General features: G+C 38.8%; 5 protein-coding genes and 1 long non-coding RNA gene across 10 annotated transcripts in view; 2 read left to right on the forward strand and 4 right to left on the reverse strand.

Moving 5' to 3' along the window:
- Nucleotides 1-5237: 5237 nt before the first annotated feature.
- On the reverse strand, nucleotides 5238-162920 carry Spred (Sprouty-related protein with EVH-1 domain). 2 transcript variants are annotated; one of them, XM_071593645.1, is made up of 6 exons: nucleotides 162575-162920; nucleotides 89889-90225; nucleotides 64610-64778; nucleotides 58222-58281; nucleotides 16935-16999; nucleotides 5238-9129 (listed from the first exon to the last, which is right to left on the reverse strand). In XM_071593645.1, exons 1-6 carry the CDS (start codon nucleotides 162592-162594, stop codon nucleotides 8215-8217), a joined length of 1566 nt encoding a protein of 521 aa, XP_071449746.1. In that variant the 5' UTR covers nucleotides 162595-162920; the 3' UTR covers nucleotides 5238-8214. The 2 variants fall into 2 exon arrangements, with proteins under 2 accessions (XP_071449746.1, XP_071449748.1); XM_071593647.1 differs by lacking the exon at nucleotides 58222-58281.
- A 65666-nt stretch (nucleotides 162921-228586) lies between these two features.
- LOC139695158 (ALK tyrosine kinase receptor-like) lies at nucleotides 228587-347526 on the reverse strand. The gene is made up of 9 exons (XM_071593812.1): nucleotides 347324-347526; nucleotides 342365-342475; nucleotides 340391-340586; nucleotides 310338-310428; nucleotides 305770-305964; nucleotides 303062-303252; nucleotides 301734-301835; nucleotides 298979-299204; nucleotides 228587-230155 (listed from the first exon to the last, which is right to left on the reverse strand). Exons 1-9 carry the CDS (start codon nucleotides 347520-347522, stop codon nucleotides 229139-229141), a joined length of 2328 nt encoding a protein of 775 aa, XP_071449913.1. The 5' UTR covers nucleotides 347523-347526; the 3' UTR covers nucleotides 228587-229138.
- Nucleotides 347527-357244: 9718 nt separating this feature from the next.
- On the reverse strand, nucleotides 357245-800716 carry LOC139695324 (tyrosine-protein kinase receptor-like). Its single transcript, XM_071594031.1, has 14 exons — nucleotides 800362-800716; nucleotides 547885-548063; nucleotides 543755-543822; nucleotides 542286-542416; nucleotides 532400-532537; nucleotides 531224-531376; nucleotides 530441-530577; nucleotides 496896-497068; nucleotides 491785-491879; nucleotides 416244-416403; nucleotides 413140-413287; nucleotides 410305-410478; nucleotides 362720-362891; nucleotides 357245-357462 (listed from the first exon to the last, which is right to left on the reverse strand). Exons 1-14 carry the CDS (start codon nucleotides 800714-800716, stop codon nucleotides 357245-357247), a joined length of 2301 nt encoding a protein of 766 aa, XP_071450132.1.
- Nucleotides 800717-872800: 72084 nt separating this feature from the next.
- LOC139695053 (serologically defined colon cancer antigen 8 homolog) lies at nucleotides 872801-922589 on the reverse strand. 4 transcript variants are annotated; one of them, XM_071593660.1, is made up of 13 exons: nucleotides 922403-922589; nucleotides 916139-916343; nucleotides 914767-915084; nucleotides 913465-913647; nucleotides 912137-912393; nucleotides 908263-908401; nucleotides 906058-906189; nucleotides 903793-903955; nucleotides 902338-902576; nucleotides 895714-895834; nucleotides 889488-889605; nucleotides 883282-883364; nucleotides 872801-875833 (listed from the first exon to the last, which is right to left on the reverse strand). In XM_071593660.1, the coding sequence occupies exons 2-13, from the start codon at nucleotides 916313-916315 to the stop codon at nucleotides 875427-875429; spliced, it is 2337 nt and encodes a 778-aa protein (XP_071449761.1). In that variant the 5' UTR covers nucleotides 916316-916343; nucleotides 922403-922589; the 3' UTR covers nucleotides 872801-875426. The 4 variants fall into 4 exon arrangements, with proteins under 4 accessions (XP_071449761.1, XP_071449759.1, XP_071449760.1 ...); XM_071593658.1 differs by lacking the exon at nucleotides 883282-883364 and adding an exon at nucleotides 886744-886875 and having other exon boundaries at nucleotides 875644-875833; XM_071593659.1 differs by lacking the exon at nucleotides 883282-883364 and having other exon boundaries at nucleotides 875644-875833.
- On the forward strand, nucleotides 921831-922298 carry LOC139695055 (uncharacterized). The gene is made up of 2 exons (XR_011702261.1): nucleotides 921831-921961; nucleotides 922058-922298. It is a non-coding gene; the product is annotated as an uncharacterized lncRNA (long non-coding RNA).
- A 173094-nt stretch (nucleotides 922590-1095683) lies between the features above and the next one.
- The window catches only part of LOC139695326 (centrosomal protein of 170 kDa-like), a 277342-nt gene continuing 219592 nt past the window's right edge, over nucleotides 1095684-1153433 (forward strand). The window contains exons 1-5 of the mRNA XM_071594033.1: nucleotides 1095684-1095884; nucleotides 1101458-1101547; nucleotides 1102234-1102312; nucleotides 1102646-1102782; nucleotides 1106135-1106804. Of these exons, the coding sequence (XP_071450134.1) occupies nucleotides 1095684-1095884; nucleotides 1101458-1101547; nucleotides 1102234-1102312; nucleotides 1102646-1102782; nucleotides 1106135-1106804 (1177 nt within the window). The remainder of the gene's footprint in view (nucleotides 1095885-1101457; nucleotides 1101548-1102233; nucleotides 1102313-1102645; nucleotides 1102783-1106134; nucleotides 1106805-1153433) is intronic.

A 1153433-nucleotide genomic window follows, 5' to 3' on the forward strand; every position in this document is an offset into this window, starting at 1 on the left:
GTATTTAGCCTACCCTCGTACCTTCAGTGACTTTGGAATTTATATACGGTTATTATTTCCTGTAGGGTTAACATGGTCTCTTAGTTTTAGAGAACTTTGCAACCTCTAGTTCTGTGTGAACTTGATCTAGGAAACAGCACTTTGTAATTTGAGATATTTGACAGATTTTATGTGTTTTATTATAGTATGTTTAAGTAGTTGGAGCAACCCATCTTTATATTGCCCCTCCTAATTTTCCATATCTGGAAAGTTGACTTTTACAACTTCCTATTGAGAGGTTATCCATTGATGACATAGGTTTATTGCCTTTGATAGTCATATTATTTGGTAATCTACTGTTTAAGGTAGGTTTTAGACGTACACAACCACCAAATAAATGTTTTGTTACTCCTAAAAAACACAGCCCAACATCTTACTCTACAACGAGTCCCAGAGACACGCAACTGTTCTACCTGCTCTAGTTTTTGCCCTCCTATTTTAATGTTCAGCTTAGACATCTTTCTTCTGGAAAATCACATGACCTTCGTTTCATTTACATTGATTCTTATCCGTTATCTATTGCACTGAGTTTCCAATTCACTCAGGAATTCTTGCAAACCCTTGGCTGACTGACAAATTAGAGCTTAGTTATCAGCAAACATAACTGATTTTACAAAGTCCCCTCCGACTTTCATTCCTACCTCCAGTTCTTCTCATGCCTCTTTAATCATTTCCTCTGCATACAGGTTGAACAGCAACGGTGATAATGGGCAACCCTGCCTTACACCTCTTCCTAACACTGCCCAACCGGACTCCCCGTTCCCCACTCGCAACTGAGCAGTCTGAGACATGTACAGGCTGCGGATTAGCCTCCTTTCCCTCCAATCTATTCCGATTTTCTGCAATATACTCATTAGTTTTTCCCAATTCACTCTATCAAGCGCTTTTTCTAAATCTACGAAACAGGCAAATACGTCCTGATTGTATTTTATATTCCTCTCAATTAGTGATCTCATTACTTCGATGGCATCGTGCATGCCTCTCCCCTTCTTAAACCCAACCTGATCATCCTCTAAGTAATTATTCGCCCTACTCTCTATCCTTTTGTTGATTATCCTGAGAACAACTTTAGCTGCATGGGATATTTCACATATTGCTCTGCAGTCCTCATGTGATGTAACCTTTATCTTTTTCGGATTAGGAACTAACACTGATCTCTCACAAAGTCTTCCGGCCAGATTCCTACCTAATAGATAGTATGAATCAGTCCACATTGTCTCTTCCTCCCACATTTTCTTGAACATTTCAGTAGTTCTGCAAGAATGTTGTCTACCCCCATGGCCTTATTTATTTACATCTGCCTTAAAGGCCTTTCTATCCCATCATCGAGTATGCCTGGATGTAAGCTTTTCTGTTTCAACTATTATCTTACCTGAGTTATCTCTAACTCTTAAAACAGATCTTACTTCCCAAAAATGTTTTAAAATTCTTTTACAGTGAACTAATTTCACCCTTATTCTACACACTTTCCATTTCCTCGCACTGTCTTTTCCACCATGCTTCTTTTTCTTTATTTGTCACCCATCAATTTATTATTTATCTCTTGGTACTTCCTTTTTTCAAACTCTTTGTTTATATTATTCCATTTCCTTTTCTCATCTATCTTTTTGATTATTTTATCAGTGATCCATGGTTTCCTTGTCCTTTTCCCATTAAAAGTTCCTATAGTTTCTTATGAGACATCTGATATCCCTTTTTAGATATATTTCCATTTTTCCTCAATAAAGCTCAGCTCTTTCCCCTCATTCATGATTTTCTCTGATAGTCATAAAGCTCATCTGAATGACACATGTAATGAACACATTTGGTGACACACAATACATTTCATCTGGTAGGTGGCTGTTCGCCAATGACAAGTGCCTCTGTGTGCAAATTTTCTAATTTGGAGTAGCCTAGCTACACCTAGCTAGTACACCTAGCTTTTTTCCCACTTTCACAATATAGCTGCCACAAGTGCGGTACTGTAATGTCTGCATAAAATTTATTTATTTTGCATCTTCTCACAAACAGCACTTTGGCTTTTACTTTCGATTTTGAACAATGAAAGAACATTTGACACCATTACATACATCTAAGCTTTAGGTGGAGGAAAACCCAAATAGGTGGGCGTTGAACCCACAATCTCTAGGTTGGCAGGCAAGGACGTTACCTACTGCCACCATTGCCGACCAAAATGGTTGGACATTACACTTTAAATTCTAGAAAAACATTTCCTCAGGGCATCTTTGCGAATTAGTACAAGCATCCCACATTCTTTGTAATAAAAAAATGAAAATAAAACTTGCATGCTGGACAACTGGTACAATGGCCCATACACGTAATATATGCATTGCAGTAAGCTTGCTTATTTCATAGACAACAGGGATGGATGTTCATGGATGAGGTTGGTGCTCTGTGGGTGCACAGTTGTATGGGGAAACTTTTCTCAAATAAAATGTGGATAATTAGATCAGAATGTGAAAGTTCTACAGTTGGAAGTAGGGAACTGTACAATACTAAAGCATGTGCTGTAGACAAGTAATTCCTGGTCATGAAATTTCCAGGGTGGGCAGATACTCGTAGTGCCAATTGATGTGAAACACCACATTAACTGTGATGGGTAGTAGTAATCTGATTTAGTTTGAATTTGTCAAGGATTACGTAAGGAAGTAGCTGCAGACTGCATTTACCAAGTTCACGCCCACCCAAAGCAACATGCCTCATATAGACATGAACCATTACTGCTTATTAAAGATCATAATTCAGTATGAATTACAAATTAATTAAATGTTTTAGCATAACCTCCAAATAATCATTCATTCTTTCCAATCTAATTTTCCACTTGTTGAATTCGCGATTATTGTAACAACACAGAAAATCAGCTAATATATTACTAGGAATTAGGGTATGCGTTTACTTAAGTAACAATTTAGTGAACCGGAAAGAAGGGCCAAGTTTCATCCTGATTGATAGATATTGTCTGCAATTACGTCAAACAGAAAATGTCTGATGATTTATTTCTATATGAGAAAATATGGTCATTCTGAACTGAGGACCAAAAATTTGTATCCCTATCAATTCTAAATGACCAATTGAACAGCACTAGATTGATAGAAAGTTTCATAGTGTCAGACAGTGTATAATGACATTGATATATTTCCTGTAAGGTAGGCTTTTATAATTCATTTTGCCAGTTTTTAATTTGTGGTGAAGAAACGCTGACAAGCTGAAGATGGCTGAAATTACACCAAGATATGTTGACTAGTTACAGTGGTAATACTTAATCTGTTGTTGCAGTAGATCAATCTAAACAGAGGAATTAATTCAATTTTTGGTAGTTGGATAAGCATTTGTCTGTTGGAGACCTAGTCTCGGTGGTTGGTGCTTAAAGATTTGACTATCAAGGGCTTTCTCCATCTTGGATCATTGAAGTTGTATTCCCTGTCTCAGACCAGTTTCTTGGTAAAACTATTTTGATGGTAGTGATTCAATCCCATCCTGAATGTTTCATAAATTGAGGGGTTTTGCTTTTTGAATGAATTTTTTTTACATGTTTTGTACATATACTATTACTTTAATATAGGGCCTGAACTTAATTATAGGCAGGATATGCTGTAATGGAGCCAAAATCTGAAAGTTCCCCTTGGCTTGCAACTGTGACAGATGTCACAGGAACATTTTTGACTAATCTCGAGACAGCTAGGGTGTGACACCACCATTAATATCATCTATGTAAAATTTTTACTCATCGCAATGGATTTTGAAGAACTGTCACCAAATCCTTTATCAGATGAGGAAAACTATAAAATGACCCACATGGGAGGAGAATTTTGAAGATGGAACTAATTATTTGTAGTTTTAGGGGAGATAAATGGGGTGGTGTCAAAGTCAAATGCGAGTAAGTACAATAGGTTCATGCAGCCAGTTTAAAAAGTTCATAAGATGAATTTTGTTTAATGCACTGTGGACTCTGAAATGTCAAATGCTTGTGAGATTAAAGACATGCTCAAATATGCCAGGTGGATTGGGAAGAGTGTACTTAAATCTACAGCCACATCTTCCGTTGTGTCAATCAAATTGGAAGAAAATACATATGAGGTTCAGAAAAGGCAAAATTATGCATAGAATGTTTCTCACTTGTAGCACAAGGTTTACCAATTAGCATGCAGCTTCATCCACAGCCAGTTGTCTGTAAAGTCGACACAACTCATTACCCAATATTGTGAGTTCAGTTGAGATCAAGCTCAGCAATACAGCTCACTTTTAGCTCAAGCAATCTAAGTATAGGAGTGGTTCATCGTTTAACTTGTGAGCTTACTTTTTTGTATTAGTTGAAATAAATTATTCACATTAATTTCTCTAAAGGGTTAGTGTTTCCTAGAGTTAGATATTGTGTAGAGATTCCATGAAAAGTAAGCATACTATTATGTATTATTGATCCTGCAGTAGTTTATTTCGACTGATTAATGCATTGCTTGTATCTTTTACTTTTATGTCCGATTGGGACTCATAAATTTTTTCTTAAGTAAGCCCACTATTATATATTATGATGTAGAATAAAATGACATATTTGAAAAAGAAATGATTCCTAAGAAAAAACATGAAAAATTTGTGCACATTAGAAAAACAGAAGAATATAACAATTATGAAATGGTTGAACATTGATGGAAGAAAGGTTTATTCCTCGGATATTAAGTGGAACTGATCAGATAAAAATTAGCAATAGGTCGGACATTGCACATTTTTTGAAAAAATTCAAATGACTTGATTAGACTTGCGAGTCTTCTGCCTGAGCTAAAGCAAAGGGGAAGTAAAATGAGGTAACTCGTTTCGGTCCAGTTGCCACGAGCTGAACTCCAGTGACCTATGCGTAGGCTGCCATGCAGGACTTAGGATCTGTTTAGCTTTGCTCTTCCAAAATATACTTGAACCTTGCATTACTCATTACTTCATACTGCTATCACTACCCTCCTTCCATTTCTCTTTGAAAACTAGTGCTATCTATTCAATTCACCCTCCTTCATAGTGTCAAATAATCATTCAGTGGCCTCAATTATTATTGTTTAGTTGATAAACAAAAGAACCATTTGAAATGCACCTCCATTTCTGTCATTTGTGCCAATCAGGATAAAGGTTAGAAGACAAATCTCAGGGCCATGGACAAATAAGAAACTCATATGTTTATCTTTCATATAAATTTTTATGTTTCTTGTGAGGAGTTAAAAATGTACAACACTATCACATTTTTGTTAACATAAAAGGGTAACAATATCTTCTCCTTACATTCTGAATAAACAGGTAAAACAGTAATACTTTTTTTTCAAAATCACATATGAACAATATATTTCTTGTAACCACTAATATTGGAAGAAGACAACGTTGTTTTTAGAATAAGTAAGGACTGGGAATAAATTGGGTGGATTCTAAAAGTGAAAATAAAAATTTAAACAATTCCCTGTTTAATGTAATGATAACAAAGAGACTACAATGAATCTTTAGCACACAATCTTGGAATTTACATGGTAAAAAAGTTTATTCCTAATCTTTCTGTACCCTAAGAAACAAATTAGTCGGGGAGGGTTTTAGCGACTGCCAGACCTTTTTGAGGGACCAACTGCACATAACCAATATAATTTCATTGGGAATGAACAAGCCACCCTCATCCATTTGCTTTATTCCCTTGAATCAATGAGCAATAAAAAAAACGCACATGAACCCAGTTTACTAATTCTCAGCATCAAAATGGAAAGACACCAAGACCATGCAACCCAAAAAAATCTTGCTGTACGCCAGAATGCTTAACTATCTGAAGGTGTACTGGGGAAAAAAGGCCTACTTCTCAGAAAAATATAAGGATACAGAAGCTAATGATTGTTTTTTTCTTCCAGAAAGCTAATACCAGAAAATTGTTCCAATGAGTGACTAAAAGTTGCAGTTGATAAGAGGTTTTTTTCCAATTGAAAGTAGAATGATGAAGAGGTACCACAGTGTACACCCATGATCCATGAAATTATGAGGAAGATTTCTCTTTCTGGGTAGTCGCATAACATCATCAACCTTACACTCATGCTCCCACACACGCAAACACACACATGCACACACAATACATACATATATGTATACACAAACATTTATTATAATCACTCAAGACACTTGGGCACTCATGTGAACATGCAAATAATGCACACAAACATACACTCACACATACACAAACACACTTTCCATATGGCCATTTTGGAGACTAGTTTCTTGTTTTTTTATGCGACCATTTTTTCGGTATAAAAAGTTTTCAACAATCACAGGAGATGAATAGTATGTAAATGACATTGTGTAATGGAAAAGGCCAGGCAAGGAAGCCACAAGAAAGATGAGGGAAGTTTTTTTTGAATCTTTGGTTGGATAAATCATTTACACCACAAAAAACTATTCTTTCAACATTTTGTGACAATAATAATTAATGATCTTCACTGAAAGAGGCAATTTCAATGTATTAAAAATTCAATCAAGTAAATCACTACATTTGATATTGTCAAAAACTAATTGTGAAATGATTTAATAAAAATGAAAGTACAGGTTAAAGAAAGGGGTATTTTCTACATTATTGTACTTACAGAATAGCTTCCATATTAGGAAGTCTATAGGTATAATTTTTTACGAAATAACATCTCTATAATCATCATCACATATGCTTTGTTTCTGAATTTCATTTCAGAAGCAATGCTTTTTCACAACACAAATATGTACATCTATTCTGTCCAATAGGACATGCCAAAGCATAGCCTGCACCGTAAACGACTCCTGCCGCAACCTACAAGGGTGACAAAGGAACTTGTACAATTTGACAAGTACATCCATGTGCTTGTACAATTAAAAAAAATCATGCGCATTGCGCATGATCATCAAGATAAAAGAACGGTGGTGTACCCTCTGAGCCATAGAGTTACAACAGCGCTCTTTTTCATAAAATTGACAGAAAAAATGGGAGCAACTATAATATGAAGTCCACTCTAAGGTTATGGCAGGAGCGTTTATCAGGATAAAAGACCAGCTACGAGCCAGCACATCCAAAGAACACAATAACAACATATATGGGTCAGAGCCATCAAAGAAAGTAAGAGATTAAATGAATTCAACACACTTTCAAAAAGACCCACAATTCTTAAATTTTACTCAGACTTGCAATGCAGCTTCTACCATGTAAGCAGAATTTTGTTTCTTCATCCATCTACCACTGTCTCCATGTCATTACTTGACAGAAAACTCAATGGAGATATTCCAAAGACAAGCAACGCAATTCCATGTCTTAGATTTCTGTCTCATACACATGTAAGCACCCTGGCCAAAGACTCAGTCAACCATCAAAATATCACTTCATTCTTCTCAAGCACAATTAACAGACACTCTTTTCAGTGGTATCATACCATTCTGGCCACATGGAAGTCAAGACTTCACACTTCTGTCCATGAAAACTGCATACAATTTGGTACAGAGGACACCAATGTTTTTAGGAAACAACATAAAATCATTCAAGTTTCTCTTTCAGGTCTGCTCCTCTTTCGGGAAGGCTATAAGGTAACGGCAACATGAAAAAAGAAATGTTAAATAGAAAAATGAGGTCTTTGGAAAAAGCAACTGCCATAATTAATGATTGGAAAGTAAAAAGGGCGCATGAACACTGCATGTAAGTGTCCACATATTGATTTAGGGTCCAGAGACCTAATCTTTAAGACTTTAATCATACAATGATTAATAAGGCAATGGCCCTGTCGACCGTCTGAAACAAGAAAGCCGCAATAGAGAGCGTATCCATGGAGGGGCTTTTATGGAGACGGCAAACTTTGCGGCTTCTCTCAACACGGAAACTATCAGGAAAACTTCTCATTTATTAAACAGGCCGACTGGATACATGCCATGCCATATGGACCTAAAATGGCCTCTTTTCTCTTTTACTCATATTTTTCTTTTAAGTTTTGGGACTGGCACTGCGATGCCACATGTGCGTTACAAGTCCAGCTTCGGGAAGAAAGATGGATTAGAGATCACTCTAATCAAAGTTCTATAAGTGGACTGTATTCAGGCACAGTTCGAGAAATAAATATTGTTAGGATACACGTCCTCTGTGGGCTCCTTGCGCCTCCTCCCAATGGGGTAAGCGCGCAGGCGGCAGGGAGCTTGGGTGGACGGAGGAAGGGGAGGCTAGGAGGGGGAAGCTTCGTGACGACCCCCGCACAGCCCGCAGGCCACCCCACATCTGTGGCAAGCTTTCAAAGGGGGGTAGCACCACAGGCAAGGCACGAGCAGGGAGAGGAGCGCCAGGCCAAGCCAGCGCCGGCCGCAGCTGCCATCCCCCCCCGGCCCGCCCACGTCCCCTCCTCCCCCTGGCCCCTCCCCGCCTCCTCCTCCGCTCCCACAGTCACACGGGTGCCGCGCAAAGTCACCCTCCGCATCGGCCATACAATGGTAGAGCATGCACTGTGCACACGAGATGCAGGACACCGCATCGATGCCAGTCCTCACGGGGTCCGGGGCGTACTCGCAACATCCCCTCGCGTTATCCCCCAGGGAGAACGCTTCGTTGCAGTGCCTGCATCGCGCACGGCCGCCGCCGCCCCCCCCGGAGCCCCGCCCACCCCCACCCTTGCGCCTCTCCCGCTTCCGACCCAATTTAACGGGCAAAGGGGGCCTGGATGACGGCAATGCATCCACAGGAGATATGGCCTTGCGGTCCGAGGTCGAGTCCCGGTGCGCCCTCTTTGTCTCCTCCGTGACGACGACGGGGTAGATGTACTCGTGCACTGGTGTCAGTCGGACGTACGAGTAGTTCTCGCCCGGCTCTCCATCCCCACCGGGTGAGATGACTCCATGTTTGCCCTCAGTGTCGCGAGGGCGTCGCTGGGTTGTGTCTGTCTCCGGGACGTTGGATCCATCATTGGATGACGGTGGGTGTCGAGACATGTACTGGATGCGGTGAATTTGGTGCGGGTGTGGCGACGGCAGGGCTTCGGTCGGGGGCCCTGTGGGGGTGGGCGGAGGCCGGCATCCAGCACCACCCCGAGACGATGAGTCCGATGACGAGCGAGAGTCACCCCTTTCCACCGGAAGGTTCAGGGTCTGCAAAATGAATGTGCAAATGAGGGAAAGAGTCTGGACCAGGATCAAAAATTGCACATATCTACAGGGAAGCAATTGGGCATATGTTTATAATGTTGACAAATTTATTTTAAGAAATGCCCATCCCTAATTGAAAAAAATTACGGTAAATAGGGTTATAAAGTAAAAAGCTAACAATTGACCATTAAAATACTAAATAGTATATTTAAAAATATTCAAATTTCATAAGGAATTTATTTTTCTCAAATACCAAATTTTCTACCAACCTGATGGCTATTTAGACCATAAACACAGTAATCAACCTGAAGGTCAGTTAGGTAGGTGATGGTAGAGGCTACCAGTACCAAGGCAAAGGTGTGTGAAATTCACTCAAGGGTAGGGGGCCAAAGCCTTTCCCTGGGCAGTTTATGGTTTCCCACAAAGATCTAGTACCCAAAAGATCACAAAGCTTGGGTGGAGTTGAGGGTACCTGGAGGCATTCCTGGGAATCAAACCCAGGCCCTCTGGTCCAACCCTCTAACCATGGACAAAAATGTCCCATGATGGCTACTTGAATTGTATTTAAAATATTTTAATGCCTTAACAGTTCCAGGTGCTATTACATGTTGACAAGAAACAATTACAGCTACTGATAACTTTTACTGCAGATATATTACCAACAAATAATTCATATAAAATAAATTTGGCTTTCTTTTACTGTCTTTTAACAAGTTTAAACTTTGACCATTCAAACATAATCCCTTCGCAGAAATATAAAAAGTATATTTGATATGCATGAATTAATTCCAGAAGCACACTATAGAGTTTCTCCAAAGTAATGGCTCATTCCTACTGTAAAATATCCATGTCTCATATTAACACTATCACAATTACACAGACTTGTTAAATTTTATATTATGTCCTAAAAATAGTTGCTAGTTGTATCTGTCCAAGAAAATTAGTGCATGGTAGTATTGTAAATATGCAGAGGCTAATTGGATTTCATTTTCCTCTAAAAATAAAATAAATATATTTTATCAATTGAAGTTTAGCTATTAATATGGGTCTACATGTGTAGTTCACATAAAACAATCTGCACAAAGTAAAGATTATTTTAATGCATTTTTTTATCTACTATTCCATAAAAATAAGAAAAATTATTACGTTTCAGAACCATGGCAAAGTATACAGATAAAAAAGGGAAAGGAAAAAACAATATTATTTCTCCCTTACAAAAAATAAATCATTAAGCAAAAAGAATTATCATTTGGAAGAAAGTGAAATCCAAGATTTTATATTTTTGCCTTATTATCTTGTAATAGTCAAATTGTGAACAGCTGATACTTGGTGGAGAATCATCCATAATTGTAAAAACAAATGCATAACTGTTCCGATATAACATGCACTTTTGCATCCATTCCTTTCAAAAACAGATTCTTTCGATAGCACTTCAAAGTGAACCCAGAAATGATCACAATGATACCTAAAAATGCAAGAGACGTCCTAAATGCAGAGTGAACCAAAATACATTATTTGACTGTTTCTTGGCTTCACGACACTAGTGTTTATGGGGAGTTAAAGTTTTGCACTTTGATGACTTCATTTTCAAATGTGTAAAGTCTGTGCTACAATTCACCTGTAAGGCTAATGGCACAGTGATTTTCACCAACGCTCTGGGTGTGTGGAAATTACGCAATAAATTTGCATTTGCATGAACCAACTAGTCAGTAATATTGATAAAATTAGTTATGACATTTTACTAAACATAAAGTTAAATGAATACCTTTCGTAGGTGCATATCTAGGTGTGCTACGTAAACTGTTAAAAGCACGAAAATCTTCCGAGATTTCATTAAATTGCCCCAGTTTATTCATTGAAGGAAATGGCTGGTAATTATTAATTTGAAATTTGTTTATTTCAAACCTATTCTTGGTCAAATAACCAAACTAGATTCTACTCCCTTACTATAATCAATTTCTTTGTTTTTTTATGAATTTTATGTTCAGAAATAGAAGGAAATTATTCCAATTTATCAAAATTTTTTACATAATTGTAGAAAATAGTAGCTTGTTCATATTTAACTTTGAGGTAACCATTTTTTTCAAAAAAATTTCAAAACAAAAAAGCATTCTTGCAATGACAGATTTGCAATTTTGTATTGAACTTAGGATATTTTTCACTTTTAATGACTACTGGTTTATAGTCTATGGCTATATTAATATACCTGTAAGGAAAAAATACTTAAGCAGCATAATAACAAACTTCTTTAAGCCTACATTTATTCTTCTGACTTTTTACAGTTTTGGGATCATTTGGAGAAACAGACGTTCCTTTCAATGAATGGACTCTAGGGTGAATTGCCATAATGAAATTAATAGTTCTTTATAAGTCGATATAATTGATTCAGATAAATATTATTAGCAAAATATTCCATCAGTATGCAAATTTTTGCTGGAAATGATATTGAAGCATTATTAGTTAAGCTTAATAGTTAAAGCAAACTGATAACTAAATAAAGATTGAGTGAAAGTCCATTCAATAAGTCAATCTGAATTTAGAAGAAACTTTTAAAATACTGTATTTTAGTGCATTTCAGTATGCCAACATGCAACAAGTGGGAATAATAGTGCTTCTAAATCAGAGAGTAATAAATATTGCAAACATTTCCACAGTACTTGCAATATAATATATTCTTCCCATATTAGAGGAAGATATTAAACCGACCGACTCAAATGAACATCAGTCAATTTCCCTATAATTACAATTATCTGAAGCGATGAATACTAAGAACAAGAAAATTCCCTTTTTCATTTTACATATCTGGTTGCTGCCACTTTTCATCCCAAGGAAATTTCAGCAGGGGTGCTGAGTATCTACTAATAAAAATGAAACTGGGATGACATACTTTTCAACAAAATAACATGGTTAGAAAAATGAAGATAATTACTCACTAATTTATAAAAATGGTTCACTCTAATAACAGTATCTGTAGTACTAATACAGTTAATCATTTTACACACTAAAACAAAAATAGATAAGAATATTTTAAGTCATTAAGATAAGAGATTTTTAATTAATCAGTTATCAGAAAATGTTGTAGAGTATTGAGTTTTCACAGGTGTTCCTGACATTGCAAGCAATTTTCCCCACAATTATTCTGAATTTGCAATCTGGTTTAAACACAACACAGGCTAATGACAACTGATTAAAACTTTTTCCAAAAGTTGTCTAAATTTCAGGGAATACTTTGATATTCTTATTTTCATTCTGAGAACTTTTTTTCACCTTATCAAAACTACCTCCCTTCTTTTTTAACAGAAAGCCTAAAAGCTAATTTTATCAACCATCTTCCAGGTCTTATAGAATAGAGATCACAAATTTCTTTCAAATTTATCACCTGAATTTTCTGATAATGACTTAAATCTTAAGCATGACCCTCTCTTATGTCGCTAAAGGCTAAGCAGGTAGATGACCCTTATAAGTACTTTTTCATTCTTTACATCTCAAGGAGCATCCTCCATATAGGGAATACTAATGGCTCTTTAGTGGAGTTTAAAATTCTAGATTTAATTTAACATTTTTTTGTACCAGTAGAAAATATGTAGGATACTTTCCTTGTCATTTTCTGCTAGATTAGACATTAAATGTTTACTTTCAGCCATGCCATATTTACTGATTGAAATTTGCAAACAGCTGAAGGGGGTCATATATGTACTTACAATGGTGTAATGCAAGCCTTAATTAACACAGGACGAACCAGTAGAGGGAGGGAATTAACCCTAAAGATAGAATTTGGATCATGAAGATAAGAAGGTCCTTGCTTGCTCTTAGACCATGGGTTTGAAAGACGGTCTGTCTCAAGTACAAGAAAATTATTCCCGCAGTTGCCTGTGCATACGTGCACGTATATTTCCCAATTTTAAGGGTCAACAAATATTTTAGATTCCCAAACTTGAAGCTTTCAATCCTCGTAAGTTTAATATTGGCCACTAAAATTAAGGGAAACTAACAAACTTCTTTATTCATTCAGCAATTGTGTGTAATAAATTTTTTCCAATTAATAATGAAACTTGAGACCAATCAGATAACTAACTCACCATTCAACTTCCTTCTATCCTAACACTTAATTTGGCATTGGATTCACAAGATACATAACATTAAAAACAATTGAAGGACATAATGAGTGATTACCCTGGAAAGATTGACATTTGTATCCCTATATTGTACTATTAAAAAACCTATGCATAGTAAAGAGACAATTATCATTTCTTTTTATATGTATGTGTGTGTGTGTGTGTGTGTGTGTGTATATATATTTTATATATTTTTTTCAATGTATGATTATAAATAATTACAAATGTAATACCATAAAGAGATGACAGCTTAATGATCAGTCAGAATGGTATGTGCTCACTTAAAATGTAGATGTAGAAAATGATAAACAAAGAAAACTAATTCACCCGTGCCTGAAAGGGATAGAAACCCAGAGCATTTATGTAACTGCTCTACCTGACCACTTTTCTATGGAAAATGAATGAATATGAGCAAAGAAGACTTCGCCAATTTTGGATATGTTACACCGAGGTAGGGGAAACATTTAATGAAATATACTAGGTGACCTATGAATTGCAAAGAATAATAATGATCCTAATGAACTTTTGGAATCTACTTCAAAATCACAAAGCTAACCTATTGAAGCAAATTAAGTAATTACATATGCCTGCATAGAATCTGCAATGGATATCTTAAGGTTAATTGAATTAACAGTGACATTTAAGAATTTTAATAGATGTTACCGTAGACTTGTAAAATAATGTGAAAAATACATCTAAGGCTTTATTTTTAAACATTTTTCTTGACATCAGCAGAGAGTAAAGACGATCAGAAGTGATGGGAATCTTGTTTCAGGAATAATATACAATGCAAAGCTACTTTTTAAGATGCAATGAAGAGGTTAGTGAAGAATGAAGTTTAAAATTTCAAGGCTCAATGAAAAGAGATCCGGAGAAGAGAGGTATTGACATACGAAGGAATACTATTTGGAAAAATTATTACGTGACACAATGGTTTGATGAAGACTTATGAAAGGAGCCACGACATGACTTTGTTGAAACATGCATGGGAACATGTTGACAAGCAAGAAAGAAATCATAACTTGTCACTAGAGTATGGGTGCATGAGTTAAAGCGCTTTGATTGTAGCAAGAAGTATATTGGGCAAACAGGATGGAAATTTAAAGAAAGGATTAAAGAACACCAAACGTGTAAAAAATAAGAACATGACATCCCTCTTTGCGAAGCACCTCATCGAAATTGACCACAACAGTGACTTTGTGACAAAAATTATTCATTTTGAAGAAAAAGGTCAAAGGCTCAATGCTTTGGAGCAGTTAGAAATTTTGAAATGTGTCCGTTGGAAAGATGATCTTGCCAAAGAAATTTTGTATCCCTCCCACTCCTAGACCTACCACTCTTCTAAGTCAAAAATGTAATTCTGTTTTCTTCCCAGCTACATTGTAACCTTTTTACCCCTCCAACTTCCCTCTCTGACCAACCCCCCTCCTATGATCAGAAGGTATACATAGCCAGCGTGCTTCTATGAGGACCAACTGATGATGACGTTCAACGTCGAAACCTGGCTCGTGTTTTTAAAATAAAGTGTGTGGAATTACAAAGTCAATTATTTCATTACATTTCAATAGAATAGGATTGCTTGCTCTTAATAAATATTTCTAGGAGTTAAACTCAAAGAGATGATAAATACAACCGTAAATTTCTTCAATATAACAAATTAAACAGTTAAATTTAACTTGTTTTATAATCCATTATTAATACACGCATGTATTTGAACCATTCAAATCCAAATGTTGGTATGCTGAAACCTCAACCAATTCTGAATTTTTTTTCCAAACGAGTGTTAAGGTCATAAAAAGTGAAAGGAAAAGGATTTGGTTCTGCTATTTTCAATTTGCAATTGTACAACTGCTTGATAGAAGGTATGGATGGATACCATTTCATTCTAATCAGAGACTTAAAGACTGGCATATGTTATTTAACTTACAGCTTTTTTAAATGCCCACATTTACTGCTTCAACAACTACGAATTTTTTTCACATTTACTCGTAACTGAATTCAAACAATTTACTATGGCTCAGCTATATCCATAATGTTTTCAATAATCAATTGAAATATGGCAAAAATAAAATATTTCACCATGTCAAAGGTAATGCGGTAAATTTTCTTTCATCGAAACAACAAAATACTACAGCAATAACATTTTAAAAATCCAAAAATAATATTACTGCTAATTAATTAGAGAAAAAAACAACTTTGATAGATGATAGCATTAGATGATGTAGCTAAAGAAAAATGAACAAATCAACTGAACATCTTATGAGATTTGAAACCTTGGTCAAGGCAATAATAGAAGTAGTAGTAGTTTTGAGGGGAGGCGACCGACAGCTAAGGTCATTTGCGCCATAGGGGAAGGACAGGAAAGGATGAAGGGTGGAGAGAAACCCGGCGTCGGCATTAGCCTACTCTTTACGAAAGGCGCCAAGGGGTCCGCGGCTTAACGTCCCATCCGACGGACGGCGTACTCACTCAAAGTGCCCTCCACAAAGCACCTCAAGTAGGGATCGAGATACCTCTGAAAAATATTCAACACCGCCGGGATTTGAACCCGCGCCCTCAGGGTGGGAAGCCAGTACGTTAGCCCCCGCACCATCTCGATCCCCGGCAATAATAGAATAATTAAAAATTGATAGAGAAGTACTACAGAGATGTAGGGTCTAGGGAGATGTAGGCGAAGCACATGAATGGCAGATATGAATATAAAGTCACAAATAGGTTATTGGAAAGGATAGTTCAATGGACCGCTCCAATGAATTAATTCCACAAATAGTGTCTAATGATGATGAATAGAAACTAGAAAAAATGGCCCTCATGAACAAAACCCCAAAAGGTACTAAATACCACCGCATGAAATTAACCAAAATATATTAAACAATGGGATAAAGGAGAAACCAATTTGTTGTGACTGTATTGTATCCTAAGTGAATCAAATATAGAGAGACTATCACAAGGCATTGGTAGGAAATCAGTTGGGCACCATAGGGCCATGAGTTCAAATCTAGATGATACAATAGCACAACCCCCGCTGTGATTCAAGAGATGCAAATTTATGATTAGAACTTAATAGGAAACCACAAAATGCTTGAGGAAATGAATTTGGCCTCCTTGCCTGAATGTGTGAATTTCACTTGCCAATATGAAGAGAGTTATATTCTCACCCAACAAACACACCTTATAGATTGAATTGTGTAATGACAATGCATAATTATTGAGTTAAGGCTCAAGTTTCAGCCAGATCTCAACAACGATAGTCTATTGTGACTAGGCTATTGTTGCTTCAGTGATTAGACTAATGTATAATGTAGGCTACCAAGAAAATTTGACATAACATAGGGGCAATGGATTAATTACAAGGGATATTTCAAGATTTTCATGACTTAACATGCAATGCGTAAAAATCATTTGCCTTGACAGGGATTCAAACCCAGATGCCTCAACAGCCTGGTCAAGGCAAATGATTTTTACACTGTTGTATTTTATTTGGTTATTTTCTGGAATAATATGATAGATAAAAATATAATTTTCTGAATGTGACAAGAAGGAATTCAAACACTGATGATTTATTACAGTTTTAACTTACTTTAAATCCATCTAGGGAATACCAATACCACTACAACTGGGAGAGGCAACCCAAAAAGGGTCATGGACAAGTTGTGAGGTATGAAAAATGAATAATTGCGCATTAGTTCTCACCATGAACACTTCATCATCTCCAACATCGGAGTTGTACTTATGAAGTGGAGATGATTCTGCCAGACCTGTAAGAAGAGCAAAGAGTTTAACTTTAGTATTAGGTGAACATGCCAAACACATAAATTTTAACATGATTTCAAAGATTGTTCCTTAGATGGTAGCCACAAATATTAACATTGAAAATGCATAACTAATCCAAGAGTAGAACAACACCAACTTGAGAGAAAAAGATGAAAACTTTATCGAGTGCATTCAGAAATAAAAATCAGTAACTTATTAAGTTAGAGAGTTGCAAATGACTCAGGTTAGCCACATATATTAGAATTGCAAATGCACAATTTATCAAAAAGTAGAACAACACCGATTTAAAAGAAAGACATGAGAACTTTATAAGTGCATTAAAAAATAAAAATGAAAATTTTTAAGTTATAAAGTCACCAATGACTCTGGCTAGCATGAAAAAACTGATGGAAGTGAACATACAGGCTATGACAGTGAGATACTACACTAATTGCTTGAATTCAGAAGATACAATGAGTGAAGGCATTTTAAATGAAACATTGAAAATGAAAAAATAGTGAAAAACGAGATTCAATTGCAACAAATGAAAAACAAAAGTATAGGGGATATTTTACATCAACAATACAACATGGATGACATTTTTTCAAAAGAAAGACTAGATGAAGCTTAATAGGATACACAAAGTATTTACAGTATACCTATATGTTGACAATGAAGAATGAACATGTATTACCGAAATTAATACATACAATACTTTATTGCATGGAAAGTTGAAAATAACCTGCAAACTAAAGAGAATTACCATAATTTTGGGGCATTAGCATCTAAAAGTTTATCAGACAAAGGCAATCTCTAATGATAAGAATATAAAGAGATTTTAAAAATATATATACACACTCAAAGAGACAATGACTTCTTTCCAAGTCATGTAATCGTGAACACTATTTGATAAAAAAATAAAAACGACGACAGCCATATATGGCGATAAGATAATGAAGAGCTTCCCATCGAACTGAGGCCAAGGTCATGAAGGAACAATCAAATGAAGTGGCTGCTTCCTTAGCACGCGAAAAAAATCATTGTTTGTTTCCTCCGTGATGACGCCATTGCCAACACTCGAAAACAAGACAAATCCCGCTAGGGGCAACCGAAGGGGAGACGGAAGAGAGAGAGAGTCTTAAATGTGAGGGTTGGAGGAGCGACATATTGAGGGGCAAAGGAATCAAAATATAGAAAGCCCACGTATGCAACTGACAACATGATCTGGCTGAGAACGAAGTGGGGACTGATGTGTTCCTTTGAAGAATGAGAAAGAGACGGGCCAAGGAGGGAGGGCCATGATGCGGCGACGCGAGCGAAGGGCAAGTCAGCGAGGAGGAGGGGCGGAGGAGCAGGGGTCAACTCCGGTGGCAGGATGCGTGCGGTTTCGAGGGGATGGAGTAGGAAGTGCACGGCGAAGGAGGGTTGGGGGATGAGGGGTAGTGGAGGAAGGGAACTCAAACGATTGTTGCCGGGGTAAGGGATATGATGACGGAGATAAGGGATAGGAGGGGGGGCGATGCTAGAAGAAACTGCATTAGTGAGCTCACAATACTCGCCTCAGCTCGCCGCTGTTCCTAGAATCCTCGAAATGGAAGTCACGGAGATCCAGGGTTGATTTATTTACCAAAATCAAAAATTCCACGGGCCCAGGTATAAGAAAATGTCAACCGATATCATCGTCATCAGTATTTCAATCCTAAAATTGACTTACGGCAGCTCTTCATTCTCCTCTACTCAGTCTTGATAGCGTCTCCGTTTTACGACCATAATTTGCCTTATTTGCTTTACGTACTTGGTCTTTCTCGCGGAATATTCCCTCCAAATTTCTCATCTATTATACTTCTAACTAATGCATTAAGTCTCAAGGTTTTTCCAATCCATATAGTTATTCTGTGCCGTGGAGTTCTCCTTATGTCCCTTCCCTCTTTGGCTCTTCTACATGCTTACTCGTTCCACTTCGTCTTGTCAATTTAACCTAGAGCATTCTCTTCTAGCATCTTGTTTCGATGGCTTCTTTTTCACAGGATTATTCACTGGTGCACTCATCCATATTTCTGATCGTACAGTGCCATGCTCCATACGAGCGTTTTGACGAATGGCATCCGTATTTACTACCTTAGGTTCTTTGATTATATAGTAGTTGCCTAATCTTTATGGGCGCTTTCACAGTTTCAAGCTATCCTTTGCTTGATGTAAGTCGAACTTCAACCATCGAAAGTTATACTGCTGCCCAAATGGATGAAGGATTCCGCTTGCTCTGATTTCACTCAACGAATTGCGGTATTAACTCCAGCGGTATTAACCTCCACTTACACAAGGATTTTAGTTTCCTTCTGGTGAATGCTCATATTACAGGTGTATAACATGCATGCATGCATGCATGTGTACATGCTGTATATTCCCAGCGTACTACTTGTTCCACAGCATTCACAGTTGCTTGCAGGACCTATCACGCTTCTACTACTGTGATGTCTTCGACCAACCGGAGAATGCTAATTTCTTTGCCAATTTCATCCCGACTATTAGTATACATTTCCATTAGCATCGCGAACGTTGTCGGATTCTGTTTTTTTCCGAATAGCCTATTCATCAGTTTATTAGCAGCTTCGCTGTCTTTCTTCTTTATGTTGCCATCGATTCCTCTCTCTCCTATGGTTCCGCAAATTCTTAATAAGGGCTTCCTTAGTTTCATTCCTTGGATTCTTGTCTCTATTCATTCTCTTATTTAAGCTGCTATCCATAGATTTCGTCCTCTAGCGATGTACTTATCTGCTACTTTGGTTACGATATTTTATATTTCCTTCCATCGCCCTTTTATTTTAGTCTCATTTATTCCTTCTATTTTTCTGTCGATGGTATCGATGAACTTTTCACTTGCCTGCTTTCCTCCCAGTATCTTTGTGTTCCAGATGGAATCCTGGCATTATTTCAAATAACAGACGCAGGCATTATTTCAAATAACCCATTTAAAAATATAAAACTTAAGAACAATAAGTTTGATTTCATAGTGGTACCTCGGGTTACCAACAAAAGGATGAAGAGAAGGGAAACTTGGGAGATGCTCAGTTTGGGTTCAGGAAGGGGTGAGACACGCGTGATGTAAATAGATCACTAATAGAGAGAAACATAGACTAAAATCAGGATGTATTGTTGAATTTTTTTGTTTCGCAGATTTCGAGAATGCGTTCGATAGAGCGAATCGAGCAGAATTAATGAATGTACTCCAGAAAAAAAGAGTAAATTGGAGAGAAAGGTGACTTGTCTGCATGGCATGATGTACGGCAAAGAGACTAGAGTGGACGTCGGTGGGGAATTCATGAAATCAGTTATTTTTGTAGATGATCAAGCTTTAGTGTGCCAGTCAGCCAAGAGGCCATAACCACTGCTGAGTGCATTGTAAAGTCAGTGTGATAGGCATGGGATGAGAATAAATGTAAACAAAACTAAGGTTATGCGGTTTACGAGAAAGAAGGGTGCTTCGAAAAATATTGAAATATAGGCTGATAAATTAGAGTAGCTGGATCAGTTTACCTGTCTCGCAAGTGTTCTGGGCCAAAATGGTCAAGTTAGTAGGAGCATAAGAAGAAGAATTGTGCAAATAAGCTTTCGTAAGGAGTGAACTGATGACAGGGACTTTGAGTAAGGATGTTAAGAAAAGGCTTGTGTAAACTTTGATATGGAGCGTGGTTGTGTACGGCGCGGGAACATGGTCATTTAAGGAGGATGATAGGCGTAAATTTGAGGCTTTAGAATCGCGGGTCAGGAGAAGATGGAAAAGGTGAAACGCACTGAAGTAAAACAAACGAGGTGATGTTGAGCATGGTGAGGGAGAGAAGGGGACTGTAGGGAGACATCTAAATAAAGCAGGCGAGATGAATAAAGAACATTGTGATTGGCGATGAGATGTTGAAGACTGATAAGAGGGGAGAACGTTGGGCGAACAAGGAAGAAAATATACGAAGATGAAGGACTTAGTGTAGAGACAGAGGTCAGCTTGTGCTACGTTAGGAGAGGCCATGAACTATATCGTTGTATAACCTGCGTCCATCCAAAATCTACCTGAAACGGTAGGATACCAACAATAATAATAATCTGCAGACATTCTTTACCTCATTTCGTATCTTTAAGAATCTCCTAATGGAGAGGAACGTCTTTACCACAGTCTCAATTCTATAAGGAGTACTAGGGACTCAAAATTATATGAATCGGACAGTCAAGAACAGGTGAAAACACGTTTCACCTTTACAATCCCGATTTACTCAAGGGTCAATATAAAACTTCGTCGATTCACTCGCAAATACCCGGCGGAAGATCTATTGGTAAAATTTTGCATTTTCATTTTTCACATTCAGTTTTTTGTTCCTGGAGAAATTGTAGAACTTTTAAGAATCTAATGAGGAAAAAAATATGCACATCAAACACTTAAAAGAATAATTTATGTAGAACAAACGCAGAGGTAAATAGTCCCAAGGGACGGTCCAAACAAAACCTTCCTTTAATCGGTAAAAAAAACCTTGAATGAACCGGGTATTGTGAAGATTTTGAAGTGAAGCGAGGTCAATCAGCACGAAAACATGAAGCAACGTTATACAGTTCATCAACGATAATATTTTTCATGATGTAAAATGTTTCACGTCCCTTTGTAAACGACGGGTCTTTATATTTTGAAGTATCTGCCGCGATGTACTTCATGTCAATTCGTTGAAAGGCCAGTGTTACAACCACTCTCATAGCCTTGCAGATTTCCATATTTTATTAATGTTGAAATCCTTGGTGGCGATGTTCTCTTTAAATACAATCGTAATTAAAAATAACCATGGCGACCTTCCGGAAAACACCGAGCAATTGCCTTGGGATACGCTCACGAGTTGGGAACTCGAGCGGCAGGAATGTGATGAGAAAGGTGGAAGTTAAGGTGCAACACAGAGGTAAATTCAGAATCCATTCTGTCCTATCCAAGATGTAAGGTCAAAGAATGTGACGGATTCGTACGAAAATTGGCAGGAGAAAAAAAGGGTACCAGTCGATTTCCTTGTCTCGGTTTCTCGGCATCTCGAGCTAAGGTTTCGAATCGGCTAATATTTTTGAATGATTAATATTTCAGTGTTATTTATCTTTATTTTATCAAATGTGAAAATTCTTTAGATAAGTATTGTCTCTATGAACATCACAGCGAAGGCTAGCAAGCACATGCTCGGTTAAGCAGTCAAATAATGGGGAGAGAAAATGCCCAAAACTCGGACAGCATAAATCACACTACGGAAACAAGTTGTTTAAAACTTTGTTGAATTTGAGAAGTGCGATTGCATAAGAACAGCTGCGCCAGAAGCATGAGGAATGTGTCAAGAAAACAGTAAAGATCGAAAATCTAAAATCGAATCTCTATGGTCGCCCACAACTTTTAAGCCTACTTGGTTTAAGCCAAATGGTAAATGGCAGTGGTATAGCTAGGGACCTCGAGCAAAGTTTCGAGAATCAACGTGTTCGTTGTGCCCACCCAAGTGGATGATGATGTCTTCTGGCAGTATACTTGTATGTCCTTCGATCAGATAAGGGCTATGTTTATCAAGGTCTTGGATAAAACCCCAGTTTTGGGAGAGAGTGCGGGTGTTTCTCCATGTGCGTGAAATGGGAGTGCAACTACAAGAACAAAGATCTGAGCGCCGTAGTTGCGGCCTGTTTAATTCATTCCTCCTACAAATCTTCGTAGGAAAAGATGGCGAGTGAATTGACGAAATGTTATATTGGCCCTAGAGTCAATCGGTAATGTAAAGGTGAAACGTGTTTTCGCCAGTTCGTGACTGCCCGATTCACATAATTTTGAGTCTCCAATATTCCTAATAGAATTGAGACCGTGGTTAAGATGCTCAGCTCTATTTAGGAGATTCTAATAGATTAAAAATGAGACGAAGAAAGTCTGCAGATTATTATTATGATTGCTATCCTACCGTTTTAGGTAGATTTTGGATGGACGCAGAGTACACAACGATACAGTTAATATCCTCTTCAGCCTTTCTTGAATGCTTGTTGAGGGTTGACGTGCTTAGCGGTCGCTCCGTCCCACTTTCACTCCCAGACAATACTCCCTGCTGCAATACCTCCCAAGGTCAACCATAATGGACAAAAGGACGACCATTCTTATGACCACGCCGAGTTTAAGTCAGTTTTGAAAGCAACATATAAAATCATGGCGAGTTTCCAAGAAGAGTTTAAAACTGCAAAGGACGGCTCTGAAGAAAAGAAGTTGAAAATTACATCGCTCAAAGAAAGATTCGTCAAATTCCGAAATGCAATGAACGGAGACCTATAGAATCTTTATGAAAGGTTGAAGGATATAGAAGAGCGCGTCTCAAAGTTCGATCACCGCCTCGATGATCTTGAACAGTACTCGAGAAGAAATCGTCTTCTTTTGCATGGGATCAAAGAAGAAAAAGGTGAAAATTGCTTGCGTGTAGCCTCAGATTTCTTTCAATGCAACCATTTCAGAGTGTAAAAATCATTCGCCTTGACTGGGATTTCTATGTAATTGAATTAAAGGTAAGTGTGAACTCCATGTCCCTTGACCGAGGTCACCGAACAGGTCCATTGAAGGAATCGAACAAATATCCTCGACCCATCGTAGTCAAGTTGATTTCATATCAAGACAGAGATCAAGTTTGAAGGGCAAAAAGAAACCTAGAATCGAGCGGATTTCTCATAACGGAGTCACTCACAGCTACCAGGAAGCGTCTATTACTTGCCGCCAAAGAATGTATGGACCCAAGATGGGAAGATATCTATCTTAAAACCAAATGGCTCTATGATTTTTGTCTCGAATGAAGGAGGCTCGCAGCAGGATTATTGGTCATGGCTCTCGCAATATTTCATCAAGGATCGGACCCCGCTAACCCAGAAGGTGAATTGCCTTCCTCGCCCACCACGAGTATTTTTGATCAACTGCTTACAGATAGCATTAAACAATTTAATAGAGTCATTTGTGACCTGCCAGTGCTCTCCTTACTACAGCAAAAATATCACTCCCTCACCCACTCACCTTACCGCGCTGCACTTATACTTTTTTATACCTTTTGCTTGTCGAAATTCCTGCCTTCCGTTCTCTGTGCATCTACTTTCCTGTCGCCCACTATCCGGCAATTGCTCCTGATCTGCCTTATTTGCTTCTGTGCTCGTGACTTCCCACCCTATCTTAATCCTGTATCTCTTATCTCCAATATCCTGAGCTCCCTTTGATCCTGGATCCAGCTCACTTGTTCCTGATCTACATTCTGGAGTCATTTAGCAAAAAGTGATTGAGTGACAGTACCCAGTGCTTTTCCCATATCTCACTAATAGCGCCTTCCTTTTCAATAGAGATTACAGGATTTTTATTTATCTGTTTCCTACAATTGTTTAGTCTTCCCGTAGTGCTGTGCTTGGCTACCATCCCATCTACGCCGATTAATAGTGCCTCTCAGTTCCTTAGTGTTTTATTGAACGATCTCGAAGACTACCTTAACAGTTACTACAGTGTATTGCCACTCTCTTGGTTACCAGGTCCCTAAAAACAATACCTCCCAGTCATCGCCCGAAAACCATTACCCCTTCCCAAATTCCCAACCTCATTATCGCATAACCACCATCTTACCCCCAAGGCAGGACACCCACAGCAACACCCTCGCCGCAAGACGCTCTCCCACTCCTTCCCACTCAAAACACCTTGACCCCCACAGGCAGCATCGCTAATCTTTGCCCCTCATGCCAGACTGAATTACTCCAAAATGACCTTGAGTGTCCACATTTTATCCAACTACCTACAAAATACCTGTGCCGATTTCGGCAAACCATTTCGCACCTAAACCCTTTTGAACCAGAATTCTTTCCTAAAAGAGATCCACCACACATCCCTAAACCCTCTCGCAGTCTTTCCTCTTCAACCATTGATCTACGTGAACGATACGCACCTTCAAGCAAATTCCGTAACAATCAATTGACCAAGCTTCAGGGTCAATTCCCAGATTATCGCATAGTAATTTACGTTTAAGGTCTTGAAAGGCGCTGCACAAATATGTTTTGGTTTCAATTTATCTATACAAGAGAATCATTACTTGCCCCATAACTGTGTATTCTTCGAGGATGGTGTGTCTCCTGCCTGCTTTCTTTACCATAGAGTGTAACATTCTCTGCTTTACAAAGGATTTTCTATCGCCTTTATTGCACCACCTGGGTTCGCGATTTGCTTTAACGTACTTTATAGGGATGAAATCTGTGATGCCTTTTTGCATAATATTGACAATTTGTGTCCAAGTTTCTTCCCCGTTGGCATGAGCGCGTTTTGAACTCGGGTAATGAAGAGTTTCATTGACTGGCAAAAGTTTCAAAGTTTATTACCATAATCATAAATTTTCCTTTTTGGTTTAAACATCTTTTTTATTTCTACGTCGAAGTTGACATTAACGGATTTGTGGTCACTCAAGACCTTGTCAATTAAGACACTGACGTTTGAGTTGATAGAATGCCTTTAAATAATGTAGTGCTCTTTAAAGCATTGTTTGCTCCGCCTTTTCTGTTCTTGAGTTTCCCCTTCCATCCCTCGTTTCTCTCGGAGGGGGAACCATCCCGCTAGTATTTGTTAGATGGTAGTATATGTATTCGCATGCGTGTAAAATGAAAGGAATATTGTATTAATGCATACGCCACGGTGGGTATAGTTTTGCATGTATGTGCTGATTTTCATGTGGTTTTGTTCATTTTTACGGGTGGTGACCTAACACCCCCCGCCACACGCCCTTTCGGCGGCTTGTGGGGTATTGCAGATGTAGATATATGTAAATGTCCTGGTTTCCTACCCCGAGGACCCCGGTTTGAATCCCGGGAGCGGATGGATTTCTTTAGTGATCTCAATATTCCACCGTTCCTTCATTCCCTGATCATACTACTTAATATAAATAACCCACCTATTTCAAATGGCGCAACTGACCTTGTTTGTAGGTCACCTCCCGAACTACTTTTATTCAACATCCACTACCCGAACTTATGCGGTCTGGGACATGCCAAGGTTCTGAATCATTTGTTTAACCCTCCAATCTGCTTTCTCTTCCGTAAAGAGCTCATTTTACTCTGTCAAAAGCTTCCTCCGAATCCGGGAAAAAAATACATGTGAATTTACTCTTTTATTTACCTTAATTCTAGTGACTTCACACGTGTTGCTCTGGCATCACGCGTATCAACCCTCATTTTTAACCAAACTATTCTTCTCTTAAGTACTCATTTGCTCTCTTTTCCATCGTTTTATTTATAGTCCTGAGTACTACTTTTGCCGCGTATGAAATCAAACCTAATGTCCTCTACTCCACACGTACTGCTACTCTTCCATTTTTTTTGGATGTTATCAATGCTGATCTAACGAAATCCTCTGGCCAAATTCCTTACACATAAATGCTATGAACGAGAACGTAAAAACTCTTCTTTCCGGAGAGCTCAGAGAGAGTACAATTCAATTAACTATTCATTTAAACCAAGGAATCAAGTGACCTTTTTTCCACAAGCTAAAATACAATTTCTGTAAGTTTCCGTGCCCGTGAAGTGCTTGTTCCTTCAGGTTAACACTCAAGCTGATCAGCTGCTTTTTCTGGGACAAATAGCATTTACATTACATTTTGTGCTCCTAAGGTTATTTAAATACGTATCAACCCATATTCTATTTTAAAGAATGCTTAAAAAGGTCTTATGATAAATTAACAGCAATCATATAAACTAAAATTCCTAAAACTTTAATTGAGATAACTTAGGGATAGGGACGTAGAAGTATTGTGCGCTTTACATATTTTCATCTCCATATTAATACAAAAAGTATTCCGCGAATACTACCTTGATCAAAAAGTTCCCGGAATAACCACCGTGTGGCGCTCCCATCGTTCCGATTTGAGTTCTGTTTTTTTTGTTAAATTGGTACATCTGTTGTTGATATTCCCTTTAAATCTTAGTGTCATAACTTGACATTTGCAAAAGTTACGTAGCCAAGAGTACATCTATCTCTGTGTGTGTTGGCGATTTTTTACAATTGCAGAAATGGATTTAAATTTGCAACAACGAACTTGTATTAAATTTTGCGTAAAAAACGGATTTAGTGGCGCACGGACGTTGGAAATGTTGGAAAAGTGTTTCGGCAACGATTCTCTAAAAAAAACGGTCGTTTACCAGTGGCACGAGCGGTTCAGAAGTGGTCGTGAGTCAATCGAAGATGATGAACGCAGTGGCAGACCATCGACATCGAAAGTCGGTGAAAAAATTGATAAAGTAAAAGAAATGTTGGTCAATAACCGCAAATTAACCATCAGAGAAATAGCGGAGGACTTGAACATTGCCTATGGATCCGCCCAAGACATTGTGGTTAATGATTTGGGTTTCCGTCGTGTAGCAGCAAAGTTGGTGCCGAAAGACCTCAATTTCATGCAAAAAAGAGACCGTGTTGACGTCGCAAAAGACATGATTTGCGAGGCTGAATCCGATCCCACATTCATCAAAAGGATCATTACTGGAGACGAGACGTGGGTTTATGAGTACGACACGCAATCCAGACATCAGGCAAGTGAATGGCGTTCACCAAATGAGCCGAGACCAAAAAAACCACGTCGTTTTCAGTCAAAAAAGAAGGCAATGCTGACGGTTTTCATGGATTACAACGGTGTAGTGCATCATGAATTTTTGCCAGAAGGCCAGACAGTAAACAAAGAGTATTATTTGGGCGTTATGAGACGTTTGCGTGAAGCAATTCGCCGAAAGAGACCAGAAATGTGGGCAGAAAACTCGTGGATTTTGCACCATGATAACGCACCGTCGCACAGTGCTATCATTATTCGTAATTTTTTGACGAAAAATGCAACAAATACCATCCAACAGCCACCGAATTCACCTGATTTGGCTCCCTGTGACTTCTTTCTGTTCAATCGAGTTAAAAAACCATTACGGGGAACGCGTTTTAGCAGCCGAGAGGAAGTAATGGAAAAATCGCAGGAAGCACTGATGGACACACCGAAAACCGAATATAAAAAATGTTTCGAGGATTGGATCAAGCGCTGGCATAAGTGTGTTGCAGTCGATGGGGATTACTTTGAAGGGGACAATATAGATTTAGATGAATAAACTTGTATTTTTAATTTTCTGAATAAATTCCGGGAAATTTTTGATCAAGGTAGTACTTGATACAAAATGGCCAACTATACATGACTATTTATGGCGCCAGTCTATTAATTTTTTCAGGTGTATTGTAATAGTTTAAAAATTCTATAACATCATTTTGGGTCGACGGAATAAGGTCTTCCATGGTAGAATATTTCCTGTACGGAATTGCATTTCACTATTGACTCTTCTTTCCGCACAGCAAGAGATCGAATATTTATATTAGCTTTCCGACGACTTTCTATCATGCCTTACCATCTGCTTGAAAGGTTCTTCACAAGTAATTCTTGACGGAAGCGTGCCTTTAATGTTCGGTAAACCGACAGTGGGAAATGCTTTCATCATGCAAATTCCTCATTGCAATGCCTCAGAATATGCTAATCAGGAACATCACTCAAAACATAATGCTTAAAAGGCTCCAGTTATACCTTCGCAGTCTGCTCACCAAATATCTCTAGCAGCATACCGCCCATTGACGAAAAAATAAAAGCAGATAATAAACATCTGCATATTAGTTTATTCTAGCCATACGTCCACAAAAAGATTAAAAACCCTTTCAGCCTGATGTGACACGCCAGCAATGACACAATATTGGAATTGGAACACACTAAAAAATATTCATTTTCTCAGGCAACAACTGTTATCATATTCTTTTCATCTATGAACGGTGACGATGCTTCTCATTGATGGCGCTCGACTTTAACGAATTTTTTATCCGAAGAAATGAAATATACCCAAATGAAGCAAAAAACAAGAGCCTTTCATCTTATTCCTCGACATGCTTACGATTCCCTTGGCCCCTTTCGCATCGGAAACGACTCGCTTTGAACTCGAGATCTCCAGCGAAACTGGTGTTTTATGCTCTGCTCTATCACGCACGGTCCACCACACAAAGCTATCCGAAAGTTGCAGGAAAGTGAGCCGCTTAGGATTGAATAGCCCGATCTCACTTAGCGACCGACCACTGCACATTCGTAGGTGGAGTACCCCGCCGTGCTCAATCACTTCATGGTACACCACCCACTACGCGCCTCTGACATTCTCTGGTCCAATGGCTACTAACGAGTCGAGTCTTCAGCGTAATTTACACGACTATACATAATTTCATGCAATCAAATGATCAAGAGGGGCCACGCCTAATAGGGAATATTACGTAGATAAATAACTAAGAGTGTCCAGTCAATGGTGGTTGTTGGAAGTGTTTCCGATTCGATAAATCGAAACTATAGACATATCGGTGAGGATGCAGGTGTCCAAGGGATGAATTATTTAGAGATAACTTTTCTAAATTACACTAAATCTACAATAAAATAATGCTGATTAAGAAATTTGAACAAAGATGAATGGCCAGGCACTATTTGTTTTAACTGCGACAAGAAGTTCCAAAATAGTATATCTGCATGATACCGGAAATCCACCGCCATAGTGTGTGGCAGGACTGGTGCATCCACACCAGCCGTGCACACTACGCGGGGCTGCGGTCGCTTACCACTAAAATTTACATATATCACATTTGTAGATAGGATTAGAAGCATGACTCCTGGGCAGTGTCAGTAGTAGTAGTTTTGAGGGGAGGCGACTGACAGCTGAGGTCATTTGCGCCATAGGGGATGGATAGGAAAGGATGACCTGGCGTCGGCATTAGCCTACTCTTTACGAAAGGCGCCAAGGGGTCCGCAGCTTAACGTCCCATCCGACGGACGGCGTACTCACTCAGGGTGCCCTCCAAAAAGCACCTCAAGTAGGGATCGAGATACCTCTGAAAAATATTCAACACCGCCGGGATTCGAACCCGGGCCCTCTGGGTGGGAAGGCAGTATGTTAGCCCCCGCACCATCTCGATCCCGTTGGTAGTTATGTCTCTCACTTATGCCAAAAATTTAGGCCATTTTGAATGTTCAGTTAATTGTTGTCAGCTGTTTTGCTTGGACGTGTTTTGGCTTGTCTTCAATTTTTGCCTGTTCCAAAAAATGGATCAAAGAATCTGTATCAAATATTGTGTGAAAAACGGCATTGAGTGCGCGGACGCTTTCAGCTTGTTCACTGTGGCATATGGAGAAGCTGCTTTGGACCGAAGCAAGGTTTATCGGTGGTACTTAATGTTCTCAGGCGGCCGAGAAGATGTGAACGACGAATAGCGAGCCGGACGCCCGAGCACGTTAACAACAGACGAAAACATTGATGAAGCGAAGAAAATAGTATTGGCCAATCGTCAAATCACCGTTAGAGAAGTTGCTGAGGATCTAAACATATCGATTGGTTCGTGCCATTCGATTTTTACCAGGAATTTGGGCATGACACGGGTCGCCGCGAAATTCGTACCAAATTTGCTCAATTTCGACCAAAAACAGCAACGCATTAACAATGCTAATGAGGTGTTGCACTCTGTCCGCGACGAATTAAATTTGCTCCAGAGGGTCATGACTGGTGACTGGTGGTGAATCATTGGTTTATGGTTATGACGTGGAAACTAAAGTTCAGATATCCCAATGGAAGCTGCAGCACGAGCCAAGTCCGAAAAAAGTGCGCCAAGTTCGGTCGAATGCGAAAGTTTTGCTCAGTTTCCTTCGTTTGCAGGGGCGCGGTGCATCATGAGTTCTTGCCACAAGGTAGAACGGTAAATAAGAAATATTACCTACAAGTTATGCGTGAAGCAATCCGCCACAAACGCCCGGATTTGTGGAAGAGCGAAAATTGGCTTTTGCACCTAGACAACGCCCCTACTCACACATCGTTACTAGTGCGCGAATTTTTGGCCAAAAACAACACACTAATGATGCCTCAGCCACCATATTCCTCAGATCTGGCCCCCAGTTACTTTTTTATGTTCCCGAAACTGAAGGGGCCCATGAAAGGACGACGCTACGCTACGATTGACGAGATAAAGACTGCATCGACGGAGGAGATGAACAAGATCACCAAAAATGACCTTTTGAAGTGCTTCGAGGATGGGGAAAAAACGTTGGCACAAGTGTGTAATATCTAATGGGGATTACTTTGAAGGGGACAAAATAAATATTCATAAATAAATAAATATTTTTTGAAAAAACAAAAATTCGTGATACTTTGAAACAGAACTTGTACATGTGTGTGCATATTTTTTTTGTTGTTGTGGCAATTGAGATCACTTTATATTAGCGGGCATCAATTTTGCATGAACATCAACAATCAATTCCTCCCCAGAAAAATATTTCGTCCTAAAATATCTGCTCCACACGCTCCCGGGCTAAGGCGCAACAAACCATCTTCGTACTTTTGCTACTTTCCGCTTGGTACGTTTCTTGCGGCTTACTTCCGCCGACAGTTATCAGCACTCAAATATTTTTTCTCAAAGATATGGTGACGGAATGAATGCAAGAGTGGGGACGACAAGGGTCTCCCCATAGGAGTCCCCGTGAAAATTACTTCAATGAAAATCTCAGATGGACGTGTGTTCTCGTATTCTTTTCTTTTCTGCTTCTTTCCGGAACGCGCTTGTTTGTGATTTTCCAGAAAATGTCCTCAAGTATGATGATGTAGTTTTGAGTAATATCGCCACCGTAATTGCCTGTCGATTCGGCATCCCACGCTACCTGATCATCCATACGACCAGTGGTTTATTCCACAAAGGAAATGAAGCGTTCTCCGAACGAAACCCAAGGCGGGGACTCTCAGAAGAAACCTTCATCGACGGATAACAGCGAAGCGGAATACCCCGAGTTTTGATCGGTGAGAAATTACAGGTATACTGTAGAGACAAACATAATTGCAGGTTGGTATCGGTGTATTCATTAATACACACACTAGCGTTACCTACATCCTTTCTGACGTTCGGTCAAATACCGGACGTGGTGTGGAGGAGGAGAGAAGGGTCCAAATGGTGGAGCTCCCTCCACTCCCCCTCCACAAATTCATTTGCCACTCCCGACTGACATGAAAAGGCCTTACTGATGCAAACACAACAACACGCGGGCGACATCGGCGGATGGCGATTCAAACGCGAAAACATCGACGACCACGTATCGCGGAGGGTTTCCTAAAAGTTAAAAGCGGGCGGTCGCTGCGACGGGAGAGAATTCGTGAAGGTAGAGAGCGGGAGGAGATTAAAAGTGGCGAGAGAGGAGGGGACGTGGGAAAAGAAGGGGTGAGGGAGAAAAAGAGAGAGAGAGAGGGTGTGTAGAGGAGGAACGAGGGCCGAGAGGGGCGGTAGGAGGGAGGTTGGGTGGAGTAGGGGTGGAGGGAATGGTATCCGAGAATCGATACCACGAGCAGCGTTGCCTTCCTCTCACCCCCACTCTAAGTCCTGCGCCCTTCCCCACGCTCCTCTCTACACTCGGCGACGTTGCCACGCGTACTTCATTCAGCCTCCCCCGCATGTGGAAGAGGATGAGTTGGGACAGTGACTAGGGAAGGGACGGGGGAAGAGAGAGAGAGAGAGAAAGGGGTGTGCGAGTCCAAGCGAACTGCCTCCACCTCCCACCCACTCCCTTCGAAACCCCCTTTGGCTCCCCTCCCCATAACCTCTACGCCACCCACCACACCGACAGACCAGCCTTCTGACCCATCCCCTCCGCTTTCAGCTCCGGCCTGTCTCCTTCCGCCCTACTTTTGAACATCCAGTCCCCGCGCACGGTCAACAAAACACACACACACGAGCAAGCGCGCGAAGATGGCCACAAACGGAACCGACAATGGGATACACAACTAAATACCCTCTTTTTCCCCCCTCAGCTCCGGCCCACATGTACCCTCGGTACCCACCCTTACGAAAAAACTTCACCAATTGCCAGAGAGAATGAAGAAATAGCCACACCACGACCCTTTTCAAGGAAAGAACGACGGCGCCAAAAGGGCCTAAACGCTGATAAACAAACATCACCGACATCGGAACACATTCACCAAAACGGCTAGCGAAGTGTTTGATGCCTGATCGCATGATAAAACACGGAAAAGTAACGAAGTGCATAATTAGGAAGGAAGGTTCGTGGCGGGTGGAAAACGCCAAGCCAAAGAGCTGAATGTTTCGCTGGGCACCGAAGGTAGAACGGCGATTCCGCCGAAACGTTACACTCATTTTGACTATCAAATCCTGTACTCCGACGTGCAACGCTGAATTTAGATTTACACATGAGGGTGTGCATGTAACATGCAAAAGGAGGGGGGAAGGGGTAAGAAGTGCAGTGGGGTAGGGTTTATTGAGCGGTTAAGGTGAAGCGGGAGGGGGGAGGTGGAAAAGGTATTAAAGAGGATCGCATACCTCTTCGGTCGACGGTTATATCGTGAGGAAGGAGAGAAGAAACCGGGAGGGGGCGTGGGAGGGACGCGGAGAGAGAGGGTATTAGTCGCCTGGCACCAGGCATAGGTTCTTTCGCAACGGCCGCGGACGACGTGGCAACGCGGGGAGACCCATTGAAATCTCGAAGACTTGAATGAGGAGGGGAGGGGAAGGGACATGAGGGGAAGGAAACTAAAGGGTAACGGGGATGAAAGAGGTAAGGGGGGATTTAGGGAGGTGCGGGGGGGGGGGAGAGTTGGGTGTGGGTGAGTCGGCAAAGGAGTAGTTGAAGGATAAAGGTAAGGAAGAGGGGGTGGTGAGGGAGATAGAGAAAGAGGGTGAGATATTTAGAGAGGGGAGGGTGGAGGAAAGGGGCAGAAGTGGCGGTAAAGAGGGGGACACGAAGCTTAAAATGAATGGGGAGGAAAAGGTGCAAGATACCGATGTTCTCGAGAGATAGGCAAGAGAGTAAAACCGGATGAGTGAGGACCGGGAAGGGTCAGGAAAGTGAAACGAGTAGGGGTTGGCAGGGGAGAGTGTTGGTGGTTGTGATGTGCGGCGACAGGAACCCAAGGGGGGCAGAAAGAGAGAGGGGCAGGGCGGGGAAGTAGGGGGAGGAAAGGCCGGCACGGCGGAAGTCGGTGTAATGGAGCCGAAGGTCGCCACGATAAGACGGAGGAGTCGGTCATATCGAGAAGAAACAATCCGGAGTGGAGGCGTGGAAGGGGCTTGAAATACTGGATGAGGAGGGGTGAACTTACAGGGTGGGGGGAGGAAGGGATTGGCTCGCCGCGTTTTTCAAAGTCGGGGTCGCGAGCAGGCCGCTCGGGCTGTTGTTATGCAATGGATCATCGCGTAGTACGCGCCTGATGATGATAGGGTTAGGTGGGTGCAGCGTCCACGGGTGAAAAGGGGCGACATTGCCCTCACTCCCCGCCTTGCTGGAATCACGGGGCGCACACCCGAGCGAACAATGCCTGCTGCGGGATTTCCTAACACTGATTCCGCCACGAATCGTGCACGGGTCGGGGAATGCTGACAGGGACGGAGACACCTCTCGTTGTACGCGGATTTGTATGCGCGTTGATCCGCCATAGGGACCCGGTAAAGTACAAGCACCTACGGGACACACACGATGAAACTCGCCATAAAAATACAAGTCCGTGGTATGCGTTTGGGAAATGTATGATTTGGAGGTTCCCAATAAACCATCGAGTGTTTTCCGGGTATCAATTGATAGTCTACCGTTTACGGAAGGTTTTGGATGCAGATGGACACAAGACGGAATGCCGCTACATTTCTTAGTTTCGTCTAACAAGACAACCTGACCACCAAAAACACATCACACTAGTCCTCACTTCAGCAATTTTTCAAACACCCTTCATTCCGGCCAATATGTACCCACGTCGCTTGCCTACATCTACATTTATTTAATACCCCGCAAGCCGCCGCAAGGGCGTGTGGCGGGGGGAACATTCTCCCCCCTATTACAATCTTTAACATCCCATTGCCAATCACAATGCTCAGCATACATCTTTCAAACCTCCTTTGGATACCTCCCAGCGATCCACCTCTCCTCCCCGACCATTAATAGCACTTCCTCGTTTATTTCCTCTCGATCCACTTAAATCTTCTCCATCCTCAACTTCTACAACTTCCAACAACATCCAAATCTTCTACACCCACTTCTCAAAAGCCTTAAATCTACAACCCATCATCTTGCTGCAACGAACAAGTGTCCGTACCACACAGAACTACACTGAATATGAAAGTGTTCACTAATATAGCCTTAACATGCTCATTCAACTTCATACTTCAAAATAATACTTGGATTCAGTAAGGGGAAAAGAGAGGGGTCTCCCCCGTAAAGATTTTTTCCAAGAGAGACCGCAATAGACTGCCTTACGTATGCACAATTCATAAATTTTCGAAGCAAATTTTATACTGACGTTGGCAACTCACACCCTCCCTTATGACGTACATTTAAATAGAATTTTGGGATATTACTGTAAGTTATCAGATAGCCTTTTTATCAATGAAAAATCATGGCAAACTTCAATCGGGACTGCAAAACACACTCGGGGTACTAATACTACCTTGATCAAAAAGTTCCCGGAATAACCACCGTGTGGCGCTCCCATCGTTCCGATTTGAGTTCTGTTTTTTTTGTTAAATTGGTACATCTGTTGTTGATATTCCCTTTAAATCTTAGTGTCATAACTTGACATTTGCAAAAGTTACGTAGCCAAGAGTACATCTATCTCTGTGTGTGTTGGCGATTTTTTACAATTGCAGAAATGGATTTAAATTTGCAACAACGAACTTGTATTAAATTTTGCGTAAAAAACGGATTTAGTGGCGCACGGACGTTGGAAATGTTGGAAAAGTGTTTCGGCAACGATTCTCTAAAAAAAACGGTCGTTTACCAGTGGCACGAGCGGTTCAGAAGTGGTCGTGAGTCAATCGAAGATGATGAACGCAGTGGCAGACCATCGACATCGAAAGTCGGTGAAAAAATTGATAAAGTAAAAGAAATGTTGGTCAATAACCGCAAATTAACCATCAGAGAAATAGCGGAGGACTTGAACATTGCCTATGGATCCGCCCAAGACATTGTGGTTAATGATTTGGGTTTCCGTCGTGTAGCAGCAAAGTTGGTACCGAAAGACCTCAATTTCATGCAAAAAAGAGACCGTGTTGACGTCGCAAAAGACATGATTTGCGAGGCTGAATCCGATCCCACATTCATCAAAAGGATCATTACTGGAGACGAGACGTGGGTTTATGAGTACGACACGCAATCCAGACATCAGGCAAGTGAATGGCGTTCACCAAATGAGCCGAGACCAAAAAAACCACGTCGTTTTCAGTCAAAAAAGAAGGCAATGCTGACGGTTTTCATGGATTACAACGGTGTAGTGCATCATGAATTTTTGCCAGAAGGCCAGACAGTAAACAAAGAGTATTATTTGGGCGTTATGAGACGTTTGCGTGAAGCAATTCGCCGAAAGAGACCAGAAATGTGGGCAGAAAACTCGTGGATTTTGCACCATGATAACGCACCGTCGCACAGTGCTATCATTATTCGTAATTTTTTGACGAAAAATGCAACAAATACCATCCAACAGCCACCGAATTCACCTGATTTGGCTCCCTGTGACTTCTTTCTGTTCAATCGAGTTAAAAAACCATTACGGGGAACGCGTTTTAGCAGCCGAGAGGAAGTAATGGAAAAATCGCAGGAAGCACTGATGGACACACCGAAAACCGAATATAAAAAATGTTTCGAGGATTGGATCAAGCGCTGGCATAAGTGTGTTGCAGTCGATGGGGATTACTTTGAAGGGGACAATATAGATTTAGATGAATAAACTTGTATTTTTAATTTTCTGAATAAATTCCGGGAAATTTTTGATCGAGGTAGTATAACAAAAATTGGATAATTCTGGTGTCCCAAGGTAAATGCTTTATGAATCCTTAATATTCGGCATTAATTACTTTTCACTTGGGCACAAATTACCTTATTTCACCCAGAAACAGAACCTTTATCCCGGGCCATCGCGGATCGTCCAAGGGAGTGAGGCGGTGTGTCTCCCAAGGGGAGGGAAGGGAGGTACATTTCACTTTTGGGAGTCTTGAGGTTTCGTTAAGGTTGAGCACACTGGTCTACCGCAAGTTCTGAAACGTAACTAAGGGCAAGATTTCACCTTTCGTAATGGAATGGACTTTGAAATCGTAATGGATTATGAACTATCAATGTGGTGTGTTTATACATGCGCTTTGAGCGAATTAGAAGAACATTAAGATTTTGAGGAACTACATGTAAACATAGGCTGATAACTGGGACTGATTATTTATTTACTTTATGGTGGGATTGGATTTTACTTCGCAAGTACCCCATTCCCTTCAATAACTTAAAATTAAAAAGAAATTAAATTTAAAAAAGACGCTATCACTTATTTGGGGTTGAACTTAACGATCTCGAATTTATTTGCATCTCACAAGGTAACAAAAATATAGAAGCGTGTAAAGAGACCTACCCATGTTGATGTATGACTTATAATGCAATTAGCGGATTTCCTATTTCATGAGAATAAAAAAGTTAAATGTCTAATACCTAGGAAAGAGAACATACCCGAGTCAAAGCGGTGATACAAATAAATCAGGTAGATGGAAGAGAGTCGGGAAAAGAAATCACTAAATATTTCCATGCAGGTAACAATAATCATTCTCTGCCTGGCCTCTGCCGAGAACAGACGTGCTCGAGCTCGCTCCCTAGAACCGGTTCGACCCTACCTGAGACTACCTGCGTGCCTGCTGATACTTCTGTACCTCTGTGTTTGTTCTTCCCTAGTGAAGTGTAGTTTAGTGTTAGCTTTAATTTTGTGAAATAGTTAAGTTTATTTAGTTTTTGTGTTGCTTGTTATTAGTTTTTAATAGTTTGGTGGTATTCCTAGTGGTTACTCGTAGTGGCTTGCGGTGGTTTTTGTCCGTCGAATCTAATTGGTTATCGGTGAGTGCTTTATTTTCTTTACCATCCTTTTTCTTTCCTTTCTTTACTATCTTCCAAAGCGTAACTTATTGATTGAGGTAAATTTAACTAACCCCTCTTAGAAATTTTAGCGTAGCGTATACAAGTTAGCTTTTGTTGGGAACTCGGTTGTTATTTAAGATGGCTTCATCTAGGTCCCCTGTTGCCATGTTCGAAGGCACTGGCGAATGCGCGGCTTTAAGGGCCCGTATTGTCATGCTGGAGAGAATGGTGCGGGAGCTTCGATCGGAGATCGCTGGCCGGAGGACTCCCCTCGGGAGAGATGGTGCTCGGGGTGGGAATACGAAAACCCGCCACGCCCATATGGGTGCACGGATTCGTCCGAATGCAACACGTGGCTGGGCGATTAGAGACCTACCCCGTGTCCCATCTCCCAACGAGGGAGTGTCTCGCGTCCGTAGGTCGGACGATTGGAGGGTCGTCTCTCGGGGCAAGGGGAAGGTAACGCTGCGGCGTGGATTGGACTCTGCGGAGGCAGATACCATCCCCGTCTCCAACAGGTACCAGGTGCTGTCGGATGACAGCACCACCGTACCTGCAGCCCCTATCCCTACTCCGAGGGCACTGCCTAGGGTAAGACGTCAGGGAACGGGAAGGGAGGGAGTTGTAGTAATAGGTAGCTCGAATGTCCGTCGTGTAATGGTTCCATTGAGGGAAAGGGCGCGCCGCGTAGGCGCCGATCAACGGGTGACTGCCTGGTGTATACCAGGCGGAGGAGTCCCTCAGGTGACGAAGGCAATCGAGGCGGCGGTCAAAGGCACGAAGTGCTCTAGGCTGCAGGTCGTGGCCCATGTGGGCACCAACGACGTCACGGACCGTGGATCCGAGGAGGTCCTCCGTTCCCTTAGGGAACTGAGCTCCGAGGTGAAGCGCGTCCAGGGCGTCGAGGGGGTTCGGCTGGGACTAACGGCCTGCAGCATCGTTCCGAGGGAGGATCGCGGGTCTCTGGTTTGGAGCCGAGTGGAAGGCATAAACCAGAGACTATCGAGATTCTGCTCGGACATAGGAGCCTCCTTCGTCGACCTGAGACCAACCCTCCGATCTTGCAGGACTCCCCTTAACCGATCTGGGGTCCATTACACGGCGGAAGCGGCGAGTAAGGTAGCGGATAGGATACTCGACCACTGTAGGCCTTTTTTAGGATAGAGGGCAGGTCACTTAGTGGGTCAGTAACATCTGGGGATAGCGCGTATAATATTATTAACAAAAATATAAAAGTCACCGACAAAACTGGCATTGATTTAGAAAGACATGTGACACGCACTTCCCCACAAAGGCGTCCTAAATTACAGTCAGGCACAAATAAGGACGTTATTCAACATCAAAATAATTTAACTATACTTGTTATAAATTGCAGAAGCCTCAAGAACAAATCAGCGGATCTAGAACACATAATCCAAACTCATTCCGCTGATATAGTAATAGGCACAGAGAGTTGGCTGTGCAATGACATAAACGACCAAGAAATTTTCCCAATAGATTTCAAAGTTTACCGACACGATAGAGATACAAGACCCGGAGGAGGGGTTTTCGTGGCAGTTAAAAGTCATTTTGAAAGCAGACAAGTTTCATTTGAAAATAATAACATAGAAAGTGTTTGGTGCACCTTAATACGGACCAATCAACCCAACATATATTTATGCTCTTTCTACAGACCTCCAGACTCAGATTTGAAAACACTTCACACCCTCAACGATCAAATTTACAATTTTACACGTAAATATAATAACAGCATAAACATAATTGGTGGCGACTTTAATCTCCCTGGTATAGATTGGGACAACAATATCGTTAAATCTGGGACCCGCGATCGCGAATCTTGCAATTCCATGATAAAATTGGTTCAAAGAAACTCCCTCCATCAAGCAGTGCGCATGCCCACCCGTGGAAAGAACATATTGGATCTATTTCTTACAAACACGCCTGAACGTATTATTAGTGTATCAACTGATGAGGGCTTGAGTGACCATAGAGCAATTAATGTCCACTTGGACATAGAAATAAAAATGATTGTTAAACCAAAAAGAAAAATTTATAATTACCACAAAGCAGACTTTGAATCTTTTGCCAATCAATTAAACTCTTCACTACCCGAGTTCAAAACCCGCTTAAGTCATGTCAACGTGGAAGAAACTTGGACAGAATTTGTCAATATCATACAAAAAGGAATCGTAGATTTCATACCTATAAAATACGTTAAAGCAAATCGCGACCCCAGGTGGTACAATAAAGACGTTAGAAAAGCCCTTCGAAAGCAGAGAATGCTACACTCTAGGGTAAAGAGGGCAGGCGTGAACACATCATCCCCTGAGAATAAACAATTATGGGACACATATAGATCCTCTAAAATTGAAACCAAAACAAAATTACGTAGCGCTTTACTGGACTTTAAACGCAAAGTACTTTGCGAGCACTTGGACACTGACCCCAAAGCTTTCTGGTCATATGTTAGGGAAGTAAATGGGAGTAAACAAACCGTGGCTTGCTTAAGGGATTGTAGCAATATAATTCATACAGCGAGTGAGGGTAAAGCTAACATCCTAAATTCATTCTTCCAAAGCGTTTTCTCGAATGATGTTGCCACCGCATATCTCCAAGAAACAATGCATACTCCACCCATGGAAAAAATAACAGTGGACCAACAAGGAATTCTAAAATTGCTTAACGAGATTAAACCCAACAAATCCCCGGGTCCCGAAAATATACCAGCTAGGGTGATAAAACATTTAGCTCCAAACATTGCCCCGTACCTTGAATTTATATTTAACAAATCCCTCACAGAGTGCAAAGTACCCAAGATTTGGAAAACCGCGCAAATAACGCCTATTTTTAAAGGTGGTGACAGGGAGGATCCCAGTAATTACAGACCTATATCTCTCACTTCTATCTGTTGCAAAATCTTAGAGCACATAATTGTCAGTTCAATAATGAGACACCTTGACAATATTAACTTTTTAAGTGACAATCAACACGGATTCAGGAAAACTCGCTCCTGCGAAACCCAATTAGGATTATTTACACATGATTTACTTTTATCGGGTGAGAGAGGTAGGCAAGTGGATGCCATCTTCTTAGATTTTCAAAAGGCATTTGATAAGGTCCCACATGGTAAACTCATTCATAAATTAAAGGTCGCGGGTATAAATAAGGGCGCCATAAGTTGGGTTAAAAATTTTCTTTCGGAGCGGGAACAGAGGGTAGTCCTTGATGGCGCTAGTTCCGACAGCGTTCGAGTCACGTCGGGGGTACCTCAGGGAAGTGTGATCGGGCCGTTGCTTTTCTTGATTTTTGTTAACGATTTGAACCGCGAAGTGAAAAGTAAAATTAGGATGTTCGCGGATGACACGGTGATCTATCGGGAGATATCTGGGGATGAGGATCGTTTTATTTTAGAGCAGGATTTAGATTGCATTACTAAATGGTGTTCTAACTGGGGATTGACTCTAAATTATAATAAATGTTCAGTGGTAAATTTCTTTAAAAGATCAACGGGATTTGCTTACAAATTAGCTGGAGGTGACCTAGCAGTAGTTGATACGGTGAAATACCTAGGTGTCACATTCACAAAAGACTTAACTTGGGGGACTCACATACGTAAAGTCTGCGGTCAAGCATATAAAAAATTGGGATTCATTAGACGCATTGTCGGCAAAAGTGACTCGAAGGTCAAGGAACGTTGTTACCACGCTCTTGTAAGGCCTCATTTAGAATACGCATGCAGCGTGTGGGATCCGAGTGAAAAAGGTCTCATTCGGGAAATTGAGAAGGTTCAACGCCGGGCAGCCCGTTTTGTAAAAAATTCCTACGATAAAACGCAAAGCGTCACCGAAATGCTCATGGATTTGGGGTGGGAATCATTGGCTGAGAGACGATTCAATGCAAGGTTGAAATTATTAAATAAATTTAGATCCGCATGTTTCAGCACCGAGGTCTCGCAAATTATTCGTACTCCTACATACATTGGTCGCTTGGATCATGCATATAAAATTCGGGAAATAGATGCCAGAACTAGCCGACTCAAGGACTCCTTCTTCCCACGGACAATACGGGATAGCAACTGCAGGGTTATAGATAGCAAAAGTTCCACTTGCCACCCTCAGCGTCTAAAAAATAATTAGTTGTATTTAAATGCATGCTCTTCCACTAACCTTATGTGTTTTGCTATAATAACCCATTCTTTCCGAATGACCTCATTCGTGTTCCGTTCATTTGTTTTTAAGTTTCCCTTTCAATCCCTCGTCCCTCTCCGCGGGGGCAAATTCCTGCTACCTGCAACGTTGGGTCGCATTCCCTGCCAATTAGAGACTCTTTGGGGGTAGAGTGTTTCGTGGTGCATTTTCATGTGGTAGTGATGTTTCAATTTCTTGCTTGTTGTGTCCTGGCTTCCGTGTTGTAGAATGTCTTTCGTGCTGCATCATGGGGTGCAGTTTTTTAGTTGTTTTGCGGTATATGTGTTTGCATGAGTATTGGATGAAGGGATTTTTGCATGAGTGTGTGCGCTGCTGTGGGTGTAATTTTCCGTGTTGTTTTTTTTTTTTTGCATGTGGTATTTTTCTTTTTTACGGTTGGTGACCTAACACCCCCCGCCACACGCCCTTGCGGCGGCTTGCGGGGTATTATGTAGATGTAGATGAATAAGACTAAATCGCAGGACTCTTTCTTCAAGTCGAAAATTACGTAAAGACTTCAGTATATCCAAACTAAATAACTATTATCCTATGGATTTCTTTGCGAACACTACTACAATTAAAATTGATTCTTTTATTGCGGCCCCAGTCGCTTGGCATTGCTTAATACAGAAGAAAACTAGATATTGACAAGTGACCGGACATTTAAGAACTAATATCATGATATATTCTCGCATTTTGGCTTAAAGCTTAATTTACTCTACATTACATGAAACAAAATTGATATTTTTAACGTAAAATAACATAAAGCGCCTAGAGAACGAAAAAACGCTCCCCAATTTGGACAGTGAGACGGTAGGCGTGCATTTCCCGGCTTATAAGTTAACAACAATTAAAAATATTAAAATGCGATAACGAATAGTTAAATTCACAAGCCCACGTTATCTCCACACCAAAAGAAAAGGAGGGTCATGGGGAGAGAGCTGTTAGCTGAATCTAGAGATTTTTTTATTAAGAATCCATTGTATTTATTTGGAATATTTATAAACTGAATTTTACAACATTGAACATCTGAATTGTCCCGTCAGAGATGTCGTCTATGCACAACGGTACATCACCACCATTACACTCGGGGCATTTCGCTTATGTTCTCACCGAGGCTTAAGAGCTCCAAGCCAGGTAAAAAAAATTGTTTTCTATGAGCATTCCATGTGGCTCAGTAATTTTTGTGAAAATTTGTGTACTTCAAGAGGTAAAAATACCCGTACCGTTCCAGCGAGATGTTTGAATCGGAACTATCTTAACTTTGAGTAGATGAGTTAAATTTCCAAAATTTACTTTAATAATGATATTTATTCAGTACTCCTCTTTGTTTTTGAAATGCAATTCGCATTTCTCCCCATGAATCCTTTGTAACTAAATGCAGTTCCTTTTTAAGTTTTTAATCCTAATACATTCTTAGAAACAATCTTTTGCGACTAAAAATTTCGTGCCATACTCGCCACACACGGAACAATTTGAACTACGAGATAACTCGTAGCACAAGATAACTAAAAACGCTAAATAGGTGTAACCTACATATTAAAAACACCGAAACCTAAATTTATTCCGAAGTGCATTCTAATATGCTGACCACACATGGACTGCAAAATTGACATGGTGGAAAGGTTAGCGTGTTCCTATGACCCATAGAGTACTGGTGGGAGTAATGATAATTGCTCCTGGTAGGGTCACCCATGCCAAATAGGTCGAAGGGTAGGAGCCAGACGAAAGGTCGTCAGCGTGGCGTCTATTTCTTAGTGAGGCGGCCGCAAAGGCGTCTGACCTCAGTGGGGCGGCCATTTGAGTGATATTGTCACGCTAGAAGTAATATTAAAGAAGGCAATGAAAAACCATCTCAACTTTATCCCAATAAATGACGATGGAACCTAATATTGGCAGTATGTATAAACCAACGGAGGCTTAACTACCTTCCCTCACCAAGGAAAGGGGTCTTTTTTCCAAATGATAAATTTATGTTTTGATTAATTGAAAAAAAATTCGTTATTTTTGCTTAGAGTAGAATGAAATAAGGGTTAGGGTAATCTGTTGGCCAACAAAATGTGGTCAACCACTTTTAAGATTTTAATGCTAAAAAATCAAGCCTACATAATTTTGAAAACACAATTATAGCAAGAATCCGAACATACGCACATCCCTGCACATACTTTTGTGCGCAGGGATGTGCGTATTTAATGGACAAACCATTGAATATTTTGTCTGGAAAACGGAACTATGCCACATATCCAGCAGGGCGATCCTCTACCAACTGTTTTATAAACTTTTACATCACACGAAGCATCCACTAAAGTTACAACACAATTTTTATATCTGACTGAGTAATCGGATCCATTTTCTCGGAAAAAACAAGGTATTGTAAAAAATAATTCCTGTATCCCATAAAAGTTATTAACGCTGTTTAATTTATTGAAAAATGTAAGTTGGTGCACATTAATGAATGAGCCCGTTCTGGCCAAATTTCAGCCGACACATTCGAGGTCTTCGAATAAGTGCTTAATGTGGTCACTTCAGTTGCCTCTCGGAAGGGCATTCAATTCGCCGCGGGTACTTAGGCCGGGTTTTATAAAAGAAATATAACTGACCGTTTGGGTGCGCCACCTTTAGAACAGAATTAGCATGACGACAATTTTCATCCTTGGACAAGGTCGAAACAAATACGTTAGGACAAATAAAAATAGCAAAGGAGGTAATTTTATTGTTGATACCTAATGCTCTTAAGTAATAAGCAACTATGCGCAAATTTTAGCACCAAAGAGTAGATGCTTTCGGCAGATTTGATTGCTCAGAAGCGATATAGTTACGTGGTAACAAAAGGCAAGGATCCGTTTCTTTTAGTGCATTTTATTGCAACTGAATGCCCGACGAATCACATATTCACAAATTCATTTCCTTGTATGTTGCTGTTATACGTGTCACTATAAATTGGCAATCCTGCTGTATGTGCACAATTTTTACTAAATAAATAAAAGTCTATAAGCACGTAGAGGCATGGATAAAAATGTCATCCAAATTTAATGCCGACAGCAGTGTGGCATCGCCAAAATCTTACGATCCTTAAACCAGAGCAATTCCATCTTTAAGTTGACGAGTACAGAGGGTATGGATTTAAATTCTAATTGCTAAACTTATGTTTGACTCTAACCGTAGCTTTAATTTCGCAAATTGAACGAGGACATTAGAAAGTAGGGTTTTATCTTGATGGAAATTTTAATGAAAACACAGTGTCACTATATACATATTGTAGTGTCACTGATACAAAATTTATGCAAAGAGAAAGCACAGGGCTCTTTTTTTGCCACGTTTCCAGTTTTAAAGAGAGGCTTTGGAAATACTTCATAACACCAGGAAAGAATTTCCCCATCAGAAATGGTCCGTGTGCGTGCATGATGCCAACCAGAGCTACAGACGAAAGCTGGGAGAGACACCTTATAAGTTGTTTGCGGGGCTTCAAATGCTTTTTTATAGTCAGATTGCAGAGGTTATGACATCAAATTAATAATTGCCAATATCCATATAATTATTATAATGCATTGCCTGAAGAGTTGAGAGGTTCAGGAAGAAACGCTTTACAGTGCGCGTACTCCATCACTTCTTCCGAAAAGATGAACCCAGATGATTCTTAAAAACCTCAGATTTTTCCAAAAGATTTCGTCTAGAGAAGGTCTGATTACTGATTCGCGCGTGATATCCGTCAATCGAATAAATGTATGCACGCTTATTTTAATTCCGAACACGTTTTAACCGGACTAAATTTGACATAATTCATTTTTTTCCGAACCAGCCTCCAAATTTAAGTACAGATTTACTGCCAGAAATTTAGCTGAGAAAGGAAGCAACAGATGCAGACGCTGGTACTACTATTTACGGGCCCTCCAAGGTTGTGCTTGAATGTGGCAGCAAACTAAAATGAATAATTCATTCATCCCTATCAAAGCCAGCAAAAAACAATCAAGGCAGGATGCTATTCCCACAGTAAGTTCAACGGCAGATGGACAAATTTCGATCATCAGTATACTATACTCTCCTGCAAGCCAACAAATACGGCCGGTTCGTGAGTGTGAGCTATGGCTGCAGCACACCATTAGACAGTTAACGTTCATTTAGAACGACAGTTTACATGAAGACGTCAACTTTACTTCGTATTTCGCTCACTTAACCAATACAGAATTAAATCGAAAGATGAATTTTTACCATGGGGAAATTTTCCCTAGATTCCCTTGACGCAACCAAGATTTTTAAATGCAACTCACCGATCTTTCTAATAGCTTTCCTTCAAAACTGGACTCAACTGACAGGCCTCCACAGCCACCAAGAATACACTTTTTTAACACAATCAAAACACTTACAAAAATCTTTTAATAGTCAAAAAAGTAAGTATAGGCGAAAAATATTTAAGAAAGCAACCGATTAGTTAGTTCCCTGAACCAAGGATTTCTTGGGTGACTTTCAAGGCATTTAAAAACTATACCAATATTTTTCATCATCGCATCCAAGTCTCTAATTGCACTGTGTTGTATCAATTACACTTCAGCTACTCAGCACCACTGAACAAAGTATTTTAAGTATGATATATCACGATATTAAAATTTCCACGGGAACAGGAAAAAATCAAGGATCGTTTCTCCTTAAACAACTTTGACCATTTTGCCGATTAAAAATACTAATCCACCGACATTCCTAAATTTTTGCCATGTTCCCATTCCTGAATATTTCCGGAATTTCATGAATTTAAGGCCTGACAAATGCCCAGAATTGCTTATAAATGGAGGTTTAGATGAGATACCTAGAAAACAAGCTTTATTTATCGCCGAGCCTCTTGAGTTACCAGGGTCTCAATCTCAGGTTATTTGGCAAACGTGTGACACTTTGTGGCCCTTAATACAGTTTTAGATAACATTTTTGTCATCGATTTTTGTACCGTAATGATGGACACGAAAAAATATTCCGTGACAATGGCTTATCACTATTTCCTCATTCTTAATCCTCCATTCATATCTGACATTTACACCCGCAAAAGTTCGATCCGAACGAAGACCATTGTAGAAATCATGGATTATAACATAGGTCTCATATTTTATGAACCATAGGAGATGCGTAGATAGAAAAATAGCCGTGTAAACGTCGGGTCGGTGGTAACGCCACCTACGTTCGCTGCCTCATACAACTGCTCGAGACTCGCTCAGCGTGGAATGTGTTATGCGACGGCGACCGTGGAGGAAAGCAGCGACCACGTGAATGAGACGGAGTGGAGTGGGTGGGTGAGGAGGGCAAGTGTTCGAACCGAAGGGGTGGGGGGGCGCGGGCGAGATTAGACTCGGGGAGGGGGCGACGGGGAGGTAAGGGTGGAAGGAGGAAAGATGGGAGGAGGAGACGGAGGGGCGGGAAGGAAAAAAAGAAGAGAGAGGACTTCGGGATACATCGCGAGAGTGCTAAGCACTACACATACGACCGGCAGAAGGATCAAATTCCCCCCCCCCCTCATCCGCCCACGTTACGCGTGCTGAGGCTAATGACTCTCTCTTTCCCGCTGGTAAACACAGCAAAACGCCCAAGACCAAGCGGCATCGGAAGCCGTTTCAAGGCCGGCGTGGGCGCGCTCGATGATAAAAAAAAATGCATGCCGAGTATATAATTTCAAAATATTTTTAACTTCAGTTATTTCAGCGGTGTATTTGCACCTATACAACTGCGGAATTTCAAGGCTCCGTTTTCATTGTACCATTTTAAAAATCGTCTTAACTCTTTAGCAATCTATATTTAAAGCCTTAAAACACAAACATTTCGATAAGCTAAAAATTACTTGGAACATAGGAACGGACTTTAGGGGCATAATCGTAGGCAATTCGACTTTCATTGTAAAACATCGAAGGAAATTATTTTTGAGAAAGCAGAATACATCGATGGTGTCCGATTAGCAGTTTTGAAACTACAGCATGAGCTGATTCGTGGACTGTTTACGATTGGTTTCTACCGATTAATCTAGTCGGTCGTGATGTTCGTAAGTAATTCGGCATAAGAACCAACGAAAATGTTGCCGGTTCGGATCCCTCAGAGATAGGGGATTTTATTTATTTATTTATCGACATAATTGGGCGAGGTTGAGACTAATAGTCCCTTCTTCCACCTAACCCTACATTACAGACATTATATTGAAGACAATCACATACAACCAAGTCCTAGATGTAGGGAAATCCACCTAGGCGGGAATCGAACCCGCGACCTTTAGGTTGGTAGGCGAGGATGTTACCCCGCCGCCACCGAGGCCGGATATTATTATAATAAATTCACACTCACTGTGCAAATATGTTCAGATTTGTTGGAACAGAAAAAATGCTTTGTCTTTTAAAATCCTCCACTATCTGTTTATACTATCCATGGTGGCACTGCATATCAGCCCGTACTTCCATAATCACCATAAATCAAATAATCACGACTCACTTTTCACTTACGAGTTCGGGGTCAGAGAAGTTTTTCTCGTTAATTTGCCCTCAGTCTATGTTGCCCGCGTGTCGCTGTGTTTGCTTTAGTAAGGCCTTTTCGCGTCAGTCGGAGTGGCAAATGAATTTGTGGAGGGGGAGTAGCTCCAAAATTTGGACCCTTCTCTTCTCCTCCCCACCACGCCCGGTCTTTGACCGAATGTCAGAAAGGATGTAGGTAACGAAAGTGCTAGTATTCTTGAAAAACCCGATACCAACTTGAAGGGTTGCGTGTCTCTGCAGGATACCTATAATTTCTTACCGATCAAAACTCGGGGTATTCCGCTTTGCTGCTATCCTTCGATGCAGGTTTCTTCCGAGTGTCCCCGCCTTGGGTTTCGTTCGGAGAACGCTTCGTTTCCTTTGTGGAATAAACCAATGGTCGTATGGATGATCGGGTAGCGGGGGATACCGAATCGACAGGCAATTAAGGTGGCGATATTACTCAAAACTATCTCATCATATTTGAGGACATTTTCTGGAAAATCACAAATAAGCGCGGTCCGGAAAGAAGCAGAAAAAAAAGAATACGAGAACGCACGTCCATCTGAGATTTTCATTGAAGTAATTTTCACGGGGACTCCTATGGGGAGACCCTTGTCGCCCCCACTCTAGCATTCATTCCGTCACCATATCTTTGAGAAAAAATATTCGAGTGCTGATAACTGTCGGCGGAAGTAAGCCGCAAGAAACGTACCAAGCGGAAAGTAGCAAAAGTACGAAGATGGTTTGTTGCGCCTTAGCCCGGGAGCGTGTGGAGCAGATATTTTAGGACGAAATATTTTTCTGGGGAGGAATTGATTGTTGATGTTCATGCAAAATTGATGCCCGCAGATGAAAAGTGATCTTATTTCCCACAACAAATTATATCAAAACTACAGGAACTGTTCATGTGAAAATTACAAGGAAATCCTGGATCACGGATGAGATGATTGGAAATATATAAGAGAGAAGATAATGGAAGATTTTGAACATAGAGTTAGGCAAAAGGAAGTACAAAGAGTTCCATAATAAATTGACACGGGTAACAAATAAAGTAAAGAAGCATGGTGGAAGACGCGGTGCGAGGATATGGAAAGTGCAGAGGAAGGGTGAAATTGGTGCGCTACAAAAGAAGGTTAAAATACCATCGGGAATTAAGAAGTTAAGATCTGCAATCTATTGATAATTCGAGATAAGTCGGGTACACTAATAGTTGACGTAGAAAAGATCCAAGAGAGATGGAAGGGATATATAGAAGAACTCAATGGTCAAGAGCTTAGGCCAACAAACATAGAAATGGAACGTGGCGTAGATGAAGATAGCTTAAGTCCGAAAATACTCGACGATGAGAGAGAAAGGGCATTAAGGGAAATGAAAATAAATAAGGCCATGGGGTAGACAACATACCTGCGAAACTGCTAAAAGGTTTAGGAAAATGTGGGTCTATATGGACTTATTCGTAGCATCTAGGAGAAAGGAATCTGGCCGGAAGACTTGGTGAGATGGGATACTTAGGGGATGATTAGTTTGGGTTTAGGAAGGGGAGAGGTACGCGTGATGCCATTGCAGTAATGAGATCACTAATCGAGAGGTATACAGAATACAATCAGGACGTATTTGCCTGTTTCGAAGATTTCGAAAAAGCGTTTGATAGAGAGAATTGGGGAAAAAACTAATGAGTATTCTGCATAAAATAGGAATAGATTGGAGGGAAAGGAGGCTAATCCGCAACCTGTCTACGTCTCAGACTTCACAGGGGCGAATGGGGAACGGGGAGTCCGGATGGGCAGTGCTAGGAAGAGGTGTAAGGCAGGGTTGTCCATGATCACCGGCTGCTGTTCAAATATATAAGGAGGAAATGTATAGAGAGGCATGAGAAGAACTAGAGATATGAATGAACGTCGGTGGACAATGCATACAATCAAAAACAATTTATAGGTATACTTGAATATATTTGGCCTGAGCCAATGGAATGGAATTTATCATTGGTACGCTAAGATGGGACTAGTCAAAATTAACTTAGACAAGGGTGGAGAGAAGACCGGAGAACATTTTTTTGGAAGGCTACTGTGGAATGGTGTTGATGACTTACTTCTATTCGGGATATTACTAACGCCAAGAAGCCACCTGGAAGTCCGGAGAAACTTGATATTTTTAAATATACGTATAATTTATACGCGGATAATATCCCGAGCAGAAATAGCTATCAATAGAGAAAATAAAGCGAACAGGGATGAAAGCTTCTATGACGAAGTTTTAAATAAAAAGGGAAAGGGGAGGAATAATTTTCCATACATCTTAAGCATATAAGCTACATCAAGAGAAAGCTGAAAAGGTGGGTGAGAATATTAGGTGTTACTAGGAGACGATAAAAAGGCAGCGATACGATAAATTGTCATCGCATACAAACCTTCTTCAGAGAATAGAAATTTAATCACCACGCAATCACTAATAGCAAACTTGGAGTATTTTGCTTACTGTGAAATTTTTATAGCGTAATCACGTAATTTTATCATATACAATCGCAGAAAGTTGACGGAAATAGTATTTCACCTGTTTCGTCGGTATCTTTGAGAGGTCTTTCTTGGTTTAAAAGTAATCACGTAAAAATGATGTTTATTTAATTAATAATTTGAAGATTTCAGACTATACATGTTTCTTTTTACGAGTAAGGTACTCCGGGAAGCAAATTATTAAATCAAACAATTTGTCCACGCAAAAGTATGTAGGCGGGTTAACGTCGTTGATTAAATCTTCCATAAATCTCAATTGCTATGATTTATCATGTTACTTTCTAGATAAAATATTTTCAACATCAATTTATTAAACAATAAATCGATTATCTACAAGTACAATGACATGCGCAACCTAAAAGCGACCCAACGATGTGAGTCAGGAGATTTAAGGAGAGGCTGGTGTAAAAGCTACGGCCATCGGACTGAACCTTGAATGCCAACCGCTTGAAATATTTTCAAGGATTTCAACGTTTTCTCTCAAGATTCCTAACCAAAGCCTGATTGCTTTGCAGAGCTCTTTTGATTTTAAGATAATATAGTAATACCTTTTAAAGCCAATATACAATCATACAGAAAATACATGCTTGATCCAAGTACTTTCAGAAGTGTTCAGTGTCACACCAAAATAACTTCGACATATCGTATCCCGACAACTGTTTTTACTTAACACTGCATACCATGAAACTTCTCGAACCCCAGATCCAAGTGCTGTTCGGCGTGGATAAGGCGATAGTTTTGGGATCCCGCTGCCGCGGTGGAGGAAGGGGAGAAAAGCGAAATATGAGGTGAGGGGCGAGAGCGGGAGGAAAAAGTAGCGACGAGGCTGGCGGATATGAGAAGACAGAAGTGGGAGAGTGAGAGAAGGGTAGGTGGGGGGCACACGGAGAGGACCAAAAATACGCGCGACCAACAGAATCCCTCGGCCGTGTCCCAGCGCCACATTGAGCAGGGAGAGGGTGACTCAAGGAAGAGGAGTGTTGAGATGGGGGGGAGGAAGGAGGGGTCGCACTTCAGACGGGCGGGAGTATACGAGGGCAGAGGGAGCGAGAGGACGGAAGGGGACCCGACTTGTGAGAGGGGAAGGGAAGATCTCAACTCTCCCATTTGAAAATTTAAAATCCCTTTAGATCGACCGCCTTCAAAAGACATTGTTCAGGAACTTAAAATGGTACATTTAATACATTCCTGCAGGTATTATATCAGAAAATTGAAGGCTTTGGATGGACAATGCACGCGATTACAATAATTTATGGAATCCTAAATTATCGTGCAACATAAATACTACCTCCATCCTTAAACTGAATCATTCTGAAGCCCAGCATACGATCCTCAATCATGCCGTCTAAATTTTCTACTCTAATTCCCTTTTCTAATTCGAGATTAACAAATATTCCCCTTAAAATTACGGCATAAAACGCCCCTTTGTCTCTTTGCATATTCTCGCCCGCTCAAGTTAAATCAAGTACCAATTAAAAATAATTATTACATTATTTCTCTAAATTTAAAGTGCACTACTAATCGACTGATAACGAAGAGAGGACCTTCAGCGAGACAAAGTAATGATTCGAATGCAACTCGAATTGAAACTGCCCACTGTTTCTCTACAACGTAATGTGTTGGAAAGATCTAAAACACAAAACTATTTCTGTTTAGGAAATACGTATACATTATTGTTCGTCAGTGGATGGAGAATTGAGTGAAGAAGACGGAAAGAGATTGAACGCTAATTTATCTAACTCAATTAACTTACGGATAACAATTTGATGCCTAGAATGTACTTTTATAAGAAACAGAAATACGATAGCATTCCTGAAAAAATAATTTCAACTGAAATATCTAATGGCAACCATATAACCAAAACGTATAATTTGAAACAACACAAAGTGGAAGCTTAGGAATAGAAGTTTGCATACACCCTTACCGTACACATTTTGAACAAACGTAGGGAAACTCGAGGAACGATTTCACCGTTTTGCACATCTCTATAAATGTTTAAAAACTCGAACAAGTCATATAGTACGTTTCAAAATAATCTGAGGTTTGTGCGCAGATTATGAGAAAGGTCGACGGAATGAAAACACAAGAAGATGAATCAATTTGAAATTTGGGATTTCAAGCGCGACATAAATTTTTAAAGACGATAAAATGGCATTGGGCCAAACAGAAAAAGTTACCCGAAACCAAAATGTGCAGTAGGGGAAACACTGAAAGGAGTTCGGAAACGTCTTCGGTGGTCGGTGGGAGGACGGTGGTAACGGCGACAAAGACACCTATTTAAGAAGTCAAATCGTTAACTATTATTAATATCACCTCAAAAGGGCCGGATCTAATAAGGATAATCACCTAGGGCACCTTACTGGGAGGAGCTAAAAATTAGAACGAGCTGGCCTTGGGGTAGGACCGCCGAAAGCAATTTTCCCCAAGCACGAAAACCTCTATCTTCGCTCTGGATATGGGGTGGTGGCGTACCAAGTTGCTTTTACCAAGAGGGACAGAAAAACATCGGGCCGGATTCTAAGAAACAGTTGGAAAAATGGAACCAAGAAACAACTTACAGCTAGTAAATCGACTTTAAAGTCTTTTATTTAGCTATGGTTTCGATACACAGTATATCTAACGATGTTTGGGGAAATATTTTTAATAACCTCGTCGTAGGAAGGTACGCAAAATAAAAATTAGCACGAATTAATCTCATCAGCTTATCTTGATTTGACCCCACGCGATATCCTTTACACTTGATGATAATCGCTGTAGACTGTGTGATAAAATAATGCAACAACTAATACTCCTCTCTTATTTCAGTTTGCTCTAACCTTCGATGATGGACTCGAAACTGCTCGACAACGAAAAATTGTCTACACCAATATGGGAAGTAATGCACTTCATAAAAATATTTTTAATCTAATTTACTGTAACTGAAAGCATGACTGACATGCCAGAGCAAATAGGTGACCCATTAAACTTAAACACCTCGCACGTAGAAAATGAGAAAGAGCGCATTTAACAATCAAGTTATTGAATTTCTTGGACTCTACACTCTCCGAAAAATATATCCCTTTGCCATTGTCTCCTTGTACCTCTTTGCGTTTTGTAATAAGGGTTTAAAGGTCTTGGTCTGGCCCAATATGAAAATAAATATTTCTTTTCTTAGACGATAAGGGTTTGAATAACCATAAAAAGTTATTGTTATCCGGAAAACCAACTTATTTCAAGACAGTTCTTATATTCGCCTGTTTAACTGAGGTGTAGAACATACGTCGTTTGCTTACCCTCCTCCCCAAAGTCTCCCGAGCGAGGTCACGTCTACTGTTTCCCCTGTGAAACTTGCGAGAAACCTTGAATAACGTGTACACGGAGAGGCACGAAACAATAGTTTCTTAAGGCCCTACTACTATTTCCTCGCTCTCACTTGACACCATCCGCAGATGATACCGCTAGTGCTTGAAAAAAACAGATGAAATTCTTCAAGCGAGAAAAGAGCAAGCACGCATATTAATAAATGAATCAAGTCCCAGCATGGGGAGGTTGGAACTATCATAATAGAGCAAAGCTGAAAGTGTGGTGGCAATTATCTTTATCGAAAATATCTCACACCAAAATAATGGAACGTTACAGGGTGTAAACCAAACTTTAAAGGGGCAATGAGGGACAAACGATGTTTTACAAGTGTGAAATAGTTACAGATTTTGTTTAGTGAAATATTACCATGGGCACCTGATGTGACAGCAACAAATGGATTTCAGAAGCACTGACGACTACGGCCATAAAAACACTTCAATATACACCCATTACGCATGTCCCGAGAGAGATCAGAGCCTGTGGCCTTCGGATTAAGCGGCGTGAACGCTACCCAGAGCGCAAAATCGCATTATTCAATAACACAATGAAAAATTGAATAAAGATGGGGGATGGTAAGGTCACTATCCAAATTCAGCTCATTTATGACCAACCATGATGCACGCATAGCAAAATATGCCTTTTTTCTTAATCAGATAATATTCGAGGCGAATTATTTAAAAAGAAAACAAGTAAGACAAGCTTCCTCTAGAAAACAAGTCGGCGCAAAGATTCATGTTAATTGAGTAAGCTAATCTGCCGCACTCAGTATTACCGTAATTTATACAGAGGAGATATCGTTGATATGGTCCGAATACTCTCTTCATTAATTACATCTTTAATATGAACTACATCAGGAAAATATACAAACAACACAAGGACCCGAATGATGAAACCATGTCAACTGTAAATGGTTTGGTATAGTTCACCTCTAGCATACGATGCATTATCATAAAATCAACATATTTTTGGAACCAGAACAAGCAAGAGTCACATCCTCCAAGTACTGAGCGATTGGAATAAAATGAAAACATATCTATATCCAATTATCACGTAGATTGGTGAAAAACTTGCAGACATCAACATAATTATTTCCTTAAGAACTATTTTCAGAGGAATACACCCCAATGTACTTTGGACCGAAGTTTTACAGCAACGACGAAGATAATAACCGGCTTGGATGAAAAAATGAAGCGAGTAAGATGGAAAAAGTAACATCTCATGACATCAGTTAATTTAAATTATGGAAATCGTCCGTTGAGAACAAACAAAGGTTACTTACCAAATATTTGTCACATTTTAATTTTTAGCTACCTAAAAAGAAGATAACATTCGAAGTTCTGATAACTCATTTCTCTTGTTCTCCCAAAAGGCAAGGAAGAATAAAACTGCGTGGGCTATAATACTATATTTCGCAGTTTAGTATTTTTAACACTCTCCCAATACAGAAACGGGCGCGAAAGAGAACATACTTTAAAAACGTATCTACGAATGAAAGAGTTTTTAACTAAGGTATTGTAATGGAGTAGCAAGTGACTTTTTCACTGGACTCGGACACCACTCGATAATGATTCAAGATTCAAAAATATGAAACAACGAGAAACTTCCAAAACGATACTGTACTTAGGTTTTCAGCAGGGAAAAAAAGATTAATACGAAGATTAACATGTAAATAATTGAGAGTAAATCGTTCACAGCAGAAGTTGCAAATTGACATCTTCAGGGGAAAAACGATTTCACTATGTGGCAGTATCAAGTCATGATAATAATAGATGGACAGGAGGCGGCGACAACCCACATAAAATAACTCTTGTTCGTTTCCACCAAATGCCTCTTCGACCAGTTGACCAGTTTCTTGGAGGAATTAACAAATATACTGCTTTGCAAATGTACTCGTATACTCGAAGAGCAAAATGGCACAATGGTCTCACAATGAGCTAAACAAATCCAAGTTCATCAACTGTACTCATCTCACGGAGGAACTGACAATAGAAAACACGCAAATTAACATTGGTGTAATTAGGACATTGTCGACTCCTATAAAATTGACAAGTTTTACGCAAAATTACACAGACGAGAGATTAAAAGAATATCTTTTCCTTTTTTTTAAATCGATAAAATAAGAGAATGGACACATACCGACAAGTCTAATGAACCCTCACAGTTCACGTACTTATAAATAATGACCTGTCGATTTTAGATAACATAGGGAGGTGTATGGAATTCTGTAGGAAAATAGGGTTCTGTAGTAAAATGCGGAAAATTTCTAGATACACGCTAGAGGACCGCAGCTATTTGCAAAGCAAAATCTTAACTCCAAGTTCAAGGTTTACGGGCAGTGTAGTGGCCCAATTTCCCTAACATTTCCAATCAAGTAAACGAGGTAAAAATACATAGGCAAACATTTTCAAACCAATATATGCCATCATCCAGTAACAATTTATTAACACTATTCTGATGTGTAAATTAATTTAAAAAAACTTTAGTGTAAGCAGGAAAAGGGTTTGTAGGAACCGCGATAAATACAATTTTAATATTAAAAAAATTAAATCACTAGTATAAGCCGCCAGCAAATAAGGATGCGTATTCTAATTATCCCTTCTTTTTACATATTAGCGATTATATATATATATATGTATATATATATATATATATATATATATATATATATATACATATATATATATATATAATCGCTAATATGTAAAAAGAAGGGATAATTAGAATACGCATCCTTATTTGCGGCGGCTTATACTAGTGATTTAATTTAATAATAATGCATGTACAAGGTATGACTAAAAAGTATCGGTAGCAATTTTTTCCTGACGTGTGCGTTAAATGCTGAAATCAGACTATCGGTCAAGTGTACGCATGATCGCATATCGTATGGGCATTGATAGTGTGACAGTTCACACCATTATCACTGAAAATTTGGCGATTTCAAATATCTTCGCTAAACTCGTCCCGAAGGTCTTGGCGGACGATCAAGAGCAGATTCGAGCGTCTGATTGCGAAAACCTCCTTAAACGGTATCGCGACGATTCCCCGACTCCATTACCATCCCTACTTAGCACCAACAGACTCTTTCCTATTTCCAAAAATGAAATTCTCCTTCAAAGGACACCACCATGGGACCACAAGTGCCGTCACAGAAGTTTGCATTCGTACCCTTAAGGACCTCCCGGAATACACCTACTAGGGTGCCTTAGAGTCGTTGAAATGCTGCTATCAAAAGTGTGTCGACGCTCAAAAGAAAATGTACTTTGAAGAACTTTGAGGCATCATCTGAAATCTATTTTTCCTAAAATTTTCCCGATACTTATTATGTAAACCATGTATTATCGTGGAAAACCCCAGGATTTACCATGAAATTAACCTTAATACTAAAATAAGGTTTTTAAGTAAGACATAGAGACGGCTCGAAAAAAAAAGGTTGACAAACGAGATATGCACAGAAATGCCTTCCTAAGATGGGCTGCTGCCACACTGACGCACAGCACTTCTGGCGGAACCTCAGTTTACGCTTCACAGTAGAGTGGTGGGGTTCCACGGAAAGCACTTGGAGCGGCATACCCTACTACCCGCATAAATATTCACCATCCCTACCTTTTTTTTCACAAAAGTAAGAGAAGTGAGCAAGAAAGTTTTAAGTAGGAAGGAGACACTCAATAGATAGCAGAGATATATTATAATATATATATTTATATATATACAGAGAGAGATAGAGAAATATAAGAGATGCAATAAACAGTGATTCAATTTACCCAAATTAAAGGGCGTTTCTCCGCGGAGCTTAGGCGCCCACACGTCCAGCAGAGGCCAAACTGAAACGGGAGAAACAACTGCCTAAAGTTTCCCGCCGTGAAGGTGACCAAAACAATTGGATACATGCAGCCTATCTTAATAACATGCCAGTCCCTAGACTTCTGATTGACACTTTGGAGGCATACCCCTCGGTATGCATAAACAATTATCCAAGGAGTTTTTCTATAAAGCTTGGTGGGCTGAGGACAGCCGAGCAAGCTCGGGAAAAATAATAATGCATTCTGGCATCATTCTAGGTAATTATTCATGGAAAAACAAGGCTTTGGCTGATTACTACACTCACGATTCAGGGAGAATTCGAGTCAACACAACTCGATTTCAAAAAATCGTGATTTGGACAGACCGGCCACATGATCACCGATGCCCTTACTGTGATTATGCCAAAGCTGCCACTTTCAGCCCAAATTGAATGTCTAAGAGCTCCTCGTGGTTGACTGTAGCCATAGCCAGTGCGATTTCTGAACGACTTCGCCATTTTCAGGTAGAACCATAAGTGAGCCTGCGAAAGTCTTCAAATATCATGCTCTACGTATTTACAAATGACAGCTTTTTAAAATATGATATCAGGAGAAAAACTACAAACCTCTTTTAGATTTAGATTACACGACTCTCATTGAATTACTGAAAGCTGAAGTTTGCACAACATAATTTCGCTCTAAAAGTATTAGGTACCAGGGTACCCCACATCCAGTTTGGTTTTGAAATGGCGTCTTTGACCCATCTCTCCCGAATCCTTAAACAAGGATGACTGAAGAATGAAAAAAACATCGTGAGTACCTCCCAAAAACTCGAGTACAATGACAAACTACTTAGTTGCAAATTTATTGACTGCGAATAATAAAAACACAATATCCATTAACATTTAAATTCACATAAGTTATACATTGATCTAATTTCTAATTGCAAATTATAATGGTGAAGCATATCACAAATCGCACCAGGGTTGACCCAAATCTTCCAAGAGGAAGGAAATTTAACCCATTTTCGTTAATAACATTTGACATACTATATTATCTATCATAAGCAGGATTTTGATAACCGTCAATCGATAAAAACGGTTTCGGCATGTTTAATTAGTTTTATTTTGTTAAGGATTTAGCTGCACTGGACAAAATCTGCCTTGATCTCTGTTGCATCATACCCTGTACAACTCGGAAAATTCACTTCTGCGTGAGTAACATTTACTAACACGAGAAGGCGTTTCTCAATAGAAACGCCTTCTCGTGACTTCTCAATATTTTCTCCCACTTACTGTACAAGATTATCCAAGAATTCCACACAATGGATTATTCTGCCACGCAAAAAATACATCAAAGTGAAACGAAATTACATCATGAGAATATATTGGCCGCCATTTAGATGTACGGCTCCTGCTTATTGACAGTTCATGAATATTTTATATCACCACGAATTTCCATTGAAACGCTAACAAAATTCGTTGGTAATACTCAAGTATATTTTCACAAGGGAAGACATACCTGCACAATGGCATTTAATAAGAATTTCGAGTGTCTTTAAACGTACGTGTTTACCTAATAATACGTTTTAGTTGAGCAAAAAAATATGTCCAGAATCAGCAAAACAGCCTTGATAAGAACTAACAATTTCAACCGAATACTTGGCATGTTAATTTTTTTTGGCATGTACCCAATTTCGGGAAAAAGTCGTAACTGTAGAATGGGTCCGAGAATATTGCTTTGCCAGAATTTAAAAGGGATGAAAAGAAAAAGCGGATTTTCTACATCGATTATTCAGTAAAAGTCTGATTCTTCTTAATAATAAACATCAGTAAATATGATTTATATTAATGGGACCAGAATTACTGGTTGTGCACTAATTAACTCATTAAGTCCTCCACGAATTAATGTTTTTCAAGTTTAATTATTAACGACCTTGACCTTTCCGTAGAACACACACGCTATCCATTCCATTGCTACCTCCATACTGGAAAAAAAAACTTGGCGAACTCTGAAATATAATCAGTTTGACCAAAAAACGTCAATTGATTTTCACTGAAAAACGTCTATGTAATATTCACACAATCACAACGACATCGTTAGCAAATTTTTCACAGAAAAAAGCTGCATACACAGAAAATCGACTCAAAAGCTTAAAGAAGGATGGGAGAATATTAAGGACACAAATTTAAGTGCTGTTGTGTCGCATGAATGCAATCACGTTCCAGCAAGTTTTTCACACGTATTATTTAGCCATTTTTTAAAAATAAATAAGCGAACTCCCGAGCAGAAACAGAGAGAAAAGCGGGAAAAAATAAAAATGTCAGCGAATATTAACACACGAAGGATTAAAGAAACGTAATAATTGGTGCTCAGAGGAGAGGATGGGTTGCTGGGTCCAACGTGAAACTCTTGGCAAGGGGATGGGACCTCTCACTTACAGCGTGCCAACGGAAACATACAAGATTCATAAACCCATAAGACTGCAGAGTATAACACCCAGTGGTTGTCGCGTAACCATCGCGGCGTCCCATCTTATGCCTGGGACGTGACGGTAAAAAATCCAACAAACACCATCGGGATTCGAGCCCGAAGCTTCGGCGTGCGCAAGGCAGCCTACAGCATTGACTAACACGATCAAGCTGACAATGAAAACGAAAGCCATGCACCAATTAAGAGCACCGAAAACAACAACAACGAGACGGCCACACACAAAACATGAACACAGAAGCCTCAAACACTCAAATACGACATCACACGTACGACCCATTCAAACGATGAATCTGAGAATGGGAGGAAAGCGTGGGAAGGATTAAAGAGGACATTCATTCATTGGGTAATCGGATACATATTTAATTCCATGCACTTCTGTAATAGCAGTACGATGGTCCCAGCTATGAAAAGTGTAGCACACGACATCATAGTTCTGATGAAGACACACTATAAGGGCTAATTCTCTTTTCCTACCAGGGGTGTCGATTGATTTTTGTTACGGTTTTCAATATTCCTTTTGCGCTCGTTCCAGATAATCCTTCTCAAGATGACGAAGAAGGCAGCGTGCGACGAGGAAGAACACACTTTGGTACAATAACGCCCCGATAAGGATGGTTGAGATCTGTACCATGTTTGGATATACACGTCTACTTCACTTTCGGCAAATATACATACAAAGAGATCTCATGAAGACCATGCATGCACTGTGAAACAACATTATTACATTCCAATTGTGACGTCAATTCTGTGAATTACATTCAATATTTCTACGCAAACCCGTCTTTAAGATACATTTTAAACATTCATTCTAAAAATAAATCCGCTACTCCATCATTACTCGTAGAAAATGAACATTGCCGAGTGATCACGACCATAACCAGCGCTATTGCATTTCCAGATGATATAAATGTATAAAAACACTGAACTGTAATTCCCACCAGTCGCAAAATGATCAACGAAATCGAACAAAAAACCTTTCACGGGAACAATGAAAAATCTTTCAGGAAGAGTTCGCAGAATATGCTCGCCCAAAAGTTGAACAGCTAGGATGACTTCGACTTTCTTTATGCATGTATAAAGATAAAAACTCTTAAGAGTTTAATATTATAACTTCATGACAATAATACATTATAAATGCATCATGATGATGTATTATTACTTAATCAGGCAAGTTCACTATATAACTAGTTCTGTAAGTTTGAATGCCATCAAAATAGCGCATTTTGCCCTGGTTGAGAGTATTTTAAATTAAGATATATCCGTCAGGGGATCCACTGGGTCTACAAAAATTAATATACTAAAAAATAAACAGCGAAAAATCTTAGAGAAGATGTCTGAGGCTAGATAAAAAAATTAAAATATTCTAGATGGAAGAAATATCTTTTAAAAATAAGGAAATCTGCCTCTCGACTAGCTGTATAGATATGACATAGGAAACTATTATTACGACAAATATAAAATACCTGATTTAAATAAACAGAAATTTCCATCAAGGGACAATATTAAGTAAATAACAAGAACATTCAAACAAATCAAGGCAGAAGGAAATTGGAGGTTAATGTACCTCCATTTTTAATGAAATACCTAAATATTTAAGAATAGTACAGTCAGTAAATGCTGTGAAACGGAGAATAAAAGACTGGCTATTATATAAACAATGGATTAGGGTTTGGACTAAACGTGACACAATAAAAGTAGCTTTATAATTGAAACACTTTAAGCTCTCATTTTTGTTTACTTGGCACCTACTGTCAAGCCAGAACTGACTGGCTTAGAAGGACCAGAATGAGTATTCCATGTATAAATTTTTAATTTATACCACTATTGTACACTATGAAGATTTGGGTGTTTGTAATTGTGTCTGTAATTATTATTGTTAGTAGTCCGATGTAAAGGCTACCAATGCGGTATTATCGGACTTATGCTTAAATAAATAAATCATATCACTATGGTATATGATAAAGATTGTCTGTAATTGTATGCTGTATTGATTGTCTTAATTTTTTGTACATCAGACATGATGATGATTATACTACAATTGTAAATTATACATAAATAGGAATAAATTAAAAGTTAAAGTTCAAAATCACGACGAGTCGGTTTCAGATGAAATATCCTTCAAAGGTAGCAGGGGGAGGAATAACTACAATAAGGATATACGTAGATGTGGCTAAGAATATCACCCACGACCATGGATGTGTACACTTCAAAGAGAATTCAGCGCAGTATTTTCCACATTCAATTTAATCTCCAACTATTTGCACTAAATTTGTATCTAGCTTTCTCCTAAGACTTATTACAGTAAATCATCAAAATAAGAATGGTTTTTCGCGGAGCACTTAAAATCATCTCACGTACCACATCATGGGATATACCGCTGCCAATGGAATATAAAGACATTCATTAAGATACACGCAAAAAATGAACACATCGTACAACATAAAACATGAGCACTTCTCCATTTAAAATAATCAAGCAAGGCCAAGTGACATGTTGGCAGAAGGGAACATTTAAGCGAAAGTGGATGCAAATGATAAAAGCATAAAAGTCAAATGCACGGAACCAAACTCACATTTAAACATTTCAGGTGCTTGGAATCGGCCATGTGAATAATGAAACCGGAAAAATTTGCTGCCAAAAAATAAATTATAACAAAAACTGTCACTTAGGTGCACACACAAGAGCAATGCAAACAAGCATTGAACGACTTCGGCACAATATATGACACATCAACAACCGCTAGTGTTCAGTTGGTGCCAATGAAAGTATATCCAGGAAAAAGAAGAAGACACCTCCGCAATTAAGAAAAATAAATTCCCTAGTGGCTAAACGGGCGACTTCATCAGAGAACATTTGAGGAGGCACACACTTTTTAAAGGGGTTGACCCAGTGCACAATGAACGCGTTTTAATGGAAATTCGCGGTGGTTGTTGCAATAGAAGGATATACACTTCCTTTCTCGATTCATTTACAATTCGAAGGGATACGTATTTTGAAGAAAATTTAACGCCTTCACGTTGGTTTTCTTCAATCATTTCCATAACATTTGACTACTAACCAGAAGGACTATATTTTGCTGAGAACAAGCTATATATTTTCCAGAAAGACGCCGATTTATATTTTTTTATTCAATTCTGGTTTCACTTTGTGCTGGGCCGGATAAATACTTAGTGGAAACAATAAAAAAATACGCTACTACCAAACTCCTCAGAGAGATGGGCAGCGAGTAGGGCAGCACGACGTGGATGTGTTAATTGTAAGCCAATCTTTGGCATACATCGCCCAGATTGAAGTGGAGCTTTGGGTATCCAATGGTTAATTACCACCGTTCGCACACAGGGAGGCAATGTTGTCACTAAATGACAATCCCGCCCCGTTTGTTTTTTAACCTCGGCCCTCTGCACACATTTCAGAGGGCATTTCAACTGGATAGATGCCCACCAAAAGCACCCATGACATTTCAGACTTTATCGTAATATTTTTATTTGTGATAAATATTTTTCCTTCCGATACATGATACCAGGAACATTGCGGGTCGACGTAGGACATGGAATATAGCACAGCCATGATTGCGTAATTTTGGGACGGAATCAAAACCGAGTTACCGTGTCAATAAAATATAGGATAACCTTTGCTGACGTCTTAAAAGCACCAATGGCCAAATAATGCTGACGGCAACATCAGTAAGGCTCGTTTGGGGCAGGGACTGCGCAAAAGCAATGTAACGAGGGACCCCTCGACGATGCAGCATCAGCCGAGGGGTTTGGTAGAAGGGGAGGAGAATTTCTTCGGGGACATATTGAAGGAAGAAGGTTGCGTGGGATGAATAGATTCCCGTGGGTGGGCGGGGGGAGAGGGAGGGTGGAGTGTCACTCACCGTCCAAGAGCTCGTCCACCGCCGTCCGGACGCCCTTGTCGAAGGCGCGCGCGTCCGCAGCCGTGAGGAACGTCAGGCCAAACTTCTTGTCGCCAGTACGCCAGTGGTGGAATGTCGGCATCACGCGGTTGTACTCGAAGTCCTTCTTGATAGTGCAGCTGAGCACCACCTGGCCATAGATAGAGGACGATTAGAGAAGTGGGAAACTTCAATTTCACCGACTGTCCAAGACTTTTCTGAAACAAAATACGACAATTTTCGTCTTTCTGAATGAAATCATTCTGCGTACGAGTGACGACGAACATGGACAAAATATATTTGGTCAAACTTGCATTAGAACATTAATAAAAGAACTAAAAACGAGTTTACATAACCCAAATACTCCATTGTGAAAGTATAGTTCCTCAGTGTCCATGGATTATTAGTCTCATCTCACTAGCACCGGAAAAATAAACGCAGATAATGTGGCAAATGCATATTACAATATTCTACCAGTGCTACAACAACAAGAAAAAGTAACAATAACGGAGGCGTAAGTAGTTGAACACCGATTAAAAAACTGTGAAATAAAGAGAATCAAGACAGTTTTCGGAACCAATCAGTCAAATTGACTATTTAGCGATGACCATGCTTTTGAGCATTAACACAGAAGAACCATTCCCGATCTCTTCACCTTTTCCCATGACATTTTCAGAGTTTCCCCAACCATTCTCATTTTCCTTAACTTAAATTTACAGGCTTGCAAACGACCATAATTACGACAAAACAAAAGATGGGATAGTCTAATAAGCAGATGACCAACAGAAGAAAATGAACATAGGATAAGCTATAGATGAATCGATTTTTCAGAGAAACACAGGTGCATCTCTGAGAGAACCTTCAATTGTGCTCTCGCAAAAAAAAAGGTGACAACATTTTTTAAATCGATAGTAATCGATCAACCTCCAATGCACTTATCCCACCTAATTGCCCTTTAACTTGGCCGCATTTTTAAAAATAAAGAGGTCTTTCAATAGGCGACGGAGATGAAAGTGAATCGATGACAACAATGAGGGATTTGAGAGGGCACTACTATCGATCGTTTGCCAACAGATAGCTGTCAATATGAGAGAGAGTCGACCGGTGGAAGCGGAGGCAAGGAAATGGGCGGGGGAGAAGAATAATGAACTAATTAGCGAAGACGTTGCTTCGGAACGGTTTAACGATTAATTCGCGGGGATTGTGCCACCCATGAACCCTCGGCGTTAAAAAAAACTTAAGGGAATAAGTAGCACAGAATTTTTCAAGGGGTGTATTTAAATTAAGTGAGCCACTTATAGGTCAAGGGAGGCGTTACTCAAAAGATCTGTGCATCAAGTACGGAAAGAATGTACACCCTTGCCCTAATTAGCGAAAGAATGGTCCTATTTCAACTGCTGGGATAAAATACAAAATTTGAGAGGGATTGTGGCATTCACCTGTTCATTACTGTATCTCGAATTGTAGTAAATTAAAAAAAAATACACGGTTATTGGGAGACCTTAAAAAAATGTTTGAGGATTCGCAAAAAAATGAATCCAAACATTTCCTAAGTATCCGATTAATCAAGTTATTCCGGAAATCGCAGCATTTCCATGAAAAATTTAAATAAATTACACATTTCCCAGACTCTGCAGGACCGATGTTTCATATCCAAGCGTTCAAGACACGTAAAACCCTTGCACAGCGTTGCATCCTCAGCGACGGTCCAAAAAAAATTAGGTGCGGTTGACAGAATGCGGGTGAAGGGCGACAAAATTCCCGAGAATAAGTAGAGGAGGGATGAATGGGGAAGAGAGAGAAGTGAGCGGAGGATTGGTGAATGGTAAGGGAAACCTTCAATGGAACGGAGATGCGGGGTTGTGGTAGGGATGAGTGGGGGCAGACGGGGGAGGGGGTAGCGTGGATTAGGGGGTGCGAGGGACGCGAGGGGAGGAAAGAGAGTTGAACGGGGGCAGGGATGGGCTCCAAGGAGAGGGGGCTTGAATAAGGGGAGGCAGGGTATGGAAAAGGGGGAGGGGAGACAGTTACCGTAAGGGGAGGGGAGGTTCCCCCTTGGTACCAACACGCACACAACGATCGATGCTCTTCCACGTGCCAGCCTGCAACGGTTCCAGGTCAACCACCCCTCTCCCCACTCTCCCGCCTTCTCCCCCATTCTCTCCAGCAAACCATAACACCAGCGAACCAACCCCTCGATATCCGAGAAGTGACGGTTCTGGGGCAGCACGGTTCCGATGCTTCATCACCCCAACGTCAAGGTGGTGCCTAGATGCGCCGACTTCCCGAAGTTAAAATTTCCATAAAGCACAATGGACATGGATGCATATCTGTACTATACTCATAGAAATATAAGAGTCCAATGCCCAATTACACTTCGCTGAACAGCATACAACGGCACACCATTACCAACGAAACGTTTCGTCGAGAAATACTACATACTCGAGTACTGAGAGGAAAACTGGTTACCATATTTGGTGCCTTTATTAACCACGAATTGCAGTTGATGCAGACTGCGGGGATCTTTGCCTACTACACGCATCTTTCTTGTTGTTTCAAGTTTAAAGAAATACTCTCAAACTGGACATTGATATCACTCCAATTAAGTAAACTACCTAGAATTACAGCAAAACAAATAATTTTGCAGTTCTGACAGAAGCAACAAAAATGTCGACTGATGGCCATGCACCCCAAAGAAACCGCCCTGGTACCCATTAGATTGTAATTGTGAAATAATTCAACTCAAACATGAAGGAATAAAGGAAAGTAAAACTGAAAAAAATGTAAATATTTGTAAACTACCTACTAATTAAGAGTGTTCAATTCCGCTTTTTAAATAATCTGAATCACTGGAACTGCAATTAAGCTGTTTTCTAAGCGCTTAAATTCATCGATATACTATCTCCAATAAAGAGCATCAAATAAATATTTTGAGTCTATGAGCGAAAAATTGAGGATTTACCAATCGTGAGGTATTTAGCATAGGGCATACTGCGCCTGATGATGTGCCTCAGCGAAACTAATGTCGTCCCTATAAATTGTACAACTTTGTGAAAAATACTTTCCACGTTATAACTTAATTGAGCAAGTAGATTCCTTGTGTTAGGTGTTAGGCTAATTAGCCATGGACCACAAGGTAAGCCTGTGTTCGCATGGTTGAGAAGAACTTTAAACCGATGCATGTCATGGGAATAATTTTATCGAAATCCTCCTCAATTGTAATGAACCTCACGTTTCCGGTCCTTTCGAATGGTTCAAGGTAACCCAGTTTTAAGCACGGCTAGGAGTTAACCATCTATCAAACATGTCCACCGCACATGTAATCGTAGGACGTCGAAGACCCGATGTATCGCCCTTTCCCCCCAACCAAGGAATGAAACGATACGCAGCACGCGGAAATATCGAATTCCACGCATCGCATGACCCAGAAGGAGCGGCCTAGAGGGATCCAGGGGATCTGCAAGTGCTTCGGGAGAGAGAGGGAGAAAAGAGGGGTCGAAGAGGGATTTATGGGGGAGACAGAAGAGGGGGAGAGGAGAATGGATCGAGGGAGAGGAGCGACGAGGGTGGGATGGCCGCGTGGGAGAGGGTACACTCGTCCCCTATCTCTCCGAGTGAACGGGCTGGGGAGGGAGCTTGGGGGGGGGGGTGAGCGAAGGAGAGGGATGTAGAGTGGGGGAGCTTACTGAATGGAGACGGCGAGTGGGGGTGGTATGAATGGAAAACGGGAGAATGAAAAAGCTGACTGGTATGAGAGGGGGCCAACCGAGTTGGATGATCCAGTTGGGAAAGCTGCGATATGACGATATATTGACATGTGCACCTTCGCTCCACATTGACCAAATTGACGGGGTGGATTTGCGGGGAAATGTACTCTTAGATGGACGGTACACTTATTCGTCCAATACTCTTTGCACCATGTCCTACAATAGCTGTGAAATACGACTCTAGTCGGATAAAAAAATCCCTTACATAAAATAACGATATAAAAGAATGTCAGCTCGCATGTTTTGTCGATAGTGATCGATATGTCTCGAGCATATAACGAGTAAATCTTCTCTGTTAACCCTGCACCCTATGCATTCCGAGAGTTCATTATATTTCCAGCACCGGAAGTTCACATCCCTAATATAAACAAAATACAAAAGATGAAATTCAATCTGAAACGAAACATTATATAAGTACCCATTACAAGAGAGTTTACACATTTCGAGCGGTCCCAAGGCACAGTTAACACGGCAATGCTAAATGAAATAAAAGAGAAACGCACATTTTCGAAATCCTATATTAACAGTACTTACACTCCTACATATAACATCATTCAAACGTAATATAAATAGCAAGTCTGTATCATAGAAATAACATAAAACGTGTTTGGAAACGAAAAAATTGGGAGCAAACTAAAAGCGAACAGAAACGTGAAATTACAGATAAAAAGTTGGGGGGAGAGCGAGAGAAGAGCAATCTGAGTTGTTATCACAGTCTTGGAAAGAGGCATAAACAATGAATGAAAGGCATTTTCGACACTTTTAACTTAAAAGTTTTTGTCCACTGCCACGAGGTATAAACCGCCAGTCCGGAAGGGAAAAATAATTTTAAAAAAAGAGGGAGACACATGGGGTAGATCACTATTAAGCAATCTACCGGTTAAGGTAGGTTGTGGATTGACACAACAACCATACAAATTTTTTGTTACTCCTAACAAAACACAATCCAGTTATCTGCTCCACATCAACTACCTCTTCATCTCTGTGTACTTCCTTCCTACCTTCATCCCGTCCAACATTACTATCCTACATGTATTCATGTCCTTTTCTCGACAGCCTTACATTTTCCCCCTCGATTACAGTCTTCAACATCCCACTGCCGGTCAATACGCCCCTCATCCATTTTTCCTGCCTCCATAGGATTTCGCCCAACAAACCCCTCTCTTCGCCCACCATACCAAGTACTTCCTCGTTTGTTTTCTTCTCTGTCCATTTCACCTTCTCCATTCTTCTCCACACCCACATTTCATAAGCCTCCAGTCTACGTCTATCCTCCTGCTTCAATGACCACGTTTCCGCGCCGTACATAGCTACGCTCCATATCAAAGTTTTTACGAGTCTTTTCTTAATATCCTTACTCAACGTCCCTGTAATCAACTCCCTCCTCCTTGTGAAAGCCTCTTACGCCTTATGTCACCCTTCCTCTACAAACCTTCCATATCCTCGCACTGCAATGCAGTGCGAGTACGAGGAGGAAGCAGATGGTAAACATTTATGCCTTAATGCTCAGACAATGAAAATTTTGAGATGAACGAAGGGAGCATATCTAGCTACAATAGCGAAAATAACATTCCGAAAGACGCCTATGAAGGAAAGGAAAATTTGCAAACCGATATTTCATATTTGATCTTTCCATTCAAACACGACAAAAATTCGGTTCGTAGAATGGAACGTGTCTGGACGTACGTTATGGCTACGAAGTGCTATATATGCATTTCTCAATGCATATTAGAATTTAATTTTTTTAATTTAGAATTAAATAATATTTTAAGGATAAACTGAAATGCAAATTTTGGCGCACCTGTTTTATGGGTACTACCACCCGTCTACATTGGTATTTTTACTTCCGGGGTACAACCACTCTTCAGTTGGGACTACCTATTCTTTACCTGCATGCCAGCACATGAGCACATGCGGGGTATATGCCTTCATTGATGTAATCTCAGGAAGTTTTAACTGTTTTCATAAGGTTTAAGGGCAAGGAAGAGCCTTATTGTAAGATCTTTCTTTAAAAATGCTGGGAGTGTTGATTCTTATGTAATTTCGAATAGCGAAACAGGAAACGAGCATTTGAAGCTATCAATTCAGGGACACATTTAGGCTTACTCTATTTTTTGGGTTGTCTTCTAAACAGATCTGCCTTCAAATCTTTCATTAAAATGTTGGGCATTATTCTTGCACGAAGTAAACTCGAGTGCCCTGCATGTTTCCCAACCCTTTGTCTGACTTACAGTCTTAGATACTGGTGGTTTTCCCAGTCGGACTAATCGAACTGTGCGGCGCGTAAAATTAGCTTCTATATCGAAATCATCGGGCATTTTAACGGCTTGAAGAAACTACGGCACGGTGAATAAGGGATTAGTTCAAAATAAGAGCTATTTATGCTGAGCTTAAGGCAACTCTCAACAAAGGCTCAAGGCGAGTTAACAATGATGGGTATTGGTTTTCACGGACGGTCCTAACATTAAGCACCGCACGGTATCATTGCAATAATAAATGAGGACTAATTGTTTGATTTTTTACGAGATATTAAGCGTGAAGCAAGATGAGAAATTGTAGAAACCAAATTCTTAAATTGGGAGCTCTCCCAATTGCAATTTAATTCAATCTTAACTTTTCCTGACTTCATTTTTTCTGTACATTCATAGGGGGAGAGCTTTTTCTCTCTTGTGAGACAGGAAATGTTCACGGAGAGGAGTCATTCAGATGCTCTGGGAAAATGGGAGGGGGAGGATATCCGGAGACTTGGGCGCTGCGATCGCAGCCCGTACTCCCTGTTTTCCCGCACACCTCCCTTCCCATTTTAGTCCCCTGTCTTTCGGGGTGGTCTCTCTCCCCGTTCCAGAAATAGTGAAAAACTGATTTGGGAGTAACATTAAAAATAGGTTCTGGAGAAAAGAACCGCGGGCACTCTCGACTTGGTTCACTGCGTGCATGAACTTTGTTACTCGTCAAACCTGTTCGTTTAACGTTTTTATTCGTATGCACACGGCATCATTTTGCCAATAAAAGTATGATACACAGTAATTTCACACTGATCCAGATGGTTGGGAACACCGATATATTAAAATACATCCTACATCGAACATTTATTGTGGGGAACCGTTTTCCTCGCCTGTGTTCCTTTTCGGAGTATGTATTTTTTCTGTATGAGATGAGCGTCACGTAAACATTTTACAACGGCATATACATATAGTATATATATATATATACACATACACACAACTTCAAACACGAAAATCCGCCATACACACCTACATTGAAAGTCAGGGAATCACCCGCAGTACTGCGATTTGGAAGGCAAGGGGAAATCACCACATTATTCTCCCTAGACGATGCAACCAATCCTCGACTCGGATCTTAGGGTGGGAACTACAGGGAGGGGAGCATCATTCAAGATGGGTTAATGCAGGATAGGGATATAAAATGCTAAGCCATTGCGAGTGTACGAGAAGTTGGCAAATGTTTAGATGGATATGGAAAGATACACATTTTGAGAGGGAGTGAGATTAAGAGGGCCGGTGCCCTGGACTTGTGGAGCAACGGATACAAGATGATTTACTCAGGGGTCGACTAAAAGAATTGTAGCAATGGACATCATAATTAAGAAGGAATGGACAAGAAGATCTACATCGCGTTGGAAATACAAGGCGACGATTCTGGTGATAACGTTAAGAGGGACAACCTATGGACACAGTGCAAGTGCAGATGTATGTAAATGCCAACGTCCAACCACTCAATAGAGAAAGTAGAAGTATATGTAGAAACAACTGGCAGAGTTTCTAGGAGCAGTTTAAGGGAAGGAGAATGTGACTGTGACAGAGACTGGAACGCTGTGCTCGCAGATGGACGAGAGGAATCACGAGTTCAGAGTGGGTAAACAAAACGCTGCGGGAGAAGGAATGATTTAATTCTGTGACGGGAAAAACATGATAGCGGCGAACACCCTATTCGAACAACATCGGTGAAGAAGATATGCATGGAAGATGCCAAGGGATATGGCAAGACACCATTTTGGCAACATACTTGTCCGAGGAAGACAGGTACCAAATTAAGCAATGAGCTACCCCTGCACCGACATGAATAGCGATCACGATCGGGTAGTCACGGATAGCCGATTGTTATACAAGAAAATGAAGAAAGTGACGAAGGAACCCGGATGGACCACAAAGATACGAGAGGAAAAGCAAGCAAGCTTGACTTCACCGCGACCGTCAAGCAATAAGTACAAGAAACCAAGAAATGAAACTGAGGAAACCCTTAATAAGAAGTTGCAGAACCAAGTCATACGAGAGAAAGGATATCAACGACAACATAAAGAAGTAAGACAACGAAACGGCTAATTAACTGGTGATGAGGTAATTCAGAGGAAGAAAAAATAAATCACAACGTCATGAAGATGAAGACACAGGGATTGAAGGAATACATTGAACTCTACCAAGGTCCAAACCACTTGAAAGTGACTTAAGTCTTAAGAAAAGAGTAAGAGAGTAAAAAAGAAGTCGTGATTGAAGAAAACGAACGGGGCTTTGACATACTGGTGAATGACTTCGACACAGCCGGCGACGGCCTGAAAATCAACAATGCATCAGGAGCTGAAAAAATAAACGGAGAAATAATCAAGGGACTCCGGGTCAAAGCTAAGGATACCCCATTTGGAATAATCAATGACAGTTACGACTGTGGAAATCTACCAGACGACTTCGTCAAGGTTTGATTACTGAAATACCGAAGAAACCTAGAATAGATAAATGCAAATAACACAGAACATTTACCTGATGTCTCACGCAGATAATAGAAGGAAATATAGAATAAAACGTAATTGAAAACCAACTTGGATTAAGGAAAAACCAAGGATCAATAGAGGAATTGCTAAACTTGAGGATACTGGCCGAAAAAATGGAATAAGTACACAGGCTAGTATGCGTGGCATTGGTGGAATAGAAGACCACCTTCAACATCGAATGAAATAGTATGTTCAATACACTAGCTGCGCTTGGAATGGACCATAAAGACATGAATAATCACTTTACGAGAACCAGGTAACAACTATGAAAATTATAAACTGCCGAAAGATATAAGGCAAAATTAACAATGGAACTAGACAAGAATGAACAAAAGAAGTAGACAACAACCTCTCACCAGCAATATTCAACGTATAACCAGAAGAGGTAAATAAAAAACTAGAGTTTGGCATTAAAAGAGCCATGGTAAATGACGAAGAAATTAACATGCTCTGGTTTGCAGAAGACATCGTAGCAGCAGCAGAAACACAAGACTGCAAGCAAGCAACTCTGAATGCTATGGACCAAGTACTCCGGAAATATAAGGGCAGCAGTAAAACTCGAGATGGAAGACGTTCGACCAACATCAAACAAAGAATACCTCACGCTATGAGGGTGTCCATGAAGAAAAGGAAAATACTATGTTAAAAGAACGCCAAGGTTGTAAACAAGGACGTAGTTCGTCAAAACGTTCGTGCAGATTATGGAACTCTGTCTGAGCCTAGTTCCCTTTAATCCGCACGGCCAAATCATCCGATATAATGTGGAATTCTCATACCACGATGTCAGAACTAAACTCGAGAACTTTTGTTTTCATAGAAACTGTCTCTTATCTCTTCACGGCTCTATTCGTGCTTGGAAGGACTGTTAACTATTTCTTCAGTAACTTTGTTATACATAACTCCTACTCATAACAATTTTTCACCAACCTGGCAGTTATCCTTGGAAATTGGATTTCCAGATTATCGGAAAATCCAAATCCCTGATTAACATTTATCCCTAAGGACCCACAATACTTCCAGTGCATTCCAAATCTGGCCTCATTAAAAAGAAATAAATTCCCTTTCCTTTTTCGTTAGACATTCCCGCAATTTGTCAACTCTGGGTTACTCAGGGGCAAGGCTAAACGCCAATCACCTTAAATTTCGTTTTTGGTGTAGTCTGCCACAGGCCGAAATGACCACAGCGACACGGACAACGCCTTCGTCCTTAATTCAGTTCACTAGCAAAAACTAAAGGGGTCAATTCCACTTTGAAAGAAACCTAGGCCGCGCGACTCCCAAAAGGAGACAGAACCCGCGAATCGTGCCGCTTCGTGAAAGGGGAATCGTGCCTCTTCGACGGGGAGAGTTTTTAGCTGCCGGATTGTATAAAAACGAAGTCCCACGTCGCCCTCGGAAACGGAACCAAACTCACGACTCGTGCAGCGCGGCGCGAACCTTGTCAGGGGATTAAGAGCGCGAATGGGGGGAATGGGGGGGGGGAAGGGGGGGGAAGGGGGGGAAGGGGGGGGGGAAAGGGGGTGGGAAAGGGGGGGAGGAGGGGGGGAGGAGGGGGGGAGGAGGGGGGGCGAGGCAAGGCGAGGAACGGGAGGGGGGGTGGGAAAGGGGATGGGAAAGGGGGGGAGGAGGGGGGGAGGAGGGGGGGGCGAGGCAAGGCGAGGAACGGGAGGGGGGGGGGGCGAGGCAAGGCGAGGAACGGGAGGGGTCGCGCGTCGTCCTCGTGCGCGAAGGGCTACCTCGAGGGGGGGCGAGGAGGATGCTGCCGTTGGAGAGGCGGAACATGATACGACGCGGGCCTCGAGTGAAGTGTTTTGGAAAGGATGGAGGGAAGGGGGTCGTGGGAGGTGGGAAGAAGTTGCGGGGTGGCGGGCTCGAAGGACGCGAGGGGTGTGAAGGGGAGACGAGAAATGAGGGGAAGGACTTGGAGCTGCGAGCGAGAGTAACAAAGCGAAGACTTTCAGAGAGAGAGAGAGAGAGAGATTGATGCTGTCGTTGAAGGGAGAAAGTACGTACCATAAAAACCGTCAGATCTGAAAAAATAGGGTGGGGTCACGGTATTTACGTCCGACGCTCTACCATCACATTAACAGCCACTGATATTTTAAATTCGTGGCAAAAGGCGTGGGCGATTTGAACCTACCATGCTCCATTCTCTATCTTGATCCGAAAATGTCCTTTTCCGAAATTTTTTCCCATTTGCTTAATCTGTTCTTTCCGAGCGGATGACGAGGGAGAATATTTTACGGGTGCCATGGCTTCCTCGAATTAAAGGGAATTTCAAACATCATGTGGAGGCAGGATGGAGTGCAAAATTGTTGCGAGGGGTGTTATCGGAGTAAGGTGACGTCATTTTAAAGGGGTCTCTTCTAGCGTGACGGAGGGTGACAAAGGGAGGGGGAAGGGGGGTGAATAGGGGTGAACACAGGGAGACGTAGTTAATGGACGGCGCCAAAGGAGGAAGAGAGGCAGGGGAGGAGGGAAAGGAAGGGAAGGGGGAAGGGAGAAGGAGAGAGCGTTAGTGGGGCGAGGGGGCACGCCACTGGCTGTCACCTCCCACAAACCATCCTCCCCTTCCCCCCCTCTCCTCTTCCAGGCCATGAATGGCAAAGGGTTGCGTGCAGCGGCAGCAAAATATTTCATTAATGAAAAAAGAGGAAGAGGGACTTGAGCCATTTCTCGACAGTCTAGCGCAAATGGCTAAACACAATATTCCTCTTCATCTCGTATTTTTTCATTGCTCAGCCCGGTCCCTCCTGCTCACTCGGTCTCCCCTTAGCAGAATGTTTCCAGCAATGGATTAATGACGCTCGCGTAAGGGATGGCAGCCCATGCATAGTACCACCTTGGTGAAGGCATGATGCAATTCTGTACAAGAAGGCCAAAAAGGCCAACCGCACGGGCGCGACAGTGATGCAGCGATTAAATTGAACACTTCTTTCGGACGCAAGATGAAGAGGCCTGCTGAAGGTTCCAATTTTTACTAGGCTAACAATTTCCGTAGCTTTCACGACAGACGACAAGTGAGTCTAGGAATGGGGAGAAGATGTCGATCAGATGTTCGGAACGAACTCATTGAGCATTAAAAATTCTATGAAAACTGCTACGAGAAGAGAGGGTGAGCGTGATGGGTTTGCTGAATAAATTATTTTGGGAGCTTCACGAGTTACAAAGAATGCGGTGCATTTAAGACTTTAAGACACAACACTCGATTTTGTTGCCGATGCAAGTGGAATTCTTATGGCCCCACATCATATTCGCCGATTGAACAATCGAGATGAATTTAGAGAAAGAAACCGTCACAGTTTCACAGCAAAGCTATCGCGGGGAGAGGTATTCCACATGGATAAGAGGAAAATGAGGGCTGCAGTAAACCAATCTTAGAAATACGACCCTCAAATATATACAAAAACATGTATTCGTGAGACATTTGTAGAATATTTATACACACACACACACGCACACACACACACACACACACACACACACATATATATATATATATATATATATATATATATATATATATGTGCATATACTATAACTACATAAATAAATTGAGGAAACTCCCGAACGCCATCTCTTGGCCAAAGAATCCGGGCACTTGGTCGTATTAACAACCCGCAGATTTCAGTGTAATTTACGTTTCCTCCATAGCTTAAGTGGTTAGAGCATCGGCTCGGAAATTCTAAAGATCCATCGTTTAAGTCACGGTCAAGGAAATATTTTTGCACTTGTGATCTGCTCGATTCTGCAGTCCCCAACTCTCCAGTGTTTGTCTTTTATACATATGTTTGAATGTATATGAAGTCAGCACTAGAAGACAAGGACAAAAACACAGAAACTCACTAGTTTTCGAATTTTAGGTAATACGAGCCATCTTCCTCAAGGAAGAGAAGGAGGGGACTGCGGAAAATCTTATAACAGAAGGGGCTAGAAACGCTAGACGGAAGGGAAAGGTTTGTGAGGGGAAGAATTCGGAGGGGGATTTTAAGAAGAGTGGGAATAATATGGAAGGTGTTTGGAGCGGAGGGGCGATGAAAATACGTAAAGATCGGGATGATTAATGTCTTAAGTGAATTGGACAATTTCAGGAATCCAGGAGCCAGATAAACGCCTATTCTATGGTTTTGAGTTTAAGTGGATGGTCAGAGGGTGGGAGGGATACTAAAATGGAAACACTATAGCATTTATCAAAGGGAGTGTCGTGTTTTGAGGCGTGTTTGGGTATTGGGAGCAATCAGGGCAGAATTCTTGGATGAGGCCCGGTGGTTATTGATGCTAATATGAAGGGGTGTGGTACACTGTCCGATATAAAAGGCAGGGCACATACATACATACATATATATATATATATATATATATATATATATATATATATATGTGTATATATGTATATATATAAAACACAGATATTAAAGTATATGTATAGCTATGCATGAATTGCTGGTTTCCTAACACCCCCAGCCACATATCCTCGCGGCGGCAGGCCGGTTTTCGGGTGGATGTAGATATTAAGCGGACGATCACTTGTTTTCAAGGCGTTCAACGCCAGCCATATGATCGACAACAGCCAAACCCGCAGATAATTTTAAATCCGCGACCTTCGTGTTCTTCGGTGAATAATTAACCAATCAACTTATCCACTGAGCGTACCATTTTTCTTGTTTTCTAACATAAAGATGATGTTCAAGGAACACCAGTACTAATTTGAGTTCGCAGGACGCCTGAACTGGCAACTCGGAAACGCAGTTGTCTAATGCTGGATCCATTATTTACGGTTTCGTGTGTTCCCCAACACTTCACGTGCGCACATAGGAAAGTTATCAAATATACGCATGGGTTTCATAGAGATAGATGGCTTTCGTAGTTGCGAGAAATATTTACCTCGTACATATAGTGATTAGGAAGCTTAAGAGGGCACATGGTTTAGCCCAAGGAAAACCATGATGATGGCAACCAATGAACTACTTCATGGAAGGAGTTTCTTTTTTTCGTCTTCGCTTGAGAGAGAGACATTTGTAACTCCAATCACAAAAAGTGTGAAGTAATGTTTGGATATAACATCGGAGAATTACCTTAAGATTACTAATGACCTTCAAGAACGGGATAACTCGTACAAAAAAACGCAATAGACAAACGCATAGTAAACCCGACAAAGCATAGTAAAGCAGTTCGTCAGCCTTGGACACCCTGAGACTTTTAACACCTCACAGTAAATAAAAAAGAGCAGATTAGAACATACCGACATCTTGCCGTATGACTCGTTAAATGCCAACACAATTAACGAACCAAACAGCCCCAAAAGTGAACGTCCATTTCCTATAAATTTGTGATCCACAGTCCTCAGTAATTATCAGAGTCATTACCATTCTACATTATTGAAAACTCTGATTCAACTTAAAGTCGAACTTACCATAATCATCAACAACTAGAGGTTTTGCGGTGGCAAACCTACCATTTTGGCATGCCACTGGTTAACACATTCATCAACTAAACTTATGAGTGATACGTTACAAAATCCAAGTAACGGAATTAGATTTCAAACTCGGGAAATATCCGCCGATAAGCATGCGTCACGGTACGCGAGCTCAATTGCTTGAAACAATTTCTCCTAAATGCCGCCGTCATGAGATCCAGCAAATGCTATGAACGATTGGAGATCATCGGCAGTATGTGTGTGGGGGGGAAAGGGGCGGTAGGTGGAGGAGGTGGCACTCAAATCCACGACGTGGTGTCACATACCCCATCCACTGGAGTTTGATACGAGCTGACCGAATAGAATGCTCGCACGCCGCCTCTCGCACACACGATAATAGCCCACCTGCTCCGGCGGACGTAGGGCCGCAACGTCGCAGTGTGGGGAGGAGACGCGGGTTTGGGGAAGGGCGGCTGCCTCTGACTGGAACACGGGAGACCAGGGCGCACACACACGCTAGTTAGATCGCATGCGCGCGATACCTCAAGGAAAAGCGCGTCTCTGCTTGTCTGCCGCTGAAGATGGCTGCGTACCAACACGGGCACACGATGTCTGGGAGAAACATTGTGAGGTACGGGGCCCGGTTGTGAAATTTTCAGTTAGTAGCATGTTCCGCTTTTTTCTCTCCCAATATAAGCCGTCAATGCAAAAGAACGCCTACTACTACGAAATTGGACCCTGCAAGCAACTGCTGGGATGTAAGGCAGGGGCTGATTACACAACATATCCAAGTAAAGAGTTGCCTAATTGTTATGCAGGAATAAATGTAAAATAAATTATAAAATAGAAATAACTTTAAGGAAAACTACAGGCACTACGATATCAAAGTGAAAACTAGTTATCCACGTATATGAGCGCCGCTAGAGGCAAGAACAATAAAATAACGGTTGAAAAATAATGAAAAAGAACTGGGCTTTCTCAGAATAAATCCTTTCCTCTGGTAAGGTCTTTGGCAGTTATTCTAACATCTAACACCCTATCGTTTGCAAGAGAAAATGACATTTAAATCTATCATTTATACACTCGCTCATTTTATTTCCAGGTTCTCTCTTACGGCAGAGAGATTATAATAATAACAAAATTTTCAACATCATTGCAAAAGTGGCCATCCAATCTAGGAATTCAATGTGGAAATAAGATGGCCCATTTCTCAAAGGTACAAGTAAAATTTACAGATTCTTTAGCAAAAATCGCAAGTAAAACGTTTAATTAAAAAGAAGATACCTATGAAACGAACATTAGACATCAGTGGTTTAGTGGATAAATGATAATGTCACATTAAACTACCCATTTATAATTACGAAGGTTTACTAGACTAATAGCAGCGAAAACGGTAGAGAACACCAATGTTAACTAGTGACACAGAGGGCATTATTATTGCGGTGTATTGTACAAGTGTACATATTTACGCAAAAAAGGATAATGTTAAAAATGCAATGCAAGTATTCGCAAGTCCTACCGTACTACGGTACGTTACCGTAGAACCGACAACTTTAAGATGTCATTTTCCCCATTAACAATGGCGGACCAAAGTAACTATAAACAACAGCGCTGGGGGCGGGGAATGTTTTATTTTTCATTCGTCATCCTTAGTAGCTTCGTACGTCTTTTCTTCCCAGTTCTGACTAGGTTTTCCTCCTTATGTTACGTCAAGTTTCGTAACGGTGATCCTTTTAAATACTTTCTTTTCAATGAACGTGAATTATCATTTTCAGTCACCGAGATAAATATCAAGCAGTTCCGTTTAGTATCTCTTTACCAAACCTTCCAATGGAGGGCTATTACGTATTTGAACACCTACAGCAAAATTCTCTTTTTCCCAATGTCTGGATTACAAGTTTTACACATGTTTTTATTTGATCCCTTGCACATTCTGCGGACTTTTATTAACATTTTGCTACCTTTCGAAATTCCATCAGCCTCATTTGCTCCCTATGATATTTCCCGCCTCTCTATTATTTGTTTATTTAAATTAATAAATAAACAAATGTAAACATGACCGATGCAAAGTAAATGCAGTTCACCTTTTTTTTACGAGATTCAACGAATACCTGGCTAATCTAATGATGTGTCTCCCAACACTGAATGCCAGCTGCGTGTTCTATGCGTGGATTGATGCGTACGAAAACCGTATTCTCTCGCATTTTTGTCCTTGTGGACGCAGTAGGAATCATTCCCGGAGGAGAGAATATGAAACTTACTGGAAGTAAACATTGCGACGGGATGACGAAAATAAGAACAGCATAAATAGTGGATAGCACAGGATTTTCATTAATATCGACTGGAGAGGGGGAAACAGGGCAGCGGGAGAATGCGATAAAAAGGTCTCTTCAGCTCACACAAACATTGGCCGGCAGATCGATTTCCTCTCGTTGTACTGCCACATCGATCAAGGCAACGAATAAGTCGGAAGAGAAAGGCATAAAAGCAGCAGGGGAGAGAGGGGGAGAAGGAGAGAGGGGAGAAGGAGAGAGGGGAGATGGAGAGAGAGAGGGAGATGGAGAGAGAGGGGAGAAGGAGAGAGAGAGGGAGATGGAGAGAGAGAGGGAGATGGAGAGAGAGGGGAGAAGGAGAGAGAGAGGGAGATGGAGAGAGAGAGGGAGATGGAGAGAGAGAGGGAGATGGAGAGAGAGAGGGAGATGGAGAGAGAGAGGGAGATGGAGAGAGAGAGGGAGATGGAGAGAGAGAGGGAGATGGAGAGAGAGAGGGAGATGGAGAGAGAGAGGGAGATGGAGAGAGAGAGGGAGATGGAGAGAGAGAGGGAGATGGAGAGAGAGAGGGAGATGGAGAGAGAGAGGGAGATGGAGAGAGAGAGGGAGATGGAGAGAGAGAGGGAGATGGAGAGAGAGAGGGAGATGGAGAGAGAGAGGGAGATGGAGAGAGAGAGGGAGATGGAGAGAGAGAGGGAGATGGAGAGAGAGAGGGAGATGGAGAGAGAGAGGGAGAGAGAGGGAGAGAGAGAGAGGGAGAGAGAGAGAGGGAGAGAGAGAGGGAGAGAGAGAGAGGGAGAGAGAGAGGGAGAGAGAGAGAGGGAGAGAGAGGGAGAGAGAGGGAGAGAGAGGGAGGGAGAGAGAGAGAGGGAGATGGAGAGAGAGAGAGGGAGGGAGATGGAGAGAGGGAGGAAGATGGAGAGAGAGGGAGGGAGGGAGATGGAGAGAGAGGGAGGGAGATGGAGAGAGGGAGGGAGATGGAGAGAGGGAGGGAGATGGAGGGAGAAGACCTGGAAAGTAGGTCACCCGTTTCCATGGATTTCCGTTGGAGAATGGACGCCAGCAGTAAGGGTAGTGCGGGAGGGGAGGAAGTGGCGTCAAGGGGGGTGCGAAACGGGGGAACATCAGGGAGGAAGGACGCAGAATAAGGGGTAGGGTGGGAGGAGACGAATCGCGCACAGGGATCGGGGGAGGGAGCGGACGAGGGGGGTGGAGGATGGGGTTTGCAGCTTCCCTTAGCGAGGAAAAGAATGGATGTGGGAGAGGTCCGCAGGAGGGGTAGGGTAAAGACGACCGGGGAAAGATAGGGTAGAGAGAGGAAGGGTGGGCGACGAAGAGGGAGTGTTTTCGGACGGGGAGGAACGCGGGGTGAATGGCGGATCAGCGTTGCCAAAACGCGGGCGTGAGCGTCTGCTCAACCGACGAAACACTCGACGGCGCGGGGGGAAACATGAATGCACCACCGTGCGTGCGTGGGCGAGGCACGGAAAGGGAAGCGGTGACATGCGGCGAAGCGGGGATCAGGGCCCCTTGAGCCGACAAGGTTTTTGGGGATCGGGGCTCTTCACAATAAGCCAGCCGTTCAAGAGGCTCGGGGAGGCTCGAAATAGGACGAGATTAATCTCCAGGTGAACCCTGGGCTACGGGGAAAACTGCGCTCGGTCGGCCAGTGCAATGAATACACATAGGAGACGGCAAAAAGAGAAGCAAAATGTTCAACAGAGACAGATATTTTGACAAATCTAAATAATATACATCAAGCATTGAATACCGTAAAAAAATAATGAGCGCATGAACCAACATTTGAATAGGATGGGCAAGAGGCATGGTCACGATGTGAAATGTAAATATTAAAATTTTATGATCAATACTTTCAGCTTAACGCCTTGGTGGTACGATACAAATCTGGCTACAATAACTGGACTAACCATGAACGAAATATGGAGAGGAATCGAGTGTGCTTCATCAAACTGATACACGTATAAAAAAACGCATATTTATCTCGATCAACAAACAAAAATTAAGATTTTATCACGCAAGCTACCTTTTTGATCCCGTGATCCTTTTTCTTAGTCACCTCTTCCGTTCTTCTCCTTTCTTGAAGTGCATGAAGTTCTTCCTCACAATAATCAGAGATAAACATTACTGACAATTACTCACGTATATTGTGACACATACACGCTTATTCAATACTCTTGTTGTATTTTAATTCACCAGAAAATTAAGGATATATTCTTCACACACTTGACTAGCAAGTTACATCTAAATGGTACCCTGTCAGTCTGCGTAAGGATGTTCAGCAAAGGGTGCCATACTTCCTAGCGGTGGAGGATAACAAGAATTCATTGCACTCATTGCACAAGATATTCTAATTTTACATCAAGATTTCAGGAATGGTGTTGGCATTTACAGTACTTTCCATTAAGTGTCACTCCTGTTCAAATATACTCCGATTCGTTCAAATCCAATGCGACACCAACTATGTGTTCATCCTATGTCGCGGCATTACCCCTTTCTCTTTTTCAACTCATCTACCTCATACTCTCTCTCAGTTAATGTGCTATTCTATAATGTAGGTGTAGATCTGATTTCTCGAAGTATACGTTCCAGTAAGGTTATTATTGAAACTCATTCTACTCATGTCCTGCTGAGAATTCGGGAGGTATCAGTTATATTACAACAAGGTTAGAATTCAGCAACAAAATTACCATCTCGTTCGCCTTCCAGATGATATCAGATTTTTTAATTAAAACTTTAATTATTGAGAATTGGCATCCCAAATTCAAAAGGATTAGAAGAGGCAGGACGGTTGTTCGAAAGTGGAAAGTTAAAGTTTTGATGGCCGTAAAAAGGAAGGAATGCCTTGAATAACAATAAAATTCTAAGTTAGGACGAAGGTGTGGAACTATTCTACAAAGGGAAACCTTTGCGTTTATCGTGCTGCCAAGCAGTTTGGTATCCGACGAGAGATTGATAAAAATCTCCATTGATATTCTAATACTATTATATCTAATTTTCTCGGTTTGTAAATTGTTCACGGGTGATATCACTTCATATATTTTCAGTTTCTCGATATAATATGTCGATTCCTAATTGACTTAGGTTAAATGAAGAACCTGTAGTAGACATACTACCTTGATCAAAAATTTCCCGGAATAACCACCGTGTGGCGCTCCCATCGTTCCGATTTGAGTTCTGTTTTTTTTGTTAAATTGGTACATCTGTTGTTGATATTCCCTTTAAATCTTAGTGTCATAACTTGACATTTGCAAAAGTTACGTAGCCAAGAGTACATCTATCTCTGTGTGTGTTGGCGATTTTTTACAATTTCAGAAATGGATTTAAATTTGCAACAACGAACTTGTATTAAATTTTGCGTAAAAAACGGATTTAGTGATGCACGGACGCTGGAAATGTTGGAAAAGTGTTTCGGCAACGATTCTCTAAAAAAAACGGTCGTTTACCAGTGGCACGAGCGGTTCAGAAGTGGTCGTGAGTCAATCGAAGATGATGAACGCAGTGGCAGACCATCGACATCGAAAGTCGGTGAAAAAATTGATAAAGTGAAAAGAAATGTTGGTCAATAACCGCAAATTAACCATCAGAGAAATAGCGGAGGACTTGAACATTGCCTATGGATCCGCCCAAGACATTGTGGTTAATGATTTGGGTTTCCGTCGTGTAGCAGCAAAGTTGGTGCCAAAAGACCTCAATTTCATGCAAAAAAGAGACCGTGTTGACGTCGCAAAAGACATGATTTGCGAGGCTGAATCCGATCCCACATTCATCAAAAGGATCATTACTGGAGACGAGACGTGGGTTTATGAGTACGACACGCAATCCAGACATCAGGCAAGTGAATGGCGTTCACCAAATGAGCCGAGACCAAAAAAACCACGTCGTTTTCAGTCAAAAAAGAAGGCAATGCTGACGGTTTTCATGGATTACAACGGTGTAGTGCATCATGAATTTTTGCCAGACAGTAAACAAAGAGTATTATTTGGGCGTTATGAGACGTTTGCGTGAAGCAATTCGCCGAAAGAGACCAGAAATGTGGGCAGAAAACTCGTGGATTTTGCACCGTGATAACGCACCGTCGCACAGTGCTATCATTATTCGTAATTTTTTGACGAAAAATGCAACAAATACCATCCAACATCCACCGAATTCACCTGATTTGGCTCCCTGTGACTTCTTTCTGTTCAATCGAGTTAAAAAACCATTACGGGGAACGCGTTTTAGCAGCCGAGAGGAAGTAATGGAAAAATCGCAGGAAGCACTGATGGACATACCGAAAACCGAATATAAAAAATGTTTCGAGGATTGGATCAAGCGCTGGCATAAGTGTGTTGCAGTCGATGGGGATTACTTTGAAGGGGACAATATAGATTTAGATGAATAAACTTGTATTTTTAATTTTCTGAATAAATTCCGGGAAATTTTTGATCAAGGTAGTATTTATCATTTTCAGACTTCAGGGGTATGGGAAATTATTAACTGCTACTTTTATAGGGAATCGACCATGGTCATTTCAATTCGTAATGACCATGGTCCATACAAATATGCCAGCGACATATTTGTAGACTTCTACGGTTCATTTAAATAAAGAATTTCAATAATTAATGGTAACTATATACTAAACTCACCAAATTTGTGGAACTAAAGGAAAATTGACGATATCAGAAACATTTACGAGCATGACAGCTCTTCCTCTTATCGGTAAATTTGAACGTGAAATAGCCATTTAGGGACCATTAAGACATGAAGCACGAATATAGATCATGATTATTGTAACAGATTGTTGCTTGATTAGTGGTATGGTTCCAACCATTCCAGCAGAGCTCCAAAATGTAAAGGCACATTCATGAAGAATAAGACAAAAGAAAAACAAAAGAAAAAAGGGCGCATTCATTTGGTACCTCCAATAACATTGACTTCTCTTTCTTTAACTCTTTTCCACTTTCGGCTTCTTATACTCATCCCCTAGTTCAAGCCGTACAAAATTCTAAGTGCAAGGACGACGCCTCGGTAGCCTAACTAGCTAAAGCACTCGGCCGGATATCGAGGGACCCGGGTTCGAATCCTGGTCAAGGCGAATAATTGTTCACTAAGTCTCAGGTAAAAGTCGCTATTGTGGAATCTCCCGCAATTTCTAAGATGTTTTCCAAAACTCTCGTAATTTCTCCCTCTTTCTTGTTTACCTACCATTTTACCTTCTATCGTAACCTTCAACACTTTATTTTTTTCATCATAATAACGCTTTCATTAAAGTGCTTTACCTTCTTCGAAAATCTTATTTTCTTCCCCAAAACATAGCCAACATTACCTTAGTGTTCTTCTCTACCCAGCTGCCCCTTTCAGGTCCAAGCATCCAATCTACGGCCAGCTTCCTTAAGCATCAGGTTCCGTAATCATCAAAATAAAATATTCATTTCAAACCATTGCGACATGTACATGAAAATGAGGTTAAAAATGAACACCTTAATTACATTTGAAAAATAATCGTGAATGATATCAATATTCCAAGAGATTCAAGAAAAAACATTTACTATTCTCCCTTGTCAATGCTTCATTCATGACTTTGAGTTCCTACTGCTCTTTCGGTTATGGAACAGTACATTGATCCGGCGATAAGCGCCTAAAACAAGACAATCTCCAGAATTCATTTTAAGCACAAGGAACATTTACAAAAATCAACCGAGTCTGAAGGGTAATCGAATCTATCGTCGTAAAATATTGCTTGAGGTTTGATAAGCCTGGTAAATTTAACATCCCATTTCATTAAAAAATGTTATGTTATGCAAGTATCTCAAATGTCGCTTAAGCTTATGAAACTGTTACAGTCATCAGGGTGGTGCTTAACGAGCTTTTCTTGTTTTCCCCAAAGACGTAAAACTATGTATAATTAGCAGATAAACAACAGCAGCAACTCCAATTTAAACACAGTTTAAATTATTGAAGTACGATGATGTCATTCATACTTAAAATATGACTCTGGGAAGCCTTATCTGCACGAAATTATACAAAGAATTGTTGTTCGAAATAATCTTATTATACTTTACGATATATGTTCCAATTTTTTTATAATTAAGACTTTTCGAGTTATTTTAAAGAAATATTCAATTTTTCTGGCCCAAGGTTTTTCATACTTTAAAGGAAGATTTGGTTTTATCGTTCGAAAGCTTTTAGTGGTCTTTAAGGAAACTTAAATCAATCACCCTTTGCCTCTACTAATATTAAGTGATAGCCAAAACATCCTATTTTATTCCTCCCTAATACACGGAAATCGAACCATTCGGCTGCACGAAGGCGCTACAATTGCACCACCTCGTTTAAAGAAATCAAACCCAACTATTCAACTTTTTCAGGTACGTTGCGATGAAATTTCCTTACTTTACTAGTCTCATCAAAACTGACAACAGATCTTTTCTTGGGACTTTCCCACGTTTTCCAGCATCGCGTCGAACCTGAGCAGGGATCGAAGGGAATCACTCGAAGCGGGCGATTTGAGGGTCGGACAAAATAATGACCGCCCGCGCCAACGCTATCGGGTAGGGAGAAGGTGGTGGAAGTCGACTGTTCTGTAGAAATGCGAGCAGAGGGGCGGGAGGGGAAGGAGAGAGAGAGAGAGAGAGAGAGAGAGAGAGAGATATGACGGAGGGGGGGGAATGAAACGAGGCAAGGGGAAGAGGTTGGAGGTGAAATGCGGCGCATGAATGAAAGCCGAGAGGGACCTTGGGTGGGGAGAGGTACGGAAGGAGGGGCAGGAGAGGAGGGGGGGCCTGCGGAAAGGGGAAGGGATAGACGGAGCGGAGGGGGACGGTGGCGTTGCAGAGAACTGCATTCGCGTCCAACTCCTGCTTAGTCGAGCGCCATCGATGACGTAAGAGAAATGTGGCACTAGACTTTTTCCGACATAGCCAAGAAAGATATACAATTATCCAGGATTCGGAGATAAACACGCCAATATCTCAAGCAGAACGGAGGAGGTAATTTCCTCCGAAAAACACCCGGAGGGTAGGTACGGATGAGCTTGCATTTGCGAAATGAACCGCGCGCATATATTCCGTCACGTAAAAACACTTTAAATAAGTACATATTGGTTCAACTGGGGTCGAAATAAATGTTACTGTGCACACAATGTACAGCTACAAATATATCTGAGCATGTGTAGTAAATCACAAACACTATATTACGGGAGCAACGAAGTTCCGCATTTTCCATTGTACAAGAATTAAAATAAAACAAATGAATTTTTGAATGATTGCGATTTTCACTATATTTCTAAATCGTGTTATTGATAATAGTCCAGTATTTATAAAAAGAGCATAGGTTGAAATCAGCGTATAAACTTTAAATGATTAATTAATCATTTCCAGGATTTTAATTAGGGAGGAATAAGTTAGGGTAAAATAAAAAGATATGATAAGTCGTGGATACAGACTCTTGCTTACATAACAGAAAAAAATATAATACGGTAAATATGCCATATAAAAATCCAAGCAATTCAAAACATAAAAAAATTAAAATATAGAAACTGATCATTAGTATTTTATAAATGTGAATTATTTAGCCGACGTGAACTATTATTTTTTAAACATTTCTATTCGTCACTATGATGAAACTTCTAGTCTTATATAGAGCCGACTAGATAAGATTTACTATTTTTAGTGGGCTTCCATCTGGAAATTATTCTCTTCGAATATTGTGCCCTAAATCTGGTATAATTTACGAATCCCTCAACGAGTATATTCCTTAACAAAATGAACCCGGGTTTACTCCATTTACTACTAAATTAATTCATCATAAATAGGCATAGACAAATCGGTAAGATTTAGCGAACATGCCCATTATGATACACGATACTTAATTTTTTCTGTGCCCAAAACACAAAATTTTAAGGTCAAAATTATATTCTCCATATTACCCTATTTCATCCTTTATCTCATGAAAAAAGTGTAAATGAATTGTTATAAACCACTGAATGAATGAATAATTCAAAATTTGAATTTTGGCTTTCTTGATTAGGGACTACCGTGAGACAGTTTCTCTGACTACTGTTGCGGACTTCAGATCTTAATGAATTAATATTAACGCTGGACGTTCGGGAGCAAGTTACGCACTCAACTTCCTGAATGCTCTCTCCCCATTAAAGTGCTTATTTTTCTAAGCATTTCTTTCATATCACGTGCTGCCAGTAGTAAATTGAAATGATGTGGTTGAGATCATAAAAAATATCTAAAGCGAATTTTCAAGAGCATCCAAAGAGTCGAACTACAAATTTAGATTATCGATCCACATGACAACTCCCCCTCATTCGTACGTATATACATTCTCCCGCCATCGCTATTAGTCGGGCTGAAAGAGAGTTACATTTCACGAAAAAATTGGCTAACTTCTAATTATTTTATTTATTTAAAGATGTATATGCCCTGCAAACCACCGCTAGGGTGTGTGGCAGGCGGTGAATACACACCAGAATAATTTTACCCGAACACTATCCTACCGCGGTCGAACAATGTTATTATGATCCGCTATCGATGGTGGAAAAAATTAAATCTTAAATCTACCTGTTCTACACTTAATCTCTCTAATTTTATTCACATGATCTCTCCTTGCCATTAGACGAGGCCCAACGGCCAAATACTTTGATGTGATAATTAGGGGATAAACATCGGCTAAGGAAATGTAATTGAACGTGGAGGAATGGATGGCTTTAGTAAAAAACTCGAAATTGAAAAACAGGGCCGCTTTAATTTAACATTTAGATATTTTCTTGGTATTTGTTAGCTCTGCAGGGTAGACAACATTTTGAACAGGAAGAACTAAGAATGGTATGATATCAATAGTAGCACCGCAGTAGCGCTACATAAAATAAGTAAGGGCATAGGGGTTCGTGAAGCTGCCATTTCTCAAGGCGAGTTGTGGAAATGAAATGGCATTGAAAAATAATTTCAATTCGTAGTGGGCCGCGTCCACGAAGTTTACGCCGGAGAAAAGAAAACCTTTAGAGTTGACTCACCGATTGGTCCGAGATGCGCTTCCCGTAGATGAGGTACTCGTACTTGGCTGTGCCGACGACGTTGGTGCCGTGGTCCTCGCGGGTGGCGGTCGGCGCGCCTTGAAGGTGGTGCGGGTATTGGTGGTGGCGGAAGTGCGCGGGGTGGTGTCCGGCGGGGGGCGCCGTCGTGGGGGGAGGCGGGGGCGGCGGTTGTTGCGCCTCCCGCTGGGGCAGCAGGCTGAGGGCGCGCTTGCGGACAGACACGTTGGAGAGGCCGCCCACGCCCATGGGCACCCATCCACCCGTGCTGTCGTCGCGAATCATCACCTGCGCCCGCACACGAACCAAGTAGTTCCCACTGAAGAGAGACGGGAGAAACAAGAGGGAAGAGCAAAATTAATACCGGTATATTTATTTCCAATTCGTACTTCACGGCGTCGAACCCCTAATTTCTCGGCCACAGCGCCAGCACACGAGGGAGCGCCGAGCACTGCTAAAGAACGAGTTATTGAAATGTGTAGCATAGGGTTATAGGGTTATAGGGTATTTTACGTAATGATTACCAGGACTTACGGACACAATACTGTATTGTGTTAGGGTCCATTGAAAACCCGGTAGTCTACCAATAATCAAACCACATTTATTAAGTTCTAGGTTGACTTGATAGATTAAGGAAGCATGGTTGACTTGATAGATTAAAGGAGAGTCTACCTCGTACAACGACCAACGGTGTGCGACACACATTCAGGGCTTGGGGGGGTGGCACAATTTCATTCTACGTGCCACCCGTGGTATCCTAAAATTTCCAGATCCCAGAAAATCTAACGCCTTGGATTTAGTTGGGTTGAGTCCAAAGGCGACGCCTGGACTTATGAACCGGGACGTTCCTGTCCGTGCCCTAACGCTGTCTCCCTAGGGAAATCATGCTTCCCTTCTGGAATATTCCTCGGTAAAAATAGTCGGATTGAGAAACAATTGAGACGTGTTAGAAAACGTGACGAGCTATACTCCATATCATTTATTAAGGCTCCTTTTCATGACGTTAATCAGCAGGGCCTTGCATAATCACCCATTTTTGAAGGAATATTTTCGTTTGGGTTTGAACTATAATTTTTGTCGATGAAAAAGTCCGAGAACCGAGAAGTGATGAGACACTCAACGGTAGCCTAAGCACTAGATTTAACTTAAAACCAATGATTACGAAAATGGGACTGACTCTTCAGGCGGTGTCCACCACCAAGTTCTGACCTTTTTTCTCCAAACCAGGGAGATAATCTAACTATCATATCTGTTCAATTTCCGGCAATGGATGTCCTGCTATTCCACAGGTTTTCAAACAAATAATTTATAATTAATCCCTTCGTTTTTCAAAAAACATTTCCACTCCACGCTTGAACTATCAATTCTTTCTACATAAATAAATAAAATTTTCAGCTATGATGAGGGTGGAGACAAAGAAGGAACGATTTTAATCTCAATGTCGCTGATGATTGATCATCATTAACTATGATGAAAAAATAACACTCTTCGAGATATTTTGCGCCGAGGACTTAGCATTTACAATTAATTCTTACAGAAAAGTGATGGTTTCAATTACATCATGGGAGGACATTCATTTCATGCTTCAAGGCCTTAACAGGTACTAGAGTAGTGTATTACGTGCGTTTGAAAGAAAATATTTTCTTACATGACACTTCACCAGCTTTCTACCAAAATAAACTGCACAAACCGAATGCCAAAACGTCTAACAACATTATAATTACCTGGGTGAATTCTTCTCGGGTCTTTCACCAGATCTTTCATTATAATTACCGATAGTTGTCGGTGACTGCTCGTTTTAATTAGCCTTCAGGGAACACACAAGTACTTGGCAGTTCGTCTTTCGACGAACACTAAAATTGCCAAGCACTTTTTTCTATGGGAATTTATTTCGCCCAATGCTAAAACATTATCAAAACTATCTGAACTTGGCTACGTGGATACATTTTTCCTCGACGCATTTTCCAAACAGCCGTCATCGAAATGACGTCTAGTAGATCCTTGAGGTTAAACGGAGAAACTACACTAACAACGATCTAAGTTTCGAAACTGGTTTGTCATATTCATAATGAATTTTGTCAACATTAAAATTTTCGAGGGACGTAATCAAAATCAAACCTGCGTAACGACATTTCCTCTGCATCAAATAGTTCCCTCAAAAGATCCGCTAACGCTTCAGACTTCCAGAGGCATCCGCACCCGCTCTAAGCATTGTGACTTGGTCAGCGTGGTTTCAATATAGGGCCCTGTGGCACATGGGAACGCGGATCTAAAAAAAGATTAAAATGAACAAGAGGGAGTGTTGAATTCACTTCTCCGAAAGTTGTCTCACGAGGGGAGAAGGAGAGGCGGGGAGGGAGGATGAGAAGATCGAAAAGCAGAGAAGGTAGGTAGGTTGGGCGACCGGCACCATCGTGTGGGAGTTAAATTTATGCGAGAGTCAAGGGTGAGGGGAGGCCCCGCTTGGCCATGTTGTCCACGTGGTCCACTCCCCACGATCACCGACTCGCAGATACGGCGCCCGAATGGAGAAAAGAGAGGGAGAGAGGAGCATGCGGAGGGGATGTGCGAAGCTATAATTTGAACATGGCAATAGTACTACATGCTGCTTTATCGACATGGTGACATCAACGGAAAGACGTAGATAAAGATAGCTTAGGTCCAGGCGTACTCGAAGATGAGATAAAAAGAGCATTAGCATGAGCGGGGTTTAGGAAGATGTGGGAGGAAGAGTCTAAATGGACTGATTCGTGGAATCTATGATGAATGAATCTGGCCAGAAGACTTGATGAGACCAGTGTTAGTTCCTGTTCCGGGAAATGTGAAGCCTACAGGACGTGAGGACTACAGAACGGTAAGTTTGATTTCCCACGCAGCTAATGTTATCCTCATGATGATCAAGAACAGGAGAGAGAATAGGGCAAATGAATACTTACGGTATCATCAGTTAGGGTTTAGGAAGAGGAGAGGCACGCGCGATGCCATTGCAAGTAATGAGAAGTAATGAGCTCACTAATCGAGAGGAATATTGAATACAATCAGGCGTATTAGCCAGTTTCGTAGATTTCGATAAGGCGTTTAATAGAGTTAATAGGGAAAAAATAATACAACGAGTACATATATTGTAGAAAATAGGAATAGGTCGAAGGGAAATGAGGCTAATCCATATTTATGTGTGTGGGTCGCGGTAGTCCATGGGTAGAGCATTGGACTACCAACCGAAGGGCCCGGGTTCGATTCCAGGGCAAGCCTCTCTGAGCACCTGCAGCTCCACCAAAGCTATATGATTGAACGGGTACCAGTTCTTCCTGGGAAACCATAACCGGCACAGGGAAAGGAACTGACCCCCTACCCTGATGTGTGTGTATATATATATATATATATATATATATATATATATATATATATATATATATATATATATATATATATATATATATATATATATATGTATTTTTTTTTTTTTTTTAAGTAATCTACCGGTTAAGGTAGGTTTTTGGACTGACACAACTACCAAACAAATATTTTATTACTCCTAACAAAACAAAAAATCAATCATCCTACTCTATATCAGGTCCCTCTTCATCTCTGAATACTTCCTTCCTCCCTTCATCCCGTCCAACAACCCTATCCTGTTCCTTCCCTTTCCTCTTTTGCCCAACATTCTACCCTCTATCACAGTCTTCAACATCCCACTGCCGGTCAACACCCCCTTCATCCACTTTTCCTGCCTCCATAGGATTGCTCCCAACAAACCCCTCTCTTCGCCCACCATACCAAGTACTTCCTCATTTGTTTTCTTCTCTGTCCATTTCACCTTCTCCATTCTTCTCCACACCCACATTTCAAAAGCCTCCAATCTACGTCTATCCTCCTGCTTCAATGACCACGTTTCCGCTCCGTACATAGCTACGCTCCATATCAAAGTTTTTACGAGTCTTTTCTTAACATCCTTACTCAAAGTCCCTGTCATCAACTCCCTCCTCCTTGTGAAAGCCTCTTTGCCTAGCGCAATTCTTCTCCTTACGTCCCTACTACTTTGACCGTGTTGGTCCAAAACACTACCGAGATACGTAAACTGTTCTACCTGCTCTAGCTTTTGCCCTCCTATTTTAATGTTAAGCTTGGCCTTTTTCTTTCTAGAAAATCGCATAACCTTTGTTTTATTAATATTGATTCTCATCCCATACCTGTCGCACTGAATTTCCAATTCACTAAGCAATGCTTGCAGCCCCTTGCCTGACTGACAAACTAAAGCTTGGTCATCAGCAAACCTAACTGATTTTACGACTTCCCCGCCCACTTTCATTCCTACCTCGAGTTCTTCCCATGCCTCTTTGATCATTTCTTCTGCGTACAGGTTGAACAGCAACGGTGATAATGGGCAACCCTGCCTTACACCCCTTCCTAACACTGCCCATCCTGACTCCCCGTTTCCCACCCTCACCTGGGCAGTCTGAGACATGTACAGATTGCGGATTAGCCTCCTTTCCCTCCAATCTATTCCTATTTTCTGCAATATACTCATTAGTTTTTCCCAATTTACTCTATCAAACGCTTTTTCGAAATCTACGAAACAGGCAAATACCTCCTGGTTGTGTTCTATATTCCTCTCGATTAATAATCTCATTACTGCAATGGCATCACGCGTACCTCTCCCCTTCCTAAACCCAAACTGATCATCCCCTAAGTAATCATTTGCCCTACTCTCTATCCTTTTGTTTATGATCCTGAGAACAACCTTAGCTGCGTGGGATATCAAACTAATTGTCCTATAGTCCTCACATGACGTGGCCTTTACCTTTTTCGGAATAGGAACTAAAACTGATCTCACAAAGTCTTCCGGCCAGATTCCCTCCTCATAAATACTACGGATCAGCCCATATAGCCTCTTCCTCCCACATTTTCCCAAGCATTTCAAAAGTTCCACGGGAATGTTATCTACCCCCACGGCCTTATTTAGTTTCATCTCCCTTAATGCCCTTTCTATCTCATTGTCTAGTATGCCTGGACCTAAGCTATCTTCCTCTACGTCATGTTCCTTTTCAATGTCTAACTTTGTTGGTCTAAGCTCTTTACTATACAGGTCTTCTACATATTCCTTCCATCTCTCTTGGATCTTTCCTGCGTCAACTATTACCTTACCGGCCTTATCTCTAACTGCTATCGTTGATCTCCCTTTCTTACTTCCCGATAAAGATTTAACTATGCTGTAAAGCGCACCGATTTCCCCCTTCCTCTGCAGACTTTCCATATTCTCGCACTGCGTCTTCCACCATGCTTCCTTTGCTTTATTTGTTGCCCGCCTCAATTTATTGTTCAATTCTTTGTACTTCATTTTGCCTAATTCTGTATTTATATTCTTCCATTTTCGCCGCTCATCCATTTTTGTAATCATCTCATCCGTGATCCATGGTTTACGAGTCCTTTTAGCGTTAACGGTTCCAATAGTGTCTTTTGCCGCTTTAAACAACCCTTTTTTGATACATTCCCATTTTTCTTCAATAGTACTTAGCTCTTTACCGTCCTCCATGATTTTCTCTACCGCCTGTTTGTATTCCTTTCTTTTCAACCCATTTAATGCTTCTACATTCCATTTTCTAACCCGCCGCCCCTGCCTTATCTTTTTAAAACGTACGCTACATTTCATAACAACTAAATTGTGGTCTGAGTCCGCATCCGCTCCCGGGAAGCTGTGGGAATTTATCACACTGTTCCTAAACCTGTGTCTAACCAGGATATAATCTAGCTGATATCTTCCCGAGTCACCTGGCATTTTCCATGTATACCTGCGTCTTTTGTGGTGTCTGAACCAAGTGTTGGTGATAACTAACCCCTGTCTCCTGCAGAACTCAACTGCTTTCTCCCCGCGGTCATTCCTCGTGCCTAAACCGTAGTCGCCCACCTCATCACCATCTCTTCCTTCGCCTACCGTCGCATTCCAATCCCCCATCACTATCAAATGTTTCCCTGCAGGAACACATGCAATCATGTCCTCTAACTGATCGTATATCCTATCGACCTCTTCTTCCTTATGGTTGCTCGGTGGCATGTATACCTGGATAATAACTAAGTTCGTCAGTTCTGCTTTTATCTCCACTAGTAGTATTCTATCCGTTACCTGCTCTATGTTGACTACGCTTCTTCCTACCTCTTCATTTAATACTATGGCAACCCCTCGTTGGCTCTCGTCCCCACCGCTGTATATTATTCTATACTTATCACTCCAGTAATCCCCGCTATCTTTCCATCTCACCTCGCATAGACCTAAAATATCTATATTTCCCCTTTCCATCTCTCGCTTAACATTCTCCAATTTCCCCGTCCTCATCATTGTCCTAACATTCCACGTTCCTATTCTAACTAATTTGGTCTTCTTCTCCTGCGTCTTCTGTCCTGCTGCTGCTGGTTTTCCCTTGCAAGGGTTTCGTGGGATGACGACCGCGGAAGCCTTGCCTCCCCCGCTGCCGGGCACGACACACGGCCGATTGGGCCGAGCCCCGTGGTTGCCAGGACTCAAAATATCTCTATTGTCCATCACATTGTTCTTGGGAATGATAATTGAGGTGGTTTCCCGTTGCCTTCCTCAATAGTGTTTTTAACGTGACACCATCACTTACTGGCCGCCCCACTGGGGTCAGACGCCATTGCAGCCGCCTCACTGAGGAACAGACGCTGCGTGGACTACCTTTCGTCTGGCTCCTAACCTTCGACCTATCTGGCATGGGTGACCCTACCAGGAGCAATTTTTATTACTCCCGCCAGTACAGCTCTAGGGGTCATCGGAACGCACAAGCCCTTCCACCACGTCAAGGTTGTAGTCCGGGGAGGGTATATATATATATATATATATATATATATATATATATATATATATATATATATATATATATGCACACACACACAAATAAGTGAATATTTATGCACCAACGGTTGGTGCTTTAACGCACGACCTTGTGCGGACTCCCGGGGTTATTGAATAGATGACGCAAGGTGTCTAACACGGGGATCGACGAAATCCGAAAGGTGTTTCAAGAACGCATATAGAGGCGTTTTTCGCTTCAACCGCAAGGCAAAGAAAAAGTACCAAGAGTAAAGAAAAATAGATTTTTTTCCTAACACCCACCGTCATTCCAACCTCCCGGCACACAAAACTCAACCCGTTGGTCGGTCCGGACGCCGTTCCAGTGGCAGCAGAATGTATTTCGAAACCGGTTGAAGCGGGAGAGATCGCGCGGGTTCCTCCCATCAATCTCGCGGTTTTATAATAAACCCAAGTCTCTCAGGTCGGACTGAATCGCGTCTCGAGGCGGATGCCGACTTGCTCGGGAGGTTGCGAGGAAAGCATAAGGGAGGATGAGAATACGAGAAAGAAAGGCCAAAACTCAAATTGCTAACTCTAGATTCACACCATGGCAGTGCACTAAATATGTCACCGGTTCAACACAGTAATCCATAAGTAACTGATCGTTTTTCTTTGAAGAACATACTAAACCGAATCATATTTAATGCTATACCTTCGTATCGTGGTTAGGGTATCGATACCGACTCTACATCATTTGTCTCGAGGGGCGACAAAGATGATACATCATTCAACAATATTTACATTGCCACACCATTTCACCATACGCACGATTTCCTTGATGGCTGGATATTACGTTTACCCACAGCATAGCCGGTGACAAAGAGTTTTAAGTAGAGAAATACGAGGATCGTAACAGGGGTTTTTGGTTAAAATTAAGCCATTTACCAATATTTCCATTTTACGAAGGAAAAAATGGAAAGCAAGAAACCGAGTATACGCATACGAAGTCATGATACAAGAACTAATGTCATACTTACTCTCTACATTTCGTGGGAAACACATTTAGAGTAAACCCGGTTCGACCTCAAAGAAACGATCTCGCACACATACAAGAACACCACTCAAGTAGAGAATGCTACAATTAGTCCATACTTATGTTTGCCCCTTACGAGCCATGGCACTAACAAGGTCACGCGGTGGCTTTAAATTCTTGGACGCAGATTCATCGCATTATCGCATACATTCAACCAACCACGCAATGACGTCTCCTCCTTTCCTCCAAAAACACGGAGACATGATAGAGTAATCTCCCGTTCCGAGAATAACGGGCGGCTAGAGTAAGCGAAGGGCTTTTTTTTTCTCCCCTCAAACCTTTCCCATTTCCTCGTTTGCAATGAGAAGAAAGAAGTTTCCTCACGCGTCAACCATCTCCTCACGCCCCTCTTCAAATTGAGCCCACATTCTCTCCGTCCCACTCGTGAAGTACGTAGTATCCATCCTGCACATGTCCCCCAACCGTACCCCTTATCCCCTTCTTCTCTGCCTGCTCTCCTCTCGGCCAAGGGGCATACGCCCATGTCCGCATTTCTTCAGACCGGCTCACCAGAGAAAAATGGTCAGAAGCAACTTCACTTCAACTTGGACATATCCCCGGTGCCCACAGCGACAATGAACGCTTGACCGCTCTTAGTGGGGTGGCTCGCGCGGTGGAGCAACGACATTACTCGCCACTTCCTTAACTATTTTCGAATCTTATCAGCAAACCGAGTGACATTACGCGGATGTGCACCAAAACCATTGACAATGTGCATGATAAATAAATGGAAAGGATTTTTTCCAGATAATACTAAGAACCTTCTAATTAAGGCAAATATGCGAACAAAATGAATTCAGAAAATACTTAGTTCAACCTCTTTTGTTATGGGCTTGTACTTAAACAGTTCTACACAGCTTGCCCCAAATTACCCGAGAAGAATGTATGGAAATGCAAATGTAATGCTGGGATGCAGTCTTGCAGCCCAAAAGAGTGAGTTTGAGCGAGCGACGCATTTAGGGAACTTGTGACTAGAGAAGAGTGACAGAATGGTCCTCAACCAAAAGAATGCTTCTACCGGGCACTTTTCTTCCTGCACATTCTATCTTTCGGTATTCTACAACCCTGTTGTTTTGCATTATTTGCCAACCGCGATCGACAACAAACTGGAGATTCGATCATCGATTTCACTCCACCAACGAAACTTGGTGATGAATACAGATTTATCGATCAAGTAATGACTGGAAGTTCAATGATTGCACTATACGGAATTATTGGAAATCCCATGAATGACGGTCAACGAACGGTTAGAGAAACCGCGTAATAAATGTACTGGGCATCGACTACAAATTCAGGTGAAAATTATTTTCGCTTGAGGATAATGCAGATTGCACCTCGTTGGGTAAATTTAAAGGTGCTCAACCTTGATTTACCATCTCCAAGAAAATGTGTCGGAATCAGAGCTTATGCAGTTTACCACTATATCTAAGTTCAAAAAACCCTAATTACATTGTGTAATTCGGTTAGAATAAATTAAGCTCATTAATGGAAAAATTGGGATAAAAACTAATCTCAGCTTTCATATCTCCCCACTCACACCCTTCAAGATCTCTTTCCAGCATTGATCGGCTGATTCCCTCACATCATCGGTCACGGCCTCTTTTCCTTTTTCCTACATATTGCCGAGATAGTAATACTGTAGTTCTTGCAGATCTCATTCGACATTAAATGGGGCTCACGCATGACTTCTCGAATTATTTCATTTCGTACCTTCTATACGAACTCGACCTTGTACACTAGAGATGACAGTTGACCGCTTCTGAAAATGCACCTCCTCTGTGGCATTTAAAACATTTGAAATTATCTCCTTCAGTTGCCAGATCCAAATGCTGCGACCCTTTTAATTATGACATTGTACGACTGTTGCTTATTTCTCTTTAGCATGCCGATATCCCAAAGAATACTAGTATTCGTTTGGGATACCTCTGGCTGCCTTGGTTCTTCTTTTCAGCTAGTGTCTCCACTGAGTAAACTCTAGCATAATATTTAATCCTACCTGAAGATGACATTAAGTGTTTGAAACCCGGGTCGTGAATAAATCTCTATTCAAGTGAAATGTGCATAGTTTGTTTCCTTTCCAACTAAGCAATGATATTCCTTGCAGATTTTAGTATACATTCCATCTTCAAGGATCATTTCTCGACGCCATCCAGCTATAAACATTTTAGTCATCTATACTAAATTCCCAACCGCAGGCATTTTACGCAGCGATTGCTTCTCAAGCCAAGCACTTTAATCCTTCGCAATCTTGCGCTATCACCAGCAAATCTTGCGTTCATCATCAAAGCTGAGTGTTAACGGCATCATCTTATTTATTATGATTACTAATTGTTTCCATATATTTTAATAATTAGCTACACAAATCTTAAACAGTTATGGCAGTAGGCAGCATCCTAATCATACCGAGGCAAAAAATTGTACAATCACGTGATAATTTCGTCTCGTCACCTGAGTGGCACCTCCCTCCCAATTTTCAGACGTTAGGATTGCACTTACATCATGACCAGTCTCAAAACTGACCGAGAGACAAACATTTACATGGAACAGCTCTTCTGTTCCGGAGAAAGCTGACCGCCAATTGGTCGGGGGCCACGACCACTTAAACTGACTAGTTATAACAGACGGACTTAGTAATGCGATCAAGTCCAGGGAGGTGGCGGCGGCTTCGGAGGGATCCGGAACGCAGCGACGGACGGACACGAGAAAGGGGCAAAGGGAAGTGGGAGATGATGGCCCGGGGGTTGGTGGGAGGGAGTGGAGGAAACATTTATGCGCGTCATGGGAGGGGGAGAGGGACACTTGAGACGACCGCGACTTAGCCGGGAGGGAAAAGTATATCCGGTCGCCATGGAGACTGGACCAAGCTCGAGGATTGAGCCGTCTCGAGTTGAACGGACCGCTCGTGCAAAAGCGATATTTCGATTCATCCGATACCTAGTGTGAAGCGAATATTACGTCGCATGTCCACACGACAGTAGAATTTCCCCTCCTTGCTTTCCACGTTATTGGATGGATTTTTGCTAAATTTGTAATTGCACATTCATATTGCTTGATGAGGGACCTGATATAGAGTAGGATGATTGATTTTGTGTTTTGTTAGGAGTAATAAAATATTTGTTTGGTAGTTGTGTCAGTCCAAAAACCTACCTTAACCGGTAGATTACTTAAAAAAAAAAATTGCTTGATGGTATGTGTAAGAATATTTTCATTCGTGTGAGTTGAGAAGGTTTTCGCATGTGTTTTTATCCCTTTTACGGCTGGCGACCTAACATCCCCCGCCACACGCCCTCGCGGGGTATTACGTAGAAGTGGAGATTACACACATAAGTTGCCTCGTAAAAGGTTGCCACTGGGAGGGTCGATTTGTACGTAAATGACACCCACTACTACACGAGATGACTACTCACCACGGACGAGCTCGATGCGTGGAAGACCCGTGGAAGTGCCGTCCTCATACGAGTACGCGTCCTAGTGAGCTCTTTTATTACATATGCGGTGGCCGCGAACGGAGAGGGAAATAAGTATGAAATCGTTTACCGTGGAATCGGTGCAAACGGCAGTAATTAACGTATTGTTCGCCAGTTGGCTTTTTACGGATGAAGTGGTAAATGCATTATTTTGGAGGTGGATGTCACTGTTTTAAAATGTAACAGAGAAGTCCAGCATGGTTATGTGAAATATATCGAGTGAGAAGAACTGAAATTTGTAATAAATGAGGATAGGTTTTTATGTTCGTGGGGCCATGCGTCGTATGGACAATTTTACGGCCAAGAGAGAGGTTTGACATTTAGATTTTCGAACAAAATGATTTCTTGAGATGGCTCATGATAAGGTTGGCGCTAGAAGAGGTCATACGGATGCCTATGGCGGTGCCTTTCATTAAAAGGAAAAATTTGTCATTGAAGGTGAAGGCGTTTTTAGTTAGTACTACATATGTCAGATGGATAAGACAGACGGTGGAGGTGGTGTGCCGTGTGGGGGGATGAGCAAAGTAATAGCGGAGAGAGTCCAGGCCTTCCATGGGAGGGATGGTGGTATAAAGGGATGTGACATCGATCGATGGCCTTGAGTAATTTTATGTTATACGGATTGGGACGAAGTATAGAAGGAGGATGACGAAAAGGTAAGGATCTTTGAAGAAAAGAGGGGAGGGAAGTGACAATGGTTTGCAGGTGATAGTCAATTAGTGTGAAGCAGCATTCGGCGTGGGAGTTGATAACACACGTAACAACAATGAGGCATCTGGGATTGCTGGACTTATACTCTTTTTTTTGAGTAAGTTTGTGTGTGCGCGGGTACATATGCACACACATGCACTCCTACCTATATCGAAGTGGTTGTAATGCATTCTTAAGTTTACAAATGGAATTTGGTAAAGGAACGAAACATTACGAGTACACAAATTATACTTCACCTGATTGAATATTTAAACATAGTAACTTGGTGTCCAAACGGCATTCGCCCTTGCGTTTACTTGCGGCGTATTGTGCAGATGTGGCCGAAATAATAAAAAAACGAGCAATAAAACGGAAGAACAAGACAACCGGTGATGGCGTACCGTTGCCAATCAAAAGGGAAACAGTGAAAACTGTAAGAGATAGTAGTTTTCAAAAGCTACGCAGACCTTCTTCGCAAACAATTTTTAAGAAATGGAAGCTTCCCAGGAAGCACGATCTCTACAAGAACTAAGCCCGGACATTCTTCATTTCAATGAACTTGCGTATGTGAGATATTTGTGACTTGGGAAGCTATTTTTTCCTTAACTAACATCAACAAGCTACGTCAACTGTAAAAATGATCAATTTTAGCAAACATGCAACGGCATTTGTGTTATTCACGAGGAGGAAATATGGTAGGAAACATTGTTCATCATTTTACATTAAAAAAATGAGATGTTTTTCATTCTAGAAAACGAGGACCGGAACATTTTCACGTCCGTTGAAGTGGGGCTTTCAGAGGCGGTATGAGAAGCACTTGTCTGAAGAGGAAGGCGGGGGTCGGAGCTCATAATCACCTGATCAATTAGAAGAAGGACGCCTAATTTGTTTACGATACCAAGGGGTTTTCCAAGCTCTTATCGGATCCCTAGCGCAAATCGACACCAAGGCTCTAATGGTGAATGCTAATGAGTACTGCATAGATTTGGAAACCCAGTCGTCGACGATTTTTTAAGGGATTAAACAGCAAAGGATTTCGGAATAATGCGTATTCGGGATCGAACGAGAGTAGTTGTTTTATGAACGTCAGTTTTGTGACGCGTTTTCCTCCAAAAGTCTCAATTTCGACAGGGCGCTCCGGCTTTTCCATCTGTCGCTCGCTTTCGACGCGATCTTGAATAGTCGCAAAAATGTGTTAAAGCGAAAGGGAATTCATTCACCCCATGGAATTTGCATTACCAAAAAAGAATCTTCATCGACCAATAAAATACAACTTTATACCAATAATAGGCGAAATTTGGACGGAATGCACTGATTATCCGCGAACTATTTGCAGAAAAAAAGTTATTTATTTTCCAGCATAGACATTGTTACCACTTCTAATTAAACATGCACGATTTCTAGGACTAACTTTACTGTAAATAAATTTGATTCCTTGAAGTAAGATTTACGTCTAATAACGACGTCGCATTCACATGCATTTTGATCTCGCAAGAAAATTCATTGGGACCTGAAGAATAATAAACCTATTTTGCATCCTTAGTGCACATAGAACATAGAAATTAGGTAATGAAGCTCTTATTACCACATTTATTTTTATATTATTGGTTCATGACGTATTTCCCATTTACAACTAATAGCAGAAATAAATTTCAATAAAGAAGTCCACCGCTGAAGATATTTAGAACCCCAAATAAGCCAACATCTTTATTTCAGTTATACTTCGTATAAAGAGAATTGTAGGTATCATTTTTTCCTATCGATTAAAAATATGAAGTACGATTAATGGAAAGAATAATTTCAAAAAGAAGCAAATTATTTTATCAATAGAAAAAAAACGTCAAGTGTCAGTTTTTCCATCGTCAAAAGGAAAGATCTTCAATTGACGATTTTCAACTACGCGTCAAAATCAAGAGAACGTGAAAAAAATGCTCTCTTTTGAGATAGCGGGTTAGGCGAAAGACATTTCTCCATATTTTACGCACTGGTTCTATCTCACACCCGGAGAAATAGGGGGATATCAATTAACACTAAAATGCCCGCGCTGGACTTGGGGGATACCCCGCCTTTCCACCCCCGCTGTTTCTGCACCCATTCCGTTCACGCCAATTTAGAGGCAGGCTAAAGTGATCGTGGGAGAGGCAGAGAACCGAAAGCTAAAAAGGTGGAGGAACGGTAAGACCGCCAGCAAGCTCTCATTGTGGGTTAAAAACGCGATAAGTTCCACGGTTTTCCTGATAACAGAATAACAGCGCAATGTAATTTTCTGATGACAGGCTCAATCGATAGATTTAAGAATCAATATGTACACATATTCGACGATTGAGAATTTCCCGGAACGGATTTTAAATAATACATTTGGTGCCGGCCTCGAACGATTCTTTTCAAAGTTGAGAAAGTGATATTTTGACATAAAGAGTTCCCTATCCCGAATTACTAATCATACTTGACTTCAAGCTCAATCTTTACTTCATATTACAGTAAATACAAAACTCAACTACTAACTACGGTACGGAGGTAATCGGGTCAAGAAATGGAGCCCATAGCATTGTTTTCTAGTCGGGTACCCGCGGCCCTTAACAAAAATGTTTCTCAGGCCACCTCAATGAAGAATGGAATTTGGGTTATTTTTTTACAAAGGCGGCCGTTTTCGCACTGACAACACAGCAAAAATAAGTTTAAAACCATGAGTACGTCAAATCATGGACCTCGTACATGTAGATTTGCATTATTCGTCCCAATCATAAATTACACAATCACGCTTCAATACGAACATCATTTTAGCACTAAAGATAAGTCAGATAAAATATTTTTGTATTAATTTTGATGCAAATTAAAATTGTTGGAATGACTAAGATCTAAGCGAAATCAAAAGTAATCGCTCACAAATGACGTCTAACGTACGGTAGAATAACATGCGGCCGCTGAAGACCTTGTGTGAAACGCCTTTCGGAATTGGGTGTATTTCCCAAGAAAAGTAAAACCGGATGCACGGACGAAATCACGAACCACGTAATTCAATGTCTAGAACACCTTTTGAAACAATTAACTGATAAATATGGGCATAACCTTCACGCTGTTCACTTTTGTACTAGTCACCGACCAGAATAGCCCAGTATTAGCTAACGAAAGTAAACTCACTCTCTCAACTGTTTTTAAATCATAAAACGTGATTTTAATCAGAACATTTAACTCGAACGAATTGTCGAGTTAACTTACTAATACTCTTCTGCATCTACAAAATACCCCGCAAACCGCCACAAGGGCGAGTGGCGGGGGGTGTTAGGTCACCACCCGTAATTAAGAAAAAGAACCAGAAGGATTTAGAATTTTCCTCAAGATGTTCGCATAGCAGTTTAGATTTGGAGGAGTGTAGTAGGGCTTTGCGCATGATACTTTTCGTATTACCACAGCATTCTTTTAACTTCTGTTTGGATGCTTTCCTTTAAGCTACATCCTCACTTTTTTAAATCTGATTGTAGCCTTTGCCTTGCCAATCAGACTTTTCCGTTGTACCATCTCGGTTCTTTAGTGTCGCATATAAGTTTGGATGGAATGTACGCCGTCAATACTTTGCGAATAAAATAAGAGATATTTCCAAGTGTTCTCCGAATCGATTGTCAGGGATTTTTTCTTGTATTCTGGTAATTCTTTTTTTTTAATATTCTCGTAGTCCTTACAAATTTTCCTTTCCGAATAGGCATATTTTACGCTTTCCTTTGTTTATTTTCACGAACTTATTTTTTAATTATACAAGAATAGCTTCACGGCCACAGATGCCATCGATTTTTTTAATGTCTGTAAAGATTTCGGGAGTAGAAGTCGCTCCCCAGCAATACATGGACATCTTAATGCTTGGAAAGGTTTCTACCAGCCCAAAATGGATGATTTATGAAATAATCATACATTTGGCGCACGTAGATAAATTAAACAATGCAAACCGCTATAACTAATTAAATAAGATCACATATTTGCATTATAATTTATCAAACTTATTTAGTCCTTAAAATTATAAGTATTTGTTAGGATAATGCTTAACAAATCATTCCCAAATGCCTCACAAGAAACTGGACACATATTCAAGTAGGCAGCGACATATATGGGGAAAAAATAGTTTGAGGAGGGAGGGTCCCTTGATAGGGAGCGAATGAATGACGTCACTCAATCATCAATGATCAAGGGGTTCATTAACAAGGAGCCACACCACCACAATAGGTCCCTCCCTTCCACCGCGTCCCTGGACATTATTTCCGTTTTCGCCAAGGCGTCGCGCAAAAAGTCACAATACGCTAACGAGACCTCATACAATCCACCTCATGGCATTTCCAACTACAAAACCGAGCCCCCTTCCCTGTGACGTTACACTAGGGTCGACCGCGTCTTGTGACGACAACAGATAGGAGCGCAAACACGTGCTGACGTCGTGAGCTCACGGATCCGAAGAAATGGATGGGTCACTGGAATTCGAGGAGGAAGCAGAGGATTAGGGGAGGGGATGGGTGGGTAATAAGGGACGCTGGGAGAATATGAGGGGCGGTGAATTTTTGTGGGGGGGAGGGGGGCACCGATCAAGGTCATTACCACTTTCGGAGAGAAGGAAGGAAAGAAGGCAAAGCAGTACGCCTGTATCATACCTTGCGAGAGACCAAGTGGGCGTAATAGAGCCACTCGAGGGAATTACGAATTTATTTTTGAAACGAAATTGAAAAGACGGTTGACAAGTTTTCCCTTTGGAGTCCTCTTGCAATCATGAGCGACTGTTAATTTCGCGCGCCATAAAATCAAAATTCGGAACTATTATTCCACACACCTCTTTCTCTTGCTTTTTTTTTTGGTGTTCCGAAATGTGGACAATTATCTCTATCTCATACTTAGTCTTTCTCTCTATCTAGTTTCATAAAAAACCTCGCATGACCCGGTATATTTCTTAACTATATTCCTAGTTTGCCGCCGATGAGATTCAACTAAATCATCTTCACTAAGGTTCACGGCAAGGGGTTATTCCACACCAACCAAACACATAGTTAAGTTTAGCTTAATGTTTGATCAAAAAAAATATTTTAAGTATTTCCAGTATTGGATATATTTCAAATTTCTAAAATAAACTAATATTAATGTAAACAGCCACATGTACCAAAGTATCTAAATTTAAAAATCTCGAAGCATCTGAGACGGGCTGCTAGTCACAAGTACACAAAAAAAGAAGGGTTAATGGATAAAATATGAATCAATAATGCAATATATAATTTAAAAAATGATATATCTATACAATAATATAATTATAAAATAATAAATATAACAATGGAACGTATTAAGCCCCATAGAATAATATATTATTCATCCCAGCGCGGTAATTTGCAGTTATTCTATCTGACTTCTAGTCGTTCGCGGGAAAAGTGACAGTTAAAATCTGTCGATTCTTTAATTGATCTCTCTAAGCTCATGGGTTGGGGCACCTCTCACCTTTTCGATTGAAACCAACCAGTAAGACAATTTCTAACACGTAGCAACAAAATTTCACAAATATCGTGAATCTACCAGAAATTATTTAAGTTTTATTTCCTAATTTTACACGTACTCAAGTTTGTAACAGACACCCGACTCGTATTACAAGCAAGAGAATGAGATTCCTTCTGAGGAAACGGATCATAACATACAATGATGACCTCATATGAATTGTTTCTACGTTCAGAATGGGGAGAGTAAAAGTGCATCCCTTTAATTTTTATCATATGATTCCCAAAAAAGTTATTATTAATTAAACTTGTGAAATATTAATAAGCCACCAACCTTATAGTCAATATTTTCAAGCAAAATACTCGTTGAACATTTCAGCTACATAAAAAAGTTAATTGCCGACTTTTTGTGCAAAAATTTCTATACTAAGAACTGATGATGGGTTAAAGAGATGAAGAAGACAGAAAGAGTAAAAAATAATGACCAATGAACGATGAAAGAGAGAATTTATACTTTGGGCATGGACATGTTTAGGATGCTTCGTTATAATTAACACGTTTATAGTTAGGCGGGTGGATTTTTCTATCATTACAACTGCAGTCTTTCATCACTAATTCAAGAAACGACATTAGACGATTTCGTCTGGAGTCCAGCTTACGGTAGTAAGATTCCGCTGATATTGCGCAAACTGCAGGCATATGTGTCACGGGTAACTTTCACGAGTTAGACCATGATAGTCATATGGAACCGTTGATCTCAGATACGACGAAGGACCTCATCTGGCAGCTGAAAGCATAACTGACACCGTACCGAGCATTTAGTGCAAACGTAGATAACATTTTGTCCCCAATTTAGACGAAGCAAATTCTCTGATGGTGTGATACTCCGATCGATGTTTACTCCAAACACTAGTGCAAATATCACGGTCCTACATTGTAAACGCTGCAAACTTGCTGAGAGCCGCGACACAAAATTTGGGCAACCTTGGCTGACTCTACTTGAGGGACTGAATTACACAGATCACCAAGCACACGCGACGATAGCATTCAAGCTCTGGGAGGATGCGAACGCCCATTATTGCGTCACCGGTTAGAAACGATGGTCATTCAGAGAATGCGACCTTAATTGACGCCATAGCCGGGGGCGACCCGGGGTTATATTTTCTCGGGGCGAACGGAGCGACCGCCTCTTCCATCTACGAAGACCGCTGGGCTCGAGAAAAATACGTTCTTAATGGAGTCACGTGATTAAGGTGAAGCCATGATATCCAACGTCTCTACGCACTGTATCCGTGCGCCAGTGGAACGGACAAGTTCCTCCAGTAAGCACTTTGGTATGCTGACGTGTGCTCTTCGGGAAAAGCACCACTTCTTAGAACGAATGAGGATAATTTTTTATTCATCTTGAAAATAATCTCCTTCTACATGCATACAGCTCCTGTAGCAAATGATAAAAGTGAGAGTAGGCTTTGCCTAGCTCGGGGATTGTTGTCGGTTGGATGAACACTCATTGCTCATACATAGAAGAGGGCTCCTTCCTTTTGTTCAAAAGGTCCATTATGCATCACCATAATAATTATAATAAGATGAAATGACAAAGGTTAAGGCCTCGACTTTGAAAACTCATTCAGTACATAATTATATCCTTTCAAGCCAAAACTAGGTTTTTTACCATGCACGGTTATATTATTTCAAACGAGTATTTTTATTATCGCTACCAAGGCGTTATCCCTCAATAATTGGATTGCATGTTCCCGATTATTACTCCGGAACTGTAAGAATTGAAAAATGCATGGCTTTCCACATAATATATAGATAAATTCATTTTGCGAATTTTGTTAACAATGGTTAAAAATTCAAACCCACTCACTCCATAAAAATAAACGGCACAAATTATAACGAGAATCTATTTAAATGATGAAATAAATTCGATTAGTCTCTAATTCCTTACTATAACACTTGTAACATTCTGAGGTCTGAATTACTTTTGAATAAAAATGAGTACATTTTAATTTTTTAAGTAGTCGCAAGGTTTCCAGAATTTTTCATATTCGTGGATAATGGATTAACTACGAACATTTTTCTCGGCTCGTGGCTGGAAGTTGGCATTCTAAACATTTGTTGTAGCTTGCCTAACCCACCCACTTTGCAGGAAATGGTAGCCGTTGTTAATTTGAACGCATACCAAGGAACAAGCAGGTACGACAAACAGAAGTCAATCCCAGATTTTGAGCTATCACAACAGATAAGAATGATATGGATGATTTTTTTGAGCGCTTCTGGTCCCAAATATGGCCCGGACCGAAAAAAATTCGCGTCTAATTCAAAATGCCCTGTTTGCAAATGTTAATAAAATCGACGCAAAACTGTATTCCGATGTTACACGAAACGTCCATCCACTTCTTGGAATTATGAACATTTTCATCGTATTTTTCGCGAGTTTCAAGCAAGTTCAAACATCGTGCATCAACAGTTCTATTTCATGCCACACAACTTGCACGAAAAAATGCACAGCTCAACGTGAATATGAAGCCGAAACGGAATGCAGCAACAGTATCGCGGGAAGGTTTTCTGCAACGGCCACAGGTTACTGTGATAATAAAAAATAATTCCTACCATTTTACCAATAGTTCTCTATAGTTTTAAATCCTTAAGAATCGCACACGACAGCCCAAGAATTCTCGGACTCCATTATATTCAACCGGGTACTAATTATTTTAAGATAGACCGGTTAAGGTACGTTTTGAATGGACACAAGTACCAAATAAATATTTCGTAGCTTCCAACATAAGACAACCCAACATCCTACTTCGCAACTAGTCCCTCTTCATCTCTATGTACTTCCTTCATCCCGTCCAACATCCCTATCCTAGTGCTGCCCTTTCCTCGTTTGCTTAACATTCTCCCCTCTTATCACAACCGTCAACATCTCACTGCCGATTCATTACGACCTTCATTCATTTTTCCTTCCTCCTTATGATTTCTCCCAACAAACCTCTCCTCGCCCACCATGTGAGGAGAAGGGTTGTTTTCTTTTTTTCCCCAGTTTCTTCGCTCGCGACCTCCAAAGAAAAAACTGACATGCAGACGCTTAACCGACCCTTCAATGAACAGGTAAACTCATTTTTGTTCTTAAATGAAATTGGAACTTAAGTGACTCATCTCTCTATTGGCTTTGGGATATATTTCTCTATCTTTGTGTGCGTGAACCGATTAGAAAAAGCCGAGTCTGCCAAATAATAATCTGCATAATAATCCATATTTTAATATCGCTGTGAAGCCCTCTTTTAAAAGTTTCCATCAGTAATTCTACCCAGCGTTCAAGATTCCTCGAGTCTGGGTTGTCTTCAATTTTTAACTATGCTCACTCCCACATGCTGAACTTTCCGCCGAATATTTATATACATTCATGAAATGTGCTGGCATGGATGGATTTTATCTAGGTTTTTTCGCCCAAGATACCGAAACTAACAGGCTTTGCCAGATTATTAAATCTACACAATATTTCCCACCTTGGAATGAACAATCAATAACCTCTTAAAACCATCTTAAAAACAAACTTCACCTCTCTCCCATGTTAGGTACATAGAGTACTAGGATTACCGACATAGCTACTTGGGCACCCTATCACGAGATTTTTTATACCATATTAATATTTAACATCAACTTCAACAAGTTTACAAACAAATCGTTCAGAAACTGTATATTGGATGGGTGGAGGAGAAATTAAGTTATAAATTAATTAAGAGTTATGAGATAATTGTCAGTCTTCACGAAAGGAGGAACCATTAAGAAGATATGGCATCCACTGCCGAGACGAGCCAAAAACCTAAATATAACTCCTCCTCTATTTCCTAGAAATATTTTTAAAATAAAAAAATCGCGTCCAGCCAAGCCTGGAACCTCGACTCGGGGGTGGAGCTTTACAAAAAAATCACGAAAATTAAAGGCAGTCGCGGTGAAGTCGCTCCGCTGAGCTGAGGTAAAAAGTACTAGATAAAGAGGTTGAGGTGTCACTACTTCTACCAAGTCTTGGTAAAAGTACTGACATCATCATCGCAACCATCCCATTGAATCACAAGCCACGCCAACAGATCCAGCTTGCACATCTCAGGTTAAGTAAGCGATAAAAGACCGCCACATTAAGGAAAATTTGACGCACCTGGGGCGAAATCAACCGTGGTTGAAGCATCAATGTTTCCTACTGCCGTAAACTATAAATTTGTCGCTGTATCAGCTACAAGGGCAAATATAGGAATTTACTCAATTTTGTCAGGGCGAATTGGCGGTTAATGAGAGGTACGGAGAAACTGGTAATGCGGAGGGAGGAAGAAAGGGAAATGATCTGCCTTCATGACGAATTGCGTAATGGTCCCTCACATCTGAACGTCTAATCCTCCGGATCGATCTCCAGTTTGAAAACACGTAATCGAAAATGGTATTTATTTATTCAACGTCTTTCTATTTTCGGCGAGATTGGAACTTTTATAGTCCCTTCTTCCACTTAACCATATTGGTATTGGAATAGACGTACCAGTGATAATTTTATCAGATATTTTAAACCAGCGCCCTACCCAGGTAAACCTGGATAGTATCCACAACAGTTGACGTGGGTTCGTGAAAATGTGAAATTTAAGTTTCGAAAAATCTTTCAGGCTTTTTTTAAAACTACTCTTATTAAAATTAGCCAACTAATTTTATTTGGTAAGCTGAACAATGCTGTAACTCTTTGTAAGTACGTTTGTAGGTATTGTTCAGACAATGTTTATATATAAATGAGGGGGGGAGTGAGAAATAGATTTGAAGAATGAATGTACCGGAATGGCTAGGGTACTGGGATGGTGTAATGTTCGTGTGGTAGGTAGGGCAAGGGCTATTTAGTGATCACATATTTTTATTTTCATCTCTTATTGTATTAAATATTAATGTTGTTATATAGTTAGCTATTTGAAATATTTTTGTGGCCAAGGCTTCATTTAGTCGGTCAGATGTTGCATGTTGAAACTTATTCAGTTCGCCTAAGCCTATTTCTGATGAAGAAAAAAAAGCTTACCACGGTATTTCTGAACATTGGGGAACAGGAAAAAGTCACATGAGGCTCGGTTTAGACTATCGGGAGGATGAAGAACGTACTTCATATTGATTTACAAAAGATCACCGCGATTTCACGGTACTCACTGCGCACGAATTGTGCAATTTTTTTCACCAACATACAGGTGGCACTCAATGAAATTTTCAATATCTGATAGTGCTCTTATAATTACTCGACGATCTTCTCTTACAATTATGACAAAGGTGCTTATGTAGCCGTGAGCAACGACTCCGGGCTGGTGTTCCAAAGAAATTCATTATATCACACACTAAAACAATTGTAACCATCTTCTATGTGTGCTGGAGAGGAAAACATAAGGCGCCCTCCGCTAACGATTTTATCAGACGAAACTAGAATATTAATGCAGCAAATTACTCGTCGAATGTTACCTCCATCATTACCGATTGCTATGGGCACGATTTTCAAAACAAAGAAATTTGTTCTACATATATAAATTACCCATTGAGCAAATAATAAAACAAAATTAATTCTTTTCCCAATAAAATATACAAATACAAAAATGACCATTTTCTTTTGAACAAGTATCGTAGTGCGCTGTTGATAAAACGATCAGAATTTTGATGGCGGTCGCAACCAGTGCTGAGGAAAAAACCTACACATTCAACCAACTGACAATAATGATAAAATTACTCACGCGATGTGTACAATTGGATATATAGTATTCCATAAAATTAAACTTCCAATCTTTCCGTTACCGATGTAAGAGACATTTGGGCTGCCAGATGATTTTAATGATATTTTTCAATAATCTATTCACCAACTTCGGAGAACCGAGGAATCCGAGACTCCCAAGATATACTTGCGTTACTGCGATATGTTGATTCACCTGCCAGCTGACCATTAACACACACATAAGCGAAGAGAGGCATTATTTTTGTCACATTATTGCGCAACTCCACAACCATTACTATGACTCCAAGGATAAATGTATAAATAATTTTCCAATTTTTTAGAACCCTTAGACGAGTAAAATATTTACTGCTTTGAAAAATTAAACATTTATGATTAAAATGTGAAAATAAGGAAAAACTGAAACGAAAGAACAAAACCGGAAAAACAATTATGCCTTCTATGTATTATGTTACGGGTTAGTGACTGGGGGTATGGCTTTTTGAGTATGACAATTGAAACCTAACGGTTAACATCCAGCCGATTGACGGCCGACGACATCTCCTATCAAGAGTTAAATATGAATGCCGAATCCGTTTAGATGACAACATTTATTCGAATTTGAGGTTTCCAACGTGTTTATAGACCTTCCTCTTCCTGCGACGAGTACACTCAGTCTACTCTACCCTAAGCCGACCGAGAGTGGCGATCTTGCTGGAAGAACACCACGATGGGTAAGAGGGAAACTTGCGAACCCTTGGTGTCGGAGATGGGAGCCTTGCCAAATTCCATGAGGAGGATGGGTGGATGACAAGCGCCTCGCCGACGCCCTACAGCTCCCTCCGCTTTACTGGGTGCCTCCGGCAGAAATGGGAGACACCGAGAGACAGGCGGTGACAACAACTGCACCCTCCATTCGGCGACAAAACACCCCGTTGCGCCCCTTGGTATATATGTATATGTGTATATATATATATATATATATATATATATATATATATATATATATATATTTAAATGTTTGTGTGTGTACATGCTTAGGAGGGGAGAGGTACCCGTGATGCCATTGCAGTTTTGAGATCAATAATCGATACAATTATAAAATACAATCAAGACGTATTTGCCTGTTTAGTAGATTTCGAAAAGGCGTTTGATAGAATGAATTGGGAAAAACTAATGAGTATATTGCAGAAAGTAGGAATAGATTGGAGGGGCATGAGGCTAATCCGTAACCTGTACAGGTCTCAGACTGCTAAGGTGCGAGTAGGGAACGGAGAGTCCTGATGGGCAGTGTTAGGCCGAGTTGTAAGCCAAGGTGGTCCATTATCACCGGTGCTGTTCAACGTACGAGCACATTCGTATATGTGGAGGAAATGATTAAAGAGGCATGGGAAGAACTGGAGGTAGGAATGAAAGTCGGACAGGAAATTGTAAATTCAGTTAAGTTTGCAGATTACCAAGCTCAAGCCCATCTGTTTAGAGAGATTAACTCTCGTAACAAAAGTTTCTTTACTCCTGATGTGGATAAAAGGCAATATACAGTCCCTACAGAGCCAATTTGCTAAACATTGAGAGACCGCACAGTGGACAACGCAATATTTCTCGAGATGCAGCTAATACCAGACCCAAACTGGATTAGGTGTAATATCGAATGCAATCCCTTCCGGCAATCGAATTCGACCTAATAATTAGCAGAAGAGCGTAACCCGAAATGAAGAGACGGAGGTATGCGCGCCATCCTGTCGCCCTTAGAACGTTGAATATTGACGACAAGATTGGGCAATAAGGGCCAGTGTTGACGCCTGCTAACCCTTACAGAACCGTGACAAGAAACCTTAACATCCTGTCTCCTTGACAAATGCGCTAGAAAAGATGAACATCCACGCTGGTACCTTTGAGAAAACTCTCGTCAACGACCTCAATCTAATACGGGTCATGTGCAGCAATATGTTTTACAATGAGAGCCCGAAATGAATTTCAAAAAAAGGCTGGCGAGGAGGGGAATGAAATAGCCATGGAGTCGGTCACTCTTGCTGATTCTGAGAATGACTCGATTAATCGACACGTATTAGTCAGGGGGAAGGGTACGGATGCAAACCTGGGGACGGGATAGAGGTGGGAGTGGTTAGAGGGCGGGGGCACTGAGAGAAACGGGATGGGTGGAGGTGCGGGACTTTTCTCACGAGAGGCTCGGGAAAGAGAAAGGGTTTTAGGAAAGGGAGTGTGGAAGGAACACGGAGTGGGGAGCGTAGTGGGGGGCATGGTGGGGGGGTTGGCTTAAAAGGAGAGCAGGAAGGGGGGAAGGATATCCCCCCCCTCAAAATCGCCGTGCGAAAAGGAAAGACTCGTACGTACGTGTGCGCGTTGGTGTGTGTGTATGTGATTGAGAGCGCGGCGCCCGTCGGCCATCTTGTCAGGGGCGGATCCCGCACCCTCCAACGGCACCCGGGTGCGTGGGTTGAGGCCACGCCCTTTGCTCTTCTCTCTCCCTTCCTCGAGCGGGCCATTTCACTAACGGCCCGCCCCCGCACCCTCGCTCGCAAACCACACCCTACTGTGCGGCGGCACCCCCCCCCCTCCTGCTTCCCCCCCCCGAAACGTATCCGCTACCAACTCACCCCCCCCCCAGCTCTCCCCCCTCCTCCCCTCCCACTAAGAGGAAGGCGGGTGGCGGTAGGGGGAGAAACGGGGGGGAGGGAGCCGGAACCCCCTCCACGCAAAAACACGCAATGCACTTCCCTATGCAATGTCTATTACACGTGACGGAATGATACGTGTGCGCGAGTAGGACTCCGTGAATCCCACAGTTCTCCAACGTCAACTTCTTATCCGCATTTTCCGAGACATAATTTCACTTTTTTTCAATTAATATTTCAGAGATGGGCACTGTATTACTCATTCATACTCTCTGGTCGGACAGAGCGACATCGGAAGCGTGGAAGGGGAAGCATGGGGAGGTTAAAGGACTGAAGACCTAATGGAGACTTTCGGGTGCTGGAGAATATTTTAATGATTGCCCAAAAATTGTCGAAATGAATGCCAATCGCTATATAAAGTAAAGTTAATGAATGGCAGTTTGTTAGAGAACTGTGCAAAGCCTAGAGAAGATTGCCGATTGATTTATTAAGTAATTACGAAGTTCCTCAGTGAAATTGTCACCAGTATGTTAATTACAGGATGGCCGACTTTTTTTAAGCAAAAAAATGCGCGGCTCACGAAACATTACATGTTTAACTGCTCTTTTTGGACTTGCAAGCGTGTCAAGTAGATGAAAAGAACAAATATTTTAAACTGGATTGATTGCACAGCAGCATTATAACTCTACTCAGAAACCTGATTGAAAGTACGTCGTTCTTTTATTTTTAAGAAAATATTCCTCCAAAATTATCACAGGAATTGTATCCTGGTGACAGTTGTTGATTTGAAGACACCGAGGGGACGAACGGGTAGGAAAAAAGATAATTTCGAATCATTCTCTGTTTTTGAGTTATTACCTCAGTGGAGAATGGCTGGGATGAAGTTTTTTTTAGAACTGTTGGCCCTACATACGTGTATGTTCGGGATTGAAACATTCCGTCAAATTGCATAAGTCTAGAAGCGTTTCAGAATTCAAATTAATTTGACATAAAAATGAATTCCGATGACACACGAAACATTCGTCCATTTATTGGAATCCGCCACATTTTCATTGAATTCTTCGCGAGCTTTGCAAAAAAAAACCTCGCTCAAACATTCCGCCTCATGAAAATAACTGCCCAGCTTAACGCGAATATGAAGCCGATACGGAATGCAGCAAAATACCACGGGACAGTTTGCTGCACCTACCAGAGCGTTATGTGATGCTAAAAAATAAATCCTGGCACGTAACCGATATTTCTCCTCTCCTTGACAAGTCCAAAATTCTGGAGAATCCCACACGTTTGATACACAAATTCTTCACACATTCTCCGGTATATTAGTAACCTGCCACTGATACAATCGCCTAGGTGTTGGGTACGCACGCACAGGTGGGTAATGCCGCCCGATCAATGGTGACAAAAGGTGGGAAGCGTGAGCGATACGATCGGGTGACTACATTCATTCCACAATAACCACGAGTACGAACGAGAGACGCACCGACTCCGATCCAGGCGCCCATCCAGTCAATGATGTCCGTGGTTGAGGACACTTTTAGTGTAAGGAATATTAGAAGAGTTAGGAAAAGATAAAAACGCACTAAACGCTGACACAGACCACATCGGAAAACACTTATACCAGAATAGAGGAGCTAAGAAGAAATAAAGTTTTCCTTCGTAACCTAAACCAGGCTTTCCTTGATACTGCCCATCCGGAAAGGAAACAATATGAAAATTATGTACTTGTTTCTCATAAAAAATACTTTTTACAACTCGCAAGACTAGCTTGTGGTAACCTTGCCTTGAACGACCATTTCAATATTAACTACTCCTTTAATTTCCACAAACGACAGCTCAGAATAATACAGGAGTGGTGCGGTTAGCTACACGTAAGATTTCATCTGATATTAAAATGAAGCGAATGAAAATAACTACGCTCAAATTGTCTATTTCAGATGACCCATTTAGTCCCCAAGCAGATATTATTATTTCTGGGAGGGGAAGGCAAAGAGATAAATTCATTCACCAAAGGAATACATGGCCGAAAAGCTAGCAGGGCACAAGAGAATCAGTATGGAATAGCGCAGCAATCAAACAATCTTCGGATTGAAGGACTCATATTGATGACAATCTTGACAACCTCATACTTAAGTAAAAATGGTTGTAGTAGTTACGGAAGGTCAAATACTTGGTACCTAACTTTATATTTTCTTTTCATTTGTTGATAAAAAACGGTGCAACCTGATCTACAGAATATATTAAATCCCATGACCTTGGCTATGCATTTCACGATTACTTCTACGTCGTCTAGATGGTGTAGTGGACATCCGATGGATTACGAGAAACTCTACACGAATCGACTATTGAAAAGTATACAAAATAATGGGAGCAATGTAAACAAAGTCATAAGATCACGGTGTCTCAAAAAGGGGTGCAACTCTGCTCCTCGTCTTGCTTTTGGGCCTGATGCACTTGTCATCGAATGCAATAAAAATTAAAGATTACTTTCTACACATCTTGTTAGATACACATTTCAGGATAAGATGATAAATGAAAGGTTTTACCTTCTACCATCACCTACCTCAAAATAGTGGATCATAATGAAAATTACACATTTCTTCTTGATTTTTTAATAATAAAAAAAGAACTGTATTGTACATCTATGCCGACATGGACGGCCTTGCTCAGCGATATACGATAACTTTTTTAATAAGGTAATCCACCAGTTAAGGTAGGTTTTTGGATGGACACAACTACCAAAAAAAACATTTTATTATTCCTAACAAAGCGAAAAAAAATCCATCATCCTACTCTATATCAGGTCCCTCTTCATCTCCGAGTACTTTCTTCCTCCCTTCATCCCGTCCAACATCCCTATCCTGTTCCTTCCCTTTCCTCGTTTGCCTAATATTCTCCCCTCTATTACAGTCTTCAACATCCCACTGCCGGTCAATACGCCCCTCATCCATTTTTCCTGCCTCCATAGGATTTCGCCCAACAAACCCCTCTCTTCGCCCACCATACCAAGTACTTCCTCGTTTGTTTTCTTCTCTGTCCATTTCACCTTCTCCATTCTTCTCCACACCCACATTTCAAAAGCCTCCAGTCTACGTCTATCCTCCTGCTTCAATGACCACGTTTCCGCACCGTACATAGCTACGCTCCATATCAAAGTTTTTACGAGTCTTTTCTTAATATCCTTACTCAACGTCCCTCTCATCAACTTCCTCCTTGTGAAAGCCTCTTTGCCTAGCGCAATTCTTCTCCTTTCGTCCCTACTACTTTGTTGTGTGTTGGTCCAAAACACTACCGAGATACGTAAACTGTTCTACCTGCTCTTGTTTTCGCCCTCCTATTTTAACGTTTAGTTTAGCCTTTTTCTTTCTGGAAAATTTTATAACCTTTGATTTTAAATATTGATTTTCATCTCATATCTGTTGCACTGAATTTCCAATCCAGTCAGCAATGTGGCTTTCATTCCTATCTCCAGTTCTTCCCATGCTTCATTAATCATTTTCTCCACATATACGAATGTACCCGAACGTTGAACAGCACCGGTGATAATGAGCCACCCTGCCTTTCATCTCTTCCGAACACTGCCCATCCGGACTCCCCGTTCCCCACTCGCACCTGAGCAGTCTGAGACGTACAGGTTGCGGATTAGCCTCCTTTTCCTCCAATCTATTCCTATTTTCTGCAATATACTTGTTAGTTTTTCCTAACTCACTCTATCAAATGCTTTTTCGAAATCTACAAAACACGCAAATACCTCCTGGTTGTATTCTATATTCCTTTTGATTAATAATCTCATTACTGCAATGGCATCACGCCTACCTCTCCCCTTCCAAAACCCAAACTAATCATCCCCTAAGTAAACATTTGCCCTACTCTCTACCCTTTTGTTTATGATCCTGAGAACAACTTTAGCTGCGTGGCATATCAAACTTATGGTCCGGCAGTCTTCACATGATGAAGTCTTTAGCTTTTTCGGAATAGGAACTAAAACTGATCTCACGAAGTCTTCCGGCCAGTTTCCTTCCTAGATACTACGAATCAGCCCATATAGCCTCTTCCTCTCACATTTTCCTTAATATTTCAGTAGTTCTGCATGAATATTATCCACCCCCACCGCCTTATTTAGTTTCATCTCCCTTAATGCCCTTTCTATCTCATCGTCATATATCTGGACCTATGCTATCTTCATTTACGTCATTTTCCTTTTCTATGGCTAACCTTGTCGGCCTAAGTTCTTCGATGAAACTTTATACACACGGTAATATTAATAACATTCGTCAATTAGTAACTCGCTATCAATTCACTCAGTTTATACAAATATTTTGGTCAAAGTGAAAAAAATGAACAACGCAAAAATGCCTTTCCAAACTATGATGCGTAAAAATTTCATAATACGGCATGGCCATTCAAAGAGGCTGAACCGCATTGTAAATGCTCGGGGTAAATAAAATAAGCAGTTAAAAATGAAGTTCTCAGCCATTAGGATTTTAATATCAATAACTACAGGAACAATTCACTAACACCAGACGATTCAGGGTGGATATATCACCATCCTTCTTAAATGACTTCAAGATACTTGAATTTTTCTAGCATCCGACTGTCTTGGAGGAACACAAATAGTCTCGCCGAAAATAATTATTCTCGAAAATGGGTCATGTTCAAAACAAATTTGGAAGCCTCCATTTCATGGCTACTGTCCCGCTTTTAAGTCCCAGAGCTCTTAAAAAAGAAGAAACTTTGGTACGAATTTGATACGAAGTAAATGAATCCAAAAGAAACTCATGAAGGAATGAGGGTATAATTAGCATTAAACCCTCCTATTAAATGATAGAAAATAAATAAAATTAACCAATAACATCGGTATATCAGAATGGTTCTTGTTAGCGCCAACTAGAAAAGGCCACCAAAGATCTTCAATTTCCCCACGAAAATTCCCATTATGATCTACTTCGGTTTCCAGATACCAAAATAAACAAACTAGAAGTAAACACGTAGGGGGTACCTGCCCATTTAAAAATTACTCGAATGTTAATAATATTTTGGATTATACAGGATTATTTTTTCCAACATATATTTGAAATCGCTCCGAAAAGCAAATTTCAGAGCCTTTACGTACGTAAATAAAATATTAGTCTTATTATTATTAAAAATACACATGTGCTGATAGACATTGTCAGGTGGAATTATGGTTGGCATAACTCATTTAAGTCCATACCAATTTTTCAATTTAAGTACGGTTCTTCACAAACTCATTTCACCATTTCCCAATGAAAACCGTAAGAGATGGCAACCGTAGGCAAGCGTAATTTTATGTTCACTTGACTGCCCTTTCTATAGTAAGGAACGTAAGTAAGCCACAGAAATACCATGTAAATGCAGCAGAATGTGCCTCTCATAGTATCCTCAAAGCATGTCCCAAATGAAGCAGCTCATGACGAGCAATTGCTCCGAAAGCAGCGATGACTAACCACCGTTTATGAGGAATATCTGACTCACCCTAGCTGGGCATGCCGGCCGAGTTCATATTCCCAGCCGGACAAAGAACTTATTCCACGAACGACCATCTCATCTCGGTTCCCATCTCCTCAAGCGCACAAAGCGTGCATCAAAACCTCCAGCAACAATTAATTAGCTCTTTCACTTATCTAATAGGGGGCTCCGGAATTAAATTCTCACATAACTCAGAAAAGGTGAAATTTAGAAAGTTCGTTACGCTACCTGAATATTAAAACATCCACGTAATGGATATAAATAAATATTGACGAGCCATATTTATGTGACTGACCTTAAAGAAATAAAGAGGGAACTGGAAACCAAATTTAACGAGAAAAATTAGTCATGGGATGAGGCGCGAAAGGGACTGGCCGGACAAATTCACATCCTACAACGGCAATCCCGGAGCTTGGCTAGCAACGGCATGGGACGATGATAAAATCTGAACAGAATATGACAATAATTATTTAAGAGCATATAGATACGTTTTTATCAGACACATTCGACGAGATAAAAATACACTGACAATCAGCCACAAATAAAATCACTCAAGCCGATAAACGATTGATCGGTTTACCATTAGTCATACCATGAAAATTCCCGAACTTGAAGCTTAGAAGTAGATACGGTGGAATGATTTTCTATCAACAGATGAAACCACTATTATTCGTGTTAAGAAAGGAGTAATAAATGAAGCACAGATTTTCCCCAAGTCTTACCACGTTACTATCAGGACATAGTAGCATCGTCCTAACTTCGAATCTGATATAATGGAACTTTCTTAATTAAAACGAGTTCTTCAATTATTTGCTGAAGTCTTTCATCCGCAAATATTTCAGAATCATTATCCGTTAGAGTTTAAGTGAGCATCAGGGTAAACATCAATGGAAGATATCCAGGAATAGAATACGGAATGAAGACAATTCAGATTCCGCACGGTTATACCAGGGAAATAAAAAAAGGACCTTGAGGAATCTTTCAAGTTCGCGACCAAGATATATGTATGTAAACGGCTAGGATCTTAAAGTTTCTAATCCAGAATTAAATTTGTTTCATGAATTTCTAAAAAAAAAATTTTGAATTGAAAAAAATTGCATAGAATTATACCATTACAGATAATTAATAAGAGTGATTGAAAAATTCTTACTGACGAGATGCGATACAATTTCCCTCAAGGTACATCGAAGAACATTCACCAGGTTCCAGCATTGATATCAATAATTCCGTTTGGCTGCAGAAGGAACGGGCGGGGGAAAGTTATTCTATACTAGTGCAAGTAAACGAGCACCTCGTTTTTACTTGTTGTAGGTAAAGGGCAAAATAATAAAAAGCACTTATGTACAATCCACTTTTTTGTCAATGAACAAACGTGATATTACAAGGCGAGTTAAAAAGGCATTAGGAAAAAATCTCTTACCCTATCCCTAAGATACGTGATAAGATCCTCACATATCCTATTTTGTGCCATAATTTTACAAAGTTCCTAACTGCAATTTTATTCGACAAATGCGTGAAATTAACAACTATAGTAACATTAAAATGGTTTGCTTCTTTCTTTGGGACACCTTTCACGGAGAAGCTCCTTCATGGAAGCCTGCATGCGATAGTACATACAGCAAACAGGAGGTACTAAGTGAACAAATTGAGAGGCATGAATTGCAATTTACGAGTAGATAATAACTCAAATGAAAGTCTAATAATGATTTAATAAAGGAAGAAAGCTGAGCTCATATAGTGGAAATTAATGTTTAAAACTTTCAGAACAGGAAATTTCCGCTAAATGCTTTCAAGCATACTCGACAGGAAATAGGATTCCTCTTTCACGTACACCAAAAGATACTCGCTAAGACTTCCAAGTTAACCTTCCTTGATTACGTTTGATAGAGAATACACTTCTAAGATAATTTCTTGGAAGGAATGAACGTTTTTGCACTTAACTAGCTTTACCCACACTATACCCTTGCCAACTTAAAAGCCTAATAGTGGTAAACATTTCTCAAGGTACACGCAGGAAATAAGGACTTCTTGATTTGGAACATTTCAAGCGGGGAGCGAATATAAGAACACGGTCGCACATCATTAAAAATTGTAATTGGAGTATTTTTATTCTATTAAGATGGGCCTTTGATCGTGCTTCACATGAGGGTGCCTTGGTTCTGTTATGAGTAAATAATTCAAAAGTTTGAAAAGGCCTTAAAATCATACTATGCACAACACTAAACGTTTTACGAAAAATAATTGAAATTTGTTCGCTTTAAAGGAAATGGAAGGGCAGGAAGCCAACTAATCATACTATGAAATAAACGTTGAGGGATAACAGAACAAAAAATAGATCCGATTCCTTGGATTGCAGTGATTACGTTATCCCTATTTCACTAGCCAAATAGCATTTCTGAAAAATTATCGTCTTGGGCAATCGAAGAAAAACAATAATGGCATTATAGTGAAATAAAGCAAAATAACTCTGTCTCTTATGAATTTAAAACGCCCGATAGACAAAAAACAAGGATTTTACCAGGCTAAAGTTCCAGTAGCAATGACGAGACAATTACTCAAGAGACGATCCTCCATTGTCGAAACTTAAATCGCGCAATAAGGAATTATTATTGCATGCACTTCCTTTGAGACCTTGGGGCGTAAAAATATGTGACGTGTGATATCATATCTATAATAAAGCAATTTTAATCTGTAGACTTTGGCAGTTAGATACATTCACTTCATCAATGGAATAACAACATTACTAAATATATTGCTACACAGAGGCGTTCGTTTCAACAGTGCCACAGCATATACCTGACTTCTGTATTTTCATTAAACGTATTTAATGTTTGTGAATCTTTGGCCTCTATACATATATATATATATATATATATATATATATATATATATATATATATGTATATATATATGTATATATATATGTATATATACACATACATACGTTTATACATATATATTTCTATATATATATGTGTGCGTGTGCGCGTGCGTGCAAATCATATTTTTTAAATATATAATAAATAAATATCATAATTAGTCTTTCAATCCTAGGTTAGATTTACTGCGGCTCTTATCTTTCAATTCTAATATATTTGTATGCACGGTAAGGCTGCATATTCTAGGGAGAATAATGTAGTTCTTTCCTGTTGCTTTCCACATCGCAGTACTGCGGCCAATTTTCAATCTCGCCCGCACCTTTGGCAGCTGATGACGGGCCAACCCACTCGGTCTGCGCCACCACTATTTTCCGAAATACCATGACATTTTTTTCTGTGTTTGCTTCGAAAAACCAACAACAAATTTATTCTAAGCTGAAAAACTTTCACGTTCACGGGAATCGAACCAGCGACCTTGGGCTCTATAGGCAGCCATTCTACCTCTGGTCTACCCCCGCCGGCATATACATATATATATGCATATATATATATGCATATATATATGCATATATATATATACATATATATATACACATATATATATATACACACACACATATATATATATATATATATAGGTGTGTGTATGTATATATATATATATATATATATATATATATATATATATATATATATATATATATATATATATACAGGTATATGTATATATATATATATACATATACCTGTATACACACATTCAAACACAAAAAAAACACCAAATAGCGAACAAATATTGATAAATATGGATACAGACTTTAGGAAAATGGATAGGAACACACAAGGGACAAACAGAGAGATGGGGAAGGCGGAATCAAGCAGATCATAGGGGCAAAAATTTTCCTTAACCCGGACTTAACCACGTATATTTCGGCTTGCCGGGCCGATACTCCGGTGTTTGTTATTCATGCGTGTTCGTATATATATATATATATATATATATATATATATATATATATATATATATATATATATATATATATATTCTGATTCTGAAGACGACAGCCGTGCTGTCGAAACGTAAAATAACAAATTGTGAGTGTCCTTTCTTTGTGTCTCTATATTCTAAAAAATCTACATCTGTGTTTTTATATATTTGTGTGTCGCCGAAGAGCGTTCCATTTCGAAGATATTATATATATATATATATACACACATATATATATATATATATATATATATATATATATATATATATATATATATATATATATATATATATATATATACACACACACACGTATGCATGTCAGGTGATTATAAATATAAGAAGAGCATAAAATACATAATATCGAAGTATGAGTGTCAACGGGAAATAAAACAGAATGTTCATTCAGTTTTATTATGAACAAACTTTCTTGATTCAGGATATGGCTCTTGAGATACTGAAAAGCCACCACATACATATACCATTAGGTGTCAAAAGATTTGATACGCCAGACTTGATCCTGTGATCATAAGGCAGAGCATCATGTTTAGTACATGCCACTTACCAACCGAATAAACCCCACTGACTATATTGTCGCCAAATTTAAATGAATGCTTATGTCAAGAGATAAGTAACTCTCCCGTGGATTGATGAAAGTAGGAGACGTAATTGTGACCTCGTCTAGGGACCACCCAGTAACAACCACAGCAAAAATAAGAAATTCTCACGAAATTCCCAAGTCATCTACTCCGGGCCAAAATCTTTAAGTGTAGGAAGGTCTCTGAACGCTGTGACCGAAAAAAAATTCACGCCGCTACACTTCTCCACTGGCCAACAACAATGGAGGCGAACATAATATAAAGAGAACCTTTAGGATGAATCACTCACGATCGCCACGAGGGGACCCTCTTTGCTCCCGTCCACCAGCCGCCCCTTAAGCCGACCGCTACCCACTCCCCTCCACACTAGAGTTCATTTGCATCTTAAGTAGCGACGATTTCCTGCGCCAAAGCAACTGAATCCGTTCTGTCCTGGCTCCGCGCGCACCCGTGCGTGCCAAGAAAAAAACCCGAAAGCAGCCTCCCTCCTCTTCACTCACCCTCCTCCAGCACCTACGTTCTCCCATCGCATTGGGGGCGGAGTGTTGGGTAAGCGGGGGAGGAGGGGATAGTAGCGACCGAGACGTGTGCCCACGCTCTTCTGGGCCACACTGAACAGTCGCCCTCGAACCTACTTCTCCAAACCTTCCCCTCTTTCTGTCTCGTCCCCCTCAACCACACACACAAATTCCTTCCTAGGTCCCAGAAAATTTCCCGCAATCTTAATGGAAAGTATCTTTGAAATTTTTACAAGCGGTAGTCTCACTGGTCGAAGTAGATGTTTGATGGACCCAGGAACTATGCACTGCTGCACATCTTAGCCGGTGCCTAACACGTCACGAAAACCACAAAAAATCTTCGTCCAAGTTTCCCTTGAATGGTTGAGGAAATCTTCGAGGCGTAAAGCCGTTTCGAACAATACATATTGGTGTCCAAGCCCGTTAAAATGAAAACACTTTCACGAATTAAAAAAAAATACATTATTAAAGAGGTACAACGCGTGAGAAATCTATTGCACACACGAATAAAAAAAGCGCAAGCCCCAATTAATTTGAAAATCTTCCGACATTTAATATATAAGAAAACTGAAGACTGCATTTCAAAGCGCATTTTATGCTCGTCAAACTTAATGTAGAGGGAAAGTAAACTTGTCAAGTCACTTAAAAGAATGCTGTGGTAATACGCAAGTATCATGCGCAAAGCCCTACTACACTCCTCCAAATCTAAAATGCTATGCGAATATCTTGAGGAAAATTGAAAGTCCCTCTGGTCTTTATTCTTAATTACAGTTAGTGACCTAAAACCCCCCGCCACATGCCCTTGCAGCGGTTTGCGGGGTATTTTTAGATGTAGGAAAAGTACATACTACCTTGATCAAAACGTTCCCGGAATAACCACCGTGTGGCGCTCCCATCGTTCCGATTTGAGTTCTGTTTTTTTTGTTAAATTGGTACATCTGTTGTTGATATTCCCTTTAAATCTTAGTGTCATAACTTGACATTTGCAAAAGTTACGTAGCCAAGAGTACATCTATCTCTGTGTGTGTTGGCGATTTTTTACAATTGCAGAAATGGATTTAAATTTGCAACCACGAACTTGTATTAAATTTTGCGTAAAAAACGGATTTAGTGGCGCACGGACGTTGGAAATGTTGGAAAAGTGTTTCGGCAACGATTCTCTAAAAAAACGGTCGTTTACCAGTGGCACGAGCGGTTCAGAAGTGGTCGTGAGTCAATCGAAGATGATGAACGCAGTGGCAGACCATCGACATCGAAAGTCGGTGAAAAAATTGATAAAGTAAAAGAAATGTTGGTCAATAACCGCAAATTAACCATCAGAGAAATAGCGGAGGACTTGAACATTGCCTATGGATCCGCCCAAGACATTGTGGTTAATGATTTGGGTTTCCGTCGTGTAGCAGCAAAGTTGGTGCCAAAAGACCTCATTTTCATGCAAAAAAGAGACCGTGTTGACGTCGCAAAAGACATGATTTGCGAGGCTGAATCCGATCCCACATTCATCAAAAGGATCATTACTGGAGACGAGACGTGGGTTTATGAGTACGACACGCAATCCAGACATCAGGCAAGTGAATGGCGTTCACCAAATGAGCCGAGACCAAAAAAACCACGTCGTTTTCAGTCAAAAAAGAAGGCAATGCTGACGGTTTTCATGGATTACAACGGTGTAGTGCATCATGAATTTTTGCCAGAAGGCCAGACAGTAAACAAAGAGTATTATTTGGGCGTTATGAGACGTTTGCGTGAAGCAATTCGCCGAAAGAGACCAGAAATGTGGGCAGAAAACTCGTGGATTTTGCACCATGATAACGCACCGTCGCACAGTGCTATCATTATTCGTAATTTTTTGACGAAAAATGCAACAAATACCATCCAACAGCCACCGAATTCACCTGATTTGGCTCCCTGTGACTTCTTTCTGTTCAATCGAGTTAAAAAACCATTACGGGGAACGCGTTTTAGCAGCCGAGAGGAAGTAATGGAAAAATCGCAGGAAGCACTGATGGACACACCGAAAACCGAATATAAAAAATGTTTCGAGGATTGGATCAAGCGCTGGCATAAGTGTGTTGCAGTCGATGGGGATTACTTTGAAGGGGACAATATAGATTTAGATGAATAAACTTGTATTTTTAATTTTCTGAATAAATTCCGGGAAATTTTTGATCAAGGTAGTATACAAATTTTACGTCATAGGTACCAGTTAATAAATAGTTCCAATATTGCAACATTTACAGTTATAAACCCCGAGGAACAAAAGAAAACGCATATAAGGAACAATGTATAATTATTTATCACTAACATGGCTGTACTCCAAAATTAATTGATTAGTTTAAGTATCATAAAAATTAAGACATTGCAAAAATAACACGGCATGTGAATGATTCCTTATGTGACAAAGCTTAACTTCAAAAAATTCACTTCAGGAAGCAAATTTGCTCACGCGAAAATAAGTCACTTCCTTTGAAGCCTTAAAAGACCCCGCCCAACTGACGGACGAAACGAACCGCCACCGTCAATAAGTGATTCTCATATTCAACCCGTCTCGAAGTGACATATTGCGAGCTGGGATCCATTGGAAAACCGGAGACTCACGATATCTCCCAAAAGTGAGCGGAAATCCGACGTGACTCAAATATTATCATGTGAAGGAGCGAGCCAAGCGAAAAAGAGGAAGTTTGCAGACACCGGATGAAGGGCCAGAGTCACAATTGGAATCTTACAACATTTAAGTATAGCAGTCACAAGTGTCTCAGGGCAAAACCCAATTTCGTTGAAAGAATTTGCTATTAATATATTTTGTATGAAATTGAGATAAATTGGGACAGTAAAATGGGAATTCCACATCTAGATACACATTAAACAATAAATATAAAAATGGAGCGGAGCCGTGAATCACAAAAATCATAAATGTACGCCAAACATCTCGACAGGGGATATATCATTATTCCGTAAAGAAAGACTATTTATATGCAAATACACTCTCTCACCTCAACTATACAAGGAACCACCACTGACCTACGCACCTGGTTATCAGCTGATCCCGCAATCAAATGAACGATGGAGACCAAAGGCGCGCGATGTTTTAATAAGTGGGGTACATTGACAATGAGTAACAACAGGCAGAAAATTCGAGAGGTGATTGCACGGTAAAGCATTAAAAAGATTTAAGCATATTGCCGAGACGACTTGTGGAGTGAAATATTGGATACAGTATTAAGGGAATCAAACTAGCAAATTTTGAGGAAAAACTCCAGGAAAATGAGACATTAAGATGGATCGGCACTCGGTGAGATATAAAAAAGATGCTTATATTGGTATTTCAGAAAATAATTAACGTCTAGATATCACCAACAATTTTAAAATGCAGCGAAGGCAAACATAACAGACATGCACTGGTCTTAATGATAACTGATCTAATTTTTGATTGAGAATTTTCGAAGTGGAAAAATTGGAAATGGGAAATAAAATTACTATCAATAATTAAAAAAAGGATTTGAACCAATTTTTCCACACTTCACTGATCCCATTGGATAAAAAATTATAGAGACACTAGATAACGTACGTAAATACTTGGTCCCTAGTAGTTTTCTTTGCGCATTTTTTCAAATGAATTATGAAGTTACCCCCTGTTCTGCACTCTGTTCTAGACGAAACAATCCACAAACAAATAATCCTCAGAATCATAAAATGTATATTTTTAATGAGTTTTTTTCTCAAAAGAATTTCCCAAATGACCATCATCCCAACAAAAAGCAAAACAAAAGCTTCATCAAAACAGAACTGAGTTGGCAAGTTGACCAGACAGATGAATTCATTCTATACTTGAATACCTCTTAATCGCAAAGTATTTTAATACATGTCGAGATTATTTGAACGATACTTATATTAATTGTCCAGATATCCCATTATACAAGGACTTGCGGTTAAACTAAGTCGCAGGCCTCGCATTCCGAGAGCCCAGAGTTTCGCGGATTCTCCGAGAGGCATGACCGGTGATGACTTCACTTGCAGTTGAGATAATGCGAGTACGGGCACGGTAGGTAGATGGGGGAGGAGGGTGGGAATCGGTACTGTTTCACCAGCGTTGGAAGTTGAAGGGAGACCGAGAGAGCTTCCTACCTGTCTAACGAGGGCATGGGAAGGGAAGCTTGAACTCTTTCACAGCCAATTAAAGGATCGGATGAAACGCAGAAAGGAGCTCTACTTAATCAGGGAGACAAGTAGAGCGGAAAGGTCTTTTTTCGATACATTAATGCATCCACTCGATCAAAGAGTCACCCTTGCAGCACAAGAGCTTGGATGTCAGACGCTGGAGATGGAACTTGCTTAGGCTTGACAGGCTCGTGGACAGATAGCCGCCTTTATTTCGGGGCGAGATTGAGACTATGGAGTCTCTTTTAACACCCAACCCCTCAGTGGAGAGTAGTCAGGAAGGACAATCATTAGCAAAATAAAAGAAAGAAAGACAGTTATATACCAAAATCAAAGGTACCAGGATATTGAATGAATGATTTTTGCACTCTGAAATTGTTGCATTGAAATGCACATTAGCGGATTATTCCGTTAACAGTTACTGTTGCGCCTATTACGCAGGGTATAGCATCAAAATGTGTCCTCTTTAATACAATAATGACCTCCCATGGTTATTTCAATCTCATCAGATTCATTTTAAGCGAAATTGGTCATTCAAGTGATTGGTATCGAAACAAAATGACCATTAAAAACCATTCATGAACTAATCCTTGAGTCACTAAAACCAATTTATTTGAATTCTCTAACTCATCCAGAAAGAGAGAGCCTTATGACCAACTTTCAATCATTTTAAAGTAAAACTGAAATAAGAGAACAGCGCAGGGATTAATACGCATTATCTTAAAGTCTACAATCTTCTTTCAAAGGTGCATGACGGGTTTTAAACATCCATGATTCATCCTTTGTCACAAAAATGTCCATGCATCTACGTAACGTACCAATAAAATAAAAAAACAACGAAATAGAAGGGATGAAAAAAATCAGAAAAAAGGGCTGCAAAATTTTTATGATTTTGAAAAATATAATATGGAAAGACTCAACACTGAAAACTGTAATCACATTAGTTTAACCAAACTGTTTCAAATAAGCATTAAAATAGAAGCAACTTTGTGCGGTAAATGTTTAAAGGATACCCATGAATTTAGGCCGCCTCTTTATCTACAATCTCTCATGTTTCTGATACCTACGTCAAGTAATTTCGCACCTTCGGAAGTTAAGTCACCATTAACAGTTTAGGAATCACTGCCATACTGCAATTAGCTATTTTGTATCAGGCAAATATTCTCAGAAGCGCGAAATCACTAGCGGAGGCAATGCTGGTAATAAAGAGGGACAATCCCATTCTTTAGTCACGGACTGCTTGTGGAAGCGAAGGCCGAGCGGACGAGAGGAAGGTGGTGGGGCGGTGGCAACACCTTCCCTCCACTCTCCCCTCAAAGCCCTTCTCAATGAGTCGGCTCGCAAAAACCCCGACTTCTTATCGCCGCCATGTGTCGCGCATCCATTCACCGCTCCGATCGACATACACCTCGGCCAACAGTCACTTTCCTCGCAGCTTCGGTGAATGGGTGACGGGTGGGAGGGGGACAAAGGTGGGCTGGGAGGGGAAGGAAGCACATGGAGGGGGGAGCGGGAGAAGAAGGGCGCGCGGTTTGGAGGGGACGAGAGTCGACCTTCGGAGGAAAGAAAGAGGGGGGGAGAGGCGGGGAAGGACTGGGCTGAAGATAAGGGGGGAAGTCGCCACTCCGCAAGGATGCACCACTTTCGCCTTTCCCCATAGTGGCTGCCTTCTGCCTTACTCGCAAGAAGTTTAATTCTTCCTCCATCCAGCGCCACGCATTCTTCACGGCCAATAACCGCAAGACACCAATCGTTAACGACCGGTTGAAAATAGCCACACAGTCACAAGTCGAAGCTTAAATTTTGGTTAACATAAGGTAGCGATGCAAAATTTTCGATCTATACCACGGCTCTATTTTCCAGATTCACGAAAATTACTACACTCGAAAAAAAAGACTGATTTAAAAAAATTGATTTATGTACCCTGCAAGCCACCGCTAGGGTGTGTGGCAGGGGGTGCATACACACGAGACTAATTTTGGCCCGAACATGACTCTACCGTGGTCGGATAACGTTATTCTGATCCCTTGTCTTTCGTGGAAAAAATGATATCTTACATCTCTCTTCCACACTTAATCTCTCTAATTCTACAGACATGATCTCTCCTACCATACTAAGATGAGGCTAATAATGTATTTTCAACATCGCTGCTAAAGAGAAGTCAAATTTGGGCAGGAGGATTATCTATACTTCAGCCTTCGCTCCGTGAGTGATTCACAACCTATCTCATCTAATATTCTGGATACGCTAAATTTAAGTTAATGATAACAACGTTTTAAAAATCTAGTTCTTCTACGCCGCACGCGATCCAATTCGGCAATTAATCCAACTTCGTCAGGATCCCATACATTTGCAGCATATTCTACGTGAGGCCTAACCAGCAAAAGATAAAACTTCTCTTTGGCCTTTCCATCACATTTACCAAGTACTCTTATAAGAAATCCTAATTTTTTTTTTCCACTGACTCCCCGCATGTGTCTCATCCAGGAAAGGTCATGAGTGAGGGGAACGTTTAGGTATTTAATTGAGTCTACACATTCCATTTCGGCGTTCACGATGCAGCAGACTTTCGGGAGTGAATAGCTCTCTTTCCGAAAATTCATCGCAACGCACGTCTTCAGGTTTCATTATAATTGCCAAGTATCGCACCAGCGTTGCATAGCATTTAAGTTATCTATCAAAGCTGCTGTGTCCTCAGGATTATGGATATCTCTGTAAACCACTGCATCGTCGGCAAATAAACGTATCTTACTAGCGACTACGGAGTCAATGTCGTTAACGTCAAGTAGAAATAAGAGGTCCGATAACACTTCCCTGAGGAACACCTGAAATAACTTCTACTTAATGTCCAAAAAATCACGATACCTACACACGTGAGAGAATAGGTTTCAACGCCTTTATGGGGAAAGGCTATCAATAAAGGCCACCTTAACTTCATATGATTGAGGATATATACACCCTAAACAAGGTCATGAATCAATGATCGATCCACAACAATCATTTCTGCGATGGGAACTTTAATTTGATTCCACTGGTCGTGTAATGTGTGGAATGTATTTACCTACAAATTCACATTAAGCGATTAAATAAAAATAGATTAAATAAAAACACATTTAACGACAGAAAACATTTTGAAATAGGTACGCTTTCATCATGCTATCATGTTCAGTGAAATAAACCACTTGTTTCTAAATAATTAGGACGCTAATAATAAAAAAGCATACTGATAAATATGCTCATATGCTTTAACTAATATTAATTTAAAACGCCATATCGGAATAAATGAATAAACAAAAGAAAATAAAAGTCTTCGATCACAGACATAAATTTACATACCCCTTCCTACGATATTATGTTGCTAAGAAAGAATCGCCGTTTCATTTAATAAACCTCGTAATTCACCGAAAGTTTGTATTCAAGCTGATCGAATCGGGCCTTCGTGGCATGGTGATCTTGAGCACAGAAGGAATACACGAGTAGGCATATACTAAACGTCATACGTAGGTGGTCTCTATTAAACCACCTGTAGTTCCCAAATAGTATAAAACATCTCAAATGTCAAACAAGTGCAATCGACTCAAGTATTTCTATTTTTTACACAGGTAAGACATTAATCGTTGAGGCAATGAACATCCCCATTGTGGTGATCATTGAGTATTAATCAGCTGGCGAACGAATTGTTTACTGTTAGGGCGGTCAACGTGCAAATCTGTCCGATGTGTTCATCGAGGCTGATCCTAAAACTAAAATTTCGAAGTGGATCTAAGTCTAACATGAAGTTTGACTCGTACAAAACTAAGATCAGATAACCCGACCCAAGAAGCGGTCCTATTGGCTCTAAGTGATTCGGTTCGCAGCTCGGTACGAACCCAAATTCCGGTTGAGGGTTCCGCTCCAAGGACAGAACCGAGAGCAATCCCAAGACTACGAATGGGTTTTGTCTCAAACGGTGAACAAGGATAGCGGGCTGGTTCGAACCAGCTTAAACTGGTAGAAAGTCATAAAAATCGTTATAATTGTAAAATGAATTAATTGTAAACTAATTGACAAATGGAAGCAGAAAATTGAGCAGAGCTTTTACACTGCGGAAATTCCGAGAAAAAACGAGTTCCGCGCGATGAGGGATGCAAGAGAAAGAGAGAGGACGAGGAAACATTGGAAGGGCTGAAATAGCACGGGGAAAATAGTAATTGGTTTTATTAGATTATTAATTCACAGGCTATATCAAGCATAGACGCACGCCAATAAACACAGACTACGTCCCAGAATTTCATTAACGAATGTACGCGGAAGAAAGTTGAAACGCACTTCGCTCACCGGGAAATGAAGCCTTTCCGCCGTTGCAAATATGAAACGCAGCAAAGCACGAAGCAAAACAACACAGGCAAAAACAATAATTACGCGAGAATCCATCCCCGGCTACAATTAGGACACAAAAAGGGGAATATCAAAATTAAGTATCCACTCCTCCGACGACTTCTTTCCTTCTTTTTCTAACAATTCCTCCTTTCGCGGATAATTGTTTTAGACGAATGAAATAAAAGGCGCATGCAAAATAAGGGGAAATTTCAAGGCTACTTTTAAAAGCTGTTTTCCGCCGACCAATTTTGTGAAAAAAGTACCCTTCGGTATTGGGTTCAATAAGTTTCAAGTGAAACCAAATAGGACGCATCGCAGCCAAAACGTACTAGAAACTCATGAATGTAATATATGGAGAATTATATTCTATTTTCTACCATAACGATTTCCACATTCCTTCATAAATAGAAAAGATATGAGTTACAGTCAACATATACAGTAGTCTTTTAAGCCAACATTATTTCATGATCTCATTTTTTCAACAACGTTCTGGGTTATGAAATATCCAATGAATTGGTTCTCCATTATATATGTCGGTTGACGATCGATAATAATGGTTATTATCGACGATAAACCATGCTGCGCCATCGATGATGGGGAACGCAGATGATCCTGATTCCCGTTGAGATTCCTTCATAAGGATGGAACGGAACCCGGCAACGGCATCAGTCTACTCGTTAACGATAGGCATCTAGAGTCCACAGATTAATTTTCCATCCAACAGATGGATGGATGGCGTACACCACTTGGAAAAGCTATCCACATAGCACGAATCTGGACCACAGACTAATGACGACACCGTCGGGATTTGAACCAGGACCAGTACACAAGTCACCGCGCCAACTCGTTCCCAATACCGATTCCAGGGTTCGTTTATATTTACTAAGTTTAATTGGAGTGAAACATAAAAAAATGAAACCCGCTTTCAGCACAACGACTAACGAAAACGGCGGGATCAAGCTTTACTTTTTGTTCCTTTGAGAGCACGAATTCTTCCAAACCCTCATTCACGACACGTCTCGTTGGAAAGAATGAATACTTGCAAGAATCTTCAACATACTCTCATAGGCGCCTTGGTCCCAAATACTTTCCGTGACATTGTCCACCTGGGGTTTCAAATCTCGATACATAAAATATGCCTTAATTAATGCTCAAACTATTTCTAACTCAATCGACCCCATTATGCCATACCTAATATGCGACGGTGAGGAGTGGAACGATGCACGAGGACACTAAGTCGGAAGAGGAACGGGTTGAAAGGAGACCGGGAGAGGATGCATGTACGAAAATGGAAACACAATGGACTCGACTGTCCAAACCAATACTTTACAAGGTGAGCGGGAAACTAGTTTTTAATGTAACTCGCGTCGGCGCATTGCGTCATTACTAATGGTGAGACCGCGATACATCACAATAAGGCATGAACAACACAATGACCACACGCCAGCAGTTAAAGAATTTACCTCGACCAGTGCTCCTACCTCCGGGAAATTGATATGTTGCAATTCGCCTGCGCATATTACAATTCGTTTGGAACAATTTCCTATTGTTAAATCCAGATATTGTTCCACAAAATTATTAAATAACAAATGTTAATAGTTGGGGAAAATCCATCAGTAAGGATTGGAAAACCTTATCACACAAACTTCCCCATGGGTCTTTGGAGGAGCTCGGAATCGCTGGGCACGGAAACGACTTCCTTTTCCCTTTTCCGGTCCCTTTTCTTCCGTCTCCCCGCTTTACTGAATTCCCTTCCCGAAAGTATTGACCCCCTCTCACTCCCAGCCAACACATTTATAAACCTTTCTCTGACACATCTCTCACACCTCCCTCAATAGTATAGTCTTGTTGATGTTTGTATGTTTGTGTGTCCTTATATGTTCCTGTTATATGTGTCACTGTAAATTGGCAATCCTGCTGTATGTGCACAATTTTTACTAAATAAAAAATAAAAATAAAAATTTTAAATCCACGGGCTTATCAATCTTCACAATAAATGCCATGGGTAGAGCACGGCATGCACTACGTCACTTCGAGTCGGGTTTCTACGTAAACATCTAAGAAATGCCCATTCTGCCTTGAAAAATAGTTTAAAACTAACGTCTTAGGTAATGCAGGGTTATCTGTTACTAATAGGGAATTTTCCTACACAGGCTGTCCAATTGAATCCGCATTCACACTGACTACAATATTGTATTATCGGTTTTCATTAGAAATTGGTCAAATACTCCTGAAAGCGGGTTCAGATTCCACCAAACTCTCCGCTGCATAGAATTCATCCCAATTCGCTTCAAACGGAATCCCTTCAATCGCTTTCCCATTTCCTGCATAATCTGAGCACACATCTAATTAAAACAACCGCAAATCGAAGGTTAAAAACGTTTTATGCATCATGACTGCCCCAGAAACCCGCCTAGAAGCAATACCCAATTAACCACGCTTCTACGAGGTGAGTGCGTCAATTTGATTACTGAGCAAAGTACTTATTTCCTCCCTAAAATAAAGACTCAAATCACAGATATTCTCCAATTCTTGCAAGCGTAGCTATCGGAACTTTATCGGAACCACACTTAACAGAGGATATCCTCCCAATCTCAGAAGGTGAATAACACTAGCTATCACCGGATAATTGCGGTCACTCGACGACCTACTGCCTGTGAAATTTCCGGGGTGACAAGGGATTGAATAACCTTCCCCTCCTTTGGGAACTAACACCACCAAGCTTCTGTGCATCCGTAAAAATGCATTCGATCCATTCATAAATGACGTCATTATTTAATTAAGGCTTCTGTGGGCTCTATTGGAAGGATTGCTAAAGTTTGGCAACGGATGGCATCATGCATAAGTTGGATATAATTAATAGTCTACAGAATGGTACTCAGATGCCTAGTTTGTTCAAAATTTAAAATTGCGCTTCACAGTGTGAGGATGTAGAAGTACACATGTATCTTAGGCCCGAATCCTCATTCACAACTTCACCATTAACATCATGGAATGAACATTGCCCTCCAAAAGATATTTCCAGTTACAATTTAGCCCGAATGAAACCTCCCGAAGGAGTTTAATTCATTAATAAAATCGAAACAGCGAATTCAAACTTAAGGAAATAACTACCATGACCTATCTAGGACTAAGCATATGCGCAAAATAAGCGGCGAAGTGAGCCGAAGTTATATTATTATGAAGGGGATAGAGGGAAATGTGATGAGAAAACGAAATAGCGCTGTTAACTCTCGTTTCGTAGTGCTCACTAGGAGCATGGAGTTAGGTTTTGCAGTCCTAATGGAGTAGGTTTAATAAAAGAGTTTGATCGCGTGCAGCGTAGGGCAGCATGATTTAATAAGACAATATATGACAAATAGTGGTAAGACTAAATGTTTAATTACTGTTTCATAACGTTTGGCTTATTTATTTATACGGATGCACGGTGGGAATCACTAAATATCCGAGGTTTACAGGTTGAATAATGCCCATTCCCACATTTCACTTTAGAAGACAAGCCTATGCATTGAAGACTAGAGAGATCTATTGCAAAACGGATAGGTTGAAGATGTTTTTACGAGAACGAGATTTAAAAAACAGTGACACATAATCTAGGTAATAATCATCACAATGAGGTAGTATTGACTTAATTTTTTTCTTTTTTTTTGCAGATTAACGTATTTTAACTTTTACTAATACCATAACCTGTTTTAGAAGATTGTCGGCATTCCTTAATATACTTGTTGTTAGCGGCCCGTCTTGCATGCATCGAAGTGTTTAAAACTTAGATACCAAATACAAGGTATGTTTCATATCGACCTAACGTACATCGACATCACATACATATATGATTACCAGGGCGAAGGGAATAACATTAAGAACCGCTATAACGAGGGCCACTTTCGCAAACACAAGACAAAGTTTGCTCTTCCGATACCGAAACACAATTTTTTTAACGATCATCTTCAACTAAGTATAACATGTACCTATACATACATTTATTTCGCGCCTAAAGACAGCTTGACATAGAAATCTCTAGAATCCTAAAGATTACCCGAACACCTAGGCTAGTCCATGGTTAATCGCAACACGGGTATCGCGTTACACAAAGCGAAATTCTAACCTTAGATATTCATTTCAAAATGCTCTCCAACTTATTGCTACCGCAGGATAATTACGTAGCTTCCGCAGTGTTGGCCTCCATATGGCAAGATAATCGCTACCGTAGCGATGCCAACAGACAGAATCTACGTTAGAAAAACGCTACGGCCGCATGACGAACGCCGTTATCTCGTCACAACGAAACAGGGATCCTTGATCGGGGTGAGGAAACCCCCCACGCCGCACGAATGATGTACAAGGCAACCAACAAACAACAGAAATATCAATAATTCGAATTACACAATAAGAATCAGAGGCTCTAGAAATGAAGTTTCATTAGCGTACTATACTAGATTAATTGAATAAAATAGATAATCGAACAAGGCGGTAGGTGTATGTGTGTGTGTTTGTGCGGAAAGAATCTATTATCCCACGCGCACAAGGCCCATCGCCACCCTCTTCCCCATTACAGCCCCTCATCCGTCGTTCCGCGGAAGTGGTCTGTGAGGCCAGGAGGAGAGGGCGGCTGACAGGGAGGGGGAGAAGAAGGGGGTGCGGGAGGAGAGGGGGTAGGAGGTAGCTAATTTGGTGGGCATTGTCGTGCACCGGAAAGCGACCAGTACCTCACTTCCGGAGACAGTTGATGGAGTGGGGGAGAGCAACTCCAACTGGTTGGCGAGGAGTGGGGAGGGGGTGGTTTGAGTTTACCAGGTTTCCCACCGCTCTGCTCCGCGTCGAACTTTCCACGGGGGAGTCCGAGAAAAATCCTTCATCCATGAAGACTGGACTCACCGGCTCTTTCAAGAAATCAACGGCGGAATACGAGGTTAATATTTAAGTATTGCCTCCCTTCTCAAAACCGCTCTGGGTGCACAACTTATGGGTCCAGGCAAAGATGTCCAAACTAAACTACCTTCACCCATAGCTCTGAAAATTGGCAAACCGAAATTTGTAAGGGGGAAAACATAATTTTGGATAAATTTATGCGTAATAGTTCACATGAAATGAGCTAAAAAACGTTAAGAAGACATAGCGTTCTGCCACTTAACGGCACGAGCATCTCAACACGGAACAGCAACAAGTGCCCAATAGGCACGATTGCATATCTCTCCTGATCTTCCAGTCGAAAGCGTCCATTGAGCTAAAACACACAGTGGAAACCCCAATTAGCATCTGAAACAATGGGGATTAAAAAGATCTCTTCGAGAGCATCGGCATAGAGAGAAACCGAAAGATAAAAAGAGGGAAATAAAATCGGGGACTAAGACATTTAAATTCTCGTTCTTTTCCTCGTACAACCAGGGACAGCAACGTAACAAGGAGAAACACTTCATCACTTATAACATATTACGAACTTATGCTGATATGCCCTTTCCAATTACATTTCTTTGGACAAAATCAAAGCACATTTCCCTACATCAGAATATCATTACAGGCTGATGTCCTATTACTCCCTAGCCATTTAAGCTTGACGCAAAATCCTGCAAATCTTGAGGATCGTCAAACACGCAAAAGGTTATAAAGCCGAGACGATAGAAGAATGAGAAATTGATGTAAAATGAAATTTATAACAAAAACACGGCCATAACACCAAAAGTATCACTATTCCAAAGCCAATGGAAAGTCAACTACATGCGTGTGTATATATATACACACACACATATACATATATTTATTTACTTCGGTGAGTATACAGGGTTCGTCCGGAAAATAAGTGTACTGACTCCTGGGCTGGGCGCGCCGCTCCAGGCGCGCCCAGCACCGCTCTGACGGGCTGCGATTGGAGGGGGGTATGTTGGCAAGCGACGCTGAAAAAGGCAGTCGGCTCTGAGCTGTGGTGTAGTGAGGAGCTCTGTTAACGCGAACCTCCACGCTTCGACCCACGTCACGGAACGCGATGCCGAAGTTTTTGGAGCAGCGTTATTCCATCAAATTTGCTGTAAAGCTTGGGAAATCGTCTACCGAAACTGTCTGTATGATTAACCAGGCTTACGGGGATTCAGCCATGTCCAGAAACATGATCTTTCGGTGGCACAAGATGTTCGTGGAGGGCAGAGAAGAGGTCGACGACGAGTCTTCGAGAGGTTCCCGATGATGCCTTCGCGGGAGCGTTCCAGGAATGGGAACGCCATTGGAACAAGTGTATCGACTCACAAGGGTCCTATTTTGAGGAATATTAGCTTAAGATATGTAAAAGTGTAATAATTTTTTTTTCCTGAGCTCAGTACACTTATTTTCCGAACGCACCCTGTATCATACATTAGAAGGTAACAGAGGGAAAAGCTCCAAGAGGAAGGCCAAGGAATGGGACATGGAACAAATAAAGAAGAAAGTACATTGCAAAAAATACCAGGAAGTAAGCCAATTGGCATCAGATCGGGTATGATGGAGGGCTGCAGTCAACCTATCTTAGGATTGAACGACCAACGATGATACATAATGTATATCAAGTTAGCACTAGGGAAATAAAACACAAAAAAGGAACTCACACGTGTTCAAATTTTCGGTGGTCAAGCCACCTTTCTCAAGGAAGAGAAGGAGGGAACTGTTCCTTCCTCCCTTGTGTTCGTCGAGAGAGGTGGCTTGACCACCGAAAATTCGAAAACGGGCGAGTTTCTTTAATTTTTTACGTTTCTGTTCGTTAGTGCTAACTTGATATACATTACATTTGAGAGGAACACGGGAGAGGTGGGGAAAGCGGAAAGAAGCAGATCACTAGTGTTAAAATATTTCCTTGACCGGGACTTAAACACCGGATCTTTGGACGTTCCGAGCCGATGCTCTAACCTCTTAAGACATCGAGGAAACGTAAATTACTCTGAAATCTACGGGGCGTTTGTGCAACCAAGTGCCCCTACTACCTTGATCAAAAATTTCCCGGAATTTATTCAGAAAATTAAAAATACAAGTTTATTCATCTAAATCTATATTGTCCCCTTCAAAGTAATCCCCATCGACTGCAACACACTTATGCCAGCGCTTGATCCAATCCTCGAAACATTTTTTATATTCGGTTTTCGGTATGTCTATCAGTGCTTCCTGCGATTTTTCCATTACTTCCTCTCGGCTGCTAAAACTCGTTCCCCGTAATGGTTTTTTAACTCGATTGAACAGAAAGAAGTCACAGGGAGCCAAATCAGGTGAATTCGGTGGCTGTTGGATGGTATTTGTTGCATTTTTCGTCAAAAAATTACGAATAATGATAGCACTGTGCGACGGTGCGTTATCATGGTGCAAAATCCACGAGTTTTCTGCCCACATTTCTGGTCTCTTTCGGCGAATTGCTTCACGCAAACGTCTCATAACGCCCAAATAATACTCTTTGTTTACTGTCTGGCCTTCTGGCAAAAATTCATGATGCACTACACCGTTGTAATCCATGAAAACCGTCAGCATTGCCTTCTTTTTTGACTGAAAACGACGTGGTTTTTTTGGTCTCGGCTCATTTGGTGAACGCCATTCACTTGCCTGATGTCTGGATTGCGTGTCGTACTCATAAACCCACGTCTCGTCTCCAGTAATGATCCTTTTGATGAATGTGGGATCGGATTCAGCCTCGCAAATCATGTCTTTTGCGACGTCAACACGGTCTCTTTTTTGCATGAAATTGAGGTCTTTTGGAACCAACTTTGCTGCTACACGACGGAAACCCAAATCATTAACCACAATGTCTTGGGCGGATCCATAGGCAATGTTCAAGTCCTCCGCTATTTCTCTGATGGTTAATTTGCGGTTATTGACCAACATTTCTTTTACTTTATCAATTTTTTCACCGACTTTCGATGTCGATGGTCTGCCACTGCGTTCATCATCTTCGATTGACTCACGACCACTTCTGAACCGCTCGTGCCACTGGTAAACGACCGTTTTTTTAGAGAATCGTTGCCGAAACACTTTTCCAACATTTCCAACGTCCGTGCGCCACTAAATCCGTTTTTTACGCAAAATTTAATACAAGTTCGTTGTTGCAAATTTAAATCCATTTCTGCAATTGTAAAAAATCGCCAACACACACAGAGATAGATGTACTCTTGGCTACGTAACTTTTGCAAATGTCAAGTTATGACACTAAGATTTAAAGGGAATATCAACAACAGATGTACCAATTTAACAAAAAAAACAGAACTCAAATGGGAACGATGGGAGCGCCACACGGTGGTTATTCCGGGAACTTTTTGATCAAGGTAGTATTCCTTGCGGAGGAGATGGGGTTAGGGAGCTCATTCACCCACCTAAGGAGTAATGGACGCTAACAGAAGAGAAAAGGATAGTTGAGAAAGCAATCATACAACGTCACAAAGGATTGAAACAATGCGTTTCATGGCACGCAGAGCCAGGAGGAGGAGACGAGCCACATTGACCCGTTGAAAAAGGCTAGGGCTAATATTATTATTTGAGGGCAAAACCTAGAGCAGGTGTAACAGTTGAAGTATCTCGAAAGTGTTTTGGACCAACAAGGTCGAAATAGTAGGCACGTAAGGAGAAAATTTGCACCTGGGAAAGAGACGAGGAGGAGGGACTGGATGACAGGGATGTTAAAGAAGGATGTCAAGAAAAGGCTCGTCAAAACCTTGATTTACGGCGCAGAAACATGGTCACTGAAGCAGGAGAATAGACGCAGATTGAAGGATTTCGAAATATGGGCGTGGAGAAGGATAAAGAAGGTGAAATGGACCGAGAGGAAAACAAATTAAGAAGTGCTAGGTATGGTGGGCGAATAGAGGTGCTTGTTGGGAGAAATCATAAGGAAGCAGTAAAAATTGATGAAAAGCAAAGTGATCGACAGCATTATGTTGGACACTGGTGATAGAGGGGACACTGTAGGGCAAACGAGGAAAGGGAAGGAATAGGTTATGGATGTTGGATGGGATGAAGGATGCACATAAAGATGAAGAGGGACTCGTTATAGAGTAGGATGTTGGGTTGTTTTATCAAGAGAAAAACTATTAATTTGGTAGTCGTGTCCATTCAAAACCGACCTTAACTGGTAGATAATCTAATATATGTATAAATATATATTTATACGTACATATTATACATAATATATATATTTATATGTATATTATATTTAATATATATATATATATATATATATATAGAAACAGATATAAGGAAAATGGATAGGAACACATATAAAGGACGAACACAATAGAGGTGGGGAAGGCGGAATCGAACGGATCACAAGAGTAAAAATATTTCCTCAACCGGGACTCGAACACCGGATCTTTCCACTTGCCGGGCGGATGCTCTTAACCACTTGAGCTATCGAGGATAGTCAATTTACCCTGAGATCCGTGGGTCTAATATGTCGCCAAGCGCCCCGATTCTTTCAGCCAAGAGATGGCGTCAGGGGGCAGTTTCACCCACCAAAGGAGAAATAGACAATACACAAGGAAAGGAAAGGACAGTGGGTTAGAATTCATACAACATCATACAGGAAAGGAACAGTGCGTTTCGTGGCACGCATAGCCAGAAGAAAGAGATGAGCCACATTGGCCAAATACACATTCAAACACGAAATCCCGTCAAACGGCGAATAAATACTCATATATACAGAAACAGATATAAGGAAAATGGATAGGAACACATATAAAGGACGAACACAATAGAGGGGGGAAGGCGGAATCGAACGGATCACAAGAGTAAAAATATTTCCTCAACCGGGACTCGAACACCGGATCTTTCCACTTGCCGGGCGGATGCTCTTAACCACTTGAGCTATCGAGGATAGTCAATTTACCCTGAGATCCGTGGGTCTAATATGTCGCCAAGCGCCCCGATTCTTTCAGCCAAGAGATGGCGTCAGGGGGCAGTTTCACCCACCAAAGGAGAAATAGACAATACACAAGGAAAGGAAAGGACAGTGGGTTAGAATTCATACAACATCATACAGGAAAGGAACAGTGCGTTTCGTGGCACGCATAGCCAGAAGAAAGAGATGAGCCACATTGGCCAAATACACATTCAAACACGAAATCCCGCCAAACGGCGAATAAATACTCATATATACAGAAACAGATATAAGGAAAATTTACTCTTGTGATCCGTTCGATTCCGCCTTCCCCACCTCTATTGTGTTCGTCCTTTATATGTGTTCCTATCCATTTTCCTTATATCTGTTTCTGTATATATGAGTATTTATTCGCCGTTTGACGGGATTTCGTGTTTGAATGTGTATTTGGCCAATGTGGCTCATCTCTTTCTTCTGGCTATGCGTGCCACGAAACGCACTGTTCCTTTCCTGTATGATGTTGTATGAATTCTAACCCACTGTCCTTTCCTTTCCTTGTGTATTGTCTATTTCTCCTTTGGTGGGTGAAACTGCCCCCTGACGCCATCTCTTGGCTGAAAGAATCGGGGCGCTTGGCGACATATTAGACCCACGGATCTCAGGGTAAATTGACTATCCTCGATAGCTCAAGTGGTTAAGAGCATCCGCCCGGCAAGTGGAAAGATCCGGTGTTCGAGTCCCGGTTGAGGAAATATTTTTACTCTTGTGATCCGTTCGATTCCGCCTTCCCCACCTCTATTGTGTTCGTCCTTTATATGTGTTCCTATCCATTTTCCTTATATCTGTTTCTGTATATATGAGTATTTATTCGCCGTTTGACGGGATTTCGTGTTTGAATGTGTATATATATATATATATATATATATATATATATATATATATACATACACACACACGCAAACACAAGGTGGGGCAGAATGGGCACCCTAGTTACAAAAAATCACTGAAGAGCGCGCAGGTAATTTAGCGGATTGGGGGTAGTGGCGTTGGCGGTGGGAAACAACGCTATTTTTAGGTTACCATGAAGAGGTCTGGTGTGCATCGAGGCTTTGTCGTAGAAACGTCCTTTAAGAACAATAATAGTGTGTGCGCGACGCGACGGTGGTCTAACGATGAAGCACATTTTCCTCTCTCTGGCTCAGTAAATAAGCTAAATTTTCGTCACTGGGCGACTGAAAACTCTGGCGAACTTCCCCTAAGACCTCTTCATATCCCCAAAGTGACAGTTTTTGTGCGCTGCGTCTTCCATAGGCATATTAGGCCTTACTTTTTTGAATCTCGAGGTTTAACTGGTACACTGTGATCAACGAGCGATTTTTTGAGATGCTAGCGAACTTTTTACCCACAAAATGGAAGAGTATGATGAGGACTATGGCACAGAAGCCTTCTGTTTTCAAAAAGAATGGTGCCACGGCTCATACCGCCCGTCCATCACGCCAAATACTGCCAAATCACGACAAATCCAAATCGTTCACGCCATAAGTTTTCGAAAACTTTTTTGAACGATTCAGCATGAGCATAGCTCACCAATACCGTCACCTGGATGAGATAATTTTCAAAACCTAATGAAAAAAATTGCATTGAATGTAGTTTACAGAAATAAAAACCATTTTTAATTATCTTGTTTTGTTTACAATTCACCCGTCAAATCAGGGAATCCATTCTGCATCATACACGCAATATATATATATATATATATATATATATATATATATATATATATATATATATATATATAAAGGAGAGTGTTTGTTTGTATGTATGTAATTTGTTTACTTTTTGCTGTCATAGAAACAGCATTTTTCCAACTATGCCAGCAGGATACTTTTGCAAGAACACTATTGTATTCAGAATTGCCGAGATATTATACGTGGAATACATCAAGGAAAGTCTTTTGTAGGAGAAAAATGGGCAACTTTGATCTTGAGAATAATATTTATTCATGTGGCGCATTGGGCCGAGTCTACACAGTCCATCCTAACAACGCCGAATGTTATTTTTTAAGAATGCTTCTACATACCACTAGAGGACCTCGCTCATTTGCCGAATTAAGAACGGTAAACGGAGAAATATGTGAGACATTCAGAGAAGCTTGCCAGAATTTAGGGTTGCTAGAAGGAGATCAACACTGGGATGACTCACTGCGAGAGGCCAGTTTGATTTCTCTTCCAGGACAAATGCGAATTTTGTTTGCCATCATAATAACCTCCTGTAATCCATCTAACCCAAAAACAATATGGGAAAAATATAAAGAATCAATGAGTGAGGATATACTGGCTAAAGTTCGAAGTGAAAATCCTACATTGGATATTACGTTTAACTCCGACATTTTTAATAAAACTTTGATTATTTTGGAGGAAAAGTGTATCACCATGGTTAGCAAGACTTTAGTGGAACTCGGTCTTTTTGCACCTGTACAAGATCAACAGGGTGTATTTTATCCAGATTATATACGTGAAACTAGCTACAATGTCTTAGACTTAGAAGCATACATCGCGGATAAAAAGCCACTTCTTAATGAAGATCAGAAATTCGCGTACGAAACAATAATGGATCAAGTAGATAAACAAGAAGGAGGTATCATTTTTCTTGATACTGCTGGTGGCACGGGAAAAACATTTTTAATTAAATTAGTTCTCGCTGAAATCAGGGTTCATGGATAAATTGCTCTAGCCGTTGCATCTTCAGGTATTGCAGTGACATTAATGGAAGGAGGAAGAACAGCCCACTCTGCCCTTAAGTTGCCACTTAATATTTCCCGACAAGAAAATCCCACATGTCATATAAATAAAACAAGCGGCCAGGCACAAGTTCTTATAGAATGTAAATTGATAGTATGGGATGAGTGTACGATGGCTCATAAAAAATCTCTTGAGGCCCTCAACGCAACACTTCAAGATCTTAGAGGAAACTGCAGTTTAATGGGAGGAGCTCTGGTACTCCTGTGTGGAGACTTCCGTCAAACTCTGCCTGTCATTCCAAAATCGACTCCAGCCGATGAAATTTATGCCTGTTTAAAACATTCTGTTCTATGGAATCATGTCCAAGAAATTAGCCTTAAACAAAACATGCGAATCCTCTTAAGAGATGGGAATGCTCAAAATTTTGCAAATAAACTTTTGGAGATTGGAGAAGATAGATTAGTTATTGAAGCATCTGGTATGGTAAAATTGTCATCAGATTTATGTGTATCGGTGAAAACTGTCCGCGATATGGTACGAGCAGTCTATCCTAACGTTAATCAAAATTATAAAAATTTAGAATGGTTGCGAGAAAGAGCCATTCTTGCTCCTAAGAACGATGATGATAATGAAATTAACAAGGAGATACTAGCCATGCTGCCAGAAGACGTGATTGAATATAAATCGGTTGATACCGTAGTGGATGCTGACGAAGCCGTCAATTATCCAACGGAATTCCTAAATTCACTTGATCCAGCTGGATTGCCACAACATCGCCTTATACTTAAAGTAGGATCTCCAATCATTTTATTGCGAAATTTAGATCCACCAAAACTCTGCAATGGGACACGATTGTGTGTGACAAAATTAATGAAAAATATAATCCAGGCAGTCATTTTAACTGGAAAAGGTGAAATAATTTTTATTCCAATCCCAACTGATCTTCCCTTCAACTTTAAAAGATTACAGTTTCCAGTCCGGCTAGCTTTTTCAATTACCATTAATAAATCACAGGGACAGTCTTTAAAGTTTTGTGGTGTTGATCTAAGATCGCCATGTTTTAGCCACGGGCAACTTTATGTTGCTTGCTCCAGAGTAGGTTCGCCTAAAAATTTATATATTCTTTCTCCTGTATATGAAACAAAAAATGTAGTATATAAACAGGTGTTAAATAAAAAAGATTCTTAAATTTGTATGAAGTAGTGCATTATTGTACTTTATAATTTGTTGTTTTTATTTATGTAGTATATTTATATTATTGTTTCTCCCTAACCCGTGCAAAGCCGGGTATTCAGCTAGTATATATATATATATATATATATATATATATATATATATATATATATATATATATATATATAGTTGCGTCGATCTTTCGGGATTCTGCCTTTAATTGAACTGCATTGTAGGAATTACCATTAAGCGCAAATAAATTACCTAATAACACTCAGTTGAATAATATAAGAATTACAGCTAATACACAATGACACATTTTTTTACATTCACATGAATCATAGAACTCCATCTCTGATTTTTCATTAAGTATTGTTTGGTTAAAATTGAAACTCAGCCAGGCAATATTAAACCGAAAATATACTCGGAAATTATTACTACAACGATGATAATGAATGAATGATCCCATTTATAGACAATCGTAGCCATTTGTAAAGATTAGATGATTCAAAGAAGGATTTAGAATGTGGCTGCATATGAAGTATTACGAGGCTCGGCAGCTCCCACGCTCGATATCCATTATTCGAAACGCTTCGGTTATTTATTTTAATGCGATCAACAATAAGTGCCTTACATCGTTGAATTAGAACACGATTTATTTTTAAAGTAATTATAACCAATGACAATATTTTTGGAATTTATATGATCAATACATGACGCAACATGTAGACGGAATCATCAATGACGCAATACAATTTTAGCCAGTTATAAACAGGAGTAGGAGTACGAAGGTGGTCCAAATGTAAAAGACGCACAAGACCAACAGAAATCGCGTCATGCAGGAGACCAATGCATGATTTTGGCACGTAATTCGCGCGGACGTCGAAGTACTCGTAAAATGAGGAATGTTATGTTAAATCACAATGAATATGCTTAGGCCACACGAGGTATACCTCAGAAAAAGTTATTCAAGGATTGTATAAATTACAGAAACAATAATTAAATAATATGGCATACATACACAAGAAGCTCAGACCTAGATTACAATTAATGCAAATTCAAATCAATCACGAGATGTAACTTATGACATAGAGGATATATAGTAAGTTATCATTCCAAGTCTAGCAATGACAAGGTTAGAGAGTGTGCTTCGAGCAAAATATCGAAGGATCCTGGTTCCCCTCATTCCATTTGCAGATACAAAGAAAACAAAACGAGGGAAACAACTAAGACTACACCAAATCTCTATTTCTCTGACTTCTTCCTATATCATCTGATTTCCAAATACGTGTACATTGGTTTTTCATGCAAAGCCCATGCAATGGTCAGCACATCAGATCCTGCCCTTATTACGCACGGTACGGAACTAATTACAGTGGTTTTCGAAAGATTGATTAATGATTACTTACGTTTCATACTGCATTAGCAACCACTTTTTAGCACTAGTAAATTGATTTATACCAGGCAGACCGCAAGAAACGAAAACTGGCAAAAAAAAGAGACGTTTCTCAAGAATTTTAACAGGAAAGGTCTTTCCTACTAGTCTTTCACGCTCTACCACCATGTTTCTCTTCGTCACTCAGTACAACAATGAGACGTCACACTAGAATAACCCTTAAGTCTCTGAAACATCTAAGCGACGGTCAGAACAGTTTCAGCGAGCTACTTGTAACGCCTGCTTGAACACTGAAGAACCAAATCCACAGAAATGGACAATGAGATCCCAGCAACGATAAGATTCCATTGAAGAATATAAATGGAGTAAACTAGGAACTACAATCAAGTTGAACCTACAGAGGCACTGAGGAAGAGATGCGCGAATCTACTGATTAAATTTTGAGAGTCTCATCCTAGCCAATTTTTGTCAGAAAACATTACAACAACGGGATTATTAGCAATAGGATAACGAAAGTAGAGCTGTCATACGGTAAACGCGAAATCAAGAGCGTATTTCCAAACAAAAAGTCATCGTAAATAGTATTTCAACAGGAAATGCCAATGGATAGGAAAGCCTCAAATATTCCAAGCGCTTTGAAAATAAATAACAAGTGTCCCAAGTTATCCTCAGGTTAATTACTCCTGGCCGGTATCGACTCACATCGAATACGGCTCTAAGTCTGCGGGTCAGCAGCGATGAGGTACTCAAAAACTCTTCACTACACTCATCATAGCTCACAGGAAGGGACAAGAATAAGCCACTTATTTCGATATTATTCCTGTTGAATGTGGGCTTATAGTACAGCTTAAATACTAGGCAGTCAAACGCAATGAAATATAGGCTCAATTCTGAAATTTACTATGACCTAGAACGGACACGGAGAAAAATCAATGCAAGCGTTTACCTATTTATATTTTTCTTGGAAAAAAACTTCATTATGTACATTGCATTTATCACATCTGTTGTCTATGCATTTATGTTAAACTTGCTAGATAAACTTGGGGGACTGGCCTGTAAACGGAACTTACATAATGCCAAAGACTTAAGGTTCAACAGACGCGTCAAAAACACACACAATGACAAGGAAAAAAGGGAACATAAAACATAACGACGGCTCTAACCGATACATTGAAAAAAAAATGAAAATATCTTAAAATAATGAGTAAAAGAAAATTTACTTTCAGAAAATGAGAAGTTATGAATAAAATCACCCCACGACCAGGCTTACCTTGCATGAAAGGTCGATTCTGTACCCTTAAGTTATGTCCTTACTTCAAATTATTACCGCGGGAATACATAGGTTTGAATATTTACGGTAAACTCATCTACATATATTTCATATTACCACTTCCCATTTGATTCGCACACAAACCATGCATCATCTATTGCAGATTCCCTCTAAAATAATATAAATGGAAGCTATCCGATCGGGCAAAGCGAAGAAAATCTGACCATTAAATGTTTTCACACCCATTCAAAGAATTAGCTTAATTTACATTTCATGAGATATATTGCAAAGCGATAATTCTATAACAGAGAATACATGAACCATAAACGTTTTTTACACTGCTAAGTTAATGATGACATTTTTTAAACATAAATACTCCCATAAAACTTCACGTCAACACAATAAAAATGAAGAATTGCCTCATGCATTTATGAAGGTTACAGTACATTCAAATTGGTTACCGCAAGCTTGGAACCTAAGTGATTAATTTTGGCAATCATTCCTTCTCCTACCGTCATTCAATTGTAACACCGCAGTCGGTCTCATTATAGTTCTTGCTTTTTACCAACATGATGATCAGCCGCGCACACACCAGTGCCAAACCGAGTGAGAGTCCTCATTGGCAATGCCCGAATCGAATACTCAATCAATCCCCACACACAAATCTCGATAGCCTACAGCCAACACCCCATATCTTCCTACCATGACAATAGAATTTTATTACCCGAAATCATGAGGTCATTTTCAAGATTCTTCCCATTTCCAAGTCTTGGAGAATGGCTGACCACTCTGTTAGCAAACAAGTAATCGCTTAAGGGTTAAAAGTCGTGGGACATTGCTTCAGGTTGGTAGATTCCATTGGATGCAGAAAGCTGTAGATTCCAAATTAAACGTTCCTATACAAGTATATAAAACAATACAATGCAGTAAAATGTACCGGCCACATATAATGTTGGCTAACACCAGCGTCCAGGTTTATTCATGGAGTTGAAATAGAGCGAAAAGCGACGCAAGCGCGTTAATTCACATCAGTTCTCTTTACCTAACTTTCACCTTTTGTCCAATTAAAAATACTATTAATCTCCTTGGGAAATCACACAACTTAAACTTGGCCACCATGTTTCCACGTGGGGCAACCACCTTTTTTGAACACCCGGACAACGCATTCAAATACGGGCGTAACGCACCATAACTAAACTAGCGGCAGAACTTTACGATTTAGATACCTAACACATACATACCGCGATTTCAACAACGCGTAGACAGACTATTGATCGATAAGTGAGCATCATATTGGCTCGATTTATCGTCATAGGTAATTAATACACATTGCGTAATTAATCTTTCTAATTAATGTCAATGAACTGGCTCATTTATTTGGGACATCATGTTATTACAGCAAGCAAAAGAGAGTAGTGGGTGAAAGTTTCCTCCTTAGAAAATTTCACTTGCTCTTTCCGGCATCACTTCTCTACTCCTCGCCGCAACCAAACTCCGGCGTAAGAAGAAAATGAAGGATGGAAGCGCGATCGGTGTCAGTCCCGCGGGATGAGGCCGCCCCAACGTGGCCAACTGTGATGAAGGGGTACGGAGCGAAAACAAGGGGGGGGGTGGCAGGGCGATGAGGAGGCGACAATGGGAGGGTGAGAAAGAGGGGGAGACTTCATTCATGGGAACGTAGCAAACCGAGGGGTGGAAATGCAAAGAGTGGGAAGCATGCATTTCCACCCCACCTCTCCCCACACACCCCACCCTCACCAACCCTCAAAAATAAAAAGCTCCCCCGCATATTCAACACACGTTGAGAGGACTGTGAAGGGGGAGCCCTTGCTCCCCTCCCCGATCCCTAAAAACTCACCCCACCGGAAAACCTTCCCCCGATAAAGAGCCTCCACGCTCCCACCCCCCTTCATCCCGCCCACCCGTTCTCACTACAGCAGAAGCCACCATTACGAGCTCTTAACTGAGGGGGGGGAAGAGCAGAGGAAAGAGGGGTGCGAGAGGGGAGGGAAGAAAAAGAGCCACCCCCGCGCGCCTTTGGCTTCCTCATTCCCCCCGTGAAGAGACGGAATTGGACAGGCGGGCGGTGAATGAGATACGGGAGGTAAGGAATGTGAATGGTGGGCGAGAGAGAAGAGGTGAATGGAAGGGGTCGGCAAGGCTTGGGGGAAGGGGAAGAGAGCCGGCCGAATCGAGGGGGTGAGGTAGACGGAGGGGCCACGAAGGGAAGGCGGGCGTTAAGAATGGCGAATGCAGGGGTTGGAAAGCGCTAGCACGATGAATGAGGGGAGCATCACTCGTGTGTGTGTGTGTGTGTGTGTGTGTGTGTGTGTGTGTGTGTGTGTGTGTGTGTGTGTGTGTGTGTGTGTGTGTGGAAATGTGTACATATAGTACATGAGGGTGTGTGCACATAGATGCATATATGCCTCCGAGTATCCCGGTAGCTTCTACCTTGGTAATGGGTATTTCAGCATGCTGCACCACTCGGCACTTGCGCATGCTCCTCTGGGGGAAGCTGTAAATTGGGGGAACGGCGAGTTTTGGGATTCGGCGGCAAAGGGGCGAAGACTAAAAATGCTGCCGACAACATACGACTGACAGCGTTTACTTCTGCAACAGAACTATCACAAATCCAGACAACACATTAAACCACATGCACAAAATAATGAGAGAAAAAGTTGATTTGATGGATACACAATGGGTAGCCTCCTTGTTACTAAATCGCAACGCTTAATTAAGACAAAATTTTTTGAAACGCCTAAGAGTTTAAACCATACCATATCCGGACTAAGGAACTGGGTTTATTTCTCCTAGATACACAACCACAAGAGACGAAACGTACTTCACCACAGTGGGTCGTAAGTTAGGATATTTACATTTTCAGGGCGTTTGACATGTCCCAAAACTTCTTCCTGAATCCATTCAATTCTAAAATCGTAACACGTCCAATTAATTAGAGACTACGACAAACTAAGCATAGGTCCAAGATTCCCTGACACCTATATACTTACATCCATTTGACATGCTTTTTTGACGAGCTTAAAAATAAAGGCCTTCTAGTTTCCACAACACTATCTTAATGCTGCTCCTGTTTTCAGTTAAAACTTTTCGCAAACGACGAGGATTCTGGCGTTTTTTCTACTATTGAAATAAATTAAGTACCCAAGACGGCGCAAGTCGGGGGCCCTAATGGAATACTTTGGTAATTATATGCTTTTAAGAGTCGATCAGGTTTTCAGGACACCAAAAGAAAATCCCATTTTGATTGATTTAAAACTTTAATACCATTCATTCGTGGTAATTCATGATATGAGCGACAAAATGATTGCAACCAAAATGAAAAGTCATAAGATTTTCACAGATTTAAGTTAACGCCTCACGCACAGAAACGAATTACCCGATACCTTATGTATTGAAGAGAACTAGAAGACGAATGACGTTCTTTGAAACACATGCCTTCAACAGCGGCAAACAAGGGTACTATTGCTAACGTTACTTGTAGCTTCCGTTCATTAGCGCAAAACCTAGAGGCGAATGAAATGTTGGGCATTAACTTTGATGCGTTACATCGATGGAAATTCGATGTCACAATACTCAAAGCAAACTTTCTAATCGCCCGTTTGCCAATAACAAGTCAAAAACGAAAAATTCCCACACCAACATATTCCAAGCGCACTCTCCAGATTCGCATGAGGAAATCCAGACTATCGGATCGATAACTTCACGCAGCGGCGTGCCAAGCTGACCAAATGGCTTGCCGACGTAAGCACGCGTGCCACGAGCACAATAGCCCACGCGAGGGCAAGGGAAAGAAGCCTCACCGAAACACGATTCCAATCCTGATCGACGGAGGTGGTGTCACCCACACGGACACCCGAGCATTTTGGCCAAACACCGGGACGAATGACAACGACATCAACACAGGTATACTGCGATTAGGCAGTGACGCCTAAGACGACACTGATCCAGGTAACTTAAAAAGCACACAATGCAAATTCAACTACATCATACGAGAAACAATTTCCAATTTAGGTAAAATCTTAGGAGGGTTTTCGCGATCTGCTAAAAAGTAAGATTTACAGATTTGGCAATGACCATTTAATAATTCTGTGTTGGTATATTTAATCCCCCAATCATGAAATACAACCTTGACTAAGGTGGAAGGGCTTGTGCGTTCCGAGGACCCTTAGAGCAGCGCTGGCGGGACCAATGATAATTGCTCCTGGTAGGGTCACCCATGCCAGATCGAAGGTTAGGAGCCAGACGAAAGGTAGTCCAGGCAGCATCTGTTCCTCAGTGAGGTGGCTGCAAAGGCGTCTCACCCCAATGGGGCGGCCATTGAGTGATGGTGTCACTTTAAAAATACTATTATCGAAGGCAACGGGAAACCACCCCAATTATTATTCCCAAGATTTTTATGATGGACATTATAGAGAATATGAGTCCTGGCAACTACGGGACTCTGCCCAATCGGCCGTGCGTCGTGCCCGGCAGTGGGAGAGGTAAGGCTTACGCGGTCGCAATCTCACGAAAACCTGGAAATATAGATATTTTACGCCTATGCGAGGTGAGATGGAAGGATAGATGGGATCACTTAAGTGATAGTTAAAGAGTAATATAGAGCGGAGAGGATGAGAGCCAACTAGGAGTTGCCACAATTCCGAATAAAAAGGTAGGAAGAAGCGTGGTCAACATAGTGCAAGAAACGGATAGAATATTACTAGCAAAGATAAAAGCAGAACCGACGACCTGGGACAAGGAGGAAGAAGTCGATAGGATATACCATTTGTTAGAGGACATAATCACGTGTGTTCCTGCATGCCAGGTGACTCAGAAACATATCGGTTAGATTATATTATGGTTAAAAAACACGTTTAGGAACAGTGCGATTAATTCGCACAGCTTCCCGGGAGCGGATGCGGACTCTGATCACAATTTAGTTTTTATGAAGTGTAGCGTCTGTTTAAAAAAGATAGAGCATGGGCGGCGGGTTAGGAAATGGAATGTAGAGGCATTAACTGGATGGACAAGGAAGGAGTATCAAGAGGCTGAAGAGTAAATGATGGATGACGGAAAAGAGCTGAGTACTATGGAGGAAAAATGGAAATATCTCAAGGAGCGTAGATATGTACGGCGCAGAAACATGGTCACTGAAGCAGGAGAATAGACGCAGATTGGATGCTTTAAAAATGTGGAATGGGAGGAGGATGGAGAAGGTGAGATGGACCGAAAGAAAAAGAAATGAAAAAGTGCTAGGCATGGTGGGCGAGGAGGGAGATTGTTGTGAGAAATCATAAGGGAGCAGAAAAAATTGATGAAAAGTACATTGATCGGCAGTGACATATTGAAGACCGTAATAGAGGGAAGAATGTTAGGCAAACGAGGTAAGGGCAGGAATAGGATAGGGATGTTGGACGGGATGAAGGAATTGCATAGCAATGAAGAGGGACTTGTTATAGAGTAGGATATCAGTTTGCGTTTTATTAGGAGAAAAATTATTTATTTGGTCGTTTCGTCCCTCCAAAACCGACCTTAACTGGTAGATCACCTAATAATATATATATATCATCCCTAGATTTGAGGCCAATACTACATAACGTGGGATGGTAGAAAAAAAAATATTGGCAGAGTTAGTTAATCCAGCGAAGTGCGAAACAACTGAAAACAACAAGGCGTAAATATGGCAGCTATTCAGTCACTTTCATGCTTTTTCACATTCAATCAAATGGAAGGATCAGTTTTTCTGTAACTTAACCCAAGTATCACGTTCCTAAACGGACGTTTCCACTGATGTTGTGACAGTGAAATATCATACATATCTTAAGATGTCTTGATTTTTTTCATAAACCGACCCGATCAGAGAAAGAAGGCTGAGAGAAAGAAAGAGGGAAAACATGAGAGCTGAAAGGGAGAGAGGAAGGAGTCGCGAGGTTGTAGGTAGGCTTTTATTTTTTTATGCACTAGATGGGTGGGGAAAGAAGTTCGAGGAAGCAAAGAGGATTCGTTTTTGGGGTGGGGACTCGGACGCTCAAGAGGCTTTTTAGGAGTGAGAGGGGGGAGTTAAGGAAGGGGGGGGAGAAAAGTGGGGTACGTGGGTTGGATTTTTTGCGGGTGGAAACAGAGGAAGGAGCGGGGAGGGGCTGAAACCGACCGCGCTCCTCTTGCCCTCTCTTCCCCGCCGTCTTCCCGCCCACTCTCCCCGCCCGCCCTTCCTACTCCGATCTCCCCTCCCGCGCCAACCGAATCCCAACTTCCGGCCTTACGCCCTTCTCTGCCCACCCCCCGCCTCGCCCTCCTCCTCTCATCCATCTGCCCAGGATGCGCCCACTTTCGGGTCGAGCCCTCACCGGAGGAAAGGGCAAGGGGGCGCGCGGGGTGGTTGGTGGCTCCTCCCCTGGTTTCGGAGTTCGAACGGTGGCGGGGGATGTGGGTTTTGGAAGAATAGTTGGGACGGAGGAGGGTATGAAGCGGGAGGAAGACACGGCTCCGCTCTACACACGCCCACGAAGACGGCGACGAGCTCCCTGCCTCGCCACCCACCCCTCCCCATATCCTAACGACAGTGGGGTGGCAAAAACGTGAGAAAAACTCGCCACACGAGGAAAACACGCGACCCGCGTGACCACGTCCGGCCAACGCGCTTGGAAAGAAACGCTGCCTGCCTGTCCTCGCTCCCCCTCGACCCTGCGGCGGTCGTACTGGCCGCCTATTAATTTAAGGTGGCCCGCCACGCTTTTCCGTCGGCCGAATAACGTCGACAGCAGTACTGCAGGGGCCCTATGTGCTCGACATAGGGCTGGCTCCCGGGGTCTAGTGTCTCCTTAGAAATTAGGTCGAGAATATCGAAAAAGTATGCAATCAATGACAATAATAAAATTCTTAAAAAAGTAACCCACTAAGAATACTCTCTACGCTGATTTGCAAGTCTTTAAACCGAAACACAAGCAAGAATATGCTCACAACTACAATGACCACAAATCTTTCAAGGCGGCGTGTGCAATATTATTATACCACGTACTATTCATATTCAAAATGTTATTACAAAGACAAAAAAATCCTCAACTAATATAACCGTTTAACTCTTTCGGGAGAAGATGAAACAAAGAAACTATAAAGCTATCTCCGAAGAGAGTGAAAGCACCAGTTTCCCTCTTTACAATGATCATTCTGAGGTCGAGTTAGGAGTTATGAAAGGATTGTACATCATTATGCATTTCTAAGTGTAACGTCAGAAGCCAGTATCACGTACAAGGTCTACCGAGAATGGTACGCCTCACATAGCTCATACAGTGGCCACAGACATTGAAACAATATAGATGTTTCCGCTGACAATGATTCAACTAATAAAAAGCAATTCCCATTTCCTGCTCCCTGACAAAGATAGGACCACTCGTTTCCCTCAAATATCCCATATACCTTCTTCAATATGAATGTCTATAGGTGTATGTAAACATACTCCTATAGACATTTACATTGTTTGCCTAACTCATGCCTGGAGCACAAATGTGAGAATTTCGTCATGTAAGTCAACTTCATTGCATATGTCCGTTCAAACTACAAAAAATTATTCACACGAAGAAGATAACTTTCATGTGCATCTACACAATACCCCGCGAGGGTGCCCGGTGGGAGATGTTAGGGCACTAAACAATGATTCACAACAGTTAGTTTATAGATGAGACGCACCAGCAAACATGATAAAGATACGCTTACATCACACAGGTCGACTATCGCGTACAATTTTGCTATTTTATTAAAAATGTTTGGGCGCTAATGTTCCATTTTGCTATGTGTACGGTCCGAGGGAAGAATGAATACTTGAATCTGTCAGTTACAGGTTATAATTCTCTCATTTTATCCTAGGGTTGCAATACTGCAAAACGATCAGCAACACAATTTGGAAATGCCTACAGCACACGTATCAGCAGTAGGTTAACTGTAACATCTCTACTGTAGGATAACTACCAATTTCCCGTTAAATTTCACACAAAACTGTCACTAGTTTCATATAAACTGCGTCCTATTGATTCTCATGCAAAGCCGGCGAGTACTATTCCAGTATAGATGAAACACTCCGGATGAACCTTCCACGGAGTGATGAGTCTCGTCCGTGCGCTCACAAAACGAATGGGGGTGGGGAATTGAAAGAGGCGTGAAAGTTAGATTTTAAATGGATGCGGCCCACATAAAAATACGACACCCGGCACAAGACATTAGGCACGTGTGAAGTACGTGAACACTATCCATGCCCAATGACCACACGAATGAAACCTTAACTGCATGGACTATAAATAAGTATCACAAGGATCAAGAAAAATATTTGAGAGCTCTCAATAAAGTCACTTTAAACTCTGTACATGTGCCGTATGGTTCACTCGCCTCATTAATTTGTCGATTTCATATCAAGTGAGGGGTGGCCCGAAGTGAGTGTGAAGCTGAGGGAGAATGAGAGAGAACCGATGCAACACAATTGGCCCGTTTAATTCTGCCGCACCGTCAAAAGTGACGACCTTGGTTGAAACGGGGGCGGGGGTTGGGAGATTGGAAAGGGGGTGAGACGAGGGGTGTGGCGACAGATCACGGCGGCGGGTGGCAAGAGTATGCTTTGAAAAGGGAATGAAGGAAAAAGGAAAGGTGGAGCGAGACGTGATGATAAACAGGAGTAAAGTTTACATAAAAAATACCCCCAAATATTGAGGATGTAGTTGTTCCCTTCCAAAACACACATTTCAACCCATTTCTAACGGAGGGTAGACTAAGGATTCCTCATCAACTTATGAACCATGTTGCTCACCCGGAAATTTGGCTAAATGCAAAACGTTCGAGACACTAAAAAATAAACTCACAGCAAATCTCCCCATCACAAGAGAGATGCCGATCACAACTGTCGGTAATGCACAGTCGAATCCTTAATACAGAGGTATCACCTTTGTATTGCGGGGAAAATGCAACACACAACAATGCGTACCCACTGCGTACACTTCGAGGTGATAAATTATTCCATTTCCCTTGACACCCAGATTTTAGTCTAAAAGACGTACCTTCTTTCCCCGAAATTCCTTTCTAGGTAGAGCACTAGTCTCTTCTCCGATCATATCCTCAGGAGACAAACCCAAGCGACTTCGGGTAGAATGAGAATTAGTGGAATCGCTAACGTGCTAATGCTCGTTTAGATGCCAGAAATCACAAAAAAGCAAAGAGCAGACCGCGGACGATAAAATGCACTATGCAGATCATTCCTTAGTCAAGCAGTTCCAATGAGTTAGATTTAAACCTAGAGAAATACTTTCTTTCAAAGTGTTTACACCATAAAGATGTGAACATGAGGAATGGCATGCTATCATGAAAATTAAACTGACAAAGAGAAACCGTGAGCTGTTCAGCGTTCTTTCCCAAAAAACTGCAGAAACAAAATAGTCAACATGGAGAAAAAACTTATAAAATACAACAACGAACAATGACATCAAGACATGTCGCGCTCATCTAGACTTGAATATATTTTCTTCACTCCCTTAATTGACATAGATTATTCTCCCAGAAGTTCGTACACCAAGCCGAACACACTTTAGGGTGTACCACTGCTATGCAATAAAGCCCCACCCGGAAGTCCACAAGTTTCGGCCAATTCCGTAATTTAGGATTATGCTTAGGAAACTAATACACAGAAGCAAAATGTTAATAAGACAATAACTCCGAGAATAACAACAGTGTAACCGGGTACGACTTATTAACGGTACACAAGAATTTAACGCTACATGCATGACGTACTTTTAAAGTAAAGAAAACAAAACGCAATTAAATTAAAACAAAATTCGATAAAATACGTCTACAACACCAATATGGGCATTAAGTACACAAGATCCATTTTTGGATAAAGCTACTATTGCTACGGCGAAGGCATTTCACCACAATAACCACCAAAAATCTTAAAAACTTCAATTTCTCGCTCAAACGTCACAAAAGCATTTTTACGTTAACTGGAAATCGTATTCATATCGATGGAATGTTTCCAGCACGCACACCGCATTAACCTTGCACACACTTTTAAGGGCAGATACTGGCTGCATACGAAGTCAACCCTTGACCACTAACACCTATACAACGGTAACTATTTAAAACCCGAGACTTCAACATAATGACGTCGGGTCGCTAGATATCCTCCAGTGACCATCTTCCAGTGCGCTCGCGTTTGACCCATACATTCTTAGCTCCATGGTGACATCACTTAGCAGCAATTCCAATCAGCACTACACAACACACATGAAGCAAGCGACCGTTGCGATCATTTAGAATATCACCATAGGACCTAAACTTAGACTTTTTTAACGATTCCCCTCCATAATAAATGACGGCACTATTGGGATGATACGCCCCGACAACATATGCTGTTGCCTGACCTGACGTGGACACACAAATAAATTTAATAATGTAATCAATATTAACAATAGGGTCGATGGCAAAACATGCTCTCCGTTGCAATGCGCTCACAAAGTTTGCTCATTGAAAATACAGGTCAAGTCCATTCAGAATAGAAGTTACATTCTAACAAATAGGGTGGTTAGCATCGAGTACAGCACGGGGATAATTAACTGCCACGGAATAATTCATAAAAGCAGTCATTCACCAAAAACCAGTCTTTAAAGACACAAAGAGACTTGTAAAGCCATGAAACGCTAATAAACATGTATCTCACCAATGAAAAATTGCTATTATTATTCTGAACATTAAAACAAATACGAAATAAAAAGATCCAAACAAAACACAGTAACAAATAGAAAATAAAATATCACTACACATAAAAGCACCGCAGGATTATTCACAAGTTCATTGTTCTGAGAATTACCATATATACCTCCACTATTTCGCTAGAACCATACTCCGATATAGTTTGCAAGAGAGTTATTTTTCAAAATTTATAAAAAAACGTGACGTTAATAACTTAGCTTCTGTTTTTAATTACAAGCAGAATAATACGAGAGCAAAATATGAAAAACGGCAAGTACATGAATGAATACCCATAATTTATACCATTATGTGAAACTACGATCCTACGACCAGTCATGTGTTTCACATAAGGAAGTGGCACTGGTGGTTATGAATGAAATCTTCAGCTCATTGATTTCATCACTGACAGAACCGAGTAATAAGGTTGAAAAAGGAGGCTAACTCTAGACCTCTTGCGCGACTTAACTAGTAAAGTGACCTTATACATATTTTGAAATGTGGAAATAGCTTAATACGAAACATATTACGAACTGTCAGTACACTCACAATGTGAATCAACGTACGATAAGTCTGAAGAACAGAGAAAATCAAGGGAAAATGGAGGCAAGCCAAATATATGCGATAACCTATACCTATTTTGAGCACTAAAACAAGCAAGTTACACACTTATGATTAAATATATGAAAGGTACTTACTCTTCATATCCCTCGGTCATGATTTACGAAGTAGATTTCGCAATTAATGTCCCATTTCGGCCCTATTTGCACCATCTTTGAGGCATATAAAATGCATCAGCCAAAGGTTTCACAAGACAGGAAATGGGAATGGAGTTGGCGCATGGCTATGAAGACTCATCACAGAAGAATATAGTTCCACGGAAATATTCGTCTTCACGGCAGTAGAACAGGGTGGGAAGCCTTTTATAAAAGCCAACAAGTATTCAAAATAACAAATAAACCAATGTTTTGTATGAAATCACTTAAAATACAACGCCACAAGCAGTAAAACACCGAGCGATGCGGAAGGATCTCGCTGGCAAAATGGCGGCATCGACTGAGTTGTTAATGAGTGTATCCTAGTAGTGACCAACTCTGCCATCAGATGTCTCATGCCGCTGAAAAGTAAGGGAGGGAAATTGAAATTTCCTCCTTTCAATTAATTTTTTTATTCTCCTGCTAAATTTAGTTCTCCATAAAATTGATATCAATTCATCTCCTATGCAATAAAAATTTAATATTAAAATTTAAATAATTCAAGTGCGTTCTATGGAGAATATAATCCCGATTTTGAATGAGTTTCCAAAATTAATATATATATATTATTTTGAAAATGTTCGTATATTTACTATAATATACACATGATAGCCTATGATATGGATTTAAGTACTCATAAAATGGTTCTACTATTTTCAACAGTCAAATTTTCATAACAATTTATAAAATTATCTTCGACAGGGGACTAATACAAGAAATTATTTTCTCTAAAGAAATTTGAGGTGCTTCCATTACCTTTTGCAGACAGAGTCGCAAAATTATTCTAATTTATTTTGTAGATAAGTCCTTGGTTACAGAATAGTCTGGAAAAATGTGTTCTAACTGCAGTACATTAAATTTTCTTTTGGTCATGATTGCCATACTTAATTTCAATACGTTATGACTTAAGTACACGTGCATAAGATTTTGCATGACAGTTGTAGTAAATGAGTAGGGAATTAGATTAATTGAGGAATACTCAGATGACGAATCGATTGCATGCTGATTGCCATCCATCGGATTCCTCCACTCAATGAGCATTTACAACATCTGCAATATCGCTACGGGCATTAAACTGGACAAGGTGTAAAGCTCTCGAGATTCCCATTTACTCGGCTTAGTTTTAGATAAAATTTCATCAAAGAGTTTCTTATTTTCCATATTTTTCGCTCTAGAAAACCTTTGTGATACTCCTTTTTTGGTCACAAGTCGCGATTAAATTGAATATTTCCTAAAGGGAAAAGCAATGCAAAGTAGAAATTTTAGATAAAATATCAATTTGCTAGGCTTATTGTTAAAATATACGTCCTAAGGTAAAGTTTTTTAAGCAAAGTCACGAGAAAACTTAAATTATCATATAGTAGATATTAAGCTGGAGGTCACCTTTACATCAGTCAGAAATTGAACGTAAAACAGCGCTTAAACTAAGTTTTCCTGATAGTTTTCTTAAATGCACGCATGAAAATGACAATTTCTTTTGGAGGTAGAAATATTTTTGATTTTGGTAATTTCGATGGCACGAGCCACAACAAAAAATATGCTCAATCCGCAATCTATGGCATCGAATCTTCGCTAATTATGACTGCATGTGCACATGTCATCGGTGACGAATTTAGACGCCGAATGAGGAATCATTTTCACGAAAATTCACGCACAATATCACCGAAGGCAAGAAACAAGATGGCGGGAGTCGAGTGTGATTTTTGAGGAGTAGATATGTGTGGGTGTAAGGGCGAACGTAAGACGAAATTTGACCTTGTTCATATAAACATTGACGTGGTGAATGACTACAGTTTTATGCGGAATCAGCATTGGCATGCGTTAGGTCGGGATCAATAAATACAAGAATATGAAAGAAATATGCCAGAAGCATAATAATTCGTGGTCGTATCGATCAAACTGGGCGACTTATTTTGGCACATTATCGTGATGAATAATTTAATGAAACCCTTGAGAATTAACCATCAAAGTTTTGTGTAATATACCGTTGCCTTTTACCTTACATTCTAGATATTAGATGCCCTATCGAAGACAATAATAAAATGTGCATCCTATAAGTTTCTATACTGAATGTTAATACTTTATTTTGAACGTATTTTGGAGTCTTTAACCATTATGAAATTTCGTATTTCCCTACTAAAAAATCAGTTTTATATTAGTCATGCTCTTTCTCTTATTTTTATTATTACGATTGCTATCAAAGCAAATGAATGATGTAAGTATGTAGTTAAGGTAGTTACAATTCACCAATACATTATCCATTGCAAACAAAACGGACGTTTTGGGATATCATATTATTATGAAGGTTTTAATTTTTAGCCACTTGATTTTTTAATAGATGCTATGATTAATGCTTATTATATAAATTTATTTATTAAACCTATGGAGAAATATCCTTGTGAGGGGTTTGTAGGAACACATATTTGTTCGTATCAACTTATTATTCTGATACAATTTTTATCAATTAATAATTATTTTGAACTATTTTTGGTTTAGCTAGGTTTTGTATTCAAACAGCCTGAACAACGGTGAAAGGATACATTTACTTGCCTGCCTTTACAAAATAACCCAACATCCTACTCTACAAGCCCCTCTTTAAATACCACAAACTTCCTTCCTCCCTTCATTCCGTCTAACATGCCCATCCTATCCCTTCCTCGTTTGTCTAAGGTTCTTCTCTCTATAAAAGGTTTCATAAAAATTTTATTAATTTGAATGAACATTGAATTAAATAATTTCAATGATAAATTTATGTACAATAGTTTTCCATTTAAGGTAGGTTTTCGATGGGCACACACCCTCGCAAACATTATATTCAAAGACTCATGATTACGATACCTCACCTAGGCGGAACAATTTTGCATAATAGGACGTACATAGGACAAAAAATTAAAAGGACCGTTTTATTTAAAAAAATGTGATAAATTCACTTCATTGGCATATTAAGACACAGCTTTGGTCAAAGTCACTAAATTTGATGGTGAGATCGATTACACTCATAGGTATAGCTAGTTTATTTCTTTTGGTGACTATATATTTTTATGCATCGCATTAAGAAGTAATGCAACCAAAGAAGGGTAAACAATGGTCGACCAAGACCTCTTCCGTCGATGAATATGTGAATGACAGACAACGGTGCATCCAATTTTGGGAAGGACACTGAGTGCTCTCTGAGATAGCAGGGCTATTCTTAAACCATTTCATTCAATAAATGAAAAAATATAACAGTTGGAATTGGAAAATGTGAGTTATTTTAAATACCACCAATTGCACTTTAAAATATGCCAAATTTTAACATAGGGTAGTTGGTATCAGCGCAATTCCACAAGCTCAATAAAGTCGTTGAAAAATGTAACCTTGCTGGAAAAATAGTAATTATGCCAGAAAAATTTTTGAAATAGGTTTTATTTACATTGCTGAATCGCTTCAGACGGACTTTGTGGAATTGCTACATGATGAAAAACTTCAAAAGAAAACATTGTTATTCCAGACGTAAAATAAATTTAAATGACACCTAGGTTTCACTGCCAGTCATCCTTAACCCTCAACTCACTTTTCTCCCAATTAATGATTCTCTGCCATAGCCAATAATTTGTACATACTCACATATACCTGTATAAATTTGATTTCTTTGATTGATGATGATGAGACCTAGATCACATTAAAATTTATTTTATTTGTGGAACTAAAAAAATTTATTTGCTCGCAATTTAAGGCGCCAGGGCACCTTTACCTTGCTATTTAAATAACCTTTATGTAAAACAATAATAGAGCAACAAATATATTTTACGTAAAATACTATAAATAAAATAATTTAATTAATGTTCGTAATTACGATGTCCGCAGTTGAATATAGAACGTTGAGCATATAAGTGAGATCTGGGGTCATCCTTGTGCTAGGATAATTTAGAAGTAAACCATTGGAAAATCCCTTATTATTCTAGTCTGGATTTGAGCTCAGGTAATCATTTGATTTAGCCAGTGGAGGTATATTTACCAAACTTTAAAAGTTGAATCACAGAACGTGATTATATTGATGCTAAACTTTGGGATTCCCCATAGCTACCTTGCTTTAAAATTCATGCACGGTGGGTCGGTCTTTGTGTTTTAAGAAAGGCATTAAAGTTAAAATTCATTCTACCTAATCTCATATGATCAAGGAAAAAGGAAAAGCCTGATGAACCCCAGATTAAATCATCAAAGACGCACCCTAGTTTTCTGGCTCCATCCTGAGTTAGAGTTTTGGCTAAGCCTAATCAATGGTATACAAGGTAAAAACTTGCGAAATGTGAAATTTCCGTTCATGAACGCCCGCAAGTTAAAGCGGTTCGCGTGTCATCACCCCAGATGTATTAAGCTAATTCACCAAAACATTTCTTAAGAGGGTTGGAATTTTCAATAAACCATGCTCATCATGCTGATTTTCTCGTAAATCTTCTTTGAAAAGAAAATCTCGAAAGGGGGGCCCCGTTATGGACCATGCTGCTATCTTCAACATAAGAAATAATTCAAAACATGAGGGAACATCGAAATGTAAAAGAAAACCATATTTAACATATTAATCTAACCTTTTCCATTTTAAAAATAGACACACGCCTGTTCACAGTACTTTTGTTGATATTAAGGTTTAAAGTCTAAATATTTTCAAATTTTTTGTCGTGAACGAGAAAATGGCGCCTTTGCTCAAATACGTTCGGCATTTGTTGAGGCGTTTCTGAGCTTGAAGTTAAAGCAAACCAGTTATTATTTTCTGCCAAAGAACCATTCTATAATTTTCATGCTAAAATAAGGTAAAACATATATATTTTGAGACTAACTTTCGTTCTATTGAAGAAAACAAAACTTGTTCATTGATTTTTACAAGGGACGAATTTTGCTTTCTTCTCAAAAGCTAAACACTGCCTTAGCAACGCCGATGTAAGTCTCACAGGACGCCATATATTTGATTTCATAATTTTTTTTTCAAAATAAAAGTGTATTCGTTAATTAGAAACACTTGCAAGCATGCTAATTTTACGTCAATAAATGAAAACTGAATTCTAAAATTAGATGTACCGAAAGATAATTAAAACAATAATAGAAGGTCATAAACTCATCATGGTAGAATAACGTTAAAATATGGCAGAATTGTGTAGCATTTGGGAATGTATAGCATTGCCAGGTTACCACAGCGTTATCAAGTGCCATTATTGTGTTCATGTAGTTCCAGAAATATTTTAGATAGGTCATTATGCATTGGAAAGAGCGGAAACCAATTTTCGATCAGGTGGAAGGGGAATTTAAGAAATTAGGAATCGAAACTTTGGCTCTGTTAAAAATTAAACTTTAAGTGTTGGCGATATTTTTTACCCAAAATATGTCACTTTCCGCTTATTAAAGGGGAGGAGTTTTATGCAAAATCTCACTGAGTAATTTTTACCTCATTCATTATATTTATACTCCGAATCGTTTCTTATATATTTATAATTTGGATGTTTGGATAAATTGATTTATGAAATCAAAGTAACTACGATGTCCATTTTCTTAAGACACTGAAATTGTAGTGAAGAAACTTGAAAATTATATTCTTAAAAAGCCGAATCAAATTGGTGGGTGTCAATGAAGTGAAACACGCATAATATGTATGGTAACACATATTTCCTCTCACTGCTTAATTCGCTGAATGAATATTTTACATAATAATGAGTCGTGAGGGTAGAAAAAGAAACTTTGCAGTTTCACACAAAGATTTAATACTTCACACGACCATGGTTCGATACTGCGCATCATCATCACCTGATGTTGATGCGCAGCATCGAAACTATGGTCGACCAATGGCCTGAAACTGTTATATTTAATAATGAGTCAATAGATAAGAAAAATACACCAAAATTCGTCTTCTTCTCCTAAAAAATCTTAAAAAGTAAAGCTAAATATATGAGCTCTTTTCCAATTGTTATTTTCCCAAGGCATGCCTTAACTACTTTTCACATTATCTTATTTAAATCTTTACGGTATGGAATTTAATCGCTATAAGCTCAAACCTGGTTGCATCATAATATTATTATAGCAATGGATATCTTACACTTTTCATCACGCAAGAATAATCTATCAGTGAACTACACTTCAGGGTGCAATATGTAGCTCATTGCACTGCCTATTACCCCAATGGTGCCAGATATTCCCTCCATTTACAAACATATACGGCTTTGGGAATCAATGTGTATGTAAGGAATTTGAATTTGTTTGAACCAAATACCTTTAAAACAAGCATCTACAGTATTAAATAATACTAATACCACTGTTCCAACTAAAATTTAGAACGAACGCATTTCATATCATGAAACGGGCGCATTAATATGTGGAAGAAAAGACTGTTGGATATTTTCTTGGATTAATTGAAAATTTTATCTTTAAGGGGGAATATAAACATTCAATATCTGTCTCATGAAATGTGTAAGTCTATGTACAATGGCCGAGCCTTTAGTTCAAAGCAAATGCATTGCACGAAAGCAATTCACTTCTCTTCCTTCATACACAGATAATCATGGCGAATCTGCTCACACGATATGAAAATTGTGATTTGAGTAAGTGCTAAGGTCTAACCTTCATGCTTAAATTGGGATGGAAGTACTTTAATTATTACTGCAATTCACAAAGCGTTCAATCATCTCTCCAAAAGTTAGCATAATCACTTTTAAAATTATTTTGTGATAATTTATGTTATCATTTGATGTAATTTAGTTTCATCTGGTTTATTTTTTGCCCTTGGTTTCTTTTTCATTGCAATAAAATACCGCAGATAATTCTTTGAAACTCATCATTCTGTCATAACTGTAATAATTGTATTTCTCCATACGCTCTATTCACATCAATTGTTCCACATATAATTATATTACTATGTCAATCAGTTTACAGCAAATTTGATTATACTCTTCTCATAGGAGCGGGTTATAAAGGTCAATCCTTTGCATATGATATGATAAAGGAGTGTCTCTCATACAAGCCCCATGAGGGATAATTAGTTAGACTAGGTAGAGTCAGTATTGCACGAAACTTCCACTGCTGTTTATGACTCACTTTGCATGAATATAATGCTGATTATTTGTTAAATACTGCATAGGAGAGGAATATGTCAATAGTCTTATTTACTTTCAAACTCTGTTCGATGAAATATTTTGGTAGTAATTAATCTTCAGCAATGATCAATTTGGTTATGAATGCCTGGTATGTGTTCACCTCCTGCCTCACCATAAAAATGGCTAAATGGCCATCCGCAGATGTGGACTTCAAGGTATTGCAAGATTCTCCAGGAAAATTTTCCATGCATAGACAAGCTGGTTATAAATTGATGAGTCTTGAACATTAAGGATTCCTGCTTTACTATCCCCAAATACGCAATTTCATTTACTCTCTGTTAGTTTTCTACTCCGAATTTATCAATGCTGATTCCTTATAATTATTAACAATATTGACATTCTACCGGTTAAGGTAGGTGTTGGATGGAAAAATCCTATACAATGGTACAACGAAACATTCCCTTGCGTTTCCTAATAAAACACAACCTAATACCCTGCACTACAAAGAGACCCTCTTCAATTCCGCATGCTTCTTTCTTCCCTACCTTCCATCCAACATCCTTATCCTACTCATACCCATCCCTCGTTTGCTTAACAGTCTTCCTTCTACCTGTCTTCAATATTCCATTGGCAATCAAAATGCTCCGCATCTATCTTCTTTGCCCCTTTTGGGTTTCTCCCAATAATCCTCTCTCCTTTCTCAGGATGCATAGCACTTCCTCGTTTATTCTCCTTTCCCTCCATTTCAAAATTTCCATCCTTCAGGATCCTTTGCTTACTTTTCCAACGTCCATATCATCATTTGCCTCCTCCTCCTTTTGAAAGCTTCTTTGCCAAACACCACTGTTTGTCATACAGGTATGTCCCTTCTACTTGGAAAATGACTTTCCAATGCGCTCAGCAATGCTTGGTTGACTGACAAACTAAAGCTTGATCATCTGCAATTCTAGCTTATTTTATGCATTGTCCACCAGCCTTCATTCAATCCTTCTTACGCCTCTTTAACCATTTCCTCAGCATATACATTGAATTGGAGTAATGACATTATTAATCGAGAGGAATATAGAGCACAACCAGGAGGTATTTGCCTGTTTCGTAGATTTCGGAAAAGCGTTTGATAGAGTGAATTGGGAAAAACTAATGAGTATATGGCAGAAAATAGGAATAGATTGGAGGGAAAGGAGGCTAATCCGCAACCTGTACATGTCTCAGACTGCTCAGGTGCGGGTGGGAAACGGGGAGTCCGGATGGGCAGTGTTAGAAAGGGGTGTAAGGCAGGGTTGCCCATTATCGCCATTGCTGTTCAACCTATATGCAGAGGAAATGATTAAAGAGGCACGGGAAGAACTCGAGGTAGGAATGAAAGTGGGCGGGGAATTCGTAAAACCAGTTAGGTTTGCTGATGACCAAGCTTTAGTTTGTCAGTCAGCCAAGGGGCTGCAAGCATTGCTTAGTGAATTGGAAATTCAGTGCAACAGGTATGGGATGAAAATCTGTACTGATAAAACAAAGGTTATGCAATTTTCTAGAAAGAAAAAGGCTAAGCTAAACATTAAAATAGGAGGGCAAAAACTAGAGCAGGTAGAACAGTTTACGTATCTCGGTAGTGTTTTGGACCAACACGGTCAAAGTAGTAAGGACGTAAGGAGAAGAATTGCGCTAGGCAAAGAGGCTTTCACAAGGAGCAGGGAGTTGATGATGGGGACGTTGACCAAGAATATTAAGAAAAGACTCGTAAAAACTTTGATATGGAGCGTAGCTATGTACGGCGCGGGAATGTGGTCATTGAAGCAGGAGGATAGACGTTGACTGGAGGCTTTTGAAATGTGGGTGTGGAGAAGAATGGAGAAGGTGAAATGGACAGAGAAGAAAACAAACGAGGAAGTACTTGGTATGGTGGGCGAAGAGAGGGGATTGTTGGGAGCAATCCTATGGAGGCAGGAAAAGTGGATGAAGGGGGTATTGACCGGCAGCGGGATGTTGAAGGCTGTAATTGAGGGGAGAATGTTAGGCAAATGAGGAAAGGGAAGGAAAGGATAGGGATGATTTCCACATTTTTCGGGCTGCGTCCGCGTATGTCGTTTAAATGTACAACAGTTTCGCCAGCTATCCTGCTGGCGTCCTCAGGTCAAGGATGAAAAGAAGCTTGTTGTCCCGTCTTATATAGGAAAAATCCGGCGCCAATACCGGGAAATTGATTCGGGAAATGCCCTGCAAAGGAATGGATACAGCGCTCATATGATCCAAAAAAAGGGCCGAGAAGGAAGAAAAGAAGAGACAAACCACCGCGGTTCCTAACAGGGAGGAAGACTCCAGACCACGACCGAAGGCTTACGTCACCATCCCCTTCATCGCAGGGACTTCGGAAAGAATCGCGAGGGCTTTAAGGAAACATGATGTGGTGACCAGATTCAACTGCGTCACCAAGATAGCTGACACCCTACCCGGACCCAAGGATGGAATTTCACCGTTAATATCAGAAGGCGTGTACCAAGTGCCATGCTCCTGTGGCAAATGGTACATCGGTGAAACATGCAGAGCGCTGAAAACACGCATGAGTGAACACCAGAGGGCAACCAAGGCCAAACAGTTTAGAGCATCGGCCATCGCTGAACACGCCTGGAGTGAACCTGGACACTCCATTCTCTTCGACGACGCTAAAATAATAGCGAAAGAAGGAAAATACTTCCAGAGAATAATCAGAGAGGCCATTGAAATCGTTAAAAGGCCAGAAAATTTTAACAGAGAGGATGGATATCCACTCCACAGTGCGTGGAAAAGAATTATTCCGCGAAAATATGAGGACGTTCCCTGATTGGCCAAGAAATTTCCCGGTATTGGCGCCGGATTTTTCCTATATAAGACGGGACAACAAGCTTCTTTTCATCCTTGACCTGAGGACGCCAGCAGGATAGCTGGCGAAACTGTTGTACATTTAAACGACATACGCGGACGCAGCCCGAAAAATGTGGAAATCACCTACTCATCGCCGCGGAAACCTTCGAACGAACAAAGGATAGGGATGTTGGACGGGATGAAGGGAAGAAGAAAGTACTCAGAGATGAAGAGGGACCTGATGTAGAGTAGAATGTTGTGTTTTGCTAGGGGTCACAAAATATTTAATTAGTTATCATGTCTATCCAAAAACCTACCTTAATCGGTAGATTACCTAATAACAATATACATTGAACTGAAAAGGTGATAATGGACAACCCTCGCTAACTTCTTTTCCTAACACTGCCAATCCGGACTCTCCATCCCCCACTTGCACCTAAGCAGTCTGAGACGTGTACAGGTTGCAATATGAGCCCATTTATTCCTCCAATCTAGTCCTATTTTCTGCAACACATTCATTTAATCTTCACAATTTCCTCTGTTAAAAGCCTTTCCAATATCTACGAAACAGGCAAATGCATCGTGATTTTATACCATGTTCCTCTCTATTAGTGACCTCAGTGTTGCTATGGCATCATGCGTGCCTCTCTCTCCTTTCTGAGCCCAAACTGATCATCACCTAAGTAACCATTTACCTTGATCCCCACCCTCTTATTGATCATCCCGAGAACTACTTAAGCTGTTTGCAAAATCAATCTTATTGTTCTGCAGTCCTCATATATGAGCTTCCTAATAGAACGCACGCATTAATGTAGAATGATAGCTTACGCACCTTACCGACTGGGGATTGAGCATTGAACTTATTTAAACCTTTTATTTGCTCGAAATGATAGCTCTGTGTTCAGATTGCTAGCAATGTGCCAGCATTCATCGTGCAAGCTAAAGGGAGAATAAACCTGACACTTCACTATTTTATAGGTCTATAATGGAATAGCTACCGGAAAAGGGCACACGCCAGGGTGCAAATTGCTAGAGAAAATATTAGATTGAGCTTGTGAAGATAGTACAACATTATATTGAAAATTACTGAAGAATTTAAAATGGGTAATTTCATTTCCGACATTCAATTGATTATTCATAAGCTAATTCATATTTTCCGAATAGACGAATTTAACTCAGAGACACGTTCCATAACGAAGAACTTGAAGGACTCTTTCCGTGAACAATATGATAGAATTAAAATTCAAAGGTTTTTACCATAAAATTTATGCTTTCATTAAACTCCCAATGAAATTCTTTGCATACGATTTATATTAATTTCCAATAAGGAATAAAAAAATCTAACAAAATTATCACACTAAGAATGGGAAATGATATTCCGTTTCCCAAAAATAATTTCAACCTTTGCATAGCAGGTTTCTGCTAGCAGGCCATCATCTAATGAACAAGCCTGTAAAACCAGTTGTGTTATTGAAAAAAATGTGGAACACATGAATTATTATCTTTCGATAAGAAATTTTCTGTGTAGTTAAACTATCTTCGCTTGATTCCTTCGCATTGATTGATAGTAAAACTTTTTTTCTAGTCCACAATTTGAGAACACAGAGAGGTTACCACCAAGGTTAAACTTTTCATAAGTCTTAGCACATCCTACCACACAGCCACTTGCGACAACTAGGTAGGTGTCATTTAGGAATCTATTTTTGTGCTCCAGCCATTTAATTCGATCCCGATTTTTTCTGTAATTAAATGCAAGTGTTCACCAAGAATTATATATGAATATGTCGATTCTGAAAAAAATTTTGTTTTTTGAGGTTTCAATTTCATGTTCCCGCTAGTGCATGCTTTTCACTCATTCAAAACAACCATCTGATCAACCAAACACCAAGAGCATGCTTTTACAGCCTGTTTTTACATCTTCCAACAAATTTATCCTCCTAATTAAAAAAAGTGGCTTCCTATTATATGTACTATAGAAAATATTAAATGTTCCAAAAATGAAGAATCTTTCACCGGGTAAAGCTTAAAACTCTAAGTAACTGCAAATTTTGCCGTTCCTTGGTATGTGAAAGTTTTAATTCTCAATTCGGTCATATTACTTGGTATTGCCATTAGGAGCGGTGGTGTACAAATATAAGTTATTCCTAGATAAATTCACTTAATGCTTAGTATTTACAGAGCACGGGGAATATTAAGCTACCTTTGAGTTTTACTTCTTTAGCATCATCATCAAGCGAAGCCAAAATCTTATGATAGCGATTTCAGAATAGAGAATTATTTTTAAAAACTATTGCTACTCTGGAGGGTTAAGTTCATTTCTCTCGTTCAAAAAATATGTAGCACCATAACTAGTCATAGTTTTGATCAGAAATATTATATTTTTTCCGGTTCGTAACCTCATTGTGAAATGATTAAAACAAGATGTGAAAGTGGAGAGTAAATTTGGGATGCATGAAGATTATTTATGTAAAAGCTTCCATCGTAACCGGTTGGTACGACACCTCTACCCTTACTACATTTTTACTGAACGAAATATTGATAAAAGATTTTTTCACACCACATATTTTCGAATATACTGTGAATATCATAAATGAGAAACAAACACTCAAATTTTTAAGATTATATTTTGGGCTATATATCGACCTTCAAGACGTAGTGGGCAACGTTAAACCTAAATATGTCACATAAATCACCCGATTGAAAGGGTATAATATTCCGAATCATCTTATGAAAGGTTACACTTAAGCTTTGGTAATAAATTATGACTTAAATATTACAGTTAACATTATCGTTAGCAAATAATTCATAAACTAGCCATAATCGCGTTAAATGTCATCATATGTTGATAGTTGTATTATTTCAATATGAAACCGCTCTACTAATGACCAAGTAAGTTAGTAGTAGTCAAAATTGAGGGGTTTAGTTTCATATGGGGGTATTTTCACTTTTCACAGGTGGAAACATGGGTATTATTATCAGGAAATCACGATGTTTTATCCTACAAAGTGTTGGTATTCCTTCTGCCTGCCGAGCTAGTAACCGTTCTAAATAGCTTATTCAAGACAAAGCGGACAATAAACATGCTATATGCATGCGTGATTCTCGGAAATTGAGGATCACGGAAGACGGAGAAATGGGTTTTTGACTCAATGCCATTCGCGGAGTACGCACTCTGGCATGGCAGGGTGAGCCTATTCCTTCCCTTTAGAGCGTCCTGCCGCTTTCTCGGCTGAAAGGTCACTCTGTGCAATACCCCTCTCCCTCCCTCTCACCACGGGCCCCACTTTCTTTAATGAACACCCCTGCACGAATGTGCCTTCGTGCATGTGCGCGTATGTGTTTCCAACCCTCGGCTTTGCTCGTCCTTGGCGAATTTTCGTCGGCAATCGCTGCGGTTGACCCTTTGTTTTGTATCACGCAGATCAAAGCGTGTGATGCATCTTCATGGCGTTGAATTCGAAGATCAATAATTCCCTAACGCTGTACGTGTGGAAAAACTTGGAGGAAAACGTGTCCTTTGTTTCTGACTAGGGTTTTAGGGAAGCAGTGTAGTAATAAGTTAATGAACTACGCAGGACGTACCATTTTTGAGGGTAATATTTTCCTGCAGCAATACTAACACACATGATACACATACTAAAACACGTGTATTATATTCACTAGGTCCGTTGGCTAACTGCTCGCGACTCTTTGCTAAATAATTCCACTGCCAAGAGAATAATTTCTTGTTTGAAAATATAATAAGCTGAACAGCTTTTTAAAGAATTATAATTGACATTTTTAACACTTTAATATATCTAAATTGAACGAGTTACAAACATACGTGTCATATTTAGGTGCATCCAGTGCTTTCAAACTTTCATTAAATTAAATCAAAAAGTACTATGAGTTGTTAAAATTTTCCATGCCATGTTCCATATGCGTACAGATTCAAGGAAGTCATGAAGTCTTCCACGATTATTATTGCACGTACCAACATCATGCGGAAATACATGTTTATGTATGGGTAATAAAAATAAGAATATACTTTGAAGCCTCGATCAGCTTCTCAGTAATAAAAAACCATAAACACAGTAATCAACCCGAAGGTCGGTTTGGTAGGTGATGGTAGAGTTCACCCAGTACTAAGCCCGACGGCGTGTGAAATTCACACATCAGGGTAGGGGGGCCAGTTCCTTTCCCTGTGCCGGTTATGGTTTCCCAGGAAGATCTGGTACCCGAAAAATCACATAGCTTGGGTGGAGCTGCAGATGCCCAGAGTGCCTCTCCCGGGAATTGAATCAAACCAAACCCGGGACCCTCCGGTCAGTAATCCAACGCTCTACCCCATGGATTACAGCGACCCACGTGCTCTGTAATAATGAATGGAAAATGGTACTTTAAGTGCGAGTACCTACTCATTCTATTATAAATCGTATTAATGCATGAATTCAAAATGACTGCCCTCCATTTGCAGGCTACAATGAATTAACTGGAAATGTATTGAAAAACGATCTACTGGGATCGCAAAAGAATATCCAACGAGGCCTGCGAAAAGAAACAAAAAGCCGTATGGCTTGCTGTTTCTTGGCGACAAGCGAGCTAAGACCTTTCTCGGTTGTAATTTCTGTGATCAGTAAAACCAAAAGAGAAGCAATGCTGGATCTAGGAGGGGCAAAAAGAGGTCTCTACCCTAGGCGCTGGAGATTAGAGTCAACTCGATTTTTTCATTACGATGACGCCAGTTGTCTGGTCCAACAATAGCTGAAGTGACGGAAGAAGAAAAATGAAATATTACTTGTTTATGTATCAATCAATCCCGTTTACCACCGCACCTTAGTTATCATAGAATGATTTTGCCAACGTATGGTTTGATCATTAATTTCTCCTGCACTAAGAGATTCTGAAAACAGGAGGGAGGAAGTACTAACAAGATGGCATGACAACTGCTATTTCTGGAAACGAAAGGGATCAGGGATATATTTTAATTACGTTAAGATGATAAACTCTTTTATTTTGAACTTGAAATTAAACCACTTTGCTTTTCCACTGCGGAAAAGCCAAGAGGTTCGATTTCAAGTTCAACATGAAGATTTTCCACCAAGTGACGCCAGAATCTGTTTTATTTAACCCTTTTATTTTGAATTTTCATTATGAATAATGAAGTAAGTGGGATATTTGTGATCCTGAGGACCCAGAAGCTTAATCAGATGACCTAAATGCTAAATAATGCTGGTGCCACGCTTGGAAATTAGAATTAAACTTAAAAAAGTGCGTAGTAATATATTTTTGGAAAAAGAGCAATTCCCTCCCGAACGCCTACTGCATCGGGAACACCAAAATGGAATGCGTAGACTCGATTAAATACCTATGCGTTACCCTCCCTCACGGGTGAAACACATACGGGGAATATGTGGACAACCTAACACGAAATTTGCATTTATTAGAAGAGTACTAAGTAAATGCGATGAAATGGCCAAAGAGAAATGTTTTATTTCGCTGGTTAAATTACAGATAAATATCTTGCGTAAATTCGACGTCTATTTTGCAACGGTGTTGAAAATGCATTAGCCTCATCGTACTACGGTAGGAGAGTTCACGTCAGTAAAATTAGAGAGATTAGGTCTGGAACAGATAGATTTAAGATGTCATTTTTTCCACGAAAGATAAGGGATCGGAATAGCATTATCCGACCGCAGCAGGGCCATATTCGGGTCAAAATTAGTCTCTTGTGTGTTTACTCCCTGCCACACACCCTAACGGTGGTTAGCAGGGTTCTAAAATAAATAAATAAAAAGCGTAGTTCCTCTAAGTACTTTTTGACGTCGGACGCCGTTTCCCCCCCGATTATGTTAGCCGCTCTTCAAATTCTTCGGTCAGAAAGATGTATGTGTATAGAGTAAAGATGCTTCACCTTCTATCTTGAAGTTTTCATGGATTTGTCAATGATGGGAAATTGGTTCCCAGGGCCAAAAATACGAGTATTGTTATTATTATTAATATTCATATTAATCTTAACAACACTTGAGTTAGAAAAATACTAGCATGGCAATATTGAATGAATGTGACGTTGTATCCGTTTTCATTGATACCTTTTTATTACACAAGTTCATCAAGTTATTGTCTTCGTCAGGTGCTTTTGTCGAAACCTGGCGATAAATAGTTTTAAGGTCCTGAGAGGAATTTTTACATCAAAAAGCTAAATAATGCAACTTTCCAGTTACATCACTCATAGATAATTCCGTAAAATGATTTGGCAACATATATCAAGTCAATTATTCAAAATTTCAAAAAGGCATGTTTTCAGGTTTTCATTCAGGGTATTCATAAGAACTCAAACAATCAAGGAATGTAACATAAATTGTTTGCGTATTTTTCATGGTAATTTTATCTGAGGACGAAGGATTTATAAACTTAAAATCTACCATTATGCCGAACTGTCATATTACTATAATACTCCAAAAATGACAAAAGTGTATGTCAACGTTATATGCTACGAATTTTAAGTTTTCAAGTACGAAATTTTTGTCAGCATACAGGTACTCATAAATGCATCGTTAGTTATCATCGTTGCAAATCATACATTAAGACTAGTTTTGCAACGTTATGGTATAAGTGTTGCCAATTCATGAGATATATGAACTTCATATGTACATAACAGTCATTGATGCTGGTGAAAATAAGTTCATTTCCGTCCGTACATTCACAGCCTTCAAGACCTTTAATTTAGGGAAAAAATTCAAATTCCAAAAGTATATTTTAAAGTTGGGTCAGGAAAAGTACTTCATTTTATTATTTTTTCATACTGCCCTGGTTTTACTCAAACTTCTAATATTTAATATTCCTTGTTCTGAGAGACTCATAGACCACAATTTCCTATGATCTTTTTTCACATTCTCCTAATTTTATCTCAAACATTGCTAGGTTACCTTTAGCTCAGTGACATCGATAAAGTAACCTTCGTTGAGCCCAGGGAAATTTTTTATTTATTAAATTTGTAACTCTCATTGTTTTAACCTAGTTTTGTTTAAAAAATTGGCACTTTCGATTGAATTAGGATTACTCCCACTGGATTTTCTGTCATGATGCACGCCTGCACCCGTGATTTTGTGGCTCTAAGGGCCCGTATCACTGCGTTGAAGAGTATCGCGGCTGAGCTTTGATCTAATGTTAACGGGAAGGTAGCTCTTCCGCAGAAGGGCTTGACTCTGGGTGGAGTTGTGAAAACTCGCTGCTCCGATGGGGCCTCACGGGTTCGCCCGAATGCAACATGCGGCGGAGTGATCGAGAGGCTGCCCAGAGTCCGACCATTTGATGGTGGAGAGTTGTCATTCCAGAAACCTAGGGATTGAAATGTTGTCTCGCGCAGTTGCGGAGGAATTTTAATGCTGTGGCAAGGGATGGGAAATGTGAAGGCAAACCTTACCCCCTGCAGGGGCTGTAGATACCGCTGGGCTATCCTCTGATACTCTCCTACCTCCGTCCCTGTGAGAACACCACCGTCAGAGTGGGAAGGGGGAATTCTAATGATAGGCAGCAGTAACCTCAGACGTGTGATGGTCCCATTGCGGGATAGGGTAGACGATGAGGGTGTGAGCCAGGGCCTCACGGCATGGTGAACTCCTAGAGGCGGCGTTCTCCAGGTGACGGAGGCGGTTGGATCGGCGGCTGCGGGTCGAGGCTCATGTTGGCGTCAACGACGTATCGTGGATATGAAGAGATTCTGGATTCCTTCAGGGAAGTGAACTCGGAAGTGAAGTGGGTGGGTGGTGGGGAGGTGGTTGATGTGATGCTCTCGATCTGCAGCCTTGTCCCGTGGATTGATCTTGGACCTCTAGTTTGGAGCCGAGAGGAAGAAAACAATCAGAGATTTCGTGCTTTCGGCAGGAATATCGAGGCGTCCTTTATCGACCTTCAGCCGGCGATTCAATCATGTAGGAATCCCCTGAACCGCTCTGGTGTTCAAAACATATATCAGAGGCCCCCGGATGTGCAGCAGGTAGGGTATTCGGGCAATGTAGGGCTTTTTTAGATTAAAGTGTAGGCCAGAATGTAGGTCAATTAGTGGGTATTTAAAGTGTTCTTTTATTTTATTTTTTCTTTTAGTTGACTTAAAATGATTTAGCTTTAAATTAAGTAGGGTTCAGTGCTAGCGATAGTTCATTTAACACGAATCAGATTGCATCGGTTGGAATATTGTGTAAGGGATTCAATATGAATAAGAAGACGATCCTCGCTAAAAATTTAAAAAAACGTAATGTCAAGGTAACATTAACTGTATTGGTAGTTGATTGCCGAATTTTAAAAACCAAAGTTTCCGAATAATATTACCTTATTCAAGATACAGGTGAAGATATAATAATTGGAGCAGAAAACTAGTTATCCACTAATATTGACGATAGTGAAATTTTCACAAAATACCTTTCCATTTACAGAAATGGCAGAACAAATAGAATTGGGGGCGGTGTATTTATTTCAGTTGAAAATTCTTGCGTCAGCAGTGCTGAGGTAATTCCGGTAATGGTTTGGAAAGCGTTTGGTGCTCAGTTAAAAGTTCTAAATCCGAAAGAATTTATGTATGCGTATTTTACAGACCGCCGGAAAAAGGTAATTCAATATTAGATATCAGAATTAAATTGGCAAATCAAAGGTTTATTATCCCAACACAATGATTGTGACGTTATAATCGGTTGATATAACAATATCCCATCTATTGACTGGAGCATATATATTTTTAAAACAAGGGGAAAGACAAATATATCAGCGAGTCGCAATTGAATTCTTTTTCGTTGAACTCATTAAATTAACTTGTCCCTTCACCAACTAGGGGCGATAATACTCTTGATTTGTTAGCAACAAACATACCCAAAAACGTCTGAACTATAGAAACTATACAAAGAGCTAGTGACCACAGGGCGATAAATGCTAAGTGTTCGCTACATGGGGTCCGAAATAAGAAGCCTAAAAGGAAAATTTATTTTCTTCATAAAGAGGAGAATACAACAGCGTAAAGTGCGTGGTACATAATCAATTTGCAAGTTTTAGGATATATGGTAATCACCTAAATACTGAGGATATGTGGAATAACTTCCTTGAGATCATGCGCTCATGGCTTTGTCACGCTAAGATTAAAAATATTACGGATGATACGTGAGATTACTTGAGTACAAGATATCTATGCTAAGAAGGAGTTTCGGAAAGCGTCAAGTGAATTTAAAAGGAAAATTCAAGAGGAAAAGAAAATACTTTGTTCTTCCAGATATATTTTATTATGCACGACCTAGGTTTCGACTTGCAAAGTCATCATCAGGTGTAATACAGAGGACACACAGCTTTATATACTAGAGGCAAAAATAATAGACAACCCGATAGTTTCTTGACATTAGGTTCTCAATGAAGAAAGAACTTAACGAGTCCATTCATTTTTTAGACATAAATCACAAAAAATAATCGGCAACTGGACTTTCCATTTTCAGGAAACATACAGACACATCATTCACTTCACGTCAAGATATCATTTCCTACAAAAGTTAGCGGCGTTCAACTCAATGGTCCACCGTTAGTATTCCCTTGTCCCCAAAAAATACCCAAAAATAACTCCAAATAATAAAAATGATAGTTGAAAATAGCAGTTTCTGCTTCCAATAACAGTTGAAAAATTTTATTAGAAAAAATTATGAAAATAGTAGTTGCATCCATTTTTAAAACAATCCCGAAGAAATGGGAAAGAATTCTGTTTCTTGGGAATTTATCTCCTAAAGTAACAAGAACCTTTTCAGAGAACAGAATTAAACCACCCTTCCATAATAGGGGCAACTTAGGGAACCTTTTATCTCACAGCAAGGACAAAATTTCCATCATGGAAAAGAGTGGAGGGTATAACTTGCGCTGTGGGTGCTCTGCTATATACATTGGACAAACCGGGTGTAAATTCCACGAATGTGTGAAAGAACATTACAATTGGAGAAGAAAGGTTTAAGATTATATGCCTTGGAACGTTTGGAAATTTCCAATAACAGTCATTATAAGGGTATATTAGTTAATGATCTGATGTATTCCTCCCACTTCCCCCTCCTGGACCTCCCTCTGTTCCACGGCCCCTCTCCCCCATGGCAACATACCCAACCGCCCTCTCCCCCTCCCGCCCTTACACATAAACCAGTTTCCCTTCTCTTTCCCCTCCTCTTACTTTGCCAGCACCTTCACCCTCTCTTAACTGTCAAGCATATTAAAGCTGTGTGTCTTCTGTACTTTACCTGATGATGACTTTGTAAGTCGAAACCTGGGTCGTGCATAGTAAAATATATGTGGAAGAACAAAGTATTTTCTTTTACGATATGAATCACAAAGTGAGGCCTCAAACCATTCTATTCGGAAAATTTGAAAGAGAATCCGAAAGCATTTTGGTGGAACGTCAGAGAGGTCCAGGGAAATAAGACAACTGTTAAGTCACTCAAAAAAATAAAGGCGAAAGACTAACCAGCAGTTTGCAAAAGGCTAACTTATTAAATTCCTTCTTTCCAAGCGTCTTCACCGATGTCTCACCGAATTTCTCCGATAGCTTACCACATCGTGCCGTCCAACCGACGCCCAAAATTGAAATCTCATATAATGGAATAGAACGCTTGCTGAAAAATATTAAGCCTAATAAAGTCATCAGCCCCGATTACATATCCGTTCGTATATTTAAGGAACTAGCGCCGGAAATTGTACTGAGTCTAGAAATCATATTTAAGAAGTCGCTGGGAGATAACAGGTTCCCAGAGATCGGAAAAAGGCTAACGCAACACCTATATTTAAAAACGGAGACATGGAGGAACCGAGAAATTACAGACCTATTTTCCTCACTTCCATTTCGTGCAAGATTATGGAGCATGTAATTACTAGTTTGATTGTGAGACACCTCGATAATCAGGAGTTTTCAATGAAATATGAGCAATATTTCCTTAAGGGTAGATCCTGCGAGGCACAACTTGCGCTTTTTGTTCATGATATTCTTACTTCGGGAGAGAACAATGTTCCAGTGAACGCGGTTTTCCTAGATTTTGAAAAAGCATTCAACAAAGTACTTCATAGTATGATATTTACAAAGCTAGAAGTATCTGGCATAGATTAAAAATATCCGGGGTTGGATTAAAGACTTTTTGAATGGTCGGGTGAAGAGAGTAGTCATAGATGGAGTTCACTATTATGCAGTAGAAGTTACTTCAGGTATGCTCCAGGGAAGTGTCTTCGAAGCTCTTTTATTCCTACTTTATGTTAACGACATTGACTCCGTAGCCGCTAGTAAGATACGTTTATCTGCCGACGATGAAGTAGTTTACTGAGATATCCGTGATCCTGAGAACACAGCAGCTTTTTCAGATTAACTTAATACTAAACAACGATGGTGTAACACTTGGCAATCAGAATTAAACTTATAATTGCATAGTGCTATATATTTTTGGAAAAAGAGCAATTCCCTCCGGAAAGCCTACTGCATCGGGAACACCGAAATGGAATGTGTAGACTCGATTAAATACCTAGGCGTTAACCTCACTCACGACCTCTCATGGTTGAAACACATGCGGGGAACATGTGGACATTTTTTCCACGAAAGATAAGGAATCTGAATAACATTATTCGACCGCAGCAGGGTCATATTCGGGCCACAATTAATCTCGTGTGTATTCACTCTATGCCACACACCCTAGCGGTGGCTTGCAGGGTACTAAAATATCAAATATCCATTCATTGAAATTTGAAATGTGCATTCAGATTTAAAACATGCTTTATTTCAAATCAGTCACCTTGTGTCCCAATTACTTTCACACTAAACGTCCTGTGTTCATTGCTTTTATAGCATATAGCTCAGCCTTTAACATTTTTCTCAAAACCTTCCGTAATGTTTCCCTATTTGTTTTTATCATATCATTTTTCTAATTGGACGAAGAAGCTTTGTTTCACTCATCCATACAATTCTCAAGTACTTGCTGATGTGAACACAAATGACTCGTACAAATCCTGCACGACAAGAGTTTTTGCAATAATCACTTCAATTAGAATTTATAAGCACAATGATTTAAATTATATTGTCACTGCATTATATGTCTATAGTTTGTAATATTAGCTGCGAAACATCTTTGTCCTCCCTCTAGTTTGATCCATCAATTAATTATCCTTATCCCCAAGTCACATACCTAGAGTACTTGCATAACGACGCCGAATGCCGTATCACGTTGCTTGTAAAAGAAAGGTGCAAGTGCTGCATTTAAAATTTTATTGCATATCTCAGATAAAATACGTGTTTGGCATACACGCAATGTTCTCGTGGGTGGTTGATTCCATTTATTGCGAAATATCATAGTCTTATTTTATTATTTGGCTTCAGTTATATGTGTGACATAATCAATTGAACATCTACGATCTGTTAACTCATATTCAAATTCATACATAATTATCTACACAATTAAAAATTTTAAAACAATGTTGTGGTGTTTTAATGCTTTAGAAAATTACATGGTATGTTGACTTTGATAAGATATGAATATTTATGGCGTAGAAGAAACACTTGAAATTGAGCTTTTGGGAGCTCGTATAATTGTTATCAGTCAATTTTGCAGAGGCACTAAGTCACATATTATTTATCGATTGGGTAATTTCTTCGCGCAATGGGAAGGAAATTGACACATCTGTGAATAAATGCGGAGATGAAAGATCATTATAAGATCAATGGAAGTATTTTTGTATTTGAGAAAGAGAGAAATATATGGGTGAAATGATAGTAAAATAGAAATTCCGAGGCTCAGAAACATTATGATATGATGATGACCGAGAGCTAGGAGGCATTTAGACTGCGCTAAACGGTTGTTTTAGTTCTATTCATTACTTTGCTGAAAATGTATACGAATATTACATTGTTTACAGTTACTAGAACTGAATTCCGTTTTCACTGGTGTTATTTTTCAGTTCTACTTATATTAAAAGTTTGCCCTTGCAATACATTGAACTCACATTTTTAAGGCTTGTTTTAAAATTTGAAACACCGATAGAATCAATAGAATAGATTTAAAGCGCGCCAAAACTATGGGATTTAAATATGCTAACAGCCTATGACTTTGAAAGTGAAATTTTTAAAAAGGCGAAGATGAAATGACATGCTTAAGTAACAGGTATACCTTTAATATCCTTGAAAATCTGTTGAACGATGACATTTGTGAAAAATATAAATTACATACCTTATAAATCATGAGGAATATTCCTTTCTGGAATTTACCTTTTATAAGCCTATTTGCATGTTTTTTATTTCTCTGGGTGCGACATTGGTTGAGAAAATTTGCGCCATGACTATTGATAGATATCTCGCTGAGCCCGGTGATGATGCTAAAACTAACGCTTAAACCTAGATGAATTAGAAATACCCTCGATAATTGCCATGGAAGAAACACACCTAGTATGTTGATAATTTTCAATCCTCTTGCCTTTAATGTTTATTTAGGTGTAAGGGCAAATTGATTATGATTGTCCTCATTTTTTAAGACTTTTCTATTTTTTTGGAAATTACATTAGAGTCAACAAATATTTGCGAAAAACATTGAAAGGGTATTGAAAAAACTCGCTGAAACTCTGTCTTACCCTTACAAAAATTAACCGAAGCAGATAAACAAGGACTCTGGTATGAGGGGCTATTTTTAACCCCTTAATAACACGTAAAATTAGTACAATTTAGTACAAGTACTATTGACAGGTTCTCAGGTAGTCTTATTCATACAAATAAGCTATCAAAAGATATGTATACCAGCAACCATTTTTACGAAAAAAGAAAACAATTAGTCATCAAATCCCAGCGTGGATTTTTATTTGCTGAACATAGAATAATTTGTTTTTCTTAGAGACTTTATCATCTAGTTTTGCTGTCATCTATTAGCTTTTATTTTATAACACAACCAAAGGAATCAAACTACCAATCGAAACTCACTAAGGTTGGCTTTGATTGGTGAAGATAAATTTTACATTAAACTTGGCCTTAATGTGTGTGGCATTCCAATATTCATAGAACGGAGGCACCACTCGGTTTTACACGGAGTTCTAATAAATTAAATATCATTCCACCTGGATTTCAGATAAAGTTTTCCTAAGATACCACTCGGAATACAGAATTTATCCAGAAGATAGCCCAACACCTTTACCCTGGAGACTACCACGACTCCTAAGTATCATTATATTTTAATTTTACCTTAAAAGACTCCATATTTATTGATGCTATCTACCTCTTCCTATGTAGGTAATCATAAAATTATCAAATTTATAATTAATAATAGGATTGATCCCTTGTCTTCTGGTAGTAATAATCTATAAACATGGGTTCGAAATTATTTACTGTTCTAGACACATGTTTTAATCTTCGTTACGTATCTTTTGTACGTGCTGACCTACTTAGAATGTTCCTCACTAATATTGTTGACAGTAACATTGAAAATGATGAATGCTTGAAAGTTGGTAGAGAACTAGGCCTCAACCCCGTCCCCGACGAAATCTCGCGTTGACATGCGGTTCATGTTAACATTGCTCGGCTAACCCGTCCCCATTCTCTCACGAGCATTTCACTGATACTTTAGGCTTCGCAAGAACGTAATCTTGACCTTAAAAACTCGCGGAAAAGGCCGACCTTCGAGCCGTGAGGTCAAGGTTCGACCTCCGCGACAGCAGTAACGATTTACTTTCCCAATTCCCCTCACTCGGGGCGCGCTCGATCGGCGTGGGGAAGGGAGAGACCAGGAGTCGCAGAGGGTGGCCGGGATCGCGGGATAGGGGACTGCCGGGGCCGGCCTGGGTGGAATTATTTTGGTTGGCCTCTCAAAGAATATCTCCTTTGCCTACCTTGTCTCACGGGCAGCGGTTCGTTCGTGCACTTCGAACCGCACCCTCGGGCATGGGTAATCTGGGGGGCAGGGGGGGGGCGTTGTGTGCTAAACCTCATAAGCTACCTCTTTAAATATCTTCCAGTGGGAAAAATATCGTCAATGAGAGATTACCCGTGTACCTCGAAGGTGGGATCGAGAGCATTGTTACAATGATTTCAGAACATTTTTTCAATTTCTCATTTTCTGCCAAAAGCTATGTAATTATATTCGTAAACAAGCACCAGATCTTTCATTTAATTTGCTTTGGGGTAAGCATAACAGATACTGATTTTAGGATTTCATTGGAATGACCCTATTTCAATATCTCCCATATTTCCCCTACCTTGTTTACGCCATTATGAAGATTCTCTCGCTCTCAACCAGTTTTAAACATTCTTCTCCGTTCCCTGTGTTAAAAACCTGTGCACACATTTTGCATATTCCTGTTTATAGCTATATGAGTATGAATGAAGTAAGCTACGCTCTTTTTGATCATGTTTAGAAAATAGATGGAGGTCGAATCAGCAAACAGATCAATAAGAGAAGTGTAACGGGTGAGTGAGAAGGGGGTACACCAAACAAAGCCATAAGGGAATGCGGTATAAGGGACTCTTACGATAAAGAATATAAGAGATTCCAGGAAAAGAAGAATATGTACGAAAGAATTAATGAATATGAAATTTTAACGCATTCATCCACTGCAATATCGTAGTTACTACCCTATAGAAGGCAAAGTAGTTGAAAGTGTATAATGTAAAACATAAGTACACCGCAAAGGTGGTTTCCAGGATATCAAATAAATTTAGATAAACTAAGCACAGTTGTATCATCAAAGATGCACTTCTTTGTTACGTAAACGTTTCTCATTTCCTCGATTGCAAAAGAATGGAGAATTGAGTTTCTCTTTTATTTTAAAACCATTTTTAAAGATAAAGCGTTGAGTGACAAAGAGTTATCATCACTATTTTGTTCTCCATTTTGAATATGAAGGACCTCGTAATTAACTGTGCTGATCAACGTATGCAAAGCTATATCTGCGCGTTGTTAATACCTGTGCAGGATGGAATTGAAAAGCTATGGGATGAGCAGGCCTTCTTCTTGTTTTGGTATTTGAAGCCTCCACAGACGGGTAACGTTGTCAGAATCACAGCTAATGTGACTGATATTTAAAATGACATATTCTAGTGTAAAAATATATATTATTTTTAATTTCAAATGTTTCTTGTAACTTGCCCTCTGTGTGATGAATTTAGGGCACCAACCAAGGGTAGCCATTCTATTTTTCCATAATATTCATGAAAATAACTTCAGTTGTTTTGGCACATATTTTTAAATACTGGTTAATTCGTGGACAAAAGGATATTCTAGCATAAAATATTGAAGTTCTTATCTTTAAGCTGACCTGATTCGGAAATGTCACACACAAATAAAGCCATAACATGTTTGGCTGAAATCAGGTTATGATTAATCCCATATTCGAATTCGATGATAAGGCAGTAAACTATGGAAGGGATTGCTAATGTTTAACGCTCAAAAAAATTCAAATTAAGAGATTAAACATATCATTGGGAATAGATAAAACTCCCACCAACCACTTAAGGGTTTAGGAAAACGAAGAAGAAAGGGTTTTCATGGGATAATGTTTAGCATATACGGTGGAGGAATTAAGTAGGAGTTTTCGTTAGATAATGGTTATTTCACTCAACATAAATAAAAAGGCAGCCGTAAATGATGAATATAAAACAAGGTGCTTGATTTCGCGTCCGGCTAAATATTCAGAATGACAGGATGGAAAGGAGGGGTAAAATGATTCCTTGGTATATGATCAGCTTGAGTTCAGGATAGGTAGAGATGCGCCTGATGGAATAGCATTAATGAGGTAACTAATGGAAAGGAACATCAGAAAGGAGTACAATCAGAATGTATTTCTTTTGTTTCTATGATTTTGGGAAGGAAATCGTTTGGGTGAATTTGGTTAAATTAATAAATTTATTACAGAAAATAGAAGTTAATTGGATGGATAGGTGACTTACCCACAAATTGTACATCTCAGACTGCTCTGGTGTGAAAGACAGATTGAAAGTCAGGATGGATAGCGTTAGGAAAGAGAAAAAAGATGCATTTCCATTATCATTTTTAATTTCTAATATAACTGTGAAGGATATGGTCAAAGAAACTCGGAAACAAATGGAGTCATGAATGAAAGTTGGTGTATAGTTCATAAAATAAGTTATATTTAGGTATGATCGAGTTAGCCACCCAATCTGCCAAGGGATTAAAAGCATTGCCGAGTGAATTTGAAAATTCAGCGTGATAGTTATAGGATATGAATAAATGCAAACATAGCATAGTTTTTACTCCTCTGAGAAAGAGAAAAGGTAAGTTAAGCAATCGGATAGAAGGGCAAAAACTATTGAAGGCAGATTAATTGAAACGTTTTGGATGTGTCCTGGACCGAGATGGTCAATGTGGCCGGGACATAAGAAGAATTGCGTTAGGTAATAAAGTTCCCAAGGGGGAAAGAATTAAAAACAGTAACGTTAAGTAAAGAATTTAAGAAAAAACTCGTTAAAAATTGTTATGGAGGATGATTTTGTGTAGTTAGGCGTTAATGAAGCAAGGTGATGGGGGTAAGTTGGAGGCTTTTGTGATGTGTGTGCAGAAGGATGGTAAAGGTAAAATGGACGAATAGAAAATCAAGCTAAGAAGTTATAGGTATAGTGGGGGAGGAGAGACGGTTATTGGGAGACAGCCAAAGGAGGCAGGAAAAGTAGGTTCAGTATTTTGTTTGGGGATGAAATGCTTAATGCTGTGATAGATAGAGAGGAGAATATTAGGAAAACGACGATGGGGGTGGAAGAGAATAGACTTGTTGAACTGGATAAACAGAGAGATACAGTTTAATGTAGTTTTGGGTTTCAGGTTTTGTATTATTAGGTGAGAAAATGACATTATAAATTTATAGTGCGTGTTAAAAATAAAAATACTAAACGGTAGACTACAAATTAATAGTATTTGTCTAATGAAACCAATAGAGATTTAATCAGCAAGTTTGAAAACTCACTTTGATTTTCGATTCTATTTATCTCATTCTGAGAGATGTGAACATAGGTGTGGTTGAAGTGTTGCTGTCAAAAATAAAGGTGGATGAATAGATGTACCGAAAACCAACGCATATTTCGTACACATGAGATTAAGGTTGTATTGTTTGTCAAATACACGTATGTTCCGACTAATCCTCATGTTTTTTAGATTTAAAGTGTGTTTAATAAGTTTGTTAAAATCATTATTTTATTGAGTTGTACTTTCAATAAAACCAGTTCTGTACCGTACCAATGTTACCTTTATGTGAGCATTGAAAATTTGAATGTATTAAATTAGATATGAAATTAGCTATACACATAAGTTAACGCCAACCGGGTCAGCATAATTACTATAAAAAGATACAGCTTGAGTTTATGATAATGATTTGAGCGAGAAACATGTTTTTCATTCATATAGGGAAAGGAATTTTTTTTAAATATTTGTTTGATATTCTAATTGAGTAGCTTTAGTTCCTAAGGTATATACTTCCAAATTAACACCCAATTTCCATGTGGATTACCCCAAATTGGAAAGAGAACCCCACTCATTCTAAATTCGGGTCATTATTGAGCCAAAAGGGACATTTATTACAAAACTTCTTTTGATTTCCGCATTTTTGTCACAGGTTGTTCATCATAAGTGAGTTAAATGAAATCAAATATTGATAACTTTGTCCATACTACTCAAACTCAATTCAGCATAATGAATAAGCACTCGCCAAAGATATTACTTCTATTTTTCATTCAAAACAACAAAATTGTCTGTGTTCAATCGAATTTAACAGAACCAAATGATATTGGCCTTCATGAGTACATCATAGGGAATAATGACAGCTCTAGTGTTCACCTAGCAAATTATATTTGGATTTTTAAAGATTAAAAAAATGAAAAGACTAGCACCAAAAGTTAGATTAAAATGAAATTTATGAAATTGAACAGTTCTAAAGTTTTCCATGGCTAATCTAGAATAATGGTTTTAGATAAGCATGTGAATATCTTTTAACTACTCTAGATTATATCTCCTAAGAATGACCCTTGTAATGTTTATCCATACGGAATATTTCGTGCTGAAATGATTCGCAAAATGGTGGTTAGTAGGTTAAGAATAGAATGTATGGCAATACATTAGAATGGTATTAGGGGAAAGCCAACTAAGCTTAAAAAGATAACTATATGTTAAAATAATATAATTTGTAAAACACCATATTTGTATATTTTCTGGCTATGGTTTTACAAGGCATTCTTGAGAATATTTTTCAATTTTTCATATGAAAAACCTTCATTCAAAATAAGCTAACCTTATTAGTAAGGAATACTGTTTTTGTGGGAGAAAATATATTTATAAGGACGAAAATGCCCAATTACATCAGTCTGCACTACGGTTTTAAGTTAGAGGAAGTGTCTTATACATCGTCTTTCTGGCTAAAATTCATTCCATTTTTGGACTGTCGCCATGTTTAAAAATAAGAAATGCTGATTTATCGCAAAATAAAATATTACACATATCGTATATTGGGAAATATGGCCATATAGCCTAACGTTGTGATATATAATGCTATACATTAAAAATATTTGAATATAATTGCATGTATGTTTACTGAAAGTACGACCTCTCCTGAGGGATACTTTCTATAGAAATCATGTTAAAATCAGGCATTTGAATGCTAATAATTTTATATTTGTGTCTTATTTGTTATTGTAATTTACCCATTTTAAAATTTGTTAAATATCTTTTCAATTAATGATATAGGAATAAAAGTTGACGATCACTCAATCTTTAATGCATAATTAAAAAGCGAAGCTAATTTACACCTCGCGGGGGGGAAAAATGCATTATTTAAACTGTGAAACGCAGAAAATTTTTTATTTATATCTTGGTTTATGTTTTTTTTAGAATTTACAGCTGACCAGGACTTAAAATTTCAAAATAGCCTCCGGACCCGCTGCGCAATTGTTGTATGCGTTTAGGCGTTCCGCCGTGATTGACAACGCTGTTTGCGCGTAGTATCAACATCATATTAAAAACCTAAGAAGCATCTTTTAAAAAAATCGCCTTTTAATCAAACTTTGAAAATTGAAATCTCAATGCGAAATATCTACACTGTGGGATCTTGATGCCAATGAATGCGTCCTTGGTTTCAATCAATGAATGGAAAGCCCCATGCTTCTCTCAATGGCACCGTCCCTATCGATCGGCACAGTAGAGCCGCCTGCGGAGACGCCATTCACTAAAAAGCCTCCCAGAGCGCCGTGTGATGCTGTTATGCCGGCCCGCCTCGGGAGCATGCTTAGACTCGGAGTGGAATATTTCGACTTTTCGTCAATACTACTCGGCCGGTTATGTTTCCAAAAGGTGATATGGACTTTGGTTAAAGGACGGAGAAGGATGTCGAGATATTCGTACAGCCCGTGGTGTTGTTAATTCTCATTTATTCCCGGCGACGTGGCGAATTTTGTGAGATCTGTGTGAACGGAGCATTAATTGAGGGGAGGAAGGGGATCCTGTGAATGGATCTTCGACTCGGCTCGGGATTTTCCGCCACCCGAAGCGCCGAAGGGAATTGTGGGTTGCGGAGAAGGCCGGCGAAGGAGTCGTCCTGGGAATCTACTGCTGCAGCACGAGTTGTTAATTTTACCAGGTGTTTAAGTGAACCCGCTGGATGTTTTGGGGGTATAACAGAGGATTTTAAGTTTTTAGAGTTGTGCTCCCAGTGCTTTTTTTTAAAGTGGCTCTGTGAGTGTGACCGTACCAGGACAATTTGGGAAAAGGTGACAGGGAATAGTGCAGTTCCAACGTTTGACAAAGAGTGTTGATTTTCAGTTGAGTGTATTTATTTATATAAGTTTATATAGGTATAGGATTTTATAAAACGATCTCCGCGAGGGAATTGATATAATGTCTACTTTAGCATGAGGTCAGAGCTTGAGGTTGCTTAAAGTTCATCTTGTCTGATATCAAGAATACGTTTACTTACTCAATACATCGCTTTGATTAAGATTTATATTTTGGCATGGGCAGAAAATTGTTTTTGATTGTAACATGGTCGCTTCTTTTTTTAAAAACAGTATAATTTAAGTGAAATCCTGTCTTCGTAACTCTTATTTTACATTTACCGCTTACTCATATACGCACGGAAACCTTTCCTTCTATTTAACTTGCGTGCGATTAGTTTCAAGGCTTTGATTCCAGGAAATGCCATCATTAATTTACTACCGTCAGTTTTTCCATAGATACCCTCAGACTGTTCAACATGGTTGCTTCAGGTGCCATTGCCAATTGATCGACAGGAAAGCACCCTTTTTAATTTTTTTATTTAACTTTTTATTTTATTTAGTTTTGCGAGCAAAACTTAACCGACAGATGAAAAATGTTTTTCGATACGCTTAGATAATTAGGAATTTGTTAGAAGTACTGCCTTAGCAACAGATTTATAGGTGAATTAAATATAATTTTTTTAGTATTAACTGTTAGAAGGTTCTCTGATGCCTTGATCTTTGGAATTAAATTTTATTAAATTTAGTTTTAGAATAAGACAGGGGCATTTTTAAATTTTATCAATTAACAAATCATTAAAATGTTCGTTTTACTAAAGCAAATTATACAAAAATACATTTTATATGAAATAATCAAAGATCAATTTCAATGAATTAAAAATTGGTTTTCTGGATTGATTATCGCTCGGGGCGTGTGTTTTGTGAACGTAGTTGGCTTGAGCCGGGAAACATGACAGCAAGATAAAACTAATCAAGATGCAAATAGCTTTTATAAGCCCAAAAATTATAATAATGTCTCAATATATGACATCTTCGCTGTGAATGTAGCATGCGTTAGTGAAGTCACCTAATTTTGCGACTGGTTACTAGTGATTACTTTGTTTTAGCTCATGGTACTAGGATATTCTTTTGAAATCTCAGGGCTCCACTTCGCTGTACCACGTCGGAAGCGTCAAAGTACTAATCGGTGATAAAAAATTTGAAGAATTACTGTTCTTAAATTTTTTTGGAAAATTTTTATAAACTGAAGTAGAATGCATGTGGGGGGCACCTAATGAATGTGATTTTGTAAGGACATGTTAAGTCGATTAATATTTTAAATATAATTCTAATTAATCCCAAGAACTTTAAATTGGAATCTATTTCGTAAAATTCTAAGAGGCAAATATTAAATATAAATTAGTGGAATGTAAGCTGTTTTATATGTTCAGGCTGGATTTTGGTACTCTTATTTAGAATTATTTTAAGCTTCGGGAGTCACAGGATGTTTTAATTTATGCGAAAATAAACATCATTGAATGGCTTGCAAAGAATCTTATGGCTAATGTAGTAATGGCCTGGAAAAATTCTAACCCAACACCAAAATATCTATAGTAAAAATAAAGATTTTCATGAAATACTTTGAATTATCATTCAAGGTTTTGATCGAATATTAAGGCTGAAGAAGAAATATATCCATGGTAAAGTAGCCAATTTAGCTAACAGTAACAACATTTATTCTTTAACATAAACCCCATTGTTTTTATGAAATAGGGCATTAAGTTATCGCGGGACTTATATTAGCATTTAGCTATTGACGAAAATGTAGAAAAATATTTTGCTCAAAATTAACGAAAATTGCTGCACACATACTTCAAAAGATGACAAGGTAGGAATTCATATTTCAACTACTTTCTCAAAAAATTATTCCCAAATTTAGAGAATATTTTAAAAGAGAAGCAAAATAACTGTAGAAGTTTAGATTCTAAGAAACTGCAATTACAGCCTCTTGTGCATTTATGCTCGGAATTAAAAAAAATATTAAATTCACTACAGAGGGAATAATAATAATTTATGTTCCACAAAAATCAGTAAAAACCCACGGATTTAGCGTTTATTCACCCGGGAAGGTTGAACTAACTGACCGACCTGGGTTCAATATTTATAACGAGGATAGAACTACGTTGTCCCAATAGTTAGGAATCCGCTGGTAGTTTTAACGGAAAGAAAACGATGCACTTATTCAATGTACCAAATCTCTAGAGAGACAAAATAAGGCAAGCAATGAAATGAGATGAGGGATTTCAAGAATTTCCTTATTTTTGGTGATTTTTGATGCCTCTTAACAGAAGGAGAAAATGAAACGGAGTATAAATTGGCATAATTTTTAGTCACATGGGTTGAGATGAAAAAATTAGGCATATGATACGCGAGAGAAAAAACTAATCACTCACTTCATTTACTTCGGGCTCAGAATGTCTAATGGTAGATAGCCTATCTTACTTCAGTGAAGATTAAAATATTTGGCCGCAAATTGTGCACAGGAATTTATTTTCCATCCAGTTCCACATCAAAATACTTGGACCATGAGTGATGCTCGAAAAAGATGTGGTAGGTAATCAGACCACAGGACCGACTAGTTCTTCACAAGAACCTCGCACAGACATGAACGCCGTCGCTTCTTACTTACTCCTTCTCTTCATCTTGCATCGTCAAAATCCGCATCACAGTGATCGGCCGGGATCTTGTGGACGGGCTAACGTCCACAATTGAGGGGCAGGCGGATGGAGAATGCAACTGGATGAGGAGGATTGCGGCCGCGGAGCGCCTTCGGAGGAGGCCGTCGCGGACTACTCGGCGATCGTGTTGTTTTTCCTTCCAGGACCCCCAACACCCGTCAGCACTTCTGGTCGCCGGCTCCCGCTGATACCCGTCCTCGCCGCCTCCTGCCTTCCCTCGCCCGCCTCGACAAACCTTCCCCGCACCAACCCACCCACCTCACTCGATCTCCTAAACCTCCCAATCCCCCCACCACCCCGGTAGCGTCGCCCTCGGAGGGAACCCTCCCTTCTCGGGTCACGCCTACCGTACCCGAAGAGGAGCTGCCCGATAGGGCAGGGACTACCTCTCTGCACGGCAACACTCGTTGCATTGAGGGAAAATACTTTGTGTGCTCTCGGCCTCCCTCCGTCCTGGCGCCTGTGGTGTGGGGTAGGGGAAGGGGCATCGAGCGGGCGCCGTTGGATGGGGTGGGAGTCTGAGTGCCGGGATGGGTGGTTGGGAAATAGAAAGGGGAAGTAGATGGGGGAGGGTGGAAGGAAGAGGAAAGGGAGGATACTAGTGGAAAGGGGAGTGGCTGGAGAGATAAGTGGGATGATTTTCTCCGGGGTAGTAGCGGCAGTTTGGAGTTGGGAGTGTGCGGGAAAGGGGCTGGTATCGTGCGGGCTTCGGAAAGGGGGCAGGAGGGGCGTGCTTACCGGAGGTTGGGAGGAAGGTGGGAGAAGGGGAGGGAGATGGCGAGTTGTCCGCTGCAGGAGAGTGGAACGGGGCAATTTTGAAGGGTGGTTGGAAACGGAAGTGAGTGGGAAGAGAGGGAATGATTGGCCGGGTGCATTTTTTCCCATTTTCAGATCATTGAGATTACTTTTGCATGGAATAGATGTGTTAGTTTTGATACGGAAGGAAAAAGAATAGATTTAGGGGGAGGTTAAGATATTCTTTAACCGGTTACATCTGGAAATTTTCCGAGCATCTTAATAATGTATAAAGGAATTAAAGCTTAGACGTCAGTAATTCAATGCAGGTCATTTATGGTGCAGCGTAAGATACTATATATTCATAAACACTGCATATGCTAACGTGCATACATAATATGTGTCCACAAAATATTTTTGTTTTGACCACTGAAAACTTTTGTTGCTTAGGTATGTATCTATAATCATGCCACTAGAGCTTAATCCGTCCACACTATTATTCTGAATCAATTTTTATCTCATACGATTTTATGCCAGTGTTTTTGATAGCAACCGGATACATATCCAAATAACTAGTGGAAAAAATGCATTACTGATATCAACTGTGCTGCTGAATGCTCTTTGTCTGTTTTTTATCGTCATTGTTAATTTTAAAAGCATGATAATCAATAATAAATGGTAAACTTAAAAGTTTATTCCTCAGCATATTTTTAGCACTTTTTTTATGTAAGTTATCACAGCTTTAACTACTAACAGCAATGACGAAACAGTCCATTATACTGAGTTACTGATCAACCAAAGCTTAAAAAGGGCCTTAATAGTGTTTAAAAATCCATAAGCTATAGTTACAACAAAAATATTAAATACCTATTGAAAATCATAATACGTAGATCCACAAATGCTCCCGACAAAACAAGGTCTGTATATAACAGATCAACTACAATTCTTCCGATTATTTTCATATAGCTCAGACACGTTGAAATATCTCAATTAAATAGAAGAAATATATCGTTTAGCATAAACCTAACGAACCCTACATCTAACATCGCGCAGCGGTAAATTAATACAGGAAATAACATTAAACCAAAGACTTAAATCTCCTAACACAAATGGCAAACCATTTACTGGAGTTGTAAGAAAGTCTTTTCGATTGAAAGCATAATATAATCTAATGGAGAAGGATTCAGGTCTTATCCTTTCCCACCGCTATTTCCTCTGACCTGCTATGGCTATACATTAAGTTCACACATGTTTTGATCCCATGACTGCCTAACCTCTCCCTATCTTTTCTTTCCTATGGCAAACGTCATCCTCCCGATCCCGTATATTATAAGGTTGGTTATTAAAGAGCGTTAATCTTACGGTAGTCACTCAGTTCGTTAGGACAACCACCATTTTTTGACCTTCTTTCATAATACCGACGCTCAAAATAACATCAGTTTCAACTTTCACTCGTGCCCATATTTAACACTCTCCCCTTCTTCAAAACTACCCCACACTCATTTTTTAGTTACTTTATTTGATTTCCGATTCCGTATACGCTCAACTCGCAGTAGTTCACTTGTAGTAGTTATTTATCTTCAGTACGGTGAATAGGATCACTCAGTAACCGAAATACATACTCCCATAGTGTACGTAAAATTCGTGGAATATAAGGTCAATCTTTCAGCATCACCACCTAAATCCTCCGCAAAGGTCACAGGCTGAGGTTCTAACCCACAATTTTCACGTAGGAAACCGTGCGCACGTGGGTGCGCATGCACAATTTGACGTTTTCCTCGAAAAGCTTATTGAAAGCTTTTTCCGGTCTTGTAACAAACGCTCATTGCGACCAAAGACAACTTAAAAGCAAGAACTGAATAGGAACAGCACAAAATAACTTTAAACATTTCGTTTAATACTATGATGATTTATTTATAAGCCAAGCTATTGCCCGAGATATTAAAAATTAGTGTATTTTTTTAATATTGGTCATCGTTCTCTACTTCCTTGATTTCGGTTAACATATCGGTGAAGGTAACTTCCCAGCTTCCTTGCGTGACGCAAAAGCACTCAGTGACATCTGGTTCTCTCGTGATTTCATAATTTCGGGTGAAACTTTAGAGCAAAAAACTTAGTCAACTCATTAATTGGCTTATGAATAAGTTTGAATACGTTGTGTATTATTATTATTATTATGTATTTACTATATATTTTTATGTGCAAAATATTGCAGTTATAAGAAAGCCAAGTCGTATACCCTTCGCCAAGAGCCTCGGAGGGGTAGATATAAACATAGAGCACAAATTAAAATAAATACTCCTGAGCCGTATTAACGTTTGTTCTAGTCTGGACAAAACACGCTAGAACTATCTGCGAATCTGTCTTTAAAAAAATCGTCTTCTAATATTAAAAAGGGTGGGAAAAGTTAAGGAGAGGGATTGAAACATTAGAATATATTAAGGAGAGGGATTATTTTGTGCATTTAAAGTCATCTTGAATTATTTTTCGGTAGTTTGAGCAGACCAATAAGAACCTAGTTTATTAATAGAACAATGCAGAGAAAAAATTCCTTTTCGAGCAATTTTCATTTTTAAAAAACATTAAGGATTGCTCTGCAATTGGAAATTCTGAAATGAAAGCCACTGTTAGAACGCAAGTTGCATGAGCGACTTACAGTATTGGGTACCTTTTTAGTGCAACGCTACCACAAGGGAGGCATATCAAGCTTAAAAGGCAATGATGGATAAGTCTAACACGTAAATTTAAGGGAAATGGAAGGTAGATGAAAGCTAATCAAAATACAATGGTATCAAATGTAGGATATCAAAGAAATAGCAAAGTGACCACCCTATCAAATTTAGAAATAGTAGTTTTTTTGTCTCTAGAAAGCTAAGCCCCTAAACCCCTTTTTGTGTAAAAAAATACTTTGTTTGAAGCGCTAAATTGATTTAAATTAATTAAATACTATTTAATCAACTGTTAGTCCAATATTGATTATTTGTGTGTCCGCTTTTAGCAGCAGTGGGGCAGTAAAATCAACATGCATGTAATTTTCCAGTACTAGTTTTCAATGCTTACAAATCTCTATCAAGGAGCAGCTACGGCGCTTCTCAGCATTGGCATACTAAAAACAGTATCTTTTTATGCAAAAACAAGACGTGCTTTGAGATTATGTTACATTGAACTTTCTGTGAAATGCATAAAGTTAAAAGTAAATAACATTCGTTAATCTGAGCGATTGAGCATCATTTAAATGCAAAACTATAGCTAACCACAATATAATTTTATTTTTATCTTAAATTTATACTTAGAATGGCAAAATAATGACTGGTGTTAAAAAAAATGAGGTAAAATTAAATTTTCCTCAAAAAAAAGGTGTTGGAATTTTTTCAAATATGCTATTCAAATGATTATGTTAATGGGGCCCCCCTTGAAATTTTCCTGTTTTTCGCTGTTTTACTTGAAGTGCTTGCCATGATTTTACTGCTTTAAAGCAAAATTAAGGTAATATGCTTATAATAAGATCCAGCACATTTTACTCTTCAATACTAATAAAATAGTTATATTTATTCTATGATAGACAGTGTAGCTATAGTTATATTTTAAAAATTGTTTATTATTACTAAGCAATTATTTGGAACAAATTTATGTCACTGATACACTATGAATACCATCTGATGCAATACATATAGTTTTTATCCAGTCCTGTAATATGGAAGAAAATATTTTTAACTATCAATCCAAACGAACGGTATCATAGTTTGACATACAGGTATAATAAACTTCAGTCAATGTCTGAATATAAATTTTAAATCTAAAATTCGTGCCATTTTTCTACTTTTTCTGTTTCACTCCAAAACAGAAATACACCTTGAGTTGAACTTTGCTCCAAAAATACACGATAACTTTCTTAAATACATAGCAATATGAAAATTTTATATTGCTGTTATAAATCTTTCATTTTTTCAATGGAATTTAATAAAAAAATTGAAATTATCTCCCAAAGATCTCCAAAAAAAATACAACCAATAGATTTGAATTTCTGGTTTGGTTTTTTCTTCTTGTATCTCCATTTAATTTTGGAAAAAAATTATTTTAGCGTCCAATATTTACGATTTTGATTAAGTCTCTCAAGAGTAATCTTTATGTATGAGCATTATTTCGTACAACAAATTAAAACGTAATATAGCCCATTTTTGAGAATAAACTTTTGAAATAAAGAGTAGCTGAAAAAACGACGAAGTACGAAAGTTAACATAATTTTCAGGTCAATGATATGTTTCATGGCTCTAAAATTAGTTTAACGGTACTCTTTAAAGTCAAAATACTAGATTTAGGACCAATGATGGTTTTCCGAGGGCAAGATTCCCTTGCCAAGCAACAGGCTGCTTCGGGATAGGGATCGCCCCTCTAACCTGATTCCATGACTTAATTCGCCCATGTGCTACGTACAAGGTATTTCTATCCTTACCTCACTAACAAACTAGCAACAACTTGACTACCATAAATAGGGCAGTTATTAAAAAGAACAATTTTAACAACATTGGCCATATTCAATTAAGAAATTAAACTGCAGAAAAGTATTAAACGGATTTTTAGATGATTTAGGAGAATATTTTGCAGAATTGGTAGCGTCTGTATAAGTTTTTTGATATAAGTGACTTTTTTTATTTGATTTGATAAGTTTTCGTTTGCCCCTATAATTTTGGAATAATTCGTCGGGAACGGAACGAATAGTAGGAGTCAGTAAGTTCGAAAGGGAAGTACTGCTATTGCTTATTATTGTTACGTGGCTTTTTGTCAGATAATGCATACAGGTATGATGGACTAATGATAAATTAACGATTGCGAATGGAAATTACGAACAAAATATACGATTGAATGAAATTTCAACAAATTGTATTCCACACTTAAAATATAAGAAGGTTTTCAAATTATAGGACATAACTCGGAAATAAAACATACTTGGTTATATTCCACATGCTTAATAAAAATCGTCCTAAAATTTCATACCGTTCTCAGGATCTAAATATTCACCCCTTGAGGTTAATATGTAAACATCGATACTCATCGAGGTTAATCAAGTGTGAAATACTACCCAGGGTACCAAAATTTGGCATCCCCTTCATTGCAACAAATTTGTCCTGATGATCGTAAATTTTACGATAACTTATTATGAAGGCAAAACCACTGTTCCATTTGGGTTCGCGAAAGTAGACCATAGCAAAAGAATATTATATCTGGGGCGCAAATGCTTGAAAGAGAATAGATTGGCGAACCAACTTTCTGAGACCATTAATGTAGCAATGAGAATCGTGGAGAATTGAGAGCGTTAGTGGTCTAGGTTTGAAGATTAAAAAGAGATAAAAATAAAGAAAAACAAAAACTCGAGATTGACTTTCTTTCTTTTTTACAACAAATTTCGAGACGAGCTCTGATATATCCTTACGATGCATATATAAACGGAAGGTACAACATATAGTAGACGTTTTATGGGGCAGGAAAGCGTAAAAAAATCCTAGGAAAAATACATTTGCACGTTTTTTTAAAGGTGGACTCATTTCAGAAAAAACTGATTGACGGCAGTGGTTTTCAACAGAAAATCGCAAAAACCATTCAGAAACTATATCCTTTACCTTTTTCAGTGAAATTTACCTAGTGGTATCGGTATAAATACTGTAAAGAGAAATAATACGCGGCTACTTCCTTAACTCTACAAGTGTTTGAAGTTAACTATACAAGTAAGTCTGCAACATGCATACCGACGGGTAAGAAAACTCACCCCAGTGTTTTATTCCATCCAATGCTGTCAATTTCCATACTCCAATAAATAGCACCGCGATGATCCGCTGAAACAATGTTTCCGACGGTGAGCGCTGATGAAAAGTCGGTAAATGCCCGGTGGGCAGTCTCCGAGAGGCTTAGCGTCTTCCAGAGTGCTTTGATGAACGTTGGAACACTCGGACTGACTTCCGTAAGCTAATCCCATCCGTCCTCTCTCTTCCAACCCTCCCTTTATTAATTTATCCCCTCCGAAACCCTTCACATCAAACTCCCACCACCAGGCGATACAAATGTACAAAAACTCCAGGTCCATCCCCCCTTGTCAAGTCTTACTTGATTCGCCACCGACGCAATCAGCACTCTGCGCATGGAGGAAATGGTGCCAGGGAGATTTGAGGATTTTCTATTGGTGGCGGTCATGGAGGGTGCTAGTACGTAAATTAGAGAGAGGGGGTAGTACGTTAGATGGCAGGATAAATGGGAAAACTACTGGAGGGGATAGTGTCGCTTGATTTAGCAGAAGATAAACACAGGCAATGGGATACAAAAGACATTAATAGAGGGTAAAATACTGAGAAAGCGAGGAATGGAGTGGAAAATTATAGATATTTTGGGTAAAATATAGAGAGATAGAAAAAATGCAGAGCTGAAGAAGGTAGTGTTTTATATGTAGTACAAGAACTAATGAAATCTTGTATCATGTCAGTTTGAGATTAGAAGTACAGTGGTGTGTATCTTCAAAATCATCAAAACCTATCCTAACCAGGAAGAGCGCTACTATTATGTATTCGTATAAAAGATTGATTTTGTACGTTCATTGAAGTAAATTGATGTGGGTGTGGAGAAGGATAGAAAATGTAAGATGGACAGAAAGGAAAACATTTGAGGAAGTGCTAGTTATGGTGTGGGAGGAGAGAGTGTTGTTAGAGAGATCCAAAGTAGGCAGGAAAAATAGATGTAAAGCCTATTGATTCGCAGTGGGATGTTGAAGACTGTGATAGAGGGGAAAATGTTGGGCAAACGAGTAAGGGGCAGAAATCGGATAAGCATATTGGAAGGAATGAAAAGAGTTATGATGCATGTATGTTTGAAGGGTTTAGTAAAGTGACGGATACCACGTTGTGCTTTATGGGAGAGACAAGTAAATATATCTGTGTACAGTTGTTTATCATGTGTCAGTCCAAAACCTAAATTAAACCAGAAAAATACCAATAATAATATACTGTTTTATTTAAAATAGGGGATGGGACGGATTTGGAATGATATCTTCGTAAGAGATGCGCTGGCTCCTCATACGTACATGGATAGTGAAAAAGGGGATGAATAATGGGAAGTGATAACTTCGGTGTTGAAAAGGAAGGTTAGGTGAAGAAACAAGAATAATAGGAGAGGATAGGACTGATAGCGATATCCAGTAGGAGCAGATGAGGATTTATAGAAAGGGAGGGCATATCTATGGAGATTATTATAGAGCAGCATTGGACCGTTGGAGAATTAGCCCTCAATATTTAAAAATATGCTTAATTCAGCATTACTTTGGCCTATATTATTCCATTTTCATACTAATAATACATGAATCATTCAATGATAAAAAGATTTTTAATGCTATATAAGTATTGGTACGAATATAGAGAAACAAGTTTACAAAAGTATATTTCAATGTATTTGTTGTGCAGTGTAGCAATTAAATATTACGAAAAATTTATATATTTTAAATAAAATGTTACTGTATTACGGTTCATTTTTCACTCAATACGTGACCATATCATTACTTCAAAACACGATTCATACTTTACTCTCAGCCTATTTTTGCTGATCTATTTCATGCTTTGAATAAAATTTTACCAATGGGAATATAGTAAATAGCAATAAAAATTAAAGGAAAACACATAATACTGGGTGGCGAGAATATGGATATTCCCAAAATATCGAGGAATATTTTGAATTATCCTGACGCGCACACTTCCACTCGCCGGGAGAACTTGTCAAGAAACCCAATAATTGTGACTCGAAGGCGTGATTATAAAATCGATATAAATTCTTTGTAAATGTCTTAAGGGGTCGTCAGTAAGTTTCATAATGTCGAAATCTAAAGATAGATCAGAGAAAGTAATGAAAGAACTTAAAAGTGGAATGAGAACGTACGAAGTACTAAATAATAAACTAAGATGAGAAAAGGAGGATGCGAAGCAAATGCAAAGAGCAGCAGCATGAGAAAATGAGTTTATAGGTGGAGTATGAAAGTATTCAAACACAAAATAGAAGAGGACAGCTATTTAACAAGGAAGAACAATGGTCTAACATATATTATGCTTTGTATGAAATGTATCAGGAAACTTTTCGGAAAAATAGATTCAAGTTATTGCGAAAATACCGTAATCGAAATTCTTCAGAGTACATCCCTTGAGGGTCGACTAACGTTTGCCAGCGGCTTTTCCACGACTCATAGGCTCCTTGGTAGGCAAATTCCGGCAGGTCCTTAATTGTACGCGGGCAAGCTTTTTGATGGAACTAAGGGTTACATGGTGGTGTACTTTAAGGGAGGATTTCACTTTTGGGAATAGTAAATTGTCTGATGGTGTCAAATCGGGAATATCAGGAGGTTGGAGACTCGTCATGTCGCGTTGTAGATGGTCTTTGCAAGCACACACTCGGCTTTTGGTCGCCCGAAACGATCTCCGGGAGAAGTTAAGCGCAGATATTTTGCATCGCCATATTTTTAGTGACAATAGTGCGCACTGTCATCGAATCAATGCCAAAACGTTCTGTGATCATGTTCGCACTAAACCGACGACCTGAATTCAACACTTCACGCTCACGTCAGAGAAAAGTTGTTACCGATACTTTTTATACAAACCTTGTATGAAGATTTATGATAGACGCAGATAATAGAATAATAAGTACAAATGTTCGACTGAAATAAATTATAATAAAATGAGAGTAATAATGATAGCGTTCAAGGGTACGTTAAATTTTTATTTAGGTTTGGATCAATCAGATCAGGTGGAACTAACTATTCACGTATTATGCTAGTATTTTAGATGAAAGTTGGAAGCTATTTTGGGTCAGATGAATTCGTTTAGAATGTGTGAAGAAAAGCAGAAAGGTATACATTTAGGATAACAGACGGAAGAATGGAAAATCTTTTTACAAACGCCGAACTTTTTCAGATTGTCCAAAAACACTTTTAATTGGTACACCACATAGGAGCATCTTTTCTCTGAATTTATCAATTGCACAAAATGGATGCGACTCAGAGAATGTGTTTACTATAAAAGAGGAAACATATGTTCAGCACACAAGTTAAGCACAATAAATCTATAGAATGTCGCAAATATTTCATATTTAAAGCATGAGGAATATGTTATAATAAGGCATTAGGGAAAAGGGTAGGAAAATCGTCATCCGCAGTGGTATCTTAACGATTTATTTGAATTTCAAAGGCAAAATTAAAATTGATTGTAAGTTTTTATCCTTTGCAAATAATATTATTTTCTTCCTCGAATCTAAAATATCTTTTCAAATTTTAAGGTATTTATCAGAAAAACTATTAATGGAACCACAAAAAATATGCGAAAATGTACCTTCGGAAGGGTTAAATACTACCATACCAAGAGTGTTCAATTGACCGTAAAAAATACTCAAGCATTTATAGAAATCGGTCTTTTATACATAATTAGACCCCTACTGTGAAGTGCCTCAGAAGTCTACATTAATGTCATTTTTTCACAGCCTTCCCTCTACGGAAGAATTGCTATATATTTGCCCTTAATGAAGAAAAGAAGTACCAAATGCACCACATCTTTGCAAATCAGTACAAAATTCTGGCGTTTTACGAGGAGAGCAAAGAAGTTACCAAAAAAACCTATTCAAACTCAATTTCAAAGTTACCCTAAATGTGCTTCTCTGATGAACTTCTTTCAAAAGAAATGGATCTTCATCGCATGGAAATTGAAGGAATTAAAAGTGAAAAATAATATCAATGAAACTTTTTTAATTAATTACGATTTTCTACATATTTTTTGGTAAATAAAATAATAAAATTTATCTGCATTTTTATTTTACTTCGTGCATCGCAAAACTGAAGTGTCGTTCATCCTTTGACTTTTTTAATATCGAGGAATTGGTATCAGAATTGGAATACCGCAGGGTACCATGGTGAGACTGAGATAAAAGACACGTGCGCCATTGTTGGTGTGTGTGTGTGTGTTCTTGTGTGTGGCCGAATTTGCTGTTGGAATGGCACTTGACGGTAAGGTGGGAGATAGCGGGGAGTCGAGGGAAAGAGGGAGGGGTATCTTTCAAATTTTATTTAATTTAAAAATTAGTCATTTCTCCCCAAGAGACCAACTGGGATAATTTTTCCGTTCCCTCTCGAAGATCGTGAAATTCCCGTTTTAAGGAGGGTACCATGAGATGGGAAAGCAAGAGACGCCAATGCCAAAGGAGTGAGGGAGGAGATGATGGCTCTATGCCTTCCTCTACCGCTGCATGGTACCCTGTTAGCCTCCGCAAGGATAAATGGTAAGGTATGATTCTCACATGGCATCCACCATCGAAATCGTATATTACTAAGTTATTACAGACGGACAGAGAACTTACATATTTAAAACGATAGAAGTAATATTACAAGTGGCTTGGGACGAAATGTAGGCTTTTCAAGCAAAAATTAAGTTTCAAGTATTGCCATATGCATAAAAGACGAGCTGCTTATAACATTTACAATGTGATACCAATAAAATGGAATAAGATAGATAGATCGGTATTTAGATTTTTGGATGTGCAAACGAGGAACGTTTCCACACCACTCACAGCCGAAAAAAAACTGAATATATATTTGGCACGAGTAAAATTCGGAAAAATCTACAACAATATCATAGAAAATAGCACATTACATATCATAGAGATGTCAAAATCCGTTTCTTTGAAGAGAATTATAATATTGCTATTGGCCATGGGGTCATCAACTGGTATATGATTTTGTCAGGAGATTCCCTACACCTAATGAGGAGTCGCAATCGTGGTCATCGTGGGTGGTATCTTCCAAAATTAGATGCGAGTACACAATACCCGATCCTCTTATTTACTTTTGGTCAAGATCACTTAAAAAATTGTCTATTCCAGCTTAAAGCATTTTTATCTGTTAATTTATAACTTTATAAATTTGTTGCAATCAAGTACGTTGTCGAAAAATTATTTATTTACTCAAAATAGCCGCGTCAAATAGTGAATTATTTCCTTCCGAAAACAAAATATCATAAAGAGAAGATACAAGTCATTATTTTAGGATACACACTTCGTGAAACTTTGCTTTTTTCTAGCTTTATCATTATCTCTAGCTTTAGCTCTAGCTTTATCATTATCGAAGTAACGATTATATGTCCAAGGACTTAACATGAAATGCAAGTGAGGGAGATAGGCCTGTAATTACTGTTCTCCCATCGTCCCCTTCAAATAAATCGTAACTCTCGTAATAGCAATTTTCTAGTCACTGAGTCTTAATTCAATGGCTAATGAGTGACTTTTTAAATAGCATCCACATATCTAGCACTATTTCTTACTCCAGTTCTTATTATATGTAAGCTTGTATTTCACCAGGTCCGAAAATTTTATTCGGGAAAACGGTTTTCCTTTACAGGCGCCGTTATACCATTCAGTGAAAGGACAAGTATTGGCAATGGGCAAAGGAAATAATTCGATAGGATATAGGTTATTTCCTGTAAGGGCTTGGTTAAAATAATTTTAAATAAGGAGTTCAATAAAAATGCCTTTTTGCAACTACTTGCTGGCCTTGGTATTTTTTGATTGAGCTGTTTACTTATTTCCTGAAATCTCCTTAACGACAAGAGAAGCTCCAACGGAGAAAGTTTTGTTTTAATATTACCAGAACAGAAATATACACTTGGAAAATATTTTTCAAAAATATATTAAAAAAGAATTTCACTCGTATGCCAAAGACTACCGTTGAGTATCTGCAGCCCCATTAATGAAATTATCTGCTGTAAATTATGTAGAATATAGAAAATTAGCTTTATTAGTTCCAAAATGAACATGTTTTTTGAATTTTTTGTAGAAAAATGTTATTAAATTATTATTGCTTATGTATAAAAATGGCCCACTCATCTCAGGTATTTCAGGTCCGATAATGCCTGTCATAGGATCCAAATATCTTGTATTCTCATCTTATTATTCAAATACTTCTTCTTTTGAAGTATTTTTCCACTTTCTGATGCAGCTTACTGGCAGTGTCTCTTGCAATATCACTGACGTCTTTAGGATTCACAATTCCGTATCACAATGTCCTATTTAATGAATGCATTTACGATTTATAATGCATTAACGATTGTTGACAGCATATCATGTGGTACTAGGTAAGTATTACTCCTATCCTCAATATTATGGTACTTACCAACGTCTCAAAATTATAGAAATGGCTATCACTATCAGTATAGTTTTAGGTTATACTCTGTCTTTTAAACACACAAATAGTTCCTTTTATGCTCAAATAAAATGCGATTGCAAATGAGAAAATTGTTTGTTGAAACATTCCTATGGAGTGTGGCATTTTATGGTTCAAAGACGTCGGTCTTTTGAGAGACCTCTAGAAAAAGGCTTCTATTCTCCTATGGTCTTTTGAAAAGACCATAGGAGAATAGAAGCCCTCAAAGCTTGGTGCAGATGGCCAATGCTAAGGACTAACTGGAAAGATAAAGTAAGGAATGAGGAGTGTATATGTGAAAGATGAGGAAACCATCATATGGGAGATATTAAAGAAAAGATGATTGATTGGGCACTCCTAAGACTACAAATTTGTAAAGAATATAATGGGAAAATATATGGTAAGGCCGCGCTAGGAAGACCAAGGAACAAATACTTTGGCCAAATAGGGATAGGTTTAAGGCAGAAAAATAGCATAAGAAAACTAGGATGGGTACAGGAAGTATGAAAGGCTATAGTCAAGCAATCCTAAGTTTGAAAGACTACTTTTGAAGATTACTGACTAGAGAATCAACATTTAGGGAGCTATGCGAATTTGACCTCTCCCATTTAAATGCAATTTTCTCTAAACGTTACCGAGAACTAATCGTAATATTCTTAGGTACAACACAAACAATTGGGAAATTATTTCTTGAAAATTTACCGAGCATAAATTGATGTAAAAGGATGCGATAATTAGTTTGTTGGTTATAATAGAATTGAAAGCTTGGTTACAAAAACCTAAATCTAGGATGCGACTTTTTATCAGTCCAACTTCCTCCCGGCGACGGTTTTTCTTGATAAACTTTTCGCAGAATAATTTAGTCAAAACATCTGCTACGCTAAAGAAGCCACTTTAAATATGGCAAAACTTTGTGTTTGAACATTTTGCAATCCTAAATACGCATCTTTGTCTCTCTATGAGGTGATTTTGTACATTATTTTTGTAAAAAGACTGTAGCATATGTAGAATGTAGAAGACTGTGATAAAGGGGATGACATCAGGCAAGGGAGGAAGGGAAAGGATAAGGATAGACATGTAGATAAGTATGCGGGATTGAAGAATAGCTTATTGTTACGTCGGTTGTAGTCAGGTCGTATTTTGTTAGGACAAGCAATGAAACATATCTTTGTGCACTTTGGGAGGGAGGTAGAAAATAAGAATGAGGGATTGAAGAACTGTGGATTGTAGGGCAGGGTATCCGGCTATATCTTGTTAGACGAGGATAAGAAATGTAGCGGCTTTCAATCTATCTGCACTCAAAATCTTTATTTTAACGCCATTATTCAGTAGGCTACTGGATAGTGGTAATATACTGAGAAACATCGACCCTTTCGAAGATGCATAAATTTGTCAGCCTTTCATATCGTCTTTGCGATGTTTTCATCCTTCTTCAAAAGGCATACGAATTTCCGCAAAAAAATTTCTTCGATACTCGAACTATAGCTTTCGTTCCTACCGACTCCCATCCCTAAATCTCCCGCTGCAAAATTTCTCCATATCACTTCCAGCTCCGCATCCCTCTCCACGTCCCCTGCCCCCTTACCTGACCCGCCCCTTTCGTCCGTGGAGGTGATGGAAGTGGGAGGAGACAAATTGTGATGGTAGGGGTTGAATTGACCCGAAGGCGGGGGGGAAGAGCGGGGTAATACGTGTTAGTTGTGCCCATAGAGTTGGCACCCTGGGGTTTCGGCTAGCGCGCACCCTCCCCTCCGATTCTCCCCACTCCCGCTCTCCCGGACGCCCTCCCCTTTTCCCGCTCCCCTCCCGCCGCTGCAAGCCACTGCACCCGTAGGCTAAAAATATCTCTTCCTCCGTCGCCCTTCCCGCGCACCCTTACCCCCCTGCACCCAACTCTACCAGCCGCCGACTCCAGATCCCGGATGATAATATTCTTTGTCCCTCCCTTGGCGACTCCGATGAAACGATTCTTCCTCGCGTCTTGGTGCCAGGGTACGGCGTGCGTCTCCTCTCGCTTTTTCACCCACGTTCATAGTAAATGTGACCCTGTTCGATAAAACGTGAATGCCTATTTTACCACTAAGCCTTCAATCCGAAAATTCGTCAATGTGCTATTTTCAGCTCTTCATCTTTAAGCGCTGATTCCCCTTCGCCATTCCGATTATTTCTTTTTTCCGTACCTATTATAAATTGTGTCTCCTTCTCATTTCCCTGTCATCTTACATGCCATGCCATGCTTGAGATACTTTCTTTTATCCGAGTGGCCTTAGCTAATATAACGAGTGATCATAATTGTTTCGGCATCAAGAATATTCTCGATAGCCAAGTACCTTTCTAAAAGACTTTTGTTTGATAGTTCTATTCATATCCGTAAGGAATCACATCCTGGTTTCAGTAATAACTCTTTTACGAGCTTACTGTTTTCTTGCAGAACCTTTTGCATATCCAGGGTGTTATCAGTGACTTTACGCCATATAACAATTTAAGATTCCTCCATTGAACCAAAATACTGACTGCATATGCCAAATTTGATCGAATCAATATAGAATAAATCTTTTCCCTTTCATTTTAATTTCCCACTGAATACCTACATCTGCCACTCCCTACTTGTAGTAACCAAGACTCTAAGTTTCCATAGCGTGTGAGAGCAATTAAATTTGTATTTGTGTGTTGTATTTTTTAGTACCCTGCAAGCCACCGCTAGAGTATGTGGCAGGGGATAATTATCCACCAAACTAATTTTGACCCGAATATTTTTACCCCTACCGCGGTCGGACAACTTTATTCTGATGACTTATCGTTCGTGAAAAAAATACATCTTAAATCTATTTGTTCTATGCTTAATCTCTCTAATTTTACTGACATGATCTCACCCACCGTTCTAATATGGGACTAATAATGCATTTTTAACATCACTACTAGAGGGACGCCCTTTCAATGTATGCAAGAGTTTACATCTGTAATTTAACCTTCTGTTCGTGAGTGATTCCCAGCCTAGCTGCTTTAATACTTTGGACGCGCTACTAGGTTAATCATATCAATGTTTTACAAGTCAAGCTCCTCTACGCTGCACGCGATCCAATTCGGCAATTAATCCAACTTTAATATCGTTAAGTCTCAGTAAGCAGTTAGGTCAATTTGTTTATATTATTATGTTTATCATTATGTTTATTTTATATTATTGTTTATATTTGTTTCCATATCACTGAATTCGTATTTCGGTTTATGGTCATCGGTAGATATCGCGAAGTTATATGTGATTGAAGGATTTGTGCGTTTTGGTGAAGTCTTAAGCTGTGCTTAGGAGACTCAATTGCTGCTGGTAGAGTCGCCCATGCCAGATAGGTCAAAGGATAGGACACAGACGAAAGGTAGTCCACACAGGGTTTGTTAGCCAATCAGGTGGCTGCAAAGATAACTGACCCCAATGGGGTGGTCATTTGAGTAATGATATTACGTCAAACACATAAATGAAGATGTCAATAGGAGACCACCATAATTAATTTTCCCGCTGAACAATGAAGGACATAGACTTGAGTATGAGACAAATAGACACCTGGCATCTACGGGATTCTACCCAATAGGCCGTTTGTTATGCCCTGCGGTAGGAGAGGCAGTATCCTGACATTGTCATCTCACGAAATACTTGCTATGCGATTTCGACATCAGCGGCATAAAAGACACAGGATTGATCCAAATCAATTACGAGGGCGTAACGTACAACAAGGGCGTGGATGGAAAGGACGATATAGCGAATAGGGATATTAGAAAAGCGGGAGATAGAGAAAATAAATCTAGATATTTTAGTTATGTGATCGGTCAGATGGATGGATAGCATCAATTACGGGAGCAACAGATGTATAACAATTAACAGTGGAGAGGAAGAAAGCTGGAATATTAGAATAGGTATTGATAAAAAGGTAAAAAGAAGGTTAGAAAATATACAGGCACAGGTGAATGATAGGATATTATTAGTGGAAGTAAATGCTAAGCTAACGAACTTGGTCATTTTTGACGTCAAAGATACCACCAAAAAATGATGCAGAGGAAGTGGAAAGAGTATCGCAACAATTGTAGAAAATAAATGTGAGTGTTAGTGTTAGTTACCATCCCAAAAATTGGAAAGGCATCCATATTGTATCCAATGTGAGTTCATAAAGGGGAGAGGAACGCTATAGCAGTAATTAGGTCATCAATAGAGAATAAATAAGAGTACAATCAGGATTTATTTGTTTGTTTCCAACATTTTTGAAATTTTTTTGACGGAGTGAATTGGTGATAATTCATGCCTGCATTTCAGAAGATAGTGGTAAATTGGAAAAATAGATGACTAATGCACAACCTATGCATGTCTCTGATTGCTCAGATGCAAATGACAAATGGAGAGCTGGGATGGGCAAGTTAAGCTGTGGAGGAAACAATGTGTGAGACAGAAAGACTAGAAAATTGCAGGAAAATGGGTACATATAAAAAAAAGATATGGAAAGCAAGGTGCAATGAAAACTATTTGGAAAGCCAAGGAAGTGCAGTGGAAATGCAGTGCGATCATACGTAATCTAATATAAATAATAATAATAAAATAGGTATGGTGACCTTGAAGCGCTGTCCAAGAAGATAAAAGCACTATCCGAAAAAAAATATGGAACATCCGTTCACACAAATAAATATTACTAAGAAAATTATTTATTATTCCTGAAAGATTTTTGACGAGATGGAAGAAATGCATAGATACGAGGTTGCGTAGATTATATAGTGAAGATATTTGGCTAGTAATCTTAGAAATAAAAAGGGAATATGACGTAGACGAGGATAATTTAGATCCAGGCATACTTAATGGCGAGATAATAATGGCAATACAGCAATTGAATTCAAATAAATTTTTTGCAGCAGACGCGTGTAACAATCACAAAAAATAACTTGACAGTTTAGGAAAATACGAAAGGAAGAATTTTATGAAATCATTCTCAGGATTTATGGGAGAAGAATTTAGATGGAATATTTCATGAGATTAATATTAGTTCCTATCCAAAAAAAGGAACGTTAGCCATATGTGAGGACTTATGATCAATAAGTTTTATTTGAAAGCAGCTACAATGAGAATGAGTATGTAGGGGAAATGATTACTTTTATGAGGAAGAAGAGAGGCACGCTTGGTTCCATTGCAAATTGAGGTCACAACTAGAGAGTAACAGGATACAATAAAAATATATATGTATGTTTAATAAATTTTAGAAGTTGGTCGTTGGGTGAACTGAATAGAAATAATGAATGTATTGCCTAAATTGGAGGTAAAGGGAACTTATCGGCAATCTGCACATGTCTTAGATTACTCAGGTGCGAGTGATGGATGAAGAGAAGTTTTAAAAGTAGTGTGTGTCCATAATCACCTGGACTTGTAAATGAATATGTGGAGGAATAGAAGGTAAAAGAATTAGAGGAAGAATTGGAGGCAGGAGAGCAATTTGGTGTGAGATTCATGAAATATATTGCATACTCGGATGGTCAAGATTTAGTTTGCCAGCCAGCCAAGGGGTTGCGAACACTTCTGAGCGTATTTTAACCTCAGTTAAAACATCGTGGATGAAATAAAAGGAAAGAGGAAAGCTAAGTTCAATATTAAAATAGCAATTCATTGACTATCATAGGTGGAACAGTTAATGTATCTCGCAAGTGTTTTGGAGCAAAATGTTCAAAGCAGTAGGGACATAAGAAGAAGAATTGCGTCAGGCAAAGATGCTTTCACAAGGAGGATGAGGGACTTGATGACGGGGACATTGAACAAGGATATTATAAACGACATGTTTGATTACGTTATTGAGCGTGGTTTACTCGCTCGGAAACATGGTCATTGAAGCAGGATACAAAACGTAGGTTGGTAGTTTTTGAAATGTGGGTGCGGAAACTAATAGAAAAGGTGGAGCAGGCAGAAATGAGAACAAGCGAGAAAGTGCTAGTCATGGTTTGGAAGGAGATGAATATTTTTGGGATAAATATTAAGGAGGTAATAAGATGGATGTAGAGCGTTTTGATTGGTGACGGGATGTTGAAGACTATGAAAAGGAGGAGGGTGATAGGAAAACGTGGAAGAGGGAGGAGAGGTATGCACATATAGGTCGGAATTAAGATAGAAAGTAAGGGTTCGTCATTGAATAATGAATCATTGTAGTGTCAGTTGTGTTCGGGTAGTGTGCTTTTTTAGGAGAGGCAATGAACTGTATCTTTCTACATTTGTTCAGTCTGTGCTGATCCAAAATCTAATTTAATCGATGGAATATGAAATATATAAGAGTATGTGTGTATATATTAAAGAATGGAAAGCACGAGGAAGGAGCTGAAGAGAAAGTAAAAGAGTTCGGGTGATATGAAATTGGAGGCATCACGAAATCTTTTTCACACCAACGAACTCACCAAAACTTGTTGCTCTTGGACACGACTATTTATCTATCCTTCCAAAAATAAATAGCATTAAAATATTATTTTCCAAAATTGCGTCTTTATTAGACAAGAATCTATGTTTTCTTCTTACATAGATCTCCTGTTTAAAATTGTAGTGTATCATATGGAAGTTCATATTTGTTTATGCTTTTAAACTTTACTATTTACTCAGTTAATACATTGGTGAATGCGTGAATTTAATGTGAAGAAATCAACTGTGAATTTGAGCGGCATTATTGAAAAATAGCTGTTAACAATTAGTTCAGTGATATTTATGAAGCATTTATTTTCACTTTGCTACTTTTATTAGCAGTTATCCCGGTTTAAGATTAATTTACGATTGACTGTGCCACTTATTCACTTCCATACTAGAAAACCCAAACTAATATGCCACATAATACGTATCCTAAAACCCCACTCGACATATTATAATGACTCATTATAACTCCAGCTTTTGGTGTATGCTGATATCTCAGTTGATTGGTACAATATCGTCTTTTACTCTATGGAAACCATTGCTGTTTGTCTTTTATCCGAGACTCAGGCGGGTTAGTTCTTGAATCAGGCTGAACAAGGAACGAAAAGCCAGCTATACACAACAGCCTCGCTCCAAGTGAGACGGGAAGCCAGTATCATTTGAACGGCAGGTGGTAGGGAATTATTATTACGGTCCACAAGGTTTTAATGATAAATAATGTTCAAGGACTGTTGGGTCTGTAGTCCTATCCTTCTTTGCACCTGCACATTACCCTTTTCTGAGCCGACGGCATTGTTTTTGGGCACAAATGACAACCTCTTAGTGAACCTGAAGTGGCAGCTCCACTTCACCTGGGAGAGCCAAAATCCGTCGAAATTCGCCCACATCTTCCCTTTAAGTAGGAGAAATGTCACCGTTGCCAGGGCCGCATCATTCCAGGATCTCCTGAGGGTGTGTGTGTGTGCGCACGCGAAGTGGTAAAGGAAGGAGTAACGTTGGAAACTCCAGTCCTTAATTCTCCGGTAAGGGTAAATGTGTAGAGTATGTTCTGAAATAAAGTATCCGTTTCAGTGATAGGCATTTTTGTTCGTAATCATTTTTGAAGGAATGAAGAGGAAAGTGTAATACGAAGTTCATCATATATATTTACAAAATTATCCTGCAGACGCCTGCATTTCAAGTAAAATTTTAATATGAAAAGAATATGTTTTCGTCTTTCTGTTTGTCGTTAATCTATAAATTAAATATTAATCTCAAAATAGGAATGCTCAAAAACTCATAACTTTAATAATTTCCAATGAAAATTATCGGATTTCAGGCATGTATCAATTACGGTTGCCCTTGACGACGTCACGAAAGTCGATATTTTCGTGGTACCTCGCTCCACTAAGGATCCCAGAACTCCCACCATTTCAAATACACCGCAGCAACATTCACAAATGATGAACTGCAAAGAGTAGTGCCTAGGTAGACAATATTTTATAGTAGTCTGCACCTCTTCCGGCTCATGTGTTTGGTTACACAAACAGACGAGAAAAATGGCTGACAGACAGGAAGACAGAAATCGAAGCCAATGCCTAGGTACTGCTTTCATGGAGTGAAAAACGAATTCGACTAAGAATAAAAAAATACGAGTTTAAGCAGCGATAGGGTGGAATGGGGTGAGGAATTTCGAGAAGACGGGGTGAATGTGGGTGGCGTGGGAAAGACGAGACGGATATTTGGGCGGGGAGGAAGAGGAACGGGGTGGTAGTTACTAAGGGAGGTTTTGGAAGAGTCTGAGGGGGGGTTTCGGTGGAGGGGTTGGATCGATGCCGGCCGGCCGTATGTAGGGGTTTTACGCCACTCATCCTATCCCCCTCCTCCCCCTTCCCGCCCCCCCTTCGCCCTTCCTCGCCCCTCTTCCTCCTCTCTCACTCCGTCTCTCTCGACCCCGTTTCCCCTTGACTCCTTTCCCTCATTCAAGTCCCGCTCTCCCTCTCCTCCGACTCCCCTCAACCCCCCTCTTTGTTACCTACCCCCTCTTCCGATCGTCAATCCCCTACCCCTCTCTCCTCCTCTACCACCTTCCGCCGCATCAAAATCCCTTTCCCGGTCCCCGGAGGCCACTCTCCGCCTCTCGAATCGTTCAGACCCGCCGCGGTCAGTGTTGCCAAAACAAGCCCGCGCTCGCGAAACGCTTCGGACGAGGTGGGGATGGCCCTTCGACATTGACACTTCGGCCTATTGATGATTTTTGTCGATAAGTGCGAAGAGTATGATAATTCCCCGGATGCAGGTAGGAATTGACTCGATTCTTACCGAATCAATAGACAAATGGACTGAATTTGGAAGGAAAATCGTGGTCAACATATTGAAGACTAATGGCCGATTAATATCCCTTTTCCACTAGATAAAAGCATTTTATTACTGTCCAGGTTTTGAGATAATATATCATATTAAGGCACAGAATTCTATACCTTCGGATTGGCACCTGAATCTATTGAAGGCTATCGTAAGCATAGTTGCTTGGAAACAGTTGAAAACATCCTAATCACTTTTCAACTATGAAATGTTAGTTTGATAAGTAAGCTCACCTAATATAAAGCCCATTGGTGATTGGAATTTTACCCGGGGTTAAGGAGCAGCAGTTCCTATCCCTATCACTCCCACGGTTTCCCATGAAGATCTGGTACATGAAAAGTCACGCTTGGGTGAAGCTAGTGGTACATCTGAGACATCACTCAGATTTGAAACAGGCTCCTCTGCTCATTGTCCCAACAATCCACCCGCTTCAAATAATAGATGATTAAGTTTTTAAAATTGATTAAAAATTCAAAGAAAAGTATAATAAAAAATGCGCGGCTGGGCTGTTTTCTAGAAATTCCAAACGATATGGTGGGCATAATCGCATTCATCGGTTTGTACAGAAGAATTGGCTTGTAAATATGTAAATCCGGTATTCCACTCACAACTAGGTATCGAGCGAAACAGTTAGCGACATTGAACTTTGTCAGAATTGGGTATGTGTACATACGAAGGTCGTTCAATATTTTCATTACAGTCAAAGATCCTAGGTATGGAGGTTCTGTGAATGAAATTGATAGCACTTTAAGAAGGAAGAAAGGGAAAATCCGGAGGGCATCAAATGTAAGGTAAGAAAAAAATCAGCCTAGAAATGTTTCAGAAGAGATGGAAGGAATACAAGGAGGATCTATTCGCTAAAGAAATTAAGCCACCAAATTTAGACACAGGAAGAAAATATGATGTCGATGAGAAAAATTTAGGTTCTGGTATATGTAGAATAATTGGGACACCAATTCACTAAGAAAGCCGAAAAAAATCGCAAATTATGTCAAAAACCTTTCAATATACTCGCCAAGTACGCGTAATAACAAGTAGTTTTAACATTATACTCTGCATGATTCCCTGCAGACTATTGCTATTGTGTGCCACGGCAAGTATATATTTTAAAAATAAATTTTGCATAATTTTATTTTCCACGAAATAGGTAATACTTCAAATAAGGGATATCATGCTACTGCAGGTACGTGAATGGTATCTAAGAGTGAAATACTTCTGTAGGCATGCGGGACGAGCTGCTGGAAATAGGAAGAATAATAAAATACATGTAGGTTGGAAAAAATAATGAAAACATACTATGCTATTTATAATTAAAAATATACGTTTGTAGGCCCAAGCAAGGTTATTTAAACATAGTAACTTGATTCCTTATCAATCGTGAGAAAAATGATATCTTAAATTTATTGATTCTACCCGTGATCTCTCTAATTTTATAAAAATGCTTTCTTCTACCAAAGTACAATGGAAAAAAATTAGTGAGTGATTCCTTACATAGTTTCTCTACCATTCTAAGCTCCTCTTTGCTGCACATAATATAATCCTGCAAACAAACCAAATTCTTGAGGATTTCCTTCACTAGCGGTACATTTGAAATGAGTCCCAACTAGCGAAAGATGGCATCGCTCTTTTACCTTCTCATCACATTTCCCAAATACTCTTCCATTGAATTCTATTTTTTTTCTTCCTTACGCATATTCCCCGTTTGTTTCCACAAAAGTGGACGTGAAAAATGGAAACTTGCAAGTATTTAATAAAGTTTACACTTGCTATTTTGGTATTTTTTATGCTGCAGGTGCTTGGGAGAGGATTACTTCCTTACGAAAATTCATCAATGTACACTTTTTTAACTTTTTAAAGCTGATTCCCGTGTGTCACATTATCGTTAGAGTGCATTAAACTTATTCTAATGCTACTTTACTCTCAGGACTACAGATATATCTGCATAATACTGCTCATCCGGCAAATAAGCGTATTTTAATATTAACCTCGATGATAATATCGCTAACGTAAAGAAGGAATAAAAGAGATGACACCTCCGTGGGGAACACATAATGCGAATCAACTGCATCATCATATTGACACCGTGTATTACTAACGTTTGTCAATGACCATTTAAAAAGTAAAAAGCCTAGGATATTTTCCTCTATACCACAGGCTCCTAATTTTGTTGATAGTTTACAATGAGAAATGTTGCCAAAATCTTTATTTAAGTCTAGAAAAACCGCTTCAACTGCATCATTATTTTCTCTTAAACCCAAAAAATCATTGACCAAAAGAGCAAATTATGTTCCAGAAATTGTGTACTCTGATCCTACACAATATAGATACAACGACGATAGGTGACTCGGTCCTCCCTGTAGTCTTTTTAAATATAGGTGTTCTATTCGCTGCTTTCGAGTCATTGGCAACTTTGTGACCCATTAATGACTTCTGAAATTTGATCTATAGAAACGGCGCTATTTCCTATGCTAACGGGTCCGGAAGATTTATTTGTATTAATACATTTCAGTAGACCCAGTCATATTCTTCTACGTGAAATTTCCATTTCTGGCATTAAATGAAGGAACTGTTTATGTGAACTGTGAACATCATATTGTGTAGCAGAAGGTTTTAAGATGTCCTCCGTACCATATGTGCATACGTAAAAAATTATGATTTAATACGAATACATATATATGAGTATTGCTCATATAAAGAAACAAACGTATAAAAACATCGCTGCGAACGTCATTGTTCGATTAAATCATTAAAATTTGTTATTTAAATAAAAATATTCGGGTACTTTGGTTCGATTCTGCTATGATTGTGTATTGTATCGGCTGCCTTATTCGAGTCAGTCTATTTTATAATTTACCTCTTTTTCGTTTATCTTAATCCTTAGACTCTTGTGCTGTACATTTTCTTGAATTCAATTGTAGCCACCATTATAGTCGTATACCACACCGATATCTAATCTAAATATCAGGAGAGCAGTTGGCATTCTGTCCAGGCCCTCATTTATCTGTAAATCTTGGTTCCCTCTGAAATTAAAGTAAAATTTCTGATAAAATGATGACTTAGGTCACTAATATATATAAAAAATGATAGGCTCTCTAAAAAACCTCCCTGTGGCGAGCTTGGTGATATATCTGCCAGCAAAACACTCAACCAAAAGACGAATTTTGTTTAAAGCTATATAAGAATTCCACGTTCCAAATTTATCACTTTATCATTTAACCATCATATCTTATATTGTTGCATCAGTATGTTGTAAGAGTTATTGTCGTTGGCTTAGACAGGAGGTTTCTGAAATATAGGCGTAGAAAGGGATGAAAAAGTTCAAATGGACAGAAGGGAAAGCGAACGAGGAAGTTTTAGGCATAGTGGGAGAGGAAAAGGGATTTTGGGGAGAAATTCAAAGGAGGTAGGAAAGGTGGGTGCACAGAATTTTAATTGGGGATGGAATGTTGAAATTTATGATAGAAGGGAGAAAGTAATTCAAGCATGGAAGGGTTTGCATAGGATACTCATGTTGGACGGAATGAAGAGAGGAAGGAAATATGTGGGATCGAAGAAGGATTTGTTATATTGTCGGATGCCAGAGTGTATTTTGTTTGAAGGTCCAAAAAATATATATACCGTTGCAATGCCATACAGTGGGGGTTAATTCAAAACCGAAATAAAACGGTTGAATTTCAAGAATAATAATTTAGGTTATTTAATGGAAAATTATGTTTCAGCGATAAATTAGTATTATCTTCTCTCTCGAAAAACGTCACTGGCAAAATGTTTCTTCGAAATATTCTATTAATTTCAAATCAGAATAGTATTACATATTAACACACATGTACACCAGAATCTCTTCCTTGCAGTAAAATGTATGAACAAAGCAACATAATTTTTTGTAAAGATTAAAATTCATATGCACCAAAATATATTGATAGTGCAGGTGAAGCCAAATAGATAGATAATCCGCAAACCAAAGGTAATCATAAGCACAGAACATCATATGTGATAGTGTATAAATAAAATATAGGCATGGGAAATGAAATAGTTTAGGATAAAATGGAACTCGTTATTCAACATTTGGTTTGTTTTACAAATTATGTGATTTTGAGGAATGTAAATTCTGAAATATGAGGAATTTGCGTTGTGAAATGAAATTATGCTTGCTTTCAAATCTAGAATAAGTTGGCATCTGTTACCTGCAACCAAGGTTCATTAACTCGGTTTATCAATCCGAGGATTAGAATGTAGCAACTCTTTAAATTATCCTCATCCCTGCCAATTCCTATATTCCTTATAACTCCTTGCGCCGATATTTCCCGTAACCCTCTTCTTGTAGTCAATCTTTGGCCTTCCTCTTTAATTACTCCCTGATATGTTATCTTCATTTATAGTCTCAATTAAATATTATTCTAAATCTCCAAATGTGTCCAATTAATTTCCCTCCTTTTTGTAACTCTCCTCCATAGGTTTCTCTCTTCACCTACTCATCTGAGTACTTTTTATTTGTTTCGCTATTTTCTAGCAAAATATATATTTTCATAATTTTTTTCTATTTTCGCCGTTCCTCCACGCAATAAAATTTCTATTGCCGGCAAACTAATTTTCTCTGCTGCCACAACATTTGTAGTTCGATTCGCAATACCGTAAAAAAGGACATTCCACCTATAACTTATAAGAAATAGCTTCTTTTCTCTATTCCTGTATTATTTGCCATTCATAGTTGTTTACCATTGTTAATTATTTCACAATATTAGGTCCTATGGTGATTTGTGGTTTAAATCTCATTCTTATGTAGGGAATAGGCTTGGTATTAAACTATGACGCTCGCCTCTAGGTCGAGAAATTGGATAACTCTCCTCCTTTGGAGTAACATTTTTTTTCTCCTCGAACAGGCATTTAAAGCAATTTAAGAAAATATTCATATGTCGGGCTCTAACACTTTCTAACCTACAGATCATTCTTCAATCAGTAATTTTCCAGCACCTATCACATTGTCTTAGGCTAGTATTGATTTCCACAAGGTGGCATACAAGTCTACGATATAACATACGGCCATTTCGGAAATCGCAAATTCAGTGATAAAAAACCATGTTTCAAGCGATAAAATTCTCCACCTCAATCCATAGGCATTGACTTCTACAAACTTACCATATCCCCCCTAGTCAGCCCTTTTTCCACTTACACTTTCTGTTACTGAGACGCCAGTAATCTCTCCCCTCCTCTCGCCTTCTGCGCCTTCGAGCGATGACGTCACGGTGTCTAGGTCACGTAGACACGCCTATCGGACGCTCTTCCCTTCCGGGGCCACCCATTACACGCGACATATTTATCCCCTTCCCTCGTCAAAGCCGCCCCTCGCCTTGCATACTTGGCCTAGCCATTTCTCTAAGCTATACAGTTTCCAAAATATTTTAATGATGCTCTTTCCTTGCTGCCTTACACATAAAAGCTAGATGATCTTGTGTGAAGTCCGCTATTTAATAACTTTTGAGCACTAGAACATCCATATTGAATCGTACATCCCTAGGAAATCGTTCATTGTGGCAGATACGCAAATGAGTATATTATGTAGTTTGAATTGTTCGAACATAGCTTATTGATTCGCAAACAATCGTTTTTGCCGATATTTGTCTTCATGTGAAGAACTGTAGTCTCCTGAGGAGTTGGTAATTAATCGATATTTAATGAGACATTCTTGAAATTAAGCAACAATCCCGGTCACTGTGGTTACTGGGAAAGAGTAAGGGTTCTCAGAAGAAACAATATTCGGATAGAATGTTGTGTCAAATGAGATAACGAATTTTAGATCAATGTTTAAATTTGTTACTATTTCTCCCTTTTGTCATAATTAACCATCTGCTCACTTACTGATCATTCCCAATGCTGCATGAGTATTTTTCTACACACCGTCAGATGGATAACAAGGTTTTAGGGATTCCTGGAATTTTTAGGAATCTATGAACATTGAACGGTCGAGCAACGACACACCTGAAATATTGGGAAAATACTATAACTCAATTCTTGCTTAAAGTGTTAAATGTATCAATTTGAAACTGTCCATCAAAAGTTTACTATTCTCATCGCTCTGTGCAATTTATTCCTTACTCTTCATTAATAAAATTAAATTATCACATGAAGGACAAGTTTCATATAATCATGCACCCACACATAAACAGACATGAAGGCACAAAATGTCGGACATGGCGGGATAGCATTTCTTTTATTGACAATCAAGCATGGGAAGTTTTCCGAGAGGATAGTTTTTAACTTGAAACTATAGTGACTTACCTTAAAAGTTGAGTCTCCAGTCTAGTCTATTTCACCATCTTGCCTTCATAAGTAGGATATTCGGCAGTACCAGAAAGATAAGGGGCTAGAACTTTTCGCCGTATGAACACTCTTATGGATGGTTACATATTAACCTTCAGTGATGAAAATTGGGGACTGAAAGAAGTAAATGTAAATCTTAAAAATTATAAGAAACCAGGATTTTGTCGGAATGGAATTTGAGTTGGATTATAGCAATTGAAAATATGAGTTAAATCATTTCAGTAACCACTATTTGTACGTATAGTACGTATAAAAGACATCATTAAAATATATGCACAAATATAACAGTACCAAATATTTTATATTTCATTGTTCAGGCCTCCATCGATCGCGGGAGAATAATTATTCTTCAGTCAATAAAATCTATAACATGTTCGTCACTGCTTGACATTTCTACCCCGAGTGTGCGTGTAGGTACGTACACGCATACACATACATAAAACCCACAAATAAGAAAAGAAAATCACCCGTTTTCGAATTTTCGGTGGCAAAGCCACCTTTATCGAGGGAGGGAGGCACTGAGGAGAAGGTTATGAAAAAAGGGGCCGGGGACGCTGAATGGAAGGAAAGAGTTGGGAAGGGAATTTTCATAAGAATGGAAAGAATATGGAAGATTTTAGGGCGAAAAGGGGATGAAAATATGTGAAGATTGGGGTAATCAATGTCTAATATTAATGCCTGGTACATTCCAGGAATCTAGGAGCCAGATAAATGCCTACTCTATTGTTTTGGGTCGGAGGGGAGGTGGAAGGGATGCTAAAATTGATGCACTATGGCATTTATCAAAGGGAATGTTGTGTTCGGAAGTGTTATTTGGGATTGGGAGCACCCCAATTAGGGGTGCTCCCAATCCCAAATTCTTATAAGAATAATTCTTTAGAATTGAACTATTGAAATTAAATAAGAATTCTTGCATGAGCCCCGGCGGTTATTAATTCTAATATTTGAGGGTGTGGTACACCGTCCAATATAAAAGGCAGGGCATAGTTGGCACTTTGTAAGGTAAACTACATTGCTGGAAGTACATAAGGAATAGGGAGTTATTGAGTAGGAGTTAAAAAGCGGGTGGGAGAGGAATGTAGTTCTAGTTTTGAATATAGGACATGTTTTGCATCTAGGTTTATTGTAGGGCATGGAAGTGGCTTTGGGTGGGGTGGGGATTGAAGGAGTATATTTGTTGATTTGAGGAGATCTGATAAGTTGGCGGGGTTTGAAAGTAACGGAGGGACAATCGGGAGAAAAGTTGGTGGTAGAATTATGGTTTTTGAGGATAGGGTAGAGGTTTTTTTGATCGATTTCAGAAACTTTAGGCCAGGGAAGTATGCGGTACAAATTAAAAGGGTGGGTTTCTGCGGTGGAGGAAGGTTTGGGAGTGTAATCATGGCAACCCATATCGCCTTCTTGACTGTCTGGCCAAGCATTAAGTGGCAACGCCGTCCCAGCCGCCCTGCGGCCCCGATGTGACACCACCGGACTTATTTTTGTTCCCAAGAATAAATAGGAGCTTGAAATGCAACCATTTTGGAACTTTGAATAACGTCAAATAGGCCGTGACGAGGTGCCTGAATGAGGTTCCCGTCGACGCCTTCGGAAAAACGCAACGCTACTGACAGAGGCGCTGGCGGTGCATCTGCGGTGTGTTGGTGCATAAGGGTGATATTTTTAACAATTTTAGTAATTTATACTTTGATCTACAAAGAACGTTTTAAAGAATTTTTTCTACTTAATTTTTGAATAGATTATGCATATTATGAGGTTTAAGAACATTTTTTTGTCATGGTTATTAGCGCTTATAGTATGCTGAGCCAGAATTCATCAAAAGGCCCCCAACCTGACAGACTACTGCTAACAATAATAATCTAGCATTCCATCATCACGGAAAGAAAAACGGTTAAGTACTTCTCTCAAAATCATCAGTTGGACAGTAGGTATTTAGTTTTCTTTCATCATCCAATAAGTAAGAGACATTTTGATTCCTTAGGCTCTTCTATTTCAATTTTATCCTTGTTCTGTCCTTCGACTGTAATTATTTCTCTGGGATTTAGCTTTTGGAATGCATCGCCCGAAAAACTTCTTCTATCCAGCCTAATGTAAGAAAGAGAGAAACAAGTAATTGTAATGAATATAATTATTACTAATGATCCTAAAATAGTGGATAGTTATGATTAAAGTCAGTAGGCAGAGGAATATTTTCTACATTAAAATATTGAGAAAGAAGTGAAAACACCCATTATACATGAAATTACACAATTTGGCTTTATTGAGTGATCTGCTTTAGGTATTGAAGCGTCAAATACAGTGCTTTTCATTACCGCATAAAGATAATTATGCTTTTGACAGAAAAACATATATCTTAATTTTTTGTTTACCAATTAAAACAAAAATTCACTTTGGCACACACTATATACCATTTCCATGTCCACTACACCTAATTCATTTTGAGCACTTAATACGGAAAGGAAATATATGAAACCAATATTTCCGACCACTTTTCAGAACAGTGAACACACTCCATTTTTGTCAGTCCGAATCAATCTCGGGGCGTAAAATAGAAATCTAGAATTGAAAAGGCAAAAAATACTCTTTTCATTGAATATCTTTTAAATTAAAAAAAAAAGGATGAAAGCGACTAATTTTGTAGACTTACAGGATGCTAAGCAGCGAAGATTTAGAATATGTGGTTTTAACTGCTTAAACTTTGAATATTTTTGTTCACCTCGAAGAAGATTGGTTTGAAAAGAGGGAGGGAGAAAAGAACTTAGTGGAAATGTCACTCAAACGAGATGAGGAAGAATTAAATGCCTCCCACCCCCCTCCCTCCACACCTCGTTGGAAGAATTAAGGGGGGAGCAAAATGGGAGAGCGGTCGGTTAGGAAATAGTTACGACATTTAAATTTAAGGATGGAAATTGTTACTCAGCCATCCGTCCCTCCTTCCCGGACAGCCACACACCACCGCGGCGATCGTCCACAACTTAGATCCGCTATACTGCATGTAATAATAAGAAACACGTCTCCACAGTTTTCAATAAAATCGCCATGGGGGCAAAGGGGGGGGTCTCATTCTTTTTACCTCCTCCAGCGATTAATGCCATGCCTCCTTTAGCTTAATACCCTGTTAGGAACCCAAGAAACATAATTTGAATTGGACGACGCATCACATTCCTTCTAAGATTTACAGTGGCGACGTGCTTTACCCTCTCCCTCCCTTTCTTCCCTCTCACCGCACGAGCCCTCATCCCACCAATGGACCTGAAGTCGTCGGCGAAAGGTGTGCAGCCCGGCACTTCCGACTCCTGGTGGTAGGGTCGTTATTTTAGTCCCTTCCTTTGCAGTCTAGGGATTGGGGGGGGGGGGGAGACGAGCGTACTCATGTACCGGTGGGGGCGGAAGAGAGGTTCAGGAAATCGAGAGTGTTCGATGGGATGGACGTCGTCTTGCGTGAGCACGATCCTAAGTCCAAACAGTCACTTTCTTAGACGATGATGGCTCTTCTTACTTCGGTCGACGATCACGACGTAAAACTGTCCTGCAGCCCTCAAAAAAAGTTTCATTTGACACATTTTGCTTTCTAAAAAAAGAAAGGAATGTTTACTCACAGACACATATCCATATAATACTCATTATTTATTTATTTCATTTTTTGGTTTAAATTCCATCCACGGAAGCACTATAAAAAAAACTACACAGAAAACGAAACAAAGGTTTCGACCACCCAATTTAAAATTCTTTGGACATATCCTTCATTATACAACACGAAATTTGGATTTAAAAATGAAGACATTAACATTGTTTTGTTTTTTTTTGCACGGCGAACATTGTATGCGTTTATGAGCAATACTTGTAAGCGTTTGAAAAGGAAGCACAAAAATTCTAGGCTTTCAAGCTGCCCAAGTTTTCTGTTCCCACTGACGCAATACAAAAGCTTGACTAAATTTGAGCTTATCTAAGTAACATTTCAGACAATTAGAATGGCATCGGTGGAAAAAAGAAGTCTTCAACATGAGACAATAGTTATAAAAATGTTGGCAAGCCTTACAAATCAAAAGGAAATGCTTGAAGAAATATCGGAAAAATGAAGTTCTAAGAAATCAATGTATAGGCCTTGTGCATAATAATATGGAGAAACTCTGCGGTGAATCAGATTCCCCTTTCGAGAAGCCACTAATGAAACCAACGACAACAACAATGGAAAATTCACCACGAGCAAAGCACTCAAAGAGACAAAAATCGGCTTCGCATGACCGTGTGGCATCTATTTGCATAGGCGATGGCCTCCTCACCAATTAGACGAGATCGTCATCATTGTTAAGAGGATTCACATCTCAAGGGAACGTAAGTATTCAGAAATGCAAATTTTAGACTGGTACGTGTCAGAAAGTCCAAGTAAACACTTTTACAATGCACCTTAATCTAAGTGACTTTTTCTCTGACAGAAACACTGCAAAAAGTAACTCGTGCTTCAGCAGTGGGGTTTACTGAAATCTCGGTACCTCCAAAGTGCACCGATGATCGTCTGTCAAGGTAACAAACTGTCTTCTTCATTCAAGACAGTTTGAAATTGACAGAAAAAATATTATCCCTCAACTTTTCATCCCTCATCGATTCATATAATCCCTTCCCCGTCTTCTATCAACACACAGTCGTACAAAAGACGTCAATTTCAAGGCTTCACTTTATTTTGAGATAGCCAGTTCAAATATAAATTCGGTCCCACCATGTTGTTGGAAACTTCCTGAGGAAATGTCGCTGAAATTTAATTCAACGACCCTTTTCATCCATTACCTACATATTGTCCGGGCACCTCCATCCACGTCGAGAAAATGATACAAACTTTGTTAAGTGCGAATACCCTTTTCTTCTCTCGGTTGAAGGAAGAGGAACACACAAATTCATTCTGCCAGGTCATCTTTTTTCTTGACCTAAAAACGCTTAAAACAAGAGCATTTCAAGGAACAATTTCTCGATCCAGAATGAGATAAATTATGTTTTCTAGTTCCATTTGTTCTAACGATAGAGATTTCCCGGATTGTAAATATAATGGATCGAGCCCCGACCTCTTTTTCTGATGCCTACCCTGAGTCCGGTAGAGCTAACAGTGAGCCGGGTGCGTAGACCAAACGCACTCAACATACAAGCATTTCCCTCTTGCCTCTTGAAGCATTTCAGCAACTGATCTCCGTGTCCGAGAGCAGATGCCTTGTGGAGGCCGTCGTCTGGACCGTGAATGCCGGCGATGCCCTCGCAGGCGACCCATTTCGGGAACTCTGGTTCATCTCTCCACCACCCACGACCTTCTCCCTCTTGGAAGTCGGGGTCCTCGTCGGGGTGACGTTAGCATACTGCGCTGGAGGTTTGATCACCGGTTCCACGTTGTCGATGATGGTCCCGTGCCTATCAAGCGCCGATGGATCAAGGGAGAGGGTGGCCCTCAGGGCGTTCTTGTGCCTTAGAGCGGGCGAGACCTTGAGGGGCGGGGGCAGGGACGATGGGTGCGGGGCGACCTCCACGCCCTCCTCCAGGCTTATGAGGCTTCCCACAGCCTGCCGGCGGTCACACTGACTGCTGCTACGGCTGTCGGCACCGCCCTCACCCCCGCTGCAGCTAATGTCGCTGGTCCTTGTCGGGGTGTCCGAGGCCGGGGACGGGGTGACCCCACACTTGTGCGTCACGGAGTTGACGGACGAGTTGAGCTCCCTGGGCAGGCGCCTAGGAGACTCCCCCGGAGAGTTGTCGTCCAGGAGGGGCTGGGTTGAACGCGACTCGGGGAGCCCAGGGGAGGAGTTGGGTTCGTGCTGTCGGTGGCTGCGGTGGTGGTGATGGCGATGATGATGATGGTGGTGATTGTTGTTGTTGCTGTTGTTGTGGCGCGCGGAGATCGCTGCCTCTGGAGGCGGCACCATCCCTGGGTCCACGAAGCTGGTCTCGCCCCATGAGGAGGGTGTCGTGGGCCTTGGGGACGGGACGAGGTAGTCGTCGTTCAAGGGAGGAGGGGGAGTTGGCGGAGGGGGTAGAAGGTCGTCCTCGGAGGTGGCGGGGGGTGGATGTGGAGGGTTCTCCGGCCGTTGGACCCGCAGGAGAGTAGAGGAATCAAGGGCAGAGGGTCGCATGATGGTGGCATCCCGCTCTGCGGAAGGAGGCCTGGTGAAGACTGGGAGGGGCGCGCTCATCACGTCAGGATCCTGATAAAAAGAAAAATAGACTCATTAGAAATAGGCGATCATTCGAATAGGAAGATTTCAGCGGTATTAATATGCGACCTTTAGTTTAAAAGGCCTGAACATTCAGCCGAAAAGAGCTTCGTGACTAATTTCATCTTCTTTCTGCAATTGAATGCCGAAGAGCGCTTCGTCATTTTCCTGCTGTTGACTAATGAGCTATGAGCTTTAAATGAGAGAGAAACTCAATTTATGTAGTCGTAAAATTTATTTGCAACAATTCTGGCGGACAAAAATACAGAAATTTGAGCACGTAGGCGTCACTCCATAACGTCAAGCTGCAGGAGTGTAACGTATGCAGAAGTATGCAGTGTACTGTTTGGACTACTGGGCAGCCAAAGGGCTATGAAAGAAATTTATGTCATAGATCTCATAATTTAGGTTAATGATGTTTCAGGGAAACATTTTCATTTTCGTGTTTCAAATAAAAGTATTAAATTATAATTATAATATATAAAACAACTAAGATGCTAAATGTGTCAACTTCTATATTAAGCATATGATTTTCTACACATTTACTCTTATGCAGTTTGTGTTTTCAGGGGAAAACTACTAGGACTGATAAACAATTATTGATATTTAGCTCTTTTCTTAGTTGTAGGCATAGTGTTTGTCCTCTTGCGTTATAAATTGCTTCCGTTTGGTTGGGCAGTAATATTTTTACAAGAGTGATGTAGCGGTGCAGTGAGATCAGGTCATAACGAACGACCTAATTCCTTCAGAGCTGCAGACGGGTTTTTCAAAGCATGAAAACTCACCTTCCAGTAGTGCCTATTCCATCGAAAATTTCTACACAAAAATCTATGAATGATTTGGATAGTGTGTAATCACGAAGAAAAATCAGTCATTTGGCTTTTTACAAATAATATAAACTCTGGCAGAGGATTAACGGGCATCTACGGGTAAAATATTAAACTGGGAAATTAAAGGTCAGAATAAGTGGAAGAATTTTAAAAATGGGACGTTGGATCTATGGCACTGGAAGAAGCAAGGAAGACACATTGTTCCATTTGACAAAATATCCTAGGGAAAGGTGCATGGAGATTTGAAAAAAAATATCCGATTTTTTGTATTTATTTCAGGATTTAATCCTTTTTGGGCATAGTAACGTATGCTAAACTCGCGTCTCTACCCTCTTCCTCTGATTTAAACTAAAAATCAATTGCATGTAGCGATGGTACGCCTTATCTTAGCCTGTACTGCAATGGCCATGGTTGCCGATCATGCCTAAAAAAAATTAAGTCCACTTAGAATGAGATCCTCACGAGACTTGCAGGAGCCCTTTGGTTCATCAAGAACTCAGACATAAGGATCTACCACAAGTTAATGCCTATAGATATCTCCTGAAACTGTGAGAGTTCAAACTCTCCCTCATATTTACAAGGAAAGCACTCTTAGAAATTTCATTTAACTATGATGAAAATATAACTACCACGAACCGTCTACATTACGCTCTCTTTTGCTAATTAACATATCAATTATCCTTTGAAAACCCCCAATAAGCTCTTAAAATTCACAATTTATTTCTACCGTCGACCAAAGTTTGTGCCACGCGGAAGTTTCATAGGTCCTCCACTATTCTTGTTGCACATTTACGATCTAAGTTTCGACGTTGACAGCCAACTCAGACTATTTGAGAACGATAATGATTTATAGGGATGGATTTAAATTAAATATCAGAATATTTTCAAAAGAGAGTACCCTGAAATTTTGGAATTAAAGAAAAGATAACAAAGAAATAAATTATACAGCAGTTGGGACAGCACATGTCGTCATATCCAGGACAGTTCAAATACCTGGGTGCTACGAGACTGACATGAAACCATTCATGGGGTTCACAAATCAGAAGAATATGCATGTCAGCCTTAAATAACTTAGGTTATACATGTTATTATTTGGGTTTTCGGCAAAAGTAATAAAAAGATGTTACTCCGCTTTATTATGCCGCATTTGGAATACGTGGCTAGTATTTGGAATCCATTGGAGTAAAAGTTAATTAAGGAACTGGAAACGATTGAGAGAAAATCGCAATGCGTGTTATAAATTGCTACGAAAAGAGAGTAAGCGTGATGGCTACGTTGGGGGAATTAGTTTGGGAGCCACTTGATTCGCGAAGATAGCAGGCAAGACCTAGACTTAAAGGACACCATACATATTCAAATACATGCGTGAACTAATATTTGGGCATATAGACCTGATGCCTTACAAACGCTTGCCATAAGCCCTCGCGCGCGCTAGTGTGGTAATGTATAAAGATGAAAGGTGTGGATATAGATGAACGTCATAAGAATCCGGCTTTTAGCTGTCATCGGCTGTAAGCAGGGATAAAAGAGAACAGGGCTGGGCTCTTCCTCCCTTTCGATGTAACAATTCGGTACACATATTTTAGTTTAACTCCAGGAGTGTGGTGTAACATCCAAAATTTTGGCACCACTTCTCGCCACGAAAGCAGAGAAAAGAATGATATATGTGGCACCAGAAATTTTAGCAATGAATTGTAGATTGAGTAGAGAGATAAGACAAGCTCACGCAGATTCGTCGCCATTTTTCTTATTATTTCGTTTGTAGGTTATCCCTCGCTCTATGAAATCAATGCCGGGTGCTTCCGTTCAGACATAAAACAACGACGCGCCCAAGTCATGAGAGGCCTTAGGAGGGACGTACGCCGGCTACTGAGGAAAATAATATGCCTGCAAGTGGAAGTTGCTGGAATCGAGTCTGATGAGGTGTGTAGAAAAAATCAATACGGAGGAGAATCCTTTGAGGTGCCCTTTGAAAACTGAGGGTGCACGCTGATAACAGCATTCTTCCACGCTCCACGTGAACTTCGACGACCGTGGCTGGCTCTGAGATTACACGATACCAGGGAGTTGGGCGTTGATCAAAATATTATTTCATCTCAGATATTGGGTCTGACCAGAAGGATTTAATTATTTAGATATTTTTGAGACTTTACAGTCTTCTTCTACGTCGGACACGTAAGGGCGTGTAGGGCGACATGCGAGGACACCAGCTATTGATGCATACATATTAATGTAAACATGAATATAAATACATAGATATTTCATATTCATAAACATATGTACACTTGTATACACGTAAGCCTATTTTCTTCATTCAATAATGATTGTGCTTGAGGAATGTTTTTAATATTGCATTTAAAATTCAGATAGAAGGAGTGGTGGCGTCTGATTTCTAATGAATATGGTGTGAGGGAAGGAGTGTCTGAATCTCTCAGTATTGGTTTGTCTCTCTCTTATTTTATTTTGGTGATAGTTCAACCAACCAATTAAATGCGGTGCATACCCCGATTCGAAAACTGACACTTGGTAATAAGAAGCTGAATTAGACATTTTGTTTCTAGGAAGAAATCAAAAATTAAATATTTCTGAGTAAAAATTTGAGTTTTTATTTTTTTATGTACATTTAATCATTTACCTAATTTTTCTATTAAATTCAAGCATTGGTACGAATATATATCTATGACTATACGCATGAATTTCTATATCGTCATTGGTGTCACCGCGGTGAGAGTAAAATGTCGCTCTCTGCTAATTCTATTAATCAAATGATCATCACTTTGGCCTTATTTACCACGCTGGGAAGTTCATTTTAGATCATAGAAGGATGAATAATGTTTCTCTTACATCATGCTCTTTTGTCTCTCACTTATTACATGTTACCATAATATAAAAATACGAGCAGTGGTCAAAGAAAAAACCCGATGGAGATACGGGGGTTTCCAGAAAGTAACCTCTACTTTCCATTATCGTGAGAATTAATGAAGGGAGCCGAATGGTCACTTTAATGACGTACACAGCAGGTCAGTACAATTTGATCTGCAGTGGTTGGAAGGCCGCACTACTTGTCGTTTGTTTACAACAGCGAGTCAAAATGAACAATACAATTGAAATTCTCACCTAATGCGAAGTTCGTTTAGTGTTAAGGTTTTTACTGATCAAAAAACTTCAAAGCTCCTGATATTAATCGGGAAATTTGTGCTCAGTACTGACCAAATGTGATGAGTGACAAGAGTTGTGCCGTCGTTCGTTAAGGGGGGAACATAAATATCCAAGACGATGCCAGAAATGGCGGCCCGTCTGTGCGGAACAATGAACTGGACCTGGAATTTGATAAAAAAAGTTCGTGAAAATCGACGTTTTAAGGTATTCAAAATTTTTAGAAAGGTTTCCACGTATTTCTACGATTCTGTTTAAAATGTAGGCTACTAGATGTTTTGGGCTCGTCTCAAGATGCCTTCATCGGTTGGCTGCGGTCATCTCAGGTGGCAGAATTTTATGCTGAAGGACTTTGAAATCTAGTGCAGAGATATGAAAAATGTTAAAATCTGTTTGGCGAATAATTATAAAAGTAGTTGAGATATGTAGTTTGAGATGAAAATAATAAATTCCAGGGCATTGTTATGGCATAACGGAGGTTACTTTTTGGACAACCCTGGGATTGAAATAGTAAAGCAATCCTGAGGATAAACCTCAGCATTGTAAGTAAAAAGTTACCGAAGGCAAAGTGGAGAGTAGTATTCAAAATGTGAGGCCCTTGATGGAAAGCATGGGTTATTTGATGAATTTCTTGAAAGCAAATAAATATCAGCTTGCGCATTTTATCAGTTGAAATGTCAATTGGAGAGATCCCTCAAATTATTATGGAATGTGGATGAGAGAAGAAAACGATTTTATTCCAGTTGCTCGGAAGCCAAAATTCAGAGTTCAGGATTGAATCTGTGACCATGAATTATGTGAAGCATCAGATGATATGGTTGGTTGAAAAACGTAACTTCAATGCCAAGAGTGAAGCTTAAAGTTAAGCGTGAAATATCCGAACGTCTAAATGAATAAAGATTGAAAAAATTAAAATAGTACCTAATGAATTGTCCATCGAAATAGAACCAAATTCAATCATATCCTTGACAAAATGAGCAATTATTGATTCAAGAGAAGTGAGACTCATAAAACGTTCGTGGAAGCTCTAGATGCACAAGGTGAGAACAATAAAAGCTCATCATTCCACTCTGATTTTTATATCGTGGCCTAGGCTAGTCACGGCTAGCAATATTAAACAATACATGTTTTGTTTAGACGCAGGATCTGGGTGTCTTTTGACACCGGATAATGTTTGACAGGCTAGGGCAGGAGGGAATGCGGAGAGGTGCTAAGATTATTGATACATATGCTATTTAGTATAAAAATGACCTTCGGAAACTAAGAGTAAGGAAGCAACTATACGTAAGAGTAAGCAGGGGAAATAAATAAACATTTCCGCAAACTGAAACGTGCGATCCGAGATAGAATAGCCGTCTACATTTTCTTCCCCAGCTGCCAGCATAAGATAGTAGTATTTTTAGCCAGTAGTATTTAGTAGTAGTTTAAGCCAGTAGTATTTTTAAAAAACAGCTAACCCGTGCAATCTGTTATCATCCATACGCGAGTATAGGCTGACAAATGTTTTTATACAGGAGAAAAAACTTCAGAGGTAATTTTTGTAAAGTTTAAAAAGTTTAACTGGGTTGTGGAGTAGAATCTTATTAAAAAAAGTTTGAAATGAAACTGGGTCACCCCCGACCGCTACCTGCAGGGTTGGGTTTACAAAACTTGCCTACTGCGTGCGCTATCGCAAGCAAACTAGTCAGAGATAAGGATCTTATTAACAGACAAAATAACTGTTCGCCTCCATTCAATCAAGCGTTTTTTTTCCTGGCGGGAGAATGGGGAACATTAGATATTATTACTGGCCGATAGAATAATGAGGGGGAATTTTTTTTTCAGCCTTCACCTTTCCGGGCTTTGCTTCCATGAATTATCGATTGAAGCACCCTCTCGGCTTCCATACATAATATAGCATACTATTTATAAACTCATCAATAGATATTCTAAGCAATACTGTCTATTTTAGAGGGGAACTTAGCGATAGTCACGAAGTTGATAACAATTTAGACAGGGACGAGGCGCTAGGGTACGTATGGCGAGGGTAACGGGAAAGGAGGGGGTTGATATGACCGGTGACCTACTGCCGGGATACAAACAAACACAGCGGTACCTCTCCTCTCTCGGTTTTCCTTCTCTCCCCGCCATTTCCACCTCCCCTACATCCCCACGTGGTAGGTTCCCAGAATCCTTTGCCTCATCCATTCTCATTCCCGGGGATATACTGAAAGCGCCCCTCCTGCAAGAATGAAAGAACTTTCAACTGCTCTGGGAGGTGTACACCCCTCACCCCCAACCTCTCCCCACCTCCCTCGACGCCATCCCCGAAAAGAGAAAGGGGTAGGGGATGGAGAGGGTGGGTGGAAGAGGTGGAGTGGGAGGACGGAGTGGGAGGAGGAGGAGGCAGGGCACGGCAGGGTTTCGACAATCGGACACGGCCGCCAACTTTCACGAGTTGAAAAGCTAGGGTGGGAATGAGGAATTTCTCTCTTCGTGGTGGCCTTGCACGGAGATGTTCCTCGTCCGGCTGCCGAGAGGTTACCGACCTCGTCCCTCGAAAACATCCTTACTTCACGGATGTGGGTGAATGAAAGTTGGAACTGCGGAGTCTGCTCTGGGGTCAAATCCAGGGGTGGTCAAACCCACTCGTTGACAGTAATCAAGCGAAAGGTTTGAACAGCAATCGAGTTGTCATGATGTTATCCATAAGGTCATCACGTTGTAGTAAATATCACCATGACTTTGCGCGTAGAAATAAGGCAATCATTCATTAAATCAAAATTGTATGGTATATGTTGGATCATATCTCAAAGAGCGTGCTAATATGCGTGAACGCAAACTTGATAAATTTTAAATCCTGGAGAATTTTCAAAATCGGTGGGTGCTCTTATAATTATAATTCTCCTTCATGTTTCGATCAAATTTGTTCCTGTAAGTTAAAAATTATTAAGAGTTGAGGAATATTCATAAATATTATTTTTTGGCATACTAGCGTGAATGCCGCGTTCCCCTGAGTGTAATGTTCCATGCATACCGAAGAATGAAATGGGACGAAGAAAAGGCTTTGTAGCAACGACTCCTAAGTTCAGATTATAGAAATACACTTGCGGAAATTACATTAATACCCGAAATCAAATTTAAATTAGCTGACCCTCAGGACGAAAATCCATTTACTGATGAAGTCAGTATGTTTATGTCTGACGCCATATCTACCATTTCCACTAGGCATTTAATGCCATTGATGGTGAATGGTTGGGTGAGTTAACATTGCGGTTAAAATGTAATGAAAGGAAAATTCTCCTCTCTTCCTCCATTATTTAAGTTAAAACTTATCAAGATACACATGAAGCTATTAAAGGAGCGTTGAATGATTAATGAAACGCCCGTTACCATTTTAAGTTCCATTTTGTTCTAGTAAAAACTAAACTGAATCTGAAACCAGAATGAAATTTCTATTTACATCATCATTTAGTATTTCACCGTCAGCCAGGCTTATCGTACTTTCAGATAAATATTTCGTCTATTATTACACTGAAACCGAAATTCTAAGCGTGCCCAATGATCTATTACGATGGTGCTGACGTCGCTTCGGCGGGAATGTTGGTAAGAGCGAGCTGGATATGGAGGTCAAAAGGGCTCCTTCCGGAGTGTGGGGGACGGGAGAGGGGAATCGGTGGAAGGAGAGGGAGGCCTCGTTTTGCTCTGACTGCGACGCAGAGAACGGAAGGTGTATGGCAGAGGGGATTCTGTGGAGGGGAGGGGGATACCCAGGGAGAACTGCGGAGAGTTCCTCCTAGTCCTCCAGCTCCATCCCATCCCCTCTGTCAGCATGACGAGCTCCTTTACGAGAGGGGTGTTGGGGAGGGATGGGGGTGTGCCCTGAGATGGTTCGGAGGGATGATGCTGAGGGGGGGTGGGATCTCTTTTTTATGCGGAGAGAGGACTTAAAGAGAGGAGGGGGGATGGAGGAGCAGGGAGGGATATGATGTTAACGCTGTGTGTGCAGGGACTGCGAGGCGCGCGGGGGAGAGAAGGGAGGGTTCCCGTTGATAAAGGAGGGTTGTGGCCGAGGGAAAAGTGTGGGGTGTTTGGGACCCCGGTTGATGACGTCAACGTGCGTTGGTGTGGGCCACCAATGACGTCACTGGGGTGGCCTCGAGGCGCGTGCTTGGCCTACATTTGGGGCAACGCCACGTGGCACCCGAAGGTTGGTGGTGTGGGGGAGGTGTCCAGGGTAGGCTTGTGATCCTCTCCTCACCCCGCCTCCCTCCCTTCCGCCAGAGTCGAAAGGGAAACGCAGGCGGAGCAGCCCCTGCCACGGGGGATGAAGGGTGTTCCGACACTCATCGAAAACCCTGGGCCTCCTCGTCCAGGGCTCATCGGATCGATTCATGACAATGATACAGATGTCAAAATAATAATAAATTGGTGATTGATATTGCACATAAAAAAGAATTTTATAGAAGCGGTAATATATCCGTGATAATATCTACGGGAGAAATTAGCTTTGATAGGTGTGAAATAGAGGAGAACAGCTAGAAGTCCAAAGATGTGTGAAATTCACACATCAGCTTGGGGAGGGGGGTTCCTTTCCCTGTGCCACCTGAGGTCACCTAGGAAGTTCTGGTTGCAGACCAATCATAAGATTAGGTTTAACAAGGGATTGTCCATAATTACCTATATTAAAACCCTGAAACTCCCGAATGCTCCACTCTCTTGCGCGCTATACCACGTCTCCCATGGTAGGCTACTAGATTGTATTATAAATGAATGTATTCCAAATAGATGCATCCAAAACGGCTTATTTGGTATACTATCAAGATATATAATATTATATGTTCGAACGGACGATCTATTTACGGAATTTTCTGTTCATCCCTTTATGTAATATATTTAAAAATCTATAATAGATGTCTGTGCGGAAAATCAAATTTTCAAAGAACAGAAGCTTACGCAGTGTGATCTGGTCTACTCTGCAATTTAAAGATAACTCTGGCGTAGCTGGTATCTAACTCATTAAAATTTACAACACGCATGGCAAGTATTAAACGTGAGATAAATATCTAACGTCTTGCTTCAGTTGGGTTTTGAGATAGGTTCTAATGAAAAATGTCTAAATAGTTGCTAATAGAATTACTGAATTCGCTTTATGAACAGATTTCGTGTATACGACAGACGTGTGGAAAGTTTCATATCAATAACTTTCGGGATATAAATGCCAAAACTTGATAATTTTTTTAGGTTATCATGAAAAAAATATCGGATGAGATAGTTGATCAATATTACCCTGCCATTCTATGCGTCCGGATCTGGAGAGGCAGGGAGGAGGTGGTAGAGAAGATGGTGGGGGTGGTGCCAATCCAACCCTGTAACCCTGTTAGGGGTTGCAGTGTTTAATTTTGAAGGGGTGATTTTATTTTTTTTGCAAAGATTGCTTAGAAGGAATTGTGAAGCAGCGGCCGACGAGGCCCGGTGGGACGAATTTCTCGAGACGCGAAACTGAAAATTTCATTCATTCATGAGGAAGCTCCATTCATTCACTCTTCCGCCAATATGCGATAAGTCTCGCACGGATTATACGTCCTGCGTTGTCTTCTGGCGCATGAAAATGCTTTTTTCGCAATCATTCCGTGCATCTATTAACTTGGTCATTCATGAAGGTTGAAAATTCCCGAATTTCATCTAGCTCGATACTTTTGATCACCTAAAAGCTACCTAATAGACGAAAGCAGAGAGTATTTTACTTTTATAGTCTACATACCGCCATCTACTTGCTTGTCACTACATGCTTGTGGACATTCACTAGGCTTGTATTCACTCACATATCTGTATAGGGAAGGATGACCGTAGCTCTATTTCTCCCTGAGAAGTCCCATTATTTGACACTTTACTTTCCTAAAACCAAATTTTCAAAAGTGTTTGTATTTAAAATGCCACATTCACTCAATTGTAATCTGTTATATGCAAAGAGTGCTCCTGACCTTAAGATTTATAACAATTTTCCAAATAAATAAATGTTTTCCTGGCTTGATGGCGAGATTCAAGATTTATTTTAACATGCCTCAAGTTGAACCTGTATGTAATATTTTAACTAGCATTGATACCCATCACCCATATTACCTGATACATTTTTTTGCTTTATTTTGACTGTGTTCTTATACTCTAGCCGTCTAAATATAAATAGCTCTATATACTCTAGCCATCCTGCTCCCACCGTCATGGCTGCATCTCAATTTTAGCTCCTGTACTGATTTTTTTAGAAAGTATATATAGAGGACTTAGTTTAGACAAAATACTTGAATTATCAAATTAGCCCCTGACGACATGCATACGAAGATTCTGCGGTTTTTACTTAGTAGTTTATTTTAGCGGCACGCATGATTATGGAATTGAATTCGATCGCTTTCCATTGGGCGACATCTCACGTCCTGTGAATTCTTATTCCCCCCTCTCATCAAATTTTGCAAAACAACTCCCGCATCCTATTGGGCGATACGAGTATAAGTATGGACCATTACTTAGTCATCATCTTATCTACGTACAGTTTGATTCCTCACTATTAATGGCCGATGATATCGATTTTAATAAGAAGTCTTTCATTCACAGGAGTTAAATCTTTTATAATCCACTTAGAAGGATGGCTCCTATACGCCCCTTAACCATTACTCTATAGGTTCATTACCTAAGACACGACCGAGTTAGATTCCCAATATTCAGCCTCCACTATTCTAGGCGCCATTTTAGTGAATTATATAATTTCCCCCAAATATCAATCGCATTGTACCAGTCAAAACAAGAGCTACTAATTGTTTTACAAATTTTCTGAGCTGGTTTAAAATCTGCGATGATTCTGACGATATTGATCAGTGTTTGGATACTCGCTTTTCAATAAACGTCGGTCAGATGTTCGACTCGATGAACATCGATCAGTTATGATAAAACTCCTGAGTGCATGTGGGGGTTTTACATCGACGGTGTAACAATCAAATCTAGGTCGATCGCCATCAATGTTTTTTCTACGCTATCGATCATCGATGGCCATCCCTAGTCAGCACGCTGGAAGGTTGGTGGACGGAGGGGTCAGGAAGAACTAGTGAAGGGGAGATAAGGGAGGAATGGAGGGAGGTCGAAATGGTCGGGCGCCAAAGTGAACGAGGAACCCGGATACGACGGACCTCCCTCCCATTCAATCGATGTGGGCTACACGTTCACACACAAACACGACTTGGGGGGTCCACGCGTCCGCTAACGTACCCAACCAACTCACTCCCTTTCACTTATTCCGTGTTGTTCACGCCTCCCTTCCTCTCCCCCTATATGTGTGCCCATGTCCTATGCTCGTAGCGACGGAAAATTAACCCGGTCCCGTACGTATCAGTGCACTGCCACCAGTATTATAAGCTGGATGCATAGGAATGTAGAAGGAGTTAATATTTTCCCCTTGCACCATTGGAACTTACGGAAAGGTTAATCTGCATCCCTCGCGTTGGGATGGTGAAATGTATATACATGTATTGTTTAATCAATTTAAATTTCAACATAATATTTAATACTAGTTGACATTTATCATTGGTGTCTTTCCGATAAATAGATATGTGCCATAGTACGAAGGCTTTCTGGGAGAAAAGACAGGAACTTGACTATGATACAGATAATTAGGATGCCACTATCACCCCTATGAGTTCTCTATTTTCAAGCCATTCAAACCCGCTTGAAAATCTATTATACGTCATTTAAGGCATACTTTCTTTGAAAATTAAGAAAAAATGCTTAATTTTAATTGCCTTGAAACGGTCATGATATTCAAGATTAAAGAGCATAACGAATACAGGCTATTGATATTTATTCTCCCATGGTGAGGAATGCGCTAGTAAAATGGGAGGACAATCGCAATGCCGAAGACTTTGGGTGAATTAATCACATAAGATTAAGGTATAGTGTCTGAGGAGGTCCAATAGATAGCTACCTAAGAAACTGCAGCAATCGTAATGAGCGAGAGGGAGAGTGCAATCATAAGCTCGCACTGATCAAATTTACCTTTTTGCTATTCATCAGAGACAACATTCCATGCCTGAGTTATTAGTAAATACAAAGGAGATTTTTGCACCTCTCCTCCCAAGGAGACCAAAGAGGAGATGTCTAGTTAGTGCAGAGCGAATTTCGTGGGCGCAGGGTGGGATGCATGAATATTGTCTCCGGGGCGATCGAGAGTAAAAATATAGCGCATTGAGGCACGAGGCACGGGGGCACTAAGATGTCACCCCGGGAAAGGGGGAGGTGGAAAGAATGGTAAAAAAAGGAAGGATCCGGACGCCGCCATGAATGGATGTATGAATGAATGTTACCTTGAATGGGATTCCTTGCGCAAAACGAACTGATTTTCTGGGTCAAGCGAGCGTGCCAACTTCGCGGCAGCGTTCACTCCAGCCGGGGAGGCTAAACGCGAGGGAGAGGGGGCGGAGTCGACCCGGACCAAACTGAAAGTGTGCCAGTCGTGTGAGAGAGAAGCAGAGGGGGTAAGAGTAAGTGTGTGTGTGCCTGTTTGAAACGGGCGGGAGGGATCGATACAAATACATACAGAAATTAAACCTCCCCAACCCCACGCCACACCAAGGCGTGCGGCACGGGTCGAAAGTTGAAGGATGTTTGCTGAGGTAAATGACAGAGGGTGAGACGGAAGAGGTGGAAGTGTAGGGACTGGGGAGGGGGTGTGGAGAAGAAGCTCAAAATTAATGAATAAACGTGTTTATAAAATTTCAAGGTTTCATCATTCATTACTGGAGATTTCATGCGCTCTGTTCCAATCGCGGGCGGTGACCGGGGGAACGAATAAATTCTTAAAATCTAGTCGCTCCGTTATACGTAAAGCCGAGGAATCTCGAATTTTAAGGTATTAATTATGTTTATAGATGAAACATAAACAGTAATATTCATGCTACCTTATAAACTGAGAGAGGGGGTTTTTAGACGTAATCACATCAGTATGTGATTTAAACAATACCAACAAAAATTTTTTTTGTGAATTATTACTGCCAATTTCTTTTCTTATATATTTTCCAAAATAAACCCACCATCCTTATTCTCATCAATTGCTAGATGCAACTACATAATCAATTGTTTATTAGAGCATAGATCTGGTTCGTGATAAGAAAAATTACATGCAATAAAGTTTACAGAAATAATAAACCCATAAGTTTCCAATAACTTAAAATCCTCTCGAATGAACAGATATTAGGAAGCCTACATAATATTGTAAGGGTTAATAAATTTGATGAAATAGATAAATACGAAAGGTGCTCCTTAAGTAAGCTGCATCATATACCTTAATTCATTTATTTAATGCGCCAATCAATTTCAAAAATATTTTTAAGTATCGCAATATCATAACCATAAGTTCTTTAATTATTTCCATTAATTTTTAATTTGATTTAATTGATAAGGTGATTTTTCTAATATAATTACCAATGCACTAAATTGAGGTGTATATACCAAAGGTTTTGAATTAGTGAGGAGATATTAAGTGAGGTTGATTACACCTAGAGCGTTGGAACAAAACCTAAAGCACTGTGTACTTACCTAAACCGCAAATATTCAAGAGGTATTCCTTAGATAATGGAAAAACCACCAAAAAACCATTAAAATTCCTTTTCTTAATTTAAAAAACACGAAAAAGAGTATTTCTTCAGTTACGTGAAGAAATTACTTTTAAAAATTACGATTCTGAGTGTATTTTTAATGGAAAACCTAAATCATTCCCAAGCCTTAACTTGACTGTCTTCTGAAAAAATACAATAGAGTTTTAAAAGGTAACACTTAATGGCCCCCCCCAACAATTTAGGGGTGTTAATAATAGCACTCTGTCAGTCTAAAAACTTGAATGAATACGAAAACTTAAAATTTCGCACATAGGTAATATAGCAACAATGGTATATGGCCGATGGTATTCCGTATTCTTTTGTTTTTCTCAATCCATATGAAAAGCCACCAATTCCCATAATAAACCTTAACGTGCACACCCTATAATAAAAACACTACCGCACCACTGATTCCATTGCAGTAATTCTATTCTAATCCTTCTTTTTGGATAAACCGACTAGAGGAGTGAGCGAGATTTCTAAGGGAAAGCCGTCCACTATCCTCGTTTTCTGCACCGGGGAGAGAGAGAGAGAGAGAGAGAGAGAGAGAGAGAGAGAGAGAAAGAGAGAGACTTCGCAAAGGTTGGCCGAGGCTTCCAGGCAATAGGGGTGGATGGGAGGAGAGAGAGAGCGTTGGTTGTTGAATGAAGGCGACGGAGCCCGTGTTTGAGGGAGATGGGGGGTCGGTAGGGTACGGGGGGAAGGTTTAGCGAGGAACCTGGGAGGGGGAGGACGGAAGGGAGCGGGGAGGGGTGGAGCACGAGGGAAGCGAAAGAGGGGGACGTTCGGGGGTGGACGGAGAAGAGAGAAGGGGGGTGGAGGAGGGTTGAGAATGAGAGCAACCCCTCCGGGTCTATATCGGCAGGGACTGTAAAAGGGGGATGGGGTTTGAACTTTCCGGGGGTTGCGGCACCGTGAGGGTGGGAGGGGGTTGGAGGTGAGGGGAGAGGGGTCGTGGTGGTCCTGGGGATTTACCCGGTGACTCTGCAGCCTGGTTCCACCCCCGCCCCGCGGTGGTGCGGAGCGGGAGGTGGTATGGGACCCCTTCGCACACGGGAGTGGAGACTACCATACCGCCGCGGGCGGCGCTTCACGGATCCATGGGTCGTGAGAGTCCACGCAATATAAACCGTCTCACACGATACCGTCCGCATGGGCCGCATTTCTCGCGGCGACGACGCGCAGATGACCGATAGGCGTGAAGAAACTTAAAATAACTGCCAAAATAACATCTCACGTCAGATAACCAAATGCAATTTGTTATGTTTCCTTTCGGTTTCATATTATTTTACATATAATACCGGTTCCAATGAGCCCTGGAAGGTTCATTGCTTCTGTTACTATAAATCTGTCAGCTATTATTAAAATCATGAGGAAATAAAATATCATTACACCAAGAGCGATGTCCCTTTGGTTTCTGTAATAAAATGGGAGTAATTTTTCACATTAATACTTTCCCCCCAAATATTCAAGGTGCCTCATTATTATCAAATTCATTTGATCGATCATTATAAGGTTATTACCCGAATTCATTTTTTTCGGAATAATAAATAAATCGAATTGATTACGCATAAGCTACGATCATATTTAATATTGGAGGTGCGCTTATAATATCTAATAAATATATGAAACTGCTCGTCTAATTACCTATTGTAAGGTAGGTATTGTAAATACCTACCTTACAAAACCCCGTTGGAAGCAGTCCTGAATGTTTGATTGCATCTCACCAAGAGTTTTATTTAGTATAACCTGCCCTTCATTCACATTTAAATTCTCCAGAAGCATCAATGAAATTTTTCTTCCAATAAGCGCCAACATTGGATAAGTTATTCCGCATTATGCGTAGGGGTAATGCAATATCTTCCCCATTTTCTCGGTACTCAAAGTGTCACGTGGAGGGACACTTGAAAGTTCACCGAATCCAACTCTAATGTGAGATTAATCGGGGTTGAGCTATAGCTCTGTTGAGTGTTTGCTTTAATAGGAACCCCTTATGAAAAAGAATAAACTCGGAAGACGCATCCCACGCATACAGAGATCCCATGTTGAATTTGCAGTTTCTTCTGAGTATCAATTTCGTTGAAAAATTAATATCATATTGCTGCAATATTGATCCGACCCACACTCTAGCAGCTGCAGAGCAAGACATAAAGTGAAGGGGGAATAGAGGGTACGTGAGGGAAAGAGGTATTTGGGTTGTCCACTTCGCCCTTCGCCTAATAATCCTAAGACTTGGATACCAGTCGAAATCAAAATCCTTGTTCACTTCTCGTAACAACGTCAATGCTACAATTGACATGATGATCCTTAATGCACTTTCCGTGATCCAATAATATTGCGCTGAAAGCTCTGCGTCGGGTAATTTCATCCAAATAAAAAATCCCTCAATTTCTAAAAGGCTTCCATCTTCTTAAACGACAGGCTTCCATTTCAAAATGGTCTAATTAAAATTGAGATGACCTTGTAACCTAGCCAATAGGAATCGCGATACTTGGAAGTGAGAATTTATATTTATGATATTTTTTCTTGAAATTATAATCATTCAATACTTAGTAAAATATCAATATGCTGAAAATATAAACAAGGTCACTTGTAAATTAGTTCAAATGGGCGTACTTAAAATTATTCATTCAAATAGTAATTGAATATTATTAATATCAATCAAATTATCGTGAAAGAAAGACACTAATCCAGCCATATCAATCGATGATATTAATCTATATAAACAGTAATAAGAAATTGATAATAACATTTTTGGGGAGTGTAGATATTACTTTGGAATGGCTTTTACTGAGTCCTGAATTTGACGCGCTTTCTCATTATACAGCGGAGGTAAACTGTATAGCGGCGTTCTTTGGATATTACAATGCTTATTGTTAAACAAGGGCGTGTTAGCCCAGTACGTAGAGCGTTGGCTACTGGTTTGAGTGTCAGGGTTTGATTTCGGTTGATATCTTGGAGCTCCCTCGACTTCACTCAAACTGTTACTTTTTGGGTACCATACTCTTCTGGGAAACCGCAGGCGACAGAGGAAAATCAACTGGCCCCCTGCCATGATGTCCGCGCTCCATATGCCGTATAGGGTTTGATGTTAGGTGATCTCTACCTTCATCTATCAAACCAAAATTCAGAGAGAATAATGTTATTGTAGGCAGTTAAATAAAGGGCTAGGTATCCCAGGCAAGATAATATAACGCTATTACCAGAGGACCCGAGCTCAAATATTAACTCTGACACTAGAAATCCTGTTTTATCCAAGATATGTGATTTTCTGGCCCCAGATTTTCCTGGAAAACCACTGGAGGCAAAAAGGAAGAAACTTACACCCCTATTTACGAGGTATTTACCTCGTACATAGGTGCATTTAATACGCTACAAGGACATGAATGATGCTTCTCATTGAATGATGTTGTTCCTATGAAATCAGCCCTCGACTGTAGCTAAATGTTTTTGGGCCATTAACTTAACCAAAATATTTTTCTATATTATTACCATTTTCAGATATGGTAATATCATTTTTATCATCTTTTTTATGCATTCTATCATCTCGTAAAAATCTTTAATATCTTCAGGACATCTGGAAAGCAGAAGAGTGTAACTCAATAATATTTAGAAGCGTTTTCAGTTACGGAATAAGTATTAAAAGTTTTCTAAGATGGAAAATTAAATTTATAAATAGCCCTGAAAAGTACGAGATAATCTGGAGAATTTCTGAAAAAATTATTGATATTTTTTCCCAAGGTATTACCTTCCTTCAGACACTGAAAATTACGACCGTGTTTTGTTAATAATTGTAAATATACAGTTTAAGGTAGGTTATAGATGGACACCGACTTAAAATCGCTATATTTTTTAGACTCGCCTAACGAGACGAAACCTGATATTCCACATAATATTAAACTATTATTCAATTCCGCATTCCCACAATTTCCATTCCTTCCAACTCACCTATCATTTTCCTACCCCACCTTACTTGTCTAGGACATTCCCTATGTCAAAGCCACAAAAATTCCATTGGCTTTCAAATTACTCTAAATCCACTTTTACTGTCTCCTTAAATGTGGTCCACAATTACTATTCTCTCCTTCTCTCATTCATATGTAATAGCTTGTCTCTATCTTATCATTAATTAGTCACAATCTTCTAATTGGTGATTAATCCATTGTTTTATCATCTTCCAATAACAACTATCTCCTTCCTTTATTACACGACAAGGTCAAAGATACTTTGGGGATAGAGAAAAAGAAGCAAGTGACAGAAATGATTTCAATTCGAAGGGAAAAAGGTCAACTGTTTTGAAATGAACAGAAGCAAGCGAAAGGGGAGATGCATGAGAAGTCGGCTAATAACCTCGAAGTCCACTGACGCCAAGCAGGAAAAAAACTTTTGAAAATCAGAAAAAATTGTGGCTTAAGAAAAAATGCAAAAATAAGAAAGGGATTTTTAATAGTGGAGATGTATTTTAAGAACTAATCGGATAAAAATATAACTATGGAAATATCAAGGAATTAAAATGAAATAAAATCATTGCAAATTACATTTTGCAGAAGAGGAAACATATTGTTTGGAAGCATACGTAACTTGAGACAGTTTGTAGCCTTAAGATTATTTATTAGTAACTGAAAAGAAGTAGAATAGAAGAGTAAAAGATGAAGATCAAGGTGCAAATATTATAATGGGAACAATTAAGAAGGGTATAAATTGAAAGAATATGAAGAAAGAGACCGATAAAGTTCTAAAATTGAATGGAGTTCTAAATTCACTATCCTCCATATCAAATGAAATGATGATGAATTGATGATGCTCATTGGAATTAGGCTAACTCTTTGACCACAAACTTGCATTGCCAAATTCCTCTGGGTCAAATAATATGAATTGATTTTTTCTTGAAAAGACGGGATATCCAAGCACATTACCACCAAAAGTTATGATAAAATGAAATTAATGAAAAACATTGACTAAGTCCTCAGCAGTGCCAGTGCTTTTAAAATTTTATTTCGAGCCACTTGCCGGGTAATACATCCCCTATGACATGGTTTTACAGCAATTTTCCTAAACCACTGGTTACCTTAATTACCAAAAGGGCATAAGAGTATGCAACGCCTCGACTCGCTTGGTTATAACCAAACCTTAGCCAGAAATACGAAGCCTGTGTAAATTTTCCACCAAAACCACCCCCCCTTGTAAAAAAAATCCCTGCTTTCGCCTCAGCGGGAATAAACTCCACCTTAAACTCCTTGCTCCGTCGAAACGGAAGGAGTGGAGAAATTGAGGGGAGAGGGGAAGTCGGTGCGGAGAGCGGGGGTTGGTGTGTGTAGAAGGAGAGGGAGAGATGCGGAGGGAGGGATGTCGGGAGGGAGGGTAAGGAAGAAAGGGGTCGGACGAATGTCTTCTCCGACTAACCCCCGCCCCTTCCTTCCCGATCCCCTTACCTAAAGCGACCCCCTTCCCCTTCCTCCACACCCCTGCCCCCCCTCATGCAGGACGCCATTCTATTTTGAGCTTCCGCTCGGCGAGGCCAACGCTCGGGATCCAATATTATGACACGGATTTGTCCCCCTTGGCTCTCTCTCTCCCTCTCTCTCTCTCTCCCCCCCTCTCTCCTTCTCACCCTTCCTCACCGCTACGCCCTCTCCCGTAAAGCTTTAGATTATAAAGCACGGTCAACGCTCTGAGTAAGGCTATTAAGGTTATTGTTATTACTATTATTAAGTCTGTTCAACTGATAAAATAGTGCTAACCGGAAGATAATATAATGGTCTTAATCACTTTAAAATTTTTCAGACTAATAATTTTAAAGAAGGCATTAGGTATGGCTCATGCAAATGCAATGCACCATGAGGCCATCAGACTATGACATTGCCCGCTAATTTCACCGCTCTCCGTGAACTTGCACTTCAACGCAAGCTCAAGGCGACCAAGAGTACGGGGATGAGTGGTTTGAAACCTGACTCAATCAAAAGTGACCAATGTAGCTATTTTTTTCTCTCTCAATTATGTGCATGCAGTCAGTGAGAAAGCACTGAGAGAAAAACCAATTTTCTTAAGATAATTTGCTATCATAGAGGAACATTAAGATACGGTTTTCATTTGAGATGTATTACGTCTTTTTGAAAGGATTTTTCATGAGTTGATATTAAAATCTATCCTGGCACATTTTTTCAGTCAATTTGATAATTCGTCGAGTTGTTTATTTTATAATCTGAGCACATGTAAGTTAAAGAATGTCATTCACATTGGTCTTTTGCTGTGCATTCAGCATTACGAATGCGTTTGTTTTGCGTTGATAAAAAGTTTTACAATAAAGATATATCATCTGTGGATACTGTGAAACAGTGATATTTCATAACTACTAGAGCATAATCAAATCCTGGTACACAAAAAAGATCTGGCACATAGAAGAAGGCAAAAGAGGTGCTCAGGAAACAAAGGAAAATATAAAATAGGAAATTTGAATGGAAAGAAATCATTGTAAAATTGTAAGCATTTGTGAGAGAGGCATCGGAAAATGGAAATCTATACCTTGAACATGTTCACGATGAAGAAAACCTCCTCCCCAGGAGACTCGATTCGTAAGATATTTTTCCGACCTGACTTACTTGTCGGAAAATGACTAATGATTTACGAACACCAGAAAGTCCTTAATTCTTTTGATTTCTCACCAAATGTTTTAATAAACTCTACAGATTTCCCGCACAATATTTATTACCCAACACCTGTCTCTTGATTTGTGTTTTAATAGGTGTCTCAGCCACGAAATACCAATGTGTTATGCATTAATGGAAAGATAAATAGAGGACCGGGGAGGTGCAGAAATGAAAGGGTCGATGAGCCACGAACTTGGATGCTCCTTTGGTCAAATAAAAGGCTAGACGAGGACTTTGTGGGCCACCCTACGCTAACCTACAACTACAATCAAACTGAATGACATTTTCAATGATAAACTAATTGAAAATATGAAGATTGTCAATCACTCTTTGGTGGCGTGTTGGTGGGTCGGGCACCTGCATTTTAGTCATTCCCGGACTCTGGATTCAAATCCGGGTCGATGCCTTAGAATGTTTCCTGCTAAAATCAAACTCAGACATTTTTAGAACCGAGATTTTCATGAGGTACTAGTTAAATGTGGAAGGAACTGGCTTTCCTACCGTGAATATGAAACTTCCAAAGAGAGGGAATACTATGAACTTTAGACCTACCCTCACCTATCAGAACAAAGTTTCTACTGTGAGAACAATGAGGCAATGTGTTTAAATTTTAGAACAAATAATAAAATTATCCGAATCCACGTCAGCCAATTCTTTTTGGACTCCTTCCTTCAGGAAGTTACTTGCTTTATCCCGGGTTAAATCCAAAAGGAATATCGATTACGAAATTAAATATTATGATACAACGCACCCCTATTGGTTCCCCCCTAACCTATTGTTTACCTAGGGTACTTTTTTGTAGAGATACTTATTTGAGTTGAAAAACACCGAGCAGAACTCAATTGAACCAGTGCGTGCAAGGGCAGAGAGGGGGCAGAGGGATGAACGGGAGGAAGGGAGGGAGTGGTTGGGGTGAGGAGTGCGGAAGAGGGTGAGAGGAGTTCTTGAGTGGAGGGCGCAAATATTATGGCGGAGGGCTTCCTCTCTTTCGCCTCCACATCCCCGGCAACGGCCTACCCCCCTCAACCTCCATCCTCTCCACCCCCACTTCCCCAGTCAACCTCCATCGCCCCTCTCGCCCGCTGCAGCAGGAAATTTGAGAAATATCGTCCTCTCCCCTCAACCCTCCTCCCCCCCACCCCTTCATACAGGGTCTCCGCTGACATAAAAGACTCCTTCCATCCACGCCCTGCAACCCACCGATCCCCGCGCTCACTCCCCTCTTTCCTCCTACCCCCCCTCTCTCCGCCGTGGCCTGCTCAATCTCTCTCGGGAGCGGAGTTTGGTGGAGAGCTAATAGAATATTCTTCTCCTCAAAACCGCCGTTCCTTTGTGTCTCTTCCCGATCTCTTTAAATGCAATAGAAAATCACGTTGGGAAGTCCCGCAGCGCTATATATAGGCTGCCATCCATAAATCACGTGACAAGCTTCAGCGGAAGGGTGGAGGGGAGGACGCTAAGGTGTAAGCTTCACTACAAGTCAAATCGAAGAGGGAGATGGGCATCAGTCAAGTGTCATCTTCTGTTAGACGGTTTTGAAGTAGCGGGTGATTATGCCCCGCCGATTTGTTCGAGGTCGAGGGTGTCCACTTCACGCCGTAAAATTTCTATCGTGTATGAAAAGTTAATTAAAAAATAGTCATCCGTGCTTCAAGTTTGAGCTGAATCTAATTGCCCAAGCGGTAGTGCAGTGGGTAGATAATTTGAATATAGATGCAACGTTTCTAGTAAACTCTGTAAACAACCTAAGTTTAAACATTGGTTGCATGGTTATCTGGTTACCAAACGTTTTCGGGAAACAACGCGCGAAAGCTATTTAAAACAGTATTGAAACGATGAGAAGCTACGCTCTACAATAAGTTACCCATAGTAACAATTGCATGCGTTATTGCATAAGAGTCGTGAATATTAATTCCCTCCTTATTGTAAATTTGACTCGCGCTATCTCAAAGTTTCATGTATTTCTGCTATCAATTCGCTATATAAGGTTGAAGAATTTCAATGGACACAGACTGAACAAGCCCACATTTATTAGCTTCTCCTAAATAATCACATTTGCCTCTCTAAATCACAGTTGAAACACAGTACATACCTGTAAATTCTTCTTCAATTCCTTATACTTCCTTCCGCCCTTTATCCCGTCTAACATGCCTATCCTTTTTCTCCACTTTCCTCGTTGGCCTAACGTCCTAACCTCCATAATATTCACCATATCATCGCCATTCAAAATGCTTTGCATCCATCTTTCATCGTCTCCTTTGGATCTCTCCCAAAGACACCTTCTCCTCCCCCCCACCATTTCCAATACTTCTTTATTCACCTTTCTGTCTATTTTATCTCTCTCTCCACATCAAAATCTCAAAAGCCTCCAAAATATGTCTATCATCTTGCATTAACAACCCAGTTTTTTTGCAAACGACGCCTATTTTCCACCAAAGTACTACCCAACCATGTAATTGCACTCTCATTCCAAAATTCTAGTAAAAATCCAAATTTATATTTAAAGAGAGTAACCTTATGATGGCTCGACGACCACACCCTGAGTCAGAAGTGGCAGCAAATAAAGTATATTCTGTGAAACAGCAGCGATTTGTTATTTCAGATTGATTTTTTAGAGTAGGTTCCTTGAATAACGTCTTTCAATTCGCTGGAATTTCATAGGAGAATCTAGCTCTATGATGGGTCTGTATGAACTAGTGAGAAAGTGAGAAGACCATTTACTCCAACGCTTCTCATTAACAAATTCTAGGTAGGAAAATTGCACGAGAAAAAGACATCCTACGGAAAATTTCTGCTTAAATACAGCGGCGACAACTGAGTGACCCTGGCGGAGGATGAACTAAATTTCCCTGCAGAAATAGGGAGGAGAGGGAATTGAATGTGGCCGGTGCCTCGTGCACTGGCTTCCCAGCTGAAACCCCAGGAGAATATCATGACAGTGACCTATTTGCCTGTCTTATTTATTATTTCGACTCCTATTAGGGTACCGAGAATAGTGTAGTTCTGGTGTAGTTAACCGTGTGGATGTTCAACTGTGAACCCCTTGGTGCCTTTCGTTCAGGAATACGCTAAAACCGGCGTACATTTTTCTCTATCGCTCATCGTCTCCCAAAAATCATGCCTACCGCACATGTGAGTCTCATGCATTAACTATTTAAATAAACTCAGCTACCTCTCATCTCCTCAAATTCCAACCATTAACAAATACCAAGTAAGGAAACGAAGAGAAACAAGAAGGAAATAGAGGCTAAATACAAAATCGTCCATCAATCTTAACCAATTTATTATTTAAGACTAAGTATAACATTCCATAGGTTTAGAACGAGCAAAGAATGAAGTTAACTTTATAGATTCGCCTGCCTATTCCTTTTTTATAAAGTAACGGTCGGCCCAACGCATGCTTTTAGATACTGAGAATGGAATCTTACTACTGAAAATTTCGGTACTAAACGTTTCACGAGAATTCTTTTGAGCATCCCGTTCTGATCCTATTATTCAGAATTCTCAATTGGATGACGAAAATTAACAGGAAAATAATAGCTCCTAATGCAACGGGGATGTGTTAAGGAAAATCAAGAGCGATCCCTACGCAAGATAAAACTCAAAATCACAATTATCACAAGAGTAGGCTTATATCAAAGAAGTAGTGATACCAATTAGATCATGGGTCTAATAAAAATGCTTTTACAGAGCTTTTAGCGGGAGCAAGTGAATAAATTTCATCAAAATCTAGCATGAAGGAAAAATCAATTATAATTATAAAAGGATATTGAAGAAGATGCCAACCTGATTAGGGAAATAGGTAACTCATCCGGATATTATCCTCATAGCTCATGAATTCGGTTGTGTCTATGAGAGTGGGAGATGTCACATCGAATATTTAATCATTATATTTTCAATTATGGTGCTCTAGCAGCTTATTAGTTGCCCTACCTTGATTATATGTATCAATTTCCGAATTCTTAGTGTTGCTTTAGAAGTTTAGTCATCCTCACCTTACAACACCAATCTATGTTTTAATTTAAGCGTTAGCAGACATGCATTTTCGAAATTACTTCTCGTCAAAGACTCGTTGAAATAATAATATTCAATTTAATAAATTTATGATAAAACGAAAAAATATACTTTCATCATTAAAAATTTAGTGATTTACGGCCCGGATGACAAAGAATAGCACCAATGCGGAGATATGAACGCAGGTCGGATAGCTTTTGGACACACCTCGTACATGTTCAGCATACGCATGCATGCATTGCACAAGAGAATATTACAAGTCTTTGAAATTACCACAGCGGTAAGATAACTACAGAGAAAGGAGGAAGCTGAAAACTGCAAAAAATACCAAAGCATATTTATTACAGAAGTTTTGAATGAATTCATAAGCATATAATGTGCAATGAAATGCAATGGAGCAAGATAATAGAAACGGTATGCATGGGAATGGCTTGGGGGTTACACTTCTTTTCGAGATGGGAGGCCATTGGTATTAGGATATTTCCAGAATCACAGAAAGACCTTATTTGAATAGTAATCGCTGGGAACTATTTTTGTCAATTACATTAAAAGTCTGATTGGAAAATATATTAATAGCGTACGAATAATTGTTAGATGAACAGATGCGAACCTACTCGCTTGTATATTCACTTGATCATTTCTGTCGAGCGTAAAATCAGTTCCCTGATTCCCAAAACTGGCTTGGAGAGTATCATATTCACACCATGTATTTCATCACAAACATTATTTCAAAGGATGCTATCCATACAACCTTCTTCTTTCCAGGAATCAAATTTTCCTCCGCCAAATCCACCATTCCTATTGGATGCTCAATGAAAAATACGTTCTTGAAGGTTTGAAGTTAGCAATGTTCCCTATCTTAGAAACACTTCCACCGATGCGTTAGTATTTGACTATATCTTCTTCTAGATGCAAAAAAAGGGCGTAAAGCGGTGACATTTTTGCAAATGACGTAAAAAATCGTGAATTTGGGTCTTCATACAAATTTCCTCTTGTACACAGATTATCACAGTAATGAATTTTTTCGATAAAACGTTTTCTGTGAAATTTAGTTTACTCATATCTTTGTCTGATACATGTTTGAAGTTAAAGCCCAAATAGAACGGATCGGAAAGAAATTCCATTGGTTTCCAGAGATTTATTTGAATATTTTCAAATACAAACTTGAATATATTGATCAGAAATACTCAGACTTGAAAAATAAACCTCTTTCATTTCTTGTGAAAATAGAATTCTCCAAAATTTAATTATTTCATTTCTTGAGGACAACTATGCGACTCTATTTGAAGCATGTAAACTGTTTCCCAAGAATTTGAGGTAACAATCTGATTTCGAGGGAGGGGATGGAACTATTTCAAACTACGCATAGATCAAACCCTATCCGCCCCCTCCCCTCAGTCAACCAAAGAGTTTTTAAGGTCCCACCATTGAGTTGGGAAATTTCTCTATAAGATAGCACCGGAAGCGTCGACATTGGAGAGAATAATAGAAATATTAACAGAAATGGAGGAAGCATGCGGCCGTGATCTGCTTTTTAATATCACGAACAAAATGATCGAGTTCCGAGAAGTCGATGATTCATCCCGGAGCATGAAGAGGGGGAGGGAGTTGTGCAAAGAGTGCTGAACATGTATTCTGCATGACGCTCCTCTTGTCACCGGTGAGTCGTGGATGGATGGAATGAAAAGGAACGCGACGAATGGCTGTATGTGTACCCGACGAATGACGGAGAGAGGTGTGTGTTTGTGTGTACGTGTGCGGGAGGGAAGAGGAGGGAGGGCGAACGGAAAATGGCGCTCGAGGACGGGTCTACGTCTGGTGAAAGAGAGGAATGATGATCGGGAGGCAGTATCTCTATCCTTGGGTCTACCGATAATGAAAAAGAAGTCGTCTCAGGGCGCTTCTTGAAGTTCCGATCCAGGCGAATGGATTCTATTAGCGAGCAATGCCAAACGTCACTTTTCGCCGCGGAGAGTACATGAAACAAGAAAAGCGGTGCCGTGGGAATGGGGGGGTGGAGAGAAACGTTAGGGGAAGAAGGGCTGGAAGAAAATAACGCGAGAGAAAAGAAACTTAGCCACTCACATTTCTGATGGAAACTAAAAAAGTTCTACTGAAAATATGAGGCTGGCTGAGGTCAATTCGCGTATTCCAAAACTTTAAGAATGTGATGCACCGATGATTTTGCTTTGTGATGCACAATGGAAATACTTTTTACGAAAACCTTTATCCAATTCCCGAGACTCACTGCAAAAATCCGAAATCTAGAGAAACTCCTTCGTGAAATATGTAATAGTAGATACCAATATTTTAAAACAATGCTGAACGATGTTTAGCTTAAAAAAGCGGTCACATGGATAGGGAACAAGTCTGACCTGAAAGCTCTCAAAAAGTAAACAGGGAATGAGTCGCGGACACGTTCGGAGATAGACACATTCTGTCTATTTGTAAAAGATTGTGTATTTTTGGAGAAAAAATCTAAAATTGTTAAAACGTTTACTGTCATTGGAAGGTTGAAACTAGTGTCAACTTATGACTACGCAGAAAATCAGTAAATAACAACATATTATAAATGGATTGGAAAAACCGAATCAATTATTCAGTCCACAAATTTAAAAGTAGTGGATAAAAAGGTCAACATAAGATATTGGCAAATTATATGGCATGAATTAAGGTGAGACATACGAGTATCTATGTATATCTGTAGATTAGTTTGCCATAATGCAAGAGGTTAGTGCATTAATGTGGTGGCTATCAGGATTTATAAGTGCTAAGTCCCTAAGAGATTCACGAAATAGAATAATAATTTTGCTGGGCCAATCAAAACGACCTGCATAAGCAGTAAATCAGTCTGCCCGCTAAAATTCAAATTTAATGTCCAAAAGCGGATTTTGAAACATATTCTTACAAGGAAACTTTTCGAATTAACATGGGACACAGTCATTCTCCATTCATTCAACCGGAAAAATAAAAATACAATCAAAAAGAGAAAATCATGCGTAGGGAAAAATTAGCTTCATAATCCTTGCGTGTTTTGTAAAAACATAGAACAACCATTCACGAGGGTGCATTATAAAAAAAACAAAATAAACCATCCAAATTCAACTAAATAGGACACGCGGTGTACAGAAAAAAGATTCTCACTGAATGACACCTATATCTAATTACACTTCGACAAAGAAACGGTTACTAAATCAACTTCAACCTGAAAAGGACAGCGCAGGGGAAGGGACGTAGCCAAAACATGATCCTCGAAAGGACTAATAATGCCAACGAATCCTTACGATTGAAGCTTCAAGTATACGCTACGATCAGTTTCAATGAAGAAACCACCATCAAAGATTGCCAAAGTCCTGAGGAATCATGCCGTTGGCACAAAATACAAATGCTTGAAGAAGATCGCCGCCAGTCAACCTAGGCCCAAGGACAAAATTAGGCGAAGTGTAAAAAGTGTATAAATGGTTGTCCCAGTGACAGAACACCAGAGAGCCATGGAGAAGAAACAGTTTAGCTTTCTCGCCTCTCCGAACATGCGTGGAGCGAACCAAGGCATGAAATCAAATTTGAAGAAGCGAGATGGATAGCCAAAGAGAATCAATACCATGCAAGATTGATAAGAGAGGCAAAGGAAATAAACAAATATAGCAGAAAACCTCTAGCCCAAAGACGGATATCCGCTACATAGTGCGTGGGAAAGAACTCTTCTGCAATCGATCAATCAGAGGGTACCAACGAGACAGGATGGCCTATATAAAGGCGGCGTGGTGAAAACCAGAGAATTATGCAGAACTCACCACCATTGTATTTGCAATAATTTTTCTTACTGAATCAAAATGTAAAAGGGGACTCAGAATGAGACTAACAGAACTTTTAAAAGCAGCTTGCATCTCATACCACACTGACTGTATCCAAGCATCTAAGCTAGCACAAGATTTCTTTTGAATATGATGCCGATGCACTAATAGAATAGTTGCAAAGACCATAGAGGAAATTGAAATCAAGTAAAACTGAGGAGATATATGACATCCCCACGGGATTATTGCATGTTCAGTATTACGTGAAAGATTCTTATTGGCTAAATTTAATATAATTTAAGAGGAAGGATTTCGGGTGGAAGAGTTCATCAGAACTGTATTAGTTCCCATCCCAAAAAAGGGAATGCACCCATATGTGAAGATTATTGGACAAAAAGTTCAATTTTTCACGCAGCTGGAGTGGCACTCAGGAACATGAATAAGCGGATAGAGAAGATGGCAAATGATAACTTGAGGGACTTTGGGTTCAAGAAGGAGAGAAGCATGCGTGATTCCAAAGCAGTAATGAGGTCACGACTCGAGAGGAACATGAGAGAATATTCTGAATGTCTTTCTTTGTTCCGCAGATTTCGAGGAAGCATCTGATGAGTAATTTAGATAGAATTAATAAATGTTTTAGAAAACTCGATTAGAAGGATGACTGAGTGTATTATCCGTCACTTGTAAATGTATCAGGCTGCTCAGGTGCGAGTGGAGGACGGAGAGTCCGTTTGGGCAGTGTTAGGAAGAGGAAAAGGCACGGTTGTCCATTATCACGGGCGTCAACGTATGTATGGAGGAAATGGTCTTGGAGAACTGGAGATAGAAATGAAAGTCGGTATGATATTCATTAAATGAAACGCGTTTTCGGATTATGAACTTTTAGTCAGACAGTAAGTCAAGAGGTTACATCCATGCTCAGAGCATCAGAAAACCATTGTGATAGGGTTGAGATTAATGTAAACAAATCAAAATTCAAGAGGTTTTTGAGTAAGATGAAAGCTAAGTTAAACATTAAAGTGGGAAACGAAGATGGTGTAAACTATTGGCTGCGAATATGTTATATGTCAATCCTACAACCAATATTGATATTTAAGAAATACTCTATGCCGATAATTCGGTCAACCCGGTGCCCATCAACTGGAGTGGGAAACGTGGACAACGGGGATTGCAACAGTTGTGAAATACTACCCGTAATCAAAGTACTTAAACTTGAACCTCCTTAGTACTTATACAATATACCCTGTATTTTGATTGTCAATGGGATGTTAAATAATGCGAAAGAGGGGATAATGTTCGGCAACCGAGTCAGGGGAAGTAAAAGGATAAGTCTGCTGAACGGAATGAAATGGGGTAGAATATATGTCGTATTGAAGGCTGATTGCAGTGTGGGGTATCAGGTTATGTCTTCTTAGGTGAGGCTAGGAAATGTAGAGGTGTTTACTATTTGCCCATTCTAAACTTACGTTAAACAGTAACTAATAAATAATATATAGGTGAAAATAAAAAGCATCATTCCCAGGAAAGTTTTAAGTTTAATTTGCTGTATTAATAATGCTTATGGAGTGCATCATTCACATTTACATAGTTAATTAATTGAGGGTATTGCCTCACCATGTACGTTGAGTGACAATTTTAAACAACCTGTATCCTTTTCTCATTTAACTGAAGGGCGTATAAATCATGAATTGATTTTTTTGTGTATTTATTAATAGTGTGACCAAATTTTTAATTTAAAAGTGTTTTCCAAACATTTGAACTCCTCGCATAATTACAGAAAATTCTATGATGGTCCTCGAGACCATGTAATTTCATGCTCAAACGCAGTAACCTCTAACACACATGAAAAAAGCGGTTGAACGATTTGAAACACGTGAGGAAGGGGAAGAAAAAGAATAGGAATGCAGGAAAATTTAAGGGAGTAACGAACTGTGAGGAATTGAACGAGGATTCATCATAGTATTGAGTTTTAGGATGTGCTTTGTTAGGGTAGACAAAGTATTGAATTGCTTTCACACTCTTTCTCCCCTAATCTTATCTTAAACGGTAGACCGCCAATGATAATATACAGGTATATTATTATGGATGCAGGTATATCGTAGTATGTTGATGTATCCTAGAGAGACACGACCGAGACTACACCAAAATATAGAACACAAAATGGTTTGAGATAATTTGGAGATAAGAGTGAAAATAAATGAAACTACGAGGGTCATCCGGAAAGTAGTACCCATTCGTGCCGCATGAAGTGCTGACGACGCGAGTAGCCGCTGGACGAGGTCAGATAGCTTCAGTGGCTTGTCTGCCTTCTCTGAGCCAAGTTGCGTGACGCTAGCATTGCCTGTGTTGTTTCTGTGATTGTTTACAATGTTTAAAAAAATTGAGAACGCCGCCAGTTGTGAAGTGAGGGCAGTGATTAAATTCCTCAATGCAAGAAACGTTCGCCCATGTGATATTCATCGCCAATTAAAGGAGGTGTATGGAGACAATGTAATGGACGAGTCGTCTGTTCGGCGGTGGTGTCGCAACTTCAACATGGGGAGGGGGAACACACACGACGATGAGCGTTCGGAGAGACCGTCTGTCATTACAGACCAACTGGTGAGCTCAGTTGACGAATTCGTGAGGAACGATCGGCGCGTCACAATTGATGACATCTGTGAGCATTTTCCCAATGTTTCTCGAACAATTGTTCATGAAATTGTTAAACACCATCTGCATTATGCAAAAATTTGTGCAAGATGGGTCCCTCGCGTATCTCAATGAGCTGGCGGCGAAGGACTATGCAGCAGGAATACAGAAACTTGTCACACGTTATGACAAATGCCTTAATTTGCTTGGAGATTATGTTGAGAAGTAGTTTAAAGTATCCTCTTTCAAATAAAATTTTTTATGTTTGTTAATATTTACTTTTGTCTTTTTATTTCACGAACGGGTACTACTTTCCGGATGACCCTCGTACAACATTAGAAATTGTACAGAACTGAAAAAATATCATTGCGCGACGCCTTCATGAGAAAAGTGAAATATTTCAATGTCACCGATAAATTAGAAAAGTAAACCAAAAACGTCGAAGGAATATATCGTCGTATGCTCGAAAACTCAGCTCCAATAATCATCGCAATGTCTCATTCACGTTGTTAATGTTTTAACAAGTTAGAATACGCTCCACAAACATTATATACCGATCTATAATTCCCTGTTAAAATATACAAAATGATTTCGTACGTCTTGTGCCTCAAGATGGTTCTGTGAACCGAAACGCGTAGTACGCTACCAATAAACTTGAGGAGAAATGAAAATTTATTTTTTTCATAATGATGAACTTCCATCTCGCTCGCATATGTTGAATGTAAATGGAGTTTTGCCCAAGGTATTTTGTCCCTACGTTTTGAAGGCTTCCTTATGATTGCTTTAATTGCGCATAGCCATGATTATGGTGACCTTTACACTGGCACGTACTTTGAAAAGAAAACATTCGACAGATAAAATTTCTGCACAGTGCACAACGTATTCAATAAAAATTCTCAGCCATCTAGCAGAAAGTAAAACGAATGAGCACTTATCGACCTTCACTCGTCCCACATACTCTGAGAGGAGAATGGGTGAAAGAGGTCACACTCTGCATCTTTCGAGCTCCAGGTAAACAGCCTTCGGAACCCTGAAGACAGGAATCCAATCAGAGTAATTTTGATTTTTCGCGATGCGCCGACCCGCCGCTGAGTAAAAATGTCGAACTTCATCCCGTGGATTCTCACCTTCCACCCCTCTGCACCCGACTCCCATCCCGCCGCATTTGCAACCCCCTCTCCCATCTCTCCTTTTTCCCCTCGCTCACCCCAGTCTCTCGCTTCGGCATTATTTGCACGACAAGGGCAATTGAGAAATTGGCCGAAAGCAAAGGGCAATCCCATTGACGGGGGGGGATGAAGGGTGAGGTGGGGAGTAGTGAGGAGGGGGGAAGGGAGGAGTACTTCCCTCCTTCCAGCGTGAGAAAAGATCCTTTTAACCTCCCGAAACCCCCCGCCGTCCCCTCGATCCCTTCCCCTCTTTTACCCAGAGAGAGAAACCCCCCCCTCACCCTCCCGTTTTCCCTTTCCTCCACCCTCCTTTTCCCCTTCAAACCCTTCTCCTCGGCCGCCGCACCACTAAAAAAATCACTTCCCCTCTCTCCGCCGCACCGAACATTTCGTTGCACTCTTGTGTGAGGCGAGCGGGGTGAGGTGGGAAGGACGGAAAGAGAGAGAGAGAGAGAGAGTTGGTGAGAGAGAGAGTTGGTGAGAAAGAGAGTGGTGGGGGAAAGTTTATTCGCTCTCCCGGAGCAAGGGAAGGGAAGGCCGGTGACGTCAGGGGGCGCGGTTGTGATGTCAGCATTTGCGTCACCACTGATGGAGGTTATGGGTGAGGGGAGGTTGCGAGGGACGTGGGGGGAGGGGCGAGGCCGGTTGAGCTCGATCGAAGTCGGTGTGAAGTGAGAGGAGACTGGGGTAGGGGAGGTGAGAGTTGGGTTTTAGCCGAACGGGAGAGGGGGAGAAGAGAGGAGGCCGTTGGAGGGAAGGAGAGAAGGAGGAGGAGAGAAAGTAGTCCCCGTAGTAGAGAGGGATGAAGGGGCGTAGCAGGAGAGACCCAGTGCAGCAATAGAGAGAGGGGTGTCTGCCGGAGGAGGGGGTTGGAGGGAGGACTCGGAATATGGAGCAGAGAGGCACCTATATAAAGAGCGAGGGAGGCTGGAGGGGGCGGCGGGGAAGGAGAGGCGGGTGGAAGGGCAAAGGGAAGGTGGTGGCGGGAGGTGAGGATACAGAGAGCTCGAAAAGTGGGTCTTCGAGACGGAAACAACGTTTAAAAATTCGAACGATAGGGTTCAGCACGGTTAGTGGAGACCCCCTGGTGGATAGCTAACGTGATGCCAATGCCAAGCCCATATAACAAAGAGACTTGTGTACCAACGTGAGCGTATAAAACGAAATAGCACAAATATAATCAAAATTAAATGAATTGTGATTAGCGCGTACGGATTTTGTTATTTGTGGTCAATTACGATTCATTACTACTTCCCAGGTTGCATGAATAAAAAATGAAATCTTAAACAATTAGATTTAGGGTTCCGCTGGACCCTGCAAAACTATTACAGAGGTAAATTAGAATTGAAAATTTCAAAATCATTTTATCTATAAGCAAATGCATGAGAGAGAGCAACAAGGTCAAAATCTACAAGTCCAATAATATGCACCCGCTTCGATTACGTTTCCCTATCTAAAAATATTATCGCCATTACAGTGCATCTAAGGATACATTGTCAAACAGAGTTAAATTAAATATTCCTAAGCTGGCATAGCACAAACACATGACAAATGTTCCGTATTAGGGTTTGAAAAATATTCAGAGGCCTTTTTTTTCAGCAATTCAAAATTTAGAATAAGTCTAGCCGTTTCCAAGAAATATTATAAAACTCCATGTAAGGTAACTGCAGTGGGAGGAATATCACATCTAGAAATCATAGAGGCTTTTTGGAGCTCTCTTAGCATGATATTGAAGAAATTCGGACGCAATAAAATGAAAATTTTGTTTCTAAATTATGAGAAAAAAATCATATGCACGTCAGATAGTCTCAAAAAGACCAGAGTGCAAGGAAGAACATTATGGGATGACATGGAAGTCTGATTCGACAAAGAAGAGTAATATGATATAGATTACGACTAAAACGAGGTACTTGGAGACAGAATTAGGAATGCGGCACTGAGGAAATCAAAAAAGGATCAAGGGGGGGTCAATCAACTATATTCCTGCAAAATTTGAATTAATTATTTTAAGTGTGGACTATAAAGGTCTATAAGCTGAGTTTGACAGGTTTATGATAAAATCAATGTCATTTACATATGAAAGTTTGATTAAAAGGTTAATAACTTACTGACTAGTTTATTCTCCCCCCTCCCCCCGAGTAATTTCTCGCCTGATGAAGCTGTACTTGGATAGTTTACAATATTATGATCGTAGTATCGTAGTAGAAGCGACAGAATTAACTTAATGACAACAATTTGCTCGAATTTGAATCCAGCTCCAAATATCAAATTTGGAAAAAGTTTTCCGTAATTCCATACGTCTGTTCCCCCTACATCTATACTTTTCATGCATATTCCTTCATCCTTTAGGCCAGTCAGGCCTGCATAAAGCTCGAATTCCAGCATTAAAAGGATGACGCGAAGCAGGATTACATTATTCACAATTTCGTAATCGGGCGGCCCTGGAATAAAGCAGCCTCTCAACGGCTCCTATTTAAATAGACCATCCATCCATAGGTAACGGTCATAACAGTTTGCCGTCCTTATACTATGATGTTGCCCTATCCGGAGAAATTTGATGGGCGCGACCCCATCAGTCATTCACAGATGAGCAGTTTCCTTCGAGCGAGGGACTGTGAGCGTGATCAATATCTACATGCGTTACGGTCTTGAAGCGCATCATTCACTAGGCCATGTTAAACTTCCGGGAACGCAAACTTTGTGTACGATGTTGTAGTTTTAATTTTTGCAGCGTCATTTCGTCAATCCAAAATATAAGCTGGGTTTTGTCTAGCTTCAAATCACACAATTTGTTAGAAATAAGTTAAAAATATAATACTCTGTCCTAACACTATAATATATTTATATAGCATAATTTAATTAGGCATACAATATATTTTTACATTATAGCTGAATACCATGTGACTAAGACGACTAGATGACTTTATATTAACTGTTACACAGACACAGGCACATTGCAGCCTATCTCCTACCCTTGAATTCCTTTTTAATAAAGTAGATGGACCTCTTGTGAAAGTAAAAAGACGAACTAATAACATAAAAGCTATTGTAATATAGTAATAGCTTTTGGTTACATATTTTACCTGGAGGATGTATTTAACTATTTACGTATATTGTCATTATTGTATCAACGGGAGTCGCTGTAGTCCAGGGTTAGAGCGTTGGACTACTGACCGGAGGGCCCGGGTTCTATTCCCGGGCAAGCCTCCTTGGGAACCCTTAGCTCTCCCCAAGCTATGTGACTTTTCGGGCACCAGATCTTCCCGAGAAACCATAACTATAGGATCATAAACCAAAGGGAATAGAACTGGCCCCTCTACCTTGATGTGTGAATTTCACACGCCGTGTAGGGCTTAATACTGGGTGAACTCTAGCATCACCTACCAAACCGACCTTCGGGTTGATTAGTGTGTTTATGGATTTTTTATGTTGTATTAATAATTCTGTATTGGATTGAACAATGCATAAGGTCAGTATTAAAATATTCCATAGCATACCAGTAAGTGGCTTTCAACTATGTATGCTCTTGAGAATTTTCCACTTTCACCCGTGTCAGATGTCAATTTTCTTGCACCCACAAAATTTTTCTCCCTCTCATTTCAATGAATTGGGTTATGAAGGGTGGTTAAATTGGACTCTATACGTCCCCATAATATTTTGTTAAGCATTAATCCTGCGGATTAAATGACTGAAACAAGCATAGTTTTATCTTACCGTCTTCTGAACTACAATTCAAAAATTAAAGGCTGTATTCTTCTTACATTTTAAATGAATCTCACGGATTAAATCCTCGGATTGCCGCACCACACGCTATTCGATCGTAGGAACTCCTGTGAACCTTCAAATTTATGCTTCAATATTTAATTTCTTCTAATCAATTTTCGCTCACGAATGAATTTTAATAATGGGTTACAGCTCAGTGAGATCCTAAGTATTTTTAATGACGTTAATTGTAACAAGATTCTCAGTCTCTTGGTCTGTTTAATCATATCGGCTTCCCAGACTGAGGTTTCCTCGCCGGACTGATAATCGGTAGCTATTCCGAGATGTCGCTACCAATGATTGCCTGCTGATAGCGACATCACAGAGTGACTACCAATCCAGGGATGGGTTGTAAATCCAAGAAATTCTAATTAACCGCTTCGTTCAATACTTATTGAAGAACCTAGATCATCGATTCGGAAGAGGCTAAAAACAAATTGAGGTAAAAAGATATCTCAAATGATGGTCAATGTATTTATCGTGATGGTCATTGACAGGCAGCTGACAATACAATCACGACATACAATTAAGACAAATTGGGTTAATAGGGATAAGAATTGAGAAAGATGGACAAAGGGTGAAGATGAATCAGTGGTCAGTATTCAGTAGAACTTAATGGAAAGAACCTTCAGGTCACACAACTTAACATGTCACCTAGAGTACGTGAAATATGCTAAGCAGGTCCAAATGTTTTCCACGCCAATGCATTTCAAAGTGAACTTGACGGACTTGTACCATACCAGCCACCGTGCTGTGGTGAGCTTCTATGGAAAACCAAATATTTTCAGAAACCTTCCTGAGTTTCCGATTGGGGTGTCGGATTCGATACAGAATAAAGTTTTTGGTAACTGTAAGGATACACTTAGAGTATATTCCTTCATCAAAGGGACGGGATGTTAAAATTTCTGGTCCATAAAGAATGAGCAATGCCCATTACATGTAATCGTCCATCCTTCCATGGTTGATAAAATATATCGTATATCTATTACCAAATTACCTAACCAACGCAAAATGACTGAACTACTTCCGCTATTCATTAATGTCCATAATAGCTGCTATTTATTCTTAATCTTGCTCGTTCTTAACAGCTATAGAATTTGGTTCAAACGTTCAGATCAAATTGGTTTAATTTGAAAAATGTGATTCTCTCTCAGCTAATCAAAATAATCCCTACCTCTACACTGCCTACTTGGGCATCTCGAGATAAAAATTGTCACTTCGTCTCATTTTAAAAGATTGAAAAGCTTTGCACGACAAGATAGACTATTAGATGCTGGGCAGAGGATTTGGTAATTCATCTACCCTTATGTCCACGTCTACACGATACCCTGAAAGATGTCGTATGGGTGTGTGGTAAGGTCGATTTTAGTTAGTTGCATTCTTTCTTGACAGTTTGTCATGAAAAAGCATATTTACAATTTCATTCAATTCTCAAAGTATTATTTCCTAGGATATGATACAACATGCTTTCGATACACGCATCGAAAGTAGATGTCCCGTGACAGGCAGACGAATAGAAAAGTTGTTGGAAGAATACTCGGGAAATAAAAATTACCGTAAACCTACCTTAAAGGGATTAAAAAACCATTTTCAAACTTTTGATGGGGTAACTGTCATCCATATTTGTTAGCTTCAATCAATTTGAACAGCAATTGGTGGAGCCTTTCCTCCTGCCAAGTGTAAAAGAAATTGTATTCTAGAATATTATAAAATGGGACAGTGGAAATTTATTATTGGCTCATGACAAATTCTTTTTCTAACAGTTTCTTTGTCTACAAAACTTGGACACTCACTATTTCTCCCTTTGTTTATAGCTCCAAAAACATATCGTCAAACCTACGCTTATGCACACTCATACTTTATTTTTGTATATTTTTTCTATTTCAGGAGAGCCATTTGCCGAGGAATATTTTTTTCGGAAAAATAGGTAGATACTGAATAAATGGACAATATTTCTAATTTATTATTCGTTAATAATGGATAATAACGGAAGTATGGATTAATAATGGATATATCTGCTTTTCATGTTCCTAAATCTTTTATTATTCTATCTAATTAACACAGTTCTCTATCTGATTACACCTCCTTAACGTAACGTGTTTCATTTTTTTTCGACCAAGTTCGCTCAAAGTGTAAAAGCTTTGAAAATTATCATTATATCTCTATCGCAATTATAAATTTAGCATTTCAGTTATTTACCAGAATCTTTACTCTTTGTGCATTTTTTGATCTTAAATCATCCATTGAAATTAATTCATCCTTTCTTACCAATAATCACTCCCTCGCTGGCTCGAAAATTTCGTTAATTTTTGCCATGTGGAATCATCATTTTGCTCTATTAAATCATCTGATACTGGTAATTGGTTAAACACTTCTCACCTACGATTATGTCCAATTTCTCTCGGCTTTATTTCCTTTTTGAACTCGTAAAGTACATGCAGGAAAAAAGTTAGGCTAAATTAAGCACTCTAAGTACCAAATTATCTGTGCAGGGTAATAATTGCGACTCCTTCCTGGAGAGGACAGTAAAAGGAAACCGCTGCATACTGTGAAAGATTCATCATTAATATTATTTATTGAAACATAATAGATTCATCAAGGACGGAGAGAATACCCATAGGATCTAAACGGTAAGGATATTAGGCCAGTAAGTTTAGACATAGGAACAGAATATGACATAGATGGAGTTACTTTAGGCCGAGGAGCTGCTTGATAGTGCAAGAAAGGATAATAAGGAAAATGAAGGAAAAAGCACCATAGAGACAGATAAACGCCTTGCGACACTAATTAAAGCTTCAGTACAAAGCGGACGGAAGAGTTTTAATGGAATAATTCATTAGTATTTAAGAGAGAGGAATTTGTCTGGAAGACTTTACTAGATCGGTGTTAGTTCCCATTCAAAATAAAAGAAAAGACAGTCGCACTTGTATGAGAGGACTTGATAACAATTAGTTTGATATCGCACGTGGTGCTAAGCATTATCAATTAGAGGAAGAAGATTAAATGATTTCTTATGGAATTATCAGTTTAGTTTCAGAAAGGGGAAAGGCACGCTGGATGTTGGGCTCGTAGTTCTCAATTATTAGAGAATTGACGGAATTGAAATTTTTTTCGATTTCTTCCGTGGTCTTTAATGAAAGATATGGGTGGGACGTGCAAATTCATTGTCATTAGTTATTCACAGTAATGCTTGAATAATAAATTGATCATCACTTTGTATTGAACATAACCCATAAAAAGCTAATGAAATATGAACCGGAGATTTTAAATGAACTTATATATTTAACGATTCGTGGCAGTGAATAGTACTCTCGAAAGCATCGAATGTGTATTTGAAAATAACATAAAAAGTGTTTGGTGCACCATACTGTGATCTACCGAACCCAACATTAACTTGTGCTCTTTCTACAGAACTCCAGACTCAGATGTTAAAAAAACTTCCTACTCCCAATGTACAAATATACCAATTTACACGTAAAATAATTACAGCATCAACATAATTTGGGGTTACTCCCTGGTATCGATTGAGACGGAAATAGCATGAAAACTCGGGCCTGCAACTCTTGAACTCTTGCAATCCCTTATTAAAATTGGTGCACATAAAATTCCTCCATCAAGCAGAGCGCGTGCCCACCCATGGAAAGAACACAAACACACTGGAGTATGAGTGTATCAAATGACGAGGCTTGAGTGACCGCAAATCCATTAATGTGAACTTCAACGTTAGAATGAAAAAGATTGTTATGCCAAAAAGAAACATTTATGATTATCATGAAGCAGACACACAAACCTTTGCCAGTCAATTAAACTCTTCACTACCAGAGTTGAAAACGCGGTTAAGTCATGCCAACGAGGAAGAAACTTGGTCACAATTTGTCAATATTATGCAAAAAGGCATCACAGATTTCATCCCTAAAAAAGTACGTTAAAGCAAATCGCGAACCCAGGTGGTACAATAAAGGCGTTAGAAAAATACTTCGAAAGCAGAGAATGTACCACTCTAGGGTAAAGAAAGCAGGCGTGAACACATCATCCTCGGAGAGTAAACAGTTATGGGACAAGTATAGTTCTCTAAAATTGGAACCAAAATATATTTATGTAGCGCCTTTCAAAACTTTAAATATTAACTACTATGTGAGTATTTGGACATTGACCCTAAAGCGTTTTGGTCATATGTTAGAGAAGTAAAAGACGGTTAGCAAACCGAGGCTTGCTTGAGGGATTGTAACAATGTCATTCACATTGACAGCGAAGGAAAAGGAATCATTAGAAGAAAGACGATTCAATACTAGGTTGCATTTACTAAATAAATTTAAATAAGCATATTTCAGCACCGAGGTTTCGCAAAATATTCGCACTCCAATATACATCGGTCGCTTGGATCATGCATATAGAATTCGAGAAATAAACGCCAAAACTAACAGACTTAAGGGCTCTTTCTTCCCATGGACAATACGGGATAACAATTGCAGGGTTATAGATAGCTAAAATTTCACTTGCCACCCACATCGTCTAGGGAATAATTAGTTCTACTCAATCGGATGCACTTTCAGTAATTTCTTGAGTTTTGCAGCCAAAATCCTTCTCGAATGACCGCATTAGAATGCCATTCAAAAATGTAGATCTCGTTATAATATTGCTTGCTCTACTGTATTTGGAGGAGATCATTGCATATGCTATATGTCCATGTAGTAGTGGAGTTTCGCCTTCTTACTTTTTAAATACTAGCTTTCACGTTACTGGATACATTTTTACTCCATTCTAAGGTGCATTTGTTTGTTAGTTCATAGTATACAGGTATACTATACTATAATAATACTGTATGTCTTTGTATGCGTGTAAGTTGAAACGGTTTTTGCATGAAAGTATACACCACTATGGTTGTAGGTTTGCATGGATGTGTTGATTTTGCCTGTGATTTTGTTGCGAACTTACACCCCCACCACACGTGCTTGCGGCGGCTTGCGGGGTATAATATACTAGATGTAGAAAAGATGCCCCAGGCACAGTAATCTTGAATTCACGCCGCTTAGCTTTATTTAAATCTATAATAAAATCGCAAAGTGTGTATATATATATATATGTATATATATATATATATATATATATATATATATATATATATATATATATATATATATATATATATATGCTTTCGTAGACGTAACACGGAAGTGCAGAATAGTACAATACACAGTAACACACAATATAGAAACACAAAAAAAGAAGAACACTCACACGTTATTTCTTGATATTTCGACGGAAACAATCCGTCTTCCTCTGAAGATATAGAAGTAATCATATATCATATATATATATATATATATATATATATATATATATATATATATATATACAAATATATAAAAACACAGATGTAGATTTTTAGAATATAGAGACACAAAGAAAGGACACTCACAATTTGTTATTTTACGTTTCGACAGCACGGCTGTCGTCTTCAGAATGGCGTTCTCGGGGAAGAGCGGAGAGGATGTGCGGGGGAGAGGTGGGGGAAGGAGAGGTAAAGGGACCAATAGGAAATGAACAAGGGGGTGGGGGGGATATGTAGGCAGCCAATTGATGCATTCAGTGGGCTTGGTTCAGCCCGGGCGGTTTGAATGATTGGGCCACCCAGATATGCGCCATCTCGCGGGTTCTCACCTCTATTATACTCGCAGATTTGGGAAGGATTTCAATCACCGAAACAGAGAAGCAGTCGTCAAAAGATTGGTTGTGGGAAGCGGTGTGAGTAGGGATGGGATAATTAAGAAAGGTGGGAGATTTGGTGGAATATCGGTGGTTATTCATGCGGAGGGAAAGTGCGGTCGTGCATTCGCCCACGTAGAAGGCAGGGCAGAAGTTACAGGAGAGGCGATATATAATATTTTTTGAGGTACAGGTGGCGAGTGGTTGGGAGTTGGTACTGAGTGAGGGGGAGGGTCTTCAAAGATGACAGCATTTGCAGCGTGGGCGGTTGCATGGTGCGGATAGGGGCGGGGGAGAGACGGGGGTGCTTGAAGTTGGATTTGTGGACTTAAAGATGTCTCGCAGGTTCAACGGGCGTTTAAATGAAACAGAGGGACAGTGTGGGAATAAAAGTGATGTGGACTGAGTGTTATTGATAATTGGGAAGAGGTCACGGATTAGATGTTTAATTTTGTGTGTTCCGGGGAAGAAAGTGGTGATAAGATTAGGGCATTTTGGGCGGTTTGGTTTGGGGAGGGGAGTGTATTGTGTTGACGGTTTGAGGATTTTACTGTTTAGCAGTTTTTCAGGGTACCCACATTTTCTAAGGGATTCATGCAGCTGGTCCAAGTATTTCTGTTGGGAGGGGGGTGTTGTTGCAGAGACGGAAGCCACGGATAGAGAGTGAGAATCACACTTCAGTCCACATTAAACCAACCAATAAGCAACAATATCTTCATTTCGACAGCTGCCATCCTCCTCACACAAAGCGCTCCATCCCATTCTCACTCTCTATCCGTGGCTTCCGTCTCTGCAACAACACCCCCTCCCAACAGAAATACTTGGACCAGCTGCATGAATCCCTTAGAAAATGTGGGTACCCTGAAAAACTGCTAAACAGTAAAATCCTCAAACCGTCAACACAATACACTCCCCTCCCCAAACCAAACCGCCCAAAATGCCCTAATCTTATCACCACTTTCTTCCCCGGAACACACAAAATTAAACATCTAATCCGTGACCTCTTCCCAATTATCAATAACACTCAGTCCACATCACTTTTATTCCCACACTGTCCCTCTGTTTCATTTAAACGCCCGTTGAACCTGCGAGACATCTTTAAGTCCACAAATCCAACTTCAAGCACCCCCGTCTCTCCCCCGCCCCTATCCGCACCATGCAACCGCCCACGCTGCAAATGCTGTCATCTTTGAAGACCCTCCCCCTCACTCAGTACCAACTCCCAACCACTCGCCACCTGTACCTCAAAAAAATATTATATATCGCCTCTCCTGTAACTTCTGCCCTGCCTTCTACGTGGGCGAATGCACGACCGCACTTTCCCTCCGCATGAATAACCACCGATATTCCACCAAATCTCCCACCTTTCTTAATTATCCCATCCCTACTCACACCGCTTCCCACAACCAATCTTTTGACGACTGCTTCTCTGTTTCGGTGATTGAAATCCTTCCCAAATCTGCGAGTATAATAGAGGTGAGGACCCGCGAGATGGCGCATATCTGGGTGGCCCAATCATTCAAACCGCCCGGGCTGAACCAAGCCCACTGAATGCATCAATTGGCTGCCTACATATCCCCCCCACCCCCTTGTTCATTTCCTATTGGTCCCTTTACCTCTCCTTCCCCCACCTCTCCCCCGCACATCCTCTCCGCTCTTCCCCGAGAACGCCATTCTGAAGACGACAGCCGTGCTGTCGAAACGTAAAATAACAAATTGTGAGTGTCCTTTCTTTGTGTCTCTATATTCTAAAAATCTACATCTGTGTTTTTATATATTTGTATATATATATATATATATATATATATTTGCATGCAATTCTAGGCCCTAATTTTACTGTTTTCACTAGCTATTTTTTAAATTTTTTACTCAAGTGAAAACATTTCATAAGGGTTACTATTTGAAAGTATGATACAACAGTCACCATTCCATGCATCATGCCTAATGCATCCGAAGTAATGAAACTCTATCTTAAATACAGAATCTCATACAAACCCAACAAGTATTTTATGCTAGGTACCATTGTAAATGACCGGTATCCTGTCATTTACAGGTATTTTCCCCAAAGTTTGCGGAAATTAAAATGCTCAAAACGGACATAGAAATATGGTTTGATTCGTTAATTAATCTCTATAAACATAGAAGTTATTTGGTTGAAATCCTACGTAGAGGAATCATAATTAGATTTCATTAATTTGCCTATGCTTTAGATGAAGTTAACTCGTTTTAACCTTGAATGACAAAATTATACTTATATTCTTTCGAAGAAATTTAGTTGTCGATAACCATAGTATTCATTACGTAGTGAAAAGAATCTGGCAGTGGAAAGACATCATCGCCCAACCTAAGAGACTGTTGTAGGAGAGGCTACTTGTCTCTTCGTAGCATACCGGATGTGTAGGCAAGGCATAGCCCGACAGGTCCACCATGAAGGGTCGGTCCTATGTAAGCAAATTTTCAGTTATTTCAAGAATACGATCACACTTTTCGTGAGCTCCAAAGAGCACATCTTCAATTAAAAAAAGGCTACAGGAAATGTTAATTGCCACTCTCACATGACGGACATTTTCAAATACTACATATAAATACAAGAAAACGAGCTTTCGAAAACTGAGATTTCAAACCTCAGATTGCCCCTAAGAAGAATGCATAACCTAAGAGCGTTAACCACAGGAAATGGAAGACAAACAAGCAATAGGGAGACGAGATCCGATTTTGCAGAAGCGAGAACGTGCATTAAGCAAAGAAAAGCGCAAAATTCGTAAATATATATTTATGCTGAAGACGAATTCCGTCGGCCCAGAAGGGAAGACAAAAGAAAGGTTGGGAGGTGGAGTGAAGAGATAAAGAGGAGGAGAAAAAAAAACACGGGGAGTTTTGATCGATTAGGAGGTGGCTGAGGCGAGCGAATGGGTTGGACGTTTTGGAAACAAGGCCATGAATGGAGGTGGTCGATGGGTGAGGGGAGCTGGCGGGCGGGCGGAGGGAAACAGTTGCGGGGAGAGAGATAGGGGAGGAGGGATTCGGGATGGAGGAGTGCTCGGGAAGGTGGAGGTCGGTGGAGAGAGAGAGGGAAGAGGAAGGTTGGAGGCGTCACAGGTAGAAGACGGCTTTCGCCGAGAACCTTTCGGGTGATAAGAGAGGACGAATACGCGTCGACTGGCACGGCGGGCGGTGTACTTGTCCGCAAGCCAAACGATGAGAAAGTTTTTGCGTAGCGATACCCTAATTTTTTGCTTAGAGCATGTGCTTTTACTTCTATGAATATCGCATGGAGACTGCCCTCACTACATTTGTACGTACGTATATAATACTCCCCACGTACGCATTAAATAGAGAGATCGACGTAACTTTTCGCTAGATAATTATAACTACCAATAAAGCTCTCTTTATTTGACAGGTGAGAGATGAGCAAAAACGTTCATAAGCACGACGAGACTTCAACTGAAGGTTAGAACCCTCATTCCTCAAAAGAAGGTATAAGCCTTCGTCGCCAGATATAATTGACTCGATCAATATTTATCAGCATTTTCAGGAGACATTCCTTGTTACATAAAGAATATTAGTATGCCTACAATGGTATGGGCCCGAATACTGAGACAGGATGACCCACTGGGAATGGGTAATAAGAGGAGGAAAGGGACCTTTTAAGGAGTAAAATAAATGTGAAATGAAATACAGAGACATGATAGGGCCATCTAATTCTTCAGGTAAGGTGACAAGGATTTCTTTATTTGAAAATAACCTGAAGGATAGTCCTGAATTTGAGGTGGACTACACACGATGCCAAGGAGTCAAGAAATATCAATGAAAGATACGCCGTATTTCAGTTTCATACCCTGTTTAGAAACGAGTGCTTTTAGCCATTAGAGCGAAACATTTAGAAGCTATAAATATATCTCTGCTTCCGCCAAGTAAGAAATAATTCTTAATCTATTGAGTAAGAGGGTGTAGAGATAGCGCTCCAAACGAGATTGAATTCAAATCGCCACTCTTTTGGCTACGTGATTACGGTAACAGCCATCTTCATTTCCTTCCCTTAGAAAATAAAAAAAATATATGATCAGTATTGCATTGCTTCCCTCAATTTTAAGCGTTTTCTCCCCAACTGCGTGAATTCCGCATTCCCACGGAATTATTCCCTCGATTCACAACAAAATTCAACCGGTAAATAAATTTCGGGCGTCTCCAGTAAGATGCTCCTTCCAACTTTTATTTTAAGGTTTACCAATCCTGTCGTGCTCAAATCAAATCTTCAACCTCTTCATGGGCAATCTTCAAGGTTCACCCAGGGAGGCGGAAGTGAGCGGAGAGAGGGATGGGATTTGGGTCTGGGAGAGAGGAGATTAAAAAGGAGGCGAAGCACAGAGCAAGACGCGAGGGGAAGGAACAGCAATTTGAAAAGTCGACGGAATCCGAAAGATTAAAAAAACGAAAACGACGAGAACTATTGGGTAAATAGATTCATACGTTTCCACAGCGGAGATGGGAAACTGCGGAAGAGCCATCCATAAATATGGTGACTGCGTAGGCAGGCCCGGATGCGAGCTTGAAATTAGGTGTTTCACCGGGAAAGTTGCGGGAACCCTTGTCGTCTGTGTAAGCAAACATGCAACGAAAAGATCCGTCAGAGAGACAAGAACATTGTCCGCTTGCCTTCGAGTGACAATTATTTGTTTTCCTTCCTTTAAATGTCACCAGTAACTGATGACTTGGTGTGTTTTACTTTGAACTTTTAGTTTTTCTGAGGTTATGACCTTAAATCCACGATAATACGATTATTCAAGAATTCATTGCCATAGAACTAAGCTCTTTTCTCGGAATCGTTGAGATTGAAGAATTTGGTGAGCATCCCAAGGACAAAAAATGAGTATGAACTGAAAAGATTGTTATTTAGGTATCCTTAAGTTGCAAAGTCCGGCATGGAAGATCTTGTTTTGAAGTAATCCCTTGAACACTATACGCTCTCATTGTTGAATGTCTTCCGCACGAATCGAATCCCCATATACGTGTAATTTCAGTCGAAGAATGGCTCGCTTATGTAATTGCATTGAAAACGTAAAAGAATCCTATGAGGAATTGTTATAAGAAAGAGCTGAAAGGTGGATATTTTCTCTTCCTGAAGTTCAATGCGACCACCAGTCAAAATCGAGCATTACGTTAAGACAGGGTACTAACGACCGAAAAGTGCCGCAGTACGAATTAACAACGGTATTATTTTAACAATAGGGGACTAAACCACGCAAAAGTGTCTGGAAACTGGAATAAAACCCAAGAAATTTGAATGCCAAAGTCGGAGAAATATTCTTGCCTTAATTTAATATCCTGATTAGAAATGAGTCCAAAACGACGTCAAAAATCTTGTACAAGTGAGAAGTTTTATAAGATATAATGTACCGAAACTCGGCCCGTTTGGTACGGCATTTATTGATAGTAGAGATACTATAAAAATCGTATATAATTTTTCCAGGACTATTTATTTATTTGAACGTAATGGAAAAATAAAATTAAAAATTCGCTTTCGTATGCACAAGCCCTTTTCACTGCATCTTCGTGACGTAAGATGATAGGCATAAATTGGAGGCTTTTGAGATGTGGGTGTCAAGAAGAATCGAAAGAGTGAAATGGAAAAAGATAGGAAAATATACCAGGTATTGTGGAGGAGAGAGGATTGTTGGCAGAGATCCAAAGGATGCAGGAGAGACGGATGAAGAGCGTTTTGATTTGCGATGGGATGTTTAAGCGAGGAAGGGGTAACGTCAGGATGTTGGTCGAAATGAAGGGAGGAAGACTGTTTGCAGAATTAAAGAAGGGTCATTTTGCAATCAGGTGTTAGTTATTGTCTTTTAGGCGAGGCTGAGGAGTGTAGCGGTAATCAGTCTTGTGACCATTCGAAACCCACCTTAAACGGTAGAATACCTAATAACAATATGATTATTATTAATTAAGCGGAGCTGAGAGATAAGTACATCAGGAGGCTATCGGCAGCTGAAAATACATTTGCACTCGGCCAGGAAAGGGTGAAAGGAATAGAATCAGAGGATAGAAACTCGTAATTCCTTTTACCCACAGTCAGTGAATGATGCAATGGAATCACAATTTGCGACGTCTGCCCGACGGACAGTGAACTTTGGGTGAAGCATAATACCGTAGAACACCGGAAATGGGAATCGCGTCTCCCTGGAGAATTGAGTCGTTCGTTATGCAGAACTGACAAAGCCGGGGAGTATACCACAATCCCGGTTTGACCAATGCATGTCTCGCGGACCGGATTCATTCCGCAAGCTATTTCTAGCAGTTAGTCAAAGATTCAGGTGCCAATGCAGGGCTGGTAGCTCATCATAAAGAATGAAACCCTTTCGGATAAAAAGGCAGCATGAGGTAATTAAAAATATAATGCAATTTTTGGGTGAATTGATCATTGTTAAGAAAACAGGTAAACCCTACCGCACAGTTCTGACGCGCAAGTTTAAACTCACCCATGACAAATGATCCAACCGAGGGAAGATGTCACATCTCGCTAGATGACTCAGTGCTCGCCCGACGGAACGGTGGGAGGAAATACAGCTCGGACATCACTCGATACGTGAGCTAGTCCGTGATGGTCGGTGATTAATTAATGCATAGACACAAGTCGTTCGCGATGCTATATCCACCCCGGCCCTGACATTTTCTCCCCACTCGGTTTAGACACGTGGAGAAGTCGAGAAAATTGCCATTTAATTACTCCTCCCCAAGGGAACACCGTGTGGCTGGAATTGGATCATCGATGTCACCAACGCGGTTATGTTCACGTGCCGTAGCGATTTCGCTTGCCTCGCCAACGTCACCCCCCTCCCACTTTCAACGCGATACGCCATCCGAGAGAAAAAAAGCAAAAACTACCAAACAAAGTAGGAAGAGTATTACCAAGGGAAATAAAACACTTGGTCCCATTAGTAAGCTTGAAATAGAAACCATAAAACTATTTGCTAATGGATTCTAATGTATATTTGTGCAATCACGTTCGCCAAATCTTCACGGACCACATAAATATCCAACAGGCATATCTATCGATTTCCCTCTGGAATAATATGAATAACTTTTTATTGTTAATATGAAATAGCATATTGTTCTTTATCACATGCATTTGTGTTTGGTATTATTTTTTACTTATTTTAGTATAATGTCATGCGATTACATTGCAGTGAATATCTGATTTGTTTGCCTTCTCTCAGATTCACAAGTTTGATTTTTCCCCTGGAGATAAGAATGCTAGGAAAATAGAAAGATAATTAATTATTCAACCGAACGTTTTCATCCGCATTCATGATTATTTGCGTTGAAGTAAATGCGTGAACGTCACGAACAGGCGATGACTGTGCCCTAACCTTCATGAATTGGTAGTCTTGGAAATTAACCAGTCTCCAAGTTTGAGACGATTTCCCTTGACTTCCACTCAGAAAGACATCCATCCTACATGTCGCGATTTTAATCAACCTCTTTGTTCAATAGTTTTATTTGTGACAGTATACCCCTTCTTGCTCTTGCTTGGAATTTACTTTATTCTAAGACACTCGTAAGGGGACTCCAGATGCTGCAAAGGAAGAATGGATACGTTCCTACGAAAGAAAGAGCAAGTGAAACCAACTGACCGATTTAATAATGACCAAGTTCTTTAAGTCAGAGGTGAGTTAACAACTCCTCGAAAGAGACTCAGAAAAAGAATTGGAAAACTTGCTTGACACAAAATACTATAAACCACTAAAGACATGCTGAATGGGACGATAGAAGGAGCGTCTTTGGCGGTTTTACTGGCCATTAAAGAGCCGTCAAAACCTCTTCACCCACTCGTGAGATTACTTTTGCATTCATTTCACAGCTATTGTTACTCTTAGCAATTATTTAAAGGCTAGGGTAGGATTTTCATTGACCGTTAGACTAAGCGATATTTTTGAGCCCTAACTAACTTAACACAATATTATGATGCAAAAATTACAGAATGTAAAAAATTCTCACCTTGACCGGGAATCGAGCCCTCATTCCCCGATGCCCGATCGCTTTAGCCAGTTAGGCTATCGAGGCGTCTGCTCAAACTCCGAAATTTTGGGAACTTTAAAGGAACAAGATGTCGAGGCGAAATATCGTACATACGTACATAGGCATTCGTAGTCATTTGCGATGCGCCACAGTCCACGAGGTTAAAGCCAACTTTAAATAGTAAGGGTGTTTTACCATAGACAAATGCCGAGAAATGCACATTAGCGGATGACTCCGTCAAAAGTTAATGCCGCGGCATTTCCCGCAATTAATGCCAAATAAAAAAACATATTAGAACCCCACGCAACATATTGCAAATACTAATTCTTTAGCTTTGCATACTTCCTGCCTCCTTCAATTCGATAAAGAATGCCTATTTTTTTCTCCCTCTAAATCGCTCTAAAATACTATTGAAATAGTATTCATGTTCTCCATCCATGTAGTCTGCATTGCGGAAGCGTAGTGTAGGGTTGTCAGCCTCGCAGGATTAAACTGAAATCTTCCTAAATCGGCCATTTTACGTTAGTCTACCGGTCGATGTAAATTTTGAAATGGCAGAGATTTATCGCCGAAACACGTTGAGGCATTACCTAACATGACAAAGCAGAGAACCCTAATTAATCCTTCAGTTACGAATACTTTCTGTCGCCTTTCATACTCTCTAGCATGCCTATTCCTTTCCTCCCCTATCTCGCCTGATGAACATCCTCTCCTCTGTCACATTCTTTAAAATTCCATCGCACATCAAAACGCTCTATATTAATTTTTTTGCCTCCTTTAGATTTTCCCCAACAACCCTCTCTCCTCCCTTGCCAAATAATCGATTCCCCTTTACCTCAATGGCCAAGTTTCCGAGCTTTACCAAAATATTCTCCAAAAAAACTATTCGAAACGACTGATAAATTTTTTAATGGGAGAGTGCAGTCAAGGGGATAAGAATAATGTTTCACCTTGTCTGGAATGTCGCAATAGTAGCAGAAAAAAAGGGAATGTTAATATGAACTTCATTTTCTGAAAGAAGGTGACAAAAATGTACCAGGACACAACGTTCAAACCCGGATTAAGACTTAACTGATAAACTAGAGGGGAATCCCTTTTCTGGGGAGTATCGGGCATCAAGATATTGTAATTTTATCTTCTATTTCTTTGAGTAACGATATGAGAACTAAATTGAAATTTCGAAGAGAGAAGCATACAGATTGGCCTTATTTTGAATGATTTCGATGAATTTCCCTGGAATTGGAATATTTTGCACTGACTTGGGAACGTGTAGCACTTATAGTCCAGGAACCGACGAAATTAGAAATATTAATCCGTCATTTATTCAGATAAAAAACTTAAGGTCATGATGAAGGTATGATAGAGAAGAAAAACGTTCACAGAATTATAAAATTGGGGAAATAAATTTGTATAACTGAAAGGAGGCATTCCTTTGAGAGGCAGAATCACTACACGTAGCAATTTAAAGATTAAGGGAATGTCAAAACAACGCAAAAAATGGATACTTTTCTTGAAGAAACTTCTTTAAATGTTATACCATAAACCTTGTGATAACAAAAGCTTCTTTGATACGTACCGAAGTGGTCAACTTTAATTAAAAACAATTCACATAGAAAATGACAGCAAAAGAAGTGCAGGGTCTGATCAAAACTTAATTGGACTTATTTTTTCCGAAGGGCTGAACGGGCGGCAGTTTCTCTGGTTGGGTTCAAGGGAGGAGAGTCTCAGAAAAGACAGGAGGCCAGTGGCAGTTGGATCCTAGCCTTTTCAGAGTGCGGATCGTTCGTCCACGAAATCTCTATAACGTGACCTCGTTATGCTATACCTTGAACCAGTAATTGGAAGACCGTTACGCCATCAAATTTTGTGGAAAATTGAGCAAAGCCTAGAGAGAGACTCATGACATGCTTAAGGTAGCTTATGGTGATAAAGCTATGGGTAAATCAGGTGTTTTTAAGTAACACAAGTTGTTTCGGGAAGGTAGAGAAGCTGTTGAACGTTCGGGACGCCCTTCATTCTAAAAAATGACGAAAATCTTAAAATAGTGAAGGTTTTGTAGGACAGAGATCGCAGCTTAAGTGTTCGCATGGCTCCCGATGAACTTGGCAACCCTATTAGTGATAAGCATCGACTTATGACCGAAAAACTGAGCATGAGAAAGGTGGGTGCTAAGTTGGTGCCGCAAGTGCTCTCGCACAAACAAAAGGAAACTGACAGGCGGATCTGCCGAGAGATTCTCAACCATTTGATCCAAATGTTTTTAGAAAATATACCACCAGATTTTTTCCTCTTCTTCCGCCTCAAATCAGTGCGGAAAGGACGTCACCACGGCTCGGTGGAAGCGTAACAACAGGCCGTGACGAGGGAACTGAGCAGCATTTGGGGCGCCGACTTCCAGTAGGCGTACAAGACGTAGAAATCCCGCTGGCAACGGAGTGTGGAAGCACAAGGCTGCTACTTCGAAGAATTTTGAGTAAATGTATAAATTTCCTTGAATCGACTCAGTCCTACTACTTTTGGGATGGACCTTGTAGATTGGAACCGTCAAAAGAATTTTGGGCATTCAAAAGCGTAATTAAAAACAACTGAACGGATATAAAAAAACCGGGAGAGAAATAAACAATAGGAAATGCCTAATACAATAATTGTAAAGTCCATTGCATCCATTTTTAGACGAAGTGGGATTCTGAAGACAGTTGTGAAGAGGAACCGAATGATGAGAAAATCAGAGTAAGACCGTAATGATGTTATATTACTTTTAAGGATACTTGGGTATATACTACCTTGATCAAAAATTTCCCGGAATTTATTCAGAAAATTAAAAATACAAGTTTATTCATCTAAATCTATATTGTCCCCTTCAAAGTAATCCCCATCGACTGCAACACACTTATGCCAGCGCTTGATCCAATCCTCGAAACATTTTTTATATTCGGTTTTCGGTATGTCCATCAGTGCTTCCTGCGATTTTTCCATTACTTCCTCTCGGCTGCTAAAACGCGTTCCCCGTAATGGTTTTTTAACTCGATTGAACAGAAAGAAGTCACAGGGAGCCAAATCAGGTGAATTCGGTGGCTGTTGGATGGTATTTGTTGCATTTTTCGTCAAAAAATTACGAATAATGATAGCACTGTGCGACGGTGCGTTATCATGGTGCAAAATCCACGAGTTTTCTGCCCACATTTCTGGTCTCTTTCGGCGAATTGCTTCACGCAAACGTCTCATAACGCCCAAATAATACTCTTTGTTTACTGTCTGGCCTTCTGGCAAAAATTCATGATGCACTACACCGTTGTAATCCATGAAAACCGTCAGCATTGCCTTCTTTTTTGACTGAAAACGACGTGGTTTTTTTGGTCTCGGCTCATTTGGTGAACGCCATTCACTTGCCTGATGTCTGGATTGCGTGTCGTACTCATAAACCCACGTCTCGTCTCCAGTAATGATCCTTTTGATGAATGTGGGATCGGATTCAGCCTCGCAAATCATGTCTTTTGCGACGTCAACACGGTCTCTTTTTTGCATGAAATTGAGGTCTTTTGGAACCAACTTTGCTGCTACACGACGGAAACCCAAATCATTAACCACAATGTCTTGGGCGGATCCATAGGCAATGTTCAAGTCCTCCGCTATTTCTCTGATGGTTAATTTGCGGTTATTGACCAACATTTCTTTTACTTTATCAATTTTTTCACCGACTTTCGATGTCGATGGTCTGCCACTGCGTTCATCATCTTCGATTGACTCACGACCACTTCTGAACCGCTCGTGCCACTGGTAAACGACCGTTTTTTTTAGAGAATCGTTGCCGAAACACTTTTCCAACATTTCCAACGTCCGTGCGCCACTAAATCCGTTTTTTACGCAAAATTTAATACAAGTTCGTTGTTGCAAATTTAAATCCATTTCTGAAATTGTAAAAAATCGCCAACACACACAGAGATAGATGTACTCTTGGCTACGTAACTTTTGCAAATGTCAAGTTATGACACTAAGATTTAAAGGGAATATCAACAACAGATGTACCAATTTAACAAAAAAAACAGAACTCAAATCGGAACGATGGGAGCGCCACACGGTGGTTATTCCGGGAACTTTTTGATCAAGGTAGTATATTAACCGTGATCATGGAATAAAAGAGTTGAAGTCACTTGACTGACCTTTTTGCACATTTCTCGTTGAAGACACTCGACAGAATTACGAAGAATATTTTTTCATCCAGGACTAGATTCCTTTTTCTTTTCGATCCCCTTGTTTTGGTGTTTAACCTTTCCCAAGGGAATAAAGATACAGAAATATGAAATGCAGAGTTAAAAGGTAGTATGAGACAACATAATACTCAGATACCTAGGTGTAATTTGTATAACCCAACCTCTTGTACTGCTGTCACCAAGGTTTCGTTTCAAACAATCTGAATTAGCTTTATGTATTTTCACTACAGCAGCACACGACGACACTGTCCCTCCTATGCTGACCCCTCAATCACCTCAAACCGAAGCTTCGGACCTCGAGTGCCAATAATAATACCCCACGCCCTTTCGCGAGAGATTCATCCATTTTTCCCTCGGAATGAATACCACCAGGTTGGCACCACACTGACAGGTGAAAAAATAAAGGACGATCTTTGATCCACGCGCGGGAAGAAAATGTCAGCTTTTGTCGGACTTGGGTTCTGTACAAATAAAAAAAAAGGGTTTTGACCCATTCTATTTCCTTACTCCTTTCCCAAACCCCCTCCCTAAAAGCATTGTCTGGAGCAAACAAAACAGAAAAAAATATGGGGGCTCGATTTTTCTCCCTCTACTCCAATCGAGGGGAATATGAGAGAAAGGGCGAATAAGGGAGAGTTGTATAGGGAGAGAGAGAGAAAGAGAAAGAAAGGATTAATTATTTCCGCGAACCAGTGGTGGCGCCAGCTGGTGGGTAAAAATCGGAGCCATGCACGTGCTTCGAGAGAGTCTCACTAGATGGGGGAGTGATTGCGAGGTGTTATTCGAGCAAGGGACACTGGCGGAAGGGGGTGAGGAGGAAAGGGGACAGGAGGGGAGAAATGGGTGGAGGGAAGATATAAAACTAAAGGGAAAATGGGGGAAAGGAGGGTAGCATTATAGAAGAAGGGAACGTCCCCTCCAAACAACCCTCTAAGTGTTTTGGTGAGCGCAGTCCCAAAAACCACCCCGCATCTCCCACACTGAAAGGAGGTGGAGAAGTAGGAGGAAGGGGAGGTTTGTTCGGTAGCTGTTGTGGGGGTGGAGGAGCGCGGTGGCGGGGAAGGTGTATAGAGGAGAGAGCCGGAGCTGAGAGAGGGAGGGAGGCAGTGGTGCTCTTCTTTTGGGAGAGGGTTGAATGGAGCAGAATGAATGGCGAGGATCTCTGGAGCAAGGGATTGCGGGAAGGGGGGAGGATAGGGAGAAGGATTGGTGGGGGGACGAGGGTTGGCAACGAGAGATAGGGAGAGCAAGAGGGGGAAGACGGGGAGAACGGAGGCATTGGTCGATATAATATTCGGTTGGGGAGGAGAAATCCCAGCCAGGCTCGTAAATAGGATTCTCTTTCAGAAGGGAAGGAGGACCGGACGGAGGGAATATGGGATTTAGTAAAGGTAGGAGTGGGGTAGGGTATGACAAGTGACAAGGAAGACGTGCGGACATTCTATGCGCGAAGTATAATGCGCGGCGTCCGCCAAATTTACCTGAATTAAAATCATCCCCGCGACCGTGATCTTCCGCGTCGAAGTTTCAATTTTCCCACGAAGCCGTTGTCTTGAGGATGAAAGTGATACTCGGGATTAGAGCGGAAGAAAACTTTGAGGAGAGTATTTGTATTTCAATTTTTTCAAAAAATTAAATGGAATAATACGCAAAGCGAAAAATACTATTGGTTTAGAAGAACTTATGAGAACGTGAGAAACAAGCGAAAGAGAGCATTTCAAGAGGAAATTCATTTCAAATACAAAATTCAATGGCGGTATTCTATTTGTTTGACTCTACATTTTATATTTGTTATATACACCTGTAATTTATAATTTCAAAGGAGTCTGAGGGCCAAGGAAGTTTAAAATGAAATTTTGATACTGAAATTTGAAATGTTTTAATTATATTATTTCCAATATTTTTCATCCTTGTTGTTTGGATAGTAAAATACTACCAGTTAATTTTTTCGCGAATAGGCACCGCGATGCTGATTACTTATGCGACCAAGTTTCGTGTGGCACATGGATAACCAAAGCGGTGAAATGGTGGAGAGTTGGGTAAGATTCTTATCGCCAGCAGACCTATGAACGCCCTATGAATTCCCTATGAAAGGGTTTGAGTGACTGCACTCAGTATGGCAAAGGAAGGTGAAGAAATTCTCGCGGAAATATGAAATTGATTGAAAAACGCCTGGAATCTCTTGAAAGGTCTGATTAGGTGACTAGAGAAGCCTAGTAGTGTCCAGATTAAAGTTTGTTATTTATTTGCGCTTATCATTTGAAATAGCTAAAAATTTAATAAATCGTAAATTTATACTTCCCGCGCATATTTTTGCCTTATGGTTGGTTATAACGACCAGAGGCTGCATAACTCAACAGGCGATGCGAACTTATGTAGCCCCTATTTATCTTTGTTTTCTAATATGATATGACCGTAAAAAGCCAATCAAAATCTGTCGTTTCGAGAAATATTGGCTGATTCGTTTGAAATTAGATTTATAACTATAGGCTGCATATTGTTTTACGGTAGCTTTTATTTTCCATCATCTCCGCCGTATTAGTTTAGAATGAAGTGAATGCTAGACATCTTGAGCTCAAGCATATTCCCAATTTATACTTTCATTTCAATAGAGAACTTAGATCGAGGATAAACTTGAGGATTACCAAGCGTCCCGCCCTGCAGCGATCGTGTCAATCACAACGGAATCTTATCCATCCTCCTAATTGCTTCGAGTTTTTCGTCGTGGAGATAAACTCTTTTTCCTTTTCAGCGGTACCCCAGAGGACAACTGTGTAAAGGTCATGATAGGGTCTCCACAAGTGCCTAGAGAAGTTGGTCATTGGGAACGCTTTTCAGAAGGGCAGCGGAGGTCACCCCAACTAATCAAGCGCAACAATGGGACGCATCAACCGACTAGTTGTCCCCTGCTCTTCACCCTCTCCCTCATTCCCTTTTGTCATCTCGAAAGCTGCACGATCGGACCTCTCACACCTCACAAGCTTCTCCTCGTCCCCTCGTGATCCCCGCGAATTTTTTCGACCCGTACCTACACAGAAGTATCCACCGGACTGAGAGGAGGAACTGAGAAGAAGATAGAGAGAGAGGCGCCGCACATCGTAAAGGCTTCTAAGAGAACGAGCTACCCAATTTTTTTAGCGATCCTATGTCATCTTTACCTTTAGGACACATACGAAAAAAAATAACTCAGTAATTAGGTTAAGAGGGAGGGTATGGAGAAGAGTTCTCGCCTTGTTTGACATGCGCTGGGTTTCCGACGGGCTCTCTAGTTGTTCTTAAAATGTCCCTCAGATTTGGATGGAAACATATACGGTCACATCCTGTCACCCAAAGGAGACCTATAATTGTATCGTGTGCTACATCAATGTGGATCACAGGAAGTTTTATGCATTGGGCTCGGTTAATTTGAACTAGTCCTCAATAGTACATTCCCTCAGACTATTGAATCGTTTAAATCAATAAATATTCTCTTATAACGACAGAACCGAATTGATGAATCCAAAGTTAATATAACAGAACAGGTTGGATGTAATCACCTAGCTAAGCCCAGTGACGTGTGTAATAAAATAAATAAACAGGGTAGGAAGCTTATCCCTTTCTCTGTGCCGCTGGAAGTTTCCCAGTTACCTAGAAATTCAAACAGAACGAGTTTTCACTGTCTTTCTGGGTGTGTCTCCTGACGTCTCCTGAATTTGAACCCGAGACCCGTTGTATGGTTGACGAACTTACTGGGACCACGAGTAAAATATACAACGAGTAAAATCAATTCGCGAGCTAATATTTTCATTTCGAGTGAGTCATCAACGTGTTAATGCATATACTAATATATATATATATATATATATATATATATATATATATATATATATATATATATATATATATATATATAATCTACCAACTGGGACAATTTTAAATATACTCTTTGACGTATTGGAACAAAAAATGATGTACATTTCATGCTGTCAATAACTTACGAATGGCAAAGGAGGTTCCTTGACAGCGAGATAAAGTTATATGCAGAGGTGAGCATGAGGGCTAGCAAATTGCGTAAACTGGCGAAGAGTAAAACTCGCTAAAATCCATGAATGAAAACAACTGTCATGGGCAAGATTTCGTGAAAATCCATTGGTATATAACGTAAACAATAATGGCCACTTAACAGTCCGCAAGCGGTTGAAGAAACAAGTTCCTTCGTCATTTCAACTAAATATTTGCTTTTGACGACACATACTGAGGGCAGAATGACGGATTCTAAGGTGTTTTCGCATGCTATAGCCTGGATAAAAATCATATGGGACGTCAGATGGATTGATTGTGACACCAAACATATGCAATGTGTCCTAGGTTTTGTCCTCATTGCTTCATGCGGCATGTTACTTTTTCAACTCCTCTCCCTCCCTCCGACGGTGGATAAAAACGCTCCCATGGTTTTCTCGTGCAGACCAAACAGTTGAACCCCCACATCATTCGTCAACTCTTCCTCAGGTATTCCCACTGGGTGATTCGATCCAGGCACAGCAATTGGGGAACAAAAATACTCTATTTAGGTAATTTTCAAAACGATCAACATCACGAACAATCAATGTCACGCCAGGAGCTCCTGTAGAAGGAGCACCTTGACTCAGCTCTGACCGATGAATAGTGTTCTTAGCCAAATTCCTTCAGAACTCTGGAAGGGGCGTAGAGTTTCTGAGAAATAGGAAAGGAAGATCAGGAGCCGGGGATTAAAATATAATAAGATATTTTGTTTTCAGGAGGAAACACCGGAGGCGTTGGAAATGTTCTGCAAAAAAGTGATGAAAATAAAATGAATCGAGAGAGTAACCAATGAATAAGTACTGAGAAGGGTGGGTGATGAAAGAGACTTTTTGAGAATATTCGCAGGAAGAAGAGGGAAACTAATTGGCCTCATTCTTCGGCACAATAGCTTACTGAAGGAAACATAGAGATGGTAGGAATAACAGAGAAAGGCCAATGATGAACTACGGGAAGCCGATAATGGGAGGATGAAGAAATGGATAGGGACAAAATAGTTTGGAGATCTTCCTCAAATCAAACCTCTCATTGATAATAATTAATGATGATGCATAATGCCATGTTTTGATTACTAAGTCAAGGCAAGAACATTTTTGTATTAATAGATTGTCAAGTCTTGAGAGAGACGTATTTTGAATGGCCCGTCCTTCAGGATTCATCTGGGGAGTCCGAAATCATGAGTGACGATATTGAAAAACTGAAAGATATTTCGTTCCACATTCAAGTACTATATTATCTCCATGAATAACTCACCTTACGTATACCAAAACCGTGATGCGAATAATACTTTAGGGAATTATCTGCGTACGAAATCTCTTTTGTCCACGGAAAACGCTCATATGACGACCATGCAAGGTGGAATCCAAAACATGCTAGCCAACATGCGTGTGACCCATCCAATCAACAGGTTTGATATTCCGACCAAGCATTGGGCGATTTCATCGTCATCACCAAGGTATTGTAACTATTTAAAGGAAGGTAATCGACAGTCCCTGAAGACTACTTACTTCTATCTAAGTATTGTGGGAACTTCCTATTTATTTTCTCCTAAATTCTGCCTGCCTTCATGCTGTCTACAAAGTCTACTATTCCTTCCTCCACCCCTCTTTCCATAACATTCTCCCTTCTATCACTGTCTGCAGCATAACAATACATTCCAATATTTACTCCTTTCTCTGCCTTTTTCAGATTTCCCCCAGTAACTTCCACTATTTGCTCACCTTGTTTAAAACACGGGCTTTGTTCTACCTCTCTGCTTAGCCTATTTTCTCCATTATTCGCCAAACCCATAAATGAAAGCCTCCAATCTAAGCTCATCATATCACCTCAAAGACGAAGTCTCACAACCATAAAGCGAAATCGAAACCATGCGAAAAAAATCACTTTGCATCAAGTGAAACTTTTGCGTTCCTTTTCCATTTTTCTCGAAATTCGGTGCAGTTTTTCTCGCAGAGAAGAATTAATACACTAAAATCCTGGACCAAAAATTTCAATTCACATGGTGATAATCAAAAACCTCGGATTTCTTGGCGAGCTTCGTGGGGGTAAAAATGTGTCTGTTCATTCATTACGAAATAGGAAAATGAAGAATGGAATCAAAGCAGGAACGCGGGGAAAAAATATTCGCTCAAACCAGGAACCCAATTAGTTCTGCTTTTTGACGCCAGGGACAGCAGCATCACAGCATTATCGACATTTTGCCCTCTAGAAACCAACTGAATAACTATTACGAGCTGAAATTCATTGAAGATATTGAAAACGTGTATCACAATAAGGATTAATTCAAAGATACATTCGAAAAAAATTTCCGCGCTAAATGAATCTTGCAAGTAGATCGAGCAGAATAAATGGAACATTAAAATACACCACGGTATCTTTCTTTGGTAAGATTCGAAACTATCCGTTTCCTCAGCACGAGTGGCTTCTCTTGATATAGTGAATAACGGCTGAATAAACAAAATTGTCACATGTACAATATACGTTCGTTTCTGATTTCCACCCCTTAGAGAAGTTATCGGATTATGTTAACTGTTGGCAAAATTCCATTCCCACAATTTATGCGGTCGGCAAGCTGCTTCATTGGACTCTGCGAATATTTGAGTGAACATTACGTTTCTTCAAATAGCATTACCATTTTATCTCGGTGTTCGTTAAAATACGTTTGTTGTTTAACAGAGTCATTACGTTTTTCTTCGAAAGCCAAGATGCTCCAATTCTCATTGACATATTTTTAGGGTACTCAAGATCTGAATATGAGATATTCTCCTTGATAGATATTTGATCACGTTGAAATAAATGTCTCATTTAGCGGGGCACTCGTTTTCATAATTTACTTCGTCTTCTTATTGCGTTTAATCGCATATATTTAGGAGATGTTGCTTTTAGGTGAGCTGTAATATCCTTATGTAATGCAGCATCTATTCCAGAAGTACGACACCATGGTAACCGGGTTGTAAACTAAGCGTACCTCTCTCACTCAGACAGCCGACCAATTCACCATTGTATGGGACAAGAGATTCCATAGTAACACATTTTCAAGTTCTAACTGGAACTAAATTTTTTGGCTGTCGTCATCCCTGATATCGGAATACCGAAGTTTCACAAGTTTCCTGTTTTCTGGAAAAAATAGGCTGCTTGAAGAAAAAGGCAAAACGGCATAAATTGAACCCTCAAGCCACTAAGCACAGGCGTACTCGGGGTAACCATTTAACAGAACCGATCTGAATGGCTTTAGAATGGCTTTTATGCTTTAGAATTCAAAGCACCCTACTTTTATTTATCATTATTACATAGTACCCTGCAAGCCACCGCTAGAGTGTGTGGCAGGGGGTGATTACTCACCAGACTAATTTTGACACAAAAGACTTTTCCCCTAGCGCTGTCGGATCCCTTACCGTACGTGCGAAAAATGACATATTAAACCTAGTTGTTCCACTCCTTTTCCTGTGTATTCTCCTGAGTAAAATCGTTCTCCTTATGAGTATATTTTTTTTAAATTATTTTTATGAAGGGAACAAGTTCTAGGTCCAATGGTGATATTGAAACTGAATTTATTTTTAGATAAAGTGCACTCCTGCAAGGTTGTGGGCAGCAAAAATATTTTATCTCATTCCGCGATTGGAGGATATGGAAATGAATGAAAGGGAGAAGGCGGGAATAAAATTTGATCACAAACCGGAATTTCTCCAGTTAGTTCTACATTCTGGCACCAGTGACAGCAGCATCAGAGCACTATCGACATTTTGCCCTCTAGTAACCACCGGTACAACTATTACACTCTGGATTTCATTGATAATATTGAGTACACACAACTCGGAATGAATGAACTTACATATCATTGTATTCATTCAAGGTTCCTCATTTCATCTTCACTTCTGAACGCACACTCAAAGTTGATAATTTCAGTACATTCGGTGAGGAAAGTAATCATACTGAGATCAATTCTGTACAAAATGAAGAGGGCGTATTAATTACCCAATCTAAATATTGTTTGCACAGTAATAGTGAGCGAACTACGATAGTGGCATACATTAACATAAAACTGTGCTTCGAAAGTGACATTGGTGAAAAAGTGCGCGATAAAATTATGTGGCGATTGCTAGCATATCGCGGTAATTATTTAATGTGATACATTCATCAGAGGTGGTATCCATATTCATGGTCGGTATTACGTAGAATTTAAGTTGATAATAAAAACATAAGGTCCTCTAATTACGAAGAAGCTTCCTCTATTATGCATGTTTTATCATTTGCTATTATCTATTGGCGTTCTTAGACAAGTGATTATAGTAATAACTGTTGCCGGTGGAATGTCTAATTTTGAATTACTTTATGGAGGATTTCCTCTCTTGAATTACTTTATGGAAGGCTATACACTAGTATTTAGATTCTAAATTCAGCCCTGTCACAATCATTTTTATGAAGAATTTCAACGAAAGAGATGCACATGTGTTATCAATGCCTATTGCTAGCTCTGTGCTTAACTTTCCTGGCGACTATGAGTGCTTCTTCTCTAGAATTGTCTTCTCATTTAAGATACCCACGAAGAACAAAAAAATGTGATCGCTGCATGTAATAGTTAAAATTGCATGCATTATTAATTAAATATATCACAAACTTGTATTAATAATTAAATGTACACGTTAGAAATCTAGGCTACGGAATTCACAGGAACGATGACCTTTGGCCGACCAATTAACGTGGCCTTGAGAAATTAACTGTCAAGTTATACACGGAGTGTTCGTTTTTTCTTTTACTACGTTATGCAAACTGCTTAGAAGTTGAAATCCACCCAAAGTCATTGGAGGCATAATGGATTTTCAGCGAAAGGTTTTGAATTACACCGTCAAACCTACGGTTAATTAACTCTCTGATTCCAAATTCCGTTCTGGATTTGAAGGAGCCACTCAATCATTCGGTCAAAGTTTGGGAGGGTGGAAGTAGTTCTTCGCCTAATTGCTCCGGGCACTTCCTTAATCCGTGACGATCACAGCCGCTGTGCTCAGAAAGGCAGCTGGTGTAAAGGCCGCGGATGGGGTCTCCCCAAGTGCTCTGGAGGCTTGGTCATTGGGTAGGGTCTCCAGAAGGGCGGTGGAGGTCACCCCAACTAATCAAGCGCAACAATGGGACGCCTCATCCGACTTACTGTCCCCCTGCTCTTAACCCTCTCCCTCCTTCCCTTTTGTCATCTCGAAAGCAGCACGATCGGACGCCTCACACTTCCCTGGTCTCCTCGTGATCCCCCGTAAATTTTCTTCGTAAATTTAAGTCCTCACGCACAGGAGTCGCTCAAGGGGAGGGACTCATTTGCTTCCCTGGCTACCGACTGACGCGCTCGTTGTTTTTGAGGGGAAGTAGTATTCTATGTGAATTGCACCCCTGGGAACCACAAGGAAATCCTCTGTTCGCCAATAGGAGCAACGAGAAGAGAGAAGAGATGGTGGAGTACAACTTCGACATGATCAACCGAAATGAAAAAACAAACCCAAAGAATAATTACAGAGAAAACGCCGTCATGTGCACCTCGAATATATTTAATGAAGAACAGATTGAGCATGAGAGAGGAGGGGATTGGTCATGGAAGAAACACAGAATCGACGCATATCCCCGTTTATTCCAGAATATTCCCCTGAGTTAGAAGTCCGTCATTCTGCTTGATCGACAATGCCCACCTCCCAATGCATGAATATAAGAATGGATGCATTAATGGCGATGGATGATGCATGATAAATACTCCAAAAGAAGAGATTGAAAAACTTAAACTGCACCAATCTGATTACATCTTCCCTTTGAATTAATTAACTTATATATACACAAAGAAGTAAGAAAAAGTGGACACAGGACCTATTGAGAAGTAATGAGATGTGAATTTTGCAATGGAAGGAATAAATGCTGTGATACAGAGGAAAAAATTGCCTATTTCAGCAGTATACAGGTGGAAAATATAAGCAGCTGAGGAAGAGAATATCCAAGAAAAAGGTTTTGAATAAGCATGCAAGAAGTCTGTTTCGGTGTGTAATGATTTTATGAGACAGTCCAAAAGCCACCAAGTACTCAAAACAATCATTATTGGGCTGACCTAGTGATGCTACTCTGCGGTTGGTCAGCTAAGCCAAATTATAATTTTATATTTGAAAAAATACACAACTAAGAACTGTCATTGTTATGTGGAAAGAGCTTTCAGTACTGGGAATCGCAGCAGAAATGATTTTTGTGAATTAATAATGGAATATTTGAGAGGAATGGTGAGACAGGTACACCCAGGGAACAATGGCAGAATCCTGAAAGTATGATCCTCCTATCTTATAAGATTTATATGCTAGATTTTCAATCAGACATAGGAGGGAGAAACAGTGAGTGAGTGCCAAAGAAGGTCCTTTTCATACGTGCAAAAACAAGGAAACATCTTAACAACTACAAAGAATGAATGGAACATCTTAATTAGCAGACTTTTACCAGCATCGTTGAGAAAAGACTGCAAGAATCACTTGTAAAAAAATAAGAGAATGTAAGGCTTCACTTTTTCTTGATCCCGTATGAACAAACATATGATCAACCCCCAGCAGATGAGTGAAAAAATGCATACCAAGTTTTGAAAAATTCATTTTACATCTGTGGATTTGGAAAAGATGTTCAGCTCTGTGCCTATTAACCAATCATGGAAAGCAATGGAGCATATTAGTATTGAATCATCTCTAATGTCCCTTATTAGGCATGTGCAAGGGCAGTTTCAAGCTGCAATTAAGTTACAAAAGAAAATATCTGCTTTATCTACAAATATAGGATTTGGACAAGACTGCTCTATCACTATTCGTTTTTAAAATACATGTGCTGAGTATATGCATTATAATGATGGACTCACTCACATGGTGACATGGAAGTCCCCTTTGAACTTGGAAAAATACCTATTTTCTTTACTGTTTGCAGATGAAAATCTTTTAAAAGCCATGATGAAGCTAATATCATAATGAGAAAGCTATTGAAACATATCTGGATGGTAGAGTGATTATGAATAACACTGAATATATGGAGGTAGGAAGATGAGATATCATTCTGCCCCAAAGTACCATAACAGCAGTTCATTAACTTAGGCTCAATTATATGTGAATTATGGGGTTTTGCAAAAATGAGGTGCAATCAGGATGGGGCCCTGTTTAGTAGGGTCCTATATAGGTAGATGAAGAAGAGGATCAATTCTTTTATTAATATATAATTAAACTACTCCATTAAATCTATGAAACATGAAATTTATCAGGAGTAAAGAAAAATTATGGCAGTACAGTGTAAACAAATAACAAGAATAAAATGGACAAGGAGTCAAATGAAGACGTTCTCCATAATGTAAATGAAGCCTATAGGAGTCACTTGAAGATGAGAAAAACTGATTGGGCACATCCTGTGGTACGGGAGTGATCTCAGAACCACAAAGACAAAATATTGGAGAATAAGAGATTGAAGAACTATGAAGGGATTGGAAAAGTAATGTGATACATTGGACTACTGCCATAAACCAATTTGAACTGATGACCCATGAGGATGATGATCATTGAGGATGAACGCCACCAATTTCTATATTAAACAGGTATTCTTTATTACTGTAAGCTAGCAATACACTAAGCTAGAGCTTGATAAATTATGCATTTTAATTTGACACACTTTCGCAGAAGCATATCAAACTTACTGAGGAGACTTAAAAGATGCTATAGGAAATCAGTTTACCTTTGAATTTCCCTTTATTATAAACTTTTGGGAAAATAATAATAAATAATTTGATTATGTTGAAGGAATAATTGCTTTATAAAATTAAATGCCCACTGCTGATGAATCTGCTCATTAATTAAACACTTTGGTAATGTGCATAATCCATTATTTGCCTTGGGGCTCATTTCATACTGTAAGCTGGCAGTAGCTATCTTTTTGTACAATTGCCTTCTATTTTATACGGATATTTATGTTCCCTTAACTTTAGTTATTACAAAATTTTACATGGAATTAAGTTTTAAAAAGGGTAGAAGGTTATAAAAGAGGACTTCAGAGACTTAAATTAGTAAAAATAGAAGGGATACCAGGATAACCTGAAAGATTTCTTTATCATATCATAAAGATGGGGAAAGAGGAGGGAAAGTAATATGTGTTAAACAGGGCAATGAAAATTCAAGTAAATGAGATAGTAATTTTTAATAAAATGACCAGTGAGAGGCTATCGATTATGAGAAAATTTTTAGAACAGAAAATTAATGAATTGAATCATAAAATTTCCTTGCTGTGGGGGAGAAATGTATGGTGAAATCATCATGGCAGAAGGTTTGATATAGATGGGGAATGCCATGCGAGTATGGTCCATTCAAAGCCAGATAGGAAAAGTGCTAAATACAAGAAAATAATTTAACTAACTCAAGAATAACTCGGCTGTCAACCAATATCAACCAGTTAGAGATGCAAAATTTCTGCAGTTGTAATTGCATAAAATCCTTAAACAATCAAACTGACAGTAGTGGAAAGGAAATCTCAGATGATGGCCACAACTGTTTGGATTGGTACATGGAATAGGAGTCTCCCCATTTAAGACTTCTCCTTCCTTGTAAAAGGACAATGTTAAGGATGAATAAGTGTGTAAAAAATTCCGGTAAGAGATGGAGTGACTTAATATTAATTTGTTAGAACTGTGTGAGGTGGAAAAAATAAGGGAAAAGGGTAGTGAATGCACAAGAAGTAATGGGAATTTATAGGTAGAGATAAAAAGAGACCCAACCAATCAAATGGCAATCCTCATGTACATTCTGATGAGTTGCCATCAGGAGGAACAAGTGGATGTTGTATGCCTAATTAAAAGAAAAAAATGGGAATGTACTGCAAAGGAAATGCCAAAGGAAGAGGTCTGCAAAAGAAGAGTTGTGATATATTTAGTCAACCAGGGCTGTAGGATAATGGATAATCACAAATTTGCCAGAAAGTTTAGGGCCAAATGGAAGGGAGATATTTTTTGGATGAATGAATTATAAAAAAATATCAGTTTTGATTCCTATTCTGAAAAGAGTACAGCAGGAATACCTGAAGATGACAGGGCCATGCTAATAATCAGCATAGGTTGTTCAGAGAATCAATATCAGAAAGTTATATAATTGTGCTGAAAACTGCCTATGTAAAGATCAGATGGACTTCATTATGGGGAAGGGAGATTACATTAATATGAAAATTGATGGAACAGAATATAGCCTAAATTTAGGATGCCTTTATGTGCTTCATTAATTTTGAGGAATTTGACTGAGTAATGAGGATAAAGCTGATATTGCAGCACATATAAGTTGGCTGGATGAATATACGACTCTTGGACAAAAATTTGGCACCTGTAATTGAGCCAGATGGCACTGTTAACTGAGGGAGAATCAGGATTGGTGGTGATAGATGGGGTGATTAGACAGTCTGCTATCACTGGCACTCTTTCACTTTCTCTATCACTTATATGTAGGGAAAATGCTAAGGATGATGTGGGAAGAGCTTGAGCTGAGAATAAAATTGGAGTATTGTGTGACTAAGCTAGTTAGATTTGCAAATGATTACATCATAATAAGTAAGACAGTGGAAGACTACAGCCATTGTTGGGTGTGTTACAGGACAAATGCAATGGCCAAAAAATGTAAGTAAATTGATGATAGGTATGCTAAGTAAAGGCACAAGGAAAATATTAGTAAAGATAATGAGAAGAGTGTAATGCTATTTGGATTTGAAACCTGGTATTTGAGTCAATAAAATAAGAATAGACTGGAGGCTTTTTAAGTGGGGATGGAGAAGAATTGAGAAGATTATTTGGACAGAGAGGACCAATAATGAAGTCTCAAATGGAGTAGGGGAGAAGAAGAAGTCACTAGGTGAAATGTGAAGAGAACTGAAAAAGTGACTGGAGGAAATATTGAGAGGTAGGAGCATGTTAAAAGTCATAATAGAAGAGGAATATTATGTAGTAAACCAGGAAGAGGTAATAAAAGAATTGCCTTTTTAGATTACATGAAGACCAGTATGATGTCTGATAAACTGAAGAAGCTAATAAAATAGAGCAAAAAAGAAAGTCCATACAAACATAACACTTAATATTTTTTTAGGAACTGTCTCAAGTTTACCATTTGTAAGTAGATAATCGATGATCGTGAAAATGATACTGTTGATTAAAATGATACATTATACTGCTTGTCATCAAGGACTATTATTAATGTAAATAAAATGTAATAAACTAATTATTAATCTCCAACTTCTGTAAAACGATCACTGTACAGCCAGTGGAAGCACATATAGTTAGCATATATTTCAATTAATTCTAAAAGTAATACAGGGCACTTAAACTGCACAGAACATGGATACAGTAATTAGACTCGACAACTATTTACCTATCTCCTTAGAAGATAGAGTTGGACACACCATCTTCAACACAAAAACTGTTAGTGTACACAATTAAATCCTACTGTAATGTAAATAAATATTTGCATGTATTGAATATTTTATTACTTTTTAGAATTTTTTAGTCTTATATTTCTGGAGAACATGGTTGAATCCACAAATATGTATCAATATGGCTTTGCAATTTTTATACATACTAAATGAGCATTATATTGTAAAATTCTTAGACTATAGCATAAATGAAGTGCCCTATACCATTCATCTTTCACCATTTGTGTATGTTACATTCTATGATCCTGAGGTGAACAAATTAAATTTGAATAGGAATATAATAGAACATGTTTCTAGTAAATTCGTAACCTTATTAACAAAATTATGATACTTAGTGCAAGATTAGATATTTCACAAAATTTTAAATTAATATGGTCTCTAGAACCCTTTGGTTAAACTGATTTAAATGATCATTTCTGTTGTTATAATCATTCATCACTACTAGATTTATGAACTAAATTAATTTGACAAGTAAGTAAATTTTAGTGAATGGAATAAATATTCATTTTTCAATCGAAAATGCTAACTAACAACATAAAATTTGGAACTTAAATGAGTTAGTTGAAACATTTGAAGTAAATATGAGTCAATTAAAAAAACATGCAAAAATCTGCTGAAATGCATTTTTTTAATAAACTGTTTGAAAAAGTTTGGCCTCTTATTGCACTACTTAGATCCATATTTTACTATGACTGAAACATCACTTTTACTGAAATGACCCAAGGAAATAAAAATGGCATGTAAAAAATAGCCATTAAATCTAAAAGAAGCACTTACTTGCATGCAGTAACCAAGCCTCTCCAGCAATGTTGAAAATGATGGTCTGTGGTCTGGTCTAGGGTGCCAACATTGAGTCATTATTCCATAAACTGGAGAAGGACAGTGAGCTGGAGGCTCCAGCCGTCCACCAGATGTAACCAGTTGCATCACCTCTTGATTACTACGCCCAGTATATGGCATATACCCTAATGACATTACCTCCCATAACAGAACACCAAATGACCTGGAGTAATGACAATCATAAGCCCATGCAGAGAAAGAAATGCAGTCATTACTTTAACATAAATGACACAGAAAGTACAATGCTCTGCTGAGTGCATGAAATGTTTCATCATAAGTATGCTTTCAAAAATGATTATTTTTAATGCAGATGAAAGAGTGAATTCTCAAGTCTATATTATATTTCCATGCATTACAACCATTTCCACATAATTATTCACTGCACTTAATTGGATTCATTAAAGATCTTTGGTTAAAAATGGGGCTGATTAACTTTTAAAGGATTTCTTTTAGGGCTAAAATGTTTGTAAATCTAAACATCTTGAATTAAAAAATATTTCCCAGATTTTTTGCATAACATATTCTTTTAAGTATATTGAACAAAATAAAACGTTAATATGAATAACATAAAGGTAAAGAATATGATAAAGAGTGGTTTAACCTCAGAGTAAGGATAAGTTGGAGCGACTATTTATTTTTTGCACAGTGGTGAAGATGGGAATTATGAGGTATATAACTGTAGTCACATAGCTTCTGGCTAGAAGCTGAGCTATCATCATAAATGAGCATGAGTCTTCTGGTTAATTTTTACAGTTCATTTTGTTATAAATAAATCAAGGCACTGATAATTGTGATCCCTGTTAAATTAATGGAAGGAGTTATTTTATGATTTGAATATTTTTGATGGGTATTTGACATTTTATTACTGTGTATATTCCATATCATAGTCAGCTTTGTGGCAAGGTATTACTCTGCATTAAGTAGAATAGCGTTTTATGTTAAGAGTAACAAAATAACCTTAAATCTCTAATGCTATTTGTTTAGAACTCTTTTGATTTCATTGGATCTAGACAACCCATTATCTGCAAATAAATATTTAGCAGTCAAAAGAGATCAACATAAAAGTAGAGATTTCACTCTCTTTCTGGATATAATTCAGCTTGTTTCACTTTTACAAGTTTTATTTGCTGATTCTGATCCATTATAATTGAAGAATATATTAAAGTATGAGGGGTTTCATTATGTTGAATTTAAGGACAATAGTTGTGGCCAGGGGTTGACATTAATCTAGGATGCTTGCTGTAGGTGTCTAAAGGTTATGAGGCTCAGTCTATAGCATTAGATGCTCATAAATAGCAAAAAGAATTAATGCAAACATGCAAATTGTGAAAGCTTGGAGGAAGAGAATTAATAGAAGAGATCAAGAACAGGCAGAGTTATTTGAAGGAAATAAGAAGAATTTCTGGGAATATGAAGAAGAGGACAAGGAATGACTGTAACAAAGAATAGGATGGGTGGTATTTTGCGAGATGAATGTGGAATAGAACAATGTTGGAGGGAATATTTTCGGGATTCATGAAATAGAAACACGTAATATGAAAATAAGGTGAATATATCAAATTGTGGAATTTATTGGGACTTTGACAAGTGGGGCACATGTAGAGTTTATCAGAGTTGAACAGAGAGTGAAATCCAGGGTAAATGAAGCCAAAATTACAGCAGAATTGTTTGGTAAAAAGAATCGAATGAATAATTGGGCACTATGTGTAAACAGTAATTTTGAGAGGCAAGTTAATGATATTTATGGTAAAATATTAAATTATTTTGCCAGAGTGTTTGTGAAAAATAGTAGAAAAGATGAAGCAATAAAAATATGCGCTGATGGAGGAAGAATTGTTGTCATTATTAGTTATGTGCAAAATGAATATTGAATTAAGTTAGCAAAGATACAGAGTTAAACCACTCACATTTTATTATGGAAATAAAACTTGGGTATGGCAAGATAATCATGGATGTTGCACTAAATGTTTGCCTACTTGAGGAGTGTTGGTGGCAAAAATGACAGTGATAGGATGAGGACTATGGAAAATATTAGAAAAGGATGAAGCAGCATAGAATGACTTAGTTAAAGCATGAACAATTTCCATCATTACCTAAAACCTGTGGTTTTTCAACAATGCTAAATCCAGAAGGAAATGGCACCAATGGTATTATGATATTAAATCAAACAATATTAATATAGACTCGATATCATTGGGGTTCTCATTTAAATTGCTTTGTATGATGAAATTGGTATAGCTTGCATACTACCTCCCATTTTTAGTAAGCTCAAAAAACTCTGCTATATGTTATTACTCTTAATTTTTTGTAATTACCAATATTTGTTTTTTATTTGCACAAATTTTATAGGCATATTTCTAATCTATTTCCTTTCTAATCCTCTCATTTATGGATTCACTAGGTTGTTAATTTTCTGGGGGGCACAGTGCCTAGTGGATAATCAAGAGTCTACTCTTTCTTTTGAAATGTACATGATAATAATGATTGATTGTTTTAGCAAAATCTTAAGTACAGTAATAAAAAATAAAGAGTACTATTTCAAATTAGTTCACTCATTTCAATTATCATAAATCATTTCAAAATACAATTTCATAATGGCAATTGAAGGAATACAATGTTCATGATAACATTTTCAATAATTTGAAACGTCTAATAATCTAACTATAACATTCAAGGAGTGGACGTTACTCACCAAACATCTGTTTTTGAGGTGAAGATCCCATCTAAGAATGCTTCAGGAGGCATCCATTTAACTGGTAGCATGGCTTTCCCTCCCTTCCGATAATAATCAGCCCTAAAGCAAGAAGGTTTCCATTCAGAATTTTTTTAATTTTGACTTGTGTTAGTAAAATCTAAAAAAATGTAAATGTAAAAAATAATATTGGTTCCTTACCCAAATTAAAAATAATTATATCTTTTTGTCAACCTATATGAATTGGTAAAGTTGTGCGTACCATAATTCATTAACCAAAATTATCATTTCATTAGCAAATATAAAATAAAGTACATTATTTAAATTAGAGCATATGATAATTTTTTTAAGCATTGCCAATGTACTAAAATTTTGAATTTGAATAACATTTTGACTTCACTACATAGTCTCCATATGCCCTAGGTAAGCTTTAGATCCTCCTAAAAACCTAATTAGTTTTGCAAATTTTAAAGTTAAATAATTCCTGAAAAAATAACTTTGAGTGGGTGCACAAGTTGTTTAAGTAATTCTGCTTCACCATACAAAATGATAGTCTGTTAATTTTTACACATATATGTAATACATAAAATAAATAGGGGTATTTTCTGACTCTCGGTAACCAAAATGTGGGGCAGTCTGGGTTGTGGGAAATTTCGTCTTCTAGTTTTGTTGCTGATGTCACAATAAAGTAATCAGTCTTAATTCATGGGCCTTCATCAACCCAAAGTATCAGGAGACTATTTTTTATTTATACATGCTATGTATGAAACATGTATACTTTCAAAGCTAAGTGATTGAATAATCAGGTTGAACATACGTTTTTAAATAATTTGAAGCAATAAATTGTAATATCTATTCCCTATTTCAATATTGATGGGATGAGATTTGACTAATATATTTTAATAGGAATTAGCAGGATGCCCCTCAAGATAAAATTGCTCCTATACTCAGTTGTATAGCATGAGCTGAAGTTATGTATTTATTTATAGAAAGAATGATTAATCACTAACATTTCACATTAAAAATGACTGTGATAAGATCTAAATGCGCATAAAATTAATAAATTTTTACCAGTAGTAAATGATATTGATAGAAGAAAATTTTTCAATTAAAAAATGAATTAGGCCTTTGTGACACATTATTATGGTTTTTTAAAAAACTATCTCCCTGTTTCAAAACAATATGTCATCATATTATGCTTCTAATCATAACTTGGATGATATCTGCTAGGATGCATAAAAAATATTTTTGAACTAGTTTTCACTGTATTTTGAACCAAAAGAAGCATATGCACTTATTTCTAGACTAAAATGGTAGCCAAGCATCACCTGTAGATATCTCTTGCCATTCCAAAATCAGCAATCTTTACAACTCTGCCAGGGCCCTTGGTAGTCAAAAGACAATTCCGGGCTGCAATATCACGATGAATGAAGTGATTCTCCTCCATGTACTTACAGCCTTTTGCAACATCTAGTGAGCAGTTCAAAAGGTCTTTCATCGATAGTGGAGAAGGTCGGTCCTGAAAAGAGGAGGATTTTTATTCCTAGAATCCAAGCTAGCTCTATCACAAGGAATTTGTTTCCATTTAGCTTAGGGCTTCTCCTTTTTATTTATATTTTACTGAGAATGCATACACATTTTTTCTCAATCAATAAAGTTGCTAATACAGTGTCACATGAAGGTATGCATTGTTTTTGCTTGTAAATTCATGGACAATTCTTTATTATGATGTGATAATAATTAATAAATTGATGCTCATTGGTAACTTAAAGCTTGACGATATTTGTTTTTTATAAGGTGGGTGTCAAAATCATTTTCATATCCATTAAGCAAACCCAGTCAGCAATTCGATATTACACAAATGCATGCTATTTCCAACATTAGTCTTCCAAAGTGACTCAGATTCTGGGAAGCATTTGAAATTTTTTAGGAAAGAAGATTTCAGAATGTGAATTGTAGGGGAAAATTTATTTTTCTTAGAAAAATGTGGGCAAAAAGCAACTTGTGAATGCATAAACTATGAATTTCTCTCAATTTAGTTAAAGAGTAAGTACATAATTTCTGGATGAAAAACATTGTTTTCCTAATGTAATTCCTACAGACCTTTGTAACCCTGCAGAACTTTCTAGTTTCATCATATGTTAATTTTTACAACGATTTCCATCCAGTAATCACCACTAGCAGGTGATTATCACTTTCTTTGTAACACTCATCCATTCATTTTTTTCAAATACCTCCATTTTTACTTAATATGCTTTAAATGGCTAATATAAAATTTCATTTGAACAACACACAATGCAGTTCAAACTTAATAGGATTCTTGAATTCTCACTTTCCAAATTTGGCATACACTCTTTGCATTCATAATGCAGAGAATTACTATTCTAAAGGCAGAAATTACATACTTTGATGTGCTCTTATTTGGTTTTTTGACACAAACAGAGCAATCTCTTTTATAAAACATACTTTTTGGTGCATTTGAAAGATGTATGTATAACTCTATTACTCTGTGATGATACTCAGTTATTCAAGAAATGGTCAAACATAAGTATTTTGGGTGTGCACCGTTCAATGAACAATTTTACACTTTAATTTTTACTTTTTCGGTCATTAAACTCATTTAAAAAAATGCTGCTGAAAAAAACATAACTTTGGCTCTTATATATAATAACTGGAGTATAAGTTACCTCAATTTAACTAGCATTTATGTTTTTACCAAGAAAAACCTTTTAAGTTGCTATGCCATAGGAAAAATATAATTTTCTGCTTAGTTCTTGTGATTCAATAATGGGGGAAGTGGGGAGATATGGGAAATGTTAATAGCATAATATTAACAGCAATTCATGAAATGTTAAAAGAATATGAAAAATACCAATATTGTAATCATTTGACAAAAACCCCAGATTGGACAATTAGCAGTCATGTTGGAAATGATTATCAAACAAATCTGTGGAGATTTGAAGAGAAGAGGAGAAATCAAAATCTTTCCAAAAAATTTAGGCGATAATATTCATTAAGCTGACAACAATGGTGAAGAAAACACGGCATTAGATGTACCAAAGAACAAAAAAACACAACATGGAGCAAATTAAGAAAATATGTTATTTCTGGTAAGAAATAACTGAGTTAAGAGTTATTACTGTGAAAGATGTGAGATGTTGTATGCTTTGAACATGTATATATTATGTTCAATTAATACTTCAACAACTCTAGTTGGAGTATTATCCTTACATTATGCAAGACTTTCAGATGTTTTAAAACTGTCAATTTCTTTCAAATACATAAAATGTACACCAAGATTGTTTGTTGTGACTGCCACTCTGTGACTGCCAATCTACTTTACAATTACATATTCACCTGCCTTAATTGACTTTTTGTGGCATGCCAGGATGTATAAGAAGTCTGACTGGCTCAACATGTCTACCTGGTTGTCTGTCTGAGAAGAGTGAGCTTTGTAGTCTTTGACAACAATAAGTTACTCAGACATTATAGACATACCTAATTGACTTTTTAAGATAATTTTCATGGGGATATACAGAATCATTTATGTGTTTTCCTGTGACACCTGCAATTTTGAAGTTTTTTTAACATGTTGCAAGTCTTTTATGCTACCCGAATTGACAGAAACACCCTCCCTCAGGATTGAAACACTTGAAGCAGTCATGATCTTTTTACTCTCAATCACCTGTGTTTTCCTGTTTACCCAAAAAATTGCATTGGTACAATGTTTATGGCACTAGAACTGTTTTCCAAAGAGAAAGGAAAAACATTTATCTTTAATTAGAAATGGATTTTTTCCTCTGACATGACAGAGTGAATGACCCACACATTCTCGGTGCGACATCTCTTTTTATTCTTACACTCTGCAAGGATAATTAAGCTACTTATATTTTCTATGTAGACCAAAGAATGGTCTAAAAAAGAACCAAAAAAACATGTCATACGCATCTGTCTATATCATATCATAAGTGATTAATTAATTAATTAGCTCAGCCAATGGAATTCAGTGAAATTCCCTTCCCCCTCACATACTTACAGGTTTTGGTCTGGACTCCCGGAGGAATGTTTTAAGGTCTCCCCCGGCAAGAAGTTCAAGGACAATGAATCTTGGGAGCTTGTCAAAGCACACCCCAATGAAGTGTACTATGTTGTGATGGTTGAATTTGCTCATGATGAGTGCCTCCATAAGGAAGTCCATTTCAGCTTGGCCAGATGACCTCTCAGGAAGGGTCTGGAATTGAGGGAGAGATTAGATGAACTTCAAACTAAATTTTTTTTATGTATACCATACAGATGGTGAAACATTTGCAAGTGAAGTAGAGAATGTTTGAAAATGGGATCTGATTTGGACCTAAAATTAAATGATAAAATAAATGTATGATAATATCTTCTTTAAATAAGAAACAAATGCATACTAACATACAATATCCGGGTTTTCAAATGAACGACAAATTTAATCCCGAAGCAAAATAATTGTGTTTCAAAAACATATTGAACATATCACAAATATGCTTTATGCATTCAGTAGTCCCAAATAACATGGGTCACAGCTAGATTATGTGTCACCAGTGGAAATAATAAATTCTTGGCAACACTCATTAATCTCCCTAATGGTACTCTTGTATAATGATTGCTGTGCTTTGTACATTATCATATGTGCCTAAAAAATTTGGTATACAAAAGAGAGATTTGTCATTTTGGTGTTCCCCCTCCCCGTGAACTTATGGCCCTGCAGACAATGCCAATTTGATGATTGAATTAAAAAAAAGCTACTCAGAAAAATCTAAATATTCAAAATAGTTTATTTTCTGGATAAAAAATCTAAATATTCACAGATTTTTAAAATATCGATTTATATTAAAGCATACACCTGTAACAAACAAACCAAATTAAATAAACACTCAATACTTCTCCTTCATATACGAGAAGAAGATATGAAAAATTCTGATTATGTGTTTTCAGATTGAAAAGTTTAAAGGTGCTAATTCAATTGAATTCATATCAAAGTTATTTTTAAGCTAATCTTAGTTTACTAGAATGCAAACTTATTTTTTGTATGGTAGCAACAATAAAAGTTGACTGGAGATGGTATTTTGGGAAGCCAACAATTAATTTTTTCAAGGATTTGGCTCAATGTGAGTGAAATAGCAAATGTGTTCTCATCACTTTTTGATTTCCAGCAGAAAAGCTTGCTCTGAGCTCTGAGCTTACTCTATTTAGAGTTACTCTTTCAGAAGCATTCCCTCGTAGATTTTATGTGAACAGCAACGGCATATGTTGATGAAAATGCTGGGTTATTAGTGAAAATGATTGTATTGACAAGGTGATGGAATATTCCCGGGGATTCAGGTAGGTAACAGGAAGACTATTTTATGGTTAGGTGCAAATTTAGGAACAGTGCGACTAACTCATGGTTTCCCAGGAATAAATGTGGGTACAGAAAATAATTTAGAAGTAATGAAGTGTAGGGTCAGATTAAAGAGGATAAAACAGGAATGATGGTTGAGGAAAAGAAAAGTAGATGAATCAAAATGAACTATGGGAACTGAATTTCAATAGACTGTAAAGAAAATTATGAGCGAGGAAAGGAGATGGGTACAAATGAAAGAAATGGGAACATATCAAAAAAGGAATGTTGAAAGCCAAAAATGAAACTATTGGAGCAATAATAGAAAAAGGACAAGGAAACCATGAATTACATATTATGGATATTTAAGAAGGAAATAGAAAACTGTAACCACAGAATTAGGCAGAAGAAAGTACCAAAAATTTAATGTTGAATGGACTGAGGAAGGAAATGAATAGTGTAAAAAAGTTTGTATAGTAATATTAATAATAATTAAACCAAATAAAATAATATTTGCTAATATGACCACTTTACAAAGGAGGAGTTATATTGAAGTGCTATCCATGAAGATGAATGCACTATCAGGAAGGAATAAGGGAAAATCGAAGAACAAAATCAAAGATGACTAAGAAAATTATTAATGAAAAGCCAGGAGGATTTATGGAAGATGGAAGAAATGTATAGAGGAGATATATGGGAATGATATGTGTATTAGGTTGGTAATCTTAGATATAGGAATAGAATATAACATAGATGAGAAAGGTTTAGGTACAGGTGTAAAAAGAAGGAGTATTAAGGGAGTTGAAATAAAATAAGGCTTTTTGGGTAAAATAAGTCCCACAGAACTACTAATGGGATTGGGAGAACATGAGAGGAAGAGTTTTTATGAACTTGTATATGGTTCTAATTAGGGAGAAATTTAGCTGGAAGATTAGAATTAATTTAATTCCAAAAAAGGGAAGTTAACCATTTATGTGGACTTCAGAACAATTAGTTTTATTTCCCAAGCAGCTAGAGTGCTACACAGGATCATCAGTAAGAGAATTGAGAGAAGGGAAAATGATTCCTCGGGGATGATTAGTTTGGGTTCTGGAAGGGCAGAGGTAGGCATGGTTCCATTGCAGTAATGAGGCCATTAACATAGAACACTATTAGGAGATTGAATCCAATAAATTAAATTAGGAAGAAATAATGAATGTATTGCAGAAAATAGGAGCAAATGAAGGGATAGGAGACATACCCACAACCTGTACATGTCTTAAATTGCGCAGGTTAAGTGATAGTTGGAAAGTTTGGATGGGGAGTGTTAGGAAGAGAAGTGAGGCATGTTTGCCCATTATATCCTGTGCTGTTTAATGCATATGTGAAGGGAATGATAATAGAGGTATGGGAAAAACTGGAGATTGGAATGAGGGTCGGTGGGGAATTCTTAAATCGTTAGGTTTGCTTATGATCAAGCTTTAGCTTGCCAATCAGTTAAGGAACTGCAAGTATTGCTGAGCACGTTGGAAAATCAGTGCGATAGGTATGGGAAAATAATAAATGCAAGTGAAACAAAGATCATTCAATTAATTCTACATCCGGCATGATTTTTGACTATACCTACAATTTTTAAGGCACCTAAAATTTCCAGATCATAATATCAATTTAGAATTTGGAAGATTAAGTGGTACCTTAAGGGATACAAAAGTAACCCTGAGAGTGATGATTATGATAGATGAGTAGCAGTCTCTTTTTTGCTCCCTTTACAAAGCAGTATTCAGCTAAATGCTCCAGCATCTATTGTAGTTGAATGGTCTTATTCCCCAAACTTATTTTTAATTGGCAATCATAAAGAGAATGAAAGGGAGCACATGTCTTTCAAATACATCAAAGAGCTAAAGATTCCACTGATATGAAATAAATTTTAGGAATGTGGTTAAGTGAAATCATATGACTTATTTTATCAAAGGTTGTAGATGATCTTTGAGAAATTTTCTGTGAGTTCAGAAGCAAGTATTTTGCAGCAGGATCTAACACCAGCATGGTACTATAATGAAGACTATGCATGGGCTGCAGATGTAAAAATATTAAAGTAGTCTTTGAGAGTTTTAATTGATCTACGGCTCTCACAGAAGAGTTTAACAATAGTATAACCCTAAGTGAGTAGCAAAAACAATGCCATTTACGCATAAAATTATATTTTAAGGCTCAGAAAATGATTCTGAATATTGCTAAAATACATAGATTAAAAATATTAATTAAGTTCTGATTCTGCAAGACTTCTCATTTTTCACAGCTTCATTTTATCTTCCAAAATCTAAACAAGCATTAAATTGGGAAGATGTGAGGATCTTGTAGGTCAAATCACTGCTACTGTTGTAAGTTGGGTTGAATAAGCTTCAATTTATTTAGAGAGTTAAAAACTGACTTGTTCATATCTCCTGATTTCAAACAAAGATTTTTCACTAAGGTTTGTTGTGCATACAATATTTACAAAACTGTGGATTAAAAAAATCGAATCTGGAAATCTAAAAATTTATGTATCCTAAGGCCAATCCACAGCCTCTAAATATTTTTCATTTTATTTTTATTTCACATGCATGATTTTCTCCACAACATGTACAAAATGAGCAGTCGGCATATTTTAATATAAAACTTTCTGTTTCTTTGTACCACCCTACTACATAGCCTAGTTACAGCCTTCTTCCTCCCCTTTCTCATGGATGGTGCCTATTACCAAATGCCATTAGTCACAAGGCCTTCAGGATAGCATGAAAATGCAAACCTTATGTGAAAACTCATAACTAACTGACAATGGTTTTTGAAATATGTAGTAATTACTTTTGCAAATTTGACGTTATGGGCTGCATGTAGTCATTAACTAGTTAACTTACAAAAGAACCTCTATACTTGTAAGGTAGTGGAACCTGAGATTTGGAGTTAGAAGGATTTATCACACACCCATAAATATTTTACTAATAAAAGGAACAAATGGAAACCTTAAAATATTTCATAAGTTATTACAAAAAGATAAGAAAATGATGAGGAAATAAACGTTTTAAAAAAAAAAGTAATTGGAAAACGTAAAACAATAGCATTGTAAAACATAAATGAAGAGACATTGGAGTAAGAGAGGAGGCAGTGATGTAGGAAGTAAAGGAAATCAAATGTTAGAAATTCAAAGGTGGCAGAACAGTATAGAACCATAAGAAAATGGACTAAACCCTGGGAAAAAATGACAAAATTGTTATACCTTCATAGAAAGAGGGGCTTACCTTCACTGCAACTGGCATTTCCACAGCATCACCTGCCCTGTTGCGGAACAGACCTTGATACACCTCACCAAATGCTCCTTGGCCCAATGCTCTGCAATGAAAGATATTGATTTGCTGCCTTTCAAATTGCAAGGTAATCATAAGTTAACCCCCTAATTAACTTAGAGGTTTCCACAGGAAAGATAATATACCTATCACAACCTTAACAAAATAACCAAATTGCTAAAATATGCATAGTAAAGAAGCTGCTTGGCTCTTATATTTTAAAGATAAAGAAATTAATCCATGAAGATATTTTTTCAATCTTGGTACTAAACAAAAAATATTAATTTAAAGGTGGGGTAGCAAAGTGATGTTAATACTTGAGAGTATTTAGCAACATTGACAATAGTGGGTTTATTAAGCAAAATAAAGCACATCAAAATATGAAGACCATCTGGTGTTAAATTGAGTGATATAAAATGTCAATTGTATGCATGGATAAATATGGACAATTTTAATGCAACAATTTCAGAGTGTAAAAATCATTCGCCTTGACTGGGATCCCAGTCAAGGCGAATGATTTTTACACTCTGAAATTGTTGCATTGAAATGCACATTAGCGGATGACTCTGTTAAAAGTTACTGTTGCGGCATCTCCCACAGTTTCTTTGGAATGGACAATTTTATTCTGGTTGCTCTACAACAATAGATATTATTCAATAACAATAACATGTAGTTTAACTTCTATGTAACAAATCAACTAACTCGTCCAATTCATATATAACTTATGCCATCCATATCCTGACATTGACAATATATCTAAAAGAAATTATATCATCCTTATCAAAATCGTGGAACGCAATCTTTTAGTCTGGGTTTATGAATAGAATTATTATGGATAAATTACATCTGTAAAACTCTGTGATACAGGTCCAGTTGTATGGATATAGTGCAACAAAATTAGTTTCATTTCTCATTTAATAATGTGTGCTATGCTTCTGAATAAACATTTGTCAACAAGGACATAAAGTCACAGTATTCATCTATCATTATGAATTTTTCACAGAGTACATTAATGTGAAAGTACAAAGAGCCAATTAGTGACCTGGGGATGAGGCATTGGCATAAATGAAGGGGTGACCGCAGCAATGTCTTCTTTTTTTCAGTACACTGAAATATAATTGATGGCCAATGAATCGGTTGATGTGAGGGGTGTTCATTTTCAATATTTTTTTTTAGCTTTTGATACTCAATATAATTTTGGCAAATAAAAATTTTCTGTTCCATTTTTTGCAATTGGAAATCCCTCTCTCTGAAATGCGTGAGAAGTAGCATGTGAGTAGACATCGCAGTAACTATCCCTGGAAACAGCAGAAAAGAGCTGGAAATGTTGGCGGAAAAAACTCTACTTATCCTAGAAACCTGGGCAAAAAGTAACAAACTGAAGTTATCCATAGAAAAAAGCCAATACATGACCCTAGGAGCAAAAATATTAAGAAACCCGGCATGTAAAATCAATGGGAAACAGCTAAAGAGAACGAAGACCTTTAAATACATCGGCATACACATAGACGATAAACTTACCTTCCAACCTCACGTGAACTACACTTGCTCGAAGGTTAAGACTATCTTTGGTGCCATAAGAAGGCTTTGCCGTTGTACATATGGCCTCAAACCGATGGAAAACATTTATGAGGGAGTAGTAATACCCATTGTCACTTATGGGTGCGAAATTTGGTCCCATAGAGTCAATCTCGCAAGATTCGAGAGAAAGCTAAAGGAGACACAGCGTGCCTGCTTGATAGCGATGTGCAACAGCTATTCCACCATGAGCTGCGACGCACTCTGTATAGTGGCTGCAACTCCACCTCTAAAATACCGAATTTGGGAAAGAATTGCTATAAACAAATCGAGGAAAAAATTAAATATAGAGTATTTCAACCTCTCGTTAGATGCAGAAAATGCAGTACAAATATCAAAATTAAAAAGACTACTGAGACAGGAAACACATAGAGAATGGAACGACGAATGGAACAGAACAGAAAAGGAAAGGAAAACACACCGTATATTTCCGAACATAGATGACCGGATTAAATTAAATATTAAACACACATCAGCAAGCACACAAGTGTTAACCGGACATGGAAACTTTAACTCCTACTTAAACTTCATAGGAAAATGTTTTACCCCTCTGTGTAACTGTGGAAAAGAAGACACAGCAGAACACAGAGTGGAGGATTGTGTTTTCTATGAGACAGAGCGGCAACTCTTATGGAACAGTATGGAAGAGAAGCTAACGAGCTTTAGGGAAATGATTACATTCTGCCTAAAGAACAACAATAATCTGCTCGGAAAATTTGCAATAAGAAAACCAGCAAATAGTGAACCACAACAAGCGAACTAACTGGGAAATATTTTGTGTGAAATTTTGTGTAAAATGTAGCAATGTATTCTATATGTCTATTGAGTGATTTTTTTTTCTTTTCTTGAATTGTTTATCATTAGTTTAACTCCCAACATATATAAGCACCTGTAGATGTTAAAATTTTAGAAAAACTTTCCTTATGTCTGATTATTTTTGTCTTTTTGTCTGTTTTGTTATGTATGTTGTTTCCTTATGTCTCATTATTGTTTGTAAAAAGGGGAACTAAGATTCAAAGGAATCCCCAGCTAACTGTGAAGTAAAATAAAAGTGGACCCAGGAAACCATTGGTCAAATGGGTCCAAAAATTAAATTAATTAATTATGCCTTAATGCTTATGTAGTTATGTTAAGGGGCAAGGCAAAATTCACACAAGATTATTTCAGCCATTCAGTTCAAGTAGCTGTGATGTTTATGAGATTTTATTGCTCAATTGTTTGTGGAAGGACTTTCTTTCATCTGAGTAATGGTATAAGAACAGCCAACCAAGAATATCACTTCGCTTTGATATCATTCTTCATATTAGCCCTTTGGCTTTGGAATGATGAATTCCTTCAATGTTACATATCAGAAATGTTTATGTGGTTTCATAACAATACATTATATCTATCTAATATTCACTGAATACAGAGATAGAGTATTTAACTCCACCGCTTATTATACATTTTTATTTCTTTAGCACTTATTACCTGTACATAATCATCTACAAGTGAAAGAAGTAAATAGCATAACATGCTTTTTTCATTGACCTTACGACGACCACTTCTAACTCCCTCATTTGTATTTATGTAAAGCATCAATTTGTGGTTTACCAGCCCCTGTCCATGGTCCAATTTTTCTGTAGGAGTCAATGAGAGGTACTAGTTGGCAATGTTGTGATCTCAACATGAGCACACATTGAGCATTGGGGAGTTTTTGCAGAAAGACCTAATTTTAGAGTGAGTATAAAAATAATAGAGCAGAAGTTCACCAGTTCTGTGAAAAATTGTTATAAAGGAAAATAATGGTGTATCATAATTGGATATCTAGGTTGGGAGCCACTGGAAGTAGGAAGATTACAAGTGCAAATTAAACCATCATACTATATAAGTTAAAATGTATCTTTAGTCACCATTTGAGTTCAACATCTGGAATGAAGGAATTTTTTTAGCCCCATATTGATAAGCTAGGCTGCAAAGAGAAATCAAGAGAAATCAAATTTCCAAATCCCATTGATTGATATTAGGAATCACATGTCTCCTATGCAGATCATGAAAACAGTAGGAAATGCCACAAAAGACAAGTAGAACTTCCCAAAAATACAATGAAACATAAGCAATATTCTTCCGGATTGGGGTATGTTTTTTGGGTCATGATGCTACACACTAATTTACTTCTAAGCCTTCATTTACTTCATTAAAAATATCCTTAAGCTCCATACTACTCATACAACTCATTCTTTAGTTCTGCATACTTTCTACCTCCCTTGGTTCCATAGTTAATCCTTTATTCTTTTCCTCCCTCTTCCTTGCTTTCTAGCATCCTCCCCTCTATTGCCATCTTCAGCCCCCCATAGCCTCTCAGTATATCCTAAATCTCCTTATCTGGCCCCTTTCAATTTTATACCCACCACCATCTCGCATCCTCCACCCCACCTGAAGCTTCATCTTTGTTTTCTGTCCTGTCCATGTTATTTTTTCCATTTTTCACCACTCTAACATTTCAAAAGCCTCTGCTCTATGCTGATCCTCTTGCCTTAAAGAACAATTTTTTGAGCCACATAAGACTCTGCTCAATAACAAAGTATTCCCTAGAATAAAATGATATGGAGCGCTAATGTCATCAGGTTCTCTGAAAATTGGGGTCCTAACATACTTTACCAAAGGTTCTTGTGGTGACTTGCAGGGAAAGATATAAATTATTTTATCATTTTCTTATTAATGGTGAATTTTGGAGGGACACACAGATTAACCATTGCTTTATTAATAATCCTCAATTAGCACAATGAGAGGTCCTACTCTACAATAAACCCTTCTTCAAGTCCACATACTTTCTACCTCTCTTCATTTCCTCTAGCATTAATATTTTTCTCCCGCTACCATGTATGCCTAAAGTTCTCCTCGCAATATTTCATTTTTTGGCGATGCTATGAATCAGCACAATATTTGAATGCCCTACAGTGGGATGTTACTATATGAGATTTTGAGCCAGCCCTATTTGTTCTCCCCGTTATCATCATCGTCTATAGACTATACTATCAACAATAAAGATCCAAGTGCTCTGAATCCACTAAAATGTAAAGATATTTCTGAAATAATTCTTTTCAAAGCTCGTTTTGTAAAAACATAATATCGTCCTAATATGCCAGCTATATACGAGGGTCATCCGGAAAGTAGTACCCGTTCGTGCCGCATGAAGTGCTGACGACGCGAGTAGCCGCTGGACGAGGTCAGATAGCTTCAGTGGCTTGTCTGCCTTCTCTGAGCCAAGTTGCGTGACGCTAGCATTGTCTGTGTTGTTTCTGTGATTGTTTACAATGTTTAAAAAAATTGAGAACGCCGCCAGTTGTGAAGTGAGGGCAGTGATTAAATTCCTCAATGCAAGAAACGTTCGCCCATGTGATATTCATCGCCAATTAAAGGAGGTGTATGGAGACAATGTAATGGACGAGTCGTCTGTTCGGCGGTGGTGTCGCAACTTCAACATGGGGAGGGGGAACACACACGACGATGAGCGTTCGGAGAGACCGTCTGTCATTACAGACCAACTGGTGAGCTCAGTTGACGAATTCGTGAGGAACGATCGGCGCGTCACAATTGATGACATCTGTGAGCATTTTCCCAATGTTTCTCGAACAATTGTTCATGAAATTGTTAAACACCATCTGCATTATGCAAAAATTTGTGCAAGATGGGTCCCTCGCGTATCTCAATGAGCTGGCGGCGAAGGACTATGCAGCAGGAATACAGAAACTTGTCACAAGTTATGACAAATGCCTTAATTTGCTTGGAGATTATGTTGAGAAGTAGTTTAAAGTATCCTCTTTCAAATAAAATTTTTTATGTTTGTTAATATTTACTTTTGTGTCTTTATTTCACGAACGGGTACTACTTTCCGGATGACCCTCGTATTTAAATGTTTGTTGACATCGTTAATGAATTTTTTACCCTTGATGAGATTTTATCATAAGACCGTTACGTATTATGGTGGCAGATTTTGCCTTCGTAACTTTTAGCTTGAATCACCTAATCGCTGTTCTTCGGAATGTCTTCGAATTATTTCTCGATCACTTTTAACGCTTTTCCGGAAATTTCACCGCCCAAAGCCCACCGTTGGCTACTTTTTCCTAAATTAATTTGGAGCTGAAAACTATCAGTCGATGAAATATCCTGTCTTAGACAAAATTTTATTCAGGATTTAAAAAAATAAGTGCCAAGAATGTGTTAGATAAGAACTTGCTATCTGCACCGCATTTCTTCCAACCCTCGTAAAGTCGAACGTTTTTCGCAGCGTAAGTAGTTCAGATCAGTCTTATAATACATTCACTATTGTAGGTCAAATCTTTTTAATCAATCTGCAGTTTAATAAACACCCTACTCCTTGTCAGCAATGTTTTATCCCCGAGAAAGTGCCATTTATTTCGCGGTTGAAGGACCCATTCCATCAGATGGGTAGAATTGCCGACACTCTACTAGGAATCGAATAAAAAATATGCCTAGTTTCTAATCTTGAGCACGATCACAGATCTTGGTTATACGCGCTAGTTGATTTTATCGCTATTTGAGCAACTGATAGCAAATAAACTGCCGTCATCCCTCAATATTTGTTGGTATCCCCATTCAAACACGATTTCTGATCTAATACTATTAATTATTTGAGCCGGACCAAAAGAGCCGTAATCGCAATTCGTGCTACGGAAGAAAATAACGCTCGGTCACCCGTAGAAAATAGAGGTCACCCGTAACTAACCTAGAGGGTAAAGGTAATTTACACATCCGGGAAAGGAAGGCCGATTCCTCTCCCCGCGTAATTAAGCGGTTTTTAACAAAGTTGTAGAAACCATAAAATGGCCCTACTTATATTTTAGACGAAATTGTTCAGAGGCATCACCCGCAATTTTAGCCGGGTAGGTCGATGGGCAAACCCTCTACCCAGTGACTTAGAGGGTTCCTCAGTGGGTAGAGGTAGTTCCTTCAACCAAAGAGTGGTTCGACGATAAAATCCGTAGACCGAGAGAGTAGTTATGTAAGCGACACCACAGTGGTTAAATCGGATGACTGGAGACAATGACACCAGAGTCCCACACAAAACCATACCCATATACTTTCGTCGCCGCATCCCCGGGTGATAAAAGAATCACTTTCTTCTGGGGAAATAAAAAAAACCAATCCGCTTTTCCGATGATGGACGCCGCCTGACCCACTTCTTGAGTCGATATGAAACTGCGCTATGAGAAGGGAGCCGTAAAGCTGGAGCCCATAATGGGACGCGAGTCAGTGCGCCGCCGCCTTCCGGATTAGTAGGTATATGAGCGCAAATCAATGCTGGGGAGATGTTAGAGGATGGTGTGCGGAAGGAAGAAGGCAGAGAAAAAGAAGGTGGAATGAAAAAGGGAGAGAGAAGGAGTGAGAGAAGATTTACATTGAGTGAGTAATTAATCGGAACAAACTAGGAAAACTTTTAAAAATATTATACGTGACGGGATACAGAATTTTATTCTACACCAACTCAAACGTGATAATGAGGAACTACGATGATACAACATAGAGGACAGAGCGAGACAGAAAATTCACTCAAATTTTAAGCATAGTGAAAAAGATAATGATGCAATTCTGATGAAGATTTCAGGACGGAAACTCGTAGAATGTCGATTAAAAAGGAAAAGGAATATGCTCAAAGCCTTACGAATCTCCAAAAGCAAAACGTAATCCAAATATTTTGAGGATAATTCAAATCCGTTTTACTCTAGCATCAGGGAAATATATGGGACACGTCCAACTGTATATCATTTAAAGGCAGAAGATGACGAAATAGTCACAGACAGTGTGAAGAAGGCCAACATCTTAAACGAGTTCTTTCAGAACGTCTATACCAACAACATTAGTGCACAAAACGAAGTCACAGCACACCTGAATAGCTTATGTGCGATATGCTACAGGTATTTCCCCAGAAAGGAACAGAAAAACAGCACCATAATATAAAAACAGACAGATCCAAATGAAATCCACACAAATTACCAAGGGATCTCACTTAAATCATCGCACTGTACTGAAAAGGTTTTTTACCCAACACTAACAAAGTCGAATCCTAGATCCAGAATATATTAAGGAGCAACATTTAATCACTTAGTCAAACATTAATTATTGCATGTTAAATAGAGGCATACATAAAATTAGTAAGATAAATATATGAGATGTTTATATGCGTACAAGTGTTTTTGTATGTGAGAAAATATCTCTATTAAAAAGCATGTTGGAACTTATGTGTGCTTATGTATGGCTGGTGCCTGAAGTACCGCCGCCACAAGCCCTTGTAAAGTATTGTGTAGAAGTAATATCGGGGCGGACGGACTGCGGAAAGAATTGAGGAACACAGCAGCATGCATTGAAGTCTAAGCTTAAAGGCATTTAGTAGTTAGTGTCTTCACAAGGTTTCGTGGGGTGGGCCGAACTTTACTTACGTACTAACTCGCATAGAGATTATCTACGATATTAGCCAGTGTGCTCGTCGAACAGGCAGTCGTGTACAGCAAGTGGCGGTAGACGTAAGGGCTCATTCTTTGATAAATTGGACTCAATATTCTTCGTGGTATGTGCCGTGTGCCCAACCAGTGTATCTTTGTGGGTCAGTTGGAAAAAGAGTAAGTCAGCACATGCAGAAAATGGACGTAATGGATAGATGGGATGGTAAATTATGATGTTCTTCAAAGATTGAACAAATAAAGAAAATATATGGATGACACCCGTAGAAAAAAGAATCATTGAACATATTTTGAGTAACGATACTTTATTGAACGCCATAATTGAAGGTACCATAGAAGTTGGAACTAAGAGGAAGGCAAAAGAGGAGTCACGGGAATCAGGTGATGGAAGACGCCATCGAAAGGAACTCTGAAGTCACGAAATTGCAATTCAAAAGAAAAGTTTCCTAGAATTGAAATAAAGCAGGCCTTCATCTCCGTGTTCTCAAAAAAGATGCTTCCAAAGCGAATATTTTCCACGCTGAATTTTCAAGGAAAAAGAGGAAGGGGTGTGTGCTGTAACATCGATTTTAAACGATGCTTCCGTGTAACGTATGAGGCCATATCGATCAAAATATTTTGAAATCGAGTTTTAAAACGAGAAATTCAAGTGAAGTATGTTCCATTGACCCTGGTTGTCAATTTACTCATCAAATTTGCCCTATAAAACTTGAATTGGTGGTAAATTAAATTATTTCCTTTTAAATAATGAAAATGATTTGTTGCTACATCTATACTTATACAAATGGGTACGGAAAAATATAGAAACATAAAGGACAGGAAAATTGAAAGGAGGATCCTGCGAGGAAGACCACGAGACAAGTACACAGGATAAATTAAGTAGGATACGTGAATGAATCAGAGAATGTCTCAAAGGGGATGCAAATTTACGCTGAATAGAGAAGAATTGAGGGCTGATGTAAACCAACCTTAGGATTGAAATACAGTTGATCATGACGGAAAAAGACGTTTCCTACAGATTTTCTTTCCACTCTACTCAGCCTGATTTGGGCTAACACACGCTAGTAGCCACTTTCAGAGCGGTCATTATGTATACAATTCTTTTGATATTTTTGCCGAAACTTCCCTCATGATTTATTTTTCGGAAGGAAAAGAGTATTCACCATTAAAAAAATTAATTGACCAATTTAAAAAAAATTGAAAATGTAGGCAGTTGGCACCAAAACATGTGCTTTGTGCATTATTTCTTCAAAACTAGAACGATTTGGGCCTATAGTAAAATTTGGGCCTAGGGGTATAGATTTTTAAAGTCAAACCGGTGCTTATTGACCTTGGCTCGCCATCATTGCAATGAATGGCAATGATTATGGTAATACACAACGAAATCTATTTATGTAATTGTTTAAAGTTGATGCCTTTTCGGGCTGCTAAAAAATTAAGTTTCGCAGGTTTATTTATTGTCTTCAGAAAGCAATGAAATATAAAAAACTCATTATCGACATCCTATTGAATATGCAAACAAAACATGAGGAGCAGGGTGAGCTGTAAATGTTACTTCTTTGTGAGAATTAATATTGTGAGCTAAACTGTTGCTGGAAAATATTACTATAGAAACGGGTTAAGAGTTAAGAAAGAAGGGAGAGGATGGAGAAAGGGTAAATGATACAAAAATGATCATTCATGTTCACTTAATACCTAGTAAGGTCACAAGGGCGTGCGGCAGGAGGTTCTGGGTCACCGTAATGTACGTGTGGGTAGATTCTAAGTGTTGGAAAAGGATTGACGGAGGGATCAGGTTCGCTGCGGTAGCTAGTGTACTGGATTCCTACCTCAAGAACGAGGGTACGAATCCAGATGGTGGCACAATTTCTCGGTAATATCCCGCCCGATTCCTACATGGGTTCCACGTCAAGTGAAGTACGCCGCTCGCCAATAGGGCGTTAAGTTAAAGCCCTTTGGCGCCTTTCATTAAGAGTAGGGTGATGTCGACGCCAGCTTCTCTCTCCACCCTACCCTCATTACCTGAAATTCCCACCTCCAATAAATTACTTATATAGTATCCCTAATGGCGCGAATGATCTCAGCTGTCAGTCGCCTCACCCTATAACTGCTACAAGGAATGGCAGGCGATTTCATGTAATTAGGAGATACTGTCACCCTTTTTCTTTTCTGCTTTTATTTTATCGCAAATTTTAGGTGTATTTACGGCTTGTAAACGCAAATTAAAAAGGGATTTGTGGCGCCCCGAGTAACGATACAATGGATGAATCATTTGCAGTCACCTAAGGATCGTATGGCCATACCAGGGATTAACCGATTGCGATAAGCAAAAGAGGCAAATACCCTTTCGTGGTTATCTCGCAGTGAAGCGGGCATCGGCACGAACGAACAGTTCGTTTCGTATGCTGGGACCTAAAGAGTCATTTACGGGCTCCGACGGAGTTCATCTAGACGACGACGCAAGCTGCTCCAAAATGAAGTAGGTATAATGAATGTTCCCCTGAGCGCCCTATGCTCATTCCCAAGAATAATCCAACTAAACACAGTGCCTCCCATTTAATCGCAGGCAGCCGCCACACCCGCTCTTGGTAGTTACGAGTATATCACCAAAATTCCTGCGACGACGCTGGGGCACAAAACGTAACCTTGATTTTAGTGTAATCACGAATTGAATATAAAAAGAACAAGCATTGCAATCTAATAGTTTTGGAGCCAATGCTGAAAAATTATTTAAGTATTTTCCAAAACCTACCTTAAACGTAATGTAAAAATATATGCGATGGCTGTCCAGAAAGTAACCTCTGTTTTCGTGTAGCGTGAGTATTAGTGGAGCGAGCCGAATGGTCCCTTTATTGACGCACACAGCAGGTCAGTACGCCTCGAGCTGCAGTGGTTGGAAGGTCGCGCCGCTTGTTTACAATAGCGAGCCAAAATGAACAATACAACTGAAATTCCCGGCAAATGTGAAGTCCATTCAGTGATAAGGTTTTTAGTAATAAAAAAGGTTCAAACCTGCTGACTTTCATCGGGAAATTTGTGCTCTGTACAAACCAAATATGATGAGTGAGAAGAGTTGCGCGTCAGTGTTGCGTTAGGTTAAGAGTGGACACTCATGTCCACGATGATGTCAGAAGTGGCCGCCCGTCTGTGGTAGACTGAAATCTTAAGAAAGTTTTCCACAGATTTCTACGACTCTGTTGCATGGAAACACGACTAAAAATTTAGGATACTACAGGTTTTGTGCTCGTCTCGACGAGGAATTTCAAGATGCCAACATCGGTTGACTGTGGTATTCTCAGGGGGCAGAATTTCATGCTGAGGGAATTTGACATATAGTTAAGAGATAAGATAAATGTTAAAACCTATTTGGCGAATATGCATGAAAATAGTAAAGATATGTAGTTTTTAGATGAAAATAATAAATTTTCTGCACATCTTCAAATGTATTTTTTACAGCATAACGAAGGTGACTTTCTGGACAGCCCTCGTATATTATAATTGAAAGTCAAATCACTGATTAGTTTTATGAAAAAATGTATGGTCATATTGGGCTCTCTAAAGGTTAACTACATGTAGCCACTAATAAAATAGTAACTTAATCACGGGCTCCTCATACCAAGGTAAAATAATATCCATTTTAGTTGTATCATCTGCCGATATAGCAAGAGCTTCCAATGAATGATACAATGAGTTAACTCGTATTAATAGTTAATTAGACACTGAATGTTATTGGGAGAAAAGAGGGTGCTCGGAGTGATGTTTTCCTGTTAATGAGTGAAAAGAATGTAGTTAGGCCGGGTAAGCTCTCAAAGGGTATCTGAACATTCGAAGGATACTTAGGTGCCTTGTTCACTTAGGTGAGTATAACTAAGTACTCTTATCGAAAAATCTAGCATCATATTTACCCAATTAACCTCAAATTCATCTTATACTCTTCACCTGACTTCCAGGCAATACTCGTGTGTACGACAAAGCAACATCAATCTGGGGCTTCTCAATCCTATTCCCTTTATAAAACTGGTATAGACAGAGGAAAGAGAGGACTTGCTTTGCTGAAACTTTTGCTGGGAGGACTTTTAAGGGTAAAATAGGGACAAACGAAGAATTTTTAATTAATTATCATTCAAAATGATTATAGCGAATTCATTTTGAATAATGTTTGAATCAGGTAATCATGGTAATCAGAAACATTTTATACTCTTTTCATTTGTCATCTACGTAAAAAAGGAAGCTTTATGACCGTCATCAACGACTAAACACCAAGGCCCTGTTTTTAAAAGCTGCAAATGTATGTTTAAACCCCTGGAGCATTCACTGAAACCCTAAGAATGAATGATAATGGCAATTTTAAGGCACCAAATACTTACGGTTTATATGCCCTGATTTTGAATTCTATAAAGCTCTTGATTTTAAAATTTTAAAGAATTCTTGGGACTGCGTTACTAAATTGTTAGCTTTGATAACACGGGCCCCGGGCATTTCAGCCACTAAAACGTTAAGTCAGTTGTCAAGAAGAGAAGGGCAGGTTGGATTTTTCGATTTCTTTTGAGGGAGACTGGTCGTTTAAGGGGTCTCTCGAGGGAATATGGACTAAAGGGTAATTAGACCACGTCAAGTTGTATAGAACTGAATCACACTTCCAAGCGATAAGCATTTTAGTTCAAGCAACGTTAAGAGATGGAAATGCGAGATTAAGGTATCGGATGGCTTAAAATTTCTTCCAAAAATACTGCCTGCGACTATCTTATGTTATAATTGTCCAATTCAAAAAGAGGAAACAGAACTCGGATACAAATTGGCAAGCGTTAATAATGATTAAATGTTTTTAAACTGGTGGGGAAATACATAGATACTATAACGCAGGCAGATTAACAGGGGGTGGATTTCTACGAGACGCTTTTCGCTGAAATTTAATGCTGTCTAAAACTGCACGACATTAAAAAGTCAGAAATTAATCCAAGTGATGTATGTTGTAGAAATGAGAGTGTCGTTTGCTTTGTAAACACCCCGCTGTGGTATTCACCACCACGTACGACACAGCTGTCTCAGGTTGAGGAATGGCCTACTTTCCGGAAAGTGTCGGGGGATAATTTGAAACTTTAAAAAATTGTTTTTCATTGCATGGAGCCTGAACTAAAAGACAGAGAGAAAGACTTGAACTCACGAAGAAGTAGGTAATGCGTTTAATCCTCTCGCCTAATGGCACTTTAGAACTTGTGTACGTAGTAGTTTTAATTTACCTTTTAGCGGTGGATTTGCGCAAGGGCGAAGTAAAATTAGTCCTGTATATAATAAATATTTTAATCCCGTATTTTACCAATTCTTGTTAAGAAGAATATTAAGTATCAAATTAACTCTTTAAAACTTTCATTTGGAGTTGAAAGTACTGATTGTGCATGATCAGGAGTTCCCATGCATGTACTACAACCTTGTCATGTTAGAACGGATTGCGAGTTCCGTTGATTCTACAGCTGTACTGGCATGGGAAATGATAATTTTATCCATGTTAAGCGAGGGATTTCATAGAAAACTTAGGGCTCTATTGGTGCAAAACATGGTCTTTGAGGAAAGAGGATGAGCGTAGTTTGTAAGCTTTTGAAATAGGGCAGTGGCGAAGAAAGAAGAAAATAATTAGGACAAAGAGAAAAGATAAACGCCGAGGTTTGAAATAGAGTGGGCGATGGGAGGAAGTTGCCGGGGAAAACCCGAAAGAGGCAGAGAATGTGGAATGAGAAGTACAGGGATGTCTAAGTCCGTGGGAGAAGGGCGGAAGCAGGGAGAAGTTACGAAGAAGTGAAGAAATAAATAAAGTGAGACAATAAGAATGAAGTTTTTGCGATACTTAGCGGTAAGCAGTGGTTAGTGAGAGTCCAAAATCTATCTTTAATAGATAAAATGACTTGATTGAAACATCAGGAGTTATTATTTCCATTTATAATTCACTAACATAATCCTGAAAACTCCTTTTGAGCAATTGCGTTAAAGGGTTTTAGCGTTGGTCGACATGAAAAAAAACTCTCAACTAGAGAGATAAAAATTAATAAATTGAATGGAAAGCACCATATACTTAAATATAGGAGTGTCTATTCAATAATACAGTTGCTGCAGGGTAAATTGATAGCGAACCAAGTCATATTGGACTCTTGTTGACAAGAAGAGTAATTTCCACAATCGTGGTAGTTGCACCGGTTTAAAATGGGAGAGCATATGCTTATTTATAGAGAATAGAAGGATGGTTATATAAAAATGCATATACAACCATGTAACCCAATTACGTCGACACGGATTATATGCACTAAATCACTCCAATGAAAGGTCACAGTGTTTGACTAAATAATAATTGTCGATTATGGTTAAAGTACAGACAAAAAACAAAAATGTTAGATACAGATTACAACATTTATATTTCACTTTCGGCTTTAAACCCTAAACAATAAGGAGAATATCGCAAAATTACAAATGTATGACTGCAAGCTCTCTATTACTTGTCAAGGTATCACATTTGGCCAATATTATTAATATTTATCAATCATTTTAAAACTTATTCTTTTATAATTGCATAAAGGAGCAACTATTTACAGAAATAATTGACGCCATTATCATAGATTCAATTACTACGATTTGGATGTCGCACAGGCTATGAACTGTGACGAAAATGAACCTTTTCGTTAGCTATTTCGGAAGTGGTCATAGCTAATAACCACTAAGACTACAGTTGATATTATGAAAATTCCAATTTTTAGAAAATAATAAAGTTAAATACAAATTAATATTGTGTTAAAAGTCTAAAATTATGTAGACACCCTATAATGTGTACCCTAGGTGGAATTCCTATCTTGCACTTGTGAGATATCAGTTCTGATTTTAATTTCTGACACTAGTGTCAATAACCAAACCTCAATAATGTCTGGAATTTATTTAGGATAGTTACAGCGACATATAAGCACTAATATCAAGCTACTTCAGATATAGCGCCAGAAAAGGAATTTCTCTCGGAAATAGAGATAATTTTGATTTTATCCCAGAATCGTATTTTATTGCTTTTAATCTAAGATGGTGTGCAAGCATTTCTCGGACGTAAGACCAACATCCATCAGGTTATGAAAGAAAGTGTTTTTGAAGTACTCAATGCAAGGAATTATGAAATTACAATACCTTATAAACTTTCCCAGTCATAGATAAAATCAATATTTAGCTAATTTCCCGAAAAAAATGATTCACTTCGACACTTAATCCAATACTAAGTAAAATATACAGCGGTCAGCACTTTTATTTGCTAAATAACATTTCAACCAGTCAACCTGAGCCGATTCAGAGAGGAATATTGACTCAGGAATGCAAAACAGCACAAATGATCACAAAAAAAGCAAACAATTCTCGCGTCAACAGAAAAACTCCAATCTCTCCGAGGTGCAAGTTATCTCTGTGTTTGTACCGTGCGGGAAAGGTCGACGAGGGGAACAGGGAGGGAACGGAGAAAAAGGGTTCCAAGTAGGGGAAAAACATAATCCAACGACGAAACGAAACGGGAAGGGTGAATGAAAATCTAAGTGAGGATGATGTGAAAGTTAATGGAAAAACTCGTCTTAAAGTCTTCGGGGTCGCGTCTACAGGTACCGTGCTGGAAGGGCGATGAGAGGGCAGGCGGGAGAGAGAAATTGCGTCTCTAATCTATAAGCATCCCTCGGAGCAGATAAGTAAAAGGGGCAGGGGCGGGAAGGATGGGAGAGGGGGAAACGGGACCATCGCTGGGGGTGGGGAGCATGAGGGCAGTTGGGTTTTTCCTGGGGCACGACCCGGGGGCTCTTGTGGGAGGAGGGGGTGCCTCAGGCAATTTGGAAAGAGCGGGGAGAGGGAAAGAAGCCAGGATGGTGAAGGGGATTCATTCTGGAACGCCCCTCGACCCCCTTTCGTGCGCGCCATCCCACATCCCTCCCCATCCACCGAAATCTCCGGAGCGTTCATTTTAACTCTTCAAATTTCGCAGGAACAAATTTTTAATTAACAGGGGTAGTTCCTCTGAAAGTTTACCTCCCGCATTCTTTATGATTAATGGGTCATCGTCCGTATTGATAGTCTCTCGATGAGTGACGAAAACATCGAGGAGAGGAAATGAGAATAGCAACCATTAATTTACTTTAGAAGTTGAACTTTAAAAACATTTCTATCGAACAATTTACTATTAGCAGATGACTATTTTAGATTTGTCTCCAATCGTTAGCTTTGTTTGCTAATTTTTCATTACTACTACTGCTATTGTTCATGTCCACAGTTTCATCACTCCCACACCAATTTCAAAAAATCTTTTTCCTTCAAGTATACTTCCTATAACAAATTTTTAATCACATCATTTGGTATAGTCACTGAAATTCTTTAGTTTCATTTGGGTCGCTCCGATGAAAAAAGTTGATTTCGTTATAAAAGTAATCCAAATTTTACGAGGATATGACACATTTTCCGCACATCGAGCATAGGATTTTTAGAGATACAGAAGGTTCAGATTAAGCGCTGAAATCAGCTAAAGCACTTTTAGAGTTCTTTTGACTTTCTGAATCCGTGCTAACACTGAGACAGAGTGCAAATGTTTTACGCGTAAAGGTCGTGGTTATCTCCAACCGCATTCCTGAGACGCGCTCCGAAGCTCTCGGCAGTCTGTACCGGGACCAACCACACAGTATACTGAAAGGCACTGCTAGGGTATGTAGGAGGGGGTGATTTCACAAAGGAGTGCATCATATAAGTCAGTTTTGCTTAAAATTTAGTTAAATTAATTATATTAATTAAATATGTTCCATAATTGAAATAATGAAGAGTTTTTACAACAGCTTTATTTAATACAGTATCTTAGTGTAATTATCTACGCATGCGACGTGATGGGCTAAGAAAAAACAATTAAGCAAAGGATGGATGAAAAAATGGCAAAATCCGAAAAAATTGCAATATTTTTACCCTAACGTCATCGTGTGTGAATATTAAGTATAACTATTACTTGTTTTCGGGAAAATGTTGCTTTAAATATGTCGGTTCTACACTCGATTTCTCTAATATTCTTTTCATAAACCCCCTTCGGGCGTAGTATAATGGGGGTAATAGTGATTTTCCCCGTTGTGCTGCCTTTTTCCCTTCATTTTCTTGGTACATGAACGGTGTCAACAACCATTAAGTGAATTTGATTAAGTTGAACGAACAACTGATGATGACTAAAAAGTGACGTTTCAGGCGTGATATGGTGGAATATCATGATTAATTAAAAATTGGCCGGATTGACCTGACAATGATGAACTTACATTGAAACCGGTCGTATTAAATTTTATTTTGTGGAAAATTGCCAATTTTTAATTAAACTGATGATGACGACGCCTTTTCTTTGTATCTGATGACACTTCTGGGCTCTTGAAAACATCTTTACTTCCTTATTTTGTTTCCGTTTCGGTCGATTAATCAATAACATTATCATGCGCTGGTGTTTTTTTTTTGTCGATTGAATTAAAGTGTTCCTTATTGAGGAATTATTATGGCCCCAAGAATATTAAGGAATTATTATGGCTCCATACTACATAGGGAGATCGGATCACATTGATATAATAAGGGAGATATATTTCAGTACAGATAGATACAAATACTCATTCTTTCTCCTAACAACCAGGAATCATAATATTAAGAAACCGAAGACACTTTAGAAATATTAAAAACATTTGATTTTCAAGTTGAAACAAAATAAAACATTGCAAAGACATCGGGTATATTTTTAGGTGCATATGCATGTTAGTTGGTAGTTTGTGTGTTTGCATGTGTGAGGGTTGTACGGGTTTTTGCATGAATGTATGCCATATTTTGCTTGTGGATTGTATGAATTTGTGACTTTCTTATTCGGTTTTTTCTTAATTACGGGTGGTGCCCTAACACCCCTCGCCACACGCCCTTACGGCGGCTTGCGGGGTATTAAGTAGATGTTGATGTCCCTTCTCCTCGCTCACATTTCATTTCTTGACTGGTGAGTTATGCTCTGACGTTCCTCAGCTCAGAAGTCTGGTTGCAAATGTTTACTGATTGATTGGACTTAATTTACTTAAAATACGACGCACACTTTCAAATTTTAATTTACGATTCTAGAGTGCCTAGTAATTAGCTCGTGCTCTCTCTTGGTTTCCCTGGTACTTGGGAGTGGTAATAATTGGTTTCTGCGGCTCTTTGATGGCTAAGCTGGTATCGCTCATAATCGATTTCAGGGTTTCCATGCAGTGACAACGCAGTACCTATGCCCATGGCGGGATAAAACCGACAACTTTAGATTAAGAGCTGTTGAAGATACAAGTTACCGTTTGAAACGCACTGAAGCATTTATCCATGAAAAAAATAACAAAATTACATTAAACCAGACCTTTACCTTCAAGTTCGCTATTTATTAAATTTTTTTCCGGGAGGAAAAGTTTACGCATGATATTTTATCATATAATAATTTTATTACACGATAAATCGATTCTTCATTAGAAATCTGTGACAGCCCATTTCGATTTTAATACTTTTAGCTATACTTAATTAAGCTCACATCATCAATCCGTGATATTTATTTTTCCCTCGAAATTTATGCCTTGGAAATTTATGAATGAGATTGCTGTTTATTCCCAACATTACGGCCCTTTTTAAGTTTTACAGCCTAGAACTTTTTCCAGAAGTAACCGAGTGGTATATTTTGAATGCACAGTGCGTCTACTTAGGAAAGCCGTTAATTAGTTACGTCAGTATTTACCTCAAGTGGAGTTAACGGTTGATTCATCTTGCCCAAGAATTGAATTCATCTTATCAGTAGTCCCGCTCACTAATTGGATATCATCATCCAAGTGTACGGGAATGTATGACACTATAGCCATTGCCCGTAATGGAATCCGAAGATTGGTTGGCTGCAACACTCAGATTTTTTTCCTTTCCAATTCTATTCCCCTTACACCCTGATAGCTCTTCTGTGTAACGTCTTTTTACTTGTGCCTTATTTTTGTTCCTGGATGGCTCGCCGCATCCTTTTCCTCTATTGTATTCCTAATAATGTCATTATGTTTCGAGGTATACCCAATCTATCTGGCTCTTTTCTTGACGTGGTCCATATTGTCTTTTCATTCCCTACTCGAATATAGACTTTTTCATGTCTCATTTCGTCTGCCCATTTCATCTTTAGCTTTCGCCTTTAGTACCAGATCTCAAAGGATTCAATTCTTCTTTGGGTTGTTTTTCAAATGGTCAATATCTCAGAGCTACATAGGGCAATTCGCCGTCCGAGTTCTTTCACGAAATTTTTACCTACTTATGAACTTATCTTCTTTAAGAAAACCTCTTCCGCGTGAATTCACGCGCTATGATCTTATTGGTATCCATAGACTTCCTTTTATTCCATAATATGCTACTTCCGGGTCACATGACATATTCCAATATTTCTGATTTATCTACTTTTAACACGGTAGCTATCCATACATACTATCTTCAGTAAGCTGAGTATAGTTTTCTTTATTTATTTTAGTATCATAACTCTCAATTAGGTGCATAATTGCGATTAGTGATGCTCGCAGGCCTTTTTGGTTCTCTACTACAAAAGCGATGCCAACGCTGAAATAGAACACGAAAACTTCTTCCTCATTAACCTTAAATTCTTTCACATTTATATTTGGTATTTCTATTATCTATCAACCAAGTATATTGAATAGTTCTGTTGAGAAATTGCATCTCTGACTTATACCAATATTTATTTTCACTGCTACTTGCCCCACGTATTTCATTTCAATTAAACGTGTTGCTATTTTGGAAGCTTGTGGCACTGTATTCAAATTTCCTTGCTCATCGCAACTCTTTATCCTTGTTTCCTTCGGTATTCCAATCGGTATTATCTTAAATCCTCCATCAATATTTCACTTTTGAGGTTGTTTCCTTCTCTCCCTCCCTTGGGAAAGGTGGTATCGCCACCGAAAATTCGCAGTACCGGTGAATTTCTTTTTTGTGTTTCTGTGTTTTTGTTTGCTAGTGCTATCTTGGTGTACATTATTATTCAAATCCGTGAGACTTTAACATAAGTTATATATATATATATATATATATATATATATATATATATATATATATATATATATATATGCTTTTGTAGACGTAACACAGAAGTGCCGAATAGTACAATACACAGTAACACACAATATAGAAACACAAAAAAAGAAGAACACTCTCACGTATTTTCTTGATATGATTACTTCTATATCTTCAGATGAAGACGGATTGTTTCCGTCGAAATATCAAGAAACACGTGTGAGTGTTCTTCTTTTTTTGTGTTTCTATATTGTGTGTTACTGTGTATTATACAGGGATCGTCCGGAAAATAAGTGTACTGATTTTTTCCCGCCGCTCCAGGCGCGCCCAGCACCGCTCTGACGGGCTGCGATTGGAGGGGGGGTATGTTGGCAAGCGACGCTGAAAAAGGCAGTCGGCTCTGAGCTGTGGTGTAGTGAGGAGCTCTGTTAACGCGAACCTCCACCCTCGACCCACGTCACGGAACGCGATGCCGAAGTTTTTGGAGCAGCGTTATTCCATCAAATTTGCGGTAAAGCTTGGGAAATCGTCTACCGAAACTGTCGGTATGATTAACCAGGCTTACGGGGAGTCAGCCATGTCCAGAAACATGATCTTTCGGTGGCACAAGATGTTCGTGGAGGGCAGAGAAGAGGTCGACGACGAACCACGGCCTGGACGCCCATCAACGACACTCACCGACGAAAATGTGCGAAAAGTTCGCGATGTACTGAACTCTGATCGTCGTCTTAGTGTTCGGATGATAGCAGAGCAGTGTAATGTGCCAAAAACAATAGTGCACGAGATTATTAGGTAGCAATTACAGATGCGAAAAATTTGTGCAAAGTTGGTGCCGAAAGTGCTCAGTGATGATCAAAGACTCAATCGTTTGGAAATCGCGACACAACTTGCGGATCACTGCAAAAATGATCCACATTTTTTAGAGAACGTTGTTTCGGGTGACGAGACGTGGATCTTTGAGTACGACCCGGAGTCGAAGAGACAAAGTGCGGAGTGGCACACCCCATCATCACCCCGTCAAAAGAAAGCTCGCATGAGCAAATCTCGGATCAAGGCGATGCTCATTGTCTTTTTTGACAAAAGGGGAGTCGTCCACTACGAATTTGTACCTGAACGACAAACTGTAAATGCTGCACTTTACGTCCAAGTGCTCGACAGGCTTCGAAAACGAGTCGCCCGCGTCCGGCCAGCGATCAAAAACATCTGGCGGCTGCATCACGACAATGCGCCGTCTCACACCGCGCTTGTCGTGTCGGACTTCTTGGCCAAGCACGGCGTGGCAACGCTGCCGCACCCGCCCTACCGCCCGGACTTGGCACCACCGGACTTCTTTCTGTTCCCGAAGATAAAGAGGAGTTTGAAAGGAACGCGATACGGGACTTTGGACGCCGTCAAAGAGGCCGTGACGACGTGTCTTCGAGAGGTTCCCAATGATGCCCTCGCGGGAGCGTTCCAGGAATGGGAACGCCGCTGGAACAAGTGTATCGACTCACAAGGGTCCTATTTTGAGGAATATTAGCTTAAGATATGTAAAAGTGTAATAAATTTTTTTTCCTGAGCTCAGTACACTTATTTTCCGGATGAACCCTGTGTGTATATATATATATATATATATATATATATATATATATATATATATATATATATATATATATATATATATATATATATATATATATATACATACACACACACACGAGTGTATGGATGATGTAGAAGCACTCATGAGATCAATAAAGCATTTGGGTGGCACAATAGAAAACAAAAATAAAATGGGTAACACGTAAAAAGGACAGTCACATTTCAGAAAGTTTAAGCTTTCAGCCTTCTCTGCGGCCTTTTTCAGGTCTGATCTTGGAAGAGGAAGGGGCAAAAATAGGATATGGGTGTTGGACATAATACAGGAAGGAAGAAAGTATACAGAGTTGAAGAGGGGCTTGTTGTGGATTAGAATGTTTTGTTTTGTTAGAAGCGCCAAAATATCAATATCTATGGATAAAATTGTACATATTTTACGGTAACATTATTTTACAATGAGCAAATTGTAACTATATTTTTTTGAATTATTAATAAAAGACAAATTGTATAATAATTTAATTTTGTCAGCATGAAATACAAAAAAACTACCCTATAACCACACTTGCCAGCATCACATTGTTCTTTGGATTTCGCCCAAGTGCGGAGAAACCATACTATATAGGACAGACTTTTTAGGGGAGCATTCTAAAATATATTTTGGTTATTTTTTCCGATGTTTTTCCTCTGTTTTTGTGCTTTTCAACGTTTTAGCCTCACATTCAGGTTCATAAAATACACTCTAACGTGAAGATGAGGAAAGCGTCTCTTAAGCAAAAAGTGTATACGGCATTACATGTTTTTCATTCATTCTTAACAGTAGAGAGTTTGCTTTACGTTGGAAGTAAGCTGATTCCAAGATCTGCTTTTTTTAAGTACCCTTTTTGTTTTCCCTGTTTTAATACTTTCTCTTAATTACCCAACAAACCTTATTTTCCAGAAAACCGTCAGATGAGCTCACCATGCTTTTTTGGGTTTTCTTTTCAATTTCTTCCGCTCTCACTAGTGTTATTCCCGAGTATAAAATAGAAGCCAACGGTTTCAAATGCCAACAACGAGTCAGACAACGGATTCATCATATTACCGTCTCTCTTGGTGGGTAGTTGTTTAATAAGCCTGCACCGAATTCACCAAAAAAGCCCATAACATTAATTGCTCATTTGAACATATTGACTCTCTTCTCAGTAGAATAGGATTCACATTTATGCTCCAAATTATTTTATTCTGCGATTTTGGTTTTAATGCACATAATTGTCACCAAGTACTTGATTCATGGGATACAAATGGAGAGAACAGGAGCGGAAGGGATGTATTTCTTTTTCGGCCAGAGAAAACAGAGTACATTGATTAAATAATAATAATCTTTACAGATTATTATTATTATTTAATTTTCAGTTACCTTGATGATTGAGGTCATTTGCACTTAAAAATCAAGATTTTTTCGACTTATTGCGGCTATATGAGTTTTCTTTAATTTGTTAATTTACGAAACCATAGAGCTCAAGTTTCCTCCATTTTAATAATCAAGGTTTTATTAGATTCCAGCATAGAATATTAGATTACATGTCTATTCAGAAAATCTCGATAGTCAAAGGATTGCTTGTTACACTAGAGTTCACACCAGACGGAGCGGAAATCTACATTGGTCAGAAAAATGTTTTTCTCAAGCAATGGACATAGTACAGCAACAAAATTGGTGTTATGGAAAGGAACTTTGAATTTTTCCCCAATTTTTTAGCGGCTTATTTTTTTGTTCCTCTGAAATTTGAAAAGATATGATTCATGAGTGATTTTATCGAAGAAGTATACGAGTGTTTAGGGGATTTTACGATTTTATCATGGAGTCCAAGACAAAGTTTTTTTTTCGGATTTAAAACAAAATGAATGTTAGGGTAGTCTGAATATTTGAGACTGTTGCTGTTATATTATAACGGTAATGTATTTTACGGAAGGAATAGTTCCTTCTTTCGGATTTTAGGAAAGTTGTTTCTACGATAATCATTTATTCGGCGATTTATGCTGTAGAATTATTTTTGGGAGAGCTAGCTTGTGTCTTTGTTTGTATAATATCTCTATCAATGCTTATGATTTCTTTTTTACAAATTAACAGCGTGATTTTTGATTTTTATATATGTCATGTTTTTGTAACTACCATTTTTTCATATACGATGCATGGCAGCAACTCTATGCGCACTGAGCATGCCTGCTGTGGTCTCACTCTCTGCCACACACCTTGCCGGTGGCTCGCATGGTAACATGAAGAAGAAGATGAACATCGATTTTCCTCAACTTCTCATCACGGTCTCTGCCCGACAATGCACAGCAGGACTAAGTGTATTTTCCGATTCAATCGGTTCAATTTGGTTTATCCAGTAGGTTAATCTCACAATCTATCTTCACGTACATTATGCCTCCTCAATGGCGAAAGGCAGGGCAAGTTAGGGTACCACTATAATAGTTAAATATAATTTATGTACAAAAATAAAAATATTCCGGGACATAAATGTAAACACGTCACTACAATTACTCAGGTATTTGTTCAATACATCATGTAAAAATTAATTGAATTATATTGAAATGAAATGAAATAATTTACTTTGTAATTCCATTTAATTTCAATATGTTATGGAATTACAAAGTAAAATATTTCATTTCATTTCAATATGTTATGCAAATTCCATAAAGTTACGCGTGAGACAACAAATTTTAATTAAATTATTATGGAAAATTCGTGCATGTAATCCTAGTGCCTCCAGTGGCTCCTACCCCAAGAGTCAGTAGACGAGTATCCAAGGTAGTGATCGCCTTGGTTTCAACGGTCCTTGCGGGAGTTTATTTCCGGGAAAATTTTCTTGCAAAACACTTGGAAAGCTGTCAACCCTGTTTACGCTTATCCCCGCCCGCGGCTCCCTGAGCCGTCTCCGCAGACTTGCCGGTGCCTCCCATTCAACAACTAGACTCCCTTCGCCAACGAGGCCGTCCCCTCCGTTTCGACGGAGTTTTCGGAAGAATAAAAATATGACTGCATGCACGGTGGCCGCTGGTCGACTTCTTCCCTCCCTCATCCTCCTTCCAGCGACCTCGAGAAGTTTGGCAAGACCTCCGGGAGGGCACACAAATAGAAGTGCAAGATCTTCCCTCATTCTACCTCATCTGCCGCTCGTTCCAGCGTTCCCTTTACCTCAGCCACCGCATCAATCCCAATGGACGAACTCTCCCCCGACCCCTCCTCCCCCTTGTTTTCGGGACCGCAGTCAGGTGGGCTTGGACCCTGGCGAGCGAGCTTAAAGGTCTTGGACCCCCGTCCCCCCCTCGCGGCGCTCATCTCACCCCAGATAGCCACCCACATGTCCGCGGAAAACGCACCGACCAGAAGGTTCCTTCGAAACTCACTCTCCTTTTTTACCCCTCTGAAAGATCTTCTTCCCCCTCTCTTGCACGCACGCACACTCTCCCCCTCTTCCCTCATCCCACCCCGTTCCTCCAAACCCAGGAACGTGCGGGACCCGCGCTCACACTCGTGGGATGGCGTGGGAGGCTTATTTGCGTAGTTTATTTTTTTTCAAACGCCCATAAAACACGACCCATAGGCACACAGCTGTTGGCCTCACAACCCCTCACGGTCCCCTTCCTCTTTCTCCAGGCGCAACCCATGTGCCGTTTCACTTCTCATTTTTATTTCCTTCCGTCATCCCGCTACCCTTTTCTTCCTCTTTTTTATCATCTTCTTCTACTCCACTTTCTACGTATTGTAAGAGCGTAAACGAAAAAAAACACAACGGCGGAGATGGCGTAAATGGGGAAGCGGTGACTTTTCTGCTTGGGTTCCACATTTAGCGCTCGTCTATCCTAGGATTGAATTGACGCAGGTCTTCCCTAAAATCTCCTACCGACTAATTCATTCATGTCTCCTCATTTATTTGTTTTCAAGTATCACATTAATTGCTTCAATCTTCACGTCCAACGTTTGTTCTTTTAGTTCAATCTTCCACCCTTGGACGTTTGTAGTTACGCTATTGCTCTTCAAAGCTTGACAATACGTTAATTTCATGTTGCCACTTTAAATACTTTCCTTAGAACTTATTTTCTCCATCTCTTGGCAGAACGATAATTATTTGATTCTTTCTCTTGACAGGCATCATTACTCTGTAACTTCCACGTTTCCAGCCTTCTTCTCTATTTTGCTGGCCATTGCTTGCCTCTATTTTTTCTACTGACAGATATTTACGAAAATAGTAAAGGTTGACAATTTGTATTTAGGATGTCATAGGGATTAGAGAAATTACAGAGAAGAGGATCAGAGTTGATACCAGCATACTCTCAACAGAATGCTGCGAGAGGACACACCAAAGCTCTCGAAAACCGGGTTTTTATCCATCTGTTACCCTGAGAATAAAAATCCGCGTGTTTCGTAAATTTGAACACTAGGATTTTTTTAAACTTGGAGCGTTTTCCCCTTCCGATGGATGATGTGTGACTTACGATCTATGGGATCTATGGGATCCATAACGAAATAAACTACCCTAATGGAGGATCAAAAGGGTCATGAAGCCAAGCCCTAAGCATTAGAAAATTCCGCATTGGCAGTGACATAGAAAGGTGGAGTAATGCAATTTCCTCTTTTACAGGTTTTCTGTAGTAGTCGTAGCAGCAGCATTGCAAGCTCCTGGTAGATGACTAACATTTCTAGACACAATGTCGCCGATTTATCTCTTTTCTGCAGAATTACTTAAGGCTTCCATCATGCAACTCGAAGGACAAAAAATTGAAAATGGTCAAAACTGGCATTTGATATTCTCTAAGTTCAACAAATTATTAAGATTTTTGGAGATGATTGTGAGAATCAACTGAGGTTTCGAAAGAAAAAAAAATGTTCAACTGTAGAACAATGATGGTGTTGCAATGTGGAATGAATATAGCTAAATATGTAAATGTAAATAATTCAAACTGGAATACTTGATATCCTCAGAAGTAATTGACGTGCACCAGCTATTTTCATTATTGGGAAAACAGTAAAATCTACGGTTGTACGTTTTGAAGTTAAAATATATGAAATGTTTCATTATAAATTTAGCAAATGTACAAGAAACACTCAAAGATCAATCTGTTTCCTTTGCATTACTGTTTCCTTGATACGGGAATTAAGGTAAATACCAACAAAAATTTAATTATCATATAAATGAAAGAAAATATCCCTCGTTCTAGAGGACTAAAAAAATAAATACCAACAGATGCTAAAAAGAACAATAATTTTTATCATTTACTATTGCTCTATTCCGAAACTTTGAAGAGGAAAATTATGGATTTTGTTTGAATGCATATAAAATACATACACAAAAATCTGTATGCAAATCAGACTACTAGAAAATATATGAAAGTTGGGACACACTTCCTACACCGAATTAATATTAAAATTGCGTTTTCACTCTCTCATTTATGAAAATGTTTTCTCCAAGATTATTACATGCGGAATCGTCCATATACTACTTTCATTTCTCCAGTTCGATCGACGGGCGTGCTTTTATTTGGTATTCTGCTTTGATTTCAAATGTAAAACAAAGTACTACTCCTTGGAAAGCATACACGTATCCATAGAGAGGTCTTGGCAGAAGGGATATACCCGCTTATGAAAGTGATGGAAGTGCCCGTGAGGGGGGGGGGGATCACTCCAGATCCCTTGCAGATCTGCGTAAGCAAGCATCCTAAATAAATAAATAAGTTCCTCGGGTGACGTATTAATTTGGCCCATTTCAATCTTATGGTTGCTCGTTTCCACCACGGGAGGACGAATGGAACGCAAAGATAAGTCGAGCAGTAACGTTTACACGTTTCTATATTTATTCCTAGACTTATCACACACTATGTTTTTAAAACTCTTATACGGTGCTATTTATATATTTCCGAGACTTCAAAGACATAAATCATTCTATCAATCCCACATTTTATTTAAAGTTTTCTGTCGGTGCAATTTGTGCCTTATATTGTGCCCTTTCCACACAAGATATGTTGTGTGGATACATTATAAATTGAGCAAAGCGTTTAGAAACTTTATAAAAATGAATTTGACTAGCAATTTTGGCTGGCCCTTTGCTTTTAATCCCCACTTTTCACATATTTTGAACTATGAAAATATTTGTTGATATCCTTCAACCTGCTCTGACAATTTTCCCCTCAGTATCATATAATTACAAATCTTTCATTTTGAGGAGAGAGAAGGGCATTGATAATAGGCTTGTTAGATGTTGGCTTTGAAAGCTATTGAGAATTGTAAAAGTTACAGATAAGAAGAAATCTCTGGAAAGAAATGAGAAAGAGTGAAAGTTGGGGAAATTATGAAGAAGACGGAATGGCTTAAGGGAAAGATGTAAAAGTTGCGATGCGGGATGACTATTTTACTTTGAAGGATACGAATTCATGCCGTATTTTTAAGTCGTAATAGCTATGCGGTTTATTTTCAAAGTTATTATTTTTTACCATTGACCACTGACAAGAAATATTCTGGAATGATATAATGGCAATGAAGTTTGTATCAATAGATTACTGATATGATATATTACTGATTATGATGATATTAGAACTTTCCTTTAAAACTCAATAGGAGAGATAATTACCGAATCTGCATCCCTGGAAAATATTGTTTTTTTAAGTCTACAAAAGAGGCCAAAGAAACCAAGAACTTAGAATTCAAATGGTTTTGTCTGACCTATTATGTGACGGTTCATTATAGTCCCTGTACCGCAGAAGTAAAACCGTTTCAAAGTTGATTGTACTAGGGCGCGCATGCAAAATCGTATTAGAAGATGATGTTTAACAGTTTTATACATTATCTCTTTCTAAAGACACACAAAAAGTATGCAAAAGAGTCCGTAAAAAAGGTCAAAGGTTTGGCAGTACCCGGTATCTGAAATAATTTGCTCTTCACCGTATCATCCTCTCCTTCAGCTTTGCTTTGTTTGTCACTTATTAATAGCCTACGAGTCTGGACTTGGTTAATTTTTTAATTCTCTTATCTCGAGAATGAGTATTTGAGTAGGCACGCCTTTTGTTTACCTTAGCCTAATTCGAGATTATATGCCGTATACGTCGGGATCATAAATACATATACACATACACACACATATAAATAAATACATAAATAAATAAATAAATACATATATATATATATATATATATATATATATATATATATATATATATATATATATATATATATATAATGTTCATATACTTGCACACACGTATACACACATACACACAAACATAAGAATATACACGCACCGTAGACGTGTATATATGTATCATTGGTCGCGCATGATGTGCGCATAAAGCGTGCCAAGAGCTCTGAAGAAGAGACTATTTCTGACGCAGGACCGCCTGAGTGTCACGCCCCTGTCGAGGATTCTGGGAAACACCAGAATGGAACCGTTCCCAAGGTTCAATCTCTCCTTCTCCTAACCCCTTCCCATTCCATCAAAAGCCAGACTCTCAAACCCCACCCGCCCTTTCCCAAACCTCATTTCTGAAGCCGTAATCGTCCACTCTCCTCCTTGGCTCCACTCCCATACTCCATCGTACTATTCTCCCTAACCCCTCGGAAATGGGAAGAGAAGGGATAGAGCGGCGGCTCAGAGGGATGCGGCGAGGGGAGGCGTTGTAGGCTTTACCAAACGGGAGCGTGCGTCTGCCTGATGATGAGTAGTGAAAAAATGGCACGTTTTCCTCCCTCCAACCCCTTCGCCCCTATCTACCACACCCATCCCTTGCCCCCCCCTTCCTCCCTACCCGTTCCCATGCCTGCCACCTGTCGCCTGAATATCTGAGTTATGACGCCACGGCTGGTGGCAGCCGATTGTTTCCAGTGCGCCGCATTGTTTCGCCCCCCTGGAGATTTGTTCTCGCTGTATCCCGCGAGTGGGGGCAGTTTTGTCGCGATCCTCATGAGACACACGTCGGCGGTGAAACTTGAAAACAAAAAAAAAGCTATAAAACACCGAAATAGAAACGCTCCAGACCTCTTTTATTTTCTGCAGTTCTACGGGGACGCGCGGGTTATTATTTCCTGCTGGAAAGGACACAACAAGAAGTTTCAACAACACTGTAGAGTTTCCTTTATGAAGAAAAGCACGAAATGAACTCTTCACTTAGCGTCCTCAGTCGTGCGGGAATTGGAAAATGTTATCCAGGTTGCACCGGATGCTTTGTTTTTAGAGGTGAAACTGTTATCCATTGAATGTACGGTGGAGAGGAAGAATTGATTGAAAGCGGTGCTTCCAGAGCAGCATTCGGGTTTGGGAGTTCCGGGCTCGGCTATCGATTTCATTCACTCACTTGACGAGGCGGAGGTTGTCCCTCGGGATGTCCTTAAGGTCCTGGATGGTGTACGTCCCCCCTCCAAACTCATAATTCGGGTTGTATTCCGTCATCATTCCGCCGGACGAAGCCCTCAGCCTGTTGAGCTGAAGATCTGCTCCGCTTAGCATCTTGCGGCGGAGGGAATGATTCTTTTTCTTCTGGTAGCGATTATCTGTTGGGTTTAATAATAAAATGCGTTAACCATAATGATGATGACGATGACCTTTAGGGAGGGGACTACATATACGGTGTTAGATCAGAAAGAGTCGATAAGGGATCCCAAAAAATGTAACAAATTTGAGCGGAAAGGAAAACCTTTACAACATGGTGTTGGCGGTGCATTCTTAGGATATAGTTTAAGTATGAAATTAAAAACAATGAGCAAGCTAAACTTTGAAAAATGAAATGGGCATATTGAACACAATATGGAATAGAAGAATTAAATACGGAGTATATTGAGCAAAAATTGGAATGAGCAAATGAGTTACGCGAAAAATTGACTCCGCCAAAGGATAGATATAGAAATCCAACTGTTAGCCGTCATCACTTTCACTGTTCTCCCTCTACTCCTCACTGGCACCCTTCTCTTATATCTTCTGAAAAAAAATCCAAAAAACCTACGCAATCACCTAGTGCATACAAAATGTACGATGCGAGTGCGTAGGTAACGGATTGATCGGCCTGGTTGCATTTTTGGTCACAAATGAGTACCTGGGTGGTCATAATGACGACGAGTTTGGGTAGAAGAATGACTGAGGTTAGTGCGGAAAGGGAGGTAGGCATGGAGGGAAGGGGAGCCGGCGTATTTCGAACACCAAATCCGTGCAAATGCGAACATAAATGTTATGTATCCGCCTCTAGGGCGGAAAACGTACCTCCGAAGGCGGAGATGGGAAATATTAGGAAGAAATGGGGTGGTTGCCGAAGGGGGAGGCATGGGGTAGGATTTGGGGACTGGGTGAATTAAAGACCGTGAAATGATTTCCGCGGAAATGATGATTTACTAAAAATGGAAAATTTTGGACGTGTCCGTAATATTCTCAGTCGCAGCGAATTTAAGGGGAAGTACGTAAATTGAATGGTCACTATTCTCGGAGGGGGCGCTCAAACCTGAAACTGGCGGAGACAAGTAATTGTTGAAAAAAATAACCGTAGTACTAGTGATATTGAATGAAGAAACATTTACTGGAAGGTACATTTCAATTTAGTAAATAAATATCACACATCTTCTATGCACTTTTATCGACATACTCGAGCGAGCATTCTCGCAACATTTAAACGACTTTGCTGGCGATAATCATTTATTAAGCAATTGCGGTCTGATTTACGTAAACCCAAACACAGAGTGTACATCAGAGGTACATAGAACAAACTCCAAACTATGACATTGACCCCATTTGAAGCCAAAGCTTTAGACTTTGAGTTTCTCTGAGTTTAGACTCATGAGTTTCTAATTTTAGTGAATTAATGTTTTCAAAGGGGCCTATTGAATGGTTCACCTATTTATTAATCTTTCCACTTAGCAATAGATTTCATATTATTCTGTGAAAGGGCCATTGTCTACTTTATCTCTCAAGACTTCCCTCCTAGTCCTAAACTCATTTGCGGGACATAAGCCTGTCCTAAGTGGCGCTAATTTTTCATATTGATAGACCCAAAATACACTCTAGAGGGAACTGAAATTCAAGCCATGAAACTTATATATTTACTGAGAATTCTATGCATAGTAAATATGCCCAGCAGCTGACAAAAATGCGTATGCATATACGGGCGCAGGCTATCTTAAGCACCTTAAAATGAATATTTATATGTTCACCATGTGTATGGTTTAAATGCAGCAATAAATCATTATAATCTATTACGTATGATCAAAGAATGTACGTAATATAATGAAAAAGGACATTTTTTAGCGTTTTACTCCTGGTGAGGTCTCACTGGAGGTCAACTTACACATGAAAATGCAGAGAGAGGCCAGCACGAAGGCTAGCAGGCTGCCGGCGATTCCAAGGGAGATGTTATAGGGATAAGGCAGCATTGGAGATGTGGGTGGAGCTTCGTAGACTGCCGTAGACACCAATGTCAGCGTCATATGAAATTAAGAGACAAAAGAGACGTTTTAGTCACATTAAAAAATTGCCAAATTTTATCACAGTACATGCCGTGGGAAATTTATAGGAAAATATTTAACGGTACGTTAATGCCATTGATAAAAAATAGAGCTGAATGGTTAAAAAACCTATTAACAACTAAGTGTAATCTTTGAGATTAAGTAAAAACGAAGATAAAAGCACTAATTCCGCTTATTTTCCCTCATATTTATGAGACAGAAAGAAGCTTTTGAAAACATCATGCGATAACTGCAATTTAAATAATTGTACGCTCCAGTTTTCTACACATTGCCACACGGGTTAGTAGAGAAAGCAGTGGTAATCCAAGCGTAAACTATGCATCTAAGCTGAGCGACTCAGAGCGCAGCCAAGAATGACTGAAAACGGTGTTATTCGATAGCGAACCTTTAATGGATTTGGGGACCTCCTTGCCCCTTCAACTAAAGTTGGTTTAAATATTGCTAGAATATCTCGTAACATGCAGAATCAGGGTAATAGGTATGGGATGGAGATGTATCAAAAGAAAAAGTAGGAAATGAGATTCTGAAAAAAGAGTAAGGTTAGAAATTGGAAGACTTAGCTAAACTAAAAATAGTGGAATAGTTCACCTACTTAGGTAGTGTTTTAAAGGAGAGTGGTCAGAATAGTAGGAATTTAAAGTAAGATTTGAGTTAGGTGAAGAGACGTGGACGAAAATTTAGGAGTTGAAGAGAGGCAGCTTAGTTAAAAAAGTGAAGAAAAACTAATGAAAACTACAGTATATAGTGAAGTTTTAGAGGAAAGAGAATAAGCTCAGATTTTGGGTTTTTGAGACATGGCTATAGATGGGAATAGAGAAACTATGACGGACGGAAAATAACGCAAAAGATGAGCTTCTAGGCATGACAGGGGAAGAGAGGCGGCTTTGAAGATAAATTAGAAGGCAGAACAAGTGAATTCAGCAGACACTGAGAAGCAATGGAACCCTGAAAGCGGTATAAGCGGTTCTATAGGGACAAGGGCTGGTACAGTGAAGTCAACGGAGGAAAAAAATAGGAATCTTAGATGTAATTTACGGGAATAGAAAGTATGCGAGGCATAAAAATAAGCTCCTTAATATGTATAATGGGTTTATGATAGCTAGGGCTTGGGAGCACAGTCGTGTGCTGTGAAATCAATGGAAATCCTAACCTAACCCTAATGGGTTCGGTAAGTATTTTGCGGCTACAATTTTTAGTCCCAATCCTTGTAACACTATTTCAAAGAAAGCTCTTCTCTCTGAATCTGTTGATGAATTTGGTAAATTCTGGTATACATTGGTGACCAAATTAGAGGATCCATTTCGCTCCCTACCACTTGGCTACGAGCATCTTAGTACAACCAAAGATTCTATTAATTAATGATGGACGTGCGAAGGCACCAAAATGAATTAAAAGTCGATCAAAAACATTACATTGTTTATGGAAAATAAAAAGTGAGCTAAATAGGATAATTAAAATAGTAAGCTATAGCTGCTAGCAAGGTCATACATGCACGTGTGACTATGAGGCGTGAAACATTTCAGGAACAAATTTTGGAGTAAATGGAAAAAGAAACTGGACATAACGAGTTCAAAATCCATATAATCCCCGCATGATTACGTCCTCTCTAATGGTGACGCTAAAAAATTTCCTATAATTGAAATTTAATTACACCAAATAGCAACAATGTATGAAGTCTCTGTAGATCGGTAGAAACCCAATTATATTGAAACTATATTACAACGTTTGATTGAAATTTCTTGAATAAAAATCAACAGTAGGGCCTGAATAAGTAAACCTGTTAGTCATTGTCCGGCCAATTCGGCTAATAGAATTAGCAATGACCATCGACTCTAAAAAGCCCCTGCATGTTAAATAAAATATGAACCGTAGGATCATGCATTATCATTGACTACTGAAATGATTTTACTTCACCTTTTTCTATTTTTAAGTCTAAATTTAATTTAAAGAATGATTTCCATAGTTTTTTCCATCCAATTTCATTTCCATAATAATGATTTTATCCAGTTTTCATTGATTTTTTCTCTGAAGTTTCTTTAATTGAGTAATTTTTGCTTATTGAATGAGTTACCTATATACATATTGTTTTGGGGCGTAAGAAGACCTGTTTACTTTAAATTTAAGCATGATAAAGAACAATATTTGGCCAATTTTTGCTAATCTAAGTAGCAACGAATGTATAAATCACAAGAATGACAGCATAAATAAAATTTACGCCCATTTTTAATGATAAAAAATAAATTTTGCAGTCAATAAGTATTTAAATGAGTTTCACAGCTCAAAATAGGGGAGATTAAAACTATTATAACTCATGTGTAGGAATAACTAGAGGCCCTAGATTACTATAGATATTTTACACAAAAAAGCGACTACCTGATAAAAAATGGCATCATGGCTATTCCCTAACCCCCTTAAATTCCCTACTTGGTACCAGCAGACTATTTCCTATTCCTAAAAGTGAAATCCTCTCTCAAAGGACACCACCATGGGACCTTATGTAAGTGCCGTCAAAACAGCTTGCACGCGTACCCTTAAGGATCTTCCTGAATCTACCAACCAGGGAGCCTTTGAGTCGTGAAAAAGTGACCGAAAAAGTTTGTCGACGCTAAAGGGATGTTTTTGAAGGATTTTGAGGTATTGTAGCAATATTTTAAATAAATATTTTAACAAAACTTTTACCGATACTTTTTATACAATCCTTGTTGCCAGTGTTTTCTGGCCGAACTTGAAGTATTACACAAATAATGTGAATTTGGCAATCGGAACCCGATAAAAGCCTGTGTGGCTCCAAAATAACGGACAAAATCATAAAATGATAAAAATATGATATATTTTTCCTTTTATGAGATGCAGTCAATGGAAGAACGTTTTAGTCTCGCAGGTAAAATACAACGATAAAAATTAATGTAGGTTAACTAGAGACAGATAAGTAAGTCTAAAGCAGTTAGCTTATTTATTTATACAGGGTGCGGCAACATAACTTCCTTTTTTGAAAGCGTTTTGCGTTTGAAAATAGGAAGTTATGTTTCCGCACCCTGCACTATAATTTTATAGCATTTTTCATTTGAAGTAATGAGAATGCCTCCCACTTTTTCTGAAACCCCAATATTGGCCATGCCTATTGAAGCATTTCGGCAGCGCTATCAATTCGTTTTTTCCCTTCGGACGGAACTCTCATTAAGGGTGGAGTAGCCGTAGATAAACTACGTTCTTCGCTTATTACCCAAAAAAATGCCCGCAGGAAAAACCTCGATTTGAAGAAATTACTGCCACTTTAGGTGATATCAGACCTCCTAGGTTGGTGTTGCAGTCTTTACCAACAAATATTTGAAAGATACATTAATTAACAAAGAGTTTCCAAATCATCCATATTCCGCCACATATATGAACTGTAACTTTTACCTTGATGATTCTAGTGCAAACGGTTCATGAAACTTTGAAACTTCTTAAAACGAGATGAATTCAAGCTCTAAGAACACGCAATTTTTTCTCGAGACTGGGGATTTATAGATAGATTGATTTGAGCTTAAAATAGAGCTACATTCTTTACGTATTAAAAATATAAATGGATGAACCATTTAAGGAACAGGGTTTTCATAGCTATCGATAGATTAAGAAGCGTTTTCAATGCTTAAAATGGTGTCGTTCAGTGTACTGGAAGAATCCACGTATACATCTTCTCCCCTTGAGCAATTGAACACTCATAGAAATTCATCGTCAATTGAGTGAGAAAAATGAGTGATGGTATTATGGCTGTGAAAAATGTGCGCTTGTGGTTGTGAGAGTTTCAAAAAGGACAACGAACCCAAACCTTCGGTCAGGGACCAGCCGGTTTTTCCAGAGGGCCAACGGAATACCTATGGAAGAGTTTGCGGCGATCGTGAAATTATGGCGTCGGACATGTGAAAAAATGTGCACGTTCATAGGAATACTGTGTTGAGAGGTAACAGAAGCTTCAACTTTCTCGTGTAAATGGTTTGTTAAATAAAATCAGTTGATCGGAGAACTTGAATGGAAGTTGTGTATTTAAAAGACACCAGGAATTTAGATGAAATATTTGTTTTAAATTATCATACTCATCCGGTTCTGAACTCAAATCACAAATATTTCAATTTCCACGTGAGTGGGCAATGATTGAACTAAAAATTTACCAAAAATTCCCGATTCCATGGCAATATTTTATAACAAAGACTGTAGCATAAAGTGGTGGACATGTGAGAACTCATCAAATAGTAGTAAGACTAAGTGCGCAATAAAAAGTACAGAGGAGACCGCCGAGTAAAGCGAGGAAGGAAGAAAAGTGAAAAAACACGTGAGAAATTAATACAACTGGTGGCGACACGCTAAAGGTTTGCTTGTGGACCTTTTGCAAACAAAGTCATTTCATACTTCTCTCCGGTTGAATAAGCAACCGAGTGTTCTCTACTTAGGATTTAAAATCATGAATTACGAACTTATCTTAGAATAAGAAATCTTAATTTCCAATTCCAACTTCGATTTACAAATCCCAGTCTCAGAATATTACCTCAAGGATTATAAAAAGTGGAATCGAAATGCTGCGCTACGATGTGACATCCAGAATACAGACATCCTGTATTACAGCCGACTGACGGTCAGAAAAGTCACCTAAAACTCCATACATTTAAATGCCAAATTTAACTTAAATTATCTCCGTAAAATTAAAAAATAAAGGATCTGGATAAATATTTATAAATGATTAATCATACCTCGGAATGAAAACCCTTGATGACGACGAAGTATAGCAAAGGAGGATATCTTACCGACGCATGATGTGGAGTCGTTGCCCAAGGACCATCCGCTCGGGCAAATGCATTCGGTTTTGCTCCGGAATTCGTCCAGGGCAACGCACAGGTAGTCGCAGCCACAGGCTCCGCGAGACAGGGCCGGGATGATGAACACTCTTCCGGGCCCTGGTCCTTCCCATGCCTCCCCCTCCCCACCGGGCCACACCTTCCTCATGCGGACGCCCTCGCCAGTGTATGACCATCCGCCTCCGCCGCTGGCTCCCTTCTCCGACCACGCGTCTCCACCTAGACACGTCAAAGAATACACACAGGGTCAGTGGGCAAATGAGGGACAGTACCCAGATTTCTTTCAGACTTTGATCAGATCGAGCCAAGATAGCGCGCACCCTGTCTGGAATGCGTCCAGAGTGCAAGGGGTGCTGAGCTGACCCAGCCTTTTTACAAATACAATGCCCAATGATGGGCATAGTTATCGATAGCCCTGAAATTACTCACTACAATTCGTGAAACGGGTAAATTATCAGAACACTCTACGTGGTGATTTCTGGCAAAATATTCATTCGCCAGAGATCCGGTCACGCGGGAAACGAACAAACAAGGAAGTATTCAATTGTTTCTGGCTCAACCTTGTGGAAATTCATGTTAATGAAATTACCTGATGATGACGCTTGAGCGTTGAAACCGGTTGTACGCTAATAGAGAACAGTGGAAAGTTACTTTGTATTCTTAATTTCATAAACAAGGAAGTCATGAGGAAAGGCAAGCAAACTCAAGGTGGTTGGATGTGGGAAATTACTTCAAGTACAGCGATAAACACAGACCACAATCACTCTACTTTTTTGTGGTTCCACACAGGGGCATTCTGGAGAGCGCCCGCTAAGGGAAGTTACAAGCACGTAAGGTGGTTCTCGGAGAAATTTAATCCCTCGTCAGGGACCAACTTTATCACATACTCACTGATTTCTTCGAGTGATTTCTGAATGTTATAAGCCAGGGACTAACGGGAGTTTATGTGCTTTCCCATGTGGTTTTCTTGTGTATTTGTTTCCTACGTGATCTGACCCCAGGTGGGAGAGTCTTTTGACATAATTCACACGCAGGGCGGTGTGACATTTTACCCGGTTCATGATTGGTAGTACATAATCGTAGTATATCTGACTATATTCCCATCATAGGTCTTTGTATTTAGACGCAAGTATATCATGGCAATGTAAATTTTTTATATTGATAATGTATTTCTTCAGTCTGGATATATAGTAACAGAATATTGTTTACAGATGCTTCATAGAGATTTGCAGAGATAAACTAAAGTTCTGCTGGGAAAACAAAATGCTCCTAAGTTTGTAATTAAGAGATTGAAGTACCGCATTAATGTACTGCTGGCTCAAGGTGGCTGGTAATCCTAAAAAGAATACATGCAGTGAATCCCGGCGAGATTCAAAGTGTGCTTGCCATAAGGTGCAAAATATTGAGTTGACATTATGTGACAGCGTTCAATAACACGCAGTACGTGCCGATCGCTGCACGTAATTCACCCAAAATTTGAAAGCATTGCTTATTAAGAAGAGAGGGATATTATTGCATGGGTATTCTACAGTCCTAACAGACCTTACAGTGTATTATATTTTTAGAAACAGAGAGTGTTATACTGAGAAGAAATATTATACCAACAATAAATAACACATGAAATCTAAATATTGTCGCGCGAGTTCTAAATCCTAGTCCTATGAAATACAAAGCTAAAAAGGTTGACCTGTCTTTCCGTAAGAGGTGAATTTCTTCAAGGTGCTATTTTTAGTGGTTCCAAGCCAATTTATTTTCATTCCCTTAGAGGAAACATTACCGCCTAAAAAAGAATACAAAATAACACCCTGGTCAAGGCGAATGATTTTTAAACTCTAAAATTATTGCACTGTAATGCACGTCTAGCGGATGACTGCGTTAAATGGTAACTGTGGCGGTATCTCCCGCAGTTTCTTGGAATTTGTCCTAATAAGAGATTACTACCATCTAAGAACCAATTACACGCCAGTACTTCAGAAAATTAAATATTTCAGGTTACCCGGCTAAACATTCAGATTTTATGATGATAAAAACCGATGTACTGTCAATCAGAAAGATTACAGCAATTTTTATTTTTCTCCATTCAAAATAGTGAAAATCATCAAATTTTGTATTACAATTTTTTGTAGTTAGAGAAACATAAAGTGGAAGTGGTTAAGTTCATGGAGGGTTCAAAAATTAATAATATTCCAATATCAAAGAATTCCTGAATAAATATATAGATTCAGGCCACTGACTTGACGACTTTCTATTAACTTAATAACAAATCCAAGAGTATTTTCTTTGCCGCACCAAATTAATTTTATCAGTGCTGGCTCTCGGATACATTTATATTTATGATTGCTAAGAATATAATTCCGTAAATTAAAATTTGCTAAATCAAATCAAGATATAATTTGAAATTTTGAGATAAAAGCTGCGTTATAACTACTCACTGAAATAGCGATGGTTATATTATATGGAAAAACTATTTTAATGTGCATAATATTACAGATAAGAGCTCATAAAAAGGATATGCCTTAGATCAATGAGTTCATATTTCTGCGCGGACAAGCAATGGAATTTCATTAATGACGGGGAAAGAGAAGAAGGATACGTTTGTATCGAAAAAGACATTAAAGTAGATATGAGAGTGTGGGAGATATTGAGAGAAACTGGCGTGATTTCTGGATGGAAGTAAGAATTTAACGCAAGCAAAGATCAGGAAAACGGAAATAGGCTTTTTGGAAGGAATAATGGGCGATACGAGACGAATTAAGTTAAAACAGAATATATATTTTGAAGTCTAAGTCTAGAGTAGGTACTGAATTTTTATCATTTTATTCTTATTTGATATTTCTTAGGAGTAAAAAGGGGTAGACGGCCCCTGATTCAACCCCTTCATCTATCATACGATGTTATATGCACGGAGGTTTTTTTTGGGATTTTTGGAGCGATAAAACAATGTTAAGAATCAATAAACCGGGATTAACTCGCTATGATGCCTCTGAGCCCTATGCTCTTCTGGTATTACGCTTGTGGGAGTGGGAGAAAGATGCCTTGAGGGATGCTTTGAATAGAAACAGCATCACAATCACCCATTATGAACGATCACTTCGGATTGCCGCGTAGGTATATAAAAGTATGTTGCCGATCGTAAAAATTTTCAAACAACGCCAGCAGTCTGCACATGAATTAGACATTTGAAAAAAGTCATACTTTATGATCCTTGTTCAGGGTGGATTTCCTCAAATCTCTCGCGTAGCTTCACCTTGTGGAGGATTGCTAACCCTAGCTTTCATTGCCAAGCCCTCTGCCGGCGCCATTAAACATTGATTTTTCTCGAATTCGGAGAAATGTAGGGAATGCGGTTCATTACTTGGTAGCATTCGTGGAAAAAATTTTGGACGTCGGGAAGGCCGTGTTTTCTGATGAAAATATGTCAATATACTTTATCTTCTCGGAACAGTGCCGCGCAGAAGTCAATGTATTTTGTGACACAAAAACCTCAATTCTGAACTCCTATGTACATGATAAAACGTGGTGTGACTCAACAGTATTGTACATAAGGCAAACAATTGAGAGGAGATATCGAAATATCTTAGAGGAGATAAATGGTAACACGTTTTATAGGCATTAAATTGAAAATCAGAGCAGTGGGCATGAGTCTTCATAAAGCTCGTGCGTTATTTTCAACGTCATTCACCCGACGTGTATAAAAATATCACCATTGTTCAAATATCGCGGTTTGGAACCAAAATAACTTGATTACCGGCGCTACTACGTATATTGAAATTGGGTTGCAAGTTCTGAGGTTGCAAAATTTTGTACCGAAAGAAATAGCGTTACAAAAAGTGACAGCGATAACGTGAAACTAATTTTCATATCCACCCGCTTTGGTTGGCAAATCATTTTGCCGGTGGAGAACATATATATTGCTTAATTTTTAACTGTGACGAATTTGTAGAAAAAGTGGTTTTTATTTATTATTAATATTTAAAGATACCTCGAATTTGTAAAAATAATTATTTTAATATTATTAGAAATTATACTTATGTTATCATTATACAATCTTCATAATTACGATAGCTCTGTTCAAATAAAATGGTAAGCATCTTCAAAAGAAATGGTTTAGGCAACGCTAAATAAAAACCCTTTTACGAGAAATTATTCACAAAATATTTAGTGTAAATAACTATATTATGAGTACTGAGTAAAGTTTGGATACCTAATCTTGCTTACTTAGTAATAGCTCAGCAGCTATACTACACAATAGTTTCTCTAGATCTGGTGATGAGCAGTTCAAGAAATCAGGCTTTGAAACTGAAGAAATTGTAATTGAAGATGAAAACTGGGGTTCTGAAAACTGTACTGATTCATAGGCGTAGTGTGGAGTAGATTCATAAAAGAGGTTTATCAAGAATTCCATTAAATGAAGATCAACTAAACCAGCGCTTTCATGAGCATTTAGTATAATATATTTACACAACGAGTATTATCCTGACCAGCAGACAAGCAGGTATCAGAAAAAATGGAATGAATTGAGCAATATCAACACCATCAACCGCAAAAACCGTAATTAACCCGAAGGTCGGTTTGTTAGGTGTCAGTAGAGTGTATCTAATACTAAGCTGTCGGGGTATGGGGAGCAGATCCTTTCCCTGTCCCGCCTACGGTCTCCTAGGGAGCTATGGTGCCCAAAAAAATCACATAGCTATAAAATAAAAATATATTTTACGAGACTAGGTCACTAAAAATGTGAAATAAAGTTGACAAAATTGGCGTTGATATATTTGAAAAATTCGTTATTGAATTTCTCAATAACTTGAAAAGGGGGCTGAGAAATGGCTCCCGTAATGCAGAATTAAAGGCCTTGCTGAGTACATATACTGAGGTCGTACATGGTGTTAACGTGAAATATGGGAATAGAAACCTTTTGATTCGAACGTAAAGGATATATTTGATTACACGCCCGTGGCTATCTGTCCGTTAATTGCCGCGAATAGTATCAATAAATTTATTTAGAAAAAATCTAACGAAATGAAATTGATTTCCAGTGAATTTCAAAATTTCTATCTTGGAGCGTTTACAAATAACTGCATTGTTAATTTTACTAAACAAAAATGCTCTCGCAAATGATTTTTTCCTGTGCCATTGTCACAATCCAATTAACCTACGTAAATATTCATCCTGATTTCTGAGGGGAACAAAAAATTTCAATTCACGCCAGATACGGGAAAAAGGTTTTATGTACACCGTTTTACGAATTTTGATGTAGACATGCTGAAAAACGGATATGAGTGTCCTTATGATAACATATCTCGATAAGTCATTTATTTCCATGATTGATTTATGTAGATATCACGAAGGTCCCGATTTATAACAAAATACCTTTGGGTCACCTTTCGCTTGAGGCCAAATGTATTTGTTGAAGGAATGATGTGGTGAATATTATTCCAGAATATACCTCTTTCTTTGATTCTGCCTTACATGCCAGCATTATAAGAACGGGTTTCCTACAAACCTGAAGGGCAATTTAAAGGCTTGCATTTTAAATCCAGTTTAGACCGGCTGAGAAAGAACGAAATAACAAACATTTGAGCACTCAATTGCTCCAGCTAAAACACGGGTCAGTTCATTGAGTAACGCCATATGACAATTGTTTTATAATGGCAACCTGTAAAGAGGGGCGATTCCGTTAAACGAATGAGAAAATGTGGCATATTAGATTTAATTATCGTGAGACAGACAATGAGGTAGCAAGCACAGTTGAATGTTCTTCGCAAGTTTTTCTTGATTTCACCATTTTAGGTAAAATGAAGGGTCCGAAAATGGTGACAGTTATGAAAACCCCAATAATACATATATACCAATGAATTTGGATATTTGTAAGCATGAATTTTTAATATTATTCTTACATGATGACAATTAATATTAATCTTAATTCGTTTGCCATCGCCAATCTTTATGTTTGCATAATCCTCTGATACAGAATTTGATGCCTTCCGACAGTTTCATATCACCCCGGAGGTCCTTTTGCAAGTTTTAGTTGCAACTATATTTTTGATAAAGGCATAGGACTCCAAGCGCGAATTTCAGTCAAAGTAAATTTCGAGCATTTACAACTTTACCTCATAAATAATTGAAGCAATTAAGATAACTGCACCTACAAATTCGAAAGGTAATCGTACAATTGTGAAGTCAGTATAAATCCAGAGAACAGATAATGGTTGTCCTATAAACACGTTTCGGAGGTACTAAATGCCACTAGCAATTATTTATGCGTAATTGATTTCAGAAAGTACTGGAGAATTTTAAGACAGAATAAGTCAAATATATCACACAAAAGCATATCATCAGAAATGAAGCTAACAGTAGATCTATTAAAGATCATGTCAAAAGGGTGCGAAATAGTTAGAGGAATCTTTGCGCGAAGAGAAACGGCAGACTCCTTAAACCATTCGAACAAGTCGATTCCCTCAAACAATATCGCCGTCGCTAATAAGTTTCTTACTTTCTGAAGCACAGCTATATCTGACCCTTTTTGGGACCCTTGCAGAAAACCTTTTTATTTGCCCACTTTTGCCAAAAAACGCTCAGGTGCTCCAGTTTCCATTTTGAATTACTCGGGTTCATAGAAAAACGTTTTTGTGCGTCTGAAAGGAAAGATGTAGTCTCGAAATTATTAACCAACCAATTTACTCCAAAATGCTTGTTTTAAAAAAAGTTCTAGTCTTCCGTGGTGGAATGAATTCAACATTCGCTCTATTGAAGAGAATGAGCTGATGCCGACAATCAGGTTTCTATGGTGAGCGCATGGGTATGGGCATGTACTCATAAACACTAAAATTTCGCCTTTGAACGACGTTTAATAATTATTTTCAAAAAGATGCGTTGAATGAGGCATAAAATTAGATGATTCAGGTAATTTCCGTTTATTGTATGGCTTGATATCTGAGCTTTTAATTGAATTCTGTCATTCAATAATGAGAAAAAATAAAATAAATAAGGCGTTGTGTACATAAATAACTAAATTTAAAAAATGATACTTTCCTGGGGAACACCTGAAGTAACGTCTTCAGTATTTGAGCTAACTCTATCCATCACTATTATTTGTACCCGCCCATTCAAAAATTATTTAATCCAACCCCGAATATTTTTATCTATGTCATACACTTCTAGCTTTGCAAGTAAACTGGAACATTGTTCTCTTCCGAAGTAAGAATATCATGAACAAAAAGCGCAAGTTGTGCCTCGCAGGGTCTATCCTTTCGGAAACCGTGCTGATCTTTCATAATTAACTCCAGATTATCGAAGCGTCTCACGGTCGAACTAGCAATTATATGTCCCACAACCTTGCACGAAATGGATGTGAGGAAAATGTAATTGCTTGGTTCCTCTTTGCCTCCTTTTCTAACTATTGGTGCTACGTTAGCCGTTTTCCAAGATTTAACAGCAACTTCTCAAATATTATTTCTAGATATGGCGCAATTTCCGAAGCTAAATCCTTAAATATCCGGTATTTCATCGGGCCCGGAGGATGTATTAGGCTTGATATTTTTCAGCAAACGTTCTATCCGATTATATGAGATTTCAATTTTGGGCATCGGTTGACCGGCACGATTGAGTAAGCTATTGGGGGCACTCGGTGAGATATTGGTGAATAAGATTTGAAAGAGGGAATTAAGTTAGTTAGCCTTTTCCAAACTGTTGGTTACTCTTTCACCTATATTATTTTTGAGTGATTTAACAGGTGACTTATTTCCCTAACCCTCTCCGACGTACGACCAAAATGCTTTCGGACTCTTTTTCATATCTTTCGCTGATGGTTTCCTTTTGAATTCTCTTAACGCTTTCCGAAATGCATCCTTGGCATTCGCCCTAAATATATTGTAATCATAAGTGATCTCATTCTTTTTGTCGCTAGAGATATCATCCCTAATTTTGTTCATTTTGGCATGACATAGCCTTTGACGTCGCAATGCCTTCCTAACATCCGCGTTGTACCATCTAGGTTCCGTGTCATCTTTTATATATTTACTGGGAATGAACTTGTTGACTGCTGGGCGCGTGATCTCACGGAAGTTATTCCACATATCCTCAGTATTACGGTGATTACTATCTTTCTTGAAAATTACAAATTTATCCTATAACACGCAATTTATGCCATCGTAGCCCCCTTCTTTAAATAAGTTAATTTTCCTTTTAGGCTTTTTATTTCGGACCCCATGTAGTGAAAACTTAGCATTTACTGCCCTGTGGTCAGTAATTCCTTTTATACCTGTAGTTTCTATAGCTAAGACTTTTTCGGAAATATTCGTTGCTAACAAATCAAGTATATTATCACCCCTAGTTGGTGAAGTGACAAGTTGATGCAATGAGTTCAATGTAGAAGAATTGAAAAGCGATTAGCAGATATCTTTGTCTTTAAAACATGTTTTAAAACTATGTGTGCTCCAGTCAATAGACCGGAGAATAAAATATCGACCGATTTTAAGGTCGCGATAATTGTGTTTGGATAAAAACCTTTTGAATTGCTGATCTAATTTTAGTATTGAATTGTCTCTGTCGACTTGCGGTCTGATAAATGCGCATTCAAATTCTTTTGGATCAAGCACTTTTAATTGAGGACCAAACGCTTTCCAAACCATTACCCGGAATTACCTTAGCCCTGCTGACCCAAGAATTTTTAACTGCGATGAAGATACTGCCCCGATTCTATTTGTTGCGTCATTTCTATAAATGGAAAAGGATTTGGGGAAACCTTCACCGGCAATATCAGTGGATAATTAGCTTAATGTCCCAATAATTATATCTGCGCCTGTACTTTGAATAAGCTGATGATATTCTGTAACATTGCTTTTTAAACTTCGGCAATTGACTACCAATACAGATGATGTTACCTTGACATTACGTTTTTTTAAATTTTAAATGAGGATTGTCTTCTTATTAATATTGAATTCCTTACAAAATTTTGCAACCGATGCCATCTGATTCGCGTTAAATGAACTGAATGAATTGCTAGCACTGAACCTCATTTCATTTAAACCTGCATAATTTGGCGCAGAAGACTTTAGAGACCTACTATTTGACCTACACGATGACCTACGCTTTGATCTAAAAAAAACCCTTCGGTGCTCCGATATCCTACTCGCTACGCACCTTGCGGCCTCACTCGTGTAGTGAACACCAGAAGGTGTAGTGAACCCACTCACCAGTGTAGTGAACACGTGTCAGGGGGTTTCTACACGCCGGCTGAAGGTCGACGAAGGACGCCCTAACATCCCTGCAGAGAGCACGCAACCTCTGATTGATGCCTTCAACTCGGCTCCAAATCAGAGGTCCCTGCTCAATCCTCGGGACAAGGCTGCCCATCGAGAACGTCACATCAACCCTCTCCGCAACACACACCCACTTAATTTCCGAGTTCAATTCCCTAAAGGAATTCAGAATCTCTTCAGATTCACGGTCCGCGGCATCGTTAACGCCAACATGAGCCATGAACCCGCATCCTGGAACACTTTGTGCCCGCAGCTGCCGCTGCAACCGCCTTCATCACCTGGGGAACGCCGACATTAGGAATGCACCACGCCGTCGGCGGTGGCTCGCACCCTCATGGCCTGACCTCTCCCTCAATGGGACCATTACACGTCAGGATTTAAAATTCACAGACGTGATAACCACGAGATTTTTTGCTGCTTATCATAATAAATTTTCAGTTATCTTACCGAAAACGCATCTCCTAAACGCTGGCAACGGACTCTCATTGTGCCGAAAATGGTTTAAAATACCATTCTTTAGAAAATACAAAATTCAATTTTTCATTAAAAGAAAATTTTTCACTCTTCTATTTATGGAAAAAGCAACGAGAGGGCCATTATCTGTTTTTAATTCCTAAGCTTGATGTTCCGTGAACTGACCTAGGTAGCCGCCACCGCCACCGCCGGATGCACAACCACCTCCCCCGCCGCCGAAACCGCCGTAACCGATAGAGCCACTGGTGGTGACGAGGCAGGCCTTCCCACCGATGCCTCCCCTCAGCAGCGATGACCCCTTCAACTCCGTCCAGGTCCCATTCGAGCCGACCGCGTCCGCCCAACCACCCCCGGCGCCTGTGGAATAAACGAGGTCGGTTATTAAAAACTGCAGAAAAGTTCAAAGCCTCTGATTGAGAACGACACTGCGGCTGATGCACATGTACAATGTACTTCACAATAATCTCTGAAGAAATATAACTTAGCGACACAGGGGAGTATAAGAACCGGGAAAAATGAGCTCATGCACGCCTAATTGGGGTTTACGTTTATTAGATGACATCGATGCTATACAACTCTGGTGCGATGCTTGGAAATTAGAATGAAACTTAACAAAGGGCGTAGTCATGCATTCTCGGAAAAAGAGAAATTCCCTACCGAACGCCTGCTGCATCGGGAACACCGAAATGGAATGTGCAGACTCAATGAAATACCTAGGCGTTACCCTCACTCACGATATATCCTGGGCGAAACACGTACGGGGAATAAGTGAACAAGCTAACAAAAAATCAGGATTTATAAGAAGAGTACCAGGTAAATGGGATGATGAAAAAGTCAAAGAAAATTGTTATCCGTCGTTGATTAGGCCTCATTTAGAAGACGCTGCAAGTATATGGGATCCTCAAGAAGTTGATTTATTGCCGAATTGGATCGGTGCAGCGTAGAGGAGCTAAATTTGTATAAGGCTGTTCTGATAAACTTAGTAGCGTATCCAAAATATTAGAGGAGCTAGGCTGGGAATCACTCACGGAGCGAAGGTTAAAATACAGAAGCTTTTGAATCAGTTGGAAGGATATCTCTTTAGCAGTGATGCTGAAAATGTATTATCAGCCCCATCGAGCTACGGTAGGAGATAACAAAAGTAAAATTAGAGATATTAAGCGTAAAACAGATTTAAGACGTCATTTTTTCCACGAATGATTGGGAATCACAATAACATTGGCCGACCGCGGTTGGGTTATGTTCGTGTAAAAGTTATTCTTGCGTGTATTCACCCCCTGCCACACATCCTAGCGGTGGCTTGCAGGGTACATTATTAAATAAGAAACGGATCCCTGGACTCTTTTTTACGCTCTGAGTAGCTTCTTTTCCAGCCTTACGCTCGACTTACCAAATCGATATGTATGTAGAAAATCAAACAACTTGGGTTAAACTGGAATTTTGCAGGGATCCCTCGAATCAGAACACGAGACCCTCCTATCGGCTGCCTTCACATATTGAGCTCTTATTAGTACACATATTTCCAAGTTTTAAGATAGGTGCATTCACTGGTCTGGGGTTATGAGGTTGTTTATCGCTGAATGCCGAGATTTCAGAGGAAAATAATGGCGACGGGAGGTTGGGAGACGAATGGGAATTTTGTATGACTAATATAGAAGTAAAACTGAGTATGAAAAATAAAAATTGGAAAAAGCATGATGAGAATTGCAAAATGGATTTATATTGCAAAGGCATGGTACTCCGTAAGCTACTACTATGGTACATGGCAGGGGATGTTTGCACACTAGGTATTCAAAATCAAAATTAATTTTTGCTCAACTTTCAGTCTCCAGTAAAAATGCAAAATAAAATATCGAATGCAATTTAAAAAACAACCGGATAGATTATGGTGCCTAAATGAAAATTACTTTTTAAGACTAGAAGAGCTGAAGAGACCACGATCAAGTGCAAAATGTGTACCGGGACCGTGCAGACCCTATATTCAAACGATATGCTGAAGAAAAAACTCTGCACCAATGCATCTTCGTAGTGAAAATAATTTAATCCTCATTGAATACATTCTGTTTATATATTGGTTATGATTTTTTTCAAGTATGACCCATTCGGTGTTATCTCAGGTGAAAAACTTGGAAACATGAATTTTGTTGAATATAAAATATCTCTTTCCATTTTATTGGAAACATACATGTTTTTTCCGAAAAGCAAGCATAGGAAATTTTTGTTTGTGCATACTATACCAACTGGAATGATCGTCCAGAGATTAGGGTGTTTGGGCTCCTCAGTGTGGTTCAAGGGATTGAGGACTGAGTTGCAAACCAATTCAAGCATATCATTGACATAGTAGTAAGTCAATTCATGGCGTAGGTTTAGTTACTACGCAAACTTTGTCCGCTTGCTACACGGGAGCGTAATTCCTCAAAGGGGGCCTCACAAAATGCCCCAAGGAGCCTCTACTAAAAGGCACTGTGATTGGGACCTCGTGGCTGTCCAAGCCGTCGCATTAATTTCCCCGTAAACCATCGTACACAGTTTACTGTATCCTTGTGGAGCTTGTGTGTGTGTCTGTGCTTGAATAGCATGCGTTCCTTGAGTAAATACCTGATGTAAAATATAGTTCTCCGTAATCACCTCAACCGAATTGAGCGAACGTTTAGTGGATTGTTCTAATTAATACCCTTCCATAAAATAATGTTTACTTCATGATAGGTGCAAAAGACTCTAATGGCCAAAGATTTACCTTCCATTAAAAATATTAAAAGTTAAATCTATGCAAAAAAAACCTCAAGTCGTCGCTAGGAAGAGCGGCGAGGGGTGTTTTGACAGCAGCGATACAAGCACATACAAGTTCATACATGTATCTGAGAAACGCTTGTTCACGTACATATCCACATACTTTATGATATAATTGGGATTTAACGACAAAATTGAATATTGTTTTTTAAGTTAATCCAGTTGGGGGCTTGGGTTTAATTTCGCTATATTTGAGTATCGCTCGAGGGAAAAACGAGTGCTGGCAACTGCCGGATACGGATTCTATCTATCTTATATAATATCCCTGGTCAAATCCACCCATATAATTTAGAGCCATAATGAAACCCTCAGTACCACATGAGCACTCACGTGTGATATACAAGGTTTGTCCCAAAGGTAGTAGAATTTATTTTTGCCCGGATAGACAAACGGACGGACCGAGGTTTCTTTGGCTGGGTTCGAGGGAGGGTAGCCTCAGAAAGGGCAGGAGGCCGATTGCAGTTGGCTCCAACCCTTTGCAAAGTGCGGATATGTCGTTTGCGAAACTTCTACCATGTGACCTTGTTACGCCCCGTCATGAACCGGTTTTTGGAACAGCGCGGCGTCATCAAATTTTGCGTGAATCTGGGTAAAACTGGGAAAGAGACTCATGGCATGCTCAATGCAGCTTAAAAGGTGGGACTTCACTCACCGGGACGGTTTATACTTGCCCGCTTGGGCAGTCAATGAACTTTTGTAGTGATAACACCATTGGTAGATTGAGTGTTTATGAGTGGCAAAAGTTGTTTCGGGAGGGCAGATAAGATGTTGAAGACGTCGAATATAATGAACGCCTATGACGTCAAAAAGTGACGAAAACCTTGCAAGTGTGAAGGTTTTGTTGGACAGGGATCGCAGATTAAGTGTTCGCATGGTTTCCTACAAATTTGGCGAGTGATATGTATCGACTGATAACCTAAAATATGGGCATGAGAAAGGTTTTTGCGAAGTTGGAGCCACGAGTGCTCTTTGACGAACGAAAGGAAAATCGCACGGGGATCTACGAAGAGCTTCTCGACCCTGCGAGTGAGGATCCAAATTTGTAGACAATATCCCACCCGACTTATTCCTCTGCCCCCACCTCAAATGCATGCTGAAAGGACGTCAACACAGTATGGTGGAAGCTTTATAACTAGTCGTTACAAGGGAGCTTAGCAGCTTCCCAGGCGCCGCCTTCCAGAAGGCGTAGAAAACCCGCGGGCAGCGGAGTCTAGAAGCACAAGGGTGCCACTTTGAATAATTTTGAGTGAATGTATCAATTCTGGCAATACATTTTTTAAAATTCATCCAGTCCTACTACTTTTGGAACGGACCTTATAACTTTCTATAAGTCTAGATCTTTCCTGCTTTCTTCCTGAATCGAGGGGATGCCAACCTGATTTCTCCAACACACTCATCACGCTTACTCTCTTCTCGTAACAATGATTAACAAATCTATCGGATTTTCTCTGAAGCCTTTCCTTAATTGATGTTTTTCACATGGACCCGAAAAACTTGCTCTGTATTCTAAATGTGGCCTGACTACATAGGAGCAGGACCTTTCTCTTACGTTTTCGTTGTATTTTCCTGCCACCCGCCTACAACCCTTCTAAACCGTTTGAGTTAAGGCCATAGCAGCTCCTCATCCAAAGGGTATTCCGATATTTGCCGTCAATCCTAGGAAATAAACGTCGAATTAAAACTAAGGTACACGCTTGATGAATAATTTTGGCACATATTACACAATAGGAAAGTGAGAACATCAGCACATGCGACGAAGGTTTTATGTCAGGAGTAAAACACCCTCTCGAAAGTAACACAATTCTGACTAATTTGCATTGGTTCATAAAAATATTGGGCTGTGTGACAAGTGCGGTAGGAGGTGAAACTTTCAATAACGGAAACGATGGGAGTGTGATAAAAAGAGAAGCCAATATAAAATGATGATACAAAAATAGTATATTCCATAAATCCTAGGAGGCGAGAGGACTGCAGATCGTAATGGTAACTATGGGAGTGAAAACAAATGCGGATGAATAACGATAAGAATGAAACAGAAGACCAATTTGTACATACATCCGTAAAATAATGAACTTGGAAGAAGGCAGTATGGAAAGCGGAAACGGAGTCATCTTCCGTTATTGATTCACAATTCAATGTTTTTATATATATTTTTGACAAGAAAAAAACAATTCGTGAATTCGTACACGCTGATCTCGTTACTATGAAATATATGTAGGCAGCTGAAATTATTCAAACCTGGCCCTGATGAGGAAAGAGCCAACTGAAAATTAGGTGTAGTTTGCGTTTCAACGTAGAATTAACAATGAGGGTAAAAAGAAACTTAACATTTCCACCAAAAGAAAACTTAATATTTCACGACCATAGTTTCGATGCTGCGCATCATCATCAGGTGAGTAATTAGTTATTTAGAGTCATTATTTTCTAAATTAATACAAAAGAAAGTCATCTGGCTGTAAGAATAAATTCAATAACGTGAAGACTCAGGATATTAATCGATATCATTATAATAATTATTATAAACTTATTTACAAAATTGAACGCAAATAGATTACACTCTAATAATCTCATGGTTGCATACCGGTTTCTCCGAGTTGCTTCCGCGAAATTTTCTACGCTTAACCTCAGGACATTTATGAAAGCCGAATTTTAAGCACTCATCTCCATAGATAATTCCTGATATCTTTTACTTTTATTGCATTGCATTTGCATTTAATTATATTGTGCACATTGGAATATATTTCATTTCTAGTAACAAACTTAATTTGGATTAAAAACTTTATTATTTATCAATACAGTTCAGAAGAACTGGCCCGGCTCGTACCTGCTGGGTGCAATCCAAAGCTCCTTCCGGATATCGGGGAGATGGATTTGTTAAAGCCACGACCGTGGTGACCAGTGAGGGCAGCCGTGGTCGCAGGGGTCCCGAGGAAGCCATGAGCCAGACCACCTCCACCCCCGGCGACCAGGAGAGGGATCCGCTTCTTCTTACTCCACTGGAAAAAAACCAACGAATGAAACATGAGCGGTGAACACATGACACAATAAGGAGAAATTCAAAACGCAGATACGGAAGTGCCCAGTTGAGATTTTATATCGGAAAGTTTAAACACAGGCGGAATGGAAAAGTTCAACAATGGGTTAAAAAATTATCACAAGAAGAGAGATATTATTAGAGCAATGCTTTTTTGACGAACGATGTGAAACTGAAAGGCATAACGTTACATGCCTAGTGAAACTTTAAGAGCTGGTTCGTGCATATCTGCTTTGTAATTGCTTGTTTGAATCTCAACTAATCATATATTTACCATTATTAACAATAATTAATGTTGAGGAATGACCAAAATGTCAAGATGCTATGGAGCTTCACAACTTCTCAACTATGCATAATGTCTATGAAATAAACCCCCCAATTCCTCGTCACAAACTCCTTAGATTCCTTCTCTATTTCACATTTATACAGCAATGGTGCTTTCATTTCTCTTTGCTCCACCACTCGGAGACCTGCGTGGCAAGCTTGCAGATATAGACATTCCTTGCCTGTGTGTGACGACAAGAGCTCTTTCGCATTCTAGCGCACCGCATTCATCTCTTAATGAATATTCTCGCAATTACTAAATCCTTAGCTAAAGGTCGACATCTAAGGCTCAATGGTAGGTTTAGGACGGTGCCTGAAAATTATTGCAAGTCATCGTGGTCTTTCAAGAACTACCTTCTAGCCTACTATTGTTTTCCACGAATTATTTCCCATTTGACTTCTTCATACTTTTCACCAAAAGAATTCAAAAAACGTACATTATTTTACCTCTCATTTCAGCGTATTGTTTATCCTCTCTTCAATCGCCGACTTCAACATCTCACTATCTTTGAATATCACCTCCGTCCACTTTTTCTGACATCTTCGAATCCTTTTGGTACCTTCCTCAACTCTCTCCCAATTTTTAAAACTTCCTTGATCTTCTATTCCAATTATATTTCACTCTTATTTAGCATACACACATTTAAGTACAAGATATCTCATTATCTCAATAGTTTCAGCCTCAACTTTGTGGAAGTTCATTTTAATAAATAAAAAAGAAACACTTTGTTCCAATCCACCACTTTATTTCAGGTACGACTAGTTTCGACTCTACGGCGTCATCCTCAGGTACCTACGCCGTACTGACGCCGTAGCGTCGAAACTAGTCGTACCTGAAATAAAGTGGTGGATTGGAGCAAAGTGTTTCTTTTTCATTTATTACAAGATATCTCATTTACGCAAATTCTCTTGCTTTATAGACCAAGTTGTGAGAGCATAGAGCGCAAAGCTCCACATTCAGGCCCTTACCAATTTTGTCTTTACGTCATTAACTGGCGTATCTGTAATCAATTTTATTCCCTTTGTATATACTTCTATAATTAACCCGATTATTCTTCTCCTAATGCTCCTATAGATAGTACACTCAATTGAGAGACGATTTCAAAATTTAGAAACATGCATCATAATAAGATTTATCCAAAGAATGAGATTTAAATTCAAATCGAATAAGGGAAAAATCACCTTCTTTTGAGTTCATTCGCAAGTGCATATTAACTCAAAATTCAACAAGATTCAGCCGGTCAAATTAATACTACAGAAAGAGAGCTAACAAAGGAAAAGGCATGCAGGTTAAGTCCAAAGACGACCCAACGGCGGCGGGTTATGCTGGAGAAAATCAACTAGAGTGAGTACTTCTGAATTACAAGAATAGATAAGATAACCGTCATGCTTTCTTTAGGAACGAAATGGAAAACCTTTCCCATCTCCTTTGATACTTCGATTCCTTAAACTTCATTACCCTTCTTAAATGCTGCTGTAGACAGCGTCGTTTTCCATCTCATAGTTTGATACAGTCACATGGTACAGGCTACTGCCTTTTACTTTCATCCTCGGGGCAGTTGAAATGAATTTTGATGACCACACAAAAAGATAAGTGCCGCTGACCACATGGAAAACAAGCATTCATTGCACACATGAACGCGCTACCGCCGTGAAGAGACAGCAATTAATTCTCAATACTTCATTTGAAATCAATAAGATTCTTTAGAAAAATAATGCCGATTTTATTCATCATCAAAACCAGCAATTGTCTTTAATTCCCCAACTGTAGCTGACAGAATTATAATGAAAGATAAGTGAAGGCAACACGTCCACTTTCTTTGTATAGGCCATAGAAATGAGAGATATTTGAAAAAACATGGGCTAAAAAAAAAAACCCACTTGCTATATAGAACGTTCGCTTCAATGCATAGGCGTCATCATCAGGAAACAAGTGGATTGGTACACATTGTGTTCTTTATTTTTCCCCGCAGTGTCCCTCCACGCACGCCAAACCGGGTTGAATTTATCAAACTCACAAATTAGACGGAATGAGGGTAGGACAAAAAAATTTAGGCAATCAAAAAAATAGGAGTGCGAGTGAAAAAAGCTCTCAAATCTAAATCAAGCTCATAGTGGAAGTGAGAAAATGATTTCACGGGAAAAAATGAGGAAATCATTCAAGTTATTTGAATCCACGTTCACAAATTTTAATCAAATTGATTCAAATGATTTTACCAGAAAAACTAAGGATTGAATACAAGTTCCCCGGCCATTGGTTAAGACAGTATGAGAGAGCGACTTCAAAACAGAAGGGGAGCACAGGCATTAGAATACACAAACGCCAAGGTTCTTCCTTCTACTGACTATTATCTCATTATTTACATGGATGATACTTTAATTACCCTTCAAGACGCATTCCCAGAGGATTGCGGGGATTTATGTTGATACAGATTATATTTTTAATTTGTTCGGGATTCATGAAAAATTCAACTTTTCCTATTCAGAGTTATTTGACGGTCATGATAGTTTTTATGGATAAGATCCTAAACTCTAAAACATTTACAAGCCCCACGTAAAACAACAGTCAATAAATACTCAAAAAACTCCATTACAATAAGGCCTTCCTCAACTCCACATATTTCCTGACTTCCTTCATTTCGGGCAACATGCATGTACATACTCTTCTCCTTCTTCTACACCATCTACCCAGGATTCAACCTATTTCACGCTATTCAAAAATTAATATTCCTAGCAACTTTTTATCCTGCCTCCTTTGAATCTCTCCGAAAAACCTTTTCTCCCTCCCCCCCCATCATTTCTGGAAAATTTTTGATTTTTTTCTTGCCGCCCAAAATCATAATTTAGATGAGGTTACATTATAGAATGATTATCTTGACTCTGCATGATTAATAGTGACACTAAGTGACAAAAGACGTAGCCTATGGAAAAATAAACTCGTTTGTATGTCTGTCAATTTAAAGAAGTATATGAAGACAAACACCGTGAAGACTAGACTTTAAAGAAAAGATTTAGGCCTGTGAGGACCGGCATAACATGAGTGGGGTATCATAGGAATCATTGTCGGTTACTAAGTCATAGCATCATATTCTTACAACTCGATATATTCAAAATTTACCTTTAGACCGGCCGTCGCGAGCCATTAACCCGTCCGCGATCCATGACCCGCGAAAAATGCACTCAATATATGGGTCATAAATGTACTAAAATCTTTAGTACAAAACTTACTAGTTTATTACAGGGGTCAAAATAAAGTCTCAATGTCTATCGTAAATTTCACATTCATATTTATTTCTTGTATCTTTCAATATCTACACCGTAAAAAAAACCTTATTCACTGTGTCTCCAGCGAGAGCTGCACAAGTTGATCCACTCTTCATGGACATATTTACTTTTTAAGCCACGGTTATCAAATCCTAAAGCTGATTTGATTAAAAAACTAATTATTGAGCTCACTTAATGATTAAAATAAACGCAAGTTGAGTAAAATTCACACATCAGGTTAGGGGAGTTCCTTCGTTAACCGCCAAGGCTCTGCAATTTAACCACAAGATATTGTGCTCGAAAAATCAGCGCGGATAATAATTAGGGTACTCAGAGACATCAGCCGGAATCAAACAAAAGCCTCAGGTCGGTAGCTCAGAGTAATACCCTCTGCTCTACGAGTACCACGCCCCTCATATTTGTGTACGAACAATTAAAAAAAATAAAAAGTGAGTGACACGGAAAAACATGTTGCAATATAACGAGAATACCTATTATACCAAAAATGCTTTCTATATTAACGGGTTGGATGTGAGAAAACTCATCAGAATGTTTTATTAATGGAAAAAATTAAATCTGACAAAGGGAAAATTTTAATCGGATTTTTAATAGCTACGATCTAACGAAATATTTTAGGTAACCTTGCACACATAATAAGATTACCAGGTTACTCAGTTGAAGTTGAGTAATGTTTTCAGCTCGATGACCAGAAAAAAACTGCGCGGCACTCTTTTACAGCATAAGATGTACTTAAAGGTAAATATCGAGACTACTGCCTGCTATCGAAAAGAAATGTAAAGCTACTTATAGATGGAAATTTCTACTTTTCCTTTAATACTCAGTGTGGTGACCAAAAGTGCGAATTCCGCTTTATTCATTGTAAAGGTTAGAGAAGAAATGTAAATAAGTTTAAAATAAATAAATGGAAAAATGTTCTTAAATTTAGTTGTCTTAAATAATTGAGTGCTCAAAAATTTCATTAATTCCAAATGTGAGAGTTAAGCTCCAGATTTTCACATAATCGACAATCATCGAATCTAATAGCTCAATAGCGTATCGAAGAAATTTGGAATCGTTTGTTTAATATTTCGTCAACAATCTTTTTACAACAATAGCATTGCAACCAGATCAACAATGTTTAATGAATCAAATAATTAATAATATATTTTTAATTCTGCGGACAAAATTGATAAAACCTCCCCTGCGTACGCAGTATAAAACGCAGATCCGAATCATTGAAACGAAATAATGGAATTCACTTGGTTGGGGACTTATTCGGCCGATCCGTCATTCAAGTTTCGACCTAGTTGGTAATCGATAAAGAGCTCGTATAAAACGAGAACGACAACGAGTAAACTTTATCTTTTAAGAGGATATCATAACAAGTAAATTCCTACCTTCAATCGGATCTTTAAATAAATAGGAACACTGAGACCAAATCCTTAGCTTTTTCACATGTCCCGCTTGGTAGCATTGCCATCATCCTCCTAAGCGTTTTGATTTATTAATTAAAACTTAATCGTTGCAATAGGTGATAAATGGTATAAAAACAAATAGAAAATGTTTAATGACTCGGAATCAGAAAATTAATCTGGAGTAAAAGTAAATTTTGTATTAGGAAACACTGAGTCCAGCTGACGCTTCCAATACGCTGTATCCAGATACTCAGCTCAAACGCATACCAGCTTGTTTATTGGTCCAAGGTGCGAGCTCGATTTTACTTCCTGCAATCCTAAGAATACTACGCACAGGGATGATAAACTTGACAATAATGACAGAAATAGATTGCTTTGGAATTTGGCTTGCCACGCCACTTGTACCGATGACTATTTCATCCCAATAAATATTGTCTTAGAGATATTATTCGTCCCAAGACGGAAATGCCTAGAGGGAGGAGGGGAAATTGTTAGAAAAGTGAGTTAGAAAGATGATTATAATAGAAATTTCAGTTGAATTAAGGATATTTTGAGTCATGTTATTCAGTGCTGAAGAGTCTTGTGAGTAGTCCCAGGGTCCATCAATAAAATGCCCTAATTTGGTAGACTGCTACTGACAATTATGAGATACTTATACAAGAAACGAGTCCAAGCATCTCACAATAAACGATTTTAACAACCCCAAAGCTCACCTAAACTCCCTTTGGAATCCACGCTTGCTGGTGCAGAACGTATATATAGGTCTTCCTGCTCGGAAAGGAAACAGTGTTGCGAGTGGTTCCCGCATTTCGCTGACTACAATAGCGGGTTGAAGAGCAACTCTTCTCTCACTGAAAAATCCCATAAGCTCTCCCCCAATCCATTAGTCCTAAACTCGTCGATGGAACCGTTCCGGAGGAGAAAGGGGTAGCGTAAGGAATGGCAGTGGGGGTGGGGGGAATGGTGGTTGCAGAGAGGATACTCCTTCCATATCTCCCAGTTACAAATTTGGACCTCTCCCCTCTGCACGTTTAAAAAGGACCGTATTCAACGAGGACCTCCACAAAAACCGATGTAAAATTAATTGTGTTATTCAATGCTCTCATCTGAACAGTGGTAGGGAGATTCATTTCGCTCCGCACCCCACTGAAGCCTCCTCCTCCCCTTCCGCTGTTTGACGCCCACACTCGACGCGTTAGATCCCTCGAACGCTCCTCCCCACGCTCCCCCCGGGAACATCCCCCCCCCCGTCTTCGCCCTCCCTCCTCCCGTCCCCGCTCCCTCCCACCCTCGCCGCCGGCCCCCGCGCATCTGATCCCCAATTCAGAGGCCTCGGGGAGGGCGGGAGTGCTCGTCCCAGGGTCTATCCCTGCCGCCACGCCTCTTCCGCCTCGCCGCTAGGGGAGGGGCGCAGAGTGTTGGAGATAAAGGGAAGGAGAAAGAGAGGCGATGGACGAGAGGAAGGGCGATGAAAAGGAGAAGAAAACATGCTCTTTCCCCTTAGTTAGTCCCCACGTCGAATGCCCTGAGAGAATTTGAGTTCCGACTCGGAAAACAAAAATTTGAGAGCCGAGTGAATACGATACGCTGCCGATACGGAAATACGTCTCCAAACACCGCATAGGCCCCGAAAAATCTAGGATAGACCTGAATTAGAAATGTAGACTGCCAGGTTAAACCCATTGCATAGACGTTAGTCAACTACATGCCAAAAAACGAAGAGGATATGAGACATCTACGTCAGAAATGGCTGTGGTCAACCTACGATATTTCGAAGTGAAGTTTAAGAGGGCTATTACAGAAACTGAACACGATAACATAATTATAGGCGAGTATGAGCAGAGTGCGCTAAGTTGGCTTGGTCATGCGGAGAGATTGGATCAGATTCGAATTATCACAGAGATACGATACATAAGAGAAGGGTTACGGTTAGAATGCGAGAAAGGGGTATGGTTGAATATGGTCGTGGTGACTCTAAAGAAAAGGAACGATAGACATCTTAGGAACACAAGATCCTGTGTGACGCAATTTTTGAGTGGGACGGAGGCGAATGAAGCATGCACAGGAAGGGCACCATGGAAGAAATTAGTAATAAACGTAAGCTTTTTAAGTCGAAACCTTAGATAATGAAATTTATATATCGAGTAAATTTACTAACTTAAGGGTCAAGTACAACCTCAAGACATTTTAGCTGGTATCGAATGCTAATTAAGGGTTGAAGGAATCTCTTTAACTCACACGTTTTGAGTTCAAAACCTCCCAAAACAGAAGGCAACACTGACTTATGAAAATGTTATCTTTTTTCAATGCGTAGTTTTACCCTCTTTTAAGCTTGGCAAACTAATATAGACTTGTCATATGCCCTTGAGGTGGAGGATTGCTGTGTACTGTGGGGAGCCTGAATTGAAGAGAACGAGGAAAACGAGGTAAGAGAAGTTAGCGAGGAAGTGGGATACCGAGGAAACAGGTTTTCGAGGACAAGAGGAAGAGGATTTGGCGTATTAAAAGACCGCTAAAGCCTGTCGAAAAAAGCTTTTGCCAGCGTATTGGAATATTCCTCACTCCACCGTCGATCGGCAAGAGGATGGTAAGAAAAGTTGTTGGGTGAAATGAATAGGAATCTGCACGAGAAAAGAAGTAGAGGGAAGTAATATATCCGCGAAATGGATCTAGGTTAAAGCAAATCACGTTGAAGCGGCTGCGAATAAATTAATTGTACATTGTAAGCCAAATAAGTGAAGCGTGAAGGGTCGAATAAAGCGTTATTTATCACCAGTAGGCCTAATATTTAAGGACGGCTCGCGCATCTGAAATAATGATCATGAGTATTTGAGTCATGCGTTACACAAACTGCAACGGAAAGTCTCACTATTAGTTCTAAGAAAGAATCTGAAAAGTGAATTAAGTTTTGGAATAATCTACGTTGAAAGCTGCATGATGGATGATGTATTATACATGATTTAAGTCCACTGGAAAAATATTAGCCGGACTATGTCCAATTCCACAAGAGAGTTTATGAATGTAACCCCACATACGAGGTTTGTTGAAAAGGCTACCGAACTTTTTGAATAAGGTGCCTTAGGTTACTTATTTTTTAATTTTTAAAGGCGTTGTTATCACGAAAACTTATCAAATTATCTCCTTTAATCACTTTGTTGATATCTTGTTTTGTTGATTAATTACTGCCGTTTATGTGAATGGGTGTTCGTAGAGTGCGGCAAAAAATCGGATCTGCGGAAATGAGCTCTTTGAAGGAGTTCTGTGCAATTCTGCGTGAAACTCTGCTAACCTTTCACGAACATTTTTGAGTTCACTGCTAAGGCTTATGGTGAGGATGCTATGAAACGTCCACGTGTTTTGAGCGATTTACCCTGTCCAAAAAAGGGTGGGAATCAGTGGAAGACGATGAGCGTTCCGGATCGCCATCAACGTCAAGAAATGACCGCCACATCGAGAAAGTGACGATCTCGTTCAAGCAAATCGACAATTGGCGATCAGGGAAATTGCAGAAGAGTGGTTTTCAATTGGTTTATGCTATGCAATCCTGACTGAAAAATTGAGGAGGCATAGAGCCGCCGCAACATTCTGGCCTCGTTTGATGACAGAAGACCATAAACAACATCGAGTTTAAGTTTGTCATGAACTGTTTGATCACGCTGAATGAAACCTTCTTTTCCAAGATCCTCCCTGCCCAGAATAGCTTGACAAGTTCGTTCGAATGTCGAGGTGACATTGATTGTTTTGTCGATGCAAAAGGGGGTTGTGCACCACACATACCTACCTACAGGGCAAACAGCCAACACGGAGTACTATCTCGGGGTTATGAAACACCTTAGAGGGAGAGAACCATGCGAAAACAACCCGAACTTTGGAGGAGCGGCGGGTGGCTTTTTCACCCCGACAACGCGCCACCTCATTCGTATCTCAGAACTCGTGATTTTTTAGCCAAAGACAAGATCGCTGTGCTTTTCCACTCACCCGACTTACCAGATCTATCCCCGAGTGACTCTTTCTCTTTCCCCACACTAAAAACCTACTCGAATCAAAAAGATTTGGCAATATTGCAGAAATAGAGACAAATTCGACGAAGAAGCTTAGCCAGCTTGCTAGCTTGAGTATTCCGGAAGATGCTTGCCAGGACTGTGTGTTTCCACTTTCAAAAAGTGGAAACACCGTTAAGATAAGTGTATATGTAGGGGAGGAGACCACTTTGAAGGGGATCCTGACCAAAAAATATTTATTTTAATAAATAAGTTCGGGAAATTTTGGAATAGAACTCGTCACATACGTACACAGTCGAGACTAGAAAGTGAAGAAAATCCGGCGGTCTTAACGACAAATTTATTTTATCTTCCAAAGTTTCAACAATTATAATGCATAAGGTTTTACAAAAAAGAATTTTTACAACAAATTTAAAGAATATTTCAATGTACTAATAAGTAAACGTTAGAATCAAATTGTCAAAGAGGCCTTTTTCGTTCCTAAATATCGTTATGCGATATTACCGCATCGACGAAATGAACCAAGTCCTATATTAAAACATTAGATCGGGCTATCTTGTAATGATTAGACGGATACACCGGTAGACAAATTAATTTTACCCCAAAAACTTGGTGAACATAACAATGTCATGAGCGAAACACCATTTTATCAATACATATTTACCCTTTACAGATGAATTACACTTACAATATGCATTTTATAATTATTTATATGCAATTACTTTCCCAGGCCTGGAGTCCCAACACCACTTCCCGCATACCCCGGCGTCACCTCGCGGAGTTTTGTACTAATCGTATTGCAAATATCCTAAAGTTGCCCTCCTGCCATGACCCATCTTTCTCCTCACCCATCCAGATAAAAGCTCCCTCCATTGGGAAAGTAGGTATCTACACATTGGTTAATCAGGTACCTACAAATTCGCGCCTGCAATGGAGCCTCAATTTTATTTATTCCCGAAGATATTACCCGTTTGATTGCTTGGCGTATTGTTTTACCAGGTATATTTAAATGGTATCGTAGACCGAATTGATAGACATGTCTTGACAAAGGACTTCATCTTCAAAAAATGAACTCAAGGCGGAAATTAGGGATCTGTTCCGAGGTACCACAATTAATCAAGTAATTATTGGATATAATTTCAATTTTTTCCTGAGAAGCCCGAAAAAAACGGAAATGCAGTTCCCAAATATAATTCTATACTATTAAAAAGAAAACAATGGAGATTTCCAATAATGATTTCAATTCTCTTTCAACACTTAACCAGTGGAAAGTAAATGTACAATAGCATATTAGTAAAGTATGCCTATGTAATTCCATACCACCTTTTAATCACAAATATTTGAAACATGAGTAAACTAAAAATAGCATCATTATAGTATTATGCTGTTTTTTATGATTTTGAAACCTGATCTTAGGGGAAAAAGAATGAGCTTTGATTTGAAAATTTTGAATGAGTGACTAGAGACTGATGAGGAAACAAACTGATTAGAGAGGGAAGCAACCGTGAGGTTGCAACGGAACAAACAAAGAGTGGCTTGGGAAAAAAGAAAGTTTTGTAAATTTGATGAAGGTGAAATAAAGGGATTTTTCAAATGGCGGATATTGCGATAAGCTGAGGAAGGAAATCGCTGAGTATATTAGGAGCTTACGATGTGTAGACAAGCTTTAAAATTAATCGGCGTTGGACAATAGATTTTATGAACTTTCAAGACCTTACTTTTAATAGACTGATCATTTGGTTGAAAAAAGTGTTTACTTCACATAGCAATAATGTGTGGCAATTATAAACACTATATCAGCGATTTCACGCGGTAGAGTATGATAAAAGCATAATAATTATTATTACCGATGCTGATTATATTGGATATAGTATCACACAATAGATGGAAACAAATTTTGATATTGAGGGTCTTCACGGGAAAGCGGGTGGAAGTTGTGCCCTTTGCCACATTGGAATCTTGTTATTGCGGTTGAATAAACCTATTCATGCATTGAAAGCGGAGGAGGGGTAGACGAAATAGCATGAAATACGGAGGGGGGAGGGATGGAATGAGAAAACGAAGGAAGGAGAGTTCCGGGAGGGGAGGGAGAGAGGGAAAAAGGGGCGTGTGGGAGGCGCTATGGCTTAAAACCGAAAAAAGGGAAATACGGCGAAAATCTTAAAGGAGGAAGGCTGAGGACGGCGTGGGCGTCGGCATAACTCCTTAAGGATGGAGGAAGGCTGGAGGAAGGCTGAGGAGGATGATGCCGCTGGGACGTGGGAGTTGAGGTGAGAGGCGGAGGGGAAGGAGAGAAACTGGGGTAGTCAGTGAAAGGAGTGGGGTCGCCGACGCGTGGGCTTGCGGCAAAGGTGCTGGTGGAGGGGGGCGGTTTGAGCCTCAAAAAGGGGGGATGGAGGGGCGACGATTTGTGGAAATGGGACGTGAGAGTCAGCCTTTAGGGGGTGTGGAACTGAGGGAGACAGGGTGAGAGGGTGGGGTAACGGGAGGAGAGGGGTGATACAGAATTGCACGACGGGGAAGGGGTCTATAAAATGCCAGAGGGGGAGGAGGAGTGATACAAGCAAGCACTGGGGTGAGGATAGGAGTGGGGTAGGAGCCATTGGGAATCTCCGGGACGATAAATCGCGACGTCCTGGGAATTGGAGGGCGGTGAGTGGGTGAGGACGGGAGAGTTGGAAGGAGATTCCTCAAACAGTGGAACTAGTGGGGAGGTGGACGGATAAGGGGCTTCGGGGTGGCGGAGAGTGTTTTTGGGGGTGGTGGTTGGTGGCGGGGCTAGGGGTCGACGTTTTGCTAGGAAGGGCGGCAAGCAAAACTCTTACGTCACGAATCCCGAGTGTGGTCACGTGGTCCAGATCATCAACCTCCAAGTTTCCAAGAATTCGCCTCACTCTCTATAAGGGCTCACAAATATCTATGCACGACTTTCCTCATTCGGCCAAAGGAAGCGGGGATTGAGCCCCGTGCCTGGGTCGCGATTAAGAGAACAGGGAGTCACTCCCTAGAATAAAAGATTTCCTTCAATTGGAAACCTCTGATGTGAGATACGTTGGGAGTTAAGGTTGGTGAATACGGGTGTTCATAATACAATCTGAATGGAGTCTATTCTCCCCAAAATATACGAGAGATATGCTCACTCCACTTGGCGCAGGGTACATGAAAAAAACGTCAATACTCGGTTGTTAGTGAACTTAACTAAAATCTATACTAAGACCAAGTTATGTCAAACGAGCTAAACTCAGACAGTGCTGTATACTGTCTGACAACAATCAATGTGAAATAATGCCGTTAACGATTCTCACATCCGCTGTAGTGAAAAATCCTTAACCGAGGAAGACGATATAGAATAAAACAGTAAGCAAGTGAACACGTAAAGAAAAGAATATGGAAATATTAATGTGGAGCATGCGACGTTCAAAAACTTAGGAATTCAAGAGAGAAGAGCACACATGAATAATTATGAGGTGGGAGCTTCAAGGGGGTCGAAAGAAATAAGTGCTATACATGAGAGGGTAAGGGAGAAGGCTTTGGGAGATAATTCAAATGAAGTACCAGAGGTGACTTTATGGGATATTGAGAGACGATATGATGTATATGTCTAATGAAGTAACCCTGTTGTTCCGAACGTATTCTGCGCCTAGCAAAAGAGGATATTGAGATAATTTGTTGTAGCTGTATTGTTATAAAACAACTTAGTGAGAAGTTCGGAATGAACTTCAAAATAATAGGGGTTTAGATTTGATTCCAATAGTTATGATTTGATTGTATATTTTAGCTAACGGAAAAACATTTAGGGTATGAAAAAAGTAGTACGCCTTTCCAAATCGTGCAGAAAGAACTTTCATGTCAAATACTTTGAAGATATTACACCATTTACTCTGAAAATAAGATTTTTCTAAATATCTGAACTGTTGGCATAAAAGCGTACTTATAAGGATCGCCTTATGAAATGAAGTTACATGAAATAGTAGTACCTTATCAACCTTATTTTCATCAAAAGCAAGACCTTCAGTAATATTTGTTAATGTTCTTACTAAGATAGATTTCTTGCGATTGTCACTACGCCAATACGTGGCCAAAAGTGTGGCAGGTAGAAATGTTCGTGATAGAAATGTGAGAATTAGATAAGATGCCGCTGAATAAATACGGAAAAATTAAATGTTAATTCGTTAAAAGAGAAACATTAAGAAGTACGTGTGAAATTGGATCGATGATATAAAAATTAATGTCATTGAACAGGAATTTGTGGAGTGCTGCAGATAAGAAAGCTATGGAGTGGATGCTAACCGAGTCCTTTCTTCGCGCTAACTTGTAGCCTTTCAGGTGCCTAGGTACCCGAACAAATATGATTACTCCTCTCAAATGAATGGTCACTTTACGTTTGGTGTTTTTAAAATACCTCTAAGATATTAATGTTGTAGTTAGTATGACGCAATTACCAAATTTGCAATATGACACGAGATATTTGCAACTGAGCGCGCAAACGACGATCATTGTTAATATACATTTTACTTAGTATCTAAAATGACATCTCCCTTTCCACAGCCGTGTTCTATCACAAATATTCAGCCCTATCTGTTATGCCTTACTTTGCTACGTTTTATGTGGGGGTTTGATAAACCTAAGTCTGGCTGATCGATGCTGTAAACTGTAAAGTTAGCTATATTTATCAGCTTTGCGGGAGAATTAATTCATTTCAATTACGTTTTCAGAGTTTATGGAGCAAAATATCACAAATTTCTATGTGATGTCATTTCTCTTGTAGCCTATGTCAATCCAAAGTCGAGCCGTTCCGGGTCTCTCCAGCTAAGGTGTAAATATGTGGATTTGACATTGGATATATATTATTTCCGATTTGAGTATTAAGAATAGATCTGGTCGAGTTTCAGCTTGCATGAAATATGGGCCAATATTTTTCGTCGGATGATCATTCTATCTCATTCTTCAGAGAAGACAGAAATCAATCTGAAAATGATTGAAGTATTTTTAGATAACGCGTCAAAAAATGAGTATGTCTGATTTTCGCAAGCATGCAAGTAACTATACTTTCCAATGGTTTCTATGCTTATAATATTTTTTTTCCTCTCCGGAAGTATCTGTATGGTATACGCCCCTAGAGTTATCGATAAACCTTGTCATAAGATTTCCCAGTGGCTGATCCTACCCGAGTTGGCACAACAATGCCTGAGTGAGGACTCGGATCTGCATATATTTTGGGTTAGCTGGTGAGCACGTTATCCACCCTGAATAACCCGACCGGTATTAAAATCGAGTATATTTCCTTTTCATCTTGCCATTGGTTTGGTAAATAGAGTGAATGGAAAATGTTGTTATGCTGTTGGGAAAGCAAAGGGCACTGTTGGAAATTGAATGAGTCCAAAGTTGTCCGATAAGACATAAAATGACGGGAAAAGCCATACTGGAAAAATATGTTCGTCCAATAGATCATTCGAAACCAGCCCACTAAGAGATAACACCAAAAGGATTTAAAATATAGCCTAATTTGAATTTATAATTATACTATCAAGTTATTGTAGGTAAAAAATCCATTAAAATACTGAAATTAGGATTTATTACCATTTAGGGGTATGCCAGCAAAATGTAAGGAATACTGCACAACAATTTTATTTTGGCATTTAGAACTTAAAATCATTCAAAAGGGTGAAAAAAAAGGGCAAACGATTACGTAGGAGAAGAAAATTTTTAATTTAATACTCGTAGAAGGGGTACACGCAGCGCCATAGAAGTACTGAAATACTTCCCTGCTTGAAGTGAATCAATTTCCTATCCTACACCTATTCCTATCAACTTGCATTCAACAAAAAGAATCTATTTATTTGATTTGTGAATTTCGAGAAGACACTGCGTTGATAGAGAAAAATTATTGAACGCATTCCAAAATATAAAAGTAAACTGGAAGGATGAGCGACTCTACAAAAACCTGCACTACTTGAAAATTTACAGGAAAAGGGAGTGGGCAGAGAATCAGGGTGGGTAGTCAATGTAGGGAGTACGATGGTTATCCAGAGTATGAAGAGTGCACGTTTGCCTATTTAAGACTGTATATGGGTTCAAACTTTAACCTACCAGCCATATTTGAGGCGAAATTCATATAATGAACTGAATAGCTCTTAATTCACGTCTATCAAAATAAGTAAACAAGTAGTTAGGCAAAATTGGGCACCAAAATTCCATAAGCTTACTGCTGATTACTTCACGGAGGCGCAAAAGAATTTTTTTCTTTATCTCAATTCGAGTTGCGTATTATTTCCAGTAGGTAACCACTGAACGGGAACTAAATCGACTGAGTTCATCTGGTGCTACAGTGAGAGCAAGCGCACGAGACATGGCGCAGTTGAAAGGGAAAGAGAAGATACTTTTGATTTGTTTTGTCACTTGGAGTGATGAATGAGCCAAGAACAAAGGCCTTGGGGGCAAGAGAGACATGAATGAAGGAAGGGGAGAGACTGAAAGGGCCTAGGGGTCCTGAGTACAGGAAGGTGCTCGAGCTCCCTTGAGGACTCACGAGTATACCTATGAGAGTCAGGAGAAGAAACCCTTGAGAGAATTGATCCGGAAGGAAGTCATTTAATTAGGCGATTGTTTCCTCCTTAACGGCGGAAATGGCGGCTACTTAGCATTTCGTTCACGCGGCTGTGCCTCCAACTCGATACAAGCTCATTCCCGAGTGATTCCCTACCCTAGGAAGAGACGGGTGAATAAATATCAAGATTTGGGATATTGATCACGGGGAGAGACGTGTCTGGGAGCCGCGTGTAAAAGGTCGCATTGATATTAGTTCTCTTGCCTGGAATTAACAGTTTTCTTCGACTGAAGATTTAATTTCAGGTCCACCTTTGACTGATAAATTGCCATGCCTTTCATTTCATTAATGAGGTTTGGGGTGGTATTAGGGTCTCTTCAGTTATCACGAAAAATAGCATTTCATTATGGCGTTCAAGAAACTCTCACGTTGAATATGCCATCGGAAATACGAAACGGAAAAATCGGCATTTACGAGTAGTAATTACTTTTTGAAATCAATAGTTTTTGAATAAGGATCGTGAGATTAAAAATATCAACGGAAAAGCTTCGGTATGAGCTGCTTAAGAAGTCATTTATGGCTACAAGAAGGTCACTTACGAGGTATCAAATATTTTAGAGAAAGAGAATAAAATCCCTTTGCAAAAATAAATAAGATGGGTACTATTTTTTGTGAACCTGCTTTACACAAAAAAGTATACAATATATTTCATTCTATTCCAACGATAAGATACGTACAAATTCTTAGATCGAATATCATTCATTACTATTATCGCGGTAGGCAGCACGGTTTTCTCATTACCGAATTCAATTATATGTACCAACTATAGCAATTGCGGTGAGCGATTCTATTTAAAGCTTATGATTTATTATATTGAGAGCATTTTAGTAGCTAATGTGTGCAATATTTTATTGTTTAAAATGGTTGAAGGCAATGCCAGTAGAAAACCATAAACGGCTAAACGGTTGTAAATTCCTAAAAAACAAGATAAGTACAATGCATACGTAAAGAGAGGGAGAAACAACTATCAGCGAGAAACGCGTCAGAAAAGAGAGCATTGACGTAAAGAGTGCCAAATTGTGACACTCATGCGGATAAAAAAGACAATTTGAAATAAAGTTAGCATAGGAGGGAGAAGCCATGGCAGTATACTATATCTAATTGTTCGGAGACGTGCTTGTATTTTAATAGCAAACTATTAGATTACCGGGTTGATTAAAAGGAGAATTATAATATTTTTATTTTTCCGGGAATTACGTAATAAGCAGCAAAAATTTTTCTGATTCATTCGTCGGCATCTTCATGTCAGAAGAAATATTTTTTTAATGAACTTTTGGACAATTCATACACATGCACACAGGATGTGAGTAAAGGCATGGTAAATGGACCTAGTAAAATCATCTTGAATATATGGTTGGTTTTGCAATATTAAGCAGTTTTTCTCCCTTGCATAATGCTTAAACCATGATTGGAGTACCTTGAGATGTGAAAATTTAAAATTGCCTATTTTAGAAATATGATATTTTTAAGCAATTGAACCAGTAGATTACCAATATTAATAATATTAAGATAACAATCAAGTGAATCCAAGCTCTCACCAAACTTAATTGGCATTTCCATACTACCAATTTGGTTTTGCAACCCCTTGGAAATGGGATTCTATGAATCAATTGGTTTTACGCTCTAAGAAGCCAAAGCACCAGCTTTAAATTCGCGTACCGAGTATGCATAGACAATAAAGGCCAAATAGATTTGAAGGCATTTATATTTAACGGTTAACCATGATTTTTAATTGGCCATGGGTGGGCATTAAGGATTTGGAATAAGTAAGCGTGTGAGCCTATATCCAAAAGGCGTAAAAGCAACAGCATGCATATTTATACAGTTATTTTACCAGACCGGCCAGCAATTTTAAGCTTAATAAGCTAGCATCAGAAAATGGAGATAGTATTACCTTACAAATGAACTCTGATTAAATAGCACAAGAAGGCAGAGTGTGAGATTACAAGGATTAAAAAAAATTGGATTTGGAAAAACCAGATAGTTCGGATTAGTATGTTATCATTTTTTTATTAAATGGAATTATATACATTTAATGTATAAACTTATACAAATATAATATAGTACACTCTAATGTGTGGTAAGCTATGAATGAATGGGCGAAAGGGCCATGAAACATCCCCTCGTTAAGAGATCAGGTGGCCGGGAAATTGTTCTTGCAGGATTTGGCGTGAATGACGGGCGAGCCGTACGGTACGAGCCGTTGCACCATGCTGTTTAAACCAAAAGGCTTGGGTGTCATATTCCTCACCAGTCTCTTCCATTTTGTGGAGTAAAACGTTCTCCAGCATCTCACAATAGCTCACGGAGATTAAAAAAAGGAAGGCCCAATAATGCCTACGAAGGACACAGCGAACCAAATTGTCACTTTGCAGCTATGATAATTTCTTGGGTGAAGTTCGCGAGGGTTGTCAGTCGCCCAGTAGCAAATATTTTGCGTATTTACTGAGCCTGAGAGGTGAAAATCCATTCCATTCTACCCCACCATGCATTTTACTGATTCTGCGTTTGATATGTCAGGTTCCTGTATGCTGTGTTCTCGGGTTAGATACTATTCCTCAAAAAATTCATCGAAACATTTATTCAAATGTAATTCTAGCTTCCATGTCTCGCACAACTTTTGGATCATACCTTGATCATTAGTTGAGGATTCTCTATCTTCATGACGGGGTATGTCCCTATATAGTGTCGCTAAATTATCAGGAAAGAGACAAATTTCACTGGAAACATAGGAAATGATGTCGTTAATGTATAAAAGGAGCAATAGCCGATCGATAAACTTCCTTGTGGGACACTCGATGAGATAATTACTGTGTCGGATGATACGGTATGCCGTCTATAACGACCCTTAGCTCGCGGCTCGTCAAAAACTGATTCCTCTTGTCTACGTGTATTACATAGTTATCTACCCCGTGGCTTCCCAACTTTAGGAGCACCCTTATTGTTGGGAACTTTGTCAAAAACCTTGTTAAAATTTAGATTTATAGCATTGACTAGAAAAGAATCTTCGCATTAGAACAAAATTATCATTTAAGAAAAGTTATGATACATGAAAAATTTGGTCTCGCACTCTGGGTATTCAGATACACCACGATTAAATTTATAATAACTTTTATTATTTATTACAGTAAACAATTTGAGTAAAGTAAGCAAACAAATGTTTACCAAAACACTGTCAATGGAGCAAATTCCGTTCGCTTTCTGAATAAAACCTATAAAAATCAAGCCCATAGAATATAGATATCACAACAGTGTTATTTTCATAGATCGAGGGGAAAATGTTTATTCATAGTGTATTTATCTAGTAGTACAGGTGATTAATAGATTAAATTGCTATACTATGCAATGATTTTGTGGATTATGCTATTGAAAAGTTTCAAAGAGAGGGACGAAATGTAAAGTATGACCTAAAAGCAAAATCTTCTATCAGCATGCTTAAGAATTTCTATGACCATGAGTAATATCCACCTGTCCTCTCTAGAGCTTGTTCATATAATCCTGGTGCACCCATAGGCGCCGTCCATGAGCCAGGGGTTTCATCCATTGGGAAAACGGCAGGAGACACGATTGAAAGAGAAATGGGTGGGACGGAAGGAGCAGGAGATTAAAAGTAACGTCACGGGCCTTTTTTCCAGCTGTTTGGCCTTTGTTTTCAGGGGCGAAAAATGCTTTTGGACACATTAGCAAAGGGGCGAGAAGAAAAGGGGTTTCTTCTTTTGGAATGATAGAGGAGTGCAGGAGGAGACATTATTTATCCCGTCATTTTTGTCCTCCTCTTTCTCTCCCTGAGAGCAGCACACCGTTATATAAAACCAGAAGGGGTGTGAATGTCTCGGAGGCTGAGGGTACACTGCAGGAGAGGATGAAAAGGAAGGGGACAAACGAGTTGGCTGCAGGGACGCCCGGGGGGATTTACATAAGAAGAAAAAAGGATAGAGAGGAAACAAAAAGAGTATGCGATGTGAAATATGTATCACCGCTTTGGAATTCTGGGCGTTTTCTTCATTAATATTTTTCGTTTCCCAATAAACAATGGTCGCAAACTATCAAATGCATACCATAAGCTAACTGGAGTAGTACGGGTTGGTAGCCTGGTGGCTAAAAAAGCTCTGATGTTGATCGGGAAATTCGGGGAACTGGCTCTAATCGGCAATCGATTGGAGAAACTGGTTCAAATCCAAATAATACCCTCAGAAATCTCGAACAAAAATTAGGCCAGATATCACATCTTTCTGGTGAACAAAAGGCATCAGAGATCAGGAAACTCGTTTCAATATCCTGAACGCGTAATCTTTACGCGTGGAAGAGTACGAAGAAAAAGATGAGCTCTACCATTCAGACCAACTATGGGTGTTAGAATCGGGGCATTATCATATGGAAATGGAATTTAAATAATTTTAGATAAGATACAGAAGTATTAAGAAGTGCAAACGATGAACTCTATGACAGGTATTGAATACTCTATAAGTCGTGTGTACAAAATATGTACCGAATGTGCTGAGTACATAAAAATATTTTCCTCAATACAAATATTTTCAAAGATATTCATACTTTTGCCCCAAATCATGCCGTCTAAAAAGAACACTGTTTTCCTCCATTTTCTGCGCTTACATCTACCTTAGATTGTGTCAGGACCTTGTATTTCCCCTTACATTTCACCCACTTACATTTTTTTCAAATGACCCTCCATAAAATCCAGTTGCATCAGAGTGTGACATTACATCGTTCGTCTTTTTCACTCTTTTTTATTTTTTCAACCTTCATCTACATAATAACCTGCAATTAACCACGAAGGTGTGTGGCAGGCGTGTATCCACACCATGTACAACACACGAACAGACGAGGTCACGTAGTATGAGGAAACTTCAGAAAAATATTCCGACACACAAATGAACTTGAAACCACTTATAAGACTTAAGAGGAATGCACATGGTACCACCGCCATTTCTCGTAAAATCACGCATCAAGAGTGATATGCTTATTGTTAAATATAGCATCGACTGCTTTAATCATACGTTCACATACACCTGCAGACAAAGAAGACACATACAGATGCATACATTCATATACATACACTTATGCGTAGATTCATACGCACACATTCATGCACACACATGTATACCTACATACATATGGTATATACGTAATAATAATTTCATTGTTTTCCTGGTTGATGTGAGCAGCAGCTGTCAATTTTCTATTTTTTTATGGAGAAAGCAACATTTAAATCTATCCGTTCTGAGGTCTATCTCTCTAATCTTAAATGAATTATTATGTCTTTAATAGTAATCTGGGAGTTTTAATGCGTGCTAAACGTCTTCGGAAAAGAGAATGGTCTCAAATTTACATAATATGCTTCTTCTAAAATTTAATTTTCGTTTTTGGAAGGGAACCCACACCAAATCTTTCAATAAATTTGTCACACTGTTGTCTTTGTCATATACCCCTTGGACAAATCTCCCTGCCCTATGCTGCATGCAACCTAGCTATTTTATTTAACCTACCTATTTAATTTTATTTGGACGACTCAAATTTCGAAGGGCAACGTCATCAAACCAAACTATATGCAATTTTCTAGGGCATTATTAAACTAACCGGGAAAATATTGATTTACGAGGTTTTTGGAGGTAATGCAACCAGGTTCAAATGTGGTATCACGAGAGAAAAATCACTACCGTACTTCTATTAGGGATGAAATTTTACTGAATCACTCAAAAAAGTTAATGATATATTATCCCAGACTATGAAAAAGATTCATTGCACGATATGCATTCCGTCTGGTCTCAAATTTTAATAACAAAAGGACCAAAAATGTGTAGAGCTTCATTAATAACGGTTGATTTAATTTTATCATGAATCTATTTTATTTGATGGCTTGGTAATTATTTTTATATGTATGTGGCTACTGCATGGAAGTTGTCGAATGTAAGTCCAGATGATTACTCCATAAACCTTCCATTAACTCCAAATCTATAATTTTCTGGAAATTCAATCTTCCTGATGAACAGCTTACGGAAAAGTAAAAAGAATTGCATCCAATATCTAGGATATCTGAATAGAGAACAGCGCACCGGAATGATGAGTACAAGATGAGCTCTACTGTTGCCTATTAAACCATCATTCCCCTCTCAAGGCTCAATTACCATTTATCTCCTATCTTACACTTTTATGATCATATTTTTCAAAAGAACTAAACTATTAAAATGAAACCTGAATTTTTGAAATATTTATTACTTTCACAAATCAATAGTATACCCCCATGGAGCATGTAAATCCAAACTTAATGAAGAAGTTATTTCAATACAATTTATATTGACCTACTACTGGCACGGAATCACGACGGTCAGGCATGCCGGGAAAGCTGGCTCGATCCGAAGCCGCATCATTGCAATTCGCAGGGAGCTTAATTTTATCGACGTCGACGACGAATGTGAAAAACATTCAAGTCCCTGGATCCTCTCGGGCCGTGGTGCGTCCTTCGTGGAAACCCGCACCCAATACGTACACGCCTACACTTCGGGATATCAATTTCGGAGCGCCCATATATCACTCACAAACGCTATACCCTTCAAAGTCGTGCCGGAGGGGTTGGGAGGGGCGAGTGGCGGATTCACAGTAGGAGGGGAACAGGTAGCGATAGCGAGAGTGTGTGTGTGAGGAGGGGAGAGAGAGGTGAGCGCGGAATGAAAACACGAGCGCGGTGGATGGGAGGGTTAAGAGGTGGGGAAGAAAAGAGCGGAGTTTGTCGACAGGATTTGGAGAGCAATCGACCCTTTTCGGTCCCGGGCGTCGCGCACGCTCTTCCACCCCCTCCCGCACACGTCCAACTGCTAGAATTCTGATGAGCACGGGAAGGGAGATGGCGAGAATGAGGAGGGACATAGTGCACTGAGAGCAAGAGACTGGGAGAATGGGGTGGGGGTCAAGTCATGGAGAGTCAGGGAGTTGGGGGAAGGAGGGTGACACAGGGAGAGAAGAGGAAACATATGCCGGGGGACTGAGAGGGGGGGGGGGATTTGAGACACTAGAGGTGCCGGAGCAGGACTTGGCGATAGGATCTCCGTTTATACATTCTCAAACGGGCGCTGCAGTAGTAAACAGCAGCGGTTTTTGTGCGATTCGCGCAACTGGTGAGAGGCCATTTATGCCAATAAAGGGAACTTTAGTAGTAGTAACCTTAGCTGGGCATGAATCCGTATTAAAACTCTGCAGGCCCCGAGCAAAAGGCTTTTGGCAAAACTGATCCGTGAGAAATACTTGCTTATAGTCTTTTTCGGGGTGAAATAAAAAACCTAGTGTCTTCCGGCGCGATTCGAAGTTTTGCAAGAGAAGCTTTCTTTTCATTTTTCCATTTATTTTGCTTTTAATCAGAGACGTGTGTGGGGAGAGCAATACTATCCGCGTGTTAGAAGTGATCAAGCATGTACCGGTGTGACGCTCAAGAATAAAAATGCATGAACCTGCAAAAGGCTAGATCACGACGACTATGACACAAATATTGAGACTTAATCCGGATAGCTCCAGGGTCGTAAGGTAACAGAAACAGGAACACTAGCACTAAAAATATGATATGAGCTAAGGTCTTAACAAGTTTACAATGGATATTTAACTAAAAGTACGATAATTAGTGGAAGTAAAAAGTTCATGATAACCAATAATATCCATTTTCGTAAGCAACAGATTTTTGGTGATTCTGAGAAAACTATAATGGTGAAAAATTATTTTGGGAGGATAACCCAAGGATGAAATAAGGGAGATAAATACATGTATAGTCACTGGCAGATTCAAGTTCTCATTCTTCCCACGCACGATACAAAATCATAATTAAATCAAACCGAGGAGAATAAACATGCTTAATTTAAAAGCAAAATGCAATCATTTACATGAGCATACTCATTAATGGATGATGCTAATTTATATAAGCATGGTTGTTTGTCTATACTAGTATGTCCGAATATGCATGATTGTGTATATATACTATTCGTGTAAACACAAACATACAATATAGGGCATGTTTTTCATCTAGGTTCATTGAAGGGCATGGAAGTGGCTAAGGAATGGGGCAAGAATTTAAGGTGCTGATTGGGTGATTTTAGGAGAAATGATAAGTTGGGCGTTTGAAAGTTGAAAGAGGGGCATTTGGGAGAAAATTTGGTGATGGAATTATGGTTTTTGAGGATGGGGTAAAGGTTTTTTAGGATTTATCTCAGAGACTCTAGGTCAGGGAAGTACGAGATACAAATTGAAAGAGGGTGGATATCTGCGGTGGAGGAAGGTTTGGGAGTCTATTCATGTATTCAGATTCTTTTGTTTGGGAGGGATTCAGGATAACCTCGTTGGTGAAGATTTGAGGGATATTTTTCAAGAAAGTCGGAGTGATTGCTATTTCTCTGTCTTCTTTTGGAAAAATAATAAGGAAGGGAGCGTTTGGTGTTATATGGGTGACAACTGTTATAATGTAAGTATGGCTCTTTGTTGGTCGGTTTGATCTGTACAGAAGTGTGGGATTTTTTGTCTATTAATGAGAGGTGTACATCGAGGAAGGTGATTTGAGAGGAAACATGCTCCTCCTCTTGGAATATCGCACGGAACGGTAAGGTGAATTTAACACTCTCACCGCCACTTACGTTCAAGATGATGGTTGTTCAAGGAAACAAGTTCAGAAGACTGGGTAAAAGGTAGAGGTGATTGAAATGCAGTTACTGTATAGCCTGACACTTTTCGCCTCTACGGCTAAGCAAAGAAGCAAAATTTTCGTTAATAAGCGACTGAAAACCCTCGCGAACTTCTCCCAAGAACTCCTCTTCATAGCCCTAAAGAGACAGTTTTGTTCGCTGTGTCCTCCATAGGCATTACTGGGCCTTACTTTTTTGCCCCCCCCCCTCCCCCTTCACTACATTACCTATCTTTTCAAACTCCTCAACTATCAGCTTAGGCTCGGTGAAACCTGAGAATGTAGAATCCTTCAAACCACCGCCGCGAAAACCTACGCAGCCATATCAGCTTAGTCCATTGGCTCCCGTCTCTTTAACCCAACCCTTCACCCCCTCTCCCAACATTTTACATCATATATACTTCGGATTGCCTTTACCCTTTCTTTATTTCGACTTGTGTTTCCGTGACGATTCACCTTCAGTGCGCTGAAGGGGGCTACTTTGTGGCCGAAATACGCGTGTACGTATTCACCTTTCTTACCCCTTTCCTTTTAACCTTTTACTCCCGTATTCACCTTTCTGATCCCTTTCCTTCTTACCTTTTACCCCATTCTTGACTTGTGGCGTTAGCCGACTAATCTCATTTGTACTTTGTTTAGAATGGTTAACTTTTTACGGCTATTGGATTTTTTCATTCATTCAATACTACTATCCGTTAGAGCTCAATTTTATGAATATAGCTTTTTACAACTCGCACACATTGAAAATCTTAATAGGTTCACCCAAAGATAAAATTGACGTTATGTAACAAAGCGGAGTATATTAACTCAATTGTACAGACTGCAACGCCATCTACATTGGATAGACAGGGAGGACTTTTGACATTAGGAATAAGGAACACCAGTCATGCTTCAGAAAGAAAGACAACAGATCACAATTCGCCAAACACTTCTTAGATAAAAATCATTCCAGTTACTTCAAAGCAGACATTTTACACACGGATACGGAAGGTCGCAGGCTGAATACTTTGGAGGAGTTGGAAATTTGGGAATCCATTAAGTCCGATAATCTTAACGTGGTCAATGATATCTTATACCTCTCCCATTCCCCTCTCCTTAGATTCTTAAATATCTTTCCATACCAACCCCACCCCCACCAAGGCAGTGATGGTCACCGTCCGTCCGTTAATGAGGGTCTACCTTTGTAAGCAAACACACACCCACTTTTGTACCGTCTGAGGCAGGAACCGTCCAATACATACCCTCAACTTCCCTTCACCCACTAATGAGAGCTGCGACTTCATTAACCCCCCCTCTATCTTACTCCCCCTACCTTACTCCCCTCTTGGCACCTGACTATATAAGTTGAAAAATTTCATTGTATTGTACCTGATGATGATGCGCAGCATCGAAACCATTGTCGTAGGACATTAAAAGTGTTTGGAAGTGTAAAGTTTCTGTGATTATTTACCTTCGTCTTGTATATTTAAGTTTAGGGAATTGTCGAAACTATTCCGACAAATCTAATGCTTACTCTATTTTATGTTCTTCCTTTTAATTAGTATTAAAATCGCCAAAAGATAAATTTAAAATGTTCTTCGTCATTGCAAGATATTTTAAGGTCGTAATTACTCGTAACAAAACAAATATGTTATGAAGAATAGGTGGCGGAAATGTTAATCACCAAGTTAAGTGGCATACCCTCCAAGTAGACTACAGCCTCAGTAACCATTCCTTCAGCTCCTTCTGGCTATAACTTGCCATCTTTAAGATGAGTCCTTGAAAAAGATTCTGAGTTCTCAAAAATCTCTTCCCAATACGTCCCTCCGAATTCCCCATGGAATACCAACCAACTTCATTTCCTAACATTTCAAGTTATCACTTAATCCCAAATCTTATAAAGCTCTGAGAGAATTGTTATATTCCCGAGCGTGAGACTGACCAACAAATTCAGCTGTTATAGCCAGATGGAATTCCGGTGAAATTGCTGCATGTGTATGTCGTAAATATCATGTATCTACATCCATACTATACCCCGCAAGCCGTTGTTAGGGCTTGTGGCGGTACCATTAGGACACCAGCAATCCAGGCAGAAATCTTCGTCCAAGCAGGAGCTTAAAGATACCTCACAACATATTCAAGAGCCATGGAGCACCTACTCCCTATATATCTATGGACATCATTAAATAATTGGTGCGTTCGACTAATTCATTATATTTAAGTATTTAAATTAATATAATCGGGCACATGTATTAGTTTTTAATATGATTCGTATCGTCTAAGGAGAGAACGACTACTTGAATCTATCGGTAATGGTGTTTATCGCTCTTACGTTTTCGCATTGTGCGAGGGAATAATGAGCATTTGAACCTGTCGATGGCAGTGTTTATATCTACTATAGTATCTCGATGGTCGAATTTACTAATTAAACTCGATGCTATGATAATGCCCTCGGTGTCCGCCAGAAAACTCAGGCGTCCTGTACCTTTTCAAAAGTCTAAGAATTGACTGTTCTCCTCGTGAATAAAGAGGCTATAAAGCTCCAGCATGCCCAATTAATCTCTTCTCCTAGCAATTCCAAAAAATCTAGCAAAGTTTCTCTGAAAATTAGCCAATTCCTGAAATAACCTATTCTACCATGGATCTCAAATACTTACCGCATATTCCAAGTGTGGTCTGACTAAAGCAAAGTAACATCTCTCTTTAAATTTTTCATTACATATTCCTACAACTGGCCCCCCTACCCTGATGTGCGAATTTCACACGCCGTCGGGCTTAGCACTGGGTTAACTCTATCATCACCTACCAAACCAACCTTCGGGTTGATTACTGGGTTTATTCCTACAACTCGTCAAATGAAACCTAGCTTCTTCAAGGCTGAACCTCATTTCCATCTGATGCGTGAACCCTCTGAAAGGTTGACGCACGAAAATCTCGAATAGAAATAAACTCACTATTTTTTCTTTCTAAGTTTCACAACACATTTTATTATAAGTCAAGGGTGATGATAGGAGAAGAACCGAGGAGTTATTTCACCTACATCTACACAACACCCCAATAGCCACAGCAAGAACGTGATGGAGGCGTGTGGGGGGTGGAATGGAGAAGATGAAGATATTATATCCTTTCATCTGATCAGATAAAACTTTTCATCAGGTCACTGTGAAGGAAGTATTTGGTATTTTTCTAGGAGGCTTGCCCAATTTTGATATCTTAGTTGATTTGGGTATTTGGGTCACTGACCATTGCCTAATTGTTATATTTATTTTTTAAAGATATGACTGAGAATGGGGCATGAGTTGAAGTACTTATTTGAAGGGCATTTGGAAGAAAGACATAGGTATAGCTCTTAATTTTTCGAAGCAGTGAGGTTTATGCGTGGCCGTGATGACCTTAGACCGAAAGATATTTTGTAAATTTCAAAAACGCATGAGTAAATCCATGTGTCAATTGCTGCTGGTGAATTTGACAAAGAATAGCTTCTATATCATATCGTGGTATATTTCATGACTCGCATTCCACGCAAAAATTGCTTTACAAAATATTTGCTACTTTAGATTAGTGTACTCTCTTCCGAGAAGGATATTACGTCATCTAGACTTATAAGCATACCTAAACCCCAATAAACTTACTCTTATTTTTTAGTTTTCTTATATTAGATTTTTTTTAACTTGTGCAACAGTAGTCGCTCCTCGTCGAAAAGAAAGCATTAAATCTTAATTCTGAGTGAAAAATGATCTGTGATCTGCGTAAGAAAATATAATTAAAAATAATTGTGTTATCCAATCTAAAATATTTCCAAAAAAGTATATCCAAATCAAATCTACTGTGCGTTACTTTCAAATGTTTTACTGTATTCCTGATAAAATTAAAATCCCCTACTCCGTACCGTATTGGCGTGACGTGACCCTAAACAAACAAATTAATTTTCAAATTTATATACGATCGTATTATTAGGAATGTGGCAAGCGCATTTGACGGCATCGATGACGTCACTCATCGATGACGTTACCCTCACTAACGATCTAGCCTGCATGAAACACCTGCTGGGAATATGTGGACAAGCTAGCAAAAAAAAATTGAATTTATTTTAGGAGTGCTAGGTGAAGATATAAAAAAGTCAAAGAGAATTGTTACCTGACGCTGTTTAGGCCTCATTTAGAATAAGCTACGAGTATATGAGATTCTCACGAAGTTGGATTAATTGCCGAATTGGATCCCTTGCAGCGAAGGAGCTAGAATTGTTAACTTTTTTATGTAAAACTTATTAGCGTATCCAAAATATTAGAGCGGCTATGCTTGGAATCGCTCACGGAGCAAAGGTTAAAACACAAATTGAAACTCTTGCATTAATTATAAGGATGTCCCTTTAGCAGTGATGTTAAAAAGGTATAATCACCCTTACCACACTACGGTAGAAGAAATAATGTCAATAAAATCAGAGAGATTAAGGGTAGAACAGAACGATTTAGGATGTCATTTTTTCCACGAATGATTGTGGATCACAATAACATTGTCCGGCCGCGGTTGGGTCATGTTTGGGTCAAAATTAATCTGGTGTGTACTCACCCCCCGGAACACACCCTAGCGGTGGCTTGCAGGGTAAATAAATAAATAAATCCTTGTTCCTGATCATAATTAATTTCCAAGCAATTCCAAGGGACTAATTTACATTTGGTTATTTTCATGCACCGCGTGAAAATAATTCTGTACAAATATATTCTATTGTTTCAGGTTTCACTTCGTGGAAGTATTTAATATCCATACCAAATAGAAAGACTTGCACTTTTCCACAGATTTTAATTAAATCTGTTGAAAAGTACAAGTCTTTCTATTTATTATGAATAATTCTATACAATACTATTCATTCACAAAATTATCTATTAGACTTCTCACTAGTTTTCAATACTGATATCTTCTCCAATTATATATGCAATATGCTTAATAAATAATATCTAAGGTGGTAATTAACATGTTTTAAGAAAAACCGAAAGAAGTATATGGGAGTGCACAAAGGAAAACGTGAATGAGAAAAGTATATCACGAGGATAAGGAAACAATGAAGAACATTTATGTTTGGAAACGGGAGATGGATGAGTGGTGTTAGCCAGGAGGTTGGGGATTGGGGGAGAGTGGGGCGAAAGAGAGATTGAATGAGTGCAGAGGATATAGGAATAATGACCTGAGGCATTGTAAGGAAAGAGGGGGAGGGCAGAGAAGTCCAGAGGGTAGGACGGGTCGAGATGCGGAGAAGGAGAACGCCATAGCATCACGGGAGCGAGGGTGAGGGCGGAATGACGAGACCGTGGGGGTCTGGGTGGGGAAAGAAGAGTAAGCAGAGGGGAAGGAAGCGAAGGGGACGGTGGGGGATGGTTTGCTCATTAGCGAAGGCAGTAGAGAGAGGGAGAGTACGAGAGGGTGTTCCTCCGGCAGGAAGTGGTGATCAAGCTGCGGGGATGGGGTGAGGGCGAGGGAAGAAGGTGGCCTCGCGTTCGCGTAATTCGGGTAGGGTGGGGATAAAGTGGGGGGAGGCGTTTAGGGTGGGTAGTTTGCACACCCTCCTTCACTACCGGGATGGAGGGAGTAATGGAGGGGAAGCCGCTTCTGGGAGTGGGAGAAAAATAAAAGAGATTTTTGGGTGATAAGGGGGGAGGGGAAAAAGAGCATGGAAGAAAGGAGAGATTTCCAGGGCCGGGCCCCGAGATAAGGTCCCGGGAGGGACGATTATTTGAGAAAGGAAGGAAATGACTCATTTCGCGGACGGATAAGATTCCGCCCGTTTTTCTCATCTCGCGACAACAACGCCCGGCCCTGCGCCGAGCGGACATCCGGCATCTTTTTTGGATCCAGAACCGTTTACTTGGTGGCGTATTAAAAAATGTTTATCTCCGTTGTTCGTGGGGAGGAATCGGTAAAATATTAATTTTTTTTGCTATTGCTTAAACCTCATAAAATTTGCACGAAGCAATATATCTTTTACACTAGGAATACAAGGTCTGTTCCAAAAGAGATGAGAATGTTTGAGTAAATATTTGACTTTATTAGTTACCCTTTGATCATGCTTATCGCCTTCAAAATACAATTCTTGACTGCCAGCACAACGCTCTTAACATTTTTTTCAGCTTTAAATTGTTCAGCATTTACACTGTTTTTCCAGCATCCACACTGTTAACGTGGATGTCGTTCGATGACGTCGATGGGCGTCCACTTCACGGTCCTTCATAGACCGAAGTTTGTTTAGACTGGGAGCGATTGTACCAATGACAACACTACGCCCGATTTAAAGATTCATCGTCAAATGCCTCTTGAATCATTGCATAAGTTTCAATTGCACTTTTCCAAAGGTTAAAATAAAATTGAATACAATGCCTCTCCAACACCCTCATTCTTACCAACACAAAAATGTGTACAGTAAACGTGTGCAAACTCAGACAAGCATCGCCGTTGTGCTGAGACAAGTCAAGATAGGGCCACGAGGAAAGCAATTTTTAAATCTCACAGGCCCCGCCAGAAGGCGAAACCTCACTAATTGTGATAGCTTGGACAGTTCGCCTGTTGTAAGACCAGTCTTATATTTTTTGTACATATTTTTATTTAATTTTGGGCCTATTCTGCCCATGGATCTATTTTGGCCATAGATGATATGCTTCTTGGGATGCGACTGACAGTAGTCCCTCGCTGGTTTTTTGGAGGATGGACGATTAAGCACTATGAAATGACATTTGACCAGGGAACATTGCTCTTCGGAACGATACGCGTAGAATTTCATGATATAGCATTGTTTTTATAACATATGAAAAGCTAAATCACAAAATATTTTCAGACTAATTTCAAATTATCATGAAATTGAGTAGAATCAGGCGCTATGGGGAGGAAGAGAAAAAAATGATGACCAATAAAAGTGCAATTTTCCCAGGAATTGCATTTTTTATCGCGATATAGGCATTCGTGATAGCATGGCCCTAGATGGTGAAATATGTAGTATGATAATCGTAAGATAAGCCTAGTTCGACATTTAATTTAATATAATGGAGAATTAACTTATGTTGGTCATTCATAAAAAGTATCATGTTTCAAAAATATTTATAATAAAAATATGATCACTACATTTGTATGATTAAATACATTCATAATATAAAAATATTTATTAAACCATGTTTTAATGTATTTTATACCTTAGATATATTTGGAAATATTGATGAAGTATTTATTTATTAGGTAATTTACCACTGGAAGGATTTAACGTATAGGCGTAGATGATATGAACGATAAGAGAAGCATATATTATCAAATCGGAGGTAATGGAAATGAGGTACCATAGAAGAACAATGAAAATAAAATGGAATGCAAGGGCAACAACTGAAGCATTACTTTGAATTGCTTAGGGCAATAAAGCGCCCTTACAAGAATATTAGGGAATATAATTTGGCACATCTAGAATACAATTGACGAAACCATAGACTGTGAGTAGAGGAAAGCTGAGGATGAATAGCAAGAAAAGGCGATGGAAAATGTTGACGCCGGGGACAACGAAAGAATGAAATCTACATCTATCCATTACCATGAAAACCTCCGCTAAGATGTACGTGATTCAACATCAAGCATTGAACATCAAAATTAATATTTTTCTTAATTTTTTTAAAAAACATTTCAAATAATTTGGGTATTGTTAAATACAGGTACATGCACTACGTTATCTAGGTATCATACACTCTTCTATCCATTAGAGACAAGCTATTAGCAAGAAGACGGACGATAAATAATGTTAGGCGAAAACCGACAATATACTAGGCTGCTTCAAATGTAAAAAGATAAATTCCTTTCCCCTTTCAGTCTGTACCCAATATGTATGCTTGGCGTCGGCTAAATGGGCAGATTTATCCCATTCTATGCAATATAATTGAAAATTTTTGATCATATTAAATTTGACACTTTATTAATACCAGGTTTGGCGTTAGTACTGAAGGCAATCATGTTTTACGTCATCTGTGTCCGCATGGGTGTCGGTCTCTGATAACTGCCTTGTACGCACTTTTCAGGGATTTTGGTCGCATGTTTTCCCTCCTTCCTTCACACCTTGAACACCCTTTCACTTCTAATTCCATACCCTTCACGCCTGATGTTTACACTTTACACCGCATATATTTTATGTGGATCATGGGTCATAGTGTACATGTGTCCTTCACGGGAAAAATAATGTCTCAAATCTGTCGGTTCTACACTTGATCTCTCTAATCCTACTGTAATGAAATTTCATTTGGCAATACGATGGGGCTAGTAATAAAAATTTTAACATCATCGCTAAAAATACCTGATTCTACTTTAGGTGTGTATAGATTGATCGGTATTAAGACAGCAACAAAATGAGTTTATGAAAATGAATAGTTTTTAATGTTACTACAAATTATCTTGTATTAATTTCCTAGTTTTTTTAATTTACCTTTCGTATGTTTTGTTAAACACTTATTGAGGTAGAATATGACAAATTTTAGAAAGTGAATTGTAATTTAGATTAATCATAATTTTATACTGTGATAATGCACTGATTTCTTAATTTTTACTTCCATATTTTTTCTTTAGAATTTTTCCAATTTGGAAACTGCCTACAAGGCACATCACGGATGTTCCCCACCGTATTTTGATCAAAAAGAAATGAAACTAAAATGCTGCCTTTCTACTTAATATCCAATAATTATTATAGTCTTAATAATCATGAGATATCATCATTGACGTGCTCACAATTAGACGCAAACACAAATCGTATTTGTGAACTTTTAACTTTAGGTAAATTTTTATGGTCCCATATTACGATGGAAGGCAGTTATATTAAATTTTCTAGGGGTGCTTTCTTTTTGACCTGATTCCCAATGAAAATCCAAAATATATAAATAAAATATCTAAACCCGTTCAGGGAACCCTAGTTTTCTTAAGGAAAAAGTTATCTTTTTTAACACTCCAGAATTGGTAATTCGGCGGAAGCCAAAGCATATAATCGCAAGAAAAAATATTCCCTCTTTGCACCATTGAGAAAACTTGATCCTTAAATGAATAAATTCATGTTGAGATTTTGAAAACTATTTTTTTTCTTCCACTGGTTAAAAAATTACTTTGGAATTGATTTTTTACCTATTCCTGAAAAAAGCATGTCATAGTGGTGACATGGAGCATATAACTTGCATACTGAAGTTTGACTACTTTTCTTCGATGGCTCACGTTCTTAAACGTTTATGTAGCCACCGGAAATGGAATAAACATTAAAATTGTAGGCACACAACTTGGCTCTTTAACGGGTGGTCCCCAGATCGCCACCAGCTGCTGCTCAGGGGAATTTATTTAGCCGGAAACCAAAGGAGCTTTAGAGAAAGGAACCGTGGACCATCCAGTTAACCTGATTTCACGCACCGAAGAGCTTAGCACGTGGTGACCTCTGCTCTAAAATGTCAGAGCATATTTTAGGTTGATAAATATGAGGGATAAAACACTAAAATGAATATCAAAGATCGCATCGTGACAAGTCTATTTATGCACACGGGATGCTTTAACGACAATGGCGACACCAAAATACTTTTATGGGGCGCTAGGGGCACTAATTTGAGTTGGTAATTCAGTGAAGCTTCTTGCTATGAGTAAAAACACCAATTTTGCCTCCTTTAATTTAAGCTTCACTTTTTTGTAAAATGTTGAATTTTTAGTAGAATGTAACATGACACTTGGCTAAAGACGTCTAAAAATGTATCAATAGTATATTTGTATGTATTAATAACAAACATATCACTATGGAAGTTTGAGAATATCAGGCAAATAGATTCTCCCGATAGGACACAACTCACCTTTATAATCAAAGCCCTACTTTGATCACAAGGTCTATGTTCAAAAGCTGCTGAGACCATAAAATGCATACTTTAAACACTAACTAAGTGTTGTAATTATATAAGAAACAAAATAACATTTTTTCATTCAAAAATTTTTGAATGCTAAATAATAATACCATTTTCAACTAAAAACAAACCCCGAACACGTTAAATGCATTAGTTTGTGAATGATGCAAAGAAAGGTTTTCATGAATACTTTCTCTTTTCCTTGTATCTACTATATTTCCATGTGAATGAATATTTGATCGCCATATGGTGGGTTTTCATGTTTGAATATATATACGTATATATATATATATATATATATATATATATATATATATATATATATATATATATATATATATATATATAGCAATATATAGCAAAACACAACATCCTACTCTACATCAGGTCCCTCTTCAGATCTGAGTACTCTCTTCCTCCCTTTATCACGTCCAACATCCCTATCCTGTTCCTTCCCTTTCCTCGTTTGCCTAATATTCTCCCCTCTATTACAGCCTTCAACATCCCGCTGCCGGTCAATACCCCCTTCACCCACTTTTCCTGCCTCCATAGGATTGCTCCCAACAAACCCCTCCCTTCGCCCACCATACCAAGTACTTCCTCGTTTGTTTTCTTCTCTGTCCATTTCACCCTCTCCATTCTTCTCCACACCCACATTTCAAAAGCCTCCAGTCAACGTCCATCCTCCTGTTTCAATGACCAAGTTTCCGCACCGTACATAGCTACGCTCCATATCAAAGTTTTTAAGAGTCATTTCTTAATATCCTTACTCAACGTCCCTGTCATCAACTCCCTCCTCCTTGTGAAAGCCTCTTTGCCTAGCGCAATTCTTCTCCGTACGTCCCTACTACTTTGACCGTGTTGGTCCAAAACACTACCGAGATACGTAAACTGTTCTACCTGCTCTAGTTTTTGCCCTCCTATTTTAATGTTTAGCTTAGCCTTTTTCTTTCTAGAAAATCGCATAACCTTTGTTTTATTAATACTGATTCTCATCCCATACCTGTCGCACTGAACTTCCAATTCGCTCAGCAATGCTTGCAGCCCCTTGGCTGACTGACAAACTAAGGCTTGGTCATCAGCAAACCTAGCTGATTTTACGAATTCCCCGCCCACTTTCATTCCTACCTCCAGTTCTTCCCATGCCTCTTTAATCATTTCCTCTGCATACAGGTTGAACAGCAACGGTGATAACGGGCAACCCTGCCTTACACCTCTTCCTAACACTGCCCATCCGGACTCCCCGTTCCCCACTCGTACCTGAGCATTCTGAGATATGTACAGGTTGCGGATTAGCCTCCTTTCCCTCCAATCTATTCCTATTTTCTGCAATATACTCATTAGTTTTTCCCAATTCACTCTATCAAACGCTTTTTCGAAATCTACGAAACAGGCGAATACCTCCTGGTTGTGTTCTATATTCCTCTCGATTAATAATCTCATTACTCCAATGACATCACGCGTACCTCTCCCCTTCCTAAACCCAAACTGAGCATTCACTAAGTAATCATTTGCCCTACTCTCTATCCTTTTGTTTATGATCCTAAGAACAACTTTAGCTGCGTGGGATATCAAACTAATCGTCCTGTAGTCCTCACATGACGTGGCCTTTACCTTTTTTGGAATAGGAACTAAAACTGATCTTACAAAGTCTTCCGGCCAGATTCCCTCCTCATAAATGCTACGGATCAGCCCATATAGCCTCTTCCTCCCACCTTTTCCTTTGCATTTTAAAAGTTCCGCGGGAATGTTATCTACCCCCACGGCCTTATTTAGTTTCATCTCCCTTAATGCCCTTTCTATCTCATTGTCTAGTATGCCTGGACCTAAACTGTCTTCCTCTACGTCATTTTCTTTTTCAATGTCTAACTTTGTTGGTCTGAGTTCTTTACTATACAGTTCTATATACTCCTTCCATCTCTCTTGGATCTTTCCTGCGTCAACTATTACCTTACCCGCCTTATCTCTAACTGTTAGCATAGCTCTTCCTATCTTACTTCCCGATAACGATTTAACTTTGCTGTACAGCGTACCGATTTCACCCTTCCTCTGGAGACTCTCCATATCCTCGCACTTCGTCTTCCACCATGCTTCTTTTGCTTTATTTGTTGCCCGCCTCAATTTATTGTTTATTTCTTTGTACTTCATTTTGCCTAATTCTGTATTTATATTCTTCCATTTTCGCTACTCAACCATCTTTGTAATCATCTCATCCGTGATCCATGGTTTCCTAGTCCTTTTAGCGTTAACGATTCCAATAGTGTTTTTTGCGGCTTTAGACAACCCTTTCTTGATATATTCCCATTTTTCTTCGATAGTACTTAGCTCTTTACCATCCTCCATGATATCCTCTACCGCCTGTTTGTATTCCTTCCTTTTCAAACCATTTAATGCTTCTACATTCCATTTTCTAACTCGCCGCCCCTGCCTTATCTTTTTGAAACGGACGCTACAATTTATGAGAACTAAATTGTGGTCTGAGTCCGCATTCGCTTCCGGGAAGCTGTGGGAATTTATCACACTGTTCCTAAACCTGTGTCTAACCAGGATATAATCTAGCTGATACCTCTCTGGGTCACCTGGCATTTTACATGTATACCTGCGTCTTTTGTGGCGTTTAAACCAAGTGTTGGTGATGACTAAGCCCTGTCTCCTGCAGAACTCAACTGCTTTCTCCCCGCGGTCATTCCTCATGCCTAAACCGTAGTCCCCGACCTCGTCACCATCTCTTCCTTCGCCTACCGTCGCATACCAATCCCCCATCACTATCAAATGTTTCCCTGAAGAAACACACGCGATCATGTCCTCCACCTGGTCGTATATCCTATCGACCTCTTCTTCCTTATGGTTGCTCGGTGGCATGTATACCTGAATAATAACCAAGTTCGTCGGTTCTGCTTTTATCTCTATTAGTAATAATCTATCCGTTACCAGCTCTATGTTGACTACGCTTCTTCCTAATTCTTCATTTAATACTATGAAAACCCCTCGTTGGCTCTCGTCCCCGCCACTGTATATTATTCTATACTTATCACTCCAGTAATCCCCGCTATCTTTCCATCTCACCTCGCATAGACCTAAAATATCTATATTTCCCCTTTTCATCTTTCGCTTAACATTCTCCAATTTCCCTGTCCTCATTATTGTCCTAATATTTCACGCTCCTATTCTAACTAATGTGGTCTTCTTCTGTCCTGCGTCTGCTGGTTTTCCCTTGCGAGGGTTTCTTGGGATGACGACCGCGGAAGCCTTGCCTCCCCCGCTGCCGGGCACGACACACGGTCGATTGGGCCGAGCCCCGTAGTTCCCAAGACTCAAAATATCTGTATAGTCCATCATGTTAATCTTGGGAATGATTATTGAGGTGGTTTCCCGTTGCCTTCCTCATTTGTGTTTTTAACGTGACACCATCACTTATTGGCCGCCCCACTGGGGTCGGACGCCATTGCAGCCGCCTCACTGAGGAACAGACGCTGCGTAGACTACCTTTCGTCTGGCTCCTAACCTTCGACCTATCTGGCATGGGTGACCCTGCCAGGAGCAATTAATATTAGCCCCGCCAGCACAGCTCTAGGGGTCATCGCACAAGCCCTTCCACCACGTCAAGGTTGTAGTCCGGGGAGGGATTTATATATATATATATATATATATATATATATATATATATATATATATATATATATATATATATATATAATCGAGAGGAATATAGAACACAACCAGGAGGTATTTGCCAGTTTCGTAGATTTCGAAAAAGCGTTTGATAGAGTGAATTGGGAAAAACTAATGAGTATATTGCAGAAAATAGGAATAGATTGGAGGGAAAGGAGGCTAATCCGCAACCTGTACATGTCTCAGACTGCTCAGGTGCGGGTGGGAAACGGGGAGTCAGGATGGGCAGTGTTAGGAAGGGGTGTAAGGCAGGGTTGCCCATTATCACCGTTGCTGTTCAACCTGTATGCAGAGGAAATGATCAAAGAGGCATGGGAAAAACTCGAGGTAGGAATGAAAGTGGGCGGGGAATTCGTAAAATCAGCTAGGTTTGCTGATGACCAAGCCTTAGTTTGTCAGTCAGCCAAGGGGCTGCAAGCATTGCTGAGCGAATTGGAAGTTCAGTGCGACAGGTATGGGATGAGAATCAATATTAATAAAACAAAGGTTATGCGATTTTCTAGAAAGAAAAAGGCCAAGCTTAACATTAAAATAGGAGGGCAAAAACTAGAGCAGGTAGAACAGTTTACGTATCTCGGTAGTGTTTTGGACCAACACGGTCAAAGTAGTAGGGACGTAAGGAGAAGAATTGCGCTAGGCAAAGAGGCTTTCACAAGGAGGAGGGAGTTGATGACGGGGACTTTGAGTAAGGATGTTAAGAAAAGACTCGTCAAAACTTTGATATGGAGCGTAGCTATGTACGGTGCGGAAACGTGGTCATTGAAGCAGGAGGATAGACGTAGATTGGAGGCTTTTGAAATGTGGGTGTGGAGAAGAATGGAGAAGGTGAAATGGACAGAGAAGAAAACAAATGAGGAAGTACTTGGTATGGTGGGCGAAGAGAGGGGTTTGTTGGGAGCAATCCTATGGAGGCAGGAAAAGTGGATGAAGGGGGTGTTGACCGGCAGTGGGATGTTGAAGACTGTGATAGAGGGTAGAATGTTGGGCAAAAGAGGAAAGGGAAGGAACAGGATAGGGATGTTGGACGGGATGAAGGGGGGAAGAAAGTACTCAGAGATGAAGAGGGACCTGATATAGAGTAGGATGATGGATTTTGTGTTTTGTTAGGAGTAATAAAATATTTGTTTGGTAGTTGTGTCCATCGAAAAACCTACCTTAACCGGTAGATTACCTTAATATATATATATATATATATATATATATATATATATATATATATATATATATATATATATAGTAGAAATCCGAAAAATCACATAGCTTGGGTGGAGCTGCAGGTGCCCAGAGTACCTTGTCCGGGAATCGAGCCCGGGTCCCTCCGGTCAGTAGTCCAACAACCACCAGGACAACCGCGACCCACATATATATATATTATACGTTATGTATACTTTTTCTAATTCATAAAAAAATAAGAGAAAAACAGTGATCTTAGTGTAAAGAAGTTGATATGAAATGTCATAAGACAAATCAAAGAAGTTTTATTGTAATATGCTCATATTTTAGTAGGTATAATTTTCAGTAAACACAAATTATTAGCATCAGGAAAATAAAGGAAGTTATAATAGCGCTACCTTGCTTGAGTAAACTGTCTGGGATAGTATTGGGAGTTTACTATTGGAGCATGTTAAACGAGCGTATTCTCCCGAAACGGTCCATAAATGCAGAAAAAGAGACAAGATAGATGAAAAGTTTTTTATTCATTTATAATCTTCGTATTCTCAAATGGACTTGAGAAAAAAAGAGTGTGTGTAGATGAAAAGCTTTTCATTTCCGTTATGGAGCAGAATGGAAGAAATATCCTGGATGGAGAGGATGATAAAAGAAGGAATGCAATATAGGATGGGAAGTTATAGGGCTTGAATGACTGGAAGCTTGTTCAAAAAATTTGAACAACACAAAAAAGGTGGATGAAAGGGATATTGAGAGGCAAAAATTGTTGAGGGCTGTGATCGAAAGGAAAACGATAGGTAAGAGGAGAAAGATATGCAGCTTAGAGAATAAGCAAACGTAATGTAACTCATTAAACGTACTGATGACAAAAGGATAAAGAGAATTTCACTCAAAAATATTAAAAGCCAACATTTATTTTTTTATCTTGATAAAAGTAGCTCTTGGTTTGAGTTGGTACAGACTAATTATGGTGGGCCATTGTTTTCTACCATTGGAAATTACTTATATTGCTTCTTTGTCTCTTTTTTTACTGCCATTGCAGAAAATGCCGGAAACATAAGAATTTTAATTTGTAGCTGTTCTTTAGGTTTACACATAACCCTCTCTTTATCATTTCAATGTTTTTGGCTTGAATTCCGTAGGGAAAAAGCGTAAAAACTTTAAGTCAGGTCAATACCCTATTAAAAATGAAATTTTCTGCCAGAGTATTTGGTTTCCTTATGAATGTTTTTGTAATTATGTATGAGCTACTATTGTATGATAGAAGGACATAACGCAAAGATAATTTTGATTATTTTTAATATGACAAACTCTTCTCTAGAATATGTAACTCAACGATTAAATCATTAATGGTAAATTTTTCTAAAATTTCTAGTTCAATATATCTTACAACTTATTCTGAGTTGTTAAATACAATTGGTGTTACTAACCTGACCAAAGGGATTTGAGTGCACTCCTTCATAACACGCATTAACTACTACATGAAAAGATCATTATAAAACAGAGGAAAAGTACACTATGGCTTGAACCAATAGTACACATAAAACTCGCAAAGGAAATAATATTATGAGTACTTGATAATTATTTCCATGAAGTAAACAAATCCACTATCGAAATGCTAATTGAAGGGTAGAGGACTCGAGAGACATCACCTGAATAGAAGCCTTAATCCATTAAAAATTTATGTATCTACGAGCATTTCATTTTATTAAGTAGAATGCTCGAATTTTGAAAATTGGTTTTTAATTTTCATTTATGAATACTGCAAAAGACAGATAGTACGAGTCAATGTTTAAAATATTTTCTATTATTTAGATTTTTACAGTTCAAAATTAGATGCGCGAAATTTCATCAGGATCTTGGAATTCAAAGTACTTAGATTAAATCATAAGGACACCTTACCTTATTAAATTAACTTTCCAATAGAGATTATGCCTAGGTGGTAAGTCTGAAAAAATAATTTTTTGAAAAATGAGTTATTACGTTGCAGTCACGGACGTAAACGTCGCCATGGAAGGGATTATGGCCACTTAATGCTACCGAAAGTGTGAATTTTCATTGTGGAGACCCATCATCATAATCATGTATTCGACTCCTTTACATACCCACACTTAATTGTCAATGACACCGTGCTCAGTTGAGGAGGTATTAAAAATTTCATTCTCGTTGGGAATTCATTTTTGACCGTACAATCTTCTCAATTCCGTTTCTACCAAAACTTTAACGTAATAAAGACAAAAGAGATCTTAATTAAAATTAAAAACAAGTGGAAATTAATGTTGAGATAATAAAATGGCGCAAATACAGCTCCAGGTTTCCGCACAATACTCGCCAGGAGACTCGTTATAAATATTTTCATTTTGAAGGAGCTCTGCCAATAAATCCAAATTTGAGCACATGCATCTCTACTGCAGCTACTAAATCCTAATATTCGAAGTCGATTTCTTCCATGATAAAACCTTCGCCTTTTGCACATCCAGCTCAAGCCACATTCATCATTTGTAGCATCATTGATAAGCTTAAAGACAAATATTTGAGGAAAAATGGAATTATTAGTTTATTATCATAATAAAAAATATTATAATAAAAAGTTCATTTGTTAATCCTTTGTACGTTAACTTAGTTTTATTACAATGTTTTGTCTTGGACTAGGGGACCGATATAATAATTCGACAGTTATTAAACAGAAAAAAACGTAACTCTGGGCACTGTCCTCATATGTTTCTATTAATAATAATACTAATCATTGTACAGTATCAAGCACGTAAAAGGTGCCAATATTAACTGAGCTCTATGCTCACGAAAACAAAATCGCTAATCAACTCCCATTTTCGGTTTCGACTGAATTTGTCGGATGTGAATCATACCTGGCCATAATATAAAGTTTAATACAACACGACTGCTTGTGCTCATAGATGCCGATGCTTTTCAATGATTAAACGGAAATTAATTGAGATACTTAAGATAAGCAACAAGTTGAATAGAGAATCGAATGGGACACGCACAACCTTATGTTTCATAGAATATTCTTAATCTATCGACCCATTAAGGTCATTTCGGAACAAGTGATTGACTTTTTTTATACCAGTCTATTATACAATATAAAATTGAGGAAACAAAACTGGTCTGAAGAGATTTCCAGCACTGAAATCATAAATTTTAGTGGAATGATTCAAATTCCACGAATCTACGGAATATAATGCTTCGCAATACAGTGGAAACGTTGCATTAATACACAATTACCCCAGTAGTATTTGTTTCAAGGATAGAATATTCCTAATTGAGATAGTAAAAAACCTAAAATTAACCCTCATTAAGACTAATACCAAAAATATTTAAATTACTGGTATTTACGTAAAAAAGAATGTATTTTTCTTTGTTAAGTAAAAATGGAAGAATGATTGCATTCCGATGATAAAGGGCGAAATGACTGAGCAAATGCAGAAAAATTGAATGCTTTAATTCTAGAGTATTAAATCCAAGGAATCCTCAAATTTCACTTCAAAATAACTCTTCTTCACGATGTCGGATATCCAGTTTTTGTCTTAAACTCAAATATGTTCATGAAAAAATTTTGCATCGAAGGTATAGAGATTGTGCTTTTTAAATAACATAAAATATGAATGTTTTTGCTTCACCATCAAGGGTGATTGCAAAAGTACCAACGCATTAATTTCCTACCCTTTTAGTATCAAAACCTCTCGCTACAGAACCTTGACCGACGAGAAGGAGAGTAACGACGGGACCCAACTTAATACCCATAAACTTGTCACGTCTGCGATATCGACTCATAAGATCTCGATTTCAAATTAAATCCGACACCGTGTGGAACTCCCTCGGCGTCAAATGCACCGCCCGGGGTGTAAAAGGCCATTCGATTCCATTCCGACCCCAAAGTCATTATCCTCATTGATATAGTGCCCCTCTCGGAAAAGCATTGAGATTGGGGAAAAAAAGTGAAGGAGCGGGTATAAAAGACATGGATCCGGAGGGAGAAGTTTTCCCTTAAGCCTCCCTAATGTGAAAGATAGAAAAGAAAGAAAGAAATAAGCAATTCTTTTCTTAAGGTCTTAAAACACTATCCGTTGGCCCTGTGCGTAAACAGCTGCAAGTGACTGAGATTTACTGCTACGCTGATTTCCAGGGTTAAATATGTGGTCCACGTTTTAATAAAGTTTGATGGGTTTCTTGGGAGGTTTTACACACCAACTCGAGGTTCTCGCCCAGAATATTTAAATTGGCGAAAATTCCAAGTTAAGGTATCCGATTCTTACTTGTTTTAGCTTTAGGGTGCCACAAGACTAATTCTTTCTCTCATCATAATCAGTTGTTAAATCCGTAGAGATTTGGTTTTAAATTTCCATTTTAAATAGGTTTTCCGCAACATAACGCCCATTTCCACCTTGCTTCCCTAAATATACTTCTCACTATTCAAACTATGCATTAAACTCTTGAGGAAAATCTTGCTGCCGGCTTAAAAGTCCATGATATGAAACTATGCAGAACACGGCGAGTATGAACTAGGCTGGAAGCCAAGTTTTGTGTCCCCTTTGTACTTGTAAATATCAATAGGCGATGAAACATTAAAGAATGTGATAGAGGGGAGAAGGTTAGGCAAACAAGAAAGGGGTAGGAAGAGGATGGGCATGTTGGACGGAGTGAATTCAATGAGGAAGTATACGGAATTAAAGAATGGCTTGTTGTAGTGCTGTAGGTAAATAAATGTATTATTGCATCATTCCATTGTCTGCGTCCATTAAAAACCTAGCCGAAACCGTAGAACACCAAATATAATAACGCCAATAATAATTTACAAACTAATATTCTCTCATTATACTTATGTGGTTGAATACCTTGCAAGTCCTACCCCCTTAAGGGTGTTTACATTTATGTTATATATATATATATATATATATATATATATATATATATATATATATATATATTAATGGAAAAGGATAGGGATATATATATATATATATATATATATATATATATATATATATATATATATATATTTAATGGAAAAGGATAGGGATGCTGGACGGGAAGAAGGGAGGAAGAAAGTACTCAAAGCTGAAGAGGGACCTGATGTAGAGGGGGGTGTTGTGTTTTGCTGGGGGTCACAAATTGTTGAATTAGTAATTTTGTCCATCCAAAGACCTACCTTAACCAGCAGTTTCCTAATAATAATAATATATATTTAATTAATCTATCGATAAGGTAGGCTTTAGATGGATACAAATACCAAATGAATAGTTTGTTAATCCTAACAAAAAACAATCCAGCATACTACTCTACATAGGTCAAGTCCCTCTTCATCCATGTATACGTCCTTGCTCCCCTCATCCCGTCCAAGATCCTTTTCCTGCCCTTTTCTCGTTTGCCTGACATTCTCCCTTCGATTACATTCTTCAACTCAACATCCCACTGCCGATCAATACGCCTTTCATCCATTTTTCCTGCCTCCTTAGGAATGCTCCCAACAAACCCCTCTCCTGACCAACCATACCTAGCACTATCCCGAGAACGCTGCATGAGTCGGGCATCGAAACGTCGGCCAATATGGAACCCCTGACCCGGTGGAAGACCCGAGAAAACTTCATGAAGCAAATACGCCGGAAAAGCACCAGATCTAACTCCCTCTTCTTGTGACAGCCTTTTTGCCTAGCGCGATTCTTCTCCTTATTTCCCCACTACTTTGACCGGGTTGATCCAAAACCCTTCCGAGATGCGTAAACTATCCCTCCTGATCTAGTTCTTGCCCTTTTTCTTCAATGTTTATCTTAGCATTTTCTTCCCAGGAAAATCGCATACATTTTGTATTATTAATGGCTATTATTAATGGTATCTGGCCGGGTTTGAGGTAGGGGAATCACAGGAAAAGCTGGAGGTTGGTGGCAGTTGGCTTCAAACCTTTGCAGTGCGAGGATAGTTTATTTGGAAAGCCTGTATAACGTGACCTCGTTATCCTTCAGCATAAACCGGTTTTTCAAACATCACTATGCCATCAAATTTTGCGTGAAACTGGGGAAAACCGGGAAAGCGACTCATGATATGCTCATTACGATGATAATGTCATGGAGAGATCGGATGTTTTTTGAGTGGCAAAAGTTGTTTCAGGAGGGTAGAGAAAATATTGATGACGCCGAACGCTCAGGACGCCTTTTGATCACAAAAAGTGATGAAAATCTTGCAATAGTTAAGACTTTGCTGGCCAGGGATTGTAGATTTAGTGTTCTCATGGTTTAAGATGAACTTAAAATCCCTGTGTATCAACTTGTGACCAAAAACATGGGCATTAGGCGGGTGTGTGATAAGTTGATGCCGTAAGTGCTCTTTGACGATCAAAAGGAAAATCGCACGCGGATTTTCCAAGAACTTCTCGACCATGTGAATGAGAATCCAAATTTTTTAGACAATACCCTACCAGACTTCTTCCAATTGCTCCGTCTCATACCCGTGCTGAAAAGACGTCACCACGCCTCGATGGAAGCGTTACTACAGGCCGTGAGGAGGAAGCTCAGCAGTATTTCGGGTGCCGCCTTAAAGAAGGCGTACGAGGTGTTGATAACATGGACGCTACGGACGGAAGGGTGCTACTTCGAGGACTTTTCAGTGAACGTATTAATTCTGGCAATAAGGTTTTTCAATCGAATCAGTCCTCCTACATTTGGGGCAAACCTTGTTATGTATATATAAACACACACACAAACACATATACATATATATATTTAATGGTTAATGGTTTATATAATATATATATAAACCATAAACCAGTAATCAACCCGAAGGTCGGTTTATTAGGTGATGGTAGAGATCAGCCAGTACTAAGCCCTATACGGCGTGTGAAATTCACACATCAGGGGAGGGGGGCCAGTTCCTTTCCCTGTGCCGGTTATGGTTTCCCAGGAAGACCTGGTACCCGGAAAATCACTTTAGCTTGGGTGGAGCTGCAGGTGCCCAGAGTGCCTTTCCCGGGAATAGAACCGGGACCCTCCGGTCAGCAGTCCAACGCTCTAACCACTGGACTACCGCGACCCACATGTGTAAGTATATGTATATATATATATATATATATATATATTTATGTATATATATATATATATATATATATATTTATGTATATATATATATATATATAATATATATAAATATTTAAAATTCGGAGTAAATGAAATATTTTCAAAGTGAGACACTATAAATGAAACAGTAGCTTTGTTGTCTAAAAAAACACACATAAATGGCCAAAGTTGAGAAAGAGATATGAGTATTTGCTTTGGCCGGCGAACACCCTCAACCACCTCACTCTCTAAGGCAATATAAGGTTTACGAACACCGTCAATTATCTAGAGCAGTTCTCGTATTCCAAAAGAATTTTTATGCCTTTTCAAGATATTAAAGGAATCATGGTTTTTGTCAGCTCCGCAACATCTGTGTTTTTATTTACTTCGATTGTGCAGGAAATAGGGAAGGTTTTATTTACACGAAAAATTGGACAATAGAATATCTACAGACATGAATAATTTGAGATCGTCTGAACATACGCTGACCATTTTTCGAATCACGTCTCTCTGTGAACATAAATTATGCGTAAAATTCAGCAGTTTATTTGTTTACACGGAAACTTACAATTGAGTTTATGGAATTTTATATTTAACGTCTAAATTATTAGTAAATGAGCTGGTTAGATTTTGATTAATACAATCACCTCAAGAATTGACTTTTTAGGCCTTTTTCAAGGCGCTATAAAAGAACAGAACTTACGAAAACTCTATTTTTTAAATCTGAAATGAGTATCTGTTTTCTTTATTTCCATGAGTATCTATTAAACCTTGAGTGACAGGGTGGGACTTCAGATATAATATGAGTGAATAGTTGTGTTTTCTTATTTTCTTTTCCATATGTTCTGAATTGCATCCAAATTTGTATCCAATTTATGTTAATATTTGAATGATTTGTGAATTTTGGCTCTTTTAAACACAGTAAGAAACCCTTACGGACCGCCAGCTCAGTATTATATAATAGCGGGTGCCAGATCTATTTCACTCTAGAAAAAACATATTTTAAGAGCTACGTAATTTACAGCGAGCTGTAAGGGACTTCGTGACAATTCCCCAGTCATTTTAGTAAAGTCTTAAAATAAAAGTTTGAATCTACCTGGGTAAATTAATATATCCTCGAAAGATATTAAATGCTGCCCTTGGTCATAAATAAGAAAACGTATGGGGAGGATTATTTGTTTGCCTCATCAGGTTTTCATCCTTCAAGTTCATAATCAGTCGATAGGCTGCGTTGAGTGTACTCCTTGCTGATTCATACCTTGTATTACACCAGCATGAAAACGATTACTGATGGACAGAAAAAACGAGAGTAGATTGGAGACCTTACCTTGAAGACGTAGGTGGCTCCACCACCCCCTCCACCGCCTCCAATGAATGTAATCTTGAATATCTCAGTTATGGGATTGGTGGGCTTCGTCGACGGCGAACTCTTTATCACTGGGTTGCAGGCGATTCCGGTCGACGACGGGTCACGCCGGACTCCGACACCACCGGCGTAGTTCTACGAATAGAGCAAGATATTGGACAGGAAACCAAATTAAACTTCATTCTTCGTCCAACGGAAATCGTTTTACGCATGATGCGAAACGGGAAACTAAGAAATGCCATTCGCGTAGTGCCTACGCTACGCGAATTACGCGCGAATATCGCGTAATGTCGACACTACGTAAGTGGTTGATATACGGGGTAAATTGCTTTTAAACTTAGCGGCTGATAATTAGTTTACGAGTCTCGTATATTCTGTCCGGATTAACTCCAGACCCAATTTTATCGATCACGAGTGTATCAGGCGGCACTAACTAAATTTATCTTTTCATTACAATACTGATAATTTACTGACAAACCTGCGCAACATTTATCAGAAGCGGAAGACGGCCGAAGACATCGCTTGAAATCTTAGAAATTCAATATGACTGCGTCCCTAAAATAACGAAACCACATCCTTCATATCTCTTTCAAGTCTTACAGTCAATCTTAAAACGGATCAAGCTTATTTAAAAGAATAGCAGTTTCCAGGAAAAGTATCTACATGATGAATCCTAATAGGAGTAAAATAGATGATAGAGTTGAGAGTAGAAACAAAAATTGGTTATTCAACAATCACGATTGAGTAAATCGTAAGCGCAAGTTTAATAAGTACATTATATTTTTTTCATTCTTTTGAGTTTAAAATAATATTTTTTTATGAAGCTACTTTATTTATTTACCCATATCATTAAAATTTCTTTTAAGGTCTATTGAGATACATGAGTTAATTGTAAAGTAGCATTGTAACATATTCTGTCGTAACAAAGGGAGCGCAGGAGACATTTCGCACACTCCGACTTGAGAGATCTACGATTATAGTATATAGTGTATTAACAGAATATTCATTTCAAGTGTTCTATAATACCGTAAAAGAGAACACATTTCCGTCTGGCAAGTTCTCTGTTCGATCATTATCCTACATAAAAGAAATCCGCAAGTCTCACCTGACGTGCATGTTGCATAACCACAACGGGGTAAAGTTTTCATGGGCTACGCCCTAATCGGCCGGCTCAGTTTCCCTTATTAGGGTAGATTTTGAATGAAAATAAGAAATACTGCAAGCATTCAAACCAGAGTGAATTTATGTGCCGCGAATATATATCATTCAGATTTTATGCAAAACAATTTTCTTGATCGATCAGTATTACAGATTTAGCATAATATCCAGAGTTAGAAAGACAATAAAATTGTGAATGAGTATTCTATAACAAGTAGAAAATTTCCCTTGAAATTACGGAAAATAAAGGTAATTCCTACCATCAGTATCAGAATTTAATCTCAATTCATATTATTTTGCAGTAGTGCGTGCACCCTGGCGACTATATTTTTTTATCAAAAATTTAATCAACTATCAATTCTGACTCAATTTGACTAAGGTGTTTTTGTCCGTAAAATTTTAAAATCTAGCATGTTAATTATTATTAAAATTTTTGTTAATATATCTACAGCGCTCTAAACTGGTCTAAAGAATGTTTTAAACGAAGGTAAGCCATTGAATAAGATTAAAAACATTGGTTTTTAATTTAATTTAAAAATACCTTGATGTTTTATTTATGAGCAATGAGAAATCTAAATCCAAAATTAACATTAACTTAGTTTAGGATCAAATTTTTCTTCAAGAGCTATTAATTTTACCAATAAGATATATCATGGTTTATTATAATTATATTATGTATCACTTTCTAAGCAGAAAGCTATCAATTATCCGTAGCGATAGTGCCATTGAATCTTGCACAGGTGAGAAGATATTTTCTCTTCAAAAACCTAATGGTTAGTTTCTATTATTAGCGTTATAATCAAATGAAAATATACATTCAGGTACTAGTGAAACTTGAATTTGTCACAATAACTAGGCGTTCAAATATAATGTTACAAGTAAAACTGTTTCCAACAGGTCTTACAATTTGTAAATTATCTCCAATGTGATACTTAAAAATGCATGCCCTTTTTGATACTTGATTTTTAATACGCAAATATATTCTATGTGCCTGAAATAAAAGCTGCTCGGAAAAAGAATAAGTTGAATGTTCAACGATTTGTATTAGTTTCTAATCAAAATTCAAAGCATTAGATATTAGAACAGTGCCATTTAATAACCTGCCATTTAATATAAAATGGTGTCTCCTCATTATCATCTAAATTAAAAATCAGCAAATTTCCAAAATCGACTTTATTTGTCAATAAAATCAGAGAAATATTCGAACACTATCAGATTCAAATCTGAGAAAACTTCATTTTAGAGAAAAATTCTGTAAATTTAGACATATATGTTTAGATTTCCCCGGTAGCTTTAAAGTTATAATTAGTAAAATTTTATTTAACGAATTAAAAAAACAAACTATGTGAAACATCTTTCTGTGAAACCCAAAACAAATTTAATGCCTCAAGAATGGTCTATCTTGGATGCACCAGGTAATATTTAATTTCAGTCAAGAAATTACGTATTTAAAAAATTCATATGATAAAGCATTTGAAAACTTATCCCATTTAAAGATTATTGTTGGGTTTCAAGTGTGACCAACTAGATGTACGGTTTTTTAATTTGGAAATGTTTAACTCTCGAGGATTAAACATAAAATGTAAAGTAATTGTGGGAGTTTGAGGCAACATGAAATTCCAAGTAACCTTTACTCACTTTTGCGCACGCGCTCACCCCTTCCTGGCCAATAAGGAAGTACAGTGGTTCACCGGCTCTTAGTTCCAATACACCCCTGACGGTGGCCCCGAGGCTTGTGCCGGCGCCGTCGGAACCTCTGCCACCGCTCGCACCACGGGCAATTATCCTGTTGACGTGTGAGGAAAAACAAGCGACTCATCAAACCCTTGGTACACAATCATCAATTTGAATAAAATATGGGGAATATGTGGCAAAAGTAAGGTAAATGGGTTTTGAGGGTAATTACTCCATGGATGACAGGGTGGAAAACTTCCTCGATAATAAGTCCTCGATGTATTGCAAATATTTTCACGCCCTAGGATTTTGTGTGTTTTGGACCAGACACTGAATTTTCGAGAGGCAAGTTTTAAAGTTTGGGATTCAATTCCTATTAGCCATCATCAACCATATGCTATTTTTTGCGGAAATATTCCTCTCTATTTCGTTCAAAGAAAAAAAACTCTTTCGCCTGGCAGATCTAAACAATGAAAAGTACCTGTTCAATTCTCTGTAATAATTTGTTACCACGTACTTTAGAAATGATACAGAAGGATAAACTTTCCTGCCTGAAAAAATTTCACTTAGATTAAGCCATCGATGGTAAAAATCAAAACTTTATCACTTTTTAATTGGAAAAAAATTCAAAAACTGTATACATGATACATTTAAAGACCTATAGTAGTCCAGAAATAATGAGCCAAATACAATGGGGAGCTTTGAATAGCTTTACAAATTCACTTTACAATTTTACTTTCAAAAAAATTGATCAGCGTTTTAACTCTTTCTTAAGTATCCAAATGTATTTTTTACAAGGAATATGACCTAAATGTTTCATCAAATTATTTGATACCTACATATTACCATGGATTCCGCGCTAGTAAACATCGTAATTTTAAATGCCTGAAAAAACCATTGCTTTGATTAAAGTATGCATCCGGAGTTGTTTTCCTTTAAGTTCATTGTTTTGCTATCTTACGAAGACGTACATGCCGTCCAATGGTACCGTATTAACATACGTGGATCAACTCTGTTTGAGAGGCACGGAAAAATGCGACCGCATATTAAATTCTGTTATTCGACACCATATCACTGAGATTCATGCTTTTGATTAGTGTACCGGAGGTAATTATGATTTGTTACGAAAAGAATAAACAAAGTAATGAACCAGAAGGTTGGTTTGAGAGGTGAGCATAGTGCTCATCTAATAATAAGCCTAACGGCTAGTGAAACTCATACACAGCACATAAAACAAGCACAACACCGTGGGGGTACCAGCTGCTTTACTGTTCTCCCTGTGGTTTCCTAGGATAACCCAGTACCGCAAAATATTACCCCGCTTGTGTAAAGAATCAGCTGCCGAGATCTGCCATCCGGAACCTAACCAGAGCGTTCCGGTCAGTAACCAACAACAGAATTTAAGAAATATATAATGAGTAAATGTTTTCTTAAGACGCACTTGGATGTTCCACGATCTTTTCGCGTGAATTTGTAATACTTAAAACTTTCCATTTGGGTCACATATAAGAGAGCATTATTGAAGGGAAAGAGCGAGAGTTTTGATTAGCTTAGGGAGGATATGAGGATCGGTTAGTCAGCTGGTTGTTAATGACTGGTACGAGCGTCTGTTTTTTGGAATTTCTAGTTTAAATTCATGATTGGAAAAATACTTAGAGGAGATGGAATGTTAAACACTGTAAATGAAAGGAGAAAAATGGAGAAGTAAGGAGTTGGCAGGAGAAATAGGGCATGTTGGAAGGAAGGAATAGAGGAAGGGAAGAAATGGAGAAATCATTAAACGAAGGGAAATATAAAAAGGTGGAAAATGGTTCTTTACACTAATGCGTGGGTCTATGATATAATTAATTTTTAATCCTAGGTATTCATGTGAAAGTTCGGTTGTCTAGGTTAGGTCTGGAGGTATACCCTCGCTTAATCCTTAGATTTATCATAAACCTATCACAAATAATATTCTTCATAACTTGATAAACAGCTGTATTATAATAACAGTTCAAAAAATATTACACATTGTTCTGTCGAAGTAGCCACTATTTTTAGGTAAGAGTAGGAAAAGTTAAGAAGAGTTAATTTTCAGGGAACTATTAACAAGTCATCTATCGGTTTACGCTGTCAGTCAACTCTCTATTCTATTCAAAATTAGATTTGCCTTCGCCTACCTCGCTTTCCAACCATTCTCTCCGTTTAATGAAAGACGATAGCTATAAGGGGAATGCTAGAAAATCAACAAGCAGGGAGGAAAGAAAGCATTTAAGATGAAACATGGGGATTAAAAAAATGTGAACTAAATTATGAATTATTGCAATATGTAGTTTAAGGATATGTTGTACAATGTTAGTTAGAGAGAAGGAGTACAGCAATATTTTGTGCAATAGTCCATTAAAAATCCACCTTAAAATAAATTAAAATTGGTCTTGAGTACTCTAACTCAACTATTACCTTAAAAGGTTCTTCTACCCTGAAATACGTGAGTAAATACCAGGATCTTGCACTGTATACGTCGGCGTATGACAGTTTAACGCGAGGGTAGACCCAAGATTTCTTCTCCTAAGTAGTAGGTTGAGCAAAGCTGAAACCATGCAATGACTTATAATTTTACCTCATAATTATTTCCAGGAATTATATTTTGTATACTTAGCCCCTTTATTTCGTCCCATTAGAAATTATTGTTTCTTATGTAGTTTTGAACTCATAAATTCTCTTTATTTGGGATATTATAGCCACATTTTTGTAGAAATAATATAAAATACCCTCATGACTTCAAGGGTAAACATTAACATTGCCTTAAGGACTTTCTGGATTTTAAAATCAATACCATATTTTCTCTTCCAAGACACATTAGAATAAATTGTAGACATTATAAAAAAGCCATTTCACTCTAACGAAGAGTCATGAATATATACATATCTGCTCTGTCCGATATTTTCCTATTTAAAGCAAGGCAGTTTAGTATTAGTCGCTGTCGGGTAACAGCTGAAATTTTCAAGGTTCCTAATTCAGTACAGTAACCGTGACCGCATTGAAGCTAAGAATGATGGTTGGGCGGGGTGAATAGAAGGAGAACTCACGTGTACACTCCGGACTCGGGGACGATCCATTTCTGCACTCCCGCCAGGAAGCGGGGCTCGGTGAGAACGAGGACGGCGGCGGTGCCGATGGTCTCGGCCGTGCAGTCCTCCGGCCTCGGCCCTATTCTGCCCTTCACCCCGCACGTGCCGATCTCGTACACTGCCGATCCACAGGAGGGAGACGTGGAGAAATTGAAGCAGAGAGTTAAAGGGTAAATTGCGAGCTGGGACATGGTTAAAGATGAATAGGTGGTAGAAGAGAATAAAGTGTACCTAATAGTTCCGGGATTCTTTAGCAGGTTAGAAAAAAAGATATACAATCTTACGCATTAGGAAAGCGTAGGTGGACAAATTTAGACATCATACAATGTAATGGTATAAGGTTATGGGTTTGCAGGCTTGTGATTATTTTGAATGTGGTTTTGTTCCCTTTTACAGATGGTGACCTAACACCCCTCGCCATACGCCCGTGCGGCGGCTGGCGGGGTATTATGTAGATGTACATGTATAATGTATACTTAATACATATTTACGAAAAATGATTTTAATTTACATCCACGCCTCAAAAGAGAAAAAAATAATGATTTAGACTTAAATTTAACTACATTCTACCCTGATCTACAAAATATATCCTTGCTAAGGATATTCAAAAAAATTAATAAATTATTGATATTCAATGAAAAAAATAGACGAGAGCTAAAGAACCAATTTGAACTGAAGGTGTGCTCACTTTATTCCGAAGATGACGGCCAAGATAGCTTTTATGAACCCTTGTCTAAACTGTATGATAAACGAGCGCTTTTTCATTGTGATAATACTTGTATAATTTATGGAAATAACCTGTTTATTTTTAAATTCGTGAATTAAATTTTTATTATCCATATATTTTTTCTTTTTGTAGAATCTGCGATTCGGTCATTACTCGGAGCAAAAACTATTAACTCTAATTTAATGACTGTCATTTACAGATTAATCTAACGAACACTTCCGAGAGAAGTGTTTAGTATTATATAAATGCCCGCTCAAGTTTGGAAGGAGTGGCGTTACTAGCGGTGAGAAGGAATTGACATTCATTTTCCACACGACCGTAGTTCTTTAGATAAGGATAGCCTTTGCATTTTTAAAGTCGTTGGAGATAAGTAAGCAGCTATTAGCTTTCATCAAAAAGACGTCAGACAAATGTATGATGGGACACGCTCTAGGCCAGAGAAATTGGACAGAGTGGTGCTATAATCTGAAAATTACGGGGCAATTTTCTTAAATTATCTTGCTACTTTTCGAAAATTTCCATGGGTCATTACGACATATTTCGACAAATTTTAGTAATAGTCAAGAGCAAGGCAACTGAAAATGCAAAACTGTATCTTCCTACTTAAGTTGTAGTTGGTATTTTTGCATCATACCAAAATAATTTTCATAAATTGATAAATTTAACAGTAACTTTTTCAATTTTTGTTGGCAAATGAAAATTAATCTTTATATGAATTATAAACAATCTGAAATAGTACATTTAAAGTTTCAAACAAACAAATTAATAATAGAAAATAATCACATTTATTACGATTCAAATATGTATATTATTTATTTCCAGTGGTGAAAGCTGATTACCTCTGTCATTAGCAACAATTAAATGAAACATGAAATGCATAATTTATATCTTATAATTGATGTCGACACTGAAAAAATAATGCTAGGTTCAATATGCGCAATGTATGTACATTTGATTTATACTATATGAAACGGCCACTCGCATAAAAACAGGTTGGCTCATATATCGTAGGTCGAGTTTTCAGCTTTTACTTTAAATTTATTTTTCAAATGAATTAATATCTAAAAGCTTCATTACTACATTTATACAAAAATAAAATAATGATACGCGACCTACTTATTTTTGAGAATCTTTTCTGTGTACTCATTCTGTGTTATATATTGCATAAAATGAAAATAAAAATAGGGATGGGTAGATGCCTAAATGTGAACAAATCTGTAAACTTTTTTTCATCGAACTCGAATCTTCAATATGGTATCCGATTCCTATTTTTTTAAGTATAAATTTTGAATTCACATTACTATGTCATCAATTTAGCCTTTGCTTTGAAACAAAGTTTAATTAAATAATTTCTAACTTTTTTAGTCCGTTATTGGTTTTATCTCATCGTCAAATTCCGATTTCCAATTTAAAAACTGGGCGAGGATTAGAAGAGCATCAGTAATTAGTCTCGATACCTATCAATAAAACTTTATTAAGAAGTAGACTAATGTAATTTACAGTATTATTAAACATAAAATATTTTATGTTGTAAATCATCCTCAATCCTACCTCAAAGCGGATTAAAAACCATAGACTGTACAACCCTGTGTGTACTATGCAACAAAAATAGTCAGGAAAGATTTTGCCTGAGGCATTGTCCATTAAATTGAAAAACTGTTTCATAATATACTGAAACTCTAACTTTGGGTGCTCAATTCCGAAACTGATATTTACGAGCATGTAAGAAACTACAGTCCCCCGTCGGGATCCATCGTTACTCACTGGTAGCTCGAAGAATCGGGATTCGAGATTGGAAGATAACCTGAAATGATAATATTATAATCTCGAGTCAATGAATTCGAATAATTTCGGCCAAACCGTGAGCCCATTGGTATCAAAGGCATTTTAGTCAACTTAGATGACGTTGAAATCCAACGCTCATTATTATTTGCTGCTGTTCGTAACTCCCGGGTTCAAATCCGGGTGACAAATTTCCCACATGTCCCAAGGTACCCAGCTTCACACAAATGAGTGATATTTTTGATCGGAGGTCTTATAAAACCAAAGGTGACACGGAAATAAAATGAAACGAAAAACCGGGAAGCGATAATAAATACTCTAAATTGAGTCTTTTACTCTGAATATTGACCCTGCAAATTAAAACTTCTCGATATTATTTTCTATTCCTTATGATAGGATAGATTATACTATGGCAACAAGTTTGAGCGATTATCGTCGACGACATCTGTGAGATCAGGGTTCATAATTTCATTCTACCAGTCTTCAAATAATTACGTCGTAGCTTACAATTCCAAGGAATGGCTCGCTTCTCCCTCAAGGGACGTCATTTTGGCCCTTCTATGAAATCGTCAGCACCAGATTGGTTCAAAATGACATCCAATTCATCATCAGGGGAATACTTTAATGCTTCCCTACCTATATAAGCATTTTAAATTCAACATCAGAATAAGTATAGGTCTCCGATGTTTTTCTAAATAAAACAAGTAATTAACTCGCAATTGCTCAAAAATTTGTCAGTTTTGCTTTTGTCAATTGCATTTTTGTCAGTTTCACCTCATCGCAAATTTGAACAACAACACCCCTATGGAAATCAGATATTCGAAATATTAACAGTAATACATAACTAAAAAAGGTGATACAGTATTAAAATTTGATTTAACAAATTCGTTGGCCAAAGACAACATTTTAAGTGTCGGAGCGTGAGCAGCGGGGCTCGAACACTATGCTTTGTGATGATATTTTCGGATACAACATATTTGAACATCGGAAAAATATCGATAAAAATTTAAATTGGCAGAGGTAATACCAAGAATAGAAGAAAAGCGCCAATCGTTTTTCAATTGAATATCTCGTTTTTTCTGCACAAAGCATCAATTTGACTGAACTTTAATAATGCCCCAACTGCAATGGGTTAATTTTACGGGGTGTAATGCTTCGTACGAATCTAACTGTTCTCACCCCTATCAAACCATTCTTGGGGTCAATTTCTGTGACTATTCATCTACATAATACCCCGCAAGCCGCCGTAAGGGCGCGGATGGCGGGGGGTGTTAGCTCAACACTCGTAAAACGGAACAAAACCACATGGAAAATAAACATATCCATTCAAACCTATGCCCACAGTGGCGTATACATTCATGTAAAAATCCTTTCAACTTACACGCATGAAAATACATATACTATCAACAAACAAACAATTACACCTAAGGATTCAGTAAAAAATGTATCCAGTAACTTTCAAGCCAGAATTTGAAAAGTAAGACGGCAAAATTCCACTACCACATGGACATGCAACATAAAACGGTCTCCTCCCACAAGGACACAGGTAGGGAATGTGGCCCAACGCTGCATGTAGCGGGAGGGTTCCCCCCCCCACAGAGAAATACGGGTTGGAAGGGGAAAATTAAAAACAGACAAAGCAGAGCAAGCAATACTGTAAAGAGCACTACATTATTTAATGGCATTCTAAAGAGGTCATGTGGAAGGGTTTTGAAAACAAAACACCTCGGTTAGTGAGAGTGCATGCAATTGAGTAGAACTAATTATTCCCTAGAGGCTGAAGGTAGCCAGTGGAATTTTTGTTACCAATAACCCTACAGTTGCTCTCCCGTATTGTCCGTGGGAAGAGGGAGTCCTTGAGTCTGCTAGTTCTGGCATCTATTTCCCTAATTATATTTACATGATCCAAGTGACTAATATATGTTCAGGTGCAAATAATTTGCGAGACCTCGGTGCAGACTCATGTGGATCTGAATATATTAAGTAAATTCAACATAGCATTGAATCGTCTTTCTTATTATTATTCCCATCCCAAATTCACAAGCATTTCGGACACGCTTTTCTTTTTCGCCTTAGAGTTTTCAACGAAACGGGCTGCACGGCGTTGAACCTTCTAAATTTCCGAATGAATCCTTTTTCAGTCGGCTCCCATACCCTACATGCATATTCTAAATGAGGCCTTACAAGGGCGTGGGGTCAACTTCCCTTGACCTTGGAATCACTTTTACCGAGATGTGTCTAGTAAATCCCAATTCATATGCTTATGCTTTTTTATATGCCTATGCCCGCAGACGTTACGTGTATGTGGGTCCCCCAAGTACAGACTTAAGTGATTGTAACACCTATTATTTTACGTATCAACTTCTTCCAGATCAACTCCAGCTAATTTGTAATCAAATCTCGTTTAACTTTTAATGAAGTTTACCACCGAACATTTATTAAGGTTTAATAACAATTCCCATTTTAAACACCATTTAGTAATGCAATCTAGATCCTATGCTTGAATTAAACGATCCTCATCTTCAGATATCTCCAGATGAATCACCGTGTCATCCGTGAACATCCTGATCTTACTTTTCAATTTACGATTCTTTTCTTTAATAAAAATCAAGAAAAGTAACGACCCGATTGCACTTCCCTCAGGTACCCCCGAGGTCACTTTTACGCTGTCGGAACTAGCGCCGTCAAAGATTACCCAACTCTAAAAGTCTTCAACCCAATTTATTGCACTCTTGTTTACACTGGGACCTTGAATTTATGAATACGTTTACCATAGGGAGCCTTATCAAATGGCTTTTAAAAATCTAAAAGAATCGCATCCACTTGCCTACCACTATCACCAGATAAAAGTAAGAGATGTATGAATAATCATTACTGGGTCTCACGTGAGCTTCCTGAATTCTTGCTGTTTTTTACATCGAGGCATCTCATTATCGAACTGACAATAATGTGCTTTAAAATATTTGCAACGCATAGAAGTGAGAAAAATGGGTCTGTAATTACTGGGGTCCTCCCTGTGACCACTTAGGCGTTATTCGTGCGGTTTTCCAATTCTTAGGAACTTCGCAGTCTATGAGTGATTTCTTAAATATAGCTTCGAGGTACGAGGCGATCTTAGGAGTTACATTTTTTATCAACCTAGCTGGTATATTTTCGGGACCCGGGGATTTGTTGGGTTTAATATCATTGAGTAATTTGACAATTCCTTGTTCGTCTGCCGTTACTTTTGCCATGGGTTCAGTGTGTATTGTTTCTTGGAGATACGCGGTGGCAACATAGTTTGTGAAAACGCTCTTGAAGAATGTATTTAGAAAGTTAGCTTGATCCTCACTGTCAGTATAAATGACATTGTTAAAATCTTGTAAACAAGGCATGGTTTGTTTACCCCCTTTTATTTCCCTAACATATGACCAGAAAGCTTTGGGATCAGTGTCCAAATACTGGCAAATTACTTTACGTTTAAACTCTTGTAAGGCGCTGCATAATTTTGTTTTGGTTTCAATTTTAGAGATCTCTACTTGTCCCAAAACTGTTCATTCTCCGAGGATGATATGTTCACGCCTGATTTCTTTACCCTAGAGCGGTACATACTCTGCTTGCGAAGGGTTTTTCTAACGCCTTTATTGTGCCACCTGGGGTCGCGATTTGCTTTAACGTATTTTATAGGGATGAAATCTGTGATGCCTTTTTTGCATAATATTGACAAATTGTGTCCAAGTTGGCGAATTGTGTCCACCACGGTGGCATGACTTAAGCGCGTTTTGAAATTGGGTAGTGAAGAGTTAAATGACTGGCTAAAGTTTCAAAGCCTGCTTAATGGTAATCATATATTTTTCTTTTTAGTTTAACAATCTTTTTCATTTCAACGTCGAAGTTGACATTAACGGATTTATGGTCACTTAAGCCCTCATCATTTGATACACGAATAATCCGCTTTAGTGTGTTCGTAAGAAATAAGTCCAGTATGTTCTTTCCACGGGCGGGCATGCGTACTGCTTGATGGAGGGAGTTTACTTCCACCAATTTTAATAAGGAATTACAAGATTCGCGATCGCGGGTCCGAGATTCAACGGTATTCCTGTTCCAATCGATACTGGAGAGGTTAAAGTCACCACCAATTATGCTGATGCTGCTATTACTTTTACGCGTATTTTGTATATTTGTTCACTGGGGGTATGAAGTGTTTTTAACATCTGAGTCTGGGGGTCTATAGAAAGAGCATAAGTTAATATTGGGTTGATTAGATTATTGTAAGGTGCACCAAAAACTTTCTATGTTAACATTTTCAAATACACATTGTCTACTTTCAAAAATACTCTTAACTGCCACGAAATATCCTTCTCTGGGTGTTATACCTCTATCGTGTCGGTTAACTGTGAAATCTATTGAGAGAATTTCTTGGTCGTTTATATCATAGCATAACCAACTCTCTGTGCCTAATACTACATCAGCGGAATAATTTTGGATTATTTGCTCAAGATCCGCTGTTTTATTTCGGGGCTTTTGCAATATAGTACAAAGATAGATAGATTATTTTTATTTTGAATGACGCCCGTATTTATGTCTGACCGTAATTTAGGGCGCGTTTTTAGAGAAGTTCGTGTTAAATATCTTTCTATATAAATTGTACGTTTCTTTTATATATTTATTAATGATTTTATCGGCGCCAGCCCCAGATATTAGCGACCCACTTAAGTCTTGTACAAATTAAGACTTTGAAATTTAAGGTATTCGTTAAATTTAGGTACGGATATATATTGACAATTGAAATTATATTATGTGCCTATTCCAGTGGCATCCTTGTAATTTCGTATCTGCAATATCACTACTGCGCTCTGAATAGAAGGAAAAGCAATATTAGGTATATCCACATGTACTTTCAAAAGGAAACACACATACACTCATGTCATGCATGTGTCTAACAAAAATGTGTATTTATAAATTTTTTGCTTTTCATGTAATGGACATAAACTGGTGTTTCTTAAGACCAACTCGAGACATAAAACTCACCCGTTTCATTAGCGAATGCCGGATTCGGCTGCGGTCTCGCAGGAGGCTCTGAAATGAAAAAAACCGTACATTTAAATACGCTCATATAGAACACCAACTTAAAGGCAAATTTTTAGCAGAAAAATATGCATAGATCCTGTCACAAAGAGAAACGGAAACATACATACAGATAAGATGGGATCTTATTTTAGGTAGGCCTAAGAACGATTACATAACATACGCAATGAGGACATAAAAAGAATATTAAAGTATACGACACAGAAATATTAAAGACTGAAAAGAAAAGAAGGAAGAGCGTATCGACACTGGACTACTAAAACTAATAAGTACATATAGATCAAGGAGAAAAAACGGAAACAATTTGCTTTACCAGTACCTATATTTAAAAAACCTTGTTATTGACTGGTTTCTGACTTTTTTTTAAATTTTCATCCACACAGAGTAGAACTAGTTCCCATTTTCAACGGATATTGATATGCTAGTTCCCAATGGTACTATAGATAGCCCCTAAATTACGCCATGCTATTGATTTGAAAAAAAAATAAAGAAACTGTGAGATGACAACTGCAGGCACTTAATCGTTGTCACATTTTTACAATTGGTTTATTTCAGCTAATATTTTTGTAGCGTCCGAATTGATTGGATCAGGTTTCTGATAGATAGTAAATGGCCTAGGGGAAATTTTTATAATTCGTACATCTCTAAAAAATATTAGTTAGGGTCGCCTTATGAAGAATTGCTACACATTACCTTAAAATTAATTTACAATAAAATTGCATAAGATGTAGAAATAAGGATATTCAGCGAATAATTTAAGAAATGGTGATTGTGAAGAATATAAAAAGATACCTAACAAAAATTTAGCGCCGGATAGGACTTGCGCATTTGAAAACGGCCGATTTTCAACCACACGGTAAAGTAGCTCATTGATTAGCTACAAAATCTACATAATTCAGAATGCTAAAATACGTTAAATTCTAAAATAACATTCAAAGATAAATAATCAATTAATGTGAACGCTTAACTACTATGAAAAAGAAACAATTTTGAAAGAATCAATATCAAATGATAACCCTTAGAACCAATTGTAGCTAATTCTTCTCGTTTCTCTACCTTGCTTGCCCAAGCTTCCTCCCTTCCATCATTGTCTTTGAGATTCAATTTTCCCACATCCCTTTCAAACAAATTAGGATATAAATTATTTCATATTTCTCCAAATGAGCTTATTTATTCTCCTACCTACCTGCCCACCACTCAGTACTTTAAAGACATCAATCACAATAGTTACCAGAAAGGTATCTTTCAATCGGAAAAATGCCGTTTACCTCTAGTGGATGTTTGGTGCCCGCCGAAAAAAAACTAGGTTGACTTCTTCATTCTTATTGACTAGTATAAAATGCATCCTTTTTTCCAAAATATTTTGGGTTTTATCGACAACACAGTTGAATTTAAAATGTATTTTCTCAAATGAGAAGGTCAAATTCGAAGAACACTCGGTTGCTAGGAAGAGAAACGCCCAATGAAAATATGGAATTCCAATTACCAGAACGTAAACGCTGCTGTTCCTGGATTCGTGTGACAGTCCGGAAATAATGGCGCACGTGCAACAGTACAGAAATTACGACAACGCACATTTGCGTGGTGAGCATTTAATTATCCCTATATTAGGCACCGGTAGCACTCCTGCGAAAGGGTAGCGCACGCAATGACTCACGCGAGTTAATGGGACTTTGATAAAAATGATAATTTCACAATTGCATGACGGCCCTTGTAACCACGAAATCAGCGCTGAAGGACCAGCCCTTGATTTATTCATTCCCCATTAAAACCAACCCCATGAGAACCCGAAATATTGAATTTTTCTTCAAATAAAAGCGTTGTTTAGGTACTAATTTTATAACTTACAAAACCCAAAAAGAAAGGGAAACATAATCAAACATTGCTGTAAAATAAACATAGATAAAAGAAAATTATCAGCCGAGTAGCAGAAGAGGATAGAAAGATATGATTATGATGTATCCGTATAATTCCAACAGACTGGGACGGTTTTGAATATCGTGCATATAAATTTATCCTAGCGATTTTTCACTTCACCTCCAGACCTCAGAAAATATTTTTAATTCGTAAAATGAAAATCATCAACAAGAAAAAAACTAAAATCTTCGTTTGTGGAAGAGAGAAGCCTACTGCAGATATCACAATTCGAGGAGTGAAACTAGAGCAAGTATAATCCTTTATCTACCTGGGCAGCAGCATAACATGGGATGGAAGATTTCGACCGATATCAAGCGAAGAATAGTCCAAGCTAAGATCGCATTTATGAAGAAGAGGCAATTACTATGGTCAAAGAACCTAGGGCTGGAAACAAGGAAGTAATACGCCTCGACATTCGTGTAAAGCATGGCACTCTATGGTTCCCAGACTTGGAATATTGGAAAAGTGGACCAGCAAAGATGGGAAGCCTTTGAAACATGGCGATGGAGGAGAATTCTGAAGATTAAATGGACGGAGGAAGTAAGGAATGAGGAAGACCAAGAGGCATGAACATAGGACAAATTAAGAAGGGCGTAAAATAGAGAGGGCATCAGGGATTGATGAAATTGACATTAAATAGAATTGGATGGAGGGCTGCAGTAAACCAATCCTAGGATTTAAAAATTAATGATGATGAAAATGAAAATAAAAATATGAAAATAGACCACTCATATTCTCCTGATGCATGCTCATAGGAGCGATTTTAAACCTACGGTAATTACATTTCCGTTATACATACACCTGGTTAGCAACGCTAGAGTAAGAAGATTGGTGATCAAACCAAAAACCATCCGTTTGACTCTGTATGTACTATGGATAAGAAGATTTGCTTCGATATTTAGCTGGTTTATGAAGTAAGCAACGTAAATTAGACAATGCTTATTTTGTAGCCAATGACAGGTGCATCAGGTGGTATCCTTCCAACTCGCATAATTGACCCTTAAAGTGAGGGATAGGGATAATGAGTTTGCTGTTTCCTGGAGTTAATTTACGGGATAAGAGGTGAGGGAATTGGGTGGTGCGCTCCTTGGCCAGTTTCTACTTTAATTAATACGTATATTTGATTAATGAATATATTTTTGGGAAATTCGTATGATCCGGCATTGCTCTCAAGTGGAATTGACAAAGATAGATTGAAGGAGGGCAGAAAGATATAAACATTTCAATAAGATAAATTAAACAAATACCCTTTGTAAATATAAAATGTTCAAATTATATCCTTGTGAGAGTGCATACTGAAGGGTGAGTATGAAGCAGATTGGAAAAAGGGTTGTTGACTGTCAGCAATCAGGAAGAATAATTTTTAACATACCTATCAGATAATCCATACACAGCTGAAATTTTCGGGGGAAGCTAACAAAAAATTATTAAAATGAGCTTCGTTAAGCTATTAGCTCTGGGTTAAATGAAAAGATTTTCTGAGTTTTAGAAAATGTTCACATTTTGCTCTAGTGATCTCTCCTATGGACTAAAAATTCATTTTAAGATATTCAAATGAAAATAATATCAAATATATATTTACATAAACATGTGTAAGAACGCGTGTGTAAAACTAATCGGAGGAAACATATTTGTGGACTCATTTATTTGACGGGCAATTCCCGAAAAGTCGAAGAGCTTCACTAAAATTCAAATTTCTTTTCCTTTCACCCGTCCAGTAACAGTTAATTATCAACGCTCCTTGCCGTGCGTAAGCTGTAGCCACGGGGTTAAAAGCATTCCTCTATAAAGTATGCAAGACCACGTAGTCTTAGTGCGACGAATTCCCGCGGTGCGTTCAAAAAGCTTCCTTGCTCCTGCGGATGTCGCTGTCAACGTATCAACCACCACTTCCCTCTCCTCTATCGAACCGAGCGCCCTCTCTCACCTTTCAAATCTCCCCCTCTGCCCCCCACCATCCCCCCTCCTGTGCTACTCCCCTCTCGCGCCTCCATCGCCCTCTCCCCAATTCCCCGCCGCCGCTTCGTATGCCCTCTCCGACCGCGCCACGCCCACTGCATCTGCACGCCGACGGTGATTGAGGAAGAAGAGGAGCAGACACAAGCAACGTTGTGGCAGCTTCCACATCCCCTTGTCTCCTCTTCGACTTCCTCATTCCGCCCTGAAGTCAAATCTTTTTTGAAAATTTTTCTCCATCTTTCACATCCTCATTTTGGTGAGTAATGACACGAAGATCGATAGGCGGTCTTGAATCAAATCTTGTAATCGATTAATGGTCAATTTGAGCGGTTTATTTAAAATATTAAACAGAGCATGTAGAATTTAGATTAATAAGCCCTAAAAAATATTTTCCCAACATAAGGGGAATACAGATGATCAAGCTCTAGTTTGATAGTCAGCCAAGGAGTTGCAAACATTGCTGAGAGATCTGTAAATTCAATGCTATAGACATGGAATGAGAATCAATATTAACAAGACAAAGTGAATTCGGTTTTCTAGAAAGAGAAATCATAAGTTTAACTTTAAAATAAGAGGGTAAAAAACTAGAGTAGGTGGAATAGTTTACGTATCACGGAGGTGTTATGAACCAAAATGGTCAAAGTAGTCGGGACATCAGCAGAAGAATTGCGTCAGACAAAGAAGCTTTCACAGAATGAGGGAATGGATGGCAGAGACGTTGAGTAAGTATGTTAAGAAAGGACTTGTCAAAAAATTGATACGGAGAGTGGTTATGTACGGCGCGGAAGCATGGTTGCTGAAGCAGGAGGATAGACGTAGATTCGAGGCTTTTGAAATGTGGGAGGATTGAGAGGGCAAAATGGGCAGAAAGAAAAACAAATTAGGAAGTGTTGGTATATCAAGATATCCTACAATTAGATTTTGGAGGATGCCTTTTTATTTTAGTCTACAGATCGAGATTTCCACGAAGAAAATATTTTTTTTACTCAGTATTAACATCTTTTCCTTTTTAATTTTACATCCGAAAGAGCAGTAGATTTGTTTTGTATTTTTTTATGTTTCTCGAAGTCAAAATTTGACTCGCAAATTCCATAAATATCCTTGAATGGAGCAGTTAACATTACTTTGCTTTGACAAATTCCAAAGATACTGCGGGAGATCTTTAAGTCCTCAATGGCCTATTCCTGCCAGTTATAAAGACATTTGACATCTTCCAATTAGATATTGGAGGATATCAAAATAACGAGTTCCTACTTCCAATAAAACGATGATCTTTCTCTATACTTGAATGCTGCAAACGCCCTCAATAACAGTTAAAAAAAAGATAGCCAAAGTTTTTGACGGGACAAGTAAAACCTTCTTTTTTTCTAACTTCACTCTTTTAAAGTATCCTCCGGCGCCCATTTGAGCTCATTAAGGGAGAAATAAAGAGTAAAAATTGATGGAATTATAAATGCCTTCACGTATATCACGACCCCTTTGAGAGATGAGAAAAGTGACCCCGGAGCTCTACCGGTTTGGATGTAGTCGTGTGAGCACTTCTGTTTAATGTATTACGTTGGGTTGGCTCATTCTTGTTACAATACGAGTAAAGTTTGTCATGAGAATAACAGTAACATGTCCTCTAAATCTCGATGGTGGTCTATATTGCTTACCGATCAGTAAATATTTTGTAAATCTTAACATAACACTGTGGATTTGCACACACCTCATCTGTATCAGCTCAGTTTCAAACAGCGAATAAAAAGGGAATATTCTTTTATCACAAAATATCAGATTAAAATTTGATGGTGAAGTTTCTTCCTGAGTTCTACAATGTCTCTGCCTCTCAATGTATTAGCGATCAGAAACATAATTATTTATTGCAGTTAGCTCCTGAGATCAAAACTGCTACCAATGCTAACATAGAGAGCAAACAGACACCACAAAGAGTACATAAAAGTACTTCTCGCCAAATAGTAGGGTAGAGAAAAAGTAAATAGTGTTGGAGAAACTCTTGAATGAATATAGGCCATATTTGAATCGCATTTTATTAAACAATGCCTCATCAGAATAAATGCTAGATATGCATGTGATGTTCAAACAATTATATGTTCTCAGGGCCTTTGAGTACTAAAATTATAGTATTTTTTATCAAATTTCAGGTAAATTTAGTTCAGGTAATTTTAGTAAATTTCAGGAAAAATAATTCTTCGGGCAACAGATTTCCTAGTTTTTTCAGACATCAACTCATCCTAGCCATTTTCCCCACAACTAGCGACGACTTAAAATGAAATTGCATTGAAATAGGAGTGACTATTTCCCTTTTAAAAATGGTACATCGACTTGAACGTGCTGTGCAAAGCCTGTAGTCCGTCGCCGTTGAGAGAAAAAATTACATTTCCAAAAATTGGACAAAAGGTAAACAGAATCTACGCAGTTTTTTTCCTCTCACGCCAGCTAGGTTAGGCTAGGACATTTGCAAAAGTGGAATCAATGAAATGGCTCCTTGATGTACTGTCATTTATCGAAACAGCTCTCAAGGTTACCGTATGCAGTTCCTATTGGTTCCACGTTCATCTCGCTGTGCAGGGAGCCTTCAAGAGTAGGTAAACAATTACTTACACGTTGCTTATAGAGTTGCAAAACGGATATAATACGTAAAACGTCTCCAGAAATGCTCTACATTCAAAAAATGGTTGCAAAAAACCTCAGTCTCATACTATTTAAGCCTAATATCATCAATATGCTCTCACCTTTAAGGTAATTTGGGCCAAAGGAATAATAAATTCCTGTTTTGACTCTTTGGTGTATCTGGTCACCTGATTGCATTCAAAATTTGCCGCTGTTTCAAAGGACAAACGTCATTTTTAAAACACTACGCATCGGTGAACTGCGTGGAAAATAGTACGTTGAAATCAGAGTTGGTTAAAAATAAACACTCTAGCAGACAAGTCCTTGAAGGATCATTTCTATGCCATCCTTTAATTAAGAACGTTCAGAAACCTTTCAAGATAGGAGCAGGATATATCAAAATGGTATTTTAAGGTTTCGTCGTGGCGAATGCCATTTTTAGCGCGGAAATCACGATAATTTCCATTAAAATCCGACAATAAGAGCATTAAAATCGCTCACTGTATTCATATTTTCATTTGGGAATTGGAATTATTTGTATAGCAAATATTGAAAAGGTTTTGTCATTTATTGTTAATAGGAACCTCAGAAGTAGGAAAAAAGATAAAATCTAATGATGCAAGCAAAACGTGGGATAACATTTTTATAGGTGTGAAATTTAAGCTGGACGAAGAGCAGGTATTATTTATTAATTTACAAGTGATTAAAGTTCTGCAAAATGTAATTTGAGTCCGATCAGAAAGTGCAGGTTAAATCATGATAAGCCACGAATTGGAACCATTTTCAACACTAAAATTATTAGTTTTATAAAGCCTTACATTGACAATAATCTTAATGAATCAAAGCCCCTCTAAAGGAGACTTGGTTGCTAAATATTGATTGATATTTCACATTATCTACAGAGCAGATAGGTATCAGGATCAAATATAAAGTTGGAGTGTAATATTTATTGAAGAAAATTTTACTCTAACGTAATCGGTACTTATAAACTTAACAACATAGCCATTCACTTATGGTTTCATCGAAATGAGCCGAACAAACTGTATGAGCGGGGTAATGAAAAACTTCATTAAACTAATGAAAGGAGTGTTTTTCTCAAAAATAGTCTGATGCTACACCTTTTGACCATAACCACTTCGAAACCATAAGTTATAATCTGTTCCCTTTGTTCTTTAGATTACCTTCCTTAAACACAATTTCTATACTGCCTTTCAATGAATTCAAGGTGAAAAGCTTTCTCCATACTATAACATTAATTCGTCGAAACTCGCCTCTGTTTCTTTCAAGGAACTCTCTCATGCCATCCTTACTTTCTTTTTAATCTCGTATCCCGCCGCATCACTCAGTCTCACATTGGCACTCGTGCAGTCTCCGACTATTGACGACGAAGACCGTCCCATTCTCTATAAATAAGGACCATGACGTAGTTTCTCTTCCCGTCTCCGACTGTTTTCCACGTTTTGTTCGGGGCGCGTTCTTCTCGTCCTCTCTTGACTCCAAGTGAGACGCCCTCCCTCGGATTTCAATTTATTTATAATCACGGGAGAGGAAAGGGGTTGGAACGAAAAGACAGAGAGACGCCGGGGGAGGAAAGGAAGATGTGAATTCGGCGAATGAGTGAAGGAGATGCTAAGAAACTTTACCAACGTAAATGCGTGGCTTTAGGGCAGTTTTGTACTTAGTACAAAAAGATATTTATCGATCTTGGGCTTTTTAATCAATGCTGGGGAAAATGATGAGGATACCTCCTTGAAGCTTAGGACACAAAGGCATTTAAGCATTCTTCACTTTAAAGTGTCAACCATGAGTTAGATCCCCAGCGTGCATCTCTTGCGAATGTTAAAGTCGTATGGGTATCTGAAAATTTTGGCTGAATGTAGTCTTTCAGGAGGTTAATTCATGAAAATGAACTCTTTCCACCCTAAAGAGATTTAAATTTAATATTTTCATTTGGGCTTATGCTGTATCTTTTTAAGCACATCAATAAGGGCCTGTTCGCAAAAACGTATATGTTGCTCAGCGCAATATGACAGTGCGAACATGCATTGAGAATGCTAAATTACTTTTACGATTACATGAAATTTTAAGGTTATGTGTATAACTTTAATTTACCTTCAGAATACTTTTAAATTTTTCAAATTGAAATTATGAAATAAATGGAGACGTCGTAAAAAACACTGAATGGAAAATATGAAGCGTTTTCCCATGCCATTTATGCCAAGAATATTAGCTGGCACATTATATATGAAAGGAGGATATCAGAAAATGTTTTATTTTGTAAAACAGATCAAAATTCGATCCTTCTCGATTTTTTCATCAAAGCAATGGGTATTTTGGGTTAATAACTATCTCTTGGTCGAAAACTTTGGGGAACGAGTACCAAATGTTCCTGAGAAACTGTAGGAGGTAAAGGGGAAGGAACTAGCTCCCCTATCCTGACGCTTGAATTTCACACATCAGGTTGCTCTAGTATTGAATGAACCTAAACTATCTTCATGTTGATAACCGTGGTTTTGGTTAAACACAGAAAATTCACTTCTTGCATTAGTTTCTACCCTTTTTGTAAACTCTGTTTTAATTACTTGGGTGTGTCAAGCCTGAGTCAGCCAACGGTCAATTAATGCTAAGACAATAACGGAGACAATTAGTAAAGGGCAATATGCGTTAAAACGATCGACTGGAAATATAATGTTACAAAGGAATTATAGAGGACAAATGTATATCCCGAAATAGATTGGGATGAAATTCTTTAAACAAACGGAGAGTACATCAAAGAAATTTGATCCCAATGGCAATCAGATTAGTAACCATTACAGGAACGCTTTAATACAAATTAGCCTCCAGAAGACAGCCAATGAATAAGATGTTTGCAGGATGGGCTAAGGAGACAGCTCAAGTACGGATTATTGCGGTTAGTATTGATAAACGTAAAAGCCAGGAGTAATAAGATTTTTTTAAAGATGATGCATATGATGAGGACCAGGACAGCTACCCTATGTAGCAAACTTCTTAAATGTCCATTCCAGCCGCTGTTTTAATGCAAAAGTCTTGCCTCCACACAAAGGCTTTTTCGGAAGAGACGATGATACGGGCGCAGAAGAGAAAAACAAAAAAAAATTCTGAACGCGATGGATCTGGTGATTACAAAGGACGCGATGGGAATAAACAGTGAAGTACGCGCTCTACCTTTTGCCCTAACTCGCGCACTGTTCTGCGGAGTCTTTTTCCACTCGGTAGGGCGTAACCTTTGTCATACTGTCAAATCAAGCGAATTGCTGACTTGGCAAATCAACGTGATTCTAATACATACGCAGTTGCAGAAAATCTCCATACAACTGCAAGTCATTTTTCTGTTTCGTTTAAATTATGCTGTAACTTAAACCAAAGGAGAAAAAGTGTAGAATTGACAGGAATCTTTCAAAAAAACTCTTTGTTATACTTTATAATCTGAGTACTATAAGTGGAGCAATACAGATTTATTTTTGAAAATACTTGCGTAGAAGTTCGCAAGATGACTCGGAATACAAAATTTACTTCCAGCCAATAAAGGAATACAATAAATAAAACTACAAATGCGTAATTAGTATGGACATTATTTTATTGGTCGACTGAACTCTGTTAGGATTTTAATTTAAATTGCCCTTGCTTGAAACTTTTCCCTCATTTAAAACTACTAAGAATGCTAATCTGTTCTGTTTTTAACAATTATTATTATTAAGTAATGTGCCGGTTAAGGTAAGTTTAAAATAGATACAACTACCAAATTAATATTCTGTGACTCATAACAAAACACAATCCAGGTTCCTACTTTTCACCAAGTCCCTCTTCATCTGTGTGTATTTCCTTCCTCCATCCTGTCCAACATCTCTATCCAGTTCCTGCCCTTTCCTCGTTTTCCTAAAATTATCCCCTTTATCACAGTCTATATCCCACTACCGACATATACGCCCTTCATCCTCCTTACAATTTCTCCCAACAAACCACTCTCCTCGCCCACCATACATTCTACTTCCTCATATGCTTTTATTACGGTCCATTTCACCTCCCCCACTCTTCTTCACACCCAAATTTCGAATGCCTCCAATCTACGTCTATGCTCCTGCTTCAGTAGCTACATTTCCGAGCCATAGATAACTACGCTCCACATCAAAGTTTTTACGAGTCCTTTCTTAGTACCCTTACTCAACATTCCTATCATCAACTGCCTCCTTGAAAGAGCCACTTTTTCTAGCGCAATTCTTCTCCTTACGTCCCTACTACTTTGACCGTGTTGGTCCAAAACAATACCGAGATACGTAAACTGTTCTACCTGCTCTAGTTTTTGCCCTCCTACTTTAATGTTAAGCTTAGCCTTTTTCTTTCTAGAAAATCGCATAACCTTTGTTTTATTAATATTGATTCTCATCCCATACCAGTCGCACTGAATTTCCAATTCACTAAGCAATGCTTGCAGCCCCTTGGCTGACTGACAAACTAAAGCTTTGTTATTATCGAACCTAACTGATTTTACGAATTCCCCGCCCACTTTTATTCCTACCTCCAGTTCTTCCCATGCCTCTTTAATCATTTCCTCTGCATACAGGTTGAACAGCAACGGTGATAACGGGCAACCCTGCCTTACACCTCTTCCTAACACTGCCCATCCGGACTCCCCGTTCCCCACTCGTACCTGAGCATTCTGAGATATGTACAGGTTGCGGATTAGCCTCCTTTCCCTCCAATCTATTCCTATTTTCTGCAATATACTCATTAGTTTTTCCCAATTCACTCTATGAAACGCTTTTTCGAAATCTACGAAACAGGCAAATACCTACTGGTTGTGTTCTATATTCCTCTCGATTAATAATCTCATTACTGCAATGGCATCACGCGTATCTCTCCCCTTCCTAGACCCAAACTGATCATCCCCTAAGTAATCATTTGCCCTACTCTCTATCCTTTTGTTTATGATCCTGAGAACAACTTTAGCAGCGTGGGATATCAAACTTAATTTCCTGTAGTCCTAACATATTTAGCCTTTACCTTTTTCGGAATGGGAACTAAAACTGATCTTACAAAGTCTTCCGGCCAGATTCCTTCCTCATAAATACTACGGATCAGCCCATATAGCCTCTTACTCCCACATTTTCCTAAACATTTCAGTAGTTCCACAGCAATGTTATCCACCCCCACGACCTTAGTTAGTTTCATCTCCCTTAATACCCTTTCTATCTCATCGTTGAGTATGCCGCGATCTAAGCTACCTTCCTCTACGTCATCTTCCTTTTTTTGTCTAACCTTGTTTGTCTAAGTTCTTTACCATACAGTTCTTCCACAAATTTCTTCCATTTCTTTTAGACCTTTTCTATGTCAACTATTGTCTTACGCGACTTATCTCTAACTGTTGGCACAGATATTCCCTTCTTACTTCCTGATAGTTATTTAACCTGGCTGCATAGCGCCCCAATTTCACCCTTCCTCTGCAGACTTTCCATATCCTCGCAATGCGTGTTCCACCATGCTTATTTTGCTTTATTTGTTACCCTCCTCAATTTATTATTTAACTCTTTGTACTTCGTTTTGCCTTACTCTGTGTTTACATTCTTCCATTTTATTCTCTCATCCATCTTTGTATTGATCTCATCCGTGATCCGTAGTTTCCTAGTCCTTTTCGCGTTAATGGTTCCAATAGTGTCTTTTGCGGCTTTAGACAACCCTTTCTTGATCCTTTCCCATTTTTCTTCGATAGTACTTAGCTCTTTATCATCCTTCATGATATCCTCTACCGCCTGTTGGCACTCCTTCCTTTTCAAACCATTTAATGCTTCTACATTCCATTTTCTAACCCGCCGCCCCTGCCTTATCTTTTTAAAACAGACGCTTCATTTCATAACAACTAAATTGTGGTTAGTGTCCGCATCCGCTTCCGGGAAGCTGTGCGAATAGATTACTCTATTCCTTAACTTTTGCCAGAACTCGAATTCACTATATTTGCCATCATTTTATTCTTATGAATTATAATTGAGATGTTTTCCACTTGCCTTCCTCAATAGGTTTTTTAACTTTTTAACATTGCTAAACTAAATATAATTTATTTAGTCTTTTGGGAATTTTATCATTTTTTCACTATAATCACTTAAAATTTAGGATTCTATATTTCCAATTTATTGTTATTTTGATTCATACTCAGGTTGAAACCTATATTATTTCAGAGCAAAAAAGGTAATTTCGACGACTGCGAAATTTTCGAATGGTTGCAGTCAGACTACATTGGAAAGGACATGTCGTTATTAGTCCCTAAACAAATATTAGAGCTTGGAAATAGTTTTATTAATAATAAGCACCACTACGGTAGGTGAGAGCACTTTGAACTATTAAAAATGTGTAAATTTTCGGTTAAAAATAAAGTATGCATAGTTCTTGGAGGAATCGGTCAACTTGGGCTGTCCCAAACCCATCATTGTTCTAGCTGGAAAATCGATTATTTAGCCAAAGGGTAATGTTGACTGCATACGGGGACCCATCTGACTGGATGTTAAGTACCATAACCACGCGCAATCAATACCAAGCTTTACAACCAAGCACTTCAAAATAATACAAGCATATACATAGTATGCAATCTGGCTGGCTGTCTTCAGAAGTCATTTTTTACAAAAATATCACTAAGGCTGTCCCGCATGTCAGCAACGTCGTTAAAGTGGCAGTAACCAGGAAGAAGTGGAAAGTCCTTGAACATTCTGCGTAGAGCTTGGATTCGTCGCAATGTCACTTTCATCTTTTTGGACCGTTAAGGGACAAAGATTCAACTCAAACGAGTACGCAAATGATACAGTTAAGGAATGGATGGCTGCAGCCTCAACCAACATCCTTCTTTGGGGATTGAATTCATCAAACAATGGGATGCTTGATTAAACGCCTGGGTAACTTTTTCGTAGAAAAAATTCATGCAATACTTTACATTAAATACTGCTATTTCTATTTGCTCGCGTTTCATATTTCCTTGCTGTCTCTTACAGTGGCTACATTTCTCTAACAAGATTCGTTTGAAACCCGTTTTAGGTTTGCTTGTTCTCCTTTATGGAGGTTGGGCGTAAAAGCCATTGAAAGAGAATATGTCTTACCAAATACTGCTCGTCTTAAATCTAAAATTAAGCAAGCTTCAGTTCTTCCCACCAGCCATTCATCACTCCGAACTTATTTACTAACTTATTCTTGCTTGAAAAAGCTTCATCTGGCATGGTTATATCTCGAGAAAAAGTAGAATTCCAATGACTTTGGGTCAGAAGTATAAAATTTGATCATTATTTTCGTTGGGAAAAACCTTGTAAGGGTCTGTGAAGAGAAAATACGTTATGCACAGTAAATTAAAACAGCAAAGTAACTAGTAAGGGAATGCTTTTGTTTATCTTAATGGAATGCCAGCGAAAGAGGGATGGATAGAGACAATGCGGATCAAATGTCGTGCAAATTATAGTAAAAAATTATGCTTGAATGGTCAAAATGACACCCAAATGCGGTGGATATGAGGTACTTGGGAGGAGTGTTTGTGGTAAAATTGGGTGATTTTGTATAAGAAATGAATGGGCCATTTACGAATGATGTTTGGATGCACCAATAATAGACAAACTTGAAAAAACCCTGCATCCTTGATTTACACCGAGAGAATCAGAGACAAATCACTACTCAGATACAGTAGTAGTAAATAATTTGAGAGAAAGGGGTGGTTGAAAATCACGGGTTCATGTGGACAAAGAGGCCCTCTTGACAATAAATATTATATATCTCGCGCATGCAAGAATGTGACACGGTAAAATATATATGTAAGAATATGAAAGTACGATATAAAAGGGAAAAGGAAGTAAGTTTCCTGAAATTAATTTCAGGAAACCAGGCTATTTAGGCTTTATCTAGCCATAAAATAAACGAATAGAACGGTATATGAGCACGCAATTATATATGTGTGCATATATATATATATAAATATAAATATATATATATATATATATATATAGTGTGTATATATATATATATATATATATATATATATATATATATATATATATATATATAATCTTCGAAATGGAACGCACAAATATATAAAAACACAGATGTAGATTTTTAGAATATAGAGACACAAAGAAAGGACACCTTCAGTCTGAAGACGACAGCCGTGCTGTCGAAACGTCAAATAACAAATTGTGAGTGTCCTTTCTTTGGTTCTCTATATTCTAAAAATCTACATCTGTGTTTATATATATATATATATATATACTCATATATACAGAAACAGATATAAGGAGAAGGGATAGGAACACACATAAAGGACGACCTTTATGTGTGTTCATATCCCTTTTCCTTATATCTGTTTCTGTATATATGAGTATTTATTCGCCGTTTGGCGGGATTTGGCGTGTTTGAATGTATATATATATATATATATATATATATATATATATATATATATATATATATATATATATATATATATATATATATATATATATCTGTGCGTGTGTACACGCGTGTGTATTAATGGAATTAAATACATGATTGGGGGCAAGTTCGTAAATTTTGCTTCAAAAATTAAGGTTCATTTTATAAAATGCTCGTTACTCTAGAAATTTTGAGAATGAAATGCCCTGCATGAAATCAACCGGTGAAGTTGACAAATTGCCTTCATATTCAAAAATATTAATGATGTGATGGTAATGACTACTAAGAAAGACTCTTGCACCATTCAATAAAAATTGTTATGATACACAAAAATTGTTATGTTTGTGTTATATAATTTATGATAGTCAACTTGCAAATTTTCCTAAGAGGTCAGTAACCTAGCATCATCCTCCATACTCTCCTTTCACGACTTGGTAGTATTTAGATAAGGGATAACAAAAAAGATTCAAATTTTCTAAACAAAACTGATGTGGGATGCGAAAATCGAGTGAAGTTAGCGGTTGAGAATATTAAGAACATGCTGTTGCGGATGCTTATATCGGTCACCCGCGTAGGGTCGCCTTAACCCTCCCGACCGTTAACCCTAGCGGAGGAGAAATCCGATGACAGTTACTAAGCGGCGTAGCGGAAAAAGAAAGTCAATTAATGATGAACACGGAACTAAAAGAGAGTCATCCCCACTATTTCCCTTGTTTATTTTTTTATCAGCTGGAGTAATTTTCTTCCTGGCCAATCCGACTTTCTTTCTCTCTCTCAACCCGGTGCCGGCAAGGTAAAAGAGGGATAAAAACACGCGATGGTGTAAAAATGAAGAGGGATAGGGGGTCTTCCGCTACTCTTTTACGACGATCTCCTTTTTTCTCCATCCTTATCTCTCCTCGAAAATGCTCTGTCTTACTTCCTCCCTCGATGCCTTTTACCCTCACCTACCCATCGCTCATTCCCCACAAACGGAGCCGCGTCCGTTGCAAAGGAACCAAAGAGCGACGGAGAGGAGGTGGAAAAAATAAGTAATAATAGAGAAAGCCTGCGCTCGGGCATGTGGAGGAGAAGGAGAAAGATACCCGACTCAAAACCAGCTCTACTCCCTATTCTCCGCCCCCCCTCACACTCTCCTTTAAGATACGTTCAAAGGGAAGGAGTGGCTCCATTCCCTCTCCCTCCATACTCTATTTCCCTTCCTTCTCTCCTCCTTCTTCCCCCTCCAATCCCGACATCCCTGTTCTCACTAGGGCCTGGGAAAAAAAATAAGAGGACCTTAAGAGATTCCCTTCTTCCCGGCGTGACCCCAAACCCTCCGAAAGGGGAAGTAAAGGGAGTAGTCACCCCATCCCACCCCCGCCCTTCACTTCTCTCGTCGGTTAAAAAAAGTCGAGATACACGGAACCTTTTCTAGGATCCTTATCTTGAAATTTTCCCTTTACCTTTTTAAACATCAGGAGCGGTTCTTGTGCCATTTCAATCTACACTCAAAGCTTTTTTTATGTCCACCTACGGTTGGCGGCACTTCAATTTCGTCAACAGTCCGTGGAAGAAAATTTCAAATGACAATAACGCGGTAGCTCCGAGGGTTCTGGAGGGATTTTTCGACCAAGTAAAAAGGAGAAGTCCTTTTTTACTTGTTGGTCGAGATGGATGGGAAAAAATTTAACTACAATTTGTAAGCCTACATGTATATGTGCCTGGCGTTGATGTCCTGGGGCATTACACCGTGTTAGGTGAACGTCTTAATTAAATGAAATGTTGAAATTGAGCATCTTAGCTAAATAAAATGAAGTCAAGGTGATCTTAACTATATGATTTGTGGAAGTCAAACTTCTTTATTAAACACACATGTTCTCAAATAACTTAACTTTTTAACCTCCAAAAATAAACATATAAACCTTACAGATAATTTTACCATTTAGGACATATTCCAAAACATCAATGAAGATTTGTAATTCTCATAATTGAACTGGACGTGATGGTGTAAGCGGCGAATATGATGGAAATATATCCAGAATTTTGGATGAGTAGAGAATATGATGAGCTGAAGACGTCTCTAAATATTTTTATAAAACGCTTTTTGGCTATGTCGAAGCGCTGTAGGAGTTCTTGGCCGTTTGCGTTAGATTTGCGATATTGCAAGAACGTATAATTACGTTTCTTAGGTTCTCTTTTGAAAACGCTAAAGTTAAAATTTTCAGATATTTTATAAGTGATTTTTCTTAACACGCGGAAGGTTGTGCACGTATGAATTCAATTATAAAGAATTAGAATGAAACATAAGAAGGTATTAGCGGGTAATATATGAAGAAGATGAATCAGAACTTGACGCTTCGAGCTCTCCTGTTGAAATATAATTGGAATATATGCTTTCAGGCATGTAATGAACATCAGAGCGCAGTGAATTATATTCGCCCGATTTCGAAATGAAAAATAAGATGCATTCACGACTGTGTCATTTTCAACAATACTCATCTAGTTAATTGATTCATTTTTAAAGATAGTAACATTGGTTTATGAAGCGATTAGAAAGCATCTACTTCAATTAGGATGAATATGCCCGCAAAAGTTTAAAGAAAACTCTTGCAGTGTCAGAAAAATTGATAAATTCAAGCATATTTCACTGCTTGAGAAGTAGTGAAATAGAGAGCGTTCAGGTAAATAACTATACTTCTTCTTAAAAAGTTTTTTGGGTAAGGTTATATATACTAAAGTAGAAAAATTGATTATGTTTGAGAAATATTGGCGTCATACATGTATGCATGTATTCTACATTTGTGGTAAACTAGCTTCACTTTGAGGTTAACTTCTGAAAACATCATCTAATGGATGATTCATGGAGCATTTACCAATGCAAGAGAGAAAATGGCAATCTATTTTAAGATTTTACGTGAAATAAAAAATATTAAAAAAAATATTTTTAATTAAATGTGTAAAAAATGTCAGCGTGTTTAAATCAATCTCCTTGACCGGAATTCAAACCGGGTCTGGCCGGGTGCTTTACCCAGTTACGCTACCGAGGCGTACCGATGAACTTCGAAACTTGGGAGACTTTTAAGGAACAAGATGTTATGAGGAAATACTGAGCATACAATGCTTACACTACGTAGTCGTGCGCACCGCGCCACAATCTACGAGGCTATAGCCAACTTTCAAAGAGTACGTAGGGATATTATGATTTACACTTGGCATTTGACATTTGTATGCTAACTGATTTACAGATACATCAAACGGCTATTGGAGTATGTAAATAAAATATATCTGCATGCAAACAGGACGCTGTGTTTAACAAGTTGGAATAGATCTCCCAAAACAGCTCGGAAAGGGGGTATATCATCGAAGCAAATGGTGATATTTCTTTATCCACCCTGTTACGATGCAAACATTTTTTTTCGGAATTACAACTTCATCTTGGGGAAAAATAGCACTTACTCAGTAATAATTCAGGTAGGATTAATCAGTGTGCGAAGTAACAAGGAACCCTAAGGATTAAAGGGACGGCTGATTTATAATTAAAGCTATCATTATGCAAAATAATAATGTGTACACATAATTTTCGGATTCATCTTCATTCATATGTAATATTAGTTTTAACTAAGGTATAAAACAAATATGGAATAAATAATTGAGCTTCTGTTGATCTGTTTCTAGGAGCCAAAAGATAATTATTAATAATCAAAATAAAAGTTTAGTGTCTCAGCTGGAGAATTTTGGTGGCAGAAATTATATTTTAGATCTTGAAGCGCATTGAATTCTACGAGGCATGAATCTGGGTATTTTATATTTAAATTATGACTGGTTTTAGAAGACTCGCAGTTTTAAAATAGGGGCCCAAGTCACATCTTATACTTCAAAAAATTTCGGAGATGTACTCTAATTGTTTACGTCTAGCACAAAGCACGAGTCCGTAATTGACGCAACTTAATGGGAAACATTGATATTGATTTCTGTGCGGCAGTAATTAATGGATATGTCAATAGAATGGAATCAAAAAATATATAAGGGCACGCCTTAAGGATCCGTCGATTAATTAATCGATTTTTTCATTATTTTTCCTCTTTTTGTGTTCACTGGTGCCAATTCTATTTATCATTCCCTCCTTGTTTCCTCCGCTCATCTGCCCCTGCAACCCTTAATTCTCTACACACACTCACCCAACCTTTCCCGGCCACCACTTACCCCTCATCGTCCCTCTCCCTCCACTCCTTTGGTCCCTTTGCCTCGTCGCCCATTTAACAGGTTACTTAGACCCAGACCTCTTCACCCTCTACCTCCCACCCACCCTTTCTCCCAATCTTTATCTCTCTCCACGCCATAACAACCCCCCGGTGTCCCTTCCTTCCCACTAACTCTATCGCTTCTAAACTCACTGAAATGCTTTATTTTTTCCTGAAATAATAAATAAAAACCTTCCGATTTCCACATCCCTGCCTTTCGTTCCGCAGACCTTCCTCCACTTTGCTGTCCAGAGTTGGCTTTGGGTGAGGGTGGCGGGCATTTAGTGGAAGGGGTTGGGGTAGTTGGAGAGGGGACAGGAGAGGCACACCTGTTACAAATCCTCGGTGGCTTTTGAGTGGCACCTGGCAACTGGGCAGATGGTCACCCAGCTGTGGCGAGGTAAGGGAAGAGGGGGAAGTGAAATAGCGAGGGGGGCGAGGGTGGTTTATCGGAGAAATTTCAGGTGGACGAGGGTGTGCCGTAGGGCATGCAAAGAGAGTGACGGGGTAGGACAGTGGTTGTGTACGGGAAGCGGGTAAAAATCCGAGCGCACGTGAAAAGCGTGCCAGGAGTATGGGCTGAGCCTGATAAGGGTGGGTGGATTGAGGCGGGAGTTTGTATTGAAATGAGAAAGAGCTGAGGAAACCGATACCTGACCCCAACCCGACGTTTCAATTGAAAGCTAGTGACTAAACACTGCTAAGAAGCTACTTTCAATCAGAATCCGACACACGAAAAGTCACGATTGCCATGATAAAAAATCTATAAATATATGCATTCTTACGAACCGCATTATGTATTTTATATGATAAACCATGAAAATATTCTATCTCCTGCAATTATTACGCCTATTCGCCGTATTAAAACGTCTAAACCGTTTTTATTTTAGTAGAAAATTACTACCCTAAGTTGGACAACGTTATATTTTAAAAATATGACTAATGTAACGCAAAAAGATTTACGGCAGAAGATCACATCTCATTGCACTACCTACGTTCTCTCATTTCAGAAAATATCTATTTATTCTCTTCTTAGGCACCGAAAAATTAAGTTGCCTTCCGTCGCAACCTTAAGTAGAGGGCACAATGCCTCTCAATTTCAATAAACCAACTACTTTTTTTGAGTCCTGCGATTTTTCCATAGAAGCATTTTATCATCGACAATTGGTTCTAATCTTTAAACTCAAGTATTTTGTTTGATTAAGGTTTCCTTTAGTAATAATTACCAGCTAAACATGGATGATAGACGAAATGATTGGAAAGTTGGGAGACGGAAGGAAATAGGAGTAAGCAATAACAGAGTTAGGTAGAATAAAGTATAAATGGTAGAGTGAGTCATAAACTGAGGTGGAAAAATAGAGCAAAAGTAGAGTGGTAGAGAACACAGTGAGACAACTGGAGAGTTTACAAGGGAAGGTTGAACAGTAGTGAAAGGTAAAATATCTATACGAAAGTAGAAGTGAAAAACAGAGAACACTACATGAGATACGGCAGGAAAGTTACGAATCGAACCAAAAAGCATTTAAATAATATGGAAAGAATACATAGAGGATCTATCCGGCAAAAGCATTAGGCCAGCAAGTTTGGTAATAAAATAGAATGACGTAGATGGGAATAGCTGAGGTCCAGGCGCACTTAATGGGGAGATAGAGAGGACATTATGGGAAAACATATCAAATAAGGCCATGGGAAACGATAATACTCTCCACTAACACTGTTTAAACAGTTTAAGGGTTTAGAAGAATGTTATAGAAAAAGTTTTTATAGGCTAATTTATAGCATTTACGAGAGAAATACCTGGGCGGAAGATTTCGAGAGAACAATATTAGTTCCAAACCCAAAAAATGAAAGGCAGCCATATGTGAGACATTTACAAGTAGCACATCATCATTGGTCGTCCAATCCTAAAATTGGTTGACTGCAGCCCTCCATCCTACCCTATCTGATGCTAATTGGCTTACTGTCTGGAATTTTTTTCTGATGCACTTTATTCTTTAGTTGTCCCATGTATTTATCCCTTGGCCTTCCTCTTGGGACTTCTCCCTTTATTTTTCCATCTATTAAATTTTGCACGAATCCATTGTGCCTCGGGGTGAGGCCAATCCATCTGGTTTTTCTTTTCTCTATGGTATTTTATATGGTTCGTCCTTCGTCTAGTCTTCTGTATACTTCTTCATTTCTTATTTTATCCGTCCATTTGATCTTAAGCATCCTCCTCCAGCAACAGGTTTTGAAGGCTTCTAGTCTTTTCTGGTCTACTTTTCCGATGGTTCATTCTTCTGATCCATAGAGTGCCACGCTCCATACGAATGTTTTTTTTACGTATTGTTCCCTCGTCTGTAGTTCTATCTTCTTTGAAAGCATAGGTTGTCTCTTCATTGTGCATTATCTTTTAGCTTGAGCTATTCTTCGCTAGATATCTGGAGTGCGAGACTTCTTCCATCGAGATAGGTGAAGGAGCCTACTTGCTCTAATTTTTGTCCTTTTGGTGTGACTGCTGTATTCCGTTACTCTCCTCCACATACTAGGAGTTTAAACTTCGCCCTTTTTATATTCGTGTTATATCTTTGTAAAACTTGATCCAATACGTTTAGTGACCATTGAAGATCCTCCTGGTTTTCTGATATAATTTCAGTATCATCGGCGAAGCGTAGCATGTTAATCTCTTCCCCATTGATCCTAATTCCGTTTCATCCGATGCCTTGTACTTCTCTTATTGCCTCCTTTAGGTACATATTGAACAATGCAGGTGAAAGGTTGCATCCTTGTCGAACTTCTTTGATAATTTTAGTCTCTATATGGCTTCTATCTCTCATTTGCATTGTGGCTACTTGCCTCTCGTATAGCTGATAGATTATTCTTCCGTCGCTGTAATCTATTCCGAGTTTTTTCAGCAGTCCAAATATCTTGTTCCATTCCACATTATCGAAGGCATTCTCCAAGTCCGCGAATACTACATACAGTTGCTTGTTCACATGTATTGTTTTCTCTATCATGATCCTCATACAGAGTATGGCTTCCCTGGTTCCTCTGTTCTATCTAAGAACCAATTGGTTTTCCGTTAGGTTATCGTCAATATTCATTTTCATCTTTCGGCTTGTTATTCGCGTAAGTATTTTTGATGAATGTGACACAGGACTCAAGGTTCGGTGTTCCTCACATATCTCTGTCTTCGTCTTCTTTGGTGTCGCGATCATCACACTCCTTTGAAAGTCATCATGAAGTCTCCCTTCTTCGTAGCTATCTTGATTATTCCATACAGATTGCCCTTGGCTTTGTTTCTGAGTGCCTTGATGATGTCTCTGTCGATTTTGTCTTCTCCAGGAGCTTTGCTTTTCTTAAGGTATTTAACTGCTCTCTTGAATTCGCTCCACAGTATGAATGGACATTGGTTTTCGTCATCCGTTTCACTATCGTCCTTCATCAGGTTTCCTTCCAGCGGCCTCGGACCTTGGTAGAGCTCTTCGATGTACTGCTTCCATCTATTGCCAATATCTTCACCTTTTATCAGTGTATAACCGTTTACATCCCTGATGCTGTGGCTGATTTTCTATTCCCTCTATCAGAAATGTTTCTTCACAAGTTTGTACGCTGTGTTGGTATTCCCCTTCTTCATATTTTCGTTGATTTCCTCGCAGCAGCCTACCAACAACAAAATTTCAGAAAGAGTGAACACAAGTAATTAAATCCTGCTCTCTGATTTTCCAACTACCCAAAATGCATAGGCTAGTGCAAATTAATCCCTCAACACCCCGATTTTTTGGTCTCCCGAAAACCCACAAACCAGATATTCCCATCAGGCCGGTAGTTTCCAATGTTTCAGCCCCTAATCACCACCTGGCAAGAAGCGCAAACAGCATCTTCAGGGAACACACCAACTTCGCCCCCGAAATTTGGAATCAAAAACTCCTCCGATGTGGCCAGCCACCTTGCAGAGTTCGTCCTACTTCCCAAGTGCATCCTCGTCTCTTTCGAGGTCTGCAGAATTCTTACGAGTGTCCCCACCCAAGAAGCCCTCCAGTTAGCCGAGGAAATCGTTTTTCGGAAAGGGGTTTCATTGGAGTGATTAGTGAGTTTTGCTTGGTCCTAAATATATGTGTATCCCAGAACTATTAAAAGTTCAACGACAAATTCTTCTGACAAACCCATGCTCTAGCTATGGATCCCCTGTATCTCCTCTACTAGCGGACATCTATATGGACCAGGTGGAAAATGTGTGTATATATATATATATATATATATATATACACACACACACATATATATATACATATAATTATCATTATAAGGTAATCTACCGGTTAAGGTAAGTTTTTGATGGACACAACTTCCAAATAAATATTTTGTGACTCCTAACAATACAAAACACAATCCAGCAACCTGATTTACATCAGGTCCCTCTTCATCTCTGAGTACTTCCTTCCTTCATCTCATCCAACATCCCTATCCTGTTCCTGCCCTTTCCTCGTTTGCCTAACATTCTCTCTTCTATTAAAGTGTTCAAAATCCCACTGCCGATCCCTTCATCCATTTTTTCTGCCTCCATAGGAATTCTCCCAACAAACCCCTCTCTTCACCAACCGTACCAAGTACATTCTCATTTGTTTTCTTCTCTGTCCATTTCACCTTCTCCATTCTTCTCCACACCCACATTTCAAAAGCCTCCAATCTAAGTCTATCCTCCTGCTTCAATGACCACGTTTCCGCGCCGTACAAAGCTACGCTCCATATCAAAGTTTTTACGAGTCTCTTCTTAGCATCCTTACTCAACGTCCCTGTCATCAACTCCCTCCTCCTTGTGAAAGCCTCTATGCCTAGTGCTATTCTTCTCCTTAGGTGCCTACTACTTTGACCGTGTTGGTCCAAAACACTTCCAAGATACTTTCCCCTCTACTCAGTCTCTCTTACTCACTTACTCTTTACTCAGTGTCAGTCTTACTTTACTCAGTTCCTTTCCCTGTGCCGGTAGTGGTTTCCCAGGAAGATCTGAAACCCGAAAAATCCCATAGCTTGGATAAAGCTGCAGGTGCCTAGAGAAACTTGCCCGGGAATCAAACCTGGGCCCTCCGGTCAGTAGTCCAACGCTCTACCCCTGGACTACTGCAACCCACATGAAACTAAATACGAGTATACGAGGTATATAGTATTCATAAAGTAAAGCAAAGTTCACTCGTGTGTGTGTGTATATGTATATATATATATATATATATATATATATATATATATATATATATATATATATATATATATTCATATACACACACACGAGTGAACTTTACTTTACTTTATGAATATACCTCGTATACTCGTATATAGTTTCATGTATATATATATATATATATGTATATATATATATATATATATATATATGTATATATATATATATGTATATATATATATGTATATATATATAATATATACATACATATATATGTGTGTGTGTGCGTGTGTGTGTATGTATGCGCATGTGTGTGTATTCCTATTTGTGTAAATATAAATACGATATACAAGTGGGAATTTAACCATTCAAGCTTCCACTTAAGTCCATTTTTTCAATCGCCGCATCGGTTATTGTATATTCCTGCCAATTACTACATATATTACAATCTCCAAGCAAGCAAATTTCAATCCTCCTCTTCACCTCCCTTGCGTGAATACCATTTACTGGTATTTGATGGCCACCGCTACTCGTTCATCAGTGAATCCATTTCTATCGATTTTAGCTTTCTTCCATTTTTTTATTGATATTGCCCACACGCCCGAGCCACAAATAACAATCATATCCATTTAAGTTAGTGGGTTTCAAATAAGCATGATATTTTGAGACGAATTCAAGACTGTTCGCTCCACGTTAAAGAACTCTCGGGTGGACCGCGGGTCGTCCACCACTGATTCAAATGGGAGGTGCAAAGGAGGAGTGTGGGTGGGGTGGGCCGGGAGATGGGGCCTCCGAGCTGGCGAAAGTTTTGAGGGACCCAGGCGGCCGGAGGAAGGGACGAGTCCCCACCTCCACCATGGAGAGTGAATGGAACCGGGTAAAGGGGGCGGGGGAGAGGAGGGAAGTGAGGGGGTGGCCTCAGGCAGTTGCTGGGAGAAGGGCGTGGAGGAGAGGGGCGTGGCGCGTGGGCGTGCATCAAAGGAGTTGCCGGAGCGGGATAACTCGCCCCTGTGCCGCGCCGTACCCCTACGGACGTCCCCCACAGTCCTTCCCCCCTCACAGTTGCCTCCTTTCCGTGCCCCCGGGGATGGGGGCGGGGGCGGCGGAGGAAACAGGGAAAAGGGGTAGGGGTGAGCTTGAGGCCGATGTGGGGGGTATGAGACGGACAGAGAGATCTTATTGGATGCTGGAGAGCACCTCTCGTGGTTGCCTTACCCCACTTACCCTGCCTCCCGCCCCAACAAAAACTCCTCGTCGTGCCCCTCCACTAACAGTTCCTCCGACCTTCCCCTTTCCACACACACACCCCTCCCCCTTGCGGCACAATTCCGACCCTTTACCTTCCGTAACTTACTATCGAGCTTTCCCTCCCACCCACAAGGCGGCCGAAAAGCCTCTCTCTCCCACCCCACCCCCCTTGAAAATAAAAGCGCTATCATTCCCACCACGCCCCAAACCAAGCCTGCCTACTCCCCGTTATACATATATAAGTGCGTTGGAGCCGCCAGCTAATCTACTCTTTCTTCTTCCAGGATTTGCCAACTTTTTCAAGGTCGAAATATTTATTTCAAAGAAAAGAATTTTTTTGACAAATTTCGTAAGAAAATGCCAAAGTCCCTTTGCAGCTCTTATTTTAACAGCGTTGAAGTACATAATAATAATAAAAACCCTGGTACTGCTTAACTCGTTAGTGCAGTACAATTTAAGTTAATGAAAAAGGGAAATATTCTTCAAAATACAATGTATTATATTTAAATTCAACACGTACCAAATTAAGTGTTCTCTAGATAGGGGTTTATTGGTGTCCGCATACCTTTTCCCTCGTTAGTAACTAAGTTGACCTCATTATTAATATTTCCCAGTATAAGTACTAATGTACGTTCCCTGCGAAGATAATCCATTTTCAAGTCGAATCCATCTTGGGCTTTGTGAAAATTGTCTTTGAGAATTTTGAATTGATTCAATACGGAATCAGATTCCGTATATATTTTGCTGATGACAAGGACGGGATTAGTAGCCTAGGTAATACGGCAATTGGTTACTATTTTCAAAACACAAGTTCAATTTTCGGTTATTTTCGGCTCTCCCAACTTCACCCTATTAACTTTAACTTCTATTTTAGAGGTGCCAGATCTCCTTTAACCCCTTTATAATGGAGAATATAAAGGATTTGAGTTCTCAATATCGATTTTGAATTTTATTCACCGTTTGATTCTTATTACAAAATGAACCCAACTTTCACCCATCGAATCAAACATTGAGTTGATAACGATGATGGTGGAAAATTAGCGATTGGATTTAATAGTGCTTTTTTTGGGTCGAATGGTGGCATGTGTCTCGGTTGTTGCACTGTTTTGGATTTTAGGAACTGCTATATTCTCTAGTCTGCCCCATCAGAACTGCTAATATCGTCAGGCCTTCTGACGGTCTTATACTTGATCGACCCGCTTCCCACGCCCTCTTTCCACCCAAATATTGTTTAAGCGGGACACAGCCAGGGTACCTTACGAGGTTCATTCAAGTTCTAATGTCTCCTAATGTTTTCCTGACGAACTGCGTTAACAAGCAAATAAAATCAGAAAAAAGAAATCACATCACTCTCCACATCTACTAATATCTACTCCAAGGTCATATAAAGCCTTAAATGATGAATTATCATTAATCATATGTTAAAACTGGAAGATTGGTACAATCGAATAAAATTGGAAACGCATAACAAAAGGAGTAACGGATATTTAATTACCATTACTATTATTAGGAAGTCCACCGTTTAAAGTAGGTTTTGAATGAGTACAGACTGAACATCGATGCATTTTTTACCTCTCCTAAAAGAAACAAAAGCCTATTAGTTGATACTACAATAGACCCCTCATCAATTTAGCATCCTCCCTTTTGCAATAATTTTCACTTCCTGACACAGTTCTCTGTACAATTTATCACGCCTTCAAAATTATTTGGAAGAATATCTCTCCTTTTAATGACCTTAGATTGTAGGTCACATATTGTGGAGTGCCAGATTTAAGTGACTTTTGGTTTTCAAAGCAATATCAATTATGGCTATCAGAGAGATAAAAGGCTATCAAAGCCTCTCCAAGGGAAACCAGAAAGTACTATTTCAGCACCTTTATCTGCGGTCGGGGTGGAAGTGGTGAGAGTTATGTTGCATATAAAACGGGGTGAAAGTTATGTTGCATATTAAATTGTTACTGTCAAGGAATGTCGTAAGATAATATTTAGGATTTCATAGGGTATATATTTAACGATATGTCACGAGTGATAAGAGTAATGCTTATTTTAGATTCTAAATTTATCTTCCAATTCTGGAGAATTTTGACACCAGAGATAGGGTTACTTGAAACATTTAAGTATCTTTGTTACGTCGTAGGGAATTGGCTCTTTGAAAACTCTTACTGAAATTTCTAATAGTCCGGATGACTTCCCTCTTCTACTGTTGCAGGAGTCACTATAGTAACTGTTTACGCAATCAGTTATGCTATTTAATCGTGTATTAGGAATGGGGGATCGTTTACTCGGACGCTTAGGTTTGGAGAACTGTTTTAGAGGACAGGAAATTTAGAAGTTTTCTAACAATGTTTATTGCTATTTTGATGTGATACAGTGGTTCTTTGGAGATATAACTTTTTACTTTTTATTGTGTAATTAATTTACTAAGGAATTTAGATCATCCTTGAGGTACATATTTTTGCAATATACCATTACTTTCTTTTTAAATTTAAACTGGGTGCACCTTATTTTATTGTGTTTCAGTGTAATGCTTGAAAAGACTATCATATCTTTTACCCATGGTCATAGATTCGTCGAATTTCAACTCAAATTATTATTTTGAATATAACTTTAACTGGATTGAAAAGGTTTCCATAATGCCAGTAATTCCCCATACGCTTTTTCATAAGATTCCTCGAATCAATAAGTTGTGGTTTTAATGAAAGATATCACATGCTCGACTGATGATAGAGAATTAAGATTCATTTATGGCTTTGAGAAATGGGTCTATAATCGGCATTGATTTATTTTTATGGAGTTTCAGAGTCGTTTGAAGAAGCCATGGATTCACTGGGCTAAGTGAGCCACCTATTGCAGCTCCCAGCTCATTTTTATGAGGCTAAACAAGGAATCCTTTTTTTCCTCTGTTCCTTCGAAAGCCGTTTCTAGAGAATGAGAATTAATGGAGCTTCTCCAGTTACCGATCGATTTCAAAAATTCTCTAAGTAACCTCTCCCATTTCGAAAGTCATGGCACAGCATTTACGAGGAACCTCATAGACGCAAACGCCTTCGTCACGAAAATGAGCAAGTTACTTTACTTTTTAAAGACAAAGCATTTCCGTCGAAGGTAATATATATTCATGTGACACCAAACTATAGAATATGTAGGTCTGTAGTTTATCTTTTTTCCTTATTGACTATGAGGGCAAGCAAGCAGTACCATGCCTATTCCTCCGCATTTAAGTAGACGTACATTTCGTAAATAACGAGTTTTCATTCTAATAGCCTAATCTACGTGACTGATGAATGAGCCGGTGTTATGAACTGCATATTCATTTCCAGAAAAGCTATATAAATTGACCATTTTAGGGGGAAAATAAACAGGCATCGATGAAAATGTTTTGACAATTCCACCAACAAATTATCTATATGATATTAGACCAGAATTAACGATCTCTATTTTCCAAATAGATGCAATGGTAACTTTAATATGGCAAAGCAGCATTTTTAGACGCTTGCTAGGTTACTGTCAAGCCTACTATGCAAATATTTGTGGTGATTGGGCGGCGAAATAATTTCCACTTCATAAAGGAGATGATTTCAATTTTTCGGGTAAGATATTTACCCAATAAAAATACATGCTTCGAGACCACAATAATTTCGCTTTCTGGATGAGTGATACGTACCACTTAGTTTTGTGACTACTTGGCAAAGTTCCACTGGTAGTTCCCGGGTTAGATGAATCTTTTTTGGAGCAATATATCATGAAAAGTCGATAAACTACCGCACTATTGGTAAAACATGCACGGATTAAACCAAGATTTGCAATTTTCTTCATAGATTTCATTTTCTTTACACAATTTCTCGAAGTCTGGGGCTTCTACTCAGGGGCTTTTAGTGAAATATTCATACCTTACGGTGAAACCAAAATTTAGGATGCCTGCATGAGTAATTATCGTGTTGAGCTACGAGGGTCATCCGGAAAGTAGTACCCGTTCGTGCCGCATGACGTGCTGACGACGCGAGTAGCCGCTGGACGAGGTCAGATAGCTTCAGTGGCTTGTCTGCCTTCTCTGAGCCAAGTTGCGTGACGCTAGCATTGCCTGTGTTGTTTCTGTGATTGTTTACAATGTTTAAAAAAATTGAGAACGCCGCCAGTTGTGAAGTGAGGGCAGTGATTAAATTCCTCAATGCAAGAAACGTTCGCCCATGTGATATTCATCGCCAATTAAAGGAGGTGTATGGAGACAATGTAATGGACGAGTCGTCTGTTCGGCGGTGGTGTCGCAACTTCAACATGGGGAGGGGGAACACACACGACGATGAGCGTTCGGGGAGACCGTCTGTCATTACAGACCAACTGGTGAGCTCAGTTGACGAATTCGTGAGGAACGATCGGCGCGTCACAATTGATGACATCTGTGAGCATTTTCCCAATGTTTCTCGAACAATTGTTCATGAAATTGTTAAACACCATCTGCATTATGCAAAAATTTGTGCAAGATGGGTCCCTCGCGTATCTCAATGAGCTGGCGGCGAAGGACTATGCAGCAGGAATACAGAAACTTGTCACACGTTATGACAAATGCCTTAATTTGCTTGGAGATTATGTTGAGAAGTAGTTTAAAGTATCCTCTTTCAAATAAAATTTTTTATGTTTGTTAATATTTACTTTTGTGTCTTTATTTCACGAACGGGTACTACTTTCCGGATGACCCTCGTAGATCAACAAGATCCTTAAGAGATCAAAATCTTTAATTCATTCTCGGCGGGATTGGACTTCGTCACATGTAAATTCAGTGTTTACAAAATCATGAGTATTTATAACCTAAATATTTAACCTACAGTGATTAAAATACGTTTTTACTTAATTGAAAATATAAAAGATATAAACCATTGACTAATAACTCAATTCCCAGTGACTTTGAAAACCCTCGGCTTCAACCAAACTGTTTGGTATTTAAGGGTACAAGCTCTTCAGCAGGAGCTACAGACCCACAGGGAATGAAATCGTTTTTTCCCTGATGCTTGAATTTCACATCTAGCACGACCAGGGATTCATGTTTAAAATATGATGTACAACATTTTCAATATCATATCATTAAAATAATTTATATTAGTGGCTGCCATCTTCTCAGTTATATATGGTCCTTCTTCCTTCTCACCTTCATCCCGTCCAACATCCCTATCCTGTCCCTGTCCTTTCCTCGTTTGCATAACATTCACCCTCTATTACAGTCTTCAATATACCACTACTGACTAAAAGTTCATCAATTTTTCCTGCCTCCTAAGGATTTCTCCCAACAATCCCCTCTCCTTACCCACCATACCTAGCATTTCCTAATTTCATTTCATTTCGGTCCATTTCACCTTCTCCATTCTTCCCCACACCCAAATTTCAAAAGCCTCCAATCTAATTCTATCATCCTGCTTCAGTGACCACGTTTCCGCACCGTACATAACTACGCCTCTTATCAAAAAACGAATATTTTCTATGGTATCTACGAAACAGGCAAATACGTCCTGATTGTGTTCTATATTCCTGTTGAATAATAATCTCATTACTGCAATGGCATCACGCCTGCCTACCCCTTCCTAAACCTAAACTGATCATCCCCTAATCATTGGCCCTGCTCCCTAGCCTTTTGCTGATGATCTTGAGCACAACTTAAGTTGCGTGAGAAATCAAACTTATTTTTCTATAATCCTCACATGATGTAGCCTTTACCTTTTTCGGAATAGGAACTAAAACGGATCTCACAAAGTCCTTCCTCATAAATACTACGGATCAGCCCATGTAGCCTTTTCCTCCCACATTTTCCTAAGCATTTTAAAAGTTCCACGGGAATGTTATCTACCCCCACGGCCTTATTTTGTTTCATCTTCCTTAATGCCCTTTCTATCTCATCGTCGAGTATGCCTGGACCTAAGCTATCTACCCCTACGTTATGCTCCTTTTCTATGTCTAACCTTGTTGGCCTAAGTTCTTTACCATAGTGATATTCTATATACTCATTCCATCTCCCTTGAATCTTTCCTGCGTCAACTATTACCTTACCCGCCTTATCTCTAACTGTTAGCATAGCTCTACCTTTCTTACTTCCCGATAACGATTTAACTTTGCTGTGCAGCGCACCGATTTCACCCTTCCTCTGCAGACTTTCCATATCCTCGCACTGCTTTTTCCGCCATGCTTATTTTGCTTTATTTGGTGCCCGTCTCCATTTATTATAAATATATCTGTGTATATACCTGTATATCGATGATTTTGAAGCACTCAAGAGAGCAATTTCGCATTTTGACGGCACAAGAGAACACAAAATAATCCAAATAAGAGGTAAAATTTGTTAATTTAATTGAATTTGCAAATTTAAAATGATATTCAAATTGGAATTCTGTAATTCATTAACGTTTCTTAGTTTATCTTTAAGTCATGGGAAGGTCATATTCTAATCCTCTCCTACTTTCCTATAAGTTCAACGTTTTCTAAATGAATGCACTCACTTTCTTCATTCGTGAACATTTTTAATGATTTCTTAGCCTATGCTAAAAACGCTTTTACTTTTTCAACTCAATTTTCTCTACGAAAGAAAGTTAATTTTAGTGTACAAAATGAAACTAAAATCTGGCACAATACTTTCATCTCATATCAATTTTATAAATAAAGGTTTGGAAGTCCAGCGAACAGAGTGCATGGCTTTCTTCTGTTTCTAATACAATAATTGTTTCATAATAAATACACTATTATGGATCTGAGATACCGATTTTAACATGTGTATTGTCTCTTTGGCCATATTCACCCACGGACTTTCTCTATTTACCAATCATTTCTCACACAGGGCATTTTATCATCCGCATATACGTGTAGGTGTTACATTGACTTTCATCCATTCTCTCAATGTGACCAAACTAGCAACATACACTTGTTCCATGCTTGTCAATTAAGGGTAGATCCACTCAACATTTCCCACAATCCACTAATTCCTCGCTCTCTCTCTTTCTCCATTTTGTATTACGAACAGTCCACAATTGTGCATTATATTCATAAGTTTTTCTTGAATTCCCTAGTTTGCAAGTGAGTCCGCTCCATTTTTCCTGCTTTTAATTATTATAGTTATTATTATTGGTATTCTACCATCTAAGATATGTTTTTTGATGTACTCAATCTACACGAAGACACATTTCTTTGCTTCTCCTGACAAGACACAGCCTAATACACTACCATACATCCTACACGACACCACATTAACCCTTCTTCGATTCCGTGTACTTCCTTCCTACCTTCTTTCTATCCAACACCTATCTTATTAAAACCCCTTCTGCGCCTTCCTAATATTCTCCCCTCTACCACATTCTTCAGAAACCCAATGCTAATTAAAACGATATCATTTAAATTTCTTTATTCCTTTGGATTTCTGTCAAAAATTTTATCATATCCTTACCATGCCTAGAATTTCCTCTTTTGTTATTCTTTCTGTTCACTTCACCTTTTCCGTTAAATATCCATAATTAGTCTCAAAATCGTCTAATCTACACCTATCATCCTGTTTCAACGATCATGTTACTGCACCGTACAAAACCACTTTCCATTCATATTTTTAATGCGTCCTTTCTTAACATCTTTATAAATGTTCCTGTCTTCAACACCCTCCTCCTTGTTAAGCTTCATTGCCTAACACAATCCTTTTTGCATCCGTACTAATGTGACTATCTTGATCCAAGACATTTCCAAGACACGTAAGCCACTCCGCCAGATCTAGTTTATGCCCTACCATTTGAACATTCAATGTAGCCTTTCTCCTTTTCCAAAATCTTATTACCTTTGTTTTACCAATACTGATTTGCTTCCCATACCTATTACTTTCAATTTTCTAATGCAAACCGCAATGGCTCTAACTCCTTGCCTGGCTGGCGAAATAAAGCTTGATTAACCGCTAATTAAATCAATTTATTTTAACTCCCGCACTACTTCCATTCCTTATTCAATCTGCTATGTAGTATTTTTATTTCATAGTGATTCCCCTTCACTCATTAATATGCGCTATTAATTTTATTTTTCCAATTGATGGGGAAAAACAAAATTATAAACATATGCGAAAAACTCATGGAAGTTGCACCAGAGTGATATGCAACGTGTAATTGCCAGTCGAAATTTGACTAGATATAAAATATAGGACTAAACGTTTTCTTTTCTTTTCAAAAATGTCACCATTAAAAAAATATTTTCAATTATATCTTCTCCAATGGTGTCAGTTTCACTACCTAATACATTTTTCTCATCTCCATTCTCAACAACTTTGTTATACAATTAGTCAGGATACTCCCTGGTAAGAGTCTGGTTTTGAAGCCGGGACCCTACGGTCAGTAGCCGTGTCCTCTAAATACTAGGTTACCGAATTTCTATACACCAGGAACTTACTTGAATAAGATATCACCGCGAGAGTAGGCTTCTCTGGAGAGGAGTTTAGATATGGTAGTAGTTAACCCCACGCGAGTTCTCCGTGGATAAGCTAGGAAGCGATGCTTTTGCTCCAGGCTTTGATAGTTGAGCATTGACGATCGGATTGCATCTATGGGGAGTAAGGAGAGAGCAGGGGGAACGTCCGCCTCTATTTAATGGAGCGGGGAAAGGATGCCTCTCGTGAATGAGACTAGCTTCAAGAGGAGATCGAAGAGATACACCACTTCTCGGCCCAGGGAATACGACGGATTTCGCCGACATCTGATTAGGAGTCGCCTCTTATCGGTCCCCTTTCGAAAGAATCAAATCAGGTTGCGCGATCTCTGAATAGATTTGGTGCGGAGACTAGTGACTGGGGAATTCTCTGGGGCAAAGCAGTCGCTCTCATTTTGTCATGAGATGTGTTTTCTTTCTCTGCGGAGATAAGTGGGAGTAAGCAACACAAAAAAGGGCACACGACGCAGAACCGAGGAGGGGAAACTTAGATGGATGTCGTAGAAGAAAGAGCTGGCACGATTCGAGAGAAATGAGATTCGTCAGCGCATGTATTCCTTGACAAGAGCATACACTCTCGCATCGCATGACCGTATTGCTCTAAGGTAAACGATAACTAAAAAGAGTAGTAGTCAATGATTACTGAATTATAGGATTGACTTCTATGTTCTATTTGATTGATGTCGTCCAGGACCAGAGCTTCACCGTTCAAACAGATAGGAACGGATGCGTATAATCTCGCTGCAGGCGTATTTACGCTATTTTTAGAGCAAACATACTCGTGGGAAACATTACTGAATTATTAAAACTTAAGTATCAGTTTAATATTTCGCTAATTTCTTTAAGGATTATATTAAATTTTAGGATTACATATTAATAATTTTGAAAAGATTGATTCCTAATCTTAATATATTTACGGAGTTTTTGTGGAGATTTAATTGTTACTTTACCACTGGGCTAGGAACATCATATTCTAATTTCTGAGTTAACAATATAATTCCGAATTAGAAGTTTGCTAATTTATTATTTTTGTACTTCAAAGGCACCTCATATAATTGCATTCCTATTTATTTATCACCCTTTGGTTTTCCATTATCCCTGGTGATGCAATATCCAATTATTCCTGTTAGTGCAGTTGTTGATTTTTTAAAAGTTATGTGAAAGTATGGAATAATTGCATTGAACTGGACTGCATTACTTCCTCAGAAATTCTACGGATTTGATAAGAGAGTAAGTATACACCTTTTAGGTAACATAAATATGAGGAATAGGAAGTATAGGATAAACACTGAAGCTGAGGGGTATGGGCTAGAGAAAGTGTAAGTTCACACGTAGTCACGAAAGATTTTAGTTGGAAAAGTGGTAAGGAAAGAAGTATAATAATGGAAAAGAAACTGAAAGAAGAAAAAAGAGAGTCGATAACAAGGACCTTAAGTAAAGACTTAAGGTAAAGAAAATATTTGATGATAAGGTTATTTTGACATGGCTCGGAAGTTTGGTTGTTAAGGCAACAGAACAAATAATGACGGGTTGCTTTTGATAGGGCGGAAAAGGAAGGAAAAAGAGAAATGGATTGAAAGAAAAACAAGCGACATAAATTCTCGCATCGCATAAACATATTGCTTGTAGATTTAACTAGAGAGAGCACTAGTTAATGCTCATTAAATGAACGGATTGACTTCTATTCTTTTATGTTTTTCCTTTCTGTGTAGCAATGAATTTTCACCGTTCACTTTTAAACTTTCCATATCTTTGCGTTACGTCCTCCATCACACTTCTCCCCCCTTATTAGTTTCTTGCCTCAAAGTATCATTATTTACATTTTATCTGGGTTTACATTCTTACATTTTCTTGTCTCGTTTATCATTCTAATTATCTCATCGGTAATCGATGATTTCCATGCCCTTTTCATAATTACTGTTCCTATAGATTTGTTGGCGTCTTTTGATATATTTCGATACATCCTCTATTATACCCGTTTCTCTTCCCTCCCACATAATTTTCTCTACTCCTTTATGATACTCCTACCTTATTGTCCCGGAAAATGCTTCTACGTTCCCTTTCCTCAATCGTATTCCCCTTTTTATTCTTTTGAATCCGACGATACCCTTCATTAAAACTATATTGTGGTCGATATCGACATTAATACCTCGTAATCCACCAAAATTGTATCCGGCAGTGGGTGTAAACACCAGGTGGGAAGGGCAGGTGATAAGAAGGAACATGAGAATCAAAGGGGAAAGGGAAAATATTTAGAAAAATATATGAAATAACGTGAAAATTTCTATGCATGCTGGATAAAAGATTCAATTCAAAACAAGGGTTAATTCACCTATTATATTAGTTAATCGTTATACGAAAAAATAGAATAAAAATGAACCACAACCCTTAAAATGCCAGCCTACACCATAGTATTACAAGCCATGTAGAATTGAAAAGTAATAGCGGGAAATTGTACTATCACATGGACATGCAACTCATAGTTTCTGCCCCTAAAAATCACAGGTAGGTAATGTGACACACCGCTGTAGGCAGCGGACGGCGCGAGGCGCCCCAAAAAAGAGAGTCGAGGGATGGAAGGATAAGCTTGAAAACTATAAGAACAAAGAAAGAGAAGGAACATTGTAGCTACCTCTACAGTCCTTAAACGGCAATACCATGCGGCCATTCGGAAGGGGTTTGGCAACAAAATACACGAGATTAGTGAATGTTCATTCATTTGGGTAAAACTAATTATTCCCTAGACGCTGTGGGTGACAAGTAGGATTTTTGCAATCTCTAACCCTACAGTTGCTATCTCATATTGTCCGTGGGAAGGAGTTCTTAAGTCTACTTGTTCTGGTATCCATTTCCCGAATTTTATATTCATGATCCAAGGGACCAATATACGATATATCGTATGTTGGAATGTAATACCTCGGCGCTGAAATGTGCGTTGGTTGCATGTCCCAGTTGGATGCATATTCTAAATATGGTCCGACAAGAACATGGTAACAACGTTCCTTAACCTTATAATCAGCATAACTCCTGCCAACAATGCGTCCAATAAATCCCAGTTTTTCATATAATTGCTCACAGATTTTACGTATGTGGGTTCACCAAGTTAAGTCATTAGCTAAAATACCACCTGGTATTACACCGTGTCAACTACTTCCGCGTCAGCTTCCGCTAGTTTTTAAACAAATCATCTTCAGATATCTCCCGATAAATCCCCGTGTCATCCTTGAACATCCCTATCTTACTTTTCACTTTTGGTCTGAATCCTCATCTGCTCCCCGGAAACTGTGCGAATTAAACAAGTTGTTCCCAAATCCCTAACATGATAGTGTGTGACTGATTTTCATCTTGAGTCCCCGGGCACTTTTCACGTATACCACCGTCTATCCTGGTGTTTACACTTAAGTGTTCTTTGTGATGACATCCACACTCCTTAAGAACTCTTATTTCTTTCTCCCAGCTGTCGTTCCTTTTTCCGAAACTGTAGCCTTCTACCTCATTACCGACTCTCCCTTCACTTATCATCCCGTTCCAATCCCCCTCTTATCACTATCACATGTTTCCTTGCAGGAACAACCGAAATTACTTCCTCTAATTAGTCTCTTACCTTATTGTTTCCTTCCTTCGGTTAGTTGTCATGTGAAACTGAGTAATGACAAAATGTATATGTTCAGTTTTTACTTTACTTATAATATTCCAACAAACACCTTATCCACGAGTGTTTAATACTCCTCTTCCTACTATTTTCTTCAGTTTCCACCCCTTACTATTCCTCTTCCCCTCCGCATCATTCTACTTTCTAATTACCTCTCCCATAATCTTCACCTTTTCTTCCAGCTTACCTTGTATCACTCTCAAATACTACATATTTTCCTCTCTCCCTTTCCCGAGTTCTTATTTCTCTGATAATTTCCAACATTATTACCGCTGTAGTAAAAGTGGTTAGGATGTGTGCAGTCCAATTCGAATATTACTAATTAAGTATTTCCTCTGCAATATTCACAAACATCAAGAAACAGAAATTACTTGAAGAGAGAATTGAATACGACGGAGATGTGTAGGCACTGGCTAAAATAGTTAACAAACAAGTTGCATTTACCCTTAACTAACTTAATGGCTGGCGTCCCCCGTCACGCACCCTCGGGCCGGGTGGCTTGGCCTAATGAAAATAAATTTGTAATGTAATTCATTTGTGAATTGTTCGTCCTGCATTAGTGGAATGCTACCTCACAGTTAGTTATTCGAATATTCTTGCCTTTAATGATAGCGTGACTATATTGCGCCAAGTCATCAAATTTACGAAATAGTATGTTTTGCGTACTTCCAAGATTCAGTTTGATAATCAGTTTTATGCTGGCCTTTCCCATTACGTATTGTCCAAACATTATCCATAGGTCGCTTCAAGATCTGAGCGCGACACTTACAATCGAAACATTACTTCTTATTAAATTATTAATGATAGAATACAATACTGCATTTATTTAACGACAAAGATGCTCTTGTTATGCTTTATTCCGTTGAATAATTTTTATCTTTGAACGTATATCAATGGAATTCAGCCTCAAAAGACTTTTGTAAGAAGAATTGAAGGAAATATAGGTTACTTGGAGATTGGGAGCGAAGGAATTACCCGTGAGATTTAGCTTGAGATTCTACTAGGAGAGGTTTGACTCTTCTGTCACTACACTTTCCTCACACCTCTGATGACGATATTTTCTTGAGGTTTTTCTCTTTTACTCACTTCCTAGATTTTCTCTGCAGTAAATGAATCTGCCAGTTGCTGTATCGAAGATAAAATATCCTAAATTGATGTGGTAGCCGGTTTAGAGTGTCTAATTAACGTATTACACGTATGATTTCATAGGTCGTCCAAAGTGTCTAATGATAAAGGAGCAATCTGAATATAGCGGGAATGAATGTAGCCGAAGTGGAACTGAAAGTCTGAAGGACGTTTAAATCTCAATAGTTCAATCACCGTTAACACTAAGTGACATATTTCCCATCATCCGGTAGCCCATCAAAACTCATCCGTCAGACGCATTGCCTTTCTCTGTAAATCAAACACCAAACACCACTCACTCCGGGAATGATTCACGCGTGCTCCTCTCTATGGCTGAGGGCGGCTTTGCATTAAGCTTCTGCGAAGGGACAGAAGAGGTGATGAATATATCTACCCTGGCAATGCACAGTAGGAACGAAAGTTGCTACAGGGATGGTGTTTTCTAGCAATTTTCTTGGTTGCCAATCCACACTATATTTTGTAGAGAACTTGCCCAATAATGAAGAAATAAATACAAAAGAAACTATTCAACAATGGATCCACGTGTCCCCTTGCTCGTGCCTGTGTTTGCTTTTCTCAACGCGCGTGTGTGTGTGTGTGGGGGGGTCAAATGAGGGAGAGAGCGGAGCCAATAGAACAATGCGATCGCAATATTTGGGAGAATTCTCGGTCTGGATGACTCAGATCTGGCTTTTCTCGCTGTAAATATGGTTTAGGGGGAAAATGTTTGCCTTAAGAAAACTACTGAGCATACGTTTTCGGGGGTGCCGTAGAATAACTGCAGCAAAATTTGTCTATAATTTTTCTAAATCACCTAAGCGAAGATTATGGTTGCTGCACGGTCACAACTGCCATCTCAACCTGCTTGATGAGACACATCATGCCGATCATGGCCTAACGAAAACATTCTAGTAGGGCAGGCCCGAAATGACTTTTGCAAAGAGTTACCTATGCGCACCATAAAATTTCCTAGAAAAATATAATTGAAAGAAACCGACTCAATCGGACACAATTAAGCACAATTGCGTCGAATGTCTAAAAACGTCGACACTTTTATTAAATTGGTTAAAAATAACGAAGCGGATATAGGGTTATGCGTTCTCACGCAGGAGGAATGCCAGCTAATGAAAAAATAGTTAACAAGTATGAGCCAGATTTAAGGGTCTTATTAAGCTTCCCACTCAACAACGTGCGCCTTTTATAGGAAGGAGATTAATTCTCAACGTAAACCACAAGGATTGTTGAGCGAAATAACAGGTCATGTGATGAGAGCGTCATAATATTTGGCAATTCATTCATATTGGTTCAAGCTTCATAGAATCCTAAATTTTGCCTATTCTTTCATAGTATTTATCGAGAACGTTTTTGAAATAATTTAAAACATTAATTATATTGACTGCATAATTAGAGTATTTAACAAAACACAAGCAAATATTATTATAAGTAAATGTTAGATAAATATAAACAAAATATTTATGGTAACTTTAAATACCAGGGTTATTATAAATTAATTTGGAATGCCGATGTCATGTCCGATGTAATTAGAAATTTACAGGAAATAAATCTTAGAAATGACATGAACAAAAAGAAGTCTCAAGTTAATATCTAAGAAAAACAAATGGAGTGATATTTAAAAAATTGTTCATTTGTTTGATATAGCTTAAAGTAATTATTTGTTCTCTTTGATTTTGAGCTTTCTCGGTTTGAGTTCGACGATAGAACTTGGGTTCGATTCCAGAAATTCAGATCTTAGTGTTTTACTGAATTGATACATAAGAAGACAAAATTAATGCAGAGCACGTTCATTACAAAAGGTTGGGTTCGATTGCATATCAAATAGAATCAGGATGTAAAATAGAAAGTCACTTCAATACTTGAAGAAAATTTGTGATTTGTAAGACGCAATTGAAGGAACAAAAATTTCGTCCAGTCCAAGAAACAAATACTCTCAAACAAATGCTGATTTATTAGAAATATGATTCTATGTACAATATAGAAACCAAGGAATCTCTGTTATAATAAATAAATACAGGATTGGGGCTGGAATTATATGTAAGTAAATATACGGCACTGAATTCTTTGAACAAAAGAAAAGGGAAACAAGAAGTAAAATATATAATAGATGGAACCTATATAAGCAACTGGGAACAGACCACATACTGGTGTGTCACCCTGATATCAGAAATCTTTCGTGGGGTTCACTCACCATATGACTATGCGAGTCAGCTTTAAAGATGTTAGGTTGCCTAGAAGCTAGGTGGTAGGAAACGAATGGAAATATAAGCTAGAGGTGCTAGTTAGGCAAAATTTGGAATACGTAGCAAGAATTTGGTAGTTATGAGAGAAAATTTTAATTAAAGAATTGGAAAATTTCTAAGAAAATTCATCAGAATTTACTAATTTATTTCACATTAATCAAAATAATTTGACCTTAAAATCGGACTTTTAACAATTATATACAACAACATAAACAATTACCAACACCAAACCCTAGCTGGAGAAAAACTCACCTAGGCGAGAATCAACCATTGCGTTGGGTTGGTCGGCGAGGACGTTACCCCGCCGTCACCAGAGCCGGAATTTTTTTTCCCAATGCGCAGCTTGAGAGAGTAACTCTGACGGAAATGACGGAGGTATTCGATTGGGAGCCCCTTGATTCACGAAGACAGGAGGCATAACTTTTAGAAAGCTATTTTAAAACTGAGTTTTCTTTCCCCAAATTATGCTGGTAGATTCGACCAATGAGATAGAACAAGAGTAATAGGCGATACCATCGACAGATTCAAGTAGTTATTCACAGCAAAATCAAACCCAAGCAAGTTTATTTAGTTAAAGACCAAAATTTAATGATTTAGTCAAATATGACAATTATTGCAAGATGTATATAGGCATGTATGTGTGTATGAGCATGAGCCTAAATATCCGCTAATATATATATATATACTAAACTTAATTTATGAATTCATTTCTGGTACCCTAACACTCTCTATCCCACGTCCTTGATGCGGCTTGTGGATTATTTTGTAGATTTAGACTGAAATAGTGTTTTTTGTTCCGTGCCAGTTCCGGTTTTTCCGTGCTGGAACATCGGCAATCGATTGGCAATCAAATCAGAAGAAACTGTAGAAAATGCCGCAGAAAAAACATCAGCGAAGTTAACCGCTGGTGCAGGCACAAATGCGAGAATTTCTTAGGGAAATTATCATTCGCTTTTACAGTCATCTCGATCTAGGCAAATAATTCAGTTACATAGAAATTTTTCATCACCAAAAAATTCATATTTCTTCAGTCAAGGAGGTTCATTATAAGCCATAAGCCAAATACTTATATATTCGCCGACGAGGTAAATAAAATCGATGGCATAAAATATTTGGACTTGCGATGCAAAATTCAGTGTAGCCATTATTCCCAACAAATCTGAGTATCTTCCTTATTTTAAAGAAATAACTTTTTTCTCGCTCCCCTTTCCCTTCCTCCACACTTCATTAAGTAAATACTTTAACTGATTATGTCATTTAAGATTTGAGCTTCAACAGTTTGGAGAATTCGGCATGAAAGCAGACGTAGTAGCTATTGGATATATGGTCCAGAAACGGTTTATATAAAAATGACCTTCGGAATGGGTGATAGAGGCTTTGAAGCAGTTTAGAAAACAGAGAGTTCAGACAGAGCATTTTCTACCTTCCCCAATGCGAAAACGTTACACGTCCCTCAGACAGACAAAATGCATTGAGGATTCCACCACCTGGGATTACCAAGAAATAGAAATGAAGCGTTATATCGCAGGGAGAATAAAACGTAGACGGGAGTGGATTGGTTGAGGTTTCGTGAGGCATTGCTTCTCAGGAAAAAGTAAAGAAGGCGGGGAACAGAAATGAAAAGGACATGGGAACTGTCCTTTAAAAAAACACGCCCGTGCGTCTATCCCTCTCCTTCCCCGCTTCCACCCTTAACTGTCGGAAGAGGACTGAAAAGAGACCCCCGAAAGAATACATCATCGCCTTGAAGGAACTGCCTTCCCAGAGCTCTTCGCTCGGCCGACACCTCTTCCAAATCACAAAATGCGTCCCGGAGCACAAGCGTCCACAATACAACACGAGACTAAATTAAACAGTGGGTACCGCGCTCCAATTTTGTAGAGGTGTCATCTCGACAGTTGAGAGAATTCAAAGTAATCGCAAACGTGAAATATTATTTTTTTTAGACAAACCTCTACCAACGTCAAGCTGTCGGAAAAGATCGAGGCTCCAAAATTCGGAGCAGGGACGTGGGAAAATTGCAATGGAAAGACGGAGGGGAAGATGATAGGTTAGGCGTACTTGATGGATCGGGGCTCCAAAATACTTGAACAAACTCTAATACATCTGCGTAACAATCATATAAACTCATCCTTTACTACGCCTCCTTCTGAGAATTTTTCCAAATGAATAATAAACGGACGACGTGTTGATGAACTTTCGAAGAGCTTATATTGGCAGTGACTAGACAGCTGTTCTGAAAGAATCTCTCCTCGATATAACCTTGTTACACCATTCTGAAGGAATTTTAAAGCCTTGGGACTGATGTATTGGAATCTTTGTAGGACTTATGTATTGGAATCTTGGAATAAACTTTGCATCTCCATGAGCTTTTACGACGCTAAGGGAACTTGAAATCATGAATTATACTACGCAGCAGAGTTTTTGTCCTCTCTTCGAAAATTATTCTTAAAATTTAAAATTTTTCTTTTATCTCTAAACACACTCGTAAATTTTCTCTATCTTGCGCCATTTGGCCTGAATTTAAATTAAATATATGATCAACAAATGTACAGTATTATGAAATTAACCTAATTTTCCATTTGTAAGCATTTGATTTAGTTATATCTATTATAACTTAGATCCCATCCATATATTACTATCATGTACTACACAATTCGCCACTCAATTCGGTCTAGCTCTACCACAAGTCAAGTTCAAGTTGCACTTAAATTTTTGCAACATGAAATCAGTTTGATGGAATGTTATGACGGTGTTCACTATATCGGAACGCGGATACCAAGACTTAACGATTCCTAGTAAAGCTGTTTTCAGTAAATTATCGAGTAATTTAAGAAAGTGTCTAAAATGCTTATGACACCAATACAGTTTCTACTGAAAACGGTATTGCATGAGAAAATATAACACATTAACGGTTGCCATTTCTACTTAACGGATGGCAGCGCTCTGGAAATGGAAACGCTCTGGAACGTATATTTCGAAGTTGCCGATTAAATATTTACCGTTTACTTATGTAAAATAAGAATTAATTATAAATATAAAACATCAGTTTCTAGAAAGCGACATATAGCAGAGAATATTCAATTCAGATAACGTTACACCGCTTGTGAGTCGGAAAAAGTATATTTGGGTCGTGTCTTACTTATATAATGTAGTATGCAGTCTACTCTTTACGTGTAGAATATGGATGATTTTTGAAAAGTATTACATAACGTTGTGGATTTCTAAAGCACCTCCGACAATTTATATAGGTTACAATTTCTGCATGGCACAAATGTCTTTGACTGAACGCTGCTTTCTCCTTCATCGCCTCATATTATCTTATTCATGACATTAAAGTAATGTTTTATTACTTCCTTATAAATAGTCACGCAACTTTCTTCCTTCTTTAATTAACTTCACAATCCCGCTACCTCCAAATGACTCCTCTGGCGATTTTTCCGCCAGCATTTTTAAACTATAAAGTCATCTTTTTTCCCACAGATGTGGCATTTTCCCGGTTGCCTCATTCCCTGTCCATGTTAATCTAGCCATTCTATGTACCCACATCTCAGATGTCTCTAACGAAAAATAATTATTTTTTCTCACAGATCAGGTTTGTAAACATTAAAATATATACTTCACATCCGATTCTCTCATTTAGTAATTCTTGATTGTTCATTCATGGCATCAATCTTCACAATTCTCTCGTCAATGTAATTTTTCCTGTTCCCAAGATATAAAATTATTTAACACACAACTCAATTGAACTGTTATCTTCGAATATTCTTCTGGATACCATCATTAAATAAACAAGGGCAAGCTTTGATTAAGACATTGCCATCAATGCTGCTATTAGTAAGTGATTAAAAAGAAGAACTATGTAAATTTTATTTAAGGGAGAAGGCAACCAAAGACTACAGTGCAATGTATTTTCTATAGATACTGTCCTATAGTTATTAAAACTTGGGAATACATTAACTTTTCTAGGTTTTAGAACTCAAATTTTGTTCTATCCGGTACACAATGGGAAAACGGTAAGCGTATATTTTGAGTTATACTATAGGATAATCGGTAAAAAAAGTATTTTACTGTAATATCCAAGCAGATAACATAATATTTGTATGTGATTCGAATACCGTCAAGCGTGAAAGGGATCAAATTGAAGAGTATTGATTAAAACGGGAAGTTGAAATTGATAGGACAGAACCAAATCATTGATATTAAATTATTGAGAAAAAGAGGAGGAAATGGAAAACGCGAGACAAATTGATTGAAAACGTATCCATCGAACAAACAAAGACTTTAATATTATGTAAAGACTAAAAAGTAAGGGAAGTTAAGGAGTGGTGAGGATTATTAGAAAATAAAGTAATTGACTAAGGCGAGAAGTCATTCAGATACTCGACCTTTGGTCGATAGGGAAACGAATAGATAGAGAGAAATTTAATGTACTGAGAAAAAGGAGAAATATTGAAAATAGTTTGAATTGGTTGTGAAGGGGTTGCAAAGAAAACGATACCAGTTGCTAGAGATTCAACTATGGAATAATGCAATTTTAGGCCAAGTGGATGGCGAATTAAATATTTTTTAGAATTCTCTATCACTGGATATATGGTGAGGAAATGTTAAAAAGTTTGTTACACTACATGAGCATAATCTGCTTTCAAGAAAGAGAGCGTATTTTCGTAAAAATTAATTATTTCTAATTTTAAATAGTGATTATTTTCAAAATGATATCACAAGTTGAATTTAAACGGGATTTCAAGAAGTATGCACGGCACACATTTCATGCAATCTCCGTCTTACCTGATCTTTTTGTTACCATTTATTTGCCTACATAATCAACATTTTTCAACAGTCAATTTCAATGTCAACATTAGTGAATATTTTATTATGGCTTTCATCGTTTAAATCTGCAATAATTTGGGAAAAAATAAATATATCTTTTCTAAATAAACTAATTCATGGATTCTAACACTCGGTATTTAAAAATGCAAATGGATAAAAATCTAATCAAGACAATTTCAACAGAATAATTTGAAAATATCACGTTTACCTAATTAACTTGTATTATTTTTTATATCGCCCAAACTTCTTCAAATTTAGAGGAATAGATCCAAGCATTAATTAGAAGCACACGCTTCAGTAACGCTAACTACGACTCTAATTTTGGGAAAGACCAAAAGCATTCCCAGAATTTCACTGAATGCAATATCGTTGGACCAATGCTATAGAAAACAGGTAAAGGAGATACACATATTGGAAATATTCAATAAAAGTACTTCTCAATGAGGTTAGGAAGAAAAACTAACCAGGGATTAATTTTTCCGCACACAAATTTCAGCCATAATCGTGCAAAATATCAGATATTTAAAATTTACCGTTTTCTAAACATCTGTTTGACAGCTAACAGTTTTTAAGAAATGCCGATTGTCAAACCTGTGACATCAATTTATTTAATTTTATTAATGAATTTTGTTAAAATAACCCGGGCCAAAAACCTTTTGTGGTATTCAGGGCTATGAAATAAAGATTTTACTGCAGATGTAGGTTTTTTTGTGAATTTAATTCTGACGGTTTTCATTTGGACTCATTTATCCCCAAAGCTAAGATACTATTTCAGGGTAACGAAGACGGGATTAATTATTTTTCAAACCCTTTTATCCACTGAGCCCTCCAGAGAGGGAATTATAATCAACGTTGAATTCAAAATCACTTCCAACCGTTTTAAAGCGCCATTGATCGCTTGGTTCCACTCCCAATTTCACTCTACCCGTCAACCCCTCCCACTCCTTTTGACCGAAAACAGAGGGTACAAATGTCACCGTGAGGAGCCATGAGAGGCTTTGCGGTAGAAGGAGTACAAGGGAAATTTTAAAAATGAATGGGACGAGTCAGCTTGACGGGACACTTAATTGCTTCGTTTTCTAAAGATTTCTAAGCGAAACGAGAATCGAATAGTAAAAGAACATCGGTGGCGAGTCCATAGAATAATTACAGAGCAAGTCTTTGGACCAAATGCTTTTTCACTGGAAAATTTCATTGGAATCGTAATATTTCTTAATGAAGGGAGCTCCGCATATATACGTACACGTATATTCCCAATTCACGCAACGGAGTATACCGAAGGATAATTGATTAGAACGCATTGCTTTAACATTTCGAAAACAAAAATATAGGGTTACAATGATTTTAATGTATTGTAATCACCTTGATGTCAGAGTTGCACTTGTTCGTATAGAAAATCCTGCGGAAACATTTCCAAAATATGCCCAGTCCAGGGCTTGTTCATGAACAGGCGTTGTATGTTTGTAGAAGGACGCAAAAAAATGCTGACTCTATACATTTAAAACATTTTCGGTGAAATCATGCTGTAAACGAATTTAGTTTCACATTCATACATATTTTAAAATTTGATACACCAACAGGTAAGAACGGTATTTCACTGAGAATATTTTATTACCACAAGAGTTTTAAACGATTCTTTATACATAACTTGAATCAATATTTCTATTTGTACACTTTATCTCCAGATATAATATATTCACGCATATTAGGCATCAAATAAAGAAACGCCTAATTAGGCCATTATTTTCAACTAAATCATAAAAACTGTACGAAAAACCTTCAATATCTTCACTTTTTGAATCACTTTTAGTGGCAATAGTATTTGGCGGCGCAACAGCCATTTTATTTTTCCGTGGCATACGTATTCTTTCTTGTGTGTCTATGTGTGGATACACAAAAGGCAAAAAATTTCACGTCCCCTAGCTCTCTTGCTAATTAAAGCTCAATGGGACCCGACATGGATAAACATTTCATTGGGTATTTGTGTACTTTTTATCCGCCTTCACTATTCTTTACCTATTTAAAACTAGTGTGTTTACTTATGATCCTTCTACATCAGAACTAATATAACGGATTTACTGTTCACACTGGCGTAAAATGGTTTCCAGAATATCAAACGGTTAGATTGGAATCGATAGCATTCTCGTATCATACACCGAGAGATCAACAAAGAGCTATGCAAAAAAAGTGTACTTCCTTCAGATAATTAATGAGTTTCACATCTAAATGCACACTATATCCTAATTCTTTCGGAAAGAGCATTGTAGGCACGTACACCTCGTCGCCATAAGCGACCTGAGCATGTTTAGACTTTCGACGACTGCTGATGACGCAATACTAAAGCCAATTAATATAGTACCATATATACACGGAACATTAATCTGATAATCTACAAAAAATTAATTTTTCCCCTCCAACTTATTGTGAAAAGCTATGGAAATGTTTAAAACGCATTGAACAGCTCTCGTATAATCCATTTTGTAAAAAATATCTTCTTTTACGTTAACCATGAAAATTCTGTGTAAAGTGCAATGAAACAAATTCTAAATCGTGCACCAGTAAGTATATTATACCAATAGCGTAATTACATGACTCAGTTGTGCACATGGCTTAATTTATACCAAAAAATTTAATTTAACTTGGAGTGAGGCGATAACATGGTTGATGTAACCAATCTTAAAAGAGATATAATGACTTGGATTAAATAAAATGTTATGCATACATGTAATTATACATGTATATATGTATATATATATATATATATACATACACACATGTGTGCGTGTATATATATATATATATATATATATATATATATATATATATATATTTTTTTTTTAAGTAATCTACCGGTTAAGGTAGGTTTTTGGACTGACACAACTACCAAACAAATATTTTATTACTCCTAACAAAACAAAAAATCAATCATCCTACTCTATATCAGGTCCCTCTTCATCTCTGAATACTTCCTTCCTCCCTTCATCCCGTCCAACAACCCTATCCTGTTCCTTCCCTTTCCTCTTTTGCCCAACATTCTACCCTCTATCACAGTCTTCAACATCCCACTGCCGGTCAACACCCCCTTCATCCACTTTTCCTGCCTCCATAGGATTGCTCCCAACAAACCCCTCTCTTCGCCCACCATACCAAGTACTTCCTCATTTGTTTTCTTCTCTGTCCATTTCACCTTCTCCATTCTTCTCCACACCCACATTTCAAAAGCCTCCAATCTACGTCTATCCTCCTGCTTCAATGACCACGTTTCCGCTCCGTACATAGCTACGCTCCATATCAAAGTTTTTACGAGTCTTTTCTTAACATCCTTACTCAAAGTCCCTGTCATCAACTCCCTCCTCCTTGTGAAAGCCTCTTTGCCTAGCGCAATTCTTCTCCTTACGTCCCTACTACTTTGACCGTGTTGGTCCAAAACACTACCGAGATACGTAAACTGTTCTACCTGCTCTAGCTTTTGCCCTCCTATTTTAATGTTAAGCTTGGCCTTTTTCTTTCTAGAAAATCGCATAACCTTTGTTTTATTAATATTGATTCTCATCCCATACCTGTCGCACTGAATTTCCAATTCACTAAGCAATGCTTGCAGCCCCTTGCCTGACTGACAAACTAAAGCTTGGTCATCAGCAAACCTAACTGATTTTACGACTTCCCCGCCCACTTTCATTCCTACCTCGAGTTCTTCCCATGCCTCTTTGATCATTTCTTCTGCGTACAGGTTGAACAGCAACGGTGATAATGGGCAACCCTGCCTTACACCCCTTCCTAACACTGCCCATCCTGACTCCCCGTTTCCCACCCTCACCTGGGCAGTCTGAGACATGTACAGATTGCGGATTAGCCTCCTTTCCCTCCAATCTATTCCTATTTTCTGCAATATACTCATTAGTTTTTCCCAATTTACTCTATCAAACGCTTTTTCGAAATCTACGAAACAGGCAAATACCTCCTGGTTGTGTTCTATATTCCTCTCGATTAATAATCTCATTACTGCAATGGCATCACGCGTACCTCTCCCCTTCCTAAACCCAAACTGATCATCCCCTAAGTAATCATTTGCCCTACTCTCTATCCTTTTGTTTATGATCCTGAGAACAACCTTAGCTGCGTGGGATATCAAACTAATTGTCCTATAGTCCTCACATGACGTGGCCTTTACCTTTTTCGGAATAGGAACTAAAACTGATCTCACAAAGTCTTCCGGCCAGATTCCCTCCTCATAAATACTACGGATCAGCCCATATAGCCTCTTCCTCCCACATTTTCCCAAGCATTTCAAAAGTTCCACGGGAATGTTATCTACCCCCACGGCCTTATTTAGTTTCATCTCCCTTAATGCCCTTTCTATCTCATTGTCTAGTATGCCTGGACCTAAGCTATCTTCCTCTACGTCATGTTCCTTTTCAATGTCTAACTTTGTTGGTCTAAGCTCTTTACTATACAGGTCTTCTACATATTCCTTCCATCTCTCTTGGATCTTTCCTGCGTCAACTATTACCTTACCGGCCTTATCTCTAACTGCTATCGTTGATCTCCCTTTCTTACTTCCCGATAAAGATTTAACTATGCTGTAAAGCGCACCGATTTCCCCCTTCCTCTGCAGACTTTCCATATTCTCGCACTGCGTCTTCCACCATGCTTCCTTTGCTTTATTTGTTGCCCGCCTCAATTTATTGTTCAATTCTTTGTACTTCATTTTGCCTAATTCTGTATTTATATTCTTCCATTTTCGCCGCTCATCCATTTTTGTAATCATCTCATCCGTGATCCATGGTTTACGAGTCCTTTTAGCGTTAACGGTTCCAATAGTGTCTTTTGCCGCTTTAAACAACCCTTTTTTGATACATTCCCATTTTTCTTCAATAGTACTTAGCTCTTTACCGTCCTCCATGATTTTCTCTACCGCCTGTTTGTATTCCTTTCTTTTCAACCCATTTAATGCTTCTACATTCCATTTTCTAACCCGCCGCCCCTGCCTTATCTTTTTAAAACGTACGCTACATTTCATAACAACTAAATTGTGGTCTGAGTCCGCATCCGCTCCCGGGAAGCTGTGGGAATTTATCACACTGTTCCTAAACCTGTGTCTAACCAGGATATAATCTAGCTGATATCTTCCCGAGTCACCTGGCATTTTCCATGTATACCTGCGTCTTTTGTGGTGTCTGAACCAAGTGTTGGTGATAACTAACCCCTGTCTCCTGCAGAACTCAACTGCTTTCTCCCCGCGGTCATTCCTCGTGCCTAAACCGTAGTCCCCCACCTCATCACCATCTCTTCCTTCGCCTACTGTCGCATTCCAATCCCCCATCACTATCAAATGTTTCCCTGCAGGAACACATGCAATCATGTCCTCTAACTGATCGTATATCCTATCGACCTCTTCTTCCTTATGGTTGCTCGGTGGCATGTATACCTGGATAATAACTAAGTTCGTCAGTTCTGCTTTTATCTCCACTAGTAGTATTCTATCCGTTACCTGCTCTATGTTGACTACGCTTCTTCCTACCTCTTCATTTAATACTATGGCAACCCCTCGTTGGCTCTCGTCCCCACCGCTGTATATTATTCTATACTTATCACTCCAGTAATCCCCGCTATCTTTCCATCTCACCTCGCATAGACCTAAAATATCTATATTTCCCCTTTCCATCTCTCGCTTAACATTCTCCAATTTCCCCGTCCTCATCATTGTCCTAACATTCCACGTTCCTATTCTAACTAATTTGGTCTTCTTCTCCTGCGTCTTCTGTCCTGCTGCTGTTGGTTTTCCCTTGCAAGGGTTTCGTGGGATGACGACCGCGGAAGCCTTGCCTCCCCCGCTGCCGGGCACGACACACGGCCGATTGGGCCGAGCCCCGTGGTTGCCAGGACTCAAAATATCTCTATTGTCCATCACATTGTTCTTGGGAATGATAATTGAGGTGGTTTCCCGTTGCCTTCCTCATATATATATATATATATATATATATATATATATATATATATATATATATATATATATATATATACATATATTTATAATGGTTGATGCCTATGATGAATTAAAGTATAGCATATCTGGACTAATACAGTGTAATTCATGTTCACGTATTCCCTAGAACTTTGTTAACTAGAAATGATGGGAAACGATATTTAAAACGGAAGAGCTATTTCTAAGGATCTAAAAGTAAGGTTCAAAAACCGGAACAATAAGGCTGAATACGAATATAGCGACAAAATGATGACGAGTGTAAAAATTCAGTGTGAAAATAAAAAAAAGTGTGAAATGGCTAATTGAACTTAGTCGTCAAAATGAATTGGTCCATGCACAATTTTTTAGTTTAATTATACCCTTGGATTTTTGTTTTGTAATTGCACATAAATATCGGGATAGGTTAAGGAAATTTACTCTTGGAGAAGTTCACTAATATTCCAACAGTAATTTTAGACATTGTAAATCCTTTGATTTTCCAAGCAAACGAAAGAGTAATTTTATCTAACTAGAACTGCAACGAGATTACAACGAACATGGACAGCGCTGGACGTAGGTCGTCCGATGGAAAAATATTTATTCAAATCTGGGGCAGCAGCAAAAAAAATATTTGAAAGCACGCCCACAGGGACAGTTTCGACTTCCATCTGGAAACATTTGGAATTGCGAGCATCAGTGCTGCCCCAAAATATCTCCCACATTTGCGCACCACCTTTGAAACATTAAGCTTCAACTGAAACTGTTCCCGACTCTATACCCCTTCCTCCTGATGTGTCTCCGGGCTCCACTTTCCTTCACATCTCCCGCCTCACCCCATTGTAAATTAAGAGAATAACTTTCCACATAATCGCGTCAAAAGAAAAAAATGAAAAGTAATAATTATACTCCTCCAAAGCCTCAAACCTCCAAAACACCGACGCAGTGACTGCTGGGGCGGGGATGGGAGAGGACTTTTTCTGGAAACGGCCCATTAATATGAGACTCACGTAGCAACTGCGTCCATTATCGGTTACGCCCATGCTCGCCGTTCCCGCGCGCGCGTTGTGAAGCCATCTGGTGAGCATCCCACAAAACCCGACTTGCAGAATAAATCATCCCGCTGCCCACGGGGTTCGTTCGCACCCCCGCAAAAACGGCGATGCGAGGGGAAGCTCATTGTAGACTTGAAAACACCCATACTCTCGCACCTCCCGAAATGAAATGACACGGGCTGCATCTTTATTTTTTTAAATAAGAGAGGGGGGGCGAGAATTGACGATGTTTAAAGGGTCTGGAACGAATTAGGTGGTGGGAGATCTTTTCAGCGTCCACTGAGGGCCTCATGTCTGCTTATCCATTACCGTGGGCTACCATGACATGATGGGGCATCCGCAAATATGAAAACGGGATAATGACGTAACTTTAAAATTCGCAGAAATGAAAATAAATGATGACACTGTCAATAAACCACTCAAAATTACTTAGAATTAATTATAACAAACTAATCAACAACTTTTCCAATTTTAAGAAATGTTTAGGCACAATATTAGTGAAGCTTCCTTAAGCTTCAAAATCTCATCATAATTTTGTAAATCAGTGCAGTTTATTCAATCGTCTTCACGCAATCAATTGCATATTGATCTGGACCTTTACGACTTGTAGCCCGACGTTTCTTGCTCCGTTAGTTTTCCCCACCCCTACGTTCTGGGTGCGAGGCCTTCCCTTTGAGGTACTTTTGACGGTTGACTGGTTAACTCATTTACGACATTATAAATTCTTTAAATTGAAATTTGGTAGCGTTAACCCAGATTTTTTGATTCCTCGTCGGGGTCTGATCATGGAGAGATCCACGGGGAGACACACAAAGACCCGTGAGGACATGCAAAAAATCTCGAATAGGAGGTCAAAATGTACACCCTATTAAGGTAAATAATAAAGGCATTCATAAAAATCGGCACTGAAGTAAATTATTTGAAAGCATTCCAAAGGATACAAATAAAGTAGTAGTAGTAATAAATTTTTAATGGGAGGCGATCGATAGCTAAGGTCATTTGCGCCTTTAGGGATGGATGGGAAAGGAAGCGTGGAAAGAAACCCGGCATCGGCATTAGTCTACTCTTGCCGAAAGGCGCCAAGGGGTCCGCAGTTTAACGTCCCATCCGACGGACATCGTACTCACTTACAGTGCTCTCCACAGAGCACCCAAGTAGAGATCGGGATTTGTTGTCTCCAGGATTTGAACCCGGACCCTCTCGGCGGAAAGCCAGTACGTTAGCCGACGCACCATCCCGATTCTCGAAATAAATAAAATAGTCTCCGAATCTCAAAGGAATATTTGGAACCTTCAACTTTGGAGCTCCTTAGAAAAACCTTCATAATGCATTGGCCCATCCTTCAAGAGATTGAAGAAAAAAAGCGTTATTGTTGGTTGTATAGGAGAGCAAAATAACTATCACACTCCACCGGTCATATCCAAAAGCTACAACGGACCTGATATTTGATTTTTCTGCGAACAAAACTTCCTCTTCCCTTCAGGGATTAGCCCCTAGTCGGTTTGTTCCCAAAACCCATCTCTTTCTCCTTCAACCCAAGTCCTTCTTTCCTTTAGTTTTATATTTTAAGGCTATTACTTAGTCTCTTCTCTTGTATACGTCTCGCACTATGCTGTGAAGGAACGTTATTTGACAATCCTAGAAAGTTCTCTTCTGCAACTTAAACTTTCTTTCCTTTCATTTTACTGTGGGCACATTTTTACTTGCATACAATAACGTTATGCAGTTATATATTAACTTTTATTACCTTGAATCGAAAAATACCGCGAACAGACTATTACAGAAAAAGGCTCAAAAATGTTTTCCTACGGTTTAATTTGGTGATCACATTTCTAGATTACAGTGTTTTAAAAATTGATAGCCCTCATTGAAATTCAAACATTTTGAACTGTGTATTTGCTGAAAATTGAGGCGTAGTACGTAGAAATGTAATATTGCAAGCCAAATGAAATTCTGGCAGCAGATACTGTAGCCAAGATATGTGAGCACGGAATAATATAAGATAGCACAAATGACAAAAAGAGCAATGCGACTCCTAAAATAGTATATAACACTTTTTTCATTCGGCAGATCAACGGTGGTTTGTACCTCCCCTTTCGTAAGAAAGACGAGTACAAAGAACGGAGTAACTTCAGAGCATTGAAATAAATCAAAGTAATAAAATGAATTAAAACGATCGGAAGATCTCCCGACTACTAAAATGGATTTTTCCTCGTCACGTGGAGGAAACTTTATCGGTGCGTTAACTATTGAATATTGCCTTAGCCGTCAGAGAACTTTGAACACCCAATTACCTCCATTCGAGGATTTTCCTCTAAATCTTTCAGGGTTTAGAGGCGGATGTCTCAATGTTTCCCCGGCCTTTTGCCACCTATTTCACTTGACTAATATTATATATTATTATATTAGGCTTCATATTATAAATGAAGCATCAATTCTAAGCATGGAAATCTGTTTATCTAATGATTTTTCGCCGATGTGGAGTTAGGTATTTGAAAGGGGAAGAATAGAAGAGCGATGGAGGGGATCTGTTTAAGGGCTTAGGTTGGAGTGGCATTCGTGTGGGCGGAAAGCTAAGGAATTTCCCCTGGGACTCGGCGTGGACTACTACAGGGTGAAGGATCGAAAGGTTGCGGGCGTGGGCAGAAAAACCTCCTCCCCCTTCCTCAGGGAGAAGGTAAGAAATTCGATAATATTTTTCTCTACCGGATTTGTTTAATTTCATATGGTTTTTCTCCAGAAATTTATAACTCAAACCGAACCTTTGAATAACGAAACAAAAAAAATAATGATTCGATAGGATATCACATATTATGTCACATCGAATAGCATATACAAATAGAAATTGGCTTTAAAATTCTTGACGGATTTCTTCAGTTTGCATTATGACTAGATATCTTGCTAGGCAAAATAATTACTTAGATACACTTACTTGACAGTCGCGACAGCCAATTTACTTCAATGGTATCTTAATTAAGTTCGAGTTTAATTTATTCTTTAATTTATTCATAACATTGTTCGACCGCGGTACGGTCGTGTTCGGGTAAAATTATTCTGGTGTGTATTCATCGCCTGCCACACACCCTAGCGGTGGCTTGCAGGGTATATAAATCTATAAATTCTCTTCATTTTTCAAACTTCCGAACGATTGACACCATAGATATTGATTTCACCTATTATAAAATCCTTATGGTCTTAGAGGCTCCTACTTCTTTAATAGCACTGACTTATAAAATCAATTTCCATACTTATCCTATTTATATCTGTTTTCTGAGATTGATACTAAAGGATAGAGAATTTGGAAAGAGATGCTTAACAAAAGGAACTAGTACAATTCCCTCTATCTAACGTAACATCAACAAATCAAATAATAAGTATATTAAAAATTAAGAAGGAGAAATTTCTATAAAACAAAAGTAAAACCAGTTTCAGTCGTAAAAATACAGAAAAATTTCCATTTCAGTCAAACTTAATTTTTGAAATTGAGTCTATATTATAAGGTGGATTTATCACCAAAAATCAAAGCCAATCCCAGTTACGATTTCAATTCTGGATGATTGATTGAATAGTGAGGGAGATAATTGAATCAAAACATGCATACGGATACATTATTTCTTCCCATTGCAAGATAACGAGTAAACGAGAAAAAACATCATGCAGAGATAAGCTTACCTGACTGATGCTTTCATCAGCAGCTTTTATTTCGAAATTCGAAAATTTTGAAAAATTGGTCCAAATCTGTGAATCATCGGCCTATGTTTAAAATAAACTTTAAAATTCATATTGCTCTAATCAACAAGTACACTTACTTTTTGGATAGTAGTTTTACCAAATATTATTTAAATCGATGCTTTTGCAAATTATATCCAATGAGCAACTCAAACGTCATAAGAAAAGTAAGAATAAAATAGTCAACAAGGGCGTGTCCATCTTTTTATTTAAATATGCCCAGCACAAGGTTCACGGATAACTATTACAAGCTTAGCAATAAAACTAGCTGGCAAAAATTTAATAAAAATAAGAAATTGAACGATGTTCAAACACCTTTGAACGACAGTCTTTTTTGGCAAAAGACCACGTATTAACATAAAAGAGAGAGCATCACCTTATACTTTTGCCCTTATCCCCCTCCTAACCATCATTCTCCCATCCCCAACCATGTCTAGCACTTTCTCGTTTGTTTTCCTCTCAGCCCACTTCACCTTCTCCATCCTCCACGCCCACGCATCAAAATCCTCCAATCTACGCCTATCATCTTGTTTCATTGACCTCGTTTCCGCACCGCACAAAATCACGCTTAATTTTAATTTTTTGATGCGTTTTTTCTTTTACCTCCTAGATTAACCATCCTTTCATCAATTACCTCTTCCTTGTGAAATCATCTTTGCCTAACGCAATACTTATCCTTAGGTCTCAACTACTTTGACCATTTTGGTCCAGCACATTTCTAAGATAAGTAAATTGTTCTCTTTATGCATAGGAATTAAAGTCTAACGGGATTTTTTTTCCTCCATCATAACTCATACCGTGTCTTCTTATTGAATATTTTTGACTTTTTACTTAAAAGTAAATTTAAATCTTTTGAAGCATGCGTATGATTTGAATTTCCTCCTGTTGCTTAAATCCCTCAGGGGCCCTGCGACCGGCGGTGGAGTCGGCAGTAGTGGCCTTGTGCCCGGGGCTGCAACAACCAATGGCGAGGAAATAGTGGAGAGGTATGGGATAGTGTGAGGCATACGTACCCGCACAAGGCACGCGCCGATAGCACTATTCACTCTCTTTTTCATACAGTCAAATGATGATGTTATGCTGGAGTCAATGACTGCCAGTTCCCTTGTTTAACGAACGTTGAGTTGAAATAAGGACTAGGCCTCGAATTTTCCACCCAAACGGATGCAAAAAATATGGTTAATTTGCCAATTCCATCTTTTCTCGATGAGTAGAGTTATTAGCTCTGTATATATTTTAAAATTGGATTCCAATTGACTCGACACCTATGGTTGGAAAATGTAATGGCGTTGAAGCCTAGAAATGCAAACAAACTGACACATACCTGATTGATTTTTATGAAATTTGAATTCTTTTCTTCTTAAGGACTCGAATCAGTTAAATCACACCAGTAACAACGCAATACCGGCCAAACAATGCTCCCGACTATCAACGTAAGTTTACAAGTTTATAAATTTATAATTAAAAACGTAATTATAAGCAAACCACATATTCCTTGAAAAATAACCGACACAAGTATTTATTTTCGTAGTAAGGTTCTCCGCGAATAAACTGCAAAACTTGGAATTGACTAGTCGCCTTGAGAAACGGTTTCCAGCGTAGAAAATGTATTAGCATTAAATAAATAAAAATAAATGAATTTATAGATTATTAATTTGATGCTTGAAGCGAACAATTAATAAAAAATATGCTATTTGCTCTGCTCAATAGTCAATTCCGACAAAATACGTTCTTGACCGAAAAATCGGTCATTACAACAGCACTTCCTAGGATGTCGCAGGTACTCCATTCCGCAATCGAATCCGTATATAATCAATAGTTAAGTCCTGAAAGAGTGAGTACATTGCATGTGCATATATTTCGACCTTCCAAGTGGACTCTCCTCCTATGCGAGGTAAAATTTGTGTGCGTAATCGTCGCTTCATACCCACTCCAAGGCGAGTTCACTATCGATTATTGCAGAGGAGTGTGGAGTAGCTGCCATCCGAATGCACCCAGTGATTTCATGTCGCGCCCTGAGTCATGAGAAACAAAACTTAACTTGTGGAAACTAAGTGTTAACATGTAGAATACGACCATTCGGTATGCGAATAGATATTGTATTGCTATTGACTTTCATGAATCGTGTGAAATGGAAAATTATTGATACAAATGGAAGTGTGCTTGAATGCACGTATATGCATATATGTGTGCGTGTATACATATACATATATATATATATGTATAAAATGTATACATATATATATAATGTATATATATATATTATGTATACATATATATATAATGTGTATATATATATATATATATACACGCACACACATATATGCATATACGTGCATTCAAGGACACTTCCATTTGTATCAATAATTTTCCTTTTCACACGATTCATGAAAGTCAACAACAATACAAACTCTATTCGCATACCGAATGGTCGTATTCTTCTTCTTAACACTTAGTTTTCACAAGTTAAGTTTTGTTTCTCATGACCCAGGGCGCGACATGAAATCACTGGATGCATATATATGTATATATATATGCATCCAGATATATATGCATATATATATATATATATATATATATATATATATATATATATATATATATATATATGAGCGTAGCGTAGAGCGTTGGACTGCTGATCAGAGGGTCCCGGGTTCGATTCCCGAGCAAGGTAATCTGGGCACCTGCAGCTCCACCCAAGCTGAAGTGATTTTTCGGGTACCAGGTCTTCCTGGAAAACCATAACCGGCTCAGGGAGAGGAACTGGCCCCCCTACCCTGATGTGTGCATTTTTACACGCCGTATAGGGCTTAGTACAGTGTGATCGTTACCATCACCTACTAAACCGACCTTCGGGTTGATTACTGTGTTATATTCATATGGTACATATATATATCTTTATATATATATATATGTATCTATATATATATATATTTATATACGATATATATATCTATATATATCTATTATCTGTATATATGTATCTATACTATATATATATCTATTTATATATATGTATATATATGTGTGTGTATATATATATATATATATATATATATAGAGAGAGAGAGAGAGAGAGAGAGAGAGAGAGAGAGAGAGACACATTTCCTTAATAAACCATCCCGAAATTGTCACATTTCTATTAAACGGAAGGAATAACTGACCACCAAGCATTTTTAATAGAATTATCTGTTTCGGTAAACAAAATCATTGAATCCAGGCGAAAGGTATGCCTATTCGAGAAAAGTAACAGCAAGGGTTTTGCCGCGTGTTTTAGATAAGGTCTCAACGCTGGGACTGAGGCTACATGGAAGTATTTCAAGGTCGGTGTGGGTCTATACCTGAACGGGAGAAGTCATCATCATCCCGCACAAAAGAGAGGAGTAATCTCCACACTCGTGCACCGAGCCACTTCAGTGTCGGACCAAGAGCACCTGGAGGCCGAAATAAAACACCTAAGGAAGACGTTCCAGCAGAATGGATATGGAACCCGGGAAATCAACATGGCCCTTAAAAGGGCCTTCACGAATCCTGAAGGTCGGAGAGAAGAGGCAGAAAAACCTGTTGCGAGAGCCTGCATCCCGTTTATCTCTACGGTATCCAATAAAATCTCTAGGATATTAAGGAAATACAAGGTGGAAACGATCCACAAACCAATAAGAAAGCTGCAATCAGTCCTTGACACAGCGAAAGACAAACGGGGATTGAAGACCTCAGGAGTGTACCGGATTCCTTGCGAGTGCGGCCAAGCATACATTGGGGAGACCGGCCGCACCATAGAAACACGCTTGAAAGAACACGAGAGGTGCATCAGATTATTATACCCAGAGAAATCTGCGGTCGCCGAACATTGCCTGAACAACGACCACAGAATTAACTTTACCGGCACGAAGAGGCTATGCCACGCCAACGGCTATTGGGATCGCGTGGTGAAAGAAGCCGTTGAAATCAGATTAGACACCAAAATTTTCAATAGAGACAACGGCTTCCAAATCAGTAAAACATGGAAGCCAGTGCTAAAGAAAATTGAGAATGCAAGGGAACGCACCCGATTGGCCGTAGCGGAGCACACTAACGCTGCCGGCCAATCAGGGCACACCTGAGCCCCGGCGGAGTGTATAAATACCAGGACTTTTTCATGCTCAATACTTCACCCTGAAGACGATGGCAGAGTCAGCCTTCGAAACGTCGGTGCACTACAACCTGACCCGGTGGGAAACCCGAGAGAACTTCTTGAATACCATACGCCGGGAAAACATGAAATCCTTCATAACCATAGAGTCTCTCAAAAGCAGCAATGGCAATATAGATACAATTAGAACCCAGAGAACGAATGTTTTAAATACTTTCTTTCAAAGTGTGAGCGCCAAAGACAGAGAAATACCCAGTGAACACCACTCCAAACCTATTCCAAAGATGGATGACATAAAAATTACGCGCGAAGGAATCACGAAACAACTCCTGCAAATAAAAAGTAAAAAGTCACCTGGACCTGAGGATAATCCCGCCAGGGTACTAAAAGAGTTCGCCACCGAATCGGCATCTTTTTTTTTGAATAAGTATTGAACAAATCAATTTCATAAGATGAAGTCTTGGATCACATTATTGTTAGTGACGTCATGACATTCCTCGACACCCACAACCTATTTATCCAACAGACAACGCGGTTAAGAAAGAAGAGATCATGTGAAACGCAGTTGGTACTTTTTATACACGATGTTCTAGAATCGGGGAAAGAAAGAAACAAGTACGTGCGATATTCTTGGATTTCAAAGAGGCTTCCAATAAAGACCCACGCACTAAATCGATTCAAAATTTGCCATGGAATGAACGATCAATTTTGCTTATATAATACATTAGATAGGAGCATTAGCATTGGAGTATTTTCCATTCTCACCAAGGATCATAAGTCATTCGTTGACATCCTCCAGATATCTAATACGCGAGTAAAATAATCAATTTGAACCCTACTGGCCCTGACCCATTGATTTCAATTTTTTGATAGACGAGGCTGATGATTTTTGCTAGGTCGCCATTCAACCAATCGCTTGCGTTTCGCTCTCATGGCTGCATGGTCGCTTGTCCTACCCAACGCGGCTGCGGTGTGAAAATTCTCTCGGTAGAGGGAAATGCAGTCGGCATGTGAGCATGGAAATTCGCAAATCACTCTTGAAGTGGGTCACCAAATTGTGTATTCTCGTATTTTTGTTTATCCCTTATGCCAACTCTCCATAATTTTGGTGGACGTTTTCATTCATCTTGACATCCAAGGTGTAGACTTCAGTGCATATTTTCGCAGAGCGTGACCCTTTTAGTCATTATTAAAAATTAGATTACCTGAAATATTGCGCCGTAGCTTATATTACATTTTTGCTTTTTAGGCATCTCTTTGGTGAAAAAACGTTTTCCCGTTATGGCCTAAATTACTTTTTTCCCGTTTTTATGTGTCTTGTGATTACTTGGCATATTTTGTTAGAGGTGTTAGGGGAAAAATTCAGTATGTTGTCGGTTTTCCGTAGGATATATAATTACCAGATATTACCTTTTTTTTAATATCGTGTTACTGCATTCGTGTTTTACCATGCTTGTGGGAAAATTAAAAATTGGCAATGTTATGAAAGAATCAATCGTCTATTACATTATCAGCGTGATTCACGCAGAAATGCGGCATAACGGTTGTGTGGTAATAGTGTTGCCAGAACATTTTAACTATGGGATAAGGGTCCAGGCTATAAATTCATTGATGCATTTCGACATTCCTTGCTAAACACGATCTATATCAATCTCTAGGTCTAAGAGCTTGCTGGGAAATCTTAAGTGGTCCAGTGAAGGAAGTATACTCCCTTCAAGTGTAGGCTAATGCCGACACCAGGTTACTCTCCACCCTTCCTTTCCCAACCATCCCTAATGGCGCAAAAGACCTTAGCTGTCGGTCGCCTCCCATAAAAAACTACGAAAAACGAGATAGCACTAAAGTTGGGCTGTTTCACCCACCAAAAGAGAAATGGACAACACAAGAGCAGTGGGGGGTAGGGAAAGCAATCAGCCAGCGTCATGAAGGATAGGAACAGTGCGTTTCGTGGCATCCATAGCAAGAAGAAGTAGACAAGCCAAATTGGCCAAATTCACATTCAAACACTAAAACCCGCCGTGTGGCGAACAAATATTCATTCACATGGAAATACGTAGAGGTAAAGAACAGGGATAGAAACACATATAAAAGGAGGTGGGGAAGGCGGGTTGATTATTGTGTTTATGGTTAAATAGTGTAAAAATACTATATATATATATATATATATATATATATATATATATATTTATATATATATATATATATATTTATATATATATATTTATATATATATATATATATATATAAAGTGGGTCGCGGTAGTTCAGTGGGTAGAGCGTTGGACTGTTGACCAGAGGGTCCCGGGTTCGATTCCCGGGCAAGGCACTCTGGGCACCTGCAGCTCCACCCAAGCTAAAGTGATTTTTCGGGTACCAGGTCTTCCTGGGAAACCATAACCGGCACAGGGAAAGGAACTAGCCCTCCTACCCTGATGTGTGAATTTCACACGCCGTCGGGCTTAGTGCTGGGTGAACTCTGCCAACACCTACCAAACCGACCTTCGGGTTGATTACTGTGTTTATGGTTAAATAGTGTAAAAATACTATATATATACGAGGGTCATCCGGAAAGTAGTACCCGTTCGTGAAATAAAGACACAAAAGTAAATATTAACAAACATAAAAAATTTTATTTGAAAGAGGATACTTTAAACTACGTCTCAACATAATCTCCAAGCAAATTAAGGCATTTGTCATAACGTGTGACAAGTTTCTGTATTCCTGCTGCATAGTCCTTCGCCGCCAGCTCATTGAGATACAGGGTCACTCCTTCTTTAAGTTCTTCATCGCTGTCAAATCTTTTTCCTGCCAAAAAGTCTTTAAGCTTTGTAAAGAGATGAAAATCTGAAGGGGCCAAGTCCGGGCTATACGGTGGATGGTCGAAAGTTTCCCATTTGAATTGCTGCAAAAGTTTTTGTGTTATCCCAGCTGCATGAGGCCTGGCATTGTCATGAACGAGAATGACACCAGTAGACAATAGACCTCGCCGCCGATTTTGTATTGCCCGCCGTAATTTCTTTAATGTTTCACAATACGCATTGGCATTAATAGTGTCTCCACGGGCCATAAAATCAATAAGCAATACACCTCGTCGATCCCAGAAAATGGTTGCCATGAGTTTCCTGGTGGACAGAACTGTCTTGAATTTTTTTGGTTTGTTTGGTGAATGAGCATGATGCCACTCCATTGACTGTCGTTTACTCTCAGGTGATGCATAACAAACCCATGTTTCGTCACCAGTAATTATGCGAGTCAAGAAAGAGTCTCCTTCATCAGAATAACGTCCCAAAAACGTCAGTGCTGCAGCCATACGCTTGGTTTTGTGCTCATCTGTAAGCTTGCGAGGGACCCATCTTGCACAAATTTTTGCATAATGCAGATGGTGTTTAACAATTTCATGAACAATTGTTCGAGAAACATTGGGAAAATGCTCACAGATGTCATCAATTGTGACGCGCCGATCGTTCCTCACGAATTCGTCAACTGAGCTCACCAGTTGGTCTGTAATGACAGACGGTCTCCCCGAACGCTCATCGTCGTGTGTGTTCCCCCTCCCCATGTTGAAGTTGCGACACCACCGCCGAACAGACGACTCGTCCATTACATTGTCTCCATACACCTCCTTTAATTGGCGATGAATATCACATGGGCGAACGTTTCTTGCATTGAGGAATTTAATCACTGCCCTCACTTCACAACTGGCGGCGTTCTCAATTTTTTTAAACATTGTAAACAATCACAGAAACAACACAGGCAATGCTAGCGTCACGCAACTTGGCTCAGAGAAGGCAGACAAGCCACTGAAGCTATCTGACCTCGTCCAGCGGCTACTCGCGTCGTCAGCACTTCATGCGGCACGAACGGGTACTACTTTCCGGATGACCCTCGTATAATTATGTGAAAGTAGCATCCACCGTCCGATAGGGTAGCGCCATAGGACCACTACTATTTCTTACTGATATCACTGGCAATATAAAAAGCTGCATACTTGTAAGACTCTTTGCCGACGACGCGGTAATCTGCGGGGAAATAGCGAATGACGGAGATCGTTGAATCACTAAAAAAGACTTAAACAACATTCGAAAATGGTGTGAAGAATGCGGGCTGGAATTTAATACGAAAAAATGCATCGTGATGCATTTACTAAACACTAGAAAACACAATCAAACTGTTCCAACTTACACACTCGGAGGTGTCCGAATGAGCGTCATGGATGAAGTAAAATACTTGGGGGTTACCATTGTATCGGATCTTTATCGGGAAAAACATATACGCACGAATTATGGAGGGGCACTAAAAAAGCTGGCATTCGTCAAACGTATAGTCGGTAAGTGCAGCGACGAAAAAGTGAAGGAAACGTGCTATTTTCTTAAGTAAGGTCTCATATTGAGTATGCGGTGATCATTTGGCATCCATTTCATAAAACATGAATTACTCGCACATAATTGAATGGCGTACAGGGAAAGGCCGCTAGGTTCGTGAAAAACTCGTACCAAAGCACACAAAGTGTCACACATTTAATACAGAATCTGGGGTGGGAACCTTTAGATAAGCAAAGACTTGGGGCTAGATTAAACTTGTTCCAAAGATATAAATCATGTGGTTTTATATCCGACATTGGAGACATAATTAGGCCCCCAAATCACATTGGCAGGACCGAAAATTGTCGCAAAATTAGAAAGTTATACTGTTGAACTGGAAGATTCCAGTATTCGATTTTCCCGCGCACTATTCGTGACCACAATAAAAGGGGGGACACCTAAGATAATAATGTCTACATACTGTCGAAAATAGAGGTATACAAGATTCAATTACCACAAAACATTCTCCAAGTCTGGCGTCCTAACGCCCCCTACCGCGCGCCCTAATGCGAGGTGGGGTGTAGGTGAAGGTATACGGAATACGTATATGTACGTAGGTACGTATATGTACAGTCTATTGCATTTGTAAATTGTCCGTCCGGAATGCGTAGAATACTAATCGGTAGTAAGGGGATCTGGATGGTCCGGTGGCTAACGTGCTGGCTTCCCTCCCAGAGAGCCCGGATTCGAATCTCAGAGGTGGAAGATATTTTTCAATGGTATTCCGATCCCTACTTTAGGTGCTTTGTGGAGAGTACTTTAATTGAGTACACCGGCCGTCGGTTTGGACGTTATGCGGCAGACCCCTTGGCGCCTTGTGTTAAAAGTAGGCTAATTCTGACGCCGGTTTTCTCTTTACCCTTCATTCTTTCCCATCCATTTCCTATGGCGCAAATGACCTGAGCTGTCGGTCGCTTAAGTGTATGAATTGTATGTGTGCCTTCCCTCTTTTAATATATTTTTTTGTTCTCTTTGCGTAGGCATAGGAATAGCTGCTAATCACGTAATGCATGGAATATATGTAGGCATGTTGCATGATTGGTGCTGGGTCGCCCCCTTTCCACGCGGTTTTTGGTGGATCGCAGGGAGCCAGGTGCATGAGGAAATAGAGGGAATATATGTATAATGCCCGCTGACCTACCACCTCCTGCCACACGTCCTTACGGCGGCTTTGGTAGTAATATGTAGATGTAGATTGGATATCCTACCATTTTCATTCATATCAATATGAATAAATATATATACCCATGAATAATACATAAAAAGTAAGTCTTTAAAAAAGTTAGCGACCTAAAACTCCCAATTTCATGTGCTCAGTCACATTACGAAGAAATGAAGTCAAGTTAACACCGTTATTTCGAAAAATATTAGGCAGAGGAATCTTATGTGATGGCTTAAGAAGGTGCATTGAAATTATTTTTATCAGATATTTTAGATATTAATGATGTTTTTTCGAATTTAGATGAAAACATCGCACATCATCTTACTTTCAGCTCTGATTCATGTTTGAAAATAGCATCCGCCTCAAAACCCCTCACTGCCAGTACCGTGCTGTTACGCTCTTTTATTTTTGTCTTGCATTCACACCACATGTTTATTGGTTCCGTACAACTTGTAGGAAATAAGAGCCTATCTTATATCTGTATCGTAACTGTCGTCGTCTACATTCCTCTCGTTTCCTCTCAACTCGCATTACTCTAATGCGAGTTGAGAGGAAATATTTTCTGCGTGTTCTCGGTTTTTGGTTACCCCATTGCATTTATAAATGATGTAATCATTAAATCAATGCCAACGATCATCATACTTCAATAATATAAAGAAAATTCAAAGATAAAATATTTGCACTATGACAAAATTTGGCATATTTTTTATAATTAACACTCGTGATCAACTGAATTTTTATCGGAAACGATATATAATGTTAAAGACGCCATCAGGCAATTAAAAGTAATTATTATGTCAATAACTTACCATAAGGTGCGTTTTCTAGTCCATATTTATAGCCTTTCGTCTCGTGGTTAGGGACCCCTTAAAAAGATGAAGTAAAAATTAATTTATTTAGGAAAAGTAATATTCATGAATATAATTTTACTTAATTTATTAAGAGATTTGTTTGAAATATATGAATGAAAAAAATAGACAACGAAGCACAAGCGAAAAAACGACAGGTATAACTTTGCGAAGAACAGCATTTGATGTACTGACTCATTGTCAAAGTAACTTAAGATTTTCAAAGAAAGTACTTCTTAACGCTTGGGCATAGAAGTTATAACTTCATTCAAATAATTCTTAGAATAAAATACACATAAAAAACTATTACACATTCAATTCAATCAGTGGAAAACATTTAGCTTTTGTAGTTCAAGTCCTTTTATACATTCCAGAGATCCCTTCCACATTTCATAGCCTAAAATGATTTTTGCATGTTTTAGTGCGATGCAGTCGGAGGTTAATCCAAAGGTGTTTGCACAAATAAGCAAGGAAAATTTACGGATACAGTTTTTCTATGTCAACGTTTTTCAAAAACGTGAACTTCATTGTTGAAAACAATGTAATATGAGCTTGATCAGAAAATGTAAGGCAAAGACAACATTTTTTTTCACTTAACTCTCTTTATTGACTGACTTTACTGACTCTAGTCACTTGCCTCCTATTTCCTTAATTGCTGCTAGGATGTGCTCACGTCTTTGCTAGTCGCGGAAAATGAAGTCTGGGAAACAGGATGCAAGCTCACTTTATTTTTATACATTTTTTATATTTCTCTATTATTTTTATAACATCACTGTAATTACATCATGACTCCCACATCATCCACTTTTACTTCTTAATCAAATAAGTAGTAAGAAAGTGTACTCACCGTAGCCGAAGCATTCTGGACTCATAGAAATGTCATCTAGACCGACATCACCTAGCACAGACAATCCTTTTCTTGCCTCAAACTGGAAGTAGTACCTGTAAAAAAAAGATGACATCAGTTTGCGTTCATATGTACTCAGCTTCTTGTTTCTCCGTAAATCTAAAACAGTGTAAAGGGAAGAAATTCGCTACGTTTCGTGAACGAAATTATGTGGGAAAAAATGGATTTTGCTCATATACGAGTATAAAGTAATATGACAGCAAAATGGAAAGAGCAAGTACGAAGGAGGTATCGTGCGAAACGTTTCCTCAATAACGATTTCGGCTTAAAAATACTAATCTATTCATCCTATCAGAGGTGTCATAAAAACTCGTGTGTGTACACACACACACACACACACAGATATATATATATATATATATATATATATATATATATATATACACACACACACACACACACATATATATATATATATATATATATATATATATATATATATATATATATATATATATATATATATATATATATATATATATATATTACTTCCAGGCTGCACAATTGACCACAAAATAAAATAGATAAACCGTGAAAGGACACTAACTTTCACGATAGTTTAACCTTCCGGACTTCTATAGATCATAATTTGTTAAAATAAATGTTTATTTGCCATATAGCGGGTTTTCATTAGCGGGATAAGCAAAGTGCGTTCCAAAAGTAATGCCAATAAATTTTTCTCGCCGCTTCTATTAGACCGAGTGGGATTAAACTACACAGAATAGGTAGAGGGTACGCTAAGCTGTGTGGTGAAATCAGTTTCACTGCTTTTCAAGCTGTATAAGCGGCAGGACGTCACTTATTGTAAACCTCTGCGCGCCAACCGTGTCACGAAAAAAATGGAATCGACGATCGAGTAGCGTGCCGCGATTAAGTTTTGTGCTAAACTGAAAAAATCTCTTGAGGAAACCAACAAAATTATTCGTGAGGCTTACGAGGACTCTGCTCCGTCATACTCACAAGTTTCGAGGTGGTGAAGGGCCTTTAAGGGGGGCCAGGAAGGGGTTTACGACGAACAACTCTCTCGGCGGCCGTCAGCCAGCAAAACCGACAACAATGTGGCTCGTGTTCGGCAATTGTTGGACTCTGACCGTCGATTGAGTTTCAAGACCGTTGTCGATGAAATGAACTTGTCGTCTACTGCTGTGCTTCGCATTGCTACTGAAGGTGTAGCGAGGAGGAAAGTGTGCACCAAACTCATGCCCAAGGTGGTGTCAGAGGACCAACAGACGAACCAAGTGGAAATTTCAAGTGAACATTTGCAACGTACTGAAAATGAGCCTGATTATTTGGACAAAGTAATCACAGGTGATGAAACCTTGGTTTTTGAATACCGCTAAGAAGCAAAACGCCAAAGCTCTGAGTGGCACACCTACCATTCCCCAAGCCCAAAATAGCGAGAATGAGCAAATCAAAAGTGAAACAATACTAATTATCTTTTTCAACAGTAAATGAGTGGTCCATTAGGAGTTTGTTCTCAAGGACAGACAGTTAAGCGGATTAATACGTGGATGTGCCGGAAATACTCCAAAAAGGGTCATCAGGACGAGACAAGACATCTCCACTGCATGGAAACTCCATCATGACAACGCGCTACGAGTCCGCAAATTCCTGGCCAAACACCTGGTGCCAAACGCTGCCCCCCCCTATAGCCCTGACGTCGCCCAAGCAGGCTTCTTTTTGTTCCCTCGGATTAAGGCAGCCCTGAAAGGAACCCGTTTTTCGTCAATAGAAGAGATGCAATCAGCCGCCTTGACGCAAGCAAGACCTTGCGAGAGGACCCCGAAGACAGCTTCCAGGCCGCGTACTGGTCATAGCAGAGTCACCGGAAAAAACTGTAGATGCCCAAGGATAGTACTTTGAATAATTTTAAGTGTTTTTGCAAATCTGTTCAATAAATTACTTAAAAACAATTAATTGCATTACTTTCGGAACGAACTCTGTATATAAGCCCTATATTGTGACTTTCACACATCAGTGTAAAGTTCCTTTCACTGTTCCGGTTATGGTTTCCAGACAAGCCCTGGTACCCGAAAAATCACAAAGCTTGGGTGGAGCTGCAGGTGCCCAAAGTGCCTTGTCCGGGGATCGAACCCTGAACCCGAGCCCTCCGGTCAGTAGTCCAACGCGTTACCCCCTGGACTACCGCGAGCCATATATATATATATATATAGCTATGGCTATTATATATAACACACACATCCTTTTTCATAAAAGACGAACACTAGAGAGGTGGGGAAGGCAGAATCGAGCAGATCACTTCATTTTAGCCAAATTTCATAAAATCAGTTAGGTTTAAGGATGGTCTGATGGTCTAGTTTAGTTAAACACTCAGCCATGGGGTTGCAAAAATAACAGAGCGTATAAGAGAACTATTGTGACGTATCGGTAGAGAATGAGAATTATCGTAAATAATAAAGATTATGAGGTTTTCAAGAGAGACAGGATGGCTAAGTTAAACGTGAAAATGGAAGGATTAAAACTAATATATGTGAAACAGTTGACTTGTTTATTAATAATAATATTATTATTTTTAAAAGACCAAGTTTACGTGATATGCACAAAATCACCAAATCCACCGTTTCACCCCTTAAATTGCGCTAATCTTGTCATCGTTACAATCAAAGGGGGCGTTTTATAGTATAAGAGAGGTATATTGAAAAGCCTTGTAAAGGGCTCCTGAAGTGACGTAGCGATATATGATTGTGAAACTCTGATACCCAAGGAAAGAAAAGGACCGCGGAGAGTTTTGATGAGAAGGTTGGAAAGACAAAGTTGGACGTTGATATTGACGGATGGTGAAGAGCTGGATGTAAGAGAGGAGAAAGAGGAAGAAATTCACATAAAAAAGAGGAAGTTTTAGACACATCCAGAATATATTGAGAAGAAGTGGGATGTTGAAGACTTGATGCCCATTTGGTAGAATGCGACAGACGCGTGGTGAAGAATATCAACCGCCTTGACCAAATTCTAACCAGACCAGAACTGAGGGGTATTGTTTTTTTAAATGTATGTTTTTTCACATATCTGGGTAACTGTGCTGATATTACTTCTGTGGTTTTTTAACACTTCTCTTAAGCGAATGAAGGGGTCGTTAGAAAAGAGATATTGTCTTGTTCAATAGAGAGACAAATCCTTCACCTAGGATTCTAGAATAATCCGAATTGCCCATCAAATCTCGTCCTTATGTTGCTAAAATACCAGATCAAGCACGTAGAATCAATTTTTAATCATTATTCAGAATTGAAGAAGGTTTTCATGGTGCAGGATACCATTTCGAACTATATTAGGTAAGGCTTAAACGTTTAGCGATGGCTATTTAGTACGTCCGTCTAAAATCCACTGCAAGCGGTAGGCTGCTGCTAAAAAACTTTTTTCGTAAAAGTCTATATTAGCCATTACGGATAATATCTTAGATGAACATACTCTCATTTTATCTAAATTTCTCCGAGTCCTCATATATTAAAACCTGTCTTCATGTCGATCAAAAGGCGTACATGGCTCATTTCTTATCCCAAGTTATATGAGATTCTTCCATCCTTGCCGGCCCTTAAATTCTCACTGCCTCACAACAACTCCTCCACCCATATTTTCCTGCTTTTTAGAATTTCATTAGGCAACTTCCTCTCCGTTCCTACCTTTTATTGAACTTAATTCTTAGTCTTCCTCTCCATCTTACTTTGTCCATTCTTCTCCACGTAAAAAGCATACATCTACGCTCTCCCTTTGGTTAAATGAATAAATGTCGGTTTGCTACAGATTTTAAATTTTTATTATAGATTTTTCACAATATTTACCAGGTTTATTTAGCCAAAATATAACAACCTACGTAACATTCTAAACTTAATCGGGATTGGCTTGCCCTTTGTTTTAAATCAAATCAGTTATCAAGAAATCTGGTGGATATTCTTAGATATTGATTATCATGACTAGATCAACTACCAAAAATTCTTTGAGGCGAATTGCAAATGATCGAGGATTATATTATGAGAGGTTTAACAGGGGGATTATTATTAGGTGAACCCCTTCACCTTTCACCGTTGTAAAGTACCAGTTACTACTGGTTATCTTTAAGTGTCAGGATCATAAATAAGCCAAATTCATACGTTACCCATCTAATTTAGGATGAATTTTGTTTTCAACCATTTGCAGGACTATCTTTCATTTATCTCATTTCTGAAGTTTACATTGATTAAAATTTTAAATACAATTTTGAAATCATATATACCCGAATACTTAGCAGAAATTTTCTGCTAAATTATGTAGCTACTAGCCTAAAATCCCATAACACACTCCCAAATGTCAATATCCACGGTTGTTTTTAGAACTTTTGCCTAGCTGGGTTATCTTTATTCAAATTAGTATTATTCTTAGAACTAATGACATCATTTTCTCCCTTCAATTTAATTATTCCATTCAATGAAATGCTAACGATAAAACTTAAACAAAAAGATAACTAAAATGGGTTGATGGAAACGCGTATGCCAAAGTTGTAAAAACTCGACCGTCGAGAAAAAGCGATTTAAGCAGGTTGAATGCTATTTCACTACTTTAAATTACCAACACCAGAAAATAGTAATGGCAGAGATTTTCTTTTAGAATAATGGAGTATAAAAAGTATTAAAAGTCATATTTTTCTCAAAAACAAACGTAGGAATTGCATAGTCAAAGAAATGCTATATTTCGATTATTGCTAAATTTTGAATATTTCACTCACCACTGTGATATCTAAATACTCTTCAGTGCATAAATATAAAACAATATTGTAATTAATAGATTTACACTAGTATAGTGGATAGGATTTCTAAACGTCTAACTTTGAACTTGCCTAAGACAACCATCCGCTCCTTGAAATGCGGTGCGCAGTAATACTACCGCACTTTTCCTCCAGAGTAATTTGACAAGATATAAACTTAGCTATTGCCTCACCAACTAAAAGATTAGGGGAGTGACCACACAGAGATCTAGTAGGCATGTTAGTCTAGTCTACCATCACCGTGTAAATGAATAGATACTGGTTGGGTGAAACATAAATTTAATGAACTTCTTACCTTGAGGAAACGTTGACGAGGTCCACAGTGCCCCTGTGCCACGAATCCCCCTGGTCGCCAAAACTCCACCAAAGCTGCGAAGTCTTTTTCTCTTCGGGAGGTGGCCTGAGTTCCACCAAAAAGAGGCCGAGAGATCCGCTGTGTGGACCAAACTGATGGTAGTAGAAGCGAACCTGTGGAAAGATATTTTTACCGTTATTAAATATTAAAAAATATAAAATTATTGCAAGAAAGCCTCGTGCGTTTTAATGTAACAGGTTCCTACCAGAAGCCAACATTTTATACTGATTGCAAACTTTTATGCATATGTAAATCGATGCTTCGCCGTCTATCTCCCAGAAGAAAATAAAAATTAATTTTCTAATTTATTGATATAATTTCTTGAAGCGATCAAAACCGAGAGCCCGACGAAAAAAATACTATTTAGTTGATAAATGAGGAAAATTTTGAAGAGACGCAGAGGAGAAAGGTCTGTAGCAGGCCAAAAAAATTAACTAATTAATTGGAAAGTATTTTCTACGAAAAATCAGTTTGCTTAAGAGGCAATTTGACAAGGATGGGAGAGAATGGCTATCAAGTGTGAAAAATGATGGATTTTTTGAAATTATTCATAAATTACATTGAAACAAGAAACTACAATTGACTGGAGTGGCGGGGTATGGTTTTTATGGGTTCTGGAAAAATCCAGGAATCATTTACGTATGATGACAAAATTCCTCATTAACTTTAGTATTTTTCATAAATGACCTCATTTAAATTTGCATTTGCGTTATCTAGCGCGAAGTCTTCTCTGATTCTAAATGGACAGAAGAAGGAAATGAGAAAAAAATACCCCATCAACGTTCTTGTGTTACCCCATTTAAATGCCGAAAGGTTGCGGCTGTGAAACGAATTTACACCGCATATTTTTCTCCGTTCTTTCTTGAAGAATGTGAGCACTAATGGAGTTATATATAAAATAAGCCTATGAATTCAGCAATTCGCTGCTTACTCCTTTTTTGGATCTTGATTAAATCTTTTCCAACGATGCCATCTAGCAACCCGCTCTTTTCATAAATATAGGATGATTTTAAAGACTTCCCTTTCTATCCATCTTAAACCTTAAAATATTCTTCTTAATTAATTCCTATTCGTTAAATATATAACATTATTAATTGCAGAAATTATAATTGGTGCCAGGTATGCAAAGCGCTTTTGTGTCTCTATGCAAAAGCAATTAAAATTTAGTCATATATTGGTTTGTGATTCCGCTTGAAGTAAAAATTCATTTCATTTACATTATCACGAATATGCTGATCAAAATACAAGTATAACATTATGCATTCTATTACAAGCGCTGTATGACACTGTAAATATGGACTTTCGTTGTACGTTGATTGCGGTGTTGCAGTGAAAGAAAAATTCTTTCCTGTATGCGGCGAGCAGACAAATACCTGACGTTTCCACGTTATTTAGATTAACTATTAATATTGTTTTACATATACATGTATTATTTCCCGTATTTATAAACTCTTCTGTGAACACATGCCTAATACTAAGATTTCGCAGTTTTATAGAAATGTCGACAGTGAAAAACGTTGGAGCTAGATTTAGGGTACTCTTGACGTGGAAGAGAATCCAAAATGCTTTGAATTCACTCTAAGTTAGCCGTCACTCAAACGAAAGCAAAACTCGAAACTCACTTCAGATGCCAAGCTTTAAAAAACAACCCTAGGCAAAAGCCCCCCCCCCCCGTTCTATCGGGAATAGCCCTATAAATGATTCAACATGACTCCATAAATATAGGAGTTCCTAATACACACTGTTGAATAAGCCACATCGGTTTAAGTTACCACAATTTATTATTTTGGTAACTATTTCTCTCAATGGCGTAAGGTTGATCGCTGTTCCTACCAACTATTAAAAACCTTGGTTTGTCTGTGAACTGACTATACCTCTTATCATGAGGCATCATTGGATCAACTGAAAGCGAAAGGTTAGTCCCATTGGTGTCGCGAGGGAAGATGCATAAGAAGGTGGAATAAGCATAAGAAGTTGTACGTCACGTCTTGAATAACACTCGTACATGCAGGTCATTACACCAAGGAGGCTGGGGGAACTTCATCAGGTCCCATCCCCCTTTAACTCTTGAAGTTTTATGCCTAATGTAATATGTATACGACGATGGGTTAAATGGAAGAAGGGACCATTAGGTCTCAATTTCGCCCAAATAAAGACCTCTATCTATCTTAACTCTTAATGGTTCAAAACACTATCATGCAAAAGCATTGGCCATTTAACCTCCAGTAAATTGGGTAAGAAGGCAATACAATGAAGTATATGAAGAGAAATGGTTATAACTCTGGCCGAAAACTGCAATAGGAAACATTTTCGGAAATAGTAATAGTTTAAAAGAGTAGTATTTAATTGCACCAACTTCTGAATGATTATAAATGCAACAATATAAATATTTTTCATACATATTAAATTAATGCGTACGATTTTATAAACTCTTTGGCGCCGATTAAAGCAACGACACCAACATAACGTCTCTCCCTTTTATCCCACAGGACACACCAATATTTAATTCGTCTCAGCATTCCCTACATTTTTACGAAATCATTAAATATGCCGATCATGTTTTGGCAAACGGGCAAAGGATACCATATAGCTTGGTAAAGTAAATATCCTAGGTCGGTCAATTGGAGTGAACAATTGTTTTATAATAATGCTTTATTAACACGGTGAACGCGTCCCCTAATTTATCATTTAGCGAATTATTGTTCACTCTTAGCATAAAAATTGAATTCTCCCCATGCATCCGGTTAACCGATTTGCTCAAAATCCCGCTCAAACCACAAGCAACATAGCCGACCACCTTTTATTTTAAGTCACGAGTCTTCCTTCCCTGAGAAAGAGATTCTCTCTCTCTCATCCTGATTCAAAGCCAAGGAAACTCACGCACAAACACCCGACTTCCACGACCGATAGCATTAACCTTTCCCGGTGATAAGGCGACCGGTCGCCGCCCGCTTGTTTCCTCCGAACAAAAGAATTTTCTAGATAAGGGGAATGTGGACCCCCCACACCAATGAAAACGAGTCTGAGAGGAGCGGCCTAAGGCGGAGGTTTCAGCCCTTCTCCGACCCTCTCTCACACTACGTCTTGAGCACCCTCCCACCCTCGTTTCAATCCTCCCACTTCTCTCCTCCAGACTTCCCGGAAAACCCTCCAGGACCAGAGGGAAGGGGACACATACAGGGGGATGCGGAACATCGCCGCTGCAAAAGGTAGCCGCTAGGGGCGGCAGCGAGGGATATGATGGGAGACCTGTAGAGTCACTCTTATCCCACCATTCTCTCTCCCCGACCGTCGCTTACCCAGCATCCCGCTCCCCGGGCTGAGGGCGCAGCGGTCGCACTTTTTAAAGGGGTATGACAGATAGGGTAGAGACTTGAACTGCCTCGATGGCTGGGGTGGCGGACCTCGTCGCCCCTTGATGACAATGTCCAATTGCAGTTCATGCGTGACATCATTCGCTTTTGAAATATTACGTATGACCAATTTTAAATACTTCGTTGAACACGCCAATTAAAGATACTAGACTACAGATAAACTACCTTATTTATTAACTTACCCATATAAACTGTTTGTTGTATTTGCCATTGTGGACTCATTGTCAAGAGTTTATTCAAGGACACAGGGCATTTGCATAGAATATATATTATATTTGTGAAAATTTATGGCAAAAGGAAATTGCGACGGGGTTACTGGAGAACCTTGGACTGGATTTCTCAGCAATTGGAAGGGAGCAAGCAACACTTTTATAAACATTTGGTACTTAAAGTTAACTTTAACTTAAATGGTCCCACATTTAATCGGCATGGCATTCTATGCTGATAAAACAGATATTTTTAAATATTTAACTAAAACTACCGCTTTCCCGAACCCCTAATTGTATTTTGAAATTTATATTCAAGCCAAGGATGTTTACTACATGAAATTCCTGAATGCCGTCCATCAGCGGATGATTCCGTTGAAGTAATCGTCACAGCTATTTCCCACAGTTCTTTAAATTACCAATAAATTTGCTGTAAAGGATGTAGTCATTGGTTATGACGCTGCTCAATTTTTCAGATATTTTTTTCTATCCTTCGGATTTCCTTCATTGCTGCTTTCTCCTCCTCCATTTTCTTCATCTACCTTTTTTCATCAATATTGTTCTTTCAGGTCGTATATGTTGCATCTCCGACTAAATTTAGTTTCTTTTTTTTGTAGCAAAGAAGAATCCAGGAGAACCTCTCTTTCTTTCCAAAGACCTTGAAAGGGGCCATAGGGAGAGGAATAGGTCACCACTGATGTCACGAGAAAAAAGAAACTCCGCTTTACCTAAAATATGGAGTAATGCTTCAAAAGAAGATACCATGCGTTTTTCCTCCACCACAAATAGACCTGAAGAAATTATGAAAAACAACAAAATACGTAAAATTGAGCACTTCTGGAAACTTCCGGAACTAAGCATTATAGGGACAGTTTTATGGCCATGATCATACGTTATCAAACTATTTATTTGAAACGGCTCAGTAAATATCATCTATTACTTCTCAATCTATTCGTTACTGTCTAGCACCTTGCCATGAGCTCTTCCATCACCTGGTTTTCGGGATTTGTACTTCACCTCTGTGATTCTTCAGTTCTCTACTGACTTCCGTTATGCTCTTTGTTAATCTAACAAACTTTCTAAATATCCAATTTATTTGGTAACAAGAATAGATCTTAGGCAGCTTAGGTGGTTTTTACTATAATTCCCTTGTGCCGGCATCTGTGGGTGAGTTTTTACTTCAAAATGATAGAAGATCAAATTCATTTTGACGAGTTTTCAAATGCTATAAGAGAATGATGTAAGACGTCAGCTGAAGGAATCCAACCAACCAACCAACTGGTAGATAGCAGGAAAAATCCTTCTTGAAATCCTACTAGTAGCAGTATTTTAAGGGGGGTCGGCCAACAGCTAAGGTAATTTGCGCCAGTAGGGATGGGAAAGGAAGGTTGGAGAGAAATCCGGCGTCGGCATTAGCCTAATCTTGTCGAAAGGCGCCAAGGGGTCCGCAGTTTAACGTCCCATCCGACGGACGTCGTACTCACTCGAAGTGCTCTCCACAAAGCATGTCAATTAGGGGATCGGGATACCGCTAAAAATACTTGCCTCCAGGATTTGAACCCGGGCCCTCACGGTGGGAAGCCCGTACGTCAGCCACTCCATCATCCCGATCCCCATGACATTAAACGCAGGACTAAAATGAAGGATAATCTTTGGTGATGAGAGCAAGACCATGAACTTGCGTTTATGATAGCGCAAAACTATCGCCATTTTTGGAACTAAAGGCTAAGGACACTATGGACTAGAGATATCTCCTCGAGAAGTAGCAGCAGACCCTACGAGGTCATAGGTCTGCTGCAATAGATGGTGTGTCACACATACAAAGCTTGACATGCAATAATGGAATTGAACTCATCGAAAACTCCTGCCAACCTTAAAGATGATGCCAGGGTCATTAATTTAAAGGCATTATGTGAACACAGAAATAATGTTTCCGATCACTAAGTTGCAACGAAGAAAAAACTCACTAGGAGTCATGATTAAATTTTTGAAACCTTGGTGGCCTCATTTAAGGCCACTTAACCTCATTCATGGCCACTTGTCTAGAATCGGGGTGGTCGCATCATAATCGTTTCCGATAACTCATTGCTGGCTTTAAATCTGACACCCTATTGTCACAATAGGTGGTCCCTTATACATCAGTTCCGTTAATCGAAAATCACACCACATTGCTGTGGTTAGAATCTAGGGCCGTTCACCTATTGGTCAATCAGAACCAGAATATTAGGACTGACTGTCAAAGCACCCCATTAAGCCAACCATAGCTCGTATGTTTATGAATATTTTTTGCGACTGCGAACTATGCACTCTACCACCAACGCCAGACTACCAAAATCATGGAATATTTTATTGAACAGGAAGAGCAGCTGTGCGGAACTCGTCAATTTTCATGCTGGGGCAAAAAAATCTTGCAATAAAATATGAAGAGTATCTTGGAAATCCAGCAGTTTTATATCTAATTGCCATTTTCTCCCTCTGAATATTTCTGGTGGGTATCTGCGATCCGGATAAGTAACCCTGGTAGCCATATTTTGGTAGTCACACTGAATGAAACACCAGAATCGATACAATGTCCATGTCCACCCCCACGATCGGGGTATGTAGCAGGCACGTAGCATGACAAACCACCGCCAAGGTTGACTTTTTTATGATTTTGATCTCAAGTTATCGATTACGTGTGTCCAAAGTTCTGCATCAGGCAGGTATAAAATCACAAAGCCTTCAAAATAATAGACTATCTTCCAATAAATACTCAAAACTGGAGCATTATGTGAGCTTGCATTCAAGAAAAGATTTGCGTTAATATTTTGAAGGCCTTCGTTGCGGCATGGAAACATGGGATTACTGCAGAAAGAAATTAATGAACCCCCATTCTCTGATGTTGACTACGACACGCGAGGGAGGTAAAACTGAAAGGAGCCTAAAATGGCATGCTTTAAAAATAGAACAGCCGAGAAAATCATGCAGTTAGCGAGCATAACAAGTAGGTATAAATCCAGGCAATTAGATACAACATTTAAGGCTCATCGAGATACATTATCGGCGTGGGTGGCAGTAAGGATGCGAGAAGGATCGATTGAGTTTCCAAGGAGAAAAAAGATATCGGGGGAAATCATTCTCCTAATTTCGTATGGAGCTGCACTTCCCTTAAAAAATCAAAGAACAAAATAGAATAAATCTTATTTTGCCCTGGGGCTACTCCCGTTGAGAAAACATAAAAAATTACTATACTGTTTAAGAATTGAGAGCATTTAAAGGATAATAAAGGAAATCCTTGACAGGAGGATGAAGGTGGTAAATATTCCGAATCGTCTGTAAGGCAAAATAATTCATTTTACGACCAATTAAACCCGGGAATCCCCAATGTCAGACGACATGATCTGCCAGCAACTTGATCATTAGTAACATGTGCGCTTACAATAGATCTCAAGAGAATCTCTTGTTTAGAGGGCATTATTGCTGAGAGGTTGGAAATCCCCTTACTTCTTACCCTGGAGTTCCCGGCATTGGAGAAGTACCGCAGGATTTCAACTCATCACTCCGATTTGAACGTCATTCAAAGCCGTTCAGATTCTCCCATTATACCCAGATCTCCCAGGGTTCGTCCGGAAAATAAGTGTACTGAGCTCAGGAAAAAAAATTTATTACACTTTTACATATCTTAAGCTAATATTCCTCAAAATAGGACCCTTGTGAGTCAATACACTTGTTCCAGCGGCGTTCCCATTCCTGGAACGCTCCCGCGAAGGCATCATCGGGAACCTCTCGAAGACTCGTCGTCGACCTCTTCTCTGCCCTCCACGAACATCTTGTGCCACCGAAAGATCATGTTTCTGGACATGGCTGACTCCCCGTAAGCCTGGTTAATCATACCGACAGTTTCGGTAGACGATTTCCCAAGCTTTACCGCAAATTTGATGGAATAACGCTGCTCCAAAAACTTCGGCATCGCGTTCCGTGACGTGGGTCGAGCGTGGAGGTTCGCGTTAACAGAGCTCCTCACTACACCACAGCTCAGAGCCGACTGCCTTTTTCAGCGTCGCTTGCCAACATACCCCCCTCCAATCGCAGCCCGTCAGAGCGGTGCTGGGCGCGCCTGGAGCGGCGCGCCCAGCCCAGGAGTCAGTACATTTATTTTCCGGACGAACCCTGTATCTTTGGTGCCAGTAGAACTGTCTCTTATGATAGCTATTATGTACACGTATACTATCGCATCATCTGACTCCCTTTTATTTTACAAAGCTCACTTTTCTCTTATTTATCAGTTTATTACTTATCTTCACATAATCTACCATTTAAAGATAGCTGTATCACCCAATCAAAACTCACATTATCAAAGATGTTTGCCCTCTGTGTTCTCCTTACTTCCTAGCTTCATGTGAAATTTCACACGAGCTGTTTAATCGCACACCTAATTTTTTCTTGATCGTCGTATTTTGGAGAATTCTTACTTACAACAGCCGGATATGTTTTCTTATTTCTTCAGCTCAGGGAATGCCAAATAATTAAAATGATGCTATGCTGAAATAGACTGAAATCCTTTTATGACAGCTGAGCTGTAGAAATACTATATGCTTAGATAATTGGGCTTAAATGTCTAGGCTTCTATTACAATAGCATATCGCTCCCATCCTTCAGCGTCAAAAAGTGTAGTACATTGAGCATCCCTTTAATTCAAGTTGTTCGATAACGTTAGAAGAAGAGTGAATAAGAAACATATGTTGACAGTAATGACTTAAATTTGAAAATTTTCCAAGACAAGATAAAGGTGGCAGTGCTTAAGAACGTAATGAAGTACTCTCAAAGTTCTCGTTCACTTTCGTACGGGTGGAATATCTCTTACGAAATCTATAATGAATATCATCGTAATTTCTGATTTCTTTTAAACTCCGAAGATTTAATTATCTTTCAAAATTTCACTTCCAGTGGACAAAACGACGGCTGTGTGGTTTTCTAGAACGACTAAGTTAAATATCAATATGGGAGTCCATAAACTTGAGCAGGTGGAACAGTCTACTTATCTTGGAAGTGTTCTGGAGGAAATTGGTCAATGAAAAGGGGACATAAGACGAAGAACTACGTTAGGCAAAGAAGGTTTGGCAAGAAGGATAGAATTGATAGCAGGGATGTTCAGTAAGGATGTTAAGAAAAGGTTCAGCAAAGCTTCATATGGAACGGAAACATAGGCACTGAAGTAGGATGATAAACAGATTGAGGATTTTGAAATATGGGTGTGGAGATGGATGGAAAAGGTTTAGTGGACTGAAAGGAGAACAAAAGACGACGTGCCTGGCATGTTGCCATGGGGGTACGTATTATGTATTGAGGTTATAGGGAAGTGCTAGGGTGGTTGAGGAGAGAGGATTGTTGGGGAAAATCAAAGAGGCAGGAGAGATGGATGTAGAGTAGCTTCATTGGGATATTGAAGACTGTGATAGAGGGGTGAATATTAGGTAAACGAGGAAGGGGTAGGAATGGTATAAGCGTGTTGGACGGAACGAAGGGAGGAAGGAAATATGCTCGCTGTAATGATTGATATAAGGTGTTTGATTTGCTAAGAGAATTGTCACTCAACGGTTTAGCAGTTTGTGTCCATACAAAAACCAACCTTAACCGATAGAGTATCAATGACAATAATATTCATATATAATCTTTTTTGGCATTAACATGTTACCCAATGGCCTATTTTTCTCTCCTACCTCATTTGTAGCTCGTTTATTTTTCTTCTATGGTTACGTCTAAAAGCTCTCCGAGGTATGCTCAATCTATTTCCTTAGACATCAGGCTTTAGAGCCATTCTTCGATGCTGAGCTCCATTACTATGTCTTAAATATATGTTTTTACTTTAATTTCGTCATAATTTAATATGCTAATACTGTAAATTCTTCCACCTTCGTGCACAATTCTTAATCTTGCGGATTTTTTTTTTCTAAAAATTTTAAAACTACGGCCATTTCTATCCCAAATCTACTACTAAACTACTAGAACTATTCCATTCATCACGCACCCCTACGATTTTGTCAAATTTAGTTTTCACTCTTCTTGAAAATCTAATAGTTTTCGTTTGATTTTGATTAAAGTGCACTCCATATCTCACACGTTAATTCTAAGTTATCTTCAGCGATTGTAGCAATATCTTAGCTGGTTTTATTACCTTGAAATCCCATTTTCATTTGAAAATATAGCTCAGATATCCTGCATCTAAACACCTTCCCTTGAACCTACAACGACATCTTTGACGAAGAAATGTTAGGATTTGAATAAATTAGTCCATTTATTTTGAGAATAAAAAAGTTTGGCCCTGCTAGGCTTAACTGAAAAAATACTTATTAAACGAATTTCCTATTTAATTTCTCGTGTTTATCACGTAAGTAGATATATGTGAGGATAGGTATCATAAATAATCAGTAAAATTTAACTTAAAATGAGGGAATAAATTGTAAAACCAATATTATGAAGAACAGAGTGTTTCACCCTAACAATCCGTGAATGTAATTTTAGCTAAGAAATAACATGCACATTTCTTAGACCTATTAATTCAGAGTTATTCACCGCTAAGGTCTCATTCTCATCTTATTTTCGCTTCCTCTCCCATGTACGACCGTATATCTTTTAACTTTTGATACATTTCTGGGTAACGTATGGTGAAAATTTGTAGATGATGATATAAATGAACACTTAGGTATGAGAATATACTTGAAAACAAATTTAGTAGAATAAATATTTACTTTCGAGTTTTTCTATTACGCGGATTAGTATTGACAAAAAATAGAGACGTGCCTATGGGGACATGATCGAAATATTTGTGCAGGTTTTGTATTTATGAATTGAACAACTTTCTTTAAACCATTCTTGAAAAACTTTTGCCAAAAGGTAACATTTACTTCGTATTTTCAAGAATCAATTCTGTCTTACACTATAATCTGCTAAGCTAAATGACTTTCTACTACGATGATATATGACTAGTTTGTAACTTTGATCAATTAGGCCTATATAATGCCAAATTTTATTTATTTTAATACTTAGGGAACACATCATTTTGAAAAAATCTGCCTACAGGGAAAACTGTCACCACTAGGTGGAGGCCGCGGACTGCGAATCCCACACTGTATGACGTAGGACAGGGTGACCATTCCCATAAATCAGGGTGGCGTTATTTATGGATGGCTAATAAAAGCGTCAAGAAGACCCGAGCTTATTTTCTATGCCTGCCAAAAGCTTTTAAATCTACTACTGTGGAGTCTTTAAGTGGGCATCTACTATAAAGGTAACTTAACCAAGTTTTTTTTTGGTAAAGTCAGTTCTCATCCATCGTTTGATCGAATTGCAAAATATTATTCCCGTGGAAGGACAGCCATCGCCACAAGAAAATACGAAAACGCAGAAAAGGGTAACTCCCGACACACTTAAGTTTGCATTCAAAGCTTAACGCACAGGGTTGTAAAATTAGTACTGGTTTAATTTGGACATCAGAAAAATATTTATCACTCAAAGCATGATGGTAGGCAAGGACAAAGTACCGAAGTAGAAATTCATTAAAAAATCATAAATTGCGATTTTGTCAATATAAAACAGTTTACAGCTGTTAAAACTAAAATAAATAGGTATAAACTCGATGAAAAATAAATTCATTTTACCTGATCGAGATTGGAAGCTGAGTTTTACGTTTGCTATTCTTAGATATAAGCGTAATTTTTAGACAACACATTGATAAGTGTAGGAAGATCTATTTAGCTGAATGATTCACATGGACTTTCAACTCATCAATGCTTTATCTAACACCTCTATGCCTGAATGCGCGCTACGCTCATGGTGGTATTACCTAGGAATTTTTGCCATAAAATTTATTAATAATACTCGAATGAGACAAGTCGTGCAACTTATTCATTTTATTTCAATTGCTCATACCCTATTTATTATTTTACATCAATTATTAACAATTCATTGATATTCATCGATTCCCCGCCCTTCTGGATATTCGTATGGCCATTAATTTCTCAGTTTGATCACGGGTTGCTGGTGATTCCTTCCGATTTATGGTAAAATTGGTAAAATTAGTAATTGGTTGGAGATAAAAGATTTAATTCTGCAAGGGTGACTAAGTTTCCCGGGTAAAGCATAAAGCTCCCATTAATGGCCGTTGCCCTTAACGTCTCCTAGCGAAGACCACCACTGAGGTCCACGAGGCTTGCAGGTTAATATGCGCATTTTCCCTTGACGCTCCGACTCCCGGACCGTGACAGCCGCCTATTTGCTTTGGCCCCCTTGTCCCCGAGATTGAGTTGAGGTTTAGAGGCAGCAGCAAAGCCAAATGGCCCGTCGTCATATCAAGGGATGCCGTTCGCCCGCCACCTGACTTTGAGAGCGTCGGGCGTGGCCGGGACGTCATCGCCCTCGCATCCAACCTCACCCCCATCGGCCCACATTCCGACCGCTCATCCCTTACCCGATCTTGTGAGTGTCATCCACACTTTACACATAATTCGCAACGATGAGCCGATCACTGAAGGTGCACGGAGAACGACCCTCTCGCATGATTGGTGATCGAATCATTGACTCGGTTGATGGTTTGATGACTCAGCGATTAAGCAAGAACAGCTTAAGTATCAGCTCATCCAAAAATTCCTATTTGATACCCCAAGCACTTGATCGTCAGTTATTTAAAAAAATGAATTTTGGAAAGGTTCTATTTATCTTGGAAAAATTTATCTTGTTAAATTTTGTATCGCTATTTTTGAAAATGCGCAATTAGATTTCATTCTATTCTCAACTGGCATGGTTATATGGAATTAAGAATCAATTCAATCCATCCAACCATAAAAATCTTCTTTTTTATCTTTTTGGAGTGATAAGTAATTGAAAAAGCTTAAAAATCGACGATCACACCAGGAAATAATATATGATCGAGGTTAAATTATTGTTGATTGATGGGCCCATAAGTATACCAGAGATTGTAGTTTTCCAGATAGTCATAAGCTAAAACTCACTAATTTAAATTTCATTGCACCTTAAAAATTGAATTTTTTTCTTGTTATATTTTTACGATACTCAAATCACCAGTAAAGACGTAAGATAGATACCTGAACTTAATTTATATCTCAGACGAGTAAGTATTGATCTCAAAAGCTCCGGCAACCAATACACCGGGAGTAGCATCCAAAGAGCAAAGCGACAAAAGAAAAGTAATGTATTCACAAATTTCGTTTGACCTCTAACAGATTAGCACATCCAGAGATTGTTTCGTTTCAAACGTCGCAAAATGACTCCATGCAAACTTCCTAATTAAAATTATAATGATGACGATTATTAAATTCCATCATAACAATCGTGAGACAGCTGTGGTGATTACCCACTGCCTTCCTTAGTAGTGCTTTCAGCACCATCTCTCAAAATATCGCCCGAATATAATCAGACGACTTTGCAGCCGCAACTGAGGGAAAGACGCTGCACGTATTACTTTTTGACTGACTGCTACTCTTTGATCTATCTGTCATGCGCGAACCTACCAAGAGCAATCAATTATCGTTGCTCCAGCCAGCACAGCTCTAGAGATTATCCGAACGCACAAGCCCATCCACCACGTCAAGGCTGCAGTCCATGGAGAAGATTGCAGCTGAGGTGAGAAACCAATAGGACAAAATAAGCGAGATGGAAGACAGAGAGAGAATATGGAAATTTTATATAGGTTGGGTGATATTGGTGCCCTGTACAGGATGATAAAATGCTACCAGGTAGTTGGAAGGGAAAATCCGTTATAACAATCACAGATTAGTCGAGAAAATTATCAATTGAACCAGCAAAGTTTCAAGAGAGGTTAATAGTTAATAATGATTGTATTTCAGAAAATAGGGGTTAACCTCAGGGATATGAGACTTAACCGCAACCTGTACGTGTGTCAGACTGCTCAGGTGCGAGAGGCTGATGGAGAGCAAGAGATGGGAAGTGGTAGGAAGAGAATTATAGCAGGGGTGTCCATCATAACCTCTGCATTTCAACTAGTATGTAAAGGAAAAGATGAAAGATTAATTGGAAGAACTGGGAATGGCAATGAAGGTCGGTGAAAAATTCATAAAATCATTGAGGTTTGCAGGTGATCACGTACTAGTCAACCGAGGGCTTGAAAACGTTGCTGAGCGCATTGAAAGGCAGTGCGACAGGTATGAAATGGGAATCATTGTAGTCAAAACAAAGATTTGAGAGACAGAGATTGTAGCAAAAGGAAAGCTAAATTAAATAATATAGTAGTCGCTAATAAACTCAGTAGATGGAAGTTTATCAATCTCGGAACTGTTTTGGGACCAAAATGGTCAATATAGTTGGGACATAAGAACGAAGAATTGCTCACGGCAAAGAAACTTTTAAAAGGAGCAGCAGGGAAGTAATGACATGAAAGTTGGGTAAGGAGATACAGAATTGGATCGTAAAAACTTTTATTAGGAGCGTGGTTTTGTGCGTCGCGGAAACTTGGTGACTGAAACAGGATGATAGACATTGATTGGAAGCCTCTGAAATGTGAGTGTGGAAAAGGATAGAAAATGTGAAATGGACCAAAATAAAAACAAATGAGGAAATTCTACGAGTAGGTATGGTGGGCGAGGAGAAATGATTGTTGGGAGAAATCCAAATGAAGCAGGAAGTATGGATACGGAGCAGTTTGAGTGACAATGAGATGTTGAAAACGGTATTAGATTGGAAAATGTTAGGAAGGATATGCGTGTTGGATGTAATGAAGGTAAATACGGAAATGTAGAACAGTTTATCGTATCGCCAGATGTAAGGTTATTTTTTTAGGAGAAGCAAAAATTGCGCCGTTGTATACTCTTTTTGTTATCCAAAACCTACCTTAAACGGTATTACCAGCAGAGGCAATATTTAATTCTAATATCATAACGTAAAATCCGATTCTTTACTGTGTACCAGACCTATATTTAATACATGAACTAAGCATTTACGTTCCAGTCTAAACAATCGAAAAATCACTGGTATTGCATTTTTTATGCAAGTTTGAGACATTGATATAAATAATCTTATAAAACTTGGCGGTAACGGGCATTGCGACATTACGGAATGAATGAATGAAACAAAAAAGGAGTACGCGAAAAAGGTTGAGTTCGAAAGTCCACAGCGCTAATGAAAGTAGAAAGAACAACCTTTTCCCACATGATGAAAAGCAACTGTTTGCAAATTAACGAAATGTGCCTTAGATGATGAGAACGATAGATAATTCTCCTAATCTGATACTAAGATAAAGAAACTGTCTGAAGATATTTGAACTCATATTCATTAAATTCTGAATTAGAATAAAACAAAGGTGAATGATGGGAAGTAGGAAAGCAAATGAAATTCAGTAGCCTCCTATAACAGATGCTCAAATTATCATCGCCGTTTTCATGACTATCTATCTATAATATATACACAGATTCTTTCCATACAGAGTTTCTTTACAAATCAAATTTGGAAAATTCTTGCCAACATATCCCGGAAATCATGATGATAGCTGATTTGTAGGTATACATGTACTCGTCATTGATACATAACCACGAGAGCAAGCATTCTCTTCTTCGGTGTCACAAACTGAAGCCTATTGGTATCCTTTTACCTGACGCTACCTTATTATATTAACAGAAGTACCGAAAGGAAACTTCAATTTCGAAAGCAATGATTCAAACTTAAAAAAATTTGGCATGATGACACTTAGATGGCAGTGCGTCTAGGTAACACAGAAATAGATGGCATGGATGGATGGAGTAGGTGAAGGCTATAAGAAGATAGGATGAATATAGTAAACCCTTGTTAGGGGGAGTCCGACAACAATTCCCTTGCTCATGACACCGAAATTCTTTTGGTTAAAATTTTCTTATTTATCTATTTATTTGATTAAATAATTCATATGGTAACAAGCTATGAAAATTATCAGAAACTGAGAAGAGCAGACAGCTGGCGAAACTTTTCAATGATTGCGCCACTGTGTAGATATTACACGTGGACGACTACATTAAAAAAATATTTTTTCAAGGATAATGGATTATAGTTGTATTATTATCAATGACAATTTGTAAAGTAATACTTCATTAAAGAATGCTGGCAAAACCAAAAAATTTGAAATCGGGTAACGCACTGCAAAAGAAATTTCCTATGCCTAACCGCTACTCTTTCATTCAAGGTATTTCACTATTGAAGGTTAGTTTTTCGATAGCCATTAACGACTAACGAGGGAGTTCCCTCTTGTTCCCCATATATTATTTTCTTTTTCATATTTTCTTAACTTCTGTCTGCTTCATACTGTCTAAAAAATCTCTTATCTTCTTTCCTCTACCCGGCTTTTCAATACTTATTCCTTTCATCCCGGCCTTAGACATCCCAATACCTTTCGATATTTTCTCCATACATTTTTCCTTCCTTTTTCTGATTTCCCCCAACAACTTCCTCTTCTCCCACCATATTAAATCTACCATCTAGGCAATATAAACTTAAGCCATAGTAGACTTTTATCGGGAAACCATCGAGGTTTCCGTCCCGTAGTTGAAACTATCGTAAGTTATCAAATTGATTTCATGTTAACAAATGTTTCGTATAATCCAAACACAATATCTTGAGATCACAGGAATGAATTTCTATCAGGAGCCCAGTTATATCTAACACCGAGGTCCCTCTAGTTGTCAAACATATTACACGCGAGGGTTGAATGTAAATGGAACATAGCAGAGATTCTCAATCGTGGCAGAGTTTGAAGTTTTCAGGGAGAAAGTTAACACCTATAAATATGGAAAGATATACTTCTAATTTTCATCCACTTCAATAATGCATTGTAACATAATTACAAGAGTAATAATTTCTTTTACTACAAATAGCTGATCAAATGATACGGCTTTTATTCAATGACAGTAATAGTCATTCATCCTTTAGAGTTCAACACAGACCTCCGGTTGAACAAATCTTGCTGAAAACCTCATTTGTCAGCTGCATTACGAAATTTGAAAACGGTTTAATCATTCATGTATCTGTATCAATGGTCGCTAAAATATTATACCGTCATGAGCATATTTAAAGCTAATTGTATAGACCTAATTTTAAGACATACAAGTAGGTGCGAACAAAGAGCGTACGCAGCTATACATGTGCATGTGAAAAGAGTACTTTAACTCCTACGTGTACGAAATATAATCAGGCGTGTATATGAGCTTACCATCGCAATATTTCTGTAAAGTTAATTATGTGCGTAAACCAGCAAATATGAAATAACTCTAATAGAATGGATAATCTCTAAAAGGGTCTTCCAATCTAATAGGAAGGGACTATGTAGTCTCAGTCTCGACCCAATAAAGACGCTTTATTATTATTATCTCATTTCTCAGTTGCAATCTATGACCTGCGACCTTTCAGGCATGCATTAATCAACTCATATTTGTTTGCGAATAAATTTAACGGCAGAAAACTAGTTAATTATTACTGATATATTAATTGATTATTGATATTTTCTGTTATCCTAAAAATTGCTGCACAAAAAGGTGGTTGAATTGGGGCTTTTTACTTTGTGGATCTGGAGAATGATTTCAAATACTTTTTTGAATAACAGCTATTATAACTGCTAAGTTTCTTGGAATATCTCTATTATTGTAGTTTTTCAGTATTTTCATAATGGTTTGTAGAATTTAACTTTAGTCAAATTTTAACTGGCAGAATTCTTCTTATAACCTTTTAATAACTAAACAGATTTTCAAATATATTTATTTGTTCTCTTTTGATCAATATTTGCGAACCATCATCCTGCAATGTGATACAGGGTTTTTCTCACTGACGGTGGTTAAATCAGGAAGCGGTCGGCAAATCAGGCGTTATTAGTTTCATTGGGAATCAGGCTGAAGTGCGATAATAATTATTTCGGCATATAGATGAAGATCAAGTGCGAAGGAGAAGGAACACTTCCCCTCTCCGTCAAACGGGTTGGGATCGTGGAGGAATGACCGCGGAAGGGATGGAAAGATAGTGAGCGGCGGCGGGGCCCCCTCGGGGCGCTGCGGTGGGAAGAGAAGCAAAGGGATTAGAGGGAACGAGAGGAAGCCTTGGGCGGAATGATGCGGTGTAGCGGGGGGGCGGGGAAAAGAGGCGATGGAGGAAGCGGAGAACGGGAGGAAAACTACTTCCCGGGACCTTTCGCGAGGGCGGCTCCCAAAAAGAGGAGAGCATGTACAGAGCGAGTAGGCAGGCGCAATGGCTAGCGGAGCGGCAGGGAGTCATGGCGAGGGGAGGGAGACACACCGTGAGAGCGTGGGCGACATCAGGGGACCCGAAGATGCGTCCTGACCTTTGGCGTATTGGAATCGCGTGTGGGTGTTTGCTAACCGACGGCTGCTGAAGCTTATCCATCATCGTCGTATCTTCCCCATCCATTTACTTCCATTCCACATACACTTCAATATTTTCTCCTGGATACAAAAATAGGGGTCGCGTCGACGTCCATCCATCCACTCGTCCCACAAGCGATGTCCATCGCTCTCTAAGCTATATTTATTCGCTAAAAGAAATTACAGTTATTTTGTTTCAATCCCATATTTCCCTCCCCATGAACTACAACATTGACGTGATGGAAGGGCTTATACGTTGTTTTGACCCCCCCGGCTGTGCTGCCGGGAGCACTGATATTTGCTCCCGGTAGGGTCATCAATACCAGATAGGTCAAAGGGTCGGGGCCAGACGAACGGTAGTCCGTGTAGCATCTGTTCCTCAGTGAGATGGCAGCAAAGACGTCTGACCCCAGTGGAGCGGCCATTGAGTGATGGTGTCACGATACAAACAATATTGAGGAAGGCGATGTGAAACCACCTCATTTACATATTCGTAGAATCAGATTAGGTTCACGATTTAGTAATTAGATGAAGTGTATCGTCCGATTTAAAAAGATAAGACCAGGAAAACGGTTTAGAAAATGGAGCATTGAAGCACTAATCGAACCAAAAAAGAAGATTTGCCAGCAATCTTCAGAGAAAATTATAGGTGATGTCAGGAAGCTGGCCTACAACAGATGAAAAATGGGAAGAAAAGGGATATCGAAAACCGCACACAAAACTATAGTAACTATGAATACGAAAAGTACAAGAAAACTATAGATTACGGGATTATAGATGTTTAGGTAGATAGATAAGAGCTGGAAATGTACGACTTAAAATACTCATTTAAGTAGAAGGAAGTATAAATTTTAAATAGCAAACAGAGGCGGATGAAAAATAGATCGAATCAAAAGAAGCGTGGAGGAAGACATAGTTGGAGGATATGGACATTTTAGAGAGAAAGGGTAAAATTGGTGTGCTGAACATGAAGGCTAAAATACTGTCAGAGAAAAAGAAGGAACATTCGCCACAAACAGTCAGAGACAAGTCAGGAAAAATATTAGTTGAACCAGGAACAAGCCAATTGAGATGAAAGAAATAAATAGACGAACTGTTGTTAAAGACCAGCAAAGTTAGATATGAGAAGAGAACATGAGGTAGTTGAGTATCACTTTGTGTAGGTCCATGACTACTCAATGTTGCAGTTGAGAGGGATATTAAGAAATTAAAATAAAATATGGCTGTGAGGGTGAATAATATTCCCAGGGAATTACCTAACGGTTTAGGAAAAGGTGGGAAGCAGGGTTTTTTTTGACTAATTCGTAGCATTAATGAGGGAGGGATTAAGCCGGAAGATTTCATCAGATGAGTGTTATTTTCCATCCCAAAAAAAGGAATTGCAAAATTATTGAAGAGTACAGAAAATCTTGATTTTTGTAGTGGTTCTCATCATCATGTGGAGAGAAGGGCAAATTAATGCTTAAGGGATGACAGTTTTGGCTCAGGAAGGGGAGAGGAATGCGTGATGCCACAGAAGTGATGAGGTAGTAAATAGAGAGGAACATAGAATAAAATTAGGATGCATTAGTCTGTTCATTAGTTTTCAAAAATGCTGGACAGAGAAAACTGAAGTAGGATGCATTTCAGAAAATAGGGATAGACTGGTGGAATTTACCGACAAATTTAATGTCACCGACTGCTCAAGGGCTAGTGGCGGACGTAGAGCCCGGATGAGCAGTGCTAAGAAGAGGAAGAAAAGGGTGCTCATTATCACCATTGATGTTAAACGTATTTGTGGTGGGAATGCTTAAAGACCACTGGGAAGAACTGGCGATAGGAATGAAAGTAATTGGGGGATTTGACAAAATCAGCTAAATACACTGATATTCAAGCTTTAATTTTTCAGTCAGTCCAGGAGTAGCAAACATTGATGAGTACATTGGAAAGTCATTGCGATAGGTATATCATTCATTTATTTAATGTATTATTCGGGGTGAGATTGAGACTTCATAGTCCCTTCTTTCATCTAACCCCTATGCTCTATCTTTTCAAATAATTTACCTCAACGCCCAAAGTCTCTCTGCGCACCTTGACGAATTGTGTCAACTTCTACCTGACAACGACGTTCATGCAATTTCCATCGCTGAGACTTGGCTTAAGCCTCATATGCCTACCTCATCCATCGACATTCCTGGCTACAACTTCTATCGACATGATCGTATCGGCAAGGGTGGTGGAGGCGTAGGTGTCTACGTGAGAAAAGATCTCTCATTCAAAATTATATCAAAAAGTTCTTCCGTTTACTGCAAAAGACCCGAGTTTGCATTCTTAGAGATAACCTTCAACCTACAAAAAATTCTTTTAGGCATAGTTTACCGCCCACCCAAGATAGGTTATTTTTCCGACTTGGAAGAAGCATTATCTTCCCTCATTCCGAACTATGACCATGTTATTATTACTGGTGACTTCAATGCCAACTTTCTTTCCTCAACTAATGACTCTAAAACAATTACTAACTCTATGTCATCCCTCGGTCTTAGTATACTTCCCCTAGAACCTACCCATCATACATCTTCATCAGCCACTTGGCTTGATGCAATAATTACAGCCAACCCTGACAAAATCACAACATATGGGCAACTTTCTGCCCCAGGAATATCCATGCATGATGTGTTATTTTTAACATACTCAGTTAGATGTCCTAAATTTAAGCAGAAATTCATTCTTACTCGCGATTTCAAGTCCATAGATGACCAATACCTGGTATCCGATGCGGCTACCATTCCATGGGAGTCTATAGAATTCATCAACGACATAGATAAAAAAGTAGAACTATTTAATACGTTCTTAAATGATCTAGGAGACAAACATGCACCGTTTAGAAAAATCCGACTGTCCAAACCACGCTCCCCTTGGATAACAGATGAAATAAAATACTTGATGCGTAGGCGTGACGCAGTCTATAGCCTGTTTAAAAAACATAAAAACGAAAATGTATTCAATATCTACAAAAAACTGCGTAACAAAACTAAACAAGTCATTAGAAATTCCAAAATCAGATATGCCTTCCAAATATCTAAAGAGCCCCCGTCACATATTTGGAAAAGCTTGAAGTACCTTGGTGTTGGAAAAACTAAAAATCAACACTCCCTACCTGCTGACATTTCTCCAGACGACCTAAACCGTTTATTCACAACCCCACCGACGGAAATCGACTTTAATGCAAAAAATGAATACATATACAGTTTGCAAAATTCTGAACCAACTCCAGTTTCTGCTGGAAGCTCATTCAAAATTTCTCCCGTCACACAAATGGAAGTCCTCCAGGCCCTCAAAAAAATCAAGTCCTCCTCAGATGGAGCTGACGGAATTTCAGCTATTCTCATACAAAAGTTACTTCCCATTGTACTTCCTGTTTTAACTCATATCTTTAATTGGTCTATTTTAACTGAAACATATCCCTCCCTCTGGAAACGTGCCCTCGTCCGTCCCATCCCCAAAAAATCCACACCCACTAACATTGCTGAATACAGACCAATCAGCATCTTGCCTCCTTTATCAAAAGCATTCGAGAGACTCATTCACGAACAAATTTCAAAGTTTCTGAATGAAAATAACTTACTTGATCCTCTACAATCTGGCTTTCGGTCCTCTCACAGCACAGCTACCGCTCTCCTTAAAATAACAGATGACATCCGACTATCCATGGATCGCAAAGAGGTGACAATAATGACTCTCCTAGACTTTACCAAAGCCTTCGACTCTATTGACAAAGATATTCTCTTAGCAAAACTTCAAAACCTGAATTTTTCTTCCTCGTCTTTACTGTGGATTCGCTCATTCCTAAGTAACCGATTCCAAAGTGTCACTACACCTAATTCATCCTCTAACTGGCTTCAAATACACAGGGGTGTTCCACAAGGATCCATTCTTGGACCTTTGCTTTTTTCCCTGTATATAAACGATATTAGTAAATGCATTTTAAATTGCAATCATCACCTTTATGCCGATGATTTACAAATATATCACCATTCCCGCCTTCAAGACCTACCTACAATTATAAACGAAATTAATGCAGATCTGGCTGCTTTGTCACTATGGGGAATAAAAAATTTATTGAAAATAAACCCAATCAAAAGTCAGTCCATCATAATTGGATACCATAAAATACATTCTAAAATAAGTATTGATAAACTACCACCACTAAAATTGCAAGGATCTATCATACCATACCTAAGGACAGTAAATAATTTAGGCTTAACCATAAATGAAACATTATCTTGGACTGATCATGCAATTGCTATCTGCAGAAAAATTAACTCATCCCTGCATTCACTGAAAAGGTTAAAGCACATTGCTCCCCCCTCCTTAAAGATGCTTCTTGTGTCCACTCTTCTCATACCCCACTTTGATTACTGTGATGTAGTATACCAAGACCTTTCAGGCGAACTAAAAACCAAACTCCAGAAGACCCATAATTCCTGTGTGCGGTTCATATGTGATCTTAGGAAGTACGATCATATTTCCGACTCATTTAATAGAATATCCTGGTTAAAGCTAGAAGGCCGCAGGCATTTACATATTCTTTCACTTCTCTACGGAATACTTTCAAAGCACACCCCTAATTATCTATACAAAAACTTCCTCTTCATCAACTCAATCCACAACAGAAATACCAGGGGTAATAACAAACTTCTTGTCCCACACCATCGCACGGAAATCTATCACAAATCTTTTCATGTTACAGCATGCCGTCTGTGGAACTCTCTCCCAGATGACATAAAAAACTCTTCATCAACAACAACATTTAGAAGAGCACTTCACAAGTTCATTTTCCTCAGGTACTTAACTTAACCAGTATCCCTCCGTCATTCCACTCAGCTGTTATACAGATCACTGTGTCTACTTTGTTTTTTACCCTGCTTTTTGTTTTGTCATCTCAAGCGGTAGGAGTTTGCGTAATTATTTTTAGAAACATCACGCTTCTCATTACTCCGCATGTGTTGTCAATGTATTTAATTTCTCCATTTCAATTTCAGTAACTTAATAATATGTATACTCTGTAAAAATGATTGTTACAATGTACATGTATCTTTCCTCTAAGTAATAGGGTTTTCGCAGGTTTTTCACACCCCCCTTCTCTTCGTGGGTGTTTTTCCTGCGTGGGTTTTTACTAGTTGAGCAATGCCACGCTCTCCCTAGCTTTTCCCACAAACCTCATTCTTTGCTCAGACTTTCCTCATTTTATTGTACTGTTGACTTCACTGTCATTTAATTTGAGTATATGTAGGTGTATTCTTAATTTATATATGTATATGTATATGTATGTATGTATGGGTGTGTATGTGCGTACTTATGTTTGTATTTATGTATGTGTATGAATGCATGTATGTATGTTTATGTGTGTATGTGTATGTGTGTGTGGATATGTATGTATATGTGTAGGTATGTGTATGAATATAGGTATGTATGTGTGTGTATGTGTATGTATGTGTATGTGTGTGTCTATATATATGTATATACTGTTTTCTTTTCGATGTGCAAATCTGTGTTAATGAATTGATGTCTGTCTATATGTATTTATATGTACATATGACTGTATTTATAAGTTTAATGGCTAATATAATATGTATATGACGATGGGTTAAATGGAAGAAGGGACCATTTGGTCTCAATTTCGCCCAAATAAAGACCACTATCTATCTATCTATCTATCTATCTATGCAATACAGTAAAGACAATTACAAACAACCATGCCCTCAGTAGAAGAAAACTCACCCAGTCGGGAATCAAACCCGCGAACTCCTGGTTGGCAGGCGAGAACGCTACCCTCCCGTAACCGGGGATGATGGAATGGGTAGGTATGGGAAGCGAATAAAGGTACAGAAAACTAAGGTCATGCAGTTTTCCAAATATAGAGAGGCCAAGTAAAATTTCAAAATAGGAGTGTATAAACTAGAGCGGGTGAAACAGTTCACCTATCTCGAAAGTTTTGTGCACCAAAACGGTCAATAATTCGGGACATAAGAGGGAGAACTGCGTTAGTGAAAGAAGTTTTCAAAAGGACGGAATTAATGAGAGGAAATTCGATGAAGGATATTAATGAAGGTCTCGTGAAAACTTGCATATGGAACTGCATCATCCCTAATCATTCGTTCAATTAAGTAGGGACTATAAAGATATGGTTATGCCGGTGCGTGGCTAAGGACTCGCAGGATACAACGTTGCAGTAGTTGCAGCCAATTTTGTATAGAGTGAGAAGCGTTGCCGAAAATAAATTGCTTCCGAAACGGCCGAATTGCAATTGGAGGAAGAGGATTTCGTAAATCGGACGCATGGGTACATTTGCAGTCGTGACCGTACCGATTGCTGCAATTAGAGGGAAATTTGATTAATTCACATTGAATAAATTATAGTGCAAACATTCATATTTTAATAATAGCCAACCAAAATGGTTTGAATACAATTAATGGCTTCATTATGATATCAATATCATCGATCTACCGTAGCCTAAGGCTACTAATGATCTGTGTGTCAAACCTATGTTTGTGTGTTACTAAACACAAGAAATTAATAAAAATTAGATTCCTGGAGAGACCTGGTTCGATGGAATTTTTCATAAAGCATATTTTCACAAATCTCTCAGGGGCATTCTTTGAAATGACATATTTTAATTAACTACCAATTCAGGGAGAATTTATAAATGGGCAGTTGATTCTGTTAGGGGAAACACTATGGTTACTTGAACCAAAACAAAAACTCCAAACCCAAAAAATTGCAGATAATTAACTTACCCAACGAACCACATTGGTGTTTTATATTAATAGTATACTAATAGGATATAATTGAAATGAAACTCATCTGTTACGACGTTTTAAATTTTCCTATAGCTAATTTGTAAAGCAGTTCCACATTCTTCTACCTTTCCTTCACCACCGTCGTCATATTTTCAATATCAAAGGGTCGGTATTTAAATTTACTGCGGCGATCTCTGGTCATAGGTGAGCACCTGAGAGTCCCCTTTCATCAGCCTTGCTATCGAATTTCTCAAGGGCCGAACCAACAGAATACACATTACACCTATAGCCACGTGGGAAGTCATCTCGGGGTCTAGAGTTTTAGCGAGCCAGCGAGGCGCTCATCATCCTAGTGCGGTATGTCACAATGGAGAGTCAAATTAACACAAAATTTACATCACGAAATAGCAGTACTGGGCAACGTGATGACGATATACCGAGAGTACCATCGAAAATCGAAGTTGATACTCCGCACAGTTACGCCAAACACGGGTGGCCGAGGAACCTTCCGCGAACTTCGCCATTTCATACTAACCCGTCTCTCCCACCCCCTCACAAAGTGTCAAGGGTGCTGAGGAACGGAAGGTCGGTGGGATTGGAGATAAAGGGAGGTCAGAATTGGCGGATCCCCCTCTCCCCTCTATTTCCCCCTGCCTCCAGTCCGCCCACCCTCTGTTTCCGAGCGGGAGAAGTGTAAGCGTGGGCGTGTAACGCTGGCAGCTGAGGGATGAATGGACGCGGAGAGAGAGAGACGTGGGCGTAGGCAAGGGAGGGGACTGAGCGTCCGGGTCGGGACGTGGCTGGTCGGAAAGGGCGGGAACCGGGGATCTGGATCCATTTGACCCGCACTATCATTCATAATCTATTGCTGCGTATGAAATGGGACGGAAGAACGATACAAAATTCGAAAGGCGGATGTCACCTCTGCATGATCGGTTAAAGTGGGGATCTAATGAACTAAAACGTCCATGAAATTCTTGGAATAAAGCTACATTTTAGAAGAGCAGCCCTTTAAGTGATGAAAAGTGGAAATATTCTTAATAAATAAATAAATAAATAAATAAATAAATAAATAAATAAATATATATATATATGATTTTCCTCAAATTTCAATTCAGATATTGCTGAAGTAAGGTTAAACTCTTAGCAAATGCTTCGTAAGCAGTTTTCTCGGGAGTAGAAAGGTCTTTCTTTAGAAAATAATTTTAATCTCGCCTTTAATACACGTAATTGGAAAATGTAACTCCTAGAATTATAATTTTTCAAACCATCGGTTGTAAATATTTTTCAAAAAACTATGACCTTTAGGAGCTAACAAATCTTTATTGCATTAAAACTTGCATATAATGGAAATTCATCATATCTTTGAGGGTATAAATTTAAGAAAACATCAAATCAAAAGTGAACAATACAAGAATACCATCGACCATTTATGCCTCGGAAACTTGGACCACAGCAACGAAAAGGCAAAATGTAGAGATAGAACAGAATGACATTAGGTAAATATTAGGGCCTGTGGGTGACATAAAAACGTGAGGGTGTGAGGAAGAAAGTTAAAAACAACTTTACAGGGGCAGTAAATTAAGTTCCAACAAATGAGGCAGGCGAGTTAGATTTGAAATGCCGGCGTAATTGGAGCCATGATGAATTAAGTTTTTATATTAGTATAGATTAAAAGGAGTTATGCATAAGTATTTAATATTATAGCTCAGATACAGCAAAATAAGCACTTAATTTTAGGAGATCGTCTATTACGCTTGAAAAGGTTATCTGCATTAATGTCAGTCATTTATTTATGCAATTTATGACGTACATTTTCGTAAAAACATAAGGATTTTGTATGCTCAATTCCTAAGCTATTTGACGAAGAGTGACATCAGGATTAATGCCAGACCTGGGCTCTGTCAGATGTAAAGCTGAATAATGGTTTACGTGCCGACGGGGGAGAAACTATGATCAATAGAAATACGCCACTACTACCCTCCCTGAAGGGACCATGGCCTATTTACGGGGTATTCTAATAAGCCATTATCATGCACATTATTATCTATGCTGCATTAACGGCCTCTGTGAATATAACTAACAGTTGACATTAAACTGAACAACAGAATAAATATTTCTCCTCTTCATCTGCATTAGAGGAAGCGTGTCATGCACTTACGAGTGCTCGTATAGCATTTCGCTTCCAGCCACTGCTTTGAGGAATTTTACTAAAGAGTGATTTGCCAAATAATTGACATATTTGACAGTAAAGGAGACAATTTTTCCCCAAGCAAATGCTGAAAAAGTTACCCCAGGTTTTTGATTTGAAGGTGAGGCCATACAAAGGTTAGTTTTATACTCGGCGTTCATTTATCAAATGCATAAATGCTGAGATTAACAGATACTAATTAGTCAGGCTCAGAAATGTAATTAAGTTGACGATGTTGCCAGCATTATTATATCCAGGTTTAAAACGTTATCGGTAACGCAGTCGATATATACGGTTAGAGGAATTTTCGTATGTAAAAACCTATCTTTTCTTGAATATATACTTCTAACACCTGAATGCGTCTTATATGCCCAAGCATCTCAAATGCCATCAAATACGCTAGTTTAAAGCCTTAAGATGCAAATCCTTATTTTATTTTACTTTTTAATCTCAAATGCCATCTAATACGGTAGTTTAAAGCCTTAAGATACAAATCCTTATTTACTTTTACTTTTTAATACTTGCAAGTATTTTGAATTGCAGGTTCTGTGCTCTATACAACGTGCGGTACTGGTAAAACGTAACTGCGAATGTGTATAAGGGTATATAACTTGTATCTACTTCTCCATTTGTCAGTAGATACTTCGACGGAAAGGTAAAAGTGATCAGGGGAAAAAACAAACATGTATCCATATTTTACCTAATTGATGAGCAAATATATATTTAAGATGCCTAACCGATCACAAACAAACTTAATTTCCAACTGTTACTCAGTATTTTCAGTCATAGTTTACGTTAAAAAGAATTATGTGTTACTGCTATATGCTAGTGAGTGCGGTTGAGGATAATGGGAGACTCAGTTATTCGTGGTGGAAGCAAAATGGTAGTGGGATGTTGGCCAATGGTAAAATTACGGCACACCTGATGATGACTCAAGCTCGCTGAAAACAGGGTTGTATAAAATAAATTACTATCTCATGGAGGTAAAAAATAATATCCAACCATAAATATATTATTTCAAATAGTGACGGTCTAAAAAAACATCAGCATGACATAAATTACCTGTGTACGAGTCCAAATGTCACCACCTTCGCCCAAATATTTTAAATCAAATTAGCCTACGGAATACGTAGAAAACTGAAATGGTACGAAGATTTTTATTCGTTTAGTTCAAAGCCATATTGAAATGATATTTTTTCTGTGTTTTTATTATTATCAAATAAAGCATAGGAGAAATTATTTAGAGATGCAATCAGATTTATTTTCATTCATCATTTATTTTTTTTCAAGGATTGATTTGGTAAGGTCCTTAATTACTATTTATCCAGTGTACCGATTCCTTTACGTCCTGATCGATCTTCTTTCTTCTCATCCTCTTTCATTGTTTTACGAGTTTGTTCTTTCGTCTTTCCTGAAAAACCCATTCTATTATGCCCCTCAAAAATCCACCTTGTCTCGGTGAGTACCCAAGTCATCAAACAAAGGGTGCACAATCCACTCAATCAAAATGTATCCGTACCATTCCATTCTCTTCCCGGAAAACGATTCATAAAGTTTTTTTTCTATTCTTCCATCTTTATAATTTCTCATTTCCTATTTCCCCCCCCCCTCTATTTAATTTCTTCTACGAGTGATGGAAAGAGAATGAATAGAGAGATGGACGAACGGCCTTTTAGACTAAGGAACTAAGATTAATTTAAAATATTTTTTTTGCATAGCTTTGAAGATGGATAGAATGAATATGGAATTTTTTGTATTTAACCCCGGTATTTTATTTTCTAACTTCTATGATCACCAAGGTATACAAATATTAAATTATTGAACCCCTGGCACGCCTCAAAGAAAAATGAGAGTTTAGTAAAACCTTCCCTGACCCATGTGCTACTCCATTCTCAATTTTGCCCTAAATTTTGGCCTGCTTTTATTTATTCAATCTCTACCTACAACCTTGACCCTCTCCCCGTCTTCATTCTTTGAATACCACTATATTCTTCTTTTTATCGAGATATCTTCTTTTACCTTATCTTCACCCCCTCCCCCATAATGCTCAGAATGTTTCTTCAAATCTTTCACTCTTTTCTTGGGTACTTTTGGGATTTCCTTGGAATACATTTGTATGATATGCCTCGTTAATGAAATCCTTACGTTGAAAATGTGATCCTTAGATAGAAATAAGCCATGGAAAAGTACACTTTTTCGAAAAATTGACCCATAATCTACAATTAATGATTTTCTGATTGAAAAAAGGATGTCCTAATCAATGCTGTTATTTTTTACTGAATGAGAAAATTAAATTTATAATTTATCAAATTTATCTAATTCAAGTAATAATGATAAAAATTCTGTTATTTTTGTCAACAACTTGTGTATAGATTAGATATAAAGTTGAATTTTGACTCCACAATAATATGCATAATTCTCGGCGATAAATGTCGACAACCATCGTAAAACCAATTGCCGAATATTATGTTTATCCAGGAATCAGACCGTAGTAGAAACAGTTTTAGACTATCGTTAGATCTTGATAGAAACGACAAAATTTCGCAAACTTTTTCAGTTTCAAATTTGCCTAAAAATAATTAAACTTCCTTTTTTTATAGTTGTAGTGATGAGGCGTATTTGAAAACAGGCGTACAACAAAGAATTTCGCGAGCCACTGATATGGGCAGGCGGAATTAAAGGCAACGCCATGTGAAAGTTAAAAAAGAATTCTACAAGTGAAACGGAAGGACGTGAGAGAGAAAAGATGAGAGAGAGAGAGGAGATGCGAGAATAAGTGAAACTGAGCTCATCGGGCCTCTCTCTCTTAATAAACATCTGCATGGCTCCCTGCCAGCCACCGTCGTACAGGTGTTCACGAAACGGAGGGTGGTCCAAAGCGCGCGGTTGTGTCTAACGGAAAGGAATAATGGATGAAAATAGGCAAAAAGGGAGTGAAAACAATAGCAAGCATTTCATATGTTTCGGAATCGAGTTCAAAATGGAACCCTTGATTTTTCCTTGCATCTGTTGCGCCAAATTTTTATCCATACCTGCACCCAAAGAAAAATGTAATGGTGTCCAATTGGCGCAGCAAAGAAGGAAAGCAGTCTTCGATGTTGCCACGACTATCGCGAATTTTTCGGCCAAAATGATTCCCTCTAAATTAATGAGTGGCACTTACATCTCCAATTTACTGTTATTCCTCCGATCAACGATCTTTCGGAAAGTTATCCCCTGATCGACTCAATAGACCGGATAAGAGTTAATTAAAAGGCAAGAGCAAATTAACTTTCCTACATAACATTGCTCGCGAGGAAAAGGAGTACGGTAATCTAGTGGCTCTGAAAAACTTTTCGAGACTTGCTGGTCAAAGTTCAAACGAATATTTATAAACTTAAGTCAGGCTAAAAATAAGCTGTCAATCTTCATACGCAATCTCGAGCATAAATAAAAGATTAAAATTTAATCTCTTTCACTTTTTCATTTTTTGACTTTTCATCTTAAAATTTTTCCCGTCCATCTCGGAAAGAATCGCAGTTTTACTTTCATATTTTACGAGTTTTCAGAGAATGGGCTGGTTTATGGCAAACCTTCTTAATGTATCAATTCAAAAATTCCAAGGTTTCTCGAAATATTTTTAGGTTTCAAGAAACTGTGGGAGATGCCGCAAAAGTAACTTTTAACGGAGTCATCCGCTAAGTGCGCACATACCACACTTCCTTGGAATTTATCAAAGGTAAAACACCGCAATGCTTATAGTTGGCTTTAGCCTTGTGGACTTTGGTGCTTCGCGCACGACTACGAATGCATTTAACATTGTACATACGGTATTTCGTCACATCTTATTCTTTTAAAGCCCCCAACATTTTCTACGGTTAAGATAAAGCCTCGATAGACTGGATAATGAGGTATTCCTCTTCCCGGTCTGGGCGAATGATTTTTATACTCTAAAATTGTTCTATTGTAACTTTTAGGCTTCTTGAACGAATACATGTCTTGAGTCTGCCCTCTAAATAACTCATACGAGGAGGGAGATTGAACATTTTTCCAATCTCAAAATCACTTCTGGAAATCTCAGAAAGTTGTGTTATTACTTATTTGCAAAATTTACCAATATAGAACACATATTTGTGAAAGGAAGTGGTACGTCTTTAATAGTTTTAGTGTTCTTACTGATGACCAGTCAGTGAAAATAACCTGGGTTTTTTTAACATGTTCCTGTCGTCTGGAAAACATTGACTAGTCCTCTGGATCGACAATTCAAAATTCATTTCTTACGAGCTTATAAGGGGGCATGTAGCAGAAGGCATTAGGATCTCGCCCAGAACTATGTCATTGCGTGTGCTTGTAATCGGGATGATAGATTGCATTTAGGTTTTTCGATCACAATTTTTTGGGTAATTAACCTTAGGTATTATATAGGTTATTAAAAACTGTCAATTCTAGTTTTCATATTTTATACGAGAGGTCTAATCTGCCAATATATTTTGGTAGCCTTACACATAATTCCTTAAGTAACCAACATGATAAACATAGAATCGGTAAAATACAACTAAAGGTATGTCCTGGGGAAAACACATCCCAAATTTTGTGAGAAATAGCAAGTAAAAAGTTAGGATTCATAAAAAGGATACTTGGGCATTGCAATGCGAGGGTCAAAGAGCTTTGTTCTTTCACGTTAGTTAGACCCCACCTAGAGAATGATGTCAGTGCATGGAATCCTCACGATGTGGGCTTAACTTTGGAACTATATCGAGTGTAACATGGAGCCGATAGGCTCGAAAAGTTGTTATGAACAAGTAAGCAGTGTTGCATTGGCATTAGAACCACTTTTTGACCGCAGGTTTAAATATAGGCGAAATTTACTGCATAAATTTGAGGCAGGTTACTTATCTGAGGACGTTTAGGGCATATTACAGGCTTCCACTTGCCATAGTATATCAGATTACCAACGTTAAATCAGGGAGATTTATTGTAGAACGGATAGATTTAAAATGTCATTTTTTCCTCGAACCAAAAGAGATCATAATATACATGACAGCAATCGCGTAGGAGATAATTAGAATTGGTAGTGTATATATTGGTTGATATATTGCATGATACTCTTTTTATTTAATAAAGCCATCTTTTTAATAGTTCTACAGCATAATTTGAATATACGTATTCTGTTATTGAATTTTGTTGCATGTAATTACTTCCATTCGTGTAATTAAGGATTTTCGAGTGCATGAAAAAACTAACATTTGTGTAGAGGTAGCATGATTTGGTTTTGCATGTGGTTTTATTCTAATTTAGGGGTGGTAACCTAACACCCCCTGCCACACGCCCTTGTGGCAACTTGCGGGGTATTGTGTGGATGTAGAATGAGAGAAAAAGTGTGGATGTAGAAAAGAAAAGGTTTACTCAGGTATGTGCATATTGCTGCCCAAATAGTTCTGATTTTTTCCATATTACTATGTAAAACTCACCTTTCAGGTCAAAGTAGGTCGTACTCCTTCAAACATCTAGTTTCTTTAAATAATTTTGTGCCATAGCTAATTAAATCCTCAGATTTGCAGATATATCTGAATTTTACTCGACTCTCAGATCAATGTTTAATTTTTTCAATGAAAAAACTTTCGCCAGAAAAACTATAGGTGGAATGGAATCTGACTGCAATTAGTAGGCCCTTTCAATAAAGTGCCAGGATTTCAAACAAAGTTATTAATATCCTAGGGGGTATTAGAGAATAATTAGCTATTATTTAATTACGTTCGGTATTCATTCGTTTAAAAGTGTAGCTGTACTTTAACAGCGTTCTCAGAATTGCTCTTACAATGTATTGCAGATTGTCAAGAAATAATTGAACTAACTTTAAACTGCTGAAATACACTGTATCAGTAAGGATAATATTAATATTATTAGTAAAAATAATATCAAAGTTGAAAATAGCTGCAGAAATAAAACTTAACACTCGTTTGAGCAGAGCATCGCGTTACATTAAAATTAGTAAAAGATAGTAAAATGTTGGCTGTTGTGATAGATTTCACATTTCATAAACCTCAAGGAAGAATAGGGCAGCATGGTTGAGTACAAAAACCTTGGAGATCTGAGGAAAATAGTTTACGGGAAAGATGTTTCTGCTTCACAGAGGTGCTTTATGAATAGAGAAGGATGTATAAAATTTTCGTTGGACCGAAATCGAAAACTTCCTTGATGGAACATCAGGACGATTGTTTCATATAGTGCAAAATTACAGATTGGTCTATGGATTCCTCATCGTGGGAGAAAATCTTACGCAAATAGGTATAATTCTAACAAATATTTTCTTTTCGTCTCTATTCTGTGAAATTCTTTTTTTCAGAAGCAATTCTATTGCATGTCATTATTAGATATGACTATTGTTTTACATATTGCGGAAAATTTTCGATGACGACCACCGAGTCATCCATGAATTGTTTCATTTGCCTTCATGCACGATATGTTATCCTTTTGGAATTGAAGCCTCATGAGCGCTCTACTTATCATCATGTGTCATCTTCATGCTACTACGCAGAAAAGGACCGCATGTTCGAATTTTTTTTTATTCCGAGGAAGCTTGTGCAACCGCAACGGCATGGATTACTCACTTGACAGCTCCTATGGTACGGAGAGGAGGCGTTGTACACGTACGGCGGTGGCGTGTGGAAGTGTATACTCTCCAGCGTGGCTTCGGAGGAAAGTAGAGCTCCAGAGCCGGAGGACATGCTAACGAAGGCATAGTAACCTGGGGAATCAATGATTGTAAAGAGAATAATAATTAGTTAACTGAAATTTTTGAGATGTTCAGGCGTAAATTAATGAACAAAAATACAATTATGCATGGCCCTAAAGTCCTTTTTGAATGATGATAAAAAGTTTGAAAGGCAGGAAGGCAGTGTTTTGGCTAGTTGTTAAACCACTAAGGATCTACCCCGTGATTTCTCTAATCTGAGGGGCAATCTCCGTCCTTGTTTTCCTAAGTTTCAACATTAATCTGCTCTCGGGGAGTGTCTTATAACACAAAAAGCATGATATTAAAATTATTTCATTATTCTGACTTGCCGATATATATATATATATATATATATATATATATATATATATATATATATATATATATATATATACTACATCCATAGAGTGAAAGACGGTGATAAAAACGGGAACTTACGGTAAGGACAATTGATATTTTTCCAAAGAATGTGTCGCTGTTTATGGGGTGGAGTTCTATTTTCAGGATTCGAGCGCGCCATAGTCAACGTCGGCACGTTCCCCCATAGTTTACATAGAGGGGACCCGGAGCGGTCGGTAAATATTCAAATTATCCCGAGGAGAAACCGCAAATACTTGAGACAAGGTCTTGGCATGGTCATGCTGTTCTCGGTGCTTACCCGTCGTGTTGCCGTAGGTGTGGTCCACCGTAGGGCCCGTGCGGTCCTTGGTGGGGCCCGATTCAAGCGTCCACTTGAGCTTCTTGTCACCTACGTTGGCCCATCCACACCATCCTTCTTCGAAGGTACACCGAGCATATGGTGGAACAAGAGCTGAAACGAAGCAAGAAAAAACGGAAATTTAAGAGAAAAAATGATATTTAATTTAAAATTATTCATATATTTTCGTTATATAAAGTGTAAAAATAAAAATCAAATTTGAGAGCGTATTAACTAGAAATAAAGATAAAATAGTTCCTCTTTTCAAAAATACTTTTATAAAAAATGAACAAGGTATCAATTCCATTAAAATGTACTGCCTACGGTAAAAACGACCTTAATAAGAGGAGAAAATTGACGTGGATCTTAAGTAAAGATGAAGGAAATATTACTAAAAATTTTAATCTACCTTTAAAGCCTAGTTTTATATGAGGAGGAATCTAGGTCGTAGATTTTACGGAAAAAACTAACAGAAACTTTGGGGAAGAAGAAAACTGTTGTTGGGAGAAATTCAAAGGAAAGAAAATTGGATGCAAGGTATTTTGACTGGCAATGGAATGTTGAAGATTTTTATAAGGTGATTATTAAACAAAATATTAGAGGCAAGAAAAGAGTAGGCACGATGTTTTTCACTGCATTAAGATGCACTTGCAGGACTAATGTTATTAGGGCCTCCTACCACACGCACAAACGGGTCATTAGTAGGGTCCATTCTGCTGATATTACTATGCTATTACGGAAGACAGTTTTCAATGTTTAGAATCATGTTCACTGATCTTCTATATCATTTGGACTCAGAAATTAAGGACAACATGAATTGTTTGCTCGTATTATTTAAAAATAAACAATAATTTACTTTTTCATTTATTTAATTGTAGAATTCCTTAATTTTTTGGACGAAATGTTCCTTTCCTTGTTGGTTAGCTATCTGAACTGTCTGTTTTCTCACCTTTAATCATTTTGAAGAACATGAGCAGAGACGTGTTAATTATCCATGCGAGGACGTGGTCGTATAATTTTTCATTTCTTATGAAATGGATAAGATAGGCTAGGTATAGTACACTAGAGTGTTGCTTATGTGTGCCGCTATGTTAGCGGAAAAATGACAGAGCAATGCTGTTACCGTCGCCAACTTACCACAGTATTCAAGGGTTTCATCCTCTGCGTAGCGACAGTCAGGCTCTAGGTCACACACGTGGCTCCGATCCAAGCAGTGACGGTCAGAGGGGCATCGGAATTGCGTCACACCCGTACATCCGTTGTCTTCAGGTTCCTCTGAAATAAGGTAGCACGAAAAAGACACACTTTAGTGTGGTCAGAGTTGGAAAGGATAGAGCTGACAGGAACATTACGGCGCCTATCGAACTTGAAATCACCAAACAAAGAGTCAGATGAAGCCCATATGCTTCCCGGTGTGTAAAGATTTTATCCCGAACAGAGCTGTTAGGATTTTCGTGAAAATTCTTAAATAATACAGTATTTTGGTTTGAGGAAGTGTTTTAGCTAAACTCTTCGTGTAAATTCATCAGGATGTCAAAACTACCTTAGGATAGCGGTTTTGACACTGCTTTCAAAATGTATACGCAACATTGGAACCTAGGTTTCAGTTTGTATATCTGGTTCGTATACTTGGCTAACATCGGTTCGGCATCGTAATGCGTGTATGATGCATGTGCTTTTCGGTAATTTTTATTTCTCATTTCTAAATCGTGCCGATCAACCGATGCCCAAAAGTGAAATGTCATATAATGGAATACAACGTTTGCTGAAAAATGTTAAGCCTGCTAAATCTTCCAGGCCAGATGAAATATTCGCTCGTATATTTAAGGATCTAACTTCGGAAATTCCGTTGTATCCAGAAAAATATGTAAGAAGACGCTGGTAGATCACAAGGTTCGCAGAGATTGGAAAACGGCTAACGTATTACCATTATTTAAAAACGGAAACATGGAGGAACCGAGCAATGACTGACCCGCACCTCGATTTCATGCAAGGCTAAGGAATATATATCGTAGTTGTTAATTCGATCGTGAGACACCTCGATAATCAGGAGTTAATAATGAAATATCAGCACGGTTTCCGAAAAGGTAGATCCTGCAAGACAAAACTTAAGGTTTTTGTTCATGATATTCTTACTTTGGGGGAGAGCAATGTTCCAGTGGTTGCGGTTTTTCTAGGTTTTAAGAAAGCCTTCGACAAAGTACCTCATAGTAGACTACTCACAAAGTTAAAACCATATAGCATAAATAAAAATATCCGAGGTTGAATTGAAGATTTTTTTGATGGTCAGGTACAAAGAGTGGTCATAGCTAGAGTTAGCTCAAATGCCATAGAAGTTACTTCAGGCGTTCCCCAAGGAAGTGTTATCGGACCTCTTTTATTCCTACTTTACGTTAACGACATTGACTCCGTAGGAAGATAAGTTTATATGCTGGCGGTGCACTGGTTTACCGTGATATCCAAATATATCGTGTAATCCTGAGGACACAGCAGCTTTATCAGAGAGTCTTGATGCTATGCAACGCTGGACTTTAGAACTGGACTTTAAAAAGTGCGTGGTCATAAATTTTTGTAAAAGAACAGTATCCATCCAAACACCTACTGCATTTTAGACACCGGAATGAAATAAGAAGACTTAATTAATGCCTAGGCGTTACCCTCACTCACGATCTCTCCTCGGTGAAACATATACGGGGAATATATGGACAAGCTGACCAAAAATTACAGTTTATTAGAAGAGTACTAGGTAAATGTGATAAAAAAGTCAAAGAGAAATGTTATCTGTCGCTGGTTAGGCCTCATTTAGAATATGCTGCAAGTATATGGGATCCTCACAAAGTTGGATTGAATGCCGAATTCGATCGCGAGCAGCGTAGAGGAGCTAGAGTTGTAAAACGTTGTTATGATGAACTTAGTAGCGTAGCCCATTATTGGAGTAGCTAGGCTGGGAATCACTCAAGAGTGAAGGTTATATTACAGATTGAAGCTCTTGCATTAATTGGAAGAAGTTCTCTTTAGCAGTTATGTTGTACGATAAATGTATTATTACCCCATCATGCTACGGTAGGAAAGATCATGTTAATAAAGTTAGAGAGATTCAGTGCACAACAGATAGATTCAAGATGTCATTTTTCCACGAACGATAAGGGATCACAATGACTTTGCCCGAACGCGGTAGGTTCATATTCGGGTCAAAATTAATCTGGTGTGTATTTATCCCCTGCCATACACCCTAGCGGTGGCTTGGAGGGTACATAAATTAAAAAAACAATCTTCAGATACACTAAGTGAAGTGTACCTGAGGATGGTTTTGTGGACCGTAACGCGTCGTAAGTAACCAATAAACCTGTTAAAAAGTGCAAAATTGTTTTCAACATACGGACGAACTTCCACTGCATCTCGTCTGAATCTGTTGAATGCATTCAAAAGTAAGTAATACTTGTTAATATACCATTTAAAACTTGCCTTGTGATTTTGATGATTGAATATACTATTTTAGATGCGAAAAAGCGATTTAACTAGTTGTCCGTATGAATATTAACTTAAAGGCGATTAGCGTTTCCTAAACGAATTCTTACGTATCCATTTCTGAGTAGTCAATAAATGTATACTAGACTTCATTATTGAGCTACCACAGTGAGAAGTATTGAAAAAATAAATAAATATTCGGTCTTTCCTTGGGTTATCAAGAATTATAATAGTAAAAAATCGTAGTCACAGTCAAAAATTTTAAAAATCTCGTACAAAAGAGGGCAAGATGAAACGCTGCGTAGACATCTAGTACATTCGTATGTCCATGTGCTTGTTCATGCTAGTTGCTAGCATTAGTATTTTCGTGTGTGTAAGTTAGAATAAATTTTACATGAATATAAATGTCTGTGTGGATGCACATTATCATGTTTTTTTATTGTTTTGCATGTATTTTTATTCAATTTTATGAGTGGTGTACTAACACCCCTCCGCCACACGACCTTGCAGCGGCTGGCTGGGCAATGTGTACATGTATAAATACTGTAAGAAAACACACATAAAAGATATCTTTAAACATCAATAAATATGCAAGTCTGGACAACAAAGTTTGAAGGATTGGAAAAGGTTGCAGTTATTTAATTAGCGGTGGGGTCTAATGGATAAACTTTCAACAAGCCCAGAAAACTTTCTTCGAGAAGTATGGTCTTTCCACGAAAAAATATTTCATTCTTAAAATAGGACACTAAAAACGTAAAATACCTGTATTCCTCCATAGAAACCGGATTTGGATTTAGCAGTAGATTGCCTGGGGTTATATTGTTAGAAGTAGGGATAAGATCAGCGGTATCTTGTTAAAGACTGTTTCAAGGGGAAAAAATAATGAGAAGAGATACTGAGAAAGACTCCGAGTGCGATAAATAATCAACGGCAAACCTTTTCGTGAAGATTTATGTAAAAATGAAGGGACAGTCCAATAGGAAAATTGAGTAGAAATACGGTACGAAAAACCAACTTTTGAATCCCAGATCATTGATGAGAAGCACATTAGTCGTTTTGCCACCGTTTTCCCTTCAATTGCCCATGAATGTAAAATAAAATTTTCAACGGTCAAATGTTGACTTTCTGTTGGAATAATACCTAATTTTTATCTGTTACCCAGCAATGAAGAATCCTTTATTTTTTCCTTGTGCACGGAACACCTCCAAGGAGTAAACGGAGCTAGAACGTAGAAGTGAAAATCAAGAGTAAAATACGTTTTCCGAAAAGTAAAACTCCAAGCGTTGTGGAAATACTTTCATCTATGATCATCGCTATGTCAATTAGGTGTCAACTAAATTGTAGCTGAAAAAATGGAACATAATTTCATTATTTTTATTCAAGAAATAAAGTCCAATTACAGCAAAAAATGTTTAGAAAATTAATAATAATGAAATATGTCTTTAATCTTCAAAACTAAGCGTAAAATGCAAAAATATTCTAAGAAATATATACACCAAATAGACAAAATATAAAAAGTCTTACGAATGTATCAATTAAGAAAATATTCGGATCTTTAAATCTAAAATCGAATTTTTACAAAACCGTTTGAATTGAAATGGAAGAGGTGTGTTTGGTATTTGAAATTATTATTGATTTAGTTATGATAAATACTGAGAATTAATCGGTTGTTCTGTCCATTACAAGCCTATCTTTACCAGTAGATTACCTATAATAATAGTATACTATAAATTTCATGTTTTATGATAATGAAAACAAATTTCAAGTCTTGAATAATTTCCGAAGTTTGTTTGCACGGTGTAATTATAATTATAGTTCTGACCAAGTTGGCTCTTTGCATGACCATCTCATTTATCATGCTGATGCTATAAAATGGCACCACACAGCTATAAAATGGAATGGTTCCGAAATAATTCATCAACTAAAAGACTTACGTTAGTAACTCGGAATGGAAAGGACGAAGGGTAGGATGTAGGGGAGGGAGGCAATCTAATGAAATGGATTGGCGTTTGCTAATTCCACGGAATGCGTCAACCTGAGCCGAGAGCATGAATGTGCGGGAGTAAAACATGCCAGCCATTTGTTGGTCACTGGTGCGGAAAGGGGTCAGAAGGAGTTTAAAGTCATTCCTCCTCGAGCACTTACCCAAACGAATCTTCTTCTTAAAGGGAAGCGGTCCGCACAACTGTATAATTGTCCGTTTTGGCTTTTTAAAGGAATGAAGATGTCCAGGACCGCAGACTGCTGTGATTTCTCCCTGTTTTATGTCTAATACTGCTTCTTAATTCTTCTGTTTGTTTGTGTAAATTGTATTTGGGCGAATATTTCTGTAATGATTCCATAATGCAATGATTTTCTCTTCATTTTCAATTCAAAAAGGACTATATGCACGTACGTGTATGTTATTTGAAACAAAACATAATACCATTGTGATTAATTCGCTGAGTGAATAGAATATTTGATGTGTAATGATCTGGAATTAGTGGTTTATTCTGCTATTCGCTATTTATGTTTATTCACTACCGAAGCGGAGTTTGTATCATGCACGCAAAAAAATGTCCTTCTGTTCCTCACAAAGTTTGATTCGCCTCTATTTGTTGAATTCCCAAAGCTTTGGGCACAAAACTCTGTATTTTAAAAAAATGCGTAGCGTTGTCACAGAACTCTTAGAAGCTCGTATATCCATCAACCCGGTACGTGAGAATTAAGGTCCTTTAATCGATGGTTGGTATTGTGTATCGCCCTTAGCAAGGGGAAGAATTTATCACTCTAACGGGTGGTTCAACTTGAAGGCTTTTTCCATGCAACGCGTTGTCGTTCGCTAATAAGAAAACTCCGTTTAGCTTGTTTCTCTCAGCCTTCCTACGCCCTGGTACTTGCCTGTCTACTTAACAGCCCCTTCCGAGGGAAAATGAAAAGGGGCGGGAATTTGGGGGTTGTAACGAATCCCAGCCTCTCTCGCTCCTGGGGCGCCAATTAAATGAACTCCTTAAGTTCAGCGACAGCCTGAGTAAGGCTCCAACGTCTCCCTGTTACGATCAGGAACAGAATCAGTGTTTGCAATACCCCATCTGATAGTTTAATGATAACATCCACCGGCTTTAGCTTCATTTTAATGATAAAGAGGTCTACTTCGTCCACATTCGGACAATTGGGTAACATTAGGATTTTGTCTCTCCTTTATATGCATACGTAATTAAATCACATCATGGAATAATTAAAATCGTTATCTTTATAAATCGATAAATATTATCCACTCAAATCAAATAAGATTATTAGCAGTTAAGACGCACCTCCCGCCTCTTATACAATATTCTGAGAATTAAAATGGCGTCCCAATGCACATGTAGCTAATAAGAACTATCTTACTTAATCCCGGTGATAGATTTGACACAGCAATTCATATAGATTATTATGTACGGATCCAATCTCTATTTCATTTCTGGAATCTTAAGCAAGTTTTGGAAAACAAGTACCGGTCAATCCTATCTTACAGTAACAATTCCTTCCACTACATTACTACACCCTAGAACTGTTTATCGTAGTATAATTTGTTTTTCTCAAATTATGGCTATGTTACGGGGTTACTTATGTAAAAATGATATAAAACCACCGCAGAAACAACTCAATAGTTAATTTTATGGGTAAGAATAGAGGTCACCCAGTGCTAAGCCCAACAGTGAGGAAATTTCCACATTAGGGTAGGGGCGGGGAGTTCCTTTCTCTATGCCGGCTTTGCCCAGGAAGTTCTGGTGTCCGTAAATCAGACAGCTTGGGCGCAGCTGAGGGTGCCCGGAGGCGTCACCCGAAAACGAACCCGGAACCTCCGTCCAGTAGTCTAGCTCTCCACCTGCTGGACTCCAATTCCCTCATCAAAATAATATTGCAATTTAAATTACCCTAGTTTTCAATGGAAAACACCTTTACATTAAATTATAGAATGAAAAAAATATTTTTTAAGCTAACGTGTTATTAGTTGGGAATATCCAATTAATCTTGCCACAATAAGTACCTTCGAATGTCAACGTTTGCGTTTCTGCAGCTTTGGGGTCACGATTCTCCCCGCAGAAATCATCCTTTAGATTCTGCTGCCTTGCTATCTATGACTTACCCTCTTTCTGGTAATAATCCTTCCACAAATTTGTTTTGGATGCGCGCAAGACACGCAAATCAAGAAGCGACACGGAATCGAGTGCCTTTTGAAAGCACACTCGCAGATGAGAAAAACTCAGGGGCTCGGAGGCACACGCAGGACGGCAGTAACGACCGGCTCCCCCTTGCTCCTATACGGTACATCCGTCGACGATCAAATTCGAAATTTTCTAGACCCTCCGCTCCGTCTCATTATTCTTCAACAAGGGGGAGCCGAGGAAACGGTTCGGGCTACTAAGGGGGAGCAGGGATGGGCGTAAGAGTGGTTGAGGATGCGGGTGGAAAGAGAGGCTGGGGCAAGCATTTCAACCAAAAGAGGCAAAAAAAAAGAGGGAAGACCCCCCCTCACATCTCGACTAATGCATTCTCTTCATAATGGTAACGAGGTCATCCCAAAAATGGAGAAAGAGGGAGGATGGAAAGTTCCGAGGGAGACGGTATCGCTACGGAGTCTCGAGAGTGCAAGCCGAATGAGATCGCAATTTGCGTCTCTCTGCCCCCCCCCCTCTGCCAATTAGCGCGACAAAAGTGTAGTCCTGGAGTCAGAAAGACCATGCTTTTTTTCTTATTTTACTCGATTTGCAGAAAACACTGCTGCTGACACCATCCTGTTCTGTTGGGGCAAAAATTACATGCCATTAAGAGATTCAATGGCATATCATGTAGCCCTGTTCAATCTTTTACAATTGAATCCCAGTTATTCAACCAATGACACGGGTAGAATAGGCGAATGGTTTACTAATTCGAAAATAAAACCCAAGGACGTGAGTTGAATTCAATGTGATCCCTGAGTTTCACTGGAAGCAAACCTGAAAGCATATGTGTGGAGTTTTCCACTCTACATGTAAAAACATGTTCCATTGGAGAAAAAACCCAAAGAAAAATAGAACGCTTCACATGATGGTACTGAAGCCAATATAGAGCAAAGGAAAGGAAAACTTGATGTATTTGGTTTTGGACATGACTATTCTAGCCGAGTGAGGGAGGGCCCGCAAAGAGGGGAATGGGAAGAAAAGGAAATGGTAATGATTGTTACTAACATGTATTACCTGTACTTACTTGGAGAGATAATTGCTTGAATAGAATGCCCTTGACCTAAATATGTTGATCTGTCCGTTTCATTATCGGCGTCATAATAAATCATTAATTATTCCCTACTAAATATCCCGTCATTTATATATGACGTGAACTCCTTCTATTTTCCTGAATGTACGAATATTTTCTGATTAATTAACGTTTTCAACTATTTAATCTGCCAATGAAGCAGCCGTTGATAAATCTGCACGAAATTTATTCATTCACCTTTTCAAAAGAGGCTTGAGAATAATTAGATACATTTCATTCAAGAGAGCTGTTAAAGACATTAAAAATAATTAATGACATTAAAATCAAATCGGCAGAAGAGTGGTGCGCAATTTATATTCAGTGAGAGCTTCGATTGGTTTTGGTATGTCAGAATAATAAAAAAGAAGCTTCAAACTGAATATCTTAAAATACTCAAAATGGGAAAATCGTGACAGACGGCATAAACAACAATTTAAAACTAAGATTTTCCGAAAACCCAGCACCAAAAATACTGGTGCACAAAACGACTCTTCCAACCCAACTAAAGAGCGGAACATTATTTCCCCAGGAAGGAAAACAAAATAAAAGAAAAAAGGAAAACAGCTCCAAAATGTAAAACCGAATAAGATACGGGGAAAATACAATTAGAATGCCAAAAAAATTGAGGACCACGCCTTGCTTAAAAACCGAATATTACAACTTGATACAAGAAAGTTAATTAGCGACTGGGATCCACCTCGTCTTATCCCTCTTTACAAATGGGATGATTAAGAGGACCCCCGTAATTACAGACCAATTTCTTAAGCGTCGATGTGCTGTAAAAACTTTAAAAAATATTTGTTAGGTATAAGGCCTTTCTCGATGGTAGTAATAGGTATACCAGTATTCTAACCGTAACCAGCAATGGTTTAGATAGAGCACATAATGTGAAACACAACTTCGTCTTTTTGTTTATGATAAAGTGAAATCGGGTAAGGGAATACTTTATTTTTAGATTTTAAGAAATTCTAAGATTAGTTAACTCAGGAGAAGTTTACACGAAATCTAAGGTATAATTGTTTTCCCGAGAAAGTGACTAGCTGAATTAGGGATTTATTATCTAACCATGAACAAAAAGTAGTTTTCAACGGGTTGAGTTTGTTAGAGGAAGACGCAACTTCAGAAGCGCCGGAGGGTAATGTTATGGGGATCCTGCTATTATTTTAATGTATTGACAACCTAAGCTATCACATTAGCAACAATCTCAGATTATTGGCTGGCGACGAAGTTATTAGATGGGAATTAAGGACTCTGCTGCCCTCAAGCTATTTAGACCAGATATCGGAGAGCTGTAAAGAATGGTAGTTTGAATTAAATATCAGTAAATGTGCAGCACTGAAGTTTTCGAATAAACGCTGAACAAGAAATAATTTAAAATCTAGGCAACTTGAGCTCTATGGCCTCTTAAATTAACAAAATAAAATTAGAACTCCTATAGCCGTAATAAGCTTATTACTTACTCTTACTATTACTTACTACACTTATTAACTAAACTATAGGAGTTTTCATTTGATTTCGTAAAGTCATTATTGATCAAATAAATGGAATTGAGTTAAGAATTTTCATAAAAGCCAAATATTTGACTGCAATACTAACCTCAAACCTGTTACGCGGTATAAGCCATTGAAGAATGTGCGGGTTTGGCCTAAAAACTATATGAGATCCATGGGAGTAAACTTTAATTAAGGACTTAGATAAGGTTTAGAAAAATCCGCTAGAAATGTTAATAAGTGCTGCAAGAAGAGAGTAAGCGGCACGAGAAACAAGAAGGAGTAAGGTAACAAGAGTACAAGAGCCTCTGGGTCCTCGAAGAGTAATGGTTAGACTTACAATTTAACGAAGATACAGGGAGCATGAGTAATATTGCGACATCGAAGGAATTATTATGAATCCAAATTAAGAGTACATCAGTACATTTAACCATCGGGATAAAATTAGAGGAATGAACACCGTCAAAAAATAATTCAAATAGTCGTTCTTCCCTCTCAGAGGTTCTAAGCGTTGACACGTAGTTAGAGCAATCACGTTAATAAAAATGATGATAAATCAAATACATTTCTATGTTTGTACAATAGATATTATGTTATTGAATTAAAATCCTTTTCGCGTATTATTAGCTAATTACATATTTCCAAGATATATGTTAGGACATTCTTATTAACAAAGTTTTGTTCAAATTGTTAAGTGAAAAGAAGAAAAAAACTTACTGTTAAGCAATATTTTCAAAAAGTGACAGCTCATCAGCATAAGATAAATTTTTAGAAGGCTAAAGGAATAGCACGGATGGGAATGCACTAACCTGGAAAGCAGCTGGTGAGTTTTATGTTATCGATGGCGAAGTGAGCAGGTATCCTCCCACCAGAGATGATTTCCAGCATCACGTGGAATTCTTGGCTTATCCTTCCCAAAAGGCAGTTGTGTCTCTCCCACCTGAGTGCGATTTGTGATGAAAATAGAAAGAACTTTGTAGATGAATGGTGCCGCAGAATATTAAAATCAAAGAACGTGCATTTTGTCTTTCAAATTATTATTTGATAGAAAAAGTTGAAGCATATTTCACAGTTAAAGATAATTTAAGAATCTTCTTCTGGAATAATAATATATAAGGTTTATGAAACTCTCCAACAAAAAACTCTAACCAATTAATATCTAGTGTGGCCACATCCGAGAATTACTGAATAAAAGAGAATCATTTTCAATCTCCCAGGACTCTCAGAACCCAATGAGGTATAATAAAAAATAATTTAAGTTATTACTTATTACTTTAAATTTACTATAGACGAATCTTCTCTAAATCATAAATTATCATTAGATGGGCAAAATTAAAAAAGATTAAGATTGGTGATAATCGTAAAAAAGCAATGAAGAAAATGAAAATTTACCTAGTCAAATTTAAAGCCTAAAAATCTAACTATTCAAATACAGAATAATCAAATTAGGATAATATTCATCGCGAGAAAATCCATTCATTGTCTTGTATGAATTAACCAAGTTTGTTGTCGAAAACCTTCCCGCACGACCGTTTTAGAATGCTCGCTACAGTATTGCTTGCTCTGCTTTGTCTGGTTTTAAGTTCCCCCTTCCAACCTTCGTCTTTCTCTGTGAGGGGACCCTCCCACTACATGCAGCGTTGAGTCACATTCCATACCTGTCTCCTCAGGGAGGAGATCATTGTATGTTGCATGTCCATGTGGTAGTGAAATTTCGCCTTCTTACTTTTCAAATCTAGCTTGCACGTTATTGGCTAAATATTTACTGCATTGGATGAATGGTGCAATTCTTTGTAAGTTGACAGTATATGTATTTGCATGCGTGTAACTTGAAAGGGTTTTTGAATGTATTCATACGCCATTGTGGGTGTAGGTTTGTATGGATATGTTGATTTTGCATGTGGTTTTGTTTTCTTATACGGTCGGTGACCTAACACTTCCTGCCACACGCCCTTGCAGCGGCTTAAGGGATATTATGTAGGTGTAGATTAACCACAAGTAACGAATGAATGGTACTATGCAACAAATCATTTAACTCCTTTAAAATTTTAAGGCCTTACTGAATCCAATAAATTTTCAATAGTTTAATTAACATTACTCAAGGTCTGTATAGGTAAAACATTTCTTTATTGGGTATGCTTACCACTACATTGTTGCAACCATAAATTTAACTGATATAAAGGTAGAAAAATGTAGAAAATGCGAATCATTCTTGCCAAAAATCTGAATATCATGCAATGACATAGTAAACTATATAATTTATTTCTAATATCCTTACGTTGCTTTGTCATTCCCTGGCTTTTCTGCGACGACCCATGATGTGTGATTTCCCGTCTCGATTACCACCTGCAAACAAAGAACAAGTATGAGACTATATCTACAATATATTTGTATAAATAGGGAAGCAATAATTATGAAGCACTATGCTCACTCACTCTGAATATGAACAGATCTCTAGCATTAGAGCGATTCATTACAAAGCTTGTGGTGGCTTAGGGAAAGTAATACACCAAATAAGTTTAAACACAAAAAATTACATGGGTTTAAATACATCCCTTCAACTAAAATGAACATATTTACAATGAAAATAACTAAATATTTCAAGCTAGTTGTACATTTTATAAAAGTTCCATTAATTATTTCCAATGAAATATTTAGTTGGGCTTGATAAAAATGAAAGAGAAGTAGGGATTTTGCATTGTTTTTAGAAAAAATGTCTTCTTCTAGAACTCCAAAATGGCCGAATGAATTAATTCAAGGTGGAATGCAGCTTGGTTAATTATAGAGACCAGTTTAGTGGCTATGGTTTTGTCCCCATATCATACCATAATTTGTTAATTACTACTGGCACCCCCTTACTGATGCCCCCAACTACCTGAATCCCTAACTTTCCTTACCCTCTCCCTATCCTTGAGCCTCGAATTTTTCGTCTTATCTCCTGTTGTAACCCGAGTAACAGAAAATTCATTTTGCTTGCTAATTTACTCAAGACTCTACTCTTTATTGCCTATGATTCTATATGGAACTATGGGTAAATGTGTATAACCTGTGCATCAATCCGTATTATTTTGAACACATTCATCCCCTACTCCAAGGAATATACAAGTATCTGCCAGTATCTGCCCCATGCCAAGCTTATGACACTCTTCGGGAATGCTTCTGCTTGTCTCTTAAATTTATTTCATTATCGCCGCCATGGTGGCGGTGGGGTACTGTCTCCAGCTGCCAATCCAGCAGTTGCAAGTTCGGTTCCCACCTAGGTGGGTTTTTCTCCCCTTAGAGTTTGGGAACTTTTGATTATAATTGCTGTTATTTTTAAGTAAAAAATTAGATTCGAAGGCCAAAAAATTCGGATAAATGATGAATAAATAAGCAAATTTTCAATCCTGCTCGACATTTCCCAAGTACATGAGGCCTTCAAACATTCTTGCTCGTTCCTAGTAGCATTATGTCTCTCGTAAGTCACTTTTTCATGCTCTTTGATAGGACAAACTCATTCTCTTTGACGCTTAATTTCATACCTTAAATTTTCATTGTCTTCCAATTTGCCCAATTTCCCTTCTCCTCCTAAGAAGATTGCATCAGTACCTATTCGAATAAATGGTGTAAACAGATGAAATATTTGAGAATATGTTTTGACTTCCTTATGTGTGGAAAATTACGACGAGAATGATATTTCAAAGAGTGGAGGAGAAAGCCGATGTGTACTTCCAGTGAGGACCAATTAGAATTAATAAGACGTAAATGAACAAGAGATATTCTTGCTCTCAGACTCAACACAGGGAAGGGGACTCGGAAGAGCCAACAGACTATATTGAATTTGTTGATCTTGAGCTTTGTGACAATATGAACTGGCATTTAATGCTTCTCTTCTTAAAATTTAAGAATAAAATACAGAAATAGGTACCCGACCTCTATAGAGAGCGGGCAGCTATTATGTGGTGGAGGCAAAGAAGTTAAATAAAGAAAGGAGTAAGGCAGAGTTGTTCAATATCACTATTGATATTTAATGTGTGCACAGAGGAAATAAGTGAGATCAAATAAAACTTAAGATACACAGTGGAAGAATAAGTGTGCTGCGATTTGCTACTAAACTGCAGAGAGGAAAGATGGCCTTACAAGGAAATAAGCTAATGTGAGGTAGTGGATAGACGAGTAAAATGTCAAGATAAATTAAAATAGCACCAAAGTAATGGTATGCAGTCTAACTATTAAAGAACACACCAAAATACTTGGAAGAATTTTTCAATTTGCTAAGCAGTTAAATAACTAGCGATGCAAAAACAAGTCATGTATTAAGAGCAGAATTGAACTGCAGATTGCTTTTCTGATGACGCAGGACTTGAAATTAGCTAAGAAATGTAGAAGCGATAGAAATATGATGAAACAGAAGATTGATAAAAACTAGATTGAAGAAAGGTAAAATAATGACTTCGAGTGGTAAGTGACGAGAGAATGGAGGGTATTTCACAATATGTAATGGAAAACAAATTGGGCGCATTTTAGCCACGATGGATTGCTGAAGCATAGATGCAAATAATTGCAGAGAAAGGCCAAGTAATTACGAAATACGGTAATGGAAGACGAAAGCGCAAGGAATTAAAAACAAAGAAAAGGATTGACATAACAGAATAACTTGAAGAGCTGCTAAAAAAATGCTCGACATGATAGTCAACAGTAATGGAGGCGTGAGAATTAATTTTCACGCAATATTATTTATTATCAAACGTAAACCAAGCTCTTTAGTCGAATCTTTTTTTCTTCTTCCCATTGTCTTATTCACTCTTCAGTACAGGGTTCAATTACGTCAGATTTAAGACGTTTTCATATTATCCACCATATTTCTCATACTTGAATACAGAATACACTGACTTTTGTTAATACCGAGACTTTCTCAAATCATAATTGTTCAATATTACGAATACCAGATATACTTGTAACCTTCCCTATAAAAATAATAGTGTATACCTCTTTACTGTCATTTAAAATAATATGTAAATTCATAGCATTAAAAAGAGTCGAAGGCACACATTTTTAGAAAGATTTCACTTATGAAAAGAAAGTGTCTTTAATGTACGATATTACTTTAAGGGTAATTTTAATCAGAAAAATTGAAAAAAGACAACAATAGAAAAGTATGAAATATTTACAATTTTAAACTTGGTTGCAATATTAATACGATACAATGATAAAGAAGGATAAGAAATAATTTTTTATAGCCTAAATAACACAATTGAATCTCATAGTAAAGTACACAATACGACTCCTAGCCAAGGCATAAAAAATATGATTAAAGCATAATTAATATCTAAATTTAGAGGACACAGAATGACTAAAGTTTAGTATTCTTTGAGATATCAAAATGAATAAACCTGAAAAAATTACCAGGATGAAGAGAATGGTAACCAAAGAAGTCAATGATGTGACTGCGGAAGAGAGGAAGCTGGTGGGCAAAATCGGTGAGCAAAGAAAAAGGAAAAGTGAGAGAAATTGAAAGGTAGCAGATTTTCAAAAATGTTGAAGGAATCTCGAGTAGATGAGAGGATGAAAGATATTACATACCACAAGGAGAACATATGAGCAATCGAAGAAGGAAATAACACAGATTGAATAGAACTGGGCTTCGGATACAATATCTAATAAGATCACGAGTATATGTGATATTTATCAGGGGTCATACGAGTCCTATTTATTTTTGACGGGCAGCCTCATTAGGCAAAGAAGTTATATGCATATAGTTACAAATATATATATATATATATAGGCTGTATTGGCCATGCCCATATATTGGCTCTATGGTGTGGAATAGAAATCTATTTCCCAAAAAGAGCAATTCCACAAAGTTACGGCACAAACGATTGACATGATATGATAGATGAAGAGTTTTCAAAATTTCTTCATGCGTGCTAATATCTAGTCACTAAACGTGAAGTCACTTATCTCTGCATTTCATGCATATAATAACAAGCATATGGATGAATTAAGAAGCCCTACTTTCTAATATCAAGACGAAAATAGGTCTTTTCGAGGTATCTACCTTTTGATTAGATAGGTATGCAGCTTGAGGAGATTCCTCAAATGTATGTCAGAGTGACAAGTGATTTTCAATGGCATTAGAGGAGTAGTTGTTAAGTAGATTACATAAAGATATCAAGTCGATTTCATTATGATAAAGTGTTATGAATTTGTACTCGGACCTAGTTCAACCTAGGATTTTCAGCGATTAAGATAAACTATTTAAAAACTCATCGGGCATAAAATCATGTCCACATTATGCGTTAATAAGCATCGCATGAATGGTTGTGGCATTGCATTTCATCACTAATCATTAATTTGTGAGCGAAGATGACACATTGACTCGTGCAGCCACGATAAACTTCGTGAAACATTAAAATAAAATGAGATTACCTTGTAGTTTCCTTCTACCATGTTGGCCATATTGACCATCATCTCTAATTTGCAGTGTTCGCCCGTCGACTCGTATTGAGGACTCCAGACCCGAGGAAGTTCCTTCATTTGGATGTTCCGGGAGATACCGGAGGGCCGCAACGGGTTCAGCGTGTTCATCTGCAGCAGGAGAAAGTGACCTGAGGAAAGAGGAATCAGAGAAGAGGTTAGTTCCTATGTTTGCAATGCACGATCAGAGTAAAAAGAAATTATTCCAAAAAAGGGAATTATTCCACAAACAAAGGCTGTTCTCCACTTATTTTATTTTCGTTACGCAGGATATTTGAAGCAGAATTAATAGCAGATAGAATGAAATGAATGCTATTATCACTTTTGGTGATGAGGTTTAACATGAAATCACACTAACACCTGCTAACAATAGTTAAAATAGGTCAATCAAACAACGACGCGGTGAAACCCGATAATGCAGAATCCTTCAAATGACCGCCGCGAAAACCTACGCAGCCATATAAATGTTAAAATATAAAACAAAATAGAGGTTTACGCAATACTGAGACAAGAAAGTATGCCAAAACTTTAACAGTATCTCAGGAAGAGTAACAGTTAAATACCTTAATAAGTTAATTGTTATTAATTATTGATGTTGCAGATTGTTGGTGACTAATTAACATTAGGATTCCCTAAATTTCAAATGAGTATTCACATGGAAATTCACGAAGAGAATGAGTAACGTTTGTGAGTGTACATCGAGCAAATCCTGAAATTCCCATGAATTCCTTAATTTTAGTCAAAAATATTCATATAAACGTGCCGCACTTTTTCCTTGTGTTAAAAAAATTTATAAGTGCATTACGGGCAAATTTTCTGCAACGATCACGTGCTATAAGTGGGCACCTAATATCCTCGAACATTTTTCGCGTGAAATTTAATTTTAGATAACTTTTTTAATGCAAGATATGAAAATAGAATAACCCATTGCACTTTATTTCTAAAAAAATTAACTTCTTAAATAACAGTGATAAAATCAATTCTCTAAATTTATCACAATTAATTTACTTATATATCCACACATTTATACGTGGGTACGTATACTAATTCGGTATTTTGGCTGAAAACATTCACAGATTTTGTCGCAGATCGGCAATTTAATAGCAGCAACGAATCATGTAGTTCACGCCGAGCGCTCCACTTCCAACCATGTGGTAATGAAAAACAAATGGTGATTAAGGTTTTCATATACGGAAGATAAACCCATGGTTTATCTCACGCATAGTGTAAGTTTACTGGTAAACGAACATGCTGGTTGAAATCCCACAATAGCACATTAATAGAACAGATCCATTACACCCGGAATGATTTAATGAAGTGACGAATGGAGATCGGCCATGAAAAAATTCCTGATCCAATCAAGATCTGAGTCCAGATCTGCCAACTGCCAGGGAGGTATGATAAAATTGAGTTAATTTCCGAGAAACTAGATGACGGCCTTGGTGGCCTTTCATGGTGATCCACTAGCTCGCCGGTCCGAGGTAGAGAGGAAGGCGCAAGAACCTCTAATCGCATTTTGAGGCTAAGGGGGAACTCATCACAAATCGAGGAGTCGACCCCACAGCCTCCGCCGACCTCGAGATTCCCCCCCTTCCCAGATTGATTAGGATCTGTTCCCATTATTGACGGCTCCATTAACTCATCATTTACGAGAGTGATGGTTTGACTTGGCGACGATCAGTTTAACCTTGTACATTAAAAAAACGAAATCCCAGCGAAGAATTCAGCCCAATTTCCACCATATTTCCTCATTAAATCTTCCATTTCCTTATGGAACCGTGGATTCCGCGCCCATGTTACCAGCGCGAATTCAATTTCCTTCGCCATCCCCGTGTTAATGACCCTCAGCTCATGACATCTGGACGACTAGATTAATTTCACCTAAATTTTATTCGGGATCCCATGCTCGTTGACGATTCATATTATCGGTGCATAAATTGGGCCCAAGAAATAGTTGACATCTTCAGGAGAAAATAAAATCCATTGTTAAGTTGAGCAGAATAAAATTCTGCGCCCTTGTAGGGATTTAATTATTAGACGAACGTAGAAAGTGCTTCGCCAACCGTAATCTCGAGTCATATTTATTAAAGCATTAGATGGAGCAGTACCATCAGTGTACTCGTAGCTTCAACAAAAAAATTTCGGGCACGGAAGGTGAGGTCTTGATGCGTTTGAGAAATGGGAGATCATCCGAAGAAAGAAAACAAAGTTCGAACCGCTAAAATAAGTTGATATCAAATACCCCTCGCTTATCTTATCCTTCTCTAAATAGGCAATAAACCGACGCAAAAAAGACTTCTGCTTCCATTCCTCCATCCCCTCATACCAACCGGTTACCTCCCTCTACTGACGACGTCTATCGAGTTAAATCAATTACTGCCTTCAACTCAGTCCTACCATTTCCCAATCTCATTTATCCCACTTCCCCACAATGGATTATGTACATAAAAACATGACTAATCTTAGAGTACTCATTTTATGCCAGATGACGACGGCCCAAATGGTGGTGAGAAGTAAAATAAGGGGTCAGTTAAACTTATGATATTTATTTATACAAGATACTGTTCCGCCACGTCCCGCCTGTACAGCCGTGCTTAAATAACTATCGATTTGGTTATTTTAGAACAATTAGGTGTAGATGTACTCAATTATAGCAATTGCCTTTGTAAATTTTGATAATATTTATAAAGAGGCAAAATATAATTGTTTGCCGGGGAGGGGGGGTTGTTTTGCATAGAAAAATAATTACATTCTTATTAATATCTAAAAGTCTCAGTTTTTTCGAGCCGAAGAAGCGATATTTTTTGGATGGCATCATTTGAATACGTTTATTTTCTGCCCTCGACGGGTGAGTTTGAATACAACTAACAAAAACAAAAGTTACAAAAATTATTTCTTACGACTGCCGAACGAGCTTTCTTGAGGGATCAATTAACAAAATTTTAGACCCAGGGGAGACGGAGGTGGTTTCCTTTCTGGCATAATTTTGATGCTTCCTGGTGTGGAGGGTTAAGGGTATTTGCCACAAAGAAACTTTCGTAAGCAACAAGGCTCGTTATTTTTCAGTCCTTGAATAATGGAACAAACGGTACATTACAGACGGTTTAATTCAAAAAGGTTTAATTTCCGTACATTGGTTGCTTCATTTGTAGATCATGGGTAGGGTGTGTGGCTTAATTCCCTATTTCAGTATCCCAAGGACAGTCATATTTTTACCAGGATTAAATCTATAAAAAGAGTATACGGATGATTAAATTTTCCTTTGACAAATTCCAGATAGAGTGACTGAGGTGGATTGGACCAATAAGAAGATGTGAAGCTGAATCAAAGTAAGAGATTGATCATGGGTTTTCCGGAGAAGTCAGCTATGTGCGATGATAACTATAGTCAACTATGTGCTTGAGGGTTCTATTACATCTAGATCTACATCAATACCCTGCGAGCCACCAAAAAGGTGTGTGGCAGGGGGAAAATATTATACTCGATTCAAAAGATAAGAGACGGAACAAAGAGGTAAGTATTAAATGAACGGATCGAGACATTGCTAGAAAGATCTGTGAGGAGGAAAAAACGAATTCAACGGAAAACACTTCTGACGGGTATTAAATCACTTGGATAATTTTATTGCATCTTTTTTGATGCAGACAATCGCAAGTAGGACTTAATACTTGAAAATAGCATGCGATTAAAACCATGATTTTACAAGCTCGTAGCGTTTTGAAGAAACTAGACCTAGCTGTAGTCGTCTATCCCTCTGGAGAGGATTAATTCACAATGATTTCTTGACATTCATATTGACCGACGTTCTTTCTATTATCTTCCCTGCCGTCTGGTCGGGAATAAATATATATGAAAATATGGACAAATTAAAATAAATGAAGTAGATCGTTAAGAGATGCTAAGATTAAAAATGTCATTCCCATAGCTCAGTGCATTATTTTATTAATAACTTTTATGTCACAACTTTGAAAACTGGAACTCAAGTAGAAACTACCAATTGATACAAACGAATCATGTTACCTTGCTAATAAGAAGTGAAATAAACCCATTAGCGTCGTTTACCTAATGTCCTATATATATTATTAATATTTAAAAATAATACCTTCACTTCTCTCCACGAAATTTTATTCGCACTTTCTTTTACAAGGTATTTTCCTTGCATTATGATAACCGGAAAAATAAATGAAAATATCTGCACGTTTTTTTAATTTTCTGCTATAAAATATTATCCCTTTCACACAGCCTTGATGTATCTATTCCTCATTACTAACTCTATGTAACTACGAGTATACTTATCTGTATGAAATGTATTACTGTTTAGTATATATTATTCCAATCCAGAGCCTCTGTTCTTTTTTGAAGGAAATTATCATGTTCAAGGCATAAGCTCAGAAGCTATATCATAGAAAACAGATAAAACTTCTTAATGCTCCAAGAAGGGGAAAAGGGGATTGAAATTGTGCGGTGGCTAACGCACGGGCTTCCCACCCAGAAAGTCCGGAGTGCGAATCCCGGCGGTGTTGAATATTTTTCAGTGGTCTCTCGGTCCCTAATTGAGGTGTTTTGTGGAGGGCACTTTGAGTGAGTACACCGTCCGTCGGATGGGACGTTAAGCTGCGGACCCTTTGGCGCCTTCCGTAAAGAGCAGGCTAATGCTGAAGCTGTGTTTCTCTCCACCCTTCATCATTTCCTGTCCATATCTAATACCGCATATGACCTCAGCTGTCGGTCGCCTCCCCTAAACACTACCCCAAGAAGGAGAAAACAAATTATTTCGCCAATTTTGAGCTATCTAAACCTACGGTATTTTCATCATTTATTCATCGACTAATTTTGAGTCCCCTTGTCCACAAAATCCTATGACATGCATACCTATATACGCTGTAATATATTTAATGTTTCCGGGATTTGGACCACGTATTCATGCACAGAACCCAAACTCTTGTATTTCACTGAATGAAACACTTTCCTTTGTAATACGCACGACGTAAGTAACCATTTAGTTTTGTAAAATGGCAGATGTAATAATATACAAAAAAGGCCAAGGCAAACTAACGTCGACAACTGGAGATCTGAAATTGGAATAAATGAATAAAAATCCTCGCTAAATTTATATTCCATTTCAACTTTAGATTAAAAATTGAAATAGCAATTCAATATTGCAGCCCAATGAAGAGGTAGCGATGTAGCAAAGTTTCCTCGCAAATAATTAAAGAAAGTTATAGCTTTCTGAGGGGCATTCCGGAGATATAAATTATATCCAAAAAAAGCATGTTCCTGGAATCTGGCCGACCTTCGTGGGCGATGCATGCAAACACTCGATTCCATGTTGACTGCCTGAGAGGATGACTGTTCCAGGAATCTCGTTTTTTTCCTTCGCACTTTTTTGATTTCACTCGCATTTGTTTCCCGATCTTCACATCGCCAGAATTCGGCGGTCCGGTCAGGTGCCAGGTTCCATCTGCAGGAATTCGTTCAACGCGACGTGATTTGCCTAATATCCCGGAGATCATTGGCGGAAGTAGTTACTTTAGCGAAAGTGCTTTCTTCAGGGCGCATTACTTTAAATAGCATAGGGCTCCCACGCATTCACCAATACGAATACCAGGGGAATGATGGAGTAGACGTCTTTCACGTTTATTGTTAGCTAAAGTGGTTTGTTCAGGCGCGTCCCGGGACATGGACATATTCCAGAAAATTTTATGTTAAATGTTAAGGCAGACGGAAGGAAGAAATAAACTACTATTGGAGCATAACCAAAAGGAAAACTTCTCGTGCCATTAAAGATGAAATTAAATAATGATAAGGACTGCAAGGTACTTTATCTACATATGTATGAACTAATTAGACAGCAATGCGGTGAAATCTACCTACCTGTATGATGGAATCTGCCAATTCCTGAAAAAGGCCCTAACAGGTCAAGGAATCGCGTCCTCTTGCTAGACAATATATCCAACTCTATAGCAGTAAATATTGCCTAAACATTACATAAAAAATAACAAGATCTTTTCTGAGCCTTTTATTTGATCATTTAATATTTTAGTGCTTGTGAACACAACCAACACTCTAAATATACTGAAAATATAGTCCTAAGTGACAAGCTATGAGATATCGACAGCCGAACAAATCTAAAATTTTCTACCCCCCCATGAGCGCTATAGTAAAAGAAATAATGAAAGTCTTACCAAACATGCACACAAACGATGGCCCAAAAACTATTCGCTACGTTAAAAAAATGAAAATAAACTATGTTTTTCCTAATAGTCTTGCTTCTTCAGAGGTAAGATTAATAGATTTATGGGAGGCGGCCGACAGCTGGTGTCATTTGTGCCTTTGGGGATGGATACAAAAGGAGCATGGTAGAGCAAAACCCGGCATCAGCATTAGCCTACTCTTAACGAAAGGCACCAAGGGGAGGGCAGTTTAACGTCCGATCCGACGGACAGCGCACTCACTTAAATTGCTCTCCACAAAGCACTTCAAGTAGGGATTGGTATACGAATGAAAAAGATCTGCGCCCCCGGGATTCGATCCCTCCCTCCCTCAGGGTGGGAAGCTAGTACGCTAGCCTCCTCACCAACCCGATTCCCTTTCTTTTTCAGGTGTGCATAACTTTTACTCAAATTTACGTTCTCCATAATGCAAACTCTGGATTTTAACATTTCCATACTTGCTAAATATTCTACCTCCGAGTACTTTGTTATTTCCGTCTTGCCGTCTATTAATGTCTCCTCCGTTCTTTTTCCCGACTTTTTTTAAATGTTCACCAACTTCCTCTCTCCCCACGACAATATCTTTAAGATCACCTGTGACATATTCTCTATCTATTGGTTTCAGTTCTATCCTATTATACCTAACTTTTACCAAATTTTGATTGCTCATAATTGATCAAAATTCAATAATCACCGATTTCTACGCCTAAAAATGATGCACTACTTATGATGTTTTGCATGGCGATAGTTAAGTTTCCTTATGTCCCCATGACAGTTTCAAAGGGATGACATGATAATAGAAAACGCTATACAAGGAAGGGAGGCATCATAAAACACTGAAGAAAACGAGTTAATAGATATTGATTAAGATAAAACACATGGAACTCAGGCGAGGTGCCCCATTGTATAATATGTAATCACCACGGAGCATTTAGAGCTCGCATTACGGACCAAAATAGTTAATTGTATGCGTCGAACATAAGTACTGCGTGCATATAATTTTTTAAAATATCAGGAAAAAGTTCATCACTCATCGATACAAGAAACTAAAGATCTGCAAAAGTGTTCGAAAGTTCGTAATTAAGACGGAGATCCTCTGAAAAATTATTTATAAACATTTAAATCCAAAGTTCAGTCGGCTCACACTCCACCAATTCAGCCTACAAATTGCGATTACAGTTATTAAATATGCCTAACCTATTGCCAAACATTTAAGTAGCTATCACGATATAACGCATGGCGAAGCTTACTATATCTTAATTGCGGTCTGGTGGCCGACATTCCACGTTGAACGTTAACGGGAAGCATATTTGATATTTTCGAATTTTGCATTTAAACATTCCAGTAAAACATACCACGATTCCAGAAAAACTGTAAATGGAATTTTGTGCATTTTTAACAGCGAAAAATAATCTTTCTCTATCACTAAATATAAATTTCATTAGTCCCAGAAGAAATGAGTCTTTTTCAGGAGTGTGTTCGATCTCAAGAGGAATCTGTAAATTGACTTGCAGCTTTGAGACATTGGCGCCAAAGGTTCGCGGAAACACCGGCTGTCGGAGGCCACCAAAGAGGGCCCTTCTAACGCGCCGGTAATAGCCGCGTGGGAAGGCGTTGACATCGTGATGAGGATGGAACTGATGTGAGAGGAAGAGAGCGGCTTGACAGGAGTGCAATCGAAACCCAAAACACTCGAGTGTTTCCGGCAGAATAGTGGGGAACCGTCGACGAAATGAGGGCGAGGTCGGAGGCGTGGGCTACGAAGTGGGCCAAATAAACTCCTCGGATTCGGGTTTGGTGGCAGAAAGGGTGGAGTAATGGAGGGGAGAGTAGGAGGACTCTTGTGGACCATGTTCGAATTCGAGGATGGCGTCGCTTCGCGACATGAAGTGCACTTCGATATATCAAAAGTAGCGATGTCAGCGGGCATCGTGTTGAACACATCGCTTCTTTACCCAAAGCATTTTTCTTTTTATATCCCTATTACTTTTTCCATCTTAATAAATACCACTCCCTTGATAGTGAACTGCACTGCATTCTCAGGATTACTGCCTCCATCTTAAATTATTATAACTAATCCTGTTTAATTCGTAAGGTTCAAGAGCAAAAAAATGGAAGGCAAAACGAACAGCAAATGAAATATTCGAAAGTGCTAGGTAAGGCTTTTGTATTATAAAAATAACAATTACAGAAATGAATTGCGGTAATTAATATAAATGCATATTTAGTTGTCCGTAAATTTTCTTATGGCCACAAATTTGATGGCTGGATTTTTCGTCCCATATAGCGGAAATTTACATAAAGAAAATAAAATGATTGCCTATTGTCTCGCATGTTTTGTATTTTTTAATAGCGTCAACACCATTTAATACGTGGATGGCTATTTTTCTTGATTGGACCTAGAAAATATAAAATTCACATAAAATCCATGATTTCAAGCAAAGATATTGAAGAACTATTGTTTTCCGTACTATGCTGTAGACATGCACGGGTCCATTGAAAACATCTCCATTGGTGTCTCCATTTATTCGGTGTATTTACTAGCACGTTATGCCAAAATTGCAAGAAAATTTCTTGGAGTCATAATTGTAAACTTTTTCATTTTTTTTAACCTGCAAAGTGTAAACAATGAAATTTACCTACGTTACATCTCTATACGTGGTCATTTATGTACCTTGTGGCTACAAGTATGCATAACATCACCTGATTTGTAATTAAATGGAGAAATATACGAAAGTTGCATTTACGTATAAAAAACACTGACCCAATTATTGAAGATACGAATTAAAGGTAATTCAATATTCCTAAAACACAGTATATAGCTAAAAGTTCAAAATATCTACATTAACGCATCAAAAGTTTTAGTGAGAATGAGTAAATTTGAGGGAAAATGTGTATAACATAAACTTAGCTACTATTAGTCGATAAGAATGGTAAGAGTGATTTAAATACTTGTAGAGGGTAAACAGCGATGTATTTAAAAAGGTAGATATGTCTATGAAGAATTTTTACAAAATATGTTAAGGTAGTTGAAGAGATGAGGTAATGAGTAATTTCAGAATGGATGTAAAAATGACATCGTTTAAAAGTGTACTCCGTCCGACATTTCGGTATGAAATCTAAAGTGCCGGAATCGGTATAAACGTCGAATAAATTTAATGAGCATGGCGTGATAGTGATAAAATAGGAATTATAACATAAACATTAAGTGCGCAATAATAGGATGTGAATTGGATGCATCAGTGACAGACCTGCATGAGATTAGAGTACTATGGTGCGCCATTAGCGAAAGGTGATTTGGTCAAGCTGGGAGAATGAATAATATGGTACCATCGGATATGAAAAAAGAGATTTCAGAGAAAAGAGTCAACTGCGAAACTTATTTTTATGTGTAGTTGAAACGCTTCTCAAGATATGAAATGTTCGGAAGCTTAGTTACAGAAGAGCATAGATGAACAATTGCATAAAATATGTGGATATAGATAGAAGTGTCCAAACGTACTAGAGGAAATTATCAAAAGAGAATAAGTTCCTGAAATAGCTTATAACTGAGTTTCCTGACTAGATCACCCAAGAATAAAAAGGCGAAAAATACGTGCATACTGGTAAAAAATATGAATTGAAATATAAAATAAATTCAAAAATTTTTGCGCATATTAACGGATTGATTGGAGTCATATTGAAAGAAAAGTTTATTATGCTTACGTTTCTATAACATAATGTACCCCTCTTGAGGGAAAACAAGTAGATATCTTGTGTATAGACAATTTGAACTCCCTAATTTACACAAACACGACGGAACGTGTGGGGGAAAGCGCTCGTCAGAGTTCACGCCCAGTAATGTAGATATTGTTTCATTGGTTAAATATCATGTCTCACCAAGGTAATTTTCCGACAAAATTTTCTTATCCTTTTTTGAGTCTCCATATGGAACAAACGGACCAGAGTGGAATTCCAAAGAACAGAGCGCTTCTTTTCACCGTCTTTTCCAAACTACGTTCCAGACATTCCCATTATAATATCCTCGCAGCGTATTATATTTTCATTTCCGTGTGCAAACGAGTAATACTTGACTGATTCTAGAGCCTCAGCGTAGGCATACTTACATTTTCTATGGTTTTAACATATACACTATAAGTTTGATCCTTCCACAAAATGAATCATTAGTTTCTATGCACTAGATTCTAGCTGTTGGTCTTTCACGCAAAAGGCAAGCGCAGATTTAGTATCTATCAAAGTTCAATGTTGAGATAAATAAGGTGGATGAAATGCGATATAGAACGAAATTTTATCAATATAATTTAGGGCTGTCAGACACGATAAAAGTATTAGATACAACTGAAAAAGAGAGGTGGTTGGGAGATTTTTTTTCCAAAAAATGGGGGAAAATTGTATGAATGAAATATTGAACTATAGTGAGATGTTGTACACTACGTTGGACAAAAAATATTTGCACCACTGAGGAAGGGAAAAGGATGTATTGAATAGTATATGTAGTCGAAGGTATGGTGTTCAATGAATTTAAAAGAGACTTTTTCCGGATAACGTAATTTTTGCTGGAGGGAAGTATGAAGAATCTACGCAAATGTATATCAGTGTTTATAAATTTTCCTACATTTGTATAAGTTTATTTGATTATAAATAGTATACACATAGACTATACAGATTTTTGATAGAGTCCCGTCAACCTTTGAGATAAGGCAAAAAATCAAATTCTCACTAATGATATCGAGCAAATACTCGTATCAGCAAAAATATTCAGATTAAATGTTACATCCGAGTCCATCGAGAAAACCGTATTATTTGCCCATATTGACTGGCAAAAACAAGAAATAGATATTATCATAGACTATATACAGGGTCGCTCCCAAAAGTGGTAGGATTGATTTTTTTACCAGAATTTTATTGACGATATACTTACATCGACTTAATAATCTTAAAAGTATGCTCCTTGAGCTGCTACACAGTATAACGTTCTCTACGTATTCCCCGTACGCCCGCTGGAAATTTTCTTCGGGGATGCCGTTGATGACCCTCGTCGAAGCCTCTTGAACGGCCTTTATCGAGTCAAAACGTCGTCCCTTGAGCTGTCTTTTCATCAGGGGGAAGAAGAAGAAGTCCGGTGGTGCCAGATCGGGAGAATAGGGCGGGTGCGGCAACGTGGCAACGCCGTATTTGGCCAGGAGCAGCGCGTTGCCTGTTGGTCGACACTCAGAATTTTCGGCACCATCTTGGCGCACACCTTGCGCATGGCCAAATCCTGTGAAATAATGCGTTGGACGTTGGATCAGACAGACCCAACTGGTCTGCGATTTCTTCACTGGTTAAGCGTCGGCCTGTGTTCAGCAGTGTCCTCACTCTGTCCACATTCGTGTCGGTTCTTGCCGTCGACGGCCGTCCGGAGCGATGGTCGTCTTCAACGAGCTCCCTACCCTCTTTAAACAACTTGTGCCACTCAAATACTGTAGAACGGCTTAAGGCAGTGTCTCCATAAGCCTGCTTGATCATATCGAGGGTCTCGGTTGCCGTCTTCCCGAGTTTTGCACAAAACCTCACGGAATAAAGTTGCTCTAAATTCAGATTCTTTTTGTTTTTCGACGCAGACAAAAAACTTCCATCACTAAAAACGGTGTCCTCACTCAACGACAGCCCGCAGGTGACTGAGGTTGGTGTTAGTCTGTTACTAAGAGCCCCCTCCACCTTGCCCTACCAGGCAGACCCCCCTCCACCGCTCCGTTCGCACCAGAGAAAATCAGTCCTACCACTTTTGGGTGCGACCCTGTATATATATCAATAGACAAACAAACAAACAAACCTCATGAAAATATTCAAATAATGGACCTCCGTAGCCATTCCTAAGAGATTTTACAACTTTATTTAGATAAGAATTGATATTACCAACAAGTAAACCTTGTTTTCCAGTATTTATGGCAAAGGTAGATAAGAAGTTCGTAAAGTTCTCGGGAAGGAGTGAAATAGGGTCACGATTTTATGCTTGAGTTCTTCTTCGGTGCCAAAACGTAGTCGTTTCAAACTCTTATCTGCTCCACTGCGTAATGTTTCATCGTCAGTTATCCATCCGTATTTCTGACCACCTTTTTTACATCGATTGATTTTTCCACCTCGTCTCTTTCTCGCTTGCATATCAACGGCTCAACAGCTTTGACAATCGTCCCATCACAAAAGAGAGGAAAATGGGTGTGTTACGGATATGGGCTGAATCTCTGTTTTGCGCTTTCTCATTTTATTTTATTTTTTTAACTCACGGGACACAGAGATACAGTACCCACGGATTTGAATGCGCTCTCTTTATAGTGGGGGGGTTTTATCCATAAATATTTATTTTCCTTTCACTCATCGATTTTATCTCCCGCTCTTTGCACATGCTTCCATTTTCTATGAGGCATAGCTGGATTTCGGAAAATGATGTGGGCGATTCATGTTAATTTTATGGCTAAGCAAACCAGCATATTTCGAACCTCTTGGATTCTAATATTTTACAGGTCCCAGCCAATACACATTTTAATTTCATAAACCTACCGTTAATATATTTTAACATTATTGATATTTGTATCCATTTATTTAAGGATATTTTAACATACTACCTTGATCAAAAATTTCCCGGAATTTATTCAGAAAATTAAAAATACAAGTTTATTCATCTAAATCTATATTGTCCCCTTCAAAGTAATCCCCATCGACTGCAACACACTTATGCCAGCGCTTGATCCAATCCTCGAAACATTTTTTGTATTCGGTTTTCGGTATGTCCATCAGTGCTTCCTGCGATTTTTCCATTACTTCCTCTCGGCTGCTAAAACGCGTTCCCCGTAATGGTTTTTTAACTCGATTGAACAGAAAGAAGTCACAGGGAGCCAAATCAGGTGAATTCAGTGGCTGTTGGATGGTATTTGTTGCATTTTTCGTCAAAAAATTACGAATAATGATAGCACTGTGCGACGGTGCGTTATCATGGTGCAAAATCCACGAGTTTTCTGCCCACATTTCTGGTCTCTTTCGGCGAATTGCTTCACGCAAACGTCTCATAACGCCCAAATAATACTCTTTGTTTACTGTCTGGCCTTCTGGCAAAAATTCATGATGCACTACACCGTTGTAATCCATGAAAACCGTCAGCATTGCCTTCTTTTTTGACTGAAAACGACGTGGTTTTTTTGGTCTCGGCTCATTTGGTGAACGCCATTCACTTGCCTGATGTCTGGATTGCGTGTCGTACTCATAAACCCACGTCTCGTCTCCAGTAATGATCCTTTTGATGAATGTGGGATCGGATTCAGCCTCGCAAATCATGTCTTTTGCGACGTCAACACGGTCTCTTTTTTGCATGAAATTGAGGTCTTTTGGCACCAACTTTGCTGCTACACGACGGAAACCCAAATCATTAACCACAATGTCTTGGGCGGATCCATAGGCAATGTTCAAGTCCTCCGCTATTTCTCTGATGGTTAATTTGCGGTTATTGACCAACATTTCTTTTACTTTATCAATTTTTTCACCGACTTTCGATGTCGATGGTCTGCCACTGCGTTCATCATCTTCGATTGACTCACGACCACTTCTGAACCGCTCGTGCCACTGGTAAACGACCGTTTTTTTTAGAGAATCGTTGCCGAAACCCTTTTCCAACATTTCCAACGTCCGTGCGCCACTAAATCCGTTTTTTACGCAAAATTTAATACAAGTTCGTTGTTGCAAATTTAAATCCATTTCTGAAATTGTAAAAAATCGCCAACACACACAGAGATAGATGTACTCTTGGCTACGTAACTTTTGCAAATGTCAAGTTATGACACTAAGATTTAAAGGGAATATCAACAACAGATGTACCAATTTAACAAAAAAAACAGAACTCAAATCGGAACGATGGGAGCGCCACACGGTGGTTATTCCGGGAACTTTTTGATCAAGGTAGTAGGCGTCCACGGGAAAATATATACTATATAATAAAAATACGTGGGGCTAGAGTTGTCTTAAGGTCAACTTTATGTTAGGGCCGGCAGTGATTGAGAGTCTTCGAGTTTAGAGAAAAAAGTTTCACGCTGATCTGAATGTATTAGAAGAAATAATTTAAAGCTGACGTCATCACTATGTTTTATTATGCCTAAAATTTTGAAGTAATTGCTGAAAATGTGAGAAAAATACGATATCTACGCGTTGATTTGTAAATTTTGGGGATCTAATCGTACAGGAATGTGTTAGGTCGTGTAACTTTCAATTTTTGTTCATCGCCGTAAAAACTCATAGTAAATTTGCGGGTGGCTCTCCTGTTTGACCATTCAAAATTTTTGTTCAGATATTTAAAGTAGATATTCCGCTTTTATTTTCTTTACCTAGAAATTTTTGAAAAACCCAAAGTTATTTTGGAATTAAATTGAAATTGGAAGAGACCTGAGATGAAGATTGAGATCGGTGGTGGTAGTATTATAGTTTGCAGCAATCTCATATTTTTCCGAGGAGGACTGCGTTTAAAGAAAATTCTCCGTTCGAAAAATGATTCCCTAGAAATTAACCATAGATTGGCTACCTATCATACACAAAAATCGTTTTTGCTACTTACCAGCAACAGTACCCAGGGATTTTTGGTGCAGTTTTAAAATAATTTATAAAATCGAAAAATTTCTAAACAACTCATGTCTTCTAAATCATCATATGATATCCGTCTCTATGTTCCTCTAAACTCATATCTCAGGCAAAAGTAGTTAGGATGATTTACTATAGAGAAAATTCCATACACAAAGGTTGTTATTTTCAATGTAGAATTAGTGGTCTTGCAGTGCATTCATATTCCTGGAGCTTTAGAAGTACGTGTCTTAAAATGTATTTACTTCATGCTAGTTAGTTTTCTTGAAGATTCACATTAACCTAAAAGCCGATTCAAGGAAATTTAAAAGTTCCTCTGTGCAACTCCACGTTTCTCTCATGTCTTCCAGAATAGTCTATTATTCCTCGGGATGTAAAATTTTTCCATATTTTCCAGTTTTATTTCACCTCTGATTTTTGCAGTTATAAAAATATTTGAAAATTAACTTGATGCCCCTTAATGTAGCCTACCCGTCCTTCATACCTGCCGCATAGACAGTATTATCAACAGGATCCAAGTCTGATGGAACGACCTGACAAGTCTGGATGAAAGCGTGCAAATTGGCCTTCAGGCCCGTCAATAATCGTGTACAGTTTGAGTCCTACTCGATTCTTTTACATCCGAGGCGCTTCCGTGATCAATGGGCAGAACAGACCAACCCAGCGGAAAAAAGTCAAAGCAACTGTGCATGAACGAGACCAGCCATACGAAACCAACCAGGCTCAGCTCGGGATTGAGCTGAGCCCCCGGATTAAGACAAAACTGTTGCAAATGAAGATAACCAAAATATTTAAAACTCTTTCATAACGGTTAATTATATTGCTCAAATGATTATGATGCCTTCAATTGGAAACTTTATTTTTTCTGGTACACTTTCTTAAAAAGCATCCATTGCTATCAGCATCAGCTCAATTCCATATAAACCGCAACGCTGAAATTCAATGATGTTACTCCTCGAAATATTTCAACTGAGAATGATCGCACTCCTTTGATCAAAATTCTAAACACAACACTGACGTTTTTCTTTAACCCCAATAGACATTGCAAATAAAAATGAAAGGTTGAAAAAAGGAGAACATTGATGTGCAAATGCAAGTTTTTGGTATTCTCAGTTCATATATATATTATTATTAATAGGTAATCTACCGGTTAAGGTAGGTTTTTGGTTGAAAACAGCTACTAGATAAATATTTTGTGCTTCCTAACAAAATACAAAATCCAGTATTCTACTCTACCTCAGACCCCTCTTCATCTCTGAGTACTTTCTTCCTCCCTTCATCCCGTCCAACATCCTTATCCTGTTTTTTCCCTTTCCTCGTTTGCCTAACATTCTCCCCTCTATTACAGTCTTCAACATCCCACTGCCGGTCAATACCCCCTTCATCCACTTTTCCTGCCTCAATAGGATTTCTCCCAACAAGCCCCTCTCTTCGCCCACCATACCAAGTACTTCCTCATTTGTTTTCTTCTCTGTCCATTTCACGTCCATCTCACGTATATATATATATATATATATATATATATATATATATATATATATATATATATATATATATACACACACATACTCAATTATACACACTTGTAGGTGATAATATGTTTTACGTACATTAAAGCCACAATTCGTTTTTAATCCTTTTGGGAGTGTGTGTAATATCTCTGGGACAAAGTCACTGCTGTGGTTGAATTCTTGTAAATCCTTGGCGAAGAGAGAGTTGTTATTCTGATTTTTGTGACACCTAGCGTGTTCCTTGACTCGTAACTTGATATTCCTGCCGGTCTGACCGACATAAACGCTGTTGCAATCCTCGCATTTCAGTTTATAAATATAATTTCGGATTAAAAATGGACGCTCTCGAGCAATTAGAGATTAGAAGGCACTTGGTGAACCCCAACACGACACTTTGTAATGAGCAATTATTCCCATACCCCTCCCCACTCCTCTCCGAGAAATTAGCCTGGAAATGGTCAAAACAATCCATCAACGCACCTGCGAGCCCCCACCCCCCTCAAATCCTTCCAACCCTCCCCGCCCCCACTCTGTCCTGAGGGTATATATGCTTGCTCTGTCTGTTTTGCAAATTTGTACCTGATGATGCCGCAAGTCGGTGAAACGCGTCGTGCCGTATAATAAAATCTGTGGAAAAGTACGAGTCTTTCTTTCTATTTCAATAATGGATATCAATTACTTCCACGAAGTGAAGCCTGAAACAATAGAATAAATTTGAATCATTCATTAACTCTCAAACAGGAATGTCCTATGGGTAGCATGATGCTTTTTCATCTTGCCGAAGCATACGCAAATCCCTTGTGTTCTGAAAAATTACTCTATTCCAGGTATGTATTCGAACCGCGGATATTAGTTGATGGTGCGCCTTGACATTATTTGAGTCATTTACATCTCGGAAGGGATTCGTTTCGCTTGTCTCGGAAGTCTGCAACTCGCGGGCTTGCAGCGCGTACGCTCGGGGATGGAGGCGTTTAATGGCCCTTTGCTGATGTTTGCCCGATACATTGGTCCACGCAGGGAGTAGAGACTTTCATTTTAACGGCTTATTGATTATCACGCAGAAGTACCGACAGGGTGGTCCTTACCTTCTCCAAATCCCCTCTCACTTTCCAGGCGGTCTGACATGTTCCAACCCAACCCTTAACACCTCTCCCCCCAATTTTTCCCAGCGATTAATGCAATGTCCCGGAAAGCAAAAACAAAATCGTTCTATGGGAAGGCAATGAGTACCTGGGCAACGAATTCGTCCGTGGTACACATAAAAGAATCTCCCCGAAGATCGGCAAATATTCTTCCCAAGGTCTCCTCCTCCCAATATCCTCCACTTCTCCGCTCTCTCCATTTCAAAAGCGGAACCCCGAACACCCGTTACTCCATGCCTCTCAATCCTTCCTTCCCTAGCCACAGTGGGTGACGGCAGGTTTAACGCACCCACGATCCAATCGTACGAACCAGAATGGGAATCAAAAGCAAATGTAAGTACTTCACAATAAATCTCAATTTTTTTAATCCCAGATTTTGAGCCACATCATTGCGTTAGTTTAAACGAAAAACTCAATTGTTTCTGAAGAAAATTAATGCCCTATTATGCCAGTCAAAAATATTTGTTTTTTCACTATATATAACTCCTGTAGAATATAAACGCATAACGTATAACTGTGTACAGAACATGCCACGATCAATGCAACGCATTCTTATAAAATAGCAGCATTATAATAGGGAGAAAATATCCTTTTATAAGGAAATGCAGAGGTAATAATTGTATTAAATATTTTCCAAGCACTGATTGTCATTTTCAAAAGCATAAATTCAAGAATAAACCCATCTGTTTTAAGGAAACGTACGCAGCATATTTGTGAACATTATTACAATAGGAAAGGGCCTTTATAAGGCATGCAATTCTTCTCAAAAAACTACAATCTCCACGCCAGAATATGTAAAGCTTTTTATAAACAGTTTAGTTTTTTAACGACAGAAATAATAGTTTAAAAAACCACAAGGATCTGCTGCACAAACGTAACGTAGCCATTCTTCATTATCAGTTATAGCATTCTACCGGGATGTTCTGGTGCATTTCCTCCATAGTGTCAGGAATCTCGTGGCATAAGGGAAATTCACACGCCGTTGCGCTTAGTACTAGGTGAGCTCTATTCTCACTTATCATACCAACGATCGAGTAGTTAACTATGGATCTACGTCAACAGCATTAACAAAGCCTATTAATTCCCAAGTATCTCGACGTCCATCTTCCTCCTCACCATGGCAAAATTTGGTGGCCTCACACCTCCTAAAATGCTATAAAGAACTAATAAAAAAATTTTATTTTTACCAAATTGTAAATTGAGAAAACGCAGTAAAAATTGCGAACTCGTAGAGATATATTATTTACTGAGGATTAATATAAGGTTTGATCCTCATTGACCGGGTCAAAGCATAATAGGGATTAGAAATTCTTTCATAGGTCGCAACATAGAAGCAAGTCAGAATAGGAAATCAACTGATCACTGAAGAAACAGTTTGGCACGGAGGGTATAACTAAGTTGGTACAGAAAACTCCAGTTCTGAGACCAAATAAATACATATTAAAACTCACTAAACACGGAGATAATATATTACCTTAATAAAACAAGTGTGTGTGTGTTGCTTTTCTTGTTCCTAGCATTTCAACTTAAGGAATTAAAATTTCCTGTCATCAAAAGGTGATATTCGAAAACCGCCATGATTACATCCACCTTGATAAACAAAGGATAAACATAATGAGTGGATACTAGACATAAACACAATCAAGCGCAGGGTAAACAAGGCAATGTTTGGGGAGGATGTATTGCCTCTGAGACGCGTATGGGGTAGCATAAGAAGAAAGCTTAGTCTCCGGAAGGTTGAGTCTATTAAATCTTGAGGCTAGAGACCGTTTACCTTATCCTTTGAGACTAAGGAAACTCAGACTCGGAAGACGTTGACTTAATTAACATCGATTTCTGAAAGGAGGAAGAAAAGAGGATTCTTAGCCCAATGGTGTAACCAACTTCTGGCTGTCACATGTAACTTGATCAAATTTCCGACCATCTATGGTGACATTTTCTGCTCTTGAATAGTAAAACTTCGTTTAATACCCTAAATAAATCATATATATATTCAAGAAGCCTTTTCATTAACAAATGCAAATCCTCTGAGATATATCATCCTATATTTTAGAAATTAGAATACTTTTTTCCGATACACAACATTAGAGAGAGATCCTAAAATGCTGTAAAAACACCTTTTGCCTTAAACTTATGAAACATTCACCACTCTGTACCCGCTACTTATTTGTACCGTCTCAAATGTACATGAAATCTATCTATGACTAGTGGTTAAGATTTCATTAACTTTCCGATGGATTTTTCTCTAGTATTTTTTCTGCTCGTACGATACGTCCAAAAGAGTTTATATTCGAAAAAAGAACTGAAATTCCTTCAGGCAAAATGAATCGCTCATAGTATGAAGTTTAAAAATTGTTATAACTCCTAAAAATCGATTCTCAAAATGAAAATGTGAACATTTTTCTACGCAAGACTGGATTTTCGAGAAAGGAAGTCGAGAAAAAAGAAATGGAGCCGACAGAAGTGTGCTGCGCAGTCCATTTCTCACACTCAATTTTAATTCTCATCAAAATCCTTGCTGAAATGAATCCCTTGGCGAGGGACTTGCTGTGATTGGTTTTTCCCCGAATGCAACTAACAACCACTCTACTGAAAACCTATATAGTTTTTCTCTCTCCTGGTAACATGACACCGACCTCTCATCAACCAATCCGGAGGTTAATCGTGTTGAGCTCTCCTTTTTCCTGAACGAGCTTGAATGGAGGTAAAGGAGGCTTTTCCTACGTCATTAAACAAATACCAAATGAAACTGGTAACCTGGGTGCTATATTACCTCCCTGTCGCAGAAATAAGAGACCGGCATTTGATGTAAACAACAAAGGCCCAGGAATAAAAGAAAATATCCTCTCAATATTCGGTTTCTTCACTACTAGCATCATTCTCATAGATTTCTCAATAGGTTGCGTTCAGCACTTTCAAGAGTTTCAAAATAATTGCTGGATAAAGTATATTTTGTTATGCACAATTTTCCATATTTATCTTTTTCATAGAATTATAACTGAAAAGGATAAATAAGCCCTATAGTTAACTGTGCTAACTCAAACGTTCATACTATCTTTTGGATATCTAACCGCGGGTGAGGGACTTCACTACGACAAATGATTACAAATTTAAGTGTAAGACATTATATTCCACAAAAAATAGTATTACAAATGACAAAAATGAATTTAGAAGTTAAATTTCGTAAAATAATAAAATAATTTGTTTAAAAAATGGCTATAAATCGCTACATGAAATTGAAAACGCATTTAATTTATTTATATAATTTAAAATAATAAGTTTCACTCTTCCCACGAAGGATATGGAAATTAAATCATTTTCAGTGTTAATTGCATATTTAGCTAATGCAACTTGTAAATAAACTCTTCACATTTTTAAATAATATTTGAAAATGATAAAAATGGGTTTACTTAGTTATATAACAAATGATATTATGAAATATTTTATGCTATTTATCTACATTAATGATGAATTAAAGCTATCTACAAAATATAGTAGCAGGTACTCCAAGAACTGAATATGCATTAAGATCTCTTTTGCAAAACTCCTGAGCCACAATTTAAATCGATTTAATTTTTAAAACAATACAAAAACCAATTGGAACGGAGGGTGTTGCAACATTTTTAATCAGTGTTTTATGTATCAGCATGTAATTTTTCATTCCATTTCGTTACAATATTTCCAAGATAATGACTATTTGACCGACGATATGTCTGCCGACGATATGTATGGATGGTATATCAGTTAAAATTTAAAACAAATTTTACTGCCGGTTTAGTGTCAAAGAAGATGTTCCCAGTTTGTAGTTAAAGTACTATCTGTTATCCAAAAAAATGTTGCACACAGAATCAAACTTTATTGGAAATTTTATCTGGTCTTACGTAGCAAATCCGTGAAAAACACCATTTTAACATTTATTTCTAGGAAGATCAAGTAAAAGGAGAGGTGGCGAGAAAAGGGGGCACCGGCATAAATTTACTTAATGATGCATCGGTTTCTAGCAGATAATATTAGATAGCATAATGGAATGTCAACACATCCTCTGTGTGCATGTATATATATATATATATATATATATATATATATATATATATATATATATATATATATATATATATATATATATATATATATATGATACATGTGTATATATATGTACATGATGTATATATATGTACATATATATACACACATATTTAGGGTGGTACTTTTAAACATAAAATGCCTGCAAAATAAGTTTACATCTACATCATTAATACCCCGCAAGTGATGGCAAGAGAGTTCAGCGGAAGATATTGGGACGTCAACTATGCATGAACAAATATTATTTTATGCACATATTTGCCTATACACACGAACACTGGAACACATACACGTATAAATGCTTATTGATATTAGGACGGTTTGAGGCGTCACTTTGCGGAAGTGATTCACATTGGGAAAGAAAATACTTTTTTCCTCCTTATACGTTTTATTATGCACGACCTAGGTGTCAACTTACAAAGTCATCACCAAGTACAGAGGACAGGCAGATTTATATACTAGACCGAGAAGAAGAGGTGCTGGTTAAGTGGGAGGTGGGGAAAGAGAAATGAAACTGTTGTATGTGTATGGAGGGAAGGTGGTTGGGATTGTAATTTGGTATTAAAATATTTAAGTATAATAAATGAAGCATATCCTTCACAAATATAACGAAAAATAATCAATGCAATACTAATAGCTGGGAGTGCGTAAAAATAACAAAATGGGAATTCAACAACTAAATTTCTAAATATATTGATGCTTGCTAAATAGATTTAATTTTGTAACAACGAATTCTGAGTGGCACAGAGGAATGATGAGAAGTGCGGGTTGACGGTGGAAAGGGTTATAACCATTATTTAGTTCCTCCAGTTTTAACAATCAGAGCGCTTCGTTATATTAAAAATTCCATGGGTTCATTAAAATACCCTTCGTGTTAATTGCTGTGGTTTGGTTAATACTAAAAACCCCCTGCCACACACCTTTTTGGTGGCTTGCAGGGTATTGATGTAGATGTAGATGTAGAGAACATTATGAATAACATATGCGCTAATTCAGTCGAAAACATTTGGCGCTTCAATAAAATATCTGCTAACAACCGTGGGCATGTATAGGTATGTTATGACTAAAAATATTATACTATACTGATTTACGTTAAATAAAACTAATCAAGATCAATCTAGGCGGAACAACAGAAAGGAGCCTGAAATTATTCATTTTGTTTCTCATATGCAATACCCACTCCAGTAATAAAAACCTCATCAAGCCATCAGGCCGCGAAGGCATCCGTTTCCACAGAAACGGAGACCCTTTTGTGGCCGGAACTGCTGGGGTAAGAGGGAGGTGAGTGAAGTTTAAGGGAAAGGAAATACGGAGGGAATAGAGAGGGTAAAAAGGATAAGGAGTTGGGGAACAACAGGGTAGTGGTCGAGGATGGTTTGGGACCCCTTAGGTGGTGAACACGAATGGGGTGAAAGGGAGAGAGAGGGACTAAATGGGACGAATTATGAAGCATACCCTCCGACTCTTCCGTCCCCATTTCTCCTTCAAACCCCTTCGCAAAAAATACAAGAACCTATCAAACTTGTTAGCTCAACTTAGATCTAACCGTGAGTTTCAGCTCTCACATCATTCACGCAGACCTGCGCTCTGAACGACATAAAACAAGCCCCTTGACTCCCCAAGCCTCCTACTTCTATATGGTACCCTGTAAACAACTAGGGTGTGTGGAAGGGAGTTATTCAACCCCACGCATGCTTAATAAAAAAACATTACACAAATATAATTTATCGTTAAATATATAAACTATTTCGAAAATAATATTAACTAAAGGCACATGTGTTGCATTATCAAAGGGTAAAATACTTCTATACGCACACAAGACAAGTCATAATAACCATTAGAAAAGGTAAAGATAAAATAGCTACAACATACCATGCTACTTAAAATGACCACATGAAATACTTTCTTCTTCTAGTGGCGTAGCTCAAAGTTATCATAATGCCTTATCGTTTGTGGGAGAAATGCCGTCTTAAATCTGCTTTCTCTCATCTTATTTTCAGGATCTCTTCCACTGTAATACGATGTAATTAAAACATAGTATACATCACAACAACTGATGTACTTTCAATTTATAATTTTATTCCAAAAACGTTTTTCTGTTATCGAGCCTTCACCATGTGAGCGATTCCACACCTATTTCCTCTAATATTCTAGATATGCTGCTAATTTTATGCATAGCAATGTTTCATAAATCTTGTTCCTCTATGCTGGACGTAATGTGACTCGGCAATCAGAGCAAGCCAACTTCATGAGGATCCCTTATATTAGAAGCACGCTAATACTTGATGAGGCCCAACTAGCGCAATATAGCATGTCTCTTTAACATGCGTCCAGTATAATCTAGAATTAGGCTGATCAATGGGAGCAATAGAGAACCATAGCTGATTTTTAATAGAGGGATATAAAGGTAAGGCACTTTCATAAATATCCAGGATTTGAGTCTAACACGTGCTCAAATCGAACTGCTCCCATGGAGAATTTGAATTAAATATTTAGTTAAGGTCATATGTCTGTTTACCATAGTTTAAAATAGGCCTTAAATTTTCAATGAGTATGAGGGATGCAGCACAAAAATATTTTAATTTCTCGTATATAAACTAAAATTGAAAGGAATCCTGGAAGATTAATCTGAAAGTCTTGCAAGAAGACCCAAAGCGGCATAAGATTTTTGAAAAAACCAAAGTTGGGAGCCATCAAAATCACGAACATTTCGTTTGACTTGATAACGGAGGAATAAAAAAATCCTGAATTTATAGTATTCAAATTGAATTTCGTTACGTAAAATGTTTCGCGGGACCATAGCGAGAAAGAAGCGGGAATTTAACACTCCGTAAAACCAAAAATGCGGAATATATTTCCTTGCGCACAATAAAGATCAGGACAGTCTGAAGAAATATTATCGACCAGCCGGATGACTATTAAAGAGACATTCGTATCATATTCATATTTGTGATTGAATATTGTAATTATATTGCAAATACCAAATCATAAAATTAAATAAGAGCCTAAATTGATAAGGTTATGTCATATTAACTTACTCTCGAAGCTAGTTTCCGTCATGTGCCATCGTTTACAACGCCGCAAATCTAAATAAACACTAAGCTGCCTGAGTGACTGAAAATCTTACTAAACAGGGCCAAATTAACTCTCCTTGAATTGGAATTATGCTGTAAGATGGATTGAGAGTTTATGAGGGATGGATTAGATACAGGGAGAAATTGAGGGTAAAGTTTTAAAATTACATTTAATCAAAAAATATGTACGATGTATGAACGCATTTTATACAAGGAACAGCATTATTGAGTTTACACAGCCCTACAACATCCCTGGAGTAGGTGCGCACTAACGCACTCAGAACTCATCATAGGAGACTTAATCCGTGACCTGTACATATCTCAGACTGCTCAGTAGCGAATGAAGAGTCCAGATGGGCAATGTACGGAAGATAGGTTAGACGGGTATCCAAAATAATCTGAGCTTTTCAACGTCTAACGGAGAAAATAGTTAAAAAGGCATGGAGGGAACTGGAGATAGGAATGCAAGTCAATTGGGAATTCATAAAATCAGTTAAATTTGCAAATGATCAAGATTTGATTATCCAGTCAGTCAAGGGGTTGCAAGCCATGAGATAGGGGTTGGAAAGGCATTGTGATAGAAATGGGATGAGGACAAATGTAAACAAAACAAAAGTTTTGTGATTTTAGAAAAAAATAAAGTTTAATTCAAATATTAAAATAGGATTCCATCAATTAGAGCAGGTGAAACAGTTTAAATCTTTCAAATAATGAGGAATGTAGAGCGTCGTTCAAATAATGAGGAATGTAGAACGGAAGAGATATTACGGTTCAAACGAATTAGTATGGTCTAAGGAAGAAAGCAGGGGGTGCAGTATATCAAACTTCGGATTAAAGGATCGGATACCTAGAAAGGACATGAACACTCCTGTTACAAAGACCAGCTCTAAATAGAATAACGCTTCTCAAGTTCCTTTCTAAATTCTTACGGTCAACGCGTACACGATTTAACACAGAGGAATCGTAAAGGAAGGAAACCTTTCACATAACTCATCCCATTCTTTCCCCCGCCCGACTCCTTACACTTAGATAACGTTAGATAAGAACCCAACGGCCTGCACTATACACCCCGAATCCCTTTCTCATCCCTCCCTCCCAAGAGTCACAAGACCCTTTTGTGGGACTTACCGGCACAAAGGGAACCACGCGCCCTTTCCAAATGCAAGAAAAAAGGGTTTGACGTGAAAGCGGGTAGGTAAGCAGGCAAGGAGATGAGGACGGAGGTAGGGGGAGGCTCGGTAGGCTCGAGGGGTGGGGGCAAGGTTTGCGAACTTGGTGGTAAGGGGTTGGACACTCACGTAGGGAAGACTCGAGAGCTGTTCGCCGAAGCGGCAGTCCATTGTCTCTCTCATGCCATCCACTCTCGTTCGGTCGTAAAGTCAGCTTCGAGATGGTGTGGGGGGATGGCGGATTTGAGGGAAGGAATGGGAGGGATGAGATAGGGAGACTGAAGGAATAGAGGCCCCCGGGCTTGGGTCGAGGATTTTAGTTGGTTTGATGGTCGGCGAGGGAGGATCGGACGTGGGCGGGAACTAGAATAAAGGGAGGGCGCAGTTCGAGAATCGATGGGTTCGCCTTCAATAGATTCGCTCCCGAGGGCGTGAAACTGCCTCCTACATAGCCCCACCCAGCGCCTCTCGAGTCTCATCCCTCAGGCCGAAACTTTAAAACTATCCCACCTTCAAGTCATACGAAATAAAAGAGCGTGAAGAAGGCAAAGGGAAATAATTGGAATAGATGGGTGAGAGAAAGAGAGGGCAGTGAGACGGACGACGAAGGAAGGATGGATGGTGGATCATTGAGTGCAGTTGAGTAGATTGATTTTTTTATTTCGGCCTAAAAAGGAGAGCGAATAATTTTTTCTCCGCTATTTAAAGCAAGCAGGGGCGATGATTGGAAATCAGCTGACATTTGACATCGCATTTTGTATCTCCGTATTTTAAAAAACTTATTATGGCTACGATAAAATTTCAGAACGCAAAAATATTCGCATCTTAAGAGTACGTGCATATTAAATCCGATTTAAAACAGGTCTTAAGATGTGAATAATCTTAGTTATAGTCTTTAAATGAAGATTTTCATTCAGAGCATTTAAGTCATTCGAATATTTTGCATGGTTTATGAGATCATGCTGCTTAAACTTCAGAAAAAATGTAAGTATTGAAAAATAAACATTGCAGGCAATTCCTTCGATGCACACCAAAACCTTTTGGAAGCGATATCATTGAAATAAATTTTCAATAAAAATTGCAATCAAAGGGTGAGGCAATGTCTGACTTGTATTTCTGTATCGACAATAAATAGGAAAGATCTAGGGCAAGGAAGCGATTTGGCCATAATGCTCTTATTTTTCGCCTTTATAGTTACATCGATATTTATGAGAATAAACAAAAAATATTTTCCCTGAGAAAAAAAATAGTATCTGTGGCTTGATATGCTTTTAATATTTTTTTAAACCTAGTTCCTCCATTTTTTATGCTTTAAAGAACAATGAACATCGTCGAAAAATAATGTCTGTCAAATAATCATCCCAGGAGCATACAGAGACGTCGTCCCAGTTTCGTTACTTAGCGGATCTCATGTACTCTGAAGAAGAAAATAAAATTCCCTTATTTGCAAAATTCAAAGCCAAATCACCGAGAAGAAACGAAGCCCATCCATTTCCTCCAGTCTACTTATGTTTGCTGTCTTACGTAAGCTCAAACTTAATGGAATCTTTAAAAATGGCATTAGAACAAACGAAGGATATCAATCTACATAATGCCACGCATGTTTAAAATCTGAGAGAAATGTGCTTAGACAGGTTGAGCGGCAAATGGTAAACTCTTCCAGACAAGATGCTATATTGCAGTCCAATGTTTTGCTTGCCATTCATCCTAGATCCTAGATGGATGGAAGAGTAAAACCAATGAAGTTATCATGGTAGCTCATTTAAAACCGCAAATTGCCCCGAAATCAGGAATCCTAGGTATGTAGTCTATCTAATTACTGTGAAATAGAAAAGTACTTGGCTCAATTACAGCTCATAATAAACGGTTTTGACTTGCATATAATATATTTTATTTGGTGACAATGGTTGACTTACATTTTCATGAAGTTAAAAATGACGCTTCCTTCATCAGGTAACACAAGATGTCGCCAATATTCGGATAATATAATGGTGAAATGGTTTCTAATTAATTAGCCATTTATTTTCACACGGTATTTATCGTTTTGGATTGTAAATAATATAAAATGTAAATAAGCAGATGCAACTAGGTTCAATTTCATCAATAATGCCAGAATTATTTTGAATATTCTTCAACTGCCCCTATCCTGAAAACATCCCAAGCTTCACAGTTGTTAAAATGAAAAATAAGATGATCAAGCTGTCAATTAAAATTAACTAGATATTGAATAGATGTATTTTGACAGTAAAATTTGACCTGGTAAAGCAGTAAAACGAATGTAAAATCATCCTAATGAGTGCAAAATAAGTAATATCTCAAATGGATAAATTTACGCAGTATCCCGCGGTGGTTTGCCACCGAAATAGAGGGATGGACGAAGGTTGTAATGCAAGCCATATATGCAGAAATATTAGTTTACGCGTGCATTTGGATACGTATTATCTCATTGTAAGTTTGACTAAACAATTGAATCATAATGTTTAAGTTAATATATTCGGGCTCTTGGGTACGATTTTGTTTTAACTACGTATCCTGCGAGGAAATAACGAGTACTTTAATCTGTCCGTGTCAACGTCTCTCTCTAAATATATATATATATATATATATATATATATATATATATATATATATATATATATATATATATATATTAACATAAAAAACCTTTTTAATGTGAGCTTTCTCTACGTATCCTATTGATTGATTTGGTCAACTTTGCGGTCACTTAAAACTAATATATATGTTTTCCTGTATAAACACGAGTATATGTTAAGCCGGAAAATATTAAATTGTGCTTGATTATTTCACCAACTTTGCACATAAATATCCCGAGTTTGAGCCTCAACAGTTTGTGATTCAGCAGTGGAGTTCCGATTACTCCTTTGCGCCGCATAAGGAACACCGTGTATCGCTTAGTGGAACTCGTTAAGCCAACAAAAACGCCAACAACAGTAGCGCCACTATCTACCCTTCCGCACGACCTACTTACGGAGAAAAATTCCTCAGCAGGGGTACTACTAAATGAAATACCCTTTCTCGAAAAAGGGAGGTTTAACCTCTGTCGTAACCAGCATTGGCTTAGAAAAATCAGGGGAAACACATTTGGGTCTTTTATTGATGGAATTGTGAAATCTGTGAAAAATAATACGCAAGAGAATGATGCATTTTTTATATTTTAAGAAATCCTTCAAAAATGTCCTCACGAGAAAGTTACCTACTGGTTTGGGAACTTCATAACTACCTACAAACAAAAATTAGCCCTCTATGCGTTGAGTTCATTTGACGCAAATATAACGTTAGTAGTGCCATATAGGCGACAGACACAGTCATTTAATAAGGAATAAAGACATCAGAAGATTGCGGGCTACTCTTTTAGACCAGAGCAGATGTTAGACCAGACTATTCTTTTAGATCAGAATTTAGACCAGATATTAGAAAAAGAAAATAATGGGGGATGGAATTAAATATAAGAATTTATACTGAGCCAAAATATTGGAAAAATGGAAAAGGGAAGCGAGATATACATTTTAAATTAGATAGAATCAAATGAAGCAACTTTGAACAGTTAAAATAAAGTTTTAAATAGACAAACGTTTAACGGGGTACATAAATATCGGAAGATTTAGAGTCAAACCTTTCATAGCGCGCACTCATCGGAAGAGTATACAGGTCAGCCTTAAAGATATAATGTATCACTAAAAGGGTTGTTGGGAAATGTGATGAAAAGGTGAGAGAGTCGCTATTCCGATTTGATTAGGTCACATTTGTAATAAACGACGAGAATATTGAAAGTTAAGGATAAAACATTAATTGAGTAATTGAATAAGGTTCAGAAGAAATTCATTATAACTGTAAGAATTCCAACGAGAAGAGGGCAGATATGCTGGAGGAATTAAACTGGAGGCCCCAGAGACCCGGTAAGTATTTGACTCTTCAATTGGTACATCACAGCCTTATGTTCTTGCGACACCGAGATCACCCATAATAAGCACCAAATACGAGCCTCGTATATTGGCCACCAACCTCGTATATTGGCAGATTCCACCGTTAGGATAAAATAAGAAAGGCTGACACCGTCCCCAAAACATCGAAGTATTCTTTCTCCCCTTGTTTTAAAAATTAACCAGAAATTCATTAAAAATTCACTATACAATCATATCAATATCTAATCCAAGTAAACAAATTCAATGAATATTTACTAACAGACAAACGTTTATGATTTTTCAATTATTACCTCATGTAATGTGTGTGCGTATAAGTAGGCTTGTTTGTTTATCTGATCAAATATAGATTCGTATGAATATATCAACTTATATTTATGCATAGGGTGGCGCAGAATGGACTCCTTGGTTATAAATATAACTGAAGGGCACGCAGGTAAATTAGCGGAGAGGGAGTAGTGGTTTTAGCTGGGTGAAACAACGCCATTAGCAGTTACCATGCAGTGATCTGGTGGGCATCGAGGCTTCGTCGTAGAAACAATATTTAAGAACAATTACAGTGTGGTGGCGACGGAGAGGGTGCTGTTGTCTGGTGATTAAGTGCATTTTCAACTCTCCAGCTCCGTAAATAAGCAACATTTTCCTCCCTGGGCAACTGGCAACCCTCGCGAACTTCACCCAAGACCTCTTCATAGCCCCAAAAGTGACAGTTTGGTGCGCTATGTCCTCCATAGGCATGATTGGGCTTTACTTGTTTGAATTTCGATGCTTAACTGTCACTATGAACTCTGTGAGTTATTGTAAGATGCTGGAGAACTTTTTACACCCCAAAATGGAAGAGCATTGCGAGGAATATGACACATAAGCGTTTTGGTTTCAACAGGATGGTGCCACAGCCCATACCGCCCGTCGTTCAAGCAAAATCTTTCAAGACCAATTTCCCGGCTGCCTGATCTCCTTATGAGGGGATGTTACATGGCCCCCTCGCTCCCCAGATTTGAACCCATGTGATTTTTTTCTTTGGGGATATCTCAAAGCTGAGGTTTACAAAGTTCGACCAAGGACCTTAAAGGTTCTTAAGGAGACAATTATAGATTATCTAGGTTGATTCTTTACAATTTACCTGTCTAATCAGGGAGTCCATTCTGCCTCACCCTGTATGAATGGCTGGTGGAATTACATATCATGTTAATCCACCGCCACTCTCCCTTGCGGTGTATTAAGTAGATTAATACAGATGGGGAATTCAATCATTACCCGCTATTTACAGTTTCTGCCGGTGCGCATCACGTTAGAATGAGATAAAATGAATCCACCAGGAAAAAAAGCGATAATATTCTTGTACAGAGGTAAAAAGAATGAGGTCTCACATTTCAAATTGAAGTTTCTAAATTCATTGGAAGTGTAATTTATTACGTTTCCGGAGAAATGAGTGGTACGCTGCCGCGATAATTTGCTTGCAAGCAGGGAAACTCCTTTTCTCACGGGTATTCGCTCCATTTACGTTTAAAGCTCGTTCCTGATCCTCAATAGAGCAGCGCAGTCACGAGCTGCGCATTAGAGAAAAACTTATAATGGAGTAAAAACAAACATAGTTTTGACCCTTTTACGTAGTTTAAATCTTTCATGTACAGAGTCATTGTTCATACCACCCATGAATAAATTTTGAGGCATTAGCCGCTATAAAATTCAACTGATTACGTCTCCTATTCTATTTTATTAGTCTGTTATGTGCTCATGTTACAGTAGCACCAGATCTAAGGAGAATTGATGTGTTAAGTATGGGAATAGATATTGCATCAAAGGGGTTAATTCCTATAGGGGGTCACTTATTTCCGATATTAATAGCTAAAGATATTCTACTGCGAAAGTAAGCTCAAAAGAATGAGAAGAAAAATAGTACTTCTACTAATCCAATGTAAAAAATAATTCCTAAAGTTGTCTTTTTTAAACGATTGTGTTTCAAAAGAACATCAACAACTTTCCTAAGCATCTCTTAATTGTCAGAAACATAAATTCTCCCATAGAGAACTGAATGTGGATTTATCTTCTCAGTCTCTTTGTGCAATACCTCCAAGCCAAACTCGATGCTTACTAAGGTTATCAATCATAATTCGTGGTATGAAAATAAAATAAGCAAATATTTTACCCCAGTAAATAATGTTCTAATATTTTACGCCAGAAATCTTTACCTGTACCAAAAATAGAATTTCATTAAAGTGCCGCGACTTTCCCTTGGATGGAGTACGTGCCCTTGGCAATAGTTAACTTGATTGTAAATTATTCACAGCAGTGTTTTCACAATCGAATAAAACAAATTAAATAACATATCATAACAGTGTGTTTGAACATCCTAAGTTTTTCAAAGGAAGATAAGTTTTAATAAACAAATCAGGTGTGATTACTCCAGCAATAATTCGCACATAAGTTAAGAAGACCATGTGGAAACATTTCGTGCATGAAATAAGGGATGCTTTATATAATATTAACGACAGTAAAATGTGTTATCCTGCTGCTTATGGAACAACTTTCAACAGTTTCCGATGAAATAAATCTTAAATAATTACACATACGGTAATAAATTTCAAAAATATCCCGCGTATAAGTGAGGCCTTCTAAAATGAAAAAAAAAGAAAATGTGGGAACGACTGCTATTTTTGCCTTTCAAGTTGAAGAGCACCGCTATCAATCGGTTTAATTCAAATTGAGTTTTTAACGGAATTCAACTAAAAGGTTATCGGTCACTTTTCGAGATTAAGTTTTAATGATCGAAATTCAAAAGAGATTCTATGGCAACAAGAAGTTTCACCGTGGATTGGAAGCTCTCGGGAAATAATTTACCAAAGATTTCAAACTATTCTTAGATGCAATGGCATCAACGGCTCTGTGTGGAGCTTCTCTCATTTGATCAACAGTCCGTCATTTTCCCCCACTCGAGGGACGATGATGAAGGTAAAACTTGGCCTGAAAAGAACTCTATACTTCTTTTACGTCAAAATGTTCCCCGGGGGATCAGACCTTTTCTTCATCGGGTCCTCCTACGCCTTTCTCCAATTTTTATTCCTCATCACCAGCTCCCACCACCATGCTATCATTCTCAAAATACTAATTTTAGAGTAACGACACAACCATGGTGACACCCACACCTTTCTCACTCTTTTCCTCACACAGACACACACTCATATGTAATATTAATAATACTTTATTCATTTTGAAAAATTACGCAACCATATTAAATGTCTGCATTATAAATATTACTTAATATATACGAGTTGCTCGTAAATATGAGTTCTTGAATGTGATGAAAATCGTCACTAAAGAATTCATAAAATGAGTAAAGTAGGTAAGCAAGTAACCAGGTATATACCCTGTTCTTGGTACTCTGGATCGAGTCCAATTTCAACTGAGTGGGTAGATAGTTATACAGTCGTGTGTTCACATTCTAAAATGTGTCGTAAGTTGAAGATAATCTATAACAAGTAGTATTTAATTCGCTTTACCCCTTGTGGTGTAGCTATGGATGTGAGATCTTAATTGGTAAGTTTCTGGATTAACTTTCATACGAATCAAATGTTTAAATATGTAACAGTCATGATTCCATACGCAATAAAAAAGGCTTGCAGGAATCACGTGTCGGTATATTACCAAGAGAACGAATAGCTCTCTTTTGCAGTAGCAAAATTTGTTTAACATGCGGGGAATGACCCATTAACACAACACCATTATTCAAATGGCATGGTAAAGCAAGAAAGAAGGCATGGTAAATTTTGAAACGATACCCATTTTAAATGAGGAAATTGAGCCTTCTTCATATATAAACAGGTTTACTTAGTTTATTATAGATCTGACTGATGTGGGTGTCGCAGTTAAGGTTTGTGTCAATGTAAATTCCTAGTATTTTAGCAGTTTCGATTTTAGTTATTTTTAATCTAAGACTTCATACAATGTACTGGGTTTATTTTAAATATTTAGAAGTTTGTTATTAATATCAAACCATTCCTTAGCCTGTTTTTGGGCTAGATCGTACCTTTACATCTTCTACATGTTGACATTTTTGTACAAAAGTGGTGTCATCAGTATATAACACAGATTTAGATTTCATATTACCAGGAAAGTCATTAATTGGTTTCCAGTGTTTTTCTTCGCTAGAATTATCTCGCTTTCGCCGTTTAAATTATCTGTGTGTTTGTATATATATATATATATATATATATATATATATATATATATATAAACCTCTTCTTGATTTTTCGCTATCCTGGTAATTTTCTTAATTTCTTTCGGTGCGTCATGTGGTGCTCGTCCCCCTGATAGCCGCGATAGGAAAAGGTCTACAAGCTCCCGTTTTTACTCCAGAAGTCGTCATTCTAATCGCTGAGCCATATTTCGATGAGTATTATCCTAAATAATCATAGACCGTCGTTTGTTTTAATGGGACTACGTAGCTAAAGTATTGCTCCACTGCATGCGTTTGCATGATTGCAGTCGATGAAGACAAATTTGACGGAGAATATCTGTTGGGCAAATTTCTTCGGCATTCTGAAAGCGGATAACAGAACGCATTTCGTATGCCGCATGTCTGTCAATTCTCGTCGGCATTTCATACAAGTACAATAATCGAAATATTCACAGAATAAAATCGAGAATTACCGCAAATCAAGCCAGCATGTGACTTAAGATAAAAAAACTTATTCGTTGTTGAGTATTTCGACTCTCGAGCGATGTATGAGCAAATGGGGATTACTTTCTTGACAACCCTTGCATTAAAAATTATTGATACTTCGAAATGTTGCAATATTTAGTGGATGGGATATTGAGTGGATATGGAGAAGTCGATCGTTTTCCACGCACTGTCGATGCATCATTGTTATTGAATTCACATCATCCCTGCCATATTCAAATTCCACTATCGTACATTCCTAACGCCGTCCCGCTATCGAACCACCAACTCTATCCTCCTTTTTTCCCCTTACGCTTCCTCCCCAATCCACTCGGCCATAATTCCGACCACTCCCCATTGGGAGCCTCGGAAAACTCTGAATCACCCGCGGTCCGCGTCGCTGGGTTGCTGGGTTCCCTGAAAAAGATTGCCTTTGCTCTGTCCCCATCCCTCCTCCCTTTCTCTCTCCTTCCTGCATACCGCGCCGATCCTTGCCCACAGCAGAAGTTTCAGAGGTGATCAAATTTGGGATAGGGATGGGAAAAGAGGAGACCGTACTCCTGGAGGAACTTTGGATGAGGACATTGGAGGGAGAGAGAGAGTAAAGGGAAGAATGAAAGACAAAGTACCCGCGGTAGCATGTGAGGGTGATTACGGCCGGAAAAGTAGAAGTGAAAATGGAAGGGGATAAGGCGAATCCTTTCTGCAAAGCACCCGATTTAGTACCCTGCCCAGCTCTCTTTATCTCCTACTCACCATAGCTCCTCTCACACGGTCAACTTTTACACCAAATGCCGTGTAAATAAACGCGAGCGAGAAACTCAGAATGTAAATGACGTCATGACCACTACAGGGTTTAACTTAAATCAAGTCGGACGATCCATTTTCCTTCAAAACTCTTTTTCATAGCCTAGCTCGGGAATTTCTTTCGTGCTTAATACTATTGAATTGCATCAACCTATCAGAGCTCAAGTAGATACAACGGGCTCAGCGAAAAATATGCTTTGGGTAATTACTATTGCGAAACTAACTATGATTTACATTAAAAACACATGGGTCCATTGATCAGCGGGGAAACTTTTTTTATTTGATTTCGAGCATCTCGGAAGTACAGGAATCGGCGTCTGTGACTGTTCACTTCAAAGGTAAATTTTCTCAAAAAAGTATCTTGACCACGTAAAGGACTAATCACACCTTGACCACACGAAGAACTAGTCAACATCTTTATTGAAATCAAAAGTCTAGTTCTATTCTAAGTCCCAAAAAGTGATGTGCGTCGAATTGTGACTAAAAACATTAGCATGAGAAAGGTGTGAGTGAAGTTGGTGTTGCAAGTGCTCTCGGACGAACAAAAGGAAACTCGCCCGCGGATCTGCCAAGAGCTTCTCGACCATGCGAGTGAGGATTCAAATATTTTAGATAATGCCCCGCCAGACTTCTTCCTATTCCCCTGCCTCGAATTTGTGCTGAAAGGTCGTCACCACGGCTTGGGGGAAGCGTTATAACAGGTCGTGACGAAGGAGCTTGGCAGCATGCCGGGCGCCACCTTCCAGAAGGCGTACGAAGCGTGGAAAATCCGCTGGCAGCGGTGTGTGGATGCACAAGGGTGCTACTTCGAAGACTTTTGAAGTAATATAAATTTTGGCAATCAAAATTTTTAAATTGACTCAGCTCTACTTCTTTTGGTACTGATATTGTACTCCTAACAATGATATTTTCAAAGATTTTGCAGGATATTTTAACTAAATAAATCGGTCCATAATCATTTGGATCTTCCCCAACACCGCCTTTAGGGGGTGGGGTTATATAAGCTAGCTCCTTTACGCGACGGACTGAACCCGCTTCTTTCTCCTTGTGAAAACTGTATTTAAACAAGATGCGATATCTTCAGCATGGTCCTTCTTCATTCTAGTTGGCATTTTTCCCGAACCTGGGGCAGCGATGAAAATACGAGCGAAGAAATCAAGCAAAAGTGGTCGCATTTAGCTAAGAAGGAAGTGTTGTTTCATCAAGAAAAATGCACTATCTCACAAATCCGTTATTGCAAAGGCATGGATTAAATTTCATTCATGAATTGAAGTTTGAATTGCAACCTCAAACAACCTATTCACCAGATTTAGCCCCCTTGCATTATTTTCTGTTCGCAAACTTGAAAAAATGGCTCGGTGGTCAAAGATTTTCCAACCCTGAAGAAGTGATGTCGGCAGTTAATGGCTGTTTTGAGTAGCAAGAGAGTTCTTACTACAAAAAGGGTACCGAACTTATTGAACATCTCTGGGAAAAGTGTATAGAGCTGAAATGAGATTATGTTGAAAAATAAATACATTTTTTACAATATTGTTTTGTTTTCTTAGTTGGGTCAGGTACTTTTGGGATTACTGTACATGTACCCCCCATGCATTAAACTGCAAATAAATTTTTTTATATTACTTCCTACCACAACTCTTGAAGGTGGTGTTCATAAAGCAGAAGAAATTTAAAGAAATTATTTTAAATATATTGCTAAATTTTTGGCTTCAATGTAATACAATTAATTATTTAAGAGAAAAAACTCTATTTATTTATATATATATATATATATATATATATATATATATATATATATATATATATATATATATATAACCAAATAGGGTCGCATTTAAGGGATTAATAACGGAACTTACAATTCCTGGTATGCCAAGTTAAATTGAGTCCATTGCTAACACGTTTGTAGCGTTAAGCTCAAACCGTCGCGTAGGACACCCTTAGATATCCCCAAGAGAATTAATGATTTCTTTTGAAGATGAGCACATTTCCAAAGAAGTGAGTTCACCGGAAGAGTATGAGTTCTCTTAGCAGGCTTCGTCGGTGACGGTGAGTAGTTGGTAGCGGCGAGTGGCTATTTATAATCCCAATAATCAGGGTGACGCTTTTATGTTTCCAATACAGAGAATGAAGGAATAAGAAGGAGATAAGTTCAGAGACGAATATTTGGACAAAAGAAGAGCAATTCAATGATAAAAAGAGGGAAAGAAGAAGAGTTGGGCTCCAAACTGGGGACGCGGGAATAATCAAGGGTAAGGACAATGGGACGAACTTGGCGGGGGTGGAGGAATCTCATGGTTGCTAGGCTAAAGGGGAGAAAATAAGCAATTTTAAGGTTAGTCGTTGGTAAAAGAGGAGTTAGTGGGTTTTGGCTGCGGGCGAAGGTCTTTCGGGAAAAGAGATAAGGGTTTTCACAGGATGAAGGCGCCAACCTGTGAGGATACCCGAAATGACTGGGGGACCCGGGATTGCAGTGAGAATCGCGGCCGTCACAGTTCAACAGGGGGGTGAAAGAAGTGTCTGAGTAGGGTTTGGAAAGGATTAGAAGGGGGTGAGAGACATGAGAGTTGTTGAGGAGAGGTTTTGAGTGGGTGGACGGGAAGAGATAAATTGGGATTCAGGAGAACCGATTGCCGCTTTGTCTATAAGGGAGTTTCGGGAAGGAGATCATAAGTGGCACCGAATAGGCAAACGCACCCTCATCCGGGTCCCGAATTTTGAATCTCGAGAAAAATACTCGAAACCGTTGACTAACTAAAATCCATTATTTTTATAATCTCGAAAAGAAGATGAAAACCACTTTAGTCAAGTGGTAGACCTAGGAAAACTATTTCGAAGGACGAGTTTCATCGATTATCAAAATTAATTGCATAATTTTTTGTGCAGGGAAACTCAGTAATTCAAATTATAAATTTGAAACTAAACCAGCTATTTTAGATAAAGAACCCCATTTTGCAGTTGATAATACTTTGTCCGGAAGATAAAAGGCGCCCAGAAATAGTGGCGGTAAATAGGTATCATTAATTTTAATTTTTAATTAAGCCAAAATATTGCGCATGTTGGAGGCAATTTTCCTACTTCTAACTAACAAAAATGTATCTGATTCCTTAAGCCTAAACCAATATTAATAAATTCAACTTGCGAAAGAGAAGGGTTTAATTGAACTTCTTACGGCCTCTTTTTAGACTGATTATATTACCTTTTACGACTAATTATTATACCTTTTACGGCTTAAGGAAATATTATTCAATATAATCAGTCTTACAAAAGAGACTTTGCATTCACCATTCCCATGTCCACTACTCAGTGGTGATGATTAGAATTCCGAGATTTGAGATAGAAAAGCATTACACATTATCCTTTTATAAACTCGTATTTTTCCACAGTGGATGGCTGATTCACGTTTTCCACTTCAAAAGATAGATCTTGAATGAAAACTCTGAAACATCCATGAACGTCTTGAGTGATTTCGTAGAAAATAAACGCATCATTTCTTAAATCATCTACTTTTAAGTTTATGATAATTTTACCAAGACTTGAACCCAAAATCCCAAGATCCAAGAAAATGCTGAGATTTCCAACAATTTTTTAAATCTCAGGACTCAATCCCGATTAAAAAGGAAATACTCCTCCAAATTCGGGGATCAGATATCCCGGTCTTTAAATCCTGGAATTCATTTTTTAAGTCATGAAAATGTCTACTGCGTGAGTGTATCTTCAGATATATCACCAAAAACACGACCTTTTCCCAGGTGATGAATGGTGGCAGCTTGAACTAAAACATAATTAGCAAAATCATTATATAATTTATTGAAAAATATTAAAAAATATGACCATTTTCTGTGCTATTTTATCATTAATCAAAAATCTCTCTCTCCATGCTCACTTATAATATTCCGAGTAGCGACGAATATTAATTTCTTAGACTTTAATCTCGTTAAAGACTTGTAACTATTAATTCAATTTATTGCCATCAGAAGCCTGTTAACGCAAACTACCAGCGCTAATAGTAGTCAATGAAGCGTCCGAAACTTGGTCATTAGCCTGCTGATAGTATCTAAAACAATGATTCCATTATATCGTCCGATGGAAGTGTATATGATGGCCTCGTATTATCTTTAAGATAAATTTAGAAAGAATTAAAAGTTCACCATCAACTCTAAGCAAGTATCCCCAGGAGACCATTTAGTAGCATTTTATTTTTTTGATCGTGCATAATACTTTTGCATTGATACAAAAGAAAACAAATAAAAAACTACTAGGCATTTTGGGGGAGGAGAGGAGATTTTTGGGAGCGATCCAAAGAAGGCTGTGGAATTGAATGCAGAGCATTTTGATCAGGAATGGAAATGCCAAGACTATGATACACATGTATAGCTGTTGGTAACTCTAGGTTGGGTGATGACAAGGATAGTAATGATATGAGAAATGAAAGAAAATAAAATACATATGAAATTGAAGAGCAAATTACAGTAGAGTTAAGTGTCAGGTAGTGTCTTCTTAGGTGGGGCTAAATCACTCATTAAAATCCAAAACACTCATTAAATGATAGACCATCATATATTTATATTATCTCAATTCTTCCTTCATAATCATGCACATAAAACTTTCACTCTACACTTAAAAAGTTTCCAGAGTTGAGAACCTATCATTAAAAAGAAGTTCACCCGTTCAAAACTGGAAAACAACGTTTGAATCGCCAAGCTACCCTGAAAATATCTATTGAAAGATAAATCAGTTCACCATACGGATTTTCAGGTGAAAAAAACTCTTTAATTCTCGTATGAAACTCATCATCAATGGAAGTGAGGGCTTATACTCACCCAATATATGTAGTGGTAACCTTAAATTGAATTTTTTTTATTCCACTCATTTTCTCAGGTCAATGTTAGTCAAGCGGCTCGTCAGTATGAAACTGTGACTCCAGAGAAGAGCGTTTCAATATCCACGAAGAGCTTTTCGTGGCCCCAACGGAACCAATCCCAATTCATCCTTCTGCACCCATGCTAACATCCAGCATCCTTATCTCTCCATATCGCTGCGGCATCTTGAGGTCAAGATATTTCATTCTAAATGCTCCTTACAAGTAGTAGGTTTAATCTCACGAGGGACGAGACCAAGAGAGGTGTGCTTGAGATTTCCACTGGAAGATGGAAGAGATGGCGCAAGAGGAATTCGTTCATAAGTGGTTAATTAATCCCTCGTCTGCAAAATTAATCCCAGTGGAATTTCTCATTTCGTGAACCCCTAGAACAATCAGGTATGATAATTAGTTTGCATACGGCATGCTAGACTTAGAGGGACGAGTGCCGTCTCACACAAAACTTTGCCGATGTATATTTTCGTTTTAACTTGAACAAAACATACATTGGAGAGTTCTTCAAATAACTCTTCCTAAATATGAAGAATGCATATACATGCCAATGATTAATTAGGAAGTATACTATTCTTTCCATATTTACCTCAATTTGGTTATTCACGCATTCATTCTCCCAATGTTTCACATTTACGTTGAAAAATCAGCAGCCGAATAAAAAAGAAAGCTAATATACCATTAACAGTTTCAGCTGTGATGTGGTTGAACTGTTGCAGAATAACACAGGCCAAGACTATAACATGTACTAATTGGAAAAAAGTGGAAAAGTATAATAGTCTTCGTCTCTGTTATTGAAAAAGATAGCTTTACTGTGGTAGATGGATAGGTTTGGAATTATTTATCTCCTGACTGACAGAATCTAGAATTGGATTCAGTGGTCTACCGCGTTGCATGTCACGCAAGTTGTGTGATTTTTCGAACACCAGATCTTCCTAGGAAACCGTAGGCGACATAGCGAAAGGAATTGCCCCCTCTCCCCCCGAACTTAATGTATGTCTTTAAGACGCCGTTGGTCCTACTACTAGGTGAAGCTCTACGTCACCAATAAAACCGACCTTCAGGTTGATATCTGTCTGATATCTGCTTAAGATTACACAATCAGTGCTGAATTGTATTGAGTTGCACCATGAGGAAAATTAGTGTACCTTCCGTTCAATCTCATACAATTAATTTCAATTTCAATGTACATACAAATTATGAATCAATTTCAGAATCAATGGAATATACATTTACTTAAAAAATAAATGAAGCGTGGTTTGAAATTGAAATAAAAATTTGCAACATAAATTATAGATTATCCCCTGCAGGGGCTTGAGTCGATCCGGTAAGATATTATATGATAAGACCCCAGTACACATGCTTTATTTAAAGCGCTCCCTATATGGTGGATAATACGGTGAAGAAGTGTAGGCATTATAATAGAGGATTCTAATCCGCAAGAATACAAACAAAACAAGATAAATCCTCGGAAAATATACCAAATATTTTTAGCCTTTTCGCTGGCGCAGTGAAAATAAAAGGATAACACAATTTATAAAATTCTGAGAAGTGTTTTCTATGTTGCATATTAAATTTTTAAGGTAAAATACCGTTTAAGGTAGGGTTTGGATGCACACTAACAAACTACTCCAGCATGTCTAAACGTCAACCAACAAGACATAACCAAACAGCCTACACTACAATAAACTGTTCTTTAGTTCTATATATTCAAAGTCTATCTTCCTTCATACCGTCCGATATGCCTATCCTTTCCCACCCCCTACGTCGCCAGTCAAACGTTTTTTCCTCTCAGTCCTTAGTATTTTATTGCCAACCAACATACCCCATCTTTGTTCTAGGCATTTAAGTATCGCGGCAATCCTCTCTCCACCTCCACCAAGTTTAGTTGTTTGTTTTTTTTTAATACTTATCCAAAATCAAATCTTAAAAGCCTACAATCTACGTACATTCATGCTGCCTAAACTACTCCAAACCAATTTCCATACCATACAAAATTAGGCTTCAACTCTGAGTTCACGCTAATATTTTCCACGCATAACTATATGCTCCTATAATAAAATATGTACCAAGGATTTGTCACTAGTAGCATAATAAAATTTAAAAAAGATTATTTATAAGCTCTCTTTTAGTTTAAGTTTAGTAATGAAAAGAACAATTTAAAAAATGCGGTCCAGGGAAATAGTTTTTAAAATCATAATAATACCCACTATCATTTGCTCATTTCAGGAGACACGTGAATCTCAGTGCAGTAACCAGTATATGCCTGTTTTAGTACTAATCAACCGGAGTGAGTACGCTATCATTGGGGGAAACATCATACCATTTATCTTGGTGAATCCTTATTTAGTGATTTTGAATCAGAGAATTTAAGATTCATACTTATTAATAATCATAACTTTTTCCGGATATTCTCCTTAGTAAAGCCGGAATCCTGAGTTTGGCTCTAAAAACTATGCACAATTGACAAATTGTCGCCGAGACTATGAATAAAGTCGAGAGACGTCGTAATCTTTGGGAATATCTACATCAGCCTTTTAGAAGAGAGCCAAAAAGCCCTCTTTAATCTACGCTGAAAATACATGACTCCATGTACTAGCTAAGCAATAACTTAGTTTAAGTAACCACTATCTTTTTCTTGGAGTAAGATATATTCCTCAGGAGTCAAAATTTAAAATCAAATGTGACACAACTTGCGTGATAATATTGGTGATTTCTAAATTACGGGTGATAATATTTTGTTCTTATAATGGCTGGTTTTTATAATGGGTTTAAGAATTAAGTCCACTTTGTGTAAATGAAGGGTGCCGAAGATACTTAAATACAAGGTTTCATTATCGTTTTCTCGTCATCATAACGTTTATTCCATGTATCTTGGAGTACGTAGCCTGACTTCTCCACCATATGAACACCAACATATCTATTATGTCATCTTCCTCAGTTTATGATACATTCTACCGCAACGATTCCGTCCCAAAATGAGCATGCCTTTGGTCATTTAACATGTGTTTTCACTTCTTGAGTCTGTTTACCTAGGCATGGTTAGTATAGAATACTCATTCATTATCTCGTTCCGCTAACTATCTATTTCTGCTGCGCCCATCTCTGCTCCTTCGTCCTGAACTTAATTCATTTCATTTGTCCGTCCTTTGTAATGCACATTTATTAAAAGCCGTCTGCCTACACTCATTCGGTTTTCTAAAAAAACTTATTACTGAATCATACCGCGAAATCTAATCCGTAAATCAAATTCTTCAACTTTGTCTTTTCTTTATAACTCACTTTTCTCGAGCATCGCTCATCAGTTACCTCCTCTTTGAGAATGCTTGCTTATAAAGCAATGCCTATGATTCGCTTACTACTACAATCATTTTATTCCAATAATTAACATTTCATATTTCTTTATTCTTCAACATGCTATTCTCCCGAAATTATACCAGCATGAAGAAATAATATCATTAAAATAAAAATTTTAAAGCAAAATCAAGCAATTGTGTTTGTTTATTGCACCAAGGTCACCCAACTGAATGTAGATTTGATAAGTGAGTGTATATTTATTTACAAATTAAGCCCTACGAAATTTAACTAGATATAGGGATCAATATATTTTTCCTGTGGCTACTTATATCCCGGGAAACGCTAATATTTGTAAAATTACAATTAAACTTCCATTGATACAGGTATAAATGCGGAAAGGTACTACAGCAGAATTTATAATAAAGATATTTGACTTAAATAAAGATCCACAGAATAAAATGCTGAAATAAAATGATATTTACGGGAGACTAATTTCAGTTATGAAAAAAACAAGAAATGAAAATTTCTCATCAACCTAAAGTTTTTCCAAGATAAAGAATCATTAAAATTTCATTTTCTTCTCTTCCAAAATCTTAGACTAGTTTAGTCTAATTCGCAATATGGAAAGATATCTCTCACCTCATTGAATCGATAACAAACTATTCATTTAGAGGCAAATAATAAAAGGCAACATCGGAGCCTTAAGCGATGGTGAAATATCCCGTCCCAACTTTTTTGGTACCACTTCCATCCCCATGTCTCTCTCTCTCTCTCTGTTGTGATAATTTATGCTTGTTTTATTTTTTTTCAAAATCTTTGGTTTAATTACCTTCTTCAGTTTCCTCATAGCAATCAACGTTCCATTTGGATGATTTCCAAGCTTGCGCGTCATCCTTTTCTCGCATGAGTTGAGACGGCGTGTATTATAATGCATTTTCTCTAGAAAAGCGACGACAAAAAAGCCCTTGAAAACAGGTTTCTAGACAAACATTTCATTGAGCAACCGACTGGATAAACAGAAGTACTTAAAAACACCCTAATACCTTTGCTGCGCTGACCAGAAGAAATAATATATAAGGAATTAGAAAGCCAGGCAAGATACAACTCAAAACTCAAAGAAATATCAGCTTGAATCTAAAAATGAAAGAGGGCGCGCGATGTTATAGGAATTGAGATCACTGATGAAGAAAAATATATAATCAAACTTGTTATTATATTTATTACTTGTGTATAGCAAACGACAGAGTACAACGGACTAAATTCGTGAGTATATTTTAGAAAATATGAGTGGTCTGGTGGGAAAATCTACTTATTCGTAACCTGTTCTTGATTTCTATTTATAACTTGTATTCGGATGAAGTAGTAAATGAGAAAGGCATGGAAAGAACTGGGAGTATGAATGACGACAGGAGGGGAAACAGCGCCCCTGTGAATAATTCCGTGAGCGCCAAGGTTAACCAAGCTTCAGTTAACCACTGACTCCATAGGTTGCAGTTACTGCTGAATAAATAAGGAATAAGCGTACATCATAATATATAAGCCATTACGACGGGTATTTCCCGATTATGTCAGCTCTTTAACCGTGAGCAACAAGAGTAATTGATTATTTGCTGGCGCTCCGAGCAACTTTATTCACATGATGAGTCCTAAGTAATGTTTCCTACGTGTATCCATATCACTCAATTACTTTTGAACGTCTTTCTCAGGATATTAAAACGCCATATGTACACTCTCCCTAATGCCACAATTTCTCGATACATGAGCTTAAAAGAGACCATTTTAATGTGCCATCAAATTTTTTCAGTTAGCCAGGTCTGACCATCGAGAATATGAAGAAGAAGGATATTTCCCATTGATAACAGTATTTGCGTACCGCTTAAGCCCGAAATGATCATCTTAATATATAAATCAAACTAGGAATACTGGTAAAAGGAGATGAATGAGCTTTGCTGAGGAAAGGAGAAAAGAAGAACAAAGGTGAAAGATAAAGGGAGTAGGGAGAAAGGAGGCAACCAAGGAGAGCAAGCAAATTTATCCACAACGACCGTTGTGTGATTGTATGGATTTGTACATTAAGTGCATTGACCCAATTTATGAATTGGAAAAGATTGATAGAAAAGCTGGGCGATTCGGGAAAAATACTTATAAACGCATAAAAATATTCACCCTATTACTTGGATTCCAAAGTTAGCCCCTGGAAGTACGACGAATAACTGCCTCTTAGAAAAGACGAAAGTTATGACCTTAATTCTGGAAATAAGAACAACTCAAGCCTTTAATTGCATTTCCAGGTGAAAACGAAACCTAAATTTTAGGATAACCGAAAACATCAAATGGTTGGAAAATAAAGGAGGAACAGCTTTAAAAAAAAAAAACGGAAAGAAAATGAAACGGTCAAATATGAAAACAAAATATGTCTTAGGAAGTGTGCCTAAAGGCAAAGCAAAAGTCGAAGGAGGAAAGAGAGAAAGAAAAATTAAATTATGAATGATCTTAAAGGGAGAAGATTATACGTGGATATGGAGACAATAGTGGAGAGAAGTAAGAGCTGAAGACGAGGCATCTGGAACCAGCAGTAGCCAACCATCAATCATGATGGCTGTCAGAAAAACCGTCATAGGTAGTTCTTCTCGATCCAGCCAGTTCAAGGCCAGTGAAACTTATCAAACAGACCAGAAGTAGCCAAAAAAGAGGCGCAATCTAAACTTTTAAATCTGAAAAGTTTAGCAATGGTAATATCTAAATTTTTTTTTAAATCATAAAAGGTAAAACAAATTGAAAAATCATAATCAACATGAGTAGAAAAATTGCGATAGGCAAAGGATAGATAATTGATGACAGGGATGTCGATAAAGGATGTTAAGATAAGGCTCGTTAAAACTTTGATATGGAGCGTAGTTACGTACGTCGCGGAAACATGGTCACTGAGCAAAATGACTGTCATAGATTGGAGGCTTTTGATATGTGGGTGTGGGGAAAGATGGAGAAGGTGAAGTGGAGAGAAAGGAAAATAAATGAGAAAGTGCTGGGTATGGTGGGAAAGGCTGTTGGGAGAAATCATAAGGAAGCAGAAAAGATGGATGCAGAGCATTTTGATTGCCGATGGGATGTTGAAGACTGTGATAGAGGGGAGAATGTTGGTCAAACTAGGAAGGGGCATGTATAGGATAAGGATGCTGGACGGAATAAAGTAGAAATGAAGTATTTGGAGATGAAGAAGAGCTTGTTGCATATTAGAATGTTGGCTTGTGTTTTTTAGGAGAGACAAAATATTTACTTGATAGTTGTGCTCATCCAAAACCTACCTTAATTAGTAGCTTAACCATCAAAATATATATCTGTAAATCCAAATCATGATGCCTGTAGTTGTGGCTACTAATTATATTAACTTAGGTCGAATGGCCAATGAGTAAAAGAAAAATATACTCATAGCACACAGAGCATTCACAAATTCTTGGATTCAGCTGGAAGTGTCCACTGGGATCAACCGTGTAACATTTTCGGCCTTGTTGAAATATTTGTTTTCTAAACTACCACCACCATTTACCACTAAATATTAAGCAAACTACCACCCAAGTGTTTCTTCCTATTACGTGACAAGGTGACAAACATGATGCCTTACAACAAGTGGAAGAATTTGATTTCTCTGCTATCCAATTGAAAAAGACTACCAACGTTTATGGTTCAGCAAACCGGAGGTATATAAGATATTATGCAATTCTACTTTTAGAAAACTGTAAAGTAAACAGAAAAAGGGGAGTTTTATCATAGGCCTACTGATGCAATTTTCGGCAGGGATAGCAAAGGAAATATTTCGCTTTTGCACTGTTCCAAACAATTTTCTGAGATGATACTCCATAATTCCATGACATTCCATGCCACACTTAGGGCAGCTTTCGGAATTTTTATCAATATATATATATATATATATATATATATATATATATATATATATGTATATATATATATATATATACATATATATATATATATATATATGTATATATATATATATATATATATATATGTATATATATATATATACATATATATATATATATGTATATATATATATATATATATATATATATATATATATGTATATATATATATACATATATATATATATATATATGTATTGAATTTTTCAAAATAATTTCACGCTCTAAATTTATGTCTATAAAAGGTTATACGCAATAGTGAATTTTAACATTGCCAACAAATATTTTCTACTTCTCTTAAACTTTTTCCGACGGATTTAGCTGTTTAAAGAATCCTACTTGTACCCCGAATGCTCTCGTCTAACAGCCTCGTAAATGAGTAGAGCCAAATGCCTACTCAAGGTTAATACGGCATGAGGAGGAAGATGAGCAGTTTCGCTGGGAGCAGATGCCCTCGCCGCTCACTCATGTGCGATGATTGTCAATAAACCACAAACCTTATAAATGCCGAGGAAATACTTCGGCAAGACGTGAAGTGCTCCCCCGGTTAAAATTTCTCTCGCTCATTGAGGTGCCATTTTAATCAGGGCCCCAAGCAGAATCCGATGAGAGCTGACGAAATTTCTCGCTCGCACATCTACCTCTCTCACTTCAATTTATTCAGAGCGTCTTTCCATTCCGGTCTCCAGCCTCGCCCTCACCCTACTCCTTCATCGCCCATGTTCATTGCCAATCCTCCTCTTGCCATCTGCCACGCCCTCACTGGCCCATTTCCCCTAGGTCGGACTCTCTTCCCGAGCAATCACTGCGCTTCTATCACGAGCAGTAGGCATAACGTCAAACTGTCGAGGAGACATATCGCTGCCGTCTGAAACGTCGTCGTGGGAAAACATCGCTGTCATGAGGGTGGCGCTCAAAATAAATGTATAAAAAAGAATCTGCACCTCAGCTTCAGTTTTTTATTAATAAATAACCCATTTTTTCATCGGAACCACAAAAAAGAAATGTATTACCTTTCCCGAAAATTCTCCCATTTAAAATGCCGGCATCATAAATCACACGGTGGGAAGGATTTGAATACCGCACATATTGATGGATTATATCATGCATGTACATCAGATGCCATTTCAATGAAATCATACTGAACTGCAAACGTGCGCGTTTGTATGGTGAAACGAAAATTTTATTATTTCGCTGGGAGAAAATACTCGTAATCTTTCACGGCGTGTCAATTTGTTGAATTATCACAAATATACGAGTATATATGCACACGCACGGATTGTTAGTACTGCTTAGGAGGAAATAAGATGTAAATATTAGGTAGAAAAATAGGTCACCTGTACTTTATCCTGGTGTTCAGATTCTGACATTGTAATAAAAGCAATTCGTTATGCTATGGGATAACTTCTATTAAAAATCTAAAAAAAAACATTCAATTGGGTTTCCCAGGAGCATACTCTCATGAAAGCACGGACCAATTTAATTTCTAATAATAGAATAAAAACGGCCATTCTATGATTATGTTTTAACATCACATCGCCTTCGCTAGAATTGAGCCAATGTGTCAGATAAGCTTCCCACTGCAAAGTCATTGTTATCTAGAAGTATGCTATGTATTTTGTCAATTACGCATCCCCTTTCATCCCACTACATCTTTTCTTTCATAAGATATTCAGTTGAAAAATAGTTACTATAGTAGGGTCAACGTATACATTTGATAAGATTTAATGAAATAAAAAATGCCAGCGAATATTTGATAACAGCTACAGAGTATGAATAATTTGGTCTTTTTTAGTTGGATATGCCGGGAGTCAAGTCTTCACGAGTCTTGAACTTGTACCTTATTAGGTGGAAGACCCACAAACACTAATCGATAGTTTTGCGTATTTCCCAAAGAAACCCACCAAAATTGTTCACAGACGCGAAATCACATAGATACTGCGTCAAACATTATTCAGTTTCCACATCCGTATTAGGTATATTCAAAGCTATAATGGGAAGTAAAGCGACTAGGTTGTAAAATAGCCTACCTGCCATTCCCATGGGCATCTTTGCAAGATAATTTGATTCAAAGTTCCTCCTTCCGTGGAAGCACACGCATGAAATGGGGTGAATCCTGTTAGAGTAACGAGGAGGGCTAATTTTCGTCCTAAGCAGGTCAAAACGAAAAAAAAATCGAAATATGTACGCCTGACTTAGCACTCTTCGTCGAAGGCATACTATTTAGCGAAGCTAAAACTTCCCTCGAAGGGTCAAGATATCTTCTCTTTTTATCATCCCATATTTCCATAACAACGGATTTTTGCGGCGATCGATAAAAGCATAGGAACAAACTTATTTATTTCAGGCGTAACTTTATGTGAAAGATATAGAACTTTTCTTCACTATTTAATGTGCAGAAAAGTAACATACCTGGTTCAATATACCCAAGTTTTAATTGAAAATGTAGTGATTGAGCAAGAGGAGAACAGTTGGACAGAGAGTGGCACATAATTCAGGACCATTCAACCTACTGGTGGGCATTGAGAATATTTTTACATTGATTTACTATTTTTCATAATTGTCACACATATCTATTACATCCTCTCCTTGATGCCAAAGACGGAAAAAAATCATGTTCGTTCATCTCCATAATTCTAGCAATCAGTTACTCGGGTAAATATGAATGGAAAAATAAGAATTGCTTCTAATTCTTAGATAAATTGTCCTTTACAGATACCACTTTTTATCGACAGTTTCGGCAATAAATACACCTCTAAGTAATCGCGAAAGAAATAGAAAAGGGTTCGTTTTGCTTCACAACATTGGATTACCAACATTGGCATATTCATTAGTACCACCAATTTGGATAGCAAAACGATTAAATCATGATAATTTCGTAAGTTATCATAATTCAAGGAAAGGCGATAGTAACTTACGATTTTTGCAAAAACAAACCCAACGCAGAATCTGTTACGAGAATTGACTGAAAACTGATGACCAATCCAAACTGATTCTGCCTTTAAGATTGTATTTTCAACCTTACGTGTGCGAGATATCAGTCTTGATATTTTGCAGTGATATAACTGACTGAGTAGACTGTATATAAATGGAATTTCATAGCAATAATTAATCATATAGGAGTCCAAAATAAAACTCCCGAGGGGAATAAGGAGGTATTTTCAAATAAATAAATGTTTATTCTGCTGCTAAGATAAGAATCAATAAAAATAAAGGCCACGCGCTAGAGCGCCCTACAAAATATTCATAGACGGTGGAACATTGCTTGATTAAAAATCTTGGCGGCTATAGGTCTTTGTAGTTTGTTTGTAGAAGGACGCTTTCTGAAAAGATTTACTTTTTCTCATCCTCTCCATTCCTTAAAACCAAATTTGGCCTATCGAAAGCAACCTTCTTACCTCGAAGAAAAAGTTTTCTCAATCATGAAAAGCTCCACTCCACATTTGAAGTCGGACTAATCTTTTCGGTAAATTGCTCCTGAAAAGCATTAGCCACGATTGCCCCTCTATTTTAAAACGCATATATTGATGACGTAATTCAGCGTTTCGAGATGGTTAACTTTCACAACGAAGTTAATTTTATAAAATAACACAATACTAAAGTTTAAACAAGGTATGTTGCCAGTTTTATGTCATTATGCGATTCATTAATGTAATAAATATTCCTCACTTGGTATCATAGGGAAAATAAGCTCCAGAATGCTCACCGTGTTATCAATTCAAAAGATTTCCTGAAAATGTATTTTTACAGTGAATTTTAACTCCTACTCATTACTTTAATTATTATAATGTTGAAGAGTTATACCCCAAGGATATTTCATCAAATGTGATGCACAAATTCCCCCTTAGTCTCTTTCATTCTCGTCTTTGAAATAAGGATTGATTTTACATTGTTCTAGAAACTTAGTAAAACAAGAGCTAAAATAAATATCTAAAGTTAATATTTATTAGCATTTTCGATTATATGTTTCATATAATATCCCAATGGAAGGTCAAATAAAAATGGAGGGAATCCTTGTCCGGTTAAATCAAGTACATACATATATATTTCCTTCCATTTCGGTAGAATATTTATTTAGCTAAGATTTTTGGCATAAAGTTTTTTTGATCAGCGAGGAATTATTAATTTACGAATTTATTCCATAAAAATATTTATCATGCGTAAACTTGTTTGTCTATTTATGATGGGAGCCATACAGAAGGTTTTTAAAATGATCCAAAAGAATGCCCATTCCCTGCAATTATCGCCTCTAGTAGCGTAAAATAAATAAGCTAATCATTCGTCAGCGTTATCATTGAATCAGACGAGATTCAGATCCTAAACCATGGAAACATAAATGTGTACTATAATTTCCAGACTTGATTGAGGACAGGGAAGGCAAAAATGAAAGAGAAAAATTAATATTTTTAAAGAAAAGCTACTTAGGAGGAGCCTTGATACCTGTGACATTTATGAGGGGAAGCCCACTGGGATAGCACTATGATTATCTCCGTTTCCTTCAAAAAAGCCATTGTAGTGACGCCCTTCCTTTGTAGCTCATCAAAACCTTGGCAGATAATGGCCCTTTGATGCTTTTCGCAAACCAATCTCTTGTCATCTTTTTCCGTCAGTTTTTCAAACACTCTATTGTCCGTGTTGGAAAACTTTAGCACCTCAAATTCCATACTGATAAGAAATGACTTATTCCTAGCTAAGAAAGAAGAAAATAAGCAAACTACTGGTAATAGGCATATTGGCTGAATCATACTCGAGAGTTCTCATCCTGATCACAAAACATCCAGACTCTGAGTTAGAAACCATCATTTATTACTCTAAAAAATCTACAGTGAAAGCATCTTCATGAAAGTTACTTCGTTCCTTATAATTTTACGGAGATCAATGTTTATGCTGGATTTCCGGACGCTAAAAAAAATACAAAAGCACTTGATATTTTTATCCATTTCTAGGTTTTCTGTGTCAGTCATTTTGTACAAATATACAATATATCACGTCTTCAGCAGCTATCAAAATGCTCTATTTGATGCATACGTTTTTTACAGGACTTACATATTGACTACTAACGTTGATCGGAGTTAAATATCTGAATTGACAATAGTCTGACCATGGAGTTCTACCAACGGCATTAAGGAAACAACTCTCGTGACGAGATTATAGAGAACAGAGGTGAAAAGGGTATTGTTGACCTACTCTCGTAATTCATGAGAACAAAATTCTATCCTCATTTGCAACTAAAGCAATATTTAAATAACATACTTCTTCTCGTTTCGTTTTACTAAGGGTTCCATTGGTTAAGAAATAAAAAAGCAATATTTTGGCAAGCACGAAAGGAATTTGCTTGAGTGTGATCGAACGAATAAATATTTCAAACAGCTTGTGGTTGATCTACACTCTTAATTGGTCACTTCCGTTAGTTCACATAAAATTATCTCTTCAGGAAACACAGGTATATTATTTGAAACGTTAATACATGATAATAGAGTTGGAATGAGTGGTGAGTTGGACGTACTTGTGTCCAAAGTCAAAAAAGAATAAAATTTGTTCAATATAGATATCTGGCGCAACAATTGAAAATACAAAACAACATAGGATAAATAAGTAAATCTAGCATGATCTTTTTAATCTATGGCATCATATTAGGTACTTGAAGTTTGTAGAAAACTGAATGGTGACTAAGGAAAAAGAGCTAACTCTCCTAACCTATTTATATATTAGCCTATAAAAAAATCGGCCAATGTAACAAAGAGCATTTGAGAAACTTTGTAGAGAAATTTTTAAAAGTCTTTTTTCATTAAATACTATAAAACTGCTGAAATATAAGCACAATTTGTCATATATCATGCTTAAATGGCGATATTTGTTTTATTATAAGGAAATAGTTACGACTCAAGGGTAGTTACTGATTGGGTGGCAGGCAATAACACTAATTACTTCACCAAAGAACTGTCAAGAATCAGTCGAAAAGCCCATTGTATGTTGAGGTCAAAATAATCTCTATAAAAGTAGGTACCTCGGACAAAGACTAATGGTTAATTAAACCGCACACATTACAGAAGAAATGAGCTATTATATCTTAATGTACCGCAGGTTCCCTAGAACTGTCTATTACCCACAAAAACCAAAGGCCTTCACTGAAGCAGGAATTGTTGAAAGAGATCAACCAGATTTTAACCACCAACTCTATGAACCAGATGCCGTTCAATCTGGATTACTTCTGCATTAAATTAATTCACAAATACTTGATTATTCCACCGCCGACTTGATTTCAAAAAAGGCCCGGACTTTGGCCTAGTGCGTTATTATAAGGTGGATTACTTTTTCGACGAAATGTTCATTGACTACCCGAACGGGCAAGTATGAACCGTCCCGGCGATTGAAGTCTCACCTTTACCGGTCATTGCGCATAAGAAACGCATGGCATTGAAAAAAGGAACATGGCTGAAGTGAAAGTGTGTTCTACGAGAAAAAAAAACTTAAATTCGCTCTCGGAGTAAAGGTTAAAACACATGAAATCTCTTGCATTCATTACAACCAGGTCTCTTTAGCGATGATGTTGACTAAGCATTATCGGTTCAATCGTAGTTCCGCAGAAGAGATCATGGATATAAAATCAGAGAGATCAAGTGAAAAAAGCGAAATATTTAACGTCTTTGGAATAAAAAACGTCTTTATCCCGCGAGAAATAAGGGGCCAGATTAACTTCAAACCACCGCACAAGAGGAAAAATGCATGTTTTCATTCTAAGTAGGCTATTTGGCTATAATTATTTGTTTTGGCTTAAGCATCTAGATTAGCAGTTTATCTTTCAATTTATTTTATTGTCCGCGTCACTCGCTTGGGTTCAGGAGTACACTTCTATGTTACACTTAGATACCGTAGTGCTGGTATCTGCAGTCAACACAGTCAATTAACTGAAATATTTTAGGTATTTTATAGGTATCTAATAATTAAGAAACACTTAATTTTGGATATTGCATTCCTGGTGCTGAACCACCCTTTGCCACAAAATCTAGTAGTGTTATACAAGATACCGTGAAGAAGTACCATAGAGAAGATTATAGTTTATTTAAGACTTCAAGATGAGCGGGTTACAACTTCTAGGAAGGGGGGTGAGTGAGGGAAGAAGTGCGTAAAGCACTGAGACGAGCAAATAATTTTGCTGTAATTGTGACTCCGTTAACATTTTTTTAAATCGAAACTAAAAGAAAGCCAGGCCTGTTTCATGAACCAAAGTGTCTTTTTCTTTCAGGTTCTGAATTTAAAATAATCATGATGGTGTTGTCAACTCAGAGATTCTTCATTAGTCAAATAACGGACAAAATCAAAATACTCTGGAGTTGTTGGAAATTTCCAAAAGTTTCCATCGTAATTGTGAAATTTTTTATCAAGTGTTGTACGCCTCGTACTCCCACTCTCTTTACCGTGCACATTACGTTAGCTAAGTACTAGTGAAAGGGTAATCATCCGCTCTGTATTCCTTATATCCCCTCAAAACTCCTCCCCTCATTGGTTCTATTGCTCCGGCATCCTCCATCGAAGTTGGAGTTGAACTTTATGAATACAGCTCGCCTGATGATGACATCTTACACTAAAATCCGGATCGAGTTCTAAATAACCAATTCTGTTATGAGAAAATAACTTTTTGCTTCCTACTTCAGCCTGTGTATGCTCCATAAAGTTACTCCTGAAACCACCAATTTTCTAATCTCGGAATTGAATATCCTACCATAGAGTTGCCTAATTATGCGGAAGAAAATGAAATACAGTAAAATAGTAAATAAATCCTCCAAAAATTATGCTTTTAAAAACACTGTTCGACATTTTGTTTGAGGAGGCCAACTACTGCAATTTAGCGGTAAAAGTGGCTCAAGAATAACTTGGCCGCCAACATTCCTTGAAGCGAGTTACTGTATTGTTGAGATAAGATGTGCATTAAATTACTCGTGAATTTAGAAAATAATGAACATTATGCTTGCAAATACTGGTGAACAGGTACAGATTTAACTTGCATCAGCGAAGTGTGCAAGTGAATTCGCGATCGGCGTACTTGTAAGCGGAAGAGGGAGCTCTGTTTTCGATTGTAAATGGATCATTTCTGTAACTTTCTAGCCTAAACACAGAATTATAATTAATATATTTTAGCAGGGAATAGGTACACAAGGCAATTATAGTCTGATTGTTTCTTGCCTGACATATACTACGCGGGAAAGAGATGGATACAAAGTTCTCCTGTTCTCAACGGTAAGAGGCTTGTTTTGAGCTAAGAATTAGCTGAATTCCAATTCGAAAAACCTCTGCTTCTGGAGTCTAAACGCAATAAATCCATCTGAAATGAGTGTCGGGTTCCTCGAGGATTTACGCTTCCAATTTTTGAAATTCAGGCCAATTGTCAACCTATGAGGTTGGAGGAAAGGAGAACAAATGAATTACGTCACCTCCCGTAGGGAAGGAAGAGCTTATGTCAAGCAGAGCTGATTAGGAAGATACTGAGACACCACGAAATGAAGGTAGCACGAGGTGAAATGGTGATTTAAGAGGAAGAGGAGAACATGGAACTCAGCGTACGAAAACATGAGAGTAATAAAAAATTAGAGGAGAAATCTTAGCTGGTAGTTTCCATGGAGAAATTCAGTGATACGACTTCATGATGAAATCAATATTATTTAGCATTGAAAGCTTCAATTATTTACTCCATACTTATCGCGCATAATTAAATTGGTATTCAATCATTTAAGGTTTTGGATAGACACAGCCTCTACAATTGTAAAAAATAAATGGTTTCATTGCAATTAACATCCGATTTAAACACCAGAAGGGGGAAGATTGCGTTTTCAACCCGAAGGTTGGATGAATAGGTGAAGGTAGACCTAACCTAGCAGTAATCTCAACGGTGAGTGAAATTCACACACCAAGGTATTGGGACGAGTTCCTTTCCCTGTTCTGCCTATTGTTTCCCAATAAGATCTGGTACTCAAAAAATAACACATCAAAGACACCCAGAGGCCTCCCAGGTCCGGACAGGAATTGAACCCAGGCCTTTGCGGTCAGGGCTAATACCCAGTAAATGATCTCATTCTACAAAAAATATTACAAAGAAAAAACATATGCAAGAACTGAAGAACTGTTAGCAAGAAAAATGGAAAATCTGAACAATATTATAAATACATAAAGAAAAATCTCATTTGGATCAGAAAAGCCAGCAGATATAAAAATAATGCTTAAAAGAATTATAAATTAAATAAGTCCAGGGTAATTTATCTAGAGTAATACCTGTAGACAATGATGGTCATGAGGATAACACAAGGTAATGTATAATTGTTAGCAAGATAAAAAACATTGAAGGAAACAAAATCAAAAAGCCGCAGATAATGACAGCATAACTTCAAAACTACCCAAGGTTCAGGAAAACTTACAAGGGAGAGCTTTTGTGGGCTCATTCCAATGCTGTCATACTGTGCAATCATAGCTTTCATTGATAGAAAATTTGTCTTTCAATTATAAGATGAAACCCTTCAAACCAAAAAAAGGGGAAGAAATAAATACGTGTTAAGCCAGTCAACTCTGTGGCACAAGGATAACATAATTTTTTTCTGCACAAAGGCATGATTCAATATTCATATTTCCCACCGTACAACGATATCGTTTACAAGGGAAGCAACTAGCATGGAAGCGAAAACTGAAAGATAAAAGACAATTTCTTGTCTTACTAGTTAACGTTTACTCTAATTTGTAACATTTTAAAACAAGTGAAATAATCATGTTAAAATATACGGAATATAAAAATATTAGCATGGGTGTGGACGAGAAGTAATTAGTGAATGCGAGCGTTGGAGCACAAAGTATTCCTGGGAGTATTAGGCGGGGAAGGTGTTGATGACTTTAGACTCAATCTTAACCGAGTCCACGAGTGACAGCAGCATCTGCGCGCCGAAGTAAAGAAAGGGATTTGGAAGATCAGCTAAAGGCTCAACCTAAAAATGAGGAGATGATGAAAAGCGAAGAGTAAATATAAGGCTCGACCGACGGCAAAACAAATACGCTCCCCTCACTTCCGAAAAAAGTACTGCCTTATCCACCTTCCCCCATTCCCGATGATTCCCTAGCCACTCTCTCTCTTTCTTCCACCGGTTCCGTCTCATTTCAATTACGTCTTCTCTCCGACAGCTGAAGATTTCTATACACACAAAAGGAAGGAGGATGACACTCAGGGGTGGATTAAAATGGGATTCTCCCCCTCCCTTTCCCAAGGGTGGAGTCAGGGGGAGGGGGTCTGGTAGGTTCGGTCAGAACAAAGCATGGGCGGCAAAGAGGTGGAGTTATCTCATTTAAAAAGGGATGAGGTGGAAGCAAAGTGGGGGCCGGTTTGAAAACATAATAGGACTTATTGAGGATGAATATGGCGAGAATGGTAATGCCGAATGTCCAGAGTACAGCGAGAAAGAAGGGTAATCGGTGAAATTTGGAGTACTACGAAAGACCCGGTGTTGCAATCACTTAGCAATCCGCAGCGGCTGATGCGACTTACCGAGTTGAATGTACGTTTAAATATTAATTTTAACATGACTATTAATAATGGGAAGGAAATGAAATGATGAAGTTTTATAAATGGCGGGGAGAGAGATTTTGCCAGGCAAATTTTGAGACATGTGAAAATGTTTTGTGAAAAAATATCGAGAACTTTTGGGATTTGGAAGGTGAAGAATAATGAGGAAACTTTGGGTTATGCAAGGAAAATGGAGGCAGAGAAAACGTCATTTTGAAGACGTAAAGTACGGTAGAATACAAAGAAAACTGAAGAAGAAAATAATAACAATAATAGCTCAATAATAATAATGTAGCTCAAAATAACCTCCCCTCAACGCGTGTAACGCAATGGTTGTTAGAAATCCTGATAACCGTTCCCATAATGGAGTAAATCCATATTAAGTGGAACAGTACATCTTCAATGTACATCATAGACGAATTATTATTTGAAAAAAATTTGGCAACATTCTCATTTGATTCAAGTTATTATAATGCAGCTCCTTGTGCTATTACACGTTCAATATGCACATCAGTGAGGCTTTATCAACACCCACCCAAACAAGAATATTTACATCAAACATGAAACATGTAGGGACCAGACAGTTGTAAATGCAAGAGAAAGGTTATATTGGGTCACCCATTCCAGGTGATGAAAATAGGAGTCTAAGAAAGATAGTCTGCACAGTGCCTGTTCCTCAGTGAGGCGGCCTTTTAAGTGATGATAACACGTTGAAAACTCTATTGAGGAACGCCACGGGAAACCGCCTCAAATGTCTATCACAAGAGACTAGGATGAACGCAAATCTGAGCAAGGGTCCTGAAAACTACGCAACAAATTTCACTGTGCCATGTGTTGTGGCCACCAGCAGATGCGGCAGGCTCTGCAAACGTCGTTACACAATATTCTTGCACAACTGAATTGACAGCAGCAGAAAATAAGGTATATAGGAGAACTAAACTAGTTTGAATAGAGAAATGGAATGCTATGACCAAGTAGAGAATAGTGAAATTTAAAAAAAACATGGGGCAGAAGGTAACGAGGGGAAATATAACACTCATTCCTTTTCCAGGAAGGGGCACACGCACAGATACTAATCTTTCACTCATTGTCGTACCTTGGGATCTCCCATCCAAAACGCTAATTGCGATTTTTTCGAAAACCTTTAGTTTTTACTGAAGTGATGTTTGATTAGAAAGCATTAATGACCGAAGTAAGAAATGGGAATGAGCATGAAACTAAATGGTAAGCAAGAGATGGGAACGTAATTTAGGACAAAGGAATGACCATGCGGAGAAAACAATAGTTTTTTGAAGCAGAAAAGATTAATTATCTTTAAATCTAGTCCGACAACACTATAGACATCAGTGTGCGTGGAAAATGACCGGGGATTGAGAGAGAGATATGTTACATTATATTATGGTTACGTAAAGGATTGGGAACAGCATAATCCGTCGTTCATCTTCCTTGCAGCCGATGCGGATCCAGATTATAATTAAGTTCTCATTAAGGTAACGTAAAATTCAAAAGGACAATGACATAGAAGACAGATGAGGATATGGAATGTTTAAACTTTGACTGGGAAGAAAGAAAGCAGCAGCAGAAGGTATTATAAAAATTTCTTGTAACGGGAAAGGGTATGAGTATAGTAGAAAAAGGTGGTAGCATTTAAACAAGGAGTACATTAAGTTCAATTTGTAATAAAAGGAATAGTAAATAGGAAATTATTATGAAATCTATGGATGAAAGAATAAATTTATGACTCTAGAAAGATAGAATAGAGAAGAAAACGGAGGAATTTAAACATAGAATTAGGAAGGAGAAAGTACAAAGAGATAAACAATAAACGAAGGTGGGAAAACGCCATGAAAGAAGCAATACAAGAACGTGGAGTTTACTTAGAAATGTTTAATGGGTGAGCTTTTCAGGAAGGCGGTGAATTCTCAGGAAATAAGATAGGAAAATCCGTGAAAATGTTAGGAAATTGATTAACCCATCCACATAGAATCAAGAGGTATTAACATAATGTGAAGAAGTACCATATGGTAAAGATATTAAGTGATTTTAAATCAAAATTCCCAGAATTAAATTTCATAAAAGAAATTCAATTTATTTCCTCCACAAGATAGGCATTTCAGTCACTACTCGAACTTCATGCCCCTAAAGGTATATTTTAATTACTTTTACCTCAAAGCACTATAAGCTATCTCTAGGGAATTCATTATTTTATGTAATTTTAAATACATAGCGATCCTTGAGCTTCATGGTAATGTTATTCTTGAAATTCATCATGATGCGTTCGGATATTTAAAAATTATTTCACTGGTATCTTTGCTGCGCATTTAAAATGAGAAAACTGTTCATACGTGATTTGAAAACGTTAAAATTTGTCGAGGAACGGTACCCAAATTCATATTCCACCGGATTCCCCGCATATCCCTATCATCAGGCGTATTTCAGTGAATCATGGGTGTGTATAAAACATTAAATATCATAGCACAATGGCGTCGAAGTATCGCATTTACTATCACATCGTCTCGACGTCGAGGATCCAACGCCCATCGCAATATCGCATCGGTCTTCACAAAGCGTGGAGAGTGAGCGGGGGAGAATTTAGCGAGAGGCTGCGAAATAGACTCATTCACTGCCTGGCTTCTGCCGAGAACAGACGTGCTCGAGCTCGCTCCCTAGAACCGGTTCGACCCTACCTGAGACTACCTGCGTGCCTGCTGTTACTTCTGTGTTTGTTCTTCCCTAGTGAAGTGTAGTTTAGTGTTAGCTTTAATTTTGTGAAATAGTTAGTTTATTTAGTTTTTGTGCTGTTTGTTATTAGTTTTTAATAGTTTGGTGGTATTCCTTGTGGGTACTCTTAGTGGCTTGCGGTGGTTTTTGTCCGTCGAATCTAATTGGTTATCGGTGAGTGTTTTATTTTCTTTACCATCTTTTTTCTTTCCTTTCTTTACTTACTTACAAAGCGTAACTTATTGATTGAGCTAAATTTAACTAACCCCTATTAGAAATTTTAGCATAGTGTATACAGGTTAGCTTTTATTGGGAACTCAGTAGTTTAATTAGGATGGCTTCATCTAGGTCCCCTGTTGCCATGCTCGAAGGCACTGGCGAATGCGCGGCTTTAAGGGCCCGTATTGTCATGCTGGAGAGAATGGTGCGGGAGCTTCGATCGGTGATCGCTGGCCGGAGGACTCCCCTCAGGAGAGATGGTGCTCGGGGTGGGAATACGAAAACCCGCCACGCCCATATGGGTGCACGGATTCGTCCGAATGCTACACGTGGCTGGGCGATTAGAGACCTACCCCGTGTCCCATCTCCCAACGAGGGAGTGTCTCACGTCCGTAGGTCAGACGATTGGAGGGTTGTCTCTCGGGGCAAGGGGAAGGTAACGCTGCGGCGTGGATTGGACTCTGCGGAGGCAGATACCATCCCCGTCTCCAACAGGTACCAGGTGTTGTCGGATGACAGCACCACCGTACCTGCAGCCCCTACCCCTACTCCGAGGGCACTGCCTAGGGTAAGACGTCAGGGAACGGGAAGGGAGGGAATTGTAGTAATAGGTAGCTCGAATGTCCGTCGTGTAATGGTCCCATTGAGGGAGAGGGCGCGCCGCGTAGGCGCCGATCAACGGGTGACCGCCTGGTGTATACCAGGCGGAGGAGTCCCTCAGGTGACGAAGGCGATCGAGGCGGCGGTCAAAGGCACGAAGTGCTCTAGGCTGCAGGTCGTGGCCCATGTGGGCACCAACGACGTCACGGACCGTGGATCCGAGGAGGTCCTCCGTTCCCTTAGGGAACTGAGCTCCGAGGTGAAGCGCGTCCAGGGCGTCGAGGGGGTTCGGCTGGGACTAACGGTCTGCAGCATCGTTCCGAGGGAGGATCGCGGGTCTCTGGTTTGGAGCCGAGTGGAAGGCATAAACCAGAGACTATCGAGATTCTGCTCGGACATAGGAGCCTCCTTCGTCGACCTCAGACCAACCCTCCGATCTTGCAGGACTCCCCTTAACCGATCTGGGGTCCATTACACGGCGGAAGCGGCGAGTAAGGTAGCGGATAGGATACTCGACCACTGTAGGCCTTTTTTAGGATAGAGAGCAGGTCACTTAGTGGGTCAATAACATCTGGGGATAGCGCGTATAATATTATTAATAAAAATATAAAAGTCATTGACAACACTGGCAATGATTTAGAAAGACATGTGACACGCACTTCCCCACAAAGGCGTCCTAAATTACAGTCAGACACTAATAAGGACGTTATTCAACATCAAAATAATTTAACTATACTTGTTATAAATTGCAGAAGCCTCAAGAACAAATCAGCGGATCTAGAACACATAATCCAAACTCATTCCGCTGATATAGTATTAGGCACAGAGAGTTGGCTGTGCAATGATATTAGTGACCAAGAAATTTTCCCAATATATTTCAAAGTTTACCGACACGATAGAGATACAAGACCCGGAGGAGGGGTTTTCGTGGCAGTTAAAAGTCATTTTGAAAGCAGGCAAGTTTCATTTGAAAATAATAACATAGAAAGTGTTTGGTGCACCTTACTACGGACCAATCAACCCAACATAAATTTATGCTCTTTCTACAGACCTCCAGACTCAGATTTGAAAACACTTCACACCCTCAACGATCAAATTCACAAGTTTACACGTAAATATAATAACAGCATAAACATAATTGGTGGCGACTTTAACCTCCCTGGTATAGATTGGGACAGCAATATCGTTAAATCTGGGACCCGCGATCGCGAATCTTGCAATTCCATGATAAAATTGGTTCAAAGAAACTCCCTCCATCAAGCAGTACGCATGCCCACCCGTGGAAAAAACATATTGGATCTATTTCTTACAAACACGCCGGAACGTATTATTAGTGTATCAACTGATGAGGGCTTGAGTGACCATAAAGCAATTAATGTCCATTTGGACATAGCAATAAAAAAGATTGTTAAACCAAAAAGAAAAATTTATAATTACCATAAAGCAGACTTTGAATCTTTTGCCAATCAATTAAACTCTTCACTACCCGAGTTCAAAACCCGCTTAAGTCATGCCAACGTGGAAGAAACTTGGACAGAATTTGTCAATATCATGCAAAAAGGAATCGTAGATTTCATACCTATAAAATACGTTAAAGCAAATCGCGACCCCAGGTGGTACAATAAAGACGTTAGAAAAGCCCTTCGAAAGCAGAGAATGCTACACTCTAGGGTAAAGAGGGCAGGCGTGAACACATCATCTCCTGAGAATACACAATTATGGGACACATATAGATCCTCTAAAATTGAAACCAAAAAACAATTACGTAGCGCCTTACTGGAATTTAAACGCAAAGTACTTTGCGAGCACTTGGACACTGACCCCAAAGCTTTCTGGTCATATGTTAGGGAAGTAAATGGGAGTAAACAAACCGTGGCTTGCTTAAGGGATTGTAGCAATGTAATTCATACAGACAGCGAGGTTAAAGCTAACATCTTAAATTCATTCTTCCAAAGCGTTTTCTCGAATGATGTTGCCACCGCATATCTCCAAGAAACAATACATACTCCACCCATGGAAAAAATAACAGTGGACCAACAAGGAATTCTAAAATTACTTAATGAGATTAAACCCAACAAATCCCCGGGTCCCGAAAATATACCAGCTAGGGTGATAAAACATTTAGCTCCAAACATTGCCCCGTACCTTGAATTTATATTTAACAAATCCCTCACAGAGTGCAAAGTACCTAAGATTTGGAAAACCGCGCAAATAACGCCTATTTTTAAAAGTGGTGACAGGGAGGATCCCAGTAATTACAGACCTATATCTCTCACTTCTATCTGTTGTAAAATATTAGAGCACATAATTGTCAGTTCAATAATGAGACACCTTGACAACATTAACTTTTTAAGTGACAATCAACACGGATTCAGGAAAACCCGCTCCTGCGAAACCCAATTAGGATTATTTACACATGATTTACTTGTATCTGGTGAGAGAGGTAGGCAAGTGGATGCCATCTTCTTAGATTTTCAAAAGGCATTTGATAAGGTCCCACATGGTAAACTCATTCATAAATTAAAGGTCGCGGGTATAAACAAGGGCGCTATAAGTTGGGTTAAAGATTTTCTTTCAGAGCGGGAACAGAGGGTAGTCCTTGATGGCGCTAGTTCCGACAGCGTTCGAGTCACGTCGGGGGTACCTCAGGGAAGTGTGATCGGGCCGTTACTTTTCTTGATTTTTGTTAACGATTTGAACCGCGAAGTGAAAAGTAACATTAGGATGTTTGCGGATGACACGGTGATCTATCGGGAGATATCTGGGGATGAGGATCGTTTTATTCTAGCGCAGGATTTAGATTGCATTACTAAATGGTGTTCTAACTGGGGATTGACTCTAAATTATAATAAATGTTCAGTGGTAAATTTCTTTAAAAGATCAACGGGATTTGCTTACAAATTAGCTGGAGGTGACCTAGCAGTAGTTGATACGGTAAAATACCTAGGTGTCACATTCACAAAAGACTTAACTTGGGGGACTCACATACGTAAAGTCTGCGGTCAAGCAAATAAAAAATTGGGATTCATTAGACGCATTGTCGGCAAAAGTGACTCAAAGGTCAAGGAACGCTGTTACCACGCTCTTGTAAGGCCTCATTTAGAATACGCATGCAGCGTGTGGGACCCGAGTGAAAAAGGTCTCATTCGGGAAATTGAGAAGGTTCAACGCCGGGCAGCCCGTTTTGTAAAAAATTCCTACGATAAAACGCAAAGCGTTACCGAAATGCTCATGGATTTGGGGTGGGAATCATTAGAAGAGAGACGATTCAATGCAAGACTGAAATTATTAAATAAATTCAGATCCGCATGTTTCAGCACCGAGGTCTCGCAGATTATTCGTACTCCTACATACATTGGTCGCTTGGATCATGCATATAAAATTCGGGAAATAGATGCCAGGACTAGCCGACTCAAGGACTCCTTCTTCCCACGGACAATACGGGATAGCAACTGTAGGATTATAGATAGTAAAAATTCCACTTGCCACCCTCAGTGTCTAAAAAATAATTAGTTCTACTTAAATGCATGCTCCTCCACTAACCTTATGTGTTTTGTTATAATAACCCATTCTTTCCGCATGATATCATTCGTGTTCTGTTCATCTGTTTTTAAGTTTCCCTTTCAGTCCCTCTTCCCTCCCGGCGGGGGGAAATTCCTGCTACCTGCAACGTTGGGTCGAATTCCCTTCCTTTTACTGTCTCTTTGGGGGGTTGAGTGTTTTGTGGTGCATTTTCATGTGGTAGTGATGTTTCACATTCTTGCTTGTTGTGTCCTGGCTTGCGTGTTTTAGGATGGCTTTCGTGCTGTATCCTGGGGTGCAGTTTTTTGTTGTTTGGCGGTGTATGTGTTTGCATGAGTATTGGATGGAGGGAGTTTTGCATGAGTGTGTGCGCTGCTGGGGTGTAATTTTCCGTGTTGTTTTTTGCATGTGGTATTTTTCGTTTTTACGGTTGGTGACCTAACACCCCCCGCCACACGCCCTTGCGGCGGCTTGCGGGGTATTATGTAGATGTAGATGTAGATGTAGACTTCGCACGGGTTGGAGCGTGTGATTTGGGCAAGTTGGGGACAGGGCGCGCGCGGATCAATCGACCGCCTCGTTCCCTTGACGACGGTCGCTATCTCAAAAACGCTTTCCATGGTGATCGAGCGGACGAGAGGGCGGGAGGAGGGAACTGGGAGAAAGGAATGAGGTGAAAAGGCATCAACAGGGGGGAGAAAAGAGGGGGAGAAACGGATTCGGAGAGAGGGGAGGGAAGCAATTCAATGCACTGCATTAACTTCCCACTGGTAAAGTACGGGTAAAGGTATTCTGCCTATCAAGTTAGTCCCTTCAGAAACGATAACAGAAATTCTGGAATTGTGAAAGCGAGCCAGGACTATTACTAGGGATTGCTTCTGTTTGTGATGTACCGGGGATGGTTTGCCAAAACTGATGGGTAAAGTGCCTAGACCACTTTCAAGTACGTGTACCGAAAAGGTTGGTAACCTTGCATATCCCATACTCTATTACTTTCAAATGTCACCAAAAAGCTTCAGAAGGCTGCTGGGTCGGGTATAAATAAAATTTCCAAAGGGAAAAATAGAACTAAATATGTGACGTAGACAATTAGCTCCCGAAACAGAAGTCCAGAAAAATAAGAATTGATGATTCAAAGGTTGAACGGAAGAATTGGAGTCATGCGTGCATGCAGAGCAAAACGCAATGAGAGTATGTGATTTTTCTAAAGTAAATTGAATTGGTCTGGCACTATGCACATGAGTTTTGCTTGATAATGAGTAAATTCATTAATATGTAACTGTGGAAGTATAATTAAATTTGACATTGCTAGATTTATTTTGATTTTCATGACATCCTTTATTCGAAAAGTTATTATGTAGCTTGTTGCACACGAGTGAATGGCTGAAGTTGAGAAGTTCCGGACAAATTGATGTGTTTAAACTATAGCCACAATAGTACAATGGCAGACCAAAACATTGGTCGGGTACTTTGATAGCAAAACGACTGATCATAGAGAAGACCTGTTGGGTGGCTGTATTGACAAAATTATTACATTATCAAGTATATCTTTCCACTTCATCTCGCCTGAATCTGTTGAATGTAAAAATTGGATACCTAATGATACTTGCAGATTTGACCAGAGGGCTGATTCCATAATTATTGTTTCAAGATATCTTAATTTATTCGGGTTTTAAATGTTTGGTGTAGCACTTCTATGAAAACCGGGATTATGTAGGAGACCGTTTAGTCATGGTTTCTGTCAGCCGTTGAACTTATTCATGGATTTAAAGTATATGATGGCAAATGTTATCGGAAATTCATTAGGTCTTAGTGGGAACAAGTAACTTTCGGTCAACCGAGTTTTTTCATCAAGAAGACCTAAAAATTACCTGTGGTTCAGAATACGAAAAGATATTTCACCATGCTAACTGTTCTTCCACTATGAAGGTAAATTTGAAGATTTAAGGAATGTGAGGACATGCATCAGAATAGACAGCAGTAAATACTAGGGTAGGCTTCGGAAGAAGAAAATGTTCACTTGTGAAGGATAAAAGAGTAGCAGTATAGAGGTTGTGAAAAGACGTAGCGCAAAGTGGATGGATTTCCCCATATTTCGAAGGAAATCTATAATGCAGGCTTGAACAAAAAATATAACGCGAGGAAACAAAATCAATTATAGTGGTATTAAACTACTCCACATAGGTTGGATGGCCCATTACAGTTATAATGAAACGTTAAAGACTTTTAAATTTAACATTAGCATGCTTTTTCCTCCATTTTTGCCTTCGTCAGGTCGTAATACTTTATACACCTCGTCATCCCATTTTTCATAAATGTCATTCTTTTACTCTTTTCTCCCAGATGGTCTCTAAGTCTGCATTATATCATACTCTTTTAACGACCTACCTACTAACTCAAACCCTACGACCTAGGAATGAATATTAGTTTCCAATCTCACCCATTGATATCTAAGACTTCCATTAATGTTCCCATAAATCGAAATTATTTTCTAAATATATGTCCATTCTTGCAACTCAAAAATCTCCAATTTATATTTCCTCCTTTTTTCTAAATGATTGCATTGTTTCAATTGCTCCTTTAATTATTTTTACTTTTAATTATCAGTATCATGGTAAAAAGTAAGTGATACATGGGAAGAATAATGATTTTGATGCCAATAAAATATGTCGAACAAAATGTTTTGCGAATGGGAGGCTAGAGAAGAAAGCACATAAAAATTTGAGAGCCTATAAAATGACAGAAAGCTATAAACACTGATTCCAACAGGACACGGAAAGACTGGAGATTAAGCTTAATTCAAACATCAGAGATGCCTTGGCAGGCGGCAATACAGCAGGGAGATATCATTGAGTATTTATAAGAGAGTTATAGCCCTCCCAACTCACATCAAATTTCGGAATTCAAGTTCTATTCAGAATAACTCCTCTTTTCTCCAATGACGATGAATGGAAGTTACCTTAGTCCCCTTGTTCCCATCACATTTGCTGATCAACAATTGCTGCTCTCATTCCGGTCTGATTGCTCTTTCCCTCTTCAGAGACATCTAGCAATGGATATAGTCGAATCTAATTCAGACGTTAATACAATTAAAAAAATGGTTTATTTTGAAAGCTAAATTATCCACAAATTTTCTTGAAATTATTTAATACATTTTTCAATGAATTCCTATCGTTCAGGATAGACCAATGCTGTGAAGATACCTAAACATGTCGAAAATGATTCGTTTCTCCGGCGTTCAACTGCCGGACGTGTTAACCATCACCGACGGAAATTATACCCTTCTCTCTGGGGGTTCCTTCCGTCGATGTCTCGATTGAATTGAGTAACCGCTGCTTCAGCCCGGGGAAATTGGATATTTCTTTTTTGCCTTTTTATTTTTAACCTTTGATAATCATAGCTATGTTCTCACTCTGGGTGCTGAAGGCCATGGAAGAGAAAAAAAGTCATAATTGAAAGTTAATTGATTACATTGTCGAGCGTATTCGCCTCCATTGAAAAGGAACTCGTACACTTTGAGGTCATCAGTGCGTTATATAATTTTCGCGAACCGCCAAGAGAATTATTCACCGCCAAATCACTCAGGTAGGATAATAAATTGGAGAAAATTACGGCAGGATGGAAATAAACATCGTTTGAATCACAGAAAACCAGCTACTTTAACAGTAGATAAAATGGGTCAGAAAGGATGCTGATGAAAGGTGTCTGAACCCCGTTAGGCGGCTATTTGAGTGGTGGTGTCATACTAAAACCCCTATTGAGGAAAGCAACATAGAATCACCTCATTTACTTATCCAGATAAACAGGAAGCATTCGATATTATGGGGGATTGGAATGCAACGGTTGGCGAAAGAGAATTGGTACAAAGGTTGCAGAATTCAGTTAAGTAACAAGGAATAACCGTGGGGAGTATGCAATAGAGTTCTAAGGGAGAGAAGGTTTTATTAGACCGTACATTTGGTTTAAAGGCCATAACATACCTAGGTATAATTGAAAAATGTCCGGGAATTCAGGAGGATATAAGGTATACTATATTATATGTAGATAGACACAGTTTTAAAAACACTTTGATTAATTCGTAGTTTCCCGAAAGCGGATGCGCTCTCGGACAATAATTTAGTAACAATAAAGTGCTACTTTAGATACTAGAGGATAAAGCATAGTAGTAAGACAAGGAAATGGAATGTAGAAGAATTAACCGAGGAGAAAAAGAGGAATACCAGAAGCCAATGGAGAAATATTATTGGTGAGGATAAGGAGACGGGTACGTACTCTAGAAGTTAAACGGTGGCATATCAAAAAATGGATATTAAAAGCCTCAGATGAAGCCATGAGAAGAGTATGTAGAAAAAAGACAAGGAAACTCTTGATTACAGCCGGAAGATAGAAGAGAGAAGGGAGAAGTTCACCTTCCCGCTTAAGGAAGTAAGAAGTGAAAATCCATGCCCTTTATTGAGGATATTGTAGAAAAATTATTAATTTAACCAGGCAAGATACTGGAAAAATTGAAAGAATATATAAAGGACCAAGAGTTGAAGATATAATGTCCGCAAGCTTAAACATAGAAAACCAATATGACGTAGATGGCCATACGAGATAGAAGGGACGTGGCCCAGGGATTGCGAGATGAAATGGTCATTAAAGCCATGATAACCGAATAAGGCTGTTGGGAGAGATAACATTCCTAAGAAACAACTTAAGGGTTTGAGGGAACGCAGAAAGAAGGATTTTTATGGGATAATTCGCAGCATTTATGAGCAAGAGATTGGTTGGATGATTTCGTCCGAAAATGTAAAAGGTAGTCAGCCATATGTGAGGACCATAAAACAATGAGGTTGATTTTGCGCACATCTGCAATGGTTCTTACGATCATCAGCAAATTAGTGGGGAAGGAGGACAAGTAATTGCTTAGGAGATGATCAGATAGGTTTCTGGAAGTGAAGCGGCCACATCAGTAATTTGGTCAATAGTAGATAGCAACACTGAAAATAATCATTGTGTATTTGTTTGTTTAATAGATTTCGAGAAGACGGTCGATAGAGCACATTGGTTAGAATTTATGAGATTATTGCTCGAAATAGGAAGATATTTGAAGGACAAGCGACTTACTCGAAACTTGTACATGTCACAGCTGCTCAGGTGCGAGTGGCAGATGGAGAGTCGAGATGGGCAGTGTCAGGAAGAGGGGAAGAGAAAGGGTTTTCAATATCATCTGTGCTTTTCAACGCATATTTGGAGGAATAAGAAATGGAGATATGAATGGAAAGAGAAAATGATAAGAGAATGGGAAGGACTGGAGATATGAATGAAATTCAGTGGGGAGTTCGTACAGCCAGATATATTGACGGATGATCAAGCTTAGATTTAGTTAGCCTGGGAGCCAAAAAGTTATATACAGGCTGAGAAAATTATAAATTCAAGAAGAAAGGATAGGATGAAAACCAATGTAAGTAAAAAAAAAGGTAATGCGATTTTCGATAAAGAGAGAACTAAGTTAAATAGAAAAATAGAAGCCCGTAAACTTGAGCAGGTGAAACGGTTTACCTATCTCGGAAGTGTTTTTGATCTAACTGTTCCTAGTAGTAGGGATATAAGTTAATGTAAATGTTAATAAGCATAAATTAGAGGTTTTTAAAATGTAGGCGTGGAAAATAATGGAAACAGACAGAAATTAAAACAGACGAGGCAGTACTAGAAATGGTGGAGGAGAAGAGGAGATCATAGGCGGAAATCCTAAGGAGGCAGGAAAGGTGAATGGAAACCATTTTGATAGAATGTTGGGATTCTGAAGTCTGTGACACAGGTAAGAATATTGAGTAATCGAGAAAATTGTAGGAAAACGATGGAATGCTGGGCAGAATAAAGGAAGGAAGGAAATAGGCGGAATTTAAGATGAGTTTATCTTAGTGTTTGGTGTCAAGTTCTGTTTTGTCAGGAGAGACAAAGAAATCTGTCGTTGTCCAATCTTTGTGCATTCAATTTCTAACTCAAACGTCATAATAACAATAAAAATAACAATTTATTTGTGATTTAATGGCAAAGATAGCTATGCAGAGAAATTTTAACCAGAATTCTTTATGACTTAACAAAAATAGAATAGCAGATTTCTGTGTAATTTTCCAACTTATTAAATAAATATTTCAACTCATTGTCAAATATTTTCATAAAGTTGGACATTTAATATTTTTTCAATGCACAACATCACGATAAGAAACTAGTTTCTAACTGGTAGAGATTTCAGTATCTGCATATTATATAGATCAAGCATAAGAAGATTTAAGCGTAATGCACTATCTACCCATATCTTTTATTGTTTTAAAAATTACCTGCGCATCTGACTTTCATTTAGCATGCAACTTTGTACAACTAATTATAAATTATTCAAATATCATTATTATAATTATGTAAAACATTAACGAGTTGGCGTATTAATACCAGAATACCTATTATATGTAGCTTCGTTAGAAATATGATTTTTATCGGAGAACAATGAAAACTCAGTTACTCATGATTATCGTCCACAAAGGCTTTGATTATGATATCTCACTATCAGTCAGCAGATTGTGCTATATAATTACTTATTATCATAAATATTAGTCCAGCTTTCAAGGCCGGGGCAGTACTAAACCCCGGTACAATGCTAAGCCCCAACCAACGCGATAAAACGCAACACCCTTCGCTATAATAAAACCTTCTTCAATTCCGCGCACTATCTGCTTCCCTATTTTTCTTCCCAATGCCCATTCTCTTCTTCCCCGTTCCTCAATTGCTTAATGTTCTCCCTTCCTTCAAAGTTTTTCACATTCTATCTCCGATTAAAATGCTCTAAAACTACTTCTCCTGCCAGCGTATTTCTCGCAGCAACACTTGCCCCTCCCTCACTATATCTAGTTCTTCTTCGTTTAATTTCCTTTCCGCGCATTTAATCATTTCATTCTCCTCAATATTCATATCTCAAAAGCCTCTAGTATACACCTATCACATTAATAAAATGACCAAGTTCCCACGCCTTAGGAAACCACGCTCTACGTCATTTTTTCATTTTTTTGTTAACCTTCTTACTCAAGGGACCTAACATCAACAGCTTCCTTGAAAAATGTTTGTTGCGTTATTCAATTCCTCTTTTCATGTCCCTATTACTTTGACCATATTCGTCAAGAGTGCTTCTGGAATAGGTAAGCTGCTCCACCTACTCTAGGTAATACCCTCTAATTTTAAGTTTATATTAACATACAAACAATTTTACCGCCATAGAGACATTACTGTCACTTTACGGTTACGAAACAGACAGAGGACTCATATGAGATACATGCAAAACTTCTGGTGCATCTGCATGCATTTTCTTGGAATGGCCTTAAGATGCATGTGCTCAGTTTTTCCTCAGCTATGATGCTCATTTAAAAACCTTAAGCCTGCATTGGTCTTTCAGAACACGGGTGAGGGAGTAACAGATTTAAAGCCCATGTTCACTTACCATGCTTACTTTAAATTGATATTAGGAAATGTACTCAAAGCCGCAAAAGCGATCATAATAGAAAACATGAATTGAATGCAATCGGTCTGATGGAAAAAAATAAAATGCCAGAATTGAACAAAATAAAGGTACTGGGTCCGTACAATAAGTATCGTGACTGGTTCGCTGTAGCCTCAACGGAGCGGTGGATGGGGGTCAAACCGGTCGGCTCGGTAGTGGGTCCCCCACCACTCAGGCGCACTTTAGTTCCATCGCCTCCGGGCATACGTTGAGACAGGAGGTGGATTTTTGTGACGTGTGATTTTTTGTAATGTCGTCGTGCCCACATGGAGTGCACCGTCAAGCAATGCTACGCTGTGAATTTTTGCGTTAAACTCGCGAAATCAGCTTCGGAGACCCTTAAATTCATTAAACAGGATTATGGGGATGGTGCCTTAAGCCGCACAAGAGGTTTTGAGTGGCACAAAATGTTTAAGGAATGCTGGGAGCTCGTCGAAGACGAGCACCGCATCGGACGCCCGATGACTGCTCGAACCGATGCTTAGGTCGCCAAAGTGAAAAACGTTTTGGACTCTGACAAGCGTTTAACCATCGTCCTTATCAGTGAGGAGACCGGCCATTCAGTCGGAACCGTTCACACCAATGTAACAGAGGATCTTGCGATGAGAAGTGTGCGCGAAGCTGGTTCCGAAAGTCTTGAGCGAGGAACAAAAACTGTCGCAGGTGGAAATTTCTCAGGAAATTTTGGGCTGCGTCCAGGATGATGAAGATTTTCTCAACAACGTTATTACCTCAAAGGATAGCTCAAAAGGAGCGCAAAGGATATCGGTTCGACTCCATCGAGGCGGTTCAAGTGGCGACGACAAAGGTTCTCAACAATATTCCGGAAACCGACTTCCAACGGGCTTTTGACGAGTAGCAGACGCGTCGAACTAAGTGTATCCATGCAAGAGGAATGTATTTTGAAGATTATCAAGTGATTGTAATGTAAACTGCAATAAATTTTGATTTATTGAACCAGTCCCGATACTTATTGTACGAACCCTATATACCATACCAAGAAGATAATGATGATATAATATTTTCAGTAATATCGACTTCAAACGTGGATTGTTACAATAGACCGTAAAAGCTACCGTACTGCCGAATATTTACAAAGAAAAAATGACCAACTAATATTTTGTAGTATATAAACTCATTTTTTCTCATACATTGTACATCTAATGCACCAAAAGTAAAATATTTTTGTAACCATGACGTTAAGGAATAAACGATATTTTCAGCCAGAACTGTGATCCCATAATATGACCCTGTTAGTATCAGTGTAATTCATGTTCGAACGAATGATAATAAAAATGGATTTACAACGAATTAAGGTGTTCTAGGACAACACTTTGATTTGCTCTTAATCTAAATTTTAATGCATGCTAAATCATTGAGAAAATTTGACCATTTATCTGTAAGAATTAAATTGGCCATGACATTTTTTCCAATTTTCCTATTTTTGCAAAAGAATTGTTGTGGATCTTTCTTGTTAGAAAATGTTACGTGCTCAAAATCAAAGGATGATATAATGAGATTACGACGCGCATGCCTACCAAATACCCAAACCAGTCCGGATTGGTTTTACTGATGGTGATTTTTTTCCTTCACCACATAAACCGCATGTCACCATTTTAGAGACGGAGGCGGCTCCCGCAGGAGGATGATGAGACTGTGGTCCAGTTGCCGCCACCGGACCTTCGCAAGGCGGCTTGAAAGCTGCGACCACTTGTTGAGAGGCTGGTGGAGGATGGAGTTATGGTTGAAGGACCGTGTATTGCAGTGGTTTTCTCCCCGACAACAAACCCTCAAGGCTTCTTTCGACTCTCACCCCAAAGCAGGAGCTCTGGGGCGAATTAAATAGTGAGAGAGATGGGGGGGGGGGGGGATTGGATAGTCGGAGAGACATTAACACATCCCACCAGTGAAATGCTTCGAAGCCGCCGCCTCCGAAAACGCTACGGCCGAGACGTTTGCCTCTACGCGTACGTAACACTAATTTTACGGCGTATCTTTCTCCGCTCCATTATCCTCAGAATTACTCAATTATTTCGCCGCCAGAGTCGCAACAGCCCTCACCCGCGCTCTTTGAAACAACCGCGCAGTTAATACGCCATTTAGGCTTCTCTTCTCATTTCAGTCCGCAGCGTCTCACCCCCTTGTGGTGGTTATGTCACCATTCTTTCCACCTCCCTTTACTCCCGCCACAATCCCGCCCTCATCATACCCTGAACACTTTCAGCTCTTGCCCACCACATTAGCATAACGACGGATTTAAAAAGAGTGCCCCCCTTGAAAGTCGTTCTGTGCCATCAAGTCCTTCTCAACCCAGCGAAATCGTTATCCCGACCTCAAAAATCCTCATTCTACCCTAAATGCCTTCCTACCTCTCGTAAATTTATCTCTGAAGTTATCGCTCGGAAACACCCTCCCTGGTCACTCTGATATTCATTTCATCACCATGAGCATTTAAATTCAAAGATTGGTTGCATGCTGCTCTCCATTATTTCCTTTTTAATTTTCTACACTGTCTGTCATCTTTCTTTTTTAGCCTTCATTATTCGTCCTTAAATCTTCAACACGGTGCCTTTCTCTTTTGATGCGTCCTAAAACAATAGATTTATGGTCAAAGTGTGGCAAATGAATCTGACCGTTTACTCATGGATATTAGCAAAACATTCTTCCATTTTATTCTACGCACTTCTTTATTCCTCATTTTATCCGTTCCCTAGCATCCGTCTTCAACACCAGTTTTCTAAGACTGATGACGTTTTGGCCTACTTCCCCAAACGTCAATTACTCCATTGATGGCCAATTTCCATACTAATGCTTTCATGTTATGATTGCATGTCTGCAATTTTTCTTCTTCAAGTAAGGTAGTTCAATAGTCAATTATAGATGAGTTAGATAGGGAATGAAATGATGCAATATTGATTTGAACCTGGGGCCAGTAGATATCTTGACGCTATCGGTGATGTTCAAATCACAGCAAAGCGTGAGCTCCAAATGATTCATAGAAACTCTCAAGTTGGTTTTATTTTAACTTATACTCTAAAGAAAAATCTCCCAAATTAATCTTCTTAATGGTATTCAGCATAACTCTTATTGATAGGAGCCGATTAAAATATCTAAACTTTGCCCTTAATGCATACGTATAAATCAGAAGGTCGTTGACCATGACTGAAGTCTGTTTAAAAACATTTGGATACAGGTGAGGCGACACATTAATATCAGTGGGAAAAAATATGGAAAAATACTTAAGATAACGTAGAATTATATATTTGCCGAAGATAACAATTTATGTCAGGAACGGGTGACAGCTCACACTTTTCACCTCTTGCAAGAATGAAGTAATTTTCCATAGTCTTATTCGGGGAAACAATCGAAATACCCAAAGATTCAACAGAATTTATAGGGAAGAGGGAATGGTCCCAGAATTTTTTGGTGAAAACCCCCTATCTGCTCTAAAGAAGCATATTGAACATTTTATGTTTTGGCAGGGAATATCATAACGAATATAAATTTGAAGAAGGACAGAAAGTATATAAATAATTCGAAGACCGCGCATAATAATTTCATGAAAGTGTCCAAAAAAGAAGATTCAAAATAAAACTTCAAGTGTAAGAATTCCACTTTTTAGTATAAAATCTATTTATACCACATCGTTAGAATATTTGGTGCTCAGTGAATATTTCCCCTTCAATTTGTTACAGATTAAACACAAATTAATCCCTCATTCTATCTTTTTTATATACCCAGTAAGTAATGGGAACATTAATGCTTTAAAATAAATCATTTGAAAAGGTCAATTTCTATTTTCCATTTACAGCTACTATTTGTTAATTTTTACCAAATGGTTCTTGAATTTGGAAGGAATGTTGAGATGAAACCATTTGCCAATAAATATAATATTATAAATCCTGTTTCAGAGTGAAGGTAATTTGGACGGTTAATTAAAACCGTCAAAAATATTTTTCGATTTTTTAATAATCATTTAAACAACATTTCCAATGCATTAGTCCCTTCTTCAGGTCTTCGTTCCTTATAATTACTATTCATGCCTTCCAAATACACTTTCCTTTCCTTCTTCTTTCCAGTTTACTTAACCTTCTTCCTTTTGTGATATTCTCAAAAAAATTAGATTTTTCGGGTTAGCTTTTTATGCTTTCCTCAGATTTTCTGGCGCATGGTCCCTACCCTATCAAAGATTTCTTCGTTAGTCTTCTTCTCTCTTTCCATCTTATTTTCTTCATACTTTTCAAGACTCATATCTCAAAACAGTCCATCTTCACTCATGCAAGATCTCATTTTAGCACTTCACAGCGCCGCGTTCTACGCAGAAAATCTTTTCCTCACGTCTCTCTCGGTTCTCAATTTTCGATGACACCATCAACAATGTGGCAACGACCCCATGTGAGACAACCTTCAAGGAAGGCGATAACTGCTCCAGTGGAATGGGGTGGGAGTTTTCGAAAGGAGGGTGGGGGAAATGCCACCCTTGGCGACATCAGATTGCCGAGGCCTATTGTCCTGGACCCTTCCGTCTCCCGCACTGTTGCCCGGACAACACTGTAATTTGAGGTTGATTGTGTCCCTTCCCCCACATAAGTCGAACCCATTGCAACCTATCAGCCGACAGCTTCCCACAGTTTAATGTCGCCCTCCATTCTATATATCACTCGCTCCATTGCTTCAGCACATAGTGGAATGAGCCGAGGCGAGTGGGGTGGCCTCTTCCCTTTTGTTGACGCAACCGATCACCTTTGGGATCCGGTAAACATGCGCCAAAGCTTTCACATGACACCCATTCGCAAATTCTTATCGTTAAAACCGAAACATGAGAGAGGACAACCGAAATAACTTTTATTCACACTCCCCATGAACATTGGTAATCACCGTCTTATGCATAGTTTTTCAAAAAATGCGCCTCCAGTCACTTCATGTTGGGGAGTACATCAGCGATGTAACACTCTTTCGGGTGAGTAAATCTGTCGTTTATCACTTACGTTATGTTATGAAGCAGAATTGAAGACATAAGGTGATAAAAATATTTGCAACATCAATAACAGAGCACGGGGATGTCGAGAGGATTGAATAAACCATGTACAACGAATGAACGAATCCCGACCACCAGAACATATATACATATTTTACGCTATAAGCAAAGAGAAAGTGGGTCCATGGGCAGATAAACAAAAGAAAAATGGCCGGAAAATCACTTAAGACAGAACAAGCAATCTAATCCAGAGGTGAAGTGAAAAATTATGATGACACTTTCAGTGTAAAGGCAAAGCGGAGCAGGTGTTGATTAGGAGCATGATATCAAACAAGGTCCAAATAGGTTTTGGCGCTGTATATGCAACGAAAACCATTGATGCAACAATTTCTGTTGTACCGTTGCACGCAGACTTTCTGGCGTTGATGTGGCATGCAGCTTGTTAGTCATAATCTCACAAATTTTAGCCAGGGCCAAAAAGAGTTGATAGCAATGCATGTGACTCGCTGCGACGAAAAGCGTAATTAACAAATGTAAACCATTACCTTGCCTTAGGTGGCTTTTCAACGGACTGTTGACATTATTATTACCGACACTTTAGTCCTCTCGGTCCAACCTAGTTTGGCGTAGTTGTTCGAAGAGCTCATTTACCTTTCCCTTCTAACACATTTGTGCTATATTAACTAATGCTATGAAAAGTAAGATTAGAATATTAACGGATGACACGCTGATTTATCGGGAGATATATGGGAATGAGGATCGTTAAATTCTAGCATAGGATCTAGACTGCATGACTAAATGGTGTTCAATATGGGAATTGTAATTAAACCTTAATAAATGTTAGGTGGTAAATTTCTTTAAAAGATCAACGGGATGTATTTACTAATTAGCTGGAGTTTACCTACTAGTAGTTGATACAGTAAAATATCTAGGTGTTACAATGAAAGATTACCAACCGTACCTTTACCATACACATGGGCTAGGTTCACGCCATGCATAGAACGCACCGTCCAACGTCACGCTCCATTTATTGAACCCTTCATTATCTCTCAGTATCTCAAGAACACAGGATTTCAATATTCAACGGTAATTACATTTAGACATCCCAAATAAAAGAGAACGCAATGCTGAATCTGGGGTCAAAGAGAAGAACGACAGGAGTGAAAGAGAAGTAAACGTTTCTTTAAAAAAATACTAAGGGCAGATTTCGCGGAGACGAAGCTGAAAGAGAGAGTGACACAACTTGAAGACATTTCGAATAATATTTCCGAGCGTGCTACAAGTAAGGCACAGAGTTGGTAAATTCTTTTTGTAATCCGGGAGACAAGCGGGATTTAAAATAATGCAGAAGAATTTAGTCACTCTCATTTTGCCTCAATGGTGAAAATTGTAGTTGAATCGCTCCTTTCCACTAGCCTATGAAAGCCATGGTAGTTCCAGTTTCATTGTTGGTATTTAGTAATTACATTTGGCGACAGAAGCCAAAAGAGCAGCGAACGGATCTCTGCGCATAGCCACCAGTCATGTTAGTTTTATGTATAATGGAGGTCATATCACCAGAGGTAATTTCTCGGAGGTACACATACTGGCGGTCATTTTATAGTTTTATTCTATTTTTGGTTAACACCTATTTAGATATAAAAACATGGAATCAGAAAATAATGGATGCAATATTTTTCTAATACATGGTTTTTTCAAAGCTAGGAGTTTAAAAAATATTTAATATTTTTCCTGTTCCAATATCCTTTTTGTCTAAAATTTAGTTTTTCTTTACATTTGTTCAGATGATAACATTATTCAGGTCTTCCAACTCGTACCAATTTCATTGTATCTATGATTCAAGATAATTTTTATAACTTTAGCTTCCACGTTCTGCTGGTATCCTATTGCGGGGACTGGGATATATTAGCACATTTCGGGATATTGTGCCGGATGAACTCCGTGCCAATTCTTTGTTTAGCGTGTGATATTTTCCCACATCAGTCATTTCATTCTTCCGTCAAGTGATTTATTACGTAACTCCAAAACTGCACTTAAGTCCGAGGGTGTAACCGGGGCTACTTTTGTAAGTGCTGGTAGTCAGGCTGAATGATTGCATTTCCTATGAGTGAACACCCCGCGACTGTGGGTGTGTATTAATCTCTTTTCATAGAGCCTTCAATGCCAATTGCTAAATCCCCGCTCTGTCCTTAAGTCACTCACATACCTTACAGTAATCCAATATGTAAAACGTCCCCCATTTTAAAACCCAAATTCCGTGCCTCTCCAAACCGCTTATTTACTCTCTCCCACCAGTTCCCTACTTACCTTGCACTTCCTGCAATGTAGCTTATCTCCAGAAGTATATTTATCTCCAACTATGCATTGCCTTCAAAATTGTGCAAGGTGCCACATCCCTTAACATTAGGTTCAATAACCACTGCGCTTCCTGCAAACATTCTTACCTATAATTTTCCCAATTTCGGAAGAGTTTTGGACTCAAATTGTCAAAAGTAGTAGAGACATTAGGAGACGGTTTGCGTCAGGTAAAAAAGCCTTCGCAAGGAGGCGGGAATTGATAACAGGGACTTAGGGACTTTGAGTTAGGATGTTAAATAAAACTCGTCAAAACCCTGATATACAGCGTGGGTTTGTACGGCATCGAAACATGGTCATCGAAGCAGGATGATAGACGTGGATTGGAGGATTTTGAAGTGTGGGTGTGAAGGAAGATTCCAGGCTGCTATTCCAAGGTTGGTAATTTAAGAGATCAATTTATTCAGTTTACCGAGGCGAAAAAACACAAGGATAAGCTAGAATGGAAGAAATCAGTAATACACGGATGCTTTGCTCCGGACGAAGAAGCACACTTTTCTTGCCATTTTATATCCCTATTGCAAACACTGTGAAGAGTATGAGTCAACATCTACACACTACCGCGCAAGTCACGGTAAGGGCGTGTGGCTTGAGGTGCTAGGGCACCAAACATACTGTAAATGCACAAATATTAGTTCATACATGCCCTTGGACATAAGTTTACTTGCCCATATACAATCACTTAAGTACACAAATTGCTATATACACATGTAATAATTGGTGTATTCCACTAAATCTTTAAGTTGTGGTCTTTAGGCACCTTAATATATCCGGATAATTGAGTTTGGATTTAAATTGCGGTTCATATGAAGGAGGAACGAGTACTTGAATAAGTCAATGGCAGTGAATAACTATCTTATTTTATCTTGGTGGTCGAATCTAATGATACGACATATGGATTTAAGACATATAAATTGCCACATAAGAAAATAATAATTACATAAGAACTATAAGAGTTTAATTTTTATGAGTCAAATATTTATGGATATTTTAACAACACTACTACATAATATACAAATAGCAATTACAGCAAATACAATTGCGGATTATTTACCATCAGGATTTGGTGAATATCTAACGAACTAGATTGCTCTACCGTTGATCGTTGCAAGATGCAGAAAATTCTAATGAATCTAAACCGACTCATTAGGATTTTCCGTCCTTGCAAACATCGCTATTACGTTAATCACAGTCCCTCAAGGATGGTATGAATAAGCCGAAGAAGGTGCTGGTGTTTCAGAAGGAGGATTGGAAAACCGAAAATTCCCTTTCCTTCAGTTTGTTCAACATCCGTCCCGTTAACTTAACGTCAGTGAAACATTTCATCACGGCTCCGTCGTCCCCACATTCTCTTTAATATTCCCGGATTTTTTTTAATTTTTTAATTGATTTCTGCGCTGATGATTTTGTTTTCTCCCTGACAAATATCGAATGGGATGGGTGGGGAAATAGGGCGTGAGGTTGTGGCGACCTTCCTGTTTTCCCCGGTGTCCCAAACGCCACCACACCCCACACTGCCCTCAACCCGTCTTTCCCCTGCTACGCCGTTCCCTGAAAAAGAACATAATACGTGCGGGTGTCCACACCATTCGTGTGGACACCCGCTCGTTCTCAAAAGTTCCTTTTATTTAATTGGCTTGAGTTACCGTTATACGAGAACAAGAGGCGGGTAGAAAGAGAGGTAAAGATAGAGTCATAAGCAAAAATGGGCGGGGGAAGTTAGTTAGTTTCAGTAAAATATACCATTCTGCCTACTGCTCTAAAACCTTCTCTGGGCTCTTTCTATCGCATACAGCCTATAAAGGTGGGACACAGTCTCAAAATTAAGGCAATAATAATTAATTGCAGGCAGTCTAGCGGGCGGAGTAGACTTCGACAGTCTCTTAACACTATGATGTCTTTACATTTTATTTAATAAATTTTCTTATTATTTCCCACTATTTAGCCTTGAAGAGATTCCGTCAGTTTCATAAAAGTGCTTTTTGTGGATTTCACTAAAGCAGTCAATTTTAAATAGGATACCAAATTCTGTCAAGAAGATAGGAATATTTAAAGCCACACTTCAGAACTAATGGCACCACTAATTCACATTCTGAATATCGTTCATAGGGAGAATAAAATCATTTCCGGCCATCTACGATACCGAGCTATGTTAGTACAACATTCCTTCAAGTAAAAAAATCCTATTGACTCGGGCAAATATAAAGTACGAAAATGAATATAAAATCTAACCTTTAAGTTATAAAATCCCTGTCACTGCAACACTTTTTCCCCATCTGGAGGAGTTCGGTGAACTTATTAAACAGCTCTCACGAGGAAAGTCTTTCCCAGAAAATTAAGAACTATTATTCAGTAACACATGCCACACTTGTTTTCCAGAATAACGAATTCGTCTAATTTCATGGGTACCCCGCCGTTTTAGGCTTTAGTTTAAGGAATTTTAATAGCAAAAAAGAGCTGCTCTTCACGAATATACGGACACACCAACTGACCAAGGGAATATTAAACGCGTCACCATCACAAGATTTTTTAAAACATTGATGTTTCGTGCAAGCGGCCAGAGTTAGGAATAATTTGAAACGTAAAAGAAACGCGGGATGATCATAGCAGTTCCAACTTTCGCAAACGCGGATGCCCACCAAATCGTCACATTTTTCCATAAGTTTTCATGCAATAAAAATTTCTCCTTTACCATCGCTAAGGTGCTCATGAGGGTGAGCATTCACGGCGCGTGGAACTCACGCATGATGTGACGCCACAGTGCCCCATTGTCGTGTCTCACGTGGTGCACGTAAATAGCTCGACGGCACCGATGGAGGGGGAATTCGCGAGGTGGAGGGGGCGTGGGCTGAGCTCAGCGTCCTTCTCTGCCGCAGGCCGAGAGACCTATCAGCGTAAGCACTCAACGTGGGGGCGAGCGGGCGAATACCGGGAATCGCATACGCTCCAGGCTCAGCCTGGCATCGAGCGAGGCAACAGGAATTGCTTCTAGAACCTCAAGTAGATAAAATAAAGAGAGAGAAATAAAAGGCTAAGTTCCCTGAGTGCGGCCTGCCTGGTTGAAACGCAGAATTCTTAAACGTGCCCTAGGAAAACGTCCCTCCTTCTACATGGTACCTTGTAAGCGTTAGAGGGTGATATCACACCAGACATGCAGCATCAAAAATAATGTTTGGGGTAGTCGTTAGTTACCAATGAATACGTAAAATATTTCAAATAATGGAGTTTATGTTCAATAGATGGATATGAACTAAGGTACCAAAGTGTGACATATGTACTGCTCTAAGAATGCTTGATAATATACTAGGGCCAAGGAGAACAATAAAATAAAGTTTAGATAAAATAATAAGGGCATACTAAGCTACTTATAATCCTAGTACAAGGGGGAAAACAACTCTCCCCTTCCCGCCCGCCTAGAGCGGGCGTTTTAACTTATTCTGACCCCTTGTTGTCCCCAGAAAAAATTACATCTTAAATATGTCGGCTCTACGCACAATCGGCCTCTCTAATTTAATATCACGATCTATCCTAACGAAGTGCGATTGAAGTGATAAGAAATTTGCATCATCGCTGAAGAGATCCACTTCTAATTAAGGCATTCCTTAGTATATTAATCTCCACGACGTTAATGATGACCAAACTAATTCCTCTCATAATCTAGATGCTCTAACTTATTTCCTGCAGAATTATTGCTCGCATAGATCATTAATGGGGATCATTCTATATTCCTTAACCAAAGTTTCCAGCATCACTTCCATCTCCCTTTCGCTCACAGTAGTATTCCATTACCCCTCACTAATAAATATTTCCTTCTAGGAACATCTGCAATTAGTTCCACTAATTGGTAACATGCGCTGTTTGCTCTTCCTCTATGATTGCTTGTGAGAAATCAGACTTAAGCGGATCGGGATGTTAAGGTGATTAAGAATGAGCTCCACGCACCGACGACCCGGGTTCGAATCTCGCGGGGGGCCGGATTTTTTCAGTGGTATCTCGATCGCTACTCGTGGTGCTAAATGGAGTGCACTTAAATAAATGTGTACCATCCGTCGGATGGGGCGTTAAACATTGACCCCCTCGGTGCCTTTCCTTAAGAGTAGTTTAATGCCGACGTCGGGTTTCTCTCCACCTTTCCTCCATTCCCTGAATATCCTACCCATACCGCAATACCCACCTATCCCTTCTAGCGCAAACGGCCTCTACTGTCGTCTCCCCTTATGACTACTACGTACTATTTATGCTCAAATATTAACCAAGTTCGTCGCGAAGGCTCTTCTCCTCTACTGTATATTATGCTTTAACTATTGCTCCAGTAAGCCCGCTACCCTTGTATCTCACCTTACACAGCCCTAAAATATGTCCGTTCATTTCCGCTCCCCATCCCCCGATTTATATTTTCTAATTCCATTGTTTCCAGAATTGTTTTAACATTCTATATTCTACTTCTAGCTAGTTCAGTTTTCTTCATATTTTCCGGTGCTATAGCTGTCAACCTTGCTTTGCAAGGATTTCGTGTGACGAATACCGCAAGAGTATTGCCTCCACCGCTGCCGAATGCGACATAAAATACCCAAAGAGTTGAATGTCATTGTTGCCAGGACTCATACTATGATCTCTATCCATTATTGTTCCATGGGATAATGAACTGAAGTGGTTCTGGCAGTTGTTAGCGGTGTGTGGATACTAACCTAATGCTAATTCGAAGACTGAGTGAATGTATCAATTCTGGCAGTAAAATGTTTTTAATCGACTCAGTTGTAATACAACGTTTCTAGGAACTTCTAACAGATTTACTAATTCATTTTATTTTTTTAAATATTTTCATTCGTTTTTCCAATACTAGAGAAAATTATAATTAGAGGTTTGGATGTTTTCCAATGATTCCTCCTACAATAATTACAATAGCACGTAGACTTCTCCTCTGATGATATGATAATTTTTTATGCGCGTTTGATTACGTAAATCAGAGAATATCTTTATGATATAAAAAGTCAATTACCTCAAGAGTAATTTATCTGTACATTCACGCAACAACAAAACTTGGAACAATCTTGCAGGCATCGATTGTTCAGAAAATCGTGGAGTATATATGGGACCTCGATGGGAGTTACGCTACTTTACGAGAAATGTTGAGGACGGTGCAGAAAAGCATTATGTAACATAAATCTGACATGACTATTGATGCATAAGAGAGAGAGTTCATTGCATCATGAACGCGAATTGACTTCAACCTTGGCTAAATCTAAAGGCGGAGAATTTATGGCAGCTCATTTAAGATCCCCAGTACTTGTATTTCGAGCCTTTTATTTTAAAGCAATGAAAGTTACAACCACTTAATAGGCTGTGTAACACAGAGAGAGTCAGACAAATGACAACATGATGTCAGGTTGGGTGGGAGAGAGAGTTGAAAATGGCCAAAAAATACATGACGTTGATTATTTATGGTTGCAACCTGTGGTCTGTTCGCTGGATACGTTAGCTCTTTGTTTAGAGAATAACGTTAGAGCTCGGTTCCGCATATCATCATACGAATTTGGTTACGTTACATATGCACCCCATTCAAACAGCAGTTTCAATTTATGGCCTTCGAACTTCCAGTCTTCACGGAAAAAAACCGGAACCCCTGGTGACGAAAGTTATATTGCACAGCCCATCACAACATAAGCATCATTTCGACTTGCTTTAAGGAGATTTTCTAGCTTCAAAGAAAATCCGTAGTGGATGGCCCAACCGTATTCTCATACTGCTTAATGTTTATATCACTTATATTAAATATTTTATCTTAAATTTACTAAGTTTCACTCGACTCCATGCGTGAATTTATAAGTTAACAGTAATACTGAATGCTTAATAATATCCAAAGAAAAATCGTCTGTAAAACAAAAAACGTGAAACAATCGGCGAAACATATTTCAATTAGACTAATTGAGATATAAAATTTTCAAAGGGGTAGGGTCATATTCGCATGGCCTGAGCATAATCTAATTTTTAACAGCGTTAGGTTGGTTTTAATCTATTAAGACGGTTAGGATAATATGTGTTGTACGACGGCAATACACTGCACTCCAAATTCTAAATAACATGGCACCAAATATCCTTAAGCCTACAATGTACAATATTGCATAATACAATTACTACATATTACCATGGCTATGTATTTCAATAAATTATTCTTTAGCTCAAAACAATTTCTATAGCTCAAAATTGCATCCAGAATGCCTATTCTTTTCCTCCATTTACCTCGCTTTCCAGAGATACTGTCCTCTATTATCCTTCAGCATCCTATTGTCTCTCAGTACCTCCTGCATACACTTGGTCTGACTTCAAACTTTCCCCAGCAACCGTTGCTCTCCCACTACAATGCCTAGAAATTCTTTTGTTTTCCTTTCCTCACATTTTATTTTCCCCATTTTTCGTCATAATCACATCTCAAAACACCCTAATCTACAATTAACCTCTTGTTTTAACTACTAAGTTTACGAGTCATGCAAAACTACGTTCCATTTTAAGCCTTAATTTTCTTTTGTTAATCTTTTCTTATTGCTCCTGTCACATTCGCCTCCCCTTTTGCAATTGCTGCTTTTCTTAATGCAAAAAACCTTTTATTGTCCTTATTATTTGGCCCACCTTCCACAACGCTTCCCAAATACGTGAATTCTTTACCTGTTCTAGTTTGCGTCTGTCATAAATAATGTTTATTACATTGTATGAGTTAACTCTAGTTATTTATTTAATTTTGTTAATAATATCGTGATAACTTTGAACTTATCACTTCTGTAAAAGCTAAAGACTAATATTTTTCGTAAGCACTATGAATACACAGTTTAATCAAGTTTCAATTTTATTACGACTCAAGCAATATTAGCGATAAACTTGAGCATGAAGATACGCTTTACCCTCCATGTTGAGTTGATTTGGTTATATATTTAAAAAAGTGATTGGCTACGAGGAAAATACTATGAAGATTTGGGGCTTGCAAATCAAACGCCATCTACCTATTACCGACGTTTCGGCGCTACCGAGCCTCGATAATCAGGTACGGTACACCAGTACTCCAGAAAAGAAGTACTCCAGAGAAGATATCCTTGGAAAGTGGGAATCTCATCTTCGACTCACCACCTAACATATTAATACACGTTGGATACATTCAAGAGTTTTGGTAAGATTAGCTGGGGTGCGCGACCAGAGCGGAAGCCATTTATATTTAACGGCCAACAGTGCACTCGACTCGACAATCTTACGTATTTAATTGGCCGTATGCATTACCCGTTAATCGGTCATATTACTACAACTGACGGATTAGTGATATCAATCACTTTATCATATGCCAGAACAATAATTTTATAGCAAATCAGGATATCTGGCTAACAAAATTAGCATAACTAAATACGGACTAGGTTAAAATTTAATTTGAAATCTTCAAATTTAGATTAAAAATCTCAAGAGGCTTTTGTGGTGGTAACCGAGACAATTTGGCAAGCTCAATTGAACACGACTACGAGATTGAGGGGTTCGTTAGGAAGTGAAGCGAGAGAGTAATGAGTTGAGGCCGAAAGGGAAACGAACGTGCCGGGCGCTTTGAGAGAAACTCCCACCGGCAAAAAAGAAGGAACCTATATGTAGATTATGAGCTCGCTTGCGTGTTGGAGTTTGACGTAAACGAAGACGGTGCCACGACCTCCAAGGGGAACCTATAGAGAGAGCTCCAGTTGGCTCCACTCCATCAAGAGGATATGTTTTTAAGAGCCCCTTGATGTCAGTCACGAGTGTACATTTTTTTGTACGAAAATATTTTTTCCACTCCCTTCACAACTTTCGATCTCTGGAGAGGAATGAGAAGAAGGACCAAGCTGAGTAAAAGCTAAATTTTAAAATGTATAATACTTAAATAATTTTCAGAATGAAATTAGTCTTCTAGTACTAAAACCGTGTTAACTAGCATATGCATATATTTGTAAGCAAATACAGGGTATTTCGAGAATACCTTTTCACCTTCTACGACAGTAACCAGCCCAAAGTTTGGTTCTGATGGACAGGACTAGACTAAAGGTCACGTTAAACTAACCCCTAAGGTGTTCGAAATTCACACGTTCAAGGTTGGGGAACCGATTCCTGAGCCACCTGCGGTTTCCTTCTAAGTTTTGATACTTAGAAGATCGGACCGCTCTTGTTTTAAATGGAGTTGCCACGTTACATGGGATTTCGACCCAGAACTCTGCGGTAGGTAGCCGGGCGCTCAAATGACTAGCCCACAGCGCTGCCATTGGGTGGTTAATATATGGCAAATAAATCATACTTATTAATAATAATACCTTATTCTTTTATAGTAATTAGCGTAAAAATGCGCTTACATTATATCTTTGGTAAATATCATAATTTTCTCAACTCACCTTGCTAATGTAATCTTGTGCACTTTATTATGTTTCGAACTAAAAGTTTGTGTGGAAGAACATTTACTATTCGAGTAGGTAAAAGTTGCCGACTTTATTACGTGATAGTTGATGTCACGGTCTAAATTGTTATAGATCGTGAAACTGGGTTTGTATGGCATTTCTACTTGCCTCTCGACATTTATATGTAATACGTTATTGGTTACCTCCTTTCTAACCATTTTTTGAACAAGATTAGAAAAATAAACTTCGTTACGGGTTTCATTACGAAATGTTAATGTTTTACTCGCAAAATACCCTAAAACCATGCAAATTCATGCATAAATGTTTGCCCTCTAAACAACATGGCTAATTCCCAATGTCTCTTTTCCTGTCATATAATCTTGTGAACTAAAATCTGTATCCTGGATTTTGTATCTGGATATCACATCTGGATATTCAGGCACACTTAGAAGTCTTCTAGTATTAGGAATTAGACATGATCAATCAACCGTTGAAAGTGCATCAATCCTCAATGGCATGTAGAGTAGATTTGGAATAAAGACTAATGCGGTGAAAACTACAAGGCGGAAAGACCCATAAACGTGAATAACGACATTCACATTTGGAAGTTATTTTTCACCTTCCTCTACCTTTCTCGCTTTCGATTGATTGTCCAAACGGCTCATGCCATTAATCGCATTTTTCTATGTAAGGTAACTAGTTAATAATATCAGTATAAATAATATTGATTAAAAGTGGGTGTGGCGAAACGATACACTTGTTGGTCCATTTTTATAGTTATAACTCGAGCCTACAGTGGACGGCTAATGGATGCCTAACCCATTCGGGCATCTTTTAAAATAAATGCTGTCCTCTCTTAGAAGATGATTTTTTAGCATGTACGTAATTATAGAAAAACGTAAAAAATTAGAAGTCCAAACGTGTGTTTCGCGAAAATACAAATTTTGTAGGGCAAATTCACTGAGGGCAGTTGTTTCTTGTCAACGGAATCTTTTCAACGTCCCATATAATTGTTTGTGAAATAAAATGGAGAGACATCGTGTATTACAAGACATTTTCTGGAGTTAAAAAAAAACAGATGGTAAACGACAGAATCCTACTCAGAAATAAGATTGCTTTTTAATACAGTCAAGGACTGGAATTAAAGCCGCTAGAGATGTAAAGGTCACATCCCGCTTTTTAATAAAAAATATTAGAGAATTTGGGAAAAAGCTACGGTGGATTTCAGCGAAAACTATAAAAGTGAATAAATGGGAATCACAAAAATGAAATGTGCTCCAAACGTTGCACAGAAGTCTCACGTCCCCACTCTGGTTAGGCGATTTCCGTATAATATGAGGCAAAATTACGACGAAAATTACGATAACCTCGAAGCTGTATTATATGAATGCAAACAACGATTTGGAATACATGGAAAAGGAAAATTCTGAGACGCCGCCAATAGATAAATGGAGAATTAACAGGGAACACAAAATATGTATAATGGAATTGGATTAATATGCAATATGCAGCATATCCGGTAACTTGAACTTAATCAGATCGTACAACAACTCCAATAAAGAAATAAACGAGTAGGCTTTGAGGGACTGAAAACGCGGCTTTAGAAATATACTTCAATCGATAACAGTAAAATCATGCCCCAATTGATCTCGCGACTTTCCACCTGGCTGGAAAATGTATACGTCAAACACCGCTCACTCCTTGCTAACTGGTGCGCACTGTGATTTGGGCGGGTATCGAGGTCCTAATGCTACTTGTGCGTCTAGCGGCGCAATGAGAATTGAGTTGAATCGTCAAAATTCAGGACAACACAAGAGAATCGTGTTCAAATAATTTCATCCTATGGTCTGATTGGGAGAACAACCGTCGCGGTGTGAGGACAAGACGTACCTTAAATTTAGTTTGTTCTCCAGCCCTTGCAATGTAAGAAGACGAATCAGATAACGGGGATGTTCCTTATGGTAAGGGCTTGCTTTTTTCTACGTTTTATCAATTTTCGTACGTATTTTTTTGACGAAGCGATAATTTACTTCTGACTAAGTTTCTAAAGACAGCCAATAAATTATTTTCTAAATATCACACGTATTGTTGTCTGATGTTCTCTGTTGGCAGAGGGAATAAAGTGCATCATCTCTCAGGAACAACAAAATATTTGCCAGGAAAAATTGTCACATATTTTATTTCAGGGAAGCCTGGACATTTTAGTGACACCACTACTACTTAATGGAAGGCCTTTAGTTCATGAGGTTGACTGTAATGCCTCATCTCAAACTGCATGAAACTTTAAGAAGTGGTATGAAGGTGCTGCTTAGTGTTCAATTTGGTAGGAATATTTAATTTTTTTCCATTGTTCTTACATATTATTGGAGGATTTTCTTAGCATTCATCTGAACGAATAACTAGCTAATGACTAAATAGTTGAGCTGAAAAAGTCATTCGATAATGTCTTTGGATACTTCAATTCTTAAAACTAATAAACAGCTAAGCAAAATGTGCTAACACGAGTTCGTGCGTTACTTCCTAATACGAGCCCCAAAATTCCTCTCCCAGATATTTCCCTTAACGGCCTACGACGGTAATAAGTGTGGCAAGAAACCTATTGACAGGAGGTCGTTTGCCTGTAGATAAATGTGGTTAGCCATTCTTTCTCAGAGTGTTTCTTTGCATCAAAAACCCCAGGAAATATCTGCAGATATCGTTACACCCAAGTATTTTACCGATTCCACGAGTGCAATGTTGGTGTGTGTTTACCAGTGAAGTACTTTTCCTACAAAAATTTATAGAAACGCATTTATTCAAATTTAATTCTAGCTCCTATGTCTCGCACCACTTTTGAATAGCATTTAGCAAGATATTTTTTCTTCATGACTGGATATTTCCCTATATATGACGTAATCGTCAGCAAATAGACGAAGTTTACTGGAAACCTGAGACCCGATGAAGATGATTCATCTCGAAACTCGATGTAATATTATTGTATGATATTGAACAATTTACCAAGTACCAATGAAAAGAACAAAGTTAAATATATGGCAATTAATAAAATGTCATGGGAATATGCTTGTCAGCACAAGTTTGTCGGCTTGGTTACAAAAATGTTAAATGTGAAATTCATTATCTGTAATGGAGGCACATGGCATACCCTCTGATAAGAGTAGCGAAGCATTATTTTTCCCTACCGATCGTCTCGATAACGGGCATCAAAGTTCTCGTGGCATGGCTCTGAAGCGACCATCTATCCTCGCATTCATTAGAAATAACGTCCAGTCCGGAGGGTTTGATGCTCACCGTGTGAATACACCGTGTGAATGGAGAAAATTAACGGATCTCTGATGTGCTGGCGCTTCAAAGTGCTTAAATCGATAATCGGGACGCATCGTAGATGCGTTCCCCATTGCATGGTTGGATTCGGGAGACGATTTTGCCACCGGCGCTACAAATTATACACCACGACGCACCACTCGCGCACTCAGCTTACAAAACCGTTGATATTAAAAATTACCAACATGTATGAAATTTTTATCGATAAGGTTCATTTGCACACGGGGACTAACTCATAACTGATCAATTGTAAATGAATTCATGCGTATCAACTCTCAATGAATTCATGCGTATCAACTCAAAATGAATTCATGCGATAAACTCTCCTTACAACGAGAATCAAAGATACTCCTTTCAACAGGGGCATGTTTCTCAAAATGACAGGTCATTTTACAAATCCGTGTAATTTGTAAACCCAGATTCTAGAATATAATAAATATTCAAACATCTCTACTTGCCTACATTAAACCGAATAATAATTTGAAAACTACACATGACATTCAACTCCGTTTTAAAAAGACTTGTAATCAGACCTGAGATCGGGCCCAAGGGCATTTCAGCTGTTCACACAATCGTCAACTCCTGCGTCACTGCTACTCTGTCCGTAGTATTCAAATCATCGAAATAATACCTTACGCTATCTGATCTAAATCCATTTGTTCAATTATTTATCGAATTTACTTTCCCATTAGAAAGCTAACTACAGCAAATAGAATCGTATCTTTTAGCGGGTAGCTTTTCATGTATTTTATCTTTATTTAAATTCTGTGAAAACTTGTTATGCGAGATGTCACGGTTTTGCATTCACCAAATATACGATTAAATCATATCCAAATATCATTGAAAAAGTAGAATACAGGTGATTTTTTTGCTACACCAGTTTCAACGCAGTGCAATATGGAGTGCCCACACAAGAGCTCGGCAGCGCTCTAAATAAATCGACAAATCATTCATAAATAAGCACCTAAGTATTTTTGAAGACATTTCTGTCCTTCATAAACAATCTCAGTCGATGATTTGGCCCTAATAATATATATTTATTAAAAATAATTACTTGCATTAACTATGAAATTAATTCATTATATACATTCTTTCAAGAGTCGAACCGAATAACACTAATAGGAAAAAACCGTTGGTTTAAAAATTAAACGCCTTTGGCTTTGGCACCGAAAGCCTTGATGCTTAAACGACCTTGCATATCCTTTCAAACGAAGACACTACGCAAACATTTGGTATCCGCCTTCGTCGACATTTCCTAGAAATTCCTGCTCTGGGTCAATTACGGTAAACACCCGCGCGTTACGGACAGATGACGAACGAGATCTTACGTAGATGGCTCGTACTAAAAGGACATCTGCGTCCTTGGAATCGAATAAAGTGAGTTGACCAAAAAAATTGGTCAATCTGGTCCATCGCTGAGTTTACCCCGGTAATTGAAGAGAGCGGAATGCATCAGCACACGCCCGTTAAGCATCTTTGCGCAGTCGTAAAAACTGAGTCGTCCAGTAACAGCCGCAGAGAAAGGAAAAAATAAAGAAATACGAAGTACGTGTTTTCATGTGGGAACTCAAAAGTGTAAAAACAGGAATCTGGAATGATGCGAAGTGGGCTCATTTCCAGCCCCGTCGACGTGGCTGTCACGAGACTGTTGCGTAACGGTGTTCATCTATATTCATCCCGTTTTGCGGAAAGGAAGCAGAACTGCATGATGCCGGGGGGACATTCGAATTTCGATCGTGCGTTAAGTCATCGAGAGCTTTGAAATTGAGGAAGTGCAATTGGCGGTGTCTTCCAGGTTATTTGATTCAAGTAAAGATTCATTACATTTGAATATTCATCAAAACGTCTTTGGTTGAATCTTCATGAATGCCTTATTATCTCTTTTGCAAACGTCATTGCAAAAAATATAAATAATTGAGAAATATTTACAAAATCTAATTTATATAACTGATTTGCATAATTTGTTACTTGTAATACCTTAAAATTCCTCCGTTAATTTCAAAGGATTCACCACCATAACTGACTCATTCCTATGGCTCCGATTATGTCCTTACTATTGATATGATGTCAGTTGTTGCAATTCCAGCACAAGCAACCGTTATTTTACTGCATGAAGGTACTGCAGGCCATCTATAGTTCCTCCCTTCTAGTTTGAAACTAATTGCGTGACTGGGTCCCTCACTTGCCCATTTAAAAAGTGATAATCTCCAAGAATTCTAAAGTTCGATTTAATTTCTTAGTTGAATAAAAAAATAACAACAAACACTCGCGTACAAAACAGACGGCAGGCTGTGATGAACAAAGGGCCTGTCTGATGAGCTAAGACCTTTTCATATTTGAAAGACCAATTACTTGCACTCTCCCATCACTCTCTATGCATATTCATTCACTCTTCACGAAAGGAAACTATATTCAATTGTTTCTGGCTCAACCTTGTGGAAATTCATGTTAATGAAATTAAGAATACAAAGTAACTTTCCACTGTTCTTTATTAGCGTTGAAACCGGTTGTACGCTAATAAAGAACAGTGGAAAGTTACTTTGTATTCTTGATTTCATTAAAAGGAAACTATATTAAACAGTTATCTAAATTATTACTCAGTTTACAAAGCCCTTACGTGAAAGATTGATTTAAAAGAAAAGTGCAAAAGGACAACGAGTGCAAAAGGGCCACGCACGGAAGAAAGAACCAATTAATTCCTTCAAATGGCTTCTAATTTACTTTTCTAGGAGGTTAAATTTCGAATTTTGTTAAATCATATCGTGGAAAATTCGTTTTCAATAAAAAACATTCACACGAAAGCTATTTATGTGAGAATATTTTTTTCGAAAATCACATGAAAATACTTTTTCCGGCGGTAACTTGAATTTTAAAATATCGGCTATTGAAGGAAAATCTACGGTTATTAGGTAAAATCAAATGGGAAGCATCACAAAAAAATCCTACTCATACAGCGGAAGAAATTAGTTCAGAGCTCAAATGTCATTGATTAAACACCCAACGATCACAGAGCTATTCCAATCACAGCTATGGAATATTTTCATTTAAGCCTAATTTACCTCCAACTCGGCATTTGTAGTCTTTGTATAGAATGGAATAGTCATTACCTCCATAACTCTTCATTCCGCAGGCGATATCACAAAATCATAATAGCCAACGCATTAAATTTTATCTAGCGCAGTCCATGGTGTTTGTACTACCAGGGACTAAAACCAGTTACCCACTGTTCCTTCATAAATGTCACTCACTATACAAAGCACAGTTCAGGATGTAAAGGTATTAAAATTAATACGAAAAGTATATGAAGTTCGCCAAAGATTAACTATTGATCAATAGAAGAAGTTAACGGTGTTAGTTTATATTTAGGATACTCTCTGAAATGTCAATACTTCGGCTAATTATCATTTTATGAGACCCATCAAATTACGAAGAAGGTGTACTTAAAGTAATTGAGAATATTACCTAAAAAACTTCAGCTGCAATGTATCCGCTTCGAAAACTTTTTACAAGTAACGATATCTTCAATTTTCATTCATTTTTAATAGATCTATAACAAAATAATGCTTGGGATCATTTTTCATCTTAATAATCTTTTTAAGGAAATTTTGTATGGTATTAGTACTCACAGGTCCTGCTCACAGAAGGATTGAATGAGGCTAAACCTGGCTCATCCACTTACCTGGAAAAAAGAAAATCAGTTAAATATTTGTTCATTCATATATTTAACTGATATTATTTTACATATGTATTAAATGGTATTGCAGCTATACATCCAAATGAGGCAGAAAGGATGGATTCAAACAATTTTGATTGCCAATAGGATGTTGAAGACTATGATAGAGGAGATAAAGTTAGGCAAACTAGGCAGAGGTATTTACTAGGAATAGGATAGGCATTTTGGACGGAAGGAAAGGTGGGAGGAGGAATGGGGCATTGAAGAGATTGAAGAGAAAATAATGGTAGGGCTGGATGCGAGGTTGTGTTTTGTTATGAGAAGCATGGGAATTATCATTGTTCCACTTTGCAGCCTCTGCACATCTCAAAATCTACTTTAACCGGTATAATAACAATAACAATGCGTATTCATGGCAATAATTCTATGTATTGCAAAAATCAAAACATCAAACTCTCCAGGTTGGAAATGCAACATCGCAAGAAACATTTACCGTTGAGATAATTACATTATTTGTACCAGGTGCCAAATTAGCGAAATTAACGAAACCCAGTTCCCAAAATCAACGAAAAAATGTTAACTTAATTGATTTTTTACGCTTTTTTCTTTTTGTTCATACCAAAATGTACCAAAATAACCCGGTATTAATTATCTTATCCAAATATATAACTTAGACTAGCGCAGATAGTAGGTTTTTAACGGTATAATGAAGCGGTAACTCAAAGTTTTTCCAATAGATAATTCGTATTTCATTTCCCATTTAGCATTCATACCAAACAAGGTTCACTCCTCTAGTCACGCAAGACATTAATTATTAATTCTTTGAACGTTAAAAGTCAAGTACAACTGGTCTTTGAGCTGATGTACCATCTTTTCCGTTGAATTGATATCTAATTCGGAATTCAATGAAATGAAAGAGAGAGAGTCCCAACACTCTTCATAAAATTAAACTTTTCTAGTGTAAATGAAAGCATATTTAGAAGTTTATAAGGCGGAAGAAGAAATAAATAAGGATTTTCAAGCGAATTTTATTTCGTATCACGTTCCTTTTCCTGAGAAACAGCAATTGGACTACAACCTCATATCCTTGAAACATTGTGGATATTGCTTCGGCGTATTCACATTTAAAACAAACGGCATTATTACCTCCGGAGGACACTCGTACCCCTCGGGGCTTCGGTACCCAGATCATTAGATGAGTAATGTTCAATAAAAACTACGCAAAATGGGCGGCCTAAATACATATGTAGAATGATTTCGTGCTTTCAATCACTCTAACTTAAATTTGTCAGACATTACCCTTGAAATGCCTAATTATTCTTTATACCATAGCTTACTTTATCACAAAAAACTATGCTATTCAGCTATAAATGGATGTTTGTCTGAGGCAACAAAAGCAGAATCCCCACATCACTATATGGGAGCGAATCTTGAGATTGCCAGGATAAGCATAAATATCAACTGATTACGATAGCATGTACTTTATAGGTGTTCATAGTATAAAAAGAGAGCTAGCGTTGAGGTAAGTGTGTGAGCCATGAAACAATACGGATTGGAGGCGCCGGTAAGAGACGAGAACGAAAGAAACATGTTACCTGGTGTGGTCGGGTGGATTCGACCGGGTGTCGAATCACCGAGCAGATTCATGAGGGGATTGTAAATGAACGAGTGAAAGGCGCATATCACGAATTTTGTGGTTAAATTTGGGCGAAGAAGAGGAATGTTAGAAGTCTACGGAATAAAAGTACGTGTTCAAGCGATGAATAAATGCAACGGAGCTGCAAAAAATAGGCGAGAATATAATAATATGAATTCTTCGTTTCCTTAATCTTTCGTAAGAATTAGGTCTTTATTTTGACATTGCCAGGTCTTTATTTTTACCAGAAAGGATATGTTGACGGCATGTACACATCGAAGTTTGTACTTTTGGTCGATCTCTTTCCTGATAGATTCTATAACTAAGCCAAAAAAAATGTTTTACCGAAGACTGTACATGCACGTAAACACTCAAAAAAAAGGCAAGTCATTCGCAGAAGCCCATTTCATTTCTCCACAGCAGCATATTCCCGGAATCATCTAAGCTTCTCAAAATCTGGGGAGGGGGGAAGCAGCTGGCCGAGGGAAGGGAAGCGAAAACCTGAGACTCCGGAGGACTGGGATGAAATTAGACCGGTCTTGTTTACGGAGGAAGAAATATACCCACACCGATATCTGTTCCGTATGTGCTGAGGAATAGTAGGGGATTAATTGGAAATTAGCCCTTACCACGCTTTCCAGATAGCGTAGAACGTTGTATCAGGCAAGAGTGCAGGTCATGTATTGGTAACAGTAGTAGTTTTAAGGGAGGCGACAGACAGATAAGGTCATTTACGACATTAGGAATGGATGGGAAATGAAGGGTGGAGAGAAACCCGGCGTCGGTATCAGCCTACTCTTGTCGAAAGGCGCCAAGGGGTTCGCGGTTTAAGGTCCTATCCAACAGACGCCGTACTAACTCAAAGTGCTCTCCACAAAGCACCTCAAGTAGGGATCGGGATACCTCTCAAAAGTCATCTGCTGCCTCCGGGATTCGAGTGGGAAGCCTGTACGTTAGCCACCGCACCATTCCGATCCCCTCATGTATTGGGAAACATAAAGAAGGACACAGCACTTTTTGCCACTGCAGAAGCTTATGACTCTCAGATTCCAAAAACAATTGAAAAAATACAAACTTGCCTTAAAACGACCAATAACCCACTTGATGAACAAGTTAATAAAAAAATAAAGGAAATTCATGCTGAGGAACGGATAAATATAATAATACCAAACTGTCAGAGAGCAAAAGTTTATTATTAAATCAAAATCCATTAAAAGCAAAAGAGCCGAAGTCGATCATACATATATTCCAAAATCTAGACGCGGACATAGTTTTGGAAACGGAGAGTTGGCTTATGGAGAATGTTAATGACGGTGAAGTTTTCTCTTTAGGTTACAGTTTCCGCATAAAGTGGAGACAGGGGTGACAGAAACTGAGGATTGCCATAAAAAACACTAAAAGCTATGCGAAAAAATTCTAAGACCAGATTGGGAGCGTTGGGTGCACAATAGATAGCAACAACCAGAAAAAAATATACGTATACTCATGTTACAGGCCACCCGATTCTACTCCAGATGTGATAAAGAGTAACCTTTGAATAACCAAATAACGCATTCATCCCAAGAACACGTAAAGCGACATAATGTTGGGGGTGACGTCAATCTTCCTTCATTAGACTGGGAAAAACACTGCATTAACACCGCTGCAAGATTCATGCAAGGGTACCCTTAATGTGCTCACCACCAACACAATGAGTCAAATAATTAGATCACTAATAAGGGATAAAACCATTCAAAGTCTATGCATATTAAACTAACTTCAAGAATTTTTCCACCTGTCTTAGATTACATTTACAGGTACACATTCCGAAAAACACAACACTGGGACTGAGGCTAAATGGAAGCATTTCTCGGAATTACGAGGGTCATCCGGAAAGTAGTACCCGTTCGTGAAATAAAGACACAAAAGTAAATATTAACAAACATAAAAAATTTTATTTGAAAGAGGATACTTTAAACTACTTCTCAACATAATCTCCAAGCAAATTAAGGCATTTGTCATAACGTGTGACAAGTTTCTGTATTCCTGCTGCATAGTCCTTCGCCGCCAGCTCATTGAGATACGCGAGGGACCCATCTTGCACAAATTTTTGCATAATGCAGATGGTGTTTAACAATTTCATGAACAATTGTTCGAGAAACATTGGGAAAATGCTCACAGATGTCATCAATTGTGACGCGCCGATCGTTCCTCACGAATTCGTCAACTGAGCTCACCAGTTGGTCTGTAATGACAGACGGTCTCCCCGAACGCTCATCGTCGTGTGTGTTCCCCCTCCCCATGTTGAAGTTGCGACACCACCGCCGAACAGACGACTCGTCCATTACATTGTCTCCATACACCTCCTTTAATTGGCGATGAATATCACTAGGGCGAACGTTTCTTGCATTGAGGAATTTAATCACTGCCCTCACTTCACAACTGGCGACGTTCTCAATTTTTTTAAACATTGTAAACAATCACAGAAACAACACAGGCAATGCTAGCGTCACGCAACTTGGCTCAGAGAAGGCAGACAAGCCACTGAAGCTATCTGACCTCGTCCAGCGGCTACTCGCGTCGTCAGCACTTCATGCGGCACGAACGGGTACTACTTTCCGGATGACCCTCGTACTTAGAAATGGTATAAAGATATAAATCCCTACCAAAGAGAAAAAAGATAGTAACAAACCACAATGGTACAACAGTGAGGTGAGAAGGGTTTTAGGAAAATAAAGGTAATTTCACTCAAAATACAAAACACTAAAAAACAGCCAAAGAACGACTTCTGAAAAAATACTTCACACATCGTAGGAAAACAAAGAAAGTAATTCAAAGCGCCTTAATAAATTTCAAAAGAAAAGCTCTGAGCGATTACTTGCAGAATGACGTGCAGAAAATAACGCTTAGGTTGATTCTATATTGCTAGTTTTTAAAAAAGCATTCGACAAAGTCCCGCATCAAAAGTTACGCCAAAAGTAGGGAAGCTCGGGATTAATAAATGTGTCATAGATTGGATTAATAACTTTTTAGCTGGCCGCGAGCAAAGGGTCGTAATAGACGTGGTATCATCGGACACAGCATGACATTGGGTGTCCAACATGGAAAAGTTAATGGTCGGCTATTGTTCCCTTTTATACATGAATGACATCGGGTCTCAGGTTTCCAGTAAACTTCGTCTATTTTCTGACGATGACGTGATATATAGGGAAATATCCAGTCACGAAAATAGACTATCATTAGCTAACGACCTAAATGCTATTCAAAAGTGGTGCGAGACATGGGATCTAGAATTAAATTTGAATAATTGTGCTTTGGCAAATTTTTGTAGGAATAGTACATCACCAGAAAACACTTATAGTGTACAAGGAATCAACGTAACACGTGGAATTGGCACTTGGGGAAACTATATTCGTAAAATTTGCGGAATCCCTCAAAATCAGCAATATAGACAAAAGCAGCAATACATACAGACAGAACCCAAAAAGCGAATATTTTAAATAATTTCTTTCAAAACGTGTACACTCATGTCAGAGAGATACCCAGTGAAGGCCACGTCATACCTATCGCAAAGATGGATTACATTTGAATTACGCGCGAGGGAATCACGAAACAACTTCTACGTAAAAAAAGGTTACTAATCACTCGGACCAGAGGATATTCTTGCAACAGTACTGAAAAATCTCGCGACCGAAATGCGCCATTTTTAAAATGCATATTTAAAAAATTGATTTAATAAGGTGTAGTTTCCCTGGACTGGAAAATGGTCAACATCACACCCATTTTTTAAAGCGGAAATGAACAAGACCCTGGTAATTACCGACCAATATTGTTAACCTCCTTCTCCTGTTAAGTCTTGGAACACATTATTGTTAGCAACGTCATGACGTTCCTCGACATACACAACCTATTATCCAGGAGTCAACACAGATATAGAAAGAAGAGCTCTTGTGAAACGCAGTCGGGACTTCTTATACACGGCGTTCTACAATCAAAGGAAAGAAATAAACAAGTAGATGTGATATTCATGGATTTCAAAAAGGCCTTTGATAAGGTCCCACACGCTAAAATGATTCAAAAGTTGCAATGGAATAATCGACAAAGTAATAAACTGGATTCGGGCTTTCTGGGCGTAAACAATGGGTGGTGGCAGGTGGGTCAAGCTCTAATTATGTGAAAGTAACATTCGGCGTCAAGCAGGGTAGCGTCATAGGACTACTATTTTTTACACACATTAATGATATCACCCGTAATATAAAAAGCAGCACACTCGTAAGACTCTTTGCCGACGACACGGTAATATACTCGTATAGGGACAGAGCAAATGACGGAGATCGTGAATCACTAAAAACTGACTTAAACAACATTCGAAATTGGAGAGAAGAATGAGAGCTGGAATTAAATACGGATATATGTACCGTCATGTGTTAATTAAACAATAGAAAACAAAATCAAACTTTAACAACTTACATACTGAGAGGCTTTTGGATGAGCGTCGTGGGTGAAGCAAAATACTTGGGGGTGCCATTGCATCGGATCTTTCTTAGCGAAATCAAACGCAAGATTTATGGAGGGGCGCTAAAAAAGCTGGCATTCATCAAAAGTACTGTGGGAAGGTGTAGCGACAAAAAATAAGGGAAATGTGCTATTTTACTGAAGTCTGGCCTCATATTAAGTTTGCGGCGAGCGTTTGGGATCCATTGCAAAAAACCTTTAGTTATAAAAGTGAATAGGGTACAGGAAAAGGTCTCAAGAATCGTGAAAAACTCGTACCAAAGCACACTAAGCGTCACACATTTAATACCAAATCTGGGGAGGGAACCTTTAGATATGCGAAGACTTAGGGCTACACTAAACTTATTACAAAGATAAAAAGCGTGTCATTTTGCATCCCACAGTGGAGATATAATTAGTCCCTCTATTTAAATATGCATGTTTGACAATTTTCATAAAATCAGAGAGTTATACCGTCGAACTGATAGATTCAAGTAATCCTTTGTCCCGCGCACTGTTCGCCATAAAAATAATATTGGGGACACCTAAGAAAATAATATGTACACGCAGTCGAAAATAAAGGTATACAAGATTAAATTACCATCAAACACTATCTAAGTCTGGAGTCCCCACCGTGAGCCCTTATACCAAGTGGGGTGTAGGCAAATGTATATAAAGTCTATTGTACTTGTGAATTGTCCGTCCGGAATGTGTAAAATACTAAGCAGTAATAAAGGTCTAAATTGCATGTGTGCCTGTCCTCTTTTAATGCATTTTCTTGTCCTCTTTGTTTAGGCAAAGAATAGCTGCTAATTATGTAATACTCGTAATATATGTAGGTATTTTGCATGACTTTGTTCGGTCACCCTCTTTTCATGTGGTTTTTGGTGGATCGTTGGGTGCCAGGTGCATGAGGAAACAGAGAGAATAATGTAGAATGGTTAGCAGGTAAGTCCTACTACCCCCTGCCACACGTCCTTGTGACGGCTTGTGGGCTATTATGTAGATCTAGATAGATGTAGACGTAGGGAGGGATTGTGCACACACGGGGTATGATGGGGTTAGAACGCCATGCGCACTCGGCCTCCTCGTTACAAGTCGCAGCGGAGGAGCTAAAGTGGGACACGCGAATGGATCCGACAGCAGCATTCAAACGCTTTTTCTAAATCAACGAAACAGGCAAATACGTCTTGATTTTATTCTATATTTCTCTCGATTAGTAATATTATCACTGCAATGGCATCGCGCGTGCCTTCCCCTTCCTTAACTGATCATCTCTTAAGTAATCATTTGCCCTACTCCTCCTCCTTTTATTGATGATCCTGGGAACAACTTAAGCTACGTGGAAATTAAAATTATTGTTCTGTAGCACTCGCATGATGTAGCCCTTGACGTTTTTGGAGTAAAACTAACACTGATCTCGCAAACTCTTCAGGCCAGATTCCTTCCTCATAGATACTGCGAATCAGTTCATAAAAACTCTTTCTCCCGCATTGTGCTAAGCCCGTTCGTGGTTCCGCAGGAATTTTGTCTACCCCCACGGCCTCATACAGGCCCGTATGATTTAAAATCCCTGAATGCCCTTTCTACAGGTATCTCATCGTCGAGTATGTCTGGACCTAAGCTATCATCATCTACGTCATTTTCTCTTTCTATGTATAACCTTGTTGAACTAAGTTCTTAACCAAGCACATCTTCTATACTCGTATTCCTTCCATCTTTCTTGGACCTTTTCTGATTCAACTATTATCTTACCAAACTTTCCATATCCTCGCAGTGCGTCTTCCACCCTGCTAATTTTGCTTTATTTTTTGCCCGCCTCAGTTTATTATTTAACTCTTTGTACTTTCCTCTGCCTTACTCTGTGTTTACATTCTTTCATGTCTTTCTCTCATCTATCTTTCTAGTCATCTCATCCATGATCCATGGCATTCTTTTCCTAATCCCTTGCCCTCTTATGGCATCTGCTTAACCATTATGAAATAATTTTAGGGTATATTTCTACGCAAATAGATAACTAAACATCATTTATTAATAGTAATTAAAGTTATTTTTATTTAATTTGCTATGTCCCTTCAGTAAATAGGTCCATTCCTGTTGCTACTGTTCATCTTCAAACTGGAATGACTTTGTACATAAACATCCTCACAGCATGAGATGTCAACAACACATTAATTGAGGGAACTTGTATTTTCTAGGGTAAAGCATGCTCGTGGCGCGTCAGATGTTTATTGATACTAGTTCCATCCTGACAGCTTGCAGAGCCTGTTGATCGGCATATCACCGAAACGTACCTGTTTATAAATCATTCAGCTGAAATGTACACATTGCTGCCACTCAACGATTCGTTAATCAATATTTACATTACATAATTTGAACGCATTAATGGCACAACGACGTATTTTATCAGCATTAAAATTTGTATGCCATGATATTACAGCGATAGTCAAAAGGTTGGCCTTTATGAGATCCAAATAAGTATAAATATTAGTTAGATAATAGATATTTATGATCATGGGACACTGTCTCAGGCGTGACTTGGTGGAAGTCTTTCATAATGAATGAACGTACTTTGCAGCTCCCACTTGAATATTTACTAGGCACGACCATGGTTTCGTCGCAAGGAAATACCTGAAAGTGTTGCCTTTATTCATTTATTATTTATGATCATCGAGTAATTAATATTTATATCGATGTTCCCAACACTGGTGATAAAAGAAATAAAATGTTCGATTAAATCTAGAAAATTTTTGTTCTCATCCAAAAACTATTCATTGACTGTTCAAATTCACTTGCATAGGTTTTGACTGTTCTTTCCATTTGATTTGCATAATCGAGAATAATGAATTGAATTGTGAAACAAAACTTGTTAAAATATTGAATGGTATAATATAATGTAATTTAAAATATACTTAATGAATTGAATCGTGGATTTACATCATACGAATATTTCAAAGAAATTTTGAATAAAACAAAAATCTTACGTATGCGCACATAAACATTCACTTTCGAATAGACTCGCAAAAATGCAAGCACAAGCGTCCATACAGGCCTTCCCTAAGATAATGTATTCACGTACCCAAGGCTATTCGATTATTCGCTAAATATAACTCTAGTCTCCGAAGGGCTTTAATACGACGCGTAATTTTGGTGAGAGCTCGATTAGAGGTAGGCATCAACTTGAGGCACTCCAGCGCCCTCGGTTATTTATTGCCAACTCAAGGATCAGCCAGAAACACTGGGTGAACGTGGAAGATAACCGCTTCACTTGAAATACGGGAGTGAAGGAGAGGCATTGCTATGAGAATAGCAGTCCCCCCATTTTACATGCCACAGATAAAAAATAACCATCCCTCTGTACCCGATGTTACCATGAGCTGATTAAGTACCATATCCACCTTGAAATGCCTCATATCACGACCATCTAGCAACAGTCGCAGGGGCAAGAATAGAAAGGAACCTCAATAAAACCTCGTGTGCCTAACGGCCTTTATGAAGAATGTGTTTGAAGCCTTCAAAACGGAGGACGCCATCATCTGGCGAGAATGTATTCCCTCTATTCTTAGAAACTTGGTTTGTCGTCACATTAAGGCTTTGCATTCCATTTACTTTTGCATAAGCATGTACTTGCCACATGCATTATGGATTGTAAACTTAAATTCAGCCCATGTTAATAATTGAAACTATATGCGATTATCAGCGGAAGTTTGCAATTTACATGGCTTAGGCAGCCTGCTCAATTAACCATTTATTACAGCTGTATGCTTAAAAGAAACTCGTGTCGTTTCGTTCATCGATGATTCTCAAAACGAAAGGTGATTTTTGCATCCCGGCGAAGGCCAGGAGGATGCTTCCACGTGTTCTTCGCGCCCTCAATCCTAAGTGGCATAAGAGTTGCGATACAAACGTGAACTCGCCAATATAACCTTTCTTTCTAACCCTATGAACTCGCTCTAAAGACGAAAATCTGGCAAAGCACTACCGGTATGGTCAGAGTTAATCCTAAATTGGGTGTCCATTAAATATGAATTTCCCGCCAGGCTAGCCAGCCCGCCAGGCCAACCATTCCTCCCCATAGCTGGAGTGCCTCAAGTTGATGCCTACCTCTAATCGAGCTCGAGCGTAAATCGTGAAATTTACGACATTTGTGAACGTGTCCTCCTCATCCAATAAGCTCAGCAACGGATTTATTCTCCCTCGTGCCTACATACTATGATTTTAATAGATTTATTATTTTTCTTTGTTTCCTTAAATCAACATTGAAAGAATTTTGTGCCACCCATATGAAGTATTTTTTCCCTAACCTAAGTAAGTCACTAAGTTTTCAGCTTTTTTTCAAATATTCGTGTTTATTTTTTTTTAAATTTCGACGAACGAACTCGTATTTCCATTTCTTAAGAACAATAAAAATATATTAATATTCTTAGGGATAATTTATTCAGCTTTATTAAGTTGTAATATTAATAGGGGATTTATCACTAGGATATAATGAGTAATTTTCCGAAACAGTTATTGTTGATTCAGTTTTTTGCGGAAACTCATAAACGAAGAATGCCATAAAATTTAATGAGATAATTTAAATTGAAAACATTTTAATTAAATTGCTGAAATTAAGAGGTTACTCCTCGATCTCTTGGTCAATTGCACGTACTTGTACTATCAAGTAGTAAAGAATTCGATGCACTGTCAGAGGTAGCGTCCGTTTTAGGATGTTTTGGCTCATTCAACGCATTCCTCCAATTGTTTTCTGAATGTAACTACATTAACTGTTGACTCATTTCAATTCAAACAGAGTGCCTCATACTTTGACTCGAAATCGAGCGAGGAAAATAAAAATGTGTGGAATCTTGCACTTTAATTTTCTTATTTGAAAAAATCAAACAGGGTGAGTTACTTTTAAAAAGCTTTGAGACACAAACGATATCACAACTGAGAAAAGACAATTAGAGAACACGAAGATTTGGGTATTGATATAAATGACAAAAACACAATAGATAGCCAGAATAATTGTAGAAAAAGGTCTTCCTAGAGTGAATGGAGAGGCAATCCAATGAAAGACACCCGTTAGAACGCCATCAAATTAATTGAACGCATTCTGAGACGCACAATATACTGGAATCATAATAGAACGAACTATAGAAGGTAAGAGTTAGACCTTCGATGGAGGAGAAAGAGAAGTTTGTAGAGGCAGGAGATTGAATACGCAGCATGAGATGATTGGAAAACAAGAGAACGATGGATAACTGGAGAGCGAAGGAAAGTTGGTACCAAAACCTCTCAGAATGACAACCGGTAATATCGATGAAAGAGAGAATAATGGTCACGGATTGAGTTTGCCTGAACATAGGTAAGGCTGAATGAAGTATTGTCTGTTGGATCAAGGTAACCCTTTGAGCATTTAATTTAAGGAGTCAGAAGATGCGCGGAATGAATTTTGACGATACCTGATAGGTTTATCGAAAATTAAAATAGTCATGAAACCTATGGAACTCGGGGGAAGAATGCACAATACGCCAGGTAAAGCCATAGAGTTTTGAAATGTGATTATGATACACTGCATGCAACAATTTACCGTAGAAGAGCACCACAATTTCCCCCTCTAGGTGGAAATATTTTTATTGTCTTTTCTTTAAAAAGAGAAGGCGAGTACCAACACGGCCAGCTTAGTTCCCGCCCTATCATCGATCTTTCACTAAGCTTCGGCTCTGGGGATACGAACAAAGAAGATCATGGGTTCATCAAAGACGGCCTTTGTGCATGACGGAGAAGGGAATATTATTTTTTTTTAAAACTCAGGGAATTGTTTAATGTTAGCGTAACCTTTTTACATTCACCTCCCTACCCACATTTCCAAAGCGTCCAGTTAGCGCTCAGGATTGTTTTCTAAAACTAGATTTTGGAATGAGCAATGCACAAATTTCTAATAATCATCTAGTGGTCTTCACTAAAATTCTGAGCCCATTTTTTTCCTATTTGTCCTATTTCATCCACATGAAACATAATTAGAGAAAGGATATGTCATATCAATTCTTAAAATATCATAATACATAACCAAATTTTGTTTCTATGAACGGAAATTAAACATTTTCTCGGTGCAAACATATGCAACCCACGATGAATTGAAGTATGCGAGTTATTGTTACGTTTTACCTGCTGTTACGAATAGCATACGAATTATTCGTATTAATTTGAATAATATTCGCTCTTGGAAATAGTAAATATATTATAATAAACGTATCGCCTACATCCTCCTTTCTGTTTGACATTGTGATCATTAATTTTGCAGGTTTGATAGGACTACGCATAAGGAAACTAAGTGAATTCCTCAATAATATACTCACCTTTTCGATTTCAAAGTCAGTCAGAGAAGGTATCATATAGCTTAACACCCGCTTCGAACCCTATCCCTCGAGGCTTTGACCTTGAGGAACAATTTATTGCTTTATCTCATTCAAGAAATATAGCACTTTTATTTGGGAGATTCATCAGACAAGTGGTCGGTGCGATTTGCTCAGACGCTATCTAGGCGATTACTAAGAATGGAGCAAAAAGAGCGATTATAATTTCCTATTTTGAAGAGGGTGGTCGCAATAGCATCTATTTCGGGTACTGAAATTACGAGGTATGAAGTGCAAAAACACTGGAAATCATCAAAAAAGTGAGGGATATGATTTTGGTAGATCGATGCACGAGCGTTCGTGAAATTCCTGATACTATGAGGATATTAAAGAACTCATCGGTCGCACTTTGCACAAGGAATTGTAAATCACAAAGCTTAGCGCAATATGATTTCTGTTCGATGGATCAAAAATACGTTTGGACGACACTTTCTAAATAGTGCTACGCGCGCTTTACAAAAACAACAGTAATTTTCTGCGTCGATATGTGACAATGGATGAAACATGGATCCGCTATTACACACCAGAATCGAAATAATAATCCCTGCAGTGGATAGTGACCGGTCCTCCAGCTCCAAAGGAGGTGAAGACGGTGCTATTGGCGGGAAAGTTCATGGCGTCAGTTTTTGAGATGCTAACGGAATTCCGTTAATCGACTATCTTGAAAAAGGTAGAATAAAAACTGGGGAATACTATTCTAACCTTGTCTCAAAATCTCGTGAAAATATACCCGGCTTGCTGAGAAAAATTGTTATCTATCGTACAATGCACCAGTCCACAAAAGTGTCCTGGCGATGGAAATATAGAGGCATTTTCTCTATGAAGTGCTGGTAAACCCACCCTATTCCCTGGATTAGGCTACCTCGGATTTCTACATCTTTCGAAAACTCAAAACTTTCCTCACTGGTCAACGATTTACGTCCAAGAAGATAGATGAAATTTATTGATATTAAAGACAATTTTTGGAACTTGGAACTTTTCTGAAAAACTAAACTGCCATTTTCATCATCAATTCGAGTACTTTTCAGGTCACCGTCACAGTAGCTTGTATAAAATAAGGAAGCTTTTTGAAGGTATGGTCAACAGTTTTTTCTACCTTCTTAAATATTATCAGGTATTTAGAATCAGCAATAAAAAATAATACGATATTATTCCTAAAAATATTTGAATTGAAACTAAAATGGAGATGAAACATGAAACTTTCTTGCTAATAAATTATTATAGGTAATCTACCGGCAAGGTAGGTTTTGAATGACTAAGAAAGCACACACAATATCCAACTCTACAACTGAGTCCCTCTTCACCTCTGTGTACTTCCTTCCTCCCGTCATTCCTTCCGACATCCCTATCCTGTTCCTGCCCTTCTTCCTAACACTGCCCATCCAGACTCTCCGTTCCCCACTCGCCCCTAAGTAATCTGAGGCGTGTAGGTTGCAGATTAGTCTCCTACCCCTTCAATCTATTCCTATTTTCGGCAATACATTCATTAGTTTTCCTAATTCTTTCCAAGAACTCCTTTTCGAAATCTAGCAAACAGGTTAATACGTCCTGATTGTGTCCTATGTTCCTCTCTATTTTTTATCTCATTATTACAATGGTATCACGCCTACCTCTCCCCTTCCTGAACCCCAAATGATCATCCCCTAAGTATTTATTTGCTCTGCTCTCCATTCTTTTGTTGATAATCCAAAGAAACACTTAAGTTGCGTGCGAAATCAAACTAATTGTTCTGTTTTCCTCACAATATGTAGCCTCACAGTCTTCCGGCCAGATTCCTTCTTCATAGAGACTACGGATCAGTCCACACAAACTATTCCTAGCACATTTTCCTAAACCTTGAAATAGTTCCGTAGGAATATCGTTTTCCCCCACGGACAGAGTAATTTCATTTCCCTAAATGCCCTTTCTATCTCATCTTCAAGTAAACCTAGGCCTAAGCTATCTTCAACTAAGTCATATTCTCTTTCTACGTCTAACCTCGGTGGCCTAATTTCTTTACCATACAGATCTTTAGTATATTCCTTCCATCTCACTTGGATCTTTTCTGTTCCCACTATTATCTTACTCGATTTGTTTATAATTTTCAATTGCTGATTTCCTCGTCTTACTTGCCGATAATGTTTAAACTTTCCTGTATAGCGCACCGATTGCATTATTCTCTGCAAACTTTCCATATGACCGCAGTGCGTCTTCCACCATGCTAATTTTGCTTTATTTTGTTACCCATATCAATTTACTATTTATTTAACTCTTCATACTTCCTTCTGCCTAAATCTATTTTTACATTCTTCCATTTCTTTTTCTCATCTATTTTTCTAATTATCTCATCCGTATTCAATAGGGCACTTGTCTATGGCTTTCTAATATATCGTATTTCCCAATTACTATATCTTTTATAATGACTGTCGATAAATGCTACCATAATTTATTGAAAAAAAATGAATAAGGCTCTCTCAATATGTACAGATATGCCATGGAAATGGATCTGATGAAAACATCAGGCAATGGCTGTATTTTTTCAAGTGGCTTAAAAATATCGAACGGTATAGCATGTTTACTTTAGAGATACTTTTTACTAATTTCATTTTATTACATCAAAGAAAGATTTTGCATCAAGTTTCCGCCATTTAGATGTTTTTTTGTACTCACTGCCATTTCATCAGGTAATTTCTTTATTTTTTAACCTTACTCAAGGGGAGAGTCATTTCCAGAAGTTGTGCTCATGTATATATAGTTACTGCGACATTTTTACGTCTAAGAAGTCAATAAAGTTATCCACGTTCGCCGAGGTCTGTATCTGATTGAAGTTGTAAAATATTTCTTCCAACTTCCATCTCATTTGGGGGTTTGTTATTTTTACTGTGCGACTCCATCATTAGACGAGTTGGATTTCATATTTCCATTTGTATTCCCGGGTGTAATAAGATCTGTGCGTGGATATGGCATGTAGAAAAACCTATTGGTGGATTAAGATCCTGATGTTATTTTTGCTGAAAATTATTACTGACTCAGGATCCTTACTTTATTAATCAAGCTTTGATTAAACATGCCAATCCCGAAAACAGTAAAATGAACGAAATAACACTAAAAAGGCCGCATTAAGATATGGACTAAACAAATAGATAAATATTTGTCACACCGTGGAATAGGTAAGGAAGATCACTTTTTCATCGATGCAGTCGCTTGTAGTGCGAAAGTAAACTATCACGGGATTGTTGTGATTCATAATTTAATAAAACTCATATATTTCCATGATTTTCCAAAAAGTACTCTCACTTTCAGACTAAATTCTTCAATTAATGATTACTGCAACGCCGTAGGTCAGCGTAACCAGCATGAACATCCACAAAAAGTTAATAGAAAAAATAATTACAACGGTAAGTTTAAACAATGAAACAATTGAAAAAAAATTATTTTCTTTTTCTTGAAAGATTTCCTAATTCACAAAAGCGATAGGTGAAGACATCGAATGGTAGCATATTTATGTTTACATAGCATGTGGAATAGGTATAAAAAATGAATGTTTAATGCTGCAAAAGTGTCAGTAGTTTAAAGCATACTCATTCCCAAATTGTATAAGCGTGAATATGTAACTGCCAGAATACATATGAATACTATGGTTTACGGCAATGGAAGGTACTTATAGTAAATTGGAGAGATAATGTTGAGGAAATTGTGAGTCGTGATTGGATGTTTTGGTATTTAGACCAGCATAACAGAAGTGTGTTACACGCATTAAATACGAGTGCTGCGTTAGTTCAATCGGGTATACAGAAATACTGAGAGTCGAAACACCAAAGAGATATTTGTGCGAGAAAAGTTTAAGGTTTGTATAAAAAGTATCGGTAACACACTTTTCCTGACGTGTGCGTGAAGTGCTTAATTCAGCCCTTCGGTTAGATGTGCTAATAATCACACATCGTATTGGCATTGATAAGATGATTTTACATACCATTATCACTAAAACTTTGGCGATGTTAACGATCTGCGCTAGACTCTTCCGGAACGGAAGACTTGACGAACGACCAAGAGCAGATCCGAGTGTCTGCTTGCGAAGACCTTCTAGAACGGCATCGTGACGATTACCCAACCTCCTTTAATTCCCGACTTGGTACCAGCAGACTATTTCCTATTCCCACAAATGAATTCCTCCCTCAAGGGACCCCACCATGGAACCCTAAGTGCCGTCAAAGAAGTTTGCACACGTGCCCTAAAGGCCCTTCCGAAATCCACCTACCAGGGAGCCTTCGAATCGTGGAAAAACCGCTGGCAAAAGAGTTTCGACGCTTATGGGATGTACTTTGAAGAATTTCGGCGAAGAAGTGGCAGTAACGGAAATAAATCTATTTTTCCGAAACTTTTCTCGATACTTTGTACACAAACCATGTAAATGGTTTGAGAGTAACGGGTAGATCAAGAAAGTCATGGCTGAACGCGGTCCGAGGTACACTCAAGCACGAGGTCACGAGGTACACAAAGCGAGAAATATCAGATCTCAGGAGCATCAGATTCGCTAAATAGTTCACTGTTTGTAATGAAAGTTAATGAAATAATAACTCAAATTATTAACTAAAATATCGAATGTTTATCGTGATTACGAATCTATGATAAAATTAGATTGCCGTTGAGGGCGTCTCGAAATTTCTATATTTGAAGGGTATCCCCACGGTTATCTTCCAAGAATTCTAGAGAATAAATTATTTAGGATACAATTTAGTGCGACTACAAATATTCAACCTTCCAAAAAAATGTCATCTCGTCCCTCTGATTCTTTCAATTCCATATATTTTGCTCTCCCAGACAGACTGATCGACATATCCAAAAGACATGTTACGTGAAGTGAAAAATAGTTCCCTAGCGAGTCCTTGAACAACCAAACTAAAACTTCGATCGATGCCTCTATTTGCAATGGGGGGTCGTTTTAATCAGCGTTCAGAGAGCTGTATACATCTAATTGGTGGTGACGGTGGATGGGGTGGTAAAGAAATCCTATCTGAACTGGTAACATCCCTAATCAAAACCCGAATCAACGTTTGATGTTTTGCGCTCACCTCACATCTTTGAAGCATTCCTCCCTCTGAAAAACCGACCATCTCTCACCCCGCCTGCTCTCCTGCTTACGCCATCTCCCACCCACTCGATTGATTACCGGCCGATGAAATGCTCCGATAAGTGTGGAAAACGTGAGGGGCCGCAGGAGCTGTTTTGTTCGCGTCACTTTCACGACTGGCATCGAGATTTTGTTGGCATTTTGGGAGATGGGTAGGAGAGGTCATATTGAGTGGTAAGCGAGGCAGCTTCATCCATTGGTCGTGGTGCTTACCTCCAGAAAAGTTACTAAATATACGGCCTGTGGAACTTCAGATGCATAAAATGAGTATGACATACACAACTTTGCACGCGTCCAAACCAGAAAAACCCACGATAAAACTATAAACATGAAATAAAAAACAAAATAAGTGGGCAGATATTGAAAAGGTTCCCGTCGACAAGTAACGCCTCCTTCATCTGGAGAAAATCAGGTAATCGCTGGGGCTCCTCTCTCATAGACGGCGGATGTCCGCTGAAACGCACTCCCTTGAAACAATAAGATCTTGTCCCAATGCTAATTAACGTGACGATGTTTCAATGGGATTGTTGAATAACTTAGCTGTCTGAAGCCAAATAGTTAATTACGTTTCCATGCGTACCAGATGCACGTGGACTGCATTGAGCCTGAAAAAAGTCCTCGTAATTGGAGTAATTTCAATTGCATAATGCTTCACTACAATCAATGAATTTGGGAGTACCTCTAAATATTTTCGCTATACAAAGACCTAGGAATGTAAATACGAGATTTAGATCAACATTAGAGCGTAAAGTTCCCATTTTACGCAGAGTCGAATGTGTACAATAGTTGCTCAAATATAAAAAATGGTTTGCGGGAATCTTGCGGTTAAATGGGCAGTATTAACGCTGCCATCAGTTTCGAATATTTCCAATATGCTTCTCGTGCGTTCCTCTTCGTATGCACTTTTCCATATTATCTGAAGTTCCGAAATATGGAAGCAACCGATGAGTATATAGTATGGTTGAGAGTAACGCTTTGAGTATTCAAGATAATGTTTTTAATATGAATCACTACTGTTTTAATGAAAGCGGAATGAAACCTTAATTCCATTCTAATAAAAGCTAATTAAACGTTGCTCTTAAATTTGACGACCGTGCTATCTTGGTGATCAATATACTTGATATTGATCAAGTATATTGATCAATACTTGATCAATATACTTGATCAAGTATATTGATCAAGATATTGATCAGTGAGTTACTGCTGTGAACGGATGAGAATGAAGAATGATGAAAAAAATGGATGAAAAGAATAACAAATCAAAGAGTAATTAGAAGATTAGATGAAGAGAGAAGCTTACGAAGGAAACATAAAAGAAGAGAGAAACTTATTGCACATACCTTGAGGCATGAAAGCTTACTAAAGATCACCATTGAAGAAATAAGAAAGGGTAACAATTAAAGAGGAAAGTCTAAGATTAACTACGAGAAGCAGGTAATGGCATTTGTCAGAGGAAAAGGTTATAGGAAAGTGGAAAGATTGAAATGGCACAGGTAACGTTTGTAGAGTGCCTACAAATCAATCCTTGGAATGATAACAGGTGATGATGATGTAATATTGTTCAAATATTTTCCTCAATAATTTTATGGACGGACCATAACAATAACTGGCCATATATATGCTGATTAATATTAAAATCTAAGAGAAATAATGTAAAATAGGGCAGATAGTAGATAGATAGTAAATGTAGATAGGTCACTGGTGACATGCTCTCATTTCTTCACATGAAAAAATCAGTGAAATGAAATGTTAAAAAACACCGATTAAATCTTAGCTAACCACTTGAAGTAAATATAAATGTGATTTAGTTTTCATTGAAAAATACTATTCAAATTAAATTGTTTAACTTCATATATGATAATATTCCGCGAACAATATGTTTTTTAATTCAATAAGTTTATCAAATTTCTCAAATTCATTAGAATTATTGTGATATAAAGCTGAAAGTAATGACGGTTTCATTAAATGACAACTCCACATATCGATAGGGTCGTAATACAGTATAATGTATATCTCGTATAGCTCATAAGATGTCAAAATATATGTTTCATAAGATGACAGTTCGTAAGTTCCACAATACCAGATTATGGTCACATGTAAGATTTTAACTTTTATTAAAGCATGCACAATTCTATTTGTTCATATTTCAGATATTTTCGGGTGCTAAAATATACGAGGGTCATCCGGAAAGTAGTACCCGTTCGTGCCGCATGAAGTGCTGACGACGCGAGTAGCCGCTGGACGAGGTCAGATAGCTTCAGTGGCTTGTCTGCCTTCTCTGAGCCAAGTTGCGTGACGCTAGCATTGCCTGTGTTGTTTCTGTGATTGTTTACAATGTTTAAAAAAATTGAGAACGCCGCCAGTTGTGAAGTGAGGGCAGTGATTAAATTCCTCAATGCAAGAAACGTTCGCCCATGTGATATTCATCGCCAATTAAAGGAGGTGTATGGAGACAATGTAATGGACGAGTCGTCTGTTCGGCGGTGGTGTCGCAACTTCAACATGGGGAGGGGGAACACACACGACGATGAGCGTTCGGGGAGACCGTCTGTCATTACAGACCAACTGGTGAGCTCAGTTGACGAATTCGTGAGGAACGATCGGCGCGTCACAATTGATGACATCTGTGAGCATTTTCCCAATGTTTCTCGAACAATTGTTCATGAAATTGTTAAACACCATCTGCATTATGCAAAAATTTGTGCAAGATGGGTCCCTCGCGTATCTCAATGAGCTGGCGGCGAAGGACTATGCAGCAGGAATACAGAAACTTGTCACACGTTATGACAAATGCCTTAATTTGCTTGGAGATTATGTTGAGAAGTAGTTTAAAGTATCCTCTTTCAAATAAAATTTTTTATGTTTGTTAATATTTACTTTTGTGTCTTTATTTCACTAACGGGTACTACTTTCCGGATGACCCTCGTATATTACTAGACTATTTGTAACAAGTCAAAAAAAACTGCGAAAAAGTGATCGACGACAAACTGCTCAGGAAAGGTGGAAAAGAAATGTCCGATACCTCCAGATACACACACGATAGTAAAAAAATATCTAAAGGAAAAATGAGTATTGACGCAGGTATCAGCAAGGAACGACGTGAGAAAGAAAGGGGAATGGCATAACAACGTGTTCACCGATATCGGTGCCCTCTAGCGCTTATCGTTCCATAGCATCTTCACAGAGCGAAGTTGAAAACCGCCACGAAGACAAATTAAAGTAGTAAAAATTTTTAAAATGAATCAAAAAATGCCAAGTACATGTGAAAGAGAGATCGAATACGAAGGTTAATTGAAAACATTATAATTCTTACAAATAATGACGCTGACATTCACGCCAAATATTCCAATAAAGTAATTTCGAATGCAAAATGGCCTAAAATCGATAATTCAAATTTACGAGGTGATCTAATTGAATTTGTTTCGATCTGAAATAAATTATCATGACTATTTGCCTAATTTAGACTTATTTAAGAAAAAATAAAGGATGTACGAAACAATCAAAATTTACTGATTTTAAAATCCGGAAACTTGCTTCTTTTGCTAATAAAACATAAAGTGGATTGACAAAATTTTACTATTTTCATTCAGCGTACAAGTTTTAAATTTTATGATAAAATATCGATGGAGCCTCTGTGATAATCCGGAGAAGAGTGGAGAAGGTGGTTTTCCTAAAACATAATTCTTATTCAGTTGCAATATCGTAGAGACTCCTAGCGGATTCATTTGTTTTCATATTTTTTCCTGTACCTCAACTTTTTCCTTTGTGTTGATCTAGAATAAAGATTAATTCATCTTTCCACGATTGTAGTAATTGGGATTTTCTTTACATTACATGGAATGGTGGGCCCCAGGTAATTAAGGTTTTTGAGAATCACATTTGCTATCAAAGATTCATTTGGTTTAAATCATTGAACTGATCTTTATTATTTAAAAATATCAACTTTTACAGATACCTTTCTTCGACGTATTCACTGTTCTTATTCCGCCGAATGCATTACCTTTCACTTAATTTTATAATGATATTTAAGTTTTATATGCTTTTTCGGTGGAATTGACACAAAACTTCATGGATTAACTAAAGATATGGTTGCTATAATCCTATTATTTTTCAATTCCTTTGACTTTTACAAATCTTCCAGGCTGATACTTCATCAAAGGATATTCCAGCCTATCACATATTTTCGATTATTCAAATTATTTAACTGTTAGTGCTTTCTAACGGCATCTGTGGCTTCCCTCTTGGCTTTTTAAAAGTCCTCTTCTAGCGTTTTCGTCTCGAAAGCGACAAGTTTTGAAAAGATATTGCGACGACAATCACCATCGTTGCTAAGCCCCGGATTTATTCGAGTAAGTAATCAAATCTTTCCGCAGTCGAATACGTTCTTATAGGAATAATAATCGACTTGAGATGAGGGAGGACAAGGACGGCTTTTATAATCCAAACACACTTTCATCGTTCCCTTGAAAGTGGGAGCGGAAATTCATCGGTGCGTGTCAAAACCCGTCGTCTATGCGCTTATCTCCGACATTCACCCTTCTCAAAGCGATCTCTCTATTTGGGAATTCCGCCCGACTGAAACGGGCTCTAAAGACCTTTTAGGCCGTGCCCCGTGGACCCTTTCGGGCTTTAGAATGATCAATTGTAGGTCGTGCTTTTTACTTAGACGGTTCCGCTGCCAGAGTTCTTTTTTAGTAGCAGGATGTTCATTGACCAAATCCTGATATTCAAAAGTGAATAATAATAACTTGGCATGTTCCACTGATTATTATTTTAAAAACGACCGGTTTCGTCGAATAATCGGCATCATCAGATACAATACGATGTGTGTCCAAAAAGTATCCGACCTGATTTTTTAATTATTTCTTTTATTGTGGGGGTGTTGTGCACTACAAATTTTCTACAAGAGGTCAGACGATCAACAAAGAATATTACGTTGAATTTCTGAAAAGATTGCATGATACCGTGAGAAGAAAACAACCGCGTCTCTGGTCAAGCGGGGACTGGCTTCTCCACCACGATAACGCGCCAGTGTATTCATCGAACCTTATGCAGCAAATCTTGGCGAAACACAGGAGATTGTACAGCTACGCCAGCCTCCGTACAGTCCCGACATAGCTCCCAGCGACTTTAGGATGATCCCAATATTGAAAATGGCGCTCAAAGGAAAGCGGTTCGACGATTCAGAGTAATGCGACGCACGAGCAGAGGTCCATTTCAAAATCTGCGTCCGAGGACAGCTGTAAGATGTGAAAGCGCCACTGGAAGCGTATGGTTCAATCAAATATAGACTACTTCGAAAGATGCCAAGGCTTGGATGACGAATATTAGCACCAATGCGGAGATATGAACGTAGGTCGGATAGCTTTCGGACCCACCTCGTATACAGGACTATTTGACATTTATAAATGCATGGATGTGGTGGGAGGGGTTTTGGGTGGATAGGAAGCGTGGTGTGGAGTGGGTGGGGGATAACTTGGAATAAGTGGAGGGGAGAGGGTGGTGATTAACCAAAGAAGGGGGAAGTGGGAGAGGGTATAGGTGAAGTGCAGAGCGGTAGCGGTAGCTCTGCACGTCACCTAGCTAGTAGTCATCTCAACCGATTGCGGCTACCGCTCTGCACTTCAACTTTACCCTCAACCACTCCCCCCTTCCTTGGTTGGTCACTATCCTCCACATCCCTTTCTCCCAAGTTCTCCCACCCCCATTCCCCAGCACCACACCACCCATCCACACCCATCCACCCCAAACCCATCCCACCACATCCATGCATATATATATGTGCGTGTGTGTGTGTGTGTGTGTGTGTGCGTGTGTGTGTGTGTGTGTGTGCGCGTGCGTGCGTGCGTGCGTGCGTGCGTGCGTGCGTGCGTGCGTGCGTGCGTGCGTGCGTGCGTGTGTGTGTGTGTGTGTGTGTGTGTGTGTGTCAAATAGTCCTGTAGACTGTACCTGATGATGTCGACTATACGGAACCGGTCGTTTTTAAAATAAAAATCAGTGTAACTAACTAAGTTATTATTATTCACTTTTTATCATGAAGTTCCATTAAGTTGAGCCGAACACTATAGAGTTCTTCCTGATATTTAAGCTCAAAAGTCAATATCATTAGTAATATGCAAACAAATCTGATGAATATGACGTCTCCAGGCGTAATGTTTTGAAATGTGAATTTCTTAACCAAATAAGCCACAATGCATTGAAGAGATCATCTTTAAAATAGGAAATACCTGCCTTTGCCGGATTTATTTACCATCTCCATCGATGACTTTTCTTCGTCTGATAATAACAAATGTCCTTTTTTATTCTCATTTCACTGCTATCCGTTTAACACAATTACGGAGAATCTCCAAAATAAACTCTCCGGGAGAAACTTGATTTAGTATAAAAATAATTGGCCGATTGAAAACTCTCCGTCATTTCTGCTAAATGTTCTAGTGTAAAAAGTAAATAATTATTCACTCGAAAAAAACGGCAAAGAAGCTTCTCTTCAGTTTAGTGCCAGAAAAAAATCCCTAGGAAAGATATTCTGCTTTTCATGATATTTTTTCTCGATAAATGGCTATGTAGTGTAAATACGAGGGTCATCCGGAAAGTAGTACCCGTTCGTGAAATAAAGACACAAAAGTAAATATTAACAAACATAAAAAATTTTATTTGAAAGAGGATACTTTAAACTACTTCTCAACATAATCTCCAAGCAAATTAAGGCATTTGTCATAACGTGTGACAAGTTTCTGTATTCCTGCTGCATAGTCCTTCGCCGCCAGCTCATTGAGATACGCGAGGGACCCATCTTGCACAAATTTTTGCATAATGCAGATGGTGTTTAACAATTTCATGAACAATTGTTCGAGAAACATTGGGAAAATGCTCACAGATGTCATCAATTGTGACGCGCCGATCGTTCCTCACGAATTCGTCAACTGAGCTCACCAGTTGGTCTGTAATGACAGACGGTCTCCCCGAACGCTCATCGTCGTGTGTGTTCCCCCTCCCCATGTTGAAGTTGCGACACCACCGCCGAACAGACGACTCGTCCATTACATTGTCTCCATACACCTCCTTTAATTGGCGATGAATATCACATGGGCGAACGTTTCTTGCATTGAGGAATTTAATCACTGCCCTCACTTCACAACTGGCGGCGTTCTCAATTTTTTTAAACATTGTAAACAATCACAGAAACAACACAGGCAATGCTAGCGTCACGCAACTTGGCTCAGAGAAGGCAGACAAGCCACTGAAGCTATCTGACCTCGTCCAGCGGCTACTCGCGTCGTCAGCACTTCATGCGGCACGAACGGGTACTACTTTCCGGATGACCCTCGTATATGGCGAATATCATTGGTAAAACCAAATATGTGTATCAAAGCTTTGACTAAAAATCACCGTGGCTCCAAAAATATATAAATGCTTGCATACCGGAAAGGTTAAATTATCATCTTGTTATTATTATTTTTAATTGCTCTAGACATAAAATAATAGTTCCACTTATTCCAGAACGCTTACATAAAATCAGAAATATTTACAGAAGGATTCCTGTCTTGTAGAACGGATGGACTTAAAATGCCATTTTTTCCTCGTTTTATCAGATAACAAAAATGATATGACAGCAATCATGGAGGAGATAATTATAGTTGGTAGTGTCTCTATTTGTCAATATCCAGCATATTTTTTACTGTATATTATTCTTTTTATTTCATTGACCCATATTTAACAGTTCCACAGCATGATTTGAATTTATATTATTATATAATTTCCTCGATCATGTGGAAAATTGAAAAATATATTGTTTCCGGTAAACTGTTTCACGGGCTATCAAATAGATATAATATTCTTTGCTCTTTTTCTATCAACTCATGCCGTACCACATAACAATAACGTTATGACAGTAAATATATAACAGCGACTGACCTTCTAGGCTGTTCGTACATTTGTGAATTGAAATGCAAATAATTCACCACTTTTTACGAATTTATAAAATTAAAGAAATGAAAACATTCTCTTAGTTATTTTAAAGGGACTCCCAAAGTCAACCGTGATTCGAAATAATTAATAAAATTTCATACTGCAATCAACAGCATGGTAACGAGTGGTTTATATAATATTTAGAGGAAGAGAACTTAGGTGTAGTATTACAAATTAAAAAAGATTCCTTATAACTGATGTTTCACCGATGGTGTCGCAAAAGAATTTGTGAGTGACTTAGAATCTGAAAATTTCTAAAGCTGTCATAGAAACAATTCATTCTTAGGAATCATCCATTTTGTATTGACTCCCAAATCAGGAATAAAGTTATAGAAATATAGCACTCATTTGCGATTTCGATATTTCTTGATTTATTCTGGTTTGTCAGACAAAAAATACCGATTTCAGACCAAATTTTCCTTCCTTTTATAAAATTTGATGTTAGAGCAACATGAATTCCTTACATTCACGTATAATATGCACATACAAATAAACACATGCACATAAATATATAAAATTAAATTAAAAACCAATATAATGGTGAGAAGAAGTATATCTCTGTTTGCGTAGGCGTAATATGGGGAGGTGTAAGGATATCTCCTATGAAAGGAATGATCTATTATAAAGCCAATTGTACAGTGATAGCCATCATTTTGGACGAGGAAAAAGCGTATTGCGCATATTCACTCGCGTATTTTGACCGATTCTTTAATTACTGAAAATGAAATGGCTGAAAAAGAGACATTAGTATCTTCATTTAGGATTGCAGCATTCTGTTGAACGATTGAGATAAAAAAATGGGTTCCCAGAATTGCTGTTTCCTACTGACGGAAAAGGACGATTGAGGACAAAAGGGCATTAGAGTGTATTGGAAAGGTGTACGAAAGAGAAGTGTGGAAAGCTGGAGGTTGGTGCCAAATGGCATGATATGAGGATAGTAGAGAGATTTGATTAGGTCCGTTGGACAGAGGGCACGAGAAGGATGTAGGAGAAACTCTGCTCGCTCTGAAAATCTTTATACTGAGGATCCCTTCCAATTTCACCCTTAAAGATTCCATACCCAGAGAAGGCAGGGATGAGCTTCCTCCAAGAGCACCCTTCGCACTCAAATACGCGAACATGGCTGAGGAGTACAGACTGCCCTCCTTTCTACACGGGAAAAATAGCTCACAGAAATATACCATGGCGCTCTTACATTCAAACATCCACTATATCCCTCGCTTCCTTCCTTCCTCCCTCCCTCTCTCTCTCTATCTCTCCTAGGGTCCAGGAGGGGTGCGGCTAGAGGGTTGGAGAGAGTAGAAGTACCCGGGGGAGGGGGGGAGCAGGGGAGCGTTTGCCCGGGTGAGAGGGGTTGGTCCCAGTTGCCACCCCTCCGAGCGTTCGCCCTCTCTCGACCCTGATATCATGCGCCGCGAAAGCGATTTTCCCTCTCGAGCGGCATCGCCTGGAATCGCAGGGGCTGGCAAGGCGAGGATAAAAAATATTTGCTGGAATCACTCCACTCAAGTGACACAGAACTGTAGAACTGTGGAAAAGCCTTTCCGACCCTTCGACGCACGCGCACAATACGTGTAAAATTCGTATATTTTTGCACAAGTCGCTTGGGGCGAATGGGGGGCGTGGTCCGCAGCAAAACGATGGTCAGCTTTAAGGGCGCCCATACGGTGAGCCCCAAATCCCGCCTCAGACAAAATGCCATGCTGAGCGAACAAGCAAGTGACAACTTTACGCCAAGTGCAAACTCAAACCTGCGGACAAACGACAGTTGCACTATGAAACTTAAAGATGGTGGTACGTCCCTCTATTACTAGTTCAAAGGCTTAATCTCCCTACGTTTTAATTTTCATTTGGGTCCAGGTTACTAAATACAAGTATGATAAATTGCATCAGACTTACTTTTGTGGAATCGCTCCATACCAAAGAAATAAAATACTTAATAGTAATTCTCCACAATTATTTCTAACAATATTTGACTGCCATCATCAAATTGAGGAAAACTACTAAGAAGAGTTTAGTTTCTTAAATACCTATGGATAATATTTATCGTCATTTTAAGTTTCTTCACTTAATTTTTTCCCTCATTATAAGCAAAGCCTTTTTTGACTACCTCCTCAATAAAGCAATTAGAATTAGAAAATTCCGTCATACAGGTATAAATATATTATATATATATATATATATATATATATATATATATATATATATATATATATATATATAGACACACACGTGTATTGTGTATCTTTGTTCAGTTAAAACAGGGTTCAAACTACGTGATTATAATCATTCATGTGAATATAATCATTGGGCAAATTAAGCTCCATAGAAATCTGTAGCCCAGCGTTTGGAGGCGATGTGACTTTTGCCACATCATGGTTCGAGCTTGGCATGAGACGGGGCATGAAATACACTTCTGCTATTAGAATATATGGTTTAATAAAGAGAGAGGCGCTTAAAATCGCATTTGTTGTGAGTTAACATTCAGATACCTACCATATTGGATGCTCTTTACTTTGGCTACGGTCGAAACACCAGCTCTACTGTTTATAATGCTGGATTATATAATCACATGTACATAAAAACAATAAAGGTAGGCAATACGCTTATAACGTTCATGTGGCTTTAATACAAGTAGAAGTGTGAGCGGAAATTCCTTTCCTACTTAAAAATGTTACCAGAATGTAAACTGAAAATTATCTTTTCTTTTAAACCTGGCTCATCTGATGCTGTCCACAGCCCCCACAGGTATGAACCAGGGTTTTCCCACATCAACAACCGGAATTTCTACAGCATGCGATGCTCGGACTATAGTAAAATGCACTACCAATTCAGATTAAAAATTCGGCATGAGCTAATTGAACTAGTGTCCATGTAAGATCGATTTCTATAGAAAGTAATTCGCTCTCATCGTTTAGTCCCGTTCTTGTCTAGAAATATCTACTACTCAAGATTTTAATCACAATGACAACCACTAACTCCCCGGTTAAGGTAGACAATAAATAACCCATTCATATTCCACACAGTCTACCGTATTCCCATCTTTAAACAACTACGCTCTTTATCATCAATCTAGGAAACAGTAATGACCTAAAATAAATCTAGGCTACAATTTATCTACAACATAATGGGTGGACTTAAAACTTTGCAAATAGAATACAATGCGTGCCAACACTATTAAATTCGTTCATTAAACTTGTTTCAATTACCAGTTTTGTTCATTTATGCAAGCTATTAAATGTCAGTAACTGAAAATATATTTTTATACGATTGATGCACTTTGAAAACTAAAATCGAGTTTTCATTAAAGGAATGTTTTGAATTTTTGGACAAAGTTTTACGTCCAATGGCAAAACGGTTCCTTGAATAGCTCACTTAAGTTAGTCCCTTCTCCACATTCAATTCCAATGAATGGGATACATTTAAACTAAATTGTCTTTATTGGGATGAGATTGAGGCTGAGCCGTTCCCTCCAGATCCTGATCAAATATTACAGGTTGGGATGGATCAGCTCGTTATATCTAGCTAGGGACGTGTGTGTATAAGTACTCGTATATCCTTCCTGATTTCAGGTTTTTTAATTAAAAGTTGCCATTTTAGTATGATTTAGCGAAAGTAAGAGCTTTTCCGCAAAATTCAAATTCGGAAAGCTGGGTGCATTTGAAATAAGGAATTTGGTGCATGAATATACAACGCCAAGAAAGGCAAATGCTAGATGCTTAGGCTCGTTCCTGGCGCGGAAAAAATCCGCAAACGTGGTTTTTGATGTTATAATGTATGGAAGTCATGTCCGTGGATAAGAGGAGTTCATGCGAATTTTGTGGTTTTGCTGATTAGCTTTTTAGAGTATTCATAGCGTATACGGAAAGCTGGAAATTACATTTACATATTTATGAATTTGAAACTTCTCTTGGCGAGCATTTTCAAAACGAATATTTCATACTGTTTAATTGATTCCCCAAAAAGGCATATCACAAGCATTCGTAAGCTACCAATTTCATAAATAACATCTAGGTTCTTTTTGACGTACTTTGAACATTGAAGACGTTTTTAATTCATTCTTTATTTTGTCACATACAAGTCAATACACGTATTCATTAAATATTATTACGAATTGATTGCTAGTATTTTACGGATTTTGTTTTTTAAAGTTGGCATTAATTCAATATCAATAAGAGCAATTCATCAGAAATATATTGAAAAGAAATCTAAATAACTACTCTACAACGATGAATGATAAATTGGGTAAGAGTTATCTCATGAAAGATTTCAGAGTAATCATTTGCGTCCAAGTTTTAATTTCATCAAAACATTCTTTTAGGCCATATTCTTGCCAGAATAACCAACCCATAAGCCTGATTGAGTTAGCCAAAATGAATGATAAATCACATATGGGCAAAGCTTGATGAAGCACAGCCGATTGCTCAAAACAGTTGCCTACCATTTTACTCTTAGATATCGCAATGCCCACAATTTATTGAGAAGGTATCAAATACTTGCGCTGGCGCAGGACTCCCCCTTAATGAAATCGCCAAGACTACCTTTGGAAGACATCTGGGTTGAAATAACTCCACGTGGAGGTGATGAAAGGGCGAAAAGATGGAAGAGAAGACCAGAGTGTGAGTTACTAAAATTAAAAGGAATACAAGCAAGATTTGCGTAAAGAATTGAGTGAGAATTTCCGACCGGCATTGCCATGAGAACTCATGACTATGAGAGTGACGAGGTGGTTTACAAGAGACGTATCTTAAGAATCTTTGCGGTGAAGTGTTTGAATAACACGCTAATGCAAACTGGTTGTCGATAACACAGGAATAAAATCTATTGCATAAACGGTACCAATTAAGGGATTTTATAAGGGAAATAGAAAACACCGCAACAATTAGAAGGGGGATAAAAGTTGTTAGACTACTAATGTTTTCAATATCTCGTTTTACACTGGACATTTTATAAAAAATACCATCAGAAACGGAAGTTATGAAACACCCTTGAATACTATTTCATTTTTTAATCAATGTTTTTGTATCATCATAAGGGTTAAACAAATATACAATTATATGTCTATTCCGGATCCATTATTGCAGTCGGATATCTACCGCACAATATATCTTCCTACATGGGGTGAGGTATTTTGATTGGTTAGGGCCTAGTAGCAATATGGCACGATTATGATTGATTAAAAATCTTTTCCAATTTTAGTCATTTTTCAAAAATAAGTTCTCACGCGATTCCATAAATACCAATTGTCGAAAAGCTACTATAGTTTCTAGGTAATATAGTCACTAAAACCTATTCCGACCGAGGTTGGTCAACTTTTACCAAAAATGTAAACTTACATGCATACCTTTAAATCGTTCCATAAATTATTGATAATTAATTACGTGTTTAATAAAAATATTATTTGAAACACAACATACGCATAAATTAAAAACGAGTACTCCTACGGCGTTCATTATTCCGATCCAAACGATCTGATTTGAGTAGCAGAACTCACGCGGTGGGTTATCAAGGCCACGGCATCTATGGTTAAGTATTATTGTTGCCTGTGATTGTTACCTTTCTCGTATAGGGCAAGGGTAGCGATGCTTAGTGATGAATAACACTTAGTACTCCGTGAAGGGTTCGATTAGGCCCCACCTTGGGTATGTTGCAAATGCATGGAATCCTCATGAGGTAGGCTTAATTTTTGAGCTAGATCGAGTGTAACGAAGAGCAGTTAGATTTGTGAAAAGTTGTTATGAACAAGGTAGCAGTGTCACAACCTTATTGAAAGAATTAGGATGGGAGCCCGTAGTTGACCGTAGGCTTAACTATCGGCTAAATTTAATGAGTAAATTTGAGGCAGGTTACTTATCTGAAGATGTTAAGGACATATTACAGGCTCCCGCTTACCATAGTGGATCAGATACCAAACGTAAAATCAGGGAGGTTTATTGTAGAACGGATAGATTGAATGTGTCGTTTTTTCCTCGAGCCATAAGAGATCATAACATACTAGTTCACCCCAAACTGTTCTACACGACTCGTAAAAGTCAGTCATTTAGGGTAGAAGGTTCAGATCGTTTACCTAAGAGATGTACCGATGCCCAAAACGTGCTGGAATTCAAAAACCTGTTGGGCGGAATTGATTGGTTTACAGAGAATACTGCTCCATCTTTGCCTAATGGTATTTTATCGCTAACTCATTTTTACCTCCGATTTCAGCTGGAAATCATTCATGAAATGCTTTACCCGAAAAAAGACCACGTCACTCCAATAATTCTTTACAGAAAAAAATATCAACACAAAACCAATTGAACGAATTACGCGGAAGGCCAATTCAAATAAGGTTGAATGAACGACGACTACAAGAGTTGATAAATCAGAACTGAAGGCTGACAAGTATTACACACATTCAATCTAATTCCACTGACAAACCTAAAACTGCATATCGGTCACGGGCAGTCAGAATTTCGCAAACGTCGTTTCAGTAAATGTCTTACCTCAAGATAAAAGAAAATCGAGAAAGACTGTAATCGAGGACGAGGAACACCAAATGATCGCGGCAAATGAAAATTTCGTCCGACGCGAGTAGAGGGCGACTAAAATCAAAAACGACGTAAAACGAGGTTTCGTTGTATTGGGGCTGGCCGCAAGCATTTTTTAAGTCAGAGCGACCGTGTCACCATGCACTGCCGAAAATAGGAAAGCGGGGGGGAGTTGAGGTTGCCTGAACCTCGGTCCCCGAGTGAAGTGGGCTGTCACTCCTCGTTTGCTCATCGCTCCCACGATCAATTCTCCTTCGCCTTCAATGCCCTTCTCTCTCTCTTGTTTTCCATGTCTCCACCACTTTACGTTGCTCAGCGATTCTCTCACACTTCTCTTCCACGAACGGTCCATGGCTGTGTGCCCAGGAAAACGTTTAATAAACAGAGCTCACAGGAAATAAAGGCGTCAATCTCTTTAATGCAGACCTTACATCATTGATAGGTATTTCAACTCATTTTAAAAATTTTTAAATTGAACAAATAATAATTAAATCAATGAATTCCACGAAATAGGGCTCGATATATCTTGTGGAATTCGTCCATATTAGCAGAAAATATAATCATTCTAAAACCCTTTAAAGTGATTCTATTTATTACCTGTTTCGACGTATTTCGTGCAAATTAATGGGTTAATCAGTTAAAAAAATGAGTTACACCGAGACACATGAGATTTTTGGAGAGTTTTATAAGCATATTGTTTTTGGCTTATTTTATTTTTGCCCATTCGAGGTTTCCTGTAATTTTTCTCAGAAAAATACTGCGGATCACCTCTTTACATTCATATAGTGGTATGTTGTGATTCTGTAGCTGAGGGATTTATTGGTTCCTCGTGTTTTACATTGTGTGTTGGCATGTTGATTGCGTTCTTCGGGCTTGATCAATTAGGAAAAATATTATTCGTGCTCTACAGACTCCTCTAGAATATTATTTCTTGATTCTGCCATCAATTGAAGCACTTAAGGCCGTTACGTGATACGTATGCATCGGAAAAGTATAATTGCACTTCTTGGTCTACGTAAATCGGTCAAACATGCAATTCTATTGAGAAGTCAATTAAGCTTTTACGCCTGCAAAGATTACACGCTGTAGCATCTGTCTCTAGTAGCTTTCAAGTTTAATGGTGATGCGAGTGCACGAAATATTTTCTTTCGATTATCTTTTTTGATATTGGATAAAATAAACTAAAGGTCAAGTCTTCTTCCTATAGATGCACTCGTTGAAAATTCTTTTTATTCTCAATGGAGAGCAAATATTTCCGCTAATAAAATTTTTGGCTTCCCAATTTTAGAGCTTAAATTCGAAATGAATGAGGAATTTTATAACATTAGAGTTGCTTTATAAAATAAATCACCAAACGTTTCGCGAAAATACAATTTTTAATCGGATGAACTTTTCATTCGGAAAAGTCGGATGAGAGAGAAAACTCGAGTAGAATTCCAACTTCAGGGCGTATTATAACTACAAATTAAGCATCACTACTAGTTGGAATTTAATTTTTACTTTCTCTCGCATCTCTGCAATAATTTTATTTATTTGTCCTCCAAATGGTTTTCATCATCGCTGATACGCAGCCAGGAAGAGCATTTGCGATTGTAAAACCTAATAAAACGCACTAGAAGTCAAAATTGGAACAATAGAATATAGTCTTATCAAACAGAGGAAGCACCATTACAACTTTAAATTGAATGAAATTGCAAGTTCATTTTCACTTGACACATCGGAGAAAAAAACATTAATTCCCAAGTGGTAAAATAAAATTGCTTAATTTTTAAATTTAACGGGGTACAAAGACCTATCACTACCGTGTAGAAGTAGGATTTGGATCAATTGAAAATTATTAAGTGAACTACCTGGACATTGTAATGGACAATGCCTACACTACTACGTCATTACGATTCCGTTACTAATTTTCTCATTCTATAAGCTGTATAATATTATTTTCCGCACACTTGCCATTTCCCCTGCGGCTTCGTAGCCTATTGGGTAGAGTGCTCGTCAATTGACCGGTTTGACCGGTGTTTGGGAATTCCCATTCACATGCAATTGTTTTGATTTTTCAAGCATTGCAACTTATTGCCAGCACAGGGTAAACAACTGGCCCCCATTCGCTATGAGTGAATTTCAGATGTCCTAATGATATTTACGAGAGCTCCAGCCTCACCTAGTACGTGAACCATAACAGATGTTTACTCCTCCTTCCAGCATGTGCTAAAAAATCTTAATTCCTCTCTAAACCTCCTACACTTCACTTTTCTCCCTCTCAAATTTCTCACCAGTTCATGAAAGTTTCACATCAAAATTCAGGGGATACTGTGCCAAATGCTCTCTCTTCACATATTAGCGTCCTATATCAGTGTAAGATCTATTCTTTTAGCTAAGTCCTATTTACGTGCTCACTGAGATGATACTAATTTGAGTTATTAGAAAAAAATCACTATACTATGGATAAAAATTTTGGGCTTCTTCTTCTCTTTTCTAGTCCCGAGATAAAACCGAGCCGCAAAAGTTTTATTTTACTCTTTCATGAGGCACTCAAACTCCCGCGCATCTATGTTACAAGGATGTAACTTTACAGCGTTGTAATTGTCGGAGCTGGATATCAAGTCAATCATCAATCGTTTTCAAGCTGAAATCAAGAAGACTGATCTTCATATAACAGAACAGTTTATGTTTAAAAAAAAACATAAACACAATAGTCAACCGGAAGATCGATTTGGTAGGTGATTGTAGAGTACTAAGCCCAACGGCGTGTGAAATTCACACATTAGGGAAGGGGGGGGGGCAGTTCCTTTTCCTGTGCCGGTTATGGTTTCCCAGGAAGAACTGGTATCCGAAAAATAACATAGCTTGGGTATGGTGGAACTGCCGGTGCTCAGAGAAGCTTGCCCGGTAATCAAACCCGGACACTCCGGTCAGTAGTCCAACGCTTTACCCCTGGACTACCGCCACCCACGGTTTATGATTGTCACCACTAATTACCCATAAAACGAGAAGGCATATAAAAGCCTCTCTTCATACTTCCTAACTTCCTATGATACCAGAACGATAGCTATGTAATACGAGGGTCATCCGGAAAGTAGTACCCGTTCGTGCCGCATGAAGTGCTGACGACGCGAGTAGCCGCTGGACGAGGTCAGATAGCTTCAGTGGCTTGTCTGCCTTCTCTGAGCCAAGTTGCGTGACGCTAGCATTGCCTGTGTTGTTTCTGTGATTGTTTACAATGTTTAAAAAAATTGAGAACGCCGCCAGTTGTGAAGTGAGGGCAGTGATTAAATTCCTCAATGCAAGAAACGTTCGCCCATGTGATATTCATCGCCAATTAAAGGAGGTGTATGGAGACAATGTAATGGACGAGTCGTCTGTTCGGCGGTGGTGTCGCAACTTCAACATGGGGAGGGGGAACACACACGACGATGAGCGTTCGGGGAGACCGTCTGTCATTACAGACCAACTGGTGAGCTCAGTTGACGCATTCGTGAGGAACGATCGGCGCGTCACAATTGATGACATCTGTGAGCATTTTCCCAATGTTTCTCGAACAATTGTTCATGAAATTGTTAAACACCATCTGCATTATGCAAAAATTTGTGCAAGATGGGTCCCTCGCGTATCTCAATGAGCTGGCGGCGAAGGACTATGCAGCAGGAATACAGAAACTTGTCACACGTTATGACAAATGCCTTAATTTGCTTGGAGATTATGTTGAGAAGTAGTTTAAAGTATCCTCTTTCAAATAAAATTTTTTATGTTTGTTAATATTTACTTTTGTGTCTTTATTTCACGAACGGGTACTACTTTCCGGATGACCCTCGTACAATTATAAATCTCTCAGAGTTCCCTCTTTTCTCTCGCTCTTGAATAATTAATTACCATTTGTCTAATACTTCAAAGAACTGCGAGAGATACCGCGAGAGAAACTTCTAACGGAGTCATCTGCTAACATGCATTGAAATGCATTAATTTCAAATGGTAAAAATCATGGTAAAGTAGTCGGCTAGACTAAGAGGGATCTGGGTCGGAATCCCCGTCAAGACGAATGATTTTTATCATATGAAATATTTATATTTTGCCTCATATTGTGTAGAACCGACAGATTTAAGATGTCCATTTTTCCACCGACGATAAAGGATCATGAGAGCATTGTCCGACCGTAGTATGACCATATTCGGGTAAACATTAGTCTGATGTGTATTCACCCCCTGCCACATAGCCTAGCAGTGGCCTCCAGGGTATTTTAATGAATAAATTAACAAAATTAAATATGCAATAATTGCAGAAAAACTTTATTTTGGAGAAAAGAAAGGCAATCATTCCTAGAATTTGGAGTAATCAAAAAGAGCCTCTTACGTAGAAAATTACGAACAGCGTATTTAGGTGTAAAATTTTCTAAATTTGTTTTTAATTCCTACTTCGTAAATGATCCTGAGACCTGAGGTACAAAAACAGACTGTTTAAGGTATTAAATTACAAGGCACCCTTTTCCATATAGATACGATATCAATGCTAAATACAAGGCCACCAGAAAAAATCCACCACGTAAACCAATCCATAATTATGAGCTTCAATCCAATCAAGAAAGAAACTCAACGTCTCTGCAAACGTCCTCCTCCAATTTTTCATGGGTGACATGAAATCCTACCAACGTCTCTGAATAAGCCAAATAAAAAACAAACTGCTAATCTTCATACGCAGTTATTGTATCCGTCATTTGAGACAAAATGTATCTAATCAGGTCTCGATTGGAACTTTCACTGGGCAAGAAACCCGTATGAGCACTCACATCAGGAAAAAAAGCTTCTCTACAGGCGAAGGGCTCGATATTAATTGATTCGATTGATTTGAAACTGAAAAAAGAAAATGAATCAAATCTTTCGCCGACAGAAATGAATCCGTATCTCGTGCACCTGAGTCCTTAGTAAATCAATGCATCCCCATGAAGAAGTGCCAAAAAGAGGAAGGGGGCAATCAGCCGTAGCCGACGTGAGGACGCAAACTTGGAAACTGCGTGCGTGTCATCTCACTTCTGAATTAAGTGCAAGGGGGGAAGTGGGAGGTGAATGATCGGAGGAGAACGTTCAGGGAGTTTGGTGACATTCTCCTCCAGGAATTCCTCCTTGACTCTTACATTGGGGTGGAGAAGAATCGAACCCAGCACACTCCAACGCGATGATTTTTAAGGACCCAATCGATGCTCTCCTCAGTATCTACCTATCTACTACGCCTCATTTTTGCACTTGGGATTCGAGCACGCCGGCTTCGCGACAAGAGGATATGGATTTAAAAAACTTTCCTTACAGTCTCAAGAAGTGCTGGAGGAGCACTGCCTGCATTTTCATGGTATCATCTACGGCAAACTAGCGGATAGAATTATTTTTTTTAATTACCCTATCTCGGGGATTTAGGTAGACGACTTCCAGTATTTTTAAATTCACATGGTAAGCCTTTTATAGCGAAGCTCTTAGGTAAAATATCATTGGTTTGTTTTTTTTCTGGAGACAACTCTGTCCGGGTATTTTGTCGAACATATGGAAATTACCCTTTTCAAAGCATCGCCTATCTTTGATAACAAACGTCAGTCAACAACGATCTAGTATCCAATAGTTTTTCTGCTGTCCATTTGAATTCTCTTTAATTTCCAAAATAATTCAAAATCTCAATAGCATTAACTTATAAAATTTTGAATATTTTTTCCGCGTAAACCAATTAAAGTTTTATTTAAATATATTCTATGCATACATGTACCTATATTGTCATCATTACACTTATAACTATGACATCTCTGAGGATACAAATCATTACCAGCGTAAGGGATATATTTTAAATATTATTAAACAACTGTTGTGTTATGCATTGGTGCTGAAAATATTTAGAAAGGGTTTTACAATAAGGGGATGTTTATGCATAATTATTTGAAGTTTATAACGTTTTCTTAGAGCGCTGCTAACCAAAAGTTCGAAATCTAATTACATACGAATATTTAAAGCATACGAAATATGCCTAATTTCATTTCATATAAGATACTTAAGCCTTGATATCCTAATCTCATAAACCAGAACGGACCATAGAATAAACAAAATACCATCAAATCATATGCTATGTTGCAAATCTTTTTGATGCCGTTGTAACAAGCTGATGAATGACAAGGCATCCATCGGTCGAAAAGACAAACCTAATCATGCATTTTTTCAGGAATACAGGAGAGAAGTGAATGCTATTGAAAAGTAGCATTTATGTTTCAGTTAGTAGATTTTCTTATAATCCTACATTGGAATACTCGTGGTTGCTTGTATAAACTCCGTAGCCTAGAGCAAAAAATTCTTTCCCATTTCCATGAAATCTGATTAAACGAACTTTTCCTGGTGAGGGTAGCATGCCTTTAGGGAGAAAATTTGTGTTCACTGCCTGACATTGGGGGAAGCGAATCGAGACCAATGTATTCCTATTCTCTGGGTGTATTTGCAAACCTCAATGCGAAACAGGTGTACAAAGAGAAATGTAAACAAGATCCTGGATTCGCGAGTCTAAACAATACGTGAGCGTGACCAAATTTCCATTTTTTGCTGATTTAATGAATTGAAAAGTCTTCGGATACGAAAACTGATAAATGTTCCAATATTTCACCTAATTTTACTCCAATCAAATTTTTCAAAAAAACTGAATAAATTGAAGGATTGAATACAGAAGATGCCATAATTGTGTCAATATTTAGCTTAAATCGATTTTCACAGTTAAGTTTCCCAGCGCCTGAAATTTCTTACAGATATTCCTAAATTTCTTTGGTGAACATTGCATAAAATATAATTAAGTGCATACTCCTATTTTAGATATTTTTGACAAGGTACAATCTTTATTTCACATATATTTATCTTTGTAATTTCCCCTATCCAAGGGTCAGACATTTTAACCCTGTAACCTATCGTCTAATGAACTATCTTATACGATTTGCCACTTTTGTTGCAAGTCCATTTGCTTTAGTGAAACAATGATGCTTTCTTACCATTTATTTATTTTAAAAATTACTATCCAAAAGTTAATGATTAAATCAATACAATGAGCGAAAATATTTACCTATATATCACACTTTTCAATAGTCTTTTCCAATAGTAAAACATACACAATAAATTGTCAAAACCATTAAGATGCGGTTTTGTCTTGGGGCGTTTGGCACCCTCTTGGAAAAACTACCACAATACTGTAAACATGTAAATGCAGTCAAAAACCTCAGTTTTTTAGTTTAATATATTAAGTAACGCCATGGGAGAGAAAATGATTGTTATCAAGTATAATCATAATGTAGGAGGATACATATTTCGTGCTGTACATGTATATGGAATCACAATACAGTTAGCAAGCATTTGAAAGGAAATTTGCAATAAGACTAATTGCTATAAGAATAATTTGCTATAATGTAATACTAGTTGTGCCATGCCATGTCATTACCATTCTGCCTAAAATCCACTAAGGTGGTAATACAACACATTGTTCTAGAATTAAGTCAAAAATAAATCAAATTTTCATGTTATGATAAAAAACCATACACACAGTAAGCAACCCTAAGATCGGTTTGGTAAGTGATGGTAGAGTTCTCCCAGTACTAAGCCTGCCGACGCATGAAATTCAGACATCAGGGTAGGGGGGCCAGTTTTTGCCCGTTGTAATTTAGGTATGGTACTGTCGAGTTGTTTCACCTACATCTCCATAATACCTCGCAAGCCGCCGCATGGGCGTGCGGCGGGGGGTGTGTACTAACACATGTTAACTACATATGCATGTATGTGCCATATATGTAAATATTATTTTCAGGAAAGGAACTATTTCTGAGTCCATTGTTTTGTTAATACGAGCAGGGATTTGATAAGGGTCTGGTAAGTTGTTTGCACTCATGTCTTTAAGTTGGCGTTCGATTCCAAGAGAAGATATTGCAATTTCAGGCATGGGTTCAAGGGAGCGATCGGGTAGTGACTCGCTTTGCTCTTGTGAATGATGATTAAAAACGCTTTGAAAGTAGTGGTTTAATGTTTTAGCGTTTTCTAACTGGTGCTACGTTTACGCCCGTCGTTATAAGGGATGTCACTGTAGACTTGTTTCCCTGAACCTCCCGTACACACGCCCAAAGCCTTTTGGATTATGGTCAAAATATTCACCCAATCTTTTATTTTTAAATTCTATCAATGGCTGGCGACATGTTTTTCTTGCCAATGATTAGGCTGTTTTATAGTCATGTATTATTTCACATTGTTTATTGTTAGACTCGTCCTTTTGTGATCTCGTCATTTTTTAATACCATTCTCTTTGGTGTTTTAATGCTATACGTACCCAAACGTCTGCTTAAATGGGGATTAAGATCATTAACAATGCATAATAGTGTTTTGCGTGCATCTGGATTAAAATTCTAAAAGAATCATCAGAGTTTAGAACCAATTGAGAGTGCTTATACGGGGTTATAATATGCATCACTCTCTCTCTCTCTCGGACGTGTTTAAATTTCGCTCCTGAGAACCGGTTTGACACTACCTGAGTTTACCTGCCTGCCTGTTACTTAGTGCTTTCTGTTTTAGTTAAGTGTAGTATAGTGTTAAAGTGTGCATTTTTTCATTTATATAGTTTTGTTTTTTTATGGCTAGTTATTTTTTGTGTATGGTGGCAGCGGTTATTCTTATTGGTGTGTAGTTATTTGTGTACCGCTACTTTTAGTAGTTATTGGTGAGTGCTATTTTTATTTTCTTATTTTTCTGAGTAGCAGATCTTGATACATCGCCATTTTTCCCGCGTGGGCTTAAGACTCAACCCCAGCCTTTTAATAGACTAGTGTGATTTAATTTGAGGTAACCTCTTATAGAAAATTTAAGAATATTGTATTCAGGTAAACTTTGTGCGGTAACTTGATTGTTAAATTAGAACGGCTTTACCTAGGTCCCCTCTTGCCATGCTCAAAAACGCTGTTGATGGCTCAAAGGGTTCGTATCTCCAAGTTGGAGAGAATAGTGTGGGAGCTCCAATCGAAAATCGACGGCGGGCTGTCTTCCCGCAAGGGAATTGGTGTTCGGGGCAGGAATTCGAAAGCCCGCCACGCTAATAGGGCTACACGGGTTCGCTCAGATGCTGAATGTGGTTGGAAGATCGCTGATCTGTCTCTTGTACAATTTCCCAAAGAAGAAGTGTCTCCCCTCTGTAGATTGGACGATAGGAGGATCGTTTCTCAGGGCAGAGGGAAAGTAACGCTATGGCAAGGATTGTATTCTGCGGAGGCAATTCCGATCCCCGTCTTCAACAGGTACCAGGTTCTGTCGGATGACAACACCATCGTATCTGCAGCCGCTACACCTACTCCGAGATCGCTGACCAGGGAATGTCCTCCCTTCCCGTCCGCTGACGGGAAGGGAGGACATTATTATGTTAGGCAGTTCCAATGTTCGCCGTATAAAGCCTCCCTTATGACGTAGGGTCCAACGGGAGGGCAATGTTGGATCGTTGTCCTCTTAGTGTACACCAAGGGTGGGGTTCCTCTGGTGATGGAGGCGGTGAAGGCGGCTGCACGTGACTTGGGTTGCTCCAAGCTACGAATTGTAGCACATGTAGGAAAAAATGACGCCACGCATCGCGGATCCGAGGAAATTCTGCGTTCTTTCGAGGAACTGAATTCGGAGGTGAATGGCGTCGGGGCGAAGTTCAAAGTCCCAGTGAAGTTTAAGCATTTCCTCATTTGTCCAGCGATTTTTAAGGAGGCATGGTTTGTAGTCGGATTGAAGGGGTAAATTATAGACTGGGACATCTTTTTCGGGGAAGAGGAGTGGACTTCATAGACTTGCGGCTTGTCCTTGAATCGTGTCGTGAGCCTCTTAATGATTATGAACACATTATGAGGTTGAAGCATCGCAGAAGGTAGCGACTAGGATTCAATGGAATATGAGGAGACCCTAGCATATTTGGTATGTTAGATGGTTGGCCAATCATGGAGAATTTACTTAAAAACATTACACTGGTCATTCACAAACGCATTGCAGCAAGAATCACGGCATGTGTAATGAAATATTGGACTTAGAACATGAGACGGAGACGAACAAAAACTTAACATCAGTTTATAAAAAGCTAAAACATTAAGCCACTATTTTCAAAGTTTTTAAATAATCATTCACAGGAGCAATGCGAGTCACTGCCCGATCGCTACCTTGAACCCATTGGAACCTGAAATTGGAATATCTTCTCTTGGAATCAAACGCCAACCTAAAGATATCAGTCCGAACTAATCGCCAGGCCCAGATCAAATCCTTGCTCGAGTTTACCAAACGATTGCCTCAAAAATCACTCCTTTCCTGAAAGTAATATTTGATAAATCCCTAAATGCTGGCGCAGTACCCAAAGCCTGGAAAATAGCCAAAGTCACTCCCATATTTAGAATAATCACTAGAGAAGATCCAAGTAATTGCCAAACAATTTCTCTCACACCCTACTCATACAACCTTTAAGAGCACATAATTGTAGGTTCCATCATGGAATATCTCGATTCTCAGAATTTACTTACAAAAAACCGACGCGGTTTCCAAAAGAGTAAATCTTGCGAGACCTAACTGGCAGTTTTCGTTCATGATATTCTGGTCTCAGGAGAAATTAACGCTCAGGTCGATGCTATATTTCTAGATTTTAAAAAGTTATTCGACAAATTCCCGCATAAAAAGTTGCACCAAAAGTTGGGAAGCTTCGGGATTGATAAATGTTTAAGAGATTGGATGAATAACCTTTTAGCTGGCCGCGAGCAAAGGGTCGTAATAGACGGGGTATCATCGGACACAGCATGACATTGGGTGTCCAACATGGAAGTGTTATTGGTCGGCTATTTCTCCCTTTTATACATGAATGACATCGGGTCTCAGGTTTCCAGTAAACTTCGTCTATTTGCCGACGATGACGTGATATATAGGGAAATATCCAGTCATGAAAATAGACTATCATTAGCTAACGACCTAAATACTATTCAAAAGTGGTGCGAGACATGGGATCTACAATTAAATTTGAATAATTGTGTTTCGATAAATGTTTGGAGGAAAAGTACATCACCAGAAAACACTTAAAGTATACAGGGAACCAACGTAACGCGTGGAATCGGTAAAATACTTGGGTGTAACGGTAGCTACAGATATGTCCTGGGGGAAACACACACCTGAAATTTGCGGAATAGCTGATAAAAAGTTATGATTTACAAAAAGAATACATGGGAACTGTAATGAAAGGGTCAAGGAGCTTTGTTACTTCACGTTAGTTATGCCTGACCTGGAGTATACTGCAAGTGTATGGAATGCTCATGAGGTAGGCTTAATTTTGGTGATCGAGTGCAACGAAGAGCAGTTAGATTTGTGAAAAGTTGTTATGAACAAGTTAGCAATGTCACGACACTATTGAAAGAATTAGGATGGGAGCAACTAGTTGTCTCTAGGCTTAAATATCGGTTTAATTTACAGAGTAAATTTGAGGCAGGATACTTATCTGAGGATGCTTAAGACATATTACAGGCCCCCAATTACTATGGTAGATCTGATCACTTTCGTAAAATCAGGGAGATTTTTTGCAGAACGGATAGATTTGAAATGTCCCTTCCTCAAACATTTAGAAATCATAATAGACATGTATCAATCACCTTGGGGTTAATTAAAATTGGTAGTGTGTATATTCGTCGATATCTTGCATGTTTTTTTCTTTATATTTAATAGATCCATATTAGTAATAGTTCTACAGCATGATTTGAGATAAGTATCCTGTTATTAAATATTGTTGCGTGTAAGAACTTTCTTTCGTGTGATGAAGATTTATCGAGTGCATGAACAAACTAATACATGCGTAGAGGTAACATACCTGTAATTTGGTTTTGCGTGTGGTTTCATTCTAGTTTACGGGTGGTGACCTAACAACCCCCGCAACACGCCCTTGCGGCAGATTGCGGGGTATTGTATGGATGTAGATGCTTAAATAACCAAAAATTAATGAAAACTACGCATTCCTCTTACTGTTGTCGACAGCATTCAGAAGGTCCAAAAATTCTCCCCATTCCTTTATGTGATTCCAAGATATATTATATTAGGAACTTCATAGTTTGGTTAGCTAAATATTTGTTGATTATATCAATTGTTTTTCAACGCAGATATTTATTTCACTCACACTATTTTCTCTCATTACCAAAAATATTGAATGTATTATTGTCCTTCTAGACCTGATTACAATTTATTTTGAACTCTATATACTTTCTACCTCCCCAAATTTCATCCAACATGCCTATTTATTTCCTGCCTCCACCATGCTTTCCCATCATATTTTGCATCTATCACTGTATTCAGTATTCTGTTACCTCTCAGTATTTGCTACATCGATTCGTATTTCCTTCTGCAAACTTCTCCTAACAACCTCCTCTTTTCCCCTACCATTTCCTAAACTACACGTGTTTTTCCTTTCCGACCATTTTAACTTTTAAATTCTTCTCCGCATTCTCATTTCATCGGTCCCCTAATTACATTTTTCCACATATCTCAATTACCAGGTTTCCAAGCCACACTACACTCCTTTAAAAGTTTTCACTAATCTTTTCTTGAGATAATTATTTTATGTTCCTCTCATCAACATCCCCCTCTTTTTAAATGCTTCTTCACCCTAAAAAAATCTTCTTTTAATATCCCCAACGTTAATTAAAACACTTTACAGGTAGTAGGCGAACTATTTTATTTATTGTAGTCAAACTAACAATTTATTAAAGTCCTCGAAATGTCTACAGGAACCTACATTACTGCCCATCCTCTTCACAGAGCGTTACTCGAGATACAGAGATGTAACTTTTTATTCGCATAAATTATTTTGAAAAATTCATTTTTGCAACGTTTTTCTCTTAATTCGTAATGTAAAAGGTAAATGCGGTACACTCTCCGTTAATTTGGCTCAAGTATTGTGTCAACGGCAGGCACTTCAAGTTGAAATATGTTCATGGAATAAAGAACACCATGTATTTTTCCACTGTTCTTTATTTTGGTTCTGCTAGTTTCAACGCTTAGGGGTCCTCATCTGGTACAAATTGCTCAAGTTGCAGTCAATTTATATAGCATTTTTATGGAGGAAAGGGGTGGATGAGGGAGGGGGAAAGAGTAAGCATTGTGATGGGTGTTGATGGGAAGGAGGAGAGGGGTGTTAAGCGTCAGGGAAGGCGATTAGTTGGTCTACAGCGAGAGGGAGGGTAGTTAGGTCTTTCCGCGAAGGAAAGGGATGCTTCCAGGATTGGGGAGAGTTGTTCAAACAATAACTTGTTGCCCAAATGACAATTTTTCAAATTCCTTCTGATTTCCAGCTCTTCCCAGTTGTCCATCCTCCTTCCTTTGTCCATGTGGTGCATCAGTTCTGGGTTGAAATCGCTCGCATGATTTTTTTCCCATAGATACTTGGCGAAGTGAAAATGCGCGAGGTCACATTTCCTAAAACAGCCTTTGTGCTCCTCCGATCGTGTTTTTATAACGATATCCCAGTTTGGCCTATGTAGCACTACAGTCCTTCTAAGTTAACTTCTTTACATTGTGAGTTTAAGGTGTGAGAAAGAACATAATGGGACACTCAATTTTATAATTATCACAGAGTTTAAAAAGGGACGGGGTGTTGAATTCGCAATTTTACGTAGGAGTACCGCCACAGTCCACATTATCTCCTTCAACTCCCGCCTCCACATATCTCAAAAGTTATTTGCTTTTCATTTCCTGCTAAATAGACTGATGGACATACCTCTCTTTTAAAGCTTTTTTGATCAGGGGCTGAAGACGATAAAAGATACTGCAGTGATAAATGGGTACAAAGAAGATTTAATAGAAAAAATTTCTACACAGAAAACGCTCCCTCAGAACAAACAATCTGTTGTTTCAATCAGATAATATGGATGTAAAAATTACAAATTGTGTAGATTCACTTATTATGGATTGGTTTTACAAAAGATAGCCTACCTCTTCCATAGGGAACGATTTCAGATAGCATTTTACAATGTGAACAACTTAAAATCATTCATGAACAATACGAAAGACGTGGAATAACAAAATAAAAGCAACATTAATAAGTTAACTTCTAAAGATACAGTGCTACATAGGATAAGCGGAAAAATCATTGAAAACACGGGCGGAGGAACATAAACGCTGTTTCAGGAAAAAAATGGTATACATGAGTATGTAAATGGACTGCAACTTGAGTAATTTGTACCAGATGATGACAACAAACCGTTGAAACTAGCAGTACTAAAATAAAAAAACAGTGGAAAAATACATTTTCCTTCATTCCATGAACATGAACTTCCATAAGGTTGAGCCAAAAATCATCTAATACATGAAACATGTTGTTCGTCTAAGGCAGCGATCGATATAACACGCGGCAAGCAATACGCTTTATTAAAATTTTGCTTTAACTTCAACGAATAATCAAACAAGACCTATATGATTCTACATACCAGAGGCTTGCAAAACGCCTGTTCTATAGACCAACGAGAAGATTGAATATAATATTTAAACAGAGGATATAATCAAAAAGGTCCGTGACCCAGAAGGTCAAGTCAATTCTCCAGCGGAAGTAAACAGGAACACAGCTGCTACCATTAGCGGTTCTCTGAGAAATATCAAAATGCCATTAATACCATCCACACATTGATGCCAGTGAATTTCACATGGGACATGTTTCTGTGAGGTGGGTTCCAAGGTTTCCATGCCGCGCAACAGGACGTTCACGTGGGGATTATCTCGCTATTTTAAGTTGATGTTACGAAAGATGAGAATGCCATTCGAAGATTCATTTACATTCAAGATAATGACTGTAAATGAAATTCGATTACATATATTTGATCCTGAAAGCAAACAATAAAAGTTAGACTTGATATTTCCAGCTACATCGACACCAGAAAAGCTGAAATGGTAGGAATGTATAGGTTAAATAATTTTTCGATATTTAGGGAATTTTATTTCAGCTTGTCGTATTAATATAAAAACTGTAAATGGAGCATACTCTAGAGATCTCTCCCAGGACAAATCAATCGCAAAAGACCACATTGCAAAACAGCAGGCTGGATAATGAACCACGATATTAATATTACTAATAATACGCCTTTATTGGGGTGAGATTAAAATTTCATAGTCCCTTCTTTCACCTCTCAATGTCATAATACATAATACACGATAATAAACGGTCTCACGGTCTTGTATGCTGTTGCCGAATACCTTTAAAATGTCAATGTGAAGTGTACTATTCATCTCCCTGATGGCTCAGATGTGACGTTCTACTATTCCCCAATTTGAAGAAACATCTTCCTGAAAAGCGTTTATCAGAATAAGAAGCAGTGATACTGAAGATATTTTGAAGGCCCCATTAAGACATGACTTCCAGTATGTCTTTGGAGACTGGGAATACGATTGGATTACTTTCGATGAGAACGAACCTGGAAACGATCATCGGAAGGATACAAAAAGGAATGTTTAAGAAAAATGATCGCGTTTTATTGAAGATGCGTGCTAATGAAGAAAATGGCTATAGCTACTGTGGTTAACGTGTATATCCATTCAACTAAATCAAGAAAATTCAATCGCCTTTCAAACAGATAGAGACTGAATTGCTTGCCCTGGATTTTAATGCAATAACTTGCAGGAATTCATGCCATATAATTTTCTCTTGCGCTTATACACTTTAAAGGCTGAAATCGAATTATTTCCATGTTATTGTGTGCATGTATCATCGAAAAGAAAGCTACATTCCTTGGAATAATCATTCATTGGCTTTATCCTTAAAACTATTGTAATATAAAGTCCCTTTTTCTTTATCAAACACCTCAAGATGAACAATCTAGACTAAGATAGCAATTTGAAGCAATTTTTATCACAATGGATGAATTGCCAATTTTACCAAATTAAAGGATAAAGCCCACCAAGATCACCAACGTGCACGACTACTTTTAAAATGCATTTTTTTCCATTAATGTTTACAATTATTTTTCGGCTTTTAGCTTTAATTTCACGTAAGCTTCGCAGCATATATCATTCGGATTTTTTTTGCAGATCACTCTAGGAATATTTTGAATGGAGTGGTAGAGCATGCTGTTTCCAACCGTTTCGAGTCCATGTTTACATTACTACATACACAGACTCTCAGTTAAACCCTAACGGTACGATTTTCTAGGCGGAAGAATTTTTGGTTAGGTGACAATAAGAGGCACGTGGAAGGTAACTGTCGAACCCCTTTCCCATTACCCTTAAAGCGGTAATTTCACTTCCCGTCGCAGGGCGTTTCTGCAACTTAGCAGACAACCTAAGCGCATGGTGGGCTGCCTCGAGAGAAATAGTATCCAGAAGTTATGCCATTAAGTCAGGCAACTCCTATGGGGAATACATTGAGGGTGCAAAGTCGAACTGAAACGAAAAACATTCAGCCTTCAAGAAGTTCTCCTTCTAAGTGGGGCAAGTCAAAAATAAGCCCGATGTCACTTCATGACAGAAAACTAAGCTCATTTCCTTAATTTATCCGATACTTTCTTATAAGTTCATTTTTCTTTCAACGCTTCACTGCCTTTCATGCATCATTTAAAACACACTCTCCGAGTCCAGAGACTCCTAAATTGGTGGGTGCCAATTTTCTTGGGGCACGTCTCAGGTATCTGGTTATGAAGAGGTTTTTTCCTTCACATCTGAACCCTCGCGCGAGTCCCAAGGTCATAACTAACCAATAGTTCTCTTAATTAGATATCAGCCAAACTCATTTCGCTCATACATTTCTCTATCTACCCATTCCTATCGTGTTATTTACTTTTCTCTAATTTATGCTTGGTGATTTGACTACCACCTAGCCCCTGATTTGACTGAGCACCCCCTGACTTATTTCGCATGCACTTAATCATTTAATGAACATCCAATCAATTGCATTATTTGATAACCAACCCACAATTTATCACAGCAAACATTGTTTCTTTGCAATCGACAACACTCCAGCTCTCCATAACCGCAGAACTTAACTGGCGTTGATGGCTATCCCGTCATAGCCACGTTTAACTTTCATAAAATAAGAAAATCATTTTTTCTTTTTGCTTTAGTCAGAGTCTGCGTGGAGGGATGAGTCAAAAGTACAGAGCGGTGGCTCTTTTGGAGGAACGAAGCGGGTGAGAGGAAAGGAATGATGTAGGATGGAGGGGAGTCTGTGAACGGGGGCGGTGGGAGAAAGAAGGGAGTGAAGCAGGAAAGATGAGTGTGTGGGAGTGAGAGAGGGATCAATACCTACGGCGGAGCAGAATAACAGAGAAAGAGAAGCGAGTGAGTGGGAGCGGAAAGCGGTTGTATGGAGAGGAGAAAGGGACCCCCAAAATATACATACAAAACGGGAGTTGTAGTTTCTGTGCATCTGGTAGGGGCCTTGAAAACCGGTTAACCGATCAACAACCGGTATTAAGAATAGAAAATATATAAAAATTTTACCTCACTGATCCAATTGACTTTTTAAGATGCTTTGAGCAAAACGATAAAATTCGAGTGCGCATGAATATAAAAATAAATGCATAAGCAATACATACACATATACGAGTATATATGTATTCATATACATATAAATATATATGGGTTGCGGCAGTCCAGGGGTAGAGCGTTGGACTGGACCTGGACTGGAGGGGCCGGGTTTGATTCCCGGGTAAGCCTCTCTGGGCACTGGCAGCTCAACCCAAGCTATGTGATTTTTCGGGTACCATAAAGGTGAAGAATGAAGACGTTTTGAAGCAGTGGATCCGAATATTTTATTTGTGTAGCGCGGAGTTGGACTTTTGACCTAATTACGCATTGCATCGATGCAATTTTTTATTACTACAATTATAAAAGTGTGGCTGTTGCTACGCATTTGTTGCCCTTTAGTTGAAAAAACACTCTAATTGAGAGATTGGTATAGATAAAGAGGCACCTACGAGTATTGGAGAACAGATATCGATGGTAGTTTTACAATGTGATGTGTACGGGTTTATGGATTATAGATACAATTTATGGCTTTGTCAAGAAAAGTGACCATGGAGTCATAATAAGGAGAGGTTAAAAATATAGAGAAGAATTAACGGGTTCGTATTTAAGTTTGAAATCAATTATATACGTATATGTATATATCCCCCATGTGTTCAACGGATGAATTTTCAAGGTACGCCTAATCCACATAGCATAGACATTGGCCAATGTTGCGATCAGCATGATAAGTCGACGCATTTAGGGCCCAAATGTTGGATGAAAGCATATTCTTTAAATGGGGTTTCCATATTACCTAGAACATGGAGGTAAAAGGTTCCATAATTACATACCGCTATATGTACTTTCCAAATGAATATTCTTAATTCCTCTCCCAAGCCATAGGACACTGGGTGACAGCACTTACCTGCAAAAGAAAAAAAGGAAATTATTTTTAGAGAAATCATATTTATTAATATTTTTGGCGGCACTTGACAAGTGATAAAAATTATTGTAATGCAAGGTTAAATTTATCAAATCAATTTATTAAAAAAATGTCATCCGACTGCGTATATTTATTAACTATAGTCAATTTATTTAAAAAATAGTTTTCAATTCGATAACTTTTTTCAAGCTGTAATCATACCCATAACTCCCTTCATAGTCCCTTAACAATTATTTAAGCAACCATTGATAAATTTTTTGAAAACCAGCTTTTACCTTTCCGTGTGGGCTGTGTCTTTTTAGTTACAGAAAGATTTATACTGTGTTAATCTATAGTATGTTGCATGAGAATTCACGGGTGATTTAATGCTAAACCACATGCTTCCAACTTCAATTCCATTTCTACTTGAACTGATTGATCTCAAGGGAGAGGTATGCAACTGTGATCTAATAAAAAAAATCATACGTTTCCCTAAGAAAAGATTGGCACACATAAATCAGTGGAGATTCATCCCTTGTTCTGTGAATGTTTGAAGCCAATTGAAATGATTTCTCATTAGTACTCGTAGTAAAGGAGAAACTTAATACACGAAGAGAAAAGACATGTTTGCGAGCGATTTTGGCTTCACAAAAATCTTAAATCATCCTTAAACGTGGCATATGGCTCTTTTTTTGGAGGAAGAATTCAGATTATTTTCATGTAGAATATCCCGGAGTTCAAGATTACCCACATTTAAAAGTCTGGAAAGATTTACTTATATTATAATTCAAGCAACATAATGTATAATCCTCGATATTTCAACTGCATATACACTAGATTTAATGCATCCTATATCTCGATACTTATCCAGGAAATCTCACCAGCTCAGGATTTAGATCTGGAATGGTTTCAGCCTTAAAACCAATCTCCAACTGTAATGCTGAGCAGCAATCTCTGACTTAAATAGGGCCGTCTAACGCTTTAAACGTAGTCTGAATCTTTGCTTGGCAACATTAATTTTTCCTAAGGTTAGATTCCTACCAAATAAGCAGCACAGAGAAGAGTATAGCAGTATGTTTGATCACTTTTGACACCGTGCAAAGACATTTCTTATCTTCTCCATACATTGATTTGTCGTACTTTTGGAGCGCCAAAAAACCTCTTCAATGCCACGACATAACATAAACGTTTTTCCCAACTTGGCGATGCGTTCTTTTGATTATTTAGTAATTGCTCAGCATGACTAAGAAGAGATAATGATTTTGCTGAGAAAACCCAATGGAATTTACTTACTACGCATGCAATGAATGACATTGTTAAAACTTCATAAACAAGTTACTAAGCAACAGTTGACTTCCACAACCACACAATAATATTGCTAGTAATCATTACTGTAACTATATATATATCTATCTTGAACTATCAATATCATTAAGCAAACAAATAAATCGAAAAATATTATGCAACCAAAAAATGTCACAGATCGAATAATCTTACCCGTACTTGTGTAAATTATAATATAAATTATCGCGATATCATCACTGCGACTCCTTTCCTAATAAGATGAAGTGAGATAGCCATTTATTTCCCTTAAAACAGTAGTGGTACTTATATATTTGCATCATTAATAATTTCATATTATTTCCGAGTTCTCAAATGATTTTATTTAGAGGGTAAACAAAATCTTTCCTGAATGGAGTTGAAGCAATGATGTAATTATAATATAAATGGCGATAAAATTATGCTCTGATAAAACACCTCTTTCACTATCATGACAAAAGACCTGTAACACATAACGAAACCCTATGAACCAAGCTAGAATATATTCGCTATCACGAAATGAGAACAGTAAACTAATAAGTTATTCTACATAGTCCATTTTAAAGAATGGAGTAATTCTTCACAAATTCTGAAAGATGTGCCAATCGCTAATGGACTAACACATTATCAGTTTTAATTTCAAATACTTACTACGTGATTAGTTTAATAATTAAATCTGCATTGGCATTCGCTATGAATATAACCAAACAATTACCTAATATTTGTTTAATTTACGCAAGAAGCCCTTTGTTTGACACGAAATGACGAGAAAAATTTTCTACAAGGGAACGCCAGCATAACAAATTACTACGCTAGTATAGTATAAATGATTAAGAGATATAGTATGTTCTAGAGGTATATTCATTCCACGAGGGCACGTAAAAACAGCATACTGGGATGAACCAAACCGCAGAAGAAAAGAATTATTGTTCTCTCTAAGAGGTGAGTACTTTCTACGCTTGACAATAACTCTGAGGCATTGAGTGGGAAATTTTACAAATGAAAAACCAGTAAAATTTTATACCAATGAATGCGGTAATGTTTAAGTTTAGGCTCTAGAGCTCAGTAAATTAAGTTCTTAAGATGTAAAATAAGGAATGACTTCAGGTTTTTCGGTGTATTTCTAAATTCAATGGACTGAAATCGTAAACTCAAGAGTATTTTAGATATATCACTCACAAATTTATAACTCTGTGAAATTTCTGGTTGAGTTTCTCATGATTTATTATATATCTTGATGCTTCCTAAATATTCTTGCAAAATCAAATTACTACTATAAGCACAAAAGGAATTCTGTGGATTTTATAATTGAAAACAGACATTAAGTTACCTTACTCATATATCGAGTTGTTACCTTACTTATCTGAGGGGGGGGTGAAAAATTTCCGGCCCGATGAAAAAGAAACAATTTTTCGTTGTTTTCGCTTTATTTGACAACATAAATTCCATCAAGATTAATACATTTTCCGCAACGGTGCTCTAAGGCAGTGATATAATTTTTATAATCCGATTCGTCAAGTCCCTCAAAATACTCATTTAAAGCATCGATTACTTCCTCGTTGCTATCAAATTGTTTACCTCAGAGTCATACTTTAAGGCTAGCAAACAGATAATAGTCGCTGGGGGCTAAATCTGGAGTATATGGGGAATGGGGGAACAATACGAAGATTTTAGCCATCGCAACGACCGACGAATGGGCAGGTGTGTTGTCGTGGTGAAACAATATTTTTTCTTCACTAAGTGAGGTCGTTTATTTTCCATCTCTTCCTTTAAACATATCCATAAATCAGCGTATTATTTAACTTTAATTATGAAAATAATTCCTTTTGCATCTCAAAAAACAGTCGCCATTACCCTATTCACCGATAATTTTTTTTGCCTTTTTTGGAGTTGGTTCACCTATTCCAATCCATTTTTTCGACTGTTTACTTTTAGTAGTGTAGTATGGAATCCAAGTTTCATCCACAGTTATAAATCGACGTGAAATTTGCCGGGGTTGGCTCGCAAAGCGCCAAATTTTCGATTGAGTCAGTTTTTCGGGTCAATTTTTGATCTTACTTCAACAAACAAGCCACCCACCGAGCGTAGAGCTTGCCTATGCCCTAATGTTCATGAAAAATATTGCGTGCATGTTCAATTAACATCCTAATAGTCTCAGCTATCTAACTCACTTTGTCCTGCGGTCTTGCATTACTATTTTATGAATTTTTTCAATCATTTCGGGAATTGTGACCACAACGGGGCGTCCTGAACGTGGTTCGTCAGAAAGGTCGTTTTGACCTTTCTTACATTCAGAAACTAACTATTTAACCGTTGAGTATGATGGAACAGAGTCTTTCAGTGTGAAATCCAGTTCTTCTTTACATTGAAGGGGTGTTACGCCTTTTAAATAGAAGTATTTGATGGCCACACGCTATTCTGATTTTCCCATTTTCACTTAAGCAATCGAGGCTGTAAAATATATGCCAACTAAGCGATCGACTAAAAATTAATTACGCAAGCTAGTGATAAATAATACTATAGAAAAAAAGCCAAAAACCATAGGATCTGTGGACCTCATCTCTGGGTCAGGCCGGAAACATTTCACTCCACCCTCGCATGTTGTCGCCCTCGCGTTCTTATAATTTTTGAATTGGAAAAAGTAAGTATTCGCGGAGCGGAGCTATTTCAATATTTTCTTTTGACTTTGGTCAAGTTTAACGGTCAAGGACATTTCTATCTAGGCCGTAAATGTGGAGGCGGTGAACCAACAGCGTCTACGTCGCAATCAGCCACCAAGCCAGCTAGTTCATAAGGATGAGCTTGGAAACAAAAAATGACGCCTGACTGCGCTAAATGACCAGACAAGGGTGGTCGGGTTTATAAATTTAAAAGGTTTCGATTTAGAGGATGTCCGCTAGTCATTCATCAATTATTTTACTGAGGATTACAGGTGTTCTAGGATAATTTATATCAGACTGACAGTCACGGAGCTTTTGCCCTCCGTAGTTTCCAGCGGGAATGGTGTAAATGGCACAAAATGATCACTTTATCACAAGATTAAAATTTATTACAACCAGGTTCCGACATATTGCAGCATATTTAGTTGAAGAAAATTATTTATCAAATAATATTTACCTGAATATGATTTAGTACTTCAGAACCTGGTTGGTAATATTTTTTTATCGATCGGAAAATTGTTATTATATGGTGATAAAGGAATTTACGTTGAGGAACTGATTTTTACAAAACACCGACTGAGTTCCGACAATTAATTCATCCGGAAGGGCAGTGTTTTCTAAATTTTTCAGGTTGACAGCGTGTATCAGGACACTGGTTCAGCGATGGCTCGCGCATGGAAAACGCGATGAGGAGCGTAGAGTTACTTACCACGACTCCTAGGGGTTCAACGGTCGAAAAAAGCATTCTTAGAGCGAACAAGGAGAAATATGCAATAAACATTTCAGCTGCCGAGCATAAACGCGCAAAATACATTTATTCCCTTTTCATTTTCTCAAAAGCATTTGCAAGTAGTATGGTTTCAAATATAAAAGGTCATTTGGGGGCACGTAATTGAAAATGTCTCCTACAATGACATTAACTTCGGCAAAAAGAGCGCCGAACAGGTTATGCTACTACCCTCTTCTCCTTACCCAAGTGTAATTTCCCGCTGTGGGACATGGGCGCTACTTGCCTCCGTTTTCTTCTTGTACCGCTCTACGCTCAAAAGTCACCGGAGGGCTGTTAGTATGTTACTGACGTTCTTATTCGTACTTGTCTATAAAAGCAGTTCCCTGTCAGCTATCCTTTCTCGTTAGGTTAAGATTTTCCTGTTTTTAAGCTTCTCTTTCTCGCAAACTACACTTCCACTTCAGCCATGTTTCTTTCTTTCAATGCTATGCGTTTCTTATCCATCATGACCGGCAAAGATGAGACTTCACGAACCGGGACGGTTCCTACTTGCCCGTTCGGGCAGTCAATGGACATCTCGGGAGCATCTTCCACGGCGTCTTTCGAAAATTCAGCTCAAACTAGATAGGATAGGGAATGTTCACCAGTTTAATTGCCTCCTGTCCTTTCATTGGACACAAAAGCGTCCGAAAATCCCGATTCGTATGAGTTGAAGATCACTGCTGGATCCACATTTATTTTCCTCATCTCGACAGCTCACATGATCATCCGTATGCCAGGCACACTGAGCTAAACAACGTGGTGAAGTTGGACTACTGAAGAGCCATAGGTGGATCAAATGCCGACGCTGTTTAAGATACCAGGAATTGCCAATCACCGTGCGGACAGAATGTTTTTATTCCCCGAGAGCGCCATTTCCGTCGACGACGCGCACTGGGCTTTCGCGGTAACCTTTCGAGAGGCTTCGGGGGGCGCAGGTTCTTCTCGAACTTCACCGAAGATTTGAGGAGCGGTATAGAGTGTCTCGCCACCTAAAGGAACGTTGACATCGATTCTCGGAAGGAGCACAGAGGATCTTCTCGCATTCTTTGACACTATGTCTCTCCACCGCGGGGGAGAAAAGGTTCGATGCGGAATCTTTGGCCAAGTGGGGAATGATCTTCGAGAGGGGATACGAGTCATAGTTCCTCTCGTTTTCGGCGAAGGCTTGCGCCACTACTGAAAGAAAAACAACTGCATCTTGCTTGACGGTCTTTCTGGCACGTCCTCCAAAGTGAGAGTTATTTCCACAAAGTAAAACGGGTCGTCGACGGGAATAAACTGTTGGGAAGAACAGAGCAAACGTGAGAGTTTGACCGTATTGCTTTTTCGACTTGATCCCCAAGTGCAGCATGTACAATAGTGGAAATAGATCGGCACTCAGACGACCGTGATTGATGTGCGTTTGAAATCAGGAGACAATGCCGAATTTGGTACCCATCATGGGGATCTAGGAGCCCAGTGTGTGGGTGTTTGCTTGTTTAATCTTTGCGCGTATGATTAGTTTGTATAGGGGAGCGAAATTAGTTTGTCACAACAGTTGTGAAACGCAGGAAGTAGTAATTAGGCCGATGTCTGTTGTATAAACAATGGGGTTTTTCCGTTGATAGGTTTCCACCAAAAATTAGTAACGAAACAATTTTCAAGGAAAGAATTGATAAACAATAGCATAAGCAGGATCAACAGACTTGGACGCCACGTGGGGGAAATTACGAGCGTTGTATAAAAATTTCTCAGTATCCATTTCCATTAACATCTTTTGAAAACACTGCCCGGTTCCCATAAGCAAAAACATGATGATAAAAAGTTTTTACCAAATAAATATAGCATAAGGAAGGTCTAAGGTATAAAATAGCTGCCCAATCTATTCCTCTATTATTATTATCGAGACAAGTCTGCCAAAAACCATACTGAAGCAAAGCATAAAAATGGCATTAAATTTCATTTTTAAAACTATTAATCTCTTAGCCCTCCCAAAATAAAAAAAATATTGGTTTTGATCGGGAAGTATTAATAGTAATTTTTCAATGAATAGGATAACTAATTTTAATTTCAAAAGTTAAGGTAAATGTGGAATATCCCTGTATAAAGAGGCAGGTGAGATAAAAAAAGGGGATGAATTTCCAAAAGGATCGTATTCAAAAGCTCGTTTCTGAAGCTCAAAATTAGAGTCCTCAAAAAAAGCTGAATACAAGAAAAGCGTGGTCAATATAGCTTACTTTTAGAGGCATCTTTCCTCATCAATGACGTCTACAGACACATGCATTTTCAATTCCATAATCAACCATCCATTCTAGGGGACATTTATCAGTATTTATCTCCTAATTAAGTGGTGCAGTCAATTATAAACGTTATTTGTAATGGTTTTCAGGGTCAATGGAAGTGCCAAACCGTTCTATTTTTGTCAGTTGTTTTACCACACGGGTAGTGACGATAGTGCACGTTCCCACGAAATTTACTCCGAGTGAGTAAATCGTGGCCACCACTGGGCGAACCGCTAGATTTCTGGGAGGGTGGATTCACCGCCGTGCAAAGCTTATGTTGCGTACACGTGATCATGCACCAACGTGAGTTTTGATTATTTCCTCAAAGAGTTTCCCCTCAAAAACTGTGAAATAAATAAGGGGGCACCCAAGGCAGTTATTCCAAGACTTTAAACACGAAAGACTATAATTCCAACAAAACTGAAGGACAAATGTTTCAATACTAATGGTACAACATTTTAACTAAACTACCCTATACATGCACGCGTAGCTGCGTAGGATGACATTGAATGTTTCGAAAGGGATCACTAAAAACTGACAGAAAATGGGGAGCATAGAAGAAATATAATAATACAAGACGAAATAATACAGAATAAAAACTCAAAGACCGCCTTACTGATCCATACATAAGAATGTATGTGTCCCACAGTCCACTTATAATTAACGAGTAACACAGATAGAACTGAACAGCTGTTAAATTATCCTGCATATTGGGAATGCGCACTTCATTACCTAAGCGTCAACACCAGGTTTGAAAATTAAATTTTATTTGGTGTCACAGAATGGGACGAAAAGTAATGGAGAGTTTGGCTGTAGCTGGAATAAGTTTATCCTCCCTTTAAGGTTTTCCTCAAGGGAGGCTTGTCAAATTAAACAAGAATGATGGGATGAAAATCCATTATCTGGCCTGTTTTAAAATGAGAGAACTAGCATGAGAGAGTAGGATGCTAACAATGGATGTTAGGAGCTCATTTTAATTTATGTTTCTGTGCATTTTACCTTTAGTTAGTTCTTGTAATTATTATACATCGAGGAGGTGTCCCTTGCCATTAATTTGGAGGATCTTTGCTTGGAAAAAACATTGGTGCGACTACTCCATCAATTGCATTTCCAGATAGGATTTTGGATTCCTAACTACTGACTCAATGATAATGTATAATTTGCAATATTCTATCCCAATTAACTTATCTCTAAGTAATTTATTCACCATACTTTCAAGTCGAGTCGAGAGTACTGCGTCTTGAAATTGAAGACCCGATCTTCCCTCTTTTTCAGACGAGGCTGACCGAAGAAATAAAACAATCCAAGGGCCCTGGCACTTTAACTACTCATCTCTAAGATCACGGTTTCCCTAGGACTTTAAAGACTTCAGGTATTCACCAATAGAACCCAATTGATGCCCAAGGTAAGTTACGGGTCAATGATATGCACTTTAATCTATTTCACACTTGCAGTGTACAAAATTTTCAATATCGATATATATCGTTGACGGTGAGTCCATTTCTAAACATTAAGTCACGATATATATACATTCATAATTTTAATTATAACAGAGATAAAACTCCCATTATTTAACTAATACCTCACTCTGTGAACTAATAATGAAATAACAAACAATTTTGTTCAATCTCCCAAGAGCCTATGAATTAACTAGTTGTGATACAAACCGCCGATTCAGCTCAATAATTACAACTGCAGGTCTAACTGCTAAAAGATGTTTAAGCCCTCGGTCATTCATATCAGGTGAGGAACACAATTACAAACCGTTTTTCAATGTTACCAAGCTGAAAAAAACCTTTTCCGGGCCCCCAGCAGATACGAGGCAAGACTAGAGCCCTTTGGATGGCGACATTCCTTTGGTGCCCTCAAAATCCCAGAGTGTTATCAAGAGTGTCAGTAATTACTCGCGGAAGTTTCATGCAATGCGTGAGGACGGAAACTGGCGCGTCAACACTTCAGAGAGAGAGAGAGAGAGAAAGAAATAAGTCGTTAATGTATGCCGTTGAAGGACCAGAGTGATGCTGGAACGAGTAGAGGAGCCAAAGGCACTAAACTCTCTTAATTGACGGAAATTTCTGAGAGGGGATCAGACACCCGACAAACAGGTCCCTGCTCTGATATTTAGGCTCGCACCCGCAAATTAATTGTTCGTTTCCCTCTGAAGGAAGACGAGCTGTGACAGATGGGTAGTGAACATATGACGGACCGCGGTGTGGCAAATGCGACTGCGGAAGTTGACTCTCTTTGCAATCAGTATAAAAGAAAGAATATAGATTCAGTTGTAGTAGACGTTAATTGGAAGTAACTATACAGTTAAAGACATTGAGCAAACAATGTTGAAGGAAGCAAGATTTAAACCGATTTTTCGGAAAGTCGTAGGCACGCAGACAGTGAATTTTATACTTTCTGGGCTAATCCCTACCTACAAAGTATTAGTAAAATCATCGTATGTTACCACCTCCATATGGGTATTCACTACTACTAGCCTTGAATAACCAAAAACAAAGTAGTTCAAAAGAAAGTGAATGTTATCTTTCCGAGGCTGATAAATAGCAAAATAAAGTGATAAGTGAATTCATAGTGCTGGTATCCATCCCTTGGCGTACCCCTTCTCTCCTTGGTGACCCAGCAAAAAATCGGTTCGTTCGTTCAAAATCACGCCAGCATTGAAAAAATGAAAACCTCCAACGGCCGTAAACAGTTACTTTTTTCCGACCTATTGAGGGACAGGCCGAGGAAAGGGAGGATGTTATTCTTTTCGGTTTCAGCCGTGAAATTGATGGAGGGGAAAACACTATTGAGATTGTCCGCGAAGTCATTGAGTTTACACTTAGTCGTATCAAATACGGAGAAGATGTCATCAACATATCGTAAATAAACCGCAGGGAAGTAACTGAGTTTTTCTTAAAAATTGGAGTTTTCCATTTTTTCAATACTGCTAGCCGTAAGAGCTCATTTCTATCAATATCACGCCAACATGTTAGGCACAAACCCAGCCATCAAGAGCCTTACACACTCAACCCAAAATACTTTAGTATACGAGTAATCAATATTCTTGTAAAACGAAAATCAGATTATACTTTCGGGAAGTATGTCGGAGTAAAGCTAGTGCCGGTGCTAAAATTGCATAAATGCCGGCACTAGAAGAACGCGAATCATTACTGAAGGGTTTATTAATCACAGAGTGCACGAGTACATTGTGCATGTAGTGAGAATAGTATAATTTTACTACAGTTCAGAAGTAGCTAAGTAAGTAGTAACTCAGTTAAATCAGATAGATTGTATGCATGTGCTTGCTGTTAGGTACTTTTAGTTTAAAAGATAATATTTGAGGGTAAATAAAGTGCTATTTCTCTAAAAAGAGTTCAATTAAATGTCATTTTAATATTACATCAATAAAAATGGAATAACGTTTAAGGCTGTGAATGATTGAAAAGAACCACAACTTTCCAATTCCGCGGTTTCAAGGAAGTTATGAAAGTTAGAACCTCTGGCATGTTATACGTGAGCCTGTGTTAGCCTAAAAAGTATTTAAACCTCAACCAGGAAAATATTTGTAAACTTGGCGAAGAGTTTTCCTTCACGTCTGCTCTTTTTCCGCCGGTAGCATCACCCCCAAATTTGGAAGCCTCTATGGTCCAAGTGATTTTCGTTTCATTTTGGTCTTTATACGTTTGATAATGCCCTTGAGCGCAACAATTGGCCATTCCTGAGTGACTTTGGATTCCTGTATTCAACGCCGACGGGAGAGTGTGTTCGTCATTCCGGTTAAATTTTTCTGGGCTCTTCATAATGTACACCGAATCCCTAATTATTCTGAGAAAATAGCAAACTTTTCTCAACCACTTGATCCTTGTCATTTCGAATTCTATGTGGTTCCCTCGATCAGGCCACGCATGTTTGGCGATTGTCGGGAGACAGAACTGTTTCCTCCCTGTCAACCAGGTTTCCATCGCAACGTACTCTTTGCCTATGTAAGATTACCCACAAGGGCACTTGATTCATTTTTTTGTTGATTAATTCCTTCGTAAATGAGAACATGAGATTGGAAATTCAGTCCTTAAGTTTCTGGATGACGTCACCGGCTTTGCTTATAGTGGAGAAGATTTTATGAAATTATTATTTTCAGGCAGTTTGCTCAACTTCTCAGTCTCTCCTCCGACATATAGGATAGCATGCGTGTGCGATTGATTTTTCTCCTTCTCATTTAGCAGAGTAGGATAAACATTATTATCTTTAAGAATAAAACATTAAACATTTGTAGATCCTGTTTCCGCATTGCGTTGCAAGGCATAGGTACAAGTATACGGTACTTGTATACGCACTACACGCATACATTCTTGTCTCCTAAATCCAAAACAGGTCACCAATCCACTAAAAATCGGGAATGCATAGTATTCGTTAAATACTCATTATTCTCAAAATAGTAGTAACCTAAATCTGCATCTTCAGACCATTTTCACTCTATTCCTCAGGCAATTGATATCAACCAACCCACGTTGCTAAAAATAATTTTCTTAAATAATGTTTTTCAGATATTATTGCCTAAAAGTTGATATTATTGTGTTCTCTTTTCACTAATGTCCTATTTTACGAACTTGTATAAGTATGTTAACATATAGTATATCATTCGAATAATGTAAAAGGTTCGCGATTGGTTGGCTCTGTCAGTCATCATCTTTAATTTTTTACACGGATTTTCCGTTCTTACTGTCTGACAATGCTTTCACCTCCTTGTATACCGCACCGATTTCAACGTTACTTTATTATTAAACTTCCCATGTCCTTTCCTACACAGTTATGTAAATTGATAGTGTATTCATTTATATAATATAATAAGCTTACTATCTGCTGGCTGTGCATTACAGGAAGCACAGGCATTAGCCAAATTATGCCTTGGTGGAATCGAACCGCACAAATTTGAAATTCATAATCACCACACCGCTAGGAAGGATAAAATGCATATGAACGAGAGAAAACGTTTTAGAATGAATAGATATGAAAGTAAAAACTTAGAGAATGAGGATGTGGAAAAGAGAAAAGGGAGAGGAAGCGATTTTCTATCGAAAGACAGTTGTCTTCCGAGAAAAGTAGAGATCTCAATAAATGTCTTTGTTTAGACCAAATTAATTAATACCATGCACAGAAGAGTCAAAAGCAATGAAGATGTTTGAGAGACATATATTGAGATGATCCATGCAATTCAGATATGACGGGAGGTTAATAATTTATTGATACCCGAATTATTTAATTTTCATCCTCCAATGACTTAATTCTCTCCAATGACAGATAAATCATGTTAAAACTGATTTATACTGTAGGAAAGTAAAAGTTTATAACACTATTTTTTTATATTTGACGACGGCCAGTAGTATGCTCTTCATAAAATATGCATGGGGTCTAGAAAGTAGAATGGATACGCAGTTGTCCTGTATCAAAAGTTTGCCAATATTCGATAACGACACAAAGTGGCCATGACCGCCATTTTAAAACTCATTACCATCACCTGATTTGCGGTCAAAGAGTCATGAAATCAAATATCCAGTGCCATAAAAGAGATTTCGTGACAATATCACAAATTTATGGGGTGGTTCTTTAGATAAAATCACGAAATATCAAATTGAACCCTCACATCAGTTTAATTTATCCAACGGCATTTGGAGTATCCTTTACTTTTAGGTTGTATCTTGAAATCCATTTCAGTTCGTAGAAAAAAGAATGTCCGGAACAAATATGGGATATTTTAATATCCTGAAGCAGGTGATACGAAAACACCCTCGGATGATTGGAAAAGAATGACAGGTGCAAAACCAAATCGAAGTTTTCGTATCTAAGCGCCGATATGCATGTATATTGATAGCATTCATTTCCTCCATTTGGGGTCATAAAAGGCATATTGGGCACCTATTTGAGCCATCAGATCGCATACATAAACTATACAGTCATTATCATGAGGGAAGGGTGTTAATACCAAGGAAGGCCCCGGGAAACAATTCGAATTAAACGGCGACGTATAATACATTTTTTCAATAATAACACTTTTTTGTCTGCACTACAGTGTATCGTGACAAAATTCATAAATAAAATGCCCAAATACTTCCCTGGAAGAAAGGGCATTATTTTAAAGTATTAGAATATAGTATATGAGTCATCAATTGACCACCAATTTCAGGCATTTGTTAAATAAAAATTAGAGAAGGGAGTAACGAGTGTCTCCGAATACTACATCTTTTAATTCAAAATATGTGTATACACCAGCATTTATTTCTTTTCCCATCGTACTACGAGTACTAACATATGTTGATAAAAGTAAATTTTGCTCCGAGAAATTTTTAATCCATGATCTGGAGAAAGAAGAACACGTAGCTTCGAATATAATAAAAACTGTGGAATGTCTACATATTAATTCATGTTTTATCAAAACCAAATATTTCTCACTAGGTTTCCACAAATACGCATTAACATTATAGAGTTTTTAAAAAGTCTAAAATTGGTAGGAAAATCTAAAAAGATCAAATGACATGTAAAATACGTAGTCCATAACTTATGTAATAACTACGTTAGTAAGAGGTCTCATTATAAACAGAATGCAACTCTTCCATAAGAATGAAATGAATGACTCCAATCAAAAACAGGAGATATGGAAATGCACTAATTTTAACACAGGTACACTGAACTACGACGATTTCCGAAACGAGGAAAATGTTTCAAAATTGAAGTAAATAAATGAACAGTTTTGGGCTCGATCTTGGAACTTAAAGCATTTCTATACGACGACTCTAATTGTCTTTCAGAGAAGGATACAAAAATTTCGTCCATAGAAATTTTGTATTCATCTCTGCTCTCATTTGGCTAACAGAAAGTTCGAATTTTGCACAACGCAAACAAGAGAGAAAAATGTTCGTTCACTTTGCGGAGGCATGACGGCCCTAAGGGATACAGAACGGAGTTTGTCCCCCCCTACTCCCACATGCCTCCTACGCTGAAAACGCAACGATATTACCGTTTGAATTGAAGTAGAAAAAGCCGCAGTAAAGGGTATGTCACTGCCTACGTAATTACAGGTGCTGTCTTGGGGGAAAGGAGTGTAGGACCATAATGCCACAAAGGTCAAGAGTAGAAGTCTATCTCTACGTAGGTTTTGTGGCTTCAGCGCTTGAACCTAAATAAATACATGTTATGATTGATAGCAACGTAAATAGCCACTAGGAGTTCCTGTTTCGCAATTCTAAATGCCTTTGCGAGGGACGTTGTGTACCTTATGATAACCACATGCTCCAGGCCACACTGAAGCGTTAAATTGGTGCCTATCAAGTAAGCAGAAATTATCCTAAAAAATACTTTTACATTCACGATGTACCTAATTAATTTTGGATATTTCAAGTACATCAGTTTAGGTACTTTGGATACAAACCCATGATGCATAGAAAACTGAAATAAGAATTGAAATAAATTTTACACTTTCAGGCTTCATTTCGTGGAGTTGTTTGATGTCCATATAAAATGAGTTTGTAATTTTCCACTCGCCTGTTCTGCCATACTAGCTTCCTAATATACTTCACACTTGAATGGAAATGACTGAGAACGCCTTCGGGGCAAAAAGGAACTTATGAGTAGGAATTTCATCGTAAAATTCAAATGGAGAATCATATATTTGTGTGCTCAGTATTTTTATATAATGCAAAGCCGTGGAAAATAATTTATGCATAGAGAATAAAATTAATTTTCTGAACATTTGGTGTAAAAAAGAGTAAAAAATATAAAGTGGACAAAAATAATTAAAACCCATGATGTCTGGAGTAGAATAAGAGGATACACACTACTTGCGGAGGAAATACGATGCGTATACAAAGAGAATTAATAGGAAAAAGTTTGGTGGTAGCTCTATGTTATTTCCACTGTGGTTAATGCTAAAGCAATTAAACTGTTTCTTCATACTGTTATGCCGATTTTTGTACAATATGCAATCCTAGCACGTGAAATTTACCACTTTTCAGCTGATTTACTACCTTGATCAAAACGTTCCCGGAATAACCACCGTGTGGCGCTCCCATCGTTCCGATTTGAGTTCTGTTTTTTTTGTTAAATTGGTACATCTGTTGTTGATATTCCCTTTAAATCTTAGTGTCATAACTTGACATTTGCAAAAGTTACGTAGCCAAGAGTACATCTATCTCTGTGTGTGTTGGCGATTTTTTACAATTGCAGAAATGGATTTAAATTTGCAACAACGAACTTGTATTAAATTTTGCGTAAAAAACGGATTTAGTGGCGCACGGACGTTGGAAATGTTGGAAAAGTGTTTCGGCAACGATTCTCTAAAAAAAACGGTCGTTTACCAGTGGCACGAGCGGTTCAGAAGTGGTCGTGAGTCAATCGAAGATGATGAACGCAGTGGCAGACCATCGACATCGAAAGTCGGTGAAAAAATTGATAAAGTAAAAGAAATGTTGGTCAATAACCGCAAATTAACCATCAGAGAAATAGCGGAGGACTTGAACATTGCCTATGGATCCGCCCAAGACATTGTGGTTAATGATTTGGGTTTCCGTCGTGTAGCAGCAAAGTTGGTGCCAAAAGACCTCAATTTCATGCAAAAAAGAGACCGTGTTGACGTCGCAAAAGACATGATTTGCGAGGCTGAATCCGATCCCACATTCATCAAAAGGATCATTACTGGAGACGAGACGTGGGTTTATGAGTACGACACGCAATCCAGACATCAGGCAAGTGAATGGCGTTCACCAAATGAGCCGAGACCAAAAAAACCACGTCGTTTTCAGTCAAAAAAGAAGGCAATGCTGACGGTTTTCATGGATTACAACGGTGTAGTGCATCATGAATTTTTGCCAGAAGGCCAGACAGTAAACAAAGAGTATTATTTGGGCGTTATGAGACGTTTGCGTGAAGCAATTCGCCGAAAGAGACCAGAAATGTGGGCAGAAAACTCGTGGATTTTGCACCATGATAACGCACCGTCGCACAGTGCTATCATTATTCGTAATTTTTTGACGAAAAATGCAACAAATACCATCCAACAACCACCGAATTCACCTGATTTGGCTCCCTGTGACTTCTTTTTGTTCAATCGAGTTAAAAAACCATTACGGGGAACGCGTTTTAGCAGCCGAGAGGAAGTAATGGAAAAATCGCAGGAAGCACTGATGGACATACCAAAAACCGACCGTAACTTTTGCAAATGTCAAGTTATGACACTAAGATTTAAAGGGAATATCAACAACAGATGTACCAATTTAACAAAAAAAACAGAACTCAAATCGGAACGATGGGAGCGCCACACGGTGGTTATTCCGGGAACGTTTTGATCAAGGTAGTATAACGTCTTATTTCGAGGCTAACTTCAGATTGTTATCAAACAATATGCGACCTTAGCGTAGGATGTCACTAAAGCTGTCACGGGTCCTCGATCGGGTTAGATTTTCCATTTTAATGAAATGGAAAACAATGCAATCATATTGGTTAATCTCAATAAATTTACAATTTCGCCAATCCCCCACGAAAAAATACCTACATGTACTTTACAGCCATAAGAATGTCAAAATAGGAATATTACTCATTTTATATGCAGGCCAAATTAGGTGTTCATAATGTATACTCTTCTAAGCATCACATTAACGAAATGATAGTTAGAGATGATCAACCTCAAAACCCGCGGGTGTAATAAATATAATCTCTAATGGCAAGATTATTTAGAAAGGTAATTAAACTTAACAACCGAATTCCAATTTTTTGCTCTTACTCATATATTTTTTGCGACTCATCGATTACAATTGCAATTACCTATCACTGAAATGAGCCATGAAAAACGGAATACATTTACAATGCTTTTTCTCAATCTTTTTTCCTTTTTCAACACCAATAATAACGGCCGTTCTTAAGATTCCCCTCTAACAGAATTAATACATGACTTGGTTGATAATTAAAATCTTGTTGAAGGATATTTTAAATTATCTTGTAGTAATTTACCCAGTTTCAAGGATAGTATCTATAATACCGCTTTCTCTATTTGTACTATTATCTACTATATTTGAGTGTTATTTCACCACAAATTAAGCAAACCTTTTCCTTGCAAAATAGGTAAATAAAGTTCATAAAAGCAAGTAAGCAAATTGTATCATAATTTCCATTAAAATTAACCGGTTTGTAAATTATTTCTCCTAACAAAGGAATATCGTTTTTATGAGGGTATTATCTTTGTTATTCAGGCTAAACTGACATTCAAGGACAAAATATAATAGATATACCAAGTTCAGAGACCATCACAAATTACAAGTCGCAATGCAACATTCATAAACCATTTCTAGTACTCATATTTTATTAGCATATTCCTCTGCCAGAACGTTTTCTCGCCCAGTTCCATTTATACTGCAAGTAGCATATTCAGATTTTTGTAAACCGAATAGTCACTATTTGAAGAGATGACATGCATAGCTTAATTGTATGGACTTGCAAATTCACATTCCCATTCACTGCCCACTCGATGATGTATCATTTGGATGAAAATAAATAGATGTCGATAAATAAAGTTCTTAATACATTTATTAGTTACCTTGTGCCACTATTTCGGATAATAAAGCTAATTTGATATTTTTATAAGATTGAACAATACTTTAAGACACCGTTTTAAAAGTGAAATGTACATACAAATTGAAAGTTACCAGTTATTTGGTTAGTTTTCTTGATTATCGACCATTGTACGAGTAGTTTATAATATGACATAATACGTCTTTTTAAAATGGAGTGGTGGTCTGGGACTCCTAAGGTGAGCTGCGCAGAATTTTAATTAAGGCAAGAGGTATTTCTCCCAGTGCAGACAACCAACGTAACAGCAAATTGTGGGACACATCCATTAGAAAGTAAAAATTTATTGAAAAAATTTGCTTTCCTTGGAATTTTTTTTAAATTTAAGCTAGTTTAATCCTGAATAAGTAGAAAGATTACTCAAGGATGCCTGGGTAGATTTCCTGATACATGTTTCCCTACGAAATACAATAAAGTACTTGGCAGTTGTCGCTGTGGCCATATGGAGAACTCTACTTAGGTTTTTCTCGATTAATCCTTTCATTATTGTCTAATTTTAAAGTATACTCGTATTCTAAGTAATTTACTTGCTTCGTTTTAAACCTTTTCCTAAGTTATCCTGAATTCTGAGTAAAGATCTATTTTATTGACCAGAGAAAAATATTAAATACATAAATTACGTGAGAGAGCTCTACAACCGAATTTCTTATTCTTTCTTAAACATCACATATGTATGTACTTGTACATTTATATGTATGATTCAGTCAGTTCATAATTTTTATTTCTTAGTTCAAGAAAAAATGTTCATCACTCTCAATGTTCAAAAATCTTAGAATTAGTGTGACGAATCTCCCCACTCAATTCCAAAATCGCCTAACCTATCAATGCAATCATTCTCTTGACATCAGATACACATCTCATTCCTTGAATTTCACCTGGGTTGGCCAAAGTTCCCGTTCACTTTTCCCTCTATGACTGCGTTTAACAGGCCATCGCGTCTTAAATACTGCCCCTTCTTACAGAGTTTTCAATAACTAAATCCTGCTATTCATAGAAACTATACGCTAGTTGTTCAATCCACTGATCTGATCTTTATCATCTCCTTTTAGTAAAATATTTTCTGTACTTCTAATATTCAAATAAACACTCCAATCCATGTAGGCAATAAAAATCACCTATCAGATTTTATAACGAAGAATATATACTATACTATTTAAAGAATGTATACCATTAAGAATGTACACTATTTAAGTTTGAAAACTATAGAACCAAGAGATTTGATATAGGCAAACTGAAGAAACGTGTGTTATCGTAAGCGATCGAGAATTATCACGAAATTAAAAGAGATTGGCGCGAGGAAAGAGTGATTAGACAATCGCCACAGACTCCTACTTTCCGAGAAGTGCCGGACCGCCCGCTAAAAGCGCTGCGGAGGCTGTCCCTTCGAAAGCGCTTAACGCGCAGATTTTTTAATGTCCCCCTAGTGAAATCTGCCGTAGTGTCCGTGCCGGCCATAAAGCCCAATGAAGTCGGGAAGCCTGTTTCCCGTTTTTTAACGCCCACACGTGTGCCGGGTGGAAGGCTGGGGTGTCATGTATTTAGGTGGGCGGGCGGACGGAGAGGGCAAGCAGAGAGGGAGTTGGAGGCACTGAGGGGGTGAGGGGTCCCTCTCATATCCACCGGAAATCGCTTGGGATTGGCCCACGCGAAACCGCGACCTTTGTCTCGCCCTCGGAAACCCCACGCCGGTGGATATCGTAAGGATGCGGGTCAACTTAATTCGTAGGGAAATGAGGGTCGGGCTGCCTAACTCATTCTCTCCTAACCCGTGATCAAGCGACTGAGCTGTAACTGGGAACTCATGTACCAAAAAAATGTACTCACCAGATTTAGGATTAAAGGAAATAGGGTTTCCCTTGCCGACTACAAATTATATATTTTCTAATCCCTGCATGCATAAATGATTGTAATTCTGAAGCAGCAGAAATATTGAACTTGTAGCAAATTTTACAGAATTAAGAAACTATACAAATCAGTACGTATTTCGAAGAAATCAACATACTATTCGCGGACTGCGAACTGAACAGAGACTTTATGAAAAAATCTCAAAAAATTAACATTTGCATTTTAAATTGAAAGGTTCATTTTACATGAGCGTTGATGATTACGAAAAAATAGAGTCAACACCGGAATGCTGGAAAGGATGACCGGACTAGCCCTGGGGAAGCGCATTTATGAAGAGGTTTTCATGAAGTTCTTTGCTGGAAAATATATAGATAAGAAAGTTAAAAGAACACTACTCAAAGTATGTAAGACCCATTTGTGGGAAAACCTATTCCAGAATTCGGTAAAATTTAGAGAAAAGGGTACCGAATACGTAAGAACACTTTCCTACCCACAGTTACTACACAACCTGCAATGAGAGATCCAGGAGACTCGAAAACGGTTTCAAATAATGCAATGAGTTTTGAAATGAGGTTTAGCATTTCGGCAAAGAAATAAAAGTCCCTCATTGTAAAATGAGTAAGAGAATAATGACACAGTTAGAGAATAAATACAGTTAAACGGATATATTCTAGGAATCGTTTTCCCCTGTGGCACAAATCACTATCATAAAAGAAAGAGTGATACAAAAATAAATTATTAAAGCTTTCATTATGCAAGTCTCAAAGTGCATGCATTTCAATCAGTTTTGTGTTCTATACATTGTGGACTTCTGGCCTAGCTCCGGAAGTTCTCATAGGCATATGTCTCTTATCTTTTTATTGGCTGTTTTACCTAGGTTTCAGTAGAAAATTCATTTAATCGCTTGGAATGATGGGTACTTAACCTCTCTATTGACATTTTTGGAAGCCTTGGCGATTTTAATTGCCTTCATTACTAGCCGAGGAAAGTATTATTTACCCTAGTACCGGTATTACTTTTCTTGAACTTGATGATGTGTCCGGGGTGGTCCAGACATACTCTGCAACAGCAAGGAGTTGGATCTGTTTATAATCAGTAGCCCTTTGATGTTTTTTAGTTTGTATCATAAAGATCTGGAAGTTTGGCCATTTTTACCCTTTTCTCAAAAGCATTGGACTTCATATATGCCTCCAAGGATATCTAGAGCGTTCCTCTCATCTTTTTCCATTTCGAGGAGGTTCTTAGCCTTGATGGCAGGTCTGGTCCTTGTAACTACTAGAGCTTAGAGAGGACTTTGGCGATCTTATCCGAAACGCCCCTTTATGAATAGTGCGCCGAACCTGTACTATTTGCTAAAGACCTTAAGATGCCGGCTCAAACGTCTACCAAGATGATCCTTTGTAAAAGGACCTGAAACCTATTGGGTTAGTATATTGTTATAATATTCTGCGGAAAATATTTTTAAATGCCGACGCAAATTTTGCTTGGCGTCGACAAAAATTCTATCCTTTTAAGAGTTTTAATTAGAAAATAGAAAACTTAATGCTTAAATGTAGCATATTTTACCGTGTCTTATTTCCGAGTACGATAAAACTTGTGCTTTCCGTTTCCATTATTTCCTTTCCTGAGAAATCATCATCATAATTGTTTTTGGCTGAATACTGTGACTTTGACTTATGGCTCTTGGCAAGGTTATGTCATCCAAAATAAGCGAAAAAAATTTCAGTCAATAATGATTTTCCAAATACTGACCCTAAACCCTATTACTCCGTTCACTAGGATCCAAAGAACATTAAGTATGCTTAGGAACAACGCTGTACATAAACTTCTGTTGAAAGAGTGGGATGCAAATAATTTAATCCCCTCCGAGCTCTGCTGCAAACGCCGGTTAGCGTATTGATCGGATTGCCCAGCCGTAGAACTCACGACTAGCTTGGCAAATTGTCAACTAACACACCCTGCATAGCATTTCATGGAAATCTAGGTGAACACGAGGGATAATATGGTGACAAAAAATTATGGCATGAGTTATACGCTAACCACATTTCATTGACTTTCATTGAGGGAAAATTAAATTTACTTGCTTCACATAACGACACAAATCCGTATGAAAGCTTAAATCATATGCTCAGTTGGATATAATTATGATAACTTCAATGGGACGACTATAAGACAGACGACGTTCTCTACATTAACTTGTCCTAAACGTAAACATCCCCTTCTTTTAATTTATCAGCGTTGCGCGTGCATTATATTCTTAATTATTCTTGCATGCCCTTTATATTAGAAAATAAATAAACCCTTGTTTCAAAAAAATGTTTCCCTAAACGATCGCATTTATTGATGCAGAATACGAAGGAGTCATGCCAAGAATATTTTTGGGAGAGGCCTCTCAAAAAAAGAAACGTGATTTGGATTGAAAGACGAAATTCTTCGATGTGAAACATTTAAACATCACTGACAGTGCTTTTTATCGTATCGACCTTATGATACTAGGCAAAGTAGAACTCAACATATTTTATGAAGCCTTTCCCATTGCTGCATCGACGTACATATCCGTTTAGAATGCCTTGCTCCCGCAAAACCATGCCAATCATGAATCTGTTGAAAATTTTGTTTGTGCTGTGTGTTCATAAGTTGCCTGAAGTCAGTCAGGGAGACACGTTGAGATTTAGTCAAATGGAATCAGCATTTTCATAGGCTACTTTGGAAACTATCATCAGGGTCAAAAATGTATCAGAAGACGTGTGTAAGAATAATTACTCATGGGCATTGCTTTTTACAAACCTCGATGCTTGCTCGCATTAAAGTAGGGCTTTAAAAATGGTAATTTATGCTTTGTATGTGTCCAGCAAAATCTCTTTTCCGCAGCGGTAGCATCACCTGATGGTTAGCTAATCAGTTAACTTAAGATTGTTCCGTTCTACCACCTGTTGCCATTGGAGATACACGCTAAAGGATTTATGGAATAACAAATTACCTCACTCTTGTAAAGAAGTAGACCCGTATTTCATGACAGCCACAAAGTGATCGAAATAGGTCGGTCAATTTTACCATCGCGTCATCTTCATACTGGGATTAGATTTTCTACATCTCCATACTAGATTAGATTATATATATATATGAGATGTGTATGCCCTATGCCCTGTATGTGTATACCATGTATGTGTATACCCTGATGTGTATACATATGAGTATGTATGTATCTCAAATATATTCATTCACATCGATATAGATATAAGGAAAAGGTATAGGAACACACATAAAAGAAAAACAGGATTGGTGGGGAAGGCGGAATCGAGCAGATCACAAATGTAAAAATATTTCCCTGACCGGGACTTGAACCATGCATCTTTCAGCAAACCGGGCCGATGTTCTAACGACTTGAGCTATCTAAATCTGCGGCGAGTTTAAGCAACCAAGCTATCCGATTCTTTGGCCAGGATATGTCGTTTGGTAGCTGTTAAACCCAGCAAAGAAGAAATGGACGAGGGGACAAGAGCTAAGGATAGTAGGGAAAGAAATCATACAACGTCATAAAGAATGTGGCTAGCTATGAGTTCCACGAAACGCACTGTTTATATCCTTGTATCTATTTGGATGTGAATGAATATTTGTTTGAATTCGAGTTTGAATATGCACATATATATTTACATATTCAAACATACGTGCCTACATATATATATTAACAATGTAGCTCGTCTCCTTCTCCTGGCTATGCATGCCACGAAACGCACTATTCCTATCCTTTATGACATTGTATGCTTCTTTCCCTACTTTCCTTCCCTAATGTGCAATTGTCCATTTCTCCTTAGGAAGGTGAAAAAGCTACCAATCGCCATCTTCTGGCCAAAGAATCTGAGCATAGGGTCGCATAAAACACCCGCAGATTTCAGAAAAAATCACATTTCCTCGCTAATTCAATGGTTAGATTATCGGCCAGTCAAATTGAAAATTCATGGTACGAGTACCGGCCAAGAAAAATTTTTACTCTTGTGGGAGGGCGCCTCGATTACAATTTCCCCACCTTTCCTGTGTTCCTCTTAAGATGCGTGTCCTGTTTATCTGTTGTTCTTTATATGTGTTCCTATCCCTTTTCCGTAATCTGTTTCCATGCGGGGACACAGTGGTACATGATAGGTTGTTGAACTACAGACTGGAGGACCTCAGTTGAACTTTCGGGTACGTCCTTCTGGGGGCACTACAAAGATTTGACATTTTTCGGGCACCATATCTTCCTCGGAAACCATAACCGACACAAAGAAAGTGCCTGGCTCCCGTACTTTGATGCATGAATTTCGTACACCTTAAGGCTGAGTCTTGGGTGGACTCTACCATCACCTACAAAACCGACCTTTTGGTTACTGAGTTTATATATATATAACCTTAAACCATAAACACAGTAATCAACCCGAAACCGACCTTTAAAACCGACCTTTTGGTTACTGAGTTTATATATATAACCTTAAACCATAAACACAGTAATCAACCCGAAGGTCGGTTTAGTAGGTGATGACAGAGATCACCCAGTACTAAGCCCTATACGGCGTGTGAAAATTCACACATCAGGGTAGGGGGGCCAGTTCCTTTCCCTGTGCCGGTTATGGTTCCCCAGGAAGACCTGGTACCCGAAAAATCATTTCAGCTTGGGTGGAGCTACAGGTGCCCACAGTGCCTTGCCCGGGAATCGAACCCGAGACCCTGCGGTCAGAAGTCCAACGCTCTACCCACTGGACTACCGCGACCCATTATATATATATATATATATATATATATATATAATTTTCAGGTAGGGCCCTCCCCGGACTACAACCTTGACGTGGTGGAAGGGCTTGTGCGCTCCGATGACCCCTAGAGCTGTGCTGGCGGGATTTATGGTAATTACTCCAGGTAGGGTCACCCATGCCAGATAGGTCGAAGGCTAGGAGCCAGACGAAAGGTAGTCCACGCAGCGTCTGTTCCTCAGTGATGCGGCTGCAAAGGCGTCTGACCCCAGTGGGGCGGCCATTGAGTGATGGAAACACGTTAAAAACACTGTTGAGGAAGGCAACGGGAAACCAACTCAATTATCATTCCCAGTAATTTTATGATGATGAGTATAGAGAATATGTGTAATGGCAACTACGGGACTCGGCCCAATCGGCAGTGTGTACGGCCGATTGGACCGAGATATTGAAAGTTACTTGAGATGAGAGGGCCGAGATATCGAAAGTTACTTGAGAATTTAAAAAAGGAAATATTGCCCACACAATAAGAGAGAAACCAGATGCTAACATTAGACTATTAGGAAGGTACTTGCATACCGAATTTGTCTTTGGCGCCATGGAGATTACTTTAACGCTAAAACATATCCGTACCGTACTTATGGTGGGTAAGGGGGTAAGGTGAAAATTTTTTCGGCCTGATACATGAATGACGTTACAATCTACAAACATTTATTATTCCTGACTGGGTACACGTTCTATTAGTTCCTAATACAAGATTTAACTTGTCCTAACAAATAGTATGTGTACACGTTTTGTTTAAGTAAAGGTCTTTCGTGTTTTTCGTTGAAGTGGAAATACTTGAATTTCGTGCGGTCATAAAATTATTCATTTTGGATGAATTTACACCTAAGGAAATTAATCCGAAGTTGACAAAGGTGTACAGGGACTCTGCTTCTTCAATATCATCCATTAAAAAGTGGGAAACTGAATTTAAACAAGGTCGCACATCCCTCGAAGATGAGCCATGTGAAGGATGGCCAAAAACCGCAACCACACCGGAAGCCTTCGAAAAGGTGCACGATATCGTGTCGAAAGATAAGCGAGTGGAATTTAGTGAGATAGCTTAGGCAGTAGAGATATTGGAAGAAAGCGTGCGAAACATCTTGCCCAAAGATTAGGGATACGAAAGCTCTGCGCAAGGTGGGTGCCGCATTTGTTGAATGCCGATCAAAAGCAAATGCGCAAACGATTTTTGCAGCAATGTTTGAACCGATTCAAGTAAGAACCTGCCGATTTTGAACGGCGATTTGTCACTATTGATGAGACATGTGTCCAACACTACACGCTAGAAACAAAACATCAATCGCAGCAGAGGGTGGAAGCCGGTGGTTCAGCTCCAAAGAAAGCGAAGTCGATCGTATCAGCCGGATAGGTCATGACCAGTGTGTTGGTATGCGAAAGGGGTCCCTGTTAATTGATTACCTTGAAAAAGGCAGAACAATTACAGGTAACATATTACTCCAACCTTTTTGACCAGCTGGATGCCAAATTCTCTAGATAAGGCCTGCCTTGAAGAAGAAAAAAAATTATCTTTTATCAGGACTACCTCCTGTCTCCAGCTCACAACGTTGCGTTGAGGATGGGAAAACTACGGGATTAGGGGTTCGATTTGCTCGGCCATCCACCCTTTTCTCCTGATGTAGCACCCTCAGACTTCCATCTGTTCCCAAAATTGTAGAAATTTGTTTCTGGGAAGTGCTTCGCGTTCAATGGAGAAGTTGAGAGGGCTGTTTATGTTTTATTTTTACAGCCTTCCAGACTCTCACTTCGGGGAAGGAATACTGATGTTGGAGAAACGCTGGACCAAGTTTGATGTCAAGTTTGAAGTCAAAGGAGATTATTTGGATAAATAAAATAATTTTTTAAACTGAAAATCGCAGTCTTTGATTGCTAGACCGAGGACTTCTCATCTTATCCGTACGGATTATAGCATTCAGTTAAAAAAATTACGATGAACCTCCGAATTTACAGACGTATAATACCGTTTCGCACAAATTGCGGCCTCATCCAAGCTAAATTAAAACACCACATTATTATGTCAAGATCCTTTCCAGCTATCTTCTAGAGTCTTATACGGAAAAATGGAGTAAATTCCTACCTACAACTAATTTAACTATCCTAAATTGGTCCCATGAAGCTTTTATGCATAACATGTGTCACAGCTTAATGGTTGAAATAGCCGTTTGTAACTCAAACGCTGTTGCGGGGTGAAAAACGATCCTTCAGTGTGTAGGAGAGGAAACAGAAGAGAGCAGAAGAGCACTGCCGTAAGTGGTACCCATTCTTAGTTCTGAATTCTGGAGACATTATCCCATCTAGTCATTTGCACTCACAATTCCCAGCTCCATGAGAAAACCGCCTCCGACCAAGTACACTCACGCCCGGGCTGCATTCTCTCATGTCTCGTGGGAGCCTCGCCTGCCAGGGGCGGCTGCTTCCTCCTTCCTCCGGGCCTAGACCGTCCTTTGGGTAAACCCGAACGGGGCGGTAAAAAATGAAACGCCCCTTACAACAACCCCAAAACCACCGATACAGCGACCTCCTCGTTTTTCCTTTCCACTCCTCAGACCCCTTCCTCCCTCTAAAGGTCAAAGGATACTTGAACACGAAAAAGAAACTCTTAGGGCCTTAACTGGGGTGCTTATGCAGGCTAACCGCCAAGACGATATGCAAACATTCTCAGACTTTTCCAGAGTTGTTTTCTTTTAACTCGTGCTAGGTATCTTCAGTATGACTGGAATTAGAGCAACAAAAGCTAAGCTGGCCAATGTGTGCCTTCACCACATCGATCCCATTTTAAATGGGTTATGTAACAAAAAAATCGAATGCAAACGGATATTTGGTCCAAAAAAATCATGCTCTATATCATTATAAGTATTGTAGCGTTTGTTGGTGAGGAAGTGCTGCTTTTTTGTTGGGTTAGTGACCGGTCATTGGTAAGCTAACAACTAGTTAGCTAGTTAGTTAGTTAGCTATTCCTAGGTCCCTAAATCTATCGGCTGACAAAAACAAAAGGGATGAAAAGGAAAACAAAGAAGTTGTAGGCATGGTACGGGAGGAAAAAGGGCTTGAGGAAGGTATTAATGGTGCATGGAAGAGATACTGAAGGGCAATGGGATGAAGAAGACGGCCATTGAGTAAATAATGTTGGAAAAGGGAGAAAACTGAATGAAAAATAACATATTATTGACATTTATGGTGTAATTTAGGGATGTAGAAAGTATGTAGAGCTAAGAATGAGTTATTACAATATAGGGCCCAAGGATATTTTGTGTAATATTAATTTACACTTAAAGAGTGCCGCATTTTGAGGTGCAAGGGTCCATCAAAAACTTATCCTAACCCAGGAGAGTACTACTAATGAAAAATTCCTCTGGTCTTCTTGAACTTTTGAAACACCTCTGCACCCGACTAGCAACATTTATACAGTGTATTCTCTTATAGATTCCCCTATATTCTACCCCATTTTTGCCAAAAATGCCTATTCCCTTCCACTCTTACTCCTTATTGTAGCTACCATAACATTTAAAATTCCCTTGCATCTCCATATTCCATTTTTGTCTTCTTCAGTCAGCACTCTCGAATGAAATCTATCTCTTCTTCAACCATTTCTATCTAACCCTTATTGGTTTCCTCCCACGTGTATTTACATCATTTCACGCTGTATCTCAACATATGCCTACACATTTTAAATTATTTTATCCTCAAATTCCACATTTTGATTTTTCTACGTATTTCGCAGCAAAAGGGATGAGTGCCCTTCTCACGCTCATTGGCGTTAGTCAAATGCATCCGATACGGAGTGTTTTGCAACCGACAACCGGAAGCCTATGAAGCTGTGGACTCTATTCCTTGTTTCAACAAGTATTTTCATAAAAGCAGTCTCATTCTGAGACACCGATCATCCCTCCTAACATTAATGTCTCTCCATTGTGCTTATGCGGATGGAATAAGAGCACAAGTGACAACAAAAAAACGAACTTTATGCATCAATTCGGTATCCGTCTTAAATGAATCGTAATATTATTCATAACGAAGGCAATAAATAATTACAGTGTCCAGTCGGCCTCATAGGAGTTGAATATCCCAACTTATAAATTTTATGAGCGCTGTAGCCTAGTAATAAAAGGACTATCTTAATATTCTGTAAACACTTCGTCTCACTCCAAAATATCGTGTTATTAGCAAAAAGTGACTCACTGAAAATTAACACAGTAACAATAAAAATATGGAGAATTTTTTATTCTTAATCCGAAATGCATGTACATGATAGAAAAGCTTAAAAATTCAAAGACGCCTAAAACGACGATAGTGAACTCTACACTGCGATGCATATAATCCATGATTGGTATAGGAAGTCTCAAACTCAAGTTTACAAGTTTTAGGTGCGGACATTATTGGTTGAGCATTTAAATGCTAACCAAAGAAGTCATTCGAAATATACTCAAATTTAGACGTGCACCCTTCATTCTCACCTCTTTGATGAAAGAAGACGCTTTGTTTATCCACATAGAGTATTTTTATTGCCACTTAGATTTCGTAACATCTTCGGGTCCTGCCCTGAAGATGCAACGCTGTAACAAAACCTAGGTCGTAATAAAAATACTCTCTGTGGAAAAGCAAACTGTATTCTTTCGTCATGATATATTTCCACCATGTTGCGCCTGAAACTGCGTTATCTTACCGATTATATATATATATATATATATATATATATATATATATATATATATATATATATATATATATATATATATATATATACACACACACACGAGGGTCATCCGGAAAGTAGTACCCGTTTGTGCCGCATGAAGTGCTGACGACGCGAGTAGCCGCTGGACGAGGTCAGATAGCTTCAGTGGCTTGTCTGCCTTCTCTGAGCCAAGTTGCGTGACGCTAGCATTGCCTGTGTTGTTTCTGTGATTGTTTACAATGTTTAAAAAAATTGAGAACGCCGCCAGTTGTGAAGTGAGGGCAGTGATTAAATTCCTCAATGCAAGAAACGTTCGCCCATGTGATATTCATCGCCAATTAAAGGAGGTGTATGGAGACAATGTAATGGACGAGTCGTCTGTTCGGCGGTGGTGTCGCAACTTCAACATGGGGAGGGGGAACACACACGACGATGAGCGTTCGGAGAGACCGTCTGTCATTACAGACCAACTGGTGAGCTCAGTTGACGAATTCGTGAGGAACGATCGGCGCGTCACAATTGATGACATCTGTGAGCATTTTCCCAATGTTTCTCGAACAATTGTTCATGAAATTGTTAAACACCATCTGCATTATGCAAAAATTTGTGCAAGATGGGTCCCTCGCGTATCTCAATGAGCTGGCGGCGAAGGACTATGCAGCAGGAATACAGAAACTTGTCACACGTTATGACAAATGCCTTAATTTGCTTGGAGATTATGTTGAGAAGTAGTTTAAAGTATCCTCTTTCAAATAAAATTTTTTATGTTTGTTAATATTTACTTTTGTGTCTTTATTTCACGAACGGGTACTACTTTCCGGATGACCCTCGTATGTATGTATGTATATATATATATATATTTATTTATTTATTTATAGTTACAGTTAATTTGTTATCAAAATTATATAATAGATATAGGTGATTGTCAAGAGTAATTGCTCACGGTAGAAACTTGAATGCGATGAGACTGACAGTGTTTGCCGGGTATTCAAATAAAAAGAGATATCTTCACCCTTGACTGACCACAACTTATCTTTTAATGTTATTCCATGCTATATCGTCCCCAGAACCCTAAACTGTGAGTGCAGTGAGACAAAAATCCATGAGCTCCCGCTATGTAGCGAGAAATAAAAGCATCAGTCAATGGCATATGCAGTCCAGATTTCTTTTCTAAAAAACCATTTTGTTTACAAATATTTAAAAGAACTAGTTGATATTAATCGTTTTTTATTAAGACATTTAAATTGCTTTTAAAATAAAGCTTAATAGAACAACATCGTCCAGTTATCAACCCTCAGTTTAGTTCCGCTACGTCGGCAGTTAGACGCCCTAGTCATCGAGCCACCTCATAAACACATAATTAATGAATAAAAGGGTTTTTAGGATAAAGAGGACCCCATGGAGTTTTGAGGCTGTAAGAAATAATTTGAAAAACAGAACAAAAGACGAAAACACATGAGCCATGTTCCTTGATCTAATGAGTTTCAGCGACAGACGCACTTTTCTTGGAAAGCTCAACGCAAAAAAAAACAAATAGCGATGTCATACAAAGGTTTTGTAAATGGAGAAAAAATATTATTCGAAACGGGGAAGCACATCAATGTCTGGCACAGGCATAGAAAAAAATGAAAAAGAAATAAGAATGCACTGTTTACTTAAAATGCAAAGTAAAATGCTGAGCGAATATTTGAAAGTGGGTCCCACGTCTTTTAATTACAGGAAAGATATAAAAAGATAACATTTTAAACAATTCTTACAAAGCGTATGTTCTACCGATCTGAGCAAGCTATATAAGAACCCCTTGGTACCTAACGCACAGAAGTACGACATCTTTATATTGCACAAATGGATAATTCATAACTTATCTCCGACCCCGCCCTTCTTTGCCAACCCTTATCAGAATCGATAAAAGTGCCTTTCGACATACTTTGAACTCGGCTTTGTGATGCTTAAATGTAGGTTGTGTGATCAAAATTGTTCAAGGGGAAATGGAAATCACCAATTCAATTTTACCTACCAACTTGATTTAGCCTGGTATAGCCGTCCTATGACAGGCGCGCGCAGTCGTCCTGCACGAGGGCGTTGGGGAAATGGGGTCACAAGGGATGCACGCGAGAATTCTGTCATTCCCTGGCCCTCTCATGTCCTCTAAGCCTGTATCGCAGGACCATCCATGATCCCACCGCCTCATCCCTTATCTAACTACGTCATAATCCTTTCTGTCTTAATTTTGAAAGAAGACACTTTGCTGTTCCACTAAGAACTAAATTTCTATGTGGAAAAGCATAGTATCTTCTTTCATCATGAAAGATTTCCACCATGTTACGCCTGAAGCTGTCACTCTCTGTCTTACTTTCTCTACCAGTCGAGACTCCCAGTGACCATGAGAAGATTTCAGATCCTCAACAGAGGTTAAGGTAGTTTTTTGGAATGCAGTGCTACACAAGTATCCGATCTTTTTTAGCCCTTATCAGTGAGGAGACAGGCCTTTCAGTTGTAACCTTCCACAACATTGTAAAGAGGATCTTGCGATGAGGAAAGTGTGCGCGAAGCTGGTGCCGAAAGTCTTGAGCGAGGAACAAAAGCTGTCGCAGGTTGAATTTTCGCAAGCAATTTTGGAATGCGTCGAGGAAAATAAAGATTTTTTCGACAAGGTTATTACCTCAAAGGATAGCTCAAAAGGAGCTCAACGGATATCAGTTCAACTCCATCGAGGCGGTTCAAGCGGCGATGACAAAGGCTCTCAGCAGTATTCCGGATATCGACTTCCAGCGGGCTTTTGACTAGTGGCAGACGCGCCGAACTACTGGTGTATCGATGCAGGAGGAATGTATATTGAAGATTATTAAGTGATTGTAATGATAACTGCAATTAATTTTGATTTTTGGAACCAGTCCCGATACTTATTGTACGGACCGTATTTATGCATACATATACACGTAGAAACATTAAAACCAATAGTGAGTCAAATGATACAATCCAAGAAGGCTTTATATTATCTTAGACATTTAAAAACATATTAAGACTTTTGGACATATTTTTCGTGTATGGCATATGCTTCACAACATGTTATACGAGAATCTTCGCGTGCAATCTATATTCGCAAGGCTAGAACGGTAAACGTAGCAGACATAATTACTGAAAGAAGAAAAAAGATTTGAAAGCTGGAAAAAAAGGTTTAAACTTATCCATCAAATTCCTTGAATATATTTAACAGCGATATTCCTCCGAACGTACGATTAAAAGTGAAGAATGAGCCAGGGAAAGCCATAGAAGGTTGGGAAGAGGGAGAGGCTGGTAGAATGGCAAACGGAGAAATTTAAGCATAAAAGAATAGCCTCACTGATAGACAATTAATTCAGTGGAGGGCTAATTCAAACCAATACATATTTTCAAGGTCAAAGTGTGACATGGTAGTTTTGTGAAGCCACAAAATACACCTCGCGCAACTGAAGAGAACGTAAGAGAAACCTTTCTTGGTGCCAGGAAACCGCTGTGAAAGGGTACAACACAAAATAGAATTATTAATGAGGCTACGCTGAACATGCCCGGGGAAAATGGAGTGGAAACCCTTTGAGAGCGAGAAGAACGAACCGGGAAGAGCACATATAAAGCGAGTAGGTTACATTTTCAAGGACATAAGGGTATGGATTGAAGGAAGTAAAACCTTTCCTCTTTTCCTATGCTATTTTCCATTTTTACTTTTATGGTCTATTTGTGGCCAAAACATTGTAGCTGAAGCTTAAAGTGCAATTTATCATGTAGTTCATCATTAAGATGTGTCAACTTCATGCTTTCTTTCTTAGTTGGTTTGGTTATTTACTATCCATTGGAAAGATAATTTGTAATTCTATCGAGAGTTATGAGATTCTTAAGATAACGGAAGGCTAAGATAAACATTAAAATTGGAGGACACTGAATTGGGTTCGGAAGAGAAGGTTTTACAGAGAGATGGAAGTTAATGACAGGCACCTTAAAAATATATTTAAAGAAAAGACTAATAAAAACATTAATACTGGAGCATAGGTTTTTTATTGAATATAAGCATAGTCATTGAGACAGGAAGATAAGGGCAGATTGGAGGCCTTTGAGATGCTGGTTTGAGGAAAGGTAGAGAAATAAAATGGAAAGGAAAACAAACAATGTAGTTTTTAGGCATTGTAGGAGGAAAAAGAGAGTTTTATGGTAAAATTTGAAGAAGGTAAGAAAACTGGGTGCAGGAGATACTAAGAAGCAATGGAATGTTGAATACGGCCATAGAGGGGAGAATTCTGAGACCTCGAGGCCAAAGTAAGGAAAAAATAGGCATTTCGGATGGAATTAAAGGAGGTTGAAATTATTAAGTTAAATATTGAGTTAATATAATATGTGGTATGGGGTTTATTTTTTATGTTAATTTTAGTATCCTACAAGCAACCGCTAGGGTGCGAGGCAGGGGTTTAATATACACCAGATTAATTTTGACCCGAATATGAAACTACCGCGGTCGAGCAATGCTATTCGAATCCCTTATCGTTTGTGCAAAAAACCGCATCTTAAATAAATCTGTTCTACACTTAATCTCTCTCATTTTATTGACATGATCTGTCCTACTGTAGTACGATGGCAGTAACAATACATTTTCAACATCACTACTGAAGAGTGGTCCTTCCAATTTATGTAAGAGATTTCATCTGTAATTTAACCTTTACTCCGTAAGTGATTTCCAGCCTAGCTGCTCTAATATTTTGCCTCGCTACTAAGTTTATCATAACAACGTTTCACAAATCTAGCTCCTCTACGCTGCAAGCGATCAAAGTCGGCATTCAATCCAACTTCGTGAGGGTCCCATATACTTGCAGCATATTCGAAATGAGGCCTAACCAGCGAAAGATAACATTTCTCTTTGACCTTTTCATCACATTTACCCAGCACTCTATTAACAAATCCTAATTTTTTGGATGCTTTTTCTCATAATCCCCGTATGCGTTTCACCCAGGATAGGTCGTGAGTGAGGGTAACGCCTAGATATTTGTTTGATTCTGCACATTTTATTTCGGTGTTCCCGATGCAGTAGGTGTTCGGTGGGATACTTCACTTTTTTCAAAAATTTATCACCGCGCACTTTTTTAAGTCTAGTTCTAACTGCCAAGTGACGCTCCTGCGTTGCAAAGCATTAAGGCCGTACGATAAAGCTGCTCTGTCCACAGGATTATACGATATATCCGGATAACACGATAAACCGCTGCATCTTCGGCAAATAAACGTATCTTACTAGTGACTACGGAGACAATGTCGTAAACGTAAAGTAGGAATAAAAGAGCTCCGATAACACTACTCTGCGGAACACCTGAAATGACTTCTACTGCATTTGAGCTAACTCCATCTATGACTACTCTTGATACCCGACCATTAAAAGAATCTTCAATCCAGCCCCACTATTTTTATATATGCCATATGCTTCTAGCTTTGTGAGTAGTTTACCATGAGGTTCTTTGTCGAGAGCTTTCTTAAAATCTAGAAAAACCGCGTCCACCGGAATATTGCTCTCTCCCGAAATAAGAATATGATTAACAAAAGGCGCAGTTGTGTCGCGCAGGATCTACCTTTTCGGAAACCGTGCCTGATTTTTCATTAATAATTCCTATCGATGTGTCTCATTATCGAACTTGCAACTGTATGTATGATAACCTTTCACGACATGTATGTGAAGGAAATAGCTTGGTTCTTCTATATCTCCATTTTTAAATATTGTTGTCACGTTAGCCGTTTTCCAATCTCTGGGAACCCTGTGATCCACCCGCAACTTCTCAGATATGATTTCTAGATAAGACGGATTTTCCGTAGCTAGATCCTTAAATATACGAGCAGGTGTTTCATCGGGAATTTCATTTCTCCCTTGAGGGGGAATAGATCAGTGACGTTTAAATTGTTTCTCCTTCGAAGAAGCCACGCCAATAAACTCAAGCTTGTCCAATTTAAAATCGGAACTAAAATCTTTGGGATACCACGCTAGTCTCCAACATACTTTATCTATATTGTATGTAAGCAAATGAACCCGATGCTTAAATAGTGAACCATATTTTCATGGTCCTTATTCCCAATTTCATCAACAAGAAACAGTTCTTGATCAATCCTCAGGTCCTGCTTTGTACTTTGCCTTTATTTCATCGATGAATAAAACAATAAATCATCAATCATAAACAAAGTTTCATTTTTGAGTCATGGAGAGTAAAGATATTCATCCAAGCAACAATCACTGCGTATAATGTGACTAATTACCTACATTTACAAATTTAGTAAATTCTATATTGAGGAACAACGAAATTTTGTTGAAACCGGATCTTAATCTCCTTGTTGAACTTTAAACTTGATCCCGTTGGGATTTTGGGGGGCTTTGCTGGACTGAAAAAGTTTTCAAGAGCTAATCCTAGCGCTCTATGTTGCATCAAGTGGTTCTTAATGCATGTATTTGGTATCATTTTGCATTCTAAATAACAATATCCCTCTCTGTCCACCCATAGTACTCCACACCTTTGCCTCTTACGTATCAATCCGGTTATATCCGGATCCCCTCCCGTGCCACCCCTGCTGACTTATTCCCCAACCATCTGACATTTTGGCCCGCTCTTGGCCCCTGGGCAGGACCTTGACACATGACGCTTCGGTGACTGGGAGCGAACCACAAGCCCATTTCTGGGGAATTCGGCTATGCTGAGCGAGGGGCATAAGAGAGGAGAATATTTCGTGCTTTCCAACCCCTTCCGTCTTCGCCCGCACACACCGTCCCGCAGTTAAGATAGAAAGATAAGCGATGGAGGGGAGGGTCGGCTTCTGCATGGATCGCGGGGATGAGGCTTAGTCTCCTCCTGTGGCATAAACTTCTATGCTACCCGCGCTCGCTTTAATCATGTTGACCACATCCTACGACCATCATGTACCTGTACGTGGTGGGAGGAGTGGGTGACCCATGGGAAATGTCATATCTGTCACACCCGCGGTCGCAGCAGGAAAGGGAGCAAAATGACTAGCAATGGGGAGGACCTTATTTTTTTTCTTTCGGGATGGCACAGCCTCGGAGACATTAAGAGCGGTGACATTTTCGGGAAACTCAATAGGGCAAACCACACCCAAAAGAGGGAGCGAATACGAGGTGGCTCCTCATGAATAAATCCTCCGGTCAGAGTATTTCATCATAACAAAATATTTGCTTACTTTGTGTTAAACACTGATACTCAGTAGATGAAGCCAAAGGAAATGACTAATAATATAGTCCTCATGGAGTTTCAGGTGAAACTAAGGTGAAGACGCCAAGTCACTATAGCAGAGAGGCAACTACCTGCATCAAGGGAAGTAATATTAATCATCTCTTCAATCTACTCTCCTACGTCCAACACCATTTTCAGGGAATTTTGCCACTCATAAGAATTCTCAGGAGACTGTAAGCATAAAAATATACACAGCACATATCTTGTTTTTATTTAAAAACTACAAACCGATACCTGACGACAAGATATCAAAGATTATCCAAATCCCTAGTATCTTGTTATAACAAGAGAAATCGTTTAATTCTTGAAAAGTTTTGCTCTTTGCTATGTCTCCTCTACATTCTCTCCAATGCTGATATAGTTCCGGGACAAAATGTATTATAAAATTTGTGAAAACATGGAGATAACATTCTAAAAACATATTTAGTACTACCGGAAACCTTCATAATGAGGTGAAGTACAGCAAACTTTTTTACCTAAAGATGTCACCTACCATCCCTTATATGATCACTAAATCAGATAATTTTACACAACTAAGTAATTGAAGGTGGCTGCTCTAAAATTTCCTTTGATTTTCCTGGGATGGATAAAGCATTTCCAAACAAATTGTTACATTAATAATCTTTAGATTGAGTACATAGTTATATGAAACAGCAAACGCAACGCGAGGAGACCGGAGCAATGCATCCTTCTCAACTTCAACACCGACAAAGATTTCGCAAGAAATACATTGTTATAAAAAGCAAGCTATATTAAGGGGTTTTTCATTTTAATTTTTTTTTGTATGCTCAAAAATACCCATTCATTTTCTACACTGCTCGAATTCTTGAGAGAATACTATCCTACACTTTCCTCTTAAGACCTTTCATTATTTCTCGAAGCCTCATTCTGGGTCATTTCATAGTTTTACCTGCCAATTCTCCCCTTATCCGTCCAACCATCTGTCCTCCCCTCTTTTCAAACAACTCTTTTCTCCAGTCTTTAAGCCAAAGTCTACATCTCACTTACTTCCCTCTGCTTTAGAGTATATTCCGATCCGTACAAAACTTTAGCTAAAACACCGAACCTACACTAAGCCTTTCTCTTAACTCTAAGTCTTTCCATTAACTTTAAGTCTTTAACTCAAAACTTTTAACACTGAGCTTCCATTATTGATTCATTTCATTCCAGTCGGGTCATTTTTCGATAATAATGAAATTAAAATGCATTAATTCTAGCATGTACATAAAATCATCATAGTGGATTTTTATCCGAGGAAAGAGGAAATGAATGAATATAGGTATATTAAGCCATAAATCACACACGAGGCGTACAGAACCAGTGAGTGTAAATTTTCTGCATATAGGTATTCTACTGCGTAGTATCAGTGAATCCGGTATTTCAGGCTCTTATTACTCAGTTTTCGTGCTGGCCCTGTGTAACAGTGACGGCAAGGGTCTTAACAAGAATTCCGTGGTAATCAAATTGCTACATTACGCCAACAGCATGCCTATGTGACTCCAATGACGAAGTAGCCATGTTCGGCAGAAACTAGCTGCAATGTTAGCCTTAAATGGGACTGACGCGTGCCTTGGATGCCTATCTCGGTCATTTATCACAGGGACTAAACACAGCACTGGCATTCTGAAAGTCAGGGAAGGACTCAATCTTTATTAAAGAGTAATTGACGAATTCAGATATCCTCCATAGTCAATCATGCTGTGACTTAGAATGTATATTTTAGACAATCAATTAACAGAAGGAACAAAATTAACTGAAAGAGGTACAGTTTTATATGTCACGATTCCACAAATTGCTAGAAAATACTTCTGAAAGATGGAATTCTGAGGCTATTATTAATAAACTATATTCCTGATTGATGATTTTCATTAATGCCCATCCAAACAACTCTACGTTACTATTTTTTGGGGGCATTAATCAGTCGCAATTGCACGTACCAATGTCTCTGTTGTTTCAAGTCCAAATTAAGTCTACGGTCTCGGCTATTTCAATTCCCATTTAGAGGTAATACCAGAGCCAGATGTGTCATGCGGGCTTAAGTCCGTATTTCTCCTTATTTACACAAGTAATCAACCAACCATAATTTCACAACTTCACTTCAAGAATGTATTCCTTGAGTAATTATTGTGCGCATGAATGAAAAAATCGTTTAAGTGCAACATAACGTAATTCCACGACTCCACGTTACCTAAACCATTATTTTGACCGCTTTCATTTCACACAAACCAAGTTCAAAATTCAAGTAAATGAATGTATTACGAGTCCATATTTCCGATGGTATTGAATCCTTCTAACACAAATAGCAACATCTTTAATATCATTTAATATTAAATACGCCAGGATAAATTCAATACACATACGAGATAGCCAGAAAGTACACTAGTTTTAAGGCCACCTTCCCATAATTTGCTGTTTTGTAAAAGGATTCACAAATGGCATAAAATAACAGCACATTTATAACTTAGTACAAATATAATAAGAAATTGATGCAATGACATTTTTAAAATCTCAAAATTAAATAGTATACGTCCCTTAAAAAATATAATATAAAAAATAGTGAGCATTAGCTAAATTCCACACGTTTTCGTTAGCGGACAAATTTAAAAATATATCAAACAATTCCAATAGGACCCATCTTCGAGCCGTCCTTTACATAGCTTACTTAAAATACTTTCCAGGTAGTAATTTTTTAAATTAAGGATTTTTTAACTGAGCAGACAGGCTAAATGGAAGTATGTATGAGTTTCAGGCCTGGCTTCTGTCTCCCTCCCTTTAGGGTAGCGCCTGTAACATAGCTCGGAAACTGGGTAATTCCCATGGCACTAAGAGCAAACGCCAGCAGCTTGTTTCATCAATAGGCTGAAGCTGGCATTAAGTGCACCTTTTCGTGGGAGCTTCCATCCAGGATAATAAAGGAGATAAACTTGAAAATCTTGCGGTACTTCCACAGATCGTCGCACCGACCACTTTTGTTGAGGCTTTCTTCCAGGATTTTATTTAATCCTCGACCGCAGCCCAGCTGCCATACCGTTTTAAAATTGTTCGCACTTTTTCTCTTCCGAGTGATTAAAATCACCTTTCCAATCCGCTTTAAAAAAAAACAAGTTTAAAGCCTCCATTACGTCCAGTGCGAAGTGGATAGCGCAACATATGTACGCTTGCATCATAACTCACCCTCTCCTTGTGCTACGGGATCTTCTTGGGATTTTGGAGAAACGGTCGCAAAAACGGCCATATAATCTTCAGGATGAAAATGAGGATAGGACTTACTTCCAGGCATCTTTTCCCTCCTCCCACCCATACCGGTGGAGGGCCTGCATCCCATTGCGATTATCACACGCCTCCACGACGCGGAGAATGTTTCCTTTCCATTGCGAAAGCGACTCATCTAAAGCGGAAAAAACAAAACCAAAAGAAAAGAAACAAGCAGGAGGGATCTTTTGTGCATTAAGGCCCCGTCCAGTTCACGCCTACTCAAGCGGAAAGATGTAAATATACCACGACTCACAAAGCAATGAAGTTTGTTAGCAAAACACGATCGTGTTTATGTAAATTATAATAGGTCGCCTGTCAATTACGCGACTCTCTCGGGAAGCAGTCAGGATTGCCCATAGCGTTATTTTGTCACACCTACATATTACCTCCACTGCAATTTACCACATGGGAGTATAGCCAGATAGCGTTTAATGTCTAACTGGTGACAATATCACGCAACTGAGACGTTATATTATGATGTTTCAAAATTGCTATATTCAATACTTTCTAATTTTTCGATCGCAAGATTGTCCTAAATAAGATTACTAATTGGTTAGTCCGGTATTCTACTTTTCTTGACTCTGCCTTTACCACCAAACCAGTATTGTTCTGTAGAGGCATGATCCTCCCTCGGTGGTAGCATTAAACTCGAGTGCTTGAGAATTTCCAGTAGGTTAAGCTTGATATGCAATTTGTGTCCGTTTAAGACTTTCTCGAAGTAGATACGTGCTCTATTGTTTTTGCTAGTCCATAGCAACATTCTTCGTTTATTATGGCCTTGATAGATAATTCAATTTTTAGTGACGCATTCGAATTACGTTTAAGCAAAATGAGAGACATATATTAATATTTCGTTGGACTCAGAAAGTTTAATATTCCCAAGCTAAATTCAGTGTAATGGAGCTTAGTCTGAATTTCATTTTATTCTGAATTTTATATTCGTTACTTCACTCTTCTTTTTCTTCCTTTCTTCCGGTAGATTTCTATCCTGACTACTGATCAGGAAAGGTAAAATTATATTTGCTTTCACAAAACTTACGCATTTCAGTTGGAGCTTTAATATGGCGCGTCGGAAATTTTAAGCCGTCGTAAACAGGCTACTGTGAAATGAACAAAAAACCTGCCCTAAATGATAAGGATGGTACCTTCCGCTCTTGCAGTACATCCTTTCCATTTTTTTCCCTCTAAGATTTTCCTACTTGCTCAGAGGAAGGTCGTCAAGCTAAGCAGAGGAGATTAGAGACGAAGGCGGGAGTGTTATCCGATAAAGTGAGTAAGTTTCTCGTCAAGGTCCCCCGCAATGGCCCCAGTCTATTTTTGGAAAATGAATTCTTTGGAGGGGTGAGCAAAACAGTGATGAGTCGTCTGCGATGTGTGATATTTCTCTTCTCATTCCGTGAATTTTGGACTTGGTTCTGCAAAGTGACTAAATATGGAAATGATCGAAAGGTACATTTGAATTATTTCAATAAATTTAGAATGTGGAGTCTAGGATTGTAAAAGTATCCAATAACATTGTTCAAAATTACTTAAAAATTACTTTTTTCGCCTTTTCATACTCGTAATTTAAACCATATTTCTTGACATGGTCTCCACTTTAAATAGAAGAAATTGATTATCAAAGCAATTGTATAGGAGTACCTTTATCACAAATAATAAGTAATTGAAAATATTTCAAAATCAAACTGCACAAATTTTATTCCTAAAACTCTGTTCCTGTTCATGTACATTTTCCTATTAGTGCTTGGGTCCCATTCGGAACGTGAATTAACTTTAATGCATGTTGTAAATTCGAGGCGCCATGCACCACATGCACTAAATAGCATTTCGACGGAAATCTGTGCCTGTAATTTGGGGCTATTTACTATACAGTTAGGTAAAATTAATGAGTAGGCAAACAAAATCAACATAGTACTGCGTAATAATCGCGAATATTTTCTCAGTAATGCTCATTCGAATCGCGATAAAGAGATCCAGCAGAGATCATTGGGACGGCAAACTTCATTAAAGCACCCCAGAAGAATCTCATTTATGAACTACGACGGTTTTGGATTGGATTACTCATCAGCTGGAGGAGCAAAACTATAGCAGATTTAACAGTTTACCTATTTCGGACGTTTTTCAGAATAAGGCGGTCGAATTAGTTGGAGCATTGGAAGAAAAATTGCATTATGCGAAGATGCTTTCAAAAAAGGGAGAGATTTGATAACAGGGACGTTGAGTAAGGTTGTTAAGAAAAGATAAGTGGAAACTTTGACATGGAACGTGGTTTCGTACGGTGCGGTAAAATAGCCATTGATGCATGATAATAGATTTAGAGAAGAGAAAATTGAGATGGGGGTGTGGAGAAGGATGGAGAAGGTGAAATAGAAAGAAATGAAAACAAAAAAGTACTTGGCATTATGACGAATAATAGAGGGATAGTAGGAGAAATTCAAACAGGACAGGAAAGATAGAAAGATGTAGATTATTTTGATTGACGATGGAATGCTGCCGCCTGTGATAGTGGGGATGAAGTTAAACAGTTAAGGTAGGGACACAAAAAGGATAGGCATGTTGCATGGGATGAAGGGAGGTAGAAGGTATGCGGATTGTAGTATAGGTGGTATTGTAGTGTGGGCTCAGGTTCTCTTAGGCGAGGCGAAGAAGTGTAGCGGTACTAATCTTAGCAAAACCTATCTTATGCGGTATACCACCAAATAACAAGAACCGCGGTAAACAAACCAATGTGGTTACGCTCTCCTCACTCAACCCGCAAAAAAATTAACCCTTTATTCTTTGGTAGGGGAACACCGCACTGGGTGGTGGAGACGCTATCGTTCCTTGTATTTCCGTCTCGACCCCTCCTCAAGCCTTAAGCTTCACGTGTACAGCGGCCTTTCTTTCTTGCTCAGGTAACTACATCACGCAGTCTACATTCCCTTGATGTAAATAAAGATTTCAAGAAAAGTAGTTAAAACTTTTTGTGGAGTGAGGTTCTGCGTGGCTCCGAAACTTTGTCCTTAAATCAAGAGGGTAAACGTATTTTGTTATTCTTTGAAGATGTTGATATGGTGAAATATGGGAAAAGTGAAATGTACGAAAATAAAAATAAACTAAGTAGTCATAGGCAAGTTAGGAAAGGAAATAAGCGTTGGAGAAACTGAAATACGGTAGAAAAAGAGAATGGAGATCGTATTGAATGACAATGAAATATTGAAGTCTGAGGGAGGGGAGGAAGTAAATTAATGAAGATAGAAGGCGAAGAATGAAGGGATGCCAAATTTGAGTGGAGTCGAAAAATACGTTAATGCAATTATGGGTGCTATGGCATTTAGTTTCGCGAAAGAGTGAGTTTAAAAGCATAGCTTAGCGAGCATAACCTCTAGGACCATGAAGAAGCCTACCTTGACTGGTAGTCAACAGTTAAAAATTATTAAAACTACCACAGTAATTAAACAGAAGATTGGATTTGATATAAGCTCATCGCATGGTATCCTATGGCTTATAAAAGTCACATATCAGTATTTTTTTCTTAGTACCACCTTCAATACTCTGCATTAAGTTTTGGTTGGCAATCAAATTGCTCTTATATTTATCTGGGGTTGTTCACAGGCACCGTCCGTGATTTTATCCGAAATTATTGGTAAAATCGCTACCTTGAGCTAAGTCGCTTTAAATTAAAATATGTGAGGTCATGCAGAAATATCTTATTCGCATTGATCCGTTTCATTTGGACTTTGGAGAAAGTGGTGAACGAACTAATTACTGCGGACGAACATTCAATTTAATGTGGACGCATACTTGATTAGTGATCTGCCAAACTGAAAATTACTAAATTAGATCTATTTAGACTCATGGACATTCTGGCAATGTGTTTTTATTTTTGATTAGATTTCGATAATTTCATTTATCATACATGAATGCAAATCTAAAACACTTAAATAAAAAATAAAGCAATATAATTATTTAAAAGACTGAGGAAATGTTGTATACATTAATATACTACCTTGATCAAAAAGTTCCCGGAATAACCACCGTGTGGCGCTCCCATCGTTCCGATTTGAGTTCTGTTTTTTTTGTTAAATTGGTACATCTGTTGTTGATATTCCCTTTAAATCTTAGTGTCATAACTTGACATTTGCAAAAGTTACGTAGCCAAGAGTACATCTATCTCTGTGTGTGTTGGCGATTTTTTACAATTGCAGAAATGGATTTAAATTTGCAACAACGAACTTGTATTAAATTTTGCGTAAAAAACGGATTTAGTGGCGCACGGACGTTGGAAATGTTGGAAAAGTGTTTCGGCAACGATTCTCTAAAAAAAACGGTCGTTTACCAGTGGCACGAGCGGTTCAGAAGTGGTCGTGAGTCAATCGAAGATGATGAACGCAGTGGCAGACCATCGACATCGAAAGTCGGTGAAAAAATTGATAAAGTAAAAGAAATGTTGGTCAATAACCGCAAATTAACCATCAGAGAAATAGCGGAGGACTTGAACATTGCCTATGGATCCGCCCAAGACATTGTGGTTAATGATTTGGGTTTCCGTCGTGTAGCAGCAAAGTTGGTGCCAAAAGACCTCAATTTCATGCAAAAAAGAGACCGTGTTGACGTCGCAAAAGACATGATTTGCGAGGCTGAATCCGATCCCACATTCATCAAAAGGATCATTACTGGAGACGAGACGTGGGTTTATGAGTACGACACGCAATCCAGACATCAGGCAAGTGAATGGCGTTCACCAAATGAGCCGAGACCAAAAAAACCACGTCGTTTTCAGTCAAAAAAGAAGGCAATGCTGACGGTTTTCATGGATTACAACGGTGTAGTGCATCATGAATTTTTGCCAGAAGGCCAGACAGTAAACAAAGAGTATTATTTGGGCGTTATGAGACGTTTGCGTGAAGCAATTCGCCGAAAGAGACCAGAAATGTGGGCAGAAAACTCGTGGATTTTGCACCATGATAACGCACCGTCGCACAGTGCTATCATTATTCGTAATTTTTTGACGAAAAATGCAACAAATACCATCCAACAGCCACCGAATTCACCTGATTTGGCTCCCTGTGACTTCTTTCTGTTCAATCGAGTTAAAAAACCATTACGGGGAACGCGTTTTAGCAGCCGAGAGGAAGTAATGGAAAAATCGCAGGAAGCACTGATGGACATACCGAAAACCGAATATAAAAAATGTTTCGAGGATTGGATCAAGCGCTGGCATAAGTGTGTTGCAGTCGATGGGGATTACTTTGAAGGGGACAATATAGATTTAGATGAATAAACTTGTATTTTTAATTTTCTGAATAAATTCCGGGAAATTTTTGATCAAGGTAGTATACTGTACCTTTACTTTAAAGGTCATTTACTAGCTAACTTCGGGGATATTGAGAAAGACATGTATGTTTCATCGTAATGGACTGGGGAGTCAATAATTTTATGCATGCAAAATTTACAAAATTACGCTTTGTTTTTGGACAGACATCTCTTAAAAACCTGTAATAGGATCAGGTTTCAAGGTTGATCACGTTGCAAGCTATTAAGTAGGATACCAAGCACAATGTACAACAATATTTTCGAAAGAGTACAAAGAGGGAACAAAGGATCTCAGGTTTTCCCGGCGTATGGTATTCAAGAAGTTTTCTCGGGTTTCCCACCGGGTCAGGTTGCAGTAATCCGACGTTTCGAAGGCTGACTCTGCCATCGTCTTCAGGGTGAAGACGATGGCAGTGTCAGCCTTCGAAATATCGGTGTACTGCAACCTGACCCGGTGGGAAACCCGAGAGAACTTCTTGATAGAGGGAATATTTTAGCACTTTTTTACTTTGCAATAATACCTGCTATATCTCTCATCAAAACTTAATAAACATATTTATTTCTCATTAGGATTTTTCTATATTGAATCGCTTGGTCTGGTTATCAATGCAATAAGTATTGAATAAAAAAGTCAACTTATTTTGTCTCGACTATAAGTTGATACTAATTTTTCATTGCAACAAAAGACCAAGGATCTATGATTTTTCTCGAAGATGCAAAGTGTTTTGAGCCCTAACCTCTACATTACACGTGGCAAAATTAATTACCTGTAACTCCTCGCTATGTAAAATAGCGTGATTGTTCCCTACTAACAAAGAGGATAATCTCCTTTCCGACCGTAAATTAAGCATGTTCAAACAACCAGTATCATTTTAGAAAATGATACTTTGATATCTAAATTAATTATTTTAATTATTTCACCAGCGGTAAGCACTCCGCATTTAAATGAATGATCTCAGCCAGAAGATAATAATGTGCTACATAGTGTGCCGGTAACCATCTTTTCCCTAGTGCCACAGCATGATTAACTATGAAAAAACCTCACCAAGACCCCAGAAACTCGTCATATTTTAAAAATATTAATTTTAAATTTTGAAACGAACAAATTTTATTCATCGTGAAAACTTACTCAAACATATAAAAATATTTCATAATTTAAAAAAGGCCCACACTTAAAATTGAGTAGTTAGTCGTTATTTCTGACTGTAATTTACATGAACCCCATGCCAAAAAGTTTTAATTAACTACTCCACACCTAAGTGCTAAAAATTGGCGACTTCTTTATCTTTTCAAATTAATATCCATGATCATCATACCAAATAGGAAGTATAATTAATTCATTCTAATGCTTGATTGAGAGTATGTGAATCTAATCATCAAATATCGTTTGACCGTATAAGCACCATACTACAACTGCAGAATGAGACTACCTGTATCTCCGGGCAGTAGCTTCACTGCTGCTAATTTGTCCTTGTCTCTCATCCATGTTATAAACTAACCACTCGTCTATCTTACTCTGAATTTCATCCTTAAATGACCTGTCGTCCAAACGAACGAATAAATCAACATCTTCGAAGCCAAGTCCTTGGCCTTCAGTTTGGACAAGCTCCAAAGCAATTCGATCTGAGCGGTGACATCTCCGCCAAACGTCCAGGTGCCTATGGAAATGGACCTCCCGCTTCTCGTTTATATCTTTCCGATCTAGTTTCAAAAGAATTAAATCAAGCGAGTTAAACTCATGAACGGAGGAGAAAGCCTGATTTACGTGTATTGTTGATTTCGTCGTCCTAGCAACGATTGGTAGCTTGTTTGTGTCAAAATAGAACTTAGATTTCTTTTGACTCTGTAAAGGTTGAACGTGGAAATTGGGTAAAAACAAAAGATGAAGGAAAGAGAAAAAAAGCATTTAAATCCGAATAATTGCATTCAGCCATTATGCTATTTAAAGGGAAATGAAATTATTGCAAACATTACTTAGGCCAGGACATTTAACTGACCTTTCGACAGTAATAATTCAATATGTTGTGTAAATAATACAAGCATATAATAATAAACGAATTCAAGCAACTTAATTGCACAAATCAATCAAAAATAAATAAAGGCGTCACTAAAAAATATTTTTGATTTCAAATTGCTTCCTTTTTACGAAATGGGAACCTGTTGCGGGTTTAAAAATTACAATACTCATTCAGCCATCTGCCGTACATTATTTACCACCACCAGCCGTGAGGCTAGATCACAGACGTTTTTCAACCTTTCATCAATGAAATGAGTATTTTGATAAAAATATTTCTGCTGTTACACCCGCAGATTTTCAAGGATGACCTGTAACCTGCTCGGGAAAATTAGGAACCATATTTCAATTCGTCAAAGTCTTCTATTTTTAATCGTTTTCGCCATGATCAACAATAAAAACGCGCGTCAATTGGAGTCAAATCAAACTCGTACCAGTGAAAAATGAACATTTTTAAGTAAATGTAAAAACGAAGCCAACTCTATCGGGCGACTCTGGTCTGCAATGCATTAAATAGGAAAGCAGCCTTCCGCGTCGCTTTCTTTCCTATGTGTATCAATGAGCAAAATGTTATCTCTACATATCATTTGGATGTTTTTGAATGGTTGATGCAGAAAATCCACCGTGCGATGCCATTTAAACAGAATATTGAAGTTCCTACCTGTTACACGCCCAACGCACCGGGTACGCCCACACAGGTTCTCGCTGTTTTTGAATTTTTGGCCCACAACAGTGCCTGCACAACCCCAACACCCACCTCGTTCACAGAATTTGGCCCCAAGGGAGGTTTTTTGCCACTGGTAAAAGGCTGTCATATGGATAAGGTGGAAAACATCCAACATGTGACGAGAACTCTGTACCGCATTCTAATCGCTGTTTCCTCTAGCTGTTCCCAAAAGGAACCTTCATAGTTACATTCGCTGATGTCGGCTAAGGTTGAAAACACGTACATTGAGATTTGAAAAAATAACGCATACGCACATGAGATGGTAATTTTCCTTGTACCATCAGTCTCATGTTCCATTTTCGCACTCTGAATATTAGATCATCCCGATGAAGGCTCCGAACATAGGACTTGGTGAAAATTTGATAATTAACGTTTGCCGACGAAATGGACCCCAACCACAGCAGATCATCGTGGTATCTGCAGGCAAACTTAGAACTATTAATGACAATATGAAGTAGCGAATGGGCCCAATGATCACCCTCACGAAAAATGTTTAGCTATAATAAAGTTCTTAATGAATATTGCTCGTACTTATTAATTTGCCCAGCACTAGTTTTGAACTTCAGAGCTTTAAATTATCAACAGGCTATGTTTGTATCGTTGAAAACTAAATTCGTTAAAATAAACAAAGAAAAGCGTAAAATATACGTATAAAACAAGGCAAATTTTAAAGGACTACGAGAATATTTAAAACTAGAATTACCAAAATACAAGACAAAAACACTGACAACCGATCCAGAGAACACTTGGAAATATTTCTTAAATATTTTACGCGAAGGAATGAAGACGTATATCCCATCCAAACTCAAATGCGAAAGTAAGGAACCTAGATCGTACAACGGGGAAGTCAGATCGGCATTAAGAAGGCTTCAGTCAAATTTCAAAAAGAGTTTAAAAAGTGACGATAGAGTTTATGTGAACACATCCAAACAGAAACTAAAAGGATGTCGTAGTCAGAAGAAAAGTATTATGCGCACAGAACTACACTCTTTTAAATCTAAAATGCTAAGCGAATATCTTGAGGAAAATCCAAAGTCATTCTGGTCCTATATTAGGGAAATACAGAGTAAACGTTCAACTGTAGATTCTTTGAAGACGAAAAACGGAGAAATTATTGTAGATAGCGTGAAAAAGGCAAATATTTTAAACCATTTTTTCCAAAGCGTCTACAATAAAAACGCAAACGCACTAAACGATCCTCCACACCCACCCGTGGAACACATGAGCGATATAACACTGACCAAGAAGTGAATAGAACATCTGATCCGTAGTATCAAAGCCAACAAACCACCTGGTCCGAAAGAAAGACCTGCTAGAATATTAAAGGAATTAGCCGAAGACATTACCCCGTTTTTACATATTGTTTTTCTTAAATTGATAGAAGAAGGCTCAGTACCTCGCGACAGGAAGGTAGCCCATATAACTCCCATCTATAAAGGCGGCGATAGGGATAAATCAACCATTTACCGACCCATTTCCTTATCATCGATCTCTTGTAAAATATTGGAATACATTATTTCCACTAACATTATTAATTGCTTGATAGTAGGAAAATACTAACTCACAACCAGCACGTGTTTGGGAAAAGCAGATCTTTCGAAACACTACTAGGTCTTTTCATTCACGATATACTCAGATCGGAAGAAAACAACACACTAGTCGATGCAGTATTTCTAGATTTCAAAAAAGCCTTCGATTAAGTCCCACACAATAAACTGTTACATAAACTTAAATACTATGGAATCAATGAGAAAGTTATTACTTGGATTAGAGACTTCTTGTCAAATCGCAAAAGAAAGTAGTCATCGAAGGGTTGCGCTCAATGGATAGAGATGTAACTTTGGGCGTCCCCCAGGGAAGTGTTTTAGGGCCTCTTCTGTTCTTAATATATATTAATGACTTATGCATACATGGTAGTATCAATCTGAGGTTATTTGCTGACGACACGGTGGTATACAGGGAGATAAGGTGCCAACTAGATACTACTCTCTAAAGACTTAGACAATCTCGGATTGGTGCAAGAAATGGGGATTAATGCTTAATATAGACAAATACGCAGTTTTGAAATTTTGGGAGAAAGGTAGTTGGGAGCAGGACATAAACTCCAAAATAGAGGGTTCACTACGGACTGCGGCAAATCAAGTTAAATATTTGGGGGTACTTCTAAAACCACGCCTTTCATGGGGAGCACATGTCAAGACAATATGTGGATCCGCTTTAAAGAAACTCGGCTTCATAAAACGGGTGGTGTGGAAATGTGATGAAAAAGTTAAAGAGAGTTGTTATTTTGCTCTGGTGAGACCTCGTTTGGAATATGCCGCAAGTATTTCGGATCCTTGGGAGAAAATTTGGCAAAAAGAAATAGATAAGTCCAGAGAAAATCCGCCAGATTCGTTAAAAATCGTTTGACAAGAACACAAGTGTGACAAGTCTAGTAAGACGAGTTCGCATGTGTGTGGGGTGTAAGTGTTCTTGCATTAGTGTACGGCATGTTTTGTTGGCGAATGGTATAACTTTGTGGCTTTTGCATGCTGTTTTTTTTTTCTTTCTTAATTACGGGGGGTGCACTAACACACCCCCATCACACGCCCTTGCGGCGGCTAGCGGGGTATTAAGTATATGTAGATGTGCTACTGTCTCTGAATTAGTGTGATTGGTTTCAAATTCAACAGTGTTCAGACTCCTTAGCAGCAAATATGGTTTTCAAATATTTTCGTTCACATGAAATTTGCCCTCATTAACAACTTTTTTAACATCCGCTACTACCAAGATATCGAAGTCAATACATCAAAAGATCCTAATCGATATCTAAAATATTTCTTTGGGCCGGCTAGGCATTAAATATCCATATTTACTTTTAAAAATACATTGACAAATCACATATCGATACTCATACCCCGCCATTCGTTCCAAAAACCAGACGCGACTGAGCTGAAAGACCGGGGCGGACAGGTTGAGAGGAGGGTTTTACCACTTTCTCATGAGGCAGGGAGGAGAGAATATGAGAGAAGGAATCTCGAAGCTGAACGCGATAAAAGAGTCTGCAGAAATGCTATGGAAATTGAATTGAGGTGGGATTGAAAGAGACCTAGGTGGATGACAGGGCGGAAGAGTGAATGCCGGGGGTCGCCCGAGTATTCTGGGTGAAGAGGTACATCGATGAATGGTTTTGGGGACTCGGGTGGATGGTGGGGGCACGAATTTGGAGTGAATCAGCAAAGCGCATTGATGTATATAATACGAGCCTTTCCTTCCTTATTTTCCCGTTCCCGTATAGTACTACAACTCCTGCACAATTACTTATAATTTTGCTATAAGCGCTAGCTTCTCTTCGCTTAATCTCCTCACGATGATGGTCTGAATTTCTGTCGAATTGGGCGTTTTAAACGTCAATTGTCATTTCTGGATACGCTTTAAATGAGTTATGCTATTGCTTTGAAATTATGCTTTCCTTGTTCAAAACACAATATGATAACTGAGCACTGGTTTTGCTTTTCACATTTAAAAACATGGGTGGCAGCATTTGGTAGTTTTTCATGATTCGCCAATTGACATCCAGCTCTTCAAACATTCATTGTCAAATAAAAATTTGAAAACAATAGGTGTTTTATAATAGACCATTCAGCAGCTTAAACTTTTCACAGATCTTTTAATAAAAAGGAAAGAAAAAAGACAAAATTTATCTCCGCGTGTGAAAAAAATGGTGGTGTTGACTTTAATACAGGTATGTACACACAATATAATAACATGCTCATATTCAAGGAGTAAGAATGTTCGCTTATTATAAACTAACCATGTAGATTTACACTTTGAGAATGCCAGACAGAGTGGATAAAGTTATTAAAAGCGTTAAAGTTTTAGCCGCTTCCGGAGATGATAAACATTATTTATTTATTTATTTGGGATACATTGCTGTTAGGCGATAAGCCGGGTGGCAATGACATGATATAACAAACAGTAGTCATTCTTAAAACATATCACACTGTCATTAAATAGTCGTCATTAAATAGTGTCATTTAACAATCCCATCATGTATACCTTTTGCATTCACGCCTAAATGATTTAATGCTTTTGGGTAAGGGCTCAAAGAGTTCATCAGGCAGCTGGTTCCACTCTTTGATTCCCATATTTAGGAACGAAAACTTGGCGGTGTTTGTCCTTTGGGGCATGTATTTGATTTTAAGCGGGTGATCATTCCTGCCGAGATAACATGGCTTATTTACACTCTCGTTCAGTTCTTTCCAGCCTCCGTCAGCTTTCAATATTTTAAAAATGGCACACAGTCTATTCAGCTTCCGTCTGTTCTTTAGTGACCCCCATCCTAGTGAGCCTAGCATGTCACTTACACTGTCGGTCTGCCTATGTCGCCCTAAAACGTACCTGGCAGCCTTCCTTTGCACTGCTTCTAATTTTTTCACATGCCCTATTTCAAAGGGATCCCATACTGTGGTCGCATATTCGACAATAGGCCTTACAATTGTTTTGTAGGCCAATTCTTTAGTTGATTTAGTGCTTCCTTTGAGGCTCCGCATGACCCAGTGGAGCGATTTAAAGGCCTTGCCTACCACATAATCTGTGTGAAGTCCCCACCCTAAGTCTTTACTTAGGTGTACCCCTAGATATTTACAATTATCTTTTGTTACAATCGTTTCTCCCATTATTTTATATACCCTTCCCTCACCTGCCTTCCTTTTGGAGAATGAGATGTGGATAGTTTTTGCAATGTTTATCTCCATTTTGTTGATTTTGATCCAATTAGCCACGTTATCTATGTCACCCTGCAGAACGTCGCGATCACTGCTGCTGCTGATTTCCCTATAGAGTATACAGTCATCAGCGAACAATCGTATTTTGGAATTGACACATTCCGCAAGGTCATTCACGTAACAAAGAAACAGAGGAGGACCAAGCACGCTACCCTGAGGTACTCCGGATGTGACGCGGGTTTCTTCTGAGATTTTGTGCCCAACACGAACCTGCTGGGTTCTATCTTGTAGGAAGGCCTTCGTCCATAGTAGTACTCTTTTATCAATATTTAGTTTTCCAATTTTATCTAACAATCTGTCATGGGGAACCCTGTCGAAGGCTTTTGAGAAGTCGAGTATAACTGCATCTATTTCTTTACCTTTGTCTAAGCAGTCTGATATTTCCTGGCAGAGTCCAAGTAGTTGGGTTTCGCATGAGTACCCTTTGCGAAAGCCATGTTGGTATTTAAATAGCCAGTCCTTATCCTCCCAGAAGTCACGTAGATATTTTGCGACCTTCTTCTCCATTAGTTTACAGGTTACAGACGTTAGGCTAATCGGGCGATAGTTCTCTACACTGCTATTGGTCCCACCCTTAAAAATTGGTATTACATAAGCCTTCCTCCAATCATCGGGGATTTGATGATTATTTAACGTAATGTTAAAAATGGTGCGCAGATATGGTATCATTGCCTCTGACCCTAATTTGAGTGCGTCTCCAGAGATGTTGTCAGGGCCAATCGATTTGTTGACTTTAAGCTTTTTTACTTTGTCCATAACTTCGCGGTCACAGATCTTCATATACTTAGGAATAACAATATTACTCTTTGAAGGTGTGATGACTAGTTCACCCGGACATAATACGTTCTCCCCTTCACAACCATGAAAAACACGTGGGGGGAGGTTTCCACTGAAATCCTTGCTAAACACACTTCCATACCACTTGTTGAGCTCATTTGCTTTCCCTTCATCATCTGTTATAATGTCCCCCCCTTGGGTTTGGATCACGCCTACCTTCACCTGGCTGTTTTTTCGTCTTCTTAAGTATTTGTAAAATTTATTTGTATCGTTTTTAGTGAGAATGTTCACTAAGTATTCTTCTTTTGCTACCCTCTTTTCCCTATTCAGTTCTTTTACTATCGATTTATATTTGCACAGATATGGGTTCCCATACTTGATCATAGAGTGACTCCTCCTAGCCTTTCTCTTTAGTTTTTTTATTGCGCAGTTATAGTACTCGGGGTCGGTGTTACTTTTGAGAGTCATTTTTGGAACGAATTTTTCCAGCCCTTCGTTGACAATGTCTTTGAAACTGTTCCAGATGTCGTTTACAGTTATTATTATGTTTATGGAGCGAATAGGTAACACAGATCAGGTACAAAGAGATTGAGATAAGGCACAAGTCTGCAAAAATTGTTAAAATAAATATATTATAAGCTCCGAGGACACACTTTGAATGTAAAATAAATCATCAATTATATCTGTGAAAGGGAAACGGAGTAAATATGAAGAACTAAGTTAATACGATAGTAAGATGCCAACAATAAACTGATGATAGGAGACGTAAAGTGTAGAAATATGAAGGTGAGGATCTAATAAAGGGTAGAAGAATAAATGAAAAGCTGAGTCAACATAATCGTATATTAGAAACCACTGAATCAAGGTAAGTAATTATCATTATTTCTACAATCAAGAAATTAGAGGCAATCTTGTGCTATTCATAGAGTCCATGAAATACTATTTTGTCGCAACCCGAAATTTACAGCGCAATTCAATATTCTCATATTTCCAACCAAAACAAAAGAGAGGAGCAACAGATGAAGGCCATGATTCAACTGACGGTCGCTTCTAATCGTTTAGTATTGCTAATTAATATATCTACATTCAAGGTAAAAATTGGAAGTGCTCCCCTAGTAAGCGATAATAGCTTGGGGCACCATATTTACAGACACCTGTATGTTGTGTCTACCATAAAATTAGCAAGCAAAATTACCTTGTGATGTTGATTCTACAGCTGATACAATTATTTTTTCCAATCTTAAATGATGTTAACAAATGTGTCCCCCCTTCTAAGCTGGAGATTGAATCGCATTGTACGGTTGATTGAAGTTTTCAATTCCCAGTAAAGATAATGTTTATAATTTTCATGAGTAAACGCCGATAGTTTTTACTCTTTTAACTAATTCCAATAGTGGCCATCAAGTAATTATGGGGCAGCCACTAAACCTGTTTTTCTTAGGTTTAAGTTTGGTCAAACCTTATTTCCTCCCCACTGCTCGCGATTTTTGATGTTTTCTTCACTATCTTCTTTCACGCTATACAAGTACGCTTTCACGCTTGTACATGTACGTGTATATCATCAGCGTTAATCGTGTCATTTCGATAAAATTACTGAACTGAGTAATGTTTGCTTACTGTTTTAGTTCATTAAATAGTAATAAAGTTAATTCACGAAATTAACAACATAATGAATCCAAAATTAAATATCGTGGTAATACTGTGAGAATATTTTCCAAGCACCTGGAGCTTTAATCACACCTTCAATTAGTATTTTATAAACTTAGGGTGAAGAATCTTTTATAAAATAACCATTGTCGATAGTCGTTTAAGATTTAAGTAGAATAAATAAAATGATTGGAAGAACTAATTCATGTTTTATACCCGATATTAAAATTAAATTGTCGAAAATGCGGGCATTGCGGCGTCACATAGAAAATTTGGGTGTGGTTCATTGGGTTATTCATGGTTCTATATCGAAACTTTGGTTTAGGCGAGGTTCAATTATTATTCATTATATTATATGTCTGATCATACGAATAGGCCTTTAGTCAAATACGACAAGAGGTTGAAAACCGCAGAATCGACAAATGTCTACAGGACTAAATTAAATAGTTTACGCATTTATGCTATGGATATTCATCCTGATGAATAACTGATTGAAGCACTTTTCAACTTGATAACATTTTTATTTTACCTTTTTTATATTCATCTAATTAGTATTAGAAGATTATAACATGCATTAATATCACATCCTTTAATTCATAGGTATATTAAAGAGGCAACTGTATATGTCAGAGCCCATATGCATGCTTAACGCAAGTAGTCATCTGATGAGCAATTTGTCACTGGATACATAGCTGGAGTCATGAAAACACATTGTTTTATTTAAGAACCTGCCCTGGTACAGAGGATCTAATATCCCTACACGGGGGGGGGGTGAGCAGTCGGTCATATGACTCGAGTGTTGAGACCAGGGGTGTGGGTGAGATAAGAGTGAGATTTCATTGGTCGGGGATAGATCACAATGGTATTTTGTAGACGGGGGATTGGTTGAAGGAGAGGATGCGTCCGAGAATTTTGAGGCGGCTGGGGCGAGGCAGCATGAGAGCAAAAAGGATTAGAGGAGGGAAGGGAGAGAGGGGAACAGGTTGAGTTTTGGAGAGTCAGATGTCTGACGCCCACCTCGGTAATTGGGTAGATCCGCAAACGATATCCGTATATATCCTGTCCTCTTGCTTCATCGTATTCCCAGCCAATCCCGTGGTCCCGAATTCAATGGACTCTCCCCCATCCTGACGCTAACATACAACCTTCCCCTGCCCTTCCTTCTTCTTCTGAAAAGCTTTCCATCTTTCTCCATTCACCTCCCATCATTCGCTGCCCAAAGAACTCCAGCTATAAGTATGCACTTTGAACACGCGACGTCAACGTAAGGAGTATGAGGGAAAGGGATGCTTTCAGGATGATTCCAATGGAAGGCAGCTGAATGATATACCGACTCGGTAAACTGATCTTGAAAAGACAACTAAACCGAACTTCTTCACTCAAAATCTATTTACTTGTTTCCAATGTTCCACAATAATCGACTCGAAGGTTGGTAGGTGAGAGAAGAGCTAATCCCTAAAGAAGCCATAAGGCATCTATAACTCAAAAATGAATTCAGAATAGGAGAGCCAACACCTTCCTCAGTGTCATTGCCCTCGAATTTCTAGTAAATAGAAAATCACACGGATTGGATTTTTAAATGGGGTCGTCCAAAGGTTTTCTTTGGAGTTTTAATATAAAACCCTTCAGTCTACCACCTAATACTCAACCCTTTGAACTAACTCTCAATAGCGCTTAATTTATTGGTTTCATACTTCAATATTTTTTTAAATCTTTGTCTTAGAATAAATATTGTCTCAAATGCGATATTTTTGAGAACGTTAAGCTAATACTTAAATTAATCATTATAGGGCATCAAATATTTAATTCAGCGCTGTAGATTATTGATATGGGTCAAAGCACGGGTCGGAATAATGGTTATGAGACAAAAAACGGTCGAAAAAGTTTCTAAGATATGATAGAAAATAAGCATAGAAAAGTTATGAAAAGAAACTTGGATGGCTAGTTTGATAACTTTTAGACAAGTGACCTGATAGAGACCATCTTCGACTCAAAAGTGAATGAAAAGAACTGTATATGAAGATGTCAGATTAGATGAAACGGATAAGAACAAGCTCAAAATCAAAGAACTATGTTGACACGACGGGGTTCAATGGTAAACGAGCGAAGGGACTAAGTGCGTCAAACTAATCATAGTATTGAAAACCAGTGATTTATTTCACCAGTTAATTATTATGAAATTTCGTGTCTAGACAATTATTTGATTGTACCATTTTGCAAATTAAGACAATTCCGAACAAAAATGAATTTTTTTTAATTTGACAAAATATATTTACATCCTCAAGTACTTTACCACTTCATTTGAAAATTCTTACCTTTCTTGACATTTTAACTTAGAAACGTAGCAGCTACTTCCACTCCGTGAAATACGGTTGATATGTTCCTATCTACAGAGTGCCACCCACAATTGTAAGTACAAGTATCAGTTACGAGTAGTACAATAGCTGAATATTGGCTTTGGTTCGTGGGCGTATTCTTAGGAAGAAACCCGACAAAGCCATAATTTCTACCCCGCCGTTGTTCATAGCCACCTTAAAATGAAAGACCTTAAAATAGGCTAGCCCCCTCTGCAGCAAGTTAATTGGAAACAGAGAATCAGCCTCCGATGAGGTTATTTTTACTTTTGGTCATCATTTTTTCTCAAATCTCGGAGAGAAGAAGCACATAACATTTTTCTTCAATTGTAAGTGTTGGTCAAATGCATCTTCCAGGTATTGTTAAAGGAAAAATTACTCGCGTAATTAGATAGATTGCGAGATTTTGGTACCAATTCTTCATCATTCTATTTTTACAGTAAACCCTCGTGGTTTAGTTGGGAAACAAATACCGAGCGAAAGATAAAGGAAGAGATTTTTTTCAAATAGGCTTGAGTTTATAATTGAGATTTTAGAGAAAATTGGCAAGCATAAATTACGACTATTGGCGTTTGAATATGAAGAAAGGTGGCTAAATAAATTTGGACTGAAAGAAAAACATAAAATGAAGTGTCGCACAACGGCATGGTTGAGTAACTGAGAATTTTCCAGGTTTAATTTCCAAGAAGACACAGCAAGTGCTCATTCGTGTTGGTTCGGTATAATAATATGCTGGGCGAAGAAGGAAGGAAAAAATTATTTTTTTTTAGAATTAAGAGCTTTCTAGCAGATATTCAGTTGTCTTCATGGGCCGCCGTAAGACCTCCCCCTGTTCGGTATACTGACAATGGACGTTAGTAAGTAATGTTAAAATGCAATGCGTCAGCTGAGGTTATGGGACGCCGTTGATAAAACCCGCAATGTACACAAAAACACATAGATTTTTATCACCTACAGCTTTTAATAGTATCTTTAAATGACTAAAATGTGTCAATTTTTTCACAATTTTGAATCCCTCCACAAGATCCCAAAAACTAGAAACGACTCCCACAATCACGTACTGATGTTTCCCATTTCTTGCCGTGATAATGTTTGCATCGAAATTAACACATAACATGAAGAGTGGGATAGTAGAATAGGAACAAAAATTTAGCTACATTGCGTGCGCCAGAAGACTATAAAAATGTACCTTGGTATAGGCAAATTCCTCCGAATATCGCGAGAGTATTACTTGATGTTTCTCAATCTTGAAGGTTTACATATTCATCCCCTGACGCCATCTGCCTCTAGCGACCTTCGGGATAAAACTGGTCGGCTGTTCTGACATGTCACTCCGAACATTGAGCGAGCCAGTCCGGTTGCACGAGCCCTTACTCGCCAAAGGAGACACTTTTGCAATTGAATCATCTGGGACCGACCAGGAAGGTCCCAGGTGATTCAAATGCAAAAGTGTCTCCCTCTTCCCATACAACCGTTTACTTTTCCCGCAAAACCCTTGGGTCAATCCTCTCCGGCTGGGCACGTTCCCAGATAGGTTGCCACACAGGTAAAGCGCCGAAAGTTATACGGAAAACTCTGCCAGAATAAAACTGTGTCAAGGATTCAAGTACCGATTTCCTTGATCCCCCCATACCAAGCACTGATGTGATTATAGCGTATAAGATAATAGCCAAGCCTAGGTTGTCTTATCTTGAATGCCTAGGTTGTTTTATCTTGAATGATACATTTACAAAAGACCATATACAAACTAATTAAGTCTGCGTGTGAAATTTAAAGCTCCATAAATGTTTATGTTATTACCAAATGATAAATGATATCAAATATATCAAGTGATAAGTGAAGACAAATGATAAGATGATAATCAATGACAAATAAGTTTCAAAATTTATTTTAGTGTAAAATAGATTGGAAAATAAATTAGTAAGCAAGCCTGAGGTTTCCAACCAAAATTTTACCGAAGCAATCCAAATAAGAAACGATTTATTTTGACAACCTTGTTCGACTAAACATTAAAGTATTATAGGCGAGTTACCTCTTCCACAAGAGGTCTTTGAAAAAGAAGTGTTTTTAAATGGCGACGCAGTACCTTCAAGTGGTGGAAGGGTTTGTTCGTTCCCTTCAGCAGTACCAACAGTCCAGCGTAGTGACCATTTATTGTAATTATTAAATTAAATTGTAACGAGTTGGCAGTTTTCCAGGTGATAACATTTAATCTATATTCTTGCATGTGATTTCATAGATAGATGCAATTATTTCATAAATAAATGGTACTTTATCTTTGGTTCTTCAACTGTTTTGGAAGGGCTCGAGTAGTTCCGTAATCACACAATTTCAATAACGTTCATTTTGCCGAGAAATTAATTTTTTTAATCCTTGGTACCAGGCATTTTACCTAGTACTGGTGGTCATTTCTTCCTATAAAATTTGATTTTTCCTTAGTTCCCCTTAGCTTTTTCCCCTTTAAGTGTGTGGAACATTTCATTCCTTCTTTTTCTCCTAAATTTAGAAGTTTTTAGCCTAGTATTTTAACCTTTCTGTCGCACTACCGGTCCTCCTATGCTCTACCTATACATATCTGGCAGCCTTTCTATGCACCTTCTCAAGTTTTCTTATATACTTTTCTTCATACTGGTTCCATAGTTGTGACAAACACTCTTAAAATTGGTCTCTCCACTACCCCATATGTCTTTTCCATAGCTATCTTTTACTCCCCTTGAAATTTCTCATCACACTATGCAATATTTTGCAAGATTCCTTAGTTATCTATATTCTGTTAGGCCCCCACACTAAATCCTTGGTTATATAAACACTTAGATATTTGCAGCTATAACTTTTATGGATTAAATTGACAAAAAATTAGTACTCCGTATCCGTCACATTTACCCATCTGCTACTTTTAAAAGTAAAGGATTCGCATTTTCTAGCATTGGTCTTCTTCCAATTATTATTAATTAATCGACCATTTCACATTACTTTGAAGGATTACACTATCGCTCAACTTTCCTGTAAATCATTTAGTCATCCGCGAAAAGTTTAAGTTGAGAATTAATTTTATCCAGAAGGACATTTATTTGGATTAATAAGAAAAGCAATCCCAGGACACTAACCTATGGAACCCCTTGTGGTTACCCTCGTTTCTTCGAAATACAATTCTACTAATTTGACCCTTTGTGTTCAACCCATTTGAGGATTTTTGACCCACCAGATTATCTTTTCATCTGATTGTAGCAGTAATTGGCCCTTGAGAATAAGGCGACCATGCTCAACTTTGTCATAAGCTTTTGACATTTAGACCATTCTTCCAATCCCTTCTATTCCCGCATCCATAGACACGGCAATTTCTCCGCAGAAACCTAATGACTCTGTTTCGCATGAGGGTTCTTTTCTGGAACCATGATGGTGATTGAATAACCAGTTGTCGCTCTCCCACAAATCCCAGAGATAATCGGCAATTATCTTTTCTAACAACTTACAAACAACTGTAGTCAAGCATATCGGTCTGTAATTTTCAACTCGTATCATGTCCCCTCCATTGAAAATTGGTGTCATACAGATCCATTCTTCCATTCATTATACGGGGAATTGTTGTTGTTGGCACTTTAAATAAATTATTTATACAATTTGATACAACACTACCATCCATTTTGAGCAAGTTAATTGAAATGCGATCTGCCTCGAATGGTTTATTCGTCTTCATCTTTCTATTGCTTCTATGAATTTCAGAATTCGCTCTTTAAATAATTGAATTTAATAATAAAAATTATTTAGGGTTTCAATCTCTCCTTGACCTCTCCCAGGATGTATTTTATATGTCTTAATTATCCATTTTGTTTGCCAGCGCTTACCGTCCTCACTTTTAAAACTGCAATGTTTACCCTAGTGTCTTTCTTCCTCGTCGAACACTTATATTTATGAAGGGTTCAAGGGAAACACTCTATTGAAGAACTCACGAAACCATCTCAATTATTTATCGCAGCAGACCAGGGTGGACAAAAAGTTGAAATTCAGCCCTTAGAACTACGCCCACAGGTGTAAGTATTTGTGAGCAAAGCAGGGGAGAAAAGACCTCCACGGTCGTCAAAAAACAAAATATTTGCACTACCGAGCTGAAAACAGTACAAAAGAGCATTGAGAATTGGGCGTCAATGGTGAGGATAGAAATATGGAATGTTAAAACGATCTTAAGAATAGTGAAACTAGAAAATGTCAAGATAAGTAGATGAAGTATCGCCTGAGTTGTAATTAAGAGAGTGGAGATGACTGAAATGATAGTATTAGAGTAATTTATGATTGGGGATGAGAGTCAATGTGGCATTGGTACTGAATTGAAAACTAGGGTGAAGAGTAGTTAACATAGAGCTGGTGAATGATAGAATTCTGTGGCTGAGATGACAGCAGACCCGCTTAATCCAGTGGAAATCGGTGAGTACTTAAAACAAGTACTCACTGTGTGAAAGAAATAGAGTTTACACAATTATAAATATTAATAAAAAGTATTTAGGGCAACTAGAGAAAAATATTTAGGAACAAAACTGGAAGTAAATTCATAGTCATTATGGGAATTTGAAAAACAGAGGTAGCCGAAGGGAGGGGTTAGACAGAAGGTAGGAAAGTATGAATTAGGCATAGTTTAGGAATTAGGAATAATCTCGGTTAGAAATAAAAAAAGCTCTGCAAGAGAAAGGGTTGGATAATATCCTGCATTTACTCCAAGCATCATTATCAAGCATGGAAAATTGCGGGAAAACCTTTCTAGCTAAATTACAACAAGGCATAGGTTTTGGAATCATGTACTAATCTCACGCAGATGCCTGGGGAGGATGCAAATTCAAATATAAGAAAGTTGCTTGTAAATTAATTTCCGTTTCAAAGTGAGGAGTGCCAAATTCAAAGTGAGTAAAAGGAAGGAATACCAAGAAAAACGCAATACATATCTAAATGAGGATGAAACCGATTACGAAAAGGTGAATACCTAAAGAACAGAATCCAAAAAACAGGAAAGGGAACAATAGGAATTGTAAACACTAAGAGAATAAAAATCCGTGCATCAGGCGACATATGAATACGAGGATGTATAAAAAAAGCTAGTTAAACGGCATTTAAACCGACATGGAGAGAATAATGACAGAAATAAAAATAATAACTTTGGTCAAGTAACAAATAATACCAAGGATATGTGAGAGAAAGATTAGTGGAAGGATTTGAAGGAATTTTTGACACGGAAATTCAGAATCATTACAAAACAACGTGAGAGAACTATCAGGGCGTAGCAAGGGAAATACTAGATCGATCATAAGAAAGGAACGTCGCGAAAAAAGTCAGAAGAGATTCAGTGATGTTTGAAAGAATAAGAGCTTAATGTTAAAGTTTGGCCAGTCACTTTAGAAAAATAAAGGCAATGTAGCGTAGATGATGATTGGCTGGGTCCAAAAATACTGAGTAGCGAGATAGATATACCTCTGAGGGGGATTAAGTTGAAAACATCAGTAGGAATAAATGATTTATTCTCATTTTTACCCCAGAATTTAGGGGAAATATAAGGATATTCTTTGGGCTAACATGCAGAATATGTGGGGAATGAATTTGTCATAAGGTTTTCTTGGGTCATTCTTTATCTCCATCCAGAAAAACAATAAAGTCTTTTTACGTGTGGACTATAGAAGGATAAGTTTAACTCTAAACGCAGCATAGGTAATTCTGATAATCAGGAATAGAAAGTAACGTAGCAGTGGAAAAAACTATATTAGGGAATGTGTAGGATTATAAAGGAGAGGGGAACACTTGATGCCATGAGAATTTTAGCAGAAAAAAGATCGAATATCGGTAATACTGTTCCTCCTACTCCCAATATTCTCATCAGCTTTCCCTATATCAGTACGTACTTTTCTTCTGTCTTCCTATCAACGTAGGCACCAGCATTGCTCTCCTAAGCCAGATCTGAAAAGGGTCCCACCTACCCTCATCGCGCCCTATTGCCCCGTTTATAATATTCATGATACCATTTATTCAATTCCAATAATCGGTTCCACGGGCTAATCGATATCTGTGCAACTCCTTCGATGAGTTCACATAATCCACACCTTATAAAAATAACGGCAAGACATGCTTCACTGTATAGCATGCTATGATTGCAAAAGGAAACAAGATAAAAAGTACGCTGCAGATAAACAATATTCGCCCCGCCAATTTTATAAAAACTTTATAAAACCTAGGCCGATGTTTCCATTTTGGATTCCATACTTCACAAGAAGTATCTTCTCACTATAATGTCTACTGTCAGATAGTTTTACAAGGAGAATCAAGGAAATGTATTGTTGCACCGTTATATCGTGTGTCCACCGGAGCCTACCTTAACTGGTATAATACCAATAATAACAATAGTCGTAGATGTTTTAGACTTTATTTTTTATCAATGAAAACCCCTTGAATGAATATTCAGTTTATTTATGATTACTTGGAATTTCTTTGAGAGGTTAGGATGATATAAGAACAAAAAGTTGCAAAAACCATGTAGGGCTAAATAAAAACCTATAGTATGGAGGTTTTAAGGACATTTTGTGCCACTTTGATCACGTCTTAGAAACACGAAACAGTTTCTGGCGTCACTTGGTGGAAATTCTTCATATTGAAATTAAATTTAAAATACTTCGCCTTTCCACATAAACCACTTTTATTACGACCTAGGTTTCGTCATGGTATAACATCATCAGGTCAGAGGTGATGATGTTATACCATAACGAAACCTAGGTCGTAATAAAAGTGGTTTATGTGGAAAGGCGAAGTATTTTAAATTTAACTTCAATTCTTAGAAACACAGTATTTTGCAGTGCCACAGTTCATGGAAAACCTACCCCAACCAGGTAGACTATGGTGACCTCGATATGGAGACGCCTACTGGCGAGTAAGTAATGCTAACTGGAATTGCAAATTGTGAATCTTAGCCTACTGAAACGGTCCCACAAAATTAAGCCTCAGACCGCAAAGTATAGGAGACCGTACTGGAGCTGTAGCTGTGAGTCATCACAGCCTACGGAGGCCTAAAAGAGAGGTTACAGAGAAACTGGACCGTTTGCAACGATTTGACTCCCGACCGCACACCACATTCGATTAGGAAAACTGGCTCCTCCCCATCCAATCTCCCTTTAATATATCCGTTTTGCGTTCACGAGTAAAAGGGACCCGAGAGCTTTAACGTGAACCTTCTTTCATCGGCATTCCCCTTGCCAGGGAGAGAGAAAATGAAGCGATTTATTATTTTTTCTTTTCCTCCCAACCAATTCCTATCATGCTCGATCTTATCAGTCAGCCTTATGGAAATTCAAAGGGTGGAAACTGGAAGGACCAGTCGTCCCAAAGAGAGTGGAGGGAGAAGAGGGTTGAGCGGGCGAGAGGAACGGAGAACACGACGCTGTGTGTGGTCCGTTCTTGCGGTCTCCGCGGTCCCAAGGGATGAGGAGATTTCGGGGGAGATTGTTTTGGGTTCCGCTCCTTCCCCGAATCCCGGTCTCTAAGTGACCGAGAAATGCGAACTTCGAGCCGCTTTAAGTCCCACCACTTACTTACTTCATTCTGTCTTGCCTCCCTCGTCCTTTCAGAGGGGAACGTAACAATTTGGAGCACTTTGAAAAAATTTCGGCATTTGGGTCATTTTTTACGAAAGTTTATTTACAAGTCATAATTAATTTGAACTCACGATGTTCTATCAATGAACATTTATGTTGTGTTTTATTGACAAAAAATTGTGAATTTTGATAGGATCTTGCTATGTGTATCGCCTCTTCTTAGAAGATGTTCTTCCTATTTCTCAGAAGCAGATGATGCTTCACCCTCTTACGATATTGCCATTTGTTGTCCAGGTCCGGAACTTTACGCACATATCTATAATGGTATTTGGGCGTTATCTGTATATTTGTATGCAAGTTTCATGTCCCTAGAGGTAGTCGCAAATGTTTCTCCGAGACTGAACAACATACTCGTGATAATTACTTTTCCCTCTTATTTATAATCCTGCATTTATCACATTAATTGGGACACATAATTATTTTTTATCAATCCCTTTCGAAAATCTCATCTGCTACAATATTTAATCCAGATTCTTGCAGGAGTACTTGCATCCATCTTTCAGAAAAATTGTGGCGAGTGCAGCTGGCAGCCGTAATTCCCACGCTGGTGTTGAAACAATGATCGATTTTGCTTAAATATTAATCTTCCCTAATCTGTATGGATGAGAAAAGTTTTCATATCGAACGGTTTTTCATTTTAAATGATAAAAATATAAAATACATTCGAAATGAGCTTGTGTGCACCCGCTCTCACATAAACATCGCATAGCACTGAAGGAGTGGTTGGTATTTTCTCACTGGCACGATGTCTTTTCAATGAGTCTCTCTTCTCTGATATATTGAAAAATATGAAAGTTACAATTTAAAAAAAAGTCAGCACTCGAGAGTATTCTTAATGCTGATTTATTTCTCTTCCCATTTCTAATCTCCCAGTCCTCCTCCTACCCCCACGCTCTTTCCCTCATTCTCCTACACTCATTTTGCCTTCTATTCTCGTCCCCTCTATGGAAAAAATCCTAAAGGAGACGAGTAAGTTCCTCTCAGCCACCCCATGTGAGTGAACCATTGTCGCACCCTGACATCGCGTCGCTGGGATCGTAATGTTTCCACAGGGGCAGCAAAACAACCAGCATTTTCGCATATTAGGGGAAGAGACATTGTGCCCTCCTTCCTTCCCTTGGGACCAACGTTCGAGAAAGGATTCGCAGTTACACGAGAACATCCTCTCCAACCCTTAGTTAAGGATATTGATATCACAGGCATACGTAGGTAGGTTTAAATTCTTGCGTTCAAGGATTCTGAGCTCCAATGAGTTAAGATGGTGAGTTCGTGTTAACATTGTTTAACTCACCTCTTGTCTTAGGTTGGTTAAAAAAAGAGCGGAGTTGAAAAAACGTCGGTGATAGTAAAATCAGCGATCTCATATAAACTCTTTCATAGGGCATTACTAAGGGTTGCAGTAGTATGAAATAAATGGAGAGTTTGTAAAGCCCTGGCTTCGAATCGATTATTATGAGCGGTTATGAAAAAAACATGCAAAGGAGTTACAAAGGCATCATATACTTGTTATAAACTTATTATATGATATATACGAGGGTCATCCGGAAAGTAGTACCCGTTCGTGAAATAAAGACACAAAAGTAAATATTAACAAACATAAAAAATTTTATTTGAAAGAGGATACTTTAAACTACTTCTCAACATAATCTCCAAGCAAATTAAGGCATTTGTCATAACGTGTGACAAGTTTCTGTATTCCTGCTGCATAGTCCTTCGCCGCCAGCTCATTGAGATACGCGAGGGACCCATCTTGCACAAATTTTTGCATAATGCAGATGGTGTTTAACAATTTCATGAACAATTGTTCGAGAAACATTGGGAAAATGCTCACAGATGTCATCAATTGTGACGCGCCGATCGTTCCTCACGAATTCGTCAACTGAGCTCACCAGTTGGTCTGTAATGACAGACGGTCTCTCCGAACACTCATCGTCGTGTGTGTTCCCCCTCCCCATGTTGAAGTTGCGACACCACCGCCGAACAGACGACTCGTCCATTACATTGTCTCCATACACCTCCTTTAATTGGCGATGAATATCACATGGGCGAACGTTTCTTGCATTGAGGATTTTAATCACTGCCCTCACTTCACAACTGGCGGCGTTCTCAATTTTTTTAAACATTGTAAACAATCACAGAAACAACACAGGCAATGCTAGCGTCACGCAACTTGGCTCAGAGAAGGCAGACAAGCCACTGAAGCTATCTGACCTCGTCCAGCGGCTACTCGCGTCGTCAGCACTTCATGCGGCACGAACGGGTACTACTTTCCGGATGACCCTCGTGTGTGTGTGTATATATATATATATATATATATATATATATATATATATATATATATATATATATATATATATATATATATATATATATATAAAATCGGTAAGATAACGCAGTTTCAGGCGCAACATGGTGGAAATATTTCATGACGAAAGAATACAGTTTGCTTTTCCACAGAGAGTATTTTTATTACGACCTAGGTTTTGTTACAGCGTTGCATCTTCAGGGCAGGACCCGAAGATGTTACGAAATCTAAGTGGCAATAAAAATACTCTATGTGGATAAACAAAGCGTCTTCTTTCATCAAAGAGGTGAGAATGAAGGGTGCACGTCTAAATTTGAGTATATTTCGAATGACTTCTTTGGTTAGCATTTAAATGCTCAACCAATAATGTCCGCACCTAAAACTTGTAAACTTGAGTTTGAGACTTCCTATACCAATCATGGATTATATGCATCGCAGTGTAGAGTTCACTATCGTCGTTTTAGGCGTCTTTGAATTTTTAAGCTTTTCTATCATGTACATGCATTTCGGATTAAGAATAAAAAATTCTCCATATTTTTATTGTTACTGTGTTAATTTTCAGTGAGTCACTTTTTGCTAATAACACGATATTTTGGAGTGAGACGAAGTGTTTACAGAATATTAAGATAGTCCTTTTATTACTAGGCTACAGCGCTCATAAAATTTATAAGTTGGGATATTCAACTCCTATGAGGCCGACTGGACACTGTAATTATTTATTGCCTTCGTTATGAATAAGATTACGGTTCATTTAAGACGGATACCGAATTGATGCATAAAGTTCGTTTTTTTGTTGTCACTTGTGCTCTTATTCCATCCGCATAAGCACAATGGAGAGACATTAATGTTAGGAGGGATGATCGGTGTCTCAGAATGAGACTGCTTTTATGAAAATACTTGTTGAAACAAGGAAACTATTCTTTAAACTAATTTTTAAACTTTCTAAATTAAACTATTCTTTAGTGTAAGAATTCGATTAATGCTCAAATACACTCCCTCGCGCTCAGTCTTAGAGACCAACATACTCTGAGTATGTTGGTCTATGGAAAAACCTGGCTTTCGCTTCCTCACACAGTCATTGGTAAGCTACCAGGATGGATATCCGATAGAGTCATATAGAAGTTAAAATCGTGGTTCTGATATTTATTTAGCAAGACGAACGAGAGAAAAATCGGATTGAGGGAGAACGATCTTCTAAAAACGGGTAAAAAATCCAAAATATAGCCAGCGAAGCCTCCCTCTGATAAATAAACAATTACTATTAGTTGGTGTTCAGGAATATGTTGGGGTTTTTTGTGAAGGAAGGATTCCGGGTATCCTCGCCAGAGAAGCTTGCAGTTTTGGAGAACTTTTGAGAAATTTTCTTGCTTTAGACTTGGGATTAATGCACAATTGTGTCCGTGGATAGAAATGTATTATAGGAACCTACGTTTGGTACGGGCCTAGCGATCTTAATGAATGGTTCGCAGCTATCGTTTTCGAGTGTTAGGAAATGACTTTGCTGGGAAAATTCATTGACGAGGAGAATGACCAGTCACTTAAAGACTTTCACGTTTCGTTGTTGTTAAATGCATATATAAACAGGAATAGGAATGTCGTTATTTACTCAGCTGAGTATTAACGCGAAAGTTATAAGTAGCATTAAGAAACGAGTGATTCTGTTCATTATTTTGGGCCCATAAATATCCTGAAGATAAATTTATCGAATTAAAACTTAAAAAAATTATTCATAAATATTCTTACGCTGATGCAAACAAAACAATATTGACAGTTCAAAATTGTTTCAGCGTTTGTTCATGATTTGTCTCAGATTTGTCTTGCTACATATATCTTGAAGATTTTTAATTATAATTACTCTCTTTGGAAACGATATGACAAAATATTCAAATATTTTTGGTCAATAAATTCTTCAACCTACCTCCGTTTAACGATCTTAGTTCCGCCTTCCAGTCACTCAAAAGTATAATAGTAAATAAGCAACGAAAATATCAACGTCGGAGTTTACATTGATATGACGTCGTTTTATTGATTAATATTTTAGATTATTTAAATGAACTTTGAAGTGAATTCAATCTCTGTGAGTTTTGAAAAACTGAGTCCGTGTTTTAAACTGATTCGACGCTGAATATCAGCCTTGAGGTCAGTGATGTACTGCTTCTGTTCGACCACCATCTCGTATTTTTAGAGGATATGGGACAACATTGGAAGGCTTCGTTAGAACGTGACAATGAAGAAAAATATGAACATTTCATACCAATACTTTTTTTTAAAACGCTAATTTCGAGCGAATTCCGCTTTTGAAAAGCCCGAGAAAAATGAGATTTCAAGGGAGGCTGGTAAATGAGCGTGCCGTGGTGCAAAAAAAGTACGCAATCAAGGAAAATCAACTCAAATTCATTCCTGCCAAATAAGGTTAGCATGAAAATTTGCGTATTTGCTTCGTATTTCTCTGGCCATAAAGACATTTACACTGAATTTGACTAAAAATAATTCTTTTTCCAATCACTTTGTACAATGGATTGTAGATCGGAGTGACTGTAACTTCTACAAAACGTAATAACCTTAATGGATTTTTATTGGACTTCCCAATTCTTATTCGCTTTGTAAAATTTGGAGATCGATTCCCACTGCCTAATGACTGATTGTGATTAGATATTCAATTAGTAAAATTTATTTCCTAAAGAATTACCCGTACTCACAAAAAATTCGTTATTACTACTTAGAATGTATAAAATACATAGATTACTACACCGTAAGGTGCAAAGATAGCATAGCTTCCGCTAGAGTGAGAACTTTTTTAATACTTGCAATGGCGTCGTTTAGTGTACAAGAACGGCGTTCAATTATTCGCCTTCGTCACTTAGTAATTTAATAATCAACTAAATTTTCCGTCGATTAAGTGAGACAAACTATGATGGCGCTATGGATGTATAAATGTGCGATAATCAAAGTGCGACAGTCAAAGAAAATGGAATACTACGAGACAACGAACCCAAGAAGTTTTGGCCACAAGTCATCAACAATTTTGCAATGGGCACGAGAGACCCTTGCAGATGCTTCCTTGGTAGCCACGAAAAAATGGTGTCAAGGTTGTGAAAAATATATGCACCTACATTTACATCGCATATAAATAATTTATCACTGGTCAATGATCTTCATAGCCTTAAAGAATTATTTCTTTCTTTGATGAAAACCGTCCTTATTTACTTAATTAATGATTATATATTGGGCCAACTTTTGAGATCTTCTTTATACCAACGAATATTATTTAACGGCAAGATAAAAGCCTAAAAATTGGAATAATTAGCTTATAAAATCACCAAGAAGCTGCTCAATTAGTCAAATCACTTAATCGGCAAACTCCAGAAAAATTGGTGTGCTATTTTAGCTTATTTCATTTACTTAAAAGCACCCGGATAATTAGTCAAAGTATTGATCTGGAATGATTCATATTTTCAATACCTCCCTTCACATGCGATTAAAAAATGAGGAAGAAATTTTAATAAAAATATCAGATTAATTACTTCCTTCTACTTCAGGCCTGAGTTCCCTTTCTTTCACGGCGGGAAGAGCGCTCACCTCTGCCCTTTGTATCTCCCGAAGTCTCCTATCCCCTCGATCAACCTCTCTTCCTGCCATAACCCCTTTTTGTAAAGATTCTGCGATAAGAATAACTCCAGAACGATGATGACTTGCAGAGTTCCTTTGTAGTAGAGTAAAAAAGTTAATCCTCACCAACCCTCTCCCAATCCACTCGATCCTTCACGGTGTTTTCAAATCCCTAGCCATATACTGGCGTCTTCTCCCAAGTTCCTTACACTTGTCTTTCCTAGTTCCAAATCCTCTCCACAGATTCTAAAAAATATGGCTAGTAAAACCCATACGCCTTTGTACAAAACAAAGACTTGCCAAACATTTTCCCAAAAAATTCCAAGTAAAATATTCAGGTCAATCTTTTTTCGTGGGCTTCTGTTTAGTTCGCCTCGCTACGAAGGGGAGATAATCCGCTCCACAGACAGAACATAAAAAACAAACACAGAAGTAAACATAAAAAAGGAGGAAAAGCATATAGGACTTTTTAACTTCATAACCTACTAAAGTTATATAAAAAAAAGGTTGGAGAAGGTTTTTCTACCGGCAATTCGTCAAATTTGGAATACCTACCGCGCAGTTATGCTGCTTCAAAAACATTCGGGCTCTTAAGAAACGAGCTATACATAATAATAAATTATCAGTTTAAATTTATGTAAATTTACTATTTAAAATATTAAAAATAAATAAATACATCTAAACGGCGTGAAAAGTAAAGAATTTTGGCTGATCGTATTGGAATGTTTTCCAGTTATAAACTCGATGCACATTATTTCAATTTCACTCACAAGTTATTTGAACTCAGTGTGTGCCTGATCCTTGTATGTCGTTCCATTTTTGCTCTTCTATTTTTCCATATCTATTGACCATTTTCTCAATTTTATGCCAGTATCTATTAAATATGAAGTTACAGCTTCATTTAGAATGCCCTCTCTGACATGGGGAATCAATATCAATATCATGACGTTTGGTAGCTTAGTACCCCATAATCCTCTCAGGGTGTACATTCGCGGCTTAAATATATATATATATATATATATATATATATATATATATATATATATATATATATATATATATATATATATATATATATATATATATAAACACACACATATTTACCATAAATACAGTCATCAACCCAAAAGTCGGTTTGGTGGGTGATGGTAGAATTCGCCCAGTCCACCAACACGCCCGCCGGCGTGTGCACTTCACTCATCAGGGTAGCGGGGCCAGTTCCTTTCCCTGTGCCGGTTATGGTTTCCCAGAAAGATCTGGTACCCGAAAAATAACATAGCTTGGGTATAGTGGAGCTGCAGGTACCCAGAGAGGCTTGCCTGGGAATCGAACCCGGGCTCACCGATTAATAATCCAACACTGCCCCTAAGCCATCGCGCGCGCGCACACACACACACACACATATACACACACACACACACACACACACACATATATATATATATATATATATATATATATATATATATATATATATATATATATATATATATATATATATATATATAATATGCACCGAGATACTATTAATATCTGCGAGAATTCTACATCATTTTTATACATGTATATAAGCACATATACATAAGTGGCTACGTGGCAGAAGAGAGATGGCTCGAGATCTACATTCCGCTTGGAATGCATCAAATAACCCCTATAGTTTGTGTCTCTACGCCCAATCCTTATTTAATTATTCAGCAGAAGTTCACTGCACTGAACTATGTTATGCATGGGCAGTAGTATGTATGTATATGCTACTGTACTCGTGAGCTAACATGGCCCATAAAATATCTTTATATTTCATTCTACATGTTTTGAAACTCATTCTTTAGTTCTGCATTCCTTTCATCTCATAATTGTTTTCAAAATGACTAATCTTTTCCTCGCAGTACCTTGCTTTCCCAGTATTCTCCCTTTGGTTACCGTATTCGGCGTTTTATTGCCTCTTATTATCTCTTTCATCCACTTGCCCCGACTCTTTGAATTTCTCCTAATAGCCGTTTCGGAGAAATTTGAAGAGAATCTCTCCTCCTACCGTACGTAGAGCTTTATTATTTTTCTTTTCGTCATATTTTTCCAATTTTTCTCAAGACGAATCCTTTTTAAGAAAATAAATATTTGCATTTTAAATTACGCAATAAATCGCCACAAGGATGTATTGGTTTAACTTTAGAGCTTATATTAATCTACATAGCTCACAGCACAGATTTTGGAGTGCTATTGTGGCATTTATTGTTTTTTCACATTATTATTCTCAAAGAAGCGGTATTTAATGTTTTGCTTAGTTTTTAAATAAATGTTTTTTGAAATGGATCAGAAATTTTCGCAGTAACTCTTTTCAAATTTGCCTTTAATGACATTCAAAGCACACCCACCCAAAATTCAATAAATATCATGATCACGATTTCAGGTTTGGAAAGCTCCCTGTGCAAATATATTCTCCCAGTTCCTTTTTATCTGCCGCCCCGCAGCGCAGGTGGCTGTCCCCAGCCCTCCACTGGTGTATCCCTCCCTCTTCAAAACGCCTCTGTTGCGAAATATTTCCTGGATACATCCCGCTCCCTACATTAGAAAAAAATAAGCCTTTAATGAAGTCGAAATAGAATAAGGAAACGAAGGAACTTCGAGGAGTTCTTGGATGGGAATGGGAGTGTGAAGGGTGTTGTAATGGGGGAAGGGAGAGAGAGGATGGGAAGAAAAGAGGGAAGGGGTGCGGCGAGGATATATTCCCGCGGGATACGATGAGAGAGAAGGAAAAAGGGAAATTGAGGAGATTGGTTGTTTCAGAGGGGTGTTGGAGGCAGCGGAGCAGGAAGGAGTTGGCTTGAAATAAAATATCTGTGAGAGGTAGGGATGCTGCAAGGGGTGGGCGGCAATCGAGTTCGGGAGGGAGAGAGAAGGAAGCATGGTTGGAGAGGGAGCCGAAGTTGCGGAGGTGGGTATTGGCACCACCATGGAATCTCCCACGCGCTTGCCCACCTCATCACACCACACCACACCCGCCCCATCAAAATACATACACCCCAACATTTCGAGGCCCCGCGCCGATTATTACTCTGGAATGCGATCGATTTGACTTCCGGTGCGGCGGCAGTGGCCGTTCCCATCTCTATCCCCCCTCCGACCCTTTCCCGGTCTCCTCTCCTCTCCTCCCCGTCAATCCCCTCACCTTCCCTGGACACTTCCGCCCTGACCCTCTTTCCTGCACACCCTTTTGCTCCAGTGCATAATCTCTCACCTCTCCTCTCACCGCTGTGGAAACACACTCACATCAAAATATTAAGACAGGATTGCTACGTTTCCGGATCATGAGTCTCCTCGGCATGCGGCCATTTTCTTCAGTCTGAAATTCCATAAACAAATTTTTTTCGGCTCCAAACTTTTCCAGAGTGGGTGATCGATCGGAATGGAAATGTTGCACTCCGACACTATGGTTATTGAAAGGCAAGAGACGATACTGTCATTGCACACTGATGTCATGGCGAAAGGTAAGTTCATGGAAGCGCCTCGTATTGCGACGACCCACTTTGGCAACGCGAAACCATTCGATTCATGGCTGCAGACCAGAAGGGTCTCTCGATCACTTGAGTCAAATCTCATATTGGATTCACCCGGAAAAGTATTCTGAGTTTTTTATTTAACTTTTCACATTCATACGCTTGCGCCGTATTATTTTATTACTAGTATTTAAGTTCATCGCAGAAATAAAACTTATTTTCATGAATTAACCGCGAGTAAATGAAATGTGTATATACTTACTTTCAAACGCAAGCAATTTCCTAATAAAATATGCAAATATCATCGTTCTAAGAACATTTTTTATCATGCATAAGCTTTAAGTGGGTCCTCTCCTAGAGTTAACATGTAAAAAGTCAATGAAGTAAATGTGTGGGTAGAATTGTGGTGCGGTAACGTTTAAATTGCCACTTGCTTACGCGAAATGCGACCACATGTGTACTCATTATTCTTGAGCTTTTAACTATGATTTCGCATGCTCTGTGCTTTGCAAATTTGTTGTCTCCGGCGCAATTTTATGGAATTTACTCCACATATTGTAATGAAATAAGTAAATTTGTAATTTCACACCTTATGTGAGTGGAATTATTTTATTTCAATATCAATGATTTGCAGCGTACTTTACTTCACTGAAGGTCACCACAGTGCAACGCATGAGTAGCCAAACATTGAGCCATTTATAATTTCGATACCCATCATTTAATAATGCTCGCAAAATAACAGTCATTGGCTCCAGGAGTTGGCTTAACACAAACCTGATAAAATATTCCTTGTAAACACCAATGACTTACTCCCGTCCCGAAACATATCCTTATATGCAGTATAACAATTATAATTCTAATTACATCATGAAGTTAAGACCGCGATATCTTGTATTACTGTTAAATGTCGTTCTACGGGCAGCACTCAAACCTGCACCTTTTCAGTTAATAGGCATACTCTTTACTCACCAGGATACTAACTATACAAGGTCAGCTTACGACCCATCCTTCCGAGCTACCGATTTGAGAAACGTTTGCAAGGGGGAGTGTACTCTGGAAGGGACCAGCTTTAACGGCCTAAAATTAATCTGTGGCTCGAAGCATCCCATGGATTGCCTTGTATACCGAGTCTTGGCTGATCGTAACGAATAAATCATTCATGGGAGCACGAGAGAGCGTTGAGGTTGAAGAGCAATAAGCAAGGGTCAGCAACCTGTATTAATGATGTGACAAATGCACAGGATAATGGCCCCATGTGGAGTCTATTGGGTAAAATAAACCTCAAAGTTAACCCTTAGGTTCCCAACTAATATATATAACGCCACATAAATGTCACGGGTAGCCACAGGAGAGAATAATTATTATTTTCTACAACTCCAATTCATTTCTTTTCAAGTATAGGAAATACGTATTGGTTGATTTACGAGATTTATTTCGTATTACCATTTTTGGTGAGATATGCAAAATAAAAGTACTTCAAATATTTATTTTCAAAATATGATATAAAAACCTATGGATTAAAATTTTTCACAATAAATCATTGCGTGATAATAATTAACTTGAACAATGTACAGACTCCATGTGTACCTCATATTGTGAGGTCATTGTGACCAAGCAAGAAATATTACACGATATTGAACTTTCACGGCTTCAATCACTATTATGTATTCTTGCTTGGAAGCCAACCAGCATACATAAGTACAACATGAGCGAGAAAGGGTAGTCCTTTAAAATAAATAATAAATAAATCAAGGAGTTATGATTTATGTAAATTTAATTAGCATTGAGTTAATTTTCCGGTAGCACTTGGGAGTTAATTGCTACGAATGACTGGCAATGCGTTTTTTTTCTGTAGCATTTAAGCTTTAGAAATAATGCTCATGCTAGATATGAACAATATAATCAAGATATTAAGCATTGACAGTTCTCCTATAGTTTCAGAACTTTGATTTCCTGTAATACCTCCGGTATTTCACCCATAAAATGTCATTATTCAGAACGAAATGGTGGTGAAGGGACTAATTACTGTTATGATTCATTACACATTTGGTACTACAATGTTTCGTGCCATAAGAACGTAAAAAAATGATATTAGATTTCTAACAGTCAAATACAGTGGCATATGATGATAAAATAGGAAGTTCACAATCGCTAAAAAAATTGATGGAGTCTTTGTAGCATGAGAATAAAAATACGCCTTCATAAAGATAGGTCTTAAGGTCAAGCGGCTAAAACAAATATTTTAATTTCAAAATTGACATCAGGGGATGCAAACATTTTCATTAATCCATCATTAATCCACCTAAACGCTGTAGTGAGAATTTAAAAAAGATTATGTAAGCAGGTCTTTAATAAGATTGGGGGCCTCAGAATGATTCGGAGGCTAATATCCTGGCTTTGAACCCAGGCCCGGGTTCCCGGCTTGCACAGAATTTTTCACAGGTATCCCGATCCCTACTTGGGATGCTATGTGGAGAGCACTTCAAGTAGAGTGCGCTATCGGATGGGGAGTTTAACTGGGTACCCCTTGGTGCCTTTCGTTGAGAATAGCTCAATTACGACGCCAGGTTTCTCTCAACCCTTCCTCCATTCCCTGAATTTCCTACCTACCCATCCCTAATGGTGACAATTATCAAGCCGCCGGTCGACTCTCGTAATAGCTATTATTATATTATATCACAAGATTTATTTAAATATGGTCGTGTTAAAATAATAAATGTTCCTTCTTTTCATCCACGTTAATTGCGCAAAAAAAATGAAATATGCTAGTTTTACAGTCGGAAAAATGATTGTGTGACGACTTCTCAGTAAGAAAATACGATTAGGTACTGAGGTAACAAGCATTAGAAGAACGTTATTTTCTTGAATGGAGACCTGCTAAGTAGACGAAGGTAGAAGAGAGAAAGCCAGGGCGCGGGTTGGAATATATGGGAAGAAATAAAAGTGGCAGACCTCCCCGGGATGGAGCCAAAAGGATTGCACGCCGAGTGGGGAAAGGGATGGTGGGTGATAATCGATTGCATTCAGAAAGAGAGATTTATACATAGAACTAGGAGGATAAAATTGGGAAATATAATGCTTAGATAGGCATTTCGTGGAAGATTGGGACTGGTATAGTTAAAAAAAAGCACTGGTCTGCACTGAAAGTGAAAAGACCTCCGAATGAAAGCAAAACAAACATTCCAGCTACTCTGACATCATTAATATCGCTGAGGCAATCACAGTCAATGCTACTCAATATCTTGTCCTTATTCCACATATCCGCACAAATCACACACGCGCAACTAAATACGAAATAACTCCAAATCTGGCCATATCAAACACCATTGCGTCCTCCTTACCGCTTTACTGTACATTAAGCATCGTGCGTTCTTTCACATTTAAATTGTAAGCGCGCTTGATCAATAATTATCTCCATCACTCCCTTTCGGCATCCCCCTTAGATTTGACCATCTTGTAATAACTCAATCCTGTTTCCTCGCCGCCCCATTGCCGCTAGACCTATGCGAAACATAAAGAGGATTGAAAATATTTCTCGCCAAAAAGCTGGCGGTTTACGAACATACACGCCGTGACTTATTATATACTTTCTGAAAGGGTAGATAAGAAGATTGCGCACCAAGAAAAATAAATTAACTTAAATTCGCCAATCTTCTTGCCGTTTTGAATGAATTAGACCCTTATTGTGATGCCGGAGAGGGTGGAACGCTCTGCCTCACCTAAAGTGAGATTTCATATATATTACTTCAAATATCGCTAATTATATAAATCCTTAGCTTCCTATCATAGTAATCGGCATTACCTCGAAATTTGTTTAGTAGATGGCTATGTGCGAGGCAAAAACGAGCATTGAAAAATTAGAATAGCCTGGAATAATATTTCAATTACAATCTCTTAGAACTGCAAATGATTTACATCGTAAATATGATTTACATCGAGAAAATGATATCTATAAGCATTGCGATGCTTATGTGATATTGTTCGTCTATCATAACTCCATAAGAGAAATTCTTTCCCAATATCAACTGTCAACATAAAACTGCTACATAAATCGGCAGCTATACCCTTATCATAAATACCCTCGACAAGACTTATTTTTAAAGCATTAATTTTCTTAATGCGCTTATCCGTAAACAAAAATATAAAAATATGGAACAAATTAATTTATTTTTCTCCAGAACTATTGAATCTTAATTCAACACACCCATTAATGGATAGGCAGCTATGCATTTAGTCTGAGCGATTGTAAGCATACATACAAATATATACATTTAAATTCATGCTTAAGTGCATATTTATAATTAAAATGCTGATGCCCTAATTCTCCACCCCTTTTAATGACTCTAAGTGTATTGTGTAGATGTAGATAATCAATATACGCAATCTAACGGAACAACTTAGCATTGAAGTTGAGTGTTCCGAAGGGAAAGTGCCAATTGAAATAGATCCGACAAAAAAGTGTTTCCTTAGAACCACTCCGCAATACTATCAGCTCTCCTACTGCACCCATGAGTGAGCGCGAGCCCGGGAAGAGGTCACTCCCCTGCAACAATCGTTGAGCGCTCCATTATCCCCGCTCGAGTGCAGGATGTGCCCGCATGTACGCCACATCTGAAAAATCAAAATAATCGAGGGACTGTTCGGACACGAGGCAATTAAATGGATAGATATGATCGTATATCTCATTGACAGCATTAAAATATCCAACCCTTTCTTGTATACCTGGAAACGAAAGAGGTAAAGAATAAAACTCTGCCAATACTTAATTAAGCATATTCGATCAGTAACCGAAAGAAGAGGTAGAGGCGTACTTATTTGATTTCGTAATCGCTTGCGTGAAGGAACGTGATTACAAAATAGTCTGTGCATACCTCTAGCCATACAAATAAAATTTTTATTCCTATTTCAAAACGTGTAACAGCATAATTTTATGACACATCAGTAATTTGTCAAGGGTCTTCAATGTTCCTTAAGCATTCAATTTATAACGCTTTACTATTGATAAACTTTAATTAATTTTCGAGCCATTCTGCTTGCACCCATGCTCTTTTAAAAAAATATTGAATCTTCACTTCTAGAAAAGTAATTTCGTCGTAAAAGGTCAGCATTTATTGATGTTATTACTAAGGGTTTCAGGATAATTTCAGAGGCAGACTTGTCAACTCTAATAACGTGCGTTAGTCAGTGTTATTCTCAGGATGGATAGAGTAAAAGTCATCGCGATAACTAAACCTTTCTGCCACAGCAATGCAAGTCAATCGAAGCACAGATTGCATATTACGAGAAGAGGACGCAAGCAATGCGCTACAAAGAAACTCGTGTTTTCCGTAACCGTAGCCATAATGCGAGGGAAAGATCCGTGATCGCGTCCCAGAATGTCTTTTATGTCTTATAAACGAGCATCAGCTTAGCAGGCGAAAGGGTGCGGGAGAGAAGAGGGCGTGAAGAGAATAAGCGACGGAATGGGGACAGGAGCGGAACCCTCTCCCCAGGTTGGAGCCAGAAGTATCGCTGGCCGGGCGGGGAGATAGAGGGAGTGTGAGAAAATCGATTGCATTCGAGAATGGAGGGAGAGAGGCGTAGACATAAGGGGATGAAAGAGAGAAATATAACGTTTGCATGAGGAAGCGGTGGGAGGATAGGAAATGGTGGAGAGCGAAAGAGCACCGATACGCACTATAAATTGGAAGTCTGATTTTTAGTAGCTAAAATCATGCATCCAATTCGCATTTCATAAAGAGAATATAACGGAAAAAGCGATTCAACGGATACAGTGTGTTACCCTACGCATCCATGATTGCAAGAAACAGCGCAAACCGCAGTTATATGACAATTAGAAAACCGCAACTTCATAAAAAATTAAACAAAACCAAACGCTTACGAAACTTTTGTTCTCATTTTTCTCTCTACCTTGCCGTAAACGTCGCCTGTGTGTCCTTTGCGTTGTAACATTTTACGGAAAATATTCTCCAACACTGACCCTCAGCCTGCCTTGGATTTGGATTTCCCCCAGGTAACTCAATTCTGTTTCGTTATCCTTCAACTACGTAGTTGACCTACTCAAAACCCCACGATTATCGAAAATATTTCCCCGTAATTGGTAGAAGTTACTGAGGTGCCAGTTAAGAGGCACACTCTAAAATCGCGTCTCAGTAACTCTTGGAATCGCCAATCCTTTGGCTAGGAAGAGTAAATTCCACTATTAATATACTTTCAGCGAGTATGGGACATACTGTCACATTTCAATTGATATTTCCATTTCTCCTAGTTCTACACTTTCTAGCTACATGAATTCCTCGCTTTCACCAATAACACTCGACCTAGATCTCACAACTTTTGCTTTGGCGAGATCGTGATGCCTGAGAGAAAAACAGGCGTTTAAATTTAATAATTTGGAGGTTTATTTCTTCAATAGTCTATTGTCATAATTGGAGGAATCACGGATCAAATATGCAGAGGGAATCAAACAATCAAATACAACGAGTAAATGATGACATGCGTCAGCATATGCAACTGCGAAAGTAAGAATGGACTGATAAGGGCAACCACTCGTAAAGTAGGTTTTTTCGATGCTGCAAAGTGAAAGAGATATCGAAATTTTATTTCTATTCGCCAAGGAAAACATAAACAGATTAAGGGCATCATTTCTTTGCCAATATTTACTAGCAATATAAAATATACCAATTATTCGATGATTTGGCGGCTATTACGTTTAGCCAATTCTGATCCGATTCACTAATTCTGTTGAATTTCTTAGTTTAAAATACTATAAATATCTTCATACTTTTCCTTTCATATCCATGATATTTAATTTAACTCCAAAATATTCAAACCGCGTAATATGTATGAAAAGTTTCCCTACAAAATATCGTCCGAGGAAACTCGATTCAATTTCGACGCAAATCAGTTCGGGACCTCTCATGCGAACCATACCACACATAACATATACACGTATACTACAAGCAAGCATAATAAATACCACACCAGAAAAGATACCATATAACAACACTCACTAAAATTTCAATTTGCAGAGGTCTTCTTTCATCGACCAAGATTATTCATGGTGATGCTCGATTTTTTGGATGTACACAGCTTAGCTAGTAGCAGCTGAAATAGATTGTCATAATTTTCATAAGATTTTTCTGCCATTTCACATGCAAGCCATTCTTGGATGAGGATATCTGTAAAAACTGAACTGGGTATCATCCAGAAGATTTTGTCTTTACAATTATTAATGCAGCTAACAATCACGAGCAATAGACGCTATCATACTTTATTTTTATGCGCCAGTGATATTTAAGAAAGACTCTATAACGACATGAAATGCGCCGAAAGTTCAAGGAACATTTTTACGCAAGTCACGGATATAAAGTGAAACCATGCATATCAAAAACTCATGAACACTTATTACAGATACGAAACACTATAGATTTCTCAGTCTTTTTCTCAGTCATACAATTCTCAGTCTTGATTTCAATAAGAAGAATTTTTATTTTTAATTTGGGAAGAATATACGCTAAGACCACTGCAAACTGAGCACTTAGGAGATATGTGACAGTAATCATCCCGATTATAATATATATCCCGATTTTAAAATACTCATGCATATGTATTTTGTAGCAGCAAAACTTTTCCCAGTTTTCCAGTTGTCAAAAGCCGCAGTAGTATATTCTCCTTTCAGGTTTACAGTCGTAATGATAATCGTATATTAATATTGTTTCTCAAAATTTTTCAGATTCCCCTTGGTGGATCGATATAAGTGAGATTTAATAGTGCACCTGTGTATTTAATATGCATACATATATATATATATATATATATATATATATATATATATATATATATATATATATATATATATATATATATATATATATAAATATATGCTTTCGTAGACGTAACACGGAAGTGCCGAATAGTACAATACACAGTAACACACAATATAGAAACACAAAATAGAAACACAAAATTTTTTTGTGTTTCTATATTGTGTGTTACTGTGTATTATATATATATATATATATATATATATATATATATATATATATATATATAAATATATATATATTTTTAATCTGAAAATTAATTGGTTTATTTTGAGGACACATCACGTCCAGACGTTACAGAGGGAGTGGGAGAAAGTTAAGAAGCTGGTGGGAGAGGGATGGGGTTCGGGTTTTGAATATAGAGCATGTTTTGTATCTAGGCTGGCTTTGGGACCGGGGGGGATTTAAGGAGTGGAATAGTTGATTTGAGGAGATCTGATAAGTTGGCGGGGCGTTTGAAAGCAACGGAGGGGCATTTGGGAAAAAGGTTGGTGGAAGAAATATGGTTTTTGAGGATAGGGTATAGGTTGTTTAGGATTGATCTCAGAGAGTCTAGACCATGGAAGTATGTGATACAAATGGAAACTGAGTGGGTTTCTGCGATGGAGGAAGGTTTGGGAGTTTAAGTATGTCTTCGGATTCTTTTGTTAAGGAGGGATTCAGGATAACCTCGTTGGAGGAAGGAATGCTGTTGATTTGAGAAAAATTTATCAAGGGAGTCGGGATGATTACAGATTCTATGTCCTCTTATGGAAAGAGAATAAGTAATGGATAGCTTGGTGTGAAATGGATGGCAACTGTTATAATATAAGTATTGTTGTTTGTCGGTCGGTTTTATATGCACAGAATTGTGGAATTTTTTGTCTATTAATGATACGTTTACATCTAGGGAGGTGATTCGGGAGGATGAAAAGGTAGAATTGAAGGAGATAGGGGACGATGCATTGAGGTCGGAAATGAATATTCTCATGAAATCAATACCATGTGGCCAGAGAAGGAAAATATCATCGATATATCTGAGCTACAATATAGGTTTCAGGGGTTGTTTTATCAGGATTTTTTTCTCTGCGAGACCAAGAAAGAGGTTTGCATAGAAGGGCTGAACTGCTGCCCGTGGCACAACCTCTGATCTGCAAGTAGAATTTATTGTTAAAGGAGAAGGAATAACGGGTGAGGATGAAGTCGGAAAGGCTAAGGAGAAATTTAGTGTTAGGTGTGTGTGACTTAGGTTGTTGGGAGAGATAGTAGTGGAGAGCGGAGAGACCTTCTGAGTGGAGAATCGCAAGCCAAATCCTCGTAAACGCAAGCTGAATCCTTGATTGGATTTGTATAACTGTGGACAGGATGGAGGAAATAATGAATACATTTTAACAATAACCAAATTTTTTTCTTATGTAGCTGCGTGTCTGGGAACTGTTAGAGGCGGACGGGTAGGACTTGACGAAGTCCCAGATCCCAGTCAAGGCGAATGATTTTTACACTCTTAAACTGTTGCATTGAAATGCACATTAGCGGATGACTCTGTTAGAAGTTACTGTTGCGGCATCTCCCGCAGTTTCTTTGGAATTTGACGAAGTGATCGTTGCCATTGTCGCTTGTGTATCAAGGGTGTCCGTTTAATCGGACTTTTTCGCAGTAATTTCTTGATGTATTGAAGAAGGTAAGTAAAAAAACAGAAAATTTAGGGATTATAATAAGAAATCATTAGGTCATTCATTTTTTCGTCAAGTCCTCCAAATGTAATTTAATATTCATCAATGATGGTCCTAATTTAATGTTCAGACGCAAGTTATTGCCCGTAGGTACGCCGCAATACACATGCATCATTCGATTCGACATATTGCATGATGTATCGATACATGATGTTTGGCCTTTTGGATTCTTTCTAGACTCCGCATAGCCCTTACCTTACTTTCCGGTCCTCTACTCTCAAACTTTGCCATTTTATTCCTCACTTCCGCTTGCATCCTGGCGTTCCTCAGTGACCTCAACTACACCAACCTACCCTCCCCGGCTACGCCCTTTGTCCTCCACATAGCTCTTCCCTTGTGCCCCATAAAAAAAACAGCGCACGTGTGCGACGTGGATTGTCTCCCGATTGAATACGGACCTGATTGTATCTCCCAGCGCGTATGGGAAATACCTGGCCCCTTGTTGTGTGTGAACGGGAGCGGACTAGTGCGAAGAAATGAAATTACTTGGCATTCTTTATCGAACGTGGAAGAGCGAGGGTGCCCGATGGTTTGACCTTCATCGGGGCCGAGGTCAGCTTATTGACCCCTCAGCGGACCGCGTACGTGGAATTTTGTATTGAAGGGAGTGCACGTGCACCCAGAAGGAATGCATGCGGGGGAAAATCCCCCTCGTCCAGCCACTCGACGAAGGGTTTGTCTGGGAGTGGGTGAATTGGTTGATGTACTGTCTCTCAATTGCACTGAGGGTTCAAAGAGGAGCGATACATATTCAACACCCTGTCCGTTGGATTGGAAATTACAATCTGGATAACGAGGCATTTCTCAAAATAGAGAATAATGCGTTTTTGTCCCAAGAATTACACGCCAGCAAATAGTAGGGCTTTCAAAAATCTATTCCTGAGTATTACAGAAGATATGAGTGGATCGGAGGGATAGGCGACTTATCCGCAAACGGTCCACTTCTCAGACTGCTAGGGTACGAATGGCGAATGGAGAGGTCGGATGGGCAGTGCTAGGAATAGGAATAAGAGAGGGCTGTCAATGATCACTACTTTTCTACGTATACGTGGAGTACAGGTGAAGGAGGCCTGGGACGAACTATATATAGGAATGAAAATCTGAGGGTAATTCATAAAATCGGTTAGGTGTGCGGCTATAATTATTGCTGAGTGCATTAGATACTTATACTACCTTGATCAAAAAGTTCCCGGAATAACCACCGTGTGGCGCTCCCATCGTTCCGATTTGAGTTCTGTTTTTTTTGTTAAATTGGTACATCTGTTGTTGATATTCCCTTTAAATCTTAGTGTCATAACTTGACATTTGCAAAAGTTACGTAGCCAAGAGTACATCTATCTCTGTGTGTGTTGGCGATTTTTTACAATTGCAGAAATGGATTTAAATTTGCAACAACGAACTTGTATTAAATTTTGCGTAAAAAACGGATTTAGTGGCGCACGGACGTTGGAAATGTTGGAAAAGTGTTTCGGCAACGATTCTCTAAAAAAAACGGTCGTTTACCAGTGGCACGAGCGGTTCAGAAGTGGTCGTGAGTCAATCGAAGATGATGAACGCAGTGGCAGACCATCGACATCGAAAGTCGGTGAAAAAATTGATAAAGTAAAAGAAATGTTGGTCAATAACCGCAAATTAACCATCAGAGAAATAGCGGAGGACTTGAACATTGCCTATGGATCCGCCCAAGACATTGTGGTTAATGATTTGGGTTTCCGTCGTGTAGCAGCAAAGTTGGTGCCAAAAGACCTCAATTTCATGCAAAAAAGAGACCGTGTTGACGTCGCAAAAGACATGATTTGCGAGGCTGAATCCGATCCCACATTCATCAAAAGGATCATTACTGGAGACGAGACGTGGGTTTATGAGTACGACACGCAATCCAGACATCAGGCAAGTGAATGGCGTTCACCAAATGAGCCGAGACCAAAAAAACCACGTCGTTTTCAGTCAAAAAAGAAGGCAATGCTGACGGTTTTCATGGATTACAACGGTGTAGTGCATCATGAATTTTTGCCAGAAGGCCAGACAGTAAACAAAGAGTATTATTTGGGCGTTATGAGACGTTTGCGTGAAGCAATTCGCCGAAAGAGAACAGAAATGTGGGCAGAAAACTCGTGGATTTTGCACCAATGATAACGCACCGTCGCACAGTGCTATCATTATTCGTAATTTTTTGACGAAAAATGCAACAAATACCATCCAACAGCCACCGAATTCACCTGATTTGGCTCCCTGTGACTTCTTCTGTTCAATCGAGTTAAAAAACCATTACGGGGAACGCGTTTTAGCAGCCGAGAGGAAGTAATGGAAAAATCGCAGGAAGCACTGATGGACATACCGAAAACCGACCGTAACTTTTGCAAATGTCAAGTTATGACACTAAGATTTAAAGGGAATATCAACAACAGATGTACCAATTTAACAAAAAAAACAGAACTCAAATCGGAACGATGGGAGCGCCACACGGTGGTTATTCCGGGAACCTTTTGATCAAGGTAGTATGATAGGTATGGGAAGAGAATCAATGTAAAAAACAAAGGAGGTCCACGAGGAGGAGGCTAAGCCGAACTTTAAACTTGGATGGCACAAACTAGAGAAGGTAGAGCAGTTTACAAGTCCTGAAAGTCTTTTAGATCAAGATTATCATTGTATTAGGAATATGAAATGAGGAAATGCGTTCGTGACAGAAACCTTTCCAAAGAGTAGGGGAATTGATGACATGTAGTTTGGGTGAAGATGTTAAGAAAAGACTCGTCAAAACTTTGATAAGAAGCGTAGTTTTGAATTGAGCAGAAACATAGTCTTTCGAATATATGACAGTAGTTGTACTTTACAGGGTTTTAAATGTAGGTATGGAGAAGGATTTCCTATCCCCACCTTTTCGAGGGGATAGAAAAAATAGACATATTGGACGAAATGAAGGGAGATGGAATTTATTCGGGATTCAAGAAGGGCTTATTGTAGTGTGGATTGTAGGGTTTTCTGTTAGACGCGGCTAATAAATGTAAGAGTGTTAAGTTGGTGTTCATCTGAAACCTAATTTAAATTGTAGAGTGACTAGTAATAATATTAGATCTTCCTAGGAAACAAAATTCAGCACAGGAAAGGCACTTCACTGCCTTCCCTACTTCAACTTGTGTGTGTGAATTTGACACGCCGTTCGGTTGATTGGTAGGTGAGTACTAACTTCATCTGTCAACCTACCTAGGGAGTGAATACTGTGATTTTGTTACCCTGTAGGTAGCCCAGTCAGTAGCGCACTCGGTTGCTGGCTGGAGTGTCTCGGGTTCGAATTTCACGTAATTTATTTGAGCACCAAGGTCTAAAACCTCTCTATGATTTGTACGAGTATCAGATCTTCCTAGAAAAACTAATGGAAGTGCAGAGAAATGATATACCACTCCACATTCTAAACATGAGAATTTCACTCGCCATAGTTCTATTATATGTACATCAAATTTTACCATCGCCATCTTACCCAACCTTGAGATTTAATACTGTAGTCTCTCTTAACCCGTATCGCAGTTTGAGAGGAATTTATACTTCTTCTAGGGAGGAGGACATTTTAGAAAGAAAAAAAGCATTTGCCATTTCCTTTTTCTGTAAAATCTTACATTTAAAGTGGAAAAATAAAATATAATAATAGGTACGATAAAAAAATTTGTATGGGCGGCATTAATATCATATGAAGGAAGGGAAGGAGAGAATGAGTTTTCAGAAAGGAAAAATACTGTACCCCGACAAGTGTTATTATGAGTGGTCAGCGTGTCTCAATTCAAAATACTCCTCAACTCTCAAATACACACTTCACTGAATAGCATGTGACATCATTTTTATCTAGACTCATATAATGTTCGCAAATCGAAAAATAGGCTCTGAGTACTTCAACTGGTTTTACTTTTCATCAAATGAGTCATTATATTACTTATCATTCTTTTCTCATTGTATTTGAGACTGCTGTTTGACGAGAGGAGATCGAGAAAGCCACTTGCAGTTTACAAAATGGCCACTAAGAAAATCCAAAGGCCTACGGGGTGCGATACATATTCGGCGGGATGGCAGGATATTCGAAATCATGTAATTTCTGTCCAACCCACTCCACAACTCCACCTGTCAATAGCTCCAGCGACTGTCACGACCGGAGATAAATACGAGACTCGTGTCCATTTTCATCGTAGTACTATTAATGAGTTTGCCTGTGGAAAGATTCACGACCCGTAGGATGGTGGAGGCAGGGAGTAACTGACATTGGGGAGAGTTATCCGAAGAATTAAGATAGACGGATAGTGCTGGATTTACACATGAGTGCATGTATAATCATGGAAAAACCAAACTGATTGGTATGAAGGCAAACAGGGAAGTACTAGTTATTGTAAGTATGGGAAGAGAGGCAGTTGGGGATTATTGGGAGTAGGGGAAAAAGAGAATGCAAGGGATAATGAGAAGCAATGAAAATATGAAGGGAGTCACGGAAGAGCGAATACTGGTTAAGGAGGTAAGAGAGATTTAGGACTGATGAAAATAGCTGAATATGATGATGAACCGATGAAGGCAGTAGCATATATTAAAAATATAATAATCAAAATACGTACATCAGTCCACTAATAATGAGTAAAATGTTACATTAACCGAGCTAAATCTAAGAGCCTATAAGCATTAGAATTCCTGTTAAAAGGATTTAATGTGTATTGAGAGGAACAGAGTAAGGCACATTTAACCTTGGTATCTCCAACTCCTTTCCGTTCCTCTTATTCATCTGTGCGATACACTTGTAACATCCTCTTGTGAGAAATGGGGAAATAAGTATAATTTTATTCCGGGGCGGTTTTGTTTAAAATTTGGATATAGTTAAACACTCTCGCTTTCATTTCATCCGTCAATTTCATTCTTTTTTATGAAACCATCTTTCATCCCTTGAGTCCTCCGATAATATGAAATCAGCAGTTTTTCGTTAATTCATGCGTTCTCACTACATGCTTCCTTAACCACTGCAGCATCCCGGTATCTCGTAAATATCGCATGATCGACTTGATCGGAAAGCCCATATTCCATACATTTGTTATCTCGTGGATCATGCTCCGCGAAGCAGATCTAAAATGTATTTGCCTTTCTCCCGGGGGCAGTGGAAAGCAAAGCACTTTTGCGGAAAAAAGAGGAATACAGGGTTCGTCCGGAAAATAAGTGTACTGATTTTTTCCCACCGCTCCAGGCGCGCCCAGCACTGCTCTGACGGGCTGCGATTGGAGGGGGGTATGTTGGCAAGCGACGCTGAAAAAGGCAGTCGGCTCTGAGCTGTGGTGTAGTGAGGAGCTCTGTTAACGCGAACATCCACGCTCGACCCACGTCACGGAACGCGATGCCGAAGCAGCGTTATTCCATCAAATTTGCGGTAAAGCTTGGGAAATCGTCTACCGAAACTGTCGGTATGATTAACTAGGCTTACGGGGAGTCAGCCATGTCCAGAAACATGATCTTTCGGTGGCACAAGATGTTCGTGGAAGGGCAGAGAAGAGGTCGACGACGAACCACGGCCTGGACGCCCATCAACGACACTCACCGACGAAAATGTGCGAAAAGTTCGCGATGTACTGAACTCTGATCGTCGTCTTAGTGTTCGGATGATAGCAGAGCAGTGTAATGTGCCAAAAATAATACTGCACGAGATTATTAGGGAGCAATTACAGATGCGAAAAATTTGTGCAAAGTTGGTGCCGAAAGTGCTCAGTGATGATCAAAGACTCAATCGTTTGGAAATCGCGACACAACTTGCGGATCACTGCAAAAATGATCCACATTTTTTAGAGAACGTTGTTTCGGGTGACGAGACGTGGATCTTTGAGTACGACCCGGAGTCGAAGAGACAAAGTGCGGAGTGGCACACCCCATCATCACCCCGTCAAAAGAAAGCTCGCATGAGCAAATTTCGGATCAAGGCGATGCTTATTGTCTTTTTTGACAAAAGGGGAGTCGTCCACTACGAATTTGTACCTGAACGACAAACTGTAAATGCTGCATTTTACGTCCAAGTGCTCGACAGGCTTCGAAAACGAGTCGCCCGCGTCCGGCCAGCGATCAAAAACATCTGGCGGCTGCATCACGACAATGCGCCGTCTCACACCGCGCTTGTCGTGTCGGACTTCTTGGCCAAGCACGGCGTGGCAACGCTGCCGCACCCGCCCTACAGCCCGGACTTGGCACCACCGGACTTCTTTCTGTTCCCGAAGATAAAGAGGAGTTTGAAAGGAACGCGATACGGGACTTTGGACGCCGTCAAAGAGGCCGTGACGACGTGTCTTCGAGAGGTTCCCGATGATGCCTTCGCGGGAGCGTTCCAGGAATGGAAACGCCGCTGGAACAAGTGTATCGACTCACAAGGGTCCTATTTTGAGGAATATTAGCTTAAGATATGTAAAAGTGTAATAAATTTTTTTTCCTGAGCTCAGTACACTTATTTTCCGGACGAACCCTGTACTCTTCGGGCCAATCCGTTCAGGGGCACTGGCTATGAAAAACCATGCCATTTGGCCAAATAATACATTTCGACCTATGCGTTAAGGGAAAATATTTTAATTTTTGTCAACCTTTTTCGTGCCTCTGATTTTGGCGAGAGAAACAGATCAGTACTTACGCTAAATGCGCGATAACTATGGGTGCAATTTCACACGCTCACTAATAACCAGAAATTTTCGCAAAAAGCATCTAGGAAGTTCACACCAACCGATTTACAAAAAAGGAAAGCTAAGTCGTAAACCTAATACAGGCATCAAAAGCCTGAATAATATCAGCAAACTAAATCTCATTTGGAAATGGTGAAACAAAAAAGTACATTTAGTGAAGGTAAAAGAAAAGCGCTATTTTTCTAGTAAATCTCGTATTTTTCTACACTATTATTTTTAATTGAGAGATTTCCAGCTTTTCTTTTTTTCCCGAACGATCGACTTACTCTTTCAATATCAATGTCACCCTACCAACGCACAAAAGAGGTCTGGGGCAGTGTTCTCCAACAGCGGAAGAAAGCTGAGTGCTTACGTAATAGATGTACACCTAATGGTGGCCCATGCGAATATAAATCAATTTTTTAACAATATTCATGTGATTATACATATAAGAGGAAAAGTCGCAATATATATGGTGGACTAAATCACTTACCATGAAGTGAATACTGGGTCACAATAAGTTACACAGTGTTATGTGAAAAAATTAAAAAAATTCTGAAGTTGTTTTTTTTAAAGATTGTGGCTGTGTTCAGTGTAGCGGTGGTTAGTTTCTGGGTACATTCAAGTTCTACCTTAAATGGTAGACTACATAATAATAATGAGAATCGTGGCTGGAAACCTGGTATTACTGGTCCAATATTTCTAATGTATTACTATGAAATTTTACGAAATTTAAAAAAGGACTGTGAAATTCATTTGTATATTTTATTTACATTTCTTTTACTTAATTTCCACCCTCACACTGATGACCCAAAGGCCTTAGAAAGGAATGTAATCTCTTTGCTGGTAGGCCATGTGAAATTCTATCATCCACGAACCTAAATGATCTCATTAACTCGCCATCTTAGCAACATAGATCTCATTACTATTTACCTCTCTTAGCTCATAGATGGGTCATATTTTAACGAGAATCAAAACAGCAAGAAGCATGTTTGGAGGAAAAATATATCACAAAGAATAATTTACAAAAACGAAGGGAAGGGTGATCGTGAATTTATTAAAATAAAGGAGGAAAATACTTTTATTGAATTTAGCTGGAAATTTTGCGAACTGTGAATCCGATTCCTGACTTTGAAGGACAGTAATTAAACGCAGATTATGTCTTTTTAAGGTAAAACAGAAATGGGATGGAAGAAGAAAATCGGTTGAATATATAGGAAAACATGAAAGATATGTCTACTTAAGAGGAAGTTTCTGGGAGAAATTCGTAGAAGACAGAGGATTACTTGGGGGGAGGAGATGTTGAAGCATAATGAAAACTGTAAGAAAGGAGAAGTTTGGCACAAGATTTGGATAAAAAGTATCCGTAACACACTTTTCCTGACGTGTGCTTGAAGTGCTTAATTCAGAACTTCGGTTAGATGTGTTAATAATTACAGATCGTATTGGAATTGATAAGATGATTTCGCACACCATTATCACAAAAAAATTTTGCGATGCTAAAGATCTGCGCTAGGCGCTTCCGGGACGGAAGACTTGACGAACGACCGAGAGCAGAGTCGAGTGTCCGCTTGTGACGATTACCCAACCTCCTTTAATTCCCGACTTGATACCAGCAGACTATTTCCTATTCCCACAAATGACTTCCTCCCACAAAGGACACCACCATGGAACCCTAAGTGCCGTAAAAGAAGTTTGCACACGTACCCTAAAGGCCCTTCCGAAATCCGCCTACCAGGGAGCCTTCTAGTCGTGGAAAAACCGCTGGCGAAAGAGTTTCGACGCTTATTGGATGTACTTTGAAGAATTTTGAGGCATTGTGGCAGTAACTGAAATAAATCTATTAACCCCAAAACTTTTCCCATACTTTTTATAAAAACTATGCACGTGATAAAGGAGGATGAGAAGAATATGCATTTTAAATGGCATCAACCTGGTTACCATTTGTAGAAACAGTAATAAATAGTTCAGCACAAATGGTGAGGAATCAATATGTAACACCACAATTAAGTGTGACAGTTTCCAGAGACTTTCGTCGACCTACCTTTGATCTGTAAACTCGGTTGTGAGAGTCCTTGACACCGATGACCCTGAATCGCTCAGGCGACAAACGTCTGGGGCATCACTTATAGTTACCGATCCAACCTTTTTATTAAAACAACCCGCTGAGATTGCTAACGAGGTACGAAGAGAGAGATAAAAAGAGACGTGTACACACTGAGGCTCCTCCTCTCGTTTACTGGCCAGAGGAAATCTCCAATTGAGCGTGTGGTCATCATCTTGCATTTCATTCTGCGTGCGTGCTAGTGATGAACGCTCTTGATCAAATGATCACGGAGAAAACCGCTCGCCTCCCCCTCGGTCTTTATTGTGAGCGTTCTGATAAGTCATACTCCGTTGCTAAAAGTTGAGACTGACGTCACGGATCTTAATGTCAACACAGTCCGAATTTGTAAATGGGAGGGTGATAACGATGCTAAACTTTTTTAAATGCATTTCGAAACCGAGAAAATTAAGATAGTTAACATGTTGATAAAAAAAATAATTCAGTTGGACGACACACTTATTTAGGAGCGAACAGATGATCAACTCTTCATCGGCATGAGTTGCTCCATAAAAAAATGATGATAAATTTATTTTGCTGATGATTTATTATGTTAGAAAAAGTATTATATATTATGTATATATTATTTATGCATATTATATATATATATATATATATATATATATATATATATATATATATATATATATATATATATATATATATATATTAGAAAAAATGGAATTTCAAGTTATCCGGTTGGTTAACGTGTACCGTATCTGTGATATTCGTTTTTGATATTACTTCAATACTGTGTCATTCGATATTTAAAACATGCCCAGGTCACCTATGCTGGCCCCTTATGATGAAATACGATTTCAATGATCCTGTTTCTTCACATTATCGCACGTTGCGATAAACTGTAAAACAAGAATGAAAAAATCTAAACTGATATCTCGAGATATTTAACAAAAACATTTGCAACGTGCAGTCACGTATTATTATAGTGTACCATCCAGCCCGTCGCTGAGAAGGGAAATTTCAGCACATCCCTATTAAGTACTCCAATCACATTTCCGAGTATTTGAACGACATGCTGATACACCTTCTGACTATTGAAAAATGGAATCATAATATCTTCCCTCCCGCCTTTTTAATGGACTACCACCTTGACTTGGTGGAAGGGCTTGTGCGGCCCGATGACCCCTAGACCGGTGCTGGCGAGAACAATGATAATTGCCCCTGGTAGGGTAACCCATGACATAGGTCGAATGTTAGGAGCCAGACGAAAGGTAGTCCACGCAGCGTCTGTTCCTCAGTGAGGTGGCAGCAATGACATCTGGCCCCAGTGGGGCGGCCATTGAGTGATGGTGTCTCGTTGAAAACACTATTGAGAAAGGCAACGGGAAACTACCTCAATTATTATTCCAAGAATAAAATGATGGTAAGTATAGATAATATGACTCGTGACAACTACGAGACTCCCGCGTGTTGTTCCCAGTAGCGGGTGAGGCAAGGCTTCAAGGTCGTTATCTCACGAAACGATTGCAAGTGAAAACCAACAGCAACAGAACAGAAGACGCAGAAGAAGACCGAATAAGTTAGAATAGGCATTTGGAATGTTAGGACAATGCTGAGGACAGGAAAGTTAGAGAATATTCAGCGAGAGATGTTGGGAGGTAATATATGTAGACATGGTCTATGCGAGGTGAGATGGAAGGAAAGTAAGGATAACTGGAGTGATAAAGAATTTACAGTAAAAGGAGCAAAAGCCAACGAAGGGTTAATAATAATATTAAATAAAAAGGTAGGAAGGAGCGTAGTCAACATTGAACAACCAACGGATAGATTATATCTAGAGGAAATAAAAGCATAACCGACGGACTTGGTCATTGTTCAGGTACACATGAGACCAAGAAACCAAAAGAAAGAAGTCGATAATGTATAGGATCAGTTGGGTCTCGATTAGTATTTAATGTATTTATAAAACCATAAATTTTATAGTTATATATATATATGGATTTGTTGAATGTGAGCATGGAAAAATATTGATTTATCCAATGGTTTAAGCATCAATATCATTTGTATGCAGGGTTAAGAATGGATGCCAGAGGCATAAGTAGGTCGCTAGAGATGAAATTCACCACTTTTGCTTGCTAAATAAGTAAATCTTGAATGGGGTAGTTGGGCAAAAATTGGAGGGTAAAATTAGACATACGAAGAGAAAAAAATTTCAGGATGGCAGCACTTTTGTACGCTTGAAAATGAGCTAAATTTTAACCAAGCATTAATAGATAACATACGGAAATATATATAGAAAATAAATAAGAATAATGGACGGAAATTGCATGTGAAAGAGGTGTTGTATGAAGAATGAGAAATGATTTTAAATGGAATAAAGGAGAAAGATTAAAAGATCACAAATATATGTTGAAAATAGGTAAAAAGGGAAAATAAAGAGAGCACACAATTGATACAATAAATAACGGCGGTGTTGCCTTGAATAAATGAGGATGACGAGATTCCCATTATCTATCATAAATCCTGTTGTTATGTTGCTTTACTTTTATTTATTTTTTAAATGAATTAGTTGATGATAATAATTATTATAAATCTGTATTAGATTTAAATAATTTGAAAACAGCAGTGAGAAAAAATGTGTTGAATAATGAAAAAAATGAGATGAACTCTGAAGACTAAAAAGAAATTTGTCCTTTAGGAACACCAGGAAAGTGCTAATAGTAAGAGTACAGGATGTGGCACTTGTCGCAATCTGAAGAATACACCGTAGAATTACGCTAGGAGGAGGAATTTACTTCAGTAATCAAAATGCATTAAAGCGATTAATAAGTGAATTTTACGTTGGTGGATTTTGGGAATATATATGACAGGGTAATGGGCGCGATTGTCCAGGGGTAGAGCATAGGACTACAGACCGGAGGACCCGGGTTCGATTCCCTGGCAAGCCTCTCTGGGCACCTGCAGCTCCACCCAAGCTGTGTATTTTCGGGTACCATATCTTCCTGGGAAACCGTAATCGGCACAAGGAAAGGAACTGGCCCCCCTACCCTAATGTGTGAATTTCACACGCCTTTGGGCTTAGAACTTGGTGAACTGGCATAAAAGGGATCCTATCAGTGTAATTGGCGGGTCAGTGACGTAGGAGGGATCCTTGTGAACCCTGAGTGTGTGTGTAAATGCGATTCACAAAGGTCTGACACACCCGAGTGATTGACTGATTGCTTGTTTACGCAAGTCCGTTTTGTTTCGTTACATCTGTTTCATAATTTGGCATTCATCTGTGTGATTGGCGGGTCACTGACATAGGAGGGATCCTTGTAAACCCAGAGTGTGCGTGTGAATATGATTCACGAGAGTGACTGTTATTCCTTAACAACCCCTTGTGATCGAGTGGCAGTAAGTTTGTTTTAATTTTTATTATTTATTTTGCCTTTCTGGTGAGTGATTCGGGTATACGCGGGTACTGTTTTCTTAAACACACTTAAGTGACCTAGTGTGTGTTCCCTATCCTACCCCTCACTTGTAACTTTGTTTTATCCCCCCACCCCCTTTACAACCTAGTGCTAATCAAGTTTACGGTCTCAGCTATCTCGTTTTCATTGGGTGAACTCCACCGTCAACTACCAAACTGACCTTCGGGTTGATCATTGTGTTTATGGTTTATTTATATATATATATATATATATATATATATATATATATATATATATATATATATATATATATATATATATATAATGATCGAAAGAATACCCATTTATTGATGTAAGTATCCAATGTCGAGTACGACAGGGTAAGTAGAGGAAAGATATTAATAGATTTTAAAGCATACGGAGTGAAGGAAAAGCTAATAAATTCAATAACTATGGGGCATGAAAAGAATATGGTATGTGAAGAAGTAATCTGTAACTTCAGTGACTGCGAAAATATGTAATGAGGAAATGGAAAAGAAAGAATTTATAGCGAGTTCAAAATGAAAATACTTGTGTTTCATTGAAATGGGGATCATATTGACATTTTAAGAAGTTAAATAATCAAGCAAGTATATGATTTTGTATTGCTTGGCAATGTTTCTCATTAACGGAAGCATATACGAATGGATTAAAAGGCGTGGGATTTCCAGAGAGAGGTGGTTATTAGTACATAGAGAATATTTGAAAAAATGTTGTTTATCAAATACAGTAGTAAGGATGCCAGTGTATTTCAATTTTCTTCTTTCTACGAAATGTAGGTAAACATCAATACTTGTATGCATTAATTTCGACAGAATTCGTTAGATACCTGAGATGCGACTATGGTAAAAATAAGAAAAATTTGTAATAAAAAAAATAAAAAAAACGTTGAGAAAATAGCGGGCTACGAAATACAGTAATGCGGTTTGGATGCACCCGTAATAAACAAGTATGGAAGATACAACATATATTTAAAATGGTTTGGCCATGTTGAGAGATTCAAATCATCAAACATGCATATGAAAGAAGAGTAAATGGTTTAAGAGGAAGACCAAGAAGTGAAGTTTTGACCAAGAAATTCATGAGCTTATGTTGTCGCAGAAACTATCTAGGAATATTAGAAGGCTCAGGTAAAGATTTTCATATTTATTTGAAAAAATGCATGCGAACGACAAAGAGTGTGTATGGAGCGGGCAGTGTGGAAGCTATTAGTTAATGAGAATAAACGATAACATAAAAATGGGCTTTTTGTGACTATGCCTGTATTTTTGTTTTATTAACCAGCATAAATAAGCAATTAGAGCAAATAGTAAATCGACCCAAATATACCTAATTACAAATGATAAGGATAAGGTTAAAATCAACGTATCTTCTTCCCTAGAGATGAACATGAAGAAATAAAATTTTGAGTAACTTCCAAATTCAATAATATTATTCCTCCATCAATTTTTTTATCTCTACTCCGTTCTAAAAATTTTATCCATTCATAATAATGTTCAGGGAAAGAGAAAATCTTAAGGACCTCTTTCCTCTAATAATTGAAAGGGTCGACTCCGTGGTAGCTCTGCTTTCAGTCAAATGAAACGGAGCAACTGCCTGTTATATGGACAACCCAACATAGGTAACTATGTTTACCTACTAATTTAAAATAAAAAAGTATTTTATCGCTGATGTTCAGAAATTATTTTATCAATCGGGCGTCTACGGTCGCAAGAGAGTCACTAATTTAACCACGAAGGGTTTTGGATATGTTCTCAATAAGCCTTCCGATGGCAGATATGTGTTTGCCTGATGTTCTTCCATGACCTACTACCCCTTAGCAAAGACCCGTAAGCTGAAATACATTGCACAAAATCTATTAAGCATTCAGTTTATAGGTTGTAAACGCTGGTATAACATTTCCACTATTTATTTTATACACAATTCTATTAAGTTTTTAAATTTTTATAAAAACTGAAATGTGTTACACAATACGGGATCATATTATGAAACATTATTTGAAGCATGATGACTTGCCGAAGAAAAGATGAAAACGAAGAACAAAAGAAAGATGTCCCGGGTGGCAAATTGGAATGAAATAATAACTAATGTAAAAGCAAAGGGAAAAAATCTCTAAAATTTGATCATATAGAAGAGGTGCGCAGTTGTGTCAAGTAACTTCTAGAAATTGATGAAAACTGATTTGTTTGAAATATCTGATGAAGTAATACCCATTTCCTATTGTTTGAATGCGTAATGGGTGTGCCGACCATCTAATTTGTCCGATAAAATTATTCATACCTCGGCCGACTTAAATATTCACTTAGGCTTTCATTGATATTTGAGTGGCGACTAAAATCTAAACCAAACCGACAATTTTAAAACGATAAAGTAACTCCACGGAAAAAGTTTTAATCTCTCTACATGTTCAATTGACCCTCATTAATTATTGATCATCGATAATCAAAATTACGTTGAAAGGTATCTTTACACTTTCATAAACTTAATTGGGTCTGCATTTAATTATCATAATCGTTTTAAAAAAATGTAAAGTCATTTATATTTGTATAAATTTCCCTTCATTTACCATTATCTACTTCCTACTAATGAGAATCAATAGAAATCCTAACTCATAAAATTGCTCACTTAAGGACTAAAAGTGCTTATCACATTATTACTCAATTAATAAGTTTATACATAAGATTCAATTATTTAAATTACTAATTAGTGATGAATAATCACTCCCAAACGAGTCATCAAGTAATACAGAAGAAGTGGTGGAGTCGGGCCCAGGCATCACCCTGCTGATCGATTTCATAAACTGAACACAATATTTTCCAGAGAACCAGACGAACTTTGAATATGAGTTCCCCTACCGAAATCAAAGAAATTTATTTACATTTACGATATATTCTTGTCTCGCACAAAAGTGCATTCCAAAGATTTTTAATAACATTTTAATTCAATAGAATTTATTTTAAATATGTCTAATTTATATATTTTTATAAATTAATTATTCATTCTTTCATATTCCTCTATAAACTATTAACACCTTGGCATTAATGCTCTTCATTCGTTCGAAGAAAATATTTAACACACTTCGGGAGGCACCAAAAGGGCAGCCTGGTAAAAGTGGGTGCAGATTAATGACTTGAATAAATATTAATTAACCATAATTTGGGCAGTATGTTTCATAGATGTGGGGAGCTAAAGTCCGCGAGAGACTCGAACTAATGAAGAGGTAACAAGTGTTAGTGCAAAATTTGGCGCACATATTTCCTCAAGGATGAAGCGACCCGGATCGGTTCAACATGTTCCATAATGGCAATCCACTCTGGCCACTGACACTCAAAAATCCACTTCACTCAGATCACCATAAGTTGCTTTGACTCTGACCGATTAATTGCATTTTTCAAAACAGGGGTTTATTTTTTCCATCTTTAGCAAAACTTCTTTTACAGAAAATCTTCATTTATGGCGGCGGCTTTGTTCATTTCCATGCACACTAGTTTCAAGACATCGATTGATTTTGGTATTACATCGTGAAAGCTTCAACGATTTTTCATTGAAATGCGTATTACCTAAGCCAGTTGATTCTATGAGAATTCCTTCAGTTCACCAAATTAGCACGCACATAATAAGTCAAAGTATCACCGCCGAAAGCAAAAAGCACGCAAAAAAAACTAAATTTCATAGTGAAAATTTTATAACATTCGTTTAAGGTTTCCTGCGTATATAAAGGTAGTTTGGTTGATCCCGAACTTAACTTTTAAGCATCGCGAGAACTTCCCCTTTCATTGGCCTACATTGTTTCTTTATCCATTTTTTCCTTACTCATGACCACCTTCAAAAGGTCTAAAAAGCCCGCTCTTTCCCTCTCTCTGCCCTGATTACCCGACGTTCTCCTCTCTACCTTGGTCTTCAATAAACCACTACTTTCAATATTTCCTCCGTCCCCTTTTCCTGCCTTTTTCGTACTCCCATCCGTATCCCCTTCTCTTCGCATGCTACTCATTTATTTAAAACCTCAACATTAGGCTTTCTAACAGTTCAACTTATTTTCTCTTCTCCACACTCATCTCAAATCTTTTTAAAATATTAAAGAAAGCTTTCTACAAAACTATCGTAAAAAACTACAATTTATTAATATTATATCCATTTATGATACACTAATAACAAAATGGGTATAATTTATCTTTTCGTGGATGACAACCTTAATGAAAAGGCTGACGTGTTCTGATTAACTAAACTGACAGGAAGAGCGATAATTTCTCCCGGTATATTCACCCATGGTAGACGGACCGAAGAAAGGATTTGAGTAAAAGGTAAGCCACGCAGCGTTCGCTCCTCAATAGGTTGGCTGCAAAAGCGTCAGACCCATGTGGGGAGGTCATTTTATTGTCAGTGACACATTCATAAGACTACTAAGAAAGGCAACGTGAAACTATCTCAATCATATCTCCATGAGATGACTATTGATCCTATTCGGGAAACGTATTTTGGATATATTGGAACATAGGTATTATGCTAGCTGGGGTTTGTGTCATGAACTGACGCAAAGAGATAAAACCTCCACAGTTGCCATGCTAAATCCTGGTTCAGCCGAAAGGACCATCAGGAGAAATGACATTAAATTCTTGACCAGCATGGCTAGAATAGGAGCTTAAAATATTATGAAATCGTGGTAAAATTGGAAGTCACGAAGCAATAACTAAGACATGGAGTAAGGAAATGTGTAGGATATGTGCAAAGTAAGATGGATGAAAACCAAGTATTTGGGGGCGACAGTTACAGAGTAATAATTGCGGATGTGAAGAAGGCTACAGCTGGGCGTAGCGTAAGAATTAAAGAGAAAAAGAGTATTAAATACAGTCACCAAGAGAGATAAAAATTCTATCATTAGAATAGGAGCAAATTTGGAACGTTTCTCGGGCGTAAATGCTGACAAGTGGTCATAGAAAGGAACACAGGTTAGCAAGATATGGAAAATATACAAGGAAAGAAGAGGGATCTAAAAATTGAAGTAGATAATTCAATAGAAAAATACGAAAGATAAATAGGATATGATTAAGATGCCAAGTTGTAAGAAGAGATTATTATAAGCTCGAAGAGAGAAGTGGGAGAACTTGAACCAATAATTCTGGAGATTAAGTATAGAGAATTAAATAATAATATAGATGAAAAGAGGGAAACAGACGGACTATCAGAGGATAAAAATGGAAAATGGATTCACACCATAAAAGATACCATAGAAAGTATATTATTCAGAATAGAAAATATTCAGAAAAGAGTGTTCACCATATGGCGGGTTTTCGTGTTTAAATGTGTATTTGGCCAATGTGACTCGTCTCCTTCTGGCTAAACGTACAACGAAACGCACCATTCCTATCCTTTACAGGGTTCGTCCGGAAAATAAGTGTACTTATTTTTTCCCGCCGCTCCAGGCGCGCCCAGCACCGCTCTGACGGGCTGCGATTGGAGGGGGGTATGTTGGCAAGCGACGCTGAAAAAGGCAGTCGGCTCTGAGCTGTGGTGTAGTGAGGAGCTCTGTTAACGCGAACCTCCACGCTCGACCCACGTCACGGAACGCGATGCCGAAGCAGCGTTATTCCATCAAATTTGCGGTAAAGCTTGGTAAATCGTCCACCGAAACTGTCGGTATGATTAACCAGGCTTACGGGGAGTCAGCCATGTCCAGAAACATGATCTTTCGGTGGCACAAGATGTTCGTGGAGGGCAGAGAAGAGGTCGACGACGAACCACGGCCTGGACGCCCATCAACGACACTCACCGACGAAAATGTGCGAAAAGTTCGCGATGTACTGAACTCTGATCGTCGTCTTAGTGTTCGGATGATAGCAGAGCAGTGTAATGTGCCAAAAACAATAGCGCACGAGTCGCCCGCGTCCGGCCAGCGATCAAAAACATCTGGCGGCTGCATCACGACAATGCGCCGTCTCACACCGCGCTTGTCGTGTCGGACTTCTTGGCCAAGCACGGCGTGGCAACGCTGCCGCACCCGCCCTACAGCCCGGACTTGGCACTACCGGACTTCTTTCTGTTCCCGAAGATAAAGAGGAGTTTGAAAGGAACGCGATACGGGACTTTGGACGCCGTCAAAGAGGCCGTGACGACGTGTCTTCGAGAGGTTCCCGATGATGCCTTCGCGAGAGCGTTCCAGGAATGGGAACGCCGCTGGAACAAGTGTATCGACTCACAAGGGTCCTATTTTGAGGAATATTAGCTTAAGATATGTAAAAGTGTAATAAATTTTTTTCCTGAGCTCAGTACACTTATTTTCCGGACGAACCCTGTATGACGTTGTATGATTGCTTTCCCTACTGCACTTTCCTCTTTTGTCGTCCATTTCTCCTCTGGTGGGTGAAACAGATCCCTAACACAATCGCCTGGCCAAAGAATCGAGGCATAAATCCCCAGTAGATTTCAGCGTAAATTATATTTCCTCGATATCTCAAGTGGTTAAAGCATCCGTTACATCCGCGAAAGATCCGTGGTTGAAGTAAAAGTGAGGGACATATTTTTGCACTTGTGATCTACTCGATTCCACCTTCCCCACCAATCCTGTGTTTGTCTTTCATGTGTGTTCCTATACCTTTTCCTTATATCTATATCAATGTATGAATATGTGTACGCCATATGGCGAGTTTTCGTGTTTAAATTTATATAAACATATAGTCATGCATGAATGACTTCTTTGGTACAGAGTCATCATATAGTCTTCTAGACGGTATGATGACTTTGCACAGCTTTAAGATGTGCGATTAGGTTATTCGAACTAATTTCCGGAAGTGTTTGCGGATTCATATCATAATTTAGCACTAAAGAAGTGTAACATCAGATTTAAGAGGAAAAACAGGAAAGAAATGGAATGTAAAAGCATTTTTTAAGTAATCTACCGGTTTAGGTAGGTTTTGGATGGACACAATATAATATATAATATAATACCATATAAATATTTTGTTTCTCCTATCAACACACATCCCAACATCCTATTCCACAAGTCTCTCTTCATCTCTGATAACTTCCCTCTTCCCTTCATCCCGTCCAACATTCCTACCCTATTCCTGCCCCCTCCTCTTTTGGCTAATCATTCTCCCCTTTATTACAGTGTCCAAAACCCCACGCCGATCAATATACTTATCATCCATTTTTCCTACATCCTTATGATTTCTCCCAAAAATCCCCTCTCCTCGCCTACCATACCTAGTACTTCTTCATTTGTTTTCCTTTCGGTACTTTTCACCTTCCCCATTCTTCTCCACCCACTTTTCAAAATCCTCAAATCTATTTCTATCTTCCAGCTTCAGTGACCACGTTTCCGCGCCGTACATAGCTACGCTAGATATCAAAGTTTTTACGAGTCTTTTCTTAACATCCTTACCCAACGCACCTGTCATCAACTCCATCCCCCTTGTGAAAGCCTCTTTGCCTGGCGCAATTCTTCTTCTTCTTACCTCCCTGCTACTTCGACCATTTTGATCCAAAATAATTCTGAGATACGTAAACTGTTCTACCTGGTCTAGTTTTTCCTCTCCTTTATTAATGTAAAGATTAGCCTTTCTTTTTTGGCGCATCAAATAATCTTTGCTTTACGTAAATTGATTCTCATAACTTTGGCACGGAATTTCCAATCCACTCAGTAATCCTTGCAACCCCTTGGCTGATTGACAAACTAAAGCTTGGTCATCAGCAAACCTAACTGATTTTACGAATTCCCCGCCCACTTTCATTCCTACCTCCAGTTCTTCCCATGCCTCTTTGATCATTTCCTCTGCATACAGGTTGAACAGCAACGGTGATAATGGACAATTCTGCCTTATACCTCTTCCTAACACTGCCCATCCTGACTCCCCGTTTCCCACCCGCACCTGAGCAGTCTGAGACATGTACAGGTTGCGGATTAGCCTCATTTCCCTCCAATCTATTCCTATTTTCTGCAATGTCCCCATTAGTTTCTCCCAATAAACTCCATGAAACGCTTTTTCAAAATCTACGAAACAGGCAAAGACGTCCTGATTGTATTTTCTATTCCTCTTGATTTCATGAGATCCCATTATTGCAATGGAATCGCGTGTGTCCCTTTCTAAACCCAAAATGATCATCCCCTAAGTAACCATGTGATCTCTATCCTTTTGTTGAGGACCCTGAGAACAACTTTAGCCGAGTGGGAAATGAAACATTTTTCTACAGTCCTCACATGAAGTAGCCTTTCCTTGTCGGAATAGGAACTAATACTGATGTCACAAAGCGTCCGGCCAGATTCCTTCCTCATAGATTCTACAAATCAGTCCATAAATATTCTTCCTCCCACAATTTCCTAAACCTTTTAGCATTTCCGCCGGAATTGTATTTTTTCCCACGGCCTTATTTGATTTCATCTTCCTTAATGCCCGTTCTATCGCATCGTCGAGTATGCCTGTACCTAAGCTATCTTTATCTACGTGATATTCTTTTTCTATGTCTATAGAAGCATTAATTGAAACAAAAGAAAGAATGACAAGAAAGGGGTACAAAAAAGTTATGAGACTGGACAGGGAAATAGGTACAGAAGATAAAATATGGGAACATATCAAGAAAGGGATACCGAAAGCTGAAAAAGGAATTAGAAGCAGTTCATAAGAAAACCATGGATTACTGATGAAATTTTTAGAAAGATACACGAGAGAAGAAAATACAAGGATTTGAGCAAATAATTAGATAGAAAGAAGTACAAGGATATAAATAATGAATAGGAATTTAGGACGGAATTAAAACGAGTCAAGAATATAATTAACTCAATAATGAAACGCTGCAGGCAAAAAGGTACTATTGTTTTGCATAAATGCTGATGACAATTATGATATTTGTATGAGTATGATCACATTTATATAATTATGATCATGATGATTTGAAATCTAGCTGGCTCATAATTGACCATTAATTTCCTTCTGGATCAATAGCATCATTCAACTACAGTTGCTTTATCGTGAACAGTTCAAAAAATGAATTATATGCAACTAATTTTCAGAAATGGGAATGATTTAAGTCAAATACAGGCTGTAAATTGATGTTAATCAAAGATTATGCTTTGTAGCTTTTATTTGATCATTTTCTAGCCTAAATTATCTCATGAGCATCTTCAATTAATTCCTGCAAAATATCTATATTTAGAAGGAAAAAAATGTCATTCAGCCATTTTTTATCTTTTTTAGGTAGAATTTTAATGTTCTTCATTCAACATTTTCATTCATACTGAAACGTTCATGGTTATGTTCCAGAGCATACGCGCCAGAAGTAATCAAGTAATCGTCGAATCTACTTCACCATCAAACAACAAATCAAGGTACTTAATTAAAACTTCCTAATAGTGTTGTAGTTACGCACAACAGTTATATATCTGGCACTTAAGTTAGTTGCATAAAATAAAATTAGAATCAGTTAGTTTCACAATAGAAGTAGGCCCGTTTGGAAGTAGTCCGAGAACGATATATGGATCGACCAAATATGACTTATCCATATCCAAAGCGAAAAACGAAACAATTATACATTTGGTACATTGGGACAATTAACAACTGTAATATTCAGAAAATATATACTTCAATGGCAATGAGAACTTGTAATTATAATTGTTTTCCCCAAAACAAATATAAGTAGCGCTTGATTCTATCCGTACTAGAATTCCACCAAAAAAACCATATGTCATCTGAACTCTCCTGGGTATACTAATATTTTAGGTGAGCTATTCATGAAAACGGGCTAAAATTGGGGTTACTAAATCCAACCGTATTTACATTTTTTCCATTTCACCCAAAAACATCAAGGATATATAGCATTCCTTTGTATGCCGTCATCTCGATCCTACCAATTTTTCATCCTTTACCATATCTCAAATCACTAAAACCTACCCATGCCCTAAGTTCTCAAGGATTCCATTTTTGTATGAAATATTTAACGCTCCATGTGTGTTTTCCTTACGTCTCTTCTCTAGAGATACGATCGTAAGTTCCCCCTTCTTAAATTGCTTCCTTCATCGCCGTACTTTTTATCCTATCCTGTCATGCCCTTATAAATAGGCCAACACCGTATTTGGGTAAAATGCTACAAAAAAGGCGACTATTTGTCTTCCTAATTTGAATGTTCCTTTTTATTGAGGAGATTACATAGATTTCGGGATTCGAATATATTTTTGCTTCCACATCGGTTATCCTTGGATTGGTTTATAGTACACATATCTCAATTGGACTACCAAAAGCTAGAGCCTATACATGATTTTAATTAACTCACGTAATGTACTCATTCATTCAAGTTATTCTACATAACAAAGGTAGGATCTGGGCGGTGTATCAATCACGAGTACTTCATTTTTCTTAACTCTTCATTATTTTTTTATTATTTTTTCATACCTACTGCCTGTCTTAATGTTTTCAAAAAGGCCTCTCCTTCCTTTGCCCCGCTCACTCAACATTCTCCTTTCTATCACGGCATTCAACAGTTCATAACTCTCAATATTTTCTCTGCCCACTTACTCTGCCTTTTTCATATTTACCCCAGTAATTTCCTCTATTCGCCCACCTTATTTTGAACCTCGGCATCGGCATTTGTGTTCCTCTTTATCCAACTTATTGTCCCCATTCTCGTGGCCACACCCACATCTCAAAAGCCTTCAATTTATGCTCATCCTCTTTTGCCGAAGACCGGGTTTCACATCCATAAATTGCTACGCTTCATATTAAAGTCTTTAATGATCTTTTCTTCAAATCTTTACTTGCCTTTAGGGCGCCTGTAATCAATTACCTTCTTGTTAATGTTTCTTTCGCTAATGCAATTCTTCACCTGATATCTCCCCCACCGCTCTTATTCCCCTCAAAAATGCAAATGCAGTAACTGCCGCATCTGCTCCATTTTATTTCCTCCTACTTCACATGTAGATGTAGATGACGAATGCAAACGAACGGGTACGTGCCCATCGGCTCTGAAAGCACGTGTAAGCGCACGAAGTGCGACTATATTCCCGATCCCCCTCTCATGAGAGATTTGTAGCTTACCGTCAGGGGACCTCTGTGCATCCTCAATGGGGCCGCTGAGGTTCCCATAGGCAAACTTGCCCAAGTGCAGGGACTCGTTGACCAGCCTCCCGGAGGCGACCCTGAAACCACCACTCCACTTCCAAGCGCAACCTGCGTCGTCAGATTCCGCTCCCCTCTCCTCCCCCTTCACGCCCTCCGCGTGGAGCCCCCCCTCGAAGTCACAGTAGAGGCCCCTCGGCGGGATGTGATCCAGCCGGCGGTGGGGAGAGCCCCTGGCCTGCCTCTCGGGCGCGGGCTCTCCGGAGGTGGGGGGCGGGGAGGTGGCGAGGAGCGTGAGGAGGATCAGCGGACAGGAAAACCAGGGCGGCGTCATCAGCATAACGATTGTCTTCATTTTCCTCCTACAATCCTCTTCTCCTTTCCCACTCGATCCCAGTTTTATTTTCGCGTTATTTATTTTCGTCACTTATGGTCTCCGGGGCACGTCCGCGTCCACTACGTTAACAGGTCACAGTCTGCAGACCGTCCGCATTAAGGATACGTGCCATAATTTGGAAACCGTTTTGTTTACCTTCCTATCGTGTTTCCTGCAGACATTTTGTGGCTTCTGTCGTTTCTTCCTGGGCACGATCACACGAAAACACAACACGTGCACACGAGCGAGGCAACAGAAAGACACAAGCACAGGAGCGCAGCTGAACGGTGGATGTGGAGTTTTAAAAATCCTTAGACCGTGAACTGGGAATTGGGATTCAATTGCTGGGGAAGATAATAAACTTTCAGATCCTTTTTGGAATGGTTTCTTTATGTTCGCGACCCATACTTATCCTTACGCCCCCTGTTTTTTTACGGGTGGAAAGGGACGTATAAAAATGGGAAGAGTTGAGAGATGAACTGGCTGTGTGGGAACAAAAGGACAAGATAGCCCACCAGAAAATGTTTAAGAACTCCCACTTCCAAGCGAGGTAACGCCTACAATTCTTTACAATTTACAGATGTAAGGGACACTGTAGGAAAAATTTACAGCGCGTCTGCCTGTGGGAATAAAACGATTGGAGAACTGGGTCTTCTTGCCAAACCAAGTCACTCTTTGTTTCGTTGATCGATGACCTTTTCACTGGCAGGCAGTTGAAGGGGGTGGGTTGGTAGGGAGCGCGGGAGGAGTTTCGTTTCGTTAGTTTGGGGGAGCGGTAGGCCCAAGAAACAAGAAAAACAAAACCGATGGATTTAAGTCCCTCGTTTTTCCTTTGCGTGGGACTCACTACAGGGTATCGCCCTGACCGAAGAACAAATTAACAAACCCTTGATACCCTCCAAACCGGTGCCTCTGTGATCACACTAAGTAATGCTATTGAGAGCTTACAAAACACTCAAAAACCATAGGAAAATTTCCAAAATCCCAGGATTAAAGACAAAAACTCGCAGTATCCCAAAAAGTGAACATATATTACAACCCGGAAGTGTTTACAAAGGATGACAACTCTCCTCACTTAACTCCCCAAGAGAACATGTTAAAAGAACAACACCTAACAGAGCGTATGAAAGACAACTCCAACCACAAAGAAACAAAGAGACCTTAGGTAACCGTTCCTCTTCTACTATTTTTTATAACTCTTTTACCGTGTCTCTTTTATTATCATACTTTAACTGGCAGTCTCATGGACACTTACACGCATACGCGCGATAGAGCCAGAGATAGAGACGGTAAGGTCTTTCTGAGGAATTATCACCGTAAATTCCTTCCTATCCTTGGCTTTTCCGAGGGAAATTCGAGAGTATGGGAAAATAAAGGAAAACAGCGTATAGTAGACCGGACGGGAGACAGTGGAGGTGAAGAAGGTAGAGAGGGTAAAAATAACAGACGATCACCTGATTGGCGGGGGAAAGATCTCCAGGGAAATCGGTCCGGAATAAAAAATAAGAAAAAATGTCGTCTCGTCGGAAGGAGATAAGGCCTCGAGAGAGGAACGAAGCTCTGCTAAGGTCAAAGGAGAGGGGCGGGGCACCAATAATCCAGAAGGGTTAAGTTAAACGGTTCAAGAAAACAATCATATATAGCGGCGGTGACAATATCCTCTCTTTCGTCCTTTGGGAAAGGGAAGCAGCACCGCCTTTGTTTGTTTCTCGAGACACCACACACGGACTCGAGAACGCCACTGAATCCGGAAGTGAGCCGGGCGAAGGTATAGCAAAAGGATGTAGCACACTGGAAGGGAAGGAGGGAATAAAGGACTCAATCCTTAGGTCACACGCCAATTGTTTCTATGACTCCCACGAAAGAGTTGATTCCTCAGTGAAGGGAGAGTGAGGGGGGGGAGAAGAGAATTCTCCAGTAAATGGCGAACCACGTAAGTAATGATTGAATGTGCGTAGATAGGGAAACAATACGACGTCAGGGAGCACAAAATCTACATTAAACCCATTGAGTTAGCTATATTTTTTTTCTTGGGGAAACCCCGTCCATGTTCGATTCCATTATTTTATATCTCGCCCTCGCACTTGTCCTCCACTCGACGAGGAGGTATCCCAGACGTAGATCGACGTCATCTCGACCGCACCGCCGAGAGCTCCAACTCCGCCATTCCGGCGTCTAAGTCGAGATGCAACGTCTCCAGTCCCCGCCGCGTCTATTGCTTTCCGTGCGGCGACACGCCGGGACTCCGGTCGCTCGCGTGCGGGGAAATGCCATCCTTTTTTCATATATATTTTTCACCAAAAATACAATAAAAACAAAAATACCGCTGCGACTAGGGGGAGACGGAAGATTCGCGGGGTTGCGGAGGGGATGGGTAGGACCAGGGAGGAGCGGGTAGAAACGTGAGGGGGACGAGACGAGGGAGGGGTGATTCGTGGATTATTGTGCTTAGGAGAGGGAGGGAAGGGGAGAGAATATCCTTTCCCTCTCTTTCCCTTCCCCGCTGAAGAGAGAATGTAGGAATGGGCGGGGAATAATGGCAAGGGGAACAGGGGAGGGGGATGAGTGCTCAGGGAGGGTTGGTTCCCACCCTATGGCGTGGGAGGGGTGGGCGGTGCCTCAGAGCAAGAGAGAAAGGAAGTCAGGGCCGAGGGCGTAAGAGGCGCCAGGGGTGGCTGCGGGGAACGGACGGGGCAGGGGGCGGTCCTGGACGAAGATAACACCTCCGCAAGGGGCGAGGTCCAGGGCAGCGCGGAGCTGTTAAGGGAGGCAACCAGCAAGTCTCACACAGGAGTTCCGAGAGTGGAGTACGTCGAGATCAAATTAAATATATGCAAGCACATACACAAACACACCACAATGAATCCAGCTCGAGTCGATGCACGCCTGTCCCCACGGACACGCGCCACTTTAGGGTGACGGCGCCGTTTATACAGTAATATCCCAATTTATGTATTTTTCACATATCCGTAAGGGCGAACAGTGGAACGACCTTAGCGATCACAAGATGGAGCAAGAACAGGGTCGCAGGAGGTGGTAATTCGCATGACAGAGCACGCTCGTACCGAAGAAAACATCTTCGTTCTTAGCCCCTCGGATGATGGGGGAAGAAAACTTAGTAGAATTTAAACACTCGAGTGCATAGAGATATATACGTCAAAGTCATGCATAGCGCATACACCCAGTCTTCTGTTTTCGTTGAAGTTGGGAGGGGGAAGTGCGAGGGTGGGAGAGAGGACCCTGGTGCAAGGATGCTGAAAACGCCGATGAGGCAGAGGGTATCACGCGCGGGAAAAGCACTCGCCACCGGAAAAAGAAGAGGATCGAATTGAGGATAACGGAGAGGACAAGTCGCACAGACGTCTTCAGATGATGACGGTGTTGATTACCGCGTGTAGCGGTATTGGGTGGTTGTGCTTGAGGGAGGAGAAGAGAGGGATAAAGCAAGACTCGAACGGGAGAGTCACACCGGGAGGAGGTGTGTGCACGTTAAACGGGAGCGAGGGAATCCCAGACCTTGCAGGATATGGGAGTTCTCTTCATCACCGCAACACAGAGCGTGGAAAAGGGGTGGTTGGGGAGGGGACGTGATGCATGGTATCCGTGACGTGTCGCCGCAAAACCCCCTGCACACACCGCCAGCCTCCCTGCTTGTCTCCGGCGCGATCACGCCCGTGCCGTGTACACAAGCATGCACAACAAGCAAAACACACGCGAATATGAGGAACCACACACGCCCACAAATGTCACGCGCCAGAGAAACCCTGCGTATGTTCTGCGTGCTTGGAACAATGTAAGAGTATTTCCGTATTAATAAAATATATGTATATCCTAAGTCTTGCGGGATTTTTCAGCACGCAACGACGAGTACACTTTTCCGAAGCAGCACGGCTGTGTCTGCCGAAAAATCTCCCTTCGCCACTTGCACATCAACTCGATCACGCACTCCTCCTAAAGCACGCCGCCACTATGTATCACGCAGGCGCACCACAACACGGCGGATTGGAGGGGGAGGGGCGAAGCGGGGTGGAGGGGAGAGAGGAGAGGGGTCCAAGGGAGAGAGAGAGAAGGGGTTCAAGAAAGGTTTGAGGGGAAGAGGGGAAAGGTGGGGAGGGGAATCGTAGGGGGGGATGGAGAGAGGGAGAGAGGAGAATACTGGGAGTAGCGCGGTGGAGATAGACCGGGAAACAACGTCAAATTCGCCCTTACTCCCTCGTTTTGGTCCACAGCCTAACTCCCCCCTCCGTCACTAATTTATCAGCGCTGTCACTAATGCTGCTGGTTCTATGTTAGTTATCAGCTTCGAGACGATCAATCGTTTGCGTTTGTCTTTATTTGTTGCATAATTATAAAATCATCTGACTGTGAGCCTTTAAAATTTCTTCGGGAACGTGTTCGAATGAACTCTTTCCCGTATTTATCTCCCTGTTACACCCATATTCACCGCGATTTCATCAACGATACTTCTACATCTTCCCACACCCAATATTAGCCCGCGTTTCCACTCCCTTTACAGCCGATGGGGGCGGGGGGGGGGGTCGTAAGGAACGGAATCCGAAGAGACGCAATATAACGGAGGGATAGGCACGTCCCCTCCTCACGGTTTTCTCCACCCTTGTTATCGCGTTGACACTAGTTCGGGAGAAAGGGTAGAGCCCAAAAAAAAAGGAAGACCCCTTGACCGAGGTTTTGCATCCCCCCCCCTCCGACTCTCATGCACTCCTTCTAAGCACGGGCCTCTTTGACATCCTCTTTCCATCCCTCTCATTCTGTCCCCGGGCTCAGAGTCGCTCTCCATTTCCCCTTTGAAGCATAACAGTACGAGCGAGGCACGCGCAACGACCGCGCGCGCCTTTTACGATTTAACCGTGCCAAGAGGTGCCGATTGGGGTATACCGGTGGTTTACTACGAAGATGATATTGGGGGAGGAAGGAGCCCAGGGATAGAGGGGGGCGTGTTGAGGAGGGAGGGCCGGTGGAGGTGGATGGAGGAGGGAAAAGACGATGGGAGAGGAAGGAGGGAAGAGGTTTCTGGAAGGGAGTATGATATAATTAAACAAATATATTTCGTGTGAGATTGTCGCAATGCTTAAAATTAAAAGTACTGCTGTTTGGAGGAACAACATCTCAACGCTATCTCTTGCCAAAAAATCGTTTGAATGGTTGCATGATCACCCTTCTAATTCTAATCTTAATCATGCTGCCGGGAATTTCGATTTCCATTCCTTGTCAAGAAAAAATGAGAATCCCGGCTCGATTCTCGGACACGGACGCACTTTTTTTTATTTAGAATCCTTAAATCTTCCCTACTAACTTTGTATTCATCCTTTGTTGTTTCACATTGCTTTCCTCAAATTTCCAAAAAAAAAGGATGAAAGTGTGTTCACACAGGTGTATTTTTTGTCTTAGCGAGTTTAGCACGCATATTGTATGCATGCATTATGCTATGTACATTTGGAGAAAGTGAGAGGGGACGTGAATACGGCACGGCTCATTGTGTGTGTGTGTGTGTGTGTATATGTGTATATATACATATATATATATATATATATATATATATATATATATATATATATATATATATATATATATACCCATATATATGTATATATATACACATCCATACATACATATCTATATGTATATATACACATCCATACATATACATAGAGATATATACACACATATATAAATATATATACATATATATGTTGGAGCGGGGGTGATCTTTGCGATCCCTGTCGGGAGGCTGCGGAACTAACAGTTCGGTAGCCGATCGTTGTCCGGGTTCCTGCGTGCGCCTGCTTCCTCGACCGATACTCCCCTCCCTTCTCCTCCGCCCAAAACCCATCCCTCCCACCCCCTATTCCCGCCACTCCCTCTCCTTCTCCGCCGGCTCCCAATCCTATCCTTCCCCCACCTCGGCACTCTCTCTCCCTCACAAAGCGCTCTTCCCTCCCCCATCCCTCATTCCCCGCCTCCACCACGTCCAACTGTCTACCCTCCCAGCCTGAAACCCCTCTTGCGCTACTTTAGGCGTCCGAGGCGCAATGCCCCAGTTGGACCTTTAAAAAGTGGGGTGTGATCGGGGAGGGGGCCGGGGGGAAGGGTTGTGGGTTTGGCAAGGAATGAAGTATGAAAGGTTTGGCTATATCTAAGAGAGCAGAAAATATAGAAAACCCAATTTCGAGGGCAAACAACAACACGCGGAAGGTAGTGTATGGGAGCACGTAGGTGGACACTCAACTGGCCATATCCGCCGTCTTTTCGTCGTCCTTTATACTTCATCTTTCTCTGTTTTCCACATACTGTAGTTTGCTCTCGCATAGAGATTTATTTCAGGTGCCTCTTGAGGGTTGATCAAGTGGTCAAAAAAGAGGGATGGAGAAAGTTTGGGGCCCTCGCGAGATATTCCATTAAGGAATAGCAGTAGTGAAAGAAATAAAAGCAAATACGTGTCCTCTTATTTTAATCCTAGTATTTAAGATAGACAATTACAAGGGTACAGCCGTGGGGGCGACCCCTTTCGCCACATATAGTTTTGGATCTTATCAGTCGCGTGAATTTAAAATTCACTATCCATATGTTTTAGCGGGGAAAGCATTCTAATGATAATCAATGGTTACTATTTTTTCCAAGACCATTAAAAATTGGCCCATGAAATATGATAATATATTATTTTTACAGGAGTGATTGGCTACAGCCATCAAAATATGTTTGCAACCCTACTGAAACACATAATTTAAACTGATCAACAAATGTAAATTTCAGACATATGTCATTAAAATATTGCCCCATAAAAGTCATAACTTCTCGATTGAGTCTTAGTATATGACATGATTACAAGCATCCTTTTTAAAACCAAATGACCCCAATGTCTTAGTTCTCCATTAGTTAAAAATGAAGATTTACCAAACGTATATTTATCATTCATGTACTTGTATTTCACGCAGTAAATCCTACAGTAAATCATTAATTTTCACTAAGGACATTAGATGGTATCATTGGTTTTTAAAGGCAGTTCTTTATCGTAGTGGGTAAGGGAAAACAGGAATTTAACATAGGAAAGGAAGTGGCCCGCGTTATAATGATGCCTCTCATCGATATCGTTGCCATGTTTCAATAAATATGATTTGATAGTACTACGTAATTACGCCTCCATCAATCTATATTGGCACGTGTTCGTATTATAATGGGAGAAACATCTGACTTTATTTCTGTTAACAGTTTAAATTACTGTAGGAATCAGGGAATTATTTAATCTAGAATTTTAGTAGTGTTGATAGCGTGATTCCTTAAACTTCTTTATGTTGACATTAAATTCAACAATGTTAGTCATGTCTGTGTATGCAATAATAATGAGAAAAATATACAAAAGGAATTCTCAACTAACATAGATTCAAAGCAACAGTTCAAGCTTCCCGTCTTAAGAGAATGACTTTCCTATAGCTGTTGAACTATCTGACAATGCCTATAAGTTCCAAAAGTTGCATTACAGATAAAATCAATTTCATTCTCAACATTTTTGAAGTTCTATTATAAGTAATTAAGTCTATGATGACCGATTATGAGTTATTTTAAGGAACTTAGCTCCTTTAAATACTTTCTTCCATACTGCCCTGTCCACTTACTCTTACACATATCTCTCATCCATAATTTTTTTCCTAAGCACTCTTCTGCTTCTGAGACTTCTAATATTATCTTAAGAGTTTCTTCGACCATACATAGTTACCCATGACCATCGCGCTCTACCACTTCTACGAGTTGAGCTCGCTATCAAACGAACATTTGGGTTGATAATTGTGGTGTATGTGGATTTCCAGACGATGCAATAATGCAATAAAAACGTTTTCCCTACCCTCTGTTCTCAATTTTTCAGGTAAAAAGTATTCAACCCTCGGTAATTCCCACATTATCTGCTCATTTATTGCAGAAAGTTTTCGGTTTTACCCTGGCTTTCAAAAATAAAAGGATCGCTGGTACACCCTGAAGAGTATGCAATACCCAACTTTAAGGAACTCTATAAGATACAATGAGTAGCCCATCGGGAAATATAACCCGATAGACGGATGAAGAGGGCTTCATCCGTCAAATTCATTGCGAAAAATGTTTAATTACGCGGCATTCTATCATCTATTCCAACGAATCACGGGAGACGCTAAGCGAGGCAATCGCGGGTTTCGGCAAGCCTCCTAAAAAATCGAGTGACTGGTGCAATTTTTTGCCCTTAACACCAAATCGCATTTGTGGAAAGAGAGAAAATCCTTCCGTCAATTAAATTTGTTAACAGGCATTGACGGTAGAATGCCTGTTATGCCAGTCTATATGCTAATGATATGGGCTGAAGTACACCCAAAATGAAAGGGGATGATGCTAATCGAGCTACACAAGTTGTAAAAACGGTTGTAAATATTTACTGGTGATGAAACTCTTACATATGACACTTATGTACCCTCTTAAGTATCGCAATATTTCAAATAGCGTTCTGTGTACTTCCTTCCTTCCTTCATCCCGTCCAACATCCCGATCCTATTCCTGCCCTTTCCTCGTTTGCCTAACATTCTCTCCTCTATTACAGTCTTCAACATCCCACTGCCGATCAATATGCCCCTCCTCCATTTTTCCTGCCTCCTTAAGATTTCTCCCAATAAACCCCTCTCGTCGCCCACCATAACTAGCACTTCCTCGTTTGTTTTCCTTTTGGTTAATTTTGCCTTCTACATCCTTCACACCGAAATTTCAAATTCACCTTTTACAATATTTATATTGATGGACATTTCTTCCAGTAGGTTCATTACAAATTTCTATTTTTTTTATTAGCATTACGTTCCAAAGAAACTACGGGAGATGCCGCAGCAGTGACTTTTAACGGAGTCATCCGCTAATATGCATTTCAATACAACAATTTCAATGTGTAAAAATCATTCGCCTTGCGAATGATTTTTACGCACTGAAATTGTTGCATTGAATTACGGAAGGTTTTTGAACATAGCCTATATCCAGAAAATATATTTATTGCTTGGAGTGAGTAATGAAATCAAAGAGGTGTAATCTGTTTATTAACATTCTTGCTGTCTGGGAGTCAAAGAGAGTACAGGTCTCCTATACGGCAGAGCAAAAATTTGTGTTTATCATTTTGTACAGCTCTTTGTCATAATTTCCGGAAGTATTTCAGCCAGAGGTGGGAAGAAAATCAATTCAAACAAATTGTAAGGCAGCCAGAAGGAAGCGATATATCTTCCCGAAAGTAAAATAAGAACAAATCGAGTTGATACCGTTTCTTTTGCCTGCGTATTAATCTTGGTCAAAAGATATTTACTCTATGGGAGATATCATTGGAAGGATTTCGTTCACACCAAAGAGATGCATCAGAAAAAATGACAGGAATTCAGTTATTGATTGCATTCATTCAATCTTTATTAATAACATAAGAAAGATCAAAGCAGTGATTTCATCACTATATTTGAAGTATGAAAGAGTGAGATGCAAACTGAGAGCAATCTAAGACCATTAATAGCATGTTTCTAATGAAGCTGTCACTTGAGAATCCCCTCTTAGTTCACTTCCTAAATCCTACAAAATGTAATCGCTCCCTGGTGAGTATTTCGTGAATGAAGGTGTATCTATGACAAAGAAGTAGCCTGGAGCTACATTTCCCAAAACAAGTGATTATTTACCAGCTCTAAAATCAGCCGTGAATGTTACATTTAACTTTCTTATGTGCATAACGTAAAATATACTAAAAAAGACTGAAAAGTAATAAATGGACTGGTTAGGGACTCAGGATAGTTAGCAGGAACACATAGCAGAGCTTCTCGTTAAAAAGATTAGGCCTTTCAGCTTAATAAAAGATGACATAGACAAGGGTGCTTGGGTCCAAGAATACTTGATGGAAAGATGAAAAGAGCACCCCGGGAAATGAAGTCGAACAATGCAGTAAAAATATATAATATCCACGGATATTTACTAAAATTTTAAGGGAAAAACGGAATGAAGGAATTTTTTGACTGAAGCATGGTCTATATTAGGATTTAATTTGGCCAAAAGACTTTATTGGATTAATTTTATTTCTACATAAAAAATCAGGAAAGTGGCAATATGTCAGGACTCAATAAGGTTAAATTTAATACCATAAGCAGCAAAAGTAGTTTTTAAAATCTTCGAGGAAAGGATTCATACATAGCAAACAGCAGTCTAGGTCGAAAGTCAGTTCGGGTGTAGGAGGTGGAGGTGGACAAGCGACATCTTTGAGGTAATCAGTATTTTAGTATAAATTAATACAGAATACAATTAGAATTTGTTTGCGTTGCTTATAAATTTTCAAAAGGCGTTCGAAAAAGAGGAGTGGACAAATTTTACTGAAATATTGTGGAATATAGTAGTATAATGAAGTGAGCCGGCTATTTCGAGACCTGTGGATGAATTAGATTACAGAAATGAAAAGTAGCGAAGGGAGAATCGGGATAGGCAGTAATAGATATGGTTGTCCACGATCACCAGTACTCATGGACATTTATTCCGAGGAAATATTAACGGTGGCATCGGAAGCTCTTGAATATACCGCCCGTTCACATAAAATTCCATAAAAAAGGAATTCAGTGAAAATTAACAAGAGCAAAGTTTTTAATTGTAACGCTCATCCGATGGAAAATTAACGTTAAGTCCTTAACCTTATGCAAATAAATTTGAGTTGATACATGGAAATCGTTTTCATCCAATTTTTCTTACATATATCCATGTTATTTAGCAAATTTTACAACTGTTCTAGATAATAACGATCCATATCAGTGGTAACCTTAGAGCCGTGGACTGGATCAGGCCTTCCTGGGGTTTTAAATCGGCCCAACGGGATTTGGATCTTAGTGGATTATTATATAAAACTCCTATAGTAGCCGTCATAAGCTAATTGCGTGAGTTTGCAGTTCTCAAATACTAAGGAACATGGTAATCCGGAGAGCAGTGCTTAATAGCATATAAATAAAGAATTTAACGTTTTGGGTAGACAAGCTTGAGATGCTAAAGTTTATTTCACGGTACCGATCAGTTTTTTGGATTGAATGACCAGTTTCCATAGAAAACTACAATATATTTTTTAAACATTTTTCCCGGGATCCGATGAACAAGGATATGGCGTAGCAGGCACAGTTTTAATGTAAAAGGGCTGCGCATAATAGCGATGGCTTGAAAGAGTGCGAGGGATAGTGAAATGGTTTGGGAGGAGAAATTCTGTACATGGAGGTATGGTAGGAAGAGAAAGGGAAAGTGGAAGTACAATGGGCTGACTGTTAAGCCCTAGGGTTACGTTACTAAATGTGAGCGTTTGTTTGTGCAGAGGCAACCTTTTTTTTTACTTGCTATACAACCGTAATTTTTTTATGAATGCATGTTGCTTCCGGGCTACTACAAATGAACAATTCGATGAGCTATGCAAATGCGACGCTTCAGGTGATTTTCAAATTCCAAGCTTGAGTACACGAACGGTGTGTCGCCACAGCGACGTTTAATTTGACGTACTTGGTATACAAAATGCATGCATAGCATGACTAAATTAAACAAAAGCCGGGGGGTGATTTAATAACCTCCCGAACACCACGCGTGGGTAATGTTATCCACGCAAGCGAATGCTAGAAACGCAAAAATGGGGCCGAATTAATTGCAACGTTAGCTATTTTTAAAATCATTAAATATCAAAATGTAATTCTGCAATGAATATCTAAAAATGTCCGATACGGCTCGAACGTGACTTCGCTTTAGGCATCAATAATACAAGAAAAAAACTCGGATAAAACGCTCATGATGAGAGGTTTATTTTCGTAGTATTTTTTTCATTTTGATGTTACAAAGGCAGAGCTATCCTTCCCAGAGCTATCCTTCCCAGAGCTAAATTTCCCAGTTTGGCTTTTTTACAGTTTCAATGTGCATATATGCGTTATCGGCACGTTACCATTTCGTGTGATTTTGCGCTGTTCTATAACCCGTACTATTCTGCTACTATCCATTGTAGTTATGCACTATGCTATTTTCCGAGTGGTGTTTGCATGCAAGCCTAAGGACAAAACTGAGTCCGGTATGTCCATCAAAAGATTTCCATTCATTTTAATTCGAGTTATAAGGAAACTTGGTTAGTATGACATGAACTTGATTATGACTCTCTATCTCAAGGGAACGTCACCTACACCCAATAATCAAACAATATTTTTTAAACCTACATTAGGCTTTCTGACATCTTGAATGCATTTCTGACAATTTCCAAACCACATACATTTAAATCATAATTTAAGTCAAATTAGAAGAAAGCATAGCAAAGGATTATAAGAAACAGACATAAGTTTATTAGATAGTGCAAATAATATCTGCGTAAAGAGATTTACCCAAAATATTAGCATGTTATGACTTCGACTGAAATAGTTTAAAAAATAAAAATTAAGCCTCCTCTATATCAATGATGGACGGAAAAGGGAAACTAACGGAGAAGTATTAAGTATAGTGAATGAAAGAGGATTGTTGAAATAAATCCTTAAAAAGTAGGAATAGTGAATGGTATTCATATGGTGAACGGTATCTTGATTGGCAATGGAATGCTAGACTTTGATAAAGGGGAGTTACGTAAGCAAGGAAGGTAGGGTGAGGAATAGAGAGGTGTGCTAGAGGGAATAAAGGGAAGAAGGAAATATGCGAAGTTGAAGAGTTTGTTGTGGTGTCGGATACCGGGCAAAGAAATGTAAAGTTGTATGGCATGTGCCAAACGTGAATTCACCATCACAAATTTCCTCTATGTGTGAACTTCGCCATCTGCTCTAGCTTGTGCCCTCCAATGGTAATAAATAGCTTAGCATTCCTAGTCCTCGAAAACCTCAATTTATTTCTTTATTTTCATTAATTATCGCCCCATTTTATTTCGTAATTCACACACACACACATATATATATATATATATATATATATATATATATATATATATATATGCATGCATGCGTAGGTGTGTGCACAAACGTTTTTTAACATTAGCTAATATATAGTATATTCAAATATAGCGATTTGCAGTCTGTGTTCCTATCCAGCGTTAAAACTGTAATCCCCGAAGAAAAACCCGGAGCACTTTTTACAAGAGACTATCTGTTCTGAGAATGAAATTTCGAGTTACCTTTCTTTCAGTGATACTGGAACATCAAGTGCCAGGGCCCTATAAAATGAATATGCCCATGCTCGATGAGTGATTTGACATAAAATCACCAGAAGGGTCTAATGGGCGAACTACAAATACATCTCCATTGAACAACATTGAGTTTATACTGCAAATGCCAATGAATGAAGAATGAAGGTACACGTACCTATTAGTTTGGATCGTCTACTTAACACGGGTGAATCCGCTCTGTTGATAATCACCTGCTACACGTTTTCTGTTAATTTTGGCTTGACATGCATGTTTTTTGCATGAATGTAAGCGTAAAGACAGACAAATTTTCAAAATACGTGATTTCACTACAAAATGTTTCACATTGATGCCGTGCGTTGAATTGATTCGATCATTCGCAGAGTCATACGATCAAAACGAAAAGGTGTTCTAACTTTGATTGCATGACCTTTATTTATATGCCACGGGCAATATCGCCATGCGTATTTCCGAACGATCTTGCTCGAGGTGATGCCTTGTTTAAAACGGCCTTAAAAATGGTGGACTTTCAGAATAGGCTGAAATTGCGTTTTGCCCTATAAATCCATAGTTGAAAATCAATAACTGAGTTCAAACAGGGTCAACTGAAATATCCTCAAAACTTGATTTTTGACCGATTGTTCCACAATGTACACTTTATTGATATAAAAATACAGTGAAAATGAGTTCAACCCAGGGTTCTCCCGGATCATAATCTCGGATTTTTCGTGCGAAATTATTGCTCTCCGTCATGATGAGCTACCAGTCCTATGCATGTATATTGCATTCTTCCTTTAAGGGTAATTGTACTCACCAATGATCCCAGTTGTCCATAATTTCTTCCCATGTGAATCACCTGATGTCAGCTGCGTATGCTGCGTCTCGACATGCTTTTAATTTCTGATGCAGACACTGACATTGAATAACTCTATAAAGAGAGAAATATGGCTCATAAATTAAAAAAAAAGTCCAAAAGAAAATGAATAATTATCTATAAATTATCAAATTACGTAAAATTAGTTTATGTTAATCATTACAAAAGCTATCAATGAATTAAATTCAGGATAACCGAATTCATGTCGTTTTCCGCTCGTTTCGACTCCTACCATTCTCACCCCATACTTTATTTCAATGATTCTACTTCCCTTTCGCCATTCACCTAAATATCACGCTACCCTGATAACTTCCCATATTGCGAGGATGATATCTACGTGGCATATATTTATTTTGAACTTTCCAAATGAAAGTATAACATGCTCAAAACGGGGGGGCGAGGATTTATGGCCAAGCGCCCATGTAGGAGGCTGTCTGAAGCTACTGAGCGAGACAAAGGATCCTTGTATGCACTGTCTCCTTTGGTGAGGATTCATTGTCTCTATTTACTTGGCAACTTGGCTCAACGCCATCTTGAGACATTGCATTTTGGGAAATCCCATGGATTCATTAGCGCACGTCGTAGTATGTGATATATATTGTAAACGTAAGCCCTGGTTGTGTCAATTAATGATTTAAGCTAATTTTTTCTTAAAATATTGATACCTTAAGTTAAGTCATTTTGGAGTTGTCTAGATTCGCTTTTTACTAAAGCTAGAATGTGTACCAAAGCGTTTAGGGTTGGTACTATTTAACAAGACGAAATCGAACAGTTTCCACGCTAGCAAAACCTTGGGGAAATTCTAAGTCCACCGCTTCGATTAACTAGCCGTCTGGCTAAAGGAGATAACTTCAGGCGTCACTTTGTGGAAACGATACATATTGAAAAAGAAAACTTGGTTTTTCCACATAAAATATTTATTCACGACCTAGGTTTCGACGCTCAGCGTCATCTTCAGGTGAAATACAGGCCAAAATCTTCCTTTATATAACAGAAGGAATGGGGAGGTGGGGGGTGGGTGTATGGATGTAAGAAAGGAAGAGGAGATGGTGGGGGAGGGAAAGGAGCGGGATTGGGGTATTACTGTGAAGGAGGAGTCAAGGTTAGCCTCCGGGGGGAGGGAGGGGTGGGGGAGGTTAAGGAAGCATGGTAGGGAAAGGGTTGCCTGGCGGGGGTCCGCCTTGGGGTTAGTGGAGATAGGACAAAGAGTTTGGGAGTTTAAGGTTGAGGAGGGGTGACCGGGAGTTACATAGCACGTCGTTCACTATATTACAAGTAGAATTCGCTCTTTCCAATATCTCCATATTTTCCAAAATGTCCAACCGGGGGCCTTTTCTTTCGAAATGGAGAAACTCCACGCTAAAATCACTTTTATGGTTCTGGTCAATCAAATGCTTGGCAAATTGAGATTTTCCATTACCGTTCTTCAGGCAGGCCTGGTGCTCCTTCACTCGTTCTCGGAACTTCCTTCCCGTCTGGCCTACGTAGACGGCGGAGCATTCACAGGTTAGCTTGTACACTCCGCTCCTTTCCGATTTTGGGATTTCGTCTTTGTTATTTGCGAGGATGTTTCGCAAGTTGCGTCTATTGTAAAAGGCTGGCTTTATCCGTTTTTTTGGTAACACTTTAGCGACCGAGAGAGACAACTGTCCTAGGAAGGGAAGCCTGCGCCACTTGGCTTCTGAAAAAACATTATGATTGAAACCATATATTAACAGCGTGCTTAGTTTTTTCCTTTTACTCTGGTATAAACGGTCAATTAATTGGGGCGTGTAACCATTGCTGTGCGCTATCTGTTTAATAATAGACAGTTCTTCCGCAATATTTTGCGAAGACATGGGCACGTTAATTACTCTATTAATCATTGCATGAAAAGAAGACAGTTTTTGAGTAAAGTGGTGCCTGGATGTGGCATGGATTACTTGATCTGTGTAAGATTTTTTTCTGTAGATTGCAAATTCCAATTTCTGATTGACTTTAGTTACTACTAAGTCTAGAAAATTAAGAGAGCCATTGCTCTCCTTTTCTAAAGTGAATTTAATGGATTTGTTGATTGAGTTAATGAGCATTAAAAAATTGTCAAGTTGTCTCTCCGATCCTGACCATATACAAAAAACGTCGTCGACATAACGGAACCAGCGATAGACGTTATTCACTAAGGAGTTGTGGTGAGCAAAAAGGTCTCTTTCCACCTGACACATAAAGATATCGGCTAATAATGGAGATAGAGGTGACCCCATCGCCAGCCCTTTTGGTTGTTCATATATTCTCCCATTGAATTTGAAATAATTTTGCGCAACGCATGTTTTTAGACCTGAGCACACTTCACTTATAATGGGGAACGGAACCGCCTTCTGTATGAGGAGGTCTTCGGCGAGCTGAACGGCTTCTTTCACAGGAACACTGGGAAACAGATTCACCACGTCAAAGGAAACCAGGATGCATTTAGGAGGGAGGACCACTGAGGATAAACGGTTGGCTAAATCTGAGGAGTTGACTACCCCATGTTTGGGGGAGAATTTGGAGTGCTGCCTAAAGATGTCATTGAGTTTCCTAGCTAGGAGATGGTTCGGGGCTGTAACGTTGGAAACTACTGGCCTTATGGGCACATCAGGTTTATGCACTTTAGGTAGTCCGAAGAACCGGGGAACAGAGGGATTCATTTGCACTAATTTATATAAATCACTCGGTTTAAACAAAAGCTGGCAGGATTTGATGGTGTCCCTACAATACCTTTGGAATTGGGTGGTTGGATCCTTAGGTAATTCTATGATATTATTTTCCTTGATGAACTCTTCGCACTTCCTGTTGTAGCTATTCTGCTCCATCACCACTACTGCGTTGCCCTTATCCGCTTTTTGGACAATCAGATTATTCGTAGCTAAACTACGTCTGATTGATTTTAGTGCCGTTAAATCGGAAGGGAAATTTTTTCCTTTCCTAGACCGGGATTTTTGCAAACATTTTTCTATTTCACGCGCCACCAGTTGTTTCTCACCCAGGTTTTCTTATGTGTAGTATGTTTCTATATGTAGTATAGGCTTCAAAAAGGATTTGCAGAATATAATATTTTCTACGTAAATTCCTCTGGGGTCCTCCACCGGGTAATATCGTCCATATTGGCCGACGTATCGATGTCCCACTCGGTCATCGTCTTCAGGGCTTCAGGGCTACCGAGTGGGACATCGATACGTCGGCCAATATGGACGATATAACCCGGTGGAGGACCCGAGAGGAATTTACGCAGCTGATACGCCGGGAAAACACCAAATCTTTTATAATATTTTCAATAAATATTTTGTTACTCATTCTTCAGCCTATATTATACATAACTAATTAAATAACCAATTCATAAATTCATCATAATGGAATTAGCGTATGGTTAAAATTGATGAAATTTAAGGAATAATAAACCCATATTTCGGCATAAAAACTTGTTTCTATAAAAATGATTAAATTAAAATTCTTTATAGTCAAAATAAAATTACAAGTAATCGGAAAACGTATAAAAAAACCAAGATGAGAAAAATAAATGCGCACTTTTCCACTAATTTAATTCAATGTCCACGCCTACCCTACTCCTCAATCCTTTCTTCCCCCTTTCCTCAAACATGTACAAATATGACGTATTCACTATTCAACATGACTTCTACCTAAATATGGATCAGGTAAACCGGACGCGTAGTACGCTACCAATAAACTTGTGTAAAAGTGCAAATTTGTTTTTCTCGTGATGGCGTACTACCACTACATCTCGCCTGAATCTGCTGAAAAATCCAAGGTTGTTCTTTGCAAATTACTTAAAACACAAAACACTCACTACACAAAACTGAATTCACTATAGAAAAGTTATTTATAGCAAATAAAATGCAATTAGGCTTATAAAGAAAATTTTGCATCACAAGTATTCTCCTCTATTTCATGTTCCAATTGACACTGGACAACTTTGAATCTATGGGCAGCTAGCTACATAGAAACACAAGTAAGTAGGGACTGGTGAATTTGGAATTTTTATTACAGACAAGCCTCTTCAGGGTTTACCAATATCTCTTGGCTACTTGGCCATGACCATTAATAACGGTGAAAACATTTTTAATATGAATCCTTTCAAGACTTTATTACTTGACGGAAGCTTCATCAGAAGAGTATCAGTTTAATATAGTAGGTTCGAGTGCTTCGGAGGATGTCAGTGGCTCTGCTACGTGCACATAGGGCCAGAAGATTATCAGTTATAGCAGGAGATATGATTATTCTACGTGATGATACTCCACAGCATGAATTTTATGTAGATAATGATACGGATGTTGTGTACAATTTTTGCGGTTCAAAAAGTTATCTTAGTGGCAATCATCCTCTTGTCTTTTACAGAAGAAATGGTATCGAGAATGTACTGATCATGCGTAGTACCAGGCATTAGGTGATCATGTTAAGTTAAGTGAAGATGCTAAGAAAAGGCTAGTCAAAAATTTGATATGCAGCGTAGTTATATCCGGTGTGGAAACATGGTCACTGAAGGAGGATGATACATGTAGATTGGAGGCTTTTGAAAAGTCAGTGTGGAGACATATAAAGAAGGTGAAATGGGCCAAAAGGAAAACAAATGAGGATATGCCATGGATGGTGAGCGAGGAAAGGGGGATGTTGGTATAAATCATAAATAGGTAAGAAAAATGGATGAAGGGCGTATTGATCATCAGTGGGATGTTGAAGACTGTAATAGAGGGGATAATGTTGGGTAAGCGAGGAAAGGGCAGGAACAGGATAGGAATGTTGGATGGGATGAAGGCAGGAAGTAATTACTCAGATATGAAGAGGGACTTTACGTAGAGTAAGCTGCTGGATTGTTTTGTTAGCAGTCACAAAATATTTATTTGGTAGTTGTAAAACCTACCTTAACCGGTAGATTACTTAATAATGAGTCACAGGTATGAAGAATGGCACTCAAACTGCATTTAATGTTTATGAGAAAAGGCTTGAGATCAGCGATTGATTACTTATGAATGAGACTGCAGATACCTGATTATATTTTGCAGAAAATTACGTCCGTAAAGTCAGCAACTATAACATTCAAGAGTAGTGCTAGAGTTTGAAAAGGCGTTGAGATTACTTAAAATGTGCATTTGTTAAGGGTAGAGAGTGAAAGTAGACTGAAGGTATGTATAATTTGTGCATATGTGGATGTGTCTTTTGTCAACGACTTTACGAGGTGATATGTAACCGTATATGACCTTATGAATTCCTGAGGACAAATCTTTTGGGAATGTGAAATTTTAGTATGGCTGCATTGTCAATTGAGCCAGAACTTATGAATTCTCAAACTCAGGATATTGTGCTTAAGTTTCTTTATTTCAAATAGCTGATTAAAGGTAAAAAGTTGGTACTTTGAATCTAAAACTATGAGTCATGTTCCATTAATAGTCACCATAATATTTTATTTGAATAATTTCTTGTAAAAAAATATTTTATGTTATATAGTGGTAATGCTTAGTGGGTAATATGCACGTGGTGCAATATTCATTCATTTGACTACGGTCTTGCATCAACAGCAGCTGTTGCATTTTGAAAAATGTTTGGTATGCCGGTGTCAGTAACCTACAACGAGCAATATCCTGCATTGAAATTAAGCTTTGCTCTGAACGAATCGTCAGTTGAGACCTATGAGAGTAATGAAACAGGAGTTCAATGGAAAGCCTGCTCTTCCATACGGCACAGCTATAGGATGGTTTAAAATGTTTACATAGGAGATACAATCGATTTTAAAGGAATGGGGACCCTGGGCTGCGGTTACTACAGGACGACAAAAAACACCGCTCTCTACATTTTGACAGAAGATTTTCAAGTATCTTTATAAATACCATTAGAAATAATGAAAAAGACCATTGGTTGCCACTCATACCTAGGCAAAAGAAATATTGCCCATCAGACGTGTTTTTGCGCAGCGTGTTCCGCAAGTGCTCATACCCGAAAATCATGAGGTTCGCGGAGATATTTTTCGGGGTTGAAGTTGGTGTTACAGGAAGGTGAGGAGTTTCTTTGAAAGGTTACCACTACAGATGAAACTTGGCAACATCAATGTAATGCTGAGAATAAAAATAAAAGCTCTGCAAAAAGGTATACGGAATCTGCGAAACCAAGAAACGCCAGTGTTGACTTCTGCCAGGAAATCGTTTTAAATCATTTTTCGATATTCAGGGAATAGTGCATCAGACTTCACGCAAAGACATGCTTCCAGAATGCCTTGTAAAATTGGAAAAAGGTCGATACAAGTGCGTTTCATCAATGTGAACTTCTTCGAGGAGAACCATTAAAGTTTGAAAAAAACAACTCTCAAAGGCTTCTGGTGTCCTTAAAAAGACTCTTGGATACTTGCTTCATCACAAATGCATCATGCGCCCAAGTGAGGCAAAATGCGATGCGTTTTATCAAGAAGAGTTGTAAGTGATCAATTTTTCATGCCTGATATAACCTCCAAGCATTCTTTGTCTGTTGAATCCTGACCTCTATATTTCTCCTCCTCCTGCCTCCTTTGTTTTCCCCAAAAAATATTTTAGGTTTCACCATTTCGAAATATATGAATGCCGTGTGGAATTCTTCCAAATGGCAGAGATTCCGAAGTAGATACTTTAAACGGAAAGTTTAACACTCCGCCTCAGAGAACTTTCCCCAATATACCATTAAAATTTACTTTCTCACAATTTACCTCCTTTTTGTTAAATGATTGAATTGCCAGAAATTGATATCATATGTCCATTTTAGGAGAAAAAATAAGATAGAAGTAATTTATACAAAAAGGTTTAGAAAAGTGATCGAATTGGAAAACAGTGAGCAATAGTGAGAATGTTGAGACTGAACAGCCTGATATTGTAAACAAGATCCAAGATCAAAAAGAAGAGTAATTTTGGATTTTATGAAGTTTTAAATTCTTCTGGTTAAGGCATGGCAAGCCTTCTTAAAATATGTTCTCTAATTTTCAACTTAATGCAAATTTTATCGCATTCTCAGAAACCCTTTAAAAAACCTGAAATTAAATTCAGGTAACTAAAAATAGATAAAGTTATAGTAAGTCCGTTTACGCTATTGGCACGGAAGCGGATCTCTTTAGCTTCCATGGCTGTAGACAGGAATTAGGCATGGTACACAACGGCATCGTTGGAGAGAAGTTGAGGCGATTATTTTTTTCCCTTAGAATTAAAAAATACGCAAACCATTTCATTTTAAAATATTATAGACAAAACATTAAATATGTCTAAGGCAAAATAAAAGACAATGCATAGAATTTCAATTCTCCCCACCTATTTAATGCGAGCATTCCCTTCCTTACTAAAGATTTAAATATTGGCGAGGAAAACAAGTAAGAGTAAGGAAACTGAAGTTGAAGAAATTTTTACAAATCGGTAAGAATGAGCGTAATGTGAGAAGGTTTTCGGTACCTCGATAGTCAGTACTACGATGCTGCCTGAAGAATGCACAATACCGAGATCCTGAGGATATTGAAAGCAAATAATTAGTTCTTTGACGGAGAATATTGAACGAAATGAATTATATCTTACCACATAAAACTAATTTGTGATTTTTAGACTGCGTTGATCATAGCCTTCTTGAATTTCCAGAAGCCAAACTAATTCGACCAAACCCTAGATGGAACCATAATTGAGCCCTGTTGAGGATTCCAAGGGATCATAATACAGTATTTGAAGTGTCAACCGATATTTATTTGATTGAGAACATAAATTTTTCCGAGGCCAGTGTCTGTAAGCATAGCTACTACGTGCACATGCAAGGATGAATCGATGAATAGGGAGGGAATTGGGGTATGATACGAGAGAGCCATAAAACAGCCCCTTGGGTTAGCAAGGGGTCCTAACAGGCCGCTATGTAAAGGGATGCATGGGTGGTTATCAATCCCCTTATCGCCGCCTCCGTCGCACGAGGGATTTTCTTACTTCCGTGAAGCATCCCCCGTTCCTCTTCGCTCCCCCCCCTCTCTGCTCCCGCCGCTCTCCTGCCCCCAGCGAACGGTTATCCCATCGGGTTATTACTCTTCGTGACTGCTAAGGAATTTCATTAGGACGACACCGTCCGGGAGGCTGATGAAGGGAGGAAAAAGTGGGAGCGGAAGAGGAAGGGGGATGAGCCATTGGAGCGCGGCGTCTCTTTTTGCAGCGGACGGGGATGCGAAGTGGGATAAATGCGAAGGGAGGGATAATTACAAAGGGCAACTTAGAACCATCTAGCATACTATTGAATCAGTTAGCAGCACAATTGAAATATTCCTTATTGAAACTCAAGCCGGTGAAACTTATGCATGAATATATATATATATATATATATATATATATATATATATATATATATATATATATATATATTTATTTATTTATTTATTTGAATATTTATACATGAATATATATTTATATATATATATATATCTATACATATATATTCATACATAGGTTTCACCGGCTTCTCCAATATATATATAATTATTATTATTAGGTAATCTACCGGTTAAGGTAGGTTTTTGGATGGACACAGCTCCTAAATAAATATTTAGTGATTCCTATGAAAACACAACATCCTACTCTACATCAGGTCTCTCTTCATCTCTGAGTACCTTCTTCCTCCCTTCATCCCGTCCAACATCCCTATCTTGTTCCTCCCCTTTCCTCGTTTGCCCAACATTCTCCCCTCTATCACAGTCTTCAACATCCCACTGCTGGTCAATAGCCCCTTCATCCACTTTTCCTGCCTCCATAGGATAGAACCTCCAGTTCTTCCCATGCCTCGTTAATCATTTCCTCCATAGTATATACGTTGAACAGCGCCGGTGATAATACGCAAACCTACCTTACACCACTTCCTAACACTGCCCATCCGGACTCCCCGTTCCCCACCCGCACCTGAGCAGTCTGAGACATGTACAGGTTGCGGATTTGCCTCCTTTCCCTCCAATCTATTCCTATTTTCCGCAATATACCCATTAGTTTTTCCCAATTCACTCTATCAAACGCTTTTTCGAAATCTACGAAACAGGCAAATACCTCCCGGTTGTGTTCTATATTCCTCTCGATCAATAATCTCATTACTGCAATGGCATCACGCGTACCTCTCCCCTTCCTAAACCCAAACAGATCATCCCCTAAGTAATCATTTGCCCTACTCTCTATCTTTTGTTTATGATCCTGAGAATAACTTTAGCTGCGTGGGATATCAAACTTATTGTCCTGTAGTCCTCACATGATATAGCCTTTACCTTTTTCGGAATAGGAACTAAAACTGATCTCACAGTCTTCAGGCCAGATTCCTTCCTCATAGATACTACGAATCAGCCCATATAGCCTCTTCCTCCAACATTTTCCTAAACATTTCAATAGTTCCGCGGCAGTTGTCGTTGTCGCAATAGTTGAGGGCAAAAGTGACTCGAATGTCAAGGAACGTTCTTACCACGCTCTTGTAAGGCCTAATTTAGAATACGCATGCAGCGTATGGGATCCGAATGAAAAAGGCCTCATTTGGGAAATTTAGAAGGTTCAACGCCGGGCAACCCGTTTTGTTAAAAATGCTTACGATAAAACGAAAAGCGTCACCGAAATGCTTATGGAGTTCCAGTGGGAATCATTAGAAGTGAGACGATGCAATGCAAGATTTTAATTACTAAATAAATCCAGATCCGTATATTTCAGCACCGGGTTGTCAAAGCTCATTCTTTCCAAATGATCTCATTAGTGTCCTGTCCATCTGTTTTTAAGTCTCCCCTTCAATCCCTCGTCCCTCTCCGTGGGGGGACTCGCCCGCTACCTTCAACGCTGGGTCGCATTCCCTGCTTTTCACAGTCTCCTTGGGTAGGAGAGCGTTTTGTGTTGCATGTTCATGTGGTGCTGGAGTTTCGCCTTATTGTTTGATATGTTCTGACTTGCGCGTCGTTGGATGGCTATCGTACTGCATCATGGGGTGCAGTTGTTTGTTGGTTTATGGTATATGTTTGCATGAGTGTTGGATGAAGGGAATTTTGTATGAGTTTGTACGCCGCTGTGGATGTAGTTTTGTATGTTGTTGATTTTGCATGTGGTATTGTTTCTATTTACGGGTGGTGACCTAACACCCCCCGCCACAAACCCTTGCGGCGGCCTGCGGGGTATTATGTAGATGTCAATAATGTAGTGCTCTTTTATTTATTGCTTGCTCTGCCTTGTCTGTTTTTAAGTTTCCCCTTCCTTCCCTCATCTCTCTGTGGGGAGACTCCCGCTACCTGCAGCGTCCTTGGGGAGGAGACCGTTGTATGTCCATGTGGCAGTGGAATTTGGCCTTCTTACTTTTCAAATTCTAGGTTACACGTTATTGGATAACTTTTTTACTGCATCCCAAGGTGCAATTGTTTGTTAGTTGATAATATATGTATTTGTATGCTTGTAAGTTGAAAGGATTTTTGCATGAATGTATATGCCACTGTGTGTGTAGGTTTGCATGGATGTGTTGATTTATCATGTGGTTTTGTTCTCTTTTGCGAGTGGTAACCAATCACCCCCCGCCACACGCCCTTGCGGCGGCTTGCGGGGTATTATATTGATGTAGATTTAAAAACTATATCTAGGTACCATTAATTTAATCAACCGCATTCCTATGTCCGACGTTTCTTGTTTTCGTAAGATCTTCTATTCACCGAGATGCTATCGCCAATATTCTTTTTCTGATACTGAATCGTACGCAAGACACTTTGCTTTCCTTAATTTGAAACACAATATTTTATTACTCTCGACAATACGACTGTATTAGTCAGAAGCACTAATCTGGACTTTTTAATGATGGTAGTTTCTCTAATAATGGAAGCATTTTGCTAAAACCTCTCACTTGCTATGCAAATTAATGCATATCATATTCTGATTGCGTGACATTGACCGCAAATAGTAAGGCAGTTTGCAAAATTATGATAGTACTCACACAATTTCCGATGATAATGATGGATATCATTTTTAATTTACGAGTAAGTTTCGGTGAACCGAGTGCAGGACATAATCCTTGATCAATGAAATGATAAAGTTCAAGTGATCTACGACGAAACAAATACTGTTGAAATTAGGTCTTAGTATTTCAAAATTAAATTAACATAAATTAGTAGTAATTTACAGGCATAATTCAAAAATTATTTTGTGGATTAGCTCAAGTTTTTTTTTGTGAATCAAATTTCTCACTCTCCAATCATCTATTATTCACTAATTACGAGAAGGGACTGATTCTAGATCTTAGAATTCACAGTCACAAAATACGGGCATTCATGAATCGAAGTGGAGCGTTAATGAGATGACTAATTACAAGTCTGTAAAACGACTTAACGATATTTTTACCGCATCCACCTTTAATGATCGTTATACAATTTCACAGATGTAAACTAAAGTCATTACATTGAAAACATTTGAGACCAACTACGCTAACTTCAGTTAACTTATTTTTGGAAATTCCGCAATGGTTTTTAAAGGTGGAACTTTAAAATTTCCGAAGTTTTTTTGTATTTTTTGATAGCGATAACACCCACTGAATCTTCCCGATTCTTGCGAAGATATTTTCCATTATCTATTTGTAATCATTTATTCTTTGTATTTCTCTTTAATTGATTACCTCTATTGTTCCAAACAATCAGGGTGTCCCAGAGTGTAACCTAATAATAAGTATTTAGCTGCTTTATACGAGCATTTCGCTTTTTCGTTAAATATTTTAAAATAACTCAAGCCAAAAATATCATGCTGGTTAAATTTGAACGATGCGCACAGCGATGCCATTCGTTTTAAAACCAACTGCTCAGGGTACGAAAAACCTACGTGACGAAACCTCAGGTGAAAATGGGTAAAATTAGCCGATTCTCATAGTAAATGGCGCTCTCAGACAGCAAGTTTGAATAGCCAATGTGCAGTAGGAAAACTGTTGCGGCCAGAAAATAAATTTGACGAAATCTATGAAATTCCTATCATAGAATGTTTGACAACTACCCGGAGGGCCTCAAGTTCAAATTTCGAGGAAAATCAATCTAACATCCAGATTCTAATCCCTGGTGAGTAGTTTATGTGTTAAACGAAATGGCTGAACATGGAAATGAACTGGTCCTATAGCATGAATATGTGGCCTTCAAGAGTCATAAGGCTCAATTGGGAGAGAGCTCGAACGAGGAGGAGAGGGATAGAATAATTTCTGCAAAGTAAACGCTTAACCTACGAGCTTGCTCATTATTCATGTCTACATGTCAAAATTAATCATGGAGAGGAAGACTGTGTCACCATAAGGACAGGCTGAGCCATCAATTAGAGGAAATATTGCGGGCGTACCGTGGAATATTTTATGCTGATTGTGGATTGGGACGCGTAAGTAGACGAAGGAAGACACAGTACTGAGGTAGGGGAACAAGGTTTACCAACAATGATTACCCTCGAGGAGAAAGGAAAATAATTCTGTAGGATAATTGGTTAAACATTACGAGAACTGGGTTTAAATAACAATAGGTTTTTAACAGCAATACACGTAGGAAACGCAGAGAAATTCAGAGAAATATTGGTTACACTGTAAGCACATCAGGCTAAACACAGATTTAAGAAGAGCGTGATTAATTTGCAGTTTCCTATTAATTCATGCGAAATCAGATGATAATTCAGTATTAATGTAATATAATGGCAAATTTAAGTGGGTAAATCAAGGAAGCGAGAGAGGGAACTGAACCCCAAAGCTATAACGGGGAGGATTATAAAAGAGTGCCCGGAGGGAGAGACAATTATGAGTGACTAGAGAGAGACGGGAACAGTGTATGAAAATGGGAAAATATTAAAAACATATCGAAAGACAAAAATGACACTATACGAACTGAACATATTAAAAGGGCGAGTAAAGCATGGGTTACAGCGAGATAATTAGAAAGACAGACGAGAGAATAAAATGGAAATTGTAATCCTAGAGGTAGGTGAATTAAGAGGAACGGTAACTACGGCCGTATGAGTATTATGGGAAAGATTAACCCCAGCCGCACGTAATCGTTTATTCCGTCTTAGCCCACTATCATTTTTCAATTTTATTTTTTTTTTTTGACCCTGAATATTCCTTCGCCATATCTTTTGCCCACCATTACGAGTACGGCTGGGGTTGATCTTTCCCATAATACAGAGGTAGGTAGAATTAAGAACAAAGAGTTAAATAATAAACTGAGGTAGGAAACTAATAGGCTGAAAGAAGCGTGGTGGAAGACGAAGTGCAAGGTAATAGAAAGTTTACAAAAGTAGGGTGAGAATTGGTTCACTGTAGAGAAGATATCAATGAAAGTTGGTGGGGAATTCATAAAATCACTTCTTGAGTATCAAGCCTTATTTGGCCAGTTAGTCAGGTTTCAAGTATTGCTGAACGCATTGGAAAGTCAGCGCGCTAGTTGTGGGAGGAAAAATGTTAATGAAACAAAGCTCATGAATTTTTCGAGAGGGAGGAAGGATAAGCTAAGCTTTAAAATTAAACGTCATTAACTAAAGAAGGTGGAACCTATCTCACGAGTGTTTTTCATCAATATGGCCATAGTAGTAGGAAGTTTAGAAGTATTGCGTTCGGCAAAGCAGCTTTTACAACGAGGAGGGGAATCGATGATAGGGACGTCGAGTAAGAATGTTGAGAAAATATTAGAGAAAACTTTGATATGGAGTGTGGTTTTGTGCGGTGCAGAAACATTGCTGATGAAGAAAGATGACAGGCGTAGATTCAAGGCTTTTAAAATATCGGTGCAGAAAGAATAGAAAAGGTGTAATGAACAGAAAGTAACATGAGGAAGTTTTAGGCATGGTGGAGGAGGGGAGAGATTATTGGAAGAAATCCAAAGGTGGCAGGAAAAATGGATCCAGAACGTTTTGATAGGGGGTGCGATTTTAAAGACTGTGACAGAGGTGAGGACGTTAGAAAAGTAAGGTAGGGGTAAGAATTGGGAAAGTATATTGGACAGAATGAAAAGTGGTAGGAAGTATGTAGAATTGAAAAAGGTTTGACTGTTGAGTCAGATGTCAAAATTTGTTCTTAGGAGAGAATAAGAATTGCATCGCTGTATAGTCTATGCCCACTCAAAATATACCTTAAACGGTATATATTAAACTCTTAACTTAGCTTCCATATTTCTTGAGAAACTCATGAAATTCGTTTTTTAATATAATTTACGATTCGTATCTTCGCCCTTTCCCCTAGTATAGGGTGGAGATAAATTATACAAAAATATACCCTATAAACGTTATCCTTATAAGCCCTCAGCATCTTCTCTGGTGACTAACTGAAGATAAATCATCTGCAAATATAAAAGAATTACAACGTCTGTTCAAAAAGGATGAGAATATTTGAATAGCTACTTGATTTTTTTGGCTACCCTTTAATCATACTTATCGCCGTCAAAATACAGCCCTTGGCTGCCAGTACAACGCTGCCAACGATTTTTCCGGCTTTCGAATGCTGCCTGGAATGCTTCTTTCTGGATAGCCCTTAAGTCTGCGGTAAAATTTTGTTGGTTGTCTTCAATAGTTTCAAATCGGCGTCCTTTCAAGGTCGATTTCAACTTAAAATATAGGAAAAGGTCCGCTGGAGCGTGATCCGGAGGATAGGGTGTCTGGGGGATCACCGGCGTGCTCTTTTTGGCCAAAAACTTGGTAACACTCAATCATGTGTGCCCCGGTGCGTTGTCGTGATGAAAGCACCAAGACGTGTTTTCCCATATTTGTTGTCTCTTCCCCAGCATATATCAACTTTCCCATATTCTCTACATAGTACTTCCCATTCACTATTGGTTTTTTGGGGGCACATTTATCATGAATAATCTCTCCCCAATCGAAGAAAACGATCAACATCCAAGCTTTTTTGAGTTGCGGGGAAGATGACCCCTTTCGCTGTGAAGATGGGCTTTGGCTTCCATGTCATAACCATCAACCAAGGTTTCGTTGCCCATAATGATTTTTTTAATGATATTTCAATCGTCGCTTGAACGATCAAGCAGTTCCTGGCTAATGTCAAAACATTTTTTCCTCTGTTCATCCGTTAACACTCGCGGCACAAATTTGGACGCGACGCGCTGCATGCCCAAAATTTTTGTTAAAATGGTGAAACACGATTCAATACTATTTTCAACTTCATTGGCAATCAACCTGACCATTAACTTACGGTTCTCATACACTTTATCATTCACACTGTTGTCGTGGGTTTCGTTTCTTGACGTCGATGGTGGGCCACTTCTCGGTTCTTTATCAGTTGAGCTTTGCCCAGACTGAAAGCAGTTGTACCAACAAATACACTGTACCCGACCCGTAAATTCATTGCTAAATGCCTCTTGAATCATTGCATAAGTTTCAATTGCACTTTTGCCAAGATAAAACAAAATTGAATGAACACGCGCTGCTTCTCTAACATCTTCACTCTCACCGACACAATAATTTGTACATCAAGATTGTACCAGCTCAGACAAGAATCGCTGTTGGGCGGAGACGAATGAAGATAGGGCCACGAACAAGGCAGCGCTTTACTTCCCACACAGACGCCGCTAGAAGGTGAAACCTTATCAATTGTGATCCGTCAAGCGGTTGGCGTGTAGAGAAACCAGTCTCATCTTTTTTTGTACAGACTTTTGTAATCAGCATCACACCTATTTTAAATAATGCTCCCATCTACCTATAAATTTCTCTTATTTTTTCCGCGTATTCAAGCGATAAAGCACGAGTGGATACGCACAATTACACCCCTTTTAATCAATGCCGTCTCGTTCCTCCATTCGCGACATTTAATTGTGAAGTCTGATTTTGGAGCTGTTTCTAATAAGATGCTTGCCACTGCAGTCATCTTCAACCTTCTAATCTACTTTCATTTGATGTCTGCTCCGCTTCTCCAAAAGTTACCACAAAATTATTGAAAAATACTAACATATCTTTAGCCTTGCCTGAGCTGCCAAACGTTACTAATACCGCTATGGAGTCGCACGTTCCGATCCTCTTTCTCCGACCAATTTGAGTAAGCACTTTCTTTACTGACAGTTTAAACTTATTTTTTAATTTGGTACATTTGTTGCGTTCGCTCCTTTACAACTTATTGTTTCGAAACAAAAACGGTAGCCCCTGGACCGAATTCTATGCTCTTTATGAGGATAATATTACATAGGCCAAACGAAGTCTACCATGTAAAGACCTTCCTTATGAATTCGAAAACATCCAAATTGGCCCTTCATCTAAACCTACGCTCTATAAAATATATCTGTGAGAACGGTGTCCATTCGAGCATCCCCCGTTTTTCCTCATTTCCCATACTGTTTCCATCTCAATATCAAACATTCCCGGACCCAAGATATCATTATCTACGTTGCGCTCCCTATTTTCACGTTTTCTGCCCTGGTTTACTATCATTGAGTCATTTCCTGCGTCATTCCCACCTCACCAGTCTCTCTCTAGGTCCTATTTATAAATGACTTGTAGGCAAGTGAGAACTCTTTTCAAAATTCTTTCTCTGTTTCCATGTGCAGCATCTGTGTACTGCTATTCGATCACCACGTAGGAGAAAAAAGAAAAAAATAGGTAATACCTTCTTTTGCCGTCAGTTCATTGTACCACAATGATGCGAACTATGTTTTCTGCCATCATATTCCTGCCCGGGAAAAACAAGACGACGTATTTCAGAGTCCTCTTATAAAGATGAGATATGCTTCTCTTCACTTTAGGAGAGAAGTTTAACCCCCATTTCTAATGAAAGGGTCATTTTATCTAAAGATACGTTTCAAATATTTCATAATTTCCTTCTAAAATATGAACATTTGGCCTGAAATAAATAAGTCGAGGGTGCCTCCTCCTGGAAACCAACTTTTTCCAACATTATGAGTTTGCCTGAAACACGCCACCAGTTTTATGAGTTCTAAAGAGCGAGGTCAGAGTAACAGAACAAGATTGGCTAGCCGGAACTATTCAAAGTAATCCGTCAGAAATGTGGACATGCGCTTGATGTCCATTCCAAATACTAGGTGCCCCATTGAACTTAAAATGCCTCGCAACATGCTGGCAAAAACGCTTCCTAGCGAGAAATAACTTTACACTCTCCTTCTATAACCATAATTTTGTTTTTTTTACATGAAAACACGACTTCAAAGCAAGATTGCTTCAATAGTCGTTACTTAAGGCTATTTGAAAACTTAGGGGTAAAAGAAGAAAATATTTACTGAGTCCCAATTGCTAAGCAAAACACGATTCTTTCCGAAAGGCCTTTCCGGGAAGTTTAATAAGACTGTTTCCCTCACTCTCTCTAATGATCGCATCCCGCTCGAAAACTTGATGGAAATATTTTTTCAAGAGGCTCTCTCATTTGCGCGGTTTTATCCTCGAGGAGCCCTTCGCCTTCCCCAGAAGAATCCTCTCCCTGGAAACCGTCTACTGAGCCTCCCCGAAAATAGTAATACATTTTGGCCCGCGTCGCATAGCCCATTCAAAACCCGAGCGAATACGTCACCGGGGCATTATGTCCCCGCGTGTATTTCAAGCGGAATGGAGTTGAAGGAGGGCCGCGAGGAAAAGGAGGAGTGAGGAGAGAGAGAAAAAGAGTGGCGTTTAGAAGATCGGAGAGGAGAGGGGGCCTAGGAGGAGGCGGGAGAAGGGGAACCAACGTGTGGAGTCAAGGAGGGAGAGTGGGAATTGGGGCGGCGATACTTGGAAGTCGCCAGGGAAAAAAGGATCCAAAGGAAAGACTTGGAGAGAGAGGAGGCAGCGGAAGATAAGGCATGACGTCGTCCCACGCATTCAGGAGGGATGGTCGCTAAGGAAACCAAGTGAAAGATCCCTATCCGCACCTTACAGAACTTTCGCTTTCTAATGGAGCGAAAAATTATTCCCTCGAAAAAACTGTTACACTTTCTCCATGAGCTAATTTCTCATATCTGAATGTCAATTCTATCTGTCAATGCTATGAATAAAATGATAAAGGGACTGGAAAAATGGATGAAAAGCATACTGATCGGCAGTGAGTTGAATACTGTGTGAGGGGGGAGAATGTTAGGCAAACGAGGAAAGGGCAGGAATACATTAAGGATGTTGGAAGGAATGAAGGGAGGAAGAGGGTATACGGAGATGAAGATTGTTGTCAAGTAGGATGTTGGGTGGTATTTTTGTTAGGAGTGACACGGTATTTATTGAGTAGTTGTGTCCAACCAAACCTATCTTAACCGGTTGATTACCTTTAGTAATATATACATAGCGACACAACCGTGAACTTGCGAATTTGAAATGTCTATAAAAATCAACTGGTATTTCTCTAGCGGTGTATTTGTATTTCTTGTCTTGGTGTTCCACGACGCTGACGTCGAATAGAACCATAAAACATTCAGCAACAGATAACTTGTTTTGTTAAAAATAGAACGAGTTCAAGAAAATGAGTTAAGAACAGGGAATTTAGGACAAGGATATTACTTTTCCTGACGGAAAATAATATTTATTTGCATAAGGTTTCCCATTGATTATGGTGTTTAGCTACTGGTCCGTGGCTCGATTCGTGTTGGTGCCTCGTAACAACCGAGTGTGATGTTTTGGGAACCAGATAATCATAGGGAAACCACAAGACCCGTAAGTAAAAGAAATGATAACCTACTCAAACTAAATGCTACATCAATTGAATGATACAGTAGCCTGTAAACCATTCCTAGGGATTTTTCATTGGGTGATCTTCAACATCTCATATCATACAAAACTTTGGATATAGATATTGTGGTTGGTTTAACATTGACTGCTGAGATGTCTCCAATGTGAAATAAATGACTAGTAAAAAAAGCGTACCGAACATATCATCTCCGGGGCACGGAGATGCTATGCTCGGTACGCTTTTGCTTCACTGGGCAATACTTTCCTCTACGTACCTTCTCCATCCAGTTTCTGCATTTTTTTTAATTTCCTAAAGCCAATTCCTTTTCTCCTCTCGAACTCCTTAATCTTATATAAAATTTCTTTGCTCTTCGTCCTCATTTCTAGATTATGACTATTGAAGCTTTCCTAACTTCTCTTTATCCAATATCAACCCACTTATGGCGGAAGAGTAATATATCATGTCCTTATTTGAACCACTATCACCGGGAAGCTCAAGAAAAGGAGCCGACCCAACTTTCGACGCCACAAAGTTGAACAGCTGGGTAAGTTTCGAAAACAGCAACCAAATATTGTGAGGGTAGAGAGGAAGTTGACTTTTTATATTAAGAATTTTAGTATGTTAAATATATTTACAATAGTACATAAATATTATAAGCCCTCTATTAATTACGAAGAGCAGTTGTCATTTTGACGGTACTCAATATTTAAAGTCACTTCCACCATGTTCAAAAAAACAGGTACGCCATCTACACAGCACACTTCGGTGGCGCCTTCTAATTTTTTCTTCTGTAACATACATCTATTTCAGGCTAATTCATTTATGTTGAACCGTTTCTACCTTTTTTTAGTATTTTTATTATATTTAATTTATTTTTATTTTCAGTTATTTTTTATATTTTATTGATTTACTGCATATATATTTTGTAATTTCCCTCACCCATCCTTTGCTCAATTATAAGAGTGCGGCAGGGGTTGACTCTTTCCATAACGTATCTACCTAATAACCATCTTATTGTACAGAAACGCCTGATTCTGTTATCACTTTATTTACTGAACCTCAATATCTATAAAAAAAATAATGTAAACATGTCAAAGCGCGAAAACGGTCCTGGGAACGTCGACTGAGAACACTGAGGAAAACAATTATCTACACAAGAAAGGGCTCAGAATCCGGGACCCTGGATCCCTTCGACCGCCGTAAATTTATCTCCTTCGAATCTATGCCTTCCCGATAATTTAGTGATGAAGTGCTCCATTATCGCCCTGATCTATCACGTGGGATGCCATCGTGCGTAAGGCCGTCACTTAGACCGTCCGCGAGGAACATAATTCACCAGGGGAGTGGGGAAGCAAGAGGGAATAAAAATAAAAATCATGAGGGAGCACTTCAGAGCCTTGGGGCACTCGGGAAGGGGAGAGGGGTATAAGGTGAGGGATGTATGGGACGTCGGAGTGGGAGGGTTTAGGTGAACAAGAGGGGCGGGGGACATGGGCGGAGGGCCTTGAACTGTTCCACGGAGTGCGCGAAGAGGGTGCATAAATGGCCTTTTTAAGGCCTTCTCTCCTTGGGCGATCTAACAACCAACGAGGGAGGAAAGATGGGCGTCTTCTGGGAGTCGACGATCTTCGAGCCTCGTTAAACGGCAACCCCTTCCCCTCCCTCCCCCCCGGCCTCACTCCCCCCCCCCGTATCCATCCATCGGTCCTGCCGTCCCGCACAAATTGCTCTGCCCCTCGCCCTTCTTTTTTTCGTCTGACTATCGGTTGTTTTTATCCGCTTCCACTGCCCCCACCCGCCCCACAGCTCTTACTCCATGGGAATTCTCACCATTTCAGCTGGACGAGGCCGATCTCAACCTAATAAAAGTTAACGAGGGGAATGTTTTTGAGGAAAGCAGCAATCTAACTATAAAAGAAAAAAAATATGATACAAGGGTGGCTCTACGAAAAGTCCCGATTTTTTTATAAATGCAATACTTGAGGTTCAAATGTTGGCAAGGAGCATGTTTTTGTACGGCTCGGAAACTTGGTCGTTGGAGTATTATAACAGGCGTAGATTGAAGGGTTTTGAGATGTGTGCGTGAATGATGGAAAAGGTAAATTAAATAGGAATCGTACAGGAAATTGAAAAGTTAATCAAACATAAAATCAAACGAAAAGGTACTGAATATGATGGGGGAGGAGAGAGCGTTGTTGGGTGAAACCCAGAGAAGGCAAGAAAGGTAAATGCCGAGCATTTGGATTTGCGGTGGAATACTGAAGATTAGTTTCATGGAGGAGAAGCCGTCAGGAAAGCAAGGTAGGAGTTGGAAAAGGATAGAAATGTTAGACGGAATGATGGGAGATAGAGTGTAAGCGGAACTGAAAAACCGTTTATTGCTGTTTGGGGTCCCATGTTATGATTGGTTAAGCGGGGTTAAGAAATGTAGATGTGTACAATCTGTGTTCATCCAAGACCTCCCTTAGACGGTAGGCTACCAAATAATAATAGCAATTCATCGTAATGTATTAAAGATATGACAGAGTTGAAAGACTAACCAGCAGTTAGGAAAAGGCTAACTTATTAAATTCCTTCTTTCAAAGCGTCTTCACCAAATACTCACCGAATGCCTCCGATAGCTTACAAAATCGTGCCGGTCGACTGATGCCCAAAATTGAAATCTCATGTGATGGAACAGAGTGTTTGCGGAAAAATATTAAGCCCAATAAATCCTCCGGGCTTGATGAAATACCCGCCCGCATTTCTAAGGATCTAGCTTCGGAAATCTGCGCCGTATCTTGAAATAATATTTAAGAAGCCGCTGGCAGATCACATGCTTCCCAGAGATTGGAAAACGGCTAACGTAACACCAACATTTAAAAACGGAGACAAGGAGGAACCGAGCCATTACAGACTTATTTCCCCCACATCTATTTCGTGCAAGGTTATGAGACATATAGTTGTTATTTCGATCGTGAGACACCTTGATAATCAGGAGTTGTTAATGAAAAATCGGCACGGGTTCCTGGAAGGGTGGATCCTGCGAGGCACAACTTGCACTTTTCGTTCATGATACTATATTCCTACCTCGGGAGAGATTAAATCTATTGCATGAATTGGAAGGGCATCCCCTTAGCAGTGACGTTGTAAGTTGAAAGCCACCGCTAGGGTGTGTGGCAGGGGGTAAATACACTTCGGACTAATTTTTACCCGAACATGACCCTACCGCGGTCGGCGAGTGTTATTCTGATTCCCTATCATTCGTGGAAGAAATTACATCTTAAATCTATCTGTTCTACTCTTAATCTCTCTAATTGTATTGACATGATCTCTCTTACCGAAGAACGATGGGGATAATAATACATTTCCAACGTCACTGCTAAACATTCCAATTTGTGCAAGACCTTCAATCTGTAATATGACCTTTGCTCCGTTAGTGACTCCCAGCCTCGCCGATCTAATACTTTTACAAGCTACTACGTTTATAAGTATAATGCAAACGAAGGAGGGATATGGCGCCAGCCAACAGAAATTAAGACACGCATAAAAGAGAACTCACACGCATACCAAATTTGCAGTGGTAAGACCACCTGAGTACATAAAAAGTACACAGACATATACGGAGTTTCTTTTTTTCCCAGAGAATGGTGGTCTTGCCACCGAAAATTTGGAAAGCGTGTGCGTATTCTATTTTATGTGTATTTCTATATTTCTGCTGGCTAACGCCATCCCGCTCCTTCTTCTGAATTATTATTCACTCCCTAAGACCATCGGACACACATATATATGCAAGCATGCGTGTGTGTGTGTGTATATATATACATATAAATATCCCTCCCCGGACTACAACCTTGACGTAGTGGAGGGGCTTGTGCGTTCCGATGACCCCTAGAGCTGTGCTGGCGGGAGTGATAATAAATGCTCCCGGTAGGGTCACCCATGCCAGATAGGTCGAAAGTTAGGAGCCAGACGAAAGGTAGTCCACGCAGCGTCTGTTCCTCAGTGAGGCGGCTGCAATGGTGTCCGACCCCAGTGGGGCGGCCAGTAAGTGATGGTGTCACGTTAAAAACACTATTGAGGAAGGCAACGGGAAACCACCTCAATTATCATTCCCAAGATTTACTTGATGGACAAAAAAGAGATTTTGAGTCCTGGCAACTACGGGACTCGGCCCAATCGGCCGTGTGTCGTGCCCGGCAGCGGGGGAGGCAAGGCTTCCGCGGTCGTCATGCCAAGAAACCCTTGCAAGGGAAAACTAGCAGCAGCAGGACAGAAGCCGCAGGAGAAGAAGACCACATTAGTTAGAATAGGAACGTGAAATGTTAGGACAATGATGAGGAAAGGGAAATTGGAGAATGCTAAGCGAGAGATGGAAAGGGGAAATATAGATATTTTAGGTCTATGCGAGGTGAGATGGAAAGATAGCGGGGATTACTGGAGTGATAACTATAGAATAATATACAGCGGCGGGGACGAGAGCCAACGAGGGGTTGCCATAGTATTAAATGAAGAGGTAGGAAGAAGCGTAGTCAACATAGAACAGGTAACGGATAGAATATTACTAGTAGAGATGAAAGCAGAACCGATGAGCTTGGTTATTATTCAGGTATACATGCCACCGAGAAACCATAAGGAAGAAGAGGTCGATAGGATATACGATCAGTTAGAGGACATAATCGCGTGTGTTCCTGCTGGGAAACATTTGATAGTGATGGGGGGATTGGAATGCGACGGTAGGCGAAGGAAGAGATGGTGACGACGTCGGGGACTAGGGTTTAGGCACGAGGAATGACCGCGGGGAGAAAGCAGTTGAGTTCTGCAGGACACAGGGCTTAGTCATCACCAACACTTGGTTTAAACGCCACAAAAGACGCAGGTATACATGTAAAATGCCAGGTGACCCAGAGAGGTATCAGCTAGATTATATCCTGGTTAGACACAGGTTTAGGAACAGTGTGATAAATTCGCACAGCTTCCCGGAAGCGAATGCGGACTCAGACCACAATTTAGTTCTCATGAATTGTAGCGTCCGTTTCAAAAAGATAAGGCAGGGGCGGCGAGTTAGAAAATGGAATGTAGAAGCATTAAATGGTTTGAAAAGGAAGGAATACAAACAGGTGGTGGAGGAAATCATGGAGGATGGTAAAGAGCTAAGAACTGTCGAAGAAAAATGGGAAAGTATCAAGAAAGGGTTGTCTAAAGCCGCAAAAGACGCTGTTGGAACCGTTAACGCTAAAAGGACTAGGAAACCATGGATCACGGATGAGATGATTACAAAGATGGACGAGCAGCGAAAATGGAAGAATGTGAATACAGAATTAGGATAAATGAATTACAAAGAATTAAACAATAAATTGAGGTGGGCAACAAATAAAGCAAAACAAGCATGATGGAAGACGTAGTGCGAGGATATGGAAAGTCTGCAGAGGAAGGGGGAAATTGGTGCGCTGTACAGCAAAGTTAAATCGTTATCGGGAAGTAAGAAAGGAAGAGCTATGCGAACAGTTAGAGATAAGGCGGGTAAGGTAATAGTTGACGCAGGAAAGATCCAAGAGAGATGGAAGGAGTATATAGAAGAACTGTATAGCAAAGAACTTAGACCAACAAAGTTAGACATAGAAAAAGAATATGACCTAGAGGAAGATAGCTTAGGTCCAGGCATACTCGACGATGAGATAGGAAGGGCATTAAGGGAGATGAAACTAAATAAGGCCGTGGGGGTGGATAACATTCCCGCTGAACTATTGAAATGTTTAGGAAAATTTGGGAGGATGAGGCTATATGGGATGATCCGTAGTATTTATGAGGAAGGAATCTGGCCGGAAGACTTTGTGAGATCAGTTTTAGTTCCTAATCCGAAAAAGGTAAAGACTATATCATGTGAGGACTACAGGACGATAAGTTTGATATCCCACGCAGCTAAAGTTGTTCTCAGGATCATAAACAAAAGGATAGAGAGTGGGGCAAATGATTACTTAGGGGATGATCAGTTTAGGTTTAGGAAGGGGAGAGGTACGCGTGATGCCATTGCAGTAATAAGATTAGTTACCGAGAGGAATATAGAATACAACCAGGAGGTATTTGCCTGTTTCGTAGATTTCGAAAAAGCGTTTGATAGAGTGAATTGGGAAAAACTAATTAGTATATTGCAGAAAATAGGAGTAGATTGGAGGAAAAGGGGGCAAATCCGCAACCTGCAAATGTCTCTAGACTGCTCAGGTGCGAGTGGGGAACGGGGAGTCCGGATGGGCATTGCTAGAAAGAGGTGCAAGGTAGGGTTGCCCATTATCACCGTTGCTGTTCAACCTGTATGCAGAGGAAATGATCAAAGAGGGATGGGAAGAACTCGAGGTAGGAATGAAAGTGGGCGGGGAATTCGTAAAATCAGTTAGGTTTGCTGATGACCAAGCTTTAGTTTGTCAGTAAGCCAAGGGGTTGCAGGCATTGCTGAGTGAATTGGAAATTCAGTGCGACAGGTATGGGATGAGAATCAATAAAAGCTAAGCTTAACATTAAAATAGGAGGGCAAAAACTAGAGCAGGTAGAACAGTTTACGTATCTCGGTAGTATTTTGGACCAACACGGTCAAAGTAGTAGGGACGTAAGGAGAAGAATTGCGCTGGACAAAGAGGCTTCCACAAGGAGGAGGGAGTTGATGACAGGGACTTTGAGTAAAGATGTTAAGAAAAGACTCGTAAAAACTTTGATATGGAGCGTAGCTATGTGCGGTTCGGAAACGTGGTCATTGAAGCAGGAGGATAGACGTAGATTGGAGGCTTTTGAAATGTGGGTGTGGAGAAGAATGGAGAAGGTGAAATGGACGGATAAGAAAACAAATGAGGAAGTACTTGGTATGGTGGGTGAAGAGAGGGGTTTGCTGGGAGAAATCCTATGGAGGCAGGAAAAGTTGATGAAGGGGGTGTTGACCGGCAGTGGGATGTTGAAGACTGTGATAGAGGGGAGAATGTTAGGCAAAAGAGGAAAGGGAAGGAACAGGATAGGGATGTTGGACGGGATGAAGGGAGGAAGAAAGTACTTAAAGCTGAAGAGGGACCTTATGTAAAGTAGGATGTTGTGTTTTGCTGGGGGTCACAAATTGTTGAATTAGTAATTTTTTCCATCCAAAAGCCTACCTTAACCGGTAGATTACCAAATAATAATAAAATAATATACATACATATACATAGATACATTATTTAATGAGGTAAACTAGACATTTTATATGCATAGAGTCAAGGCTAATGGAAAATTTGATAGAGAAAATTATGAAAAATATAAAAAACCTGATAACTGATGTAACAGTATTTTAAAAATGTGAACACAAGGACCATTGAGGGAAGTGTAGTATGAAGCTGCAACAAGAGAATCCTCACTAAACGAAAAGGGATAATTTTAAATTGCAACTCAACATCGATAAATATGTTTTTAATTTTATTTAACCAAATATCATCGGACATTTGCATTTTGATATGAAACGCCTATTGTTTTCCAATTGCTTTTTTCCTGGTTTCTATATATTCAAGGAAAACAAAAGAGAACGCAATAAAAGTTAATAACCCTTCACTAGGATATTCGCAATTAGTGTAAAAATTCTATTTTTCATTTCGCCGTTTTTTACGGGGGCGTCTTCAGGTGGTAGTGATTTTCCGCTGAAATTCGAAAGCCATAAGTAAGAGACTGGATGCCTGGGCATCGGCCACTGGAGCTTTATGATTAACTCATTTCTCTTGAGGCCGGAAAACTCAACTTCAAAGGGGGGAGAGGGCATATCCGTCTTCTCTGTTAAAGTTGTTACGACTCTTTATTATTTCTATAGCTTCTCTTATTATTTTCGGAAAATTGATATACCCCCTCACTATAACTCTGCTCTCTTCTTAAAATTGATTTTGTGCCTTGGTTCTAACCAATAATTTTCAGTTATGGCAGAGAGACGCAATTGCCGTAACATTCCCATGCCTTTGGCCCATATAGTGTCTCCAATACGTTTTCCCATACGAGTATTCCATCAGAAAAACCCATTCAAGTAATGATGAAAGAAGGCACTTCCTGTCATGCACTGTTTTTTCTCGGATTCCGATACTCGATTCTACTATTAATCCCATGCTTCTTGCCCTTACGCTCTTCCTTGAACTAAAATTCTTATGCATGCAAATTATTCACTTATTTGATGATACGACCAATAAGCTCCTGGCCCTACAGTAGTAATTACTCCCTCTACAAGGTGAATTTTAAGTACAAGAATATATGTAAATAATGCCCGTCCTTTGATTTTTAACATCATAGATTTTATTCGTTCAATACTGTTGGGTAAAATACTTAAAGAGTATTGGAAATATATTACATACTTTAACAAGGTTATAACTTGGACTTTTTTTAAACACTGAATACTTTCTATTTTCCTTCAGTGAGTTCAACATGCCTAATTATTTTCTTCGTCTCGCTTAATCAACATTCTCTTCTCCATTAGTCTTCGTTACTTTCTTGTTGCTCAAAATTCCCTCACCTATGTTTCCTGACTCCTAATTTTCTTATTTCTTTTATATTTTATTTGTTTTTCGAAACTTCTAACGGTCAAGGTGAATGGTATTCACATTTTAAAATTTTTGCATTGTAATCCGCACTAGCGGATGACATCGTTAAAAGTTACTGTCACGGTATATCCCGCAGTTCCTTTCAATTTCTCCCAACAATACTCTCTCTTCTTTCGCCATGCCCAATACTTCTTTCTTGGTTTCTCTTTTCATCCTTTCCACTTTTTCCATCTCCATACCTCTTCTCCACACCCTCTTCTCTGAATCCTCCTGTGCACGTATGATAAATATTCCCTTGGCTCAAAAGCCTAGTTTCCGAGCCGTGTAAAACACGAATCTGTATCAAAATGTTTACTAATCTTTTGTTTTACGTACATTTATTTAATTATATTTTTAAAATCTAATTTACATATTATAAGTATTTGTGACTTAGATCGCTAGATTGTTCTTAATTTTTAGGAAATGGACAGAGAAGAAAACAGTAGTACTTGGTATGGTGGGCGAAGAGAGGGGTTTGTTGGGAGAAATCCTATGGAGGCAGAAAAAGTGGATGAAGGGGGTATTGACCGGCAGTGCGATGTTTAAGACCGTAACAGAAGGGAAAATGTTGGGCAAACGAGGACAGGGAAGGAACAGGATAGGGATGTTGGACGGGATGAAGGGAGGCAGAAGGTACTCAGAGATTTTGTAGAGATCTGATGTAGAGTAGGATGTTGTGTTTTCATAGGAATCACTAAATGTTTATTTATTTAGGAGCTGTGTCCATCCAAAAACCTACCTTAACCGGAAGATTACCTACCTAATAATCTCTATCACTAACGACCCCCTTTTAGTGAAACAATTTTTATCCTACGAAATTTTCGTTTTCTTCATCTCATATCGTAACTTGCCTGCTTTACTTTAAAAAACTTCCTAAATAGATTAACTCTCCTACCTTCTCTCATCCCCTTCAACGGCAATCTCTCTTTCTTGAGAAATGCATTAATCTTTTTCTTATTTGTGGTTCTCATGTAAAACCAATTACACTGGTACTGTACTGCGCTCAGCGATGACTGTAATCCCTTGGTTGGAAGGTTAACTTAACCCATTTTCATTGCCAACTTTACCAACGTTGTCTCGCATCTGGGGTGAATGGGTCACCCGACTGATGTATTTTCCTTGTTTTCTATTATTTAGATGGATAAATTCTATTCCATGCCCAATGTATGAACATAAACATGTGTGGTACATGTATTTAGTATGTTATAGACTCGTTCAACTCTAACTAAAGAAAGAGGAGCGTTATCCTTCACGAGAATGTACAAGATTTATGCATTTTTTCAAGGTAATCTACCGGTTAAGGTAGGTTTTTGGATGGACACAACTACCAAACCAACATTTTATTACTCCTAACAAAACACAAAATCCATCATCCTATTCTATATCAGGTCCCTCTTCATCTCTGGTCCATCTTCATCTACATTAAATAATGTATCTATGTATATGTATGTATATTATTTTATTATTATTTGGTAATCTACCGGTTAAGGTAGGCTTTTGGATGGAAAAAATTACTAATTCAACAATTTGTGACCCCCAGCAAAACACAACATCCTACTTTACATAAGGTCCCTCTTCAGCTTTAAGTACTTTCTTCCTCCCTTCATCCCGTCCAACATCCCTATCCTGTTCCTTCCCTTTCCTCTTTTGCCTAACATTCTCCCCTCTATCACAGTCTTCAACATCCCACTGCCGGTCAACACCCCCTTCATCAACTTTTCCTGCCTCCATAGGATTTCTCCCAGCAAACCCCTCTCTTCACCCACCATACCAAGTACTTCCTCATTTGTTTTCTTATCCGTCCATTTCACCTTCTCCATTCTTCTCCACACCCACATTTCAAAAGCCTCCAATCTACGTCTATCCTCCTGCTTCAATGACCACGTTTCCGAACCGCACATAGCTACGCTCCATATCAAAGTTTTTACGAGTCTTTTCTTAACATCTTTACTCAAAGTCCCTGTCATCAACTCCCTCCTCCTTGTGGAAGCCTCTTTGTCCAGCGCAATTCTTCTCCTTACGTCCCTACTACTTTGACCGTGTTGGTCCAAAATACTACCGAGATACGTAAACTGTTCTACCTGCTCTAGTTTTTGCCCTCCTATTTTAATGTTAAGCTTAGCTTTTTTCTTTCTAGAAAATCGCATAACCTTTGTTTTATTAATATTGATTCTCATCCCATACCTGTCGCACTGAATTTCCAATTCACTCAGCAATGCTTGCAACCCCTTGGCTGCATTTACTAATGCATTACACACCATTAAAAAAGCCAAATAAGGAATCAAAATTTGGTGTATTTACGATGCAGATAATGCATATCCTATGCAAAGCATTATTTTCACCTGCAAAACAAGCAACTCTCGAGAAAAAAACAGGTAGAAAGTAGTCAAGGACTTGTAGTCCCATAGCGATAAAGCGATAGAAATATGTAAAATTTATAGTACGGATAATTTTTCACTACATTACCTATCTCGAAATTCTGTCTTTCGTGGAAGTTAACAATTTTTGGCACTCTGATGAAAAACAATCCATATATTCTAAAAGCAATCCCTCCATTCAAAGCAAGAGAGCTGTATTCCACTGCATTTCGATTTCACGGGAAAATAGAACCCTGTTCATACGTTAAAAAAATATAGCAGTGATTCTATTATCTACGATGCATGCAGATATGACTGTTTAAAATACGTCGATTCTAGGAATAAACATCTTTAAAAAAATTGTTATAATCAACATAAAGCTGGCGTTGATACTATGGGCCAGAAGCTTGCCAGGCACACGACGAAACGTCGCAGATTGAGATGAATCGGAGGTTCGAGGTGGTATTTTAATTTTTACATCAGTTTCATGTACAAATCTACCACTGTGGGTAACCAGGTACATGGTTACAAACACAAGTGTTAAGTACAATCAAGTTAAACCTCATTGATGCTAATCAGTTACTCATGTACCACCAATTTTTTATTTTCATTCCCACCCCGTCCTTCGTATATTGCCAGAAATGTCTCCATTTTATATTGAGTAAAAATGGAAAACTATCTTACTGGCCTCGTTAAAATTACTCATGGCTATCCAACCTTCTTCAGTCTGAGATATGTACAAGTTCCAAATAACACAGCCATTCCTCCAATCTACTGATATATTCTGCAAAACGTCTTCTTTAACTCACGAATCACAGCAATATACCCTGGTTGCTATTTATATGCATTTCTGCTAGTAACATAATTACTTCTTGTGATCACTTCTCCTCTTCCCGTTCTAAAACCTGATCTTTCCCGCAAGTTATCGTTTTCTCTCTTCTCCATCTTTTTGTTTTTGATCCTTAATCCCACATTTTATGAGTGCCATATCAAACGTGTGGTCTTTTAGGCTTTTATAAGGAGGAGAGTTTATACTCAATGAACGAAGTCTTCTGGCGAAATTCCTCTAACAAATACTGCAAATATGCGCATGAAAACTCTTCTTCACGATTTTCTAAGCGCTTGTATGGTTTTGGATGAATGTTATGTATCCGAACAAACATGGTCGTTTTTTCTTTTTGATTTATTTCATATTTCGCATCCAGGGTATGACTAGTACTAAGGTAGGGCACAACATAACACCAAATTCTCCTTTTATGCATAATTTTACTGAGCTTATATTCTTAACATGCATGTAGTTTTGTATGCATATTTTCCCTTTTTTACCTGAATCCCTTCTAACGACTTAAATTGTATTCATCTCGTATATGTGACCATGTGCGCCAAATTTCATTTCTTACTTTGAGACAGTTCTTTCACCGTATTGTACCCCGCACACATTTCAGCTTTGCTGTATTCCTATCATAACTTTCACTTCCCATGGACTACAATCTTAATGGGGGTGTGTGCTCTCTGATGACCCGTAGTGATGTGCTGGAAGGGCAATGACAATTGCTCCTGGTAGGGTCACCCACTAAGGTAAAGTCGAATAGTCGGAGCCAGGCTAAAGGTATCCCGTGAAGCACCTGTACTTCAGCATGCTCATATGTTCCTTAAGATTTCAGAGTTCTGGATGAGACATGGTTTACTCATAACGAACAGTTGTTTAAAATGCCACAATAGGCATTGGTGCACAAGAAAAATTACCAGGGATTAAAAGGAATATCAGTGATACTATATTATGGAAGAATATAAACACAGGTAAGAAAGGAAAAAATTAGTGCCCTGCGCTGGTAGTGCGAGAGCACTTCCAGAATATAAGTAAGGAAAATCCGTGTAACCATTATAATATGGGTAGGGACATTGTTAAATGTACCAGGAAAGATTCAAGAGAAATTAAAAGACGTAAGAGTATCTATCTGGTAAGATATTAGGCCAGTAGAACTAGACATAAAAAAAGATGACGCATACGGTAAGAGCTTAGGTCCAGGCATACTTGGTTGCTAGGTAGAATGGGCATTAAGGGAATTGAGATCAAATTAGAGCGTGGGGATGGCTAACCACTTAAGGGATTAGGAAAACGGGGAAGTTTTTTATGGACTAATTCGCAGCATTGATGATGGAGGAATTAGGCCGGAAACTTTCGTCAGATAAGTGGTATTTACCATCCCTAAAAGGGAATGACAGCCGTATGTGATGGCTTTGGAACAAAAAGCTGATTCACACGCAGCTAAAGTGGTACGCAGGATGATCAATGAGATGATGGATACGTGGGCAAATGATTACTTGAGGGACGAATAATTCGGGTTCAGTAAGGGGAGATGAACGCGCGATTCCATAGCAGTAATGAGAATATTTACAGAGAAGAGCATTAAATATAATCAGGATATATTTGTTTGCTCTGCAGATTTTGAGAAGGCGTTTATTAGAGTGAATTGGATAGAAATAATGACTTCATAGCAGAAAATAGGAGTAGATTGGAGGGGTAAATGACTTAGCCGCAACCTGTATACTATATATCTCATATTGCATAGATGTGAGTGGTGGCTCTAGAGCAACTAGTCCCGGGCTGAATAAACAGAGGGTGAGAGAGGAGAGAAGAAAAAAGAAGACAAATTACGCGGAATCTTCAGATGGTGTTGTAGGGGAAGAGAAGAGGGGAAGGTGAATGTAGGAGCGCTTCCAAGGCGGAACAGAAAGGCGGAGAGCAAAGAAGGCGATTAGTTTTGAGAGAAACAAAAATTATAAAACTGGAACGAGGGGAGTGTGAAAGGTGAGGGGGATTGGTGGGGGGGAAAGAGGAGTTGGCGTTGGAGTAAGCTAAACATAAAAGAGATTGCGAGGACAGGCGTCCTATAATAGGTGAAAGGACGGGGGTGTAGTGGGGGTGGAGGAACTTGGATCTGGTGGAACAGAGTGGGGAAGGGGGTGTGGAAGAGTTAGCTTTCGGAGAATTATAGAAAATGGGAGAGATGGATAAATATAGAGCGTGGTATGGAGAGAAAGGAGAGGGAGATGGGGAAGGGACAGGAGGGGAGGGCTAGAGGGATACCATTTGGTATAGAGGGGATGGTTGCCAGTTGGGAGGGGAAATAATAAAACACTAACAAGTAGGAGACGATGCCGCTGAGTTGGTTGATAAACCTCTAGTACGTCTACTGTTCTTGGATAGCCCTATCTACCGCCTATTTTAAAATATACTCCTTCCCTCAAAGAGTTTTAGAGGAAAAATGAAGAGGTGGTTCTTGCTCAACGATAAAAATTATCGATCTTTTCGTTCAAAGTGAAAAGACGAACAAGTGTAATTTCATGCATTTATTCGACCTTGTAACTGTGAGATCCTTCATGTGTTCATTGCCGAAGTCCTTACCTAGTGACCTTTGGGTCGTGGAGCGCATCAGTGTTCATGGGATAGTGGGACAATAATGTATGCTCTTTGGCTCGATACCTGACAAATGAGCAGCTGAGGAATGGTGACTTTTATAAATCATTATAATAATATAATGGCAAAAGGGGTATCGTTAATATTAAGACATTTGAAACTAAAATGTACAAAATGCTCATTGAAAAGTTAGCCAGCCTACCTCTACGCCATCGCGTCTCAGACATGTAGCTGAATCACTGAACAATACACGAAAGATACAAACCTGACTGGAAATATGAACCTCCTGTCTGATTCCTTGAAAACATTTTTAGTATTGAATAATAAAGTTGGTAAAAACGTATTAAACGCAGGGTAGGAGGCTATTATCAGAATATTATTGGTAGAAGTAAAAGTTTAACCGACGATATTGGTCTTTATCCAAGTCAACATGATATTGAGAGCCGCAGACGAAACTATAAGAAGAGTAAATAGAAAAATAACAAGAGAACCTCAGATACCACAGACTATATGACAGACAGATGCGAAGATAGATGACAGAAGGATATGGAAGAATTTAAACATTGAAGTAGTAGAGGAAAGTACAAAGAGATATATAATAATTTGATACGGGAAATAAACAGGGCGAAAAAAACCGTGGTAGAAGGTACAGTGGGAACTAATGGAAAGGAAGGGTGAAATCGTTTCGCCGTAAAAGAAGGTAGACGAGAAACCACAGGCAAGCTTTCAGAGATGCATCAGGAAAATCAATAACTGAACCAGGAAAGATACAAGAGATATAGAAGGGCTACATAAATAAAGCACTGATGAGGCATGAATTTTACCGGAAGATTTTATCAGGTCATTGATACTTGCCATCCAATAACAGGGGAAAGCAGTCATATGTGAGTATTGAGTAGGGCAATAAGTTTGATTTCGCACACAGCTCAGGTGGTGTTTTGGATCATCAAAAGGATGATTGATAAGGGAAAACAAATTTGTACTTTTCCACAAATTTACTTAAATTGACGCAAATTTGTTTTCTCATAATTACGAACTTCCACCCCATCTCACCTGAATTTGTTGAAGATGATTGATATGTAGGCAAATGACGAGCAGTTTGGATTATGATCGGGGAGAGGCATGCGTAATGGCCGATGGTCGCAATGATGTTCGAGGTTACTAATAGACAGGATAGGCGCATTATCTGCAACCTAAACGTCTTTCAGACTGCCCAGGTGCGACCATTTGAATGTATTTGAAAATGAATTGGGTTTAATTAATGGCAATATTAGAGAATATGGAAGTAGATTAATATATAGACGAATTGTTAACAATACATTCATGTGTAACACTGCCCAGGTGAATGCGGCGAATAGAGTCCAGATAGGCAGTGCTAGGAAGAGGAGTAAGACAGGGGTGCCCGTTATCAATCATACTGTCCAACGTATATGTGGAGGAAATGATTAAAGAGGTATGAGAAAAACTGGACATGGATAGGATGAACGTCGGTGGGTATTCGTAAAATCAGTCAGGTTTGCTGATGACCAAGCTTTAATGTGTCAGTCAGTTAATGGGTTATAACCATTGCTGAGTGCTTTATAAAATCGATGTGTTAGGTTTGGGAGAATCAATATAAGCAAAACAAAGGTTATGAGGTTATTGAAAATACTTGACATTGAAGGGAAAAAACTAGACCAGAAACTCCCAGATAAGTTAACTACAGATGCAGCAGTTTACCTATATTGGAAGTGTTTCGGACAAAGATAGTCGAAGTAGTTGGGGCATAAGATGTTGTGTTAAGCAAAATCTTTCATAAGGCGGAGGTAATCTATGACAGGGACGTTGAGAAAGGATGTTGAGAAAAGAATCGTTAATTCTTTGATATTGAATCTGGCTCTGTCCAGCTGCGGAAATTTGGTCGTTGAAGCAAGACGACAGGCGTAAACTTCTACAATGTGGATGTGAAGAAGAATCAGAAAGGGAAAATGGACAAAGATCAAAACAAAGGAGAGACTGCTAGGAATAGCGGGGGAGGAGAGGATCTTTTAGATAAATTGTCGAGCATTTCGACTGGCGACTAGATATGGAAGACTGTGATAGAGATGAGAACGTTGGGATCGCGAGAAGTGGGTAGGAACAAGAAGTGGCATGTTGGGTGGCATGGTGGAAGAAAGTATGCAAAATTTAAGAAGGGTATCGGATGTCAGGTTGTGTTGTGTTACGACAGGCAAAGAGATGTATCGTTTTTCAGTATGTGCCCATACGAGGCCTACCGCAAACGGTATAATAGCAATAATAACAGCCAATCCAAGTTCTTGGCCTCTTGCCAAAAATCAGGATTATTAAATTGAAATACAGGTGCCGGAAATCAGTGTCTATTGCCATATTCATGTTTGTTTGCCACCGCAAAGTAAGGTTATTTTGGCCTAACTTCATGTGCATTTTTATCCGTATTTTTACCCCATTATCACACTGTAAGACTTGGTCCAGGTATGTCTCATACACATTAAAATAACCCCCAATTTGTAATTCGCACATTTGGATTGACTTTTTGAACTTTCCCAAAGCATCCTACAATTAAATGTGCACCAATGGAAGTAATTCACCAGGAAACATAAATCCATACTGAATGACAAATGGCCATGTTGTGTTTACTACGAAATTACATGAATAGGCAATCTCTGTATTAGCAGACAGTAATAAAACCTGGCGGATTATCCATTGAAATTAAAGCACTTAACCCTGCGCGTGCCTGTCAAGATTTTGAGGCCGTGGCGAAAAATTGAAGTAGATGGCATCACCTACAAGGTCCGTCCCAAAAGTAGTAAGACTTATTTTTTCCCGGATGAACGGTCAGACGGGCGGCGGTTTCACTGTCTGGGTTCGAGGGACGGGAGTCTCAGGAAAGGCTGGAGGCCGGTGGCAGTTGGATCCCAGCTTTTGTCGAGTGCGAATTGTTTATTTACGAAACCTATTTTACATGATCTCGTTGCGTTCTGTCATGTACCGGTCATTGTAACAGCGCTAGGCCATCACATTTTGCGTGAAACTGGGCAAAACCGGAAAAGAGACTCATGATATGCCCAAGGCAGCTTATGGTGATAACGCCATGGGTAAATAGGGTGTATTTGATCTAATTTGGCAAAAGTTGTTTCAGGAGGGAAGAGAAGATTTAACGCTTAACGTTCAGGACGCCCTTCGACCTTAAAAAGTGACAAAAATCTTTCAAGAGTGAGCGCTTTGTTGAACAGTAAACGCAGATTAAGTGTTCGCATGATTTCCGATGAACTTGGCATCCCTAAAAGCGATGTGCATCGACTTATGACCGAAAACATAGGCATTAGAAAGGTGTGTGCGAAGTTGTTACCTTGAGTGCTCTCTCGGTAACGGCGTGAGTAACGGAATGACTGGCCCGCCACACCCTATAGCCCTGACGTTGCCCCACCACTTCCTCCTCTTCCTCAGTCTCAAATCCGTGCTGCAAGAACGTCACCACGGCTCGGTGGAAGCTTCACAACTGGCCGTGACGAGGAAGCTTAGCGGTATTCGGGGCGCCATCTTCCAGAAGGCGTACGAGGCGTGGAAAACCCGCTGATAATGGTGTGTGAACGCACAAGGGTGCAACTTCGAAGACTTTGAGGGAATGTGTCAATTCTGGCAATACTTTTTTTTAAATGGACTCAGTCCTATTACTTTGGGACAGACCTTGCACATTCAACCCACGTAGGCGACATGAGCGTAACTATTTAAGTGAATATAATTTCACAACTTGACCATAAGTAGCGCTTGTAGTTTGATAGAATTCCGTAGCCTCATTAACGTGCCACTATTGCTGAACGGTGGAGATTGGTAGTGACAGCGGCATGCCCCTGAGAATACGATAATGAAAATGAATGAGTAAAATATAAAATAAGGAACTAGGACAGGAGCAAAATCTACCAAAAGAAAATGAAGAAACAGGGTTGTAAATATTTTTCAACCGCAGGTTGAAAACATTAAAGCCACTAATAATCATAAGGCTTTGGCGGAATCAAAACAATACACGCCAAACGTTGTTGCCGAAAGTACAGGCTTTAAAATAACATTATCGTAATATCTATGACGTTAATAATTTGCCAATTAGGCAATTCCCTTCAGATGCAGTAATTAGGTATATAATACAAGGAAATAGTAATGCAATTCTTTCTGACTATTTCAATAATACATACGATTTGTCATGGGCATTGTACATTGCTTACTTAAATTTGTAAAGGCAAGTTTCTAGAATCCGGAAGTTCAGAAGAATCTAACCGGTAAGTTTAAGCCGATTTCAATCCCCATCCGTTACATCATATCCATGTGTTTCATGAAAATATTAGATGTTTTAGGAAACAACACACTACGTTTCACTTCCGTCCTTGAAATCCTTGAGTCGCATTGAACCGAAGTTGAATCCCTACCGTGGGGAATACATGTGAATATTGTGAATCCAGTTTTGGAGGGAGTTCATGAATAGGTGAACGGTTGACCTCCTTCCCACGAAGTTAGAAAGGGCGGAAGCTATATGGTATAGTTAACAGACCCATTCACACAAAAGGAAATGAAAAGTTAAACCCTTTACATCTCATCCGGATTAACTACTCTTTCAATGACTAATGGATACCTTATGTAAAAAATGTTAAGTTATTAAATCAAACGCCATCGGTTCTGCTGGCCTTTACAAAGGTCTTTTTCGAGTAAAACACGCCATACGTCACACTAAGATATGAAGGCTACTGGAATGAGAATCAGAATGTGCAGTGATTTGCTTGGAAGTACTACAGGATAATTCTTAATTGTGCAAGCTTTCTGACTCAAATTCAGAGGAAAATATATGAGAGGCATGTGGAGAGCTCGGAGCAGGAATGAAAGTAAGAAGAAAGGTAGCTCACGAAAGATTTTTAAATGATCTGTCTGTACTTTGGGAAATATTAATTGCAGAGAGGCAAGTAGAATAAAACTTCTTGTAGGTACGAATAATTAAAAAAAAAACGGAGATAAAGGCATGTCTAAGAAAGTAGGCATTCAAAGAAGGATAAACTAATTAGATGATGTGCAATTATAGAGCTAGCGGAAGAAGTATTTACAAGGAGAAAGTATTTACATGCATTTAAAAATATTCATATTACAGAGATCGAACTTGAAATGGGCGGAAAGAAAGTCAAAAAATGAAATGCAGGGCAAGGTAGGGAAAGAGAGAAGATAGTTGGGAGAAACTCAAAGGTATCAGAAAAGCGGATGGAGGAGTTACTACGAGATTATGGGACGCTGAAATTCTTTTTCAAAAATCGGCTATTAGAAGATTGTCATAGATGAGGGAGGAAAAATAAGCATTTCACACAATTTGAGGGGGGAGAATGTCGAACGTGGTTCTGAACACGAATTAAATGTAATATAGATAGTTTGAAGAGTATGTTGAGTAGGGCATTGCGTGATAGATTTCAAGGTCCACCTAAAATTTTCATTTCACTGTTAGAGTAATTAATAATAGATATATTACCATATACTTCAACCTTCAATCACCAATCAAATTGATGAATAATTAGAGATATGAGAGATTCAGAACAATGATACAGAAATAGGCGACATATTACAGATACCAAAAGAAGCGATTGAGAGGGAAAAGGCATGATTCCCTCAAAGGACTTGGAATCCTGGGGAACACATTGCAACTTTTGCGTCTGACCTCGGCGAGCATATCCCTTCTGGCTGGATGAAGCGAGGGAGGAAGACTCTGAAAGGCAACTTCTTGAATGGTCTTGTGGGGAAAATTCGAGCGTGGATGAAATAGGTGAGACCCGCGAGCCCCGAGGACACCATCAGTATTGCTACCGAGAGAGGCTTTCCATTTTGCGAGACCTATACCAGAGGAGTAAATGCGGTGGCGCCGGTGACTCACCACGGGACTGCAAGAAGTTGGCATGTAGAGGCCTATGGGGCGACCGAGAAGATAAAAGTGGGGTCCACGTTGAAGCAATGAAGAAGTGCTTGAGTTCTTGCGGATAATCGCGGTTCCGGTTGAGGTCCGCGGCCCCTCGCCCGAACTGTAGCGTAAATGCTGCCTCCCAGAATGGGCAACTAACCCAGTACTTTTCAGTTATCATAATACGTAAAGCTTGCGGGTGCTCTATGGAAGCGTGCTTAGGTGTACCTATATAACGTCATAATTTTCGGAAGGTATTTCGGAGAGCTCATTGGAAGGCATATATTGGTATGACTGAGAAAATCAGGAATTAAAGTTTGAGAATTGCCAAATAATGTGACCTAATGTGAAAGTGTTAGGTCTGGTAGTGTCAAAGAAAGGTGCCGCGAAGGATCCAGGAAAAAATGCCGCGATCATGCAATTGCGGTCCCCAGCATCCCTTGAGGAGCTTAGGGTATTCCTTGAAACGGTGTCTTACTTATCATCGGCAATTAAGAATTTTTCGCGGGTGGACTACTCCCTTAATAGCTTGCTCGAGAAGCATGCCCTTTTCAATTGGACCATCGATTGCAAAGTAGTGTTTAATGGAAGTCAACGTGTGCGCCTATTTTAACCTTCCCACGGATAGTTTGCGAAATCGCACGACTGTGACGCCATCGGGGCGGGTATTTGGGCCGTACTTAGCCAGAGCAGTATGACGAGGATTGGGTTGTGGGCCATTACAATAGGACGCTCTCATGCGCCGAAAAGAGTTATTGTGCAACACAGAGTGAACTTTTGGCGGTAGTCAACTTGACCCGCCACTTTGGACAATATTTATTGGGATTATTTTTTGTGGTGCGATCTTGCAATGGGTTGGAACATTTCGTCAGTCTGCATGAAATCTTACTCGCTGGCTCGAACAATTGTCGAAGTAAGACTTATGAACGGGTCATCGGCCGGGGAACAAACACGGGAATTCGGACGGTTTATCCCGGTCTGTTAGTAAACAATGTAACTTGGGGGAGGATGACCGGTTCCGGCGGAAATTGACACGCTTCCAGAGGCTCCAGCTGAAAGCGTGAGGTAAAGGCAGAGGAGGGAGCCCGTCTTTTGAATAGGGTAGTGGATGCACGTGACGCCGGAATTCGGCCACCCGAGGGGTAGAGAAAGGGTGACTGTGCGGAGGCAAACAGTTTGCCGGAACAATGGGCCAAATTGATATGTAAGCAGTGGTTCCCTTTCATTAGTGGGAAGAGAAGGAAGAGACCCCCGGCCCAACTGCAGCTGATTGTCCCACCCGAGGCGAAAGAAGAAATCCTTTGGTCTTTGCATGACTCGCCTGTCGGGGGCCACTGATGCTGTGAGAAGACCCTAAGTAAAGTGAAAGAGCGGCACTATTGACCTGGATATGTCAATGACATGGTGTGTTGTCTCACGCGCGAAGGATACTTCCCTCAAAAATCTCCCGCCCCGGCGCCCTTGGGTCATTGCCCGACCGGCGGTCCGAAGGAAAGAATTTACATGGTTATTTTCGAGCCGCTTCCCCGAATAAAGGTAGATGATAAATATATATTAGTGGTCGCTAATGAGTTCTCCAAGTGGACCGAGGCGTATGCCATGTGTAACCATGAGGCGGAAACAGCGGCGGATCATAATGCGGGCTTTGCGTGTCAGTGTGGAACCCCTATGAAAATCCATACGTACACGGTGTTTAAAACTAGTCTATTCAAGGGGATTTGAAAATTAATGAGTGAGGTGAAAACAAGAACATCACCCTACCACCTTCAATCCTGTGGTAGATGAATCGGTTTAGCAGAAGCTTATTGGGTATTTTAAGCCAATGGACGGAAAATGAGGAAGAATGGGCACAGCATTTGGATAACACCATGCTCGCTTATCGTTCGGCCAAACACAGATTCACGAGTTACACCTCATTTTCTGATCTTTGCGAGGGAAGTAAGCCTTCCGACTGAGTTGAAAGGGGGATATCCCCCTTTGTGCAATCCCCAATGTGCAAGCGGAGACGGGGCAGCGAATAGAAAGGGACTACGTGAGATGCTTACGAGGTGGTCGTCGTAAAAGCGCATGCCCTTACTAGGGCGAGGCTTGCGTCGGCTCGCCTCAGACGAAAGGAGCATTGCAACAATCAGTGTCATGGTTTACCCTCTTTGAAGACGGGAGGAGAGTGTGCTTTGGCTTCGCGGGCCCGCAATAAACGGGTAAACGCCATAAATTTTATCTCCCTTAAATTGGCCCCTTCAAAACCATAATAATGCTGTCCAACGTTTCTTAGAGATTGAGAAGTTAATTAATCCTAGACATCGCCTGATGGTGCTCTTTTACCGCCTTGAAAATTGGGAAGGATGGCCGAGATAAAGGTAAGATAGGGAAGGAGAGACAATGGAAGGGGACGATGAAGCAATACTTGGGTCGGGAAAAACCCAAGGCGAGGAGGGAAGGCCAGTGACCGCCAGCGAGAGTATCTGGAGAGTATTCGCCATTTCTGCATCCCTGGAATCCCAGCGGCTGGAGGCAGAAGGCCAGAATTGAATAAGCGAAACCCCTCAGGCGGACCCTTGCACGGCTGCTTATCCCAGAAGACTAACGACGGAGCTAAATAGATTCCAGGCTGGCCTCTAAAAGAGTTGGAAAATCCAAGAGGTCTCCATTTTTTTTTTTCAAAAACGAAACAAAACACCAGAAGGCCGAGGATACTGCAGGTACTAACCAAAACCTGGGTGGATGCAATCGCACGAGTGCGATGCTTTTAAAGAGAAACATAGTACAGTTGCTGGCGCGCTTTTCTCTTGGTTTTCCCTATGCCCTTGGATATCCCCTCGTAGGAGGAAGGGGGACCTTCAAGACTTCCAGAGGTGGTTGGCTTCTCCGAGAAACCACTTTAAGTAAAAGAATAATAAACCCGTATTATGCTGACCTGGAAAGGAACCAGTCGTTTTCATCCACTAACCTTCCTCCTGCGAACGGTGCTACACCTACCAAGGGTATATACGCTTGAAGATAATAACAAGAGTAATTAAAAGGGGAAAGGGGGAAAAGGGAGACAATGATGAGGATATTTTGCCAGTCTTTCGTTAATATTCCACTAATTTTAGCCAAGTAGCGCTCATTTTTCAGAGCAATTTTTTTCATACAGCGCCATGGTAAAGGTAAAGAATATCAGCGTGGCATGATGAGACCCGAACAAGAACTCGGGTAGCTGTCATTCAAGTAAGCCCATTCGAGCTGCGGGTGAAATGGTATTTTAGTTTTTCAACATTACTAATTCAATTTGAAACTTGGTTGACGGAATACCAGCACTCTTATTTTTTTTATCTCCCAATTAATCGAATAAACATTGATTTCAATCATATGCCGAAAAAAGCCGTCCAAAAATTTGATTTATCCTGCGTACTTTCAGCTATTTCGATTCGAAAAAAAGAAATATCTGATTCAATTTTTAAACTATAAGTCTCGAAAAAATTCTAAGGAACACCCACAACAGAGTAAAGAGTTCAGACACTATCCTGTGATTCTGATATCGAAAAAAATACTGGTTAACACAGGATTAAAACGTCATTTTATAAGCGCTTTAATATCTTTTACATGAAAAGTTACGCCATACAAATAAAAAGATTGCAGGAAACAATTTTTCTGAGCCTCACTTTTTATTCAACAGCGTCAATTAGTTCTAAAAGAAGAAATTGATTAGCCTGTCCAAATTGAAGACTTGTATGAAGATATCATTTTCTTACTAATTACAGTAAATATTTCCGCATCACCGCGGATAAACTGATATTTGCCGTTTAAACATCAAAAGAGCCCTATAAAGTTCCTCCCCAGCAGTAATACATTAACAGTAAATATAATGGCGGCCCCGACAGAACAGAAGAGTCAGCAGTTGGCAGGCGGTAGCTGGTACCGGTTTCCACCCAGCCACCCTTGTGTCCGTATCTTCTAGGAGTATAAATTGTACTCCTTTCGGCTCGAGTAGAAAAGCCATCACTCTTCACATTTACTAGATTATCGATCGAGACATTGGTCTAAAAATCAGTTATGTTTTGGCTCCAAAGGATTTTATCTCCAGAAAAATAGAAATCTCTGCTCTCTTCATATTTGCGCCTGGAAATCGTGCAACCAGGATAACAGGCCCGCAACACTAAGGCTGGCAATCGATGATTATTGAATTCTAGATTATGGAGCTGCTACTTCCCGGATTTTAGCCACATATTTTAGCCTTCTTTGACTTCTTCCACTATAAATAATGCGCAGACAATTTTAGCGAACGATGGAACGGGAAAATTTTTCTGGACGAAAGAACATGTTATTAAGCTATTTCCACATGAGAATATCCAGAGAATAGTAGAACACTAATTCCTCAAGTAAAGGATTGTGATTGCAGAAATTCATTTAGGAATCATATAAAATACATTCCCTTTCATTCAGGCGTTAGATATTTGGCATTTTATATATATCGAGATATCTAAAGCATGACCAAAAGAGGTAAGTGATTATCACGGGAATCACACAAGACTCCAAGTAAGCAGTGGAAAGTACAATTATGGTAGAAAATAACAGATATATTAATAACTATTCGGCGGTGACACGCTAGAGATTTTACTTTTTGTATTTAAGAAGTGAATGTATGATAGAAAAAAGTGATTGTTTGTATTATTAATTCTAAGATGAAATCAAACTGGTTGCTTCCTTCTTCGAATAAAATCATGAAGTGTATCAAGTCGGCGGCCACTTGATCCCTGACTAATTTGGACCTTTACTTTTTCCTCTACAAAGAGAGAATTTTGCGACAAAATCTGTGGCTTTGACACGACTTCTATTGGTCTCGCAATGCTTTATGGTTGAAACCTGTATTCTTCATAATTATCTTATAATATCCTAATATTACATATGGTAATATGTATGGTGACTAAAACGTTTTATATATTTACAATGATGGCTGCATTACTCCAGAAACGCGAGGGCAATTTTCGAAAAGGGCTATGTTATCAGATCATATAAAGGAATTTTTTTCATAAATTTAATATTAATTTTCCCTATAGATATAATCCTAATGAATAATTCAAATATCCAGACTGCTATTATTTCCCCTTAGTTTTATATGAAATATGGTAATTAATAATTTTAAATGAAATTGCAAATTATTTAGGCCAAAATAAACTGATTAATGGATTAAGTGATTACGATTAATCGATGCATTCGATTTCGGGGGAACCAATTATAATTGACGACAAATCATTGATTGATAAGATCAAAGTGCCATCCCTAGTATTAATATGGATGAGAAAAAAGATATACTATTCCATGTTAATTAGACCGCATCTAGAATGCCCCATTTCTGAGGCATTGGTTTTTGGGGAATTTTAGAGGTAGTTTTATTCATAGAAACATAATTGTTTCAAAGAGACTGGTATAGTCATTTCATGAACTGTAAGCGTAAAAAAATAATTATTCCATTTTATGTCACTGTAAAAGTAACATTTTCAATCACAAAGAGAGAATGTCTGAAAAATGCTTTTTTAAGTCACTCCAAACAGTCACAACTTAGTTGCCATACGAGTAGACACGTACTTATCGTAGATCCTTCAAGCAATATTGGAAGATTATACCCCCGGATAACACAAGGAAATCTAGCATTAGTATATTTTAATACTAGTGCTATATTTTACTTTGCAGAATTTATGAAAACAAAAAAATTACACATAAACAATTTTTCCACGTACAAATCCATTTTCTAGCGAATGTTGAACCATTTCATGATAATTTAAAGGCACAACGCCAACTGTCTCGCCAGAATATTTCATTGGGTTATCGTACGCATTAGCGTGATCTCCCGTGTAAGCACCACGAGTTGCAGGAACTTACTCCCCCGAAGGAGGGAATGCTTGTCAAGGGACAGATTAAGTGCCCTCTGCGGGCTCCTCCGACCGTCCTTGTTTTCCCAGTCATCATCCCCTGAACTGCCTCAGTCTCATTAGGACGGTTTATTCGAGTCACTTGAACTCCTTGAGAACTCTGCTCTTAGCTAATTCAATTTTTACAAGAACGAAAAAATTATTTTATATGAATTTTTAATTAATACCAGAGTTTTTCGCCATTGAAATCATTTTCCACGCTAAAATTAGTGCTATAAACCATAATAATTATTATATTTAGTAATTACAGGCAGTAAATATTGAGTATGACGAAACAAATTAAGGATTTCAGGAGGGAGGTAACCAATGAAAATTGCGTTGCCACTATAAAGCCCTTAAGCCGTGAAACATTAATTCTCATGGAGAAGTTTTTCATGCAATGTTTTTTTTGAGAACTTTCGTATTCCTGTTTTTCCCCGGTTTGTAAGAATAAGGTATTGCCGCTCATCCTTTGCCATTAGCAGTTAATGCAAAAATAATATTCAGTTCGAGCTTGAAGTTTTGTGTTTTAAAAACCAAATGGTTCAATTTTAAGATGAAACATATGACATTTAAATACGCTTCTTTCTGATTATTTTTGTCGAAAACTAATTAGTGTCAGGTATTGTAAACGTATCGTATAGGCGGAATATAGCAAAAGAGCCTAATTTATTTATTTATTTAGGATACATTGCTGTTAGGCGATAAGCCGGGTGGCATTGATAATTGATGAGCCGATCGTGGTTACTTACTCGACGTTAAACTTAATGACTTCCTTACCTACCGGTTTAGATAGGTTGGTAACGCCCTCGTATGCTAACCCATATGTTAACGCAAGGCATCGTTACCCGAAGGCCGTTGGTTCGAGTCCAGCCTCGGCCAGTCTTGTCAACTCTGGTGGCCCGGTCCCTGGGAGGCCTAGTCACAATTTAAAGGTATATCTGAATCCCAAGGGGCGCACACGCCACCAGAGGCGTAAGGATAGCAAGGAATAATAATATCGGCTCGATTTCTCAGAAATTTTACTGTTACAGAGACAAGTGGGACGCGTAAAATGTTGTACCAGGGCTCGCTGTTATCATGGAATTCAGTTAGCATTCGTCAACCGAATTTTCACTTGCTTGCCACAGCGGAATGAATGTGGATGCTATTACGCAGTTGGCAGATTTTCGAATAAGCTCACCAAACGCCGGAAATCAAATGATTTCCGGGAAGAGCAAGCTCGACAAAATGCTATCATAAACTTTCCGTTCTTCGGTCGGATACATCGTGCCAAGCACTTCTCTGTCTTCCTCTCACTCTCTTAATCGACGAAAGGCCAATTCTTCTTGCTACTAACCTACGTGATATTTCCTAGTTTTTCAATTTATAGTAAAAATAATAATAATTTCGAGATAAATTTCAATCAATATTTCTTTTGGTGTTTCCACAGTCACAGAGAAAAACAATCATCCGGAAATTCATTTAATCTGATGAATTGCAAATCATTGGTAGATACTGTAACTTAACCAAGCGAATAGAACTAACATGTTCAAAAATTAATGCTGTAGCAGCTGAAGGTAATGGTATTTAAAGTTTCACTCACAATATGTACGAATAAATTTTTAAAGACATGTAAAATTATCTTCGTGAAGGAACGCGAATCATTAAATGACCGACAAGGTTATAAAGGTTTTTCACGGGCACAGCGTCCGACGCGGGTCTCTGACCTGGAACAGAAGATTCGCCCCTGCATGAGAGAGAGAGAGAGGGAGTGAATCAGATGATGATTATTCCCTCTCCGCAGATGGAGAGAGGAGCAAAGAGGTAGTTAGTTACGCCATCGGTCGCTAGATGCCACGGCCTCCCGAAGACGGCGAACGAATGAAGCCAACCAATATTGATTTTTCGGAAGCCCTCCTGCTGATTTAAGTTACTTTAGCAGCTAATAGATGGCAGCTCCCGACAAGAGAATGAGTTCTTCCCCTGTTCAGATGGCCAAGGCGGTTTCTTCGAGTAGGGTAATTAATGGAAGTAAGTGGAAGTTCAGCACTAAATGACTCGGGGCGCCTAATATAATTGAATTCCCATTTAATTCCCATTATTATTGTCTTCCAGTCTATTTTTTGACATCAAGTGAAGAAAATCGCAGTAAAACGTATCATAAATGTATATGAAACAAACGACTAAATAGTTAGATAGTCTATAATATTACTCACACCTTAGTTTAATTCAGGTAGCAGTGACATCAACTAAATGTGCGTGTATTTCACCAAAGGTTCATAATTCTATTAACGGCAATGAAAAGTAATCGTCGAACCAAAAGTATGTTCTTTCTTTTGTGATTTTCCAAGGAAGGATCAAGAGGAGCCAGAAAATTTGAAATCTAAATTAACTCTTCAAGGTTTATAATTGATTTTTTCGAATTTGACTATCGTGAACTCGCAAATTGAAAGGCGCAAGTTTAGACGTAACGGCATCCAGAGTCATCAGCATTACGATACAAATGGACGAATTTCATACCGAGTTGAAGAAATTCACATCGTATTTCATTACGGATACCCGGTATACCATTTTACATTTTATTGCTTGCCATAGATTTTTTTTACCCCACTGAATTCTTGGACAACATTGATACGAACATCGACTTCTCCAAAAATGAGTCCTCAAATTACTACCATTGCATTCCAACTCCTACACTCCTAGTAGTGTCACCAATTTTGTCCACTGAAAATACTACTACATCTTTTATATTGGCCAATGTACCAGGCTCGAAAATATGGATTAGAAAACAACCACTGTGGCCGGTACTAACCCTCTAACTCGCCCACCTTTTTCCCTGTCAGGAAAAATGCTTCTTCCCATGACAAAAAAGTTGTGCATTGCTTTCTCTCCCTTCTCCTCCATCACCCCAGAGCCAGGGCACTGTAAGCTACTAGAACAGAGAATTCGTGAATGCAGTCATCTAATCACGCGAGTGAATATTCCATTCACTTAGCACGTAATCTTCACCATATCTCTTTGTCTCTCAACTCGAACTAGTTTTCTTTGACGTAAAAACTGTATTTACTTTTGTGTTCATTCAAAAAACTTTGTTACTCACCAAGGATTTACTGAGAGACACCTACATGAACCCTGTGCTTACCAAAGAACTCAATCTACTCATGGAACTGTGTGCAAACCAGAATTATTTTTTATTCAAAAATTAGTTCTATCAAACGGACGGCTTAGCAATGAGATTTCCTCTGTCCCCACGATTAGCAGAAATATTAATGGACAATTTAGAATCAAAACTATTCAACTCTGGCCATCCTATCCTAACTAATATTTTCTACTGGTATCGCTATGAGGACGACGTCATATACTCCTGGGCTGGGAGTATAAGAAAAATAGACGGTTTACTCAATCTTTTAAATGCCCAGCACCCCAAAATTAAGTTCACCGTGAAAATCGAATCCGGAAAAGAGTTGAACTTTCTTGACCTTTCCATATCTATCATAGACAATAAACATAGTTTGAACATTAACAAGAAACCATGTTGCAGTGATGTTATCATCCCATCCGATTCCTGCCACCATACGAACCAGAAACTGTCCTCCATTCAATGATACACCGACTTGTTAATTTATCCCTAACTATAAAAAATGCCAACCATGAGCTGGAAACCATAAAATCAATAGCAGTATCCAATAGCTAGAGTAATGAAGGATCTCAGGCTTTCCCGGCGAATAGTATTCAGGAATTTTTCTCGGGTTTCCAACCGGGTCAGGTTTCGGAGTACCGACGTTTCGATGGCTGACTCTGCCATCGTCTTCAGGGTTGAAGTGACTTCAACCCTGAAGACGATGGCAGCCATCGAAACGTCGGTACTCCGAAACCTGACCCGGTTGGAAACCCGAGAAAAATTCCTGAATAGCTAGAGTGTAAACATTGTCGCCAATCTCTTTCAGAAAAAATTAAAATCTAAAGCTATTTCACAATTATGCTCCCTTACTCCCACACAAGAAAGGCTCGAAAAGTGATGTCGTTGTGTCTTGTACCTGAAGATGGGTCGATGAACTGAAACACGTACGTTACACATAAATCTGCGGAAAAGTGCAAATTTGCTTTTCTCATAATAAACATTAAGGTTGACATAAACTAGAACAGGACATAAACTGGAACAGGTATAACAGTTACCTAATTAGAAAGCATCGCGGAGGGGTGGGAAAATAAAAGGGGCATACAAAGTAGAAGTTCACCAGGCAAATAAGCTTTCAAAAGGAGGGAATTGATGGCAGGGACGTAAATTAAGGATTTCAGAAAAACAATAGAGAAAACTGTAACACGAAGCGCAGTTTTGAAAGGTTCTGAAAATTGGCTATATAGGCAGAAAGATAAGCGTAGACTGTAAGCCTCTGAAATATGAGAGGTTAAGAATGGAAAAGAGATAGTTGTGGCTGATACTTAACGGAAATCCATTATAATGTTAGGGATGTGAGACATAAGGCTGGGTTCCACCGAATAGGTTTTGTGTAAACGCAAAGTCTCTTGCGTCACTTCCCTATCATTAAGAATGGAAATATAAAATGGGCAGAAAGGAAAAAAATGAAGTTCTGGGAATGGTAGTGGAAGAGGGACGGCTGTTAGGAGAAATTAGGAGAATTTTGGAAGGGGCAGGATAAGTGGATGCAGGAGATACTGAGAGAGAATAAGATGCTGAAGATGGAAACAGGAAGGAAAATTCTGGGAAAACGAGGTAGTTTTGAATGGAATTAAGGGAGTTGAAAGTGATGCAAAGTTAAATAATGATGATTATGGAAACGTGGACCTACAGGTAAGAGTATGTGCACATAATTCCTCAGAGTTTCATCTCGTTATATTTTTTCGCATATTTACTGTTTTTAATCGCCTTTTATGCTGAAATTACCATTGGATTCAGCGACAAATCCGGGACATTTGGAAATGAGGTCACCTTTTTTAGAGGATTCCTTACACGGGCAGAAGGCCTGTGAATTTCAGCCAAATCGCTCTGCTAGTTTTACTAACAATTTGCATCATATATGAATATTAAGAAGGCGCCTTCTTCATTACGTAAAGCCATTTTTATTTTTTTTAGCCCAACCCTTATCTGTAAGGATCCTAACATGTGAGCCCTCTCCCCCCTTACTTAATAATAGTAGCTATCAATAATACCAGCCTGACTCGATTTTCTAAAAAAAAAGAAAAAGATGGATTAAGGTTTGACAAAGCCTTTTTTTTTAAACGTTACCGATCAGTTCAATTATGTCTCTTCACTAAAAAGTGCATTACTATTAAAGACAACTTATAATTTTCTTTTTGACGTATCGAAATACATACAATGAAATGAAACATACATTTTTAAACTTCTTTATAATATTGACGAATACTTAAAATTGTATTACGCGAAATCTAAAAGTATCTGCACAATGTCTCCGATGATCAATAACATTTAAAAGTATTTATATAACAGCAAAATTAAGAAAAATATTTCCTTAATTTGCTCCAAGACACGAATAAACGAAAACAATGTATTAGGATGAGCAAAACTAATTTTTAATTTTACTTCAATTGACAATAGTGCACATTAAAATGTTGAAGTTAAAAGGTTTACTTTCCAATCTTAAAAGAAACCACGCATCCAATGATTCTAGAGCCAATCCACCAGCAACTCACCCACAGGTAGCAGACATTAAAATTCGGTCACACCTTAAGCGTCACGGTAGTTCTGATCAGGGTCTAGTCGCCCTCGATGACCCACTGTCCTTTCCAAATTTACTATCGCGCAGGTTCCCAAAGTGATTCTCAGGATCATCAGCAAAAGGAGGGAGATTAGGGCAAATCGTTAATAAGGGGATCAGTTTGAGTCTAGAAAGGGGAGAGGCCATTGCAGTAATGAGATCACTAATCGAGAGTAATATAGAATACGGGGTCGCACCCAAAAGTGGTAGGACTGATTTTCTCTGGCGCGAACGGAGCGGTGGAGGGGGGTCTGCTTGGCAGGGTTAGGAGGAGGGGGCTCTTAGCAACAGACCGACACCAACCTCAGTCGCCTGCGGGCTGTCGTTGAGTAAGGACACCGTTTTTAGCGAAGCAAGTTTTTTGTCCGCGCCGAAAAACAAAATGAATCGAATTTAGAGCAACGTTATTCCGTGAAGTTTTGTGCGAAACTCGGGAAGACGGCCACTGAGACCATCGATATGATCATGCAGGCTTATGGGGACACTGCCTTAAGCCGTTCCACAGTATTTGAGTGGCACAAGTTGTTTAAAGAGGGTAGGGAGCTCGTTGAAGACGACCATCGCTCCGGACAGCCGTCGACGGCAAGAACCGACACGAATGTGGACAGAGTGAGGACACTGCTGAACACAGACCGACGCTTAACCAGTGAAGAAATTGCAGACCAGTTGGGTCTGTCAGCATCCAACGTCCAACGCATTATTTCACAGGATTTGGCCATGCGCAAGGTGTGCGCCAAGATGGTGCCGAAAATTCTGAGTGTCGAACGACAGCTCCTGGCCAAATACGGCAATGCCACGTTGCCGCACCCGCACTATTCTCCCGATCTGGCACCACCGGACTTCGTCTTCTTCCCCCTGATGAAAAGACAGCTCAAGGGACGACGTTTTGACTCGATAAAGGCCGTTCAAGAGGCTTCGACGAGGGTCATCAACGGCATCCCCAAAGAAAATTTCCAGCGAGCGTACGGGGAATGGGAGCAACGTTATACTAAGTGTATAGCAGCTCAAGGAGCATACTTTGAAGATTAGTAAGTCGATGCAAGTATATCGTCAATAAAATTATTGTAAAAATATCAGTCCTACCACTTTTGGGTGCGACCCTGTATAATCAGGACGTATTTGCCTGTTTCGTAGATTAGGAAAAACACTTCGTTTCACTTCGCGTTTGAAAGAGTGAATTGGGAGAACCTAATGAGTATATTGCAGACAATAGGAAAACATTGAAGGAACAGGAAGCTAATCCGCAACCTTTCTCAGCCCGCTCAGGTGCGAGAGGGAGACGGTGAGTCCGGATGGGCAGGGTTAAGAAAAGGTGTGAGGCAGGGTTGTCCATTATCACCGGTGCTGTTTAACCTGTATGCAGTGGAAATGATCAAAGAGGCATGGGAAGAACCGGAGATATAAATGAAAGCCGGAGGGGAATACGTAAAATCAGTTATGTTTGCTGATGACCCAGCTGTAATTAGTCAGTCAGCCACTGGGTTGCAAGCAATGCTGATTGACTTGGAAATTCAGTGCGATAAATTTGGGATGAGAATTAATATAAATGAAACAAAGTTGATGTGATTTTCCATAAAGACAAAGGATAAGGTTAAAATTAAAATAGGAGGGCAAAAACTAGAGCAGGTGGAACAATTTACGTTTCTCGGAAGTACTACCTTGATCAAAAAGTTCCCGGAATAACCACCGTGTGTCGCTCCCATCGTTCCGATTTGAGTTCTGTTTATTTGTTAAATTGGTACATCTGTTGTTGATATTCCCTTTAAATCTTAGTGTCATAACTTGACATTTGCAAAAGTTACGTAGCCAAGAGTACATCTATCTCTGTGTGTGTTGGCGATTTTTTACAATTGCAGAAATGGATTTAAATTTGCAACAACGAACTTGTATTAAATTTTGCGTAAAAAACGGATTTAGTGGCGCACGGACGTTGGAAATGTTGGAAAAGTGTTTCGGCAACGATTCTCTAAAAAAAACGGTCGTTTACCAGTGGCACGAGCGGTTCAGAAGTGGTCGTGAGTCAATCGAAGATGATGAACGCAGTGGCAGACCATCGACATCGAAAGTCGGTGAAAAAATTGATAAAGTAAAAGAAATGTTGGTCAATAACCGCAAATTAACCATCAGAGAAATAGCGGAGGACTTGAACATTGCCTATGGATCCGCTCAAGACATTGTGGTTAATGATTTGGGTTTCCGTCGTGTAGCAGCAAAGTTGGTGCCAAAAGACCTCAATTTCATGCAAAAAAGAGACCGTGTTGACGTCGCAAAAGACATGATTTGCGAGGCTGAATCCGATCCCACATTCATCAAAAGGATCATTACTGGAGACGAGACGTGGGTTTATGAGTACGACACGCAATCCAGACATCAGGCAAGTGAATGGCGTTCACCAAATGAGCCGAGACCAAAAAAACCACGTCGTTTTCAGTCAAAAAAGAAGGCAATGCTGACGGTTTTCATGGATTACAACGGTGTAGTGCATCATGAATTTTTGCCAGAAGGCCAGACAGTAAACAAAGAGTATTATTTGGGCGTTATGAGACGTTTGCGTGAAGCAATTCGCCGAAAGAGACCAGAAATGTGGGCAGAAAACTCGTGGATTTTGCACCATGATAACGCACCGTCGCACAGTGCTATCATTATTCGTAATTTTTTGACGAAAAATGCCACAAATACCATCCAACAGCCACCGAATTCACCTGATTTGGCTCCCTGTGACTTCTTTCTGTTCAATCGAGTTAAAAAACCATTACGGGGAACGCGTTTTAGCAGCCGAGAGGAAGTAATGGAAAAATCGCAGGAAGCACTGATGGACATACCGAAAACCGAATATAAAAAATGTTTCGAGGATTGGATCAAGCGCTGGCATAAGTGTGTTGCAGTCGATGGGGATTACTTTGAAGGGGACAATATAGATTTAGATGAATAAACTTGTATTTTTAATTTTCTGAATAAATTCCGGGAAATTTTTGATCAAGGTAGTATTTTGGACCAAAATGGTCAAAGTAGTAGGGATGTAAGGTGAAGAAGTGCGCTAGGGAAAGAGATTTTCACAAGGAGGGAGTTGGCGACAGGGAAGTTGAGTGAAGATGTTAAGAAAAGGCTAGTCAAAACTTTGTTGTGGAGCGTAGTTATATCCGGTGCGGAAACATGGTCACTGAAGCAGCAGGATAGACGTAGATTGGAGGCCTTTGGAAAGTGGGTGTGTAGAAGGATGGAGAAGGTGAAATGGACCGAGAAGAAAACAAATGAGGATGTACTTGGCGTCGTGGGCGAAGAGAGGGGTTTGTTGGGAGAAATCCTATGGAGGCAGGAAAAATGGATGAAGGGCGTATCGAGCGGTAGTGGGATGTTGAAGACTGTAATAGAGGGGAGAATGTTAGGCAAACGAGGAAAGGGAAGGAACAGGGTAGGGATGTTGAACGGGATGAGGGGAGGGAGCATATATACAGTATATACATATATACGGAGATGAAGAGGTGCTTGCCGTAAACTAGGATGTTGGGTTGTGTTTTGTTGGGAGTAACAAAACTTTTATTTGGCCGTTGTATCCATTCAAAACGAACCTTAACCGGTAGATTAAATATCGTGCAGGATTCTTAGAACTTCTCACGCTCGCTGTACCCTGTGCAGAGAGGCTTCACTCTCTCGGAAAGTGGGTGCCCACAAGTTGAAAATGTACTGCCGGCTGATTGCACTGTTGATTAAAATACCCTAAATCTATCCACCTGGGAGCATCGGAATCTTCAAAGCAAGTGTCTTCATGTTTCTTTCATTTATTATTTTGTTGTTCGATGAAAAGCAACCCGAGTGCGCTTTCTGCGACTTTAAGATTGACCCATCTGGCATCCATACACGGGGCTAAGTCAGACGCAGAACTACGTCCTCAAAAGTCACATTGAACATTCTAACGTAGGATAGTTAACACCATATTGACTGGCAGTCACCCCACAAATTATAATAAACCTTACACATGAGTCTTCCCGAATCCCCACTCCAATAAAAAAGTGTAATGAAATAGCTAACCCAACCTCTCCCCAAATACCTTATGTAACTGAATCACTGCCTCATAGGCGTCAAATCTATTTTTCCTAGGGTATTCATTGAACTTCTTTGCTACCTACGAAGATGAAAAGAGATACGAAATTGCCGTACCAACACTCAAAAGAAATTGTGGCGAGGGTAATTTCATACCTTCTTACTCTTTTTCTCTTCTCCTCATTTCCCGTTTTCTCCAAAAAAATCACCAAACCAAAAATTACCTTTTAAATCGAGCATACAGCGAGATTAAGGCGCGATACTTACCAACACTACCAATATAGAAAAGATGAAACCGGTAACACGTATACCAAACCAAACACATACCAAATTTAAATAAGCATCTGCAACTCTCGCGCATCTTTTATCGTTTCCGTCGCTATGTAAATATTTTGAAAACCAAGCTTGCCATTGGCTGATTAATTGACAAATATTTTTGCCATAATTTTTCATATATTATTCAAGCGACTCTAAAAAAGTGAACAAGTCTGCGGACACTTATTCTCAAAATAGTGAGCATCGGTAAATTTAGGTCGTTTCCGAACATGCGTTACATCAACATCAACTCATTACATTGAAAACTCACCTTAATCGATCCGAAATCAGGAAAGGTGGTGCATGGACGTTGAAGCTTGTCATCCCAGAGACTCTTTTCATACAATATTGTATATACTACCGTATGGTACTATATATAGATCTCTTTGCCTATATATAAACCATTCATGATATCGTTTTCGGTACCATCTGAAATTATTGTAATAATGAAAGGAAAACATGGAATTGAGGATATTTCCTAAGTTTAATTCGTGCCCGCCAAACACACAGAGTATAGAAATTAAGTAAAACTTTCACCAAACAAAATACACCACTTACTTACCCTTAAATAAGTGTTTCAATCATATAAGAATGTCTTTAAAACTCAAAGAAACGTTTTACATTGATGTTCAATACGTTGCGAACAGACTAGTAACAATTACTCAAATTTCTAACCCACTCAGCTTAACGGCAAACACAACTGGTATCCGTTAACAGTAACTAAGTTAACGCAAATTTGAACTGATTCAATTATCAGACCAATCAGGCTTAGAGAAATAAACGCATCGAAATTGTTCCAGGCGCACATACGTAATTAATTGATCAACATTAAATTTACAGCATGATTGAATACGCCTTACGTTACAGGCTAATTCAAGTGTTTTCCTTCGTTTTTCTAGAATTTTAAATAAAGGGTCCGAGTGATTTTAACGCCATGATAAGTTTTGGAAACATGTTTAAGTCTTAACGTTTGCCACTGTTCCTTCTTTGCAAAAGCAAAGTCTAGAAGTAACCTCCGTGATTATGGTTCTAGAGAGTGTGTTATTGAAAATTCCCCACGCCTGTCATAAGTTCTTTGAAGCCCCTTACAGAAAATTCGCATTTAACCCTGGAGAAATTTGCGGGAGAATTATTTTTTGACAGCCACCATACACTTTACTTGAGATGGATTATCCCATGTTATGGCATGTCCTGAAGTCAGGGATCCCGGTCAAGGGGAATGATTTTTACTCTCTGAAATTGTCGCACTAAAGATTCTTTTCCATTGTCCCTATAACTAGTTTCCATTAAAGTTCTGATACTCTGAAAAGAATACAGCTTGAACTATGTAGTACTGTGAAGATGCACCTTTTAATTATACATTATATTACAGGATTAAAAATACCCATCGAGGCAAAGTTTTTTCATTCTTAAGGTATTTTAAAAGCTCTAAAGGGTGTGCATTAGTATTCAGGACTGTCTAAATACTATGTATCAGAGACCACAAATTCATTTTCATAAAATATCAATGAAATAAGAAAGAAATATTCTAATGTACTTTGCTTGGAAGGAAAATATCAAAGCAAAATTAACTGAGATTCTTAGCACAACCAATAATTTAGTGAATTAACCACAGTGCTGAATAAAATATTTTGGAGTAGAGTAGCGACATTAAAGACTGCAAGACACAGAAATTCTATCTACAATAGCTATCAAACAGGATTGGTTTTTAGCAGTTCTTCAATCTGCCATTATTTTGATTTTCTCACAGTTCTTTGTATTGATGTCTTCATCACCTACCACTATCAATATACCCTTGACCCTGCTCTATAATGCCTCTCCTTTACAATGGCTTCAATCATGCATATTTACCAAAGGCAATGGCTTATAGTTAATCGAGGATGTGCCCAAACAGTTTCCCTACTTGTCCACCTTCCACGAACTTCTCTCTTCTCTCAGTTGTCAAAGAACTTCTTCTTCTGTTTAAGTATTCTTGAGGCCTAAATAGAACTATTCTTCGAAATAGAGGTAGAAAAAATTAGCCACTCACTGTTACATTACATAAGTAAAAAGGGACAAAGAAGTTGAAAGAGTTGGACTATTAAAAGTAACATTCCAGAAAAATAGATGACTGATTAAAGTAGGCTGAGATCAAAAGAAAATTAATTCGTCAGTATTGTGATCCTCTTACGATTCCTCAATTATACTGATTTCAGATTGATTGGGTAAGGACTTCATGTGATGATAACTCTGAAAACCTTGCCTCCCCTGCCCCCAGGCATCACACCAAGCCTAGTCGGTGGTGCCCCTTAGTTACCAGGATTATAGTAATTTTCCATCTGCTAATGTCCATAGTGTCATGGGAAAGAGTGCAGGGCTTATTCCAATGCCTACAGTAGCAGGTCTTTTAATGTAAAACCACCTTAAATGGGCATCCCATTGGGTTCAATGCCTTTGCAGCCACCTCACTGAGGCAATGACCCTGGGGTTATTATTTTGTTCTGTTGTCTTTACTCTTATTCCTATCCTTCAGTCTACCTACTATCTGGCATGGGTGCCCCCTACTAGAAGCAATTATGATTGCCCCTGAAAGTAAGACAAAAACTGGGCTTATGAGGTTCTAAGATCTATTTGTACATGAGATAGGAGCTATGATTCTGGACAAACATAACCAGAGAAGAGGGGAATGATTAAAACCTTATCGAACTGCTTGAAGAACGAAAATTAGCATCTCAAGACAGAGATATAATTGCCAGGGGGAAAAATGCCTATGTAGTTTGTAGCTTCATAAGTATCAGAGGCAAATAGACCACAACCTGAGACTCAATTAGTTAGGATACTTACGATGATGCAATCATTTGTTATTAGTAAAATGTTTTGAAAACTTTCCTTGAAACTCTTTGTACAAAATAATGTTCTGTTTTCATAATATACATTTAGAAATATTCAATCAAATAAGAAAAACATAAAAAATTATAAAATAGTTTGTTGTTGTTAAATTTACATTATAGAATTATTTTGTATCATTATACTATATACAGGGACTCTGTAGTAATAAGTACCTTGCTTACACATCTATTTCACAAATAAACTCCAAAAACCATTCTCAAGATATTTATAAAAAATTCAGATAAATTAGAAAAAAATAATCCACCATTTCTTGCAAACATTTATTAGTGCAACTATTTCTTTTTTATCATCAATAAATACACATCTGTTGTCATTCATAAATTATTTGAATATTCAACATTCAAAAACTATACATATCTCAAGCCCAATAGAAACAGGCTGATAATGGCAGTGCTTTAAGTAACAATTGATCAAATCTATTTCCAATGCTATACCGTCTTCCTTACTAAAATCTCACACAAATTTTATTCATGTGAAACAGATCAAATGACTTTGACATGAACTCCATTGCCAAATCGAGCATGCTTCTCATATTCCCACGCAGAGCTAGATGATTGGATTTGCTTTGTAAGGCGTCATTTACTATAAAATATATAAGCTGCCAAAAAAATTGATTCAATGGCCCAGAAAATACAATCAGGCCTTTAAAAATCACTATTCATATTAGTATACACTTCTAATGCTAAAAGAGTATTTTGACTATATGTTCATTTAATTTCAATCCCGTTAGAGTGTAGGGACAACTTTTTAGATACTTTTCTTAAAGCAATGTCCTCTCCGGCAACTAAGCATTAATTAATTCTTCACGCATTTACTATAAATCATGCTGAGAAATTTTAGCAACAAAAAATCAACACTGCATTGCTAACTTATTCCTCTCATTTACAGACAAAAAACTTATTTTTTTAAAGATAGGAAATACTAAACTCAATTCAAAATCTATGTTATTCATAACACAAAAACATTCTTAAGCAGAGAGTGATACATAAGTAGTGTTGTGCTAATTATTTGCAACAATGTAATTCAGCTTTTATCCCTGTAGATATTTCAGGGTTTTATTTCAACATCCTGAATTGTAACTAAACAAATAAATGCCCTTACGTTTAAACAAAGTCAGAACTCTCTCTCAAGTTGATCACTATCTTGCCGACACTGCAGCAAGATAGTGATCAATCTCCGGCAAATGATGCAATGATAGTGACATTGCATCATTTGCCATACCTCCCTATTTGGTGAAGGATGGAACATTGCATCTTTAACCTTCCCATTTCCCAATCCTTTTACCAAAGAGCTTAGATTAATGTAGGAACAAAGTGAAAAATAGAGATTTCACTACTGTCAAATTAAAAAAAAATCATTCATCTTGGAACCTCTATTTCAGGATTGAAATGAAGATAAAGGCTATTGATCCATCAACTTTCATGAGGGAGCAATGCATCCGCTATGGACTACAATTGGGCTCATAAACACATGACCCATAAGTAGAGTATCCAAAAACAGAATTGTTAAAATGGGGATGACACAGCATAGCCAACTTTAAAAGCTTTATTCTAATCTTCAACTTCACAAAGCTAATCCAATCAATCAGCCAAACCTACCAACTCTAACAGAAGCACAATTCATCCAATCACAATCAGATTGATGGGAAACCCTAACAATGGTAATTTTGGGTAGCAGTTAAAGTAGCTAGTACAATAACATTTCATGAGACAGCTGAGATCATTACCAAGGATATGTACAATGCCAAACACAACAATAACAGGAAATTTATCAGAAAATTCCTAAACTGCTGTCAGTTATATGCATCTAGAAGTTCATGGTTTAATATGCCACTTAACTGGCAACCTTTGAATGATAAACTTTGACCAGCCTCTACACATTAGTTCCAACCAAATTACCATCATGAAAAACTTTTTATATCCTTAAGACTGGTGAAACCAAGCTGAGGGGATAAGAATTCAATAAGGGTGGTAAGTACATGGGCATAACTTGAGAAAAATAATTAAACTGATGGATAGGGGTGTTCAATAGTTAAATATTTCAAAAGAGCAATCACGACTATATTACAAGATTCATTAAAATATTGAACATGGATTTTAAAATAGTATATACTGGGTTGTTACACTTCTGTATTTATTAGTTGCAATGAAGAATTTAAATAATTATATTGCACTATTTGTTCCTACATTCTGCTATGGTTTCAAAATTATTCAACAAAGAAGCATTTTTTTGAATCAGCAAGAGAATTTTTTTGAAAATTTCTGGATAATTGAAGTACCCAATTCAGTCAATATTTCAATTAATTTTTCTGAATTCTCTGGTAATAACAAGATTCCCAGGTTTGTAGCAAGCCTCATATCACACAATGCCATGAGTTTGCTTAATTCCCAATGAAGAGAAGTTCTGAGTCGTCTTATCTGTAAAAATATGATAAGAATATTAACTGGATGGTTATGACATCATGATATGGATGCCATTTCTGTTAATGATATTGTCCTTGATAACTTAATTTTGATGGCAAAGATTTAAAGGTTGAAGAAGCTCCACAGGAGCTTTGATGAAAATAAATGTTAAGTGACAACCCCTTGTCCTTTGGTACATTACACGTGAGACCACAGTTTTCCATAAAACCAACCACTGGAAGAATTTTTTCAGCAGGGATTGCAAATGGATGAATTTTCCCAATAAACCAAACTCTCCAGTCACTACTCAATTCAAACATGGTTACCCTCATTCGATGCTGACACAAAACACAGAAGATCCCAACTTCCACGCCAGCGAGCTCTATGTATCGCAAACCGTAGCCAAGTCTTCAAGGGTCAGCGGTCCAGCCACATCAACTGGATAACCATTCTTCTGGGAGTCACACTCCAAAACATGTCTCTTTCTGGCGACCTTGTATTCACTCATCCTTCCCAACTCCCCTTCCCATGGTTCTTCAATCTGATCCCTCCCTTCTGCCCTCACCTCCGCCCATGTCGTCGTCATCTGCACCCCCCGGGGGACTGTAACTTCCCCCTCCAGGGGAAGGAGCCAGTCTGTCTGACCCTCTGTCTGCTCCATCCACTCTGGGGGCATCGTCCCCACCCTCCCCCTCCTCGGTAGCGTACTGCTCCTGCTCGTACTCCTTGGGGGACTGGGGGTAGGAGGGTGGAATGGGGGACTGAGCTTGGGAAGGGGTAGGAGAGCTATCTGCGATTGGTCGAGAGGTGGCTCCTGGGGTTTCATCTTCAAAATGCTCCTCTTCTTCAGGTCTGTCATCCGAGTCTTGTCCATACTGAGTTCCTTGAACATGATCTCCCTCTCCTTGAGGAGCTTGCTCTGACTGGTAAGGAGTTTGTAGATCTGCAAAATGTCCAGGTAACCAATCAATTTCATGTGCGGGTAAGGTTAAAGCATTCAGAGAGATGGCAGAAAAAAATAATTCAATAATAAGGCACTAAAAGAGTACAAACATTAACAAGCAATTAGAGACTTGCAAAGTCAGTCTTTCCAATTGATCCAGCAATTATTTGAGTGATATTCTTTCACCAAATTGATCTACTAAATGGCTAAATCTGATAAGTGACCCAGACAACACAAAATATCCAATGGATGTACAATGAGAATCACTAAAATGCACCAGATGCCCATTCACTTAGCGTATATGCAACAGATATACATAGCATATCCATAACTCAATATCAAAGGATATGATGTGTATAAATATTGGACATCCAGTGCTAGATCACTGATAAAATGCAACTAATACAACTTTTATTATTACATATGACTAATGAGAAATTACTCTTAGAATTCAATATTAAAGAATATTTTAACTCAAAGTGCTGATATCCGACAAGTTTGAAATTAAACAAGCTTAAGTATGGTGAGGATATTCACATTAATGTATCTATCATCCATCAAACAAAGCTTACTGCATGTATCATGATTAACATATAGCCAATTTAGGATGTTTTACAGACAATGTGCAATTATATTGATATGATATCCAAGCATGAATACATGTTTTATCATTGGGTGTCAATAGAATGAAATCTGGACATTCAATAGATATCTACAGTAGATACATTTTGTATATACAACTGATAACCTTGTACTGTGTGGGGATGGTAAAGCTTTAGATGCCCTACGGCACATAAAATACAAACTCATAGAAGGGCTAGTTCCTTTCCCTGAGTCACCTGCAGTTAAGAACAAGTTTTGGTATTCAGAATATTATTCTGCATGGATTTTAGATAGGGTTGTTCAAAGCAACCCTCCAGTCCAAAACCTAATTTTCTAACCACTAGGCTAATGAAACACCAAAGAGACTGACAGGCACTGAATTAAAAACTTTTAATTATCAAAATCAAATTAGGCAGTGACTAAAAAATTAGCTCCTTTTTTCAGTTACTGCTTCACTCTCTTGCATCTACGTTATTTTAATAAAACAACATTACACAGTAAGGAGTTAGCCTGAACCAGGAAAATTTACTTAATTATTTTTTTCATTTAGATAACTACATAGAATCCAGAGAACAAAAAAATTTTGGAATTGACCTTTCATAATGATAAAATATGCACTATTCAAATAAATATTGAAAATCTAAAAGCAAAACCATGTGCAGGCACAAAAATAAATATCTTGAAACAGCAAAAATAACTTGATTTTTGTACTAAAATATTCTATAAAATTATCTTTGAAATGTGTAAGTAGTTAATTTGTAAAATTATGTATTCTTCTGAAGGGTTTAACCCTTTATTAAAAAATGATATGAAAAAGTAAACTACAGATATTATATCCCCTTTAAAGTTTACAGTTACATATTTTCAAATATGAAAATATTTCCAATTAACACTGCATAAAACCAGTCAAATAAATCATTAACGCCATTCAAGTAACTTTATTGGGAGAACTGGCACCTAAAAGCATTACAAAGGCTTTTCAGGCTTCTATCATGTTCTGTAAACTTTCATGGTGTTCCAGTGTCATTACTATTGGCTTGCAGAAGCCTTAATGCACAAATTCTAAACTTTGTGCACCATATAACCTATTAAATACTAAACTATCCATGAAATATGTATTATTAGAACCTTTAAATAAAATCAATGGAATCAGATTGAAAATAATGCCATTCAAACAAGTACGTAAAATATTGGTAGGAATTAATAGAGGCCACTATAAAACGATTGGTGCCAAACACATTACACACCACTAATGGGATTTTTTGCACAAGGTGAGTCCAAAAATACCAGACTAGCTTGGTTGTGCAATGATGAGGAAGAGAAAATGGATTATGTACTAGGATATTTTTTCTATTTCAAACAATGTTTAATAAATTTGAGATGTCTGAAGATCTTGAGGTCAGGGATGAAATTTATAAATAAGGTTTTGCCTTCTTACTGATTGATGGTACCTGCCCACACATGCCAACTCTGGACTTATTGTACCAATTGAAAATTGCAATATCATTTTTGGAGTAAAATTTACATGAAAATATCGGAATGATCAAGGAAATATTGAAATTTCATCAAGGGCAACTGAAAATGTGACATACAGAAATCATATCCATAAAATTAGCTTTTTTCCAGCACATTTGTACTTATTATTATATAATAATTAAGGTTATAATGTATGTTAAGGTGCAAAATATTATCCTTTCGTAAAAACCAACACAATGCTAAGCATTGCGTGCAATGTTACCCTGGACTGATACACAGGTATGAATTAAAGTAGGCATGTTGTAGAGGACTGGTAACTGATTTTGATGCAATGTGAATTATCTTCTTTCAATGAAAATTGTGTCATACTAGACTGAATTGAGGCATATAGACATCATATTAAGTTTAAGTTGAACAAGTACAAATATGCCCACTACTGCAATAGTCCCTTGTCATTCTCCTACTTTAAATTTCTACATAGCGTATGACAGTTTTTCATCCATTCATCAAGGATAATCAATTAATTGCACTTGTGCATGTGTTTGCATCCATTTCCATTCCTTCAACATGATATTTTCAACGATCTAATACCTCCCAATACACCTACATGCCAACTGATCAAAAGTACCCACTAAATATGTATATGTCTAGTGATTTTTGTAATTATAGTTAATTTATCTGAATGTAATAACTTTTGAGGTCCTCAGCAAAGCTCACAGTAAACTTAAAACCATTAACAAACAGACACCAGAGTCATGGCATGATCATGATGGAAAAGAAATCCAAATTCCATTCAAATGCATTGACAAATCATCGAATTCAGGGGCACAGCTGGAGATAAGAGATTAAAAAATAGACACAAATATAATCCTGCACTCTTACATCCAGCTTTTGAATTTAGATTGAAAACTTGACAATTACTTCTGCATAAAGTTTATGATTTTAAAATTCAGACCATGAAATTAAACCCCATCCCCATTTTGATACCAACATAAGGCTGAACAGCTTATCGAGAGGCCATGGCAGAAAAGGGAAATTAATGAAACAGAGGAGGCATTCAACAGTAAACCAAAGAGAAATGAAATGGAAGAGTAACAACAGTAACAAAAGAAAGGAGAAACATTGTGGGACAGGATGATTCATGGATTTATTTTATCTTGTCCAATTCATTACCATATAAGTATAACAGTGAAATCCTAACAAACGAACACTAATCTTCCCTATACACATTTCTTCTACAATACTTTCATGGTTGATGTTCTAATACCCTTTGCCACACTTCCTTATGGTGGCTATCTAGGCCAAACGTGCACCCAAGCAAAGGGCAACTACATCCTGCACACATCAAAATACAATTCACAGGTCCAACATCATGTACAATGACCATCAATGAAATTACTTTATGATCTTTATTGTACACCATACAATCTGCATACAAGAATAGCTATAGAGCAAGACAAATGAGATCTATTTAAGTAGTAGTTTTTAGGGGAGGCGACCGACAGCTAAGGTCATTTGCGCCATAGGGGATGGACAGAAAAGGATGAAGGGTGGAGAGAAACCCGGCGTCGGCATTAGCCTACTCTTTACGAAAGGCAAAACAGCTATATTTTAATAAGGACTGCTAAGAAAAATGTGAGACACCAAGTTGGTCTTATTTATACTTAATAGAAAGTTTCATGGCTTTCAAATGCTAATGTCATCCATCAGCTGATGATGGAGTATCATTATTCATGTGATGCCTAAAATTGGAAGATAAACCTATAAATTTCACTCAACCCCAACAATACTGCCAGGACACTTAATTTTAGGAGAGATTAAATCATAAGGATAAGGTAGGGGCGGCAGGTTAGCAAATGGAATGAAGAAGCATTAACTGGACTAATGAGGAAGGAGTATCAGCAGGCTGTAGAGAAAATCATGGATGACAGTTAAGAGCTGAGTACTATCGAGGAAGGGTGAAATTGGTGCACTATACGAGAAGGTCAAAACACTAACAGGAAGATTTAGAGATAAGTTGGATGAGATAATAGTTGAGAGAAGATCCAAGAGAGATGGTATGAGCATAAAGGACTGTATGGTAAAGACCTTAGGCCAGCAAGCTTAGACATAGGAAGAGAATGTGATGTAGAGTAAGATAGCTTCAGTCCAGGCATACTTGACGATCAGATAGAAAGGGCATTAAGGGAGATGAAACTAAATAACGCCATGGGGGTGGATAACATTCCTGCGGAACTACTGAAATGTATAGGAAAATATGGGAGGAAGAGGCTATATGGGCTGATTCGTAGTATCTATGAGGGTGGAATCTGGCCGGAAGACTTTGTGAGATGAGTTTTAGTTCCTATTCCGAAAAAGGTAAAGGCTACATCATGTGAGGAATACAGGACAATAAGTTTGATATCCCACGCAGCTAAAATGGCTCTCATGTTCATCAATAAAAGGATAGAGAGTAGAGCAAATGATTACTTAGGGGATGATCAGTTTGGATTAGGGAAAGGAAGAGGCACGCGCAATTCCATTGCTATAATGAAATCACATTAAAACGAGAGGAATATAGAATACAATTAGAACATATCTGCCTTTTTGTAGATTTCAAAAAGGAGTTCGATAGAGTGAATTGGGAAAAAATAAGGGGTATACTGTAGAAAATAGGAATAGATTGGAGGGACAGGAGGCTAATCCACAACCTGTACATGCCTCAGATTGCTCAGGTGTGAGTGGGGAACGGAGTGTCCTGATGTACAGTAATAGGAAGAGATGTAAGGCAGGATTGCTCATTATCATCAGTACTGTCCAAAGTATTTGTGGAGGAAATGATTAAAGAGGCATGGGAAAAACTAGAGTACGAAAGTCAGCGGGGAATTTTTATAATCAGTTTGGTTTGCTTATGACCAAGCTCTAGTTTGTCAGTCAGCCAAGGGGTTGCAAACATTGCTCAGTGAATTGGAAATTCAGTGCGATAGATATGGGATGAGAATTAATATAAATAAAAAAGTTATCCGATTTTCCAGAAAGAAAAAGGCTAACCTAAACATTAAAATAGGAGGGCAAAAACTCAAGCAGGTGGAACAGTTTACGTATCTTGGAATTTTTTTGGACCAAAATGGTCAAAGTAGTAGGGACGTAAGGAGAAAAATTGCACTAGGGAAAGAGGCTTTCACAAAGGGGAGGGAGTTGATGACAGGGAAGTTGAGAGAAGATGTTAAGAAAAGGCTAGCTAGTCAGAAATTTGATATGGAGTGTAGTTATATCCGGAGTGGAAACATGGTCACTGAAGCAGGATTATATATATATATATATATATATATATATATATATATATATATATATATATATATATATATAGATTGGAGGCTTTTGAAAAGTCAGTGTGGAGACAGATAGAGAAGGTGAAATGGGCCAAAAGGAAAACAAATGAGGAAATGCCATGTATGGTGAGCGAGGAAAGGGGAATGTTGGTATAAATCATAAGGAGGCAGGAAAAATGTATGAAGCCCATATTGATCAGCAGTGGGATGTTGAAGACTTTAATAGAGGGGAGAATGTTAGGAAAACAAGGAAAGGGATGGTGGACGGGATGAAGGAAGTACACAGAGATGAAGAGGGACTTGTATAGTAGGATGCTATATTGTGTTTTATTAGGAGATATTTGATTGGAAGTTATGCCCATCCAAAATCTACCTTAAATGGTGGATTACATTTTGAGGAAAGTATGCCATGGAATATTTTTCTCTTTAAATTGCCAATGCCAACTATAGTAAATTACTTTTATAATAACATTTATGTAATGTATTTTCCTATTTTCTTGAAAGCAATTTTGTCATTGATACATTATAGGGGTAATAAACATTAATTACTTTGGATTCTTGAACTTAACTAGAGCATTTCAAAATTATCTAAATAGCTTTAAAATGACTTGCAAGAAAAGACCTGCCATAACTGAACTAAAATTTTCAGTCTACAATTTAATGTTGTTCTACCCCAACTGTCTATTAATATATGGTATTTGGAAATGGCTTTTGCAAAATTAGGACGTTATGAATATTTTTATCAGCTTTTGGATTTGCTTGGTACTAATTTGAAAAAGTGAGTAATGACAGCCATCTAACAATTTCATATTTTATGAAACTAAATTATAGCTGCTACTTAACAAATAATGAGATTTGATAGATATTTACAATACACTCCTTTCTCATAATACCTTATTACTAAAGGCGTTATTATTGAGACATACATAACATTATTTCAATGAGAACGACTGACAACCCTCAACTTCACGCCAGACCTCTTCATAGCCCCAAAGTGACAGTTTGGTATGCTGTGTCCTCTATGGGCATTATTGGTCCTTACTTTTTTGAATCTCGAGGTTCAACTGCTCCTCTGAGTTCTGAGCACTATTGTGAGATACTGTAGAACTTTTTATTCCCCACAATGGAAGAGTATGGTGAGGAATATGACACACAAGCCTTTTGGTTTCAACATGATGGTGCCTTGACTCATACCATCTGAGGTTCCTGCCAAATCCTGCAAGAACAATTTCATGGCCCCCTTGCTCCCTGGATTTGAGCCCATGTGATTTTTTTCTTTGAGGATATCTCAAAGCTGAGGTTTACCAAGTTCAACCAAGGACTTATAGCTCTTTAGTAGGCAATTATAGATGTCATCGATGGAATAATGCAAGATATGCTGAGAAGAGTTTTCGAAAACTTTTTTCAGTGACTCAACAAGTGCATTGCTCACCATGGTCATCACCTGTATGAAATAATTTTCGAAACCTAATGAAAAAAAAACTGGCATTGGATGCAGTTTTTAGAAATAAAAACCTTTTTTTAAATTGTCATAGTTTGTTTTTTTTACAATTAACCCATCACATCAGGAAGTTCATTTTGCCCAACTCTGCCCACTATACAGAAGCTCTATGATATGGAGCAATAATTAACAAGGAAAAATTGATAATAACCATGAGACAAATTTGTGTTCAAAAAAGAGGGCACGTTTTTGGCAATCTGTATGTCACCTGCCTGCTCCCTAATTCTGGCTCTAAAAATTATTTCATTTTCAAAAACAAAATTTTTGTGACCACACAATCATTTGACACTGTAAGGTTGTTTTTGGGCATAAGATAATTCTAATATTTGAGATAAGTAATTCAGACACCCTGAATGGAAAATTCACTTGCAATATCCATTCCATTGATTTGAACTTCAGTGAAAATGCTTCAAGAAAACCTTCCATGAAAGTAAATTTCAAATTATGATGGTCTCAAATGGGCAGAGACTGCCTTTCTTTAATCTTCCGATTTATGCCTTTAAATAATCCACCATGGTCATGCCATTTTATCCAAATTATCTTTCACTATGTGTTACCTTTTCTTTCTTGTGCCTCTAACGAGGCTTCCAGTTTGTCATTTAAGTCATCTACTTTACTTTGTAGCCCAACCATTTCTTTCCTGCAAGAGAAAGGGTTAAGATGTTATGCACACCAGCAGACAGCAGTATTCCCACATAATTATATGAAACTTTGACCAGTCACTTAACTGACCAATTAGCCATTTAGCTTCACCAATTTGGATCCATGTTAAACCAAGGGCAGTTAGAATAAAACGCATTTAAACTTTGTACATTGAGACCTTGTTCAAAGGCAACATTTAGTCTTTCCCTACTTACAAATGACCATGCATAACTTTGAACTGTATCACTGAATATTATGAAGAATGAGGAGTGTTACCAGAGGTTCCATTTTATCGATGAATTGAAAATTATATGATACTAGAGGTTATTGTATTATTAAATGTTCATATCAGAATATCCCCGCATTAGTTTTCACGGGCAAAATGTTTAGTAAATAGTGATGAATAAATTTTTTCAAAAGAAATGAATGCAAGTCAGCAAAATCCAATCATGAAATTCTATAGTACCTAGTTATTTGTTCTAAAACTTTCAATTAAATTTACAGTTTGAAGTAATTTTTGAACATAATACTACTTGATAGTAAGAAAAGCTAAGGTTACTTTCCCAAAATAATTCTGGATCTCAGAAAGCTCATGCAGGATAGTTTATAAAGCTTTAATTATCCCAGTTAAATAAAAGTAAAGTGAATTGCACTTTAAATAAATCTCAAGGCTTCTGCAATGTCTACTTGATGGATGTTCGATGCTGGAATTACAGCCATGTAGGTTGGCTTGTTAGAAAACTGTTTCGCCCCCAGTCCAGCAGGCATCTTCAGTGATCTTCTTGGTCACTATATGTAGGAGTGCTACAGGCCAGCCAGTCTCTCCTATACATAGCGGCAAAAATTGCAACAAAGATCACTTTGACCTGAAGATGCCTCCAGGACTCAGGGCAAAACTTGTCCAACAAGCCAACCTATGCAACGGTAATTCCCTTAAGTAAAAATAGAAATTTTTGGGTAGAAATAACTTTTCGCTAATTATTCCCACTGGTATAGACATATACATAAACTGGTTTAACATTACAATGTCATAATTAACACCCGATGGTATTGTAATGTTGAAATAAGGTTGTAAAATAAAGTTTATATGAGCATACGGTTCAGTTTGCATACCAAGGTCTTCAGTCAAAGTTTTGTCCACAGTTGCTCTTGGTCTGCCCTGTAACTCATGGTCATCCACCAATTTTCGAAACCGATTTAATATATTTTGGCAATTTTTTCTCTGTTCAGCTTGTTGATGGCCACCCTACCCTCCCTTCATTTGTCACCTCCTCCCTTCACCTGAGCAAACTGTTTAATCCACGGTTTTCTCCATGGCATTCTTGCCATACATTAGCATATCCCATTTCAATCCAACTCTTGCCCAGTTTCACAAGAGGTGTGATGCTTGTTTGTAACTCTAATTCCAGCCCGGACATTTGTACAACAACAGGCATTCACAAGATTGTACACCGCTCAGCATCAATGTGTCATGCCAATGCAAACTGAGCTGTGAGACACTGGAATGCCAATGTTATGAAATCCTACTGAGCTGCTTGTATAATGCTGTCCACAGCACAAGAGTGTGAGTTCATGAATTGCTGGACCACGTGCATTGGTGAAAATGAATTATAGAGTTATTTTTATCAACTCTAAAATTTGTAAACTAGCACAGCTGTGTAATTCAGTCCAATTTTGTAGAACTAAATATATATGCCAATGAACAAGGAATAAGAATCATTTATACATTTAAGTACACGGTAATTGGAAAGCCATTTGGGTAACTAGTCAAAAATCATCCACCAAAATTAATAGTGCGATTTACTTAGTCCAAGAGTCTTTTTTTGTGCAATCATAAAGCTCAGAAAATTGGTGATGCAATACTCGTTAGTTGATTCAAAATCCAACCATGGGTAAAAAAAATTTTCTAGATGCCAACCCTTGCTCTAAATAAATACAAGCACTAGGAAATTTTGGCTGTCACACTGGTCAATGCACATCAATTTCCCCAAGGGCACATATACATGTATGGCTGAAAAAATATTAAAAACATAGTAGACACTCAAAAAAAAAAAGAAACATCATGCCCCTGTCCCATCAGTTGCAACAACGGCACTTCCCTGACCTGATCAGAACTCTGTCTCTCATGTAACTCCATCTCCTCCAACCTCTGCGACATTTGATTGTACAGCGTGGTGTGCTCCAAGCACTGTGCTTGCAATGACTCCGAAACGCGCCAAATACTTTTGAGTTTCTCGGCCAAAAGGTTATTGTCACTCCTCAGATTGGCCCTTTCACCCCTAGAAGTGGATTTCCAGAAAAAAATCGAACAAAGGAGGGCAAAAACGTCAAATATGACACAAAATTTCAATGGTCAAAATCGGCTTTATCAAAAAGGAAAAAATCAAAATTCTCATTTTTTTTCTATTCTGGATCATTTAACATAAAACACTCAATATGCAGTGTACAGCATGGCATTCATATTTCTTCAACGGTATAAAACCCTTCTGAACTCAAAAAATAAGGATATTTCTCAGAAAAATGTACAATGGAAAATGTTCACTCCATTAAAAATGAAAAATTTTGACAGTAGTGGCCTTGACTAGGGAAACACACACCAAAAATAAATTGGGCGAGGTGTTCATACGTACCCAGGGCTGCGGCTGCACAATACTTTTCTTGAATCATTCAAATGGATATAGGGCAACAGGAAAAATATGATCGCACAAAACGTAATTAAAGAGGCATGAGTAAAACTTTAATTTATTTCTACTTAAAAAATTCCATTACATAGCAATTTAAACACCATTGGAGATGTTGGAGATTTTTCAAGAATTACATGAAGCTTGGAATCAGAAAAATATCATTCACCATGCACAAAAACTAAGCTAAAGCAGTTGTTTCTACAGCTTATGCTCCAAAGAAAAACTTCCTAACAAAATGACTGGAGAGCATACTATTGCGAGAGGCATCTATTCTTTGACCACCGTAAGAAGATTTTTGAGAGGCAAGGTCTCCAAATCAATTAGCAGTTAGCTTCCATGCCGACTAGGAAATAAACACCATAGACAGCTTCAATCCTCTTGTTTCTACTTGATTCTAAGTAGATTTACATCTGATATGTCACTGGAAGCCATTTGATATCAAATTGGACTACAATAATGATAAAGTAATCTTTTGGCCACAGGGAGATTATTATAACAAGTGAACAGGTGACATGTGAGGTCTTGCTGGAAGCTCATTACTGATTGTCCATTGATCATGCCAACCCAAAGTCTCCAAAAGATGGCTACAGTCTAAGTTTTAAACTCGGGTGCAAAGTCCACAGTATGAATTCATATTTAAAGGGCATCTCGACTGCGAGAAAAACTATTGATGCCAAGTTGAAAGTCACTAACCTTTTCGGTTTAGTAACTCCTTTTCGTGAAACTTTGACAGTTACATTTACTTTGACTTTTTTAGGCTGCTGAAGGGGAGGGAGGAGGGGCTGCCCTGTTGCCCCTTCGATCCAACCACTCCCTTGCGGATCCCTGGTGGGAAACATCGGGGCCAGAGCAAGGTCAGTGCCAGTAATTAACCAACCGCCTGACCACTGGGCATGCCCAACAAGAATCCATTGCAATGCAATGGCAGTGATGTGTGACCAGACGATGCCTTTTTGTTCCCCTACACCTCATAAGGCTAAGAAGATAAATGTGCATGTCACATGTCGAAAGAACCACTGCATCAAGGTGCACATGCATTCAGTGGCAACAATACTGGTCACCAGAAGACAGGATGAACCAGATGATCATAGTGTGAAAACTTATCTTTGCAGCTAGTTCCATAATCAATATACCAGGGGTATGTAGAAGGAGAGATCACCAAGGATATGACAATACTTAAGAGGCAGTGGAAACATTGCATGAATTAATCTGAGATAAGGCAAGAGCTTCTTATTTCCAAATTTTAATTCTGTAGCCATGCTTAACTATAATGTTATTATTATCTCCATATGTATTTAGCTTTATGTTTATCAAAGGAATCTTTTTGTTCCAAACAATGAAACAGCCACAATGAATTCTGACAATATTACCCTCTTAGTGCACTATATATACATCTACTGATGCTACATGCCTCTTTTCTGAGAAACAGTGCATGTGTCAAGAGCATGCACTGCCCGGAGCAAATGTGTTAACATAAATGACAAAGGCATCATCTAGACACATTCATCAGAGACAGGAGGTTCCAAACCACCCCCATGAATTTCATCAATTTTACATTAATACATTTGAAATACTTTCACCAAAAGATATTATACTGAGAGAAACCAATGCTTTGAATATGAGCAATTGAGGGTAAAAACTGTCATAAACTACAGCTTACTGGTACAGGCCAGAATACAGCCAACTATAATAAACAACAATAAAAATCAACCTGAATTATCACTTTCTCATTATCCAATTTACAAAATCATAGAGAAAAAGTGACACATAAATAAATATCACAATCAAATTTCGAGACAAAATTGGGAATACTAATACACATGTATTCTATTCCCCCTTCAAAAATCAGCCAATAATCATAGGATAATGAAACAAATTTTCAGAAAATAACATTAATATTTTTAACAAATTCTTTTTTGGACCATATCCCACATTAATACATTCATCAGGGCTCAAGAAGCATATCATATGATGCAATTTCAGTGGAAAAGTTTTCACGCTATTAACATACTGTATTAATGCACAAATTAAAATAAGAAGGTCCATCGAAATTCAATATGATTTCAGCAAAACTCTTGAGAAAATTTAAATTGTAAACACATCGCTTCAATATTTTATTGATTTTGGTCAATTTTACATGCTAATAAATAAATAGTGCTAAATTTAATATTGCATATATATCACATTTGAGTCCAATTTATGAAGCACTAACTAAAGAACAGGGTGCATTAAAGCAATATGGTAATCAGTTTAAGAAATTTTGAAAAACATGCATATGAATAATAAGAATAAAATACATTAACTATTACTTAACAAAACGAGTTTTAGAGATAGTTTAAATATCCATTCTTTATTTTAAAAATACCAGGAAATCAGTGATTTGCATGAAACCTTTGTGGAGCAAAATAATGCTTAGTTTGAGAACATGTATTTCCATCAGGACATACCTACCAACCACACATATATGCAACAAAAATTCAATGAACACCATTCTATGGTTAACTCTATTGTTAAAATAATAAATTGTCTTAGATGAACATGTAAACACTGAAAATTACAAAGAACTATTGAATAGAATAAATTTAGCAAAAGCTAATCTCAACAATAAAGACTTTTTGATGGCAAAAAATTACATTTGCTATCAATGTTATAAATTAGCAATGGGATATAATGTTACTAATTCCATGAATTTTAAAATTTCACAACTTTAATAAAAGTACGACTGTCAAGTATAAATGTGTCACCATTGAATTTAAGGAAAAAAAGGTGTAAATATTGAGTTTTCATTTGTGCAGTAAAACATTTCAGAGTTATTCTAAATATTCAGTGACATTACCAACTCTTCAGTTGTGAAGAGTAACATTTGGTGGCAGAAAAAATCATTTCCTTCATGGAATTACAGTTACAGTCAGTAAGCTAAAAAGATCTTTGAACAATCATGTTCTAGATGTGTCTCATAAATTGAAAATTAACCTTGGGGTATTCACATCTAGCTGCTCTTGCAATAAAATTACTGTGAAAGCAGTTCATTAGCTGTGCCTCAACTTAATAAATATCCATAACATAAACCAAAAAAATCAAGACAAAGCCAACAGTGAAAATAGCAAAGTCTGCAAAGAAGCATATAACTTTAAGTAACTGTGTGAACATAAAATCCCTTTCATATAAATAAAACAAATGAAAATGCTTTTTAACTTAAAAAGAGTGCCATCCATTATTAGCAACTTCATGACATAATTTTTCATTCACTGGTTTTCATATTAACAAAAATGAAAGAGTGCAAAGGCATCACCAAAATTATTTCAGGCCAAACCCTTCTCTTTCCAATGTTGACTCTGTGTTTTTATAATTCTTTTCTAAAATGTAATGTTTGACTGAGGATCACTATTGTATCATCATCGAATATTAATAATTGTATAATCAACAGAAAACCTTACTTGTGTCGGGCAGACGCATCTTCCAGCTTCTGGGTAAGCAAATGACACTCATCTTTCAGTTTAGCCACCACTTGGTTCTGTGACTGAATCATGCCTTCAAGTTCACTGACAGTCTGTACTGAAACAGGATTGATATACATCCTCAGCGTTTTGCTCTAGGCTCAAATGGTAAAAGGCCATCTGACACGATTGATGATGATGAATAAGTGAGCCCTGATATTTTCTCTCTCAGGCCACAGCTATGCCGAAAGGGATAAAAGATCAACACCAACCTTCACACCCAGCCAGACTACACATTTAGGTAGATTTGTCTGATTATTTGGTATAATTTAAGGTTTTTTTAAAAAATGGCCATGCAACACTTCCATTTTATTTACCCAACATGTGATTCATAGTCACCCCTCCAATAGGTTGCTTAGGAATAATGATGCTAACCGTTCAGGATTTGGACATGTGACATCTAGGGTTGACAATGACATCTGCATACATGTATTTTATTCATGTAGGCCCAAAATAATCAAAAACATTCAATGATTCATTAAATACTTGTGCATCATAAAAATATTGACATAAATGCTGAAATATTTCGTAGAAAACAAATTACTTTAATAAGAGGTTAGGTATTAAATGTAGTGAAGTATTCTTCAATGAATGAAATTATGCTTTTGAAATGAATACAATGTGATTCATTTCAAAAGCATAATGTCTGCTGGTCATACATGAATTCCATAATTTCATAATTAATAATTCATGATGCATTGGAGCAATTCACTTATATTGATTTAAAAAAATATATTTTCAATGATTCTGGTTCCCTAGTATCCCAATAAGCCACTATTTTCACAGATGGATCAAGAGTCGAAAAACCACAACTGACACAGCACCCATGCTCAAGGCAGGACTTAAACCCATGACTTTGAGTCAGCAGATGGAGGTATTACCCACCAGACTAATTCTGTGAGCAACATAAGTAAGTTTTTATACAATTCTATTAAATTAAAATGATTTACTTTAATTAATTTTAATCAGATTATTATATTACCCTTATTAGCATTTCAGTAAACTACAAACTAAAGCAATAGTTTACAATTAAAAGGGTTGACTTTCAAAAATGTGAAAGTATAGCAAATTAACTGAAAGGTGGAAACTTATTACAGGAAATTACTGGAAACAGGTGAGTTGGGATTTTTAAAAATCAATGACAACATCGTCCATGGTTAATTCCTACAAGGTGGTTAGAAGATTTTTTTCATTTAATATCGTAGGAACTACATTTAAATTTGTCAAAGACTAAAGAATTTCAAATCAATTTTTTTTTTCAAATCGGTATTTTGGGAATGATGTATTCCCAATCCCATTAGGAAATTGGTGCCACACCTATCATATGGAAATAGTTGGTAACATTCATGACAAGATAGGGTGTTTCAGTTTTAAGCTACCAATAAACAAAACTAGGACCTTCAATCACACTGATAATGCTCAAAATTAGTTTTGATCACTTTTCGACCATCCCTGGATCTCAAAATTCCAAGGCAAAAGTTTCAGCGATTCCCTGACTTTCCAAGAGTTTCTGGAATAATATGATACATCCATAACAATCCTGAACCTTGAACATTACATAATAAGTACATCTGATACGTCAATATCTCAGGAGCCAATTGAATGATGACTAATATTTATAATTAATTGAATAAGAATGTGGCAGTCTGTCATGATACATATGATATTTACTGAATATCTGAGGGAAAAATCATAGATGGAGGTCACAAAGAGAAATGAAGCATTGATGCATGTCTCTTAGTATCCAATTGCTGTGGTACAATTATATTATACTGGATGTTGTTTCCTATTTTTTTCTTAGCCAGGTATAATTTTGGCGTTGTCTCCTAACCCTTTTGTGTAGCTGTAGCACTGATGTGTTTGTCCAATGCCAGAGTTATGGCATGGCATTAACATAAAATGAAAATTATCAAAATCAACCTAGTGGCAAATACAAAAATAAATTAGAACATGCAAATTAAAGACAAGCCATGCTAAGACAATGAAAAATCATTACGTTCATCATCTATGAGGAATGTGTGTGCTCAGCTAATGGAAGATGAGATTTCTACCAGCTACTATTCACATAAAGGGGTTCATCAACTAAAAGATAAATAGGTACTTACAAAAATAAACATGCAGCTAATGAACCTGAAAACTTTTCAAGCTCCAAATCTGAATCCTAATCTAGTTAAGAAAAATCAAAATGATTAAACCACAATAAATGGAATGTAGGCTATAGTCTCTTAAGTCATTCCCAACCTAACCTGATGTGAACATCATTTGTTCACAAGAGTATTAAAGTGGATATGATCCTAAACAAATGAGCAAACCATACAACAGCCTTTCAAAAATGTAAAACCACAAAATAAAGACCAAGGACAGGCTTTACTTAAAAAAAATAGCACCATTGCACAACATTTCACTGATGACAGCAGCAGCTATGAGATATAATGTTCACCCAATGATTTAATCAGCAAGCAAAACCATTATCTCTTTTGCTCAATAAAACCAATAATATTCCCCAATGCTTAATTATCTGAAAAAAATGAGAAAACAAGATTTGCGTGAACAAATTCATTTAAATGAGATTATGCAGATCAGATTTCATTTTCCAGAACCAAATAGGACTGGTTGACAATGGCAAAAATGCAAGAGCTTTAATTAAAGTATACTGTCTAAACTGAAGCATTGTTCTCATTACTTTGAATCAAATTAATTGAAAATAATCCTAATTCCATTTTATTCCCAAAGTCTTTTCCAAACAAAAATCAACAATGCATGTGCATTTGAAATGATGTCCTCTCAATATGCCTTTTAGTCAGGGAAAAGAAACTTCAAAGGTACAACATTATATGGTATGAATCACCTAAACAAAAAAAAGATATTTACAAAGAAATTACATTATGTGGAAATGTTGCAAACCTTCAATCATCCTGAAAGTAAGTATTCTGTATGATTTCATAAATAAAATGACCACAGTAATTGACCAAAGGGTCAGTTTGACAGTTGAGGGTAGAGCTCACCTAGTACTAAGCCCAATGGCATGGCATACACATATTAGGGTAGGGGGGCCAGTCTCTTCCCCTGTGCCACCTATGGTTTCACAGGAAGTTCCGGGGCCCAAAAAACAACACAGCTTGAATGAAGCTGAGGGTGCCCAGAGGCATCCCTGGGAATTGAACCCAGGCCCTCCAGTCAGCAGTCCAATACTCTACCCACTGGACTGCCACATCCTCAATTTAATATATATAGATAAACTTATATATACGTATATACACACACACACACAGTTAAAAAAAAAATCTTCTGCCTGCACTAAGATGCATACAAAAGAGTACCTATAAATCACAACACATACAAATCTGATTTATTGAGTGCTTTGTCAATCGATCAATGAAGAGCAACAACGGTGGATAAAGACAGGATGAGAAAGTTTATCAAGTTAAAAGCCATTCAGTTGCATGTGGACTAAAAAGAATGTTTGGAGGGAATTCCAAAATGCATTGCAGCGAGCTATAAAGCCATGTAAACGTAAATTTGGATAAAGACTGGAAGACATGCTTTAACACTCAAACCGACAACCTATTTCAAATCTAGTGTATGACATATCCCAAAACAGCAAACTTAGATTCCTATTTATATCATAGATTCTTGATAAAAAGGCATAAGAGACTTGATTATAAGCATTTGAATGTGTAGATATTTTTAAAATACTAAGCATGATTTTTGGGGCTGATGATTCATTCAAATTGCATAAAACACAATGATGTTGCCAAAGCAAAACAAAGGGGCCCTTCACAAAGTAAGTAAGTAAGTCAAACATTAAGTCAAAACCAAACCGGCAAAAATCATTTACCCACAAAGTACCAAAGAAGTATATGCAGTGAAATTCAATTGTAAATACATTGTCACCAAATTATTTCATTAATTATGTAAATGATTTTTCAAATCAAAGGATGAAAATAGCAATGAAAACACCCTGTATATACAATAAAATCCCTCCTTTGCAATTTCCTAGGGACCTTAGAAAAGTGTAAAATGTGGGAAAATGCAAATAGCAAGAGAAGGAAGATTTTGACTGCTGAAAATGTTGTTCTTTGCATTGTATTTCCATCGTCAATCAGGATCATACTCACATTCCTGAGTAATTGAGGAAAATTTAACACATGAGAATCTGAGCTAGCTCACTATTTGACTAGTGCAAACAGTTGCCCAACTTCAACATTTTTTTAAGAATATAAATTATTTTTGAATCAGTGCACTTATTTTTACTATTCAGGAGCCCATTACTTTTATCTGTTGCATCAAGGCAACAAATTTCAATAATAATACCGTTTTTCACAGTTCATCATATTTGGGTCAAAGTCATTTTCATTCCTCATAATTTCAACTGGACTTAGATCATATGGCAACTGTTTTAACAAATGGATGTGTAACAGAAAATTATTAATGACTGTAAATTGACTTATAGATCTTGGAAATAATTTCAACTCATACGCAATATGAACAGTCCCCCTTTCAGATATTTATACAATGCATGAATTAAATAGCTAACGCCAAGTCATACATGCATTCATTTCATAGCATAAATCTTTTTCTGGCTGACTGAGATTACGAGTTTATGCAGTTCACATTTTTGTCACTAATGGCACTTAGTAATGCTACCATATTGTATTCTTCCCTAAAAACTTTCACTTGATTACTCTCCTTCATCTTTATATGTATGACACAAAGGTCAAAAAAGATTTCATTCATAAATGCTGAGGTAAATTAGAAAATATTATAGAATTTGTATTTTTTTTAAATACAGTACAGCTCAAAACACTGAAAATGCAATCGTGTAAATATGGGGTTCCACATGTATTGTAACACTAGGAAATTTTATGGGGCAAGATAAAAATGTTTTAAATTGTAGGAAAAAAAATTCATTTAATGCAAGCACTGGGTTTTCCTATATTTCTTAATGGCATAGTCAAGTTAAAAGTTATATAGAACATTGTTGACACTACAAAAAACTGGACTTAGATCATATGGCAACTGTTTTAACAAATGGATGTGTAACAGACAATTATTAATGACTGTAAATTGACTTAAAGACTTTGGAAATAAGTTTATATTGAAATGCGTGCATTATAGTAAAGGACTGGTTATCCTTAGAAGTGAAATATTTAAGTAACCATTTAATTATTCTTCCACTATTGACATATATATCTCTATGGAATGAATTTTCATTGCTCAAAAATGAGTAATACTTTTTACCAATGCACAAAACTAAATTAAGATTTCAAATTAATTTTTTCCGTACTATAGTTATTCCTTTCATGGCAATAAAACTAAAAGGAAAATAAGGCCAAGCCCATTTAAGCAACATAAGCAAGAACTATTTTAATAATTTCAATCTAATGAGTGAAGCTTACTCTTTACATTACCATTCTTTAAAATTATTATATGATGGTCCATCCATAAATGGTATTCAAATGAATCTTCCACAGGTGATTTCAATTCATTACCATACACTGAAGATTGAAAATTTTTAATTTAAATGTCTTCGGTTTCCATTCTCTGCATAAAAGCTTTAAGAAGAATTAAATTTAAAAAGAATTAAGGAAATCCATTTTGGAGGCCTACAGGACAGGGGCATGATAAAATTGAATTTTCAATTGCGAAGCTTGGTGCAACATGTATTTGTGCATCTCTTTAGCATTAGCACTTTCACTCAAACATATGCTCATATTCTGATTTAAAGGCTACCCACAGTGTTTGGTAAATTCAACTTGACATAATATCGGTAAACAACATGTATGCATTGCAAAACTGGCAACCTTCAAAAGATTTAATTAGTATTTCTAAACACTAAAGATCACAACAAAGATATACAGTCACATGCATTACAAGGCGTGCCCAATCAAAGAACTATTTATTAGTGCAGGAAAATGGTGATTTACTGCTGGTCAGGGCAAAAACAGTTTAAGCCTACAATCTACATAAGAAAATGTGATAATAGAAAAGGTCATATTGCCACCACACTTGACAGAAGGATTTCAAATTCACAAGTGATATCAATTGCATACTACTTTCATACAGGAAATGTGCATTTCAACAATGAATATGAAACTTGGCACAATGAAATTATTTGCATTAATTCATGATTAAAAATCAACTAACATATCCACCACTAACTCACCATGCTTATTCTCCATTTCATGAATCATTGCAGTCACTTCCTTTTCACGCTTCTCAGCGGCACTACTGTCTTCTGAATAGCCTTTATCATGGCCACTCCTGCTCATCTTTGCCAAACTCAACTGAAATTTAAAATGTTGACAATGTACATACACCAATATACCATCCCACTGTAAATCCATGGAGAGAGCTCCCATGGTTGGGGGAATTTCTTAAATTAATGAGCAACCCTCCAAAGCAGATACCAATAACTCCAGAGCATGGTTATCTTTCTATAATTATATTTCTGAAACAAATCACATAAGTTCTAATATATTCTGGAAAAGCATATAACATCATAACCAGGGCCATTTTAAAAGCATTGAATGTCCCTGGGCAATGGCGATCACTGGTGCACCTACCAACACAACAAACAATGTACCTGTAAATAGTTGATCAATTTAAATATATCTGTAATCATTGTGTTGATACTTGCAGCAAAATAATTGTTTTAACAATTAAAAACACACTGTGCAGCAAAGATAAATCAGCAAATATCAAGCAACAGGACCCCCATGCCTGCGAGGGCCCTGATTAACTACCCAGTGTACCCAAACATTATGACAGCCATGATATTGACGTAGAGAATACAGGTGAGTATAATTTGAATTATTTCCGGCATAGTTCTCAATCTTCTTACAAATGAAAGACATAAAATAATGCTCATAAGTATGATAACAGTTACATTAAGATACCATAATATGTAGTAAATAATTAAACATGTGGATTATATAAGTTCATCTAATATTCCAATACAATTGACTAGTAAATCAGCTAAGTAAAACCGCTGACTCGACATTTGAAGGTAATATACTCAACTAATTATATAAATTCTGCCTAAATTTTGGCCACATAAATTCTCTAATGATGTGATGAATAAAAGCTCAATCAACTGACAGATATACCTATGGCTAGACTCAGAAAGTGGCATTATTTCTTGTTTTTCCAATGTCTACTGCTATATTATGTACACTTCAAGTTATGAAATAATATGCTCAAGTAATATTAGTTTATGGACTCTGGTGTAACTTTGTGGAAGACTACAAGACACTATTAAACTAAACACTTATATCTTCCACACTGCATTTATTACACAACTATCTTCACCTCCTGAGGCATCATCAGGTACAAACATTGTAGGCAAAACTAGCAATGCTTGCATGTAAATAATAGAAATGACGTGGAAGAAATGAAGGGCATAGTTACACATGACTAATAATACAAGGTACATACAATCATTGCCCATACGAAAAGTTTTGTGGAAATTATTGATAGAATGACCAAAATCACAACACTCTTTTGATGATAGGAGAATATTTTCCAAATGAGGTCATTTAGACTAATCTTCTAGCATGACTAAACATTTCAAGATACAATGAAAGAATATTAAAACTTTCATGAAATTTAAAAAGTTTTGTATCCAATCAGATATATTTTTAAAAAAAGTGAATGAAATAATGTGTGAGCCTCAAAAATAAAAGATACTGGATACAGTAGTTTATACTTTCACACCAATTGCAACAATGAATCCAAAATTGAATTTATAATGATTTGAGGGAATGTTTCCTCATTCTGGTTCTGTGAAAAGTGCAGACACCCGCCAGAGAGCCGTCTTGATTAAGATGGACAGCTGACTGCTGCTGATGTTAAAGTGATTCAAACATCCATTTCATGACACCTTGATAAAGTTGAATCAACACTAGATTTGATTCTTTATACTTTGACACAGATTTATGGAAATAATTCCAAAAATGAATCCCTATGAGATCAGTCCTCAATCCACTCCCACGCCAAATTGAGGGTAGTCAACTAATCCTCAAATCCATTGACTGCTTCCCCATTCCACAGCCTTACTGAAGATATGGATGGTGCCAATGTAGCTGCCGTGGAAGCTATCTCAGCAAATGCCAAGGATTGTAAAGAGTTTAAGATTTTACATATTCGCTTAAACTGATGAAAATCAGTCAGTGGCTGCTCACAGCTACAAGAACAATCTGGAATCAACCCAATGGCAAAGTCATCGTCCAATAATATAAGGGACAAAATCCTGACAATGCCTTTGTTGTTCCCTGAATATTCCTATTATATGTTTGTCATGTTACTCCCTCATCACATCAGCAGAATTCAATGAAATTTTAGTCAATAAATTTGAAGATGGCAGCCTTAAATGTGAAGATTTCCTCTGTAGTGGAATCTCAAAAATCCTTCACTGTAGGTGCACCCCTTTCACTAAAAGATGTATTAAGTGACAGTAAGTGCTAACCTGGTGGTGTGCTTTGGGAAGTTATACCCAACAAAGAACACAGGTGAACCTCAAATGCGGGAAACTGCTCATGACAAGGCTACCTTAAGGCATAGCAATAAATACAGCATTTCTCCACCATGCTCTTATGTGACTGAAAATGCATTTGCTCTTCTTAGCGTTTTCATACCCAACACAAGCCCTAATCATGTGTTATACTGCAAATCATGATATAGAGAAGTGTCACAAGGTGAATCAGAGCCTAAAAATGTTTTGAATCATTGTTTAATTATGCCTCAACAAGACAAAAATTCATATTTTCTCAATAATAATAAGATAACTGAAAACAGTAGGTCATCCACAGCCCACATCAATTATCTTCCACACCCAGTTAAGATGGTCACTCCAATGCAATCCAGGTCAATCAAAGGACAAAAATTCTGACTAGAAGAAAGTCAGTCTTTAGGTTTAAAACAGTTGAAAAGTGCAAATTTTGTTCTCATTTTGGCAAACTTCAACTACATCTCACCTGAATCTGTTGAATACAGTCTATAGGTATCTACAGTCACTACGTGCAATATTTGCATAACAAAATATTTTTATTTGAGAGCTTTTTCCTTGAAAGCCACTAAGATATACTATGTTTTAATGAACACTGAAATCGATCACTATGCCATTACTGGTTCCCACGTGAGTAGTATCCTTTGCAGGGATGCTAATAGGAATGGGTGTGGGGGATTTACCATAAAAGAAACTTATCTTTCTCGGTAATTGACACAGTCAGTTACAGTAGTTAGATTCATGCTGAAATTGTAGCAATTTATTCAAAGAAATATCACATAGTTCTTGCATCAGTTTAACGTTCACCTAATGGGGATTATCAGGTTTTCTTTGACACATCTGAGAAAGCCCTAGAGTTATTTTTGAATCCAGAGAAAAATGTCAATATCATTTCATGTACTATCTGGATGCTGACATACCCATAGTTTCCAACAAGTCCAGTTAGCTTTCTAATGGTGCTGGAGCATTCACCGCAAAAACTATTGATCCTATGTTCTTTGACCATTCAACTTTATAATGTAACATTCACATTTCACCACGCAACAGAGTCACAAAAAATAATTACAAAAGAATACTAACCAGACCACTATTTTCAGAAGGAATTCTACATCTTAAGGAACATCAGTTTAGTGTTTTCTGGCTATCACTTCAAATACAGCACAATGAGAAAGACATTTTGATCATTTGCTACTGAATTTATGAGCGTCTTTGAGTCTTGTTTGCCCAGAAGCATATGCAATCCAATACAATCAAGCATAGGAACAAATGGCTTACTCCTAATTTACTAAAACTTAGACAGGAGCTCATTTCTGCACATGTCTTGCAAAGTTAATGGCAATAAATATAAGACAAAGCTAAAGACAAAATTAAGGAAAGAATAAAATTCACGAATGAAACAAGCTAAAAAAATAAGCTTACAATCAGTGCATGACCTATCCTGGAAACAAACTTGGGTCAGTCCATATAGTTATTACAGGAAAGGAAGGCATGCCCACAAGTGATCTTGCACTAACTTTGACACCAGATGAATTAAACAAATTCTTCATTAACTCTGTGGAGATCATAAATCTTCACTAACTCTTCTAATCAATATATGGCTCAAATCTTGTTAAGAAATCATACTGATAGTAAAAATAATTTCAATTGGATGGGTAACTCCATACAATTTCTTCAAAATGATTAAAACTTTTAAGAATTCCAATAGCAAGGACATTTATGATGTCTCAAACAACCGTATTAAGAGCTTAAATGAATGCATGTACTGCCAAACCAATTTCTATTATTTTCACTAGTTTCTTGCTATAAATATAACCTATAGTATAATGTTTTTGGGCTCCGCTGCCATTTCTCTAACCATCTTTAAAATGCAAAAGAAAGCATCAGAATAATCACTTGGAAGCCTCATAATGCACCATCGAGGCCTATATTCCAGGAATTATATATTTGCAACCACTTCCATGCATTTATTTTATGTTTTTAATTCTATACATAAAAAAGAAAATCGGCAACTATTCCCTAAACTCTGACTATCATCATCATTACACCAAAAGGAAGGCGCAAATACATTATGGCAATATTAGAACTAAAGCATTAAAATTAATGGCCAAGGAAATGGACATCAGATTATATAAAAAATTACCCAAAAGTATATGGAATACTAGGAGAACTACTGCATTGAAACATTAATTGAAAAGATAACTATAATGTAACATGGTCTCCTTGGTTGTCGAATATCTTTACAATATTCCTGATCTTTTAGTTTATAGTTTATAGCAATGCTCTTAGCCTAGTTTATGTTAATCTTCCATGATTTTAATGGAAATTTATATGTGTTTTATGTTTAATGTATGAGTGCTTGTGCTACATTTAATGTATTGTTAGTACCATATTTTGTATCTCAATTGAACCTGTACGCATTTTACTTTAAAGTGCCTTTTATCATACACGTGCACCATTTACCTAGTACTTTTGTAATACGATCTTTGGGAAAATAAAATTTTTTATTATAATTATTACTATCAATTAGGTGCCTTCCCTTTGGCTCTTGAACACTCAAGAGTTCTTTTCATTCATAAGAAAGGAGCTATAGATGACCCTTGGAGCTACCGCCCTATTTCTGTGTTTCCAATTTCTTGGAATAAGTTTTAATCAATAATCAAATTTCCAATTGACAACTACCTGGAAGACAATGAAATATGCATTCAGTTCCTTACATTAAGGCTTCTGCAGAGGTAAAACTAAGACTAATGCTCTTAAATCTGCCATCAACACTATTTGAACTCAGTTGAAGAGAAATATAACTCTATGTGACCTTACTAAGGCTTTTGACTGTCTTTCATCCCATACTCCCAAACACTCTTCAGTTCTATAGCATTACAGTAACTGAATGAAATCTTACCAGTCATATCTTTCTGAGCATTAACAGCAAGTCATACACAAGGGTTGCAGTCTTATACCCTCCCCATCCAATATGGTGCCCCACAAGGCTTAGTTTTGAAATGACTTATTTTTGATAATGATTGAAAGCCCTAATACTGTGGCCAGTTTTGCAGATAATTGTCTAATTCTGGCCAATGAATATTTTAGAGATCAATAAATGTTCACTTAACTTAGCCAAAACTCAACAAATTACTAGCAGTCAAAAATTCCCATCAAATGAAATCAAACCTGCCAAACTAATCACATTCTATTTTACTCAAAACTGACCCGAAGTTCCCATGTTAGCATGGTCATCAGGAAATCATCTGAGGCTCTCTATATCCTTAGAAATCAAGGGATTTTAAACCCATTATTTTGCTTTTTTCAATAGTCACCTCGGTTATGGCCTGGAAACCAGGGAGAAGGGCCTGAGTATAAAATTAGTTTTCACCCTGCAGAAAAAGGTTAATGGAATAATAACCCACACATCACTTTTGGCGCACTGCAGATCACTTTTCATCCAGCATCAATTTTTATAGTTTATAGTACAGGTGTGTTGTAAATAAAATAAATTATAGAAATTATAATATAATAAATTTTGTAAATATAGTGTATGTATATTTACAAAATTTTCTTGGGAGTAAAAAATAGCCTCTATGCATTCCCTACAAGATGTGCAATTCATGATCTAAGCACAAGAAAAATAATCCTCCAACAGTAAATCGATGTAGGTTAACAAAATCTACACAATTGAGTTCAAATATGGGAATTAATACTTAATTATCTAACAGTAACTTCAAGAAAAGCTAGCTATACCAAGCTCCAATCAGCAATGCATTCATCAGCATCTAAAGCTCTTAAGTAGATGAATATTTCTCACACTCTATAACTGGTCTAGGCTATTGATATACCAATTGCATACTTGTGTTGTTTGTATTGTCTTAATTGCTTTGATGAGGTCCATTGAACTTAATATACTTAACGACTAATGAATGCTATAATTATTATTAAAGCCTCGCAATCTCATTCTGTACTCCTTGGCCAGATGGTGGCAACTGAGGAATCAGAAGAATGACTCATATTCATGATTAAATTCGGAGTAGGAATAAGAGAACTGAGAAGCCTGTGCTTGTATCAGACGCATTATCTCTTTTTCAATGAGAATTTCAGGGAAAAAAGCTGTGCATTGTAAATAGGCTTGTGTGGTATATGCTTGTAAGGTATATATATATATATATATATATACCTTACAAGTATATATATATATATATATATATATATATATATGTATATATGTATAGGAGGACACCATTAAAGCTGGAAACCTAGCCTGGGTTAGAAATTGCTAATAGCTGAAAAGATAACCTCTCTCTGCAGGGATGAAATCTGCTCTGACAGCCGCAAGCACTCCTCTCTACTCCGAAGTAGGTCAGTATCTGTTCGCTCTAACCGCTGTCGCAAGGCACCAACTTCAGCCCCAAGCCTGGATGCTTCTGCCCTGGCCTCTCTCTCGCTTCTCTCGGCTGCAAATCTAGCACCCGAGGCTTCTTGCTCGACAACTCCACGAGCTGATGCAGCGGACGATAGCTCTGCCTGCAGGTGAGCTGTCAACAAAATTGAACAAGAGGAATTGAGTTCTACTTCTTTATAAAAACATACTATAAATTTGAATTTGGAAGCCTTAAATTTGTGAAACTACCATCTTTATCGTATGTCGACCGAAATCAAATTTTGAGTAAAATTTCACCATTTATTTTTTAAAATGACACATGTTATAATGTTTCAACACTGTAGGATAGATGATGTTGAAATACTAAAACATATGTTGTGTTCAAATATACTTTGCAAAATTTTACTCAGTACTTCTATTTCTGCCAATAAAAAATATATGGTAAACCTTCTGTAATCATACCCATTCAGATTAAATAGAGGTACCGCCTAGGTCAATTTTTTCAATAATGATTGCCTCAAGAATTAAAAAAAATTAAATTTTCCTTCTTATACCACAGTCAATACTGAAACATAATGTAATAACTTTCTTATTTTTTTAATTTGACTTAAACAAAACACTTTCATCAGAACCATTGCATAATTTTTTCGTGAATCACAACAGGGAAGTTTCCCATGAAAATATGGGAACTTATAGGTTATGTGAAATAAAAAACTTTATCTCCTCCATTAACACTACTTGTACTGAACTTATACACTTTGAGGGCTCAGGGTATGCTTCCTTCAGATACTCTCCTAATTTAACAAGGCCCTGTTGCATCTAACTTCGTGAACCCATAAGTATATATATAAAATTAGTTTTGAGATGATTATGACATGTTGAAACTCTGAAATTTTTTGCATTACCAATAACATTAATTCCTGAAGAGACTTAAGGGGCTCATTAGAACAAGTGTGGGTGTTAACAACTCTCCAGCAATATGCACCTACATTTTCAAGGTACACACCTCAGCATTTACATTTCTAAATAGGTTTGGAGGTCATTTATAGCTTGAGGGATGATAGCAAAAGACAAGCGCTCCAAATCTGTATTTGCACTTCACCAGGGATATTAAGCAGGACCAAAGGGAAAGTGAAGAACTGATTAATGTGGAATTATTTTAGAGCATTGGCAGTAAAAACCAGATGGTGCATCAGGTGAAGATTGGAAGAATTCTTACAAGGAAACCTCTCTTGATAAAATACATGCCATCATGAGCACCACCAATACAAATTGACAGAAGCTAGAGAGAGGGATTTTAATGACAGAAAAAGAAGAAAGCTTCAACAGTTTCTGCCTACAAGACTCCATCCTCACTGATGCTGACTCACCAATTTTAGCTTGAAGTTCCCTCTGCAACTCATCACCAGAGGAAGCACGAAGTGATAGCTCCCTTCTTGCATCGGTCTCCGATCTCCTTTGCCTCTCCAATTCCAGCGTGACCCTTGCTGTCTCCTCTCTTGCATTCATTAGCTCACTGTTCAGTTGCTCAATCTGGAAATTAAAAGATAATTTATTTATAAGATTTACTCTTTATGCCAGTTTATTTTTTCATAGACCCCAGACAAATTTTGAATAGATCCCCATTTACTGCTAATATTGTCTTTTTCACACTATTAGTATCATGTACAGGTTAGAAATTACTGTAACCTTGATGCAAATGTATTCAGTATTACATGCTTAGCTTCACACGGTGCTCATGATAGAATTTCAAATTTAAGATGGTGGCCGGCACAACGTGAAGAGAGAATCTTAGATACTGTGGCAGGTTCTAATTTGTGGGAATTCATTACAAATAACTTATGTTTGTACAACCTCTGTACTTTTATTACAATTTACATACAACACATTTCAACATCCTGTTCAGATATATGAAATATATATACCTGAAGGTAAACCTAAGTTATGAAGAGGATGAAGAAGAAAAATCTAGTTTATTTATTGTGAGGAGGGAAGAAACAATAACTCCAGAAAAATTATTTCCTTAGCCTCCCCAAAAGTTTTCCATGTGCCTTCAATGTTTCCTTAACACAATGTACTAACTTGAAAAATGACTGAATATAAATTTTTCACCACTTTACTCTTTACTATTCCATCTATTTTTTCTCTTTTCACAAAACCTGCATTTGCACACACTCAGAACAAACGCTGTAAGCCAGTAAACAGAATTCTGAACCTGTGGTATAACCTTCACCATGGCTACTGTGAATTAAGGTCTATATTTCTAAAATTTACTGGTTCAATGGCATTTACATATAAGTGATCAAGGCATCCCTGTTCTTGGTTGGTTAATTATGAAAAGGCTCTACCAGGTATATTAATCTGACAGCAGAAGTGTTTGAATCACTTGTTGTATTGTGTCAAGTACCTCTGAACAATGTATCCAGAATTCACAAAGGCACTGAAGGTAAACATTATTGTTCTTTCAGACATTTAGAAACTCATAAAGGAAAATGAATTTGAAAAAAATATGAAAACTGGTAAAGAGGGGCCCTGGATGTTTTCAGTAAGTTATAAAAAGTTCTTCCAAGTAGTTATAAAAATCTCAACTGCAAAGGAAGGGCATAAAATCTTCTAAATAATTCAAAGAGCTTAGTTGCTGAATTCATTGGTTCATTTTCTATCAGTATGTAATGAAACTATATGGAATGAAAACATGATAGCAGAATCCAAATGGCTGTCACAATGAGAAAATCCAATTGCTGAATTCAAATTACAAGAGGAGCTTTGAAAGAAAAGGAATTACAAGGACATGTAAATGTAAGCAAGAGTAGCAATTGTTTATCCTTCTAAGTGTATTGAAGCAGTCAAAAAAAATGTAAACAAAAATTTTTGAAAAATGCTATTAATTTTCTCTAAAATTTACATTGATAGCCATTATTTTTATAATCCATAATTGTGTGAATTAAACATTAGTATTAAATGTTTATGTGACGGTGTGAAACTGAGGTATTTTTTAAAATCGTGAATCAAAACATCTATTAGTTCAACAAACTTCAAAACAGGTTCATAAGACCATAAATCTAAGGCCTTTGTTATCGGACAATATTTCACGAAGACTGCATAAGCAAGTCAGTTGTGTGATTTTGGCACTTAATCTATAGGTACCAACCAGTAGATAAATAATTAGTATCAGACTCAAAATTGGAAGGGAGAAACGTCATATTAAGGCTTTTGACATTGATCAACAGATACATTTTTCTTATATTATACCTTTTATTGATAAATTAGATTCACCCAAGATCCTTAAAAAATGCCTCTGTGGGCTGATAGATATACCACATATAATCATCAGAGGCAATGTTAAAAATTGGGAGTAACCAAAGCAAGAATTTTATCTTCTTGGCAAACAACAGAAATCACTCATTGAGTAGCATGGAACTTGCACGGAATGCACAGCTTGAGGGTAAAAGCAGATGTAAATAACCACAATGATTGTTCGAAAATATTAACAGAAGATTGCAAATTCTCTAATAATTTCATTTTACTTCATACACAATGGTTAACTATGCAAAGAACCTTTGTTTATTGGCATATATTAACGTAATCATGCAAATATATTTATAATTTTACTTTACTCAGTAAACAATACTTACCTGAGCTAAGAATCTACGTTCAACAGCACTTCTCTCTTCAGCAACCTTCCGAGCTTGATCTTGGATAGTATCTCGGAGTCGCTGGTGCTGGCGGTCAAGCTCATCCTTTAACCGGTGGACCTCCAATTCTGCCTGAATGTAAAATAATGCACAATGACAACTGTTAATGAATTACAAATACTTGGGAGTAAATAAAATTTACACTAAGCTCATGATTAATGTATCATCAAAGAGTATTTCTCGATTTTCCTTCAGGGTACATATTTTGAAAAACTTCCTCTTTATTCATAGAATGTTATCATAAAGGTTTCTTTCTTGGATGTGGAGTAAATTCTAAATAAATATCTTTTTGATTGCCATTCTTCATAATTTGATCATGATAGCGCTTGAAAGGATCATCAGCTGAAAAATTTCTACCCAAAGATGTCACTCCTCAGTTTGTTATAGTTTTATCACAGTTTACACTTATTTCAACCCCATTCCATACAGTGCGACAATCTTCTAAATGAGGTCATTGCCATTAAACTTTGCATGCTTAAGCTTGCAATACTTAAAGTTTCTGTTATTATTATGACATTATTGAAATTTGTATTAACAGCAACCAATTTTTATGCCTTTATGACACTCTCATACTACTTAAAGTTGACTGCCTAAAGACAACAAGTTAATCAGGAGAGATATGATATAGGCATGTATTAGGAGAGGGGTGACATCCCCATTAGCCCAATCCATATTAATATTCTCAGCAACACCACAAGAGAGATGTAACTAAATAAGCCACATTGTTTACATCTACTATTTATTTGGGAATTTTTTTAGGAAGCACTTTCAATGAAATATTAAAAACTCAGTTGCTTACCACTGACTCCAAATAGTGATATTATTAAATTTTGTAATAAAGGCACAAATTTTCTGCCTAATGCAGGGAAAAAAATCTTAATACTAACTCTTTTAAATGAATGTAAAACTCCAATAGCCGTAAACAGTTTACCTTTCTAAACAAAGTGCAAATGAAATTAGTTGAGATGAGGATAAGAAAGGTAAGAACCTTTCTTATCCTCTTCTTTTTACCTTTTACCCCTTCTTGACTTGTGGCGCTAGCCAACTAATTTCATTTGCACTTTGTTTAGAAAGGTAAACTGTTTACGGCTATTGGAGTTTTACATTCATTTAATATTACTAGCCGTAAGAGCTCATTTCTATCAATATACTAATTCTTTTTCCAGCGGATTGGCTTGACTTCATATGTCAAAGTTATACCAGGCCCATATGTTGCAGGCTGACTTAAAAGCACATTTTGGAGTAAAAAAAAGTGCATCTTATGGGCCCAGAAATACAGTATATTATTTTTAATAGGTCATTTTATGGGGATACTAACTGGAAAACATATCGCCCAAGTATTAGAAATATTGTAAGAAACCCTTGTTATTGATGAAAATAATTTTTCTCACAGGGAATTTTTCTCACTCTCTGAGATACAGGAGAGGATAATATAAATGATGGCTTTCACAAACTGTCCTGTGAAGTGGGATCATTTTCCAGAGAGCATGGCAAAGATGGGGGTTTCCATCTCTCTCGGCATCACACATTTACAGTATCCTCTATTTCTGTATGCCATTTTGTTAATTCTATTCCTGACACTTTCCAGATGAGCATGCCATCTGTTGGCTCAAATGTTCTCCCCAGTACTGTGAATCTGAATATGTATTTTTTGTGACTCAACCCTCAACACTTTATCAGCCAACAGTATCACTGAAGTCAGTCAAACTCTATTTTACCCACAAGTCAAGTGTGCAGACCATAGCAAAAGTCATGGCCTACACACTTGAATTTTCGTCGGGAATTCCTCATTTTCAAATCATATTTCCGATCTGCATACAAAATTCCAGATATTTTCAATTAAATCTGCCTATTTCAATCAAATTAACCGATTAGTGAATCAATTAACATAAGACTTTAATGACAGTAAAATTTAACATTGGGATCATGAGTGACTTTCACAAAAGTTAATCCAATAAATTAAAAAGGAAAGACAACATGTGTCTCCCACAGCTTTGAACATTATACTCTCAAGTAAATGGAAGCACCTAAATACAGATTACTGTCTCGTAATCATGTAAACAAATGGTTTTATCTCTAAGCTTTAATTATTTACTAGCAAATGACTGAATATAAATATTTTAGTACACATAACGTTAATATTACCTGATTTTTCTCAAACTGAGCTTGCTCCAAACCATCTTGTGCTCTTTTTACTTTATGTGAAGCAGCTGACTCACTCTCTCTCAGCTGAGTGAGCACTGCCTGTAGCTTGGCAATATTTTCTCGAAGTTCACTCTTTTCCCTAAAAGAAAAATACACTCAATCATTTTTTTAGAAAATATGGTTATGTCACATATTGAGGGGCATTTGAAATCAAACTGAAAGGAAACAAATCCAACCACTGTGACTGAACCCAAGGTGATGGTGTTCAAAGACCACATTATCTTTACTGATATGCTCTTGTAGGACAATGATACATTTCCTTCACAACCTAATACAACATAACCTGAGATTCAACAGTACAATAAATCTTTCAATTCCACATACTTCCTTCCTCCCTTCATTCCATCTAACATGCCTATCCTATTACTACCCCTTCCTCGTTTGCCTAACATTCTCCCACAACAATCCTCTCTCCTCTCCCACCATGCCTAGCACTCACTTCCTCAATTGTTTTCCTTTCGGTCCACTTCACCTTTTCCATCCTCCACACCAACATTGCGAGAAAACCTCCAACCTATGCCTATTATCCTGCTTCAATGATTATGTCTCCCTGCCATACAATCCCTTCAATGATTATGTCTCCCTGCCATACAATCCCATGCTTCACATCAAAGTTTTGACAAGCCTTTTCTTAACATCCTAACTCAATATCCCTTATATCAATTTTCTACTCCTGGCAAAAACTTCTTTACCTAACACAAATCTTCACCTTACATCTCTACTGCTTTGATTATTTTGGTCCAGAATACTTCCAAATATTGGTGAACTGTTCCACCTGATTCAATTTATGAATTCCTATCTTAATATTTGACTTAGCCTTTCTCTTTCTCAAAAACCACTCCACCTTTGTTTTGTTTACATTTATTCTCTACCCATATTTATCGCACTGAATTTCCAGTGCACTCAGTAGAGTTTATAACCCCTTAGCTGACAATAAACTAAAGCTTGATTATCCACAAACCTAAATGATTATATGAATTGCACCGACTTTCATTCATATTTCCAGTTCTTCCCTAGCCCCTTTACCATTTTCTCCACATATAAGTTGAACAGCAAGGGTGACAATGGAAAATCCTGCTGTACTCCTCTTCCTATCACTGCCTATCCGGACTCATCACCCACTCACACCTGAGCAGTCGAGACACATAAAGGTTGTGGATTATCCATTTATCCCTCCTATTTATATTATTTCTGGAATATATTCATTAGTTTTTCCAGTTAACTCCATCAAACAACTTTTCAAAATCTATGAAACAAACAAATATATCATGATTGTACTCTTATGGTCCTCTCTTTAGCAATCTCAATACTGCTCTAGCATCATGTCTGCTTCTCCCCATCCTGAACCCAAACTGATCATCTCTTAAGCAATCATTTGCCCTCCTCTTCATCCTCTTATTGATGATCCAAAGTACCAATTCAGATGCATGCAAAATAAAACTTGTGCTAATTATAAGGTCCTCAGATATAGCTTTCTTTCCATTTTGGAACTAATATTGACCTGATGAAATCTTTCAACCCAATTCCCTCCTCAGAGTATTATACAATTCTTTATATTTCTACTTAACTTTGTTTGCATTCTTCCATTTCCTTCTTTTGTCTACCTTACTAATCATTTCATCTGTAATCCATGATTTCCTTGTCCTTTTCCTATTTAAGGTCATTAATTATACCATATTTCAGATGGTGCAATACACAGCTTTCAACATCCCCTTTTTTGTTAAGTTCCCATTATTTTCTATTAGGCCAGTTTCCCTGTCCTCACCCATTATTTTTTCCTACAGTATGCTTGTACTCCAATACATTCTTAAATATTGCTATTTCAGCAGAGTGATATTTTATGTTTCATGAAAATGGATCCCACCTAAGATCTAAGAAGAAAGTCATTTCCACATTACCCTGAAGGAATAAGAGAATTAAGGACTGTATCAGTTGAACTCATACATGCATAATAACTCTTGACCATTGTTATAATAAGTCCAGAAACAGTAGTTTTTTGGATTAGTTTTTTGGATTAATTTTTTGCTAATTGGTGGCTAACTATTCCCAGCTAATAGAATGATGAGAAATGAAGAAAATTAGTCATTTAGTGAGGAAGACAAACACTGAAGTTTTAAATAGGATGGATGAAGAGAGAAAGTTGCCAGGGGAAATTCAAAAGGACAAGAGTATGAGGATGTAAGAAATATTGAAAGTTAGTCGGTTGTTAAAGGTCTTGATAGAGAGGTGAATGTTGGGTAATCAGGAGTACAGAAATGAAGAGAGTATGCATTTTCAACAGCATCCATAAAAACCATAAACACAGTAATCAACCAGAAGGTCGGTTTAGCAGAAGATGGTAGAGATCACCCAGTACTAAGCCCTATACGGCATGTGAAATTCACAAATCAGGGTAGGGGGGCTAGTTCCTTTCCCTGTGCCGGTTATGGTTTCCCAGGAAGACCTGGTACCCAAAAAATCACTTTAGCTTGGGTGGAGCTGCAGGTGCCCAGAGTGCCTTGCCCGGGAATCGACCCCGGGACCCTACTGTCAGCAGTCCAACGCTCTACCCACTGGACTACCGCGACCACTTCAACAGCATCACGAAAGATAAAATTTACGAAGAAAAAAGTATGTAGGGCAAACAAGCGGAGGTTCTTATGATTCAGAGAAGATAATGACCAATTGGGACCACCCAAAAACCTACCTTATTATATCGAAAACAAGAAATAGTAATTCCCAGCCAAAATATTCTCTTTCGGGAATGGGTGCATCAAACCTGAATCACAAAACTTTTAATACTACAAATTTAAATCACAAATATTTTAAAGTCAATATGTCTGGACGGATGAAAGAAAAGATGGATTTCATCATGATTTTTCGGTCCAAATAAGGATTGTATGAATTTTTTCCATATTTGATTACTTAAAATGCAAATAAATTCTTCATAACCATACTTTTTCCATCATCTCCACTTCTTAAAAGCAAGAACTTCTTTACATTTCAAATACACATAATTTTGTATTAACATGACTGAAGATCCAAACTTATTCATAGATAATATTTTATTTAATTTTCAATTCCTTCCATCTTAAATAAAAGAAATATAGTATATTTGTTTTTGAGATTGTCCGAAAAACTTGGAAATATACGAAGGATTTTTTTTTAATATGTTAACAGAGAAAAGAGGTAATGAACTTTGAAAAGGGGTATTGTATACTATGGTACTAGAATGCATGATATGCATGTATATTTAATGTGTAGGCAAAATGACAGGACACATGTATTCGGGTAATTACACATAATTATTAGGCATATTAAATTTTGCATCACTTAAGTGACTTTAATTGAATCCATTATTGCTTAGAATTGGGGGGTTGAAACTATTCTATTTTGGAATCCTACAATATTTTCACTGATAGCTTTGAAAAACTGCTCACAGACATTTCACTTCATCATGGAAATTTGAATAATACATTTCTCAGGAAGCATATTTTACAGTGAAATGAAAAAAAATATACTTCACACTTTCAGGCTTCACTTTGCAGAAATGTTTGATGCCCATATTAAAAGAGTTAGTAATTTTCCAGAGACTTTATTTCACAGTACATCGCGTTTCACCTGATGATGATGCCACAAGTCGGTGAAATGCATTGAGCTGTGAAATAAAGTCTGAGGAAAAATACAAAGTATTTAATATGAAATGAAAACCTTTACATTAAATATTTGAAGGGGTATTGTCTTATGACTCACAAAAAACAACAATAACTTTGCCCAATAAGACCACAAAAAGACCATACAAAAAAAATCTAATGTAATCAAAGTTTAAGTGTACCTTCTGAGAGTATCAACTTCAGCCTGAGCAGCCTCCAAATCTGGAGTTGACGAGGAACTTAGTGCTTGATTGGATGGAATACTTGCAAGTTGCTTCTTCAATGCTTCACATTCAACTTTGGACTTGTCAAGGTCAATCTTGGCCTGTGATAGTTGGGCTTCGAGTTCAGTGATGCGAGATTCAAAAACTATGCTTGGACCCTCAAGGCGACGTGTTTTTGGGCATGGTTTGCTATCCTCCCGGATCTTCTTCTCTCCCTAAAGGATGGCCACCAGAGCAAACACAGACTTATCACATAGCTTTGATTCTAATGAAAATCTTTTGAAAAGGAAAAATCACACTGGTATCAGGAAATTTTGCAAAATATATTTTGTTTAATGTTCAAGGAGAGGAAAAAATAAGAATAAATGGTAAAATATTTGTCATAATAATGCTCTATAAAATGTTTGGAAGAGATAATGCTTATGTAAACACATTTGCTATTCTTTTATGCATGAGTAACCAAATTAATTAGGAAAATATATATGGATTTAATTTAATCATGAGAAAAAATGTATTTATAACCACATATTCATTTAATTCTTCACTCTAATCTGCTTCACAGCAAATAATGCCTTATCCTTCATTTATAACATGATTAAAATTCACAATTTTATAAATATTTTCTACAATGTTATAATCCTATATTTTCAAATGCATCAATTGACACTCAGGAATAAATTGCATCTATAACATTAAATTCTACAGAAGTCTTAAACTAAAATGAGTTTTCATTTAGATTTTCCAGAGAAATCACTGCATGGGCAATCATATGTTCAAGTAAGCAAAGTTTTCAATTGTTCCCAGCTCAACTTTGTGGAAATTGAAGAATAAAATGATGAATACAAGAATACCTGATGATGACGCTTGGGCGTTGAAACTAATTGTACGTGAATAAAGGCCAGTGGAAAGATACATTGTATTCTTCATTTAATAAGTAAAGTTTGATAATACAATAAAAATCTAATATGCACTTGATTGTGAACAAAACTATGAGTTTATACTGAATTGCATTGTAGAATTTTTATTTTAAATACTTAATGGAAGCCATTATACAAATGGTATGTAAAATTGCAGTAGTCAAAATTACCATAAATAACTCTATTAAGGTCAATAAGTGAGTCATCATTCATATCCACCTTAATGGAAGTCTTTTGGACACAATAATAACATAAGTTAATACAGAAATTTTCTTTTCGAAGCAATAAAATTTTAAGTAAGGAGTTGCATAAGTTTGTTTTAAGTATACCATTCATTTTACAATTCGTGCTCATGTTCCAAAAACCAACCTTCATATGGCAAGTATCCTTCTCATCACCTAAGTCATCATCAACTTCATCATCAAAATCTTCTTCTTCGGTGTCCAAGTAATCAAACATAGACTTCATCAGCCCTGACTTCTGCTTGTCATGAAGATCCTCATTTTCAGCAATAACTTCCTTCACTTTGCCCAGAAGATTAGAGAGCTCATCCTGAAAAGATGGCACACTATGTGAGTGCTGATTACTGGCCACAAGTAGTATAAATCTATTTCAAGCGGCTGCTTCACTGATTTATTCTTGAAAACAATGAGGAAGAACTACATATATTCAGACTAATATAAGTTCTTAGTCCCATTGTCCCTTTCTGGTATTCTAAAATATAATATGCATGACACCTATCTTTAATCAGATATCAATGGCTTGCCTTTTATGCAAAGGACTTTTCATGCCTCCTTTATCTTTCTCATACACATCTATTGATCATACTCAATCAGAACCTATCATGACATGTCAGTAATTATCTACTTATTACCATAAAGTTTCATTTTTCATTGAATAAACATAGCATAAACATTAAGATAAAAATACTTAATTGAATTAAACATGCGATTTCAAGAAATTTAACTCATGTATTTTCTTCTAAAGGTAAATGCTATCAGACATCAGATACCACATGCGATAACATCCTGTGGAGATTTATTCATCTTGGATGAATCAACAGTGCAATTCTTTCAACATGCAAAGTAATAATTGATTTTTCCATTTTATCAACACAAAATGAGAGACTCCAACAATTTATAGACCAACACAATCACTGGTTATTTTGTTAATGTAATTTTTAACTTTTCTCTGCTCTGAATATTCCAGCTGCCTGTTATTTGACTGCAATATTAACAGAACATTCCCTTAATGTTCAAATCTTTCAATTTCATACGAAAAGTGAAGAGTCAGGCGTGATGTTGTGGAATCGAGACATAATAAAAACTTCGTTGCAATTTTCCACAGTTAAAACTTTATTTCCGACCATGGTTTCGATACACTGCATCATCATCACCACCTGATGATGATATAGTGTCTCGAAACCATGGTCGGAAATAAAGTTTCAACTGTGGAAAATTGCAATGAAGTTTTTATTATTTCAATTTCATGATTATGATAGTATAAGTCCATTGAAACAGGTTATAAAGCACATTTCAACTCTGCATACAAAAATCAGCAAATGGCAAAGAAAGATAAAAAGCCTGGAGGAATGTAATCATCTAGATATTACAAGAGTGAACAATGGATTAACTATATGAAATAAAGACTTTCCGGGTGGTCCGCACTTACTCTGCAATACTGAGACTCCTTTTCTAACTGGTCTATGTACTCTTCCTGACGCTGAATGAAAGCCATCAGCTCAGGAGGTGGCTGTTGACTGTCCGCCTGAGTGACCCCTTGTTGCTGACCATCACCAGAGGCAACTCCAAGTCCCAGGCGGGCTGCTGTTGCCTTGTAAGGTGAGGCTGGGGCCACGTAAGGTCGTGATGAGCCATACAGTGAAGGACGTGGAAGATGGGAGGCTGGCCTGCTAGCAGATCTTTCACTTTGCACTGCAGAGAAGTCTGTCTCATCTCCACTGTCATCTCCTTTCTTGACATGTGATGACTGAAGAGTGAAATGCAATCCCATTGTTAGAATGCAGTGAATACATGAAAAGTTATCATCTCACTTTGATGAATCCACAAAGATCACATGCACATAAATCATTAAATTACTGGGAAGGGATCAATAAGATAATGCATGACCCAGGTTTCATTTATTCACTACTGATCTCTCCACCTAGAAATAAGGATTTTTAAGTCCAGCATTTCTCAAAAGTGTGTACTTCTACCCATTCCAATAGCCCTCAACTGTTTATGATGCTCAGAATATCCACTTCAATCTGTTCACCCACAAATGGTATTCACTTTGAAACATATTCTAGTGCTAATGGAATGCAAAGCAATCCAAATACCTTTACAATAAAACATTACATGCAAAAAAGCTAGCATAATTTCAAAAGGACACTTGAATATTTCAATTCGTCAAGTTTTGACCCCAGAGCTATAACAAGTAACTGTCATGGGTTCCATTTCATTTCAATATTTGCTCTTATAATTATTTTTACAATTATTTTAATAAAAAATGGATTCAATAAAAAATATTTCATTTTAAATGTAGGCATGGAATAACCTTACCCCCCACTGCTCATCTTCAAGGAAGATTTGAATTAACTTTTTATTCAAACTTCTAGAAAATTATAAAAATATGCATCATTGTTTTCACAATTGTTTTTGAAATGTGAATGTGGACATGAATGGAAAATGGACAGGAGGAAAAGCCAATGACCTACAAGGCATGAAAAGTGAAAAAAAGGATTGTTAATAGAAATCTAAATGAGGCAGCAAAGGTGGATGCAGAGTAATTTGATTGGCAATCAGATATTAAAGACAATGATAGAAGGGAGACCATTAGGCAATCAAAGTAAGGGAAGGAAAGGATAGGCTTGTTGAATGGAATGAAGGAAGACAGAAAGTATGTGGAATAGAAGTTTAATGTAGCATGCAGAAGCTTAAAGCAGAATTAATTGGTAGCCCAACTTAAATGGTAGACTACAAATAAATAATATTTTTTTAAATATGCAGCTTAAATAAGATTAAGCTATATCATTTTAATGTACCTGATGACGAGGAAAGGTGTGGACATTATAAGACACCCTTGATGGAGTTGATGACTGGTGGATTGACGGTGGAGCATATGACTCTGCCAAGAGGTATCGCAATCTAGATACAGCCTCACGATATGCTACATCTGTGTAGTCTGGGTTGGCCCTTCTCCTCAGCCCACTTTGTTCCATTCTGTGAGGCCATGCAGATGCAGCTCGCCTATAAGTCATAAATCAATACAATCCATGAGAGGGAAACAATTTTTTTAAAAAAGAAGGTTGAAGCATAGACGGAAAGCTTTTAGGAAGTAGGATAGGAGAATGTTGAACAAAAAAGAAGGGCATAAACAAAGAGAAACAAAAAAGTGTTTACTTGATGTTTAGGAGAAGAGGTAATTATAGGAGGAATTTGAAGGAGGTAAAAAATTGAATTCAAAATAGGGAGAACATTATGTAGGCAATTACATACATGGGAAGTAATTGGCATTTTAGATGGCTTGAGTTGAGCTAGAAAGTGTGTGAGGCAGCACAATAAAATGTTTTTGACAGATTGCGGTGCTTTAGAAATATAAAGTTTTTTTTAGACTGGCATGATATCTTGCAATAGTTTCTAGGCTCTCAAAATATACTTCTAGAATATCTACAAGAAATAAGGAGTAAATATTGTGAACGACATATCTAAGAAATCAATTAGTTAGAAAACAAGAGATTGAATTTCAAATGAACTTCCAAAAGCTACCATTAGTTAATTGGTTCAGTGATTGTTTTTTTTAATGTTATTTTTAATCCTCAAAGGTCTATGGTTCACAAACTACAATTCTTTCAGTCTGTTAATAGCCATGTCTTACTTTTTCTCCATACTCTTTTCTGTAGTAACATCTTCAAATATGTATATCCCTCTTCTTTTCCCCTAACACTAATAATCTAAAGAATGAAGAAAGAATCAAAGACTTTGCGTTTCCATAGGAGGGAATTTATTGTGTAAACTAGTTCCGCTACACTTTAGCATCATCTGCACTGGTTACAAAACGTATGCACTTGTATACATATTGTCAATGGGCGGAGTCAAGCAGGGGATGGCGGGGAGGAGGAAACTAGGATGGGTGTGATGTGAGTGGAGAGAAGGTGACTGGAATGGGGGAGGGGGGAAAGGTTGGTGTTTGTTGGTTAGTCACTGAGTTTGGGAAGGTGGGCAGAAGTCATCAGTTGTTCTAAGATAGTAATTGTGGAATGCCTAGGAGGGGAGAATGGAAAGGGAAAAGGAAGTCATTGATAATGTTTTCCTTTCTTTGTACACTGGTCAGAATGGCAAATTGTTCCTGGATGTCCATCCCGTGTCCCCTTTGTCTCTTTGTATATCACTTGCAGCATGAATTACACATGATAACCCTCGCTGAGGAGATGGGCTGTGAACTGTGGCACTCCCGTTCCTTTGTTGAAGTCCCAGTGATGTTTCTCCGCTTGTACCCAAAGACTTTTTCTCGTATATCCAATATATGATGGCATGCAATCCCCGCATTGTAGGCAGTAAACCCCACTCCATTGAATTGTCTCCAATGGATCTTTTACTGTTGGTAGCTTTTGAGGTTTTTTTCATTGTAAAAAGGTGTTGTTATATTTAAGTTTTTGAAGAGTTTTTAAATGCCAATAGATGTTTTCCCTGTGTATTTTAGGCATCACCAACACTGTTGCTCGGTGGAGTGAGAGGTATATATTTCTATAAGTGCTATTTTTTCTGTTTTTTGTCAGTAATTCTTCTATGTTTTGTCCTGTGTAATTATTAGCCACTGCAATTTTTTTATGGTGACTATTTCTTCATGAAGCGCTATGTGTGTTAAGGGTATAGCTGAAACTAGTCGACACAATAAATTCTTTCCTCAGAAGCACAAAGTCTTTGATTCTTTCTTCGTCTATTACTCATGGATTTCTAAACAGTATCAGCCTCAACCATTTCTCAAACTAATAATCTGAATCGACCAATCATTTCTAGATTTTCTAAGCATAAACTGGTTTAACTGTGCCACTTTTTTGTAAGCACTCCCTTATAGGTGATATCTCTGAACTCAATAAGCATATGTAAACACTTTTCTAAAAATTAACATCAGGTGCCACTAAAGCACAATCTGTCATGTGCTCAAATCTTTCACATGCTTCACTTTCACTCAGATTTAAAAATATTAAACCTTAAAAATATAAAAAAATTGGAATTTATATCAATATTAATTATGTATTTTCTGATTTTAAAATCAAAATCAGTTAAATTTTTTTTTTTCTCCCTGTTAATGCAAATAATGTATGACTTATCAAAATGTATCCCAGGAGAGCTAGAGCGCGTCTATTTTAGACTACTTCAAACAGAAGAACTTTCTCGTGTACACTGACAAAATTATGTAATGCTGTCAAAGGAGAGAAGAGGACCAAAAATACCAGGAAAAATGATGTTTCCTTGCACAGAGGTCTCATGCATGTAAATCACACATAGCATAGGGAAAATCAAGATCAAATTAAATAAAAACATCTGATAAGTATAAATGCAAAGAACAAAAGTTTATCATATCTACAATAAAATAAGAAAATATTTTCACTATTGTTGTAACATAATGGGATTAATAATCTGCTAATACCTAAAAACAGATTAATCAAATTGTATGCAATCTGAATGCACATCCTGCCAGCAGTAATTAATAATTTATCAGATTTAAATAAAAATTTTATCTATCTGCTAAAATTATGTGAAATAAAATTAGATTCTGATTGCATGAATGATTATCTAAAAGTAATTCCCAGGTGGATTTTTGTTTCACTACCATATCTTAGTTAACTTTAGGTGCCTAATGGCATGCAAGTAAAATTTTTTACTTATTGTAAAAAAGTTCATTTACATCCAGCTTTGATGACTCATTTGATACATCAATGCAACAATAGCAGGGATGCACACAGAAGTTGACTCATTCATATGTTCAACTAGAAGATAGACAACTCTCTTTGCCTATAAGAACCATTAATTCTATCCTTTTATTTCTGTTATCTTATTATTATTAGGTAATCTACTGGTAAAGGTACATTTTGGATGACACAACTGCCAAATAAATATTTTGTTACTCCTAAAAAAACACAACCCCACATCCTACTCTACAACAAGCCTCTCTTCATCTCTGTATACTTCCTCCCTCCTTTCTTCAGTCCAACCTCCCTATCCTAATCCTACCCTTTCCTCGTTTTCCTAATATTCTCCCCTCTATCACAGTCTTCAACATGCCACTTCCTATCAATATACTCTTTATCCATTTTTCCTGCCTCCTCATTATTCCTCCCAACAATCCCCTCTTCTCGCCCACCATAACTCGCACTTCCTCTTTTGTTTTCCTTTTGGTCCATTCCACCTTCTCCACACCCACTTCTCAATAGCCTCCAATTTATGTCTATCATCCTGCTTCAGTAACCATGTTTAAATATCTTTAATGTCATTCCATCACTCAAATGGCAGCACCACAAGGGTCTAGATGTCTTTGATGCCACCTCACTAAAGAGCAGACGTGGTACGAACTTCCTTTTGTGTGGTTCCCTTTTGACCTATCTGGCAGGGGTAAACCTGCCAGGAACAAATATTATTGCTCCCACCAGCACAGCTCAAGGGGTCATCAGAGCACACCAGCCCAGCCAAAACATGAAGTCTGTAGTCCATGGGCAGGGTATATGCAATAATTATTTATTTTTTGAAACATTCCTGTGATCAATTTCATGTTCACAGCTCAATATGCTCAAGTTGTCTTTCCTATAATATATTCTTTGTAATTACAATTCGCTTACATTTCTAATAACTTTCTCATGAGCATACATCTATATTTTTACCAAAATTACGATTTTAAAGGAATATTCATAGCTTGATAATCAATTTCCAAGAATTCATTGGTGGAATAGAATAGGACTTGTAAAGGCTCTTGAAAAGAGAAACCTATCCTGTTATCTACACAAATCACTTAATTTTTCACAGGGTATCAAGTACAAATGATCCTTGAAAATCATTCAGGTATCTACTCTCATGCAAATGCTAAGAGTTTCTCACATCAAGAGAAAAAATATTATTGATGGGTAGGAAGAAAAAATCGAGGTGCATAAATGTGCAAAAGGATTGTAAAACTGAGAATCCTCATCTCACAGGCCACAAAATTTCACCTATTAAGAGATTTTTTTCAAGTAATTGTGCCTCGTATATTGGAATTTAATGCTATATATTTTAGAATATAGATGAAAGATTTCCAGTATATACAAAATAAATGTTTGTATATATTTTTTAATGGTAGAAAGAAAGCTAATTTATGCTTTATTACAATTTTGTTTTTCCGGATAGCAAAAATAATTATGGTGGCCAGTGTGAAGTCGTGAATGATCTCTAAATATATTTTCAAGATTAATTCCAAATTACACAATTAATCAAACCCACAATTTCCATCTCATGAAAAAATGAATGCTACACATTGCAAAAAGTTAGGATAAATGGCACTGAGTTATTATTAAGCTAGCAGAAATAAGGCCTCAGCATGGAAAACAAATTTAAAAATATGCATGAGCTCAATTTTTCCCTTGAATATTGGTTTACATTCAAATTACACAACACAAAATGAGAACAGAATAGTCAATTCGCATGAAATGATCAATATTTACCACCCTTTGCTATTGACTGTTTTTCACGACAAAGTTGAATGCATGACATGAAGATACATGGTAACAAGGTAGAAACTGTGCTATAGACAAATAAAGCTGTAACATTACAAAAAATTGTAAAAATTGACCATATCAGTGACAAAGAAGAGTTGGAAGCCCAAATTAGGTGGTAGGTAGAAAAGAGCACCTACAGTTTTGGGACATTTATACTCGTTACCACATTTGTCAAAAGATCCTCACAATATTATTTGTACTGGGAGATACAAGGCATAGTAGTTAATTTGAGATAGACAATTTGTCAAGAGTAAATTCAAAAGTTAAAGGGACGTTAGACATATGGGCAAGAAACATAATTAGAGTATTCACTATGCAGTTAACACACAATTTATTCTGCAAAAACACTGACCGACATAGTGTGTCCCAGTTTAGGACATATTGGACGCTTCAATAATTTCATAATTAATGTCTCTGACTAGGAATAGTTACAAAAATATAAGAGCTTTGGGTCATTGTGTTACCAAGTTAATGTAATCCACAGAGGGAAACGTATCACATTTAACAGTCAACAATTAATCAACCTCGCATATTCGAATGTATCTACGCTTTACATTAAATATGTAAAAGCTTAAATGGAACCATTATTAAAATACTTAACAAGAGATATGAACGTTAATAATGCATTACACTCTTTCCGACAAATGGAAACACTTGATATAGCTGGAAGTTATTTCAGGAAAAATCAGAAAGTACGCAAGTATCACTCTCCACAATATAATAAATAAGTGAAAATAATTGAATTAATGTGGATATTAGGTAAAGTTTTAATATATCGTGCCGGCACTTAATTTACTAATGATGATACCATATCTTGGTTAAAATAAATTACCCTAATGTATTCCGACAACATTGGATCTAATGTCGCGCAACTTTCGTCAATATTGACTGCTTTCTTCCTGTTCTAAAGTCAAGGCTAACGAAATGGCAGAAGTTTCCTCATAGCATAAGCGATTCTGGAATGCTCTTCAAGCTTGTGTAGAATACAGGTCTTGGAAGGAAAACCAGAATGTCTTCAAGGTCGTCGGATGTCACAAAAGATGCTCCACCTCCAAAAGCTAACAGTTGCCGTGTGAGAGTTGTCGGGGTCGTTTCGCATCATTCTTTACAAACTTAACGGTAAGCTATTACTGGAAGTTATTTTTCAAAATTGTTTAGCTGAATAGAGAAGACAATTTATTCCTAACGTATCACACAATGCACTCGATTTTTTAGATGGAAGTACGAGTTTTCCTTATGACATTGTTGGTCGCCGTTTTGCTTAGCGTTATGTTCGTTCAAACGACTTCCCAGCTGCTGCCTTGCGCCAGATGTGCCACAGCATCAAATGAAACTCAACAGTGGTGTTGCAGAAATTGGGCTAGCTGCTGCTGAAAACGTGTTCGGTAAAAGTTCTGTGCGACTATGCTATAACCACCCTAAGTGTCTTGTCTTCAATAAAGGATATGGAAAAATATCGTGCAACCTCTATTTTCAACGATGAGTAATATAAAGCTTTTTCAAGTGCTATTGTACGGAGAAAAATAAAATTACTGAGTTTAAAAAAAAATTACTACTCACTTCCAAGATATATTTATTCATTCAGACCAAAAGAAGACGAAAAGCTGCAGACGATCCCATGGTAAGTTGTGACCCTGCGTCCTTAATAAGGTACCTTCAAAATCCATCAATTTTCATTAATTCCATTATCCTAGACTAATATGAAACATTTCGCCTTGAAGTCACTGAAAATTCGTCGGACCTGACATTACTCATTGCTTGACATCAACACAATTTTCAAATTTTTTTTCAACCTTTGATGGTGCTGCAACCTTGCGACGCGATCACGAACAAATAAAGCATATGACAATCGATTCAGTGACGAAAAGCTTGTCAGTTCATAACAAAGGGAGGGGAGATTGCCAGCTTTCGAGGAGGGACTTTTCCACTGCTCTCAACGTAAGTAACCCTTAATTACTGAATGAAGATCATGGGTTTTAGTGAAAACCTCGTACGCTACGTATATTACGTTCCTTAAAGTGTGCTGTTTACGATGAATCGCGGTGGTTTATTTCTTTAAAACAGGTCCTTGGTCTCTCCCTCGCGATGATTTAGTGATTGCTTAAAAAGTTTTCTTAGAAGAGATATAACAATCGTTATTAACTTCTTGACTGTGTTGAGCATTAGATCAATCACTTGACTGTCTCACTTAATTTTGATGTCATTGTTTGTATGCCGATCCACGTATCTTGCCTTATCAAGTGTATGCATTTTTATTGAAGTCGAACCAGAAGTTCAATCGCGCATTGCAAGTTAAGAAGCGGGTTCATTGGTTGGTCTTTTGTATGTTAAGAGCTGTCATGAAAAATGATTGTTTGTGGTGAGATAGTGTGTGTATGTCTTTCAGTTTGGTACGTAAACTGTTCGAACATTTTGTGTAGTTTTTACCTCCCTTATGAAAGGTTGTCATTTAGACGAAAGTTCGTCATGAAGTACTAGAGGAATGTATTGCCATGTCATACGATTTAGAGTTAAAAAGATGCCTATTTAGTATGGTATTTCTATTTTGTCCGGTATAGGCACGCCACTTTCTAGTCAACTTAAATTCATCATGGCATGCATACGTTGAGCGATATCTGTTCCGGGAAACCAATGTTAATGTCTTCTCGTTGGTTTTTTTATCATGAGGAAAAGACTAACTTCGGCCAATATTTGACAAATCATGTATTTATTTATTTTTCAAACTTACCTACGAGTCACATATGCATATACTTGGATTTTTTTAAATTAACGAACGAGGTTGTTTACCTAGTTAGTTTCCAGTAGCAACGAACGTGATAAACCTTAAGGTAGTTGAATATTTGAACTGTGGAAATGACGTTTGGATATGTTACACAGTATTTAATTTTTAGCAATGTGTTTTTATGGTTTTAATGGATTAACTTTTCAGTATTAAGAAAGGAGCATCTACTCGTTAGTGTACTATGATTAATTATCAGATGTAAAAAATGCTAAGTTAAACAACTTTCACCGCCCGCCATTTACATGCGCATCCGCCACCGTTTGAATTCATTTTATGTCCTGTAACCTTGTGCTTGTCAGTTGTACTGTTTAAAAGGTTTATTATGTCTGGGAAAATTTACTCAAAGAAAAGAAACATCGCTTGCGGTCTTTTATCTGTCTAAATGCAGTATTCGTCCAGTTAGAGTAGCCATCTGGAAAATGCCCCTCCTTTCAATTATTTCAGCGTATGTACCCCAATAGACTCCTTTGGTTAAAAAATATTAACTCTTATTTCAAATACATTGGCGAAAGTCTACTGAAGGGAAGTAGAACATTGTCTATTGATCCGCGTGTTGTAATGAGCTTAAATGGTTTAGCCAATGAAATTCCATTGGGCATGGTGTACCAAACGATGAATTTTTAGCAACTGATTTTGATATTTTTTTGGCAGAATCCTCTATTTCTCCTACTTAAATGCCAATGTTTACAATAATATTCCCTGCTTAGTCCATCGGGTGGACTGAAATACTGACCGTAGGAGCCGAGTTCGATTCCAGGTGACGGCTCTGGAATCCCGTAGCTCCACATAAGATATAAATTTACTCGGGTGCCAGATCTTCTTGGAAAACCACAGGTATCACTGGGAAAGGAGCCCCTCTAGCCTGATGTGTGAATGTCACATGCCGATTGGCTTAGAACTAAATGAGCTCTACTCTCAACGACCAAACTGACCTCCTGGTTAACTTTTTGCATCATTCAGAACACATAAATACACAATATTGTTCTGAATAGTTATTTTAAATTCCTCTGACAATCCTGCCTTAGATTAATAGGCTCTGCTTCCGTAAGTTCCGCTTTCATCGATGTTTTGGCGAAATAGCGATTTTAATGAAAAATGACTTGATTTGATGGTTTTCCGGCGATAGCAATGTATGTATTAGTATTTAATTGATCTGGCAACTGTTCGTCGCACACCGCGGCCTCTCTGTCATTAATTAATCCTCGTATAGCAACATGAGGCCCATGCCCCAGTAAAATGTCAGACGAACGTGAGATCGACACGCTGGGCGGGGTCACCCGGCGAGTTTACTCCCCTCCCTCTCCACACCGGGAACACATCGAATTCCACACGATCTTTTTCGTTATGTTTGAAGCCAGACATGAACACTGAACTGAGTTGCTCATTTGTGCATCGTGATGTGCGTCCGTTTGCGCTGCAGAGTCGAGCATTTTATAGCTATTAATGACTTAATAAACCCAAATTGGCATTCCAAGTTCATTTCAAGAGATTGAAGTTGGCATGTGACTTGGGGCTTAATAGGAGAAAGAATCAGAGCAGGTGGAACTTTACCTATCTCGGAAGTATTTAGGACCAAGATGGTCAAAGTAGTAGGGACATTAGAATACGATTTGCGTTAGGAAAAGATGTTCTCACGAGTAGGGAATTGATGACAGCGGGGTAGTAAAGACATTAAGAAAATATATGAAAACCTATATACAGAGTGTGGTTTTGTACGGCGTGGAAAAATTGTCGTTGAATCAAGGCGTGGATTTGAAGCTTTTGAAACGTGGGTGTGGGGAAGGATAGCAAAGGTAAAATTGACGGAAAGGGAAATAAATGGAATACTAAGCGTGGTCGGGGAGGAGACGGAGTTTTTGGGAGAATTCTAATAAAGGCAAGAACGATGGATACAGGGCATTATCATTTGGCGATGGAATGTTGAAAACTATGATAGGAGTGCGGAGAAGATGGATATTTTGAATCGGCTGTAGAGAGATAGAAAGTACGCGGAGTTGAATAAATGTTAATTTATTTATAACGTTGTGGGATGTTAAGTTTTATTGTTAGGCGAAGCTGAGAAGTGGGGGCATGTGCAATCTATTTTCATCAAAAACTACCTGAAACGGTGGACTACGAAATACACGTATCATCGATAGCCAAAGGCCCGTAGCGCCCATCCTCCTCGACAAAAATTGCCACACGTGCTGGTTTTTATTTTCTTCTTTCCATTGGCACATCCTGACAAATTCGTTTTCTTCGTTCAACTATGGCGAAGTATACAAATGATACCGGACACAGTGTAGTAATAGTTATTAGAGGAGGCGGCCGACAGGTGAGATCATTTTCGCAATTAGGGATGGATGGGAATGGGGAAGAGGAACCCGGCGTCAGCCTACTCCTAACGAAAGGTGCCAAGGGGTCCGCAGTTTAACGTCACATCTGATGGGCGGTTTACTTACTCAAAGTCTCACCGCAAAGTCTCAATTAGGGATTGAAATACCACTGAAAATATCCACCGCTCGCAGGATTCGAACCCGGGTCCTTCCTTCCCTCTGGGTGGGAAGGGTCAGTACATTAGCCATCGCACAATGACGATCTTCTCGGTATAGAGTAAGGCTAGAACGGTGTTACACTCGTTACATTATGAATACAGGATAGCTCACGATTGTGCAAAATATGTCGAGAAATAAATTTAGGGATGGTTCTTACTGAAAAACTGGAATGTGTTTCTTAAAGATACATGTAAATTTGCGAGGCAAAGTAATTCTCTCGTCCGGAGCCTTCCTTTATTGTTAAACATTTTCAAATTATGAAGTTTATTCTCGTGAATTTGAATATTTTATTTTATTCGTTATTTGTATTATTAATGGAATTCGTTATTGCTGAAATGATGTTGCATGTATCACGGTGCTCCAATTGACAGTGTTCCGTTAGTGGGGAAAAAAGGTAGTGGCTCGAGGAGTAAGGCATTTTTTACTGTTGTGCTCGCCATGCTAGGATGTTTTTAACCTTATTTTTTACCTAGCATGGTAGGCCAAATGGCATATATTCGTCTGAAGTTGTCCTCCTCTTAGATAGGCTCCCCTCCTGGTCGGCACAAGAGATGTCATGAGTACCGCCTTGGTTCAGACTCATTTTTTGCCTCCCCAGCTGGATCCCTTCCACTAAATGTACGGGTACATGCCAGTATATCGTAGTAAGGGACTCGAGAGAAAAGATTTCCAATATTTTATTTCCAGTCATGAGCTATCTAGGTTACTAATAGAAGCTGAAAGACTTCATAGTAGTTATTTTACAAGTTGAGAGCATAATACAATACATACTTATTACCCAAATAATGTGCAACGGTTGAAGGTTTTTAATTCATATACTTCCTTATCCTGTAATTGTATTTAATTGATTTGAGCCAATTAAAAATATGTATTTTTTAATACACTAAAGAAAAGATAGATAAGACAGCAAATGAAAAAACTAGCGATAAACACTATTTATATCAAAGTTCCATGCTGCTTCCGAAAACAACCGTTGCGTAGGTTGGCTTGTTGGACAACAATGACGCCCCCAGTCCTGGCAGCTCCAGGACTGGTCCGTCCACCAGTTTCGCCCCCAGCCAAGGGGCGAAACTGTTGTCAAACAAGCCAACACGGTAATTCCCGTAAGCAGTATGGAACCTTCATTCGGACGTCGGGGAAGCCTTAATATGTACTATGTATATCATTTAATTAATCAGCTAATAAATCTTGAGATTGTTTTATCATTATTCGGTTGTAATATTCATCGAGGTGCATTTCGTTAGTTTTTAAAAATTTGTTTCCATATTTTTCTCGTTTCTTTAGTGTGTTGATACATGATAATTCTTCTTTTAATTGTTTCAAAACTTTCGCATTAAGGTAAACAAATAATCAAAGCGAAGTAGAGTAAACAACTCTAAAAACATTTCGAGTGTGCATTTTTTATGTATGAGACCCATTTAAAACTCCGAGAGATGACGCTTATACTGACCTAAGTCTAAACCGTATTTTGCTTCGTTTTAGAAGAAATAAAAAAAAATATTTTCATGTCTGTGGCATCTCCTCCTCCTTTTGATTTATAGACTTAGACTAAAGTCATAATCAGCATGATGTGAACACACACAAAGTGAGTACATCCTTCTGCCATTCACGCTGGTGAAAATTTGTTGGTTTCTCCGTATAATCTAATGTAAACTGATGACGATGATTACCACGCCTAGTTATGTTATGTAGTTTTCAACACTTTCATCCATTTCGTGTTAGTTTCTCTTATTTCAACTTTTGTTAAAAAGTAATAAGGTTACATTCTCTTACTTAAATCTTGAAAGTGTTATTCTGCGGCCCGAAAACTTGGTTTTTTTAGGAAAGAGGAGAAGGGTAGATTGTAGGCTTTTGATATTTGGATTTGGAGGATTGTAGGGATGGAATAGACGGTAATGTTTGGTGGGGGAAGAGAGAGAGCGTTGTTGGAAGAAATCCAAAGAAGGCAGGAAACATTGACGCAGGACATATTAAGTGGCAATTTAAAAATGAGGAATGTGGTAGGAGATAGAGTTAGTAAACGTGGTAGAAGCAGGTAGGCAGTATCGCGTTGATTAAGGCATACAAATATAGCAGTGCCTTGGTATAAGGATCCACCAAAAGCCTGCTTAGACAGGTAGGTTATTCTTCAATAATATATTCTCTTCATGCCGTTCCCTTTCCAAGTAGGTTAGGTGAAAATGACAAGAAGATATCTCCTGATATGTTGTTATTTCAGGGTCTTACTCACTTTCACTAATCCCTTCCATACTGATCTCTTTTTGAGTACTTTTTTCGCCTCTGCCATATGCGTAAACGACGCCATCCTTGCTTTTCTGAAAGCACGTCATGAATGCGCGTTTTATGAATCAGGCAGACGAGTTATATATCTGTGAGTTGTCGAGAATTATCGTTCTTGATCTTAATCGGATTAATCACAACTATTCTCTGCTGCAGGAAACTTATAAATACTCATTCGACGATGAGATGGAGAACAGAATTGTAGTGGATATTTTTTTTCATGGAAGTTAGCGACTAAGTCTTGATGAAGTGTTGGGAAGATTTCGTGTAGTATGTCTGTTTCAAGATTTGACAATAAAAAATTATTTTCAATTTACACCCTCGTTGTCTACTGTCAGAGAAGTCAAAAATGATGTGTAGAATTCAATGCAATATGTCGAACTAATTTGGTGGCGAATAGTAACGGATTCTTGTCAAGTGATGTTGTATGAATTTTAATACTGCAATTCGTACTACCTGAATGTGTGGCTAAAAATAAATGCGTTTCGCAATAATTTTGTGAAATATTCACTTAGGCTTTCACGCATTGAGATACATGTCAATGCTCGTACATTCCTGACTTCTGGCTTAAAAGAATATATTATAATATGACTAAAGAATCTTTCGCTGAAAAATTAATTTAGCAATTATTCTTACTACGTTCATGTTATTATTTTTGTGCTCGTTGGTAATTTTATTTCAAATTGATATATCCGTAGCAATTTATCCCTCAGAAAAAAGTGTAGCTAATTCGCTGCATATTAATTTCTGCAATATGTTGAGTCAAAACGCTCATGTTGGCGTAAAACGCGATACATATCTCCTTCATGCATTCAAATGTACTTACGGTACAATTATTAGCTGATCTATTCTGGGTTTGGTTAGATTTATGAAGGACCCGGAGACTGTGCACTACTGCATTCATAGTTAATGACTAAAACTACCCAAAAATATTCATAAACTCGAGAGTACAGATTACAATAACTTGTAATTTACATCCGTGTACTTTCTAGGTCCCTCAATTTAATTCAGTCTCGATTTTCTTCATCCCTTTACCTCTATTTCCCAACATTCCAGCTTTCTCCCCTCTCTCACCTTCGGAATTCCGTTGCCTCTCAGCCCTCATAGTGTCTCCTACGTCTAATTGCTCTGCCTTCGAATTTCTTCCAGCAGCCACCTCCCTTCCGCTACCACGTCGATTCTCTATTCCTGGCTCTCCTAGCAGGTATGATTGGAACATATTCGTGTCCCTTCCGAGAAAATAGGTGCAACAGTTAATCTTTATCTTTTGTAAATTATGATTATTTTTTTCGTGTTCGTAGGTACTGCATTCAGGTGCCGTTTTTTTATGTCGATATTTCAGCAAAAATCCTCCCTCCGCAAAGAGTGCAATTGGTCCGTCGCAGATTTATTTTTGCAACATGTGCCGGAGATAGACTCCAGTGGACGGTGGAGTGGTCTTGCGAAAGCTTTTCCATCCATTCCTGGAGCCCGGGCAGAGTGTGGGGGCGAGAATTGGCTGCGCCGTCGCCCCTCAGTTCCTTTCAAAGTCGTGTTCCGAGCGAACCTCGTCGACCGGCGCGCCGTTGAGCGGCGGATCCAGTGGGACAATAAGGGCTCTCGGTAGACCAAAGAAAAATTTCAAGCTCCACGTATCCTGTTTTATTAAAAGAATCTTGAGGTATCCTCGGGGTATACACTGGATATTTAATTGGTTTCAGTAGTATGGAGAGAGCTTAACGAAAGACGGTTCAAGGGTTCGTCCACACACATTGCGTACCGCTTTCGGGAAGATAGCTCCCGTGGTATTTTATGACCTCAAATGCGTTGTGGTAGGAGCTGAGACGTCTTTTTATGGCAGCTAATATTTTTCTTGCATATATTCGAAAATTCTTTATTCATTAAGGTCATGCAGACATTGGCAGATGTCAGATAAATACGAGACATGGCGTACCCAGTCATCAGATTAAAACTTAATTAAATTATGCTGGAAAATTCATACTCAAGAAGGAATGCCTTCAGTTGTTTTTGAGCTTTTCTAATGCAGAAATACCTTTCAGTTTTTAAGGAATGTGGTTGTGAATTCGGGCATAGTAAAAATTCGTCGTTTTTGGTAAGGCTCGAAATAAACCTTTTGAGGTAAAATAGAAATTCAGGGTAAAGTTAAAATTATGCAGGATATGAAAAAATGTCTGAGATATTCTCCAATGGAAATTCAAGCAATGGCTTTAAAAACCTGTTACTGCATAGAGAAAATTCTATTCCAGTGGGAAGAGTTGTCCCGGTTGCATTACTGTAAGATGGAAAGGGGTGATTTTTGGCAAAATCTTTTGCATTGCGGCAATTTGGATTTTAGGCACTCCAGAGAAATCATCAAAGTAAGCTGATAGAGCCTTCTGATGATAGAAACACCTGTTGCCATTTTATTAGTCACATTATAAACGTCTACTTTACAGGAGATATTGTGGTGAAATCCAATTAATTAATGGTTTCAAAACGTTTGAGTCTATATCCAGTTAAAGTAAGCAAAGCGCCAGAAGTTGGAAGTATTTTTGGTGTGGAATTTTGGACTGGTTGTGTATTTATAATAATTCTAATCTTATTAAAAAAAGATCCTCTTTCGTTGGTTAGTACCGTAATTAATTTAGCCATGTGAGCAACTGGCATAATGGTGTTATTATGTATACTCCATCTTTTTAATATTCTACTTATTCGGTGAAATTTGTGATATTCTACATCATTTTTGTATGAATTCATACATTTCTGAGTTAATTTCACTTTTAAAAACAAGGGAAATTTCATCAATCAACCCGAATGTTGGATTGGTTAGCGTTCTAGCTGATTTCTTACCAAGCCCTTTAATGTGCGAATTGCACACACCAGGGTCGGAGGGGCCAGTTCTTTTTCTTGTGCCTCTTGTGATTTCCTCGAAAGGTCTGGTATCCGGAAAGAATAACGGAACCGGCTCTAGCGACTTAGGGTTAGTTTTTCAAGAACCATGGTAAATGTACTGCGGGCCGCTGTACTCTTAAGGCCTGACTAACTTGATACAAATGATCCTTAAACCCCCTTACTGCCTATTATAACAGTTCGTTCTTTAGCTGTGCATACATTCTACATCACTTAATTCAAACCGACATATTTCACCATGCTCCATAATTTACCTTAATATGTTTTGTAAGTGGGTCGCGGTAGTCCAGTGGGTAGAGCGTTGAACTGATGACCGGAGGGTCCCGGGTTCGATTCCCGGGCAAGGCACTCTGGGCACCTGCAGCACCACCCAAGCTATGTAGGTTTTTCGGGTACCAGGTCTTCCTGGGTAACCATAACCGGCACAGGGAAAGGAAATGGTCTCCCTACCCTGATGTGTGAATTTTCACACGCCGTAAAGGGCTTATTACTGGCTATCTCTACCATCACCTACTAAACCGACCTTCTGGTTGATTACTGTGTTAATGGTTTTTATGTTTTGTAAAACGTGGTGCTGTGGAAGTGCATGCTTGACTGATGAAGACATTTGTGACAGATAAAGAATTGTTTATCCTTACTGCTGGGGCTTTAAATGTTTATTTCTGTTTTGAACAAATGTTTTCTACCAATGTTGTAATGTAATATACTGGTTAATTTCTATGACCTGTGATTTATTTTAATCTTTCATATTGCAATGTTTATAAATATGTATTCCACAGCAACCACATTGCAGACGGTATAGTTTATGAGTGAGGAATTATTCACAAATTAGCGCAGATTTGCAATGTTAATGTCATTTCGCTCGACTTATGTTGCCACATTTGTCTTCAATTGCCACTGTCATCATGCTTAGCACTAACAGGGAGATTCTGCCGACAATATTATTTTTTCTCGCGTTAATAATCACCCCCTTCAGCGTGGCTTTTGGTAGTTCATGACGGATATATTTGTGGTAAAATTAGATCCTTATGGAGTGTTTAGGCGTGACTCCACAGCCAGTTGAGCGCTAAGGTGAACGCCACCTTGTTTTCCACAAAACTAGTCCTAACGTATGACATGTTTCAATTTGCGTAAACCCAGTTCATCGAAAATTGTGCATGGGGTGCGTAAAAAATGAATTTTTCAGTAAAATTTTCTCTTGTACTTCGGAGCATCTTCATTAGGTTATTGTTTGAGAAAATATGGCTTGATTTCCTGCCAATGCAGCCTTTCTTCTGCTTAAAGTTAAACACAAAAAGAAATTCAAGAACCTTACTTGGCTCCACGTGGTCGATAAAATTAATAAACGGCCAAGTCACGGTTTGCGATGACCTTGTCTGGCTTCATTACCGGAAATCGTTTGGAAAATAAGATGGGTTCTTTAGCAGTGCCTGGCGACTCAGCTTGAATGCTCTATTTACGGATATCCATCGAAATTTCTATTGCTCGCGGTATGAAATCTTTGAGCGGTAGAGAGCTGGACAACACGCGATCAACTTATGCTCACGAAAATATCGTTCGATCTGGTGAGAAACGTCTCTACTGCACCTCGTCTCCGAGCTGGCATTACTTCATGTGGTCAGAATGAAAGGCAGGATTCGTGTTGCTACAACAATTGAAGGATAGGGGATCTAAAAAAAGCTTGACAGGAAATTTTGACGGGCGAAATCCACCAGAAAAGAGATAAGAATAGAAAGTTTGACGGCAGCAGTCTTTAACCCGTCTGGTGTAAAACGATATGCTTGCAGGCGGGAAAAAGATAATGACTAACTCGAATTGAGTTTACTGTTTGCAACTAAGGGATAATAAGTAACGGTAACGATTGTAAATCATGCCCAAAAAAAATCTTTGAATATTTCTCAATAAAGGTAGTGAGTATCGTTACCTTGATTTAGAATAAAATACTTGTGTGAAGGAAGATGTGAAGACTGTAAAAGCGGCAGGGAAGCTGAATTTGATTTAAGATGTAAGTGAAATCATAGAGCATGCCTGTAATTGATGAATGTAGAATTACAATTGTTTCTCGGTCTACTGTTTAAAGTACGTTTTTGTTGTACGCGGTCTAACTACCTCTTCGTTTCCAAGCTTTGCCTTTTAGACCCCCATAATGACAGCCGACACTACTGTAAACCTGATTCTGCGTACTCTCTACATTCTTTGATTCCATCCAACATACGTATTATTATCCTTACCCTATATAGTTTTTATAGCGTTCTCCCTTCTATCATATTCTCCAACATTCCATCCCCTTAAACATGGTGTGCATCCACCTTCCTGCCTCATTTAGATTTCTCCTAACAAATCACTATTCTCCCCATCCCATTTAGAACATCGCTTTTTTTCCTTTCGGTCCATATTAAATAGTATATATGTTTTTAAATTGTACATATTCCATTTCAAACTTTAAGCTCAATGATACCCTGCAATGTCAGTTTGAATGAAAAGTTATTTCTCTAATGTTCCAAAAATGTTTTTGAAATCGGTATTGTGGCGTTGTCTAGCTTCGCGGCGCACAATTCTTGGAAATTTTTCCTTAACTTCCGCCGCCTCCGAATTCCGCGGCGTAACAGCCGGGGCTGCTGTGGATTACCATGTACAAAAATATTGGGCTGGACAGGAATAACTAGTGAATCGTTTGTCGCAGCGTTCTTCGTGCCATGCGTCCACTGGCCGCCGACTGTCTGCAGAGAGATTCACGTTCATTGCTATGTCGTAACTTCCGGATCGTCATGCCTTCTCCAGTCGTTTACTAACCATCCTTAATAAACGTCATGCGGCGAGCTAATTTATTCATGCTTCTAATCTGGTCTCAAACATTTTTCACATCCTTTTAAAGCAGTCTTGTGTTCTTCGAAAGAGAAACGAAGAAATCGCACCGTTACTATCCGAAGGCATTGGTTGAATGTTTAACTACATTTTAAGGAAGATTCATCGATTTTCTGCGGGCAACGAGGAAGCTGTGTTGGGACAATTGATTGGGTAAATTGACAGGTGATGTGGCGGATATTGTGCGGAATAAGGAATGTGAATAATGGTAACATTAGGGATTTTTGTTCTCCCTGAAGTAGAAATTATCGGTTAAGAGGAACACACGAACGACGATCTTTTTTCAGCGTATTTATAATTAATAATTCAGTCTATTTGGCTTTACTAGTGACTGGTAGTTTTATTTGACCAGAAATGGTTGTTGTTATTGTTTAAACTAATGACAGTTTTCGGTGTGTCTTGATATTTTAGTCAAGTTTCTTTGATTACTGCTGTCTTAATGCAATTGCGCTACAACTTAGTGATGCAATACACCCAACAGATAATTTGCCCAGCAGTACGTACATTTTAAGTTTTTGGCGTCGTCATAAAATGAGAAATTTTCGAAGCGATCAATTCCTCTAAATATCAAAGTATTTGCATGTCAATATGTCTGTTGCAGAGGTATATTCACAGGCGTATTTTCCTCGAAGCGAAAATTTTTAATGCAACTTCGTAAATCCATGTGGGGAAATATTCATTCCACCTGTTTAAATTTAGGTTTTGAACGGTTCTTAACGATTCATCTAATCAACATGCGAACTTCCTAGTTCTTTGCAATATTTATATTCTTCTTCATTTTTCGTAACTTCTGCACGTCTCCGTGCTATTCAGAAAGCCTACTCCCTTCCCTCCTTCACCCCGCTTAACCAACCTCCATGTTATCAGGGGTAGGAAACATAGGTTACTTAAATTTGATTACCTTCGTGATGAATAGCCTCTTTTTCATATGAATCCCCATGCCATTCCCATCCTAATGATATTCCCATCTGAATGCCATTCCCATCCAAATACCATCCCCATTCGCATTCCACATGCATCGTCAGGGATTTTCACCTATCCGAGTCCATAGTGTATTTTTTATTTATTTTATTTATTTATCGACTTAATTGGGCGAGGTTGAGACTAATTGTCCCTTCTTCCACCTAACCTTACATTACAGACATTATATTGAAGACAATCAAGCCATAGATGAAGGGAAATCCACCTAGGCGGGAATCGAACCCGCAACCTTTGGGTTGGTAGGCGAGGACGTTACCCCGCCGCCACCGAGGCCGGCAACGTATAATGTATAGGCATAGGCTTCCTATGACAGTACGCGTATCAAGGAATATTAGAATAAAAAAATAACATTGAGAATCCTCAACATGTTAGGTCTCAAAGTTTTACTAAAGGTTTCTTTTCCTAATTTTTGACATATGTCTATTCCAGTTTTCCCACGGGTAATACGTATTCTTTACGCATACATATCCCGTACTTCCACTTCACGCCGTATCCTTGGGGTTCAAAACGACAAAAGAAAAACCTAATTTAGGATATGATTTGGAATACTCGAATTCGAATTTCATCTTACTTTTGGTGAAGAAAAATCCAAAGGTCTTAATGAAACTGAGTTCTTAACCTAGTGTTAGGCTCTCAGATCCCCTTTTTTCGTTGACCAAGGGAAAAATCCATATTCTGACGCTAGCCGTTAATTCTATCCTATCCATGAGGTTCCTCGCCAGTTCTTGATCGATGCTTTATGAACATTTTATGATCACATATTATCCTTGTAGGAATGAAATGACTGGCGTGTCGAATATAAATTGGATCGTTTCAACTGAGTACTTCCTTTGGAACTCACAAAAATAGGCCAAATCTCCTGTGCTGTCTTACGGGATGAGATCGACATCGATGAGATGACATCGATTTAGATAGTATACTTCTCAGAGCTAGGTTTTGGACGGTCTTTGAAAACTTGTAATTCTGTGTGCACTTCTAGAGCACTTCCTTCCAGCAATATCAGCTAGCTTTGTCAAATTCAGCTCTATTATTTACTCATGGCTAGATTCTAAATCTTTATATTCGGTAGATGAATATTCATCTCATACTGTTTTTGATCTTGTCCTTTGATGTACCTATTAATTTGTAAAAACTTGTGTTGTTACTGTTGTCTTCTGTTGATCTTTTCTTTTGGTGTGCCTATTAATTTGTGAAAAATTGTGTTGTCTTTATTGTCTTGACGGGATCCATTGTATTTTATATAATTAACGACCAATGAATATCATCATTATCACCGTTTGTTGTACTGTATTATTTTCTATCTTCAGATGATCAAAATTTATACCCCCTCCCGAGACTCATTCCATCAAAACTCTTATTCTCTTCTTCCCTCTACGGGGATTATCCTGCATTCTCCAGCATCTCATTGCCTCTCGATATCTCCACCCTCCCATATTTTCTGCCTCCGAATTTCCCCCAACAACTTCCGCTCTCTCCCTGTCGTGTCTAACACGTCTTCGTTTGTCTTCTTTTTTTATTCATCCAACTCATTTTCTTTTCTCCTCTTTTTCTCCGTACTTATATTCCCCAAAGCCTATAATCGAAACTTTCCCCTTTCCCAATGACCGGACTTCGGAACCACGCAACGCTACGCTCCATATCAAAGTTTTTATTAAGCTTTTCTTTACGCCTTTATTTAGTACCTCCATCATCAATTCCACGCTCTCTGTAAATCGCGCCCCTTTTCCTCCCGAAATTCTTCTCTTTTTGCCCTCACTGAACAGTCTTAAAATGAACCGTTTCTTAATTTAGAACACCGTCCCCTGTTAGTTAGGTGCCCTCGTGCCGTTGCCCTTAAATTAAGGAGAGTTTTAAGGACATGATCACTCGTTACTGTTTCTATAAATGTTCCTTTTCAACGGGTCTCTTATTGGCAGTCTGAGATAAAGATAAAAATTGAACGATTTCCGCGGTGGGTATTCCATTGGAATAACAAAAATTCTCTTCCATTTCGAGTAGAAACTTATGCTGGGTTTTTTCTGAATGAATTCAGATGGCAGGAAGAGGAATCTATAGAGGAACTATACGATAGTAACACCAACGAGCGTAAGTAATTTTATATCAATGGCAGGAATTTAGTATAATTATAATATTATCTATTTGAGGTCTAGAAATTGGCGATCTTTTCTTCAATATGGCAGTATGTCGTTGCTGTAATACATGCTAACTTTGGCAATTTTTAAAAAGAATATCTCCTTCTCATATCATGTGGTGATCATAAAGTTGACCTTATCCTCCAGCATTTTGTTATTTCACAGTGTGGGAATTTGGGCTCACTCGTGCATTTGAATCACGATGCATAAATATCTATATTAACGTGAATATCATGGAAATAATAATTACCCTGAAGTACGTGGGAAAATTAGTCCATCCTCATTAAAATGTAATTTAGTAGTCAGAGTATTGTCTCCAGAATGTGTAATTAGCTCTGAAGTTATGGGTAGTTGAATATTTTCTCCGTTGTTACAGTGTACTCGAATCTTCTGTATTCATCAAATTTTGTTAATTTGGCTTGTTTTTGATTTGGTTAGTTTTTCTTCTGCCCGGTGCAGGTCTCATTCTAATTTCCATATTAACCACGTGGAACGGTCTTCTTTTTTTAAATTTTTAGTCAGATATATTGGGTTTGTTTTAATTTAATTAGAGTCCATAATTAGCCCCTTCCCTAATGGGTCCTAGAAACTTAACAGATTTTCCATGTGTCCAAACTAATATGTAATGTTTTTCCTTAAGTTTTTATTACATTTTTTTAGTTTTTTTATTACACAACCCCTATCACGTTTTTAATGAAGCCAATTTCATTTTCTCCTTCTAATTCTCGGAATACTAAATGGATTAGGAAAAGGACGATATTTGGAAAATGTATAAGATACAGCAAATAGTTAATATGAATGAATTTATTTTTTTTGGCCCCAATTAATACATTTTGGAAGGCAGTTTTTTTAGAAAAATTCAAATTTTTTAAAGAGATTGTTTTCTTTACATATTTAATTCTTTACTGTGAAATTTTTATGACCGAGAACTTGTCATAGATACGATCGAAATATTCTTTCAAGAAATTATTGTATTTTTCGTCAGTTTTCCTGCAGTACTATTAACTTTTACTGATGCTGTGTCTTGCGGATCACTAGTTGTTTATGGGATGACAATATTGCTTCATGTGTGATTTTTTATGATTTTCTAATCGAAACGAGGGAAACAATTTATTTTATCATTTTACAGTAAGGTGTTGGATAGAGTATTTCAATTTTTGTCCAAAAATTGATTTAAAAAATGTCACACTGTCCTTAATTATTTCGAAAGTTGTTTAAAGAAACTATTAAGTCGTTTGACACTCTGATCGCGAAGTTTAATTTTTAATTCTTTTCTTTTGTTGATCGAGTCTTTTGGATATTCACTGGGATTCGAGAGTATTTTTAGGGTACGTTGATGTCACAGTTGCTTGAATTTAAATGGAGGATTAATGGTGCAGCGTTCGTAAGCATTTTGTTTTCCATTAAAGTCGTTAAAGGTCGCCTCCACCCTCAAATCATGCTGCCATAACTGTGCCGATGATACAGCAAGGCTTTATTCCGAAAACGACCCAGTTTAAACATTAAAATAAATTCAGATTTTCGCCAATCCACTGGTGATCTAATCTAACACTTAATAAAACGATTGGAAACTGAGTGTGGTTAAATTGCTCCCAATTAAATATTCTCTTTTTCGCTGGGAATAAGTCATCTGATATTGTCGGGCTTACGTAGTAACACCCCTTGTTATTTCAGTGCATTTAAGGGGATCGGATTGGTTAGTAGGCTAGCGTACTGGCATCCTACCCTGAGGGCGAGGGTTCGAATCCTGCGGGCGACAGATATATTTCAGTGGTTTCCCGATCCCTACTTGAGAGCTTGCTTCGTGGAGAGCACTTTAAGTGAGCACACCGGCCGTCGGATGTGACGTTAAGCTGCGGACTCCTTGGCGCCTTTTGTTACGAGTAGGCTGACGCCGACTTTCTCTCCACCCTTCCTTTCCCATCCCATCCCATTGCCAAATGACCTCAGTTGTCGGTCACCTCCCCTAAAAACTACTACTACTTCAGTACATTTAAGCGTAGCAAACGACTCCTTCGTATATCCTTTTGTATATCCTCGGCTACGAGGCTGTTGCGAAAGGCTTGGAATCTTAGGTTTATCTTGATTTTCTATCAATCGCCCTTTTCCTTCAACGCCTTCGCTCATTCGTATTTATATCATTTAATCTCTTCCCGTCAGATATCGGCTCATCGTAATCCCTCGATTTTATATTCGGTGTTTACGGTGTGGATCCTTCCGTGATATTTATTGTTCCGCGTTGATTCAAGCGAGGGGTGTGCAGGTGTTAATTTCGGAAGCAATAAATCAAAAATTGAGTCTACGTTTTCCATTTTTCCAAATGTATTTTCCCCGAAGCCGAGCTCGCGGAAGGCCCCGATGGACGCGTAATTTGGCGAACGGATTCTGGGAAATTTGCCCGGAAGATTAATACGTGGAATCACGGTTATGTGTGTGTCAAGCGAAAATGTTTTTTGTTCTCTCGTTTTCCATGGCCCCCTAATTACCTCCCTCGGTGCAGTCCTCCCACATTAATTATCCGATGCCGTCCGGTTGAATACGCTGTGAGTAAGGGCACAACGGATCTTTTTTTCTACTTTCCTTCCCTGGAATGAATTTTTCCGTGGCGCAGCGAAACTTTTATTGTGCAAATCATCTTCGAATCCTTGCAAAAACGTGGCTGATTCCACAGAAATCAAACACTTAATTGGTTTGGTGAACGTTTTTCAATACAAGTGATAGCTCAAAGGGATCGGAAAATCCAAGTCAAAATTCGAAGTGAACGTTATTCGATTATGCCTCAAAACTTACTCTTTAAATTTTGAATACTATCTAACTTAATTTTTCTTACTCTGTTAAGTTTTGGAAATGTCAGTACGAAATACATTGTTATTATTGACATTCTAGCGTTTAAATTAGGTTATGGATGGACCCTGACAATACGACGTGAAACGATATATATTTTTGCTTATCCTAAAAAAAAGGCTTGACAATCCACACTCCAATTACACCTTCCTTCTTTCCTCCCTTAATCCGTCAGATCAGAGTTAGTTCCCCGCCTAGAAAAGGGAATTCTATATCTGGCAGTCATTTCTGAGGACAGTGGAACGGTAAGTTTGATGGCACTCGCAGCTAAATTAGTGCAAAGGATCATTGACAAAAGAATATAGAGGAAATGCTCAGATTGAGCTGAGGAAGGGGAGAGGCACACGTGATGCCTTAGAAGCAATGAGGGCACTGATATAGAGGAGCCTAGAATGCCATCAGGAAGTATTTTTCTATTTCATAGATTTCGTGAATGCGTTTTATGGGGTAAATTGGGTAGAAAATTTTTATATATTCCGGAAAATAGGAATGAAATGTAGGGATTGGCGACTTATCCACTGTTAAAATTAATGAAAGCCTTAATCCTATTTAATCTTTTTCACTAGGGCGCCAATAGATTTAGTGCGGAAGTGATCTAGATGAATACTTACCTTCTTAAACTTAATTACGTTCCGTACCGTACCAACTTTGAATATATGCTGGTCACGCGGATACTTTAATTTCGGACAGATTGCTCTCATCTAACTTTGGGCGAATCATGCACCTTGTCACACGAATTTCACCCTCGTAAATTAATATTTCGCCCATACTGCCTCGCTTTCTTGAGATATCTGCATGCTTTAAACGGCTCGTGGTCAAGGTAATGGCTCGACAACTGCGAAAAGTAAATCCATATTAAATGCAATGGCCAATGTTTCCCACTCCCACGAAAGCTTCTGAGAGCTTATGGAAAATTTGAATGAAACTGCCAAACGTTTTCTTTTGCAGTATGTCTCATATTTCAGTAAAATTGTGAAGAAATTCATGTATGTTATGGAATTCAACCGCATCCTTCGCGATTTTACTTACTGTGGTAACGAAAACACTTATTTATACCAGACGCTCACTTACAGTAGAAAATACACATTTTTACCGCTGCGTATCTTAATTTATTAAATTTATGGGCGCATTTGAATCGGGAAATACTTGTATGAATGGGAGTGTCCCTCAATGCATAGCATGGTTTATATTATCCATTATGGCTGAAATTTTCTTTTTTTAATGTTTTTAACGCCAGATATTGTCGGCCGGCAATGAATAAAATGAAGGCAGTTGATCGGCTAAATGCCACCTTACAAACTCCAATCATTTAACTCGGCGGTGTATCACACATACGACTAGAGTTGTAGGTTTAAGACGTAAGTCTAGGGAGACGTTCACGAGCTCAGAAAAGGTAGTGTCTTAGGTACGAGGGTGTTAGGTTTTGTAAAATAATTACGACTTAATCATATGAAAACACCCCGATGTTTTTGCTGCAAAGGTTGAATCATGCGCCATATTAGGGTGGTTGTGTATCTTGTTTCTATCCAAATAGATGAATTTCGAATCCTTCCACCCTGTGAAATTCAGATATTCTAGCATGAAAAAGTAGTTTTCAGATCGCACGGCACACGTGTGAATGAGCGTGCTTTTTTTAGAACGTACGGAATTTATAGCACCAGATACGATTAAGTCGCCTAGTACGACAGTTATTGGCAATCTAAATTGAATGTAAGAGAAAATATATATTAATTAGGCACGCCCGGAGAGACAATAATGTAATAGGAGCATAACATAGAGCAAAATGGAAGGAAATATCCCACGAGGATTCCGCAGACCAAATAAAGGAACCAATACGCCAATTAAGGGGCAATGTTTGGCGGAAATATTTTTAGTGCGTTGGGAATCTCTAATCAATGAGGAAATGGCTTAAGTCGAAAGTCAACCTCTTTTCAGATTAAAGGTATTGACCATTAGGGAATGCGCCATGCCATTTGGGGAGCGCCAGTACGAGTAAATGACGAAAGTGATGAAGTGTGAATATACAGGTATACACAAATACAGGAATACACACCTGTATTTGGTATAATTGGACATTTTTAGGGAAAGGAGGAAATATACTCGATCTAGCGTACTCTTTTAGCAGAAGACCCTAAAGGGTCGGAGAGGTACCCTTTCAACACATCGGACGCATTTAAAGTGGCATTCTGCTCACAGAACTCGGACAGAGGTCTAATAACAGCAGTCTACCAAGAACGGGAGTTGAATCCGGACCCTCGGGTTTTGAGGCCGTCAAATATCACACGATTCCCCTCAAATTGAAGTCCTCATGATGCTGAAGAAGCATGCGAAATATGGCGCCACCGTAATGCGTAACTGAGGTAGTGGGGTGTTGAAGGCCATTACATATGAAAGAATGTTGGGTGAACGGGGTAGATTAAGGATGAATGTACTTTTTATACGACATGGAAGTAAGCAGGAGTTAAAAAGAACTGAGGAACGAATATTGTCGGGCAATTAGGAGAAAGTTCACGCGATAAATAGAGGATAATAGTCGTAAAGGACTTTCCATAACCTACTTTTAATAGGTAGAATGTGTGTGAGGGAAGGTTACAGATTTTTCTAAAGATTTTCCTTTGACAGTAAATGTCTACGTCGCGTGCCTAATTTATGTTTCATATCTGCGAGCATTCCTATTGGATTGGGATGGGACAAGGAACGCATGGATATCATATATTATAGTTATTGAGGTTACTAAAATTCTCATCCCTAAATTTTTATGCCACAACGTGCGTGTACGTACGTTTTCGAAGTTCATGCGATACGAAGTACATAAAATAGGTGTTGGAATCATCCCAAAACCTGCCTTGAACTGGTAGATAACCTTCCACCGTACTGCCGCCTTAGGACGTACTCCCACACTTCCACCTACCCGCATGTGAAGTGAGAAGAGAGGCGGCGGATTTCCTCTTACCTGTATCCCTTGGCCTTCCTACCGCGTCCCCCGCCCTCCGCCGCGCCCATGGTGAACGACCTCGGTCTTAGGAGTGATGGCCCCCCGAGGATCCGCGGGCGGGACGTCGAGGAAGCCGCGGAAGGAGTGCCCCCGCCGGATGAGAGCCCATATCTCGTCCTCCTGCCCAGCATCCCCCGGGAGACAAGGTCAAGGGGTCGGCTCAAAGGGTGGGATAGTGTTTTGCTGTTGTCCTCCGGGGACGGTCGAGAGAAGCTGCCTCTTCTTCACTACCTCGGGAAGTTGGCGAGACCCCTGCCGCCTTCGGTTGCTTCGGCGGTGGTGTATGGAGCTCTGTCTAAAGGGAGAGAGTTCCTTGGAGACCTGCCTGTGGTGGTGGTGGTGGTGGTGACGGCTCTGCGGATCGATGGCTTTTGTGCCAGCCTTCCACGTCTCTGCGTGATGTCTCCGTCGGTTCCGTACCCCTCCCCATCCTGCTCCTCCCTCATCCTTCCCTCCACGCCAGTTCCTATTCCTCCGTACCCTTAAAATCCCCCCAAATATCCCACGCCCCACCCTACTTTCTTCCATGCGTGCCTGCGGAAGTCGTTCCAGGATGCTAGGGCCCGCCTCGATTGTAATCGTCAAGCTGATGGTTGGTGGTGATGTCGTCCGAGGTTGATGTACGCGGCTGCCGTCGGTGAGCCGGATTGCGATGCTCATCCGATGTCAGATCGAATAGGCAAACAGCGTGATTTATCTTGTCAAGTGCGACGCGAGCACGGTGCGAATATTCCTTGTCGTATATTTAATTCGCGTAGTCCTAGAGCATGTGGGACAGTTAACCAATCTTGGAATTATTTTGGACCGATATGGTCCAATCATCAGGGACATAAGAAAAATAATTGATTCAGGCAAAGAAGTTTTTCCAAGGAGAAGGAAATTTATGGCAGGGACGTTGAGTGAGTTTGTTAGGAAAAAATGAGTGAAATGGTTGGTATGGAGTGTGGTTTGAATGGCTCGGAAACTTGATCGTAGTAGTAAAATGATAGTCGTAAATTGGAGGCTATTGGTGTGGAGAAGGATGTAGAAGCTAAAGAAGAGGAAGGAAAGGAAAACAAACAAAGAAGTTTAGGTATGGCGGGGGAGAAGAGAGGGTGCGCTGTGAGAAACTCAAAGGAAGCACGAAAGGTGTATGGGAAGCAGTTTGATTGGCGAGGGAATGTTGAAGATTGTGATAAAGGGGAGAGTGTTCAGTAAACGAGAAAGGTTAGGAAAAGAACAGGCATGTTGGGTGGAGTGAAGGGAGGTAGAAGGTATGTGGAATTGAAAAAGGGTTTATTGTAGTGCACAGTGTCAGGTTGCGTTTTCGTAGGCGGAGCGCGTTCATTCTTTTCTCATCCGAAAAACGGTAGACTACCAATTAGTAAGTTCTAATGGTATACAGTCGACGTAGGTTAGAAAATCAACAGTCAATACTAGCGAGAGACACTCTGGAGCAAGGGAAAGATTTTTCTTTTTTAGGCAGTGATATCATTAGCGATGAAAGAAGGAAGAGCTATAGATTAAGAATAAAAATGACGAAAACGGTTTCCATCAGAAAAAACAACTACTCCGACTAACGGTAAGTAGTATTAGCACATAGCCAGGAAGTGAATTGCTCAAATTTTCTACGGATTTGAGGCGTGCATCACAAGGCCAGTAGAGAAAATAAGATTTGAGGTGATGGAAATCTGATGCAACAGACTAAATGCGGGAATGAAACGAATAAACTATAAAAAACGAAGAAGTACTTCCATGAGTGGTTGGCGACAGAGGAGGACACTTAAAAGAAGAAGAGGGAACTAATTAGGCCCATTCAGAGGCAAAAGAGGTCGCTAAAGGCCATAATTATTGGGGAAAAGAGAGAAAGTATCGCAGAGGAAGCCTAAGATGTATCATCAGAAGCAGGTGATGGAAAATGGTACAAGGAGCTATGAAGTAGTGAAAAGATTGGCGGGGAACAGAATATTTTGGAGAGCAGCTACCTACCAATCCTCGACTTGATAACCCGTGACGATGATTTCCTATCGTGATATGGTCTTTCAAAACGTAGGGCACCTTGAAACCAATCATTTTCATAGAAAAATCTTCGTTTCTGTGACTGGGTTGATCATACTTAGGGTGAATAGACAGGAATTCAGTTTTGGGAACAATTTCTTAAACCCATCTTTCCACTAAGGATAGTTACGTATTCTGCACTGATCATTTGCGTGTGGCGCAATTTTTCTTCCCGATGATCGCCAAACCTGTGGTCGGCATTCCGGTGTTGAAGGCCGAGCATTGAAGGGTGCTAATGAGATGGTGGAGAGACGTAAACATTTCGGACGGACAATCAGATACGGTTGTGGCAGAGAAGACAATCGCCGCGGTAATAGAGTGAATGAAGAGAGGAAATTACTGGGGAAATCCGAAGAAAGTATAGGAATTGGATGGAAAAAATATTGTAAGATGGTATGTTCAAGGCAATGATAGAAGGGAGTGTTGAGAAAATGGGGTGCGGGAAGAGCGTGGACTTTTTAGGCAGCATAAAGGTAGGTAGAAATTACGAAGAAATGGAGATAGAAAAAAAATAGGGCAAAGGAGAGGAAGTTCCCACGATAATTAATAGTCGTTGGGAACCGTCCAAAAAATTACCTTAAAAATAGGTGGGAAGCCTTGATTTATTGAATACGGTTTCTTAGGTCTACGTTTTATCTTTTCCTTTCATTACTTTCAGATATTATTATTCCCTTCGTGGAGTCCTTAGTAACAATTCTCATTTTCTTTTTTCCACCGTCATCTTTCGTTTTCCCTTTTGTTCAATTTAGATGAAAGATAAGGATAAAAGTATATGGAAGGAGTGTGGAGTATATTTTACACAATAGGTTAAAATCAAAGCCTTCACATACAGTAAATTATAAGCACTAATTAAAAAGTCAAAGCAATCGAATTTACTTAGGAGGGCAGAAACTCCCGATTGGAATGTAGACAACAAGAGATATAAGCACACGATGAGACGATTGGTGCAAGAGCATCAACGGTAACCGTGGCTCATAATTTTTATTAAGTTTCCACTTAGAATAGCGGAATTACCTGATGACAGTAAGCACGTGTCACGAAGAGACATGTGCCATTGTCAAAGAAGATCTGACTACAAGCAATGGAAAAATGCGTAGATAAAATTCGTACGGAATGTGGCATGCCTCTATGGATCAGAGATATGAGCAATTGGAAGTTCAATCGAGAGAGGAATAGAAGCCTCCGAAATCTCTCCTGGAACTGGTCGCTGAAGATCAGAAGGATGGAAGGGATGACAATGAATAATTCCGCGGAAAAATGGTAGAGGCAAGGGAAGTAGCTAGCTAAAATGGGCCCGTCTTGAGATACTATGGTTTTTTTAGGACCATAATAGACGGGAAAATAAGAGAGCATAGGAATGAGAGCATAAAATTGGGGAAGGGTGGAATTCTTCAATTATAGTCCTCGGATTTAAGGATAAGAAATGAATTAACATGCCGTTTTCTACGTTTCGTCGCTATGGGTACTTCTTTCCCTCGGATCACTCCAGCTTCCAGCTTGATCCCTATGGGAATGCGAACCCGTGCGTGTGTGTGTTTGTGGTCAGGCGAGGCCTTAATGTCAACAAGTGATCTACTTCCCATAGGGGGAGGAAGAGTGGCAGGAGGGGCCGGGAAGAGCGGCAGAAGGAGCGGGGCGATAATCATCGCGTGCCTTACTTTCGATCGTCTACCAGCGATCGGGAAATTTTTTGGACGGTTTAGGAAAGGAGGGTCGGATCAGGTCGAAGTAAATCGTTCTTCCACCTTCAGTAATGCCTATTGTTGATTGTTCTCCGTGGAGGAGGAAGTCAGGGAAAGTTATCGCTTTGGTGAACTATTTGACTGTGATTTTGAGAATGTTGATTTTGATCTGCACGCGGCATCGCATGTGGCCTTTATCGGCTTTCTTTCATAAGGAGTCCTGAAATACTTTTGCGCCTAGAAGATGTGAAAATAGTGTTAGACCACCAAGTGTTCATTTTATTTATATTATTATTGAAAGGAAGAAGCAGTCATTAAAGACCAATCGTGAATAAGCAAAGCACTATGTGATCACCTATATCATACCAGGCACACCATGATGGTGTGCCATTCGGTGTTATAAGCTTCAAGCGTTTCGGGATACATTTTCAAAGTAAATTGGAACTTTTTTAGTAAACCGATAAAGGATGTTTTTTTAATTACTATTATTCATGTTCTGGTGAATCTAAGTTTGACCTGAAGGTGAAACAAACCTGTAAACCAGGTTCGTGTTTCATTGTTTTATTCTTAATTGCGGATAGTAATTTTTATAAAAATGATGTATTACCTTATACAATGAATGTCTCATAAAAATCAGTAAAACATACGAGGGTCATCCGGAAAGTAGTACCCGTTCGTGAAATAAAGAGACAAAAGTAAATATTAACAAACATAAAAAATTTTATTTGAAAGAGGATACTTAAAACTACTTCTCAACATAATCTCCAAGCAAATTAAGGCATTTGTCATAACGTGTGACAAGTTTCTGTATTCCTGCTGCATAGTCCTTCGCCGCCAGCTCATTGAGATACGCGAGGGACCCATCTTGCACAAATTTTTGCATAATGCAGATGGTGTTTAACAATTTCATGAACAATTGTTCGAGAAACATTGGGAAAATGCTCACAGATGTCATCAATTGTGACGCGCCGATCGTTCCTCACGAATTCGTCAACTGAGCTCACCAGTTGGTCTGTAATGACAGACGGTCTCTCCGAACGCTCATCGTCGTGTGTGTTCCCCCTCCCCATGTTGAAGTTGCGACACCACCGCCGAACAGACGACTCGTCCATTACATTGTCTCCATACACCTCCTTTAATTGGCGATGAATATCACATGGGCGAACGTTTCTTGCATTGAGGAATTTAATCACTGCCCTCACTTCACAACTGGCGGCGTTCTCAATTTTTTTAAACATTGTAAACAATCACAGAAACAACACAGGCAATGCTAGCGTCACGCAACTTGGCTCAGAGAAGGCAGACAAGCCACTGAAGCTATCTGACCTCGTCCAGCGGCTACTCGCGTCGTCAGCACTTCATGCGGCACGAACGGGTACTACTTTCCGGATGACCCTCGTATTTTCCGAGCTGTACAATTACGAGTACATGTATACGTATAGTAATGGATGATTTACTATAATTAGAAAAATAAAATTAAATGCAGAAATACTTCGTAAGTTTGAATATTAAATTATGTTAAAAGTAGTAGCTCTTATAAAAATACAACTTGACATCCGACACTACAATTAATCCTTCTTCGCTCAGCTGATTTATTTTCTTCATTCCATTCAGCATGCCTATACTTTTCCTACCCCTGGTATCTAGAATAACGGTCACCCCTCTTATCAGTCTTCAAAATCAAGTTATCAATCAAAATTTCCTTCAGCCTACTTACACTATTTCCTTCCCTACTTACTTTTTTCTACCCTACTTACCCGTTTCCTTTCCTGTCCATTCTACATTTTCCATCATTCTCCGCACTCATGTCTCAAAAACCTCCAAATCCACGCCTCCTATCATCCTGCTGCAACAGCCATATTTCTAACCCATACAAAACCACGCTCTTTATCAACTTTTTCAAGAACCGTTTCTTGAAATCCGTACACACCCTGTCATCAATGCCTTCATCCTTATTTAAGCTTCTTTTCGTAACGTATTCTTCATCATATGTTCAACTATTTTGGTCGAAAACACTCCCGAAATAGGTAAACTGTTCCACTTGCTCCAGTTCGTGAACTCCTATTTTAATATTTAACTTAGCTTTTCTCTTTCTGGAGGATTTTTTTATTTTTTGCGCATTTATTCTCATCCCAATTATTCTCGCCCTGGCCTTACAATGATCAGCAATGCTGGCTGCTGCCAATGCTGGATGCTGGCAAACTACAGCTTGATCAACCGCAAACCTAACAGATTTTTTTTATTGTCCACCGACTTTCATCCCTACATCCTGTGTTTCCCATGAATCTTTAGCCATTGCCTCCAAATATTCGTTGAAAAGCACAGTTGACGGTACACACCCCTTACGCCTTGTCCTAACATTGCCCATCCCGACTCTCGATCCCCCACTCGCACCTGAGTAGTCTGAGACATGTTCAAGTTGCGGGAAAGCCTCCTCCCTCCAGCTGAAGCTCCTATTTTCTGCAATATATTCATTAATTTTATCCAATTTGCCCAATCGAACGCCTTTTAGAAATTTGAAACAGACAAATATAGTATATCCTAATTGTATTCTTTGTTCATCTCTATTAATGATCTCATTATTGCTCTGGTATCACGGGTGCCTCTCCCCTCTCTAAACTCGAAATTAAAAATAGGAACTAACACTGATCTTAAGAAATGTATCCTCTATGATCGGCCAAGTGCATCCTCCGTAAGGGCTGAAGAAAGTTTGACTAGTTGAATTAGCTCATAAAAACTCTCCATTCCACGTTTTCCTGAATCCTTGAATAGTTATGCAAGAATGTTATCTATGACCACCGCCTCATTTAGTTTCTGTTGAAAAATTTCCCTTTTATCTAATAGTTGGATATTCGTAGATTTTTCATCTAACATTTTCCCTACGATTTATTCTCTGTTTGTTCTGGAAGGTGTTGATTGTTGTTGGTGCAGTGGGTCCCACACCGTTTACCAATACTTAACACACTCTCAATCAATGCATGATACAGTATCTGGATCACAATTAGACTAACAAAACTAGTATTGTGACTGGAAAAAGGATCTAGTTCAATTTATCTATTTTTATAATATGATCACTAAAATTAATAATAATTAAAGAGATGTGGGTGAAAGATAACCCAGAATAGTTTAAAAAACGTTTCGAGGCATGATTCGTCGGAAGTGAAAACAGTTGTTAATCCAGGGTGCGGCTACATCACTACCTTTTTTATGAAGCAAAACCCCTTTAAAAAGGAAGTTATGTTGCTGCACCCCGTAGTATCATAAATAAGTTAAGGTATGTATAAAACGGTGAAGGCTATATTATTCTGGGTTTTTCATACCTGGACGGTAGCCTTCCGTGTCTGACTGCCAGATGTGTGATTTTTTTTCCGTCGGGTACTATGTTAGGAGCAATACAGTTACGATTGCGATGTGAATAATCTAACCACCCTCGCAGTCATTGCGTGTTCGTTGATTGTATGTAGTTTTTATTTTTTAGCCTAACCTGCGTATGGTTTAGTCTGACTTCCTCGGATGTCCCCACCCACTCAACCATCCTCCGCGTATATCTCCCAATGTTCCTCTCCCCCCTCCCACTTTAATCCTCCCAGCTATTGGCTACGATGCTACCCTCGCGCCCGCTTTTGGCCGTCGCCGTGGGTACTCTCCCACCCCCCTTCCCCTTTCAACGCGCGTGGCACGCATCCTGAACTCTTCTTTGTCACGCAATGCCGCGATTCCTCCATAAATCGAGATATTCATCTCGTGGGGAATCGAGCTCTATTTCTAAATTGTGATTCGCTACGGACCGTGGCGGACGAATAAGTATATAAATATAAATTACGGCTTCGCGCTGTAGATTTGTTTCCGACGCACAGCGACGATTAATTTTCGTTGGGCGTGGCGGTGCCTTTGCCCCGCGGATCGTGGAATGCTTTTTTATCAGGTTTGTTGCTTTTCTTCCATTCTGGGGGCCGGGGGATCGTCTTTTCCATCTCGAAGGAAATGTTTAACGTTATGTCCATAAGCGTGGAATTGAAAAGTTCCACTCAGTCCAATGGATTTGTACGACTAACCACGGCCAAGTTCGAGGGTTCAAATCGTAGCATTTCCTTCGCGGGTTTAACCGAGTTCGGTGAGGTTACTATAGATAGGAGAGCACTCGTACGGTCGGGTAGGGTTTAATTCCACCCGCACTTGAAAGGTAGAAGTTAGGGGGTATTTGCGAGTTGCGTTTAAGTCCTAAGATCTCCTAATTTTGTCAAAAAACTATGTAAACCGTGAAGTTGACACTTGTGGTACATCTCTACATATCTCCGTGTAGAAGTACACATTTTTTATGAAGCGGGTGACGCGCTTTTCTTTGAAATAAACGATATCCTTTGAATATTGAAAATCCTTCTAATTCTAGCGCCGTATAAACAGACCCTGTGCACGGTATGGTTCAGCTTCAGTGTCTGGCATTCTTAAAGGTGACTCGCGTATTTTAACCATAACCACATCTTTTTGTCTACTCTCTGTCCCTAGAAAAAAATTGGGTGACATTAGAACTTAAATTACCTCGTAATACCGCAGTGATAAAAGCTTTAATCTTAGAGTGCCAAAGAATTTTCCTCGATCGAGATTCGAACCCTGGTTCCTGAATGAGGGACGAATTTTCAACCCCCCTGAATATTCAGCCGAGTTATTTACCCAGCAAAGCTGCCGAGGCCTGGCTAAGCAATCGCTGGCATTCGATGGTTCCAGGTTCAAATCCAGATCACTGCTATTAATTTTCACACCTTGAAATTCTCGTATTTGAGTGTAAGTAAACGGATATCTCGTCTAAAGTTACCTATGCGGCATTGCGAGTGATTTCTTTGAATAGTGCTCGAATAATAATTCCTACTACTCTAATATACGTGCGTATTTCATTTTCCACGTTTTTATCGACCAACCTATGTTGAGTCACTGGACATAGGAAAACGACTGTAGCAGTTATTGGGCTAGGAGACCTACAGGTGAGATTGATCGCGGCATAGGAAATGCGTGACTACTTTTTATAGACAGAACGTAAACAGGTAAAGGAGGAAGGGGGTAAAGAAGTTCAGCGTGTCTGCTCTGAGCGGAAGTCTCCCTGGAGTGGCACAGTTGGCCCCGGCCAACGGGCGTAGTATTTTACTTTAATTGCTCAAGAAGGAATCGTGGTACTACAGGACCCTCCTCCATCGCTGGGTTTGGCATCCGGGCTTTCATGACGTTTATGCAGTGTTCACACCAACCCTGTTCCCATATAGAGGGGAGAAATGGAGGGAGAGGAATTGAATGGCAGCAATTTTTGCTAATTAGGGAAAGGTACTCCCTTGGAAGGAGGAGGAGGATAAGAGATGTGCGCCTCTATAATACATTTTTGATAGGTACGCATTGAATATGGTGATAAAGAAGTATTCAAATAACCACCATTTAGATTTCTGAATGGGATATACGGATTGAGTGCTGACTTTTAAAGAAGACCCATTTGAGCTTAGGAAATAATGTATTAGAAAACAATATAATGCTAGCATACACTTTTGAATGCAAAATTTGGTACAACTAATATTAATCATCTTAAGCATTTTATGATGATAGTTTGATATAGCGTTTGAAGTGAAACGAATAATGTCCATTCATCATTCAAGTGTGTGGTAAGCTGAGTATAATGGATTGGAATAAAAAGTAAGTATAGCAAATAAAGTGCAGAATTGAAGTGAAATGCAAAGTTGTTAACATGCTCTACGAAATGTGTAGCTGCCTATGCTCTTGTTGAACTGCAAGAGACAAGTCTGGGTATTTTGGCATTGTGAGGTAAGCCAACATTTTAAGGAAAGACATTGAACACCACCCGTGTTCGGTTATTCTGGTTCTCTTGGCCAGCTGAGCATTAATTATCAAATGTTCAAAATGCGTATGACAGAGATTTTGATTCGCTCTCGTCGTTCAGGTTCCTTTCGCTGCTTTCTGGAGAAAGGGAAGAAATAAATAAATATATTCTTTAAAGCATTGTTTTCCAAGCTGCGGCTCGCAAACGCGATTCGGCCCTCCAAAGGCTTCATTCCGGCCCTCTTGGTTATATTACGCGGAACATAATTCTATGCCCAAACTCGTAGGTTATGTATAATAAAACAGATCTATCCCTTTATTGTCACGAAATGGAAAAGTGTGCAAATTTAATTGTATTTTGAATTTTGTGAATAAGAAAGTAACGACATTCTCAGAGATTAGCACTATTAAGTCTTGATCCAGACTGCCGAATCTTTTGATTACATTTATATGACCTGTAGCACAAAAACGTCGACAATGTTTTAGCTTAGAATTTCTTTCAATAGGTTATTGACGCTCATTCTTTGTACGAATATGGTACCATTCGTAGCCGAGAGCTGTAGAATCAGGTTGGATAATGAACGGGGAGAAAAAAAGATAGTGTTTCCGTGGTCAACCTCTCCTCCCCTCCCAACTGTCTCATTCTTAGAGTTAATATCCATCTAAAATTATATCAAGTTGTTCCAAAAAGCATTTCCATTATTGCTTCCAGTTAATACCTTCCTTAGCTTCATGGTTGAAAAATCCTTGATGTTATTTGCGAACTCAATGACGTCCGCCAGGTATTTGCGTGTAGCCTGCTCTCAGAAGACAAGTTAAACAGGAAAACAAAAATATCCCGTAAAGAAAGATTTCGGGAGGGAATAGTGAATAATATATTTCGCCTTATTTTCCTAGAATGGCGAGACGAATGTCATGCATGTCACATAAGTAACGTCTTCAATATTCAGAGAGGATAATATTAGAATGTGGAGGTAGCTCCATTGGCGTCACAGAGAGAGGAATCCCTCCCTCTCTAATCTTGCTTAAACTGCGCTACGCTATTTAAAGACTAGCAGCGAGAAAATGAAAACTTTTTGCTCCCCAGACATGATTGCCTTGAAAATTGCGGTTGATTGTCATTATGCCAAAAATGAAATTCCCTCAAGGAAAACTCTCCTCGATTCGTAGTAATCAATGTAAGACCACAGACGATCGAATTGGCGCTCACATCGAGGTGAGGCTCATAGACACCGGAGATCTGCTTGGCTATTCCGATTAACCCCCGCCAGAAACCTTACTTAACGTAGTCCAGCCTCGGTGAGAGATTTTGTTTTAGCAAACTGTTTCGGAATTCTCTTGCTGGAATTCCTCCACCGTGAGCAACAGAGGTCGAAAAAACTTCGCAATTCCTCAGTCACAATTTATTTAGAAGACGCAGGTATCACTAATGGGGATGATATCCAAAGGCATCCTACCGTGGATCGACCAAATGCATTGTGAATATTAAATTGCATCTGAAGCTCAGTCGTCGAATTCTGTACCTCTCGTATAAAGTGCTTCCGTTGTCACATCTTAGACAAATTGACTTATCTTCTTTAACAAATATTTAGCCCTTTTCCGTGATTCCTTCCTCTTTATTCGAACGGTATACACAGTCCACCGTTTTCACGAATACATGGAAATTATATTTAATCTTTTCGATGTAATATGATTCGTTGAAGAAGCGGGAGTGATTGGTTTGATGTGCGTTGGCTTGATGTGTGTTAGCGGTGATTTCATTTCAATTAGTGGTGTCATGATAAATAACTGGAATAAATGCTGAACTCACGCCGGTTCTTTATCAATAGTGTTGTCATCAATGCTAGGATTGGCGTGACGCATCTCCCCACTTAGTAGCTCTTGTGTAGTCAACTTATTAATGTCTTAACTTAAACTTGAAACCTATTTTTTTGCTTTCACGCCTGACTCTATTTGCTTCATGGATTCTTGCCTCCGTGGATCCCCTTCCGCCTTTTTTTACCTTCATTTTTCCTTCAACCATTGCTTCCAGCAGGGATGGGCAAACATTTTTTTTTTTCGATTCGCAGTCACATATTCTGGAGCGTTTGCAGGCCCCACTACCTTTCAATAAGTTTATCACGACCACGTAGCAAGCGTTGCACCATAAACTCGAGGGAAAACTGGCCAACGCTTGGATCGAAACCCTTTTCCCCAGGCCAGATCTACCCTGGAGACTGCAGGCTGTCTTCCCTTATTCCAAAGCAAGCTGGCTTTTCTTAAAATGTGTCCAATATTCCATCAATTTCTATTTTCAGTGTTTTCTGTTGACCTCTTTCCTTCCTTACTCCTTGCAGATTTATTTAATTCTATTCGCTCATTGGATCGTTGTAATTCTTTCATTTAATCTAATCTCCCTTTCCTTGTCGTTACCAGTATTTATGAATCTTATCCGTTGCGTGGTTGCCTCAATAAATGTCTTGAAAGAGGATTCGGTATTTCTTGATGGGATGTATAGTGAAACCTGTCTCACGCGGAATCTGCCAAAGATAAAAACGTACCAAAGGTGGGTAAGCATTTTCGGTAACCACCTCGAACACAATTTGTGATATCTGAGTCTTTCCTTAGCAATCGTGTAAAAAGTGGTTTGTCTAACAAGAGGACATTTGTCGACCAGAGTTCTAATCGTCAATCAGATCGCTGTTTTATGGTCCACTTGTTGAACGATTACATCGGTCTGGATACTGGGCCTGCCAATCCGCTCTTCATAATGCACATTTGTGTGGCGATTGTTAAAGTTTCGACAACATATTCTAATCTTTCATCCACTCTTTGCTGTAGTTCCAGAAATTAGGCACAACTCCCGATGAATTGGAGCAGCTGATGATTCTATGCACACAAAAATCGCCTCAAATCACACTACACACTTCAAAACTGGCGGGAGCAAGGGTTTTTGCGGACAATGTTATCTGTATTCACCGACAGGCTGAGGCTACTGAGGAGAGATAGGCTCGGCAGTGACAGAGCATGTTGTGCGGGAGATGCCCTGTTGCATACTAGGTACACCACCCGCCTATCGCTTGTCTGGCGTTTATGCTGTACGATCGGAGAGTGAACAAAAAATGTCCTCGTATGATTCGGCCACTGAAAATAAGAATGCCGACGCCGTCACCGATGTATTCAGGTACTCGCTATCCCCTCACGATAGGAAATTATAACAAAATCAAATCCAAGAACCCGATTATTTATGCTGAAAGATTGAAATTTAGTGATTTAGTCGAGTAAATTCATTGTTGCATGTTGCATAGAGGCTTGTATGTCATACAGTATTTATATGAGTGTTTTTGTGATGGGGAAATGTATATTCACATGTATGTGTGGGCTCATATCTGTGCATGCATAGTTGATCACCTACATTTCCAGCCACCTGCCCTTGTGGTGGCTTGCTGGGTATGTGAATACATTTCATCTATGAATCAGTCTTCTTTTACTCCAATAATGGCGGGAAAAAATTACAGGTAGACATTTTTTCAGCTAGCCTGTTCCTTGCTTGTAATTGAAGTCAACACCTACGGCTATCTTGAACCCTCTTGAATTCCTTCTTTTTTCTGGAACCTTTCTGGACCCGGAAATGTTTCAAAGGTAACATGTGTAATTAAAATAAATTCAGTTGTGACTTCCATATTTTCAATTCCCGCAAGGACGTCTATTCCATCTCTCTGACTTGTCTAAGATGGAAAAAGTACTAACACCTGAAAAATCACGTGACCCTGGCGGTTCTGTCTCACGGCAGGTATTGCTATGTAAGATAAATTTTATATACAGGGGCATCTTATCAAAAGCACGTAGCTTAATAATGCCTAGGGATACTCTGATACTAAATCTGTATCCGCCATTCCTTCTGAGGCAAAAAGGGAGAGTTTTAAGTCTTCGGAAAAGACAAAGGGAAAAAATATGCTCGGGAGGAAAAAGTTCGGGAAGGAGATTTCTCTCGTGGATTGGGTGTCTGGCAACTTCGCCTTCCTCTCCCCGTTATTTTTCCCTTCATCTGAGAGGGAACCCCTCAAGTCCCCTTTCTCTCCTTCCCAGACAGCCCTTCCCGCCTCAACCCTTCTCCCTTTGTCTCGCCTCGTCCTTTTCGCCGGGCCAGAGTGCGTGGCGCCCCTCTCCGCCTCACCACGCCCTCTCGACGGAATCCCCCCCGCTCGCTGCCTTAAATTAATAATTAGCGCCTCCTCCGCAGCTGCGTCGCAATTATGGAGTAACGAGGTGTGTCGGGGGATTTGCGTGGGGTTGGCATGGAGTTGGACGGAGAGAGAAAAGGGGGAGATAGCTGCATGCAGAAGATGTGTTTTCTCCCACGGATACGACAAAAAAGGTGGGCGCACCGTGAGGTGAAGGGTATTCCCATCATCAATTAAAGGGGAGGACTTTTCCGGCAGTGGTTTTGTGCAGCTAGAGGAAGAATCCCGAGAAATCCGGTCGCATTGATTTCTCGCTCCCAGAGTCTAGTTTCGTATTCTAAGGGCCATCTTCGCGTAGTTATGCTTTTCAGTATTTTTCGGTATTCGCCGTAGAACCTATGACGGTGTGCATTTTCTTTTTCTTCTATGGTTAAGATCACAGGACACCTGACTTGACTGGTTTCGAGATTGGAGGAAACGTTGCTATAGTGAGTATATACCTTTCTCAATGGCTACTTAGCTTTCTTTACAGGCAAGAAATGCATTCCAGAGAAAACCGTTGTGCGTGCACCCGTTTCATGCTAACTACTATTATTATTGTTGAGTAATCTACCGGTTAAGGTAGGTTTTGGATGGACTAAACTACCAAATTTTGTGTTAGTAGTCACAAAATATTTATTTAGTTGTTGTGTCCATCCGAAACCTGACTTAACCGGTAGATTATATAATAAAAATTATATATATATATATATATATATATATATATATATATATATATATATATATATATATATAGACATACATACATACACACACACACACGAGGGAGATTCGGAAAGTAAGGTATTCTATTTTTTTCATGAAAAATGAAATTTATTCTCAACTTTGTATACATCGTAGGAAAGGCTGAGCATTTAGCTATTTTTCTAGATAGTCGCCTTGACGATCAATCACTTTTTGCATCCTTGTTACCAGCTTTTTAATGCGGGCGTCGTTTTCGCCTTTCTCCCGCCGCGTCACGGAGCCAACTGACGACTGCTTCTTGCACTTCCTCGTCTGACTTGAATTTCTGTCCTCCAAGGTGTTTTATGAGAGCGGGAAACAAGTATTAGTCGCTGGGGGTCTGGGCTCAAAGGAGGGTGGTTGATGATATCCCAACCGAATTCATTGAGTAGGGTGGTCGTTTGATGTGACACATGTGGGCGTGCATTGTCATGATGTAAACACACTCCTCTGGTGAGACACCTTGTTGTAACCGAGGACCTCCGACACAATATTCTGCTAAGAGAAGTAGCCACTCTCTTCATTAAGGCCTTACTTTATCTCATGAAGGGTAATTCTCCGGTTATTGCGCTCCATTTCCTCAATTGGAGCCACCGTTGATTCCGGCAAACTCGGCTACAAAACTGCAAAATAAAATCTACCACCCCACCAAACCCTATTCACCACAGAAAAATAACCCCATATCTAACGCAGGACTCAACCTTTGCACCACCTATATCCCAGGATCCCGCAGACTGAAAACCTTCCTTAAAAATTTGTCCCTATATACACGATAATAACGTTGCCTCATATCTACTGCCCCAATACCCTTCTCTCACATACAGACGACCCGCCAATCTTAAACCATTCTGAGATCCACCAACCCCAAGGGACCCCTTACTTGCAACCGCCCCAGATGTAAGGCATGCCCGCTTATCAGATCTGTTCCCCTCTCCCCTTATACCCTCATTGCCTACCCACCTCGTTCCTACGATAATTGCCTCTCCAAAAATGTTATCTATGTTTTGACATGCAATCAATGCTCTCCATTTTACATGGGTGAATGCATTACCCCAATGTCCATTCGCATGAACAATCGCCGTTACTCCTGTAATTCTGCCTCACTCTCCCTTTCCTATACCTTCGCAGGAAAATTCCTACCACCTTTCCTTCGACTAGTGTTTCTCCCTAGCCATTCTAGAATCCCTACCCGATTCAGCCGCCATTATAGAAGTGAGATTTCGCGAGTCCGCGTACATATTAGCTTTCCAATCTTTTGAAATGCCCGTACTCAACCGTCGTCACTAGATCCTTTACGCTTTCCTTCCTCCCTTCCCAGCATACCCTACGCCTCCCCCGTCCAGCCGTCACATTCCCTCCGCCCAAAACCTTCCTGTCTGACCTAAAGGCCTCAGAGGAGGCCGAAAGCTTAAAATTTCTGAAATGTGAGTCCTTTTACTTTTTATTTATATTTTTTTATTCTATTGTGCCGTCCAAATATTATATATAAATAAATAAATATGTATACAACTTGAGTTTAACTCTGGCCTAGGAGTAATACTAGCACCTCTTTAGATTGTAGGAGAGACCACACAGATGAGAACCTGACTGCTGAACGAATCGATGTTTGCAATCATTTTTCTCCGGTAAACTAGGAATTTCTTGAGATCACTACAGTAGGATAGGAAATCTACAACAAATCGGTCAACAATTAATCTTAATGGTTGGTTACCTAACACCCCATGCGACACGCCACCCACCGCGTCGCGGCAGCTTATTGGTCGATGTAGAGACACTTTAAGTGGAAAAACAAAAGTAACATTGTTAGGAAGTTCGCAAGTGCAAATAAATTTTACTTCACTAGGATTTTAATGATGCTCTCACGACGAAACCTTTCGAACGGAATCTCATCGCCGATGGGTGACGAGATAAATACGTGTATTTCTTGAATTACGACTGTGGAAGTTGAGCATATTGACTTCTCTCCTCGCTTGCATAATTGTGACTACGAGAGGAATTATTAAACAGCCTGAGCTCTCCGTCTATCCGCCGAAAAGGTTGTCTCCTGAGCTTCTCTGATCAGCAGAAAAATTTAAAAAATATTTTTTCTTCTGAAGAAAATTGTTGGCACTATTATAGCGATTTGTGCGCTGAATTCAAATTTACACTCAGAGTTTCTCTGTCTGTTGTAGTTTGCGTTAGCTTGATTTATATATTTTTTGATGACCTATTTCACAATACAAAATGTATGGTGTGTGATTTGATGGAAAATCGATGCTGAATGTGAAAACTATAACTATTTCTATTCTGTCCTCATTACCTTTTTAACATACTTAGAAAGCTCATATCAATAATGAAATATACTATGTACAAGTTCCTGCGTAGCATTAATGGTACAAGAATCTTGTAAGTTAAATTGAGGAATATGAGCAAAAATTGGCAACTCCAGAATGTTCACAGTCCCTTTTTCTTTTGGTCTGAATTTATTTCATGCATCCAATAATGATCCGCATTAATTAGTTGACGTCTTAAGCATACGTTTCCCATCTTACCGCGTTTCAATAGTGTGTCCTTATGAATCTTTATGCCATGTTTGCCGCACGTATTGCGGGAACTCGCAGGAAAGTGATTCAGGTGTGAATCCAGGAAGTGTACTGCCTGGGGCATGTTGCATCCTAATTCATGGCATGGATTGTCTTAATATTTATGATTTTGAACCCTACTCTTTCTGAGGAATTTTACAGTTGTATTCCTAACACATATCCATTCTTATTTATTTTTGTCTCTTAGGCATGTTTCAAATTTTGCATCGTGTTGAGGTACGCCATATTTCGAAACACACAAATACACACTACACAAATCTTTGCCGAAGGTATAAGGGGGACATTTATTGGTGCACAAACCCTCTCCCAATCATAGACGTGGTATTTCCATTGTTCGGCAGAAACCTTTGAAATAGTTTTTGATGCATTTATAGATTTTCCACACCTCTTCTCCTGCACCAATAGTTGAACTATGCACCGATGACATTTCATCTTCCGGATAGCGGTTATCCGAAGTGTTGTTGTAGACTGCTGATGACGTTTCACTTTCGAATAGGGGTTATTGGAAATAAAAACGTGTTGGTTTATAGTGCGAGTTACGCTTGTCATTGTGTGGATAAATATATTTCTAGTACTTTCGTGGTGTCCAAATCAGCTACTTATAAGATGAATGAGCTGTTTCTTAATCGGAACCTCGTATTCTTTCACTTCCTCTGCGCGGAGAAAAAACAACGAGGGAGATCCGAATGATGCTCCTCGCGTAGATTTGCTTTGGAATTCCCCTGGAAAAACTCGCTGTTCCGATTGACCCGGTGAAATGTACACATATTTCCATGAATTGCCTTGGGGAAGCCCAAGAAAATTCTCAGTAAGGACTATGCTTGGTTTTTGGCACCAAATAGGAAATCGAGCTGGTGGCGAGATGGGAGGTGAGGGGCTGGTGGGCTTGTATGGATATATGGGGCTGGGTCGGCGTAAGAAGAGGAGCAAGGGTGAGGATATTCAGGGTTCTGCCGTGCCACGCACGTTCTCCACGAGAGCGCCTCCCTCCCCCGCCTTCCCTCCACCCACCTCACCCCGCGGTGCCTGGCTCGAAATGGAAGGAGACCCGCGCTTCCCTTCCCACTCCCCAACTGCGTTTACGAGGTCCATCTCCCGTCTCGCCGGTTTAAATCCTCCCCTCCCCGCCAGCGCCTCTCCACATCGCACTCCACCTCAATGAAAATTCAGCTGACGGACAGTAATGATCATGAAACAGTCCCCAAGAAGACTTAAAACTCGAGGAAGTTCAATATTAATCCTTTAGCTATCCTGGGAAATAAGCGAAAATCCTAACTTTTGTTGATATTGTTCCTCTCAAGTATGGCTACAAGTCTGGAAAATATGATCGATTCTGTTTGAAATAATAGCGGTTTACTCAAGGAGTATTTAGACATGGGCTTCGGAGATACTGCATATGTTAAAGTGAAGAGAGATCTATTAACGTAATGACGAAGCTGTGACTTCGAAACCTAGGTCGAAATAAAAACTTTCTTAATGGAAATTTCTATTATTTCAGACCGTATTATAATACATCACGTCTGATTCTTTGTAATTGAATACCGAGTTGAAAATATTTGTGCGAAATGCGAATTTGTTTTCAAAACTCGAATTTATTATTCAAGCTCGCATTTTTAAAAATTGACCTTGAGTTAACAGCACAGTTACAATAGATATGCTCACCAGCCTACGTCAACACCTCAATACCCAGGTGGACTCCGCTCGTAAGTTAGATTTCTCGTTCAAGTCTCTTGTATTCTGACGCAGTATTTTCGCATTTACATTAATATTTATTTTCCTCATGCCAAAGGCCATGTGGTACAAAATCTAAATACATTGGACAATTTTCCCCTCAGTATATAACATACGAAAAGTTCTGTAATAGATACTACCTTAACATCTGGGAGATTAAATATTAGTCCTTAAATGACTGGTAAGTCAGAGCGACTAGTCATTTCTTACTCCTGGTCAATATTACGTTACGACAGGGTGAATGCAAATATCCAGCTGAAATGAGGGTAGTTACGTATTATTTATTTCATTATTTTTTACCTTAGTTGTCCATTATTGTTGTCAATAATTATTGTTTAACCCAAAGAAGAGGAATGTGGCAACTTTATTCAGAGAACAATTTGAAAATGTAATTTTGATAAGGAAAATTAAGCCTAGCTTAGGAGCTCATTTTGTTTTGTGGTATTGAACAGTTTCCTTTTCTAAGCTCTCCAACGAGTTTGACTCAAATCTCTAATGATATAAAAGCAGAAATTTAGTTTAACCCACATTTAGGGAAGCAATATTTAATTTGAAAATAAAATTGTTTCTTAAATATAGCTAAACATTTTCACCGTATATAAAATGCACCTTGCTTTTACATCGAGAATCTTCATGTATTTTTAGCGACATTATAGTATTTTTTAAAGGCATGTCAGTTTTCTCTTCGATACTATTCCCATATTAACGAATATCGCAACAGAATTTTATGATATCATTGTGAATGACCTACGGCGGGAAAGAGGAAGAAATGTTGAAGACAGTGGTATGTTAAAGGCCGTGATATTAAGAAGAACTTTGGGTTAGCCGAGTAGACAATGCAGGCGGAATTTGCAAAGAAATAAAGAAGGAAATATCTATTATCGGATAAAGAAATATGAAGTAGCCATCCAAGGTATGCTACCTTTAAATATGTAGCATACCTTGAATGAAAGATGGCGAACGAATCCTTCCTAAAATTCCTACAATATTTTTTGCACGAGGAGTGTAGTTATTGTTATTTGGTATTTTACCGGCAAAGATAGATTTTTGATGGCCCCAGGCTACACAACGGTGCAACAATAATTTCCTTGCTTCTCCAACGAAACCCAACTTGACATTCAGCATTACAATAAAACCTTCCTTGATTCCGTATTCTTCCTTCCTCCCATCATTTCGTCCAACACCCCTATCCTATTCCTACCCCTTCCTCGTTTGCCTAACATTCTCCCCTCTATGACTGCCTTCAACATCCCATCGCCAATTAAAATGATCTTTCCTGCCTCCTTTGGATTTTTCCAAACAATCTTCTCCCATAGCATGGCTAGCTCTTTCTTTTTAGTTTTCTTTTCTGTCCACTTCATCTTTTCCATCCTTCTGCCCCACCAAAATTCCAAAAGCCTCGGATCTACACCAAATATCCTGCTTAAATGACCATGTCTCCCTGCCATACAATCTCGTGCTCCATATCAAAGTTTCCACGAGCCATTAATTAACATCCTAACTCAACATTCCTGAAATCAATGCTCTCCTCCCTGTGAAAGAATTTGTTTGACGCTGTTCTTCATCTTATGTCCCGACCACTTTGACCATTTTGATCCTGAGCACTTCCGAAATAAGCAAACTGTTCCACCAGCTCTAGTTTATGAAATTTTATTATAATACGTATTTAACTTAGCCTTTTTCTTTTTTGAAAGCCGCATAGCCTTTTTTTGTTTACAATTGTTCTCATCCTTTACCTATTTCACTGGCTTTCCAATACGATGTGCAATGCTAGCAACCCTTTTGCTGACTGGAAAGCTAAGCTAAAGCTTGATCATCAGCAAACATAATTGATTTTATGAATTGTCCTCCGACTTTCATTCCTATCTCCAGTTCTTCCCATGCCTCTTTTACCATTTCCACCGCGGGGAGTGTAATTTCGCTATACATGTACATATATATATATGCATTAAATTTACATGCAGTGCCCTGTGTCACAAGCTGAACATCTCACTCACTTATTGTACTGAGCCCTCATCAATTTTTACGATTCTTTATTTTGAAGTTTTTAGACAATTCCGGTGCTGTAAGCATAATTTAGATTCGCTAGAATTTTAATAGTGAAGGCAATTAATGATTAAAACTTTTCGGTGTATTTGCTGTGGGATAATCAGATAATTCTAATCTCGTCCAACTCAAAATTTGTTGATCATCCATTCTTACAAAATCTCGAGTCCCTAAGACGGTATTAAAGATGCCGCCCCGTGTACAAGTTAAGAATTCTTTTGTCCTTGGTCTTGTTGACAACACCTGACGAATTCAATGGTTTCAGGTTCAACCTTACTAACATTCGTAATCACTGAATGAGTACTTGATGATGTGACGTATGCGTAAAAGCTGGTAGTACCGTTGAGTAGCTTCAGGCGTGATGTGGTGGAAGTCGAACATAATGAATAACTGATTGAAGCACTTTTCCACTTGATAAAATTTTGAATTGAAATTGAAAAACCCGGTCGTAAAATAAAAATTTTATCAAGTTGAAAAGTGCTTCAATCAGTTATTCATTATGGTAGTACCGTGTGAAATTAATTGTGAAAATAAACTTTTACTCATTCAGTGATGTTTCCTTAGATCTCATGTTTAGGTAGTTCACTCTCTGGCGTCCCCCGTTACCCTGGTTTGGATGTCCCTATCTGAGAAGCCTTCCCTGATTCATGTTTAACGATTTTTCCGGTTAATGGCTTTCGACGATTATAATTTTTAGTGCTCCGAGGTAGCTATTGGGGGAGGCGACTGACAGCTAAGGTCATGTGCGCCATTAGGTACGGTGGGTAATTTGATTGGGGTAGGTTGCTCAAGTTCAGAAGGAAGGATGGAGAGAAAACCGGCGTCAGCATTAGACTACGCTTAACGAATCGACGCCAAGGGGTCCACAGTAAAACGCCCTATTTGACGGAAGACATACTGCACTTGAAATTCTCCTCACCCCGATGAGCGATCGGGGACTCCATTGGGTAAATCCTGCCACCTCCAAAAACCAGCAAAACATTACGATACCCGTGACCCGATCATGAAGGTGGAGAGCGGATATTTCGGGATCGTTAGACGGTATTTTCCATTAAAGTGATTAGGACCGTGGAAAGAGTTTCTCAATCGTGAAATTTTGCATGGCACGTTTTCCCGTATGTTGCTTGTTCGACTATGGACGGTTACCTCGTGATTTGGTATGTTTTGCGGAAAAACTAGTGGATATTAACTCCCTGATTAAATTGGAAATTTCATGAATATTATAAGATATGCGCTCTTATCTGGGAATCTTTCGATTTTACTTCACAGAGTAGTCCCACGCTGGACGTCGCGAGCTTACTCATTATTTTGTTCTGTGCACCATATGATGTAGGTTCTGCTAAATGGACAGACACATGTAGGATAACTTTAAATATCAATACAGAAAATGCATACACATTTCGGCTTGTGTTCTGGTACCCGGATCAATTTTTATCGTGTATTGATTTCGTTGAGCTATGACGAATATATTTCTAGAAGTTGTTGATGTGTGTGCACAAGGAAAAATTGTTGTTTCCAGGTTAGTGTTATTAGTTTATCGTATGCGGTATATCCGCATACGTATTCAAATGATGATCTACATTAATTCTGAAAGGAAAGAGACTTCGAACCATAAGGGTTATGCTTTTTTAAATCGGTACCAATTATAGATCGCATTCACCAAATAAATTTGCTTAAATAAATGTCTACCCCTTTATTTCAAAATTGGCGCTGATGCAACGGGATCCTAAAAAATCAGATTATCTCAGGAGCTCAAGTTAAAATCTCCCATAACCTCCGTGCTCCTTAAATAGTTTATTTTTTTACGCAGTTGCAGTATGAAGCCTCTGTAATCTCCCTGCTTACCTTAAATTCTATTCCCAACCCTTTCTATGCGCTCTTACTATTTTGTCGCGTTATAGAGCGCGGCTGATGATGAACAACCTTGTCCTACTCCCCATTATGTTGTATCCTTTATGGTTTTCCACCACTTACCATACAGTTCGACTCATGTTTAGGCATTCATTAAAATGCCTAAACATGAGTCTAAATAATAAAGAGAGAGTTAAATAAAGAGATAAAAATAAAGAGAGAATTGAAATGCCTATGCCACCATTTTTCACCTGCACCGCAATACTTTCGTTCTCTTACGAAAGTAGTCTCGAAATCCACGAAAACAGTACCTTTTTTTCGTTCAACCAAATACTTCTGAATTAGTGAAATCTAGAAAATCCGGGCATTAGAGGACGAGGAATAAATGTGTGTGTTTTTCAAGTGTCACACGCAAAATGTCGTTTAAGGAACGTCCAAAGTGTGGAAGACATGAAAGCGAGGTTTTTGGGGTCACGCACGTCTTGTAAAACGGCGCGGCTTCATCCATCGTTAGCTTCCTGTCCACCCTTCCCCCACCGTTCCATCATACCTTCCGGTAGATCACCCACTCCCCGGCTGCGCGTCGAGTAGGGCAAATCCTCGGGGGTCTGAGAGGGGGAGGGTCTTTCCAGGAGAAATAATGGCTCGGGCCCACCCCACGGGCCCGTTTCGTCTCCTTTGACCCCAAACCCAGACCGCCGTAACTCTTTCCTCCCCCCGATTCTCTCCTAGCGACAATTCCCCGCTCCCGGGAGGTTGCCACACTCAAAAGGAGGAAAAGTGGTCGCGTGAATCGGTGACTTTGTGAACCCGCGGGGTTTGCACGGTGATGGGAAGTCAGGTGAATTTCCGACTCGCGTTTTCGGGCAGCATGGTTTCCCCTCCGGGCAGGTAATTCCGTTTCCCATCTTGGTTTCCGCCCGTATCGTGAAAAAAAACACTGCGAAAGGACCCCCAAGTACGACAGACTCAGAAAAACATGAGGTTGGGAGCGTGTGGAAACGTTTGGTGTCGAAGCTTGGTAAATTTGTTGTAACGGTACCAAATGCTCGATTTCACTATTGCTTTTATCATTATTATTTCACTATCACTATTATATGTATATACCCAATATAAAAAGCCAGACTCCCGTATCGGGCTGATAGGGGATCAGTGCACTGGCTTCCCACCCATTTCGAATCCCGGAGGAATGCAGTTCTATCGCTAGCTTTACTTAGGTTCTATTCGGAGAGCTCTCATAGTGGAGTATGCCGTCCGTCGAATGGGACGTTAAATTGTGAATCCCGTGACGCTTTTCATTAAGATTGAGCTAAGGTGGACGCCGGATTTCTCCACTCCTTCCTTCTTCACTGAGCAACCTACCTCTACTGAATCACCCATCTAACCTTATTGACCCAAAAGATCTCAGCTCTCGATCGCCATCCCTGATAATTACTATACTGTTTAAGACTCTACATACTCTACCAGTGTCAGCAGGTAAGTGTTGACAAATCAAGAGGGAGATGCAATTGGTAGATTCTGGGATAAGTTCATTCTACTCAATTGAAGGCTAAAATACCAGCGTATGGAAAGAAATGCCAAAGCAGGTCGTTGGCACAATTTCTTTTATTCTCCTTATTTAAGACTGCTGTTTCTGTCACATGTCCTTTACTTTTTTAAACTGATAATTGGGTATGCATGCAGTATTGCGGATAGTGATATCTTAAGTTGGGTGTATTTTTGTTGGATGAGGAGAAATGAGCGAAGAAAGAAAAAGCAATGGACTTTCTATCTATAAAATTGAATAGACGTTATAAATACTTCGAGACAGCGGAACTATTTTGGTTTTATCCTGCTTAAGTATTATGGAAACATAGAGAGAAAATATAAATGCACGGTTATTAATATGTCCCCTAGACTCTAAAATAACTTTGGTGGAATATTGAATCCCCGAGTAAAAAATAAAATATTTTCCCTCTTTGTATTTGTAGGGATGGCGCGGGTTTGCCATCGAGAGCAATTTCAGAACTCTCAATCCTTCCTGAGTTGGAGTTTATTGGTGCATGCATCGATGTATGAGACGGGGGCTGGTAAGTTAACCACCAAAGTTCTCTATTTTCGTACCATGTCGCTTGTAATCGATAATAGCCCCATGATGCGGATTCAAGTCTCAAATGCATTCAAATGTTCAAAGAATATTACGATTCTATGGCAATATTTCAATAATTTATATGTTTTATAGAAACGTGATTGAGATCGAAAGGTACTTAAAAAAATTGAAATCTTTGGTTCTTTCGGATTTATCTACATATTTGGAATGAATGCCTATAATTTTCCTTTAATTTGAAGAGGGCTTAAGAAGTAACCTATAGAGGATTCAATTTCGAGTATTATACACTAAAGTACAAGGTAATCTACCGGTTAAGGTAGGTTTTGGGATGGACAAAATTACTAATTCAACAAATTGTGACCCCCAGAAAAACCGAGTATTATTTTGAATGTAATATTTAATCTTGAGAACTATTGGAAAAGAAATCATTATTTCAATTAACTAAATATCGAAATTGTGAAGTGAATTATTTATTAATAATTGCGTCATTGTGTAATTGGGAAATTTTAAACACGTTATTAGGAACATATTGTAAGTAGTTATCATTAAAACATAATTGGAAGCTGATAAATTCGGATATAGATTCACATTGAATAAAGTGAATACACACTATTTAGTGTGATCGAAGTATCTAACCTTCAGATATTAGAAATGATTGATGATTTTGTCCGTGCCGAATTTATTAGTTACTCTTAGATTGTGGTCATTTGAATGTACATGTACGTGAAAGTGATAGTAATCGAGGTACTTGTAAATTTCTTAGGGCTTCATTAAGATCAAAAGCAATGAGAATCACGGGGCGCTCGACTAGATTTTAGGAATAGGTCTTACTGTAACAATCATTTTCAATTCGTAATAAGCATAGCGTTCTGTGGTTCAGAAACTTGGGGCAAGGGAGAATTACAATGCATCAATTTCAGAGTGTAAAAATCATTCGCCCCTACCGGGATCCCAGTCAATGCGAATGATTTTTACACTCTGAAATTTTTTGAATTGTAATGCGCATTTAGCGGCTGACTCCGTTAAACGTTAATGTCGCGGTATCTCCCTTTCTTGGATTTTGGAAGGGAGAATGTTAAGTTAATGGGGAAATGAATATGGATTCAATGAGAATAATATAGATGGGTGGTTTAGTGCGAGGAGCTGGAAAAGGTAATGCTTAAGGTAAAAGGTGTTTCACGCACAGAAGTGTTTCTCTAGTCTATACTGACAAATTATAATTTTCAAGGACCGTTTAAAATCTGTTATTATTATCAGTATTATACTTGATTAAGGGGTCGCGGTAGTCCAGGGGGTAGAGCGTTGGACTACTGACCGGAGGGGCCCGGGTTCGATACCCGAGCAAGGCACTCTTGGCAGCTGCAGCTCCACCTAAGCTATGTGATTTTTCGGGTACCAGATCTTCTTGGGAAACCATAACCGGCACAGGGAAAGGGACTGGCCCCCCTACCCTGATGTGTGAATTTCACAAGCCGTCGGGCTTAGTACTGGGTGAACTCAACCATCACATATCAAACTGACCTTCGGGTTGATTACTGTGTTTATGGTTTTTTACCTGATTAGGGTAGGTTTTTGATGAACGATGGCACCACACATTATTGTACTCCGAAGCCCCCGCTAACGTGACTCAACATCACCTTAAATCCCACGAAACATATAACGGTAACTTATTCTTTACTCTCTCTCCTTCCTACCCCTCTTGATTCCATCAAAACTTCTTTCCAATTCCAAATTCCCTTGCTTAAGTATTCTTGCCCTTGCTCTACTTCACTTCCCTATCATTCTCCCCTCTATTACCGTCTTCAGCATCCATCCAGCTTGCCTCATTGTATCTAATGCCTCCTTCGAATTTTTCCAAACAGCGTCTCACTTATCCTGACTTCATCGCACCAAGAACTTCATCGCTTGTATGTTCTTTCTTCAACGACCAAGTTTCCGAGCCATATAAAACTACGCTCCAAATTAGTGTTCAGTATTATTTTCTTTAAATCATTACTTAAAGTGACTATTGTTTCCTCCTACTTATTTTTAAAGCGTCTTTCAACGTCTGCCTCCATTAATATTGATTATTCATTACTAACCTCAAGATTCACTTTTTTGCCATGGTTATTCAGCTTTAACAGCGAAACTTATGAGTGTAGCTACAATGATTTTGCGTCAAGTGCCTCTGGAGGAAACTTGTACACTGTCGTCTGCTCATATTTAAGTTAGTGAAATGTGTGCTATTCTTGTCATAATAATTCCTTAAGTCTATTAACGTCCTTGTCTCCATTTTTGTTGAATCCCTTTGCTCATTTTGTTTTACCTTTTTTGTATATTTGGCCTTCCAATTTCTCCGTGTATTTAATTTATGTTGGCACTCATAAGGCAGTCGCGATCGATACAAGCTTAAAATCTTTCCTCCTTTTTGCTTTCGTTTGATCTTTTGTGTTTTCCGCTGTGTAAACTCTTGTGTAAATAACTTATGTGCCCCTGGGTATTGATCCCTGGGGGGAATCCCGAGAGTTAACTGGGCTTGATTATTTATTCCCTTCTGCGATCGTTATATTTTGGATTCGCAAGACACACTCAAAAGCTCTTTCTACTTGTGGATAAGATCTAGCAACATCCAAGTCTTCCAATGTTAGCGGAGGCAACTTTCACGAGATTTTGCTGGTGTTTACCGCAGTTGGAGAAAGGTGATTGATGAGCACTTATTTGCTTGCCGATCTTCCCAAGGTTGAGTCCTCACTTGGGCGATTTTAGATAGTATGTTTCGACGGGCCTACTTCAATGGAGGAATCTGCGGCCGTAATTTACTTTCAGCTTCACGTTATCATATTTTTAGGTGAAAGCGTGAGATATGGAGAAAATAAGAGTACTTAAATTGTTTATTTTGTGAAAGCATTACGCGAATCGGATAACATAATGTCAATACAGTCTTCTCAGATTTTAATTAAGCTATAATATTAATTTTGCCTTACTTCTTCAATGGTTGTTTGTCCTACATTGTTCAGATGGTCCCTCCACACGAAAAATTTAATCTTTTAAGCGTTGCCGTGCTTCTCGCGGGATGGCGTCGTAAAATCAATTTCGGAAAGTATTGTAAAGCCATCATTAAAATCTGATAACTCAAGACAACTCATGTGTCGGATCCCTTTTGTCGGAATTCAATACTTTGTTCAATTCTTTGGATTTTTGAACGATATTATTCATATCATTTTGTTGTAAAATATATAATTATTGAATTAGTAAAAAGGTCCACCACTTCTGTCAGGGGAGAATGTAATTCCAATGACAAATATAGTGCATCTTCAAAGTTGAGTGTCTTTATTAAATGTCTGGTCTCATAATTGAGCCATAAAATTTTCAGTTAGAGTAGAATCGTCATCATTAGTATTCAAATATGAGGATTACATGACTGCAGTCCTCGTTTTTCTCTTGCTGTTGCTAAATCGCTCATTATCTTTCGCAAACTTTCAATGAAAGTTTAAAAAGTCATCCATTTTTTCGGTAATTTCGTCGTTTTCACTAGGAATGCAGCCGTTATTCCGATTCTCCTCATCATACAGGACTTATTTGGTTTTAAGACACATTTACCCGTAATCCATTCTCTCTGTCACCTGACTGTAGCTGTACTTCCTGTAGTTTTGTTGCACTCATAGCCAGGGTCACTGAATCGTGGGCATATAGAAGTATACGTCCATTTACATCTCCAATCATTACACCCCTCTTGTAAATATCTTACGCACGTAAACTTATGGAAACACTGCGAGTCCACAAATTAATACATGTTTTCCACTTCCAAGATCATAGTCTCGCATCATTCTTTGAGCACACACGTACAAGTATACTTGTTCATTCTAATGCCGATTGTAAATACTGTTAATGCAATATATGCATATACATGTATCTCTGCATCATGATGGGTTTAAGGGAATGGGATGGTGCGGTGGCTAACGTACTGGCTTCCCACCCAGAGGGCCCGGGTTCGAATCGCGGCGGCGGCAGATATTTTTCAGTGGTATCGCGATCCCTACTTGGGTGCTTTGTGGGAGAGAGATCTAGAGGCACACTCCCTCTCTGAACCTTTTCGACCGACTGACCAACTCAGGCCTCGTCCCACCTATATTTCCACCCGGCGCCCTAATCCGAGGCCGAGCGGGCATAGGGAGGTAGGACGATCCGAGAGGGACGGTCGGCCGGATTCTGGTCCGAGGGAATGTACCTCCAGGTCACATTGCGTGACCGTTCTTTTATTAAATTAACAAATAAGTACATCAAATCATTACATAAGAATATCATGCCTTTACCCCTATTCAGGGAGGCGTTCACTGCTTGATTATCACGAAAGACTACAATGTTCGTGTCTGGGTCGGCGACGCTCCCGGCATGGTGGACCGCTATTAGTGCTGCCAATGCTTCAGTTTCGATGATCGGCCGCTCTCGTTCCGCCGCTCATATCTCTGTTGTGTTGAGCATGAGAATTACCCATGCCACTTGAAACGGCGTGGCGTCACAAAATACATCTAGCGTGTGTTTATAATTGGAAAATATTCTGGGCTCGTGCCACACTTTGTCTGTCCAAAATCTAGTTAACCACGTGGTATCGCGCCTCGCCGTATCCTGTATCAGGAAGAGTGGTAGTTTCAATATATAAGTTATCCACGCAATATAACCCGCAGCTTTGGAGATATCTTTCTGCCTTCTGGTCCGTCGTTAAGCTGCGGACTCCTTGGCGCTTTTTCTTAAGAGTAGGCTAATGCCGATGCTGGGTTTCTCTCCACCCTTCATCCCTAATGGCGCAAATGACCCGAGTTGTCTGTGCTTCCCATGAAAAACACTACCATGATGGGAATATTCAAATCAATTAGTGGAATTGCCGGTATAATGGAACATTTCCTCCTAGCAATGGCTCGATTAATTTCACTCATTCTCACTGTCTCACTCATTTTTCCATAATATTTATATTAAATATTAGTAATACCTAAATTACTGATATGCTTATGCCCCTTGACTCGGGAGAGCCTAGTTTTAGTGTCCTTTTATTAAAAAATATATTTTTATTTTAGCGCTATGACTGAGAAATGAATATTTTTTCATGCGTCTCGCCTGGTATCATCAAATGAGGATGTCGGTATCATTCCTGGATGCGGATGAACTTCCTTAGTGATCATATGGGTGGTATTTTGATGGTAGCGTAGCCCTCTGATGCGTGGTCGAGATTTTTTAACCTCTACACATTTCCCGGATTTCAGTGACTCCTTTCATATTGGATAGGGACGCCTTCAGTGGTTAATTAAAAATTTCTCCTCAGGATTCGATGCACCAAAATGCAGTGAGTCTGGGATTTGTTTAATGTGGCGTGAGTTTCCTTAAATTTGATCTTAATAAAATTCACTGTTTTAAGTAATCCCGGTACTTTTTCTCCAGTGGCGATGTCAACCCTTTCTTCTCCCTTACACCCGTCTCCCTCTCCCCCTCACTCCTCCTTGCTCTCAGAACTCATTATGGGACTTTCCCCAGGTATGCACCCGCTTAAATGCTTAAAGGTCTCTTTTTCGTTTCACTTTTGGTCCAGGGGCTGCCTCGCCATTTTTTTCTGCCTCCGCTAACGAGCTCATTAAAAGCAATCCGAAACAACCCGGCGCTAACGACACTGCGGGCTCGGGGAGGGAAGTGTTCGACAGTTTTCACGCTCTGGGATGTGTGACATATTCAACGTATCCCCCCTTTTCATTCGTCCGGAGGCATTCCGGCATTTTCTTCTCCCCCCTTCCCCCGTCATTTATTCGACTTCGTTTTACTCCGCCCCCCCCCTACCCCACCTTCTCTCCACTCCTCCTAGCGAGCGTTCTCGGTTTTGTACGCTCTGCATTCCGCCCTTGTACCAGCAAAACAACCGGGCCCTTCCTTTTATGATGGTTAACGTAGCGTGCCTCCCTTCACCGTTGCCTCCCGGAGGAGTGAGGTGAATATCCCAGTCGCTCCCCGAGCGCGTCTTCTCTTTCGGCATCGCGTGGTCGCTACACGAACCATAGCGCTCGCCATGGCCAGAGAGTATTTGTGTTTCTTCCGCAAAAATCGCCAGGGACGGTTATACCTGTACGTGCATTTCGGGGAGTTTTTCCCCCGTACCCTGGCGACTGACAGCTCAGCAAACAATGTAGTTTCTTTTCGGTCGATCCTCAAGGATGATTGTGAATCCGTCAAGAGAATTATCATTCCATCGCCCGCGTCCCCATCCAGATATCGATGACAAGTCGGCAAGCATGGTCACTAAAAACACTATGTTCGTACGTTTTACTTCCGAAGCTCTTAACCGCGCGTTCAAATTATTTTCATATTTTTAGTCTCCCTCGCTCCAAAATTCCTCTCTCAACAAACAGAGCGTCTGATCTAAGTAAATGTAGATACCAGATTGCAGTTAGATTTGTTTTCTATCAAGGTAGTCACGCATACAGTCCTTGAGTTTTATTATAAACTCGAATTTTATGAAGGGAGAAAGAGCATTCTAATTTGTTGGTGCTGGGCTATATTCCTCTATTTTTATCCAAATTGTGTGATCTTTGTATGCAGTTTTGGTGTCACTGATTCTCTCAGTTTTTTCAGCAATGTAGTGTCGTAGGCCATGAAAATCACAGTTTTGCTTGCCCTCCATGTGCTACGAGGGACTACCGTCTTTGATTCTCCAGTAACCCCTTAAAATCCCCTTTTCCTGGCATGCATACAGGAAACTTGCGGATCTTTTTGTGACTTCTTTAAAAACCTTGTTTAAATAATTAGACAAGAATTTTAGCACATCCATATAATGTGTGTAGGTAAGTGCTAAAAAAATTTAATTTACGAATTTCTTCCTTCACATTAAGCCGGGAACTGTGAGTATTCCCGGTTTAAAATGTTCTCTGGTGGATCCCAAAAACTTTCTGCTTATTTCAGCTCTGGCATAGACAAGTAGGGATAACACCTCTCCTACATTTTCAAAATGTCTTCTCACATGGCGTCCAATGTGAGCAAGTGGGACCCTTCGTATAGTTTCCCATTCAGTGGTTTGGAAAGGATTTTCCCTGGGTCACTAACCCTTTTTAGCATTCAAGATAAACCGCATTGGTTTTGCGGTTCAAAAAGCGGGATAACTCCGCTTTAAAAAAAAAGACTAGGGTCGAGCCTTCTGGAGTAGGCCGGCGGACCTGAATTACTCCGACGTCCGCAGTATCTTTTTTCTTCCATATTGTCTCCCATTTGACGCATATCCCATCTCTGTACCAAGTACTGTACTTGTTCCTTTTATCATTTGAGCTTTCAATAAAATTGTGTATGAGATGAAAACTTTGGAGTATGTGCACTCCTTCGAATGAAAGTCACTTCGCTCTTTCTCCAAGGGAATCGAGTGTTGGTATAATCAATCATCAGGTGAAATACTTCAGGTGTCGCGCTAACGTCGGTCTTAGCGTGGAGAAAACACACCGGAGATACCTTAGGAAAAACATCAAAGAAACTTGCTTTCATCAAGCGAATAGTTGGGAAACACTCCGATGAAAATGTCAGGGGGATATGTTATTTCGCATTGCTTTAAGACTTCATCTTGGGTATACGTCGAGCGTAAAGGTCGCAGCTCAGCAGGTAGTAAATTTAAGTGAAATAAGAAGAAAAGCGATTAGTTAAAAATTTCTCCGTGCACGAGGGTATAGCTTCACGCGATAATAATGAGAAAATACAAGATGGGAGTCATATGTTACACGAAGATAGCATGCAAGGCAGTAACCGTATAGGCCGTACGAGTCTAATGCTGGCACCGAGAGAGTAATTCTATCCTCCGTCTAAGTTTTTCGGCGGGACCACAATGGGAAATAGTCTGTCGAGTCAGCATTCAGTGCAAAGAACCATTTTTGCCACGCACAATTCGCGGTCACACAAATATTGGACGTGTTATGTAATCAGGTCACAATTTTCCTTAATGGCTTAGTGCTCTAATGCACCGTGTCCTATTCCTCCGTGGCGGCATGCGGCGAAATATGTGACTAAATTCTTCTTTTCTCCACCGATAATTTTTTTTAACTGCGCATCTTCCTTCCTCTTTGTATGAAAAGTCCTTCTTTATTTATTTTTTCTTTCCGAAACTCCGCCGCCCTAGCCAAGTCCGACCCATTATTCTCCCGCAAACTTCCCCATTATCTGCTCCCCCACTCTCGTAATGGTGTAGCGAGTTTTTCTAAGCTTTTTTTTTATTTTCGCCGTAGAAGGCGCTGCTTCCACTGTCGTGTCTCTCCGTTTTCTGCCATTAGTTGAATTAACAGGTACGTATCACCCAACCACAGAAACCCTCGCCGCACGCGGTGTCCTTCCCTGTGGTGTGTTACATTGGCGGTGAAGATATTCTGTAAACAAGGTTACCTCAGGTCTCAAAAATATGGAGAACGTGGAAAGTTTTAAAGTTAAAGACTCCTGGGAAAATTTTAAAATATGGGGTGTTCATGGAATTACCACGAAATTCTGAGGTAATAAATCGCAAATATATCACCTTGGATTATTCCAAAATTGTAGCTCATAGTAAAATTTCATAATCATGAAATTATGGTCATTTTTGTTGTGACATGCTTCGGTCACTCCCGAAATTTGAAAGTGCAGTAATGGCATTAATCGTAGTACTATGATTTTTGAGATCATCTCTTTGGTAAGATTTTATCCTGGGAAGGACCCATATAGGATATTTTCAAACGCTTGGTGCCCGTTGTGGTTGGTGGATATGCCTGTACTATTCCGTGTCATTAAACCTGTATGATTTTCATACCTAAGCTTGTAAATGGAGATGAATTAGCTTAAAGTATACGAACCAATGTCCAGAGATTGTGAGGGAACGGTTGCAGTGTGAATTTATGTTTTTGTGTTAACATAAAGGCGTTTGGAAACAGATAACCCCCTCTTGTGAAGTGTCAATCATGCACCTCTTGTGACACACTCTTCGAAGTACTTCTTCATTTGTTACTCTGTCTTTAATTTTTGCCTAATTTTGTATTTATTTTTCTTCGACGACACCAAATTTTATCGCTTGTAGTATTCTTTTATCTGCTACTCCTATCGTCCTTGTTCCGTACAACCGTAGAAAATTGAGCTTAAAAAAATAAATCAAGGTGAACCGCTTCCTTATGTCTCGGATAGTGTTCTTAGCTGCTAGTAGTAGTTTCGTCTGGCCTTCTTCGCCATCTCTATTCTGTTGACTAAATTTCGATAGCTTCTCCCAACGCTAGTGATCTCGGTACTTCGAAAGCAAAAATATGCCGCGTAATATCATCCTCAGTTAAAAACCTAGACTGTCATTTTCTCGCTACCATAAAACCAGAGGTAGTGCATAGAGAGTAACTGGTTATTTAACATTAATGTATTAACTTCAACTCTCTGAGGTTTAAGTATGAGTTGGGCAAAAAACCAAACCGCGCTTCGGGATAACGACAGTGGAATTCTTCATCCTTCAACGGGCAGGTACTAAGGAGGTCTTCTCAGAATGTTAGTTTTTAAGAAAATTCGTATTGTTCGTGGAATATTTATGTGAAGGCAACTAATTGTTTGCGGATACGGATAATGCTGTAAAAATTTTTAATTTCACTCTTTTAATGAATATTGGATTGACTTTTAAATTGCTTAGACATTGGCTTACTAATTAGGTTTATCCTGGAGGACGATGCGAGATGCTGATTTTTTTCCGCGCACATCGTTCCGCTAATCACCCCAAAATTGCGGATACGGTCCGTTTCAAAATTATGTACTTACCTTAATTTGCTCATAATATCTCTCGTCAGATTTCAGTTCAAATTACACCATTTTAAAGCGTTGTACATTGTGCAGAGTATAAAGGAAAATGAATATTTTTTTAATGCGTTGAGAATGACATTTTTAATGGATTTTGCGGAAGTCTCATTCTTTCGAGCCATATCTCTCGCTTCTGCACTTTTTCAGGTTTCTGAATTTCCTTTCAGACGAAAAACCAGGCAATTTACCGCGGAAACACTCCTAAATGACGTCATGAGCCTTGAACATATATGCGTGATGATTTACTCCAGATTGACACTTAATTAGGAGGGCGGGTCGGGAGGAGTTATGTTTTCATCACGAAATATACGACTAAACTAATTTATTCACCGGCACTTCTCTTATCCTGTCATTGAAGGTGTTACCTTGCCACAGGCATAACAAATATCTACGGGTATGAGTTAATAATGTTTTATTCCTCACCTCGTTTCGCCAGTCCCGCTATTGTTCTGATTAGATTCCCTTTATTATTTTTGAAGGTACGATCATGCTCGAAAGGATAATAAACGGAATGTCAACCTCCAAGCTAGCTAAGTATGTCTTAATTTGGAATATCGATAAAATACGAGGTAAAAATTTCTCAATTTATTCATAAACACGATAAGTGTTTCAAAGTATCAACGTCATCACCGATTATGATCATGGAAGATGATATCGATACGTCCAGTTATTGCAAAGTGATCCATTGTGATTATATAATAATAATTCAGTGCAATAAAGATCAGGGGTGAGCCAGATCTAGGGTGATTACGTTAATACATCTAAGCACGTGTAGTTTTTATAATTAAATTACGATATTTTTGCTCGATATTTTATTTCTTTCCACATCAAGATGGAATTTCACAACTTTAAGTCTTCTACAGTCAAATTTTAAGCTTTTTTGCTGAATTAATTCGCATAAAAGGGTATTTTTTAACTTGAGTCGCGGCTGAGTGTGAAATTTGGAAGGTAGAATTGAAAAAAAAAAGGAGAACAACGTAGTACCGTGTACTATTGATGGTGCGATTTCAACCAAACAAAACGAGTACTTAGGGTGGTGTACGAAAACGCCCATATATTTCCAAGGCACACACGCCCAAAAGCAAATCTCTCCACAATTGTGCATGGTATTTACTTTCTGCAGTCATGCGGTTCGCTCGGGTGCAAACGTGTGTTTGCGAAGCGGAAGCAGCTCTCGTACACATCTTCCTCTCTCTCCTCCTCTCCTTCCCTCTAATTCTGGGCGGGGTCGTGTCACGGGTTGGCGGTAGGGGGCACTGCGGAGGCCGGGCATTGATCCTCCTTCCTTCCTTCCTTCCTCGGGATGCCCTCCTCCCAGAGGTTACTGCAGAGGCATGGAAGCAACCCTTCCCTCCCTCCCTCCCCGCCTCCTTCCCACTTCCTTCGCTCTTTCCTCCCCTCCCTCTCCCCCTCATCTCTTTCGATGCCACCCGTCCCGCGACCTCTTGACCCCGGTTCCAGAAATTATGATGTTGTGCCTACTCCAGCGGTCCGAGAGTCGAAATGCTCGTAGGAGCTTGGATGAAAAGCCGCCCGTTTGATAATGAGACATAATAAGAGTTGTAAAAATGCCTGATAGGAAAATAATAGCGAATCGAAATTCGATAAAATTTCGGAGTGAGAGGTTTCCTTTAACGCCAAGTAGAATGAGATGTTTATTCAAGAATAATCATCAGAGAACGAAATTGAATGGTTTTGCACTGAAAAACAGCCCCCTGGTTGGTTACGGTAGCACGATACTCTACCAACAAAAATAATCAATTTAGAGAATTTTGATAAAAATTAATAATTCGACAGAAATTATCTGCGATTATTTTTTTATAATTTTAAAGGACACACCTTGAAGCAGTTCACACACTATTCATACTGACCTCGTGATCTCATCATAATTTCTTCATCCCGCCAAGCAGTCCGAAATATCTATTATCTTCCCATCTGTTTCTCACATACCCAATCTCTTCATTCTATTTTATCAGCGTTAAGTTGCCTCCTATATCTCAATTTCGTCTCAGTCTTGCGTTGTCTGTTTGATACGAATTGCTTCCACCGATTTGAGACAGTGGGAAAGAATACAGCCGTGGGAATTTTGGACATAAACTGTGTGGGAAATTACAAACTACATTTGTGACCTTGAATTAAGGGATAATAAATATTATCACGAGCACCGTAACTTTATTTTTATGCTGATGGAGATACTGATTATATATTCTCTTGAACCTATAAATGCTATCTCTTCCCCCGCTCTTTTTAACCTTTCCTTACTTACCCCCATATCCAGCCTGGTTACGTTCATATGTAATTCTATCTTTCAATGAATAAACCGTTAAAAAACGTTTACACCCCCAGACTTTTCCTTCTTATTTTTCCTTGTATTATACGTATATCCATTTGTCTCTTGCGTGTAAAAATGTACTCGTTTGTAGTTTCATTGCATTTTGTTCTCAAATGAATCTGCGAAATTTCCGCATTGAATGCATTCTCAAATATGGAATTATGCGTATTTTTTTCTTTACATTTATGAAAATTCAACGTACTTTATTTATTTTAAACTCTTTCAATTTATTTATAAGGCTGTCTTTTAATTCTTCTTTCAATTACCCTATTGCTCACGAATAAGCGAAATAATTATAGTATATAATAACTCTAATTAGCCGGTCAAAAACCATCCAGCACTCCAAACTTTCATGTAGGGATTTTGGAGAAAAACAATGTATAGTAATTGTAAGTACGTTTTCTATTGCACCAATGTTTTTTCATCTCGGTGCCGAAAGCTATCTGTGCGATTAACATTAACTCATAATCGAAATTTAGGTCTACATTCAATGCTGAATTGTCAAGTATTGTTTTCTGTGGTAATGAAGAAATTCCATCAAATAACGCGGATAAACATTTCCCTTAAAATGGCCCTGGAGCGATTCCCACGTTACCTTTTTAAGAAGAGTTCTTGCCCTCAAGAGTAGGTGTACGTATCAGTTTGTATTGTCATTTTTTCCTCTTGTAACCGCTCCCCAGATGTGACATCCTCATCGGCAATCGTTAATGACTTATTTAACTATCCACCAAGAACCAGTTCGGCGAGAGAATAATAGCGTAAAAATGTGTGCCGAAATGAAAAGCTGATAGATTTGATGTGGGTACGATCACTCCTGAAAAAAGGTTCCTTCCCTTGTATCAGTATAGCCTTCTCCCCTAATTCATCAGGGCTGTTTTTTCACCGTCTTCTTCCCCATAATAGTAAACCAGAGATTGGTTTATAATTCCACAGCAAGCATTTTCATGGTATTTGCAATGTTGCGTTAGCTAAGAGTCCTAGCTTTCACCTACGACACTACCATTTTTAAACCAGGCTGTAACATCATTTTCAATTCTATGAGTATTTTTCAATGCTCGTGTGCCAATCCCTGCTTCCTACAAGTCAACTCCAATGTATACAAAGTCTGTTCCAAAATTAGTAGAAGTCGATTAAAAAATATTTTGCCAGAATTAATGCTTTCATTCAAAATTCTTCGAAGTAACATTCTTGTGTGTCCACACTCCGCTGGCAGTGGGTTTTCCACGCCCAAAATTATTTTGAAAAATATCAAAAAAGTATGCTAAATTTAATTAACTGTTTCGTAATTTCCACTTTTATTTGTTGGAATGATTTTGGTGGTATCCCATTGAAGTTGAAAGCAGAAATTGGACGGTGGAATATGGCTTCCAACTCAAGCATACTGGGAGACGTTTAGAGAGAGAGAGAGAGAGAGGGTCAGAGAAACTTTGCATGGCTACTCAAATTCGCATTCGTGGTAAAGGGCTTCCTCAATTTGAACTAGAACACTTGACCCTGTGTTCAATTTATCGTGGGCGGGACTATTTTAATAAAGAAGACTGGTACAGGGGTCGCGCAATTAGGTGAAACTGCTTTGACTCTTCGAGCAAGTTTCGACCTTTATCTATGAATGGCTTTGGGGTCTAAGAAAATAAGAGCGGAGTTGACTATATTTCTGTGCTGTAGAGGAGCAATTTGTAACTTACACTGCGTTACCTTATTCCACGTTGGAATTACGTTGTAGTCGTAAGGTTTCCCATTTTTTTCTCGGGACAGGGAGTTGGTGTAAATATATGGTTAGATTGAAATATGCGGGAGTTTGTTGTGAATATATATATATATATATATATATATATATATATATATATATATATATATATATATATATATATATATATATATGGCTGCACCGTTATATATACCGTTTTATATCTGCTGCTAGAGTGAGAAGCGCCTTCAGTACTTAAAATGATTTAAAACTGTTTAAAATGGTTTTTAATTCGTTAAGTGTAAAGGAACAGCATTTAACCAGTTGTTTTCTCCACCGGTATAATATCCCACCCATCGAAATTCATTGTAATTTGAAAGAGGCATGCGGGAATGGCGTTATGGATGTGAAAAGTGTACGTTCTTGGATGCGATAGTTCCAAGAAGTTGAAAGAATTGAGGGAAATACAGCGGCAGTGACTTCGGTGGAGTCATTCGCTTATGTGCACCGAAATGCACGAATTTCACGGTGTCAAAATCATTCGCCTTTACCGGGATACGAATCCGGATTCTTCGTCATCCGGGCATCGAGGGATTCGCTGGTCAAGACGAATGGTTTTTAGACGTACCTGATGCTCAAATGATACCAAAACGTTAAGTGGCAACGAACCCAAGTGGCCTCGGCTAGGGACCAGCTAATTTTTACAAATCTCTCTTCAAAGCCTCTACAAAAGCGTCTCCGCCGCAAATGGAACAATGGCCTCGACTACGTCTCAATGGAGAATATATTGAAAAATAACCTAACTTTCCATTTTCTCGTGTTTTTTAGTTTGTCAGAAAAATGTTTGAAGACCATACTACTTGAAATACTTTCTTGAAAAGATTTTTCAACCACGGCGACAATATAGATTAAATTTTGATGAGAATCTAAACGAATCATATTCACTGACAGAATTAGAGTAATATTATTCTTCTCAACCTGCTTGGCCAGCGCTAGTGAGTTTGGCAGGGTGCGGTTCCACATCAGGCTTTCAACATCAAAGTTAACTGTTTCTTAATTACCTTTAATTATGGTACATGAATAATGCGAAAATCAGCTACGAGTAGTACGGTTCTTAAAGAGGCTAGTAGCAGGAAGAAGAATAAAATATGGGCTAGGTAAAAATAAAAACGTCTCCGTGGCTACTTGAAAACAAAAATTATATTTTGTCCCTAGCGTTTGTAGTTACTCTTATCCCTTCTCATTGACGGGAAAAATTACTTTTGAAATCTCTTGGTTCCGCTCTTGCTCTAATCTTATTTTCAAAATTTCTCCTTCTACTCTTGAGAACATAGAATCTAATTCTTACTCTGACCCCGTGTCTCGCTTTATTAAAACCGAATTTAATTCAATGCCCGGAGTACACGATAATGCACTCCTTTCCAATATAACACCACCTTAGACCAATTGTATGATTGAACGTCTTTTACGTATGTTATCGCTGATGCAGCACCTAATACGATTTTTCTACTTGGGCAGCTCACTATCACGGATCTCGCGACCTAGCTCCAGCGGCTCGCGGTAGAATCGGAAGAAGTGTTAGGGTGATTTCGTAGACTTAATTTTGAAGAACGGTGAATGCGTTTTATTCGTTACCCATAGCGTTCATAATGGTAACCCGTGCGCATCACTAAGTTCCAAAACCCCACCCTAAGATCCTCAGCGTGACAACCGGTAACACTAATGACCAAACCAATCTAATCATCCCCTAATCCTCTCACGATTAAAGCCTTGCCCGCTCACGGTTATCAGCGCTGAATGTAACATCACTTTGGATATAATTGCATTTATGGGGTAAACACCATTATAGTGTTAAAAGAAATTGATGTATGCGACCTTTAAGTATGTATGTCAACCAGTCACCGTTACTTCTTATGTAACCAGTACAAGTTTGCTTGTTGACTGTTGCTTACGCGATAAAGTTTTGTTTCCAAGCGGTGAGGTGGGTAGGTATTATAAAACATATGAATTAGGGAATTGATGGTTTCCGGCGTAACTTTATTGAGTTGATTTATATTTGAAATGAAAAATAGTAACTTTGTGATTCCACTGAAATATTTAATACGAGACGACCAGGGTTTCGACGTTCAACGTCATCTTCAGGTTGATCTTCAGGACCTGTAGATGATGCTGAACGTCGAAACCCGGGTCGTCTCGTATTAAAACTTTCAGTGGAATCACAAAGTTACTATTTGTCATTTCCAATATGAATGAGGGAACAATCTAAGGATTTGCATGAGCTTCAGCTGAGGATGACTATGTAGTTTACATCTTGAAAGCTGGAATGGACAAATCTTTTAAAGGAGAAAGCGGAAAAACATACAATTAATAGATAGGTAATTAACATTGACTGCCTGAAAACTGGGTGCAAATTTATGGTATACACTTAAATTATTTATCGAAGTATATTCGGTTAAGGCCAGGTTTTGTTCTGCTCCATATTTACCTTCGACCTCCTGTTAGAACCAAAATAATTTGGTTCAATGATCGGTAGTTAAGTAAAAAACCGACTGTTAAATTGTTCGATTAATTAAAAGTCGGTGTTTCTACGGTAAAAATGTTCACATTCAATAATGAGTGGTCTTAATTGTTTTTAAAGCGGATTCATCGGTGAACTCCACTTTAAGTAAATTGAGGGACCATTGTATTTAATGAGTATAGCAGGGACTTAATCGAATAGGTCATGTATGTGATGAAATCGATTGTAATACAATATATTACTTTTGTGAAATCTACGGTTTACATTTCCTCGGAAGATGAGATTTCACAAAGCTGAACTTGTAACCATTGATTCTTTTCCATATAAAATAGCTTGATAGGATTATAGCGCAATTTTCATAGAAAATGAATGTAGAGTAGAGACGCAGAAATATTGTTTACGAGAAAAATCGTAAAACGATTTTCGCCTTAAAGTCGATTTCAATTTTCCTGGATAAACCCATTTTCGTGCTTTAAAATTTTGGAAAATTTCTTTAATTAGGAAAGAAATATAATCTCTGTCAACGTTGTTCATCAGCTTTTTCGGGTGCCGAGTGGAGTTCGAGGGTAAGGGTATGGGAATTAGCGAATTAGCATGCTATTTCCTCCTTCTGCGCTGGGCGGCGCTTATTGTCTTGCGGAAATAAAAATGCTTCCTAGAAAAAGCTCATTTTCGCCTCGTCACATTTCATATCTTCACTTAAGCGCCGACCGCTTCGATTCTCGCCGTTTCCTCGCTAGCGTCTTGCCGGAGGCCTTTCATTTTTCGCCTCGCGTAGAGTTAGCGGTACTCGGAAATTTCTAATTTAGAGAAAAAAAAGAGCTGAAGAAATTTCACTTCCCACCGGGTCGCTTCCCAATTAATGCCGCTTACGGCAGTTGGTGACGCGTTGTCAGTTCAGGGTAAGTCGTCTTACCCCCCCCCCCTCCACCGCCGTTGCATTTAGCCCCGCAAGTGCACTGCAAGGTTTTCGGGAGGATACCAAACGACAACCATCTCCCTCGTGTTCCGCTTCAACCTCTCAAACAGCTCTCGAACGAAATTCTGTAAATATAGGTGATGGGATTAGTAGTAGTATTTACTGGAGGCGACCGCAAGCTGAGGTCATTAGCGCCATTAGGGATGAACTGGAAAGGATGAAGGGTGGAGAGAAACCCAGCGTCGGCATTAGCCTACTCTTTACGAAAGGCACCAAGGGGTCTACAGCTTAACGTCCCATCCGACGGACGGCGTACTCACTCAAAGTGCCCCCCACAAAGCACCCAAAGTAGGGATCGAGATACCACTAAAAATATTCAACACCGCCGGGATTTGAACCCGGGCCCTCTGGGTGGTAAGCCAGTACGATAGCCACCACACTATCTCGATCCCCATGGGTGATGGGAATTCACCTTCTCGTCCAATAACGATCATGCTCCATGTGAGGGAAACATATTTTCATCACCCATGCTCTTCTTGTAAAGCTCATAGTCGGCTGCCTCTTGGTCTCTAAGTTTTGGTTCTGTCCACTGTTGTCTGAAAAGTCCATAAAAATACCATCAAGTTCGTAAAAAGTCCCTAAAAAGACTAAGATCATTGATCGGATGAAGATTGGTGCGATGGCTATAGTACTGGTTTACCACCCCAGTGAGGATGACCCAGGTGACCGCGAAGAGTAGGCTAATGCCGAAGCTGGTTTTCTCTCCACCCATCCCCGGTTCTCTGATCGTCGTACTTCTATCAAATTAGCCTCCTATCCCTGGTGGCGTTAATGTGCTTAGCTGTCGGTCGCCTCCCCTAATAACTGCTACAAAAAGGCTAAGATCATCGGAGGAACGAAGGCATCATCTTCTGTAGTCACCTGCAATGCTTCAAAACTTTCTGCTCCATGCTCTCTCCGCTTTCCTCAGGGCTGTCAATGATGAGGTATTCCATTAGTGTATATTGAATCGCGCACAATAACCCACGTAAGACTTAAATAAGTTCGCTTGTATTCATGTATCGTCCAGCAGTCAGGGAGTGATCCCATCCCCTCTATAATATTCGTACATCGACTTCACTGCTTCACGTCAGTGCGACAGTATATCCAACTTTACTGGTAATCTTTCCTCGTGACAATTGATTGATATACTTTCGATTTATGGTACAATTGAAAAAAATTCAATTAAGAAATGAGTCCTTTTCTAATTAATGCATTTTACAGTACCTGGTTCCTGTTCTGTTGACGTTTTATTGGTGAAACTACTTTTTCTTCTTCTCTTTACCTTATGGACGCGGCATTTTTGTTTTAAGAGAGATCGTACCGCACTCTATCTATAACGTTCCCTTGAATTTGGACCTTAATGTTTGAATAAAAGGTTGTGTCTCTTAATATGAAACAAATTTTGTCGACGGCTTTCCTTAAACTTTGTGAAAAGGTTTGTAATTGGTCCCTTTTTTTAAAGTCCAATCCACAATGACCACCAAAATGTGGCGACTGAGAGTTCTGAGGTCAGGACATGGATTTGCGCTGACACTGTGGAAGTTCTAGTCATCTGCTATTATCATTAAACGCGTATTACGAGGTTTGGGTGTATGTTCTTGCAACGAGGTGAACCTTTTGAATATTATGTATTTCGTTAGCTTTGGTAGCCCTTAAATTATGCAGTCGGCCTTCCATTTGATTGTTCGTTAAAATCTCCAGCGCTAGGTACATCTCATATATATAGTGTGCTTAGATTTATCGTTTATATCGGAGAAGCAGTCGTCAGTTGGCTTCGTGACGCGGCGGGAGAAAGGTACAACGCCGGTATTAAAAAGCTGATTACAAGGATGCAAAAAGTGATTGATCGTCAAGGTGACTATGTAGAAAAATAGCTAAATGCTCATCCTTTCCTACGATGTACCCAAAGTTGAGAATAAATTTGATTTTTCATGAAAAAAATAGGATACCTTACTTTACGAATCGCCCTCGTATATGCTTATGCATGCTCGTACTATATTATATTTGACAGTGATGAATGCGGTGGATAATTGATTCCCGGCGATATTTTAAGTTCTTATTGATTCAGATGGGTATTGTAAAATTTAATATTTTATTTAACGTAATACAAATCACAAGCGGCAAATATGGAGAAGGTTGCGGTCTTGGAAACAAAATGCCAGTGGCTAAATACTTAATAATAAATGAAATGCCATTCTGCCATTGGAGGATCCAAAATAAAAGCAAGGCAATGCATTTCTTTAACGAATTCAAGTAGAGGTCATTTTGATTTGCGGGAGCCAAATTTTTTGTTGAAATTATGGGTGAGATTTACATTTTCCCGGCGAAAGAAATATATTTTTTTCCCGCAAAGGGAAGTGTGGTGTCATAAATTCTATAAATTTATTTTTTTCTTAAAAAACTGCCCCTTCGAATTCTCAGAAAAAAATATAATTATGTTTGAGTTCGTTGGTTGAGGAATCGGAAATATTTTTCCAGTCACCGCTAAAATTTGGTCTGTAAGAATCATGGAAGTTCTTGGTACTCTCAGGTGCTAAATAGGATTAATTTCTTCGTTATTTAAGCGGGAAACGGAGTGCTGTGAGAGAAAGCTCCCTACCGTGCCCGGAGGATTTCAGGGAGCATACTATTTCATGGGAGACTTGCACAAACGTTCTGAGAGATGATAAAAAGACGTCCGTGGCACCATTTTCCCTTAGTTTCCAATATTCATTTCTCTAATGTCGCCGCCATCCTTATCTCTCGCTTCTGTGGAGAAGATTACGTCATATGTATGTCTTTCTAGCTTCCAGTGCAATGAATTTTATCGCGCATTTTGTTCTGCGTGTGGAAAGCCTTTAACATTTGAATATTCTACCCCGTTAGTTCTTCCAGCTTTTGCTTTCCAAGTTTAATCCTTTAGTGTCCTTCTCGCGAAGTAAGCATGCAAGCATTGACGGATTCAGCCGTTTATGAACCTCTAGCATCACGACTGGATCTTCATTGATTTAAATCTGGTTATCCAAATCTTTTTCTTTTAATAAATTTATGCGAATATTGAGTCAGGCTTTCCACGTACAATTGTGTATTGAAACCGAAATGAGTGGCTCTATTCGAGTGAAAAAATTCGTGCGTAAAAGGGTGAAGCTTTTATTATCGCGCCATGTTATTCCCCATCATTAAAAAAACATGCAAAATTTTTGAATCACGGCTTTATTATGTCCCACCATTTAAAGAGAAAAAAAGTCATTCATAACCTTAGAAGCACGTCTTTATGCTTAAATTCACCGACTATTCGAGTCTGCAAGCCTTTGTAACGAATGCAGACATTAACGATTTGGCGTTTTACGATAGGATTCCCTTCGGTCATTAAGTCGGGAGTAAATGTCTTTCCATTCCACTTTTGTTTTTCTTATCGGCAAGGCAACATTTAATGGTTATTACTATTTTAATTTTACTGATGATAACTTTTGGCTTTATGGATTAAATTCTTCGGACCATATCTTGGAAATAACCTATTTGGAGTGTAAATTTTATGCATCAAGCACAGACCTACGTGTATGTTCAGGTTGATAGGAGTATTTGACAAAAAAATGAAACGGCTGCAATCATCTCCTTCATACCATAACGCTTGGTTTAATTCGTCAGTCAGTTGGGAAACCTTTCGTGGAACCGTAAAGGAAATTAGCCGATGAAAAACATGGAAGAGGAAATTAGTGTCGTTCACCTCACAGTAAGAAATCAGTGAGGTATGCTAATGAGATATGTCCTTGACGTCGTGTTCTCTTGGCGCTCTCAATTTCCGGCTCTTTTGTCTTTAGATTAGGAATTTTATATGCGAGAAAGTTTTTGAATCATTTGTTACAAGCAGGAGTTTTCGAGCCCTGGAATTTGTTCACCTCTCTCTCAAAGTTTTCGACAATATATAGGTATAAACTACTTGAATCATTTGTTAGAATCAGGTGCATTCGAGCACCGGGTTTTCTCATCCCTCCCTCCAAGGTTTGAGGGAGAGATGAGGGAACATTATTAAACATTGAGAACATTTTTGAATTGATTGTTAACAGCAGTAGATTTCTATCATCAGGTTTTGTTCATCTCTCTCTACCTTTCCTACCCTAGTTGAATCGTATACCCCCAGCGAATGATGTTAGCCTTTGCTACTTATTTATTTATTGGACAGCAAGCAAATTAACAAACGTACTCCTTTGATTGCTGAGCAAGTGGAGTACGCTGGCGAAATGCGGAACCGATGCGGGCGGATTGGGGGAGTAGTCGAAGGAAGTATGTTCTCCCAGGATCGCGGATCTCTCCTTAAATCATAAATGAGGCGTTGCTCAACATTACTGTAAGACCGTGCATGAGGGAGGAGGTCCGTTTGATCCCGGTGCTCCATTTGCTGAAATCTCAGATTACCGCGTCAGGTGCAGTAATATCAGTGCCCATAATCTCGTCGTCGATTTTCTTCTTAGTTCCTTAGATGTGCGGCACGATAACCTGAGAATGCCTGCGTCCTGTCCAGATTAATCCCAGACCACCCCATGGTATGCACTGACTTCGAGGCGAAGGAGTCCGAGGGTTTTTGGAGGGATAATTTTCAATTATCATATGCATGGCCTATCGACCGCTCTCTGGCTCTAAGGATATCTCTCCCCCTCTCCCTACGTCTTTCTCCATCATGGCCAACCTAGCCCCTCTCCACCTCTCTTATTCTTAACCCTTCCCATCTCGTTCCTCTCTTCCTTTCCGTCTATTCGCTCTCCCGGTCAATCTTGGACTTGAATCAAAGCAAGGCTGCTTCATTCCTTGCATTGCCTATCCTCGTTTTGAGCCAACGTCAATACTTGTCACCCGGACGTCCCGTGCTTTAGGAAATGCTTTCCTTTAGATGAGTGAATCCCCGAGTGACCTTATGCCTGATATCTCGAAATTCTGAAGGAATCGACGGCGCGTACGGAACTGGAAACGAGGGAATTTTCCTGGAGTTTAATTGCAAGAACGTGTCATCCTTAATTAGTCTATAAAGGACGTGGAATTATCCTTAAATAACCCCACATCTTTGAAACCCATTCTTCAATAAGCTTGTTTTTTTTAATTTGGAATTTATCGATGAAGAATATGATTACATGCCTTTTTATTTAATGGATAGTTTGCACTAAGCTGGAGATCTTTGAGATAGTTCCATGAACCCCTGATCCTAATACTATTTTTACTGCGAGTATTACGTTAATTTTTGTGTTTTTATTTAAGTTGCCCATGCATTGATATTATCACGTTCGTGATTGTTCTTTCACATTATAGCCACAGGCGTGACGGTAACACAAAGCACAAATAGGGCACTCATAATTTTTTTCATGAATATTTCTGTGGCACAAAAATAAGTTTTTTACCGCTTATCTCCGGTGAAAAAGATGGTTGTGCCATCGAAACAAAAATTTATTTGTGCCCTTTTTTGGTCCCATCGTCACACCTTTGACTATACTTAGATACGCTTTCATTTTTATGCAAAATACATGTATTTTTTATTGATACATTTCTTACGTGTGTATACGAGTATATATGTATGCATGTGTGTGTATATATATATATATATATATATATATATATATATATATATATATATATATATATAAACATGCATGTATATACATGTATATTATTATCTAACTATCACTCCAGTAATCCCGCTATTCTTCCATCTCACCTCGCATAAACTTGAAATGAAGGATGGAAAAGGTAAAGTGGGAAGAAATGAAAATAAAAGAAGTGCTAGGTATGGTGGGGGAGGAAAGAAGATTGTAGGCAGAAGTCATAAGGAGGCAAGAAAGAGGATTCAGAGCGTTTCGATTGGCTATATTATTTCGAAGAATAATTGAGGTAAAAACGTTGGGCAAACGAGAAAGGGAAAGGGATACGTTAGACAAGTTGGATGGAATTATGGGAAGAAATAAATGTGTGTAATCGATGATGAATTTTCCGTAATGTCCCATTTCAGGTTATGTTTTTTGTTCGGAGAGGCAAATAAATATATTTTGGTACAATTGTTTTGGCTGTATTCCTCTAATACACGCCTCAACCCGTAGAATACCAATAATGATAACTATAAAGAGGCAAATAAAATTGAATAATCTACATATTGAAATTGATTTTATGCCTTTTTAAAAATATTAATGCGTGGAAATGAGGCGAGGGAAGAGAGAAAGTTGCTTTAGGAAAAAGTAAGGCAGAAAAGATTTATGGAAAATGCATTCATATGCAGTTGGGTTACCATGCTGAAGGATAGCCGAGGCAGCAATACAGTGTTAGGTAAATGGTGAAGTGGAAAGGAGATAATAAGCATTATTTTGGGGCTTAGGAGGCATGGCAAAAATGCTTTACGGGCCAAATAATAAAATAATACTGGGTAAACGAGAGTTTAGCGTGGAAGAAGGCCGCGACATGGTGTACTGGTCCTTAGAGACTAGTCAAAACCGACCGCTAACTGGTATGATGGCGGAAGGACATCCAATCATAAATATTCTGGGAATTATTTGAAATGTACTTTTAAACAAAAGGCCCACATCGTGGTAAAAATGGTGCATAGGCAAAAAAGTGTGAGGCCGATGGGGTAATGTAATGGATAATCAATTTATTGTTGTTCTGTTGGATTGGAAATGGTCTCAGCCGCACCGTAACCGCGACGAAAGTTGAAGAAACAATTTTGGGTATTTCCTCAATATCGTTAACGAAACTCCTAGGGTTGTTGCTAAAGAGTTTCAATGTCATGTATCAAGATTTGGAAGAGAAGAATTGCATATCTGTGGCGTCGCCGCTCTTTTTTCGAGGGCGAATCCGATTGACCTCCAAGGACGGACTATCGTTCGTATTCTTATTAAAGTTCGACCTTGTCTGATTGTGCCTTTGCTGATATGTTTTCGTCTTGCCATACCTTCTCTCGCGAAGTATCCGTGTGTTTTAATTTTATTATTTATTTTGTCTTTTTTTTGAATGAGATTGAGATATACGTTGGTCACTGTCTCTTAAGCACACCCAAGTGACCTAGTGTGTGTTCCCTACCCTTACTTGTAAATTTGTTTTATTTTCCCTCCACCTTTACTGCCTAGTGCAAATCAAGTTTACGGTCTCGGCTATATCGTTTTTATTGCTTCACGGCCGTAGGTACGTTCATTTTATATTTGCAAAGCAGTTTTGTTTCTGTAAAAGTACTGTCGATTTACGTTATATTGTTTATGCTAATTGTTCGGCCAGATCAGCATATGCAATGTCATAAAGTTAAGCGTATTTACTTATTTTTTCTTAAATCAGTATTTAAAAAAATATGCAATTAGGGTAATTGTAATTTCTTGAGAAATATTTCGCTGAAACTTCTTATAAGGGTAATAGAGATAGTTTTATGGGAGGCGACCGAACTCTAAGGCCATTTACGCCATTAGGGATGGATGATAAAGGAATGGTGGAGAGAAACCCGGCGTCGGCACTAACCTACTTTTGTCGAAAGGCACCAAGGAGGTCCGCAGTCTAACGTCCCATCCGACGGACGTCATCGAGCGCTGAAAGTGCTCTCCACAAAGCACCTGAAGTAGTAAATTGAGTAGCAGTAGGCCTGTACGTTAGCCACCGCACCATCTCGATCCCCCGTATTTTTAGGGTTTAGGTAATTAATTAACTACCTTTTCTTTATAAATATTTATTTTGTTTTCGCAATGGTTCATGTAATGTTTGTACTAATAACCTTTCATTAAATATTGTTGTAAAAGAGCATCTTGGGATGAAAATATTATGGCGCATTGTAGCAACTTCCAACTTATGTAGTTTGACCAAACGTTGAGTTAAAGTAACTCTAACTACCTACCAATTTGTATTGTATAGATCTTCCCTTTGATAGAAATCTCTTAAGCAACGTGTCACCTTGTGGGATTCTCGAAATTTGTAATTACGAGAGCGTGGAAAGGTTTATGAATTCTTTAATGGACCCTTAAGATTCCCAGTTATATATCTAATACCATTTAATCATTATTAAAATTATATAATAACCATTTATTACAATTTTACGTGATCGCTCTGTCTTCGAATAGATCATTTCTCTCTTGATATCGTTTTGCCACTCCCATTCCAACTAATACCGTTTTTTGCCATCCTCGCGCCTCGGGTAGGTATATAAGAAATGTAAAATTTCCATATAATCCAGCACGTGCGTATCCCATTAGTTTGTCCATCAAGTGCAAGAAGAGATAACAAAAGGTTGCCGAGTGATGAAATGAAATTTATCCGAGCAGTGAGCGGATGAAAGCGTTGCGCGAGAGGGTTTAGAAACGTCGCCGCCTCGGATTGCCGCTTCAAATGAGTGTCGCCTTGCAAATGTTTTGCTCTTGAGATTTCCATGGCAACTGGATGTGCAACTATTGTTCCTCTGCGACGGTAATTTTCTCATGCAACAAGGACAATTAAGACCTGCGTCGTCGGTGGATGGTTAGAGCGCCTTCCGTCGGCTGATGGGACTGGGCCGGGCGAGGTAAACTAACAATTCACGAAAACGTCGGCCATCAATTTGAGAATCTCCTGCGACGCTATTTTCTGTCTTTAACGGCGCGTTCCTCCCTTAATTGAAGACTCCGTAGGTATATAATGATAATCCTCCTCGCGACCATTTTCTGTAGATGCTAAATGATGCCTGGGAAAGTGCCACTTAGCTACTCTAGTGCTATATTTCAAACTGGGAATTTTCAGTGACTAAGAATGTTGAAACTGGAAACAGTCGCGTTGGCGTGACCTTTTCCAATTTCTCATTTTATTGTGCAGTGCTCGCATAATGCTGCAATTGAAAATATTATCGCGGAATGAAAAAGTCGTCTTGGATTTTACCAACACTCTCTTATTGGTTTCCTTTTATTATTAACTTTAATATTTATGATTTATTAATTTAAGCAGATTACCTTCAAATTTTCGTTAGATTATGTCCGGACCTTAGTTTTTTATCATGATTTACCTCAAATGATTTGATTTGCAGGTGTGTTTGTGTGAATTCCATTGTACGAATGCCGCCGAAAAGTTGGTCTGTTTTATTAAAGAGTTTAGGGTTTCCTTGAGCATTAGCATTAATTGGAGAATAATGATAGAAATTCAAGTAGTATTTCGGCAATTATTCCTTGGATTTAATGACCTTTTGACCTCTCCTCCCTCTATTTTATTCATGCCAAAATTACGAATTCGACTCCTTTTTGTCCCTCGCAGTTATACTCAGAAACTTTCTGAGAGATAAATTCCCCAAAAGGATACCCCTGCTACAAGAGTTTTTCATTCACATCCGGCGCCGATTTGTAATCGTGATTTTCCAATGGAATACTGGGATTATTTAATTTTATTCTTTCCTGCGTCAAGTGGTTATGTATCATATAACTAAATTAAGTAAAAATTAAGATAGGTCTTATTAGTAAATTAAGTGAAAGAAATAAGATAAGGCTTGTAATGTGGAATCACCATTCATTTTTCATATTCAGGGGCAAAATGATGTTGATATTTTCCGGTAAAATTTTACCTGCAGATATGAATTCTATTTTGCTATTTTTACGGTAATTCTTGTATCGTGGTTAGTTTTTTTCGTTGGCATGCTAAAGTTATAAAGAAATAATGATTAATTAATCTCATATGAATATCATTTAAGCAATCATTCTTTGATTTACGCCTGAAACTTAGTATGCTTTAAAAACTGTTTTTTTTATTCTTTGTATTTTTCCACCAAATAAAATTATGAAATTTTTCGCGTGCGAATAATAATTTATTTTCCGGAAGCAAAGGATTTAACAGCACTATACTATCTTGCGACATCCTCAGTTAAATTATTGCGTTTAATTTGTTGAATAGTTCAAAATAAAATTTCTATTCTATTGTGGGGCCCTTTTCGCTCATAGATTCCCTGCTGGTTTGAAGAAAACAGGATAAATCCCATTGGCTCATTCATGGGTAGGAATAAGGTGGGTAATGGCCCCCCCACATATTCCGAAAACTCTCGCAAAATTTGCCTTTAAATTCTCTTCTTTCGTGTAGGAAACCAATCAATTGCATCTTATTTCTTTTATGTATTAATTTCATTTGTTTTTCATCAGCATCATTGTGTAAAATATATGTGAAGTGGAGTGGAAATTTCTGTTAGGAAAACAGACTGTAACTCTAATTCTGATTACTAGTCAAATCTTGTCCCTTTCTCGCCATGTATTATCTCCTCATCGCCCTTAAGGTTCATGGTGTATATTCCACCCTCTTTCCTCTTCCAAATAGTGCTTGGAGGTTTGACATTCCGGTATTTTTTTATCCTTCAGGACTAGCAACTTGGTCATTCATGATTTTCCATTTCGTGTCGCTGACGGCAGCTTGAAAAATATCCTATAGTGCACAAATATGCCTACTACGAAATGGAAGATTATTGGTAGAAGATTCGCAATCAAAGAATTTTCTCATTTTAATCGTCAAATTGTTTAATTAAGTCTTCCAAAAAGAAGGACTGAGGATGTTGGAATGTACTTCCAGGGTTTGCCAGAAAGTTAAAGGATCTCACACTATTGAGTAGTCTGTCCTGTTTCTTGGCAAGACCTCGTCCCAGAGTGTAAATCAAGATTTTGAAATTCTTATTGTAAGGTATGCTTTAAATCTATAACAAAAGAAATACAAAATCCATCACCGAGGTATTTTTATATTAGGATTAGATGGAACGAAATTTTGCTATAAAAATACTCCGAAACTTCTGAAAATTTATCGACAATGGTTTCATTTATTGCCATGAACACTCAATCAATATACCTTCCCAAAATATGCAGCTCATCTCATCTTGTGTTTTCTCATAATATTCTGTTGATAATTAAAATATTTGGATCTCTAAATATTAGACTAAAGGCATTATTTGATATGTACCTAATTTTCCATAGCTATAATATGTATATCACTATATTAATTAGCATAAGCATTTGCCTTAAATATTAATTTAATTCTAAATGTATAATTCTATTTACCTAAGCTAAATATTATTATTATAGGTTATCTACCGGTTAAGGTAGGTTTTCGATGGACACAATCACCAAATAAATATTTGTATCTCCTAATAAAACACGACCCAATATCCTGCTCTACAACAGGCCCTTCTTCATCCCCGTATATTTCCTTCCCCCCTTCATTCCGTCCAAGATCTCTATCCTATTCCTACCCTTTCCTCGTTTGCCTAACATTCTCCCCTCTATCACAGTTTTCAACATCCCACTGCCGATCAATATGATCTGTTTCCATTTTTTCTGTCCAAAATATTATCTATTTTACTAACAGTAATTCTTAATGATGCGTATTATGTATGTATTTATTGATTTTAGTGATTTATGTTGAAAGCGTATTTTGTCATAAGCATTTATATAACTATTTTGTCATTTTAATTTCTGCATTCGACAATGCCTGTATTGTACACTAATTTTTAAAAACCCATCAACTTGTTTACAACACTTAGAGGTGCAAATCACATATTACTGGTATATTTTTATCAAGGAAATTTGCCAGATAGCCAAATAAATTATTTTTCATTTCAAATATAACTTTGAGCTAAGTTTGGGTTCCGCTGCGAGTAAAAACTGGGAACATTAATCGTTATTTCTACGTACAGCAAGCACTTCACTACGGGTGTCCTCACGAGAAAAAAAAACAAATTTCGACTTTACTTCGAAATGAATGAAAAATAAATTAGTGGCGGGAAATATGCATTGACGAATATATATATATATATATATATATATATATATATTCGTCAATGCATATTTAAATATAAATATAAATAAACTTTCTCATGGAAATACCGCTGGAATCGCTGTGGCGGGTAACGTGTCCGCATGCCGACCAAATGACCACAGTTTCGTTACCCACCTCGTCCATGAACATTGTGTAAATCTTGGTGATTCGGCCGCCGGGAAATCCGGTGACAAGCGAGCGCTGATCAGAATCCCATTGGGCACACGGGCCACCAGAAGCGTCCTGCAATCGATAAAGAAATTTCTGGAAAGGACCGCGTCAATGTCTCAACGGCATAATATTTCACTCCATTGCCAGTTGGTCGCGGTCTACGAGTAGCAATACAAAGCAATTCCCAGAAATAAGTGATTTCATTCTAAATATAAATTACAATTATTAGAATTATCTCATCATCCCCGCACAGTGATTGTTTTTACAACGGTAACGTTTCATTTCAGGATAGTCTCTGGGTTGCGGTGTAGATCTACCAATGGCGAATGCAGCCCTACCTGTCCCCTGGTATTGTTAACTCATGTGAGTGTTTTGTCATTTGTTTTATTTAATTCTTTACCTTAAAATAATTATCATTCGAGTGGCGATCTGACATCGAGGCTGTCGTACCTGTTACTTGTAATAATTAGGATAAATAAAGGAATATATTAATTTCTCACGGAAAATACGTCACCCCTTTGTCATAAAAAAATGGGGACGTATTGTGATCATATTTTACCTATCTTCCCTCAGCGCCATCATTTGCTCTTTTTAATTCTTTACCTTGAAATAATTATCATTCAAGTGCTAATCTGACACCGAGGCAATCGTACCTGTTACTTATTATTAGATATATAAATAAGGGAATATATTTATTTGTCACGGAAAGTATGTCATCCCTTCGTCAGAAAAAAATGGGAACCCATTGTGATCATATTTTACCTATCTTCCCCTCAACGCCAGCGCTGAAAATGAAATCATTTTCTTCGGAATTCTATGACAGCACGCAATTTAATCCCTATCCATTCATCAGTTGAAATTTCATCGCTCTTCTGTTCGTTGGCGTGATGGGAGACATACGGGAAGGATTCGGGAAGGGTAATAGTGTCTGTTGCCGTCTTCTAATGACGCCTGTAGGCCTCTCTTTGATTTCTTGACGGAATTCCGCCACCCTGGGGGAGTATTTGATGGACGTCCCAATTTTCCTGTTCCGGAGAAAATTATCTCACAGCAAACTGAAACTCTTGACATGACTTGTTTTTATGTACAAATGCAGTTTCAAGGGAGACTCGATCGTAACGATTTTAATCAACTTCTTCAGAAATCACAATCAATTTATTCGTAAAAACATCAAATTTATTTCAAAGAAAAGGACCCTTTAGAAAAGGTGAAATCGCTAGGGGGTGTTTATGAAGTTACCGGCGAGCTACGTGAGGGTAGAGGATGGCTTGCATGGGTCACTCATCATGACAACTTTATTGTAAGCAGCCTTATCGTCTGTTTGCTTCATTACTTATTGAGTATCATAAAGCAAGAAGCGTGGGTGAGTTTTTTTTAATTATTCAGTTAAGTCTGCGTTCCACAAGGTCACCAATCCTACCATTGATTTCTATATATCACTCGTATCTGTCTCCGTAAAGTGAAATTGTTTTAACATGGCTCATAAAGGAATGCCTTACACTAGTAGTGTTTTCTTACTTATTTCATAGTTTAGCCAAAGCGTTTAATTCGATCGGTACAAAGGTTTTTTGTATCGCATCTTAGTTTTGAAGTAGTGTAGTTTCTCTGAACGTATGCCACATCAATATTTTCACGTAGCTATCGCCGATGGTTCTCAAGAAAGCGGTCTTGTTCTATGCTTAATTTATTCATATGCTTGCATACTCATTTATTTCTTAAAATTCTAACACTCCAAAGCACCATTATGAGCTGGATTTAGTGTACTTCATCAAAGATGTAGTTCACACAGAGGTAGACCGATATTTAGATGGTCATAGTTTTTCTTGCAGTTTATCTTGAAACCAGAACACTATTTTGAAATGAATTGCTTAGTGGTAGAGTAGATATTCGCATATTTGAGGCTTTTATAATTTGATTGGAAACCATAGCAGAAATTAAGACTCCTGATTGGAACATTTAAAAAAAACGAAGCAAATTTATGGAACGAAGCACTTTTTCCAAGTTTGATCAATAATGCTTAGGTCAACGTACATTATTCGAGCGTATCACATCAATAAATGACGGAACTAATAGATAGCAAGGCATCCATTTCGAGTTGCTTACAAGATGTGGCGGCTGCAGCTTGAAGGACCCAAATCCCTGAATCAGTTGCCCATAGAACCTTCCGATGGTTCTTACGTCCTCTGCCATGCAACATTTGTTAGGTTGCAGGGCTGCTATTTGTGAATGTAACGAAGGCAATACAGTACTTACCCCGCGTAAAAATAAGTAACTCGGAGCTTTCATTTCTCCACCGTAATATGGTTTTCAGCGTCGTAAAGTAGATTGTTTTCCCTCCCTCCCTCCTTAAAGTGCCGTGCGCTTTATTTGTTTCTCTTTTTTATGGGGAGAGGAGGTGGTCGGGAGGATGAGGGCGGAGAGACCGGTGTCACTGTCGCCGCCGTTTCATCCCGCTGCCATTGTCACGTGATCCGAATTGCGTGTGTCCCTCCGCGGGCAAAACTCCATACCCCGGAGGAAATTAATCCGCTCTTCCCGTTGCATCGCTCCTCTCGCCCTCCCCCCCTTGGTGACTGGCACGGCCCTCCCCACCGTCCGGAGGGGCTCGAACCCCGTGGTGGCGGTTACGTAGGGAGCTAGAATCGCGAACTTTTTGACCTATGCCCTCGCGGGTTAAGATTACTTGTCTTTTACGGGGCCATTCCGGGTTGGAACGTGCATTTGATTTACATTCGTATCTCCCATCACAGGGATATCTTTCTCAAATGAATGATTGCAGTGTATCCTACGGAGATTTAGTTATTTCGGTTATAGTTTGTGCACCGAAGAAACCATTAAAACCCACGGTTCAATTACTAGAGTGGAGCGTTATTTTCCCCCGGGAAGCACCGCTGTGCCGTGGATCCGCAAACTTCAGAAATGAACTGTGAATTTCTTAGCGTCAAGAATGTTTGTCCGGAGTCGTTCACTGGGAATGAGGCTGGTGTATGCGTAAAATGTGCTATGTTAATGAAACTGGCATTCGTCAAGTACCTAATCGGAAAATATTATTATTATCAGTAGCAAATTACCGGCTTAGGGTAGTTTTTTGAAGGACCATAGAACTACAAGTACACTCACTGATATTCCTAGTTGACATAACCCAAAATTATTCTTTGACCCCGTACTGCATGTTAAAATAAATAATTTTATATATTTGCATACTTTCTAGCTTCCTTAATTTAATCCGAAGTACCTTTTGCTTTCCTACCCCTACCTCGCGTTCCCAACAGTCTCCCTTCTATCTTAGCCTTCAACATTCCCTCACCAATTAAAATGCTTTGCGTCCACTTTTCCTCTCTTCTTTGGATTTTTTCTGGCAGCACTCTCACCACATTATTTGTACTTCTTCGTTCATTTTCCTTTCCATCCCGTTTTATTTTTTACATTATTCTTCACACCCACATCTCAAAAGCCTTTTATCTACGCGTAGTCACCTGCCTCAACGACCTAGTTTCTGAACCATATAAGCCTAGGCTACGTATAAAAGTTTGCATTCTTATTTTCTCTGCGTCTTTACTAAAGCTGTAGGTCATCAACTATCGCCTCTATATAAACGCGTCTTTACCTAGCACACTTCTTTTAATGCCCCCACCTAAGTATGAAAACTTGAGAGATGTGATAGTGATATTTCTCTTCAAGGCGTTTGGGTCACGACTGTGTGAGTCAGTTTGTCACATTAGTTAATGTATCAATGACGAGGGATGAAAATAATATGACACCATCATTCATTCTTACTTTGTGGACAGTTGAGAATACAGTTTTCATTAAGTTAGAGATTCATTTTTTGAGCTTTCTAAGAGATTCTTAAACATTTTTAAAACGTGATCAAAAATTTATCTTCGCCTAGTTGGATCCCACACCTCCGTCGCTCCTTATTCGTATCTCTCTCTCTTTTCTCCTCTTCAATGTTTACGTATTTTAATAAACGTTACCGGTAAACTATTGTTTCAAAGTGCACTCAAATAGTTTTCTTCATCATCTTGTGAGTACCTTCAATTTATTTCTACTTTCAGCTTGTAAAGGAATTCTTCAACAATAACTCGGTCCACTCACATTATTTTACTCATTATCACACAGTATATTTTTTACGCCTCAGATCTTTTTCTCTTTCGTCTGACTGGAATTATTGAGGCGTGATAGGTAAAATGCTCGGCTCCTGTGCAGAGGATTTCGGGCTCAAAACCCGATGATGACAGCCCCACATAAAAACTTAAGCGTTGTGATGTTTATGGGCGTGCGAATTTTGCGGGAAGCCGCAGGTGACAGGGAGGAATGAATCGGCCACACCTACTCTGAATTTGTGAATTTCACACGTCGAATGGCGACCCGCATCATGCAAAGGCCAACACTGTGGTGTTGGCTCGTCGAATTATTTGCTCTTTTTGGGGGGTAAAATCGTGGAAGTACCAGACAATAGGCTGCATTCTTTTTTTAAAACACCAAGCCTTTGGTGCGGTTTTGTCGAGCCAAATCAAGGTTCCTTTAAGTTCTTTTGTACTTTCGTTATTTGATCCGAATGGGGTTTTCCCAGCGCGGCGGCCAGGAAGTGCTCGTGAGAAGTAAAAAAAAAAGGTGTCTCCTCTGCAACTCAATTCCGGGGAAGGGGCGGGTGGAGAGAATTGAAGGTCTCCCGATCGCGTCGTTCGAATGTGGCCGAGAGAGTTAACTTTTCAAATGGCTGATGAAACTTCATAAATCCAAGCCTAGAAGGTCGCCATCGCCTAGGATTTGAGGCCACTGGGGAGGGCAACGGTTCAATAGCGCCTTCTGAGGATTAGCGATTTTACTCGAGTGAACACTCCGTCTGCTATCGATTGATTTCCTCGGCCATCCAGTTCATAGTCTGCCATCCGCCTTGGGATTTTTTAATACAAACTTTATCATGTGTGTCGACAAGTACGCATTAAGTAGTGTCCACAACTTTTGGAGATAGAAAACTCTGCTTTTTTTTGGTTTTAATTTGGACCGTGAACTCAGGGCGAATGGTCAGTACGTAATTGCTTCTAAGTGGGATCGTGGAGAAAAACAGAATTAGGGAATTATAAAAATTATATTACAAAACCCTGCATTGCTGATGGAATGTGAGCGTTCACATATCCGTTTTTTGTGACTGTTTTATTAATTTTGTTTAAATGTCCTAAGTATTTTGAAATGTGTAGGAAGTTGCAACTTCAAACTCATTTGATCTTGCGTACTTTTTTCGCCCCTCAATTTTTCTATTTTCTCTTCTATTCATGAGACTTCTATTATTATTTTTGTTGAATATCAGGTGTTGTGTTTTCGAGTTGTTATGCTTTTGATTTCGTACGTTTACGTCAAAGTAAAATTGGATCGGAGAAAGATTTATAAAGCAACCTCAGTTCACCTTGCATTGGTAAGTTTTCAAATAGTCTCTTCTGAACTGTGTATGTAGCATGTCAATTTCGTTGATCTGCATTGGAAGATCTGTGAATATCACGTCTGATCATACACTGTTATTTTAATGCCAAGTTGAATCTTTTCGGAATCCTTTCAATTTAATTTGTTAACACCTTCATATTTCCTTGAATTACAGGAAACTTATCCTGGCATGCGTATTTTACCCGGAATATTGGTGTTGAATATTTAATGAATCTGTGTACCTTTTTCTCTATGTAATTTTAGGAAATTTTGTGGGTGTATTTTTTAGAAGGGAACTAATGCAGAATCGCATTCACTTCCGCATCCCCAATTGAAAAGCAGGGAGCTTGTCTTAATGGATTTAAACGCATTCACTGCATCAAGTATATGTATCTTGTCGAGTAATATTCGCATCCCAAGGTTCAACAGGGCACATGAGCGTATTTCATTTTGCTAATTTTGGTGAATTAAAATTTAGTATTAGAGGTGTTGAATCTTTGAGCCTGGGAAGAGCCCAATCAAAATAATAAAGTGAAAGGAAACACGTAGGCATTTTGAATTTTCAGGATATGCAGGACTAAAGAACGAGATAACGAGTTATTATGATATGCTGTATGGGGTTTAAGAATAATTTGTGCTGTGCCAATTAAGAATCAGAAGTCCAGCAGTGTTTTGTGCCTGGGTCCCTTTAAAACATACCCCAAGCCGGTACACTATTGCTAATAATAATTTGTTTCTTTTGGTTATCTCAGATTTGAAGGCCGTAGTCAGTATTTTGAATTTATTCATCCAAAATATGAAAAATTCTTTCCTCAAAAGTCTAATTTTGCGCGTTAAATTACAGAAAAATACTTTCGTTTGATTAGCATCAAGGTCTTGCATGAATAGGTTTTTGGAGAGAATAATATATTCTTTATTTCTTAAGAGAGATAACTTTTTTATCAATCAAAGGAGTATTTGAAATTAGTATGACTAATAACTTACGCGTGAAGCACAAGATCATCCTTCCTCGCAGTAAATAAAACCAATTAAACAGTTTTTCGTCCATGTTTCCAGATATTTCCTCCAATATTTACTGAACATTTTCTTAGGGAGATTACTCACTTCCATTAAGTGTGGCAGTCCGAATTTTGGAAACCGCCGGGAATGGTGGTTATGAACCTACGGATATCGTTCACTGGGACGACCACGGCAGCACTCGTCGGTGTGTCGTTCGCCGGAGTGAGTAGATGGAGTAGTTTGCTGTCGTCCCCTTTCCTCTATATTTGCTCAGGCATTGAATCTGTCGTGTTTGCATTCCGTCCTTCGGTGAAACTATTCTTCGTTCGGGATAACGACACTGGTGTCGACAGGTCTATGATTCCCACTCCCTCCTATCCACTCGCGCTATTGAGAGAGGACTGGTAGAGGAGGACATGGATAAGTGAGCGTCCACATGCCTAGTTCCCACTTTGCTGCTACGAAGAGAATGGAGCTAGCTTTGGTCTCTGGATCATTATTCCAGATACCCTGAAGTGTTTCAACATAGCATCTCTGAAGTATGTTTATCCGTGCTGATTAAAATAATAACCTTCCCGAGCAGCATTTTCCATAATTCTTCTTCCTTAAATTTGAAGCTTTTCGCGGTGGCTCTCAAGGGACACTCTCTGCTACCCAAAAATCTTTTATTTGAATTGGTAAATATATCAATACGTGAAATTATAATTTAAGAATGAGGTTTTGCCTTCCTTCCACTGAAGGAGTTAGTTTTGCCAACGAATAGTCGTATCTCGAGTGAGTCTTTTTTGTATGCTTAAAGTTTTTTGTTTAGTTGTGTGTGTCAGCCTGGGCCAGTAATTATTATATATATATATATATATATTTATTTATTTATTTATTCATCAGTATCTAACGTTCTTTCAAGTAGTGGTTTGAAAATAGTAACTTTCTAACATTAAGTGCGGCTATCTTGGGCATTTTTAGATAAATCGTCATTACATCCAAAAAATATTTCCTTCCTACCTTCCGTTTATCATTTGAAAAAAATCCTCTTCATTATTTTAATCGACCAAGAAAGATGTTCAATATAGTTATAAAAATAAAAATTGCTGAAAATTTATATTTATATATTCAGGCATCAGTCAAGTTTAACACATTCCATTCGTTTGACCTTAATACTACCTTGATCAAAAAGTTCCCGGAATAACCACCGTGTGGCGCTCCCATCGTTCCGATTTGAGTTCTGTTTTTTTTTTAATTTGGTACATCTGTTGTTGATATTCCCTTTAAATCTTAGTGTCATAACTTGACATTTACAAAAGTTACGGTCGGTTTTCGGTATGTCCATCAGTGCTTCCTGCGATTTTTCCATTACTTCCTCTCGGCTGCTAAAACGCGTTCCCCGTAATGGTTTTTTAACTCGATTGAACAGAAAGAAGTCACAGGGAGCCAAATCAGGTGAATTCGGTGGCTGTTGGATGGTATTTGTTGCATTTTTCGTCAAAAAATTACGAATAATGATAGCACTGTGCGACGGTGCGTTATCATGGTGCAAAATCCACGAGTTTTCTGCCCACTATTCTGGTCTCTTTCGGCGAATTGCTTCACGCAAACGTCTCATAACGCCCAAATAATACTCTTTGTTTACTGTCTGGCCTTCTGGCAAAAATTCATGATGCACTACACCGTCGTAATCCATGAAAACCGTCAGCATTGCCTTCTTTTTTGACTGAAAACGACGTGGTTTTTTTGGTCTCGGCTCATTTGGTGAACGCCATTCACTTGCCTGATGTCTGGATTGCGTGTCGTACTCATAAACCCACGTCTCGTCTCCAGTAATGATCCTTTTGATGAATGTGGGATCGGATTCAGCCTCGCAAATCATGTCTTTTGCGACGTCAACACGGTCTCTTTTTTGCATGAAATTGAGGTCTTTTGGAACCAACTTTGCTGCTACACGACGGAAACCCAAATCATTAACCACAATGTCTTGGGCGGATCCATAGGCAATGTTCAAGTCCTCCGCTATTTCTCTGATGGTTAATTTGCGGTTATTGACCAACATTTCTTTTACTTTATCAATTTTTTCACCGACTTTCGATGTCGATGGTCTGCCACTGCGTTCCTCATCTTCGATTGACTCACGACCACTTCTGAACCGCTCGTGCCACTGGTAAACGACCGTTTTTTTTTAGAGAATCGTTGCCGAAACACTTTTCCAACATTTCCAACGTCCGTGCGCCACTAAATCCGTTTTTTACGCAAAATTTAATACAAGTTCGTTGTTGCAAATTTAAATCCATTTCTGCAATTGTAAAAAATCGCCAACACACACAGAGATAGATGTACTCTTGGCTACGCAACTTTTGCAAATGTCAAGTTATGACACTAAGATTTAAAGGGAATATCAACAACAGATGTACCAATTTAACAAAAAAAACAGAACTCAAATCGGAACGATGGGAGCGCCACACGGTGGTTATTCCGGGAACTTTTTGTTCAAGGTAGTATAGTCAGGAGAGATTAGGTTTGAATCAATTCAGATATTAATAAATTTCTAATTGCTTAATGATTTAGGATTGTTGCATTCAAAAGTTTCCTACATTATTTCGTAAATATTTTTTTGCGGGAATGCCTCTCAGCCATGCATGAATGCATCAGGTGCATTTTTTATCCCCCCCACTGACGAACTTATTTCAGTCTATATGCAAATAGATTTTTGTTTCTCACTTATGCAATCATTCCATTAAATAACGACCCGCGCCGTCCAGTGTTCCACAAAATCAAAATAAAGAGAGAAATTTCAAAGCGCTGTTTTAAGGCCGATTCACACTATGTTTATTTTATTGCTGAAATCAGTATTTGAATTAAGGAGACTTAAAATCGAATCGTTTTAGGGGAGTCTTGTTCAATTATTGAGTTACGATTGGATTTCAACGCTGGAAACCGAAGCAAGTGTGAGACTTTTCCCTTCCTGTTTTTCGGATTTTTAATACAACCACCAATCACAGTTGAGTAGGGGCGTTGTAAGAGACCACCGGTTGTCGTGCCAAAATCAGCGCTGGACGAAAACGCCAAGCGAAAGCGTTTGCGAGAAATTCGTAAGTTGAAAAGAGAGTTGGTTTGGGTATAAGGTTTCATCCGAGACTTTCGAACACTCAAGTTCGTGTCCAATATTGTATATTCTGATTTCAGTAACTGAGATAAGCATCGTATGAAACGACCTTAAGACTTCGGTCGTCTTTTCTGGACGGCCCAGAAGAGAGTAATGCTGCGAAACAACATCCTATGCAGCCGCGAACGAAACCAGGTAGCTTAATGTAAGCCAATTCACTAATTGGCGGAAATTCCCCTTGTAAAAAATTCAGGCTTTATATTGATTTGGATAGCTGACCTCCCAGTTGAGCACACCCCACCGGCTTTTCGGTTGACACACTCGATCGGCGATTGAGGGAACCTACCTATCTACACGCGCACATTATCTCGCAAGCCGACCCTAGGGCATTTGGCGGGCACAATGCATCAGCCTCATCAGAATTCGCTCTATAAAAGAAATGTTGGAGCCTTGTGCCGATTTAGGCTGGGTGAAATTTTTCTATCCCGTTATGTCTCCGCCCTCGACTACATTCTGATCATCTGAGTTGGACTTAATTTATTATTTTGAATACGATTGGAACTTTTAGTACACGACATAAAGGCATTTTGTGACTAAACAAATAAACCTTTGTTAATTTACTAGGAAGCAGTACGATTATTTAAAAATCTTCTAAGAGTCTTCTTATCCGGTGCCTGCAAACCGCCAGTAAGAATAGAAAAATACTTAATTAAAATATGAAATAGAGCAAGTTCAATATTTTTGTCCTCTTTCAACATCTATGGTGGTCTACGTATGTGCCCGCGAAGTCCGAATCGAACTCGCGGATTGTCCTCAAAGGCCTATTTCTCAAGACTTCAAGTTATCTTATAAATCCTCAGGAAACCCTTAAATATGTTGCAAAACTTCCAAATGGCATACGGCGTAATGTAGGCAAGTACATGGTTGCAGTGCAATGTAGGAAGTGCAAATGCGCGTCATATATTACGAGTACTATTAGCAAACTCCTTATGGTCATATTTTAAGCACTTGTGGACTGACTTATAGCCTTGAGAAACGGGTCCCTGGTTCCCCATGCATCAGTCAAATAGGGTCTCTGCGGTTTAACACAACGCTGTCAAATGCAAGGACCCCAACTCCCGGCTTCCAATTCAGGAGACTAGAGCTTTACTGCTGTCTATCCTAGCCGGTATGATGAAGAGATGAACCATTCCAACTCCACTTTTCATTGGCTGGTAATTCCGCTGTGCGAAGTTGAGGAATACGAGTATTGACCGATGGGCATTCCATTCCATGGGACTTCTTTACCCGCGTACACTTCGCGATCACAATTAGCAGAAATTCTACACTAAGTAACAAACACCACGTACCGCAGTTCTCAACCCTAAGTTTAGTTTGAAGATGAGGGTAGAGCTCACATCGTACTCAGCCCTGCGTCGTGTGAAAATCGCACATTAGTGAATGAGACCCAGTACCTTTCCCTTTATGATATGGTGCACGAAATTTCACGCAGCTCCGGAGGCGTTACCCGGAATCGAACCCAGGCCCTCCGACTGGTAGTCCGTCGCTCTACTCATTGTATTATCACCCCCTTAACTTATATGATCAGCATTTTTTTTCAAAGATTAGTGTCCTAGTTCTTTTGCCAATCTAGATATTTTCCTCCTTGAACAATTGCTGCAGCTTCTGGTTATCTATGTACTATTTTTCATCATCTCCTTGTGGTGTCCATAGCAACGCCGTACTTTTCCTCAGAATTTTGGAGGCTGTAACGATTTACCATTAAAAGTTCTATGTGAAAGTACGTTGTTTCTTCCGATGTTACGGCTAAACACTACGTACAAGAATTGAAGCCGGAGAACAGAAAGTTAATCTACGAATCTCGTATTTTCGTTTTCAAGAAGCTTTGCCTGTACGTTATCGTTCTGCAGAACGTTATTCATTCCCCCTTCCAGCGCTGTTGTGCCTAGTGGACTCATTGTTGCTCCAATGGCGTGGCCTCTGCTGATCCGGGATTCTTTCGCTTTCCAATCCTCAAATCACGAAGCGAGCCCCACGGTATAATATGTAGGCATTTGTTCTCTCTCTTGTAGCCAACGCCCTCATTCTCAAATTCCCGACGAATATCGTTAGTCATCGTCCGTGTCAGGAAAACGTTCATTCCAATCTCAGCGACTCTTGACCTTTTTGGCTCTCGTTCGGTCTTGTCATGGAATACTTTTTAAGTTACTTAGCATAATATAGCGAAGTAAATATGATTTTGGGGAACTTCGATGTGTTGACCTTCGTGAGCCACGCGCATCTCTATAGATGTTTCTTTCCAGTGAAAGTCTCGGTTTCGTTTCTCGCGAGCGGAGCTCGTTTTCTCATTTCAAATTTTATGAGCAAAGGAAATTGCTCCATCGAACAAACGGAATGTTTTAGCAGTAAAGGTGATCTTCGCTATCTTAGGGAGGAAGAAAATGTTTGAAACCAAATGAAAATAATTAATGGTGCTATAATACCCCCAGACTCTGAGAAGTGGCTAAGCGACGGCAGTGACTCTCACTATCCTCCCAAAAATAAATACCATTCCCTATAACATTCTGATCTCTCTCACTCACCCTGCTGTGTTACAGGAAGCGTGCTTTAATGGTTAATTTCATAATTCGCGAGGAAAACCGGAATTCTTATTCTTGAGATAAAGCCAGTTGTGATTTCGCAATTTGGAGTAAATTAGGCATGACAATAATATATTTCTCATCAGCACACTTTATTGACAACGTGGATTGTTTGCTTGTTTATCACGGTTACCATTTGAAAATTCAACCACATTCAATCATTCTTGTGCGTGAAAAAACAATTGTAATATTCCTGCGGGAATCCTGAGGTTTACTCCGACAAAAAAACTTGGAATCTAAATACGCAAGCATGTGTATCCACGTCATAAAACCAGGAATACTTGCGTTGTTCAATGAGTGTGATTCAATGGTAGAAAGCAAATTTTTCCATGAATTGATTCGTAGGATAAGTGTTTATGCGTAAATGTATCGCATAAAATCTCTCGATACTCACCACCTTGATGCTTCTTCCTCCTCCTCAACTGGTGGCTTACCGTAATTACACTTCCTCATAAACGCATAGCGTCAATTATGGTCTTTCCTGTCGTGGAAAGTTGAAAGTCGCACGTGATCCGGAGGATCGAAGGAAGAAGCCTACGCGACGAGCCCGCTTTTGTTTCTATCTTAAATTCTACCTCTTTCCTTTTTGCTGTGTCCGTGATCGAAGACATAGCCGGTCGTGAGGCGAAATGATGGGGTATCGTACTACGTGAGATTGTGTAGTACTATATAGTAGATCAGTTTGAGACGGGAGACTCGCGTCATAAGTACGCACATTTCAACCCCCTCCTCCCCCAGCTCCCCTCTTGCCCCATGTCTCACTTTCGCCACCCCCCGTGCCTTCACTTCTTCCCCCTGCCGTTAGCTGACGGGGAGGAGGAACTCCCTTTCACTCCCGCAAGCCGTGACCTCCGGTGCCCCGTCCTCCACGTTCTCACAATCTCACCCAGCAACCGCTTACGGCGACCCCTTTTCTTCTGCATGTATGCCTATCCTCAGTAAGCCACCCGGCGGCGGATGGAAAGGGATTTCCATAATATAATTTTATCGGCATTTCCCGCTGCGCATTGAGTGCATTTTCAAAAAAAAATAGCCAGCTCCTGTGACGTCGTTCCCGGTAGATAGAACGGGCGCCGAGTTTTTTTGTTGAAAATATGGAATGCCCGAAGGAAAACGTGAAAAAATGTATTATTGAAAGTATTAATCGCTGGTGAGAGCTTTCCATGAAATTCATGGAAAGGGACGTTCGTATGAAAGGCATCATCAGACAGAGCTAGTGTGTGAATGGAATTGGTATCATTGCTTACGCAAAAATGCATGTTCTTTTTCAATGAATAATTAAAAACTTCTACCATATGAAGTCCAGAGTGAGTTAATACATTTATTTCGCTTAATATTACTGTTCTTTCACCTTGTTCGCATTTTTTCAGATTATTATTAAATTTTTTCCATACTTCATGGTCTTAGTCACCTAAATGATCTCATATAGGAAAGACCGGTGCAGCCTTTGTAACGAAGCGTATCTTCTAACGGTACAGAAACTGGCTAGTTGAGGAGAGAGGATGCGCGTAATTAGCAGACTTTCAAGATGTTGGTAAGATTTAGGGATGGTAAAAAATGAAATGAATGAGCATCGTATGTGATCGAGTTGACTGTTTTGTTATAGTTGTCCATTTACTCCGAATGTGAGACAATAGAGGTGCGTTCCGAGTGTCGTTTAAAGCATGACGACACGTTTTCTCTCCTTCTACTTCCTGCAATGCCTTTCTACCCTACCAGACCTTTGCCGTTTCTACCCTATTTTGTTCGCGTAAGTTTTGCATCGTGGATACCTGGGTCAAATTTGAGCTGTTGACGTGGGTTTTCAGCTGAAACAAATGAGCAAGTGACCTCTCAACAACAATGAAGCCTAAGTCTATTGCGTTTGACGGCTGTAAGCTAAGTGCAGGACCTATCTCTCAAAGCTACTAGCCCACTGCAATGAGCTACTAGCCAATCACATAAAGAATTTGGTCTGCGTGAATGTTTCATATGTAATCTACAACATATTGCTCCAATATGCATTGCTCTATCGTTGAAAATACATTTTTCTTCCCTGCAAAAAACTTGGTATGTCTATTTTTGATGATCCTGTGGTTGATGGAGAAATGCATTAATGCTGAAATTAATATTTTCATCCACCGAAATTGGTTACCATTTTCCAAATTTTTTCCCGTCATTAGATGTTTTTCAACGGAGAGTTTTTTTTTAATTTTTATTTCCCATAATTTCATGTCTCTGGGGATTGTTTACGTACTACTGTATTTATTTCTTTTGCGTCGCTTTCCTCCGAGGGGAGAGGGTTGTGGATGGACCCGATTCCGCAACTCTTCCATGACCATATCGTAGTCACACCGCCTCCTCTCCAGCATGTTTGCTTTCCATGCTCGTGCATTGTTCTGAACCCCCCTGCTACTCATTTGAATCGCCCTTTTGCCTCACGACCCGCCATTTCACCGCTCTCACCCACGACCTGATTACTATCTCTCTCGATGTTGACATTTTAATTTGTACCCCCCCCCCACAACCTTCATTTCAGGTTGAACACTAAACGTTTACCCAAATTCTTAATTAAGGGAGATTAAAGCGGAGAGACTTCTCTGAAACAATTCCGTCCACGTGAGGCCGAAAGATTTTTTTTCGTCGGGTGAAATCTAGATTCCCTTCGTTTTTCTCCAAATAATTACAAACAGGGTGTCAGTGTGGGAGTGATTCTTCGAATTAGTTTTGGATAATCAGTTCTACTCAAGTAATTTTCCGTGTCATCACATACATCGTCCATCCTTCAAGGTAACTTCTGGCTGGACTAAGGAAAGTGCACATTGTAAAGCAAAAAAATGAAGCGAATATTTTGGCATTATCAATATTAAATACCTCTATTTAAGTTAAATTCTCCGGCTCCCGTGCAGTCAAAACATTAATTTTGTCTCACATTTTTTACCGTCGCCGACAACCATGTGTTAAAGAAAAATGAATGAAAACTTAGTGATGAAGCGTAGTGTTGCACGGTTTGAAAAATTGTTCGATGAGGCTAGGAGATAGGTGTAGTTTGGAGGACTTGTAGATATGAGTGTGGAGATGGATGGATAAGATATAATGGAAAGACAGGAAAACAAACGAAGAAGGCATTGTGTGGAAGGAGAGGGAATTGTTGGCAGAAATCCAAAGGAGGCAGCAAAGGTGAATTCAGAGCATTTTGATTAACGATGGTTAGTTTAAGATTATCACAAAAGTGGGAATCTCGGCCGGGCGAGGAAAAGAGAGAGAGAGGTAGAACGTTAGTGTTATAAAGAAGGGTTTATTATAGCCTAGGGTGTCATATTATTTCGTGTACATATTTTTAATTACATAACACACTACAAGCCACCGCTAGGATGTATGTATGGCACACTCCCTATTTCAAGGCGGGCGATATTATTCCCATGCAATCAGCATTAAATGATTTTTATATTTACGCATAAACTTCGATCAAATGACTCCTCTTCTAGGTTTTTCAATAATGCGAGGAAACTTCCTTTCGTCCAAATCAATTGTTAGCAATCCGGGTGGTATGGTTTTGCATTTTGGTTAATTTGCGAATTTAATCACTCTGTTCTGCGTAACTACGGATCCCTGTGCTCGAGGTTTATTCAAGATGAGGTTTTGACTAATGCGGAGAAAACATCTCTACTTAACTACTACACCCTGTCGTCATTTCCCTCTTGTTCTAGCATCATTGTTTTTTAACGAGCCCAGCTCACACGTGGGTATCCTTGCAGCGTTCAATCGTGTAGAAACGTCTTTGCCGTTAATTATAAGGAGAAGCGTTTTTTCCCCTTGTCTTCCTTTGTTGAAACGTCTTTTGTGTCCGTCGCAGGCAACCTTGGTTTAATGAACCCCGACTGCTATTCCGCCCATCCCCAATCCTTTTTCCCTCCGCTAGTGACGGCAGCAGGGGAACGGAACGTCGGAAATCATTTACTGCCCCCTATCTTCGTCTATTCTTTCTCCGTCTCTTAGCAACCCTTTTCCCTCTTACCTCTTTCGCTCGTCCTCCTTGAAATTTTCTCACCGCATCGCCTCACTTTCCTCCTAACCTCTCCACCCCGCAAACTGTCCTTCGACGAACCATGAACGAACCTCCTTCGTATTCCCCTATATCCCGTTCGTCCCAAGGTGGGAGTGTAGTCGGTCCGTATATTTTCGCCCAGTGTTGTCACATTTTCTGTGCAGCTCTCTCGTTATCTCCCGCAACACGCCCGGGTTCGAGATCCTGCTGTTGTGAAATGGATAATGGGAGATGCTGAACGCATGAGGACGCAGATCATGAAGGAAAATTTGCTTCTTTGACCATGCAGCCTGTCTAATGTTTTCTACAGCGTTGATCGCGAACTATGTGCAAAAAAGAGTACGCTTCTGTCGGTTAACTTTCTTGCTTCACACCTCCTCTTTGCCTTCTTTTGTAGTGCGGGGACATAATTATTACCGCGGCGTCGAATTGCATTTTAAGTCAACTAAGACTTGATCATTAACTAAAATTTTGTCTCGATAAAAAATGTTCCCTTGGGCACCCAGTAGTCACGTCCCGCGGTAGCATTACAGCTTTATTTGACTTTTACTCAATCACTCTTTTTAATTAATAGACGTACTTTCTTATCTTGTTGCATATATATTGGTTTTACCAGCGATGACGTGGATGTATGTCGTAAGTCCTCAAGCTGACCGCAGAGCATAAGTTACCCATCGAGGGTCCTGGGATACGCTTGTGCTCACTCGCTAGCAATATAGATGGCCGTGACACCTTCCATCTTTTGCGCACGAGGGGCTCGTCGCCATTCTCTCCCGATTAAATTCGCATCCTCGAGACCATCGATCACGTCGGGTGAAAGTCCACTCCCCTCCCCACCACTCTCTGGACACACAGTTATTGCTGAAGTCTACATCCCATGCCTGCACCTTCATTTTTTTCTCGATCTTAGTGCTTGAAGCATTTCCGTTGGACATACGAGATGCATTCGAATGCGGATTTGAGAGTTGGAGGATGAAAAGTAAGTATTGAAATTATATTATAATTTCGAACTATTGGAAGATACATTTTTCTAAGACCTCAAATGCACTTGGCTTCGCCTTCAACTGAATTCATGGCCTTGAAATGGTAAATTAAAAAAAAGTACCGGTGAATTCATGGGTGTAATTGTACGCGAGATTAAGAGTTTGAAAGCTTTTATTGGGGTTCTGGAACATAAAAAAAGCATTTGATGATGTTGAATGGGATAAAATACTTTTTACTGTGAAGAAATGCGGAGTCTTTTAAGGCTCTTATGTAATTAGCTGTCCATTGGTAGAATGAAGGAAGAAGTAAGGAAAAGGATGTGCACTTTCTCTTTCTCGCTTTCGTTATCTTCATTTACATATACATAAATACTCCGTGATCCACCAGAAAAGTGTGTGGCAGGGGGTGCAAGCACCAATGGGACGGGCAAGTGATAAGGGAGGATATGCGAGAGGATTGATATTCGTCTTTATTTTGGGGTGAGATTGGGACTGTGGAGTCTCTTCTACCACCTAACCCCGGAGAGGAATGGAAAAGGGAGAAAATATTCAGAATATTCAGAAAGGGAAAACTATCAAAAAACATGTAAATTTGTATACATGCTGCGGGAAGACTTTCAAAACAAGTGACAATTCACCTAATAAATTAATTTTTTGTAAAACAAAAAAAGGGAATGAAAATGGGCCAACCATTTATGCGACAGATATCCGTCATAACAAGACGGGGCATTCAGGACTGAAAAGGAGGAAGGGGAAATTGTACTATTTCATGGGCATGCAACTCATGGTCTCCGCCTCTAAAGTCACAGGTAGAGAATGTGGTACACATTATTGGCAACGGATCTTCATTTTATTTACCGAGGAAGCGGTGAATAAAATAAAAGGAAATACCACGGAAGTTTGAATCCGCGGAAACAATTCAGTATTCCGCGATTTGACGACGGCTTTGTTTTGTGCTAGTATTTTCAATGACTGTGTGAATAAGACGGTTGTCAATTCATGAAATTGTGAAAAACCTGAAGATAGACAAAAATAAGCAAAGGTGTGCGGCAGAAGTGGAATAGATAACATAGATATTGAACTGAGGAATTTAAAGGTAGAAGAACTGGAATGGTTTTTAAGTTTAAATATTTGGAAAGCATATAGTATTCTGTGACGGTAGAAAAAGCAAGAACGAAATAATTAGCGGAAACCTCCAGGCTGAGAAAGCATTACAGTAATTTATTGTTGAAAATGGCTTTATTTTTTTTCGAACTATTCTTTATAATAAGAAATACACTTGAACATACGCTCGAATCAATTATCGTAACACTTTTTCCACGTCGTTTGAGGTACCTCCAAAACATGGTTTTTGAATGCATCAGCGGCTTCTTCAGGCGCCAAAAAACGTCGGCCACGCAATTTGTTCTTGATAAACGGGAATAAAAAGAAGTAATTTGGTGATAAATCAGGGCTTTACGGAGGATGACCCATCATTTAGACGTTTTGGACAGTCAAGTAGGTAAAAGACTCTCCATTCTCGGGATGTTAGGTAGGTAGTTGTTTCAATCTGTGAGGGCTTGCATTGTCATGATGAAGAATGATCCTTCGTTGCCGCTTCTTCTTCCGTATTTCACCGAGGCCTTCTGGGAAACAAATGCTCGTGTACCATTCAGAATTCACGGTTCTACTTTGCTCCAACGGTACGAATGCCACATGTCCGGTCATTCCGAAGAAACAGGTGATTATTTGATTTGATGAGCTTCGTGCACGAATCACTTTCGTCGGATTTGGCTCATCTTGGAAGGCGCATACAGTGGATAACTGTTTTCTTTCGGGCTCATACGCATAGATCCAAGATTCGTCACCTGTGTAGAGTTTATGCACAGCTTTTGATGCACCGCGATTGTATTTCTTGAGCATTTCTTTGCACCAATTGACACGAGCATCTTTTTGAGCTTTTGTCAAATTATGCGGGATCCAACGCGGACAAATTTTTTTCTCAGCTAAATGGCCATCCAGTATCTCATTGATGCTCGTCATACTAATCCTCAAGGATGCTTCAATCTCACGATAAGTCACGTGAGGATGTATCTCAACTAATTCTTGCACAGCATCAGTGTTTTCTGGCACAAAAACTGATTTTGGACGACCTTCACGACTTTCTTCACTGAGCGAACGGCGGCCTTGATGGAATTCGTTATACCAGCGTTTCACAGTGGCAATGGATAGGGCTTCCTTGCCATTAGTGGAATTAAGTTAATCGATGCACTCCTCTCTTTATAATCCTCATCGAAATTCGTAAAAAATCATCGCCCGAAAGTCTTCACGAGTTAACCTTATTTTTCCGTTGAGACAAAATTTTCAATGCAAATTATGTCTTACTTTCCTAGCATCATAATGGAATTGTACTAAGTCTCGGGCCCAATTTTTTCTCAGAATAAATTGTTTAACTGGAAACTGTGGTGAATACGTTAAATGCGGGGATCCTTGCTGGGAAAGGCTGCTAGTTATTTCTGTTGAGTTCGGGTGCACTCCAAAAGTTACTTTTAAAATCCGTTCATTTGTGGTCACGCTGCACGTATAACATATAAGACGTGTGAGTTGGATTCTATATCAATTACTCTAATTCATCGGGGTTATTCTGTAAAACATATAAACTATCAGTGTATTTTGAGATAAATATAGGAGGTTTTAATAAATGGTTAGAAATGTTACTAAATTAACTTCTTTTTCTGAGAACTTACATTTTTTTCTTCATTTAGTCGGAGTTGATATGATTTCATACGAGTTGCGCTGTTTATTCATGTATGGTCTATCTCTAATTGGTATGACAACTCAACTATAAAATAACAGAAACTTAAGTTCATTAATTATTAACCCCCTTGCTTTGAGACTTAATTATTCCAAGCCATTCGAGGTGATTCAAAATTAAGAATCGTATCTTAGTATTAGTGAGAAAATGACTGAGATAAAATGGCTATACTGTTCTTTAGTCTTTCAAAAACCGTAAGAACAGTGGTAAATTGAAATGGCCCATTAGCCCAGCCGTTGGCCACGGATTCACATTCTCATTAAACCCAGCAGAACACTAATTACTATTTCTGCTATGGTCTCGCTGCTTCTCCGCTTGGTTCTCTTCTCAGCTAGCGTCTTCTTCGATTCGACGTAATGCCTCCCCTCTAAGCCTTGAGCACCCGCTTCACGTAATACATACTCGTGCTTTCGCCTTTTATTATTCCTTCTTCCGGCATTTTCAATGCCATTGTCCCTCAAAATTATGTTCTGCTTCAAGGTCTGTCGAGTTTGTGGTTATTATTGAAATGGTATTTTCCGAGGAAAGCTTTGTTCTACTCTGCTCTTCGCGAATACTGGCTTAGTGAATATAATGTCGAAGATCAAATGAAAATGCGATTTTTTGTGGTAGAGAGAGAAAATTTTGTCGGCCTATTTGAGTTTGTAAAGCAAACGAACGAGGAAGGAGCATTTGCCTCAATAAGCGATCAGGAATATGCGGATAGGTACAGATTCCCCACGTACCTTAATTAAGGCATAATTCAGTTCATAAGTGAGAATAGCAGTTGTATGCGTGATTCAGTCCGTTGTTTCCAAGATATGGAGCATAGTGTGTTATGGTTCGGAAACCTAGTCTTGGATAAAGAGTGGATAGTTCGGTTCGTGAAGTTCTTACCCTAGATACGAGTAAAAAGATGCATCGTGAAGCATAGAAAGCATTGCTTAGATTATCAGAAAGCATTAATGATAAGTTGCATAAAAAAGGGGAGGACATTCATGAGACCAAATGAAACTGTTTACGTATTCCGTCATTATATCGGAGAAAAGAGCCACATCAATAAGAACATTAGGAGAAAAATTTCGTTATATCAAGAAATATTTGCGACGAGGAAGAATGAAGAAGACGACCTGGATGCTTGAGTAAAAAAGTAAAGAAAGCTTAAGTGAAGACTTGATGTGCAGTAAAGCGAATAATTCTATGCAGAAAATTGGCATTTGAAGAAAAAAGGTGCACGTACAACTGTGCCCCCAAGCCCTGACTAATATGACACGAAATATTCTTTAACCTCATGCTACATATTACAATTTCATTCTCTGGCGTAGCATACTCTACCCCTCTTTCCCAGCATTCTCCCCGTTATTACCATCTTCAGCCTCTGAATATCTTCCGCCTTCTTCAAATTTCTCCAAAAATCCGTCTTTCATCCCCTACCATGCCTAGAACTTCATCTTTGGTTTTCCTTTCCGTCTAATTTTATCTTCTCCATTCTTCGCCACACCAAGATCTCCAAGGCCCCCAATCTACGTTTTCCTTTTGTCTCAACGACCAAACTTCCGAGAGCTACGGAACTACGTACATTTGAATAGGATGGAATAATGGAAAAAATAAACATGAAATAAAACTTGAATAAAGAATTCTTGAAAATAAGATTGGGGAAGAGATAGTTGTGGGAGAAACTCGAAGAAAGCTCAAAAGGTAGATTAAAGAGTGATTGCATGAGAAAAACTGTAAAGGGAGAGAAGTAGTAGATTTAGGGAGGCGACGGAAAGCTGAGGTCATTTGCCCCATTAGGGATGGACAGAAAAGGATGAAGGGTGGAGAGAAACCCGGTGTCGGCATTAGCCTACTCTTAACGAAAGGCGCCACTTGGTCCGTAGCTTAATGTCCCATCCGACAGACGGTGTACTCACACAAGGTGCCCTCCACAAAGTACCTCAAAAGTAGGGATCGACATATTACTGGAAAATATCTGATGCCGCCGGGATTCGAACCCGGGTCCTCTATGGTGGGAAGCCAGTACGTTAGCAACCGTACCATCTCGATCGCCAAAAATAAGAGAAATATGAGATTAACGGGGAAGTTGAATTGGCATTTTGCACGAAATTACGTAGAGTAGAATGTATAAGTTAGTGAAGAAGGAAGTATTATAGACGTTAAGGTTTATTTAAGCATTATCAAAATAAGAGTTGTCTCATAAGAGGTACTTATTGTTTTGGCCAGGTGGTAACAAGCATAGCAGTGACATCAACTTGGAAAAGAGCTGACAAAATATCAGATATTGAGACTCATTGAAACATAAGTTAATATTCCATTAAAATTTGATTATTTTCTTCAAATTGAAATAAGTTTCAGCCGATGGCTTAAGTACATTTTGGCAATGGGCTCAACCAAACTATTGCTTAACCTGTTCCATTCTTGCACCCTTCAATGACAATAGAAGAAATTTCTTCGGTTCGTTCTCTGCTTGGCAGGCTCATTTTCAATTGTGGCATATTCGTGACAAATAGATTGGGTTATTTATCCTCTCAAAAATGTCAACCCGAGCATGTTCAACCCAACTTATACATCGATGACCATCGCCTTAAATCCGTTGTTGTTCCCCATTATGACGAAATCCCAACCTTTTTGCGCATCTCATCCTCGCTGAATTTTATTCTTAAAATATATGGCACATAAGTTCTTTAGTTATCGTAATACCATTTTTAAAAGTTTCAGAGGACCGTCTTAAGCCCATCCCTTTAAAAGATATATATTATAATTTTAGTCTTTCGGGGAAAAGATATATATTATAATTTTAGTCTTTCAAAAAGAGGATCAAAAACAACTTTACCCGAATTGGCCGTACGGCTCAAAATTAAAAATTTGTCATTCTTCGTGTTCAGAAAGTCCTCTGACTTTCACTTTGTAGCTCACTTTGTAGGTTGACCGGTGTCTAATCACCTTGTAGGATGTATAAGGACACCCGATACAGTATTTAAGCCTTCAAGCTTTGAAGCTGATAAATACCCTACTCACTAATCCAAGCAGCCTGAAGAGGACATGTAAGTCTGTTGTCTTATCCCTAATACGAGGGTCATCCGGAAAGTAGTACCCGTTCGTGAAATAAAAAGACAAAAGTAAATATTAACAAACATAAAAAATTTTATTTGAAAGAGGATACTTTAAACTACTTCTCAACATAATCTCCAAGCAAATTAAGGCATTTGTCATAACGTGTGACAAGTTTCTGTATTCCTGCTGCATAGTCCTTCGCCGCCAGCTCATTGAGATACGCGAGGGACCCATCTTGCACAAATTTTTGCATAATGCAGATGGTGTTTAACAATTTCATGAACAATTGTTCGAGAAACATTGGGAAAATGCTCACAGATGTCATCAATTGTGACGCGCCGATCGTTCCTCACGAATTCGTCAACTGAGCTCACCAGTTGGTCTGTAATGACAGACGGTCTCTCCGAACGCTCATCGTCGTGTGTGTTCCCCCTCCCCATGTTGAAGTTGCGACACCACCGCCGAACAGACGACTCGTCCATTACATTGTCTCCATACACCTCCTTTAATTGGCGATGAATATCACATGGGCGAACGTTTCTTGCATTGAGGAATTTAATCACTGCCCTCACTTCACAACTGGCGGCGTTCTCAATTTTTTTAAACATTGTAAACAATCACAGAAACAACACAGGCAATGCTAGCGTCACGCAACTTGGCTCAGAGAAGGCAGACAAGCCACTGAAGCTATCTGACCTCGTCCAGCGGCTACTCGCGTCGTCAGCACTTCATGCGGCACGAACGGGTACTACTTTCCGGATGACCCTCGTAGTTGCAGAATAATTTCCTATACTTCGGGAATGTCGTTTCATATGAAAAACTATTTTCCTTCGTGGTGAATTTTTTTAAGGGACGTGCTTTTCCAATGGTTAGAGCCTTGAGCTACTGGCCAGAGGGTTTGGGTTCGAGTCCCGGTGTAGCCTCTGGCCACCCTGAAATTCACCCAAACATTGTGAATATTTGGGTATCAAATCTCCCTGAGAAATCATGTGTCACAGGGAAAGAAATATTAAAACTTTTAAATTAATTTTTAGAATAGTCGAAGAACTCTGTTTAATTTATAACGTATATTTTATTATTTTAACGCCGTGAATTCCTTCGTTCTCATGCTTAATGAATTCATAGAGAAGTATATCCATATTTTTCATGAACTAGTTGATAGTTTTCAGGATCATCTTAGTTGTATTTAGTTTTTCGTTTAAATTTTCATTAAAATTAATGAAATTGCTTTTAGGGCCAGATTTTATATTCATTTTCGACCAATTATGACTAGTTGATGTTCCACCGTCGTGAAATTTGTTGCTTCAGTAGTCGCAAACATATGAAGAAGAGGATGTCTTCGCGTCATTCTGTTGTTAGTCGATCAGGTGTTTGCGTCGTTCATTAGATAGCTGGTTATTGAAGGACCCATTACCCTCGAGTTTCTCGGAATAGTGTTTCGGTGTCAATGCCGCAAGATATGGGAGCACAGTATCACCTCAAGTTATGGCAATTTACCGTATGTAAACCTTAGATGCGGTACTCAGTGAAGGGTACATACGGTTTCGCACATGAATACAGGTACATACATACTCGTATAAATAATGAAAGTTTTCGTTATTCACTTTCTCATGAATCTCCATCATGTAACCGTTGCCATTAGCTGTCCACATACTGTTACATCTGATTCCACGTTTTTTATTTACATGTAGTGCATCTTTTCCATCGAATTTAGGCTGTGGAGCTCGATTTGGCAAGCAAGTGGATGCATCCTATAAGGTTATTGTCGTACCTATTGGTACATTGTGAGCCAATTGTCAGTCTCCAATTTAGGAAATTCTTCGGACGAAAGTTGGAGTTGAAATTTTATTAAATATGGTTCACATTAGAGGTGCTCTCTCCCTTTGAGTTTTCTCAAGAGACTCGTCAGTTTTCTACATCTAGTTGTTCATCTTGTTGGCCAATGACGGCTGAGACTGCTCTGTGTATATCTGTATAAATAATGCGCCATTATGCTGAGCTATTTTAGTTAATAAGCATGTAAGAACCCCATGATACCAAATAGTTCTAAAGCAGCACTATTGAAGCTCAATTAAAGCCACTCAGGGAAACAACGAAGTCTAGTGCACGAAACTGAAAAATAAAATAGCAAGCACATTTTAGCAGAAATTGGATGAAATAATAAAATGATATGTGTAACAGAATATGTCCCAGAAATATGGACCAACGCGGAGGAAATCCCGGAATACTTGGATCTTCAATGTCGTCACCCCGCGGAAGCCTTCCCAAGGAATATGTATAATGGACCTGAAGATGTCGAAAGTATAATTGATGCAAAATTCAACTGTAGGAAAGCGACTCAAGACACCTGTAAATACAAAAGTTTACGGAATACGAAATACTTACGAGTTCTATTATCCATAGTGAGTTCAACTCAGTTTGGGGGCAATAAGCACAGCAAAATATACTTAGGACACAAAATAATGCGTCGTAAACCTGGTAATACGTATTTATAACAGAAAAGGTTTTTAATGGGTATTTTCAGAGGCTCTACTGAGTGATTCGTCTTACGTAAATCCAGGCGTGCTTTAAGTGCTTGTTCTTCCATTGATTACCTTTCCCATTAATTTATGGGATCTCAAGCATTTTTCTCTTTGAGAGCGGTTTTCCCCGTTTTCTTGCAGCTTTCCATTGTTTCCCCTTCACCTGTGATCTCACGCTTCAAATATTCCCCTTATGTGGCTTTCCTGCGTATTCTAGATGTAGTTGTGTAACAATAAGGCCAAACGCTCATCTTCAGTACATTTGTTTCCAACAGGAAATTTAAACGGAAACAAAGACGATTCAGTGTTGAAAATCTTTTTGTTTCAACAACATGAAAATTAATCAAATTATCCTGTGGAATAATTGAAATATTTTCCTACTTCCGCACGAATTTAAATATATTTTCCAACACATTTGCATCGCAATACGCAAGCTATGTGTTTATTACTCTTGCCCGATTTAGCGGAAATGTAACATTTTTGCAGCGTGAAATCATAATCAGGTGTTGTAAATTTCTTACCTACATGTTTTGAGTAAAAAGTATCGGGAAAAGTTGCCGCAAAATAAATTTTTCTCGAATATTGCTAAAATGCATCAAAATTCTTCAATTACATCTCTTGAGCATCGACACAAATGCCAGCGGCTTTTCCATGACTCGAAGGCTCCCTGGTAGGGGGATTCTGGAAAGTCATTAAGGGTACGCGTGCAAGCACGCGTACCCTTAATGACCTTCCGGAAGGATTGACCTAACGCAGCAGTTGGGGATCCGTCGTGATGGTGTAGCAGAAGGTGTTCGCAAGCCGAAACTCGAATTAGTTCTTGGTCTTCCTTCAAGATCTTTGGGGCGAGTGAGCGCAGATCTTTCGCATCGAAAATTTTTCAGTGATAATAGTGTGCACTGCCATCTTATCGGTACCAATTCGATCTGTGATGATGCGCGCACCTATCCATCTGTCTAGGTTCAGCACTTCACGCACACGTCAGGAAAAAATTGTGACCTATTCTTTTTATAGAAACCTTGTACAAACACCATATCTGCCAAAGACATAAATTGTCGACGCTCTTTGACGTCGTTCTACATACATGCTGGCGGAAAACTTAGTTCCGAACAAGTGTTCATTTTACCCTTTAAAAAAGTTGTTTGGTATACGAAAAATGAGGGAATAAAAGTTAACCACAACCGTTTATACGAGCCCGTACGATAGACCTCCACCCTACCAAGACGAGTCGTACAGATCTGAAATGTTAAGAAAAGATAGTGAAAATTTAATATCGAGCGTGGTTTTGTACTGCGCGGAAACGTGACCTTCGAAGAAGATGATTGGCGTAGATAGGAGGTTTTTTAGATGTGATTGGAAAAAAATGGAACAGATAAAATGGAGGGAAGGAAAACATGCAAACCAATTTTCTTGGCGGGGGTGGCTAGGAGATCGTTGGAATGAATTCAAAGGTGGCAGGAGCGGTTATTGCAGAACATTTCCATTTGGGGTTAAAGACTAGGATAGAAGGGAGCAGCAGGTTTATTTCACTGCCAATTTTTAATTTGTGTTTTGTCAGGTGAAACTTAAAAATGTTTGGGTGCCAGTCTGTGTCCATCCAAATCCTTCCGTGTGCGCTGAACCACCTAATAATTATAACAGAAAACTATGATCCGCTTAAAGGATGGATCGAAGACTACTCCATTTTCGGGTAATTATTTCTCATAAATATATCGATAGAGGTATGAAGCGTGGGTGTGTCTCAGCAATCGCGACATCGTTCCGTAGCAGTTTTAGGTACTCACTGTTCTTATTTCGTCCCGCGTTATTACTTCACGGCCATATGATGATTATGCCCCGGAGATATGCCCCACTAGTCAACTCGCTTTCGTTTCCCTATACTTCAACCCTATTATAGAATGTTAAAGAATTTAAACGTGTAACTTCCATCGAGAGGGAAGAAATCTTGGCTAGCACTCTGCGTGAGACTCCCCTAACTTGGACGATTTCAAGGAAAGGCAAAGTTAATGACATCAATGTTTATAATTCATCATCATTCCGTTACATAGGGGTAGTTAAGGGTAGAATTATATTGTTGCCTTCCGATCTTGTGATCCCGTTGTATGAAGTCTATCCAGTATGGAGTGTCCGTAAAATTTTCATTCGCATAATTTATTGCGCAGTTATTTAATTTAATGTTACATTGTTAGATGAATATTTACTGATAAGTGATGCAAATTTCAATTATTTGAAACCAGTTTTACGCCATCAACAGCCGCTGCAATTTGAAACATGTTTATTTCGCCTACGGCAATGATGGAGGTAACACGCGGCGATAAATTCAAATATTGCTTTCACCTGAAAAAACCTCCGGCCGAGACTTATGCAATTCGACAGAAAGCTTGCGGAGGAGCAATTCGTCCCGATGGCTCAGCTGTAAGAGGGTTTTACATGTTTAAAGAGGGAGACATTCTAATTTAAAGTAAAGTGGAACTAGTGCTTTCACTATTACGGTAAACAAAATACATAAAATAAACTTAAGGTGAACATCCACTCCACCACTTTAAAATAATATCGTCCAATAACGTCAAGAGATCTATCAGAAATAATGAAAACTTCATTGGGGCCACTCACACGTTTGTATCGGAAAAAATACACATAAGGTGTGTTGGAGTTCCGCTAAATCGCGATTTTCTCTCGCAAAATTAAAATAAACTGTTTCTCATCTCACCTACAGACTGAAACTTGCTCTGTGCGACGTTTTCCTGTTCTCCAATGTGAAGAAACAGTATTGCGGAAAGCGATTTTCATCATCTCAAGTAGGATAGATGAAATGGACATGTTTCAAACTGTAATTGTTACCGCTGACATAATACAGTATTCAAAATATGAGAATGAGAAATTTTAAATCACTCTTTCTTGAACAGCCCTCGTAGTTCTGGACGAAGTTGTATCCCTTACTTCACGTATTTCAACCTATGGCTTCCTCTTTCATTCCCCCCTTCCATAATTCACTAGCATTTCTCGTTAACTTGTTGAGCCTTAGCATGTCTCATTAATTTCCCTCTTCCTATATTTTCCAGAGTATATTTCTCCCTACAAACTTCTCGAAGGATTAATTCGAGCGTTACCTTCTCGATCTCTCCATTGAACTGTCGTCTTTCTTTTATAGCACCATATTTATCGCCATCGATTTGGTCCTCTCTCATCTGTGACTATGCTTGGTCCTGATTTCTTTAAAAATAAACTCTTCGTATGTGATTCTCGGCGGTTGAAACTCCTAGTTGGATATTAACGCAAAATGGCATTATTCGTAAAGTTCAAATGATGTCTAATGAACACTCCATTTTCCACTAGCATCAGACTTAGTGATATAATTCGCACGTGAGAATGTTGACGTTATTTGATTATTTTGTTCCACTACTCATGTTTATGGTCTGATTTTCGCTACTGTTGTAAAGTATTTAAGGTACATTTTTTTTCAGAGAATTCATGTTGACATTGTGGTTTATGTGAATTAATGTCAAATTCAGTGAATATTTGTGATACTCTTAGTTTTACTTTGTGGTAATACTTGGAATATAATGCAAGGAGTAATATTTCGGATAAAAGCATTAGTTAAGGTTTTGAAATCTAAAATCCACATCAATGGCTAACTGGACCTATTTTGCATTCTTCTCGTTACTTCAGAGAGTCTTATATCTTTGAGTACTTCTGCTTACTATTTTTCAAGTATTCTTCATATGTATGTGGATTTTAATCTTCCCTTCGGCTGCTGTGGTAATTGGAGAAGAACCCATGTGAGGAGTGATTTTTGCCTTTGAAAAACAACAAAGCACCTTCATATTCGGAGAGACCATCGGAAAAAAATTCATATATGACTGTTTTGTTAATATTTAAGTGTACATAAAGATTACAATGTGTACTCTGCTACAAAATTGACGACCAGTATATGGGCCAGTTTGATATTCAGCAATGGGAAAACAAAGTATCGTTTGTCTAGTTTTTTCGCATAGCCTATCGCTCCCCTTTGCCATTCATGGGGTGGTTTATTAGACTAGAGCTCTATCTTCGACAGTATATTATGAATTCAATTTTTTTAATTTGGTCACATTTTCATGCTCTTGGATGAAATTATCTTGCAAAACTTTGACATAACTGTTTGCTGGCCAGTCTCAGGATTGATGAAGCAAGAAAATGTCGTTTTCAGCTGGAAAAATACATTAAGTGTATTGCAATATCTTATTTCTGATCTAAAATAGAAATGAATGGCAAGAGGGCATTAAAAGTATATTTTGCGAAGTTTTTCTTCGTAAAAGTTAACTTCGGGGTCATTGGTTGGGAATTAATTAGTATATTTAGGTTTGGAAGAAATATTTTCAGCCTAAAAATATCGGCCGGTCACCCTTCCTTTGCCGGAAAAGGGCTGCAGGGACTGTTAATGACTAGTCTTCTCTCAACTTTGGGAGTGTCTTAGGTGTGCCCAACTATGGGAAGAGCGCGATAAATTTTCACAGAGACTCCTGAGGGACTCTAAGAGCCGAGGGGTGATCATTAATGCCGGGCCCAAGTGTCCCTCTACCTAGGCTGCTTTAATCATCCTGGTCAAAAAGGAATGGCACCGTGGGGAAAGGGGAGGCCGATTCCTCTTCTTTGCCCCTCGACTTACCCGCCCTTGGGGTGAATGAAGCCTCCTTGCGTGCTTTGGAATTGGGTCGGGGCGGGGGAGATGGGGAATGATTCCCACCCTTCAAAATATAGGTGCTCATTCGAGTTGGAATGATGACTCGACCTTTCCTCCGCCTCTTGGATTGTCCAGTTCCCTTGGGTTCATCTCGTGCCTCTTTTAAGACGAATAGAAAATATTGTCTTTGATACTGGAAGTTTCGGGAAGCCTTGATTTTAATTACTCATATTATTAAATTGATGAAGCCATCCATCTACTAGTACATTCACTCATCCGCATCTCCATGATACCAAAAAAGTTTCGCAAGGGACGGAAATCGTTAGGACACCAGCCTTTCGTGCATAAATATTCACTTAAACATGAATATAAATACATATTTGCGCATACATTATCGCTCGTACATATAAAGAACATCTATCACACGCCTATATATGTATATCACGCAATAATGTTTGTGTGTTCGAGTAAATTTTTCAAATTTTCTTTTCGAATCAGGGAAGCAGTGACAGTAATGTCTGATTTTCTTTTGGTTATGTTGCGAGAGTACTTGAGTTTGTCAGTGATGGGCATGTCACGTTTTTTTTTACCCTAGTGTGCCAATATGCCAATTCAACGTGGGAACATAATATTATCCGTTATACCACTAATAAACTTGGTTGTTATCCAGCCTTTCAGGTGATAAAATGATCTTAATCACCTTATAAGGCGCCAGGCTCCTAATTTTTGGCCAAGACAAGGTATGCCTTGCCATTGAAAGCAATTTGCTGTCAGGGCGGTCATGGTGTCCCACGCTATTACGACCGCACTTAGTGATGTAGAGTTCAGCCCTGCCGATAAGGTAACCCCACTCGCTCTTTGAAATGGCCTTCTGGATAGTCAGGTAGTCCAGAATGGAGTAATATCCTTTCCGAAACGACGAGATGGTGGGTGGTCCTCACTCTCGAAAGGCAGAATCTGTTGGAGGGGCCATCTCTTTGGAGCGCTCAATACACTCTCTGGTGAAACATCGTCTTTTATCGGCACCATAGAGGTAAACAAATGGAAGGGAAAGTGACTTGCAGGGGGAAACTTGTGAGACTCGTAGTGTGAATGACCCGGATCCAACCGGTGTCGACTCGTCACAGACTTTTCGTTCCAATTCAAGCGGCGATTGCGTTTGCATCCTGAGAGTTGTTTCATGAGGTTTTATTTTGTGTTCACTGCGTAGGCATTTAGAGCGTGATCGGAAGACTCCCCTATATCTCTATAGAATTCTTGAGAATATGATGTTGTCAAGTTCACTTGCTAGCAGTGTTATGAGAAAGGGATGCTTTTGATATTATTTCATATAAATTCGAAATATATTAATAATATGATATGTATGTAATAATTTAGTAGCATGTTTCTTTGTGTCTGCTACTCCTTTTTTATTTGGTTTTAAGTTATATTATAGATCATGGCTTAATTTCTAGGAAGAGAGATATCTAAAGGTTTTTCAGTTAGCGTCACAAAAATCCATGATTTTTATTATTTTGCTTTTGTCTTTGTTTGTTTAAGTATTATATAATGGAAGACTACACTGCAGCCCATTATAATATTTAATATTTTGTTATAATTTGTTAGATTATATCATATTTATTATTATTTTTATTGCTTTGTGCACGTAACGAAATCTCTCTAACAACGCAAATTCAAATCGATAAGTGAAGAAGGCCGAACTTTCGATCACTTCGTTAATACTGTCTCCTGTTATGAATCATTTTTCACTGCAATGTATTCCCGCATGTGTGTGACTATCTGGTCCTAAGAATGAGAAGCTCTTCATAAGGTTGGCAGCACAGGCCTAATGCGGAAGATCTTATGTCTTAAAAATTATTCCTCGTACGAAAAGTAATGAATAATTGATTATCATCTGTAAAACATCATTAAGGTGATTTCCTGTAAAGAAGGTATTTGTTTCTTTAACGGAGAGAATAATATTAAATGGAATTTTCGCTGTTGAAAAATGAAGAGGAAAAGTTCAGAGAATTTACAGGAAAAGCAATTGTTTTTTTCAACGATTATTGTTATGAAAGGCACAAAAAGTATCATAATTGTAATTTTGAGTTCAAATAAACGAAACAGCTAGCGAAATTATACCATCAACGCTTATTTCAGAAATGGAATGGAGTTAAGACTACTATGATTCATGTAATGTGATCTGTCAATAAATAGTTTTGTTTATATTCAGAAGTAATCTCGGCAATTCGTAATTGTTTAAATTAAGATTCCCAAGATTTATTAACAAAACGATTCCAGACTTCACTTTCTTGAAGCATCAATTTTTTCTAACTGTACTGATTTGTACATTTGTACCTGTATTGTCAGTTCTTGTAGCAGCTGAATCGATGGCTTAAAGGGGAATGGACTCTTTTCTATATTTTTGACAATGCAACTAAATAAATATGTTGATCAATCACAAACTTCTGCAGGAAAAGGTCATTCATCATCTATAACGAGCAAGATCAAAGAAAACACGGCAGAGAGACGAAGTGGAGCTAAAGCAAAAAGTCTCCATTGATTTGTCAAGCCACAGGTGGCGAATGAAAATGACATCGTGAAGCATCCACTCAAACTGAAGTGTCAGTTTTGTTCCGTGCGAGTGAAAAGCTATTTCACTGTCCGCTTTGTATCTTTCGAGTGCCGTGTGGTGAAGTTGGTCGTACGCAGTATTCAAAAGGAAAAGTTGGTAATGGATTCATTCACTAGGAAGGAGTCACCCGGCGAAACTTACCATTAGCACTACCAACAGGCAGAGGACCAAAAAACATGCCCAAAATCTGCCAGGCCTAAATTTTCCTGGTGTGTTGCTCATTTCATTTTTGTTCTTCTTCTTGGTATTTTTCCTCTGGGTAGATGCATTGAGAAAATGCTAGTCTTTTATTATTATGACCCCTGGATTTTGGTAAATACTATCGATGATGTTTTCTTCACACAGTTTGTGAAAGATCTTTCCAAAATAAGGAAATTCAATCGCCAAAACTATGTACCACTACAGGTAATTTTATTGTCAATGATTTTTTAAGTTTTTATGATGCGGTGCTACATGTTATATGTAGTGACAATTGAATCGCTCTCCCTATAGTATGTCTTCTTAACTTCTACGTGTTTCTGTTTAGGAGTTGTTTGTTTCCATTAATTCGATTTTAGAAAACTTTAGCGAAATAAAAATAAAAGTCTTCAAAATGTTCCAGACGTCAAGGATTAGTTTGGCATCTCTCTCCATTCATTCATTTTTTGGGCTACCCTATTCATGCTAGCAAATATCTTAACATTTATTTATAACTCTCATTCGAGGCCTTATTCTCTAATGCCCTTATCTGTACTGAATTCCAATCTATATGGTACCCTGCCAGCCACTGTAAGAGTATGCAGTATGTGGTGTTTTAATACCAGGTATGTAACATCAAAAATTGTTTTTCCTAATTATTAGTTACCAAATAAATTCGTAAAATATTTCAAATATTGTAGATTATATTAATTGCGGGTACATGCAATATGGTTTGTAAGTATAAAATACATCTCTACGCATGTAAGGCGAACTGCTAGTTACTAGGAGATCTATAAATAAGGGCTAGATAAAATATTTATCAAAAATTGTATCAAATGTATACATTATCCTATCGCTTCTGAAAGCAGTCCAATAAGGTTCTGTATCCCTATTCCTGCCATAACTTGAACTCCATTATTGGTTTTCATTCCTGTCCATGCAAACCATAAAAAAACTATGCTCCCCGTTAAACTTTGCGTTAGTCTTCTCTTTACATCTCTTTCTTAAGGTGCCTGTCATCAGCACCCGCCTCTTTGATAAACGCTTCTTTCGTGGCATTATTCTTCTGTCTATGTCCCCACCACTCTACCCACCTTCATCCAAAACACGTAACAAATACATGAACTGTTTTACTTGTTCAGGTACATTACCCCAAATTCAATGTTTTTCCTATCTCTCCTTTAGTTTTCTCATTAATTGATTCTCAGCCTATATGCATCCCACTGATTTTTTTAATACTTGTGTATAAACATCTGCCATGTTTCCTGCCACTGACCCTCATCATTAACATATTTCAAAGGAGTCTTCGGGGTAGGTATCCTCAAATTTCCGTGGAATTTCAGTGAAACTCTCAGGAATTTGTATCTCATGCTGACCTCGGTATTTCGGCTCTCAAAGCCGAAGTTTAGATCAATATCCTGAAAATTTCGTAATTGGTGTTTTGGACCCCTACTTGTAAGGCATCTATGAGGAGCTTTCCCATGAAGAGCTTTTGTAACGCTGCGCTTTGGTGTATTCCATTCCACCAAAAGAAACAATAAACGTTTCCGCGTGTAAACTAGCTTGATCTCAATATTGCTGGTATCACCAAAGTGGAAATAATAATAAAAGATAGTGTATAAAATTTAACTCGGTTGAATGTGTAAAATATTATCACAGACTACCGTTGATGTCATATAACTACTTAGGGAAACGTCAATTTAGTTTTAGAAAGGGAAGAGGTGCGGGTGATGTCATAGTACTGAGATAAATGATAGCATTGATTCTCGTAACCTGAACGTATTTATTTTGCTTCGTGGATTTCGAGAAGACTTTCAATAGAATGCTGCACACGAATGAGCGTTGATGAAAATAGGAGATATCCGCATGGATGAAACCGAAATCTGTAAATGATTTAGACCCCAGAAGTCGGATATCGGATGAAGAATCAGTATGGTCGCCGATAGTCAGATGGGGTATCGCAGGAATGCTCATTAGTAGGACTGATTTCCAATGCACACGTGGAATATATTCTAAGAGAGTTAAGGGAAGAATTGGAGATATGAATGAAATTAGGTGGAGATATGGTGGAGACAGACTTGCTTATGATTACGCTTCAGAGAGCAATCATTCAAGGGTTTGTAATAATTGTTTAGTTCATTGTGATATTCTTCTTCGGTAATGGATGCATTGGAGGACCCTTATTTTGATGCCACGAGGTCATCGGTCACAAATGAATTGACTTATTATCCTGATTCATCATAGCAAGGACTATTTTGTAGTAGCTTTCCGAGCCAATATCCTATTAACTGTAGTTCTCTTCATCCCATGTACATAGGATGCGACCCACATACACATGTACATAGTAGAGTGCTGACCGGAGGGTCCCGGGCTCGATTCCCGGACAAGTCCCTCTGGGCACCTGCAACTCCACCCAAGCTATGTGATTTTTCGGGTACCAGTTCTTACTGGGAAACTATAACCGGCACAGGGAAAGGAACTGGCCCCCCTACCCTGATGTTTGGATTTCACACGCCGTAGGGCTTATGGGTAAACTCTACCATCACCTACCAAACCGACTTTCGGGTTGATTACTGTGTTTATGGCATAATATAAATAAATATTTATTTATATATATTTATGTATAATACTTTTTCATATTTATTTATTATACTTTATTTTTATATTTATATTAATTTTTATTATTATTTTTAGGTAATTTACCGGTTAAGGTAGGTTTTTTGATGTACACAACGACCAAATTAATATTTTGTGACTCCTAAAAAAACAAAATATTAATTTATATTTTATATATTATATTTATATATTATACTTTTTCCCCATTGGTTCAATCTACCATGTTTCCCTCTTTTACTGATGTCCCCCATAGGTTTCTATACACTCAATATCGGAAATACTTCATTTGTTTCTCGATCTTTTTATTATTTTGTAAATTATTTTTCTATAATATTACATAACCATTGTTTCCGCTCTTATTTTTCTCCACTGATACTGTCGCCCATTTCTCTGAGCCTCAGGAAAGTAGCATCTATGTATAATTGTTTATGAACCCATTTCCTTACGTCCAGGTATATCGTGTTTGTCGGCGGCAGGTGTGTTTTCTGATTGGAAAAACGCTTGATAAGACTCCGTCGACCTACCATTTCATTTGAAATCTTGGTCTTTTGGCTAGGAACTACCACTAAGCCATGTTTCTTCCCTCCCAACATTCCACAACTTCCCCGAGTAAACGGTGTGTGATGAAAGACCCTTGCTGTTTGAAACGCTAAGTGAGCTTTTGATTTTCCTCCCGTCCCTAATAAATCGTCGCCATGACGTCCGTTCTCTCATCAACGGACTCAATGTCCCCGGTTAATGGGGTTGTATTCCAACTATGACGATTTTTTCCGCTCATTGCACCCAATGATGAGTTTTTTCCTCGCAGAAGAGCAGAAAATGAACGAGTTTTTATATAGGGTCTCCTGGCTGCTTTTAGACGTATCCCCGTTGTCTCTGCTTTTGTGAGTGAGAATTTTTTGTACGTTGCAGCGCCAATAATTTGGTCCTCTTCACTTTTGAGCTCCATCCCAGACCGTAGAGAATAAACCTTGCCTTTTGTTCTCTCCCGTTTGTTTGTCCTCATGATTTCTTCAGTAGCCCTTTCCTTTTCCTTTGCACACACACAAATGAACAATCTCTCGCACAGATACGCACACTCATGCGCATATAGCTCGTACATATAATATTTATGAGGGGACCTAGCTTGGAGACTGTTCTATATATCTTTTGGGTATTGGCTCCTCGCCAGAGTTCCATCCCTTCTCATCCATGCTTTGCAGATTTAGAGATTCGGACATTGCCCCTCTCTCACAGCCTTATCCCTCACCCCTCTCCCTCACTCCTCTCTCTCACTTCCCCCCCTTAACTGTAAATCGTCGATATTGAGTGGACTCCCTAGAATTCTACTTAAAATGTCTGTAGTGAATTTCGATTGGTAGACCAGGTCTTTGCTCCTGAACGTTCGATCATTTTTTTTGGCTCGCTTCGCCAAATTAAATTCGGCCGAAATTCACGAATCGAATGAATTCAGTCTATCCGGGCGAGTCGCGGTGGAGAGCCATCTTACGGCAACTATCAAACGGTCTCTGCTCTATTCTTTCTCCATTTAATTTGCGACGCTTTGTAGCGTCCCTACTCCATCTTCAGATAAACGATTAAGTGATTATATGTGTACCTGTGGCTAAAGTCAAGACCTTGGAGAAAGTTTCGTGGGTTGGGAGTAAAAGTATCCCGTGCGTATACTCTTTTATTTACGTTAAAAAGAAGGCACGCCTAACATTTGTCTGATTTTTGAGATGCCTACAAGCTTCATTAGCTCTGCGAGAGGTTGAAAATTATTGAAGAGAAATTTACCCGGGAGTTAATGAGTATTAAATGTGAGTCTTACCCAAAATTCAATTGCAAGCGGAATTTGCCCCCCCCCCTCTCCCTTTATCGTAGTGACGCGGAGATCGGCAATTGGGGTCATATTATCGCATTTACTGGCGCCCCATTTCTGATCCTGTCACTGGACAATTGTTCCTTTCTAGGTAAATTTTTTTAGACGTCCACCTAGAAACTGAAACCCGCCGACTTCATCTGATATGAGTGATTCCTTCATGAACATGTTTCTGCGTATAACTTCCTTTATTCGAATATATGAAAGATGAAGGGGATCAGGATTGGTGCGGTGGCTATCGTGCTGGCTTCCCACCCAGAGGGCTCGGGTTCAAATCCCGGTGGTGTTGAATATTTTTCAGAGGTATCTCGATCCCTACTTGAGGTCCTTTGTAGAGGGCACTTAGAGTGAGTACGACGTCCGTCGGATGGGACGTTAAGCTGCGGACCCCAAGGCGCCTTTCGTAATGAGTAAGCTAATGCCGACGCCGGGTTTCTCTCCACCCTTAATCCTTTCCTGTCCATCCCCTATCGCGCAAATGACCTCAGCAGCCGGTCGCCTCAACTACATAGTACTATTACTATGAAAGATGAAATACATTTTAAGGCGGTCCAGGCCAGTATGCTTCGCCCGTGGAACGTGCACTCTCTACTCATTCGGGAAGCCATCATCGAGCAATCATGCTCTGCATTTACGGTTGGGTGCTAATTAGTTAAACCATCAGTCTGGCAGAAATTTAATCAAATAGCTGTGCCGATCAAGGAATCGATAGGATGTACTAAGTTGATGATTGCTAAAACAGATATAGTCGATTTAAACGCAAAAGGCCATACTGATCTGTGGTTTCGTGTCCGTCGCCAATAGTTTCAAATCTTCACTCGCCTCTTCTCGCCCTTAAGCGCGATGTTCTTCACCCTTTTTCCAAATATAAAGTAATTGAGAAATAATTTTGTGGCACCGGCTTATTTCTGCGATGTTTGAATCGCAGAAATGGTAGAATAAAATGATACCATTTCTCTTACTGTTCGAGATTATTTTTCAAGTGCATTGTTAAATGATAATTGTCATTTGGGGAATAATTGTAAGCATGATGTTAGAATGGATATTGCGTTGTGGGAACATGGTCGTTGAGTTAAGATGGTAGACGTAAATTGGAGGCTTTGGAGATGTGAGTGCGGAGGAGGGTGAAAGCAACGAAATGGACGGAAAGGTAAACAAAGTACGAGGAGTGGTGGGAGGGGAGAGAAGGTTATTGGGAGAAATTCGAAGGTGGAAGGAAAGATATATCTACGGCTTATTAAGTAAAGGAGAGCTTTGTGACACTGTGGTGGAAGGTAGAATGTTGGGTTGACACGGTAGAGGTAGGAAAGGAATAGGAAATTTGGTAAGATAAAAGGAGGCAGGAAATAAGTGAATTTGAAGAATAGCTCATTTTAATGTAGGTGTCAGGGTAGTTATATGGTGCCATGTTAAGTGGGGCCTAGATAATTAGCAGTGATTGGTTATTGGACGCTTAAAAAACCTACGTTAACTGTTGAATTACTCTTAATAATAATCATCTTGCACTTATTCCTCGATTTGGGGTTTTCCTGGAGTGCAGCCTGAATCGTTCCCTTTTGCTCGTGAAATACTGTTTAAAACCGTAATCAATATGTCGTTGCCTCTTCGCCACGTACGAGAAATCGATGGTTCTCTGAATGCACTTTAATTTTTCCAAACTTGAACGTTCACATCCGTTCCCAACTGCTAAACTCCGAATGGATATTTGCTGCTGACCCCCCCCCCTTCCCCGATCCGTCTAAAATCCATATCCCTTATTTCTGATTACATCTTCCAATCTAGTTAGGTCCAATTTGCCTTTCCCTTCGTACCCTTTCACGTTGAACGTGATAGAATCCACATTTCCGCCATCCATTTCTCTGAAAGGATTCCCCGGTCTGCAAAGCGAGGCAGAAAGTCCGCTTTTTTTCTAATCGTGCATGCTGTGGAGTCGGGGAATTAAATTTTCTTTCTGGATCTCCGATTGCATGATTGGTTTTTAAAAACACTATATCCAGTACCTTCCTTATCATTGAGATTCACCCTTAGCCCGTGTAGAGGCTATTCGGGAAACGTAAAACTATTATATTTTAAATTGCCCTAAAAGTATATTTACCCCGTCTTAATATCACCTAAGGTTATTTATAATCGGAGGGATGGATTGAGAGATCGGGTGAGGCGTAACAAGTAGAGAAATGAGGATCAGATTGGATGCGACACTTGCGTCAATTATGTACGAGTATCGGGGCCTGGAAATAAAAGTGGAAAACAAAGCAATTGTACTATTACATAGTGCCTCATATTCTATAAATACTTCAAAATAGCCAGGGCACTTTTTCCAGCCAGTCTCCGCCCCAAACCCGATCCTCGTCGTATCCTCGTTTGTGATGATTCAACCATGCAGCTTACGAGATCTCCGAATTATCATAATACTACCTTGATCAAAAAGTTCCCGGAATAACCACCGTGTGGCGCTCCCATCGTTCCGATTTGAGTTCTGTTTTTTTTGTTAAATTGGTACATCTGTTGTTGATATTCCCTTTAAATCTTAGTGTCATAACTTGACATTTGCAAAAGTTGCGTAGCCAAGAGTACATCTATCTCTGTGTGTGTTGGCGATTTTTTACAATTGCAGAAATGGATTTAAATTTGCAACAACGAACTTGTATTAAATTTTGCGTAAAAAACGGATTTAGTGGCGCACGGACGTTGGAAATGTTGGAAAAGTGTTTCGGCAACGATTCTCTAAAAAAAAACGGTCGTTTACCAGTGGCACGAGCGGTTCAGAAGTGGTCGTGAGTCAATCGAAGATGAGGAACGCAGTGGCAGACCATCGACATCGAAAGTCGGTGAAAAAATTGATAAAGTAAAAGAAATGTTGGTCAATAACCGCAAATTAACCATCAGAGAAATAGCGGAGGACTTGAACATTGCCTATGGATCCGCCCAAGACATTGTGGTTAATGATTTGGGTTTCCGTCGTGTAGCAGCAAAGTTGGTTCCAAAAGACCTCAATTTCATGCAAAAAAGAGACCGTGTTGACGTCGCAAAAGACATGATTTGCGAGGCTGAATCCGATCCCACATTCATCAAAAGGATCATTACTGGAGACGAGACGTGGGTTTATGAGTACGACACGCAATCCAGACATCAGGCAAGTGAATGGCGTTCACCAAATGAGCCGAGACCAAAAAAACCACGTCGTTTTCAGTCAAAAAAGAAGGCAATGCTGACGGTTTTCATGGATTACGACGGTGTAGTGCATCATGAATTTTTGCCAGAAGGCCAGACAGTAAACAAAGAGTATTATTTGGGCGTTATGAGACGTTTGCGTGAAGCAATTCGCCGAAAGAGACCAGAAATGTGGGCAGAAAACTCGTGGATTTTGCACCATGATAACGCACCGTCGCACAGTGCTATCATTATTCGTAATTTTTTGACGAAAAATGCAACAAATACCATCCAACAGCCACCGAATTCACCTGATTTGGCTCCCTGTGACTTCTTTCTGTTCAATCGAGTTAAAAAACCATTACGGGGAACGCGTTTTAGCAGCCGAGAGGAAGTAATGGAAAAATCGCAGGAAGCACTGATGGACATACCGAAAACCGAATATAAAAAATGTTTCGAGGATTGGATCAAGCGCTGGCATAAGTGTGTTGCAGTCGATGGGGATTACTTTGAACGGGACAATATAGATTTAGATGAATACTATAAACTTGTATTTTTAATTTTCTGAATAAATTCCGGGAAATTTTTGATCAAGGTAGTATGGTGAAATCCAGCAGCTTAAGCCTGCCGAAGGGAAAAAGTACTCTGCAAATGTCTCACGATGTGAAGTAAATATAACATTTTTGATTTATATTTATGGTAAATAACGTCTTAATTTGCGTGAATTATCAATTAGCATGTATCGTATCTATGCGAGCTTAGTAAATATAATGTTATAAATTAGTGTTCCATATTCTCGTTAAGATTACGAGGTATGTTAAAGTTCTAAAGTACTCCAATTTTTTTTCGGGACCGGCGGCAGATAGAAGAAATGATTGAGGTTAAAATACCCCCGCAGAAGCGTTCTAGGTGGCCTTTGCATCGCGCCTCCGACTTTTTTAAAAATGTGTAAAAATTTAATAATGTAAAATAAATAGAAGTTTCAACGTGTAGTTGTAAATATTTTGTTAGAAAATTATGAGAAGAACTAAGAAATTGAAAGCATCTTAAAAAACGTATAAAAACTTTTCATACAGTATAAAGCTGGTTGGCTTCCTATATTATTTTTATTTCTTTTTTATTTATTTAATTATAACCAAAGATTAACAAGATTTGGTATTCCATTTCTGGTTATAAAATAATACCAACCACAGTTCTCGGACCCAATAGTTTGAAAGGTGAGGGTAGAGCTCGCCAAGGGCTTATCTTTATGTGGTGTGTGAATTCGTCAGGGTAGGGGTAGATGGTTCCTTTTCCTGCGCTGCTTATGTTTTCCCGCGAAATTTTGGTTCCCGAAAAATCACACAGATTTTCTGAAGCTGGGGGTGATCAGGGGCGTAACCCAGAACCTAGTCCGGTTAGTAGCCCATCGCTCTACACACTGGGCTACCACGTCCCCTTGGTTATAAAATACAAGGAAAATCACAAACAACCATGTTCTGTAATCATACGATACTATTACTTGTGAGATTTTTGTGAAAGTTTTTTATAAAAACGGGATTCAGGATTAGAAATACCTCTCAATTAACAGCGATGTATGCTAATTTTGAGATCTTGATAATATCGCGCATCTCGTAAACCTTAGATGGCTTGTAAGTATGGATACGCTTGCAAGTAAAGGTATTCCGGAACGAAGGAATTATTTTTGCTTAAAACATATTATGAATTGTTATGTGTAATAACCAGCGCCATTCACTTCGAGCCTAAATACGCTAGCTGGAATGCTTGAGAAATATTGAGCCGGTATATAATCCAAGTACGACCGACTGGAAATTCCCCCACGCATTATCGAATCACCATGTGAATCTAAGTTCAACGAGTTAGTGCTACGTGCACCAATAACCTAACAAAGGTGTTAACTTGGTGTACCTTCTCGGACCCTTCGATGATCAAAAGTCGCCAATTTTTTTCATCAGCGAATTTAACCGAATGATATTGAGTTTTAAATCGGTGTGATGTATTAAGGACTCCCTCCGACGTTTCAGTACTTTATTGACATAGGGTGACGAATGGGGAGGGATCAGGAATAAAAAATAAAGTGTTTAATCCGATAGGTTTTTCTAAAGTTACTACGATGAGATAGTGCGATATGTTGAAGGAATTATTAGGTTGGGAGCCTCGTGGTGCACGAAGAGAGCAGGCAAGGCTTTTAGAAAGGTAGAGGGCACTTTTAGTTCTCTCGCGAAGCCGAGGGAGTTATTATGGTACTAAGTTAGATCCGACAGCCGAGATAAAATGATACAGATAGACGCCGTCGCAGATAGAATGAAAGTTCACGCTCTTACCTCGCACAATACACAATCATGACAAAATCGAAACAAAGCCCCCGAAAAAAATTAACTTAAAGAATAAAACTTAATGATTGAGTCAAACAACAATTATTTTACAGTGTATATATGCATGCATGTGTGTACGTGCACGAGTGTGTATTTCGTATTACTAATTCCTATGCAAATGAATGCATGAACTAATATTTGTGCATTTATGGCCGGTGCCCTAACACTCCCCGCCACACGACCTTGAGGCGGCTTGCCGGGGTATTGTGAGAATTTAATGTGCAGACAAAACATATGCAAACCTCATCCGTCGCCTTAATTTCCTCGGAAATTTTTTTCCCTTGGCCCTTCACCGACGAAAGCCCCCCCCCCCCCCCCGATGAGGAATGTCACCTAATTGAGATGAGATTGCTGTCGCCCATTTCTCCTCTAACTATCCTGAAGAGCATTTCTCGAGGGGATATTTTGAAGATATCCTCACACTCTTAACCGTTTCCTTGCATAAAATTTGAACGTCGGCTGATGTTATTTAAAACGAGTATCAGAGTTTTTTTTTTACTTTAATGGATTCATGAAATGGCGACACAGAGTCCGGTCCTTCCGCGGTTCCATTCCCGCCGCTAGTTTGGAGTGTGGAGGTTTGAATAACGCGGAATCGTTGTAATGTCTTCTTCCCCCCTCTGGCGGTAGGGAAAGGTGAAGCATTTGTTTTTGAAATTGTGAGAAGGTGTTTCGTTAAGCCTCCGCTCTGGCAATTACTCGCGCGTCTTTCGTGAGCAGAGTGAAAATTGCGTCGGGAAAGAGCGTTGGGAAAATCAGTCCGTTCCTCTCGTGCTTTTTTTTCATTTGCAGTGCGCAGAGTCCTATTTTCAAGTATTTCTTGGGGTGCATTTCATGAATACAAGAGACGCACCTTATGGTTGCATGTCGGCACTGTTGTCCACCCACAATTGTTTATGTTCGGAATTTCGGGCGGGACCATTCCGATATATTGGAGAGTCTTCGGAACTCGACGAAAACCCGCTTCCATGGCGGAGGAAAGCGCGACTGTTTTGGTGGAGAGATTAGTTTGGGAGCCCTTGAATCACCAAGGGAGCGGGTAAGACCTAGACTTTTGGAGAGGTACAGGAAAGCCGAGTATTTTTGCCACACGGAGCGTGATATTATGGCACCAAATCACATTGGCATATTGGGCCACCGCGATAAAATAAGAGAGATTGGCACCGTCACTCACAGATTTAAGCACTCGTTCTACCCTCGTACCTTACAGAGTGATAACAAAATTTAATAATTTAATCAAACCCATCAATTCATGCACGATGTTTAGATGCATTCATATGTTACATGTTACGGTACATGTGCTCGAACGTTTTTATATATTTGCTAAAATACAATCTATTGAATGTCTGGACTAGTATTTCTACATGTGTGGCTGTCGCTTTGGCACCCACTTGCGGTTGCTAGGGGTGTTTTTTAGGTGTAGAAGATCAGCGACCATAAATTGCCATTGTTCACTAGTTAGGGAATTTATTTCCGACCAGATTTCGTTGCACAATCTCATCTGTGGGAGGTATACTGTATTACCTTGAAGAAACCTATCCTGTAATACATTCGTGAAGTGGAGGAAAATTGTTGTCATTTGGACATTAATATTTTACAACTCCATCGAATCTCACCTGAAACTAAGAAACCTGTCAAATAGTAAATGCACGTTTTAAATACGATAGTGAAAAGTTACAAAGATTTCTAATTGATTTATTGCAGCAACCCAAACTCTACTACAAGCGATACAATAGAATACGTGTCTTCGATGCACAGTGAAGGACAGTTAATGAGATGAGTAGCGGATAATTGTGTAGGGTAACTAGCAATCTTATGCGCCGTTGAAAGTAAAGGAAAACGTTTTTATGATAAACCTTTGTAAATAGTTACAGGAACTAAGTTGGGAGCCTCAAATAAAGTGAAGATTACATTTCTTGCAAATTTTGGAAGCTTGTCTTTTTAGCGATGATTTTGAATGTATTATTAGCTCCATCGTACTACGGTGGGATAGGTCGTGATTATAAGATCAGCAAGATAAAGTGTAGTACCGACAGGTTTAAGTCATCATTATCTCCACGAACAGTATGGGATCAGAATAACTGTAAACGAGCTTGCTAAGGGAAGTAAAAGGTATGTTTTCGATTTGAGAGATGGTTTAGCCCGGTACTTAGTGGAAATTCTGTAAAGCACGAAGAATCAAAGACTTGGCGTTTCCACAGGGAACACAAAGTCTTTGATTCTTTCTTCGTGCTTCATTTTGAGTATGTTTTCGTTATAAATAATCTATTATGTATCATTAATTCATCTAACCTTTATTCTATTGTCCTGTGTGTTGCTGTTAGCTCTTCTCGCATTCGTAGAGAAGCATTTAACTGTTAGATACCGCAGTGCGTATAACTGTAGTTAACATTTTTGTCATTATAATAAATTTATTGGCTACTAATGATTTAGTACAACTTAATTTTTATGCTTAATGCGTGGTGTTGAATCACCCCCTGCCTCATTCTCTAGCAGTGGTATTTGAAGGTAGAAATAAATAGTGCTGTCTATGCAGATCATTAGAGTAGAGATCTGATTGTGACATAGGGCAACAAATTATCCGGAGTGAGCAGTGAAGACTTAATACCCGAAAACAAATGAAATTTATCTTACGATACGACTCGTATTACACGAGACATTAGTAAGAAATAAATAAATGAAGGATGTGGAGAAATACGAACATGTTGTTGGAGAACTTTACTTTTCTCAGTAAATATACTCCGGAGTTATAAACGGTTCATGAAGTAGATACTTTGCGGGCGAGTATGTGTTTGTATTTTTCCCTATCCATTCGCCACACACCCTAGCGGTGGCTTGCCGGGTACTAAAATAAATAAATAAAATAAACTTTGAGTTAGCCTTGCGGAGCCTCTGAAGCTTTCTTTTGCAATAAGCATTCCTAAGAGGTTGATGAATAAACTGCAGTAATTGAGTGAAGAAAAGTTAATGGGAATGAGAATGTGAATATGAAAAATATTAAAGCTCTAAATGTCTTCTTAGTAAAATTTATTTTTAACCTGCACCGTCAAAATGTTTTCCTCTTAATAAATAGCTAACAGTTGTTCTCTCTATTACACCTCAAGTTATGGGTGCCAAGGGTAGACATTTCATTTCTTTCCGTGTAGATCCGTCAGGTACCCTTTGCAAGTCAAAATTGAGTTTTGATGTGCGAGGGGCAATTCGCAATTCCAACTACATGAAACCCCACCATTATACCGTTAAGGAAGTCATTTATGTGGGTGGGGACTGCACCATTTACGGCTTTGAAAAAACACCACGGGAAATGAATATGGAAGAAAAGAATTCCACCCGCGGAAAATGCAGAAATGAACAGCGTAGTAAATTTTGATTCGTTTAGGAACTCTGCTCTGAATTTTTTAACTCTTTTTCACTCCCGCTTTAAACATCTTTAATGTTTTTAAACATATTTAATTTTTTTAAATATCTTTAAATATTCCATGACGGGAGCCGATTAAAATGACCCGCTTCTCTAAATGGAATATATATTCATTAATTGAGTGTTAGATTAGGTTTTGTACACACCATTGAGTTTTCTCTTGTGTTTTACTTTTTAGTAATCTCTCCATTTTATGCAGACTTCCCACGTCACCGGAAATGTATTTTCTCTTGCAAATGGGAGCAATTTCTGTTTTATTCTACGGAAAAAAATAACGTTTCGGCGCGCGCTTTACGGTTCAGACACTGTACGGCTGGAGACCTCACTTGTTCATGCGAGGAAAATTTTTCCTTTATTTTTTGGAATGCAAAAACGCGCGTGCACGCGGAAACGATAGAGGATGGCGTGGGGGTCCTTCAAGGGCCAAGCCTCCTCTCCACTACTCTTTCTCATATACGCGGGGAGGCGTGCTTTTGTAACCAGGTGCAATTCTGAAGAGGAGCAGATTTATTCGGTTGCACGGCCGTGTCCTGCAAGCTTGGGAGCGGTGTGATGAGGGGGGAGGGCCTCAAGTATCGCCCGTTTCCTCGGAATGCTGCAACACGACCCGCCGTCATTTCCTCTCTCTCCCTCTCTCCTCTGCCCTCCTATTGATTTTTCTTTCGGGGAGGGGGAGGGCTGAAGAGGGAGTAGGGTGTGAGTGAGTAAGTGAGGAAGACCTCTCTCTTTGCCCTCTCACTCCTTCCCTTCCCTCCCCCTTTCCTCGTCCCCCCCTACCTCGAAAAGTCGAGGAGGAAAGAGAGGAATACCGGGAAATCCCGGATCTCTTCCCCTCCCATCTTCCTCTTTCCTCCCGCGGCCCCCCTTTTAACCCTTTTGCTCCCCCCTCTCCTCCCCAGTCTCCCCATCTCCTTTCGCTCTTCCTCATCAGCACGGTGTCAAAGTGGAACCCTCCACCTTTCTCAAAGAATTTTGGATGTTACGTCTTCGTGAAACGCGCGCGATAAAGTAAGTACGTCTCCGTTACTGGTAGTCCATCCTGAAGATATAAGGGTTGCCGCAAGGCTGGTAAAATTTGGGTGCCTGAAAAGTGAATGAAAAGCCTTATTAGCGAAGAAAAATGATGAATGGAGATTTGTTGAAATTCGTCCAGGAAAAGCTAGACAATTAGCGGTTTCTTGGGCACTCAGCTTCCTATAAACAACAATGTGTATCTTAATTATTTCCAAGCGAAAATATTTTTCCGTGTAATACTATTCAGTTGTGTGAAACTGAAAATGAAACCGTGATCGTGCGTCAGCGTGCCATTCGTGTTGTGTTGCATAGGTAAATATACTTCTATAGTCGTCCTGAATTAGTCACTTGGCGAAGGTTGAATTAGTGCCTGCCTCTCACCCTGCTCTACCGACGGCAATCATCATTTGAGTTTTCATCAGCTAATAAGTTCATTGTTGATTCTATTTACGCCAGCGAAAGCGGTTTCGATCCTAGATCTTTTTAGAAGGCGCTGTTTCAAAGCCATTTTATTTTGTCTAGTAAAATTGCAAGAAATAAAGACGTCAAAAAATAAATGTTTAGCAGAAAAAAAGCATCATATGATATTAATAACGCTAATACACAATCAGAAGAGGGCTGCAGATTTAATTGGTGTCGAAAGTTAAATGGATTACACATCAACCGATCAGAGTTGGCAAGAGAGGTAGTGCGAAGGAGGAACAGGGATGGAGATTATTATTATATTTGCCTAACACAATTCATCTCCTTACGTTTCCACTACTTCTGCCATTTCGGTCCAAAATACTTCCGTACGATACGTAAACTGTTCCGCCTGCTCTAGTTTTTGCCCTCCAACCTTAACGTTCATTTTAGCGTTTCTCTTTCTGGAAAAGCGCATCTGCTTTCTGGAAAAGCGCCTTTGTTTTATTAAATTGATTCTCATCCCATATCTTTCGCACTGATTTTCCAATGTACTCAGCAATGCTTGCAATTCCTTTGCTGCATGAAAAATGACTTTGATATAGACCAATTAATAAAACTTTCCAAATAACTCAAATCCCCGTTATTTATTGAACCCACCTCGTGTATGACTGATGCTCTAACAGCCCTGCCACACACTCTCGCGGGATTCTGCGGGGTTTTTGTGGATGTAGTAAAGTGCTGGCAGCAAGCAAGTGGACATTGCTCCACGTGTCTTCAGCGAAAATACCTTAGTCACGCAGCCGACTCGCTTGCTGCAATAGCTTGAAAAAAGCACCTAAACCGGTTGCGTGGAGTCGTGTGATCTCTCTTTCTCTCCCGCTAGAAATCATCCAATGTCGCGATGGCGTGAATGCCACGTGAAAACCTTGACATCCATGATCCGGTGTTACAGACGAATGTCAGCCGACTCAACCGTTTTCGTACTTCAACATCGGATTCGTCGGTGAGCGCTCTAAGAAATGAAACCCGACGGCAAGCCGTTCTTATTTCTTTTATCTTTTACTCTTTCCCATATATTTAAACGAAGAGCAATGATTCACGCGGTTAATCTAATTCCTATCTGTAAAATAGGTTTTTCAGAATTTTCAAGAAAGCTATTTCTATAATCAATATATGTCATAAATATTATTTTGTGGGTGTTAGACCAACGCTTTTGCGAAGAGGATTGAGATGATGGCCGGGACCATAAGTAATAAATTAACAAAAGGATTAGTGACAACATATTATGGAGCGTCGTTTTGTATAACACGGAAACGTGTATTTGAATCAAGAGGCAAGGCACAAATTGGAGGCTTTTGAGGTACATGCGTGGAGGAGTTTGGAGAAGTTGAAATGGATGTAATGGAAAAAAGAAGCAGTTTTAGATGTGGAAGGGCAGTGGTGGGTGTTCTGAGTAATTCAAAGAAGGCAGGAAAAGGGATTGTGGGGAATATGACGTGGAAAGGGCTGTTGAGGACTCTAGTGGAGGAAAGAGTATTAGGTAAACGAGGTAAAGGTACGAAAGAATAGACATTTTTAAAGATACAAAGGAAGAATGGAAGTGGTTTTGAATATTGATTTATTTAATTTTAGGAATATAGTGTTGCATTAGATGAGGCTCAGAAATGTAGCTGAGAATCGAATGAATTCAAAAAACTACGTTCATTTGTTGTTTACTCTTAATTAATAACTGGACCAACACTTGAATTGTATTGTACATATATATTCGATGTTTTCAGTCTTAACTTGGTGGAAATCCATTATCACTGAAGTAACTTTTATTTCAGTGTATTGTATATACTCTTCATCATTACGTACGTTTTCAAGTATGGTGTAAATTAATTTTATTTTATGTTGATTTTCATTGATGAAGTTAGAGTTCACCCCGAACAGTAGCCTAAGGTGCGTGGAAATTATAAATTTAGGGCAGGGGGTCCAGTTCCTTTACCTGGGTCAATATTCGGGCGATCACCAAGTTGTATTAAGCGGAACATTGTGCCGTTTGGATTTCATACGGGACTGTCCAAAGGCGTTACCCGGGATTTAAACTGAGGATCCATCGGTCAGTAGTTATGCTCTCCGTCCATTAGGTTACCACAGCGGACCTGTGTGTACCTTAAATAAGTACGAACTCTGTATATGATGTTTGCTCCCATAACTGTGGCAAGTTTTGTGATGTCTCGGTGCCAACTTAAAAATAAATGCCAGGATTGAATCTCCCTTTTCTTCATTCTATATTGGAAACCATTTTAGTAGCATAGCGTTACCGCATTCGGCCTCCTCCACGTGAGCCCAAAAAGAGTATAGGGCGGGCGATCGACCTGTTTGGCGAATTGTGAAGGCACCATTGCGGGGGACGATGGACTTTTTAATGCTGTTATAACGTGATGACGTGGCATAAATGCGATGCTGCAAAGTTCAGGGGGTCTGTTAAGCCTAGGAAATATGATTTTGAAAAAATTCGAATCTTTAATAAATTTGGATTTTCGAACGTTTTTTTACTGATGCATAATTCAAATAATCGATCGATTGGGTTCAGTTGGGTTCAGTGGATTCAAACCGGGTTAAAAGAATAATTCAAACCCTTCAAAAAGCTTGGTTCAACAATTTAACCGTCGTTAATCTTGGCTAAATCGCCCAGGTGTAATGGCACTAGTGGTGTATTCTCGTAAGATCTTGAAATAGTGCATTTCAGATACTGTATAAAAAATTAATCGTGAGCACGCTGAAAGTTAAAACGCATAAAATCGATAGAAATGATGATTGCATCTGTAAAAACGTATGTTGTATCATTAAAATATGAATAACCAAGGGGATCGAGATGTTGCGGTGGCTACCGTACTGGCTTCCCACCCAGAGCGCCCGGGTTCAAATCCCGGCGGTGTTGAATATTTTTCAGAGGTATCTCGATCCCTTCTTGAGGTTCTTTGTGGAGTGCACTTTGAGTGAGTACGCCGTCCGTCAGATGGGACGTTAAGTTGCGGACCCCTAGGCGCCTTTCGTAAAGAGTAGGCTAATGCCGACGCCGGGTTTCTCTCCATCCTTTCCTGTCCATCCCCAATGGCGCAAATGACCTCGGCTATCGGTCGCCTCCCCTAAATACTACTACTACTACTACTATGAATAACCAATAATCAATTAGCCTGAAATGTTCAAACTCGGAAATTCAAAAGTATGGAATGGGCTCGTAATCATCGACCCCATTATCTAAAGATCAGTAAAATAGATGGATATGAGCTGGTCTTTATTTTTGGGGCGAGATTTTTCCTTTAATAGCCCCCTATACTATTATCCCTTGAAGTAGATAAAAAAAGAGGGGATAGGAGTAGATTGAAAATAAATTAGTGATTTTACAAGAATATGCCTTAAGAATATTTGAGAGAGAAGTATTTTTTGGAGAACTTCAGTATTATCATCCCATGAGCGAGTGACGCGTACAGGTCATGTACGTCCACAGACTCCATGAAAAGGAATAACATGGAAGCATCTAGGAATAAAGAGTCAAGTTTTGAACGCTAAATTTTTCTTCATAATAGAAAAACCTGTGAGATTAGGATCAAGGGAAGAAAGAAAAGGAGAACGCGTTGTCGGAAATGGGTTTTGTACTAGGATATATGGGGTAGTTGTGACACATGAGGTGTTTCGTCCCGTAATCTACTCTCATATATGTACATATATATTAATAAAGTAAGTATATTGACGAATTAAATAAATTAATGAAATAGATCTTTCATTTCATTTTCTTTAAATTGCAAATTCAACGGAGATGAGTAAGATAGTAATTTAAGTGTTCCGAAATACTGTACTGAAAGGAGATGTTTAATCACACCGTTGTCACCCCATCCTGAGTGCCCTTGTGCAAGTTTTAATCCTTTCTACCAGCGTCCCATTTCACGGAAGCAGCAGTAAACAGAACACCCAGTAAATGATCTGAAATCTCCTCAACCGTTGGAATTCGAACCCGGGCCTTCTTCGTGTGAAATCATAGGTGGGCTTGTCACCGCACGAGTTCGATCACGCTTTCTTTTCGTCTGAGTGGTTGCGAAAAGTATTTTTCTCATGATACGAAAATAGGGATGCGGTGATTCCCAGATACGAGTATACAAGAAGATTGCGCTTACTGTTCGACACTCCTCCCGCTGACTCATTTCTTCGTTCCGAATTTCAACAGGTTTTTTTCCCGAAGAGTGTATGGGTTTATAAGGGCCCGCCCTGTGGAAGACCGCGCCATTCCATTTGTAGAAAAATTCTGATAAACATCAGGAAAAAAATTAAAATATTATTGCAATATATAGATAAATTAGCATATGTGAATGTAGAGCTCTACCCCTGGACTACCGCGACCCACCTATTTGCACATATATTTTTAATGATAATAAACGTAGATAAGTGCTGTCAAAAAGAGATAAATGTGTATCTAATAAATAATAAGATATCAGCGAGTATTTTTGTCAGCAGAAAAGAGGTGGGAGATCAAAAATCATTCTACTTTAATGTGTGCGTGTGCCATTGTCATGATTTGTGAAACGAAGGACTAATTTCAGAACGATTAACACACGTACTGCGCTAACGCACAGCGTGTCTCAGGTGCTATTTTGTTTCAAGTGAAGTTCCTGTAATATTTTGTAATAGATTCTCTAAGCTCTTATTAAGTGTGTTTATTTTAAATAGAAATTACTCTAGATAAGGAAAGAGCTAAAAGAAATAAGTTTCTAAAAAGAGTCTTTGCTTTCATGGCATTATTATAAGAAGAGTATGTATACCCTTCACACCGTTCCCTGTCAAGGTACCCCCTATCATGAAAAACCTGTTATATGTTTATTAAATGGAACTTAACTTTCACTCACTGATTTCTTTCATGCTACCCCAGCACATTTTTTTCGTCTCCGTCATATTCATTCGCGTTCTCCGCATCATAAAACTTGGATCAATCCTCGTCTTGAGAGTCTCTTGAACTGCATCCGCCTGTTTAAGTCTACCACCCTCCTCGCAAACCATCTACTCTTCTCTCTTGGTGACTTTTCGGCTCTTATTTCAGTGTATCATCATGGACAAATCAGTGCAGCACATTTCTTTCACATTCCTCTATTAGCGAGGAATAAATTCACGCTCTGTCATAAACCACTCATTTCTCCCCTTATGTCTCTCATTTTTACCGTAAGGACTCCGTAGGTACTCAAAAGCCAAGGAATCGAGTCGGTATGTATGTTTATCCTTTCATACCTTAGATTCGCTTCCACACAAAAACGTGGGGAGGGGAAGCACTATTATAACCAGTGTCTTCTTTTTCGCAGGCCTTTTCTCTATGGTCGCTATAGAAATGGATTGGATTGTTTTACCTGAGAATTTTTTTCCAAAAAAGGCAGTTATTACGTCTTTTCTATTGTTTATAAGGATATACATATGTAATTACCTTTGTGAAGTCTTTGACGTAAATGTACCCTGTAAGAGACAAATTTCGATGCATGAATGTGATTCAAGGTATTCCTTGAATTCCTTTACATTCTGTATGCCTATAAATGCATATTGGGCGTGACATTGATTCCTATATCAAAGTTTTCATTAAAAAAATTGTTTTGAATGTTCCATTTCCATCGCTTTATCCTCTTGCCTGTCAGAGGAGTCTCATTTTTCTGCATCGCAAGAAGTAAAAACTAAAACACACATGTCAATTCCACTATATGTCGTAATTATATTTTTGTTTTCCTGATGTTTATCGGTATTTTTTTCTATTTTGCGAATGTTGCGGTCTTCCACAGTACGGACCCTTGTAAACCCAAACACTGGCCGGAAAAAACCTGTCGAAATTCGAAACCAAGAAATGAGTCATGCGAGAAGAGTGTGTAACAGCAAGTGCAAGCAGCTGTCTTCTTGTATATCTGGGGATTCACAAAGCTAATTTCGTAGCATGACGAAGTAAACCACCATGTGCTACAACTTATCTTTCCGTACCCGTGCAAATACTAAACATACCTGCATAAGTATATCTTTGACTCACTCTATTGTTCGACTTGAGTCTCATATTGCCGCTGCGTCGGTATCGATATGCCCCTCGGCGATATCCTTTATCTTTCCTTTCTTCCTGGTATGCGTATGCTTATCGATTGACAATGCGCGAGTGGAGGACATGCGGGGAATCCTCGTAGCACGTTACTGCGATAAAACCGAGTGGAGATACACGCATTGTTCAGTGCTGTAGTTATTCTGCTTCATCGAGTCGGTGGTAGCACTTTTCCTTGGCCAATATGTATGCGACAGAAAGCCCGCAGGTTTGCGAACGTGGCACCATTACTGGCTAATTTTGAGTTAACCCTGTCTCAGAAATGAATGTGACGTTGTCATGTAATTTAATGTGACTTTGTCCTTTGTTTTGAAATCAATTGTTGGAAACCGTGACTTATGGACATTAAAGCTAAAAAAACTAAACTGTAACAGTTAGAAATTTCATCTAAATAGGATGAGTTTTGGAAGAGGGAGGTCAAAGTAGTATGGACATTAAAAGATTGCACTTGATGACGAAGCTTTCGCAAAGACGTTGGATGTTAATGACGGGCATCTTAAAGAAAGAGAAAGAGAAAATGATAGTGGAAACTATTGTGTGGAGCATAGTTTTCTACGGCTCCGAAATTGGAGGTCTTGCGATGTGTAGAGAAGATTGAAGAAAATGAAATGGACGGAGAATAGAAATAGGCGATGAAGTTCTATATATTCTAGAGAAGAGAGACTGCTATTGGGAGAAATTTGAAAAAGGCAATACAAGTAAATACAAAAAATACTAGAAGGTAATAAGATGCCTCGTATAATAAGTGTTCAGTGCTAAGGAATGAGATATTGCGATATGGATTTTCTGGTTTGAGAATATTTGGTGTGGTGTTCATCAAGTTGGCCGAATACAGTTGTGTAGGGTCCATCGAAAACCTACCCATTTCCAGTAGACTTCAGCTAATAATGATAAATCATCACCGGGTTAGATGGGGCTTAGAAATGTACAGAGTTTTGGGTTTCCTCGTATCATAAGTCTTCCGTGGCCGGTAGACTATATAGTGCAATCAGTATGCTACCCTATTTCGCACCGCCGTAACTTTCCCCGTTATTGCTTCTAATTTTTCTCACGCCTTCTTACATTTTTCCGAGGCGTTTGTTTCATGGTCTTCCTGTCGCAGTCGTAATGTATGAATTTCTCTCCTTCCATTGGGGGCTTTGTGATTTACTATATTTTGCCATCTTGAGAAGAGTCCGTCTGTTGCATCTTCTATGCACTGTGTTCCGTAATGCTTTCTCTTCTTACATTCCTTGGACTCCTCGCTTCAACCTTCCTCCTCATTTTCAGCGGTCGTTTTCAGTCCAGTGTTTCAAAGTACTCGCGCCACGGAACGTCTCACGCTCTCAACGTTCTGCCAACCAGGCGTTCGACTTTATCTATCTGAAACTGGGCAGAGTGATTGCTCATGGATGTTATTTTCATCATGTTAAATTTTTTTTAAGGTTTTGAATATGGTTCGAATGGTTTTATCTAGCACCTCAACTTGTCAGACTCCCATCTTTCTCAGGTGGATGCCTACTTCGTTTTCGCAACGTCTTCCATACATTTGCAAGGCATAATGTATCATTAGCTTAATTAGCACGATCTTATCACTGTAATTGATGGTTTCCGGCGTAACTGTATGGAATTGATTCATATTGAAAATGAAAAATAGTAACTTTGTGATTCCACTGAACAATTTTTATTGCGAGACGACCCAGGTTTCGACGTTCAACGTCATCTTCCTTGAAAGATGACGTTGAACGTCGAAACCTGAGTCGTCTCATAATAAAAAATTTTCAGTGGAATAAAAAATTTACTATTTTTCATTTCAATTATCACCTTAAATCAAAATTGTATGGTAAATAGAAGAGCACTAAGCGAAGTGCTAATGCTCTCCTACAATGGGCTATATGAAGAGAACACATGTTTACGGGGCAAGAAATTATACTTCAAAAAATAAAAATGCATATTGTTTTGCGTTAACAGGCAAGTACAAAGAAACGCTATCAAGGAAAAGTTTGTATTAGAATACGCAGTAGTTATGAATCAGTTAATCACTTAAACCTTATTTTATCGATAATTACCCTATTCTGAAGAGATATTTATTAGAATTTATTTATAGTTTGGAAAGTAACTTACAGAGTGACAAAAATGTTTACAAACATTTAAACGACGAGGTAAAATTAACGAAATGTAAGTATTAAAAATTAGAATTTTTCAACAATGTTTAAACATTCAAGAAAAATGTTAAACAGCCAATTTAAATTCAAACAGTACAAGAAATGGTAGCGGATGAATAATCTTGCGAACGATCGAGTGCGAACTGATATGGAGCAGGGGATTAAACCCGAGTTGTGATCATTCGTGAGATCTGTGGCATGTAGCTATTTGACAATGGAAATGGTTTTTAAGATGTGGGAAGAGCTTGAAGTTTAAATAAAAGCAGGCAGTGGGCTGATTAAGCCAATTTTTTAAAATTAATATATTTTTAATTGGCCATTCATCATACAATTTTTAACATTGATCCCTGAGCATGTTTAGGTGTAACTTGTTAAGTTTAAGTCGATGAAATATTGTGACTAAATGAAAATACTGAGTTTTCCTGGAAATGGGAGATGAAATTAATCATTAAAGTAGAAAAGAATCATTTAGAGCAGTTGGAATATTCCAAGAATTTGAGCAGGAATAAAATGACTATCTAGTAGCAAGGAATCCAGGTTAAGAATTGCTTCAGGATACGATATAATACTGAGAGAAGAGAATTGATGAGAGGGGCCTCAAGTTAATATATAAAGGAAAGATAAGTCTTCAAGATGGAGCGTTTGCTTGTATGGTTGGTAAACATGATATATGTACTTAGGGAATGAAAATGAGGAGCTCTTGGTTTTGAGAAGGAATGGCTGAATACAGAGGAAGATTAACGAAGTGTTACATTTTGCAAGGGAAGAGGGGAAGTTGAACGAGGAAATTTGAAGAAAGTAGTAAAAGTGGATTTTAAAAAATTGGGCTATAGCGAGGTGTAAGGTTGCGTTACAATGGAGAATATTGGATGAGCTGAGCGGGGATGTGGAAGGGAGCTAATCATGATTTAGGATGATGTGTTTGTATTGGGAAATATGTTGAAATGAGGAAGGAAATGATGTAGCGAAACCGATCATGGGAAAGTATTTACTTAACTCCTTTCTGCAGGATTAGGTGGAACGTCTTCGTAAGAAAAGTGAAATATCGTTTCAATTTTCTTATCAAGTAATAAAATGACAAAACATTCGTGTGATGCACTCGTGTTAGTGTTTACGTATTTTACGCTAGGTATTTCAACACCATTGGCGTCACTTTCACGACCAATGCTGAAGGTCACGCAGAAAGTATCGAAACCCGCAGTTTAAAATTAATGCTTTCAAATAGGCAGCAAGAAATATGACTCTCCTTATCGCCTACCGTTATCAATATGATGCACTTCTTGGGGACTCGTAGTAATCGACTCTGAGTGTTACAGATGCGAGAGACCCAATGGAGGAAGCGGGCCGACCTTTTTATTGATTTTAAGACAGCGATTGACGGCCAATCATTCCTCTTAGCATTTTCGCAATAGACTCGGTCCGCGCGTGGAGATGCGTTCGTCATTTGTCCACATTGAAGGACGAGCGGAGCAAATCGTTTTTTTTCAGTGAGAAATGGACCGATCTCACCCCGGCGTCCCCTCATCCCGTGGCGAAGGGAAGCTAGTTTGGGCGGCGGAGAATTGATGACACCAGGCGGTTAATTCGGCATCTACTCCTCCCCACCGAGCGTGCTCTCTCATTCGCCCCTTAGTGCCTTCGATGGCGGTCCCACAGGCCCAATACCCTTCCAGGTGTTTCGCTCCTGCCTGGGCCTGTACTATCCAATTCACCCGATCGTGCTACGAATTTATGGAAGGTAAATCCAAGGGTCGTAGGCCGGTAGGTAGCGCGTGAACGGGCTGAACAGTACGTCGTTGTCGAAATCGCCTAGTGTATAGTGCCTATTCCATTTCGCGCGGAATAGGACCGTACCGATTTGCGCACTAGCGGCTGATGTGACAGCTTGCGAGCAATCTCGCCGAGATATGTTTACTGCCGTCTTGAAACTTAAACACTTGCTGTGTTTGAGCTGTGGTGGATGCTAGAATATTATTCATGTCTTTCCTGTGATCCAAAACGTGCTTGCTCTGCAAATCTTCAATCTTAAAATCGCGTAGTGAACGAGAGAAAACAGGAATATGCTTTAACCAGCAGACATTCCTTTCGCGCTTAACTTTGACTGTGACACCGATGTTTAGTTTAATGTGAATAATTAAATTGTTACAAGAGTGGGAACGTTAATATAAAATATAATCTTCCACTGACAGAAAAGCAATAGATGGTGAAAATTCGGTTAGTATGCTTTTAAAAATTAAGTCACTACAGACGTATTTTTTGTAAGTATTCCACTTAACGTATTGTGTCATTTTTTTATTTATTTAATCTTTCGGAAAAGAATGAATTCCGCTTTTGATCGGAAAAGATGCACTGCGATCCCTGGTGTAGTCAGATAAACGTGACTAAAACCACTGAAGTTTACCAAAAGTATTGGGATATTGAAGACTGCTATGGAAGGGAAATTGTTAGGAATGCCAGGGAGAGGGAGAAATAAATAGGCTTTTTTGACGGCATGATAATAGGTGAAAATTATGAAGAACAAAAGAAGCAAATAATATACGGGGGAGTAAGGGGATTCCCATGCGGCATGTAATATATAACAAGTTGTTTGGTACTATCCAAAACGGGCTAACTACGAAGTTATTCAAATAGTTCATTTGGTTGACTCATTATTATTCCTCTCTAAGTCTTCCATTCTATCCATCCATCAAATTCATCTTACCTTCTTTCACAGTTATCAGTAATGACTACCGTAACGTCATCATCACCTTGAATGATATTAATCTCTAGATTAATCGTAGCGTCCGTTTAACCCAGTTGTTCCATCACTTCTCTTACCGTCTAGTGGCATAATGCAGGAATATTTATTCACTTTAATTTCTCTCATAATTTCAGATAGTTATCTCATCCTTCTTTGCCCTTCCTGTTCACATATCCTTCCACAACTGTCTTTGTAATGATATGGTTTTTCTTTCTGTTATTAGATTGGCTGTCAAGAAGAAATTACTGAATAAAAAAGAGTTTGCTGAATTAAAATGGCGAAAGATATTCAAATTCTTGGAAAACATTACTCTACAGGTTACTTTAGTACATAACACAAAGACACCCTTCGAATACTACTGGGGAAATCCAAAATAGATCAGAATAAAAGACCTTGGAGTGGGAATCTGATGACCGAATGAGTGGAAAATTTTTATTTAGTTCTTTGGAAAATGTTTATTATGGATATAAAACCTTTTTTGTCTTTCCTTCTCGTAAAATTCACCATTTCCTAAAATAAAACTCAAAACATGCTGCCCACACGTGTAGGACGTGCACTGTATTGTGGCCCATGGCACCTGCTTTTGAGCGAATAATGAAAGTGGTGAAGGAATTCCAACGTTTTGTTTTTAAATTGGCGAAAAGCAATTATTTGCCAATCGAAATTGTTTTGTTCTCGAAAAAATCCTATCTCACCTTCTAAAACGTATGGGGCTTGAAGGTTCATCGAGGCTGGCGGCCACCTTCGAGGCTGTATCAACTAATTGCAACTTGGCTGCGGCTTGTTACCTACCACTCCTCTCTTCGCGGCACGCAGGCCTGGGAATGGCATGTGTACTCGGCGCGAGGTACGAAAATTTTAATCCCTCGGCGGCCCGGAAGGAATCCACGGTCGGAGCCCATCCGTGAATATTCTTCCAAAACAAAGCTTCCCAAAGGCCTCGTCTCATGATTAATGAGCAAACGCGCGGGGTGAACACTGACGCGCCATGACGTAGGCGTCCCCATCTGGTGTTTCGCTCGCGGGAGTGGTGATCAGCGCCGAAGATGGCGAAAGGCGTAGTGTTCACCCGTCACCCACCCACCCACCCGACTACTCTCGCACGTCTTCTCCCCTCAAACCGCATACCCTACCCCTAACCTTGAAGAGAACTTCATCCGTGGCATTTAAATGGCGGGTGACGCGGAAGGAAGGAATACCTACCCGCTTCATACCTGTGGTCTACGAGTCCCGTGTTCACCGCGGTTTAATTTGCCAGGAAGTGGATTGTATCCGCACGCCATGGGCAGGAGTTGAGTTTCCACAGCAGAGTCCTGTGTTTGGACGCTCAAGTCTTTCGCCTCGAGAGCCTTGTTGGTTGAGGTTAACTAACCGTGTGAGGAGGGGATGCTAAATTTAAGCGACTCAAAGGAGGGTGGTGTTCCTCTCATTTGAGTCGAGGAAATCTGTTTCCTTCTGCGCGGGCAATTTTCCACCCGTCACCTTGCCGTTAAGAGAATGTTCGTTCGTGCATTTGGACAGGAGTGGTTTGGATGGCAAAAAAAATTAGGAGTGTAACGCCCATTTTATTAAAGTCTCGTTAAAACCAGCCGTTATTTATCGTTGGCCCGTACTTGTACTTGCCTGGCGTTGAGGTTAAGAAATAGATAGGTTTTATAAATTTTTCAGACACCCCCAGAGCCATACCCACTCCATGTCATCGAGCAAGATGCAAAACCTGCCCTATTTTCACCACTCCACCCCACTCCATCCCACCATTCAACTCTCTCCCACCCTTCCCCTATTCCTCTTGCACTTCCAAGAATGTTGTTTATCTTCTTACCTGTAAACTCTGCCCGTCCTTTTACATAGGCCAATGTTCCACACCACTTAACATTAGGATTAATAACCACCGCGCCTCGTGCAATCCCTCCTCCCCGTCCGCGGGTCTCCCCATCCCTAAACATGCTTCCCATCATAATACCCCCTTCAACAAGTGTTACAATGTTTCCGTCCTAGCGTCCCTTCCCACATCCGATAACCCTATAGAATTAAAAACCCTTGAATTGGCATTCATTTACATCTGTATGGCCTATCAGCATCCGGGCCTCAATGTCGTTCACTGATGGGAGTGGCCTAAAATTGTTACTTCCACCCCTTCCCTCTCCCTTTCCTCTCCCCAACCATTCCTTTCACCCCTCCTTCGCCTCCCGTTCTCCCCTTCCCCTGGCCCCCTTCCCTTTCTCTCGCACCCCTCACCTCAACAATTCCAGCAGTCATTACTTCTATATCTTCAGAGGAAGACGGATTGTTTCCGTCGAAATATCAAGAAAATACGTGTGAGTGTTCTCTTTTTTTGTGTTTCTATATTATGTGTTACTGTGTATTATATATATATATATATATATATATATATATATATATATATATATATATATATATATATATATATATATAATATCTTCGAAATGGAACGCTCATCGGCGACACACAAATATATATATATATATATATATATATATATATATATATATGTGGGTTGTGGTAGTCCAGGGGGTAGAGCGTTGAACTACTGACCGGAGGGTCCCGGGTTCGATTCCCGGGCAAGGCACTCTGGGCACCTGCAGCTGCACCCAAGTGTAAGTAATTTTTCGGGTACCAGATCTTCCTGGGAAACCATAACCGGCGCAGGGAAAGGAACTGGCCCCCCTACCCTGATGTGTGAATTTCACACGCCGTATAGGGCTTAGTACTGGGTGATCTCTATCATCACCTACTAAACCGACCTTCGGGTTGATTACTGTGTTTATGGTTTATGGTTATATATATATATATATATATATATATATATATATATATATATATATAAATAAAAGGAACATATGGACTATTAATGGAACAAAAGGAACTATTGCAATGTTTAGGAAAATGCGGGAGGAAGAGGCTATATGGGTAGATTCGTAGTATCTATGAGGAAGGAATTTAGCCTGAAGACTTTGTGATATCAGTTTTAGTTCCTATTCCGAAAAAGGTAAAGGCTACATCATGTGAGGACTACGGGAAGATAAGTTTGATATCCCACGCAGCTAAAGTTGTTCTCAGGATCATAAACAAAAGGATAAAGAGTAGGGCAAATGACTACTTAGGGGATGATCAGTTTGGGTTTAGGAAGGGGAGAGGTACGCGTAATACCATTTCAGTCATGATATTGATAATTGAGAGGAATATACAATACAACCAGGAGGTATTTGCCTGTTTCATAGATTTCGAAAAAGCGTTTGATAGAGTTAATTGGGAAAAACTAATGAGTATTCTTCAGAAAATAGGAATAGATTGGAGGGAAAGGAGGCTAATCCGTAACTTGCACATGTCTCAGATTGCTCAGGTGCGGGCGGGGAACGGGGAGTCCAGTTGGGCAGTGTTAGGAAGAGGTGTAAGGCAGGGTTGCCCATTATCACCGTTGCTGTTCAACCTGTATGCAGAGGAAATGATCAAAGAGGCATGGGAAGAACTGGAGGTAGGAATGAAGGTGGGCGGGGAATTCGTAAAATCAGTTAGGTTTGCTGATGACCAAGCTTTAGCTTGTCAGTCAGCCAAGGAGTTGCAAGCATTGCTGAGTGCGACAGGTATGGGATGAGAATCAATATTAATAAAACAAAGGTTATGCGATTTTCTAGAAAGAAAAAGGCCAAGCTTAACATGAAAATAGGAGGGCAAAAACTAGAGCAGGTAGAACAGTTTACGTATCTCGGTAGTGTTTTGGGCCAACACGGTCAAAGTAGTAGGGACGCAAGGAGAAGAATTGCACTAGACAAAGAGGCTTTCACAAGTAGGTAGTTGATGACAGGAACGTTGAGTAAGGATATTAAGAAAAGACTCGTGATAGCGTAGCTATGTACGGCGCGGAAACGTGGTCATTGAAGCAGGAGGATGTACGTAGATTGAAGGCTTTCGAAATGTGGGTGTGGAGAAGAATGGAGAAGGTTAAATGGACCGAGAAGAAAACAAATGAGGAAGTACTTGGTATGGTGAGTGAGGAGAGGGGTTTGTTAGAAGAAATTCTAAGGAGGCAGGAAAAATGGATGAAGGTCTTATTGATTCAAAACTTTGATATGGAGCGTAGCTATGTACGGCGCGGAGACGTGGTCACTAAAGTAGGATGATATGCGTAGAATGTAGTATTTTGAAATGTGGGTGTGGAGATGAATGGAGAAGGTGAAATTGACCGAGAAGAAAACAAATGAGGATGTACTTGGCGTCGTGGGCGAAGAGAGGGTTTGTTGGGAGAAATCCTATGGAGGCAGGAAAAATGAATGAGGGGCGTATTGATCGGCAGTGGGATGATGAAGACTGTAATAGAGGGAGAATGTTAGGCAAACGAGGAAAGGGGAGGAACAGGATAGGGATGTTGGACGGGATGAAGGGAGGAAGGACGTACTCGGAGATGAAGACGGACGTGATGTAAAGGAGGTTGCTGGATTTTTTGTTTTTTTCACAAAATATTTATTTGGTAGCTGTGTCCATCCAAATACCTGCCTTAATCGGTAGATTACATTATTATGTACATTACGTACTTACAGTATGTTATAGGTAAATATATATGTATGTATATATATATATATATATATATATATATATATATATATATATATATATATATATATATATATTATATATATATATATATTTGTGTGTGTGTACATACATATATACAGGCACACCTGCATATACATACTAACACGCTCAAACCATATTCATAAATTCTCACCTATTTTACGAGAAAACTCTCCTTGTGCTGTGACATGTAAAACGTTAGGATAGGAAGGAAAAGAAAGGGACGCATACACGCTAAAGAGGTTCAACGCACCCTTCTGAAAAGAGAAGGGAAGTCCATTTACAGTCCCATTCCTGGCAAACTTTTCAGTCGGAACTCTGTTCCCCCCCCCCCCCCGCCGGCCTTCGTTTATTTTATTTTCCTTTCCATTCCTTTTATTAGATGTCATAGGTGTGTGTATTTCTGCAGTTTTTCCTGTTCACTGCCCCTACCCAAAAGTCTTAGTTCATGCATAGTTTCTTCTCACCTGGGCGTGATAGATTTACGAGATCACTCGTAGATCACATTTTATTGGCGTCGCTATGTTGGAATTAGAATAACACTCACAATCTACTTTTTCTCGATTTTGAACCTGGCCCTCCCTGTGAGAAGCTACTACCTTAGCCACCGCGATAATACTGGCTCCTTTCACTCCCGTTTTTTCCCTGAATTGGAGTCGGGAATCTTTATCCTTCTCGCAGAGTGCTACATTTCCAGTATTTTCTTGCTTAAATGAATAGTGGCAGTAGGGTTGGATTTATTGGATGCTTCGACAGCCATGGTATTTTAATATCACGATATCGTGAAAGAGTAGTGAGCAGTAACAACAGCAGGGTCCTCAATGTGATGCTAACATCAATGATGTTTCAAAAGTGTGATTCCTTACTTTTAGGCTTATGTTTACGGTCTTTGGTCCGCTGTCTTGGTGGCAGAATGCTCTATTTACTTGGATTATTGAAGTAATCGTGTAGTTCTTTCTTTATCCGCCATTATTTCCCTCCAAAACAAATCTCGTCCACTTCTCGCTTCGGATTTCCTGGTACTAAGCTCGCGTTGCTCTCCTGACTTGGACCTTAAGCCTGGCTTTGTATTAAATCCTGACTGCGCCACTGTTTTATGCTGGGCATTATGGTAATGGAATCACGAAAATCCCATTCGCGCCCGCAAATTCGTGTTCCCCCCTTCGCCTCCGGATCGTGCCTCGAGCTTCGGATGAGATGGCGTCTCGGGTAGGAGGAAAGATTGGGGAGAGATGGAGCGGAATGCTGGAGAGGGGGCGGGAGAGAGTGAGATCAATGGCTGAAGGTGCCTCTGGGGCACGTGGATCTCTCGTGTCTTCGCTAATGAACCCGTGGGCCTGCACGTGGCGCCTCCCGGCGTCTCACCCCGCGACTACATTGGTGAATCCCGCCCCTCGTCGGATTGGGATGAGCGGCAGACGAGAGGGTGAGGAAGAGATATTATCCGCTCACGGAGACTCTGAGGGGCACTGGAACCGGGGGGGCGGGGGGGTGCGAAAGGGTTGTGCGACTTTCTCATTCTAATGTTTGCTTTGTTTCTCTCATGGCGTGATGACTCTGTAGATTTCTGCTAGCTTACCTTAGAACTAACGCGGTCCATGGAGAAAGATGCAAAAAATAGTATGTTCATTCTCTGCGGACAAATCTTGTGGGCAAGTCAACGGTTTATGCGTGGAGTTCTCAGAACTAATTGTTTTTTTCACAATCCTCATGTTCGAGTCCTCATGTTCGAGTGATTTAGTTGCACATTTTTTTCACAACTAATCCATAAAAATTCAATTTTGCAATTAAATTGGGTTTTTAAACGAACACCCATCAGGGCCAAACAAAAATACCCAGATACTAGGTGGAGAAAGCATACCCAGCTGACAACTTGGCTCACATAAATTGATTTATTGGGCTTTTACATCTTTTAATGAAGGAATGATAATTCAGAAATTCAACATACCTGTTTTACGAAATATTAGAATTTATATTATCCTTGGATTGCACTCTCTTTTACTGCATTTTAACCTGCGTCATCATCGGCATTTACCCAAAGATTGAGTTACCGGGTCCATCCACACATTTTTTCCACGAACGATAGGGGATCATAAGAACATTGTTCGATCGCGGTAGGGTAATGTTCGGGTAAATTTATTCTGGTGTGTATTCATGCCCTGCTACACACCTTAGCGGTGACTTGCTCGGTATGTATAAATGAATAAATTAATTAATTCTCGTCTCAGATCGTCTAGTCACTTCATTTCTGCGTATGCATATTACGTTTACATCTCTCACTATCTGTTTGATGTGTTTCATACGTAGCTCTCCACTGTGGTGCTTCCAAACCATTTTTGGTTCCACGATTTTCCTGAAGAGGCCGTTATGCGTAAGAGTATTTCCAATTAGCGTGTTTCTTCTTTGCAGTGTTTCGACGGGCTTCTTTTCACCACTCCTGCCCTTTGGGTTTCTTCAATAGTTTGCATCCATTCCTTCATTTGTTATTGCCTCTAGGAGACTCCTCTTACGATTACGTTCGTGCAATAGTGTATATTCTTTTTCGCGTCGTTTACGGGCAAATCGGTATTTTCTGTGCACTTGCCACTCGCTCTTCCATCGGCTTGCGGGTCGTAGTGTACTTCATGGACTTCATTCATTCGGATCTTCTCTTCCCAGGTGCTCTTGCTTACAATTAATTTGTGGTGGTGCTTGTGCCTTTGTAATGTGTATAATTAAAATTTGTAAATTATGGCTGAAAACGCATTCTCAATAAGAATCCCGGATATTTTGTCGTGGAAGATCGGAAGAAGTCTTTCGATCAGCTTTCGTTTTTTTTTAAGCCAAAGCTAAGATTCTTAGCTATTCTGCCCTCCAAATTGATGTGTTCTTCGCTTATCTACGCGCATTCTCATGATAGCCCCAAAATGGTAATGCCTTTTCCGCAACTGCGGAGTTTTGTCCTTTAGTCGAAAATGTGAATGACGGTCGTCGAGATAGGAGCTTTTATCTTTCATCTGTAAGCAGTTATCGAAAGCCTTTCATTTAGTCTCATCCTCCGAGAGCCCTTGGTGCGATGAACACACACACACTCAGATGGCACACTCTCAGATGGCAGGGAGGGTGATGGCAGTACTGGGAAAACAGGGTAATAAGGGAAATGCCATAGAATTTTAAAATACTTTAAAAGCCATTGTGATCTCAGGGACGGTTAAGAAAAATCGCCGAATGTAGACTAAATAAAGATCCAATCACTTTCCAAAAACTTCAGCAAAAATATTCATTTGACGCATCACCACAATATTATTCTCGTTTCACTTAGTCGGTATTTTTTCAAGTCCTTGATATTATATATTTAATGTTAGCATTGCTCTGATATCAAATGATGTGTTAAATTTGCTCAAAGTTATGAGGCAAATTTCAGTTTTTCTCCCGAGGCCATACATCCATTTAGCAAATAGTGATAATATGTTACCGACTAATGTAAAGAAACCAAACCGTTAATATTTTGAAATTATCTAAAAATATTTTGATTGTTTATTCTTCTAATAGCGAATTATCTTTCGTTGTCCCTTGGTTAACATATTACTCTTCGAAAATTTGTGAACTAAAGGGTAGATTTTATTAATTCTTGGAAGAAAAAAAATTGCAAGATTTGAGGATATTAAAACTCAGGGAAATTAAAACTTAATTCTGGAAATCAGGGAAATCTACTTTTTCTATTTCTGTGCCCGCCAAGAGCAGGTGCTTAAAAAATAATATTGTAGCTCCGCAACATAACGCAGTCAAATAATTACTCAACCCATTTCCCAGTTGATGCGGCCATGTGATTTTTTTGTCTTGGTATATGAAAGTATTGGATATTTTTTAAATCAAATCAATTTTTTAATTATCGCTAGACATGAAAAACAGGCATTTGGAATTATTTTGCAGAATCATGGTACAATTTGGCAAAATTAATCATCCACTCGAAACATTTATTCCGACAAATTCTATGAAACTGCGTGTAATGCCACGACATTAACTTTTCCGGATTCTTCCGCTAATACGCATTACATTGACCAAATTTCAAAGTGTAAAAATCATTCGCCTTGACCGGGACATTTATTACGGCCGAAGTGCATCTAAGTTTTATCCTACACTTAGAAATAGGAGGTTCATTATTATTCGATAGTTACGTCATCGAATAGATACTGCTGAACTCATGCCAAGGAAGCTTTTATTGTGAGGATGCAATTACTGGTTATGTGTTCGTTTTTTTATAGCCCTTCATAATCCAGATCCATAAACTCCTATCGGTTAATTATTTATCAAGGACTGAAACCACTGTCGAACGCTCTCGTGGCGACTTTCAGGGTGCAAATAGAAGTAGTACCCTTAACGAAAATTACGGACGAAATTCTGCGAACGAATTTCAACTGTAGTTCCACCTTTTTTTAGTGAAGTGCATGTGAGATTTTCTCCGGAACTGGGTCCGTCCCCACTTTTATCTTTTCCGGGGAACCTTTGTTGTTGGCGGACATTATCCATGGAAACGATCCAATTTCGAGGAACAAGCGCCGGGGATCCCGGGCTCATAGGAAAGAGCCAGCCTTCCTACCGTCCCCACCCCTCCTCCCCGTTCCCTCTCTCCCTGATACTGTCCCTTCGGGAATTTACGCTTGATTTGATCGGCCCTCGCAACCACGGTTAGGGCTTTTGGTGTACGGCTAATGAACTCGGCGAAATGGGGGAGGTGGGGTGTGGGTAGGAGTGGGATGTCGGATTGCCGCTCGCGTCCCGATGCGAGGTATCTTTCCAATTCTAAGAAGCCCACGTAACTGCGGCTTCCCAAGTTCGCGGTGCGGTTTTGGTGGGAGAAGAGCGAGAGATCGTGTGTGTGTGTGTATCAACAAGAGAATAGGAAATGGAGCGAAACACATCGTGCAGCAGATGAGATTTTGGCAAATGAGCGGAGAGTGAGGAAATCTATGGCAGAATGCACGAACGAGGAGAGGGCACTAACTAATTTAACACATTAATTCAAAGAAACTGTGTGTGATGCCGCAACAAAAACTTTTAACGAAATCATCCACTAATGCGTTTTACAATGCAACAAATTTCAAAGATTCAAATGATTAAACCTATTGCAAAGATACCAGTTGTGTGATTTTCCACCCGACATAGAAGATATACTCGTAATTCAGCCCCTCAATTATGTAAACAGGACCGGCAATAGTTGCAAAATAAGAGAAATATAGTGAAAAACGAATAGATTCAACCATGCGTTTTTCCTGCGCACTACTCGCGACAGCAACTGAAGGGGACGGAAATGCGTAGGCACTGGCGAAAATACTTAGGAGCATGTGCAAATAAGTTACATCCCCCCTCAACTCTGTCGCTTGCGTCTTATCCCCCACCACGCGCCCTCATGCCAGGTAGTGGTGTGTCGTATAAATAAAATTAAAGATCTAATTCATTTGTGAATTGTCCGTCCTTAATGAGTGGAGTGCTACCTAATAATTGGTGACTACGTGGCATATTATCCCGTCCTTGTTAATGGGATTCCTTATTTGTGTTATTAGTGTAGTCGGAGTGGTTATCTACAGTATAACAGTTGTAATGTGTGTGACGAATGTTGCATGAATGATATCCGGTCGCCTCCTTCCACGTGCCCTTTAATTGGGTCACGGGGTGCCATGTGTTTGTGAAATTATTGGATTATATCTAGTTTGGCTGGTGATCGAACATCCCCTGCCACACATCCTTGGGACGGCTTGCGAGGTAGTGTATAGATGCAGATAAATGTAGATGAGTTTATTGTTGAAAGCAATAGAAGGATCCATGGAGGGGAAGAATTAAGTAGAAAATCACGGGTGAACTACGAGAAGTAGGCGATGGGAAATGTCAGCAATGGTAATAAGAAACAATGAATAATTGCCGTTTCTATTTCTACATGGCGTTCTGCAAGCCACCGTTAGGATGTGTGGCAGGGGATGATTCAGCGCCAGGCAGTCAACGTCAACAATCAAGTCCTTCTCAAGTTAAGTTAAGAAATATACAGGTATATTTTGCATGTAAATTAATCAAATAATGTAGATGATGAACACTATAGGTACATGCGCAATTATATATAAGCGAGAAATAATTTTCAATGCATATAAGAGGATCTATTAGTAACAAGAAGGGCAATAACTATGGTTAAGTGAGATAATGATAACATGCTAGGCTGCCCTAAATGAAAAAAGAAAAATACTTTGTCCCCTTAGCGCGATCGGACACAGATATGTTGTGGGAGAGGATTAGAGAGTTGCTACAAACAATTCCTCGGATTTATTATCCATGATGATCATATTGATGCTGATTTTATTAGTTTAGTAGTAGTGTCTTCATGCTATAATTGCAAGTGGGTGTGATCTCAAAACTTAGTGGTGATGCCTGATATAATCTCACGTCATGATACGTGCTTTAACGCTTTGAGAGTGACATTTTCGCAATGTCCCTTGGTGTCAGACGATCGCGACCCTCGGTTGTATGCATCCATTACCCGATACTTTGCAAAAAAGAAGTATATCTGGATGGCGGGTGGTTGATTTCCGTGAAACTCGGTCGGTATATTTCCCTACACTCTCTGATCAGGAAAAAAACCCTTTATAGGTAGACGACCTGCAGTTTGTGAAAAAAATAGTATCAACGTTGTGCAAAAACTGCAAACTCCATTCACATTTCCATAGAAACCACTAATTTTGGTGATCTACGTGTCATTTTGAGGTATTGCCATGAAAGCAATAGACAGAACGAGTCACTTAATCTGAGTTCCAGCTGTCAAAATTTATTTGGTATGAAAGAAATTTGTCGAAAAGGCTGATGAATAAGTAGTACCAGCATATAGAGTGTACTCAAGATGAATAAGCCTCCTCAAGACCAACCATTTTTCGTCAGTGGATGGAAAGAACTTGAGTGGAAGACCAAAATATATGTGCTAGAGAGGAAGACGTATGCATCAACCAAATGGGATTCAAATGTCAATAGCCTGAGTGAACGTTGACATAGTCAGATAAGGAAATAGTTGAGGGTTGTATTATGTTATAATTATATTTTAAAGATGATTAGATGCACGAAAGAAATACAGGTGCAAGAAAGACGGTGAGAAGGATATCCGATGCATTGAAGGAAGTTCACCAGAAGAAGAGCCTCTTCACATTTTTTAAGCTAAACGCTAAAAGCCAGAATTTTTTCATAACAGCACATAATTGAAACGTGCTCATTGTTAGTGAGGCAACGAAAATAAGGGCTGCCAAAAAGAGAGACTGGAAGAAATGGAAACATACTGCTGCGGGAGAATGATTGAGATGAAGTGGCGAAGCTCATTTTCAATTAGAAAGATTACGAAGGGTGGAAGGAATGTGTTATTGGCCTCAGTTCGTAGAACAGTTATGGTAGGTTTAAATGCAAAACGTTGTGAACAACGAAGGTGACTAGTTGAGGAAGTATCGCAGTGAAAAGATGCCGGAAGCAGTCATCGAATCGATAAGAGCTATTGACAGTTTATGGTGATATAGCTTGTTTTTTGTGTACAATTAGCCGTATTTAAAATGTAAATGCTTGGCTAAGGCTGGTGAAAACTTTGATACGGAGCGTATTTTATGTGGTTCAAAAACTTGGTTATTTGGCCGAAGACCTAGCGTAGATTTTGGAGACTGCGGAAAGGGAAACAGACGATGAAGTTCTATGAATGGCAGAGGAAAGAGAAGGTTTTTGGAAGAAATTCGAGGAAACCAGGAGAAAAGTGGCTACGGGATATAATTGAAAGGCAATGTACTGAAGGTAGTAATAGAGGGGAGAATGCGAGATAGGGGGAGACAAAGAATTGGCCTTTTGGATGAAATTGCGGGACGTAGGAAGTATGCAGATTTAAAATGAGTCATTTATTTTTATGATTAGTTTGAAGTCTGAAGACATTTTTTTAAATATTAATTAGGGCTTAGAAGTACAGTAGTTTGAAGTCCCAGGCTCCTCGAAGAAAACTATCCTAACTTGTTAGGTTACTGCTAAATAAATATGTAACTAATGCTGGAGGTTAATGAATGACCATTAGGCCTTCGGCGTGTGTGGCCTCGAAACTATCGTACTGCTAATCTTATTTCTTTCTGTGTTTCCATTCTTAATGTATCTTTTACAATAATAAATAGCGATGGGTTAGCGTAACTTATTCTCTGTCTATGGAGTAAACATTTTAGGAATTTCATTCTAAATTCAAAGAGCTGCTGGAGATGCCGCGAAAGTACGAGTAACTCGTAACTTTAACGGAGTCATTCACTAATGTATATGAAAATACACTAACTTCAACGTGTAAAATTGATTCGGGGTTGTATTCCTGTATTGGGCTTATAATAAACCGTAATAGTATCATTTAAACATATCAGTGGGAGGCATTGTCTTGGAGTAGAGTGCTTCAATTCGTTAAAATGGAACGATGGAAAGTCGTTTTATTCATACCATCATGTTTTTATCCTCCATTAGTGATAGTTATTTTGTTAGCCTTTCATTAAACTTCATTGAGTTCATGGAATCGATCGATTTGTTTTTTACTTATCCTCAATTTCATCTATCTAACTAGGCTCTCTTGAGGTTCAAATTTCATACTTTAACTAGTCTGGAGAGGTAAAAGTTCTAACGTTTAACATGTCTATTTAATTCATGAGATTTACTGTTTTGCCAGTTCTATGGATGTAGAATATCATTTTTATTGGAGGGAGTGATATTGTAAACGTTAATATTTATTCTATTGCACGGAATACAACGCACTAGATTCAGTGGTTTGTTCACACATGACGTGAACGGAATGCATCTAAAAGGAATTGATTTATCGTTGAAGTGATTGGATAAAAGTTTCGGAATGGTTCGTTATTTTAATGAAGATTAATTGATAGTATTAAAATTAATGCTGTTCTAATGTCAATCGTTTCCAGGAGCCATTTACTTATCGTTAGTAATGGATAGATTTCAGAAATGTTTTTAATTGAATTCAATAGATTTTTCGTGAGACACGTCAATAATTCATCGATTTATATGATAATAGTCATAAGCGCCCGATATCGCCGAATTAGTTACGTATTACTCTCTAGAACTGTTACATTCAGTAGTGTTAAATCGAATAATTCCTTTTATGTGTGTGGTAACTTATTATCTCAGGATGAATGGGATATTTTGATAAGTAGATATTTTGATCAAGTTCATATTGGAATGTGAAACTGACTGATGTCATTTACTTGGGTAGAATCACGCTCGCCAGGACGCTGAAAACCTCGCCCATTGTGTGAATAATACTGAAGGTGTTACAGCGTATACATTATTCTATAGAACCGTAAAATGCCACTTAAGTTCCCTAAATTGAACGCTTTTATCCGAAATTCTAAAGGCTGACTATCGTCCAGAGGTACGGAAGTGACTCAACTTTTTTCTTTGTAGTTTTTTTCTCCCCTAATGGAATCTCTTCGGTATTCTCCGCCTCTTGGTTTTGCTGGAACTAGTCGATAGTTAATTTTTTTTTATACATGATCGAACAATCGCAGTTTCCTCGCCGACACTCCGAATTCGGCTAATGCCTCTTCTCTCTGCTCTACAATAGACTGGAATGTCTCCAAAAGGGAGTGCCTTTGTGTGTGTCGGAAGTCTCTCTCCAGGTGTCGCGAAAATGGCTTCCAAGTTATCTCGAAAGCCCTTTAAAAATTTTTAATTTGCTTTTAGTAGCATTGGCTTGATATATTCAAGGCAAAAGGTTTCCAGGTATGCCAGCTCAACGAACCTTCAACAAGCCAAAAAAAATAAATAGATTGGAATTTTGAGCGTAGAAGATTGACTACCTAAACTGTCAAAAAAACTGTCTTGATACTGTAGCATTGTACTCTTTGTATGATTTAATGAAATTCTCAGAATTACGTTGCCATTTTTCGTCAACCTATGCATGCATCTCGAATGCCAAGTCTTGAAAATATATGTATACTCTTAATGAAAAAAGGTTCTACTCTTACAGATGTAATGATGTAATTTTCCGAAGTACTCATTTTGCACGCCTTTAGTCCAATATATATACTATATATGTATATAGTATGTAGTATATATGTATTAATTATATATATTTATACATGGGTCGCGGTAGTCCAGTGGGTAGAGCGTTGGACTGCTGACCGGAGGGTCCCGGGTTCCATTCCCGGGCAAGGCACTCTGGGAACCTGCAGCTCTACCCAAGCTATATGATTTTTTGGGTACCAGGTCTTCCTGGGAAACCATAAACGGCACAGGGAAAGGAACTGGTCCCTCTACCCTGATGTGAGTATTTACACGTGAGTATATATATATATATATATATATATATATATATATATATATATATATATATATATATATATTAGCACAGGTTATATATATATATATATATATATATATAAATCATTAGCAGAGTAATCAAACCGAAGGTCGGTTTGGTAGGTGATGGTAAGTTCACCCAGTACTAAGCTCGGCGGGGTATAAAATACACACATCAGGGTAGGGGGGCCAGTTCCTTTCTCTCTGCCGGTTATGGTTTCCTAGGAAGATCTGGTACCCGAAAAATCGCATAGCTTATATACATATATGTATACATACACAGTCTGATCTAAAGTAGGCCTCAGAGAAGGCCGAAAGCTTAAACTTTCTGAAATGTTAGTGCCCTGTTATGTGTTATCAATTTTATTTTAGTGCCGTCCAAATGTTATCTAGATATATGCGTATACCTGTATATATCCAGGGGGTAGAGCGTTGGACTGCCGACCGGAGGGACCGGGATCGATTCCCGGGCAAGGCTCTCTGGGCACCTGCAGCTCCACCCAAGCTATATGATTTTTCGGGTACCAGGTCTTCCTGGGAAACAATAACTTGCACAGGGAAAGTAGCTGGCCCCCCTACCCTGATGTGTGAATTTCACACGCCGTCGGGCTTAGTACTGGGTGAACTCTACCATCACCTACTAAATCGACCTTGATTACTGTGTTTATGGTTTATGGTTATATATATATATATATATATATATATATATATATATATATATATATATATATATATATATATATATATCTTCGAAATGGAACGCTCTTCGGCGACGCACAAATATATAAAAACACGGATGTAGATTTTTAGACCATAGAGACACAAAGAAAGGACACAATATGTTATTTGACGTTTCGACGGCTCGGCCGTCGAAACGTCAAATAACATATTGTGAGTGTCAGTCAGATGTTTTGCATGCCTCAGATATAGATAATAAATATGAACCACTTTTTGGGTGGTATTTTCAAACGTAGGTTTACTCGGTAATAGCCAAATTAAATATTTGTAGATCCCCAAGAAGTAAGTTCAATGAGACCCTTAATCAGTATAAAATAGTCTAGATGCCAAGAAAATACGTGAAAATATATATTTGAGAGCAAACAATGTGTTATTCTCTAAGATTGAATGATGCGATAATTTTCATTATTATTTCCTTCATTTAATGTGTCGCGAGAATGTTCTTTGATGTAAGCTATTTTTACTGAACAGCGTATCTAGTATGAAAATTCATAAATAACGACTTTTATCGTCACTGACCGGAAAACGTGTCAACGTTGATATATTTGAAATTTAAAAAATCTAAATCTCTAGTCCGAGTATCTTTAGAATGAAAGCAGGAAATTCAATAGGTAATACATTTTTGGGCAGACAAAACTGTCCAGAACGCAAAAGGGGATGGGCTGAAGCCCCTGAAGTCTACTGCTTAATCTCTAAGTCTGTTGCCGTGGAGGCCTAAGAATTCTCCCCTAGCAGCTCTGATCGTTTTCGTTAGTACGACAATGACCGTACGTGCCGTCAAGGTTTCATTTCTCATGTTACCATAAATGTTCAAGGAAGCGTTTGCGCTGTCTTTAGACGGGTACCAGCCATGGGCAATTTAAACGCAGTGGGCTCGTATCTCGGAGCGAAAATATTTAGCCTTATTTATTTAATTTAGTGTATTCATTTATTTGTTTTTCGTCGTACCGTCGAGAGTTCGGTCGGTGACTCAGATGTTTAAATATTTCATGAGCCACACCTTATCACACACGTGAGCTGTCGTCAGGAAGGAAATCCCAGGTTTGTCCCTCCTAGTCACGGAGTTTTAGAGACACGAATCACCCGCGCTCTCAGGGTGGGGTACATGTTCGGGTAAAGCATGATGGTTTGGTGTCCGTTATTCTTTTCATCATTATTTGGCTTTGCTTAACATTTCAGGTTTTCGGTTATTTATTTTTGGTTATTCTTTGTTCTCAACTAACTTCGGGGCATAAAATAGAGACCTACCGGGGGAAGTACGCGATAACGGAACATCCACCTGCATTACTCAATTATTATTGATGGCAGTGTACCGTATAAGGTAAAATTTTAGAGGGACACTCCCAGAAACCACGTTATGACTCCACTCATTAGCCTCACCTGACCCGACGACGCCCAGGCTATAGTATCTCTTCTTCAATTCCGCATACGCACTGCCTCCTCCTTTCATCCCGCCCAACGTGCCTATTCTTTTTTTACCCCGACCTCGCTTACTTAACGTTCTCCCCTCTATTTTAAGCTCCAACATCCCTTCGCCCAAATAAAGTAAAAGAGAATGAAATGTGTATAACATACCATAGAAGATGGAAGCAGAGGATTGGGCAAGTTATCCGTAACCTTTTCATGCCTCTGACCGCTCAAGGGTGTGCGGGAATGGGGGATTGGGTCGGGAAGAGGGGCAAGATAGGAGGTTTCATTGGCACCCGTGCTGATTACGGGTAGGAAACCTTAAAAAAAGGAATAGGAAAATCCCAGAAATAAGAATGAAAGTAGACTTAGAATCCTTTAAATCAGTTCGATTTGCGAATGATCAAGCACCAGTCAGCAAAGGGGTTAAAATCATTGCTGTTCGGATCAGATAACCAATGTGGCATCTTGGCATGGAATGAGAAAAAATGCAAGCAAAACAAATGTGATGAGGCTCTCGAGAAATAGAAAGACAAAAGTAAACATTAAAACCAGGGGTCACAACCAAATGGAGAATATTTAATGGCCCCACTAAAATTTTCGCTTTTTGTTCTTCCAGGCTTTCTTTTGTTAGCCAACATGGTTATTGAGGCTATAGCCAGAAAATTGCTATATGTGTACAGTGCTTACCGCTCACGAAGCACATTTGCGTGACCACAAAGTTTTGTATCCAACGAGGGTGATCACTTTCCTGCCCCAAAGCTAGATTCGCTTCTACAGTTCTCGGACTATAATGCCATCCTTCGCCGATTCTGTTTAAGAAAGATGCTTGCCAGAGGTCTCCTTTCTAACACGTGTGTACCATCAAAACATTTTGTTTCGCTTTTTCACCAGCATTTAAATTAAGGCCTTGAAACCTGGTTCCGGACGAATATAGGAAGCATTTCATTGAAATATACTGACCATGACCTTCTGCTTTTACCGACGAAACTGATTTGTCCCGTGAAAATCTCATCTATCTACATTGATAATGAATTTTAAACGAGGAAATAGGACATCCAGCTGTAGACGTTATAGGATTAGATTGCATTAATGAAATGCGTCGAGGGATGGCACCACGAGTCCAAGCACAGTGACTTTTCAAAATTTTTTGATCGATTTGATAAATTATGCAATTCGCATACCTGTCAGAATCGCCAGAAGGACCTTGATGGACTGTTGTTTTTCCGGTCATTCATCACGTCGCACCGTAAATGCAGTCATATTTCAGAGCCCAACTTCCTCCTTCTCTCTAAACGGAAGACTTAATTTTGGTGGAACTGATGGCATAAGGCCTTCCATTCGCACTTCCGCAGTCTCACGTGGTCAGCGCCCTCTTCTGACAATGCCGGTATTGCTTTTCTCGAGGTGTCCGCCAGACATGGAAATCATGGAATGTTGTGAAAAATATCATGGAATTCATGCCCGTGATAATTTTTGCGCAATATTGTAATGACTATAAGTGATATTTCTTAATTAATACTTAAGATACATTTTTATTCTGTCCCTGAAAGATGTTACCTGCATCCAGGATGCCACCTTAAGATTCTGCTACATCCTGAGGCCCGTTCTTTCCGCTAAAAAATAAATGTCCTGGTATTTGGCTCATTTATGACTTATGCCGGCAGTCTATGATTACCACAATTTATCAGGTATACCACACAATATACATCTCCTCGACCAGTTACAGTGTCCTTCATTACTCCACGGACAATTTCCATTGTCTTTCTGCTATATCGATCATTTCTTTGTATATCTTTAAGTATTATTGTTATACTCGAATTCGAAATCCGCGAAGGCCTTCCACCAGTTAGTCTCCGTGAAGCACAAGATCTTTCATGAATTCGATCTGTTACTATAGTGTTTGGTCTTCCTTTTTGCAATGACGTTTTGCATGAGTAATTTTATTAATTACATGCTTTTTGCCTCGGCTTTATTTCTAGCGCCCTACTTTGGGTAAAAAATTACTCGTGTAGGCGGAAAATTTGTTAACTGCCGCAGTGATAGAGGCTATAACCCAGTGGTTGTAAAAAGGTTTGATTTGCAGGGAACTTTTATGAACTCAGGTCCTTTATGGTTCTCCTTTCTTATCCACTGTAGATATTGTAAAACGTTTGGTATCTTATTCATTCAAATTTTTCACTGAAATTTCATATTCAATTATGCTCTATTTTTTTATTGCGATGGCTTGGAGAAATCGTTTCTGCTTCACGTCTACTGCCATTCTTAGCATTCAAGAGCACTCCATCTCATGCGATATGTTTCGATGTACGAATCATTGTTTTGACCTCTGGATGTTCTCCCAATCTTTATTAGCACTATTTGCATATTTCGTTCCGAAGTTTTATTTTAGGTGGACTAAATATGTTTTACATCATATGCATTGGTGTAGTGATAATATCACATTAACCGACAAGAAAAATAAAGATGGTTGCACCGATTATTACTTTGCACTGAATAAAGAAATATTAATGTATCTAGAATGAGCCAAACAGAAATCGCGCTAATGTTTCTACCCCTAAATTAAAACTCATTACATTTAAAGGAGAAACTCTTTGAGAAAAAAATAGTTGTCCACAATCACATTCTACAACAAAAGATTAAGTTAAAAGATGCAATTATCTGGATTTCAATATCTCATGTTATGACTATAATACCGATTGAAATATTGAACCCTCAGCATTAAAAACATATTTGGGACTTACCAAAATAACCTAACGAACAAAACTAGAGATAATACCCCTCTAAACTTTAAAAAAAACGGCGGCTCCATTTTAATCGGCAAGTGAGACACGGACTGTCGGTAAAAAAAATATATAAGTTCAAGCTGAAGATATAAAGTTTATGAGATGTGTCTAAGGATGTTCCGAAAAAGAAAGAATAAGATAATAAGGCTTCGGGGAAGAAATAAAAATTCAATCCTTAAATGGCAAGATTGAAGGATACAAAAGAATATGTTTCACGTGCTTAACTCGAATGCCTCAATGCAGACTACCAGTAGCAGCCCTAAAACACATATATTTGAGCCTGAAGGAAAGAGGGGTGTAGGGAGGAGGAGGGAGAGGTGGGTTCTGTAACACTTCTGTCACTGGCTGCGGCATAATCCCCGAAGTGAAGATGATGCGCAAAAAACCGAGGCGGAAAGACGAAATTTTTTGAAGTTTGTACTGAAGAATCGATACGAAATGAAGAGCTCGCTAAATCTAAAAGAAGCAATAGAAACCATGGAAGATATGAAGTTGAGTTAGAGAGAGTGTGAATCCCACCGTCTTAACTGATTTTGCGATGCCTACGAAATTTTGGATTTCCTCTCTTGTATCGTGACCCACTCGGCAGTGTTCCACGACAGTAGGTACTTTTCACTTTGCATCAGAACGCGAGTTGCGGTTTTAGAAACATTTTTATAGCCAAGCGTCTTAACTGTTCCAATTTCACTTTTCCCAACACATCGGCTTCTCTTTCCCTTTCACTCGATTTCTTTTACCCCGCCAGGGGTGTTATTTTATTTGGGGGCGCCACGTTTGCGAAGCACTCGATTACTGTAGAATAATTTATTTTTATCGTCTGGTCAAACTTTTGTCGACTCCCACTCAAGGTTATCTCCTCTTCCCATTCTGCTTGCCAGTATATCGCATCAACCTCATTTTGCATTCTCCCTACAAGTGACTGGGTTCGTCATGTCGGGCCCACGTATTCAGCTGCGGTTGTTTGTTAGATTAGAAGTGGCACTGTCGACAGGATGTCTACCCTTTTTGAAACTCAATGTTATGACTCTTTCGTTATCTATTATTGCATAATTTCCTGCGCGTAGGCATGTTTTTTCATTTATAAACTTCGCACTACGCGTTCGTCTATTAAAGTTCGCATTCCGTTCAGTGTATTTCGTCCACCGTAATGATTACATGCCAATGTGGGAACACGGATCTGATCTTTCGAAATAATATCTCTAGATAATCAAAATAAAATATTGCATGGAATCCCGTAATTCTCAGTCCTTGGTTTTCTGTAGCATCCTGTTTCTCAAATAAAAAATACCGTGGGGACACCCTACTTCATTAAATGAATCCCAATTGCCGGTTTCTTCGAAACCCGTCGTTATTTCAGGTGCAGGCGAATTAGTTCTTTCCTGGTCAGCTGGTATTGTAAGCTATTTCACCAAGGTAAATTTCCTCGCAATGAGTGCTGTTTATTTGTCAGGGAATCGCTGTAAAGAAATTAAGACACACGTATAATGAAAATGGAGACTTAAGAATACAAGAAAATTACTCAATTATCTGTTAGTACGGCTAAAGGTATCTTGCAATGAAGAGTAAGGTATTGTTTGTTGAATGGTAACTGCAGAAGAATATAGTAGGTGCGGTTATTAATGGAGGTAGCTGATGGCGGAGCTCATTTTCGCCATTAGGAATACGTGGTTGATTTGGTACAAATATAGTGTTCAGGGTATGGGGTAAGGATGGGAAGAAACACGGCGGCTTCGGTATTAGCTACTCATACCGAAAGGCGCCAATGGATCCAGTTTAACAGTTTAAGGTCTCATGCAACGAACGGCGAACTCCAATAGTAGTTATCTCCATTTTGCACGCGCACAGGGATCGATATGCCTCTGAAAAATTTTGCCTCCACCGGAATTCGTATTTGAATCCGCGGAATTGGAAGCCAGTACGCTAGCCACCACCCCAAAGCGATCCCCAAGTCAATAATTTAAAAGTTCAAACTTCTTACAATGCAATTTTCAATGTGACCTGCTTATCACATTATCGTCGGACGGTTTTGCATTCCATTCGTCATTGGCGTTGTCGTCATTGCTAACAGTACCGCACATGATTAAAACAAAGCCCGACCTCTCGTACTTCAAAGGGGTGGCACCATTGTCGCAGTGGCCGAAATACCAGGGCGAGCCTCGCTCTTTCCGTAGGCCTGGAGATTGCTGTTAATGCCGTCTCCCCCGGCTGGACTCGCGGGGTCCTGGCAAACCACTGCGCAGTCCGTCAGTCTGCCTACCTTTCCCCCTCCACGCACTCCCCCGAACCTCCCCCATTCGCCCCGGGATTTCGCAACACCCTCCGACCGTGTCGGCCTTGTTTGTAAACAATGCCTCGAAAGCCAGCAGCCATTCGTCGGCGGCGGGTTCATTGGTCAGCTTTGTCAGTGACGATTCCAAACCCCTCCTCTCGCTCTACTATCTACTCTGCCCAACCCTCTCTCTTCCCCCTCAGACCGTCACCTCATCCACCTGCCTCCCTTCTCCCCTCTCAGATCCCGAAAATGGGGTCTTCCAGGCAGTGCTGCTGCAGATATATGAGAGATCCGTGTGTGTGTTTGTGGAGTGGTGTGGTGGAGGAGGGGTGATTTTTTTCAAAAGCACCTGTTGGATGGCTCTTTACACCCCTTTAAAAATTCCTCCTCCTTCAACATCGTTCCATGCTACTGCTTACCCCGCCTCCAACTACCCATCCCCCTCCAGACTACCAAGGCCTTCCCTTTTTCGTCTCCCCCTCTTCTGGAAGACTCCCCTCCGTTCCCCTCCCTCTCCCTTTATCCCGCCTTCCCCTCCTCCCACTCCGTCTCCCTCTCCCTCCCGTTATCTGCTGGCCGAGGCCTGGCCCTCACCCACTCTCACCACTCATTCGAAAGGCGAATGCCATCCAAGCCGGACACCCTCTCCCTCACAACCCTTTTGGTTCTGCTCGACGTGAACGATCCTCCGCGCGAGGTGTTTGCCCGCCCGACTCCAGCGGGTACCACAGCCTCCTCCCCGAGTACGATACGAGAGAGGGAGAGAGCCCGTCGATAGCTCTCTACTCTCTCCCTCGGTCTCCCACGGCTGCATCGGCTCCCGGCGGCGCAGGCGTCTCGTAGTTTTTGCCAACCGGCGCGCCCGTACTCACGAGTTTGGAGGTCACTCGCGGCGGTGCTTCTTCCCTTCGGAGCCTGCTTTGCGGCTTCATCTATCCTCTGATCATCGGCGTTGCCGTTGGCACCCACTCCACGGATACCGTCCTTCGGTGCCGTGGATAGCACCTCATTGGCGCTACCGATAGCACCCTTCGCCCGCCACTCTCAGCCCGTTCGGAGGGGCTCAAGAGGGGAGTGATCGGACGCCGGAGGGAGTGGTGTCGCGGAGAAATTGGAACCGTTGTTCGCGGCCTGCCGCGATGGCGGGTGGAATGTGGCCCGTCGTGACGTTTTCGGCCGAGTGACGAGTGTTATTCTCCCCCTCCCGTTCTTCAGACCCAGCGCTACAAAAACTCGACTTCTCCCGGGGGTGTGACCGTGATATCCTCCCCATTTCTCTCGGATTCGCCGTACCTCCCTGCTTTAAAGTGACGAGGAATCGTGGAAGAAGAGTAATAAGAAGATTGAAGAAAAGGTTTGTGGGTGAATTAAAGAGTTTCGCCTCGGGCCGTATCCGATTTCCGGATTTCCCACGGGCGCGCGAGTGCGGCGTATTATTTTTTGTTTCTTTCCGGCTTCGTGCTCGCCGCGTAATTGGGCCACCCAACGCACTGGTGCTATTTTTTCTCCCGTGAGCTAATGTTGAAGTATGCGTGGCCGCAGTTGCGGCATACTGCGGCGTGAGTGCTACATTTTGTTCCTTTTCTTCTTCGGCCCAGCGCCTTTAAAGGGAAGTGCAGAGTCAGTATAGCCTAGGTGAATGCCTTTACATTTGCGCATCCTAGGATTTGTACGGAAAACGCAGGTGCGTAACGTCATTTTTCTTGATGGATTCATGAACTCCCAGTCCTTTTCATGCCACGAGAGTTCAATTTCCTGCGGGCATTCCTTTAGAAGAGGACGGTGAGGAAGAGGTTGAGTGGTTCATTCGTTGCCCTTAGAAATAAAACAAAGTTTGATGGATCAGCTGGTTGTGTGGCGTGTAAATAAACTGATTATTGTACGCTATGAATGTATTCGAATGAATGTTTTGCTTCTGCCGTGGCTTCAATGAAGCAATGCTTTTGGAAGATAGTGTCTGTGAATCTCGGCCTTTCTTTTCACGGTTGTGAAATTTAGTGAAGTTGATTAATGTGCCGTGGAATACGATCTCTCCTTGTTTATGTCTGATGGGATTCCCCTTCAAATATGAAATTGATGAGCGAATGTCTTTTTTTAGACTAAAAAACGTCATTTTCGGGAAAATTCACGGGGTAAATAAGTTACGTTCCACTCTATCCTGCTGATCCCTTTGTACTATGAAGAGGAAGTAAGAGTCTGAGGACCCTCTAGTGTTTCATTATTGAATTGTTGCATTCTTGAGTCTTTTTCCAGGAAGGGGTTGGTATTTGCCCATGATAGTACATTCTTAAGTAAAATCATGAGTGTAAACTAATGCTCAACCAAAGTGCGCTGCAGATTGTACGATACAGAATTTCCTTAGTGATTTCTCACGCCTAGCATTGAATAAAACAATTGATACATATCATTTTAGGACACTGGTGGAAAAACTTCTCCCTGGGAAAAAAATACTGCAGACTACTTAATTTTTATTTTATAGAAGAACCGAGGAAAACCGCTTTGTAGGAAACTGGTCCCACGTCACCTCCTGTGAGGCTTGACGAAAAAGAACTCTTTGTCGCGAGAAGATTTTTTCAACGCATTGCATTTGAAGAAAACTCTGAGAGAATGTTTTCAGAACTATTTATGCGTGAAACACATTTTTTTAGAGAGCTAGAACATTTGCATTTTTCCCGAATATCGATCAGTAGCAACCCCTCTTCCCGTCGATTTCCAGTGGGCATTTCGGCCAGCTGCGATAAAAGTGGCATAGGCGACACGTTATCTAACTCCGTATCCACAGTGGCGAAATTCGAAGCTCACCAAACGTGTTTGGAAGGACACGCGCACATGTCTCTCCTCCCCTCTCACTTTGCGGTATCACCTTTAACGCCACCGCGAGGTATTCCCATGGTGTCCTATAAAGCATTGAGCGAAGTTTGTTTTCGCTATCGAACTTGGAGAATCAGCAGTGACGAATTGTTCTTGGGATGAGCGGCTACGTGAGAATTGTTCCATCTCTCCCGCTACTGCGGAACATCGATCTCGGCTGCATTGCTGTTTATGTGTTTATCTTTTGCTTTGTCTGATGGATGAAACCCCCTGGAAAATGACTGCTTGCGTCCTATTTTTTAATCCCTCATCTCCCCCCCCCTCCTCAACAACAGTGCTCTCACCCCCCAATTGCTCACATTCTCCACGAATTAATTGTTTTAGCAAAATGTCTATCTAAAAGGCGGTATCTCTTAATTTTTCTGCCTAGGTTACCTCGACAGAAAAATGTTCAGTATAATTTTTTCGTCGAAGTTAGCGTGTGGATGGTTATGACGAAAAAATTGCCTCTCGAGTCGGAATCGTCTTTTTAAATACCTATAAGATGCTGTCGGTGTCCAGAAATATTTTATTATCCTTCAAGATGTACGTGTTCATTTTATTTCTTGTTAACAGCTACATTGTGCTCTAAAACATTTTATTGCTTCGCTATATCATTCCTTTAAATATGGCGCATGTGTCACTGACAACTAACATCAATATTTCTGAGATATGAGACGAGGTTAATGGAAATCCTAAGCTTGCGATCTCTGTAGGCACGGCCGAGGAAGGATATATTATCCCGTGGTGTGATGAATAATCAAAATTATGTGATTTAAATTTCAACTATTAGTAATCGTATGCAACTGTAACGCTAATTGCAGTTCTGAATCATTATGATCTGCTCATATTACGAACTGCAATTTATATTGCAACCCTGTAATACTACCGCTTCAGAATTTATTCATCTATCCTTATTTATTTGAAATAGAGCACTTTCTTCATAATTATAGGATTTTATGGAAGGCTTGGCTTTTCTCACGGACCCACGGATCGAAATTGTTTTTAGGCGCGAATCGTTACTCTGGTTACAGTTAACTTGAATATTTTCTCCCTAGTTTTTGTTTTAGTATTCCCAAGGCAGTAGATGAAAGGAAAGACGAAATTTTAAGCGATTTAATTTCACAGATATTTCTTTATTTTTATCGAATGCCATTTAGTTAAAATAAGATCTCTTACTGGGGTTTGGAATGTTCGTAGGTTTCATAGTATGTAAAAACACCTAGAACGGAGCATTCGAAGAAACTAAAATCCAAAATTCATGTCTTTAGTAACGTATTTATCTTTGATATATATATATATATATATTTATATTATATACATATATATATCAAAGTAAAAATATCTAAGAATTAAAATCATATATATATATATATATATATATATATATATATATATATATATAATTATATTTACAGGTATATATATATATATATTTATATAAATATGTGTGTGCATATCTTTATATGTCTATATATATGTGTGTATGTGAGTCATTACTTCTATTTCTTCCGATGAAGACGGAGCTGAATTCCGTCGAAATGATCAAGAAATAATGTGTGAGTGATCTTTTATGTGTTCTAATATTGTTTGTTGCTGTCCAAGTTTGTTATTTCTATATATATATATATATATATTTATATATATATATATATTTATATATATATATATATATATATATATATATATATATATATATATATAAGATGAATACGCGTCATAGCTGCTTATTCGTTACTTCAGTAATAGCGATGCCAATAGTACGGAGAAACTGACTGATTCACATGTTTTCATTGTGCATTACCACAGTATGCCGTAATGGTTAGTCATTAATTGTAAACTGTTTTCCTGAACGTCATAAATTTTTTGCTTGCCCCTTCTCTATCTTCTCGCCCCCTGCCCGCAGCAGTGGAGCGAGTCTCCCGTGGTTACTCTACACGTGCTCACCACCAAGATATTACGTCTTGTTTACTTTGGATTATTTTTATTTTTTTGCCTCCTCTCCCTCAATTCCTCCTCACTTGGCCGCTTCCACTTCTTGCAGTGAGGGCGAGTGGAGGATGTTGAATGCTTACGTATCACTTACAAAGGATCTTTTTTGAGGGGCTGCTACACAGTAATATCAACCGTTGGAAGTCTCTTGGCTTTTTAAACGGCGGCTAGAGAATTTCCCTTGATTCTTTCTCGCCAATGCGCTTGCAACAACGTAGTCAGAGATGCTTTTAGTCATCTCCTTCTTTCCGCTGAAGCCAGCCATCACGGCACCGAAATTTCAGCTATCGTGTGTTTCGTTTTTATGTTCTTTCCCTACTATTTGATTATCTCTTCGTGAGATTTTCCGCGTACATTACGTATTTTTCCTCCGGAAGAATTGTACTCGCATTGAAACATGTAAGAGAACAAGCACACCGTCGCTGTACTGTTTCGGTTGACATCTTCCCCCGTCATCGACGTAAGAAAACTAAATTAAAGAAAGTAGAAAGGACAGAAAAAGGAAGCTTTTTTTACCAATGGTGGAAAGTCACCGCCGAAAGAATCCAACGACCTTGTGAGTGTTATTTCCTATGCTTTTGTGTGTGTGTGTGTGTGTGTGTATATATATATATATATATATATATATATATATATATATATATATATATATGTGTGTGTGTGTGTGTGTGTGTGTGTGTGTGTATGAACACAATTACCAAATAAGTATTTTGTTACTCCTTACAAAACACAATCAAGCAACCTACTCTGCATCAAGTCCTTCTTCTTCTCTGTGTACTTCCTTCCTCCCTTCATTCCGTATATGTATGTACATATGTGTGCGTTTATGCTCATGCGCGTGTGTAATTACACTCACAACGAAGTTTCAGAGCCTCGCCCTTTCATTAGCGGAGAAATTGTTGAGCCTCTGCTGGTAAGGGTTTAAAGCAGGGAAATTAGCGAATGGGGGGGATGAAAAGAAGCGGTTTTTGTTTATTTTAGCAACTAAAGGTTTGCGATTAGGTGTTTTCATTGCTTCCAGGTATTTTAAATACTTCTTAGTCCGATTTTCAATCTCGCATGCTCGAACATGTTTGATAGAGTCTGATGGTGGCAGGTTTCGTAAAATGGAAACGGTGAAGTAGGTATTCCTCCAAGTTTTTAATGTTGGACTCGGCCTGGATAGGGTTGGGAAGAATTGTGGTGACGCATTCCGTTCTAAAACGAGGAGTATTCGAGCAAATGGTGCATTCACTCATTTAGAAAGAAGGGAAGTTGCCTCAGAGGGGATACAGCACCGTTTTTGGGGGAAATAGAAGTTGTTTCTACTGGTATGGCGTGGGGGAGGTATGTAAAGAGAGCAGTTGGGATGAGAAAGTGTAGGGTGGGGACCTTTTGCAACCAGGGTGTGTCAGGTGGTCGATGAGCGGTAATTTGGCAACTTCCGGCGAAAGACGTCTAGGAGGTTGTCGGGCCGAAAGAAACTATGAATCATTTAGACAAAACGTCTAAATCGAATCTTTGATTTGATATTGGTTGAAGACCACGGAGGATCCTTTGTTATCGCCTATGCAGCTGGAAAGTAAATAATTTACAGGCCTCAAAGTCTGATATTTGAGTCAAGATAATGAGGGTCGATTTGGGACTTATTTCGGTTTGATTGTGACGAAGAAAGTAGGCTATAAGTGGGAAAGATAGGAACCCAAAGAAATAATTGAGATAACTTCTGAGAGTCGAAAAATATGGGCAGGGGAAATGTTGAGAGATGTTAGGATGTTGAAGGGTTGGGAAACGAAATATTTTCGTCCGCCGTTGTCTGACTCATTCAACTTCCGAAAAGGTGTATGGGGATATGGTATTTTCCCAGCGAATGCAATTCGTGAAGTCTATCCGTGATCTCCACAATGCAGTAAATATATTTCCTCCCCTATTTCAACGACAGATTAAAACGTGATGGCAGAGTTCGCCTTAAGGACGTGGAGTGAAACCTGGTTGGGTGGAAAGCTTTCGTAGACCGATAAATTTGTCAAAAGTAACCCTTTATTTAACCTCAACTTATCTATATCTTTTTTAATCTGATGCGATGTTAATTTCTTAGATCTACGTAATAATCTAGTACTCTTGCAATGTGTCATCAAAAGCCTATATTATATATGTTGTCAATAGAGCGCGTTTCTTTTGTCGGCTACTCAGCGTTTTGAATGATTTAATACTGCATACTATTTGCCGATGGAGACAATAATCATTAATAGGCGTTTTTATTCTGTTAATACAGTCCAAAGGTCCAATAGATATGACATCGTTGTGGAATTGGCAGTTGGTATCATTGTGTCAGCCTCTCTTGTTAGCACAGCAGTCCTACGTTTCTAAGTAATAGAATTGACACTCCTGATGAGTGATATTCTGTATGCGAGATTTATTATTATAGGTTTCGACAGAGAGGCCCACTCCATTAACCGACCGGACCTCACGAGCTATCCTGCTTACTCTCTGCATTTAGTGACCAGAGAGTTAGTACATGAAATCGATCTGGACTAGCTCTGTTAGGTAACTATAGGACGGCGTCACACCCGGTAAAATATTTCCACGGCCCATTATTACCGAGTTCTCGTCGCCAGTAAACTGAGGGTAAACCTAAATACTTTCGCATTACAGATTTTTTGATATTGCTATTGATTAGTGTGGCATGAGAAACTTGTGTGCGTTTCTTAGTAGACAGCGAATTAGTATTCAGTCTGTGATCGAGTTTGATATAAATATTAATTCATCATAATATGCGACTGATAATTAGTTTATCAAGTATTTAAAAGTCATGCGTCTCTGCTTTGAAATTATTCGTTGCCATATATTATGTGAAAATATTGTAAAATAACATAATTTGTCTTTTTTGCGATTCGGAGAAACGTTGTTCTGAGTAATTCATGAGATTATTAGAACACAAAATCGGAACTACATAATAATTAATTCATACATCATCACCTATTATCAATGCAATATCTTTGATTGTAAGGGTTAGTGCCTGAATTAATAATTATGTAGTCCTGACTTTGTATTCTAACTATCTAATCAATTACTCAGAATAACATTTCTCCGAATCGCAAAAAATTATTATGCTAATTTACGAACCGTAGCTTCACGGAAAAAAGCTTTCTCTTCATATGTAGGTATTTGTAATATGCAATAATCAGAAGCTTTGGTTGGTGATTCGAAGAAAAATGCGCGCAATTCATGGAAAAACGTCGGTATTTTGCATCAAGTCTCCCGTAATCGCAACGAAAAAAATCAATAATTTCACCGCCCCTTGACGGTGATAGCAAATATTTTTATCAGGACAAAAGAAATATATCTGCAAACCTTGTTCTGGCCCATTCAACTTCCGAACGGACGTATAAATGAAGGGTTTTCATTGATAACATGTTGACCGAAAAAATATATGATTTGGCATTTTCCCAGCGTATGGTACGTAAGATGTTTATTCGCATTTTCCACGAGGCCAGTATTGCCGACGTTTTGAAGGAGAATTCTGCCATCACTTTCAGTACGTTGAGTGAGAGTAAAATACGTGGTCTAGTGGGAAACCTTGATAGACCGATAAATTTATCAAAAGTAGCCCTCTAAGCAAGTACAGGTTTTCAGTCTCTGTAAATCCTATTTTTTAAATTATTTTGCTAAGCTTTTATATCCAAGAATCAATATAGCTCCTTAAAAGCTTAATATTTTGATGTTCTGATGGCAGAATGAAAAATACGGTAGATTACTATCGTTTTAAAAAATTGTTCGTTATACCATGGTATGTGAATTACACCATGTTATTGCCTGAAATCCCTCAGTTATAAAACCTGACGATTTCTCGGACCACTAGTCCCCGTTAGTACATGATACAGTGTTCTTCAACATTTTATTGTATATTTAGAAGTGAAACTTGGATTTTTAAGGATAGCATAAATGTCGGCTGAATACGGTGTACTTGAGGGGTTTGGTTGGTCAAATAAGAGAGATGGGGCAAGAGATTAGTTAGTTATGAAATAATGTGGTTCAGATGCGCTGATGATAGTGTCTAGTGAGAAGCAAGGGCGCTACGCCGGTCTGATCATGTTGAAAGAATGGATAATTCAAATCACTAGCAATTTATAACTGTGAGAAAGGAAACAATGGTTTGAAATAAAGGGCTGGATCAGGAGTTACATATGTCGATTCTGGTCGGAATATCTCTTTAGACCAGACATATCACAAGTATCAGAAGCAGAAGAGTATATAACAAATAGGGTAAACGTACAGATGTTTACGAGAATTGTGCCATCAAAATTTTGGCTGAAGAAAAATTAAAGAATACCTCATTTGTCAAAGTTTTTTACGTTCCCACAGTTATGTTTATCACTTATTTTATTTGCCATTATTGCAACAAAGTGATTACTAATATTATTATCGTCATTGGCGCATATATGCTAATGCGATAATGTAGTTAGATATAACTTTTTCTGAATATAACATTAATTTCGTAATTAATTCACATTATAAAATTTGCTGGTGAACACCTTATGCCTGTATAAGAATAGGTCCAATTTCGAGGGGGTTGGTATGGGAGTGGGAGGTTTGAAAGGGGGTGAGTAATGGAGTAATTGAGGCTGGGTACTCTTTTATCAAACAAGATATGAATGTGACGGAGAAGGAATCGGCATGCCAGAAAAGGGCAGTGTTGAATTAATAAAAGCATAAGTGTAGTAATCAACGCGAAGGTCGGTTTTGGTAGGGGATGGTTGCGTTCACTAGGCCCGACGGCGTGTGAAATTCACACGTCAGGGTAGGGAGGGCCAGTTCCTTTCCCTGTGCCGGTTATGGTTTCCCAGGAAGATGAGGTCCCCCAAAAATTACGAAGCTTTGGGGGAGCTGAGGGTTCCCGGAGAGATGTGCTTGCCTGGGAATCGAACCCGGGCCCTCTTTTGCGATGCTAAAAGCCGATAACAACGCGTTTTTGAATGAAGTTCATTATTAAAAGTGGGTAAAGGATAAACCATATACCATCAAAACGGATATCTCCCATCAAATTACGCCTATCAATGTGAAGAGAGCTGTAAATCCAAGGAGGGGGACTTGGTGCTATCCCTCCCCCGTGGATCATTTTTTGACTTCTATAAATTTTAAAATTATTATTATTGTGAACATCCTTTTGATCCCCGAGTGTAAAATTATGTTCTGCCGGATGCGTTACCGGATCTAAAATAGGGCGAATGTTTAAACGTAGCATAATTTTCCACTTTATTTACAGGGAAAAATTTTACAAAATTATACATGTTCATACATGAAAATGGTCCTCCCGTTGTAAGTCTTCCAGATCCGCTACTGTGTTGAGAACATGCTAAAAGCTCTTTTTGACTCGAATTGATTAAATGGTTAAAGGCTTTGGCGGTTCTTTTTCAAATCTACCCACTGTCTGTCGTAAAAAGGATGCCTATCATTCGTCTGGAAAACGTCGACTTAGGGTTTTCCTTCAAACTCCTCACCAGACTGTGCTTTTGCTGAGGTGCCTACGCGAGAAGGGAGCGGACGTATGGGGCATTATGTATGCCATCCGCGATATCGGAGAATTATAGCGGCGCCGCTAAGTGAGCCCCATCGCTGGTGTTCGGCCGGAATAAAAAGAAAACGGACGCTCCGAAGCCCGCATTACGGTCAATAATGTTTTGCCTTCGCTCTCCCGTGGACGTGATTATTTTTCCCCCCATTCAGGTGAGAGAGAGAGACACGCCGCTTCGCTCATTGGGCAGAGCACACGGAGGAGGGCCGGCGGGCCCCTTCGGATCTCCTCACTCCTTGACCTATGTGTTTCCTCTAGTTTCTTGCGGTCTCCTCCCCTCCCCCCGGCCGTCGCGTCGGTCCGCGAGGCGCGCTGTCGATAAGTCGCTCTCCGCTATCTCCATTTTCGCCTCACCCTAAGTGGACCACGTCGTCCGCTCCCTCGGTGACTCGCCCCGACTAGTACTCGATTTGGTTATCGCCGGCGGGAAATGCGCTTTACAAGGAATCGCGCGCGTATTCCCGAAGGCGTAATAAGAGCGAGGCTTCGGCTGATCGCAGCGGGGGTCGCGTCAGATTCAACGGCTCAGCTGGAAGTGACTAAGCTGGTGAAAAAACAACTCTTGATGTAACAAACGAATAATTTCCCGCTTACGTTTTGGGTAAATCATCAAGCGGGCGTGTTCATGAAGGGGAAGACGTTTCGGTGGCGAACATATCAATTTCCCGAAGAACCATCCGTGTGCGAAAATCGTCCGATCGCGAAATATTTTGGCATCTTGGTGGGGAGTATGGTAATAGTACTCTTATTTTTGGTCACATTATTGGTGATCTGCCGATGGGAACAAGAATTATAAAGTCTCTTTAAAATCCCCAGTGTTGCACCTTATGGCTTTCCAAAATATTTTCGCCCCAGATAACTTCCAGTTAAATTCCCAGCATTAACTTCAAAAGCTCCTCATAGTTTTTGCGTCTCTCATAAATATGTATTTTCTCTGTTCTCCTCTCGTAACTTTTATCACAGAATTTATTTAGCATGCCCAAAATTTCAACATTCCCTCGATCTTAACCTACTGTCTCACTCTAGTTCCATTCAGTCTTCCTCAAGCTCACTCGAGTTTTAAAATGTATCACATTGCTTTTCAATTAGTCGACATTATGTTTCACCTTTTCCCACTCGCTTATACCTAAAGCCATTAAGCTTCGAACAAGTTTCCGAATAGTTCAAATGATTAGGGTCTCCACATAAGTCCACCCGTGTTTGTATGTATGTTTTAATCCCTACTCTCTGTGCCCTGGTAATGTTCTCTTCTTATAAAATTGCATCTCATTCGCTATTTTTTGAAGTAGAATATAAATATTTATTGTGGCGCGATGAATCGTATAATAGTGCCGTGATAGCACACCGAAACCATTTGCTTTTTTCCTGTCCATGGATGAAAAGAATGATTGTCCCTGTGCTCCCGGATCCGTCTATGCACCTATCAGACCGAAATTTTATGCCTTTTATAATTCTCGGTCGAAAAGGCGAACATAGACGTCGATTTTATGAGGAAACGAATTAGTTGTTGAGTCCAGGATTGGAATTATTCAAAAGATAAAACTACTTAGAAAAAAATATAAATAACTTTCACAAGAACTTAGGGGGAGCAATGACTTTAACATGTTCTCTTTTAAAAAAAAAACTACCCTTTCCTCCTCGAATGGTATCGAAAAAGGAAATTCACCGCCTGGAGAATCTACAATAATTTTAATTTTTGTAAGCGTAAATTGAAGCTTTTGAAATGTGGGTATCGGGAAGGATTGAAAAGAGAAAATGGACAGAAATGAAAACAATCGAGGAAGTTTATCTATCTAAGAAATCTAGGCATGGTGTGGGAATACGTAGAAACGATTGTTGAGAGTAATCCAATCGAGGAAGGAAAAGTGGATGCTGAGTATTTTGAAAGATGATGGAAAGTTGAAGACTGTGATAGAGGGTAAGGGATGTTGCGGAAGTTTAAGATTAGGCAATGGAGGAAAACTGAAAATTCGCATTTTTAATACTGTGATTTTTAGTTAAAATGTATGATGTTAGGGTATTCAATGGCGTGTTGGCGGGTCTTGGCATTGTACCATTGCCTAGCCATTAGGGTTTGCAAAACCGGCCCTAACCTGTAGACTACTTTCAAATAATGCCTCTTCCCAATGTGCTGTGTACTGGTGGTGATTCAAGTAACTATACCATAATGGTAAATTTACATCATTTTTCGATACCTCGAAATTGGCAGTAAAATGGGTATAGTGATTTTTTATAGAAGTTAAAATGCTAGCGAAATTTTTGTACATTTTACTGCAGTCTTTTAGATTGCTTTAAATTCTGGTCAAATATGCGCTCTTCAATATTTTGAAGAGCCAGAATAAATATTTATGAGTCTCAAAGTACTTTTCTTAGTGCGGAAACGCGACCAGTCTTCTGCCTATTCATACACTTCTGAGACACAATTTTGAGAGAGAAGTTAGCACCGATTTGTTTCGTCAAACATTTTAAATCTTGCGATGAAATCAGAAAATGAATATTTAAAATCAGAAAAAAATAGCTGATTTTTAGGTAATTTTGGTCAATTGTTATCATAAATGCCATCATATTTTTAGTATCCAGCGCTATATTCTTAGAATATGTTTGAAAGTAAAAATGTTGTTTGAGAGAAATGATAATTAACAATAGCCATTTCCACAATACTATTTTCATTCGTACCTGGGTTTCAGCACCTGCCATCTTTTAACCTCGTGGACTGTGGCGCATCGCGCACGACTACGAATGCCCGTGACATAATATGTACAGTATTTCGTCACAACGTCTTGTTCCTTTAAAAACCATAAATTTCGGAGTGCAAAAGCCTAGCTGGCTGAAGCACTCCGGACATCGAGGTATCCAGGTTCGAATGCCGGTTAAGGCGAATGATTTTTGCACTGTGAGATTGTTGCATTCCAATGACACGGAAGTGTTGAAAATGCGTCGTGCGAATGAAAATACTATTGTGGAAATCACAATAGCTAATTGTCAATTTTCTCCAAAATGGAAAGTTCAACCTGGAACTATACGGATTGTAAAGAAGTTGTTTTAGAAGAAAATAAATATTATGATATGTGATTTTTTTGCGGAGCATGGTGCTTTGAAGGTAGGGCCTTGGGTTATCGGCACCAGACGGCCCGGGTTTGATTCCCAGTGACTTTGGACACACCCAGCTTCGCATAAGCTGCTCGATTTTCTGGGTAATAACAGGGCAATTACAGTCTGCTTCCGACGTACAATAAACTAGTCTGTCTTAATACAATTATAATCCCTTTTAAGTGATAATCGTTAAATTTTAAAGCTAAGTTCCATCGCGAAGGTTTTATTTTAACCGTCTTCCATTATTTACCAGCTTTGCAATAAAGCTTCGCATCATTGATTTTTATATAGTTTTAACAGATAGATAACGTAAGCACAGTACTATCAAATAATGAGTAGATATTATGCTCCAGCTCTAATGATTTAGCTTTGAACATTTCAAAATGATCTATTGAATAGTCGAGCCTTGCTGTCCTTATTTGTCGAGGTAAGTTTTGCGTTATCTTAAGTTTTGCATTATAGATTTTTACATGAGGCTTATAAGCTGCACATATTCGCGAATCGGTATAACATCGTGGTGCGCCTGTCCTAAGACGGCGGTGTGCATAAGAAAATATTCGAAAATATGTACACGTTTAAGGAATTTCTCGGCGAAATCCACTCCTTAAAAGCTTTACTGGAGTCTTTCGGTGCTCAGTCATCCGGAAATAAACGGCAGCATTTTTTTTCCTTGTACTCTGAAATTCACGTGATAAAAATGGAATGCCAAACGGAGAGATTAATCTCACCGATTCCCCCCTCCGCCACTCGACTGCTAGTGGTGAAATATATGTGGCTCTTATTAATTTGCCTACCCCAGAAGGGAACGGCTGGAAGAGTATGTATGTGCATATCTAATTACCACAAAACTTACAATCTCATTGATTATTATTTTTGTCCAAGTTGGCATGATTATTTCATCGCGGATTATCAATCCGATGAGTGGCTTGTAACAGCTCACCAAACTATCCTGTTTTTTGCCAATCTCTTCATTCCCTCATTGACTTTTGCACCATCCACTACCTACTCGCACCTCATAGTTAATTCAAGGACTCCCTCTGTAATTCCTCCTGTTTCCTTAAGTTAGTGGTTTTTAGTAAAAAAAAGCGCAATACAGCATGTGTACCATTAGTTCCCCCCCTCCCCACCGTGCCTCTCTTCATCCACTCTTTAAAGTAATTCTTCATTTGTTACTCTGTCTATCCTTGTTTTCATCATTCTACTGTGCCACCACAATTCCAGTCTTTTCTTCTCTACTCCTCATCTAATAACCAAGCATTTAAATTACCATAGAAAACAGTAATTATCAGAAGTCTGTTTAATAGTTAGTCTTTTTCGTATAAAGTCACTTTATCAATGTGAGGAATTTGCGCGGGGTAATTACAATTACTTCTCCCTTATGTAGCCACCGACTAGCCAGAAAATTCTGGCATACACAAAGTTAAGGTCGTGAGTACTTAGATAAACCTAACGTGTAAGTTTTGGTCCGGAGGAATTACCTTTGAACCCGAAACCTTCCAAACAGCAACCAAGCGCTATAATCACCAGACAACTACGCTGTTCCTAGTTACAACATACAGTAATGTACGCAACAAGTAGGAATCTTTGTGGAGTAGCAAATAGTTTAGATATGGCGATTGTTTTGTTCCACGTGTAATGCAATATCCCAAGTGATTCGTAGGCAATTACCAGTAGATATATAGACACTTATTTTAAAACTAGAAGAGTTGTCAAATGTGTATTTCTCTTTGATTACCGATTAATTTCAAGTATTGATGTTGCATAGATACATCTTTAGGGATGAGGTGGTAGAAAAGACTCAATAGTCTCGATCTCGCCCCAAAATAAAGACTACTATCAATGATCGTATCTATCCATGCTCATCTCTCGAAGGATCCTGATTTTGCTACCCCTCCTCTTATCTTTAGATGTCAAAATCAGTTCGATTTTAATTTTTAGATCTTAGTTAATGTTTCTATAATTTCACGAGACTAAGATATGAGAAACCCTAAAACAATTATTGGCTCAGTTATGTGAAAACTATGGTAATGGCCATATTTGGCAAGACCTATGAGAAACCCTAGAATAGTAATTGGCTCGATTTGGCAACAACTACCTGTATGACAATGGCCATATTTCGCCGAAACCCGCATCCGAGCACAACACTCCCTTTGATAAATACTATAATGTATCCATGTTAGCATCCCTCCCACCCTCTGACCCTCCACTCAAACTCAAAACAATAGAGCAGGCGTTAGTCTGGCTCCTGGATTCCTGGAATGAACCTGGTATTAACATTAGACATTAATTTCCCCAATCTTCATATATTTCCGTCCCCCCTCCGCTCCCAACACTTTCCGTATTATTCCCACACTTCTAAAAATTCCCCTCCCAACTCTTACTCTCACAAACCTATCTTTACCTTCCCATTTCATTCACCACATACGTAAATCAGAACACCGAATCGGAGCAAACACTTCCAACAATCCAATTTCATTAATAGTGAACCTCTGCCCTCCTGCTCCTAACCTTCAGAGTGTCTATCAACGACTTTATCGATCGATAGATATGGATTGAAAAGTCGTCTACTGTAGCTGCATCTAGCAGCTAAACATTTATCTTGCTCCGTGTATCAAAAGCTTTAGGGGTGCGAAATGTAGAAGCAAACTTGCCATTCGCTCTAAAAGCAGAGGTGGAAATGTTAGATAGATGGATGAAAATGCACCTTGATGCTCCATCGTCTCATTCTCTTTCGATTCTTCTTTCCTTCAAGCTGCGCAATTATCTTCCGTCGCAGTTGAAATTCGTTCTGCATTAGCCACGTTTACGAGAAAGCAAGAGATGTGTTAAATATTATAAAAAAGATGCCTCGACACGAATTTTATTTACACTATTTCGGAAATATGGTGTTATTAGTACTTTTCGAAATTATTTTGAAAAATATGGTACAATGTTTTGTCAAAGAAGGCAGTGTTATTAACGTTTTTTTCAAAAAACTATCTTAATTATGACTCTTGATTATTCTATAAAGTATATTTATCAGATGTAATTAACCGATTAGTGCCTTATGAAAAATCCCTAATCGTATAGACATACGTCTTACGGGAAAAGCCTCCAATCTACGCTGATCTATAAAGATTAGTTATAGGAGCCATATAGCGCCACTTTCTATGCAAGTGATCGATTCATTTACTTCTTTATTTAGCATATCGTCTTGGGTTCCCTCCTCTTTGCAATGTTCTTTCATCCGTCAATGTCTTGCTGCTATCCCATTACTTCCATCTTCCCTCAGAACTATACCCAAATACGTGATTTGTTCCACCTAATTTTTAATCACCATAACTTTTCATATTTTACTACTCTTAACGTTTGTACTTCGAATATGTTTCATCAATAATATTTTTCATTTTTATTATTCAATGCTATAATAATAAAATTATGTGTGCCATTGGGCCCTGGACTGTGGTAAAAGGGGCAGTGCTGTCCGATTCAGCCCAGGCAAAGGAAAAATCAATCAGTCTATCAAGCAAGCTATTCTACCTGCTATATGTGGGTTTTGGACGGTCCCTCTCAACTGTTATCTTCTAAGTATCACGGACACTTCATTTTCTTGGCCCAGATTATTATTAGTAATTCTGCCGTTTAACTTAAGTTTTGGATGTGGACACGGGCTGGATATCTACCGCTGAATATTTGTCGTAATCTCATGTGATAAGACACAACCCTAGGTGACAATAAACCCATCTTCAAATCCGCTTACCATTTTCACTGTAGGTAGCACTAATAAAATCCTTATAAAATGAATCTCCGCTCGCTTTAACTTTAACCTCCGCTTCCCATTTCTGGGAAATTTCTCTGGAATGGAAATCTATGTACTTTGAGTGAATCGATATTTTTTTCTGAAATATGTATGGTCTTCGTCCCACGGGACTCGTATTGGGAAGTGCGTAATCCATTCTCCTCTGTTCTCCCGCAGGTGCATAGGGCCCTGTCCGCCGCCTTAACCTCCCGGCCTCTCCACCCGGCCGGCACCAAGGCTTGGCGAGGGGGGTGGAGTTCCCTGGTCGCTCGAGAGAGAGAGGGAGGAGTTGAAAGGCCGCTTCCGCTGGAAGGGGCGGGCGCCGTCGACCTCGGGGGGGCGGCGGCGGGGGGCGGTGGTCGTTGGCTAGGTCCCTCGGCCCCTTCATGGCGGGGGGCGAGGGGGCGGACGTGGAGGCCGCGGAGGGGGGGGCCGTCTCCTGGCGCCTGGTGCAGTCCACCCTCCTCCTCCGCGAGGCGCCGTCCGCCCCACCACCCCCGGTGTCCTCGTCCGCTCCCCCCCTGCTAGCCCTCGCGACGCATGCCATGCTGTTCGTCGGCCGGGAAGAGTGCGATCTCACACTGAAGGTGAAGGTTGATTTTTTTATTAAATGAAAACATTTTCCTCAAAAAAAAGTTTTTTCAGAGGTAAACTCCTTCGCATAGAGCTTAATTATATATACCCTACCGTTGCGGAATTTCTTAAGAAAAAGTCCTGAGACTTAGAGTCATATCCTTATACATCACCGAATCCAAATAATCAGTCAATACTTCACCTTTTAATGATTCTTGAATGTTTAGATAAAGTAAGAATGGAGAGCGTCTGAGGCCAAAAAATGAGTAAATTGGTCATTATTTATTCAACACATTTATATTCTGCGATAAGTGTGCATTAACATATTAGTATTGTCTAAAGATCACTGTAGTATTTACATGATTATTTATTTTTTGTTACTTAAGTTTAATTTAGTCATGATATCATCAGGTCATGGTATTTTTCGTGCATTTTAATTTTATTCATGCTCTCTTACCCTGTGCACATATTGGAAAAAATATCTGATACTAGGATTCTGAAATGAAATATGAATTCTTTAATTAATTTCTTCAAAACTTCTTCATTCAAATTTCCTTCACCTATGATTCAGTGGAAGTGGGATATGGTAGTCCAGTGGGTAGAGTCCTGGACTACTGACTGGAGGGTTCAGGTTTGCTTTAGGGTTATGTCTCTGGGCACCTATAACTTAACTTCAACAAGCTATGTGATTTTTCGGGTACCAAACCTCCAATGTACTACTATTATGAGATACGCATGAATTCTTTCAAACATTTTTTCTGGCCCTGAGACATCTTTTATTTGTTTTCTATTCTATTTTGTTCTATTCTTGAAAGAATGGTTTGATACACTTATTAATAGGGAAAACATTCAATTGCATTTTAGCACAAATTTTGAATGGTGGCATTCCATCTTGGATTTGTACAGTGGTGTCATCCCGTCACATTTGCCCAATGGTCTAAAAGGGCAAATGCCTCTACAGCTAGTTTTAACCCATTATATGCACTTACTATCAGGGTCATAATAAAATACAGGAATGATTTGAGATACACTTTCAAAATTCATCAAACTGGATCATAATTAGAAGCCATATCTCACAGTGATCAAAACTAGGCAATGCCAGTCCAGTCAGCTTTTTTTTAGAGCCCTGAAAAAGTATTCTACATTAATGGGACTGTTATTAAGTCTAGATTTTTTCTTTGCTAATTAAATTTCTCAGGTGGGAAATTATGAAAGTTCATTGACTGAAAATCTTATATTTTAAGCATATATTTTATTTAGGACTTTTTATTCTTAAAATTTATCTTTATTCTGTTGTATATTTTAGCGCAAATATGTTTTGCTCAAATTTTTGCATAACTTTCTTAGACTCTTGACTTAAACTTGTCATTGTGATTATGGCATGAATCAGGGAAAATTTGCAATGTACCAGCCACATAAACAGATCAATGCTGGATGAAGATTGCTTGATAGTTCACTAGGTCAAAAAAAGTAATTTTTCACAGCAAATTTGGAGTAATTTCTATTTCCTCTGTATTTCATGCTGCAATATTTATTATTTGCTATTCTAACAGAAAACGTGAAAATCTAGATCCTCCCTACCAGTATTAACTATCAAAATGAACCCAATTATATCTAATCATTCACTGTTGTTTATATTATATTCATTACTTGAATTACATATTAGAGAATGGGTACCAATATGACTTCATATTACGTATTAATGTCATTAAGTAATTCAAAATAATTAAGTTAAAAAAAATTCTGGATTTTGGCATTTTCTCAAATGCATTAATGAATAAAATTGTGCTTCATAATCAGATTATTTCCTCTCCTAGATGCCTTTTCCTCATAAGTGACAAATCGGTATCCAAATTACTTATTACTTTAGTTTGTTTTGCGTTATTATCTCTTAGCTCGATCTACAACACTGTATGCAACAAATTACTTGTATGCTAAACTATGAAGTTATATATTATACAGGTGCATGCTATCATATTAATTCAACTTAATATTTAAAAAAATACTAATAAGTTATGAACTTGGTGTAGGATGTTATGTGATGAATAATCCTAAGTCTCTTCTTGCTGTTTCCACATTCTTCCAGCATTGTTTTTTCCTTCATATTTCACTTGCCAATTTCCTACTCCAGGAAGCATACACATCTCCTTTTTATTTATGTCATCATCAATGAAACAAACTAATTTCAAAATCTTCCCCAATCACATTTTGGATGCTATAGTAAAAAAAGTTCAATGAATTCTCCTGACATATTGTTGGCCAACAAATGAATGGAGAAGTAGGCTCATGAACCATTTATTTTTACTGTGTTTAATGGGACACGTTGAAGATAAATATAATCTATATCTTCCATTAGGTAGGTGTTAGGTAGTGAAACATTGAAGCATTTAAACTATTATAGTGATTGGAGAGAGATAACTGTTATGATGTAAAAAGCATCATTGCCACAGCATTACAGTGGTCTTGGCATTAAGAACCTTTAAGAGAGTGAAAATAGAACAACCGGAATCCTTTATCTAAGTGACCAAGGGTATAAGTTAGGATGGAAGTAGTTCGATCTTAAGTGAAGGAAAGCAAGCTTGAGGAAGACATTAATGAAGAAGAGGCAACTACATGTTAAAAGAGTATAAGCTTGCAAACAAGGAATCAGTTAGTCAAACCATTCAAATTGAGCATGGGACTCTGCAGATCTGAGACATGGAACATTGGAAAAGGGAATCAGCTTAGAATGGTAACCTTTGAAACATGGTCCTGGAAGAGAATGCTGGAGATTAAATGGAAAGAAAAAGTGAAGAACGGGGAAGCATATAGAAGGGCTGTAATGAAAAGGGTGCTACACTATACAGAAAAAAAGAACTAGATGGATTGGGCGCACCTTGAAGCACAATGGATTAGTTACAAATGTAAAAGAAGGGAAAATCCCACTAGTAAGACCAAGAGAGTAGCACCTAGAACGAATTAAGAAGAACGTATAATAGAGAAGCTATCAGGAGGTACGAGAATCAACACTAAATAGAGAAGATAGCAAGGTTGCAGGAAAACAATCTTAGGATTGCAGTAGTGATAATGATTACCTTATCTATGAATGTGATTGAAATTTTTGTTTATGAACAAGACCATGACTAGTGTATGTGAGAGGTGCTTCCTATTTTACTGTCATCATATGGTATGGAGGTAGATTGTAATGAAAGGTATTCTCTTTCCCAAAGATGGCAGAATAAAGTATTCAAAGTGACCCTCGACCTTGGTTTAACTCATGTGAGATACAGTTAGTTATGAACTGGGTAATTTTTTGAATTGAAAATTTGCTGAAACAATTGAGTTCACACCTAGAAGGACACTTATTTGCTCACTCTGTAATTCTGCATTGGAGAAGTCATGAAACTTAAGACAAGAATATATAATCTATGAGGAATTAATAATTACTATTACTGCAATCCTGCAGTAATAGAAATAATTCTCAATCGCTGGAAAAGAGCATTGAGTATTATTTACTGATCAAGTTTAGAGTTTTAATTGTAGTTTTAATTTTACATTGCACCCACAGCTGAAGTTATCTAACGATTTTTAACTAAGCAATTAATCCTAACAATAAGACAAACTTAGTGTCCATACTTGAGCTAAGATTTGGACCGTTGACATTTGATGTTACTGGGCTGATATACTATCTTCATGGCTCTCAAGGTGGAAATTGAAATTATTATTTTTAGGCAAAAATAGAGGAATTAATTGCTCCATATTAAAATTGAAATATTTAAAATGATGATTTTCCACCTATATGTAAATTTATCCTTGCGAGTAAAAAAATCCAACATGCCCATCCTTTTCCTCCCTCTCCCTCACTTGCCCAGTATCTTCCCCTCTAACACAGTCTTGAACATCCCATTGCCTATCAGTGCTTAGAATACATCTTTCCTGCCTCTTTTGCACTTCTCCCAACAATCCCTTTCCTGCCTAGCACTTCCTTATTTATTTTCCTTTCCATATATTTCACCTTTTCCATCCTTCTGCAAACCTTCATCTCAAAATCTTTATATCAATTCCTATCATATTGCCTCAATAACCAAGTTGCTGCACCATGCAATACCATGCTCCATATAAATGTTTTCACCAATATTTTCTTTTTAAATCCTAAATCAATTGTCCTGTCTTCAAAATGCTTCATTCTAGATGCTATTTCAAATTTCCCAGTTTCCCTGTGTTTTGTCTTCAATGAGAAGCAGTAGTATCAAACCCATCAAGGCAACTATATTTTAAAATAGTCATTAGATCCATTCGTAGCCATTTCATCTTGAAACAGGAAAAAGGCTGTTGGATCTCTGCCAAATTATCCAGTTACATGCTTCAGTGGTGCTTTCCTAGAAATTCCACTTTCACCAAACCATTTAATGGCATTATGAAAGATAAAGTTGGTCTATAAGGAGCTTTCCAATTTTCATTATTGCTGTAGGCTTGTGAGAGAGAGGTTGGTTTGCATTTGTAATGTAGTGTACCTGGATGGTAGAGAATCTCAAGGTTTTCTGTAAGATCACCAATTAGTGAAGGGAGTATCTGAAATATTTGCATGCTTAGTTTCTATTCCCAGTTGATTGGATGTCTTGAGAAGGTTTATATCAGGTAACTTTTACAGATAACTTTTTTAGTCATGCTAAGATTTATATTGTTGGCTTCTCACTGTCTTTAATTTCATGAGTGAACTATTTGAATGTTTTTGGTGCCTTTTAGATTTATTCTCATAGAGATGAGTAAATGTTAGATGAATGGGAGTTGACCATTTCAGAGTCTAATTAACTGAAATCGTGGTGTTTTTCTTAGAATTCACAATTTTTAACGGTTAATGTGTTAGCAGGACTCCATTAAGTTTCTATGATTTTCTGTGCATATTTAACTAATTAGATTTCCTAAAATGAATTTTTAAATCACCCCATAATTTTAGTATTTTCTTTCATGGTTATTTTTTTATTAATTAACCATAGGTTTAAATTCCTGAACTTCAATTCTACTTAAAATTTGCTGAGAATTGATTTTTCTCATATCCCAATAACTGATTTTTGAATACATGTTTGAGACTAATTTTGTATCCAAATAATTTTATGTATTCTGATGTTATTTAGAAATGAACTTTAGTTTGTTACAATATAGTGCCAAATTGTAAATCTCTGTATTATAGGCATAGCATTTATTACCAATGTCTAATTGTAACAATTTCTATCAATTTCAAGCTGCCTTAGCTTCATAGGAGGTAAGGTTTATGTTTAGCTGAAATTCATCAGAAGAGGTGTTATTGTGGACACAATAAGAGCAAATATATTTCAAGTGAAATAAATTGTGGCATATTTCCTCACCTCATGATTTCATGTGGTGTGTGCCGGGCAGAATAGAAAATTTATTTAATTATTTCCGATTTAAAATCAAAACAATTTTATGCTCTTTTTTATTCAATTGAAATGGGAAATAATAATGTAATTCTGATGCAGTTAGCATTCATTTCAATTTTCACATTTTTCATCCTTCAGCTGACAACTTAGTTGTTTACATTCTCCAGCAAGGAGACACAATTTACCTTTCTTCTCTCTTTGTTCCACAGTCAAGAAGTGTAGATAAGCGTCATGCTGTAATTAATTTTGATTATAAAGAGAAGAAGTTTCAAGTGAAGGATCTCAATAGCTCAAATGGGGTAAGTATGTTCATTTGACCTTCATTATGTCATGCATGATTGTGTGCATCCTTATAAAAAAAGCTCTGTTTTGTGGCTCAATTTCTTTGTAATAAAATTTCACACATCATGCAAGTGATGACATGTGTCTAAAAATTAATTATTCTCTTTATGAAAATTTTCAAATATCTTCTTTCTCAATTTAGGCATTTATGTGCTAGATTCCAAGCCATCTGTGCTAGAGTTAACGTTGATGGGTCTATCAAAAATATTATCAATAGATCCTCTCACTGGAAAGTGTTTTCAAAACTGTTCTATAATATTTTGTGATTAATTATGTTATTATCAATTGTCATGAATGTGCCACCATCTAAATTTCTTTGTGTAATCATGAAGTTGTACTGTAAATTCTTTTAAATGAAAATAAACTTATGCGAATATTGCAATCAGCTAACATAAAGTCTACAATGGATACTCTCAAATTCCATTCATTCCCACCGAATAACTACAAGTGCATGTATATGGAGATGAATAATATCATAAAAATTGAGTGCCTGTTGCGGTGAGAGCTTCAGAATCAGAAATCAGGAGCAGAATTAGTTCTTTGTCCACATGTGGCCCATAAAGATGTGGTTTGCTGATTTAATTTGGTGCCTCATTCATTTTAATTCTGATTTATTGATTCCTTTCTATCGCTTTCTTTACAGACTTTTGTCAATGAAGTAAGAATTCCTGGACAGACATACGTTTGGCTAGAAAGCATGGATCGACTAAGGTTTGGTTATGATATCCTTTATAAACATGCTGATGAAAGGCATCACTAAAGTATATGTTTCCATTTGGTGTTTCATTCAGATGTATCTAAATTAATATATTCTTATTTGCTATGATTTAATTTTATCTATCTATCTTTCACCTCTTCAAAAGTTTATTAAATGGAATGGCTTTAAGCTCATGATTTATACAAACCTTTGAGTTAAATGTGATATTTTTTATTCAGTAAAGTGTATTTTTTTGTAACATGCAAATGTTACTCTGAACTTATTGGAAACAATTCTTGTATGCATGTGGCGTTAAGCCATTGATGTGAAACATATGATTATCCTTAATAAGGCTTACATTCTACCATCTACCAAGTTCAAAAATTAGTGAAATCCTTTAGTGAAGGAGAAGCTCAACAAGAAATCAGCAATACTGCCACTATCTCTGCTCCTGTTTTATCTGAAGCAGTGAAAGATGTTGTGAAGAAAACTCAGGTAAGTTCTTCACTTACACTGATTATACAAAAAATTGGTCTTGGTCTAATATATTCTCATGTCATGTGCTGATTTCAGAAAATTTTATACTATATTTATTTCGAAGAGTCAAATTATGAAAATTGGTTCGCGATTTGTCTCAAGTGACAAATTTGATTTATCATTTTTAATTTCTAAGCCTTATTTTGGCCATGTAAAATGTATGTAATTTGAAAACAAGAAGTTCAATAAAGATAAATGGGTGTGCACCAAATTTTTTTTCAGTGATTTTCATGGTGTTGTTCATATTTATCACTTAAAATGGCTTTATTAAAATTGGCTCCAAACCTTAAATTTAAAAACCTTTTTAACTTTTGGGCATGTCAATTCATAATTTGCTTTATTATCAATGTGGTCCAAATGGTTTTTTAATTAACTCTCTGTAATCCAAGTATTCAGCATGAAAATAAATATTCTATGTACGATGCATTTGTATGTGAAATATGGTAAATAATATTTTTAATTCCAAGAGGGGAGGTTATCGAATGGACAAATCTATTTTTGTTTGAGTAATTTTGTATCTGAGCGAGTAATATCTACATATTAATAGCATTAATTTATTTTCATTCAAGGACTGTCTTGTAATATCCATGATCAACTGCACTACAACAAACATCCACATCCTTAAGTTTTTTTAGTGCTGGTTGAAATCGTGAGCATGTGTCCTTAAATATCATTAATTGATTAAATATAGATATATCAGTACTTAATCAATTGCAAACTCTTTTCAGTTGTGTCTAGTATAATACGCACATTTAAATGAATAAGTGATTAATTTTCTTTATATTTTAAGTACAAGGAATATTCTATTTTTAAGGTAAAATTCATAATAGCATAATCAAGTTCCATGTTGCAGTTATGTATTTAAACATCGTGTAGTTCATTGAAAATAAACTCTTGGATGAGATTGAAATGCTATTCCTTTTCCTTAACATTTATTAAAAACAATGATATCAAACCAATTTTAATCAAAATACCGCAAAACCCGAGGAGATTGTTTCATGATTATTGCATTAGTAGCATGTAAACTGATAGAAAGTGGGTGAGTGTTCTTAGCATTCATCAGTCTTAGAGTGAGTGATTTTCCAAAATGTATTTCATAACAGTGGGTTTGCTGTATTCTTAAGGTTGGAAATACTAAATTTTTATTTGAGCTAACTCAGCAAGCTGAGACTAGAGAATAAATAGCATCTTGTTAACTAGATAATCAATTCCTCTGCAATTATGACATCATCAGAAGTTTTTCTTTGCTGTAGTATTAAGAATTTTTAATCTTTTTCTGCACTTGCTATTGCTGTAGCATTTGAAATGTTTTTAGATCACTAATATTAAATGTCTACGTCTTTGGCTAATTATAAAATTAAATGATTGCATATGGAACATTTTACAATTATATTTTCCACGCCATGGACAATCTATTAACAATTACGTTTCCAATATTTAACCAATAAACCAGCCATTTTCCTTTTTTATGAAGTTTGTAAATCACTCTTGAGTATTGTACATTTAAAGGCTAGAACAAATTTACATTTCAAATACACCAATTCCTCGTGACAAAACGTTGAGGGATCCAGGTTCAAATCCTGGTCAAGGCAAATGATTTTTACTCTCTGAAATTGTTGCATTGCAATGTATATTAGCGGATAACTCCATCAAAAAGTTACTGTCGCGGAATCTCCCACAGTTTCTTGGAATTTGTCAAAGGTAAAACTCCCTTAGTGTTTACAGTTGGCTTTAACCTCGCGGACTGTGGTGCATTGCGCATGACTACGAATGCCTGTGACATTGTATGTATGATACTTCATCACAACTTCTGGCTCCTTTAAAGCCCCCAAAATTTCACAGTTTAAGAGGACGCCTCGATAGCTGAACTGGCTAAAGCACTCGATCGGACATTGAGGGATCTGGGCTCGAATCCTGGTCAGGGTGAATGATTTTTACACTCTGAAATTGTTGCATTAAAATAAACAAATACCTATTAATTTGTAATATAATAAGACAAATTCAAACAACAAAAAATAAATAAAACTATCCTACCGTAGAGTAACTTTTTGTACAGTAGCTGAACTGATGAAATCATTTCTAAATTATTTTTTTTGCTCTAATATAAAAGATAAACACATTGTTTAAGTGTATGCCCTGGAATTGAGCAATATTGAGAGATAGTTTTTGAAGAACTATTTAAATATTATTTTCCATTTGTTTTCCCCAAATGCCTCTCAGCGCTACTCTTGATTGCCTTAAGACTTATTAATGACAAGCCAAAAAATCTATAGCAGGTTTCCTGAGGTTAGTGGAATCTTGAGGGCTGCATCATCAGATGCCTCTTAAGTCTACACTGATACTAAATACATGACAGTTCAACACGAATGCCACCCTAGTTTCCTTCCTTGATCAGTTGTCACTTATTTCACACATTACAGATGAATGATTGTTAAATGTTTAGATTTGAACAGCAAAGAGTTTATTTAGCCTTTAAAGCAGTAACTCAGTCATGATTATCCATACTAAAAGGAAAGACTTGTACTTTTCCACAGATTTAAATTCACAAATCTTTGGAAAAATACAAGTCTTTCCATTTAGTATGGATATTAAATACTTCCACAAAGTGAAGCCTAAAACAATAGAATATATCAGTCATGATTAGTTCATTCTGATTTTCAACGAGGATGAACTTAAGCTTCAGGTGGCACTAGGCAATATATATTTGTGAACTATTTTTACTCACCACCTAACTACTAAAAATGAAATAAGGCGTCAATTATCTATTACATCTTAGCATCATAGAAATGGTATTACAATACTGATATAGTGGACCACAATGAATATTCATTGATGATTATCATAATGTATGGCTGTAAATAATAACTGTACATTATAAAGTATTTCCAAATGACCATATATCATATGATTACCGGTATATTTTGCCTTATTTTATTTTAAACTATTCACCATCTGTTCACTGTAAAAACTTGCAGCACAATATGATGCATTTTTCAATTGGTGGCAACGTACTTTGAAGGCTCAAATTTTTAAAGTGCAATTCTTACAAAGCCAACTCCTACTAATACGTGTATCATTGCATTAATTTGATCAGTAAATAGCAAGGTATATATTTATCAGTTTTTCTCATTATTGGGAACGTATGTACTTAATCAAATAAATATTTTTTTGTGCTAATAGAGTGTGTCCCTGGCGTGAGTGACCCTAAGCACTTATATTAATAGCTGATGATAATGGTCCTTTGAATCCAAATTATTATGATTATAAATGAAACTTTTCATGCCATATAAGAGTTTTCTTTTGCATTTAGGTGCTGTCCAAAGGCTCAAATTCTTTATCGTCAAACACAACACCTGAGGCTCCCCTGAGGCACTCAAGCAGCGAAGGAGTGCTCACGGGGAGGAACCAGGTGAATGGCGGCGCCGAAGGTTGCCATCACGCCCCTCACACACACCACACCCTCTTCCCCAGCAGCCGCACAGAGCAGAATGCAATGGAGCCCGATTCCCTCCAAGTTGATGCTTATGATGGTGTTGGCAGCGAAATGGTTGCAACCCCTGCAATGGTGGCCTCGACTCCCCCCCACCCACAGGGTCAGACAATCAAACTCCCCCCCCAACCCACGGCCATGCTGCGGCCTGGGCTCCAAACACAAATGCAACAGAGTGGTGCAAGTGTTCAGTGTGTCACACAGGGATCTGCCAGTGGTGGTATTGATCCAAAGGGACCAGTGATGGTGACTGGTGTTAGCCCTGAGGAGAGTGTGGGCTTTGTGGATCCAAGTGCTGTCCATGTCTTAGACCCAGTGTTGGGCACCAGGGAAATGGAAGCAGTGAGTGAGTTAGACAGGAGGCTGTCAGTTCCAAACCTTCAGGCAAGTTCCAGTATGGGCAGCATACACTCGGCCTTCTCTGAGGATTCACTCACGGGGACCGAGATGACAGCACCCATCACAGAGCTCATTAGCAGCTGCCCTACAGGTATGTATCATTCAAATAATGTTTTAAAGCTTGAGGATGGGACTTAGGAGATTGGGAAACATTTGCGGGAGTTTAAGATGTAGTGGGAAAAATCAGGAAAGAAAATTGAAAAGAAATAACATTTAGTCAAGGATTTTTGTGGATAATACTCAATCCAACCTACAGAAGTAACTCAAATTAAACCTAATTATATAAAGAGAACATTATGTGTCAATTTAATATGTTTTACATTTTGAGGGCAGAATGTATATATTGGGTAACACATTGATACCTTCTTGAATTCCAACACAGTGCAGGAAATTTTGGAGAAAATCGATAGGAATAGCATTAAGTGGGGAAGTTTTGTAGAAAATACTCAATTGTCCTTCAGAAATAACTGGAATTAAGTCCAATGTTTTCTCTTACATAAAGATATGAGTGTATGGCATTATATGAGGCATATTCTCATGCCTGCATAAAATAGTATCCAGGCTTCAGTACCTGTGTGGGAAGTGAATAAATTGGTTAAGAGTGTGTTTAGTGCTCTCTCTAGTTATTTACATGTATTGTTTGATGTATTGCAATGTCTGAATGCTTTCCCATGAATGTAGCACCTACTGCAAGTTTATTTATTTTCCATGCATCCCATAGAGGTTAACGTGGCGAAAAAATCTTGATAGTGTATTCATCAACTTAAAAGTGGACATCGATGTATTATTGACTTTGTAAGCATCCAGAATACTGTGTATTCAAGAGTGATAGAAATTATGATGCAGACATGTTAGTATACCATTGAACCATGGCAAAAAAATGAATAGACATTTCACATGTTCATAATACTTTTTCCTATATTTATTCATATGATTTAAAAATACTGATGAGTCCACATAATAACTATGTGCTCATATGGAGAAGTAATTGCCTTAAATTCTCTGAGACGGCAGTGTCAAGCAATCTTTGAGGAATTTCTTAAACTTGATAGCACAATGAGAAATATCTCTGTGATTATGATAATCCATTAAGTGCATAGTGGTAATTTAACTTCGTTAAACCAATGCAAAAGTACTGTGAAGCCAGAAATATATCAAAAACTTTATTTCAGTAACCTCTCTTTTTGCTGACTTTATTTTTTGATTTAAATGTTTTCAATGACTAAGAGAGCAGAACTCCAAAACAAGTTTCAAGGATAAATTCTTATTCAAAATAATGAATTCCTTAGACTCATGTCTGTATGGGAGAAACTTAAAGGTGTATGTAAACCGTTGGAAGAGTGTTCACTAAAGGGCAATAGAATACTCGAAGACTATGTCGGATCAGAAAATGCTGGGAAAGTGAGTTAGATGGTAGAAAAGATGAGGTATTTTGAATGACATTAAGGGAGGTAGAAAAGTTAATCTCTGACATTGTATTCATAGTATTTCGTCATAACATCATGTTCCTTTAAAAAATTCCAAAAATTTCAAAAAGTAAGAGGAAGCCTCGGTAACTTAACATGCTAAAGTATTCGGTTGGACTTTGAGGGATCTGGGTTCAAATCCTGCTCAAGGTGAATGATTTTTACACTCAGAAATTTCTGTATTCAAAATTAAAATGTTGTTTCAAATTTATTCATGATGCACTTCCGGGGGAAGTTAAAATGAATGAAATCAAAAACTATCTGCTATTTGTAATTGGTGTCATTCTTTGGTCATTAGACTCAATTGAAATTAATGCAGTAACTTCATTTTGAATTATAACAGTGAGACATTTATTAGCTCAAAGGATATAGCCAATGGAGCAAACAAAAAAATAGAATTGAAAGTTGAATCAAGAATGCAGTTAAAATTTGATAATCCATGAATTAATAATAATTGGAAAGTGGTTCTCATCTATGCCAAATTGAAAAAAAATATTAAAATAGATTAAAGCAGCCATGGTATTTGTGAAACTAAGCCTTAAATCAAATGGGAAATTTTTGTTGAAGCAGTATTTCTTTTGTTTTTTATGTTGTTAGAAAATGATGACAATGGCTATTTTTGAGAAATTAGTGCATACATGTATGTTAATCAAGTAAATATTTCGATTCATAAGCACATTGTAAATTAATAAATTCTTGTAAAAAATCAACTAGCCAGAATATTTTCAGAAATTCATGTATTGTAGTCATTCTTATGTTATGCAATGGGCCAAACCACAGAGTAAATGTGGGCATTATATTGTGGGATGTTTACCCCTGTACCCTAGTCCACCTTAACCCTGATTTGAAATCCATTTCTGTTTGTAATTTGGAGCAATTATTGTGATGTTAGTTTTCCTAAACCAACTGGAACTATTCTTTCATCATTTCATAATGATAATCATCAGGCCCATGTAGAAGATATTAGATAAACCATCTTGAAATAAAATTGTTGAGTAAACAATATGTAGTATAATAAAATATAAGAATATTACAATTTGAAGAGAAAAGAGCATTCAGCCTCTGACTAAAGGATCTGTAGGCAGGATAGCAAAAGGATCTGTGGTCATTCTGGTCCCCCTATCCTCAGAATGATATATCCATATGATGGGATTTGGGAATTATGCTCTTTCTTATCTTGTAAACAAGATTTCACTTAAACTTGGTTGATAATTAGGTATACTCCTTGCTCAGTTTTATGCATTTTAAATGCAATGGTGGTTTCTGACTTTTGTCATAAATATTTCTGTGAAACAAGGTAGTTATTTCCTAAGTTTATATTTTTTCTGTAGCATTGAGGATCGAAGTAAAAAAATATCGCAAAGGAAATTCCGTGCCAAAAAGCTATTATTGTATATTTTGTTGAAATGTTTTAGAAGTATGAGCCCATAATTTCATACAAGGATCAAATTTAGATAGCTCCAGTAGCTTTGTTATTAATTTCAAGTATCTATATGTTGTTGAAATGCATGTATATGAATGTTCTAATGGTTATGCCTGACTATTATAGCTTCTCAAAACCAGTTTTCATGAAAAACTATTCTCGTTCTGAAGCATGCATTACAAGGAAGACTGAATGGCTTTATTAGTGTGGGAGTGCTGGAAATTATTTTAGCGCAGGCGGTGCTAGGAAATACTATTAAAGCACATATAAAGCGTTTGAATGAACAGCAGATTTATTCTGAGTGCTGTGGATAAAAGACCAAGGTCAACACGGTAAGACATGTGCCATGGGTGCAACGTGCACAAGAGGGATGAACGCTCGGCAGGGGTTGAGGCGTGACTAGTCCCTCGTGGGTCAAAATGCCTCCTCGTGGGTCGTGCCTAGGGTGACACCTCGTGGCACACCCCTGAATCGCACAAACAAATGAACCGCTACATCAACAAATGAACCGCCACAATTAGTACTGAAATGAAAAAATGATTTAAGATAATCTGATAAATGTGTCGCACTTAGTGGCCTCAGTGGTGGATGATGATGCCATGGCATCTTGCTTTGGCTATCCAGGCATAAAATTCTTATTAATTTTTATTTGAGAATATATTCGCACTAATGAATTGAAAACCTCTTTGAAATTTCGAAGAGTTGAGTATAGGGATTGTTTTTTTGTTAAACCCCAATAGATACACTAAATGACCAAAAATAAAAATATTATAACATGTAGTCAGTGATCAAAGCAGTAATACACCTTTTAACTTACATTTAATTGCTATTTAAAATTTATCCCTGGATATTACAAAATATTAACCCAGCACTTTTCACAGAAACACTATTGTGTAATTGGTGTGAACGTCATGTGTTCCTGTGCGCTATGTTAATGTGAGAGAAAATGTCTATTTGTTATTGGAAGATTAAATATTCCCAGCAATAATAGTGTTACGGGAGGCAACCGACTGCTGAGGTCACTAGTGCCATAAGAAATGGATAGGAATTGAGGAAGGGTGGAGAGAAACCCGGCATCAGCCTACTCATGATGAAAGATGCCCTAGAGTCCACAGCTCAATGTCCCGTGCGACAGATAGCAAACCCAAAGTTCTCTCAACGCAGTATCTGAAGTAGGGATTGGGATACAACTGAAAAAGATCTGCTGGCTCAAGGATTTGAACTCGAGTCCTCTGGGTGGGAAGCCAGTACATTAGCCACAGCTCCATCCCGATCCCCGAAAATATTCTTTTCAATTACAATGGTGATATTTAGAATTTCCTCATCAACCCAATTCTCACCTCAAGCCCCCAAGCTCTCTTCATTATGATAAATAAAATCGCTAAATAAATATCAACACCTCATTTGTTTAAACTACTATGCTACCTATTTGCAAAATCTGAAGATCTCAGGGAATTTGTAGAGGTATAGAAAGTTTGAAAAAGTCAAAGAATTTGAGCAAACAGTAGAAAATATTTTTGTTTTTTCATTTTTTTCATCTCCAACACAATGAATTGCCAAAAGGGCTCAGTGTTTAAAATAGGAAGGCCGATTTTTGAATTTTTCATTAGGTTTTCCTGCCTGTCTTGCTAATTGTAATGAAATAAATGAAAAAATTTGATTACTGACTGCTGGATTCCCACCACCTCAGGTTACTCTGAATTTCTTCAGGTGAATGTGCTATTTTTCTGAGTTAGTGTGATCAGAGTGTGATTTGATGCATGAAGGTTAGGAAGAATTTTAGTCACCCATTTAAATTAGGAAAGGATTCTAATTAAATTTTCTTCGAGTTATTTATTACTGTTATGTATCAAATATATGTTATCCAAATGATTTTAAAATATTTTTTCCAATTAAACCTTTTGATTTTATGCAATATACTTGAAAATTATATTGTATGCCTACGTAGATGATTTCAGACAATAATCTTTGAAATTGGTTCATTCATTGTGATTTAGATTTTAGGCTAGCCTATGGAAAACAGGATATTTGGCCTTGGAAACTAGGAAAATTTAGAGGATATCTAAATGATAAACAATTGGTAACCCTGCTACGGTTTCAGATTGGGTGACAGCATGCAAATAAATATAATCAGTTAATTAAATGTTTTATGGAACTCTGTTGAGTGGTTTTCATAAACTGTAATGAACGTGATAGATTTTCATCAATAACGAGCGCCTCATACCATTTAATATATTTCCCTCTTTCTCTTGAAAATACGCTTTTACTTAAACAAATGAATATTCTCTTCGTGCAAACAATGGTTTCCTTAGCTTATGTGATTTGGCGCGCGTTGTAATTACCGCATTTTCACTTTCATCATCTCGAGAGCGAATGTTTTCTTTGGAAACCGAGGAAAGGAAGCTTTCAATTTAAATTTTACCGGTCGCCCTCATCGTTCTCACCAATGGTCTTTCGATAGTTTCCCTGAACGAAACCTTCCCCCCGTTCAGTTAAAATTCGGTTACTAAAGCATATCTCCGTAGTCTGAGTTCTGAGAATGGCGCCGACCGCGAATAATTTTCAATGCGAGTGTAGAAAGCGTGGTGGAGTGGCAGCGGAAGGTGGCTGTGATTTTCACACCGAACCTCTCTTGCGTCAGCAGTGCGGCGTGTACTTACTGGAGGTTTTTACACTTTCTTTTTTTTATTGTTTACGAATGGATGTCACGATCAACGCCCGTCATAGGATAGGTTTCGGGGAAGTGTTCAGTTTTTTTCATGGATTGGGGACCTATTGTGCCACAGTGAATTATGCGTGTGTATGAAAAAGAATTATCTGTATTTTTTTAAACGACGAAATAATCAGAAGGTCCTGCGTTTGACTAAGGTACGCATAGGTACTCCTATTCTCCGATTTGGAGAAAGGTAGAGAGGACATTTTCAGTTTTATATGTCATTTGTTTTACCTGATGCATTCTAGTTCGTCTTTCCTCGCATTTGGTAGTTTTTTCGTGATATCTTATCAACAGCTGGTATATTTTGTTGTTATAACCAAAGTGTTTCAGGATAATAAAAACTTATATTCATTCATTCATCGCTGAGATTTTTTGGCATACAGGTATAACTCCATCCCCCAAACCTACATACGCGACTGACCGAAGCAGTATTAATGAGGTAAATATTATTATTAATTCAGTACGGAAATGGACGACAAAACTGACTCCCCTATTAAAATTGGCGACCACACTTACGCATATATTTTTCTCAGCACTGAGGAATCCGGACATAGTAGAATCAATATCATTTGGTAATTTTTCCGAAATAATTTAGGGATGGAATATAATTCGAGTTGTTTAATGCCCAGATTTACCTTTAGACTTCATTGTCATACTTGGAAAAAGTGATAATATAAGCCGACGAAGTTTTATTTTAACGTTTTCGTGGTGTATGTATCCAAAATGCCTGCGATAATTAGAGTAGGACAAAACAATTGTACTTACTCTAATTGTACTTACTTACAATTGTATTTACATTATCACAAAGCCTCCAACTGGCTTATGTTATTGTAAAAATAGTTTTTGCTTAATGGAAATCCGTTATTCATAGTTTCAAGGTTCATATTCATCGTAAAAATTAATTTTTTGTTCAAGAGTAAATTGGTTTTCTCACGAGCCAACAATTTCCGAAAATTTTCGTTTTGGAATATCATTTTGTGAATTAAATTTTGGAATTTTTCGGAAATTTTTACTTTCGTTAATTTTCAAATTTAGTAATATAGTATGCTTGTCTGAGTCCCACTGTGGCAATATTTATTTATTCCATGGTCTTGCATTAGTCATTTCCCTCGAGAAAAGCATCACGTACCGAAATTGTGATCTTTATCATTGGATGAATTTCCCGTGGAAATCATTAAGGAAATAAGTTAGAGCACTTAACGGGCTCGTATACCTTATCAGATACGACATTCGTCATCTTCTAAAGAAATAAAACGTATGAAATTTTACTCTCCCCCATGTTGTTCGTAATTTGCTACGTACTGTCTTTCGTCCTGGTACTTTGGTTCCCCGAAGAGTCGTCACTCGTTTCTCTCATTTTCTTTTGACTCATATATATATTTGTCATAAACACCCGATGAATTAGGCAGGTATTCACAATCGAGAATCCATGTGAATGCAACCCAAATGTACTTGTAGGAGATATAGTTGAATGCTACATATATTGTCGTTATAATAACGGAGTAATTCAGACCTCAGTATAATTCGAGGTGTATTATTAAATTTGTGTTTGAAAGGAGCAATAGCCGCAAATGTAAATCATGAAAGCCCCCACATACCGATACGTTTTTCATGCTAATCGTGCAGTTTCCTTTTCCGTGCTTCGAGCGGTGATTTTTATTGGTGCATTTTAAATGCTCATGGTTGATTGTTGAAGTCTGCTGCTTCGGCGTGCGTGGACGCGCGTTAATGGACTGAATTCTTACTCTATCCAGATTTACTATTGAAATCGCGTGGTCGTCGAGTTGTAATGATTTGACTCGTGGGGTGATAAATTATGAAAGCATTTTCGTCGCGAGAATCCCTCTCCTCTAATTAAACTCGTAATACAGAGGCATTGGACCTTTTTTTCGAACTCTTGATGTTTTATGCTTAGCTACCATTGTTTCACCTAATTAACGTAAATTAGAACAATGTACTTAGCGTTCATGATATGATTATTCCCTTGAAAGTGAAACCCTTTTTGATTCCTCGGCAGATGGAAACACGACTCCATAGTTCGGTAGTATCTCCGGAGAAGGTACCACGGATCTTCTTATTCATGAGAGCTACAACCTTTCACGGGTTTTGGTATCTTTAATAGTAATAATCCACAAACATAAAAATGCTAACAGGTCACACTCAGTCAAATTCACATATAAATTCCGTAATTAAAACAGATTAGTCAGTTATAATAGATCAGTTATAATATTTAAAATAATATATTTTATTATGCTATACTATATTATTTACGTGGTTTTTCGAAAAAACAGAGAAAAAAAGAGAGTTATTACTCAGCTTGGGAGTATTGTCCGAAAAATTAATAAGCATACGCCATTATACATACAGGCCTGTGTGTGGCATTCGTGGTCATGGAGAAAGCCTCGGATGGACCTCTATTGGAACAAGATGTTCGAGAGGCTATACGCACATGGAATGGACTATAAGACAGAAGAATAATCTAGAACCTTTGCAACAATTAGGTAACAACCATGAAAATCAAAAATGGAAGAAAAAAGCAATGAACAAAGGAGTTAGACATGGATAAAACCTCTCTCCAGCACTATTCAACTTTTATCTAGAAGAGGTAATTAAAGAAGCACAAAAATAGGTTGTCAACGGAGTCAAGGTGAATGGCAAAGAAACTGAAATCTTCCGGTTTACAAATAACAGCGCAGTAGTTACAAAAACGCGAGATGACCTGCAAGGAAGTCTGAATTATATGGGCTAAGGAAATATAATATGAGCTTCAAAAAGAAGAAAACAAAAATCCTTGTGTGTGGAAGAGAGAAGCTGAAGACAGATATCACAATTCGGTTAGTGAAACCAGAGCAAGTGGAATCCTTCATCTACCTGGACATAAGTATTACTTGGAATGGAAGATGTTCGACCGACATCAAGCTAAGCTCCAGCTAAGAAGGCGTTTATGACGAAGTGGCAACAACTATATTCAAAGAAACCGAGGTTGCTAACAAGGAAATAGTTCGTCAAATCGTTCGAGTGGAGAATGGGACTCTACAGATAAGAGACATAGAACGTTGGAAATGTGTAACACAGAAGAATAGAAGTCTTTGAAACATGGTGCTAGAGGAGAATGCCAAAGATTAAATGGAAAGACAAAGTGGAGCGTGTACATAGAAGAGCGGAATAGAAAATGACGATATGGATAATTTTTCGGCAAAAAAAGGACTTGATGGTTTGGACGTAACTTGTGGCATAATGGATTAGTTATAAACATAAAAGAAGGGAAAATTGAAGGGAAGGTTCCGCGAGGTAGACCAAGAGACAAGTGCTTAAGACAATTTAAGGATTACGTACAACAGAGAAGTAATCAGGGAGTAAGTGAATCAAACACTTAATGGAGAAGAATGGAAGGCTGCAGTAAACTAATCTTAGGATTGCAATAGCTTTGGTGATTTATACACAAAAATAGGGAAAATTCTCAATTTCAGTTTGAATTGTGTGGCTATGAGTACACCCAATAGGGAGATTTTTGAGTTGGAAGTTGATTTGAGGTGGCTCTGGTACGTCATAATATCTCTCTAGGGAAAGAATATCTTGAAGAGAGGAAGAGGAGTTAACAAGGTTTTGTTATACGTGGTAATAAGTGGGAAGTGCAAAATATATTCAGCATTAATACTAGGCTTTTCCACCACCTCACGCGGAACACGTTTGATTCATTAGGCCGTATTGTTTTACTCTTTGTAATGTCATGCCCTTTTTTCAAACTTCTTAATACCACAAATTGACGAGCACACAATTAAAAATCAGTCCTCGCTGTGACAATGAAAAGATAAGGTGGTGAACTCTCGAGGCAAGTCAGGTGGAACTCTTGGCAGTTTATTGTTTATCATCGTTTCCCTGTTCCCCTCTTTAATGTGCTATTGCCCGCATGAAGTACGTGAGTAGACTGCATGTGCGCTCGCGTCCACTGTAGCTCGACGTCCGTTGGGTAAGCAACATCGTGCACCCGCATTAATTTATTTGGCCGTGAAAATTTAGCGATGTCATGGAATCAATCTATCGATCCCCTCTTGAAGGTCAACGCTGAGGAGATGTTCCTCGGATTAGGGTGTGCAGCCAAGACATGCCGTCACCCGAGCCCTAGTGCCTACGGAACGTATCCAGCATGAAAAAACGCTGAATTTTAAGGAATTGGTTGTTGGTTTTCATTTGTGAATACTCTCTTTGTTTATTTGAGCAATTCATTATAATTAAGGTATTTATTATGATTTTTCCTAAGTGTTATTCGAACCATACGAAAGTTTACAATGTATCAACATTGAATGTATGCGGGATCGAAGAACAGTTTCATTTGTAGTGGAATATCTGGTTTTTCTTGTTAGGCAAAGGTAACACGTGCAGCGATGTTAAGCCAGTGTTGGCCGAAAACCTACCTTAAATGATATACCATCAAATAAGTATATTATCCTCGAAATATGTTTCTGGCACGGCTGTGCATACATTTATGTACATATAATAGAACACTATTTCCAAATCTATACTTGGGAGAGTTCTCCACAATTAAATGTTGGGTGATTATCCATTCATCTAAAAATAATTCTAAATGTCGTAACTTTCATTTAAATCGACAGGAAAGTGGTCACATTTCACGCAAATAATACTAATGTTTTATAATATGTGATTAAGTACTCCTTGGTATTTTCATTTCTTATCCTGTCACTCATGGAAAGGACAGATTTTTTAAACATTTTCATTTCTATGATACAACGTGAGCTTAGTTTCTAGTTCATAGTTTCACTTTAAAAAATTTATTTAGTATATTTCACTAGAATCGAAAGGTGGAACTTCTTCCAAATACCTGACGAAATGTTTTTATTGGATCAGAATGCACGAACGGAACGGGGCCCATCTTCGTGATTTAGATGCTTTGCTCTCTCCCATTCTTAATTTGACTGACCTCGTTTTCTCTGAACCCCTTCATGTGACGTCAAAATGGTCCAAAACACCCCCTCCCGACACGAACGGGATCCAATGGCGGAAAAAATGTTTTTCCTCCCCGTCTTTCGCCCCAAAAAAAATATTTTTTCCGCTCCTCATGGTAGTGGCACTTGCATTATTGATTTCACCACGCTTGCTAGAGTCATTTGCGTTTTCATCTGGCGAGATCTCCGTCCGTTAACGTGAGAGCATATTCCAAAGGGGGAGGCTCAAACTGGACATGATAATGTAGCGTGTTTAAACTCCTGACTACATGTTACTCCTGTCCTTCATCGTACCGACTTCCTGGCCTGGAGCACCCCGGTGGTCCCCCAGCTCCTTTACAGTCGCGACTTTGCTCCGTGCGACTTTTTTCAGTTTCCCCGATTGAAGAGAGACCTGAAAGGAAAGCATTGGGAGACCATGACAAACATCTGAAAGCATCTTGCAGCGTTCCTGAGAGACAGTCCCGTCGAGGAGTTTCAGGGTGCCTTCCAGGCGTGGTAGACCCGTATTCGCAAGTGTATTGATGCATGGGGGGAGTTTTTGGAAGAATTTGAAGTATTTGTACAAGTGCGATCAGTAAATCTATTTTTCACAGTGAAATAAATAAAATCGCGCGCATTACTTTCACAATCGACCATGTATATGTGCACTTGCTGTTTTAATTCTCCTTCAAAATTGAACGCAGTAATTAAGAAACAAGTTGTCAAAGGAATATTGGATGACGTCGTCTGTAATGTTTATTTTATTTACTAGGTAATCTACCAGTTAAGGTAGGTTTTTGGATGGACGTAATTACTAATTAAATAATTTGTGACCCCTAGCAAAACACAACGTCCTACTCTACATCAGGTCCATCTTCAGCTATGAGTACTTTCTTCCACCCTTCATCCCGCCCAACATCCCTATCCTGTTCCTTCCCTTTCCTCGTTTGCCTAACATTCTCCCCTCAATTACAGCCTTCAACATCCCGCTGCCGGTCAATACCCCCTTCAGCCACTTTTCCTGCCTCCATAGGATTTCTCCCAACAAACCCCTCTCTTCGCCCACCATACCAAGTACTTCCTCATTTGTTTTCTTCTCTGTCCATTTCACCTTCTCCACACCCACATTTCAAATCTCTAATGTATCTCAAATGATATTTAATAGTTCTCAAAGTATGTTTATACATTTTCTTTAAAAATATGTAGTTACGGTGGCTGCCTTTAGCCTGAAAGGAGAGAGAATAAAAGGAGTGTTATCTTTCACCGCCTCGAAAGCAGCATAGCATGAGAAGGAAGAAGTTCGATGGACGTAGGACGTAGAATAGAATGGAATAGATCAAGCTAAGAAGGTCCCCCTGGTGAGAAGGCAACTTCCACGCTCAACTATAGCATACTGTAAAAACGTTCGGGTGTATTTAAGCACTCTTTAACTCAGAAACCTCTAGAATTGGAAATTCAGGTGGAAGGAGTATAGATATGATTAAAATATGAAGTTGAGGCTGATAAATGAGGTCAAGTGGAGAGAGAAAACGATAAATTAGGCGTATTATCTTTATAATACTCTATGGATTCGTCAGAAACGTAAAGAAAAGGAAAATAGAAGGGACGTCCATCCTCGGGAACCCAAGAGGCAAATTCGTAGGGCACATGAAGAGGGAGGTAAGAGAGACGAGCTAAGGTAAAAAAGAGCAAGATTGTTGCAACCAACCTATAATCCGATTGAAATTTAAATGAATGGTTTTCCAAGTTTTTTTATTGAAGACCACCCATTAGTTTCAAGAGATGAGTATTAACATCCGTAGTAGAATATCATTTAAAATTTAACGTTTTTCACAATATTACCACTGCCTTAATCAAGTCGATTGATGACTTCGCCAATTAAACCTCGATCAACTCGAAGTTTGATAGGCGAAGGTTATAGCTCTTCTCTTATGTACTACGCTCAAGGGTACGACGTTGAGCTTAGTAGGTGGCCGAGGCGTGTAAAATTCACATAATGAGGGTTATTGGGTCAGTTCTTTTCCCTGTTCTGCCGGTGGTTTCCCAGGGTTGGAAGATCTGGTGCCCAAAAAATCAGATAACGCTTGAATGGAGCTATTACCCAAGAATATGTCTTGAAACGTTAACTGGGATCGAATCTGGGCCCTCCAGTTAATATACCAGCGCTCTGCCTACTTGACTACGACGCTTCTTGGCCTTCTATTTTATTATAGAACAATTTTTTATACTCTGTAAGACTGGCGTAGAAATACACCATATTCTCTATCGATTTACTATACATATATATACGTATCGATAGGCTTATATTTACTTATGTACTCACCAATATAATGGTGCGCTCATTCCAATTCCATGATTATTTTAACCACCTGGTAATGGTTGAAAACCCATGAATAGAATCCATTTGGCTTGTTAATTTGAAATGAAAAATGTGTTAATATCTATTCCTTTAATATGGAATTATTTTTTTGTTACCTTTCCACGTTTTCCTTTTTGTAGTGTAGAAGTGATTTATTTCTCGTAAATCTTATATTAAGAATCAATGGACCTCGCATTAGATCTATAATGAAAACTTTCTCTTTTATCCATCTTGAGCACGAGCGAGCCTTTCCTTTCTTTCCCCGTCTTTTCCCTCCTCTAAATTTAACGGAATAATGAAATCAAAATAGCGTACGACCTCACAATCGTTAGACTTAAAAATTCTTTGCAGAAAAATATGGTGTGGTGGTAATTATTTGAGATTACGGAGTATAGTCATCAATTTAGAAAAATTGGTGCACATCAGTTCCACCGCCGAGAGTGATTTAGTGCGGAGACGGGGTTTGTTCGGCATACTCAGCTAATTGGTGGTTATCGATATCCCGCGCGTTTTTCAGCGGTTAATTCTTTTCATTTCCTCCTAATTGCTCCCGTTGCTCCGTCAAATTTCAAGTTTTCCCTTCGCCCGGCTTTCGCTGGCGATTAGTCGCAGTTCTGCCGGAGAGCAGAAAAGCGATTGCGCATCGCAACCCTTTTTGGAATTCATATGTGGCGAATTCTAATGATAGCTCTGAAATCGAATCGACGCCTGCGTCTCGCGATATTTGCACTTTAGGTTGGAAGCACGTCGGGTGAAATGTTGATGGTGCTTGAGATATGTACATTGGATTCTCTCAATGAAGACAAAGAGTGCATTCGCAGTACCTAGCGGGAGATCTTGCGCTGTCCGTTGCGTGGTGCGAGTGGGAACAAGTAAGGTTCGCATAGGACACGGGCTCAACGGTAACACCTATTGTCACTTAGCTCTCCAAATTCGCTCCATATTCATTTACTTCTGTCGTAGGCGTGCCGATAGGAATTTTTCGCTCCCAGCACCCGCGCTTGTAAGAGATGATGCGGTAATGGTGTAGAATTAATTCCTTCATTTGATATTCACACTTAGGAATGATTCTGAATCAAACGATATATAAATTCGTAACATACCAAACAGTCAGGAGTTCTACTTATGCTAATCCGTGAAAATATTCTGAGACGGAAGCAGAATAAACCAATTAATATTAAAATTAGGAGAGAGGGTCGAATATTGAGGTTTCCTTGTCCTGCTATGAATTCGTTCGAGAATTTGTAATACTCCACTACGTGTAATACACCAATGATCTTTTATTTCTAACCTGAGGTAAGTGACAAATGTTATTTTTTAAATGTATGAAATAGAAATAAAAATAAAGAGATGTTTTTATAAAATCCTTTCCCTCCATGGCTCCTTCTATTTCTTTGAATAATAAACTGAGCAAAATTTATCTATATCCACACAATGCCCCTCAAGCCGCCGCCGGGGCGTGTGGTGGGAGTTGTTAGAGCATCTGCTATAAATGCTGAATTAATGTTCATGCCTTTATTGCAATGTATATTAGCTAATGTGCAATTTCTGTGCACGTACATGCTAATATAAACCATGCAATACTTGCTGTGCTTTACCATACATTTAAGTCTTGTATTCCAATTAATATATTATTTTTTCGGTTTCATTAGTTTGACGTTGTTAGGAAAGAAAAGTTCGTCTTGAATCTATCAATGACGGTGCATATGTAACTTATTTAATCCCATGTGTTGAAACTACCGATATAATTTGGTGTCGTAATTATCCCTCTTTCTCGGAAAAAAACTACGTTCTGTGCATTTCTAAAAGTATTGCCTGCTCTTATCGAGAATGAAGAGGCTCTCAACCAATGTCTTTACAACTAATCACTAGTTTTTACGTACAGATTAATATAATTATTCACCAACTCGATTTTCCACCATAAATAGGCCATTCTCAATGTGCCTACATGCCACCTTTATAATTATATAAATAGTAATCGAAAGCCCCTTCGACCGTAGAAGTGTTTTGTGGGCTCCGCGATACTATTTTCAAGGTTTTTATTACTCAAAATTGTGGAAGTCGTGTTAACTGGAATTTGTCGTCTGCCTATACCCATTTCCACGTTTATTGTTTGGGACCGTAATGTAGTGTGCCACCTGTGAATGTAATATATCGTGCATGGCACTTGTACACAGCAACAGCATCTTTGGAAGAGTGCATCTTTGAACAAATTGTCATGTATTGTTGCTCGTATTAAGAAGTATTTGAGACGCAGTTCTAGACATGCATCACATTTCGTATCCCGATGATAAAATCGTAACTAGTGGCCAATATGTAAAATAAGTTCGTATCTCTATATGTTTGTATGCTCGGTTGCTCGCTAATCCCAGTACCTATTGTGCGGATATGGGTACATTCAAATTCATATGCGATCCTTAATCTCAGACCAGGGCGGGAAAGTTGGTATAGGGATGTCAGTGACCATTTCAATGAAGTATGTCTGAAAAATGTGGATATTACGGAATTAGTTGGACCCTAGATAAGGCAGTAAAATTCCATTTAGTTGATAAATATTATTTTAATTAATACGTTTACCGTTTAAGTTAGATTTTGGATGGAAATGTTGACAAATTCCTTAGTCTTACTTAGTATGAAAACGTGTGATATTCTGCTCTGCATTAAACCCTTCTTCAATTCCTTATACTTTCTGACGCTTATTGTTTCATCCAATATGACTATTCTCTATTTCCCTCAAGCTAAAGTTCTCCTCTCTATCACGGTCCTCCTCCCTCCATCGTCATTCAAAATACTTTTCATTCCCTTCTCATTCATTCTTTGGAATTCTCTCAACACCCTTCTCTCCTCTAAAACAATCCCAAGTTTTCTTTCTTTATGTTGACACAACCTAGCGGGGCTTGCAGGTTACCTTATAGAAATAGAAAAAAATATAACCTGGTTATTTAATAGTAATAATCTAAAACTGAAAATGTTCTCAAAGAGTTATTTTTTTATTTTATCCCGTACGTTTGGTGGCTCCTGTGTCATTAGTTTTTTTATGCATCATCTGGCTTACCCGGTGCTGCAACACGCTCCGAAGTGCGACTCGCATCGGTGTCGTTCGCCACTGCTTTCATGCTAGTCTATTTCGGCCGGCCGGATAAATTTAGGAATGCAGGAACGAAAACATTTTCCAGGGGAAACGGCCGAGTGCACCATTAAACTGAAATTTCACGCGAGTTGCGAGAGAAGTTTGCGAAAATGAAGGCTTTGCCCGTTTTAACTTGGGAGTCTCGGTGTCGACACGGGCCTTCAGGGCACCATATACCTTGACTAGCTCTTATGGTGGGCCATGAGGCCCCCTCCCAGTAGGCCAAAGGGTGGGAGATATTTTCCGGCGGCCGGACTGTATGCCTCCGGCTAGTACATATAATTCTCTTTGTCTGTGATCCTTGCTTCCTCTCCTCCTCAGTTTAATGTCGGTCAGGGCGACCAACCAACAACTTTTCTTCCCCACTCTCTCTCTACCCCCGCGCCCGTTCCTCTAAACCCCCTTCACTCCTCCAGCCCGCCATGGCATTTCCATCGTGAGGGAGGGGTCATCTTTCATCAGGGAGGGACGTCGCACCTTCGGGCAGCTCACAAGATACGAGTTTAGTGGGGGCGAAATGTTTTAATATTAATTACTTGCCGTCGCAGTCGCGAACGTTAGTGCGATGACAGAGGCCGTCGTAGGAATATTGGTGAACCGTACCCGTGAGCAAATCGGAGATACGCCGCGTTCCTCGACATAATAATTGTTATGATTTCGTGATTTTGGCACCTGAAAGTGTTAAAGAGTAATGCGAAAAAAGGGATGTTTTGGAGGGTATTCAAAGATGTTACATAGATTATCTGTATGACAGTGCTATTGGGAATTAGCGAAGATTCCAAGGTCGAAGACGCACGAATCGAAGACCGAGAGAAGAGAATAACGTAATTTTTAGACTGCTTAAATATTAGTGGAAGCTGTGGGAAGTGGAAGAAAGCAGTAAACATAGGAAATAGACATAGATTTTCAGACATAAAGAATGTCGTATTCATGAGTTACCAAACTCTAAAAGAGTGTTATTGGAGGATCCCTTGCAACTATCACAACTCCTCGTGTTTGTCCTGCAATCCTTCCATCTCCAGTTGTTGTTACTTGTGCCTTCTGCCTGCTTTCACGGCATCCAGAGTCTAAATTCAATTCCTTCTTCCACCCCGCCTACCCAACATTTTGCCCTTCTATTGCGGCATTTAAAATCCCCGTCTCAATATCTTCCAAGCCCTCTTTTCCTGCCTTCTTCGGATTCCCCCAGTAACTTCCTTTCTTTGCCCACCATTTTAAAAATTTCGTTCTTGGTTTTTCTCGCTCTGCAGCTTTTCCCGGTTCTTCTCCACACTCCCATTTGCTGTGCCGTGAGCTCTCATAAATTTTTAAATTTTTATACATGTCTCAGATGCGTCTACTTTCATTCAATTCCCTCAAATATCAAATTCTGAACCCATACAGCACTTAGCTTAAAGTAAATACCTTAACTAATATTTTCTTAGCGTTCCTGACATTAACCCCTCCTCTTTGCAAATGTATATTCTCTTGCAATTATAGTGAAATGAATAAGAAGCAAAGGTTTTCGAAAACAGTAAACAGTGATGAATGCTTTAACGACTACTAAGTTCATTCCGTTATCTGGTCAATTTTATGAGCAGTGGCCCATCGCCTAAGGGGTACTCGCTTTGTGAATTCTAAATTGGATATATGATTATTGATCTATTTAAGGAAGAATTCAGTTCGATTACCAGAATTTTCCTTAGAAAGGCCAAAATAAAATTTCCAGAATTCCCAGATAGACACTTAGTACAATCTAGATATCAAGGATAATTCTAAGACCTACAGGATTAGTGGTAAGGGTTTTCGAGGGAAGAAGAGATAACTGTTGTGAGGACATTTTGCTCTATTACCACAGTTTACGCTGGAATCAAAACACAAATATATTATGATTTGATTCTGTGAATACTGTAGTAGTTAGAAGTTGATATTTGTCGTTTAGGCAACAAACTAGGATATGCTAAGTCAGGGACAACCACAAAGGTTATTTAGAAGTCAGAAATAATTAAATGTATCGTCTAATGTGCAGCTATTCTTTCATAAACTACGCAGTAAGTTCTCCGCTCGTAAAAGATCTCCACAGCTACAAGTTACAATTTTTGGTAGTGTAAGCCGTGCTATTTTTGTTACGTTCTGCACAAGAGTAATTCGTGGTCACCGCCACGGTGACCATGAATGGATGGTTTTTCTTCATTTACTCCACGTTTTATTTCCCTTTGATGTCCTCGTCCTTATAACCTTTAAATTTAATATATTACCACTTTGAATGTTTATAGCAGTTCATTGAGAGTTAAAATGGAGGGCTACTGTGGAAGAATGCTGCGAAAATTTTTATCGTTTGCGTCCTTATGCAAGGTGAGATTTTTCTCAAGGTTGGCCGTGAAGAAGGCTGGACGGTCGCCTTACATTCCGAGCCCTAACTAAGGCATTCGATTTGCTTGGCGGTCTCTCTCTTTAATTACCTTATTTGGACTATTTATATGCAACATGTGTTTAATAACTCCATGTGTGCATTAAAACTTATAAATTGACGTTGTTTCTCTGTTGCATTGATTCCGTCTAATGTTTATTCCCTAAAATTTACCCTAAAACATATCTTTTTAAGGTAAAGAAATTCATAGGGTGCTTAGGCAGATGATGGCCATTGCTATCGTGGACACCTTTGAGTTAAATACTTTTTGGACAGCCCACAAAAATCACACCAGACGACGGTTTCGAATCTGGAGCCATCTGATCACTCTTCCGATAAACGAGTTAAGAACATAATATTTATGTTACAATAATTCTTTAATGTATGTTTTCTTTGCCATTACGGAAAAGAGGTCAGATAAAAACATTCAGATATCACCTACGGCTATTATTCCGCGTAAACTAAATACCATCTGTCGTAAATTTGTGGAAATCATGGATATCCATCGTTAATAAATCACCATTACAGTATATTAATGTTATGCACATTGATATGCTAAACAGTATGGAATCGCGCTGTGCCACGTTTCAATAGAAGTCTTGGAAATACAAAGTTATTTTTTTATTATTGAAATTATTCTGAGGATTGATTTGTATCACCTCACGATTCTTAGGGGAGGAAAGCTCACTTCCCCCTGGATTCGCCCATTAAGGCTTCTCGTAATTCGTTCTTGGTATTCCTTTGAATTCCTTCGCTTTTATATTTCCTCCAGTTATGATCTATGTAAACTAGACAGTGATGTGGCCATGCAAGATGTCGCATTCGGGGATCTTAGATAAATTAGTCATTTAGTTTTAAGAACTGGGATAGCGATAAAAATTGCCTCAGGACAGACAAAACTTTTATCCCCCCTCTCCCCGCACTCTGTCCTAGTGTTATGAAATATGCATGGAAAAATTCAGTGTAGACCATTTTTCGTCCTCACGAACAAGAGGATCCCTAATCTCTTCCTATCCGCGCCGTCCAGGATTTATCGCGTACATTTGAATGAGTGCCCCGACTGGTTTAGAGGGAAAAAAAGAGCAATGGCGTTGCCCCGGGACGGTTGACGGCCTCGTGCCGCTGCCCGTGATTTCGCCCTCGGGTCCGCGGATACGCCTCACGATCTCCGTCCACTTTCGCTTCCTCCACGCCCACCACCCCCGCCACGCCTCCGCATGGCCGCCCTAGTAAGCACGCTTCGCCCACCTCCGTCCGAAATCAACCTTTCACCTTCCAAGGGAACACGAGATCTTTTGCCGTACTTAGTCCCGTCGATACTTGCTTTCTCTCGCTTTCTCCCCACCCACCCGTCACCCCCATCTTGGCTTTTGATACCTATCTATTCACACGCCAAGCTGATGGACAAAATGGATGGAAATTGGTCTAAAGACGAAAATTGCACCGAATAATTTCGAGATCACCCGGTGATTTCGAGATTGCGTTGGAAATCCTAGCGTCATGATGCTTCGGTGCGAATCATTACCGGTAGACATTGGAGTTCGTTTGCTAAAGTAGGTCAGTTTGGCATGCGGGGTAATCAGGCAATCAGCAATCAGCTCACACGAGCTGATTATCGTGCCCGGTATGAATAATTCAAAATTATTTTTTTCTAGCCTGCCTTGAAGCTGATCCCAGGTTGACTGGGCAAATTTCCCCAAACTTCATCTGTTATGATAAATACACGAATTGGCAAACTTTTAAAAGAAAAATCATTTGTTCTGACCGGGATTCGAACTCGGATACCTCGACTTCCGTCCGAATGCTTGGCCAGTTTAGTAGCTGAGGCGTCCTCCGATCTTGTGCATTTCCCAGGACTTTAAAAGGAACAATATGTTGCTACTATTGTGCTGTATAGTTAATTTTGTGCTGTTTCTCCAGTTCATTTGAATTTGTCATGACAAACTAGTTGTTATGTTTTCGCAACCATATTGATTGACGGTAATATCTAGTTTCTATGATTGACTTTGGTGTTAGGCGTAAATATTTTCACGCTCGATTTTCATGTTTACCCTAATGGACATATGTTCCTTTTGTTTTTCTCAACCTTTTCCATTGCTCTTCCCCATTAAAAGAATGTTGCATATGATTAAGCTATCTCGGATTGTTCTAGTGAAAAAACCTAAGGTAAGCTCTCGAAGCAAAAACCTTGGAGTAGACTTCTTTGGTTGCTCAAAAAATGTCTCAAAAATTAAGACGTGTGTGGCCAAGCTGCATCGTCGGGTCCCGGAGTTAAAACGAATTCGCGAAAGAACGAATGCGTTATAAAGTTAAGGTGTAGGCCTTGGACGTCCATATTCGGGAAGAGATTTGTTCGGTTAATTGCGTTTACCAACGCGAAGTGTTTACCGGTTTTCCAATTTTGTCTGCCTTTCCCTTCTCCCATTCATGGGTTAAATGGAAGAAGGGACCATTTGGTCTAAATTTCACCCAAATAAAGACATCTTTCTATCTCCTCAGGCCATTCTTTCCACGTCTAGGGCTGTTTAAGTCATCGATTCCCGATCAAATTCACGAGTGTGGATGCAATCATAATCGATGACGATATTTTCTTAGATTTTTGCAATAATTTTATTAATTATAATGCTTGAGGATTACGATGAAACGATTTTTTCGTTGATTATCTCATTCATGAGTGGAAGACTCGAAGATTTCTATGCATATTCAATATAATAAAAGATCTAGTGCTTTCCCGGAGTATCTGTTGGGTGAAATACTCTCGGGTTTTCCACCACGGGTTAGTATCAGTTAGTAACACTAACCCGGGCACTGTGAATCATGCACCAACGGACACTAACCCGACGAAATATCCGAGAATATTTCACTCATATTAAATATAGGTCATCATCGGAATTATTTGACCATCGAACGTCCCAGCGCCCGTTCAGTACAGTCTGGTAATATTGACATATTCTGCATTTACACAATATCCACAAGGGCATGTGGCTGGGGCTGTTAGGGAACAATTCATACATCCAGAAATAGTTGTTCATGGATGCATTTGATTACATATTAGCGAAGATTCAACAGCATTAGAGCAAATACGATACACATATACATGCCTGTGGGCATCATGCAATAATTGGTGTGTTTGAGTAAATCATTAAATTTTAGACTTTTAATTAATGTGTTCGGGTGCTTGGGTTCGATTTTTTTTATAATTGATTTTCATGCGAGGGAAGAGCGCTTACTTTCAATGTGTCTGTAATGGTGCGTATATTCCTCTCAGGTCCTCCACCGGGTTATTTCGTCCATATTGGCCGATATGGACGAAATAACCCGGTGGAGGACCTGAGAGGAATATACGCAGCTGATACCCCGGGAAAACACCAAATCTTTTGTCTGTAATGGTGCCTTTAATCTCTCTTATTTTATGCTGGTGGTTCAATCTACTAATATGCTTGTGATTCGGAGCCATAACAATTGACTCAGTGAGGCAAAAAAACTTAGGTGTCCTGTATCGACCGTACTTCTCTGGAATAACCATTACGCTTGCTTGTTTATCGAAGTAGTTTTTAACAAACACAGTCGATTTTCTGAGAGCGAATTGATGCTGATATCTTAAATTTAATAGAATAAGACTTCATTTCATAGAATTTATAAAGAATTGCAATGAAAATGATGTTTAGCTTAAACTGTCATGTTTAGTTGACATTAATGAACACATGATTACTCGTATTCTGCAGGATAGTGAAACGCGTTGTGCCTTGTGTGTTATCAACACGGCTTGTGGAAGCTACAAAGATATCGCTTTCAATAGTTGCTTTCATGCTGTAATAATCGGATCCCAGTTCATCAATTCTTCCAGAATTGTCTAAGTATTTCGTATAACCCGGTCATGAAATTAATCACGTCCTCTCGAGTTCCTTGGCCGTTCTCAGTGGTAAAATAATGCCACCCTTCTGGCTGTTCTTCAAAGGTTGGGTAATTTTTTTTTTTTAAGTTTCTGCGGTATCCCGTTCAGGCGTGTGTATCAATCACGTTGTGACGCATGCTCGTTACTCGTGGATACGAGAACCTCATGGAAAAATGTGAACGGAAGAGCTCTCCAAAGAATATACTAAAGAGTGATGACTTGTGAGAGCTTTCATAAGGAACAGAAGTGGAAAGCCGAGCACTCCAGCGAATGATAAGCGAAGGTTCATTTTCTCTCTAGTGAGCGGAGGGATTAATCTACGAATGTGTGCATATATCTTGGGGTGAAGAGCTCTTGATCCGGATGCACGGAGAAATGTACATTAATGAGTTACAAAATTACAGGTCCGTTTTGATTAATCTTTCTTCCACGCGTAGTCAACGAGTTTTTCCACTTTTAAATGGAAATTCCCAAAATTGACATTTAATTTTCTTGTTAAATATCCTTTTAGTACTCAGACTAGAAGAAATGTTATGAAAATGGTTGCTCGGGGTGTAATGTTATATGAATGTGAGACATGTTAAATTAGGAAGAAACAAGGTAGAGGCGAAAAAAATGTGCATATGGAGGAAACGAACGATAACAAACAGGGTAGAAAGAAAAAATGTTACGGAAAAGTGTTACAAGTGAAAAAATGAGATCGCTGTTAAGAGAAATAAGGCAAAGAAGGAGAAAACTGATTGGACGTACTTTTAGGAATTTTCAGTTCCTAAAACACGTATTTGAAGGAAAATTATAGGAAAGAAACCAAGAGGACGTCCCAGAATTGCTTTCTTCGAGGACATAGAGCATGAGAAGTACTTGACACCATATGCTATCCTGAAGGAATCAGTAATGAATTATTACGACTAGGCATTGCCTTTAGTGTTTGATGATGATGGTTAAATATTGTTTCATAATCAGCTTAAGAACCTGTAATTAATTAAAAACTGTGATATTTTCTACAAAAGCGAGAGCAATATTTGTCTTGGTGAACTAGTCTCTGATCTCGAAACTTGGATTTTTTTGCTGTGGGTTTTGTATCTTCTTATATAAAACCGTCTTCGGTTTTTCAATGCTGCTACAGGCTAATAAAGCCTTTGCTTGTACCGTTGTTGGCTCAGTTATGATATTTGCTTTGAGTGAATGTCTCGGAGTGGAAAGGGGTTTTTTCCTAAAACTATTCCGTTCATAATGCCCTCGCGTTTTTGCCCAAAGTATGATGTCATTTTCCCAAGCTACCTCTTTTAACAATCGTTTTTTCAAGTCTCGTATCTGTATTTTGGAAGACGAAATAGATTCCGATAATATTTCTCAACTGCTAAGATGGTTAAGTTTATCGGCAGGAAGGAGTGTTCGATCATTATCTTAGAAACTCATGCAAATCTTTTCCTGCCAGGAGGCCATTTCCCAATTTTCTCTTTCAATACCTGGATATGAAAGCGCCTATTTTTGCATAACACTATTGCGAATGAGGGGTTCTGTAAACGAGAGTTCTCTCATTCAGTTGATTAATATTATTGTATTTCGATCTCTTTGGGGAAATTCAGGCGTTTCATTGCTTGCAGCACTTGCGTTTGCTGCGGATTATATTATTTCATCAGAAGGTTGATAGAGCTTCGCCCTTCATTTCTGCTTGCTCGAAATTAAATTTTCAAGTGATCTTTTAAAGAAGAGAGAATTGTTTCAACCGAAGATTCTCTGTGAGTCCTTTCAGTTACTTTTATTTTGCCGTTGCATATGAGATTGCTACAAATATATCCCACGGTGGTAGCTCATAAACTCTAAAGATCAGTAATGGAGATTTGGGATATTTGAACCCATTTCGTTCAAGAATCAGCCACTGAAGCCTTTCTCATGATTAGACAAACTCAAAACTTTATTTTCCCTTTAATTCGCATTTATTATTCTGCGCTGTTGGTCGATCAGGCGTCTGCTTTTACTGGCAGTTCGGTGTAACTCTATGACTGTGCATCATTATATTGTTTACGTGTATTTATTCTATCATTTTCGTGCGTCCTTTATCCGTAATAATTTTCTTAAGAAATAGAAAAGTTGAGTTTTAGACGGATTGGTTTCTTCTCTCTTGAAAATAGCATTTAATTTTTTCTCCTGGTGTCGTCAGTCGATATGGTCCATTTCATTGGGAGATTTAAATGACTGCACACGAAAATTACTTCTGCAAAAAAAAGAAAAAAACCTTTTATTACATTCTGGGTAATAACCATTGCCCTCGATGAACTTTGGCTTGCCAACCATGTTTTGTCTTTGGTTTATAACTTGAGCACCATAACTTAGGCTCGAAGAAATCTAATTCGAATCAACCCATATTCAGACTTAATTATAGTGTGTGCTTTTCCGGGAGATTGTGATCATATCTGATGATACAGTCAAGTAAAAAGGAAGTTCGTTTGTTTCCCAGATTTCCGTTCGCTATGTGTTCGCTGGCGTAACCACGGAGATGTTTCACGGTAGCCTTGCATTAATCAAGACTAAACTTCGTCGCGGATAATCTGTTAATCCATCTTCAGAACATATTGCACCATCTTCGGGATCTTTTAGCTATCATCCTGTAATTGTATCAATTTTGTTATTAAGTGGCCATACCGTATGAATTTTCCTCGGGGAATCGGTGGAAAGAATTCTCAACACGTGTTGCGCAAATCATCATCCAAATCAGGATCGCATGCGCGGGGAAGGGCAGCGATTGCCGTTTTTCGCCATTATTCGTCGAGGGTAAATTCTTGCCCAATCCTGCTGGCTCACGATGGTACTATTTTCCCTTGGCATCGTTATTCATGCGATGCGCAAATGGAATGTGGTTTGAAATGAGTATGCGGCTCTTGAATGTTGCCGGAACGTGCATTGAGACATCCCGCGTCCAAGTAGGCGTGCTTCTGGGTTCTTGTACGTCACCGCATCCCTCTCTGCGCACTAGAGAACAAATCTAAGAATTCCGTAATCATCATCATCAGTATTTCAATCCTATGATTGGTTTACTGCAGCTCTCCATTCTACTCTATTCAATGTTAATTCCCTCATCCCCTGATAGTTTCTCTGTTTGCGTCCTTAATTTGTCTTATGTACTTGTCTCATGGTCTTCGTCGCAGGATATTTCCTTCAATTATCCCTTCTGCATGTTATATTGCTGATGTGATAATATTATTATTATGAAAGGGATGGTATAAAATGTCGTATATATATTTTAAAGCCAGGATAATTAAAATAAATCTAGAATCAAACATTTTCTTATTTTTCTAGTTCTCCGTGGTTCTAGTTTAAATGGGCGTGCATATGTTATCAATGATGGAATGGCAATAGAATGAATACATTCCCATTTTTCATTTGTTTTATGTGATACAAAGTATTCCCTTTTGAACATAACTTAATCGTGTCCTAATTCTCATATGAAGACATAATTTTCTTCCCCCAAAGACAATACTCTACCTCAGGTTATTTTATATATTCGCCAAACATGAACATTAGTAAGCATCTCTATAGGATTCTAGGAGGAAACCTTGGCTTCCAAAACGGTCTGCTGCTGACTTCCTCAAAATGGTGAATCTTATCTATAATTGACCATAGGCGAGTGAACTAGAAATTCCCTTTATTTCCAACTGAATTTTTTGTCGTGGCTTCTCGAGTAAAATCGGGGATTGAGATGGTGCGGGGGCTAATGTACTGGCTTCCCACCCTGAGGGCGCGGGTTCAAATCCCGGCGGTGTTGAATATTTTTCAGAGGTATCTCGATCCCTACTTGAGGTGCTTTGTGTAGGGCACTTTGAGTGAGTACGGCGTCCGTCGGATGGGACGTTAAGCTGCGGACCCCTTGGCGCCTTTCGTAAAGAGTAGGCTAATGCCGACGCCGGGTTTCTCTCCACCCTTCATCCTTTCCTGTCCATCCCCTATGGCGCAGATGACCTTAGCTGTCGGTCGCCTCCCCTAAAAACTACTACTACTCGAGTAAAATCCGCTCTATCTCAAAAATTAATATCATTTGAAAATCTGGCCAAGGAAGATTACAAAACGGGCGCATATCAGAAAGATTCAATCAAATCTGATAGTCAGTACAATGATTTCCAGACAGCTATCTTCCTAAAAGTCATGACCCCCGCCGATCTCTTCATTTCCTTACAGTATCTTACTCTGATGTCTTGCGTCGCATCTTATCATAATGAATCATTGATATTTCTCTGCTCTTCCTCCCTTCTATGGTTTCCACCTCCAATTAATGTATTTAACAAATTATCGAACCAAGTTAGTGTCAAATAGTTTGCCTATTTTTGTCAAGGTCCTCCCAAAGAGTTTATCAAATTAAACGCACCTGCCAAAAAATAATAGGAGTGGTTCCTAGCATACAGTTAACTAGGTAGACCTAGTGTGTAGTTGGGTAGGTATACCTAGGTTCCTGACCCTAGTGCATGAAGTGTGATACATATAAATACGAGAAACAGAAAGGTGCTGTAACAAATGATTAGACGTACAGTAAAAAGTCACCTATTTCGACAAATAGAAAAATAATGCTTGTTTCCATAAAATATGAGACAATTGTGACCATGGAATGGTGGCTTACCTATTTCCAATCCCGTCTCTTTCTTCTTTCTCACGACTGATAATTTTAGCTCGTTTTATACCCGGCGTAGATAACCGGTTTTTAAGAGTAATAGTTTCGATAGGTTATCGTTAAGCCGAAATAGTCGAAAAGTCCTATTGCACTTCCGAATAATTCGAGAAACCCGATCAGCTGCATTTTCCAGGCCAATTATCCTTGTCCTAAAACGCAACTCCAATTTTTTAGGGTTGGGTAAGGTAGTAGTAATACTCCTCACATAGATCGTACTTTGGCGGTCAACAGCTTATGATAGGTGAAAAACCCATGCGTATGAGCTAGAACAGGTAGCCGAGCCGAGTCTTTTCGCCTCCGTACATAGGTGGTGCTCCTGCTTAGGAAATAGCTGATAAATATGTAAATATATTTATTAAAGGGATTCGCCTTCACCTGGCAACATGTAGCCAAACAAAGCAATAGGTAGACATATGTGGCACTTCATTTTGTTTAATTTTGTTCCCGTACTTTTTTTCTTTTATGGCAGTATTATAAAGTGATTCTTCTTCAAGTATTTCTTGTGCCAATCTGGTCAGATTATTGCGAAATATTTGTTGGTAAAAATTAATTTTACCAACCGAAAAATGTTCTGCTTTTGCATAGCACGTAATCGAAAACTAGTGAATTCCCTGGATAAGTATGTCACCCCACTTGTCGCGCTAGATATGAAATTACGAGATTGGAAAGGCGAACGTATAGTTATGGGGTACGGAGGGCAGTCGCTGTATAGCAGTTCAAATCCTTGAAGAATACTCCGACTTAATTTTTAAAACTATTATTCCGTATGCCAGATTAGCATTCACATTACCTTACGTAGCCTTGTAAGACATTTACAATATATAATTCGGTCTGCCAAAAACCTACGGCATTCATTCGACTTTGTATTTAATGGAATATGTTATAGTGTATTATTATATTTTTTTTAATAGAAATTAAGATTTGGCACCTGTATTTGGAAATAATCATCTTAATCTAGCGATAAAATAAAAGTTAAAATATAACTGCTTGAGATTCGTTCAACCATTTGATAGGAAGTTATTTACTGCCTCAATTGCTTCATAATTATAATGCTTCTATTACGTACCCAATTTGACAAACAAATTTGCAATGAAATAGAACTTTATCCCCAGGCAATGTCGAAACTCAAGGGCGGAAAATATATCGAAGAAGTCGAGTAGTGAACACTAAAGTGTTACGAATAGTGAATTATTCTAAATAATTCTATTTGCTAGGAAAATTGCTCAATGGAATAATATTCCGTCTTCGAATCACTGCATCTTATCTAATACTAATGCGAATATTCTGAAATGGAATGGTGGCAAACCAAACAAGAAAACGATCAAAATCTTGCTGCGATTAGCGGAGCGAAAATTTACTCTCAGTTTAGTGATGATATGAGACGGATAAAGTTACGTTACTGAAGAGATCTTTCAGTTTATGGAACGACTCATTTCAGTGTGGAATCCCTTATCACCTCCCCCCCCCCGCATGCTGTGTTTCGCCGGAGTGCTCACATATTTCGACAATCTCATCGGGCCCATCTTTGGGAGTGTAATTAACCGAGTCTCCCGCACTCATCTCCGTGCTGCCGCCGTCACAACTTTCCGCTTTCCATTGCCGTTTCGGCTGTTGACCCTATTTTATCAATTAGCTAACATCCCCCTTCCTCCGCTTGACCACCCACGAGTCATTAGGGTGAATCATAGTAATTGAAGTAAGGACGTGAGAATCGAATGCTTTATCTAGCATTCGATTAGCTGAGCGTTAATAATCGATTGAGACGCATACTATTGATTGATCGATTATTATCCCTCAGCTAATCAATTGCGATGCATGGGATTGATCCGATGCTTTAACTCTAGATTATTCTTCGTTCTTTCCGTTTTGTTCCGCTTTCTCGATTTTTTTGTGTTTATTTTTTGTCATATTTTTTCAGGAGCGCATCGTCCCTGATATAATGTATAGCATCAGTTGTTGTTGGCAGTATTTTATCAGGATAGCGTGCAATTTATTTGAAATCACATCAGTAGTTCTCTTTACCTTAAAAATATAATTATGTTGAATGATTTATCTCTGCTATACTTCTCTAAAAGTTTCTTTTTCATCCCCTCCTTCATAAAGATCGATATCCTGAACGATTCGATGGGTTTTTCTTCTTCTCGACCGAATATATCTGTATGGTCCGTAACACTCAATACTTTTTTCATGTGCCCAGGCATGGACTATTACTTTGTCTCATTAATTGTCTTCTCGAAGTGCGCATTAAATATGAATGGCTGAAATGATTATACCCAACAAATGTCTTCTCATGTTTTAAATCCTTTCCTTTTTCCAGCATATTGATCCTTGCCCCCAGTTATAACGAAAGTGCGTTGATCAGTTCTTATCAGTGTACCGAATGAATTCCACTTTTACGCGTTTTAATTCAACGGACTACGTGTTTCAGTCAATTAAGTTAAATCGGGTACATTGCCAAATATTCCGTACCAATGCCAATCATAAAAAAATTTTTTTTCTTTCAAAGTCTTTCTTCCGGTACGGCCCTTTTCGGTAAATGTCATGCAGTCGCTTTTTTTCAGTTTTATGGTTGCCCCTTTGGTTTTAATTTATCCTATTTCTGTGTGGTCCCGCGTGATCTCGGGGGAGGTGGGGGGGGGGGAGAGCGTTCAAACTTTGCGCTCCTATTTCAAATCCCTCACCACTATAGCAGTTTCTATGAAAAGCTTTGTTTCTAAATAGTACGTCTCAAAGTATTTAAATGTTGTTAAATAGCAATTCAAAAATGTCATGACAATTGAATGGTCAATGGTTAATTTCTTCTGGGTGGTCACTGGGAAAATTGGGAAAAAGTCAGGAACCAGATATGAAAATCAGGAATATAATATGGAAAGTGGGTATTTAGATCAAACAAAATTAGAATAAAGCTGAACAAGCAATTGAATTAACGCTGAAGATTGGTTCATTCATTCTCTAGTTGGAGTGTTCCTAGGTACGAGTAAACAGGGACGGAGTTTGCCCTGAATTTGTGCCTCCCTAAAGTGGATGGTTTGAATGAATTGTTTCTAAACGTACCCAAGGGTCCGCCTCCTCCCTCAAAGAGAGATCCAATGCAGTCAATATAGATGCGTACATTGAACCCAGATGTGCTAACGGGGTTCTTTATAAGGGTTTTATTTCAATTATTGCCTTTTACGTATAAAATTACTGGCGACTCGTCACCATTGAAGCTTTGATAAATCCACGTCCAGACAGTGTAATTTTCCTTAAGGTGGCATGCTGTCATCAGTTGATGGCGGCATTTCGTTTCAGTGGTACGTAAGACAAGCGCTTGGAGACAAATTGCAAGGATATGCATATTGAGTCGGCCAATTTTTCATCATTCCATTATGTAATTATTCATTTATTTGCACCTTTGTGTTGTGCGTGATTTATCCGAAAACACCCAAGAGCGAGTAATTTTTGTTGAAATGGCCCTCTCGTCAATCTTCACGCCTGGGATTGATGGATGTCTGAAGTTACTTTCCGCTCGCTCCAGGAGACATTCATTTTCGAATATTTCCGTGTCAGGTGTCTCCACGAGTCGAAGAGTGTCTCGTATTTAGGACAAGGTACGTCGAGCATCCATCTATCAACCTTGCAAGAATTTCTTAAGCCCGATTAAAAGTCACATATTAGGAAACCGGTGACGGAAATATATTTTTTTATTTTAAACATCATCAAAAATTAATATTTTCGCAATCTCTCCCCGATTCGTCCTCTACATTTAAATTTTATGATAGCCATCGTTATTCTTCTATTGATATAGATTTCGGTGGTCGTAAATTACATGTTGGTCCTCAGGCTCTACATATAATGTTTTATTATTTTACAGGTTGTTACATTGATTTTCATATCCTATGTGAAAATTCTTGCTAGATCGCTCTAGTTTGACGCGTTTCAGTTGTGTGATAACCGTTATGCTTCTTTTTTGTTGAAGCTAAGCCTTATATTCGAAGTATTGTGGAGTGTAGTAATCGATGAGTAATTTCCGGCCCCGGTGGCGGCGGGTAAACGTCCTCGTCTGCCAATCCAGAGATCGCGGGTTCGATTCCCACCTAGGTGGTTTTTCTTCCACCTAAGGTTTGGGTGCATGTAATTGTCAAAAGTTATATTTTTTTCAAAATCCGATGTAAAGGTCGAAGTGCTGTTTTCGAACTGTTTGCGTCATTCACAGTTATTTTATGTTCAATTCATAATCATGAATAGCAAAGAACTTTAAGGAAATCCAATACGTTGCATCTCGTTGGGTGAGCACTGACTGCGTTCTTCATTGAAAATACACATTTAAAAAATGAAATACCAATAACAGGCAACGATAGAAAGCCACACCACAATTCGGGCGTGGCCAGGCCTCATAATCCCCGCCTCGTCGTAGTATGAACTTCTCCAGGTATTGCTTGTAGCAACAAAAACTTTCCTCGTACCGAAAACCTTTCTTTGTGGTGTATCTTTGACAGATAGATAGATAATCTATTACATGAAGCTAGAGGAACATTTTGGACGTTATCTGAAAATTTGATTGACGTCGTACCATGGAATTTTGACCAGTACATGCTAAGCATCCTACAAAACATCAAGAACTTGAACTTGAATGAGTCATTTAAAATGTATATGCAAATCAAGTCATCTCCGTGGAACATAGAAATTTATCCCTTTGGCATAAATTTATTCATAAAATAGTATTTGCGGGTACGTTCTTTCGGAACAGGCCTTATTTGAATTTTAAAAGACTGTATGGCGTCTTCTATTCATCCCTTGTAATATCCCTTCTGATTTCTCCACTTGGTGATCGGAGATCGCCGCTTAAGGCGTTGAAGTCAGTTGAAATTATTTCAGAGATTACTTTTGGCGTTTGACCGTTTAATCTTGAAGAGGCACAGAATAGTGAGATGGCGAAAGAGTCGACGACGTTTATATTGCGCATTATAAATCAATTCTTTTCTGAAATGGATATAGCCAGTTAAAACAGGTGTTGCGGTTCAAATCGTTTACCATAGGGTCAGGATCCGATTCAATTGGCCGCTTTATATGCACAAAGATGTCCATCCCTTCCCTGTTAAAATTTGCTCTTATAACAGCGCTGGTGGGTAATTAAAGGAATGTTTGATTCAACTAATGATCGCGTGCTAGATGAAATTATCTTACCTTTCTGACTTTCGCGCTTTAGTTTTACGCTCCGTGTCAATTGTAGAAAGTGCTTGGTTGCAGTGAAAGCATACCTATTTACGAGTATTGTAATGAAAATAATAATACACCTACCTTTGATAACTTTCTTACCGACCTGGCGGGACGGTGAAATTCTTTCGGGGAGCGTGTCCTCTGTATTTAGAAAGAGAAAATCCTTTCCTCTCCCATAGCTTTTGAAATTTGATCACATAATGATTCCGTGGCTTGTAATAGGGACGTATCAGAGAATAATGCTAAATGAGAAGCCACAGTTAAATGAATACCTGAGCACAAAAGGATAGAGAGTGGGGCAAATCATTACTTAGGGGCTGATCAGTTTGGGTTTAGGAAGAGGAGAAGCACGCGCGATGCCATTGCAGTAACGAGGTCACTAATCGAGTGGAATATAGAATATAATCAGGACGTATTTGCCTGTTTCTTATTTTTCTGGCCAGAAGACTTCATGAGATCAGTGTTAGTTCCTAGTGTTAGGAATGAGATCACTAATCGAGAGAAATATAGAATACAATCAGGGCGTATTTTTCCGTTTCGTAGATTTCGAAAATGCGTTTGATATTGTGAATTGGAAAAAGTAAGGTACATATTGCAGGAAATAGGAATTGATTGGAGGGAAAGGAGGCTAATGCGACCCCTGTACATTCTCAGACTGCTCAGGTGCGAGTGGGGAATGGGGAGTCTGGATGGGCAATGTTAGGAAGAGGGTTAAGGCAGGTTGCCCATTATCTCCGTTGCTGTGCAACGTACATGTGGATGAAACGATTAAAGAGGAATGGGAAGAACTGGCGGTAGGAATGAAAGTCGGCGGAGAATTCGTAAAATCAGTTAGGATTGCTGATGACCAAGCTTTAGTTTGTCAGTCAGCCAAGGGTTTGCAAGCATTGCTGAGTAAATTGGACATTCAGTGCGACAGGTATGGGATGAAAATCAATATTAATAAAACAAAGGTTATGCGATTTTCTAGAAAGAAAAAAGCTAAGCTAAACATTAAAATAGGAGGGCAAAAACTAGAGCAGGTAGAACAGTTTACGTATCTCGGAAGTGCTTTGGACTAGCACGATCGAAGTGGTAGGGACGTAAGTAGAAGAATTGCGCTAGGCAAAGAGACTTTCACAAGGAGGGAGTTGTTGACATGGACGTTGCGTAAGGATATGAAGAAAAGCCTCGTAAAAACTTTGATATGGAGCGTAGAAACGGCGTAGATACGGCGCGGAAACGTGGTCATTGAAGCAGGAGGATAGACGTAGATTGGAGGCTTTTGAAATGTGGGTGTGGAGAATAATGGAGAAAGTGAAATGGAGAAAGATAGGAAAAAACAGGGAGTGCTAAGTATGGTGAGTGAGGAGAGGGGTTTGTTAGGAGAAATCCCAAGGAGGCAGGAAGAATGGATGAAGGGCGTATTGATTGGCGGTGGGATGTTGAAGACTAATAGAGGGGAGAATGTTTGGCAAACGAGAAAAGGGCAGGAACAGGATAGGGATGTTGGACGGGATGAAGGGAAAAAGGAAGTACACAGCAATGAAGAGGGACATCATATAGAGTAGGTTTCTGGATTGTGTTTCGTTAGGAGTCACAAAATATGTATTTGGTAGCTGTGTCCATCCAAAACCCAGCTTATGCCGTGGATTACTTACTTAATAATAATATATAAACATGCATATGCGGTTTGTGTGTGTGTGTTTGTATATATATTTACTTACATGTATACACACTCACACACAAATTCAAACTCGAAAACCCGCCAGATCCCGACCTAAGAACGAACTGTTCCTATTCAATCCATAATTTCTTCCATACTCTGTGCATAGAGCTAGGGTCAAATTTCACGAGGAAATATGAATAACTATGTTAATCACTTCACAGAAAGAGCGAAGCAGTTTCTTGGTACTACGAGGGTAAACGATCGCAAAATCGTGAACGAATTGGCCCCGAAAGAGTGCTAATGCTAACGGGTAAAGAAGTTTAGGCTCCCCCCGCGTAAAAGAAAGAAGCATCACAGTCGACGAAGGAGCGTCAAAACAATGCGGGTGGGCGAAGAATGAAACCATGTCAGAGGGGGAAGTCACTTGAGGAGCAAGTCGAGAGAAAAATGAGCTCCTGCCCAACCGGCGAAGTGGTGAGTAATGAATGCTCTCGCATGACGTGTTTTCACCTTGTTGTGTCCGCGATGGCACTCCTGATGGAAATCGTGCAATCGTTTGTACTTTGGAAACATGAGTGACTCTCTCGTGATTTTTTTATTGGTTAAGTATGTATTTTGCATTGTATATTCCTCCTCCCATGCGTCAAATCGTCTTCACCGACCCTATTTTAAATAAGGAGTGCTTAATTGGTCGTTACATGGCAGCGACCCAAGTTCGAAGCAAGCATTTCTTATGGAAATTACTTTACCCAATGGCCAGATAAACACCTGAAAGAGCATCGGAACGTATTCGCTCTGTCATTAATTCCTTCATTTTTCGTTGACTAATGGATAATATGGCCTTGCGTTCACTTCTATATTTACATGATATCTTGAAGCGACATTGAATGGCATGGGGTGATTTTACATCAGGCATGTGGTGGCAGAATCAAATTTTCTTAGCACTTTGGTTGCTAATGCAGAGGTTAAATAGTTCAAAACATGGAAATAATTTTTCATCAACTTACAATCACTACAATATCTTAGTTGTAAATTCTTCCCAGCACATTTGAAACGAGTTGCTAGTAAGATTTACAACAAATAAATAAAATTTGTCCTCAGCATAAATAAGAACAGAAGGTGAATAGTGGTTATCAAAAACTGCGTTCCAATGTTCTGTTTCTTGACAAATGTGAAATAAGTGTACTTATTTCAATGGCTTTGTCACTTAAAGAACATAAATGAGAACCACTTAACAATAATTTCAGAGGAAAGATAACTGTTTTAGATGAAGGACGTGCGGGAGGAAACATACCTAGAAAGTAATGAAAAATGTATATACAAGGTGTGATCAAAAAAAGACAGGACTGATTTTATAACTTGTTTATTTCGATGGAGACAGCTTAATCGAACTTGAAGCCCTCAAAGTACATGCCTTGGCTGACGACACACCTTTGCCAACGTTTCTTCCAGATCTCGAATCCTACCCGGTAAGCGCCTTAGGGATCCTCTTCAGGTCCGCCGTAGAATTAGTTTTAATGTCCGCAATAGAGTCAAATCGGGGCCCTTTCAAGGTGGATTTTAACTTTGGAAACAAGAAAAGGCTGATGAAGCCACGTCTGGAGAGTAGGGTGGCTGCCGGATCCCGGAAGTTCCGGCTCTGGCGAAAAACTCTGTCACGATCAGCGCCGTGTGTGCCGGCGCGTTATTTGTCGCGCGTTATCTATTAAAATGTCTGTCAAAATTGTGTGACAGGATCCAAAACTAATGTTCACTTCCACTGCTATCTCTCTAACAGTTAAACGGCGATTTTCCCGCACCAAATCGTTCACCAAATTGGCATGGTTGGGGTCTGTCGAAGTGATAGACCCCTACGCGAATCTTCATCTGTCGAGGTTCTGCCCGATGTACGTAATCATTGAAAGTGACGAGGTCTCCCAAGTCATAACCAAATAAAGGCATTTATCGTCCTTACTTTTTTTGCGAGAAAGCGCCATGAAAGGTATATATGCATGCATTTAATGTGTGAAGTACTTAATATGTGAAGCACCTCAGCTGTTACTCTAGCTTAGTTACCACCTGAAAGCAATGGAGTGGCTTAAAGTGATCATGGGTAGGATGGCCTTTGCTACCCTAAGGTCGTTGATGCATTTAATTTTGATTTATTTTCCATAAATGTGATCGGTGTCATCTGTGTTTCCCCTCAGCTTCACTGTTACCTAATCAATTTTACTCGGCCCTTCGAAATGATTTTAAGCATATCAAATCGTATCAACGTAAAAATAGAACACTTCAGCTAAGGTACGACTGATGTCAACACCTCATTCTTAATGGAGTCATGTCTACATTAACTCTTTTGAAGAAGACCTTGACTTTTCCCTTAAGCCTTCGTACTTTCTCTGGGAAGTGCTTGCGGTAATGTAAAGGTTGCGAGTCTGGAGTAGCCAATTTTGGTCTTTCACTATGGGTTCGGGCATCGGCATCACCCATCGAGGCGAAATGTTTTGACCTCGATGACGATGTGCTTCTGTTATTCGCCGTCGGTTGGAGAAATGCTGATGGTTTAGGTGCGGCCATGGAAAGTTTTCTTCTACCCTTTTGTGAAAACATTACAATAAAGGAATTACTCGCGCAGTAGGTTGATTTCTTGAGGTTAAAGTGAAAATTGTCCTCGAGGGTACATTGGGAAGAATCGGCAGTTCAGTCATATCAACAACATTCCTTCGATGAAAATATTCTAGGTGGCGGTTAATTCACACACCCTCAAATGTTAAACTATAGCCAATAAATATCTTTTACTGACGTATGACGTTTCCCATGGTGATAATTGCCGTATTTTGATTTAAGAACTTCCCTAGGTAGAATGCAAATATCTCGTTCATAGGTGCTTTCAACACCAACATTTCTTAGCTTCGTATAACAACACACAACATGAAATCTTACTGTACAATAATCTGTTCTTCAACTCCACATACTCTCTGCCTCCCTTCATTCCATCCTACAGCGCTAGCTATCCTTTTCCTCCCCCGGCCTCGCTTGCCTTACGTCCTCCTCTGTATCAACGGTCTCCAACATTCCATCCCCAATAGAAATGCTCCATATCTACCTTTCCTGCCTCCTCTGAATTTCTCCCAAAGACCTATGGAAGGTGTGTGACAAACAGACTTTGGTAGATTTGTAATGATTTCGAAGCATCAAGGATTGAAAACGAGGGAATCTGGTTGTAGTTGGGACCTTATGCCTTCCTAGTTTCTCGCGATAGAACACAGCCTTCCGAAAACTGCCTTTAAAAATGGCTCGGCATTTCTTCATGGAGATATCTAGATAGCAATGCACGATTGTGCTAGTCGTGTGGGGTGACGATTTTCACTCGGCCCAGAGTGTATTGCTGGAGATTGGAGGATGAGAAAACTTGCTATAAAAGCAGCTAAAAAAGGGAATTAGAGTCGCCGCCAATGGGGATCCCACTGTAACGTTTTTTTATTTTTGAAAGTAGGTTAATTAATCAAAAGTCACATTGATTCCTCTGCCCTAAACGACTTAAATTTTTTGATCTGTGGGCCACATCAACGTTACCGAAAGTGGCGGTTTTCTGGGTTAAAACTCCAACGTGATTGTATTACTGAGAAAGAATAACCGTGAATTGTCCAAATATTGCATATACATGTTTAAGTTTTTATGAATACCGTCAGGATTTATTTCCTGCTTCGTAGATTAGCCTCCTGTCCCTTCAATTTATTCCAATTTTCTTCAATATACTCATTAATAACTAACAATACACTCTTTTTCCCAATTCACACTATCAAAAGCTTTATTGAAAAATACGAAACAGGCAAGTACGTCGTGATTATGTTCTATATATATTCCTCTCGATTAGTGATCTCATTACTGCAATGGCATTCCGTGTGCCTCTCCCCTTCCTAAACCCAAACTGATCAGCCCCTATGTATTCATATTCTCTGCGCTCCATCCTTTTTTTTGATAATCCTTAGAACCTCTTAATCTGCGGGGAAAATCAAACTTATTGTTCTGTAGTCCTCACATGATTTAGCTTTTACCTTTTTCTGATTAGGAACCAACGCTGATCTCACAAAAACTCCCGGCCGGATTCCGTCCTTATAGATGCTAATAATCAGTCCATAAATAAGCGCTTCCTCCCCCACGTTCATAAACGTTTTAGTAGTTCCGCAGGATTGTTGTCTACTCCCCACGGCCTTTGAATAAGGACGTTGAGTAAAGGTGTTAATAAAAGGCTCATTAAAACTTGGAGCGTAGATTGAGGGCTTTTAAAATGTGGGTGCGGAGAAGGATGGAGAAGGTGAAATGGACCGATAGGAAAACAACTGAGGAAGTGCTAGGCATGGTGGGGGATGAGAGGGGATTGTTAAGAGAGATCATAAGAAAACAGGAAAAATGGATGCAATGCATATTGATGGGCAGTGGGATGTTGAAGGCTGTAATAGAGAGGAGAATGTTAGGCAAACAAGGAAGGGAGGGTCAGGGATAGGAAAGGCATGTCGGGCGGAATGACGGGAGGAAGGAAGTATATGGAGTTGAAGAGGGTCTTATTGTGGAGTAGGATGTGGGGTGGTGAATTTGTTTGGAGAGGCAAGAGAATGTTTCCGTAGTTGTGTCCATCCAAAACCTGCCTTAACTGGTAGATGACCTGTTTGAATAAAAACGTAAACTGAATTTAGGAGAATGATTTATTATTACATTGTCACGTAACAATAGCAATGCAATAAGATATGCGTCAAAGTTTTTTTTTACACGTATAGTTTCCCCGGCAGTCCATCTTGGGACGGATCTTATCTTGCAGGACAAGGTAAAAGTTGATTTAAGTTAGACGCCGCTTAGTCCTACTATCTTAAGGCATATGAGTAGCAAGATATAATAGTAACAATCATTATTATGTGTTCCCTGTAGGCAATAGAAGGTGCGTAGTTTTGTCGTAAGGATTATAGAACAAGGTCCAAATCTACAGTGGTGATACAAGTGTTGTATTTACAGTGTAAATACACAGTATGAGTAGACAGAAGCTCGGTATCCATCTCAGGTACTCCTACGCATCATATAAATATGTTTGTATACACTATATAATACGATAAAACTACGAAGTATAAAACTGACGGCTTGATCGCCGAAGCGTCAGCCATATTTTTTTAAACCATATTATTATAAATATGTTATGAAGATACATATCTGTAACGTCGTGGAAGGGTTTTGCGGGTATGATAATGGCGTTCCTGGTTGTTTGAATATGTTTGGTAGGTTTTAGCAAAAGTTGTTGCTTCTAGTGTGAAAATTCACGGAAGGGTCAAGATTTAGCATTTTGCAGGTGGTACATTCACCATTTTATTAATATTAAAACTCACGCTTACGAGCGGTTTTCTTTCTCTATTACTTTGCAAAATTATTTTGGATTAATTTAGGTATTTTTGTTGTCACATTTATGAAATATCATCAAATAGTTCCTATAGGACTCTAGCTTTTACGTTGCTTCAATTAAAACTTTTGGAATTAATATTGTTTTTTTTCAAGTTATATTCTCAGCTTTTCGTAACTTATTTATACTTTAGTTGATACATTTACTTTTGTTCTTGTATTCTGTTGTAGTGAATTTTTTTTTTTATGAACTCAATTTACAAATTCGGTGCCGCTGTTAATGCGAGCATGTAATTGTTTTGTCTGGTTGTTAAGTAGGTTGCGCATTTCCCTTGAGCCCTTTTAAACTGTTGTTCGTCGTCGGCACTAGGTCGCCTTTGATGGCGCTAGACCTAACTTTTACTAACTCCATAATAGGAGCGGTTCGTGGAACGTCACCGTCCAGATTTGGGCGGAAAAAAAGGTCTTGAGCAATGCTAGAACTGTGCATAAAACATGCAGGTCCTCTATAAACACACCGCCATGTCATAGGGACATTTCATGGACTGAGAAATCTAACAGCTGATTCTTTTATTTTCGAAAAACCGTTCGTAGTTTCTGGAGCTATGCTTTATTAATGTTAGTGCTACTATTTTACGTACTTTCTAGACAATATATCTGACCGTGAATTCGGATACCTGCTTCGGCGATCTCCCAAGCGAAAATATTTTTCCATTAGCCTGCTTAAAGGAGAATTACTTGACAGACCTTTCCTCCTTTCGCGATGAAGTTCAACTCTAATCCGGTAGTAGCTCGAAGGAACTACTTGCAGGTGTAGCGCATGTGCACATTGTCACGAAAACCTCCGCAGCGTGGTATGACAGCTGTTTTGCAGTAGCCGACGAATATTCCTAATTATCTCGAAATAGACTAATTATATGCATTCTTAACGGGCATGAAAATATGGCTTAATAAATAGTAGCGACTTAGTCAATAATTATAATTTTTCAGAAAGTTACAAAAAAAGGCAGGAATGAGACTGGAATTGGTCGTGAAATAAAATGATATTATTCGGATTTATTTTTTATTTCCTAAGAAATTAAGTGAAATCATTTCATCAGACCTCATGTTTTAAAGGAACTGCATATTGCCTAAGAAAAGCTTTCATTAATTCTCCTGATCACCTTTTTAGTCTAAATCTCGATGTAAACAACAAAGTTACTTTTAAGGGTTAAATAGAGCTGCTTATCAAATCAGATCTTTAATTAGTCATTATTTAAAAGTTTTTGTGAGAATGTAATCTTTTAATTTTTCTTTCTGTCCAGTTATTGTTTAATGGTGCGAACGATATCCGCCGTCGTAATACTGAAATCCTTAGGACCACTATTAGTATTCCAGTCCGACATTCTTCCCTATGTGGATTCGCCATAGAGGAAGAAACAACTATAGATTTGTAAGATCTGGAAATTCAGAAAAATTTCAGGATAATAGAAACTGAACACGCCATATTATAGATTCATTTTGGGCGAGAGCCTTGTGGAATTGTTATTTTCGAGACATACCCTGTCACCTGAATGACCTATATGAGAAGTAGGCCTGTTTGTCCATCATTGGAAATACGATATAATAGATATTCATTAGGAATTTATGTCGCTTCAAAATCAAATGTTAATCGGGCTAATACCTTCGGAAACGTCGATAATATTGTTGGATCCAACTTTTTATCCCTCCCCTTCCAACCTCCCCTGTTCTATGTCATTCAAGTTCAAATCCTCATTTCATTTTCTCAATATTCAAATTCTACTCTTGGGTAAGCAATGCGAAATAGTTTGGATTCCAACCCAAGGTTCGCCGATATAACATAGCTTCGGAGGATTTTATATGCAAATCGCGCTAGAGGCTGATTATTTTTCCCCTTGCCTATGCGTTCCATGCATTTAATGCTTCGCAGTGAAGACGGAGGGGGGAAAGGAGTGTAATTGTTTTGGTATCTCTCCCTCCAATTTTTCCTTTGCCTTCTCCTTTAAATAAAATACATATGACTAGTGTGAATTATTAATGTGATATATTAAATGGTATTTTACGTTCCCATTTGGGATCTTTTTACCTTTGGGTCTTAATAGTTCAGATGAAATACTTTCATATTGAACCGCTCAGATGCCTGCTGAACGTTTTTTCTGTATAAAACCAGCCTGATTATCAGTGCTCAAGTGTTCGTCTTCTCTTAAACAACCGCAGTGGTTATAAAAACTTAAAAATATTATTTTCAGTGGAGTCGAGTGATAATAAACAACATTTAGTGATAAATCTGAAGCTTGGGAGAAGTTGAGAGAAAGTTCATATTTATTGTCCAATTTGAACCCTAGCCTGGGGTGTCAATTCTGCGACATTTATGTTAGGTAGTCCTGGTATGAAAATATACCCAAAGATTAACTTAAAGATACCTACCGAGTGTCACAGCTATGCGCGAAAAATAATTTATTTTATTTCTCCTGTAAAATTAAGAAAATTGACCCCCGTGTGTACTGCTACCAGGTAAAGTCCGGAGCTAAATACTGAAAGTTAGGGTTTTGCCTTGCCACCAAATCCTTAAAACTCTCCATGCTCAATTTTTTTATCTTTGTGTACCTCACGTACCACTCTCGTGTACGGAATATCTTCTTTAACAAATGGAAATTCGGGTCGGTTCTGATCAAGTATGGCTGTGCTATATTCATTTTCCAATATCGGCCTTCGATAAAAAAATTAATATTAGGGGCACGAAATTAAAGCGACTCAATGGTAATTTTTAAGTAAATGGAGAAGCACTAACAATATCATCCGTGTCGGCTGTATTTCCAATGGACGTTATGTTCATAGCTAAGGGACACAAGTCTTACCACAGGGTTATAATTTCTTTTATTCGCCCCGAGGATTGACTTTCCAAACTCTCCATGTGTACGTCGTTCAGATTATCACGCAAAATATTCACACGTTTCATATGGTCATACCCACGACATGGTAATATCGGCGATAATTACCGTCACTAGAATATAGTTCGGGTCTTCAAAATTATTTCCCATCCCAATTTCGTGTAATCATCTCATACCGTTAGTCCACATTGCCATTTCCACAGTGCTGTATTATCAACGTTCGATATTGGATTGTTTAGGGTCTTTAAAATTAATTCTGCTTATCCAAATTGTCAAGACATTTCGTATCGTCCGGCTGAATATTTATTTCCACAGTATTGTAATATCGACGCTCGATATAGTCCGGTCTTTTAATATTCTGCGTTCCGGCATAATGTGAAGAATATCGGAATGTTGTTGATATATCGTGGCCTCGCACTGTACTGTAGTAGTTCCAAGTGTTTCATCAGACCCAAGAACCCCGGGGATCTCTTAATACGTCAGGCGGAGTGAAGTCCCATCCCTCTTCCCCCGCGTGCCTATGCGTTCCACGCACCTGAGGCGTTGGGAGGCGGAGGTACGTCTCGGGGAAGGGGCGGGAGGAGGTGGAGGTGCGGCCAGGAGGGGCGGGAGGAAGGGAAGGGGGGGGTTTCGACTTATGTTTCCGTGGGCGGTGTGGTATTACCCGTCGCGGGAGACGGCGTGGGAGAGAGAGAGAGGGAACCAAGGGACCCCTCCACGGTGAGCTGGCGGCGCTGCCGTCGTCTTCTCCAGTTGAATCACCAGTTCCCGCACGCACGCCCGGCCTCCCCGGTTGGCTGCGTGCCTCCGGGTCACCCTCTCCTCCTCCTCCTGCTCAACTATTTTTTTACTACTTCCCCTCCCCTCTCTCACTTGCTCTCCATTCCTCGCCACGAAAATCCTCACACCACAAAACGCGCATCAAAGAGGTGACAGTCGAGTTCAAGTCGCCGGCGTGCCCTCCACGCTCTCACCGTCAACTGGTGTTCACCCCCACTTCCCCCCTCCCCGTGTGCCAACGTCACGACTCCCACGAAAGGGGAGTTGTCAAGGGGGTGCCGAGGGTGCTTCTATACCTCATTCCTCAGCTCATAATAGTTCATTATTGTCTGGCTGGAGGGTACCATTTTCCCCAGGGACTTAAGGGTGCCGGTCGGCAAATACGGCCAAGGGCTAGAGGGAGAGAGAGAGCAGGAAACCCGGTGCTCTGGACTTCCTTTTGGACGGAAGGAATCGCCGTTCTATCCGGCGGAGACGGTTCAGTGCTCTCGCGTGTTCTCGCCACGTGTCGTCGGAGGAAGGCTCAATACGAACGAGGTGGAATCGTTACGATTTTTCAAATCCGTGGACGTCGACAACGTGGGAGCACACTTTAGCGCATCGGGAGATCCAATTACTCTTCAGTTCAGTTCCGAATCCTTTAGTTCGGCACATCTCTCTTCGTCCACCTTGCGGTTGACTTCTGCCGGCAGTTACTTCCCGCCGTTCTCCTAGCCTCCGAGCAGCGGGAAGCCAGATGGGGAACCACCACCATGGCGGATCGTCGAAAATCGGTAATGAGCGATCTACCCATCCCTGAATAATGTCGAATGTTCGCCTCATCTTGTGTCATTTTCGAGAGAAATGCTGCTGAATTTGAGCGATTTCTTTGCTGGTCGAAATATTATTGTATCCTCAATTGTTGCAGGTTCAAATTTGTGGAATTCTATTTTCAAATTGATAAGTAACTTTTTAATTTTACAACAATTATTTTGAACAGTACATCCGGTTATATCGAATAGGTGCCATATTCAGGTACGGTTACCTCAAAACTCCACTTGCGAAGTAAGTGATTTAATCGGTTGCCCAGTGACACATTGTTCTCGCAAAATCCACGTTATTTTTGTCCCGTTTTATAAGTGTACGTCGTTTAAAACTGTTGTATTTTATTCTAAATTAGATATGTAGAGCGAAAGGTGCATTACTAAAACATACCGATAATTATATTTGCTTCTTTTAAGTTCAAATATTTCAGCCGTTATATGGTACAAACTTGCAGTATTAATATTGAAGAAAATCGTTTTATTTCATCCCTGCAAGTTCAATTGAGAAAAAGCGGTTTTGCTATTTTTCGTAAACTTAATGATGATGGCTCAATATGTCTCTTTCTTGTAGCTGTGTAATGCAGGTTAGCAATGGAATGTGTGCACAGGTCAAGAGCAGAGGATTCGTTGCACCTCCATTATTAGTGTGTGTGGAAAACCATCCCGTGTTTTCCAAATGGGTGTACATCGTTTCCAGGAAGCCGCGCTAGTTCCATTCATTTTAGTCAAAAACATACACTGAATACATAACCTGTTTTCACTGCGATCATTAGGTCATATTCAGCTGCATATCATGTCATGCATTTGATGACCCCGTATCAGGGCGGAACGAGCTTAACGCATTCAAGTATAAAGTTAACGGAGGAACACACGTCCTTTATGCATTTTATTTTCTTTTATGTTAACATGAAGCGATATGTCGTAAATATTAATGCTCCCCGTACTAGGCATCAAGTCATTCTTCCACGGCACATGTATAAGACTTCTGCTGGGGTTATCATGAAAACGTATAATCAAAAAAATTTGAGATAGTGTGCTCAACATTTTTGAAAATAATAATCATAAATTCTAGTATCTTTGCACGATGTTGTTGATTATTGTCGTTATTTGGTCATTATGTCTTGGAAAAAATATTTTATTATGTATTTTTTAGTATAACCTTCATCCCCCACCTTACCTACGCCATAATTTCCATATTTACTAGAAATGACAATCGAAAAAATGAGATTTTTAGTAGATATACGAGCACAATGCTAATTCAGTATTTCAGCTGGTATATAAATATCATATCTATCATTCTCAAGATGATATTACGTGACTGAGTCATTCAACTGAAAGCAGCCATTGGAAACTCTGGGTCGGAAAGTGCGGGATAAGTGAAAATGTTTAAGAGTATTTTACTTGTATTGTAATATAAAATATTGAACCAAAATGAAATTCGAAACAATGCATTCTAGGGGCAAGAAATTTATTTAAACAGACCTCTGGTGCATCTTAAACAACCAACCCATGTTTATTTTTTTTAAATCCCCATGTAGTTGTAATCGGAGGTAGAAATCTTTACTTGGATCATACTTAATTTGGAAAAGTTGGTTAATTCCACTCCAATACTAATATCTCTAACCTAAAGCTATAGTTACATTAAATTTTAATTGTGCGGGATATGCTAAATTTTCATTCCTATATATATGATGATAAATCATTGTTATGTTAGCGTAATAATGCATATCCTTCTGAGGAACTGATGTATCTTTTCATAGAGTTACCAATAAATGGCCATTTCATCTCATGAGAGGGGAATATGTGAATATTAACAATTAGTATTTTCATTATTATGCCCATTACATATCAAATAATTAGTAATATAAATAAATGTATTCACATGATAATTCAGTCAATCGTTATCATTTTCTTTCATCAGGGACCAGTTTTGTGTCCGAAAAAGTGTCCAATGGGTCGGATTCTCCTTCGGTATCACACCCCTCTGTGTTTTAACATAGTTAGTCTGTTGTTCTCGATTATTTCAATAACATTGAATTACGTGCCCCAATTTGTATTTGGGTTGTTAAAAATTCTCATGGCTTCCTGGTTATAATATTATAGCGTTAATTCGCTTCCACCCTATTAAGGCAAATGCAAAACCCTTGAACTACATGAAGTCCTCAACTTTAGGTTTGTTGACAGCCCTCTATTCTTCCCTATTTAATATTAATTTTCCGAGGCCTTAATAGCTCTGTAGTCGTTTTCCTCTACTGTATGTCATGCGTATTTTTATCATGGTCTTCCCTGTGAAATATTTCCTTCAATTTCCATTTCAATGACCTCCCTTCAAGTGGTCCTATTTCGGTGTAAAATTATTCGCAGAGAACAGCGGTGACATTTTTTGATGGATGAGTATCTAAGATATCATCTGCAACGTTTAACAGTTACGAAATATAGTTGAGCGGCGAAAATGCTTTTTCAATAGCGCTTCACCGAGATGAGGTGGTTTATGGCCGCACCTGTCCTCCCGAACGCACCTGTCATGTCGCCCCAGTTTCCTTTCTTCCCCCCTTGCCTCGGCCTTCGAACTACTGTTTAGGGGTGGATAGGGGGCGGGCAGTGCGGGCGAGTGCCCTTGCAATTCATCGGTCGCCGTCGCAAAGGTCCCGACGGCCGTTGAAGTCTCCACCGTCACCCAGGTCCGCTCTCGACCCATTCGTTCCGCGGAGTATCAGGCAGCTGGATCGCCGTCCAGCCGCGGCCCACACGAGAATCGGTTGACGTCGTGGCCCCGTGAAAAAGTTCCCGACTACAAGTTTCTTTTATTTCCATATATTCTCTCTATCTCATCTCCCGTTGGCCGGAAAAAGAAGGACCCGAGAGAGTTTACGTATGGACCGTGTTTTGGCCTTGACTTCTACGGAGCTGTTTTTTGTGTTTGTGTTGGTTTGCCCTCTCTCTTCCATTCCCCCGTTCTGATTTGACGTGGGAGGAGTTTCAGTTGCGTGTCCTCTCAGTCAAAAGTGCTCCTCCCGACCTGTGTAGTGTGAGGTTTCCTCCTACGCA

Source organism: Hetaerina americana, unplaced genomic scaffold, assembly GCF_022747635.1.
Source record: "Hetaerina americana unplaced genomic scaffold, ioHetAmer1.1.p SCAF_6, whole genome shotgun sequence".
In the NCBI taxonomy this organism is placed as follows: domain Eukaryota; kingdom Metazoa; phylum Arthropoda; class Insecta; order Odonata; family Calopterygidae; genus Hetaerina; species Hetaerina americana.

Bases quoted from the DNA above. Each gene is read 5' to 3' on its own strand.
- Spred (XM_071593645.1), bottom strand. From the start codon at position 162,594: ATGACCGAGGGATATGAAGA. The intron at 64,779-89,888 runs GTGAGTCAACTC...ATCTATGGCCAG, and splicing joins AGCGCATCTCGGACCAATCG to GTGGTGCTCAGCTGCACTAT. The intron at 58,282-64,609 runs GTGAGTGACACT...CTCCCGTTTCAG, and splicing joins GGTGGACGAGCTCTTGGACG to TTTGGCCTCTGCTGGACGTG.
- LOC139695158 (XM_071593812.1), bottom strand. From the start codon at position 347,522: ATGAGGAAGGTGTGGCCCGGTGGGGAGGGGGAGGCATGGGAAGGACCA. The intron at 303,253-305,769 runs GTAAGTATGTGA...TCCTCTTTTCAG, and splicing joins GGGAGTCCAGACCAAAACCT to GACCGACCTTCTCCACTATC. The intron at 301,836-303,061 runs GTGATGCTTGGC...TTCTTGCTTTAG, and splicing joins ATGGCAAGAGATATCTACAG to GGCTGATTATTATCGGAAGG.
- LOC139695324 (XM_071594031.1), bottom strand. From the start codon at position 800,716: ATGACGCCGCCCTGGTTTTCCTGTCCGCTGATCCTCCTCACGCTCCTC. The intron at 548,064-800,361 runs GTAAGCTACAAA...CTCTTTCCTCAG, and splicing joins TGCACAGAGGTCCCCTGACG to GTCACTTTCTCCTGCTGCAG. The intron at 531,377-532,399 runs GTAAGTTGGCGA...GCTTCGTTTCAG, and splicing joins TGAAACCCTTGAATACTGTG to CTCTTGTTCCACCATATGCT.
- LOC139695053 (XM_071593660.1), bottom strand. From the start codon at position 916,315: ATGGAACAAAGTGGGCTGAGGAGAAGGGCCAACCCAGACTACACAGAT. The intron at 915,085-916,138 runs GTACATTAAAAT...TTCACTCTTCAG, and splicing joins ACACCTTTCCTCGTCATCAG to TCATCACATGTCAAGAAAGG. The intron at 889,606-895,713 runs GTGAGTTAGTGG...ATCCTGTTTCAG, and splicing joins TGAAATGGAGAATAAGCATG to TACAGACTGTCAGTGAACTT.